This window comes from Ambystoma mexicanum, chromosome 3q, assembly GCF_040938575.1.
Source record: "Ambystoma mexicanum isolate Mex_15411 chromosome 3q, UKY_AmexF1_1, whole genome shotgun sequence".
Classification (NCBI taxonomy): Eukaryota; Metazoa; Chordata; class Amphibia; order Caudata; family Ambystomatidae; genus Ambystoma; species Ambystoma mexicanum.
The window spans coordinates 255326539-256479971 of NC_090926.1; the positions used below are offsets into that span (position 1 = coordinate 255326539).

Below are 1153433 nucleotides of genomic sequence, written 5' to 3' on the forward strand. Positions count from 1 at the left end.
AGTCACAGAGGACTGGACCCTGGGTGCAGGTGTGCCACTGGTGGGCTGAGCCCTTGCAGTGGGTGGCCCATGCTGCATCAGGCAGTGGTGGGGTGTGTCTGGCACTTCGGTGTTTCCTGACGGACCCTATTTGTAGTGGTGATGCTGGTGGTGGCGCGGGTGGGTACACAGTTGGACGGTCCGCTTCATCCTATTGCCCTGATGCCTCAGGTGATGCCTGTGTGCCTGTAGGGGACATAGGGGATGGCATTAGGACACATTCTTTTACATGTTTTGGCATGCATGGCAGTAGTTACAGGGGGAGCGGTTTGGCAGAGGGCTCTTGGACTGATACACGGGACTGGCCTGCTTGCGTCTAGTAGCGGATTGGGGGATATGGGGCATGGTGCTGGTGGGGGGGCACTTGGGCATGTGGATTTGCTGTGATGGCATGGCAGGGGTACATTGGTGGCCGTGCAGGTGCTACACTCGCATTCAGATGATGGACAGGGCCAGCTGAACTGTTGCACTTGGTGATGGGGGCTGGTACTTCACACGGCCAGCTGCCAATGGGGTACTGCTGTGCCTCCACGATGGCTGAGTGGTGCATGGAAGTGTCCCTTGGCTGCCCTCCCTAGTGCTCGAGCTCTCAAGGGTGGCCTAGGTGAACTGGCACATGGGTGCTGCCATAGGTGCCTGTGGTGGCTCCCATGCACTGCCCCCAGTCTCAATGCCTGGCTAATGGGTATTTCAACTGAGGGATGCTGTGGTGGGCTGGTGCCATTACAAGTGATATGGGGGGGTGTTTGGCTCACCGTCTGCCTCCTGGGTGCCGGCACCAGCCTCCGCTCCTCCGACTCCCTCTATCCCCTCCATGGAGATGATAGTGCTACAGTGTGCGACAACTACCGGCTTACTGTGCTCCAGATATTGGTGCACCGTTGGGATGAGGTCTTCTTTTGGCATGCCCCATACAGCTCTTCATGGTTGGCTAGTACCTCATCCACAAGTGTGTTGAGTTTTGGCTCTGAAAACCTGGGTTTCCGGAGGCGATCTTGTGCTGCCTTGCCCCTTGCATGCTCGAGTCATGTTTGCTCTTCAGCTGGTCTAGATGGCTGCCAGGGGTGGCGATATTTAATGGATTATGATTTTCAAAATGGCCACTGCATTGCTTCCTGTTCCGCCGGTGACGCCTTTCCCACGGGCGCTATTAGCGCGCGATGTTGGCTGTCGCCGGCGGTAGCACTATTTGCGCTGGGTTTTCATCAGGTAGCCTAATTCACGGCAGTGTTAACGTCGGGTGGTATTAGCATTAACGCTGGGGCCAAGTGCGTGTGCCCGCATACTTGTGATACGGCAAGTTTTGCGCCACGGCACCCAGCTTTAATTCTCCTCAAAGCTATTACTACCGCTTACCGCCCAACTCGTGATCAGGTCCAAAGACTTGTAGGCTTTGAATTCAAATTCTGCTTCGTTCATTTGTATGAGGGAGAGATGGGGCGGATTGTACATTATGATTCTGCCGCCCCTCCGCCATACAAATACTCCATACTAATCCATTGTAAATGCGGCATGCTATGCATACATGGTAGGCAGCGTTTACTCGGTTTGCATGGCAGAGTGCAAAAGGGCAGCATGCAAGCGTGTATGCCATCTTCTTACACTTAACTTTTCCACTACACCATGTAAATAGGAAAGTTACATGGCATGGATTGGACACGAAAGTGTAAACGTAACAGGACCCGCCTATAATTACGCTGGGACTCGAAAATGAGCTCCATAACATACACAAGGCTAAACGCGCACACATAAAGAGGCTAACAGTTAAATTCTATTCGCCCTTCACCTGACACTTTCCCTTTAATTCTGATGTAGTCCTCGAACTTTGGGTTTTATGGGGGAGGGGTTATTTGACAAGCCATGGGGTTGAAAGTTTATTCCTGGAAAGGATTGCGACTCTCCCTTCCCACGCTTAATGATGTCTCCCTCAAGAGCCAAGAATGTGTATGTCGAAGAGTGAGGCCACCTGTCACTGTGGACATCCTGCAAAAGGGAAGGAGACACTTTCTGCCGTGAGACACTGCACTGCAAAGACTTAAAAAAAAAAACACCACATAACCATACACTCCTCCAAAGTGCCACATACTGCCCTTCGTCCGCACTGGGTGACAAGAAACTGCTTCCAGTCTGTGACACAGCATACATTGTGCGAGACACCAAGCGCCTTCCATTGCACAACAAACCAGGGCGCAATGCTATTGAGCTAACTCGGCTTCACCCACCCCCGAATGTGAACTGAGGTGCAGGGCTTCTGCACATAGCTTTTTGTTAGTCAGAGAGTGGAGAGAAGCCTTTCCTGAAACCAGCAGCTTAAGTGTTACTGTGTTCATGTAGAAATATGGATTTGCGTAGTGGGGCCATCCCCTTCTTTGGCCCCTCCCCAGAACCACAGACCATATACACTTACAAAACCTATCACAGACGCAATAATATTTTTGGAACAAACAGATCACATTTGATTTGAGTCAGCAAAATGGGCAGTCCTAGCGTCCTTCAGCATAATGGCCTGGAACACCTTTTGGGTGGCCCTTTCCAACTCCTGGGCTTTCATCAGTATTTTATTGTCCTCGGGTGACCCTTGTCACTTCCGGTTATCACATAGCGAACGACCGCCTCTGGTTTCCAACTGCCAGGCAACAGCTCCCACGTCCTTGCCTGGAGTGAATTAACCCGGGACCACTGCATTCAGTTGTCGAGAATCTCAACTGTTCGTAAGGGAGTCAGTGTCCGTCTTAGCCTGAACCTACTAAGAAACAATATTTTTCCGTGCCCCAAACGTTATGGATTGCCTGGGTGTTCACTTTTGTAATGTGTCTACACTTTAAAGCCCAAGCTGATTGATCCATGAAGTAACATTTGCACGGGCAACTGTGCCATGAGATACAGGATGCATTTTCAAGGAAAGTTTGTACACTTATGAGGTTCATTTAAATACAGTATGTATGTTTCTCTTCAACAGGTGGTACAGCGTTTACTCGGTTTGCATGGCAGAGTGCAAAAGGGCAGCATGCAAGCGTGTATGCCATCTTCTTACACTTAACTTTTCCACTACACCATGTAAATAGGAAAGTTACATGGCATGGATTGGACACGAAAGTGTAAACGTAACAGGACCCGCCTATAATTACGCTGGGACTCGAAAATGAGCTCCATAACATACACAAGGCTAAACGCGCACACATAAAGAGGCTAACAGTTAAATTCTATTCGCCCTTCACCTGACACTTTCCCTTTAATTCTGATGTAGTCCTCGAACTTTGGGTTTTATGGGGGAGGGGTTATTTGACAAGCCATGGGGTTGAAAGTTTATTCCTGGAAAGGATTGCGACTCTCCCTTCCCACGCTTAATGATGTCTCCCTCAAGAGCCAAGAATGTGTATGTCGAAGAGTGAGGCCACCTGTCACTGTGGACATCCTGCAAAAGGGAAGGAGACACTTTCTGCCGTGAGACACTGCACTGCAAAGACTTAAAAAAAAAAACACCACATAACCATACACTCCTCCAAAGTGCCACATACTGCCCTTCGTCCGCACTGGGTGACAAGAAACTGCTTCCAGTCTGTGACACAGCATACATTGTGCGAGACACCAAGCGCCTTCCATTGCACAACAAACCAGGGCGCAATGCTATTGAGCTAACTCGGCTTCACCCACCCCCGAATGTGAACTGAGGTGCAGGGCTTCTGCACATAGCTTTTTGTTAGTCAGAGAGTGGAGAGAAGCCTTTCCTGAAACCAGCAGCTTAAGTGTTACTGTGTTCATGTAGAAATATGGATTTGCGTAGTGGGGCCATCCCCTTCTTTGGCCCCTCCCCAGAACCACAGACCATATACACTTACAAAACCTATCACAGACGCAATAATATTTTTGGAACAAACAGATCACATTTGATTTGAGTCAGCAAAATGGGCAGTCCTAGCGTCCTTCAGCATAATGGCCTGGAACACCTTTTGGGTGGCCCTTTCCAACTCCTGGGCTTTCATCAGTATTTTATTGTCCTCGGGTGACCCTTGTCACTTCCGGTTATCACATAGCGAACGACCGCCTCTGGTTTCCAACTGCCAGGCAACAGCTCCCACGTCCTTGCCTGGAGTGAATTAACCCGGGACCACTGCATTCAGTTGTCGAGAATCTCAACTGTTCGTAAGGGAGTCAGTGTCCGTCTTAGCCTGAACCTACTAAGAAACAATATTTTTCCGTGCCCCAAACGTTATGGATTGCCTGGGTGTTCACTTTTGTAATGTGTCTACACTTTAAAGCCCAAGCTGATTGATCCATGAAGTAACATTTGCACGGGCAACTGTGCCATGAGATACAGGATGCATTTTCAAGGAAAGTTTGTACACTTATGAGGTTCATTTAAATACAGTATGTATGTTTCTCTTCAACAGGTGGTACAGGCTGGTGGCCCATCATTCGTTTACATGGTGGCTTCATGGGAGGCTTGGATACCGTGTTCGATGAGTAATGCCCGCCAAATTCCCCAGTGACAGCGGACAGTACAGGGGATTTTCCCCCACTGTGCTGCAACCCGAAGTATACAATGTGTAGTATATTTGTGCCATCAACATCAGTAACAAAATAAAATACAAAAGAGCATTTATGAATAGTTTTCAATTTTTCTGTGAATCAAGGACACACTCACTTGTCTGTGAGGGACATGAAATAATGGTTGGTGCCCTTTTACGCTCACCTCCTCTGCAACAATCCATCCCCCCTCCATTATAAACACCCAATGTGCCAAACACCATGTATACTTCAAAGGTATCTTCTGCACAGGGGCCATTGTACACATGGCCTCCCCAGACCCATTGTCTCCAGGCTCCCCTCCTGCAGACCCCACCCCTGCAATCTACATAAGTGTGTCTCCCTTCAGCAGTGTTCCGGCCCTTTTATGCATGCCTCTTGCCGATCCATCCCCTATCAATGGCAGTTCGCACCTGTGGATGTGCGCTCCCAAAGGGGGCTGACAGGGTGGGAACGGCCAAGGTGCCAAACAACATGTATGATTCAAAGGTATCTTCCGCGCAGGGGCCATTGTACACACAGCCTCCCTAGACCCCGTGTCTCCAGGTTCCCCTCTTGCAGACCCTGCCCCTGCATTCCACATAAGTGTGTCTCCCTTCAGCAGTGTTCCGGCCCTTTTATGCATGCCTCTTGCCCATCCATCCCCCCATCCACTATCAATGGCAGTTCACACCTGTGGCCGTGCGCTCCCAAAGGGGGCTGGCAGGGTGGGAACGGCCAAGGTGCCAAACACCATGTACACTTCAAAGGTATCTTCCGAACAGGGGCCATTGTACACACGGCCTCCCCAGACCCTGTGTCTCCAGGCTCCCTCTTGCAGACCCCGCCCCTGAAATCCACATAAGTGTGTCTCCCTTCAGCAGTGTTCCGGCCCTTTTCTGCATGCCTCTTGCCCATCCATCCCCCCATCCACTATCAATGGCAGTTTGCACCTGTGGCCGTGCGTTCCCAAAGGGGGCTGGCAGGGTGGGAACGGCCAAGGTGCCAGACACCATGTACACTTCAAAAGGTTTCTTCTGCACAAGGGCCATTGTACACACGGCATCCCCAGGCCCCTTATCTCCAGGCTCCTCTCTTGCAGACCCCGCACCTGCAATCCACATAAGTGTGTCTCCCTTAAGCAATGTTCCAGCCCTTTTCTGCACGCCTCTTGCCCATCCATCCCCCCATCCACTATCAATGGCAGTTTACACCTGTGGCTGTTCGCTCCCAAAGGGGGCTGGCACGGTGGGAACGGCCAAGGTGCCAAACACCATTTACACTTCAAAGGTATCCTCTGCACAGGGGCCATTGTACACATGGCCTCCCCACACCCTGTGTCTCCAGGCTCCCCTGAAGCAGGCAGTGCCAGAAACATGTCACACATTCTCATAAACACCCACTTTCCTAATCCTTTATAAACCCCTTGATATTTATCCAGAGAACATCTCTGAGCACTGGAAGTCAACTCTTGATCGCGCTACCTGTGAACATCTGTGAGCAATGGAAGTCAACTCTTGATCGTGCTACCTGTTCTCCTGCTACTAACTCCCCTGCTTGCTGAATCTAATTGTTTGTTAGTCAAGGTAAGGGCAGGTCACCTTTTAACTTCACTATATTCATCTATTTCGACCGAATGTACACAGTAGGGTAATGTTAATTCATCTCAATGACTTTACCATTGTCAAATGTTTGAAGTGTTCTGATCTCGATATATAGTAAATGTTATCATTGTCAATTGTAATGGAATTGCATCTTTCTCAGATCATGTCTATAAGCATGTTTGCTTTTGATGCATGAAAGTACATTCAACGGACGAGTAACACGTTACGATTAGCATAATATCAATCAATTCTGTATGTATGTCAATTCTGTGTGTATGTAGTATTCAACTATGCTACACAGGTTTTGCGTCTTTGAACAAAACAAATGTGGAATAGAAAACTGTGATATAATTACATCAGTACAATTTTTTTGTCATTGTTTATACTTTTTTTTATACAGGTCTTATTGATTTTTCAAGAATGCCTGCTTGTATGGTTTTGGGTTGTAGTTCTAGGAGCCACGTCAAAAGTCAGGGCACAATCCTGCATACATTCCCGAAGGATATTAATTTAATAGGAAGATGAGTTCGACATTGTGGTTTTGCGGTGGACGTGATTGAAAGTAGAGCCCAGGCTGTCTTTGGAGACTTAAGGGCCAATCGATTCCACATCTGCAGCCTGCAATTTAGCCAGGATATGTATGACCAATCGACGAACACAAAAAAGGGTTGATGCAGAATGTTTCGTAAATTGCTTCCAAATGCAATTCCAACTCTATTGATGCACACGCTGCCTCTGGTGATTCCCGGATGATGAATTAGCTTTAGGCAGTGGGGTACTGAACAGGTAACTCCATGAATGGATTGGTGCTTTTGGTGTAAAAGTTTGCATATTTACCAGATTGTATTACATTTTAAATATACTACATTTTACTACACATCTGTCCCTGGTTTATGGAGCCTCAAATTAAGTAATTATGGCCATGGAAAATAATGCCATAGTGCCCTTCACAAGAAGTATACTGTTTTCGTAATCGGTTGCTTGACATGTCCATTTTTTTAGGAAAGCATACTGATGGAAGCACAGACCCTCGAAAGTGACGAAACCACCGACACGTCCAGTATACCAATGGTGAGCCCTGCAGACTTGCAGAAGTTTATATTCTCGACTGTTGTATTTTACCTATATATCTAATGCAAATCTAATTTTCCCTTTCACCACTTCATGCACTGAAAATGAAAGAGCAAGGTTCTGCATCCATTTATTTTCACAAGCCAACTAGAACTTCAAGCGCTTATCAGGTCATTTTATTTCACTTTTCCTTTACGAAAATGTATTATGCTTGGAATTTCCGATAATATGCGGTTGTTCACACTTGGTGTCATTTATGGGTTTCTCTTTATATGTACCATTGTCTGTGTCCCATTGTCACTGTTCTTTTTAGCTGTTTTCATCCGTACTAAAACAAGTACTGTGTTACAGGGGGATGCTGGTACTTCGACTACAATTACATCGTCCTTTGCAGTTAGTCCAGAGTATGAGGTATGCTAACAATTACATTGAATGAAAGAAATTAAATCCTACATACGATACTATTAGACAATGACATGCATATAAACGTGCAGTGTTTCAAACTTTTCTCATTTCAGTTCTAATGTTACACTTCCTCTCTAATGCAGAATACATTGCAAAATGTTTGAGGGCAACATTACAATCAGCATGTTTTCACAGTGATCACTGATCAAGTACACTTGCCATCAATCAGGTGAAATTCGAAATGTATATTTTGACTAAATGACGTGCACTGTTTGTGAGGTTATGTGTGTAAGCGATGTGTGCGATGAAAGATTTTAATTTCAAATACGATTGTCTTTTGTTTTTTTTAATGAATATTCTGTTCAAAGAATGTACACATGGTGTGGAATTAGAAGAGGAGGCACATGGATCAGAGGTGGTGGAACAGCTTGCTGGTGTGGTCGTTACAGAGAAGACCACAGAGAATCAAGAAAACAAGTGTAACTAGAAAACAATTTCGTTTTCTAGAAGTGTTTTGTGCTGGTGTGTTCTTCATAACATGTTTTTGTATTTAACGTGCTATCTACTCTATGTGTGCTATACATTGAACATGTTTTTAAAACCCATCTCCTAGAGGCCCAGAAGGAAAAGAAGTATAAAGACACAGACAACAAATGAAACCAAAGATGTTGCCTGCCAAACAGATTTCACCATGGAGCAACTACTATTTGAGGCACAGCGTGGACCATTCAATAAGCAGACTCATGATGCTTATGCCTGATGACCTGGAACTGAATGCAATGTGACCGGCAAAGTCAGCAAAGTGTTCTTGGACCATTGCTACAATGTGAGAACTCTACAAGATGAAACTGAATAAAATGAAGATGCTTTGAAATTCCTTGCAGACCACTTGACACAATCTACACCCGCAAAACAACGTCCACCCAATGTACAATCGACGCTTATGGTTTCTCCAATTCATGTGCTAATAGCATAAGCTGAACTAACAGAGACTGAAGCTTCTACGCAATTGACCGAGGAACTTGCCAAAGATCTCGACTACAGTTTGTCTAGTTTGGCCGATTTGTCCACCACAGTTGAGTCACAAGCCACAATCATGCAGGACGATGGGCTAATAAAGTAGCAGAAATACATTGTATTCAACAGCTGCCTGCTAGAGATTATACTGATGCTGATATGTGTCCATACATTGAGGGGGAAAATATGCGGGCAGCCATTAGTGCATGTGTCTCGTGTATTACAAGGCACTAACCTGAAAATCCAAGCCAGCTATGTCCACCTCCATGATACATTTTCATGGTCCGCTCAACCAATGCTGTGGAAATTGCCAGCTGGAAATCTACTGCGTTCAGCAGCTTTACTTTTTAGTGGCTCGACTTTTAGTAAGTTGTCTAGTTTCTGTCAATTTATGGGAGTTCAGTTCCTTGCTAAAACCCAGTACTACAAATATCGAAAATAATTCTTATTCCCCGCTATTAGTCAAACCTGGAAAATGTAACAAATTTCAATTGAAAGCACATTCTCAGGCAAACGGTTCATGCTAGCTGGCGACGGACAGTGTGACAGCCCCCGGATTTTCAGCAAAGTACTGCACATACCACTTTCAAGACAAGGAAACAAAAAAAATTGTGAGTTTGGAGATTGTGCAGGTGTCCAAGTGTAAATCCTCTGTGGCCATGGAGATACATGGTTTCAATGCAAATAGACCTTATAGCCACTGATAGACATGTTTCAATAGCCAAGCCCATGCGAGAGCAGTTTCCAAAGATTTGTCATTAATTTGATGTATGGCACATTGCCAAATCAGTCAATAAAAAAATTACATCTGCTGGTAAAAAGAAGGGTTCGAAAAATATTTTACAGTGGTCTCAGTCTTTCAGCAATCATCTTTGGTGGAGGTCCAAAACTTGTGATGAGTCTGTAGAAATTGTACTTGAAAAATGGCGCTCATTACTGCATCACTGTTCCAATGTTCACTCATGGACAGAAAACCAACATTTTCACCAATGTGCACACAGACCTTTATCGGAGGAGCAGCAAAGCAAGAAGTGGTCAGTTCCATCTTCACCTCCACACAAAGCTCTTGAGAAGATCGTGTTTGATAAAACTCTTTCAAGAGACCTAAAGGGACACACAGAATTCTGTCACACTGGAGATTTGGTGGTGTTCCACAATATGTGCCTAAAGTACAGACCCAAAAGGTTGCATTTCGGTACACAATGGCCTTTGCAAAACGAAGCAAAAAATGGGTGGCCAAGCCAATATAACAGGAAATGGAATTCGATTTTTGTGAAAGATCTCACTTTGACTGGGTTGGACATGCAAACTCATGGAATCGATCCCGATTTTTTTCCTAGGACACATACATTGCCACAAAACATTGCATAAGTGCCCTGTCGACCTAAACCGGATCTCGTTGAACAGTTGACTTCCCAGTTAAATGATTTGCAGCAGTGTTCGTACATGAACACTGGAATGCTATTAAACTCGAATTTCAAAGCTATTAAAAAGTATTAAGAAGTATTTAGTTATGCACATTTAATCCGGTTTATGATTCATTCATTTATATCTTGAATGTTAACATGCACGTCTGTGGTTGCTTGGTGTCTGTAAAGCTCGACATAGGTGGCCAAAGCGTCCAAATTGTCTTTTCAAATGTATCCTCTTAGTCAACTTTTTTTTGCAAGAAGTGCCTGTTGTAGGATGCCATACAGTGTAACTCTGTGTTTTGCCCCCTCACGCTTTCGTCCCGCTCTTGTGGGTCCTTGACTCATCAGGGCACAGGAGGGTCAGATGGATATCGGCATGAAAGGAACTGCAGTGTCTGAGCTGGTGGGCTCAGGCCTGGCGGGGTGTAGGTTGTTTGTGCACGGTAAGTTAAGTGGAGATGACTGGGCACTTGGATTTATGACTCTTTAGTGTCTCACGTTTTCCGCAGAGCACATTCCTCTGCGAGAACAGGGCACGCGCAGACGTGGGGAAGGCTGGCTGAGCTAGGCACTGGGGATGGGAGAGTTGCACTTTTACAAAGAGAGATGGATCTCCGGGCATAGTAGAAAGATGTCATTGGGCCTATTTGAAAATGGTTTCCATGTTATCTGTTTTACTTACCCTAACTGTGACTGTTTTCCCAAAAAAATGAAATCACTAGCACTATTGATGATTACAAAAGTATTCACGATAGCGTGGCATTGGTGCACGCCCGCAATTTGTTTATTTTTCAAACATATTTAAAATGCTGCTTTGGTCGGACGGCGGGCTAATCGCTCCTATGGAGTGAAGGTCACTTCGTTTGATGTAGCTTGTAGGGAGTTCACACCGACGCATCTTGTACAGTATGTTTTTGATTTGTGGCTTTCCTTCACAAAAACAAAGGTTACCAGGCATACACGCTCAAACCAAGGTTCAATTGTTATTCGACCTTGTAAGAAAGGGAGGATTTGCTATGGATTGAAGGACGGAAGTTGTGGAACACCCGAAAAAATGATAAGGTTCACTATTTTAAAACTTGGCATTGGAACATTTATTTTTATTCTATGAAAACCGTTGTTCTGAGCGGACACTCTTCGTTACGCAGAGAGAATGGAAATACCAAATATCATGTACGTTTGACTGAAGACGAGTTTATATATAGACAAACGATTAAAAGTTTCATTTTCTGACCGGTATTGCTTACTTACATTGTTATGGCTTATTGGCAGGGATGTCATTTCACCAAAATGCCAGGGGTAGTGGAAGTGACATCACATGGCCGCTGACCCCCTGATGACATCACAGGAAGTGATGTCATTTGACCCCATCCCGATGGGAAGCAATGGAACATGACCTTTCACCCGTTGACAAAACAGGAAGTGGCATCACAGCATTGTACACTACAAAAAATATGGTTATGATATCACTATAATGTGATGTACATTTCATACAAGAATGTAACGCCATATGCATCGTTAAGATCAGTATGTATAGCCCCATATTACCAAATTACTGTGAATGCAAGCAGACGTCCATGGCCAAATAATAATGATGTGTTAGTAGATAGCACTTACGCTTAAGCGCTTTATATAGAAAAAATATATACCCAATATCACCCAACCTGTGTTTGTACTCATTTATCGACCTCAGAAGGATAAAAGTTGAGGCATTTAAGAACAGACTAAATACTCGCCCCTTGAAGTGTGCCTAAAATAACCCTTTAATGAGTGTAGCAAATATTGTATAGAATTCCAGAAAGACACATTATTTGGTATTCCTATTCTTTCTTATTTAGGGTCAGTGGTGAAAATGTTAGACTTGTGGCACTCCTGTTCTTATTTTTCTTCTTTTTTTTTAAGGGGCCTGAACAAGAAAGCCAGCCACTCCAGAAGTAAAGAGCCACATGGTGCTGGCCACAGTCCAGGAGCTTGTTTTACAAAAAAAAACAAAAAAAAAACATTTATTTTTCTAATTTTTTTAGAGGTCGCAAGGGAGACCTCAGAGGTCGCAGGTGCGACCTCTGGTGACCCCCAAATCACATCCCTGCTTATTGGTTGGGGCATATTGTGACGACATGCAATCACAACCTCGATGCAGGCTAGTGATATCTAAACCACTTCGTCCCATGGCATATCAGTGTGCACTATCAACATTGTATTACTGGGTAGCAGGCGCCACTCTCTAGAAAGAACATGGTATGATAACCTGTTATGTGTTATTTTGACACTTTGAGTGTCCGCATCCATCACCATTAGCTCCATGTACCATTCACAGATGGGAAATATTGATTTGCATATTTGTCTTTATCCCGGGCACATGGGCAGTCCAGCACCAAACTGCTATGGCAATTCCCTGCTCAACTAGAGTACCTACAGCAACCCCATACACGTGTTTCAGCCTTGTTATGCCTCATCAATGAGGTGGAGCTGTGCCTCTCTGAGCACAGTGAGTATGGAGTCCACGTCTGGGTTCCCCTAGGTTGCACCAACAGCAAGTTTGTTGCTAATAATCTATTATAATGCCGTCTATGTGTTGTTCGAATTTCTCCGTCAGCTTCCGCATCTCATTGGGAGCTAAACATACTCCACAGCGCTAACCTCGTAAGCACATCGTAGACTCCAACTTTTCCTTGATGTTTTCTGTGTGTTTCCATTGATGTGGTTTGTGTTGGTTATTAGGTTTCACCTGGTGCAGAATCAAAGGATAAATGGATACATTTGGATAAAAGAACGGCTACTGAAATATATTTTTATTCTGTTTTCTACACAGCTGCATTCTTCCTTTCTGCGAATGTCATCGTTTCCAGATGCCGAGTGACGGTTTCTTCAACCAGCAATGGCAGATACACCTAAATGGATGGATGTCGATTACGCTGGTGTGGGACGATCGTCCGGGACCAATATGCCCATTGGTGGTAAAAGCTACAAGGATCGTTTACGGTGATCTACCAAGAAGCTGATGCAGAAGCCTTGCGAATCAAGGTGCGTCGAATGCACATCTTCTCCCGAAAGGAACACTGTGTGCCTCATGATAAAGTTTTGATGCTGTAACCCAAGGACATTCAATAAATGGGGTTAAATGGAAATCTGTGGATGTTCTTGGAGTGTTTTTTTGTGAAATAAAAGAACCGTATAAATTGCAGAGGATTCATTTTTCTTTTAAAAATAGTGTTTTCTATTCCGATTTGGGACGCGCTGTGCTGTTAGAGGATGTGATTGTTAAATTTCTGGGTTCTGCGTCAACTGACGTTAAAGATGTAGGTGATGACGGGGCGCGTTTCGCTACGGTGCCCACTAACGTCATGAAAGTAGGTGGAGAATATCTCTAGGAATAGTTATGTCAGCTTCAGGGGCGGGTGATCTGATTTAGTGCCACTGAGGCACTTGAACTTCAAGCGATCGATCCACAGATAAGATTAGCACAAGATGGCCTTGCCCCGCTCGATGATTTCGCATGTGTAAAAGTGCAGAAAATTATGGTAAGGTGTATAGGAAATGTTTTTACGATGGATCACAGTTTGCTTAAAACCACATGTCCGAACTCTCGGGAAAATAAAATGTTTGAGTGCACTATTCCTTTAAGATGAAAGTGACACTCTGTGTCTGAATACAGGGGGAGACAGGCTACATTTTCAGCAGGAATGTTCAAGTTCAATGAAGATGTCTTTAAAAGGGTAAGTAGTGAAGCCTTAAATGTCACTAGAACCCATTAAGGTAGGCCATAGGGACAGAAACTAAAGAAATACCTTTTGGGCTTGTTCTTGATGCGTGGCCGCATCAGAACTGGCAACTAAGTGATTTACAATGGGTCACGTCAACGTCAAGCCAGTCGTGTTTGTTGGTCCCAATGGATCGAATGCTTCAAGATGGCAAAGTTAGTTCAATACGGTTGTCACAGGTGGCTCAAGAATAACTACCAGTCTCAGAAACGGCTCAAGGGTTTTTAGTAAAGATTTTGTGGGGCCTATGGCCGTCCCTCTCTCTCTCTCATCTGTTTGAACCTCTTCCCTTATCCAGACTTCATTAACCCCAGGTTAGTGCTGGTGATTGTTTCTACCTCAATATGCTAAAATTCTACATCAGCTGTGAGGACACCCTAAAGCTGCTTGGCCTTATCTCTCTTAAGTTCCCTCTTGGACTTAGTGTTCTAATACGAGTGGGGAGAGTGCCTCACAATTGCCCTGTTTGATTCAGGCCCCATCAATCACACTCTCTCTCCCCTCTCCCTTTCCAACTCTTCACTCTCCATCTCACTTCTCCCACCAACCTTTTGTCCCTTCATGTATACAGAATTACATGCATGTGGGCTGCCTCTGCTTATGTTCATGTCTATGTGCATCTGTGTGCTTGTGTTGTGTCCCCAGCTGTTTGCCTGCGTTCAATATCTTGTTTGTGTCCTTGTCCATGTGTGGTGTCACTTATCGTGTTTGTAGGATATTAAGGGCGCTTTGAAAGATGATTTACTTGATGCCTTAAAAATGCACAATAAATAAAAAAATAAATGTGTATTTCTGCATCTGTACATGTGCATATGCAATGTCTCTGCCTGTTAACTTCTGATCATCCAGGCTTGAATGTGTATACAGAAATATGTGCAAATATTTATGCTGCATGGCTGTGTTCAAAGATAGTCTGGCTACATTCTGGTATTTTCGGTTTGATCCTGCCATAAAACATGCTTTCCTCTATGTATTCATGATATTGAGTTTTCTTAGATTTCTAGCACCAACACTCATTTTTGTTGTGGCTGTAAGTTGTGTGACAAATCCCATGATGTCGTCACTGCTTCCATAGAGGGAGCTCCTTTCATGAGGCCAGGGAGGAGAGGTCGCTACCCGATAGTCCCCCTGGGCGTGGTACTCAGCAGGTGGATCTCATGGGAGAGCGAAACACCCTGTGCGACCAGTGATGACTATTGTGGGAGAACACAGTATTCAAGTAACGGCTCCACCTCTCTTTTACCCCCACTCTCTTCGCCTTTACCCTCCTATCCAAACATCTACATTTGTTATTGTCACCATTCTCCACCCAGTGCTGAGAAAGAGAAGACCTTTAGTGAGCCACAATATCATAATTAGATTGGTACTGTGATGAGGAGGAGGCGCAGAGCAGTACAGAGTAGCTCCCAGGACCACTTTGCCCATTCTAGTGGTTCTGACAGCTGATTTGACAAAGCTCAGTTAAATGCGAGGAAGGGGGGGCATGGCTAAGCGCCGACTTGAATGGCCGCTTAATTCTGTGTCCATGAAGTTGGCCTAAAGCAGCGAGGCTGCGTAATGAGAAAGCTGACTTTTCCTGTCAGCTGGCATGGCTGACGTGAAGAGGATATGCCGCTGACTGCATGGAGGTTCTGTTTTCTTCACAACAAAGGCACGCTTATGGAATTCTGGCACAATTGCATGAGAAAAAGGCACTTTTGGCACACGGTTGCCTTTAATATCAAATGAAATAAGAAGTATAAGCAGTTGGTACTTTTCATAATAAGTTCTCTTTTGTCTGCAGGCTTATATTGAACTATTTACTCCACAATAAGGATTACAATTTGTGAGGCTTCCTCACTATTAACTAAATTAGTGGTATAAATACTGTGTATATTTACTGTCACCTAACCTGCTACAGTATGGCTTCTTAAAAGGGCAACCCAATGATTTGTCCATAATTTCGGCTAACAGTGCCCCTAAAAGACAGAAAAGTGATTCTCCCACACCCAAGAGGACATACAAGACCCAGTCATGCAAGCTATCTTAACAGAGATAAAAGCCCTTTACCCATTTATGGAAGCTACGACAGCGAAATTTCAAATGTTAGATGACAAATGGTGCACTTTTGAACTGAGAATAAATTAAGTAGAAAGAAGTGTAAGCGATGCTGAAGATGTTACTGGCAGAGTGGCATTACTAGAGAATTCAGTTAACTCTCTGCAAAAGCAAACAAAACATTTGGAAAATAGGAATAGGAGGAATAATCTACAGACTGTAGGCCTTCTGGAAAATATTGAAAAGGATAATCCCATCCAATTCCTATACTACATGCTTCCTCTACTCGTGGACCTTCCGAAGCTTTTGCAGCTTACTATTTAAAGTGCCATGATCTCTACTCGAAACGCTCCCAGAACTCTAATCTTTGCCTTGCTTGATTATGCTCACGTCCTACACATCATGGACAAAGCAAAGCAAAAAAGGCAACTCATGTGGGAAGGCACCTAAATCTTTATGTCTCAAGATATTTCTAATGCCACTGCTACAAGAAGAAAAGAACCTTTGACGTTTAGACCTGTTCCAAGACAACTAAACACCATATACAGAATCATTGATACAGCCATTCTAAAGGTCACTCTTAATGGTCATTCGTTCACCTTCCAAAATCCAAATGACCTGCAAAACATTATCCAGAGTCACAGAAGAGAGGAGATGGATACATCCAGACCGCTTACGTAAATGTAAATGTGTGTTATGAAGACATTATCTAAACTTAACATTCTCGCCCTTTTGAGTCCGGCTCTCCACCCCTAGTCTTCACTGTTTCAACCCCAACATGGTTTGGGGTGGCTGTTTTCTGTTAGCCAGTACTCTTCTCTACGTTTTCTGGTTTATTTAGAAGTTACAGAATTGCATGTTGTTTTCGTTTGTCTAGCCCCTTCCCTTATGTGTCTCTTCCTCTAGCCTATTAATGCTAATGCAGTTTACTGTAGCATTACTCTTTGAATGGCTGTCATCTATTTTACTTATCATAAAAAGGTTATGACATGCTCATGTATTCTATTTTCTGGTATTGCGGGCTAAACTTTTGTGTACATCAATCCTATCACTTTCTATGCCGTTTAATATCACCTTGTAGAACGTTAAGGGATTGCATAATCCTATTGCAACACAGAAAAACCTCACCCATCTTAACAGAGCTAAACCATCCATTGCATGTTAACAAGAATCTCATCTATCAAAGGCAGAAGCAGCTAAACTGAAACGTTTATGGGTAGACCAACTGTTCTCGAGTGCGGCGATTGGAGAAAGAACATGGAGTCATCACTCTCATCAATAAACATTTCCCATCTAAGGTCATATCTACAGAATCAGATGATGTGGGAAGATGGGTTCTTGTTAAGCTACTTATTGACTCTACTAAATACTCTATTTTAAGTGTATATGGTCCAAACAATGCCGACCCAGCATTCGGGATTCAGTTAGGAAATGATATCCTCAATTCCAGCCCTAACAACCTCATTGTGTGTGGTGACTGTAATGAGATCATTGATCCGTATCTTGACAGGAAATCTAATGTATGTTTAAAAAAAACGAAATCCCACTCGCAATTCGCCAACTTTGCTTCCGAATGAGGTCTTATTGATGCGTGGCGCTTGTCGCATCCTTCTGATTTAGAATAAGCTTTTTATTCCACTCCTCACAATTCCTTCTCAAGAATTGATGATGTCTTTATTACTAAATATATAACTAATTGTTTTCTAGATGCCAAAATAAAATGTGTAACCACGTCAGACCATGCACCTGTTCAGATTCATTTATCTAGTCCACAAAATGTATATAGACCTAGTAGATGGAGATTTAATTAAACCCTATTGAAAGATGAACAATGTACTCAATTTATCCAGAAGCATCATACCCTTTTCTTCTCAGAAAATCAGAATACAGACACTTCCATTGTAAACAACTAGGACTGCTATAAAGCCGTACTAAGAGGGCATATCATCCCTTACACTGCCATTAAAAGGAAAACACTTAAACAAGAAGCAAATGACATTCTTAAAACAATCAAATCTCTAGAATCTAAATATGTACACACTTACTCTGCTTCTATCCTCCAAGAAATTACTAGACTTAGAATACAGTATAATAATATGGCTACACAATACTCATGTGCCCATCTTTTAAAATTTAAATCTAAAATATATCAATTTTCTAATCTAGCAAATCTCTCTTAAATCTAAAAGGGATAAAGCCAGGATTGCAGTCATTAAAGACCGTAATGGTAATAGAGTCTGATAAAGGAATCTTATAAGCATTTTCAAATTTCTATCAACAATTATACTCTTCTGAAGCCTCCCCTAATAACACACATGCTCATGACTTTCTTAGGCAGGTACATCACAACTCGTATTCAAATCATGAAATGCTCCCACATTCCCCAATGAAATACATACAGCTATTAGAGACCTCAAAAGGGTAAAGCTCCTGCCCAGATGGTTTTTCAATTGACTTTTTGCCCATTTTAAGGATCTCTTAGCTCCTAAACTCAATGAATTATACCCTTCCTTCATTGATAATGAAAAGCAATGGGAACCTTTTTGGAAGCAATGCTAATCGCATTCCCTAAACCCAACAAAGATCCTAAAATGACCCAAAATTATAGACCAATATCCTTAATCAACACTAATTGCAAAACCTTCCCCAAGATACTTGCTGATAGACTTGTTCCCTTTCTTCCAAATCTAATTAAAAGTGATCAGGTAGGTTACGTTACAGCACCCTGCCCCGAGGCAGATGGATTATGATCAGCCAATATTCGACTCTTCATTGATATTCTTAACATCATATAGAAATCTACTGACCCATTTGCGGCAATAGCGCTCAATGCAGAAAAAGCTTTTGACGGGGCTTAGTGGAATTACATGTTTGAGGCTCTAAAATGGCATGGGATAAAAGATCCTTTCATATCTATGGTCAAACTACTGTACTCAAACCCTAAAACATGCGTTTTTTTATAATCAGACAAATGTCCTAATTTTTTCCATTATACAGAGGCACATGTCAGGGTGCCCCCCCCCCCCGCTCTTTATTCTTGCGCTGGAACCTTTCCTAGAAGCGATACGACAGGAAGGTAATATAACAGGTATCTGTTATGGTGGTATTCAGATTAAGACAGCTGCCTATGAAGACAACATATTACTGCTTCTTAATATATCAGACACTTGTTAACATCATTTACTTAATAGTATTACACAATTTTCCCTCAGGGTACAAGCTTAATACAGACAAGACAGAAAGCCTACCGCTTAAAATACATTGTACTAAAAATCACATTTTACACTCTGGAATGAAGCGGTGCCCTGTAGGTATTACATATTTAGGCATTCATATATCATCCACCAAAGATATTATCAAGCATAATATTGCAACTATACTGGCCAGAGTAAAGGAGCTTACTAACTCATGGTCCCGCCTTTTTTTAAATCATGGTGGGGTAGCCTTGATTCTGTCAAAATGATGATTTCCCCAATGATACTTTACTTTCTATACATGCTACTGATTTCCTTCCCCCCTCCGTTCTTTAAATCACTAGATTCCTGTATTCCCAAGTTTCTCTGGAGTTTCTCTGGGAGAAAAAGGAGCGAAGAATTTCGCTATGTAAACTTAAAATGTCTTGAGCAAATGGTGGAGTTGGCTTCCCAGATTAAAATAAATATCATATAGCATTTGTGTTATGACAGGCACAACTGTGATTTATTCCTACCAATTCTAATGTGCCTAATTGGCTTATTTTATAGGGAGCAATGGTCTTCCCCCATACTCTTTCTGATTGCCCTAACAATAAGGGAGACAATAGATGTTTTACCATTGCTAGTATTAATATTTCCGTCCTATATCTTCAATCTTATTTGATCCCATCTATTACAAAACATCCCACTTTATCTCACAATACATATGGATGAATTCCTTGATTAAGGTCAACAAAAGACTTATCTGTTGGAAACCATGGCTCTCTCTGGGTATTAAATATGTTGGACAACTGTTTATTCACCACACTCACTTTTAATAAGATTATAACCAGATTCCATGTGCCAATGCTCTTTATGCAGCAATATTTAAGTTTGATTGATGCAATTATGGAAAATTATGATTTATTAATATGCAAAACTAATGTTTATCAAGCTTAAAGAATACAACATGTATCTAACTCAAACTTTAAAGCTTCCATGTTTTATGGGATATTGTTATTGATGTCAACAAATGTAAATATGTGAAATTGTCTGGTGGCTTGGAAGCAAGATTGCTCTTTAACAGACTCACAACTAGTATGGCCATTTGTACAGAAAAATTTATCCAAAGCTATTGTTTCAGCAGGCCTACTTCAAACCCTGTACTTTTTCCATCATAGAGGTTTTATTACCCCACGTATTCTCTTCAAAGGTGGAATCTTCCAAAATAACAATTGCTGGAGCTGTCTTGATACTCAAGGCTCCTTCAAACATATGATTTTTGAATGTGCTGATGTTAAAGTATTTTGGGAAAATGTTTGGAAAACGCTTAAGAGTATTTTTCTTTTGCAACAGGATTTCTGCCTTAGGTTTCTCTATTTTGGCAGTACAGTTATTCAGACAGAAATTGATAAAAAATAAATGTTATCTGTTTGATCTCTTAATGGTTATAGCTATCCAAGCTATATCCTCTAATTGGAAAGATCTTAAGCATTTGCATTTTAAAATATGGTGGAACTCTGTGTGTAACATCCACAGAATGGAAAAATGTAATGCTATGACCCCATTTCTACAGCTCAAACATGAACTGAAATGGCAGCCATTCTTAGATTTTCTAGAATACACAACCTCTAGACAGTACAAACGATAATATTCTGTTGTCATTGTTTATCTCGGTCAACACCTTCCCCTCCCTCCCTTTTGTTCATGTTTGTCCAGTGAGTCTTCTGTTCGTCTAAGTTAAGGAAACATGTTTTACACAACTATAAGCTTATTTTAAATTGCATTTCCTTTTGCACTAGGTTATAGAATGTTTATAACACCATATGCGGCTCTGATTTTGTTTATTCTACTTTAAGGTAAGCCTCTTGTTATATCATCTTTTCATTTTTATTTGTTCTTGTATATGCAGTGGGAGCCTTATATGCTTATTGATCTCAATAAAAATATTCAAACAAAAAAATAAAAGCGAGGAAGGACTTGACAATGTGTCAAGCCAGCCATGAAGGAGCTGCGAGACGGAGTATGCTCTGGGAAGGAGAGAGGTAGACCGGGAAGCCGAGAAACGAGGAGGTTGCTGTCAAGTTTGCCCAGTGTGCAGGGACAGCGCGGCGAGCAGCAAGGAAGACGGTCCTGGCCTTGCCGAAAGGTCGGCACACTTGGAGGAAACGGTCCCACGCCGACAAGGAAGAAGCAGGCATGGTGGAGCAGCTGCCACCCAGAGACAAAAGCAGGGGAAACCCCACCACAGACGGCAGGTGCATGGGCCAATCCGATTGTGACTAATCAACTTCCAGGGTACCAGTGGTTCAGGGATGAATATCGGTTTCTACACCATCAATCACACCCACACCTCTAGTACGCCAGAAGGGATCTGAACAGATTGGAAACACAAGTAGATTATAAACCTCCTTGTCCAATTTTAGTAACGTGGACTGAACGGCAGGCTTATCTCCGCAAGGTCGTGGATCGTTGGTTAGTTGCAACACAACGAAAATACAATTATTACCCAATGAAAAAAGGGACTGTCCAGTCAAGGTTGTATAAAAATATCTACTTTATTATTACTACAACAGACTGTTCTAGCACACAACAAAATACAACCCGCCCTATAAAAGGTACACAGAGGACAGACAGTTTCATGAAGGAAAGGTATGCATTGTGGATACTGACAGGAGGGTAGTCAGTAAAGCATCAGTCTTAACTGTTCAAGGTTATTTGGTTTCAGCACCAAGAGAGCAAGGGGTTGTAAATGTCACTAGGGGCCTTTGGAGAAGGACCAGGTGCACAAGACCACAATGTATCTGCTGCTTGAGATGATCTTGACTCTCGACTGCATCGAGTCGGTTTTCAGGGTGCTTTGCAGCACCAGTGACAGAGTCTAAGATAGGGGACAACTGTGGGTATCAGGCGGCAGACTGTTTGGCAAGCGAGGCTGGATGGACATCTGCAAGCTGGCCTACACGGCGGCTCAGGGTCAAGAATCATTGTCTCTGTGCTGATTGGCAGATCTGGAATGCTGATCGAGGCGTCTTTGAAGGCTTTAGTGACTGCAGAGTGACAACAGTAAGTGGTGCAGTCGGTCGAGGTTTGAGGGCTCGATTGCCTCGAAAATGTCCTTAAAAGATGGATGCTGGTTGATGCTCGTTGTGGCACCCCTCCTAGCTTCTGCTCTTGGCTTGTGTCTTCCTTTAAGGTGAACGCCCCCAAGCTGAGGAGATTGTTTGCAGGCAACGGCCTGTCCTATGATCAGAGGCTTTCTGGCACTTCCCACCTAGGAAGCTTGCTGGCAGAACCTAGCATGGCACGCAGTGTGCTGGCTGGGTACCGGTTCTGGAGCTGCTGGATGGGTCCTCTGAGGTTGGTATCTCCCTCTGTTCCCTGGGAGATGTTTAGGGGAGGGATCTTGCTTACCTCTTGGAAATCCTGGCCTTCCTTCACTGGCGGAAGTTGTAAGGCAGACTGTACCTTCAGCCATGGTCCAAATGAGTCCTTCTAACCCCTTTCAAAGTTGATGGATGATCTGCCAAAAGAGGGGCTTAACCCTCTTTTAAAGCCAAATGGGCCCCAGTGATTGGTTCAGGCTAAGCCTACCTTAATGAACCAATCCTGGGTCCCCAAAAACAATCTTCTATTATGCGTGAGTTCATAACCAGAGTGCTTTTCAACAGGAAAGTTAAAGGGGTGACAACATGTACTACTAGGTCCCACCCATCTTCCTGTCTGTTGTGGATCAAAGTGTCTCTCTGGTTATTTGAGCTCTCTGTGCCTCCTGATCAAAGCGCAGGTCTCCCTTGAAGTTATGGTGAGAACAGACTTTCTGTCTTCATCAAATCACACACTTCTTCCCTCTGAAAGGTGGTCCGCCTGCAGGTGTTGCCTACTGCAAACAGTTGTCCCAGACAATCCAATCACTGCCCTTTCTGACAAGTAGACACAGATGCATATCAAAAGGGTGTTGGGTTTCCTGTCCCCTTTGTCAGTCCTGCGACCAGGCCTCCTGCAGGCCTGTTTCAATTAACTCTCCCCAGTATGTGCTGCCAGCAGCAGGCAGACAAAGGATAGGGCAGATCCCTGGAACCTTTGATATTTAATTAGGCTGGCCATGGCAGGAGGAAGGTGCAACACTCCTCCTCTTGCTGCGTTCATGTACTCTTGGCTGTCACATTCCAATGAACATGACAGGAGGACTGCGCCTGTAGGTTGTGTCCACCCAGAGGACACGTGCCTATGTGTTTTTGTGGTGCATTGAGCATAGTAGAATGTGTGTGGAATAGCCCCACACATTTTCCGAGGTTGATCTCCCATCATTCTATTTCTGTAGAAATATTTTAAAAAGTCCACGTGAGGGAGGGATTTCCTTGAGGTTGTCCACGTGGTGTTTGAACTGTTGCTTTACAATAACACAGAGCTTGGCAGGTGAGTAAACAAAGTCTGTGTTTGGGACTAAGTGCCCGGTAGGAGGAAATCAGTTCTGCCAACCAGGGTCAGGGACCCATCACAGCGTGGAGAAGCATCCAAGCCACACTTCTTCGTACCAATGCCTGGTAGGAGGAAACCAGGACTGGCAACCAGGGTCAGGGACCCACCACAGCTTTGAGAAGCATCCAGGACACTCTTCTTTGTCACAGTGCCTGGCAGGAGGAAACCAGGTCTGCCAAGCAGGGGCAGGAAACCCACTACAGTTTGGAGGTGCATCCAAACTCCTCTTCTTTGTCACAGTGTCTGGTGGGAAAAGAACCAGGCCTGCCAATCAGGGTCAGGGACCCCAATGACAGAGAAGAAGCTTGAGAAAGGCCAATTGGGGAACTTGCCCACCAATTGTTGAACTGTGTTACCAGCTTAAGGAAGGCTGGGGAAGGGAGACATCCCCCAGCAGTTGCAGAACTAATAAACCCAGAAATGTATTTTTGTCCAGGGGAAGGGAGTAATTCCTTTAGGCTAGGAAGACATTATTTTTATTCACTTTAAACGTAGAGTCTGAGGGACAGATCTAGGATTCTGACACTGGACATTGGGACTTTTGCTTTTGACATCCTGACTGTGACATTAGTAATTTTGGTTGCGGCAGGGAAACTCCTCTCAGAGTTAGGGCAAGATATGGTTTTCTTTTCTTTTTCTCACTTGAATAAATGTGCATGCCAACCACCATGACCTGTGGCGAATCCTACAGATACCTCACTAAACCCCTGCGTAAAGTCTCTTCCCAGCTGGCCAGGGAAAGGCAGACGCTTCCTTACCCTGACCTTGGGGCTAGTGTAATGCAGGAGGATCACCTGGGAGGACAGAAGCCCATGGCGGTGAGGAGATTCCGTGGGATGAGACACAGCATTTGTCCTTTAAATGGGAGAACCTACTGTCATGATCTCTGCTTCCAAAAGGTCAGGGTTTTCCCAACTTCCTTGGAAGCAGATCCATAACCCAGGTTCCGAGTGCCAACCAGTCCCAATTGGGACCTTTTGGACCCAGTCCTGGCGCCAGTGGCACCAGGCTCATAAATATGCCCAGTCCCAGCGCTGGAAGCGCCGGGCTCATAATGCTTGGGTGGACTTACCTGCAGCAGACCATGCTGCTTACTTGCCTGCCAGTTGAGCCTCTGATCCTCTTCTGTTTGGAACTACTTTTCCTGTTGGGTGGGGCAGGAGCCACTCCCTAGATTCAGAACACTGGAACTCTTCTGGAAAGCAGGAACTCTTTTCTTACCTAGGCGTGGCTGTGGAAGGAGACACCTAAGCACTACAGGAGGCTATTTAAACCACACCCGATGGATGAATCTTGCTTTGCGTTATTCTGCATCCTCTGCAGCAGAACGCTCATCGTGTCTTCTGCATCTGATCCTGGGCCTAAGGAAAAAGGCTTACCATCCTGAATCCAGTCTTCAGCAACACCTATAAAGACAAGAAAGAACAGGTTAGCATTACGGTCTTCAGTGACAGCTCTTCACTTACCTGGTCCATCGGCTGTCACCAACGCCTCGCGCTGCATTCCGGCATCTGAAAGACAAAGGCTTACCTACTCTTTGTGCGCTCCGGAGGTCTTCACACTGCATTCCGGCATCTGAAAGACAAAAGCTTACCAACTCTTCGCACGCTCCGGAGGCCTTCGGCGCTGCATCCCGCATCTGAAAGACAAAACAAGGTGCGTTTAAAGACATTGGGGAACTTTAATACTCACGTGCCATTAGTCCTTTCCACATCTAACCCAGGGGGTATTCCGGCACCCTGCAGCCGCTCCGAACTTGTACCTGCAAAATAAAAAGACAGTTAGAGCGCATCGTGAAGCAGGCAACAAGCGCTTACTTACGTGCTTCCAGGCGCTTCTATTCATCACACGGGCTCCATCTTCAACTCACTTCAGCCCGTCATCCGCCATCGCCGGAACCCTGCAAAACAAGAGACATCATTACTAAAGACTTTAAAGACATTAGAATTACTCGAAACTTACCGTTCGTGCAGTAAACGACGGACAGCAGTCCTCTGAAGTCAAGAGGCCTGCTCCCCTTATCCAGTGAAGAAACTGGTTACAGCACCCTGCCCCGAGGCAGATGGAGAGCACAGCGTTCACTTACCTAAGACATCTTACCCTTCGAGTCAGACATACAGTGCACAGAGGTCCAGCCCAAAGAGCCAGCCGTGTGTTACACATCACCTTTGAAGATACGGTATACGCCCAGTCAAGACCGGCGCCTCTACGGGAATCAGGTGAGCGTTACAGAACGCAAAGCCTACCACAAAACTCCCGTCCAGGCGATATGGAAACCTCGGATACCGACCAGCAAGAGGTGACGCTAGTAAGTCAAGATGGACACCATGAGAAGATCGTGTTCGATGTGATCAAGGCCCCTCAGTTTCAGATTATTCTAGGAATACCTTGGTTAGAGAAACACAATCCTCTGATCGATTGGCGAGCAAGAACGGTCCAGTTTCCAGAATGTGTCTCTACTTGTCACCCTCCACCTGGTGTTGCACTGGCAGCAATTTCTTCAGAGACTCCCCAGTTACCTCCCGAATATCTAGAATACCAAGATGTTTTCGGAAGGATCAGGCTAACTCTCTACCTCCTCATAGGTCTTATGACTGCCAGATAGACCTGATACCTGGATCTACTCCTCCTTGTAGTCGAATTTATGCCCTCACCGAGCCTGAGAACCTTCACCTTCGACAATACCTGGATCAATACCTGGCAAATGGGTTTATTCGTCCTTCCAAGTCCCCTGCTTCTTCAGCTTTGTTCTTCGTTCCAAAAAAGGAAGGAGACCTTAGAACTTGTATAGATTATCGCTCCCTGAACCAGATCACCGTTAAGAATAGATATCCGTTACCTTTGATCCCTGAACTCCTGGACCAAGTCAGAAAAGCATGCATATATACAAAGCTGGATCTTAGAGGAGCTTACCACTTGGTATGAGTAAAAGAGGGCGATGAATGGAAGACGGCCTTCCGCACCAAGTATGGGCTATTTGAATATCAGGTCATGCCCTTCGGACTTTGCAATGCCCCGGCCGCCTTTCAATATTTTATGAAAGATGTCCTCAGAGAGCTCATAGATGTGTGTGTTTTTGTTTACATTGACGACATCCTCGTTTATTCTTCATCGGAATCGGAACATCGGAAACACGTGAAAATGGTCCTCGAAAGATTGCGTCAACACAAACTTTTCGCTAAGTTGGAAAAATGTGTTTTCAACGTGACTGAAGTTGAATTCTTGGGATTCATATTATCACCTGGCGGAGTGCGTATGGATTCAAAGAAGGTCGATGCAGTTCTCAAATGGCCATCACCATCCTCCGTAAAAGGTGTGCAAAGCATGTTAGGCTTCGCTAACTTTTACCGCAGGTTTATCCCCGAATTCTCTCGAATAGTCCAGCCCATCACTGCCTTGTTAAAGAAAAACAAACGTTTTGAATGGTCTACCGAGGCGGAACAAGCTTTCCAGGATTTGAAGACTAAATTTATCTCTGCACCAATCTTAAAACACCCTCGCCCCGAACTCCCCTACATCATGGAAACTGATGCTTCAAGCCTTGCCATGGGGGCAGTTCTATCACAAAAGGACCCGGTAACCAATCAGTTGCATCCCGTGGCATTTTGGTCCCGCAAATTCTCGCCTCCTGAAATCAATTACACGATTACTGACAAGGAACTTCTGGCTATCAAGTCTGCCTTTAAGGCTTGGCGGCATTATCTGCTGGGGGCCCGACACACCGTTACTGTGATTACGGATCACCGAAACCTGCAATATTTGAAAACCGCAAAAGCCCAATCCTCTAGACAACTCCGTTGGGCATTATTCTTTGCCGAGTTTGACTTCATAATTACCTATCGACCTGGTACAAAGAACGGTAAAGCTGATGCCCTTTCTCGGATGGGAGTGGAAGAACACTTGATCAACCCTAAACCTGTACCAATCATTCCCGAACAAAGAATTCTGGGTGTTATCGCCACAGAATCCATAGAGGAAGTTAAGGATAAAGCCAGGCAACTTGTAACTCCAGCAGACATACATAATTGGCATCTGCAGGGAAAGGACTTTGCAGTAAAGGACAACTTATTGTATTTCCAAGAACGATTATACCTACCCAGCACAGATTTACAGAAAAAAGTAATCTCTTGTTATCACGATTCTTTAATGGAAGGACATCCCGGTATGGCCAAGACCTCAGAAAAGATCAAGCGCTACTTCTGGTGGCCGTCTTGGAAAAAAGATATCAGAGACTTTATAATGTCCTGTGGAGTATGCGCCCAAAACAAGAGTCAAAAGGAAAGACCAGCAGGCCTCTTACGCCCTATTGACATCCCACCTCGCCCTTGGCATACGCTTTCTATGGACTTCATCACCAATCTACCTCCATGCTCCGGATACAATACGATTCTAGTAATCGTGGACTTATTCTACAAGATGGCGCATTTCATTCCGCTCAAAGGCTTGCCAACAGCAGCAACTCTGGCCTGAGAATTTCTCGAAAACATCGTCCGACTGCACGGTTTTCCTTCGGTTCTAATTTCGGATCGAGGTAGTCAATTTATTTCTCATTTTTGGCGAAGTTGCTGTCGGTCGGCTCAAATTGATGTGAGACTATCGACCAGTCACCACCCTCAGACCGACGGACAAACCGAGAGGACCAATCAAACTCTGGAACAGTATTTACGCTGCATGCTGCAACAAACTGAAAAAACTTGGAAAGACATCCTTTGGATAGCCGAATATGCCTACAATAACTCTGTCCATTCGGGAACTGGGAAAACCCCGTTTTTTCTTTTGTACGGCAGTCACCCTCGAACCTCGGAGTTGGATCCCCTCCAAGATCTTGAAACACCAGCAGTAGACTACCTGCATTCTACAATCACCCAAGCCTTTAAGGAAGCTGTTTCTCACCTTCAAAGGGCTAAAGAACAATACAAGAAAGGAGCAGATCAACATCGGAAGGAAGCCCCTCAATATCAAGTAGGGGATCAAGTCTGGTTATCCACCAAATATCTACCTCTAAAAGGGCCACGCACATTCAACCCAAGATACCTTGGTCCCTATTCCATCACTACCATAGTAAACCCAGTAGCGGTCAAGTTGGACTTGCCCCCGCACATGAAGATACATCCGGTCTTCCACGTATCTCTATTAAAACCCGTGCAACCTCAAACCCGACTAACTAAATCTCCAAAACCTATCCTAGTTGATGGAGAACTCGAGTTTGAAGTCAAAAGCATTCTGGACTCCAAGATCTCCAAATCTAAACTATTTTACCTAATTGACTGGAAAGGCTACGGCCCCCAAGAGAGATCCTGGGAACCTGCTGAATATGTCCACGCTCCTCACCTAATCAAAAGATTTCACCGAACATTTCCTGACAAGCCAAAACCCCCGGAGGAGCCCGGTTTGGGAGGGGCCTTGAGGGGGGGTACTGTCATGATCTCTGCTTCCAAAAGGTCAGGGTTTTCCCAACTCCCTTGGAAGCAGATCCATAACCCAGGTTCCGAGTGCCAACCAGTCCCAATTGGGACCTTTTGGACCCAGTCCTGGCGCCAGTGGCACCAGGCTCATAAATATGCCCAGTCCCAGCGCTGGAAGCGCCGGGCTCATAATGCTTGGGTGGACTTACCTGCAGCAGACCATGCTGCTTACTTGCCTGCCAGTTGAGCCTCTGATCCTCTTCTGTTTGGAACTACTTTTCCTGTTGGGTGGGGCAGGAGCCACTCCCTAGATTCAGAACACTGGAACTCTTCTGGAAAGCAGGAACTCTTTTCTTACCTAGGCGTGGCTGTGGAAGGAGACTTCTAAGCACTACAGGAGGCTATTTAAACCACACCCGATGGATGAATCTTGCTTTGCGTTATTGCATCGTTATCTGCATCCTCTGCAGCAGAACGCTCATCGTGTCTTCTGCATCTGATCCTGGGCCTAAGGAAAAAGGCTTACCATCCTGAATTCAGTCTTCAGCAACACCTATAAAGACAAGAAAGAACAGGTTAGCATTACGGTCTTCAGTGACAGCTCTTCACTTACCTGGTCCATCGGCTGTCACCAACGCCTCGCGCTGCATTCCGGCATCTGAAAGACAAAGGCTTACCTACTCTTCGTGCGCTCCGGAGGTCTTCACACTGCATTCCGGCATCTGAAAGACAAAAGCTTACCAACTCTTTGCACGCTCCGGAGGCCTTCGGCGCTGCATCCCGCATCTGAAAGACAAAACAAGGTGCGTTTAAAGACATTGGGGAACTTTAATACTCACGTGCCATTACTCCTTTCCACATCTAACCCAGTGGGTATTCCGGCACCCTGCAGCCGCTCCGCACTTGTACCTTTGTACCTGCAAAATAAAAAGACAGTTAGAGCGCATCATGAAGCAGGCAACAAGCGCTTACTTACGTGCTTCCAGGCGCTTCTATTCATCACACGGGCTCCATCTTCAACTCACTTCAGCCCGTCATCCGCCATCGCCGGAACCCTGCAAAACAAGAGACATCATTACTAAAGACTTTAAAGACATTAGAATTACTCGAAACTTACCGTTCGTGCAGTAAACGACGGACAGCATTCCTCTGAAGTCAAGAGGCCTGCTCCCCTTATCCAGTGAAGAAACTGGTTACAGCACCCTGCCCCGAGGCAGATGGAGAGCACAGCGTTCACTTACCTAAGACATCTTACCCTTCGAGTCAGACATACAGTGCACAGAGGTCCAGCCCAAAGAGCCAGCCGTGTGTTACACATCACCTTTGAAGATACGGTATACGCCCAGTCAAGACCGGCGCCTCTACGGGAATCAGGTGAGCGTTACACCTACTAAAGTTGCCAGAACAGGTAATGGCCTATTGTCATTATGATGTATGTGAACCACATATAAGATCTGTGGCTCTGGTCACAAACACCATAAAACTTGAACAAACCTTAATAACAGAAAGTCTTTTCAAGGTACTCCAGGATAAAAACCATCCCCACTCTCAAAGGTATAATGGAAAGACATTTTGAAATATTGCCTTAAATAAATCGTCTTCCTCTGGAACAACTAATTCTAATGATTCATCCTTAAATTATTCAAAGGGAACGAAATCTACCCTTAAATGACTAAGTTACTAAAAAGAGCTCCTTTTGTTGTTGAGGACTATAAACCCCATAATCCCATAAGTACTGGGCTGAGGAAGAGGGCTGAAGAGTCATGCTGTAGTAGTAGTCAGGCAATTAAGCCTAATAGCCCACGCCTGAGGAAACCTGAGAGGCTTAAAAGGCCCCCTCAGTGCAGGCAATCGGAAAGGGCTGGAACGGTGGCTGGAATGTATGCAGTAGTAGCAGAAGGAAGAAGGCACTGTGTTGGCAATCCAGGCAGAAGTGGGACAACCGAAGGGACACTGGGACTCTGATGCAGCATATTTCACCTGCCTGTCCTGTGAGGGTCTTGATCCCCCAAACTCTGGTGTGCAGAGGGTGTACAGCAGAAGGCATGCAGTAAGGCTACCTTTCCCCATGTGAGCCTAATTGCAGAGACTGCACCTCAAGAAGTGTGTCAGTTGTGAAGTCATGGGTCTCGGGAGCGAGGAGGGCTCCTTAATTGAGTGGCTGGATTGAAGACGCCTACATGGAGGAAGGTTATGGGTCCCAAGTGAAGCCAGAAGCCGTAGAAGTTGTTCAACACGTGCAGAAAGGAACACAGAAGCCAGTGAGTTAAACCTGCCATTTTGATTCCTTGCGCCAGTACTGCCAGCAACAGTATCCAGCTTAATAATCACTTGCGTAAGAGTAGAAGCGAGGCAAAGTTGTTCATGGAGTCTTTAGCAATGGGACACTTGAAATGTAGCACTCGCGTGTTATCGGGTATTTTCTCTTTCGTGTGAAGAGCAAACGCTACGAAAAGCAAATGTTATACTTTAAACTTTGATAAATCCATGTAGAAGTGGTCCTGTGTGCCTAATTACGCTTCTCAGAGGAAGAGTGGCCCTGAATCATTCACACACAAAACTAATTGCTCATAAAGACAAGTCAAGTGTTAATTTTGTTATTTGAAATTGAAGAAAGCAAGCATTGCACAAGCCAAGAGTGAACAAGGTATTCCCCAGTTGAAACTGAAACCAGCCTTTCCCAAAGCCAAAGAACAGTTAAAACAGCATGGTCAGCCAAATAGAACTTCAGCATTGCCTAAGATACAAGTGTGCAAGCATTACCTGAAGCCAAGAGAGTGGCAACAATGCTTCTGGGTAATTATTCTGGCTAACAGGTGGCAAGGTTAGGGGTGGGGAAACTTGCTACTTATGAATATTCTTTTAAGTTGATACAACCTACATTGCCAAATAATGTAGACAAAAGAGAGAAGTGTATTCCAAAAGGCAATTATAGGTTGTTGTGGGTTTCAGAAAAAAAAGACACAGAGGTTGCCCCTTTGGAAAAGGGATATTCAGAGGAAGAGTGCCTTCCCTATTCGAAAGTGTTGACGTACTTGAAAGTGAATCTTGTTTTACTTGAAATCGATATCAAATTACAAAATACTGAAGTTGTGGCCCGTTGTTGCAGGCAGGAAAGAAGGGCAAAGAGGTTGCCCATCTGTTCAGAGGAAGAGTGTTCTTCCCTATTTGAAGGTGTTGAAGTACCTGAAAGTGAATCTTGCCATAACAAGTCACACAATACTGAAGCTGTGGTGGTGTATTTGGTCATCAGTAGATATGAGACTTCAGTAGCACAAATGAAGGTGGAATACTATGAGGCCAAGGAGTATGCCCTCATGGTAAACGTTTGTAGAAGTTGAAGTTTTTGAAGTAGAAGTGCTGTCAAGTCATCCTGACAAAGATACCTACTGCGACTCCTAATCTTAGGAAGAGAGACGTATTAACTGTTAACCAAGACCTGTGTTTCACTTACATTTACAGAAGGAATAACATTGATGCTATTTTCAGGAAGTGGAAAGTCCTTATTTCACCTTGAAGAAACGTTTTGTTGTTGTTGGAACTTTGGCTAACAAACCTTTAATTTGACACTGAAATATCCAGAACTGCCTTGAGACTGTATTACCTACATGGATTTCCTGGTGTATTTATGTTGAACATTGGAGCTCAATTTAGCTTGCATCCTGGAAAAGGGAGCTCAACCAGGTTTCTAAGAGGTGATCAAGAAACTGTGAATATAATTGTGATATTATTTGAATTGCCATATATTTTCTTTGTTTATTTTATGTTTAAGTGTGAGGGCCAGACATCCTGCGTTAGAGTGTTTCCCCTTAGTTTTGTTAGGCAGGGAAATCCTCGTCAGAGTTGGGATAGTAAGGCATTTGACAATTTTTATAATTTAATAAAATAGCATATTTTGAACAATCATCCAAAAGTTGTCGCCTCACAATGCCGACCCCTCACCGATCTCTCCATGTCAGAGTCGTACTTCTGCACCCTTACAGTTGGTAAAGCCCATTTATTCTAAGTATTGCTCTGTACTGTACCCTTTGAGATTTGTGTAAGCATGCAGCACAGATTGGTTTGCTGTTTCGTTCTGTAGAACATTTCTCAAATCAGGTTTTTGCACGACCCTTGCATAACAGTATTAGCACACCTTGATTGGATGAACACTCTGGTCATGTCATATGCTCCCTTCTTTTCGCCGGCTCAAATTCTGAAAAAAAAGGGCAAAATACTACAGAGGGGAGGAGTTTGTATAAGAGGGGATTGAATGGAATGATAACTGTACCTTTAGTGCCAGCCCTACGGCGAGGTTTATCATCCATGTCAAAGCTCTTGCCAAGTGCAGAATGTTTGTTTGCCTCTAACCACAGCCCACCTATGTGGTGCCCATGTTGGAATGTTCTCTAACTAAAGAAAAGCCCCTTTTTAAGAAGAGCATCGTAAAATGTCAAGGAAAACTATTAAAATCAATTGGAAAGCTTCTATTTATTTGTTTCAAATATTTTTCCTACTCGTATTAGTCCTACACCAAAAGAGATACAGTTTGTATATATCAAAGATGTGTTTGTTAAACAGAAATGAGTGCTAAAGAAGAATCAAAATTGTATCTTTATGATAGAAAGAATATATGTTTTCAGGAAGTCCGTATTGACATTGTTTTCCAGTACGAATTGAAAAGAATAGTGATCTTTACCATTAGAAAACCATTGCTTATCACCTAATTTATACTGTTGGTCCTTCGTCTTTGTCAATATTGCATCAGATCGGTTTGGAAGGGGGAGGCTTCCTTAAAGGCGACTCAGGCTGCCTTTAATTTAGCAATTGGAGATATGGTATAAGTAGTCTGTATCGCCCAGTGCTTGTTTAAAGGTTTTCAAGAGGATGGTGCCTTTAGAAAATACTGGGTGCCAGTATTGTGGGGTGTTGGAGCGTGAACAGTGGCCTAGAAAGAAAACCTGGATGGCCAGGCCCCACATGAGTAGCCTGTGCCGCCTTAGACATCCTCAATACAGCATGGAGCCCTGCGCCGGAGAGGTAAGGTTCACAATATAAGATCACTGCATGCAAAGGGAAGGGTTTTAAAAAGGTGTCTTGTATGTCTTCATGCATGTTTCGAATGTTATGTAAAGTGTGTGCATGTAAGAGTTTGGATGAGTGTGCGCGTGCGATTGAGGGTTTGACTGAATGTTTGTATGTTTGTCTTTGTGTACGTTTGTTAGGTAGAAAGACCACTTTTTGCCTCACGAGGTAGCCCTTTGTACTATTTACTGGCTTTTTCTGGTTTGGGGCTTTATTGTTTTTCTCTCAGCCAGGCGTAACCCAAAGCCTGATTGAGAGTGTGGCTCTTTTTTGTGTACTCTGCCTTAAGAGTGCTCATGACTCCTCTAGCAGGGGTCCCTCAAAGGTACGTCCTAGTTCCCCACAGAATGTACCCTTGTCTGTTAGTCATAGGGCTAGACTGGTGGTGGCTTTAATCCTGTGTACCATGGTTTTACAAAATGGGGGTTGTCTTTGTTTGCCTCAAATACCTGAGGGTTCACATGACTATCCCTTTCCTCTCGTGGTCTATGTGATGGGAGCTGGACACTGGATGGCTGTACCCCATTACTGGAGGCTGTAGTCATCCTGAAGCCAGTTCAGACTGTGATATGCAAATGCCTTTCCGGGATAGTGTGGGTTCACGTCTTTGTGTGGGAGCCCTTACAGGGCTGTGAGGGATGGCCAGCCATTGGCGCATCACCCATCTGTTTTAATTAGCACCATTCCGTATTAGCACTAGTAATGCATTAAAAATGTAGATTTCTTTTGTACCTGGGCAGTTTTTGCCCTGGTGCTTATAATATGCCAAACTGCACTTGTCATGTGCAAAGGTTTTCTAATGTGACCCAGTGTTTTTATAAATAGGGCAAACTTTGCCCTAGTGTTAATACTGTGCAAATGTGCACTTGCACGGGTGCAAGGTTTCTCTAATCTGACAACCGGTAAGGACACTAGTTCCGCCTCACCCATCTGCGACACTTCAGGAGCCTGTTCTGCCTTTGGCCCTGCAACTGCTCTGCTGTACTCGCCTCCTTCCTCTTCTTCTATGGCTGGGTCCTCAAGCTTTTCTTCCATATTTGCTTCTTTGTGGTCTTTAAAAACCGACCACAGCCTCAAAAGCCGGGCCCTATGCCCGAGGACAACAGAGTAGCTCTCCATTAGCGACTACTTCGGACCACCGCGTCTTTGCCTTTCAGCTCCTCTGGCTCAGACCATCAAGCAGGGAATCATTTAATCATCAATACTGACTCTTTCCTGGGGTCTTGGGTTCCCCCTTGTCCATTGTATCGTGGCTGGAACTCATGGTGATCACCAAACAAGGCATTCAGCAAAGCCTCTAAAAAACATCAACTGCCTGCAGCAGAACTGCTTTTTTCAGACCTGTTGTATTACTCTCCTGCCTCTCTGTTGTTGTTGGTGAGCCTTTTTTTTAAAAATGTGTTTCATCATCCCTGTACCCCCCTTCATTACTGAGGGTCTTCTGTGGCTTGAACTCCCCCAGAACTCCAGAAACTGCTCCTTGAGAAGCTTTTGCAGAAAGTAACTTTCCTAATATCACAGGGGGGGGGGGTGTCCTGGGAGACTCTCTGCCAGACATGAGTCCTGGTTACAAGAGCCTTACCCAGAGTCTTTAGCTCACTATCTTTCACAGAGGAGAAATATCCTAAACATATCAGTCTTTGTCCCACCCACAAGGGCAGTCCAACACCGAAATGCTAGGCAATTCTCCTCTGAACAAGAGTACCAGCAGCAACCCCAGACACGTGTTTCGGTCTGGTTGAACCTCATCAGTAGGGTGTAACTTTCCTGCCACAGACTCCCTATGATCTTCCTTAGTCTCTCTTTAAACTTTCTGACCTTGAAGGAAGAGTGTGTTGCTTACGTGTTACTTATTTCCTCTTCTAGGAAAGACTCTTTACTGAACTCTGAGAACTTGTCTTAAAACTTGTTTTTACTTATGTGTGGGTTATCTGCAGCGCCAGAAGCCCCAACACACAAACCAACCGACTTTACTAACCCTTTTTCCCTTCCTGCTCCTCCTACATAACTGACGCCACTACACCAGATCTTGGACTAGCCACACTCCGCGTAAACAAACAGAACCATTACTATGTCCACACCGAGAGTAAACAACACAGATAGTCCAAAAACAATCTAGAACGCAACCACACACCAAGATGGTGGATGAGCATACCGCTTCGACCACCTGTGACTCTGCATCTCTTATGGACACTATCTGACCGGTGCACACGACCAAACCATCATAACCACACAACACACTAACACCAACAGAAAATACTACCACACACCTGAGGCACAGAATCTTACCCATGCTGTTACAATGCACAACGCCTCTCACACAACTACCACATGCAAAACAACACTCGCCGACGCCAAATCCTCCTGGTTCTGAATCCATCCTCTCACCCTTTTCTCCACTAACCTCCCTCTTTTGCAGGGCAATGCGAGCGCTTGGAGACTGCCCCTGGGTGGTAGCGGTTAGCAGTACAAATCAACATAGCAAAACATAACGTATTGTATCTGCCTTTATTTCACAAAGTTGACTTAGCGATAAGTGTAGTGACTTATCGCTTGCTTTTTTCAATTTTATGCCCCAGTCCGACCCTGTCTGTGCATTGACTCAGAAAATGTTACCATTCCACAGCCAAACCTGTTGGCTTTGTCAGTGCTTGTTACAGTGTTATTGGTTTTATGTTGTTTTGTTCTGAGACTGTACCCGAGAATGTTATCTAGACCTCAGAGTAAAGCGCTTTGACGCCTTGTGCGGAGGGGCGTGACTCGTGCTGTATAAAACTGTTAAATACAGTTATGCGTTCGAAGTAGCGTGCACTGTTTGCCCGGGTTCTTGTATGTTGTTTATATTGTTAAAATGCATCCACTGTGTACTTGTTCTCATGCATGTGTACACGTGTGCATGAGCAGAGAGTCTCAGAGTTCACCTACGTTTGAATGTGCGAACTTGCCTTTGTTTCTTCAGCCCGGTACGGCGTGTAGGCCTGCGAGACAGAGACCTATCTCTGGACTGCGCTGCCCTCCCCAGGGCCCCTCTTTGATGAGGAAACACATGATTTGGCAGGAAATGGTTGGGCGGCTACGATCTGACTGCGAGCCGAAGAGTCAGCGGATCCAGGGGAAAAGGCACATTCCACTCTCCCAGCAGGCCCAGCTGGGAGCCATCAGGATAGCCGAGCCCTTCCCCAGTTCCCCTCCCTCTGCCTAGAAACTCAAACCACTAAACAGGCCGCATTGTTGGGGAATTCCTCAAATACTCCTGGCCCGGGCTACTATGTGAAAGGGGAGCGGGCTAGGCCACCTCAAAGGAGGGGCCCAGACCCTGCAAGCCCCCCCAACCCCCTCGCAGGTTTTGGGCCCGCTCGTGTCTGCCAGGAATTGTTTGACAGCTGGAATTTGGCGATTCAGTGAAGAGAAACGGAAATAGACGTACGCCACCCACCAAGCTTCCCTTCAAAAGTTCCTGCTTTGCATTCAGTGCATTCTGGGACATGTAGTTCAGGTCTCGTATACTTTTAACAGCACAGGAGCCGAGAGAGCTTCTCTTCATGGCTGGACCGGGGCACAAAGTAAGCATGGGTATCAATCTTCAATAGTAATTCGTTACTTTTCATTACACGCTGGGCACTACACAAGTATTAGGTTATGTTTAGTTAAACGCTTTTTTAACCAACTATTTTAAAGCACATCTGTCAAATCCACCAGCTGCACAGTGCAGTTACTCAAACGGGTTCTCTTTGGCCTAAAAATAGCACCCAGTCTGGCAAACTGAGCCACCCCTTCGGGCATTGCCCTATTGACCCACCTATAGACCTGGCGAGCCCGGCTGCTGCACGTGTATGGGACAGCGATGACCAGGGAAGGAGCATTGATAGGGCAGTGCATACATCCCTGAGCAAAGCACCCACTACTTTGACGGGTCCGTAAAGGCTCTCGGGTGCATATTGCGCTTTTAAGAGTTTTAAATACATAAATAGACAAATGAGCCAACCAGTGCATTTCTGTGCAAAGTTTCTGTATGTTCAAGAAGCTGTCACTTAAACATACACAAACACTGAAAAGAGCAGGGTAACTCTAGCCTCTGGACCAGAGTATTATAATAACATCAAAAAACAGAAAAGATATGTCCAGAGCAAAGTATGTTTAGAAAAAATGTATCAAAATTTATTTAAAGTGATACAAAAATTGCAAACTAGTGAATAAATCACTAAAAATTATTATACACTGATCATTTTAACATAGCAAAACAGCAGCAACAATATGCCGAAAATCAGCTAAAACTTCATCACTCATACTCAACATAAATGGTGCATTCATACACACACAACTCATACCGTGGCATACATCCAAAGTACTAAAAGACACAAAAAAAACATGTTAAGAACCAATGGGGAAGAGGAATTCATAACTAGTCCCCATAATGACACACATTATTGCGATGTTTACAAACAATAGAATTAATTCACAAACAATCTATTGTCAGGGTGGATAGGAATAACAGATGCAAAGATCACATCTCTGTAGAATTTATCTCTCGACCGGTTTCGACGTGTAGTGGTGGTTAACTGAACTTCTTCCTCAGGAGGTGGGTATTACCATTCTGAAAAACAAGTACGCAAAAGCGACTATAAGCTACTACATGAAAAAGTCTTTGCCGACTGCCTGCAACATACAATTGAAAAAGAGAAAAAGGACTGCTGCTAGCAGCCTGAGTTATTAAAAACAATTAGGAACCGTGTATACCATAGTGAAAATAAGCATATATGGTATATGGCCCCCGCTACACTTAAACATACACGCCAGCATGCCACATTGCACTAGGGAGATGACACCCCAGCTCGGGTTTTCACTTTGAATTCTGGGACTTGCACTTCTGTGTTTATAATGGGAAAATCAAGGATTACAAGTTCCAGAATGCAAAGTTAGACCAGGACTGGAACAGCATCCCTGAATGGAATGGGGCCTGTCGGCATCTATGAAATGCTTTTTTAAAAAGCTTCTCATTGTGCTGGTCTTCAGCAATAAACACCTTTTGTCAAATCTGTATTCTTGAAGTCAGAAACCTCGATCCACTGGTCATTCAGAGGGGCACCTTTGCTTTCGGGCTTCTCTCAACCATTTTAAGGACTTGGATGACAGACAGATCTCCCTTCTCTGCTTGAGGACATACCTTTTTTAAATCTCACAGAGGCTCCTGTTGGCGTATGACATTATTTTGCAGAGAGATGCTCATGTGCTGGTACTGTACCTGCACCCACATGCCTGGCATCCACGGGGAGTTCTGTGGAGTGATTCAAATCAAAACCATCCAGGCAGACTGCCCCTGTGAGGGATCGCTCGATCATATGATTAACACTTCCTGCCAGTCTTGTGTCCAAGGAAATTCCAAATCTTGATGGATGAGAAGGGGTACAGGAACACTAATGGTTGCAAAGTCTTGCATTTACTCCATGCAGTAACTGGCCATCCCCAAGAAGGAGTGCAATGCTGACAGGTGTTGAGGCTTTGGTGTTGAAGTGGGTGCTTTCACTTTCCCAGGATCTTGTTTCACCCCATCTTGGAAAAGATGCAACCAAAGAACTTGAGTGTGTGTTTCTTAAACTCCCTCTTGTCCATGATCAATGTCAGAGTCACTTCATCCAATGCTATACTGACCCTTCTGAGCTTTGCGTCGTGAGCTGCTTGAGTGGTTCCAAAGGCTAAGAGGTGCTCACTATATTGGAGGCAGTGAAGTATGTGTTGTGTGACCTTGTAAATTACTTCCTGTAAGATCTCTGCTGTTGACGAAGAACCAAAACTCAAGTGCTTGTAGCTGAGTAATCTCAGGTGGGTGGCAAAGGTGGTATTATAGCTTGAGAATGGGTCCAATTTCAACTGATGGTATCATTTGTTCAGATTATCCTTCAAAAAGATTGTTGCTCCATTGCGAAGGTGCATCGTGTCTGGATTGTGGTATTTAGTTAGTTTAGTTTAGTTTATTATTTGTAGAGTGCACCTAACCCAGAGGTATCTGGGCGCTTGAATTTAGGACATTGTTACAAAGTGCATAAATAGATTATTACAAAATACAGAATGCAGAATACATACAGAGAATAGCAGTTAATGTAGGCTAGTTGACGTATGTTACAGATTAGTCAACGTGCCGGCATCCAGAATAAGTACAGCGAGGTTACAGCATCAGAGGAATGATTCACAGTTAGGAGTGGTGGAGGAGTTCTAATGTTGCTGGTCAAGAAGCCATGCTTTCACATTAGATCTAAAAAGTCAAAAGTGACTGTTGTGCCCTGATAGTTGTATGGAGGGAGTTCCAGCGTTTTGCAACTAGGTCAGGGACGCTGGACCCACCTGCTGTTTTCAGATTGTACTTCGGGATATTAAGATAGTGGGCGTAAAAGGATCTTGTTGGTCTGGACTGATGGTTTCTTATGAATTTATCAGCCAGATATTTGGGTCTGTGTTTGATATGCATTTATGAGTGATGACTAACGTGCGTATGTAGATTTTGTCACGCACTGGAAGCCAGCGTGCTTCACGTCTAATGACAGGGATGTGGTTAGAACGTGGGATATTTAAGGCCGATCTGAGAGTGTTGTTCTGAATGACTTGTCATTTATTCAGGTTGCGCTATGATGAGCCTAGGAAAAGTGTGTTACAGTAGTCCAACCTAGATAAGATCAATGCTCTAGCCAGCATGAGGCAACTGTTAGTGGAGAAGTAAGGTTTGCAGGCATTGATCAGTTTGTTAGTGTATGCTGTGGTTGAAGCTGTGCTGTTGACTTGTTTTTTGAGGGACAGTGTTGAGTCTAAGTACACGCCTAAGGTTTTGACCCAATTGGCAACTTTGATAGTGTTACCATCAATGTTGAACGTCTTGTATCTTGCATCAAGTCGGTGTAAACGAGATTGGAATCCAATGATCGGAAGCTCTCGTTGTTCAGACAAAGGCTGTGGGCGGCCATCCATGCCTGAATTTCGAGGTAGATGTCGTTAAGCATTTTTGAGTCTTCATCGTAGCAGCCAATGAGCGTGATGAGGACCTGGGTGTCATCAGCATAATTTTTGTAGGTGACACCCAGGCTATCAAGGCGATCAAAGAGGAGCTTTGTGAAAATGTTGTACAATGTAGGCGAAACGCACGAACCCTGTGGGACTCCACAGTAGATCGGTACTGGATCACCCGACGCTGTGGGTGCAAAGACTCTGGTAGTTCTGTTTGAGAGAAAAGATTGCATCAGCCTGCCAGCATTAGGAGAGAAGGCTGCTGCGGAGGGGAGGTTTTTGGTAAGGATCTGATGGTCAACGAGATCAAATGATGCTGAGAGGTCCAGCAGTAAAAGAATGACCAGGTTTCCTTTGTCTTTGGCTTCATCCATTTGGATTTTTAGATCCAGGAGGGCAGCTTCTGTAACAAACCTGGGTCTGAAACTGGATTGGCGTAAGCCCAAGAGATTGTTGTCCTCTAGGTGTTTTTGTATTTGTAGATAGGCTGTTCTATCTAATATTTTTAGTAGGAATGGGACCATTGTTATGGGTCTATAAATGGTGGGTATTTTTGGATCCAGATTAGGTTTTTTGAGAAGGGGCATGACCCACGCCTCTTTGAGGTTGTTAGGGACTGAGCAGCTTTCGAATGAGGTAATAATCAAGGCAGTGATTAATGTCGCTAGATCTTTTGCTCCATCCTTGATAACTGCGGCTGGGCAGGTGTCTCCCTGGCATCTAGATGGTTTTAGACTTCTTTTGTATTGACTGGGGAGAAGTAGAAAGGGTGACACAGCGGCGGTTGTGGGGGAGGCAGATTGCGTGAGTTAGCATTAGGGGCTAAGCTGTTCTTTTTGCTACGATTCTAGATTGAAGTAGGGCTATTTTGTCAGATAGGGCTTTCTGGATATTAGCTCACCAGGCTGCATCCAGGCTGCATTTTTGATGCAAGTTTCTGTAGGTGGTGCAGGGGACTCCAGTTACCTTAGAGTGGTAAAAAGATATTTCGTGACAGATTTGGTGTTCTGAATTCTAGTGTTGTATAGCTCTTTTTTAGTATTGAAAATAGCTACTTTGTAGGAGGTAGCGGCAGAATTAAACTTATCCTTGTTAGATGTTGATGGTGTTTTTCTCCAGGTGGCTTCAGCAGATCTTTTTTTGTTACCGAGGATTTTTAGGTCAGCTGAGAACCATTTATTTAAGTGGGCAACAGGTTTAGCCTTTCTTAATTTAAGTGGGACAATTTTGTTTAAGGCTTGAACTAGGGCAGAATTGAACTAGGCTAGAATTGTACAAGTCTACCAGAGCGGCCGGGTCCTTCTCCATGTGTTTTGATATAGTAGTAATAGGCTTCAGTAGAGGTAGTAGGTTGTCAAGAGTTATGTTTCGATTATTTCGGGAAAGGGTTGGAGGGGCGATGATGGTGCTGGTATTGGGGCGAACACTTTCCTGTATGCTAAAGGTAATGCAGTGATGGTCTGACCAAGCACAGGGCTCATTGTTGAGGATTGTGGTGGTGCAGTTAAGGTCTGCTAACCAATCCAAAGTTCTGCCCTTGTTGTGTGTAGGCTCATTGATACGGTGCTCGAAGCCCAGTTGAGATATGGAGCTTTCAATGGCCGAGGCGTTAGAATCCTTGGGATCATGTAAGCCTAGGTTAAGATCTCTGAGCAAAAGGATTTCCTCCGTATACGTTAATTTGCCACACTCTATCTATGCCAGTAACGATCAGTGTAAATCATATGCATGAGGCTACTGCCACAACTTATCTATGTCAGTATTGGTTACGTTACATCATTTACAATGGCATAGCTCATGCATGCAATTTACACCGACCATTACTGGCATAGATGGGGGGTTGTGGCCGCAGCCTCATGCATGCAATTTACACTGACCATTACTGCCATAGATGGGTTGTGGCAGCAGCCTCATGCATGCAATTTACACTGACAATTACTAGCAGAGATGGGTTGTGGCAGCAGCCTCATGCATGCAATTTACACTGACCATTACTGGCATAGATGGGGGTGTGGCCGCAGCCTTATGCATGCAATTTACACTGACAATTATTGGCATAGATGGGTTGTGGCAGCAGCCTCATGCATGCAATTTACACTGACCATTACTGGCATAGATGGGGGGTTGTGGCCGCATCCTCTTGCATGCAATTTGCACTGACAATTATTGCCATAGATGGGTTGTGGCAGCGGCGTCATGCATGCAATTTACACTGACAATTACTGGCATAAATGGGTTGTGGCAGTGGCCTCATGCATGCAATTCTCACTGACCATTACTGGCATAGATGGGTTGTGGCATCGGCCTCATGCATGCAATTCTCACTGACCATTACTGGCATCAATAGGTTGTGGCTACAGCCTCATAAAAACGATATACAGTGCCCTTATCTAGTGTGCTATTGGTGACATGACATTTACTGGAGTTTTTCACGTGTTACCCTAGAGAACCAACTGTAAATGTTATGGCTTTTTACCTAATGTATGTCAAAAAGGGTGCTCCATAATGCATAATGTCCACACAATTTTTTAAATAATCTTCCCCATTTAATTATTCGTAACTTCGTAGCTACTCTCGGTCACTCGTGCTTGATTGAGGAAATAGTTGGGCCCCTCCACTCAAAATATTTGCCGGGCATGATTGCTCATGAATCATACAATTTACTGGATATTTTTCATGTTTTCCTAGAAAAACAAAATCATCCAATTTTTCTCAGAAATTGTGCTGTAAAATGAATCATTTCAGCACTTTATTTAAAAAAAAAATGAAATGTCTGGGGCAGAACCCCCTGAGCCCCTCTTAACTATTCGGGGCTCATTCACTATGCTCGGTTGCTCAAGCTAATTTGAGGAAACATTTAGGCCCCTGTACTCAAAATGTTCACCAAGCATAGCTGCCCTTGAATCATGAAATTCACTGCATATTTTTCATGTTTCACTGGAGAAACACTTATAAATTGCACAGCTTTTCATCCTACTTTTCCCTAAAAATTGTGCTGCAAAATACATCATTTCAGTACATTATTTTAAGAAATGTTCTCGGTGGGAAAACTCTGCTGAACCGCTCTTAATTCGTTTGGGCTCCTGTGCTACGCTCCCTCGCTCATGTTAATTTGAGGAAACATGTAGAACCCTTCCTTGAAAACATTCACCATTCTGAGGGCTCTCCTACGAATCCCTTGAAATGTTGGTGCCCCTTCAAGAGCTACCCGCCCCTCCTGGCACCAACGATGCCTCCGCCACTGCTTCACAATATTTATTTTGCCAAAGGTAACCACTGGAAACGGTTGCTCCACCTTTCCTCGAGCTAATGCCAATGACCAGGAGTATCTTAAAGCATGCCGTACGTACTATCACCAGCCATTGAGAAAGCAAATGTGACTAAGGGGGCATGGTGTTTTCCCAGATAATCAACCACTGCACTAAGCCATGTCTAACACTGCAGAGGAATGTGGCATATTCAGGATAATGCCCTTTAGTCCCCTACATAAAAAGGATAAAGGTCAGGCTATTTTTATTTGTACAATTGTGACACCCGTGGTCCCTGTTTACCTGAGGCTATCCTACTATGGCTTGGTGTGGGGTGGGGGGATTCTTGGTCATATTCTCTATTTGCGCCACCAACGTTTAGTGGGCTCTGCATTATCAATTCCCTTGAGTTCTTTTTATGAGTATGAATATCTGGTTTTATGTACCAACAACTCATAGAAACTCTTGAGCACATCGCACGGCCGTAATGCAGCTATAACTCTTATTAAATTGAATACCGATAGGACATGGCATTCTTATCCGCTCCCATAAAGTGGGATATCCAATCAGCAATAAGAACAGCTGTGGACCATTTTGAGGATCAATTTCTTCTGGTCTAAACACATACATCTATACGTGCATTCCCGAGATCAGAATCACTCGCTCTAATGTTATCCCTATCTTTCTGTTGAGACTTATGTCCATTTGTTTTGATCTCTGACTTACTCACTCCTTTGACCTGCCACACTCAACTTTTCCCTGTTTCCTTTTTATCCTGCAGACCATGGTTTGGTTCACACCGTGGGCGGGGTCACAGTTCACCTTCACACAGACACGCTTTGGCACTTAAAGACCACTACTATGGTGATGTGTGCAGCATAAAAGCCATGTAACACAGCATAAGGTCACATAACCGGCTGAGGGCTTCTTCTTCTTCTCGTTCCCTTTCTCATCACTCTCTCCAGATTTCCTTATCGTGCACAGTGCTCTGGGTACCCTGCGTTTTCTTAGCTGCTTTCATTCAATCACCTATTTGCCTCCCTGTTTATGCGATTGTAACAACCTCCCCAAGTGCAAGGTCCTTGCTCATCCTCAGGGCTTCCCGAATCTTGGAATCATAGCAGTGCCGGGGATGTTGGATGCAGACCAATTGATCACATAAAGTCCCAAAAGTACATGTACTTGCAAGTTCCCTTAGGACCGTGAAATAAAAAATCAGTTGACCCAGTGCAGATCTGCAACCTTGTGTAAAGCATTTGGTTTCTTCACAAAATGACATTCCAATCTTGCCATATCTTCAACAAATACATCGTCATAATCAGAACCATTTTCCTGCTTCATCTATGGCGCAAATCGAGTTTCTTCGCCTTGGTTCCGAGGGGGTTAACAAAGAGTGCATGTTGTATGTTCATAGTAAACACTTGATCACCAATTGTAGTACCTAACAAACAGCTCATGGGATGACCATCAAGTAAATGGAAAGAAACTCTTGCACATCACCAATCTTTTACAGTGGACAACTGTTATTGTATGCTACACAAAAACGGGCAACAGCACATTGCGAAAAAGGCTCAAATTGTTTTGTATTAGATCTCTCAACTCGGTAAGATCAAGTCCTGCTTCTGCCCCAGGGCTTCCGAGCGGTTGTTCAGGCCCAATTAATCTAGCTTGTAGACGGGGGTAACACCCTGGCTGCTCACCTGAACCCTCCTCAAACCTGAATGGGGACCGAGGAAAGAGGGAGATGGAGAGAGAGATATTTCAGATTCTTATTTGCCTCTTGAGCGCCTATTAAAACTCTATTTAAGTAATCAGCCCAGAGCTGGGTGTGGGGGCATTTCCACATCCGGTAATGCACCCCTTCCCAGGGTCTTACTGCTATTAGTACCCCGGCCAATTGGACCGGGGTAATAAAAGCAACTTTCGTCGGTTGAGTGACGCTCCAGCGTTTCGTAACTGGAAAAAAAATGCCTGCCATGGAAAGGGAAACCAAGTCCGTTCTCCCTTTCCATGGCCATTGAAAAGAGTTAAAAGAAAGTAAACAAATAAGATGGCCACCATAGAAAGGGAGAAGGGACTAGAAATATTGCCTTCTCCCTTTCCATGGGTAAGTCGCAGAAGGAACCTGAGGTCGTGGCTGTGACCAGAGCCTTGTTGGGCAGGTAAGGACCCGGCGTGCCCAATCAGATCATTTGTAACATTTTGATTGCCCCTCGCCCGTTACTTATTAAGAATAGCCCATGAATAATAATCATTCTTAGCAGAGAGTCTGCAGTCTGCAGACTACATGAAGGAAGCACAACGCACAGAAGAGCGCTGGAAAAAGACTGATGCACAACTGTGCGTAGCACTTCAACCAGGTGGAAGTAAGATTTGGAAACAGTAGAGGTGCTGGGGGAAAGGTAAATCTGGTGACACAGAATGGTAGGCGGTGGTGGGTGTGTGGGAGGCCCCAGAAAGTGGAGGGAAGGAGGAGGAGACGAAAAGAGCATCCTTACACAAGGCAGTCTATCAAAAGTGGTATTCTGCAATGTCACTCTTTAATGTGCCGAATTCGGGCCTAGATCCTGATAGAGTATTTCTCATATAGGTGGGCACCTCGGTTGCGCCTCGTTGATGACATCCAAAGGAGCAGAACCATGTGTATCGGGCTACTGCTGGCACTCAGGGGAGGCGTTGTGAATGAGACTTGTGTGCCTGCTCACTGTGTGCATGCCTGACACATGGTACAACATTCTCGACGCTGCTCCATGCATGAGCGGTTTCTGATCGCTCTTACCCCACACCTTCACTGTGTCTCACATTTCCAATCACCTCTAAAGATCTTAAGGTCCCAAGAGCCCTAAGTATAAAAGTCCATCCTTTTTGTACAAAAAGGGACATCATAGCAGAAAATCTATTATTTCCTGGTAGTCATCCCCATTGAAGTTAAACATAAGGCTAGCATGAAATGCAGTATCTGTTCCAAGTGGAGGAGATAGTTCAACTTGAATTTTATGAGCCTTCCTGTCACTGAGCTTGTCCGACTCTTTGAGACAATGCTGAGCTATTGCCAGCTTTTGCTCCTGCAGGCACTCTTTGTTTTCTTTTTTTCCAGTAGAGGTGGAAAACCATGTCTCACTATATACTGGTTGCAAGGTGGGTCATGAGAATATCTACCATTATGTTTAATGACACATAGTGATACAAACGTTCTGTCTATTCATCAATGAAGTGATACGCAGGCTATTGGCTGTCCCTACCGATGCCTTAACCTTGAATATGGATACATAGCCCGTTTTACGATGAAGCACTATTACCTTTAACCCCTGCTGGTCTTGAAAAACAGTTTCTTGTTTTTAAGCAGTTTTGTCTGGGGAATGATCTGCAAATGAATAGACTATGCTGAGCACAAGGAAAAGAAAAAAAGCAACCCAACATTGCGATGGACCAAAATGGTCAGAGATTACACCATGTTGATGCCTACGATTGTCTAGGCAGGAGAGTGACCACAAACTGAATGCAGAAGCAACAAGTGGAGAAAGCAGGGGCAACTTTAGCCAGATATAGTGGGGCTGTCGCTGGGCACTCCAAAACATATGGGGGGGCCTCCTGAAGGTACCTATGTAAGCGTATCGCCTCCAAACCAGACAGTCAGTCCTTTATGGGCACAGCTATGGGCGAAATGAACTGCAAATAATTAGCAATAATAGAAAGTGATAGAAAACAGATTCATTAAAAACCCCGAATACAAGTACTAAAAGTACTAAAATCTTAATTCGAACACCCTTCTGGTGTTTTTGTAAAGCTGATTGATCAATCTGCGGGCTGTACGGCTGGCCTAGCCCACAGATCCATTACAGCCCGGAAAGCATTGCAGCCACTCACCTCTGCTCCCCGTGCTCGAATCTGCACCAGCACCAGTAAATGTGTGTCGCGTTGCTGTTTAAAACGTAATCATTGTTTGCCCTTTGCTCAACCATGGCATCAGACCAGCATCATCTGAAATTGGTAATGACCAAAATAGTCCACGCCATTGTCGATAAATTTGCAGTGCCTAATTTACACCCGCAGCGATCGGCCCAGGAGATGCCCCAAGGGTGGTTCCAGTGCTATATTCAGCTAAAGTCACAGAAGTCCCCGCGGGTATTCTCGTTGAGGGTCATGATGCCAGATGTCTGAGTAGAGCCTGTTTGAGGATACTGGTCTCCTATGACGATTCGGAGGACTCCCTTATGTCCCAAGACTCTGTAAATATTGCAGCCGAAAACTAAGAGGATGCTCTGGAAGCCCGGTGTGCTGAGGTCTTTATGATGAAAAAGGCCCGCTAATGCTCACATGACCAGGAAATGTAGGAGAGATCTTGTTGGAAATGACCTCAAAAGAGCTAAAACACTTGTGCCACTGAACAAGAGGCCTAGTAAAACCACCGGAGTAAGGCGGAATTCCACATCACACCAATTCGAAATAAGCACAGGCAGATGGTACTAGGCATACTGTGAACCCGCAAGGACCCATGGACAAGTGGGCATATACAAGGCAAGCGCATAGAATGCCCCTGCCTTTTGCTGTGGCCCACAATGGGCACATTAACGCTTAATCAGGCTGTAACAAGCGGCCGGGCACTCGAGCAACCCGTCAAAGAAGTCACACACCTCGGTGAACAGCCAAGCCCAGCAGTTATCCCACCACCAAAGCACATCAGGACCAAAGTCACCACAGCAGCTCTAACATTCAGTTGCCAAGTAAGAAATCTCATGAAGGAGGTGTCCACAAGCACCCCTGGACTGTGCCATTGTCTAAGCCTGGGGTCTGTGGCCCCTACAGTTTACTATCTGGCAACATGATAAACGGCCCTATACGGCCGGGCATACTAGCAAGACTTGAGGAGATGTATACTACCGGCCACAGCCCTTTCTTAAATCAAACATATCTCATACAGAAGTGGCCACGATACCATGGCTGTCTACTATCACTTCTACCAACATGCTGCAACTGGAGCTCCATAAATGGGACAGTTGTACTAACTGGGTGCTGATGCAGTTTGCATCTCCTATCGTGGTATCACTATTAGATGCTAACATGGATGTACTGCACACCCTGGGTCTCAGACTATCTGTTTGCCACAAGCCACAGCAGGAAGCCCGGATTGGCGATCCATTTGGCACTGGATGACCTATAGTGGAGGCCCTCCGTCTAAATACTTATTGCTAAGCTACCAAAATACACACTCCGAAGAATATCCGGTCAGTGCACCGACATTTGCGCTCAAAGCAAGACGTGGTGTATTGGTCATCTCCGCAATGGAAGGGGGAGTCCCCCTGCGATCAACAGATTAGGAGTGATTGATGCCTCAGGATAGCAAGCTGGAACACCAGAGGGTTTAACCACCTCCTCCAGGCTCAGGGGTCGATGCTTGCACTTGTTAATTATGATGTATTCCTCCTACAGGAAACTTGTTTAGACTGCCCCTTGCACATTGACGGATACCACCTGCAACGAATCATGGCAAAAAAGGCCCTTAGTGGTAGACCCTATAGGGGGCTCATCATTGGGGTGAGTCAAATAATCACCTTGCATACAGTGGGGCCGATTGCAAATGGTGGTAATGCCCAAGTGGGCGAATAGTGGTTGGACGATAAGGTGGAAGGAGCAAGGATGCTGATCATTAACATTTATATGCATCACCTTATGAAATGCATGGAGGAAACACAATCTCAATTGAAAGGGATACTTGCAACATACAAGGGGAGCCCTGGTAAACCTGTCGTTCTTTTGGGTGGGGACCTTAATTCTAGGTGCCATGATGAGCAGCAATGCACCCAATACCGCAATATAGTAAGCAATAGCGAAATGCTACGGAATAACAGCAATGGCCTACAATGGGATAATTACCTAAGACTTTGGGACTTTACCATGTTGAATGGTAGAGCACAGGGGGACATACCTGGGAAATATACATTGGCCGGAAATAATAATCGAGCCACCCTTGATTACGTTTTTGGGAACAATGCCTGCCTTATGGCTACCGAAGAGCTTAGGGTGACCCCTAATGAATACAGCGACCATAACATCCTGGCCTTAACTATAAATACCCAACTGAAGAACTTTATCCCTCACAGTTGCACAGGTATTCAATCGAAAATTCTTGTCTGCAAGAAACATTGATAAAGCGAGAGTACTCTTAGCAGAGCTCACAGGTGCTGATTTTGAGGTGCTCGGCGGATTAAACTGCAATGAAGTAGAAGGGTGCCTTAAAAGGTTTGTCACCCTTGCAGGCTACAACACAGTAAGACGCTTCCAGACCGCTGATACTGTAATACACCCGATGGTCCCATCCGAGATGCTAAAAAAGAGCAATGCAACAAAAGCTGAGAAGGTTACATGGGCAAGGATGGCCTGAGCATGTGGTGTCTATACACGTAAAGAGTATTAAGAACGAATATAAGTATTGGCTTAAGCGCTGGAAGCACTCGATAAAAAATTCACAGTGGCAAAGTATGATCACTGTACTCAGGAGTGATAACATCAGAAATGTATGGTCAAATCTAACCAGGGCCAAAGGGGACAGTAGGACAAACACCCTTAACACCATCCAGGAAAAAGAGCGGATTGCGCAAATAAAAGGGAAAGGAGGAACTACAAAAGGGGAATCATCCCCTCAATTTGCAATCGGGGGTTGGCCGCTTGAGATCGGTGAGGCCGGCATTGAAATGGTAACCTCCAACCTTAAGAATTCTAGGGCACCCGGCCCTAACTGGCTGACCAATGTTGTCCTCAAGCAGACTCCCTCAAAGTGGGCTGCTATACTGAAAATCCTGTTTGACAGGGTGTGTACCTTGCAGGAAATCTCAATTTCATGGCAACCATCAGTACTCATACCGGTCTAGGAAAAGGGAGATAGACCCCTGCCAGAAAACTACAGACTGTTGTCATTATTAGATGTTAGGAGGAAAACATTTTCAACTTTCATTCTTGGGGCACTCCAGAAGTGGGTCGACGACACACACCTGTTACAGTTCACAGAGACTGGGTTTCGCCTGGGGAGCACCACTGCACACAACCTGAGGATTATGGATACATTATTTATGGCGCTACGGTACCAGGAGGGCCCGCTTTGCACACCATATTCATTGACTTTCGAGCAGTTTTCGATGGGGTTGATCGTGGAAAGCTATGGCACAAAATGGAGAGCTGGGGCTGTCCTGCTTTGCGGTTGAGTGTTAAGGGCCTGCATTATAATACTCAGGCCCATGTGAGATTAGGTGACTCAGGTGCTACATCTTCCTCAATTAAGATATCTAGGGGGTCAAGCAGGGCTGAACCCTGGCTCCTCTGCTTTATAATATTTACATGAGTCACTTCCCCTCGTGCTTCGTCCCAAGAGTTGGTTGTTGCCCTAGAATATGAGACAGGCCCACCCCATGTTTCATTAATATGGGGGAAACTAAGGTCATGTTAGTTGCACCTAAAAAAAATTTAACCACCACGATTTACTACCAGCCTGGGGATATTGGAATATGTGATGAAATATCCATACCTGGTGCTGTAAATGAACGCCAGACAAACATACAGGTACATAAAAGAGGCCAAGGTACTAAAGGCACAACGATTGACCCACCTAATAGTGGCATTCGCAAGACAAATGGCAGGATATACACTGAAAGGGATAATTACCCTCTATAGATAATCCTTTTGTCCCATCTCTGTCGCGTTCCTTAGATTGGAGTTGGGATTGGCATCCTTTATGGGCCAAATGTTGACAAGACAGGGATTGTTACATTTAAAAATCAATTTGCAGCCAAAATGCCAATTACTTGCACTATTGGGGACAGGTGGCAGACTCAGCCGTAACCAGGTAGTAGAGGATTTTAACCAAATAAATGCGACCCTCTACAACCACATGTGCTGGTTTCCCAATTTTTCACAAGGTGCTAGATGGCGAGGTTCTAACATTTCTTTTGAAAAGAAAACTGGGCCAATGAGACTGGACAAACAACTAAGTTCACCTCTCAACCTTGCACACATACAAATATGTCTCAAACATTACACACAGATATTTACAATCACAAATATATCAGAGAAAGTGCCCAAGTTTGGCAGGTCAGAACATAATTCTGAGACTACGTATAAACCAACTGCCATTTTAATTTTTCGAGGTGCACAATTTAAGATTCCATTAGCACATAGGGTTTGTTGGAGATGTCCCTGGTAACCTCGAAACAGCGAAACACCTTTTCACCAAGTGTAAATTATTGGGTACATCATACATGACCACCTTGGGTTACTTCGTGCACAATCTTGACTCAATAAAACAAGATGCATTTTGGGATTATTGTCTCAACACGGAGTTGGAAAAAGTGCACTTGGCCTTGTATTGGTTATGGCGTATTATTACAAAAGCTTTACCTTCAGACAACCGGTAATGAACTACCTAATGTGAGCCCTCAAGGCACTGTTTAATCCCGATTTAATTACTGACTCATCTCCAACGCAACGTTTGTTTGCCCAACTGGATAACTGCCTTGATAATTTTATCTTCTTCCTAGCTGGTATTAATTGCTCTCCTTTTCACACCGTTGAAGCATGACCTATGTTATTATTTTATTATTAATATTTAAGATTGTATTATCTGTACTAATCATGGTTTTAGCAGTTAGAGTTTTAAAAGGATAGAATTCCTAATTATCCTTTAGAAACAGTTACCTGATGAATTTTATCTATATTGTACAAGGACTGTTTTGATTTGTTCTGCTTGATTATTCTGATGTATATGAATTGCTATGATTGGCCTGACTTGATTGGACTTGAAACTGCATTCAGTGAAGCAGGTTGTGAATCAAATTACTGTACCTCTTAACGTTTAATGTGCATGTTTATGATTTAAGAGTTTTACTATTTCATGTTCTTTTGTAAAAGTTCTATCAGAACTGAACACAAATAAATAAATAAATAATATCCCCGAAATACATAATTGTCTGCCAGATGCTGACAAAAAATGCACTAGAAATTAACAGATGTGAAGCCAATACACAAACTTCAACCAAATGGTCCCCCGATATATTGAAAACCTTATTAGCCTAAGGTAAACTATCCTCGCATGTTGAAGAGCTTCCACTGCCAATTTTGAACAACTTACTGTGGAATTTGTGCGCAAAAGTAAGAAATTCATCAGGTTCCGAATATCAGCCTGTAAACCTAATTTCAATCCATGCTGGCCTAAACATGTATCTGAACAACCCTCCATTTTTACAAAATGTAAACTTGATGCATGGGGAAGACTTCCAGAGTGCCAACAATGTCTTCATAAGCATTACAAAAAAGGCAGGACGTGAGTGCAGAGATCAAACAATACACAAACCATACATCACAGAAATTATCTGCACACACTAAAATAAAGTAGAATCTTTAATTCAGATGATTCCAATACAAAGTGTGATACGATAAAATATCCAACTAGGTTTAGCAATGACGAGGTAGCGAAGGACAATGTTTCCTACCAACAGATGCATTCTGTATTCAGACAGACGAAACAGGCTGCAAATATGCTAAATTTGCATTCAACGAACCTCCAAAAAACCACCAATTCATCACAGAATAAAATTGGATGCCCTTTGTTTTGCGATGTATGAAGTTGCAGTTGAGGACGACTGCCTCGTTAAATCTTTGCAATAATATATAATTCTGCCAATGCTTCCACTAAATGTACTATTCTGTTGCTTATTTAGTGTATTTACTGCACCAAACGCTTTGATAATGCTGGGTCTGGGCGTTGTGAAGGCATCATGAAGCAAGACACAGAAAACATACTTTAAGTTCAAAATAAGATAATTTATTAAAGCAAATGTTAGGATGGTTGAAGACCTAACTTGCCCTATGTTAAGGTGGGATTTTTCTACCTGAACGAAACTGAGGAAAGTCTGAGTCAGAGTTCAGCTTAAAAGTGTGTCTGTGTCCAAAACCAATCCTTGCCCTCACAACTAAAGCTAAACCACTTGCACGGATGTCAATAATCAAAGAAATAGTGATCAACATAAAGTTTGAGCTTCTCCTAGCTCTCAGCCTTTTCGGCTGCCACAAAAGTCTTAAGATTACTCTTCACAAGGTCAAGGCAAGACAGTTCTGCACAATCCTCTGGGTTCCCTTTCTCAAGTTCAAAGCAACAAAGTTCAAAAGTAAAAGGTTTTGAGGCTCCGTCCTCAAGACAGCAGTTGTAGTTCCTCAGGTCTCAGGGTTCCCTTCCCCAAGACTTCAATAATACAACTGATATTTGTTTCAGTCTTTCAAAGTTCAATCCAAATCCAGGCCAACTTGACCCTGCTTCTGGTTTGCATCACCAGCTTACTTGTAGTGCTTCTTCTGTATATATTTCACAATGTCTCTGGGTTTCACACTTGAGGGTTCCCTGGTCTAAGCATAGTTGTCAGACTACACAGTGCACCCATCACAAGTTGCACAACCAGGAAACCAAGGCTCTTTAGCCGAAACAGATTCTTGTGTTTTACTCCTCTGCACAGAATCACCTTCACTTGACTTTTCTTTGTCGGCCTCTTGGCTTCATATAGAGGTTGTCACTTTACTAGCTTCTCTTTGTCGGCTTCTTGACTTTGCCATTCTGTGTTACACACCTCTGTGCCAGTTGTTGGCCTTTTAGCACTGTACTCATTCATAAAGTTCACTGTATTGCGGTGGTCTGGTTCATGCCCCACCTTTCTGTGACACTCTTTCACACTTGCACTCTTTTGTGAAGGTTGCGTTTAATTGGGCACTTTCCCTTTTATCTTTCATCCGTTATAGGTTCTGCCCATATTCAATATGCATAACTTGTTCTTGGTTCACGTTTTCATTCAGTTATATTCAATATATTTATAGTTCAGGTTAGTTCACATTTTCATTCAGCGAGGTATTAAATATGCGTTATTTATCTTTGGTTCAAGTTTTCATTCAGTTCTGTATTCAACATGTATATTGCAGCTTTGTTTCATGTTTTCATTCCATTCGGCATTCAAGAAACATTGTACGGCAGTTCATTATGTGTGTGCAGCCTTCCTGACGCACATCAGCTTTTAGTGATCTCCCTGACACTCATTGGCTTTTGGTGTCCTCCCCGGCGGCTCCTCCTGCCTTCGGTCTGCTTCTGTCGGTTTAGGTCGAAATGACCGGAAAAAAAAGGTTGAAACGACCAAAAGTTCTAAAAATGCTACCACCAAAGGATCGAACACCAAATGTTCGATCCTCTGGTGGTAGTATTAAAAAAAAAACAGGGGTTGCGGGGGTGTCCCCCACATTGCCCTGCTCACTATACTTTATGGTATAGTGAGCGGGGGCTGCGGGGGACACCCCTGCAGCCGTCCGTGGAAAAAAAAAAACAGGGGCTGCGGGGGTGTCCCCGCATTGCCCCGCTCACTATACTTTATGGTATAGAGAGCGGGGGCTGCGGGGGACACCCCGCAGCCGTCCGTTAAAAAAAAAAAAGAAAAAAAGAAAAGAAAAGGACCCTGCAGCGCCAGTTCCCAATCACAGAAGTGAAAGGGAACTGGCGCTGCAGGAACCAGCGTGAAGGTGAAGGTAAGTGGGGTTTTTGTATGTTGGTGGTGTGGGTGTGGGTGGGGCTGTTATGTGTGTGTGTGTGTGTGTGTGTGTGTGTGTTCGAACTTTTGGTAATTCGAACATTTCGTTTTCGGATATTTCAGCCTCGATAATTTCCCCTTCGGTCAAATCACTGGGATTCCTTCTGTCAGCGGATTGCCTTCTGCGAGCCCCGCTCGCACTCCATGTGCTCACCTGCACAAACTGGGGTCTCTGCTTCCCTGAAACGGATGCGGCTGGCGTCCCTTCTTTTTTCCTGCTTGGCAGCAGGATTTCCAACAGGCTTCTCAATATTGAGGCTCCCAAATCTGTGGTAGCCCCATGGCTGCACCGGTCTTGGGCTTCACAGCTCCTCTGGGCATTGGCCGGCTCCAGGCCCCACCAAGGCCTTCTTTTCACGTCACGTGTCTCCTGCTAGTTTCTCCCCCCACAGGTCTCCCTGTTGCTCTAACTGCTGTTCTCTGGTTCTCCATGTCTTCACCTGCAACCACTTGACAGGTTGCAGGTGTGGATTCCTAATTGACCATAGTTAAAGGGACATGCCTGACCCTTACAGCTCTCTGCAGGCATCTTTTTCATCCCAATACCAAAGTGGTGACATAGAGTTTGAATGTTTATTGTTCTTAGTCACCTCTTCCCCAGTACTTTCAGGGCTCAAATGTGGGAAAAGGAGGGAAGCTGAGGGTGGGGACCAGGGGGACTGGTAGGTTGGTCATCAATAAGGAAAGGGGGATACCATGTCTCACTTGTGGGCACCCCACTCCCAATCCCCAAGGACCCTCCCAACAGGTGATCCTTCCTCGCTTCTCCACCCCCAGTGTCAGGATCCAAAAGCGATGGCCTTTCCCTGGCCACCTCAGAAGAGGATCTCGGAGGAGTAGGAGTGAGAATACCCCCAGATTTCTCACAGCGTTACACAAATGTTAATAATAAAATAAAGATATCTAAACAAAACTCCCCCAAAATGCACCATGTTTCATTCTCCTATTTAAAAAAAATTGCAATTTATTGAAGCCACACTTAACACATCTGGTACACCTACAGACCACTTTGAAAAAATACACTCGGCTCAATGGTGCAAACCATCAGTGAAAAGGCAAAATTAACTAGTATCTACACAAATCACTCCTTGTGCGTGACAACTGTGCAGATTTTAGCCAATGCGGGTATGGAAACTCATTAGATAATATCTGTTACTGGCCACAAAAATGATTCCTCAATAAAAAGCCACTGGACTCCACAAAAAAAAGGCAACAGTCTGGACTTACATAATGTGCGAAAAACAACCAATAACGCTTCAACCCCCCCTTTGTACCACAACACCTAACACAGATACTTCTCCAACAACCAAAAAAAGGAAATATCCTGAACGGCCACAAAACACAGACAAACCAACTGGAAACACTTTACCAGAGGAACTTCCAAGCACATCATCTTGCCACAATTATCTTGCTACTATCAGATACACTCCTACAACCTACAAAACAAGCATTCGTTTTGGTGTTTACTCCTGTTCTTTGCATTTTGCATTTGTAGGCAGCAGGGCACAGGGAGAAGAGCGCACAGGTTTGAAGGAGGGTTCGATAAGAGGGGCAGTTGTGCAATAGAATGAGAAGGGGAAAAGATCAACGAAGGAATCCATTGATAGCGGGTGCAGGTGATGAGCAAGAAGAAATATGAGCCAGAAAGGGTAAGAAATAAAGAAAAAGTGTGAGAGGAAGGATGAGAGGGGATAGGGAGAGTGAGTAAGGTGGGTGGATGCGGGAACATAGGGGATAGGGTAGCTGTGTGAGTGGGAATAAAGGCTGTAGGGTGGGTGGGGCTAGAGAGTGGGCGGTCGGGTGTGTGGTGTGAGAAAGAGAGGGGGTAGGGTTGAGAAGAGACAGACTGGGTAGGATGAGTGGATGGGGGTAGAGAGAGAGGGGGATGGTGTGCTTGGCAGTAGAGAGAGAGGGGGTAGTGTGGGTTGGTGGGGTAGAGAGATTGAAGGTATTGTGGGTGGAGGTAGATAGAGTGGGGGTTGGGTGGTCCGATGGGGTAGAGTGTGGGTAGATGTGGGTGGGTGGGGTACAGAGAGTTAGGGTAGGTGGGTGGGCAATAGAGAGTGGGGGTATGTAGAGCCAGTGGGGTTGGTGGGAGTAGAGAGAGAGGGGGCACAGAGAGTGGGGGTTGGTGGGAGTAGTGAGGGTGGAGGTAGACCGTGTCAGGGTAGGGTGGGTGGATTGGGGTTAGAAAGAGCTGGGGTAGGTTAGGTGGGCTAGATAGATTATTGTAGAGAGAATGGGGATAGGGTGGGTGGGGTAACGAGTGGGGGTAGTGTGGATGGGTGGGGGTAGGCTGGATGAGTGGGAATAGGCTGGATGAATGGGTTTAGGGTGGGTGAGTGGTTAGTAGAGAGAGTGTGGGTAGCGAGGGTGGGGGTAGAGAGAGTGCAGATAGGCTAGGTGGGTGGGGATAGATAAGTGGGGTTAGGGTGGGTGTGTGTAGAGAGAGTGGGGGTAGGCTGGGTGGGGATAGAAAGGGTGGCGGTAGGTTGCATGGGTGGGGCAGAGAGAGTGGGGGATAGGTTCGGTGGGTGTGGCTAGAGTGAGTGGGGGTAGAGATAGTGGGGGTCGAGAGAGTGTGGGTATTTCTTTTGACAGCCAAAATTATCTTTATCTGTAGCTTCTCCAAAATCTGGATGTTTAATGGCAGATTGTTGCTGCTGAAAGGTATGTGAGGCTAGGGCAGAATCTGCCACCTGTTACGAGTACTAGACTCTGATATGTTGCGAGATGCTCCCACCCGACTGCCTCACCAGCAACCCACACACCCAAGTCCCACCCCACTGCCTCACCAGCAACACACTCACCCAAGCGAGCAACAACCGTGCAACCCGAGGCTGATGGGCTGAGCTAGGGATCCGCCACGATCGGCTCCCAGGCCTTGCATAGGCCCTCCAACACTCCCCTACACACTGCAACTCCTTTGAAGCCTAGCACATGGCATGACAACCCACCTCACACACTGTAGCTCCCACCGGGCCTTGCAACTCGACCCCCACACCTATGCATACATTTAGCATGGAGATGTCCAATCAATATCTCTCTCTCTCTCTGTCTCTCTCTCATGCAGAGCTCTCCTCCGACACACCTGAGGAGGAAGCTGCCATAGTGTGGCTGGGGAGGGCAGGGAATAAATAATGCACATGGGGAGGTCTTTGCTGTTACGGTATGAAATGGCAGAAGCACAGTCCTCTTAGAAACAAATCAAGGCCTGACCGGTTCTTCGGCCATTTAATGCCTAAGCGCTGCCCAGTTTCCATGTCAACGAGATATTGTTCACAAACGGCCCTTTCTCTCTCTCTCTCTCTCTTTCTCTTTCGGTAGTAATGTTTTGGCATTAGGTGGAGCTAGCGCCACCAAATACACCAAAACCAAAAACAAAATAACTTGCACTTTGAGAGAAAAAAGACAAAACAATTGAAAAACCTTACCAGAAGAACTTCCAAACACATCACCTGTCCATGATTCTCTAGCTACCCTCTCAACCTCAAATGTATATAACACTGGAATCACAGGTCTTTTTCCACACTGCCAATTCATAAACTGCACCCTTCATTTCTATGGCACCACACGTTTCAACCTAAAATAGATATTATTCTTTACAATACTACCCTTCCCATCCTCTGACCCTTTTCCTAATACAAATTAATTTCTGCAGCATGTATTACTCATTTTCTTTTTTCTAATTTAATAAAATACTGAGGGTGTTCTAATAGCTTTTATAAACCTGCTGCTCGGGCCGTACTGGGTGTTATGGTTCCCTCATACCTAGCTAAAGGCCTTTGCCTGATGAAGACTATCTGGGTGTGGTGAAACCCAAATATGCAAGGTTATTATTTATGAAATGCAGGTTTGGGATCCTGCCATTAGCTGACAGACAACATCCGTGGGGAAATGAAAAAGAGTGATAAATGCTGCAATTGCAGAACCTTGAGGGACAGTGAGTCGCACTTCTTTTTAATGTGTCCATTGTATATGTAGTATAGAAAGGCATATTTAAAACAGAGATTTTTAGCAAATGGCATTAGAAGTACTGAACAGGCACTACAGTTGTGTAGTTATATAGGAGATGAGGCCACCTTGGCTGCCATGGCCAAATACCTATACACCGCCTAGCTGAAAAGAACTCAAGTAATGTCCCTTTCCTGTGGATATTAGTATAATAAGCACTGGTCGGAAATGAAATGACGTTTATGTCGTGATAGGTAATAATGGGATAATTTTGTTTATAATACTTGATTTTTCTTGTTTAGCTGTTTCATTGTTGCGCAACGCCCTTTGCATGTGTTATGTTTTCATGCCTAATGTTTTATCCATGACGTACTGTCGATGTGATAAACAAATTGTAATGACTGTGTTGTGCCTTTTCTGTTTGAGCTGCCTGCACTATCGGCCGAGGACAAGCAGTCACCACATTTTCTTTGTAACCATGAAAAAAACCAACACCCCGAATGCAGCCAATTTCTTAGATCCATCTGCAGGGCCTCCTTATGTTCTGAAGCGGCCTCTAGACCCGGGATCCGAGGCTTCGAGCGAAGCGGATCTCATTGCATCCATGTGTCTCATTGGATGAAGCCACTTTGGAACCTTCTGAAGCATGATATCTGTCTCATGCTTGTCCTTTCCTTTTCCTCCTTGCAGTGACTATGTAGCCGTTAGTAGTCACCATCGTCAGGAACTCTGGGTGATAAATGGGGGAGGCCTTGCAAGCTGTTGTCTGTCAGAGCAGGACTGTATCATCGTGATCGCGATTTACGCATGTCTACGCATATGCAAATATTTGTATTTGTATTTGTTTTATTTGTAGAGCGCGCCGGGCCCAAAGGCATCTGGGCGCATATCGTCAGTAACAGTTACATATGGACCACAAGGTAAAGTTACACGTATTTACAAATATTCATGATCGCTAGGTAAACAGTCTAAGTAAACAGCAGGTAGGAAAGTAGGCTACACACGAGGAGAGCAAAAAACAGAGAGGTTCAAAATAGTAAATCTAGAGTATAATGCAGAGTTAGTGTGGGGTGTACCAGCCTTAGACATCTTGGGTCGTCAGCCATGTCTTGGCTTTGTGCTTAAAAGAGTTGAAGGATGGTTCATTCCTGATGGGGTTGGGCAGGGAGTTCCATCATTTAGCGGCGAGGACAGGGAAGCTCACCCCGCCAACTTTTTGAGTTTGTATATAGGTACGTTGAGACTGTGAGTTTGGGCAGATCTCAGTGGGCGTGTGGAAGAGTGAAGAACAAAGCGTTTTACCAGCTAAGAGGGGGCCTGATCGTTCACGCATTTATGAGTAAGAGCTAGTGTTTTGAGTGATATTCTTTGGGTGACCGATAGCCAATTAAGGCTGCACATAGTGTCCACAATGTGTGAAGATCTGGGTAAGTTAAGGGCATCCCTAATGGCATTATTTTGAGTAACCTGAAGTTTGTTTAAGTTGCGTTGACTAGTCCCTAGGTACAGAGCATTACAGTAATCTAGTTTTGACAAAACCAACGTCCTGGCGAGTATGGTGCAATTAGAAGTGGTAAGGAAAGGGCGACGGGCTGAAATCAATTTGCAAGTGTATGCGGAAGCTGCGATGACGGCATTGGTTTGTCTGTTGAGCAAAAGTGTGGAATCAAGGTCGATTCAGAGGGTTTTAGTATTATTAGAGACCTGGATTATGTTACCATCAATGTTGAAGGCTTTGAAAGCCGGGTCGAGTCTGCTGAGCCGGTTTTGTGAGCCAAGGATGAGGAGCTCTGACTTGTCGTCATTGAGACAGAGCTGATGTTGGGCCATCCAAGTCTGTATGACTTGATAAACCCCTTTCAGCGCCTTAGTGTCTATAGTGTGGTCACCCGTAATAGGAATGAGTATCTGGGTGTCATCAGCATAGTTGGTGTATGTGACAGCCAGATAGTGGACACATTATAGAGCGTGGGGGAAACACAAGATCCTTGGGGGACCCCACACAGGACTGGTGAGGCATCGGCCGAGGCGGATGGGGAGCAGACCCTCATGGACCTGTTGTTCAAGAATGATCTGATCCAGGTGGTGGCTTTGTCTGAAAAATGAGCAGCCATTATGAGGTTTTAGCAGAGGATGTGGTGGTTGACCAAGTCAAATGCCGCTGATAAATCAAGTAGAAGTAGCAATGCTAGTTTATCATTATCTTTAAGGTCCTCAATTTGTGACTTAAGGTCGATAAGCACAGTCTCTGTACTGTGCCTAGGGTGGAAGCCAGATTGTCTAATGCCAAGGAGATTGTTTGAATCCAGGTAGTCCTGTATCTGCAGATAAGCCGCGCAATCTAGGATTTTGAGTAGGAAGGGCACGGTGGTGAGTGGTCTATAGTTAGTTGGTATACTTGCGTCCAGGGTTGTTTTCTTTAAGAGGGGAATGACCCAGGCGTCGTTGAGGTTGTCAGGGACAGTACCAGTCTTGAAAGACGAATTAATAAAGGCCGTGATGAAGGGGGCTAGTTTGTGAGAAGCTTCCTTGATAATAGGAGCGGGACATGTGTCCCCCTGACAGTTAGAGGGTTTAAGTTTGCTGATGATTCTTTCAACTTCTAAGATGGTAAGTGGTGAGAAGTTGAATGGTGCGTGGGTATGAGCCGACAGGATGGTTGCTGGATTCGGTTGTGTGTCGATTTGGAGGCAGTTTTTTGTTGTTAATTTTCAACTGGAGCATAGCTATCTTGTCAAAGAGTGCTTTTTGGATGTTGGTACACCAGGCGCTGTCTTTGCTACAGGTGTCTGGGGCAGGGGGGAGGAGGGCGATTCTAACTCCTTCAGGATTTTGAATAGCTCCTTAGTGTTAGTATCGGCTTGTGTTATGCATGTGTTGTAGGGCTCTTTTTTAGCTTGGAAGATAGCTTACTTGTAGTTGAGAGTAGCAACAATGAGGCTATCTTTGTTGGATGGGCAAGGGAGACTTTTCCATCGTGTTTCAGTGGTTCGTTTTTCTTTGCGTAATGCTCTCAGTTGTGGGGTGAACCAGGAGTTGAGGTGCACTCGCTGTTTAGGTTTCCTGAGTTTAGAGGGAGCCATAGTATTTATGGCTTTGAGCATAGTGCAGTTGTAGGCATCCACAAAGGTGGTAGGGTCAGTGCATGAGCGTGCAATTTTGTTGAGTGTGGGCAGAATGATGGGGAGAAGTTTGTCGCGTGTGATGTCCTTTTTGTTTCTTGTAGAAATGGCAGGCGCAATGTGTTGTTTGGTGTGCATGTCATTGGCTGGGATATTAAAGGTGATAATGTGGTGGTCAGACCACGCACATGGAGTGTTCAGTTCTATATTGATGTTACAATTAAGGTCAGCTACCCAATCGAGTGTTCGGCCTTTATTGTGGGTGGGTTCACATAAGCGGTGTGTAAAGCCTAAGTTAGAGAGAGTGCTGGCAGTTTCCAGTGCATGATGGCCGTTGGGGTCAAGGAGTCCAAGGTTAAGGTCACCTAGCAATATGATTTGGGAGTTTGTCTTAGTTTTCTCTAATAGGATGGTTGTGAGATCCTCAGTAAAGGTATTGAGGAGGGCTGGGGGTTTGTAGACAAGGTGCAGGGTGGCAGACCTCTTCGGAGAGATAGCAAGTTTGACAGATAATAACTCAGCTAAGGGGATTTGCACGTCACATGAGATTCTAATGTTGATGCTGTCTTTTTGTATAAAGGTGACGCCGCCACCTTTAGATTGGCCTGAGTTGTGGTTGCATCTGATAATGGAATAACCATTAGGTATAGCGAGGGAGAGGAGTGGGCCGGAAGCAGCATGAAGCCATGTCTCAGTAATGGCGATGAAGTCGAGGTTGTGGGTGGTAATGAGGTCAGCGATGTCAAGTGCGTGGGCCATGAGGGACCTGGCATTAATGAGAGCGCCCTTGATCGTCATTACTTTAAGAGTATTTTTTATGTCTGGTGATGGTGTATGAGTTGATGGTAAGGAAGCTTTCGTAATTTGCTGAGAATAGCGCATTTGTCGAGGTGTATGTTGAAATCTGGACCTAAGTCTAGAGTTTCTGGTGAGAAGAGTGCAAGGTTGTTTAGGTGTAGGTTTGGAAGCAAAATGCTGTAACCAAAGGGCTGGAGCATTAAGGACACGGGTTGGATGCTAGGTCGGAGGAGTTGAGCAGATTGTTGGGAGTGAGTTTAGGCGTGGGAGGTGAGGGTGGCCTGAAAGTGGGAGTACTAGGGTGCACAGACATCTTGTGAGTCGTGTGGCAAGGGTGAGGTAGTAAAATATACTTAGTGGTCACAGTGGAGGTAGGATGGTGGTGATAGCTGCAATGCGATGCAAGTATATACCCCAGAGCAGGTGGATTCACCAATAGGATATAGATGCAATGAGATACATCGACATCAGCATAGTGAGCAAGGTGGTGGAGGAGGTGTATATAATGCTGGTCAAAGTGGCAAGATCAGAGAAAAGCATGTAATGGTGCAGCTAGGTAATGTAAAGAGCTTTTAATCAACTAAATAAGCAGCAAGCAAAGGCTATCCATGTAGAATAGCTAACAATTAGTGAGAAAGCCTATGACAAGCAGGCTAGTTTCAAAGCACATTCAATGGGCTGCAGAGGGCTAGTCCCGTAAGGCATACAACATAGTGAATAATAGGCTAGTATAAATCACAGTGTAAAGGGATGCCAAAACGGCCTAAAACCAAGTGTCATAATAGGTTGACTTAGCATTATAAACTGCAGTATTAGGCAGGCAGGCTAATCCAACATTTGCTGAAAAAGCACAATCATTGATGAGGCATTGAAGGCCAGTGAGTAGTCAGAGGCAGATAAGGCGGTGAACCAGTCTAGAGTATTGGCAAGGTAGCAATCTAAACACTTGGGCACATAGGCATTCATAGACATCAAAGAGGACAGCACACAAATGGTGTGCCAATTATAGTAACAGGCATTGATGTACGATCGGAAGTATGTACTCATAGTAGTGCCACTCAACGGGCCTGTAATTACGAGAGGCATAGGCCACAAGGACGCAGTTCAAAGGGTGTTCAAATTTACGTGGCTAAGCATAAAGGAAGTTCTGTAACATGTGCCTAGTGCTTTGCGTTAGGTTTTGTGCTGAGAATCGTTCTACACAGTTCCGGTGTAAGCACAAAGCGTCTTAAAACAGAGTTACGTGGCAGAGGCAGCAGATAAGGACATATGAAGTAGTAGACAATGTTGACGGATTGGGGATTCTTTATCTTATTGAAGCATGGACATAAGGGGTTGGCCACGCCGCACTTCCATGGGCTTAACAGGCGCTAAACAGGGCCGGCTTCCGCCTACCGGCGGATGTGCTACAATATTATGCACGAGCATTGCTAAGCAACGCGTCCAGATGTCATTTAGGAGCAGGTAAATTCGGAAACATGGAAAACACGTGGAATCACACAAAATGAGGCCGAAGATCTCCGTAGAAGGGGTTCTTTGTCAGGTAGTGTCAGGGCACATCATTGCTCACCTGAGGTGCATGTGGATCCAAGGTTTGATGAGAGGCGAGCGCATTGGGGCAGCTCGATTCCGCGTGCTGCGATCAGCGTCACAATGTAGAATTCAGGCGCAGGATGGGAGAAGGCTCCTGCCTTCTCCGGATCAGCCGGTGTTGTGGCAGGGCGGCGCTGAACAGGGCCTTGCCAAACGTGGGCCTTTCCAAAAGGTATAATTTAAAGGAATCTAGAAGTTTTGCCTTAAATGAAGTGTCCTCCCCTGTAACAACACATTCTAAAGCTTCAATTTAAAAATACCTTAAGGGAAGTAAATCTACCCTTAATGTCAAACAAATACTTAAAAGAACTGACTTTGTTGTTGAAGACTACATGTCTCATGATAGCATGAGTACTGGGACAAGGAAGAGGGCTGAAGAGGCACCTTGTAGCAGTGTACCAAAACAGAGAGCCAGAAATGTGAGCGCTGTGGATAGATTGATTTAAGAAAAAGTGAACATATAATAACAAACCCGTAAGGATCAAAATTAATTTGACAACCTCAAAACAGAAGGAGCGTGCAAACCTGCACAAGAAAGAAAAAGTTGAAGCTATCCTAAGAAGGACGTTAATGAAATATCATACTATTGGAAGTATCTACTCCATCATAAACACTTTGAAATATCCTTTTATTTGAAGTTTCTACCACACTACTTTGAAACGTGGCACAGACTATTAGTGATTCCAATGAGCTATGATTAACGATACAAGGGTTGCACTAGATGAACCAACCAACAACTTGTGAAAGGCTCTATATGGAAACATCACTCTCTAATGGATTAACGCTAACTCCCACATGATTAGAATATATGTCAGAATTGGAGACAATATGTTAATGGTGGATGACCTAGTAAAAGCCGAGTAGGGTGTAACATTGGTACGTGCTGTCCAATGGGTTAGTGTAGGTTTTTTCTGTATTTTGTCTGTAACTGAGGTTTTTCCTGTAACTGAATACAGAGGAATTGATGATTGGTCCTTTTCTGTGGTTTTTTCTGTAACTAAGGTTTTTCCTGCAATTGAATACAGATGTGTACATATGGCTTAAAGGACCATGTCCTTCTGTTTTGAGGTTGTCAAATAAATGTTGATCCTAACAGGTTTGTTATTATATGTTGACTTTTTCTTAAATCAATCTATCCACAGCGCTTGGGTTTCTGGTTCTCTGTTTTGGTATAATAGTTTTCTTTAGTCTGGGTTAAGTGTCCCACTCACAAGACCCTGCAGCTAAAGTAGATGCTATAGATTCGGCACAAGAGTACATTAGTAGTGCACACTGTCCCCTCATTTAACACTTACGTTACTCAATCAAAATGTTGTAGCAGTAGTCAGGCAACAGCCCACACCTGAAGGAACCTGAGAGGCATAGAAGGTACCCTCAGGTGCAGGCAATTAGAAGGAGCTGGAACCTCGACTGGAGTGCATGCAGTACTAGCAGAAGCAGAAAGAAGAAAGCACAGAGCTGGCAAACCAGGCAGAAGTGGAAGAACCAGAGGTACGCCAGAACGTGGATGCAGCAGATTTCACCTGCTTGTTCTGTGAGGGTCCTGTTTTCCCAAACTCTGAAGTGCAGAGGCTGGGCAGTGGAAGACATGCAGAGAGGCTGTCTTTCCCCATGTGAGCCTGATTGCCATGGTAACTGTGCAGAAAACGTGTCGGAGACCGAAGCCAGGAGCTGTGGGCGAGTCGCGGGTCTCAGGAGAGAGAGGGGCTCCTTGAATGAGTGGCCAGACCGGAGACACCGGAGCAGATGAAGGGTGTGAGTCCTTGGGAAGCCAGTAGAAGCTGTGCCCGAAGTCATGCAAGTCGAGCAAACAGCAGAATAAGGATTGCAGAAGCCGGTGAGTCAAACCTGCGTTCTGATTCCTTTGCACGAGCACTAACTGCAACAGTATCCAGTCAAATCTTCACTTGCATAGAACATGGAGGAAGCTGAAGTTGTTAGTTGCATTTGTTAACAAGGGAACAATAGGAAATAGCACGCCTGCGTGAATGGAAATGTAATTTTTACTCATGTGAAAGCAAATGCTACCGAAAGACATTCTTAAGCCCTTAGACCTATGCAGAACTGGTTGCATGTCTCTTATTGAGCAGTCCGCATATTGCGGAAGACCATTGTTAAACATTTAAAGCTTGTTAAACTCCGTGAACAAGTAGCCCTGTGTCTCTTACCAAGCAGAATGAAAAATTGGGGAACACTTAAAGCCTTTAAACTTCTTGAAGAAGTGGTCACGTGTACCTAATTTAATTTCCCAAGTAAAGAGTTATTTTTAGATCTTTATTCAAACAAACAAGTATTGTTCCTAAAAGAAGACAAGTGTTTGAAATGGTATCTGCAGTCGTAGAGAGCGCAAGCATTGCTCAAGCCAAGAGTATTCCCTTATTGAGATTGACAGCAGCCTTTCTCAAAGCCACAAACTGGTCTAACAATGGCTGTGAGCCCAGCCCAATAGAAGTGCAACCCTGCCCAATATACATGCGTGCAAGCATTACCTAAAGTCAAGAGAGTGGCAACAAGGCTTCTGGGTAATAATGCGGCTAACAGTGACAAAGAGGTGAAGGCAAAGTTGGGGATGAGAAACCTTGCTGCTTATATAAAATACTGAAGTTGGTGTGGTTGTAGATGAAAAAAGACAGACCCTTTTGAAGAGATATTCAGAGGAGAGCGCCTTGACTTTTTAAAAATGTTGCACTGCTTTAAAGTGAATCTTGTCCGAACATGTCTTTCAAATACAAATTCTTGAATCTGTGGTGGTATATTTGGGTTGTCAATGGATACAAGAATTCATTTGTCCCAATGAAGTGGAATGCTATGGGCCCAAGGGGAATGTCCTCATGGTAAACTGTGGTAAAAGTAACATTGTTAAAGTAGAAGCAGCAGAACTGAGAAGTCATCCTGACAAATGTACCTATTGTGAATTCTAACCTGAATCGACGACGCATTACTGTTGACCAAGACTTTTGTTCCATTAACCTTCTATAAGTTGTATTTCATTTGAACTGTGTCAGGTCTTCTTGCATAACTGGAAGTGGGTAAAGGGCATTGTGCCTGAGAAAAACATTGATGCTATTCTGAGGAAGTGGAAAGTCTTTATTTCATCAGAAGAACTTGTTTTGTTTGAACTGGGCTTAGCAGATCTTTACCTTAATATTGACTTTTCAAGAACTGAACTTTTACTAACTATGTGGATTTCTTTATATTCTTTTGATGAACATTGAAGATGAATACACCTTGAATGCTGGACAAGGGAGTTCATCCTGGTTGTTAGAAGGTTACCAAGAGACTGTGAATGTTATTGTTGAAATGCCATATATTTTCTTTTGTATTTGATGTTTAATGTGAGGACCAGAACTCCTGTGTTAGAGTGTTTCCCCATAGTTTGGTTAGGTAGGGAAACCCACAGTAGAGTAGGGCAAGTGAGGCATTTTGATATTATTTCTATTCTAATCAAATGGCATATTTTGAACAAATATCAAACAATTGTCCACCTCACATTGCTGACCCCTCACAATTCATAAAGCAGTGATGCTAGGTGAGGAAAGTGGACAGTGTCTTTGTTGCGTTGCGAGCTTTAGCGGGCTTTAGAATATTCATATCCAACTGTTACTTACTGTTCTGTGGCTGAGGAGAAAGCATGCATGCTTGGGTCTGTCAGGCCAAGGCCTACTTTGTTCATTTCCATATTGTCTGCTTGTACAACAGGCAAAAACTGTTTTTTTTTTTTTGCAGTACTTCAATTATTTTGTCGCATCACACCCATCAAGCTGCATGCCTGGTCAAACAATGACTTCAAGCTGTCACCCTTAATATGCAATTTTATTTGTTGTATATCTTGAAAGTGTAATAGTAAAACCCAGATTTTATATTTAGATTCACGCCACTTTGCGATCGGAGTGAATGGAAGGGGGAAGCCGGTTGAATTGTGTCTTTTAGCTATTAAGTTGAAATGATACTATAAGCAGTAATAGATCAATGATTAGCATGGGGGCGTGGCTTGGAGCCATGGTGTCTGGAGAGGCTCTCTAGGAGCTCCAGGCTTGCGCCACGCAACCGACAATGAAATGCCAGTGAAACAGCCCATCACACTCAGCAAAGGGGCGCCCATGGTCCCACATATGCAGGGGCCCATCCGGAAGTACTTTCAGCCTCCTACAACCCCCGGAGCCTGCGGTGCTGCCGAAGTTAAAATTCACCTGCCGGCACAGACAAAATGGCGGACCTCCGCAGCAGAGGACCGGGGCCGAGACCCCAGGGCTAACATCAGCACGCTGGAAATAGCTGCTCCGGGCTGCTCCGGGACCACCTAACGAGAGCGGAGCCCCAGCGGACCCAAGTTGTGCGGAGCGCTGCACCCGACTCGAGGCACCCCGCGGCAGCTGTCCTGGCCCGGGTCCCCCACAGCAACCAGCCAGGGGAGGGTGAAATGCCTGGTGCAGCCGTGGGGGCCCTGATCCTGGAGGCCCCCCTCAACGATGAACCAGCGACCCAATTCCTCTCCCAGGAGCCCTACACCACTGAAGAGCCATCCCCAGGGGCAGCCACAGCTAAGCCTCAGGAACTGCGCAGCTCCGGGGGGACACAAGACCAGCCCCCCAGAACCCCAATCCTGCATCTCTGGGGCTTGTCCCACCAAGCACCGGCTGGACTCAGGACCGGGGTCCCCTCCTCTGGTATTGTGCCCAGTTCGAGTGGGGTACACAGGAGCACAATAGGCCACTATGACTTAATCTGCCCCCTGGGGCCCTACATCTCCGAAGTGTTTTCCCTCGAGCAGCCACTACCAAGCCTCAGCTAAACCCCAGGGACTGCACATCTCCGGGAGACACAAGATCAGCCCCCTGGAACATTAACCCTCGAGCACCCGCAGCCAAGCCCTGGGGGCAGTCCCAGGGTGCCCAGGACTAGCTCTCTGGGATCCCGTCCCTGCATCCTCAGGGCCCGCCCCACTACACACCTGGACGGCTCTCCAGCAACTAAATAAGAGCCCCTCCCCTCAATGGAGGCCCGGGTCAGACAGAACCACAGGGGCATAAGTGGACCCCCCCCCTGAGGCGCCACAGGAACCCTTACTCTTACTCCACCCAGCATGGCCAAATCAGTGAAAGCCACAAAGCAGACGGACATCTTGACCCTGTTAACAACCCGAGCACAGACAAACCCAAGAAAGGGGATCGCTCCGAGACACCTGCAGTAAGCACACACGCAGAGGTGGACCCGACACCCATGGTGCAGGAAGTAACTAAATCGGACCTGCAGGAGCTGCTACAGACCCTCACAAAGGAACATCAGAAGGGCACAGAGGAGGTCATGAAAAAGACCACGGCCCTGGACAAAGGAATGGGGAAAGTGGAGGCAAGGACGGAAGAGGTGGAGACGACCCTATGCGAACACACCCACAAGATCGGGGAGGGAGTGGACAAGATCACAGCACTTGAGGCCAGATGGGAAGCCCTCGAGCTTCAACAGGAAGACACTGAAAACCGCTCCTGTCTGAATAACATCCGCCTGAGAGGGATTCCAATAGCGGTCTCAGATGCAGAACTGGGCCCCTATGTCAATGACCTGTTCCGATTCATACTGACCGTCCCAGAGGGGGCCCCGCTCGAGCTGGACAGGGTGCACTGAACGAGAACGAGAGCAAACACGGCCACTTCACCTGACGTCCTAGCCAGAATACACTTCTACAAAGTCAAGGTGGAAATCATGCGGGAAGCTAGGGACTCACCCCGCATCCTCTTCAGGGATGCCTCCATCTACCTGTACCAGGACCTGGCTACCACCACACTAGCAAAGAGGAAGGTACTGCGACCCATCACGGACTGGCTCAGGGAGAAGAAAACCACCTATCATTGGGCGTTCCCCACGGCCCTGGCTTTTACCTAGGAGGGCACACCCCGCCTCATCTGCACTTTACAGGTGGCTGAGAAGCTCTTAAACCTGGAAGCTGAGGACAATGATCCCGACAAGGAAGCCCCCTCCGGGTCAACCCGAGCTGGGAATCCGAATCCCGCCTGGATGCGCATAGAGAGACGATGGAGGCTCCGAGGCCCACCGCCCAAAAGCAACCCGAAGGGCACGGGCTCAGTGCACTTCACGCAGAAGGGCCCAGACGATAAGCTCCGACCAGGGGCCCACGACACGACCCACACCCCATGCAGAGTGCAGAACATGCAAGTAACAGAAGGCACGAGGGGGCGCCAGAATATCAGACTCCGCTGTTTCACCACACATCAGTCAAGCCACTGTTGCCTCCGATTTAGTCGGTTGCATTGGCCTCGCCGGATACCCTATTGGTCGAAGGCTGGCCCTAAAGACCTGGTTTGAGTTGGGGATGGGGGGAGGGGAAGATGGACAGGGGATCAGGAACAGGAACTTAATAATCTACAGGGAAGCCGGTTCTCCGGTGGAGCACCAGAAGAGGCAATTAAAGGAATTCCTTTGCAGCTCCTCCCCGGACTATGGAGACCACTAAAGAACTCACCATGGTAACATGGAAAGGACAGGGGCTGAACTCACCCAGAAAACGGAGGTCTGTGGAACACAGAGTGGCTCATCTGGAAGCAGACATAGTGTGCCTCCAAGAAACACACCTCCTGGAATCGGATGAGAAGAGAGTGAACTTTGGACAATACCCCACAAAACTCTTCGCCTCATCGGGCCAGAAGAAAAGGGGGTAGCCATCCTCCTCAGCCGTGCGGTGCCACTAACATGAATGTCGGTGAAGCGGGACCTGGCAGGGAGATACTTTTCTCCTGATCGAACTCCCAGTAACCTTAGCGGTGATATACACCCCGAACACCGAATAAGACCGCTTTCTCAGCAACATCCTCCCCGTGCTCACCTCCTTCACAGAAGGGCGCCTACTAATTGGAGGAGACTTCAATCTCACCCCGGACCTGAACCTCGACAAAACACTACCGCCCTCCAGGGAGGACTTTTCCCGGGCGCTGGGAATGGTAGAGTTCTTGAGGGACACAGATACCATTGATACCTGCAGATTGGCCCAAAATGGAGACCGGGACTACACATTCTACTCCCACGTCCTACTCAAGAATGGACCTTCTGCTGGTGTCCAGCGCACTCTTCCCCTGTATCGAGGACATGCAAATCGGCCACAGAGTGATATCCGACCATGCCCCAATCGTAGCCCGCCTGCGAGTTGAAGGCCTCCCGGCACCTCTGCAGAGGTCCTGGAAACTACAAGACTATATTCTGGCAGATATAGCATCCAGCAGCGAACACCAGGACTCCCTCACAAATTACTTTAAGGAGAATGCGGCATGGGGCACCTCCGAAGCCATGGTCTGAGACGCAATGAAGCCATTTATCAGAGGAGTGGCCATCAACTGCACAGCGGCACATAAGAGGAGGCATCAACTCAAACTCTCCAAGCTGGAGGCGTAGGTGGAGGAATTAGAATCCCGATTCGAAAAATACCAATCAGTGAAAATAGGCAGAGAATTCAAGAAAGCAAAGGCGAAGCTCGAAATGCACCTCGCAGATCAGACGGCCTGGGTGCTAGCCTACACAAAACAATACTACTATGTAAACAGCAACAAGGCCAACCGACTGCGAGTGCATAAACTGAAGAAGCTACACTCCCGGAACAAGATACTAACCCTACAAGGCCGGAGAGGCAAGCCGTGTTGCACAGAAACAGAGAAATTGGAAATTATCACCTAGCACCACACAAGTATTATGTCTGGTCCTGCCACGAGTAAAGAAGCACAATCCCAGTACCTGCAAGCAACCCGACGGGCCCTCCCGCTCCCACAGCTCAACACCTTAGAACTCCCTATCTCTATGGAAGAGGTATCAGACACAATTCGATCTCTGAAGAACACAGCCCGAGGCCCTGACGGATTAACGGCCCAGTTCTACAAAAAGTACGCCCACATCCTGGCCTTACATCTCGCATCGCTGTATAACTCCTTCCTAACCTCCGGTTCCATCACCCCCTCTATGGAGGAGTCCCAAACGGTCTTAATTCTGACGCCGGGAATGAACCCATAGCTCTGCTCATCATACAGAACGATCACCCTTCTGAACAACGCCAAAGTCTTCTCAAAAATGTTGGCTCGCAGACTGGCAAAATTCCTCCCAGAACTGATCCACCCAGACCAGACAGGGTTCATCCTAGGCCGCAGCACCTTCGACAACATCAGGTGCACCCTGAACGTCATTGAATCGGCGGGCAGAACAGGGGAGCAGATGGCAGCCTTGTCACTAGACGCTCACAAGGCATTTGACATGCTGGACTGGGGATATATAGAAGCTACATTAAAACATCTAGGCTTCGGCCCAAAGTTCTGGAAATGGACCCTGGCCAATTACCAGCACCCAACCACAATGCTTAGAATGAACAGCAACAAATCGCCCAGAATTCCGATCACCAGAGGCACGCGGCAGGGCTGCCCTCTATCCCTGCTCATTTTCGCCCTGTCTGTGGAGCCGTCCGCCTGCAGAGTCCACGAAAAACCCCCTGATAAACGGGTTGACGTGAGGGGGGAAGCTTACAAAATAGCCCTTTACGCCAACAACATCCTTCTGACCCTCACCAAGCCCGAAACATCCCTGGAGGCCCTGGGGAGCGAACTGGCTAACTTTGGGGCAGCCTATGGGTTTTCGGTCAACCTCGAAAAAACAACAGCCCTCGGGATCAACACTTCAAGTGCATTGGTCGAGTCGCTATCCGCCAGCCACCCCATCCAATGGGTCAGTTCACACTTCAGCTACCTGGGGGTCCAGATCCCAAGCAAAATAGAGAAAACGTATAGGCTAAAACTCCCCCTCTACTCAAGGAGCTGCAGTCAGACCGGAATAGATGGCAAAAGCAAGAGGTGTTGTGGCTGGGAAGAATAACAGCAGTGAAAATGAACCTGGTGTCTAGACTCCTCTACCACTGCCAGGCCCTCTGTATCTTCATCCCCAGGAAAGACTTGCAGAAGCTACAAGCAAACATCTTGAAGTTCATCTGGGGGGGGAAAGAAGCCGCGAATAGCCAGGAAGGTGATGCTCCGAAGCAGGGAAACGGGAGGCCTGGGGGCCCCAGAGGTGGACAGGTATTGCCTCGCGGGCCAGCTCACACCGGTCTTCACATGGAAACTAATCTCCAACAGACCGCGCTGGATGAAGCTAGAGGAGGACTGGTGCAGCGGCCCCCTACAACCACTCCCGCACACCATTAAGGCCTATCGACCCCCCAAATGCGGGACTCCTAACTGTGACCAAGAACACTGTGGAAAACTGGAGGAAGGCAGCTAGACGATGGGGCTGCAGGAACACAATTGGCCCACTATCTCCAATCTGGGATAACCCAGACTTCACTCCGGGCAAGACGCTGAACATTTCGACAGCTGGAAGGCGGGAGGGCTGAAACATGTAGGGGACTTCTACACTGAGGGAAACCCGCTAACTTTCGAAGAATGCAAGGGCAAATTTGGGGTGCCTGAATCGGAAAGATTCCGCTACGCACAGCTTCGACACTGGCTCTCAGATGAGTCGATGAAGTTGCATGGCAGCAGAGAACTGACGGCATTGGAAAGAACACTCACAGCGCTGCCCTCTGCAGAGAAAATATTAACCCTGTATAGACTACTGGACAGAGGAGACCCCAACAAAAAGGAGGCCTATATGGAAAGATGGGAAAGGGACATGGGCAGAGCAATCGAGATAGAAGAATGGGGTTAGATCTGGACCAGAGTACAGAAGAGCGCGGAATGCGTCACAAATAAGGAGGGGGCGATCAAAACCTGCTAGAGGTGGTACCTAACCCCGGAGACCCTCAACAAGAGCAACCTGCAATCTTCCCTTTGTGCTGGAGAGGATGTACAGACACAGGCACATAGTTCCACTTGCTTTGGTCGTACCCGATGGCCACGAAATACTGGAAAAAGATTCTGGACCTTATCAAACAGATCACCGGCCTGACGATCCCGTGGGATCCAGGGATAATCCTATTAGCAGCACAGGGGACGGCCAATTTCCACTGACTGGCAACCTGGCAAACCTGTGCACCCAACTCCTCACAGTGGCAAAGATCGCCATAGCCAGACTGTGGAAGCATCCAGAAGGCCCCGCAGTGACCCTTTGGTGGCCCAAATGCTGGGAAATCGCAGTGGCAGAAAAAATAACCGCCGTCCGCCTGGGAAGGAGGAACAAGTTCTATGACACCTGGGCCCCCTTCTTGGACTACGCGGAGCAGTTCCCCGGAATGGCAAGGAAACCTCCGTCCCTCCGCTGGCTTTCCAAATATGACTAGTGGATCCTGAACCCAGCCAGAGGCCCTCACAAAACACTCCCCCCCCGGGCTCTGGCAATGCGTAGCTGAAGCACCGGCGCTCAGAAAGCACACCCCGAGGCACTCCCACCTCAGGCGCTCATCAGCCAGGTCTCCCTGTGGAAATCATCAGTTATCCCCATGACTTGCAGCAACCGTGCCCGATTTTCTCCCCTCCTGCTCCCACTGTCCCCCTCCTACCCCCATTTAGTTATGTTCTTAATTTGTTGCGTTCCATCTCTGTACTCACTTTGCAAAAACCAAATTTATGCTCATGAGATGCTTGTTTTATTGTCAAAATCAAATAAAAAGATTTGTTGGAAAAAAAAAAGATTAGCATAGTCTACATGAACATGATAAAGAAAACACCACAATAAAATCAATGTATATTGTTTCGTTGCGTGGACCCCTGCCCTAAATCCACCTGTATTCTGTATGGGCCCGCTCTGTCAGGAAATTCTGGCTACCCGAATGACAGAAAGCGACATTGGGTCAAATTTTACGCACCTGAGATCCAGGTTTCTAAAGAAATGAGGAACAGAGAGCAACTCGGGAGGATAACTCAGGGGCAACGTGCTCGCCGTTGGAAGCAAGACGACACAGAGCAACACAGGTTCGATCCCCGGGTCCGCCCTTGGAAACCTCTGGGTATTAAGCGTGTTATAAATAACCTATCAAATCAAATCAAACAGAGGAGCAGAACCTAGACACTGAGAGACAGATTGGAGCATAACTCTGGCACAGCCCACAATGGGCTGAGCACAGACACTGTGAGCCACATTGAGTCAGAGCATGGACACAGACAGACATGTTTTGTCAGACCTGTGGCACACAAGACCACATGAGGGCAGAGCCTAGGCACTGAGAGCGACATTGGAGCAGAACATGAGCAGATAGAGTGACATAGGGTAACACTATGGCAGCGAGGACCTCATGAGACTGAATATTGGCATCAAAATCATCGTCATTGGGACAGAATATGGGCACAGAGATGAACTTTGGGAAAGAACTGTGGCAGTGCTCCACATGAGGCAGAGTTTACGCAAAGACTACACAATGTAGAACATGGGCACATAGAGTGAGAGTTGTGGTTGAACACTGTCAGTTAGGTTAATACGAGGCAGGACCTGGGCACTGAGAGACACATTGGCGAAGAACATTGGCCGTTATTTCCTAATTCTAATCTCAGTCTGGTCCCTGTGTTGTTGTGCTCTAGAGCATAAGGGGCTGATTCATGGAATTTGTGCGGCAAAAAACGGGGATTTGTGCGCCATTCTGCCCGCAAATCCCTGTTTAACTAATGGGGATTTGCGGGCAGAATGGCGCACAAATCCCCATTTTTTGCCGCACAAATTCCATGAATCAGTGTGTTAGTGTTCTGGATGGGTGCGCAACAAGTGCCAATAAAAAAATAAATACATGTATTATTGTGACAGGCCTCATGACTATAATTGGACACGAGTAATATACACTTGTGTTTTACTGTGGCAATGCTGACATACAGTGCTGAGATAAGTCTGGTGATTTTCATAATGTATTCTAGAGACAGTCCTCTTGATTTTTGTTTGTGGCACTCACAGCATGAAAATGTGCTTTAAAATGACAGTCCTCGCTGTTTAAACAGAGCTTCATGATTTTAATCCGGAACAGCTGGTATAAAAATGGGTTGTAATTAAAATGCTTACGCGGCCTAGAGGCCACCTCACATCTATTGGGGCATGTCACGTGTTCCCCTTCAGAGCAAACTCAAAATTCTATTGCACTTTGTACCTATTTAGTCTGGAACTGTGATGCAAAATGCACCTTTGCAAATTATTATTTAAACCGTGTTTCGGGGGAAACTCATCACAAGTCCCACTAAGTTGGTTTGGGCTTGTTTGCCAGCTTTGCTTGATAAAGGCCATTTTGGTAAAATATTTATGCCCTATGGCCTCCAAAATGCAATGTATTGGGGTTGCCAAACTGACAGGGCCATTTTGTAAAAAGTGCAAGTTGCAAACAGGTGACCCCCATCCTTGGAACTCAGGTGTTGTCCAATGCATGCAATGTTCAGCTTTTACAGAACGGACTGGAAAATAGAAGAGCAAAAACAGGCGCAATCATCTTTATTTTTTATTTCACCCTCAATTTTCTTTTTAATGTAAATGCTCCCTCAAATTTACACTTTGCAGATGGTATTTGCAATGGATTCCTCTGGAATCGGCCTGCTTTTAGCAGGTGCTAAAGACAAGCGGAATCCATAGGGATGAATGCGTTTTACTCCTACACGAGAATGCCATGCAGCCATAACACAAGGTGCTTTGCAGGCAGAGCAGGAATGAAGAGGGTGAAGAGCATTCCCCTCCCCATCCCCCACCCCGCCTACTAAAAGATTTTCTAAAATGCCCAGTGTAGTAACGTAAGAGTAAAGACTTATGTGTGCCCTTAGAGTACAGACTGGCAGAGTCTGGCTGAGAATGTATTAAGATTGTGCACATTTTACAAGAGGTTGTCAATTTGTGAGTGTGTCGTGGTGGTCAAACTGAGCTATACTGGAAGTTTAGTGGGGTGTGAAATAGTGGCAATACCAGCTGGGGTTGCCAAACTGCCTAGATAGTAAAACTGGCAATATACTGGCACCGAGCAAAGTGGGAATAGACTGGATTTGCCAAAATGACAGTATATGTGGATGGCCAAACAATGACTATGCAGGGATGGTGTGACCGGTGAGCTCTGTAGGAATATACCGGGGCTGTTATATTCTGGTGGTGTCAAACTAGGTGTGCACTGGTGCTTTCATATTACACTTGGATTGTCAAATTGGGATATACTGACTTTTCCAAACCAAGAAAATAATGCGATTCGCCGGTGATCGCCAAACTGCATTTTACAAGGTTTGGACAAACTAGGAATTCACACTAAAATGGTCAACCTATAAATGTTACAAACTTGTACTGCACTTCAGGTTTTTCCATTCAGGAGGTTACTAATATTTGCCATCTGTAAATTGGGAGTGTAACGAAATTGTGTAATTGCGCAGAGGGGGAACAGCAGCAGTGGACTGCAAGTGTGCAAACAGTGTGTATACCAGAACCCTGGGCACTGAGAGCAAACTGAAATAGTGTAGACGGGGACACTATGCAGAATAGGAAAATACAGCGCTTATTGAACTGGTAACTTACTGTGATTCTGCAAACTAGGAAATACCAGGCTTGTGAACACAACTTGTACTGGCGTTGTGCAAGCTGGGAATACACTAGGGTTGGCAAACTGGGCGTACACTGTGCTGGCAAAGTGGGGATGTACCAGAATAGCGGGAGTACACCGCGATTGCGCAGACTACACAAATCCTCTTTCATTTACGTTCGTTTCTTGTTGTTTGTAAGGCATAAAAGACGAAAAGGCTTTTTTTCTTATAAAAAAAAGTAAAACAATAAATTGGCCCATGTTACATAATTCAAATCCAAGGAACATAATATTTACTGAAAGTTAAACATTCAATCAGTGAATACTCTATTACTCTAACCTTCTAACCTTCCAGGCTAATAAAACTGCTTTCCGAACATTTTAACCGAGTCTCTGGTTTCTAGAGTTCCACATTCCTTACCCCGGCATTTTCCCCTCTTTCACTCCATGTGTACATCCCTTACCATAACAATGACCACCAGACCCCACCACACCTGGGGTGTAGGCTTACTACTCAAACATGGCAGTCCTTAACCGCAATAAGCTTCCCAACTTTGGGAAATCTAGCCCAGAGCCTGCTCGCCCGGTGTTGCCTCATGAGTGGGTGATCATAGGACCCCACAATGGCCATTGGCAACAATGACTTCCATAACTCTCAAGTCTTGCCAAAAAAGGGGCGACTGCAAGAACCCCAGCGGCAATACCTGCGCTGATTAGACATTTTGGGCCTGATTCATGGAATTTTGTACACAGAGTAGTGACATTTCACTGGTGCAAAGTGACTTTTCACTAGTGAAAGGTCACTTTGCACCAGTGAAAAGTCACTTTGCACTGTGCAAAAAATTCCACGATCCGGCCTTTTACAGCCAGGATAATAGCCTTCTCCCAAAATAACTCACCAAAAGGAAGCTGGGGTGTTTCCACAAAGAAAGAGTGACTCAAAGGAACGCGTTCCAATCATCTTAGACAGTGATTGCAAAAGTGACCAGTCCCACGTTCCACTGCTTCATGTGCCCAGTTTCTGCCAGACCTTTGCGGAGAGAAGATGTGAAATGTAGAGCGCTTACATTGTACACACTGAGAATGTACTGACTATGCTGCTAGCACTGTACTGGGCTGCCTGCACTGGGACGCTCTGTATAGGAGGGATATATTGTACGCTCCTAAACCAGCGATATACGGTGATGCTGCAAAGGTGAATATACCAGGATTGTGAACCTAGGAATGCACTGGCACATCGAGAACTGGGAATAGCCTGGCATTGTTCGGCTGGCAGACTGGGAGGCTGTATAAGCTGCACCCACACGGGGAGGCCAACCTCAGAATATGCTGCGATTGTGCACTGGCATTCTAGTCACATTGTCATAATGGAATATACTGGGACAGTGCAAGATGCGAATATACCAGGATGTTCAACTGTATGTCTTGGTGCTTGAATAAGCAGGAGTGTAATGGGATTGTGAACATGTGACTGTACTGGGAGTGTGCACAGTTTGTATATGCCGGGGTCGCCCGTTTCAGAGTTACCTGTTTTTGTCAAATATAGTCTGTGCTGCAGCTATACTGTGGTTTGATAAACTAGAATGTACTTGTGAAAATGGGAACATACTTGGATTGTAAAAACTGGGAATGCACAACTAAGAGCACACTGGGAGTTTGCTAACTGGGAGCATATTTAAACTGGGAGGCAAATGGCCTGTGAGAAGGACATATGGCTGTGTTAGACTGCACTCTTGTAGGATTCCCACAGCTGTGCCGCACAGCTTCAGGTATACTGGGGCGGCTGGTCCGGGATATACTGGGAGGGACTGTGCCACCTGACTGGCTGCGGCGCCAGAGACATGATCAGATTTGCCATGGCCGCCATTAGCAGAAGCGTTGCACGCCGTTGCTCGCGCATTCCCTTGATACCAGCAGCTGCCACTGAGAGAAGGAGATGCCCCGCTATTCTGGGGCCACAAAGAGCAATGCACGTGCAATGCCCCCATGTGCGCTGTTTTATCGCTGGCATGAAGACAAGGAATTGTGTGGGTGTTAGGACTCCCACACTCACCAGTCGTGTATTGCTGTTATGAGAAAAAAGAAATCCAGGACTCTGCGCCAAGTTATGGTGTTGTGTTATTTTATTTCCTTGTGATGCCCATTGAATGATAACACGTGTTTCGGCTCTCCTGAGCCTTTTTCAAATCTGGGCTATTATTCTCAAGAAAGACTGCATCGAATTTATCATATGTCAGTCATTTAAATATATAAGATCCACAAATTAAATTCACAAAGTAAATTAAATTAATCCCAATGACAACATAAACCCCGATTTAAAATGAATGTGACATATCAAACAGCAAAACATAATACATTTTATCAATATTAATGATCAGCACAGCAACCACATTTTAAAAAGACATAAAATAGGGGTTGGCATTGGGGAGGAATGTACGGGGTATGAACAAGATATACAAAAAGGGGGGAGGGGGCGGAGACAATCAAACAGACAGACAGAAACAAAAGTAGAAAAAATCTCATTAATCACTATTCCTCTGTTACATATTGTAAACTTATGCTATGCCGCAAGTTTTATAACTTACCCTATTAACAGTTAGCTCCTATTCACATCTGTTTAGAGTGATCTGGGTTCCTGGGTTTGATCCCATAGTTGCAATCCTAATTAAATGTTATTACGAAAATGCCATTATTTTCTAAACTGATGTTGAAAATATTAGATCGTACTCTGCACGTGCCACATATTCTATTGCTAAAGGCATCAATAGATGTGTATTAAGAAAGGTTAAGCATGTTCCATTACCATCTAGATTACCTGGGTTACATATAAGATAGGGGAGCCCTTTGTGTATGTGAGCGACCCAGAAGCTCCCCGGCATTGCGGAATTAACAGTAGTGTAACGTTAATATCAATGCATGATCTCCTTGGTTATTACGCACAATATTTAGTGTTTCCCCAATCTTTACTATTCACTGTTTAAGTCCAATCAGGTCCAGAGTCTACACTAAAATGCTCCGTACACACGCTTACCTTGCTGCGTACTCTTTATTCGCGTTGGCTGCCTTCCGAATGGAAAGCAGCCGGCGCCATTTTGGGACTGTTTGTTTGTTGTAACCTAGGTAACGCGGCGTAAGGAATAATGCCCTGTAACGCTGAGCCGGTCAGGTCAGGCTATTGAAGAGAAACAAATAATTGTTCCCTATTGTATATTCCGGATGCAAGTTTGACTGCAACCTATATTAAAATCCGCTCATACTGTAATTTTTTACTTACAATTGGGCGGAGATCTGGCGATTGCATTCGCGTTAGCACGTTGTTATAGCAACGTTGCTAAACACGGGTCTCAATGACGAACTCACAAATAGCGTATCGGTGAAATAACGCTTTCACAGATATTAGTACGTTGCTGTGGCATACTTTGCTGTGGCACATATTAGCACGTTGCTAGTTCATACTGTAACTCTTTAATTGCAAATGAGCAGAGATCTGGCCATTATATACGCATTAGCAAGTTGTTATATCAACGTTGCTAGACACCGGTCTCAATGACAAACTCACAATTAGCCTATCGGTGAAATGACACTTTCACAAATATTAGCACGTTGCTGTAGCAACTTTGCTAGCAACAAATCTCTCGAAATGCTCAAAGAAACATGAGCAGGATGTTTGAAAAGAACACATTTTAATAAGTATAAGTGGTCAGAAATGACCCTACCTATGTTTGAAGAGCCATAACGCAAATGTTATTTTCTAAAATTGGTAAAAGTTACCAGTTAGTATTGCCAAATAGCCTAACTATTGATAACCATGATACTGTTAACCGTTACATATCAATGTTAATTATAACAACAAATCATCTGAATAATGCAGAATACGTGTATTGCAGAATGCACATTAACCTTACAGGAACGATGCCATTTCAGTATCAATATTAAGGCCTGTCACTGTTGAATTGAAATAGCAAATCAGTCTAGCCTCCGCTTAGCATAGTGCTTTGACTCTATCCCGCCCCTTTTGGACAAGGTGACTTGCTGGAGGCCAACACACTTGATTAAAGATTTTTCATCCATTTGGTGATTCTTTTGCCAATGTACGGATAGTGGTAGGGTTGGATCCTGGCTTCGAATTTTTGTCATATGCTCCCGAAGCTCCACACCGAACACATCATCTGCAACTTTGGATGCTGAATCTGAGCCTGATAATGCAGATGTTGAAGTTACACAAGACAAACAGGACAAAGGATATATGAATCAAATTAAACGGTACAAAAAGGGTAACAAAAATATAACCCAGAAAACAGTCCGTTTTCAACTACCAATCACAGTGAATACACCCAATTTACCACAAGGAGGAGAGGAAGGAGGGGGGGGGAATCAAGCTGCGAGTCAATAAGTCATTACAGAAAACAAAAGACAGACAAGGGCCATTTCGAAAGAAGGCAACAGGAACAAATAGTGGAGGAACTAGTGCTGAACCTCTCGAAGAGATCAATCACAGAAGATGAAAGAAAATTATTGAACAAAGGACTGTCATTTGCACCTTCAATAAACCTCAAAGAAATTGATATACATATTGACCTATTCAAGCTTATACGGAAACTCAAACTAAAGAAATTCTTTGCTACAAAAGCCACAGGTAATTACAAGGCCAAAGAAGTGCCAACACTGATCAGTGATCTAACAATCAAAGACATAGTAGACACATTTGTATTACGGTCCCTGACAGAAGATGCAAATTTTGACATGCGTAACCTACTACATGAATTAAGAATTCAACCGGATCTCTTAACTACCAAAGAATTGAAAACCAAATCAAAATGTATTCCTCAATTACCAATGGACAATATAATAGATACCTTCTATAAAGCAGTTACAAAAGAACTCTATAATCTTCCGCAACGTACGAACAAGGGCACAAGATGGCCACCCCATGAATATGATAATCTAACAAGGGGTGAAAGAAGAGCTCTCCAAACACTATCGGGTGACACATCAATAGTGATTAAAGAAGCCGATAAAGAGGGAATTATTGTGGTGATGGATAGAGAAGACTATCTACGTATGGCCGTTAACCATCTGTCAACACCCGGCTGTTATAGAAATCTCAATACTGCAGCACGACAAAATATTCTAAATCATATTGAAGAATCCATACTCAAATGGCACAAAAAAGGTCTAATCACTGATGAAGAAAGGACATACCTAATGACTAAAGACCCAGTAACACCTACTATGTATTTTTTACCCAAAATTCATAAACACTATGACACCATATCAGAAGGTCGCCCAATCTTGAGTGGCTGAGTTGGGTTACTGAGAACTTATCAAAATATTTGTATGGGATATTGAAACCAAGAGCCAGTCTCGTTAGATCACACTTACAGGACTCCTCCAGCGTAATTCGCATACTCCAATCTTTTGAATGGCAGGATTCTTTCATATTGACTACCTTGGATGTTAAAGCATTATATACATCGATACAACATAAATCGGCAATAGCCACAGTTGATCATATTTTCAGGAACTACTGTGCTTCATATTTTCAACAAATTGACATGCTTAAAGAGATGTTACAACTGACCCTTAAATCCAATTTGTTTACTTTCAACAATTGCTTGTGTCAACAACTAAAAGGGTTAGCAATGGGGACCAAATATGCCCCAGGGCTAGCTAAACTCTTTATGGGGATGTTGGAAGAGCATACAGTTTACCAAGATCCAGACTTCAACAATAGAGTCAAACTATGGATAAGATACATAGATGACATTTTTCTGATTCGGGAAGATCCTGAAATCCTCTTCCTTGAATTCACGAAAAGATTGAACCAGAATGCCTTTGACATTGAATTCACCGGGGAAAATAATGCTACCCAAATTAATTTCTTAGATCTCACTATACATGCTAAAGATGATCATTTAGAAACTTGGACTTTCCGCAAGAAAACTGAAGTGAACTCGATATTACATGCTAGCAGCTGCCATCAGCGCACAACAATACATAATATTCCTCTTGGAGAATAAATCCGAGCAAGGCACAACTGTAAAGAGCATGATAAATTTGAACAAGAATGTATACTTTTGAGGAACCGTTTTAAACATAGAGGGTACCCAAGAAATTGATACAAAAGGCCTTTGAGAAAACCAAAATTTACAACAGTCAGACACCCTAACTCAAAAGACATAAACAGGAGAGAGTAAACCAACGACACTTGTGTTTGTAACTCAATTCAACAAAGATCATGAGCAAATCGGAAAATCTCTACAAAAGCATTGGCACCTACTCCAATTGGATGAACATTTAGAAAAATGTGTAGGTGATAGATCAGTCATTATTTTCAAGAAAGCAAGTACCCTGGAATCACTGATTAGCCCATCTTTGTTACCAGACATCAAGGAAGTGAAACAACCAACATGGCTAACCCCAGATGAGCAAGGTTTTAGAAAATGTGGTTTTTGCACAATGTGCAAATTTTCAAGTGACAACACCAAAGAACTCCTGGGTCCCAGTTGTAAAATTGTTAAGATCAAGCAAAGGATTAACTGTGGAACCAAGAATGTTGTCTATGGTATTGTCTGTACTTGCCAAAAAATGTAAATAGGCAGCACTAAAAGGGAGTTAAGAACCAGGATTCGGGAGCATATGACAAAAATTGGAAGCCAGGATCCAACCCTACCACTATCCGTGCATTGGCAAAAGAATCACCAAATGGATGAAAAATCTTTAATCAAGTGTGTTGAAAAAGGGGCGGGATAGAGTCAAAGCATTATGCTAAGCGGAGGCTAGACTGATTTGCTATTTCAATTCAACAGTGACAGGCCTTAATATTGATACTGAAATGGCATTGTTCCTGTAAGGTTAATATGCATTCTGCAATACACGTATTCTGCATTATTCGGATGATTTGTTGTTATAATTAACATTGATATGTAACGGTTAACAGTATCATGGTTATCAATAGTTAGGCTATTTGGCATTACTATCTGGTAACTTTTATCAATTTTAGAAAATAACATTTGCATTATGGCTCTTCAAACATAGGAAGGATCATTTCTGACGACTTATACTTATTAAAATGTGTTCTTTTCAAACATCCTGCTCGTGTTTCTTTGAGCATTTCAAGAGATGTGTTGCTAGCAAAGTTGCTACAGCAACATGCTAATATTTGTGAAAGTGTAATTTCACTGATAGGCTAATTGTGAGTTCGTCATTGAGACCCGTGTCTAGCAATGTTGTTATAACAACGTGCTAACGCGTATATAATTGCCAGAGCTCCACTCATTTGCAATTAAAGAGTTACAGTATGAACTAGCAACGTGCTAATATGTGTCACAGCAAAGTATGCCACAGCAACGTACTAATATCTGTGAAAGCGTTATTTCACCGATACGCTATTTGTGAGTTCGTCATTGAGACCCGCGTTTAGCAACGTTGCTATAACAACGTGCTAACGCGTATGCAATCACCAGATCTTCGCCCATTTGTAAGTAAAAAATTACAGTATGAGCGAATTTTTATATAGGTTGCAGTCAAACTTGCATCTGGAATATACAATAGGGAACAATTATTTGTTTCTCTTCAATAGCCTGACCCGACCAGCTCGGCGTTACAGGGCATTATTCCTTATGCCGCGTTACCTAGGTTACAACAAACAAATAGTCCCAAAATGGCGCCGGCTGCTTTCCATTCAGAAGGCAGCCAACGCCAGTAAAGAGTATGCAGCAAGGTAAGCGTGTGTATGGAGTATTTTAGTGTAGACTCTGAACCTGATTGGGCTTAAACAGTGAATAGTAAAGATTGGGGAAACACTAAATATTGTGTGTAATAACCAAGGAGATCATGCATTGATATTAACGTTACACTACTGTTAATTCCGCAATGCCGGGGAGCTTCTGGAACGCTCACATACACCCTGAGCTCACCTACCTTATATGTAACCCCAGTAATCTATATGGTAATGGAACACGCTTAACCTTTCTTAATACATATCTATTGATGCCTTTAGCAATAGAATATGTGGCACGTGCAGAGTACGATCTAATATTTTCAAAATCAGTTTAGAAAATAATGGCATTTTCGTAATAACATTTAATTAGGATTGCAACTATGGGATCAAACCCAGGAACCCAGATCACTCTAAACAGATGTGAATAGGAGCTAACTGTTAATAGGGTAAGTTATAAAACTTGCGGCATAGCATAAGTTTACAATATGTAACAGAGGAATAGTGATTAATGAGATTTTTTCTACTTTTGTTTCTTGTCTGTCTGTTTGATTGTCTCTACCTCCTTCCCCCCTTTTTGTATATCTTCTTCATACCCTGTACATTCCTCCCCAATGCCAACCCCTATTTTCTGTCTTTTTAAAATGTGGTTGCTGTGCTGATCATTAATATTGATAAATTGTATTATGTTTTGCTGTTTGATATGTCACATTCATTTTAAATCGGGGTTTATGTTGTCAATGGGATTAATTTAATTTACTTTGTGAATTTAATTTGTAGATCTTATATATTTAAATGACTGACATATGATAGATTCGATGCACAGTCTTTCTTGAGAATAATAGCCCAGATTTGAAAAAGGCTCAGGAGAGCCGAAACAAGTGTTATCATTCAATGGGCATCACAAGTAAATAAAATAACACAACAACATAACTTGGCGCAGAGTCCTGGCTTTCTTTTTTCTCATTACTGTTTCTGATGGCCTTTGGCTTACCGTCATTCCGGCGAACTGCGACAATATACACAAAAAAAAGTCTTTAAAAAAAAGGGGGCTTTTTCCCTATTCTTTCCGAACTATACTCCACTTTAAGAAAGAGTTTACTCACTATAATTGGTGATTTAAGAGTCGCCGAACAGACCAGCTGTGTCTGAAGCCTCTTGCAGTCTGTGTGTGTACTGCTGTTAGCCCCAATGCTAAAACAAGTGCATACGTGGTCAGTGTGGGGGTGCCTCCAGCAGTGCACATCCCGGCATTACCCCAGAGTGAAACTCAACTAGATCTAGTCGCTTCACTGACAGTACCACCAGTACACGTCTAGTCATTGCAAATGGGGCCATTGATTACTAAAGGGCGTGGGCCATACATGAAGTCCCCAACTGCACACGCTGCCCGAGGGCACTGCAGTGTTCATCATTGGCTGTAGCTTTGCTGCCAGTCCAGGAGCCAAACAGGCCACCCTGGGGCGCATTGCGCTCTCTGCTTCCCAGCACGGAACGCCAAACCTGCTGGCAGAGGGCAGTTAAGGAAGGGTAGTAATGGGTTAGCTAAGGCCAACGGCCACCGGATATGTTGGAGGGGAAAAAAGAAACTGCCAGTCACGTGCTAAGTGGAAATAATGCAAAGAAGACATTCTGTGCTAAGTAAGCATCCTGAAACTGGTTATGATGTACCTACCGACTGTCCATAATGGAAATTGCCAAAGAGCTGCCACATTGAGCATCATCTAATTCGATAGCAGCATCATGTTGAACTGCTAATGGCGTGCTGTTTGGGTGTGCTGGAAACTGGCAATGATGTTCTAACTGGTTATGGTGCAAACTGGTAATTACACGCTAGCTAGGTTCAGATATACATATATGCAAGTACAGAGAGAGTATGATTTTTATAGGGGCATTGCGACTTAACATAAAGTATAACAGGCTTTCTGCCAGTGGCGTCGCTAGGGACGGGTGCTGGGGGGGCCAGGCCCCCCCCTGAGAAACCCTGTGCTCCCCCTTGTTCCCACCTACCTAAGACGAGCAGTGACCATGTTCTCCCCCCAGAGCCGGCCTTAGGGGGGGGCGAGCCGGGAGACCGCCCGGGGCGCCACGCCCCCCAGGGCACCTTTTGCCCCTGCCACGCCAGCTCGGAGGAGTCTTTAAAGTGCTCTCCTGAGCTGGTGTTGTGGGAGAAGGCGCAGCAGGTGGCCTTTTACTGTAAATTGTGCCCACGGCAGGGGGGTGCATTTAAATGCCCCCCTCTGCCGCGGGCACTTTTCACAAGAAAAGGCACCATTAGCCCCACACCACGCCCGCTCCGGGGAGTCTTTCAAGGGCTCCCCCGAGCTGGCATGGTGGCAGAAGGTGTGGCAGGCGCATCATTGCATTGAATGAACCCGCAGCGGCGGGCTCATTCAATGGCAATGGGGTGCTAACGCGCCCTATTTAACCTCCTCGCCAAAGCGAGGAGGTTAAAAAAAAAAGAAAGTGGCCCCTCCTTGCCCCGCCCCCTTCCGACCCACCCCCTGTTAACCAGGGGGTGCTGTGGGCGAGGGGGGGGGGGGCGCCAATTCGCCCAGGGCGCTGCTGCCCTTAAGGTCGGCCCTGTCTCCCCCTACTTTTATCGGTGCCCCCCTACTTTTGTCTTTGGCCCCCTCCGTGCCCCTCCTAAATTTGATTCCTGGCGACGCCACTGCTTTCTGCCCGTTTTAAAAATCCTCATCAAACTAATAAACTAGGCACTATACTGAGAAATCAAAAACCCTTGACTGAAGAACATAAAGTAGCACGAGATGCTCTTTGGCAGCTGTAGCGTCACGTGTTGAACTTCAGAAAGTCCTGGATAATCGTGTCTGTTACAGAAATTCAGCTGCGCAGAGCTCTGCTGCCACCTTCTGCCTATTTTATATATTGCGGTTTGTATGTTTCGGATTCGGCTTCTCTAGCACAATTCGGAATAGCCCGAGTGCGCGACTGACAATCGTGATTCTATTAATGGCACGGATGCAGCAAGAAAAGAAAACATACCCACAACCCCTAAATCATGCTCCCCTTCCTCTAGTCTTCCAACCAGGAACCATTCTCCTCTCCTCATAAGACCTTCCGGACGTGTACACTCTTCCTCTTTTCCCAGGCTGCGACCCCGGCACAAATTCGTGAGTATCGCGAGAAACTGCCAATAGACTTGTCCTTCTTGCCAAGGCACCGCCGGGGATCCATCATTGCTGCTCCTCGGAGAAGGACTTCCCCAGCCTGATCCCCATCGCCCGGCATACAAGAAGAAACTGCTGAAATTAGAAAGCATGGCAGGGTCTCGGAGGGACAATACTGGCCGCTGTGCCTTCAAGGCTGCCACGACTGGCGGCCACACACTAGGACTAATTGCAGTTCTGTTTTTATTGTTATTTATTTGTATTTTGCTTTTAAAACACAATAAATACAAAAAATCAGAAATAACAACAGTATAGATTCACAGTGTATCTTTTAAGACTCAAGTACACATTAAAACGTGACTGTTTCTAATATCTCACAAATAGGAAGCCACATCTTTGTCAAATGATAGTCAGTACATCGCTGCCCTCATGAACAGGCTCCCAAATGCATTCTTGATCATCACTATTAAAGGTTGTGGGTCCTAAACACCTCTAAGCCCTGGTTCTTATGGGTGCTTTCACAGTGGATCATGAGATGTTTAACTGTTGGCAATTGTCGAGCTCCACAGAGCCTGCATTACCTATGATCCTTATCTAAACTTAATTGGAATTCTTTTTAGGTTTAATGGCTTGTATTGAGATTAATAATACTTACAATAAGATCTTTAAAGCTAGGATAAAACACTCCATATGAGACAAAATAGAAGCCTAACGTATAGCAGTCGCGAATGGAGATAAAAGCAGCAGCAACAGAATGAAATATTTAAGATAAAACCTTATAACACATGAACTGAAATGCAAAGTCTGTTCTGTACGTACACGATAATACAACTGCAAAAATTCCAAATTGTAAACTTCTGCTAAGTATGATCTAAGTAGGTGATGATAATGTAAAATTAAATTAACCGGGGAAAAGACAAGAGGCACAAAACAGATAAGACACAACAGGACAAGGGGAAGGAGGGTGAAAGTATGATCTTTATTTCATTTAGATATAATGAGTAGGTGGATACATCACAAAAGGAAATAAGTTTATCTGCGAAAATGCAGGTAAAACATAAAGATTCGCGAGCCGCACGTGGACATATCATGAAAGGCCAGATCATTGGAAACACACATCCATTTAGCGTCATTTTTAGTTGTTACATTAAGGCGTATCGCCTTAGAATACTCAAGTCTGAGTACATGACAGATGTTATTCCGCCAGCTTTTAACAGTTACGTTTTGAAAACCTTTCCAATTAGTGTTAATTAACTGAATCGCTATAGCAACAAACAGTTCATAGAGGAGAAAAGAGGGATCTGACCCATCATTACGGAGAGCAACACTACCCAGTAGAATATTAGTGAGAGACAGAGGGAGATGTATCCTAAAGATGTGCTTTAAAAATGTCCAGATATCTTGCCAAAATGTATTCACACATGGACACTCGTAAAACATATGCACATTGGATCCATGGCCATTCCCACAGGACCAGCGATGCCCATTTCAGCCATATCTAGTTTTTAGTAATTTTACTGGCTCTATGTGGAAAAAAAAGAGATTTTGTGATATGCTTGCAGATACAGAAATACATTTGACCTTGGACCATAGCATTGTCCAAATCTCATCATCAAATTCCCCACCACAATCAACTTCCCACTGAGATAACAGGAGGTTTGATTACGCCCAACAACCTATACAATTGAGCTGCCCTGGAATCAGATGCTCTGGCCAAAAATAATATTCTTATGGGATCTGGAATAAGTTCATTATTTGTAAAGTGATCGAATTTGTCCAGGTAGGCATTAACCAATTTGTTGTAAAAACTATAGTCAGAAAAGGGTAGAGCGAAGGCATTTCTGAGAACATAAAAGGATCTCCAACTCGGGCCATGATAACAATACTGGCGCATGGGGAGGCAGCCCATCCTCCCTCCCCATGCCCCGCAGGCAGCCCATCCCCCCAGTCCATGCCCCGCAGGCTGCCCACCACCCCAGCCCATGCCCCGCAGGCAGCCCATCCACCCTCCCCATGCCCCGCAGGTAGCCCATCACCTCAGATCATGCCACACAGGCAGCCCATCACCCCAGTCCATGCCCTGTAGGCAGCCCATCCACCCTCCCCATGACCCGCAGGCAGCCCATCACCCCAGACCATGCCCTGCAGGCAGCCCATCACCCCTGGGCATGCCCCGCAGGCAGACCATCCACCCTAACCATGGCCAACAGGCAGCCCATCACCCCCAGACCATTCCCCGCAGACAGCCCATCACCCCAGTTCATGCCCCGCAGGCAGCCCATCCACCTTCCCCATGCCCCGCAGGCTGCCCATCACCCCAGACCATGCCCCGCATGCAGCCCATCACCCCTGGACATTTCCCGCAGGCAGCCCATCCACCCTGACCATGGCCTGCAGGCAGCCCATGACCCCAGACCATGCCCCGCAGGCAGCCCATCACCCCAGACCATGCCCTGCAGGCAGCCCATCACCCCAGACCATGCCCCGCAGGCATCCCATCACCCCAGTCCATGCCCCGCAGGCAGCCCACATGGGAGCCCTGACACATGTCCACCACCCCCTGCGACGGGCTCCTGCCAGCAGGCACCGACTCATGCCCCCCACCCCCAGTGACGGGCACCTGCCAGTAGGCCCCGACTCATGTCCCCCACCCCACCACCAGTGACGGCAACCTGCCAGCAGGCCCTGACTCATGTCCCCCCACCCAACACGTCATCACAATCCAGACCCATGTCCCTTATGGCCACCCAAATTCCACCCCACGCCACCCCAGTCCAAACACTCAACCAAGCATTCCATCCACTCCACATTGAATTACCCATGTCATGATAGATACCAAATAAACAGCATGCCCATGGGGAATTTCACACGTAATTTGGCTGTGTGGGACCTCCCGGGTGTGCCCCTCCCACCTTCCCCATGCCCAACAGGCAGCCCACACCACAGTGAACCACCCTACACCGCTGGGCATGCCCCGCAGGCAGCCCATCCACGCTCCCCATGCCCCACAGGCAGCCCATCACCCCAGTCCATGCCCCGTAAGCAGCCCATCCTCCCTCCCATGCCCCGCAGGCAGCCCATTACCCCAGTCCATGCCCCGCAGGCAGCCCATCACCGCAGCCCATGCCCCGCAGGCAGCCCATCCACCCTCCCCATGCCCCGCAGGCAGCCCATCACCTCAGACCATGCCACACAGGCAGACCATCACCCCAGTCCATGCCCTGCAGGCAGCCCATCCACCCTCCCCATGACCCACAGGCAGCCCATCACCCCAGACCATGCTCTGCAGGCAGCCCATCACCCCTGGGCATGCCCCGCAGGCAGACCATCCACCCTAACCATGGCCAACAGGCAGCCCATCACCCCCAGACCATTCCCCGCAGGCAGCCCATCACCCCAGTTCATGCCCCGCAGGCAGCCCATCCACCTTCCCCATGCCCCGCAGGCAGCCCATCACCCCAGACCATGCCCCGCATGCAGCCCATCACCCCTGGACATTTCCCGCAGGCAGCCCATCCACCCTGACCATGGCCTGCAGGCAGCCCATGACCCCAGACCATGCCCCACAGGCAGCCCATCACCCCAGACCATGCCCTGCAGGCAGCCCATCACCCCAGACCATGCCCCGCAGGCATCCCATCACCCCTGGGCATGCCCCGGAGGTAGCCCATCCACCCTGACCAGAGCACGCAGGCAGCCCATCACCCCAGACCATGCCCCACATGTAGCCCATCACCCCAGTCCATGCCCCGCAGGCAGCCCACATGGGAGCCCTGACACATGTCCACCACCCCCTGCGACGGGCTCCTGCCAGCAGGCACCAACTCATGTCCCCCACCCCCAGTGACGGGCACCTGCCAGTAGGCCCCGACTCATGTCCCCCACCCCATCACCAGTGACGGCAGCCTGCCAGCAGGCCCTGACTCATGTCCCCCCACCCAACACGTCATCACAATCCAGACCCATGTCCCTTATGGCCACCCAAATCCCACCCCACGCCACCCCAGTCCAAACACCCAACCAAGCATTCCATCCACTCCGCATTGAATTACCCATGTCATGATAGATACCAAACAAACAGCATGCCCATGGGGAATTTCACACGCAATTTGGCAGTGTGGGCCCTCCCGGGTGTGCCCCTCCCACCCTCCCCATGCCCCACAGGCAGCCCACACCACAGTGAACCACCCTACACTGCTGGGCATGCCCCGCAGGCAGCCCATCCACCCTCCCCATGCCCCACCGGCAGCCCATCACCCCAGTCCATGCCCCGCAGGTAGCCCATCCTCCCTCCCATGCCCCGCAGGCAGCCCATCACCCCAGTCCATGCCGCGCAGGCAGCCCATCACCCCAGCCCATGCCCCGCAGGCAGCCCATCCACCCTCCCCATGCCCCGCAGGCAGCCCATCACCTCAGACCATGCCACACAGGCAGACCATCACCCCAGTCCATGCCCTGCAGGCAGCCCATCCACCCTCCCCATGACCCGCAGGCAGCCCATCACCCCAGACCATGCTCTGCAGGCAGCCCATCACCCCTGGGCATGCCCCGCAGGCAGACCATCCACCCTAACCATGGCCAACAGGCAGCCCATCACCCCCAGACCATTCCCCACAGGCAGCCCCTCACCCCAGTCCATGCCCCGCAGGCAGCCCATCCACCCTCCCCATGCCCCGCAGGCAGCACATCACCCCAGACCATGCCCCGCATGCAGCCCATCACCCCTGGACATTTCCCGCAGGCAGCCCATCCAACCTGACCATGGCCTGCAGGCAGCCCATGACCCCAGACCATGCCCCGCAGGCAGCCCATCACCCCAGACCATGCCCTGCAGGCAGCCCATCACCCCAGACCATGCCCCGCAGGCATCTCATCACCCCAGACCATGCCCCACAGGCAGCCCATCACCCCAGTCCATGCCCCGCAGGCAGCCCACATGGGAGCCCTGACACATGCCCACCACCCCCAGTGACGGGCTCCTGCCAGCAGGCACCGACTCATGTCCCCCACCCCAAGTGACGGGCACCTGCCAGTAGGCCCCGACTCATGTCCCCCACCCCACCACCAGTGACGGCAACCTGCCAGCAGGCCCTGACTCATGTACCCCCACCCAACACGTCATCACAATCCAGACCCATGTCTTATGGCCACCCAAATCCCACCCCACGCCACCCCAGTCCAAACACCCAACCAAGCATTCCATCCACTCCACATTGAATTACCCATGTCATGATAGATACCAAATAAACAGCATGCCCATGAATACATGTCCGTCAGACCCACACAATGGCGACCCATGACTGAGAAAACCCACATTGTGACATGTACGAAACCAATGAGAGAAGACCACACAAATAAAGTAAAAATAAATGTATTAAATACAAAACTGAATGAATGAAACGAAATCACACAAGAAAACAAATAATAAATACAAATCTGGATGTCCAAAATTAAGCAAAGAAAATGAAGGCTGAAATCAATAAAATCCAAAGTAAAATGGCTCCAGAGCGTCCGTCCATAAAACTAAATCCAAAGTAAAAAAACTATGCAAAGCATTCCTCCATGGATAAAAAAAGTAAGTATAGCCAGGTCCATAACTATATACAAATGTAAAATCAAGGGTCCATGAGCCCAACCTAACCAAAAACCTACCTAATAAATAACTATTTACAAAAAGGCGGGGCATAGTCCATGCGACCCAAAGAAAAATTAAAAGAAAGGAAACCTATACCTACATAACTATTTACAAAGGCGGCGGGCCAGTCCCACGGCTCATTTAGCGATGTTCCGGGCCAGGGCATCATCGAACTCCATGTCGATGTTCCGGAGGCGGGCCTTTTCCCTGGCCTCGAGGTCTTGCAGGGATGCAGCCATGGAATCCCTCAACTCCCTGCAAGTTTCCTCGAGGCCCTACGCCCGCCTCAAAGCCGGTGCATGGAGTTCTCCGCCCTGACCATCCTGAACTGTGCCCTCTCTGCCCGCCGCCTCTCCGCATCTATTTGCTGGCCCAACCGCTGCCACACGGAAGACACTCCCAGTCCGGGGTCCTCCTGCCCCTCGACCGATGCCTGCCCACAGGGTGTTGATGGCCTGGAGCCATGATGCCTCCCATGCTGAGGCTGCTGCTGCCTCCAACGCAACAAATCATAAGACCACCATAAACATAATAACTATTTATAGAGCACCTAATGCTAAATCTCAGCCAGACTTAGATATACCTCTACTGCTAATGCCACTTATTAAACCAAACACAAAATGTCTAGTCCTAGGGGACTTGAATTTAGGATTTAATGACACCCAAGACCACAAAGCAGAAGCACTTCACAGTGCACTAAAAGACATGGCATTCACACAACTAGTGAAGGCCCCTACCCACACAAAAGGGAGAACATTAGACTGGATACTACCACTCAATACCACAGTATCCATAGACTCCATTAACCCGATACCCTGGTCAGACCATTACAGTATACATTTTTCTATTTCGTGCAACAAACCAGACCTACCTAAATCTATCGTTGAGGAATCTTATGTAACAAGAAACATCCGGAAACTTACAGCAGAAAATCTGAACCCTCTATTAGCCACCTCTCACTACAATAAAAAGATCAATACTGAAAACCCCTGTACCCTAGCTGAAATTTATCATAATTGTCTTACCAGAACAATTGATACCCTAGCACCTTGTGTTAACAAAACCAAACGCAAGGATAAAAAATCCTCTTTCTGGTTTAACGAGGAACTAGTCGCTCTTAGACGGATTAAAAGATCACTCGAACACCGACTTAATAAAACCCATACCTTAGAAGCTCTGGAAGCTTTCAACTCTGCAAACAAAATCTATAAATCAGCCTCTTAAAGCTTCAAACTGCAAAGGAGACAATTTTCCAGCACACCTAATCAAATTATGTGCCCCTACTCTCACACCTATAATTACCAATTTCGTGAATGCCTCCTTTCATACCAATCAGGTCCCAGCTAGCAATAAAGCGGCGTGGGCCACACCTCTACTAAAAAGAACCACATCAGATCCATTAGTGCCCACGAACTATCGGCCCAAGATGACTGTCCCCTTCCTACTTAAAATTATCGATAAAATAGCTTACAACCAAATACAAACCCATATCGAACAAAACAACCTACTAGGAGCCAGACAATCTGGATTTAGGCCCAACCACAGTACGGAGACAGCCCTCTTGGATTTGAAAATCCAATTGGATTCTATCAGAGACTCAGGCAAACTAGCCACCCTTCTGCTACTGGACTTATCAGCAGCATTCGATCTGGTAGACCATGACAAATTTTGCGACACCCTAAAAAAAGATTTTAATTTCTCTATTAACGCTACTTTTATATTTTTTAACGGACCGCACATCCAGAGACGCCATCGGTAACTATGCAGCTGACCCTATAGTAGTACCCGTAGGAGTCCCCCAGGGATCCTGCCTCTCGCCCACCCTCTATAATGCATATACTAAACTCCTTTTCTCAGCTCTTGATGATATGGGTGTCATCTAAACCAACTTTGCAGATGACACCCAGATCCTCATCCCCATCACAGGTGACTACACCCAGGACACTGACACTATCAACAAAGTGTATTCTATAATTCAAAACTGAATGGCCCTAAACAGTCTCTGCCTTAACGATGAGAAAACGGAGGTCCTCATCGTGGGCTCCCAAAAAAGAATAAGCACCCTCCACTCTAACTACTCTCACATCAACATTGACGGTACACAGATCCCAGTACTCAAACAAGTTAAAACTCTTGGTGTATATATAGATGCCAACCTCACCATGCACAAACAAATAGCAGCCCTTTCCTCCTCCGCCTACACAGCAAAACTTATTGCACTCAGCCGCCAATTTCTCACCCCCACAAATTGCATCACTCTGGCCAGAGCGCTGCTCTTAACGAAACTGAATTATTGTAACATCCTCTTCCTAGGAACCTCCAAAACCAACTTAAATAAAATCCAACTATTACAAAACAAAGCCCTTAGAGCGGCTCTAGGCTTAAAGAAATCAGAACATATATCTAGCATCAGAAGAGAAAACCATTGGCTGCAAGAATCATCTTCAAAACACTCAGCACCGTCTATAAATACATCACTAAAAAGGCATCTAGCTACCTCAATAACGCCATCAAGAAAAAAATCTCCTGCAGGACATTGAGATCTAATAAACTGGCCCTCTTGGAAGTTCCTCAATACAAATACAGTAGAGCAGGAGGAAGTAGTTTCAAAGTCCTAGCCCCATCGCACTGGAACGCACTACCCCTTAGTATCAAAAATGAGGACTTCCTACTAAGATTCAAAAAAGCACTGAAAACAGAATGCTTTTGGTTTACCGCCTTCTTTGAATCTAAACAGCTAACGTAGCCCCATGTCCCTCATACTCCCCTAGGGGTCGCCTCTAGATCGGCAACAAGTGTTCAAACAAAATGTGACCTGCTACTTTGACCAATTGGAACTTAATATAAGAAATGTGATCACATGATTTATTTGCATTTTATTTAAATATGTTCTGTGTGATGGTAACTGTAACACTGTATACAAATGCTACAATTTATTGAATTTTCGCCGTGATACCCGCGGGTCTGGGCGAGTAACAAATGTAATAAATAAAATAAAATAAATAAAAAAACTGCCTCTGGGCTGATGGAATCCCCCGGCGCCGTCGTGCATGTGCTCTGCCCAATGATGCCGGCACATCCTCCATCTGCTGGGGTCCAGTTGGTGGGGTGGCCACCCCTGCTGGACCTCCGACTCCCGACTGTGGCAGGGATGGGATCTCCACCAGGCTGGCTGTGTTGGTTGGGGCAGGTCCACGGGGGGCCCTGGTGGCATCTGGGCTGGAAGACGGCACTTAGAACGACTAGCGTATAGTGTGCACAGAGGAGGAGAGGGCCGCAAGACTGGCCGACACATGGAGGAAACCCCCGACCATCATCCCTCCCAACTGGGCCATGTTGCCAACAGCTCTTCGTGATGACGTGCGTGGTCCCCCCAGGAACCATGCACGTCATCACGAATGTCACGTGTGCGCAACGCAACACCAATCAGGACAGACTCAATCCTGTCACGGGTCCCCACGTTCGCAGGTAGAGGAGTGCCAGATGATGTGGACATCCCCCCTACCTGCGGACGGGCCTGGGGCGGGGCATCCCTGCTGGTGCATGGTGATGCAGTCACAGTGTCAGGGACAGTGACATGCACAGGTCCCTCCACGGTGACCTGTGCTGCCTCCTGCCCCTGCCCCTGGACTGCACTACTTGCACCAGTGGTACCACCCCCACCAGGCCCTATGTGCGGCTCTGTAGCGGCCTCCTCCGCACACACCACCAACCTGGATGGCTCAGCAACGTCTTCCGCTGTCGCAAGCCCCTGTGAGGGCTCACCCGCCCCTTCCGCTGCAGCCGTAGTGGCGGACGCGGCACCAGTCCCCTCGCTCCCGGATGATGGAATCCCTGCCTATTTCCTCCACAGCGCCGTCTCCGCCCTCTTCTTCACTCGCCGATGTGTAAAGGGAGACATTGAACACAAGCATCAGGGTACTGTACAATAGTCCCCTAGACAGAAAGCAATAGCACATGAGTGGCACTGTCAAACGTCACTTCCATCATGTCCCTCCACAACACATGGGTCAGTGCAGGCAACACACATGCAGGAACAGGCATGTCACATGCAACAAACATTTGCATCCATGTCCAAGGCACCGTAGAAACATCCAACGGTGGGCTGAAACTCACATGCATCATGGGACATGCTGATCACATGCACACACATCACCGGAGGGTAATGCATCTGGCCCCGTATACCCCCAGATACAGTGGATACAAGGATGACTAGGCTGTATCATTGAATCAACACATCATCATGGACATGTGTCATGCATCCATGGCGTTGACCAGTCACTCACACACTACTCAGACACACGGACATGTACACCTTGCGTGTCCATGACAGCAGCACCCATCTCTCATACCCCAATCATGTCCCTGTACAGACTCAGGCATGCATACATGTGTGTATTCCGGATGCTGCTCCACGTGATGCATTGTAACACATACAACATCCATGTGGGTCACACCTGACTGGACTCACATGCAGCACCATCATGTCCCTGCACACACACATCCATACATGACCCATGTCACCCATAAAGCCATGTAGCTAACTACCAGCACACTACAAAATGCACTGTTTAAAAAGGGAATGCATGGGCACTTACCGCTCGACTCCAGACGGGCCTACATCCTGAGGATCTGGTGATGAAGCACTGGGCTTGTAGTCCTCCCAGCGCTTCTGGACGTGTTTGATGTCATTGGTGCCACCCCCTCCGCATTAATGGCACCCACTATGTCCTTCCAGATCCTCTTCCGTCCTTCCTTGTTGGCGCGCAATGGTGTGAAGAGGGCATCATAATGCCCCAGGACTTGCTCCACCAGGATGCCAACTTCCTTATCACTGAAGCTGGCAGCCCTCTGCCTCTGTGCTGGGGGGTTGCCACTGGTGCCAGATGGTGTTTGGTCGAACATGGCAACCCCCGAGGCAGGTGTGGGTGGGCAACTGGGTCCTGTGGCTGGGCTGTGGAGCGATGGAACACCAGTCGGGAGTCTTCTGTTCCAGCAGGGGTGGTCACAGCAACTGGACCCCTGCAGATGGATGATGTGCAGACACCAAATGGCAGGGCACTGTTGGCAGCAGGCAGGCAGGCAGCAGCAGATGGCTTGTAGGAGGCTGCTCGGGGCTCTGGGGGGCAGTAATTCGGCCTTCTGGGCAGGAGCGTGGTCTTCCGTGTGTTGTCGCGTGGCCAGCTTGATACGGAGTGATTTGGCACGTGAAAAACAGCACATTTGTGTGAATTCTGAAGAAAGGCCCTTAGCGCGTAAGTGTGTAGGTGACGTAACGTGCGCGCAGGCGTTTCACTAGGCATGGGTTGAAGGTCCCACCTGTTTGTCTGTACGTGCTTTAAGTGGAGAGCGGTGAGTGTGTTTTCCAGACGTTGGGGTTCACATGAGATTACTTCACAGTGGCTACAGTGCGTACTTCTTCTTTTGGCGGGGGTGTTGCCTACGCATTCTTCTTCTACACGCAAGGCAGACTGTGAGTCGCGCATGCTATTTTTCCCACTGCGGGTGTCCCTGTTTGTCGCGTACCCCCTTTTTTCGGTCATAATAGCCGCGAGTTTATCACGTACGCATTTGTTGTGTTCTTGACTGCCACAGCGTACTGCGTGTGTTTTTTTACATGCACGTGGGCTACACGGGTCCCGTATCTCCTTTTCTTGCTTTTTTGGGATGCCTGAGCTTTGCGTGACCCGTCATTTTTCCTAAGGGGCCACAGTCATCCTTGCAGGAGCACAGGGGTGCTGTTTGCATCACTTACCTTGCCCCCCTCATCCAAGTTGCCCAGGACAATTATTGTGCGCACCTCCCATTGGTACTAGTACATCTGTGCCATGGTTGGGAGGCCACAAAAGGTGAGGGGCGCCTCAGTTGGGCGGCCTCCACGTGCCCTTTCCCCTCACATGCGCTGCACATGTGCGTGTGGTTGGGGATGTGGGGGCACCACCATGTCCACCGGTACGCCCCGCCGTGTTGCAACATTGTGCAGGACACATGCTGCCACAATGATCCTACACACTACTGGGAGTGCATAGAGTAGTTGCCTGCCAGAGCGTTCAAGGGAGCAGAAGCGTGACTTGAGCACTCCTAATGTGTGCTCCACTATGGCCCAAGTTGCAATATGGGCTGCGTTGTATCTTTCCTGGGGTGGGGTGGTGATGTTCCATATTGGTGTCATCATGTGGGTGCTCAGACGGTAGGCACTGTCCCCTGGGGAGGTGATAATGGTTGTCATTAGTTTGGTTTGTGTATTTGTCTGTGTGTGACATGCATGCATATGCGCAGGCATTTGTACTCACCAATGAGCCATGTGTCGCCATGCTTCACAGCTTCCAGGTCCTGGCTCAGTGCGGACATTCTGTATATGAAACTGTCATGAGTGGACCGAGGATAGTTAGCATAGACAGAGGTGACGATCCCCTGTGCATCGCATACAACCTGCACGTTGATGGAATGCCAGTGCTTGCGGTTGCGGTGGATATTCTCCGTGGCCCTAGGTGGACCTAGGGCCACATGGGTGCAATCTAGGGCACCAAGCACTTTGGGGAAGTGTGCCACCCTGTAAAAGTCCTGGACCATCGCCTGCCTTTCTGAGGGTGTTCAGGGCATGTATATGTGCCTGCGGACTGAGGGTCGCGCAGTCATGATTGCCAACACCTGGTGTAGGCAGCGTGATTGCGTGGGCTGTGAGACCCCCCCCCACTATGGCAGTGGTCTGCGGAAATGACCCAGTGGCCAAGAAATGCAGTACATTGAGCACCCTTTCCAAGGGGCTCAGTGCTTGGGAGCACAAGGTGGGTGATGTGAGGTCATCTTCCCACTCCTGGACCAGGTCTAGGATGATATGAGGTGGAAACCTATACCTGCCGTAGACCTGGTCATCAGGCATCCCAAAAGGCTGGTCCTGGGCAAAAAAATGCAGGCCTGGCTATTCTCCTCCTCCTGCAGTGTCCCACGATCAGTGCTGCGAGAAATGGGACATTCATCGTAGCTGTATATACGTGTTTGTTGTTTGCGCGCACTTTTATACAGCGTGGCGACGCTTCCGCCTGCCTTCATCTGGCGGACGTGTCTTTTGGCGTGCGCAGATTTCCCCTATTCAATTCCATTAATACGTGCTGTTTGCGCGCGTGTGGGCGTTCCTAGTATTTCCCAACAGTACTTCACCAGTTACGCCCTCATTTTCATGCGTTGTTCCCCATTCCGCGTGTTCTGTCCCGTGTTCCGCCCCCTTTTTGGTGTGTGCGCTACAAATTGTGCACTTTCGCTGTGCGCATCGCGCACAGCTTTCGGGATGTCACAGTGACGTGTGCGCCCATGTGTGCCCGTGTGCGCCTCGCGCGAATTTGACGCACATCCCGGGAAAAACACACGCAGGGCCTTCCATGAATGGCATGCATGCATGTGCGCTAGTTTTTCACGCTTGCGCCAGCTTGCGCCACTAATTTCGGCGCACATTTGTTTCATGAATCGGCCCCTAAATCTGCTAGTATTGCTGACCGAGGTGTAAAGAAGGCTTAAATATAAAAATGAAGTATCACACCACTTGAAGCCAAACATGCCAATTTCATGTTTGAGACAAAATTAATTTAGAGGCAAGATTTGAGATTTGCCTTTGTTAAGTTTATACCCGGAAACGAAGGAAAAGTAATTAAATACCGATAATAAATGAGGAATATGGTCTTTTGGATTTTTTAAGAGAACCAGGATGTCATCTGCCTACGTTGCTATTTTGGTTTCTTGTTTACCACACATTACACCGGGAGTATGAATGACATTCCTAATACGTTCTAATAATGGTTGAAGAGATAAAACATATAGAATTGGAGATAAGAGACATCCTTGTCTTGTACCTCTCCTAAGAGGGAAAAATGAAGAAGATTGACCATTAATGAATATGGAGCATTTGGGATCAGAATACAAATGTTTGACAGGGGACACAAAACTTTCACCGCAACCATGCCAGCGCAAAACCTCGAAAAAATAATCCCAACTGACCCGATCAAAGGCCTTTTCAGTATCCAATGCGATTGCTGCATATCCAAGTTTATCTGTTTTATTTTTTGCGATAAGATGTATGGCGTCAAATAAGAGTCTTGCATTGAAGGAGAGATTCCTACCTTTAACATATCCGACCTGATCAGATTTGATTAATTTGGGGGGGAATTCCTCAATTCTATTAGCAAGTACTTTGGCAAAGATCTTACATTCCACATTTATTAGGGAAATCGGTTTGTAATTCTTTGGGAGGTCTGAATCTTTTGATCTTGTGGAAAAATTATTAATAACGCCTCAGCAAACGATCCAGAAGAAAAGCGTCTGCCTGCAAAACAGGTGAAAAGCACCTCAGGTTTGGGGGACAGAAAATAGGTAAAGTAGTTGAAGAATTCAATGGATAAGCCGTCGGGACCCGGAGCCTTACTTGTCTTCAAGTCAGCAATGGCTCAGATAATTTCCTAAGTGGTAATGTGTCCATCTAGGTTACTCAGGTCAACTTTAGAGTATGAATCTCGACTGATGTTATGAAAAAAAGAGTAAAGATTAGTAGATGTAACATCAGCTTCTGAAGAGTACAACTCAGAATAGAATGTTTTAAAGACTTCCAAGATGTTGTCTGAATTGGTGACAATAGTACTGGCAGTATTTTTGACATGCGAAATAAAAGATTTCTCTCTACGAGCCTTGAGATAGGAGGCAAGAGCCTTCCCAGCTTTATTAGAGGTTTGATCAATCTTAGATTTTATACTTAAGGATAGTGCCAGACGCCTGCTCAGTTAGTTTCTTATTGATTTGGAAGCGCAATGAGAGAACATTGTGAAGTCCTAATTGAGAGGGGGATTGATAGTATTGTTTTTCAGCATTGGTAAGCTGTAAAAACAATGCATCAAGTTCTTTTTTGCATTACTTTTTCTTATTGTTCATATACGCAATGACATGACCTCTTAATGCCACCTTAAAAGCATCCCAGTTATTCACAGTAGAAGTATATTCATCTCTGTTATCATGGAAGAACTGCTGCCGGTATTTGGAGAAGGACTGAACAAAATGTTTGTCTTGTAATAATATGTTGTGAAATCGCCATCTAGTTGGTTGTCTATGAATGTCAAGGAATTCAAAAGTTGTTATAACAGGGTCACGATCTGAAATTACAATGTTGTTAATACGAGAGTCGATTATTGTGCCAGACAGAGATTTAGCTGCAAAAATGTAATCCAATCTTGAAAATGTGTCATTGGGAAGGGAGTGAAAAGTAAAGTCAAAGGGTGCAGGATTGGAGATCCTCCACGTATCAACTAGACCAACCTCAGTAATGCAACAAATAAATGAGTCATGAGATTTGCATGCTTTAAAGATGCATTTGGATCTTCTTTCCATAAAGAGTTCCAAGACATTATTGAAATTCCCGCAAACAATGAGGTTAGTAAGATTTTATTAGAATATATTTTGTTTAATGATATCCCAAAGCCAGGGTTCATCAGGGTTGGGCCATAGAAGTTCATGATGAATATAACCTTAGGAGCAACTTGTAATTTAACCCAGATCCATCTCACATCATTATCATTGCCCTGAAAAAACCCTATGGGGTAAATTCTAACTAATTAATATGGCGACACCATTCTTCTTCCCTACAGCTGGACTGGCAATTACATCCTGAACCCATAATGATTTAAGTTTCATAGATTCAGCTAAGGAAAGATGAGTTTCCTGAATGCAAGCGACAGAGGGATTAGATCTCTCGAGATGCGAAATAATTTCATATCTTTTAATTGGGTTTTTGATACCTTTGACATTCCACACCACACATTTAAAACCCCCCATCATGAAAATTCAAAAGAAATGTTAGCATATATATAAATGCATAAGTGAACATAGTGAAGTGATGAAGATGATACAAAAATTGAAAAATTGTACTACGCACATGTGAGACATTGACCATACAAGGAATTGGCAAGACACAAAGGGGGAGAACAAGAAGGAGTATGAGGAGCTGTAATATCTTGACATCAATAAACCACAACATTAAGAAACAAAGAATCAAGACATATCTGGATACAATAAGAGGAATGTAAGACAACAACACCATGAGAAGAGATATCAAGTTTACAGAAGGAGAAAGCAAAGAAAAGTCTGAGGACTAGGCGACACCAGTGATCCACAGGAAGAAGGGCACCCAAACAATATCCCCACCCGTGAGTTAGAAGTTTAGATCAATAATTCTGCAATGCTATTCAAGAGCACAAGCGATTAAGAGAGCGTGAATGAAGTTTCAAGTGCCTGAGGCACACGAGGTGGGAGGTAACGAGGTGTCCATACTGTCTATTTTGAGAGATTTGATAAAAGTTGTAAGGTCTTCCATTGATATTAACCTTGAAAGTGCATGGATGAAAAAGGCCATATCGTGCATGAAGTTGTTTTAAGGCCGGGCGGTAGGTCAAGAATTCCTTCCTTCGTCGAGCAGTCTTTTTTGTCACATCCTGAGAAATATAAATTCTACTGCCGTGACAAATAAGGGTATTTTTCTCTTTGGCTTTAGATATAATAAGCTTGAGTTGAGTATACTCCAACAGTAGGAAGATCAAAGTACGTGCCATAGGGTGGGATGGATGAGATGCTTTCATCGGCCCAATACGATGTGCACGTTGAATGTTAAGAGCAATGTTTTCTCCTGCACTTGCGCAATCTCAATGTCACTTGACCTAGTAAGATTGTTGTCTCTGTCTTCCCTCTGATCCCCTCCCTTGCCTCGTTGCGCCTTGAAACACTTGTGTATAGGTGCGTTATGAATGCCATATCATAACATCAGGCGGGATAGGGAGCAAAGCTGGAAGCATTTTTTGTAGAAATAAAATAGCATAGTTCCCCTCACATCTCTCAGGCAGTCCCGAAATGCAAAGATTATTACACCTTCCTCTATTTTCCAACTCCTCATTCTGCTTTTTCAGATCTAAAACAGCATTTTCCAACTGCAGCCCCCTAGGTGATATGTCCCCCACAAGACAAATTCTGCTTTATACTTCATTCATTCTGTTTTCAAATGCACTCCACTGGTCATCCAACTGCTGCATATGTAGGTTTGTGCCCTCAATAAAGGGTTTGAGGGACCTTATTTCTTGTAAAAGAACATCCATGCCAGAGCCTGAGCGCACGACCGGTGGAAAAGATTCACTCTTTGGTCTTTTATGGGTGGAAGATGATGCTATGACTTGAAAATATTTGCTAGTTTGAGAGGTCCTTTGACCACCTTTACCTGAGGCCATAGTAAGTGATAACACTGAGTATATATGCAGACTTAGGCTGTATAATTGAGGTCAAGGCCTGTAGTGATAGTACATAGGCATACACACCTCAACCCAGAAAAGAGTTGACAGGAGATTCCAATTAGGCCGCCCGAAATATGAGGAGGTAGTAATATTGTGCTATTTAGATTGAAAACTGTGTTATCTCATAAAGAAAATAGTTAGGCTCCTGCTTATTCATTTTTCTCCACTAGATAGCGTTGAAAGAGGATGAGAGGCCCAACTCCACATGAAACGCAATGTTGCGTCGTAGGGTAAACCGTGCCTCTCCTCAGTTAAGACGCTTCGAACAGCAGCAACGTCCCCAACAGGGACCGGATCCTCTATTGTCCCTGCTACGAGTCGGAGAACAAAGGAAAAGTGACACTGCCTCACGCCGCCACCAACATCCGACAAGTAAGGAACCTCATAAGTGAAATATAAAGGCAGAACAGCATTACGGGGGAAAATTTGCTCTGTCACAGGCGGGAGATACGAGATCAGGCGGCCATCTTCATCGGCGCCTAGCCACTCCCACTCCCTAATTGGAATTCTAAGGCATGGCACCGAGGCTCCTATAAGGCACATTTCAAAGTCGTGAGAGAGCCACAGCTGAAGCGTACACAGCAGTAGGTTTGCAGTAAAATTTATAAAATGTAGATGCATTATCCCATTTGGCTGCCCGCAGAATGTCCTCCAAATGAGCTCCACACCAAAACGCCACAGCGGCAATTGCACCCTGTTGGAACATTCCCCAAAAAAGTCCATATCCACTCGCGTCTCCCTCATGACACCATTGCCCAGTGAAGTGGAGGACACTGGAGCAAAAGATTCATGAAAGCACGAAATCAAAGCTCGTAGATCTTAGGGCTGCCGTTGTCAACCATACTGCTTAAGGCATTGGTCTCCACACAACTGGGGATTGTTCACAAAGGCAAGAAAATGAATAACATTAGATGCAGTTTTTGTGCAATGATAAAGATGAAAAGTCACACCCGAGGAAGTAAACACTTTGTCTTTAAGCTCCAAGGTGTGAACATCCACCATTCGCTGATTAGGGACCAAACACATGAGTGTGTCCAATTTAGCATTCAGCTGTTTAAGAGACAACTGAACATTGGAGGGACATCTTTCAAAGATGCAAAGTTTCAAGTCCCAACTACAGGTATAACACAGTGCCGGAGGGGTATGGATCTGGACACCATTCAACAGCCAACATACCAATAGATGCTCTCCCATTGTGCACCCATCCACTAAGTCATGGTACGTTGAGATTGCCAATCAATATAAGTTCACCTTCTGATAAGCTGTGGAGGAGGCGAAATCCGCCAGGAAGTTTACTACAGTCACCACAGGGACCAGACAGGGATCAACGTTCCCTCGAGAACAAAAGCACACCGAGGCTGCCCAAGCAGATTTATAAAAGCGGAGCTTGCTAGGGACCCATGAACTGCTAATGATTGCCGAAGCTGAGCCAATGAGACTTTGTGGAGCCCAATGGTCCCTGATACCAGGCGAGTAGCAAAAGGGACCCTCTTAGCACCAGAGGATGAGATTCCTCTTGCAGGCCCAGAAGATTATCAGAGAACATCAGCAGAAGCCATGGCACTCCAATGATTTGGTAATGTAAGAACGGGTACCTAGCTTGTGCTGGCCACCAAGCGGCCACCAGCAGTGCAGTGGCACCCCAAGCGTAATCCTGCAGATGAATCCTGAGAATCAGGGAGAAAGGAGGAAATGCCTCAGTCCTGGGTGAAGGCATCCATTGCCAGAGCATCCTGGTCCGCCCCCTAACTGAAAAACTGTGGGAGTTGGGTGTTGAGTCATGATGCGTAGAGATCAACCTGAAAGGGTCCCACAGAGTGTTAAGGTCCCGAAAAACCCTGTGAACCACCAGCCGGCCTGATCCCACCAACGGCGAGAACACCAATCTGCAATGCTGTTGGAAACTACGGAAATGAAAACAACCTGCACTTTCAGTTGACAGGGAATGCAGAACTCCTACCTCACAGATTGTTGATATAATGGACCTCCGACTGGTTGCCCATTTTTTGAGTGATAGTACATTGCGAGCTGTCTTTGGCAAAACTGTGACCACAAAGGATCCGGCAAGAATCTCTAAACAATTGATATGCTTTATAGACTCCATCTGCAACCACCGGCCTTCAGTGGAAACGCGACTGCAGCGCGCACCCCAACAGCTGAGGCTGGCATCTGATTCCAAGTAAGACCAGGGGAAATACCGAAAATTGTGCATCCATTCCATGCATCTACGTGGTGAAGCCACCATACTAACTCTTTGCATGGTTCAAAAAAAAGCTGCACCCATCAGACTACGCGGTGCCACCATAAATCTTAAGAATCTTCAACCTCTGCAGGGCCCTGTAATATAGGAGTGCGGGGGGCAGAAATATCACCTGAATCAAGGCTGAGTCCCACCATCCTGGCAACTTGCTGGATGGACAATACTGGTGCTGTAGGGCACTCCAATTTCCCTCCTGATGTTGTGAGAATTCTCTTTGGGGAGCAAGAGGGTAGAGGAAACACATTTTATCACAACGTCCAATAATCAAAGTTTTTGTGATGGCTGACATTCTGACTTTCCCCAATTGATTGGAAAACGAAGAGATGTTAGTAAGTTGATAGCCAGTTGCAGGTGCCCTAACACAATTTCCTGAGATTGAGCCATAATAAGGATATAGTTGAGATAAATCAGTAGTCTGACCCGACAGAGCTGCAAAAAACCTATGACTGGATCTAAAAGTTCGGAAAAACACCAATGTGCACATGACAAACCAAAAGGCAGAGATGATAAACAAATAATATGCAGCTGCCAAAGAAAACACAGAAACTGTCTGTGCTCGGACGCGATCTGAACTGGTATCTCTGTGTACTTGAGATCCAACCAAACTAACTAGTTGCTGGGCCTCAATATGTAGTACAAAAACATAGTTGTCTCCATCTTGAAGTGACGATAACAAACAAACGGATTCAAGGCTCATAGAATGAAAACATGGGTGGAACGAGTGGTCCTTCTTTTGGTCCAAAAAGATAATGCTGAAGAAATTGAATGGATGTGGGGCCCATGGCTCTACCGTCCGCTTCTTTAATGACTGCCCTGATCTACTGCTCTCATTTGTGCTTCATTGAACTTAAGTGGACATGGAGGGTGTAGTTGGTGAGGCTCCCTGAGAAACTCGATGTGATATCCCCTGACTGCGTCTAGACACCAGGGATCTGTGGAAGTCAAAACCCATTTGGTAAAGAAATACTACATCGGACCCCAACTGACGTGTCTGGCAGAGGTTGAACTATACTCACTTCCGTAGGTCAACCGAACAGCCTCCCACCTGGAGCCTCAGCCACATTGACATTTTTGTGGCTAGAAGGGTGTTCTGGTCCCCTGTTGTTCATACAAACCTTGGAGATTCCAAAAGGACTGCTTGAAGGGTTTAATATTGCTGCGATTGGCGGCCCTGGCCTGGCCAGCCATACAACCCCTGGAACAGCCGGCGAGCCCAGAGATCTGAGGCTGAAAAATATTCTGTAGAGAGGTCTGGGTCTTGTCCAAGGAAGTAAAGGAAGTAAACATAGCCACACACCTGCCAAATTCCTTGACGGACCCGTCACCATAGAGAAACTCATCCCAATCCCTGAAGTCGATGCAAACGCCAATACAATCAACTTCAGATTCACTTTCATTAGGACGCCTTTATGGCATTACAGAATCATAGAGACATTTGTATCCCCTAGAAAGCACAAAGCTTGCTGGTCCCTACCAGAGATGAACCCAGGGTCCATTGGTTCACTCGTGACCCAGGCCTCTTCTGCAAGATTTAAGATCTTTACCACTGGACCAAAAGTGTTCAAGAGGCACTCTTGAGAAGTGGCCATGCTTTATCGGCTCTATCCCTCCCATAACAAGAGAAAAGGATGGCTAGTTTAGGGTCCACAGAAGGCACCATATGCTGCTTGCTAGACATGGAAGGTTTCATGCATTCTGCCCTCATGTTCCTCCTAGAGTTTTTGTCCAATTGGTTATGCAAAAAGAATTGGGTAAACCTCTCCACATGCGGTAAAAGTACCACTCCAAAGAGTTAGGATGTATCAAACCAAAGGGATTAAACATGGGATGATCGGTTACACCTGAGGTAGTGGGATCATCCCCTATCAAATTCATTAAATCTTCTGCAGGAGGAGTGTTGGGAAAATCAAACACGGGAGGGGATGTGAAATCAAGTCACCTGCCAAAGGCCCTCCCAATAGCGCCCTAGTCATTTGGATGCACATTGTCTTGAGTCATTTACCAGTCATTTGAAAACCATAATAAGACTTGCTTTGCCGCAGTTGCCACGGATTCATTGAAGCGAATGCCCATCGAGTCCATTGATTCTTCTATGGTTGTTCCTACCTGCCAATGTGTGTGATCGCAGGCCTGTGCCACTGAGCCATTAATACATGAGGGAAATGTGTTTGGTATTCAATGGAACCTACTGGTTCCGTGTATAAAGAAGGCTTAAATGCGTTCCTTTCTTTTCCTGACATACAGCCCAGAATTTACAGGGGAAAATCACTATGAAAACCAAAAAAAATAGACCCCCAGCAGCAACACGGCTCAAAGGGAATTAGTGGCATTCAATGCACTTTGAAAATAACACTCCACTAGTCCCCTTTTTACCTCCATTGCCAAACCGCTCCAGTGCTTGCTCTTTTACTGTTAGGCATTCAGCCCTCGGGCCTCGTGTCATCCAGCACTGGTGATTGGACCGGCTCTTGCCGGATCTGAGATCCGGCACCAGATGTGTAGCCGGATCTCACGATCCGGCCAGAGTCAGCCGCCCCAAACCCATTCTCTGCAGCTGGGTTACTTTAAGAAAAAGAAAGCGCCGGCGACAGCATGGAGCAGGGGGGAGGAGCTGCTCATTGCCGGCATGAGAGCTCTTCGGGCTAGGAGACGTACATGCACCTGCAGAGCCTCATTGATTCTTTCAGAGGGCTGGCTAGGATGGCTTCCTTCTGTGCATCAGTGCACGCTGAAGCCAAACCCTTTTCATGAAGGTTTGATGTTTATGTATCTAATGGCAAGTTTTGAAAAACTAGAGCAAGCGAGAAGAAGTGCTTGCAGTTTATTGGATGTTTTGGTCGCCAGCAGACGAGGCCTGCGAGAGGTAAATAGAAGTTCGCAGTTGGTCATCCCTGAACTTTTTAGCCAAAATGTAACGTCCCTGGGTGGGCTTGGACCATCAAACTTTCGGGTAACAGCCGAACGCGCAAACCGATTGCACCAGAGAGACTCATGCAGTGCTTACAGTGGGGCCTGATTGGTGTGCTGTTTGCTTATGCTTCCCAGCCAACCTGAAAATCTTTCTAAAATAGATCTATTTCCCACAGCAAATCAGGGCATCAGAGCAATAATCCACAAACACGGGATTTAGTAGAGGACACAGCCCATCAACAGTGCACCAAATTTCCTCTCCGTAGGCATAACTTGCTATGAGGAAAGAGCCACAGTTGCATACTTGTGTTAAAAGGGGGCAGCTGGCTGAACACAGAGAAGACGGGAGAAATTACTCAGGTTTACTGAGTGGCCCACTCTGTGTCTTTGTGCCAAAAACAGTAGTGCCCCTGGGTGGGCTTGAACCACCAACCTTTAGGCTAACAACTGAACGTGCTAATTGATTGCAGCACAGAGACTCGCCGACATGTGCATTCTGCCTTTGGCCTGATTGCATTGCTACTTTTTTCTGATTGGCAGAGAACCTGATAGGCATTCCTCCTTTAGCACTGCAGTGCTTTAGACCGCTCCCTGCTTCCCTGTGTCCCCAAATACACAATCACCTGGGGCAAAGTAGAAGACACATTCCAGCAGATTTAGCAACAGTGCACCAAGGTTTCTCTATGTAGGTATCTTGCTGAGAAGCAAGATCTATAATTGCATTCTTCTGTTAAAAGAGTGCAGCAGAGTGCACCCATACAATTTGGAGGAAGTAGCTTAGGTTAACTACATGCTCTTTATAGATCCCACTGTTTGACCAGGTGAATTCCAGCCTCTGGGGTAGAGTAAGAAATTACGTTCTGGGCCTAGTTGTTCTGGCGTTTCGTATGTAAGATTTGCAGCAGGGAAGTAACATATTGACAGACCTTGTAGGACATGGTCAACGTCTAAAGTAGGCCAACCTCTGTTTTACGGCATGCAGCAAAAGTATTTCCTCTTTACCTTCAATTTAAGTTTGAGTGGTTTCCAAGGAGGAGTTTTGTGATAAAATGCGATGCAAATTGTGTATTTAACGAATATTTATTCTAAAATACATTTATTAGAAAATAGACGCATTTGTGGCTTGTGGGTTGAAGTGAGCAAGCCTCAAAACATATTTCACAGCACATGTAGCAGCAGAAATAGGAAAATAAGCGGTATAATTTGGACATTTCCTTTGATTGGAGGTCAACTGCCTACTCCGCCCCCTCTAAACCCTGCCTCCTCAGACAGCGCCCTTGCCCCCAAACTCCACCCCCACCCCAGCCCTTGTGGGATCCCCCGAAAATTTCGTTCCATTTCCAACACTGGTGTCATCTAACCAGGTAACGGGAAGGCATCAGACACCCACTGATATAATCCACGGAGGGGATGGCGACGAATACTGTGAAGGATTCCAATTGGGCATCACACACCGGATCAGGGCCTTCGCCCTCAGCCTTAGATGTAGCGCGCGATTGGAATGCTTTTTCTTTATTTTCAACAAATTCAAATTGAGCCGATATGCGACCAGTCTCCCACCCCGTTTTACAAATCCCCGGGTCACAATGGACCATGAACCAGGCCGGTGGGTGGCAACACAATATTTATTTATTTTAATTTCAAAGAAAATCACACAATTTTTATATGGGGCAGCAATCACCAATGGGGTGATAATTACAATGAAAACCACTGAAAAACACTTGGGTAACCTTCTACAAGAACATGTCCAAAGCACAAATGAATAGGAGCACTTTTTGAATTAGGATAGATAGCCCCCAAGTTGAGATTTCCCCCATGCAATGTTCCCTCGACCCACAATTAATTTAATTCTGAGTGGATAGAAAGAAGCAGCAGGTAGTCAGGGATATGAGGCCGCAAACAGAATCAAAATCCAACCTTCCCTCACAAAATAAAAAACATTTTGCAATGGCCTAAAATGACACTCGGATTTTAACAAATAATGAATTATATGTGTCATTAAATAATGATGTACATATGTTTTTTCACAATCTCGGCTATCATATATCTAGCAACTATAAGGTAAGATATCACACAAGGTATACAATTCACAAAGCATGTTGAAATTGAAAACACAGTGCAGTCAATCACACATGGAAAAGTTGCATTTTTTTTGTTTGCAGTTTTAAATGTCAACAAAGTTTTGTCCGAAAAACGGGTGAAATACTCTGAATTGGAATGCGGTTTTGGGCTGACAGATAGATTCACATCACAGGGACAATGTAGAAGTGAAAGGATGGCAATAGCCGAGGAACTGGATGAGATTTGCAAGATAAAAGGAGGTTCGGTTTTGGTAAAATGAAGCCGTGAAAGAGAGAAAATCGAATTGGAAAGAAAAAGACAAAGTTTACTTATACTAATTTATCAAGAAGATAGCGCTGCCCATGCAACAGGTTAAGTCGGCTGCATTAACCCGCTCCACGCCGCGTGTCTCTTTATGTGGAAATTAATTACATTTTTCAAAATATTGCTAAGGAGTTACAAGATGGGGTGAAAGAAAGAATGGTGCTAACACTAGGAATCACGGACAAGATGCACAGAGAATTTTGACAGTGGGACAAATTACCAAGGCATGGATAGGGTTGCTTAGAGAGTGGAACAAAGACAAAGGGTAAAAATGGGGTAGGCTATGTGTTGCTATGGGATGGGGAAATACTCACAGTCCATGCTTGAGCTTGGGATTTTGGGACAGTCAACCGGGTTCTGGTCACTGCATGGCGGGAGTCCCCTTACAGCAAACAGCTGGGCAATTATGATCACTGGATGCTAAAGGTTCAGCTGGATGCAGGTAGTAGACAAAAAGCCGGCCTGGTCCCAGGATGCTCCCCAAAAGGGTACCATAGCTTTTCCCCTTTGTCAATGGGGTTTTTAGTGGGATTTCTGGATCTAGGCCTTGCTGAAATAGGATCAGCTATGCTTTGGCCTAGCAGTAAAATCTGGAATCTGGCCTTGCTGGGATAGGATCAGCTATGCTTTGGCCTTTCAGTCTGGAATCATGCAAAGGTGGATCTGGAATGTCAGGATACACAGGTGCTGACATTCTGGAAAGAGTGTGTCTAGATTTCTGTCAGCCACCCTTATTTATAAGGCATGGTGACATTATCGGTTTATGGTTGGGCAGAACTGAGCTAGGCCTACCTCAAAACCCGGATAGGTCAGCCAATGTTGGTTGCCTCCTCTAGGAGGTGACTCAGTTTATGGGGCTGCACTTTATGAGGTACAAAGCCTTCCCACAGTCCTTTTTGTCAAAAATAAATTTGGAAATAATTTACACATTTGTACAGTTGTGGCATTTTAACAAATTACATAGGCAGATTACATATTTTATGCAGAGCATAGCAGTCCCATTCCCAGGTCAGTGTGACATTATCTTGCCCTTCTGATTGTTTTTCACCATTTCTGGTGTGAAATAAATTACTTAAAATTCTATAACTTTATACATGTGTACATATTATCATAAGGCATCTTTCAATTCATTTTTAACGTTCCATCATATGTCCTTTCCCCATGATTCACATTCTTCTGGTGTTTGTGTCCCATACATGCTACGAACAGCCGCAATATCTTAGTTGAAAGCCACGGAAATCACATTTAAACTGTACAACCTTTACATTTCTGAGATGCCCGGTTATAGAATTAACAGTCTTAAAAGTTTATTCATCAAATAGTATCTTGAGACAGATGGTCAGCCTTTGTGCTTCAACTGGGACCATTTTTCTTCACCTACCACCAACTGTCAGTTCAGTCCAGATTGGCCATGGGGGTTTCACAGTTTGATTGAATGTTTACTGCCACTTCCCCCACTTCACAGGTTGGTGTCCCAGAATCTCTATTGTAAGAGCTTGAAGCCCAGACAAATGTCTGATGAGCGTGTGACATTTCATTGTCTTGGTCCATTCAAATTTTCCAAGGTAGCAATTAACATGCGTGTGTCCTAGAAGTTTATGGTGGCTCATTTTGGGGAAAGGCCTAAGTTTAGCCAGCAGAAAACCCTGTTCTGGAGCTTTTTCAGTCAAACCAATGCATTTTAAGTCTTCATTTTATTTTATTTTGTTCTGAAACAGAATCAAGCCTGTTGAAATAAAAAATCTCATATATGTTTCCCAGCAAAAACCCTTTTACATCGGTAGGCCAGGACAGGGCCTTATCCAGCATACACTTTTAAAACATGTATTTTTCTTATTTTGCAAAAACACATTTAAACATGTGATGAAGTCTGCTGGCATGTTCCTTTCAAAAGGTTCCATCTGAATTTCCCATGTTATTCTGCAGCCCCTGTCACTTTCTCTTTTGCAGCAATCTGTTTAAGACACAGACCCACTGAAATTGACATAGGCCCAGAGAGCTGGGGTTTCTTTGAAGCATTGATTTTTGATATTTTGTAACTCAAAAGTCAAGCGTTTTCCCGTGCGGCTGAAAGTAAACCTTCTTTTGATTTCTCAGATTTGGCTGGCACGGCCTGTCATTCAGGGATAATGCTCTCTTCTGCTGAAGCACAATGTGAATATGGATGGGCAGGGCAGAGTCTAAATAATAAAAGTAGTGTGATAATAAACAGATGAAAATAGCGTATGGGCAACATCCTTTATCATGTAAAATATTTCCTTTTCAATGGGAACTTTTTAGCAAACAGCAGAGCAGCGCTGTTTTTCAATTCACTTCTTTTGGTGCACACAAGAACACATTCTGGCACCTTTCTCGAAGTGCTCCCTGTTCCACCTCACCCAATAGGTGTTTGGCAAGATGGTGCAGCCATCCTTTTGTCGCTGCAAAAAGTTTTGATGCAATGGCGCTACAAGGAGCCAGCGCAGCCATTTTGCTGTTGTCTGCAGATGCGCAGCTTGGTTATGGATGAGAATTCTGCTGATTGGGTCAATGTAGCCCACAAATACCCCCCAACTCTTCTGAGATCCTTGTCGAGAGAGAGTAGGGCAAAGTGGGGTTCATCAGTAGGGAAAAGTACAGTTCATCTGGTGGAGTCCTCCCATCAGGGAGTGGTACGCCACGATCCTCCCGCTGTCTCTCATTGGAGTGTGGAGCGACACCCACAGCTTTCCCTTAGGTCTTTCTTTGTGGTGTGGAGCGACACCACCAGATTTTCTTCGAGCTCTCCTTTCCAGGTACGGGGGGGGGTGGGTCCTCTTTGGTTTATGAAGGGCGCAACCAGTACGAATCTACTCAATAAATAAGAACCGGTTACTACATTTTCCCACTGACTGCCTTCCAGGAAGGTTGTCAGCAGTGGGACAGACATGCATTCAATAATGACAGTATTTAAACAATAAAGACAAATGATCAGTCACAAGACACAGATAACTATGGATTTGGCTAAAATTTTGGGAAATCCCTTTCGTCCTGACAATGAAGAAAAATACTCCTTGTTCAATAATTATACCTATAAACCTACCTGTTCCCTTCTGGTTCTTCTTTTTCTGGTTCTCATTCTCCAGATGTCTCCTCTATTTGATTTTCTCTTTGCTCCTCAATTTGCTACAAGGTGTGCCTATGGTGACAACTCTTTAGCTGATTAAAATGGACCCATTTCTCTTCTGTCAGTTCTCCTTTGGGGATGCAGATTCAATAGGCGGCAGGTGAAATTCTATCTACAATTTCAAAAGGTCCGCGCCAGCTGGGGAGACATTTCTGCCCCTTGGTCTGGTTCCTTTGGAAATTGTACTAGTAGACCCTGTCTCTTATTTGGTATTCCTTTTTGGTTGTTTTTAAGTAATATTGAGTCTTCATCCCATCTCCAGGTCTTTCCAGATTCCGCTGAGCCTACGCAAAAGCATGTTGAAGGTGTTTTCTTAGATTCTCAACATACTCATGAGTTGTGGAGGCGTTTATCAGTGTCTGCTCTTGTGTTCTATAGAGCAGATGCTGAGGTAGCACCATCCTTAGCCCAGTCATTAGCACAAATGGAAACATCTTGGTCGCAGAAGAAGGCGTAGATCTGATGGCCATCAGGACAAGCGGTAATCGGATGCCACAAACTTTTTTAGAATGCTCACAATTGTTTTGTTGTACCTCTCAACTGCTCCGGTATGCCATATGAAGTTTCCTTTTTTACCCCAAGTATCTCCCACATCTTTATCATCACTTCGCTGGTGAAGTGACTACCTCGGTCTGACTCAATCCTTTGGGGTAGGCCAAAACGTGAGAAGATGTGGTTGATCATCAGGGCAGCTGCTGTTTCTGCCTTGCCATTTGGGGCCTCGTGACATTCGACCCATTTGGTAAACAAGCATGTTACTGTTAACATGTACTTGTTCCCCCTATAGCAGCGAATCACAGGCCGGATGAAATCTACTTGTAAATCTGACCAAGGCAGTGTCATCCCCCTCTTCTGGAGGGGAGCTCGGTGTGTGAGTGAAGTTGGCTGAAATTGTGCACACACAAGACACCCCTTCAAGTATTGGTCGAGGTTCTGCCCCATGTGTGGCCAGTATGCAACCTCCCGCAAGATTTCTAAAGTAGTGTGAAACCCCCGATAACCGGCTGTGGCCACGTCATGGGTGTGACTAAGCATCAGGCTTCGGAATGAGGTAGGTACCACCCACTGGTCACAGCCAGAGATGGATCTCCTTACCAACAAATCATCTTGGATTCAGAACATTTTTGGACACTTCATCAACACTCTGAGGTCCTCTTTCCCAATGTAATCGGTATCAATCGGTGTTAAGTGAAGTGACACAGCGAGTAGAGCACTCGCTTTGACATCCGTGCAGAGCTTGCTAATGCAGGTTCGAATCCCGGCAGGGCCAAACTCAGCCTCTCATCCTTCCGAGGTCGATAAATGAGCACCACACACCTTGGGTAATAATAAGCAGCGCTCAGATACCTGAGGGTTTGTAGCGCTATATAAATGCCAAATTATTATTATTATTATTTATCCGTCAGAGGAAAGTTCTCAGGGTCCTCAATGTGTTGATAACATTTCCAAATAATTGGATCCCCTTTTTGTGCCGCGATTAAATCAGCATCGGGGGTATCCTTACTCTACTGGGCAGTTGAGAGTTCATTGTGAGAATCTGTCTGGGACCTAGTGACAGCAGTGACCTGGATTTTCCCCAACAGGGACTCGATCTCAAGGACATCCCACAGGATGGCTCCAGTTTTGGCCAGCTGATCAGCTAAGTCATTTCCCGTTTTGTCTGGCCCCTCTATTCTGGAATGACCCTTGATCTTTTTCCAATAGATGGCCATCCCACTAGAGGTGACCAGATCATCAATATTTTGTATTAGCTTGGCATGTTTGAGAAGTTTGTTATTAGAACACAGCATGCCTCTGGTTTTCCAATTAACCAGGTGCTCCACAAACCCATTCCAGACATAATCTGAATCAGTGATTATTTATTTTCAAATTTCTTTATTGGCATTTATATAAGAGACAGTTGCATCGTAACATTGTGCGATCACATTGGTATAAGTCAGGATTAATCAAGATAGGCCAAATAGAAATTAACAATTAAACAGAAACAACAAAACGTAAACAACATTAACAAGTCTCCGTATGGTCAGTGGCGTAAGCAACGTAGGAAGATCAGGCAACAAATAAGTTCAAGTTATGGACTGCGCAAATGTTCTGTGTCAGATAGCATGTTTCGATAGTGGCAAGTTACTCAAGGGGGTTTATCGTCATTGGGGGGGTTAAGTAAGGCCCAGGTGAGAGTTTTCCAGGCAGAAAGTGCCAAGCTCGTGTCTTCGGGGGATGTGGTGACCCCATCCTCCCAAGCAGAGGTTTCTGCCCCTATCCAGCGCTCCAGTTCGTTACGCCATACCTGGTATCGTGGGCCTCCAGGTCGCTTCCAGGCCATAGCAATGGTCCTTTTGACCAGAATGCATACTAGGTCCATGAGCTTAACTGAGTGTTTGAACTTGGCCAGTCTGGGATACGTTCCGAGAAGGCACTCCTTTGGGGTCCACTCATATCTGGTCATGCCTGCCTCGCTACAGAGGAGTTCCACCTTCGCCCAGAGTTGCCGGACCTGGACACATCCCCAGAACATGTGTAAAAGATTTGCTTCATCTCTGCCGCACCAAGGGCAGTTATGTTGGGGTAGCCCATATATTTTGGCTATTCTAAGTGGTGTCAGGTACGAGCGATATAACATATTAAGCTGAATCAATTTAAATCTAGAGTTTCTAGATACCACGTTGGGAAACGCTAGTGCTCTGCCCCATTCTGCTTCAGACAATTCATGCCCCAAGTCTCCTTCCCATTTGAGTTTGAGATCCTGACTGCGGGGATTGGGCCTATCGATTAGGTGGCTGTATATACGGGACACAGGCCTCCATCCATCTCCCAAACTATATAGGAGTGTTATGAAGGGGTCAGTTTCAGGTTCTTCTGGCCACGCGTCCCATTTGGTCCGAGCAAATTTACGGATCTTTAAGTACCAAAGGAATTGGCCAGCCGGGACGCCATCTACTGACTGCAAGGAGGAGAAATCCCGGAAGGAGCCCTCGTTATATAGATCCCCCCAAGTGTACACTCCCAGCCTTTCCCAGTATCTAATGGAAGCAAGGTCTACAGAGTTCTGACACAGGTCGGCCAGGAGCGGTGTGTCCGGAGTATATCTATGTTTCAAGTGGAGAAGAATTTTAACCCTTTGCCATATCTGACGACCCAGGGTAGCTAAATATGGGATCCCATCCACAAGACATTGAGGGGCCCAGATGAGTTCGTTTAGCCGGATCGGAGCAATTGAGCGTTGTAAAAGCGCTGTTTCGGGGGTGTCATCATCAGCTAGCCATTTAGCCACGAAGCTTAGTTGGGCAGCCAGGTAGTATCGCTCCAGATCAGGGAGCCGAATGCCTCCCTGCTCATAGGGTAGGGTCAGCGTGGATAATGCAAATTTGTGCCTACTAATTCCCCACAGGAAGTCTTTAAGTATCTTCCCCAAAAGGCGAAAGAAGGGTGTCCTAATATAATAAAAAATGTTTTGGAAACCATAAAGAAATCTGGGGAGAACAATCATCTTGATGATGGAAGCCCTGCCCATCATGGATAGGGGGAGGCGAGCCCAAAACTTAATCGACCTGCGCAAGGGAGGCAGCGCCGCTGCCGTGTTGTTGACGTGCATAAGTTCAGGCGTGTGATAAATGTTAATGCCCAGATAGCGGAACGTGATGGGGCGCCAACTTATACCCAGCAAGGGGAGGTCATCGACGTGTGTGTTTTGGAGGGCGCCTAACGGAAACAGACAAGACTTATGTCTGCTGAAGTGTATGCCTGATACCTTGGCAAAGTTGCCGAGGACCTCCAGCATGGTCGGGACATTCAACTGCGGGTCCCTCACATAAAGGAGGACATCATCTGCATACAGGGAAATTATGTGGTCCACCCCGTCTAGCCTTATACCAGCATCGAAGAACTGTTTCCTAAAAAAGATGGCGATGGGTTCGAGCCCAAGTATATATAACATAGGGGAGAGCGGGCAGCCCTGCCTCGTGCCCCTTTGTATGTCCCATGCCGTGGAGATGAGCCGGCCAGATTTTACTCGTGCTCGTGGTTTAGTGTAGAGAACTGTGATCCATCTAACGAATCGTTCTCCAAAGCCGAACTCCCGGAGCACCGCAATTAGCCATTCCCAGAAAATAGAATCGAACGCCTTGATGGCGTCCAAAGAGAGCAAGGCATAAGATTCCCCTACATGAGTGGAATGTGATAATACATGTTGTAGCCTACGAAGGTTGGCAGTGGTGTTGCGGCCCGGCACAAAGCCGCTCTGGTCGGGGTGCACCACTCCTCCGATCACCCTGGACAGCCGCTTAGCCAGAATGGTTGTAAGAATTTTGACATCATAATTGAGCATCGCGAGAGGGCGATAGGAGTCACAGTCATCTGCAGGTTTACCTGGCTTGAGGAGCGGAACCACCAAAGTCTCACGCATGCTCCCAGGCAGGATACCCGTCTCGTAGGCCTCTAGGAACACCTCGTGCAGCAGCGGAGTCAATTCCGGCTCGTAGGTTTTGTAAAATTCGGCAGGTAGCCCATCACTGCCCGGGGCCTTACAAGTGGCCAGAGACTTGATGGCATCGGTTATGTCATCTATGGTGATATCAGCATCCAAAGCCTCCTTATGTGACGGCGGGAGTAGGGGCAGGCCAATTTCATCCAAGGTGTTTGAAATTTCCTCAGGGGGCACCACGTCATTATGGGAGTATAGTTGGGCATAAAACTGCCCGAAAGTGTCGTTAATCCCATGTTGGGTCCGATGTAATGTGCCATCAGCATCTCTTAAGGCTGTAGTCGGATGTTTAGGGTGTTCTTTCCTACACAGCCAGGCGAGCAGTCTACCAGGTTTATCAGCGTGGGCGTGTGCTTTATTGGTTCTGGTGATATAATCAAATTTGGCCAGTCTGTCCCAAGCTTCCTTGCAGGTGGCCCTTGTACTGGCAAGCCTGTCTTCCTGCGGTTGGGGGTCCAGGGTGTTGGATTCTAGCTGTTCTATTTCAGTCTCTAGTAATTCAAGTTCAGATCTTAGGCGTTTTCTCATTCCTCCAGCCTTTGCTATGACCTCTCCCCTTACAACCACTTTGAGAGCATCCCAGACTGTGCTTAGGTGGTCAACGCTGTCTTTATTCTCACGAATGTAGTCCTCTAGGGATTCCCTGAGATCTTCCCTGAACTCCGAATCTTTAAGTGCCTCGGTGGGCATCCTCCATGTAGGTATAGGAGGTCTGGGGCCCGTAATGTTCCATTCAATTACCAGGGGGGAGTGATCAGAGATGGTACGGCCCAAATAATTGGAAGAAGCAATCTGGGGAAAGCTTTCTCTGCCAGTAAAGAGGTAGTCAATTCTGGTGTGAAGATTATGTGGCGAGGAGTAGAAGGAATAGCCTCGATCCCCTGGGTGTTGCTCCCGCCAGATGTCTACCAGGTCTAGGCGGTTCAGCATGACATTCATGGCGGTGGTAGCGGTCGACGGGCCCCCCAAGGGAGGAGCAGATCTGTCAAGCACTGAGTCACTGACGCAATTAAAATCGCCTCCCCAGATAAAGAATGTGTCTCTATACAGTGTAATCTTTGTGTACAACATAGCAAGGTGCGCGGGGATATTGTTGTTGGGGAGGTATGAATTGACAATGCATACCTCAGTTTGTTCGATGTGGCCCCAGAGTATCACGTACCTTCCTTCCGGGTCCTGTTCGGCTTTTTTGAGCTGGAAGGGGATGTGAGGGCTGATCCAAGTGAACACCCCTCTTGCGAATTTAGAATAGGCGGACCCGAACCCCTGTCCACCCCAGTATGATTGGAGCGTCGCGGTGGATTCCTTGGTTAAGTGGGTTTCTTGTAATAGGGCCAGCCCTATCTTCTTCCTGTGTAGAAAGGATTTAACTCTGTTGCGGCGTAAGTAGGTACCCAAACCTCTCACATTCCAAGTGGCGATCTTAAGGCGTGTAGACATGATGGTGGCAGAGGAGTTGGAGCGCTGAACTCATGGTGGTCTCAACCGTCCTCAAGCCAGCTTCGTGTGCTGAACAAATGCCCCCTGGGTCGGCCGTCAGCAATGCGCATTGTAATCTTCCTGTTGCCCATGATTGTTGTGTTGATATATTAAACGGAGACTTATGAACAAATTTAACTTCCACTCGAACAGGTGGATCGAATATGAAAGATAACTGTGTGTTGCCCCCAGCAGTCGTTCTGGGAGGACAACGCTCGGGGGCTTCCGCTACCCATAGGCCGATCCGGGCCGTGAGGTGCGGATGTGGTGTTGGCCATAGGCCAGCCATGCTTGGGGTGGGGTGGGTTGTGACAATGTCCATGGGTAGTCCTTATAGCTCCCGTCCTTGAAAGAACCAATTGATCATTACAGCAAAGAGATCTGTTCGTGATCAGCCGTTGGGCGTCAGGGCGTGATCCTCTCCCTCAGCCAAATTATTGTGCTCCATCCACATAGTGGCTGCTGCCGGAGTCTCCATGAAGACAGCTTTGCCTTTGTATAGTATCTTAAGGCGCGAGGGGTACAGGAGCATGTATTTGAGATCCAGCTTCCGCAGTTGGGCTTTGACAGGTATAAATGAGTTCCTGGCACGCTGCACTTGTGGGGTATAATCTGGGTAGATAACGATCTTGGAGTCATTGCGTCTGATCTCGCCTCCGTCCCTCGAGAATTTGAGGATCGTCTCTCTATCGCGAAAGTTTAAAATCTTGGCTATCATCGGGCGTGGGTGTGATCCCGGTGGGGGTCGTTTTTGTAGGGAGCGGTGGGCTCTCTCGACGGAGAATCCCTGTGTAAGCTTGCCAGCTCCCACCTCTTGTATTAATAGGGATTCAATGAATTCCGTGGGGTCGGTACCTTCCATCCCTTCCGGAACGCCAAGGACTCGGATGTTACTGCGGCGGGCCCTTCCCTCTGCTTCCTCAGACCTCGCCTCGAGATGAGCCACTTGTTTCTCAAGTGCGATAACTTTGTGCTTTAAGTCCTTGGCAGTGTCTGTGGTGTCCTGCAGTTTTATTTCCACCGTGTTTATTCTTTCCGCTAGGTTGCGGGCATCTTGGCGGATGAGCTGCATGTCTACCTTAAGTTCATCTATCCTGGTCTCCATGCACGTTTGGAGTGTAGCAATGGCCTGCAGCACTTGGGCGTTGCTGGGGTCGTCAACTGTTGCAGGGGGTTCCGTCTGTGTGGGGATCTCATATTGGCTGGACTGTTTAGGTTTAGCCCCTGAGAACGAGTCCATGATTGTTGCACCCCTGTTTTTGTTTCGTGAGGTAGACATTAGTCCCTCTTAATGTTGTGGAGGCAGATACGAGCCCTTAGACAGTGAGTAACAAGGCGAGCGTTATGCAGTGATGCACAGTGTTAGTCCGTGATGGCACCGGAGAACACAGGGGGGGTGCAATTAAGTATACGCTCCTGCGCAGGGTATTCTCCCGGTTGGGCAATGGAGTGCTCTGCCGCTGTCCTGTAACCCTGCTAGGCCCTGCTGTCTGCGGCACGGGCGAGTTCCTGCTCCCCGGTGTTGGGTTAGGGTCTGCAAGTCTTCCGGTTCATCTGAGCGTGGACCGTTCCCTCTTCAACCGCGCGGTTGCCTGTTCAGGGAGGGAGGAGGGCCCCGTGCAGTACGCTGTAACGACAGCGGCAAGGGTTCGTTTACTCTGCTGCCTCTCTGGCCCACGGAGCCCCACCGCACTCGCGGCTGGCAGTTCACCGACGGGTCTCCCTCGAAATGGCAGCGGTCCGCTTACCCCCTGTGTCTCCTCTGCAGCGGTCCCAGGGCCTCGGATGTAGTTCCGTTCGCTCCCCTGGGTAATGCGGAGGCTCTCCTGTGCGCTCAGGGGCTTCTGGGGGGGAGGGAGATCTAAGGGCGGCCGGTCCTGCGCCTGGTTTCCACTGGGGTCTTTCCGCTCTACTCACAGGGACTCCTTCGACGCGACCTTCTCCCTGCTGCCTCGCTGCCGGCTTAAACTGCTCTTCCGTCAGGCCTCGGCGCCGTCCGCCATCTTGTTTCTCCCGGGGGTATCAGTTCGGATGCTGCGTTTTCAGGGACGCCGGCTCCGTTTCTCTTCGTTCCTGCGCCGGGCAGGGCCAGAATCGCTTCCCCCACCGGAGTATGGGCTTGGAACTTGTTCAGGTCAAAATTTTCGATCGAATTAAGGATCTAGGCCAGGATCGAGACGGGAGCTCCTCACAGACACGTCTTTACACCATCGGCGCTGGCCACGCCCCCTGAATCAGTGATTATGACCAGTTTGTGGAGTTGGTGTTGGACAGCAGTGAGGATGGCCTGATGAATTGCCATCAACTCTGCCACCTGACTACTGCGGGGACCGATTTTGTATCCAGCTGAGGGTTCCAGGGCATCATTCACACAGGCATTCTCCCTTCCCCGTTGTTGTCAACATGGTAGGAGCACCCGTCCACATAAACTGTGGCCTTTCCCTTGCACTTGTCTTCTTTATAGACTTTGTGCGGGGAATTCAGGTATGCCTCCATGTTGTCTTGGGTTTTAAGACTTTCATCCTCGAGACAGTTTTCTCTGGCACAATCATGTAAGGCAGCCAGACCTTGCGCGAGGGGACTCTTCTTGTTTTGGCCATATCTGACCTCCACAGGAAAGCCTTGCATTGACAGAATGCAGGAAGTAATTCTGGAATTATTCACATTTCCGGCCTGGATTCTGTCACTTTGGAGGTATTGCAGAGGCGAGTCTCCACTATGATGTGTTCCCCCTGGATGAACAGGCGGTAATTTTTCAATGCCCACACCGTTGCCAGGAGTGCCTTCTCACAATCGTTAAATTTTTCCTCCACAGAGCATAAAGTCTTGCTTGCGTAGGAGATGACTTTATTGACCTTGTCATGCTTTTGATATAATACTGCTGTCAAGCATGTATTCGAGAACCCTGTCTCCAAGAATAACTCAGTGTTTTTGACAGGGTAAGCTAGACAAGGCGCTTGTGAGAGACTTCTTTTGAGTTGTTTTACTGCCTCGGCTTGTTCTGGACCCCACTCCTACTTGACCCCCCCTTCAACAGATGGATCAGGGGTCTTGTGATCTCTGCGTAATCCTCAATGAACTTCCTACTGAAATTAGTCAGTCCATGGAGGCTTCTTAGCTCACACAGAGTTGTAGGGTCTTTCAGTATTAGGAGTGCTTCCACTTTCTTTTCCTGGGGGCAGAGACCATCTGGAGTTATCTCATGCCCCAAGAAGTTGACTGAGGTACTGCACCACTGTGCCTTTTGGAAGGTGTAACGCTCACCTGAATCCCTCGGAGGCGCGGGTCTGGTCTGGGCGTTCTCCGAACCTTCCAGAGTCACTCGCAGGTCTTTGGCACCACCCTGGAAGGGCCCCCTCCTTACTGTGATCTTAATCTGGAGAGTGAGATGTCTGCGGGCAGAGAAGAAACAGGGGTTAACGTCTGCCTGACGGGGTTTCGGCCCTTTCCCCTTCCTGACACTCCTACGACTCCCCTAGGCCGCACGTGCTCACCTTAGGTAAGTAAATGCGGCGCTCTCCATCCTGCGTCTGTGCAGGGGCACTGTAGCCAGTTACTTCACTGGACGATAGTTCAGCCTTTTATTGCGGAGGTAGAGTCTAGAAGGCAAGACCGTCGTTAGCTGCACGAACGGTAAGTGCCTTATTTGAGTCTTTTATTGTCCTTTCAGAATCTTGTCTCTTTGCAGGTCCGGTATGTTGATCCGGTAAGTGGAAAAGTCCGGAGTTTTTTGCAGGCAAGCAAAAGGTTCATCTGAAGTTAAATGCACTTTTAAATGTCTTTTTCCCCTTTTCTTTCAGGTCGCGGTGCAACCGGCGATGAAGACTGATGCCGAAGGATCGTGCCGGAGGACCACTTGAGGCACGTGAGTAGAAATGGAGTCCTGAGCTCTAATAATGTCCTTCTTGTATTTTACAGGTGCGGACAAATGGCGCAGAACGGAGCTCGCGGAGACCGTGGCACAGGTAAGCAGATATCATGGAGTTATCGCTAACCTGTATTCTTTGTTGTTGCAGATGGCTGGAGAACGAAGAATCGCGGCATGAGGCCTTGGAAGGCGCCGACGGGTGGTAAGAGCAGCTCTGGTATTTTCTCGTGCTACTCTAATGTTCTCGTTTTCCTTTTCAGATGTTACGGAAGGCTGGAGCTGGATTTCAGGAAGGTAAGTTGAAGATTGTCCTGTTTTCAGGTGCAGAAGAAGATCAGCTGGAGCCGACACGGTGAGCGTCCTGCTGCTATTGCAGAATAACGCGAAGCACGTGAAACCAATCGGGTGTGGTTTAAATAGCCTTCAGTAGTGCTTAGGCGTCTTCTTCCACAGCCTCCAGAGGTAAGAAAAGAGTTCCAGTATGTGGTTCTTGGGAGTGGTGCTGGCCCCACCCAGCAGTTAAAGTAGTCCCAGCAGGATTGGATGAAGAGTTCATCCTGCAGGTAGGAAGGCAGCATGGTCTGCAGCAGGTAAGTCCACCCAAGCACCAATCCCTTTTATATGAGCCCGGCGCTTCCAGTGCCGGGACTGGGTTCCTTTATGAGCATGAGCCTGGCGCCACTGGTGCCAGGACAAGGTCCAAAAGGCCCCTACGGGGGCCGGCTGGTGCCTGGAATGAGGGTCATGATCCTGCTTCCAAGGATGTTGGGCTAGGTCTGACACCTTGGGGCAGTGGTCATGACAGAAGGACAGTTTTACTCCGGCAAACCTCAACTGGGTCAGAACATAACGGATTTCCGCTATGTGTTCCTCCACAGTTGAGCTTTTTATCAAGACATCATCCACATAGGCCAGGTTACCTCTTTCACCCAAGTTGGGCATGGCCTTATGTAGTTAGATGTTGAATTTGTTGCCAGAGTTTATGTCTCCGAAGGGAGTCCGGGTCCATGTGTATTGCTGCCCCCGAAGGTAAAAGCCTGCTTAGATTGGTCCTCCCTACTGACGGGCACGGTCCAGTACCCATTTGTCAGGTCAATGGCAGTGTATACCTTTGACCCCTGGATCTGGGCCAGTCCTTGGTCAATGTATGGGAGAGGCCATCGGGACATGTGGACCCATTTATTTAGCTCCCTAAGGTCTGTGTAGAGTCTCCATTGGCCATTTGGTTTTAAAATCCCCAGCACCGGATTATTAAAGGTGCTGTGGACTGGACAAATTATCCCACGGGACTCAAGGTTTTTGATGATTTCCGTCAGGGACTCCATGGATGCCAGAGGCAAGCGATATTACTTCACAAACACAGAAGTCCTTCCAGGGTCCATGGGAATGGTTGTAGTATGGATTTCGGTGCGACCACAGTCGTATGAGTCCACAGCAAAGAGATCTTAAAAATCTAAGAACACCTGTTTCAACTTTTGCTTTTGCTCTGGAGTCTCACAGGCACAGCTAGGTTGGCCTGCTCTTCAACCATTTGCCTGAAGCCTGGAAAGACTTCCGGTTTTGCTACCTCAATGGCCTCCTCCAATTGGTTGGAGAGGTCTCTGGTTGGAGTATTGACCTGGACAGCGGGTTTCAGGTAGGAGAGGCAGTCATTGTGGACCTGGAATATCACCTTGTAGAGGAGGTCCCAAATAAAGCCTGCACTCCAGTTGCCCATTTTGTAGTACCAGGAACGTTCACCACCGAGATATGTGACGCATGATGAGCAAATAAACCAGCAGAGAGCTGCAGTAGGGCTCTGCCCAGTACATATTAGAAGAACTGCACCTGTTGACGTACCAATACCAGGAAAACCATGGACATTAAGGTACCCATTGAGAAAACCTTACCAACAAATGAAACGAAATGAAGATTGTCTAAGTACAGTCCCAGAAGAAACCAAAAAGGTCTTGATGGAAGACGAATGGTGACGTCACGAGGGCCCGGACAGACTCACAGATAGAAGAAATGATGACCCGAGAATGACACAAAGAGACGAAATACCATGAATAAGGATATTGTGAACTTAAAGTAAAAGAACAATGTCAAAATGTAAGAAAATTAAGCTGTAAGCAAAATGAAGACAGTCAACCAGTTTACCCCTGTAAATATGCTTAGAACCGCAAGAAAGCTAAGAAAACAGTGCAGCTTGCTATGCTTAGTAGAAGAGTAGTGCGGCAAGCGCCAGTATACATAATCTACCTCAAACGAAGCGCATTATTATACGTTTATTTCTACTTTGCACAAGAAGCAGAATCAACCCAGGTTACTAAAGGCCATACGAGAAAAGATTCATATTTAGCAAAACGAGAAGAGACGGTTGAAACAAAACTCAGCAGAGGCAACTCGTGCCAGGAAAGCCAAGGTCATGCCAATAGAAGAGGAGAACAGTAGCAACATTTAATTGAAACTAAGTACAGAATATCCTGCTTCTGAAAGGTCGAGATAAGAAGGTGAAGGCAGGTGGCGGATGAAAATGAAAATCAAATACACAAATTGTCACGACTCACTCCCTTCGCTCCCGTTCCCACCACTTGGGGGCATGATTTTGGGTTTATTCCCAACTGGACTTTTCCTCTGAACCTTATGCTACAGTGCTGTGATGAATTGGGAGCGCTAAAACCTTATTTTCTAAGCTACTTCCCTTCCGGATCCATTCCGGGTTTTTGGCAGCCAGCATGCTTCTTTAATCTAATGACTATGCTTCCCAGAATGCCTGGCCCACTGCTTCATCTCCACCCTTGCAGGACAAGGTTGGGTGGAGGATAGGCAACACCTGTGGCTGCTGGTGCAGCAAGCAGCACACCTGAGGCGTGTGCTCGTTAAGCAGCTTTAAAAGCCTCTGTTCGCTTCAGTCCAGCGCTGGTCATTGATGCAGTGTTCCTGTTTGTGACTGGTCCCTTGTTCCTGGTTCTTAGATTTGTGCCTAGTTCCAAGTTTCTATTCCTTGTTCCTTATCCCTGGATTTCGAATTTATGTGCTTAATTGATTTCTGCTTCCTAGATTCCCTTTCTGTCTTCCTCTGTTTACAGGCAGCATTTGTCAGTGCTTTCATTTTTGGTGCAGCCCAGTTTGCCTGTGTTCTATATTTCTTTGACTTTGCCCTTTGCTGCTGTAAACCTTGATGCTTTAGTCTTTCCTCTTTACAGATTTAGCTTCCTGCCTTTTTCCTTGGATGGGTGGGCGAAGTTTGCCTTTGTAATTTCGTTTTCCCTGCTCCTTTACTTTCTCTTGGAATCCATTCCATGTTTTCCCTTGCACTTCTGCATTTATTTCCCATTGATTATTAGGTGTGGTGTGCTGTTATAGCTAGCTCCTGTGTGAATGTCTATGTTTTCCTCGCTATTCTGTAATCACTATTCCTACTTGCCCCTTGTCTTGAGTCTTATGTATTTTGTTATCCTCCCATTGTTGTTATAGCCTTTCTGGGTCCCTGTTTGATCAACAGGGTTTGTGGGCTTGCTGACATTCAAGTGGTATTTCTCATCACTGTGAGTAATGTTTTTAAGTTCCCTTATTCTATACCATCAAGAGTGTTAGCTCACAGATCCTGTCCTTGCTTGCCCTCTGCGCGGGCGTAGAGCTGTTAGTGCCTGTAACAGCAATTGTGGGTAAGGAGCTTGCCGACTTTCCTTGCAGTCATAAGGAGTTTGTAAGTGCTTACCCCACATGCATTTTCATATATTTGTATTGTTGTCACACTCTATTTGCACTCCTGGGTTTTAGTATACATGAGTCTTGGTTCCTGTGTGCACGTTGTTTGATTCAAAGCTATTCACTGTGTGATTTTGTGCACATTTCCCTTGCCATATTCACTGCCGTTGTCCCCACCTGACAGAATGACCAGCCTACCATTCCCATTGAATATGGCAAGTTTAAGAAAGAAAGGCAGCAAGGCCTCTAACAAGTTTGTACAGAAAGCTTCGCCTACATTTACCTGTGACAATCAAATCACTAGTCCTGACATAAATGAACTCCTTGTCATGAATGGGCATTTACGTACAGAGTATTTTTCCCACAGAATGGCCCATTTTACATTGCCTGATCCTAGTTCTGTCTTTTATTCTGATCCAGATTATATGTCAGCACAAGCCTTAGCAGCAGAAAACAACACACTGTTAGACTTATTACACAAGAGTACCTCTGTTGTTGAATCCCATGATTGGGGGTTTCTATGGGTGGAAAAGGGCTTCAAGATGGCCGCCTTGTAGGTGGACCATCTTGAATGTTTTCGGTCTTCCAGTTCAGCAAAAAAGCTGGAGTATTCTGGAGAGAATGTCCATTTGGCATAATCTATACAGTTCTGGCTATCTTTTATGTGAAATGTGTCCATCATTTGTTCATAGAGTTCCAGATGCTCCCATACAGAATATTTTGTGTTTTTATTGTACAGTGTCATGAAACTCATGATGGCCTTGATCTGTTTTATGGGGTCTTTCACAAGCACTCTTTTTGGTTTATCTGCCTTTTTTTGCCGCGTCACCCGAGTCCATTCGCCCTCAGACTCAGAGGGGCTGATATTTGAGGTCCCCTCATGATCATCTAGGCGCTCCCTGATTCTGTGAGCGTGGGAGGGGCTCGCAGAATGGTGGGGCCTAGTTTCTTCTCCTCTGTGGCACGCAGGAGAGTAGTCTTCAGACTACTCCCTGCTTCCAGGGTTGGCAGGGTATCCCCTCCACTGCCCTGATTGGGTGGAGGTCTTTGGGATGCTCTTTTGGGGACTCATTTCCTGTTGTTCTTGTGCAAATTGAACCAACTGGTCCCTTTGGAAGTATTGATTCTGCTGATTGAATTCCCTGACTTTCTCCTCATAGGAGATTTCCGGGTCAGAGACATCGGCCATTATATTTTTGTATCTATCCAGGGATGCCCTTCTATTAATTTCTGGGGGGCGCTGACCTGTCAGCTCCATCATGCTAGGCCTATTGAATTCTGATGGCCTCATGGTTTCTGGCTCTTTTGAGCTATAATGACAAGAAAAATGAAAGAAGGAGTGGGCCCATTGCTTTACATTCAGAGTTTTCAAGACGCTTCAACGCTTGAAACTCGCAAGGCTTGGGGGAAGTCTATACCTGTATTTCATCATATATTATGCCAAGGGCTATCATAGCAAGTACAGAAGCAGCTCAAGAAATTAGTGGGTATAGAAGCTAAACCGTGGACGCAAATCCAGTTAACCATTGCACATTATTGCAGACTTCTGCAGGAAAAGAATCGCAAAGAGGACGATGCGCGAAAAGGTGAGGAAGCTAAATTAGTTCCAAAAAAACTGTCCAAACACGCCATTGAAGGGGCAATGTTAACTAGTGTAGGCGGATCAAATTCTCTGCAGACAGTAAACATGCCACAAATAAATAATTAAAGACAGTTTTGATCAGACAAATAATGGATATGCTCCACGAGGAAGGGGATATTGAGGAAGAGGTTGGCAAGGTGGTCAAGGGAATTGCCAGAATAATCAGGGAGGTTTTCAGAATATGCAAAACGGTAATCAGAATATGCAATGTGGGGAGCTGGGGAGACCATCGCTTATATGTTGGACATGTAGAAATGCAGAGCACATAGCTCGTATGTGTAGAAGCCAATGGATGGTGCAGAATGATCAGTTTTCAAGACAGGGAATGCCAAATCCACCTGCATATTCGCAGCAGGGCGGAAATGGATTTGCGCAAGATCAAACAGTGCAGTAGCAAGGCTTGCAATTACAGCAAGTGACAGGTAATCAACCGCAAGGACAATCACAGCAATCTCCTTTGCAACTTCAGCAGAACACCAACACAGAACCATCAATGATGGGTAGAATAGGAGGTTTCACTGTTGATGGAGGAAACCCATTCACGGGGGATGGAGTGAGACTGTATCCACAATAGGACAGCTCACTGGGAGACCTGATGTGTTCAGTCCTATCTATAACGCTGAATCCTCATGAGGAACCGAGGATAGATGTAAATATAAGCGGCAAAGCTTTTTCATTCTTAGTGGACACGGGTGCAATGCGCTTGTGCATACGTGAGGGTACTTTTATAATGTCTGGTGATGCGATGAATACTCAGGGCTTTACACGAGCAACTAGTTGAGTTCCTTTCACAGAAGAATTACCAGTTTCTATAGGAGAATGCAATATGAAAGTGCCACTGCTTTATTCGAGGCAAACACCTGTCAACATATTAGGATGAGAGTTAATGACAAAAATGAATACAACCATTTCGTTTACAGACGAAGGCATAATATGCTCAACACTGGGAATGCATTATTTAAACATGTGCAAAATGATCATGGCATTCGCAGGGCAAATAGCGCCTGGAGTGATACTGCTCGAACCCGAAGTGTTCCATTATGGGATACGTATTTAGTTAACATGGCTACCAGGTCTAGTAGACAGAATAATGAGAATACCAGATGAGTTTCTATTTAGGCCTCAGATATCCATGGATGAAGAGGAGGGGCGAATTTTTCCCTTAGACATAGAAGCAGCTATAATCCGAGGAAATATGGATTTGCTTGATGCAACTGATGATAAAGGTAGACGATGGAGCCCAATAATTGCCATTGAGGAAGGCTGTAGAGTGACGGATGTCACTCATGAGGAATTGTTTGGCGATGAGATATCTGATGATTTTTTGATATTTGAAATGCACATTACTTATTGGGTAAAGGCGATCAACAGAGAAGTTCCGCAGAGAATGATGCTAGCAAAGAAGCGTCCTGAATATTTTGATGAAGATTTGTTGAAAGTGCCAGTTGCATTATGGGCCACTGGCCCCTATAATGTAGGCTTACTGAAAGGAGTTGGGCAAGTGAAGATTAAATTGAAACCAAGAGCAATTTTACCTCGAGCACGACGATTTCCGCCATGATGGACCAAGGTCCAGTGATGTCAGAGTCACCATGTAATACGTCAGTTTATCCTATCAAGAAATCAAAGGGGGATATTGGAGACTAATACAAGACCTTCGCCCAATAAACCAAATTGTAGAGGCGGAGTTCCCTTTAGTCCCGATCCCATCTACAATTCTATGTAATATACCTGTTGATGCACGATATTTCACGGTGATTGACTTGAAAAATGTGTTTTTCTCAATCCCATTGCACAAAGACTCACAAGATTTGACATTGTTTGCCTTTAGACAAGTGTGATTAAAAAGTACAAGGCTGCCCCAGGGGTACTGTGAGTCCCCATCAATTTTCAACAGAGTCCTCCAGATGGACTTGAGCAATATTGCTTTAGAAAGCGTTGTGCTGCAATACGTAGATGACATTTTAGTTTGCAGCACCACAGAGGAAGAGTGCAGACGCGATTCTGTTCAGCTGATGATTATATTTGCTGACAAAGGATATAAGGTTGACAAGGAAAGTTACAATATTGTCAACAAGAAGTGTTGAACATAGGACAATTGATTTCACATGAGGGAAAGAAGGTTACCCCTGAAAGAGCTGAGGCCATTTTAAAAACAGCTAAGCCACACAAGATTAAAACAGATGCAGAGTTTTCTAGGACTATGTAATTATGTCAGGGCATGGGTCTTTGACTACAGCTCATATACGCGGCCTCTCTTACAGGCCTTGAAGAAAGCACAGGCAACGCAAGAAATAATCGTGTGGACTGAGGAAACGGAAGAAGGGTTTATTTTTATTCTCGCATACAGATGGTACTTTTATGAGAGTTGTACTTACACAGAGAACCACGTTGGGGTACAAGCCCCTTGCATATTACAGTGGAATTTTGGACCCTGTAATGAGAGGTCACTTTCCATGCAAACAAAGTTTAGCAGCCGCCGCATTCTCCATAGAAAAGGCTATAAGCATAGTGATGGGCTGTTCTATGATGTTATTTGTTGAACACGCACTATTTGCTATTTTGGAAAAGCCGAAAGGCACATTGACTTCTCAAAGGGCTTCTGCCTATGAGCTAGTCATATCTAATCCATATCTAATCCAGCGATTAAAATACTTTGATGTGAAATAGTGAACCCAGCTATGTTTATAGCTGAGCCAATCACAGAAGGAGAGCCTATCCATGATTGCGCAAACTATGAAGAGTTCTGTGATGAGCTCTGTAGAGTAAAGGAGAATGCACTCGCAGGGGGAGAGTTTGTCTTCATTGACGTGTCTTCAAGAATTGATCAAAATGATGGGCAAAGATATACAGGTGCCGCAGTAGTGAAACATCTGGCAAATGGAGAATTTCGAGTGGTCGTGAGTACTCGATTGCCATCTCATTATTCAGCGCAAGCTGCAGAATTATTGGCATTGATACTCGCAATTGAGAATCACGCAGACCAGGAAGTAACAGTGTACAGCGACTCTGCCTATGTGACGTCGACGGTACATGCAGGATTAGCGTGCTGGAAAAGGAGGGGCTACCTCTGAGTGAACGGCATGCCAGCACAGCATGCAGCCTTATTGGACAGGCTCAATAAAGCACTACAACTCCAGGTGGGCATAGCAGTCGTTAAATGCGCAGCTCACAAGAAAGGGACAGATTTGTTCTCGTGGGAAAATCAAGCAGCAGATGCTGGAGCCAAGCGTATAGCAAATACAGATACAGGGATGAAGAATATTGATATGATGATATGATATGATATGGCATTTATAATGTGCTTATACACAAGTGTTTCAAGGCGCGAAACCATTACTGTGAAGGTAATGATGAATGTGATGATGATTGTGAGTGAGGGATATAATCATATGCCTAAAACACAGATAGTGGAGTTTCAAGGAGAGGCACCTCGAGAGGAAAAGAACTTGTGGAAGTTAAAAGGGTGTTCTTTAAACCCATCTGAAGCATTGTGCCGACAACACAGCACTGGTAAACCAGTGATGCCTATAGCCTTATTAAGGGTGGCGCTAGAAGAATCACACTACCCAGCGCATACAACTAGGAAGAATCTTGCTGTAACCATTGCTTAGTATTGGTTTGTACCGAACCTAATGGAGCCTGTTGCATTTTTTATGGTAAATTGTATTGTTTGCCAACAATTCACAGCTCGGCATACACTGCGCATAGTGAGGGGAGTCATCCCAAGACCTAATGGCCCTTTTCAGCACTTGCATATCGACTATGTCGACATGATACGAGTATGCAATGGATATAAATACTTATTTGTTGTAGCGTGTCCTTTTTCTAGATGGATAGAGGCGGGTCCATGCACACACCCAGACTCTACCTGTGCAGCTAAGTTCTTAGTGCAAGCAGTGTTTCCTAGTTGGGGAGTGTGTGAGGTAATGAGATCGGATAATGGACCTCACTTTGTTAATACAGTTTTTGAGCAGATCAGCTCGTTGCTTGGTATAAAACACACATTTTCTTTGGTTTATCATCTGCAAGGAAACAGGATCTGTGAAAAGCTCAACGGCCTGTTAAAAGAAAGAATAGCCAATTTGAAGCTTACTTTGAAAAAAGGGTGGTTGCACTGCTTACCACTGGCATTGTATGCATTGAGGAACCAACCAGGTTCTGACCACCATTTTACGCCTCACAAAATCGTTACAGGAAGGAGAAAACCCGTAATGCCTCCATCCCGAGTTAGAAGTGATGCTCAGCCAACGTCAGAAATTGTAGGACTTGAATTGCAAAACTATTTGAACTGTATGACTTCCAGTTTTTCTGTAATTTCAGGACAGTTGCAGAGACGAGGGTGTAAGGCAGTACAGAACACAGAAGGAGATGCTTGAACAACCCAACCTCCAGAATTTAAACTTCCCCAAAATGTACCCAGGAGATAAAGTCTTAGTCCGTAATCACACAAGGAAAAGGTGGGACGAGCCCAGATTCAACTGTCCTTTTGTCGTTGAGAACGTAATGCCATCTGCTGTCAAATTGCACGGTAGGAGCGTTTGGATCTTCCTGGGTGACATCAAAATCTATTCTGGAGAAACTCCTCTGCCTACACCCCTCTGTGAAGAAGCTACAATCACCAGGGAAGAACCACAGCATGTGCAGACGAGATATATGACGAGGAAGAAGGACACATAACCTGACAAGTGGAAAGCGTGAAGAACCCTTTAGTGGACTGTGGCTTGATTTTGAACACTCCCTTTTGAGCTATAAATAAAAGGGTAAAAGGACACATTCGAACACTCTGTGTATCTCAGTTGCAGAATAAAGAAAGATCTGCATGCTTAAAAGCTACAGTAGCTATTGACTTTGTTTGTTTGTTTCTTTGTTTATTTATTTGATAATGTGCACCAAGCCCTTGGGCAGCTGGGCGCAGCGGTACAAGGAAGTCTCGAAGCTTAGTTACAGTGCAAGTAAGTACAATGTAAAATACAGGATATAGTACAGTACAGACAATTGCCAAAAAGAAAAAACATGGAAGGAAAATCTGATCATATGTAAGTTACTGTGGTGATGTTAAGTGCAGTGGAGGTCAGGATAGTGTCAAGAGGATAGAGTGGTCGTAGTTGGGGAGGAAGGTTACTACAGATTGTTAGTGCAAAGCCATTTAAGAGCGTTGCTTCTAAATCTGGCGTACAGTTGTGAGCATCTGAGGTCAATTGGGAGAGTATTCCAAGATTGTGCAGCTTTGACAGGGAAGCTGGTTCCTCCAGCCGTGGTCAGTTTAAATCTAGGGATTTCAAGCATGAATGTATTGGCAGATCTCGTAGGTTGGGTTGTAGATCTTCTGGTAATTTTTTCAGATAGGTAAGGAGGTGCTAGATTATTTAGGCATTTGGAAGTGATAGAGATGGTTTTAAGGAGGATTATATCCTTTATCTTTAGCCAATGGGCCCCTGTCCGGAATTTAGAGATATGCTCTCTAAGTGGGATGTTCAGTGATGCTCTTAAGGCATTATTTTGCAGTATTTGGAGTTTGTCAGTGACAGACTTGTTGGCTCCTTAGTACAGGGCGTTGCAATAGTCTAGTCTAGACATGATAAGAGCATTGGCCAGGGTGAGACAGCTGGCTCTGGAAAGGAATGGTCTAGCTGCTCGGATTAATTTACAAGTGTAAGCTGTTGTAGAGGAGAGGGAGTTGACTTGCCTCTTAAGGGTGAGAGAGGAGTCCAGATAGAATCCTAGAGTTTTAACCTCCGGAATAACCTTAATGGTGTTGTTGTCAATATTAAAGTATGTGTAGTTCGGGGTACATTTTTTTAGGTTAGAGTCAGATCCGAGGAGCAGGATCTCAGTTTTATCGTCGTTCAGGCAGAGGCCCTGGGTCGCCATCCATGCCTGAATGAGGATGTATATCTTATTCACCAGGGCCAGGTCCGCTTCATAGTTGCCCGAAAGGAGTATGAGGATCTGGGTGACATCTGCATAATTAGTGTAGGTGACGCCCGGTCTGTCCAACTTGTGAAACAGTGGCTTGGTGAATATGTTATACATGGTGGGTGAGAGACAGGAACCCTGTGGGACTCCACATGTTATTTGGATGGGATCAGCGCAAGTGGAGGTAGAAACGACTCTCATAGTACGGTTAGCTAGAAAGGATTGGACCCAGGCTTTGGTCTAAGGCACGCTTAAGCCTTGATAAGAATAAGGATATGCCAGATTCTGATCGTGGACACAGCAATTGGAAGAAAGTACAATACCCCGATTCCTTCTACACAGAGTTCTTGTTTGGTTCTACTCATGGTGTTGCCCACTGATGACCTTTCTAGGCATATACTTATGTATTTTGAGTTGGTGTTACGCTCGTATAAATCACTGGTGGGGAGAACTTGCCGCATTCCAGCTTTTATTCAAGATCCTGACAATGAAAAGCTCGTAAGAAGATTGCTCATAATCATCACTGAAGAATTTTTTAAATTGCCTGAGTACAGTGAAGAAAACACAAATACCATTATCAGACGACAGAGTACATAGACTGGTCAGTGTGGTGTTCTTTTGTCTAATTGAAGAATACCTGCATCTTGTTGGAAGACATACGGATGTGGTAACTTTTCTGAGAGATCCAAGAAACACTGCAAACTTGAATGTGATCCTGGAAGGACTAATAATCCAGGTGAGCATCTATTCTGAAAGAAATCACAACTTTCCTCCGAGGGACAGATCGAGGAAGTGAACTAACTCTTTGTTCATGCTGACAGGGAAGCAACATGTCATCTGGACTGAAGCAGATCCGAGACATTGACTGGGAGCTGAACTATGAAGTGGAATTGTTATAAACTTACTGAGATCGTTTTTCTTCACGATAAAGGAACATTTGCATCCCGACTGGTGAAAAAATTGGTTCCAGAGAGAAAGATAAGGTCACTTCTTACAGAATCCAGAAAGCAGATAGTTGATCGAGGACAAATGCTGAATGAAGACAACAGCTTCCAGAAAGCAATCTAAAAATGCAGAGCCATTAAAGTTTTTTTTTCTTCCTTAGCGTCAAATGATAGAGATGTGGAACTTTCGTAGTAGCATTGTGTTGCCCCGTGAGAACAGACGTACACATTGTCGCTGTAAACTCATGTAGCACTGCATTATCTACACATGTATTATATTCATACTCATATTGCTTTCACTGACAGTGTGAACTGCATTTTATGTAGGAGCACATGGGGCCAAGACTTCTGTATATGTTTTCTGAGCAGAAGGAAAATGTGAGCGTGGCAACTACAAGGCAGCCTAGACCCTACATAGTTATTCCTGTCCCAAGAAAAGATGGGAAGATACCTGAGCTTGAAATTGATGTTGTTAATAATCAATCACACACAGCACTTGTTTCAGAAACTGCTTTTAAATGCCGGAGACAGGATCGACGAATCAGGCAAAGTAAGTGGTTGATAAAAGTTGGGCCTACACAGATAATGGATGAAGAAACACCTGGTCCAGTAAGAAGAGGCCCAAGCACAAGTCCCACAGAAATATCACGTGCAGAGATTATAGCAGAATCTTTATGGACGTTTTTAGCTGTTGCCACAAAAAGACAGATGGATATAGAAAGACTTGCTGAACTTTCGTCTACACAAGGAACCCGGATGGATGTTCCTGCAAACCGACTAGCCAGAAGAAGTCATATTGATACATTTAGAGACGTAGTCATAGAAAACTACATGAAGAGTTTGAGAACCAAAAGAAGCACCCAAGAAGATAATTATGAACTAAATGTTTATCTGGACAGCACAGAACACTTGGGAAATAACATATGGTACCAACACATGAAAGAAGTTGGAAGAAGTACATCAGATGAAGAATGCTTCATATGTACACTGCTACAAACAGCATGGGGAAGTCAAAGATCTTCATAGCTATTGAAATAAATGTCCTAACTGCACACTGCATAGTGCACCTAGCTTTCTGTACTAGAAGAGACCAGTTCATGGGTCGAACAGCCTCTCTCAAATGAGCAACTGAAGGAACAGATCCAAATGAAGATGACTATACTCAAGACATAAAGACAAGAAACAATGCCAAGACAAATAATATTGTGATCAGATAGGAGAAACCTGGAGTAAAAGGAACTGGAATAAGAATAGAATTAAATAAAAAAATGGAAAGTTCCAGGATAATCTACAGAAGACATCCATAGATGGAAAAACAGAGGCCAGATGCAGATTTGGGGAACTGTCCTATCACCAGATGGATTGGAACAAGGAGTAGTAATCTGCAGAGATTGGGTAATAATGGGTTAATACCAACCAATAATCGAGAATGCACAAATGTTGCGCAAACCATTATGGCCAAAACTTGCTAAACTGCTGACATGGGTCAAAGACAGAGGAGGCCCCCTCCGGATAGTACCAATGGAAAGTTCTAAATTGTGCTTCAGGAACTATGGTACAAGAAAAATTGGGGGAAATCAGAACTGTGAACGAATCTTCGATGCACCTGGAATGAATATCGGAACAGCAGTAATCATGGATCATTATTGGGCTTGTGGATCCAAGGCCTACATCAGACTGCCTAAAGATTGGGGAGGAATCTGCACATTGGTGAATGACCATGTTCCTAAAGGTGACCTGAACATTGATAGTGTTCCAAAAGCAGATGCTCATCTAAGGAAGAAGAGATCTGTGGAGCTGACAAATCGAATGACGAGAGAAAACTACTTCTCTGCCAAATCAATAGAAGACTTTGATTCTATTCCGTGTGAACATAGACTGTTCAGTCAGACTTCTTCAGTGTTCACGTTGATCTTCATGCCAAGGATCCAGGTTGGAGAAAATACTAAGTGGCTGCAGATCACCAGATTGGAATTGCTACAGATGATTAATACTACCATAAAGGGATTCAATGCAATTAGAGAAGAACTGAGAGCTGTAAGATTAATGACCCTCCAGAACAGATACATCTTGGACATGATCACAGCTATGGATGAAGGTGTTTGTGACAAAATCGGAGAATTATGTTGCACATTCATACCTTCTCATGAAGACGAGAATGGAACCTTGACAATGGCCATAGACATGCTGACGAAACTCCATAGCCACATGATAGAAGAGGTCGAAGACATTGCTGATGACAGCTGGTTTGGATCACTCGTCTCGTGGGTTCCACAATGGATGGCAGATATGTTCACATTTCTCGGAGCTTTGTTATTATTAGTGATGCTCGGATTCTGTGTGATCAAGATAAAATCTCACAGTGCAAGAAGACAATAAAGAACGCCATAGGGATGAAGATCATGATTGATGTTGAACCAGGATGGAAGCCTAAAGATCTGACTGATGAAGAAATCAGAGACTTTGTGAAGGCCAGTATCCATGCACCTGAGGGAACAAAGTTCCTGTATCCAAAGGACCATAAGAAACAGTGCATGGTCATGACATGGAACAAGGATGAGCATGTGAAATCAGCTGGATGCTTGAAGGGAGTGATAAAAATATGGATCCCCAAGAAGCATTTCTTCAGACCTGGATGTCTAGATACAGAAGATCATGTGAGAGTGGTCGATAAATCGCCCAGAGGGGGGAGTGTAGAGTAGGAGCCAAGTACCCCCACTCCAACTGCCCCGCCTACATTACCAGAAACGTATGAACCAAAATATGTGACGTATACTGAACAATTTAACCAGCAAAGAGAAGAGCGCGGGCTCTGTGCAGTATCCATAAGAATACATATACCAGACCAGAGAGGCAGATGATTTATAAAGAACAAAGAAGTACCAAGGATAAGTGACATCTTGGGATCAAGATGAAGAAACTTACGCCACAGACCTGATGAAGATACTTAGTTAGTTTAAATGTGTACATATGCAAAGAAACGCAAGCAGCAAAGCAATCATGAAGCTAGCCACACGCTTCTAAATAGATTAGACCGCGGCAAGCGCCAACATATACATATATACTTCTATAGATACATATGGACAAGTAAAGGATGGAAGTTTCCACTACGTATAAGGCAGTACTGAACAACGCAAGAAGGCCTGATTTCAGTGTCGCAGTTAGGAAAAGCAATTGAATTAAACAGAATAAAAGTTCAGCTAAGGAGTTCACTGTGCCAAGAAAGCCAAGGTCTTATCAAACTGGAGTTGGCTGACATTGGATACAATTAACGTGAAAGAACAGAAGCTTCTGTTCAGAGAGGTCAAGCAAAAACAAAAGATGTCAGAGGACTATTGAAAATAAAATCAAATACACGAAAAGACTCAATTTCATGGGGCCTCATTACGACCCAGGCGGTAAGTTACCGCCTGGGCCGTGACTTTACCACCATGGCGTAAACTAAGTTTACGCCATGGTGGTTGGCGGACTTACCGCCCCATTCCGACCTTGGCGGGGCGGTAAGTCCCCAATCCCCATTTACCCTTCCCCATTCCCATTTTTGCCCCATAGGGCATAATGGGAGTGGGGAAGGCGTTAATTACGCCACCGTAAATTACAGTGGCGTAATTAACTCCATGGTCCCTTAGCGCCATGGATTTTAACACCTGCTAAAAACAGGTGTTAAAAGCGCCATGGCGCTAAGGGACCTCGTACTCAGGCGGTAAGGGTCGGCGCTGTTAACGCTGCCGTAAACCCCTTACCGCCTGGGTCGTAATGAGGCCCATGGTGTCCAGTCACGTGATCGAAGAAAGTTGGACGAATGAGAAGATCACACCTACGCACGGAAGCCGGCTAGTGCCCATGCTCCTTATAAAATTCTCAGAGAACAGTATAAACTCAAGGCCAACTTCAAAGCACTAATCGACACTGGACCATTGAGGTGATGATGGATGATATTTTAATTGGTGGGAATCTGGTGCTAAAACGAGCTCATCCGCACCTGGTTGTTCAGTCTGCGTGCTGCTAACATAGGTAGGAAAAGTAATGATGGGGGTTAGGGGCCAACCAATTGTAGGGGACCACATAGTTGGGGGTCCTATAGTTTGTGCAGCCAATGGCACGTCATACATTTAGTGACATTCATAGTGGCCATTTTGAAGGGGGGTCTTAGTTGCCCCACCTGATGTTAACTATCCAATTACTTCTTTCTGTTACTCTATACAGATATGGAACCTATGCTTAGTTATTCACCAACCAATCCCACTTCCCGTTAGGTTTCTGTAGTTTGCCACATAGGATGACGTTGGTAGTGACGCAGGTCAACAAGTCAATTATGACCAGTTATGGGTATAAGAACCCTGTTTTTTTATGAAGTAGTTAGAGTCAGAGTATCGAGCGATTGCTGATGTTCGTTGTACTCCATGTTTTAGATACTAGACATTAAAATAGACAAACATTTGCCAAACTATTTGTGTCATCTTGATTATTGATGTATATCTCCAGGGTACCACTACTCATCTTAAAGGGCTGGAAGCCTCCAGTTCACCTGTACTGATGAAAACTTCTTCTTTGTGTAGAAGGGATGTTGAAACTAGGAGGAGGGGAAATAAGTAGACCCTCTGGAAGACCACCATTATAACCTGGAAGAAAGTTGTTATATCTGTCTCACCTAGTAGACTGTGGTTGTTTCCATTGATTGGGGTTGTTTCAAATCAATTAGGATACCTATGTTCATGTGTTTGAGTCTAGTGTGCACAACATTATTGACCCACGCACACTAGTGGCGTATACATACGCATAATTTTACCATTTATCCTCAATTGGTGGACTGTGGTGGTGGATAATAGCTCTTTTTGCACATTGCACTTCATGACATTATATATGAATATGTATATTGTGATGTTTTTATTAAAAAATATATTTTTATTTGCCTATGGGTATTATGTGTTGCCAACAAACTATTGGCCAGCCATGGCAGATTTATAAAATATATAATGATTAACTAAAACAATCGTTATGTGATGCACTTCATTTTCATTCTACTTTTGTGTGTACCTTCCATAAGAAAGCCACTCTATTGAATCAAATGCCTTCTGGGCCTCTTGGAAGGCTGCTATAACTTTGATTGGTGGGTCCTGGCTCACTGTCGTTGCCAATCGCCTACTTAGATTAAGCTATGCCGAGATCCGGGGTATGAAGCCTGATTGGTCAAGTTGAATCATTTTCGGTATACTAGGTAAAAACATATTCTCCAACACTTTCTCCAGTATTTTATAGTCTGTGGTTAACAGAGATAAAGGCCTATGTGACCCACTTTTCATATGCAATTTCCCTGGTTTTAATGGTACTATAATGGTGGCCTGTCTAGCTGTCTCTGGGAGCTGCCCGCCTCTTGATACATTGCTTTTAAATGTGGGAGAATCTCCTTTGCATATTCCTTGTAGAAGTCAATAGGTATGCCATCTGGACCTGGCATTTCCGCTTACCTAGCTCCGTGATTGCCTGTCTTACATCTTCTGCGATAAATCATGGTCAAGTATTTGATAGGTCTCAACTTTTATTTTAGGTAATTCTATTTCTCCTATGAACTCTGATATTAAATGTTCTGGTTCTGCCAGTCTAGACGTATACAATTTCCTACAATATTTTTCAAATACTTTTTTATTTGTGCATGGACTTTATATGGTCCCCAAGTTCACCCTCTATCAGGTTTATTGATCTGTTTGCCATTTATCTGCTGGCGATCCATGCTAGTGCTTTACCTGTCCCGTCATTCTCCCCATATCTCCTCGCAGCTGTCGGGATTTTGTTTCAGCCTCTGCTGTGCTGTCTCATTAATTTGGCTCACCTACTCATATAGCTATTGCCTATTGTCCTATTCCCTTTTGACACCACAAATACTTCCCAAAATATACGTGGAGAGTTAACTGAGTTGGCATTTAGTTTGAAATAATCTGTAATAACTTTGCGCATTTCATTTCTGAATACCAAGTCTGTCAAGGCTTGTATTTTAATCTTCAGGTACTCGATGGTCTGTGTTCACCTATTGTACATACCATAAGGGACGTCATTTAGGGAGTCACCAGGCGTTGCACCTGAGACCCCTGAGGTCTCCCTTGCTACCCCTGAGGTCTCCCTTGCTACCCCTGTGGTTTCCCTTGCTAACCCTAAAAAAAAGAAAATCTTTTAAAAATCTTTTTTAATGGAAGCTCCTGGGCTGTGGCCAGCGCCATGTGGGTCTTTGTTTTGGGAGTGGCTGGCTTTCTTGTTCAGTTAACACTTTGAGCACTCTCTTGTTTGGTAAACAAACTGTTTAAGTGATGTGCTTTTTTCTCCCTCTTGCTGTGTTCTGTTTATTGTGTTTTCGACAAATGCGGCTGTCCAGCCGTTTGTTTGCTGTCTTAGAACCTTGTATATAACCCCGGATAATTCAGTTAGGTTAGCTTCACCATTGCTAGAATCAGGCCTTTTTCCAGGTGTCTGTGTAGTGGTGCAGTTCAGCACTTCAGTGTGTGACCCGGCCTCCATTCCGGTGAGAGCGTCGGTCTCCCTGTGCAGCGTTGAATGCAGTGCAGGTTTCAAACCCACTGCAGTTGACGCAGTGGGTGGAGACCAACGACCGTTCGTAGAGTAGTGTGGAGGTCGGGCACGGTGCAGCTCCTGTTCTCCAGCATGGGGTCTGGCATGGATTCATTCACATGCTCATGAATACTCCTTGTCGTCAGGCTTGGAATCCTCAATAAAAGAAACAACAGTTTCAGTTTCACTTACAAACTGTATTTCTCCTTTAAACCAATCACTGTCCTCTGGGTCATACTGTCCCATCCATTGGCAGTCCTCTCCCTAAGACCCTGCTCTGGCAGCCAGCTTCAGATTTTTACCACGTGCTTCAGTGTTGGGAGTCCTTGAGTTTGCTCTCAGAGTATTTGTATTTTTGTTCGTGGGTTTCGACGGAAAAAAGTCTATTTTTGTTTCTATGGAGGCTGTGTGCTCTTTTCTTCATCTGCCGACAGCAGGGATTCATTGTCGGTGAATTTCAGCGGCCCTCAAACGCGAATATCATTGAAGATTCTAGAAGGCCATCAAGCCAACTTCACGCCCTCCGACAATTATGGAGGAGAAGGAGGGAAGGTCCCTCTTCAAGCCTTGCACCAAATGCGAACTACGGAACGTCGTTGTGGAGGACAAGCACCTGCAATGCCTCTACTGCCTGTACCCGGACTAGAAGGAGGTGGAGTGCGAAATTTGCCTCGGTTTCTCCAAGAAGATGACTAGGGACAGGCACAGTAGACTGGCTGCGTGGCTCAGTGCCAAGGCCTCTGCCCCGTGCGACAAGCAGGGTCATGCCTCACCCAGAACCGGCCGGTTCAAGGAGCGGTCTTCTAAGTTCTGTGAAGGTGCCTCATCCGTGGGGTGCCAAGAACTGCAAGTCCGAGTCCACCAGGTTTGTTGTGGAAGTGGGTTCCAAGGTTGATTGAGCGCGATCGACATCACCATCCGCCTCCATTGCCAGCCGGCAATCGTGCTCCTCCTCGAAGAGTAAGTCCTCTACCCCTACTAAACTTTGTGAGAAATCCCAAAAAGCCGCAGACGGAAGAGAAGAAGGCTGAGCAGCCCAAGCAGGTCCCTTCGGCTGAGACTAAGACCTTGTCGACGGTGGAGTTGTAGACTGCTGCAGCTGAGGGCTCTGACCCTGTGAAGGCAGCCCCTGCAGGTCAGAAGGTGTCCCTACCCCCAAGGCACGACACCGCCGCAGTGACTTTGGCAAAGTCTGCTAGGACGCCAAAAGTGGGGGAACTGGTTCAGGGCCTGGTTCAAAAACCTCAGGGGGGAAAACGGGTGGCAAGGAGGCCACCCTAAAGAGCCCTCCTAGGCCATCGCACAAGCCATGGATGTCTCGCCCATGGATGACGAAAACCAGGTGTCCTTACCCGTGGTCCATGAGGATGTGGAAGAGGAGGAGGACGACGATGACACCGACAACGGTGCAGGGCCTAGTTTTCCCGTTCTGCCATCTCAGCCAAGGGACACTTCCTTGGATATTCTGTCGACTGTACACACCTTGGTGTCAGAGATCCAGTTGAGGGTGTCTCCGCCTCTGGTACCTGTAGTTCCCTAGGTCCCAGATCAGCCTCTAATGAAGAAGAGGAAGCGTCAACCAACACCTCCGTTTCAACTCCACCATCACATCGGGTTCCTTCTCCCCCAGCAGACCCAGACACGGGTACGGGGACGGATACAGCCACAACGACGAAGGATGACAATGAGGATATCGTTGCAGCAGACAGTGAATCCCCACATTTGGATGATCCACATAGGGTGTCTCCTCTGGATGAAGTGGGATCGTTCCACTCCATGACCTCAAGTGCCTCTAAGATATTCCAGCTAGTGCCTGAGGAAACAAAAAGGGAGGGCTTCTTGTACTAGAGACGCAAGGCCAAGAGAAAGACTGCCATGGTGGTACCCCTTCTGGATGACGTTTGGGAAGATGACCTGGCCCTTACGAAGAACCTGCCACGGCTCCAGCCAAAGGGGATAGGCTGGAAAAGAAGTATCGGGTACCAGATTCCGCACCCAAGTGCCTGAGGTCACAGCCATCACTGGATTCATTGGTATCGTCAGCCACGAGGAAACGTCTGGCAACGCACTGGTATGACAGGGAGTTGTGGTACAATCTGGGGCCAATTTTGAAGTTCCTCCCCAACGATAAGAAGATGGAGGCAATCACTCTCTTCCAGGAAGGTGGGGTAGCGTCTAATCACACCATCAAAGTGGCGTTGGATGTCGCCGTCAAGGGGTTCCGGCAAATGGGGATCAGTGTCTGCCTTCGTTGCCAAGGTTGGATGAAGGCCACGAAGTTCCGCCAGGAGGTTCAAGCAAAGGTAATGGACATGCTATTCAATGGAGATAACCCATTTGGGAAGGTCGCGACATGTCCCTCCAGGCCATCAAGGCATATACAGAGACAGCCCATTCCCTGGGCACTCTCCAGCAGCACTGCTCTTCTTTTCGCTCCTCCAGAGGAAAGTCAAGCAGGTCTTACAAAGGTTTCTCATCATTGTACTGTCAGCCTTCTAGATCCACGACTCAGGAAGCCTACAGAGGCCGTTCCCAGGCCTACAGTAGCAGAGCACAGAGTCGCCATTCCCCGCAGGGCAGGATGCTGGCTCCAAAGCAAACTAAACCGACCAGGACATTGGGCCCCCACCCATGCACCCCGGTGGGAGGCCGGCTGATGAGGTTCGTCAGCGAGTGGAGAAAGAACACCACCGAAAGATGGGTGCTGGATGCTCTTGCCAAAGGACATACCCTGGAGTTTCAGCACAGGTATCCGCGGATCCCTCTGGTGGCCCATCAGGAGCAACACATTCCTCAGCTCCTGGAGGAGGTACGGGCCAAGCTGCAAAAAGGGGTGATAAAGCTGGTTCCCCAGTGACTCAGGATCTCTGGAGTCTATTCCAGATACTTTCTGGTCAGAAAGAAGACAGGGGGTTGGAGGCCCATTCTAGACCTATGACATCTGAACAAATACTTCAAGTCCCATAAAATTCAGGATGGTCATGTTGCAACACCTGCTCTTCCAACTGGTAAAAGGAGACTTCTTGACATCGCTGGACCTGGAGGTTGCCTACTTCCACTTCCCCATTCACAGGAAACACCGAAATGGCTATGCTTCGTAGTACAGGGACAGCACTACCAGTTCAAGGCCCTACCTTTAGGCTTGAAGTTGGACCCCAGAGTGTTCACCAAGTGCTTAGCACCAGTGGCGGTCCATCTACGCCTACTGGGCATACACGTATACCATTATCTGGACGACTGGCTGATTTGTGCCTGCTCGCAGGAGCTGGCCCAAGAACACACAGAGGCGACCGTCCGACTACTAACGAATCTGGGATTCTCCATCAACTATCCAAAGTCCTGCATGGCGCCATCACAGAACACACTTTCTCTGGGTGCCAGACTCAATACAGTGTCTTGCCTTGCCTTGCCCTTGGAGGAGAGGATAGCAGCCATTCTGGGGAAGGTGCATCGGCTGTCGTCGACGAGGACGACCACGGCACATGTCATAAGGTCGCTGCTCGGCATGATGTCATCCTTCATCTACTTCGTCCGGCTCTGCAGGTTGCAGATGCGGCCCCTCCAGGAATTCCTGGACACCCGCTGGATAGAGGTGTCAGGAAGCTTCACGGACAAGATTTCGCTCAACAACGAATTCCGGCGAGCGATAGTATGGTGCAGCGTTCGCTCCAACATTGCCCACGGCACAGGATTCCAGAACCTGCCATACCAGGAGACAGTTACCACGGACACCCCCTTGAGGGATGCGGAGAGCACACAGGACGTCTGCACGCCAGAGGCCTCTGGTTGCCAGAGGAGAAGGATCTTCATATCAACATCCCGGAGCTACGGGTAGTGTTCTGGGCCCTCAAGTCGTTCCTCCCAGCTCTGAAAGGCAAGGTGGTGAGGATCTTCACGGACAACACCACCACCATGTTTTACATCTGAAAGCAAGGGGGCACTCAATCCCCGGCGCTCCCCAAGGAAGTGCAGGACTTGTGGCGATGGGCCCTGGACAGGGGATTTTCCACGTCCCTCTTCACCTGGCAGGAATCAAGAACACCATCACAGACTCCCTCAGCAGGGAGCTGCACTCCTGCCACGAGTGGGAGCTTCATCAGGATCAGGTGGACCGCCTGTTCGCTGAGCATGGCAGGCCCCAGTTGGATATGTTTGCACCGGCGACAAACTCCAAGTGCAGGAAGATTGCCTGCAGATTCCACCAGCCGAGGAGCCTGGGGGACACGTTCTCCTTTCCTTGGGAATGACTGTTCCTGTGCGCATTGCCTCCATTCCCTCTGCTGCCACGAGTCATGAACACACTCAGACGGTGTCCATGCAAGATGATACTCATTATCCCGGCACGGCCGAGGCAGATTTGGTATCCGGACCTTCTCAGTCTGTCAGCGTCGCCCCCGGTCAAGCTGCCAGTAGTCCGAATCTTCTCACCAGTTAAAAAAAATGCAATCCTGCACCACGACCCTGCATTGCTGAACCTGGGTGCTTGGCTTCTGCATCCCTAGAGTTCGGTGGAGATGAGTTGCCTCCAGACTGCAGAGCGGTCTTCGCCAAGGTCGTCGACTTTGAAGTGCTATGGTCACAAGTGGAAGTGTTTCGCTACGTGCTGCTGGTCGCAGACGATTACCCCGCTGAGGGTCATGGCGCTGCAAATTCTTCCATACCTCCTTTCCTTGGCCAAGGCCGGCTTGGCACACACTTCTATCAAGGTGCATCTGACGGCTATCTCCTGCTACACCAGGTCACCAGGAAGATATTCACTGTGGTCTCACCGACTCGTCAAGGAATTCTTCAAAGGACTTATGCAATCTTTCCCGCCAGTGAAGGCTCCTGCCCTGGCATGGGAACTCAATGTGGTTCTGACGAGGCTATGCATCAGGCCCCTCTCAAGTTCCTCTCGTGGAAAATGGCTTTCCTTGTGGCCATCACCTCTGCCAGGGTAGGTGAGATCCAGGCAGGCCCGATCCATCAAACAGCCATACCAGACTTTCCACGAATCGAGGGTGGTGCTGCGGATGCACCCCTCTTTCATGCCGAAGGTTCCATCAGAATTCCACCTCAACGACCCTTTGATTTACCTTTTTTTTCCCGAAGCCTTTGTCACCGTCTGAAAGGGCATTGCACTCGCTGGACGTTGCTCGTGCCCTGAAGTTATACGTGACATGCACAGTTTTCAGAAGACTTCACAGGGACAAAGTTCATGAACAGCTGTGAACCATGCGAAGGCCTTGTCCAAGGCTTCCATCTCAAGGTGGCTATCCGGCTGCATCATGCACTGTCATCGGATGGCAAACAGACCGCTGCCCAGCTGTCCGAGAGCCCACTCCACCAGAGTGATCGCTGTGACGACAGCGTTCCTGGCTGGTGTGCCCCTGCTAGACATATGCAAAGCTGCTATGTTGAGGTCCACGCACACCTTCACATAGTTCTACTGTGTCGACAGGGATTCCAAGGAGGAGTCCAGGGTCGGTCAGGTAGTGATACGCAACCTGTTCGCTTGAGGTGAGTCTGTTCTAGAGGTAACAGTTAATTGCTTCTGTTGAGCCTTGCCGCCCCCTGTGGTTGTGTAATGTTGTACTGCTATGTATTTGTTATTAATGAGCATGTGAATCCATGCCAGACCCCATGCTGGAGAAGGAACACGTTACTTACCTTTAACTATTGTTCTCCAGCATGGGTCTGGCATGGATTCACATGTAGACCCTACCTCCAACCCCTCTGCGGCTCTTCTTGGTCATACTGCAACTTTGCCTCTTACCAATCTGAAGATGGCTGCCAGAGTAGGGGCTTAGGGAGAGGACTGTCATTGAATGGGGGCAGTAGGAGGGAGTATGAGCCAGAGGACAGTGATTGGTTTAAAGGAGAAGAACAAGTTACTTACCAACTGGTAACGTTCTTTCGACTGGATGTTCCTCCAACGTATTCCACATCTTTAACATGTGATGTCCACAGCTGTGCTCTTTGGAAACTTTTTCAGCAGAGGGCGTCCTGCATCGATGAAGTCGGGTTGATGTCCCTCGAAGGCCTCCGTCGAGGGCAACGTCACCGGATGTTATAAATAGGACGCACAGCGCCCTTAGCCTCAGTTTAAGTTTTTTCCCCCAAAACGTGTGGCACCAATCCAATGCCTGCTTGACTGCATATGGCCTTGCGGAAACGTAAGCTGCAATCGCATAGGAAATTCTCCAGAGGGGCAGGCTGGGAGGGCGATGTGGAATACATTGGAGGAACATCCAAATGAAAGAACGTTACCAGTTGGTAAGTAACTTGTTCTTTGAATGGATTGTGTCCTCCAACGTATTACACATCTTTCACACACAGACCCCCAAAGCAGTACCAGAAAATGGAGGAGGGAAAAGAATTTAGAGTACCCAATCAGATGCCGGAATAAAGAACCGCCTTACCAAAGGCCATATCCTGACCATGCATCGATTGAAGCCCATGTGGCGGCATCACAAATATTCCTAATAGGACCTCCACGTTGGAGGGTGGTGGAAGTAGCCACGCCCCTCGTGGAATGAGCTTGCAACCCATCAGGAGGGTCCTTACCCGCCAATCGGTAACACTCATTAATGGTGAGGATAATCTACCTGGACAAGGTCTGTTTGGTAACAGCCTGGCCCAATCGGTGTCCAGCATATCCCACAAAGAGTTGATGGTCCACTCTGACCCTGGACATCCTGGAAATATAAAAGCTCAGCGCCCTCCTAGGATCCAACCTATGGAGTCGCTCCTCTTCCTTACCAGGATGAGGAGGAGGATAGAAAGAAGGAAGAACCACCTTCTGACTCAAATGAAATTCAGATACTACCTTAGGTAGAAAGGAAGGACAGACCCTTAGTACTACCCTGGCCTTGTGGAACACAGTAAAGGGCGGCTTAGAGGAAAGGGCCTGCAATTCACGCACTCTGTGAGTGGAAGTAACCGCTTGAAATTCCCTTGAGCAGAATCTCTTGCACTTCCGGTTGGCACTGGAGGCAAAGAGATCCACTTTTAGGGTTCCCCAAAGGCCGAAGATCTCCTGAAGGACTTCCTGAGCCAACTCCCACTCGTGAGAGACCATGCTCTGTCTGCTCAGAGCGTTTGCCGCCACATTTTCTTCTCCGGCCAGATGAAATGCTGAGATCAAAATTACATGCTGGATGGCACAGAACCAGAGCTGCATTGCCTCCCTGCACAATGGGAGTGACCCTACCCAGCCTTTTTTGTTGAGCTAATGCATGGCCACTGTGTTGTCTGTCATGATCAAGACACTCTTCCCCCAAACAGATGGCAGAAAAGCCTTCAGGGCCAGCCTGATGGCCCGCAGCTCTAACAGATTGATGTGGAGTTTGGACTCCGACAGAGACCAACGTCTGCTGGCGGTCAATTCGCTGGCATGCCCCATCCTGTGAGGGATGCATCCGTCACTACAGTAACCTCTGGCCACGGTTGCCAAAATGGCTCCCCCTTCATCAGGTTCCCTTTGTTGGCCCACCACAGAAGATCCTGGGGGACCGAGTGTGGAATCTGAACAGGATCCGACATCTTGCCTGAGAAATGTAACCACTGCGTCTTGAGGACCCATTGCAGGGATCTCATCCTCAGCCTGGCCTCTGGCACCAGAAAAATGCGGGATGCCATGAGGCAGAGCAACTAGGAATTAGCTAAGAATTTGAAAGCCGGGAGACTCTGGGCACGTTGAAACTTGTCCACCATCTGCAGAATGTGATGAGCCCTCACCTTGGGAGGTGAGCACATCCCCAAGGACGTGTCCAACACAGCCCCAATGTACTGAGCTGTTGGGAAGGTGTCAGATGTGACTTCTTGAAATTGAGGGAGAAGCCCAGCCTGTGGAGGGAGCGGCAGGTGAGACCAAGATGAGCCAATGCTTGCTCGGGAGAGCGCGCACGGATCAGCCAGTCATCCAGGTAGGGGTAGACATGAACCCCCCCACCTGAGATACGCTGCCACCACCACCATTAGGTTGGTGAAGACCCTCGGCGGAGGTCAATCCGAAGGGCAGGACCTGAAACTGAAAGTGCGAGTCGCCAGCCGCAAACCTCAGATACTTCCTGCTCTTTGGATGAATTGGCACATGAAAGTAAGGATCCTGTAGGTCCAGAGACACCAACCAATCCTGAAGTTGAAGAGCCTGGAGGACCTGAGAAAGAGTGACCATCTTGAACTTGTCCTTCCTGAGAAGTTTGTTCAACCAACACAAGTCCAGGATGGGTCGCAATCCTCCGTCAAAGGATAAGGGGAATACCAACCCTTGTTCCTCTCCACTACAGGCACCGGTTCTATAGTGCCTTTCTCTAGCATGGTCCAGATTTCCTGCACAAGGAGAAGATCTGGAAGCTTCACAGAGAGATTCCCCGGTGGATTGTTGTGAGGCTGCTTTAGGAAGGGAAGGCAGTAACCGTGGGTTATTGTACCCAGAACCCACACATCCGAAGTAATGGCTCGCCACTCTTCAAGATGCTGAGACAGCCTGCCCCCAACCGGCGAACCATGGGACATGACTGTTTTGGAGCAGCTGCGGCAGTGCCTAAAGGCAAAGAGGCAGCTGCCTTAGCGGCTTTGGCACCTTTATTACCCCGACCACCACGGGTACTTTTGCGGTGACCCCTTTGACTGGTGGCTTCTCTCGTTCTACCAAAGGAGGAGTAGTAACAAAAAAGAACCTCCCCTCCACTGCTGTCCCCTAGGACTAAAAGATGGAGGTTGGCGCACGGCTGCGCTTAACGATTTCGCCGCAGCTTTTAAGGTTTTAAGGTCTGCAACCTCTCAAGGCTCCCGTCAGCCTTGCTGCCAAACAAAGGCACGCCATCAAAGGGCATGTTAAAAAGACAGGCTTGCCCATCCGGGGCAAAACCCGACTTCCACAACCACACAAACCTGCGTATAACTGTGTTCGCAGCCATGGATCAGCTAACACTGTCGGCCGTATCCAAACCTGACTGAACGGATTCGCACATGGTGTCCTTGCCATCCTGCACGAGAGCAAGGAACCCATCCCTTTCTTCCGCCTCTGGAATATACTCAGCCGCTAGTGAAACACAGTTTCACAGAGTGTGTGAAAACTTTGCTAAGGCACAAGTGGAGTTGGCTGATTTCCATGCCATACTACCCGCAGAAAATACCTTGCGAGCCCAACCGTTGAAGCGTTTGTCGTCCCTATCAGGAGGGATGGTATGGTATACCGCCTGCCGTCGAGGTGGCCGTAGTCGCCTGAACTACCAAACTCTCGGAAGTGGGGTGAGTGGATAAGTAGCTGGGGTCGCTAACGGAAGGGCGGTACTTCTTTGTCAAAGATTTGTTAACAGCCGGAAGAGATTCCAGTGACTGTCAAGCAGCTATCACCCTTTTCTGTAAAGTGAGATGAAAAGGTAACACCGGGTCAGAGGACGGAACTTGATCTAAAATGTCTGTTAGATCATCTTGTACAAAATCTTCAGGAGGACTGGACCAGCCCGGATACTCTGAGGCCCTAGCCATGAGCCGCCTCTATGATGACTCAGCATGAGCCCCAGGCTCAGGCCCGCCAAATTCCACTTCTGGAGAAGTGTCCAAACAACTGGCATCGTGAAGGGTTTGCCTCAACTCCTCCAATTGACTGTCTCCCAAAAAGACAGGAGTCACATCATGCTCAACAGGGTCCTCAAAGTCAGACCTTTCTTCCTCTTCATATATGTCGTCCAGAGGCAGGTGAAAACCTGGCCTGGGGACAGAAGAGGGCCTGGAGTCCAACACCAGCCTCACAGGCTTAGCAGCAGCCTTCCTTGGAGGATCCACCAGATCCGGGAACTCCAATGGTAAATTTCTGGCAAAAATCCCCAAAGGCGTTGAGGGCGCCGAAGGCTTTGACACCGAGAGTGTCGACAGCTTCGGCGCCGAGAGCGCCAAAGGCTTCGGCGTCGACATCGAAAATGGTGCTGACAGCGCCGTGGGCTGATAAGAAGGCAAAGCCTGAATGTTCGAGTCGGACGGAAACAGCGCCGACCGAGTCGACGGCCGGCTTCGAGCCCTTAGCAGGTTGCAACAGTCTCACTGGGGACGAGAACCGAGACCTGGAAGCACGCCTCTTGCGACTATCCAAACCCTTGTCTGAACAGGACCTCAAGGGTTCCCGATGCGAGTCGCGTTGTAGACCTGAGCCCGAAAGCGTGCGAGCAACGAAACAAGACCGTTCCTTGCAGGCTTTGTTAGAAGGCGCGACTGGAACCATGCCCTGCGATTGAAAAATCACCAACATCTGCTCCGAGGAGGACGGGGAAGGTGACCGATGACGGTGCTTCCGAGAATGCTTCAACGAGGAAGAAGAATGGCAGGAACCACTCCAGGACTGACAACCCTGGGTCTTCTCCCGACGCAGAGATTCACCCCTCAAGTCGTCGGTGGACACCCCTTTGGATTTCGATTTAGATTTACGGGACTTACTGGGGTTAGAACCCCTACCTACCTGAAGCTTCCCCTTACGCTCCCACAAGGCCTTGGCAGTCAGCGACTGGCATTTGAACAGTCATAGGTGTCATGACTCTTTCCCAAGCACCACAAACAAATGCAATGCTGGTCGGTGATCAACATTTTTGAATTGCAGTCCCGGCAAGTCTTGAAGCCATACCGCAGAGTCAGAGGGGTCGAAGAAGAAGACATCTCTACGATGAAACACACGAGGCACGCCGAGTTCTCGAAGCAAACAAGTTTGCGGAAAAAATGGAACTGAGGCTACTGGCACCGTGCGTCCTATTTATAACATCCTTTTACGTCGCCCTCGACGGAGGCCTTCGAGGGACATCGACCCGACATCATCGGCGCAGGACGCCCTCTGCCGAAAAAGTTTCCGAAGTGCACAGCTGTGGACATTACATGTCAAAGATGTGGAATACGTTGGGGGACACAATCCATTCAAAATACAGTTTTTTCTTTTACCGAAGATTCCCAGCCTGATGACGGGGAATATTCATGAGCATGTGAATTCATGCCAGACCCATGCTGGAGAACAATAATTACAGGTAAGTAACGTGTTCCTTATTTGACTACTAATAAAGAGGCAGTTACCTTATCCTCTTGTGTGTGCCTCCTTCGTCATTCTGCTCGAACACACCACAACATTGGCGACAAGCGGGCAAATTCTGTGGACAGATACACCCAGTTGCTAGTTTCCCACGTTGACAGCACCACCTGCTGGCAGTGATACTGTGGCGAAACAGGCTGGAGTCAAGGAGAGATAAAGAAGAAGGGGAACAATGAGAGAAATGAACATGCAGCAGCGTTGAAGCACCAATGTTGCTGTGGTCGTAAAGAGCCTGTACCTTGCAGTGAGTAGTTGTTTTAGCCTGTAATTCTAGCTTATTGTTTTGGCTTGCACCTACTGGACATGGAAGCTACTTTACAGTCACCACCCCCTTCCAGTCCACTCTTACTGGGTCGGGAATAGTGTGGACCCAATGGAAGAAAATATTCGACACCTATCTGATTGCCATAGGGGGAAAAACTTTTGACCCAGGTCTCTAGCAGCTCAGGAAGGTGAGTGAGACGATGAAGAATAGGTTCCCACTATTCGAGGAGGGTCTCCACTTGAGGGAAGAGTCGATTCCAAGAGTTGGGAATAGTTCACTAGTTCGCACTAGCAGTGGAAAGGAGAGGGGCCCCCAAAGGCCACTCATGCGTAAAAATGGATGGAGGCGATAGGGGCCACCAGCTAGGGTTGCGATTACTCACTGACCCCCAGCGCACTCCGGACCAAACTTCAGCAGTCGAGTCCACTTCGGTTGCAGGTTCAAGTGCGGCAATTTGGCATCTCTGCAACTGGCGCTTTCTCCGCTCCTGGTGGATGAATCAGGCCAGTTTCACTGCAGCAGGCTTCAGGGGCAAGAGGGGCACAAATGTAGCGGACCTGCAAAGGTCGTCACCATGGCTGGGCGACACGTAACTACGTATGCTCTGGTTCTGGAGCACTCCTCTCCCTTCAGACCTGGGAACATCAAGTGTACGAAATTCGGTGTGAGGGTGCTGTGAACACAGAGCTAGTGGTATACCAAGTTTCAAGGGCCTCCTCGAAACGGCGGTGGAGACAGAGCAAAGGTCCTGCGTAAGATGGTCAACCCACTGGCTGGTCCAGGAACACTTCCAAGAAGGCTTACTTGCAGGTTTTGGTGAAGGTGCTGAGAATAGTTGGTCCCACTATTCCGTTGGGTCGAAGCGTCTTCGCAGACCTTCTAGGATGATCAGATGCAGAGGGGTCCCCCGGGACGACAGCGGGCTCAGGGTGTCAAACCTTCCAGCGGGTCATCAGCGGTTCCTCAACTTGGCTTCTTAGCTTCAGGATACTTTGATCCTATCCTTCGTTCAGTGAGAACTCCAGAGATCGACATGGTATGGCTGTTTGGGGGCTTCTCTTATCCAGAATCTCCTTCGCGCCAAAATGAAGAGGACCCGATGGGAGATCTGCTCACATTCAGGCATACCATACATGGACCAATCATGGACCATGGTGGTCCCAGGCATTCACAGTACTGCAGACTCTCTGGCACCCAGGATGTGTATTGGGGTCAGACACCACAGCCCACATCCTGGAGGCACAAACACAAGGCATGCAGAAGCCCGCAAAAGCTTGGCGTTTCGCAGGAAGATGCATGCCCAAATAAGGAATGACCCGGGTCGGCTCGACCTGGGGAAGGCGAAGGGGCAAGATGGCCAAAGGACAGGACAAAGAACCTCGTGGCAGGGCAATTTTGGAGCCAGGCCACCTATTCGTGCCAAACACGGTAATTGCGGTTTACCTGGCAGGAAAGGGTTAAAATTATAAGAAAAGATAAGCTGCCACCAGCCCTGTCCATGACACATCTGCACATCTCCTAAAAAATCCTTTGAGAGTATATAGGGCCTTTGGAAATGACTAAGAGACCCAGGTGCACTGTACTGGAAGGTACATTGTACACTTGTTACATGTTGCAGAAAAGTTGCAACAGTGGAAAAGGACTAAGGGAAACAAAGTCTCCCATTACTAATGTACAAAAGTTTCAAAGGAGACTAGTTCTCAGTCAGATTGAGGTGGGTGATGAGGTTCTTTCTGAACAAGGAGTAGGGGAGGTCAGCTCTTAACTGATGTGGTAGGGAGTTCCAGAGTTTGGCGACCTTCACAGGGAAACTGTTGCCGCCAATCTTAGAAGATTTGAATCTGGGTACTAACAAACAATTAGTGTTGATAGTTCTAGACGGTCTGCTGGAAGTTCTTCTAGATATTCTGTCAATTAGGTAGCTCCGAGCGACATTGTGTAGTGCTTTATGTGTCAGGGAGGCGATTTTTAGTTGTATTTTGTTGTGGGTAGATAGCCATTTGTGATGGCGTCTGATTGCAGAGATGTGCACTCTTTTTTTGATGCCTAGTGCAGCTCTAATGGCATTATTTTGTAATATTTGGAGTTTTTGGATAATGGTTTTATTAGCACTGCTGTAGAGGGCGTTACAGTAGTCTAGTCTTGATTGAATTAATGCTCTGGCCAGTAATAGGCAACTATCATTAGAAAGGAAGGGCCTACCTGCTCTAATCAACTTAGATGTGTAGGCTGTGGTAGAGGCCAGAGAATTTAGTTGTTTAGTAAACGACATTGTTGCATCAAGGTAGAAACCCAGTGTTTTAACCTCCTTGGAGACACTGGTATTATTACCGTCAATGTTGAAGGAGGCATATTCAAGGCCTAGTTTGGAAATGTTGGAGGGGGAGCTGAGGATTATCAACTCTGTCTTGTCATCATTCAGACATAGGCCGTGAGTGGCCATCCATGCCTGAATGATGAGATATATTCTATTCACCAGCGCCAGGTCCCTGCCATGATCCCCAGAAAGTGGGAGGAGAATCTGAGTGTCATCTGCGTAGTTAGTGTAGGTGACACCCAGAAGGTCCAGATCATCGAACAATGGCTTGGTGAATATGTTGTAGAGAGTGGGGGACACACAGGAACCCTGAGGGACCCCGCACATGGTAGGGGTGGGATCCGCAGCTGCAGATGGTGAGAATACTCTGCTTCTTCTGTCACTCAAGAATGATTCTATCCACTTAACAGCTCCTATGGAGAAATGGGCTGCTGAATCAAGATGCTTACAGAGTACCATGTGATCCACCAGGTCAAATGCAGCTGAGAGATCAAGTAGCAACAATAAAGCTGTTTTTCCTTGATCTCTCAACTCATCGATCTGAGTCTTCAAATCTATCAGTGCAGTTTCCGTCCTGTGTAGTGGTTGGAATCCTGATTGTCGGACCCCTAGGAGATTGTGCTGTTCGAGATGTTTTTGGATCTGCAAGTATGCAATTTTATGTAGAATTTTGAGTTAAAATGGTACCGTTGTGATAGGGCAGTAATTGGTAGCAATAAGTGGGTCTAGGGTTTTCTTCTTGAGGAGCGGGAGCACCCATGATTGTTTGAGATTGGCTGGGATGGTGCCGGAGGCAAAGGAAGCATTAATCAGTTTGGAGATGAAAGGGAAGAGGTCTCTCGCAGCCCCTTTTATAATGTGCGCTGGGCAGATATCTCCTTTACAATAGGACGGTTTGAGAGAAAGGATAGTTTTTTCCACTTCAAGGGTCGTTGTTTTAGTGAAACAGAATGTGGTATTTCGATCAGGGATATTTACATTTGGTAGCGCGTGGTAGTGAATAGGTTGAGATAAATTCAAATTGGTGGACTGTGGTGGTGGATAGTAGCACTTTTTGCATATTGCACTTTATAACATTTTATATGTATATGTATATTGTGATGATTTTATAAAAAAAATGTATTTGTATTTGCCCATGTGCCAACAAACATTTGGCCAGCTATGGCGGCTTTATAAAAAATATATAATGACTAAATAAAACAATTGTTATGTGATACATGTTACCCTCATTCTCTGTGTGCGTGTAGCATTGTGCAATTTAGTCTGTGCCTGTAGCCTCCATGTAGAAGAGGGTCCCCTTGTTTGTTCACATGCAGCAGGGAAAGGAGCAGCCAATAGTCCCGCAGATTTTAGGGGAGTATCACCCTAACTCAGGATTAAGAACATGGATCTGTGAGCCTTAACTTTGCACAACACTTGGGCTGAGAACTGAGTAGGCATTGGTTCGCAGCTCTCCCAGTGGGAAGACAGTAGAAGGATAGAGTGTGTCGACAGAGCTGCCAATCCAGGAAGTAAAGCAATGGAGTAGAAAGCAGAGCCAGTGGCCACTGGCAGCAGCTGAGCCACAGGGCGCGCGCGGGGTATTAGCGAGGGCTTTACTGACACGCTGGCAACCACTGCATCATTGCCTCTTAAAAAGAGGAACGCCGCTATCATTCGCCGTTTTTTCTGCTTTAAACTGTGAAATAAAATAAGGGGGCCATTTTACAGGGAGCCGTAAGTGTGCCCTGAAACGCCACCACATCCTAGCATGTGAATACATCTCATTTTCGTGAGTTTACGCCTCACGTGGTAGCGCAAAGCTGACCACTAGTTCTACTTTGCCCTGAAGCCTGAGCCATCATTTAATACATGTATGAGCCATACAGGTGCGGGCTGCACCATGTACGTTCCCGGGTCTGCTCGAAATCAAAGCCGATCCCAAGCATCTCATCACATGTGCTGCAAACCCCCAACCCCCACACCTCGCCCTAGCTTTCAAACACTCCCCCCTTCACAGAGAAGGACAGAAGCTCCAGGGAACCCACACCCTGCATCCTCCCACCACCCCAAAGGGCTATCACAAACAACAACACGCCTTCTAGGGCTCCTACACCCCACCAGAGAAGCACAGGTGCCCCAAGGCTCCCACCCCCTGCACCCTGACCCCATGGATTATAAAAAATAACCTCGACCCCTGGGGCTATCACGCACAACAACATGCCTTCTAGGGCTCATGCACCCCACCAGAGAAGCACAGGTGCCCCAGGGCTACCCCTCCCTGCACCCCCACCCCACATTTCTTTTTAAAACACATAAGGAAAGATGAGTGATGGAGCAGCACTTGCTAAGGTCTTCCAGGTCCAGTATTGGTTTCTTGAGAAGCGGTAGGATTTGTCCGGTCTTGAGGGCTTGAGGGAGCTGTTGATGAATGCTAGGTAAGGATGGAGTGCTTCAGGCGGAAGGGTCTTGCATAGAGAGGCAGGGAGGATGTCATCTGCATACAATGACAGTCTAGAGTTGAAGTCATGGCTTCCATGGTGAGTGCCTTGAAAGTTGTCCTGGTAGTTGTGGTTTTGCGAGATTGGATGTGTGGTCTAGTGTCAGTTGTGGCATTGGTGTCTGTGTTGGAGGTCAATGCTGGTCTTGTGGATGAAGAAAGAGTTGTTGGCAGTGTATTTTGCAATGGAGTGCAGCACTGGCGGGTCAGGCAGAGGGTTGATGCAATGGTTGATGGCTTTGAAGAAGCATCTGTTTTCATTGTTGGTCTTGGCTATGGTGATCTGGTAGCAGTTGGCCATGGCAGTGGTGATCAGCCACCTGGGTGTTTGACATAGCTCCTTGAGCAGGGTGAGGTTAGATGCACTGCAGAATTGACAGTATTTTCTTGTTTTCTGATTGTTCTTTTATTGAGGTTGAGTTCAAGGTTTGTGCTTGATGCAGTATTGTTTCCCCAGGGCATAGGGTTGATGTTGGTTGCAAGGGTGGTGTTGAGATCTTGGAGAAATGAGTTGCAGTCCTGTTGTGCCTGAGTTTGAGGTGAAGGTTGGTGAGGTCTTGCATGAGAGTTTCCACTGGGAAGATCTTGAATGATCTGAAAGCTTGTTTGCTCATTTTCCGATGGGTGTATGCACTTGAATTGGGTGTTGGGTGGTGTGACTAATGTCAAAGGAGATTGCCGGATGGTCTGACCAGTCAGGCGGGATTAGAGAGCTATGGTGGAAGCTAAGAAGGGAGGTGATGATGGGGATGAGGTGGTTTCCTTTTCTGTGAATTGGGTCTTTCATGTGCTGCATGAGGTTCAGAGTGTTGAGAAGGCAGTGCAGATCATCCTTCATGGATTTGGTTACTGGGTTGCCAGGGATGTTCAAGTCGCCAAGGAAGATGTTGTTGGCATGCATGAAAGACATGGTGATATCCAAGTCTGAAAATTCGCTGATGACTGAGGTATTGGGCTTGGGAGGTTTTATAGATGAGGTGGAAGGTGACTGTGTCCATTTGTGAGAGTGGGAAGTGACGGGAGAGGTTTTTGATAGAGCTGATGGTGGCGACTTCCAGTTGGTTGCATGGCCATGATGCCTTGTGAATGATGGCAAGTTCTCTGGCCATCCTTCTTGGATGATCTCTTTGTAGAATGCTGTATATGCTGGGGATAAGGACGTCTAGTATGTGAGTGGAGGTGGATAGCATCCAGGCTTCTGTAGCAACCAAGTTGAGTGTGGCAATGAGGTTGGAGAAGTCTGCTGCATGTTTTACTGCTGAGCGGAGGTTGCCAAGCATCAGTATTAGCGTAGTGATGGGTGATGGAGTGATAATGGGGTCTACAGTGACGCGGGTGAGCTTGCTGCGATGCAGTGTCCATGATGTTGCTGGTGAGCGGTGTGGTTGCTGATGAGTGGTGATGGTTCGGATGGGCTTTTGGCAGAAAGGGGTAAAACAAGGAGCTTACCTGATGTTTGAGGAGCAAGGGATCTGGTCCTGGGTTCATTCAGTCCAAAGAGCAATTGCCCTTTTCTTCGTCTGCCCTTCACTTCGGATTCTAAGAACCACCCCGTAATCTAACAGTTAAAAAATTAAAGGAAGGAGAGGGCTAAGCAGGAAGGTGGAGCTTAGGTCACATGACCTAGACCCATATTCACCAGCTCACCAACAGCAAAGGACAAGAGGCTGGAAGGCTACTTAAGTAGGAATAAGAAGAGCAGCAAAACAAGAAGGCACCAAAAGATTATTGGTGAATGACCGGTGGTTGTGGCTTAGGTCTTGTGATCTAGATCCACTGGCAAGAGCTCACCAACTAGCTCAGAAGTAAATAATGACTAGTTTTTACTGAGTAGGCTGCTTGCACTTTGCATGTCAGAAGGCCAAGTTGTCCCTCAGCAGGGCAAACGTAGCCTTTGATTCATCCGAGGTCAATAAATCAAGTCCCATTAAAATGGACTAAAATAACAAATGTTATTAGAGCTCTTAGAATCTGGAGTGTTGTGTCATTAATAGCTTTATAAGAACACACATTATTATTATACTGATTTATTATAATCCCAGGTGGGCTGCGTTTTGGCTGCTGAGCAGTATTTGCAGGGATGCCATCCAGCCTCAGCCTCACATTCACAATAAATGTGGGCCACACTATGGTGACCATGTACTGTATCATTACGCCTTCATTCGTACACCATGGAAGGATGGCTAATCCGCTTCGGCCGCCTGGACAGTGTTCTGCCACCCATTCGTCCCCCCCCCCCCTTTACATTGTCTTGTCTACATGTTATTTTTACCAAGCCCTCCTGGGCACAAACTACCCTGAGGTTACGGGTGGTCACAGGGGACTTTCGCATCCCTTTCTTGTGTCTTGCTTGGGACGCAGCTCCCTACCCCCACCCTACATTTGAACTGCGACTAGCCTCCGCACATCTATTCACTGGGGTCTTTTAACTCTTCTCTTTGGGCCTGCTCCATCCATTGACATTTCTCTTTGGCTCCCCGCGGTCCAACTTTCTCTGGTGCACTTCCTCAGTCCTTCTCCCTTCCCTCCAGGATTGTGTTTCTTCTAAGGCTTTTTGTGTTCTGATCATCTTTTTGAAGTGGAAAGCATTATGGGTTGTTTGTTTCCCATCGATGGTGGCCGTTACCATAGGTTCCTTGAGCGGGGTCACCGCCATTGTTTCTTTGTCAAAGCGGCAGTCTCTCCTGGTCGCTTGCCATTGGCAAACCAATACCTCATTCGCTATTTCCAAAGTCAGCTCCTTTGCATGTCTTATCTTGCCAGAGGTCACCTTGCTCTTTCTTTTGCAGCCTGCATCCCTTTCTCTGATATGGGCATCTTAAACTGGGGCCCCTCGAGTTGATGCTTTGTAGCCTCAATCTGACTTTGCGGCCTGTCGAGAATACTGCCAGACTGACAGGCATGTTTCCATGGGGCGTATTCCAGCATTGCTACGAGACTCGACAAAGAGCATGATGTAACAGGATATCTTCTATGCCCGGCTTCTGAGTCATCTTCTTTACTGTCTGTGGGCATAAAATGTTCACCATTCCATTGGCTTGAGACCACAGCGGGGTGCTTCTCAGACGTGTGAAACCAATACTCTGCAACTCATCTGTGTTGACACCTATTGACGTGCTGGCCATTTTCAGATTCTACAAACTCTGTACATGCTGTGGTTGGTGTCTTCCTAATGGTGGAGACCCTTCAATATTTTTTCTACTATGACTAGTAGGTATTGGCCTGACGTCAGTGGACTGGAAAAGTTGATTGCAACTTTCTACCAGATGTTCTCCAGGGGATCTGAGGTCCCTATTTGCGAAGGGGTTTGCCTTTGGCCATGCGCTGGCCTACCAAGTATCTTTTGATGGTGTCTTCCACCTTGGTGTCCATCCCAAGGAGACAGAGGTGGCTACAGAGGAGTCATTTGTTGACACTCATCACTCGCTATCCCTCATAAGCCACGTCAATTATTCACACTCTCAGTTCCTTTGCGACCATCATCTTCAATGGATTTTAAAGTGTGCATCTCTTTCATGCTGCTTCTGGCACTGTCCTGATCCTGTTGTGGCCAATGTCTCAATGTTCTGTCCTCTGTCAGCTTATTTGTCAGTTCCAGCATTTTGTCTGCACTGATGGCCTCGATCATGTCTGTCCTCGAGATTGTTGATGGGAGAGCTTGGGTCATGGCATAGTTCACGCAATCTTCTATTTCCTTTTCAAAGATCCTGGTTGGCTGCAATACTGGATGACATGAGATGTAATCTGCTGGTTTTAACTACCGGCCCGGTTTGTGGACTATGGTGTGGTGGGATTCTTAAAGGTAGATGCCCCACCTCTCTCTTCTTGGCTGCATCTTTCTCTTTGGGTTTCCAAAAAGAGAAAGGCTTGATGGCCAGTGAACACAGTGAACTATTTGCCTACAGTAAAAGTGACAGAAATGTCCACTTGCCCATGCTCGGGTGAGGCTTTCTTTCTCTGGTTCCAAGCAGCCCCCGCAGGTGCCAGAAAAGGCTCTGCTCGTACATACCACTACTACTCGGCCTGCTTCATCATCATTCGTGCATCAAGCCAAGGTTGCCCTTACACCCACTGGGCTCTCGTCCACAGTGACTTATATTTTTAGGGCAGTGACGAAATAGGAAAAGTGCTTGGCAGCTGCTGGGGCAGCTCAGATGCTGAAAGCCCTTTTCCACTCATCAGACGAGAAAAGCTTGGCATCTTGTTTCATCAGTGTACAAAAGCCTGTGGTCCTCATTGCGTAATTTTTCAAGCAGCGAGAACAGCACCCACCATTGCCCAGAAATGATCTTATTTCACAAACTAATGTGGGTGGGCTGCATGTCTGGAGTGCTGCCACTTTGTTAGAGACTGGAACCATGCCCTTTTCAGGAAATGTTTTGTCATAGACCTTCAGATTTCTTTTATTGTTCCCACATCTTATCCAGTGCCCGTCCTGGCCTGGCAAGGGTTTTGCAAACTTGGTAGCATGTTCTATCATGATTTCCCTGTGATTCCCTGAGGATCAGTGAGTTATTGCAGTACTTGAGCACTCCTGAAAATGGATGTGACAGAATCAGTAACTTGACCTTGTCAATAGGGGATGGGAACTTCTCTCAGCCTATGTTGGGAGGTGTAGAAGGGGGAAACCCAGAGCCAGTACTACTCCAGAGGGGGAGAGCGGCAGTTGGAGTGCTTTTTCTTGAGTCACCCTATTGACTTGGGAAAGGGAAGTGTCCTTATTTATGTCTGAGAGTGCTAAATGTTGTAGTTGACGACTATCAGTCCCATGTTAAGGGCTGTGTGGAAAATTAGGAGATATTGGGCCTAATTCCAAGTTTGCCGGTCCGGTAACTACGGTACCAGTAAGCTTGCCGGTACCGTAGTTACCAGACTGGCAAACTACGAGGTCTGCTCGCGGGTGCCCTGCTGCCCGCCAGGTCTGCATCCGGCCTCTGCATTCCCATTGAGCCCTATGGGAATGGGGACCATTTTTTCTCCGGCACCCAGGAATGGGCAATTACCAGGTCCAGCTGGGCCGTAATGACCCGGTAATTGGCCATTCCTGGGTGCCAGGAAAAAAAAGATACCGGCAGCAGCCGTGCCTGTTATACTGTCACAGCTACCGCCGGTATTGTAATGAGGCCCATTTTCTCAAAGTTGCATGGTTGAGTACATGGATGTCAACTTTGTCGAGGACTCATGGAACTGTAATCTTCTTGTAAACTGGCCTAGACATTTCAGAAATGTGGTGCCCCCGCCCCCCACCACCGATATATCTTTGCCACTGAAGGCATAGGGAGAAATGATTGATAATTTTCTGGCTGTGACCGCATAATGTTCTACTGTGGCCGCTGTGTCAATTAGGAATTTAACAGTGTGATGATTAACCAGAAGGTCCACTTCTGGGCAGGGTTTCTCTTTGTGCTCATTTTTCATGAGGTAAACGTGTTCTTCGCATTATTGACTGACGGGCTCTCTCACTTGGCTCCATGGTGGCAATGTGTCTATCCTCTGGCGTGGACGACGCACTATTCTTCCCTGGGGCGTCACAGGGTTTGGGTGAGGTTTGCCACGCCAGCATGCAGCTTAATAGTGGTTTTCGTGACAGTTGCAACATTTCATGGTTTAGGAATTCATTAGATAAACACATTGTTTGATGGACAGATTAGATTTACCTTGTTAGACACTTTAGTAACTTCTTTACAGAAAAAAAGCCCAAGTCAGGCTACCAGTTGGATGTGGATTTTTCAACCACTGGATTAAATATATGAATTTGACTGTCTATTCTTATTTCTCTATTGTATATTGCATTTTTTGATTTTGTTGCATGTTTATCTGAGTATCACAATTATTGACACTTACATGTGGCTGTCTTTTTTCATTTGCAAACGACAGATCAAGCAACGACATTCGCCTGGAACCGAAACCCTACAACAAGAGAAAACTCGTAGGATCCTCTTTCTCTCACCTCGCACCAGAAATATGGAACGATTTACCAAAGAATATATGCAAAACAAGAAACCACCTACCATTCAGGAAACTTCTCAAATCCTGGCTTTTCACTGCTTAACTAGAAGAACGCCCACAGGGGCACACACATACCTGGTAACAATGATGAGTGAAGACACTGATCCCGGACCCCAACAACCTATCAACTACAAACATATTCTAAGGAAGACATTTTACGATGTATCAAAATACAAATTGAGAGATAGCCATAACAGGAGGACACTAATGACCGAATACATAGTTAGACCGAGACGGAAGGTCAAGACGATTCATCAACAAAACCCTGGCCCCGAATCACGGCCAGACAAAGCAGACCACCGTCAACATAGACAGTGCGGGAATAGGGGGCAGCCAATTCACAGCACCAACACCAGAGGGAGAGGACTAGACATAACTGGCCCCCCAACCTAAGACCCATACAACACAATCGGGAAAGTGCCATGCCATCTAACTTAACAGATGGCCAAGAAATGTAACAAGCTACTAAGTTTATCCACATAAATGCTATTTAAATAGAACAAGATTGGCTAGAACCAGGACATACAACCCACTATCCCAACTCCAAATCTATGCATACTAAATTAACCCAAAACCCCATACAACCATTTCTCGCCCAGCAACTGCACACACTTCACCACACCACAACAACAACAAACAACACATGAACTGCATCAAAAGCACACAAGGTCTCGCTCCGATCCGATACTTACACTAAAGCTCAGTGCACGGGGGAAACAAACTGAAGCTGCCCACAGCACACCAATTCACTCACTCTCCTACTCTCTCTTTACCGGACTAACCTAACCCGCCCGCCGTCTTGTTACAGATCCGCCTGAGCGCCTGGGGACCAACTCGTGGGTGACTGTGCGCAATATATATACCTTTAACATTAACATTCATTGTTTTGTATTTGCATAATAAATCATATTCTAAATAGAAAGATATTGATTATGTCTGCAGAATAATTCATGTTCCAGCAGAGTGTAAGGACTCATGTATGCAGTCCTAGCGATGTCACTCAGTAATTGTTATAGAATGAATAAATTCAACATTAGGATGTTTGTTCAAGTATTCTAAGAATTATATTAATTTAAATAATTCCCATTGGGTACAACCTTTTGTAAGATTGTATTACCTCCAGTTCCCGTGTGAGTAGGGGCCTGCCCTTTCGTTAGCAAGGCAACATTTCCCTAAGGCAGGGCAAAGGCCCTCCTGGGCGGGGGATGCCCGGCTGCGCTGGGACCAAAATGTGTCTTATTGTTGCAAGAACTTGTTGGCTTCATGCGCAGCTCCCTGCTTCTCCCCATCTCATTTATTTATTTATTTTTGACATTTGTACAGCGCTCTAAACCCGGCGGCATCAAGGCGCTGGTTGCATTACAAGTTATAGAGAGAGAGGCATCATCTCCTTTCTGCCATGCTCTTGGTCCTCCTGCCGGTGCAGGACTCTCGGAACCTCATTGGCCTGCTTGAGCTTTGATTGTCTCACAGATTCTTGTATGGCCAAGTTCTTCTTGGAGTTGCAAAGGCCTCTTGAGCAGTTACTGCCTGAAAGCCGTTCATGTGCAACATTCACTAATCCTCCAGCGAATAGCTTTTGCAACGGAACATGGATGGAAGTCCCAGTGCATGACGACCTTTCGCACACGCTAAGCAGATATACCCACCACTCTAAACAGGTGTCCTGAGAAAAGGGAAAGTTAGTGGATAGAATTCTGGAGAATTCTTCAAAAAGAAGATGTCATAGACTAAACTTGTCACACCTGGAACAAAGTCATCCAGGGTAGATTGCAGCCATGAAACTGCACTGACATTTCTTCAGTTTGCAAACAAATGGTCAAGACACCCTGTTGATACTGTAGAATTGTTCCAGGGACTTCAGAGAGTCTGGTATTCCTAGATGCTTCACCCGGAGCGCATCGGCTGTGACTGTTCTTGGAGTTGGGACAAGAAGCAAGCAAGGAATAATGATCTTTTTTTCTTCCACCATCAATCCGTATCGGAGGGCTCAGTGCCTTGGCACCCCTTCCCTCACTCTGGTGGCTAATGTAAGGCATGATGGGTCAATCCCTCTATTATGTCAAGTCACCATCGATGACACAGAGGTTGGGGGCTCTCCATGGACCTCCTGCATGATACCTTGTGGGGAGATTGCCCAGAACTTGAACGAGTCCACATGATGGGATGTAGTCCAGCCTTCTCTTCCCTTCTGCATGAGCTGAACACTCAACGAATGGCCGAGGATAGAGGGCGCGAGGGGACACAGGGTAAGATAAGTGCTTCAAATATCTTCCATGGCAAACATTACAGAATGTGGAAAAGCAAACAAAACTCATTGATGGAGTTAGGTTTGGCATTAGGTTCAGAAGCAGAACAGGGAGAACAGCTGGTACTGTCCCATGAAAAGTAATGCAGCCATGGCAACGAGGGCGGGCGCTGCCGAAAGAAAAGCCACAGAAACGGAACACAAAGCCGGTAAGTCCGTGTGAATGCGGTTGTTATATGCTGGGTTTCAGAAGTACATTTTACCGAGGGATCCCATCAGAAGCCGATCCCTATGGACCCTTAATCCCACCCGTAGTAAATAATTCCCCAAAGAGTCTCTCTGGGGTCCTTCAGGGGAGTGCAGGGAAATGGATAATCTGCACGGGGTACGCTGTGGCAGCTCTGCACTCTATACACTGATGCAGGGTTCTGATGGCCAGCTCGTTCCTGAGATTCCCCCCCTGATTTGATGTTTTGATGCTCCGGTCAATAGAGGATTTACACTCTCTCCCCTCCTCTGGTTGAAGGTAATGAATCTGCACCGTTTGCCCTCACCCAGGTGCATTGCCGTAAAGCTGCACTCGTGTCGGTCTGTTTGGGTCAACAGTGACAGCTCAAGACTATTTGCTAAACCATGTGCACCTGTTGACCTGTGGCCCTTGCAAAGGCTTTGGGTTGTTTCCACGGTCTCTGGGTCAATAGTATAGAGCAAATCCAAATAATTTACTCAGATATTAAGTTCTACTGTCGTGCGCCCCTTGAAGAGTCGCTCCGCATTCAAAGTATTCATGTAAATGGTAGCAAATGTGAACTATTTACCTTTGATCCATCTGACTGGTGGGGCATCTGCACTATTTGCCATGTGTATGAGTGCATAGTTTGCAGTCTGCATTACCTACCCAGACAATGGTTACTATTGGCTAGATCCACTTAGCGGCGCCCTCTGGGTGGCCTTGACGGAGCCCTGGTAAACTATACAGAATATGCACTATTGACCAGGTGGCTTACATGCAGGTCTGTGTAGCAGGCCTTTGTACCAAAATAGGTAATCTTTCAACTTTGTAATCTCTTCTCATGTCAACTTCTAGAAATAAGAAAAGGACAAATGTCAAGACAGTGGGCCTCATTAGGACCCAGGCGGTAAGGGGTTTACGCCGGCGTAAACCATGGCGCCCCTTACCGCCTGAGTACGAGTTCCCTTAGCACCATGGTGATTTTAACGCCTGCTTTTAGCAGGCGTTAAAATCCATGGCGCTAAGGGACCTTGTTGTTAATTACGCCACCGTAATTTACGGTGGCGTAATTAACGCCTTCCCCACTCCCATTATGCCCTATGGGGCCAGAAATGGGAATGGGGAAGGGTAAATGGGGATTGGGGACTTACCGCCCCGCCAACCTCGGAATGGGGCGGTAAGTCCGCCAACCCCCATGGCGGAGTTGGCAGCTTAGCGCCATGGACCATGGTGCTAATAGCGCCATGGTCCTCCGCCAAGGTCCTAATGAGGGCCAGCGTGTTTTGTCTCAAATCTTTACTCCCCTTTGGGAGTTAAAGAATTGTAAGCATGGCACGGGCATGTGACGTGCAGTCGGGCTACACTTAGGTGCCTGTTGACAGTGTTGAGGGTTCCAGCATGTTTTGGGGTTATGTTATATGGGGGATTTATAAAGCGCAAACAATCACCTGAAAGGTATCTCAGCGCGGTAGAGGAGATTAATTATTTCTTGACACGAGGCCAGAAGTCCGACTGTAAAACAAGTGCGTTAAGGTAGATTAAAAAGGAAGGTCTTCCGTTTTTTACGAAAAGCTAAGAGGCTAGATTCTGTGCGAAGACTAGGAGGAAGGGTAGTCAGAGGGTAGTGTTGACAGAGCAGCCGGCCAAATCTTTCCTTCATCCAGCCTGGCTTGCTTAGCCGCCTATCCGCTTAATCTCGAAGAGCACCGAGAGATTTGTGAGCTCAGCTTCAGAAACAGTGGGTCTTCAGTGGGCTGAAGAAAGCTTCCAAAGACTAGACACTTGCTTTTGGAAATTATCCGATTCTTAACTCTGAGTCAATGCGGAGATCGAAGTGCAGGTTTTGTCATTTTGTTAGATGCCTGGCAGCTGTATTTTGGACTCTCTGCAACCTTAGAATCATGTAATTAGGAAGGCCAAGACATATGCCATGGTTGAAATGAAGACGTGATGGGAGTATGCAGTTCATCCCCCACACCTGATGGGGAAAAGCCAGGTAAGGGAGTCGTTTCTTTAGTCTCTTGATCATAAAATAGCAGGTTTTTATAACTGAGGACACTGTGGGATTTAGTGTTAGTTTTTTTTTGTCTAGGACTGTACCTAGATTCTTAACCTCAGCAGCTGGAGTGGGGCATTGGCCAAAGGAGCTAGGCCAGCACGATGGAGTCCAGATGCCTGATTTTTTGCCGCTGACTAAAATTTCTGTTTTCTATGGATTTATCTCAATAAAACGCGGTCCATCCATATTTTTGCAGATAGGCGGCAATTTCTAATCTTGACGGAAAGGGTGCCATCAGAATCTGTGTGTCATCAGCGTAGTTAGAAAACGTGACACCAGCGTGGTGTACGATGTCCTTTAATGGGTGAATACATAAGCTGGAAAGCAGGGGTGACAGAGCAGATCCTTGGAGGACGCCACATTTCAACGGATGAGGTTGAGAGAAATAGGGTCCTAAATGTGTCAGTAAGATCGGATCCTCTAAGAAAGTTAAAGTTACAATTTCGCACATCAACCTGTAGCAGATTAGGGCCTAACCCATATGTCACCTTTGCTGTTCATCCTTGAATGTAAAAGCAATTTTAAAGTGCTGTTTTTCACAGTTTCTGATTCCGACGCAAGTGTGATGTCATACCCCGAGAACAAGCCTTCACTGTTTGAGCAGGTCAGTGAAGTCACCCAACACTGGAGAGTGTGCTGATCATGGGGAGGTGATACGATCTGATCCCGGAGAGAGAACAGTGGTCTTCTTTGGGGTTAAATTGATGCAAGAGCAGCTGAGGTAAGAGGAGTGGGAATGATGTAAAGGAGAATACTTCAACAGAATGTAATGGGCCATGGAAAACCTGAGACAAAAGGCATCCTCACCTTCGATGTCAGTAGGGGGAGGGTTCCCAATTCATGATATTGACTACTGTTTCATGGCCCAAAAATACAGGGGAGCCACTCGAAAGAGACAGACAGGGGTCAGCTCTGCCTGAGCCTCAGAGGGGCGGGGGTCTCTGTGCCCACCTTGGTCCTCAGGCTAAAGACTGAACAGAAGACTTTGAGCCAAACTAAACGAATCCTTCTAAGCCCCACCCTCAGCCCTACCACAGCCCTATACAGAGAGACAGAGACAGAGAAAAAGACACATATCCACATGTCTAATTAAATATGTAATTCAATGTTAAATAGTTGTTTCCCAAAGATTTATGTACATCAAAGTACCTCAAAATATCTTCAGGGAATCTGATGACAATGGTCATGCATGAGAAATAAACAGGCCGTAGATCAGTAATTCTGTATACCTTATTTTAAGGGAGTCCATGTAGCTTGAAAGACGCTAGGTAAATATGTACATTGGGCTGTGTCCAATATGGAGATTAGACAATCAACACACTCACACATAAGACTGCACCAGTTAGCTTTTCAGATATGGATTTCATTTGAAAAGAAATGAATCATAAAATTGCCCCTTGTGATGACACGCGTTTCGGCTCTGGCCGCCTTTTTCAAATCGGGGCTTACGCTCAAATATACATTGCAAGTGCTTTTTCTGTCATTAAACATTTCAAAGTATACAGTATTGGTGAGAGAAAACGAAAAAGAAAAGATAATTTGTTTGACAAATTAGTTTTACAATAGTAATCAAAATCATAATCACAGAGAGTCAAGGATTGGTGTAGGGGAGGATTGTTAGGCTGTTTTAAAAAGAAAAGAGAAAAGGAAATATAAGAAAAATATGATGTTATATTACCGTTAACTCTATTTCTCATTAATAGTCATTGCTCAAACTTGACAGCTCATCCAATTTGGTGCTGTGTATTGGCAACAAAGTATTAGATTGGTTTGTTACCTTGTTTTATCTTGGTCAGTCTCTTCACAGAAATTCATATAAATGGGTTAGATCGCTGTGAATAAATGGTGCGCAATGGTAATTTCATTACCATTTGTTAACAATGATATATCGCATTACATTCATGTATACGCGGTCGCATCTTGTCTGCAAAACCGCTTCTCTTTGCTTTGCATTATTATATCTAATGTCAGGTTTAGCATACGTGATTAGATACGAGAATCCATATGGCAAGATATCTGTTCAAGCAAGTACTGCGTATTGATCTGCATGTTACAAACTTTATCAGGTTTTGCATGCATCAATGAGTTGCATGCAAGACCTGATACTGTACTGAATTTGTGAGTCTGATTCCTTCCTTAAATTGTTTGTTTTACAATACTATGTATTTTGCAACATGTTTCGGAATGGATAACTATGTTTTTCTTGTGTGCTAATAGACCTTTTGCTCTTTACCTTGATATATATATATATATATACTTTGTATCAACCAAACAAGGTGTGTTTTGGACTCTATACAGAACCATTGGGCATAAGCGTAGGTAAAACTGACCCTTTCATTTGCTTTTTTGTAACTATTTGAGCATAAGCCCTGATTTGCAAAAGGTGACCAGAGCCGAAACACGTGTCATCACAAGGGGCAATCTTATGATTCATTTCCTTTCAAAATTAAATCCATATCTGAAAAGCTAACTGGCGCAGTCTTATGTGTGAGTGTGTTGATTGTCTAATATTTCCAGTGGTTTATTGGCTTTCTAACTACCATAATCAGCACCACGCAACAGCAACATTTAAAATAAAATACCAATAGGCCTTGCAAAAATCAATTTAAGCTGAAGTGGATAAGTGTCGCCAGACAGACCAGCCCCACAAAAAGCCAATACTGTGTCTCAATATGGAGATGAATAAGTCAATATGCCTCCCAGACGCCAGGCCATGGCCCAGCGGAATGGGCAGAGTGCTGTGTACCATGCAAGCCACTGTGCAACTGTATCCACACCGGCTGAAACACAAGGATGCTACTAAGCAGGTCAAAGAGCTCTTGAGGGAAAATCCTGTACTCCTTCTCATGTGGATAAAAGAAGTCACCTCATTCTACATGTAATACTAGTGTTACATGTGTACTCAGTAGTTCCTTCCTTGTCTGGAAGCAAGAGCCATGCCATATTCATTTCACACATCTCACACATCTACGTGTTGCAGGTTAGTGTCTAACCCACCGGTGCTGGTGCCAACAGTCACCTCTGCTTTTCTTTTGGTTATACGCAAACATTTTATATTGAAAAGTGACAGCATCTTTTTTGTTTTTATAATAGTGCGGGGGAGAGCCCCCTCTCTCCCCACCTTAACTATTTCCCTTAACCCACCCCTATATTATTTATAAATGTCCCCATAATTGGACAAATAATGGCTAAAAAGATGCTCTCATTTCTCCATTTGAAGACATTTCTTGCCACTTTTTCTTCGGATACCTTTCTTCTTATAATGTAGGGTTGCAGGCATTCTTAGTGTGCAGGAGAGCATGTTCTGCATGTTCTTCCCCGTGCAAACGTGGAAACCTTCTGCCGAAGACTGCACATGTCAGATGTTTTTGAGGAGTACTTTGGAAGAAATGTAGCGCAGTAGCCTGCTAACCCCACACATGATCCCAACTGGTTTCTGTTAGGGGGATTTCTGTGCATCTTCCATGGCCACCACTAGACTGTTTTTAGTTTGGATTCCTCCGCTAGATATGGCGTATGCCAGGTAATCCCCTAGGCACCGTGGGAATATGCATTTGCTTTATTGTAATCTGTCCCCACTAGTTTACTGCCTATAGGCGTCTGTTTGCAGTCTTATGCCATGGTTGCCTTGTGAGGACACACAAATCAATATTTCCTCCTGGAAACGGATCCCACATGTTATGCACTTTAGAAGGTGAGCCAGCAGACAATACAATACTGCCACGGCCTGCAAGAGAATATATGATATTCTGGTGCACTGAAAAGCACCTTCTGGTTTATAACAATCCCAATGAGAGGTTTCCAAGAGGCGTGCAGGAGGATCTGGTGGAGTAAGCTTCCATTGTATTAAGATGGCATTGTGGGGCAGTGGAAAATCACCTGCTAAAATGTATGCCCACGGTTAAACTGAAGAGGTCTACAAAGACGCACTCTGCTTTTCACAATAGAGCTCAGCATTTAAACATTTCCAATGGTTCCCTTATTCCACTTATAAGCAGGTGTTTGAGGAGGACTTTGACATCCTGCTGAGTGGTGAATAGTGCAGAACGTCTACTATTTGCAAGGACGAAGGGTAAACAGTGCAGAATGTCTACTATTTGCAAGGACGAAGCGCAAATAGTACAGAAGCTCTACTATTTGCAAGTGTAACTAGTGCAAAATGTGCACTATTTGCAAGGACGAAGCGCAAATAGTACAGAAGCTCTACTATTCGCTAGGACGAAGGGTAAATAGTGCAGAATTTCTACTATTTACCAGGGCACCATCAAAGCTGCTCAGAGATGGTGTTAGAGGGGAGCTTGTCAGCAGTGCCCACTGACCTGGTAAATAATGTAGTTTTTCCACAATTTACCATGACAAAGGGTAAGCAGTGCTAATTATCTGTTATTTACCAGGATAACATGGAAAACGCCTAGAGCTGGTCTTGCGAAAGAGCTCATCAGCAGTACCTCCCTCCAGATCCATACCCAGATGCCTCCATTCCCTCCATCCCCTTGCCCAGATGCACCCAACATCAGAGTCCCCTCTAAATGAGCCCCTGCGCCTCGTACACTTTTTCTTTCTTGGACCCCTACCCTTATAAGCAGTTTACAGACTGCATGACGCCTCTCCTGCCAGTTGTCAGTGCCTTCCCACTCCAGATGACCAGCTCAAGTAGGCCACTGAAAAAATACAGGGAACGTAACATACCCAGAGTCACGTGACCAGGAGAAGGCAGAGAGCTTTGCTATGGTCTGTTTCTCGGGTGGCAAAGGTGTCTTCTTCAGATTATAGAAAAGCAACATAGCACCGCTCTGCCTCCTCCTCGTCATGTGACTTGGAAGATGTTATGGCTAAAGAACATATTTCATGCACAATTTTCCCTGACCCTCCTAATATGTGAACAATGAATGCTATTCACACGGAGAACGAGTAAATAGCATACACTCTGCACAAATTACACTGGGCCTCATTACAACTGTGCCGGTCCGGAAACAACGGTGCAGGGAAGCCTAACGGCACCGTTTTCTGGATCGGCACAGTACAACTCTGCAGCCGGGTGCCATCCCGCCCGCCAGGGTCAGACCTCCCGGTTGGGATGGCAACCGCTCGCAGAGTTATCACGGGGGCACCGTTGTTAACAGTGCCGGTGCTCCCATGTCCCCATTCCCACTGAGTCCTATTGAACGCCATGGGAAGGGGGACTAACAAAATGACTGGCCCCTGACTTCCCGGCCACCGGACTTGGAATAGCCGGGTGGCACCGGGAAGTCTGGCGTCGGTAATTCATTACGAGTCCAGTGGCTGCCTGCCAGTTTTACCGGCACGGTTACTGCCTGACCCGTAATGAGGCGCTCTGAGTCTCTTCATCCACGTAATCTGTGCAGTATGTGTGCTGTTTACTCTTTGTCCTTGCAAATAGAGACTTCCTTTGCATAATTGTATTTCGTCGACTTGCCCTTTTAATGCACCTGAAATGCCCTTGAATCTGTTGTCTTATTTTACTAGAAGGTCTCCACAAAACAATGATTCGCTGGCTAGAAATAGACAGTCGTCAGGGGGCGTTCCAAATGATTTTGTAGTAATCCTCGTTCTTGCCGCCCCAGGACAGTAGGTACTTCTCTGCTAAAGTAAAGTTGATCTAATGCATGCCTGCCCTTGAATTAGAGCATGATCTGATCTATAACCCAGCAGGCCTACCCTGTGACCTCTAGAGGTACCGAGGCCACCATCTAGGCCACAGAGGTTTTGGGCTGTGCTTGCGAACAGGCTGTCTGAAGCAATACAGAGGGGCTCATCATCCTTTTTTTTATCGTTACCACCACTTGTTTTGGAAGTAAATTTTCCAAATTACAAATGTTGGGGTGGTGGTGTTAGCCCCTATTTAGGAGCCGCACATGGCAGGGTTTGGAGCATTTACTCAAGGCTGTAATTCCACCTGCTTGAAATCCTCCATTTAGTTAAGGTAATGTGGAGGAACAGCCGCCAGCTTAGTGCTGGAGATTTTTCCGCCAGCTCCCCTCCGGCCTCGTACTATGCTGGTGCGGTAAAAGTGGCAGCAATTGTGTTATCGTCACTTTTTTACTGCATCGTCACATTGGGAACGAGACTCAGAACCTGCTATGAGTCATGCTGTGTCCCCGGTCGATCAGGACATGACAGCATATTCTCTAGTGTCTTTTTCAGTTGGTTCCATGGGAGACCTCAATGACATATGTGCTCATTCTGTCTTCATGGTGATCTGATTCTTCTGGACTGTCAACAAGGGTCATGCCCATAGTCTTCTTTTCATGAAAAAGTCATATTGCCAACTGACAAATTACATGCACTTTGCACACAAGCACCTGCAATTTGCCGTTTGGCAACATAACTGGCTATGATTTGCTTAATTCTCATGTTTTCTATTAAATTGTACGAATTATGATCTTTCCTCCTATTTAATTTTACGCAATGTGGATAATTTTATTCATGAATTGTGCTACAAATTAGCAGGGACGTCATTTCACCAAAATGCCAGGGGTAGCGGAAGTGACATCACACGACCCTTGACCGACGATGACATCACAGGAAGTGATGTCATTTTCCCCACCCCAAAGTGAAATCACGGGAAGTGATGGAACACAACCTTTCACCCCTTGACAAAACAGGAAGTGGCATCAAATAGAATTGTTTCGAAGTACAATACGAAAAATATGGTTACGATATCACTGTAAAGTGAGATACATTTCACACAAGAATGGATCACCACATATATCGTTAATATCAGCGCATATAGGCCCATATTACCAAATGACTGTGAATGCAAGCAGACGTCGAAGGCAAAATGATAATGATGTGGTATTATTTAGCACTTTCGCTTAAGCGCTTCATATAGAATAAAGATACATACAATATCACCCAACCTGTATTGGTACTCATTTATCAACCTCAGCAGGATGAAAGGCTGAGTTGATCTTGCCGGGAGTTGACCTGCAATCTGCATATCATGCACACAGTGCAGCAGCAAGCGCACAACCCACTGAACTATCTTAACGGCTATAGCTATCAGAAAACCAGCCACTCCAGAAACAAAGAGCCAGATGCTGCTGGCCACATTCCAGGAGCCTCAGTAAAAAAAAGAAAAGAGAAAAGGGTTTTTTTTAATTATTTTTTTAGGGGTAGCAAGGGAGACCACAGGGGGAAGGTGGCCTCAGTGTTCACAGGTGCGACCCCTGGAGACCCCTAGATGACGTTGCTGCAAATTAAGACCTGGAATTACAATGTGAAATGTTCTCAAACAGGAACAACTGTTGTGCAGCCTGTTTTTCTGTTTTGGACTCGACTGGCTTCTGTCTCTGCAATCAGAGTCGTGTGCTACACAGCACAGGCCTGGTCTCCTGGTTCTCTCGTCTGACTTCTATCACAAATATCATGGTTTGTTCCGTCCTTTTTGTACTTGCGATAGCCGCGTCCAACATGGGGTGTCTGCTCACCTGCAGCTTATTGAACTTTGGTGTCTGCAGTGGGTGACGAGCCAGTGACGTTATCAGTGCGCCTGTGCTGGCTACCTCTTAGAGCAGCCATGGAATCTTCAATGGTTTCACTGGAAGGCTGTATCTTTGTGCAGAACCTTTGGCGTGACATCACAACGTTTTAAGTGACACTGAATGTGTGTTTATCTGCTGTCAGCTCTTCCTCAAAATCATTACTGCGTGCCGAACCATCTGATTGTGTTTGCTACTGACGTGTTGCTTTTGTCGTGCTGCAGCCAATCCAGTGTCACTGGAAACCTCCAGGTAACTTGTTTAATGTTCTTTGGCATTGCGACCATCAAATGGAGCCACCTACAGGCTAATGGGAATATGGGCCACGCCCGTTGATAAAAACAAAATGACTTGACTGGAAGGTTAGAAAAAACGTCCTTAGAATTCAGTTGAACTTAATTCACACTGGAGAGGTACTAGCTAAACGAAGGCAAGGTGAAGTAGCCCACAAACTGTGTGACACATGCAAAAACCCACCAAACCAAACGCTTAAACATCTGCTAATGGAGTGCGAGGGCACTTGGCCCGCTAGAGTGGCCTTGTTTGGGAGACTTGTGGGTAGTGAAGAGGGAATAGGGTCATATGTTCTGGGACAGATTGATCTCTGGGCACGAAACAGCATTAACAATAAATGTGGTACAGGTTTTAGAAAGAAGTAACATTGTCCTCTGATATTGTTCCCTATTCAAATATGTGGACTATGCTTGGACTGCTTATATTTTTGGCTTGAAAGAAACTGGGGGGCCTAAAATTAGGCTTCTGGTTCTTGGAACCACACATGAGAAGTATTTTGAATTATCCATTACTTTTATGGTTAAGCAATGTTTTTGAATGTTTGTGGATACAATGTAAGTTACATTTTCTGGTTTTTCTTTGTCACTGTGTACTTGTTGAATAGGTCTATGCTCTTAACTTCTTATGTATCTTTTTTTGTAAAAGGTTCTTGTAACCATACACAAATACAAAAAATAAATAAATGATTAGGCATCTTTTATCGAAGCTCTTCACACCTGTAAAAAAAAATCAGATAAAACATTCACGAAATCAATAATATTCATGATACCAATAATATAATCATCAATCTAGGCGTCATTCGTGAGAAGCAGCTTGTTTAGAAATGTCCTCCATACATCACATAATGCTATAGACAGAGAAGGGTCATATCCGATCAGGCATCTGCCCCACAATTGAAGGAAGCTAAGAGACTCGTTCTCATGCGCACATTTACTAAGAAGCATTGCGTGAGTAGCTCCCCGGGCGCGACAAGCGTTCAAAATATGGTGAATCATCTCAATATGTTCCCCGTTATTACATATGCGGCAGATTCTCTTACATTAAGGAACGTGAGATCTAGCCCCCAACACTTCATAGCATGGTACTTGATTGAGTCTGATCATTAAAAGGAATCTTCTTATTTTAGGACTGGGATACTTCAATAAGTATTCCTGTGATTTCTCTGATCTATATGTAAATTGAACCAACTGTTGAAGAGAAGTATAATTAGTTGCCTTGGCCACATTTTTTTGAAAATCACAAAGAAAAACCTTCTCAAAAGGAAAGTTCGCTCAGAAATGTTATTGTCCCAATCTATCGAGCATGTTTTTTAAGCATACTGTAATCGATCTTAAAAAAGTTTTGTACGCATCTTACCTTAGATCTCCTCAGATTTACACATGTGAAAACAACAGGTTGGGCACCGCCATCTTGAGCTAATCTTATCCATTGATGCATCGCCCTGAGTTCAAGTGCCCTCGCAGTACTAAATCATATCACCCGCCCCTCAAGCTGACATCACTTGTCCAAATGATATGCTCCACCACCTTTCATGATGTTTGTGGCCAGCGTAGCCAAACGTACCCTGTCATCACCCATGCCATAACATTACCTAACGCAGAACAAGGAAGATAAACACACACATACTCTTCACAGCGTGAACATTTTCTTTCTTTTCACAAATCAGAGAAAAAAAAAATTATTTCAAGGAAAACAGCAATAGTATGCAATGTAACAAGTACTTTTATTTTTCACATAACGCTCAAAAGATGAGATTCTGTCCATGATATTGTTTTCCAACAATAATAGATGGTATAGCTAGCAAACACTGCATGCTTCGAATGTTTTTATATAAGTTCCTCATGAAACGCTGATTGCGCTCAGCGATTAATTCATCCATGTGTTTCATGTGTTCTTTGTTCCATTAGTCAGAAGATAATGAGTCGTTTCACTTTCCAATGCAACGCTTTCAAATCAGCTCATTTTTACATCATAAGCACTGTCATGTTTCTCCTTATTGGTGCTACCGCTAAAGGACAGATTGGTTCCTGGCAATCGTCCCAGATAATCGCTATTAAAGAAGCGCTGTTCATGATTACCCTCCAATGTTGAGTGATGAATCCATCAGACTGGAGCTGAAAACTATGGCATGCACAGAACGGTAGAATGTAGCTATGAAAATGAAACAATAAAAGCATATATTTCAATAGAAGTATTATTATCGACTATACACATTAAAATATGTTAGCTAACAAGTTACGTTAAAATTTCAGACCCAGACGATAATGAATGAGCAACACCCACAGCACAAGGAATGAACACAGAGATGTCAAGACGGGGGAGGAGGTCACACAACGACGTGCAGGGAAGTGCACAGCAGTAGTAAGACCTCCGAATGGGTGGGAGACCCAGATGCACAGATTTCCATAGCGGGCCCTACCTTAAACCAAGGACACAGAAAGGAACGTTTTAGGTTGAAGCACAGACAGAGGGAATTATAATTGAAGTGGAATGAGTAGCGAGCAAACAGATAACCCCCGGGTCCCAAGGAGCACAAGGGCACCGGGAAAAGGTTAGCCACCCCAACCCCCTTAAAGGTGCCTAGGGATGCGATGGTGACTGCACATCAGGATATGCCACGGGACAAAGCGGTGTATACATCATTAGACTGAACACAGGTTGCGGATACTGGTTTTTGAGGAGTCATCACCACAATATAGCCAAGCTAACAACTCCCAACTAGATTGAGCAAGGCACAAAACATCTCAAGGGCAACACTCGGGCGGTTATAGCATGTGGTATAAATATCCTTCACCATAATATAACATACGATGTGCATTCTTTTAATCAAAAAGTACATTATTCCGTCAAATAGTTAGTCATCAAGTGCACAGCACACATGCCATTTTCAAACACACAAATATTGTATAAAGTTATTTTACTTTTTTTAAAATTTATTTCAGCTCACAAAGCCCTGAGGCATCTAGGCGTTAGTTACTGTAAGTGCTTCTTACAATTTGTGGGAACAAGGATACACATTAGTATTACAGCTCAGTGGAGGTTGGTGAAAGATGGCACTGATATACCTTAGCACATGTTACGGGAGGCTATATTAGGCATGCAGACATCATAGAGACACAAAATAGGTGCAGTATACAGACTGGCCAAGCCTCACCTCATGATACGGGGGCTACATCAGGCATGCAGACATCATAGGGGCAACATAGGTGCAAGTCTACCGACTTGCAAAGCCTCGCTTCATTTTACAGGGGGGCTACATCAGGCATGCAAACATCATAGGGACAAAATAGGTGCAAGTACATACAGAGGGGCAAAGCCTCGCCTCATGTTACAGGGGCTACATCAGGCATGCAGCCATCATAGGGACAAAATAGGTGTAAGTATAAACAGATGTACAAAGCCTTGCCTCATGTTACGGGGGCTACATCAGGCATGCAGCCATCATAGGGACAAAATAGGTGCAAGTCTACAGACTTGCAAAGCCTCGCTTCATTTTACAGGGGGGCTAAATCAGGCATGCAGACATCATAGGGACAAAATAGGTGCAAGTATAAACAGATGTACAAAGCCTTGCCTCATGTTACGGGGGCTACATCAGGCATGCAGCCATCATAGGGACAAAATAGGTGTAAGTATATACAGACTGGCAAAGCCTCATCTCCTGTTACAAGGGGCTACATCAGGCATGCGGGCATGATGGGGACAAAATAGTTGCAAATGTTCCTTTTGGCATAGCTTAACCCTGTGGAATGGAGCATAGCAGGAGAGGAGCTCAATGAGTAGGTTACAAAACGTCTAAATTACTCTTTATAGCAGGGTACGCTGTACAATGGGAAACAATCAGTGCACCGATTTTAAGATTACATATAGATTCGAGATCCCCATGGAGCACTGAAATGCAGCACAAAATCAGAAGAGCACAGGTCACAAAGTGCCCTTACGACGAGTTTGTAGGCAGCAGGAAGTGAACAAAGTTGGGGTTCCCCAGTAAGCACTGCATACAGTACAAATGGGGAATGCACAGTTGGAAAAACATGCCCGAGGGCTACAGTGTGGAATAGAAGGACAGAGTAGCATTGGCGCATCTAGGGACACCAGCATAGTGAGATAGTGAAAGGCTAAACAATGTCCTGCACATGGCTCATGGTGGTTGTAATTGGAGAGCTACGTTCCTGTGGTGCATGTACACGGGGTGGTAGAACGCATGAAGTGGAGCTGTCCTAGAGGCCTCACCTCAGGAACAAGGGGTTACATCAGACGTGCAGACAGAAAATTACAGCGAAAGGCCAGTAGAGCAAGTAGAAAATGCTGCAATAGCTCCACGGTAGTGCGAAGTGTAGGTACAGTGCAGGCCCCACACAGGGCTGGTGGGAAACATCAGGCAAACTGAGAGTCAGGAGCATACACAACAGATGCACAGAGGAAGAGTGCATCTTGACTAGGTACATGTGGTGCACATGGTATGCGCCGCAAGCGCAGACAGCTAGTGACTGGGTGTAGATGTGAACAGAAAGTACATCAGCTCATACCTTATATCTGGGCCACTACCAGGCCTGGACAGGCACAGACAGGCCTCAGCCTTACCCAATGGCCTTCCCAGATAGAGTACACCGGCTTTGCCTGTCGGCTGAGGGGAGGCCCGGGAGGTAGGCTGGGGTCTGACCAATCAGCACAGCTGATGGAGGACACTCCTCCCAGCACCCAAGCACTTTGGATGGATATAGATGGCAGCAACTGTTTTAGAGGTGCATCAGGCTCCAGGAAAATGAATGGGAGAACGCTCCCAGCTGTGATGATCTGCCTCTCGACTCAGCGATGGTGTGGAGGAGGAGGGGCAGCATGGTGTGACAAGCCACAGTCACAGACATGCCTCAACCTTACCCAACGGCCTACGGCGATGGAGTACACAGGCTTCGCCTGCCGACTGAGTGGAGGCCCGGGAGGTGGCTGGGATCTGGCCAATCAGCAGTGTTGATGGAGGACACTCCTCCCGGCACCGAAGCACTTTGGATGAATGAAGATGGCACCGCCCATCTTAGAGGTGCATCAGGCTCCAGGCAAATGAATGGGAGAACGCTCCCAGCTGTGATGTTCTGCTTCTCGACTCTGCTGTGGTATGGAGGAGGAGGAGGGGCCGCATGGTGTAACAGGCCACAGGCACAGACAGCCCTCAGCCTTAACCGACGGCCTTCCCCGATTATGCAAAACCAATGACTCAAAGAAATTCTGGTTTCGTATAGACAACACCTAATAGAAGACGATAATAAGGATATTAATGTTATGTTACATTATTGATATTGCACAACGAAAGGCCTGAGGGCATGAGGGTGCACAAACAGAGAACATAATACAACCAGCATGAGCAGGAAAAGAAGGGCAATAGACAGAAGGGTTATCAAAGAGGGTTACTGAAACAGATAGGTCTTGAGACTTTGCTTAAATAAATCTTTGGCGGCAGCCAGCCTGATGTCGAAACGGAGAGCATTCCATGCAGTTGATCCGGCCGCTGGGAATGCACATTTGCAAACCATAGCCAGTTTGGTTCTTAGAACCAGCAATAGATTGCTGTCACTAGATCTTAGCTGTCTAGTGGGTGGCTTTTTGTGAAGGGTTTCTGATAGATAGAGTGGGCTTTTTCCTGACAGACAGTCATATGTCATGGCCAGAAGACAGAACATGGTTCTGGCCTCAATGTGGGGAGCCAGTGCAGTCTACGTCTGGCCTCTGAAACTTGTGTTCTCCTGTCAAGATCAACCACTGCCCTAACCACGCTGTTCTGAATAACTTGAAGCATCATACAGTCTCCTTTGGTCATCCCGACTAAGAGGCTGCACAATAGTTAATCTTGGAGCCAATTATGGCTCTGGCTAGTGTAGCAAAGCTCTTTCTGGACAAAAAAGGGTCCATCTGGAAGAGAAGTCTGACAAAATATGTAGAGGCTGACACCAGGCCATTAACTTGCGGCTGCATATTTAAAGTTTGCTCCAGAAAAACTCCTAGGGTTTTAACTTTTTTCAGTGTAGTAATATTACAGTCCGGGAGTTTAATGTTGCAATAAGCAGGGTCTAAATTATGAATTTCAATGGGCGAGCCTATGACCATCATCTTGGGCTTGTCATCATTCAAGGCAAAGCCATTTTGTGTCATCCAGGTTTGGATGAATGCGTAAACTTTGTTGATTTATTAAACATCCTCCCCATAGACACCTGAAAGAGGGATGCCACATTCGGGGTCATCGGCGTAGTTAGCAAAGTAGAGTCCTCTCACCTCCAACTGATGGAAAAGAGGGATAGAGAAGATGCTGTATAAAGATGGCGAGAGATGTGCCCCTTGAGGGACACCATACATCAGGCGTTCTGGGGTTGCCTCTGCATCTTCACTGCTCACTCTTACTATTCTGCCTTCTAAGATGGACTTAATCCACAGAGCCGCACCGTCAGAGAAGTTTGCCACTTTCTGAACTCTCTTGGTCAATACAGTATGGTTGACCAGGTCGAATGCTGCCGACAAATCTAATAGCATAAGCATGATGATTTGACCTTTATCTATGTATTGAAGCATCAATGACTTATGTTACCTGTGGAGGAATGGTTAAAATATGTTGGCAAACTTTATTATGTGTAGAATAAAGAGCACTGGTTAAATATAAAGTTGTGGGGGTAATAATAAATTAGAACCCCCTTTTGGTTACCAAGATATTTTGAAGATGATCATTAAAATGAACACGTCCAGAGCCCAGGGGTTTGATGGATTGTGATAATTGGGGAACAAGGGCCTAAGAATAAAAAGAAAAGATTTAAATGGACGATCGATACAGAGGTATTTAATGTAGTCGAAATGTACCCATACTTAGGCATTCCAATTATGAATAAACCCACAAAAACATTCTATGAAAACACAATTAAAGAAAAGGTGATGAAAAAGTGGGATGTCATTAGGAGATATATGGCAAGAAAAGGGTTTATACTGCTGAGGGCTTCCTTGAGATCCACAAAAGCAGTACTGTGCCCAGCTGTCACGCCTGTGCCATTGGCACACACATTGGCAACCATCATGGACGATATGGTACTCATTTATCTTCATAATACTCTTTAAACAACCCCTATTCACATTTTGGTCCTTAATTTCCATTTTTACGACATTGGTACTTTCCTATTTAATTCAGCTAACTACATGTACCATAATGCACCTTGCTACAGCTATCAATTCCTGGCCATTCCCATTCGTCAGTATTGGAACCACAATCCCCAGAAGCCCTAATGATCAGTGCTGCTTCCACCATCTCAGGACCAGAGAGGGAGGAGGCAGATTATCTTCAGGTGTGCTGCTCCAGCTGCTGCCAATTAGCCTGCCCCAGTACATGGCAGGGCTGTATTTAAGCAGCTGCCTGCAGGAGCTCAGTCTCTTGCATCACGAGTCCTCCCAGCCCCTTTTTGCCTTGTGACTCAAATTTGTATGCTGTTCCTGTTGCTGCATTTTCCTGCTTTGATCCAGTGCTCTTTCGGGGCTGCCTGCCTTGCAGCCTGCTACACTCTGCTGCCTACAGCCCTAGCCTTCTGGGCTCCCTGCCTCACAGCCCTGATCCTCTGGGCTCCCTGCCTTGCAACCTGCAACCCTCTGCTGCCTACAGCCCCAGTCCTCTGGGCTCCCTGCCTTGCAGCCTGTTACACTCTGCTGTCTTCAGCCGTAGCCTTCTGGGCTCCCTGCCTTGCAGCCTACAACCCTCTGCTGCCTACAGCCCTGGTCCTCTGGGCTCCCTGTCTTGCAGCCTGTTACACTCCGCTGCCTACAGCCCTAGCCTTCCGGGCTCCCTGCCTCGCTGCCCTGCTCCTCTGGGCTCCCTCCCTTGCAGCCTGCAATCCTCTGCTGCTTTCAGCCCTGACCCTCTTGGCTCCCTGCCTCGATGCCCTGTTCCTTTGGGCTCGCTCCTTGCTGCCCTACTCCTCTGGGCTCTCTGTCTGCCGCCTATTACAGCTCTCAGTCCTGCTCCTCTGGACTCTCTGCCTTTCAGCCTACTACAGTCCTCTGCAATCCACTACAGTTTTTCTGAACCTTGGGCCATCTGTTACTGCAGCCCTGCTTCCTTGTTTGCAGCCCCCCTATTTCCTGGCTGCTGCTCCCTTGCTCTCTTCCTTGTTTGCAACCCCTTGGTCTTGATCCCTCTCCTTGTTTTCTTTGAGTCCTCTGTCCCCCCCCTTTAGTTTATCCATTTCTGTTGTACTGTTTTTTCCTTCATTCCCTTCTGCTAGATATCACTTAGACTTCCTTTTCCCTGGTTATTTCTTTTCTTGTCTCTCTTATGTCTTATGTTGATCCTTTGTACAGAGCTTGACTGTTGGTTTCCGGCAGGCAACCTCTGCCCCTTCCCTTTCCACGTTTTCAGTGTTACAGACACCCATAGCTGTTGTTCCCAGCCATGGGCATACAGAGTGGGCCCCTGTAATAGTAATCTGTGCTGAAGGCTGGAGTTTCCAAAGGTCCGTGGAACACTCTTTTCCATTTCTGCATACACCCCAAGAGGGAATCCAGTTTATTTGTATCTTTGTATTTCCTGCCCCTTTCTGTTCACAACTACAGTTGCCTACTTTTCTTTCTTGTTGAATTTCCTGCTGTGTGTGTACTTATCTGTCACCTTACATCAGTACAGCCACCCAAACCCTACCTGGGGGCCCTGTGCCACTCTTGACAGAGTGCCATCCTGACACCAGCATACTATATGCTTGAGAAACTCAGGAGACCAAATATATGAGATGGAATGGAAGCAAGTAATGCATATAAATGCCTTAAAAGGGCCCTGGTGTGGGACATAACTAATAACTTAGCTATACTAAACCCAAGGAAGCGGTATGTCCAATATACAATGCAAGGATTCAAGATAGCAAAACCCGGAAATTACTTAATTAATTACTTAATGAAAATGAGCAATCAGGAATTCTTAAGATTTGTTCTATTCCTCAGCTTTAACATTCTACTGTGTTATGAGTATGTGGGGGCTTGGATGCCTGTCCTGCATAAAGAAAGAGTGTGTTGATTATGCAAACAAGAGGTGGAAACGATTAGACACCTCTTGACAGATTGTAACTGCATGCAGGAATGTTACAACAAGGGATATAGGGAGCTGGTAAGTGACCATAGATAGAATGGTAACCACAAATCAATTCTGGTCCGCAATCCTCACAGCAGAAACTCTGCTGTACGTTGGAGTCACATACCACATTTGGAAGATAATCATTTTTATGATGAAAGAAATTAGATAAAAGATTAACTGTACTTTAACTGAAGTTTAACTGTTGAACTGCTTATTGTAAGAAGTTATAGCATTTTAATTTTAAATAATCCTTTTTCAAGGATCTGATTTGCTTTTATAGGGAAAAATATACTTTTAACATTGTTAGGCTGATCGTCTTTGATATTTCAAACAAATGTTATGACATGTTTAGAATTAGTGATTAATTTTATGCAGTGAAAAATGTAATGACTTTAGTGATTTATGCTATGTAATGAAATGTAATGCAATTAATTGTTATTGGAATGTGTATAAAGTTTTAATGAACCAATTACACTATAAACTAAATTAAAAACAAATAATTTCAGGGTTCTCTCGATGTCACACTGAACAACCGCTCAGAACAAGAGATCTCAGAAATAGAAACTACATTTTCTTGTGTCCACTTTCAATATAGTCAATTTTATCAATTCTATGTGGGTATTCGTGTTAGTGCATTTCATTCAAGGACCAATAACAATGCCACCTTGTATCCAGTGAACTAAGCCAGAGAAGGGTAGGTTACGTTTTGGAGAAAGAATGCCACAACCAATGGAGAGAGCAGAAGACCTTCCTTCAGACACGTGGTTTGCAACACTAAGGTCAGTTAAAAACAGGCATTTACAATATGTGGCACAAGAGGAAAGCGATAATACACCAGAAAAGTATATATTGCTGTTCCCTCTGGGGCTATTTTTGTGCTGTAAGAAAAGTACATCCATACCCCCGTCTCGCTCGTACTACACTCTTTCATGGCCCAAAGCATACCCCTACTCCTAGTCTCTTACTAACCTGCCAACTTTCATTACTAAGTCCCAGTTCTGCCTTTGATGTGTTTGTTCACAACCCAAATTTCCGGCATACATTGAACGCCTCTTACTATAATTCCCCTGTTTCCGTTCATGCTCACATGCGCACCTGAAGCAGCCTTGTGTACCATCAGGCGAAACTGAGTGAGATTGAGTGAGACACTACTTATGTCTCCTGTGCGTTTATTCTTATGCCAAGTAGACACAAGAACGACAAGGTGGGTCTTTAGAACACTGTGTACTCATACCTAATTTGTCTGTAGCCTTTTGGCCCAGTCCAAGTGACCCCTTCTGCCATCAGGGATTTCAATGTAGTGTATTTATCTATTTTTTATTTTATTTTATTGAGCATTTGTAAGTCGCTTTATGCAACAGAATTATGTTTCAAAGTGCCACAATGCTTATTGGGAATGGAACTTGGGAAATAATAACAATGGCGTAGGGGTGGACAAGTGCAGATGAAGGGCCTGAGAGGAAGGTGCCAAGCGGAGCCAAGGAGGAGAACCTCAGGCTCAGTTCTAGAACAGGCGGATCTCAATGGAGGATTGTCGAGCCATCAAGCAGGGGTCTGAAGGGCAGTGTGTTAGGACAGGGGTGCCGGTATTGACTTGGAAGATGGACCTGGTATACACTGGGGTACATGATGATCAAGCCACTGGTCCCAGCCACAGTGGTGTGATTAGCGGTGAAGAGAAAGAGATAGAGAAGAGCAGATTATTGAGCAGTGTGGCTCCAGCCGGAGAGCGGCAGAGAGGCTGTTCTAGAGATAGGCCCCAGCCCAGGAGAGAGACCTTCCCCCCCACCCTCTGCTTGGAGAAGCGTTTGACTGTCAGACATTCTCAATGTTCACATTTGGGATGCCATCATTTTCAACACTTTCCATGGCACTTTCTGAAAACGTTTAGACTCGGAGCAAAGCATCTCCACTTCGTACAGATAAAAAAAAAAACAATGACTGAGCATGCTTATTACCTCTGCATCACCATATCCACGGATGAATCTCCGCACGTTTACCCATGCTTCCATTATTTGGACAGAACATCAACGTTTAGAACAATGTGCTATATGTCTGTACAATAATTGTCAAGTGCACTGAGTGTCTTTAGCTCAGTTGTTCGTGGGTTGTCCCCATAGAAACAATTACCATTGTGGAGAATGGGTAAATCAGACCCACCCCCGTAGCCGCTTCAGAGTGAGGCGAGCCCCATTAGGAGAATTGTAATGGACCACTTTCCCCGCACAACTACAAATAATATGATCAATATAGAAATGTAGACCTAGTTTATGCATGCAAGCAAACAACATTTTTCTTTAGATATAGCCAAAGCACTACCACAGGGCATTCAGCACACCAGGATACAGGCTTCGAAGTTGCATGGGAAACCTGGACCAGCCCCAAACCATAGAGAGATGGGCCATGCTGCCAACCCCCAAATAAGCACTCCTTTGTTGTACAATATGCTACCAATGTGTCTGTTTGGAAGGAATGTGCCACGGAAGGCAGGAAACAGTACACAGCTTCTTAGTGTACATGTTTATTAGAGCCAGGCCACAGCAGGCCTCTGACCCCCACCCAGCCAACCACAAGTTATAGCCCCTACGTCTGTCCCAGTTCCAAGACCCCCTGAATTCCATGATAGTAGTTGATCCCAGACCACCACCCATAAACCACCTTTCCATAAAAGATCTAAGAACAGGACAGTATTTGTAATGGGGAGTACAGGGAGGAATAAATTATAGTTTAAAACGAGGGTCGAAGCCTTTAGTGCAGACGATGCGATAAGGAGTGAGTGAAGGATGTCTGGGTAAGCGTCACATAAGACTTTTCCAGTCCCCGAGCCTCCCAAGTGCACAGTGTAATGATAAGGCAACATTGTTTCAAAGTCCGCAATCAATTGCTAGCTCAACCTTGGTTCCATGAAGATGATGTGCCCAGCATACCCCACGTGATGGAAGACGGACGGACTGGGCTTGGGCCAGTGGCTTGGCATCTCTTATAGAGACTTGGCTGGGCTTCATAGGGTCTCACCAACCAACCATGCAGGGTTTTTACTGTATATGTGTGCGTCACATGTGACCATTTCTGGCTTTATAAGTTTCTGCTTGATTTTTGGCAGAATGTTCCGTAGCAGCAGAATTCTTTGCTGATACCTATATTTGTGTGAAAATAAAACCTGTTATCCTTGCAAGAGTTTCTTTTTCCCTAGCAAGTTGTATTTTTTCTGGTGTGAGCAAACATGGGCGTACCTTCACCATCAAGTGCACAACCACAACTTCTTCTCATGTCTTGCGTCACATGAATGGTAAATAAATGTGATCTACCATGTACATGCAAAACCAAGGCAATGGCGGGTAGTGAGTTGCAAGCAAATTGATCAATGAAATATGTTGTCTACTGGAGTTGGGCTATTACGTATAAACATCAGTGCCCGTACGACTTCCGCCTGTAACATTGCTTAATTAATATCAACCGCGCAACTAATAGCTAAAGTTTTCTCGATCCTTGTTCGTATTTTAATTATTTTCATGATTTTATTTGGGATGTGTGTAATGCGCCTACACAACTAATGGTGTTCTAAGGCCACTGCGCCTCTGGGCCAGTTAGGTGAGGGCTTAGAGTGGATGTTGTAGCACCCAGTGAGGAGTGTAAAAAGCAGTAACAGAGCTGGCTGTGAACCACCTCTCAGCGAGGCCAAGAACATTCAAGTCAAATACTTAAAGAAGACAGATATCAGAGGAATGTTTTACAGCAGGTCGAGAGTTGAGGTAACTTAGTGAATCCAGTTGCCACCTTTGAGTCTCTTCCGAGCAGGGCTACAGGTATGTGGTACGCACATTGGTGGTGGAAAGGGAGCAATAGGGGAGGCAGACAGAGTAGTGGCAGGATCAGTGAGGAATATGATACACGGAAGACGACTATCGATAACGAGGAGATTTGGCTGAGAGCCCTGGGCCATGACACTGCCATTCTGATAGACAAGAGTACTTCCCATCTGGTGCCACCATTAATGGGAGATGAAGAGAAAGGACAGAGGACAAAACCACGTGAGCAGTCAATATGTCCGGAGAGGGAGCGCCAAAGAGGATGTCTGTGACAGCCTGCCTGGAAGCAGCATTGACACTTGAGTCAGCGACTGGCATGATGGGATTTTTCTGTATTCATGATAAATTCTAACAATGTCAATATTACATCTTGGTTCTGTTGTATTGTAAATATTCAAAGATGGGATCTCAATATTGACAGTTAATTTTTTATTTGTCGTAATGAACACAGATTTTTCACAAACATTTATAAAAATCTAATAGCAAATGTATCAAGAATTTCAATCAAAACATTATTTTCCAAGAATTTGAAATAAAACAACATACTTCAAATAATAACATTGACATTTTCGATTTTTATATATATGTATATATATATTCACTAAAAAAAACTTTGTTAAGGGGACGTTATGGTTAAGTTGCCCTACCAAAAACCTGTGCACTTCACTAAAAAAACTTTTCAATTGTACCATTATGGTTCAAAGTAAAACCGAAAAACCCCTGAAATTCGCCAGTTATGGTAGTCTAAGCGACCATAACTGCCCGCAGCACTGTCCTCTTCTAATGCTAACACCCAGGACATGAAAGCTGGCATCACAAATGTCATTAACGACATCAGTAATGATATCACATGTGTAGGCCCTTTGTTTTTGTTCACTGCCATATCTTGGCAGGTGGGCGTATTTACTGACAGTCAGAAAGTAAATTTGCAAAAGGTATTACATTTATAGACATTGCTATTCTCTATATAACCATCATTTTACGGGTTTTTAGTAAGGCAACTTAACCATAACGTCCCTTTAACAACGTTTTTTTTTACTGAATTTCACAGGTTTTCTGAAGGGGAACCTAATCATAACATTGCGTTAATAAAGTTTTTTTGCTGAATATACACTATCATCATGTGATCTTGGCAGATATGTAGTATAATTTTCTTACTTTATATACATGTAACATAGACCACACAGAACCCCCTCGCTATTGATATTTGAAAGGCACGGACTGAGCACCTGTGTGCGTACGGGCACGGACAAGGTCAACACTACCCAAACAGTCAGGGGGTATCTGAAATTGTACTATTGTGTTACTCAAAAAATGCTCAACTTTGAAAAAGGACACAAAGACATTTTAAGTACAAGTAAATAAATAGGGAAACCTAAACGTCTGAAACAAAAAACATGCATTTAATGACCATGTAGAATGAAATGGATTATACTATAGAAAAAAAGAAAGTATGACTCCAACGTAATTACCTCACAGAAACTCTGCAGCCAGGACCAACACTAGATGCACGCACTACAACGAATATACATTACAACAAAATAGTAAGTGAACTTCATTTTTCTTATGTGTGAGTACTTTTTTTGGTATGAGGGGCAGAAAAAATAATTTCTTTCTGTTGTTTAGACACAGAAATGTGCAGTGCTTTGGAGTGACTGGAGGAGAATTTTCCGCATGGGGAAATGTCAGAAGATAGCGATAGTAATGGTACACAATGCTCTGCATAAGCAAAATAATGATCAGTATTTTATGGGCATTTAACATATATATATTTATTTTTAACAGACCAGGAAAAAAAAGAGGAAAGTCCAACAAACGACACAGAGGAAGACAGGCGGAAAAGGATAGAACTGAAAATGGACACACTAAATGACAATTTTAACAGTTTAAGGGAATTTGTGGAGGAATTTGTGAGAGCAAAAATACGTTATCGCTGTCCCACCTGTACCTGCCCCCTTCTCCATTTCATAGTAAAGCGTCCCCAAACCTTCAAGAACAAAATAGACGTTTTGATGAAACATCCATCCCTTCTTCCCCACACAAATCATCTCCTCACAATCAGCCTGTGTTGAACCCTAATTCCCCTGTATTCGTGTCAGTATCTGCATCCCCCTGTATTTCTGTTGATTGAAGTGTGTGTGTGTCTTTTTAGAAAGTTTTTGTATATTTGTTGCAGAGGAAGGGTTTGAGAGAACATTTTTTTTTTTTAAAAGACTTAAAATGTTTGCGAACAGCGCGCCTGTTCGAGCTAGCCGTAAGCAATAGAATATGGATGTTCTAACGGCAATGCATGCACCCGTACCAATGCCAACCAAGATAGAACTTATCTTAGAATGCACCAACTATGCAAGGTGTGCATAAATGAACAAAATGAGGCGTGCTAATAACATTATGCCTCTCTGTACCGCTCACAAATGAGAAGAAACATGTTCCTAGAACACACCAGGTGTCCGGAATGTCTGTAAATGAGCAAAATGGGAGTGCCCTAAGGACACTGTACCTGTCCGTGTCATCCGCAGCCAAGATGGAACCCTCCGTAGAACAGGCGCGGTGGTTGGCATGTTCGTAGTCAAACGAAATGGAGGTGTCCTAAGGACACTGAACCTGTCCGTACAGTCATCACATCAGGTACGCACATGCACAGTACACCCATAAGTACTGCGAACATCGCGCCTGTCCCTAACTGTCCGTCTCACTTGTGTCGCACTTTTAATTAGTTGCAGGACCCGAACACTGTCCGTAGAACACTGGCGTGCATGCGCACGTTGGTTAGTCTGCATTTGCTGTCCAGCGGACATGCATTTCCCTCGTGGATGTGTTCAGGATGTCATCATGTGACCGGACCCATGCTCAGCGTGTGGACGAATTTGCACACTTTGTCTGCTTCCGCAACATTGCACAATAATTTATACATACATGGGAAATAGTTTTTCAGTATAAAATCACCATTTGGCATGTCCCATACAATAGCTCTACCTGTGAACATGTTGTTTATAATTTTTTCAGCACTTTTGAGTGATCAATATGGTCACGAGCCGCACCCCTTGACCCCTATAAATGGCTACACCCCTGAGCTCATCTTCATTGTGCTACTGTCTGTAGCAGTTAAAATTGTGCTGCCTTTGCTGCTGTAACAACCATTAGGCAACTAATCCTTATGGCATCCATGGCTACTGTTGCTTCATTAGCCTCAGCACCACCCGCAAGACCTCCACCACCACCACCACCTCCCCAAGGGCCTGCAGAGGGATATACGGGTGAGGATGTAGAGATCGAGGAAGAAGAGGAAGAAGAGAATGAGGTGGAGGAACTCCGCACTACAAACACTCGGTGGGAGTCGTGGGTGTGGCGGTTGTTTTCTGTTTTTGGGAACGTACCGAAAACACGTGCGAACCTGGTCAAGTGTAACCAGTGCCAGTTGGTGCTGAGTTGCGGGAGACCTGGTGCGTACAGCTTTGGTACGACAACCATGAAGCGACACCTAACTTCCTTAAACAATGCAGACATTCGCAAGGTGGTGCCATGCGAAGAACGTAGTAGATTGAGTTCCTCCACAGCATCCTCCGTGTCCGATCTTCTCACCACAAGAGACACTCCTGTGGGGGAGCGCATCCCTCCAGCTGCCTCACAAGCCATTCGCGATGCTGTTGACCCTTACCTTTCGAGGGTCACAATATTGTGCGTGTACTGTGATGCAGTACTCTGCAGGGGGGAGAGTCTTCGAAGTGCTTTTGAGGCTACGGTCACTGAGCATCAGAAGAACTGCTCCCTACCTAAGTAAAGGCCACCCTATATCTTTCTCTCTCCACCTGGCCCTTCTTATCCCCATGGTTGGTGTCCCTTCCTTACCCTCCTTACCCTCCTTTGCCCTCTTCTCCTAGTGTGTCGTGTCCTTAAAAGCAGTCAACTGGAAAATAACCAATTACAAGAAAGGCTCTTTTCAGAGCCACCTTTCTCAGTTTAACAATAGAACTATCAAGTGACCATCGCAGGCCCCCCGTGCATTTTTGAAAAGTCAGCGGACAGTCATAGGACACAAAAATGGAGGGTGCAAGCAAAGCAAAACCAATGGAGTTTTCGCTGGGAGTAAGTGGTGGCTCTGAAAAGAGCCTTTCGGTGGTGTGTGTGCTTCAAAAATTGTAGGTTTGAAAAAACGGATAGCCAAATAGGTGACTATGATTCCAAAAAAAGTTGCAATGCATGTTGTACATTGCGAAGAAAAATCTGATTGCCTGCATACGTGAGATGGACTACATCTCTGTGAAAAATGAAAGAGCTGCGAAACAAAATGTTTTCATTGTGGAATGAGGACATGCCAACATCTATTAGAAAGGCACAAACAGGCTTATTCACATTGCACCTCACTTTCTCCATTTGTGGACCAAATGCAGAAGAATGCAGCCACTTCTGTCTTTGTGCAATACGGGAAAAAACTAATTGGCAATTTGGAAACATGTCTATGACCTTTGCAAGTCCTTCCTTCATTGCAAATTGCAAAGAAATTCCATACACATAGCCTAAACTGTTTCCTCCGCAATGAATGATAAGTATATCAGGATGACGCTCTGTCTGTAAAGTAGCACTGAGAGGTACCAAGTCCAGCCACCTCAATCCACGCACGCCATGCCAGTGCACTTCCACATGAGGAAATCCAAGATCTGCAGATAGACCGCAACTTTCTGCATGCACCTTCAACCAATGTATCCATGAGTCTCCCAAAATCTAGATAATCTGTTTTCGAGCACACAGAGCCATGGCTGTCTGATCTCCTGTTAGGGAAAACACATTCTCACTAAACATTTCCGTACAGAACACACCCACTGACCTTTGCTGACCAATCCCTACCTTTGCACATTCTCATTTGCATGCGTCTCCACCCTAGAATCCCCATTGGTAATACGCGCCGCCTGTAAAATACCACCATGTTCACAGACACGTACAGGATCAGAGCGTGACGAATGTACATTTAAATATTATTCCACTTTTCCCCTTTAAGGTGGGCTCTAAAAGAGCTCTTTTTTTTGGGCAGATGCCTTACAGACAACTGTTATTTTGTTTTTTTAAAAATATTTTTTGTTCTTACTTTACTCCTACAACCATTACAGAACCTTCTCCAAAGCAAGCCTCACGTTCCAAAAGAACATGGCATTTCCCAAAGAAGATAACGCAACACCATCTGCTTCAAAATAAGCCGCATTACTGGGAACAATGTTCTTGTGGCTGCTGAAAAACTTACCAGCGCGTAACATAAAAGCATGCATGCCATGATTGATGTTACACCTCCCAATACTTTGATCAGGACAGAAAACAGAACTGTTGTCCCATTTTCCTCTAGGGAGTAACCCAGAAAAAGAGCTTTTTTTTTTGGGCAGATGCCTTACAGACACCTGTTATTTTGTTTTTTTTAAAAATATTTTTTGTTCTTACTTTCTTACTTTACTCCTACGACCATTACAGAACCTTCTCCAAAGCAAGCCTCACGTTCCAAAAGAACATGGCATTTCCCAAAGAAGATACCGCAACACCATCTGCTTCAAAATAAGCCGCATTACTGGGAACAATGTTCTTGTGGCTGCAGAAAAACATACCAGCGCGTAACATAAAAGCACGCATGCCACGATTGATGTTACACCTCCCAATACTTTCATCAGGACAGAAAACAGAACTGTTGTCCCATTTTCCTCTAGGGAGTAACCCAGAAAAAAATGATTTCGCAGTTGGAAAGATGTTCATGACTGCTTGAACCAACTGTTCCAAATCTTTCAACAAAGTACGTGAACTCACATAGCCCAAATGGCAAGCACCGTAGTGCAAAAGTACCACATGAGGAGTGGTCATCGTGTGCATCACATCCCAAACTTGGAGAATTGCCGCAACATTGCGATCACTCTCAGCGCTCCACTCATCTCACATCAAAATGATGTGCCACATGCCTACTTTCGCCATAGTGCTGTAAACCATGGACAAAAATATCTCCAAGGACCAAAACCCTGACAACAATGTGAACATCTGATTGGCTGATGCCCACCGTCCCCTTTCCATGCTGGATTTGCTGTAGAAACCCGTATGTGACACGCCCTACCCACGGACAAACGGTGTCTACGTGCGGCACGTAACTCTTAGCCAGTCCTTCTACCCTTTCCACATCACTTGCAAATCCATTTCCTCATTGGACACAGCTAAGCAGTCACACAGCCATCCACCAATCACATTAAACATCCCTACATCTAACTCCGTCATCAAAATTTCGCACTTCAAATGTACCATTGATCACTCTGAATGCAAGTCGCATATCATTGCAAAGCACCTACTTCAAATACTACTGTGCAAGTGTCACGGTTTTCTAGGTACAGCTCCATGCATGCGCACATGCATGCGTATAAAGTACAGGTATGCATATTTTAAGCAGAGAACATGTGCAACCCTTATGATTTCATTTAAACAAATGAATGCCACTAAATCTGCATAGCCAATACATACCAACGCTCCCCCTTTAAGTGCAAGATTTCCGATTTTTCATTGACAAACCGCACTACTTCTTACTGTCTCCCGCATAACCTATGCATACGTTACAACCCTCCCTATTTAGTGCGAAACTCGATTTTCCATTACAAAATGGCACCATTTTTTACTGTGTACCCCCTACATAAATGCTACTTCCAATGCGATCGTATGAGAAAAAGTAAACACTCCCGATTGCTGTGGTGACATCTCCCCCTGAGGGTCTCGCGATTTTTCAAAAACGCACTTATAATATGAAAGTACAGAAATGTTTCCCATTTACTATAATGACCTATCGCTTACAAACCTCTCTGCTATAGATAACACAGCTCAAAAGAAACAAGACATTTTCATAACCTAAAAATTATATTAATTTCTGAAGCACGTGCAACTGACATACTGCAAGTAACATACAAAGGCAGCACATAGTGAAGTGAAATGCACACACGCACTGTGTTGAAATATCAAAGGAGAATACTCTGACGGAAGATGCAAAATTAACATGTACAGTAACATCACTTCTTTAAACACACAAAGTTACTAACTTCTTCTTTTTACAATCGCAGTGAAGACTACTCTCCTGAAAATCAACAGCATCTACAATGCAAACGACATATCCGAAGAAACCTGGTCATTCTGCAAAAAAAAGTAAGTACAGTACGACCTTTATGTTCTAACTATTCCTCAAACAGACTGTGCGGGTTATGTATTTAATTTGCACACCAAAGCAAACAGTAATTTCTGAACCATTCTACCCACAAATCCCCATTTATTAAACAAAGAATAACAGGCAGAGTGACTCATAAATCCCTATATGTTTCCAACTCAAATAACATGCAGAACCCTTACAATGTTACTACTAAAAAACAAATAGCTGTTTCAATTTTATGCTATTACGTTCAGTATTAATGCTTCTCCTCACCACTAGCCCACTTTGTACTCTCATCTGAAGCACATTGTAGTAGTATGCAAACAGAGAAATAGCTTTCCCAAATCATTGTAAGAGGCCAATGCACATTCACACACCACCACAAAGAGCTTCCCCATCAAACTCATGCACGCATGCACACAGCACACATACATTGTACAACAGACCAAACCATGCCTTCTTTTTTCCACAGACCCCAAAGAATGCCTACCAAAAAGCAAGTCCGTAGAAAGGAACGCAGAAGTAGAGCAAATAAACATAAAAGTGTCCAACCTAAGCATCCATCTGTAGCACATTTTGTACAGAACCCTGGAACAAAACAGCTAATACAGTCGTTTAGCAAAACAAAGGAAGCTTCAACTACCGAAACTTTACCTCCTCCAACAAAATGTGGCACGAAACACAAAACTCTTCACAACAAATTGGCGACCAGTACTGCTAACAATGCTCCTATTGATCCTGATCTAGTAACAGACCTATAGTAAAAAAAGTATTTTAGCAAAAATGTTTCACCACAGAGTCCATCAGAATCTAATAAGAAGAGGACCGAAATCATCCTCAACCCTTAAAACCTATCGTAGAAAATTAATCCTACAAGCTCTTGTGGACAGTGCAATCATTCTGAAAAGGAAGTTGTTTATATTAGTGTTAAATAGAATGAAACCACTAACAAAAGTAAGTACCAAACTACAAAAGAAATTTATCAATAAACGGAATGTGAACAAAAATAACTTGATACATATTTGTGGAGGTGAATGGAGTCACACAACAACCACACAACCATATTTTAATGAAGACACATACAAACAAAATCAAACAAACACAATTGCCATCCATAGCAGTGGACGAGGGTATGAAAAAAATCAATAATAGTATCATGGAACAAGAAACACTGCTTAGAAAAGTACCCCCTGAAAACTCAGAATTACCTCTCGATTTGACTAAACCAGACCGTCCAGTATACAAATGGCTGTGGACATCAATGTGTGCCATTCCTAACAAATCTTTCAGATCTTTACGTTCCTCAATCAGTATGTGAAAGGTAAAGACAAAATTAAAATGAAAGTGCTGCAAAATATGGATATCTGTCCAGTGTGCAAATACACAGGACTACAAGGACATTCATTAGCCTGCATTTGTGGACCTATTTGCAAAAGCACCTTCCACGATATCAAAAGGATATCAATACATCATTCAAATGTAAGAAATCTAGTGTATAAAATATACTAAGCTAAAAGTCCAGCTTCAGAATTAGCCAACTTAAATAACACTCTTCTGCATGGTACACCCAAATATCTACAACAAAAAATTGACCGCATCCAGAGAAAATATTTTGGAAGTGAAAGCCACTTACAAAATTCAATAGTTTTAGAACAGACTAGCAACAACTTTCTATTACACACATACAAAAAAGAAATACTACAATTTAAAAGTACATCGGCTGAAATACCAAACCATGTGTGTGTGTGTTGCCGCAGAATGTTTTACAAAAGGAACACAAAAAATGTAGACATAGCATACAAAATAGAAGAAAATGAAGATTCCAAATGGTTTGAATTAGCTCTCTACCTAGCCGAAAACAAATATCAAATAAGTGAACCTCTAATATGTTGTAGTTACTGCACTACAAAACTAAACAACAACCAAACTCCTTCACGTGCTATCACAAATAATTTGGAATTGTTCCCACTACCAAAAACCCTGCAACAACTCAATGGGCCTCATTCCGAGTACGGCGATAACCAATGGCGCTATTAACGCCTTGGTTGACGCCGGACCGGCAGCGCCTTGGTGGATGGCGGAATTACCGCCCCATTCCAAGGTTGGCGGGGCGGTAATTCCCCATTCACCAAGGCTCTTCCCCATTCCCAAATGAGCCCCCATAGGGCTCAATGGGAATGGGGAAGATGCAAATAACGGTGACCGTTCATTACGGTCACCGTTATTGGCTTGGAGGCCCATTTGCGCCCTCGACTTTAACACCTGCTCAAAGCAGGCGTTAATGGCGAAGGCGCAAAGGGAACTCGGAGTATGGCGGTAAGGGATCACCGCCACCGGTCTCGTTACCGGTGGCCGCTATCCCTTACCGCCATACTCGGAATGAGGCCCAATGTGTATGAGAACAGTTTACCCATTTCAAGCAATTATACGCTTTCACCCAAAAACAGCAAAATTACCTCCTTCTGAATTGGCAAAAGGCATTCATGGCGAAGTAGTTTATTTGCCATTAGATATAACATAAAATGTACACACTCTAGGAGTGCAACTTTCAATAGAGCATTCTTTAATTATCTTGGTAAATGTTGTACCAACAAAAGACAAAAAAGATTGGCAACAACTGGTGGACTTACATAATGTTAGACAAGCCTTGCAATATCTAAAAGACAATAACAAATACTACAAGGAAATAAATATTGAAGAAAGCTTAAGGGAAACAACTGAAATAATTGAAGAGTCATCAGTAACTGGACAATTCGAACTTCTGGATCCTGCTGCAGTATCCACTCTATTGGACCAGTACACAATTCATCCATTGCATTCCAATAAAAGCATAGATAGAAACTTACCAAATGTGACAAACCAAAGGTTCACCAATGAGCATATGGGGACAAAATATAGAAGCACATGCTTTTCCACTGCTATTTCCTACTGGCAAAGGTGGAAGATACGATGATAGACCCACTCAGATTACGGCATCAGAATACCGCTCATTATGAATGTATTCGCAAGATTCCAGGTTTAGACAAAATGTGGAATACATATTCCACCTACTCTTTGAAAGTGAACTAGCAACCCTATGTTACGGAGTTGCACACATTTTGAAATCTGGAACTCACTTTCAAAATATGTCAGCTACGCAATTAATACAAAAAGCACAAGAAAGAGATGAGGTTTCTCAATCAAGTATAACAAATCTGTTTGCAAACATGAGTGGTACAAAAGAATACTGGTTCCGATGGCACAGAGACGTACGTTGTATGATCAGAAACCTTGGACCACCGACTTGGTTTGTTACACTAAGTTGTGCAGAATATGCATGGGAAGATTTACATGAGTTCTTACGCATATCAAACAACAACAAAACCAACATAGATATATTAACACTTGGGGAACTTTGCTCTCTAGATCCAGTTAATGTGTCAAGATAGTTCCATCATCGTTTCATTGGTATGCTACACTTTATTTGCAATAAAACTGTTCCTTCCCTCGGAGAAGTGCAACACTTCTTTTGGAGAAAAGAATCCCAAGCGAGAGGAGCAGCACATATTCACATGCTTTTATGGATCAAAGGTGCACCTAAATTTGGTCACGGCACTGAGGTCACTGTTTTGCAGTTCATTCAAAAATATGTCACTTGTGAAATCCCTTCATAACGGACACATAGTGACCTGCACGGGCAGATTTTACAATTTCAAAGACACAAATGCGGCAAATATTGTTGGTGCAAATACAAAAACAAAGGGAAATACTACACCAAATGCCGGTTTGGTTTCCCTAGACCAGTTACAGAAACGGGTGAAGTGAACAACTTCATGTCTTCAGTTCGACATAGGGTGAAAGTTAAATCACCTAAGAACACGTATTACATAAAAAGAACTGAAGAATGTAAATATATCAATGATTACAATGCAATCATTGCCCTCTTATGGAATGCAAACATAGATGTGCAGTACATTGCTGACAATTCCACTGCTGTTGCACAATATGTTACAGCCTACTTAACAAAAGCAGAAAAAACAGAGCTTCAAGACCTCTGGGATGACTTATCATCAGACAAAACACTATCTCAGAAATTGTACAGCCTAGGCATAAAAATGCTCTCTCATAGAGAATGTGGCGCCTATGAAGCAGCAGATCGTTTGGCCGGGACTGCTTTGTACGGAAAATCAGACAACATAGTATGGCTAAGTCTTGGTCCTGCTAAATCTAGAAAAAGAGTTCTGAAATCATATGAGGACATAGAAACAATTGCCAGAAATGATCCCAACAGCCAAGACATTTTAAAAAACAATTTACTGGACACACACTATCCGAACAGCAGTAGCACTTTGGAAGGCATGTGTCTATATCACATAGCCCAAAACGTTTCATACAAAAATTATATAAAACCCAATGAAAGCAAATGCAGATATAAAGTCACAGATTGTGAAGGCAGCTTAGTGAAACTTACCAAACGAAGCTTAATTAATCATGTTAAATTGTCATTAAAAACTCCTCAACAGAAAGAACCATATTACATGTCTCTGCTACAACTTTTTAAACCACGGAGAAAAGAGGAAGAGATACTAGATAACTATGACTGCTATGAAGATGCTTTCAAAGCAAATGAAAGAGCTATCACCGATGTGAACTTTAGGCAGTACAAAACAATGTTGCATAATGAACAGCAACACGAAGAAGACCTTCAGGCCCAACTAGATAAGGACTCTTCCAACAGTAGTCAACCTTCTGTAACAGGAAGTCAAGAACCACTAGGACAGCCACTAATAGCAAATGTGGCAGAATTAGCTATGACAGAAGTGGAAAACACCATGTGCCACTATCAAGAAAATATAGAAGACTTAACTGTACAACAAGCAAACTTAACAAAGATCAGCTCACCATTTTTCAAGACGTAACAAAACAAATTGCACATGGTGTACAACACGAAAATAAAGAATGTACCTGCCAAAATTACAAACCAATATTGCTGTACGTCAGTGGTGAAGCTGGGTCAGGAAAAACATTCTTAATCAAAATCATCAGCAATTTCCTTCAGCAATTGACAAACAACAAACTGTCAGCTGTTGTAACTGCCCCCACAGGTTTAGTCGCCTACAACATAGGCGGTGTCACTTTACACCGATTACTATTTCTTCCATTAGAACACCAAAACAAATTAGATTATTACAAACTTTCTGCAGAATCTGCAATTAAACTACGCAGAGCATTAAAGCAAATGAAAATGCTACTAATAGATGAAGTGAGCATGGTCTCCAACCTAATGTTGGCTTTGATTCACCTTAGATTGCAAGAAGTATTTAAAACAAACTATGAAGAACTCTTCGCAGGGAAACACATTATCGTTTTCAGAGATCTTCTACAATTGACACCAGTGAAAGGTGAGCCTATTTTTAAAACCGTAGGACACAAACTCTGCCGTAAAACTGTTGGCAGCATAGGAAATGTCAACCTTTGGCAACATTTCCAAAATAGAGAATTAACAGAAAACATGCTGCAATCTGCAGATCTCACTTATGCCAACATCCTGAAAAGTATTAGAGTTGGTGTACTATCTCCAAAAGCACAAGCAATATTGAAAAACCAGCACATTCATGCACTTTATGGCGATAATGCATGTGTTACTGATGTTATGGAACAATTAGCGCACAAAAAATGTCAATTGTATTGCCTCAATGCCAACTCTTGAAAGCTGTGTCAAATTTAATGAAACAATGTTAAATAAAGAAATGCAACCATAATTATTTATTTAATGTGATACAGTCTATTTAATAAACTTTACACATGTTAATAAGTAAACATCATATATAAAAATTAAACTTCCACAAACAGAATAATAACAATATAGCAAAAATACAACACTGTAATAATAATAACCTATTTACACATATAAATCAATCTCAAAGCTCAAAGCTCCGGTAACAAAAAAGTGCAAAAAAGAGAAGACCAAAAGGCCAGGTCAAAGATAGCTAAAAATTACGGATACTGGTTTTAGATCTGAATATTCAATAATTCTTCTACCTTAATCCAGATATTGAAGAGAGCTATCATTTCTCGCATGCTCTCAGAGTTCATGCAGTGATGCCAGAATAATGTCGTTCCGATTGATGCTAGATTATGAGAAAACTTTCCCAGATGACAATGAATTACATCAATCATAGTGCCACATTCTGTCAAAACATGTCTTGCTGACTCTAATACTTTGTTTCTTACACACAGCCGACATATGCGTTGTTCCAATGGCAGCTGCTGTCTTCTGCCCGTGACCAACAGAATGGGCAGTTGGCCCATCCTTAATAAAAGGATAAATCGTCGCAGTTTTTTTGAGGGGCATAGATTGAGATACCCTTGAGGTTGCAAGAAAGAGTACAACCTATATTGTACAAATGCGTAGCTTTTTAACGTACTAAGATGATCGAAATTCTCTAGCCAATCCCACATTTCTACCCTCTTATCAAGTGCATTTTGGACTTGCTTGGTATATGGGCCTGCTCGCCAGGTCCATCCAATGGTAGCAAGAAATTTTGTCATCGTCACAGATGGAGACTGAGGGTTTTGTCTATTACATAATTCTTGGAAGATGGTAAGCAGGAGCGGATTAGCTGTTGTACTGCGCATTTTCAGAAAATGCCCCAATCTCCTCTTCATGACGATAGCCTTCATTGAGGGTAACCCTAGTTCTAGTCGAATAATTGCCATCGGGACTCCCGGGCCCAGGCCAAGTATGCGGCGCCAGAACTTACCCTCAATGATTTGAAGCCAACTAAAATCTAATTCTAGGAGTGAATCTAGACCATAGGTCATCATAGGGATAAATACCTGTATATATAATTGACGCGTACCCCAAAGTGTAAATCCTCCTTGTTGATTAGTAAAATTGGCTATTAAGGATGTTACTTGTGCTGCTCGCATCGTACGTGAAAGCTTAAGGGCCACATAGTCCCCATTAGGTTCAAAATCAATACCTAAATAACGGTAGAGTGGGGCGTATGCAATCAGGTTGTTATTTACCATAAGGTTCACACGAGACACTTTTTTGCTAGTAAATCTCAGTACCTTCGTTTTGTCTAGATTAATGATAAGACCATTAGATTCGGCATACTCCCATAATGCAGTGGCTGATCTACGTAAGCCACTAATAGTATGGTCAAAAATGACCAAATCATCAGCATATGCCATGACGGTACAAGCGGAGTCCCCTATTTTGGGGGGGCAATTACGAATAGAGGATAGAGCAAGCGGGATATCATGCACGTAAAGATTGTACACTAGAGGGGCAGTCACACAGCCCTGTTTGACCCCCCTGTTTTGATATACCTTACCAGTCAGATGCCCCTCCTGATCCAATTTTAACCTGACTGAGGTGTTATGATGCAGTAATCTGAGAAAATATAGTATGTCAGCAGGGCAGCCTAGGGAAGCCAGTTTAGACCATAGGCGTTCTCTGGGTACCATATCAAAAGCTGCTTTAAAGTCAATGTATAGTGCATACAATGGTGGCTCATCCCTTTTGCGAGCTCTTGCTCTTAGTAGGTTCATTACCATCAAGTTATAACCTGTGGAGTAGCCTTTTCTAAAACCACATTGAAATTTGGATAATATATGGGCCTCATCTACCCATATCTGAAGGTCCTTAAGCAACAGAGCGGCAAACAATTTGCCTGTCGTGTCTAGCATAGAGAGGAGTCTGTAATTATTCGGGTCAAGACGGTTTCCCTTTTTAAATACCGGGATCAACACGGCAGTTTGCCATGTCTTCGGTATAACTCCTTGGCTCAGAATTTTCTCAAACATAATTGTCAACAATCCCACCCAAAACTCAGGTTGGGTTTTGATAACTATGTTCGCTAGGCCATTAGGGCCGGGAGCTCTAGAGGATTTTAGAGTTTTTATCTTACAAAGTATTGCTGTGTATGACATGTCAAATGATATACTTGATCTCGGCAGAGGCGATGGCAGACTCTCATCTTGCTGCATGATAGCATTACGATTCAACAGGAAATTCTCCCATTCCTTTACTCCAATAGGATTTGCAAGTTGCCCCTTAGTAGTTTCTCTAGCTTCACGTAGGAGTGCCCAAATGCTACGAGTGTTTTTCGAGCAGATGGTGTGAATCAACTTCTGGTATGCCAGAGTTCTTTCGGTAAGCCGTAGTTTTTTGATATTAGTTCTATATTTATTCTTGCATTTCCTAAGAGCCGCCCTAAGATTTTCTAAGGGTTCCCTCCTTTGATTGATCATACGCAGCTCCCTTCTATGTTCCCTCTTAATGTCTCTAATCTTTTTGTTAAACGGGGGTATCCCACCCTCTAATTTGATCATACTCCGATTAGGGGATAAGGCATGAATATTAGAAAAACGACTGATCCAGGTTTCTATGGCTTCTATAGACATATCATTGAAATTGGGTAATAGGGACCAATACTCCATGTTTAATGCTTCTGAGGCTAAATGTATGTTCTGGGCAGTCCACCTGATGCTAGAGCCCTTTTTATTTACCTGGATTGTACCCAGATTGCTCTTCTTCGATTTAGTGTGAACAATATTTAATACACACTGAAGTGCAGCATGGTCACTCCATTCATTTAAAGATACCGTTAGGTCAACAACACATTGTAACATTTTAGGGCACATAAATATATAGTCAATTGTACTGGAGGAAGAACCATTGGTCCATGTTTGTTTTCCTGGATGATCACTAATAGTGTAACCGTTCACCATCTCAAGATCCCAGTCATCAAACAGAAGACGCCATTGCGGGCCTTCAGTATCTTTTTTGCTATGTGTGAGTAACCGCTTGTTTCTAAGCCTAGTATTTTGTGGGTGTAACCCTCCCTCCCCTGGTATTCGGCAATTAAAATCTCCAACTACCATTACCGCGCCCTTTCCCTGAGTTGCTGACCAGAAGGCCAACAATTCTTGGAGGGCCGCTTGAAGTGGTTCACTTATACGGGCATGAGGAGGATTATATATATTTATCAAAAGTAGCTTTTCTTCTTTGTCCTTAGGCCCATATTTGACTTCCACTGCCAAAAGATTATTGTCTAGGCTACAGGGTATCTGTTTAGAGATCAGACAACTTGCCACCCCAATCAACAACCCGCCGAATGGTCTGCCCTTCTCTCCCCTATTCGCAAAAGACTGATAAATCACAAAACCATCCAATAATAATGGGTCCATCGCCCAGGTCTCTTGTAAACATAGTAACTCCAATAATAATGGGTCCATCGCCCAGGTCTCTTGTAAACATAGTAACTCATGTTTGGCGACAAAGTTTGCTGACCCCTCGGGGGACAGCAGGTGCGTAAATCCTCTACAATTCCACGACAGTAATGTCCAGGTTCAATGATTGGATAGAGCTTCAGGAAGCGCTTCAGCCAACCATTTTAGCACGCGTTGTATTTCTGCCATTTCTACTTTCTTTCCTTTAGGTGAAATCGGGCATACATCTAGGACAGCTAAACCACTTGTTTCGCCGTTATCGATACAGGTGTCAGGATCATCCAAGTCGGCATCTATCTCCACATCAACTGCCCAAAGTTCGTCACGATACTTCCTGATTAGCTGTGCGGTTGAAAGAAACTTGCAATGCAGGGCAGAAACACACGAATTCCGCCCCTTCAATGGCTCCACAAACTGAAAGTCATCAGATTGCAATACTCGCAATTCCGGAACAGAGTGTAGGCGGGTTAAGAGTTCTGACCGAGACAACCATCTGCGCCCGCCATTATTATAAAGGTTCTTGATCCGACATATCCTGCTGAACGGAGTACTTGAGCCCTCCTCCATAGGTTTACTAGGAGGATGGATGGTTTTAGCCTGAGGGGGCGGCGGGTGGGATGGTTTCACCGAGGGCCCACATTCCCTTTCCTCAGTGAGATGAGCTTCATCTTCAAGTTGTTCCCACTCTTCGTCCAATGCTTCTAGGTCATCCAAAGATAATGTACCTTTAGCCTCAATATCCTCATCCTCCCTGGCAGGCATTGATGGCATCTTCGATTGTTCCTTGTTCTGATCTTGGTCTGTAATCAGCCAACTAGTCAGGCAACCACCTCCAGCGTTGTTCCTTTTCTTAGCTCGGGCAGCCCTCTTCTTTGCTTTTTTTGAACGGCCCCCGGTTTTCGCAAGTTCTTCTACTGAGGGGCACTCTGACAGTTTTTTCCTGTTTTGTTGCGCCTTCTTGGCCAGTTTGCGCTGTATGCGAGAGTAAAAAACCATCTCGCTCCGGTCCATGTTTGCGGATGCTTCTTTATTGGGCAAAACATTTATCTCTTCAGCTATATCAATAGCCTCTGCTAAATTGATTTCTGCCTCATCTTCCACAGGATTTTCATCAGTTTGGGGAATAATCGGCGCAGTGGTATTGGTTAGGATGCGTCCGGTCATTTGGAGCAGAATTTTTAGGGCGAACTGAATAGAGGCTACAGAGGATTGTATCTCTGCTATTGCGTTTGCTCCTGGAGACAGGATAGAAGGGTCCACATCCTCATTGTTCGGGACATCCTCCATAGATACCATTACTAGGTTGGGGGAGGCTGATAATCTGCCCCTCTGCTCAGAATAGCCCGAGATGGTGACAGGAGAAGCCACAGGATGCGTTCCCTGTGTCAGATCTTTTTCATCCTGCCTCTTAGGCATCAGGGGGGTCATCCCACGTTGTATGTTTAGGCATAAATCAAGTAGAGAATTATTATCAATGTCATCGAAGTTAGTGGAACTCATACAGTCACCCCCACCTCCTCCAGTGTATGTTGGTTCCTCTATTATCGTTGAGTTAGTTTCAGGTATACAGTTTGTAGGGAAAAAACCAGTAATCTTCCCTTGACCTGGAAGGGTGGATTTTTTGAGTTTCTTCATAGAGGTTTCCTTAGGACTGCCCTTCTCCTCACCCAACAATGCCTCTACTTCACGAACTTTCGACGTCTTTCGTAGATTGTATTTGTTTTGTGCTGTCTTCTTCCCTGGATGCATAATTAGAGGGAGGGTGGTAATCCTGTCCGTCACACCCCCAGCAAAAATACAAACACAAAAAAAAAAAAAAAAAAAAAAAAGAAGGGGTTATAATAAAGAGGGGGGGGGGCTCCGTTGGGCCTCTTCTACTGTAGATACAGAGAGTATTTCCCACCCCTCTTTCAGTTCTAGCACCACCCCAGCAAAGACTTAGGGTGTCCCCTACACCACAGGTGCTGTTTGCTATAATGTGCTAAGAAGAGGGGGAAGGGGGGGGGAGCAAGGACACCAATAGGCACCAGTAGGGTCACAAATAGGCACCAATAGGCACCAACTATGCCGGTACCTTACATACAGCGGTCCTGGCCACCGTACCCGCACCGTACCCGCACCTTCCTTCCACGCTTCCACCTCGTCGGGGGGAAAGTATAGGTTCTCAACACTCGGTGTGTAGGTGTTTTTCTAAGCGCGGGCCGACCACCGTAAGAGGCCCCCTGCAGCTCCCCACTCGCAACGAGTACTTGCCTCTCCGGCCGGGTTCCCCCGACAGCGCGCTGGTCACTCCAACAGCGCTCCAATGCCCCACGCCCAGCACTCGGCACCCAGCTTCCCCACAACACTCCGGGAGCTGGTAGACGCGAGTGTTGGAGGACTAGAGGAAAGAACCTCTGGCAACAACCGGCCGTCAGTCAAGCAGCACCGCAGAGACAATCTCCCACTCAGTCGATCAGAGAATTGGGCGGCCGCTTCCGACTGATCTGATCTCCAAACCAATGCAACCATAATGGAAATTTGCATCACAGACAAACTAGACGTACATGGTATAACACTACCCATGTGTGAGCAAGCCAAAACAAGACTAAGTAGCTTAGAAAATTCAATCTCCAACACAGCTGGGTTGGAAAAAACATTAAAATTATCCTTAAATTGTAGAGCAATGCTTAAACGTAACCTTGACGTGGAGCAAGGGCTAGTTAATGGGGCACTGGGTACAGTTGTTGGCTTTGAATCATACCCACATGACAACAACATTCAGTTTGTCAATATTCGCTTTGACAAACTTTCAGAAGTGAAAAGGATAGGGCGCTCAACTGCTCGATTCCTTCTGTTCAAAGACATGCATGTACGTAGAGAACAATTTTCTCTAACTCTTGCATATGCAGTCACCATTCATAAATCCCAAGGTCTTACCCTAGACAAAGCATTGATAGATATAGGAAACACAGGCTTTAAAGAAGGCATGAGCTACGTAGCACTATCACGCTTACGTACACTTGACGGTCTATTTCTAATCAACGTTGATGCAAGTAAAGTGAACGCTGTTATTCCTTGCATTTTAGAATACAATAGACTGCTTTCACTGTACACCCCCCATCTCAAACAATATCCTGTTCCAGAAAAAGTAAAACGTGGTAAAAGAAAAGTAATTCAAACAGAAATGCAACAGAATCTGACAGCAAATCTTTCAAAGAAAACAAAAGAAGCTAAAGGTTCATCAATTACCACAAGCAAAGAAGAACCTATTAGGGAAAGTAAACCAGGTACTTCTTCAAAGAAGGAAGAGAAACTCTGAAAAAAGCACTCAGATACAGAACTAGCTGGTCCATTCAAATTTTCAAATGAAACTAGTGTAAGTTGCTATGCAAATGTAGCAATGAATATTCTATTTCAATTGCCACCAATTGTTAACAATATTTACTTACACAGTACAGACCAATTGTGTTTGCAAATGTTAGTCCTTCATAGAAACGCAACAAACAATCCTGACAAGACGTACAGTGTTCACAGAATAAGACAAAAATTGGACTACTGTGCAGGAATGGTGAGATTCACTATAAACTCACAAGAAGATCCACAAGAATTTTGAATGTACTTACTACAAGTACTAGAAAAAAAAAGCATACCTATAAATGAAATCTTCCAGATTTCGTACTTGTGGAATCATACATGTACTCTCTGTAGCAATGTGATACAGGAAGAAATCCCAAATGAGCGATTTGTGTATGTATCCATACCTAATTGTGAATCCATTCCATTTCAGCAACTTGTACAAAAGGCAAACCATGGCAGATTATGTACTATATGCAATTCAGACAATCGCTCCATCTTACTGATGCAAACTCATAGTAAGTACATAATACTTATACTGCTACGTTATAATGCAGATGGTACAAAAAACAACTGCAAGCTGACTGGATTCACACACGATCAAGTGTCACTTGGAAAGAAAACCTTTACAATAGTAGGTATAATCTACCATGCAGGAGCTACAACCAATGCAAGTCACTACACTGCATACATTAAAAAGAAATGTGGATGGGTGGAATGTAATGGTAGCACTATTACTCTAACACAGAGATTGCCAGCTAATCTTACAAATGCGTATTTAATCTTCTTAAAGCCAAAATTTTATGACTAATGTGTACTTCAACATTACCAAAAAATGAAGTGAAAGACTACAAACAGTTAGAATACGCCAACAGGTATCTAACTGCCCAAGAGTCTATAACAACGACACAGATAAATGAATACCACAGAACCATAACAACAAATGCACAGTTAGAATATGCCAACAGGTATCTAAATGCTGTAAAAAACATTAATCAGAAAGAACAAGGAAACACTCAAAGAAAGCAAAGAAATAGTTTGTAGCATAGCAAAGAAAGGGTTTTTGCCCCAGACCCAAGGATTTGAAAAACAAACACAGAGACTGAGCAAAATGCACAGTACACTAGCTTGTAAATTAAATATGAGGGTAAAAAAAAAGCTAAACTGTCTATTATACAATGTAATAAGTCTTCATAAAATGCAAACACTAACATACTTTTTTCTTTTATCACAGAAATTGAAAAAGGCTAGTTCCGACAAGCACTACAGTCAAGTAAAACATATATGGATTCTGAAAAAATTAAACAGTAAGTATAATTACAGTCATTTCATACATATGCAAATCTACACGGCTAATCTATGGCAGTAATATGGTGCAGTGGCTGTAGGCTTGGCCTAGCATCTTTGATGTATAACATTCCACCTACACCCTACGGCAGAGCAACCCAGACTATAGGTCCTACCCACAACCATCGCTACATATCAAAACCATGGTGCTTCTAATTTGACTACTTCTAAGTTTAGTTTTTAGTGCATGGTCTGCAGCCATGCATGCAAGAGACTAGAACGTGCACACAACCAACGCACCACACCACGCTCATGTTCACTTATAACCTCACTGCTTACGACTTCAGTCTTGGGTGCATGGCCTTTGCACTTCCATGCACCCAAGACTCTGGGTCCTGGCCACAACCAGCAAAGCATATCACAACCATGGTGGCTTCTAATTTCACTACTTTTAAAGTTGGTTTTGGGAGCATGGCCTTTGGCCATGCTCCCAAAACGCTATGGCCTCCCCACAACCACCTGAATGATGTTTCATAGTACGAGTGTACCTATACCTGTGATATGCTGCAGTAGTTGTGGCCACAGGATACAGAATTGGGTGTGGGCCATACATTTTTCAATGTATGGGTATGCAGTGTATAAAATCCATAGTGGCTTACAACTGCAGTGCTTATAGGTTTGTTGTTGGGAAGACTGTACGTCCTGGCCACAACTACCACACCATATCACACCCATTGTGGTTTGTAACAACACTACGTATAAATGTGCTGTTGGGTGCATGGCCTTTCACCATGCACCCATGACTGCAGGGCCTCCCCACAACCACCTGAGTAATGTGCAATAGTACAGGTGTATCTATAGCTGTGATATGCTGCAGTGGTTATGGGCAGGGCCTAAAGTCTTAGATGTGTGTCCATACATATTTCAATGTATGGGTGTGAAGTGGGTTATAGCTCCAGTGCTTATAACTTTGTCACTACACACTCTCCACAACCATTTGACCCATAAGCAATACTACAGGTGTATCCATTTCTGTAATATGCTGCGGTGGTTGTGGCCAGGGCCTACAGTCTTGGAAGTATGGCCTACGGCCTACGGCCATGCACCCAAGACTCTGGGCCCTGGCCACAACCACCGCAGCATATTACACCCATGGTCGCTTATACATGAGTGACACACCCATACAATGAAACATTATAACTGTAGCATGCACTCAATTTGTACCCAGGACTCTAGGCCCTGCCCACACCTACCAGATACATAATCAAACGTATGCGTGTGATGTATGAATGTGATATCCTGCACTGCTTGTGGGCAGGATCTACACTCTTACAGCCTGCAGCCATGCACCGAAAACTGTACGTCCTGCCCACAACCACCACACTATGTAAAATCCATGTTGGCTTATAACTTTAGAGTTGACAAGTTTGTTCTCAGGCGCATGGCCTTCGGCAATGCACCTTAGACTGCAGATCCTCCCCACAACCACCTGAGTGATGTGCGGTAGTAGGGGTGTATCAATAGTTGTGGTATGCGTCAGTGGTTCTGGCCAGAGGCTAGACTCCTACCTGTATGTCCATAGATATTACAATGTATGGGTGTGCAGTGGCTTATACCTCCAGTGCTTATAACTTTGTTCTTGGGTGCATGGCCTTTGGCCATGCACCCAAGACTGTGTACACTCCCCACAACCATGTAATCGATAACCAGTACTACAGGTGTATCCATGGGTGTGACATGATGCGGTGGTTTTGGCCAGGGCCTACAGTCTTGGAAGTATGGCCTTCGGCCTACGGCCTACGGCCATGCATCCAAGACTCTAGGCCCTGGCCACAACCACCGCAGCATGTCACACCCATGGCGGCATACTAATCAATAGCACAACCATAGGAAAAAATAACGTAATAACAACATGTACTGAATTTCAATGTTCGCAAACACCACGCGTGTCCTTAGAACAGTTTCAAGGTGCCTGTGCGCAGCACGGACTGAAAAGCTACTCCTATTAAAACCCTCATTTTCTGTACGCACAAACATTCCGAACAAGGCGTGCAACAGGATACATCATTAACACCTACCGCCTGAACAAATACAGTTTTTCACCCCTCTCTTACTGTGTGAACCTCCCCAAGCACTATGACACAGCAAAATAGGTTTCGAAATAGAATGTTGCCGCTGGTCGTCACTGCGCTGTTGGCGTATCCAAAATGTCGGGCGCATCCAAACAATCTGATGCGGAACACGTCTCACTGCAGCCAATTGGCAGAGATATGTGTGCGCGGTCATGACGCGAGCCCCTTAGCCAATCGGTATCTTGTCCGCGGAGACATAGATATCACTAAATTTTTTAGACCTACTTTTTGTTCGTTTGAAAGAAAAGTACTGGACGGATTGGCACCAAATTTACAAAAGCACGCTTTCGGGACCAAGCTCCTGCGGTGAAAATCCCTCCAGCGGTTTGGGCTGTAGGCGTGCGCAAATATTTACCCCCATTCAGTCTATGGGAAAAAATGCGTTTTGGGACCCCCCCTATTACTTTCCCCCCCTTGATGAATCCTCACCAAACTTTACAAAAAACATTTAGAGTGGCCCATATACTTTTTTTGCAAAGTTTGGTGGGGATTCGTCGAGGGGGAGCGGAGTTATAGGCCGCCCAAAAAGTGCTCTTCCTATGGAAAAAGCAACTTAACCATAACTATATATATATATATATATATATATATATATATATATATATATATATATATATATATATATATATGCAGAAGAATGTCAGCAAAGAAGAATATGCAGTAATGAGGCAAATTTCCAAAAAGAAGCAAAAAATATTGGCAACAGATTTGTGAATAGAGGATACTCAAAAAGTACAGTGACGGATTGCTTCACCAAAGCTGAAAAACAACCGAGAGGAGATCTTTTTAGACCACATCCTAAATTGAAAAATGAAACGATAAGATTCATAACGAGCTACAATCAGCAAGCTAAACATATCAAACTGACCACTGACAGAGACTTGTGTAAAGTTTTGGAAGAGAAACCTAGTGTAACTTTTCGTAAAGCTCCAACACTGAAAAATATACTAGCACCCAGTACTGTAATTACCGAGGCTTCTTCATTGAGCTGGTTTCCTAACAAACATGAACATACAGGTTTTAAAAAATGTGGTAAATGCAAAATGTGCAATTATGTCTCGAGAAAACCTCCAATCAGTGCTAATGGGCAAGAATGGAAGTACAAGCATAAAATAACTTGCCTTACAAAGTTTGTGGTTTATGCAATAACATGCAGCTGTGGGTTACATTATATAGGATCAACTATTGGCCCGCTAAAATTGCGTATTTTACAGCATTACAGAGCCATAAAAAATGGAGATTTGACATACCCTCTAGCTTTACACTTTGGTGAGAAACATAATAAAAATACATCAGAAATGAGCTTTGTGGGTTTAGCACACATACCACAACATAAGAGGTTGGGCAACAGGGAACTCAAACTGCGGCAACTAGAAGCCAAACTAATCTGTAGGTTTGATACACTAAAGCCTAATGGTTTAAATGTGGACCCAGAGCTATATGTCTTCCTATATGATTAATCAGGGGCTAGAAGCCATTTTCATTAATGAATGCCCCATATTCCAGTACAATGCTTGTTATAGTGTTACACACTCATCCTGTATACTTTACAACTTAGAAAGCAACATCATAGTGTGTTTAGGCTAGTCTCTGATGTAGACAAAACACATAGAGAGTGACTTAACACTGACTCTAATTCGGGTAAATGTGCAGTGATCTAATATCTCTTTTTCTTTCTCTTTTTCCTTTTCAAAGTCATGTTTCTATGAATTTATACATACACATATCACTTTGCACTTTATGAATGAACCAACTGCACATGTCACTTTATATGACAGGCAGAATGTTCACTCACTTTTTAAAGATGGTACAATTGATCATTCAGGAAAATATGGCCGAGTTTTGGTACGCCATATGCACAATGTAGGGAGATAGAAAGAGATGGACATTTGTCCGGATACTTTAAATCATGCTGTTTTAACTTGCACGAGCATCCATCCAATGCATTGAGGTATTATCCACGGATAGCCTTTTATTACTCTATATGGGACGACAGGCGTTTTCATTTTTGTCTGAATTCACCTTAATCCCTAACCTAATGCTGCTCCTATCATGCACTAGCACTTTATCAATGCATTGAGGTATGGGATGATAGGTGCTTGCATATTTGTTTAAATTCGCCTTCATTTCTAAAAATATGCACTAGCATTTGTGATTTTGGAGAATTAGGGACTAGCCGGTCCAACATACATTGCGCCAAAACCAGTCATTGATTGAGCACACCTGCTGTATAAACTAAGGCTATCTCCTTCTCATGTATTGTGCGGGTGGACATTACCAACATTGGGCCATAGCAGCGACATTCGTTTTTTTGCACTCACCCCTTCATGCGGATAGTTTGCCACAACGTGGAGAATGTTTCTCGCACAGTGAGGCAACAAATATTGATATTGCGCACTGGCGTGAAATCTCGTTACAAAGTTTTTATATATACTGTTCCCTCAATGGGACATGTCTGACTCCCCCTGCCTTTGTCATTCACGCGGGCTAGTCTGAATTTAAATTTATAAAGGATTCCCGAGTATTTTACCTCCCTACATTTACACTCAAGGTCCATTAGACCTGAGCCATTCCAAGATAGCGGATTCTCCGTCATGTAGAACCATAGAGTTCTTTTTTAGCCAGATTGTAGTAGTGCATCACGTGACGCGTGAAGTAGCAGGTGGGGGAAGCACATGACATAGCCCATGAGCCATTATAAAAACGAGAATACACATGTTGGGAACAACTACAAGCCTGAGGAAGCTCGCGAGTCGAGCGGAACGCGTGGCATCTTTCCACCCATTGGGGTGAGTGGTGCCTTGTGCCTGGTCTGACCAGGTATTGCCATGTATGCGTTTTATAACATTTTGCACAACTTTTGATTAATTAAAGAATTTTTTTTTAAACTTAGTAAATGGTCGTGAGTGCTTGGGCAGGTTTGGTATTAAGTTGGAGGTGTTGTTTATCTGCCTACCTGTATCTTTTTGCTGACATTCTTCTGCACATTTTAGAGCCCTGTCCGCTCTAGCCCAATAGCACCAGCTCAATAATGAGGCAGAGCGCAGTTTAGGGGCAGACAAATGTTTTCCCATATATATATATATATATATATATATATATATATATATATATATATATATATATACACAAAAATACACATGTGTAGAATATACACAAAAATACACATGTGTAGAGGAAGGTTGTAACACTACAAAAAAAAAACCAACCACAGCATGTAGAAAATAAACCCTGCACACACGACCAGACCGCTTGCTCAAAAAGTATTTTAATTCATTACAAAGATTCTCATGCAACCAACACTACCTAATGGCTTAAAAAGGGTAGGCATATTTCCCACGCCTCCCTTACTGACAGACAGGTTTTTAAGACACTCACCCCACCAGGGTGGAAACCGCCACGCGTTCCGCTTGTGTACCAAGCTTCCTCGGGCTTTCTTCTTCCCAAATACGGGAAAACACCTTACTTTTATAAAAACAGGAACCGGACCGCATTAGTGTTAGGCTCCTCCCCTGCGCTTGCAATTTAGTCGATCATGTGATCGCAAGTGGCTGAAGTCGCGTACGGGCGAAAATACGGCCATCTTTGAATGGATTGTGCAGGGTTTATTTTCTACATGCTGTGGTTGGGTTTTTTTGTAGTGTTACAACCTTCCTCTACACATGTGTATTTTTGTATATTAAGAAATCCGGCCAAGATTTCTGCCCCTAGCACCAGCTACGTGTAGGCTGAGCACTACTTGGCATATCTGTTGTTTCCATATATATATATATATATATATATATATATATATATATATATATATATATATATATATATATAAAATGGTTTTATAGCAGTACTCTTTTACAATATATATATATGTTGTATGTTCAATAGTCATCTGATCAGGTATGAATTAATTGGTTTTAATTTGCATATTTGCACAATGACAATGACAACTGTATGCCTCCTATTAGAGAGACTCAGGTTCAAGCATAATGCACCTTAACAAAGTTATCCTGTGGATGATGTGACACACATTCCACTTACGCAGACTATGCATTTTACTGTGGATGTTAAGGGTCAAGCACCATGCACTTTAAAATTGGTTTTAGGCAGCGCAAAATTGATTGTAACGGTACCACCTACACAATTGCACTGTGAAACCTAGGCTTTTTTCTCCCTCTCTAGGATTCTCAAATTTAGATTTGTCTTCCTTCCTATCTTGGTAGCCTGGTGCCTTTCCTACTCTCGCCCCCCTGGTGCCGTCGTCTTGTTCCCACTCTCTCCCGCGCACTTGCCTGTCTCTGTCTTGTCTGTCTACCCCTCTGACCTCCCTCCTACTCTATGGTGCTCTCTATCTCCCCTATCTTTTCAAACTGTTTCTCTATTGACTATCCTGCTCTCCTCATTAAGTCTGGTAGGAAGAAGTTTAAAAAGGACATCCTGGTCTCCACCCCAGGCCTCCCTATCGCTGACACCTACATCAGTGCCTCCTCCAAGGAAACTCTTACTGACATCCTCTTTGTCGTTCCTTCACCTGATCTATGGACCCCCCATATGGTCTCTGTGCTCTCTCCTTTCTCCTCTTCTCCCATTAATGGTGGCACCCGTTGGGTCGCCCTCCTGGCCTCCTTCCTATCCTCTAAGGTGATCATTAATGTCTACTCTAATGGGACCGTCTTGGTCCAAGGCCCTCAGGCCAACCTTCATCTCTTTGATAGACGCTTTCCATGCCTTATCAACTTCCTTTCTTCTCCTGCTGTCCCCTCCTCTCTTTCCTCGGCTACCTTGCCTGCTACATCCCTGTCTGCCCCCTCTCGGGCACTCTCTACACTTCCACAGGGCGTACCTCTGATCTGTACCCCTCTCCGGAAGTCTTTCAAGGGGGCAACCTTCCCCACATTGCCACTCTTAACTCCCGCTCCGCTGTCAAACACTCTTCTGACATCTGCTGCCTTCTTGAAGAACTTGACCTAGATGTCCTCAGCCTCACTGAGACATGGTTTACGGCCAGCTCTGTCACCAGCTTTGACACACTCCTACTTGATGGCTACAAGATCCTCTCTGCGCGCAGGCCCAAACGCTCTGGTGGAGGCGTAGCCCTTATCTTCCCTGAGTGGATTCCTGCCTCTGTCATTCCTACGCAGGCCTACTCCTCTTTTGAATGCCTCGTCTGCAAGCTCTCTCTCTCGCCAAGCCATTCCCTTACTGTGGCTACTATCTATCTGCCACCTGGTCGGATTTCTTCCTTCCTTTCTGAGTGGGCGGACCTCTCCTCCTCACTCCTGGCCTCAACCACTCAACTCCTCCTTCTTGGAGACTTCAACATCCGCCTGGATGCCTCCTGTCCCCCCTCTGAACTCTTTCGCGACCTCTGCGACTTTCTCTCACTCACCATTCTCTCCTCTGGCCCGACTCATTCTGCAGGGCACACTCTCGATGTTCTGATCTCTTCAGACCTTCCCCTCTCTGTCCCTCTCTCCACTCCTCTCTCCTGGAGTGATCACTTTCTCCTCTGCTCCCACCTCACCTTCCCTACCCCTCAGGCAAAGCCACCTTCATCACTGCCACCCTCCTTCTCGGTCATCCGACCCAAGAAGCGCGTGTCAGCTGAGGCTTTCGCCGCCACCTTCTCACCCCCCCCCCCCTTCTGCTGACTCCCACCCTGACACAGCCCTCTCCACTCTCCACTCTCCACTCTGCTATATCTGATACTCTTGATATCCTTGCCCCTGTCATGAGAATCCGCCTGAAGCCCAAAGCCAAATGTAACTCCTGGTATGACTCGGATCTCGTCACCCTAAAATGCAAGTGCAGGGTGGCTGAGAGGAAATGGCTTGCTTCATGTTCATCCTCTGACAAACTGGCCTGCCGCCTGCTCCAAAGGCAATACCGGCTCTCCATTCTCACCAAGAAGAGAGCCCTTATGCAAGCCCGCATCTCTGCGGCATCTAACAATTCTGCTGAACTCTTTAAAATCTGCAAGGAACTGGCCAACCCTGCTGCAGTCTCTACCTCGCCTGTCCCCTCCTAGGCCCTCTGCACGGCACTGGCCTCTCACTTCATTTCAAAAACTCAGGACATCCTGTCCTCTCTCTCCTCCTATCACCTCCCTCCCTCTATTCCCTGCTCTTCCTCTGGCCCTTCTGCAACCACCCTTCCTCCCTCCTTCTCTGCCTTTCCCCTTTTTTCTGCTGATGAGGTTTCCAGACAAGTCTAATCTATGAAAGTCTCGTCAAAACAGGTTCACCCCTGTTCCTCCAAAAGTATCAAGGACCACATCGACTCCCTGGCTCCTGCCCTGGCTGATTTCTGCAATCACTCCTTCGGCTCTGGAGTCTTCCCATCCCCCCTTAAGCACTCCCTGTGCACCCTCTTTTTAAGAAACCCTCTTCCGACCCCTCCTGTCCGGCTAACTATCGCCCAATCTCCATCACTCCCTTCCTGGGCAAGCTCCTGGAGAAACTGGCCATCTCCCAGCTTAATCTCCATGCTGAATCTGTTTGTAGTCTTCATGACCATCAGTCTGGCTTCAGAGCTGCCAGAAGCACCGAAACTGCTCTCCTGAACATCTGTGAAGACTTGCTCTCCAACCTTGACTCTAACACTCTGTGTGTTCTCATTTTGCTCAATCTCTCTTCTGCCTTTGATACTGTCAACCATGCCATCCTGCCTAACCGTCTCCGTGATAACTTGGGTATCACTGGTCAGGCCCTGGCGTGGCTGACCTCTTTCCTCTCCAATCGACCCTCCCAGGTCCAACTGGGGTCCTTCCTCTTTGACATCTGTTTCTCTACCAGTGGTGTCCCCCAGGGATCTAACCTCTCTCCCTGGCAGGGTTGGACTGGCCCTTTCGGTCTTTCGGCCCGTGGCCGAACAACTTTGGGGTCCCCTGGGGCCGGTTTTCCGGCAGCCACCTCTGGCCCGTTTTTTTTAAAAAAAATTACAATGTAATTTATTGGCAGGCCTAGTGTGTGTGTGTGCACGCGGCAGCGCCATGGAGCAGCAGCTTGCGAGTCGCGAGTACTGTGGTTCACAGCAGGCCACCGGCTGGAAAGTCAGATGGGGGAGTGGGGGAGGGGGGACGGGGTTGGCTGGGCTGCCTGCGCCGCCTGGGCTGGGCAGCAGGGCAGGGAGCCAGGAGGGAGGCGCCGCCGGCTGCACTGTCTGCAGTCTACTCTGCACACAATCATCATAGCAAGGTAACATTAGATTTTGTTACGTTACCTTGCTTTGATGATTGCATCTGCATCATGCATGCATCATAATTTATGATGCATGCAGATGCTGGGCATAGCATAATTAAATTCATCACGGTCATTGGGCCACGGCCGGCCGCCGTGCTGGCCGCCCCGGCCGCCATTGCAGGGGCCGGTGCCGTGCCGCCTTTGATCTATGGGAGGGAGGCAGGCTGAAGCAATTGCAAACAACACTAAAGCAATTGTAACACCTGCCTCCCTCCGAGTCCTGACCGGGCTGACCCTGTGGGGGGCAGGGCAGCCTGCCTGCAGGGCTGAGAGCTGGGGCCGGCACTGCCAGAACAGACACATTTCACACTAGTTGCTTCAACTTTGCAGGAAGTGACAACACATTGCACTTTTTTGCAAAGTTGAATCAACTTCAGTTGTGCCTGGGGGCTGAGGCCCTGGGCCGCCAGCATCGCGGAACAAACAAGCCAATGAAAATTCGGCTGGGCCCGCCCAATAGACTGTGCCGGCCGCCAATTGACAGTATGCTGCTATTTCTTTGCTAATTGCCTTGGCCCTGGGCCTCTGACCCACTCTGGCCCTGGGCTTGGCATGATTTATTTGGGCACAACGCAGTCACACTGACACAGCACTCGCCGGGCAGAGACTGAGAGAGAGCCACCAGTGCCACCAGGCACCAGCTGAGCTGAGCCCCAGTGCAACTCAAGCACACCAGTGGACCTCACCAACTTGGAGGCTGCCAGCCCAGTGCCACTAGTGCCCAGTGCCCACACACACAGCCACAGGAGGTCCGGACCACCACCACCAGGCAGCAGGCGAGGCAGCCAGCAGACAGTGCCCAGTGCCACCCAGGCCACAGACAGCACAGCAGCCAGCCAGCCAACAGCCAGCCAGTATGCCACTGAGGTAAGGACTCGTACTATTCTCGTAGGGGTTTGGCAAATGCAGGATGAGGCAGGGTCCACAGGGGGTCAAAGAACCCATTTGCGGCGAGTGACTGTGAATACCGTTTGTAAGCAAACAATAGAAATGCCTCTGTCGAGCCCGAGCGCTTCTATTTTCAGCAGGTCAAAACTGCCGGGGTTATTTCCTGGCCTCGGCCCTCACAGCAATACCCTTTCCATGTGTGCACTTGCACGCTTTGAATTTTTTTTTAATGTATGTAATGTGTTTATATAGAGCACAAAAATGTGCTGGGCTTCCTGCGACAGGGTCAGTGGGTGACACTCAGATCCGACTGCATGGCACAGTGAAACCTGTGTTTTGAATTAATGTGCACATTTGCAGCAAGTGCGTACAGAAAGATGGTGAGTTTTGGTGAGGCAATATTGGATGAGTGGAGCGTGGGGATCTCATTGCCCCCTAAATTTTGCAGCAAAAAACAGCAAAAGAAGCACTGTAAAAATGGTTTGGTAAAAACACAGAAGAGACGCAACAAAAAAGTGAGTCTAGAGTCTTTATACTTTCCTGTGCCCTCTTTGGATGCAGCTCACAGCCTCAGCACTAGTCACTCGAGGCGCTGAGTTTGCTACTGCGCTCCGCGAGGATCCTGGGGGCTCCCTTTGAACACGTCCTCTGCAGGAGTTCACTGCAGCAAGCCTTTTTCCTCACAGGCTTCAGGAACTGTCGCAACAAGAGCCATTTCTTAGTTTTGGCTATTAGATGGTGCTTAAGTCAGTGTCACTTATAAACCCAAAATGTCACATGAGAGTACAGCTATGAGGGAGATGGCATGTGAGAAGGCGTTTAGTTATTTACCCACCCATTGACTGCCCGGTGCCATGCTAACACTATAGCCGTTCACACCCGCCACCTGCCCCTCCCCAGGGCATCCATTTGAGCTTGCTCTTTCAAGCAGTAACATAAAACTCTAGTCCACACAAGTGCTATTGCTAAGCAGTCGTCTGAAAGTTATTGGCTTAATTTCAGTTTTAAATGTGCTCCTGATGCCAAAAAACTCTTAACCAGTTATGTCTTCAGCCACTTAATTTGCAAGTAATGTGTGTCCTCTGATCCATTCCATGCACTGAATTACTGTTAAAAACAAACATTGGCACATTCAACAGTTTGGACTTGTGTACAGATGGGCCTTAGCTGTGTCCTGCTGTCGCATGCCCAGGTATTTGCACCATTTAACCTGCAGTTCGGACCTCCAATTCCTGGTGAGCTGCAGGGGTACCCAGTGGCACCACCAGCTAGCTCAGTAAGTTTTCGCGGACGCGGCAGGGTTAGTTGTGATGGTGGACGTTCCTGAACTCCTGATGGTAGGTCACTTTTGCCAAGTGTGTTGTGTCGCAGCCCAATGTGCACTTTTTTTTAGTCCGGACCGCTCTGGTGATTCGGGTTCCCCCCATGGATGTCACCCCCCCCCCTTTCACGTGGCATGCATGGTCTTAGCCAGCACTGACAGAAACCCAAAACCCATCTTTTTAACTAATGCCCTATCCCTCTGGCTCTTTCCATCTTTATCTGAGCCATATAGCGCCTAGATGCCCATGGGCTTTGTGCGCTTGCAAAAATTGTCACATAAATAAATAAATAAATAACCAAGCGATAGATGGGAGTACTTTTGCTATGATCTCAGATCAGAGCCCAAGTAAGGAGTGAGTAGCTTCTGTAGTACCAATTCTTTTTTTTTAAATGTTGTCTTGTGTTTGTAGTTCTCTAGTCCAGGTACTTTCAAAATAGCAAATGCAAACTCAGTGGGTTACAAGGGCCTCTAAACACTAGCTTGGGGCCCTGCTGGTTTGCATAGATTACGTTTTATACTGTATATACACTGTCCCTTGTCCTTGGTCTATGTGCCTCATTTTACATGTGCCCCAAGATCACCCGGCTCACTTTATTCATCCGGCCATTGCATCTTGAAAAGGCACTATGCAAAGCCCCTCCCCCCACCTGCACTGTATCCTTTCATGTCTGTTGGAAATGACATCCCTGGGTTTAATAAATGATATCCACACACACCACGCTGGTAAAAACATGAGATGACTTGGCAATGCATTTTATGAACTGAGATTGACTAAACATTGGTGAAGAAAAAAATCCATTGTTACGTTTGGTTGCAAGTTCCTGTGAAACAGTGATAGAGGGTGTGTGTCTGTCCACTAGGTCCGCGTAAACGTGGCTTCTGTAGAGAAGATGTCACTTGTGTGTCTTGTGTATTGCCTTTTCCTGTTAGTTGATGTAATGTAATCGGGAAAGTTTGCCTCCCCCACCCTCCACTTCAACTTCCCACCCACCGTCTGCACCTAACCAATTCAATGACCACAAAACACACATGGAGGAGCAACAGCGACCAGTAAAAGCCATTTGCAAGTTGCAACCGATGGGCAGGATGCCATGATGTGTTGGTTTAAATTACTTTAGACTGCCTGGGTGACTGGGGCGATTGTAGATTGGGAAGCATTTCACCCAGGCCTAGTAAAACATGAACAGGCAGTTGCCTGCCTCGTGTCAGAAGTGCATTTGCCACAGTCCAGTTAACATCCTTATCTCTGGACGGGGGCAACTGGTAAACTAACACAAACGGGCCCAAAGTTTCTAAAATAGAACGAAAGTCGCCCCCCCTTCTGTGGCCATTGCCATTTTGTTTGTTGGAAGTGTCCCCCCAGCACAGGTAAACACGGTGGCTTCTACCTGTACCTGGCACATGGGGAGGGGAGCTATGCAAATGGCCGTGGTACGCAAGTGCATAAACGCTCACCCAGCAGATGTTCTGTTGGGCACAGCGCTCTGTTGCCATTCGTACGGTCTCCAGGCGCTCTGGCAGGTTTGGAATTAGGGGTGCTTGAGGTTAGACCATACCCACTCACACTCTCCATGAGCTTTCTTTTTTCTTTTCTTCTCATTTCAGCCACAACATTGTGGCCTTTAATTGTGATCAGGTCCTTCTAGGTAGGCTGCACTGTCTGATAACAGTGTGCCAACGGTTGTTACCTAAGGTCACTCGCTGGGCCATTACAAGATTGTACAGCCCACCTGGAATGCCATTATCAGTTAATTACCACCTGGGGAGTTGCAGAATACCATTAGCAGGCAAGTAATGCGGGATGTATCAGTCAGTATAAACCCACATCCATTCCTGTTTCCTGTGCCTCTCCTGCAGTCTTCCATGTGTTTTGTTTTGGCTGGTGCCGTGGACACCGAATTCGCCCATCACAGTCCCTGCCCCCACACCACCTCCACCAGTCCCTCACACCCCTGCAGATCATTCCCTCAGACACATACGCTCACTTACCTGCCACAGGTGTCTCTCTCTTCGCGCTACATCTTGGCCGCAGCTTCATGATTTAGAAATAGTAAAAAGACTGCCGCCCTATTCCTAACAACGGCTTTATTCGTTCATAGATTTTTTAGACGATAATTGGCCATGTGCGAAATGCACAAAGCTGATTCCGTGGCATAACACAGAAAAGGCTTCCTATTATGATAATGATGTGTTCTTTATATAGCGCCTTAATCCAAAGTGCTTTACAGAGCACATATTTACATACAATATCACCCAACCTTGAGCAGCCTCGGACTGGCCTGTAGGACAATAGGTCCAGGGCCAACCAAAAACACAAAATGCTGGTGTGGGCCTGTTTTTTGGCCAAAGTGGGACCCTTATTGGCCCATGTGGGCCAGTTTGATGAGTTAATTCACACTGCGACTAGTAGTTTTGACCAGTGTTGCTGAATAAATATTCTTTAAAATGTACAATTTGCATGTCACTTTATCAAAAAGTTCCCCCTTGGTACTATTCAAACAGTATCACAAAAGGAATGAAAAGCCATTTGCAACTGCGGGCCACATTTTCTTTGGTGCCTGAGACAATTGCATGGCCCAGTCTGACCCCGAATGATAGCTAGCCTTTGTTGCTGACTGTGTGCAGTTCGGAAGCACCCCACAGTGTCTTTGTCGAGGGCATAGGGGCATTGGTATCCCGAAAGGGGCCAGGGACAGGCAGTGATGTGTACGTTGGCTGTATAGTCGTTGTCTGGAGGGAGGGGTCTGACGTTACTCTGTGAGATGCAGTAGTTGTTCTTCGAAGAGTGTGATTGGACGTGAAGTGTTGGGGCACACAATTAAAATAGGGTGCCAAGGGCAAAAACCAGTGGCACAACCATTACACCAGGGCAACGAATTCATACAAGCCCACATCAGTAGCCCACAGTTTGGGATCCATCCGGATTCCTTCTGCCGCTACAGCCCTCTCGGTCTTGCCCGGCCGACACAGCACCAAACTTTCTGCTACTGCAGGAAATGTGGAACACAGGGAAGGCGTCTTTTGGTGCAGTACCTCATGCTTTATTTATTATTTTTTGTATTTATTTTGCATTTTTAAAGCGCTCACAACTGGCAATTAATTCAAATCCCTACCCAGATCCTTAGTGCATGTGTACTCTTGGTGCAAATAATGCTGTGCCTCCAAGCGGAAGCAGATAAGCGTGCGTCATGCGCAGTGCAAGCAGAAGGTAAACGCAGAACTGATGAAATGCTGACCCTTCCAGCTGGGATGGAGTGGGGGAGCTGGGACACGTTGGTATTTGACAAAGGTTTGGCAGAGGGCGTGCCAAACAGAACTTAACTGGTCTGCTGTTTAATCTCAGTTACCAGTTTAATGGTATCCACTACGTAATAATTGCTCATTTTACTATAGCTGATAGGATAGCTCAGTGGGTTGAGTGCTCGCTGCTGTGATGTGTGTGCGTGATCTGCAGGTTGCAGCTTCAAATCCCCAGCAAGGCTTTCTCAGCCTTTCATCCTTCTGAGGTCGATAAATGAGTACCAACACAGGTTGGGTGATATTGTATGCATATTTGTTCTATAAAAAAGATCTTAAGTGTAAGTGCTATACAATAACATATTATCATTTGGCCTTGGATGTCTGCTTGCATTCACAGTAATTTGACAAAATGGATATATACACACAGATATTAATGATACATATGGTGATCCATTCTTGCATGCAAAGTTATGTTATCTTATGAGTTGTGTTGTAATGTAACAGACACATGAACCCTCCATAAGTAGCATTTTCTGTAGTCGTGAATTGACGCGATTCACAGGTGATGGTTTGAAGGCCACTATTTTTGATGCGAGGGGTGGGCCACTTTTTTGAGGCGAGGGGCGGGCCACTTTTTTGAGGCGAGGGATGGGCCACTTTTTTTGGGGTGTCCGGGCCTGTTTCTTGTCCCAGTCCGACCCTGCTCCCTGGCTGTTCAACCAGTATCAGGCACTTCTTGCCCACCGCATCGCCGCTCTCTGCCCCAACTTTCAGTGCTATGCAGATGATACCCAGCTCATTTTCAGCCTACTCTCAGCCTCCTCCACTCCTTCCCTCATCTCTGACTGTCTGTCTGCTATCCAGGAATGATGTGCCACCAATGACCTCTGCCTTAATGCCAGCAAGACTGAGATTCTAATCATCGGCACACCCACTCCCTCCTTCTCTGCAGGTCTCTGGCCTGCCTCTCTTGGCCCTCTTCCTGCACTACCTGCAAGGCAAAAAACCTCGGGGTCATCTTCGACTCCACACTCTCCTTCTCTCCTCACATTTCTGACATCTCTAAGAAGTCACACTACCAGCTGCACCTCCTCAGAGGTATTCTTCCTTTCCTCTCCTTCCCATAGAAGCTCACTGTCTCCAGAGCCCTGGTTCTCTCTAAGCTGGACTATTGTACCAGCCTCTATCTAAATCTGCCTGCCTCTACTCTCCACCCTCTGCAACTCATCCAGAACAGGACTGCGAGACTTGTCCTTGCCCTCAAGCCCAGGAACTGTATCTCTCCAGGACTGAAATCTCTACACTGGCTCCCAGTGGCTGCAACGATTAAGTTCAAAACCCTCTGCATTGTACACAAGGCCTTCTGGGGCCTGGGGCCAAAATACCTTCAACTCTCTCTTCCTAAATTTCTTCCTTCTCGAGCTCTTCGCTCATCCGCCTCCAACTCTCTCAGGGTCAGCCGCTTCTCCAAGCAAAGAGTTGGGGGTAGATCTCTCTCCGCGGCAGGGGCCTCCCTCTGGAACAGCCTTCCTGCCTCCCTGAAACTTGAGGAGAACCATCTCCGGTTCCGGAAGCACCTCAAAACCTTCCTCTTTGCTTTTGCTTTCTCTCCCCCTCTCCCCTGCTAAATTCCTGACTGAAATTGCACTGAATCTGCAACTGGGCCACTCTCACCGATCTTGGTCCTTGGCCCAGCCACTCTCCCCTTGCACTGCCTCCCTGGCAACCCCTGCACTGCGGGACTGTCTCTGTATCCCTAGAGCCCCCCCTTCCCAGCACTTGTCTGCACTTACCTTGCACTTGCCACCAGCTGGCCCTTATTATGTATCTTGTTATTCTACTACCCCTGTACTGCACTTTCCCCTCTCCCTTTCCCCTTGGACTTTTCCCTTTCCCTCTACCCATGCACTTGCGCGATCTGAATGACACCTGGCCTAGTAGGATCGTTGTCTGTCTTCCCTTTGTTCCCCCTCCCTGCCTAGTCGCGCCTTGAAAAACTTGTCTATAGGGGCGTTACAAATGCCATATAATATCATATCATAACCATAGGCAAGCACTATGCAATTTAATATGGGTCTTCCCCCATAGGTAAGGACTTTGCACTTTACCTCCTCCCTGCTCTTTACCCCCTACAGAGTTGTGCCATATTTTATGCCTTGATATTTTAAGTGGAATCATTCAATACATTTATACAGTAATTTTAGTAACCCCTTCCAATGCATACATCATGCACAGCAGTCCATCTGTCCATCCCCACCCATTCCATTTATGGTGCCTGATGACCCATGTTAGGATGCCATGATGTATGTCTGATAACAGAGAGTTTTGTCATTTATGATTTGGGGAAGGATCCACCCAGCACTTTATAAATATATGATCCTATGTACTAGTTGTTAACCTGCACAGTCACCCACTTTTGTCGTAAACTCAATGTTCCAACATGGCCGACCGCATTCACATGATCCATGGGTCTGATAGACATGGATAAACATAAAGAAGAGACTGTGCTTCACAATTTAACATAGAGACCACTGTCATGTATATAGAGCGTATTCCTCACTGTTTGTATTGCATGTAATCAAGCAACCATTCAGTTGCAAAACGCAGACCTCACGTCAGCCTCTGGGCCAATCAGGTGCCCATCCGATGACCGAACCCAGATATCACACATTCTTTTTACCTACTTTTTGATAATTTGAAAAAAAACTGCTGGACGGAATTACAGAATTACACCAAATTTACAAAAGGACGCTTTTGGGACCAAGCCACCACTCCTGCCACAACTTTAGTGAAAATCCATTCAGCGGTTTGGGCTGTAGGCGTGAGCCACATATTTTTCCATAGCATCTATGGGAAAATCACCCATTTTGGGACCCCACCTATAACTTTGCACCCGCCCCCGCCTTGGCGAAACCTCATCAAACTTTGCAGGCTCAATCTGACGGGCATATACTTTTTATGCAAAGTTTTGTGAACATTCATTCAGGGGGACGAAGATATAAGCCACCCAAAAAGTGTTCTTCCTATAGGTTGAGCAACTTCACCATAACTTAACCATAACCACAGGCTGCTACCGCAGACCCTGTAATACATATATCATGAGTTAAAGCAATATAAAGAAAGAAAAGGTAAAATGAAACCATCAATACATATTTAACACTATTACATCACAAAAAAAAAAAAAAAAAAATACACTATTGAACATTAACATCGCAAATGTTATAGCATTACATTATAGATTTAATTGATACAGTGTCCAAATATTGGGTAACACATTCACACTTGCTTGTGAACATATGTTGATGACAGCTACAAATCATTTAAATCTGAAAGTCAACCTTTCGACCAGTTCTTCTTTTGAAGGACAAGCCTCTTTTGCAATGTTCTGCGGCATAGTCTGTGCCCTGGGAACAAAATGTGTAGCCATTCCGTGTGTATGCATGGCCAGCACAGTTAATGTCAGATCTTATACAAATTAAAAATCCACTTCTTGGTATATTGGCTTGACCACCCACTGTTTACTTTATTTTGTAAATTTCTTGATGTAACGAAGCATACCAAAAGTTCCTGCAGTTTTTACTTGTGTCCTCCCAACGTTCTCGTTGTGTGCAAGTACAGCCAGTCTTGTTCTTGCCTTCATACCATCTATGCCGAAATGCAACCTTTTTGGCCTCTACTTTAGGCACATATTATGGAACACCTCCAAATCCCCAGTGTGGCAGAATTCGGTGAGTCCATTCAGGTCTTTTGAAAGCAGTTTGTCATACACAATGTGCTTTAGTGCTGTGTGAGGAGGGGAACCTGACACCAACCACTTCTTCTTACGCTTCTGCTTCTTAGTCAAAGGTCCATGTTCACGTTCGTGGAAATGTTCGTTTTCTCTCCAAGAGTGTAAGTTGGAACAATGGTGCATCAATTAACACAATTTTTCAAGTAGAATATCTACAGATCCGTCACACGTTTTTGAGCACCAGCAAAGATGGTTGCTGATAGACTGAGACTACTTTAAACATTCATAACCTTTTTTTTACTGGCAGCTGGAATTATTTTTTGCAACGTGCCATACATCAAATTGATGCTGTATGGGTGGGAACTGCTCTTGCATGGCTTTTGGTATTCCAATGTGCCCGTCAGTGGCTATCAGGTATATTTGCATTCCCCTGGATTCCAGAAGTTTGATTGATTTAATGAAACCATGTTTCTCCATGGCAAACAGACGATGTACATTCTGACACTTGCTCGATGACCAAACACAAATGTATTTACTTTCCATTTCTTGAAAGTGGTAAGTGTAGTATTTAGTTAAAACACTGGACTGTCACACTGTCCGTTGCCAGCAAGTCTTACACTTTTGCCAGCGAGTGTATTGTCAATTGATATCTGTTTGAGTTTCCAGGCATGGCTAATAGCGGGGAATAAGAAATCCTTCTGATATTTGTAGTACTGTGTTTTAGAAAGGAACTCAAGTCCCACAAATTGACAGAAACTTGACATTTTACTGAACGTTGATCCGCTGACAGCAAAGCAGATGAACAAAATACATTTCCAGCAGGCACTTTCCAAGCATAGGTTGTGCTGACATGAAAATGTGTTATGATGGGGGACACAGCTGGCCTCGATTTTCAGGTTGTTACCTTTGCCTAACCAAGTAATATTCACCAATGGCTCCCCGCATATATGCCTATGTAATTTTTGATCACATTTAATATTTTGTATAATCTCTAGCAAGCAGCAGTCGAATAAAATGGCCCTCATTGCGACCCTGGTGGTAGCCGTGCCAGAAAAAATGGCACGGCTGCTGCCAGGGTAATTTTTTGTAGCATCTGGCAATGGGGACTTACCAGGGCATTACAGCCCCGGAGGTCCCGGTAATTCCCTATTGCCGGGCACCGGGAAACATTACTCCCCATTCCCATTCGAGTCCCATTGGACTCAATGGGAATGGTGAGGACAGAAGCACTGGCAATGTGTGTTACATTGCCGGTGCTTCCGTCAAAGTCTGCGAGCGGGTGCCTTTCCGCCCGCCAGGTCTGACGATTGGCTATCACGGTGAGCGGAAAGGCTCCCGCTCACAGAACTCTCAGTATGCCGGTCCATTTACAATGGTGCCGGTAGTTCACCGGCACCGTTGTTACTGGACCAGCACACTCGTAATGAAGCCCAATGTATTTGAGCTCCTTTAATAGCCAATCATCCGCCAGTACTGTGGTTTGTGATTCGACAGTCGTGGACAAGTCCCCTAAACTAGGAATACTGAAGTCGAGATCATGAGCAGATTCGTCAATCAATTGCAAAGATGCTTCAGTTATTTCGGGCTGTGATATTTCTGCATGAATTGAAGAAACAGGTAACATTGGATGTTTCATTGCTGGACATTTATTAGAGTTGTAGATTGTGTCGACGGGTCTGCAATCAATTCCAATATATCTTCTGTTTCTTCACTTTCATCTGGGATATGATGTGCAATGTAGCAATGATCCATGGTTACTTTCCATGTCTCACTGGTGACGTTCAATTCATATTCAGGCCACTGGACATCTGCATCACGACTCTGAATCTTAACTTGACCATGCTGTGCCTCAAAAAGTAGTTGTTCCATAGTGACATCCATGGAAAGCAGCATCATTAGTTTCTGTTATTGTCTGAGTCTTTATGCTGCTCTTCCTCCTGGGCCTCTACCATATTTAAAGGGAAACATGCTCAATTTATATCACACACTCCGAAGATATAATTTACCAATTAAAAACCTAATATGATTAAAATATCTGCTTAAAAACTTCTCTAAAAGAAACTTGTGTGTTCTTTACCGTGGTGTTCTTAATTTTCTTTGAAGAAGTGCACTTTGATTTTCCAACCACAATACGGAGCTGCAAAAAAGATTTTTTACATGTATTAATCAATGAAATGTCTTTTCCACTCAACGAAACATATGTACATAGCTTCAACTAGAACCTAATTTACGTACGTAAACATTTTTAACATATTAAAAATGACATGCCTATCATACATGTTCATCAATGGCGTTTCAGATAATGTTATGTATACCTCTGGTCCATGTGTCTTGTCAATTTCAACCAATTAAGTGGTACTTTCCTTGTACATAACATACATTTTTTTTTAAAGTTACTTTTTAAGCAAATTTAATTGTACAAATTTTGATCTCACAAAGTAATTCTCTACAAAGTTGCTTTAATTGATTGCCGACTGTAAACGATTAGGTTAGTCGCTGTAATACAATTTGAAAATTCTTAGCAAGATAAGGTCCAACACATGGTACGTGTGATGTTTTAAAAATATATATTTTACATTTCACCTGATACCCTTCCCCGATGTCATGGAGTTGATGTGATATCATCCTGCACAACATAGTGATTAGAATGTTTCCTCCAAAATGAGTTTGCACTGTAATGTTCTCTCAGAAGCTTGATGGACAATAGGAGATGTAAACTGACTGGTAGTATTATTAATCCCAGCAACTCTCCCCCTAGGGACATTGTAAGCAAGGAGCAGGTAGTATTATCCTATACACCAGGGAATGGTAGGTGGGGTTGTGCCACAGCCAGCCCAGTTACAAGTGGAGCCATCATTAGTAGCCAGCTTTGTCAAGGAGGGGCAGATCAGGTCAACAAGAATGTGGAAATATGGAATGGGATTTCCACCTTAACTCATGTGATGGCTCAAACTCAAGGTTTTTGTGGAAGGTTTACTTTCATTGTTGCAGTTTTTTGGGCGACAAATACAGCAAGGTTGTTGAATGACATTTTTGGCACTTTGGTAACAGTATTGTACATTGTTTGAAAAATAAAACACTAACTTCAAACCAAAAAAAGTAGATCCACAACTAATAATATAATGAACATTTTAACTAGGCATACCTCATACTCCAGACTGGTTGCAAATGAGGAAGTGATTGTCGTGGAAGCATCTTTAATTAGGATTTAAAGGCAAAACTAAAAAGAAAGCATGTGATACAGATGATGGTCCATATTTAGAGACACCACTACTAACCACTTTGTGTCAATAACTAATATTATACATAATAATCTTCTTTCTGTTTCAATTTGAAAGTAGACCACCTGCATATATTGTTCAGTTTCATATTAAGCATTAGTATAAAATAATTACTTGATAGGTGAGTGACGTTGCTGTTAACTGTGGAATAGTGATCAATGATGAATCTTGTTCCTTCATTATATATAAATATATTCAGAAAATAGTCAAACTGAAAAGGTACATTAGTATGATAAATTTGACTGCATTGAATGCTCTAAATCATTACTATGTTCATGTTGCTTGTCCTCACCATTGGGATACTTAACATGTCTGTGGTTTCCTCATTGGTGAAGGTCTGGACTTCCATCAGTGAGTTCTACGTAAAGAAATACACGTTAGCACACAAATCTAAAAGAAATGAAGCGAATAAGCAAAAGTGGGAATAGACAAAGTAGTCTAAATTGAAAAAATGTAAAACTGCTGTGCATTGTATCATGAGCGCAACTTGCATAATATAGCATCGATGAAAATATTCCCCGGAAAGTAAAAATGGTTCATCCACACACTATTTCAATAGATTGAGAGATCATTTAGAAGACATATGTATACAACCCACTCTTTTAAAATAACAACAGACATAACAAATTCATCTTCCACTACTAATTTGTGAAGTTGTCTGGGGAGACACTTTTTAGTGTACTGTGATGCTTTGTACATACCCTCTGCGAAGTGCATGCTGCATACGGGGAATCGATTGCCCCTCACGTCTTCCAAGACATCCTTAGCTCTGCTTTCTAAGACAATGAAAATCCGTAATTTAAAAGCCATCTTCATATTAAATCTAAATCCTTCGGGAATACATGAAGAACTGTGCCAGGAGTTTTGAAACGGCTCACAATAGGGCAACCAAAAATTATACATGAAGGCCTTCTCAAAATGTCTAAAGGATCTGTTTAAAAAATATAAATAATGATTAAAATGAATAAAGTATCACTGTGAGCAAAGCAACAATCACATAGATTTTTTTGTAAATTTTGTTTTCATTTTTAAAAAACCCTTTGTAACCTGGTCTAACTATCAAGGTGATGAAATTAGTGAGTACTCATAGTTATACTGCAAATTGTCACATATTACTATTTCATTCATTTAACTGTGATCCACCAAAATAAAACATGCGTTTCAAACATAGACTATGAAACTTTACATTTAGATTCAATGTACTGGAATGCAATGTGATAATTCCAGAGATAAAAATACATAACACTCTCATTGAAGGCTGAAGTGTTTGAAATAAATTAAAATAAGAATACAGTGTACATTGGATATAAAGTAATAGAAACCTCCTGATCAGCGATTGATGAAATGACTGAACAAAATAGTTGACCAACCCTTATGTGGATGAACAGATGAGCCGGTTCAGCAAGCCAGGTAACAAGTAGATCGTTGACGATAGACCTTGTTGATTGCAGAGATGTTCTCTAGGTAATTATCAAGGTATTTATAAAGGCTTAGAAAAGTGGGTGTGTATGTGAATGTGTGATGTGTTCGTCGACACCTACCAAACCTCAATGCCTTTGTTTGATTGCAGGGACAGGGTCTTCAAATGGCTGTCTGGAGACATTGGGTCTGGGAGGCCATGTGGACAATGGTCGCAGTGCAGTAGATCCCTTTGAGGTGTACATGGTGTTTGGCACCTCGAGCGTTCCCATCCTCCCAGCCCCCTCGGGAGCACACGGCCATAGGTGCGAGCTGCCATTGATGCCGGAGGGGGATAGATGGGCATGAGGTGAGCGCAAATGGCCCGGAACAATGTTCAAGGGATACATACATATGATAATTACAGGAAGGGGGTGTTCAAAAGGGAGTCTGGAGACACCGAGTATGGAAAGGCCACGTGGAAAATGGTCACAGTGCAGAAGATTCCTTTGAGGTGTACATGGGGTTTGGCACCTTGAGCATCCCCATCCACCCAGCCCCCTCAGGAGCTCACGCTTATATGCGTGAGCTGCCATTGATACTGGAGGGGGATGGAAGGGGTGAGCGCAAATGGCCCAGAGCAATGTTGAAGGGATACATACATATGTTGATTGCAGTGACGGGGTCTTCAACTGGCAGTCTGGAAACAGTGGGTATGGGGAGGCCATGTGCACACTGAGCGCAGTGCGGTAGACCCTTTTGAGGTGTACATGGTGTTTGACAACTCAGGCGTCCCCATCCACCCAGCCCCCTTGGGACCGCCTGGTCCTTGTCATGACCCTTAACAAAACCCCCTTTGTAGGAAGGGTCTGGGCTCCAAGGATGGCTAGCTGGCGCAGGTTGTGGCTTAAAACAAGTACTGCCACCTCCAAAATGGCAGCTGACATTGGACACTCAGTAGAAATTAAGATGGCCTCTGACAAAGCCAATCTGTGATATCCATGGTGGTCTAGTGGTGCTGGGTGCAGTCCAGGGCTATATGAGCCCCGCCCTGGGCCACAGCCAGCGCTTAGCATTTTCTCCGGCTGCAGAGGATCAGCAGCATAACGCTTGCCCTCAGTTTTCACGTCCTACAGGCGACCTTCCATCCTGCTTACCTGATCGGATCTGGACCTTCCAATGCTTACTTGTTGGACGTTTTCATCTCCGCTGTAGGCTTCTCTTCACCGCCTATCCCTGCTGCTCATGCAAAGTAAGATTTCACCTGTTAGCAGTCTGAACAGCCTGTGCGCTCCAGCAGAACCCATCAACAGCGTTCTGCTGCTTCCCTGCGCGCACCTCATCATCCCTCATTTCAGAGCTTGCGTTTATGTCACTGCCTCCTGCTTCTGCACGTCAGGGAAGGCTGCTTCTACATCAGCTGGCTGGAAACGCAGAAGGGATCCTGCAAGGAAGGGAAGACAGAGCATGTTAGAAACCATTCTGCCACAAAGTATCTTGTTCTTCAGCAGCACGTCATAGCAAGCAGCAACACAGACATTTAATGCACAGTGCTGCATTATAAGGACATTTCAAGAACATACTGCTGCCTTCTTCTGCACTGTAGGGATATAAAGGAGACATCAACAACGTGCCATGCAGGAATCCACACCAAATACAGCATGTGCACTGCAGCGGTCCTGGGCGCCGTCCTTCTAGTGAAGAAACTAGAAGGCAGAGACCCACTATATCCAGTGAAGCAACTGGAAGACAGAAACCACTCCAGAGAATCCTGATCCAAAATTTTAAGATGAGCCTATGCCCAGCTTGCCTGCCAACTACTTCTTCTAGGGAAGTGGGGGGCCGGGTGGGTGGTCACAAGGAGACACAAGGCATTGCATCTTACCCCTGCATGTTTCATCACCTGTAGGTCCACACCAAGGGCGCACCGATCTTATCAACCCAGGAGCCTCCCAATCACTCCCAACTTACTGTGTGCTGGGCTGTTGTAGCCTCTCAGCTGACAGTGGGGAGGGAATGTTTTGGGATCAGCAACCAGCCCAGCTTCCACTAGAACCGCAAATTCAGCGTTCTGAACCAGGCACTCCTGCAGGGCCCCAGAGGTAAGCATTACAGAACGCTAAGCCCACATATTCACGCCCCGCCCGAGTGCCATGGCTTCAGAGGTTGACAAGTTAGCCACGCTATTGGGCGAACTACGGGTAGAGGTCCACGCTGCCTGGTCGGAAACAAATGCCATGAAGAAGGAAATAGTCGTGAATAGGGAAAGAACAGAGGAGTTAGCCAAGCATCTGACCAGGACGCAAGCCGGACAGAGCCCCTTACCCAGGCCACCTGACGGTGCTGCAGCAGTTCTTCCTCAGATTCAAGTCACCACCCTGGCCATAGTCCTTTTGGCCCCACCCAAGAGGTACATATTGGACCCGCTCAAATATGCTGTCTTCATGAACCAGTGTCGGCTCCACTTCCTGTGCCGTCCAGGGGCATTCCCGACTGACCAAACCAAGGTGGCCTTTGTTCTGTCCTATCTAGGGGGGCATGCAGCCAGTTGGTCAGTGCCACTGGTTAATCGAGATGACCCAGTGCTGTACAATTTTGCCGGTTTTCAGCTGGAGATGGACAAGCTCTTTGCCCATCAAACTCAGGGACATGCTTTAGATTGGGAGATACTGGCCCTCCGCCAGGGGTCCCAGGACTTGTTAGCATACATCACTACGTTTAAACGGCTGATGGCCGAGACCAATTGGCCCGAATACAAGAGAACAACCTTATTTTATCGTGGTCTCCGAAGTGAGTTAAAGGATGTATTGGCACAGGTTGTGAACCCACCAGAACGATGCACATAATATATAGACATGGGCCTCATTAGGACCCAGGCGGTAAGGGGTTTACGGCGGCGTAAACAGCGCCGACCCTTACCGCCTGATTCCGAGGTCCCTGAGCGCCATGGCGGATTTAACACCTGCTTTTAGCAGGTGTTAAAATCCATGGCGCTAAGGGACCATGTTGTTAATTACGCCACCGTAATTTACGGTGGCGTAATTAACGCCTTCCCCACTCCCATTATGCCCTGTGGGGCAAAAATGGGAATGGGGAAGGGTAAATGGGTAAATGGGGATTTACCGCCCCGCCAACCTCGGAATGGGGCGGTAAGTCCACCAACCACCATGGCGTAAACATAGTTTACGCCATGGCGGTAAAGGTACGGCCCAGGCGGTAACTTACCGCCTGGGTCGTAATGAGGCCAATAGTGTTGCAGCCAGATCACCGGCTACAGGAAAGGCAGACTGACCACTCCCGATTTGAGTCCCGTCCCCTGTACGTAAACATCCCAAACTACTGAAAGCACACCTGAGCCCATGCAGTTGTGTAGCATAAGAGGACCATTAACCAAAGAAGAGAGGGAGCGATGTAGGAAGCAACAGCTATGTCTGTATTGCAGCAAGGCAGGACACTCCTTAAGGGATTGTCAAGCAAGACCCCCTGGAAACCACTGAGAGCCCTGGAAACTAGTAGCGCAGAACCCAAGGAGCCGTCAGAAAACTCTATGGCTCGACAAGAATAGAGATCGGCTTGTCGAGAAAGGAGAGGACGTCAACGGTCTCGAATCTTACAACACTGATGATCCTAGTGTGCCCCGAACAGCCTCAACGGATGCACACATTAGAAGCATACATTGACTATGGAACAGTAGGAAACTACATGGACATGGCTGTAACCCTACAAATCGGTGTGTCCATCCAAAGACGAGAGAAGTCTGATAACATTGTGTCTGTGGATGGTACTCAACTGTCATCCGGACCAGTGACCCAGTGTACCGGGGAGGTTGTACTGCTATGCCACAACAGCCATCGGGAGCACATAGACTTTGATCTGATCAATGCACCCCATTTCCAGTTGTTACTAATTATCCCTAGGTTGGAGTGCCATAGCCCGACTATAGACTGGCAAACCCATTGGATAGCCTTCTCGGCCGAGTGTGCTCAGCCCTGTTATCCAGTTGCTGCATCAGTTGTTGACAAAAAAACTCAAGAGCTAGGAGCCCATAAGGAGCCCAGGGTGGTGATCGGTATTATGGGCCAACTACCACCGGAATATGAAGACTACCAGGACTTCTTTCAAAACGAGCAAGCAAACATCTTGCCGCTCACAGGCCTTATGACTGCCAAATTGACTTGGTTCCGGGAGCCCAATTACTGTGCCGTCGTATATACATGCTTACGGAGAAAGAGAACCAACATCTACGCAGCTACTTGGACCATTACTTAGCCAATGGGTTCATTCGACCATCAAAGTCACCCGCGTCTTCGGCCCTTTTCTTCGTCCCTAAAAAGGAAGGTGACCATAGAATGTGTATAGATTACAGAGGACTGAATAAGATCACCGTCAAGAACTGGTATCCTTTACCGTTGATCCCTGTACTGCTGGACCAAGTAAAGGGGGCAAAGATCTATACAAAAGTGCACCTCAGTGGAGCCTACCATCTAGTTTGCGTGAAGGCCGGGGACAAGTGGAAGATGGCCTTCCGCACAAAGTTCGGATTATTTGAGTACCATGTCATGCTCTTTGGGCTGTGCAATGCACCAGCAGCATTCCAGTTTTTCATGAATGACGTTCTAAGGGAATTACTGGATGTTTGCACTATGGTGTATATAGATGACATTTTGATCTACTCCACCACAGTAGAGGAGCACATACATTACATCAGGGCAATCTTGGAAAAGTTACGCCAGCACCATCTGTTTGCAAAGCTTGAAAAGTGCGCTTTTCATGTGACCAGAGTGGAGTTCCTTGGATTCATACTGACTCCTCAGAGGATCCAGATGGACAACCGCAAGGTGGAAGCTATTCTACAGTGGCCCTCGCCTACCTCTGTCAAGGCAGTCCAAAGCTTTTTAGGATTTGCCATTTTCTACAGGCGGTTTATCACAGACTTCTCGGAAATAGTCCAGCCCATTACTTCTCTTCTCTGAAAAGACAGCATGTTTCAATGGACCAACGAAGCTGAGCAAGCCTTCAAAAAACGAAAGCACCTGTTTACCACTGCCCCAGTGCTCAAGCACCCAAACCCTGAACTCCTGTATCTGGTTGAAACTGATGCTTCCATCGTAGCCATGGGGGCGGTCTTTTCCCAAAGAGATCCTGAAACCCACCAGTTACATCCAGTGGCGTTTTGGTCCAGGAAATTCAACCCAGCAGAGTTACATTATGCTGTGACTGATAAAGAATAACTTGCCATCAAGGCTGCCTTTAAAGAGTGGCATCACCACCTCCATGGAGCACGTCATACAGTCACAGTACTTACAGACCACCGCAACTTGCAGTTTCTACGGACAGCCAGGGCACAATCTCCACACCACCTACGATGAGCCCAATTCTTCTCAGAGTACGACTTCACGGAGACCTGGTGTGAAGGACAGGAATGCAGATGCGTTGTCCCAGATTGGTTGGGCTATTGAAGAGGAAGAAATGCGAATGCAAGTCCTGCACCTATGCCAATCATATCTGAAGAAAATGTGTTGGGAATTACGACAATCGACTCGCCTTTTTTAGATGAACTACAAGACGAGATCAAGAGACACATGGAACCTTAGCAAGTGCAAGCCTGGGTCTCTCAGGGAAGTTAACGGACAGAAGCAAATGGCCTTCCATATTACCAGAATCATCTATTGCTACCACATCCTAGGATGCATAAACAAGTCATGGAGACCTACCACGATGCACTTACAGCAGGACACCCAGTTACAGCAAAAACAATGGCGAAGGTCCGGCAGTTCTTCTGGTGGCCCACGTGGCGGAAGGGCATTATGCAATACGTGAACACCTGCAATGTCTGCGCCAGAAACAAGACACTGAGGAGTAAACCACAGGGGTTACTGCATGCTTTGTCCATCCCACCGGCCCCTTGGCATACCATTTAATTGGACTTCATCACTGACTTGCCACCCTTCAGCAGTTATAATACCATCTTGGTTGTGGTAGATTTCCTAACCAAGATGGCACACTTCATCCCCCTAAAGGGACTCCCCAGTGCCAGAGTTATGGCACAGACTTTTTTGGCAAACATCTTCAAACTGCACAGCTTTCCCTATGTAGTTATATCCGACCAGGGAAGTCAATTTGTTTCCAAGTTCTGGAGAAACTGCTGTGCCAAAGCCCAGAAGGAAGTCCGTCTGTCCACCAGTCACCACCCACAGACAGACGGACTGAAAGAACGAATCAAACCCTAGAGCAATACCTACGATGTATGCTTAGTCAAGTAGACTCGAGTTGGGTGGAGTTACTATGGGACACTGAATATGCATATAACAATCCTGTCCGTAGTTCCACAGGATTCCCGCCATTATTTTTCCTACACTGGCGGGACCCACGCACCACAGCCCTTGACCCTCCAGTTCCCCTAGGAATGCCTGCCCTTAGCACCCTACATACAAGCATCAAAAAAACCCTGAAGAAGGCCCCCCAGACCCTTCTGTAATCAAAGACAGCTCATAAATACTTTGCAGATAAAAAGAGGAATCAGGAACCCATGTACCAAGTGGGAGATAAAGTGTGGCTTGCTACATGACATATCCAATTGAAAAGACCCAGGAAGGTTCATCCACTGTATGTGGGTCCATATCCCATAGAGTCCATTATTAATCCTGTGGCAATGAGGCTGACACTACCGCCCACACTTCGCTTACACCCAGTCTTTCATGTATCACTACTGAAGCCCATGCACACAGGTACTCGAAACTCTCTAAAACACCCTCCAGCAGTAGAAGTGCAGGAGGAGGAAGCAGAGTATGAAGGTAAGGAAATTCTAGACTCCAAGATAGTGTGACATAAACTGTACTACCTAGTGGATTGGAAAGTGTATAGCGTACTGGACAGAACCTGGGAACCAGTAGAAAACATTCATGCCCCACGCCTACAAGGGTGATTTCACCATAATCATCCAGAATGGCCAGGTCCGGGTATAGCTCTCCTGGGGGAGTCCTTGGGGGGGGGGTACTGTCATGACCCTTAACAAAACCCCCTCTGTAGGAAGGGTCTGGGCTCTAACGATGGCTAGCTGGTGCAAGTTGCGCTTAAAACAAGTAATGGCATTGTCATGCCTGCTAAACATATCTCTGGACCAGGAACGACCTCTCCATACAAAATGAGTTACACTCATAGAACCACTAGACCATTCTACTCGAAATGGAGGTTGTTCGATGCATTGCCCGGAAAACGACGTCTGCATTTTTCACGTCGTTAAAATTCACGTGACTAAGTTCCGTCACGTGTATCACGGCAGTGCGTACATAAGCAGCGTGGAAACGCCGATCGCTGCTTCTGATTAAGTCAATTTTGGCGTGTTGTAGCTGAACTCCTGACCTGCGTTCTCGCATTCTCTTCAGCAACGTCTTTGGCCTTTTTTGAGCGTGTTTTCCTCCACACGCTAATTCCTGGAGCCGTGTATCCTGTTCGCGTGCCAAATCTCCACGCGGACGCTGTCTGCAAGCGCGGCTGTCCTGAACTGCGTGTATCCTGTTTGCGTGCCCAAATATCCACGTGGACGCTGTCTGCAAGCGCGGCGGTCCTGAGCTGCGTGTATTCTGTTCGAATGCCAAATCTCCACACGCAGAACCTGGGAACCAGTAGAAAACATTCATGCCCCACGCCTACAAGGGTGATTTCACCATAATCATCCAGAATGGCCAGGTCCGGGTATAGCTCTCCTGGGGGAGTCCTTGGGGGGGGGGTACTGTCATGACCCTTAACAAAACCCCCTCTGTAGGAAGGGTCTGGGCTCTAACGATGGCTAGCTGGTGCAAGTTGCGCTTAAAACAAGTAATGGCATTGTCATGCCTGCTGGACATATCTCTGGACCAGGAACGACCTCTCCATACAAAATGAGTTACACTCATAGAACCACTAGACCATTCTACTCGAAATGGAGGTTGTTCGATGCATTGCCCGGAAAACGACGTCTGCATTTTTCACGTCGTTAAAATTCACGTGACTAAGTTCCGTCACGTGTATCACGGCAGTGCGTACATAAGCAGCGTGGAAACGCCGATCGCTGCTTCTGATTAAGTCAATTTTGGCGTGTTGTAGCTGAACTCCTGACCTGCGTTCTCGCATTCTCTTCAGCAACGTCTTTGGCCTTTTTTGAGCGTGTTTTCCTCCACACGCTAATTCCTGGAGCCGTGTATCCTGTTCGCGTGCCAAATCTCCACGCGGACGCTGTCTGCAAGCGCGGCTGTCCTGAACTGCGTGTATCCTGTTTGCGTGCCCAAATATCCACGTGGACGCTGTCTGCAAGCGCGGCGGTCCTGAGCTGCGTGTATTCTGTTCGAATGCCAAATCTCCACACGCAGACGCTGTTTTCAAGCGCGGCTGCCCTGGGCTGCGTGTATCCTGTTGGCTTGCTAAATCTTCACACGGAAACGCTGTCTCCAAGCGTGGCTGGCCTGGCTGCGTGTACGCTGCCGCGTGCAATCCTGCACGTGGTTTTCTGAACTTCCTTGAACCTTTGGTGCCTGTGACAGTTAACAGGTGAAAATCTAATTTTGTTCTTCGTGGGAAAGAAAGTATTTCATGAACTATTGGAAGGTGATTGTGCACAGTACTTTGGACGCTATCCTGTGGTACACCAACCTGGTATCTAGCGTGAGCCTCGTGCCGTTCGGGATAAGTCTCCCTTACTAATCTTCCCCTCCTTTATCGTTGTTTCTATTCCTGGTTTTCTTCATGAGACTTTCGTTGAATTCTTCAGTTTGGCCCTAAGGTTAGTGTTTCGAATTAATGCTAATACTGTGCTATCATATTGATTTGAGTTTGGGACAGTTTCTTATGATACTTTATGTATCCTAGGCATATCTTACCATACAATAACGATGCCCTTTCCGGTGATCCATCTCTCTGCCTGTTTTATTCAGTCAGAGAGTTGTATCATTTGGAAGGTCTAATTTGACCTGCCTACAATCAAGTCGTGTGAAAAAGGATCCGGAAGAGCCCTACCAATTGTATCCTTTTTTGGTTACCGTATACTTTTCAATTGATACATTGGTGATTTATGACAGAATCAGAAGCCATGGAGGGTACGGATCCTTTAACTGTTTTCACTCAGTTAATCACTGACTTGAGAAATGAAATGATTACGGCACAGGACATGCTACGGCATCGAATGGATGTTATGCAAGATGCCATGCATGCCACTCCTCAGGGAGTACAGGTTCCAGTAGCCACTGCATCTGGAACTGGGACTACGACACCAACATTATCACAGGAAACTCTTAAAGTGGTTATGCCCACACAGTTTCCCTTGGCTCCCCCGGAAAGGTTCACAGGTGATCCTGAAACCTATAGAACTTTTGTTAATCAGTGCCGACTTCATTTCCTTTGCCGGCCTAATTCGTTTCCCGATCTAACTACTAAAGCAGCATTCATGCTTTCCCATTTGGGGGGTACAGCTGCTGCTTGGGCAAATCCTTTATTGGAATCAAATAGCCCCTTGTTGTACGATTGCGATGATCTTCTGGCTGCTATGAACAAAGTCTTTGATATGCGCTACGGTACTCAAGCCACAGATTTGGAGTTGCTGAATCTACAACAAGGCACTCAACCTCTGTTGGCTTACATCGCACGATTCAACCAATTAACAGCCGAAACCCAATGGCCGGAAGACAAGAAGACGGCTGTTTTCTACAAGGGTCTTTCAGAAGAACTCAAAGATGCCTTGTCCACGGTCCCAGTGGTTCCTACAGGTTTTTCAGAATTTCTTGATTTAATTTTATAAATTGATGCCCGAAGAAATGCCCGCAAAGGAGAGAGAAAACCTTTCCTTCATGCACCGGTTCGTTCTGATACACCGGCAGCTTCTTCGAATTATCCTGAACCAAAGCAAATTGGTGCGGTGAGAGGCCGGTTGTCTAGAGCAGAAAGAGAGAACCGAAGAAAAAATAATTTATGTATGTATTGCGGTTCATCTGAGCATTTACTGGCAGCATGTCCTAAAAAACCAAGCAAGCCTTCGGGAAACGCCAAAACTCGACAGTAGCAGGAGTCCCTGTGTCGAGTGTTCCATCGGACTCCATTACATTTCCAGCGCATGCACCTATAGCTGTTGAGATGACTTTACGTTTCGATGATCAAGAATTGGTTTCCAAGGCTATGGTTGATTCTGGAGCAACTAATAATTACATTGATATCACATATGCCAAGAAATGTTCTATACCCCTTGTAGACAAGAACAAACCTGAAACTGTTAATACTGGTGATGGATCAGTCTTGATTTCCGGTATGGTAACTCAGGAGACTGTACCTATTCAGATGACTTTATTAAATGGTCATTCGGAGGAAATAGTCTTCGATGTCATTGCGGCTCCTCAGTACAAAATATTACTTGGACTTAATTAATTGGTTGACTCTTCATAATCCCGCCATTGAATGGGTTACGGGATTGATCCAATATCCTTCCGTTTTTTGCAATGAACATTGCTTTACCAGTCAGGTGGTGTCAAATAAATCACATATTTTGGCCTCTATGGAGGGAATTTCCACTATTAGTGTGGTACATCAGAGCGGTACACATATACCAAGTGAATATGCAGATTTTGCTGATGTGTTTGACAAAGGTCAGGCAAAACAGCTGCCTCCACATAGGCAGTATGATTGTCCAATTGAACTAATTCCTGGAGCTAAAATCCCTACTGGTCGCGTTTATTCTTTAACTCCCAAAGAAGATGTTGTCTTGAAAGAATACATCGATAAAGCTCTTGATATGGGATTTATACGGCCATCTCAATCGCCGGCTGCCTCTCCTTTATTCTTTGTTCCAAAGAAGGAAGGCGATCTAAGGCCTTGCATTGATTACAGGGCTATTAACGACATCACCATAAAGAATCAGTACCCTTTACCACTGATTAATGTTCTGTTAGATCAATTAGGAACTTCCAAGTACTTCTCTAAGTTGGACTTGTGCGGTGCTTACAATCTGGTTCGCATTCGCGAAGGAGACGAATGGAAGACCACTTTTAAGACGGGGTACGGCCTTTATGAATATTTAGCAATGCCTTTTGGTCTTTGTAACGCTCCCGCCACATTTCAGTTCTTCATGAACGATATCTTCAGAGATATGATGGACCAAATCGTGGTGATTTACTTGGATGACATTTCGATATATTCATCGTCTTTTCCAGAACATGTTAAACACGTGTTAGCTGTCTTACAAAGACTGAGAGAGAACAAACTTTTTGTTAAAGCTGAGAAATGTGTCTTTCATACACAAGAAGTGGAATTTCTGGGTTATGACATTACCAATCAAGGTGTTCGAATGAGTCGTTCCAAAGTGAAGGCCATATTGAATTGGCCTGTTCCACACAATGTCAAGTCATTACAGTCATTCCTAGGTTTTGCGAATTTTTATCGCAGATTTATTCGTTCTTTCTCCAAAACAGTGGCCCCATTGACAGCTTTAACTAGATCTAAAGTTCCATTCTGTTGGAACCAGAATGCTCAAGCTTCTTTTGAGAGGTTAAAGGAAGCATTTACCACTGCACCCGTACTTCAACATCCTGATCCAGTGTGTCAGTTTATCGTTGAAGCAGACGCTTCCAGTGTCGCTACAGGAGCTGTACTTTCGCAAGTTTGTGCAGAAACCAAGGAGGAGCATCCAGTTGCTTTTTTCTCACGTAAGCTTACCTCATATGAACAAAACTATACTGTCACTGAGCGTGAATTACTTGCAATCAAGGATGCTTTCCAAGAATGGCGACATCATCTTCTTGGGGCCAAACATCAGGTGCTGGTGTATTCGGATCATAGAAATCTTCAGGCATTCAAAACTATAAAATGTCTTCCAGCTAGACAGGCCAGATGGCATGTCTTTTTTGCTCAATACGATTTTCGAATTACTTATCCCCCTGCCAGACAACATGTCAAGTCGGATGCTTTGTCTCGCATCGGTGAAGAGGTGAAGGAAGAATCGGTGCAAAATAAGTTGTTGGCAGATCACGTGATATGTAGTTGTTCTGCACAACCTTCCCTAAAAAACGAGTTACAGGAGTGGGTGAAACTAAATCCACAATTGATTCAGGAATTGAATATTGATATATACAATGGTTTGCCTTTCAAACAAGGAGTACTCTATCTACCAACTGGTACCACTCGGAACAAGGCCCTCAGTTGGGGTCATGATTCCTTGATTGCCGCCCATCCTGGACAGGAGAAGACCCTAGAGTTGCTGAAAAGATGGTGTTGGTGGCCATCTATAACACAAGATGTTATAAATTCTGTTTCAACATGTTCTGTATGCAGTTAATGCAAGAACACTCCTGGCAAACCAGTGGGCTTACTCCAGTCCCTACCTGTTCCCAAAAACCAGGGGACATGATATCAATGGATTTTGTGGTAGAACTTCCAAGAAATAAAGGCTACGATACCATATGGGTGGTGGTGGACTACTTTACAAAATTGGCGCTTTTTATCCCCTGTATTGGTTTACCAACAGCTGCTGGTCTGGCTGATCTATACATCCGGCATATATTCCGGTTTTTTGGATTACCTTCAGTGATAATCACTGACAGGGGCTCACAATTTGCTTCACGTTTTTGGAGAGCACTAAATTCGGCATTACTAATTGATGACAGGTTGTCTAGTGCTTATCACCCTCAAACGGATGGCCAGACTGAGAGAGTCAATAGCACTATGGAACAATATCTGCGTTGTTTGTGCCTGCAGTTTCAGTCAGATTGGCTCAATGTTCTGCCGGCAGCGGAGTTCGCCTATAATAATTCCTACCATAGTGCCATAGGTACTTCGCCTTTCTATGCTTTGTATGGGCAACACCCACGATCCATTCCTTTGGATTCCAGTTTGCCTTTGGATACTGCTGCAGCAGGACGTAATATTAGAGATCTAAAGAGTCTACAGATGAAAGTTAAGCAGCAATTGGAGCAAGCTAAAAAACGAGATAAGATCTATGCCAATGCTCATAGAATCCCTGCACCTGCCTCCAAAGCAGGTATGAAGGTATGAAGGTATGGCTGTCCACAAAAAACTTGAGGATACCCGGTAAAAAGAAATTGTTGCCTAAATACATCGGGCCATATGAAGTGCTCCACGTTATAAATCCGGCTGCTCTCCGTCTGGCATTGCCACAACGGTGGCGAGTGCATCCTGTATTCCACGTGCCACTCATCAAACCGTGCTCGGATGCTACTAGATTGCCTATACGGCCTGTTGCTATTTCTGTGAAAGGGTCAGACGAATATGAAGTACAAGACATACTGGACATGAGGCTACGGTCTGGGAAACCATATTATCTGGTGGATTGGAAAGGTTATGGTCCCGAGGATAGATCCTGGGAACCTCTGTCTAACATTCATGCTCCTGCTTTATTAAGGCGATTCCACTCGAAAAGGGGAGAGGCTGCTCCTTTGGGGGGTGGCACTGTCATGCCTGCTGGACATATCTCTGGACCAGGAACGACCTCTCCATACAAAATGAGTTACGCCCATAGAACCACTAGACCATTCTACTCAAAATGGAGGTTGTTCGATGCATTGCCCGGAAAACGACGTCTGCATTTTTCACGTCGTTATAATTCACGTGACTTAGTTCCGTCACGTGTATCACGGCAGTGGGTACACAAGCAGCGTGGAAACGCTGATCGCTGCTTCTGATTAAGTCAATTTTGGCGTGTTGTAGCTGAACTCCTGACCTGCGTTCTCGCATTCTCTTCAGCAACTTCTTTGGCCTTTTTTGAGCGTGTTTTCCTCCACACGCTAATTCCTGGAGCCGTGTATCCTGTTCGCGTGCCAAATCTCCACGCGGACACTGTCTGCAAGCGCGGCTGTCCTGAGCTGCGTGTATCCTGTTCGCGTGCCAAATCTCCACGCGGACGCTGTCTGCAAGCGCGGCTGTCCTGAGCTGTGTGTATCCTGTTCGCGTGCCAAATCTCCACGCGGCCGCTGTCTGCAAGCGCGGCTGTCCTGAGCTGCGTGTATCCTGTTCGCGTGCCAAATCTCCACGCGGACGCTGTCTGCAAGCGCAGCTGTCCTGAACTGCGTGTATCCTGTTCGCGTGCCCAAATCTCCACGTGGACGCTGTCTGCAAGCGCGGCGGTCCTGAGCTGCGTGTATTCTGTTCGCGTGCCAAATCTCCACACGCGGACGCTGTTTTCAAGCGCGGCTGCCCTGGGCTGCATGTATCCTGTTGGCTTGCTAAATCTTCACGCGGAAACGCTGTCTCCAAGCGCGGCTGGCCTGGCTGCGTGTACGCTGTCGCGTGCAATCCTGCACGTGGTTTTCTGAACTTCCTTGGACCTTTGGTGCCTGTGACAGTTAACAGGTGAAAATCTAATTTTGTTCTTCGTGGGAAAGAAAGTATTTCATGAACTATTGGAAGGTGATTGTGCACAGTACTTTGGACGCTATCCTGTGGTGCACCAACCCGGTATCTAGCGTGAGCCTCGTGCCGTTCGGGATAGGTCTCCCTTACTAATCTTCCCCTCCTTTATCGTTGTTTCTATTCCTGGTTTTCTTCATGAGACTTTCGTTGAATTCTTCAGTTTGGCCCTAAGGTTAGTGTGTTTCGAATTAATGCTAATACTGTGCTATCATAGTGATTTGAGTTGGGACAGTTTCTTATGATACTTTATCTATCCTAGGCATATCTTACGATACAATACCCACGCCCTTTCCAGTGATCCATCTCTCTGCCTGTTTTATTCAGTCAGAGAGTTGTATCATTTGGAAGGTCTAATTTGACCTGCCTACAATCAAGTTGTGTGAAAAAGGATCCGGAAGAGCCCTACCAATTGTATCCTTTTTTGGTTACCATATCCTTTTCAATTGATACATTGGTGATTTATGACAGCCATCTCCAAAATGGCCGGTGACCTTGAACACTCAGTAGAAACTAAGATGTCCTCTGACAAAGCCAATCTGTGATATCCATCTAGTGGTGCTGAGTGCAGCCCATGGCTATATAAGCCCCGCCCTGGACCACAACCAGCGCTTAGCATTTTCTCTGGCTGCAGAGGATCAGCAGCGTAACGCTTGCCCTCAGTTTCGACGTGCTATAGGTGACCTTCTATCCTGCTCACTGGATCGGATCCGGACCTTCTAATACTTACTTGTCGGACGTTTTCATCTCTGCTGGAGGCTTCTCTTCACTATCTATCCCTGTGGCTCCTCCAAAGTAAGATTTCACCTGTTAGCAGTCTGAAAGCACCCAACCTCCTATGTATTCCTAATTATATGGCAGATTTCCAAGCAGTATCATTGTGTTTAACAGAGATAGTACTGCCCAGATAGATGTACTCATCAGTTCCTTCCACCAAAAGATTCCCTATTTTGATGTTGATCTGGGAACAGTGCCTACTGCCACCAAATGTCATCAGCCATGTCTGTTTCAAATAAATGTTTAAGTCATTCTCATCGGCATATTTAGCTGACGGGCACCTAGATCTAATTATGCCTACTTTAGCATGGTGAAGCACAATTATATCATCTGCATACAAAACAATAGGTACATGATATGAACCTCATTTCAGTGCAATAATTCTATTCTAAGTATCCATGGAAGATCCACCAAAAAGAGGTTGAATAACAGGGGTTCTAAAAAAGCACCCCTGTTTCAAACCTCTATTGGTAGGGAATAAATCAGTGAACAAGCCTGAGCCATCCACACAAATCTGCACCTTGGTATTGGAGTGTAGTTGGTGAAGCATATTAAGCAACTCCCCATTAGTCGATCAGATAGCACAGCGAGTTAAGTGCTCGCTCTGACATCCATGCGTAGCCTACTGACATAGGCTCGAATCCCGGCAGGGCCAACTCAGCCTTTCATTCTTATGAGGTCGATAAATTGAGTGCCAGCTATGGGATAATGGTAACAACTGTTATGCAGCACTCAGATACCTGCGGGTTTGTAGTGCTATATAAAAATGAGTTATTACTATGGCCCACCTTTTCAATTTAGTCCATAGCCTTGTCATGTTAACGCAATCAAAAGCATTGCTAAAATCTATGGAAATTACCTAAAGCTTTGGACTTCTTTCTGTCTTTGCTCTAGTTATGAGTGCACACAAGTTCAATAGATTATGCAACGTAGAACATCCAGCACGAAATCCCACTTGGGTAACGCGAAGAATAGAATATGTGTTAGCCCAAGCTAAAAAACTCCTTTTGGAATAGTGTAGCAAAAGTCTAGCTAGAAACGTCTAAAATCGAAAGCAGGTGATAATTAGACGGAACATCACGTTCAGCCCTCTTAAAAATTGGGATCATCAAAGAAAGTTTCCAAGATTGCAGCAAGGTAGTGTGTTTCACTATGTACTTCAAATATGAAAAAAATGCGTGCCCACGTAATAGAAACGTCATTTACAACAAAGTTAGTCTGAATTATTTAGGCCTCTTATCAGAATCTATACGTCATCTATCTCAAGGTTAGCCATACAGGGCCATCTTAAGCACTTTTGGGGCCCTGGGCACGGACATCTTTGGGGCCCCCCTCCACCAAACCAAACAAATTAAGGGATCAAGAATAATGGTTGCACCCCCCACCCCCACCCGTTGCGCTCACAACCTATAGGTTGGTTGATATGCTGTCTCGCAGCATAATAAGCACGTTTTCACCCTTTAAGTCCCATTACCTTCTTCATTCTTGCTCTAATCAGAAAGATAAACAAGTAGCATTTGAAGACCAACATTAGAAGTCTACGAATAGGTTACTGCTCTAGTGCATATAGGATAATTGTTATCAATAACATCCAGGAAGGTGTGCAGCCTGTAGTATTAATGCAGGACCGTATGTAAAAGGTACATGTCACCCATAATAGACAGAGAACTCACATTAGCTGCCTCACAGAATGCAAAAGTGCTCATGCATGGACCGAGGAGACCAATTGGAAGGAAGGAGAACGCTACACGTTCCGTAGCATGGATAGTGGATGCAGATTAGAAGCTACCAGAAAGGGGTCTTTATCCAGACAGATGGAGATTAGAAGTGGGATATGGTTTTCAAATAGTGTTGCCATGAGATATCAAAAGGAACAAATGCCTGTGGTGTGCGATATAAATATGCTCACTATTAAAGTGGAAGCAATCCTATAGCCAGTGAAACCATGAATACGTCTTTTATAAAGATCATACCATGAGAAGGAAATCACTCTGAAGGACTGACAGTTTTGAAAGGTTTAGGGACTGGCAATATAAGATTAAATGAGATGCCCAGGATCACAGATTGGTTAAGGGCTGAAGGTGTGAAGCTGGGATTTGTGCCAACAATGCAATTTCTGCATTTGAACACTTTCTTTTCCAGTTCTTACCATTAACTAATACAATCTCATTTTATAAAAATGGACTTGGAATGTACACAAATCACATTAACAAACATGACCATTTTTAACAAAATATTATAGAACGTTTCTATGCAAAATGGGAATGGTTCTAGCTTCATTCTCCCCATCATCAAGGGAAGTATATAAGTACCAGCATACCAATCGATGTGATTTAACAAATGTAATCTGGGTTTGTCGTTTGTATTTTAAAGCTTTAAATACTTCCAAAACAATGGCTTGTGACATTTTCATTTATAAACGTGCATAAAAAGCTTTGACTTTTACCAAAAATCTAACCGTTTTTTGTGTCAAACAAGCAGACCTTGAAATATGCTTGCCTAAGGCCTGCAACATCTGGTCCGCTCTCTTCTGTCTACCACCCCTGCCACTCAAATGGTCTACATAAGAAGAAAGATCAAGTAATGGGCTAAACGATGCCAGAAGCATGCAAGAAGGCAAACCTCACACAAGACAGTAAAGTAATGTAAGATATATTAGATTTGACCAGGATCACTGTATCGTCTGCTGGCAAAGCCAGGATACAAGCATGAACGCTTTCGTTCCATAGTCTTGAATTTGGATACTCATTCACCTCTTGGACTAACAGTTTATGCCATCCTTGGAGACGATTGCCCAGGTTTTACAACACCTCATCATAACAAACCAATTTCTAGACCTTCACCATACGGATGACATGTTAGTTTTTATGGCATTCCCTATCTGGTACAGGTACATTGCTGATACCAGAAGATGTTTTTCTGCAAAACCAAGTACATATGCATCCAGTTTTATAAACTTAAGACATAGGGAAAGCTCAGCCAGCCTTGCTGGAATATGATATTCTAATCTTGCATGTGAACACATATCTCTGCAATGCGTGCTTCACACACTGAGCTAACTTCTGAACCATTGTCACACTCAATTTATCAATATGCATTTCACTGTTGCCTATTGCACATGATCAAATAATTCCCACAGGAAGAAAAGAATGCTACAGAGTTGTGCCGTATGGAACACACAAACTATGTATAACACAGTGAACTCAGAAAGAAATACATGATGAATTGATCAAGGCAGAATGTACTTGTCAAAACAGAAAGGCAATGGGTTAAAGGACTCAACAGCATCCCATAAAATATCCTGATGTGTGCTATTTAAGATTGATTAACAATGTAATCTTACTTCTTCAGATCAGGCAGACTTTTTGGGGCCCCCTCCATGGTGGGGGTCCTGGGCAAGTTCCCCTTTTGCCCTCCCATAAAGACGTCTCTGTAGCCATATCATATCTATCCAAAAAAGGGACCTAATCCACAAAGACAGGGGAACAAAATAGACTTTCAACATGCTCCACCCATTTGGAACAGGACACATTGTTGATCAAAGTGATGTTAAATCTGCATATGTTCTCATTTACCAGTGCCCAGATTTGTTTTTATCCCTCGTAGCTAACACCTGGAGCATGTTCTGCCACTCATTAGTTCTTCCTGAGGCTTTGTGTTGCCTCATCCAATTTTTATAATTATTCCTATATCTTCTAATCAGAATTCCATTCTTGTGTGCGGGCATACCCTTATCTTTTCGAATCCTACATATTGCGCAGCTTAGTTGTCTTTTCTGATTAGCAATCGAACTGTCAAAAGAACCACACCTCGTTTTAGGTACTTAACATTCAAAGTCTTTAAGCATCTATTCATGACAATTACAATCAAACTATCAGCCTTATCCATAATCAAAGATGCACTAGGAGGGTATTCTCGTAATCCTCTGTTAGACACTCTGGTGGTTTATGTTCACCACAAAACACGGTTTCCCTGCACATTAGCGGCGAGAGCACCCTTCCTCATTCTAATACATTGGACAGATTCAAAAGCCATAGCTATCTTAAATATATTCTGATCACTACAGCTAGCCTGTAGGACTTGCATTTGACTTATTTTAACCCAGCTATCAGTGTCGACAAAGAAAAAGTAAATATACGACTGTTTCCCTCTCGAATGCCAGGTTCTGTGAGTTGCAGTTACACCCTTAGAACAGTGGTTGGTCATAGCAAGGCCTTCACTGATCATACATTTGTTCAATAAATTGCCAAGATCGTCAGCATTCTGTGTAACGTTATCAAGCAGATCATCAATAGTGCTAACGTTAATGACGCTATCATCCACATACAGTAAGCCGCAGTGGCCATTAAAATCCCCTCCAATTACCACATGACATTTCGGATAGTTTCAAGCATAATGTGACATTCAGTCATCCAAACGTTCCCAATATAAGTTTCAGTTTAGCTCCCCCTGGAGGACTCCATACATTAATAATGAGCATTTCAGGACCCACTTAATTCAAAGCATGTCGATCTATGAGGAGGCTTCACATTTTGAAAACTTAAAGTAGGTTGACTGCTATCTGCAAGCCCCCACTGGGATGTCCAGTCGAACCTTTGCTTGCTTCTATCGCAACTACCTCAAAATCATCAGCAATCATAGAAGAACACAACCAAGTCTCCTGCTTAAGAATAATATCAAAATCCTGGAAAGGAAGGGACCCTCTGGTATTCCCGGAGGCGATATGCAGAAGCGTATTTGTATTTTCTTTAGGAATAGCACTTCTTTTACATGAGGGCTTGTGGAATCTAAGCCCAGTCAGTGAGTGAGGGCAGATTATACCTCTCCAGTTTAGATTCTAAGGCAGGTGTCTGTCTACCGTGTTTGTTACACGTCACCCTTAATTCGTGATAAAGTTGTTTCTGATCATGACTTTTTGTTACGTGTGGGAATATATCAAAGCCCATTTTTGATGAAACTGGGTAGATACGATAGGATGAATCTCGCTATGTTGGCCGAGTAGTAGTGTACTAAGGTTTTTCTGGGAAACACATCATTTAACATTTCGATATAATCTATATGATCTCTCAAGTAATTCTGGAATTGAATTAATCAATTTGCAGAAGTTTAGCCTATTGATTGGGCTTTCATCAGATTGGTCAAAAAGATCTTGAATCAGTAGGCAAGGACAAGTCGAGTGGTTCTCTTCCCATTCTACTTTTTTCGCACATTCCTGTTCTCCTTCTTCTCCCTCCTCTACTTGTGAGCTTTCCATTATCCTTGATGAAGTACTAGCAAGTTCCACAGAGTGCTCCTTAATGTCCTCTTTGAAGAGTCGAGAGTCATTGAGGTATTAATTGAGGCCTGGTGTTTCTTTCTACCAGTTGATGCTTTCTGTTTGGGTGAATTTACTTGAGTTTTACTTAGCTTACTGTGGATTAACCAGCCATCTAATTTATTTGTTTTCTTGAAAGTTTTTTCAATTTTTTTGCTTGCTTCTTATTAGCAATATTACACGCATTCTGTTGGTGGAATGTCTGCTGAGTTTCCTCGATTATTTTGATAATTTCATCGAAGGGCTCACTTTTTGAGACTTCCCCTTCTTTCTAGATTCAACTGTGACATGAGTGCATGATTGATCCGTCCGCCAGAGCACTCTTTATTCTCCTTAATGCTCTCTCCGATTGTCTCATCAGTTTGTTGATTCCTTTGTTCTGTCAGCTGTCACCGTTTACGTTTCTTATGGCGCAGTTTGCTTTTGCAACTGCCACGCGTTCCTCTGAGGTCAATTAGTGAAATAGAGAAGGGGGAGAAAGCACTTAGTGGAATTACAATAGGAGCATTACCTAAATCTTCTTCTCCAAGTACTGACGGTACGCAAAAGGCTTGCTTCTTTATGCTGAAAGTTTACGCAAGAAGCTTCTTTTACCAGTGCAGTAGCATCAGTTTGAGTCATAAAAGCAACCAATGCTGTTTTATTAACTACAGAGTCCAAGATTTTATGAAGGAAAGTCTCAATATTCGCCAAAATTAAATATTGATCCTTCTATATGTTTAAGGTACCTGCACAGACCTATACCAGTACTTTCGTATTGGACGAGTCCTCAATAATCTGCTTATGTGCCTCATTATAGGAGTCAATAAGTGGCTGTGAAAAAGTTTGATCATGCTTGATGGAGAAAAAGGACCCAAGTAACGGCTGCCATTCACTCGCTCACTGAATGATCCATATCAACACAAATAGTTAACATTAGACTCCCATTTCTATCGCAGCCTTACCGTGGACTAACTCCAAGCCTTTTTTTAAGCTTCAACACAAGTTGAGCAGGGAATTGTTATCAATTAAGGAGAGCACTTTTCGATCTCCTACTGAGCCTTGGATGACATCAGTCTCTAATGGCAGTGGGAAAAAGTTTGGAATCCTCCCCATGACTTCACTGTTTCCGGATTTGCTAATACAGGTCCTTGACATTCGCAGCCTGGCTCAGTTCCGCCATGATTAAAAGCTTTTACAAGCAGATAAAAGCGTAACACAGATCTTGAGTAGATTTCTTATTGTAAAAGTACAGCCTGTCTCCAACAAGATTTTCCGATAGAAGTAGCAAGTCCAGTAAGCAGGTTAACGCTGAATAGTGTATCAGTACTACAAAATTGCAGACTGCACACTTTAAGAGCATGCAGGCAGATGCGCAGTTAGGTGCTTTAAAATGTTGCTCTCAGGCTTGAAAAGTCGCACACAGAACGCTGTGCCGCCAGGGAAACAAGTTGAAATTGTCTCAGCTCCTTACAAAACTCTGCTTGCACTGCAGATTGTACACTTAGAAGCACTTCAGAGGCGTGCGCTTGTGCTCAGTCAGGTGCTTTAAAATGTTGCTCTCTAGCTTCAAAAGTCACACACGAACACTGGGCCAGCAGGGAAACAATGTGAAATTGTCTCCATGCCTTAAACCACTCCGCTTCCACTGCAGACTGTAACATTTAGAAGCACTTCAGATGCATGCGCTGACGCGCAGTCAGGGCATTTTTATTGTTGCTCTAAGGCTTTGAAAAGTCACACACTGAACACTGGGTCACCAGGGAAACAAGTTGAAATAGTCTCAGCAACTTATGCATCACAACATCTATGCATTGTGAAAGAAGGGGAGCAGTGTGGCTGCAATTAGTAGAATGGAGAGTTACTCTGTGAACAGGTGGTATAGAGGACACAAGGACTGTCAGAACAGTAGGAAAGCCAAGGCTGCAGGTGTGATGGACCATAGCCTATGATTTCGCTAGGTCTCATTGCCATGGGTTTTATAGTCTCGGAGGGGTTTCTATACTGAGTCCCCAGAGGGCCCGCTCCTATGAATGATGGACCACCACTCAGGTTTAGTGCAAGCACAAGACCCTGCCTCGCACGTGCATCTCACCGTCATTTAGTTGGCGTGATGATGCTCTCTGCAGGCTATATTCATCATCATCCTTGCACATGCTACCTGTGTCAGAACGTGATATCCCTCTCCAAATCTTAAACAAATATGATACAGTGGTATAACCGGCTAATGATCATTAATTAGGCAATCATCAAACGTAGCTTTCATCCTAGCATTGGATCGGCAATTGTCTCTGACAAATCTCTCTGGTAGCCCTCTCTTTCTACAGACTGGGGGGCTTGGTCAGTGTTCTCTTGATCATGATGGATCATCTCATCAGCTCGTCCCTGTCCTCTGACAATCGGCTGCAGTCCATTCATTTCAGGATGTTGGTCCTTCACCTCAGCATCAACAGAGCCATGATCATCCTGGTGCATCCTTCTGAACCAGCTGGAATTCTGGTTCACCTGTGAACGACCGTCACTGGCCATGACCATTAACCCCTTGGTCGTGCTAACAGTCCATGGATGCAGCTCGCCAAGGAGGAATAGCTTGTGGTTTGTGTGCCTTGATTGAATCGGGCCTGTGTGTCACGGAGTTCCTCCCCCCTTCTCACCTGAGACCGATCCTTGCTGGACTCCGTGGGTGGTGTCTCCTTGCAGACAGACCTGGATGGACTTGAATAAGGCTGAGTGAGTCTCTTCCGACTCCAGCGTGCGTTTAAGATTCCGGGATTCAGCAATCCGGGGATCCGGGAAACAAAGAAGATGTGCTAATGGCGCACGAGTCCAGGAAGCAAGAGGAAAAGGGAAAGGGGCAAGGAATGGAAGTAGAAAAGCTAGGAACCAGGAAAGCAATACTGCGAACTGCAGAGCACACGTCTGATCGCTACTTGTCAATAGCATTGAGACGCGCAGAGCCGCAGGGTTGCAGTCTATTAATAGAATACGTTACGTCCAACGTATAGACCGCGGAAGGCGTGTCACGCTGGACGGCCATGTTGGGAGTGTCAGGGAATGCAAGGCCCGTTGCGATAAGGACCAGGAAGACCAAAAGGGGTGCGTCCTGTGGGTCATGACAGCATGCCTCCTGCAAAAACCTGTTCCTCCAGGTTCGTCTGGGTGTATGAGGTGGTATCTTCTGAGCAGTCGAGGGGTATTCAGATTAGAAAGTGGTTCCCAAGTTCTTTCACTGGGGGGATATCCTTTCCATTCAACCAGATATTGAAGCTGACCCCGTTTATACCTGGAGTCGCATATCCGGGACACTTCATATTCCAGTTGATTGTCCACCACCACAGGAGTGGGTCTGCAGGATTTCCGGGAGGATTGAATATAAGGTTTTAATAAGGAGGTGTGACAAACTGGGTGAATCTTTTTCCAGGATTCTGGTAACTTGAGCCGGTATGAGACTGGGTTTATAATTTCCTTGATGGAAAACGGACCATAATACCGGGGGGGCCAATTTGTTTTGCCGTAGATGTCGGGGTAGTAATTTCGAGGACAACCAGACTTGATCTTCAACTGAATAAGAAGGCCTGGGTCTTCTTTTGGAATCCGCATATCTCTTGGTCTGTGTTCTGGCCTTCTCTAAGTGCTCTTTGGTCTCCTTATGTATGTTGATGAGTGTTTCAATCCAGGAGTCGATAGTAGGTACCGGTGTGGTTGTGGAAGAACAAAGGGCAGAACTGATGGATGGAATCCTTGGCTTCAATAAAAGGGACTGGTCTTAACTGCTGAATGATCAGAATTGTTATAGGCGAATTCAGCCACGGGTACCAGGAGCGACCGGTCTTCCTGAACTTTAGTAGCAAAACATCGAAGATATTGTTCCAGAGTCTGATTAGCACGTTCTGTGGCCCTGTTGGTTTGAGGGTGATAACCTGATGAAAGAGCACGTTGGATTCCTAATATTTGACAGAGGTGTTTCCAGAATTATGAGACGTATTGAGGTCCTCGATCGGAAATTATCTTGGAAGGAAGTCCATGAAGGCGGAATATGTGCTCCAGGAAGATTCCAGCCAGTTCAGAGGAGGATGGTAGCTTATTGAGGGGTGTGAAATGAGCCATATGAGTGAACAAGTCAATGGTGACCATGATGGTGGTATACCCTCTGGAAGGCGGTAATTCCACAATGAAGTCTGTAGCGATAAATTCCCATGGCCTTGTTGGCAGTGCGGGTTGTAGCAAAAGACCCGCCAGCCTCTTGTTGTCATGTTTATTCTGACTACAGATTGCACAGGCTCGGATTTATAGTTGTACGTCAGTCTTCATTTTAGGCCACCAAAATTGTCTTTGTATGAGGTGGAGGGTGTTGGTGATGCCACGATGTCCGGAGTGAAGGGTATCATGACAGAGGTTTATTATTCTTTGTTGTAATTTTTGTGTAGGAATGAGCAGAGCGTTGTCCTTGAACAAATATCCTTCCTTGACTCTCAGGTTCCATTGATTCTTTCTTGAAATATTCTTCCAGAGTTCAGAGGATTGGGTTTGTACTCAGATTTCTTCCAGGAGGTTGACTGCTTAGGCTACAAAAATCATGTGGGGAAACATCTTAGGATAGGCCTTATCTTCGGTAGTTTCGTAGTCAGGCCATCGAGATAAGGCGTCAGCAATCAAGTTTTGTGATCCAGGAACATGAGTGATGTGGAACTGGTACTGGGCAAAGAAGAAGGCCCAACGAGCCTGACGACTGTTCAGACACTCTAATGACTGTAGAATTTGAAGATTTCAGTGGTCCGTGTGGACCTGGACTGGATATCTTGCTCCCAGGAGTAGATGCCGCCACTCAGTGAAGGCTTGGCGGATGGCTAAAAGTTCTGTTTCCAGGACGGAGTAGTGTGTCTCACTGGGAGTCAGGGTTCGTGAAAGGTAAGCAATGGGATGTTCTAGTTTATCCTCAAATTCTTGCTTCAACACCGCTCCAATGGCGTAGTTAGAGGCATCCGTTTCCACAAGGAATGGTCGATCAATGTCGGGTTGGGCCAGAATGGGAGCTTGAGTAAATCTTGTCTTCAAGAGTTGGAATGCCTTAACTTGCAGAATAGACCAGACAAAGGGGGTGTCTTTCTTCAGTAGAGCAACAATTGGTTGAACAATCTCAGAGAAGGTGGGTATAAACTTCCGGTAGAAATTGGCAAGCCCCATGACGAAGAGGAATAGCATGTCTGAGAACACCCTGTCCATAAAACGTTGAAAGTCTGCTGGGGCATTAGCTAATCCAAAGGGCATGACCAGATATTCGAAGTGACCAAAGGGTGTTCTGAATGCTGTTTTCAATTCGTCTCCTTCCCGGATACGAATCAAATGATAGGCACCCCGGAGGTCCAGTTTCGTGAAAATCACAGCACCTCTGACCGCTTCCAGGATATCCAAGATTAAGGGTAAAGGGTACCGGTCCTTGATGGTGCATTGATTTAATCCACGATAATCGAGGCAGGGTCTGAGTTCCTTAGTGTCCTTCTTAGGAACAAAGAACAATGAAGCTCCGGCTGGAGATTTTGAAGGTCTTATGGTGCCATTGTCAAGGTTGGTATCCAAGTATTCTCGGAGGGCCTTTTTCTCAGGTTTGGAAAGGATCAACATCCTGCCAAAAGGAATCACTGCTGAGGGATCCATGTCTATGGCGCAGTCTTCAGGCCTATGAGGGGGTAAGGCCTGGACTATGGCAGTTGAGAACACATCAACAAATCCCTGATAGGCCTTAGGAACCTGCACGATATTGGAAACCATGAGAGGTGCTTGATGGTCTATTGGTGGTTCTTTGGAGGGGGTCAAGGAGGGATCCAGGATTAGACAGTGAGACATACAAAACTCTGAGTCGAGGAATAGTGATCCTGCTGTCCAATTGATATACGGATTGTGTTTCTGTAACCAGGGCATGCCCAGTACCATGGGGTAATGAGCTGACTTAATAATGTCAAATCGAATCCGCTCTTGGTGGTGGTTAATTGAAAGCTGGATCTCTTTGGTCTGCAGGCTTATGGGCCCCGAAGTGACGGGTCTTCCATCGATCGCTTCCACCGGCTGCATGATTCTTCGTGTTTTGTATGGGATGTGGTGACTAAAAACGCAATCTTGATCAATGAATATTCCCATAGCCCCACAGTCCACAAAGGCCAAAACAGGATAGGTCTTATTCCCGGAGGTTGATAGGAAGGCCTGTAGTATCACTAGATTGTTTTGTCCAGGAGAGTTCAAGGATGGAATTGATGTGTAGCAAACATCTCTCTCCCGAAGCCCTGCTCCATCTAGGATCAGGAGTTGGCGTTTCCCGAATGCCGAGGAGGGACCAGAGGGCATTCTCTAACCAAGTGTTTGTCTGAGTCACAATACATGCACAACCCCGTATTAATACTTCTCATCCTTTCTTGCGGGGATATGGGCCCATGGAAGGCTCCTATCTGCATGGGTTCCGGTTCGGTGACGTATCCAGGGTTTGTGTCAGATTTGGAGGTACTCTCAAAGGACACCTTCAAAGGGTTTCCCCTAGATTCTTTCTTCTCTGCCTTCCTTTCCTGGATGCGAAGGTCTATTTGCATGGCAAGGTCCATAAGAGCCTGGAATGAGTTTGGTCGGGCCACTCTGGCTAACTCATCTTTAATCTCCTCATTTAGTCCTCTCCTGAAAAGGGTAAAACTTGCCTCCGGAGACCAATCAGCTTCCTTGACCAATTGCTTGAAGCGGGTTACATACGTGAGCACATCCTGGGATCCCTGCTGAAAGTCTAAGAGCCGTTCCTGGGCACTAAAGACCTGCTCAGGGTGATCAAACATGGTCTTTAGGGCCCGTATGAAACCATCCTAGTCATCTAGGAGAGCGTCGCCGGAGTTAACTAGGGGTGTAGCCCAGGTTAAAGCATTTCTGGAAAGGTGAGAGATTATGAACCCACCTTAGCCCTGGGAGTGGAAAAGTAATAGGGCTTAAATGTAAAGTGAACCAAACATGAGTCCAGGAATCCACGAAGGGTTTTTGCCGACCCATCGTATTTGTCAACAATGCCGCCCAGTAACACACTTTCTTTTGCGGCTGAATCACGGGATAGAACTAATTGCTTGAGAGCAGCGTTTTCCGCCTTTAAATTCTGCACCTCGGTGGTTAATTCTTGCATACCTTGCATTAGGTCCTGGACGGCCGCTTCCATGTCGACTTCGAGTGCGGTCGGTAGGCGTCTCAAACTGTCACGGAGTTCCCCCCTTCTCACCTGAGACCGATCCTTGCTGGACTCCGTGGGCGGTGTCTTCTTGCGGACAGACCTGGATGGACTTGAATAAGGCTGAGTGAGTCTCTTCCGACTCCAGCGTGCGTCTAAGATTCCGGGATGCAGCAATCCGGGGATCCGGGAAACGAAGAAGATGTGCTAATGGCGCACGAGTCCAGGAAGCAAGAGGAAAAGGGAAAGGGGCAAGGAATGGAAGTAGAAAACCTAGGAACCAGGAAAGCAATACTGCGAACTACAGAGCACACGTCTGATTGCTACTTGGCAATAGCATTGAGACGCGCGGAGCCACGGGGTTGTGGTCTATTAGTAGAATACGTTACGTCCAACGTATAGACCGCGGAAGGCGTGTAACGCTGGACGGCCATGTTGGGAGTGTCAGGGAATGCAAGGCCCGTTGCGATAAGGACCAGGAAGACCAAAAGGGGCGCATCCTGTGGGTCATGACACTGTGTCTCCTCTGCGATCTGAGAACACTGCGTTCTTCTCCTCGCTCTTTCCTATTTGTTTTCTTGTACCTTTCTTGTATGCACTCTATCCAGATTAACAGCAGGGACCACTCTGGTAGAGTGCAAACAGAGATTAGACCTGACTTTCCTTCCGCAGAATGCCTCAGCGGTTAACGAGTGAGACATGATCCTGTACAGCATCAGACATTTGCATAGCCCATCCTTCAGTGGGGTAGCTTTCTCGTGTGCAGTGTGGAATACTTTGCCGAGTGTTCCTTTGAAGCATTCTGCATTCTTGTTGGCCCTGAGCTAGCAGGGCTTGATCATTTTGTGTTGAAAGACCAATGCCTTAAAGAAGTCCCTAAAATGCACTACCTTCAAAGAGAGGACCATTAGCTGAATGCAGTGCTTCTAAACTACCATGAGCCGCAAAACGGTGGTACAGCCAGCATTGCACTGATGGTGGAGACAGCAGTTGATGACAGGAACTTCACATCAGCATATCATGAGACCTCGACTATGAACTCTACAAAATTGTGATCACTGAGCACAGTACCAGAATGCACTCTGATGGCTTGCCATGTCTCCATGCGCCTCAGTGGGGGCTGCCTGTTCTTGTTGGCTGTGGTCTGACACCACAGACAGGGCCCTATCTGTTTATCCATGGCTCGTATGTGCCCCAGGAACCACACATTTACTGTAAGGAGAACCTTTGTTGTAACAACACCTTGGTGGCACACATGTGCTAACGTAATGACCTGGCCATTAGATTGGCGCATGTGCATTTGTAATGACAATTCTTGATCCTCTGAGAAGAAGCCTTTCAGCTGAAACCCACAGCTCTGACTTGACATGCCATAGCTCTTCCAGTGTTATTCTCGTTTGGTCAGTCCTGTAGGTCTGTGCATATGATCAGCTCTGGACACATGTCCTCTGCCATGGCTTACACAGCCTAATGTTATGGACACCAGAATCGTTCCTGTGTTGACCAAACAAACGTGCTTGCCTTGCCAGCGCTCCTCCACACTTTCCTTCCCTGATACTTTGCGTGGTTGCACAAAAGGTTTTCTGGCCCTGGCTTGCAGCACAGAATTGCCCCACAAGTCCTGAAATTGGATGAGCCAGCTCTCAATTCCGGCTGAAGGGCAGTGAGACGTCCCTGACATTAAGGCAGCTGGGGCTTGTGGCCCATAGTTACTGTAACAAGATGACCAAAGACATTTAGGTAGAAATCTTTGCAGCCCCACGGCACAGCCAAGTCGTCTTTCTTTATCTGCGACTACCTTCGCTCGACCTCCGTTAGCGCTCTACTGGCACAAAAAACAGTTAGATTGTAGTCATGCCCACTACCTTGATTTGATTTACTGATTCTGTATCTGCACAAAACAGGTATCTAGGCGCTAGGGAGTGACCAAGCCAAAGAGATTCGGAATGGAAACGGGTGGTACAACATCAGCCGGCTAGGACCCATGTGAGGGCTGAGAGCCAATCAAAAAAGAGTCCATGAAAGAGAAAAGGTGTTAATTTTCTTCTGAAGGACAGAAAGGGACTGGTACTACAAATCCCTGAGGGGAAAGAATTCCAGAGATATTATGCCAACACGCTGAAGGGGCACCCAAAAGCTTTTTTTGTGTCTAAAACGGGGCACCATGATAAAAGCGTATTGCATGATCAAAACATATCAGCTCGCTCGTACCAAGAACTCATCTCTAAAGTGCCAGGCTATTATGCAAGTCTACGCAAAAAGGACCTACTCGTCCATGGAGACTTGTATACATTATGGTCATGTCTTTGCAATTCATTCTTGCCTCTTCTAGGAGTCAGTGCAATCTCCTAAGAGCGGGAGAAAGAGGCCCCCTCATAGCTGGTGGGTGACAAAGCAAGCTGCAGTCTTAAGCATAACCTGCAGACGCTGGATACTCTTCCTGTTTACTCCTAGGAGGAGAACAGTACAATAGTCGAATTATGCAAAGGCAATTGTAGGGCAATTCTCTCCTGACAAGAGATGGCAGATTTGCAGTAATAACATCAAATAACAGGATGAAGAGCTCAATAAGGAATCCTGGACATGGGCGGCGTCCAACAAAACACCAAGAGATTTGACCTTACCTATGATTTTAAAGAATTCTGTCAAGATTGGGATTTCGGAATAAATAAAAATGTTCCCATAAAAAATAATTTGAAATGATCATATAATAATAGTATTCCTTGAAACAGCTCAGCTCCAAGTCCTATTGGACTAGCATCCACCAGGATGTCTGTAGGCTTATCATGTTCTCTGAGGAGAGTGCTGGCTAGACGTTTTTAAATGCCCTTTCCTCCACATCAGACCATTCGCATGTCTGGTCGTTTTCCTTGAAAGGAGGTTAGAGTTTGATGAGTACCACCAGATCATGTATAAACCTCTCACAGGCGTTTCTTTTTTTAAAGAAACAAAGAAAAATCCACTGTATTGAATATGGAATTGTATTAGCCAATCATCAAATAGTTAGGTCATAGTATTATGTTTTCCTTTCAATTACCCTCTCCTCAACATACTCAAATGAATGAACATAACTACAACATCCCCCCAAAATCCAGCTAAAAATTATGGAATTTTACAGCAGTGAACACCTTCAATTTCAGCGCGTTCTTAGTTATGGTCAACTTCCTTATTCTCTCCCCTCTGGTTCGAGTATGAGTGAAAGTTTGACCAGATATCCTATGGTCTAAACCGCACCCAAGAAATAATGCAGCCATCTTATCATGTCTCGTAACCAAGCCTCATGTGCTGGGCCCATATTGTGCATCCATAGCAACGATACCCTACCTATGGCCAGTGGCATAGCCAGCCGTGCAAACTCTGCGTTGACCAATGGCATGTTTGGAAACAGGCCCAGCAAGCAACCCATCACGGATAATAATTCTGGCCTTTCAAGTACAAAGGATACCATATGCACTATCTCCTCCCTGTAGGGGACAGGTTTGTTCATGTCCATGTCCAATCCTGCCATGTGACCTCTTGGACATGAATCAGATTTAGACCTGTTCAACACCTTAAGCCTAGCCGGTGATTATGCAGTCTACGCACATACTTTAAGTGAATCAAAGAGAGCCACGGCTAATGGATCTGTTCCTAGACAAGTGGCAAGCCCTCCCTCCATTTAATCAATGCAGGAAGCTGCAGAGACTTCACCCATGCAGACCTTTTTTTAGATGAGGCGTATGGTACTATCCAAGCTCGTAACCATGATTGCAAGGTCGCTCTCTTCAGGTGCCCTTGGGAATTCTGGCCTCTGATATTTGAGAGCACTCTGAAGCCTGTAATATGGGAATAAATCAGGAGTACAGTAGGAATGTGGATCTTGAAATGTTATTTGTGACATGAATTCACCCTCCGTTTGCACACTTCCCCAGGTTTTTATACCTAATCACAACCATATCTTTCTGACTGTGGAATCAAAAGTCATCTTCATGCCCTGCACTCACCGACATTGAGGTAGGGTAGAAAAAAGGTGTGTTTGCCCTATCAAATTACCCATTCTGACCCATGTCCATTAAGTGCTTCGAACAAAGGGATTCACATTTGAGGATGGGTTACTCCGCGAGTCAGCCGGCGACGCATCTAATACTGCAGGGGCCACGCGCATTTTTTAAACCTGTATAGGCGGAGCCATTACTTAACAAACTGCGCGTGAGCTGTGAGGTAATACAGCCGGAAGTCTGTAACTGCCAAACCTCCCTTCCCGTGTGGCTTAGTAGAGGCTCCCGCTTTAGTCTGGCTTAATTCCCACTCGATATCAATCTTATTGGCACACCCTTTAACTGTGAGAAGAGGCTCAGTGGCAGGTAAATGGGAACAGCTTGAAATAGGTCCAGAAATGGAGGCAAGATTATCACTGTCACCACGCCTATCCTGCCTGCGATGAAAAGGGGCGCAGCAATCCATCACTCATTTCTCTCTGCCAAGCATGCAGATACTGCGGCATAGTGCAAATGATTAAGTGCATTTGGCTAAATGGCTATATGTATATATCAATACTTTGCTCCCGCCTCCCACCATCGAAAGTCACCCGGAATAGGGGAAGTGGCAGCGAGTTTAGTGAAAGGGACCACATCTGATTTATTCCAGTTCATCTAACGGCCCGCGTGCTGCTTGTACGCATCAATATCCGAGTCTATTGGTGTAAGATTCAGTTGTGGATTTGTGTTATAAATCGCCATATCATTGGCGTATGGGGAGATTAACAACCATCCACTAAGTGTACGCACTCAGGATGGGCGTGCCTCGGTCTCAATAACTGCATGAGAGGTTCTATAGTGCAGCAAGCAGCAACTATAGTTGGAGACAGAGGGCAGCCATAGTGAGTGCCCCTTGTCAATTCAATAATAGAAATGATTTCTGAATTGGTGGCCGCTGTTACAATACAACCACTGTATTAAAGCATATTGTATTGGAGTGCAGCCCAAACGTGGCTAGTGTCTCGCCTATAAAGCACCACTCTACCGAGTCAAAGGCTTTTTGGCCATCTCAGAGGACCATCACTACATATTTAGCAGGGTCCAGCGCTGCGATGGTTGCAAAGAGTCTGCAGAGGTTTATTTGTGTAGATGTACCCAGGACAGACCCTGATTGATTGGGATGTATTAGCAGGGGTACGATTTTTAACATCCAATCCAGAGTACCTTTTCCAAAATTTTACAATCAGTGGTTAGCATCCACAGTGTGCAGTAGGGGCCACATCTATCAGGGGGCTTGCTGGCTTTCACTAGCACAATTATATTAGCTTCCACCAGAGTGTGAGGGAGATTTCCCAACCCAAATACCTCTGAATAAACTTCCAGCAAGCTTAGAACAAGGATATCAAGGATATCAATGTATAGGGCTTATTACAAGTCTTCCAGTATTCTGGCGGTAAATCCCCCAGAATACCAGCAAACTGTATTACCATTACGGCACTCGGTCCGGCGGAATGTCCACCGGATTACAAGTGCCTGGTTACAGTGTCAATCCCATTCCATGGAGTTCTAATGGACTCCATGGGGATATTTCTGGTATTACAGGTGCCTGTAATACCAGTGATTTTTGCCAGTAAGGCATCAGAATGACCTCCAGCTCTTAGATGGAGGTTGTTACGCCATCTCATTGGAAAACTTGTAGCAGCTCGTTATCATCAGCAAACTTGTAGTGGCATGTTATCAATCCACCAGCCAGCTCATAATGAGCCCCATGTTTTATAGATGTCAACCGGGAGTGCATCAGCCCCTGGCATTTTTCGGCTGGGCATAATCATAGTGGAATTTTGAATTTCCGTCTCCAAAATTGAAGACAAGTGTTTCAACTTCCTCTAATGTTAATTGTGGTGGCTGTATTTGACTTAAATATGGTTCAAGATTATCAGTGGAGAAGCAGGCCTTAGAAGTATCTAATATAGAGTAATATTGCCAAAATAAATTGTATATTAATATTAAACCATGATCCGTGCCATACTCATCTGTAGTTATTGCTGCTATAGCGAGGCTGCCTGCCCGCCCCCATCACTGTTAGCTAACCAATCAAGGGTTCTGATTGGTATATCCTGCTCACCAAATCTCCTGGCCGGAACTGGTCAATTTAAATACTTAACCGTAGCAATGGCAATTTCCAGAAATAGCGCAAGTGATTCATAAAGTCGTTAGTTCATCTCTGGTGAAGCAGCAGCGTCATAGGTTCTATGCAGATTCTTCAGTTCCTGTTCTAGTGTGCTTAGGCTATTTCTCAAATCATTCAGGTTCCCTAATTCCTTTGATCTAATATAAACTTTCTAGGCATCCCAAATAGTACTCATTGGTTTCATGGATCCAGAATGTAAAGCAAAATATTCCATTGTGGCCAGAGGACCCTCGCCATTGAACGCTGTGTCGGTTAGCACCCGTGTCTTAAGCTTACACTCTCTATATTCATGCTGCTAATCTGGGGCCCTCAATGATAATGCAACCAGATTATGGTCTGGAAGTCTCCTGGCCAACATATCACATGGGTACAGCTTCTTATGTCAGAAAATCATAATCTTTCCTCACTGAGGAATCGTGGACCCCGAAAATTGGGTATATTTGGAAATGTCAATCGCCAAACATCAACTAGTCCATGATATGCCACCAGACTTTTGGCAGTACGCATAGCTTACGTAACATGCCTGTGGTTACCCTTCGAGCTGTCTAGTGCCGGGTCCCATACATTACTAAAATCATCTGTCGAAAGCGTTGGTACACCCAGACAACAATCTAAAGATTTAGCAACGGGTTTAAAGAACTCTGCTGCATTTAGATTTTACGTATATACGTTAAATGCTTGCATCTTGCGGCTATTGACTGCACCAGCCACTAATATACCTCCCATTTGGGTCTATATTTAAAAGCGCTAAGGAATGGTCTAGTGACCCATAAATCAATGCAGCAGCTCCTCACGCGTAATTTGAGAATGTTGTAAAATATCTATTTCTCCTGCAGCTGTGCGCAATATTGATAGCCTTTACCTACGTGCATAAACTAGGACCTTCCAAGACCCCGACTTCGGAAATTCCATGACAGGCCTCATTATAAGTTGGGTGGTACCGTTAAAATGCAGCAGTAATTCCGTTAATGCCACATTACTGCACCGCCCAACTACGAGTTTGGCGTAGAGGTGGAGGAATCACCTCAAGCTAAGAGCTGGAGGTAAATCCGCCACCTTTCTGCCAAAAAACGATACTTTTGGTGAAATTACTGCCGGCGGTTATTCTGCAGAAATCCCTCATGGAGTCCTATGAACTCCATTTAATGGGGTCTAACACCATTTACCACAACTTATAAACCAGTGGTAATACCACGGGACCAAGTGGTGGTAACAGTAATTCCATTTGTTGGTATCTCTGTGGCTATACCGCCGAGATAACAACAAACTTGTAATGAGGCAAATAAAATCCACAACATTCACAACTCACCCAAATTCTCCTCAGATTTAAACATGGATTGCAAACAGTTCTAGCATTCGTTGAACCCGATTTCGTCACCCACTGCAAATAAACATTCAATTTTACCAGCTTTAACCCTCTATTCTACCACACACACACTGACCTACCAAACTTGTCAGTGGCAGAACCCACCTAACCGTTTGAAATATAACCTATACAAATTATGAACCTTCAACGGCCAACTAGCGATGCACTTTGGGTGTGCCTCCTCCCAACTCCCCCAGTAAGCTAAACATAGCGCATTTCACCAACGGAGCCAATTTTAAAGTCAGTATTCATTTTTATAAATATGGAGAGCAGCGTCTATTAGCAACAGATACAAGATACCCCCTTACTCAGTCACACCTCTCTCGTTATGTGAGAAGCAGTTGCCCTGCACCGCACCCAGAAGCGATTCAAAAAGCTTTTCTCTGTGCTGGTAAAATTGTTAACGTTGCGTTCTCGAATCTGATCTCTCCATCTGGCGCTGTGCACTGCACTGTGTCGTGGAGACAGTAATTCAGGAATTTAAAGTATTATTTACCTTGCAGGGGTCAGGGACGTCGATTCACCAAAATGACAGGGGCATAGGAAGTGACATCACAGACCTGATGACATCACAGGCAGTGATGTCACTTGACCTTTGACCCAGATGGCATCAGTCCCTCTTTAACCCTGGTCACATTACCGGAAGTGGCTGTGTAAAAAGTAAGTGAACATTTTAAAATACCAAGTACATACGGAAGCAGGCAAGAATATTTTACATACCAACCACATTTTAACAAGGGTGCTGCCTTCATATGCCATGGATGGGGGGTCATGATATGATGGGGTTAGACCCAATAGTACAACATAGGCCGAGGCAATATTGGGTTCACCATCAGGTTTGCTATTTGAAGATTTGAACATATCTTTAAGCAATAATTATGGCAAAGCATTAAGCAATTTTGGGGAGTGCTGTGACCCTATTCTTGCTGAAATGGACTCAAACCTACATTGATGGAAAGCCCAGTGAAGATGTATAATAAAATGAAAATTGTAAAGTGCTGAAAGTAATACAGAGAATGTCATTGTATAAACTACAAAGGGAGATAACCAAACACCTAAGGAAATATAAGGCGATCCAGTCCTCCGAGATGAGATTCCCGGGGCTGATATATCGTTACATTTATATGCACTTTCGTCTTAACTTACTAGGATCCATACAGCGGTGGGGTCCCATAAGAGGGATGGCAAGAAGGAAATTGTCAACTCTCTAAAAAACTGGTGGAGGCAGAAATGCCAATACATAGGCTGATTGGCTGTAGAGCAATACTAGAACTGAGGAAAAAGGGGTTCAGAATGTTCGTAAGGAGATTAGAGGATTTAAACAGTGAAGTCAAGTGGGCCAGGCTCTTAAAGGGCTACTCTATCTCAATGACAATTGCTAAAGTGAATATTTTAATAGTGATACACAAAAGATTGGGGTAAATGTTTTTTTCGATTAGTCCACCATAATGAAGTAAGGAAGGGAGTAATTTGTTGGATAGGTGGAAAATCTAATCTTGGGAGTTAGAATGGTAGGCCCTGATAGGTATATTGCATATGGTATTATATTGTATGGAATTAATGCCTGTGATTTTTGTTTTAGAATGTGGTGTCTGAAGTAATGTATTGCCATTTGTAATGAACTATGGGTTGTGAAGTATAACATTATTAATAAACTAAAAACACACAAACAAATAGGCTGAGGCACTGCCATAGATATGCCACTTCAGCATTGTATGGCTAGTTACTTCCATGTTATGCCAATTATAGCTGCATGTTGGGCATTGTCATTATATGAAAAGTAGATCCCCCTACATTGCCAGTTGCTGCTATAATCCAGTATCCAAAATTCCAAGTAACTTTCAGTGCACAGGAGCATTAATGAAAGGCTGAGCTGGCCTTGACAGGATTTTATCCTGTGACCTGCAGGCCACGCACAGATTGCAGCAGCGAGCACTTGATTTGCTGAGCTATCTCACTGCGTTGCTATTAGAAATGCAATGCCACCATAAGAAAGCATACCAACACTGGCTGCACAATGTAGGACGGACATGTAATAACACTTATCATGTTTGCTGTAGCCTTGATGATGCACATTAAAAAATTCTATGCCAAAGTAAGACATACCTAGACTGCCAGCACCAACATGTCAATCTAACCACGTAATAACACTTATCATGCTTACTTTATCATAGCTGCCCAGAAATATATACAATGCCACAGTACCGACTGGCTGCACCCAAATGCCAGTCTAGCCGCGTAATTACACATATCATTATTGCTTTATCAGAGATGTCCAGTACAAAATGCCTTGTACATTAAGAAATGAATATAGACCTGTTGTACCAAAATGTGAGTCTAGCCACTAATAACACATATCATGCCTGCTTTATTATGGATGCCCATTACGTGATAGCGCACCCCCTATTGCCCCACCCTCCCGCCACATCCCCTCTCCCTCCCACTCTGCTCCTCCAACTCCTTGGCCCAGCATTACCTCCACATCCCTCTTACTCGTCTCATTACTTACGTATGGGGCAAAGCGCTTCATGGGCAAGTACGGGGACGAGGAAGAGTAGGTCTAGGAGTAATGAAAATTAGCAGTAAGTAATAGGTATTGAACACAAGCACATCATTCACATACTCATGTATACTGCACCCATCCATCATTCACTCACACACCCAGCCACACATACATCATGCACTCACACACATTACATAATATACATACACACCCTTTAATGCACGCATGCACACACATTTACAAAAAAAACACAATATTAAAAGCCATTGCTGCTCCGAGGAACTCCTCTCTGACTGAAGACTGGCCTCTCTGTCTCCCATGCTCCACTTACGCAAGGCCTGTCATGCTCAGAGCAGGGGAGCCATGTTCATTGGGGGCTGGAGGGAGGGGGGGGGGTTCTTTTAAAAGCCACTCTGACTTCAAAAATAAATTATTTCCACTACGGAAGAAATGAACGTACAGAGGGTTCTGAACTGAGAGCCCTCTTTACTTTCGGTTTCTCTCTGCCTTTGCAACTCTCAGGGTCACAGATGTGACCCCTGCCCACCCCTAATTGACATCCCTGGGAGGGGTTGCAGGTTTGGGACGGAAACCCAGCGCCCTGTGTGCCCACTCAGTTACTAATTGCTTTGAAAACGTTTTGTCCAGTGCTGGAAATGGGAATTAGCAACTGTGGGATGCCACCAGAGACAGGGGTGAGTGGAAGATGAGAGGTAGCGGTATAGGGTATGACTCAGGAGATTTTTCTCAGTCCCCTCATAAAAAAAATATTTATGGGGGGGAATTTTTAATGCATTACTAACTAGAATCTAACCCAAGAAAGGAGGAGCATTTCCTATAATTTTGTAAGGAAATTATAAAAGGTGCATTTTTTTTTATAATTAGTTATTTATAATGCGCTTAAAACTGAAGAGGTTTCTAAGCGCAGACCCGGAATCCAAACTTGTGTTGCTATGTGTCGTCTTGCGTCCAAGACGAGCGCGTTGCCACTGAGCAATACTACCCGTCTTGTATGTACTTCTTTTATACGTACAAAGTTCACTTAAATATTTTCAGCAAAGTACAATATGAATAGGCATATTCAAAAAGGCTCTCAGCAGATAGTTTAGTGGTCTGGCAGGTATGTCTCTTAACTTTGGTGCTGAAGACCTCAGTTCAAGTCCTGGCTTTGGTTGACATCGGAGGTCACAAATATGTTTCCTGGGGAACATTATTTGCCTGATCCCAGACCTGGGAAATCAGGCCCAATGACTGGAGCTGGTCGTGTCAGGGAACAAAAATAGAATAAGATTTTCAACGTAGTCCTCCATGTTTCTAGTCTCAGCACCCTGTCTCAGGCCGGGTACTCCAACATTACAATGGGGCAAGCGTCCTTCCTCAACTCTTTCCTTCAAGGCATCCCTTGGTGCCGTACTTATTGTCTTATCTTTGGCCACACGTGACATCTCTGATTCTGCTGAATTTACTCAGTTGTCTGTTTTTGGAAGGTAGGGAAAAAGCCCCCCAACCCATGCCCGCATGGGCTTTATAGGTGAAAGTGGATGTAGGAGAACGTATGAAGGTTCTGCCATATTGCTTCAGCAGCCTTCGGTAACCCGAGCTTATCAGTTGGGGTTCACATGCTCAGTGCGAGCAGTGTCTTCACTCATCCAAAGCCACACCTGCCATCTTGGGTGCTCCAGTTAGTCGCTTCTGCTTAGGATCCACATGGGGTGTGTGTCTGCTTACCGCCATCTGTACCGCTGAGCTGAGGATCAATCTATTCAGCACTGACTGGAAAACGGCTAGCATCGGTGAGTCCAGGAAGAACTCTACCCAAGCATCCTAGTTTGTCGCCACCCATCATGTGGCCCCCTACCTCCCACAGTAGTTAACCATCCTCATAAAACTTCTCACCGTTGACTTGGATGTGAGAGGGGCCACCACTAGAATGTCCGGTACTTTTCATGGATCCACCAATTGGTATGATTTTTGAAAAAGACATCCAAAGAATTCTATATTTGACAGTCTGAAGGCACTTTTGTCCCTGTTAGATGTCAAGGCATTGCCTCTTAGCCGTTTGAGTATAGCAGCAAGCCTTTTCAAATGTTCCTGAATGGAAGACTCAAAGATTAGCACATGGTCACTGACAATATGGACACCTGGAAGACCTGCTAAATAACTATATGATGAAAAACGTTAGCCACTAAGGACCATTGGTCGAAGTAGGCAGGAGCGGTCGGGAGCCGTGCTCTTCTACTTCTTTTAACTAAATCATACCGTTCCTATACTTTTATTTTAAAAAGAAACCGCTCTGGAACGGTTTCATTTTAAAATAAAAGTGTAGGAAGAGGTTGGAACTTGCACTTTCAGTGCACTGCACAGGACGTCTCCTTAAAGAGCAGGCACGTGTTTTGGGGGTTTTATTGTGCATGGGAGGAGGCGCGGCGATAGAGTCTGTGGGGAGCAGTGCAGGCCAGTAGAGAACATAGCTCCACTACTTTTCGTACACTTCGACCACTGCTAAGGACATCTCAAAGCTGAGCCGCTTGTACTTAAACAGGCACATGTGAGTTGAAAACATAGTGATATAATATGAGACCTTGTTCAGTTGGACCTGATGGTAGACAGCATTTATATAAGCTTTGGAAAACACTGCAATGCCCCATACATCGGCCACAAATATCATCAATGGTGGGCCTGGGGTGTCTTTCTTGCTTGATGTACTTGTTTAGCAGGCATATGTCCATGCAGATGCGCACCACAGCAAGTTGTGCAGGCTTGGCGGTCACAACCATGGGGGAGAGCCACAGTCTATAGCCACTGACCGTTTCAATGATGCCATCTTTCTCCTGTTTCGTCAGCTCCAGTCCAATCTTCCGTCTCAAATAAAAAGGTATCCATGCATGGCATAGAACCACAGGCTGTATTGATGCATCAGTGGGGAGTCTCACATTCCGACTTCTGAAACATCCTATGTCTTTCAATAAAACCTGCTACCCCTCAAACAGAGAGTCAGTTATCATGCATGTAAATGCCAAATGCAAAGTGCACTATTCCCAGGGCCACTGCTGTGATGCAAATGAGTAGCATATCATTTTCTTCAGCTATCATGTAAACCGTGTCTCATAGTGTGCCTGATCATCAACCACATGCGCAATGATCTCCCATTTCAGAGGCAGTGGCATGGTGCCACATACATGTAAAATGACTTTCAGGGACACCCGCGAAGGACAGGAAGTGAGTCATCTGAAGGCGGGAAGCCATAACATTGATACATGACCCCCGTGTCAATGAGGACAGACTTTGTGGTGGACACGATCACCATGTCACACTTAGGGTGCCTACGATGACCTGAACAGTTACTACATATGGGAGTGATAAAGAATACATCCTTGAGATCTTCCTCCTCCTCTTCACTGGGAGCACGTTTTGGCAATTTCACCAAATCCTTGACAGCCACAGTCTTCCTGGTATGCTGTTTCAGCACTGCAGGTTTGGCCATGGACACTGCTGGAGCTGTCACTTTGCAGACCTTTGTGAAATGATCCGCCTTCAGGCATCTCCCACACATTTCACCAGTGGCTGGGCAACTACCAGCATGTGGTAGCTGACTGCCACAGTACTCACATGGCATCTTGCAGCTCAGGCGCCACCTGTAGTGGTATGTGGTTATTCCCTCGAGTACGCTGATGACCTTGTCACAATGGACCAGGAATCAGGCTGGTTGGTAAAGGTAATATTTATTTATTTACTTAAAATTCAAATCAAACATACTTTGTAATAGGGAGCAGCAATCACTGATTTGGTTACAATAACAGATAAGAAGGTATGTAAGGCAGTTATCAAATTAACCAAACGGTTTTTAAGAAAAACTAGTGAAATACACTGATTTGGAGTTTTTAGGTTGGGATGTAGCTATAGGTCTTAGGTATAATCCAGAGTTGAAATGAAGTCTCTAGCTATTAAATTGAGGGAGTTATGCACTGTTGAATGAGAGGCGTTTTTGGAAAATAAAGGTGCAAAAAAGAAAACAAAAATCAATTTTTACAAGGATAGTTATCTCTACACTAGGGCATTCAGGTTAGGGTACCAGATTGAAACACAGTAAGCTCCAGAGTTGATTTGCGGAACCAACCCCAGCACCTCTGTGTCCGCCCCGGCGGACTCAGTCCGATTACCCAATGGAGGATTTCACAAGACAAAATTACTTAAAGGAGTTAGCACTAGCGCAAGGAATCAAAAGCAGGGTGGCAATAAGGATTCTAACAATGTTACAAGTTCTTAAGGTAAGGATAGGATGGTTTAGAGATTGGGATGGAACAAAACAAGGCAAGGTATGCTATGATTTTCTATGCTTCCTATTAATACTTACAATCCACTTTAATTTAGGATTTTGGACCATCAAGGGTTCTGGTCATCACACGGATCAGGTCTAACCAAGGACATCAGGGTACATCTGGCAGGAGAGGGTCAGCTGGACGGTTGTCACGGATGGCACTCTGTCAAGAGTGGCACAGGGCCCCCAGGTAAGGTTTGGGTGGCTGTGTTGAGGTAAGGTGACAGATAAGTACACACACAGCAGGAAACTCATCAATAAATAAAAGTAGGCAACTGTAGTTGTGAACAGAAAGGGGCAGGAAATACAAAGATACAAACAAACTGGATTCCCTCTTCGGGTGTATGCAGATATGGAAAAAGAGTGTTCCGCAGACCTTTGGAAACTCCAGCCTTCTGCACGGATTACTATTACAGAGGCCCACTCTGTCTGCTCATGGCTGGGAACAACAGCTGTGGGTGTCTGTTAAACAGAAAACGCGACAAGGGAAGGGGCAGAGGTTGCCTGCCGGAAACCAACTGTCAAGCTCTGTACAAAGGATCAACATAAGACACAAGAGAGACAAGAACAGAAATAACCAGGTACAAGGAAGTCTAAGAGAAATCTAGCAGAAGGGAATGAAGGAAGAAACAGTACAATAGAGATGGGTAAACTAAAGGGGAGGACAGAGGATTCAAGGAAGAGAAGGACAGGGATCAAGAACAAGGAGTTGCAAACCAGGAAGAGAGCAAGGGAGCAGCATCCAGGAAAGAGGGGGGCTGCAAACAAGGAAGCAGGGCTGCAGTACCAAATGGTACAAGGTACATAAAAACTGTAGTGGATTGCAGAGGACTGTAGTAGGCTGCTAGGCAGAGAGTCCAGAGGAGCAGGACTGAGAGCTGTATTAGGTGGCAGACAGAGAGCCCAGAGGAGTAGGGCAGCAAGGAGTGAGCCCAAAGGAACAGGGCGTAGAAGTAGAGAGACCCAAGGGTCAGGGCTGAAAGCAGAAGAGAGTAGCAGGCTGCAAGGCAGGGAGCCCAGCGGAGCAGAGCAGCAAGGAGCGAGCTCAGAGGAGTAGAGCAGCGAGGCAAGGAGCCCGGAAGGCTATGGCTGTTGGCAGCAGAGTGTAACAGGCTGCAAGGCAGGAAGCCCAGAGGAGCAGGGCTGTGAGGCAGGGAGCCCAAAAGACGAGGGCTGTAGGCAGCAGGGTGTAGCAGGCTGCAAGGCAGGAAGCCCAGAGGAGCAGGGCTGTGAGCCAGGGAGCCCAAAAGGTGAGGGCTGTAGGCAGCAGGGTGTAGCAGGCTGCAAGGCAGGACTCCCAGAGGAGCAGGGCTGTGAGGCAGGGAGCCCAAAAGGCTAGGGCTGTAGGCAGCAGGGTGTAGCAGGCTGCAAGGCAGGAAGCCCAGAAAGAGCACTGGAACAAAAGCAGGAAAATGCAGCAGCAGGAACAGCATACAAATTCGAGACAAAAGGCAAAAAGGGGCTGGGAGGACTCTTGCTGCAAGAGACTGAGCTCCTGCAGGCAGCTGCTTAAATACCGTCCTGCCCTGTACTGAGGCAGGCTAATTGGCAGCACCTGGAGCAGCACACCTGAATACAATCTGCCTCCTCCCTCTCTGGTCCTGAGATGGTGGAAGCAGCACTGATCCCTAGGGATTCTGGGGGTTGTGGTTCCAATGCTGACGAATGGGAATGGCCAGGAATTGATACCTGTAGCAAGGTGCATTGTGGTACATGTAGTTAGTTGAGTTATACAAGAAGGCACCAAAGTCACGCAAATGGGAATTAAGTACCAAAGTGTGAATAGGGGTTGTTCCAAGAGTATTCTGAAGATAAATGAATAACAAATAGTCCATGATGGTTGCCAATGTGTGCGCCCATGGCGCAGGCAAGACAGTATGCCCCTCTCCAGGCCCCTCTCCAGGCTCCCTGAAGACTGACCAACAAGAAGAGCAAGCCCAAGACCTGCCACACCATGAAAAAGTCTTATACCAAAAAGGCACATCATGAAGCTCCAAAAACTGTTTAAAGTTGCAAGGTGAGAGTCTTGAAGGGAGGAGACAATACCAATGTTCTGAACCTTTGAGGTAGAAGTCAGAAAGGACAAAGTCTTAAGGGCCCAAAACCCAACAGTACGTTCATGAACTGAGAGACTGTGAAGATCTGCTGCAGGCTCCATGGCATATATTTCTTTGAAAGTAGTGGTTTTCCTTATGGCTGGCAACGGTACAGTGATGAAAGGTGGAACCAGAGATACAGCTGAATAGGTTGCTCTAGGAGGGTCTTCCAAATATTGAGAAGCAGCAATAGCAACATTAAGATTTGCAGCAGGGACTTCAGGAGTCACAAATGTTGCAGGGACACCCTTCGTAGCAGGGAGTTCAGAAGCCACAGCAGCCGGGAGATCATGAATGGCAGTCGGAAGTTCAGGTGCTGTAGCAGCTGGGAGTATAGGTGCTACAGGAGTACCAGCGGGCAGGGACGCAGCTGAGACTGAAGGAGTACAGTCTGGTAGTTTAGATGCTGCAGAGGTACCAGCAGGAACAACCGGAGCAGTAGCCTTAATAAGGAGAGCTGTTAACTGGCGTTGCAACAGGTATTGTTCTTGCAGGCAGAGAGGAAGGGGGTGCTTCAACTGCAGTAAGAGTGCTTTGAGATGCTGCTTCAGTAGCAGATTTAGGAGTTCTAGCAGGAGGAGCAGCAGAGATTGGGCTTGCAGATTCTGTAACAGGTAGCATGGCTGACGGAGGATCAGGGAAGGGTAGGCTTTCTGATGGCTGGCCTTCAAAGTCTTGTGTGCTCCGGTGGATAGATGGGTCTGGGGTATTGACTGTTGGCAAAGCTGGATTCCAGAGAGGTACTGGGTATAGTTCAGGATCTGACACATGGTCTGGTGCACAAAAGTCCATAGAAGCAGAGTACCTCTCTGACTTGGTCACCTCTTTAGGGGCTGTAAGTGTGAGTAAAGGACCGCCATCAAGGGTAAGAACAGGACAATCCTTTGACTCAACAGGATCTCCAGCCAGATGATTAAACTTGATTTGTGGTGTAAAGGCAGTGTGAGTGATTTGGCCCACCGAAGGAGTTAATTCTTCACTATCTGAGCAACAGCCTGAGTTACTGTTGCTAGTAAGTGAATGAGCTAAGTCAAACTTTAGAAGGTATGCATATGCCAAGTTCAGGTCTTCCAACTACTCTGTATAAGTCTGTATCCTTTTCTGTATTACCCTTCCAGGCCTTATCATGCCAATCTCTAAAGACAGAATGTCGGGTGTTGGGCATAGTGCCAGATGGTCTGGTAAGTTGTGTCCCTTTGCTAGATTCTTACTATGCAAATAGACAAATTCATCATAGAGGTCTTCGGTTTGTCTTTTAAGGCGTAAGAGTTCTTCTTGTAACAGGTATGTTCCATTAGTCTGTTCTACAGCTTCAGAATCTGGTGTAGCAGAAAATTTGGGTGTTGCAATAGGAAGACTGACCTTAGAGTTCTCATGGTTAGTAGTTACTGGGGAAGCATTAAGACAACCGATGGTCAGTATTGGTCTTTTGTACCCAGGACCAGCTGGACTAACCTCAGGATACTGAATGCCTTGTTCTGTTAAATGAGTGTTTCCAGCAGTCTGGGGAGGTTGTGTAGCTTGCCAAGCTGATCTTGAGCATATCACTTTGGCAACAGCGTACTCTGGTTGAGAGTCTGCCACAATGAGTGCAATATCCTTGGCTGTAGCAGTGTTACGACATTGGTCCTGAGACAGGGTAGCCTGGGATAAAGGAATACAAGGTTCGTGTACCGGCTGAATGTCGAATGCAGTGTCAGAAGAAATGCCAGAAAACGCATGAGTGTTTTCCACTGGTTGGGCTAACAAAATCTGCAAGAATTCATTATCTTGCTGTAGTTCTTCTACAGATAGAGACTGCGGATCATATTTGCAAATGTCATAGTAGTTACACAAAGAAGGGTCAGCGAGCCAGTGAGTGTAGTACTGTGCTTGTAAACCTTTGTTTACTAGGGCGAGTCTGTCTTTTAAACTAGGGTTTTTGTTTTCAGTCCTTAAGAAAGCTTTAGATTTTTGCAGAGGTTTCTTGAATCGAAAGGAAAGCATCCTTGGTCTGTGTGTGCCTTTCCTGCCTATGGAACAAGAATTTTTTAGCTCTTGATTTCTGTCACGGATGGCACTCTGTCAAGAGTGGCACAGGGCCCCCAGGTAAGGTTTGGGTGGCTGTGTTGAGGTAAGGTGACAGATAAGTACACACACAGCAGGAAACTCATCAAGAAATAAAAGTAGGCAACTGTAGTTGTGAACAGAAAGGGGCAGGAAATACAAAGATACAAACAAACTGGATTCCCTCTTGGGGTTTATGCAGATATGGAAAAAGAGTGTTCCACTGACCTTTCGAAACTTCAGCCTTCTGCACGGATTACTATTACAGAGGCCCACTCTGTCTGCTCATGGCTGGGAACAACAGCTGTGGGTGTCTGTTAAACAGAAAACGCGACAAGGGAAGGAGCAGAGGTTGCCTGCCGGAAACCAACAGTCAAGCTCTGTACAAAGGATCAACATAAGACACAAGAGAGACAAGAACAGAAATAACCAGGTACAAGGAAGTCTAAGAGAAATCTAGCAGAAGCAAATGAAGGAAGAAACAGTACAATAGAAATGGGTAAACTAAAGGGGAGGACAGAGGATTCAAGGAAGAGAAGGACAGGGATCAAGAACAAGGGGTTGCAAACAAGGAAGAGAGCAAGGGAGCAGCAGCCAGGAAAGAGGGGGGCTGCAAACAAGGAAGCAGGGCTGCAGTACCAAATGTAACAAGGTACAGAAAAACTGTAGTGGATTGCAGGGGACTGTAGTAGGTGCTAGGCAGAGAGTCCAGAGGAGCAGGACTGAGAGCTGTAGTAGGCGGCAGACAGAGAGCCCAGAGGAGTAGGGCAGCAAGGAGCGAACCCAAAGGAACAGGGCGTAGAGGTAGAGAGACCCAAGGGTCAGGGCTGAAAGCAGAAGAGAGTAGCAGGCTGCAAGGCAGGGAGCCCAGCGGAGCAGAGCAGCAAGGAGCGAGCTCAGAGGAGCAGAGCAGCGAGGCAGGGAGCCCGGAAGGCTATGGCTGTAGGCAGCGTAGTGTAACAGGCTGCAAGGCAGGAAGCCCAGAGGAGCAGGGCTGTGAGGCAGGGAGCCCAAAAGGCGAGGGCTGTAGGCAGCAGGGTGTAGCAGGCTGCAAGGCAGGAAGCCCAGAGGAGCAGAGCTGTGAGGCAGGGAGCCCAAAAGACTAGGGCTGTAGGCAGTAGGGTATAGCAGGCTGCAAGGCAGGACTCCCAGAGGAGCAGGGCTGTGAGGCAGGGAGCCCAAAAGGCTAGGGCTGTAGGCAGCAGGGTGTAGCAGGCTGCAAGGCAGGAAGCCCAGAAAGAGCACTGGAACAAAAGCAGGAAAATGCAGCAGCAGGAACAGCATACAAATTCGAGACAAAAGGCAAAAAGGGGCTGGGAGGACTCTTGCTACAAGAGACTGAGCTCCTGCAGGCAGCTGCTTAAATACCGCCCTGCCCTGTACTGAGGTAGGCTAATTGGCAGCCCCTGGAGGAGCACACCTGAATACAATCTGCCTCCTCCCTCTCTGGTCTTTCTTTCTTTCTTTAAATTAGTGTAGGCGTGGGCGGACCCACGCAGGTGCTTCCCCATCCAATTGGATGATGTGCACCTATCCACCATTCAGCATTCAACCCACGTAAACTCACAATTCCTCCCACCGCCCTGTCTGCCTCACAAAATCCAACAACACACTACTCCTCCTCCTGCCACTCACCCCGTCACCTCCCAACAAAGCCTTCCCACTCAACTCAGCCACACCCTGCGCAGACAACCGAACCCTCATCAATTCTCCCTCTACAACATGTCTCTCACACCTAAACAGAAAATGTTCCACAGTCTCAGACACTCCACACACCGCACAGTCCCTCGACTCTCGCTTCCCCACTCTAAACAGACAGCCATTCAGCCCCATATGCCCTATTCTCAATCGATTCAGCATCACCTCCTCCCCCCTCCTCCATTCTAGACTTCCCGGATCCACCTTTACTGACACTTTCTCACGAATACCAAACATCCACCTGCCTTTCACCCCACTCACCCACTTCTCCTGCCACTCATCCATGACCCGCCTCACCATCACTGCCTTCATCTCATCCACACTCAAAGGCAACCTTACATCAACCGCTTCCCTTCTCATACCCTCACCCGCCGCCAGATCCACTAACTCATTTCCCAGAATGCCGCTGTGACTGGGGACCCATGCCAACTCCAGATCCATCCCCCCACGCACACACCGATTAATCTTTCGCCTGATATCCAAAATCACATCCTTCCTATCACCATCCCCTGCCACAATCGCCTGCAACCCACTCAACGAATCTGAAAACACCACTACTTTCTCAAACCTCAACTCGCATACCCTTTCAATCGCCATTGCAATCGCCACCAACTCAGCCGTACAAATTGACACATCATCCGTCAAACGCCCCACTTTATACTCCCCAGTGCTTTCCAAATAATACGCCATTCCCACTCTTCCAGATACCGGATCCTTTGAACCATCCGTGAACACCCTGCACCCTTCTTTCTCTGCCACATATGCCTGACCCAAAGCTTTGATCTCACCCCGCAATCCCCACTTCTTTGACACCACACTCGTCAACTCCAAGCACACCTTTGGAGACCCCATCATCCACATCGGACACCTCACCAGATCCATATCTGTCACAACCATCAACTCGCCCACACCCCACTGCACCCCCTTCTCCCACATGTGAAACCCCAAAGTGCCCCCTTTCCTCCTCCACCGATCCCCATAATAGTCAAACCTCCAATTATACCGCAAACATTCACGTACCGGATGAGCCACACTCTTCGCACTACAATTCACCCACCACCTCATATTCAACACATCCCTTCTCAATCCCAATGGCATTCCCCTCACAAGTACCTGAACCGCATTCATTGGAGAGGACCTCATCACACCCGAACACACCCTCAATGCTCTCGCCTGCACCCTATCCAACCGCAACTTCTGACTCATTGTGAAACCCACTACCACCTGACATCCAAAATCTAACACACTCAAAATCAATCCCTTATATAACATTCGTAAACACTTCTGCTGCGCACCCCACTCTTTCCCAGTCACCGCCCGCAACAAATTCAGCCTGCGTTTACACTTGTCCATCACTCCATCCACTTGCACGTTCCAATTCAACTTTCTATCCAGAATCACCCCCAAGTACCGGAACTCCTTCACACTCTTCACCCTCACACCTTTCAAAACCAAGTTCAACTCCTGCTGCACTCTTCTCCTCAAAAACACCATACTCACACTTTTTTCCACAGACACCGAAAAGCCCCATTTCCCACACCACTCCTCCATGCGTACTATCACAGCTTGCAACCGACTCTGCACCATCAACAAACTCCACCCTCTTACCCATACCACACCATCATCCCCAAAGAAATCTACCTGACACCCGATTCCCATCATAGCCCGAATCAGCCCATCCACCATCACATTAAACAGCATTGCACTAATCACACTTCCCTGCAGTGTCCCATTCTCCATCTTCCAAACTTCAGACAACACCCCCCTCACTCTCACCTGAAAGGTCCTATCCGCCAAAAATGCCCTTATCCACCGAAACATCCTCCCCTTCACACCCATCTCCAACAATCTTACCAACAACCCACTCTTCCACACCATATCATATGCCTTTTCCAAATCCAAAAAGAACGCTCCCACCAACTCTCCATCACATAATGCCGCCTCCACCCCAGTCACTAATCTCACTAATGGATCAGCCACCGACCGATTCTTCCTGAACCCACTCTGAAAGTCACTAAACCACCCATTTGACTCCAAATAAAACCCCAATCGCTCAACCACCATCCGTTCCATAACTTTACACATTACAACAGTCAACGCAATCGGCCTACACGACTTACACTCCGTTGGAACCTTTCCACCCTTCAAAATCGCCACCACAATCGCTCTTTTCCACAACTTCGGCAAAACACCACTCTTCCAAATCTCATTGATCAGAGCTAATACTTCCAACTTACATTCTACCAGCAACTTCTCCAAAAATACATACATAACACCATCCACCCCTGGACTTGACCACTTCCCCTTCCGAATCGCACCATCCAACTCCAACATCGAAAACGGGACCTCATATTGCTCTTCCCAAGGCCCAACATTCGCCAACACCTCCCGCATCTCCTCTACCACACCCATTCGTAACCTCACCGCTTCTGGGAAGTTCCCCGAACTGTGCACCCCTGCAAAATACTCCCCCATCAAATTCGCCTTTTCCCCATCCTCACTAATCACCTCTTCTTCTTTCAACAACACTGACATTCCACCCTGTGATCTCGTTAATCCAGACATCCGCTTGAACTATTTCCATACCTCACCCACACCAGAATCACTCCCCAGGGACCCACAATAACCCCTCCAATAACCACGCTTCCGTTCCCTAATTACTCTCTGCGCCATAGCTTTAGCCTTTTTATATGCTATCATTCCTGACCTTACCGCCCTGGCCCTAGCCTTCTTACGTTCCGCCACAGCTCTCGAACATTCCACCGTCCACCAAGGTACCTCAATCTTCCCACTCTTCCCCTTCTCAATCTCTGGAACTGCCGCCTCAGACGCTGCTCTCATTCCCTGCACCAAATATTCATTCCATTCATCCACCCCCCCCATCTCTACCTCGAGGAACAATCACTTCCTGACACACTCTTTTATACATCTCCCAATCAGCCTTCTTAAAATTCAACCGTCTCCCAGTCATCCGTGGCCTGATCCCTACCTCACCCCTTACAGTCACCAAGATACCAGAATGATCACTCCCCATGTCCCCATCCACACGCACCTCCCAATCACATTCACCCGCTATAGCAGCAGACACCCAGGTCAAATCCAAGCACGACAACTTCCCAGTCCTCACATCCAACCGCGTACCTGAACCATCATTCAGCAAAACCAGACTAAATTCATCCGCCATGTCCTCCAACAATTCCCCATTCGTATCTGTCTGATCGCCACCCCACAACGTGTTGGCACTGTTAAAATCGCCACACAAAACACAAGGTCCCACATGTCCCCTTATCACTTCAGACAGCACACCCACTTCCACCACCTCATACGGATTATAATAATTCAGCACCAATACTTCCGATCCTCCTACCCGTATCCCCGCCCCAATCACCTCTACTGCTCCATCTACCACAATCTCCCTTGCTACCAACCCCTTTCGAACCGCTAGAGCCACACCCCCCCCTCTCCCTTCCAACCTATCCTTACGAAACAGCTCAAAACCCGGAATCACAAACCTCAGATCACCCCTCAACCACGTCTCCTGAATACAAACCACGTCAACATTCAATTCCCTGCACAACACCGCTTTCAACTCCTGTCCATTCCTCAACAAACTCCTCGTGTTCCACTGCAAAATCCTCATGTCGGGACCCCACTCTGCTTCCGCATTTTAGCAACCATCTTAAATACATCCTCTTCCACCACATCCACAACACTCAAATACCTCCTCCCCGATTCCACCACTCCTTTCGTAAGATCCGACACACTGATAGACGCATTCCTCTGAACCAACTCCAGCACACTCACTATGAAGCACATAAACTCAGTTTGCGAAACAATCACCATTTCTTTGCCTTTCACCTCACCCATCACTTTCTTCCTTCCCACACCCTCTTCCACTACCAGCTCTTTCGCACTCACCTCACTTACTACCCGTGCCGGTTTCACCTTTGCTACAGCCTCCGCATAAGACAAACCTTCCGCCGCCCTAACCTGCACCACCTCTCTCGCCACCCTGTGACTCTCACACGCCCTAAACGCAGTAGAATGCCCTCCCCCACAGTTCACACACTTCATTGGGGTCTCCACCTTGCATTCCTTAATATCATGATCCCCTCCACACCTCCCACAATGTCTCTCATTCCTGCATACTCTCGCCATATGCCCAAACTGTTGGCACTTATAACACCTTATTGGCATCGCTACATATGCTTTCACACGGAACCTCTGATATCCCAACTCCACCATTTCCGGACACTCCTTCCTCGCAAATCTCACTGCTACTGTCGTGGATATTACATCCCCACGTGCATCTCTCCTCCCCAACCTCCACGCTTCCACCACCCCAACATCCACCAATTCATCTTCTATCTTAGACATATTCGCAGCCACCGGCACTCCATACAACACCCCCTTACACGACACACCACTTTGATCAATCGCATGTACCGCATGTCTACCCAAACAACGCACCTCCAGAATCTTAGCCTTGCTATCAGCATTCGTTCCCTCCACTAGCAACCGACCCCCAGCCACTACTAGCACCCGAGTAACATCCCCCACAGCTGCCTCTATCCATCTAGTAATTTCCAATGGATTCACCCCCAGAAATGTCTTTTCGCGACTATCAGGCTTCAATACCCCCTTCCACACACTATCACACTGCATCTTCTCCGCCTCCAGCACACCGCTCCCCAAAGCCCCCAGCTCCTCCAAACCACCTTTTTCCTGAGACTCCGACCCTGAGATGTCCTGAACCAACCCTCCTTCATTATTCCTCTGAGGAGACCTGCTGCGAAGCCGTCCCCCATTTCCCCCTTTCCCCTCCCCCACAGATGAGGATCTCACAGATGACACCTTCCCCCTCTTCTCCCTTTCCTCCACCCCTCCTTTCTTTCCAGGCTTCCCGTCCCCCTTTCCCATCCTTACCTCCTCCTCTGGACACACTTTCCCCTTGCTCCCGCCTAAGGAGACCTCTCAGCCTCCTCAAGCCCAACACCCTCCTCCCAGTCACCGCTCCGCCCTGCCTGAGTCCGCCCACATGGAAAACTGGCAGCAACCCGGAAGTAGAACCAGCGCCAGCCCCCCACGACGCCTTACGTCAAGCGACACTCGACTAGTACGGCGAACCGGGAGCCGCCATTGTCCCTTACACAGGAGCGCACTGCACATGCTCCCCCTCTCTAGTCCTGAGATGGTGGAAGCAGCACTGATCCCTAGGGATTCTGGGGATTGTGGTTCCAATGCTGACGAATGGGAATGGCCAGGAATTGATACCTGTAGCAAGGTGCATTGTGGTACATGTAGTTAGTTGAGTTATACAAGAAGGCACCAAAGTCACGCAAATGGGAATTAAATACCAAAGTGTGAATAGGGGTTGTTCCAAGATTATTCTGAAGATAAATGAATAACAAATAGTCCATGATGGTTGCCAATGTGTGCACCCATGGCGCAGGCATGACAGCGGTTCTGTTCACCGGACTGCAATGGACGGCACTTCTGATTTTTACAATGACTAGAACCTCCCTTAGCCACTGGAACCAAAATCTAACTTTTCCACGAATGCATATTAATGTAATTATGACCTCTAAGAAAATCAGATACACAGGTTACATATTTCGTGGGTCACATTTCAATCCAACTCCCAAATTTAAGGGACTTGGTTTAGTCTTTCTGTTACATTTTGGCAATTTTAACCATGAAAGATTTGGCCCAATATTTCCCAATTTTGTACATAGATGTGCATTTACCCCTAGCATATGTGTATAACATGTTATATTCCCCACATTAATACTTTTCACGCAATCAGTCATTCTTTATAACTTCTGTTCCTTATGCAGTAGTAAGTCCTACCAAGTCTTCAAATGAATAGCATAAAATTAAGTTTAGAATTATGCACTTTTCACATTTTTTCTCATTCTTTCTGCCAAGTTAAATGTCTTGAAAGTTCAGCTGAAAAATAGGCATTTTAAACTAAATGTCACTTGTCAGTTTTTTTTTTCTTTTTCCCACGTGTAAGCACATGTCAATCCCTTTGAAGTAGAATGAGGGGCCTCTCCCTTGTGAGTGAAGCTTCCTGCCCCTCCCACTGGAAGGGTGAGTGTCTTAGCCTGCTTTTGTCTTAGCCTGGGGCAAAGATGAATGTCTAATGTGACTTGAAAAGCCCCATTGTCCTGGGGATTCAAAGCCTGGAATTGTTTGCAGCATGGATAAATGTATCAAGCATTTGTTTAGAGTCTTTCCCTGGACAGCTGATTCTTTAGATACTGTTGCAAAGAAATAGCTGTGTTTCCCGTGGAAAATGAAAAACAAAGTCCCTGGGTTACTTTTTCAAAGATACTTTTGGTATGAGCTGTCATTCAAATGAGGTCCGGTTCCTCTGAGACTCAAGACTGATCCTGGCCATTTCAGGGCCCTTTAATAACAGTGGTTCATAAGAAATTAATGGATTTAGTGCCAAAACAGCACTTTTTACGGTTGAAAATATGACATTTGGGTTTACAGCAAAGTAATGCTACTTCTTTCCTTTGCTCCATGTAAAATGTTGCAGAGCACACTGGCATACTCCTGCAGTGAGTACTCTGTCCCACCCCACCTAAAATGTGTGCTGGCAGGGCGGTGCATCAATTTTTTGGTTATTGCAAAGCACAGTTTAAAGATCTTGGCACGCACAGGGGTCAGCACAGCCATTTTGTGCTGTTTCTGGCATCAAAGCAGCAAAGTGGTGTAACATAGCTCAGCTGAGTGGGTCAAAATATCCCACAGGATTTAAGGGCATTCTTCATGTGATCGGCACATACTATCTGTGCATAATCTGCCTCTATTTGGAGTGCCTGTTAGTAATTCAGTTTGCAGTTTAGCTATTAAAAGAAGCACAGGGTTTATGGGAATATAGTGCACCATTGACGAGCCAGCAGTAATACCTTGCGGATAGAGATGATCTCTTCTTTGCTGGATCAAATGTGTGGCCCACCCTGAGTTTCCTGGTTACACTTGCTGTTCCTGATTGTTAAGAGGAATCTCAGTAATTTAAACCTGGCAAAAGCATATATGCTGCCTTTCATGGCTGAGAGTGGCTGTTCTCTTTAGTTATGCTTTGCATTCAGTAAATAATTAATCAAATAGATCACATAGCTGCATCAAATTTTCTTTGGCAGCCAAATCTAAGAGTGTGTTTTAGACAATGAACATGAGATAATGAAAATGAATTCTTTTTTTCAATATACTTAAACTATACATTAATAAAAGTAGCTTTTGGTGATATTGCAATGATTTGATAATGTTGTGGAGGCTTGTAGAGCAGGGTTGGAAATACGTGTGAGTATTGTAATGTTATACCCTGGGCACTATATCGTCTAGAAACTGCCCTTGCTCTAATTCTTAAGCGATTGCATGAATCCCTCCCCGTATGGATGAAACCAAACACATCGCATAAGGGGTAGACTTTATCTGGCATCTGGCGAAAATATACAGATGTTGCGCCATTTATCCATTGTTCTGGTAAATAGTGGAGTGGACATTACCACCATTTCCTCTCTTCCACGCCCTAGTCATTACTTCCATGAAGGCAGGCTGTCTTCCACAGCCTTTCTTCCAAAGCATTCTTTCTTTTTTGTTATGTTCCTCATCTCGCGATTCCACAGTATAGACAGAGGGCTGACCTACCCACAATCCTTCTGTTCTTTGTGCTGCCTCCAGGCATATTTTCCAGAGGGAAGCCTACAGGCTCATCTTCCCCTCCTTACCAGTTTACCTCCTTAAATGCAATGGCTTTTTGGGGGCCCTGCCAGGCTTGGGATTCTGTTGAGCTGGAATGTTGTCATAGTCCCCTGGTGAGTAAGCATAGCCTCTATGCCTCATGCTGGGCATCCCTCTGGGTACCTGCCAGTGCCAGGGCTCAAGTCCTAAAAGGTGGGGGACCCTGGTGTATGCAATGGGATGTGACATCACAGGCAGTGAATATAAATTGGAAGAAATATGCATATTTAGTTTTAGGGTGTCTTTTCCACCTGAAGGAAGTGTGCAGCACAAAATAGGCACTTTCCAAGCTAACAACTTTTCTTTTCACATTGCTCGCTAAATAGAAAAGGCGTGTACCTTTTGTCTTAAAATGTGTGAAAAAAAAGTATTCTGTACAGCAAAGAGTCAATAAGAGTTCTATACGGGCACCTGCTTAGACATTTTCTTGGTCTTGCAGCTTACTTTATTGTCTGCGAACCGGGCAACCTGGGATCGAATCCCAGAAACAGCTCTCCTTATCAAGTGGCAGCATCATTTAATAAAAATGTTTTAATTAATTGAAATAAGTGGGTGTACACCGCCCAGCCGCGTGTTCCCTCGACTTGAGCCCTGGCTGCCACCCATCTGGCTGAGGTCAGCACTGGGCGAAGTTTAGTTTCAGGCATGGGGACGTTTGCAGATATCGGAGATCACAGCACCCAAGGTGGATTTCTCCCACGATTCTACTAGGCCTGGTCGACTGCCTCACAGCTGCGCTCACCATGATCTTTCTCCCTCTAAAATGGCCGACTCTGGGACTCTTCTAAGGGGACTAAAGGTCTCTAGTGAAGTGCTGGCAGAGTTCTTCCTTCTCAGAGAGGTTGGACTTGGTGTTCAGCAGTAGCAAGCATCGCCTTCAGTGCCTTAAGTGGCACTGGAAAATGAGCCGGGGCTCATCAAGGGGGCGTGGCCGGCTGTCTGCTTGCTCATTAGGTCACACAACCTTGATGAGCCCCAGCTCAATGGGCTACAGGCACCCCCACCAGGCAGCCTTTGGTAGAGATCAGCACCTTCTCCTCCTTTGGGGAGAGGGTGCTGATCTCTGCATGTATTTGCTAAAAGCTTGCCTGGCAGGTGACAACACCTCGCCCTTTCAGCCTTAATGGTGGTGCTCCTCCAGGCCGGGGAGGGGCAGTGTCACCACACAAGGCTGAAAAGGTGAGGCCGCTGGAAGCCAAGGCCTTTTTTCCTAAAGCGGGAAACTCCTGAGAATGAACGGGAGCTTCTGAAAAACAAAACCTTATCCTGCAGAAGCCTGGGCTGCCTGTAGAGATTAGTTAGCCCCGGCAGGGCGGTGCCTCAGAATGAGATTGCTGAGACGGCCGGGACTCGGCCCCGGTTAGCACGGCCCACTTAAAGCTATGATCGCTACCCTTGTTATCCGCATCATCAGAGAACAAGTTTTCAAAAGGTTTTTACGGCTCTGTAAACCATGGCTGTTGAGCGTCCCAGAACTGGGCCTTCTGCTCCGCTGTGCCGAGTGTATTTTCCATAGAAAAATTCTTGGTAGTTTTAGGTTGGGTGAGCGTGCAGAATCTCAGCGATGCAACCACAGTATGAATCTGGCGCCAATCTCGATTGAACCAACAATTCAACATAATAGTTATAAACCAAATAAATGTAATTCTAAATGAACCCTTCAGCCAGATCTCTAGCATTCCCCAGGTGGAGCTGCCACGCGCATTAACTGATTGCACCCACGGGAGTATCTAGCATGCAGGAGCTGGGGAGAGGGGGTGCCCTATGGGGACAGTCCTGTATTTCTTTATGGAGGAACTCGGGCTCTCTCAATGTGGTAGCAAGACCTAACTGGCCATCTTCATGGACTTCCATGCCCCACACCAGCAATACCGCTCTAGCCTAGAGCTACAGTGGAGCTCTGTACATTTTCTCCCTGACCTGAATTGAGCGAGCAGACCTGAACTACTCCAGTGAGGTTTCAGCGGTTGCTTCCGCTTAGACGTATTTTAAATATTGGGTTAAAATCAGGCATTTCACAGCACAAAATATAGAAAAAATGGGGAACAATGTACCATTAACAACATGAAACACTTCTATAGATGCCAGGTCACCTTAAGTACACAGTACCATTTTGTAACAGGTGTTGATGCTGTCTTTCCCCAATGAAAACAACAGTAGGGCTCTCCCTGCCCACAGCAGAGCATGAGGCGTGTACCCCTGCCATGCTTTTTGTGTCCACCGAAAATAATGAGGCTGGTCTCAACATTACCTGCCAGCATTGCCCTTATAAAGAACAGTCCTATGTTCTTAGTGCCGAGAAAAGGCCCATCTCAGCAATATATGCCCCTCCTGCCCACCTTTCATGCTGCTATTCACTAAAGCAAACCCTGCAGTCAGTCTCAGTGTACGCCCATGCGGCCTCCAGCTGTGCATCCTAGTACTCTCAGTGCTCGCATTCTGTGCCTTTGCCCAGACACACATGAGCACACACATGCAAACACATTCACACAAACACTCATGCTAAACATTTTAAACATATCTTTTTTCTTTGTTATGAGCCTACAAACCAGGAATGTGTATTTCACTAGTGACATTTAAAAACCTGAGGTCTCCTTTAACATTCCTACACTTCCTAATACATTCAAGACTTACACACTTCTAAAAGAGCCTTTGTTATAAAGCCATCTGCTTGTAGTCATCATTTGACAAAGGTATGGATCACGTGCACAGCATTTGCACATCAATCACCTGACAAACTTAAGGAGAGCTGAGATTTCCGGGAGGCAAGGGTATTGCTGGCCATGTCTGCTGCCAGGAGCACAACTACACTGAAACTTCACGGGATGGGGGAAGGGAGGAGAAAAATGCTCCAAATGGTTGGAGGGGGCACACCCTCAGACTGTGTGGGGAGGGAAAACGTATTTGTATAGTGCCACCTTCCCGCTCTCTAACAAGGAATGTTTTTGGGAACTAGTGTCAAATTAGCAGCAAATCGTGCAATATAAAGCGTGCTGGGTCAGTGACATTGCCCTAAAACATGATAGAATGTAAAGACAAAATACACATTTGTAGTTTGACCTAGAGCATGGTAAGGCCTGGGTTGTGATGTGTGGTTGACTTGTCAATTATTTCACTATAATCCCATCCAGCACTGAGTGAATCTAGAGATGTTTTTTTTTTTTCAAAATTGAACTTTATTGGCAATTCAGGAAATACGCCATCAACCGTCAACACATTTAACCCCTAGCACACAATAACTACCCCCCAAAAGCTACCCCTCCCTCCTTTCACCCCCCCCATGCAGAAGTTTTTCAGTTCGCATATGCTCATACATGAACTTCGACTCCTCTCGAGGCTTGAGCCACCTCCAATTCTCCCAAGGGTCTTTTCCCAGAACGTACCCCCTGCACCCCCATCAGGCCTCGCATCCCTCACCCTGATAGGGCCACTCCCCTTCTGTACAGTACTCACTGGCCACACTTCTCGAAAAAGGGCACCTATTGGCCTTCAATATTGGACCGAGATTCGCCCAGAAGATGTGTCAGAAACTCCATATCATTTCCAACATTGCGGGTCTTGTCCCCTTCCCATCTTTGCCAGCACCAGCGGTGGGTAGTGCTACCTGTGCAACAACTTCAAGGCCTGGTATCTATACTGGAGGGAAGCTGTAGTGCGAGTGGCTTTTCTGCACATCACAGCCCGTAGCGCATCATCAACCTCTTTCCCCAAGTCCTGCCCCCACCTAATTCTAGCTGTGAGTGGGTCCCTGGGTTCTGCCAACAGGATTGTTCTATATAACTGCGCAATAAGCCCCTTTGAGCCCATCTGCATCAACAGGAGCTGCTCAAAGTCCCCCTGCTCAGATTCTCACCCCACAGACCCCCCGTCAGCACCCCTTTCAGCTGGAGGTACTGGAATACCGAGAGTTTTCCCAGCCTCAGACACTTCTCCATTTTTTCCAGAGCAATAAACCACCCTTCGCACATCTGACCAGCACAGCTCAACCCCGCCTCATACCAAAGCTGGAACGCCAGCGGCTCCTCGATCCCGTCCCGCAAGGGCGTGGCCTAGATACAGCTCAAGGGGGGTGGCCATGTGGATAGCTATCTGTTCCTCCTCTCTCGTGCCACAAGGCCCACAGAACTTTGAGTATCGGGTGACACAGAGCTCTCCTCGGGATGCGGGTCCTCTGTACCCAGAGCCATTCCCCTAAGCATAGTGGGGCCAGCACTGCATTATCCGTTGGCACCCATTGTTTGTCGGTGGGTGGGCCCATGTGGTCCACCAATATGCAGAGCTGGGAAGCCCTGTAGTAGGTATAGAGATCCGGGAACCTCACAACCCCCTCGTCCTTCGGCAATATCAATGTCCCGTAGGTGATCCTAGGTTTTCCCCCCGCCCAAAGGCATTTTATTAAGGCTGACTTGACTTCCTCAAAGAAGGATTTTGGAACCTTTACCAGGAGTATTTGAAATAAATATAGGAATTTGGGCAGTATCACCATCTTAATGCAATTTAATCATGCCATCCACGTAAGTTTTAGTCTTGCCCACTTTTCCATACTTTTCGGCACCGCCGCCCACAGTGGGAGAAAATTCCCAGGGAACAGCTCATCGTATTGACGGGACACCCGAACCATTAGGTACCGTCTTCCTGTATCCGAAAGGGGAGGCCCCCTTTATATTCACTCTCCGCCCCCTGCCGGTCCCCGATCACATAGGCTAAAGATTTCCCTAGGTTGACTTTAAAGCCAGACAGCTCCCCGTTCCGTTCCTTGCTAACCCCTCCGGTATGCGGGGAACCGATTGGGCTAGGTTGGTAATATAGAGCAAGGCATCATCCGCAAAGAGATTGACCTTGCACGTTAATCCCCCTCTAGAGACTCCCCTATTCCTTCATCCTTCCTCAACCCCATCACCCACAGCTCCATCACTAATGCATAGAGCAACGTAGGGGTAAGGACTGCGATGCACCCCCATTCACCACCACTCTGGCCATCGGCTCATATTACAGCACCTTGATCCATCCATCCTATCTCGGGCCCATCCCAATGGCTGAGAGTACCTCTTCCATGAAAGCTCAGCTCACCCTGTCAAAGGCCTTCTCCGCATCCAAGGCCAAGAACAGGGCCCCCCTGCAATGTCTTATGAAGGATATCCGCCCCTTGCCTGCGTAATGATACGGCCTGTTTAGTCTACATGTATCAGTCCCGGGAGACACAGCTACGGGTGCGACGCCAGGACCCTGGCAAAGATCCTGCCATCTATGTTCAGTAGGCAGATGGGTCGATATGAGACACAGTCGGCTGGGTCCTTAGGGATTACTGCTTTTAGGGCCATGAGGAACGTTGGCGGTATGGTGTCTCCCCCCACAACTGAGTTAAACAACTTGGCTAGAGGATTTGCCAGCAGGGATTGAAAATGGCTGTAAAAATCTGAGGTGAACCCATCCTCCCCTGGGGATTTGCCCCCTTTTAGGTGTTGTATCGCTCTTAGCACCTCTTCACATGAAATTTCCCCTTCGAGCACCTTCTGTTCAGCCCCTGTGAGCTTAGGAAGCTGCTTCCCATCCAAGTATGTGTGCAACTCGTCCCTTGCCACCTCTGTCAGCCTGGAATATAAGTCACGATAGTAGTCGGTGAACTGTGCTGGAATCTCCTCTCTACCCTCCAAGACCTCGCCCGCCCCTCGTATCTTGTCCACTATCGTCTCCACCGTGACTCCCCTAACTCTGTTTGCCAGGAGCATGCCCACTGTGTCCCCTTTCTTGTAATGGTGCTGCTGCGTGTAGAGCATCTTCTTCACCACCTCCCCGATTGATACAGAGTGCAATTCATGCCTCTTGTCCTTCATCTTACTTTATCCACATCTGCGTGAGTCAGCGGGGCCCTCAGCGCTTTGATGTCTTCTCGAAGTCTAGCCTAGTTCAGTCCACTTTCCCTTTTCTTCCTTGCCCCCTCTGCTATGTACAGACCCGTAAATGTGGCCTTTGCCGCCTCCCAGACCGCGGCCATCCCTACCTCCCCGTTATCATTCATTGGAAAATACACCTCAATCTCCTTCCCCAGGAAGTCGCATGGTTCCCGATCTCTTACTAATGTGTCATTGCACCTCCAACTTGACTGTCATTGGTACAGCTTCACTGGCCTCCACTCTGCCACCACCAGTTCGGGGTCCGACCCTGTTACCACCTCGACTCTAGGCCCCATCATCTCAGCCCCCTGTTCTTGCAGGACCAACAGCAGATCTATCCTCGTAAAGGACTGGTGTGGGGTGAGTAGAATGTGTATCTCCCCAGCCCCGGACGCCCCTCCACCAGACGTCCACCCAGTAGTAGTCCTGCAGGAGGTTCCAGAAGGCAACGTTTTCCTTACCAGCCACCCTCGGCCCCCCTCCCTTTGCTGACCAGCAGTCCAGTGCCGGATCCGCCACCAGGTTGAAGTCACCCCCCAGGATCATGACCCCTTCTGCCCAGCCTTCCAACATCCTGAACACGCAGTGAATAAAGGCCACCTGTCCTGCGTTTTGTGTATATAGCGTGGCCAGCGTAACCTTTATGCCCTCATAGAAGCCCTTGATCCCCAGGAACCAGCCCCCAAACCCCCTCTTGATCTGTGGTTCTGTCATCCTGAATGTCTTCCCTACCAGGATACCCTCCTTCTTGCAGTCATTGTGAGAGGCCCAGTATGCCCTACCTATATCTTTCCCCTTTATCGTTGACTCTGCCCGTTGCTTATAATGGGTCTCCTGGAGGAAGAGAATCCTCAGCCGCTGCTTGCGGAACATATTACTGGTTAGTGACCTCTTGTTTTTGGGAGACCAGCCCCTTCACGTTTAATGTGGCTACCCTAAACTCAGCCATAATCCTGCGACCCCATTCGCCCTGCCTCCTTCTGATCCTCTTTCAAGTGGGCCCTCCTCACCCACTGTAACCCCCACTACATGGAACCCCTTCCAACCGACACTCCTCTATTGGGCACTGCTTGTAGTGTGGCCCCCAGTGCCCTCCTCTAGCCACTGAATACTTTTTCCCCCAACTTCTTGCTCGCCGGGAGGGATCCTCTCACTACTGGCTTCAGGGTACCACTCCATCCTTTTCCCCCTCGGTGCCACCGGTAGGTGGCATCTCGTCCACTTCCTGTCTCTACGCAGCGCCCTTCAGCGGCTCCGGTCACCAGGGCACACACTATCAGAGCCCCCACTGCCGGTCGGCCTCACTCTGTCTGTCCTTGGCTACCTGGGGCCCAGTTGCGCCCCCTGGAGATTCCACTAGAGTTGCCCACAGCCCCTCAAGGTGGCGGTTCTCTTGCACAGTCCACTATTGCTGTAGTTGCCAATGGGGCACTCCGCCTGCCCCCCACCACCGCAGGGTCTACAATCTTGCTGCTGCTGTGGGCTGTCACCCCGTTGCCATCCACAGACAGCCCCAGCCCCTCTCAACCACATAGTCAGGACAAGGGCCCCCCATTGGACTGCAGCACAGGGTTTTGTGGTACCCGTTGCTCTGCAACAGGTGTTGCTGCTCTGGATTCCTCACCTGTAGCTCTTCACACCTGCTGTCTCACTGATCCGGGGGCAGGCAGTCTTCCTCAACCTTCAAGGCCACCCCGTCATCACACAGCTCACCGGCCCGTCAGCTTCCACAGTGCTGGGGAACACCCACATCTCAGTGCTCTGCCTCCAGACACCCCTCACTCTGGGGGAATCACGACTTTATTCCCGGCTCAGGGGTACAACCCCCTTTCAGACACTCGAGGGAACCTCTTCCTGAGGGTCTTGATCAGGCAGCTCCACCAAACTCTCCACAAGTCTCCAGGGCAGGGACAGAGCCTCGCGCTTATGCAGCCATGTTGCCTGCGCCCCCTGGTGGCCCCAGATGGAGTTTTTGTGGTGTCAGTGGGCAGTCAGCAGGCAGGTCCCAGACAACTAAATAGAAACAGTGGGCTGTGAATGTGTGCAATGGCATAGTGTCACTTGAGGTAGCACCACTCAGCCCAACCTCACATGATATGGCATAATAAAACAGACAAAATGGAGAACAAATGTTTTGCATGGGTATGAACAAATAAATGTGGCAAATTGTGGCGTTTTCAAAGTGAACAATGTCGTCCCCAGATATTGGGTGGGTTGTTGGGCAAGACATGATAATAATAACAATCTCAAAATATTTATACCTGTCACTCTAAACAACACACCTCAACATGCAAGCCCAGCACTTAACCTTTTAAGTGCCAAGGACAAGATATCTCGTCCTTGGGATTACCTCCACAGTGCCAAGGACGAGATAGCTCGTCCTTGGTACTTAAGGGGTTAATTAAGGAGAAAATGTTAGAAAGTTTTGAGTGTTGAAATACCGAAATCACCAAAAAGGCCTTGGCACTGGGTGGGAAAACCCATACACAATGGGAACGTACACCACCTGAAGACACGTGTCTACCCTACATTTCCGAATACACCACGCTAACTCATCGCAGACAAACAAAACTCTGCACACGCTTTTTACACTACTCTGACAAGCACCACAATCAACCACACAAACAATTTCTAGTAGCAACCTGTTGAGTACATTAACCACCACTACAGACAACTCACAACATATCGAAAGCTCACATACTGCAGAAAGTCCTATCTTTTCAGATTTGCACATCAACAATGTAAGTAAGCACCAGTGACTGCTCCTCCCCCTGATTCGACTTTGCCTCCCCACCTTGCAGATGATGAAGCTTCAAAAACCTGTGAACATGGCAGGAGGTGTGCTATGCAAGACTCAATAACATAGCGGAAAAGGACCTGTCAAAGAGTTTCACTCATTGTCCTGTGGTGCAGTACGCTGGATGACCCAAGAGTCCTGTATGTTTGCACCACACAAATTTCACTGTGACATTTTTTAACCAATGTTTTTGATGAAAAGTTTAGGGGGGATACCTCTTTCCTCCCCCACCCTCTCCCCATCCCATGTTGCCTCATGCAAACACTCATGCATGGCAAAATTCAGTCAAAAAAAGCATGGCGAAAAAATCCACTGTGATATTTCTGTGTTAAAAAGACCAGATACCCGGGCCAAACCACTTCGGTAATTTGCAGCCACACGGGACTAAATTAACGCTGATTAACCAGAGTCAGTCCAATATACTATAATCTTTAGACTATATATTTACCGGTCAAATCCAGTGTTATGGGACTGAGGGAGAGCCAGTGCAATACAATAACACAATTTTATGTGACAGTTTCAGGGGCCACTAATAGAGGTACACAAGGGTACACAATGTTGTCTCTAAAATGATTTAACTTGCCCCATTCTAAGGGAGTCTTTTTTTTATAGTGTAAATTTAATCACTTCTAAGGACTCCAATGTTTGCCGTTAAGTCACAATAAGATTACATTATTTGCCCAGGATCACACACTTTGATTAAGCAATGAAGCTGGGAATTTAACCCACCATGCAGTTTAGTCCTTTGATCACATATTATTTTAGTGTTACTTGGTACAAATATTGAAGTTTTGGCATGCAAGGACTACAATAATACTGTCCTATAGTGATTACTTTCAAAATACACTAATCACATAGTGAAGCAACCTGGCAACATGGAGATTGTTATGGAAACAAGTTAAGTCAAAATAACATAATTGTGGCTGTATTTCCACATTTTGAATTGAAAACGACAAGTCCCAGAATGCAAAATAAGGCAAGTATAAAGTTCGCCTGTTCTACACCACAGTAGAATGGTCACCTGGGCTTAGAGATTGCTTATCACAAAGTTGCAGCTTGTTGTTATGCATGATATCAAGTACATTTGACTAGCCACATAAAAGCAAACCTTTTTTGCATGTCAAGCTAGTAGGCATCATAGATATACATGAATCTTTAAAGGGAGCTTTATTGTATTACTCGCTTCAATTATCTTGGTAGAAGACACATCTTTTGGTAGGTTACTGGAGGTGTTGGATCTTTCATTTGGAAATGTCCCATTGCTGCAGTTGACTAAACACTCATTCTTAAGCAGGGGCCCTGCCAACAAAAGAAATGTTTTATGAAAGTAATTGAGAGGCACTGTTAAGGTGCCTTTTGTAATCTTCATTTTGTCCGGCTCTTGACAGCTCTGAAGGTGAGCAGGTCGCTTCAGCAAAGACCTAAAAAGGGTGGCTGCAGCCACAAACCTAAACAGCTGCCCATTAGCAGGGCATTGCTATAAACAAAGACAAGTGTGGAAGCTGTGCCGCTCAGGAAGCCAAAGCATGAGTGGCTGCGAGTCGCAGGCCCCCGCCGAGGCAGCAGCAGGGAAATAATCCAAAACTGCTCTGAAAAGTCCAATTTTTTCCCAATTGTGGAGCCCTCTGCGGGGCCAACCTGCCTCCCCCCACCCCCACCCCCGCCCCCGCCCTGTGGTCAGTACGTTTGTTAGCGCCACCGAATCTGATTTTGAAACATCTTCAGATCACAAGCTGCTTTGTGTCTAACATGCTTTATGCCACACTGCTGAACCGTGGTCCTGGCATCCACTGTCAAACAGCTGGTGGTCTGCGGCCAGTGCTTAGTTTGTCAAATAACAAAATAAAAAGAAACAAGTGTCAGGGCTCAAGATGCTGACTGTCAGGCTGCCAACCACTACCCCTCGGGGCACCGTGCCACCGCTCGTGCCAACCATTGTCATCGTTGGTGGTCCACAATGCCAACTACAGGCTGGCCCCTAGCACCACATTTAACATTGGCTCTGCTGAGGATGACTATGCGGGTCGGGAGGAATTTCAATTTGCAGGAAAATATCAAAACCAAAGGACGCTTATCACAATGGGCAGGTTTCTAATTACTGCGCACATTGTGGCAGCATAACAAAGCAGAATGAAACACTGCGTGCTAATGGTAGCCAAATGTCAACAGCAAACAGGATTCTTGTGGTGTTGTGTTATTTATAACTGTGACTACAATGTGTGCCATCCAGCCCTACGTATTAGAGGGGCTGGTTCATGGAACAATTGTGCGCCGAAATCGGTGGCGCAAGCGTGAAAAATCCAGCGTACGCGTGGGATTCGCACGCAAGGAACTAATGGAAGTCTCTGCGCGTGTTTTTCCTGAGAGCTGCGCCTAATCCGCACGTATCTTACACGTCACTTACACGTCACTGCAACATCCCAAACGCTGTGCACGATGCGCACAGCGAAAGCGCACAACGTGTAGCGCATACACCAAAAAGGGGGCGGAACAGGCGGAATGGGGAACAACGTGTGAAAATAACCATGGATTGGGCCACACTTTCCATGCCTTGAGCAATCATCTCAATAGCTGCCCCCTATTGCTGTGAACTGGCATACATGGTGTGCTCCCACTCAGTGCTCCCCGGTGGTGCACGGCCATCGTGTTGCCGGACATTACACCTGCGGGTTCCAAGGAGCCGTGGCCCTTGCTGGATTGGCACTGCCCGTGGCTGCAGGAGTGCATCCCTCCGTCGACCTGATGCCCCAGGAACATGAGCAACTGGTGTCGAGTGTGACCGTGCACCCGTAACCACCACAGGCGGACGTTCCAACACTGCCTGTGCCCCTGAGGGCACTACCACCACTGCAGGTGTTGCGGCTAGAAGGTCATCCACATCAGGATCACTTACCGGCGACAAATCGTCATGATGCGCATCCAATTCAACATTGTGCTCACAGGGTTCATCAGAGCTTGAGTGATTGCTAGCCCTGGACACGAAGGTTTGGAGGACAAATGGGTTCTCATGGTCTACCACCCCACGACCACCGCTTGTGCCGGGTTGTTGATGTAAAATCAACCCCATGTCTGGAATGACATCCTCATCCTCTGGCTCCATTGTGTCATCACCTGTAAAGTGAACAAAACAAACATGAGTACACATGTCAGCAGCACATAACACACACACACATAGACATCACTAAATCGACAGCCAACACATGAAGCAGACATGTTATGTTATGTTATCGGTACTTGTATAGCGCACCGTCACCAACGGAATTGGTCCCCAGGCGCTCTGGCAGATCTGTAAACAGGAAGGGTGGGGGTAGGGTTAGTCGGGAGGAGGGGAGAAGGAGAGTGGGAGATGTGGTGGGCTGTTGGCAGCTTCAGCTCGGTTGACACCGAGTGCTGGGCTTTGGTGCTAGTATCGGATCGGATGAAGGCCTCGAGTGCTGTGGGTGAAGTTTATGTGTTGTTGATGCGGTGTGGTAAAGTGCGTGCAGATTGCTGGGAGAGAGATGGTTGTGTGGTTTTGTGTGGGTTTAAGTAGGCAGAAGATTGAGGGTTGGGTTAGTGGGGTCTGTATCCAGGTTCAGGTACTTACGATTCCGTTAGAGTTGTATAGCTGTGGGTTCGGATGTTGCTGTGGGTTCGGATGTTGCTGGTTCCTGGTGGCCGAGTCGATTTGGTGGTGTTGCGCTGGTCCAACTGTTGAGTATAGTATGGATTGGTGGGTGCGTCACACAACTCAAACTCTGTCATACATCCAGTGGCATTGATATGCAACAGCATCCCGAAAGCAGAAATTGATGCGTGTAAATTGCAAAGCATACACATGTACTAAATGTAGTATATCACCTGCATCACACACAACCTCTGGCAGGCACAGATCACAAGCCTCAATGACAGATGTCAACAAAGAGGTGGCACGTAGCATGAGCATGTTTGAACAGCCACATGGCCACAGCTGCAAGTGAATCAAAATAGACCATGACACACGTAATATGCATGTAGACATGCATCTCTATATCATCATCACCAATATAGCTTCATTGATCTGCAGCTCGGCCTGTACCGGGCGTCATGGGCCCTGAAGACATAGTTAATGTCCCGAGCAAAGCGAGGGCCTTCAACGAGGTATGAGGGACCATAACGTCCGGAACGGTCCGAGCTGCCGGTCCATAAAGCTTTTAGAACACACTTCAGGGCCTGATTCAGCACTTTGTGCAGTGAATGTGCCAAATGTGCCAAAAACCTTATTCAGTGCGTCAAATCACTACGCCCAGGCTCCACCAGTATTCTCAAGTGGGCCTGGGCGTACTCGTAGTGCACGAAAGTGCACCTTCAGGATTGTGCCGGTTTAACATAACGGGCGCAAAGCTGAAATCACAGCACCATTTTTGTAAAATAACGACATATTTGTTATTTAACAAAAATGCTGCTGTGTAAATAAACACTTTCACACACACCAAAGTGAGTAGCTGCAATGTTGCACAACACAACGTTGAAGCTGCTTGCACATGTGTATGTGAAAGTGTTCATATACACCCGTGTTCATATACAACCGTATGGTGTATATGAACACCTTCCTATACAGCAAAGCAAGCAGCTTCAACGCTGCTTGCTTTGATGTATGTGAAAGTGTACACATACACACGTGCAGGCAGCTCCACAGTAATTACAACCCGATTTGCGGGCTGTAATCAATCTGCGGGCTATACCAGTTAGTATAGCCCGCAGATTGATCAATCAACTTTGCTAAACACCCACTAGGGTGTTCTAATACAGAGTACATGTGTCACAGGATCTACCTGTGCTAGTGCGTTTCATAACAGTGAAGGGATGAACATCTGAACATAGATGCCAGGTCACTTTGATATTGCAGCAGTGAGTAGGCATGTAGAACGGTGTAACAGGGCTCAGAAGTGGGTGGGTGCAGTGCAGTACATGTGTGCGTTCCCAACAATCTACATTAACAAGTATGTTTTGATGTCAATCAGTTAACATGACGGCAGTGTAAGGGCAAGTTCAGCCATCATGTGCAATGTGCATGCACTGGTTTGCATGGCTACAGTTAACCCCCAAACCCCCCCTCTTAATGAAAATGCAGGGCGGCATTGCATGACAATGAAAGGTTGACCAGAGAACTGTTTATTGGCAGACAGTGTTGGCTAGCATCAATTGCATCATCTCAGTCAACTGACACCACAGCAGATGAGAATGGGACATTAAGCAGGACACATGATGAACCCTCAGTAGTACACCCATTCATGCAGAAGGCACTACACCAGTTGAACAGAGTCAGGGGGCCTGCAACAGGGGGAGGCCTGTGCCCCACACAGACAATGACACCCTAAACATGTGCGTGATGCAGGACTGAGCCAGAGTGAGCATGGAATGGATGACCAAATGACATGATACGCATGTAATCCCGGAGACGTACTACAATGATCATCCTGTCAAGGACACATAGGGGCGTGCATGGAATACATATGGAGCAAGAATTGGCACTCATGTTCCCGGGGAGCATCTGCCATCTGCACAGTCCAAGTGAGACACCCTGCATCAAGGACAAAGGATGTACCCCACAGTATGTGTTTGGCAGGTTTGCAGAGGGAAGTGTGCATGTAAACAGGAGCATGGAACAGGCCATTGCAGTAGTCCAACATGTTACCCTACTAGTGCCATGGTGAAATTGAGGTGCAGGGGGGTGGAGGGGCAAGGAAGCATGCCCACATGGAGTACCCACATGCAGGCTGACCACACATGCACGTCAGTCATGCAATGACATAGTCCGAGTGCTGAGTGGAATGACACCACAGGCTACATGCAGACAGGTCAGTGAGCTGGAACATGGGCCGGAGGGGCAGCCAAGTGACTAGCATGCGAGTAGGGTGCATGTGTGGTGATGAGGACAGTCCCCGTCTGCTTCACATGTCCAGCATGCATCACAACAGGCATACATCAGTGAAGCATTGCATGACTCGCACATGAGAACCATGTACACATAGCATGTAGTGGCAGTCAAGCACAACACATCACACAAGCAAACAACACATGGGCTGGAGAAACAAGCAAAAACACTCACCGGATGATGCATTATAATCCAGCATCTCTCCCACTCCTTGGATCAATTCTGCCTGGATGAACTCCGCAGCAATCTCCTTGTGTGGATTGAATTCTTCCTCCTCAGGTGGTGGACCACTGCCAGTCACCTGAGTCATGGCATAATTGGAGGCACGCTTTTCCTTTGCACAGCTACGGAGGTCATCCCAACATTTTTTGCAGTCCTGAGCTGTGCGCACCTGATATCCAAAGGCATTAACACCATCCGCATTATGCTGCCAGTGGACCCAACACTGGGCAGGCGTAGTATGGCAATTTGGGACCACTAGTATATTGCGTTCATGTTCTGACACATAGCCCATAAGCCAGTCCAGTTCCTGCTTGTTGAAAGGCTTCTTCCTTGACGTGCCGGTGGCCAGAGCTGTGTCTGTGGTCCCAGCCTCTTGCGCAGGAGCAACCTTCCTCCTCTTGGCCGGTGGTACGGGCCGTGACTGGCAAATGCCACCCTGATTAGTAGGGGCAGTGGCGCTGGTGGACTGGACCAAGGGAGTGGCCGTTGGAACCAGGATGGAAGCCCTGACTTGCGTCAGTGGCTGTTGGGTGATGTTGCCAGGACCCAGCGCAGCAACTGCCGCAGTGCCAAGGTCTGTGACCGACACAGTCCTGGCTGGCAGACTCACAGCCGGGGTGGTAGTGGCTGCTTCTGCCCATGCAGTTGCCAACACCCGGCTGCTTGGGGCAGCAGATGACAACATTGCCCCAGGGACATGTGCCTCGGTCAGAGCATCCCTGCACACACATTGCTTGAGCCTCCTGACCACCTGGAATTCAGCCTAGGAGTCCTCAGGTGTCAACGATCATGCGCTGGCCGTCCCAGAGCCTAGGTAGTGGTCGCCACAGCTGCACCTACAGCTACCACTACCATTGGGTCCGTGACAGTAGATGAAACTGACTGCCGGGTCACATGGGTGCCAGTGTCGGATGCAACAGCTGCATCTCCCGGAGCCGCAGGGGGTGGTAGCATGACTGCACCAACACGTGGCAGGACATCCTGCCCAAGTGGCGCACCCCTGCCTCTTCCCCCTCTACAGCCACCCTGGACACCCTGGACTCATCTGACTCCCTGGTCACCCCAGCCAGGTCCCTGACCACGCCCAACACGTGGCGGATGCCCAACTGAGGCCCCCCTCACGTTTCGTGGCCTCCCAACCATGGCACGGATGTACCAGTGCCAATGGGAGGCGCACACGACAATTGTCCTCAGCAATTGGGTGAAGGAGGCGGGGTACGTGATGTAAACAGCACCCCTGTGCTCTTGCAAGGCTGTATATGACCCCTGGGGGAAAGTGACGGGTCACGCAGTGCTCAGGCACCCCAAATATACAATAAAACCGTGCATGCAACCCCTGGTAGCCCACGTGTGTGGAATTAACCTCCCGCAGTAAACGGTGGCACCCAGGGACACAATAAACGCATACGCGTGGGACACACAGGCTACTATGACCTCAAAAACGAGTATGCGATACACAGGGGGACCCGCAGTGAGAAAAATAGCGTGCGCGACTCACCGTCTGACTAGTGTGGGAAAGAAAAACACGCGTAGGCAACACCCCAGCCAAAATAAGAGGTACGTCCTCGATCCGCTGTGAAGAGATGGAGTGTGAAACAACAAGAAGTAGCAACACACGCGTGGGTATCCACGAAAAGCATGTACAGCGAATTACTGGCCCGCACTCACCTTTAACCCGTGCCAAAGGAAACGCCTGTGCGCATCATGTCACGCGCGAAGGCCCGAAGGCCATTTACCTGCCCCCCAGAGCCCCAAGCAGCCTCCCACGAGCCATGTGCTGCTGCCTGCCTGCCTGCTGCCATCGTGCCCTTCTATTTGGTGCCTACACATCAGCCATTGCCAGGGGTCCAGTTGCTGTGGCCACCGCTGCTGGAACAGAAGACTCCCGACTGGTGTTCCATCGCTCCACAGACCAGCCCCAGGACCCAGTTGCCCACCCACACCTGCCTCGGGGGTTATCATGTCGGGGCAAACACCATCTGAGACCACTGGCAACCCCCAGCCAGAGAGGCAGAGAGCTGTCAGCTTCTCAGCCAGAGAAGTTGGCATCCTGGTGGAGCAAGTCCTGGGGCATTATGATGCCCTCTTTAGACCACTGTGCGCCGACAAGGAAAGACGGAAGAGGACCTGACCGGACATCGTGGTTGCCATCAATGCGGAGGGGGTGGCAACCCGCGACTTGAAACATGTCCAGAAGCGCTGGCGCCTCTTGCGTACAGCGGCTCAGGGGGGCACCAGGTCCAACTTACCATTGACCATATGAGGGTCCTGGAACGCATCAACCCAGTGCTTCACCACCAGGTCCTAGAGAGGCAGACCCGTCTGGAGTCGAGCGGTGAGTGTCTGAGCTATCCCATTCCACACAGTGCATGTTGAGGCGTGGCACAATGGTGCAGCTTGGACATATGTCTGACATGGCCCATGTATGGATGTATGTGTGCAGGGACATGCCCGTGCTGCATGTGAGTCCAGTCATGTGTTATGCACATCAATGGTGTATGTGTTCCAATGCATGATGTCCAACTGCATGTGGAGATGCACACATGTTTGCATTAAAGGGTATGCACTATGCCATGGTTGGGGTGTGACACATGAATGCTGGTCCCACCTTCATGTACGTGCACAGTGTACATGTGCGTGTGTCTGTTTGTCATATATGTGAGTGACTGTGAGACGCCATGGGTGCATGTGACACAGACATCTGTGTACCTGATTGGCAGATATGACATAGTTGCCGATGATTGCACTTTGACAGGTGGTGGAGATGTACAGATGCATGTCTGTCTGGTGGCGTGTGTGCATGTGATCGGCATTCCCCATGTTGCTTGTGAAGTCATGCATACCTCTGGATGTCCATGCAGTTACGTTTGTATGGATGCTGATGCCTGTTGCACGTTCCCTGCGTATTTGTGCATGTGTGTGTGTTCAATTGACCTGAGTGTTGGGGAGTGTGATGGCATCTGTGATGTCTGCCACTGCCACCTATGTGCAATTGTTATTTGTCTAGCAGACCATTGTACTGTGCCCTGATGGCTGTGTTCTGTCTCTCCCTGTCTGCAGCGGCGACTGATGAAGAGGGCGGAGACGGTGCTGTGGAGCACAGCGGCAGGGATGCCACCGCCAGCCGTAGACGCAAGGCCCAGCTCCCCTCCCAGATTGTAATATCTTCTGGGAGTGAGGAGTCTGGTGCCGGGCCCATGGCCGAAGCTGCCGAGGGGAGGTCCAAGAGGCAAAGGTTGGAGGTGGACTCCTTGGCAGCAGAAGGGGCAGGTGAGCCCCCACAGGGGCACACTGAGGAAGACTGCATGGAGTCATCCAGGTTGGTGGGGATTGTGATTGAGGAGGAGGCCGTACCAGCCCCATGCACGGGGCCTGGAGGGGGTGGCTCCACTGGTGCAAATGGTACAGTCCAAGGGCAGGGGCAGGAGGCAGCACAGGCCGCTGTGGAGGTGCCTGTGTGCAATCCTGCCCCTGATCCTGTGACTGCATCATCCGGCACCAGCAGGGATGCCTTTGTCCAGACCCGTACACAGGGAGGGATGCGTCTACAACAACTGGCCCTCCTCTCCCTGCAGACGTGGCTATCCGTGACCGGATTGAGCCTGTCCTAGTCGGTGTTGCGTACATCTGGTATTGGGATGACGTGCAGGGTTCTAGGTATGACAATGCACATCATTTCAAATTCCTGTGTGCCTGCCTCGACTTGCTACGACAGGTCATGGGCACAGGGTTCATCTGTGTGCTGGACGCTCTTGCGACCCCCTCCTCAACTGCAACCCCTATGCGCCAGTCGTCCTCTGTGCCGTCTTACTGCCCTTGTCTCACCTGGGCACCCTGTGGAACTTCCCCTCAGCACACGGCCAGGCTGGTGGAGACCACATCCCTGCCACAGTTGGGAGTCGGAGGTCCATCAGGGGTGGTCACACCACCAGCTGGACCCCAGCCAATGGAGGATGTGCAGGCATCTACGAGCAGGGCATGTGCACGACAGTGCCGTGTAATACCATTGTACCAGAGGCCGTCGTGGTGGCACAGGCACGTGTCATCTAGGCAGCAGCAGGCTCAACGTGGGAGGCATCAAGACTCGGGGACAACAACATCCCGGGGGCAGGCATCGGCCGACGGGCAGGAGGACCCAGGACTGGGAGTATCTTCCGTGTGGCAGCGGTTGGGCCAGGAAATTGATGCAGAGCAGCGGCGGGCATAGAGGGCACGGCTCACGATGGTCGGGGCGGAGAACTCCATGCACCAGGCGTTGAGGCGGGCTGAGTGCCTCGTGGCAACTCGCACGGAGTTGGAGGAGTCCATGGCAGAATCTCTGCGAGCCCTCGAGGCCAGGGAACATGCCCGCCTCTGGGACATCGGCGTGAAGTTCGATGATGCCCTGGCCCGGAACATCAAGAAGTGAGCTGTTGGACGAGCCCGCCGCCTTTGTATATAGTTATTTAGGGTTAGCTTTCATAGCGTTTTTTTTCTGTTTTGGAGTCCACGGACTTTGCTCCACTTTTTGTGTATAGTTTTGTTTTTTATGGGGTTTTATGTAGGTTTCATTTTGTCATGGGATCATGGACCCTTCGGACTTTCAGTGTAAATAGTTCAGGACCGGTACATACTTTTGTTTTTATGATCCCATGAAGGAATGGTTTTTTATACTTTTCATTTTGGATTGAGTTTATAGGACTTTGGGGATGGACCACATTGCAGTTTGCATTTTTATTTATTTATATTTTTCACGGATTGTGCATTATTTATGATTTGAACTTTCATGACTTTTTCAGTTTCATCTTTTTATTTCATTTTGTCATTTCAAATTTATTTTAATACATTTCACTAATGTTAATTATTGGTTTGGTCTACTCTCGTTGGTTTTGTGCATGTGTCAGTCAGCATTGGCTCAGTCATGTGTCACTGCTGTGTGTCTCTGTTGGACATGTCTTTGGGTGCATGTATGTGCTTTTGTGAATGTTATGGCATGGGGCATTTACTGGGGAGTGGGTACAATGGATGGTGGTGTGTTTGGAATGGGGTGGTGCAGCGTGGGGTGTGATTTGGGTTTTGCATTTGTAACGTGGGCCTGTATTGTGACAACATGTTCGTTGGGGGGACTAGAGTCTAGGCCTGCTGGCAGGTTGGCGTCACTGGGAGTGGGGTGGGGTGAGGGGGACATGAGTCGGGCCTGCTGGCAGGTTGCTGTCACTGGGAGTGGGGTGGGGGGACATGAGTCGAGGCCTGCTGGCAGGTTGCCGTCACTGGGGGTGGGGAGGACTTGAGTCGGGTCCTGCTGGCAGGTTGCCGTCACTGGGGGTGGGGTGGGGTGAGGGGGACATGAGTCGGGCCTGCTGGCAGGTTGCTGTCACTGGGAGTGGGGTGGGGGGACATGAGTCGAGGCCTGCTGGCAGGTTGCCGTCACTGGGGGTGGAGGGGACTTGAGTCGGGGCCTGCTGGCAGGTTGCCGTCACTGGGGGTGGAGGGGACATGAATCGGGGCCTGCTGGCAGGTTGCCGTCACTGCGGGACATGATTGGAGACATGCCTACTGGCATGCTCACGGGTGATGGGGGCTCCATTGTTGTGTGGGCTGCCTTCTGGCATGCTCATGGGTGACGGGGGCTCCGTTGTTGTGTGGGCTGCCTGCTGGCATGTGCATGAGTGTTGGGGGGTCTGTTGTGACGTGGGCTGCTTGCGAAATGCGTTTGCGGATGATCCAAGCACGCGCGTCCTTTTTCACGCGATTGGGCTGGCGCGAGCGGGGTGCGCGTATTCCAGGGGTGCGCGTGGAGTTTTACACGCGATTGGGTTGGTGCGAGTGGGGTACGCGTGTTTCGAGGGGTGCGCGAGGAATGCGTACCCTGCTTGCACCAGCCAAATCGCGTGTAAAACTCCATGTGCACCGCCGGAATACGCGTACCCCGCTCGCGCCAATCCAATCGCGTGTAAAACTCCATGGCACCCCCAGAATACACGGACCCCGCTCACGCCAGCCCAATCGCATGTAAAACTCAAAGCGCACCCCAGGAATACCTATACCCTGCTCACGCCAGCCCAATCATGTGTAAAACTCCTCGCTCACCCCTCGGAATACACATACCCCGCTCGCGCCAGCCCAATCGCATGTAAAACTCCACGCGCACCCCTGGAATATGCGTACCCCGCTCGCGCCAGCCCAATCGCGTGTAAAACTCTACGCGCATACCCCGGAATACACGTTCCCTGCTCGCGCCAGCCTAATCGCGTGAAAACCCGTGTGGTGAGGAGCCACATGCACCCCCTGTAGGCAGCCCACACCACACGAGACCCCCCTACTATCCTGACCAGGCCCTGCAGGCAGCCCATCACCCCTGGCCATGCCCACAGGCAGCCCACACCACAGGGGACCCCCCCTACACCCTGACCATGCCCCACAGGCAGCCCATCACCCCTGGCCATGCCCTGCAGGCAGCCCATCACCCCTGACCATGCCCCGCAGGCAGCCGATCACCCCTGGCCATGGCCCGGAGGCAGTCCATCACCCCTTTCTCCATGCGATTTGACTGGCGCAGGCGGGGTACGCGTATTGCAGGGGGTGCGCGAGGAGATTTTCTCATGATTTGGCTGCCCGTGCCCGGTACGCATATTTACGGGGTTATGGTCGGCCTTTTCCCCGTGATTTTGTAGGCGCGAGCGGGGTACGCGTATTCAAGGGGGTGCACGAGTAGATTATCACGCAGTTTGGCTGCCGCGAGCGGGGTACGCGTATTGAAGGTGGTGCGCTGGGAGATTTTCACGCATTTTTGCTGCCGCGAGCAGAGTACGCATATTCAAGGGGGTGCGCGAGTAGATTTTCACGCATTTTGGCTGCCGCGAGCGGGGTACGTGTAGTTTTTCACGTGATTACAGTGTAGGGGGCCTGTGAGCTGGTCCAGGGTTAGCGCGCCCCTTTGCGCCGTATTGGGGATTTCTATGGCTTTTTCTGGTGCAAGGACGTTCTTGGGGGCGTAACCGGCGCTGCTGGATGTTCGCTGCACCACGGCTGCAAATGGCTTGGGAAATACATAGCGGCTGGCGCACGTTGACGCACGCTCCCTCTGTGCGCCAGCCGTGTGCGCCACTTCTGCGCTTGATTCCATGAATTACCCCCTAAGGCTTGATTTAATTAAAATTGCTAGCTTTTAAAATATTGCATCCCAAGCATGCAGCAGACTTCCCTGTTAATGTATTAACCCCTTAACTGCCAGGCCATTATGCAAGTCTATGCAAAAAGGACAAGCATACTCGTCCTTGTCACTTAGTAACTAACATGCTAAGCATACGACAATGATCAGCATACATTTTGATATGCTGGGGCTGTTAAGCATGCTGCATAGCAACTGGTTTAAAAAACACACACAGATAATTCCTGCCCATCACCCAGGAAAATGATTGATCAGATGTCAGTCTTCATCAGAAGGCAGCAGAGCTATCTCCTCTCATCGCCAGCCCTGACTCCGACTGGTTGCTTTTGCATGTTTTAGTGGAAGTAAAATGTGTCTCCTACACGAGTTCACAGATTTGAATGCTATACATTCAGACTATTGCACCGTTCAATCTGCCAGACTTGATCACCAGGTCCCAGCAGATACTTTTCAGAGAGGCCCACATGTCAGACATACTGCTCACCCTGCTCTAATTCCAAGTATTGTGCTGTTTCCACAGCCAACCTGGGCTAATGTACATCGTGCATGTTCAAAGCTGAAAAATCTGCCTGAAAACAAACCATTTATTTATTTGCGCTGCTTAAATAGCGCTTTCTCCAAAGTGCTTTAACAGAAGGAATACAGTACAATACAATTGTAAGGTGTTTCTCCCTTGTGTAACCGTTTTACATATTTGTATGGGTGGGCTGCAACCTATAGGAGGCCTGAGTAGGGAGTCTAACACCTCACTGCACACATGTGCATTGTATTATTACCCAAGGGGGAAACATAGATGGCCCTAGTAAAGACCCAAGGATGGTCCCTCACAGCGAAGAAAGCTAAAACAGTGTTCCTTGTTAAATAAACAAACACAGTCTGGCGTTTGAAAATAAGCAGGATCCGCTTTCCTTTATATAATTGTATGCTTTAAATCAAACATTAATACACATGTGCCATATGCCTTGCTGAACCCTTAAATGAGTCTTTCTCGTTTAACACAGAATGGGAACATTGTTTAACAATTTCATTTCATCCAATATACAACATCATTAGTCTCACATGTTCTGCCTTAGAATGGCCTTAGCATGTCCTTTGGAGCCGACCTGGACCCAATTCATTCACATTTGTTAACTACTTCTTCATATGACTGAGTGTTGGCAACTGAGAACATGTGCCTACACCTTTGTTCATGTTGTCTTCATATACCTCCAAGCATTCCCCAGAGAACGTGCGCATTTACATTCATTAAATATCTGTTCAACTCTAATCCTGTAGATCACTTGAAAATGTGCGCATTCACCTTGGTTAAATATATGTTCAGCATATCATGTATATTACAGGCGCATTCACCTGAGGTATTCAAATATTTAAATAAGTGGTGGACATCACATGAAAACGTGCGCATTCTCCTTAGTTAAATATCTGTTCAACATATCATGTATATTACATGAGCAAGTGTGCATTCACCAGAGGTACACAAATATTTAAATAAATGGTGGACATCACATGAAAACATGCGCATTCACCTTGGTTAAATATCTGTTCAACATATCGTGTAGATTACTTGAGAAAGTGTGCATTCACCTGAGGTACTCAAATATTTAAATAAGTTGTGGTGCCCTCATTGGCAGCCTCAAGCTCCTTTCCCCATTCGTCTTAGACCTCTTCTCTCTCTCATCGATCCCCTCCAGCCGTTATGCAACGCGGGGACTCTCCAACTCAAACAGCCAGCAGGGGAGCCCGCTCCTGTCCTGAGGTAAACATCACCTCAGATACAACCATGCTCCCCCTGCTGGTGGAACCTACCATAATGGTTCTGCACCTCTCTCAGCGTGCCAAAACAACAAAAGGAGCTCTTATAGGAAACGCACCGTGAAACGAAAGTGTACACACAACTTACAGCCATAACAAAGTAACACATATTACATGCTAAAAAAAAAAACAGACATGTGGGTTTACACTATGAAATATCTGTCACAATAGGGGTGAGGATCAAAGACCAAGAATAAAAAACTCAAGAGAAAGAAAGATGGAGTAGATGAGACTTCAGCTGTTTTTTTAGAGGGAGAGACAGGGGCAAGAGCGAATTTCAAAGGGGAAGGAGTTCCACATTTTTTGGGCAAGAAGTTGAAATGAGCAAAAGCGAGAGGTGGCGCAAGGCAGACAGGCAACAGAAAGGACCATGACAAGATGGAACACAATTTCAGCCCAGGCTCCAGGATGGCACTCAGTCGCGTTGCTTGGATTTGCGAGTTGTCCAGCTCAAACCTCAAAGTCGGGCCTTGGGAAATACTATACATTTGCAATGTTTAGAGAGAGAGAGGCAGTTAGGGTCACACTCATCTCCCAAGGTTCCCCATATAATGGTGTGCTCTATATTGCCAGCCGCCAGGGTGGATTATTTGGCATTCACTCAACCAAAGTAACCAAAATAACTGTTTTTATGGGGGTAGTAACGGAGGGTTCAGTAGTGAAGACTTTGTACACACGCCAGACAATGGCTGCACTATCGACCCATGAGCTGAAACCAGCGAGGCGACACTTCCTTTGCCCTAATGATCTTTGCTGTTCATCTGCACACGCTTATTTATTTGAATTGGGCGCTGGGATTAAGTCCGATTACATGGGCACTGCTTTATTCATGTCTCTGCTGCCACCAATCCTTTGTTTTCTTCCTTGTGCAGTTCGAAATCCATTTGTATATTCTCATCACCCACAACCCAAAAGTTAACAGAGATGTTGAAATGAGCCACAGACTCTGGTGAATCAGTAAGTCTTCTTTATTATAAATGATATAGTTAATCCCACCGGTTACATATGGATGCTTCTCAATCTCCCATCCAACTGACAATTGACCTTGCATCATTCCCTTGAATATCTAAATTCCACATTCTATTCTAGGTTGCACACTTCGTGCTTCCAGACTCTATGCAGTGATGTAATATACATGTCCAATCTGTATACAGTGGAATACTACACATCTCCCTTTTTTCATAACATGGAATAAAACAAAAGGAATCAAATACTGAAGTAGTAACAAAAAAAACCTAAATTGAACTATGTACATAAAACCTCACCGTGAATAAAACAGACACAATTGAACCATATACATGAAACTGCATATGAACAAACTGGGAAATATTAACACTATATACATGAAGCAATAATGAAGCTCAAAAGAAAGGCGATGGCATACTATTCTACATACTCTTTAAGATACAAAGGTCTTCCACATACTCGTACTAGGCGAGTATTACCTTTGTTCCGACTCTTTTCTTTATGAACATGTACCCTTGACCTATTCTTCTCTTTGTGGACACTACAATCCTGAACACTGGCTTTCTTAACTTGGGCATCCACTGGTTTCTCCACACATTTGCATATTCAATTTTAATTCCAAACTCTTCCGTCTGACACCTAAATTGGATCATGTAATCTTTAATCACCTTGTTCGGTTTCGACCAACCAACACCTCCTACCCTTCCACTGTGGGGAAATGTTATCCGCACCCAATCCGCTACTTTGATCACACACTCCTTTGTGGCATTCCTGGCATCAAGTTGAGATTTATTGTGAGCCTGCTTCTTGCCAATATTATCCTTTATCACGTCCAGATCAATACTTTTAAAACATGCTCTTCCCAGCCAAGCTGGACAAACTCTGACATTGGGCTTCCTTCCCCTTAGAACTTCAAAAAGGGATCTACCAGTGGTAGTGCGAGGAGTAAAACTATAAGCTACAACTGTATCTTCAGCAGCTTTTTTCCAATCACCCACCTTCTGAGATAGCAGATGTGAAACTTTCTTTAATCACCCTATTAAATCTTTCAACAATCCCATTTGTTTTGGGATGATACATGGAACTCCTTTTGTGTTCAATACCATTTTTCATTAAAAAAAAAACTCCTCTCCTGAGAAACAAGTTGAACACCAGTATTTGTTATTATATTATTGGGATAGCCTTTCCTTCTGAAGATTTCATCAAGAAATGTGATAATAACTTTGGTACATAGGTTTTGCACCCAAGGCATTTCCCATTGCAACAACATGTCTCCTAAAACAATGCCGCATTTCAGCAAACCATGAGACCTCACAGGCCCTATGATGTCCAAACCTACACGTTCCCAGGGCATACAGGGAATAGAGATAAGAGTCATGGGTTCCACCCTCGTACCATACCCTTTTGCCACTCCTTCCCATTCCGTGCATTCCCAGACAATCCCTTTCAACCTGCACATCCATCACTGGCCACCAATAATCTTGTCTTAACAACTGATTTCTTTTGGGCATTTCATGATGCCCTTCGTGGGCCATTTCCACAATTTTCTTCTGAATGCTTACTTGGGGAAATAACTTATCCCCTCTCAAAGCCAAACGCTCTTTTATTAGAAGTGCATCAAGACATAGCCCTGTTGCAGGAAACTCACTGCAGCACGGAAACAGATGCAAAGCACAGGGAACACTGGGGGGGTCAGGGCTATGGTGCCCCCTATTCTAAATATGCCAGAGGGGTGTTTACTTGGTTTAGTCCCCAGACTCCGTTCCAACTCAACAAAAAGGAAATAGACCCGGAACGTAGATACCTGATTGTGTGGGGAACCTTCGAGCAGAGAGAAATTTGCATAGTGAACTCATTCTTCCCTAATACTGGCATCCCAGCCCACGTACGACTGCTATGCACTAAGATGTCACAATACCGAGATGGCCTCTTTTTATGGGGAGGCGACTTCAACTGTGTGCACGATTCGGACCTTGACAAGTCCTGGCATTCTGTGAGCGGCCTGTCCGCTGCCACCTTGTCTCTGAAGGCCATGGTCAGGGAGCTGGACCTGACAGACGCTTGGCGGGAACTGCACCGAGACGAGAAGGCCTATTCATACTACTCTTCCCCACATAAACTCCACACAAGACTTGATTACTTCTTCATAAGCAAGGAGCATATGCCTCAAATTGGGGACGCACAATACCTGGGGAGGACGGCCTCTGACCACTCCCCACTCCTGCTGGGCTGGAACTACTGTAGCCCCAGACCACCTATCCCCATGTGGAGGATGTCTGCCGAGGCCCTAAAAGACCTGGCCTTCAGGGAGGAGCTCCAGGAATCCATTGAGAATTACATAGAGGAAAACTCAGGTAGTGTCGAACATGTCAGTACATTATGGGACGCCCTAAAGGTAGTGACAAGAGGGGTGGCCATTGCGAAAGCGGGGGGCATTAGAAGAACACTACGGGGTGAACTAGACCAGAAAGAGCAAGCGATCCTGTTACTAGAAGCCGCCTCGGTGGATACCCCCAAGAGGGAAGTAGAACTCAGAGCTCTCAGGGAGGAGTGCTCTGGGGCTTGGAATAGACTGGCCAGGTTTGATTTCAGTGTCAGAACAAACAGAACACACGCAGAGGCCGACAGGCCTGGCCGACTGCTAGCTTGGCTCTGTAGAAGGGAGCATCCCAGGCATAAAACCACCACACTGCGAGATGAACAGGGCACGGAATATAGGACCCAACAGGGCATCAATGACACCTTTAAGTGTTTTTACGCACAACTATATTCCCACGCAGATCGAATCCCACAAGACCAAATATTAGACACACTGGAAGAAATAGGCCTACCCAAATTATCACCTGCACAGCCCGAATCCTTAGACTCCGATATCACACCAGAAGACATAACGGAGGCTATCAGATCCCTGTCCACTTGTAAGACCCCAGGAAGCGACGGGCTCCCCCCTGAATTTTACAAAACATTCGAACCCTCCCTGACACTCATACTACATCAAGTCTTTACGGAGTCTTACGAAAGCGGCATTCTACCAGATAGCATGAGGGAAACGTTAATGGTACCGATGCTCAAACCCAATAAACCTCCCAACAAGTGCGATTCCTACCACCCGCTTGCCATGCTTAATTACGTTAAAATATTAACCACAATCTTGGCAAAATGAATGGCCAGAGTGATAGGGGAGATAGTGCACGAAGACCAAAATGGCTTTATACCTGGTTGCAATACGTCCCTAAACTTACGCAGACTTCAACATGTAATAGCCCAGACTAACACAAGTAGCGAACAACTAGCACTTCTGTCCTTAGATGCTATTAAAGCATTTGACTCCATATATTGGGAATGGCTGGTGGCGGTACTAGAGGGATTTGGCGTTGGCCAGGGATTCATTAGATGGATCAGGATCATCTACAACAAACCAAGGGCTAGGCTGAAATCCGGGAAATATGTATCTGACGCATGGGACATCTGTAGAGGCACCAGGCAAGGCTGCCCGCTATCCCCCATGCTATATGTGTTAGGACTAGAACCCATCGCAATTTTTCTTAGGAAACAATTCTTCGATGCGGGGATCAGATTGGGGGGATTGACCACATTATCTCACTTTATGCAGACGATGTGCTGTTATATATCAATAATCCCCAGCTTAATGTACCAACAATAGAAGTCCTCGACAATTACGCCAAAGTTTCCGGTATTAAGTTTAGCAAAACTAAATCCTGCCTGTTCCCCCTAGCAGGCCTGAAAAACAAGAGTGTCGAGGAGCTCCCCTCGGTAGGCATAGTTTGGCAGACGACTTCCTTCCGCTACCTCGGGATCCAGATACTACACACCCCTGAGCTGATGCATGAGCTCAACACGAAGGCAGTACTGCCCACGCTGCGCCGATCCATAAATTTTTGGGTAAAGCTACCGTTATCCATGCTTGGTAGGGCCTCGATAGTTAAGATGATTATTCTTCCCAGATTTTTGTACTGGTTCCAAAACGTGCACTTTTACATAAAAAAGCCCTTCTTTCGACTTCTAGACACATTAATTGGAGAATTCCTATGGGGGAAAGGTAGGCACCGGGTGGCTCTACCTCTACTGGTCTTGCCACACAGTCAAGGCGGGATCCAACTACCAAACCTCGAAAAGTACTTCCTTGCGGCCCAGTTGAGCTATGTCTCTAAATGGCTGGCAGACTAATCCACCTCGGAGACCCCTCTATTGCAGGCCATGATTCCCCAGTCCGATTAAAGGAGCTGATCTGGGCCCCCCAAACCTTACTACAAAACACACCATTCCTGGCAGTTCTGCGTAGGAAGATATGGCACAGAACCGAAACGATCTTGCATCAGAAGCAGCCATACTTCCAAGACATGCCTTTAATCTCCGGGTTGGATAGGTTGGACACTAACTTACACAGCATCAGGCTTTGGGAGAATAAGGGAGTGTACACTTGGGGTGACCTTTACACTGAAGGAGTATTTAAGGAATTCACTGAGTTAAGAGAGGTAGATGACATTCATGCCGGCCAATTCTTATGGTACTTAAAGATTCGCAAAACGGCCCGCGTGAATTGGAACACATGGCCGGAGGAACCAGAGGCAGACCCCTTCTTGACACTGCTATATAATCTGAGTGATGGAGGGAGAGCAGTCTCCCAGATTTACAACCTCCTCAGTGATTCCCCTAACCACCGTAGCGCCACATTGAAGACCCGCTGGGAGGTGGACATGGGTCTAGAGCTGACGGAAAAACAATGGGGTAGAGTACTGGCCTTTCCGAAAGAAGTCTCAAGAAATCAGAGGTTTCGGTTAATACAGATAAACGTACTATAGCGCACTTATCTGACCCCGACCAGGATAGCTAGGTTTAACAAAACTACCCATACACACTGCCCCTGGTGTAGGAGAGACGGGGCGGAACTTGTTTCATATGTTGTGGAACTGCATTAGGGCCCAAGATCTCTGGTCTAAAGTGAAGCAAACCTGTGAAGAAGCGGAAGTAACCAGGTACAAGTGGACCCCAGCGGAATGCCTCCTGGGCAGCTACCAGGGTCGGACTGGCCCTTTCGGTCTTTCGGCCAGTGGCCGAACGACTTTGGGGTCCCCTGGGGCCGGTTTTCCGGCAGCCACCTCTGGGCCGTTTTTTTTTTAAAAAATGTCTTTTTTTTTTTATTGGCAGGCCGGGCCAGCGGCCCCCCGGGCCCGGCCTAGTGTGTGTGTGTGTGCGCTGCAGTGTGCCGAGCCGCGGCGTCGCGAGTATTCGCGGACTGCGGCCAAATCAGGGGATGGCCGGATGGGGGGGGGCCGGGGCTGGAGGAGTGAGTCGCCTCGCCTGCCCTGGGCTGGGCGAGCCAGCCAGTCAGTGGAGGGCGGGAGGCGGGAGGCGGGAGGCGGGAGCCAGGAGGGGGAGTGAGAGTCTGCTCTGCTCTGCACAATCATCATAGCAAGGTAACACTAGTCAGTTACCTTGCTTTGATGAGTGCATCTGCATCATGCATGCATCATAATATGATGCAGATGCAGATACATGTGCATAATTCACAGGCCGGTGGGCCTGGGGCCTGGCCAGGCCGGCGGCATGCCGCCGCCCGCCCAGTGCCACTGCAGGGGGCCGGTGCGCCTGCCGTCAGCTCACGAGCCTCTGGCCTGCGGCTGCGGTGGGCGCGGCCACAGAGAGAACAACTTGTTTAGTTGTTTAATCTGTGGTGGGACTCGGGAGCCAGAGGGAGGCAGGCTGAAGCAATTGCAAACACAAAGCAATTGTAACACCTGCCTCCCTCCTCCCCTCCGAGTCCTCCTGACTGAGGGCTCCGCTGAGCTGGGGCCGAGCCTGGCACTGTAAAACACAGTGACACATTTCACACTTGCTTTCAACTTTGCTGCAGGAAGTAAGTAACACTTCTTTGCAAAGTTGAAAGCAACTGTCTTCAAATTGTGCGCCTGGGGGCTGGCTGGCCTGGGCCCCCGGCCGCCGGCGCCGTGGACGGATCGGACCCATTGACCCAATGAAAATTCGGCTGGGCAGGCAGTGCCTGCCCACCCAATTTGCCGCCAAATCGGCGAAAATCGCCAATGCATACATTATGCTACTGGCTGGGCTGCTGCTATATGAGCCCCAGTGCCCCACAAGCACACACCGTCTGCAGTGGACCTCGAGACCGACAGTGCCAGTGCCCACAGCCACAGCCCACACAGGACAGGAGGACCACAGCAGCACTGAGGCGGCCGGCCAGCAGACAGACAGTGGAGTGCCCAGTGCCAGTGCCGGCCACACAGACAGCAGGCAGCAGCCCAGCCAACAGCCAGCCAACTGAGGTAAAGACTGGACTGGAGTGGGACTACTGTGAGCATTGAGCAACGTAAACATTAGGGCATAGTCTAACAAGTGCCTGTGTGTCTCAGCCACACCGTCCCTTTTCAGGAGCTTTCCCTGCCATGCCATGCCATGTGAGTGTGCCTGGGGTGGGGGGTGGGGGGGTGCATGCAGGTCTGCTGTGAAGTGATATACTTTTCATACAAGAATGGATCACCATATGTATCATTAATATCAGCGCATATGGGCCAATTTACCAAATTACTGTGAATGCAAGCAGATGTCCAAGGCCAAATGATAATGTTGTCTTATTATATAGCACTTACTTGTAAGAGCTTCATATAGACCAAATATACCTACAAAGTCACCCAACCTGTGTTGGTACTCACTTATCAACCTCAGGAGGATAAAAGGCTGAGTTGACCTGACCTCTCTCTCTGGGAGCTGAACCTGCAACCTGCAGAGCACACGCACATTGCAGCAGTGAGCGCTGAACCCACTGACCTATCTTACCGGCTATAGCTATCAGAAAACTAGCCACTTAAGAAACACAGAGCCACATGCTGCTGACCACAGCCCAGGAGCCCCAATTTTAAATTAGGGGTAGCAAGGGAGAGCACAGGGGTAGCAAGGGAGGCTTCAGGGGTCACCAGGCAGACCCCTGGCAACCCCTACATGAGTTGACATCCCTGCCAGATGTGGTTTGATTTACAAATACCCGTTTCATAAAATGTGTATGCAATGGTCACCATATGTGCAGTGAGATACATAATTGTGTCGGCTGACGCCTCACGTTCGGTTTAGCTATATTTTATTTTATTTTGCACAATGTTTAATTCCAGTGTCCTCCATAATACAAATAGAGTTCGGTTGTGCCATTGACCAGGGCAATGATGTGTATTATTACATAGCACTTAATGCCGGACACCTCCCTGCTAAGGTGAGAGGCACTGCTGCTGCCCACTTGCTGCCTCTGATCCTCTGATCCTGGGTTTACCGTGCAGGTCTGCTGTGCCAGTGATGCGCACACACACTCGGCACTCGCACATCCCGCAGACCCATCCCTCTTCATTACCCTTGTGCCACAGAGATTAATGCATAATAGCGGCCTCCGGTTTGGACACAGAGAATCAAAGCAATTGGAGAACCAATTCATGACTTCCAACATGTTGGTCAATGGTCAGTTGCCAATCCCTGGCAAAATGGCACTCTAGTAGGCCACTAGCACTCCCTAAAAGATGTGCATCTACGCTGTTTAATAATTATTAGATACTGATGTGCATTATGACAGACAGTGAAGCCCTCTGCAGAAAGGCAACTAACCTCTCTGTGGCACCAAAGGCAAACGTTATCATGCGATCACATGGATCCCATTAACTCAGTAGAACAAGACATAACACAGGTTTCTGATTGCCTTATGAATCCCAAATGCAGGAATGATGTGATGCACCCCCGCTTGAGCAGCTCGTACTGCCCCAGTGTGGTGTGGTCGTGCGGCTGCATCTGCTTGCTGGGTGCCAGCTCCAAGCAACTTGTTTTTCAAACACATTGCAACGCATAACGCCCAGATCTATAGCTTAATATTTAGCCTGGGATTCGCAAACCTTTCTTTAGTCACCATTCCATTATATGTGTAGGCGTAAGCAGCGCATTCCTTTCAATGGTGCATGACGTTACCTGAAGTGCCGGATGGGGCTCCCCCAGACCCTTGGGCTCGCCCCATACTCTGAGCCCCCTTTCTCAAACCCTTTCCTTCCCTCGGTTCACGCGTGTATACCTTCTGTAGACAGTAGACCCCTGCAGCCTGACACGGGGTGGTACCTCTGCCCCAGGGGCTCTCCCCGACACCGGAGCCCCCCTTTCCTCCTTGTTCCCTTCCCCCTCTCTCTCTATTACCCTCTCACCGAACAAACGAGTCGAATCTTCCCGAGTCGGGTAATTCCCCAGTCCTGGTCCCAATTCCAGCTCAAGTCTTTCCATCTTTCCTTCTTCTTTGACCAAAGGCTTTCTGTCCATTTGTTTTAAAATGTTCAATATTCTTCCTTTTCTCTCATCAAATGTTACTCAGTTTCCTCTGCACACCTGCCTTTTATAGTTTCCATCGTCTTTTAATTTCTCTCTCTTCAGACTCACCTTTTTTTGTCCTTAAGCTATCTTGCAAACTTCTGTTTCCGTTTATTTTTCGAATTTTACCTTCTCTTTTGTGTTAATACTTATCAATTTCAAACTATTTTCCTACCCTGCTAAGTCACCAAGTGTTTGTTTCTGATTTCATTTTCCTTTCATTGTGTATATCCCTACTCCATAGTCCAAACTTATTTTTCTTTAGACCCCACCCTTACTGTACACTTCCTCTGCCTGCATACACCCACTCTCTTTTTGCCTCCTGCCTGAGTACCAAAAGCATACCTGTGTTCTTCCCCAGCCCCCACCAGGGCCCATCAATCGCTCTTTTTGCACTTGTTTGCCCATCTAGAACTTACTCTCCTCCCTAGGCTGCATCTCAGGTTCTGCCCTTATTGGCCTGCCTTGCCCCAGCCCAACTCCCCAGGCTCCATCTCTCCTCCTGCCCTTGTTGGTCTCTCTCGTGCCCCAGGGCAGGCTCTATCTCTGTGCACCTCAAATGTTGTGTATGTTTGTGTGTGTCCAGCATGGACTCTGCTATGTTTACACTCTGTTTCCATCTTGTGACAAACTGTTTCTGTAATTCTGCGCCACATTGTAAGTTTGGCGGTATCAACTATGGTAATACCGCTCAACTGAATTCCTCTTACTGCATGCGGCTACGATAATACTACAACTGATTTAGGGTTGGTGCAGTACAAGTTATTGCCCGCTTTTGAGGCCAATTGAACTGCATTGGGGACATGTGGTAATACTGCATGGGGCAAGACCTCCATTGAAGATGAGGCAACAAGCAGGCAGCACATGCATGGGCTGCAAAGGCCATTATTGTGTGTTTCGGCAAGATAGGCGCTACTCTGGAATGCCACCTGTTACCACCATACTTATAGTGAGGCCGACAGTGGCAGACTGGCCCATAAGGAACTTGGGAACACTCCAGAGGGGCCTATGCCTCTGGGGACCTGTCTGGGGCTGATCCAGTTACAAGCTTTATTTTTCCACCATCCGACAAGTATGTCATAATTTTTTCACTGGTCTATTGCAAGACTGAGCTCAGCTGTTCTTGGTGAGGGCAGCAGTCAGAATTAGGTGGCACAGCCATGGGCCAATGTATTGCCCTACTGCCATGCTTTCATGCTTAGTCTCCCTACCTTTCCGCATCAGTTTCCAGTGTTACATGCCTTTCGAAACGGAGCCTATAGTATGGACATTGTGAGCTAAGGGGGGTGGGGTGTCGCTGGGCATGTTGAAGGCTATAGCTGTACCAGTTCCGGTGATGAGTGCGAGGAGTTTGGGTTGTAAAAGCTACTGGACGTGAGCAGTAGCTCGCTGTCCCTGTTAATGGAAATGGTGTTACCTTGCGCTATCTATTGCCTGACATATGTGGGAATTTGCTCCTCTACCTGTTACTAAATGGGTGCAGCAACGTTCACAGAGAATGATCAGGAGCCGATTGTGTTTGAACTAGCTTTACCATAGCTGGGAGCAGGCTGTAGCAGTTATGCTGTACGGCTCCTTGGGCATCAGAGCTGGTTGTATTTGTTGGGCAATGTGGGCATGAGCGAAATGTAACCGTATCCGTTTTGGAAGCTGGCTGTACCTGTTCATTGGCATGAATAGTTAGGTAAAGAGTATTGCATGCTGCAACATTGCTCTCAAAGCATTTAGGCTTCCTTGATAGAGATGGATTGTGGCCCTGCCCATGGTAAAACATGACTTTTTTTCTGTGGGTAGGGGTTGCAACTGGGGGAAAAGATGAGGGAAAAAGTGTCAGTACTGAAAAGTCAGTTGAGCTGGGAGCCGCCTCGGACTGGCCTGTAGGACTAAATGCCCAGGGCCAACCAAAAACACAAAATGCTGGTGTGGGACCGTTTTATTGGCCAAAGTGGGACCCTTGTTGGCCCATGTGGGCCAGTTTGATGAGTTAATTCACACTGTGACTAGTAGTTTTGACCAGTGTTGCTTGCTGAATAAATATTATTTAAAATATACAATTTGCATGTCACTTTATCAAAAAGCTCCGCCTAGGTACTATTCAAACAGTATCACAAAAGGAATGAAAAGCCATTTGCAACTGCGGGCCACTTTATCTTTGGTGCCTGAGATAATTGCATGGCCCAGTCTGACCCCGGATGATAGCTAGCCTTTGTTGCTGACTGTGTGCAGTTCGGAAGCACCCCACAGTGTCTTTGTCAAGGGCATAGGGGCATTGGTATCCTGAAAGGGGCCACTTTTTGTGAGGCGAGGGGTGGGCCACTTTTTTGAGGCGAGGGGTGGGCCACTTTTTTTTTGTTGTCCGGGCCTATTTCTTGTCCCAGTCCGACCCTGGCAGCTACCCCCGATTGGCCAAACTTAAGTACGCTGTCAAACTGATGGACCTGCTTTGCATAACGGCCAAGAGAACATTGGCTATGGCCTGGAAACGGCCCGCAGCACCGACTTATAAAGTATGGCGCAGTGAATTTGAAAGGTGGGCGGGGGCTGAAACACGTGCTTGGGAAGATAGCGTGGCCAGGTCCACCGAAGACTTGAGCACAGCCTTGGCTGCCTGGAAAGACACTATGTCAAGGTTACTTCGCTCCTCCGACGATAAGCCCCCCTGATCGGTCTACCTGGCCGACTACTTGTTCAAGATGCTCAGCTGATGCATTTGTAACTAAATCCCCGTGGCCCCGGTTGTATCTGGAATGCTCCCACCTGCCCCTTCCTCGAGGAGTAGTTGCCCCACATGCTCGAACACTTTAAATTTCACTCATTTCCGAAGCGGAGACAGGTTAAGTTCAAGTTACTGTTATGTTGTTATGTATAACAATTGTTTTATTTTTAAAAGGCATGATTCTAGTGTAAATGTCGATACTACCAATTTACATAGGGATTGTAATTATAAATGCCAATAAACATATTTCAAAATAAATTATTAGAAGTGCATCAAAGACATGCATAATGGCATCGGAAATCACACCCCTTTTGATCTGGCTATTCTTAACAGCGCAAAAACTAAAGAATCCCACAAAACAGCTTCCTTCCCTTTCTGCTAAGAGAGAGTTATCCTAGACATATGCGACCTATGTCATGTTCACCCCTTAACCAAAAAAGGGCGAATAACCATGTAATTTATCAAAAATACACATGTTTTAATGTTTGTTAAAACACACAACACAGTACAATATATCTGTCTAAAAATACACAATATGTTCAAAACACCTACTGAAACCCATACCAGTGTGTGTACATATCAGTGTGTGTACATATTATACAAATGGCAAAAAAAGGGGGGCAGACACGTTAAACCCTTTTGTGCCTAATTAGAGGGTATCTATTTAACCCTCTATTGTTATCAATGGTACCCTTCTTGGTTTATACGGGAAAAAGCTGTGCCAACACTTCAAGAATGCGTTTCTAGAACCGACATCAATCTTTAAAATAAACACTGGAATAAATCCACATTGTATATTCTGTCGGTGCTGTCATCAGGGCACTTAATCCTTGTTATATTCTGGTTCTCACGTATATCATCACGTGCCAATTGCCACAATTTCAATATTTCTCTTGCTGGTTCTGCAAAGATAAACCAACGTCGCACTGGTAACAATTTCGTATTAGCTATACGGTTCCGACCTTCACTCCTTCATTTCTCCAAAGCAGGGGCAGGGGGCACGCGGTGTCCCTATTCGTTGCCCACAATATTCAATTGAATCTTTCCCCGCAGCTTCACTTTACAAAAGGGCGTGTGGAATCTAAGAAAATGTTGCCCGTATTGTCCCACGATCTCGCAACAGAGGCGTGCGTGTTTTCCGTCTTCTGTCTGTGCAATACGCTGTCACCTGACGTGTCGAAGCGGCTTTCCTTGACATCAACCATTACCACATCAGACAACATAGCTTCAAACCATTCACTTTCTAATACCACATCTTGATTTATACTCAAAACTTGATCTTCTTTATCCTCTTCATTATTTTCATCCTCAACCACATTCGTCAATCTTGATAGACAATCCGCTCAGAGGGTAATGGATGACAAAGGTCAAAAAAGATAACGCCTCCTTTATAGTTCCACTTCTCCATGGGAAAGGTACCGTACTATCCATACACATGGATGATGGAAGAATATCTGCCCAAATTTGGTCCCACTCAATATAGAATCCCTGTGTTCTTGTCGGCATCGGAAAAGGGTACAGGATAGAGTTCTTCACCTGCACGTCAAACTCTGGACAAGCTGCACCACTTGGCACCAATCATTACTCTTGTCTCAACTAGTGGACTGACTATGCATCGAGGACCTTGTGGATGTTGATCTTCTCATACCAATCTAGTCGTTGAATCTTGGGTTCCTGAGATTTGCATTGGTTAGCCAACACTTGCATATATCTTATTCCCCCGGGGCTAAGATTGACTCCCAGTGTGTTCCCCAAGAGGCATTGCTATGATCGAATTCTCACTGGAGTGGTGGCTGGATCCAAGTACCTCTTGAAGGGTTGCCCTCAGCTTTCCCCTTTCAGCTATCATTGCCATCAATGCAAGCTCCAAGGATCGGGTTTGCAGGTACGTAATTGCGCAGCGGTTATATTCAGCCTGGGTAGCACTCTTTCCATCCACCTGGCGGAACTTGGAGGATAGCTGTGCCTGATTGATTTTTCCAATGCATTTTTTTTTCGAGGCATTTGCATTCATGCTTTGGATGTTGAGGCTACCACTAGGAACCGCAGTAATACACTACTGCTGTTGGGAATGTGTCTCTTGGAGCATTTTGGACAAGTTGCCCTTCACTATTGTGAATACATGCAAAGAAACCCTGGTCTAACGGTTCAGGCAGAAATGGGCAAGGAGGCTAAAGAGAGGTTAATATCTGCGAATAGGGGAGGCGGCAATGTCAATAAAGGAAAGGTTAAGGAGAGTGAGTGAACACATCTCTGCTGCGTGCGCTTTTTCATTCTTTAGTCCAATGCCGTCGTTATGTATTTTGGTCGTTCCTCTCAGTCAGCTGGGCGTGTTTCGCCACGAGGTTGCACTTGCTCGCAGAGCAGCAGCTGGCCCCAGCAGTCCAAGCTCGGGCTGCCAGAAGGAAGGAGCCATGCGCCGCTGCTGCCTCCTGCGGGAAACCGTGCGCTGCGGCTGGTCGACGGCACAGGGAGCCTTGGCACGGCTCGGAGAAGCCCCTCGGAGCCCCGGCGAGCCGGGACGGCGGGGGGTGAGCCAGCACCAGTCCAACGAGTAAGCAGCCGGTCATAAACGAGCTTGGATGTACATCTATAGCAGCTAACCTTACATTTAGAGCATGTATGAGCCGCTTTCCTCTAACGCTTAGTATATGTTTTTGGCAACTCCATGATGCTCTAACGTATGTTATGTGTCGATAGGTTTGTATACTTCAGTCTCAAAGCTCCTTGACATATCTGGTGTACTGTGCCCCTGTAACCGGGGCTTGCAGACCCGAGTCCATGGAAGGGGAAGGAACAGGGTAAAGAAAAAAGCATTGTAAAGAGGACGGATAAGGATAGTCATGCCCTGTCCTTTGTTATGCGCGATTGGGACACGAGACTCTGTCGAACGAGGATGCATGGAAACTCAGAACCTGCAACACAGCACCCAGACGTCTCACAGCGCCATGAAGCCTTACCAACGGCAGATGAGCGCGTTACAGAGGACACATAACAGTAGCATCCACTGACTATGTACACTTTACAGCATGGTGTATTTTTGTATGGCTCCTGTATAGTGCCCGATTCCTTCGGGCCGCTACCAAGCACTGTATTGCCGATACATGTAATCCTCGCTTACCCAGCTAACAGGCAAGTGCCTCCCATCCTACATGGCCCATAGGCGCTGGACGCATGCAAAGCCCTGGCCGCATTCCATATTCTAGCAAGTACTAGGAGCAGGAACTTTGACCAACTCTGGGGGCCTTGCACCCATTTTATATGTAATTCTTCTTTCTCCACTGGATTATTACAACATATGGTATTCATGTAATGCTTCCTCATTATTTGTCTAGTTTAGTTTTGTGACTATGTTAATATGTTTTAAATTGCATTAACAGATTCCATGACGTTCCCGCATTGCATGTATGCCTACGTGGCATGCATTAACTATGCGTTAGTGCATGGCTACGTGGCATGCATCAGCTATGCGTTAGTGCATGGCTACATGGCATGCATCAGCTATGCGTTAGTGCATGGCTACATGCCTTGCATTAACTATGCGTTAGTGCATGGCTACGTGGCATGCATCAGCTATGCGTTAGTACATGGCTACATGGCATGCATCAGCTATGCGTTAGTGCATGGCTATATGCCTTGCATTAACTATGCGTTAGTGCATGGCTACGTGGCATGCATCAGCTATGCGTTAGTGCATGGCTACATGGCATGCATCAGCTATGCGTTAGTGCATGGCTACATGCCTTGCATTAACTATGCGTTAGTGCATGGCTACGTGGCATGCATCAGCTATGCGTTAGTGCATGGCTACATGGCATGCATCAGCTATGCGTTAGTGCATGGCTACATGCCTTGCATTAACTATGCGTTAGTGCATGGCTCACGTGGTCTAGATGATGATGACTTCAGTCTTGCATATTCAGAATCCATGCGCAATCTGTTGGCAGCAGGATGTGCGCATTCATTCCATGTAAACACGTGTGCGCGTTTGCATAGGGGCTGCGTGCTTTATGCAGATCTGCCGTGTGTGTGTACCATGCACGGTGCGTGCACCGCATTCTTTGCCCATATTTGTGCAGGTCGGACCCGCGTGGGGCAGACGTTGTTAGTTTTGGGTTTTTGATTCAGTCATTTCTCGCGTTGAGTCCTCCCTTCCGAGCTCCAAGGAGCGAGTGGCGATTGTTGGCCCCCAACTCCTGTCTGCCTAGAGCCCCATGCCATGCCCAATCCCCCCCCCCTTCACACAGCATCCTGCACACAAAAAGAAGAAAAGTCCTGCTACTCCCCCCCCCCCCAAATGCAGGGCTCAGTATTCCATACGGTCTCATTCGCGCCCCCAAACCACCTGCCCATGCCCCAATTTGCTTTTTTGGTAACATTACTAGTGTCAGATGGCATTTTAACACCTAACAAAACAAATCAAACTGCAGAATCATTACATAAGCAGCGAACTCATCTATTAGAGCTCTGTCCAGGCGCTCTGGGGCAAAAGACATGCAAACCTCCTGATGTGCAGATGGATTGCACCAAGAGAAGTGGCTTCACAGAAAAGGGCGTCGCAGGGAGCATCATCAGTCTGTGATTCTTGGAGGCACCATGGAAGGGACTTTAGAATAATTTGCCATAAGTAAACCAAGTGGCAAATAACTCTGTGGTGCAAAATTCCTGAATTGCACTATTATTATATATAGAGAAACTATATAGTCATTAGGCTTGTTTTTAAATATGAGCTATGAAGTGAATCACTTACGATGCTGCAGATAAGACGCAGTGTGATTAAATGATTTGCCCAGGATCACACACTTTGGATAAATAGTGAAACTGGGATGTGGACAATTTAAGTAACTGAGCACATCTTCCCAGGTTTAGTTCATATAGATATTTAAAAGTTTTTTGCTTTGCATTTCATGTGCTTAAATAATACTTTATGTATAGCAATGCCTTGGAAGCAAACCACATTACATAATAAACTAGCCGTTCATAGTAAACTAACTATACACTATATACATTGTCACAGAAATATGTTGAGTAATAAGAGTATGGCTTTAGTTTTATTCTCCCCATCCTGCATGCAAAGTCACAATAGCATCATGCAGATTAATGTGAGCCCAACAGATCCCCCTTGGGGTTTAGAGCTGTAGTAGTTATTTCATAAAGCCTGCAGCATTATGCACCCTTCTCACTGCTGAACACTCCCTCCCATGCACTTTTCTAAAGGGACAAACGTCCCTGCGGATAGCCCCCCTCCTCCCCCTCAGTACCTAATGGCTCACATTGAAATGCTCTGTTGACACAGAGCAATGTGACAGCCCCTCTGCTGCCAGGAGCTCCTTGGGACATTGTCCTGGCAGCGGGACACCTCTCCCGTTTCGTTGCGGAAAGTGTTAGCTGTCCTGCTGCCAGGACAATGAGTGTGCTGAGCAGGAATTGCTCAGCACACATTGTCTTGCCAGCGGGACACCTCTCCTGTTGGGCAACCCCCTATTGCCCCCCCCCCCACCAGCTCGATACGCCACTCGGTAGCTCAAATATTAGCGATAGTCTATAGTGATGATCAGGTGTTCGTGTTAGCCCCAGATCAGGGGCCTCTGGCCCGGGGTGATTGAGTTTGGGAGATGCCCTTACCGGCCAGTATTCTAGCAGCTCCTTGCAGTTGAGGACCCCACAACACGCACACACATATATTAGTTTGGCAACTGGCCCTGCCAAGGCTCGGACTGGCCTGGTAGTTTTGACCATTTGTTACTGAATAAATATTCTTTAAAATGCTGTGACAATTGCCACTAACTACCATGACGTATCCTTTTCCTTTCAGAAGCTGTTTAGCTACGCTGCAATGTCTCCACTATCCCCACTTCTTTTTAATCTTAACATGCAGCCCATGATGGATACCTTACAAACATTCCAACTACAATATCATTCATACGCTGACGATACGCACATTTTCATCAAAGTATCAGGTCCCTCTGAATCATTTTCTGCTGTGAAGGAAGGTTTAGCAGGGGCCTAGGGATGGCTGACCGATGGCTGACCATAATGACTTACAACTCAACCCTAGCAAAATGGAGGTCTTATTGCTCACCCCTCCCCAACTTTTTGGGCTTCCTAACTCTTTCGCCACCAGTTAGAGTAGCAGGGAACTGCTAACAGTTGTAGTTAGTGGGGAAATCGGGACATCGCTGGAAAGGGGTACGGTGAAAATTGGGAGCGAGTGTCGTCAGACTGGATACTGGGCTGGTTGGGTTTGCGGGACCTTACTGGGCGTGAGGAAGGAAGTTCTTGATTTCTTTTCTGAACAGCATGAGGGTGAGTGCGAGTCCGGTATTGATAGGTCGGAGGTTCCCCAGTCTTAGGGCGTAGATTGGGAATGCATGTTTCCTGGTTATTTCTTTTTGCATTTCTGCTGCTCTATTCTGGCCATATCCGGACCTCTTGTGATGCTCTGGCCACCAGGAGTGGTGACTTTGTTGGTCAGGTAGTAGGCACAGTGCCGCACCGAGAGGTGGATCTGGGGAGGCAGCTTGCCCCCCAGTGGCGATTTGGCAGCGGGACACCTCCCCCGTTTGGCAAGCTTGGTGGTATCTGGGTGGTAAATCTGGTAAGATACCACCAAACTGTATTACCGTTACTGCCACTTGGTGCAGCGGTATTACCGCTGAATTACAAGTGGTGGTGGCAGTGTTAGTGACCATTTAATTGGAGTCTATATGACTCCATGGGGGATTTCGGTGGAATTACTGCCACAGTAATTCTGCTGAAATCTGGCATAAAGGTGGGCGGATTTATCTAAAGCTCATAGCTGGAGGTGAATCCTTCAACTTTCTGCCTAACTCACAGTTTGGAGGTGCGATAATACGGCAGTATACGGTAATACTGCTACATTTTACCCGCACCGCCCATCTCATAATGAGGCCCAATTAGTGTCCCACAACAACAGTTCGGTTCTGCAATCTGCAGAACCTCTCAGCAGGATGGCAAAAGTCCTGCCTTTTCTTCAGGCTGTCTGTGAGGGGGTCTGCAGGACGCAGGACCCACCCTGTCACTTGGGCCTTTCCAGGACTCACACTTCGTTATGAAATAATGACTATGGCTTTAACACTGAGGGGGGTTTGTTAGGCTCACATTAATCTGCATGATGCTATTGTGAAATTGCATGCAGGATGGGGAGAATAAAAGTGAAGCCATGCTCTTATTACTCAACATATTTCTATGATGATTTATATAGTGTAAAGTTAATCTATTATGAAAGGATAGTTTATTATGTAATATGGTTTGCTTCCAAGGCATTGCTATAAATACAATATTAGTTAAGCAGTTGAAATGCAAAGGGAAACCTTAATAAATATCTATATTAACGTAAAACTGGGAAGCTGTGTCAGTTGCTTCAATTGTCCACATCCCGGTTTCACCATTTAAACCAAAGTGTGTGATCCTGGGCAAATCATTTAATCGCACTGTCTCTTATCTGCAGCTCTGTAAGAGATTCACTGCATAGCTTACATTCATATATCATGCTATTATAAAAAAAAATTCTAATTCCTTTAGAGTTTCTCGATCTATAATAATAATGCAATTTAGGTATTTTGCACCACAAAGCTATTTGCCACTTATCTTACTTATGGCAACTTATTCTAATGTCACTTCCATGGTGCCTCCAAGTATCAAAGACTGATGATGCTCCTTGCGATGTCCTTTAAGGTGAAGTCACTTCTGTTGGTGCAATCCATCTGCAAATCAGGAGGTTTACCTGTATTTGGCCCTAGAGCAACTGGACAGAGCTCTAATAGATGTGTTGCCTGCATCTGTAACGCAGTTGCATTTTCTTTTGGTTATGTGTTAAATTGCCATCTGCCACTAATTTAAGCAAAAGGTTGAATGGGTTGGGGTGGGAATGATACCGTGTGGAATCGCACACACTGCATTTGGGGGTGGGGGGTTGGCGGGAGTAGCAGGATTTTTTTCGTGGCTCGCCCTCCCACTCTTGCAATGCTAGATATGGTAGGTGGCATGGGGCTGGCGGGTTGGCCAGTTGGCAGAGCGCTTCTTCCGTCCAGATCGGAATGGACCAGGGCATATGCGACAGATCTGCAGTTGGTGTCTGGTAGGGACGCCTATTTGGAATCGCAAAGATTTGGCACAGGGTGACCGCTGCAGGGTGAAGCCTTGGGGTCCATTCGGGACCCCCACGTGTGGATGCAGGCCTCTTTGCTGCTATTGGTAGGGATCAGGAATTCCATCCTGCTTGATGGACGCCCTGGACTATCAGGTCTGGCTTATAGCTAACCGAATCCCGGCGCATCCATGGACACACTGCATGATCTGTTGGCTCCGAGGTGGCGCAGGAGACGCACATATAAAATGCTCTCATTTGTTACTTTGCACTCCTTGGTGGCGCAGTGAAAATGTAAGGCAATACCAATAACTGCTACTTTTTATTTCTTTCATGTACTATTTGTTATTGGGCTGTATGTGTTGCTGCAGCTGGGCCGCAAACTCTTATAACAGCAACGCAGCACAACTAAGCCATGTCTTGCTAGCCCTCCCGAAGTGAGTTTGGCTCGGGCTGGCTGGAATCACCCTGGTGACGCGGCGCCAGCCTATGAATAATGGCGGGACCCGACCCCCCCCCCCCCCCTCTGTGTATCTCACGCGAGCCTCCCTATACATAGAACGGCAATGCTATACATAGCGCGTGATATATGCCCCGCCATGAGGTAGAAAGTCGGATTTCCATCCACTGGCGCCTGAAACGACGGGACATGAGTGAATTGCCGTGTGCAGTATGGGGGGGGCCTGGGGAGTGGCTGAGAATCTCACACGTGGTGGTCTCTCCAGGAATCCTAGTAGGGGCGGTGCACAGGGGTCCACCGATAAACGTGGGGGGCAAGGGGCTTTTCCCCTATAATAGGCGCTAGCAGTGTGGCACATCACAAATTAAACACACGGGTGCGTTTGTGTACACTCATTCACACACACAGAATATATATATAGAAAATGAACACACACAATACATACATGTACAGCAATGTATAGATTAGTGTAATGCTGCTTCATCACCTTGTGATAACACAGCCTCAGCTGCGTCAGACAGGCCAGTATAAAGCTGAGATTGGCCACACGGTATTACTCATTTTTGCCGAATGACATTCTCACTAAGTTTTTTTTAACCATATTTTTAACCACTTTTTTCCCGCAAACATATAGCTGGCGAGTTTAGGTAAGGAATATAGAAATGGGGAGGGGTGCAAGGTGGATGTGGGAGTCTACTGCTACTTTTTGCTGTAAAAAAATAGTAAAATCGGCACACACAAACATTGACGAAATGTCTTTTTGTCAACAAAAAAATGCACAAAAAAGAATTCAAGGAATGTTTAAAGAACTGCACGGGGTGTGACTGGAGCACGTTGCATGAGCCTGACAGTCTTTCTTCACTGCTGCCTAATCACGAGTTTGGCGGTAACCCTTAAATGCGGTGGTAATACTATTACCACCGCATTTAAGGATCTGCCAAATCACGGGTTTGGCAGGATTTACCCCCAGCTCTGAGCTGGGGGCAAATCCGCTGCAATTTTGCCATTTTCAGCGATATTTAATAGCGCCGAACATTCCCCATTGGGTCCAATGGGGAATGGGGACTTACCGTTCCGCCAAACCTGTGATCTGGCGCTAATAGCCCCAGCAGTAATACCGCTGAGGTTAGTGTCCAACTTGTGATGAGGCCTAATTGGGTCTACTTTCTGAGCTACTCATGAAAAACAGTCAGCTAACGCGCAGCGTAGCGGAGTGTGGCTGGAGTGTGTTGCCTGAGCCTGGCGATCTAATTCCCAAGAATTACCATCTATCTGTGGAGGAATGGTGGGATCGCTGTCACGAGAGACACGATTTTACACTAATCTACGCCATAACTATTTTCTACAAAATTGAATCATACAAAGGTGTCATGAAGTCCGATTGCAAATAATTCTTCTTTTATTGAAATTTTGATAATCAATTCATTTCACAAAACAATTGTGATGCCCATGTAGTTTAAACTTCATTTGAACATGGTTCTTAAGTAAACGTTTGTACTAAGCTAAACACTTTTAATTTAAAGAAAAATAGATCCGCAAGCACATCTCATGCAAGCGGAGAAATTGCTTGAGAGGTGGGTTTTACGCTGGCATCACTGAAATTCGGCAAGAGTCACCTACACCGTCACTAATTTAAAACCATGACATTATTCAGAGACTTCGCTTATAATTATTGATGCTAAAATGTGGGCACTTCTCCTTAAAATGTTCTTAGGCGCAGCTTTTGGTAATGCCTTGATTCTTGAGATTACATTTCTCATTAACGTACCACCTGCAGGAGTAAGGCGACAAAGACTTCATAGGAACGATGCACTATATTATGCATTTTTAAATTGATTAAGGACCAAAGGTGAACTGGGAACCAAAAGTGCCCCTAGAAATGCTTTTCAAAGTGACCCCACATTACACTGTGTGGGCAAGCGCACCCCTTCTTAAGTAGGGCGCTGGGGTTCTCCCACAAGAAAATGTGGAAAAGTGCTCCAAATAGTGACCTTCAAAGCATATTTGACCCTGTTTGTGGATTAAAAAGTTTTTAACCATACAAAAAAAATAACAAATAACATGTAGTAAGAGTCAGGCTTTATAACACTTGCTTTACTTCAAATGGATGCGGGGGATGAGGAGAGATGGGATGAAGGCCGTGGGGAACATGGCTGTGGGTGAGAGGAGTAGAACACCAGGGTACCAACACAAAAGAGGCCCATGGTGCAGAGGCCCACCGGGAATTCTCCAGCACCCCCTGTAGGCCAGTCCACCACTGTAAGGACTTGGAGGGGATGGGAGAGGGTGGGTAGATATTTCTTTTTGACTGCACCGCTGATAAAACAGCACACAGTAGTTGAGCAGATAGCTGCATTTTTAAAATGCTTACCTTAGACAATTGGAGGCCTGCACTGAGCAAGTTAAAATCCCGGCCTCCTCCGTCTGAGGGCGATACATTGAGGACCATTCAATTGGGTAATAAAAGCATCTGCGGTTACAGCTCATAGAAGCTAGATGAAACAGTTATGAAGCGCTATGTAGGCAAATAGGATATTATACCCACTATTCTATGTTGCCACATTAACACCAAAACCTGAAATACTTTGGCTTGCACAATACAGAAGGCCACAACACATAACACGCTGTGTCTGTTGCAATCAGTCGACCTTTTTGTCCATACACAATGCTTAGTGTTACCCTTGCAAATGCAGCCCGTCAGCCACCAAAGAAAACCAAACTCACGTGAAAGAAGAAATGCTTGTGGCAGGTGGAACCAGGGCTTTAAGTGGGCCGGGCATAGCTCGGGCCGATCCCCGTCAGTCGCCAAAAAGCACTCCGGAGGTGGGGCCCTGCCTGGGCCCACCCCGACTAGCCTGAGCCACGCTGACACCCGAGGCAGCCTGTGTAGCCGAAGCGCTGCGGTTACACAGGCTGCCTGCAGGTGTCAGCACTTCCGATTAGAAAAAATAAAAGGCATTGCTGCCTTTTCTTTTTTCTAAACCCAAGTGTTAGCACCTGCACGCAGCCTGTGTAACCATGTAGCGCTTCGACTACACGGGTTGCATGATGTCTCTGTACTCAGAAACAGGAGGAGAGCTGGACTGCCCAGCTCTCCTTTTGTTTCCAAGTAAATAGTCATCGCGCTGCATGGAGCACCTTGGCTTCATGCTGCGTGATGGCTTTACTCGTAAACAAAAGGAGAGCTGGGCAGTCCTCCCCTCTGCCCCAGGCCCCGGGCTGTACGAAGTACTGCACGATGGAGGGCCTGGGGGGTTAGGCGCAGGGTGGGGGGGAAACGGCGCGAAAGCCGAGGGGAGGGGCTACCAAACCGCACCCTCACCCCAGCGTTGCCAGGAAATGGCACAATAACGCCAAGGAAAAGTGTGAGGGGAAAACAACAGGGGGGCCGGGGGAAGTCTGGCCCCCCAAGGTAAGCACAAAGGGGCCTGGGGTATAAGTAGGCCAAAGAAAAAGGAAGGAGCACAAACCAGGTAAGGAGCTCACCTCATTCGGGTAAGCTCCTAGGGCCTGGAAAAGGGGGAAGAAAAACGTTTACTCTTGCGGGTTGAACGTGCTTTTTCCCTTTTGTTTACTTCTTGGACGAACGGCCGAAGACGCACAGGGTTGATCTGAGGCATTGTTTTCACATACCTTCCAGGATCGCCGGAGCCGTGAGGAGTAGACCGCAGGGAGCTGCGAGTGCCGTGGAAGAACGGGCTGCCGACACAGGATCAGAAGCCGGAGGTCTGCGTGAGAAGGACCAGTGGGCGTGCACAGGGGAAGATCCGAGACGGGCAGCAGCGTCGGGGGGCCGCGTCGTTATAAGAGCCACCAGCTGTGCAGGGAATGCGCCGGCGGTATCCTGAAGAGCAGCAGAACCGTTGCGGGCACCCCCGAGGAGGGAGAGCGGGCAAATAGCATCGCTCGGCCGGGTACAGGCGAGCAGACAAGGTCCTTGGAGGAGGGGCCAACCCGGAGGAAAGTAACTGGAAGAAGCGACGAAAAGGGGGTGGGGACGGAGCGGTTGGAAGGAGCAACAACGCTCGAGACAGGCCCGGCTGGGGAGGCACGACGAAATTTTAAAGGGACAGGCACAAATTAAGCAAGTTTCGGTGGCACACTCAGTAAATATTGTGACTTGTACATTAAAGGTTGGGGGTTCGAGCCAATCCACCAACATCAAAATTTTGGAATTGTTGTGATCAAGAAAGCTACAATTTTTACGGCGGACCCGGCCGAAGAAAGCAACAAATAAGAAAAATGCAAAGGAACAGCAGCTAGCCGGGCACTGTCTTACCTAGAAGAAAGCTTTTAAAGGCGGCACCTAATTTTTGATATTGCAGTGCCCGGAGGGACAGGAACAGTGCACAATTTGAACACATAGTATCATCAGGAGAAGGAGCAGAAAGAAAGCATTCAAACAAGAAGTATGGCAGAGGAAAGAGCAAGAAGGGCACAGGAATTCAGTGAATGGGCCAGAAAGGCAGAAAAAGAGTATGGGGCCCAATGGGTTTTCGACGTCATGCAAAAGGAAGAGAGGGCAAACGTTATGTCGCCTTTGCTGATCGAGGTGTCCAGCGACAGCGAAGGAGAGGAATCAGTACCGCAAGGACAGAAGAGGGGGAGAGAAGAGCCAAGGAGATCACAAGACCAGACGGAGGCACCCAGAAAGAAGAAGAGGAAGGAAAAGAATAAAGGTATTGTGAAAAGCGATGATAAAGTGGGGAGGCAAATTGTAAAAATGTTGAAAACCTGCATCACGGGTACGGGTAAGTCACCCAGAACCAGTGACAGGAGGGGCAGAAAATACAGGAAACACAGGGAGGAGCAAGGAGTTTCATCATCAGAAACAGAAAGCAGTGATGATGAGGAAAGAGACCACCTGAAGGCATGGGTAAAGTGGAAAGGGGTGGTAAGCAAAGATAAGCAGAAGGGCTCTGGCTTGGAAGGAGCGGGGGGAGGGGCAGGGGGGGCAGGGGCAGATCCACTAGAGACCCCAGGCCCCACACCCCAAGGGGTACCAACGGTGCCCAACCCACAAGGGGGTACGCCAAATCCCATTACACCCAGCCCGCCAGTGGCACCCGTCGGAACAACGGCAATACCAGCGGCAGCAAACCCACTGCAGGGGGTGGAACAACCAGGTGTAGTGGCAGCAATCACAGCAGGAAAGGAAGGGGCCCCATCCATGACCAAGTACGGCAGGCCAACAATGGGGAAAGATGCACAGGGCCGGTCCATGAAGGCAATGGCATGGTATATAAATGAGAAAGTGAAAGAAAAAATCTGGAGGAGGAGTTCATAGACATTTTTTCCCTGTTAGAATGTCAAAAGAGAGGAATGAGCGTGTCAATAGAAGATATAAAGGAGGATGAGAAGAGCTTACTAAGGAGGGTGACAGTAGCAAAGAGTTTTGATAACTGGGTAGCAGCTTTTCAGATAATGTCCACCATTATATTACAGAAATACCCAGAGGACGGGGTAGCATTAGTCGCATATCAGCAGAGGGTGTTGAAAGTGTACAAGGCATTTGGGGGGACACATGGAAGGAATACGACCACGAGTTTAGAAAAGAAATGGATTGCTTCCCGGATATGGGGTGGAACGAGGAAAACTTTAACCTATACATATTTAATGTATTGAAAGAAAAATGGGACTCCAGGGAACAGAACTCGCGTGGGCAACAGAGAAGGCAGTACTGGCAGAATGATTACAGAAGTGGCTATAGATATAATAACAGAAGACATGAAAGTAGCTATGACAGATCAAGGGAGCAGAACTTTCGGAATAGGCAATATGGGTCACAGAGAGGTTGGCAGAGCAGCTTACCGCCAACTGCACAAGGGGGCGGCAGCGGTAACACGTGGTCACCACGGGCAGAGCCAGCGCAATGTCAGAATTTTGAAAGTGCAAGTTTAGTCACAAGTGCGAGAAATGTAGAGGAGACCATAGCAGCTCCAAGTGCACCAGGGCAACAGCACCCAACAACAGAAGCAAGGAGAAGCGGGAATAGGGGCTGGGGCGAGAAGTGGGCTACACCAGTTAAAATTGAAAAGATGGAAGAGTGGCTCCAAGCATTCCCAGACTAAGAAGCTGCCAATTTGATCAGAAGAGGTTTCCAGGAGGGGTTCAACATTGATGCCTTTTCTTTTTTCTAAACCCAAGTGTTAGCACCTGCAAGCAGCCTGTGTAACCATGCAGCGCTTCGACTACACGGGCTCCATGATGTCTCTGTACTCAGAAACAGGAGGAGGGCTGGACTGCCCAGCTCTCCTTTTGTTTCCAAGTAAATAGTCATCCCGCAGCATGGAGCACCTTGGCTTCATGCTGCGTGATGGCTTTACTCGTAAACAAAAGGAGAGCTGGGCAGTCCTCCCCTCCTCCTGTTTCGGAGCCATCAGCAGCAGACAGACCTTTCATTCAAGGAGCCCATGGTTAAGGTGTTGCACTACGCGGCTCCTTGAATGAAAAGGCTGCCTGCTGCTTGCGAGCTGGGGCACACCAGAGTCACACCTTTGGTGCGCCAGACCATTCTTTTGTTTAAAAGGTGGGGCTGGGCGCATCAAAGATAATAATGCCAGTGCGCCCCAGCTCTACTCCTTTTACCAGCACCCCCCCACTTAGGCGAGAGGGTCTCTCCTTAGAGGGTGTGGCCTAGGTATGGGTGTACTTAGGCCACGCCCCCCAAGGAGAGCCCAACGCCCCTTGATTTCTAATCCCACTCAAAGGACTGGGGGGAGAGGAAGTGTGGTGGAAATGGTACGATGCTGCATTCCACACCAACTGCCACGTGCACACATTTCAGCTGCCTCGAGTGTGCCAGGAAGGAATTCACCATGAGGTGGTGGTTCTCGCAGTTTATACTACATGCCCGGCGCCGAAGGGCGGCCCGGGAGGCAGACTTTCCGATAGGGGGTGTATGAGGCAGCCTCATACACTCTCTTTCAGAAAGTCTGCCTCCCGGGCCACCCTGCGGTCGCCGGGCATGTGCAACATCAGCCACCCTACTCCCCCTAGCCTCTGACTGCAGACACTAAGCTTCCTGTATCCTTTGCCTGCACACCCCCCTTCTCGTTTCGCACCCTCAGCCATCCTGCTCTCCTGTACCCTTGTCATCTGGGGTATGCATCCTTTCACTCCCCTGTAGCCAGTATAGTCAATGTGAGGGATCATGGGTGTCCGAGTACAAAACATCTGGAGAGCTGCTGGTTGCAGACCCCTGCTTTACTTGTAACCTTCCTCCACTCTCACTGCCACGTTTCTGCCTGTTTTTCATTTGTAAAATGAATAAGTGCCAGGGCCAGAAGGATCTATTACGGTGATGTCTGGACAGCTTGGCCACCAACGCTAGTAGTGAGGTCTGTGGCTGAAAGGGTTGTGGGGGCAAAGGCCACCACATTTATTTTTGGCTTGGAATCATGAGGCCTATCCCCGTGGTTCTTGCTTTCCACTCTACAACTTCTGCTCTTATTCCCAGAGCGTGCAACCCCTGAGTTCCCGTCAGAGCTCACTAATTCTTTCTCCCCTCTGCAGCCGATTTCTAACCCCCACATCTGTGCACCCCCATCCTCGCAACCATTTCATTTTTACTAGTGGGAGCATTGGGGAGTGTCCTTTTTTTCCCAAGCAAACAAATCACTCTGAAATGTGTGGGAGCATTAGAGGAATTCCAACAGCAGCAGTGAGATGCAAAGCTTGACTGGAGGTTCTGTTTATGTGTCTCCCACTGAGTGGGGGGGGGGAGGGTGATGTAGCCTGTAGGAAGTATGGGATCCCCGCCTCAAATACACACGGGGGTCCACGTTTATTTTTCGTTGTTAGGTTATTTGTGTGCACTTTCTAAGGTGACCAGATTTTCAAGATAAAAAACCGGGACGGGCCACAACATAAAAGAAGGACTAATCCACTCACCTCCCTTCCCCCACCCCCTGAACCCTCATCCCACAGTATCAGCATACACGTTGTGCGGTTTTGACTGTGGTTAGAAGCACGTAAATAAGAAGCATGATATATTTCAAGTAGTACTAATGTAATGATGTATTGTAATGTTATATGTATACAATAAACTTGATTGTTATTGGTATTTGATGTGAAAAGTTGAGCAATCATAACACTTCAAAAAAGCATGCGTATATGAGCTGTTGCTCTGTTTGGCATTGCATGCCTTGCTATTAACATGTTTCTCAGCCTGTCTCCATGGCACAGTTAATGAATAGGGCTTGTATCTGAAAGGTTGGGGGTTCGAGCCATCCTTGGCTGTCAAAATTCTGAAAATCTAATAATGCTCATTCAGTTTTTAATTGTTGGTCATTAAAAAAAACAGAACTGTCACCCTACCTTTAGCCAAAACCGGGAAGAGTTTTTAAATTAAAACAAAATTCCGGACAGGGGGGAAACAGAGGCCCCAATTCCGGGACAGTGACATCAAAACCGGGACATCTGGTCACCCTAGCACTTTGAATTGATATGCTTTTCGAAGATTTATTTTGTTTTACATGAGGGGAGTCACCCTACCCACACCACCAGACACACATAACATGTATTTAAAAACAACAATTCGGTGAAATTAGGGTGACCAGACGTCCCGGTTTTCCCGCGACAGTCCGGTGAAATCACCCTCCGTCCCGGGAGTTTGGCCCCGGGAGTTTTTTCATTTTCCAACCCCCATCCGGCGATTGGAAGGCTGGCTACGGTCCTGGTTTTTGCAGGGACCCGATTTCAAAATCCCAAAACCGGGTCCCTGCGTGACTTTTCCTGCACGTAAATGGGGACGTGAATGCTTTTTTTTATCTGGTCAGCTTAGGTGAAATGCATATCGAAGACGAAGTACACAAAGTGCACACAAATAAACTAATAACGAAAAACAAACGCATTGCAATCAAATGTGGGCAAGCATGGTGCCACACAACGCGAGGAGCACGTTGCACAATAAGGCACAAAGTTCTGAGTTCATTATATAGGCGCTTATAAAATGAACCGCGGAAAATGTATTCCTTTATATCACTTCAATTTTCTTAAAGGTCAATGTTTCATTTCTGTCATTTGCGATTCATTAAAAAAAAGGAAACTTTCCAAATACACGCATCTATACATAATGGCAATCGTCTCCTTTGCTCCGGAGGTGTGTGCACAAAGGAATCCCAGCAAAACAAAGCGAAGGGCTCGGCATGTTGGGAAAGGGGTCAGTAAAGGTCCAGCACCAGGGCGTCTGCAAGTCATAAACAAGTTCATGAAACCCTATCATGCAAATGACCTATGGAGAGTTACAGCCACTACATGGCTCCCTTACCTGTGCCAGGATTTCAGAATCTCACATTGTATATACAGTTGCAGGAGATTATTATAAAATGAAGTTTAAAATAGATATAAAAGAATATTCAAATATAAGGTACTGTAAAAAAAAACAGCATATTGTAAACCATATAACGTATACCACGTGATATAATGTTTATAGCACACACCATAAACATTTGTCTTTAGCATTTACCCCCTTTTTATTTATTTGTGTAATGAAAATTACAGAGAAAACAATGCTTTCTTGGGACAAAATTGCTTACATAGCTTTTTAAGACTGATTTATAGAGCAGAGGACCAGTGTCCTAACTATGGGTGAGAGCCTGTGGATATAAGACCAGATGATTCAGGGAAGATAGAAACATGAACCCGGGGCGAGGACGGTAGAGCATGATATAGGAACGGGATAGTTGAGGAAGCGCCAAGCTGTAGGATGAAGGTGTGAGCCATAAGGGTTGTAGGGTTGTCATAGAGAGGTAGGGGGAGTGGAGAACAGGGAGGCGTGGTGGCGTAGTATGCTGTGCAAGGGGTTCATCAGAAAAGAGGAGAGCTAGGAGGTTGGACTTTAAATAGAGATAGAGTGGGAGTAGTGGGGAGAGGGAGAGGTAGAGGAAGAGCATTCCAGAGTAAGGGAGCAAGGAGAGGAGTGAGTGGAAATGAGAGACAGTGCAAGGGGTAGGAGAGATGACAAGGAGGTGAGCAGAGGATGATCATAGGAAACGAGGGAGAGAGGGGCCGGTAGTTGGGCGCAAGTCTGTATATAGTTTTGAAGAAGTTAAGAGGAGCTTATGCTTTGCCTTCTCTCTCATAGATAACCAGCCTAACAGATGATGAGCAAGGGAGGTAGAGGTGAAGTGGGGAAGGTTGAAGATCATATGGACAGCAAAGTTGAGGACTTTGTCTAGAGCTGAAAAAGCTTAGTTGGAAGGCCATAGAGTACACTGGCACACTCGTCAGATCGAGGGAGTACTAAAGAGGAGATTAGGTGCTTAGCAATGTTGAAGGGAAGAAGATATCTTATTTTTCTGATGTTGAGATTAAGTCTGGCCGCAGTGGCAGATTTGGAGATGAAGAGTGAGAAGATGTGAGACGGGTGAAAGGTGACACCAAGGCTGCGAGCAGAAGCAGAGTAGGGAAGGTATTCAGTAGAAAAGAATAGAAGAGGAAGAGATAGCCTGTTTGGAGGGGGAGTAGAGAGGGGAAGTAGAGCACCTCAGTCTTAGTGGAATTGAGCATGAGAGAGTGAGATGCCATCCAGTATTTGATAACGTAGAGAAAGTTTAACATTTTTTTACCGTAGCTCGTCAGATAAGGAGGGAAAGGAGAAGATCTTAGTGCCATCAGCAAAGAGTTGATAAGAGAAGCCATAGGAGGAGATCAAGTTGCGAAGAGCAGAGGTATAGAGAGTGGAAAGACGTGGACCCAGGACTGACCTTTGGGGAACACCAACAGTAAGGGTGTGAGTGGGGAGGTAAGGCCGGACACCTGGAAGTGTCTAAGGGCCAGAAATGAAGCAAACCAAGCATGGATCTTGTCCCAGATGCCTAGGAGAGATAGTGTTGAGAGAAGGTCAGAATGGTTCACAGTATGAAAGGCAGCAGAGAGGTCGAGAAGAATATGAATAGATGGACGGCTAGCTTGATGAGCGGAAGAGATGTAGTTGCTGGCATTGATGAGAGCTGACTCTGTAGAGTGCAGAGGTCGGAAGCCACATTGAAGAGGATACTGGAGGCTGTGTGTGTCAAAGAACTCAGTGAGTCAGTTGAAAACTACACACTCTAGAATTGTGGAACCATGAGGTAGAAGAAAGGACGAAAGTTAGCAGAACAGTTAGGATCTAGGCCAGGTTTCTTAAGGATAGGGATGACAGTAGCCGACTTGTAGGATGACGGAAAAGTGGCACTGTCAAGAGAGGAGTTGAAGAGGAAAGTAAGATATTGAGTAACATCGGGAGCTATGAGTTTCACTATGTGTGGGGATAGTGAGTCATTGGGGGCACATGGAGGGTTAGCCCTCAGAAGAAAGGCAAGAATCTCATCTCGATTAGTGTGGGCAAAGAAAGACATTGTTGCAGGAGAGGAGGGTTGAGGCGGTGGCGAAAAGTCAACAGGTGGAGGATAGAACAGCATTTGCATGGGTATCTTGAATGTTGGACATTTTTAAAGCAAAGCAGAGAGTTAGATGGTTAGCAGGGGCCTACACACGGAGTATATGCTGAGAATATCCTGATTCCCAACAGCAATTCGGATGTATGTATACATTCACAGGATAAACTGGACTGTTGTATCACAGGAGTCAGGGAGATTAAGTAAAAAGGGTCAGGGTAAACATTTTCAAACTGTAAGCTACTAGTCAGCGAAAAAGTCGCATACCCTGCAATGAATGTCAGTTCTCCACAACTCGCTCTGATTGAATTATCACTCGCCAATGCGTAGTCATCTGTGAGTACAAATTATGAGGGCTAGCGGGGGCTATTATTGTCAAACTCAAATGAAATTGGTTAATCAAAGCTGGAATGATGAAAGGCATAGGCAAACGTGCTGGTTACATTGAGACTTCTGCAGCAGACACACTACCCCACTGAGTTATTTTAGACATTTACAAAAGTGAAATATGTTTCAAATGGGGTGAGGAAAGTGGGTGCCGATGTGAAGCATGACAAAACTGGTGACGGGCAACTAGGCTGGGCTAGAATTGAAACGAGTGATGTTACACATCTTTTGCCTTGTTTTGTGCAATACATTGTAGGAACTTACAATTAATAAATATATAAATGCACAATATATAAATGCACAGGAACTCTGCTTATCTTCCACTTCGCACCATTGTTCTTTTCTTAGAAATATGGAATGTTGCTTCACAGGTCCTTCCTTTAACCAGCACGAGCTCAGGATCCCAGCTGCCTTGATACTTCTCTGGGGCTGGGGGCTGCCTGATAGGGGAAACAATTTGTAAGCTCAGGCAATACATTACAAGTGCCAGTGCTGTAAAAATGATGTTCTGGGGCCCTGCCCCCAGCAACACCTGCACAAATTCAGCACTGATTTCGGATCCCTCAGCCAATTCCTGGTTCCAGGACCTTACTGGTTATAATACATTGCCTTGGAATCAATCGCCGGTCCAAATGCTTCCTGCCCCCAGAAGCTATTTCTGAAATGGTCCTATCTAAGCCAAGACGTTATTTGTTTACTTTGCAACACATGGGGCCTCATTACGACCCATGCGTTAAGGGGTTAACGGCACCGTAAAAGGTCGCGGCGCCGTTAACCCCTTAACGCCTTACTACGAGGTCCCTTTGCGGCTCCCGACCTTAACGGCTGCTCTGTACCAGACTTTAAAGTAGGGACCCGCAAAGGGACCTTGAAGGTAATTACGGTACAGCAATTTGCGGTACCGTAATTACTGCCTTCCCCATTCCCATTGAGCCCTATGGGGCAAAAATGAGAATGGGGAAGGGCCAATGGTAAATGAGGAATTACCGCCCTGCCAACCTTGGAATGGGGTGGTAATTCCCCATTTCACCATGGCGGATTCGGTAAGTTACCGGCGTTAACCATGGCGATAATAGCGCCATTGGTTAACGCCAGGGTCGTAATGAGGGCCATGGTGTTTGTGTTAAAGAACATTCAGTAACACAGGTGTGTGCAGAGGCAGGTCAATATTCAGGCTACGTAGCGCTGTTGACTAAACTGTCAATGGTTTCCTGTTTGGAATACATCACCTTGTAAACTCTCGCTAGTCCAAAGGCTACCTGTCCCCAGAAGCTGTTTCTGAAATATGAAATTTCATAAATGGTACTAACAAAGCCACGAGGTTAAAAGTTTATTTTGATACACATGGTGTATGTGTTAAAGAACATTCAGTAACACACTTTTGTGTAAGGGGGCAGGTCACAAATCAGGCTACATAGTGCTGTTTACTAAACTGTCAGTGCATATCACAAAAGGAGAAACAGGGGTGTCCCCACACATCAGTAAGGGGATGGGGAGACCAGAACCAATAATAGCTCTCATGAAAAATTGGTTTAAGTAAGCAAATATTTTACCAGTTTGATTTTCTTTTAAATAAGGCATCATGCAAGTTCAGAATTAATTTAAGGCAAACAGGTCTACATCAAGTTAATATAGAGCTTTGTGAGATAAATTACTGTGAACTGGTTGCAAAAAAGTCCAGCAAAGAAATGTTCAAAGCATTTGACCGTAAAAGTGTTTCAATGGTAACTAGCTGTTCCCGGTGTAACATACACCATTCTAGCATATCTTCAAGGTCAATATCAGTCAGTAATTCATAGGGTCATGTCTGTCACCCTTCTTAAATATCGGAATTAACACTGATCGCTTCCAGGAATGGGGCGTAGGTCCCTGTAACTTATAATAGGTAATTGAAAAGGCTAAACGTATCAGATGGAATGAGAGGTATGCATCTTATAAGAACAGTATCTAAGTTACATCAATCACACGGGCTCTATGATGTGTCTTTGGTGACGCATAATTGTCAACCTTGTTCCATTGCAGAGTCCCGTGATGGCATAAGATTGCGTAGTAGCATAATTACAGCACCTACTTTCAATTTTAGCTTGTGAAGAGGCATTTGTCCTACAGCATTTTCTCTGTAGAGACTGAAACGTTGTGCTGGTAATGAACTATTCATTGACACTGGAACCGCAGTGCCCTGCGTGAAGAAAAGTGGGGGTGGAAAGAAGTAACTTCCGAATGTTTGTGATAGTGGAAGTTGAAGGCGACTGTGTAAAAATGTGTTCGTGGTTTGTTGAAATGGTAGCTGTTGTTGAGGTGGGTGCACTTTGCCATTTGGACAGCAGAGGGCAATCTTAGTATGGAAACATACCTAAGCGTTTTATTTATATATATATATATATATATATATATGCTTCATTGAAGCCACCTTTTCCAGTCTCATGTTGTGATGTAGCTTTAAATCCATTAATGAACAAATACATTAAAAGAATTAACAGTCAGTAGTGACTCGCTCTCTTCCCCATAATCGAGTGCCTTCAAGCTCACCCCTCAAGCATCTCAAATGTAACACGAGCGCTCAACAGTCTTCCTTCATATTCTTGTTCAGTTCCCCCAATGACCTCTAATAGGTTTCTGCCAACATTATAATGAGAATCCCTTGTGGAGGCTTTTCATGAAAAGTAAATGCCCATGTGATGTCATCAGTGATGTCATCAATGGCATGTGTGATGTCATATCTTTGATGTCATGGGTGTTAGTCTTAGCAGTGCACAGTGGTAGCGCGAGTAATGGTTGCTTATCTTACAATAAATGGCACATTTCTGGGGGGTTTCGGTTTTACATGTAACCATAGTATGGATAAGTTGTTGTGAGTGCAAAGTAACTGTAATGTCCTTGTAACAAATGTTTTTGCACTGAATTTGCGAAGTTGTTCTTAGGGCAACTGAAGCATAACGTCCCTTTACCAATGTTTGTTCACTGAATTTGATAGGTTTTTAGTAGGGCACTGTAACCAGACCCCTCCTTTAGCATTGTTTGTTCAGTAAAGGGGATAGGTTTTTAGTAGCGCAACATAACCATAACGTCTCTTTAACAATGTTTTTTGTTAGTGAATTTCATAGGTTTTTAGTAGGGCACTGTAGCCGGAACGTTGCTTTAGCATAGTGTTTTCTGGAAAGGTCATAGGTTTTTGGTACCGCAACTGAACCATAACGTCCCGTTAACATTTTGTCACAGATTCCTTGGCTGCCCTCATGACGAACTTGTGGAAAGCCCAAATTCTCCTGTGTATGTATCCACTTGTGCTACCCCTTCCCTTTCCTAACAGTGTCGGTGTATCTTAGAAATTAAAAGGGTACATGTTAAATGTTGGTGAGTGTGCAGAGGTGTTGCTAGGGGGGGGCTGAGGGGGCTATAGCCCAGAGTCTTTTGGTTGTAGCCCCGGATAGAAGCTCAGTTGCTACAACCAAAATGCGAGCTAGCCCCGAGTCCCACCAGTCCCAACATAAGCTTAGTCCCTGATCTTTTCCAGACCTAGCAACACCCGTGTGAGTGGTGTTTCTTTTTGTGTTACCATTGCATGGTGAATCTGTGCCACACAGTAAAGTCAGAGAGGACTGCAGGTAAGCAATATGGAGGTTTCCTAGGGAGACTGCACCTGGCCGGCGTATTTGCAATCACAATGCAGGTATCCGTAGGACTCCAGCACTGGCTGCATGGCCGCATCTTCTAATGGACTTTTAATTAGTTGTGGGAGCGCACGTCTATCCATCGTACAGCTATGCGCATGCATAGGCATCCTCTGTGTGCTGGTAACACCGCCCCTGTCGCCAGCCCTACGGATTCATACGGTAGGCTACCGCATTTCAAGTAGTCCTGGCGACTACGTGGGTTGCTGTGCAAACCTACCAATTTATGGCTGCAGCACGCCTGGCTGTATGAGGCCCACTGGAAAACAAGGATCAGCAACCTCCTGTGTACGGTGGGCGTGTTAAATGTTGCATTAGTTTGATTGATGTGCTGCTTGCCTTTCCATGAACCGTGAAACAGACACACCGTCTCTGCACTGCACTCTGTGCTGGAAAGTGTCAAGGGTTCGCCTGCGGGTCGTACAGTTGGAGAAAACATTTAACTTCAGGTGTGATAGTTTGTAGTAAGTCTGCAAAATGGCAAATCTGGTGCGGCTTGGTCACTCACATACTAGTGCATGTAAAGAGAAGTAAGCAAATGGCACATTCTTCGGAGCACAAAGAATGTCAGTGGTGGTTAGAAAAGTACTGTAGCCGCATGGGTCTCGCTGAATAATTATTTTCCTGCTCCACGTAATGAAGCTGCGTTTCTCGTTGTTGTAAGCATTCTTGTATTTGAGAATTTATTAATCTCCGTGAATGCTAAACCTACGGCAAATGCCGTACCATGAAGTGTCCGTGCTGCATGTGACGAGAACTGAAATCGAAGTACAAGTGACCAGTGGGCAGGGTACTGTCCTTCCAACAATGCAGTAGGGTAATTTCATGTACAACATTTTCCACATTGGATGCAGCCAATAACAGGAACACTCCTGTAGGGCAGCAGAGGTTCAAAACTCTGGCAAAGGGCATTGTATTGTGCATGTACTGCAAGCGCTACTGTACAGACAGAAGCTTCTTGGAAGTGCTTGGGAAGGGTCCTTCCGGGAGCATGACAATGGCTGGCGCCTATTTAAGTGAGGGCTACACAACATTTCCCTCTCTCTGTACATCCCCTATGTTATCCCTTTAGGTGCTGCCCCTTCCGTACCGGCCTTTGCCTTCCGTTCCTTCTGTAGCGTGTGTTACAAGATCAAAATAAATAGAAATCAACTGGAAAAGGAAAAAAGTTAAATAAAGAAATCTCCTTTCAGAGTTGAACAATGTATTGCCAATAAACGGATGCAGGGTGCCGCGCACTGTATACGCTGCAACAGAATGTGTGCTAAATAAAGGGAGGCTTGGCACTGTGGAAAACACTGTAGTGGAATCGCATAGAAAGGGTTCGCTGTAGAAAGAGGTTTCTTTACGTGTTGCAGTGCGTTTTGAAGAGGTTAAGTGTGCAACACTTGCTACAAAAAATCTTCCTGTACTTCCAAGAAGAGCAGCAAGGCAATTTGGATAGGGCATGCAGAAATCGGAATGGCAGAAATAGTAAGATGAACGCTATTTGTGGGGAAAAGTCTTTGTGTTGTGAAACGTCATATTTCCATTTTTGAATTACAACATTGGCACATATCATAAAAAGGCAGAAATAGACTTCTTCACAATGTACCGTGCTTTCTCCATTTCCGGACCAAATGAAAAATAACGTAGCCACATATGTGTCTGTGTAATGTGATAACATTTTTTGTAGGGGAGCGGAAACAGACGCATGACCTGGGCAAGTGCCTCCTTCATTGCAAACGGCACTGAAACTCCTGTAACATGTTGTGCAAGTTTCCCTCTGCAATGGAGAACAATAATGTCGGCATGATCACGCGTCACCAAAGTCTCACACAGACAAACCAAAATCAGTCACTTCATTGTAGGTACTCCATAGTAGTACAAATCCACATGATAGAATCCAAAATGAGCAGCCACTGCACAGTGTTTTCCATTCACTTTCAATCAATGTATTTAGAACTCCCCCAAAAACCATACCATGTGGATCATGAAACACACAGCCATAAGCGCACCCTCTGAATTTCTGTCGACAAATACACTGTGTACCACAGTCTGTGTGTACAAACCACACCCAGAAACTCGATTGACCAATTCCGTAGCCTCCAGAGGCACATTTCTATGGGTGCCATCTGCAAAAGGGGCATGTGTGACACATGCAACCCTGCAACTATTGCAATATCTGCTGACTTTTTGTTTTGTGCATGCGCGGGATTGGGGAAATAAATTGCAACCAGGGTAGGGGACTTCGTTGGTAGGGGCGGCTCTGAAAACAGCCTCTTTTTTTTTCAAAGGTGCTTCCATAGAACACAATTTTTTCACGGTTTTTATAAGTGTTTTTGTGGTTTGTAGTTCAGCTCACAATCTTAGAATAGGGTCTTCAGTGCAGCCTGTAGGTTGTAAAACAAAATGTCATTGCCACTGGTCGACAAAGACATTTGCTTTGAAAAGGTGTATATATCGAGAACCAATGTTGTCATTCTCACAGAAGAACATCCTAGCAGCACTCAAGAAGTCAAACATGCTTCTGTTGATGAGACCCCTTCCGACCTCTGGCTGGCGACAACAATCATTGGAATAGTCCCATACTATTCTCTGTCGCATACATGAGAAAAGCACCTTAGCAGTGGGAAAAATGCGCTTCACTGCTTTCAACTTCTTCAGTTGATGGAACACATGGGAACAAGCCATGGAACCCAAAATCAACAGTCCATAGTGCACGGCTACACCATATACAGTTGTAAAAGTGGCCACTTGTCGACATTCTGCAAGCACACCACTGAAACTGCACACGCCAAAGCACCACAAAGCGTCCACTCCCTCCAAATCAAAATTGCCATGAAAGCCTTTTTCGACGGCATACTGGAAGAGATCTTCTACAAAGGCATCACCGACCATCAAAACAGTGCGTCCCTCCATCTCTGCCTGCCACCCTTTCCTGTTGCGCACCTGATTGGACAATCCTCACAGTCCCATTTCCATTGGCCAGTATGGTGAGAAGCACAGAATGTGGCACGTGCGCTTCCCCAAGTACCGCGACGGCTGTGCACCTGTAAAGCAGGAGCAGTCCTTCTTCCCTTTCCACAATTTTTTGTCCATCACTACCTCATTGTGTACTGTTAAACAGTCACACACGCATCCACCAATGGCATTTACGACCTTAGCATCTAACGCTTTCTGTACAAAACTTCATTTATATCGTTGCACATTAATCTCCAAGTGTCGTGTCATTGGAAAACACGTTCAGTGGAAAATTCAGTGAAAGAATGCAAGAATTGTGCATCAACATTCATCCACATGAGTGAAAACCTTTTCTGCAGTATTTTTACAACTCCGTTATAAGTGCCTGTGCGCACGGTATCTACCAGTGAGAATCCATCACATTCTTAAAAAGGTTACTGTTTTTTTCTCCCATCCACTACCGTCAAGTGGCACTTCAATTGTATATGCTTCCAACATTTCCAATGACCCATATCACCCATTGTAATATCGAAACAGGAAGTCTCTTCTTTCCTTCCGACTATACTATGAATTTGTTTCCCCACTAACGCATCTCCTACATAAATCGTAAAAATATGGCACCAAAACCAGCACTGACTATGTCATGAACCTAAAGGAACATCCGAAAAGCTCAGTGCTCCACAGCTGTGGATCTCTCTAGGCTAGATTATTGCAACAGCCTTGTTGTAAATCTGCCTGCTTGTAGTCTCTGCCCTCTGCAACTCATCCAGAATAAGACTGCGCGCCTTGCGCTTGGCCTGAAGGCCAGGGATTATATCTCTCTGGGACTGAAATGTCTGCATTGGCTCCCAGTAGCTGCAAAGAATAAGGTCAAAACCCTCTGCATTATGCACAAGGCCTTCTGGGCCCTGGGCCCTCGCTACCTGCAACTCTCACTTCCTAAATATCTCAGTGCTCGAGCTCTTCCCTCATCCGCCTCCAACTCCTTCAGGGTCACTCGCTTCAGCAAGAAACCAGTCGGTGTTAGATCTCTGTCTTCAGGTGGGGGCTCCCTCTGCAACAGCCTCCCTGAAACTTGAGAAGGACTATCGCCGGTTCAGGAAGCACCGCAAAACCTTTGTGTTTGCGTCTGCTTTTTGTCCTCCTATACCCTGCTGACTTCCTGGCTCAAACCGATTGTGCACTGGTTACTTGGCCACCATCCGATCTCGGGCCCAGGCAACTTCCTGCCACCAGTCGCACCCCTGCACTGCCTTTCTGGTAAACCCCACACTTGGGGACTTTTTTCTGTTTCCCTAACAGTTCCACCACCACCTGATGTCTGCACTTATCCTTGTACTTGCCACCATTGGGATGTTTTTTTACTTATTGTCATTGTTTCTTCTTCCCATGTACTGCACTTTCTCCTCCGCCTCCCCATGCACTTGGGCGATCTGAGTGACACCTGGCCTAGTAGGTTTGTTACTCTTTCTCCCCTCTGTTCCCCCTCCCTTGCCTTGGAGCGCCTTCAAACACTTGTGTATATGCACACTATACATGGCATATCATACAATATCACATCATATGATATTATAAACACATAGCATTCATGACAACTGGATGCCTGCCACTTACCTTGTACACTTTACAAAAACAATTCTGCAACACCCCACTTACTGCAAACTTATGAAAAAGTATCACAGAAAAGCGACACTAGGTGTATTTTTGCAACTTCAAATAAGTACATACAGTGCATGCATACAAACAGGATGCCTGCCCCTTAGCGTGCCCACTTCCACCATAGTCTTCTGCATTTCTCTGTACAAAGAGACCTTCTGCCACAGGTGCCACAAACCTTATTGAGCAATACCTTTTCCTGCACAGTCCCATTTCCATGGCTACCATCCTGAAAAGAGCTGCATGTGGCACTTTTAATCCTGAAACTACAGCGGAATCCGCAGAGTTATTGTACTAGGAAGGGTGGTTGGGAAGGGGGGGAGAAGTGTGTAACAGGTTATGGGTTTGGGTCTGTATTGGTCCCGTTGGAAAATAATCTTTTTTAGTTGTTTTTTTAACGTGTGTAGAAACAGCTTTTTTTGGTTTTGCTATATCTGAATGTCTGTTTTATTTGCCTCCTTACATTGTTACAGGATTGTCTGCAACACTTTTTGCACAGTGTACAACAAAACAGCATTGCCAATGTTGGTCAAAAAAGTGCCATTTGCATGGAACCATTGCAAATTTCGCTCATTAATGATATCATAGTCGGTGGAGAACATCCCAGTAGTGGACATAAATTGACACATCCTTCTGTTAATGAAACACCTTCCGACCTCTGGCTGGGGACAAATTACACCGGCATGGTCCCATGCTCCTCTTGGTGGTATGCTTGAGAAAACCACCTTGGCAGTGGGACAAATCCGCAACACTTCTTCCATCCACTTCTTTAGGCGACAGAGCAAATGTCCAGATGACATGTACCCCAAATGTAGAGCTCCATAATGCAGTACGACAACATCAACAGTAACGACAAAGGCCACACATCTGCAATTGTCAACCATTCTGCCGAAACTGCCCTCATAGACAGTGCCCCAGAAAGCCTCCACTCCGTCCAATGCAAAGTTAGCAGCCATGCCTCTTTAGGTGGCAAACCTGTACAGATGTTGCACAAAGATATCACCCACTATTAGGACTCTGCGTCCCTCCATCACTACCTGCCACCCTCACTGCACAGACAGATGGGAAAAATAGTACCGGCCCTTCCAGTGAGGCACACCCTCGACACCCGATTGGCTAAATCCCACAGTTCCATTTCCATGCCCACCATGCTTAAAACGGCAGGATGTGTCACAAGCGCATTCCCAGCTACAGTGAGAGCCGCGCCCTAGTAAAGCAGGGACAGTCCTTCTTCCCTTTCCACTCCAGCCATGCATCCAAGGTTCTAGGCCCTCACCACAGAGAACACACCATAGTACAACCTATGTTTAAATGCTCATATCATGTGCAATGCACTCCTCATCTGCAATTGAGGCTGCCAGCTTCACCCTGGCCACATATTTGCATGCATGGCTGCATGACGTTGCATTGGTTATGCTTAACAGTATGTAGGTGCCTATGTACATTGGCCATATTTTACATGTGTGTTGCTGAGCACTTCCTTTCATGCCGCAATATCGTAAAGCACTTCCTAAAGCAAAGGTCTTACAAGGGCCTAACCATAGCAAACGCAAATGGTCACATAATAATAAAAATAATCATAATTTAGCATTTATATAGCGCTAGGAACCCTCAGGTATATGAGCACTGCTTATTATTGCCTACAGTGTGTGGTGCTCGTTTATCGACCTCAGCAGGATGAAAGACTGAATTTGGTCCTGCCGGGATTCAAACCTGCATCAGCAGGCTCTGCACAGATGTCAAAGCGAGTGCTCTACTCACTGTGCTATCGGACCAGCCTGTGGTTCCCTCTTGTGCAACAGGTGCAATGATCTACACCATATGCTAATCTACGCATAGCAACTCACGTCTGCTGTTTTACCAAGGCTACAATGTCCTCCACAACCATTGTGCAAAAGTCACCAACTTCAAATGCATGCAGAGTTACAACTGCATGCCTGCACTGTGTTATGGTGCCTGTGGAGAAGGGCTAGGCTGTTGGGTGCATGGCCTACGTCCTACGGCCTTTGCCCATGCACCCAACAGTCTAGGCCTTGCCCACACCCACCACAACATAACAGAGCCATGCAGCCGAACATGTAGCCAAGTTCTAGAAATCACAAATGCAACATAGGCACCAGCAATTCTACCTAACCACTGCCCCATAATACAGCAATGCATGCAAACATGTTCCAGTTACCATAATCCACAAACATACCAAACTGGTTGGCACCCATACCCACTTCCATTCACAAAGCATTCTATTACTACTAACCAAACAACAAAGTCTTGACACCATAGGACCTGCTCCCAACACTCTAGTAACTGCATAGGACAACACTTACGAATCTGCAGATTACTCAAGCACATATAAGAACCAGTTCAACTGGACCCTCTTCTATATGGACACTATTCCAACACTGTACCCAGTGGAGATGCTGCAGCACTGCAGCATCTCCACCCATGCAGCAACAACTGCAAAAAGTAACTGCATACACGCATTAGTGCACAGTGCAGTACAACACTTACTAATCTGCTCAATGCAAACTAACCACGCACATATTTCATCCACTTCAACCGTGCCCTCTTCTTTACGGACAGTATTCCAACACTGCACCCACTGGACGCGCTTCAGCACTGCTCACTGCAGCATCTACAGCCATGCACCGACAACTGTTAGATGTTCTAATAATCACCACACCATGGAACCAACAATCTATGCAATGCAGCCAAACCACACACACAAAGCAACAATGGCAAACCTACTTGCAACCAGTGGACAAATTTGTCGGCACAAGGGCTCCAGCCATGCACGCAAAGCACCATTTGAAGGTTCTTATAAAAGGCAAACCCTGGCAAACGCAAATGGTCACACGTGCCTCCCTGATGTACAACACATGCAATGACCTACACCATATGCTAATGTACGCATAGCAGCTCATTTCTGCTGTTTCACAAAGTCTACAATGTGCTCCACAACCAATTGTGTAAAGGTCCCCACCTCTGAAGACATGCAGAGTTACAGCTGCATTGCAGCATTATGTAGTGGTGGCTGCGGTGAAGACCTACGCCTAGACAGTTGGGTGCATGGCCTACGGCCTTCGGCCATGCACCCAACAGTCTAGGCCTTGCCCACACCCACCACAATGCAACAGAGCCATGCAGGCGAACATGTAGCCATGTACCAGAATTCACAAAGGCAACATAAGGACCAGCACTTCTACCCAACCGCTGGACCATAAAGCAGGGATGCAAGCACACATGTTCCACTTACCGTAGTGCACAAACAAACCACAGTGTTTGGCACCGCTACCCACTTTCATTCACAAACCATTGTATTAGTGCCAACCAAACAACAAATTCTTCACAATGTTGGTGCTGCTCCCTAGACTGTAGTACGTGCACACAACTAATACTGCGTAGTACACTACAACACTAATCTGCGCAATGCAGACTACGCAAGCACATATAAGAATCAGTTTAACCGTACCCTCTTCTATACGGACACTATTCCAACACTGCACCCAGTGGACACACTGCAGGACTGCTCACTGCAGCATCTGTACCCATGCACTGACAACTGTTGGATGTTCTAACAATCACCACACCCATGCAACCAACAATGTGTGCAATGCTGCCAAACCACACACGCAAAGCAATAATTTGACACCTATGTGCAACCGGTGCACGTACCTTTTCAACCAGTGAAAATACTTTCCTGTGAAAGGGCTCCAGCCATGCATTGAAGGGGCTACGGACTTACCACACACAACACACCATAGTAAAAGCTATGTTTAAATGTTCATGTCATGTGGAATGCACTCCCCTTCTGCAATTCAGCTGCCACCACTCATCACAGAAAGAAATCGCAGCTGGAGCTGTCGTGCCATAATGAAGGCTGTCTGCAATCATTACACAAGGTTGTTGCCTGTTGAGGTAACCATGAATTGGCATACTATGGACGGATACCGCTGGCACACCACTGTCTTCTTCTAATGAGATATGTCAGAGGAAGCACTTCTCACTCCCCCACCCTTTCCATCCCTTCTTCCCACCACCAGATGCCGTAAAGTATGTTTTCCAAGCCCTTTCGCCACAGCATTGTCCTCGGATACAACATGCCGGCGTTATCTCAAACTTAAGACGCACATCACTTCACTGCACACTGAAGTGCAATGACATTTTGGACCGTGCAGCGAACAGGGAAATGGGATGCCGGAGCGGAGCCAATATGATTCATTTTAGTGGCCACACTGTTACGTTCAAGAGCCCCAGCCATTCACACAATGCCTTAGGGGCTTGGCACACACACCACAACACTATCCTCCGACACACCAATCGCAGCGTTTCCCAAAAACCTTGACGCACAGCACGCTTCTCTCCAGCCAACCACCAGCCGCGTCGAAAGTTTGCCGCCAGCATGACATGCTGCAAGCCAATAAGCCTTCTGTCCGCGCAGCAAACAAGGAAATGGGTCTGCGGAGCGAAGCCAGATATCACTAATTTTTTGAGACGTACATTTCCGTTCTTTGCAACAAAAGTACTGGTCGGATTTCCACCAAACACATAAGCACGCTTTCTGACCCAAGCCCCTGCTGCAAATTTGGTACAAATACATCCAGCCGTTCAGGCTGTAGCCGTGCGCAAAGTTTTTGCCCATTCACTTTATGGAAAAAAATATATTTTGGGACCCCTCTATAACTTCCCCCCCCCTGCACGAAACCTCACCAAACTTGCCGACGAAATTCAGAGCGGGCCATATACTTTTTTTTTGCAAAGTTTAGTGAGGATTCCTCCAGGGGAGGAAAGTTATAAGCTGCCGAAAAAGTGGTCTTCCTATGGGTTTAGCAACGTAACCATAACTACAAGGCCGCTACCGTGGGCCATGTGATATATATATATATATATATATAGTGCCAAAAAAATACCTGTGCACGCATGGGATATGGTTACAAAACACAGCAGAGCGCTGTAAATCTATTCAAGCATTAAAATTAGCAGTGCCAAGAATGATCGGGCTGTTTTTTTAAATCATGGCTAGTGCAAACTACTACCCAGAGGTAGTAAAAAAGATTGCCACGCGTTCCACCCGTGACTCGGGCTTCCTCAGGCTGTTACACAATGTTTGATTTTCATTTGCTTAATTAAATAAAATTATGGACAATTGGTGATACTGGTGTATGAATAGAGTAATCATGGTCTTTGAAGTCGGCCATTTTGGACTGGTGTTGAAACCCATAAGATTGTGTATATAGCCAATGGCTTAAAAATCTCCATTCTTATAAAAGATTTTTAAATCTCCATTCTTATCATAAGAATGGAGATTTTAAAATCTCCATTCTTATTGTAAGAATGGAGATTTTTAAGCCACTTCGCTGAATGGGCAAATTAGTTAAAAATGACTTTAGTATACACACACAATGAGTTCAGGAATATTGAGTAAATTGAACGTTTATTTAAAACAGACAATACGAAATACAAATAAACGTGAGTAAAGATGCAACGATTAGAAAGCCAGGCTAAGATGCCGCCGGCTTTTCTTCAGGTTTTACTTTTGTAATGAGAGCGAGTGACATGATCACTGAATAGGTGACTAATAAGTGTGTAGGAACAAACCATGCCCAGGAACACACTGTGCAATTTTGCCTGAAGAAGTCCCAGTGTTTGGGGTGGAACGCGAAGCGTGATGTAGAACTTTGGGGACTGCTCAGACTGTTTGTAAGTCCATGTTGGTTGAATGAATTGCAATTTTTGTATTCATGAATGATTAAAATAATAAAGATGTTTTTAAGCACGTAAAATACGACCGTGTGCTCTAACAATTTTTGTTACATATGAGTGATTCTGGTTCTTGATTTATGAATCAGAGATCAAATGGAATAGTTATATGTGTATATATATATATATATATATATACATTTTGTGGCGCTGTGGCATGTGTGGCTTGTTAGCTGATTACCGGAAATTGACTACTCTGCTCTCATATTTCAGGTTGAAGATAGAAGAGTTTTTTAATGCATTTGTAAACCAACCATAACATTTACTGAGTTAGCGAAACATACTCCAATTCGCCAATCACTAGGATGTCAGACCATATCACACCGATGCCAGACAATACCCTACCGATGCTTTGTAATTAGGGTGAAATACATATGTGGTTGTCTGCATCCTTGAGAGCAGCTTACCTTGGATTTAAAAGGCTATGTATAATATACTGCTGCCTTATAAGACAAATACCATTTTCTGCATGCTTGTGGGCTACTCTAAATACATTGCATTGCACAGTGGATCTGCAATGGAGGTGAATCTCCAGGTGTGGCTGCTGGGAGGTTCTGTGGCATGTGTAGCTTGTTAGCTGATTGGCGGAAATGGCCTATTCTGCTCTCACATTTCAGGTGGAAGATCGAAGAGGTTTTTAATGCAATTCGCCAATCACAAGGATTTCAGACTATACCGCACTGATGCTTCGTAAATAGGGTGAAATGCATGTGTGGTTGACTGCATCAGTTGCGGTGGCTTGCTAGCTGAAATGGCCTATTCTACTCTTACATTTCAGGGATAAGGGTTTTTGCATGCATTTCTAAACACACTAAAGCCACTATAACATTCACATAGGAGGGAACAGATGTCCGATGCTCAATTGAAGGTGATAACATTCCTCATATTAGGCCTGATACATTACTGGTTTCTCACAAGATAGTACATCAAAACATCCGCAAATACCTCACAGTCACTCGCCATTGGATGATGCTATGCTACCTGATGCTTAAATCTACCAAAACAAAAATGATATTTCACCCCTACCTCGAATGCTAATCCTACTCGCCCATCTCCTTCCTACCAGGCACCTTCACCCTGCCACATAAGGTCTGCAACTGTGGAGAACTCTTCGACAGCGACTTGTGACCCCAGCAGTTTATTACAATCACCACCACAACTACCAGAGTCCATCTCGTCAATAACAGAAAAATGTGCCTCCTCTCTCCCGCCATGCAGCCAAATGCTAATATTTACTCTTGCTCTCAGATACCCTGATTACTGCCCAAGCCTACTCCTCACATTCACAGCTACTCCTTCTCTCTCCTAACAAAGTCCCAAACGTTGCCACCTGCACCCTGTACAACTTACCCACTCTTCCCCCACAATCTGTCCTCATCAACATGTGGCTACTCACATCCAGAAACCCTCATTATAAAGGCACCCCCTTCATGGGACTATGCCAGTGTCTCTTGCATAGAGTTGCTACATGTCTCATTTGTGGTCGAATTTGCACCCATTCTTCAAAAAAAAGGAATGCAAAATATCACACAAATATCACACAAAATCACAAATTACTCCGTGAAGGACATTACCTGCCTTCTTGCTATATTTTCTCCTGAGGGATAACATTGGACCTATGATGTGAGTATGTTCAGTGCTGCAGTGATTTTGGGGGCAATGTTTGTTCCATAGCTCACCTTATAATTGACAAATCACTTGAGTGCTCAATGAATATCTTTGTGAAGTTAAGGCTGCATACCAAGAAGCACTGGGGAGTTTGTGGCGCTGTCCAGTCAGGATATGAGTTGCACAGCGTTGGTAGTCACAAAGGCACTCTCTCATTATGAAATGGTTGTCACATATATTTTGTTGTAGTGAGATGACGTATGTGGTGAGAGCCAGGGCACTCTCGTCCCAAATGCCCAATGATATCTGCGTAGGAGATATGATCTTTTTGAATGAGATAGGCTGATGACATTTCTGGTCTTCTAAATGCTTTGCGTCAAGAACATTGAGATCTCTACTGTACTGCATGCTACACCCTGAAACTCCTTTGAGGGTGTAAAAGTCTGAGCTCTTTTGATTTTTAGCAAATAAATGAGGCAGGTGATTCTGTTTCTGAAAGTAGGATCTGTTACTCAGATCCCACTTTCATAATGATCCGTGCCAACAAGCATAGGGTGCCATGTACCTAGACGTGACTGTCTACTGACATCTCCCAGCAGCTGCACTTCAGTGGCAACAGGGCAGATTCAAAGGTCACATGTACATTCCTGAACTTAGTTAGTAGAATCCGAAGTTTCAACAGGAAGAGGTGGCTTATTAACTAAAAGCACCCCTGATTCAATATATAATCATTCTATGCCCTTGGTCAGCCTCATGGCAGTGCATTAATAATTAAATGTAAATCATGACTGGTTTGACATGGTAGCTGCTGAGGTTACGCAATTATATAGCCACAAGCAATGCCATATTATTGTCAGCTTTAGTGAGGTGATGCATTCATAACCAGGTTGGGTGTGTATTAGCTATCTGGCCTCGGTGTACTCACACCAAGCATTTGGGTTCCTGCCCAGAACACGCCTCTTTGATCCCCCTGAGAAGGGTCAACTCCTTCTTCCAGGTAACAGAACTCCTCTCCCCCCAGGAGATCTCCTGGGAACCATGTTTCAAAGACATTCCTGCCCTGACAATGGCAATCTTGCACAAGGGTGCTGATTACTGGAGACCTTTTGATGCAGGTAAAAAGAGGAAGGGGGTGGAGCTAGAGCAGCCAAGAAGAGCAGGTCAGGCTAAGATGGGTCACACCATCATGGGTCACACCATCTTGGATTCTGCTGGGGCTCCCCTAACCTCCAGCTCCCCGACCCCATTTTTCTTGCAGAAAATCACTCTGAGTATTACATCAGAAGGCAAAGGGTCAAGGAAAAGGTTGCCAATGAAGGGCGAAAGGAAAAAAGGTTGCCCAAGTAAGGACCAAAGGAAAAAAGGTTGCCCAAGTAAGGACCAAAGGAAAAGAAAGATTGCCCAAAGAGGGGGCCAAAAGAAATATTGCCCAAGGAAGGGGCCAAAGTGACCTGAGGAGGAGGTTGCACAAAACAAAAATACACAAGCAAATAAAATAAATAAATAATGAAAAACAACAAAGAACAAGCAAAATAAAGGTAACGTGCCAAAGTTGGTGTTATAGTGTGGACTTTCGTATTGTAGGCATTACGTGTCATCTCGGAGCTTTCTTCTCATATGGTTCCAAACCCCGTTCGGAGCCATATGAGAAGAAGCTGCCTTTGCAGTGTGTTGGCTATGAGGGACTCTCGCACAAATAAATCTATAAAAAGTACGTCTTCTGTGATGATTCGGGAAGACGTTACTACAAATGGCGACGAGGAGCTGAGAGAGTCCCCGAGATTGTAACTGCCTGTAATCCGACGTTAACCACTTCGGAAATACAAAAAAGAAAAGGCAGTCGACGTGAACCCACGCTGCGAAGAGAGTTCTTTCAGAGGTAGTCGGAGTCAAGGTGTACAGCATATTTTGGGAAGCCGGTGAGAAAGTAATCGTGAGAGTAACCGATGGTGGAAGGCGCATCATATGATATCAGCACGAGAGTGCATTACAACAGAAAGGTAGAAGAAAGCACCTTGTACGTGAGCACGCTGTGGGCAGGATATGAGATTGTGAATGGAGTACTAGAGTATAGTACCCAGCGACGTGTGTTACGTGCCCGGTCTCAACTCATATCCTTTTGTGGTATAATTTACTGAAGTGAAGAGTTAATTTATTATGTATAGCTTATTAATGTTTTAGGGGGAAAGATGTTATAGTGTGGACTTTCGTATTGTAGGCATTACGTGTCATGTTCTATCTTGGAGTGTTCTTCTCATATGGTTCCAAACCCCGTTCGGAGCCATATGAGAAGAAGCTGCCGTTGCAGTGTGTTGGCTGTGAGGGACTCTCTCACGAATAAATCTATAAAAAGTACAACGTCTTCTGTGATGATTCAGGAAGACGTTACTACAGTTGGAAGTAACATCAGTTGGGAAAAGAAAACTGCAGCAGTCATGGAGAAGGTAAGATGCGCTGTGCTTTTAAGCCCATAGAGCAAACAAACCCAAAGGAGAAATGAACGTTATGCTGCAATGTATTTAGCTGGCTTTTTTGACTTTATGCCAATGCAGCGTGTGTATGGTTGTGATTAATAGTAAGCTGGTGTGTGGCCATTGAAACCTGCAATTTATTAAGTAACACATTGTATGGTGCTGTGTATTAATTAATGGAAAGAGCCGCTCCATCAGGTAAGCATTTTTTTTAAATGAAAATTTAATGTAAACATACCTCACTGAGCGCGAGAGGCAAGATTGCAGGACCAGTGTTTTGTTTTGCATTTGTTTTGCTTGAAAAGATAATGGTCATAAGGAAGCATGGCCACATTGAGTGAAGTCATAAAGGTTACCATGGCAACCCAGCAAGTGCAAATACAAGCAATTTCCTAACCGTATTATGAAAAGAGGGGAATGAAGTTAGAAACAGAATGCTATTGTAATCTGGAGTATATGGCCCAAACACTCAAATATTACAATATTGTGATGAAAGATAACATTTCATGATAACATTACAAGATTAAAGGAAATTGTAACATTGCATTTACTAACAGTGTTCCTGCCGACTTCAGGTTAACATAAAGAAAGGGAAATAATGTTGGAATACATGAGAGTCTACTGCACTCGATCATCTGGCAAATAAACAAAACATACTCACCATCATCCAACACCTCAAAGCATCCAACTGCATAAGTAATATCAGCCCAGCCCACCTTATCAAGATGTGCACAGATACCCTCGCTCCCATCATTGCTAAATTCATCAATACAACCTTTAATTCCTGCATAGTGCCAAATTCCATCAAAGAAGCTTCGGTAACACTGCACCTTAAAAACACTCTGTTGACCACACCCTGCCTACCAACTACTGTCCCATCATGACAGGACCCTACCTCCTAAAAATTCTTGACTGAACCGCCTTCACACAACTTCAAACCCATCTGGAAGCCCACAATCTACTTGGCGCGTGCCAATCTGTGTTCAGACCCAGACACAGCACAGAGTCTGTCCTAAAGTTCAGCTCAATCACATTTGTGACGCAGGGCACCACACCATCTTCCTCTTACTTGACCTTTCTGCAGCCTTCGATCTCGTGGATCACGATATCCTATGTCACCACCTCACCGCCACGTTCAACCTTTCCCTCGACGCAGCCAACTGGATCAAGTCCTTACTAAGTGAACGATCCTCTAGGGTCTTCGCTGGGCTGAAGCAGCTGACCCCATCCCTGTCTCTTATGGGGTCCCACAAGGGTCCTGGCTCTCACCTACATTGCACAATATGTACACCAAGCCACTCTTTGATCAACCAGATCTATACCATCATTCAGGCTTGGATGGCTAACCACCATCTCTGCCTGAATGATGACAAGACTGAGTTCCTCATGGTAGGATCTCTGCAACGTCTCAAACACCTTGACCCTGCATTTACCTCCTTTTATATCGAAGGAAACATTACCTCTGTATCTAACCATGTAAAAACTCTGGGAGTCTATCTCAACTCTGAACTAAACTTGCATAAACATGTCAAGGCTGTGGCTTCATCTGCAGCCTATTCCACTAAACTTATCAACTTATCCAGAAAATTATTTTCCCCAGATAACTGCCTCACCCTGGCTAGGGCCATCATTGGCAGCACATTAGACTACTGCAATGCCATCCTTGCAGGAACTTCCATCGAAAACCTGAATAAATTACAACTGATCCAAAACAATACCCCCCGCGAGGTGTGGGGTCTGAAGCGGTCCAACCACATCTCCCTAGGGAACCGCAAAGCTCACTGGATGCCAATTAAGGCTCGCATTGGGTTTTAAATCCTCTCCATCACACACTGCCTGTCTTACCCATTGCATCTCTAATAAGCCTAAAAAGCCCAACCTACATAGACTGCGATCCTCTGCCTCCACTTCACTAACTACCCCGAGGTTCAACAAAGAGCTGGAGGAGCAAGTGTCACCATTATCGCTCCCACCCTGTATCCAAGAAGAACCCTTGAATCTGATCTTTCGCTTTGCAAAAAGTCAAAACTGCACTGTTTAATCAATATGCCTACATACTGCTGCCTTACACCTAAAATGTATTGCCTGCAATGAACACTTCTTATTCTGTAACCTCAATGTAACCTCTCTTTCACAATGCACTGATTGTAATGGCATTTTACTCTAGCGCCGTGATACTTCTGGGTCTGGGCACTATCAACAAATAAAATGAATACAAATAAATAATTAAAAATCCTGTTTTTAATAGAACCTTGGTTGGGCATTCTTCTATTTTGGTACCACCATACTATTGTTTGTGTTGAGTGTGTGCCAACTCACAACCCTCCTGAAGAGCATAGTCTACACTCGGAGGTATACCTGTCTAGCTGTGACTGTTTCACCTTTATGATTGGAGTGTGTGTTGGTTTAGTTTAGTTTTGTTTAGTTTAGTTTCGTTTATTTGTATAGCGCGGCCAAACCCTGAGGTAACTGGGCACATTAGTCTTATAAAACATAAGGTTACACAATCATAAATATCAATGACAATGATAAAAAGCAAAAGTGGAATAACATACTGGACTGGGTTACACTGTGGTTCGATTATACAAGAGGCGTTAGCATTGCGAGATGGGCACAGTTAGGGTGTGGGCTAGAATTGTGTCAGGCAATGTCCTAAAAGGTGCTACAGAAGGCTAGAGACCTATTATAGTTGCAGAGTCGTAAGTAGCACCTTCATCTTGGCTCTAAACGACCAAAATGGTGGGTCAGCTCTGATTTCTGTGGGAAGGGTGTTCCAGCATTTCGCCGTTAGCACCAGGAAGCTTGCACCCCCTGCAGATTTCAAGTTGAACTTGAGAATGTTTAGTTGGTGTAGGTATGGTGTTCTGGTAGGTTTGACCGTGCTGTGTCTAGTGAATTTGTAGCGTGGGGCTGTCAGGGAGAGGCATTTGTGTATGATAACAAGTGATCGTAGTTTGATTCTATCATGGATCGGGAGCCAATGGGCTTCCTTTCTAATGGTAGAGATGTGGGCTTTGCGGGGAAGGTTGAGGGCACATCTAAGGGCGTTATTCTGCAGAACCTGTAATCTGGTTCAAATTGTGATTAGTGGCACCAAGAAAGAGAGTGTTACAATAATCCAATCTGGACAGTATCAGGGCTCTCGCCAGTGTAAGGCGGCTGTTGGTGGATAAAAATGGTTTACAGGCATTGATTAATTTGTTAGTGTAAGCAGTAAATGAGATAGTGGCATTGATTTGTCTTTTGAGCGAGAGTGTGGAGTCAAGATACACTCCCAATGTTTTAACTTCTTTTGAGACTGTTATGATGTTACCGTCAATTGTAAAAGACTGGTACCGAGGGTCCAGTTTGTTGAGACGGGCTTGGGATCCTACTATCAGCAGTTCCGTCTTGTCGTCCTTTAATCAAAGGATGTGGGTAGCCATCAAGGCTTGGATTTGAAGATAGATTTCATTTAGTTTTGCAACATCTTTCTCGTAGCATCCAGTGAGTGTGATGAGGACCTGGGTGTCATTAGCATAGTTAGTATATGTGGCGCCCAGGTCATCAAGGCGGTTGAAGAGGAGCTTTGTAAAAATGTTGTAAAGCGTTGGGGAAATACAAGACCCTTGTGGGACTCCACATTGTATCGGGACTGGGTCAGCCGCGGCTGAAGGGGCAAAGACCCTGGTCATTCTGTCAGAGAGGAAGGACCGGATCCAGTTGGTGGCATTCTGGGAGAATGCAGCATCCGAAGAGAGGTGATTGGTCAGAATCTGATGGTCGACCAGGTCAAAGGCTGCAGAAAAATCCAACAAGAGCAGGATGGCCATTTTGCCCTTGTCTTAGCTTCATCCATTTGGATTTTTAGATCCAGAAGGGCTGTTTCGGTCCCATGTCTAGGTCTAAAGCCGGCTTGTCGCAGTCCTAAGAGATTATTATCTTCCAAATGTTGTTGTCTTTGGAGGTAAGCCACTGTGTCTAGTATTTTTAGGAGGAAGGGGACGGTTGTGATGGGTCTGTAGTCAGTTGGTGTATTAGGGTCCAGATTGGGTTTTTTGAGTAGTGGTAGAATCCACGCTTCTTTAAGATTATTTGGGACCGATGAGTTCTTGAAAGAGAAGTTAATCACGGAGGTGATAAATGGCGCTAAGTCTTTGGCTCCATCCTTAATAACGGAGGCTGAGCACAAGTCTCCTTGAGAGTTAGATGGTTTTAGACTGGCAATTATGTTAACTACTTCAGCCTCTGTGTCTGGGGTGAAGTGGATGAAGGGGCAGTCAGTGAGGGCTAATGTTGGGTTCAGAGGAAGAGTGGTCCTTTTGGGTGAGGTTAGCTTTTTTAGATGCTATCGTGGCTTGTAGGAGGGCTATTTTGCTAGAGAGAGCATGTTGGATATTTTCACACCAAGCATTGTCTTTAATACAGTAATCAGTGGGGGTAATGGAGTTTCCAATTCTCTTAGGATAGAAAATAACTCTTTTTAGTGCCAGATTTGGCATTGTGGATTCTTGTGTTGAAGACCTCTTTTTTGGCGTACATAATAGCAGTTTTATAGTTGACAGCTGTCATAGTGAATCTTTCTTTAGAGGAGAGAGAGGGGGTTTTTCTCCAGCTAGCTTCAGCAGTTCTTTTGATAGTCGGGAGTGCTTTTAGTTCTGCAGTGAACCATTTGTTCAAGTGAGCAGATGGTTTGGCCTTTCTTAATTTAAGTGGTGCTATCTGATTTAAGGCTAGTTTCATAGTCTTGTTATAAAGCTTGACTAGGGCGGTTGGGTTTGGATTGGTGATAGCGGCAGTGTTAGTGATCGGCTGTAGAAGGGGTCTTAAGTTCTCTATAAAGATGCTGTGTTTTTTCCTAGCCATAATTTGTGGTGCCGTGGTATTAGGTGCACTTTTGAGAGCATCTTTGGGTAAGGTGAAAGTGATGAGATGGTGGTCTGTCCAGGCGCATGGTATGATATCGACCAGTGAGATATTAGTTAGTGTCGGCTGAGTTCTCCCTTTGGAATGTGTAGGTTTATTAATATGTTGTGTAAATGCTAGTTGAGTGATAGTGTCGTTGAGCAAGGAGGCATTATCATCATTTGGGTCATGGAGACCTAAGTTGATGTCGTCCATTAGAATAATTTGTGACCCTGGTTTGGTGTTAGATGTCAACAGGTGCGAGATATCCTCCTCAAATGAAGTGATAGCACCTGGTGGTCTGTAAACAATGTGGAGTAGGATAGTTCTGGAATTAGAAAGTGGGAGTTTGAGGGACAGTAGTTCAGCCGAGGTTAGACCTGTATTAGAGACTTCTCTAAAGTTCATGTTCGTTTTAGCAATAAGGGCTACACCATCCCCAGTTCCCTTCTTTCTATCTGCGCGAAAGATCATATAGTTCACTGGGATGGCCATTGCAAGTAGCCATGTTTCCGTAACTGCAAAGAAGTCAAGGTGATTGGATGTGATCAAATCAGCAATATCTGGTGCATGTGGTACTAAAGAGCGAGCGTTAATGAGTGCACCTTTGACTGAGGTGGTAGTAGCAGAGTCTAAGTCTCCTGCGAGATGCTCAGATGTCATAGAGAGACTGTGGTCTTGGAGGGTGTCAGTATATGCCGTTTGTTGTGAGGTAGGTGGTAAGTTGTTATTTTTAGTATGCAACGAGCTGGTCAGATGATGTTTGGGTTTAGGTGTGACACGCAAGCCTAATCTGTTTCTCAGAAATGTGGAACAATGGCACCGAGGCTATGGTTGATGGGTCTCCAAGTGGCAGGCATAGAGTTGTTGATCGTAGGGTGCAGAATTGGGGTTATCAGTGGTTTGAATTTGAAGCTGGAGCTAGAGCCAAGTCTCATGTTTCTCATGTATGTCGGGCAGGGTATAAGCGGTGTGCGCGGGGAGGCAAATCTGATAATCCATTCTGTGGGTGATAGTTGTGGTTCTGGGATGGGAGGAGCAATAGTCGGTATAGTGTCTGGAGCTGAGTCTAATGAAGTGGGTAGGGGGCATGATGGTGATATATTATGGAATAGCGGGAGGATAGTGGCCATAGTAAGGGTCACTCTTCTTAGCGTGGCCATGATGGGGGCTGAAAGGCAATGTAGGCTGTGCTGGTGTGATGTCGCCAGGGCAGATAGGGTAGGCCAGTGGTAGCAGTGTTGGGCTGGCAAGGTTTTTTAGACACTACTCATCCCAGTAGTCGTTTTGTCAGAACACCCAATATACTATTCTATATTAATGCCTGAATGAATTGCCACACATTAATGCTGATATGGCACCTTCTGTGTATAATCTATTCCATAAAATGATCCTGCTTACTAAAGAATGTAAAAAGCAATGCATTAGTGAGAGAATGACGCTGTTCTGAGTGGCAGGAAGCTGGCATTCATGCCACCTGTGCTGCACAGAACTTAAACGTTGTTACTATTTGAAAACTGTTTTAGCTTACCCAACAGGTGCACATGCCATCAGCATACCACTTATAGAATCCTCTGCTTTTCTTTCACATATCATCGGCATCAAGCCCTTAAGTGAAATATGATCAGTTGGAATTAGGACTACAACTCCCAGAATGCTTTAGTTTGAAAGTATAGTGTTCCTGCAGGGCTGCAGGAGAAATGTATATTTCGGATGGTGTTAGTGCGTGCAGGGAAATGAAAGAACTGTGCAAGTAAATCAAAACAATGCCCAGTCACGGCGCATGCGCCAGCATCACCCCTTTATCCTTGCTCTTCTTCCGGTTCTTACAAAATCCCGGTGAGCTGTCCCTCCGAGACAGGCAACCCATTGCCCCGTAAAACATTGTACCGCTCTCTTAGTAGGGTGGCATAACTAGCCTTATAACTTGAAGGAACCACCCCGTCTTTCCTCTGTCGTAAGTGGCAGGCATCTTGCCCACCACCTTGGGGCCACAGGGCTCCATTCTGATATGTTCCGATTAGCCCTTGTTGTGTTGGGCTGCTTTTTGTCCCCTTATGGACCAGGCAGTTTGCACCACCTTGACACCACCCAGGAACCTATAGGGTCTGCTGGAGTGACCTCCCCCTTGCTTCACGCCAGGTAAAGAAACGTGCGCGCCTCTGGGCTAAGTAATAGCAGAACATATTGTAACCTGGTTCTGTTTTGTTTCCAGTGTGCCTTTAGTAACAGGGACCTGGCTCTTTATTGGCTGGCGCTTACATTCGTAACACAATTCTGGCAGGCCGGGAAGTGAGGGGATTAGTGTCTGACATCTCATCCCCTTAAATTCTTAAATTACCATACACAACCTAACAGTTTGCCATCCCTTTGCATAGAGAGGACTCATGCACTAATCCTCTAATGGGAGTTATGCAAGCCATTTAAGAAATTAGGCAGACACTTAAGGCTGCTGGGACAGATAGAGTGATCTTAATGGGTCAGGTGGGAACTTTACAAAAGCGGGTAACTCAAGGTGAGGGTTTGGGCGCAAGGGCTTTCGGGTTGGGATCGGGCAGAATGAGATAGATAGGAGGATGCTCTGTGGGACTGACTCTTAATATTACCATAGCAGCTCCTGAAAAATACATTGGTGTCACAAAGATGTATCAAAGTTTTTTCTGGTCCAGTGTAAGTTGCGTCTTATGTCTAAAACAGTACACTGTCATTCACACGAGCCTAAGGTGGCCTGTGTGGTAAACTTTCAAAGTAAAGATGCCCTGGTGTGGGCCAAATTCTCAGCAATATTTGAACAGAAATTACAAAGAAACAGCACATACAAAATAGTTAAATTTAGCACGAGGTTCCGGAGACTTAGGGCCTAATTCACAGAAGTGTTTTATAATGGCAAAACCCCATTGGAAAATGCTCTGTGAATAAAGGCCTTAGTGTGATATGGGGCTAAGGTCCAGCAAATATTAGCCACTGCTCAATGGACAGGATGAGCCAGCTGCAGCACCCTTGCCAGCTGGCTACAAAGAGGTGATCAAAGACTCATTAGTTAGTTGGAAATAGACCCACAAAAGAGGGGAACATCCACCGGACCCTGGCAAAGGATTTCTATGGACTCTGTGCAAGAACTACTGGAGTCTGGATGATTTACAATTACCCTAGTGGTGGTGGCACGTTTTATTAGGCTTACAAAGTTACCAAATGCCCCTGTATTAGCAAGGATATTTGCCCAGGAAATAAGATTACAATGATTAACTGAGTCCATTGTAACAGAATCTGAATTCTTTTCAAAGTTATGGGTCTCCTGTGCAAAGCCTTCGGGGTTTGTAGTGATAGGTTCCCTAGTTATCATCCCCAATCAAATGGGCAGAAAGAAAGGGTTAATCAGTCAATGTGCAGGATCTGAGTTTTTTTGTCATGCAGTTTCAGAATGATCGGGCCATGTGGATTCCCCTAGTGCACTTTGCATATATATAACACAGGCTAAACAGGGCTTTCACCTTTTCGTTGATACATATGGTCTTCACCTACATATGTTCCCAATTATTGTGAAGGATCTGGAGCTACTTGTTGCTAAAGAGAATTGACAACTAATTAAGAATTCATTGCTAGTTTATTAACCAATACTAGTTTATCAGGTACCTAACTGATACTAGTATAAAGCCTTTCGCGATCATGTGTAAATAATGTTCACTATTGTATATTTTATGCTGCTTGTTCCTTTTTTCTGTTTTTCTGTACCTTGCATAAATGTGTAACTAATTTGCCTAAGCTGTCTGTAACCACGCAGTAATACCCCATGGTCTGGGCGTGTAACAAATTAATAAAATAAAATAAAAAATAATTTGCAGATGATAGTATAACAGGGACTTCACAGACATGAGAACAGAAGCCACCCAATATTGCGTATGGCAAATATATGCATGTTTCAGGATTTGACAACAAAATTGTACTTCATTTTGTGGGACTTTTACCATTCTAAGGGAAACAAATAGAGCAGCTACAAAGTTTAAATTACTGGGAAACTGGCTTATTCATCCAGTTTGTCATGTTTATTTGCTGAAACCAGTTAACTTAGGCTATACAGTACAAATGGGCTCTGCACCAATAATTATTGATGAAAATTCAGAATTTGAGCTGCAGAAAAGTATTAGGGGACATCTTAAGTACCTTACAGATTGGAAAGGGTTTGGTCCTGTAGATAGATAATTGGAACCAGCAAATTTTGTTAATGCACCAAGGTTGGTCAACACATTTCCTAGAAAATTTCTATACAAAGTTAAAGGGAGAAGGCATGGTACCTGAAGGATGGGGTACTATCAGGATTGAAGGCACAATTAATGGAATTAGAAGAGATTGGAGATTGGGCAGTGGGATGAAGCAGAAGGAGGTGGTGACCATTATATTGCTCTCCTTTGCTCATGCCTTGAAACCATTCAAATGTGCATGACAAGTGCCTGCTTAAAGCTTAATCCCACCAAGACCGAATTCGTACTCCTGGACCACAGCTCTAAGCAGGAACCAACTCAAAGGTAGTTGTGTGAAATGCGCTTGGATGGGTTCAACCATCGAATCACCCACTGAGTAAAATCCCTAGGCTTCATTGTGGATAGCAATCTATCCTTCCAACAACACATCGGAAAAAAGGCCCAAACGGCTTGGTATCAGACCTCTCTACTTCCTCAAATCAAGATCTTTCTCGCGGGTCAGGATTTCTGAATGATGGTGCCAACCTAAGTGATTTTGTATATCGATGGAGGTAAAGCTCAGCTGGCCCCACTCAAAGTGTCAAAACAGCCAACGCTCGCCTCATCACCAGCTCTACGAACTTTGACCATATTACTGAAACAATTTGTGAATTAGATTGACTCCTCACTCCAGCTAGAATCTGGTTCAAAACTGCACGCCTCACCTAAAAGGCAACTACCGCTGGTACACCACCCTATGTGACGGCAAAACTAAAAACAAGAAGTAGCAGACAGTCATCTCACAGTAAGACCATCAACAGACTGGGAGCTAGACTGCTTGCAAGGAGAAAACTAGGAATCTGTCCTTTTCATGCTATGCTCCAGCGCTCTGTAACTCCATCCAAGTGGCAATCCACAATGTTGAGTTCTCCTTTAGTTTAGAAAAGGACTGAAGACCTGGCTCTTCCAACATAGCCAGAACCCCGTTTACACCAAGGCAATGTGCACACCTGCATCAGTGTATTGTACTGTGATCATTATTACTAATATTTACTTGACTTGCTAAATTCTTGTTAGTAATGTTTTGCCCTATGACCATTTGTCAATTGATTTGTCAATCAGAATAGAAACACCCCTGCACACCAAATCCTGTGAGTCCCTAACTGTCAAGCTTCTAACTTCCATCTCACAAACTATTAACATACACCTTATCTATAGGCCACCAGGACCCATTGGTTCTTTCGAAGAGGACATCCCTACGATACTCTCTGATAATTTAATAAATACATCTCAAGCCATACTATTAGGAGACCTGAACCTGGGCTTCAATGATCCCAAAGACACACCACCTACAAACATTTCCAATGTCCTATCAGAGCTCGGCTATACCCAAAGAGTGACACAGCCTACCCATGACAAAGGCAGAACACTTGACTGGGTGGCGGACCATAAATGCAACACTACTATTACCTCCATCAGTCCACAAACTTGGACACACCACACTCTTATAGCCTTCTCTATAGAAGTTAAAATCCCCCAACCCCAACAGAACAGTATAGCACCTCCAACGCTAACAAGGAACAAAAAAACATAACCACAGACAGGTTATTACTGCTAATTCTACCTACCCTAAACTCACTGCCCGACAATCTTGATCCCTCATCTCTAGTCAACGAATTCAACACAATTATGGGCAATGCCCTTGACAATATTGCCCCGCTAAAAATGAGAAACAGCAAACCTAGAGCACCTAAATGCCTGGTTTACTCCCTATTTGAAATCACTAAGGCTAGAAAAACGCAAGTGTGACTCCTCCTGGAGAGTAGCCTCTTCAGAAGCGAATAAATCTACCCTTACCGGTATATCACAAAATACAAATCTGAAATCAAGCAAGCTAAAAGAGAAAGTTTTGACACTAGTATAATGCAAGCCAAATCAGGAACTGGAGAACCCTATCCCGGTACCTGATAACTGCGTCAAAAACAAGGTATGGTGTTCTAACATACAGAAAGCCCTGGGCGACAAAATCACCACAATCCAAACTGAAATTGACAAGAAAAAACAAAACCTACCTCACACAACCACCAAACTAACACACCTCGCACTACGGCCAAACCTGAACTAAGATTCAACTTTACCAAAGTGTCCATACTGGAGGTTGAAAAAATAATCCTATCACTTACACCATCAAACTATCGAGGCGATAACTGCCCGGCACAAATAATAAAAGATGCTGCTAGAGACATATCACCATTTATCTAAAAACTCATCAACTTCTCATTCTCATCAGGTATTATACCAAGAAATCTTAAGCAATCTTGGGTCCTCCCCCCTCCTCAAGAAGCAATCTCTAGACCCGGCCATACCCACAAACTATAGGCCCATCACCACGGTGCCATTTTTACTAAAGATATTAGATAGAGTGGCCTACTTAAAGACCCAAAAATTCTTGGAACTGCACCAACTACTAGGCTCACAGCAATCAGGCTTCCGACCACAGCACGGAACCGAAACAGCACTCATTGATCTTAAGACACAGGTCATCGAGCTGAGAGACCAAGGAAAAACGGCCCTGCTTCTCCTTCTGGGTCTCTCTGCAGCTTTCAACCTGGTGGATCATAAAGTGCTCTACAACCACCTAGAATCTGCAGTACATTTCTCACCCCAGGCTATAGCATGTATCAAATAGTTCTTAAGTGAAAGAACCATGAGGGTCTTCTCCACCTAAGCGGCTGCAGACCCCGCTCCTATTACGTGTGGTGTACCCCAAGGATCATGTGTCTCCCCTACTATGACTAACATTTTTACTAAGCCCCTGTTTGATGATTTGGACCTTCTAGGTGTCACCTACATTAACTAGGCAGATGACACCCAGATTCTCCTCCCACTTTCTGGGTATTACAAACAGGCCTTGCTGAATAAGATATACCTCATCATCCAGGCATGGATAGCACGTCATGGTCTATGCCTTAATGATGACAAAACGGAACTCATTCTGGGGACTACACTGAACATCAGGAAACGTAGCCAAGACTACACAACTTTTGTCATAGATGGCCATACAATTAAAGTTGCCAAAGAGGTAAAAACACTAGGTTTTTACCTCGACTCCTGTCTCACCTTGGCTAAGCAAGTAAACGCTATGGCATCCTCCACAGCCTATACTTGTAAAGTGATCAGATCAGCTAGACCTTATCTCTCTACAAATAGTTGCACCACGTTGGCAAGAGCACTCATGTTGTCCAAACTGGGTTATTGCAACGCTCTCTATTTGGGGTCTAGTAAATACATCACGGAAAAAACCCAAATTCTGCAAAACAATGCCCTAAGAGCGGCACTAGGAATCACCAAAAGAGCTCAGATATCATTGAATAGAAGACAATCCAACTGGCTTTCCACAGTCGACAAAATTAAACTAAAAACTGCTTCTCTAACTTTCAAGTGTCTCAACAACTTAGCACCAAGCTACCTAACAGAGAGATTTAAAAGAAGAGTTACATCTAGACCCACGAGAGCTGCCTATACAAACTGCCTATCAGTTCCCCTGTTCAAAATGACCACAACTGGAGGAACCAGCTTCCCCGTCAAAGCTGCCCAGTTGTGGAACTCCCTCCCACCCTCATTAAGGACGGATCAATCATACCCACATTTTAGAACAAATGTGATTAAGTGGCTTAACGAAAATGACTGATAGCTCAGCCATACGACCCAGTTGACCTAGCAAACAAACTGACAGGACTTTTTGACCGTCGTGCCTTTGTAACCTATGTAACTATTAGCAACTTGTAAGCCTAGAGTATTCTTGTTCCCGCGCCTTGATAACTTCAGGTCTGGTGCGCGCTACAAATAAATAAACAAACAAACCGGTACAGCCCTCTGTTGCTTGCAAGCTAGGTCTGGGTACAAAAATATAATTATGATAATTGGATTTAATAGTAAAGGTCACTAGTCCAAGATGGCCACCCTATCTGCCAAAACTACACAGAATACAAAAACACTACAAGGCTAGTTGCTATTTTGCATCCATGTTAGGAATCTGTGCCCTGAAAATGCTTGGCAAAAATTCTTGGTGAATTCTATTCTTGGCAAAATTGTGTTCCTTTACGTTTAGAATGGACTGTTTCCCTCCCACTTTCTCTTGTGTTCCTTGCACTTGCTCTTTTCGTGAACAGTGAGTAGTTTTTGATCATGGGTTGATTTATCGGCCCAAGCGTACACGCTTAATCCCTATTCTATTCATCCCTGAGATCCTGAGTACACACATCCCATTACCCACTCCTCTCTGTCAAGGTGCACTTCCCTGTTCACACCCCCACTGGCTACTATTCCTGGTTACCTTCCGCCCTAGCTTCAGTGGCATGGTATTAAAGCCAGTGATGGGGTTTCCTAGGCATCTTGGTGGGCTCAAGTTTCTTCTTAGTTGCTCCCCTATGGTTTTGCCATTTCCTGTCTTTCCTTAAGGCTATATCTTTTCTTAATAATAGTCTTTCCGAAGTACCTTGTCATTGCCCTCAATCCCTGGTACAGAGATCGTTTTCTATGCTTTAGTTTTGACGTGTACCCCACGAACCAGTTGCTAAGTATCTATGGGAAAGCTCATGTGAAGGGATGTAGATTCTGCCAGAATGTCGATATCGAGGAATCATTAAAGCATGTGACGCTATTCTGCCAGGGTCTTAAGAGTTAAGACAGACTTAAGAACTAGACATATGATAACAATCGTGGAATCATATAGTCCTGTAGACGGGAGAGATACTTGGTCACTGCTATTGAGAGGAGAAAGTACATCTATCACTATTTCTTTGTTGCACTTTTTGAAAGATGTTTTTGATTTGATTAATTGATGTTCTGGAATTGTAATTGTTCATTTTTGGAAACCAATGGAGATTGTTTATTGACATGTCACATTGGAAGGTTTGATAAAGATTTTTTTGAAACCATATATCAATAAATAAATACAATAAAAAAATAACCGTTATTAAGGTAGGCTGGGCTTTTTCCGCACAGATGTGTTTTTTGTTACCACCTTACACCTTGACATCACATTGCAATCCGGGAACCCAATGGACCCGCGCCACTCCTCGCTTCACACCTGGTATGGAACTTGTGTGTTGGCTACCTCTGAGCTCAATAGTACTAGGGAACAGCCAAACAGGTGGTGACCCAGTTCTTATTTGATTCAGGTTTCCAGTAAATGATGGCGGCCTCACTCTGCAATTGATATCATCCCATCTTCGTAGAGGGCTGACTCTAATGCTAGTGATGATAGTCTAGCAAACTGAGAACCCGACAGGAGGCTGTGGGTGGATTAGTGTTTTAGGTATTCTTCCCATTACCATATCGAACTCTGACACTCTGCTGGTATGCGGGGTTGCATGTGTTTCTCGCCTCTGTAGTGGTATTGCAGCCCCAGGATCCGTGGAAGTCCTTGAAGGCTGAGGTTATGTCTCTCCCTTCTTTGATAAACGGGCCTTGCAACTGACCTAATTTTTAGCTGAGGCACTGGATTTAAGGAGAAAGAATAAGGGTCACCGTTATAGCTGGGAACTTCACAAGAAGTATAGCATGACTGCGAGATGGGCATGGCTTGGAGAGAGACTCCACTCTTGACCGGTTCTATGTTATTTCATCCCCATTTATTTTTTCAATGAGATTTTTTTGCCAAAACGTTTTTTAATAAAAAAAAAATCAAAAATTTTGTTTTTTCTATTTGGTGGGTTCCCTCCCCCAAACCCGCACCCCAATATTTACTCCCTATTCCCTACTCCGCCTACCCCTTGTATTCCCTTACTCCCCCACTATATTTTTCGATTCGTTTTTTGTTTAAAATGTTTCTGCAAAAACTCAGCAAAAAATATACTGGCGATGTAACAACGTCCGACCCTCTTGACCGCCTCCAAGTAAACACATTTCTTTGGTTTGAAGACCCTGGTAGACCATCAGTCCTGATCCACAGAGTACGCTCCAGGCCTTGGACAGGGTAAGGATGCTGCCTTCTACACATTAGGCAGAAGGAATGAATACACAAATCTAAGGTTTGCGACCAGAAAGGGTCCAACACCTTCTCATGCATCCTAGATTTGTCAGAAACATTGAAGAAATCTATTTTAAAAAGCTGCTCTGAGTTTCCAACTTCTCAAATGCACCACCCGCAGAAACAGATAAACAAAAGACTACAGCCGTCCGCAATTATGTCTCGTTCAATTTAAAAACGCTTCATTAAAAACCCATTTAAAAAAAAAAATCCACGACCAAAAAAGGCCAATCTGAGATAGCTGTAATCTGCCCTCTGGGTTATGCATGTGTGATAAAGTAGCCTGCTCTTCGTCATTATTTAAATAGGTGTGCAGCTTGTTGTTATGCATGATGTGAATCCAGCATCCCTTACTGCAGAGACACCATTTACAGTTTAGCTACCCGATAATATCCTGTCAGAAGGAGACAGCATACCACTTTCTCACTTCAGTTTTCAATATATAATCAGAAATAATCTGTTCACTGATGGGATATCACCGAGAGCCTGGTTTTATAATAACTACAGTGATCACAAAGGCGATATGTATTTTCGATTGAGCATTTTGGCCAAGCAAGAACCTGTTTGGGCTCATGCTATGGGATAAGACACTCAAAGGAAGCGGGTACAAGAAGGCTGGCGTGTTTACGGGTGTATTCACAGGTTATGGAAATCAACTCGGGGCTTGGCATCTAAGGAAAGGGCCCGACTTTGTAGTTGGGTCTATGCTGTTTTATACTGAACTGCAAGTAGCCACGTTTAGGAATTCCACTTTTAGGATTTAGGTGGCCCACATTTCAATGATCATGACAACAACCTTTGCTGGGGTGCCTGCCACAGGTCATAATAAAAGACAGCCCAGCGCACACATGAATCTGTTAACATGTAACTGCTGGGTGCTCTTACAAGCAACTTGTATGAATGCTCTGAGATTGCCATTGTCAGAGGCGGGCAAAGAACACATTAAGGGACACTTCTGCTCTCTTGCCCTCCCCCATCACACTTATTGACACAGGAAGGGTGGTCTCTGTTCCATGCCTGTTGCGAGCACATCTACTTGCGCCCAATAACATAGCTTCTTTCGCTCCAGTGACAGAGATCCCTACGCTGCAGTAAAAGAGATCCTTACACCTCATGCTCCTTTCTGTGCAAAGTCTGGGCCTCAGCCTTTGGGCCACGGCCAGCAGGGATCTATTGGCGACAGAGATGTATGTTTTATACATATAAAGCAAAAAGAGGACTGAAATTAATCAGTTCACGGCGGCCCTCCTTCATAGATGCCCAAAGTAAACACGCCAAAATCCAGAAAGTCTCCAGAAAAAAGTCCTTTATTCAAAACACGATGGACAGAAAATATATATTATTACATGTGATGATTTGATGAATTTCTAACGTGCTTATGACATACTTCACTGCATCATAGCGCAGGTGATACTCAGGAGAGACTCGTTCACAACAAGGTCACTAAAAGTCCGAGCTGGCTAGCCCTCCAAAAGACGGATGCGTCCCTAAGGCCTTTCGGAAAAGTGCAATAGAGGAAATACTATGAATGTTTAGGGACACTAGGTTCCATCGTCTGGGTCCATAGATCGCCCCTGTAAATAAATCTAGATCGTAAGAGACGTCTCGGCTCAGAATGTACCACCTTACTTGACAAATATCCAGGCGCAAAATTGTTTATGCATTTAAAGATCACACAGAGGATTTTAAAATCAGGAAGCCAGTGGGGTGGCCTGCGTAGTGGGGAAATAGATGCACTTTTGGGTACCTTACATATCAATCGGACAGCATCTTTCTGTGCCCTCTGGAGCCGATTGTGGGATGCCCATAAGGGTGCCATTCCCGTAATCCAATTTAGAGTTAACCAACTCTCCTACCACAGTTGCATGGCCTTTCTGAGCAACAAATGGCAGGGCGTCTCGTAACAGATGGAGTGAATAAAATACTGTTTGTACCTTGGCTCCTACTTGCTGCTCGAACCCAAGATAGGATTGCCATAGGCACCCAGGGTTTTTAACCTTGGTAATGAAAGTCATAGGAAAACCAAGTATACATGGTGGGGGCGGGTGACTAGATTGGTCTGCCAAAAGGTGTTTCGTCCCAAACAAAATCAACTTCGTTTTGTTGTGATTCAATTCGGCCACTTCCTCCATACATTACACGATAGTATGCAGTATCGTCTGCATATGAATGGTACCCCAGGTTGGACATTAGTGGCTGTAAATATAGGTTAAACAACAGAGGTTACAGAGAAGAGCCTTGTGGGACTCTGAAGTTTATTTGAACTGCATCAGATCGGTGACCTGCTAGCTTAACTCACTGGTAACGATTGTAAAAGAATGAACTAAACCAGTTCAGCGCATGGTCTGGGACAGCACCCACCGACACCAGTCTACACAGTAAGATCTTGTGGTCCACAGCATCAAATGTCGCTGAGACATCAGACATTACCAAGTGTATTAGATCCCTATCGCCAGCGACTTTAAGGATATCATCCCAAACTGCAACTAATGCAGTCTCGGTTCCATGATGAGGACAAAATCGTGATTGGAAGGAAGCGAGAAGGTAGCGAGCAACAACAACTGTTCGACATGTTCCTGAAACTGATCGATGGCTACTTTCTCCAGGGTTTTGGCAGGCCGCCTGGCAATAGTTCTGGAGATCATAAGCATCAAGCGATGGCTTTTCAGTGGTGAGATTGTTTCAGTTCAGATGGAACTGAGCCTTGATCTAAGGAAAGATTAATGTAAGTAGTGATGAACTAGGCCAGAGACGTGGTATTTACTTGTGCCACACCTGCCTGTAGAACATAGACGAGATCATTATTTGGCTTCACGTTTTTTAGTCGTGAGATAATAATTTGAGGGGTAACTGGACTGAAGTCAAACAGTGGGGTTAGCCCGGTTATAGTTGGAGGCTGGACAGAAACTTGGCCAATGTTCTCTTGAAGAGAATGAATCTTGTTCACGAAATTGGTTTTAGAAATGTTGGCTTGTTTTGTCGAGGGTGTTCTGTTCGAAGAGGTGCTTTTAGGCTTAGGACATTTTGAGATAGTAGAGCAGAGTTCTCTAGGTTTATTCAAAGAGGCTGAATTCTTACTATGATCTAACTTTGATTTAGCCTCACATGTCACTATCTTTGTAGTTTTTATGTCACGTTTTCCCATGTAGTTATATTTTTGGATTCCTCCATGCTCTTCTGCTTTACATATTGTTGCTTCAAGGTGGCTAAGGTAGAAGGGAAACATGGATTTGAATGTTTTTGTTGCTGTTTTTTTTAAAATTTGTATATATAAATGCAGGGATCTATTGGCAGCAGCATGCTTTTATGTATGTATATATTTCTAGTTGCGTTTGCTTGTTTTCTTCTGGATCAACATTCTATATATTTATATATGTAGATATGTCTATCACTGCAGGGTAAGTACACCTTTACTTTTATACTTACTCTGCAATTATTTATATATGTTTATGACATCTTCAACGTAACTATTTAGTGGTTTCCAAAGCCAGGTCTCCGCTCTGCAAAGTTTGGCACTTAACCACGAGACCAAACGCACAACTTTTATACTTACGCTGCAGTCATATAATTTTAATTGCAGCATATTTATAAAAGACGTGTCTTTTAATGCATAAGTCAGTTTGGTCTTGTGGCTAAGTGCCAAGCCTTAAAGACCAGAGACCCTTGTTCCAATCCCACTGACTGCAGTTACATTATCTTTCTATATGCCTGTTGGGCGCGAGGGAGAATTCGGCACAGCTGCTAAATGTCAGAAGCTGCGCCTAAATCACTTGCACGCCGAATGAGCAGCAGCGAGTTGGCTGTTGCGCCACTGTGGCCGTGCCAAAAGGGGCTATGCGGCCACAGTGATGCAGCAAAAAGGCCCGCGGTGAAAGGTCACCACGGGAATACTTCTCTCTTCATTGTTTTCAGGTTGATAAGTTAAGCACAGTTATGATCAAGAAAGACAAAGTACCTGCAAGTCATCTTGAAGTTGCCACTAACGTATAATGCTTTCGTGAGAGGTATATAAGTAACCTGCAACTACAAGCCAATGTAGTCTGAGCTGGCTGTGACTAAAAGAGGTGGCTCAGGAAAGTATTTGCAACTTTCCAGTCTTCTTGAAGGTCTGTGGAGTTTTCAGGGACCACAGAGATGTGAACTTTGGCAGCATTCCATCACGAAGGAGGGACTATGCAGAAGCAGCATTCTATATTTCAAGTTAATGCCGACTCTCTCTCCTAGGCATTCCCTTATGTGGCTACTATCTATTGGCCACCCGGTCAAATTTCCTCCTTCCTCTCCGAGTGGGCGGACCTCTCCTCTTCACTCCTGTCCTCATCCACACAACTCCTCTTTCCTGGAGACTTCAACATCCACCTGGATGCCTCCTGTCCCCCCTCTGGACACTTTCACAACCTCTGCAACTCTCTCTCACTCTCTATTCTCCCATCTGGGCCGACTCATTCTGCAGGGCACACTCTTGATGCTCTGATCACTTCTGTCCCTCTCTCCAGTCCTCTCTCCTGGAGTGATCACTTTCTCCTATCCTCCCACCTCACCCTCCCTACCCCTCAGGCAAAGCCACCTTCATCACTGCCACCCTCCTTCTCAGTCATCCGACCCATGAATCGCGTGTCAGTTGGGGCCTTCGCCGCCACCTTCTCACCTCCTCCTCCTCCTCCCCCTTCGGCTGACTCCCACCCTGACGCAGCCCTCTCCACTCTGCTATATCTGATACTCTTGATATACTTGCCCCTGTCATGAGAATCCGCCTGAAGCCCAAAGCCAAATGCAACTCCTGGTATGACTCAGATCTCGTCACCCTAAAACGCAAGTGCAGGGTGGCAGAGAGGAAATGGCGTGCTTCATGTTCATCCTCTGACAAACTGGCCTACCGCCTTTTCCAAAGGCAATACCGGCTCTCCATTCTCACCAAGAAGAGAGCCCTTATCCAAGCCTGCGTCACTGCGGCATCTAACAACTCGGCTGAACTCTTTCAAATCTGCAAGGATTTGGCCAACTGCTGCAGTCTCTACGTCTTCTGTCCCCTCCCAGGCCCTCTGCACGGCACTGGCTTCTCACTTCATTTCAAAACCTCAGGACATCCTGTCCTCACTCTCCTCCTATCACCTCCCTCCCTCTATTCCCTGCTCTTCCTTTGGCCCTTCTGCAGCCACCCCTCCTCCCTCCTTCTCTGCCTTTTCCCTTTTCTCTGCTGACAAGGTTTCCAGACAAGTCCGATCTATGAAAGTCTCGTCAAAACAGGTTCACCCCTGTTCCTCCAAAACTATCAAGGACCACATCGACTCCCTGGCTCCTGCCCTGGCTGACTTCTGCAATCACTCCTTTGCCTCTGGAGTCTTCCCATCCCCCCTTAAGCACTCCCTTGTGCACCCTCTTCTTAAGAAACCATCGCCCAATCTCCATCACTCCCTTCCTGGGCAAGCTCCTGGAGAAACTGCCCATCTCCCAGCTTAATCTCCATGCTGAATCTGTTGGTTGTCTTCATGACCATCAGTCTGGCTTCAGAGCTGCCAGAAGCACAGAAACTGCTCTCCTGAACATTCGTGAAGACCTGCTCTCCAACCTTGACTCTAACACTCCGTGTGTTCTCATTTTGCTCGATCTCTCTTCTGCCTTTGATACTGTCAACCATACCATCCTGTCTGTTTGCTATCCAGGAATGGTGTGCCGCCAATAATCTCTGCCTTAATGCCAGCAAGACTGAGATTCTACTCATTGGCACACCCACTCCCTCCTTCCCTGCAGCTCTCTGGCCGGCCTCTCTTGGCCCTCTTTCTGCTCCTACCAGCAAGGCAAAAAACCTCGGGGTCATCTTCGACTCCACCCTCTCCTTCTCTCCTCACATATCTGACGTCTCTAAGAAGTCACACTACCAGCTGCACCTCCTCAGAGCTATACTTCCTTTCCTCTCCTTCCCCCAGAAGCTCACTGTCTCCAGATCCATGGTTCTCTCTAAGCTGGACTACTGTAACAGACTCTATCTAAATCTGCCTGCCTCTACTCTCTGTCCTCTGCAACTCATCCAGAACAGGACTGCGAGACTTGTCCTTGGCCTCAAGCCCAGGGACCGTATCTCTCCAGGACTGAAATCTCTGCACTGGCTCCAGTGGCTGCGAGGATTAAGTTCAAAACCCTCTGCATTGTCCACAAGGCCTTCTGGGGCCTGGGGCCAAAATACCTTCAACTCTCTCTTCCTAAATATCTTCCTTCTCGAGCTCTTCGCTCCTCCGCCTCCAACTCCATCAGGGTCAGCCGCTTTTCCAAGCAACGAGTTGGGGGTAGATCTCTCTCCGTGGCAGGGGCCTCCCTCTGGAACAGCCTTCCTGCTTCCCTAAAACTTGAGGAGAACCATCTCCGGTTCCGGAAGCACCTCAAAACCTTCCTCTTTGCTTCTGCTCTCTCTCCCCCTCTCCCCTGCTAAATTCCGAATGAAACTGCACTGAATCTGCAACTGGGCCACTCTCACCGATCATGGCCCAGCCACTCTCCCCTTGCACTGCCTCCCTGGCAACCCCTGCACTGCGGGACTGTCTCTGTATACCTACAGCCCCCCTTCCCAGCACTTGTCTGCACTTACCTTGCACTTGCCACCAGCTGGCCCTTATTATTTATCTTGTTATTCTACTACCCCTGTACTGCACTTTCCCCTCTCCCTTTCCCCTTGCACTTTCCCTTCCCCTCTGCCCATGCACTTGTGTGATCTGAATGACACCTGGCCCAGTAAGATCGTTGTCTGTTTTCCCTTTGTCCCCCCCTCCCTGCCTCACTGTGCCTTGAAACACTTGTGTACAGGCGCGTTACAAATGCCATATCATATCATATCATATCATAATGATATCTAGCCCCTTATCAATTGGAATGTCGTCAGGTAGTCTCACAGCAGATCATGCCCAGCAAGCTCCTGGGTCTGCTGATGTTCCTTCGAGTGACTATAGTCTCCTGAACATGCCCAGCCATAATACCCATAAACAGACTTAGTTTTCTGATTGAGATAGATTGCCTTCCGTAGTCTCCATCTTGCTGCATGACATTGTCGAGCGTGGTACACAGGTCACTTGCCTGTACTCCTGTTTCCTTGACAGCTCATAGACTTTCACTTTCTTCTCTGTATATGAATACAGGTGGCGCCTCTATCATGCACGGGACTGCATGCCATCTCAGCCACATCTTAAACCTTGTCCTCAATGCAAAGCAGTATTTCCCAGCCTCAATACTTGGCCTTTGCCACAAGCCCTAATTCTGCAGCCACAATGTCGACTCATGATAGGGGGACACTGACCGCAGCCACTGGGTGCTATGATTCCATTCCGCATTGGGCATGTGAGGCGGAACAGCTGGTGTCTCCCTTGGTACCTGCAAGATCGCCCTGCACACTACAGTTCCCATCAGGCACTGCAGCGTGGCATCATGCCGCACACCGTCGTCTCCAGACGCAGAAACAAATATTTGAGTCGCCCGATTTTCTGCTGCTACTCAAAACAGCTTTTTCACTGTCCCCGAGCAGCTGACTTTCTTCGTTTCGTTCACCCAGCTTTTATATCTGAGCATCGTTGTTTGACTCTGGTTTGTTACTCCCTGAATGGTTTTTGGCTTACTTGATACTTGCTCTGCTTAGGACCTGAATTTCTCTACATGGATTGAACTTGGACGTTCCTCTGGATTCAACGTATGGACTTGGTGCTTGCTTCGTTGGCTACCTGGCTTCTCCCATGGATTGTGTGTGGATTTTCCCTTGGACTTGGTGATGGAACCTGGTACTTGTTTCTGTTTTCATTTCTTGAACCAGTCCTCCTCGAATATGCAGTATTGAAACCAGTACTTCTTCCTCTCGGTTGGATTATAATGCTGCTCACTCTGGTGTTTTCTTTTGCCTTTTTCTGGGAACAGGTCACCTGTTCTATGGACTTGGCGTTTGTTCTTCTTATGTAACATCTCAAACACTAGCAAGTAGGAAAGCAGCTAGGGGCTGGGCCATTGGCTTGTTGTCTGTGTAGGCTACACATAGTCTTCTTTCTTTTCTTGTAGCCTGAGGAGGTCCTCTCTGGGTATCTTCTGCCATTCCGTCCTCGTCCTCTGCGAAGGTTGTGTTTTGAATCTGTTTGGTGGATTGGGGAAGAAGGTCTGTCACCCTCCAGGAGCTTTGCACCCCACTGTGACACTGGGTGGATTCTTCACCAACCACAACATCAGATTTGACAAATTTGCTGGAACCACAGAACGTTATCTAAAGGTCACCGGCGTCAGGTTATTCACTGACTAAAACAACCGCCATTCCCTCATCCAAATCCCAAAGTCAATTATCTTCCTGAAACAGAATCCTACAAAGATGGAAGTCATCCTTCCTGAAGCTCCTCCTAACACATCCAAATGCAAAGTTGGCTCACAGACATGGGACTAGGAAATTTCCCATCTCAAATGAGCCGATGCGCAACGTCTGTTGGCGCGGCTTCATCATTAACTGAAGCCCCTCCTTTCAGGTTAATGTTGTTACGAAAAGCCAGACAGCTTGGTACCAGCACTATCTCCTCCTTAGGATCTAGGCCTTCATCCCAGTCTCAGACATCAGTCCTGTAGTGCACTGATCCTTCTCCACTTGGCCCCTGACAACACCCTTCTCAGATATCTCAGCCTCCACCCTGAAAGCCATTCACCACATCACCACCCACCTCATCACAGGGCTGAAGAAATTCTGCCAAATCACCAACTGCTTTAAGACATCGTACTACTCTTCCAGGCTTGGATAATCTTCAAGACAGCCTCCATTACCTGCAAGGCAAAGATAACCAAGGCATCACCATACCTGGTCAGAAAAGTGCACCATCTCTGTTATGCTAGTGGGATGATCTATACTGCATTCTGCTACCAATTGCATGGGCTCCATGATCGGAAATAGAAGGGGATGGGTTACGTTAGTAGGGAGACAGCGAACATGAAAGATAGCTTTGCTGTTGTGTTGATGCATGCAGAAAGGAAGTACCCCTAGCTCTGTGTGTAGGTCCGTTTTTAGGTGTTCTGTGTCAAGAGCAAGCAAAGAGGAAAGTGTACCTGAAGGGGACCATTGTGTTCCTATGGTGCCCATGGATTGGTCGGTGGGAGAGGTAGGTTAGTTGTGGAGGTATAGTGTTCTGATGGTTGATGTCTCCTGGGAGGGATGGTTGTTTGCCATGTGTAGGCATCTGTGTGTGTGTGTCTGTCTCTCTTTGCCTCTGTGTCTCTCTGTGTCTGCCTCTCACTCTTTGTCTTTCTCTCTCTCTCTCTTTGTCTCTCCCTCTCCTTTTTCCCCACTCTCTCTGTTTCCCACATCCTCTGTGGCTCTATCTCTGTCGATCTCTTTCTCTAAGTCTCTCTCTTTGTCTCTCTCTGCACACAGCCACCAGCCAAAATGAAATTCCCGACCCACCCATCTTCTTGTGTTAAGGTAGCTCCATAAATATTGTTTCATAATGATGCCTAAACTGTGCAGGGGTTCTTCACGATGGAATGGGGAGCAGGAAATATATCCCTCGAGGTGCCCCAGAAAGCTGGAAGGTGAACAGAAGCATGACAACAGAGAAAGAAAGGGGGTTGGGTCATAGGTATAGAATGGGTGATCTAATAATACTGCAATAGTGCCTCTGGCCTCTTACTAGGTACTTATCTCTGCCTGAGTTCCCTGGAAAGGTTTCTGCAAATGCTAAATAGTGTGTCCAGGAAAAAAGCAGCTATGCAGTATTCATCACATTTTAGGGGCTGTCTTGTGGTGACGGGGAGTAACCATCAGTGATTGGCATTTGAACAAGGTGTGAACTGTCCCCACAGGTCTCCTGTCTCACCAATCTACAGTTATTTGCACTGAAAAAGGGAGATGGAAAGATAAAGATGCTGCCTTTCTAAAGTAAGGTGGAGTTGAAGGTGTTGTATCTCAATACCTAAGTTATTACACTATATGGTATACTTTCTGTGATGTGTCACAAATTGTGTTTACATATGTGTGTAGCTTGTTCCAAATGCTACAAAGACATGTTTTGGCCATGTGGGCTTCTTTTGGCTCTCTGGCCATTTGACAGTCACACGCTGGCTCTTCATGAGTCCCAGCTTTAACCTTGCCTGGCCCCTCCGGTCTGCATATCCTGCCTTCTCTTGACACAGTGGCTCAACATGGTCTCCAGCTTTACCCTTGTACGTTCAGTACCATGTATCCATCTTGTCTGTGCATGTACTGCTTTCTAGTAATATGTAGGCCTCCCATGGTCTCCATCCCTTTGCCCTTGCCAGCCTACTGCTAACCATCCCGTCTGCATATTTACTGCCTTCTCTTGACACACTTGCCTGAACTGCTCTCCAGCTTTACACTTGCTGCTTCTTGTCTGTGCACGTTCTGCCTTCTTGCAACACACACGCCCTTCAGGGTCTCCAGTATGTGCGATTTGGGTGGATAGCTCTGCTGTCTAAAACCTTTGTATGGTGCAGTACATGTCTAAAGCCTGGCCATATATCAGCAGACCGTCCAGAATATAGCGATTTCACGATCACGAAAAATACTGCAAAATCTGCTGTTTTAAAAAATAACAAAAAACACAAGGGCTAGGATCTCGAAACCTTTTGGCGCAGGCGATGGGATGCACTAGCTCCTCTCATCAAAAAAAGAGCAGGCCAATCCACAAAGGGCATCTGAATGGGTGCAGTTCATATGCACCCATTCAGATATCCTTTTTGAACCGTTTGCCCAAATCGAGGGGTATTCTGAGCATTTAAAATAGCATCCAGAGTTCACAAAATGGATGCGCTATTAAATGTGCAGAAAACGAAGGCAACCCCCTACAACGTTTTTGAATAGGTCCAGGGGGTGTGCACTGCATGACAGGGTTTTTCTTGACCCTGTTATGCAATTATTCTTAAGTGTGACAGCAGAAGTATGAACCGCTGCCGCCTCACTTCGTTTCTATGCCCCAAACAGTGATAGAAATCTTTTTTTGTATCACATTTTACAGAGACACGCCCTACAAGGCACTGTCATGGTAAATGCAGGGTGCTGAGAGCCTATGGAACATTAGTGTAGGGAGAGCACGCTTGTAGTGTAGGCAGAGCACGCTTGACACTAATATATTCGAGGGGGCAGACCAGCACATCATTTGAGCTACAGCTCATCTCCATGGAAATGCGAAAATCACGTTTGAGAATAAGGTGACCTACTCATTTTCATAAATGGGGCGTCTAAAAGCTGGGTGTTCACATGTTGGACGTGAGGGGTAATCTAACACCCGAATCTGCCCTTAATTATCGATTGTGATTCAGGTGCACATCCACTGTGCTATTTTTAGATGCCCGATTTTGTGAGACTCTGGCCCAAAATCTGCATTTATGAAACCTTTGTCACAATATAAGAGGGAAATGCCAGGAGAGGGGGACAGCAAGCTTTGGTGAAGAGAGGGTGTAGGGCCAGATGGGGAGTGATGGTCAAGAAAGCAGAGAGTGAGAGGTCAGCCACGGAGTGAGCAAAGGGTGAGAAAGGAGTGGGGTAATGGTGGGCCAGAAAGCAGAGAGGGAGAGTGGTGAGCTAGAAAGCAAGAGGTGGGACCGAAAGTGGGGGTAAACTGCAGATTGGGAGAATGGAGGGAGAAAGAGCACAATAGACTGGGAGAATGGATGCGAGATGCAGAAGCCGTGAGAAAGAATGAATGACTGTAGACTGCAGAAGTAACCGGAGAGCAAAACGTGGGAGTCGGGACCTGTTGTGAGTGTGGCAGGGACTGGGGAATGCGAGTTGTGACTTGGTAGTGTGACAGAGCATGTGAGTATGCATATGACTGGCAGTGGGGAATGTTGTGATGGAAAATTGGTGAGTATGAGGGGTTCTGAGGGGGCTGGAGAACAAAGAAGGGGAATGCTTGCATCATTACAACTGATAATGAGTAATGGCGTTAATAATATGAAACAGGCAAGCATATTCAACCCAAACAATAGAGCAAACACTGTTCTGTCAAACCAGGCACATCTGGAACTCTTTCAATCAAATTGATAGCACAGACCACATGCAAAAGGTGTAAATAATGATAAGCTGGTGTTCTTGTTGCCTCACAGACACCCTGCCTTCTAGCACAATCAAGTAAATAAAAACGTGACACAGAAACGCAGCATGAAATACAATTTTGTGCTCCAAAAATGGCTTTGATATGCCGTAAAATGTTCAATTTCACGTTGCAATATCCTGGAGGAACTTATATTTGGTGCAGTATGCACGATTTATGTACTAAATCTGCTGTGTTCTGCTGTGAAAGGCCTTTGCATGCTAGGTACAGTATGTGCACTTTAGGGGATAGCTCAACTGTCTAACGCATGACCATGTAAGATAGGGGGTAACACTGCTATCTAAAACCGGACTTTGCACAGTACAGTAGGTGCAAGTTCTGCTGTATAAAGCCTGGCCATATACAGTAGAGTACACGTAATTCAAAGGATAGCTCTGCTGCCTAAAGCCGGTCCCTGTACAGTGCAGTTTGGGGGAGAGCTCTTCTGTCTGAAACCTGACCATGTACGGAGCAGTACATGTAATTTAGAGCATATCACTGCTGTCTAAATCCTTAGCCTGTAAGGTTACAGTCTCTGTGATTTAGGGGTAGCCTTGCTCTCTAAAGCCTGACCACCGTGCAGTCTGGGCAGAAATCCAAACATGCAAGAAGAAAACTACTAGCAAGCAAGCCTTGCCCAGCTACAACCCCACCAGCTGGCCCGCTCTTTTTCGCTCTTTGAGAAGTGAAGGAAGAAACACCTACTTGATCACTTACTGATGAGCCTTTGACCCTACACTACCCTGCCCTGCCCACTGACACTCCCTCTACCTTTGATATCTGTACCCCTCCCCTGTGTCGGGAGGATAGCTCAGGGGCAACGTGCTCGCCTTGGAAGCAAGATGACACAGAGCAACACAGATTCAATCCCCGGGTCCGCGCTTAGAAACGTCTGAGTATTAAGCGTGTCATAGATAACCTATCATATCATGTACAGTGGTCTGTTGCTTGCTAACAGGGTTCAAGCTATAAAGATCCACGTGCATCGATACGTACACACAAACACACATACCTAAAACGGCCGTATTCCTTCCATTGCTGATTTAGCACCTGCGTAGAATCATTTTCTGCACAGCCTCCGTGGCTGTGATTTAGCACCTGCAGAGAAGGATTTTCTGCACAGCCTCCATGGCTGTGATTTAGCACCTGCGTAGAATCATTTTCTGCACAGCCTCCGTGGCTGTGATTTAGCACCTGCAGAGAAGGATTTTCTGCACAGCCTCCATGGCTGTGATTTAGCACCTGCAGAGAAGGATTTTCTGCACAGCCTCCATGGCTGTGATTTAGCACCTGCGTAGAATCATTTTCTACACAGCCTCCGTGGCTGTGATTTAGCACCTGCAGAGAAGGATTTTCTGCACAGCCTCCATGGCTGTTATTTAGCACCTGCGTAGAATCATTTTCTACACAGCCTCCGTGGCTGTGATTTAGCACCTGCAGAGAAGGATTTTCTGCACAGCCTCCATGGCTGTTATTTAGCACCTGCGTAGAATCATTTTCTGCACAGCCTCCATGGCTGTGATTTAATACCGGCGTGAAATAATTTACTGAACAACTGTGATTTTTCGCCAAAAAAGAAGGACCCTGGCCCTCATTTTCTAAATAGTTAAAACAGATATAAAAACCTGGCGAGAAAGGTGTACGCTAGCTTTTGCACCTACCTTAACACTTCGGTGTATTTTGGTTTTGCAGGCAGACATGTGGTAGGGAACAGAATTACCATTTTGACCTTCTCCCTACGCTCTGCCTGCAAAACCCGAATGGCTGTTTGCCGGCGTGTCAGTTTCATGCTAGTGGAAAACAACGGGACTCCTATGGAACCCATCTGTTTTTAGCATCTGCTAAAAGCAAGTGGATCCGATAGAAATCCATTGTCAAAGCCTACTGCAAGTGTCAACTGTAGGAGGCATTTACGCTTTTTGCATTATGAAAAGAAAAAAAACACTTTTAACCCTTTTTTGGGAGGGAGCCGAAGTGCACAGACGTGCAAAGGAAGGAAGGCCCCTTCTGTTCAATTTACACTTTTTGGAAAAGGAGCTACTTTAAATACTGCTTGACCTATCACCAGTTTAGAACGCCTTTCTCCTTGTGATTCCGAGAAGGCAGAAAAAACACACTCCATGACAATTTTACTGTGAAAGAGGTGTGTCTGGTTGTGTGTCATCAAAAACTCACTAGAGACGAATAATGTAGAGGCCACGCCCTGTAGTGCGTAGCATGTAGTGTTTGTGAAGTCAGGATGCACTTTTAAATGCCCTGAAACGCCCCCTGATTTGCACAAATGGGGAGTGTGCAATTGTACACGCAAATGGAGAAGGGAGGCACTTTTTTTCTTTGAAGACACATTTCAGAGGGACAGAGCAATTAAAATAAGGAATGTATCAAGGACCAAGGACAGACATTAATTATAAAAGAGATAAGAGGTTCAACAAAAACAGCTATTTGTGCGAGCGTTGGATAATGAAAGTCATAAATTAGCCATTTTCCTCCTGAAGAACCATATGGAATGGTGAAGCACGTGGAAAGAATAGGTATTAGCCTAACTGACTGATTATAATCGATCAAAGGATACATTTGGCCGAATTCGGCCAGTATCATTCGATCGATTATGAAACATACTGAGCGGGGTTTGCAGGGGGATTCAGTAAAAATGACCGAATCCAAATGACCTACACCACCAAATTACCGAAAATAGATACTATTAATTGTCCTACTGACTAAATGTTCGTAGGACATGTGTTGTATCTATTTGGTGGTGTAGGTCATTTTTTCTTTCTTTTTCGGAACAGCTTCGGTGTATCCCCCGCAACACCACGCTCACCATACTACCATACTATACAGTATAGTGAGTGGGAGATGCTGGGACACCCCGCAGCTGTTCCAAAAAAAAAAGACAAATAATATAAAAATAAAAGGCTGTGGGGGTGTCCCCCGCAACACCCTGCTCACTATGCTATACAGTATAATGAGCGGGGGTTGCGGGGGGCACCCATGCAGCTGACCTGCAAAAAAAGAAAAAAAAGAAAAGAAAAAAGGACCCTGCGGCGCCGGTTCCCGATCACGAAAGTGAAAGGGAAATGGTGTCGCAGGGATCAGAGAGACGGACGGAAAGGTAAGTAGGGGGGTTTTGAGGGGGTTAGGATTTCTATGGATTTGGGGTTGTTTTACCTTGTATGACCGAATGAGAAATGTACGAACAGTTTTGCATTCCGTACATTTCTCATTCAGTCATTTCCGTCGCAAATTTTTCAGTCTCGGTAAAACAACCCCAAATCTGCGGGGATGTCCCCACTCCCAATGTTGGGTATGTTTGGCGTTGGAGGATGGTGGGGTTTTCCCCGCTTCCTCAGCAAGGGAGGAGGGGACCAAGAACAAAAAATGAAAAAAGAAGAAAAGGGGACCTTGCGGCGTTGGATCTGTGGACCTGGAGCCGAGCGAGCAGGTAAGTGGGGGAGGAGAGGAACGGAGGAGGAGGAGGCATTTTGGGTGAATGTTGGCAGGCATTGGGGTTGTTTCTTGGGCAGATAATTGTTCGCATGTGAACAGATTAATTTCGAACAGTTCACCGCGAACACTTATCTGTCGAACAAACAACCCCAAACTGATACACTAATTTAGACTCAAACTGACAGATTGAATATAATAATGGAAACTGAAGTAGAAAGGTGAATTAGTCCAATTTTAAATGAAAAGGATATACTAATTAAAACCTAATCAAGAAGATACAAGAATTAAAACTCAACACAAAATTAATATAAATAAGAGGAAATATTGATGGACATTCAACAAAGAAATAGACTAAAGGATATATCAAAGAAAACTCAATCAGAAAGTGTACGCACTAATCCAATTTTGAGTCAAGAATAAAAAGAATGTTTTCATTATTTAAGAAACTTTTTTTCGATGTTTGGAAATCATGTACAGATCTATCTTTACATGTTTTTACAAAAACTACGTTGCTAAAATAAAGTACGATAACAGATCTAGAATGCACAAGACTATTTCCTTAGTCTTTCCAGTATAACTTTATTCAGAACCGAGCAGATTTGGGCTTAAAGAAATGACATGCAGCTATGGATCATTATCTAGCAAAGAGTGAAAATGCGCCTTCTAGAGTATTATCTGCCATTTCCCTCTAGAAGCGTACTTTACTCAATCAAGGAGATGGACGATACTGCAAAAAAATCCTTTGTATTATTTTATGCATGTACCGCAGTATGTTAAATGTTAAAGGCATTTATACCACGCACCGTCACCAACGGAATTGGTCCCCAGACGCTCAGGCCGATCTGTAAACAAGAAGATGGGTTAGATTAGTCAGGTGAAGAGGGAGTAGGAAAGTGAGAGAAGTGGTGTGCTGTTGGTGGCTTCAGTTCGGTTTTCACCGTGCACAGAGCTGTGGTGTGAGTATTGGAATGATGCCAGACCTTGTGTGCTGTTAGTGCGGTTTGTGTGTTTTTTGTTTGTTGATGCGGTGTTGCAAGATGTTCAAAACTAAGACTCCTCCTACTGACCAATCGTATGATGCTGGCACTGTCAGCCTACTTTACCCCACAAACGAACGCAGACTATGAGCGTCTCCAGGTGCGGCCAGCAATGTAATGTGCTCATGAACCCTTGAACGCCTACCACGCTTGACTTCCACAGCTGCTACCCACGCACACCCTGCTCGATGAATCGAGCGAAGTGAGGGCACCGTTCACCCAGGGGTGCAACTCCACTACGTTGCTCTGCCAGGTGCCCAGAGAGACAGAACTGTCTCTACAGAAAATTCTGAAGCATGGCCACTCCCATGAGTTGACAGCAGCATAAGCAGAGCACATGGGAGCAGCGCTATACAAACCTGACATAATGGATGGCCATGCGACTCGCAAGAAAGGGCCCATGTTCCCAAGTCCTGGCCCACTTGCTGAAAAACCCACTACCTTGCCCGGGCACTCACACACATTTAACTACTGTGGAAACACCATACCACACGAAGAGAGATGCCTGGCAGAAGTTAAATGTCTAAACAGCAACTGCCTAAATCACTTTACTTAAGCGTGCCAGGCCTGAGCGTGACCACCAGCATTCGCTATCCAAGCAAAATGCTCAGGTCGGGCGGTTGATTGGCACCACACCTCCCCGAAATGATCATAGTTATGGGGGCATATGTGAACATTAGGGCACACACTGCAGCCAGCACCACCTCTTCACAACACCAAGACGAGAACCTGTGCCTAAAGGGCCAATAGGTATGGCCACAAATCGATGGAACGGTCCAGCTTGAGGCCTTAAAGCGCAGGAGAATTTCATTTCACCTGAGAACCTAGGTGGGGAAAAGGAAATTTCTACAAACGGAGAAAACAGACCTTATCGAAAAATTCCAAGGACCTAATCTATGGGTGCTACCGATGGCGGTGAAACAGGAGCTGAAATAGCCAGATGAGGTACTCATCTGGGTAACCATGCTTCCGCCAACAAGGCTGTAAAGAGAACATCAACAAGACACGATAATGTGGCTGACAATCCATGGCGCCCAACACTACTCCAAATTCGTTCTCAATGCCGGCTGCCACCAGATTCCTCTACGCAAAGACTCTCAGTACATCATCGCTTTTTTGTTACATATTGTGGTTCCCTGATATAAAAGGCTGAGTTTTGGGGTCTTCTCAGCTCCAGAGGTTTTCCAAGACACCTTTTGAGGAGTGTTGGCCGGAATCCCAGGAGTAATCCATGATTGCCGCGATATCCTGGTATTCACACACTCCATTGCCCACCATTACTCCCGTTTGCAGCAGGCCCTTTAACTCTTGCCAGAGCAAGGCCTCACTCTGAAGGAAAATGTGAATTTAAAAAAGAACTGCTTGAGTTCTGAGGTTATGTCTTTACCAGTCACAGCATCTTTGCTGATACACGTAGGGTTGCCAATCTTCTGCACTACACCAAAACCAGTCAGAAATGTATTTATCTTGGTGGGAACAGGGCTACAGTTGGACGCCAGCCCCCACAGCTTCCTGACTTAAATGCACCACCAGGGTGCGGTTGGTCCAATTGCCTAAGCCAGCAGAGCTTTGCTACCACCAGAAACCTAATGCAAGTTGAAAAGGAGGCCTTTGTGGTGCTGTGTGGATGCTGACATTTCAGTATATATCTGGCCATAATATGTACGTTTTTAAAGGTTTCCGCTCCTTGACTACTACCACAAATTGAACACGCATTGGCAATGCCCACAGTTTGGGCTTTTGTGTAGGCATGGAAAGGCACTTGCCAGGCACGGCCATAGTAGTATTAACTGGTCATTGATGGTGCCAGGTGCAAAAATGGTGCGAGTAGCTGGGCTTCTAATATCAGTTCCTGACTAATGCCTAAAACAGTTTGCTTTGCCATTGCCTGTTTTTAACAGGACTTCACTAATGGGCATGCATAGTTCTTATAAATGGAGAGGATGAAGGCAGACCTCATTAAGACATTTTTACTACACTAGTATACCGTTTACAACTCCAATTAAGCCATTAACTCTCAGAAGAATGCTTTGAAAAAACACTGGCTGGCGCTTCGAATGCAAAGTTTGATGGTAAGGTTTGATTAAAGCAAGCTCAGAGTTCCCATGATGAGGTGTTTTGGGCGGGGAGGGACAGGAACTTGGTGGGATAGGCCATAGGGATTATCATGGCCATGGGCAGTCAATGGGTGGGCAAATAACCAAATAACACTTAGAAGCTTTGTGTCCCTCCTCATATGCCATTTCTCCCTATCTGCACTCGAATGCAATCGTTTTGGCTTTTTGGTGGCGCAAGCGGCACCTAATAGCCCAAACTAAAAATTGATTCTTCGATTGCAAGAATAGGAGTTCCAGCTCACACTCTGCAAAGGGGAAGGCAATCCTAACAATTTAATTTTGAGGCTTTTATTTCGGCACTTGAGACCAGCTACTGCAAATGGAGAAAGCACTGCCCGCAGACTTGAAGAACTTGTGAGATTTATTGTGGAGCATGCAACACCCAAATCACTGCCACTGCAAGACATAAGCGTGCCCAACACAGATTAATGTATTGCATGCATTAAGGAAATAGTAGCCTGTGGCAAGAGGACTTGTTTTGCATCCAGGAGGCACGTAACATCCTGAGGAGTCTCTCCCTGATCAGATCAGAGCTAAAGGTTTGCAAAAGTGTGACTGTCGAATAGTGATTCCACACTGGATCGTTTCCATTTACTCTTCTTTGTTATTTCTGGGACAGAATTTTAAAGTATGGTCCCCGTCCCCACAAAAATAACACTGTTCTATCTGAGAGGATTCAGGTTCCTCTATGGAAGCCATAGAAGATACAGATAATCTCATCTAGTTTTGTTCAGGTGGCTAAATAAAAGTGTTTGGATGTCCTTTCTTCCCACATCTTTCTCAATTGTTGGTTCCCCTGATATTTGGTTGAGTCTTTAAGAGATGTTTCTAAGAGAAGAGGGTTCCCTAGTACTAGTCTTGGGTCAAGTTTGGGTTTGCTTCCTTCAGAATCACTAGAGGATTTTATTACGAGTGATATCTCTGGGTAGGAGGGACCATGTTCTTCCTGATCTAGAGGGCCCTGTCTGGAAATGTCTTCTCTCCCTTCCCTTGGGGAACTTGACCTATCCTTCAAAAATGTTGATGATGTGGGAGACAGGATAGGTTTACAAATGTGGTCACCCCTGTCAGATGGTATAGTGGGGTTTTGTAAGCCCGGGGATGCATCATGATTGTAAGGTCCTCGCTTTTTTGTCTCATGGGTGGCCCGAAATGTAGAGTGGGCGTCTCGGTGGAGGAATTGGAAGAATTTAATACAAGGGGGGGGAAAGGAATTCTCTCCCGTTGGTTTCCTTGACTGGAGATGGGTTGGACTTTCCCATAGATGTCATGAGGGAAAGGGGAAGTTTCTAAGGCTTCATACACCAGAGTCCCTAGTACTTCACCCTGGTTGAGTTGTCTTGGAACGCGAGAGAAATTCAGGAAGATGCATTTCAAATTATGTCCATGGGGCAGCACCTCAAATGTTCCCTTCTGGTGGGGTATAAAATATATATGCCAGTCAGTTGGAAGGTTGACTCGTAAGTCTACGGATATGATCACCTTATCTCTACCTGGCACCTTACAATTCTGGGGACAAAATAGATGATACATGTTCCAATACACCACTTTCCTCACAGGAGGAAGGGTTTGGGAGGTTAAAGGATGGAAATTAACTCCCATTTTGTTCATGGATTCTCTTGAGTTTGTCAGGAGGCTTCGTTTTAAAGGGAGGTCTTTTCTATTCTGGCAGGGTTCCCAACTTGTTTCAATTGGATCGCATCCACAAATGACACCACATGTAAGGAATGGCTTGGTACCATCAATGAAGATTGACACAAATGAGACACAGTTCAAGGGTGTTTATTTTTTAAAGGGTTGGTTAAACGCCTATCTAAGCCTAAATCTAACGATGGGTCCTTACTTCTAAATACAAAATGGTGTGGGACAGTAGTGTATGCAAAAAAGGAAAAGTGTTCAAAAAACAATATGTCAGGACAGTTGAGCAGTTGGCCTCCCTTCCCCACGCTTTCAGCACGGGATAAGGCAGCACGCTCGAGCCTCATATACACTCTGGCTTCCTCGGTATGAGGACACAGTTCAATGGTTCAGCTGGTCTCACACCACTCTGGCAAAGTCTTTAAGAAACAAAAAGGATTCTCAAAAGAAACGTCTCTTGTCAAAACACAGGCTTCCTCCGCCTTGAAACAAAGTTCACTTTCCTTGTCAAACACAGACTTCCTTTGTCGGAATACAGGCTTCCTCCATCTTGTAACAAAAGTTCACTTTATTTGTCAAAACACAGACTATTATCTCTTTCCCAGTGCCTGCTTGTACTTGTAGTTCCTTTTGTCAATCGTACAGTTCAGTATCTCAGTATCAGGGCCTTCTGTGCCAAAGTCTATTTGCCATTCAAAATCTCTTACTGGAGATGGTGTGATGTAGCAAGCAAAACACAAAAGTAGATCGCCATATAACAAAGGGCCTTCTAGTTTGAGAGCCAATGATATACTGTGTACCTAATAGTGTTGAAGATGACTTGCAGTAGAGGTGGGCACAAGTTGTCCGCCTGACAGTAGATATCCAATCACAACCCAACCCCTTATAGAAAGTATACTTAGATGTTCCCCTTGAGCCTAGCACAACCCCTCAAAGGTTTTTCTTATTTGCCATCTTCCTGAGTTGGTTCGATTATTTGGTGTCAGATTTATTCTGCATCCTATCTATTGCATGCACGCTATCCAAAGGGCTCTAAGCTCATGTGGTAGCACTGCGGATGGTTCAAGTTCCAAACTACTTTGTTGTCGTCAGAGTTTCGGACGATCTGGCATCCTCTGCCATTAGCCGGAAGATCGCAGGGTTTCCTGTGGAGAGCGACCAATAGAAATAAACTTGCAAAAAGAACGAGATGGTGGGCAGGTCCCCCTTTGATGAAATCCCTGCCCGGTTTCCATGGGCGCTTTGCAGACAGAAGGTGAAGTGGTGGAATTGAAGGAGGAGATGATACCGAAGGCCTGCAGTCGATTAACGAATGACTGGTGAGTAGACTAAAGGGAATGGCAAATTAAGGGGATGGATTGTGATAATTGTTGAGTAACGGGAAATATTGTGTATGGAGAGATGGCGCCTAGAGTCCTGGCTCAAGGCAGTTCAGAAGAACACGTCTCAAACTCCAGCGGGAGTAGAGCAGAAAAATATAACACGTGAACGGGTTCATGTAAGGTGACGTCTTAAACCCTGTACAGGGTATTTAAGTAAAGGCGAGAGAAGAAAAAGTGTGATCACAGTGTTTATTAATGTGTAAAGTCCACTATTCTGTGTGTTGTTTGTTCAGTAGAAAATATCGAAGAGCGATAGAAGGTGTGAAGTCATTGAAAATAATTGAGGAGCTATAGTAACTACCCTAGGGAAGTGGTTGGTACCAATCCAAAGGTAGACATAGCTAATTGAGAAATTAGAGGTTTGAGTGACGATTGATGGTGCACGCTCATATTTGTTGTTTTAAAGGCATTGAAAAAAGTGGTGATGTAAACGAAAGTATAAAGGTTTTTTTATAAGTCTGGTAAGTATTGACCGTCAATTGAGACTTGTAATTATAGGAGACACTCTTCTGACGCACTTATGCAAGACATTGCCAAAGCACACTCCCAAGCACAAACAGTATAATGCAGAATGGGTGAAAGGCACGGCAGATAAAATGTGCATGCCGTGGCCACAAGGGGATCACTGTCAAAAGTGCTATTGCAACACATGATCACATACTTGCACGTTGCATACACGGGGAAGAAATCAGAGAAAAGGTTTGCGAATCTAGAAAATGTACCAGAAAGAGAGGGAAGATCTGCCACCTGAGGAGTGGATGCTTAGTCAGTGTAAGGAGGAAGGTGTTGAGCCCTCAGCTCCCCTTAGCTCGCCTGAAGCGAAGGGTGATAGTACAGATGAAATGGGGGTGTATCCTTTAAAGTAGTTGAAAACAGCGACGGGGTATAACAATCCAATATATGAACCTCCCGCCTATAGTAGCCATGATAGTCCAGAGGAGAATAAGAGGAAAGAAGAGATCTATAAAATCATACAAGACAAAGAAGAAAAGAGTGAGCGGTCGAATGTGTCGACAGAAATAAAAAGGGAGATTAAGAGATGGAAAGGAGAGAAGGATAAAGCTGACGAGATAGCGCTCGTGCAGAACAAATGGATGGGAGGACAGATATTACTTAAAAGATGGGAAAAGCATCGAGCAAGTTAGACAAAGGGAAGATAAGGATGAACAAGAATGAAGGGACAAAGAATGAGAGAAGAGATTGAAGGAAAACAAGCATAAAAAAAAGTGCAGGGAGTGACGAGAACATATGTATCAGGAAGAGCAAAGGAAAAAATAAGAAAGGGCAGAAGAGCAAAGAAAGAGAGTGATAGACGACCGGGATAGAAGAGAAAGGAAGTGCGAAGAGGGGGAAGAGGAGGAGGAAGCACAGAAATTAATGGACAAAAGAATACAGAGATGAATAGAAGAAGAAGAAGAAGAAGAAGAAATAAGGGAAAGAGTGAGGAGAGAAGAACAAAGGCAAGAGGAAGACAGAATTAGAAGGGAGGCGAGAAAGCAAAAAGGAACTAGATAGAGAACGAGAACGAAGAAGGAGACCGCAGGATCTTGATATCAGTCTTATTCCTAAGGAGCTAGTAGGGCAAACCCAGCAATACGATGGGACAGAACAGAAGAGTTCCTTCCGATAAAGGAAGCAACATGAGGGGCATCTAGAAAAGTATTGGAAGAAGAATGTTTTGATGCGGAGAGCATCGGAGACCAGATCAATAAGGCCTATCAAGAATTAAAGGAAGGTAGCAAATATGGGAGTCGAGGGGAGAAGGGATCAATCCCTAGCATTACACTCACGAAGCGAAGAAGGGATTCCTATATGTCACGAAAATATAGCATTGTCCTTAAGCAGACTGAACTTAGACAAATGTGAAGGGGATGATAATCACACAAGTTGGGGATAAGACATATCAGATGAGGAAAGAGACTCCATCCTCGGGGTAGTAAGAGGGAGAGTGTGCACCCCTGAAGTATGCCTGCAAATAGATGAAGAAGTGAGATGGTCTCATCTGGAACAACCTAAGGATCGGACGCTAGACCTCATAGCATAACCAGAGCGTCCCCGAGGATGATCGTATAGTGAGAAGAGAGAATCACCGCCATATGTGAGCAGATTATGGTCGATACCGACGAAGAGACGAACAGGGACGATCGTCCCTGCCATGGATAGACTAACGATGGGAGGCGACTATGGTTTGCGGTACACGCAGTTTCCCTTATTGGAAAAAGGGGGAGCAAGACCACAGTATATTACATGGCCACAGACGGATATGGATAATTTAAGGTGTAAGCTCCAGAGTTTGACTTCAGACACCGGCAAATGGATATATGAGTTAGAAAAAATGACAGGAGGAAACACTTTGGCCACAGGGGACATAAAAGCTCCTGGCAGCTATTGTTGGGGCGAGAGCTGATGAAATATGGAGGAGAGCAGGGTATTCAAGTGTGACAGCACAAAACACAGCGCATGACGGAGCACTGTTTAATAATTGCAGAGCAGATGTTTGGAGGGCTCTCGGAACAGTATCCTGACACATCAGGTATGGGTGCAATAATAACACATAAGATGAAGGAAGATGGAGACCCTATTGCTTACATTCAGGTATTCAAGAGAAATGGCAACTTGAAACTCGCGAGCCATGGGGAAAAACAGTGTCATTATTTTACCACATTTTATGCCAGGGGTTGCCTGAGCCAGTGCAGGGACAGATGAAGAAACAAGTGGGGATGTGAGCGCAACCATGGGCTGAGATACAGCTGACGACAGTGCATCACTGCCAGCTATTACAAGATAAAAATAAGAAGAAAGATGAGAATAGGAAAATCGAGGAAGCCAAGTTAGTTCAGAAGAAATTGTCAAATTTGCCATAGAAGGGGCGGTATTGACAAGCAGTGAAGGACTGGTAATGCAGGAAGCAACGGGTTCATCGCAGGCGAATAATCAGCTCCCGATGGACCAAGGTGGATATGGATTTGAGCCACAAGGCAGAGGTATGGGCTATAGAGGAAGAGGAGGTGGATTCAAAAATAATCAAAGTGGGTTTCAGAATCCACAGAATGAGAATCAGAGTACCCATGGAGGGTATAACAAAGGGGGGGGCTTATCAGACGGACACCCCCAATATGTTGAACTTGTGCGATGACAGGGCACATTGTGCGCATTTGTGGGAGCCAAGGGAATGTAGAGAATGGGCAATTTTCAAGAGGGGGGGACAGCTTATCCTCCACCATGTAGCAAACAAACTAGGTAAGGGTTCTCCCAAGATCAGACGTTGTATCAGACACAAGCGCTGCAAGTACAACAGATGCAGCAACAAGAGCGAGTGCAAATTAATCCACTGCAAGGGCAGTCGCAACAAGCCCCATGCAGACACAGCAGTGTGCAAACACAGGACAGTTGCTGAGAGCCAGAATAGGAGGGGTCACTGTGGTAGGAGGAAATCCTTTCACAGGGACGGGGGTGAGGCTGTACCCACAATAGGACATCTCATAGGTTGACTTGATGTGTTCAGAACTATCTGTGACACCAGACCCCCAAGGGGAACCAAGGGTCGATGTGACGATAGGAGGCAAATCTTTTTCTTTTCTAGTAGACACTGGAGCTACTCGTTCACGTATACGAAAGTGAAAATATCTAATGTCAGGAATTGCCATGAATGCTGAAGGGTTCTCTGGAGCTGCATGTCGAGTTCCTTTTACTGATGAATTACCAGTCTCTATTGGAGAGTGTGACATGTCTGTTCCTTTGTTATATTCATGGCAGACACCGGTTAACATTTTGGGAAGAGATTTGATGACAAAACTAAACATGACGATTTCATTTACTGATCAAGGAATAGTGTGTTCCACTCCTGGTGTTCAAAGGGCAAGTAGCTCTGCGAGGCGTTCCAGTAGAGCCAGGTATTTTTCTGTATGGAGTGTGCATTCTACTAACATGGCTACCTGGTTTAGTGGGAAAAATTGTGAGGCTTCCTGATGAGTTTTTGTTTAGACCACAGGTACCTATGGATGAAGAGGGGTGACAGAGAATCCCTATAGAATTAGAAGCACCCATAGTACGAAGGGAAATGGCAATGCTTGAAGGAATGGACGATAAAGGTAGACCATCGAGGACAGTAATAGCACTCGAGGAAGGGTACAGGTTGACTGACAAAACTGATGACATGTTCTGGGAAGATCGAACAGACAATGAAGTGCTGTTCTTTAAGAGCATCACCTACTGGATAAGGATAGAAAAGAGGGAAGTCCCTCAGCGAATGGCCAAAATGTGGCAGCGTACAGCATTATTTCAGGAAGACTTGGAAAAGGTGCAAAGTGTACTTTGGACCACAGGCCCTTATGGTGTGAGTTTATTAAAGGGAATAGGGGAGGTCAAAATAAAGCTAAAGCCAGGAGCGATTTTAGTACCCCATGTCTCGAGAGGCAGATGAAGGTATATTTCAGACTATTTCAGCACTGATGAAACAAGGAATGTGGGTGACATCGGAATCATTGTGTAACACTGCGGTCAGGACCATCTTAAGCCTTTTTGGGGCCTGGGGCATGGACACCTTTTGGGACCCTCTCCATCGAACCAGAGGAACTAAGGGATCTAGAATATCTTGTTGGACACCACTTCCCCCCCCCCCTCGTCATGATCACAAGCCACAGCTTGATATGCTGCCTCGCAGAGATCAAAATAAACATGGTAAAACTCCCTTTTAGTCTCCTTACCCTCTTCATTTTTGCTGTAATCAGAATGATAAACAAGTAGCATTTCAAGGGCAACATTAGCAGCCTACAATAAGGGTACTTGTGTTCTAGCATAGTTACAGGAAACACTTAATCAATAACAGCCACAAGTAAGGTATACCATACATAGTATGACTGCAGGACACAGATCATATGAAAAAAGTGCACATAATCCAGAATAGACAAACGGCTCAGATTAGCTGCCTCGCAGAATGCAAGAGTGCTCAGGCATGGATACAGGCAACCAGTGGGAAGAAAGGGGAAAGCTACACATACCATAGAGAGTGGATAACTATTTGAAGATACCAGGAAGGTGTTGTATCCAGACAGACTGAGATTAGAAGAGGGACATGGTTTTCAAGTAGTGTTGACATTCGAGAGCAAATTAACAAGTGGCTGTGGTGTGCAATATATCAATGCTCAATATTATTATAGAGGAAGAAACACTCTACATAGCCAGTGAAACTATGAGTGAGTCTTTTTAAAGATCATACACTGAGAATGAAATCACACTGATGGGCTGACAATTTTGAAGGTTTTAGGGACTGGCAATTTTGACAGTTGAGGCAATACAAGATTAAATAAGATGCCCATGATCACACATTGGTCAAGAGGAGAAGCTGGGATTCGCACCCACTTTGCAATTTCTATACCACTTTCTTTTCTAGTTCTTACCGTGAGCTAAAATAATCCCATTTTACAGAAGTGACTTGGAAAATATGCAAATCACATAACCCAACATTTTAAAAATCAAAACGTTATAAAGAATATTATGCAAAATGGCAATAATTCTACCTTGATTGTCTCTGTCATCAATTATAGAAGTACCAGCATACTAATTGATACGATCTTAAAAGATTTCATATAGGTTTCTCTTTTGTATTTTTAAGATTTAAATACACACCAAACAAAGGCTTGTGCAATGGTATTTAAAACCGTGCCCTTTGAATTGCACAAAAAGGCAAGCTGTTTTGCTGTCACAAATGCCGACCTTGAAATATGCTTGCCAGATGCCTGTGATACCTGGTATGCTTTCTTGTCTAACACACTGTCCACTCAAGTGGCCTACATAATAGGAAAGATCATGTAATTGGCTAAACAATGCCACCAGTATGTGAGATGGTAAACCTTTTCATAGAAGACAGCACAGTCAGTGATATAAGATTTCTCCAGGATGACTGTACCACCTGCTGGCAAAGCCATCCAAGCATGAACACTTTAATTTGGATACACATCCGAACAAACTAATTTCCAGACCTTCACCAAACTGATACTGTTTCTATAGCAACCACAGTCTGGTGCAGGTACATTGGTGACAATAACACCTGGTGGCCTAAATAAAACAAAGTACATATACCTGCACGCTTATCAACTTCATACATTGGAAAGGCTGAGTTGACCTTGCTGGAAGTTGGTATTGTAATGTTGCATGTGAACGCAGATCTCTGCAAAGAGAGCTTAAAACACTGAGCGGTCCTCTGAGCCATCGCGACACGCGCATTTATTTATATCCATTTCAACGTTGGCTATTGCACATGATCAATTTAATCACAACAGAAAAGTGAGAATGCTACAGGTGTTGTGCCGCACAAAATATGTATACCTCAGTGAACATAGCAAGCATTAAAGGATGAAAAGATCAGAGCTGAATGTACTTGTCAAAAACAGACAGGCAATAGGTTTAGAGCCTCAGCAGCACACCATAAAATATCCTGACGTGCGATGTTTAATGTTGATGACTAATGGGAAATTAACTTCTTTTAAGAAGGCTGCCTTCTGGGGCCCTCTCCAAGGTGGGGGCCTTGGGAAAGTGCCCCTTTTGCCCTCCCATAAAAACGTCTTGCGGTGTATCCAATCAGAAAATCTAAAGGCGGGTCGTGGAGATTTATACAACATATGAGACTGATTAACCAGATTGTAGATGCAGAGTTTCCTTTAGTTCCTAACCCAGTGATGATACTTTGCAGTATCCCGGTGCAAGCTCGATATTTCACAGTGACCAATTTGAAAAATTTGTTTTTTCTTCATCCCGTTGTACAAAGATTCACAAAGATTCACAAGATTTGACTTCCTTTACGTTCCGCCAAACTCAACTGAAACATGCTCGTTTGTCCCAGGGGTACTGTGAGTCCCCATCGATTTCTTTTGTTTGTTGAATATATATTTATTATGATCAACAGTTGGATAGCAAGTACATTACATTTCTCTCTTGCAATACAAATTCAACACGTGATCAAAATGTTTTAACATTTTTGTAAACATTCAACCCCCTCTTCCCATCCCCACTTACCCCTTCCCCTCCTGAACACAACAAGTCTGGGCAGCAGGGAGACCATGCGAGGATCTGCAAATTCACCCACGTTTGCAGAGAGTAACTGGAAAAAGAGAAAAAGAAAGACAAGCTGCACCTGGCTACCTATCCCACTCTATAACCTTACACTATGTTGGGTGCATGAAAGCACCGGTAGGTAACTGAGATGTCAGGGTGTGGCATAGGATCTGCTCCCTTGGGAGGTGGACCACCTTTTTACTTGCATCATGGGGGTCTGCTTGAACGGGAGTTCACGAGGTCAGATTGTTCGATTCTCTAAAAAATCTCTATGAAGGCAAGCCATTATATGTCAATGTGTGTGTGGGATTCCATGATCGCTGCCGTGAGGCTTTCCATCTCATAGATCTCCTTAGCTTTACACAACCAGTCTTCCTTGGCTGGCAGGGTGCTCCCCTTCCACTTTATCGTGACACAAACGTGCGCCGCCAACAGCAAGTTCCTAGGCATGTGCAGGAGAACCAAGTAATGCCCCATCCACTAGTTCAACACCAAATAGCACTAAGAGAGGGGTGAGTTCCCTATGAATACCCTCTATCTCATGAATCCAGCCCAGGATCTCTTTCCAGTAAGATTGTGTGCTGGGACACTCCCACCACTGTGCCAGTATGTGCAGATTTGTGTGCACCCACGCCAGCAATAAGCATTAATACCTGCATACATTTTTGCCAGATGCTCCGGAGTTGGATGCCACTGCGTGAGTAGTCTGCAATTGTGCATTTTATATTGGACTGCTATAGATGATCTCCAGACTGCTCTGTATATTGCTACCCAACCCTACTGATTTTCTGCCCACCCTAGGGACTCTTCCCATTTTGCTTGGGTGCATAGAGTTTGCAAATGACCCTTTTCTATGAGAGCTCTGTATATTCTCGCAATCAGCCCTTTGGTCCCTAGGTGTGTGTTTAATATGCTTTTGAAGGGGTTGAGGGGGCGTTGCAACTGCTCTTTCCATTGCGGATCTGTGAGGACCCACTTCATTTGCAGGTATGGGAGTGGCTTCACCTGTTCATATTGTGTCTGGAAGCGGATTGGGTCTATGATGAGGTCCCTAAGTGGGGGGACCCAGATGCAACTGAGGGGGGAAGGCCAGGTTGTGACTCTGCTCACGTTTAGGTTACTCTTTTTCTATAGGGTCCATAACACTTCAAGCACAAGGTGTTCTCGTGCTCTAAGTGGGATAGACCTTAGCGGGGCCCAAAGCCATTCTCCATTGGTTAGCGGGGAGAAATGGCCATTTTCCAAGTGAACCCATTGTTTACACTTGGACTCTTGAATATGGTCAACAAGGATTTGCAGTTGTGCCGCTCTATAGTATTCATAGAGGACCGGGAATGCTAGACCTCCCCTCTCCTTTGGAAGAATCAATGTGCTATATGCAATCCAAGGTCTTTTCCATTCCCATAGGAAGGCTAACAGGGTGCTTTTAGTTTTGGCAAGAAAGGAGTCTGGGAGAAAGATGGGGAGAGACTGAAACAACAAGAAAAGTCTCAGTAGGACATTCATTTTTATGGCCATGAACCTTGCCACCCAAGAGAGCTTTAATTCCTCCCAATTCTGTGTGTCGCGCTGAATGTTTGACCAAAGTGGTCCGTAGTTACCTTGGTGCAGGTCACGCAATTGTTTTGTTATAGTGATCCCCAAATAGCGTGTGCTGTCACCTGCGACTGCCAGACCCCACTTCACTGGGCTCGAGTCTGGGGTTATATTCGCATCCATCATCTGCGAACAAAGCTAATTTGTACTCTTTGCCAAATATTTCAAGGCCCTTTATCGGGTTATCGTTTCGGATGATCTGGGCTAAGGGCTCCATGATCAGGACGAAGATCAGCAGCGAGAGGAGGCACCCCTGCCTGGTTCCTCTAGTCAGTGAGAGTGGCAGCGATGCCACCCTATTAACCACAACTCTTGCGCTTGTGTTATAGAGCGCTTGCGCCACCTGCACCCACCCAGGTCCCAGGCCCACTTTTTCAAGAACCTGGATCATAAAGCGCCACTACACCAGGTCGAATGCTTTCTCGGCATCGACCGAAATCAGAGTGGGGTCCACGTTGCTTGCTTCAACTGAAGCAATTAAGTCAAGTGTTTTGCTGACATTGTCTGTGCCCTGCCTGCCCTTCACCTTCACATACCCCACCTGATCACTGTGAATTAGCAGAGGGAGGACTCTGCTCAGCCTGTTGGCTAGTATGCTCGCGTATATTTTCGCATCTACGTTCAATAACTAGATTGGCCTGTACGAGCCGCATTCATGTTCCATCTTTAGGCATCACAATGATTCTAGCCTCTGTGAACGAAGGCAGAGCCTGTCCAGTAGTCATGATGTCATTAAACAGGAGGGACAAGAATGGAGTCAAAGCACCGTTCAGCCTTTTATAGTAGCCGGGGTGAAACCATCTTGACCCAGTGCAGACGTTGCTTTTAGGTTAGAAATGGCGTGATCTATCTCTTCCGATGTTATGGGGGCATTCAGCTCATCATGGGCTGAGGACCATATCGGAGGGAATGTAACCTTGGTCATGAACTCCACCATGCTGTCTTGGGAGGGGCTGCCGTCTGAGGTATGTAGCTGTTTGTAAAATTGAGCAAAGCGGGCAGTTATATCTTTTGGGTTATCTACTGGCACCTGACAATGATTTTATTTTCTTGACCGCCCTTTCAGCCCTTTGTATTTGCAGTTTGTTCGCGAGTAAAGTGTGCGCTTTGTCCCCTTTTTCATAATATCTTTGCTTTACGTAACTAAGGTGGGCGAAGGCTTTTCCTTGCCAGACATCTTTGAGTTCCTGCCTGAGTTCTCTGATTCCAGATAGGGCTTCAGCAATGCTCCCCTTCTCTTTCTCCAGGGATGATTCTTTTTCACTAATTGCTTTTTTCAGTTGGGTTTCTGTAAGGAGTATAACTCTTTTAGCTGAAGTTCCTTGCACTATTATTAGACCCCTTATTGTCGCTGTTGCTGCTTCTCATACCGTAGCGTGCGATATTTCCCCTGTGTCATTTCTTTAAAAGAATTCCTGTATCTCTTCATTTATGGACTCTGTGAAGAGCCCGTCTCTAAAGAGCATGTAATTGCATATCCATCGTCTGTCTATGTTTCTGCTAGGGCCCATGTCCAGCTCTATGGTCACCATACCGTGGTCCGACCACCCCACCACCTCTAGTGTTGCACTTTTCATATGATACTCAAGGTCCCCTTGCAGAAAGAAGTCATCTATTCGGGGGAACGTTTTGTGTGGGGGGAATAGAATTATGTCTTTTGTAATGGGTGCAGAGCTCTCCATGCGTCAACCAACAAATGATCTGTGATCCGGTTCTGGAAGGAGCCCCTGTCTCTGGGGGGGCACCGCTCCTTCTCTATAGGATTTCCAATCGAGCTCCGGATTCATGATCAAATTGGAATCACCCCCAAAAATCAACGACCCCATCCTCCCGCTATCTAGCAATGAAAATAGATCTTTACAGAATGCTAGCTGTTGAGTGTTTGGGGCATATGCCGAGCACAGGGTGACTTCCCTTGATCTAACGGACCCATGCACTATGAGAAACCTCCCACCCGGATCTCTGTACATTTGAGAGATGTGTAGCTCAAGGGAGGAGCGGTATAGGACTCCCACTCCTTTGTTTTCCGGCCCTGACGCCCATATGGCTCCCCCTAGTGGCCTTCCCCTTGGAGTAAAATCCTCTTTATTTTTGAATTTGGTTTCCTGTACAAATACAATGTCCAGTTTAGTTTGTTGGAATGCCTTAACTAGCATAGACCTCTTCTATTCAAATACCCTATGCCTATAGTGTCAGCTGCCATCAGTGTTTTGTGAGGTGTGCAGTCTATTTAGCCAGCTGTGTTGTGCCCTTCCCAGTGCTTGTGGGCCTCTATCTTTCTGTTGTAACTTTGACTCAAAACAATTTGTGCCCAATGGCTGACTACGTGGGCCTCCTGCTTTCTCGTTGTTTGACGTGTGCGAACAGATCTCTTGATAGGTCAATCTCTCAATTTCCCTTTTACTGCCCCGACTGGAATCCCAAAATCCCCCAACCTCTCTCCCACTCCAGTGTGAAAAAAGGCAAAAAGAGTACCTCCTCTAACATTGGAGACGCCCTAGGTGTAAACATAGGGCCACACAACAGGTGTCACCCCAAGAACCCATCAAACATAAATCTTCCACTTGACCACTGATAGTAAGCACGAGTGCATGTTGACTGCATTATTCTATGCCCAGCCCGACTGACAGTACGCAGTGGGGCCAGGAGGGGGGGGGCTCTACTGCAATGTTCTGGTGGCAGGTACTTCTCTTTCCTTGACTGATCAAAGCACTGTTCTTTTTTAGCCGCCAATGGTGAGCTCCGTCTGCCCCTCCGAGGCCCACTAAGGAGTTATTTATTGTACCATGTCTGTCCCGCTTAGGGGGTGTTTTAGTTTTTTGAATTTCCTCTTGCCTTTTGATCAGCCCCTTTGCAGCCAAGGTCCGACTGGTCTCCTTACTGGCTCTGATGAAGATGGCATTTCCTCACCTTCAGCTGTACCTTCCTTTTCTTTCAGGCCTCGGAGTACACTAGTTGCTTCCTCCCCTGAGACCACCCTGTATTCTTCATCGGCGCGGTCAAACATGAGCGCGAAGGGAAAGCCCCATCTATACCTTATGCTATGCTCTGGCAGCCAGGAGGTTAAGGGTCGGCAGCCTCTTCTGTGGGCAAGCGTAGCAGCTGACAAGTCTTGGTAGATTTGAACTCTTGAGTCTTCAACGTTGATATGCTCTCGTTCCCTTGTGTACTTGACGATTTCCACGTTGTGCCTATAGTGGTGGCACTTAGCCAAGACTCATCACGGGCCGCCCAGGGGGGCCATCCGCTCCGTGCACTTTTTCAAATTCCAATTTGGGGGTCAGAGGAGAAGGAAGGAGAGCACCCACCAGCGCTTTAACCCTTCTCTCCAGGCTCGCTAGCGTTTTGCTAGGGATTTCCTTAAGGCCCTGGATTCTTATGTTTGCTCTCCTCTCTCTGTTTTCTAGATCATTCACTTTTGCCGCCAGGTTTAGGTTTCTTTGATCCAGATCTAGGAATCAGCTTTCTGTTTGCATTTCCAGGATATCTGTGGACTGCTGGTAGTTCTCCAGAGCCTCAACTTTATCCTCAATCTTATGCACTCTCTCCTGGAGGGCGTTGACCGTTGCGGTCATGCTATTCCTGAGTGAGCGGCTCTCGTCTAGTAAGACGTGCAAATCTGCTTTTGTGGAGGTCTCTTGGTTGCCCCCCGGGATAAACGGGCCCTCCTGGAGCTGGGAGGCAGCCATATTGTGCTCCTCTGGCAAAACTCTTGCAATCTGAAGACGGGTCTATCTCACTCTGCATATGCTCTCCGTTATTTCTTTCTCCTCCCAAGAAGGCTGCTGCTAGTTTAGCGTGTTGCCAGAGAGAGTGCCCCTCACCTTTCCCCTCGGACTTCTAGGAGCTGTTGCGTTGATTAATGTGCTGAGTTCCTCTGTTCCTTCTCGGGGGCCCACTGATGAAATGAGTGCTGAATCATAAGGAACGTTCCTGGAGGGGGACCTCCTGGCAGCTCGGCTGTCTTCTCAGCTTGCGGCTCGCCTAGTGCCCCATTCAGAGAGTGAGCGTTAGCACTGTTAAGTGGTCGCTTTGAGCTTCTGCTTCTTCGTGGGAGAGTGGGGGCCCTGCTTCTAGTGCTGTTTCCCAAAGGGTCTTTGCTGTACCAACAGAATATTTAAGGTGAATCTTGGGGGGGCCCCCCTATTTCCAATTGAGTAGCTTGTGTTAGTGTGCTTTGGAGCCTAGGTCCTCCCAGTTCTTGCTAGGGCACAACTGCTCTGTAATGGGCACAGTGATGTGTGCTGCTTCCCTCTTCCGTGCTGCTAGCCCGCTGACTCAGGGAGGCCTTGGTTATCTGCCCCAACTCGGGGGAGTCTCCCACAAGGAGAGGGCTCTCTTAATGCGCTCAGCGCGTATTGCTGTGATGTGTTTAATTAATTGTGGGGGATGCGACCTGCTAATCCTGGGGAGTGCGGCATATGCTCCCTTAATTGTCTTGTGGTGGGGCAAGAGGCTTGATCACACAACTGTAAGGCTGGGCAATGGATGCAGGGGTGTGAGGGCCTATGGCTGCACTGGAGCCTGTCGCCCTGGTTATCACTATTTGCTGTCTCTTTTGGCAAAGCTTAACCCATAGCGGACCTGCGTACATTGCCCCCCACTCCTCTCTGCCTCACTGAAGGTTTGCCCATTGTGGGCTCGGAAATGGTGCTAATCCCCCAGAGACTTTTTCTTGCCACCCCTGGAGCAGGTCTATGGCGTTCCTTTGTTTGAGTCTGAGCTGTTGCTGGGATGGTGTGGGGGACCAGTGCTCACTGGCTTTCTTGGGCTCCCCACTGGCCTCCACCCAATCTCCTTACCCGTTGTTAACGCAGAGGGGATTCTGCCAACAGGAGCCTTCCGTGCAGGAGCCGCAGCTGCATCCTGCAGTGCTTCGGCGGTTGGCAGCTCCGATGAGCTGCGTTCGCTGAGCTGCGGGCTGCTCCTCCTCCACCCCGTCGACTTACACCTTCCCCGCCTTGTCCCTGCTAGGTTTGCCTTCTCCCCGAGTCCGGTATTCTGCCCGAGGCCACTCCGCCTACATGATGTTTGCTCTCCTGGCAGCTGGGGACGTCTTCTCTCCAGGTCAGGACTTCCTCCGGAGGCAGCAGTGCCATTGCGTTGCTCATTTGCCTTAGCCGGCTGGTTGGGCAGCCACTGTGCCTCTTCCATTCAGAGCTCTGCACCGTGCCCACGTGGCCATGTGAGTTGATGGCACCGTTGCTGCTGGAGCTCTGTGTGCCGAGGGCCTTGCCTTTCCTCACTGCATATTTGGTGAAAGACATTCCGATTTCAACTCCTTATCGCACACAGGGGCTCAGGAAGGGCTGCTTGCGGGCTGGGCAAGCTTTAATCCTCCGCCATAACATGTGGGTTCTTAAGGAGCAGAGCGCTCAGGCAGCCATTTTGCCTGTGCCCCCTCTCGCCTCTCCCCCAATTGATTTTTAACAGAGTCCTACAGATGTATTTGGGCAATATTGATCTTAAGAGTGCAGTGATACAATAAGTAGATGACATTTTAATTTGTAGCACCACAGAAGATGAGTGCAGACAGGATTCTAATCAGTTGATGACTATTCTAGCAGACATGGGATACTAGGTAGACAGGGAAAAGTTACAATACTTTCAAGAAGAGGTGTTATACATAGGTCAGCTGATTTCACATGAAGGAAAGAAGGAGACACCTGAGAGAGCTGAGGCGATTATGAAAACGCCAAAGCCGAATCCAGTAAAACAGATGCAACAGTTCTTGGGGCTATGCAGCTATGTTAGAGCCTGGGTGTTTGATTACCGATGTACACAAGACCACTTTTGCGACTTTTAAAGATAGCACAAGTGAATAAGGTAAAAATAAAATGGACTGAGGAAATGGAGGAAGGGTTTGAGGAGCTGAAGAAAGCAATTTGTACAGCCCCTGTTTTGGGAATTCCCAATTATGCTGAGGAATTTTATTTGTTTTCACACACACGTGGAACAGCCATGACAGCAGTGCATACACAGAGAACTACATTGGGGTACAGGCCTTTGGGATTTTAGAGCCAATCATAAGAGGACACTTTCCTTGCGAGCAGTCATTGGCAGCCGCCGTGTTCACAGTTGAGAAGTCTACAAGTATTGTTATGGGCTGCTCTATGACACTCTTCGTAGAGCATGCTTTGTTTGCCATTTAGAGAAGCCCAGAGGTACATTGACATCCCAAAGAGCTTCAGTTTATAAGGTAATTATCGCGAATCCAATGAACTGCATCGTGTGTCAAACGTTTACTGCTGGGCATATACTGAGAACAATTAGAGGGGTAATACCTCGATGAATGGTCCATTTCATCATTTACATATTGACTATGTCGATATGCTGCAGGTGTGTAATGGTGTGTAATGGATATAGGTATCTATTAGTGGTGGTGTGTCCCTTCTTTAGGTGGACGGAGGCAGGTCCATGTACACACCCTGATGCCATTTGTGCAGAAAAGTTTTTAGTACGTGAAGTCTTCCCGAGATGGGATGTGTGTGAAGTGCTGAGATCCGACAAAGGGCCACATTTTGTTAATGAGGTATTTGAACAGATAGGGCTTCTATTGAACATTTCTTCTGCTTATCACCTGCAAGCAAACAGAATGTGTGAGAGTCTCAATGGCCTCCTTAAAGAAAGAATTGCCAAGATCAAATTGACATTGAAGAAGGGATGGCCTTAGCTTTATATGCCCTTTGGAATCAGCCTGGTTCAGACCATCATTCACCCCCTACAAGCTAGTGACAAAGCGGCAAATGAGAACACCTCTTACACCTCCATCTAGGAGTAGAAGCGATGCCTAGAGTGTAGCTAAAACTTTAGGTGATGAATTACATGATTATTTGACATGTATGACCTCTAGCATCTCTCTCATTTCAGATGAACTCAAGCTCCAGGGGGTCGGTCTGAGAACACAGATGAAGACAATTCAACAACCAGAACAACTTAACTTCTATCGGCACCCAAGTTGTATGCTGGTGATTTAATCCTTATAAGGAACTTTACACGGAAGTGGTATATGCCACACTTTAGAGGCCCCTTTTGTGGTGAAAATATAACCCCTTCAGCTGTGAAGGTCCAAGGGAGACCAGCTTGACTTCACTTAGGCGATGTGAAAGTCTACAAAGGTGAGAGCCACCCACCCACCGTTGCCAATCCAGAAGCAAGACAAGAAGATGATATCAGCGTGTGCAGACTCGATCGATGACGAAGAAGGACAATAAAGCACCGGCCAGTGAATGAGAACGATTTAGCTAGGACTAAAACTCAAGTAATACTCCTGATAGATATTTTAGCAGGAGTACAAAGGCTTTCAGCGAGTTTTAGTAGGCCAAAAATTGACTTTAGAAATACATTGATCAGAAATTGGAAACAAGCTCAGTATCGGGATTCATTTCTTGGTGCATACTGCTTCTAAGCAGTAAACCATATGGTACTCATTGACAGTGATGTGCATCGGCTTGTGCTTGCTGTTTTTGTATTTATCCTTCAAGCTTATCCTGCTATTGTCAGAAGAGACGTTGATATTCACACTTTTTTACAGGATCCTAAAAATGGCCATGTGATCAGAAGACTCCTTATTGCAATAATAGAACAGATTTTACAGTTGCACGTGTAAAGTAATTTTTTTATGATTGTAGTAAAAATGAGACATGCAGAAGCTGGCACGGTTCTAGAGAATGGGCAAGTGCAGCCAGTGCCAGCATGATATGATATGATAGTTTATTTATATAGCGCCTATACACAATGTGTTTCAAAGCGCTTCAAGGCAAGGGAGTGAACAAGGGAAAATACAATGACATTCTTACAGGCCATGAACAGTAAGGATGTGAAAATTAACTATCGTACTCGGCCTGACGACATTTCAGATAGTGCAAGAGCTAAGACATAGATAAGGAAGGGAGGGGGAGAGTGGGAAGGAAATGGAAACAGACAGACGACTACCGTACTAGGCCTGACGACATTTCTGGTAGAGCTGGAGAAAAACAAAAGTTGAGGGAGAGGGGTGCAGAAAGGTAGGGAAGGAACAAAACAAGCGACTATCATACTAGGGCTGACGACATTTCAGATAGTGCTGGAGGGGGGGTGGGGAGGAAAAAACCAGTAAGGAGAAGGGGAAGGAGACAGCCGAGGTTGCTATCATACTAGGTCCAGGGACAATTCTGATAGAGTAAGTGCATAGCGGCAAATGAGAACACCTCTTACACCTCCATCTAGGAGTAGAAGCGATGAAGGGGAGGAGATAGGAAAAAGGAGAAGGGAAAGGAGGAGAGAACAGAGAGTTAGCAGTCAAAGGAGTGGAAAAGCAAGAGGGAGAGTAAATACAATTGCAGAAGTCAGTAGTAGCACATAATGTTGCAAGCCAGGATACAAGATGAAGATGGGAACAGCATGATTCAGGGCCACAAGCACAAGATGCAAAGGAAGTTCAGCATGAGAGTTGAGAAAGGGTGACGCATGAATGATTGAAGTCCATAAAAGTCAAATCCAGCATTGGCCACAAGACGGTGATGGTGAAACCAGAATTTATCAGGACAGACTCCTGCAGAAGTAGGCTTGAGGGGGGTGAGTAGGGAACATGGTAGAAGAATCAAGCAAAACAGGCAACACCTGTGTGCGAGAATGGTGGGGGAACAAGGGAACATCACAGGGGGACCAGACGGGGTGGGGATGGCCTGTGAGACAGAGGGAGTAACACATGTTGGTGCATGCTTACCTGCTGTCTGAGCAGGGGGTCGGGCCCTAGGTCCTCCTGGTCCGAACAGGTCCAAACAGGAAAGGTCCAAGCATGGCGCGAAAGGTGGATGTCTATGGTTTTGTGCATAGTATACGCCTGTCCGATTACTCTTTTTGTCTTTCTGTTACTCTTATTTTACACTCTATATTATGTTGTTACTCCTGCTCAGACAAAAGCCCCTACTGTGAGAACTGCTTTTGATTTGCTTAACGATCATTACACAAACTTTGCATATGGGAAATATAGGAGAAATGCAGAGGAAGACAGTGAGGGGATAAATACCTATCTAGATAATGCAGCACATTTGGGCTGTTGGATTGGAGAGAACTCCCAGGTAGAGTGGTGGCTAGTAGGAGTCCCTTGGAACAAGAACTCGTCGAAGGCCCAACACCCCCCCCTTTGCCAAAAAGGAATGTAGGTCCAAACAAACAGCAAGTTCAAGTCAGTGGTTTATTAAGGCCAAAAGGTCCACAGGGATCAGTGCACAGAAGAAAGGTCCATGCACACTCTCAGAGAGCGTAGCTGCAAGATCTTTTCTAGTACAACAGTGTCCTGCTGACTTCACAGCTTGGGCCAGTTCCCAGAAACCTATCTCACCCAGGGATTGGATGTTGAGTGATAGGCCACATATAGCTCCCTTATATAGGTTATTTTCATTGGTCCTACCGTGTCAGAGGGCTGGCCTGGCTTGTTCCCAATTATCTAGTTTCTACAATGTTGCAGTGTGAGTCTTCCCATTCGTTTAGTGCCCATAGCTCCCCACTCCCAGGGTCCTGAATGGTGATTGGCTAGAGCTGATGCCCCAGGCCTGAGACAAAACTTGCTCTCAGCTTGAAATGTACCTTTTCTAGGTAGAAGAATAACTGTTTCTTCTGCATCATAATTGTGTGTGAGCCACCGATGCGTCTGAGTGCACTCGCTCTAAATGCAACATGCATGCCCTTCTGTTACAATTTTGTTTCAAATCACGTCTAGATTTTGCAAAACTGTCCTTCGTTCCCGAACCCCATGTTTTTAAATGTTGTTTCCATCTCTGGCTGTTAAGGATGTGTGTAGTTTCAAATTGGTACATGAAGCAGTTTGCATATGCTGGCGCCATGGTTGCTCCCATAGCTGTCCCAGATACTTGTGAATAATATTTCCGGTTGTACTTGAAGCATGAATGCTTAGAAATGAAGTCCAGAAGAATCCTCAAAAATTCTTTGTTTGTCCTGATTTGCCCTGCTTCTAGCAGTAAAGATCCAACCGCTTCTTGTCTCAGATCATGAGGGATACTAGTGTACAAGCTTACAACGTCAATAGTGAATAGTATATCTTCTGTTGTTAATATAATACTATCAAGTATCTTGAGAAAATGTGTAGTGTCTTTGACGTATGTGGGAATAGCTTGGATGATGGGTTGCAAAAAGAAATCAATATAAGTCCCAAGTGGTTGCAGAATGCTTTCGGTAGCGGCCACAATCGGCCTCCCTGGTGGATTGTCAAGTCACTTATGTATTTTAGGTAGAGTGTACAGATGAGGCATCTTATGGTGAGTGGTTAGTAAATATGATCTTGTTTTTGTAGTGATCCATTCTTCGTCAATTTCAGACGCCGGTCCTGTTCAAGTTTGCCTCGACTCTTGCAGGGTGAACCAGACGAAAATATCCATGAGCCATCCGGTTTAGATGACTCCACCTTAGACTATTGTGGCTCCAGCTCCACTCGGGGCTCACATCTCCGATCACCATCAGGTCCGCCACCTAAAGTATCCAGCCGGACCTGGCACTGACCAACAGGGGACCCTTACATGATCCCCACGGCCGCCCGCCTATATGCCGGTTGCCCCCACAACCAACGCCCACATGGGCGTCTTCTCTACCCTACAATGAAACCTCTTGTGTTCATCTGCTCCCAGTCAAAGCACGACCAGTGTGTTTCCTGACTTCTTTGGCCCAGAAGAAGGCTTCCATCCATTTCTGTCGAAATGTCGACAGCACATAGACCTATAATCTTCATGGGTTATATTTAGTGCTGCACTCATACTCCTAACATCCTACATAGACGTAGACCGAATATGAGGTCAGACTTTAGCCGGGCATAGGAGACCTACTATTAACGTCTCCTCCACTCACATTCCTTTTCCTGTGTTTTCTGTACCCAATCACATAGGATATTTTATTCACAAGCAAAGTTTACTGTTAAAATGTGTATATGGATATCTTACACCGTATGTGACCTGTAAAAATGTCACACTGTATTGTGAACAGAACTATTTGTTTGTTTATTACAACGGTCACCTCGTACTGTTATGTATATACAAAAACTTAAAATACTTTGCAAAAAAAGAAAAAGCATCAGCTAAAACTAATAAATGCAGACACTTTCATACAAATTCGAGATATGTGTTTTTCAGCAGCAAGCATGTGTTTTTTTCAAATCATGGTTGCCCCAATGATATGGGCACTCATAAGGGTTTAAAAACCAGTGTGCACTTGATGTATTGTGTGCACCCTTTCTGACTCATAGAGGGTAGGACAAACCCCCTTGTTATACCATTCTTCGTCAACAGCTTTATCTAGTATTACTTCTAATTCCTTTTTGATTGCTTGTGTTGGATCTTGCTGTAATTGGACATATGTACTGTTGCCCGAATATTGTTGTAGACATTCTTCATGGTATTCTGTGGTATCTTGAATCACTATTGCTCCTCCCTTATCTGCTGATCGTATAGCAATGGAATCATCTGCAATAAGTTCTTGATTTGTGAAATTCGCCTCTGCAGAGGTTATGTCTTTTGAGTGCATGAAATTGTACTTTCTTCCGATCTTTTAATACCATTTATTATCCAGGAATTTGTCAGGGGATCAGGCTGGGGGCAAAATCTCTGGTTAGTTGCATGCTGCAAGAGCTGAAAGACTTGAGCTAAAAGCAGGCGAGCTTTCTGATTGGAGGGACATCACAGGGGTGGAGAGAGGCTTTAGGGCTGGAGCCCGAGGAATGGAGATACAAAGAGTGGAAGATCCTGGACTTATAAACATTTACTGGATGATCTGCCATACCCAGCATGGTCACATACACAGGACTCCTTGGAACACAAAGGGGCGTGGCACTTGGCTCGCTTGCCTTCTTTGGCACAGTGAGCAGGGTGTGGCCTGAGTGTTCAAAGAGAGCTGCCAATATGCTGTGAAGACCGCCCTCAGTGTGGCTGTGCATTGGTGTGGATGAGTTCATGGCTTCAAGAGAAGGGGTCTAAGGGGATGGATGGAGAGCAGAAAGGCCTAGGGAAGGAAAGAGGAGAGGAACCTGAGGGATCTGGGGGGAGCAAGCTGATGGGTGGTCAGGATCGAGAAGGCCAGGAGAATGAGATGCCCACCTATCTCCTCTCATCCACCAACACTCTGTATCTGACACTTACACCCCACAGTGTTAATCGTGCTGATGATGGTTGCTCAACACTCACTCTGCTTGTTCTTTTTCCTTGACCAGGAGGGATGCGAGTGAAACGGGCATGCTGAAGCATCTCGGGGACCTGCTCTTTCACACCATCGCCGAGGGTCAAGAGGACATGCCAGTGTACAAGTTCACCCGGGTGAGATATAGCCATCCGTCTAAGAGTATGGACTTCCAGGAGGCCCGAAGGTGTAATGATAAACACAGCATTTGAATAGTGTTTTACAGCAAGGTTGCCACCAATGACTACGCCAAGATTCCTAGGGAACCCGCTTGCAACTAACGCTGTGCCGACTGCATTTACAATGGATCCCTAGGGAACCTGCCCGCTTTTTACACCTTGGTCTACGACTCAGGGTCTGTGAAAATCACCCCTCCCCACTGACACTTAGGCATCACCGCTTCGCCTTGGAAGCAGCTTACGCAGCCCCTAGCCTCCAGCACGTTCACATCAAATCCCAAAAGCTGCTCCAGGCAGGTTCATGAGATGGCTTCCAAAATAGGTTTCATGTTATTGGGTTCATCTCCAACAGAGATCCGTAGTCTGCACTGTAGCAGGTGCAAAATCAAATGTGAGTAACATTAACAGGATCCCCAATGTGAAGAAAAAGCACGCAAGAGGCCAGAGAGCAACTATCTTGTGTGGTCTAATCGCTGACGTGGAGGTGCTATCCTTCTTCTTTCCCCAGGCGCTGGAGGCCACCGGGCTGAGGACCACTGACCCCCGCCTGAAGGACTGCATGGGGCTGCTGAATGAGGCTGTTCTGGAGTCGAGCACCGGGGCCCTGCTGAATCGAGAGCTCTTCCAGAAGTAAGAGTGCCACCTTTCCAGGGAAGCAATTGGTGCCAAACCCTGGGGATGGTGAGGGGGGGGAGGTGGCGCCTAGCACTTCAAGGGGTGGGGGAGGAGCCTTCTTCAGACACTTTGTGAGGGGCCGGGTACAGTGACTTGCAGCTGGTATTAAGCGCGTTGGGGCTTGACATTGCCAAACATATGATAGGATTTAATGATACCTGCCATCAGGGCAATGCCTGTTTTACTCCCTGAATTCATGCAAATACTCCAAAGTAATAGGGAGTAACAGATGCACTTGTGTGTGTTCCTTCATGACTCCTGCACTGACCAGGTGCTGTGTTCCAGACCTGTTGCATGAACAAACCTTTCACAAAGAGAACGTCTGCTAGTGTTGCCTGTTATCATAGCAATGCTTGTTTTCATTCACGGGAGGTTCTAGGTACAAAGAAAGTTTGGGTTACAGAGAAAAGACACCAACCAGCAATGAGAATACTTTTCTACTCCCTAGAAATTCCTCTTAATCCCATCCTTCCCAAGAAGAGAGTAACATCCTTTTACCTCAAATTCTTGCCTGGAGCCCCGCATGTAATCCTGGTATCCGGTAATATTACCCCCACAAAAATGGTCGTCATACATATAGTCGCCGGGAAAAGGCCTTGGCGACATAACGTATGGTGTCCATTTATGAGGGGAGCGGGGCTATCCCCCGCTAGCCTTGGGGAAAACGAAAAAAACCCCAAAAATAATTTTAAAACATGGGTTGTGGAGGTGGGGGGTGTCCCCCGCAGGTTCACAGTGATAATGTCGACGCAAACCACGCCCTTTTTGCAGCAGCTTTTTTGCCACCCGGACTTTTTGCGGGGACATTATCACATGGAACGGTAATCCTTACTAGTGATATGGTTGGAGTGTCTAAGAGGTGTTAGCTGCCAGTCAGAATGGTGGCCTCATATTTTGTCCCCTGAATTTGCTCACTGGCATAGCATAAACTGACGTAGCATGGCGTAGTCTAACAACACATAATAAGAGGGCATAGCAAAGAGTTTCACGGTTTCTCCCCAAAGCAACTCTGGTGACTGGCAGTCAGTCTGCCACACTGAACTCGGTAGGGGGACTATATATCCTCATGTCAAACGTAGTGGCATTGGACAGACACAGGGACAGTGCTACATTGCAATTCTAGGTGGCAGCCCAAGTAACCAGCAACAAATGAGCACCAGGGCACTTGCTCCTAATACATCAGTGGGGGGGGGGGGCGTGGGTGATTACAAAATGTCTCTTTGTGTGGGGCACTATTAATCCGTTCACAAGCTAGCCTTTGACCAATTGGGCATCAAGGTGCCGAGTAACAAGAGAGATTTCATTTCAACCCTTCAGGCTGCATGAAACTGACAAAACAAACCAGTGGAGAGAGTCGGGTGTATGGAGAGACTGCCTAACAGAGTCGGATTGCGGGGAAGAAGGTGTGGGAGGGGGCTATCAGGAGGCGTGAACAAAACAAAACCAGCATTGCCCATTCCAACAGTTCGGGCTTTTGTGTAGGCATGTGAAAGGCACTTCCCAGACACAGCTGTAGTTGTATTAACTGGCCATTGATGGTAGCAGGTGCAAAACGGTGCTTCAGTGAAAGACATGCAGAGTGCTTATAAGTCGAGTGACTCAAGGCAGACCTGGTTAAGAAATGTTTATTACACAGTAGCGGGATTACAACTCCAATTAACACATTCACTTTCAGAAGTTGGCTTCGAAAAACACTGGCAGGCACATCAAGTTCAAAGTTTGATGGTAAGGCTTGAATAAAGTGAGTTACACGAGTTCCCATGAGGAGGTGTCTTGGATGGAGAAGGGCAGGAACTGGGTGGGAATGGCCATGGCCATGAGCAGCCAATGGGTGGCCAAATAACCAAACACCACCTACAGGTTGTGTGTCCCTCCTCATATGCCATTCTCCCTTATCTGTACACTAATGCAATAGTTTCGACTAATGGGTGTGGCAAGCGACACAAAATAGGCAAAAGTAAAAATACCTTTGCTGCTATGTCGGCGGGAGAGAAGGCCGTTCCGGAGGAGTAGGGATAGGAGCAAGTAAATGGGCGAGAGCTGTGCCCAGAGGAAAGGGAAAAGGATGTCATGGAGCCAGAGAGAGGACTCAGAACTCGGCCATTAGCCTCAGTTACAGCCCATATTCCGAGGCATCTGATTGGCTCGGGTGCCCTTGTTGGGTGCTCATATACATTGTGCAATGAAAAGAATGGGGAAAATGACTTCTCAACAACTAGACTGGGCCGGGGATCTTTATATAGGAGGTAAATGTACAGGACATTGCAGAGGCAGTTCATATGGGGGAAAAGCTAAGCGACCAGCGAACGTGCTGTAGAATAGAAGAAGACACTGATGCCTGTTGTTGTGGATGCAGTACCAGTGGCATGCTGCCTACTCCAGATCACACTCTGAATCATCGATTTGACGACTCGTCTGCTCCAAGAGAAGCGGCTGCTGCGTGCCCCATAGCAGAGCCTGCATCAGCGTTGGATAATTCACTGGGACCCGCAAGGGCCAAGGCCCTGGAGTTAGAAGTCCCAGGCACATAAGCATGTGCAGGCAGTAACCGGTGGACCCAGAGGTAGACAGCTGTAACCCAGAATTCTCCCCATATACCACACAAAACATTGGGTGAGTGTTGGCAATAACAAGGCAGTGGGTTTTTTATTGCAAATCATTATGTGATAATAAACAATACAATCATAATCATAATAACCATAAACATGATGTGTACTTTTGGGCACAAGGTCCTAAGGTTGCGCCCTCTGGCCTGTGCCATCTTCCTTGTCCCACGAAAGTGTGGGCCCCTTACAGTGCCCTGTCTTTGTTCTCCTTCTCTCCCTTTTTCTTGGGTGGGAGGGTTTTGGGAACAGAAAAAAGTACTCTGCGTAAGCAAGATACTTGTTGTTGTTTGGGGCTCCGTGCAGAGTCCCAAACTGAATAGTGATTTCTTGCTGCAACTGCAGCTCCTTATATTGTCCCAGGGGCTGGCCCTGGGCTTTGTTCTGCCTGTGTGGGGGCTGTGTTATCCAGCCCCTGCCGGCTGGCGTTGACGGCATGTTGCACCCTGAGGTCCTTTTTTTGTTGTTGGCTACCTGTTTCCTGCCTGCCCTGCCCTGGGTGCTTAGCACCTTCTTGGTGTGCAGGCCAAGGTGCTGCTTCCACCTTGTCCTTCCTCCTGCCTGGCTTCAGGAACTTTGTGACACAAAAGCGTGGAGGGAGAGGGAGAGGGGGTTGTGTACAGCAAAAGGTGTCCTGCCCCCTCTCCCTATCCTGTCTATCATGGGGCACAGGTTACTGGCCCCCACTTTGGAGCTGTGGGGTTCCCCCTGTGCAGCACTGGCTAGAAGGTGATGTCACTCATAACAAAGAAAGGACCTGACAGATGGCTCATTTCGCTTGCCACCTACTTGGTGGATTTCGGGGCAAAACAAAAGTGGCAGCAGACTCCTGGGGCGCCCAGGTACTGAGGGCGGCCTACAATGATTAGCAGCGAACTAGCTATGATGCTCCAAAGAACAAAGGAAGAACAAAGGAAGGACGCCAACTGGACAGGTTGAGGCCTCCGGTCTGTCAATTACTGCCTGAGGTGTCTCCCTACCCTCAGGCATCTTTTTTACTATAAGAGAATGGGCAAACGCAACCCAGTCATGCTTTCTTTGCCCCTCCGCACGGAGATGGAATACACAGGTAATGCAAAAAGGTTTGGAAAAGGAGATTCTTTTCCCATTTCTTTTTGGTGACTGCTGCCTAATAATTACCGGCGGTTGTGGGTCAAAGGATCGACAACCAAAGGGTGGAATGGTCAAAGGATCGACACCAAAGGACCGAATTATTTTTATTTTTATTTTTTACATTTTTTTATTTTTTGGGGGGGTCCCCCCAACTCCTGTTTTTGTGGTAAAAACCACTTTTTTTCACTAAACGAAAACCCAAAAAAATATATATAATTCAAAAAAAAAATTCGATCCTTTGGTTTTCGATCCTTTGGTGTCGATCCTTTGACCATTCGACCCTTTGGATTTGATCCTTTGACCAGACACCATTACCGGCATGGTGTGGTCAGGCATTGCTGAAAACACAGACTTGATTGCTGATCTTGTCCATCTCGGAGCTGTGAGGGAAAGTCTTATGGCGGGAACAGCGAAGGAAGGTGGCTTTTCCCCAACCACACCGCACCCCACATCGCCCACTTGCGCATCCCAAGAAGAACTGCTTGGCCAGGGCACCTCTTTTGTTCGGCATGGAAGGGGAGCGTGCTGTCTTTCAACTGTAGCAACAGAACAGCACGGCACCCAGCAGAGCATTATGTGAAGTTCCTGGCATAACACAGGGCCTCTGCCACACAGTTGGCTGCAATTGAAGCCCCACGTGCTCATCGGAGCAAACAGAGCACCACAGGACCTGCATTTGTGAGGTAGCTGAGCTCCAATGAACTGGGAACATAAGCGCCAATACACAGAGCGGGCAGTAGGCAAGAGGTCTCTGGTTTGAAAAGCGGACGCTTTCTCAGTTCTTTCATGTCCCTGGTGGAGGAAGATGGAACAGCTGGCGCTTTAACTCAGCAAGGAAAGTAAGCAGTGCTGGAGCACTGAAGAACAAGCTGAAGCAGGCGTGTTTGCAAGCTCTCAGAGCTCTGGGCTGGCTGGCTGTGGAGGGGACTTCAGAGAAGATGCTCTAGCAGTTTGAACAATGACCAGAACACACACCTGCAGGGGATGAACTTTCTGGACTGCACTTCATTCCAGCTTAGCGGGTTGAGCGCTTGTGCAATCAATGGTGACCTACAGGTCGCAGATTGGAGTCCCGTATGTGAGGCTTTGGCAGTTTCTGTCTGCTGTGCTGATTATTGTGAAAACTCGTTAAAAACCAGGTTACATGTGCAGTGTAATCTTAGCAAACCTGTGATGGGAGAGTAGGGTGGCCAACTTTTCAAAATGGCTTCGCAGGACACTTTTTACGCGCTGAGGCTCAAAAATAGTTTGACGCGTGCGCGTGCAAGATTTTATACAGCGCCATTTGTTCGCACCAACATATGGATACTTTTGTTTGCATATGACTGTGTTCCTCTTCTCCCCTCAGGCTCAGGCAAACTTCTTGCCACTGACCAGCTAGGCTGCCAATAAATGGCATCCTGAACTCCACCCGCCCCTACCCCATCCAATCAATGCAATCCCCCCCTGCCTACCTGACAGACCTACTGCACATATGCACTATAAGTGAGTCACCTACAGTCCCACTTTAATGGGAGATGGATCACCTCCCATTAAAGCGGGACTCCAGGCAATACACTTCTAGTGCTTCTGCACAGCAGGCCTGTCACATAGGCAGCTGCGGCTGCAATTAAATACAAAAGTACTAGTTGCACTCCCATTCGCGGGAAATATATTTATATGACCCCCTCCCCGCTCCTATCAGGAGCGGGGAGGGGGTCATATACTTACACTTGGCAGCCACTGCTTTTTCCATTCACGTAAAATGCATGTATATGACCCCCCTCCGCGCTCCTATTGGGGAGGGTGTCATATACATCCATTTCCCGCGGCCGCGGGATGTCATGATTTGCTCCCAGCATGTCTGATTGTGCTCATAAAGAGCAAATCATGACATCCCGCGGCCGCCGGACAACCCACGTCCCGCAGAACCATTAGGCAGATGGCAGGATGCCATCAGCAATTACGGGACAAACCCGCGAATTCTGGGACAGTTGGCCACCCTATGGGAGAGTCGTGTGCTGGGGACTGAGCTGGCTAGGCAAGACATTTTACATGCCCCCCCAGGAGGTGGGAGGCCCAGGGGCATAAGAAGGGAGGTGGGAATGTAGTGGGACCGGACCTGGGGGGCCCCTTCCAGGTGCTGGCCCATCAGCATGCAGGTGTTTAGGGGGGGCCTCCAGGCCCCAGTAACAATGGGCACCCAGACTCCTGGGCACCCAAACTGCGAGAAGGTGACAGGGGCAGGTGACAACAGGTATTCCCTGCCCCTGACACCCACATCACAAGCCTTGCTCCCATCCAGACGTATGGAGACAAAAAGCCTTTGATGCTTCAAAGGGGCTACCTGCCCTCCGGCCAATTTTGGCTTATATCTGAGGAGGCCAGGTAGCCCCCAGTCTTCTTTTCCCCTGTCTTCAGCACGTGCAGAAACCGTGCGAGCCGCCGTCCGCGCAGCCAGAGAAAGGCGGTAATAATACAAAAACCTCCCTCCCTCCAAGTAGACATACTACCGATTTGTGAATGGTTGTTAAATAGGACAGGCAACAATAAAGATTAATTAAAAAAAATACGGACTAGAGCAGGCACCAATTAAAAAGGTATAAGCTCACAGGAATGCTCAAAGAAAGAAGTTACCATATGCCTCACTGGAATTAAGTAGAGAACCAAACTACATGGGGAGGTTGCAAAAATAGAGGTAAAGTTTGTTGAAAGCTGATGCCCAGTGAATGCCTCACTTGAGTTAATTAAATAACCAAACCACATGGGCAGGTGGCCAAATTGAGGTGAGTTTGATGAAAGCCAAAGCCCAGCAATCCACCACTAAGGGGGAAAAAGCCATAAAATAACCAAAAAGGCAAACGCTTCACAAAAGCAGAAAAAGATTAAGGATATGCAGGCACCAATTAAAAAGGTATAGGTTCACCAAAGAAAGAAGTTATCATATGCCTCACTGGAATGAATTAAATAACCGTACCACATGGGCAGGTTGCCACACTTGAGGTAAATGTTTGATGAAAGCTGAAGCCCAGTTATCCACCACTAAGGAGGAAAAGGCATAAATAACCAAAAGGCAAACGCCTCACAAAGCAGAATAATATTAAGAAAAATTAAACTGGCCATATTGTGGAAGCCAGTCGGTAAATATTAACTAGCCACTAACGCCTCACAAGAAGCAAATTAAAAGAAAACATCAAGAAAATGAAGGAAACAGATCAAGGAATGGGAAATATCTGCAGCGCCTCTCAAGGGGCCACTCCTAAAATAGGATTACATTTCTGACATATGCCTCAAAAATTAGGAGAAATGCATTAACACCAGAGGAAAGGAAAAATGCCTCCCCAGGATGCATGGAAAATAATCACCCCCCTCAAGGGGACAATCGCAAAAAGGGATGATATATCAGAAGGCAACCGGAAGTATTCACTACGCCTCTCAAGGGGCCAATCCTAAAATAGGACTACATTTCTGATATATGCCTCAAAACGGGAAAAAAAAATGCATAAAAACCAGGGGAAAGGGAAAATGCCTCCCCAGGATGCATGGGAAACAATCACTCCCCTCAAGGGAACAATCCCAAAAAGGGATGAGATATCAGAAGGAAAATAGAAGTATTCACTACGCCTCTCAAGAGGTCAATCCTAGAATAGGGGTACATTTCTGATATATGCCTCAAAACGAGGAAAAATGCATACAAATAGGGGAAAGGAAAAATGCCTCTCCAGGATGCATGGAAAAATAATCACGCCCCGCAAGGCGACATTCGCAAAAAGGCATGATATATCAGAAGGAAGGCTAAGAAGGCCATCACCAAAAAGGTGTAATGCTCAAAAGGGAAGGATAAAGGCAAAATGCCTCATCAGGACAAGAAATTGCAAGAAATTCTGAAGGAAGATGAATGCCGTTGGCGAAGCAATGGAGTCATTGCATAAACAAAGATTGAACTTGAGAAAGTAACTCAAAAGAAAAGAAGATAAACCGGGCACAGCTCAAATGCTGGGTCCACAGAATGTCACAAGCTTTTGTATGATGGGCCGCAGAGATCAGCCTCGAGTTGGCCCTACTTGTTCCCCAAAATATTAGTGTTTTGTTATCATTATGTTTTTGTTGGTTGGTTTTCTTTGCACCATAGCTCATGATACAATAAAGCTTGTGGCCAAAGTTTTTCCACCTTATCTTCTTGTCAGGCCTCATCAGGCCTCATCATTATGGTACTGTCATTAATGTCACTTGTCACAACCTGCATTGTTCCCCCGCACTAAAACACTTCCAGGCTTATATCAGCAAGGCCAACGCAACCTTTAGTGGCAGTGTCGTGGTTTGTGAGGTTTTAACCGAGGAGTCATTGCTTCAGCCTTCCCCCAACCAATCAGTACCACAGGGCCCGGTTTAACAAAACGTCCGACTCTCGTGACCAGGAAGCTGTCTGGAGCTCCAAAGTGGGAGCACAATCATTGCAGCTCGTCCCATGGTTGTCTTTCCCAACTGAGGGTCCTTGGATGGAGAGCAATTCTGGAAGATTGCGTGTTCAATCATGTCAGGTCATCAGGAGCATTTGGGGCAATGCAGCCAGTCCCAGAGATGGGCTGGCCCTGCAAACAGGGCGGACACATTCTAAGGACGAAGAACAACGCCAGGAAAAGAAGGAAAGTATTTTTAATGGTCAGCAGGCTAAGGACAGCGCATTAGGTCCTGCATTCCTCACAGCGAGCCCAGCCATGCCTGTTTAAAATGTTCAACATATACAATGTTTTGCAGCAGAGAAGACAGCTTTTCAGCAAATGAAGACATCTGCGTTAAGTGGTGCAGTGAAAGGGCGGGGATACATTAGAAGTGAATGCGTCGTTATGTAGCCCGGTAAGTTAACTCGGGGGCAACGCGTTTTCGTGAAAGAAAGATAACGCTGATTGACACAGTTTGGATCTCGGCCCTGTCCTCTGAGACCAGGCTTTGGCGTGGAGCAGACTATAATAGATTAAAATAATATACCCGTGTTAACAGTATAGCAAGAATCCAGGTGCATTTTATAGCCGGTAAGATAGCTCAGTGGGTTGACGCCTCAACATAAATACAACGTTATTGTGTTGGAAAACGCTGCAGTTTTTCTTTCCAGGTTTCTCATGCTCCTCCGGCTCGGAGGAGCCTGAGAAACTTGGAAAGAAAAAACGCAGCGTTTTCCAACACAATAACGTTGTAATTATGTTTGCGGTCGCTTCAAAAGCGACCGCAAACATAAATACAATGTTTTTAAAGCTGCGGTTTTATTTCTAAGTTTTCCGGGCTCCTCCAGCCCGGAAAACCTAGAAAAAAAAACGCAGCTAGTGCTTATTTAAAAAAAAAAATAAATAGCACTTACCGAGATTCAGCTGCAGCTTTCCTGCTCTCGTCTCCGGTCCCCGTCCTCCGCCTACAGCACTAATGAAGGGAAAGCCACCCAACGGTAGCTTTTGTTTACTACAGCTGGCTGGCTTTTCCTTCATTAGTGCCGCAAAAGCAAAAGCCAGCACAGGAGGGCCTCCATTTCACAAAATGGATGCGCCCATGTGCTTGCTTTTGCGAATTTTGAGCTTGAATAGCTCAAAATTTTACATAGGAAGTTTTAAAACGGAGAATGCTAGTATTTTTTTTTTTATGTTGCCTATCTATTTTTTAAATAAAATTTTTTACTAGACCATCCCTTTAAGGAGGGAGTTGAAGTACACCAGAGCAATTGGCTTAATGTTGGAGGTCAGTTTGATGGAAGTGTATAAAGGAGCTGAAGAAAGTGCTCTTTCAAGCACACCTGACGATGGAGCAGGATGGATTTGGTTTTCAATGGAATAAATAAAGGATACATATGAATAAAGGAGCATAAAATGGTGCTCGGTCAAGCACACCGGACGGTGGAGCAAGATATATGCAGCCTCACTACGAGCATGGAGGTAATGAAAAAAGGAAGGCGGAATGGTATTACCGGCATCGTTAACGGGTCTGGGCCATTACGAGCCGACAACCTGCCAATACCGCCAACACCCGTACCATGCCCCCTCTTACTGGCATGCACGCGTACACATGCCCCTTCGCGGCAGAAATACTGGGATGCCGCTAATAGGAGGACATCACAAGTTACGCGGGCATGCACTTACCGGCATCCCGAAGGCGGTAATTAGGGCCTGGATGACGGCGGCAATACAGGCATCGCAGACCACCCGTAAATAGCAACCTGCAGTGTAGGCAACTGCCACAGGTGCACACAATCACCACAGGTGGAGTCAATGGAGCCTGTCCCAATACAAAGGGAGTACACCCACACACCACACCCCTTCCTACACCAAAATGATACCACTAGCTGTTGCAATCATGGGGCTGGAGGACATGCCTGTACTGCTACAACTACAGCAACAACAACAACAACTACAGCTACAACAACAGGCAGCACAGAGGAGACGCAGGAGGAGAAGGAGGGTGAGACAGGCCCAGCAAGTTCCACCAGTGCAGCCAGTGGTATCACGCAGGCAGCCACCAATCCCTCGCATCAGACCCAGTCCATTCAATCTAACCCCCGAGCAGATCCACACCCTGTACCGGTTGGACCGGGACACCATCACCACCATAGTGGACATGATACACGATGACATTGTCAGCCTGATAGAAATACACACTGCCATCTCCCCGCTACTAAAGGTGGTGTCTGTGCTCCACTTCCTGGCCACAGGCACCTACCAGCACACAGTGGGCCAGCTGCATGGTATATCACAACCACTCTTTTCACGCATGCTGACCCAAGTGCTGGATGACCTCCGGAAGCATGCTAGCATCCACATATCCCTACCACGGACTGCCCAGGAGCTTGCTGACACTAAAGTAGGCTTCCATGCACTGGCAGGCATGCACAATTGCGTTGGTGCCCTCAACTGCACCCATGTCGAATTGGTTGTCCCTCATGCCATAGAGGCGGTGTACCGCAATTGTGCACCCGGAGAAATGTACCACTGCCACCTTGACATGCATGCACCGGGTGAGGATTATGAGAATGATGATGGAGGAGAAGCAGCACTCCTGCCAGTACGTGATGCACAAGATGGTCGTGTTGTATGCCAATCACTGATTGACAATTACTTCTGAACCACAGGGACGTTGATGGTTATGTGTCAGTGCTACACTGAGCCCTGGGACCGTGTGGACATGGACACAGGGTGTGTGGGGAGTTGGGCACTGTGCACTGTTGTGAATTGAATGGACACACACAAAATGAACAATGTCCAGGCATTAAATGATTTTGAACACAACAGGTGTATTAAGAATATTTACAAAGAAATGCTTCCCACCTCTTCCACTCACACGCCCTCCTCCTTCCCCCTAAACACCCAAACACCCCATACCCCCAATAAACACCCCATTACCCCAAACACCACATACCACCACTAAATACCCCATACCCCCAAACACCCCATACCTTCAATAAACACCCCATAACCCCAATGAACACCCAATACCCATCAATGAACACCCCCTTAATCCCCTCTACACCACCACCTCCCCCCTCACCTATTGTCATCCCACACTATTTCCGGGCTTTTTTTGTGTCCGGGGGCAGCATTTCTGTCTGCCTTGCACTGCGCCTTGTCATCCGCACAGGGCTGGAGGGAACGGAGCTTGCAGGTGTGGACAATGGGGTGGATGCAGATGTGATCTGCACCGCCAGTGCAGGTTGTTGGCGCTGCATGTGTTGGAGCATGCTGGTTAGGACCTGTGTGACGGCCCCCAAACTGTCACAGATCACGATAGCACTTCAATTTATGGCCGCAATGGTCCCAGCATTGGTCTCACGGATCTCTCTGCGTATTTCTTCACCATCAGCCACATATTGACGGACTAGCTCAATCATTGAGTCCTGCCGGGCCTCTACCCTTGACAGGCGTACCTCGATATCAGTAGGGCTTGTGGAGGTAGAGGGTGCAGCGGCTGGGTGGGCCATTGCAGGGCTGGCCTCTGGGGTGGTAGTGAGATCTGGACTGTGCAGTAGAACCGCAGAACCCAGCATGGGGCTGGACAGTGTGCCCTGAATGGTGTGTTGGGGAGTGAACGGGGGGCTTGGGGTACGGGGACATTCCACATGGATTGGGCCATCAGGGACCTTGAACTCCTCTGCTTCCACATCCACATCACTGAGTGGGGCTGTGGCTGCTGCCTCACCCACTGAACTTGTGGCAGCGGATTGGGTGCCATCAGCCTCCCCTTCAGCTGTTGTTGGCAGCTGAGTAGTCACAGTCTCGTCCGCTGCTGTGGTTTCCTCATGTGCCTGCCTGGCCTGTGCATGTGCCCTGGGTTGCACTGTGGGCTGCGGTGCTGCCCCAGAGGTGGAATGGCTAGTGCCATGTGGTCTGGCCCTGGATGTAGATGGCCTTGGGGCAGGGTACTGACTTTCACCTTCTGCAGGGGGAAGACGAGATGCAGGGCATCAGTGATGCTGTTACATGCAAGATGCGTGAGTTGGTGCTGTACAGTATTTCATTTATCATGCATTGTAATCTTATAGGCGTGTCACACAGGGTAGTTTCAAGGGGGGGCATATTGGCATAAGCTGTGGCGTCTCCATTCGGCACAGATGTGTGCCAGGTTGCATGGCATTGTTTTGAGGTTTGTGATGTATGACATGCAAATGGTCCCTGTGTGTTGGGTGTCTGTTGGTAATGGCATGCATTTCATTGTGGCAGGGTTTGGGCCTCCATCTGGACATGGATCTGTATATGTGTGTATGATGGGCCATGCATTGGCTTGGCTCACTTTCACATTAGTTGTACTACGTCATGGTTTGGCCTACTGGGGTTTGCAGGGTTTCACACCTCCATCTCCCGATGTCGCAGCACCCGTCTCCATTTTGCCAAAGCCCTCCATGGACTCCATTTCGATGGTCACGCTGCAGCTTTCTTCCCAGCGCATCAGTTTGACTGGGGAGTGGGCACCCCGGCCTGTGGCCATGGCCTTCCTGCAATTGCTGGCCAGGACGTTCCGGACCCTGTGACGGAGGTCATCCCATCTTTTTTTACAGTCTTTGACTGTGCGGGGAGTGGTGCCAACCGCAGACACCTTGCGTGCTACCTCCTCCCATATTTCTTTTTTCCTTATTTGTGCTTCCCTTTTAAGGTTGGAGGCAAAACCCTCATCTGCATGGGCTGCAAGAGTGTCAGCCAGCATGTTTAGCTCCTCATCGGAGAAGCGCTTCTTGCGCAGGCGGGGGGATGTCTTATGGGTAGCCTTCGACATGCTGGGTGGTATGGCACCGCTCTCTCCTCTGTATCACTGCCGGATTGGGAGGATGGCAATGGATTGTGTTTTTAATGATGGCCGCCGGCGCATTTCCCGTTCCGACGCGATGGCGTTACTTCCGGGTCCGGTATTACGAGCCCGGTATTACCATGATGTTATTACTAAGTCATTATTAAGGAGTTGCTCCTTGGCAGAGGCTGTATCGGCGGGTCCCACGATGCCGCTATCGGGGGGTTTCAGGGCCTTTAGCGGCATGGCTATTACCGGCATGGAGGTTCGCGCGTGCTCGCGCACTCGTAATCAGCCGCTATTAGCAGCGTCAAGGGAGCACGGACCCACTACTTCCTCCATGCCGGTAATGACTCTGTTTTCAGCAGGATTCTCGTAATGAGGCCCACGGTGTCTTAAAATGGAATGAATGAAGGAGAAATAGGAACAAAGGCTTTGAAGTTTGGTTGTAATGGCTCTGCGAGTTGGCAGACGCCAATAGGTGAAGAAAAGCATGAATATGATGCAAAAGTGTTTGGGGCATTTTTGGAGAATGCTGTCAATATGGGTTGCCATTTATGTGTGGGTCCCTGCCTTGAAGGTTACAGCATGGACCGCCTAGTCGGTTAATATGGCAATTGTCCAGGTATTAAAGAGAGGGTTCACAGCTTGCCCCTAGCAACAACACGTTCGCCAAGAAAGCAGCTAAGCTTTACAGCCATCATGCCAGTTGGTGCTAGTAATATTGAGGGCCAAAGTAAATGGAGGCCGCCAACTGGTCAGGTTGGGGCCTCCGGTCTAATAACAATACCAAGATGGGCATTGAAATACAAGATGGTGCTAAAGGCCAGACATGTCGCCGGTAAAATGAATGACGCTGCTGATGCATTACCTCGTTTCCAGCTAACAACCTTCAGGGTACTAAGACCAAAAGCAGACATAAGGATGCCAACAGTGCCAGAGGGGGTGTGGAGGTTACTGGAAGGAAAATATTAATTCCTGCACACCCGACAGTGAGCAGCACGAAAAAAACGTCAGTGATGCAAGTACACACACCCAAGGCATGGGGACTTTAAGGGAGGTACATGATCGCTCAGCAGCAGAAAAAGCTAACAAGCATCATAATGGTTTTGGCAGAAAACACATTGGCCAAGAAAATGGCCAAGCTATACATTAAGTGCCTAAAGAGTTTTGGTAACATTTTTAAGGTGGATAACATTAAGGACATCAAAGAGGAGTGAATGAACTTCTGGAATGGTAATTTAAACAGAATAAGAGAAAGAATCTTGGCCAGCATTCCATTTGTCAGCAATTGCATAGTATATCAAGCTGGCGGGCCAGGCGGGCTTGACCCCACCCAATGCACACTAAGTAATTAGGCACTCAAGGGCTGGTCCAGATTAGAGGGGCCTAGGAAAGATACAAGGCGCCCGCTACATTTTGAGAACCCTAAAAGAGTGGTAGGTGTATTACGCAAGGTCTGTTTTAAAAAATTATGAAACTGCATTAGTAAGGGCTGCTTTCACATTACATTACATTACTTTGGGGGGGTTAGGCAGGCGATGTCCCCTTCAAGTCAGCTTGGTTCATGGGACACTCCTTCGTGGCAAGAGCAGGAAGATGGTTAGACGACTCCCACGATGGATTACAGTCCCAAAGGTCAATCACGTCATGGTGGAGCACGCCGGGGATGAAGTGGGGGGTCCTGCATGATAAACTAGCAATTTTAACAGGTTGTAGGGACCCTCTCCCCAAATTCCCGTTCATACATCTAGGAGGTAATGAGTTGACACAATTGTGTAGGAAGGAACTGCTGTGCAGTTGACATAGGAGGATGGCGGGGTGCTGGGGGCAGACAGATGTCATGTTATCTGAAATACTACCCATATGCTATTGGCAGGGGCTGTTTCAAACACAGTGGTGGAAATATCAAGAAAGAAATTGAACAGAGCCCTAAGTAACCTTTGTAAATCCACTGGTCTCACGTTCATCAAACATGGGGGCATATGCCTAAATAAACGGGAGGTGGTCCATCAAGATGGTGTCCACCTATCATTAGAGGGGATGGTTTTGGACACTAGCAGAAAAAGGATGTATATAATGTCCTTTTGGGGGAACCTGAGTGGCCGTCCACCCCCTCAGGTGTGGCGGCATGGATCAGCCTTGAGTTGGCCCTTCGCTGGACTGGGCCCCTGCTCACCTGATCCCATGATGTCCAGAAGCACAGCCTTACTTATTGCTCATTAGTTTTGTATTGCTTCTTATCTTTTGGAATAATGTAGCCTACGGCCTATGTTTTCCCATTGATCTCTTGCTTATGGACCTTTTTGCAAAGCAAACTGCCTACAGTAGGAGGGTTGTTTTTAGATACTTACTGCTTTCCACATACCCCGCATTATGCAACTTCCAGACTTATGTTGAGCCATGTAAAAACGTGGCCATCCCTCCAAAGGTAACCTGTCTATCACTGCAGCCGGCCAACACTGGACCTCACCAATGAGGGCACCTGCAGGAGGTAACAAACCCCATAAGATGCGGCGGCTCTCGCTTTTCTTTCCAAATGCATCACCCACACTGTACTCTGAGAGGCAGAGTGAGGCTAAGCAGTGAGAAAAGAGACCTCTCTGACCGACTCGATGACGATGCATGCATGGCCGCGGCACCGGAGAATCAAGAAAGGACTGGTCCTGGCAATATGTTTTATTTACACATAGAAATCATTTACACCCAAGCAGTCATATTGAATTGATCACAGCTTATCCCCAGACTGCTATTCATTTTGGTAGGGTCTGTCCTGGGATTTGCGAGGCAGTGTCTGGCAAAGGACGCAAAGGGTCGCCTCATGTGCACATGTATAGACTTCAAGCGAAGTCAAGGAGATCAAAGGAGGAGACACTACAAGAAGTCAAATCATAGCAAGGATCATCAGCAAAATGCGTTAAAATACATTACACGATAACAGAGTATTTCTAGATTACATTTTGCAGAATTGGCAATCAGTGTCTAACAACTAAATATGAGCACACTCTTCCATTCGCTGCTGCTGCATAGGGCCACTCATCTGCCAAGGTAAAATGTATTGGAAAGCTAACTGTTAATACCTCTGTGAGTTTAGCAGAGACCTGCAGGTAAATTCTGAATCTTCACTGGACCAGATTGCCATTCGTTCATGGTTGGTAATGTCACTAAACTATTAAATACCTATTTTATCTCTTTGCCTGCTTGTACTGCCTTGACTGAAAGGAAGCTTCTCCTGAAGTCCCTCTGCCACTGCAATCCTCCTTTCCAAATTGCCTTCGTTTAGCCCACATGTCTCCTAGGACACGGGTGCTTTTTAAGCATCCCATTTTAGCCCTGAGGTCATCATATCATTCTATAGCAGGGTTGTGGTGGAGACTGTAGCAGCTGTTATTTAGTTTTGGTTTCACCAGGGATGCAGCTGATTTGACTGCATTAGCAGCACAATGTACCTTTTTGACAGCCATTGTGGTACTAATACATTTTTTTTAAGTGCTACTTTCTGCCATTTTGTTTGGGGCATCCGTTTGGGGAAATCATGAGCAAGGACTACAGTGGCCCTTGAGCAAACATGGGCTCTCTGTGTGCCAAGCCCTGCCTCTGTAGTGCTGTGGACTGGTTTAAACTGGTACCTTCTAGAGCCGGCCTGATTTGCTGGCCACCAGAACCTTTGTATGTCTGTCTTGTGTGTGATTGGAGGGCCAGCTTAAGCCAGTCCATAAGTGAAAGGGTATATCTAGGAGCGACACTGGCCATTCCTGAAGTCTGCTGTGATTCTGTTCGTTTACTTACCTGAACTGCCGGAGGATTTTGGGACAAAGCTGTACCACTGAATTGCTAGGATCAGGTTTGGCCATTCTGGCTAGGCCCTGTGTCCTGTATCTTAGCACTGGTTTCCCTTTATGACTGCTGGGCATTCCTCCTGGGCTGTCCCTCATCCTCCTCCTTAGTGGATGGCCTGGATGCCTCATGCTGGGACTGTTTCTGTGACGTTTTTTCACTGTCTCCATGTTTTATCCTCCTGAACCTACTGTCCCGAGGTAGGAAGCCTCTATTATCCAGAAAGATAGTGATGCGCCAGTATCCTTCGTCTGCGCGCTGTCTTGGGTCACTCCCACTATGGACCCACATTTTGGGACCATTTTCTGCTGGCTAGCTGATCTGTCTTGCCCTTCAAGCTGCCTGGATCCATTTCGTCTGGGCTCCTACGCCTTCATGCTGCATTCTCCATCATTGCTTCTGCTCCAAGTTGGTTCACCACCCTCCTGGGAAGGCCTATTCTTCTTCTTTTCAGTCATCTTGGCCGTCGCTGGTCCAGGGGGCAATTCTCTAGGCCCTGGATCCTGCGGACCGACCTAAAGAAGAAACCTTTTACTCACTGGGTTATTTCCTGAGCCAAGTCCTACCTACAAAACTGGTGCAGTGGGTACTAACCTCTAGCTCCTGGGCTGCTGTTTATTTTGTCTGATTTGCCATCAGGGGTCCTCTGTGTCCAGTAGTAGTCAGACTTTGAAGGACTCCCCCCCCAACCTCCAATCAAATTTCTCCTCTTCTGAAGTCCTCTGGGGTTTGTGATAAATCGAGGGTATTTGTCCCTTCTCCCCAAAGGGGGGTCTCCCACTTTGAGGCCAGGCAGGTGAGTCCGCTCCACAAGACTCCACCTTAGGGAACAAGGACTCCTGTTCCTTTGAGGAACTACCTAAACCCTCCACCATAACCGAGTATATGGGACTACCTGCTATGAAAAATACTCTGACATCTGGGTGTTTGACAATGCTGAAATCAACTATTTTGGAAAAGGAAAGGAACCTGTCTCTTTAAGGAGGGACGTCTATTTAACTGAGATGAGTAGGGTGAAGAGAGAGAGAGGATCATAAGCGGAGGAAGCCCCTTGACATCAGTGAGCCTTGGAGAGGTGAAGTGGAGGCGGAGAGAGAGTGCCGTAAGCAGGGGAAGCCTCCTGACATCATTACGCCTTGGAGAGGTGGAGCTGAAGAAAGTCGTAGAGCCTGCGACTTTCTAGGAAACCGAGGACAGCAGTCGGAAACGCCGGAGGCACAGTGTTTGCAAGACCGGAGACAGCATTGTGAGCCAGGAGAAGAGAATTCTAGGTGTGGTGGTGACGTAGTCACAACAAACCTGTGGTGGACAGCACGCCCAGATAACTGTGCCGAAACCATCACATTGGGGAGTGTGCAAAGCTCCCTGGTGCCCGCATCCATACACAGCAGCAACAAGTGAGAAGGCAGAGAATGGGAAGCTGGCGACACTGAGAAGCGCAAAATCTGAAGTAGGAGAGAACCCGAGCGGGTGCCGAGCCCTACCACTTTCCACTGCACAGTAAGAGGTAACGCGGAGAATGGGAGAATGGGAGTAGCTGGAGGGCACCATTATGAAAAGAGAAGAACTCGTCCCAATGAGACAAATGAAATACTGAATATAAAACTGTTTAACTGGAGGTGTGAAAACACGATAAGGAGAATAACGAATAAGCCAGAAAGTGTCCCATGGCTTAAGAAGTGAAGAGTTGAGAAAGCCAGAGACAAAGTCCAGTGATTTCGAATGGGAAATCAAAATATCCTATGAACAAGATAAGAGGAGAGACAATCAGAGTGAGAAACACCAGGAGAGGGGAAAGGTTGCATGGGAACAAGGCATACTCTAATTAAGAACGTTTTAGGCTTTTGCTTACCCGAGTCTTTGTCTGCAGTTCTTCTGTGGTGTTAATAAGGCCTCTCCTCACCCGATGCCAGGGCTGTCTGGAGGTCCACAGACCAACCTAGCAGGGGGAAGGAAAGACCCAAGGAAAAACTCCTTTGGGAGTGATAAAACCTTGGTGAGGCTGCAGTCCTTGAAAGGCTGAAAGCTGCTTCGATGGCTGATAGGATACTCCAACACAGGCAAGAGAAGAGTGGCCACGAATTACTGGATGAGGAAGCAGCAGCAAACTCCACAGGCAAGTCAAGCAGAGCAGAAGAGAAGCTTGAGGCTAGGGAAGCAGATAGCACAAAGCAAGAGTCAGTAAATAAGGCAAGGAGGAAACGGGTAAACACAGAAGCAAAGGAAGGAGAGCTTTACCAGCAACAGAAGTTGCAACGCGAGGTGTTGTGTTCGGTAGCTTGTTTTGAGTGCAATAGGTTGGAGTCTGCTCCCCTGGAGCGTAGGACTACGTTGATGACACAGCGCCATGGTGGTTGGCAGAACCACTGTAGCCTCGTGGTTGGCATTTTGTGCATTGCGCCATGTTTTGGTTAGCGATATGGAGCCGTTGGTTGGCGATTTCGGTAAGCCATGGATCCTGAAGATTTCTGTAGCAAATATTTTGCTAATTTGCACAGCAGAAGGGATTTCTATGCAAGGTGTAAAATCAGCCATCTTGGAATATGTATCCACTGTTACTATAATGGCAGTGCAGTCCTTGGAGGGCGGTAGGTCAACAATAAAATCCATGGTAATAGTTTCTCATGGATGTGACGGTACTGATGGTTGCAGTAGTTTACCATCAGGTTTCTTTCGGGGAGTTTTGAATTGTGCGCACAGCAGGCAGGATAGGCAATGCTGTTAGACTTGAGCACACAAGTCTGGCCTTCAGAAATGATGTTGGATCAGATGTAAGGTGGATTTGATGCCTCTGTGACCTCCAGGTTTCAAGCTCTGGCATATTTCCAGTACCTTCCGCTGTAATTTCTCTGTAGCTACGTACAAGGTTGACCAAAGGAACCATAGACCATCGTTCTTCTCCAGGTGTAACACAGAGGGATCATTTCTAGAGTAGGCTTGATGGACGTCTTGTAAGAGGGTCTGTACAAGAACTATGAAGGTCAAACGAGGGAACATCTTTTCAAATGTTTCTGTTCCTTTATGAGAACGAGATTCCATGCAGGATAATGCATGCGCTACGATGTTTTCTTATCCGGGAATGAAAGTAATGTGGAATTGAAACTGAGAGAAGAAATACGCCCAGCGAGCTTGGCGGCTATTCCGGCACTCAAGTGATTGTAAAAGGGCAAGATTGCTGTGGTTGGTTTTCAACTCAGTTTCTTGTTTGGCCCCTAGTAAATGATGTCTCAACTCCTTACAGGCCAATTTCAGAGCTAAAAGCTCTTTTGCGAGAACTGAATAGTTCTTCTCTGAATGCGTTAAGGTCTTTGAGTAGTAGGCCAACTGATGTTCCTGGCTGTCCAATGTTTTTTGTTTAAGGACGGCTCCTATAGCTCCGTCTGAAGCATCTGCTTTGACGATGAACATCCTATCGGGATCTGGGGGAACCAGGATAGATGCCGAGGTGAACTTCCTCTTTAGAGACATAAAAGCCTTCTCTGCCATAGGATGCCAGATAAAGGCAGTGTTTTTCTTTAGAGGGGAGGTGATTGGAAGAACCTCCTGGGGAAAGGATAGAATGAACTTCCTGTAAAAGTTCACCAGTCCTAAGAATCTTTGGACTTCTTTGACATCTCGTGGGTTTTTCCATCAGAGAATAGTGGAAACCTTGTGTCGATCCATCGAAATGCCTTCAGAGGACAAGATGTACCCTAAATAGGGCACCGAAGTCGTGTAACAAACGCATTTCTCAGGTTTCACCTGTAGGTCGCTCTCTTGGAGACGCCAGAGAACCGTCTTAACATGAGAGACGTGATCCGTAGGTGAGCAGGAATAGACTAAGATGTCATCTAAGTATACAATCACATTGTGAAACAGCAGATCCGCAAAGAGATGGTCCATGTAGCATTGAAACACTTTGGGTGCATTTGCGAGACCAAAGGGCATGACCGCGTACTCAAAGTGGCCAAAGTGTGTCCTGAATGCCGGTTTCCACTCATCTCTTTCCTTGATACGGATTAAATGATAGGCGGCCCTAAGATCCATTTAAGTAAAGATCTTAGCGGATTGGACAGTGTCGATAATATCGGGAATAAGAGGGAGTGGGTATTTGTCCATTATGGTTCGCGCTTTGAGGGGTCTGTAATCTAGACATGGTCTTAATTCTGTGTTGTTTCTCTTGGGTATAAAAAAGAGAGATGCATCTGCAGGAGACACAGACTTTCTAATTAGACCGTTCCCAAGGTTCTGTTGTAGATAAACCTTCAGGGCTTCTTTCTCCAGCGATGTTTGTCTGAACATCTGATTGAATGGTACAGAGGTGTCTGGGATCAAATGTACTGCACAGACGTCAGGTCTGTGAAGTGGGAAGATTGTTCCTGTGCTTTGTGGAACACTTCCTGCAATTCCTGATAGTGTTTAGGAATGGTGGTACACAGGGTCTGAGTCTTTCTGTTAGATAATGCAGCCACTACGGCCACCACAGATACAGGTCGAGTTTCTTGAACGCAATGTTGCATGCAATGTTCGTAACCCAGAAAAACAGTGTGGGCCTTCCAATCGATATAGGGATTATGCAGTATAAACCAAGGAATCCCCAAAATCAAGGGGAAATGGGCTGTCTGAATAATTTCGAAAACAATGAGTTCCTAATGGTGGTTTATGCACATATGAATGGTTGAGGTATTGTGGATAATTGGACCACTAATCAGTTCCCGGCCGTCCACACCTTCTACAGGTACAGGTATGGTCTTGGTAGTCAGAGGTATCTTGTTTTGTGATATCCAGGTGCCATCCATGAAAAGACCGGCTGCCCCTGAATCTAGTAGGGCTGGGACTTTAAAGGAGCGGTCCTCTGGTAAATGAAGAGACACTGTGAGGAATAACAAGTGCTTGTGATCCATGTTAGCGGCACGGATGAACACATATTGAAACATGATGGGACTTGTCGATTGCTCCCGGATCTGAGTCCTATCTAAGACCGGGAGCTGTAGTTTTCCTTTCTTCAAAGAGGGGCCAAGGGGCAGTTGTGGAGAAGATAGGAAGAGGACCGCAATACATGCACAGACATTGTGCATGACACTGGGTTATTTCTTCAGGACTCAAGGGGCCCCTGGCAGCACCTATCTGCATGGGTTCAGAGGAATCCCGGACTGGCTCAGATGAGGGTTGTGGAGATGGAAAGGATTTAGGGTTTGTTCTTTTTGCCTTTCACTTCTCAGCTTTGGGCTCATGTATCCATATATCCATCTGTATAACTAAGCGAATTAGGGCCTTGAGGGTTGGAGGCCTTGGAACCCGAGAAACCTCATCCTTTAACTCGTCTGATAAACCTCGACGATACAAGTTCATACAAGACTCATTCGAGCAAGTTGCTTGAGTAGCCAATTGCCTGAAGTTCGTGGTATAGGTCACAATGTCCATGTTTCCTTGATGAAAATCAAGGAGGTCTTCCTGTATAGTGTAAACCAAATCGGGGCGCTGTCGAACATCGTTTTCAATGCTTGTACAAAAGCGTCCAATGTGTTTAGGACCAGGCCATCATTTACCACCAAAGAGGTAGCCCAGGCTAAAGCGTTTTCTGAGAGTTGGGCCACCATAAATCTCACCTTTGCCCCTTCATTTTGGAAGGAAGCCTGACGGAAGGAAAACTGGACTGTACATGCGTCCAGGAATTCCTTTAGATATTTTGGCCCCCCTAGAATGTGTCCACCGATGGTGTAGAGGCAGCGAGTGAAGGGAAGGCATAATGTAATTGCAGTGCTTCCTTTAGTACAGGGTTTTCATTTTTTAGGCTTTGTATTTCCACAAATAGGATCTGAACTGTGGCCACCAACTCCTGGAGCTGGGACATTTTGACTTCAGACAGTCGGTGTTGCAAGCTTTTAGGCTTTTGCTTACCCGAGTCTTTGTGCAGTTCATCTTTGGTGTAAATAAGGCCTCTCCTCATCCGATGCCAGGACTGTCTGGAAGACCACAGACCGATCTGGAAAGGGGAAAGAAAAACCCAAGGAAAAACTCCTGCGGGAGTGAAAAATCCTTGGTGAGGGTGGCGTGCTTGAAAGGCTGAAAGCTGCTTGGTCGGCTGATAGGATACTCAAACGCAAGAGAAGAGTGCCCACAAATTACTGGACGAGGAAGCAGCAGGAAACTCCACAGGCATGTCAAGCAGAGCAGAACAGAAGCTTGAGACTAGGGAAGCAGATAGCATGAAGCAAGAGTCAGGGATTAAGGCAAGGAGGAAACGGGTAAACACGGAAGCAAAGGTAGAAGAGCGTTACTGGCAACAGAAGTTGCAATGCGAGGCGTTGTGTTCGGTAGCTTGTTTTCAGTGCAAGCGAGCGGAGGCTCCTGCCCAGGAGTGTAGGAGTACGTCGAAGATGCAGCGCCATGATGTTGTTGGAGGAACCGCGGTAGTCTCGTGATTGACATTTTGTGCATTACGCCATGTTTTGGTTGGCGACCAGTGACGAATACGGGTTTTAACGGGTGTTAACATAAAAACCTGGGTTACAAGACTCGGAGAGGCATACAAGTTTAGCTCAGAGTGTAAGGAAATACATCAAGGACAACTATTGAAAACCTATCCCCAAAGAGGGAACAAAAATTAAGTATGTTCTGAACGAATTGCAAGAAGTTATCAAGCAGGTGTCAAGGGCTGCTCAAGGAGACGTTGCTAAGAAAACCTTTGAATAAAGAAGAGACATTTCTATAAGAAACAACCAGGAGTACAAAGACATTTGTTTCGTCTCATTTAAATTAGTTAACATAGTGGTAGGGTTAGGTAGAATTAGTTTGGACCGGGGACATATTCCATTGGGACTTCCTGACGACCAAGGGGCACCTTTAGTTTATTTAGATAGGCAGGGATACCCTCTAGCAGTAGGGAAAGATAGGCCTTATTCCTATCATTGTATTAAACATCAGTCAAAATGTGCTTAACATGTCCGACTCCTTCTAACCTGCCACAGGTTCGATGCACCCATGTCCGCACCTGTGGGGTAGAACAAAGACTTGCATGCCGTTTCACCATATCCACAGCCGTGCCTTGTGGATTAGGCCTGTTATTTCCTATGGGGAACTTTTCCAGCCCCATAACTTGAGCTGCGAAACCAGCACAGGCAATTACCATAAGGTTGGCGGATACGAGTGAAGATAGAGTGCAGCCCTTTTGCCCCTATGTACCTGAGGCAAGGGTCTGGCTCCCATCTTCAAGGCAGAATAGGTCGGGCCTGAAAAAACATGGGCTTTTGTCTTTACTTTGTCTACACATAACTTTACTGCATTTTCTTATTCATTGTGCAAGAACCTTTGTTGTACGGGCCTGTTGTGATCGATTGCTATTGCAGTCTTACATGATGTACTTTCTTACTATAGACGGGTTCACTTTACTAGAATGTTCTCGCAATGGATATCCCTCTACAATGAGATAGCAGCTGTTTACTTCACACAGATCTAAGAGAACCACAAAACAAGAGGGTTCCATTAGGGAATAAGTACAAGAGATTAAAATCGTCAAGCTGCCAAGAATAATTTGAAGAGCAATACTGATGCACTCGGCTGGGCTACTATCATTGACATTTACATTTTCTTCTAAAAGGCCTTCCTCACCACAGAGTCAAGCAGATGTGGCCCTATTTCTCTATTCCTATCTCATTGTGTACCCCATCCCCTTTTCACCTCTATGCTGACTTCCTTTGGTGCTGGCACGTCTGTCAGTCTGTCTGAACACCTCTGGATAATCATTGGTCGACCAGGTGTGCAGCTCGAGAAGTACCATTTGGGGAAACCTGCACAGTCCAAGAGCACATCTTGATTCCATTACACAGCCATTTATTTATTTATTGGATACTTGTAAGGTACTATGCACTGACATTTCTGGTACCACTCTGTAATGTACTGGAATACGCCATCACTGGCAATGCTCAGCTTTGGGACCTGAGTGTTATTGCCTTTTTCTGATCAGCCCTTGTTTGATCCTATTGCATGACTCTCTCCACAGCCGCGTCCCCCCCTCCATCCTTCCCATCTTTTCTTTTCGACAGCTATATGTGTTATCAACTTTGGCCTCTCCTTCTCTTTATCCTCAATCCCCTTCCTCCAAAGACCACTGTCCACTGTCTTTTCCACCTGTGGTGGGGTTCCAATACATGAAACCCTCTGACATGTTTTAGCGCTGTAAGTGCTCCAGTGGTGATACGCACAGTATAAATATTCAATAACATAACATAACGAAACAGCACTTGGAGACAATTCTGCTTATGCGGGGCATTGCAAATAGGCCTCCATGCATTAGAACTCATCTCTCCTAAAAGAAAACACATGCATACCCTTTGAAAGCTAGGCCACATTTCTTGGCACTGTTGCCCCTATTTGTCCACCACCCATGGATAGTATACACAAGGACTTGCACCCAAAAATCGGTACCTCTGTTTTTTCAGTCAGAAGAGGGTCCTGGTTTTCAGGCAGAGTTTCTGTGACTAAGCACATTTTTAAGGGTTATTGGGGGAGGTTACAGCCTTCCTTCTTGCCAGTCTGGGATTGGTTTCTGTTCAGGTGCCCGTTCCCCCACCTGCAGAGGCACCAGACTCTTACAGTGGGTGCGTGCTTACAGGGGTCCAAGGCCTGCCTGTCCTCCAGGGTGTTCAGACCTTCATCCTGCATGGATAGACCCGGAGAAGGCCTCAATACCCCATCATTGGCCCACTTTGTGTCCTTCACAGGGTTTCCCGGATGATTTCCGTAGGCCTCTGCGGATTGACTTTCTCCTCCCCTGCGCCACAATCTCGTACCTCCAAGGCTTCCGGGGAGGCATCACCGGCAGACCATGGTCTCTTGCGAAGGCCCATGCTGCCTCTACCTTCCGCCTGCATGCTGGGATTTGTGCTTGTGCGGCCTCCCTCTCCCATTCCCTCTTGATGGACTTCCTGGCCCTCCTGGCGGCTCTGGGCGAGGGGTCTGATGTTATGTTCACCTCAGATATTACCTGAAAGGTTCTGCGTGCTTTTGCACTGGTGGAAGTCTCTGTGGCGGTTGGTTGCGGGTTAGAAGGTGGAGGCTTTGGAGTGGTACACTCTCCTTCATCTCCCCTTTGGTGGAAAGAGGTTGTTTGGGCTACATATGGGTGAGCTGCTGAAGCAGGCCAGGGTGGACTCTGGTCTTGCCCTTACTATTACTTGTACTACCTCCACATCCAGATGTCCATTCCGGTGCCAGCCCTCCCGCCCGGCCTGTCTCCCAACGGGGGGGTTTCGTGTGTAGAGGTTGTGTCAAGGCTCTTCTTAGCACTCGGGCCTTGCCGGGTCGCCTCTGCTACATGGTCCGCTCCGTCTTCCTGTCTATCCAGAGCCGTTGCCCTGTCTTCGCTGGAACTCCCTGTTCTGACCAGTTTTTTGCCCATCCGAGACTGTCTTGTTTCAAATACCTGGGTGCACGGGGTCATGCGCGTCAGATTGTCCAGCAACTTCACTTCCTCTTCCCCAGTTCAGGTCATGCCTTGGCCTCGGGTTCCTGCCCGTTGTGGGGCTCTTCAGCTGCGAGTTGCTTCGCTGCTCCTCAAGCATGTCATACAGCCAGTGCCGTTGCTGGTGCAGGGTTAGGGTGTCTATTACAGCATTTTTCTCGTCCCAAGGTCTTCGGGGGACTTCAAGTTCATTATTGGCTTTCAGGAGGTGAATCACTGTGTGGCCAAGTTTTCTTTTCAGATGGGGACTCTGCAATTCATCATCCCCCTGATCTATCCTGGGGGCTTCCTGTGCTCTGTGGACGTGGAGGACGCTCACATCTTACCTTCACATCTCTATCAGGGAGGGGGTCGTCGGTTCCTCAGGTTTGCCACCGCGGAGGGCCACTTTCAGTTCCGGGTGCTCCCCTTTGGCCTGTCATCTTCCCCACGAGTGCTCATAAAATGTGGGCACTCCTTGTGGTGCTCCTTCACAGAAAATGAATTCTGGTCTGCCCCCATCTCGATGGTTGGATGATCCATGATTCCTCTCACCTTTGGGTGGTGGCTGACTCTTCCCGAGGGCCTTCTGCTCCCGTCGTCCTTGCTGGAGTTCATTGTAGCAGACTTCGATACCAGGCGGGCCTGGTCTGCCCGCTGCTGCCGAGGGTCCTCAAGCTCCCGGCTCACCTACAATATCTTCTGTAGCCCTCCTGTGATCCAGCTCAGACTTGGCTTTGGTGTCAGAAAAATTTGGCTGCTGCAATTTGCAAAGTCACTTGGGCGAAGGCCCATCTCCAGCTGCTGGTGGCCCACATTCTCTGTCACTGGAATCCCACCACCGAGGTGTACTCACTTCACATCCCGCGCCCCCACACTCCTGATTAGGTGGGCTCTGTAGTGGTGTCTCTGTTGCTCACCTCTGCCGGGGGTTCCCTTTGCTCCGGCCAACTCCCCTGGTGGAGGCGACAGATGCCAGTGTGATGGGGTGGGGTGCCACCCTGCTGGATCTGTTGGTCCTGGCTCGTTGGTCCCGGACAGCAGCGGCTTCCTCTTTGAACGAGGGGACACTGACGGCAGTGTATTGTGCCCTCCCTCACTTCCATCTGCTGCTGGAGGGCTGGGCAGTCCTTCTTTGCACGGCCACATGGTGTCCAAGTGTTACTTTGCTCATCAGGGGGGCTCGAGTTGCCAATGCCTGGCATGGGTTGCTGCTCGCCTTCTGTCTTGGCCAGGACTGCACCTTTTTTCCCTGGATGCTGTCTTCCTCTTGGGGATGAAGGAAAGGGGGCAGTTACTCTATGCATGTTGTTTCTTTCTCTCAGCTCCTCTGCAGGGTGGCCTTCTCTGGCCTGCGCCATGGATTTGACAATCCAGTCATCGACCTGTTTGCTACCCTGGGGCTTGGGGTCAGGATGCTCTCTTTCTCCCTTGGCCAAGGGGGCGCCTTAGCCTTCCCTCCTGTCACTCTCCTGTCCTTGTTCCTTCTCTAGGTCCGGAGGGAGGGGGTTTCTGTGGTTCTGGTGGCTCCGGATTGTCATTGGAGGTCTTGGTTCCCTCTTCTTCTCCTGGACCTGGCCTCAGCTCCTCCATGGCCTCTTCCGCTGGTTCCTTGCCCCTTCTAGCCAGCTCTGGGCCCCCCAGGCTCCTTCCTGTCTCTCCGCCTATGGTTTTGGAGGTTGATTTAGCGGGTCTCATGCGGTTGGGCATGTCTTTGGGTTTGGCGCCTGAGGCCCAGGGGGGTCGGCGTCCTCCGCCCTAAAGGCGTACAGCGTTCTTTGGCAGTTGTTTTCAGTCTGGTTTCTCTGCTGTGACCGTCAGCACCCTTATTGCCCTCCCTGTTCTATTTTGGATTTCCTGTGAGAGGGGTTCCATTTGGGGCTTGTGGTTTCCACCGTCCAGGCATGGCTGATGGCCATTTGCGCCTTTGGGAAGTCTTGGGTGGTTTTGGTGACACTGCCCTCTTGGCCTCATGCCTTCTTTGGGACTTTACTAGGTCCTGACCACTGGTCATGGCGCCTTGCCCGGCCTGTGGTGTCTCTCCCTGCCCCCCCTTTGAGCCCTTTCAGAAGGCTTCCCTCTAATGCCTCACCTTGAAGACGGTCTTTTTCCTAGCTTTCACCTCTGCCTGTCACCTGGGCGGGTTGGGATCCCTTCTGCGTTGCCCCCCTGCCTCTGGTTCTTGCCTGAAGGTTTGGCGATCCATCCCTCATATGTCTTTCGGCCCAAGGTCCTGTCCTCCTACCACCTACTTGAGGATCTGGTGCTTCCTTCCTTGTTGTTGGTGGGGTCCTCCCCTCTGCATCCCTCCCTCAGTCCTCTGGATGTGGGTTGTGCTATTCAGATTGCTGTTGATTGGACCTCTGTGGTCTGCTTTGGTGGGTCCCTGTGGTGACCTTTGGCCCTGGTCGGGCAGGTTCCTGTCCTTCAGTGGCTACTGTTGGCAGGTGGGTCAAGCTCTCCATTTCCTTGTGCTATGAGTTGGCTGGTGTCTCTCCTCCCGCTAGGGTCCAGTGTCAGTCCAAAGGGGGGGGGGTGGCTTCTTTTTGGGCCATGGCTCATGGGATGTCCCTGATGGACATCTGTCGGGCAGAGTCTTGGGCTACCTTGTCCCCGTTTATTCAGCACTACCGCTTGTCAGTCCTCTGTGAGGGCTCTGCATTGGCTCTGCAGTGCTGAGTGTTGTACCTTCAGTGTGCTTTCTTTTTGTTCATCAAGGTCACTGTTTTGCACTTCTATGTTGTCCTCTGGTCTTTTTGTTTGGTCTGGCTCGAACCGGCCGGCTTGCTATCTCCTCATTAGTATGGACCGGGACGAGGAAGAAGGACTAGGGGTAATGCCCGGATTAGTTACCGTTAATCTTCATTACCCCAAGACCTTCTCTTCCTCATCACAATCCTGTTTGCCACCCACCTGCCCCCTGCCAATGGTGGCCGGGTCGTGCTCTTGGTATTGTAACAGGATGTGATGGGAGTTCGGCCTCTTCTTATCCTGCTGGATGAAGGCGGAAGAGCCCCACACAGGTAGGTGGGGCAGTATCCCGCCCCCTTTTTGCACACAGACCTGTCTGAGAGGTGGATCTCCTCATTAGTATGGACTGTGACAAGGAAGAGAAGTACTCAGGGTAATGAAGATTACCGGTAAGTAATCTGGGCATTTTCATTGCATGTTCCCAGTGCTGCCAACTGACCAGTAATTTGCTGGTCTGACAAAAGATTTTAACCATAACACGCAAGGCCATGAAGGTCACAGAAAACCCACCTGCAGAAGAGGCTGGACTTTAACTGCACCCAGAAATGTGAATAGGTGGGCACCACTATATTTACCCTTTAGAACATAAATCTTTAGTTCAAATATTCCCTTCCTGAATCACATCTGTAATGTCCTATGTCTATGTTCATGGACGGCAAGGAAACGTGCTTGTCCTTTGTTAATGTTGTAGAACCCAACGAAGTTGGGTCACGTGTGTGAGCGGGATGACCGCCAAGAAAGCAGTCTGAAGTTGAGATTAAAGAGATAAGGGTCATACCTCCAACCTGTCTCCACAGTTTATTGCGCAGCTGTATTTTATTAGAATTGGCCCGCTGGCCAAGTATAACAGTGGCGACAAGGATTTGAGCACCTGTGTGTGCTGTGGCATGAGCCGTTTCTGCTGCCTGTGTTCCCTCACGTTTCCACCTCGACCTATGTCGATTGACTGCCTGTGGCGTTGTGTGATTGGCACGCTTGCTGGCCCCAGTCGTATCCTGCAAGGCACCATCCGTTACTTGTCTGCACTTCGGGGAGCTGCGTGCTGTGAATCAGGCGAGTTTTGCAAATGTCACGCTCATGGCCTGCAACACATGTGTCATGAGGCCTGACAGCTCCAGTCCAGGCCACATCTGTTGGAGCCATGATTCACACAACGGCACATTTATACACAACTTGAGGACCTGAACAAGCTAACTTTTTTTATTTTTTATTGTAACATTAGTTTAATACAAAACAAAAGAAAAAACTTTGTTACAAAATCATCACATCCAAAAAGAACGAAAAAAAGAGAGATGGAAGATGTAGGAGGAGTAATCAGGAAAGATAAGCTAAAATCATCGACATTTCAAACTCCTCCTGTGCGTTCGTCTTTATTCCATAATTAAAATTCATCATTGTCTAACTTCAGAGCATCCATGAAGTTTATTATGGCGCAGGTTAACTTTGTGTTAAGTCCTGCAATCAGGTAATTCCACCAGGCATCCATTTTTCCTGATAACGGTGCAAAGTCAGCCAAGTGCAGAGAACGCTGAACAGTGATCGCCTCACAGTCAGTGATTAAATGTCTCACAGATTCTGTGGCTTTTTGACAAAATCGACAAAGCGAGTCTCGGACTGAGGGAATCTCGCCTCAGCACTTGGATTTCCTTTGTTTTATAGAGATTAAGACGTAATCGTAGAAACATGTCTTGATGGTAGCGTGATAGGAATTGAGCCAAATATTTCGGGATCACATCCAGTTTATTCAAGACATTTCCAAAATCAAGCGCTGTTACAAGATTCTTTCGTTTTTCTTCATTTGTAATCCAATTTCTGTATCGCAATTTCTTTTTTGCTTCTTGAGGGCGTAACAGCAAGGTGTCTAGAGAAACCTCAGCGTAATCTAAAACACGCCTGAGTTTGTTAGCCCAATCGTTCAGAAGCAAGGACGATGGATGGTTTGAGACTGCGTGTAATATTTTATTCGGTTTTGCAACTGGCGTTAGGCGCATTTTCCTAAGAATCGAGATTGCTTTCCACAGTACTGAACCATAGAGAGAATATATGTCTAGCTCATACCGTATTGCAATGATTGAAGAGGATTTTGGTAATCTTAGCACCTTCCGCCAGAAATTCCCCTCAAGCTTGTCCCACAGCTCGTGTGGAATATTCCAGCCGGTTTCTCCCCCAAAGGATATTGCGGGAACCACCTTTTGAAGATAAAATGATATTATTGGCTTTAAGGTAAATTTTCCATAGGCTGTTTTAGTGTCGCGCCCTGTAAAGCAAACATTTGCATTCGGCTCACCAGGTCTTGAGTCCATTCCCACTCATGTATTGAACTGTTGAATAATACACCTAAATATTGTATGCTGTTTGATACTTCGAGGCGTTCGTCATTTATCTTCCATGCAAAGTTGTTGGAGCTCATTGAGTTTCTTTGGCCAATAACAATGATTTTAGACTTTTTTATATTGATTTTTAAATCATTTAGGGCACAATAGCCATGAAATGCACTTAGCAATTGCTGCAGACCAATTGGCGTGGCGTCCATAATCACAATATCGTCTGCATAGATGGCCCAACTTATGTTTTGCCCATTTACTGTAGGTGGAAAGATCCTTAGGTCAGTAAAGGACAATGATAAATCTGAGATGAATAACTTGAAGAGCTGTGCTGGTAAGGGACAGCACTGTTTTACGCCTCTTTTTGTTGTAATTTCATCTGACAGCTCGCCTTCCTCGTTCAGCCGTACACGAATAGAAGTGTTAGTGTGCAAGGCAATCAACGGTGAGAGCAAATCACTAGGACACTTCCAGGCGTTTAGTTTTTTCCATAATAAACTACGATTTATACTGTCAAACGCTAGGCTCAAGTCAATAAAAGCCAGGAACAGCTTTCTTTTCCACTTCAATGTGTCCAGTTTGAAGTTGTTCAAAAGGACCAGGTTCAGCTCTACTCCCACTCCTTTCGTGAATCCTGTTTGACCTGTTTGACGTGGATCAATGACTGCATTCTCAGTTGCCCAACGAGCAAGATGTTTTTGCAGGAAGGAAGCGAAGACTTTGCCGATAGTGTCCAAGAGGGAAATCGGGCGGTAGTTGTTAGGGTCATCCTGATTTCCCTTCTTGAACACAGGCATGACTACCGCTTTTAACCAAGAGTCGGGCAGTACTTTCTCTGCCGCAATTATTCCAAACAGAGTCGTCATCAAATTTGCCCAAAGATCACAATGAGTTTTTAACATTACATTTGAAATGCCGTCCGGGCCGGCCGCCCTAGAGGAATTGAGCTTCTGAATCGCCCACTTTATGTCATCTTCGGAGTCAGCCACATTCCACCTGTTCGCTGTTATCTTTATTTCTCCAGCATGGGGTCTGGCATGGATTCACATGCTCATGAATATTCCCCGTCGTCAGGCTGGGAATCCTCGGTAAAGAAAAAAAACCAGTATCAGTTTCGTTTCTGATCTGTCTTTCGTAGTAATAACCAATCACTGGTCTCTGCGTCATACTGACCACAGCCAATGACTGCCCTCTACCTAAGCACCACCTCTGGCAGCCATCTTCAGATTTTTACCGCACGTTCATGTGTTGGGATCCTCGTGCTATTGCTCTCGAGCGTTAGTGCTATTTTTTCACGTTTTTTCTCAAAAACTTCGTTTTTTCGGTCAAAAGAGCCTCAAGCTCCACCGACTCTCCATCCGATCAACGGGGACCCGTGTCGGATTCGTCTGCGCCCCTCAAGGGTGAAGATTTCGTCGAGCTACACTTTTGGAGGACTCCAGAAGCTTCTCAGGCCCGGACATGGCCCAGGAGAAGGGAAGCTCGACGCCCGGAAAGCTGTTCAGGATCTGCCCTGGATGCCAGCTGCAGAACGTCTTTAAGGAGGACGAACACTCCTTTTGTCTCTACTGCTTACATGAGGACAAAACGCACGTGGAGAAGGACTGTGCGTTTTGCGGCAATATGTCGGAGCGGACCATGAAGGACCGCCATCAACGTCTCGCCAACTGGCTGGAAGGGAAGAGCCCGTCAGGCGAGAAGAAGAGGAAGAAATCCGAGCGGTCTTCTAAGACCTTTGAGGACGCCCCGGCGACGGGGGTCCAACACAAGGCCAAGCACTGCGAGTCCGCTGGCACCGGGAGCGCCGAACGGTCGGGCTCTACGGGCGCCAGGCAGGGCGCATCCTCCCCGGCACCTTCAGCCACAAGCCAACGCTCTGGGTCGGGTAAGAGGAAGGGCGAGCACCCGTGAAGCTCCTGGAGAGGCCCCGGTCGAGCTCGAAGGCCCCATCGGAGGGGGAGCGAGGCAGTGTCCCCCCCCTCAAGGATAAGGCGGTGAGTGCACCTAAGGTGGTGAAGGCCTTAATCCATCCGGCCAAGCCCTCTATCGATACTGTCGCGGCGGCCCTGGCTCAGCCTGTGGAGGCTACACCAGTGGTGGCGACCTCGGGGCTCAGAGTCTCCCTGCCACCTCAGAGGGAGTCCTCTTTTGTGCCCATCGATAGGACCCCCGTGAAATCCCCGGCGGGGAAGAAAAAGGGGGGACAGGGCGTCGTCGTAGATTCGGCTTCAACCTCGGAGGAAGAGCTGATCGAGGTCTTAAGCCACGGCCTTGGCGTGGAAGAAGACCGGCCCGTCGGGATGGATCCCGACGCAGGTGACGACGACATCGTCGAGGGTGCCGACGGGGCCCCTGATCGCCCGTCGGATTCCCCTCGGCCAGCGCCGCAAGACACCTCGGCGGCCATTTTGTTGGCTATACAGTCCTTATGCTCAGAGATAAGGACGAGACTACCGTTGCCGACGGAGGAACCTCTCCCGTCGGGGGATCCCGAACCGGGACCTTCTGGTGTTCCCCCGCCCAAGAAAAGAAGGATTCACCCTCCACCTCCTTTTCAGCCGTCGCGCCCCGTCCAGCCCTCCTCCCCGTCCACCCGAGGGGATGATACGGGGACTGACACGGCAGCGACAGGTACAGACGACGAGGTATACGACAAGGATCTACCGTCGTCACCTCCCACCAGGGCTTCTCCGCCCGACGAGATTGGATCGTTCCACTCCATGATCGCCAGGGCAGCCGAGCTTTTCCAACTCTGCCCTGAGGAGAAGAAAAAGGAAGGATTCCTTTATCAACGGCGCAAGGCCAAGAGGAAGACGGTCCTCGCGGTGCCTCTACTGGACGACATTTGGGATGAGGGCCTCGCCCTCCTCAAGAACCCTTCCACGACGCCAGCTAGAAGAGACCGGTACGAGAAGAAGTACCGGGTCCCGGACGAAGCCCCCCTGTGCCTCCGGGCGCAGCCTACCCCGGACTCCGTCGTCTCCGCGGCGGCCAGGAAGAAAGCGGGGGGGGTGCGGCCTCCACATCGACTTCCCCACCGGACGGCGAGGGAAAGAAATTGGACGCTATGGGACGCAGGGTCATCTCGTCTGCAGCGACGACGATTAAAGCGGCCAACGCCTTGGCTATCGTGGCCCGCTACGACAGGGAGCTATGGTACAAACTGGCTCCCCTGCTGGACTTCCTACCGGACGACAAGAGGGTGGATGCCCTGGAGATCCTACAGGAAGGTGAGGTGGCGTCGGACCACGCCATCACTATTGCGACGGACATCGCCGACACTGGGTTTCGCCAGTTGGGCAACGGCGTGTGCCTTAGGCGGCGTGGATGGCTCAAGGCTACGGACTTCCGTCAAGACGTACAGACCAGAGTCCTGGACATGCCGTTCGATGGGAACAACCTGTTTGGGAAAACAGTGGACGATTCCCTTCAGGCCATTAAAGCGGACACTGAGACGGCCCGAGCCCTTGGGGTTCTGCAGCAACGACGGACGCCCTTTCGGAGCAGCGGAGGCAAGGGCGCCTCCAAAGGTTCCGGCGGCGGTTTCTCCGCCTACCGTCAAGCGGCCCGCTCGTCGTCTCAGGAGGCCTACAGAGGACCAGGCAAGTCTGGCGGACCCCGCCGTCATCGCCAAGGAGGTCAAGGCGGCAAAGCCTCGTCGAAACAGGATTGAACCGGCCGTGGGGTCGGGCCCCCACCGAAGCACCCCGGTGGGAGGCCGGCTGGCGAGCTTCGTCAGCGTGTGGGAGTCCATCTCCACCGACCGTTGGGTGCTGGACGCCTTAGCCCGGGGCCACGCGCTCGAGTTTCAAAGAAGGTGCCCGCGCGTCCCCCCCGTGGCCAGGAAAGAGCTTCACGTCCCTCAGCTTCTCCTGGAGGTAAAGGCGATGCTCAGGAAAGGCGCCATCAAACTCGTCCCAAAGAGGCTTCGGGGCTCCGGAGTTTACTCGAGATACTTCCTCGTGAAGAAGAAGACGGGGGGGTGGCGCCCCATCCTAGACCTGCGACGTCTGAACAAGTTCATCAAGGCACAGAAGTTCCGGATGGTCACCCTCCAGCACGTCCTGGGTCAGCTGGAGGAAGGAGACTTCCTGTCGTCGTTGGATTTGGAGGATGCCTACTTCCATATTCCCATCCTAAAGGGGCACCGAAAATTCCTCAGGTTTGTGGTCCAAGGGCGTCACTACCAGTTCAAAGCCCTCCCCTTCGGACTACGGTCGGCACCCAGGGTATTCACCAAGTGCCTTGCACCGGTGGCGGCACAGCTGCGCCGCGAGGGGATCCACGTCTACCCCTACCTGGACGACTGGCTCATCCGAGCCAAGACGAGGGAGCTTGCCGTGGAGCACACGGCAAGGACCGTCCAACTTATCATGGACCTGGGATTCTCCGTGAACTACGCCAAGTCCCACCTGGTACCCGCGCAAAACGCACTGTTTCTGGGAGCGAAGCTTGACACAGTGTCCCTTCTGGCCTCCCCGTCGGAGGAAAGGACCAGGTCCATCCTGGGCAAGGTACAGCGGATGTTGGTTTCCGACGCGGCCAAGGTGAGGTCCATCAAGTCCCTCCTCGGAATGATGTCTTCTTGCATCTACCTCATTCCCATGTGCAGGCTCCGGATGCGCCCGTTGCAGGAGTTCCTGGACGCGCGCTGGATCCAAACGACGGGTGGCTTCGAGGAGAGGATCACACTCGACGAGAGTTTCCGCCGAGCGGTCCGGTGGTGGGGCACCCGCGCGCATCTGACGGCGGGCATGGACTTCCAGACCCCAGACCACCAGGAGACAGTGACCACGGATGCCTCCCTGGAAGGGTGGGGAGCGCACACCGAAAATCTGCACGCGAGAGGCCTTTGGCTCCCGACGGAGAAGTCCCTCCATATCAACGTCCTGGAGCTCCGTGCAGTGTTCTGGGCCCTCAGGTCCTTCCTTCCGTCCCTCAAGGGCAAGGTGGTGAGGATCTTCACCGACAACACCACCACCATGTTTTACATCAGGAAACAGGGCGGAACCAGGTCCCCAGCACTGTCCAAGGAGGCACAGGACCTGTGGCATTGGGCCGTCGCCCAAAGGATGTTTCTGGTGCCGTTTCATCTGGCAGGGATAAAAAACACCATCGCCGACTCACTCAGCAGGGAGCTGCGCTCGTGCCACGAGTGGGAACTACGGCAGGATCTAGTGGATCGCCTCTTCCGACGGTGGGGCACACCCCAGGTCGACCTGTTCGCGACGGCGACGAACTCCAAGTGCCGGAGGTTCGCCAGCAGGTTTCCCCAGGCGAGGAGCATGGGCGATGCTTTCTCATTCCCCTGGGAGGGCCTGTTCCTCTACGCGTTCCCTCCTTTGCCACTGCTAATCCGGCTCGTCAACCAGCTCAAGAGGTCACGGTGCAGGATGATCCTCGTCGCACCTGCGTGGCCGAGGCAGATATGGTTCCCGGACCTTCTGGACTTGTCAGCGTCCCCGCCAATCAAGCTGCCGGTAGACGCGGATCTACTCTCCAGGGAAGGAGGCGCCATCCTCCACCACGACCCGAAATCGCTGAACTTGCAGGCCTGGCTCCTGCAGCGCTAGAGTTTGGAGGATATGACATACCGGCCGACTGCAGAGAGGTTCTTGCAAAGGCCAGGGCGTCCTCGACTCTTAAATGCTACGGACACAAATGGAAGAGGTTCTCTGTCTGGTGCCATGCACAGAAGATTAACCCTCTACGGATTACGGCTCCCCAGGTACTGCCATACCTGCTGACGCTGGCCAAAGCTGGACTGGCACACGCGTCCATCAAGATTCATCTTGCTGCGATCTCCCGATACACCAGAACCACGGGCCGGACGTCCTTGTGGTCTCATCGTCTGGTGAAAGAGTTCATGAAGGGACTGTTCAGATCGTTCCCGCCGGTGAAGGCTCCAGCCCCGGCGTGGGAGCTCAACGTGGTGCTGACCAAGCTCATGGGACCTCCGTTCGAGCCTCTGCACTCGGCCCCGTTGAAGTTTCTGTCGTGGAAAACAGCGTTTCTTGTGGCCATCACCTCCGCACGACGGGTGGGTGAGATCCAGGCCCTTTCCTGCAAGGCCCCGTACTTGACTTTTCACGACACGAGGGTAGTGCTCAGGACGCACCCCTCCTTCATGCCCAAGGTACCGTCGGACTTCCATCTCAACGAACCCTTGGTGTTGCCTGTGTTCTTCCCGCCGCCTTCGTCGCCGGCTGAGAGGACTTTGCACTCGCTGGATGTGGCTAGAGCGCTGAAGTTCTACGTGGACCGCACAAAGTGTTTTCGGAAGACGTCACAACTCTTTGTGAACTTTGGACCTGTCAATCAGGGGAAGGCTCTCTCGAAGGCTTCCATTTCCAGATGGCTCTCCGGCTGTATCATGTACTGTCATCGGTTGGCAAACCGACCGCTGCCTGGCCGTCCGAGAGCCCATTCCACCAGAGCGATCGCAGCTACCACGGCGTTCCTTTCTGGTGTGCCCCTGCTGGACATATGCAGGGCTGCTACGTGGAGGTCGACGCACACCTTCACGAAATTCTACTGCATCGATCGGGATTCCAGGGAGGAGTCCAGGGTCGGCCAAGCAGTGCTGCGCAACCTGTTCGCTTGAGGTGAGCCTGGTGAGGAGGTAAGATGCTTAATGTTGAGTTTGATGTAATGCTTAATGTTGAGCCTTTGCCACCTCCCGTGGTTGTGCATGTGTGTACTGCTATGTATTCTTTATTCATGAGCATGTGAATCCATGCCAGACCCCATGCTGGAGAAGGAACAAGTTACTTACCTGTAACTGTTGTTCTCCAGCATGGGTCTGGCATGGATTCACATGCGAACCCTCCCGCCTACCCCTCTGCGGCTCTTCACTTGGTCATACTGCCACTTCACCTGCTTCCAAATCTGAAGATGGCTGCCAGAGGCGGTGCTTAGGTAGAGGGCAGTCATTGGCTGTGGTCAGTATGACGCAGAGACCAGTGATTGGTTATTACTACGAAAGACAGATCAGAAACGAAACTGATACTGTTTTTTTTTCTTTACCGAGGATTCCCAGCCTGACGACAGGGAATATTCATGAGCATGTGAATCCATGCCAGACCCATGCTGGAGAACAACAGTTACAGGTAAGTAACTTGTTCCATCTGGGACGTTGGAGCAGTCGAGATCGTCAAATACCTTTGAAAAATGTTCAACCCAACATGCACCGTTTACGCCATTTGACATTGCGTATGTGTGTTTTACACTGCCTGTGTGCATAATCTCCCAGATGCGGCGACGATCATGCTTTAGGATCAGTTTTAACATTTGTTCAGCTTGATCTTGGTCTCAAATCAGATTGAATGATTTGATCCAGTTTCGATTTTGCTAGCGCCGAATTTTTATTTTGGCGAGATTTCTGTTTGGAAAATTCTTTTTTATCAATCTTATATCATCCCTTAATTTTTTCTTTTCTCTACTTATGGTTGAATTAAAGGGATGTGTCAATTCAATTTCTTTACCTCTACAGATGTTTTCCCCTTTTTGAAATTGTGTAGCAACATCGGGTAGTTAATCCTTGCTGTAGTTGAGTTATCATTTAGAAAATTCTTTGTCGTCGAGGCCAGCTGAGCGGCATTCAAACGTAATCTGTTTGTACCATTATTTACTGTGATGTTTCCTGTGTATTTATCATTTGCTGTCCTTGGAACCATCTTCCAAGGCAGCAACAGGGCATCATGGTCACTCTTTTCCGTCTTTATGACTTCAAGATGTGAGACTTTGTCTAAAAAATTCCTGGACGCCCAGATGTAATCAAGAGTCTTCTTACAGGTTCCACGCTTCCATGTAAATCTTGGTGGAATGTCACCGCGTGTGCTCCCATTCAACATGACACAGTCTCTTTGCGCCATCTCAAGTGCCCATCGATCACCGCGATTTAGATGTAGAATATCACTATTTTCCCCAGCTGTTTTTTGTTTTATTAATGGGCTATTTAACCATGCATAAAGTCTCCACATATCAGAATTATCGGATCCTCTTAAATGCTAATAAGCAGTCATCTACTGTGGACATTACGGCTGCAATAAAGACAATTTGTGATATAATTGCAGAATTCCAATATAGATTTGTTAACAAGATCACTAACTCACATGAATTTGTGGACCGGGTCTTTTGGATTGTGGTGACTTGTACAAACATGTTAAGATTTTTCGACGATAAGATCTTGCAGTCGTTGGAGTTTTTTACCAATGTGACTAATCCAGAGAATGGATGCCCAAATAAGTTCTTTTTCGCTGGGTTCAAGAGGACTGTGTAGCCGTCACATACTGGACATTCGCACAGCCATGTTTCTTGCATGCATATTATAAAGCTTTGTTCAGGAAATTGTCATTTTTCTTGAAAAAGGTGTACAAAGCCTCGAGTATTCCATGATATCAGTCGGTAACTACAGTCAGTAGAATCTGCGCTTAGCTATTTGCTGTTTAAATTCTCTGCCTTATTCGTTGATCGCTTTATGCTTATCTGGGCTCATGTGTCATTCCTTCTTTTTTCGCTTTCTGTTTTGTCCGCTCGTGAAGAGTCTTGACTCATTTCCTCTTGGTCCTCACCGCAGTCGATTTCAAAGCCAAAAAACAATAGGTCGTCCGCTGATTCTTTTATTGCCATCCTAAGGGAGTTAGAATAGAGGTATAGCCTGACCCAGTCAAGGTGGTCCTCTGAAATGTATTCCACCACCGCTATGTCTTCTGATTTTATTGCTCGAAGCGTTGGTATACACTGAAGGAGTTTTAATATATTCCCTCGGTTCAAGTTTACTTCTTTTTGTTCCGTCAAGATGTTTTTAATTTGGACCTTACAATTGCCACGATCATTTCGTGGAATTTGTTTTTTGATCTTCTCATTTGAATGTGTCTCAAGTTTTTCTGCTTGGGTTCTTGTTAGTTTCGGGTTCAACCTTTCACTAAGAGCATTTGATTTAACTGTTATGCTTCTGCCATTTTTGCTCGGAGATTTTTTTTTGTTACACTTTAGTGGCGGATTTGACAACTTCGCCACTTTTTGTTTTTTTGCCGGGCTACCAACTTTAAAGGGAACACAGTTGACACACCCGGCTGAGGCGTGTTTGTCTTTTCTGTTCCGGAAGCAGTGGATAGGCGAACTGACGCAATGGAAGCAGCATCGTCTTCTTCAACATCAATCGAATACGTTGAGAGATCACATAATACAATCAATGTATCTGAAGTTACATCGTTTCCATATACAGAATCATCTCTTGCTCTTTTGGAACATTTTTGTGTTATGGGTCCATGACCGGGTTCAATTGTTGACTTCTGTATTTGGACCTTTGCTTTCTCAGTGTCAATAAATATTGATGTACGTGGTGGAGTAGAAATGTTCCTTGGGAATTTTTTTGCGCAAGTAGTACGTCCACGTTTTGCCACTGGCTTTTGATTTGAACATTTTAGCTGTTTTTTCACTTCTCTGTTTTTTTGTTGCTTTGGGCAGTCATTCCCGGATTCGGGGATCACTGCTTTTTTTAAAGATCCCAAAGGACAGTTTCTGGGTTAAATTTCTTTGGTCCAGACCAAGGCTCCCTTGCACCGGCTGCCAGGCATCCTTAGTTTGCAGCAACTCTGATGTTGCGAGTTGAGTTGCTCCATTGTTAGTTAAGTCTTTTGCAGCTTCTTGTGAGTTGGCCTTACTTTGTTCCAATTGCGTCTGTTTTTTTATGGCATTGCTAGATGCCAGATCTTTCTTTTTGTACATTTTAGACGCTTGTGCAGAGTCCATAATTTTGCCTTCAATTTGTTCGTAGGCGGCTATACTGTCTGATGTAACAACGGTCCTTTGCTGAATTTTGAAGCCTTTTCGAGGCACAGTTGGATTTCCATCAGGAGCCAGGGGTTGGCTATGATAAATGTCAGATATTGCATTACCGAACTGTTTTGTCGGTATGTTATGATGCATCCACTTTGTGCAGTCAATTACTGCATCAGTTAAGAAGGCTTTATCACCATTCACCTGTTGTACCAAATCACATAGTCGGTTTTGACATTTGGAAGATGTTTCTGCCTCGTTATCGAGTCTTTGGGCAATATTTTGTGAAAAGGTTTCCAAAGATGAAATTTTATTGTTTACAGCTACTAGCAGCGACGTTTGGTCGCGCACAGCCTCATGTAGCGATTCATAAAGTTTCATAAAAGGCAATAGGGCGATCGAAGTTGCCGCCAGCACATTATTATGGATTTGAATGCTGGCCGCTGTTGATAATGTACTTTTTAAAGATTGCTCACTTGTTGTTTCCTTTGTTGTACCTTGTTTTGATTTGCCGTGGAAGATTTTTCATTTGATATTCCTGTCAAGTTTGAGTCACTCATCACGGCTCTCTGTTCAACTTCCTTTATGACTAGAGCCTCCAGGCAACCGCTAGTCAATTATGAAGGTACTTTTTTGGTCGCCAGGGAAATCGCTGCATCTGATGTTTTCATTGCAGAGGTGTCTTTTTAAGGTTCCACCCTTTTTTTGGTGTATGTAGATTTTGCTGGAAACTGTCATTTAATCGATCATATGTAGTCAAAAAATCTGTTTTTATCTTGCTGTCAACCTTGCTTCGCGAGCAGAGATTTCGGTTTGTGCAACTTCAACATGCAGCATTCTTTTCGGTGTTTCTCTGCATTTTTCAATAATGTTCATAATAATGCAGGTTGGCTCGGTCTGGTCGGTCGAATTTTGCACATTTGGATTGACCGAGTCATGACCTAGAATAGCCGCGGCATGCGCCTTTCCACTGTGCTCCATGTCCCGGGCTGTGACAGTTTCTGATTTGTGCCCATTAGGTGACGGTTCAGTTTGTGACTTTCTGTTAGAGCTCTTTTCTTGAGGGTTCGCTTCTATTTCCATCCTCTTTACTCTGAACAACGTTTGTGACATCTGAGCCCCCACCAAAGCACTTTTTTGAGCGCATGTTTGTTTTGAAATAGGCAGCTCGTGAAGTGCTCCAAATTCATGTGTACAGTTTTGTGAGGCGGCCGGAGGAGTCAACACCAGAAGCTCCTCCTGGCTCAAAATGTTTGGTAGATTGATTGCCATTAGATCTGAATCAGTTAATTCGAAGGGGGACTTTTGGGCGACTTCACATGCATCGACATACACAGATGGGGAGGGTAACGCCGTCAGATCAACCTCGTCTGCGTCTGCAGAGATTAATATTGCAGCAATTTCATACACTCGCTTTTCATTTGCCGGCATCGGCGAAAAACCCAATACTTTTAAAGCTGTTGATGTCAAGGAGACAAGCGAAGGTACTTTGCTTTCTGCATAGCATAAATTGCTTTCAAGATCGGTTTCACTTTCTGTACGGTCGGCATGGCTTTTTTAAGGATCTCTGTGGTAACTTCCTGCGGCATAGTAAGGATTTATGCCGCGTCTGCGGCCCGCCTTGAGGGCTAGTAGACGCCATGCCTCAGTGTTTTTGGGTCTCCCAACACTGCTCCGGGACCGCTCTTACACAGTTTCTCCTCGAGCGATATGGGCAGGCTCACAGCTCACGGCTCACAGCAACACGGCAGGGCAGGGCAGGCAGCGGACGTGCGGCGGACTGCGGTAGACTGAACTCGTCACCGAAATCCGCACAGTGGTAAGAATGTGCACACGCTGCTACTTTGCCTACACAGCCCAGGAATTGTATTTGCAACGCCACAAGGGTTTGTTTCTTTTCCTCCATTGGCTTTAAAAATTCTGGCAAATGAAATCAACTGAAAAAACTGATCAAAGGAAGTGTTATCGCTGTGGTTATAATTTCCTGCACGTGGGCCCCTGTCCAGCCATCAGACTCACCTGTGACGGATGTGGTGATGAAAATCACTTTCAATCTGTCTCCAAAAATGTCAAATACCTTGAATAAAACGCATATCAAAATGTCCAGAGTCAGAAGAGTGAAGAGTCCCTGCACAGTCAAAGGAGATCTCCCACCTACAGCCGAAACCGATCGTCGACCAGACGGTGAGAATCCCCACACAGAGCCAGGCGTCAACGAGACAGAAGGGGCGAATCCCGCCGAAGGTCCACACCGGAAGATACAAAAAGGAGGTCATCTCGTCATAAGGTGAGATGCATAGAAGTCTTACTGCGATGTCGCAATAATTCTGATTCATCATCCTCCAGCGGAGACCACAAGAGGGGATATGTACATGCAATAGGCAACAAAACAGCAACTGACTATAGTCCAACACTTTTGTTACAAATAAATGGAAAGGCCCGGTGCCACTGTCAATGAGGTGAATAAGAGAGCACTGAAACCAGCTGACATTGACATCTATCCTTATGGAGCAATCACACCTCTGGAATGCAAAGGCATGTTCAAAGCCACGTGCACCTACATAGACAAGATGGCAACATTGAACATATATGTAGTTAACTGTGAGGTACCAGGTGGCAGCATTCTCAGTTTCAAATTGGCCATACAAATGGGACGGGTACACATAATGTACCAAATTATGACAGTTTATACAAAGAAAGACATGATAGTCACGATGTTGCCCAGACTATTCAGCGGTTTGGGATGCTCAAAGGAAAACAAATCAAACTGCATATCAACACAGACATCAAGCCGATGGCCCAGCACTACTGAGGGATCCCTCTGAATATACAAAAGCAAGTATAAGATGAACTCCAAGCACTCCGCCCGCAAGATATCATCGAACATGCCACTGGACCCACACCTTAGGATCTCACCCATTGTGCCAGTGCCCAAGAAAGAAAGTGATGGATGTATTCGCATATGTGTGAACATGAGGGCACCAAACGTAGCAATCGAAAGAGAAAGACATGTATCCCCCAGAATGACTTTCATGATGCACCTGCTTTATGGGGCAAAAGTGTTCTCCAAACTAGACTTAAACAAAGGCTACCACCAACTTGAACTACACCCAGATTCCCGCTACATTACTACATTTCCCACACATCTTGGCTCTTGCGCTACATACGGCTCAGCTTCGGGGTGTCCTCCGCAGCTGAGATCTTCCAAAACGAGATACATCAAATCATTAAGCACATTCCGCAATGTCTAAATAACAGTGACAGCATATTAGTCTTCGGAGCGACTCAAGAAGCACATGATGATGCACTATGCCGATTGTGCATGGAACTAGAAGAGGCCAATCAGACCCTGAATGCAGCAAAATGTGAACTCAGCAAATCCACACTTAAATTCTTCAGACACATATTCTCACAGGACAGTCTAAAACCCCACCCTGAAAAGGTGCAAGCACTTATTGAGACACCAACACCCACGTCAACATCTGCTGTATAGTCATTTCTGGGCATGGCCAACTATTGCAGGGGATATATACAGGATTTTGCCTCTGTCAGCACACCCCTATGGCTCCTCACAGGAAACGCACAGGAATTCAGATGGTCAAGAGACTGTGAAGAGGCATTCCAAGAGATCAATCTCCTCTGCCTCATGCATGGCTTACTATGATACGGACATGGAAACTGAGTTGACAGAGGATGCAAGCCTGGTGGGTCTAGGGGCCATCCTAGCACAATTCAGACAGGGTTCATTCTCCTCATTATCCCGGGGCATCGTGGCATATGCAAGTCGCTGCCTATCTCCAACGTTATGCGCATACTGCCAACCAGAAAAAGAAAGCCTGGCAGTTGTATGGGCCTGCAAGCATTATCATTTATTCCTATATGGCAAGAAATTCAACATAGTCACGGACCACCAGGCACTTGCAACAATACATGGAAAATCAAATGCGAAGATGCCACCTCGCATTGCACGTTGGGGACTCTGTTTACAACAATACATCGGCCAGGAAAGGACAACAATCCAGCAGATTTCTTATCCCGATACACCCTACCCGCAAAGGAAGAGAAACAATCCACCAAGGCAGACCAATATATCAATTACATTGTAAGCAATGCTCTCCCTAAGTCACTCAGAATGCAAGAAATCCTCCAGAGCATGCGTCAGGACCCGATACTCATGCAAGTAAAGGGCAGCTTGAACTCAAGAAGATGGCACAAATCTGACTCTGGGGGATTGTGCACATCCCAAACAGACGAAAACTACTCAAAACATTTCACCTCCAAAGGCATGTTCTAACCATCTTGCCAAACGGACTACTGTTAAAAAGAGAACTGAATCATCATACCACAAACACTGCAGGACAGAGTAATCAGCATGGCTCACACAGGACACAGGGAAATTGTATCTACCCAAGCGGCAACTCCGAACAAAGGTGTGGTTTCCACACATGGACGCAAAAATCGAGAACGCGCTCGGAAAATCTGCATCACTTGCAAGGCGGTAGCACCGTGCACATTCCCAGAGCCATTAAAGGTGACACCCATCTCACTACAAGTATGGGACGAAGTAGTGGTCGACATTTTCTGACGCTTGCCTAACGGAAAATATGCCCTTGTCGTCATGGACAAAATGTTGAGATTCCCAGAAATAGACCTAATACACTCTACAGCATCCCATGCTGTCATCCCAGCACTGGACAAAACATTCGCAGACTACGGCATCCCAACCATCGTGAAATCCGACAATGGCCCACTGTTTAGTGGACCTGATTTTGCAATGTTTGTAGAACACTAAGGATTTCATCATTGAAAAATCACACTCCTACAAGCGAACGGTACTGTTGAAAGGCTCAACCTGAAAAGATCTCTCCAGACATGCTCAATTGCAAAAGGGTTGTTCATGCAAGCCATCTGCACCCTTCTCAGAGACTACTGTAACATGCCACACAGTTCCGCTGGCGTGTACCCATATGAACTGATGTTTGGCAGAACCATAAGAACCACGCTACCACAAAGCTCCTCCAAATAGGTAGCACCGGACACTGAGGTACGAGCTCGGAACAGAGATGAAGCAAGACAAAAATTAAGGCATATGCTGACACCAGGAGGAAAGCCAGAGAACCAACAGTAGAGATAGTAGAGCAGGTATTACTACAACAACTACAAGGATCCAAGGAAACGCCTGCAATCAGTTTGGAATCCTTCATAGTGACGCACATTAAGGGGTCAATAGTAATGCTGCGAGCCCCAGGGGTGTTGCTAGGGGGGGCTAAGGGGGCTATAGCCCCTGATCTTTTGGTTGTAGCCCCGGATAGAATCTAAGGAGCTACAGCCAAAAGACTAGCTAGCCCCCAGTCCCAACAGTTCCGACCTCAGCTTAGCCCCGGGTCTTTTCCAGACCTAGCAACTCCCCTGGCGAGCCCGAGTGGACATATCACCAGAAGCTCGTCACACTTCAAGAAATTTGAAAAGAAAACGCAATGAGATGAACAGTACACTGAGTAGGTGGAACAACCTGTCCTTACTGAAAGCTGGTCAGAAAGTTGCTCTGATGTCATGGATGGGGACATAGACACCAATGACAGTGACAGTGAACGAGAAGACTACACCCGAATAGACCAGAGCACTTTAAAAAGAACAAATCGCAGACCAACGAGATGGATTGAAGAAATGGGCTAGCAAGAGGAGATCATCCTCTAGGTGGGGTGGTGTAATGTCCTATGTCTTTGTTCATGGAGTGCAAGGAAACTTGCTTGTCCTTTGTTAATGTTGTAGAACCCAACGACGTGGGGTCACGTGTGTGGGCGGGGCGACCGCCGAAGAAGGCAGTCTATAGCGGAGATTAAAGAGACACGGTTTATACTTCCAACCTGTCTCCGTAGTTTATTGCGCAGCTGTATTTTATTAGAATTGGCCCGCCGCTGGCCAAATATAACATCATCAAAGGAGCCATTCTTTAAACACAGTCAATTTTATTCCTTAGACAAGGCAGTGTTCATACATAGGTGTCATCTGGCCAATGTCTTTCGGACTATGCCCGTCTTCATGGCTAAACCCTGTTTATAAACACATAAAACTGTGTTGTTGCTTCCCTGGTCAAGGCTAGACTGTAAATAGCATTGCCCTTTCTTCTTGAATGCGCTTTATCCAAGCAGAATTGCTCCGAGCGGTGAGAAAACTTTTTTGGAATGCTGTGCTGCGCTGGATCCTACACTTGCATGCACGCACGTTACTCGGACCCTTCGCCTGGCACGGTGGCGCCCTTGCTTGGCAGCGGAATCCATCTCGAGTTTGAGCCTCCTGGCTGGAGTGGCCATCTTACATGGGCACCTGATCTCAGAGCAGCGTTTCTGGCAGAGGCTGCGGGTCTTAGCGTGGGCACTCAGCGCCTTGCCTTCCCCCCCCCCTTTACCCGCCCCTTCTTACCCCCCCCCTCTCCGCATCAGTCATCCCATGCAGGCGGAAGTAAAATTGACACGACACCAGTTTGGGTTGGAGGGTTAACATGCCTCAGCAGCTTTATTTGCATAAAGTCTTGGAGTTATCTTACAGGCGATCCGTAATTCACCGTCACCGATACACTATTCCGAGTGCGGCTACCTAGGGCTTTCCCCCCCCTCCCCCCCAATCGTACTCGTCCGGTGGACGCCTCGGATTGAGCCCGGCCCTGGCTATCCACCTCTCTCTACCCCGGCCGTTGTTGCAGTCAATTTTTTGTGCCCCCCATTTCACCCTGCCCCTTGCTAGGTCTTGTAGCGGGTGCCCGACCCCCCGCACACTTGCCCCGTGTCCTAATCGGGCTCTAGCTAAAACCGGCAGCCACGCGGTGCCTCGCTAATGTTCAGGTTCCTATACCGGCACCACCACAAGTGCCCTTACAATTTCCTATACCGGCACCACCACAAGTGCCCTTACAATTTCCTATACCGGCACCACCACAAGTGCCCTTACAATTTATTTACGTATCCGTATTTGGGCCGGCACCGCCCTCCGATGCCGGCCCCCACTTTCTGCCTGCCTAGTTGGCCGTCGCTTGCGACGTCCATCTAACCTTTTCTTACCAAACTCTGCTCAGCCCCCCCTACGCCTTCGCGTTGTTCCGGTTATTGGCATCCTAGTCCTACCCCCGCTATGCCAACCCCCCCCCCCCAGGTCTCCCTGCTGTGTCCCCGAGCCCCCAGAAACATCGCAATTCCCTCTCACTCAAGGCGCCCCCCCCTCCAACTGCAGCCTTAGCAGGTGTCCTCCCCCCCTTGGCTGGTGTCATGTCTCTTCCAGATTCCCTGTCCCTCGTACTGTCTTCCTTTCCCAACTGTCTCCCCCATTCCCCCGGTCCCCTTATGCTGCGCCCCGCCAGGCCCCTTCTTTCCTGTCCTTGCTGGCCCTCCTTGTCCGAGCTCCCCCCGCCCCCGATGCTCCTACCTTTCTTCCTCCCTCCTCCAGCTCCCCCCCTCTTGCCCCTCCCCCTTCGTGACGACTTACCCCTGCTGTGATTTTGGTCCCGGTAGCATACCCCCCCGTATTCTCCTCTTGTTCCCCTCCAACCAGCTTCACTTGCTGCCCTCTTTTAGTTTGTTGTTCGTTCCCTCCCCCCCCCCGCAATTTGGGTCTTGGAATTGCCTCCCAAGTCCCCTACATCCCTCCCCTTTTTCCCCAGGGCCTCCCCCAAGCCTATTGCTCTTGGGGCGCCGTGCATCTAAACTCTTGGCTGCTCGTTCCCCTGTGGGTCTGCTGGCAGTGCTTCGTAAAGGGATCGCAATGTAACTCCGCTGGGCGACCTGTAAGACAAAAGAGAACATTATTCACATACTTTTTATCGGGAGGGTGGGTGGGAAAACGAACGCAGCTCCGGCGAGACGGGAAACCGAGGGAGGATGTGTGAATGCTCACACAAGTCCGGGCTTTTATGCCCGGCTTCTCCCCGGTTTCCCGCCCTGCACCCAAAGCTTTCGCGCCCTGCCGGGGGGCGGGCCCCGCCTTGCGTCATCCTCCGCCCCCCCGGCGCATTTTTTCTTACAGGCGTGGGGGGAGGGGAAGGGCAGCCTGTACCGCCCCCACTAAGGGGCGGCGCCCGCCATGCCAGCTTTCGCTGGCGCGTTCGCCCGCCGTAGCGTGGGCACTCAGCGCCTTGCCTCCCCCCCCCCTTTACCCGCCCCTTCTTACCCCCCCCCCCTCTCCGCATCAGTCATCCCATGCAGGCGGAAGTAAAATTGACACGACACCAGTTTGGGTTGGAAGGTTAACATGCCTCAGCAGCTTTATTTGCATAAAGTCTTGGAGTTATCTTACAGGCGATCCGTAATTCACCGTCACCGATACACTATTCCGAGTGCGGCTACCTAGGGCTTTCCCTCCCCTCCCCCCCCCCAATCGTACTCGTCCGGTGGACGCCTCGGATTGAGCCCGGCCCTGGCTATCCACCTCTCTCTACCCCGGCCGTTGTTGCAGTCAATTTTTTGTGCCCCCCATTTCACCCTGCCCCTTGCTAGGTCTTGTAGCGGGTGCCCGACCCCCCGCACACTTGCCCCGTGTCCTAATCGGGCTCTAGCTAAAACCGGCAGCCACGCGGTGCCTCGCTAATGTTCAGGTTCCTATACCGGCACCACCACAAGTGCCCTTACAATTTCCTATACCGGCACCACCACAAGTGCCCTTACAATTTCCTATACCGGCACCACCACAAGTGCCCTTACAATTTATTTACGTATCCGTATTTGGGCCGGCACCGCCCTCCGATGCCGGCCCCCACTTTCTGCCTGCCTAGTTGGCCGTCGCTTGCGACGTCCATCTAACCTTTTCTTACCAAACTCTGCTCAGCCCCCCCTACGCCTTCGCGTTGTTCCGGTTATTGGCATCCTAGTCCTACCCCCGCTATGCCAAACCCCCCCCCAGGTCTCCCTGCTGTGTCCCCGAGCCCCCAGAAACATCGCAATTCCCTCTCACTCAAGGCGCCCCCCCCCCCCTCCAACTGCAGCCTTAGCAGGTGTCCTCCCCCCCTTGGCTGGTGTCATGTCTCTTCCAGATTCCCTGTCCCTCGTACTGTCTTCCTTTCCCAACTGTCTCCCCCATTCCCCCGGTCCCCTTATGCTGCGCCCCGCCAGGCCCCTTCTTTCCTGTCCTTGCTGGCCCTCCTTGTCCGAGCTCCCCCCGCCCCCGATGCTCCTACCTTTCTTCCTCCCTCCTCCAGCTCCCCCCCTCTTGCCCCTCCCCCTTCGTGACGACTTACCCCTGCTGTGATTTTGGTCCCGGTAGCATACCCCCCCGTATTCTCCTCTTGTTCCCCTCCAACCAGCTTCACTTGCTGCCCTCTTTTAGTTTGTTGTTCGTTCCCTCCCCCCCCGCAATTTGGGTCTTGGAATTGCCTCCCAAGTCCCCTACATCCCTCCCCTTTTTCCCCAGGGCCTCCCCCAAGCCTATTGCTCTTGGGGCGCCGTGCATCTAAACTCTTGGCTGCTCGTTCCCCTGTGGGTCTGCTGGCAGTGCTTTGTTTCAGGGATTGGCCTGTGATTCCTCCAAGACTCTCTGCTGGCTGCCGGCGGCAGAGAGTTCCCCCCCCCAGCTTGCTTCCACAGGGCACTCCCTGTATTTTTATGGCTGGCATCCTGGGAGGTGCCCCCCCCCACTCGGGCCTTTCATACACATCCCGCATTTTGAAGTGCCGTCGGCGCCAGCTGGCTATGAAATGCCACCGCGCTGAGATGACCACCCAGCCACGATCTTGATTTCCCCGTCCCCTTAGCCCAAAGAACGAACCCATCCACTTTTTTTTTTTTTTTTTTTTTTGATCTTCGTCCTGCAAATGCCTAGTGTGCGGCAGAAATGTCTCATCCTCATATCCTTTGGTTGGAGGTCAACTTGATTCGGTCTTAACACTTGCCCACGAGGCATAGCCAGCTCTTCGTCCCCCCCCTCATACCCTCGTCTTCGCCCATGACATGACATTTTCCGTCCCTGGTAGGCTGGCTTTCGCCCCCCCCTGCCCCCGGCGGCCTGTAGCCCCCGGTGCTTCACCCCGAGCACCCCACTCCCCAGAGACTCTGCTCAGGGTGAGGGGGCTCGAAGCGTGTGGTCTTGCGGTGTCCGGTTCTGTACCCCTTCATATTGTGCCCCCCCTTGCTCCCTGTTTCACCGGACAGAGCACCCCAATCCCCAGCCTCTGCCTGCCCGGGGTGAGGGGGCTCGAAGCGAATGTGTGGTGCCCCGTGTGGTCTTGCTCCCAACCGGGCAAAGCGTCAGCCACCTGCGGTAACACCGCCAGCTTTATCGTCAAAATAATACTTAATCAATAATGTTTATTCAGCAACACTGGTCAAAACTGTTCCCCGTACAGTGAATACCCTCATCATCCGTGCCATGGAAGTGGTTTAGAGTTTACTTCATATATGAGAAATTGCGATGCTTTGAACAGGGGCAGGCAAGCCTGAACGGCCGCGTCCCCTACAAGAATAGGCCTCTCCGCAGAATACCCAACGGTCTGCTGCCCCATGTGGGAGCTACCATGCTGTCAACCGGGGGTATTATAATTGGGGCAACTTGACTCTTCAAACAGAAGAGTACTACCAGATGCTGCTATCGTGCCGGGTGGTTGGTCTTGTATTATCAACCCAAGGGAAAAAGAACTGGTCCCAGAATCCCTGGAGGTCCCCCAGCCTCGACGTGACCTGGCAAGACCTGCTGCCAGCCCGACCTATAACCAATCTCCTTATGTACGGCCTGTGGTCATTGTTCGAGTTATAATTAAGCCAACCTACCCATTCTCAGCTATCTGCCTAAAGCCACGACTGCTGCCAATGCGCCTTCCCAAATGGAACAAAGGGAGTTCCTATCCCCACCAGCCGTGCAGCAACATGGCAACGCATCTCAAAATGGAAACCACATGTGGCTACCTTTGTTGCCTTAATACACACGTGTTGCATTTACCCGAACCGGTGCCACGGTGGTCATCAGTTTTCGTGAAGATACCCTGGTCCCTGCCGCCTCCTCCCCCCCCCCCGAGCTGCATTGCTCGACCCACCGCCGTCCCCACCGTGTTTAAGCTGCTGATTTATATTTAATGCCCGTCCACCGGGGCTCCATGATCTCTGCGCTCAACCGTTTCAAACCCATGTGTAATGCGCCCACAATTAGTCAGTGCCCTCAGTCGGTCCCAATGCAGCCCGCCGACCGACCATGGACAGAACAATGTAAGGTAGCGTTCTGTATTCAACCACCAAATTAAAATGTTGCGTCCCAAACCCCCCCCCAGGCGACCCACCCTCAACAGTCTTTACCTTAGCAACCTACATCTACCTCCCCCAGTTTATATTTGAACTTCTATTAAGCTGTGTTATGTCAGCGGTGCTTCCTGTAGCCGTGTGCCACACCGGTATTACATCCCCCAAGTGCCTGGGACCCACAGGTATAATTGTTAACTGTTCCTCCGTGCCTATTGCATACCGCTTAGTGAATTAGTCTGTCACTGCCCCCTTTTACCGCCTCGACCTGCACCATTACCCCTTATGGTGATCGCCGTTAGCCACGCGGTTTGCACCCATGTCTTACAACGGTTAGCACGGCTCGCACGTTTGTGCGACATAATGTATTTAAATCACACTGTCGGAAACCTTTGCAACCCCTTCGTTGAAATTCATCCACCGCGCTTTAATGTTTGCGTGTCTGCCCGCCATGTAATTCACGTTGCGCTGGGGCCGTGCACCCCCAAGCGTACCATTCACTGTAAATGCAGTGGCTCCCAACCATATACTTCCCAAGTAAGGACTCCTGGGAAAACCCCTTCAGTAATTGTGGTAGCCTATATCGCGGCTCTGCCCCGTGTATCCCAGAGTTTATCCAACATCCCGTCTCACCGCCCCTTAGGCCCAGCTGCTAACCCCGGCAGGAACTGCCAAGCGGTGGCATACAGAAATGAAATAGGCTTACCCCTTTAGGACCTGCCCCTCCCCATCAACGCAGCCCCCGATGCACCTTTGCTAACCAAGAGCACATCTCTAGACCCATGTATCTTATGTAAGCGCTTTGAAACGCATTTTGTATAGGCGCTATATAAATCACTCATATCGTCTATAATCCAAAACAAACCAGGCATTTTTTTTTTTTTTTTTTTTTTTTATACATCCGTCTTCGTTAGACCCACAAGTAGTACACCATGCCCCCATGTCCATCCACGAACAATACCGGCAAAGTCATCCAATCCCCACGTGGCGGCAGCCAAACATGTAAAGCAATATGAAGCTGGTCCTTCCGGAACACAAACATGGGGCCTCAAAAACCGTACTCTTTGGTCCAAAATTAAATACCTAATCCAACGGTTGCATCTGGATGACAACAAAGGTCACATAGTGCAGTGCACCACAAAGCCCGCTTTTAAAGGAACCTGTAAACAAACCAGCACCGCAGTGCTAACTCGCACCCACACACACGAAACCTCCTGGAACCTAATCATCTGTGACTGCAGCAATCTATCTTGAATGAAATGTATAGCAACTGTTCATGAAGTCTGCCCGTGCGGCACGGGTCGACCCTTTGCCGAACAACCGGCCGTGAGTAGACAGTCTTCTTTAATGAATGCGCCCTCGGGCCATACCAAAAGTGGGCTCAGCGCCCGATTCGCCAGCAACCATACCACAAAGGAATGTGTGATGCCGCCGGAATCCAAAAGCAACCCATGCGGCCGGCGGCCATAACCACACAATGTGGCCCAAACGCCACCGCCGTGGTCCAACCACCTCGCGCCACTACTACTAGTGAAAAACGACACAAAGCAACCATCGAGGCCCGCGGCCGTCCATGGGTAAATACCTGCTTCAAACAAACCAGTGCATATAGAAATCCATCGCCCTGGTGCCCCCAGCTTCGAGTCATTACAGTACAATTGAAAAATCATGTACAATAATGCGGTACTTATATAGCGCTACGAACGCTCAGGTATCTGTGCGAGCGCTGCTTATTATTACCCACTGTGTGGTGCTCGTTTCCGATCACCAAGAGAATAAACAAATTCCATGTGCTCATAGTAGGAGCCGATATATACCGCAACATTGAAGGGCCACTCGGATGCAACGACGGCCGACAAAGAACGGTGCAAAACGAAAAACCCCTGCACTCCTTTACCATTTTGTACAATAATTCGGTACTTATGATGCGCTACGAACGCTCAGGTATCTGTGCGAGAGCTGCATATTATTACCCACTGTGTGGTGCTCATTTATCGAAAGGCGCCCCGCGGGATCCGAACCTGCGGTAGCAGGATCTGCACGGATGTCAAGGCGAGCGCTCTACTCGCTACGCCACTTGACCGGCTGGCTGAAAGAATTTCATGTCCCACCATAATACATTTCATGCTAACGCTCCTGCCTTTTAATGCCTCTGCCGCAGGGCCGCCCACACCAGCATTGGCCTCTTCGCTGCGCAGCAGCCAGAGAGTGTACCACACGCCCAGGCGAGGTAGCAGAGGGAGGGCGGGTGTTACCCAAGGCCATATGGGCTCGCCCCATCAAGGAACCATTCCTGTTCCTTCCCCCTCCCCCACACGTACCTTCGACCGTAGCTTTCTCCCTGTGCTCGATGCTCCTTTTACACTGTGACCCTGCTCCTTCGTCACTGGAACCACTTCACTGGAACGCTCTTCCAACTGGAAACCCCACGAACGAACTCGAATGGAAGCCTTCTTCCACGGTGAAAACGAAACAAGAAAACGAACGCAGCTCCGGCGAGACGGGAAACCGAGGGATGATGTGTGAATGCTCACACAAGTCCGGGCTTTTATGCCCGGCTTCTCCCCGGTTTCCCGCCCTGCACCCAAAGCTTTCGCGCCCTGCCGGGGGGCGGGCCCCGCCTTGCGTCATCCTCCGCCCCCCCGGCGCATTTTTTCTTACAGGCGTGGGGGGAGGGGAAGGGCGGCCTGTACCGCCCCCACTAAGGGGGTGATCGCGGGCGCGGGCGTGCGTGTGTGTGTGTGCGCGGGCGTGCGTGCTCGTCACAAGCCAATTGCTAAATAAGGCTAAAGCGGAGGAGGCGTATGCTATGGGCAGCGCCCCATAAATATTTATGTACCTTCGCGTAAAAATATTTTTTTACATTTGGGTCAAATCTTTTTTTTAATGAAATCTTCCAGACAAGTGACAATTCTACTTTGGCACTCCGCTAAGATTTTAATTCTCTTCTGTATTATGTCTAGACAAAAATGCACCAAATGAAAATGCATCAAATGTATTCGTTTATCCTAGGGGATTGAAAACGTCACCGCTTTTTATCATGGAAAACCCATCGCAAACTGTGCGCTTATTATTTCTGCTTTATCGTGACACGATTCTGGCATTGGTGGGGGATGGTGGCGGCGGTGCTGCACCATATCCTCTAAGTAGTGTTATTTCAAAAGTCCCCCTGGGGCTGGGGACCTTCATGTGGCTCCACCTACGGGAACCCACTCTCCAAAAGGTTCCCCGAATTTTCTGTGACTGAAGTTGGCATAGTGAATTATCCCCTGCTGCCAATATTCACGGGGAAAGGACTGACATATCTCCAGCGATATTCATTTAGTCTTCACACATTTTAAGATTTGGCTGTGATCTGCCCGGGGATAACGAGTCCCCCGGGGACACTAATAAAATAACCTATACCTTTTTTGGGCAGTGGGCAGAACTATGCAATATTCAAGAATGTGCACTTTTGAGGTGGGGCGCAATGGGGGACGGTAACACGCAAGTGACCCTCATACTGACTGTGTAAAGTTGTCATCCATGTATTCAGTGTCTATTGCTCCACTGCCTTCCTTAATCTAGGGCAGGTCTACACAAGGGAGGTCAGCCACCTGGACTGATTAGGCCGGTGCTTTGATCCAGGAAATTTGCAGAGTGGCTATCTGGGCGATCCCTACAACTGTCAATCACTCCAAATAACTAAATCACACCGGTGGTTACAATTGGTGTTAGGCAGAATTATATGCAGTACCCTTTGGGAACACCACACACAATTAAGACTACAAGTGACAGTACAATTTCACCTTTGGTACAAGCCTGTACTACACAGTTATAGTGGTAGCAGTAGCGGAGAGGCCAGACTTATCTTAAGAGTAAGTGAGCAGTATCAAATAGTTACACAAAGGACAGCAATTACTATGATTCAGGCAAACACTGACTCAAGGTTTTCAAGTAAAAGAATATACATTTATTTCACCCTTCAGTTGTATAACATTTCACTATTCTAAGCAGTTTAAAAATCACACTCTTAATACACCACACCACTTCACTTAAATTCCAGACAAGTTAAGGTCACAAAATGAGGTGGGAGCAAAATGGCACTCCAGCAATTTAAAAGGAAGGGAAAAACAAAGTTATTAGAAATTAGGTCAAACCAACAGTTAAGTACTCAGGGCAATTGAACAAGAGGAACTACAGAGATAGAATCAGGTAGAAAAGGGTTAGGGCCAAAGTCAATGGGTCAAAAGTCTTTTGCTCAAGATCACACAGTTCAGAATAGTTTGCGGTAAAGTTTGTGGCACAGTTTCCAGACGAGGTTGGTTGGTACAAAAGTTAGTTCAAAGAGAAGAGAAGGACAAACCCTCGGAATGGAGAAAGATTTCAAACACTTTTCACCGCGGTTGAACGAAACGGACAACCGGATTTGACCAGTACCTTAAAACGGAGAGGGAGCTGTAGCTGAGGCGGACGTTCCTGGTAGTTCCTGCAGGCTTCCGGTTCCTGAAGCGACTGTCGGACTGACAAGAAGTATGAAGACTGGAGGGTCCTGCACTGCCCAGGGAAGAAACCAGCAGCAGAGTAAAGCAACAAATAAAAGGTGCGCTCCTTACAACCCAAGCAGGGTCCGCCCTTCCTGGCTATCCGGCCCACTGTAGCTCTGTACAGCGAATTCGACCAGAGGAGGGGTCCTGGCTTGCAGTTTGGGCGAACTGGTTGGTCCCACCAGCTCAAGGGAAGAAGTTTCCTGGAGGATCTTCTCTGCTGTCGGATTCTGGAGATTCAGACCTGCAGCAGGGCTTGACCGGGCGGTTCAGTCGTCCTAGGGGTCCTCTTCTGCCAGTTCCTCGTTGGTTCTTTCGTTCCAGTGGCGACTCTGCCTTTCCAGTCCTAGAGACCTGCTTTTTATGCAGTTTTCCCCCATTCATACAGCCTGGCTGTCAATCACACAGCAGGGGGGCTGTCCTGGCAAGGACAGTCCCCTCAGACAATCACACAGGAGTGCGACTTGGGTTACCAAGGGAACCCATGGCAGGGGTCCGAAGATCCCTCACTCACATACTGCCTACCTAGATTTCAGGCACCTTAACGAGGGCTTCTGTGCAGAAGCCCGCGAAAAGACAGCGAACAAAGGAGTCATCCCCGGTTTGGCACGCAGAGAAAAACACGAGAAAGACTTTAACAAAAAGAAATGGCGAATAAACCCAGCCGGAGCCAAAATAAAATATATTTGGTCAAGCAGGTTTATGTTTGAGGCTAATATAATAGCCTAAAACAATACCACGTCGATATAAGATAATCGCGGTAGAAAAGTTAGGGTAGATACCACTGCAACCAGCCAAGTCTTAATGTAAAGGGAGTGAAACAATGCTCCAAGAGGCCCAGACAAAAAGGGATAAGAGTTAACCCTTTCCAATACTCCATGTAAGATGGGGTGTACTGGGTCTGTGGTTTAAAGTGACTAAGGTAAAGTTAATGGCAACTTTACCCTTTTCTGGGGGACAGTAGTCGGCCCCAGAAAATGGAGTTGGTGGGAAGTCTCAAATACAACCCTGTGTCACTGCACTGAAGGTGCTGTGTAACACACATATAAATATGAGGCCATGGAGTAGGCGAGGCTCCAGTGCTCAAGATCACACAAAAAGTGAAAACACACACAGCAAAACACATGTAAGAGTGGGAAAAAAAGGCTCATACTCGTACCAGGTGAAAAAAATAATCCTAGAATTCCAGCAAAGCTGCTGAGGGACTCATTAGGTAAGGGAAATCAGCCATTTATGAGAATTCTCCCTAACAATTGGCTGTGTGCTGGGTCAGTTGCTATTATTAAGATACTGCTCCATAGATCCTCATGTAAGTAAGGACTCCTACTAGCAAGGTGGTCAAGAAGGTAATGGATCAATCGCTTGCCAGTGATATTTTTACTCCAGTTCCAAGTCTTCGTTGTCACAATCCTAGTTTCCATCCCGCCTAGCTGAGTTAAATGAGTTCGGCATCAAAAATGATGTGGGGTAGGATAAGGGTAGTAGTGTAAGTTATGAGGGCCAGGGGCCAAAGGAAATAAGTCTGGCAAGCATAGAAGAAGGACTATGGCAGTGCGAGGTATTTTTCTTCTAGCAGTTTGGAAAGGATAGTAAGCAGAGTCTTTCTCTGGGATTACCAATAAGTAATTAGGCCATTAACCCTTGGGTAGTGTCCAGGTGTTATTCCACTGATGCCTGCTGCTTGGGTATAACTCATATACTTGGAATTGGCGCAAGGAAAAGGAACTGGGGTAATACCTAGATTACTTTTCATAATCTCCATTACTGCTAGTTCTCCCAATGGCTTTTCTTCTTCACTAACGTCAGCGGGGTTTGGATTCATAAAGGCAAGCATTATGCATTAAACTACTACTTTACTGCAGCCAGCAGCAAAGACATTTATTTTGAAACAAATATGTGCTTAAACAAAGCCACAAGGTATTCAGAAATCCCAATACAACATAGAGGCTCATGTGCTGGCCCTCAGTAGCCAATCAACACTAGCCCCAGAGTATAAAGGTCCAATACATCTTTCCTTCGAGAAGCGCGGGTGCCTCGAGAACCTGAAAACAAGTTAGCGCACATAAACCTTCAAACCTTTAACTAAATGGGGCGGATTACATCTAATGCTCGAAAGCACAGAGCTAAGAACCGAGTGCTTAGCTTGCGCTGGTTGAGCAGCAAAGAGGAGCATTGCGGAGCTTTATTGCTGGTGCACCTTGGCTACTGACGGCCAGGACCAGAGCATCCATGTTGAATTGGGATATCTGACTACCTTATGGCTTGATTTAAGCAAATGTTTGAATACCTCTCAACCTTTTGTGTCCCATGGGTGGGTGAACATAGACAATTTTGCGTGCGAGTTGAGAGGTAGGTGTTTGTCGGCATACATGCCAACCATCCCGATTTAGCCTGGGAGACTCCTGATTTTTCAATGAAAGATATTGCTATTTTTCACTTTCTCCCACCTAAAATAATTCAAACCCTGATGCATTCCTACGGGAAAATTCATTTCTCCCGATTTCTCTGTCGAAATCTCCCTCCCAGGTGCTTCAGAGTGTTGCCATGAGTGTGTTAACGTTTGACTTTTTTTCTTTCCTGCTGGTTTAAGTGATGAGGATTGAGTTTAAAGCATAATAAGATGAAGCCTTCTGTCTTGGTATAGCATCCTCGCAACTGAGAGTCCTTACAACCCCTATCCCCCATTATACCAAGAGGGCAACTTTGACAATTAAGCAGCTGGATGAAATAACAGGGGCAATTGTGGGTGCGACTCCCTCTTGAGGCACAACACCATATTGACTTCAGAATCAAATTCTTTGGGATCCTCGTGCCTGTCGTGAGGTGTGGTCACACTATTAGTTGAGTGTGACAAAGAACTGTATGGCCATGAGTAATGGAGATTACCCAAAGTTATCGCGACATTTCAAGTTGGTCAGCTTCTCCCGTTCATCTGTCATTCTAGTATCCATTTTCTTTCACACCCACCCTCCTGTTCACCAGCCGTGTCCGCCTGCATACCTCCCGTGTTTGCGCTCATAGCCCTGTGCAGGGCCCCTCCTGCAGCAGGTGCAGAGCAATCACTCATACAGATACATGGCAGCAGTTCTACAGAGAGGAGGGCGGGCCCGAAAGGGTCACCCTCTGCACACTGGCGTCTCTATCTTTTCATTGGATGAGCAGACTCGCCCCATGCTAGTCAGGTGCAGTTTGTCTGAGTTTGCACAATCTGATCAATGCTTTCTGTGTTCCCCTGTCCCCGAATGTTTGGGAGAAGGGCTGGTTAGAGGGAGGCAGGAGACCAAGAAAAGAGGGCGAAAGTCAAAATGCAATTCTTAACTCCAACGAATGACTAAAACTAGGCCTTCCTTCAATAGAAACTTAATCAAATGTCCCGAAACGAAAAACGTTTAAACAAAATTGGGACAGACTAGTGGGCGGCGGGGGGGGGGGGGGTATGGGGTGACTAAAATCTGGTAAATGAATGAACACGACCTCAACTGACAGAAAGAAAAAAAACGGAGGGACGACCTCGACATTATCAGTGCAAAGGTCACTTCCCAGGAATAGAAATAATGACTGGTCCTTCTAAACGTAGATACATAAACCAAACGATGTAGATTAAGTAACCTAAAGACTGGCCCTTTTAAACGTAGAGACATAAACCAAACCGTGTGTAGATTAAATTACCTAAAGATTGGCCCTTTTAAACGTAGAGACATAAACCAAACCGTGTGTAAATTAAGTAACCTAAGGTGTTAGCCCAGTAGCAAGCAGGCAGCTACACAGTTCTGTAAGAGCAAAATAAATCGAGGAGGCGAGGCTCCTTAACTAGTTGTGAAACAATATTTAGCAGGGGAGCCTAAGAAGTGTCCATGGTGGCCTCTAACCTTTAATGTGGCTGATCCCAAAATACACACTTCCACGTGATCTTTAGGATCCTCCACCTCCAAACATTGCCCCCAAGACCCTTAAACGTGTTATCAGCGATGGAGGTGCCCCCCTTTGCACTCTATCCCACGCGGTGTACACACAAAAACAGTGTTTTCACCTTTAGGAAAAAGCTGGAGACTCGCCTTCTCAAACAAGCTTTCACTGTAGCCGGACTCTGCCCCAGAGTCGCAGAGATTCCATCTGCCAGACTACTAGGCGCAAGCCTCCTAGACTGCTCCGGAAACCCAGACCTTGGGTTCCTGGCCTTCTGCGGCCTACACAGCCTGATGCAGGGTTGTCAGAAGATGTGGTGAGGCCCGGGGCAAAACATTTGGTGAGGCCCCCTTACAATTTTATGCACTCGGCCAGCGGTGGCACCTCCGCAAACAGGAGATGCAAGAAATCTCCCCTTGAGTTTGTGTGCCGGATCCCAAATATAGTTTATTAATGCAACTCCAAATCAACTACTGCAAAGTTAGATTTCTCTACTGAAGAAAGGTTTATGCCAGACTAACCTTTGTATCATATGCATAAATATGTATAGGATGGCATGAGCTCTCCACTCCGTCACCTCCAACTCTCTGAGGGTCAGTCACTTTTCCAAGCAAAGAGCTGGGGGCAGATCTCATCCTTCGGCTGGGGCCTCCGCCTGGAAACAGCCTCCCTGCCTCTCTGAAACTTGAGCAGAACCATCTCCGGTCCCGGAAGCAACTCAAGACCTGTCTCTTTGCTTCTGCCTTCTCTCTTCCTCTCCCTTGCTGATCACCTGCCTGATCCATGCACTGGTCACCTGATCACCCACTGAAATCGGGCCCAGGTTCCTGCCTGTTCTGTTGCAATCCTGCACTGCTTCTTGGCTCCCCTGCACTTGTGGTCTGTATCTGTAACCCTACAACCCCTCTCTTGCACTTATTCTCTCTTGGCTGCACTTATGAGTACCCACACTTGCCACCCGTTGGCTGCACTCTTGTTTCTCCTTTGTTCCTGCACTTCTGCATCCTACCCCTCCCTCGGAACGTCTCCCCCCCCCTTCCCTGCCCTTGCCTGATCTGTGAATGACACAAGGCCTAGTAAGATCTGTGTTTTGTCCTGCTCTTTTGTTTCCCCCTCCTTGTCGTGCCTAGAAACACTTTGTACAGGCGCGTTATAAATGCCATATCATATCATATCATTAAGGAGCACCCTGCCCCCGTGTGCGCATTAAAACACACATTATACACAGTGACAGATGATGTACAGTGGAGGCAGGTACATTTCTCAATTTAAGAGGCTTAAATGTTTGTGCCAATTATGTAGGCTCAATAGAGCACAGTGAGGGAGCCCAAACTAAACGAGGGTTGCTTGAGGGGGGTTCTCACTCCCAAGAAAATGTTTGAAACGTTGGGTTAAAATTATGCATTTTACAGCACTTTCTTTGCATAATTGGGTAGAAGTACATACAGGTTGCAATTGGTTTTGAATGAAAGAACATGGAATGTCCCAATAGTTGCAAATCACAAACTGTGCACAGGGACATTTTCCAATACATTTAATGCCACCTTTCCACACAAGATATGCTAGTATACAAATATATTCATGCTGGTTGTTCTTATGTATGTCCATGCAGGCTGCATCAATATATGTCATTATTACCATGTACGGAAGCCCAGCCAGTAAACATGCCATGCCACAGAAAGTATATCCAGGCTGACTGTGCACCATAAGCGTTATTACTGGCTAGATTAGCTTACATTCAATGTGGGCCAATTTAGCCAAGTAGTATGGTTGCTTTAACCTTGATGCATAGTCCTGTGCATCAAGGGTAAAGCTAAAAGAGCATTGGCAATGCTAACAGTTTGGGCATTTGTGTAGGCGTGGGAAAGGACCTTGTGTATTGGTATTAGCTGACCGTTGATAGTGCCGGTGCAAAATGGTTTGAGTACCTGAGTAGCTAATAGCAGTGCCTGGTAAATGCCTAATACTTATACACAAGCCAAAAATGTTGCCTTTGCCAATGCTTGTTTTTAACAGGACTTCAGCGAAAGACAAGCAGGGTGCTTTTAAATCGAGTGGCCAAAGGCAGACCTGATCAAGACATTTTTATTTCACCAGTTCCGTGTTTACTACTCCAATGAAGTCATTAACTCTCAGAAGACTCCTTTGAGAAAACACTTGCAGGCACATTGAGGACAAAGTCTGATGGCAAGGCTTGTTTAAAGCTAGCTCAAAGAGTTCCAGTAAGCAGGTGGTTTGTGTGGGGACGGCAGGAACTTGGTGAGAATTGCCATAGGGATTAGCAGAAGTCAATGGGTGGGCAAATAACTAAACAACATCTACAAGTCCCTCTTCATATGCCATTTCTTCCTATCTGTACTCAATGCTGTCATTGGGACGGATCTTCCCAGATCCAGGAGCTGGCAAAAAATTACTCACCAGATCTCAGATACAGCTCCACAATCTGGGAAACCTATGTGCAATATATGTTTATTTTAGAATGCTGTGATGAGTTTGTGCTTTAAACTATGTTGGGGAGGGATGTTAACAGTGGTCGCTAGGTACCAAAGTGAGACACTTCCCCACAAGACCACTTGAGGGTCTGAGTGGGAGCCCTGTGAAATCCCTTGTCAATGTTGCACTGTACTGGAAATATTGATGTGCATTTTTAGGTTTAAAAGGGGTGCAGATTTTGAACTATACTGATGATAAATCCTCTCAGGGGAAGAGGCAAATGTTCATGAGGGTGACTAAAATACCTGCCCTAACCCTCCAAATACTTCCTGCCGCTGGATCCTTTTTCACTGTGGTAGGAGGGATGCCCCAGAAAAAAAGTCTATTTCCACCACTGTCTGTTCGCTAAAGCAATATTTTTTGGCTTATTAGTTAAGGAGCAGCATCAGCATCAAACATGCAGAGCACAAAAACTATCCATGCGATATCAATAGACTCACTTTGATAAAGCCAAAGTCTTAACTTCTGATCTCAGCTTTTAGATAGCCCACCTCTCCAGTGATTAGCATAGCACTATGAAAGTAAACAGCCTCTGAATTGGGGTGAAAGGTACGACTAGTGGCCGAAGGGAAGGTGAAATAGCTTTTCAGCTTCCTAGCTGGGCTCAGGGAATTTGGAGGGAAACGGGAGCACGGCTGGCTGAAGATATGTCAGGGCTGGTGGGGTCCCATTTCTTTTTGATGTTTGGGGGCACCCTTTGCCTTACTGATTGGCACAATGGTCCAAGGCACCTGTGGAGTGCTTAAATCAATAATGAAGTCAAAATAATGCAGCAAGGTGGTTAAAAGCTGCAGATTATCAGTAGGTTTCTGTGTCGTAATACTGCCCACATAAGGGCAGCTACTTGGTGGCCCATTTCAACTGTAAAAGGTGAAAGGCCCAGATGCCATACCTCAGTGGGGAGACCGACAGCGCAGTGGGTTTATTGGCCCCACTCACTATCTGCTTTCAAAACTGTCATCCAGCCCCTGCCGGGTTGACCAACAGAGCCGTGGCCAGATGGAACAGGACACAGACGTTAAACAGTGCCTGGGCTTCGCTGTTAACAAAGGCCCTGCAATTACTAAAATAAAACATTTCACTGTTAGCACCTGCATTCATATGCATACATTTTTAGGTAGTTGAAATTGTGATGTGGGGTTAGCACTTGCATGCTAGGGGAGTGATTAGAAAGGAAGTGGTGACATGAGACATTAATTCTCACAGCATTCATACACGTACTAATTTAATTTAAATACACATATATACACATTTAATTTAAAATAAAAAAACACTTACCTCCCTGCACCCTTCAAAAGCATCCACTCAGCCGACCATAGACATGCTGTCTGACAGGAGAGAACTCCTCTCCCATCAGTCAGCGCGGTCACGCTGAGCAATGTGAACACACTGGGCCTCATTACAACTCAGGCGTTAAGGGTTAACGCCACCGTTAACCCTTAACGCCTGATTCTGATTTTAACGCCTGCTTTTAGCAGGCGTTAAAATCCATGGCGCTAACCTGCCATGGTGCTAATTACGCCGCCGTAATTTACGGCGGCGTAATTAGCGCCTTCCCCACTCCCATTATGCCCTATGGGGCAAAAATGGGAATGGGGAAGGGAAAATGGGAAATGGGGATTTACCGCCCCACTCACCTTGGAATGGGGCGGTAAATCTGCCATCCACCATGGTGTAAACGGAGTTCGCAACAAACAGCAACATCATTGTAGGGACAGACCGCACAGTCCCCCGTGTGAATAAAGGACACGGGTGTACTGTGCTGCCTTCTACTTAGGCAAGGGTGCCACGAGGCCCCCTGCAAGCGCGAGGCCTGGGGCAGGTTGCCCCCCCTAACCACCCCTCATGACGTTCCAAGGCCTGATGCATCTGTTCTTGCCATGTCCTGTTTAGCTCCTGCTCTGTTTATCCACTTTACCTTCACCCATATCACTATTCTGCTACTGTGCTGCCCCTGCCTCCTCTCTCCTTATGCACTTATAAGGATCTGAATGTGCCAGCATCTGTGAGTGATCGGTTCAGTGTTGGCCCCTCGTGGCTTGTCTCACTCTGCCCGCCCCTTCTTGGGGTGCCACAAAGTAACTTCTTTTGCCATTATCGCTGTAAAAATTGACAATAAATAAATCGATAAATGACGTGGGCTCATGGAATTAAGAGTGGCTTAGCAGGTGGGGCTGAGTTTTCGTACTTGGAATGAAAAGGAGTAAACATATTTGAAAAGTTGTGCTAAATATAGTTAATGTGTTGTAACATGAAAAGAGGTGACTGCACCTTTTTTGGGGTCTTTGCCCTCCTTTGGAAGAAAAGCCACCATGGGTGTTTTCTGTCTTTGGAGTCTGGGCTCCCTTGTCTGGAAGCACAGCACGTGGGCACTCTGTTCTTATTTTCATTTATTTCATTTTTGCATTTGTAGAACCCTGGGCCATCGAGGTGCTGTTACAGGTACAATCTACATTTTGTTGTGAATGGATTACAGATATGAAGTACATACACCCCTAATATAATCCTTCATTTCATTTGAAGGAAATTCACTCTTCATAAGTAGTACGTTTATTAAATGATTCTAATGACATGACTTCAATATATATCTCAAAAGTCAAACAATGTATTCTGCATATCATATTTTCCATTCAGTAGTGGAAAACAAATAATCTATTGACCAATGATGATGTCAGTGTAAGCATGGCTAATAGCAACATCTACAAGGGAAGAGCAGTTGTGTCACTCCTCTTCTTGTTATTTATTTCAGCACTATAGGAAATCAGTTCCAGGAACGTAGTTTGATGAGTCCCAACAGAGGCCTGGATCGAGGGCAGGTTTTGGAGACTGCTTGTTCGGGGCCTCTACCCACTTTAAGCCCTGCAGCTACCTGAATCTCCTTCCTACAACCAGGAAACATTCGGCATTGAGCCAGAGAGTCTCCAGGCTCGGACTGGCCTATGGGGCAATGGGCCCATGGCAGAACCAAAAACGCAAAATGCTGGTGTGGGCCAGTTTTTTTGGTCAAAGTGGGGCTCTTTTTTGGCCAATGTGGACCAGTTTGATGAGTTACTTAACTATGCGGCTAATCGTTTTGACCAGTGTTGTGAATACATTCTTTAAAATGCACATTTTACATCACATTTCATCCCAAAACTCTCCCGGGGTACTATTTCAAAAAGTGTCACAAAAGGAATGAATAGCCATTTGCAACTGTGGGCCACGTTTTAATTGGTGCCCGAGACACTTTTATAGCATAGTCCGTCACTGAGAGTCTCCACTAACAAACTGAGGGGCTAGTGTGATGTAAGTGAAAGAATAGGCACAGGAGTAGATTCAGTCTTCTCCAGAGGAAGACAGCATATTCTAGGTAGCAATGACACCGGTGTTGTATCGCCAGAGGCGTAGACAGGGTAGGGCCTGAGGGGCAAGGCCCACCCAAAATATGTAAATGCCCACTCAGCAGCGCTGTGTGGGCTTTTACAGATATTTTTCTCAGTGCTTTGGACCCAACTCCATTAGCTTCAGGCCCCATTTGCTAGACAATCCTGGCTACGCCTCTGTGTATCGCCTCCGGCAATCTTTGAGGCCACACCTACGGGGTAGTCTTTCTTCTGCCTGATCCTCTGATTTGTAGCTCTGTGCTCCTCACTCTAGAAAAAGCAGTGTGCTAATGATAGTGGAGTGCTCAGGATGTAGCAGCACAACCTCTTGGGCCGTAAAGTGAGCCATGTGTATTCGACAGCAGGCGCCAGACAACAGTAAATAAACTGCAAAACAATTAATGCCCTCAAACATAATGCCCACCGAAAGAAATGATTACCTTTATTCATAGCAAGAGGACTCGTACAAGTAGAATAAGAGGGGATTCTTTGGGAAACGCCCACTGAGTCATATGTTGCCCAATCACTGATTGGCAAGAACATCTTGTCACGGGCCATCTGCCGATTCCCCCAACACGTAACCAAACAGCCTTGTACCTGCATGAGCCAAGAGGGAACTTGCAGGGTGTCGAGTGATAATGTTTACCGATTTGATGATTGTAAGCTGCCCCTAGCCAAGTTGGGTCCTGCTAGTCAGTGCAAAGTAACTTTTCAGCAGTGCAAAGTCACGTTGAACAGTGCAAACAATTCAATGAATCTGGCCCTTAATGTTGTGTTTACTGGCCCTACCTGCACCGAACCATCCAGCCCAGTACCGGGCTGGATGCAATGTAGAAGGAATCATTTTAAAAAAGGGCAGAGCTCCGCTGCCCGGGAATGGGCTGGGCGAGGGACAGTGAACGGTACAGGAAAGACTGCTACAGAAAAAAGAAAAATAAAGTCGAAGAGAGAAAATAGAGGAGGCAGAGAAACCAGCAACCCTCTTGGGGGCTGTGGCCTTGAGCACCTCCCCCACCCCAGGCCCATAAAATCGGGTTGCGTGTGAGGGATAGTCCGGCATATATTTCAGGCCCGTGCTCCAGGCTCGTGCTGCATGCCCAGAGCAGCCCGGGCGCCTATGGGTTGTGAGGGTTGTCAGCCTGCCCGGGGGCCAAACCGGACAGATCCATTGTGAAAGGCCCAGGCCGCATGCATGGTGTGGTCCGGGGTGAAACAGAGCGGCCAAATCCAGGCTGCGTGCGTGGTGTGGCACAAACCGGGCAACCAGGCCTTTCCCCCAGTCGGCCTGCCCCGAGGCCAGGCATGGCGGGCCTAGAAGCTAAGTTCTCCCAGGCCATATATGCGAGGTGCGGCCCGAGAGGTGAAAATGAGGCGACAGCTCCAAAGTATGCCCCGACACTCCGGGTGGGCAGTGAAGGAAGCAAAGTCCTTTGCCGCTCCGTCATCTCGCCATCTTGGAAGAGAAGTCCTGGGCCGCTCTGTCATCTCGCCATCTTGGAAGAGAAGTCCTGGGCCGTGCAGTCTGTGCGAGCCCAGGTAAAGGCAGATGGAGCTCCAGCATGCCGGCCAGAGCTCCAGGAATATAGGCGGCCTAACCCCTTCCCAGTGAAAATAGCGGTGGGCAGAGCCGTTGGGGGGGGCAGGGGGCTATAGCCCGAGTCTTTTGGTTGCAGCCCTGGATTGAAGCTCATGGGCTACAATCAAAAGGCTAGCTAGCCCCGAGTCCCAACAGTCCCGACATTAGCAAAGCCCCAGATCTTTTCCAGACCTAGCAACACCCCTGGGGGGAGCCATGACAAAGTTGCGCTGGAGTGCAGTGGTGAGCCGTAGTGGTGCCCGCTTAGCAACTGGGATGCCGCCTGAAGAATGAAAGATGCCGGGGCTATTGCATTGGCAACCGGCGCCCCCCCCCCCAGGAAGATATGAAAACACCCCGGGGAACGGCGATAATACAGGCAGTGAATAGGCAGTTCCACATGGTGGACATGGACGCCTAAAACACAATACTTTGGTGCGGGTTGCACCAGGAGGTGGTGCCCCATGTGGTGGTTGGAGTACCAACCACAAATAGAGGACAATGCCGAGAAAAAATCCAAGCATCACCATACAATTCTACAGCACCCAAGGCACTGAAAAAGTGTGGCTGACTGCAGCAGCCAGCCCATGTAACACAATGTGAAGAATGGTGTTGTATTATTGGCCGGTAGTATAGGTTATTAGTTTACAGAAGGAAGGGGTTGATAAAAAGGTGCTTTTGGGGTGCACCCTGATGTGAGAGGGAAGTGGGGGCTTGTCAGCGGCCCCCTATGGGGGATCCCCCACTAGGGCCATCTGCAGGCCCCCCTCTACAGTGGGTGGTGCCCGGTAGGAGGATGGGGTCTGTTCTGTCAGTGCCACCCTATTGTTTTACCATTGATCCCCCTCAAAGGGAGTGTTGGCTGACTGGGCTGTTCCCTCAGAAATAACTCACGCCAGGGGAACAACAGAGGGATTTATTTTTGGGAGAAAATATTTAGGAATTGTTCAATACATTATTGTGTTATTAAAAAAAATGAGGAGTCCCCGTTGCAATCCCTAAAAAATCCACCTTGGCTTCGGTGTCTCATGAAGGAATAAGGTAAAGGGTCAGAGCGTAGCCCATATCCTGTTTTAACAACAATGTTATGTACAAGTGGTGCAGTGCCTCTTCCTAACCAGATTGTCTGGGGGGATGGGGTGGCTGGGTGCTGCGGGTTCTGTCCCCTGGCATAGGGTAGTGAAGGTAAACTTGCTCGCCCTGGACCAGGACCAGGAAACCGGTGCTACATTGGCACTAAGGAGACAGCAGGTGGAGTGAGGGTTCCAGTGCTCCTATGTGGCTATGGTGGTGCAGTCACAGCTACAGCCCAACATGGATCTGGTCTAGCAATATTGTGGCTTGAAGAGAGAAGGTGGAGCATTGTTGCACTGTGACATCATGGAGCTTACGTAGTAGCATTACTCCTGGCCCTACTCTTTTGTTACAGTCCTCATTAATATGAGGCTTCCCTATGTCCACTGGTCCTTTACTTCATTTTGTTCTTTTGCTGCACATATTTAGTGTTTTGCCAACGATTTTTTGTTTTTCACTCCTGGAAGTGCATAACAGCACTTTGGGTAGGCTTCGCCATAAAAGGGCAGTGTGCCATGCCCTTCTTTGGAATTCTAGGTAGATTACGCCACATGGCTTTACAGGCCTTGCCCCATTTCAGGCCCTTAGCATTGGTATAATGATGCCTGTGAGCCACTGTTTTTTTTTGTTCGGCAAATTAATTCGGGCAAGATTCCAGCAGCACTTTGTCCTTTACAACGACTGTAGGAGGAAACTGAGCAGGCGCGAAGACCCCTGTGACGTGTGGCAGGGCCTTCTGTCACAGAGGAAAGTGAGCAGGATTATGCAAAAACAGCAGTACCAGTCTAGCGTTTTGGTGTTTGCCATTTAGGACTATTGCGCGTGCGTGCTACAGAATTCTGGCGACGTCCCTCGGAGCAAATGTTTACAGAACAGGTCACTGGTGATAGCGTGGATAAATCCACCGGAACAAAAGATAAGAATGTTCGTCTTTGTTGTTGACAGTCCTCAAATGCTGACCTGAGCTAAGTATGGAGCTGTCGGAATCTGACAGGCAATACTGCAGGCAATAATAACGTGGCACAAATGAAGACAGACGCAATGTGGTAGCTTCCAACCCCTTTATTCAACTGAACTTCCCTCCTTCCCTCATGGCGGTAACACCGCCTTCCTGTTCCCTCTGAAAAAAGAAAGCAGACGGGAGGCAGCTTGTCCCTGATGGATATGGACAGAGAATATTACATCTCCCCCCACTTAAACCGAAGGTCCTTATTTACTCCATCTCTTCAGTCCATCTGGAGGGTTTGTGAATGGCTCTTCTGGATGGACTTCATGCTGTTGAAAATGACAGTGATAGAGAAAACGACATCCCATCAGTGTCCACGTCTCCATCTGCGAAATCTGAACAACTGTCAGAGGAGTTCTCTGTGATAGCCATAGTCTCACTTTTTTGAGTTGCATTGTTGTCAATCTGTTTGAAAAAGGATGAATTTCTGGTGACTGTACCAGTTGGGCTTGCTGCTGTCCCCATGGATCCTCTGACGTGTGTCACGGTCAGAAGCTCAGTACTGATGGCCGGTACCTCCTTAGATCCTTGTGACTGTTGGACCAACACTTCATCTCTTATGTTGATCTCAGTGCCTTTTGCCTTCTACTGGCATAAGCGTACCTCTTCATTTTCTCCTTACTTTCTTTGTCTCTGGCTTTTGCGTTTGCACCCACCGCCACTTCCTTGTCGGTCGGTTTCAGGGAGAGTGGTTATTTATCACTCTGCCCAACATTACTTCTGATAGGCACACCCCCGTGGAGCTGTGAGGTGTGTTGCGATAGTCTCTGAGGAGGGTGCAGATTGCTTGCATGAATGATCCCTTGTGATGGAGCATATTTGTACTGTGCGCTTCACGTTGTCCATAAACCTCTCAGCAGTGCCATTTGCCTGAGGCCATAAAGGAGTGACCTTTAGATGTTGAAAACCTAGATGCTCAGGAAACATTGCAAACTCATCCCCACTGAATACCGGGCCATTGTCTGACTTTACAGTGCTTGAGATACCATAGTCTGCCAACGTTTTATCCAAAACAGGATGACTGCGTGTGCTGCTGTTGAAAGTATCAGGTGCACTTCTAGGAAAATCAACATCTCATCGATGATGATTAGAACATACTTGCGATTTATCATTGATCCAAACATATCGACAGCAACTTCATCCCATATTTGTAGTGGCACTGATGTCTTTTTGAGCGGTTGTGGGAATGTGCATGGTTTGACTGCTTTACAAGGGAGCAGTTTCAAGTATCTTTTCAATTTTCATATCCATTTGTGCAAACCATACCTTTGTCCTAAATTGCCTCTTGGTGGACACAATTCCTCTGTGTCCCATGTGTGCCATGGCGATGACTCTGTCCTGCAATTCTGCTGGAATGACAATTCAATCTTCTTTCAGGAGCAGACCTTCCGAGGATATGGATAGAGAATTCTTCAGTAGGTGGAATGTCTGAAGCAGTGTTTGTTTCATCTCAGAGAGGGGCTCTCCTCTTTTCTTCCAGTCATGCCATCTCCCAGAGGGCACACTGTCCTTCACTGTCATGAGTACAGAACCTTGTTGCATGCTGTGGAGTAGCTCGGGAATGGTGAGCGATATGGGCAGTGCATTACTGACCATGTATTTGATATATGGATCCGCTTTGGTGGACAGGCAGCGGATGTCTTGATAGGAAATTGGCCAGATTGTTGTCCTTCCCCGAGGAATGTATAATTGTGAATGAATACTCTTGGCGTCGTACCCCATCAAGCAATGCGAGGTGGCATTTTGGCTGTAGACTTGCCATAAATGTTGGTGAGTGCCTGATGGTCGGTGACAATGGTGAATCTACGCCCCTATAGAAAGAAATGGTAATGCTCACATGCTGTCAACTTCCACTGACCCTTGTTCCTCAAAGTCCCGTTTCTCCCCCTCCTCCTCCTCCTCGTCCTGCTCCTCCTTCTCCTCCTCACCTGCAGTTCCTGAACCCGAGCTGGAGAATAACTGCGGTCTTCGGGTGTTGTAATCCTTCACCTTTTTTTTTTAGAAGAGAGTGTCTCTCCCGAAACGAAGCCACAATGGAAGCTTATTGAACAGCTACCCTGGAGACTTCTTTCTGGAAGGAGACAAAAAGAAAGGGGGAAAAAGCCTAATGCTGCAGAAAAAACCCCTGTGATGGTAGAATCCAGAGTAATTCCAGGTGAGGATCGCCACGAAGATGAAGGGCAGATGGGCTACTATGGCTGTGAAGTAATGAGTTGCCAGGAAAGAGGTCCAAGGAGCAAAGAAAGACGGGATCTCCGGTAGGTACACAGCACCTTTCGAGAGGAAGTAAAGATGCCAAAGAGAAAGCCAACAAAAGGTAAGGAAAACGCTGCTGCGAGAGGCGGTGAAAGGAAGCAACAGCACACAGCAAAGGGAAGGAGAAAGGGGGAGAGAGAGATCGACAGAAAGCCGCGGAAAAGGCTATGCCGGCCACCACCAAGATAACGAGGGGAGCGGCACAGGACAGTGCTGCAGGTGACAGAAAGCACAGTGAATAAAGAAACAGAAAGTTTCCTATCAAGGAACAAGAGGAAAACTCACTAGCGTTATGCAGCCGAGTCAGCGGAGAAAACTGTGTAGTTTGCAACACAGTGAGGAGCACAATGGGCGTAGCTAAAGTAGTGTCCGGTGTGTGCGTAAAACACTAGACTGCTACCTATAGCTGTGGTGTAATGCGACAGGCAGACTAATGGCCACCCAGACGCGTTCTGGACCACAGGCGCCACGGTAAGGGGCGCATGACAGTATGCCTCCAACCAAAACGGGTCCCTCCTGGTTTTCTGGGATGTGCCCAATGATATTTCCTCAGGAGTATCGGAGCCGATATACGGGAAAACAGCTCCCAGGAGTCCTCAGACCTAGGGTACCCCTTCCAGTGAACCAAGTACTCAAGACGACCCCGTCTATATCTTGAGTCACATATCTGTGCCACATCATACTCTAGATCCGAGGGACTGGAAGTCTGAATAGGGTACGGATGAGAGGTCAAAGCAGAAGTTACCCCCTTAAGAAGAGAAGAATGGAAAACAGAGTGAATATGTTGAAGACTAGTTGGCAATTTAAGGCGGAAAGTAACTGGATTCAGTTTAGCCAAAAGGGGATATAGGCCAATATATCTTGGTGAGAGTTTAGTTGGTCGTACCCAGCAGGGTAAGTACTTGGTGGATAGCCATACCCTGGAGCCCACCTTCCATTCAGGCACCGCTTGGCGGCTACGATCAGCTGGGATCTTGTATGTCCTCCGACTGTCTGTTAGGCTAAGCTTGGAGGTCTTTTGTGCTTCAGATAGTCTGAACAAAGTGTCTTCGATGGTGGGTAGTTTGGACTGAACCGGAAAAGAAGGAAGCACCGCAAGAGGATGTTGTCCGTAAGTACAATAGAAAGGTGTAAGTCCTGTTGCGGAATGGCGGGAGTTGTTATAGGCAAACTCTGCAGTGGGTAATAAGGACACCCAATTGTCTTGTTGCCGGTTGGTATAGCATTGGAGATACTGTTGCAACGTAGCATTCAGTCTCTCTGTTTTGCCGTTGGTCTGGGGATGATACCCTGAAGACAAGGCTCGCTCAATGCCCAGGTTGGAACATAGCGATTTCCAGAAATTTGAAGTATATTGACTTCCCTGTCCGAGGTGGTCATTCTGGAAGCCCGTGAATACGAAAAATGTCCTTAAGAAACACTTCAGCCATACCTGCGGCAGTTGGTATTCTGGGTAAAGGAGAAAAATGAGCCTATTTGGACAGTGTGTCTACTGTTACCATGATGCACATGCAGGATTTAGAGGGCGGCAGGTCGACAATAAAGTCTGTGGTGATATGGCTCCATGGTCGTGTGGGTGTCGTATCTTGCTCCAGTGCTCCAGGGGACCTATTGGTTGCGAGGTAGAATATTTACTTCTGGTGCACACTGCGCAGGATTGAACATACTTCTTGACGTTAGTTGTCATTGTAGGCCAATAGAAAGACCGTCGGAGTAGCTCCAAGGTACCGGTTAGCCCTCGATGACTGGCTGACCGGGCGTCTTGGCACCAAGCCAGAGCCTGGCACCTTAGAGGAATTGTAGGTAAGTATAGACAGTTCTCATAGAACAAAAGGCTATCGCACTCCACCAACTTTTTGCCAGCCTCTGGAGGTTCTATCCGGATGGATGCTTCTTTGACCCTCTGGATGAAGGATGTGATCTGCGCGATGATGCGATTCCGGGGAAAAAACGGTCCGGTAGTGGAGCCGCTGAGGGCTTCTGAGCCATCTTGCGTGATAATGCATCTGCCAAGGTGTTTTGAGAGCCCGGAATGTAGGTGATCCTAAAGTCATACTGGGCAAAGAAATGAGCCCACCGGGCCTGCCGAGAATTCACACAGTCCATTAACTGTAAAACCTGGAGCATTTTATGGTCGGTTCTTATCGTGAAAGGATGTGTCCCTCCTTGAACGAGGTGTTGCCATTCCTCACAAGCGTGTTTCATGGCTAAAAGTTCTTTTTCCAATACAGAATAGTTCCGTTGACATTCGGTGAGTGTACGTGAAAGATAAGCAATCAAGTGCTCTTCCCCTTGGTATTCTTGTAAGAAAACCGCTTCGATAGCGGAGGCTGAAGCGTCAGTCTCCATTACGAAGGGCTTGCTTTGGTCCGGGTGACGCAGGATGGGGGCGGTACAGAACAGTTCCTTCAATCTGTTAAAGCTCTCTCCTACCCTAGAATTCCAGACAAAAGAAGTAGTGGATTTTCTGAGTAACTGCATTATAGGTAGGACCACCTCGGAGAAAGCAGGGATGAAGCGCTGTAAAAATGTCCCAGCCCCAAGAAACACTGTACTTCCTTAACAGACATAGGAGCAGACCAACTGAGGATAGCCTCCACCTTCTTCTTCTCCATTTGAATGCCGTTCTGGGATAGCACATATCCTAGGTAGGGTACTGACTTCACTCCAAAAAGGCACTTTTCTTTTTTTGCTAAGAGATGATGAGTCCTTAACCGATTCAGGACATCCCTTAAATGAATTTCGTGTACCTGATGGTTTCCGGGAAAAAAACAGAATATCTTCTAAGTAGACGATTACAGAGATAAACATGAGGTCTAAGAAGATACGATCCATGAATCGGTGGAAGACTGCAGGGGCATTGACCAGGCCAAATGGCATCCCACAGTATTCGAATAACCCAAAAGGTGTGCAAAATGCTGTCTTCCTGTTCAAGAAGGGAGGAATTCAATGATGGGCCCATAGGTCAGCGCTCACCCTCTAGAACGTGTAAGACAAGATAGCTGCACCATGTGAGGACAGGGGGTGCAGAATTCACTTACTCCAACATGACTCAATAATGAGGACTCAGTAAGTTGGCAAAGGGAAGTCCGTTTAATGACAAGTACATCAAACAGAGAAACAAATGGAAATCAGCAGCATTGCGATCACCTGTCTTGCTCCAACTTCCTCGAACTGCAGTCAAACAGTCATTTTATAGGCAAAACTCGTCATCACTGACGTCTCATTCTATAAAAAATCATCATGCAATATAATTGGTTAGGAAAGGTAACTTAAGTATAGGTGTTATATCTGTATATGATAATAGGGCATGCGGATTGGATAACTCTTATCGGGTGGGCGTCTAAGCCCATCCCTCTACATCACGCGTGATGGACGTCACTACAACTACGATGTCCTATTGGTTACAGTATCTATAGGATCCTAGATTACATGGTCCATTGTGATTGGGCAAGTTACGCCCCTGGACATAAATCCCCGTTTTAATTAGCGGCATGCAGCATGAACACCCATATGCCTGGTGTCCCAAGTTTCACCCTGCCTCCCTTTCATCAATCAGTGTTTTAGGGCGATGTGTCCTCGAAACTGTAGTCTCTTATCGGGAAAATGTATGGCATCCTCGGGTCCTGGATGACATCAGGCGGTGGTACTTCTTCGCGCCTGGCTGGTCACGTGTTAGTTCACCATGAATCTGCTTCAGTTTCCAGCTTTTAGTGCATTTAATTCTGTTTGAGCCTTGCCACCTGCATGGGCCCCCCTTATCTTGACCTTCATGAGGCAGGCTGGTATGCTCTGAAGTTTGAGTCTTCTTAGCTGACGCTTTCCTCCCTTTCTCTGGTTGACCTCGATTTCCTAGGTATGAGCCGCTCTTTGGTGAGTTTCGATTCCGCTCTGTCCCCTGGCTTGGGCTTGGATATGAAACCCGACCAGTTAGGCTTTGGCCGCCTAGGTATATTTCTGCTTTTACAAAATGGAGCTGCACTTGTATAATGTGCCTTATTGAGGTAGATATATGGTTGGCGCTTGCCGCTCTATCTTCTACTAAGCATTGCAAGCAGTATCGATTTCTTAGCATCTTGCGTTTAAAGCTATTTACACATGTTTAACAGGTCGGTTGCTTCCATCTTGTCTCATAGCAAGGTTTCCTCACGTTTCAACATCGTCTCTTCTCTGTGTCCATTATATTTATTTTCGTAGTTACTCGCACTGGCGTGCTATCTTCGATAGCTGCTTTTGTTCATTCACAAGTCTGTTCAGGTCCTTGAGTCATTTCCTCTGGCCTTCCATTAGGGCTCTTTGGTTCTCTTCATGGACCGTCTGTAGGTACTCTTCATTTCGTATCAGCGGCTGGTACGGCTGTCTGATAGGGTACCGTGCTGCCCAGGGTTGTCTGGTTATGGGTGCTTCAACAGGTATGAATCTTCTTATGTATACTGGGCAGAGTCCCAGTGCAGCTCTTTGTAGGTTCATTTGCTCCTCATACGACACATACCTTGGCGAGTACGCTCCTGGTACCTCGAAATGAGGGGAAAGGGTGCAGGCCATGCCTGGGACCTCCTCAACACTCCCCCCCCCTCTGGTCGGTTCACTTCTGCAACCTTCTTTGCATTTATTTATTTCGATTCTTTGGTGTCATGTTCATCGTCTTCAGGGTTTGTACATGATGGTGTGAATGTGTGAGCCTGTGGAGTCCATATATTTATCACTCCCTTCAAACTCCCTGCTGTTTTCACATGTTCGTCTTTGTTCCATGTCATTAGCTGGCATTGTCCATTTGGGCTGTAGTAGATCCATTTCCCTTCATACCTTCTTCGTTTCTTAGGGTATGTGAACCTTGTTCCTTCTGGTGCAAATTTGCTGGCCTTCACAAAGTCTCTTATTTCTTCATCAGTCAGGTCTCTGGGCTTCCACCCTGGCTCCACATCAACCATTATTTTCATCCCTATGGCTTTTTTTTGCAGTTTTCTGGCACTGTGCAATGATTATCTTGATAACACAGAATCCTAGCATTACCATTGCTAGTAGAGCTCCCAGAAACTTGAATATATCTGCCATCCATTGTGGGATCCATGAGAATAGGTCTCCAAACCAGCAGTCATCGTCCCCTTCATCACTTTCATAGATCATCTGGTTTTTCAGGTTTGTCAACATGCTTATGGCCTCTGTTAGGGTTCCGTTTTCTTCATCATGTGATGGTACAAATGTGCAACACGATTCTCCGATTTTTGCACAAACACCTCCATCCATTGCAGTGATCATGTCAAGCACATATCTGTTTTGGAGGGTCATCAGGCTGATTGCTCTCAGCTCTTCTTTGATCGCGTTGAATCCTTTTATAGTGGTATTGATGGTCTGCAATAACTCCCATCTGGTTATATGCAACCATTTAGCATTCACTTCAACTTGGATATAGGGCAGGAGTAGTGCTGTGAATACTGTTGAGGTGAACAGCCTGTGTTCATATGGGATTGCATGGAATGCCTCTTCTGATTTGGGAGAAAAGTAATTTTCCCTCTTCATCCTGGATACCAGTTCCACAGATCTCCTTCTTAGATGAGCATCTGCTTTCGGGAAACTGTCTAACTTCAGGTCATTCTTAGGGATCACTAGCGCGGGAACGTGGACGTTCACTAGTGTGCATATGCCTCCCCAGTTTTTCAGCAGCCTTATGTATGCCTTGGATCCACAAGCCCAGTAATGGTCCATAATAACTGCAGTTCCTTGTGTCATTCCTGGTGCTTCAAAGATTCATCCGCAGTTTTGATTCTCTCCCATCTTCCTTGTGCCATTGTTCCTGAAACAAGTTTCGGGCTCTCCAGTGGCACTATCTGCAGGGGTCCTCCTCTATCTTCGACCGATGTTAGTAACTTTACTAGCTTTGGCCATAGGGGTTTGTACAGTTTTTGAGAGTTTTCTATTGCTTTTTTGCAGGCTCCAAGGACCATCCAAGCTCGGCAGATCACTACTCCTTCTTCCCATTCATTTGGGGAAACCACTGTTCCCCAGATCTGTATTTGGCCTCTGTTCTTCCAGATTTGTGCCTCTTCTGCAGTTTTTCTGTGAATGTTCAGTCTCGGGTTTATCACCCATCGTGTCCCTGATCCTTTGACACCAGGATTCTCGTATCGGATCACGTGATTCCTGGTGTGCGCCCTGTTTCTTGTTCTAATGTCCTGGACGTTCCCATCTTCGTCTGGGTAGTCCTTTTCAGTGGCCCGTATCAGTGAAGCATCTCTTCCCATAAATTGTCCTCTGGTGTTGCACATTGCTACGTGTGACATACAGTGTGCTCTGGGACATCAATTTCTACAGCCACTAAGATCTTGGATTTTCCCATGCTGTATGGTAGGAGAGCACAGACGAAGCGTTCTCCTTCCGATTGCCTTCGTCCTACTTCCTTCATGTGCTGGTACCATATGTTGTTTCCGAGATGGGCTGTGCTGTCCAGGTAATCATTAAGTTCATTGTTATCTTCGTGCGGGCTTCTCTTGATTCTCAGTGTTCTTCTGTAGTTTTCTATGACTATGTCTCTAAATGCATCTGTGCTGCTTTTCCTCTCTGGGTGTCTCAGTGGAGCAGGCTGCCTCGACTGCATCGCTGTGGTAAGAGAAGGGTTAGTGTTTCCTTCCCTTCCCTTTTGTATGTTGTCATAGACTTCCTCTAACCGCCATTGGCTCCCCAACCTTCCAACGCGTGGTCGTGTTGTAGGCCTGAGGCTTGTTCCTTGCGTTGGAGCAGGTGTGCTTGCTATTATAGTCTCGATAGTCCGGGGGGCGTGGCTACGAGGGCCATGTAGGAGGACGTGGTCTGGAGGAGCTCCTGAGATCCTGAAGTGATCCTGGCGAAATAGTGCATAACGAAGTGCCTATGACCGCTGAAAATACACATGCTGGTGTGTGAACGGGACGGCCGTGCCCGTTGAACTTTTGGAGTGCATAGGAGGAATGGTGATGGAGTTTTGAACACGATAAATTTAGGAGCGCCGGGGACGGAGGATGATGCAAAATGGCCGACCAATGGCCAGAACAAAGGAAGGAGCCAGCCGCGCGATGGCCAGGCGAAAGGAGCGGACTGTGCGCGTATTTGTAATGCGTGCGGAATGAAGGCTCCCTATGACGGGATACAGGCGTGAATTGGCCCGAACCTCCGAAGTGCCGTGGATGGAAGTTGGTGGGGAGCCATGCGCGTGTGGCCGAGAACCCCTGGCATAACATAGAAGGGGCTCGCGGACCGCTGGGGCGGCTGTGGACCACAGCAGTGGTGCCCGCTCTCACAAGCTGGTTGGGGGCAGGAGCTCCCTGTGAGTGCGATTGCAGCGGTAACAGTAACTGAACGTCGGGAAGACTATAATGTATCTAACGGGCGTGTAGTCCGGGAAAACGAAACTGAGCGCGAAGTCCTGACTGAGAGGACCCGAACGGAGGCAGTGAGGAGGAGCCGCGGCACTGCTTGCAGTCAGCGGGAGGCATGCAGATTGATGAAGGGACTTCTGCAGAGGTGCCACGGCAGCGCAGGGAGCGTGCTTTGAGAGGGGAGCCGGAGTATTGCGCCCCGTTGGAGTGCGCTCGTTAACGTCAAGCGGAAGCACGACTGGGAGCACCGGTGCTCGAACGTGCAGGAGGCATTGCACACGCAGGACGGCCCACGTGCGGCGCCCCCATAGCCTACAACAGGCGTCGGCCCTTAGTCGTGTAGTAAAGTGCCAGGGCTGCGCCACAACATAATACCAGTAACGAGACACTGTGGACGGGATGCTTTGCGTGGGAAGTTCATATTGTTCTTCATCGAGGTGCGCCCTCTGGCGCGGCCTCAGGCACCCTTGATGACACGCACGCTTTGGCCATCGCGGGCATCCTGGTGCTGCCCAACAACTGAGAAGAAGGAAGAAGGCGGACTGGCAGGCCGTCGCGGGCTGCCCGGGACGGATCGAGGGGGAGGCTGGATGAGCCTTTGAGGTACTGACGCCCCCACGCCTGGGTGGGCTGGTGATACTGGGACTGTGCGTGCCCTCCCCCACCCCGTGGAACGGTCGGAGTGGTGCTTATACGGCTACGTGGGAGAGCGCAACCCATTGTGGCAAGCAGGGCTCGGCTGGGTGTGCCTCTGAGGTGGCCCCCTGGAACGTAACCAGCGGCCACGGAACCATGTCCAATAAACCTGTGAGACCGAAGGGGAGGCAGCCCATGCTGGACGAATTCGCCAAGACGTCCCCTGGCCCGGATAGCTCCAGGAGCAAGGATAAGCCTCCTGCTGGCGACATGCCTGTCACGGGCACAAACCAGGAGGTTCTGGCTGCGATTGCAGACCTGGAGGCGGCTTGGGAGGCCAAGCCTGAACTAGCTGTTACTGAGCTGAAAACGGCATTGGATCTTAAGGTCAGTGAGGTGCAGGAAGAGGTGAATTTACTCCGGTAGGACGTCAGGTCCCTGGCGGAGCGCACTGAGAACCTCGAGAAAGAGGTGAGCCCGAACACTGCGGACTGTGCCTCACACAAGGCGGAACTGCACGCCCTGGTGCAGAGAGTGGGCAACCTGGAGAACGGGGAGGAGGAAGCGGAAGGACGCGCCCGACGGAATTACATCCGCATTGTGGGCTTGCCAGAGGGATCAGAGGGCCATGACCCCACGGAGTTTATCGAATCCATGCTGTTGCAGGAGATACCTGGAGGAGCTCTGTCTCAGGGATTCACGGTGGAATGGGCGCATAGAGCTCTAACGAGGAAGCCGCCGCCAGGCAATCCACCTAGGCCAGTAATTGCCAAGATCCTTAACTACCGGGATGGGGAAAGGATAATGGAACATTTCCGCAAGGGTGGAACAATTAAACGAGGGGTGGCAAATATAACGGCCTACCCGGACTATACCCTGATCGTGCAGCGGAGTCGCATGAACTTTTGGACTGTTAAGAGGAGATTGAGAGAAGCGGGCCATAAGTAAATACTGCTATACCCGACGAAATTGAAAGTTTTTCACAAACACAGGACTTTGTTTTTCAACACTCCGGAGGACGCCATGGGATGGCTTGACGCGCATGGTTGCCCCCAGGAGCCCGACATTCGGACAGGAGGAGGAGACGGAGGAGATAAGTAGTGCACGATGGGGACGCCATAGGATGGTGCAGTGTAGGACTATGGGACTTGATTATAGTCATTGGTGCGGCCTTTAGGCAGATACGGCCAGTTTGTTAAATAATATGTTGTGAGCACTGCGACTATTGCTTTTATGAGGAGCCTTTCAGAGCTGGTCTTTATACCCCATTTAGTATTCATAGTTAAGTGGCCATTAGGGCGACTTCACCCCACTGGGCCCTGGGCATAAGTTTGTGCTGGCAGGGCTAGATGTGGGGGTGCCTGAGATCCAGGGATGGAGCTGGGTGTCATGATCTCTGCTTCCAAAAGATCAGGACTTGCCCGACTCCCTTGGAAGCAGACCCATAACCCCGGTTCCGAGTGCCAGCCAGTCCCAATTGGGACCTTTTGGACCTGTCCTGGCGCCAGTGGCACAAGGCTCATAAAGATGCCCAGTCCCAAGCGCTGGAAGCGCCGGGCTCATAATGCTTGGGTGGACTTACCTGCAGCAGACCATGCTGCTTACTTACCTGCCAGTTGAACCCCGGATCCTCTTCTGTTTGGGACTACCTTTCCTGTTGGGTGGGGCAGGAGCCACTCCCTAGGTTCAGAACACTGGAACTCTTCTGGAAAGCAGGAACTCTTTTCTTACCTAGGCGTGGCTGTGGAAGGAGACCCCTAAGCACTACAGGAGGCTATTTAAACCACACCCGATGGATGAATCTTGCTTTGTGTTATTCTGCATTCTCTGCAGCAGAACGCTCATCGTGTCTTCTGCTTCTGATCCTGGGCCTAAGGAAACAAAGGCTTACCATCCTGGAATCCAGTCTTCAGCAGCACCTGTAAAGACAAAGAAAGAACAGGTTAGCACTACGGTCTTCAGTGGCAGCGCATCTCTTACCTGGTCCATCGGCTGTCACCAACGCCTCGCGCTGCATTCCGGCATCTGAAAGACAAAGGCTTACCTACTCTTCGCATGTTCCGGAGGTCTTCGCACTGCATTCCGGCATCTGAAAGACAAAAGCTTACCAGCTCTTCGCACGCTCCGGAGGCCTTCGGCGCTGCATCCCGCATCTGAAAGACAAAAGAAGGTGCGTTTAAAGGCATTGGGCAACTTTATTACTCACGTGCCATTACTCCTTCCCACGCCGAATCCAGTGGGTATTCCAGCACCCTTCAGCTTCTCTAAAGCTCCGAACTTGTACCTGCAAGATAAAAGGGACAGTTAGTGCGCATCGTGAAGCAGGCTACAAGCGCTTACCTACGTGCTTCCAGGCGCTTCTATTCCTCACGCGGGTTCGATCCTCAACTCTCATCAGCCCGCCATCCGCCATCGCCGGAACTCTGCAAAACAAGAGATATCATTACAAAAGACTTTTAAGACATTTGAAGCGCCCAGAACTTACCGTTCGTGCAGTTAACGACGGACAGCAGTCCTCTGAGGTCAAGAGACCTGCACCCTTATCCAGTGAAGGAACTGGTTACGGCACCCTGCCCCGAGGCAGATGGAGAGCTCGGCGTTCACTTACCTAAGGTGAGGGCGTTAACCTTTGGGGTTCTACAGGAGAAGAGAAAGGGAAGAGGAGAGAGGCACCCAATAACCCCAGTTCATTAATCCCATATTTTCTATCTGCAGACATCTTACTCTTCGAGTCAGACATACAGTGCACAGAGGTCCAGCCCAAAGAGCCAACCGTGTGTTACACATCACCTTTGAAGATACGGCATTCACCCAGTCAAGACCGGCGCCTCTGCGGGAATCAGGTGAGCGTTACACTGGGCAGCAGTTGGGGAGTGTGGTGTTGGGGAAGGGAAGGAGGAGGGGAGTTTGGGGTGTACATAGTTATGGGGAGTTTGAGTTTGTACATGGGCCTACAAGGAAGAGCTAGAGGGTTGTATCTGTACTGCATGGGCGGGTGGGATTGGCTGAACGGAAGGGAGGAGGATACTAACGAGCTATGGGAGATCTTAAGATCGTAACATGGAATGTCAGGGGACTTAACAGTTATTTAAAGAGGAACAAGGTCATGCTGTATTTAAAAAGACAGAAGATAGATATTGCATTGTTGCAGGAAACGCATCTGACGTGGGAAAAAATTGAGCTGGTTGGGAAAAAGTGGAAAGGTATTGTAGTGGGTTCCTCGTACTCTGCCTATACTAGGGGAGTATTGGTTTGGGTGGCGCTGCACGTCCCGTTCCAGCTAATACAGGAAGTGGTGGAAACTGAGGGGAGGATGGTTATAGTTAGGGCATTGGTAGGGAATAAAGAGGTGTGCATTGTAAACACGTATGCCCCCAATCAAAACACGGCTGCATACTTCAGGACTCTGTGCACCAACCTGGGTACGTGTGTGGGTGGTGCGGTTATCTGGGGAGGGGATTTCAATTGTGTGCTGAACCCCAAGGTAGACAGATCTGATGACAAGATTGATAGGCCCACCCCAGCAGCTAGGGCATTGCAGACGCTGCTCGACGATTTCGGATTGGCTGACGTGTGGAGAATAAAGCATCCTGATGAGAAGCAGTATTCGCACTACTCAGCCCCGCAGCAGCTGCACACAAGACTTGATTATGTTTTTACTACGCCAGATGTAGTGATAGAGACTATTCAAATAGAATACAGGATGAGGGTCCTATCGGATTAATCACCCCTGGTCCTGGGGTGGCAATATTGCCACCCTAGGGTGCGGATTCCGACGTGGCGCCTCCGCGCTGAGGCGTTCAAGGACCCAGTTTTCAGAGAGAATATCAGAGATGAGATTATCAACTATTTCGAGGTGAACACTGGCAGTGTTGACTCGGCAGGTACACTATGGGAAGCCTTTAAGGTGGTGATGCGGGGTGTTGCCATCGCTAAATCAAAGGGCCTGCAGGGCGGGGTCCTGGTCGACTTACGAAGAGTAGAAGATGAACTAGAAAGAGAATTTAAAGTGGAAGTGTGGACACGGAGCTGGTACTTAGACTACAGCAGCAGTGTGCGGAACTCTGGGAAAGGCTCTGCAACCTTAATTATAAAAAGTATGTTGAGAGGCAGCATGCAGGTGGGGATAAAACGGCCGCCTCTTAGCGTGGCTATACAAGAGTGAAACCCCTAGGCCCCCGATTAGGACAATAACCAGAGAAGATGGAGAGGTAGCGGACACTCAAGAGGGAGTCAATAGGGAATTTGCGGACTATTAGAGGGTACTATACGAGGACAAAGGGGGGGGGCAGCCAGGAAGAGATACTTAACACTTTGGAGGATATAGGATTGCCCAAGATCAGTGCGGAAGAAAGAGAAGAGCTGGATGCACCGATCACTTTGGAGGAATTGGAGGAGGTTGTTAGGCAGCTACCCACCAGTAAGACCCCAGGAGCAGATGGGCTTCCTAGTGAATTTTTTTAAAGCATATAGAGAGGAGGTACTCCCCCCCAATTCTAGAAATGCTTAATGAAGCGTTTGAGGTGGGACGGTTGCCGGAGTCGCTTAGAGAAGCGATCATAATACCGCTCCCCAAGCCCAACAAACCAGGGCATAGCTGTGGCTCCTATAGACTTTTGTTGATGCTGAACCAGGACAGCAAGATATTGACAGCTGTCCTGGAAAATAGATTGCGGAAAGTTATTAGCAAATTAATACATCCAGACCAAACGGGCTATGTCCCGAACAGGAATATAACTCACAACCACAGGCGACTTCATCGGGTGGTCGAATGGGGGGGTAACAATGAAAGTGAACTGGCAGTTGTGTCTTTAGATGCAGTGAAAGCTTTTGATTCGGTTAGGTGGCCGTGGCTGTTGGCGGCCCTGGGGGAGTACGGGGTGGGGCTGGGTTACATCAGGTGGGCAAGGATGCTGTATAGTGAGCCGCTAGCCAGGGTTCGTACAGGAGCAGTGATATCTGAGAGATGGCAACTTAGCAGGTGCACTAGACAGGGGTGCCCCTGGTCCCCGATGTTATACATTCTGGCTCTGGAGCCCCGGGCAATATACCTCTGGCAACAATATGATACGATAGGTATTGAGGTAGGGGGGGAAAAACACCTAATATCCCTGTATGCGGACGATTTGTTATTATATCTGAGATATCTGGAGGAAAATCTTCAGTATATTCTGGGGGTGATGGAGAGGTATGCGGGGCTGTCTGGCATAGCGGTGAATCCCCAAAAATCTAGCATATTCCCGCTAGGCAGCTATAAGGGAAACCCTTAGAAAGGTTATCAGTGTTGCCAATACCATGGGCGGTTAGTTCCTTCCGCTACCTTGGAATAGATGTGTATCACACGGCGGAAGAGGAACATAGGAATAACACCGAGATAGCCATAGGAAAAATCCGTAAGAGTATGAAGTTCTGGGAGAAGTTGCCCTTAGCAATGATGGGACGGGGGGCGATGCTTAAAATGGTGGTCCTGCCTAGGCTTCTACATTATTTTAGTAATATTCCATATATGATACCCAAGAAGTTTTTTGCCAAACTGAACAGTATGTGTAGAGACTTCCTGTGGCATGGTACCCGGAATAGAGTGGCGCTATGGAAGTTGCAGAATTTCTATGAGAGGGGGGATATTAAACTGCCTAATTTTGAGGTCTATTATGTAGCTGGTCAACTACAATATGTGGTCAAATGGCTCTCCGATGAGGCAACCCCCAAATTTAGGTTGTTTGGGTGGGACTGTACCCCGTTTTACCTGAAGGAAATGATCTGGTTGCCTGGTTCAGAAATGAAGGAGCGCCCAGGGATGATGTTGCTTGGGTGGAAAATGTGGCGTAGAGCATGCCGGATGATGGAGGACCGGTACCCGTGTTCCCCGCAAGTGCCGCTGGTTGCTTTGGCGGGAGGGGATAAGCAACTAAGGGTAATTATCAGAACCTATTGGGAATCGGTCGGGCTGGTAACGTTGGGGGATATGTGGCTAGAGGGGACCATCAGGGATTTTGAAGGACTAGGGGAAGAGGCGGGCTTGCATAGGGGCCAATATGTTACGTAACACAGGTTGGTGCAGAACATTCGGGAAACATGGCCCGAGACAGTATTGGCGGAGGAACCGGATGCCACTATGGGGACAATATATGACATATCAGAAGGGGGGCATGAGATTTCTAGATTGTATGAGATGGTAATGACTAGCGTTGGGAAGGAGCTGACGCATTTGAGATTTGACTGGGAAGCGGAGGTGGGAGCCCAGATGGAGGATGGAATGTGGGAACGTGCCCTGGGATACCACAAGAAGGTATCAAGGAATGCCAGATTACAACAAACACAGCTGTATATAACGCATAGGGCATATATGACCCCTATGAGAATATCTAAGTTTGGAAATGCTGGGCGACAGGCGTGCCCTAAGTGCGACAAGGAGAACTCTGACATGACACATATGTTTTGGTCATGCCCAGTAATTGAGTGCTTCTGGGGAGAAGTGGCACAAAAGCTAGCAGAGAAAGGGGTCACGCTCATTATAGACACAGCCTGGGCATGCCTGCTGGGAGGGTTCTCCAGAGCACGGAAACTTAAACATGTTGGGAAATTGCAAGACTTGGCATATGTGCTTTCAAAGCGGAGGATTGCTATGGGATGGAAACAGTGTCATAAGCCACGGGTGGAGGTGTGGTGGAAGGAATTGCAGAAATGGGCGGAGGCTGAAACGGTGGTATGGCAGGAGGCATGTAGCATGAGTGGGGAAGAAGTGAGCACCCTGATGGCATGGAAAGCATTAATAGCAGGACTGTTTGGAACAATATCGGATTCAGCGGAATCCGAAGAAAGTGATACCCTGCCACATGTAGCAGATACTGAATGTGTAGGACAAACAGGCTCTTAAAGGGGGGTGGGACCAGGGGAGCAGTGGTCAAGACTAATTGATGTTAATGTAATGGTTGTGTAATGCACTGCATGTTTGGTTTGTATTGTTTGTTGGTTTGAATAAAATTAATAAATTTCTTTAAAAAAAAAATAGTCTCGATAGTCCTGCCTTTCAGCTCCTCGTGCAGTTTCTTTGCTCTGACTATGAGGGGAACAAATAGTCTATCAGCATTTGTGTTTTCTCTGTGAATTCCTTTGTGGCTACTTCTGTTCTTTTGAGGGATTTTTCTATGCCCTCTCTCTCTCTAGTGTTTCACTCGGCTCCTCAGGGGTACTTCCACTGTTTTCTGGAACTGATTGTTCGGCAGGCAGTCTCTCCCTCTCTGCTGCCTTCGTTGGAGGCCCTGTAGCCATTGACACTTGCCCTTGTCTGTGTGCATCCTGTGTGTGGGTGCATGCAGTGGTTAGTGCAGCCTTTTCATTACTTCCGTGCTGACCCTGTCTCCAGCTTTTCTCTCCATTCATCACCTCAAGTGGGTATGTATCACTGCTAATTATTTTTATTTTTAGTTTGTTTGTTTCATCATTAGCCTTTCTGGGAACTGGAATCACTATATATATTCTGGGTGCTTTCGTAGGCCCCAGACGTTCATTATCTGGTGGGTGCACTGAGATTGGGACACTTTGTGCACCAATAAAGAAAGCAGTTCTGATTGTTAATGACAGAAAAACAATAATAATAACTATACATATACACATAATCGTTCGGAACGACAATTTGCAGCATTTTCATCCAGGGGAGTGGGGGTGCCCTTCTGTTGGGGGTAAAACCAAGTTACTGTTCTGGGCCCCCATTTCGAATGAGTTCATAGTCAGTTATTTATTTTTTCTCTTGCTCTGGTCTCGTAGTTCGAGAGTTCATTACTATTAAAGTGACAAGTGCTTCTCCAAATGTCCCCCCTCATGTGAGTGACGACGGTAGTCTCTGGGTACTCAGTACAGTTCCTGTGCTAGACTATGGAAAAGGGTTAGGCTAGAAACTCTGGCACATCACATTCATTATGCATATCTATAATAAGTGAGGTCCCAGTGCACTCCTCGAACTTGCTTTGGTCCTGAGGACATGCTGGAACTTGCTCAATGCGAAGGGCTGAACAGATGGAATTGCTGTAAATCACACAAAAATAAAATGTTGTAATAATAAAAACAAAAATAAAAATAAAAGTGCACATATGAAAAATAGGAAAAAATGAGAAAAATGAAGAAAAGGGAAAATGAGATGGTGAAGTTTTTGGGTCCGCTCCTTTTGCTCGCTCTCTCGGCGACAAGTTGACGAACATTGTCTCTCCCCTTGATCTGCTCAACGGCAAAAAGATGACGAAAAAGGATAATAAGAAAAATAGAAGGAAAAATAAAAAATAAACTAGGAAGAAGATGCCGTAATCCTCGTTTCTGCTCTCCTCAATCTGTCCTCGGCGGAAAGTCTCACTGGAATCTCCTTAGGAATTCTCGCTGGAAGTTGGACAGCTCCACTTGGAGCAGTATACCGTGGAGAATTGTGCCCATGTGCGGGGTGTTGGCCGGATCCCTAAGGAAGGTGATGACGTCAACATCTGCAGGCCTCCCCACCATTTCTGGATAGTCTGTGACTAATCTAAACAGGACGTTCTGTGCTAGCCGGGTGTCCTCGGGTCATAGGGACATTTGCCCAGTTTGGTTGTGTACTGATCACAAGCTTTTCTTTTGATTCGCACAGTCTTTGCACCTTCCCGTTGTGTGGATTACCACCAAATGATTTAATTTAGTCCACAGCTGGCTCAGTTGAGCTAGGTTTCTTGGATCTCCGATATAAGTGCGTGTATCAGTTGTTCTCCCGATGAGCCCTGGGCATTTCTCGATTATTTGGAAGAACAAATTAAACGTGAGTTCATCAATGTCTATTGGCAGTGGAAGTATATGTGTCCTTCTCACTATGCTCTGGTAACTCAGTGAAGACCTCTGCGATGACGGTTAGCAGTCGCCTGATTACTTTTTTGTTAGCTGGATCTTGAATAAAGTCTGCGACACTGGCTTCTCTCCCTATAAGTGATGGGTATGATAACACCACAAGTTGAAAATAGGTTAGCACATCCCACTTGAGACTTCTGCTGGTATGTACCATAAATTCTGTGAACAAAGTCTCAATACTGGTCGCATAAGGATACCGTGTTACACTCTCAGAGAATATTTTGTTTACAGTCTTATCAGAGTCTTGATTCTTTGTACTACTTGGGCATGACGTGCTTTCAAAAGTTTGTTTTATCAATGTTTTTATGGCTTTGGATGTGCTTCTCTTTACCCTGCAACTGGGATGTACAGAGTGTTTGTTATGTCCTTATCCCCCTTTGCTTGGGGCACCTGTCCAGTTTTATGCCACAACTTGCATCCGGGTTCTTTGTCTTGGTTTTCTGCTCATGCGTCCTTCCTCCTCGCCATGGATCTTGTCTGCACGTGCTGAGGTTCTTCCCCGTTGTCTGTGGTTTCTTCGCAGTTGGATGCAGCAGGAGGGCTCTCCCCTATATACGGTTTACTGTCATTTATGAAGATCCATGCCCTTCTGCCCTGGAGCTTGACGGCGGAGGGGGTGCAGTCCTCTACGATGAAAGGGCCATTAAATCTTGGCTCGTCCCACCTCTTCCTGGTAAAGTTCTTCATGAGCACGTTGTCACCAGGGAAGACGAGGGGCGCATGTAGACTTTGTGCGGGGTCAGCTTCAGCACTTCCTGATGTGTTTTGTGCTGTACTGTCCCCTTTTCGCCGTCGCTGCAGCTGGCCTGAAATGACAGAGGCGCTGGATGTCATACAGTTAAAGTACTCCTGCATCTCTGTTCCCAGAACCTCTCTAGTTGGCTGGGCATCACATCTAGCTCTATCTCGGGGGGCAAGAGGGGTCCTCATCCTTCTGTCTGTAACCATCTCGTGCGGCGTAAGATGATGGTCGGAGCCGGGTTGGTTCCGAAGTCCATACAATGCCAGTGGTATACAGTGCAGCCATCCCTTTCATAATGTGAGCTTCAACTTGACTATCCTCTCCTTTAACAGGCCGTTGAGCCACTCACATATTCCATTCCCCTCCGGGTGATACACCGACGAGAACTTGTGCTTTATACCAAGCAACAGTTCGAACACTGCATTAACAAAGTGAGCCCCGTTATCTGATCTCATTACTTCGCACACCCCCCATCTAGGGAACACTTCCCTCACTAGGAATTTGGCAGCACAGGTAGCATCTGGGTGTGTACAGAGACCTACTTCTGTCCATCTAGAGAATGGACACACCACACCACAATTAAATACCTGTACCCGTTGCACACTTGAATCACGTCGATGTAGTCGATATGCAAGTGCTGGAACTGCCCATTCGGCCGGGGGATAAATCCTCTCACTACTTTGAATGTGTGCCCAGCAGTGAACTGTTGGCAGATAATGCAGTTAACCATGAAAAATGCAACATACTCTGCTAAATTCGGTGTGAACCAGTCTTCTGCGAGCGTTGCAGCAAGATTTTCTTTTGACATATGGATGGGGTAGTATAGTTGTTCTAATGCTACCTTTAGCAGGGCAAAAGGCATCACTGGTTTACCAGTGCTGTCTTGCCTCCACAACCCGTCAGAGGGGTTTAAAGAATACCCTTGACGCTTCCACAAATTTTTCTCTTCCTGAGGTGCCTCCCCTTGGAGTTCCATTAGCTGAGTCTGCCCCATGTTACTATAGGCCTCAGGTGTGGCTCGCGCTACCATCTTCCTTTCATGGGTACGTGCCACCTCCACGTCCATGATTGTTTCAGTTTTGGATGCCATGCGCTTGGCTTCCGTGTCCGCTTCATGGTTTCCACGTGACACGAAATCAGTCCCCTTGGTGTGGGCGGCACATTTCACGACCGCTATGCCTACTGGGAGCTGTAGTGCTTTTATCAACCTGTCCAATAAGGCTGCGTGTTGCACTGGCATGCCGTCCGCTCAGAGATAGCCCCTCCTTTTCCAGCGCGCTAGACCTGCATGTGCTGTGGACGTCACATAGTGTCAGAATTCCTCTTCACTGGTTGACCCCGTAGTGTAGAAGAAGAATTCTTCCCACCAATGTACCCCTCTGAATGGTAATAATTCACATACAGAGGGATCAATTAATTGAAAGATGTTTTCAATGATGTTTGGATTTCCCTCAGAGACCACCGTAGCTGTAGAAGGAAAGAAGCATAATTAGTATCCAAGTATACCGTGTCTTCTCTAGGTACTAACACTCCTCCCACACTAACCTGCTTAGAGATAGAACAGATCTTAAGTTGATTAACCTCGATCTAGCAGGAACCGGAAACAATCGGAATTCTCTGCAAAACAAACAACCTCTCTGGTTACTATCTCCTTTTACACTACGGTACTAATAAGAAGAAAAGCACAGAGATTCTTACCAGAGGGAATCCAGGGTTTAACTATGCATGGTAAATATTCGTGATGCAAGAGAAAGATGAATTGGGAGGAATACGGGAAGTCAAAGTGTTTTTCCTGATGTGCAACTCCCGTGATGCAACAAACGTTGTCCCACGTAGCAGCGGAGGCTGTCCCGCGGCGCAGCCGATGCTGTCCCACATTGCAGCGGAGGCTGTCCCGCGGCGCAGCCGATGCTGTCCCACATTGCAGCGGAGGCTGTCCCGCGGCGCAGCCGATGCTGTCCCACATTGCAGCGGAGGCTGTCCCGCGGAGTAGTATTCAAGAGAAGTCCTTTAAACAATCCGGGTCAAATCCATACGAGCAAATGTAAACTAGAGGAAAAGACGATAATCAAAATCCGAGGGCAGAAGGCAAGGGTCGAAAAACCAGTAGATCAATGAAATACCAAAACAGAACAGGACTATCCAAAAGCAAGGTCGGTTATGGAAGCAAAGGTTCAGGATACCAGGTAAACAAGATTGCAAGACAGTAAACAAGTAGCGCCAAAAAATGCTTTATCAGAAGCACTGAGCAAGCAGGGGGGCGGGGTTAAATATCCAATGTCACATGATCACCGCCGTGAACCGACACGCACGTTGCCTCTCCTTAGCAACGTAGTGCTAAGCTTCCATGGCAACCTCCAGCCACCTCGGAGGCCCGTAGTTCGGGTTACTCCTTTCTGTGAACCACAGCGCAAAACCCAGTTGAGTCCCGTGTTTCTACTGATGAAACGAACAGTACGTATCCCATTCTGGGAATTTGCGCGCATAACACATAGGCTGAGTCACTGTACACAGTTACTTCCTGGTCTGCATGATTCTCAATGGCGAGTATCAGTGCCAACAGTTCTGCAGCTTTAGCAGAATAGTGAGAGGGTATTCGCGCACTGACGAGTACTTGGAACTCTCCATTCGCTAGGTGTTTTACCACGGCCACGCCTGTATATCTTTGTCCGTCTTCTTGGTTGATTCTTGAAGACCCGTCAATAAAGATGATCTCTCCACTTGCCATGGCATTTTCCTTTACCCTCGGGATCTCATCATAGAATTCCTCATAGTTCGCACAGTCATGTATAGGTTCTCCTTCTGCGACTGGCTCAGCTATGAATGTAGCATGGTTCACAGTTTTACATCGAACTATTTTGATCGATGGGTTAGTGATAATCACCTCATAGGCGGATGCTCTCTGAGATGTCAGCGTGCCCTTTGGCTTCTCTAGTATGGCGAATAACGAGTGCTCGACGTACAATGTCATGGAGCATGATGGATGACGCCTTTTCGATAGCGAATGCGGCAGCAGCTAGATTTTGTTCGCATGGGAAGTGGCCCCTCATGACCGGGTCCAGACTCCCTCTGTAATATGCTAGGGGTTTGTACCCCAGTGAGGTTCGCTGCACAAGCACTGCAGTCATAAAATCACCATTAGAGCGTGAGAACAGGTAGAATTCCTCTGCATAATTAGCAATCCTGAGAACTGGGGCCTTACAAATTGCCCCCTTAAGTTCCGGAAAACCCCTTCTCCTTTGCCTCAGTCCATTCAATTTCTCCTTTTTGTTGCCTGGGCTTTCTTCAAAGCCTGAAGCAGGTTCTTGGTATACGAGCTGTAGTCGAAAACCCATGCTCTGACATAATTGCACAGGCCTAAGAAGCTTTGCATTTGTTTTATCATGAGTGCTTTAGCCGTGTTCATAATAGCTTCAGCCCTTTCTGGGGTTACCTTTTTCCTTTCGTGTGAGATGAGCTGGCCTATGTACAGCACTTCTCGTTGACAGTATTGTAACTTTTCCTTATCAACTTATCAACTTTGTATCCTTTCTCAGCCAGGATTGTCAGTAGCTGGACAGAGTCGCGCCTGCATTGTTCCTCAGTGATGCTGCAGATCAGAATGTCATCCACATACTGCAAAACAACACTGTCTACTGCAATATTGTTTAGGTCCATCTCCAGGACTCTTGAAAATGGATGGAGACTCACAGTACCCCTGTGGCAACCTTGTGCTTTTCAGGCACATTTGTCTGAAAGTAAATGACGTCAGATCTTGAGAGTCATGGTGCAACGGGATTGAGAAAAACGCATTTTTCAGGTCAATCACCGTGAAATATTCTGCCTCATTTGGTATGTTGCACAGAATTGTGGATGGATTAGGGACTAGAGTGTATTCGGCTTCAACTATATCGTTTAATGCTTGTAAATCTTGGATTAAACGGCAAGACCCTCCCTCTGATTTCTTGACAGGTTAAATAACCGTGTTGCAAGGCGATTATGATGTCACTAGGATGCCCTGCTCCATCATGGCGGAAATTGTCTTTGTGATCCCCTCATCTGCCTCTCTGGACATGGGATATTGTCGCGCTCGTGGTAAAATTGTTCCTGGTTTCAGTTAAATTTTTACTTCACCTGCCCCTTTCAGGAGGCCTACATCATAGGGCCCTTTAGTCCATACCGCGGCAGGCACTTGGGCCATGTCATCATCAAAGTATTCTGGACATATCAGCGCCAACATCATTCTCTGTGGCACCTCTCGTTTGATCATTTTGACCCAAAATGTGAGACTTACTTCCACCCTTGTCTCTTCCAGGTCAGGGTGTTCTTCGAACAGATCATCATCAGTGACGTCAGTCACTCGATACCCTTCCTCGATGGCGATAATAGCACACCATTGTCTGGCTTCGTCATCATAGCCTTTTACCAATACCACCTTCCCTCGCGCTGCTGCAGATTGCAACATTAAGGGAAATACTTGTCCCTCCTCTTCGTGCATAGGTATTCTGGGTCTGAATAAAGACTCATCAGGTGTCCTCATAGTTCTATCTGCGAGGCCTGGCAGTCCCACCATGAGCACCCGTACCCCATATGCGAAGACTTCTGGCTCTAACGGTTAGCTCTCATGGCTATACGTCTGGAGTATGCTCTGATCATTTCGCACACGTTTGAATAATGCATTCCTGGAGTGGAGCACACTATACCGTTCTCGGTAAACGAGATTGTTATATTAAACTTAGTCATTAAGTCCCGACGCAGGATGTTTACTGGGGTCTGATGTGAGTATAATAAGGGTACATTCATTTCGCACTCTCCCACAGAGACTGGGAGGGTGTCTGTAAAGGGAACTCTACTGTGAGCTCCCGTAAAACTCTGAGTATCTATGGCCTCGCCGGACAAGGAAAACTTGCCTTTTCATATGCACGAGCGCGTCACACCCGTGTCAACTAAGAAGAAATATTCTTTACCCCCTATGACGACATTCACCCTAGGTTCCCTATTAGGGTCTGGTGTCACTGATAGGATAGAACACAGCAAAGTCCCCGGTGAGCTGTCCTATTTCATATATAAGTTTGGCCCACTGTACGCTTGTTGATTTCCCCCAGCCCCAGGCTTGACTCCCCCTCCGGAGCTAGTGCCCTGTGACATTTGCGTTGGTGCCTGCTGGGATTGTTCCTGCGGTACGTTCCCCATGTTCGGGGGATGAACCACTTGCTGTGCACCTTGCTGTAGGCCTGGCGCCTGCTGCTGCACTGTGTGATTTTGTGCAGTGCCCTGCTGCGGGACGGCAGGCTGGTTCACAATGCCTGCCCCCATCCCTTGGCTTCTCTGCCACATGCCTTGGCTACTGCCACACGCGCTACATGTCGTGTCATTCCACACAGCCGACACACTGGCGGTGTTTGGGCCCTCTGTCCATCTGACATAGCTGGACTGCCCATCTGTGTGTTCTGAACGCCATTTTGATTATTCTGAAAGCCTCCCTGGTTACCTCGAAACCCTCCCTGATTACTCTGCCATCCTCTTCCTCCAAAACCCCTTCCCCTCGGGTAAAACCCTGCGTTACCCTGATTGTTCTGCGATGGGTTAGTTGCTTGCTGTGTGCTTGGCTCAGCTGGGCTTGTCAGCATGGCTCCCTCGAGAGCATACTTTGAGAGTTTCTTTTGCACCAGCTTTGCCTCCTCACCCTTACGGGTAGCTTCCTTTTTCTGATTCTTTTCTTGCAGCAGTCTACAGTAGTGTGCAATTGTCAACTGTATTTCGGGCCATGGTTTTGCTTCTACTCCTACCAAGTTTTTTAGCTGCTTCTGCACCGGTTCAGGCAACCCCTGGCATAATATGTGGTAGAATACAGGGATAGATTTCGTCCAAGACTCATGCGTTTCGAGCACCCACGCGTCTTGAAAATTCTGGATATAAATCAACGGATCCTCTGACTCTTTCATTTTCCGAGTCATTATAACACCCATATCGGACGCGTCTAGATATAGCGTTCGCAGCGCTTTCCACACTGCCGCTCTAAGTTCTTAAATGGCGCTCTGTCATGGGAGGTGTTAGTTAGGGTTACCCTAGGGTAGCCTGCCTGTTTCCATACATCATCTGCTCTCTCACCAAGTATAGCAATTAGGAGACCCTTATTGTCCCCTATAGCTATGGTAACACCCCCTCGTCATTTTCTCTAACTCATGTATCCACTTTCCAGCTCCCGATGTCAGCATTGGAAGCTTATTTTTAAGGTTCTCTCGGTCCATGTGTGGCCATGGGATATATTGTGGTCTTGCTACCCCCCTTTTCTAGCAACAGGAATTGGAATGCACAGTCTTCCTTTTCCTTCCTCATAGCTCCTCTATCTACCGCTGGGCTGGCATTCCCGCCTTGCCGTCTTCCTGGCAATACCCTTAATCTGTCTGCATAGGTAGGTGCTGCCACCCCGCTCTGACCGCGGGGTGCTCCTTTTTGTCGGCCAGACTGCACGGCATACTTCGGTGCCTTACTTGTGGACCCGCTAGCGTCTGATCATCGTACCCCTCGACCCCCTGGGAGCCGTTTATCGTCTCCCTTCTTCATGTGCCACATCCTCCATTTCCCCACCGGAGTCAGATCCTGAATACTCCCAGTTTACACAACTCCTTGCATCTTCTTCGTTCTGCCCAATCTCCAGCCTGTCTAGGGACAATCCCCTGCTCACACTACTTAGGGTGACATCCCCAGTGTCATATAGCTGAGTGCTCTCTAAGCGCTCATCTTCCCTACCCCCATCGGATATCTTCTCATTGTATATTTTATCAATCATTTCCCCGATGCTTCTGGTGTCGAAGTCATCTTCAATATTTGTCCAGCTTGTACCTGGTACCGCATCGCTTGCAGGAAAGAATTCTTTTATGTCTTCCCATTCTACTGTAGGATTCGGTTTAATGACTTCCCGCTCCAAATATTCAAGATTCCGTGTCCTTTGTCTGCGCTTATGTTCCATTTCCTCATTTACTACCTTGCGCTTTCTTGCTTCTTCTCTAGCCTTATCTTCTTCCCCATTAGTTCATTTCTACGTTCCTTCTAATTTCCTCATCTTCCTGCTTTTTTACTTTCCTTTCATGCACTCTCCTTTCTTCCTCTAACTTTAACATGTTCTGCCTCTATTTTTCATAGGCTGTGTACTGTGTGCGACTGAGTGGTACTCCTTGCTCTTCGCGATATAGTTGTTCTCGCCTCAGCCTATCTTTCTTTCTTGTCCTTTCATCCCTTACTTCCATCTCTTTCTCTCTCTCTCTCTCTCTCTCTCTCTCTCTCTCTCTCTCTCTCTCTCTCTCTCTCTCTCTCTCTCTCTCTCTCTCTCTCCTTTGTGTCTCATCAGACCTCTCCCTTGGCCTCAAATCATCACTTCCTTTTCCATCAAAAAACTTCAGTAATATCTGACCTTCCATCCATTCATCTTTCGCAAATGCTATCTCATCACCTCTACCTTTATTTCCTTTACGTTTATTTCCCTCTTTCTCCTTATCTGGAGGTGCACAACTCTGTGGCCAATCTTTCCCTTCATCTTCGCATCTCTCTTTGTCCCTTGAGACCGCAGAGGCGATATTGTTTTCCTGTTCTTTTCCCTTATTATCGTCACTACTGTACGTAGGCGACTCATATGCGGGGTTGCTATACCCCGTGGCTGCCTTAAGTTCTCTTAGTGGGTAAAGCCCCCTGTTTTACTTCCTTCAATGACTGGCTCAGGCGTGGCGATGACCTCCGTCCATACATTTAGTATCCAGTCTGTGGGTGGTTCTTCCACCTTCTTTTCTTCAAAGATCTTCCACAATTCTAGAACAGCAAGACGTTTCTCTAGCTTCTTGCCTGTGTGTGTGGCGTGTAGGAAGGTCGTCATATGCTGTAAAAGAGCTTTAGAAAGGGACCCATTCTGTGGCCAAGGCATGAACATTTTGTGGGCGGTACCCTTAACCCACTCTGTGCTATACTTCTTAAGTGTTTGTGCATGCTTAGGTAGTTGCATGCACAAATGTGCAAGCGGGGTAACTTCCTCCATTTTTAATTTCGTCACTAACAGTGTTTATACAGTTCTTTAACCTTCCAATAGTATGAGCGAGCACCACATACGCAAGCTCCAATCCAATCTTTTCCCGCCAAAATGTATACCAACAATTTACTCAAAACCCATCAATTCAAGGGCGATTCCCTCTTAGTTACAGAATCGCGTAAATCCAAAATGCATTTCAAATAATCATGAATGCAATTTTTTTACATTTGACATACAACAAGATATGTATTACAGACACTTGACTGACTAGACGAACACCAGCTGGTCATACGTATACCTGCTTTCTAATCAATAACCCATCATCGTCTTTAAACGTTACATTAGCCTAATCATCCCCCCCACTGTGGGCTCTGAGTTCACGTTTCTTCTGACCGCTGTATTAAGGCGCAGGAATAAGGCGAATCCTTATGTTTTTATCTCAGGTGTCCCCCTGTTAATCCTTACGTTTTTATCTCAGGTGCCCCCCCGGTAATCCTTATGTTTTTATCTCGGGTGTCCCCCCGGTACCCCTTGTTTTTCTCTCGGGTGTCCCCCCGGTATCCACTCTTTATTTCTTATGCTCAAGTCATTACCCCATATATATATATATATACAGTCGTCTCTACTTCTGACTATTTTAATTTTTTTATCCGCCACCCACCGTTATCTTTCCCTTACTGGCTCTAATGCCTACACGACATTTGCCAAAGTAACGAGTTTGTTGTTTCACTCACCAATCGCATCTTTTCCTCTCTGGAACTTCGTGATCACCGCCCCTTCCTCTTCCAGCCTTTCAAGGTTTTCGTCCGATTGGCTGCCCGTAGGAATGAGAAGGGTTATGCTTGGAAAGGCGGGTTCCTTCAGACCCACTGCAGATTTCTTATGGACTCACTCTATCATTGTCCACGGGGAGCTTCTCAGTCTACTCAGCCGGAATGGCAAAAGGACTTGTGATCTTGCCGAAGGGCCGGAGTTACTTCGTGCCGTCGGTCTAAGGTGTCTTAGTATTATATAATCAATAATTAATGGCCGAAACCATCCTCACGATACCAAGTGTTCAAGAAGGGAGGAATTCACTGATGGGCCCATAGGTCAGCGCTTACCCTCTAGAACTTGTAAGACAAGATTGCTGCACCATGTGAGGGCAGGGGGTGCAGGATTCACTTACTCCAACACGACTCAATAATGAGTTCTCAGTAAGTTGGCAAAGGGAAGTCCGTTTAATGACAAGTACATCAAACAGAGAAACAAATGGAAATCAGCAGCATTGCGATCAACTGTCTTGCTCCGACTTCCTCGAACTTCAGTCGAACAGTCATTGTTATAGGCAAAACTCGTCATCATTGACGTCTAATTCTATAAAAAATCATCATGCAATATAATTGGTTAGGAAAGGTAACTTAAGTAGAGGTGTTGCATCTGTATATGATAATAGGGCATGCAGATTGGATAACTCTTATAGGGTGGGCGTCTACGCCCATCCCTCTACATCACGCGTGATGGACGTCACTACAACTACAACGTCCTATTGGTTACAGTATCTATAGGACCCTAGATTACATGGTCCATTGTGATTGGGCAAGTTACGCCCCTGGACATAAATCCACGTTTTAATTAGTGGCATGCAGAATGGACACCCATGTGCCTGGTGTCCCAAGTTTCACCCTGCCTCCCTTTCATCAATCAGTGTTTTAGGGCGATGTGTCAATTAGTTGGCTAAGGATGGCCTCGAAACTGTAGTCTCTTATTGGGAAAAGTTATGGCATCCTTGGGTCCTTGATGACATCAGGCGGTGGTACTTCTTCGCACCTGGCTGGTCACGTGTTAGTTCACCATGAATCTGCTTCAGTTTCCAGCTTTTAGTGCATTTAATTCTGTTTCAGCCTCGCCACCTGCATGGGCCCCCCTTATCTTGACCTTCATGAGGCAGGCTGGTATGCTCTGAAGTTTGAGTCTTGTTAGCTGATGCTTTCCTCCCTTTCTCTGGTTGACCTCGATTTCCTAGGCATAAGCCGCTCTTTGTTGAGTTATGATTCCGCTCTGTCCCCTGGCTTGGGCTCGGATATGAAAGCCGACCAGTTAGGCCTTGGCCGTCTAGGTATATCTCTGCTTTTACAAAATAGAGCCGCACTTGTATAATGTTCCTTATTGAGGTAGATATATGGTTGACGCTTGTCGCTCTATCTTGTACTAAGCATTGCAAGCAGTATCGATTTCTTAGCATCTTGCGTTTCAAGCTATTTACACACGTTTAACAGGTCGGTTGCTTCCATCTTGTCTCGTAGCAAAGTTTCCTCATGTTTTAACATCATCTCTTCTCTGTGTCCATTATATTTATTTTCGTAGTTACTCGCACTGGCGTGCTATCTTCGATAGCTGCTTTTGTTCATTCACGAGTCTGTTCAGGCCCTTGAGTCATTTCCTCTGGCCTTCCATTAGGGCTCTTTGGTTCTCTTCATGGACCGTCTGTAGGTACTCTTCGTTTTGTATCAGCGGCTGGTACGGCTGTCTGATAGGGTAATGTGCTGCCCAGGGTTGTCTGGTTATGGGTGCTTCAACACGTATGGATCTTCTGATGTATACTGGGCAGAGTCCCAGTGCAGCTCTTTGTAGGTTCATTTGCTCCTCATACGTCACATACCTTGGCGAGTACGCTCCTGGTACCTCGAAATGAGGGGAAGGGGTGCAGGCCATGCCTGGGACCTCCTCAACATTCCATTCATCGCCTTCGCGGATCCTTAGGAGATCATAGGCACTGTGGATGTCCAATTTAGAAAATACTCTAGCCCCATGTACCGCCTCAAGGATGTCAGAAATAAGGGGCATGGGGTAGCGATCCCGGATGGTGACCTTATTGAGGTCTCTGAAATCGATACAAGGCCGGAGGATACTTGGGCTAATCAAAGATACCAGTGCAACAACATCATCGGATAATAATCCAGAGCGCCTCATACAAAAACTAGAACGCCTGATCAGATGTGAAATTTCAAAAAAACTTCACGCTACAACTCTCGCTCAATATTATAAAGCCAAACGTATCCCAAGGGGCCTCAGAATCTATCTCAGGCCCACCCTTTGTAAAGAAAATAAGGACTTTGTCAATAGATCGGAACACATCCTGAATAAGTGTTCATTAGACCTAATTCTTCTCACCATTGAAGAGCTTTCAAAATCAGTCACGACTTTACAACAAGAAATTGAAGAAATCTCAACTCAACTATCCAAACTTAAGACAGAAACAGAACTTACACAGATTCTAGAAGATACCAACAAAAAATTAGAATCCTACACACAGGACATAGAACAGCGCAAGATTAGGAAATTCCGCAGAGATACTTTGGATTATGCTTGAGACATCGTCTATTCCTGGCAGGAATTTTATGCCAACAGTCGTCCAACACCAAGAAGACCCCCCAGGCAACCAACAGGAGCAGAAAATCACACAGAAAGTAGTGAAGTAACCAGTGGCGAACTTGAAGAGATACCTAGCACTGCATCAACTTCCAGCAGAGTTGGGATCACGACACCTGATTTACCTGAAGGGACAACTGGCAGACCAACAGCTACAACTCCACAAATTCCTTTTTTTAGGAAACGGAAAGCTAGACAAGGACAGAAGAAAACTACACCAAAAAAAGAAATTCAAGATAACCTTGTCATCAACATCTCCTCTAAACCTCTCACTGTGGCACAAATGGATACACTTAACCTGGGAATCTCATTCGTACCAACAATCTCCACCTCCTTTTTGGGAGAAGAAATGTATCTTTTCAAACTTATAAGGAAAATGGAACTTAAGGTGTTCTTCAACAAGATAGAGGACAACATGCAACCGAAGACTAAATCTAGATACCTAGAAATGGAAAACAAAAGCAACTTCTATCCGCTGGTTAATCACCCATTAATCAATCTATTTAAACAGAAAACTACCAAAGACCTCAAAAGACTGAAATACTTTCCACCTAAAAAACAGAATATTCGTAAACACCAATTGAAACTCATCAAACAACTGGCTGAAGACAGTAGCCTAACTTTAAAACAAGCTGATAAAGGTGGTGCCGTGGTTTTGATGGACACAACCCTTTATGATCTAGGCTGTTCCAAACTTTTGAAAGACACTCTGACTTATACACCACTAGATAGTGATCCGATCCTTGGGATTACAAACATCATCAAAACTACTGTGGACAAAGCACTAACAATGGATTGGATATCAGAAAAAACAGCAGATTTTTTGATCCAGAACTATCTAATAACCCCAGTATTTTATGGCTTGCCTAAGATACACAAAAACCTTCAGGATCCACCATTTTGTCCTATTGTTGCTGGAACGGATAGCATTTTCCAACCTCTTGCCATATACCTTGACACAGCACTTCAACCACTGGTACAAGCTACAACAACCTACCTTAAAGACACAACACACTTTTTGAAAATTCTACAAACATTACAACCTACAGAGGACAACTTGATACTGTTCACTATGGACATCAACAGTTTATATACTTCCATCCCATACTCTGAAGGCATTGAGGCCCTATAATGGTTCTTATTAACACATGGACAAGTTGACATTCAAGAAATCTCTGCATTGGAATTACTTAACATCATCCTTTACAATAATTACTTTAGACACAATGGGCAATTCTACCTACAGATTTCTGGAACTTCCATGGGGTCCTCTGTGGCCCCATCCTATGCGAACATTTTTATGTATCATTATGAAAAAACCCACGTATTGGATAATCCACTTTGGAAGAACAAGATTAAATGCTGGCAGAGATACATCAATGACATTTTCGGGATATGGTTGGGCACTGAAACAGAACTGCTCAATTTTTGGAACTTTCTCAACACATGTAATCCGAAAATAGGATTTACTATTGAAATTGGCAAGCCACGCGTAAACGTTTTGGATGTCACTGTGGAATTAACAAGCACCACTGTGAAAACGAAAATATATAGAAAACCTACAGATGTGAATAGCTGTCTTCATCATACAAGTCACCATCCCAAACATCTGAAGCAAAATCTACCATACAGTCAGCTACTAATGCTGAAGAGAATAACTTCAGAAACAGACACACTTCATGAAGAATACAACACAATGAAGAAAAGGTTCCAGGTTCCTCAACAGAGAATTTCCACCTGAAGTAGTTGACATAGCGATAATACACATGGAAACCCAAGAAAGAAACACAATACTGGAAGGAAATCCCAAAAGAAAGGAAAAAGGGTTAATCCACACATTAAGATACTCAAGTCAAAGTTTCCAGATCAAAAGAATAATATACAAAAATTGGGACTTAATAAAATCTGACAGCACGCTCATCGAATTATTCCCGGACCCACCCATGATGGCTTACAAAAGAGGAAAGAACCTGAGAGACCAATTGATAAAAGCAGAAAAACCCAAACCATCACCCCAGACGACTCTCAGCAAACAAAAAACAGGCAACATGTGACACGAAAAATGTCATTTATGCCATCCGTTGCCCATGTGGCACATACTATGTTGGTAAAACGAACAGGAAAGTGAAAGACAGGTGGACAGAGCACAAATCCTGTATCAGGACGAAAAACTGCAAATCCCTGGTCTACAGACACTTCCGAGATAAAAAACATAATGTATCACAAATGAGATTTGTGGTATTAGAAGTTTTACAACCACTAAGCAGAGGTGGTAACCTTCCAAAACTCCTGGCACAAAGAGAACTCTTTTGGATAAACAAACTGGACACTATGACCCCACTATGAAGATTACTATTTAGGGCCATTTCTATAAACTATTTTACACTTCAGATACTTGAATCACATTAGATCCCCTTCTTTACATAACATTATGTCACCATGGGGTTCCATCACCCATACAGCAAACAACTGTTGTACCCTATCGGTCAGACCGCTAACACCAATTTTCCACTTCAGGAAAGTTTGTACATCATAGCATCTCTATGTTTCAACTTGTACAAGTACCCTCTGTTGATATGTAATGTATGAACATGCTTGCCATTTGATGGCACTAGAATGTACATCCAAGATCTTGTCTGGGTTAGTTACTCTTTACATCACATTCTCTTGACTTAACACTGGACATGTCTGAGGTTTATCTGCTGTTTCATAATACTTGCATTTTATGTCCATGTTTGCCACTGGTTGGCATTAGAATGTACACCCACAATTCCTGTTGGGTCAGTAACATTTGGAAATTCCGAAAACGTTTGTATGTAATGTTTAGAATTAAGGACTAGTTGAGAGTCTAGAATACCCAATTTCACTGTATCACAGTGTACTAGACACCTCTAGATACATTTCTTGTATCCTCATCTCCAAGGCACCTGTCTACTTCGCAATCTATGGAACGTGTTCCCTCCAAAAATTAATATGTGGCAGCCTTTGTTGTTATGGCTAGCCACATATAATTTATCTAGGTACACTAACAAGACAACACTTGTACCCCATTGAAACCACTATCCTCCCAGTTCAACACTTTGCCGTTATCCCATTTGTCCTCTATCTACTCTTAAACGGCATGACTCGTAAACTTTCATTTAAGAACACTACCTTCTATCATCATTCTATACAACAACAAATATCGGCACTTACATCGGTATTGAAATTGTTTACGTCTTTTCGTGCATGCGCGAGTGATGTCACAACATCGTCTGACGCCGCTGACGCATGCGTGAATGACGACATAGTTACAATCAGTATAAGCTCATTCAGCCGTGGCTCCCGACCGCATCTGGACACTTCTCACCTCGCCGGTTCTTATTTAGTAAGTACTTCTTTCAGCCAACACCATTTGGCTTACTCTCTGATATTTTTAGTATACTAATTACTTGGATCTACAATCTCCTTTTGTAGACTAGAAGATACTTGGCTTGAACAAGATTACTTGTTAAGACTTCTGCATCACGTACGAATCAAGACGTCTGGAGTTTCTCCGACAGTCTCCATCCATCAGTTTATGCTAAATTACGGCTCCTTTTGGTAAGATGACGACTTTCCATTCCCACAAATACTATTTATTCTCACCCCCTTTTTTTAACATGCACATTATTGATAATCCGTGCACTATCCATATTAACCCTTCTTTCCATCATCCCTGGAGGTCCATTTCTTCTGATTTGGATATTCACTCTTCCAACCAATTGTAACACATTTTTAGTATACCCCGCACTGAACATAAGGGTAGGACCTACTAGGCCACATTTGGCACATATATATATATATATATATATATATATATATATATATAAAATGTGTAGAAACCTCATACCATTAATTCAAACGTTCATACGATGTAATACCGTTGCACATCAGTATTCGCTCTTTTCATGATGAGTAACTACTGGGTCACTAATGAAGACGGATGACAGGATGTCTTGTCACAAATAAGGCACAAGGCCGTTGAAATAGATAACATGATTTCTCACTTTTATGTTAAATGGATTTACAAAAAATTACTTTAAACAAATACTAATGTATTGTTGTATATATTCTTTTTTGTAGTCTTTAATTTGTTGAATATGCTGCCCCGATGAAGAGTGTACATAACTCGAAACGCTTTGGGCTTACCAAGATACAAATAAAAAGCAAAAATAGTTTTTTATAAACACAAATTTATCATTGAATTCTTTATTGAAATTACCTTCATAAGAGACTCTAAGTGACTAAAATTGCTTTAAAATGTTATACTCAATCTCCATTAGGCCATTTTTGGCCTCTTAGAAAGTGTGCAGGGGACGTAGCTATCCTCACTGGATTCCTCTTTTGTTCTATGTATGTATCCAGCCTAGATACCAAGGCTGTGTCTTTCTCCCCTGCACCTTGAACAATTGAACATAATGCTTATCTTTCTGTTTACCCTCTACTGAACTACATTTACTTTGGTGTGCAACTGTATTCACCCGTGTTGATTATGAGAAGTGATTGTATCTCATCTTCTACTTGCCATTGGATGTTTAATGGGATTGTTCTGTAATGTTGAGCCACTGGTTTGATCTCCGGGTTGATTTATAATGTGATCTGTTTTCCTTTAAACTTATCTAGGACTTTGAATAGTGACAAGTTTTTTTTTTTTTACCATCATGTCCTTTGGATTTGTGGTGTGAGCTGTCATGATTTGGTACATGATGTGCACCAGTCCCATCTGTATGGCGGACTTAAAACTGAGAATGCTGCCCCCAGGCACTTTGCCTTTGAGTACATATATTGTCACCTTTGCTGTTTTGTCTTTGTATGTGTATGGGGCTTTAAACGTGCCCTTGAAATTTAGTTGGCGAATTTGTGCCATAAGGGTAGATGTCGATGTCAGGTCGCTGTAGCGTCCTCTTATTTTTAAGTCCTTGATAAGTTGTGTGTCGATTAGGAGTTCACGAGGGCTTCCATTTATTTGCAGCAGTAATGTTGGACTGTATTCCGTTGCAATCTTGGTGCCTATGCTGTGTACATGGCTCTTTTTCGGCCACCATTGGACAATGATGAATCAGAGTCATTGTGTCGCCTGGACGAGGCCTCCATGTATCTTACTTCGTGACGAGTCGACCATCTCCTTGAGTCATCCGGTGAACGTCTTCGATGGGTGTCGTCTCTTTGTTGTCTGCATTTGTGAGGAGATTATTGCTTTCTGCTGGTAGACAGATGTTTTCGGCTGGTGGGAGACCTCCACTGTCTGAAACAGGCGTCTTCTCGTCTCCTGCTTGGCTCCCCTTGAGTAGAAGATTTCTGGAAATATTTCACATTCTTACACACTGACTGAAAATGATTTTCACCTCTGCATTTGTCACAGTTGTGTCCCACAGCCGAGCATGGGCCTACATGAGGGAAATTGTATCTGCAACGATAACACTTTTTTTTACTCTTGGATCTGTTTTTTTCTGAAGATCGCATTTGGCAAAGGGCTGCGGCTTGTACTGTCTGTGTGATTTTAATGTTGCCCAAGGATTCTGTTTATAGTAACAGCGCCACGTCTGCTCTTGCGAGTTTCAGAATTTCTTGACATAATCTGATCTTTTGCAATAATTTCTTTCGAAAGTCAGCCCATTCACAGCAGCAGTAGTTTGAGATTTCAATGCTTCTTCTGTGGAATAATGTTTGAAATCAGTATTTCACTCTCTTGCGCAGTGTCATGACAAAATTGTCAAGTATTTCTCCTTTCTCTTGTGTAGACGTGTGAAATATGTGGCGTTCATAGTCTACGTTTCTTAGCGGGGAAAATAGTTATTTAGCGAGGTAATGATGCCATTAGAATGTGTTGTTTGTACTTTCTGGCATCTCACACCACCAGTCCTAATGAATGCATAAGTATTCCTCTGAGTCAGCGTTCTTCCAGTCAGGACCCCCCATCGCATCAATGTAAATGTTTAGCTCTTTAAGCCATCTGTTCCAGCGCAGTGCCAAGCTGCTAGTATCAGATATGTCAAAAGGCGGACCCGCCGGCAATTGTAAGGACTCATGGCTGCTCTCTTCTTTGGGAGCGTGACTGGGCAGAGGGGGGGGGGGTGTAGGCTTAGCTTGAAGAGCTGCTTTCCGCCTCATTATCAGACATGGTGGCGGGGTACAGTAGAACGTGTGATCACAGTCGTGTTCTCACCTCCTGTAATTCAGTGCTGCTGGGCCTTCGTATTTTGTACGTTCTGCAGGCAATGGTGTTGGACTGCCTACCAGATAAACATGAGCATCATGGGTGCAGCGTACCACTTTCTCCTGCAAGGCGTAAACTGCCAGGACCATAATGCAGCCTTGGGCTGGGAGTGCAGCGCTCATTATTGAGAGTGTTACTTCTAGGAAATAATATCCACAAAGATGGCTGCCCCACTGGGCTCTGCAGACTGCTTTTTGGGGCATGTGCCACATGGGTGCATGGTGGCTTCTGCCGGCCGTGTCACGCGGCATCCAGCAGGTCCAGATGGACTGACACGCTAGGTGTGTAAATGAGACAAACGCTCAGCACAAGCGTATTATAGCTTTCTCCTCGCCATTGTCGGAATCTGACCAGCAATACTGCAGGTAATAATGTGACACAAATGAAGACCGACACGATGCAGTGGTTTCCAACTCCTTTATTCAACAGAACGTCCCTCCTTCCCTCATGGCAGTAACCCCGCCTTCCTGATACCTCTGAGCAAAGAAAGTGGACCGGAGGCTGCTTGTCCCTGATGGATATAGACAGAGGACATTACAGGAGCGAGCAGTGGGTAGTGATATTTCCAGAAGACGCATATCTAGGGGTCACAGAACAGATGCACAAAATCCATGTGTCTTGATGCCTGCACTCACAAACCTTTTGGTCTGCCAAAAATGAGCAGGAAAAGGAAGGTAAACTTTCGGCATGCAATGAGAGGCAAAAAGGTGGGGAGGATAAATGACTCCAGTCCTAGCCTGTCTGAAAAGCCAAGGTTAACAATCAAAGGCTTACCTCTCCACCAGCTCGAGTTTATATGGGTGTCGCAAGTACCTGTTACTGTGAAAGAGTGTAGGCCAGAAAAACAAGATGACAATAGGGAACCTGTACTATCCTATAGCACGTGGAGGCTATGGGAGGAGGGAGTCCAATGCTTCAGCAAGGCCGAAGAAACAATCTGTAAACGGTCCCCAACCTAGGTCCCATAGCAGTGACAATCCAGAATGTTCCATCCCAAAACACATAAACAAAGAGGTATGACACAAATGTGATGGGATATTTAAAGGCTGCAGGTTTATTAAATTCACAGAGAGTTAGTTTGCAGGCGATCCATAAACAATCAGCATTCATTTTTAAAGTTCCACTAACTGCTGATTTATCCACACTGACACTACATTCATTACTTCCGGCTGAAAGGTTTCACATTTTTGGTTCCGGGAGACCAGGTCACTTTCGGATGGATTACCTCCGGGTCATATTCAAATTGTACGACCTGGTCTGCCAAAAGTTTCAGTCAGTGCTTCTAACTGCGCTCTCTTCCACTGATAAAGCGCAGTCGCATTCATCCTGAGGACAGCCGTCATGGCTCGGCCCCTGGGTATTCAGGTGCAGCACCCTCTTTTTTGTTGCGGTAGCTGCTTCTTACGTATGCGATCACCCTGTAACTCTGTCAGGGCTCTTATGAAGCCAACCGTTGACCAAGAGCCTCTCCCTTGTCTTGCTTACCATATTGATGACAACCAAAGCTCAACAATGCATCTTTTATGTTAATCAAAAACAGGGTATTGCCTGAATCGGTGAGATGTACATCATCCGGCAGAAAATTGCTGCATACATTTAAAAAAGTGTGCCTGGTGAAACCCAGACCTTTGCTCCTGGTGTATTTCTCCAATACATTGAGCCGCCGCCTGGAAGCTTCAATGGCTAGGTGTGGTCTTGCTCCTCTCCAGGGGACCCTAGGTATGATTTCAGACCATACTACCTCTGTGCCTGCCATTAGGTCGGCCAACGCCATTAATGTGGCCCTTATCTTGTGCAGCAGAAGCACTCCCCCCAGTCCTATGAGGTTGCTATCCCCTAGGTGAATTATCAGTATGTGTGGTGCAGTGTAAAGACGCCGGTGGGGGGTGTCTGTACTTCCGCTCTCTATATGGTAGAAGAGAGGCACAGAGGACCCCTGCCCAGATTCTCTATTATTGGTAAACATGGTCGAGCAATCAAGGCCTAGCTTCTCAGAGGGTAATGCGGGCTGGTTCTTAAGTACAGTGTAGTCCCCAAGCACCCACTAAGGAATGTCCACACACTGTATCGGTTACAACACAGTCTTTATATAATTAATATTCAAAGGTATATACAATATCACGATAGCTCACTTTGTACTCCGAAAATCAGCAATGGTAAATATATTCAGTTCTAAAGTGGTACCACTAACGTTATTAGATCTCATTAAAGTGCATACGGTTAGAATGACACACAGATCCGAATAAAGAGGAAACCAGCAGTAGAGAGAGGAAGGAAAGCAAGATGGTTGAACAATTGGCAAAATACTGGTCCCGCTACCTAGACACAGTTCTGTGTGGAGATCCCCCCACCTGGGCAACCTGTAGAAGAAAGATACTAGCCCAGTCCATATATTGTTCACACTAGATTTCCCAATAGTTCTGCAATCCCAAAGTACCTTGGCGTTGTAGCATTCCTCGTCGGGGAATCGACGGCCCTTCTTGAGTGCCCCCCTTTAAGGCAGGAGTCACGGGTTGTTGAACGTTCAACGGAGAACAGGTTGAGCTACAACGGTGAAGTGGCCGCGTCGTTCCTATCGGTGCTCGTTGATGGGGAAGCGTAAACGTCCTGCAAGGAACAGGCATGCGGGGCACCTCGGTGTCGATAGTTCTGGACCGCAAAGAGTTTGAAGAACTGTGGCCCAGCAAGGGCGTCGAGTCGTCGGCGTCTCTGTGGTCTTTTGGGTGCCAGGAAACCCACCGGCAGATGCTCCTCAGCGCGTCAACGGTCAGGCCTTCTCCAGCAGGATACAGCGGCGACGATGCGGACGAGAGTGTCCTTGGATCAATGAAGTTCTTAGGCAAACGGGAGCACGGCCTGTCTACCAGGGAGCTTTGGCAAAGGTCAGCTGGTGCACGATGGTCCCTCGTAGCTCGGGAAGAGGGCGCCTTACCAGATCCTCTTTGGGTCAGTCTTTGGAGACACAACAGCTTTCAGATGGTGAAGGAGAGCAACAGCAATTCTTCTCTTCCAGCAGGGCTGCAAGGTCAAGCGTCAGTTTCACTCCAGTTATTCTTCGTAGTTTGGACTTCAGCTCTGAACACTTCTGAACACGATTCCTAGCAGTGAGAGGTCCCCAGATATACTGTTGATCTCCCATTCATTCCGCTGGGTCACACTGAAGCATCCAATCTCTACGAAGGGTATTCATGCAGGCAGGCAACCAATCAGCACACAGTGCATTCAGGCCATTCACTTCTCTCCAGACACTCACAACAAGGTATGTGTATTGGGACAAGTACCGAGCCATTCAACACTTCATACTGCATTCATACCGGTTTCTGGCAGGGCTGTCTCAGTCATTGTGTCAACCACCAGATACTAGACACCCACAACATAGAATGCGTATTCGTCACACACTCCATTCACCCAGGTCCCACCCACAGGCAAACCCACAACATACGGTCATTGGGAAGGCTCCAGCCAGTCTGGTCAGCACTTCCCCACACTACCACATATGGAACTTCCACCCAACAGCCAGTCAGGGGGAAGGGACAGAGGCAGGGCTTCCCGGGGGACATTTTGTCCCCATCAGGAATCTACCGATTCCAAAGACAGGGCCTGGGCATCCCAAAATGGAGGACACCCAGGGCACCAGTCATTTCAGCACGGAGCTGCCACCAGCCCATACCCTGCTCTGTGGGCCACACACAGGTGCCTAAAAACATACACTAGGGGCACAGGGTTGCACCCCTACCCATGGGTGCCATAAGGGTATCCCATGGGTCTGTTCACCAAAACAAGAGAGAGAGCTGCACCGCCAGGAGTCCCACATGAACTCCTGCGCGGAAAACACGACAGAACACAATAAAAAGCAGCAAAGGACAAGGATACGGAGGCCCTGTCCCACCAATGCATTTCCAGCATCACAGGCAGGCTCCTGTGACAGCCTTTTTTTGGATCATACCCCACAAGCCCAATTTCATGCCCAGGTGACGCTGCCCACGTGATGTCGGTGCCCTTGAGACCGAGGCATTCTTCCCCAGCCTGTCCCACCACTCTAACAATGAATGAGTGTCCCGTCACACAGACGTGGGTGTTTTCTGCAGCAAATTGGAAAAAGAGGGGAAAAGGGGGGGCAAACGCAATTTCAGCAAAACCATCCGTTTAATATTCTGCAATTTGCCTTCTTCTCATAGACTATGATAATGTCATGCAATGCATGCTTATCATATTTACAGTGCCGGTCCGAGCTGCTATGCTTTTAGGGCCAATGGTACACTCCACTGCAGTCCACACTCTAACTAATGCTCGTACAACGCACTGTAGACATCACCTTAATGCTAGTACCACAGAGCTGCACATCACCTACTCCACATTGTAAATTCAAGCCACTGCTCCGTCCCGTGTAGTGGTACCCTGGGGAATGCAACCCTACTCAAGTGCCTGGCGGTGTGGTGCAGGCGCGCATGCCAAGTTACGGCGTGCATAAAGTTTGTAGCTATCTGATGTCCATTGCCCAATCTTCTGTATGTCTTGAGCTGGTAGCCCCAGCCTGAAGGCTGTTCGCTTCTTGGCCTCCTTTTGTAAAGGAACTGGGGTGCATATTATTTTTCTTCCAAGCCTGCTGCCATCAGGGCTGAGGTGAGCACCTTCCTAAATTGAAATTGTGTGAGGGGTGATCTCTCTGTGTGTCTGATGTGCATGAATCGGGCTAACACTGCCACTGGGCAATACCTGTTATTGCCCAGGGTGCTAGTGAAGAATGTTTCCTTTCTCACCTGGTCTGCTTTGGACCGCCTGACAGTGATGTTGGGGTGTGTGTTGCAGAAGCCCACATCCCCCCAGATGAGTGACCTGTAACTATTATAATTTTTGGACTTGGCACAAAGCTCACCAACCCTTAAAGCACCAAAGAAGACGGTGATGCTAAAGGCTGTGGTGAACAACAAGGTCTTGATGCTCTGGCCTGATAAAGAGTCCAGGTTTAGTTGTCCGCCCCTTATAAGGGGTATACCTTTTGGCCCTCCCTCTTCATGTGATGCTGCCCCCCCTCCACCGGAAGAGGTGTGGCTTTGCAGTAGTGATGTCGATATCGAGGAGACATTGTCCTGCGGGTGTCACCATTAAGGTGACCCTCCCCGCAATGTTCAACTTCCTGGTGAACAGGGAGGTTTGCAGAGTCTTTAGAAAACTGGTTGCAGAGTTCCAAGTCAGTCTCTACAACAACACAGAAGTTCAAGTAAGCCACGCGAAGAATCAGAACCAAATCGGCCCAGGTACCAAGCAGTCCAATAAGGGAAAGCTGCGGTCTCGGCTGTAGACCAAGTGAGGTAAGGAAGTAAGGAAGGAGCAAAAGGGAAACATTGGGGAAGGCAGGGCGGAAAGGGAGGGAGGCAGAGCAACAACAGGAATACGGGTAAATGAGGACAAAGACAGGAGAGTTTGGGAACGCTATTGAAACAGAGTTGATGAACATTGCGAATGGGCGACACAGAACTGAAATAGTCGGCATATACAGGCATTTTATTCTGTATTGCCTCACAGATGTTGTGGTCTTGTGGAAGCTGGCAAAAGGTATAGCCCATTATCCAGCTACTGCCTCCATCAATCGTGCCAGCAATAGCACCACCCATACACGGTCCTTTGACAAAATGGTGGCATTAGAATCTTTGAACAGTGAGACCTCACAGCCACCGACTCCATACTATAGTTCCATGAGGGTGTGAAAGATGACGCTGATGGGAGCTGCTCACTAGATGTAGAGCGTGGGCATGGTATGAGGGTTGGAGAGAAATGAACACGTTTGCACACCTAACTAGTTCAGGAAAGAACCTATTTAATAGTCTTTAGGTTGATAATGAGGTGCAGAGGAGAGAGACACAACCTTGACACTAGGTTGTGAGTTTGGGAAAACTGAACAAGGGAGGGTATCCACAAGTTGTGGCCCCTTGCGCCCCCTGCACACTCAAGGTTACTGTCAATAGACAGTCAAAAGATATGTTTTTCAGACAAAGATTCTATGTAAAAATATAAGACAATATGTTAAGGAAATTTCTTTTTATAAAGGGATAACTCCAGTGGTGATTGTTTTACTGATGTAATGAATATTAGGTCTATACACAAGGTAGGCATAAATGGAAATGAATCCCCAGGTAGCTATATTTTGTATTTTATCAATGTTACAAGCAAAATGTCTTCACTAATAATTCTAAAAAACAGATATTTGTTTATTCACAAATATTATTCTTTTTGTGGTCGTACAATTTCACGTATTAGCATACATCGTAATTTAATCAAATGTGCAGATATCTGTTATTTTTCACAGGTAATGATACATGACATTCATAACACTCTACGCGTTTCGCGTATTGACTACACTAGGGATATGTGGAAAAAAAGGATGGACATACCGGGGCTAATGCGACAGCCACAGAATTGATGATTTTCGAGATGGCAAATGGCCTCATGAAATGAGGCAGCAGTTTCCGATGGCCGGGCAAGTGCAGATATTTGATTGACAGCCAAACAAGGTCTCACACTGCATATTGTGGTCCAGGCTACCTGTAACCGTCTGCCTGTTATTTATGGGCAGCTTGGGACTTTTCCAGATTTGCCTTCACCTGTTTGTGTGTGGGCTGTGGCTTGAGTTGAAGATTGGCTGCAGGTTTATCAGACAATTACAAAATAGTGATTTTCTGATTCTGTTAAGCAAATGCTATTGTATACATTTCCTTTCTTTCTGATTGCTGCATCTACTCCATTTGCAATGGCATCCGCTGCTGCCATTGTTTCATTGGCCAATTTAAATGGCTTCAGATCTGGGTCTCTTGCTATCTCCGTTTTTACTTGATCAAATGATTCCCCACATTGCTACATCCAAGTGTACAGCTTTCTTTTTCCCTTATGAACTTGGCATAATCATTGGCCCTCCCGATGGATGACTTTAGCTTTACTTCGCTTTTTGGTTTGGGCGCTTGTTCAGTTGCTTCGATGAATCTTTCTTTCGGTCCAATTCCTTCTTCTGAGACAGTCTAAACTAATAAGTCTAAACCTTTGTTTGCCAATTGCACATGTTTCCTTCTTTAAATGAAATCCATATTCGTTTTAATCTTTTCCGTACTTCTTCACAAATGTTACTTTTGTATGCCTTGATGCCTCTGTGCCATGACCCTCTGAAACAGTCTTGATCCCCTGAAACACTAAAGCTCTTGAGCAAAGTCTGAACGACACCCTGGTTTCGATCGAGGATGTCATTTTACCTGATGGTAGGTGCTGGTTGGTCCAATTTTGGAAATATGCTTCCTGCTTGTAGCGATTAAATCATTTCCATTGTGTTCAGTAGTGGGAATTTGTCACTCACAACCTCTTTGAGTGCCCTAAGGTTACTGCACATTCACAGCTTGCTTGATTCATTTCTTTGTTACTACTATGTGGCTAAGCCACTCGTTAGCTCCCACCATTTCTATTATTCGATAGACTTTCAATCAAGAGCTGTAATTCTTCTCATGAGCTACTGGAACTGGTATGACCTTCGTTTTCAATGCCATGGCTCCTTCATGAAGTTTAATTTCCTGCATGTAACTCTTGAGCCTTCCTGTTGTGGTTGTGAACACTTATGCATGTCTTTCTAGTAGGCTTTCCGTTGTATTTCCTGTCACTGCCATTACCTGCTCCTCTGCATTTGGATCTAATTTGATATCCAGTTCAGCTTGATGTGGCTCCCTCAACAACCAATCTCCTTTCTCTGTCATATGCACCTTGCCTTTTATTCTTCTGTCTTTGAACTGGTGTTTATTTTAAAGTGCCCTATGAGTCGTGTTGTTATGTCCCCATAACCACAAATGTTGGCTTTGGTGTTTTTCTTCAGTTTTCTTTGGCCTATACATTATCACACAATATAATACAAGGCCAGATGTATGTTTGTCCGATGCAGTCATGCGCAGTACGGACTGCCCACTTCACCTGTTGTCACTGCTAGAGGGAGCTGTTGCCTTTGGAAAGTGTTCCTACTGTGTTAATGAAAACCTAACAAATATATATTTTTCTATGAACATGAATTACAATCAATTATACTCAAATATACCACATAATATATTAACACTGTGAAAATATCTTGCCTCACGCACTTTGGCCCCTATCCAAAGGCTTTCACACTAGTCTTACATAAAGTTCTTCTGATGCAAGAGTGAGAGATGACCCTGGGCTGGCTATGATGCATATTGGCTCCCTGTCTACTAATATCTCACAATAGGATTTCCCTTTACCTTTTGTTTACTTTTGTATCTGCACATCCAGTATTCTTATTAGTATTTATATATCCCTTCCTCTGATTCTTCAGTGCCAGTGTCTTGTGGCTCTAAATAATTCACTGGAGTAATTCTGCACACTTTTTGGTTTCTGTTCATTCTGCCTGTGTTGCATGTTTTGTGCCATGCTATGTTCCACTGGTAGCACTTCTTCCAAAGTAGAGTTCTTAAACTGGAACATTTTTGGTCTCTTGCACCCTACCACTAGTGAGTCTCTCAGTATGCGATCCAGTCTCTCCAAAGTGGCAATTTGTTTTCTGTTGTGTTCTGTTATTTCAACCCTTTATTTCTCTCATGAAAGCGTAATCTGTGTCTTGTCTAATTCTCTTTGCTCCATATACTTGTTTAGTCTTGTTTAGTCTTCTAAGAGCCTCTTTATGTGCACTTTCTATGTTCGAGCCATCGTTTTAATTTCTGTTGGTATGTCTCTAATATGCGGGTATGCCCAGACGTGGTTTGCATGTCTGCTGGGCCAAGAGACCCAAGCTACTCCTCACTGATGAGGAGGCCCAACAAGGCAATGGGGATGCTTGTGGTTTCGTTCAAAAGGGATGTGACCAAGCAGTTTGGGCTGGTCTGCCCCTATTGGGTTGAACCAAGCCTGGTTTGCATATGGTATTTCCCCTTTTGTAATGGCTTGGCAGGCGAAGAACGATGGTCTGGAGGGTTGCCCAGAGCAAGGCCAGAGGTTAAGATTAATTCTAAACCTTCCAGCCATCACCTCTTTTGCTTTGCTGTAGTCACCTCGAGAGGGACGGGTATGCCCAAACGTGGGTCCCATGCCTGCTGGGCCTAGAAACCCAAGCTACTCCACACTGATGAGGCCCAACGAGGCCGACAAATGTTTGGGCATGCTTGTGGCCTCGTGCAGAAGGGATGTGACCAAGCAGTTTGGGCTGGTCTGCTCCTTTTGGGGTGATACCAAGCCTGATTTGTATATAGTCTTTCCCCTTTCATAAGGACTTGGCATGCAATGAACAGTGATCTGGAGAGTTTCCCAGAGCAATGCCAGAGGTAAAGATTAATTCTAAACCTTCCAGTCATTGCTTCTTTTGTTTTGCTCTAATATGCATTGGACTTTATCACTAGCACAATTGTCAGTGACGCTGCTTTCCTTTTCTCACTTGTTTCTTGTAAGCCTGATGCTTCCAGATACACTTTTAACCTGTCCAGCCGCTGCTGTCAATATATTATCGGCATACATGGGTTTTGTAGAAAAGCTGGCAGAACGGTTAATTCCTGCACCTTTTTCTTCTGTTATTTGGCTTTGCTTTTGGTATGTTTCTCTTCAAAGCTTTGTTAGGAAAGATTTCCGTTCCATGTGTAATTTTCCCTCCAGTTGTCTACCCCCCACCTTTTTGCTTTGTTTAAACACCATAGTCTGACTTTACCAGAGGAGCACAGCCTTCTGCTGTACTCCTCTGGGCTCTTTGCTCACTTTGTTATGGGGAAACTGACATGCCCTTAAAGACAGTCAGTACTGGGAGACTTTGTTTCCCTTAGTCCTTGTCAATGTTGCACATTTTCAGCAACATTTTACAAGTGCACAATGTACCTTCCATTATAGTGCACTTGGGTCTTCCTGTAATTTCTAAAGGCCCTAGTTACTCTTGAAGGATTTTCTAGAAGTGCAGATGTGACTTGGACAGGGCTGGTGGCAGCTTATCTTTTTGTGTATTTTGAACCCTTTCCTGCCAGGTAAACCAGGGTTACCGCATTTGGCATGGTTAGGTGGCCTGGCTCCAAAATGGCCATGCCACAAGGTTTATGTCCTGTCTTTTGTCCATCTTGCCCCTTCACCTTCCCCAGGTCGAGCCGACCCAGGTCAGTCCTTATTTGGGCATGCATTTTCCTGTGAAGCGCCAAGCTTTCGTGTGCTTCTGCATGCCTTTAGGGTGCGCCCCCAGGATGTGGGCAGGTTTGGCACCCTGAGCCTTTTCGGAAGTGTCCCTGGGCCAACCAGTGGGCTGACCAGCTTGCGCAGGACCTTTGCCCTGATACTGCCACTGCTTCGAGGAGGCCCCTGAAACTTGGTGCATCGCATGCTCAGTGTTGCCGGCAATCTCACACTGAATTTCATATACTTGCCGTTCCCAGGTCTGGAGTAAAGTGAGTATGCCCGAACCGGAGTATACGCGGTTACCGTGTCGGCCATCTGTGGTGACGAACTTCGCAAGTTCATTGCAGCTGTTTACCTCTGTGCCCTGAGGCCTGCTACAGCGGAACTAGCCTGATCCATCCACCAGGAGCGGAACAATCACCACTGTCCCATTTGGGAATCAACACTGCGGGCCTCATCACGAGTTGGGCGGTAACGCCGGCACTAATAGTGCTGGCGCTATCTGCCCTACCGCCAAACCCACCGGCGCTATGAGCGCCGGATCACGGGTTTGGCGTATTTGGAAATCCCCATTCCCCATTGAGCCCATTCGGGAATGCCCCATTCCCCATTGGGCTCAATTGGGAAATTTCGCGCTCATACCGCTGGTGGATTCCACGCCGGCGGTATGAGCCAAATTCTCTGCGTATTTCCCCCGAGCTCAGAGCTGGGGAGAAATCTGCCAAAGCCCTGATTTGGCGGACCCTTAAATCCGGCGGTAACAGCGCTACCGCCGGGTTTAAGGGTTACCGGCAAACTTGTGATGAGGCCCTGTACCTTGGTTGCTGAAAGTCGCGGAGCCGCGAGATTGCCGCATTTGAACCTGCAACTGAAGTGGACTCGACTGCCAACGTTTGGTCCGGAGTGCGCCGGGGATCAGTGAGCAATTGCAACTTTAACCAGTGGCCCTGAGCGCATCCATCAATTTTTACGCACGAGTGGCCAATGAGGGCCCCTCTCCTTTCCACTGCTAGTGCGAACTAGCGAACTATTCCCTATCTATCTATCTATCTATCTATCTATCTATCTATCTATCTATCTATCTATCTATCTATCTATCTATCTATCTATCTATGCTCTTGTATTGCGCCACTAACCCTGCGGCCTCAGGGCGCACACAGGAGAGAAAGAAACAGACAACGAAGAACATAGAGTATAACAAAGGACAACAAGGATGGTAGGAACAAGACGGACTCTACCAAAATCAGGAGTCATGGGATGTTATGAAGCAGACACGATAAGAGTAGTGTCAATTGCAAAAGGGTGAGGAGGCCTTACCCATGGCCTAGATCAAACAAGAAGGTTTTCAGTTGTTTCGTGAAGGCAATTACTGAACTGATATTGGCCAGATGTTTTGGCATGGAGTTCCACAGGGTGGGTGCCCAGGAATTGAAACTGGCTCCTCCAAACCTCTTCAGCGTAAACATAGGTTGGAACAAAGAAATGTTGCCGCTGGATCGTAATAAACGACCATCAGGTTTCTTTTTTAACCTGGTCTTGAGGTCTGATGGGGCCTTGCCATGGAAGCACTTGTACACGATTGACAGCCCCTTGTGGTGCAGTCGTTGTTGAATGAGCAGCCAATGCAGGCTGCGTCTTACTTCAGAAACATGCATATTGCACCCAAGTCTAAGCACAGCTCGCACTGCACTGTTCTGGATCACCTGCAATGTTCTAATATTTATCTGAGATGTACCAATCAAAAGACTGTTACAGTAGTCCAGCTTGCAGTTCACAATTGCAGCCGCTATCAATGCAAGATTTTCTCTGGACAGATAAGGACGGATCTGCCATAGAAGTTGGATGTAAAAGTGGCAAGAAGACTTGAGGAAGTTGGTCTGCCAAGTAAAAGACAGCTGAGGGGCAAAGTATACCCCAAGAGTTTTTACATTTTTTTATACCTGAATAATGTGATGACCAATCAAAAAGTTCTCGTATTTCACATCCAGTTTCTTTAGCCGCTGATGAGTGCCCACAATGAGCAACTCAGTTTTAGCGTTATTGAGGGCCAGAGAATTCAGGGCCATCCAGTTCTGAATTTCCCTAAAGATGAGATTAATACACTCAAGATTTTTTGATATTCACCTGTAAGTTTGATGACTATCTGTGTGTCGTCGGCATAATTGGCAAAATATATGCCCATGGCCGACAGAAGAACACAGAGAAGACGTGAGTATATGTTAAAGAGAAGGGGCGATAAGCATGACCCCTGTGGGACACCACATAGAAGGATGGAGGCAATGGAGAAGGCATTGTCTTTGGTTACTCTCATATTACGTGGGCCTAGGAAAGATTTGAACCAAGTCGTTGCTTCTTTGGTGCATTTGCCAACTGATATTAACCTGTCCGCCAAGAGTTGGTGATCAACAAGATCAAATGCGGCGGACAGGTCCAGAATCAGCAGTAAGGCTGTATTGCCCTCATCAACAATAGCAGCAATATGGGATTTTAAATCGAGCAGTGCCGTCTAGGTCCCATGATTGGGCCGGAATCCAGACTGTTGTGTTGCTAAAATGTCATGTCTGGAACATAATCTGCCCTGTCGGGGAGACCCTCCACGAATAGTGAGAACTTATTCTGCATCCCCTCACCCATCTTCCAGAGCTGCTACAGACCCTTCAAAAAACCTCTTTTTGCCCATCTGCATTACCGCGTGCGCCAGCATTGCAAGTACATTTGAGCAATAGGCTCCACTAGGGATTGGACTGCCTTTCAGTTAGGATTGTGTTTGATGCAGAAGGGCCTAAAGACTATTTGTACTACCTGCTTCCTTCCCTTTTTAGTTTGTGGACCCATTTTGTGCATTAACCCTTTAGACCCCATTGGTCTTGTATATATGTATATTGATAGGATTGTGTTGGCTTAGAAGTATTACTGTGATTTTATTTGTGTGTTGAAACTCACAGGCCTTGAAATAAATGTATTTGTATTTTTCATATATATTACACAGCCACAGTAGTGGCTGTGTAGTTATGGTTAAGTTGCTGTTTCCATAGGAAGAGCCCTTTTTGGGTGGCTTATAACTTCGCTCTCCCTGGACGAATCCTCACCAAACTTTGCAAAAAAAAAGTATACGGGTCACTCTGAATTGTTTTTGCAAAGTTTGGTGAGGTTTGGTCCAGGGGGGGCAATGTTATAAGGGGGGTCCCAAAACTTCTAAAACTTTGCTCACGCCTACAGCCCAAACCGCTGGACGGATTTTCACCAAATTTGGACCAGGAGCAGCGGCTTGGTCCCGAAAGCGTGCTTTTGTAAATTTGGTGAAAATCCATCCAGTAGTTTTTTTTTAAAATGACCAAAAAGTAGGTCACAAAAATTTGTGATATCTATGTTTGGTCCGCAGACACACTTCCCTGTTCGGTCCGCGGATTGGCTAATCGGGTTACGTCGTGTTCGCTGATTGGATGGTGAAGAGCGTGAAGCGTGTCAGATTTTCGGGAACGTCCGCCATCTTGGATTCGCGGACAGCGCGGTGAAACTTTGTTGAAAAATAGTATTTAGTATAGTGTGTTGTTGTGTGAAAGTGTTTGGGGAGGGTGGGGGAGTAAGAGATGGGTTAAATGTTGTATTTATTTAGGTGGTAGACCCCCCTGTTGTGTTCATTTTGTCCGTGGACAACGCGGATGTTCTAAAATGTTCTAAATAAACGAAACGGTGTCCTGAAATGTTCGAAAATAAACAAAGTGGGTGTGTTCTGAGGACGGTAAGCCTATTCGTTTTGTTCTCAGGCAAGTTGAATCTGTTCTAAGAACACATAATGTGTCCTGGGATGCTCGTCAATAAATAAAATGGGGCTGTCCGGAGGACGGTATGCCTGTCCGTTCTGTTCGCAAGCAATTTCAAATTGTTCTAAGAATACATGTTCGCAAGCATGTTCAAAGTGTTCTTAGAACACATTATGCGTCCTGGGATCTTCATAAATAAACAAAATGAGGGTGTTCTGAAGACGCTATGTCTGTCCGTACCGTTCGTAGGTAAGTTGAAACTGTTCTAAGGACACTCATGATGTCCGCGGATGTTAAAAGTGTCCATATGGTATAGTTGAAATGTCTGACTCTATGTGATATGCTGCGATGGTTGTGGCTAGGGCATAGAGTCTTGGGAGCATATGAGCATATGGCCATGCACCTAAGACTCTATGCCCCGGCCACAACCACCGCAGCATATCACACCCATAGTGGCTTATAACTTTTGGATCCAAGAACAAATTTATAAGCAACAAAGTTATAAGCCACTATGGGTGTGATATGCTGTGGTGGTTGTGGGCAGGGTCTATAGTCTCGGGTGCATGGACAAGATCAAATTTATAGGCAGCAAAGTTATAAGTCACTATGGGTGTAATTTGCTTTGATGGTTGTACTTAATATAATATACTTACTGTTTGTTTAGTAACTGGAGTACATGTATTTCTTGTTTATTTCTGTGATAAAAGAAAATATCATGTTAGCATTGGTATTTTGTAACAACTTATAACATTGAATAATCCCCCAAAAATGTTTGACCTTCATATTTAGTAGATTACAAACCAGTGTACTGTGCAATTTGCTCAGTTTCTGTGTTTGTTGCTAAACTCATTGGGTCTGTGGGAGAAAAAAAAATCCATGTTGGATTAAAACAAACCCTTTTTTTGTTATGCTACAGTCTATTTATTTGTTTGTTTTCAGTGTTCACTTCTTATTTCTGTCTAATGCTCTATATAATGGCTTGTTGCAGATTTTTGGAGCAGTTACATACCTGTTAACATATTCTAACAGTCTATTTTTTTATAATGAAGTGGTATTGATTTATCTGTTTGGTTATTGAAAGTTTTGGGGTAGTTAGATACCAGTTGGCGTATTCTATTTGTTTTTTTATATAATTTAGTGGTATACATTTATCTGTTTAGTTGTTGTAGAATCTTGAAGCAGTTATATAGCTGTTGGCATATTGTAACCGTTTATAGTTTTCTAATAGAAGTTTAGTTAATGTTTAAGTACAGTTTAGTTAATAAATTTTGGTTTTAAGAAAATGAAATCAGCGTTTGTAAGATTTGCAGGTAATCTCTGCTTTAGAGTAATGGTACTATCATTACATTTGAACCATCCACAATTCTTTTTTATACATGCAATATAGTGACCTGCATTGGTTGTGGCTCCTTTGTGGTAGATTATACATATTGTTGTGAAGGTTTTCTTACCAAGTGATACTTGACCATGTGTGAATCCAGTCAGCTTGCAGTTGTTTTTGGTACCATCTGCATTGTAACATAGAAGCATTCGTATTACGTATTTACTATGTGTTTGTATTAGTAAGGTGGAGCGCTTATCTGAATTGCAGGTAGTACATAATCTACCATGGTTTGCATTTTGTACAAGTTGCTGAAATGGAACGGATTCACAATTAGGTATTGATACATATACACAGCGCTCATTAGGGATTTGTTCTTGTGTCACATTGGTGCACAGAGTGCATGTATATTTCCACATGTATGACATCTGGAAGATTTCATTTATAGGTATGTTTTTGTTTTCCAGAACTTGTAATAAGTACATTAGAAATTCTTGTGGAGCTTCCTGTGAGTTTATAGTGAATTTCACCATTCCAGCACAGTAGTCCAATTGTTGTCTTATTCATAAACACTATACGTGTTGTCAGGATTGTTTGTTGCGTTTCTATGCAGCACTAACATTTGCAAACACAATTGGTCTGAACTGTGTAAGTAAATGTTGTCAACTATTGGTGGTAATTGAAATAGAATATTCATTGCTACATTTGCGTAGCAACTTACACCATTTACATTTGAAAGTTTAAATGGTCCAGGTAGTTTTGGAGTTTGTCTTCCTTCTTTGAAGAAGTACCCGGTTTACTTTCCCTAATAGGTTCTTTTTTGATTGTGGTACTTGATGAAGTATTACTTTCTTTAAATCTCTTTGTCTTTAAATCTCTTTGGAGGATTTGCAGTGACATCCTGTTGCATTTCTGTTTGATTTAGTTGTCTTTTAGAATATTTTACTTTTTGTGGAATAGGATATGTTTTTAGATGGGGGTGTATAGTGAAGGAAGTCTATTGTATTATGAAATGCAAGGAATATCAGCGTTTACTTTACTTGCATCAAAATTGATTAGAAATAGACTGTCAAGTGTACTTAAGCGTGATAATGCTACGTAGCTCATGCCTTCTTTAAAGACTGCGTTACCAATGTCTACCAATGCTTTGTCTAGGGTAAGACCTTGTGATTTATGAATGGTGACTGCGTATGCAAGAATTAGAGAAAATTGTTCTCTTCTTACATACATGTCTTTGAAAAGAAGGAATCGAGCTGTTGAGCGTCCTATCCTTTTCACTTCTGAAAGTTTGTCAAAGAGAATATTGACAAACTGAATGTTATTGTCACGTGGGTATGTTTGAAAGCCAACAACTATACTCAGTGCTCCATTAACTAGTCCTTGATCCAAGTCAAGGTTACGTTTAAGCATTACTCTGCAATTTAAGGATAATTTTAATATTTTTTCCAATCCAGCTGTGTTGGAGATTGAATTTTCTAAACTATTTAGTCTTGTTGTGGCTTGTTCACACATGGGTAGTGTCATACCATGCATGTCTAGTTTGTCTGTGGTGCTAATTTTAATTATTGGTTGCATTTCTTTTTTTAACATTGCATTGAGGCCATACAATTGACATTTTTGTGGGCTAATTGTTCCATAACATCCGTAGCACATGCATTATGGCCATAAAGTGCATGAATGTGCCGAGATTTCAATATTGCTTGTGCTTCTTGAGATAATATACCAACTCTAATACTTTTTAAGATGTGGCATAAGTGAGATCTGCAGATTGCCGCATGTTTTCTGTTAATTCTCTGTATTGGAAATGTTGCCAAAGGTTGACATTTCCTATTCTGCCAACAGTTTTGCGGCAGAGTTTGTGTCCTAAGGTTTTAAAAATAGGCTACCTTTCACTGGTGTCAATTGAAGAAGATCTCCGAAAACAATAATGTGTTTTCCTCCAAAGAGCTCTTCGTAGTTTGTTTTGAGTACTTCTTGTAATCAGAGGTGAATCAAGGCCAACATTAGCTTGGAGACCATGCTCACTTCATCTATTAGTAGCATTTTCATTTGTTTCAATACTCTGCGTAGTTCCATTGCAGCTTCTGCAGAAAGTTTGTAATAGTCTAATTTGTTTATGTGTTTTACTGGCAGGAGTAGTAATCGGTGTAAAGTGACACAGCATATGTTGCAGGCAGCTAAACCTGTGGGGGCAGTGACAACAGCTGACAGTTTGTTGTTTGTCAATTGTCGAAGGAATTTACTAATGATTTTGATTAAGAATGTTTTGCCAGAACCAGCTTCACCACTCACGTACAGTAGTATAGGTTTGTAATTTTGGCAGGTGCATTCTTTGTTTTCATGTTGTACACCATGTGCAATTTCTTTTGTTACTTCTTCAAAAATGCTACATTGTTCATTGTTTAGTTTTGATTGTAGTATAGTCAAGTCTTCTTTATCTTCATACTGACACATGGTGTTTTCTACTTCTGTCATAGCTAATTCTGCCTCATTTGCTATTAGTGGCTCTCCCAGTGGTTCTTGGCTTCCTGTTACAGAAGGTTGACTACTGTCAGGGGTGTCCTTATCTAGTTGGGCCTGCAGTTCTTCTTCGTGTTGCTGTTCATTGTGCAACATTGTTTTGTACTGTGTAAAGTTTACATCAGTTAGAGTGCTTTAATTTGCTTTAAAGCGTCTTCATAGGAGTCAGTTATCTAGTATTTCTTCTTCTTTTCTCCATGGTTTAAAGAGTTGTAGCAGGGACATGTAATATAGTTCTTTATATTGAGGAGTCTTTAATGACAATTTGATATGATTAATTAAATTTGGGTTGGTGAGTTTTACCAAGCTGCCTTCACAATTTGTCACTCTGTATCTACCTTTTGTTTCATCGGGTTTTATATTATTTTTGTATGTGAAGTTTTGAGCTATGTGGTATAGACACATGGTTTCCAAAGTGGTACTTCTGTTTGGGTAGTATGTGTCCAGCAAATTGTTTTTTAAAATGTCTTGGCTGTTGGGATCATGTTTGGCCATTGGTTCTATATCTTCGTATGATTTTCAAACTCTTTTTCTAGATTTAGCAGGAGCAAGACTTAGCCATACTATATTTTCAGATTTTCCACACAAAGCAGTACCAGTTGAACGATCTGCTGCTTCATAGGAGCCACATTCTCTATGGGAGAGCATTTTCATGCCCAAGCTGTATAATTTTCGAGACATTGTTTTGTCTGATGACAGGTCATTCCAGAGGTCTTGTATCTCTGTTTTTTCTGCTTTGGTTAAGTATGCTGTAACATATTGTGCAACTGCAGTGGAATTGTCTGCAATGTACTGCACATCTATGTTTGCATTCCATAAGTGGGCACTGATTGGATTGTAATCATTGATATATTTTTCTTCTTCTCTTCTTTTTATGTAATATGTATTTTTAGGTGATTTGCCTTTAACACTATGGGCCTGATCACGACTTTGGCGGTAACCCTTAAATCTGGCAGTAGCGCTAATACCGCCGGATTTAAGGGTCTGCCAAATCAGGACTTCGGCGGATTTGGCCCCAGCTCTTAGCTGGGGGGAAATCCGCCGAAAATGTGCACTATTACCGCCGGCGGGAAATCCGCCGGCGGTAAGAGCGTGAATTTTCCCCATTGAGCCCAATGGGGAATGGGGCATTCCCGAATGGGCCCAATGGGGAATGGGGAATTACTTTACCGCCGAACTCGTGATCCGGTGCTATCAGCGCCGGGGAGTTCGGCGGTAGGGCTATTACCGCTGGCGGTAATACCGCCGGCGGTAACGCCCAAGCCGTGATCAGGCCCTATGTCTAACTGAAGACATGAAGTTGTTCACTTGACCTGTTTTTGTAACCGGTCTAGGGAAACCAAAGCAGCATTTGGTGTAGTATTTCCCTTTGTTTTTGTATTTGCGACGACAATATTTGCCACATTTGTGTCTTTGAAATTGTAAAATTTGTGCTTGAAGATCACTATTTGTTGCTTCTGAAGGAATTTGACAAGTGACATATTTTTCAATAAAATGTAAAACAGTGGCGTCATTGTCTTGACCAAATTTAGGAGCAGCTTTAATCCATAAAAGCATGTGGATATGTGGTGCTCCTCTGGCTTGGTATTCTTTTCTCCAAAAGAAGTGTTGCACTTCGCCAAGGAGAGGAGCAGTTTTATTACAAATAAAGTGTAGCATAGCAATGAAGCGATGGTGAAAATATCTTGAAACATTAACAGGATCTAGAGAACAAAGTTCTCCAGGTGTTAGTATATCTATGTTTGTTTTGTTTTTGTTTGATATGCGTAGGAAATCATGTAAATCTTCCCATGGATATTCTGCACAACTTAATGTAACAAACCAAGTGGGTGGGCCAAGGTTTCTTATCATACAACGTACATCTCCGTGACGTCGAAACCAGTATTCTTTAGTACCACGCATATTTGCTAATAGATTTGTAATATTTGATTGTAAAACCTCATCTTTTTGTTGCACTTTTTGTAATAATTGTGTAGCTGACATATTTTGAAAGTGGGATCCTGATTTTAATGTGTGTGCAACTCCGTAACATAAAGTTGCTAGTTCACTTTCAAAGAGTAGGTGGAATATGTATTCCACATTTTGTCTAAATCTGGGATCTTCAGAATACATCCGTAATGAGCGATATTCTGATGATGTTATTTGAATAGGTCTATCATCGTACCTTCCTCCTTTGCCATTAGGAAAAAGTAGAGGAAAAGCATGTGCTTCTATACTTTTTTCCCATATGCTGATTGGTGATCCTTTTGTTTGACACATTTGGTACGTTTCTAGTGCATCTTCTACTGTGTCATTAGTATGCAATGGGTGAATTGTATAATGGTCTAAAGTATTGGATATTGTAGCAGGATCTAGGAGCTCACATTGACCAGCTTCTTGTGTCTCTTGAATTATTTCAGTGGTATCCTTCAAGTTTTATTCAATATTAATTTCTTTGTAGTATTCATTATTGTCTTTTAGATATTGCAAAGCTTGTCTAACTTTATGTAAATCTACCAGTTGTTGCCAAATTTTTTTGTCTTTTGTAGGTACATCATTTACTAAAATAATTAAAGATTGTTCCATTTGACGTTGCACTCCTAGAGTGTGTACATTTTCTTTTAGATATAATGGTAAATACACTACTTTTCCACAAATACCTTGTAATTTTGCTGTTTTTGGTTGAAGGCGTATTATTGCTTGAAAGGGGTGTACTGTTTGAATTATGATGCTCTCATATAAATTGAGTTGTTGTAGGGGTTTTGGTAGTGGAAATAATTCCAAATTATTTGTGATAGCCTGTGAAGGAGTTTGGTTGTTGTCAAGTTTTGTTGTGCAGTAATTGCAAAGTATTAAGGGGTCAGTTATTTTGTATTTGTTTTCTGCTACAAGGCAGAGAGCTAATTCAAACCATTTAGAATCTTCATTGTCTTCTATTTTGTATGTTAGGTCTACAGTTTTTGTGTTACTTTTATAAAATGTTCTACGGCAACATACACACATATGATTTGGTATTTCAGCAGATGTACTTTTAAATTTCAGTATTTCTTTTTTGTATGTGTGTAGAAGAAGGTTGCTATGCATAGAATTGTTGCTAATTTACTTTAAAGCTATTTCATTCTGTAAGTGGCTTTCACTTTCAAAATATTTTTTCTGGGTATAGTCGATTTCTTCAAGTAGGTCTTTTGCTGTACCATGTAGAAGAATGTTATTTAAATTGGCTAGTGCTAAAGCAGGACTTTTAGCATAGTACAGTTTATAGACTAGATTTCTTATAATTGAATGATGTGTTGATATCATTTTGATATAATGGAAGGTGGTTTTACAAATAGGTCCTGAAATGCAGGCCTATGAATGTCCTTGTAGTCCTGTGTACTTGCGCACTGGGCAGGTATCCATATTTTGCATTAGTTTAATTTTCATTTTGTCTTTGCCTTTCACATATTGATTGAGGAATTGGCGTAAAGATTTGAAAGATTCTTTGGGAATGTTACACATTGACGTGCATGGCCATTTGTATACTAGACGTTCTGATTGAGTTGAATGGAGAGGTAATTCTAAGTTTTCTGGGGATATTTTTGTAAGTGGTATTTCTTGTTCCATTATGGTATTATTAACTTTTTCATAACCTCGTCCACTGCTATGGATGGCAATTGTGTTTGTTTGCTTTTGTTTGATGCTTCTTCATTAAAGTGTGGTTCTGTGCTTGCAGTGTGACTCCATTCACCTCCACAGATACTTAAGAAGAAATTTCTGTTGACATTTTGTTTATTGAGAAGTCTTTTTTGTAATTTACTCATTAGTTTTGTTTGTGGTTTCATTTTGTTTAACACTAAAATAAATAACTTTCTTTTGAGAAGGATTGCACTGTCTATCAACGCTTCTAAAATTAATTTCCTACGATAGGTTTTAAGGGTTGAGTTTGATTTCTCTCCTGTTTTTAGAAGATTTTGCAGGACTCTGTGACCGAACATTTTTGATAATATACTTTTTTTAGTATGCTTAGTTTGGACTATATCAAGATTTATAGGAGCAGTTTTATCTGTAGTGGTAGCTGATTTTTTGTTAATTGATTTGTGTTTTTTTTTACATTTTGATAGAGGAGGCAAAGTTTCTGTACTTGAAGTTTGTTTTGTTTCACTAAATGACTGTATTAGCTGTTTTGTTTTAACTTTTTTTTACAAATTCTGCTAGAGATGGATGCTTGTTTTGGACACTTCTATTTTCATTTGCTCTGTTTCTGCGTTGCTTTCTATGGACTTGATTTTTGGTAGGCATTCTTTAGGGTCTGTTGAAAAAAATAAAGAATGTATGGGTTGGGGTGTTCTAAATGTATGTGTGTTGTTTGCATGAGTAAGATAACAAAGATGTATGTAATGGTATGTGATTGTGCAACTACAACTAGTTGTGATGGCTATTCTTGAATTTATGTGCTACTAAACTGGGGTTCAGATGATAGTCGAAAGTAAGCTGGTGGTGGCGAGAAGTAGAAATAGTAAATCTAATAGTGTACAATTAAAACAGTTGTTTGTTCTATAATATCGAAATTCTAGGGGTTCAGTTGGGTTATTTGTGTGTCGAAAACTAAGAAATTGTGCTTCATTTTGCCTGCAAATCTCTGTTTAAGAAATGGTGCCAATCTCTATTTTTAGACACAGAAATAGTATGAATTAACCTTACAGTGTGCTTGAATAATATTACAAATAATATGGTGGTATTCAACTTACTTTTTTTCTGAAATGAGCAGGTGTCTTCTTAGTTGTTCTTTGTACTTCAAATTTGGCTGCTTCTTTTCAGGAGAATGGTCTTCACTGCAATTGTAAAGGAAATAATTAAGGAATTTTGTTTGTATATAGCATTGTTTTTAATTTAGACATTGATTTTTTTAATTGACATTGACCCTTAGTGCCTTCCTCAAAATCATGAAAACTATCTTATTCACATAAGATGTGTTGCACCAGTTGAATATATATCATATGTTCTTAATGCATAAAATGTATTGTAATGACTAACTGTACCAACCAAAATATCATGTGTATGCCTTGTGGACTTCATAATGTACCACTTAATACCACTATTTCTGTAACTAAGCTCTTGTAAGTAACAGTGCCTCAATGCCATTGGCTGCTTGCGCAGTATATAAATATAAGTAAATAAATGTTTACATTTTTGTAGTAGTATTGTTTTTGGATTTTTGAACATACTGTGTCTATGCAATTTTGTCTGGGTATGTTAACATTTCATTTTGTACTTTAACTATGTTAGTTCAACGTGCTATGAAAATGTGAGTGTAAAAAGAAATTAAATAGCAGATAGGTTTGGAAGTGACAATTGATTTTAGGAGATGGAAAAAATGACAGTAAATTCTTTTTATAGATTATACAAGGTAAAAGTCAGTTCATTTGTTTATGAATCTATAAAAATTGCACATGTACTATATAGAAAATATGCATACCTGTAGTTTGTGTTCATGCATATGGATATGCAAGCCGTTGTAAGTAGAAATCTTGGAGTCTTGTACAGTATTTCTGGTAGAAGGGGCTTTCCAATGATATGACACTTGTACTCAGAGAGATCAACAGTACATTGAAAGTGCTGATCTATGATGATGCAGTTAGATGTAGAGGTCTTGGATGTGATTGGTGGATGTTCATGTGACTTCTTAGCTATATCCAATGAGGGAATGGCACAGAAAGTGAAAAGGAAATGGTAGAAGGACTGTTCATGTTACGCTATGTCCGCGGATATGGCGGTAGTCCGCGGACATCGGGTGTTACATGCGGGGATTTTTGGGTTTGGGAGCCATGCAAATGAGAATGAGTAGAGAAAGGATTGGTCAAGAAAGTTTAGTGAGTGTGTTGTGCCAGGAGAGAGTTTTTCAGATACTCTTTTTACTGAGAGAAGAACAGATAGCTATGGCTGTGCGTTTAAAAAAACCGATTGTTTGGATTTTGGGTGACTCGTGGATTCATTGGTTGAAGGTGCATGCAGAAAGCTGTGGAGTAGCTGTAGATCTTGGATTCCCAAATGTGGAAGTGCACTGGCATGGAGTACGTGGAATGAAGTGGTTGGACTTGCTACCTCACTGTGCTACTTTGGAAACAGAGCAACATCCAGACATAATTGTAATTCATTGTGGAGGGAACAGTTTAGGACATGTGTCTGGAAATTCTTTTCAATTTGCAATGAAAGAAGGACTTGGGAAGGTCATGGCATGTTTCCAAATTCTCAAATAATTTTTTCACGTATTGCACAGAGACAAATGTGGCTTCGTTCTTCTTCATTTGGTCCACAAATGGAGAAAGCAAGGCGCAATGTCAATAAGGCTGTTTGTGCCTTTCTAAAAGATTTTGGCATGTCCTCTTTTCACAATGAAAATATTATGTTTCGTAGTACATACATATTTCGCAGAGATGGAGTCCATCTTACTTATGCTGGCAATCAGATTTTTTTGAGAAATGTACAAAATACATTGCGAACTTTTTTGGAATTACAGCATCCATTTTATAGTAGGTGTTGAGAATTTCAAATGTTTCAAACACAAATAAAAACCACCAAAAGGCTCTTTTCAGAGCCACCACTTCATCCCAGATAAAACTGCAATGGTTATGATAGGGTAGCACCCCAAACTTTTAGATGTCCGCGGACTGTCCGCGGACTTCTAAAAAATACACAGAGTCCTGCTTCATTTATTTTCACTTCTATTTTTTAACTATAAAAGGCGGCTCTGAAAAGAGCCTTTTTTTTTGTATTTTTGTTGTTTGAATTTTTTTTAGTTTTTTTTTATACAAGACACACTAGGAGAGGAGGGGAAAGAAGGGTAAGGGGGGACACCAACCACGGGGATAAGAAAGGGCGAGCTGAGAGAGGAAGTGGTTTCACTTGGGTAGTGAGCAGACATTTTCGTGCTCTGAAACGATAGCCTCAAAAGCATTACGAAGTCTCTCCCCCCTGCACAGCACTGCGTCGCAGTACATACACACAACTGTGACCCTCGAAAGGTAAGGGTCATCAGCATTGCTTATGGCCTGTGAGGCAGCTTGAGGAATACGCTGTCCCACAGGAGTGTTCCTTGTGGTGACAGGATCAGAAACAGAGGATGAAGTAGAGGAAATCAACCTGCTACGCTCCTCGCAAAGGTACAACCTTGCGAATGGCCCCCGAGTGGAATGACCTTAGGTGTCGCTTCATGGTAGTTGTCCCAAAGCTATAAGAACCAACCCTCCCGCGACTGAGTACCATTTTGCACTCATTGCAAGTGACTTGGTTGGCACACGCCTTAGGACCATTACCACAAATGGTAAATAACCGCCACACCCAAGACTCACGTCGAGTGCTGGTAGAAGGGACTTCCACTACCTCATTCTCATCATCCTCTTCTTCCTCCTTGCATCCTCACTCCTGTTCCCCTCTTCAGTCCCTTGGGGAGGTGGTGGTGGTGGAGGGGTTGGGGGTGGTGCTGAGGCAGATGCAGCACCAGGTGGCAGTAGTGGAGCCAAGGATGCCATCAAGATTGTGATGGAAATCTGCAAATTTGCACGAAAATTCACTCTGCTCTGTAGGATAGCCAGAAACACAATGAGAATGAGCTCTAGGGTGTGGTCTTTTATAGGGGTGCTTGTGCGTGGTCCGTGGACAGCCGCGCTGTCCACGGACAGATCGAACACCAAAAAAATGTTCAAAAAGTCCCAATAAGAATGTAGAAAGTCTGGATTACTGTCTGGGACTTGTGGTATGGTGATGCATTATTGAAAAATACTGTGGATTGCCTGTGGATTGCCTGAAAAGGTAGTTTAAAATTGTTCACAGACACGAAAAGTGTCCACAATCAGAACACACGCTCAGCGTGGGTGCGGTCACATGATGGCTTTGCGAACACGTCCGCGAAGGGAGCTGTTGTCCTCAGGACACCAAATGCACTGAAACTATTTTGCGCATGCATGGTGTTCTACGGACACTGTTCGGGTCCTGGAGTGATTAAAAGTGCGTCACAAGTGAAACAAACCGTTACGGACAGGCGTTTGTTCTTAGAACAGTTTCAACTTGTCTGTGAACAATACGGACAGGCATAGCGTTCTCAGGACACCCCCATTTTGTTTATTTACAAACATTCCGGGTCACTTGATGTGTTCTGAGAACAGTTTCAACTTGCCTACGAACAGTAAGGACAGGCATAGTGTCCTCAGGACACCCCCATTCTGTTTATTTACGAACATTCCAGGACACATAATATGTTCTTAGAACAGTTTCAACTTGCCTGCGAACATTACGAACAGGCTTAGCGTCCTCAGGACACTTCCATTTTGTTGCTTTACGAACATTTTAGGACACAGTTTGTGTTCTTAGAACAATTTCAACTTGCTTACGAACAATACGGACAGCGTCCTCAGGACACCCCAATTTCGTCCATTGACGAACATTTCAGGAGACAGCTTGTGTTCTTAGAACAGTTTCAACTTGCTTGTGAACAATACGAACAGGCATAGCGTCCTCAGGACACCCCCATTTTGTTTATTTATGAACATTACAGGACACCGCGTGTGTTCTTAGAACAGTTTCAACTTACTAGCGAACAATACGGACAAGTATAGTGTCCTCAGGACACTCCCATTTTGTTTATTTACGAACATCCCAGGACACATAATATATTCTAAGAACACTTTCATCTTGCCAGCGAACAATACGGACAGCGTCGTCAGGACACCCACATTTCGTCCATTGACAAACATTTCAGGAGACAGCTTGTGTTCTTAGAACAGTTTCAACTTGCCTGTGAACAATACGGAATTGCCATAGCATTTCGGTGCTGGACTGCCCATGTGGGTGGGACAAAGACTGATATGCAAATGGATATTTCCCATCTGTGAAAGGTACAGTGAGCAAAAAGCGTGTGCTGCAAACTCTCATCTCAGAACAGGTTATCATGCCATGTTCTTTCTGGAGAAGAGCGCCTGCTACCTTCTTTGAAATACGGACAGGCATAGCGTCCTCAGGACACCCCCATTTTGTTTATTTACAAACATTTCAGGACACCGCGTGTGTTCTTAGAACAGTTTCAAATTGCTAGCGAACAATACGGACAGGTATAGTGTCCTAAGGACACTCCCATTTTGTTTATTTACGAACATAATATGTTCTAAGAACACTTTCATCTTACCAGCGAACAATACGGACAGTGTCGTCAGGACACCCCAATTTCGTCCATTGACGAACATTTTAGGACACCGCGTGTGTTCTTAGAACAGTTTCAACTTGCTAGTGAACAGTACGGACAGGTATAGTGTTCTTCGGACACCTCCATTTTCATTTCTTCACAGACATTCCGGACACCTGTGCTGTCTGAGGACACCTCGATTGGTTTAAAAAAAAAATAAAGAAATGAATTAGAACACAATATAAATATTTTACTTTATTTTACATGTATGTTAAATTTATGGCAGAGAAGGTGAGGCAGACACTGAAACAAAAACAGGAGAATTAGGGGTTTCAACAGGATTTATATGAGGTGAAGAAGGGATGGAAGTCTCATAAAAACGTTTTGGTTCATGGAGAGGGTTTGGGGATAATTGACTGGGATATGGTGAGGGGGGACAGGTACATGTGGGACAATGGTACGTAGTTTTTTGTTTGAAATGATCCTCTACAAAGATTTTTAAATTATTAAAATGTGCCAACAGTAGGTCCATTTTTTCTTCTATGTTGAGAAGATTCTTATCCACTACAGCTTTTTCTGTAGTACTTTCAATTTTGGTATGCTCTGTACAAAAAATATATATATGTTAAATGTATATAAAATAATATTAATTAATTGGTTTATATTGTAAAGTGTCTACCATTAGATTCACTATCTTCTGACATTTCCTCATGTGGGAAATGCTCCTCTAGCCACTCCAAAGTACTAGACATTTCTGTGAGAAAAAAAAAACATAATATCAATGTTTTTTGTATCTAATACAGAAAGTTTCCAAAAATATGAGTAAAATGTAGTAAACTTACTATTTCAGGTAAGGTGTGTTCTGAGTGGTCTGTAGATCTGCTGTTGTTCTTGGTTGTGGAGTTTCTGTGAGGTAATCATGTTGGAAGCTTATCTTTCTTCTTTTGGTATATTGCATTTTAGAAAATATTGTATTTAAATGAATGGTTAGTGTGTTACATATATGGGTTACACTTCTTATGTATTACTACATATAATGTGTATGTGTGCTGGTTTGTGAATTTGTAAAATGTTCATATGTTATGAAATAACAATTAAACATACACCCCCAGAGTTTTTGGGTAGTGGTGCTGTTGTCCGAACATGTCCGCGGACATTAAAAGCGTTCGCGGACATCAAATTCAGTAGAGGGGGTTCAGTATGTTCCATATTACATGTGCATAAAGTCAGAGTTATTATTGTTAAGTTGTGCTACTAAGAACCTATGAAGTTCAGTGAAAAGACTTTGTTAAAGGGACATTATGGTTAAGTTGCGCTACTCAAAACCTATGAAATTCAGTGAAAAAACTTTGTTAAAGGGACGTTATGGTTAAGTTCTGCTACTAAAACCTATGAAATTCAGTGAAAAAACTTTGTTAAAGGGACGTTATGGTTCCAAGTAAAACCGAAAAACCCCTGAAATTCGCCAGTTATGGTAAGCTAAGCAACCATAACTCGCGCCACCACCGTGCACTGCTAAGACTAACACCCACGATATCAAAGATGACATCACAAATGTCATTGATGACATCACTGATGACATCACATGTCTGTCTCCCTCTTTTTTTCTTTACTGACACATCTAGGCCACATGGTTTTCTTCAGTAACAGTCAGGAACTAAAAATTGTAAAAGTACTATAGTTGTAGACTTATCCTTCAAGTATGTTCTTACAGTAATTCTCTTAGAGTCCAGTCATATCATATGAAACATATACATAGGGGAAGACACACACTTGAAAGAAAGCAATCCTTTCTGTGCATGAAGATAATCAGTAGAATTATCAGCACTGTCTGATAGTTCTGTTGTATTTTTATTACTGTACTTTCCCTGTATATGCTCATATTTGTATACATTGTACTCACACTACTTTCCTTAGGGTCCATTCGCATCATGTGATACATATACCTAGGGTAAATAGCATTTTCAAACAGAGCAATCATTTATTTGCATAAAGATAATCAGTTAGGTTATGAATTGTTTCTGCTACTACTTCTGCTTTTTTGCTTACTTCACTTTCCCTGTATATACCCATATTTGTATGTGTTCTTGTCTCTTTATGTTTTGTTTGTAATAATGCATATCTCACCATGCCAACTTTCTGCTCCCCACACAAAAACGCTCTATGGTCATGTCATTTTATAATTATAATGTTTTTATTATTATTAGGGTATTTATTGCGCAAGGACCTAGCTTCGGGAAGCAACACAGCGCGTAACAATCATAGGGGGAAGGACACAGTGAGCTAACAAGGGAGGGCGAGGATGGGCAATTGACAGCAAGGGCTCTTCAAGCAAACAGGCAATGACACAGCGGGGAGCTGGTCACTGAGTCTCGGGTAGACTGGGGGGTGCACGGTGTGTGGGCCTAGGTGTTGGGGAGGTGTCCTATTCTTAAAGCAGCCTATACCTTTTTCTCTTTCTTCAGGTGTGTTAATGGCAACATTGTGCTGTTGACCCAGGCTTTCCGCAGAAAGTTTGTCATTCCTGACTTTGAGGAGTTCACCTCCCACGTGGACCGGCTGCACGACCGTTGCAGGAAGCTCAGCGAGGGAACGGTAAGCGACACGCAAGCAGCGGCAAATGAGGTGGGTGAATGGGGTGGGACCGAAGACCTGCTGGAGGTTTGGCAATGGCGGCGTATGTGCATACTGGAGAAAGGCCATTCCGAGTAGGGTAAGGGCTAGGAACTCACTGGGGAAACAATGAAGCACCCCTGTAATGGGGTTCCAAAAGACGCATAGCGCACACCACAAACGGAATTGTCTCTGGGTGCTTCAATAGGAGCTTTTTAATTGCCCCAATTCAATAGCGATGGTTTTAGCATCACAAGAAGACAGGAAGATGATTGCAGGGATTGCACCAGTTTCATGCTGGTTACACACAGTTCTCCAAAAAAGGTTTACCCCGATATTCATGAGCTCCTGTATAGTTCTCTAGAAAATGTCTCTGTGAAACTATTTGAAACATTTTAATACATGTTTCAGATTTTTTTGTATTTTTGTATAAAATGTGATATAATTAGATCTTATAATGATAAATATAGAAATGTTATTAATATAATTTAAAAAAGAAGACTTTAGTCAAACATCCCTAGGAAATGTCTATACATTCTGTGCAGGTCTTTTCTCGCTCTTGAGAGGAAGGTCGGACTTCAGTTCCTTTTTTTTGGTTGTTTTATCTGCTCTGTGAGGACCTTGGAATGCTAGCGCCTGTTTTTTTCAAAATCTTTTCACCTCGAAGCAAGTTTCTTTTCAAATGTTCTAATGTTATTTTCAAAGTCTACTGCCTTTCTATGGTGTCTACTTTACTTCGTGAACCATTTGAATAACGGGTGGTGCCTTAACATTTTTCAAAGGTTTGACCTACCATAATACGCTGACACAGATCAGACCTTGGGCCTCTCCTTCTTTTTAAATTTATAAATATTTGTAAACATTTTTCTAATTCATAAAAATAACAACTACAAAAGCAAGAAAGCCGACTTTAGACAAAGGGCCTCATTATGTGTTTGGTGGATTTAACAGGAGCTTATCCGCCAAAGTCAAATGCCGTCACTCCCAGAAGGGCATTACTGCCTTGGGAAGGAGTCAAATCCTTTTTTTTATTTTTTTAAAATATATTTTATTAGTTTCATAACAAACGATAACAAGGAGAAAACAGGCATCAATGGTAATGGTTGAGCATATCAGAAGGTAAGTCCCCAACTCCCCCCCCACCCCTCCCTCCCTTCCCCCCCTTCCCCCTCCAAGACCACGGTAAATTCTATGTTTGTCATGAGTCCATGCTCGGGCCTGGGTCACCTTCCCCGTTTATCTCACTCTCCTGTGATTCTGGGTATAGGGTACTGTTAAGGCCACCCAACGGTGTAGCTCTTCGCCAGAGTCAAGTCTCTGCACTTGGATCGCAGTCTCCCATGCCGCAGTTTCTGCTGCGATCCACTTTGTAAGGTCCCCCCACCATAGGGGCATAGGCGAGCCTCTGGTGCTCTTCCACCCCATGGCTATACGCCTCTTGGCAGTTATGTAAATAAGGTCTCTGAGCCTGTTGAGGGGTTTGTTCTCCCTGCTGCGCCCATACTTGCCCAGGATGCATGCCGAGGGTTCGTCTACTTCAATGTCAATGTCTGCACCAGCCACTCTATCCCTCACTTGAGTCCAGAATTCTCTGATCACTGGGCATCCCCAGAACATATGGGTCATGCCAACCTTGCTGCATTTGGTGCATGATTGGGTGGTCGCACCGGTAAATCTGGATATGGATTCCGGGGTGAGGTACGCTCTGTTCGTGACATACAGTTGGATGAGCTGTAAGTGGGCGTTTCGGGAGACTTTTTTTGTGGTAGTGGGTTATATCACCCCAGGCTTTGTCTTCAAAAACCAAGTTCAGTTCGGTTTCCCATTTGTCCCGGCATTTGAGGTCGTCTTTGGTGGAGCCCCATAGTAGGGCCTCATAAATACGTGAGGTTTCGTGACCCCCCTCGGCGGCATTAAGTATCGTTTCGATACATTTGTTTTCATCATTCAGGTCGATAGCGACAGGCCACCTGCTAGTCAGGGCCTGTATGACCACTCTGTGCAGTAGTAATTGCCCGGCCGGGAGGCCAGTGGCGTCGCAAAGGTCCGGGAAGGCCAAAACCGTCTGCTCCTGGATTAGGTCCCCAAGTGTGGCCACCCCGAAGGGCTCCCATTGTGTACGGGTCTCAAGTTTCCCCCAGGAATGGTTGGACATGAGTGCTGCAATGGGCATCTGTGGGGAGTACGGGTCCTCAGACCCGACCAGTTTGCAGACCCTTTTCCAGAGTCGGAGTCCCAGCTTAACGAGGTAAGGGCAGTGTTCGAGGGCACTCTTCTTGGTCCACAGCAGATGCCTAAGTAATAGCTGGGGGAGGGCCGGCTGGAGGAGGAGGGTGTCAGTTGTGCTTTCGTCGGCCATCCACCGCACAATGTGTCTCAGCTGGCTGGCTAGGAAATAGAGTTCAAAATTGGGGATCTTCAGACCACCCCTCTCGTGTGGTCTCTGGAGGGTCTCCAATGCCACCCTATGCCTGCCTCCCTGCCAGAGGAAGCCCCTACAGAGCTTGTTGAGGTCTTTAAAGAACGGGGGGGAGATATAGAAGGGAATGTTAGTGAAGTTATGCAATAGGTGGGGCAGGGCGACCATTTTAAGGAGGCCCGCCCTCCCGGCCACCGAGAGCGGGAGCCGCCCCCAAAATTTCATGGACTTCAAGAGAGAGTCTTTGGCCTTTACAGAGTTAAGTATATGTTCCGTGCCGGGGTTTCGATGTATGGTTATCCCCAAATATTTAAATGATGTCGCCTGCCATTCGAGATCTAGGGGAGGGAGGGACCCATAATAATCACTGTGTAGTGCGGCTAGGGGGTAGAGGCAAGATTTATTTTTGTTAATCTGGATCCCGGTGTGCTTATGAAAGCTGTCCAGGGTTTCGAGAATGTAGGGTAGGAGGTGTTCAGGGTCCTGCAAATATAAGAGGGTGTCGTCCGCGTACATAGAGACGAGATGAGTTGTCCCATCTATAGTGATGCCCCCATCTCCATATTCCTGTCTCAGGTAGGCTGCTACAGGCTCGGCGGCGATGATGTACAGCATGGGGGATAGGGGGCAGCCCTGACGGGTGCCTCTGTGTAGGGACCATTTCGCGGAAAAGGTTCTATTGGTTCGTACCCTTGCCGTGGGTTTGGCGTAAACCAACTGGGTCCATTTCAGAAATATAGGACCTATTCCCATCTTTGCCATAGTGATGTAGCCTACGCAGGTTCTCAGTAATGGATAGTCCAGGGACGTATCCAGTTTGGTCTTGGTGGATCAACAGTGGGATCACTTTGCGTAGTCTGTTGGCGAGCAATGCGGTGAGGATCTTGCAGTCTACATTTAGCATGGAGAGGGGCCTGTATGAAGCACAATCTGCCCCGTCCTTCCCAGGTTTGAGTAGGGGTATTATCACGGCCTTGCTCAGGGAATCCGGGAGGGTGCCACGCTCGAAGGCCTCATTATAGACCTGGGCCAATATAGGGGTGAGGGTTTCCTCGTAGGTTTTATAGCACTCACCTGGGAGGCCATCCGAGCCCGGGGTCTTCCCAGCTGGTAGCGTTCTGATTACCACCTTGACCTCGTCGGGAGTGATGGGCTCGTCGAGGGTCTCGGCCATATGCGAGTCTAGTTTTGGCAAATTGATGATGTCAAGGGTGTCCTCGATCCCCGTGTCAGAGGGGGGGGGGGTCTCAGAGTACAAATTATGGTAGTAGCTAGAGAAAACCGAGTTAATTTCCTGTTGGGTATGCACGGTAGTGCCGTCCGGTGCGAGTATGTGGCATATGGGCGGCCTGGGGGTTTCCCTTTTGTAGAGCCAAGCTAAGAGTTTTCCGGGCTTGTCCCCCAGGGCATGGACTCTCTCCGTGTGTTTGGCGTAGCTTAGTTTACCTAGGGCTTCCCAGTGCTTCAGGCAGGTTTGTCTGAATTCAGAAATTTTAAGTAAATGATCGGGAGATGAGTCAGCCCTGCCCTCGAGGGCGCCCAGGTCTCCCTCGGCTTGTTCCAACAGGGTTGTGATGGATCTCTGGGCACCCCCAACTGCTGCGATCATCTCACCCCGCATGACCACCTTATATGCCTCCCAGGCGGTGCTTATGTATTTAACACTATGTAGGTTGTTCTCCCAATATTCTTCGGTCTCGTCTCTAATGTGCTCTCTGAATGCTGTATCAAGTAGAGCTTCGGCTCTCAATCTCCACGTGGGTATGGGGGGTCTAGGCAGGAACACCTCCCAGGTGACCAGCAGGGGAGAATGATCGGACAGCACCCTCGGCAAATAGTGCGCATCAACAAACACAGACTGCTGTGTCTGGCTGAGAAAGTATAATCTAACCCGGTATGCACGGCATGTGGGGGGAGTAGAAGGAGTACTCGCGTTGCCCCAGGTGCTGGTCCCTCCAAATATCACTGAGTTGCAACTGGTGGACTAGTTTGGAAAGTATTTTGGCCGGAGGAGAGGGGCGGTCGTGTTTGTCGTCGGATCTGTCCAGCAAAGGGTCAAGGGTGCAATTATGATCGCCCCCCATATCATAATTCTGTCCATATATGGGGTGAGCCGTGTATAGAGGGAGTGGAAGAATGTAGTTGCGTCGTGGTTGGGTGCGTAAATGCCGACTAGGCATAGCTCTTTGCCTTCAATAGAACCACAAACCACAACCATTCTCCCCTCGTTGTCTGATTTAGTGCTGGTAAGCCTGAAGGGGACCGTAGGGACAATCCAGATCAGGACCCCTCTGGCATAGGAGGAGTATGTGGAACCCACTAGGGTGCCGCGCCAAGTTTTGGCCAGGGCGTCTAGCTTTTTGGCAGATAGGACAGTCTCTTGGAGCATGGTGATTCCGACCTTGCATCTCTTCAAGTAGGATTGGACGCGTCGTTGTTTGACGAAGCTGTTCAGGCCTCTAACGTTCCACGTAACGATCTTTACTGTGTCAGCCATAGGTGTTGCATAGTCGGACGTGCGGGGCCAGCAGGACTCTGAGTCTTATTAATGCAGAAATGCATGACGAGTGCTTCTGTGGTCTTGGTAATTCCCGTTTGTAGTTCCCAACTGTAGTAGTAACTCCCCATTTCCCACCCTCCCCCTTTAACTGTAAACAACCTGAACATAGAACTAGCCCAGCGAGGTTACCCTCGTTATGACAATCCAGTTTCCGCTCCGTAGGACCGTGCATAGGTCACCAGGTGCCCTACGGGTGGGTATGTACACCCAAAAAGGAAAGAAATTTCCAGGGGGTGGAGTGGACCTTGACTCCAGTGTCTCCATATCAGGATCCAATCAGCTGTGTAGGGGCTCAGTTCACCTGCCGGCGGTGGGTGAAGGCTGCATGATTCCCATCGAAATGACGGGAGAAACGTTATCTAGGTTTCCGCTTTCTTTCCTCGATATCAGGTATTTGCTGCCCGTCCATCCAGTCTCTGGCCTGTGTCGGAGTGTCGAATAGGTGTGCCCTGTTGATGTGTAGCACTTTAAGTCTTGAAGGGTACAGGAGCATGTAACACAACCCAGCTGCCTTCAGTCTGGCCTTTGTGTGTATAAACTGGGCTCTGTTCATTTGAACCTGGAAGGTGTAGTCAGGGTAGATTGCAATTGTGGCGGTGTCTCGTTTGATTTGGCCACCTGCTTGGGAAAAGGCTAGGATTACCTCTCGGTCTCTGTATTTAAGGACTTTTGCTATCACCGGCCTGGGTGGAGCGCCCGGCCGAGGTTTTTTAGCAAGGGATCTGTGGGCCCTTTCAATGCAGAAACCTTGGGAGTGTTTGCCAGCTCCCACCTCCTACAGCAGGAGGTTCTCAATATAGTTAGTGGGGTCGGAGCCCTCGATACCCTCAGGTAGCCCAAGGAGACGAATATTGTTGCGACAGGCTCTCCCCTCCGCTTCCTCTGCCCTGTCTTCCAAGTTCTTGACTCTTTGTTGGAGCTAATCTACGTCTCGGAGGAGGTGCGTTTTGGATTCGGTATTTTCTTTGACCTGTGTTTCGAGCGTCTCAGTCCTGCCGGCCAAAGAGCGGACATCTTGGCGCAGAAGGCCCAGGTCAATGGCAACGGCATCAATTTTGTGCTCGTTTGGAGAAGTCTGATGGCTTTGAGGAGCTGGGTGTTGCTGGGTTCGGGTATCGTCGGTGCCGTATGGTCCGGTTGAAGATTTGTGGGCACACAATTCGTTTGGAGATTCACTGGCTGCGTATGTGTCCATAGTGGTCTGTCGTTGCTTGGGCCTGCCGTTTTTACCAGCCATCTTGTGAGCACACAGTCCACTCGCGCCGAGGGCGCCGGGGGCGCAGGTGGTAGGCCGCTAGTCAGAGGCACGGAGGGGTGCTCCGCACTGTTGCTGCAGGGCCCGGGGCCAAAGTGAAGGCGCGGGGGGGAAGAGGCGGCGATATCTGGGCGCCAAGGTGGGGCTCTGTACATCCGAGGAGGCAGGCTTCCGCAGTGCCCGCACCCCGTCCTGTGGCAGAAGTCCCTGTGGGAGGAGGGTAAGCTATGGCCGCCCGTGGGTTCACCAGTTCTTGTGGATGTACAGTGCGTCGGGCCTGGGTCACCCTCGGTGTCGGCTGAAGGGCGCAAGGTGGTGGGGTCAGCTTCGGTGACACTCGCAGGCGCAGATACGCGTTGGCGGGGGGGGACCAGAGGCCTCAACAATATGCGGTCGCAGGTCCTCTATCACTGGTTACCCCCCGCCCTGCTCGCCTTCGCGGCTCCGGCCAGCCGCAGGTCTTGTCAGGGCTCCGCGGTCACGGGCAGGACGCCGCTGGATGGAGGCTCAAGGGGCGGCTCGCTTTGTCTACGAGCACGGTTGCTCTCTCTCCCGACCCCAGTGCAGGCTGGCTGGTTGTTGCGGCTCCCCGGCAGACCCCGATGGACGACGTCCTCTGCGGTGCAGGCGCGCTCCGGTCCCTCGATAACTCAGGACGCGGGAGCCACCATTTTAGTTCTCGGCTCTGGCACTTCTCACTCGACGTATGTCGACGTTGGTTGTCTCCAACCATCTGAAAGACGGATCAAACGACTGCTGATGAGATCCGGCGATGAATGGTGCAAGTTGCAGCTTTTAGAAGTTAGCAGAAATACATGAAAAACAGCTTATGATGGCACATTGGCGCGGAGCACACAGGAGACACGTCCGCTCTACATGGCAGTTAGCCACGCCCCCTGCCGGAAGGAGTCAAATCCTTATAGCCCATTCCGGATTCCCACAGGACTCCACTGGGGGGTGTAGCATTTACCCCGCTAGCGGTAAATCCTCACTTTCTCTGGAGGTAAAACCTCCAGCCAAATGCCGCCTGTTTTTCCTCCAATCTACCTCAGTGGTTGTGATATGGGGGTGTGGTAAGCAATGACAGTGAATCAGTTACTGCCACGTTTTTACTGCACTGCCATACCTGTAACGAGATCCAAAAGGTCTTTGAGTTTTCTTCGGCATTTTGGTCTCCCTCACCCCCAAAATGTTGGCTAGCAAAAGAGTCCGTTTAGTTCTTTCTTCTGCCGCCAGATCCAAGCCTGGGCATTCCGACTCTTTCTGGCAAGGTAAGCGGGTTATGCTATCCTCAGTGGCTTGGTGAACTCAACAAGGCCACTAGTGGCATGCTCTGCAAACTAAATAAATAGATAATCTTCACCAGAGAGGTTAAAGCCTAAATCCAGTATTTAGATGATGATATAACTGGTCTTCAAGCCATATTTTCATTACTTTCCAGAATCGGAAATGGTCAAGTTCTATTTCGTCAGGTAAGGAGTTCCACGGCAAGCTGTGGGATAGGCAAGTGCATGGCTGCGAACTCTGAACTAAGCAGAGTTCTGAACCAACAGGAGGTGGTTGGGAGATCATTTCAGAGTTCAGCTAGGAAGATATGATGAGGCGCGATATGTGCGCACTCAGGCCATTTGGCGAGGTGCACATTATATGAAATAAATACATTAAAATGAGACCTGGTCACATATGAAAGATGGTCTTGTTTAGTAAAAGCCACTGTGACCAAAACAAAGAAACGTATTTGATTCTGTTGACTATTTTAGGCCAATGGAGGGAGTGAATGGCTGGCAAGCTGTAATCAGTGCTCTTCAGCTTAGACAAAATGGAGGATGCTTTGGAGGAGCGGAAGCTTAAAAGAAACAAGCTTGGGTGTCTTTGTTGGCTTAAGTCTATATAAGGGTTGTACTCAATGAAGTGGTCCGGAATGTGTGCTGCTGCTTCCGGCCCCGCGCAGCTGATCATAGAGCTGACCAGAAGGGGGTGTCTCATGGAGATCATATAGGATCCACCAGGGTATTCCCATATGTATTTGAAGTCAGTGTCAACCTGTTGGAGAGTAGTCAGTATTAAATCAAGATAAGATAGCAAGGCAGTGTCTCGCTCTATGGGAGGTGGACTTGCTGGCCCTGCTTAATGGTATTAAAATGTGTTTATAATAAGTGGATTTTCAAAAATGGATCAAGGGCAAGAATTACTGTGGGATCTCGGGTTGCTGGTATGCGAGCCAGCTCAAAGTAAATTAGGGTAATGTTTTAAATGGAGAACATACAGAAAATGCAGGCTAATGCCACAGTAGGCACATTAAAGTCAACATTTTGAATAGGATAGGGCAGCCAATGGTGTGAATACTTCTAAGCTAAGATATGCGCCTAGATGCCTGTGGGCCCGGCGTTCTATACAAATAAACAAAATACAAATTCTGAACTGTCTAATAGGAGGAGGGTCTTACTAATGCTCCCATAAACACCCAGTCCAAACGAACCTAAGACTGATGTCATTCAAATAATCATAACTTGCATTTTACCAGTATAAGTGATGGGCTGGCATTGATGGTGCGTGGGGGGGCATGCCAGTGAAGGGGGCGAGTAGCAAGAAGCAGTGGAATAAGGAAGCAGTGCTGGGGAGGCTGGGGAATATAGAGGTTGAGGCGAGAGTGCTATGTAGTGGGGGTGGGACATAAATAGATTTGTAGATGAGGAGCAGGAATCTAAAAAGAAACTGGTTGTGTGTCTAAAGCCTGCCCGCTTGGTTACGATCTGAAGAGGTAGGGGAGGATCTTGGCAGGTTGTAGACAATACATGCAGTGAAGTTGAGGAGCTTGTTGAGGAGACAGAAGGAATAGAGGGAAAGGCTGAGTTGTAGGATGAAACAGTATTTCAGCTTACTGAGGACAATTGTTGGCATGAACGTTTTAGCATCGTGCAAGGTGGGGTGAAGGTGAATTGTCCTTATGCTGAGGAGGCTGTACCTGGTTGTGGTCACAGTTGCCATGGTGATGTGTTAAAGTCTAAGGTGGCTTCTTTCAAAGAGGACCTCAAAGTTGCAAACCTTAAAAGAGGGAGTAAGGCAATCTGGAGATAAGAGCTGAGAGCTAGGAGAGTGGGGATAGCATTAGAGGCATTGAGCAACTTCTGTTTTGGATGATTTCGGCATCAGGCAGCATGGAGCCATCCAGTGACGGATAGGGGCGAGACACTTTGTGATACATACAATTAGGTGATATTGGAAGCCAAGGGAAAAGATGAGGGTTCCCAGTGAGGAGGTCAAGAGGGTGACGAGGATCAGGCCTAGGACTGAAACATGAAGGACAACAACTGGCAGGGGTGTAAGGGAAAGGTCCTTTCTAGCTATCTATATATTTTTTGTATATCGCCACTCACCCGGAGGCTTCAGAGTGCTGACAAGACAGAGACAACATGCAAACAATCAGGAGTAGAGTCTGTCAAACTGAGTAATCTTTAGGCTTTACCTTTATCAAAGAGAAAGGTCTTTAGACTCTTTTTGAATTGGGATAGGGCCGGTATTGCCCTCAACATTTGAGGCAGCACGTTCCATATGACGGGAGCCCATTCATCAAAACAGGTACCTCCGAGGTTGTTTTTTTTTTAAATGAGAGAATGCCAGGATTCCTTTTTTTTAGATCATAAGGCTTGTCTTCAGGGAGCTTTTTTGAAGCATGAACACAGATACACAGGGGCATTACCAGACAGGCATTTGTGCACAAGGGAGTTTTCCTTATGCTATATTCTTTGCTCCACCAGGAGCCAGTGCAGATACTGCATGCCTCCGGCACATGTTCTCATTTCCTGAGCCCACATACGACACATCGCTCCATTCTGCACGGTTTGCAGTTTCTTTATGTTAGCCTGTGAGGTGCCAACCATCAGACTGTTGCAGTAGTTGAGCTTAGCATCAACAGTGGCAGATGCCACCACTGCCCTGTTCTGTTCCAACAGGTATGGTCTTATCTGCCACAATAATTTGTTCATGTATGAACTTGATGTTTTTAGATGAGCTACCTGTTTAATAGATGTTAGTTGTGAGTCTAGGTAGACTCCTAGCATTTTGATGTGCTGGGCTACTGGAATGATATTACCTGGGATTTGAAATTGACTGTATTGTGGGTCCATTTATTTTAACCTTGTACCAGTTCCAATAATCAGCAGCTCAGTCTTCTTGTTATTGAGGGCTAACAAGTTTCACGCCACCCATGACTGAATTGCTGAGAAGATTTGGTTGACTCTTCCCACATCTGTGGAGGAGGCCCTGAGAGATCAATAAGAATCTGTGTGTCATCCGCATAGTTGGTGAACTGCAGACCCAGACTGTCCAGTAGGTCACCTAGGGACCTGATGTAGACATTGAAGAGCAGGGGCGAGACACATGACCCCTCTGGCACTCCGCCGGTCAGGAGTATAGGGGCAGATTGATAGTCATTTTTTGTTACTCTTGCTTGTCTTGGTCTGAAAAAGGATTTGAACCATTTAGCATCAATGTCAGAGCAATTCCCTATTGTGAGCAGTAGGTCTGCCAGCATCTCATGATCCACCAGGTCAAATGCGGCTGACAGGTCGAGCAAGAGGAGTAATAAAGTTTGACCTTTGACAACAGTTTTTACAATATTTGATTTTAGATCCTGCAGAGCTGTTTCCATCCCATGTTTGGAGTGACGTCCTGACTGTCCAGGACACAGTAGTTTGTGTAGCTCAGCATATTCACAATACTGAAGATAGGCAATTTTGTCAAGGATTTTCAGCAAGAATGGAACATTGGTTATGGGCCGAAAAGTGGAGGCTACAGTTGGATCCAAGTTATCCTTTTCTAAAAAAGGAGAAATCCAGGCTTCCAGCAAGCATGTGGAAACCTGGGCTTCAGAGAGGGACATATATTATTTGTGTTACCCACGGGAGTAGTGGGAGGAGACAGTTTCTGAACATTGATGCAAGAAAGATGTCACCTTTGCAGGAAACTGGTTTTAGTGCTTGTACAATGTTCTGAACATCCAACTCTGATAGTGTCATAAATCACCAATATATCAATTGAAAGGATACGGTAACCAAAAAAGGATACAATTGGTAGGGCTCTTCCGGATCCTTTTTCACACGACTTGATTGTAGGTAGGTCAAATTAGACCTTCCAAATGATACAACTCTCTGACTGATGAAACAGGCAGAGAGATGGATCACTGGAAAGGGCGTGGGTATTGTATTGGAAGTACGCCTAGGATAGATAAAGTATCATAAGAAACTGTCCCAAACTCAAATCACTATGATAGCACAGTATTAGTATTAATTCAAAACACTGACCTTATGGCAAAAAACTGAAGTATTCAACGAAAGTCTCTTGAAGAAAACCAGGAGTTAAACCAACGACAAAGGTGGGGAAGATTAGTAATGGAGACTTATCCCGTACGGCATGAGGCTCACGCTAGATACCGGGTTGGTGCACCACAGGATAGCGTCCAAAGTACTGTGCACAATCACCTTCCAATAGTTCATGAAATACTTCCTTTCCCATGAAGAACAAAAATTAGAAGTTCACCTGTTAACTGTCACAGGTACCAAAGGTTCAAAGTAGTTCAGAAAACCACGTGCAGGATTTCACGCAACAGCGTACACGCAGCCAGGACAGCTGCGCTTGGAGACAGCATTTCCGTGTGGAGATTTAGCACGCAAACAAGATGCACGCAGCCCAGGACAGCCGCGCTTGAAAACAGCGTCCGCGTGTGGAGATTTGGCATGCGAACAGGATACACGCAGCCCAGGACAGCCGCGCTTGAAGACAACGTCCGCGTGAAGATTTGGCACGCAAACAGGATACACGCAGCCCAGGACAGCCGCGCTTGGAGACAGCGTCCGCGTGGAGATTTGGCACGCGAACAGGATTCACGCAGCTCAGGACAGCCGCGCTTGCAGACAGCGTCCGCGTGGAGATTTGGCACGCGAACAGGATACACGCAGCCCAGGACAGCCGTGCTTGGAGACAGTGTCTGCGTGGAGATTTGGCACACGAACAAGATACGCGCAGCTCAGGACAGCCGCGCTTGCAGACAGCGTCCGTGTGCAGATTTGGCACGCAAACAGGATACACGCAGCTCAGGACAGCCGCGCTTGAAGACAGCGTTCGCATGGAGATTTGACACGCGAACAGGATACAAGGCTCCAGGAATTAGCGTGTGGAGGAAAACACGCTCCAAAAGGCCAAAGAAGTTGCTGAAGGGAATGCGAGGACGCAGGACCGGAGTTCAGCTACAAAACGCCAAAAATGAATTAATCAGAAGCAGCGATCGACGTTTCCACGCTGCTTAAGTACGTACTGCCGTGATACACATGACGGAACTAAGTCACGTGAATTTAACGACGTGAAAAATGCAGACGTCGTTTTTCGGGCAACGCATCGAACAACCTCCATTTCGAATAGAATGGTCTAGCGGTTCTATGTGCGTAACTCATTTTATATGGAGAGGTTGTTCCCGGTCCAGAGATATGTCCAGCAGGCATGACAGATAGTTCCCTGAAGAAGAAAGGTGTCACAGACACAGATGATTTTTCTGTGTCAGTCAGTGATTGGGGTCCAGCCATTTGCTCCCCTAGACATGAGAGACATTTGGCAATAGCATTTTGATGGCAAACCACCTTTCCAGAGAATTCATTTTGAATGTTCTGACATCATCTATCATTCACCATTTTCCTCCTAGTTTGTGCAGGATGGATAAAAGCTCACTTGAACTAGATTTGGCTGTGGTAATTCGGTCATTGAAGTTTGTTTGCTTGGCTGTAAGAATAGCGTTTTTATATTTTTTAACTGATGTTTTGTATGCTGTGAGTGTGGGAGTACAGGAGTTCTTTCTCCAGCTCCGTTCGGCTGTGTGTTTGTCCTTCCTAAGAGAAATTATCTAAGTATTTTTTGCTTGCTAGGGTGTAGGGGCGCCATAGCATCAAAAACACTATTAGTGATTGTTCTAAATTGTTTAGTAAGGTTTTCCAGGATCATGTCATTGGGTATGCTGGCCAGTTGTGGGATCGCCACAGCAGAGAAGGCTTCAGAGCTTACTTTCCTGGAGTTTCTGAGCACCCAGTCTAGGATGTAACCTCCACTGTGTGTGGGATGTTTAACATTTTGCAAGAAGCCGGATGCATCAAGCAAGTCTAGCAGAGATACAGCATCTAGGTCCAACGAGTTGTCTGCCCAGAGATTGAAATCCCCTACCACAAGAGCATGAGAGTAGGATTTCAGTGGGGCACCCAGGATAGCCAGTAATTGTTCCTCAAAATCTGTTGTTTTATTGGGTGGCCTGTACAGTTCTAGTATACGTACGGCGGATGTGGCACTAATAATTAGTTTGACCATCATAGATTCAGTGGTCAAGATCTGATTTGGTGGCATTGTGAATATTTAGGCGGTCTTTGTAGATTAATGTGACTCCCCCAACCCTGGATACACTACGGTCTATACGTATAATGTTATAGTCATATGAAGTGGCAGCAAGTGCTGCATGGGTTGCTGATTCCTGTAGCCAGGTTTCCAGGATTGCAAGCATGGCAACTTGTGACTCAAGCATGTAATCAGCAATTTGATCTGTGTGGCAGCCTAGTGATCTAGGCCCTCATTACGACCCTGGCGGAAAGTGACTGACCGGACCGCCACAGCGTAAATAGCGTTTCCGCCATTGCACGATGGAGCAAAGTGCGGCCCATTCCGACCCATCGGGCACGAGCACCACGGCATGGCGGAAGTGCAAAGTCCGCGATGGCGGAAATGACCCCAAAACGGCCCACACCGCCGCCGTACGGCGCCCTAGGTGCAATACCGCCACCCATCTTAGCGGACACCGCAGTGAGCGCCAACCGGAAAGTACGGTGACCGTAAATATACGGAAACGGAAGTAAAAACATGGGCCCGGAACGGGAAACAACACGCCGTACACCTATAAAACCACAAAATCCACACAACCACTAAAAACACTACCCTGAGACACATCCCAACCCGCCATCCACCCTAGTGAAACCAAGAAAAATGGGAAAAGTAGCGAAGAAAGCGTGCGACCGCAAGCGGCAGGTCCACTTCTCCCATGAGGAACTCACCGTGCTTACAGAGACCCTCCAGGAGAATGCCGCCGCCGTCTTCTCCACGCAAATGACCAGGACGGCACTTGCGAACAAGAAGGCCATATGGGCCCTGGTGGCACAGCGGGTAAGTGCGGTGGGGACCGCACCCCGCAACCCACAGCAATGCAGAAAGCGATGGGACGACCTGCGGATACGCGTCCGTAGCATACTTTCTGCCAACCGCAACATTGCCACAGCCACCGGGGGAGGATCGGAATCACCCATCAAGTTGACCCCCTGGGAAGAAATCTGTGCCTCCACCATTGGAATGGAGAGCATAGAGGGAGTCGGAGGGATGGAGAAAGGAGTGCAGACATCCGGAGAATCCGGTAGGTGGCCCAAATAAAACCATGCCAAATCCACAATGTCCAATCATGTGAAGAACCATGTGTCCACATAGCGCAACAGCAACACATGGCCAGGAGAACGTCCACACACATTGGCCTGATAGCGCACTTTAAAACTCACAATAAATGCATAAATAATTAAAAACCCCAAAAACACCCACTACACGTGCAGCAGGCACACCCTAACTGCAGGCTGCCAAACAACTGCACCCTCACTCCACACACAAATGAAAGCACCTCCAAGGCCCCGACCCAAATCACCCTCAGGTACCACCCCAATGCATGTGATACATTGCCATTCCAATTCCCACAGACCCATTAATAACGCTCGCCCTCCTTTACTCCACCACAGGGTCCGATCCAAACGACGAGCTTCAGGACACCCCTACCAGCACACCTGCAGAGAGGGCCAAGACCAACGGCCAAAGACCCTCCACCTCAGCTGCACGCATCAAGACACGGCAGCAGCACAAATCAAGTGGCAGCACAGAGGAGGGAACATCAACAGGCACCCCAGCAGCCAGCATGCCCACAACAGCACCACCACAGGTCCCCCCAATGGATGCCACAGAAGGCACTGCCTCTGGTGGCAGCAGCACTATAGGTGACACCCCATTAATGGCAGCATGCTCCGACACAGAAGACGGGGATGTCGAAGTCAGATCCATCCATGACCTGTCCCAATTCCCCTGTCTGTTCCATCCCGTACACCATGAGGATACCACGCAGGGGCACCCACAAGACGACGACTGGCCATCCCCCACAAGCCCTGTGGCAGGGCAACATGAGGCGAACAGCCACTCTGTGACACCACCGCAAATGGCCATGGCCCAACAGAGGCAACAGTCCCTCGACCAGTTAATCATGCAACAGCAGCAACTGGCCACGCTCCTCAAGGACCATGCCGATGAATGTGGGGGCACTAAGGCAGACATAGAAACATCAACTGAGACACTTAGGGCAGAAATGGAGAGAAGCACAGAGACACTAAGGGCACAAATGGAGAGTAGCACCGAGAGCCTGAGAGTCCAAATGGAGAGAAGCACCGAGAGCCTGAGGGGGGAACTGCATGCGACGTCCAAAGACGTATGTGCCGAACTTGCCGCAGTGCGCCGTGTGCTCACTGAGCTCTCACAAACCCTTAGGGACATGCATGGACGTGAGCAGGCAGAGACATCATCCGTTGCAAGTTCCGTCCAGGGCAGCCCCCAACGTAGATCTGGGAGGAACCTGCGCTCCACAGGCAGGGGTGCCCCTGATACCCGCAGAGGGGGCTTGCAATAGCGACTGCCCACTGACAATGAGCATCTTCGGACACTGGTGTTCAGGGGGAGGTAGGAGGGTGGAGGGGGTGTGTTGGGCTCACTTGGGTGGCGGGTCGATAGGGTGTTCAACATGATATCACATATGCCATAAACAATGCACGATCAACCAATGAGATGTGTGGACAATGATCTTTGTGTACTAGGCCATCATAGGCGTACAGTCCATATTGTGCATGTACCAGACTCACACAGTGCCACGAGTCCCGTGTCCATGTATCAGCCACCAGGCGTGAGTGCTAGAAGCATGCATCAATGAGATGCTGACGAATGTCACGGCCCTCCTGTGCCTCGCGGACTCCTTGAGGTGCTGCCACATCCCCACCCTCATCATGTCCATCATCAGGTGCTTGCAGTTCTGCGTCAGGGGGCATGGGCACATTTCTACGTACGCACATGTTGTGTAGCATGACACATGCCATCACCATCTTTGCAACCTTCTCATGGCGGTACAGGAGTGCCCCGCCAGACCTGCTAAGGCACCGGAAACGAGTCTTCAGTAGGCCGAATGCCTGTTCAATGACTACACGGGTACGTGAGTGGGCATGGTTGTAGTCCTCCTCATGCTGGTCCCGTGGGTTCCGGACTGGTGTGAGGAGCCATCTCTTCAGTGGATATCCGGCATCACCTGTATGTGGACGATAAACGAATTAAGTGGAATGCCATTGCTACGTACGCAGCCCCCCCCCCTTCCTGCCAGGTCATTGCCGCATCACATACCCCACATCATCATGCATGAAATGAGACTCACCGAGTAGCCAGGATCTGTACCCTGCGTGTCGCTCCATGTAGCGTGGTATTGTTGAGTTCCTCAAGACCATAGAATCATGGGTTGATCCAGGGAATCGGGCACAACAATGTGTAATGATCCTGTTGGAGTCACACACCATTTGTACATTCAGAGAATGATATTGTTTTCGGTTGCGGTACTGGGCCTCCATGGCATGTGGGACGACCAATTCCACATGGGTGCAGTCGATGGCACCAAGGCAACCCGGTATGCCGCCAAGTGCATGGAATCCCACTTTTGTGTTGGTAATTTCCTGCTCCGAGCGTGGTAGAGAGATGTAGTCGTCTGCGTGCTGCAGGAGGGCATCGAGCACTTGCAATAGTGTCCGTGAGAACAGTGGCTGAGAAATGCCATGCAACTGTCCGACTGTGTGCTGGTAGGTGCCTGTGGCCAGGAAGTGGAGTACAGACACCACCTTCAGTAGGGGTGGGATGGCGGTTGGGCTATCTATCATGCTGACAAGGTCAGCCTGTGTCATGTCCACAATGGCGGCTATGGTGTCCCGGTCCAAACGGTAGAGGGTGTGGATCTGCTCATCAGTGAGGTTGAACGGATGTGCTCGGAGGCGTGGGATTGCGGGCTGCCTGCGTGGTGGTAGTGGCTGTGCTGGCGGCCCTTGCTGGCCCTGCCTTGCCCTCCTCCTCCTCCTGCGTCTCCTCCGTGCGGCCGGTTGTAGTTGGTGTTCGTCTTCTTCTTGGAGTTGGAGTACTTGCAGTGCTATCAGGTCCCCCAGGGCCAACATCGCGAGTCCTGCCGGTAGCATTTCGGAGTGGGTGTGGTTGTGGGAGGAGACTGGGTGTGCAATTTATGTGTTTTCAGGCTGTATGGCCTCCACCTGTGGTGATTCATTCCACCTGTGCAAGCTGCTCTCCCCTTTGGCCGAGCACGTCCCGCACACAACGCTGCAATTCGAGGAATGGCATCTTGCTATTACAATCATGTATTTGTACCCGATGGCCGTGTAACATTGGTTGATATGTTCATTCGGCTATGGTCCCATTGTTTCACATACAATCTTTGCAGTCGCGAACAGACTTGTGAAGGGTCAGTGGAACGTAGTACTCGAGTAACGGTGGACCCTCATGCATCACTGTACCGAGTTGCAACGACGGGCGGGGCGTCCCATTTGTGAGTGAAGGCAGTTGCCATTTTCACACACAGCCGCACTAGATGGATTAATTTGTGATTTCAAGCAGCCACAGATGCCTTTTCGACGTGATGTTGCAAATGAGGAATTCGAAGGGCGGCGCTTTCGGTTATCAGCTAGCGGCGAGGAGATGCCCACAGGTCTGACTGCAAATATAACGTTCTATTGTTCAATGTCCCTGGGACAGGGGCCATGGCGAGGATGCAATGATTGATATGAATAGTTTGGGATGCGCAATAGCGAAGTGGACGATGAGGCCGGACGTTCCCAAATACATGTTACTTCACAACACTGGAATTACGGGCTGGGGCACAGTGGATTTTGCAGGCTGCATAACGCACAGACTCAATGGAAATTTCTAATGTTATGTGAGTAAATATTCAGGCGTTTTTATACCGGGATGAGGGAATGATGAATGGATGCATGGACAGATGATTTGATACAGTGTTTGCCATGTACAGGTCTTCTTGGAATCTGTCCGCCTCCCCTGCGCTATGTGATGCAGGGCTGCCATAGTGGGACCATCGTCTATCTGGCCTTGTTGAGCCCTCCCTGTCTCGACGCGCCCTCAGACACTTGTGTCCATGCACGTTACCAATCCCATCTGATGGATTCTGTTTTCACAGACGCATGCACATGTACACTCGTTTGTGATGGTGTTTACACCTCGATATAGATAGTTATGAGTCGCAAGTGGTTTTGGGGTGGTGATGATCCTTTGGAGTGGGCTAGCATGCATATGGCTGTGGATTTAGTGTGATCATTGAAGTGAGTTGTTCGAATGTAGTTCTGATGGCCATTCTGTTCTTTTTCTTTTCTTTTGGTTGACAGGTATCTCCTCCCCTTTTGCCACTGCCATCTGTATGCCACTCCTGCAGATGGCTTTTACTCCCGACACCTGCTGCTTCGTGTTAATCAGTGGAGCAGCATTACGATCTTATGGGACGATCGCCAATGGGCCACATGCCCTTACGCAGTACTAGTGGCTCGGAGCAACATTTCGGCCTTTCAGCTGGACTAGTGCCTCCCCATTGGGACGGCCCTGCGGTTCTGTGCGCTTCCATGTTGCCTTTTCGTACGAGAATGTGGCCCTGTGTACCATGAAGGAACAGGGCGTCACACAAGAAGTAGCTGGTCATTTCTTGCGGATGCAGCCCACAATGGTGAAATGTGTTTTGGAGTTCATGGCCTAATGGCTGTATGGGCTTGGTGAATTTGTTGTGCATTAAATTTCTATTCTGATATGGGCCGTGTAGCGTTCTTCTTTGCAAGTGATGTGGCATATTCCTATTTGGGGAGCGATGTATTGTGAGGAGATCTGCATTGGGTTCCAGCTTCGGAGTATAGTTGCATGGTACTGTGCTGGGCGCGTTTGCCTACGAAGCCCAGTGAGGTCAGGGATGAGGGCTGCCAATATGACTGTTTGAATGATGTCATGCTCAGGGGCGGGGGATTAGGTTTTGTGTGACAGATGCCGGTCAGCCAGATGGACTGGTGGAATGATGTGATTTTCGGAATATTGCTGGTCACAGGTGCCTGTGTTTGCGTGCGTTTCTTGGTGGGGGACTGAGGTCATGTCCATTGGAATGGCTTCTGTATTCGTGCCATCTGTGCCCTGCAGCTCCCATTGGCCCCTCTTGGAATTCTTTTGTTCGTTGGCATGCATGGGTGACTTGTACATTTCACTGGTTGCATTGTGACTTCATTGCACCTACGGGGAGTTGTACTATGTGGCCAGGGAGCGGTGTACAGGCACTCAGTGGGGCCGTTTACGGTTGATTCGCGATGCCGTACTTCTCACCATGGCGGAATGGTACTTTCCGCCGTGCTTGATGGCGTTAGGTACATGTCCGCTAGGGTCGGAATTCGCGTACCCTTGCGCCATGGTGGTATTTACGGTTTGGCATGGCGCGCGCGCGCGTACTTGGTGCAGTTAGCGTTGGCGTTCACTACGGTGTCGCTAATGGCATCGTACTTTACGGTGACGGGTCATAGTTGCACCGAGCGCTATTCGATGGCGGTATTGCATTTCCGCCATCGTTTTTCGATTTCCGCAAGGGTCGTAATGAGGGCCCTAGTGTTTAATAATGCAATATTTAGGTATGATTGGGAATCTGGTAAAAAAAATTGGTATTATATTGGGTCCCAGAGCCCTCAGATGCCTGTGAGGGTGCATCTGCTAGGATATCTCCACCAAGCAAATTGCGCCCAAAGGCATCCGATTTATTGGATATCTGAGACATTTTTGGCAAAACAGTATGTGGCGTTATAGCAATGGCATCCATATTTGGATTGTGTTGGGTAGGTCATTGTGATGCTGGAAATGCATCGGAGGGACAGGGCCTCCGTATCCTTGTCCTTTACTGCTTTTTATCGTGTGTTCTGTCGTGTTTTCCGCGCAGGAGTCCATGTGGGACTCCTGGCGGTACAGCTCTCTCCTTTGGGTTTGGTGAACAGAGTATGGGCTGGTGGCAGCTCCATGCTAATTTTGACAGGTTTGTTTGTTTATTTTATTTATATAGTGCTCCGGACCCGGGAGTAAAAGGGCGCTAGTACAGGTTACACAGCACAATACATGGTAATTAACAGTGATACTCTTTAGCAAGGGTTATATACAGAATATACAGACAGTGGCAATAAAAAACATACAGTAATGACATAAATGGGGCATGTACAGTATATACAAATTGTAGCTATGTCTAACTTAATGTAGACTTTTTGTCAGTAGCCACCCAATGGCAAGTTTCCTGAAAGACTGGAGGGATTTGGCCGACTTGATGTTCAGTGGCAGGGAGTTCCAGAGTTGGGAGGCGAGGACAGTGAAGCTCGAGCCTCCGGCTCTTTTAGAAGTAAATCTGGGCACCGTGAGACATAAGGTGTTGGAGGATCTAGTAGTTCTGATGGACTCCTTCATGGTGAATTTGTTGGTGAGGTAGGGAGGGCTAGGTGGTTGAGGGCTCTGTAGATGAGGCAGAGAGTTTTTAGGTCAATTTTTTGTTGAATAGCAAGCCATTTGCATGTGATTCTGGTGGCAGAGATATGCTCTTGCCTACGAATGTTTAGTGCTGCTCGTAGCGCATTATTTTGAAGGACTTGGAGTTTACTAATTATAGCTTGGTTGGCACCTAGGTAGAGGCTGTTGCAGTAGTCTAACTTAGATTGTATGAGAGCTCTAGCTAGCGTGAGGCAACTGTTAGTGGAGAGAAATGGTCTGCAGGCTTGAATTAGTTTTCCTGCATTAGCAGTGGCTGAGGCGGTCGAATTGACTTGCTTAGTGAAGTTGGTATTGGCATTAAGATAGAAGCCAAGTGTTTTCACATTTTTGGCAACAGGGATGGTGTTGCCATCGATGATGATTTTGGAGTAGTTGGGGCTCAAGTTTTGTAAGTTGTTCGGTGAGCCAACAATAAGCAGTTCAGTCTTCTCGTCATTCAGGCAGAGGCCATGTGTGGCCATCCATGCCTGAATGACGGAGAAGATTTTATTGATCCGGGTAACATCAGTATTGTAATTGCCGGAGATGGTGAGGAGTATCTGGGTGTCATCCGCGTAGTTTGTGTAGGTGACACCCAGAATATCCAATTTATCAAAGAGAGGCTTTGTAAAGATATTATATAGGGTGGGGGAAACGCATGAGCCCTGTGGGACACCACAGGTGATGGGCATGGGGTCTGCTGCTGCCATAGGGGAAAAGACCCTCATGGTTCTGTTGGCCAAGAAGGACTGTATCCACGTGACAGAAGAGGGGGAGAAATGGCCGGCAGAAGAGAGGTGGTTACAGAGTATTTTATGGTCGACCAAGTCGAAGGCTGCTGAAAGGTCTACGAGGAGTAGGATAGCAGCTTTACCCTTATCTTTAATGTCGTCAATCTGACTTTTGAAATAAACAAGGGCGGTTTCTGTTCCATGTTGAGGTCGAAAGCCAGATTGGCGCAATCCAAGTAATTGGTTGGACTCTAAGTAATTCTGGATTTGCAGGTAAGCAACTCTGTCCAGGATTTTTAGCAGGAAGGGAACAGTGGTGATAGGCCTGTAATTAGTAGGAATGGCTGGGTGCAGGGTCTGTCTTTTTAGAAGAGGGAGGACCCATGACTGTTTCAAATTATTGGGTACTGAGTTAGTGGAGAATGATACGTTTATAAGATTGGAAATGAATGGGGCGAGGTCTCTTGCTGCATCTTTTATAATCTGTGCGGGGCAGCTGTCCCCTTTGCAGTTGGATGGTTTGAGAGAAGTTATAGTCTTTTGCACTTCTGGTGCGGTTACCTTTTTGAAGGTGAAGCCAAGGTTGGTGTTGGAAGTAGTGGGTAAACTGGGGGTGGGGGGGTTACTATTGGAAAGTTGTAGTCTTTTGTTTTCAATTTTCGTTTGCAGGCCGGTAATTTTATTCGCAAGGGCATTTTGAATGCTTGTGCACCATAGTTGGTCCTTCACGAACGTGTCCATCAGTGGATTGGGGTTTTCTAGCTCCTTCAAGATAGTGAATAGTTCTTTGGCACTGGAGCTAGCATTATTTATTCTTACATTGTAAGCTTCCTTTTTGGTGCAAATTATTTCTTTTTTATAGAGGGAGGATGCATTAGTGAGATTGATTTTGTGTTCCTCAGATGGATTCATTTTCCAGAGGGTTTCCATTTTAGTTTTCTTATTTCTTAGTATTTTAAGCTCCGGTGTGTACCAAGAATTAAGATGGGCTCTAGGTTTACCTTTACGTATTTTTAGGGGGGCAACGATGTCAATAACTTTAGTCATGGCGTCATTGTAGGTGCTCTGAGTATCCTCCATTTTGGGATACCCAGGCCCTGCCATTGGGATCAGTTGATTCCTGATAGGAAACAAGATGGCCCCCATGGCCTCTTGCTTTCTATTGCCTGTTACCTTATTTTCCCAAAGTCCTGGGAAGCCCTGACCGGCTGTTGGGTGGATGTTCCATATATGGTGTTGTTGTGAAGTCCAGGCCAGACTGGCTGGAGCCTTCCCAGTCACTGTATGTTGTGGGTACACCCTGTGGGTGGGACCTGGCTGAATGGAGTGTGTGACGAATACGCATTCTGTGTTGTGGGTGTCTAGTATCTGGTGTTTGACACAATGACTGAGACAGCCCTGCCCGAAACTGGTATGAATGCAATGTGGAGTGTTGAATGGCTGGGTACTTGTCCCAATACACATAACTTGTTGTGAGTGTCTGGAGAGGAGTGAATGGCCTGAATGCACTATGCACCTGATTGGATGCCTGCCTGCATGAATGCCCTTCTGACCGATTGGTTGCCTGAGTGTGACCCAGCAGAATGAATGGGAGATCAATCAGTATATCTGGGGGCCTCTCACTGCTAGAATTTGTGTTCAGAAGCTGAAGTCCACTATGACGAGTAACTGGAGTAGCTGAAGCTTAACCTAGAAGCCCTGCTGGATGAGAAGAATTGCTGTTGCTCTCCTTCACAATCTGAAAGCTGCTCTGTCTCCAAGGACTGACCCAGAGAGGACCTAGTAAGGCGCCCTCTTCCCGAGCTATGAGGGACCATTGTGCACCAGCTGACCTTTGCCAAAGCTCCCTGGTAGACAGACCTATGACAGGCTGACGACCGGAGACGGGGACTGCCGCGGAATCCCAAGGAGAAGCGCCCGGACTTTTGTCCGCCACTGTCAATGACCGCCGTCGCGCTCCCGTTTGCCTAAGAACTTAATTTGATCCAAGGACGCTCTCGCCTGCATCGCCGCCCGCTTTATCCCGCTGGAGAAGGCCCGACCGTCGACACGCCAAGGAGCATCCGCCGGTGGGTTTCCCGCCACCCAAAGACCACAGAGACGCCGACGACTCGACGCCCTTGCTGGGCCGCAGTTTTTCATCATTTCTTTGCGGATCGGAACTATCGTCACTGAGGTGCCCCGCATGCCTTTTCCTTGCAGGACGCCAACGCTCCATCGTCGACGAGCACTGCTAGGAACGACCTGCCACTTCACTGCCGTAGTTCACCCTGTTCTCTGTCGGACGTTCGACAACCCGTGACTCCTGTTTTAAAGGGAGGGCGCTCAAGAAGGGCCGTCGATTTTCCGTCGAATCGGTGATCACCTTTTTGAATGCCTGAGTCACATCGTGGATAAAATAATTAAAGATTGCGGATGCCAACAAGCAACCTTGTTTTAGCCCACAAGCAGTTGCACAAGCAGTTGCAATTGGACCAGCCAGGATTCCATCCAGGGATAAGCGAACCTGTATTTATGTTTTTGAATGTAAAGCCAGAATGATCTCAAACAAGGTAGCAGGACACACGTCTCATTGCATTTATCAAATAGGAGGACTCGAGGTACTGAATCAAAAGCAGAATTTAAATCTACAAACGCCAAGTATAGTGGCTGTTTACATTCTTGGCAATGTGATTTTATTGCATTTATGGTTATCAAATTAATTTGGGTACCCATACCTGGAATGAAACCTGTCTGCTGAGGATCTCGATGATTAAAGTCTAAGGACCACAAGTACAAGTTTTGAAAATATCTTCCCTGGGGAGTCTAATAATGCAATCGGACGATAATTCTTTGCTTCTGTTCGATCCCCCTTTTTAGAAATTGGGATGCTTACTGAAGATTGCCATGATGTCGGAATTGTTCTAGATGCAACAATGAGCTTAAAGATGCAATGTAAAATACAAGCCCATACATGAGGATTACTTTTAAGATTATGGTTTGAGATACCATCCGGCCCAGCCGCTTTAGATGTACTAGATTTATTAATGGTATGTTCAATATCCTCCAAGGAGAAAGCCAGATTCCACTTATTCTCCAGTGACTGTGGGTAATTTGCCTCATTAAAACTGGAATCATTGTATAGACAGCTAAAATATTTAGTCCATTGTGCTTCAGTTACAGCATTGAGTTGTGCTTCTGCTTGACCATGAGTACCATTATTGTTTAAGAGAAACCACATTTCAGCTGAATTTTTATTGCTCATGGCAATAGCCATCTGTTCACTGTCTCTTTGAAACATTATTGATTTCTGACTTTTTATCCAATTTTTATATCTCGTTTGGCCAGTGTCAATTGTTGCCATCGATCTTGCATATGAGACCCAATGATCCTTTTTTTAACAATCTAAATTCTTTTCTTTTAATCAGGATATCTTCATTAAAAAGATGTTTATACCTATTAGAGCCTTTCTTTGGCAAAGTAATGGCATTAACAAATGGAAGAAGAACATCAGTATACTGGAGGCCAACTCTCGTAATATTCTGGAGAAAAAGGTGTTCCAACTCACAGACCCTTGAGTATGTCCTTTTTATCCTTGTCCGTGCATTATTTACTCCAAAGCCTACATTATTCGAACCTTCCCGTACTACTAGATAATTCCAATTAATTGTTAAAGCCAGCAATTTATGATCACTGCATGGTTGAGCACTAATTTCCAGCTTTTCTATTTTTGTGAACAAAATTTTATCAACGTACATGTAATCAATAATACTGGAAGAATTATTGCGGAACCAGGTAGTTTGAGGAGACAGATCACCAGTAACAGATCCATTTACCATCTGAAAGTGTCTCTCCCTCATAACATTTTCCCACATTGTTTCTGGTTTAGAATGTCTTCGCAAATTGAAACAATCCATGTTAAGATCTCCTATAATGAACGTATGAGTTGTTGAGGCAGATGTATTCATTAATTCAAGAAGCTGATTCAATCCACAATAAAAAGCGTCATCAGACCAGGCCAAGGGATTTCTGCAAACATTCAAAATTGCTATTGATTTTTCAGCAATTGTAACTTTTACCAATTGCAAATGAATGTTTTCTTGTGCCCATGGCCTGATAGACAGTCCCTGAAGAGGATTAACTGCTACGAGAAGCCCCGATGATGGTCTCCCCTTGGTTGCCAATGCCAGAGAAAGAACAATTTCAAGCCCATCCCAAATCGGGGGTACCGTGTACCATGTATCTTGGAATACCAAAATATCAAATTCAATGGGTAATTTCTGTATAGAGGATTGAAGATGGATATTTCCTCTCGTATTCCCACAGGCAATTGTTAATACTTTTTTTGGACTTTTTTTAATGGTTACTGTCTATGTGAATTTTGGGTTGGAATAAATGTGGCATCCTGTGCCGAATGAGTTGATGCACTTTAAGGAGATCTGATAATATTTGTGGTACCACTTTAGAACTGTATATATTTACCATTGTTGGTTTTCTGAGCACAAAGTGAGTTATTGTGATAGTGTACATAACCTTGAATATTAATTATATAAAGACTGTGTTTTCAGTAATACAGTGTGTGGACATTCCTTTGTGGGGACTTGGGGACTACACTGTACTTAAGAACCAGCCTGCATCACCTCCTGAGAAGCTAGGCCTTGATTGCTCGACTACGTTACCAATAATAGAGAATCTTGGCTAGGGTCCTCTGTGCCTCTACTCTACCATATAGAGAGCGGAAGTACAGACACCCCCCTCCAGTCTTTACAGTCATGTCGGCTGGTGAGTATTAGCATTGTGAGTGACTGGAACCTCTTCTAAATCCATAGCTAGGTAGCATGCTACTACTTCCTGTTGCTCCCGCTGGTTAGTTTCTAGCGTGGCGTCCATGCCCAAATGTAGCATGTTGACTCGGAGAGATAGTTTATGAAATAGGCAGTGCAAGGAGTAGTACGTACAATAGGACTATGCATGGGGGAAGACTCCCCTTTATTACCAGTGGTTATGGTGAGGGCAGAGTAGGAGCGAGCTCCAAGATGCTCATCAGACGTGAACGGGCACCAACCATGGCATTCGCACCGGCGCACCGGCATGTGCGTAATTGTAGGGGGAGACAGGGGTGTTTGTCCCCCCCAACTTTCATGGCTCAGCATTTTGTCCGCATTCATGTGGCTGGGGCACCTTTTCTTCAGATGTCATGCCCCCCCCAACGTTTTCAGCAAAGTTACTCCACTGCGCACAGGCGCCATCTAAGGGCACTAAATACGCTAAGTCTGCTGGAAAGTGTAGTTCCTGGTCGCAACGTGATCACGAGCAAATGCAGTGCGGGAGCGGCTTTGAAAACAAAAAGAAAGGAAGAAAAATGCACGGCAGTAGATACAGTAGAGTTACAGGTTAGTCAGAATGCTCTACCTACGGTAGGCACAGGCACACAGAAATGAGGGTTACTTCAGACATAAATCGTGGGTACGGCTCTGAGAAAAAAAGGCAATTCAATTCAAATGGTCACTGAATAACAGCCACCAGATGTGTGCGCAAAAGCAGAGACATATTGTCTGACAATAGGAGCAATACTCACTGCTGATGGAGTAATACAATTAAAGACACAAAACTCACCTCCTCTGAACCCTGTGCGGACATTTCTCTCCAGTGATCCTGGGGGAATTATCTCTGTTGACCTTTATGTGGTCCTGTGTGACTTTTTTGATAGGCATAGAGGGGAGGGGATACGTTAGCAGCAAAACCCAGTTGTTGAAGTTACAAGAAATGTAGAAGGAGGGTTCAGAGAGGTAAGAAGTCACTGATTCAAGTGCAATGTCCTTGAAGCCCAAGGAGGGAAGGTCATAAGGTGGATGGTCAGCAGTGTTAAAGGCTGCAGAAAGGTTGAGTGGGATGAGAATGCAGGAGCAGTGAGAGAGATGTGCTATGGAGGTTTCAGTGGAGTGTTTGCCGCAGAAGCCTAACTTCAGGGGTTGGCAGAGCGGGTTTTCCTCCACGTAGCTGACAATGTGGTTTAAGACAACTTTTTCGAGGATTTTGATGTGATGAGGTAACAGGGACACATAACAATAGAATTAGGGACTGTTGGGATGAGCTATGGGTTTTTGATTATGGAGATGACAGTGGCTACTATGTAACAAGTGGGAAAGATGGTGATGGGCAGAAGATATTTTGTTCATTGTGGCGCAAAGGGGTTGATGGGTGCACAGGATAGATTTGATGAGCGTGGACAAGGTAGAAGCTTTGAAGGGGACATGGTGAGGAAGTGTGATGGAAAAGAGAGAGCAGGGTTGGTAGGCGGGCTTGCAAAGGAGGAATGGTGATAGAGGGATAGAAGGATGGCCACAGTGTCTTCTATGTTAGTGATCTTATGGGGAAGTAAGAGGCAAAGTTATTCAAGGAGGTTGTGGAGCTGCTATTGGAAGGGGACAGCATAGACTGGGGGTACATAGAGAGCTTGCTGGGGTGTGAGCACAGAGGATGTAGGTTCAGCATAGAAAGAGTATTTAGTGGGGTCAAGAAAAGGCAAGGAGAGATTCTATCTAGGTATTGACAAGGGTTTTGGAGCAGTCATTGCCCCAGCAACGAAGGTGGAGGCACATTGTTATCTTAAGAAGTTAGATGACAAAAGAGATCAATGTTGAGGGTGGGGCCGAAAGCACAAGCAGGGTAGTGTTTGTCATAGGAGGTGGCAAGTGGAGTATTGAATTAATTAAGGGTGAATTCAATGGAGTGGGCAAGCTGGGAGTGAGATGTTGGAGCATTGACTCAACTTGGACTAGGTATGAGGCCATAGAGTTGGGGTTGAACATCCTTTTGATGGTGGGTAAACCAGGGAGATGTAGGTGAGTGGGGAATGGCAATGTTGAACTGGCTCCATGTGTGATCATAGGGAGAGTGGTCAATGAAGAGATTGTAGAGGATGTGAAGATGAGATCAAGAAAAATTACCCAAGTGCGGGTTGGTAGGTTGTGCACCTTTACCATGGAGTAATCTCATAGGGTTGAATCCAGTTGTAATAGGTGCGCCTTGGTAATGTTGGAAATATGTTGTAAAACTATGGGAATGTTGGCTGATATTGCTCCAAGTAATGGATTAAGTTTAGGAAAAAGAGGGAGGGGTGCCAGCTGGGAGATGGATGAGAAGAAGGATGAAGGGGATGGGGTAAAGAGTTGGCCATAGATATGCTCGAAGGTGGAATGGATAAAGTCAAATTGGGAAGAGGAGAATAAGGAGTATCTTTACTCATTAGGAAGCTGATGAACTTACCACTGTTCGTAGTATGAGGGCAATGAGAAAAGGTAACACATTCAGTATAGAGGGTGGCTAAGGGGGCTGTGCCATGTGAGCAGATCCAAGTCTTTGTGATGGCCGTTGCAGAGAATCTGGGGGGATGGGAGGCGAAGTATTTAAAGAGGAAAGAAGTTTTATTGCAGATAGACTAGGCATTCCTTAGGCCCAGGTGAGGTCAGTAGCTGAAGGTGAAGGCCAATAGATAGGAGGCTGGTTAGATGATGTAAAATGGACATCCATGGGTAATGTGTGAGGAAGAGGAATGGCCAGGGAAGGATTTGTAAGGAAAGTGGAGAATGGGGATAGGCAGTGTCAGGGAGGCAAGTAGAGAAAATGGTGAGAAAGAGTATGGGTAAAGCGCTGAAGGCTATAAGAGTGATGGAGAGAGAGTATGACTGGAAGGAAAATAGTAAGGGAGGTACTGGCATGATGTAGGCATGATGTAGAAAGAACAGTGAGAGTGGAAAGTTGGAGGGTTATTAGGATGGATCTATGAGAGGTGGTAGCCCAAGAGGTATGGTGAATAGGCTGGTAGTGACCAGTAGTAGGGTATTTATGTTCAGTAAGGCCAGAAATGATCAGTGGGTCCTTAAGATTGAGATCATGCTTACAGGGCAACAGGTGACCAAGATGTCATGTTTACCTACACAATGAGGATTGCAGGGTCGCAAGCAATCATAATGCAATTTAATTACAAATAATGAGGATCGCTGGGTCGTAGACAACCGAAAGGCAAGGATTTAAAAACACAGTGAGGATCACAGAGTCACCAGTGACCAAAATACACTATGGTGGCAAACATTCAGGATAAATGACCCGCAAACAAGCAAAATGCAATGATTTAGCCATACAATGAGGATCTGCCACAGGCAACCAAAATGCAATATAATGGTATACAAAGAGGTTCACAGGGCTGCAGACAACATCAATAAAAGTGAACTGGCACACATTGAGGCTCACAGACCCACAGGTAACCAAATGGAATGCTGTAGATACACAATGTGAAGCACAGGACCTCGGGGAAACAAAATGCAATCTAATGGCAACAACAAGAATCGAAGGGCTGCAGATGACAAAGACACATGGATTTAGCTACACAGTGAGGATCACTGAACCACAGGAGACCAAGATGCATTAAATAATATGGGGTGTTGAGGGGCCAGGGGGGCAGTTCATAGTGGGGATTGCATGAGGGAACTTGTGTTGGTGAGGGTCAACCATGGACTGAGTAATGGAGGATAATAAGGGCAGAGTGGCGGGTTCAAGACTCTAACCAGGCCAAACAGATCATGCCCTCATCAGTGATGCCTGTAGCTGCGTCACCCTGAGATCAGACACCTGGTCGAGTGGTATTATAAGCATGTGCAGAAAGTGGCCAATCCTTAATCTGCCTCATCCTCCAACACCCGTCGAAAGGGCTAGGATCCGCTGATAAAGAATGAAAGCTAGGAGGATGGGTCCGGGGGCGGCGCACAAGGGGAAACCTGACTTGGGGGCTGGTGGGGCAGTGGATGGACCCAGCAGTGATTGACATGGCGTCTCAGTCAAGTCTTCACCCTCCAGGGCCAGGGCCAGTGATCATGAGGCCTGCAGGGAGGCAGTGTCCCAGGAGATTCCCTTTCTCATGCGATCACGTAAAGCAAGTGGCCAATCCCTAAACTGCCTGACCTCCAAGGCGCATACAAGGGCTAGGGTCAGGCATATAAAGAACGGGGCCTAGAAGGGCGACTCCGGGGGAGGGAGCGCACACGAGAGATCACTCCTGGGGAACCGGTGAATGGGCACAAGAGCTCCTGATGCTGCCTCTCGGCCGGGTCTTCACCCTCTAGGACCGGTGATCTTCTGTGCTTCATGAAAACGATAACGCATCACTTCAAAGGAAACCTCATCAGACCTCGATGAGGACCCCTCCCCCCATTCCTAACCTACTGCTGCAGTGTGTCATGTGAGGCTGGGGGCTACTTCAGACTCCATGTTTGCACTTATAATGGTTCATGTATACTGTCCTTGATAGTGGTCCCAATATAGAATTTATTAGATACGCTAAATATTACACAAATTGCAAATTATGCATGAGAGACAAGTCATGAAACCTTTTATGTGGACTTTCAGTGGCGCAATCTTAAGGTCTTTAATTTTATGGAGTGCCTGCGGGCAAGCTACGAATGACCCCCACTTATAAAGCTACGTGGTTTATTCCATAAATGTGTCTCAAGTTATTCCTTTTTTTATTTCAAAAGGACTTCGGCACAGTATTGCCCTTTGAATGTGAAAAGAACCTTTGCTCTCTTTCTCCACAAAACCTTCAAGGAAAAACTGCATCTCGCCACATCGGTCTGCTTTGTTTTTCGAAGCTCAGAGTATCCACCATGTGCTGCACACATTTCTACTGTGACCATAATTCTTCCCCTTACAAGTCCAGTGAAACTCGAGCTCCTGCCACCTTTCGCGCACAGACCTTCGAGGTCCTGACCTCCATCTCATGATCATTCACCCTCCAAGTGTCAGTATGGTCTCACAGGTACTCACAGTTTGAATCTCACTTTCTGCCCCACACAAACTGGATTCCGTGGACTCCATTCTGGCCTACCCTGCTGACACAGTCTGCTCAACATGGAACTTACAGCGTGGACATTGTTTCCTGCAAGCCGTGAGCTACGTCACTGTCCTCCATTGAACTTGAGACAACTCTCTCCAGAGCATTGTGGACTGAGATTGAGGCTAAAAAAGGGCATTTGTTCTGCCTCTTGGACTTATCTACCAACAAATCAAGCAGCGGCCTTTATTCAGCGGAAAACCTCAAGCCCTGCATGTCAATCCAGTACTACCCTCTGGTACGACTCACACCCCCAACGAACTCAGCAGGCCTTCATGGGTATTTTCTCACGCAGACATCGTGAAGCCTTTGTTTCACTTCTGTGTCCCGCTGCCGTGCCTCCATGGCATTTGATGTAGGCTCTTCTCTTCTGGTCGCGAACCCTCACGCCACTCCCGTTAGGTGTTATGGTGACTCTCAGGCGAGGGAGAGGCTGCCATGTTAATCCCATAGTTGTTGGGGTGGGATGTACAAAAGGTTATAGGACAACTCTTTTCCTGCACGTTGATGACTCTGCCTCTGTGTCCTTTCATGGAATTCATTTGAACATGGCTTACAGCCCCTCAAGAGAGCAATGGGAGCCTGAATGGTGTGACCTTCCTTCCGGTACGACGTTCTAACATCGCCAGTACATTTTTCGAATCGAATTTTGCCATAAAGGATTCATCGAAAAAACTCATTGAAAAATATAGGGGGCAGGGTGGATAAGGGGATATAAGGAGAGGGTGGAGGGGATGGGGTAATAGGAAGTGAAATGAGTTTTTTCGAGAATAAGAGATTCGGCAAAAAACTAATTTAAAAAATAACTGCCGATGTAACAAAATGGAACCCTGCCCCTCCCTCTCAGAAATTCTCTTTTTTAATGTGAGGAAACATGCAACACCATAAAGATTAATTAATGAGTGAGAGGGGCTCCATTCCAATCGAGAATGGTAAGGATTTGACAAGTGGTGGGACAGTGATCATGGGGTGATTCAGTTTCAGTGCACTAGCTCGAGGCTAGCGAGAGATATGAATTGGCTGTGAGAAGATCAAAGGCCATCAGGCTACCCATCTGAGGAAGGATTCCAGCACTGCGAAGAGTCTCTTTGGTCACACAGTGATGATAGCTTGATGTCGTCCGTCCTAACGTTGTTTTGAATTTGAAAGACAGGAAATGAAATAGGCTTAATAGCTTTCACAGAGAAGGATAGAGAGGGTAAGGCAGCCATGTTGCTTGTTCTGCTGTTAGTTCAGATATGGCCAAGCACTATTTCTTAGCAGTGATGGGAGCAGAAGGGAAGCCCCTATGAGCAGAGGCGTTGCTAGGGGGTGGCTAAGGAGCTATAACCCCTGATCTTTTGGTTGTAGCCCCGGATAGAATCTCAGGAGCTACAACCAAAAGGCTAGCTAGCCCCCAGTCCCGACAGTTCCGACATTAGCATAGCCCCGGGTCTTTTCCAGACCTAGCAACACCCCTGCCTATGAGAGTTTGATAGGTGCTAAAGCCGCGACAAACATCCAGTCTGGCTTGGGGACAACAACTGATTGCCCTTTCTGCTCGAGTTGTGTGTCCTAAAGGCCTAAAGGTTTGCTTATGCAATTTGGGATGGACACCAAGATAACAATCCTTTTGCTGCAATGTTGACATCATTGGGAAACCCAGGTTATTGGGATAATGCCATTGACACTTAGGTCAGTGTAGCTTTGAACCTGTAGAGGCAGGCTTTGTTACTATCATTAGGAGAGAACGGGTGCTAGGTTGGTTACACAGTGTTCAGATTGGTTTGCCACTGGCGCCAGGGTTGGCATTCTTTGTACAAGAGGTTGTGAACAACCAAAGTGCAAAGCCAGCATAAAGTCAAAAACCTGGCCACCTGTAACTAAGTACAACATCCCAAAGATCTTATCTAGCATACGGTCTAGTGTGGAGAAACCATAACGACCCAAAGGCCTCTATCTGAGTTAGAAATCTAATGAGCAGTAGCAATTTGAGGAGGTTAAGCAAAAGAAAATGATAGTAGCGAGGATAGAGTTCTATTCATTATGACTACCCCTCCCCCATTATGCCACTGTGCATGATTCTGCTGAATCCTCGGGGCACAGTGAGACAATAATGGGTTCATGCATAGAAACTCGCTCTTATTTTATGATCTGGTGTTAATGAGCATTGGGTTATTTGCTATTTGCCAGTGTTGGATTGAGACCAGGAAGGGTGCGATTCCGAGGGCAGTCTTTCTTGATTGTGCAACGAGGATTCAATACAGGTGGCAAAGAGGTAGAACTGTAAGAGTAGGCTTCAAGAGGGGATAAATAGTAGAGTATAATGTGTCAGTGTGATGCGTGGATGTCAGGTGGTGTTGAGTATCCCAGGCACAGTAGGAGAATGTAACCCAGGGCCATTGGTGAGCATCGTTTGAAGCTTTTATGAGAATGTCTACAGCACGTATAAATCTCATCCATGCAGATACAAAGCTCTATAAGTAATTTCCTCATAAAGCAGTGCCTTAAAAGCACCTGGTTCTGTCTTCTGACACCTTCAGTGTGGACAGTCCACCACTGAGGCAAGTCCTTCATGAACCCTCCACTTGTGACCGTCTTCCTTCCCTGATCCAGACTCAGGGTTGGGTCTAGAGGCAGTGCTGACTGGAGGCTCGGTATCATAAAGGATAATGGCCCTTGCCATGAAAACTGCCCATGGATCCATTGAAGAACTTAGGGCTGGACTCAACAGCAAGGGCTGCTGGAGCTCGGTCGGCACCTGCTTTCCCTGTGCTGATTGACCCCTCAATGAAAGGTAGGTAAAATATGTATATTCACCTTCACTGGTAGGAAGACATAGATATGGGGATGGAATAAGAAGGGAAGATGCTTTTTCAAGGCATTATTGACATGATGTCTGTTCTTGGTTTGGACACTCTGATAGGGATAATCAAGATTTAGAAACAACTCTGGGAAACTTTGGGTTCCTTCCAAGGCATTCACTGACAGATGTTATGTCAATCTTTTTATCTTTACCTTGTGCTCACGCTCACGCTCACTGCTGGGTTCAATTGGTCATTTAATTCATGGTGGACAGAGATCAAACCCCACTGTGGAACAGGATAATCCGCAGGATGCACCGGGTGAGTCACAATGAGCCTAATAGCTCCCATGTGGGCTTGTCAAATGTGGTTTCCACACCTCCTCAAAATGTCCATCTGCCCTCCAATGAAACTGACATGTCCCTACAACATATTGTTACAGAATCAGGGGTTCATCCTAAACCCCAGACAACCAATTTAGCTGCTTGGCTCCTGAAGCCATGCAGTTCGACCACCTTAATTTGCCTGACAGATGAAGCAGTTTTTAAAAGAGGCTTGTAAACACAACTGTAGGCACTGCTACTTTAACAAGTGGAAACTGTTTGTGATTTGGTTTACAAAGTCAAACAAGCAGATACAAGCATCAGAAAGAGGATTACAGGTAAGTAATATTTATCTTATGCAATTTGGGATAAAGCACTGCCTTCCCTCTTAAGTAAAGAAAAACATTGCAGTACCTTAAGAGCATAAAATGAGATATAGGCAGAACGTTGGGGACATCTGGAGAAGTGCTGCATCGTACTGGTAACATTGGTAATGCTGAATGAAATTTGGACAAAATGCAGAAAATAGTTGAGTTCCTTCCCAATGAGAAATGGAGAATGGGAACCTAATCAGCCATTATCGAAAAATGTAATAACTTTACCGACTGGCACTACTGACCGTCACATTGATACATTGCCCATATAGTGAGTGTACCAAGACATTCCTAGGAAAACTGCATCAAATAATTGCTGGTCTCCTGCCTTCTGAATCCCCTTTTGAAGTCACTGACTGGTGAGGAAGAGATCCAAAGTACAAAATCTGGGTCCAAAAAGGAAGGTAACGTAGGACAAAGAGCAGGCGTGGCACTAGAGCATTCTAAATGTAATGATGCTAGCATCCAAATGCCACCAGTGGGAGTTGCACCAACTTTTGGCGCCAGATAGGGTCTTTCTCTGCATTCACCAACCAGTGGAAAACAAGCCCACCACACTAAATTTGCACACAAAGCACAATGATATAACATTTTTAGGCATGTTAAAGCAGACCATGCTCGCAGACAAGGAACATGTAATATGAAGTAGGGATGTACCAAACATTGGCATTGAGTTGGTATTTGGCTGAATTTGAGCAGAAAAAAGTTGTTTGCCTCCAGATAAACAATTCCTTTAAATTTCTTTTTAAAAACAGGTTTTTTGGAACAATATCAAATATAGCAGCCAGAGGAACCAATATGGCGACTATAAGGGTGTCATAGATCAGCACATATAAATATTTATATAAATACATCAAGGTGCAAAGTCAAAGTCAGATAAAACTATCCATAGACACTGCCCAAGTGCTGAAGCTCAGTTAACCAATATGAAGCTCAGAAGGAGCAACACAAGGTGACACACACGACATAGAAAACATGCTTGTGGGGGGGGGATGAGGGATGCTAACACCAAAACAGACACGGTCATCCTGCTTAAGGTGACAAGTTATTTACTGCATTTCAATTAGCCTCGTATTTAGATGGTGCAGATCTTTTGGCATATATACCCCTTTCCCTGCTGGATAAAACCACAAGATCCCAGACCCATCCCTCACTCAAAGGTTCTCTGGCGAATTTCTAATACTTTCTTGCTTACAAAGGAATTAAGCATTGTCTATGGCAGAGGTCTTCAAAGTGTGGCGCGCGCCCCCCTAGTGGGGCACAGCCGCATCACAGGGGGGGAGGTCTGCGAGAGCCCAGCATGCAACGTGTTAAAAAAAAGGAACATTTTATTATTTTTATTTTTTTTGTTTGAAGGAAATAGACAGGGGCGGGTCATATGGTCGACTGGAACATAAAACTGTCTCAGGCACCAATGAAAAAGTGTCCCACAATTGTAAATGGATATTCATTCCTTTAGTCGCAGACTGTTTGCCATAGTACCCAAGGTTTTTTTTGTTGTTAAAATGTAAGCAAATTGTGATATTTGAAGAGGTTATGCAGAGATAAGTGCCTATGGGACATATTCAGAGAGCCATGCTCCATTGATCAAACTGGAATTGGGAGAGGTGAGCAGAATTGGAATACTTCCCAACAGGTCTCCTAGGTCGATAGGCCTAGGGAGGGGTCAGTTACCCATCGGGAGGTGCAAGATGGGTCCAACATTTTCCCACCCATATTTGCCCTGCATGAGAACTTTCTTATTGGGGAATCTTCCTGTTACAGTGTATGCCAGTCTGCCAAAACAAGGTGTGAGGGGTGAGGGGACTCTTTTGTGTGTACAGAGAGAGATGGAGAGCCCTACAGCTGCTGGTGACGTAGGTTGGTAGGAGGAAGATTGGGAGGCATACATTAAGGTTACAGGCCCTGCATCCTCTAGTGCAGTAGTCTTCAAACTGAGCAAAATCTGGGCAGGCCGGGCCCACGAAAAAATGTCATATGGACAATAAGTCCAAATGGCTATGAACTATTGCATACCGTCAACGCACCCAATTCGCAGTAAAGTGCCTTGTCTCCCCCACCTGCTCCCATCACAGTCTCTCGGCTCCCTCGTCCCACTCCTGTCCCAGGCCCTGGGCACTCCACACCCCACCACAGACCCTGGGCTCCCCCCACCACGCTCCCACCAATTTCCCTGGCTTCTCACCATCCTTCTCTCACCACTATGCGATGGTTCCCCAATCCTGTTCCTGCCACAGTCCCAGGGCTCACCCCACCCCGCTCCCAGCACAGTCCCAGGATCAGTGGGAGCTGGTGAATTTTTTAAGTGGAGGGGCATCAGATATGTCACAGCAACCGAGGATAGCGAGAGAGCCTGAGCCAATCAAATGGGTTTCTGGGGGGTTCTCCCCCAGGGAATTATTTTAAAATAATGGGTTAAAATGTTGTGTTTTAGAGCATACTTTTAAAAAACATTGGGTAAAAAGCCAAACAGTTTGCAATTGGTGCCGGGGGGTGGGAGGGAGCAGCTAGGGGGCAGGCATGGTATTTTTTACTGGACATCTATAATAGATGTCCAGTAAAAACATATCATCCTTGTCCCCTCGGCCTCACACCGCCTAACACACGCAAACAATCAAAGTGACTCTGTGTGTATACAAGGCACTGGGGGGCCCAGAGGGAAAGGATGCTATTTTGTACTGGGCATCTATGATAGATGTCCATTAAGAAAATACCACCCCTGTCCCCTGGGCTCCACAGTGCCTCAGAAGAAGAGCCAATTTTGACAGGTGGGTAGGGGGATTGTGCAACAAAGGCATTTTTAAAATGTCTTTTATTGTACAACCCCCCACCCCACTCGCCAAAATCAACTCCACTGACACACACACAGCATTCACACAGCAAACACTCTATCATTCTTACTCATCATCTAACACTCGCTCTTAACATAAGCATACACGCATCCATACACCTAAATATATACAAAATAAATTAACATAAACGTACCTTCTGCCCCGGTCCTGAGGTTTCCTCCCCAGCGCGCTAGCTCCTGCATCATGAACAGGATTCGTGAAGCAAAAGCTTCCTGGTTCCTGCACATGCGTGCAGGGGCCTGAGTGTTGGTGCTGAAATGCCCCACTCCAGCCGGCCCTGACTGTATGTGCGAGGAGGTGCAGTAGCTTCCCCTCGCACATACACACATGCAGTTCCCAAGCCAGAATTTCCAATGAGCTATGCAAGGCTGTCAAAGCAAAGCACCCGAGCCTTGCATGGCCCATTGAGCATGGGCGGATGGAGAACTGCTCTGTCAAAGTGAAACAATGTTTCCCTTTGACAGATTAGCCAGCCCAGGAGCACTCCCTCAGCTGGAAAAAGCAGCTGAGGGACCGCTCAGTGTTTCACTGTGCTTACTCCTCGACTCTTCCATAATGGGTGAGGGGGCCACTGGATCAATGCCTCCTCGCCCATTATGGACGAGCCGCACCAGCCCTGGTCTCTCCCAGCCCCGCTTTTTCTTTCCTCCCTAAAAGAGGCTGGGGTCTCGCTGGGATGTGGATTTACATTTGCTGTAAATGAGAGACTTCTCAACAAGCAAGCACCTTCTTAGAGCGTATAGGGTTTGAGCGGATTCAGTCACCTGGTATGCTTCGCTGCTTGGGATTGGTCCTGCCACAACCCAATCAGTCTCTCAGAGGAACGCTATGATTCAGAAGTGTCTCTTAAACTATAAGAAGAGTGTCCCTGGGGATGAGGAATGCGAGGTGAGAGAGCTCCAGCTGGGCTCTGTCTGCTTTTAGGGAGTCCAGAATCTGGTGAAGATGCACAGGCTGGCCTGATGGCAGCACTGTGATCAGACCAGTCCTTTGAACTGTTCAGAAGGCATTCATCCTGTGCTGGTCACAGGGGCAAAGCACAGTGAGGAGCGCCACAGCAGTATTGACGAGGCAGCCACAATGTACAGAATGATCAATGCAGGCGAAAGCCCTTCAGGGGATAGTAGGCCTCAGACCCTGCACGGTGACCTCATTAAATGGACATTCGCCACACAGTGCATTAAAAGTGCTGCACTCAGAGCAAAGGCAGCAATCTTGGTAGGCGGTGGTTGTTGAGGCCTGCCTTTCACTTCCAGGCATTCTGGAACTTGCTTCCTTCTTCTGCCTGCCCATTCCTTCTGAGTTGGGTCTTTGGGCAGTTAATGAAAAAGCTTTTTTTTTTTTTATTTATGCACCTTTGCCCTTTCTTGTTCTCTCCGCTGTTCGGGTACCTAAAGTGCTACACAATCGTGTAAGACATACATATTTTCTCTCTGTTTCTCTTTTTCTAATCCTCTCGCTGTTGCTCTGTAGACGTGCCTCTTTTCCCCTCAATAATTGTCTCTTTCTTTGTCCATTCTCTCTGGTTTTATCCTGGTTCTGCCCATTATTTTGGTATCGTTGACGTCTGTTTTCTTTCTTTTTCATATCTTCTGCTGTGGTCTTGGCAAAGAGAGTGGTAGTTTGGGTGGTGGGGGAAGGCCTTTGCCCTGTTGACAACCTGTCCCTGCGAGGCACCTACCATCTGTACTCACCTACGTCACAAGCGTGATTATTCAACTCCAGGCACTTGTTACATCCCAACAACTTCCGCTCTCTTGTCCTCTTTCTCTTTCCTATCCCCTGCTGCTTTCCTCGCTCTATCATTCTCCCTCTGTATTGCTTTTGCTCTCCTTTTTTTCCTGGTTTATGCTCCCCCACACCGTAACCCATCTCCTCGGCTTCCCCTCTGTTTCTCTCTCTTTTGCTCTCTCGCTCTTTCCTTTCAGCCTCCCTGCCTTGCTTCTTGCATCTCGTCCCAAACTCTCCCCGCTCAGGTTTTTCCACCTTAACACAATTTCTCATTGACGTCCAAAATGTTTCGACCTCATCTTTCTTCTTTTCATTTTAGGTCTCCAACTATATTCCTCAGCTGGCCAAGTTTAACCCTTCCCTCTGGGGTGTCTCGCTCTGCACGGTGGATGGACAACGGTAAGAGCGCGGGGTCCTGATGGTGTAGATGGGATGGGCTGTCGCAGTAATAATGAATACCCTGAAATGCATGCCAGGCACGTGTTTAATTGAAATTCAAGCCACGTTACCACCGAGTCTATCCCTGAACGGACACATGTTCAGGAGTCATAGGTGGCCATTTATTTGAACTATATTATTATTAATTGCGGCCCGCTCCCGCGCTGAATAGCGCAGCACCAGCAAAAGAGTGGTTGCATTTAATTTCAATAGGGCGCCTGCCTTGGTTTCTCCCACAATGCCAGCTTAGGCCCTTGAAAGACTCCCGTGAGCTGCCGTGGCCGGGGGCTTATGGGGGACCGGGCGGTTGACCCTCCCGCCCACCCTTTACCCGAGGCCGGCCCTGCAGCAGCGCTTGATGCAGTGGTTTTCCTTGAGATCTTTAAATGTATCACTACTCCTGTGGTTGCTGTTCAGGATAATGCAAACAACACCAAGTGCATTCCACAAAATGGCATTCCCATTTACTCCATTTGCAGCCTTTTTCAAAGTCATCAAACATATGTTGTCTCATTTGTTGCTTTTGCCTCAGACGGCACTGATGATTGATTACTTTTTTTTTGTTTAAAAAAAAGTGATGCATCTGACACTCAAAAAAGAAGCTTCACACCCTGTAGAGTCATTGGGCCTCATTCCGAGTTCGGAGGTAACCACGCCGCTATTTGCGGTATGGCTGCCTCCGAACTCGTCCAAACCCCGGCCTGGTGTATGGAGTAATTACCGGTCCATTCCGAGGTCGGATGGACCGGTAATTCCCCATTCACGAGGGCCATTCCCCATTCCCATTTGAGCCCCCATAGAGCTCAATGAGAAGGGGGAAGGCGGCAATAACGGTACTGTAAATTACGGTACCGTTATGGACCCCGGAGTCCCTTTGTGGGTCCTGTCCTTAACGCCTGCTAAAAGCAGGCATTAAAGAAGTACCCGCAAAGGGAACTTGTAGTAGGGCGATAAGGGTTTAACGGCACCGGTCTCGTTACCGGTGACCATTAACCCTTACCGCCCTACTCGGAATGAGGCCCATTGTTTCCAGTTTTTATTTTAGTAGGAAGTACCTGCTGAGTGCCTCTTTGCCTGACGGACTGCCACTGCGCTCCTGCTACGTTCTTGGATTATGTGCTCTGAAGCCGCTTCACACAAAAGAAAGAAATCGCAATGTTTGCATTGCCGAACTAGGCCATGCCCCTTTTTTGGCTTGAGGACCCAAATACAGGCACCGCGCGCACCAGCACGCGCGCACCAAGCGGAGTACCTGCTGAGTGCCTCTTTGCCTGACAGACTGCCTCTGCGCTCTTGCTATGTGCTTGGAATCTGTGCTCTGAAGCCGCCTCACACAGTATTTCCTGAACTGAACATTCAGCGTTGCTACTATAGTTCACTCAGTAACAGTAAAATAGATATATCTATTGTTTTTGCCTTCCAGAAAGAAAGAAATCGCAATTTTTGCATTGCCGAGCTAGGCCACACCCCTTTTTTGGCGTGAGCATCCAAATACAGGCACCCGCGCGCACCAAACAGAGTACCTGCTGAGTGCCTCTTTGCCTTTTCGCCGAGTTCGGCGAGGCAGGGAGACACATCAGCAGGTCCCCCGCGGATTCACAGGTGCAGAGGAGGGTTTTTTGGAGTTTCACTCACGGCGTGCTGCTGCTTAGATTATCTGTAACTCAAAGAGTTGCATGTATCAAGAGAAGGCGTATTCACGAACTACGATGCAATTCAATGTCCCCTCCCCAAAAACAGGCATGCCCCTAGAACCAATGCCACCTGGTAATGCCGGGAGAGTTCGCTCGCAATCTGTGAGTGGACTAAAACGAGTTCTAAATATAACAACTTCTACACCAACGGGTAGAAGGCACTCCAAATTGAAAAAGTTGGCTTGCAAGGAAGCTCATTTGGAAGAGCATCTCTCAGGGTACTCAAACTAGTGATGGACCTTCGAAAATGCCTTTTCCAAGTGCCATCCCAATGATCAACGGCCTTATTCAAGATGTGAGTACCACACCACATTCATCCAATGTGGCAATTTTTCTAGTAGAAGACATCCAGCATGCGGTAACAATAGTGGTAGCGGACACTCAGCACCCTCCTCTGAAACTGCCTAAAAATAAGAAAGTTGCCTATACCATCTTTGATAATGCCAAAATAGCTTCAAATGAAACAGCTGCCCATACCAAATTGTCGAAGAATCAGAAATCTTTGACCAAATTTACTACATCGAAAACAAAACAGTTCTTCTAGGCTCTCACAATGCCAAAGCCAAAGAAGAATTCCATTATAACATCTAAGGCGATAACAAAAAAATATCATTGTCAAGAATTAGAGAAAGCAGGTTTTGGCACGAAAACAAATGACTTATTGACCATGCCATATGCCCCATTAGATAATCTGGTCAAAGCGGTGACCCTGCAACAATCGAATGACAAATTTCCGAAACAAAAATCTCTCAAGTTATGGAGGTAGATACATATCAGCGCAAGGCGATTCACAAAGCAGTGGAGGCCTATATGGCTGAGCACAGAGTAAGCCCACCCCAACCTAGCATAACCAACGGGGGAAAGGGGTGGTCAACTCTTTTGTGCAGCCCCATACTGCTTCCCATAAAGCGTCCTTGTGGGTCCATGCGGAGGAAGCCGTTACTGACCCAAACCACACAAACTCACAAGGATCAGATTGTAGAACAGCCCCTGTTTCAGTCATCAAATCGGTGATTCCGCAGAGTTTGTTGATAGCTCAAGTCAATGAAGTGCCTGTCTGACAAGCACCCAAACATAACTCAGACTCATCCTTACTTCCTGCTCAAGTTTTACAGCTGTTACAGACAGCTCTTGCCAACATGATGGGCTCAAGTGATGGAAGGGAAGCAGACACGACCAAAACGGAAAGTAGTGGTGGCTCCAACGGAAAAGTCCACAATTTAACAGCTAAACGTCCGGCCCATTACTCTTTAACCCTGACCTGTCGTCCTCACCCCATCACTCAATATGATCTGAATAGACGCTCAGTGTTGGCAATCTTCTATGATATTCCGCAGCTGGAAGACATCATGTCAATGGACATAGCTTTAGTAGAGTTCATAAAGGATAATAGCCTGTCATCTGTGAGACTATGGATGCACTCCAGAGTCATATAGAATATGATATGGCTAGCAAAAGAATATCTATTTAACCTGGGCTTTGTGATACTAGCGGAAGAGGCTCAGAGCATAGGAACACTGTCTACTAGAGGAGAGGTCACCAATCCAAGAACCTCTTACACACATAATAAACAGGCGTCCCAAATTACATGTTCATGCAGAGAAGGGGGTACACAAAAATAACTAGAACTAGGGAGCCAAAATGTAATTCTTTCAATAATGAGTTGGAATACTAGAGGTTTCAAACACTTGAAAGGCAATTCAAAAAACCTTGAGGAATATGACATCACATTGTTACAAGAGACATGGCTATTAGAGCCCGTCTGTAGGATGGTTATGTTATATTTTGAAATGCTGGTAGAAAAGCACTTCACGGGCGTCCCACTTCAGGCTTATTGATTGCAAGCAAAGTTAAAGCTGGAACTTGTGCTGAGACATGGGCGATGCCAAACCAGTTCATGCAAATGGTAAAAATCATGGTTTATAACTGTGTTTATGCAATAATAAATTTGTATTGGAACCCAGCAGGCATATCAGCCACACGATTCATGGAAGATCTTACTGAACAAATGATATTGACATCACAAGATGCTTCGGTTCACCACATAATAATAGCAGGTGATCTAAATCTGAAGTGCATAAGGAAAACAAATATAAAAGCTTCAAGTAGAATAAAATCATGGAAACATTTGATCAAAACATTCAGTCTGATAATGCTTAATGAATCGTGTGAGTCGGATATGCCAGCCCATCCCACATGGCTCTGCGGCAGCAGCGCTGCCACAATTGATTATATCTTCGTGAGTGCTACCCTTTTTCCTGTTGTAGAAGACTTCTGAGTGTTGAAAGTAAATGAAAGTGACCATGATCAGTTAACGGCGAAATGGTTGGCAAGACATATTCAGGGGAGAGACCACAAGACTGCTTATTTAACTGTCGTAAATATCAATGGAGGTGAAAATAGACTCTGATGCTCGGAGCCAAATTTGTAGCTTTATAACAACTTTTTACTTAGGAATATAATGCAAGGGACTCTATGATCTCAACCAGTCAATACATTTTACAAACAAATGCCACAAATGTTAAAAGGCAACCTGGGTAAACTAATCAGTCAAAAACGCCCTCTCCATAGTTATGATGAAGACCTGAAGGTCAGGAAATCTAAATTTAGAGCGGATAAACGGGAGGCTCGAAAATTACCTAGCGAAATCGGGTATGGGTCTTTGGCTCACATAAAGACATAATATAAGAATTGGCTACTAGCACAACGCGCCTTTCTTAACCAAAAAGATGGCGCTAACATGTTAAGCACATTACAATCTAAGAAAATAGTGACAACTTGGGCAATCCTGAATCACACGACTCAGGGTAACCAAGGTGCAATCCAGGCCAATGGTGTCACTGAAGGCAATTGGGTTAAACATTTCTCTGCCCTCTATGCGCCCCCTCCAAACTGTGTGAGCCTTGACTCGTTATCTCTTCTGACTCAATTTCACCTGGCCTTTGATGTTCTAGATATATCATTATGCATAAAATCTATTAGTCGGTCTAGAGCATGCGGCCCAGATGGTCTTTCAAACTACGTGTTTAAACAACATCCGACCATCTGGGCTAAGATTGTGTTTAATATCTTTACACTAGTCAATTACTCTCAAACCATTCCAGAGACATGGAGACACTCACTCACAGTCCCGATATACAAAAACGGTGATCGGCAAATGCCGAAAAGTTATAGACCAATTGCATTACTAGATGCGCCCGGTAAAATCTTTTCCCGAATCATCCTGAAAGAATTCAATCGCTTGGCATTGAATAACCAGTTGTTGGACCCCTTTCAGGCCAGTTTTGTGTCAGATTTGATCGCATTGAGGATTGTGATGTTCGGAATTGTGCCTATTCCTAAATATGCAACACAAAAGCAATCGTTATATATTGCATTTGTGGATTTTAAGGTTGCATTTGATTCGATTGATAAGGTCTTACTCTATACGAAATTAAGAGGCTACAATTGTCCGGCCTCCTTTCTAGCTCTGATCATGCTACTACACACTAACACCTCCATGCAAGGCAGGCTAGCCCTGGACGGAACCCTTTCATACTACGTTCGCACTCAGAGGCCTAAAGCAAGGATGCATTTTGGCATCGACCCTATTCAACATGTTTATCCTTGATATAAAACATACCTTCCTGCAAATCATGAGCGATGCTCCAAAGTTAGGCAATCAACCCATTAGTTATCTCTTATATGTTGATGATCTAATCCTTTTGTCACAAACACCTGTTGGATTACAGAATATGCTGAACACCTTAGAGCAATATGTCTGCAAGAACAATCTTACCATAAATACAGCTAAGATGCAAATCTTGGTCTGTAAAAATAATACAAATGTCAATATCAATCGTTTTCAGTGGCAGTTAGGAAGTGAAACACTCGAAAGAGTCTTGGCATATAAGTATTTGGGAGTACTGGTAACAAAGACTTTGAAAGACCCCGAACAAGATTTGTCCATTCGACGCAAATAACAAACCTTAATAGCTCAAGCTAAAATTCTAACTTATAAGTTTGCTAAATACTCTTATAAACATATTGTGGTGTTTTTCAAACAAAAAGCAATCCCTGTGCTATCATATGGCGCTGAAGCGGGTTTACCAAAAAGTCGAAAGTACTGGGATGTAATTGAGTCTAAATTCTGGAAAAAGGTTTTACAATTACCAAATAGCAAATAGCAATGTAATTCGACGTGAACTAGGTTTGGTATCGCTGTACTCACATGTACAGTGGAAAAGGTGCACCTTGTTAAGAAAATGCCTGTTGAACGTCTCATCAATAAACGTCTTGGGAATTTTAGCCTGGTATTGGCTCTTGGCAAAAGATACCTTTCCAGGTAAATGGACCCGACACGTTTTGAACAAGTTGGCGGATGCCAACATTACCTTAGAAACGCTAATACATAATCCTAATCGAGCCAAAACCAAACTCTTTCAAAATGATTGGATCATGACATTAGACAACTGCAACATTTTGAAAGGCTTTGATATCAATCTTTTTGGACATAAAGAAATGGGAATTCTAGCAGATTATCTACAAAAATGTCCAGCGCCATATATACGTCAACAGTATCTACGCTTCAGACTGAATTTATGGCTGACACAAGATATTTTAGCGAGAAGGCGACAAATTCCATAAAATCAGAATTATTGTCGTTGGTGTAATGACAAGTCTCATAAAGAGACATTGCAGCATTGCCTAATAATGTGTACAAGTCTTGTAGATAAGTGCAAAAATCATTTTGGCAGACTCACCGTTTCGTTAATCTCAATGAATGAAACACAAGCTTGGCAATGGCTTTTTACAAATCCTAATCTATCCATCCGAATTACTGCTATTATACACTTTCTCGATGAAATATTCAAAATAGAGAGCTAATCTCAGAATTTTTTTGGTATGCATATAATGTTTTTTACTAGGAAATGTAATGATGTAAATCAGTGTATATACAACAGAAGGGCATTTCAGGCACATGCGCTGTAGAGATGGAAATGTATCTCATTGTTTCCTTCTTATTTAGATATTATTTAGCTTTGATGAAGTATGGATTTTTACTGATTTAAGTGAAGTTGTATAAATGTGTGAAAACATAATGATGAAATAAGTATGAAAAATGTAAATAATGTAATTAAGCATGGCACCTAAAGATTTTGTATCCCACTTTTGAAAGGTTCAATATTTGAACCAAAACAATAAGAAAAAAATATATTAACAGGAATTTAATGTAGCATCATATTTCTTTTGAATTGCTACTGACACCTCAGCCAATTCAAGTTTCAGGCACAAGGCTGCATGGGGTCTCTATGGCATCAAGGGTGAAATATTGTGAGGCCTTCTCTAAACCCTTGGAAGAAAGGCTTATGTCTGCAAGACATGATAACTATGAGAAGATGTAATGCAGCAATAATTCACTAGCAATATAGATTACTTAGGAATGTTGGCAAGTAGCCTGCAGACACGCCATAGAAATACCCTTGAACTATAAGCATAAATCCGATGCATGTTACCAAGCATCCTACGCCCTCACTGTAAATTACATTGGGCCTCATTATGAGTTGGGCGGTTATCCGGCAGTTAATCCGCTGGAATACCGCCCAGTGTAATTACCATTACTGTCACTTGGTCCGGCAGGATTACAGCTGGATTACAAGTGGCAGTGGCAGAGTAGATCCCCGTTTTTGGAGAGTCCGTTGGACGCTATGGGGCATTTTTGGCGGAATTACCATTGCAGTAATTCCACCAGTTTTTGGTGGAAAGTGGGAGGATTTACCTCCAGCATGACTGTGGAGGTGTAACCCCCACTCCAGGGCCATACTTGTAGTATGGCGGTGTGGGAAAAGTGGCAGTAATTCCATTACCAGCATTTCTTTCCTGCACCGCCATACTTGCAGTGAGCCCCATAATGTATTTCCTGACCAGTCAAGCAGCTTATGCAGGTGTAATATGGCGAATGCTGATTTTCTTCACTTAGCGTGGCACTGCCCCACAGTTGGATCATTCTGGTCCCAGCATCGGAAGACACTCAAGGATCGACCAGCAGTTATCGGATCATTAATAAACTCCAAACTCGATTACGGCAATGTCATTCTTTCACGGATTCCAACAAATTAAATCCATTGCTTGCATATTGCCCAAAATGCAGCCATCAGACTTCTCTTTCATCTGCCAAACTCCACACCGGTTTCCTTTTAGCACGCAACACTTCACTGGCTACCGGTGCAGCAGAGGACACTCTTGTATACCCTCTGACTCGTTTTTATATGCCTTCATGGCCTGGCTCTCACTTATCTTGTCACCAACCTCACCTCTTATCATCCAGCAGGATTTCTACACTCCTCTGATCAAAATATGCTAGCAGTACCGACAACGCACTTTGTACACAGAGGTGATAGATGTTTCTCTGTGCTCGGTCCTCGTCTTTGGAGGACAAATACCTGCGCCCGGATACAGTTTCACTGTCCGGTTTTCCCTCATTGGGGAAATATGTGTGTTATAATCAATCAATCAAGGATATTACAGGTTGCGAATCCCAATGACTTCCTTCTGTTCAGTAGCGGGGTCTTTCATGTTTCAACTGAAGGTGAGGAATAGTGGTTTATGTTGCCTCAGTAGTCGACTGGCTATGAAGACCTCTACCCTCACACAAACAGTGGCTCACAGATCTCGCCTATGGTCTGGAGGGCACCTAGTGAGAACTGTTATCAAATGCTTCTGGGCCCAAGGACATTTGGCCTAAATTTACATCATACCTACTTACCTGGGCACAGGAGACAGGCGCCCAGGCTGACCCTATGCTCCGATCCGATCTGAGCTGGGACAAATCATATGGAACGTACTGCAGGCATATGTCAGTAACGTCATAGCTGTAAGGTAAACCATTAATTGTATTTTACAGGCTCTGCAAAATCTGCTTTATTTGTTACTAGAGCTTACCACCATGGGCATCTGCACCTTTTACCTACAAACCTTCCTTTGCAAAACTCAACATATAAAGTTCTGTAAAAAAACACTAGAAGTATGAAACATGACTCTGCAATGTGTACATATGAATGCTTTTGAAATTAGTTCCCTGAAACGACCTGTGACCTCTTTAAAGCCAGAACAGGGAAAGTAAGAAAACATGCCCTGCAAAAACAAAAGGGCAGCACGTTTGCACGGGCTGTGACTCTACTGTGCTCACATGATCCCTAAGAACTATGGGTCACGATGATGCTGAAGGAGGTTGAATTGTTTGCCCTCAAATTTGCACACTCCCCCCAAGACTTCCCCTCCTGATAATGTATAGTTCTAAGTTGTATGGCGGGTCAGAAGAAGGAGTCAGGCACTACAAGGACATTTTTAAGGCCTGTCTTGCCCTATCGCTATAGGGAAATTCCCTCCCTCACTAAACTAAACTAACGTCATCAGGAAAAGGATGATCTCCTCTCTTAATGTACTGGCCCTCATTACGACCCTGGCGGAAAGCAACCGACCGGACCGCCATAGCGTAAATAGCGTTTCCGCCATTGCACGACGCAGCAAAGTGCGGCTCATTCCGACCCATCGGGCACGAGCACCACGCCATGGCGGAAGTGCAAAGTCCGCGATGGCGGAAATGACCCCAAAACGGCCCACACCGCCGCCGTACGGCGCCCTAGGTGCAATTCCGCCACCCATCTTAGCGGTCACCGCAATGAGCGGCAATCGGAAAGTACGGTGACCGGAAATATACGGAAACGGAAGTAAAAGCATGGTCCCGGAACGGGAAACATCACGCCGTACACCTATAAAAACACTATTTCCACACAACCATTAAAAATACTACCCTGAGACACATCCCAACCCGTCATCCACCCTAGTGAAACCAAGAAAAATGGGAAAAGTAGCGAAGAAAGCGTGCGACCGCAAGCGGCAGGTCCACTTCTCCCGTGAGGAACTCACAGTGCTCACAGAGACCCTCCAGGAGAATGCTGCCGTCGTCTTCTCCACGCAAATGACCAGGACGGCACTTGCGAACAAGAAGGCCATATGGGCCCTGGTGGCACAGCGGGTAAGTGCGGTGGGGACCGCACCCCGCAACCCACAGCAATGCAGAAAGCGATGGGACGACCTGCGGATCCGCGTCCGTAGCATACTTTCTGCCAACCGCAACATTGCCACAGCTACCGGGGGAGGATCGGAATCACCCATCAAGTTGACCCCCTGGGAAGAAATCTGTGCCTCCACCATTGGAATGGAGAGTATAGAGGGAGTCGGAGGGATGGAGAAAGGAGTGCAGACATCCGAAGAATCAGGTAGGTGTCCCAAATAAAACAATGCTAAAACCACAATGTCCAATCATGTGAAGTACCATGTGTCCACATAGTGCAACAGTAACACATGTCCAGGAGAACGTCCACATACATAGGCCTGATAGCACACTTTAAAACTCACATCAAATACATAAATAATTAAAAATCCTAAAAACACCCTCTACACGTGCAGCAGGCACACCCTAACTGCAGGCTGCAAAACAACTGCACCCTCACTCCACACACAAATGAAACCACCTCCAAGGCCCCAACCCAAATCACCCTCAGGTACCACCCCAATGCATGTGATAGATTGCCATTCCAATTTCCACAGACCCATTAATAACGCTCGCCCTCCTTTACTCCACCACAACGTCCGATTCAAACGACGAGCTCCAGGACACCCCTACCAGCACACCTGCAAAGAGGGCCAAGACCAACGGCCAAAGACCCTCCACCTCAGCTGCACGCATCAAGACACGGCAGCAGCACAAATCAAGTGGCAGCACACAGGAGGGAACTTCAACAGGCACCCCAGCAGCCAGCATGCCCACAACAGCACCACCACAGGTCCCCCCAATGGATGCCACAGAAGTCACTGCTTCTGGTGGCAGCAGCACCATAGGTGACACTGCATTAATGGCAGCATGCTCCGACACAGAAAACGGGGATGTCGATCTAGGATCCATCTATGACCTGTCTCAATCCCCCTGTTTGTTTCATCCCGTACACCATGAGGATACCACGCAGGGGCACCCACAAGACGACGACTGGCCATCCCCCACAAGCCCTGTGGCAAGGCAACATGAGGTGACCAGCCCCTCTGTGACACCACCGCAAATGGCCATGGCCCAGCAGAGGCAACAGTCCCTCGACCAGGTAATCGTGCAACAGCAGCAACTGGCCACGCTCCTCAAGGACCATGCCGATGAATGTGGGGGCACTAAGGCAGACATAGAAACATCAACTGAGACACTTAGGGCAGAAATGGAGAGAAGTACAGAGACACTAAGGGCACAAATGGAGAGTAGCACCGAGAGCCTGAGAGTACAAATGGAGAGAAGCAAGCACCGAGAGCCTGAGAGTACAAATGGAGAGAAGCACCGAGAGCCTGAGGGGGGAACTGCATGCGACGTCCAAAGACGTATGTGCCGAACTTGCCGCTGTGCGCCGTGTGCTCACTGAGCTCTCACAAACCCTTAGGGACATGCATGGACGTGAGCAGGCAGAGACATCATCCGTTGCAAGTTCCGTCCAGGGCAGCCCCCAACGTAGATCTGGGAGGAACCTGCGCTCCACAGGCAGGGGTGCCCCTGATACCCGGAGAGGGGGCTTGCAATAGCGACTGCCCACTGACAATGAGCATCTTTGGACACTGGTGTTCGGGGGGGAGGTAGGAGGGTGGAGGGGGTGTGTTGGGCTCACTTGGGTGGCGGGTCGATAGGGTGTTTAACATGATATCATATATGCCATAAACAATGCACGATCATCCAATGAGATGTGTGGACATTGATCTTTGTGTACGAGGCCATTATAGGCGTACAGTCCATATTGTGCATGTTCCAGACACACACAGTGCCACGAGTCCCGTGTCCATGTATCAGCCACCAGGCGTGAGTGCTAGAAGCATGCATCTATGATATGCTGACGAATGTCACGGCCCTCCTGTGCCTCGCAGACTCCTTGAGGTGCTGCCACATCCCCACCCTCATCATGACCATCTTCACGTGCTTGCAGTTCTGCGTCAGGGGGCATGGGCACATTTCTACGTACGCACATGTTGTGTAGCATGACACATGCCATGACCATCTTTGCAACCTTCTCATGGCGGTACAGGAGTGCCCCGCCAGACCTGCTGAGGCAGCGGAAACGAGTCTTCAGTAGGCCGAATGCCTGTTCTATGACTACACGGGTACGTGAGTGGGCATGGTTGTAGTCCTCCTCATGCTGGTCCCGTGGGTTCCGGACTGGTGTAAGGAGCCATCTCTTCAGTGGATACCCGGCATCACCTGTATGTGGACAATAAAGGAATTTTGAGGAATGCCATTGCTACGTACGCACCCCCCCCCTTCCTGCCAGGTCATTGCCGCATCACATACCCCACATTATCATGCTTGAAATGAGACTCACCGAGTAGCCAGGATCTGTTCCCTGCGTGTCGCTCCATGTAGCGTGGTATTGTAGAGTTCCTCAAGACCATAGAATCATGGGTTGATCCAGGGAATCGGGCACAACAATGTGTAATGATCCTGTTGGAGTCACACACCATTTGTACATTCAGAGAATGAAATTGTTTTCGGTTGCGGTACTGGGCCTCCATGGCATGTGGGACGACCAATTCCACATGGGTGCAGTCGATGGCACCAATGCAACCCGGTATGCCGGCAAGTGCATGGAATCCCACTTTTGCGTTCGTAATCTCCTGCTCCGAGCGTGGTAGAGAGATGTAGTCGTCTGCGTGCCTCAGGAGGGCATCGAGCACTTGCAATAGTGTCCGTGAGAACAGTGGCTGTGAAATGCCATGCAACTGTCCGACTGTGTGCTGGTAGGTGCCTGTGGCCAGGAAGTGGAGTACAGACACCACCTTCAGTAGGGGTGGGATGGCGGTTGGGCTATCTATCATGCTGACAAGGTCAGCCTGTGTCATGTCCACAATGGCGGTTATGGTGTCCCGGTCCAAACGGTAGAGGGTGTGGATCTGCTCAGCAGTGAGGTTGAACGGATGTGCTCGGAGGCGTGGGATTGCGGGCTGCCTGCGTGGTGGTAGTGGCTGTGCTGGCGGCCCTTGCTGGCCCTGCCTTGCCCTCCTCCTCCTCCTGCGTCTCCTCCGTGCGGCCGGTTGTTGTAGTAGTTGGTGTTCGTCTTCTTCTTGAAGTTGGAGTACTTGCAGTGCTATCAGGTCCCCCAGGGCCAACATCGCTAGTCCTGCCGGTAGCATTTCGGAGTGGGCGTGGTTGTGGGAGGGGGTTGGGTGTGCAATTTATGTGTTTTCAGGCTGTATAGCCTCCACCTGTGGTGATTCATTCCACCTGTGCAAGCTGCTATCCCCTTTGGGCGAGCACGTCCCGCACATAACGCTGCAATTCGACGAATGGCATCTTGCTATTACAATCATGTATTTGTACCCGATGGCAGTGTAAGATTGGTTGATATGTTCATTCTGATATGGTCCCATTGTTTCACATACTATCTTTGCAGTCGCGAACGGACTTGTGAAGGGTCAGTGGAACGTAGTACTCGAGTAACGGTGGACCCTCATGCAACACTGTACCGAGGTTCACCGACGGGCGGGGCGTCCCATTTGTGAGTGAAGGCAGTTGCCATTTTCACACACAGCCGCACTAGATGGATTAATTTGTGATTTCAAGCGGCCACAGATGCCTTTTCGACGTGATGTTGCAAATGAGGAATTCGAAGGACGGCGCTTTCGGTTTTCAGCTAGCGGCGAGGAGATGCCCACAGGTCTGACTGCAAATATGACGTTCTATTGTTCAATGTCCTTGGGACAGAGGCCATGGCGAGGATGCAATGATTGATATGAATAGTATGGGATGCGCAATAGCGAAGTGGGCGATAAGGCCGGACGTTCCCAATTACATGTTACTTCACAACACTGGAATTACGGGCTGGAGCACAGTGGATTTTGCCGGCTGCATGACGCACAGACTCAATGGAAATTTCACATGTTATGTGAGTATGAAAACAGGCGTTTTCATTACGGGATGAGGGAATGATGTATGGATGCATGGACAGGTGATTTAATACAGAGTTTGCCATGTACAGGGCTTCTTGGAATCTATCCACCTCCCCTGCGCTATGTGATGCAGGGCTGCCATAGTGGGACCATCGTCTATCTGGCCTTGTTGAACCCTCCCTGTCTCGACGCGCCTTCAGACACTTGTGTCTATGCACGTTACTTATCCCATCTGATGGATTCTGTTTTAACAGACGCATGCACAGAAACACTCGTTTGTGATAGTGTTTTCACCTCGATATAGATAGTTATGATTCGCAAGTGGTTTTTGGGTGGTGATGATCCTTTGGAGTGGGCTAGCATGCATATGGCTGTGGATTTGGTGTGATCATTGAAGTGAGTAATTCAAATGAAGTTCTGATGCCCATACTATTCTTTTTCATTTCATTTGGGTGACAGGTATCTCCTCCCCTTTTGCCACTGCCATCTGTATGCCACTCCTGCAGATGGATTTTACTCCCGACACCTGCTGCTTCGTGTTAATCAGTGGAGCAGCATTACGATCTTATGGGACGATCGCCAATGGGCCACATGCCCTTACGCAGTACTAGTGGCTAGGAGCAACATTTCGGCCTTTCAGCTGGACTAGTGCCTCCCTAATGGGACGGCCCTGCGGTTCGAGGCGCTTCCATGTTGCCTTTTCGTACGAGAATGTAGCCCCTGTGTACCATGAGGGAACAGGGCGTCACACAAGAAGTAGCTGGTCATTTATTGCGGATGCAGCCCACAATGGTGAAATGTATTTTGGAGTTCATGGCCTAATGGCTGTATGGGCTTGGTGAATTTGTTGTGCATTAAATTTCTATTCTGATATGAACCGTGTAGCGTTCTTCTTTGCAAGTGATGTGGCATATTCCTATTTGGGGAGCGATGTATTGTGAGGAGATCTGCATTGGGTTCCAGCTTTGGAGTATAGTTGCGTGGTACTGTGCTGGGCGCGTTTGCCTACGAAGCCCAGTGAGGTCAGGGATGAGGGCTGCCATTATGACTGTTTTAATGATGTCATGCTCAGGGGCGGGGGATTAGCTTTTGTGTAACAGATGCCGGTCAGCCAGGTGGATTAGTGGAATGATGTGATTATCAGAATATGGCTGGTCACAGGTGCCTGTGTTTGCGTGCGTTTCTTGGAGGGAGACTGAGGTCATGTCCATTTGTATAGCTTCTGTATTCGTGCCATCTGTGCCCTGCAGCTCCCATTGGCCCCTCTTGAGATTCATTTGTTCGTTGGCAGGCATGGATGACTTGTACATTTCACTGGTTGCATTATTGTGTGACTTCATTGCACCTACGGGGAGTTGTACAATGTGGCCAGGGAGCGGTGTACAGGCACTCAGTAGGGCCGTTTACGGTTGGTTCGCGATGCCGTACTTCTCACCATGGCGGAATGGTACTTTCCGCCGTGCTTGATGGCGTTAGGTGCATGTCCGCTAGGGTCAGAATTCGCGTACCGTTGCGCCATGGTGGTAATTACGGTTTGGCATGGCGCGCGTGCGCGTACTTGGTGCAGTTAGCGTTGGCGTTCACTACGGTGTCGCTAATGGCATCGTACTTTGCGGTGACGGGTCATGATCGCACCGAGCGCTATTCGATGGCGGTATTGCATTTCCGTCATCGTTTTTCGATTTCCGCCAGGGTCGTAATGAGGGCCACTGTCTTTCATGAGCTCCCTGTTTGTGGGCCTTGTTTTCCCAATCCAAGTGACCATTAATATTGTTCTTTTGAGTATAGTCGCTTAAACACCTTACATTTGCTCTGAGTTGTTGCTCTGGCTTATTAGTTTGAAAGTTCCTCATCTCTGAGATGGCTTTATCAAGTTCCTTTTTTCTTGGTGTACTTCACTGTCTACATCCAACTCCCAATACATTTCACAACTTTACACTCTATAACAATTGTCTCTCTTGAAAATGTGTCTCTCTTGAAATCACTTCTTGGGGTTTGCTCTCTTTTTCCCCACAATAGTTGTTTCCACTCTCTTAACGATTCACAACCTTTTCCTTGCTCTAGGCCTTTGAATATCTCCTCAGGTATCAGTTTCTATTCATTCATTATTCCGCTCCTACATGTATCACAATGATAGTCTCTTTGCATATGTATTTGCTCTTCTGGTGAATGCCCGCTCCTCCAGCACACCCCTGTACCTGCATCAGCCATGAGTGACTTTGCGGGACATGGCTCACACTTCCTCTTTTTGCTTTTGTCTCTCGGTTACTAAGTTGCTCTGGTCTCGGCTTCTCTGCAACTCGCTGTGTTCCCCATCCGGCGGCTGGTGGAAGTTTTTCTCTCTTTTATCCAGGTTTTATCTAGGCTTTTATCCAGGTTTCAGCGAAGTTAGGAGGGTCCCAGGTCCACCACGGCACCTCCGTGGTCATGCCACCTCTTTGGATGGTTCCTCTGCTTCTATCCTGACAATAGTTCTCCCACTGTCTGCTAGTCCTCCGGAATATCTGAATTGCCTTCTCCGCTTCTCGGAGTGAACTGGGCTCCACGGCTGCACTCTGCTCCACCTCTCCTTGGCATTCTGATGCCAGGGGGCTTCCCCTGTGTACCGGTCTCTCCCCTGCGTTTGGGCCTCCTCGTCCTGTTTTCATACTGATTTCTTCTTAAAGTGATATCTCCTTTATTTTCTGATAACATGTTGGTTTTCACATAACTGACAGCCAAACAGAAGGAGGACAGTGTTTTGGACGCAAGGTAGTCCCATATATGCAGATAACATGTCCTGTAATGGGAGTTCCCGTTGGGAATGGGAGTCTTTGTCGCCTAAGGGGGAGTCACTCCCAGTGAGGCCCCACTTACCCAGAACTCTGCAGAGGGCCTTGCGGAGTAGGTTCCCCTCCCTAGTGTCAGAGGAAGTGGCTCACCCTTGTGGAGAAGGGACAAATACTCCTGATTTGTTTCTTGAGCCTAGACTAACATAACCAGCATGACCAAGTTGGCACCATCACTGTCTCTAGAGGCCTTGTGTAAATTGAACGGATTTGGTTTGAAGGACCCTATTGTCATCTTTTATCCATTCATGGAGCCTCGAGAGGTCTCCTCAATGTACCAACCTGCCATCTTAGTCCATCAATACGCACATGCCACACACTTATACCTAAAGGTCAGTTGCACCCGAGACTTCTCAGGGCTGAAATGCTAAAATGATTTTCCTATCCTAGTCATAAAGCAGCTACATAAAGCTCAACTCCTCCCCAACAGTTTGCGCTACTTGGCAACCCATCCAACTTCGGCTATGCAGCATAACTCTCAAAGGGTTCCCCCCACCATCATTCCCTAATGCCACAATGCTGGCTTTTATCATTGACAGCAAAATATCCTTCAGAATTCACCAAGAATGCCTGGTTTCACCTAACACTCTTGCTCTAAACAAAGCCTTTTCTTCTACCCTCTGACTTCAGGACCACCGTCCAAGCATTAGAACTGTATACCTGGATGGAGGCAATGTGTTCCTCTCAGGTGTCACCACCTCAGTCTTCATGCCACTGAAAGCAGTACAACACACGTCTGACAGATTAATCCTAAGCATCAAGAAATCAACCAATTCTACCCCAAACTACATTATATTCAAGGCAATATCCCTCAAGGGCAACCTCAACTAGCCAGAAAGGTAGCCATTTCTAGGGGCAAGAGCAATTCCAGAAGCTGTGAAATCACGAGATTGTAAAATCATAAATGCCCAAAAACTAAGAGCAGCAATCAGGCCACCTCATGTTCCGCAATTATACTGTTAATAAAAATCCCTACAGACATCCGTACATCTCCAAAGCTGTTAATGTTAACGAACGGACTGAAGACCCTGCTGCTCACATAGTTCCTCGCACAGTCCCGGGACCTTAGAGCACCTAAACCTGTGCATGCCTCCCCATCATCCTGGGAATTAGCCAAGGTGTCTCGTCGCTCTTGAAACCTTGTAGAGCGCTCTGCAATTTCCTAGTTACCTTTTGAGCGATATAAATTCTATGTATACATGCACATTTGCGCCTCACAGGGGCCAATTGTAAGCAAGACAAGGAATGCAGAAGATTTACCGCAGTCGTGTATATGATTCTAGCCATCGTTCAGACTGTATTTTAGCCGCTGTAATAATCAGCTCTGATAACATGGTATTGTGTCTGCTAGTTCTCCTGCAAAAGATTCCCCTAAGCCGAGGAAAGAAAAATGCCACTGAAGACTAGATGATTAGGTCTTAGCCCTTAAGAAGCCCTCAGAAGGCTCATTTTATGTTTGTGGCAAGGGCAAAGCTGCAGAGTCCCCCAGAGTTCTTTCTTGTCTCCCATTCTATTTAATATATATATGCACCGGCTAGCCACTCCCACCCATTATTTTGCCCTTCGATTCTATTCCTAGGTGATATACAATCAAACCCTGGATAGTCAGAGTGGGCCATCAGCAAGCCCCTTTAGGTCCTGCCTTACAGTGATAGATAATTATGTGAGTAGATCTTGGCTGAAACTTAATTTCGACAAACTGGAGTTGCTCTTAATGGCATTGACTCCAACACTTGGAATGACTCTTATTGGCCTCTGGTCATTGGCCCCTGTCCTATGCCCATCACCTGGGTAAAGAATCTTAGTTTTAAGTTTGTTCATTTTCTCTTGCTTCTTCCCCGAGAGCAATGTCAGCACTCAATCCTGTTTGTTCAATCTGTGCATTCTGCACAAGGTCCTACTTTTTCTCTCTATTGCCCACTATACTACTGTCTTCACTGCGTCAATCTCCAGGTTGACTATGCCAATTCTTTATAGGTTGGCTGCCCAGCATACCTCATCAAGCACCCGCAGCTTTCGCAGAATTCTGCAACTCACCTAATCATGTCTGCCATAGAATTTATCCCATCTCGTCCCTTGCACTGGCTCCTTGTCCAGCAGCGTATTTCATATAAATCACTATGCATTGTACACAAAGCCTTCTATGGCTTAGACCTCCCTTTTCATCTTGAAAGAATCCATCGCTGTGTCCCCATTCATTCCTTATGCTCACCTAGCGCTACGCCAGGTCCCATCCTTCTATAGGAAAAGCAAAAGAGGATCTACCTTCTCAGTGCTGGTACATCAGTTAGTAGCCCTCTTCCTTTGTCCATCCTTTCTCTCAATCATCATCTTAGATTTAGAAGAGCCCTGAAAACAGCTTTCTTCACCAACTTGGTTTTTGTTTCCACTTGTCACCACTTTCTATTAGTGCCTTGAGAACCTAGGACAGGGGTATTCAACCTGCAGCTCTCCAGATGTTTTGGACTGCAGCTCCCATAATTCTTCACCTTTTACTGTACTGACTAGAGCTGATGGGAGTTGTAGTCTAGAACATCTGGAGAGCCAAAGGTTGCAGACCCCTGTCCTAGGACGACGGCTCGCTTTATAAATCCCACTACAACCACGAATACAAAAGTCACTGGCATTGAAAAAAACACAGATATGTACAGCACACTACCATCTTGCTCAACAGGGAAACGGAAAGGAGGCTCTGCCTTTTCAGTGGTGGTACATCAGACAGGTAACCCTCTTTCTCTGAAGGAATGTGTTCTGCGAGGGTTAAATAGCCCAAGCCTTTCTGATTTTTATTAATAAAATGATGCAGGTAATTCTGTTTCTGAAAGGGAGTTCTGGAACTGATAATGATTTGTTATTTGTATACCGCTTTTGCAAAAGCGTTTTACGTAGAACATATTTGCATACAATTATCACCTAACCAAAGTTGGTAATCATTTATCGACCTTTGAAGGATAAAAAGCTGAGTTGGCCATTCTGGGAATAAACCTACAACCTGCAAATCATGCTTAAGTCACAGCAACGAGTGCCCAACCTGCTGAGCTATCTTGCCGGCTTAGTTAAACCCTCTTTTAATCATGCTCCATGCCTAAATTATAGTGCAATCATGTGCTTTTGCTGAGACAGTTTCCTTAACTCCCAGCGCCTACCCTGCAGAGGCAGCAGGGCAGCTTCAAAAGTCACATGCGCATTCGTGATAGCTGCTGAAGCACAAAGTTCCAAAAGCAGATGCAGCTCTTTAATCATCTGCACCTCCGATTCAAAACATACATGCCTAGTGGCACGTGAAACTGTAAATATAAGCCATGCCTGGTCATGGCATGGTGGCTACTGGGTGACACAATTATACAGCCACAGCATTTGGGTATCGGATCAGATTAGTCTCAGCTTGGTGAACAGTGGTTCAGCTATGACAGGGGTGATGTGGATTAACTGTCTGGCCTGGGTCCGGATATTCTGGGATGAGGTCCTGGGATGGATCAGGGACTTGGAGGGGATCCAACGAACCACTGATCCCCTCCTAACATTGTTTGGGTTTGAAGAGTGCGAGGATGAATGTAAGAGAGTGATCAGGCTAGCGGCCCCTTTGTTACTGGTGGCGCGAGCCGCCTCACTGATGAGGTGGAAAGAAAACCGGATACCAGGGAAGAGTGAATGGATAAATGTGGTCACCAATATCTGCATAATGGAGAGAATCAAAGCAGCCCTCCATGGGAAATCTACTCAATATGAACTCCTGTGGGGAGATTTTGTGAATAGATACATGCCGGGTATACGATAACTTGTACCTGAAAGGGGGCGATGAACAAGCCTTGATTGGCTATCGACAATGGGAATGTTTTCTCACCTGTGGAGACCAATGTGATTGTTTAAATTTGACCCCAAGGAGGCAGCCATACTCACTATTGAGTGACATGCAAGAACGTTACATACAAATCATGACTAAGAGAACTGTGTATAACATTTAGAAACTGGAGGACTCACCATTCCAATGGGGGGAGGTGGAGGAGGGCAGGGGTGAAGTTGCAGTTTTTGTAGTCAAGGGTAGTTGGGGTGGGGGTTCAAAATTGAATGTTATTGAGGGTAATACGTTCCTAACAATGTACCTGTATTTTTCTTTCTCTGCTTTGAAAAACTTAATAAAAACAAATAAAAAATAAAAAATGTGGTTGATGGAATCACATAGATCGGTCCAAACAGATCCGCTGGAATGGTCTGCCTTGAAACAAGAGACCACACCCCTCTTTGTCGGATCACTCTCCACTGACTCCCTGGCAGAGAGAACCGAATTTAAATAATTATGCATCGTTCAGTGACTGATCTGGAATCAGGGCCCCACCTACTATACCTACACAAACATCTCCAAAAATATCGGCCGACTAGAAAATCGCAGCAGGAATCTTCTCATCACCACGGCCAGGTGGCAGAGAGGGAAGAATTTAACTTTTCAACGACATGTTATTTATTTATTTTATTTGTAAAGTGCTGAAACAAAGAGCCCTAAGGCATGGGAGCGCTAATACTGACGTACAACAATCAACATAAAGCAGGCCGGAAAAGTCCTTAGGGGTAAAGTCACAAGCGTGTTAGCTTTATTCAAAAAGCACAGTTTTCAGAAGACGTTTGAAAATGATCAGGCTAGAACATAGTCTCAAATCAAGTGGTAGAGTATTCCAAAGGGGTGGGGGAAGCATCCCCTTTCTACAAGAGACAGTTTGGCTTTCGGTGATTCCAGCAGACCATAAACTCTGGAACAGTCTGCCGGGAGCTCTAGGAACAACAGGAAACCACACAAAGCTCAGAGAGCTTCCAAAAACTGAAATGTTCACATGGGCTTTCAAACTGGCCCACTTACAATGAGCCCCTGTAAACCTGGGGTAACCTCGCACGTCGTTATTCTCTTTGCACTTAGGCTAGATATGACTAATGGTCCCTTAGGTCCTCTTCGTACCATGGGAGAACGAATATGCCTGGCGGGGAATATCCGTCTGTATGGTGAATAGTCATTGTGCCCTTGATTAGCCACACTCCTTCTCCTCTTCCCCCTATCCTTTGTCACACCTCACCCTCTCTTCTGATCCTGGTGCCTTGAAGCAGTTGTTGCCAGATTGAGTGCTGAATAAACAATAACCAAATAAGGAAAGGGCCACAGGTTCGAATCATAGCAGTTCTACTCCGGTAGTCGTCTTTCCGAGGTCAGCAAGTGAGTACCTCTGAGGGGGGTAACATATGCATCCTACGGCCAGTGGTAGAAGTGTACCAAGAAAGTAGTGGAACTGTGACCCACAGGGAGCCACGTGCAACACACAGCAAGTGGAGTTGAAACCTATTTCAGTGGAGAAGTGTGCTCTAAGTTCACAAAGAACAGTTCTGGAATGGTGAAAGGGGTTGCAAAAAATAGTGCAACTGTTAACAGTAAAAATTAAATTAGTGGAACGCCGTTCCTGACTCTTCCCACTCACTTCGACCACTGCCTGCCGAGATACCGCCCCGCGGATGAACAGCCCCTTAATGAAGACATCTGTCATCTTAGATCCGTCACCTGGTCCCAGAGTCTGTTGTCCCTTATGCACGTTCACAGAATTTCTCAGAAATTACCACGTGTCCCTATTTTCTACACTTTTTAAAGTTACAGTTACTTACATACTTCGATTGCACGAATTACAAAGTGCAAGTTATTCACACTGGGATCATGTCAGACGTCTTAACCTTATAACTTAGACGCAGAGACGTTTTTATGGGAGGGCAAAAGGGGCACTTGCCCAGGACCCCCACCTTGGAGGGGGCCCCACAAGGCTGCCTGATCTAAAGAAGTAAGATTCCTTTGTTCTCCAGACTTAAATAGCACACGTCAGGATATTGTATTGTATGGTGCTGAGGCTCTAAACCTATTGCCTGTCTGTTTTGGCAAGTACATTCTGCCTCGATCAATTCATCATGTAATGCTTTCTGTGTTCACTGTGCTATATATAGTTTGTGCGTTTCTTGTGGCACAACTCCTGTAGTATTCTTTCCTTCTTCTGGGAATTATGTTGCTCATGTGCAATAGCCAAATTTGAAACGCATATTGGTAAATTGAGCGCCACAATGGATCAGAAGTTAGCTCAGTGTGTTAAGCACTCACTGCAGAGATATGTGTTCCTATGCTAGATTAGAATAGCACAGTCCTGTATGATATGATATGGCATTTATAATGCACCTATACACAGGTGTTGTAAAGCTGGCTGAGGCTTTCCTATGTCTGAAGTTTATAAACCTGCCTGCATAAGTACTTGGTCTTTCAGCACAACAGGTGCTATTATCAGCAATGTACCTGCACTAGATAGGGGTTGCTATAAAAACGAACATGTCATCCTTATGGTGAAGGTCTAGAAATTGGTTTGTTCAGATGGGGTGTTTCAAAACGTAAGCAATCACCTCCAACGATGAGCATAAACTGTTAGTCCAAGAGATGAAAAAGTCTCAGAATTTGGAACCAACGCATTCATGCTTGTGTCCTGGCTTTGCCAGCAGACAATACAGTGATCCTGGGTAATCATCTAATATCTCTTAAATTAATGTACTGTCTTCTGTGAAGTTTGCCTCCTTGTATGCTGGTGGCATTGTTTAGCCCATTACTTGATATTTCTTCTTAGGTAGGCCATTTGAGTGGAAGGGGTGGTAGACAGGAGGGAGTGGACCAGATGGTGCAGGACTCGGGCAAGCATATTTTAAAGTCTGCCCGTTTGACACAAAAAAAGCTTTGTATTTTTGTAAAAGTCAAAGGTTTTTCTGCACGTTTATAAATGACAATTTCACAAGCCAGTGTTTTGGAAGTATGTAAAGCTTTCAAATACAAAAGACCAACCCAATCTGTTAAATCACACTGATTGGTATGCTGATACTTATTGAGATCTCTTGATGATGGCGGGAATGAAGCTAGAATCATTCTGTGTTACACCCTTCTGTAATATTTTGTTTTTTAAAATGGTCATGTTTGGTAATGTGATTGGTGTACTTTCCAAGTCAGTTTTATAAAATGAGATTATTTTAGTTCATGGTAAGAACTGGTAATGAAAGTGTTCAAATGCAGAAATTGCAGATTTGGCAAAAATCCCAGATTCACCCCTTAATCAGTGTGTGTAATGCTGGGCATCTAATGTAACCGTGTATTGCCTAGCCTCTCGAAATTGCCAGTCCCTAAACCTTTCAAATTTGTCAGCCCTTCAGAGAGATTTCCTTCTCAGTGTATGATCTTCAAAGCAACCTCAACCATTGTTTCACTGGTCATAGTGTTGCTTCCACTATAACAGTGAACATTGATATATTGAACACCACAGGCACTTGTTCCTTTGATCTCTAATGGCAATACTATTTGAAAGCCATGTCCCACTTCAAATCTCAGTCTGTCTGGATACAGACACCAACATGGTAGCTTCCAATCTACATCCACTATCCATGCTTGGTATGTGTAGCTTTCTTCTTCCTACCAATTGGTCTTCTCTATCCATGCTTGAGTATGGTTGCGTTCTGTGAGGCAGCAAATGTGAGTTCTCTGTCTATTCTGGCTTACATGTACCTTTTACATACAGTCCTGCATTAATACTACAGGCTGCATACCTTCCTGGATTCTATTGATAAAAAGTCTCCTGTATCTATGTTACAACAGAAGTAACCTCTTCGTAGACTGATAATGTTGGCCTTCAAATTGTACTTGTTTATCCTTCTCAGTAGAGCAGGAATGAAGAGGGTAAGGGGACTTAAAGGGAGTAAACATGCTTATTATTAATACTGTGAGGCAGCATATCAACCTATGGGTTGTGATTGCACCGCAGGGGTTGGAGGGGGGCGATATTCTTGATCACTTAATTCCTTTGGTTTGGTGGAGCAAGGGCCCCAAAGATGCCCGTGCCCAGGGCCCAAAAGTGCTTAAGATGACCCTGCTTAGACGTTGCCCTCAGTGTTGCCTGTAAAAAGGGCAGTTGTGATCTCGAAGCAAAAACAAATGTGTTTGCATAGTAACGTTTTTTTCCACTTTCATGATTCATTTTTGTTTGTTTGCTTTATTTCTAAAAAAAAAAAAAAAAAACGAACTGCATTTTCGAAAGCTCTGTAAAGGTCGTGACGTTCAGCTGGGAAACTCTGAAGGGATGCGGAACTTAGATATCAGCACCTCAGAGGACTGAACTCCACTTTCAAGTAGGCCAGGCCCCACTCTTGCAAAATGGGTTCAAAACTTGCCTCTGAATGGAATCCCTCAAGTGCCACCCCAGCAGTGTACTTGAGGGTGATTCCCCTCACGAGAATTATTTTAAATAATGGGTTGAAATAGAACATTTTACAGCGCACATTTCAGGAAAGTACTGTAGAAAGCCATGCAATTTTAGATCGGGGATAGAGGAGAAGCTGCAGGTCACCGACAGTAAATATGTCACCAAAGTAAAATCATAAATCTTGTCTCAACAATATATTCCAGCATTTCCCGCATTTCCCCATACAACACATGTTCATGCTAGCTGTGCCTGAAGAAAGATGGCTTGTCTCAACGGTGTATGCCCACACATGCATACTCACCTTTTGCTAGGCAGTCCCTTTCCCCTAGCACTGGATCCTCTTCTGCCTCATGAGGGCAGTTGACTGGCAACTTCCATCCCTAAGTCGAACCGCTGCACAAATACATGCTGTCACGGCCTCCTATCGGCCGAGCTCCTTGTGAAACCCAGTGTCGATGAGGACAGAGGCCATGAGGTCCTCTGTGTAGGATGGCACCACGCCTGGTGGGGCCCCTTTCCCTGCATACACTATACTATTCTTTGGGAGTGTTCTGCATGATCGAGAACATAATCAGTGATGGTGTTGTACTGTAGTCTTGTCATGTTATGTCACTGGCCAGGTGTGCATGCTTGTAGAATGTTGATGTATGAATGCTGCAGCTCAGGAGAATGTTGAGTGGGTCTGAGAGTGAACGTTCTGTGAGTGTCAGTTGGGGCCTGAGCTGGAGTGTGAAGGATGGCCGGTGGGTCTGCTCTGTAACTATGTCCTGTTTCCTGTCGACTGTGCCACTGTAAATACCCACAAGAGAAACTGGATGATGTACATTTGTACTTATGTAAATAAAGCTGCCTGGTATAAACGCAATGACTCCAGAACAGGTCTGTGTCCCTAGACTCAGCTTTATTATCACCAAATATACTTCATAACAGATGGCCTGGGCATGAAGGGATGAAGGGAGTGGCTGTGCCCCATCACCCTTTAAGCACCGGCTGCTACTGCCCACACCTATGGCAGGAGTTACAGGATGTAGCAATCCCACCAGGATGCAGCAAACATTACTTCTAACATTCTCTCCAGAATAAACGTTGTGCTTGTCCACGTACAGTGGCTTTGCATTAAAGCACCCTTGAAGATAATAGGTTAGCAGATGTTTTAGGGTACTCACTCAAACCCACCCCACTAGGGCATACCGTCCTTGGTTAGAACTTCACTGTTCACGGCCAATCAAGGGAGAGTTAGGGAGAGGACTCTCCATGCATACAATCCTTATGGTGTGAAAGATGCGCGAAAACAAGAAAGCACACTTGCACCCCTTACTCGGCTTTTCTGATTGGTCACACTTAGGGTATTCAAAATCCATTCGGTCGAAAATACCAACTAGAAAATGCTGAATGTGCATTTACTACACATCCTGCATTTTCGAAAATTCCGCCTCTCATTACAGTGACCAAGCGGAGCAGGGGTTTGTGGGTGTGTCCCCTACTCCGCTCTGTCGCTATAATAGCAGTCGAGGGTTGCAGGAACAAGAAACTTTATTTTTAAAAAAGTAAAACAATTTAAAATAAAGGACCCTGCGGCACCCGCTCTGACCCACGCAAGTGGGAGGAACTGATGCCATAGGGACAGAGATGAGGCAGAAGTGTGCCGCCGAAAAGGTAAGTAAGGAGGAGGCGGGTTGCGGGTGCAGGCCAAAGTGACCTATGTGATCACTGCACCCCACCGTAATGGGACTCGGCTTTATGGGCGGCGCAGTGATCACATAGATCCTTCAAAATCACTGGGGCCACTTACTTCAACCATCGTTGCAGGTCCTGGAGTCGCAGGTGCAGAGGCTGAATTTGGCGTTGGGATTGGGCCCAGCTATGCAGTGGTACCGGACTCTGCTAGTGCGGGTCCAGCAGATTTCAAGCAGGATGGCCCATGCACTCCAGGACAGCAGCCGCCACCGGTCCCATGATGTGTGGAGACCTCCAGTTCAGAGCAGTGCAGCAGTGAAGAAACACCCGGCCTGAGTGCGGCAGGCATAGTTTGTGGCGATGAAGAAGACTCTGTTCCAGGAAGATCACTCTTCATTCTGGAGAGAAGCGACAGCAGTAGATATGGTCTTGGGACACAAGCCATACCTGGAGAGTTCTGAGCTCCAGCTCACGATGCTGATCAGTGCCGCAGAGATGCCCTTGCAGAGGCAGGTCAACCCACAAGGTGGTCCCGGGAAACGTCTGATGGCTTCTGGCAGTGGCTTCCTATGTGCAGGGATTGACTGGGTGGTCCCATCAGTCTAAGGGTTGAAACACTGACGAGGGTGTTCTAGTATGATTTCAAAAGCAGTTGGTTTCACTAGGGGATGGCTTTGGCACTGCTAGTTGTCCGTAGAAGCAGTCTTCTGGGTCTTGAGCGCAGGCTAGTCTTCTTGTGGGTCTTGGTTCTAGTGTTGTTGTGCCAAACAGCTCCATAGCTCTTCTTCCTATCCCAAATTAAGGCAGGGGGCTGCTCCAACCCACCAAAGGCAAGGAGATGCACCATTCAAACAGGTATGGGATGTCCAGCCCCAAGCCCGCATCTTCCCAGAAACAGACATACTCTGGCACGGATGTTGATTTAGACCAAACAGTCCCAACCCCTATTTCTCTGACGTCACACACAGAGGGACCTTTGCCCGGAATCCCAGCAAGATACTGCGCTAGAGCATACTATGTATGGACGTTTCCGTCCCAAGAGGGCAGGAAGAAGCCTAGAGAAAAAAGTGGCCAAAGAGCAGGGCTTAACCCACATGGCACCAACATTTTGTGTGTATGGTAATTGAAATGGCACTATACAGTAAATAAATGATGGTGCACTCATTCACAAGACCATTGTCTTCTAAAAGACTCATCTCTGAGGTGTGCACCATTCCTAGCACTTAAGTATAATGTGAGATAGTGTCAAGCTCCGAAGACCCCAGGGCATGCTTTGAGGAGCAGATAAGGCCTAACACTGGCATGCATTCTGAAGTACAGTACAAGAGCCCTCTTTAAGCACAACACAGTCCTTAGACTGATGCCAAAAGCCTCATACGTCCCATGAAGCAGCACCAGAACCTATCATTTCTGTGAACATCAGTGACCATCGTCCAATAGGTCTTGCTCTTGTGCGTGTATATGGGGATATATAACATAAAATGCAGTGTAAAGCACCTCAGAGTTCAGAAAAGCTCAAGAACAGATCTTGTTCTTCTTCCATACCGGCTCTGTCTACTGGTATCCTACACCCAGATGGCCACTGGCCTGCTTCCCAGCCCTTCCCAGTATTCGTCCATGGAAATGAACATGAATTGAAATCTTTGGTCGGCGTCTACCACCTCTGAGTTGCACCTCTTCTACCATGGCCACTTCGGAATGGCCACACTGCTTGGTTGGTGGGGCTCTCCTCTTCACCTTTCTCCGCCTCAGACTACATGATGATTTATGGAGCTTATGATACTGATCATGGTCCTATAGTTGATACCCTTCCTCATCCATACACTTTGCAATATTTCCAGATTATCTGGGTTCCAGGGGTTCCAGATCCAAATCAGATTAGGGATACAAACTCCAGACTCCTCCTCAGCATTTTCCTCTGGACAAAGCAGCACATCCTTTGCAATCCATTTGCAAAAAGCAGCAATTTCATACCTCTTCAACAAACAATAACCGTGCCAACGTGGAAGCCATGCAACCTTAATACAGCAAATGTCGCCAATCATTTTCCTTCAGGGAGGCAGCATGAATTGTAGGACAATATTGACAGAAGTCAACAGGCAGAACTATTAAGGCTCAGTTTATCAGCTCTTTGCCAGGTGTACATCACTAACAGGTACATGTCCATGGGAGTGGAAGGGTCAAGGCAGGTGTGGCTGAATTCGTCCCGCTCTTCCTTGGAGGCCCAAAGACAGTAGTACATCTTCACTTCAATGAGAAATAACCTTTTTCTTCTTCTACATACAAACAACTCCGAAGTGTAATTCAGAGGTTCTTACTACAGTGGTCCTAGACTTTTATTTCTTCCATGCCAACATGCAGAGCTTTTTAGGTGGACTCATTTCTTCAGTAAAGACATAGGCTGGTCTTTACTGGTAGGATGCCTTTCAAAGTTAAGTGCTTGCTTCAGAGATCTGTGCGCTTCCTGCAGGTCAAAGGTTGCTATCCCAGTAGGTTTGACTCAGAAATTCATCGTTCCAAGATTGACAATATTAAGTGCCATTCAAATGGTACAATGATAGCATCTGTTGTTACATCACTTGAAAGTTTAAGGAATCCAACGTGACCTCGATAAAAAGCGGATATTATTATTTTGCATGTCTTGTTGCTTCGCCAACTGCAGAAAAAGTGACCAGAAGATGAAACAACTGAAGCTGTCTGAGGGATTCTTCTATAATGAAGCCTGCACAGAACAAAAGAAACAAAAGTGACCATCTTTCCCAGGTAGTCAAAGATGATTCCATACTGGTTGGGGAGAGCATCCACCCACCAATATGCCAGTGATTCAGTAGTTCCCATCCAATGGAGTCCTATGGGTCTCTGTGGAATGGGAACCTACCTCTGTTGCCAGCCAACACTGGGATATTGGGTGCCAGTAACGGTAAGGAAAGTTTGCCGGTAACCTGCTGGTAGTACAGGCAGGTTACCGGCAAACTCCTAATGAGGCCCTATGTGTCAATTAGGTGAAGCGGTGATGGTATTGCCTGGTGTAATTTATCTACACACAATACCAGGTTTTTGACGAGTATCAATTTGAAACTCTGACATTGTCTGTGCACAGCCAACCTATGTGCTTCACTTCTCTTGCCTTTTGCTCACATGCTATTGGGAAACTGATCGGTCCTTAAGACTATCAGTGCTGGGAAACTGTTTCCTTTTTTGATTCTTGTATTTTTAACATTGCACACAGCACAGTATCCCCACAGCATTGCTGTGCAATGGGGGTACTTTTGTATCACCTGATCTTTTTTCACAGAAGATTCAATTTTTGGTTACTTTTATATGTGCCTTAAGACAAGGTGGGAGCATTAGTTCCATTTGTACAGTTTTGGCATTATTTTTGGAGTGCACATTCGCGTTTATGGAGTATGGTTACTAAAAGTGGTTAGTGCCCTAAAATGGCGGTGCCACAAGATTTTCGATTTGTTCTTTGGCCGTATTGTAGGTTGCCCTCTCAAGTCAGGAACGTCCTTATAAGGTCATGCAGCTTTTCCAAGCTAGTGAGCCTTTATGCGTGTGTGGCGCAGAAGGGGGGAGAGAACGCTCTAGTTTCTGTTTCCTTCCTTGATGTCAGAAAGTCTGCTACTCGGGCGACTGTAAAACCAGTAGTTGTCCCTGATTGGAAACTATTGGCTGTTTGAATGGTGCAGATCCTTACCATTGGTCGGCTAGGACTTGCTTCTAGCTTGGATTTTGGATAAGAAGAGGACCTCTGCAGCTACTTTTCAGATCGACTTTGGAGCCAAGAATCCCTCAAAGAAGAGCAGCCTGCTGAAGATCTGAAGACAGCTCTGGAAGCGGCCCAGCATCCCTTCCTGCGTCCAGCCTGGTGAAGCCCTGCTCCGCTGCCTGATCTCCGAAGATCCTGAGAAGTGTTTCAACCCTTGGTCTATTGGGACCAAGTAGTCACAATGCCTTCTCAAGGATCCAACCCTGCAGAGCATGTCCTGAGACTGCCAGGTGTACTGACCAGCTCTCTCGTGGGTTACCTCGCCATAACCATCGCTGTTCTGAATGGAACTCTGGAATTTCGGTGGCTGGCAGATTGTGCCACAAGTGACCTTCTCCCTGAATTTCAGCTTTTGACCTTCAAGGCAAACTGTCCTGGACCAGCTACTGTGATCACGACTGGAAGGACCCCTGTCGTCGCCTGTGTGTAGAGACCATCGGTGGAACTCGCCTTGCTGCAACCTTTGAAGTGTCCTGAAGCGGTCTGCATCAGTGCATTATGCATTTCTTTTCTGAATAGGTTTGCATCTTGCATTTCCATTCAACCAGAAGAATCTTCAAACCTGCAACTCCTGGGCACCTCACACTGGAACAAATGTCAGAGCATTGAGCCCCAGATGATCCACAAAGACATCTCGGGAAATCAGAGTCAGGGGGCATATGTAAGCATCAGCGTGCCTGTCCCACTCTGCCATGAATAGAATAACACTGGCAGCAAGTGCCTTTGTCTCCTAACTCCCTTCCACTCAACTTTGGTCATCAAACCTGGATCGGGTATCCTGCCCCTGGGTTAGCCTTGGGTCTGGAAGAAAGGTGAACTCTTACCTCTGGTAAAGTTGTTGTAGAACTTAAAAATAGTTTGAAACTATCACAACCACAACCATTGAATCCTTCCTACAGAGAAATCTTGCTGGTGAGAAATGGGGTGTGGCTCCTGTGACTTCTGGGCACAAGGCCCATTCATCTAAAGGTTTGAACTTTTTAATTTAGGATATTATCTTATGATTTGGTTCCGATCACTGACTGCATCCAAATTACTTACCTGTGTTGCTGTCAAAGTTATATGATGTATTTTTGAACCTATCGTGAACTGTACATATGTGTATCATAGATTGGTGTGCGATAATAGTTAGATTCATTTTCCAGTGTGTTCAGAAGGCCTATAATAAATAACTGTATTTTTATAATTTACTGGGTAAATGAAATTATTGTGTGCCAGGCTGTGTGCCTTGCAGCATTCACAATAAGCATGCTTGCTCCCTTAAAGTCCCCTTACCCTCTTCATTCTTGCTCTAATCAGAATTATAAATAAGTAGTATTTGAAGGCAAACATTAGCAATCTATGAAGAGGGTACATCTCTTCTAGTATAGAAATAGGATACTTTTTTATCAATAGCATCCGGGAAGGTATGCAGCCTGCAGTATTGATGCAGGACTGTATGTAAAAGGTGCCTGTAACCCATAATAGGCAGGGAACTCACATTAGCTGCCTCAGAGATTGCAAAGGTGTTCAAGCATGGATAGAGTAGACCAATTGTAAAGAAGGAGAAAGCTACACATAGCATAGCATGGATAGTGAATGCAGATTAAAAGCTACCAGGAAGGTGTCGCTATCCAGACAGACTGAGATTAGAAGTGGGACATGGTTTTCAAATAGTGTTGCCATTAGAGATCAAGGGAACAAGTGTCCTTGGTGTGCAGTATATCAATGTTCACTATTACAGTGGAAGCAACCATATAGCCAGTGAAACCATGAGTGAGGCTTTTATGAAGATCATACCCTGAGAAGGAAATCACTCTGAAGGGCTGGCAATTTTGAAAGGTTTAGGGACTGGCAATTCTGAGAGTTTAGGCAATACAAGATTAAATGAGATGCCCATGATCACACATTGCTTAAGGGGTGAAGCTGGGATTTGTGCCAACTCTGCAATTTCTGCATTTGAACACTTTCTTTTCCAGCTCTTACCATGTACTTAAACAATCTAATTTGACAAAACTTACTTCCAAAGTACACAAATCACATTTTCAAACCTGACAATTTTTAAAACCAAAATATTACAGAAGGGTGTTAGGCAACATGGGAATGATTTTAGCTTCATTCTCTCCATCATCAAGGGAAGTATATAAGTAACAGCATACCAACCAATGTGATTTAACAGATTTAATCTAGGTATGTCTTTTGTACTTTTAAGCTTTAAATACTTCCAAAACAATGGCTTGTGAAATTGTCATTCATAAACGTGCAGGCAAACCTTTGTTTTATACAAAAAGCAAAACATTTTTTGTGTCAAGCGAGCAGACTTAACATATGCTTGCCCAAAACCTACAACATCTGGTCCGCTCTCTCCTGTCTACCACCCCTTCCACTCAAATGGCCTACATAAGAAAGTAATGAGCTAAACGATGCCTTCCAGCATGCAAGAAGGCAAACTTCACAGAAGACAGCACAGTAATGCAAGAGATATTAGATGATTAGACCAGGATTACTGTATCGTTTGCTGGCAAAGCCAGGATAGATGCATGAACACTTTGGCTCCACAGTCTTTTATTCACCTCTTGGACTAGTAGTTTATGCTCATCTTTGGAGGGGATTGCCTAGGTTTGAGAATGCCCCATCGGAACAAACCAATTTCTAGACCTTCACCATAAAAATGGCATGTTAGCTTTTATAGCAACCCTCATCTGGTGCAGGAACATTGCTGATAATACAACCTCTCATGCTGCAAAACCAAGTACATATGCAGGTAGGTTTATAAACTTCAGACATAGGAAAGGTTCAGCCAGCCTTGCTGGAATGTGCTCTTCTAACCTATCATATGAACACATATATCTGCAATGAGTGCTTAACACACTGAGCTAACTTCTGATCCATTGAGGCACTCAATTGGTCAATATGGATTTCAACTTTGGCTATTACACAGGATCAACATAATTCCCACAAGAAGGAAAGAATGCTACAGAAGTTGTGCCCTACGGAACACACAAACTATGTATTCCACAGTGAACACAGAAAGCATTGCATGATTAATGGATCAAGGCAGAATGTACTTTTCAAAACAGACAGGCAAGAGGTTTAGAGCCTCAGCAGCACGCCATAAAATCTCCTGGCGTGTGCTATTTAAGTCTGGTGAACAATGGAATCTTACTTCTTTAGATCAGGTAGCCTTGTGGGGGCCCCCTCCAATAAGAACTGTGTGAACTTATTGAGGGCCCCTGACGACACTCACACTCTCCTGAGAATAAGCCTTGACAGTTCTCCACACTACCTGGATTGGGTTTTGGCTAACCTCTCCTGATCCTCATAACTAGGATGGCCTCCCAAAGTCTGTCCACCAGGCTAGATTCTCGAAATCCATCTCAACAGTTTCTTAAGTTTCTTAATAGACAATGTTACCAGTTTGCTGTATTTCCAGTGGAAAGATTCATTATATACCTGAAGAGCTGGGTTATCTCAGAGACAAGCTTCAGCATGAAGTAGGCAGTGCTCCACCAAGTCCAGTACACCAGCCTTAAAATCCCTTGCTTTCATGCTGATTGCTGGAAGACTGTTAACTTTGGAAGGGGAGCCATCAGTAGATAAGCGCCTCGGGTGGTGAGGAGAACAACCGCATATGATTTCCTCAATATTTGTCATGATCTTGTACGTGGCCCTTGTGTCTTTTGTGTCTGAATGCAATCTGTAGAAGTGCGGTCAAATGATCACAGCAATGTGTTTGATGAAATTGAACCGGGTGATTGCATACACACACAGTAGCCCCCATTCTTATATCTGTATTTTGGCTATGGAGCCAACTCACTTCTTCGTTACAGTATGGTTGGCAGGGCCGGCCTTAGGGCAGGGCCGCCCGGGCGACCGCCCAGTGCACCATTAGCCCCCCGCCACGCCAGCTCCGGGGAGTCTTTAAAGGGCTCCCCTGAGCTGGCGTTATGGGAGAATGCACGCCAGATGCCCTATTGAAATTAAATGCATTACAATAACATTTTCATCAGCACCCTATTGCAATGATTACCTCCCCACTCTGGCATGGGAGTGGGGAGTTAGAAAAAGCACCCTATTCTAATGAAAACCTCCCCACTCCCGCGCCAGTACGGGGAGGTAATCACCTCACTAGGGTGCCGATGCGGAAGCATCAGCACCCTATTGCTATTAAATGCTCCAAATATTTCTCTCACTGCCTGGGGTGCTGCCGACGCTAAGGCTGGTACTGCTGGTCAGTTGAAGTGTATGTCTTAAATAACAAAGGCAACTGTTCACCTTATCTTGTCTGAATTGTCTTATCTACTAGTTTGTTGTCGTGTACTCCCTTTCTGAGACTGTGTCCAATAAACTTTATATTGTAACAGGTGAACAGCTTCCACTCCTCTGGAATGATTGTCCCATTGCGATATCTGTGTTATCTTATCACCTTCGTTTCAGGAATGATGTTGCAATCTAATATTTCACCTGTAGGTTGCTTTTATACACTGTGTTAAGCAATGTCTAATGAATATATATATATATGTTTGACTTGGAATGTCAAAGGGGTAAATTGTGCATAACAAAAAAAAATAAGATGCTTAATAGATTGCACAGGCTGAAGGTGGACCATGCTCTTTTACAGGAAACTCATGTGTTGGAACCAGATATACAAACACTGCTAAATTCAAAATTCACTCCGGTTTTTGCTAGCAGCTATATCTCTAAATCTACAGGGTCTGAAGGCATCATGAAGCAAGACACAGACAACAGATTCAGAATTCAAACCGAAATACTCTTTTAACCTAAATGACAGGCTGGAAAAAGGCCTAACTTGCCCTATGCTAAGGTGGGATTTCCCTACCTAAATGAAGCTAAGGAAAGTTTGAGTCAAATAGTTCAATTTAGGAATATGTCCGTGTCCAAGGCCTGTACTTGCCCTCACAACTAATCTATACAACGTTTAGGGATGTCAGTAACAAAAGGAAACAGTGTCCAACACAAAGTTCTGAGCTTCTTCCAACTCGCAGCTTCCTTTGCACTTCCTTATTCAAGTATAAAACAGTTCAGACAAAATGTCTCAAAAAACTACCTTTCTTGGGGGTACCCTTCCCCAATTTCAAATAGCACAGTTCCAAACACAAAAGCACCTTTAGACTCTGTTCTCAAGTCCGTCAATGGTGAGTCTCAGTGTTCCCTTCCCCAAGACTGGTTTTACTTGTATTTAACTTTCCGTTTACTTTTGTGATCAGAATGTCACAGTTCTGCCTATTAGTAAAGTTTTCACTCAGTTCGGTATCAAATAGACACAGGTTGTACTTGTAACACACTTTCCATTCAACCCGCTGTGTAATATTCCTTTAATTTTACTTCAAACGAAATGTCCAGCATTGAGAGACTTTCGAGAACGTGTGTCCTTAAAGGAATGGTTTGGTAAAAATATTTTATTGCCCCTACGGGTCGGCCATGTGTTTTTAAGCCTAAATCGCTCGATTTTAGAAAAATGTCCTATGGACCTTACCCGAGTTTTCATCCATTAAACGCACGCGAAAACAGGCATCAGGGAGCTGCCATTTTGTGATAATCCTATCACTTGCTGCAACGCCCTGGCTGACCTGCTTTTGCGACACTAAATCATATCCCCCATCCCTGAGCCTGACATTATCAAAACATTCATATTCCCCGCCTCTCTCCGTGACGTTTCTGTGCTGCGTAGGCAAACACGCCCAGTCGTCTTCTACGCGACTTCACACAGAACCCGGAAACCAACACAGAGCAACTCACAATACAGCGCGCCACAATTCGGAATATGAAACTGTACTTTAAAATCAAACAGCAACACGGTACATTTGGTAAAGTACATTTATTTGACATTAAATGTTTATAGAATATTCAGCAATTGCCATATTAACTCGGAATGCCATTTATTTTCTTTTATCTCTATCCGCAAAAACTGTTCTGTTTTATCGTGAGTCACACGCTGTTCCTTTATGGTACACAGGGTGTAGGTTTTCGTTAAAAGAAGCACTTTGGTCGCACGGTGAACTGCAAGGCTGTTCCATCAAGTAGGCACTAGGCCAGCGTAAAGGTTGATTTGTTGCTTCTAGCCGCTAGTACCGCGTAAGGGCATATAGGCCCTTGGCGATCGTCCCATAAGATCGTCAAAGTGGTACAGTTGTTGACAAGAAGCTGCGGCTGGTGGTTGAAGAAGCTGTCTGCCGGGGTCTAAAACTGGTGGCAGTCGCAGTAGGGAAGGATATACCTGTTTTGAAAACATAAAAATTATAATTAGTCTCGCCAGCCGATCTTTATTAATATTATTAATTTTATTAATTACGGCCGAGCTGAAACTATTTGCTTTCAAGGATAATGCAATGGAGTATGTTCGGCTCTAAAATCAATGCGAAAAGTAACGAAATAAATCGAGGTACGCACGCAATGAGAAACGACTGTCTACATGCGTGTGGAATGTGGACCTGCATGCCCATGTGCCCGCTACAAGGACGATCCACAAACGTTTTCCTAGCTCTTCATTCATTCGTGCATCTATTCATTAATTCTTCATTCCGGTATAAAAGTGTCTAAAGAGTTACTTACATTATATTTGCAATTTCCATTGTGTCTCTGCGTAATGCAGTCCATAAATCCCACTGTGCTCTTCACAACGATTTTTCGTATACTGAACTAACATGAAACTCGGTCTAGTTTCAGAATTTTCTGCGTTATCGTCTCTTAAGTTATTGCACCCCCCCCTTCAAATGAAGTTCTTTCGGCATGGTCCCTGTCTCTCAAGGTCAAAAAACAATAGAACCTTATACTGCCAGTGCGAGTTGTGTGCCTCTTCAGGCCGCGAGCTGAAAATCAAGCTGCTGACCTTCACTAGAAATGAGCATACATTCTTTCTTTGCAACATCCCGTAGTAAAGCCATCTGTGAGAACTTGGTTTCGAATCCATCTATGTACTGCGCCTCAATGTGCAAATGCGAACTGGCTTCTCTCCCATCTGCAACGGCTTGCTTGGCGCATTCTAAGGCCCCCAATTTTGTCCACGTTGTCTGCGAGCTTTGCAGCCCCAAAGAACCATAACTATTGAGACTTTACATTTTTTGGGGAAGGTCAGGGAAAGTATAAAGTACCCAAAGAGTTGAGTTGAAAGTGAGATTTATTGTTTGTTTGTTTCATTATTTGCGATACGCAAGCCTCCTCTCGGTTAACAGTGCGCAGCATTTACATGAGATTGCGAAAATTAGTTACATCAACAAAAATACATACACATATCGACAAGGTCAGCAATATGAGGTGAATAGAGAGAGAATTCAAAGATGACACCCAGTTTGTTCGCCACCCAGGATGGTGAAGGTAGGGGTTAGGGTTAGCATACTTTGTATGTACACTGTACAATAACATTTATTTACAAAAAGACAATCGTATTACAATTATTTAAACCGGGATTTGTACTTCACAACCAGCTCTCCTTTGGGTGGACATGGCACAGTGGCAATGTTTGGTGGCAATGGATCAGTGCTCTGCACAGAAACGTTCGAAATTCCATATCTGTGCTTCTCTAATACAGCAACAATAAGGCTTTTGACAAAGTCGAGCTCCATTTCCTCATAGACTGGTTTGATCACCCATTGCTTACTTCTTTTTGAAAAGGCCTTAGTGTAGCGAGGCATCCTTACATTACCCGTAGTCCTAGATTGTTCACGGCCGAGATTCTCGTTATGGGCCAAGACGGCAAGTAGAGTCCTATGTCTCATGCCCTGTATGCTGAAATGCAAGCGCTTTGGCCTGTACTTTAGGCACATATTGTGGAACACCTCCAAACCTCCTGTGTGACAGAATTCTGTCAGTCCCCTCAAATCTCTTGATAGAGTTTTATCGAAAACAATCTTCTCAATGGCTTTGTGTGTCGGTGAAGATGGAATCAACCACTTCTTCTTCCGTGCCTCCACTGGGGACAAAGGGCCATGTTCACATTGGTGAAATGTAGGTTTTCTGACCAGCGGTGCACGTTGGTACAGTGGTGCATCAGTGACCGCCATTTTTCAAGTAGTATTTCCACTGACCCTTCACAAGTTTTGGAGCTCCACCAAAGATGGTTGCTGATAGACTGGGACCACTCTGAAATACTTTCCAAACCTTTTTTTTTCCCTGCAGCTGAGATTTTCTTATTGCTTGATTTAGCAAGATGCCATACGTCAAATTGATGTTTAATATGTGGGAACTGCTCTCTCATTGTCTTGGCAATTGAAACGTGTCTGTCCGTGGCTATGAGGTCGATGTGCATTCCCCTTGATTGTAGATATTCCACTGATTTTATAAATCCTAGTTTCTCCATGGCCACTGAGGATGTACATTGTGTTACCTGCACGACCACCGAACTCACAATTTTCTTACTATCCATGTCCTGAAAGTGGTAGGTGCAGTACTTGGCAGAAAATCCAGGGTTGTCGTACTGTCCATCGCCGGCTAGCCTGAATCGTTTGCCTTCGAATGTACGTGCTAGAGACAATTGTTCAATTGTTCAATTTTCCAAGCATCACTAATGGCCAGAAACAGATAATCATATTGGTATTTGTAGTACTGCGTTTTTTAAATGAAATGGAGTCCCACAAACTGAAAGAAAGACTCTAACTTTCTAAAACTGGACCCACTAAAAAGTGATGCAGCTGCACACAGTAGATTGCCTGCTGGCAGTTTCCCCAGCATCGGTTGTGCAGACCATGAGAACGTATGATTAAATCTACAGGTGGCATTTATTTTGACGTTACTGCCTTTTTTTTTGACGAGTGACATGAATCAATGGCTTCCCACATACTTTCCCTCTAACGGAATGCCCCCATTTCAGCATACTTATAATATTCATCAAACAACTGTCGAATTCTATATATTTGCCCTCTTTCATTAGACTGTCATCCGGCATCAAAGTTGTTTCGGCCTGTGACGTTGAGGACATATCACCACATTTGAAAGAAATATCGCTGCTATCAAGTTCTGATGCGTCGGTGAATGCTGCTGCTGGTTCATTCTCTGTCATTTCAACATCTGCTACTTCAACATTGATGGGAGAACACAACAATGTCGACAGCTTTTTTGGTGGCAATGTTTTGGCGGGTGTAGATTGTGTGAATTGATCTGGAACTACTTCAGAGCTATCTTCAATACATCCAGTATCCTGTTGTTGTGGTGGTGCGGTCGCACTGTAGCAATGGTCCAATACAACTTTGCTGGATTCTCCGGACACATTCATTTCATGTTCTGGCCATTGGACATGGGCATCTCGAGTCTCAACACGCTGCGTCTGAATTAATAGTTCCTCCATAGTGTAAATGGTCTGGCAAGGAACATCTCTCATTCGCTTCACTGTCTGTGTATGTATAGTTCGGACACCCACGGGTAACTAGAGGATAGATTGGAAAAGGGATGTTCAGTTTAAACACAAGATAAAGTATAGTACAATTGACTGGAAAAAAACATAAAATAGTCCCCAACACAAATAAATGTCTAAAGTTATGAACTGTTTGTAACTAACCTTATTTTTGTTTGTTTTCTTTGCAACTTTTTTGACTCGACCTTCAACATCTGCACGCTGTAGGTCCAATGCGTTTCCGCATCTCTTCCCTTCCTGTTGCGCTGCAACGACTATATTTTCTGTATCCGCATAGACAGCACGGAATGAGGCTCCATCGCCTCCCTGAAACATAGTACTTTCATTACTATGTATCAAAATATTGTTAGCATAAAACACATGTGAGGACGATCACACAGGTACATCTCAATAGCCAAACATGATTTAAACATTGTGTGGAACAATCAAACGACAAGTATTCAAGCTCTGATGACCTAGTTCGATGGAGCCGTCAGTATCCATACCTCTGGCTCTGCATGGACTGCCACGAATGATTGTATTGAAGAGGATTCATCAGCAACTCCCTGAATCACAGTACTTGCGTTAGTATGGTTTTCAATATTGTAAACATACACACACTTGCGGTCGACGGCACAGGTACATCTAAAGAGAACCACAAATGATGCATTGTCTAAAAGAATCAAGGAATATCTAAATATGATCAGATTTCATCAACTTATTTCTCCGATTTCTTTACATCTGCATCGCCTACAAGGGATGTTGTAATTGTGGAGGAAGCTCCGTCGTCTCCCTGAAACACAGTACTTGAGTTAATAGGGAAGAAAGTATAGCAAATGGAATCACATTATATGATCACGCTCGATGGAGCTGTCAGTATCCATACCTCGTGCTGCTGAAGAATATCTATGGATGTTGTAAATGTGGTGCGCACTTCCGAAAGCTGTTGCGCCGATTCGTATCCGCATGGTCCCGCTTCCACTTCCCCTGGAATTACTTGAATGTCAGGCTCCGCATCAAGTGCGTGGGTTGACGCTTCAACAACTGCCTGAAACATAGTATTCAATATTCAAAACACAACACACACTTGGGGTCGACCGCACAGGTACATATCAATGGCTAACCACAAATGAAACATGGTGTAGAACAATCAAACGTCAAGTGTTCCAGTCCTGATGATCACGGTCGATGGAGCTGTCAGTATCCATACCTCGTGCTGCTGAAGAACATCTAGGGCTGTTGTCAATGTGGTGGACGCTTCAGCATCTCCCTGAAAGACAGTACTTGCATTAGTATGGCTAACACTAATTATAACTGAAAACAAACACCAGGGGACGACAACTAAGGTGTATATCAATTGGAAAGCACTAACCAAACAATTGGTAAAATAATCACACGATACATAAAAACTATTACTTGGCATGCATAAAACAAGTCTGTAGCGGAATAGCCAAGTATGATTACCTGATACGCGTTAGAAGTGGTTGATAACTGCGGGCATGTCACGGATGTAGAATGCTCTTGCTTCAGATTCAGTGGATAGTCAAGCAGTTGTAAAGGTAAATTATTGTTTGATAATGAAATGCAAATATTAAAAAATTGCCATGTAAACCGACAGAATACTTGAGAATAATGCTATTGAAAATGTGCAATATAGTACAGTTCCCTGTTCCCATAAATAGATTTCCTTTTGGGGTTATAAAATCGAAAAATAATGTATTGATAAATGTCATTATTCAAAAAGCTATACACTCATATCAATATCGAAAGTATCACAAGGGACACAATACCTAAAATATCAATTAATCCATTCGGCTACCTACACACTACCGCAAGGCCTAAAGCTAAATCCGGACACTTGACTCATCAGTGGCGGAATGTGGACGAATAGAGTTGGAATAGCGTTTGCAAGCAATTTTCGTGTCGTTCGCCGTTTATTCTTCTTTGTTACCCAAGATGTGGCGTACATGTTCGAGGAAAAGTGCCGGCTGCAGATGCGGTATCGATCACCCCTCTTGTCCTCTAAGACTTGTTGGACTCTACTTTCCAGCTCATCCAGTGGATATCCGCAATGTCTGACCCATTCTCTTATTCGATCAACATTTTTCGGGAATACATGCATTGTAGTGCCTTCAGATTTAGCATGGGTCTTCGAAGGGCAACCGCTAATCGAACAGGCAGGCATTGTTGAAAATTCTGAAAAGTAAATATCAAGATTGTTATAAAACATTGATGAATAAAAATGTCATAAAAAGGTAAATGAACCATACCATGTTCAATGCAAGGTTTGTTTTGGTTGCCGGAACTATACCAGTTCATCATGTGCGGCTTAGTATTTGCATAAGTTACATACATTTTTTAAATGATGTGACTAAACTCTGAACATGTGACTCGTCCCTTGGATGTTCTGTCTTGCACGAAAAGGAAACATGCTTACATTATAGACTGGACCCCCGAAGGATGCAATTTGATGACAATTGACACAGATGAAAATAAATAGATCTATTGATAGCATAACAATTCAAACTCAAGTCAATAGCAATGAGACCAATGACGATAGCTCTATTGGGTATTGTAATCGCAAATAGATAGAAATGTAAAAATGACCGAAATATGACTAGGATACATGGCCTTACCTTGACCAACAAACAGTTGGATTCAGCAGGCCGAGCAGTATGTTGCAGGAGAACAGGTAGATGGCCACAGGTAGCACACTGACAAGTTTGCTCGAAGCGGTCACAGATAGCACGACGACGAGCAGATTAGCATAGATCTCAGTGCTTCTCAGGTAGAAGGTTCAGGAGTTGACTTGCAAAGCACAAAGATGTTCTCATGAGACATATCAAGTGGTTTATAAAGTATTAGAAACAGGGGTGTGTTTGTGAATGAATGACGTGTGTATGTCGTGCTATTATGTGGTTTGCAGGGGGGCGGCCTGCCTCAGGGGAGGCCTGCCTGGAGACACGGGGTCTGAGGAGGCCATGTGAGCGATGGCCCCTGGGCGTGGGATACCTTTTGAAGTGTACATGCTGTTTGGCACCTTGGCCGTTTGCGCCCGTGACAGCCCCCCATGCCAGCGCTCATCCCCGGGTGCGAACCGCCTTTGATAGAGGGGGGTGGGATGGATGGGCCTGGGGCATGCAGATAAGGCACAGGAAGATTGCTGGATGGAGACACACTTATGTGGATTGCAGGGGGGTGGCCTGCCTCAGGGGAGGCCTGCCTGGAGACACAGGGTCTGAGGAGGCCATGTGAGCGATGGCCCCTGGGCGTGGGATACCTTTTGAAGTGTACATGTTGTTTGGCACCTTGGCCGTTTGCGCCCGTGACAGCCCCCCATGCCAGCGCTCATCCCCGGGTGCGAACCGCCTTTGATAGAGGGGGATGGGATGGATGGGCCGGTGGGCATGCAGGCAAGTGTGTGGGAGTGAGGGGCCATCAGGCCCCTCTCATCCTTTACTTCTCAGTAGAAACTTGGACCAAGTGCCTCCAGTAGTGGGTTCGCCCCTTGCCCTTATGTGATGTTAACTTTGGTTGACATTCGCGTAGATGGGACCACTGAGCAGGACACGGGGCATCCATTTTGTACCCCCTTTCCACTCCATCTTGGTGACCAGGCCTCACTGAGCAGAGCACATGGCCCCCACCCTCGTTCCCACTCTGACCGGAAAACTCCAGAGGTATTTGCAACAGCTAATAAATGTAACACATCACTCTTCCTCTGAGATCACTGTCCTGCATGTGAACCAGCCTGAACTAAGCACATAGCTCGTTCATCTCCACAAACGTGTCCTTGCCCACGCACCCTCGCCAGAGGAAACTTACTGCCATTCTGACCCTGTGTCCCTGCAAGGTATTCTCTTCATGTGCCAGACCACTGACCACGCCATGATGCCCACCTAGCAGATCCCCAACCAACATTAGACTCCTACTGCAGTATATCGTTGCCTATCAATAACAAATGCCACATAGCGGAGATTCTTGTGAGCACAGACCCACACTTCAAACAGTGTATTATAGTGGTCAAGACCCTTAACCTAAGGCCTGTAAATCCAATGTTGATTCATAGTATAGATATATGTGTGACTTTTATAGAGACATAACCGACTGAAAGACTTTGAACAAGTGTTATTTAATGCATGCATTATTGAGAATATATTATGTTAGCTTAGATAGTGACCACCCTGCCTCACAGCGACCTGACCTTCACCCGTTCGGAGCACAGATGTCTGACGTCCATCCTTGAATGGAGACACACTTTATTCATTTAAAAAAAATCGAAACAACCGTTGTTAAAATATATGTGGTGTTCTATTTTGTATCTTATTTTGATGACACAAAAATACAAGACTTTAAACATTGTACAGGTCAGGTTGCAGCACAGTGAGAGAAAATCCCCTGTACTGACCGCTGTCACTCAGGAACGTTTCTCTTATGGCACAGGCGGGTATTACTCTTCAAACGCGGTGTCCAAGCCTCCTGTGAAGCCACCATGTAAAGGAACGATAGGCCACCAGCTTGTACCACCTGTGAAAAGGAATGAAACAAACTGTTTTTAAATGACCAAGATCAGTTTAATAAACGTTTGTTGTCAATGACAATTCTTGTAACTAATGGCATTCTGCTCGGACAAATGCTATCTAGACACTGCACACTATTGAACGACTTTCATGCGTTACAATGATATGTATATGTAATTTTGGATATAGTAGAAGACCATGAAATAGGAGTGGCATGACAAGCAGAGTATACTTACTCGTTACTCGGATTACGAGGACGAACAGTTGCGCGAAGTTCGTGCATAAGCACCATCATTATGCTCAACACGGACCGTGTGAGGCAGGCTGCCCTGAAGTCTGGCAGCTCGGTGATGCATTGCGGTCGTGGCTCGCCTTCCGAAATGTAGGTCAAGCATCCCGAGTTTTCACGGCAGCAGCAGTTCTCGTCCTCGGTTGGCATTAGCTCGCACCGATTGCATGTGCACCAGGTGGAAACACCGTCCATGCGACTAGGTGCAGGCTCTTCAGCTGTTGAATCGTCCGCCCAACTGCCATCCGAAGACCCATCGTTTTCGCGTGTTTCCCTTTCCAGTAGTTCCTCCTCGGTATACTCGGGCTCGTACATGTAGGGCATTATTGTAGCCATTGTGTGTTAAACAAACTAAAATAATTTATAGCGGTGGTACTGGTATCTGTTCACACGGGCTACGAGCAACGAAGGTAGCTGACCAGAGCACAGAAACGAGTCACAGAATACTCAAAGTAACACAGAGAGAGGAATGGAATCGAAAATCTGCTGCTGTGTGTTGTGAAACGGTCTGTTTATACTTATTGTACTTATTGAGGAAAGAGGTGTCCTGCCATTTCCATGGCGACACGTCATTAGCTGAGTGCAGGGAATGTTGACACGAGACGTGCTTTGGCGTTGGGAAATGGGCGGTACGCGTCTGCTGATGACAGGCTCAGGGGCGGGGATAATATTTAGTGCCGCAAAAGCAGGTCAGCCAGGGCGATGGGGGAAATGATAGGATTATCACAAAATGGCAGCTCCCTGATGCCTGTTTTCACGTGCGTTTAATGGACGAAAACTCGGGTAAGGTCCATAGGAAATTTTTCTAAAATCGAGCGACTTAGGCTTAAAAACACATGGCCGACGCGTAGGGGCAATAAAAATGTTTTACTGAACCATTCCTTTTAACATGCAACCACTCCGATGCAAAGTATTCCATTGAGAATGGCAAAAGTTCAAATGCTCATGCACCTGGTTTCTTACTTGTTGGAAACTCACCAGTCGCGCTCACAGCTTTCCCAGCAGCACGGATCAAACGGCCTTCTGCTTTTGAGGTCAGGATTCTAACTCCTGCTCCTCAGGCACTCCTGTGCCGACCTCCTAACACAGCGGAACAAGCACCTTGACCACAAGGAAAAGGGATAGCCTTTCCACACAACCTCTCTCTGCAGATGTCAGCGTCTCAGCGTGTCTCTCAAATAAAGTCCCCTACTGCTTGCAACGGCCTCCTTGCTGCTTCTCCTGTCACTCTCTTTGCTGCTGGGCAGGTCTCTTTTTATACAACTGCAGCCCTTTGACAGGCTGCAGGTGTTAATGTTCAAGGGACATGCCTGACCTTCACTGCTCTTGACAGGCACCTTCCTCGTCCCAGTACCAGAGTGGTAAGAGCATAGTCTTCATTGTATTAGCTGCCTCTTCCTTGTCCCAGTACTGTCAATTGTTACACGTGGGGAAGAAAGGGGAGCTGACTTACAATAACCTATGTAGGTTAGGGAAGGGTTGGGTTGGTCCTCAGTTGGGAAAGTGGGATACCATGTCTCGCCCAAGGGTTCCTCACTCCTAGTCCCCAAAGACCCTCCACCCAGGCTATCCTCCCTCGCGTCTCCTCCCCCATGGTTGGGATCCAAGAGTGATGGCCTTTCCCTGGCCACATGGGCAGCAGATCCAAGGGGCCTAGGAGTGAGAATACCCACAGATTTCTCACAAGGGGTCTGTATTATGATGCAACAAGGGTTGACTGTTGGTATGGAAAGAGTGTTAAATGATCCAGAGGGTAGATTTGTGTTGGCTTCCCTTGTTTTGGATGGAGTGAAGGCTGTTGTTGGGTCCGTGTATGGTCCCTGTAATAGTGGTGGTGCATTTTTCAAAGATTTTGCTGTGCAATTGGGAACATGTCAGGTTATTTAATAATTATTGGGGGAGACTTTAATTGTGTTATGGACAGTAAGCTAGACAGGTCAGCCAATTGTAGATGCTCAGGAAATAATGCAACAAGAGAGCTATAGTGTGTGATTGAGAGATTTGATTTGGTGGATGTATGAAGGCATATGTTTTTCAGGTGTAAGGGAGTATACTTTTTACTCACCAGAACATAACTCTCATACAAGGCTGGACTCTTCTTTTTCTTTCTGATACGCTTCCAGATGGGGTGACTGATGTTGACATGCAGGAAAGGAATATATCTGACCATGCTAGTGTGCGTCTGAAGATTGTACTGAATAAGATTCTTTGGGGTTATGGGAGGTGGAGACTTTGTTTCTATATCCTGAAGGATGAGTCTGTTCATTGTGAGCTGAGTAATTTTAGTTTCTTAACAATAATATGAATAAGTCTGGGATTGCATTAGTTTGGGATTGCTTCAAGGCCACAATAAGAGGAAAACTCATTAGTCAGACTGCCTATATCAGAAAACAGACAATGGCGGAGATCAGATCCTTGGAGGATGTTTTGGGAAACTTTCAAAATAAATATGCTCTTAGTACGGATGAGAATGATAGACAGGAGTTACACAGACTGCAGGAATTACTTAATAATAAGATGGATTTGCAAACTGAGAGTGTTCTGTTTTTTACTAGGCAACCAAATTGGCAGAGAGGGGAAGTAAGTGGTGAGCTATTGGCAAATAAGCTTAAGGGTTATTTGCAGCAGTCTGTTTTTAAGAATATACTATGTGATGATGGTACATCAGTCTTGACAAATGCTGAAATATGAAAAAGTTTTCAATGGTATTATGAGTCTCTCTATTCTGAGAGTTGGCGCCTACTTGTGGGGATCTGGAATCCTTTTTTGAGAAAATAAACTAAGCACGCTGATGGAAGCAAATACTTTGGGGTTTGAGGAGGAGGTTACTGGGGCTGAGATTCTTTTGGCTATTAATCAACTGCAAATTAATAAGTCTCTAGGTTTAGAAGTGGAATATTGTTCAATCTCTGGTTTGCTCGCTCCGATTTTATGAACTCAATTTAACTCTTTGCTAGCAAAAGGGGAATTGTGATTGACTATGAAAGAAGCATTAATTACAATACTACCAAAACATGGCATGGACCATTCTAAATGTGAGAATTATCGTCCAATATCGTTACTTAATGTCGATATGAAGATTTTAGCAAAGGTTTATGCGAACAGGTTGTATTGGTGAAGTGATCCATATTTCGCAATCTGGGTTTGTAGGCTAGCGATTTGGCCAGGACAATATTAAAACATTGCTCAACGTATTGAGTTCTAAATTTGATCATGGTTCAAAGGCATCATTAATTTTTTTAGATGCCAAAAAGCATTTGACAGAGTTAACTGGAAATGTTTGGCATTCACGCAAGATGAGATGGGCTTTGTTAGAGCCTTTGTTAATACTCAAATTGATATTGATATTTTATTTACAATGCACCTATACACAATGTATTTCAAGGCACAACCAGACAAGAGAGGGGGAACAGGGAGGACAAGACAAATGATCTTACTAGGCATCGTATCATTTATATTGTGCAAGTGTGCAGACAAGAAGTGCAGGGGAGAGGGTAGGGGGAGAAATCCACCCAGAGCAGCAGGGCCCTGTGTTAAGTGCAAGGAAGGCTGGGACTCCAAGGGGAATCACAACCCAGTAGAGCAAGGGCCGCCAGGCAGCAGTGAAGGAAGGCCAGCAGGCAGGTACAGGGTGACTAGACAGGGTGCGAGGGGGATCTCCTGTAAGACTCAGAGGAACACCAAGCAGCCAGTCAGCAGAACGGTGCAGGAGCAAGGGAAGGTTAGCAGGGGCAGGAAGAGAGAAAGAAGAGGAGAAAAGGAAGATCTTGAGGAGTTTTTGGATCTTATGGTGATCCGGCTCAAGGCGGAAAGAGGCAGGGAGGCCGTTCCAGAGGGAGGCACCTGCAGAGGAGAGCGATCTACCTCCAATCTCTTCTTGAAGAAGTGACTCACCTGTAGTGAATTAGAAGTAGATGAGCAGAGGGCTCTAGTGGCAAGGTAATTAGGAAGTGAGAGTTGGAAATAGCGAGGGCCCGGCCCCAGAACGCCTTGTGGACGAAGCAGAGGGTCTTGAACTTGATCTTTGCAGCCACCGGGAGCCATTGGGGGGATGTCGGGGCCAGAGAGATGCAGTCCCTGGGCTTGAGACTAAGGATAAGTCTTGAAGTCCTATCCTGGATGAGTTGTAGAGGGCGAAGAGTAGAGTTAGGCAGATTGAGAAAGAGGCTGTTGCAGTAGTCCAGCCTAGAGAGAACTAGGGCTATGGAGAGAGTGAGCTTCTGGGCGGTAGGTGAGAAAAGGGAGAATACCTCTTAGTAGGTGCAGCTGAAAATGGGCTTTTCTGGCAAGGTCCATGATGTTTGGAGAGAAAGAGAGAGTGGAGTCAAAGATGACCCCAAGGTTTTTTGCCTCACAAGAGGGTGTGGGCAGAGGGTCCAGGGAGGCTGACCAGAGTGAGAGGGGAGAAGCAGGAGCAGGGGTTCCAATGAGCAGGATCTCAGTCTTACTGACATTAAGGCAGGGACAATTAGTGGTGCACCATGCCTGAATAGCCGATAAACAGTCAGGGATGAGTGAGGAGGAGGAGGCAGAGGGTAGCCCGAATAAGAGCTGCGTGTTAGCTGCATAATACTGAAAGTTAGATGAAAAGGTAGAGCTCAGGAGGACCAAAGGGGCCAGGTAGACATTGAAAAGCCAGGGGAGAGGATAGAGCCCTGGGGACCACCACATGTGGAAAGAGAGGTGGTCGAGAGGAAGGACTCAATTTGAACCTGGGAAGGTTGGTCCAAGAGAAATGAGGACAGCCATGCCACAGACTGATCCATGATGCCCAGGATATCACAGAGTCGAGGGATCAGGATGTTGTGGTTCACTGTGTCAAAAGCAGAGGATAGGTAGAGGAGAATGAGGACAATTCATGGGTGTTAAGGAGAGCTGTTTCCATGCCTCTGACAACTAACAGCTTCAGTGTGGAGGATTAGTTGGGAGATAGCCCAGGAAAGGAGTGATATAGATCGGGTGATAGTTTGCTGGAATTGGCAGAAGGCTTTTTTAGTAGGGGGTGCACAAGGTAGTGCTTTAGAGGAGAGGGGAAGACTCCAGTGGCGAAAGAGTGATTGCAGAAATTGGCCATGGCTGGAGTAAGAGAACCAATCTTGTCCTTAATTGTTCAGGAGGAGCATGGGGTCACCTGTTTAGAAGAGACTTTCAAAGACCGGACTTTTCTGGAAACATCATCAGGTGTGACAGGAAAGAGGGCGGAGAGAAGGGGAGGAGGGGGGGGCAGCCATGAGAGACATAGAGGGTGAGAGAGGAGAGAAGGTGGAGAGTGCAGACAAGATGTCCCGGGTTTAAGTAGTGAAATGAGAGGCCACGGCCATGCAGAGGGCCTGGGTATGTGTAGAAGAGGAAGAAACTGCAATAGGAATGGACAGCTCCTTGCAGATTTGGAATAGTTTGGCATGTTGTTAGGAAATGGTGAGTCAGTATCAGTGGTCGAGGTTTATGAAATGAAGTAGTGGAACTATATTCCATACTGGCCTGCACCGCTCCCCACAAACCCCATCACCACGCCCCCTTCCATGCACAATACAAACCCCAAAACACATGTGCCTGCTGTTTAAGGGAATTAGAAGTGCACGTTTCAACTTCTTCTCACACTTTTATTTTAAAACGAAATCATTTCCGAACGGTTTCTTTTTAAAATAAAAGTATAGGAACGGTGAAACTTAATTAAAAGAAGTAGAGGAGCACCGCTCCCAATCACTCCCGCTCACTTCGACTACTGGTCTGTATTGTCTATGGAGTAGGCGGCATGCCAGTTTGTCAAAGGGTGCATCCAAAGCGTGCCATTTCCGTTCAGCTGCTCTACGCTTGCGTTTCAGAGCAGCCAGATTGGAGTCGTACCAAGAGTTGTACTTTTTGGCAGGCATGACAGGGCCAAGGATGTCCAGAGTGTTAGAGATAGAAAGGTGAAGGTTGGAAAGGGCTGTGTCAGGATGGGAGTCAACCACAGGGTTAGGTGGTGGAAAGAAGGTGGAGGCAAAGGTGGTCACTGACACTCGCTTCATAGGTCGAACGACCGCGAAGGAAAGTGGCAGTGCTTGCTGGGCGGGCCTTTGTCAAGGGGACAGGAAGGTTCAAAAGAGAGTGGTCAGTCCAAGAGAGAGGAGTAGTGAGAGGATTTTAAGAGGGGGATGTCTGAAGAGATGAGAGCATCCGAGGTGTGCCCGGCAGAGTGAGTCTGACCAGAGGGTATAATGGAAAGGGGCAGAGAGTCACGTAGGTTGCGAAAGAGCCCAGAGGGGTCTGGAGAGTCCAGGTGGATGTTGAGATCTCCAAGGAGGAGAAGCTGGGAGGTAGAGAAAAGGAGAGAAGAAGTGAGGTCAGCCCATTCAGAGAGGAAGAGGGTAACCTGGCCAGGTGGCCTGTAGAAGGTGGCCAGGGTCTGAGAGAAGCAACAAGAGATAGAGAGCCTGCAGACCAGATATTCAAAAGAGGAGTAGGTTTGAGTGGGGAGGCAGGAATCCACTCAGGACAGATCAGGGACACTCCGCCTGATGGGCCTGAGCTCAAAGAGGATCCTGTAGACCTCAGGGAGGAGTGTGCCAAAACTTGAGAGAGCTGGCCTTAAACCATGTCTCGGTAAGAGCGGGTACATCTTGATCCAGGAGTTCAAGGAGGTGGCAGATGTCAATGGAGTGTTTGACAGCAGAGCGAGAGTTGAGAGTAGCAATGTGGATCAGGATGCCACTTTTGAAAGACTTCCGTGGAGGGGTACAGGTAAGGGCGGTACCGATCAGAAGTGGCAGAGGAGCCTCAGAGGTAAATGGAAGAGGAGGCAGAGGAGCCAAAGAGGTAGTGGATGGCAATGGAGCCGAGGGTGGCAAGGGAGCCAGTAGAGAGGTAGCTGGCAAAGGGGCCAGAGAGGTGGGAGAAGGAGGTGGCAAGGGAGCCAGAGGAGAGGCAAATGGCAAGGGATCCAGAGAGGTGAAGGGTGGAGGTGACTGAGGGGCCAGAGAGGTGGTAGATAGCAGAGGAGCTGGGATGGTAGAGGAAGGAGGTGGAGGTAGAGCCAGAGAGGTGGTAGATGGCAGAGGAGCCAGAATGGTAGAGGAAGGAGGTAGAGGAGGAGCCAGAGAAGTGGTAGCAGGAATAGCAGGAGAATAAAGGAAGTTGATGAGGTGAAGGAGGCACCTATCAACTAATAGGAGGTTGGGCTGAGGCTCCTTGACCATGATGGTTCCATTTAGATAGACATTAAGGATCCCTCTGCAGGACTGGAAGGAGGCCAAGAGGACCTCCAATTGGGTGCCACCATTAATGGGTGAAGAGGAAGAAGGAGAGAGAAGAGTGACCATATGAAGGGTCCATAGGTCAGTTGAAGGAACAACACATATGGTGAACTGTCTACATAATGCAGCTTCTGCGATAATTTGGGTCAATGGTACTATGTCCGAGATGAGGTTGTTGTGTATTTAGGGATAACCCTGGTGCAAGACCTAAAGAAAATTGTTCCTTTTAACATTGAGAAAGTGGTTTTAAATATTCGGAAGGATGTTGACAAATGGAGGAATATTATATTGACTATATAGGGCAGAATTAATGTTATCAAAATGGCCTCACTTCCTAAAGTTTTAAATATAGTTCAATCTCTGACTTTGCCGATCCAAAAAAGTACTTGGGCATGTTTGACAAAGTGTTTAAGGCTTTTTTTGGGGGGGATACAAAAATTAAAAGGATCCCACATTATATTTTGGTACGTGAGGTTGTGATGTAGAGATTTGGTTATCCGGATTTAGAAAAATATTTTAGGGGTTTGTACTTTCCTCATAATATGATGCATCTGCTGTTAAGATGGATTTCTGAACTCTGACGTGGAGGGCAGAAGTTCAGAAGGCCAGCCTAGTTTCTTGGAACAGGGTAACCTCTGGACAAGCCAGACCAATCAGGGTAGCATTGGCGGCAGTCAAGACTAGGCCTCAGGAGGGGTGAGGGTGACTGAAGGACCTCAATGAGCACACAACGCAAGGACACTTAAATTACTCCAGACAGGTGTTATATCAAAAATATAGACACATTTATTACAAGACCTTTGTAACATAGACCATAGCAAAGGAATCACAGTAACACTAAGTAAACCAACACAACACTATCAATACAAGACCATTGGGGCCTAAAGGGGTTAAATGCACGAAATATGTCGACAAAGAAAACCGGCAGTGCAGATAGTCTTTAGGCCCCTTCGACATCGACAACACACCTAACTAAGAGGCAGTCCAAGCCCTAAGTAGAGAGGAGCCTTGTGCTCAATAGTACATGCAATGCAAGCGCACACGGTTGTTCCAATGGGCAAAATAGGGTCTCTTTAGGGGTCTCTAGCAGCTAGGGAAGGTGGATGAGGTAATGAAGAACAAGTTCCCACTATTCAGAGAGGACCTCCACTTGAAGGCAGAGGCAGTTCCAGAGTGCGGGATGGAGTCGCTAGTTCGCACTAGCAGTGGAAAGGAGAGGGGGCCCCAAGGGGCCACTCATGCGTAAAAGAGGCCTTTGGTGCCAGGGGCCACCGGTTAGTGTTGTAAGTACTCACCGGTCCCAGGTGCACTTGGACCCAAACTTCGCCCATTCAGTCCACTCAGATTACAGGTTCAAATGTGGCAATAATGATGTCTCTGTGGCTTTCAGTTCCTGAGATACACGAAGATTCCCAAACGGGACAGTGGCGATTTCTCTGCTCCAGGTGGATGAATCGACCCAGTTTCACTGCAGCAGGCTTCAGGGGCAAGAGGGTCACAAATGCAGTGAACTTGCAAAAGACGTTGTCGCGGCAGGGCAACACAGTAACCGCGTTTACTCTGGTCCTGGCGCACTCATCTCACTTCAGACCTGGGAATGCCAAGTGTACGGAATTCGGTGTGAGGGTGCAGGGGACACAAAGCTAGCAGTATACCAAGTTTCGAGGGCCTCCTCGAAACAGCGGCAGAGACAGAGCAAAGGTACTGTGTAAGCTGGTCAGCCCACTGGTTGGCCCAGGGACACTTCCGAGAAAGCTTACTTGCTGGTTTTGGTGAAGGTGCCAAGAATATTTGGTCCCACTATTTCAATGGGTCAAAGCGTCTTTGCAGACCTTCTAGGACAACTAGATGCAGAGGGGTCCCACAGGACGTCAGCGGGTTCAGGGTGCCAAACCTTCCAGCAGGTCACCAGCGGTTCCTCGACTCGGCTTTGTAGTTGCAGGATACTTGGATCCTATCCTTTGTTCAGTGAGAACTCAGAAGATCGACATGGTAGGGGTGTTTTTGGCCTCCTCTTATCCAAAGTTCCCTTCGCGCCAAAACGAAAAGGACCCAATGGGAGATCTGCTCACAAACACACACTCCATACATGGACCAATCACAGACCACGGTGGTCCCAGTCATTCATGGCACTCCAGACTCTCTGGCACCCAGGATGTATATTGGACTCAGACGTTCCAGCCCACATCCTGGAGGCACACACACAAGGCATGCAGAAGCCCGCAAAATCATTGGGTTTCGCGGGAAAGTGCATGACCAAATAAGGACTGACCTGGGTAGACTTGACCTGGGGAAGGGAAGGGGAAAGATGACCAAAGAACAGGACAAAGAACCTCGTGGCACGGCCATTTAGAAGCCAGGCCACCTATTTGTGCCAAACGCAGTTAACGCGGTTAACGCGGTTAACATGGCAAGAAAGGGTTAAAAAAAATTGAAAAGATAGCTGCCACCAGTCCTAACCATGACACGCCTGCACAGTTCATAAAACGTCCAACGAGAGTATCTAGGGCCTTTGGAAAATGACTATAGACCCAAGTGTGCTGTATGGTAAGATACATTGCACACTTGTTACATGTTGCACAAAAGTTGCAACATGGGAAAAGGACTAGGGTAAACAAAGTCTCCCAGTACTGACTGTCTTAAGGGCATGTCAGTTTCCCCATAAAAGTGAGCGAAAGCCCAGAGGAGTGCAGCTGAAGGCTGTGATTCTCTGGCAAAGTCAGTCAATGGTGTCTAAACAGCAGCAAAATCTTTGGGGGTGTACACATGGAGGGAAAATTACATACAACTATGAAAAGTTTCCTAACATCTGCCAATTTGGCTAAGCATGGGGCTGCATCTCCCTTTCGTCTTGAAAATATTTACAGAATGTCTAAATGGCCGTGGTCAACTAGGCTTCTACCCACAGACAACTCATAGGGCTTTACTAACCTCAGTGGTTAAAAGAGAATGATGAAGTTATTTGGCTACATAGTGAAGCTACCCTATGGTATAATCCAGTTTTTCCAGAGAAATAATAAAATGTTATTTTGGACTAGTTGGATATTAAAAGGTGTGTTCGGGTGACTTATTGGATGGGGATCGGATTTTAGGGTTTGAAGAATTACGCCGTAAATTTGGCATAGCAATGAGGGAAAAGTGCAGATATTTGGAGTTATTCTGTTGGATGGGATTGCTTGCGTTCTAAGTGGTCTACAGAATTGGGATGTGTTTTGTCAGATATTGAGTGGGAAGGAGCATTTAAAGAATCTGTCATGCTGCGGTTAGATCTGAATTTGCGACTTGTGAGGCAGAAGATTTTGGGAAGGTTATATTGGACTTTCAATAAAATGTACTCCTTAGGGCTTCAGGAGGATGATAATTGTTGGGGTTGTGGCAAACCGGGTGGAACATTGTTACGCATGCTATGGAATTGTCCTAGAGTGGAGGTGTTTTGGAAGGATGTATTGGATCGCATGGAGTTGGTTGTAGGTGTGAATCTTTCAAGATGCCCGAAACATACAACTTTGTGGTTAAGTGGTAAGGGGGCTGCTTATTGTTTTTCAATGTGGCTGGTCAGAGCACTGGAGGTTGCCCAAAGACTCATTTTAAAGGTGTGGAAAACAAGGAAAAAGCCTCAGGTGGATGCTTGGATAAATGACTCAGTGGTGTTGTCTACATTTGAGAACGTGTTATATAAATGATGAAGACTGCACAGCACAGATACGTATGAAAAAGTGTGGTTGACGTGTGGGCAACCTTTAATCATCTTTATGAGTGATTTCTTAATTTGCCTGCTTCTAAGAGCTGTGTAGGATATGTGATGGTGCATAATTACTCTATATATATGGGTGGGTGCTCTCTTTCTTATTTTTCTTTACTTTCTTTCTTTTCTTCTCTTTTCTTTTTCTTTCCGTCTTCTTTCTCTCTTTTTCTTTTCTTTGAATAATATATCTAGCTCATTGTATTATTTATCTAATTATCTTACTGTAGATTCTTATTGTTCAATAGTGTGGTTTTATTTAATTTCCTGGAATCTGCATTGTAGTTCATCCTCTGCTTACTGCTTTTTATAATATTGTTAAAATGTATAAATACGTTTTTAAAAAAGAAAGAGAAAAAAAAGGAAATAATCCCCTGCAGGACAGGCTATCCTGGCCAATAACAAACTGCCTTTCGAGTTAAGAGGTCTAAGACGCCTAAAGACGGCTGTGCGGCGCCATTACTGGTCCAGAGGGCCCGCCATACTGAGAATGATTATCTTTAGCCCCTGCGAGTTCCTGAGGGGACACATGTGGGTGCTAACGCAAGTTTAACAAGAAAAAAACAAACATATTTTTCCCGTGTTTTAAACTGCCACCTCGCATCCGGGCTGTCTTAGTCCTTTTTCTGTCTTCATAACATGATCATTGAGGCCAAAAATAGATTCGCGTGGCCTGGCTAGTGAGCTAGTTTAAAATCTATGGCAAGGTAAGTTCCAATTTTCTGTTAAAAAAAAAAAAAAGAAAGATAAGCTGGAGCCACCGAGTGTAGACAGAGCAAACAATGTGCCCATCAGCCAGCTGGAACTCTGGCTTGAACCAGTGAAAACAGCCGGTGTTGCAAGGTCGCTGATTGGCTGGCTTCCCACCACAAGTGCTAACTTGTTTTCTTAGCTGTACTCATTTACCTTTAGCAGCGACTTCAGCGCCAAGAGGCCTTGTCAACAGTGCACAAGCCATCAATAAGGAGGCATACCTTAACGTCTTGGGCCGATTGCAGGTGCCCACACAGTCATTAGCTTCTAGAAAAAAATCAAAAAGACTAGATGGGCTTCTTAAGAAATATTTCTGGATTAATAACTTAAGGAAGATTTCTAGTGCAGGATTGTAAAAAAATGTATGACAACCAATGTGCGATCCCTCTGTTGGATACCCAACATAAAATTACTTGCTTTTCAGAGTGACATCAGAGACAACTTGAGCATCACTTTCTTAGTCTATCTGATGTCACTCTCAACCCCTCACTGGACTATATCCCTGTAGGTCACGGCTACCTATGATATTAATCCACCTCTTCACCCACTCCCTCTCTCTAGCCTCATGTTCTGCACTACCCTATCTTCTCTCTTTCCTGTCATATTTCTCATGAACCTTTGCTCTTTCTTTTTTGCTTGCCCTGACTTTTCCAAATGCATTAAACTGTGTGTAGCTCTCTTACCCTGGTCTCTCTTTCATGTCTCCCCTTCTCTTCCACTTCACCCTCTTATTTACCTTTTTTTATTTGTAACAAACTGCAATCTGTCTCCTCTCCATTTTTTTTGTTGTATTCCTCTTTAGGTCTCTCCAAGGTCCTGTCTGTTTCCCTCTTTCGTTATGTGCCTCTTTGCCTCTCCATTACCCTCCACCTATTTCTCTGCCCCACCTCCAGGCACTCCATTGGAGACACCACGGTGCCCTTCTGCTTGCAGTCCTGTGTGAAGCCGCTGAAGTATGCCATTGCTGTGAACGACCTGGGAACTGACCACATTCACCGCTACGTGGGCAAGGAGCCCAGTGGCCTGAAGTTCAACGAGCTGTTTCTGAACGATGAAGGTAAGCTGCCAGGATATCCCATAAGCCTGCCTGGGCTGGTGCCCCCAGTCCCTTGGTAAACTCCAGTGCAGTGGTCTGCCTTTGTCTTGTGTGGGTTGGCATCCTGGGCCATGCTGCGCGCTAGGTTCGGGCACGCCAATGAGCGGAACTGTGAGTTACTTTCTGCGCGAGCGGCCAGGCGTGTCATCTTCTCATGATGGTGCCCAAGGGCTGGAGGCCACAGCCACAAAGGCTGATGAATGACCCATCCAATCATTGGTCAGGTTGTGCAATTAACCCTTTAGTCTACTCCGCGGCATTGGAACTGCCCCTTCTGTATGGAGCCTACTCCTACGGTCCATGATGCCAAGCAGCCTCATCATTTGATGGGTTCACAGTGAGATTACATTGCAAAGGCATTTACTGCAGGGGAGTATCCCGCGTGGCAAGGGGGATACCATTATTTATCAAAGTAATCGGGTTCTCCTTACGTAAGGGCACAAAAAGTAGCATGACCTAACTAGCCACTTTAACAGGCTTCCATGACCCACTCCCAGAAAACCACGAAACCACTACTGTTTAGAGTAGTTGCAGCTGGTGAATTTATAAAATGTGTGAATTCCCTGAATTCAACTGAGTGCACGTTAACTAAACCAGTAAGGTTTTGTCCAGTGTTTGCCCTCACACATTTTTTAAATGATAGGCTGAGATTGTGTATTTCACAGCAAAGGAATTCAGAACAATTGTGTCACAGTGTAGAATTTACCCTCCGCTCTGGGGAGGGGATACAGGAAACACTCCTATAGATGCCAGGGCAGCAACATTACAAAGTTACATTTTGTAAAGAGGATGCTGTCTATCAGTAAAATACAACCAGGAGGCTTCTCCCCCCAATAAATGCCAGCATTGCCCCCACTTTGAGGCAAGTTATCTCCAAACCAGGTCTGCCCTTATTTCATGCCGTTTGTGTCTGAAGAAAGACATGAGGCTGAGGCTGGTTTCCACAATAAATTGCAGCATTGGCCCCGTAAACAGATCTTCATGCTGCTGGTGCCCAAACAAAGGGCCTATCTCAACATCATATGGTTGGGTTGCCCATCTTTCTTGCTGCGATTGCCCACATGTCCAATATGTCTGAATAGGTTCAAGTTTTAGGCACCCCCAGAAAAGCCTTTGTGATAAACGAGTCTGCTTGTAGTCATTGTTTTACAAAATTATGCATCATTTGCACATCCAACCATCCTCTGGAATACTTCAGGAGGGCTGAGATTTCTATTTGGCATGTCTTGTGCCAGGGATGCAACTACACTGAACCTTTAGGGCTGGGATAGACTAACACTTCAAATGGTGTCTTTGTTTATTGCTAATCTAACGTGTTAAGTTTAAAGGCTAACATGCTGGCTTTGTTTGCACACCCTAAATGGAAAAGTACAAGTCACAGAAAGCAAAATAATCCAAGTCTAAAAAAAAAATCCCGTTTTACAGAACTTTACCTTTTGGACTTTTAGACATACACTAAATAAATTGTGTAGTATAGTCACCTGGGTGTAGAGATTGTTTGTCACTAACTTTCAGCTTCTTATGCATGATGTTGAGAACATTGGGCTATCCACATAAAAGCAAACCCGTTTTGTGCATGCCACGCTTGCAGACATCATGGATGTAATTAATCTCTAAAAGGAACTCTAGTGTGTTACCCATTTTAATTATGTTGGCAGTGGACACAGATGTGGCAGGCGACTGGAGGGGGGAGTGTCTCTTTCAATGTGCCATCACTTTGCTAATTGACTAAAGGCCTGTGACAGGGGCTGCAAACTAAAGAAACATGTTTCCTTAGTAATTGAAAGGCCCTTGTTAGAGTGCCCTTTTTCATTTGCATTTTGTTCCTGCTCTCTGCCCATGGTGGCCCTGAAGATCAGCAGGTCTCTTCAACAAAGACCCGAACTGGGATGAAGTTAAATTGTTGCCCATTAGCAGGGCGCTGCTAGAAACAAAGAATTGTGAAAACTGTGCCGCCCAAGAAAGCAGAGAATGTGCGCCCCCTACCACAGGGTCTTCATGACAAGGCAGCAGCTGTGAGAAAAGTCCTGGTTTTCTGCTCTATGGATCCCTGTGGGAGGGCAAGATGCCCTGCTGGCCCATGGTCCATACGCTACTGATTTACTGTATCCTGAATTGCGTACATTTAGTCAGCGTCTTAAAAAGAAATCTTGAAGACATTTTGCAACGTGTTTGGAAGCTTCAGACAGTGGCGCGTCCAGACACTTTTGACTGGGGTGGCCTAAGTGGGGCACTGACGTATGCAGGGGTGGCATGACGTACGAGCACACACACAGATAATGATCATAGTTTAGGATAATGCGGTGGCACCTGGGGTGGCCAATCAGATTCCAGGGGTAGCACGTGCCACCCCAGGCCACTCCCTGGACACGTCTATGGCTTCAGATAATTAAAGCAACAAGCAAGAGCACTAATTTCAACACCCGATTTTGCCCTCCCTACCTGGTGTCTTTCATTTTGGTAGCGCTCTAGGAACATTAAAAAGAGGTGCCTACTGCATCAAGAGTCAGCTGAAACGCGCCTAACATTGCCCTAAACCTACCAGTGTTTCAGAGGAGAGTCTGACATGTATTTACTTTTTATTCTTGTATTGCTCGAGATCGGTGGAGCACTTTACAATGGGAGGGCCTTCTACATGATTTGATGGAGATTAGTTTGTTGAATTCGAATGTGTCGAATTTCCTTTTTTTCTTTTGCATTTGACCGCAAATATATGTGGAGGCAGACCCCCGCAGTCCTCCCTACTTCCCTCTATCGTAATTATTATGATTACCCATATATATTTTTGCCAAATTCAATTATCGTTGTAATCTTCCTTTCCCTGGCAGGGTGCCAGCTTGGACGTGGCATTGTATACAGTACTGTTGCCTTAGTGCTACTCGCCATGTAGAGGTATCAATCGGCCTGAATGGATTTACATTTTCCTACAGACCCTTTGTACAGTCTGGACTCACTTGAGGGCCATCTTCCGGATCACATGGTGAACTTACACCTGTGTTCCCAAGTACCAGCCAGAGAGAAACAACAATAGACTCCCTAGCCAGTCTTTGAGACCATAGGTGAAACAGGAAGCTGCATCGCCAGGCCCACAGTAGCTGAAAATTGATCAATTCTACAATCAAGACCCCTTATGAGCGTGACAACTGAAAAACCACTGCCAATCCAGGACCAAAGTGAACAAGAAAAAGGACGCCTGTCCTAGACGACACAATGCTGCATCTAATGGGGCGCAGAGCAGTTCAGGTGTTGCCGCTGATTTCACCAGAAGTTGCAAAGTCACACTGAATGTTCCAGGAATCCAGTAATCTAAGGAGAACAGCCACTGTGAGGTTGGCATCATGGAAGGCGACACAGACAACAGATTCAATGTATAACCGAAAGCTTTTATTAAAGAAATTGTGAGGATGGTTTAAGGCCTAACTTGCCCTATGCTAAGGTGGGGTTTCCCTATCTAAACAAACTAAGGATAGACTCTGTCAGTAAGTTCAACTGAAAAGTCTGTCTGTGTCCAAAACCTATGCTTGCCCTCACAACTAAGACAAAACAATGTGCAGGGATGTCAACCACAAACTTAACAGTGTTCCAAATGTAAAGTTCTGAGCTATTTCCAGCTCGGGCTTAATCTTCAGCTTATTTTCCCCAAATATCGACAAGTTCACTACAATCTTCAATTTACTTTCTTTTGGACTTGAAGTAATACAGTTCCACACGCTTAGAAATGTCAGGATGCCCTTCCCCAATTTCAATATAGTTCCAAGGCAGCAGGTCTCAGGGGTCCCTTCCCTAAGTTCAATATCAAAAGATGTCACAAAAAAAGTATCTTGAAGCTTTGTCTTTAAACTGTGTTTCAACAATTCTGTACAGCTCAGGGTTCCCTTCCCAAGGTTTTGTATGTACCAACGGTAGCTTTCCTTTGAACACAATAGCAAGCTTCCTTGTTGGCATATAGGGGGTCTCTGGTCTTGGCACAGTTGTTAGACGAAACGGTCCACCCATTACAGGTGACACAACCAGGAACCTTGCATTCGCTTTCAATAGTTCTTTGTTCAAGAAGTAGTAGTTCTCTGGTCTGGGCGCAGTTGTTGGATCGCACGATCCACCCATTACAGGTCACACAACCGGGAACTTCCAGTTCTCTTTAAGCAGTTGAATATTCAGCCAAATAAGTGGTTTCTCAACGCAGCTCCATAACAAGCCCTATCTCAACGTTGATTCCAGCTCTGCACTCACTCAGAGTACTTCATTCAACTTAGTTTCCTATTTTACTTCAGTTCATAGTTCAATATTAGCAGGTTTGTTATTTGCATTCAATTTAGTATTCTGGGTTAGAAGTTTGTGTTGTTTAATGTAGTTCAATGTTCAAAATGAATAGTCTTACCTTCCTTTTCACTTATGTATTCAATATGTGCAGTTTAGCTTATTTAATTTGATTTGGTATTCAATACATGCATCTTTGCTTGTTTCATTCAATTCGGTATTCAATAAATGCATCTTTGCTTGTTTCATTTAATTCGGTATTCAATAAATGCAACTTTACTTGTTTCATTTAATTCGGTATTCAATAAATGCAAATTTGCTTGTTTGATTCGATTAGGTATTCAATAAATGTGAAAGTCTCTTACTTTGGCAGACCACCAAATTCACCGTCCGTTGGAACGCCAGGTAGTTTCAGTGTCCGAAACACCAGGACCCGGCAGCTCCTCTTGTTGGCTTCTAACCAAGTGGAAAAGCCCATTCGCCGGGTGCCTTGCGCAGCACATGCCGGCTTCTGCGCTCTGCTCTGCCTCCGCTTCACGACAGCGCCTGCTGCCGGCCTTCCCTTACGAGGGTTCTCCATCCTGCACAATCACACCAGCATTACTCCCGGCATCTTTGTCGGCGTCTCAGCGGCTTGGCTTCTCGCACTCCAGCACAGCCCTGGGTAAAATAATCTCTGCCAAAGTTTCCCAGGTCTCTCCTGCTACTGCTTCTTCCCCTGCTGCCTCCTTGTACTTCTGCATTACACCTTTTATACACATGTGGTCCTTCAATGGGATGCAGGTGTAGTCCATCAATTACTGCTGCATGACTCTGATTAAAAGGACATGCCTGACCTTCATGCATCTTCTTCGTCCCAGTACCAAAGTGGTGAGATTAAATAGTGTTCATTACTCTCATTTGCTTCTTCCTCGTCTCAGTACTGTTAGGTACCCCAAGAGGGGAATAAAGGGGAGTTGCTCTACAATGGCCTACAAAGGTTGGGGGAGGGTTTGGTCGGTTGTCACTAGAATAAAGGGGATACTGTGTTTTGTCCCAAGATACCTCACCCCCCTTCCTTCTCCTTGCCCTTCTACCACATCTGGGTTGATAATATCTTCTGTTCTTCTAAGAGACAAGGGAACATGTTGAACAATATCCCATAACCACTTCTGGGATAGGGGTTCCTTCCTGAAAGGAGGGTATGGAATACTGTGTCTTATCTAAGGGCATCCCACTTCCAATCCCCAAGGACCCCCCATCCAGGTGGTCCTCCCTTGCTTGTCCACCCTCAGGGGCAGGATCCAAAAGCGATGGCCTTTCCCTGGCCCCCTGCATAGAGGATGCAAGAGGAGTAGTTGTGAGAACACTCTCAGGTTTCTCACACCCCACAGTTCTAAAGGATAAATCCAGGAAACACAAGCCAAGGCCATAGTAACATAAATCCAGAGAAGAAAAAAGTTCACCAAAACACAAGGAGTATCCAAAAACAATCCAATGGGAAAATTCAATGTCCAAAATCCAGTTCACTAAAGCACAAGGGAAATCCAAAAGGCAATCCACAGGAAAAAAGCCAGAGTTCAAAAAGCCAGAAAATCCAGACCAGCAAAAAGCACAAAACAAGACGCCACTAGCTGGAACACTGAGAAGCGCTGCCGTGTGGTAGTTGCTTCTGTAAATACTGTGCTGCAGGCAATTTCCTGATTGGCAGTGTGACATGACCTGCTGGTGTCACATGACAGCCCCTCAGCTTCGGCGCATGACCCAGGTAGGAAAATAATTGAAATGCAACCACAGTAACCTGTGTGCTGGCCTGTCCCTATTGAATGGAACAGGGTGCCCCTGTGATGGCAAAGGTGAGTCCACGACAATATCAGAGCTTATCCAGACACTAAACAAGGTCACAGCATTCACCAAACTCACCAACTAAAATACTAATCATTTGAAGCATATCAGAGCTCATACTGATGCTAAAGGACACAGCGTTCACCAAGGTCACCAAACTCAAACACTATCCATTTACAAGAATATTGGAGCTCATACTGATGTTAAACAAGGCCACAGCATTCCCCAAGCTCACAAAACTCAAATACTATCGACTTACAAGCACATCGGAGCTCATACCGATGCTAAACAAGGCCACATCATTCACCAAGCTCGACATGACAAACTCAAACCATCAGATCAAGTTTCATAAAGAGACAATGGGGATAATTCCGAGTTTGCCGGTTTACAGTAAAAGTGGTGGTAATTCCGGTTACCAGCACTTTTACTGTTCTGACAAAGTACGAGTTGGCGGCAATACCAGTGCCGGTAAAACCAGCATTTGAATATCCGACGGCAGCGCACCCGGTGCCGGTATTACTGGCACAACGGTATTACCGATTGATTACGAGTCGGGAAATGGCAGTAACCCGCCTTTTATCACTGTTAATACTGGCAAAATCAAGGTGGAAATACCTACACCAGAAATCAAGCAGTAAATGCATACAGGTGATGGAAATGAAGCCACAGGTGCACCCAATGCACCCACGAACAGTACAAAAAGGCAACACCTTCCCCAAACAAACTTCCCTGCACCACCATGATGTTGCCACTAATCATAGTCAGCATTAACATGCAGCCGCAGGGGCTGGAATACCACCAGAGAGAACAAAAGGCAGTGGAGAGGATGAGGAGGATTGTGAGGAGGAGGCACCATGCAAGGCATGCGCCCAAGCCTTGTGAAAGAGCTACACCATGGACATACACATCCTCACACTCTAACACCGCAACACAGAGACCATTGAAGACCACCTCAACCAGATCCAGGATGGCATAGGGAGCAGAATCGGCATCAGTACAGCCATACCACTGCTGGTAAAGCTGGTGTCGGTCCTGCACTTCCTTTGCACTGGCACGTTCCAGCACACTGTGATCTAGCTGCATGGCATTTTGCAGCCTGCATTCTCCAAAATGCTGGGTCAGGTGCTGGACACATTCCTGTGCCATGTGGGACAGCACATTGCACTACCCACCCCCCTGGCAAAGGTGAACACCACAAAGGCAAGATTGTATGACATTGCACGCATGCCCAATGTGGCGGCATCCCTGGATTGCACGCATGTAGAGATGGTGGCACCTCAAGCCTGGGAGGAAGTCTGCAGGAACCAGAAGCAGTTCCATTCACTTAATGTCTAGGTCACCTCTGATGCCGGTCGCACTTTCGCCCACTGCTGTGGCCGTTTCCCAGGATCAACCCATGATGCCATGGTCCTGCAGAACAGCACGCTGCCAGCATACACGAGGGACATAGAGGCCAACAAACCTGGGCATTGAGTGAGCACATGTTCTATCACACTAACCTTGCTGTACAAGTGGCATGCAATGGGGTTGGGGGATACCCACACATAGAGATTGCATGCCCTGACAAGGACCCATACATGCAGGATCTGCCCACACACCCCACACATGACATGCTGCAAAGATGACAAATGGCAACACACCCAATGACCAAGGTTACCGTCGAAGTCAAACCACACGTTACAAATTGTACACAAGGAAAGCAGTTGCTACTACTCCACCCTGCAGGTCTGAACAGCCTGCCCAGCCCCAGGCACCCTTGGTGCAAGCTCAGGGGGGTGGGTAAGCAGGGGTAGGGACCACCAACACCAATTGAGCCTGTTGGGGTCTGTCTTGTCAAGGCCTGAAGAGCACTGCCATACATGTAATGACATCCACATAAACTGCAACTGAGAAACAGGACACTGGCATATGCCATGGCATCTAACCAGGACATCATGTATTTGAATCCATCACCTGATCCACACAGATGACCTTCACATGTAACCCAGACCCTCATCAGGAATCATGCATGGGAGCAATGCACAGGCCCAAACCACCAAACATGGCATGCTGCCCTGTAACTCACCGACCATGAAAGGTATGAGGTTCTGCTGTGAGCTGTGTGCAAGACGTGCCATGACAGATCGAACGCTCTCCCTGAGTAGTTGACTCCACCTGCAAGGGCCGTAATGTGAAATAGTGTAGTACAGAGATACATGGGAGATGCATGCACAGACTGTCTATTGAGATGCTGCTGTTACAGGCACCGCATCAACAGATCACCATGGATGACACTTATGTCTTTTCCCCTTGCAGATAACTTGGGATACCCACAGCTTCCATGGCTGATGACTCCTCTGAGGAATCCCCTGACGCCACAGGAGGTGGCATACAACCGACCCCTATCCGGACCAGGGTGTCAATTGAGTGCACCTTTAACCTGTTGAAGGCCCGCTTCTGATGTTTACACAGGATGGGGGGGGGGGGTTGCTCATGTACAGGCTGGAGAAGGTGGGCCATATTGTACTGGCATGTGCAATGTTGCATTACATCTACATCCGGCGCAACATACCCCTGCCCCCAGATGTGGACATGCCACCTCCTGAGGAGGATGACGTGGTGGCTATGGACGCCATGCATGCTTGCACTGAGCGTGTGGAGTCCAGGATCGGGTGACTGGCACCTTTGTATATATCTATTTTCTTGCACACATTAAATACTTGCACACAATAAGGTAATTCCTTCAAGTGAATAAATGATTATCTTGCAACTTGAAGCATGTAACGACCTTCACCACAACACCCTCAGAATACTCTCCCCAATGACACACCCACAAACAAAACCTCCTGAATGACCCACCCTTAAAACACCCTCCCCAGTGACCCATCCTCAAAAACCCCAGCAGTGTAAGACTATCATTTCCTGCCCCTCTTGGGCTTGGAGCCCTTCCGTTGCTCCCTATCAGCAAGGTAGCGCAGTGAGCAGCGCTTTGGGGTGCTGGATAGGGAACTTTTTGTGGGGGTCACAGAGGTGCACGCTCTGACCCCTGCGTTCGGATGTACTGCATGGTTAGCTGCATGGCCAGGTTGAGCGACTCAGCAGAGGCTGAGGATACATCTGTGTGCTCACACACTCTCTGTCCCATTGTGACCATGGCTGTGGTGGCATGGCCAAGTGACTGGGCAATCCTGAGGGTACACCCCTGCAGGCAGTACACCCACCTTCAGTTCATGCAGCTGCTGGCCCGCAAGCATATGTATGGCTTCCTGCTGCCTCTAAATGCCATCCAGCCTTGCACGTATTGCGGACATTTTGGTCACAGGCAGTGCTGGTGGGTTGTGTGGGCTTTGTGGTGGCTCCGGCTGAAGCATGGTTTAGTATTGGCCATGTCATGGTCATACTCCTCCCCCTCTTCCTCATCCGTAGTAGGGACATGGGCCTTGCCGTGATGTGCGAGTGGCTGCACTCCAGGCGATGGGGATGAGTGTGTGCTGGACCCCGAGGTCTGTGATCCACTGTTGGGACTGCATAGGCGTGTGCCACTTACAGGTGGTGGCTGTGGGATGGCAATGGAAGCTGCATTGACAGCTGTGTCATCTGCAGGAATGGTGGAGGGGGCTCTGAGCACTGCCATAGGGCCATAGGGATTGTGTCCCCCTCAGGCCTATCCGGTGTGTCCACAGTGGTGGTAGGTGGTGGTTGTCCTGTGGGTGGGGAGTGGTTTGGCCTGTGCAGGGGTGAAAGCAGTTGACATTCCTGTAGTTGAGGGTCCGGCCTCTTCACTCTCTGTGGACTGTGTATCTGTTGGGAATTAGATGGCATGCTGTTAGTCACCTAGCAGAAAGGTCTGTGTGCTTGAATTACACTCATGCAACATTTCATGTGGATGGCTTGGGTGGCATTGCTCAATGAGTGAGGAGTGCCTGCTTAGGGTGTACATGGTGCATGCATGTGCACATTGCCTGTTGTCCTACCAAGCTGGGATTTTGTTGTGGGTGTGTTGGGACATCACTTTCTGACATGGACTGTCTTGGCACACATGGATGCTTCTCATGTGTTGGAATGCATGTTTTGTGCATGTGTATTGATACGTTCACCCGCATCCCCTGGCATGTGTGCGTGCTCACTGGCCATTTGCTGTGACTGCCAAGGGTTGAACCATTTCCTGTGCCCATTCTGCACATGCTGGGGGACACATGCATTTGGTAACTACATGCACATGTACATGGTGTCAGTTGTGCTCACCTCCATCGCCTTGGGTCCCTGCTCCAGCCTCTGCACTCCCTATCCCCTTAATGTCTTCCATGTGGAGGATGGAGTTAGCCGTCTCCTCCCAGGGCATGAGGTGAAGGGGTTCCAGCGTGCCTCCTACTGTGGCGGCGCTCTGCTTCCAGTGTTTGGATATGAGGCTGTGGATCCTCACCTTCAGGTCATCCCAACGCTTCTGGCAATCCCTGACAGTACAGGGTACAGTTCCCACTGCCATCACCCTTTCCATGATTTCTGCCCATATGGCAGACTTTTGCTGGCCACTGGTTTTCCTGCTGCCAAATAGTGCATCGGCATGCTCCACCACTGCATCTGCCAATGCAGTTAGCTCTGCCTCTGTGAATTTGGACTTTCGGAACCGCAGATCTGGCAGACGGGCCTTCTTCTGCTGTGCCATGCTGTTGCCACAACGTTGGGTACTGGATGCTGGCTGGAAATGGGTGATTCAGAATGGATTGTGTTTTTCAAGATGGCCACCGCCGGGCTTCCCGTTCCGGCGTTGATGCTATTTCCAGCCACAAAGACTCACAATACAGTGGCATTTCCACCAGTCACCCCACCGGTAACGGTAACACTGCGGGTCCGGTATTACCACCAAGTGAACTCGCAATGAGCCCCAATGTCCGTAGCAACATTCATCACTCCTCTGGCAATGCACCACAATACCTGCATGTCGCTCTGCATCACCTGAGCTGGTTCGATATTTAAAAAAATAATGGGCCTGTTGGTGATGTAAACCAAGAATGTGCTTCACTTCCCAGATGATATGCTGGTTCACGGAGAAGATATAAATAACTCTCACAACTAAGCTTTAGAGACAGTTCTGCACGCACGCAGAATGCAGGCATCCTGCTAAGGCGAGACAAGTGAAAGTACAGGGCAGACACTGGAATACCTGGCATGCACTATTCCTAGCGAAGGACAAAGATCCAAGCTGAAGCTCCTCAGCGCCATTGCAAATGCCTCAGCTTCCACCAACAAGAATGTATCGAGGTGTTTTCTCTGACACTCTGAGGACCATGCAAAATTGTATCCCAACTTCTAAGGAAAACATCTATTGTCTTCATTTTGGGTTTGGTGCTAGTGGTAAAGCATCCAGTAATTTGGAAAACCTGCCAAATTCCACGTTTCATGAATTAAACTCTCAAAAACTGCCTTTCTGTGGAGGACATTTCCACCAAACAAATGTTTTACCGTATGTGGCAATACCACATACAGCTATATGGCATTCCTCATTGGAGTGCAACATGACGCCAAAATAGAGAACAAATGAAGGGTTTGCATGACTCTAAATCAGGCAGACCCATCCCTCTACTGCATGTTTACCGCATGTTGGAACAGTAAATGGGTTTGGTGGTATTACCTGAGGAAATTGCCACTAGACTTGCAGTGAGTCCCTAAATTCTTCCTGTTGAAGGAAGGGTCTGAGTTCCAATGGGAGCATGATTAAGATGTCACTTTTGCTGAAGTCAAATCTTCCATTGCAAATGTGCCTCGTCTGAGGCCGTTTGATACCAAGCTGGACACATGCATCACCTTTGACGGCAGAGCATATGGAAAGGCACAACCATGACTAGGAGGAAGAAACACAAGGAAAACATTGTGGCATTTGCATGCAAATCCTTGTCTGCAACAGAAAGGAACTATTCCACAATTGAAAGAGAAAAGCTGGCCTTGTCTCATACTTAAGAGCCCACATTTGGGGCCGCAAATTTCCCAAAGTGATCAAAAATTCATTGGATACAAGCAGATTCTTGGGACACCAAATTGTCTGCAGCAAGACGGACAGTGCTTTTAGCCAAGCTACAGGGGTACATATTCCCAGCTAAATAAGTGCCGAACTAGAGGAACAGCCAAAGGTAGAAGGGCTAGGGAGTTCCATTATGGAACAGGAGTCCTAATCCCCTGCAAGTGAGTCCCTCCCTGTGAGGACCCTCTGTCCGCCACCCCTAGGGGGAATATTGGGTAGCAGCCTCACCTCCCTAGCCACGCAGGGCAAGGATCCCCCTGGGGACAGAAGCTGTGAGATCCCATGAATCGTCACACCAGTCAAATATTGATTAAAAGTCAATTGAGTGTTTTGATGAAAGGGCGAACATTTATATCTACCTCACGAAATATGTATTTCCAAACGAAGGTTGAAATGCAAAATTTGTTCCCACATTTTTAGATAAAACCTTATTTTCAACATCATGATGGTACCAGTTGTGAAAGACGCACATATCTTGATTTCAAACCAAAGTGCATGCTCAATCTAATCACTTCAAAGCAATCTCTGAATTTATTTAATAAATACGGCGGCAAATGAGAAGAGGTCTCATTCAATCATTTGGGATTTAGAGGCGACATAACACCGGCAGTGCACCAACCCCTTAAGAAACGTAAGATTTGACAAATGTTTGACCATTAAAAAGGCCAACAAAGATGATGCATTGGTAGAAATGGGAACGAATAAATACAACTGAGAGCTTTCAAGTTAATTAACGGACATGGAAACAAATTCAAGATTGGAGAAAGTTATCCCATTGGTGAGGTAACATTTATAATGAAACAAGACAAAAAGTGGTCGTTCCCAAAAGTTTTGGGAACTCCCGTCCCCTGCACACTATCGATCTTCTGTGACAACAGAACAATAACTTGCTTGCAGTTTTGGAATTAATTCCATAAATCAAGTGTGTATCATTTTTGAGTCTTTATTTCTTTAGACAAAGAGTTTTTCCAAAGTTTAAACTAGTTTATTATACATAATATAGAAAAGCGCCCAACGCGTTTCGAGTTATCCACTCTTCTTCAGGGGCAATAGCTCAATTTATTACATTTCTAAAGAAAGCAGAAACATAATAATCAAAACTTGGTAACATTATCAATAATTAACTCAAATAACTACATTTTAAACAACATGTTTAGTACAAGCAGGATGAGGGGACTCTTATTCAACCTACGTAGACCATTTGTTTTTGGAGCTAGCGCTGAACTCAATTTAATACACATACCAGTTGACCATTATTAAATTCAGAAGAGGTAAATAATAGATATGCATCGACGGGTGTTCACAGAATTCTCTATCAGAGGTATGTAGAAGTGGAGATTTGGCTCAGTGGAGACACGTTCTTTTAGTCTCCTTTTTTACAGATTTTTAAACACTAATGTCATAATCCTTTATAAAGGGTCTGGCCGCACATACATAGAGAGAGAACTTGGGTACATAGTTATGAGCTCAACCCAATATGAGTTAGTACAACTGGATAAGAATCTTGTGCTTACTTGTGCGATTCTTAAAAAGCTCCGTTACTGCATAGAGGGAGCTGATTTCTACGAAGGTTGGTCTCAGGAGAAACTGCTTGCCGGTGTTTTAAAGTTACAAACAAAAGTACCGAAGTATTCCTTCTGGGGAGTAAGAAGCCATAGTCAAAATACTAATGGGCTCAAGTTACGTATTGTAAAATACACTCGTGATATTCTATTTTCTATTTTCCAAAAAGATATAAGTGGCTGATTTAGTAAGCAAAATAAGTAGCTTAAGTAAGACTAAATTTACTAAAACAGTGTAAGTAAGCTTGATATTTAGTTTAGTAAATCATCCCCAAAAGATTGTATATAATCCACCTGGAAGACTTGGTGTCTTTCAGACGGAAAATATTTTTGAAACTTTAGGAAGTAATATTGAGATTTGTTTACAGATGATATAAACATGTGGACAAATTGCCACTGCAGATGTAGTAGGGCTTTAGAAAGATATCCCTCCCATTGACTGGATGAAGGCGGTGCAGAAGGCATTAGCTATGAAATAAAGCAGGGGTTAATTAATCCTAACGGGGAGTTATTGCTGCCGTCATAGAACATACTTAAGGCAACTGTGTTGGGCTTTGATGGGAGCTTCATTTGCACCCCACTGATGCAAATTTGTATATCAATTGTGTTGAACAAACATACATTTATTCATCTGGACATTGGCAAAAAAGTGGGGAAATTGGATGAGATGCATGGATGATATTTTCACTGAATGGAAAGGATCCCATCAAGAATTAATGGATTCTAGTGAATGTCCGAAAGGGACAGGTTCATGTTGTCACTGGGAACATTGCACGGACAACGCTCAAATGGCATCAAGGGTTTTTTGTGAAAGAAAGTGGGACATGTGATTGAGGGCCTTGGGGCAAGAAGGTTACAGAAGAGTACAGTGAGGGGGCTTCTAAAATCAAGACAGTGGTCATGGGGCCCCATGTGAAATAAATGAAAACTGACAGGGGTCACAAAATGTGCAAAAAAGGGCTCCACCATGACACTCGGAGAATGGACATGCCACATGCAGCCCGGAAGAGTGATGCTTGGGACAGGTAAAGAAAAGAAGGAAATGAAAAAGGAAAATTACTGACCCTGGGCTCTGGGCTCTGGGGAGCAGTGGCGATAGGCAGAAGGGGAGCGAGGCCCAGGTCGACCAAGAACAGCAGGAGGTGAGTGGGGTGAGGGCCATGGTGCTTCCTCTGGAAGAACTCTTCGAAAATCATGAATAACGGCAAGATGGCCAAACTGAGTCTGAACACCATCCATTCCACTATTGAAGATTGACCCAAAATAGTGCAATTCTTGTTTACATAAGTGGCCTTCACTCATTCACCTTTGTTTATAGTCTTTATGAAAGTAGCTGATGTAAATGCACTATTGCAAGCTAAATCACTGTATCCAATAAAAATGGTTAACAGTTTACCTTATTCCCAGTCCCTGTGACAGAAAAGAATATCGGTTGCTCAGGCACATTTTCCTTGATGTCCCGTCAAATATGTGTTCACTGTTTTTGAAATGGGATATTTTACAGAGTTACAATCTACTTTGGATAAAGCCAACAAACTTCTAGACCAATGGCAGTGGTTCAGATTTATTCAGAACCTTCCACCCATCTCTTTTTGGGGTTATAGTTTGTCTCCCTGTGTGAGAGAGGATAGGCCCACACGTGGGCCCCTTGCTCGCTCACCGTAGGGAACCAAGCTGCACCTCACTGTCGAGGCCCACCAAGGACGAAACATGTCTAGAGTTGCTTGTGTTTCTGTGCAAAGGGGACCTGGCCTAGCGGTTTGGGCTGGACTGCTGCCATTGGTGGCAGTACCTGACTGATTTGCATATGGCAGGACCTCATTTGCAATGGCGCAGACGGATGAAAAACGGTGATGTGGAAGGTTGCCCAGAGCAATGCCAGTGGTTCAGAGATATTCTAAACCTTCCACCCATCACTTTTTTGGGTTATAGTGTGTCTCCCTGTGTGAGGGAGGATAGGCCCGAACGTGGGTCCCTTGCTCACTGCGGTATAGGGAACCAAGTTGCACCTTACTGACTAGGCCCACCAAGGCTGAAACATCTCTAGGGTCACTTGTGTTTCTGTGCAGAGAGGACCTGGCCTAGCAATTCGGGCAGGACTGCTGCCATTGGTGGCAGTACCTGACTGATTTGCATATGGCTGGACCCCTTTTGCAATGGCGCAGGCAGGTTGAAAAACGGTGATGTGGAAGGTTGCCCAGAGCAATGCCAGTGGTTCAGAGTTATTCAAAACCTTCCACCTATCACTTTTTTGGTAACAATTTTCAATGCATCCAATTACTCAAAAATAATGTAATGCCCAATATGTACAGCACCACGAAGCAGCATGCCATGTAGAAATCTAAACACTATCAGGTGGACCTCACCTAATGGGAGCTACAGATGATTGTTCCGGGTACACCAAGGTTGTGTTTGTGGCCTCCACTGCAGAGGATGCAGTCCTCCTGGGACATCAGAAAGTGCTGGTGACACATGGCCAACCAGAGTCCATCAGGCCTACGATACTAGGGGCAGGTGTTCAATGAGTTTCATTCCAAGTTGGGCATTGCCCAGCTAGGAATCACCCCGTGCTGACTGCATGCAAATAGAGATGCACAATGTTTCATGCAGACTGTGGGACATCAGGTCCCGGTAAAGAATAGACAACCCCATAATAAGATTATCCTGCACTTTAAACCAGCAGCACTTAGGTTATTTGCCAAAATGGTCACAACTGTTAGTGCAATCAGTCTGGACTACCCCAGAGAAGAGAGGGTGGCCTCAGTAAAGGAGCGGAGGACCTCAGTGAAGCCAAGAGGTGAACTCGGAACTAGATATGGGATCCATGTGTGACAAATGACTCTGTGCCATTCCGCGTTATCAAATGCGGTATGATAGCAAGCCCCCTCCTGGTATCAAGAACATGATCTCCGAGGATTAGGGCCTGGCTTGTTTGAAACTGCATGTTTTGAGATCGTGAGAATGTGGGAGAAGGGGCTCCGATTATGGAAGTATGAGTGCCTGGCTAGTAATGTGGGGGAGCAGATGAAGCGCTGATCACCAAAGCCCTGCTCTGGAGGTTAGCGGATCACTGGCGAATGGCATAGTTCAACACCTTGCCGAGAGGAGCCGGGGAATGGTTGTGTGATGGACTCAAGATGTGCTCAAATAACCAAGTATGCGGGCGTCAACCAGATGGCACTTGCAAAGCATCCACGCCTGCAACAGGGAGAACAATCTGGAGGGGACTTGACTCCTGTCACTCAGTGTGTTCACGTTGCTGACGTTGCGTGAACACGCTGACTGATAGGGGAGCAGTTCTCTCCTGTCAGACAGCATGTCCACGTTTTGGAGTGCATGGAAGTAAGATAAGTGTTTTTTATTTTCATTTAAATGTCTTTATATGTGTATTTAAATTAAATGAGAATGTATATGTGCATGAATGTGTGCTTGTATGTTGATATTTATGTTGGTGTCAATGCTGTTTGGTTTTATGTATGCGTGCATGCAAGGAGTTGTGCGACTGGTGGTTGAATGCATAGGTGAAAGTGTTGTATCTGAATGTGTGCGCCAGCCCCCACCCCTACATTTAGCAGACCTGCGGGCCACTTAATTAAAGGGTGGGGTCATGGCATAAGAGGTGCACCTAGGCTAACATTTCGGGGGGCGATGGAGGGGGACTAACACTTCAAATGTTGGGAGAGGCACTAACTTCAGAGCCTGTGGGGGAGGGGCAAACTTACTTGTGTGGGCACATCTAACTTCTTTCCAGATTGAATGAGAATATTCTGGTGAAGTATCAATGTTAGAAGCAGCTAACTCTCTCCTTCATTTCTGAAACGTCACACTTAAGGACTGCTGTAAGAATGAGATATCTCATGTTACCACTTCTAATCACTCCCCTGGCATGCAAGTGCTAACCCCACATCACAATTTCAATTACCTAAAAAAGTATGTTTATGAATGCAGGTGCCAATAGTGAAATATTGTATGTTAGTAATTGCAGGGCCTTTGTTAACAGCGAAGCTCAGGCACCATTTAACATCTGTGTCTTGTTCCGTCCGGCCACGGCTCTGTTAATCAGCTAAGCAGGGACTGGATGACCGTTTTGAAAGCAAATAGCGAGTGGGGCCAATGTGAGGCCAATAAACCCATTGTGCTGTCGGTTTCCCCATTGAGGGATGGCATCTGGGTTTTTCAGCTTTTGCAGTTGAAATGGGTCTCCACGCAGCTGCCCCCATGTTGGCAGTCTTATGACACAGACAACTAGTAATAATCTGCAGCTTTTACCCACCTCGTCCATCTGTCACTTTGTATGATGTGTGTTTTGATGCGCACACAGGGGCATGATGCTCCTTAATGCTGGCATCATGCACCACATGCCGTCATGCGATCCTATATATATTTATGCATATGATACAAAAGGTAGTCTGGCATAAACCTTTCTTCAGTAGAGAAATCTACCTTTTCTGCAGGTGATTTGCAGTTGTAGTAATAGACCATATTTGGGTTCCTCCACACAAACTCAAGGAGAGATTTCTCGAGTCCCCTGTTTGCGAAGGTGCCGCAGCTGGCCCAGTATGTAAAATCAAAAAGGGGCCTCACCAAATGTTTTGCCGCGGGCCTCAGCACATCTTGTGACAGCCCTGCCTAGATCTTCTATTACACATTCCCTGCTTCCAATCTCAATACTCCCTTTTGAATCTTGTCTCTTGTATCGCTTTCTTTCAAATGTTTTCAAATGCGCTCATGGTCTGGCTCCGCCTTATCTTGCTTCATTGCTTTCTTTTTACGTTCTATTTCTTCTAACTGTTCCTAAGCCTCCCTGTGCTCTGTCTCGTTTCCGTTTCTTTGTTGGCTACTAAACATTGGAATGCCCTTCCTCTCCCGCTTCTCTCTTCTTCATCTCTTTGTATTTTTCAAGCTAATCTTAAACTCGATCTTCTTTTGTCTTTTACCTCCTTGAAGTGCAATTCGTTCTGTTTTGTCTTCTCTGCTGATGTGATTTGGATCCATTTGTATCATTTGAATGTAGGTTTTTTTAAATTCCTTTCATTTTTTATTGTTCAGCGACTTTGGCGAAAAAGGCACTCTACATTTAATAAAAACACAAAAAAAGTACGTACTCTCAGATCAGGAAAGGGAAGAAGCTGCACACGGATCTCAGGAGGAGGTGCAAGCAAGATGGGAAAAAAACAATGGAATGCACTGTTCCCCTTGCGGGGTTAATCAAAAATAGCCCAAATAAATGTCCACTAGATGGCAGCACGGACCTATGGATTTTGGTGATCCATTTCAAGATTCAAAGTCACCAGCAGGTGCAACTGAGCAACCTGGTTCGAAAGTTACTGGACACAACATACAGCAGGTGCTTGAGATTGTAGAATCATCCATGGCACGGGCTGGCAAGGGTGTAGCAGGGTAAATGACTGGGCTCCCTAGTCCAGAGGTGCATGCCTTCTTTCCGTGTGACTTGGCCATTGTGTGCGGAGATGATGACCGCGTTACCGGTTATCAGGTTGGTTTATTGTGTAATGCGTGCACGGTTCATGTAATCTTTATCAATCGCTGTTTTATTTTATTTCCGCTGTGTTTTTTGCATTTTAGCAATAAAGCCTATCACTTAACTGCCAACACTGCACCCCTAGTCCCACCCCATCGCCCCACCCTCTGGGGTGGAATCCCAGACTACTTTCTTCTTACCCACGTCACTGCACCAATCAACCAATGGTCTGGAGGATGCGGGACCAAAGGTCAACCCTCATTTTCAAAAATCTGCAGAAACAAACCTCTCAACTGAGTGGATAGATGCATGGTGTGTCTGGGCCTTGCAGCTCACGTCACTTTGCATTCCTGTATCAGCTTTGTAGCTACTATGCACGCAGGACTACAAGTACCAGAATGCAAAGTGATGGGAGCGTAAAATGCCATAACACGTCGACCATCCCACACCAATCACGGGACAACCTTAGGTGTTTGTACTTTCTCCTCTGGGTTACTTATGTTAGTGGGGTAGCACAACATCTGGGGGCCCCTGGCAAACCAAGCAAAGTGCCTCTTACACAAGTACTGGGACGAGGAAGAGGTGTGCTAGGAGTAATGAAGATTACCAATAAATAACTAATGCGGACACAAGCACACACAGCATTCATCATACACTCACACACACCCAGCCACCCATACATTTACATTGGCACTCTTTCACCATACACTCACACGCGCACACCCAGGCAGCCATCCATACATCATGCATTCACACACATTACATTATATACATACACAGACACACACTTACATGCATGCACATTTAAACAAAATACATGTTTGTACCTTTTTGAATCCGTTGGCCCAGGGAACGAGGACTTCAGCTCCCTGCAGCAGGAAACGTGTTCCTATCATTGCAGAGGAGCTGGAGGCCTCCATGTCATGGTGGGGGGCTCGGGGCTATGACTGCACAAATAAATAGTCTCTTTTTGAAGTCATAGAGCTCCCCACTTCATGACACAGAGGCCTCCAGCCTGGAGGCTTTCATGGCATGGGGTGGGAGAGCCAATGGGCTTCTGGCAGTGGGCCACCCCCCATTACCCCAGTGTTTTGATGTTTTCGCTTTGAGATGCACAAAGGCAATTGGCCTAGAGCCCCCCTCCAACTCCTCTTTTGTGTCTGCCTGATACGGAACCTAGCACCTTTCACGCCAGTTATGAGGTAGGGAACCAGGGCCCCACTGCAGACTTGTACTTACATTTCTGGCCCCTTGAACCCCTTCCCCCACCCCCTCACTTTGACGCAGGTGTCTTTTTCCTATTTGTACACCGTAAATCGAAGGTCACTCCCTTCTTTTCTTCTGTCCCCAGGAAAACCCCACAACCCAATGGTAAATGCCGGGGCCATCGTCATCTGCTCCCTCATGAAGGTAAGGAGAAGCTCAGGGTTGAGGTGCACTGTCAGAGCTGCTGGTGGGTTCCTGTGTGGAAATCGATGGAGTACTGTACAGTAGGGCGCAGAGCTTCATTGGCAGAGCTTCTGTGCATAACTTTACCAGAAGAGGTGGGCTAGCGAGGCAAAGAGCATGGTAGACGTGCATTAGGAGAGCAGTGTACTGAAATAGCAGGTAATGCCGCAGGGCCGAAGGCCAGGAATGAAGTGCATTGGCAGAGCTGTGTAGTGAAATAGCAGACAACGCTGCAGGCCCGCAGGTCACGAATGAGGTGCATTGGCAGAGCTGTGTACTGAAATCGCAGATAATGCCACAGGCCCGCAGGTCAGGAATGAGGTGCATTGAGCTGTGTACTGAAATAGCAGATAATGCCACAGGCCCACAGGTCAGGAGTGGGGTGCATTGGCAGAGCTGTGCACTGAAATAGCAGATAATGCCACAGACCAGGAATAAGGTACATTGGCAGAGCTGGGTACTGAAATACCAGATGCCACAGGCCCGCAGGTTGGGAATGAGGTACATTGGCACAGCTCTGCTTGGATCTACGTATTGTTATAGCAGACAGTTGTATGATTCTTTGCTGCATGTTTTTTAGCTAGGGGACAACTTCGCAGAAGTTTTTTTGTATTATTCTGCCACTTTTCTGTAGCACAAACAGTGGGAGAAGGCCCCCCACAAACCTTCCTCCCACCCTCCCCACTATATACCTTAACCAAACTTAACATCTACCCGATAGTGGTAAGCAGCATGCAGCAGAAAAGCACCCAGCAAAGTTGCTATTCGGCAAAAGTGATGTATAAGAGGGTGCTCCAAGTTTGGTTACAGTGCAGGGAGTGTTGCCCACATGGCTGGAGCGATGTGCTTCAAAGGATCTGCTTGATATCATGTGGAGCGAGCTCCAAATTACACGTATTTAATAAAGCCAAAGTGAAACGGCACCTCTAAACCTCGCCGGCCTTGGGGAGGTGTTCCCTTCAGACCAGTGTAAACTCAGGCAGGGCACGTTGGGTACTGAGGTTGAGCAACAGTAATGCCCCACCCACCCCGGAGGCAATCGGAAAGTTCCAGCCGGCGGACGGGCTACACACAACTTGCAAACTAACGGTGTCTTGTTTGCTTATGGCGCAGTGCTGTTGGCCCATTCTTCCTGGCCGCCCTTGCACGCCCCTGTAAACCCTTGCATGCTGCACTGTGGGGCCAAAGTCCTACCCTGTCACTATGTCACCGTTGCTTGTTTGTATACTTTGCACAGATGTCTTTACTGATTTTTCCCAGAGGCGCATATCCAGAGTGTGGGCTGTGAGGGAACATAAATCCCCCCCAGAGGCGTGGGCAGTGCAGGGCCAAATCTGTAAGCGCTCTGTGGGCATTTACAGATATTAACGTCACTGTGGTGGGCCCAACTACATTAACTTCAGGCCACACTTGTTAGACAATAGAGGCTACGCCTCTCCATCCCTCAGGGACATGGTACTCCATGCATAGTTTTCACTTGTGTCGCTGGCTGAGGCCCCCACTGGTTGGTGGCAGTCTGTGACGAAATCGCTACTGTGCTGCTGTCTGCTGAGTCACATGCTGCTACTAAACCAGAGTAAGCCCAATCATAAAGGTGACGCAGGCGCGGCCCAAGAGGCAGACCTCCTTCGCCTCTTTTGGTAACGTGGGCCGGGGGCAGGCTATCATTTCAGAGGAGGGCGAGCTGGTAACAGTCGCGAAAAATGTCTAATGAAGGTTCTATAAAAACACAGAAACTTTGATAAACCAATCAATGGAAACAGACGTCAAAGCACGAAGCAACCATCCTTTTGAAAGAAACACAGAGAATGCAGAATATTTTGTGAAAGGGCACTCTGGGTTCATAAGCAGGGGTGTGCAAGCAGGGATTTCTGTAACTGACAATGTTTGAGGTAATGTTCCTGTAGAAAAGGTAGAGACGGGGGCTTTTTTTTTAATAGCTATGATGATCCCAAAAGTGAACATGGGAAACAGAGTCTCTCCACAGCACCTTTAAATCCCATCTTTGATGCTCAACAATGTCGAGACAAGCTTCTAGGCAATTTTGCTGCAGTCGAGCCGAGGTCGAGATGTTAGAGTTGATGCAAAACCACTAGCAGTCGACTTCAAGTCGGTTCAAGGGTGCGATTTCCGTTGGGTCGGGTGGACATTGGTGATGGTCGAAATGATGGCTTCCAATCGTTCAGGGTAGTGGTCAAGTGATGATGATGATGAGGGCTCTGGAGGGGTCGAGTCAATGTGCGAGATAAATGACAGTGATGTTGATGGCTTCCAGCAGGTCGAGTCAGTGCTTGAGTCAGTTGCTCCCACAATATCCCTGTGCACCAGCTGTAGAAACGTCAGTGGCCACTGGGCCCTCTCCCACAAGAGCAGATACCTCAGGGGACATCAGCACTGTAACTACCGGTGAGGCCAGTCTCTCGCAATCACTAGCTGAAAGAACTACGGCCCCTAGGCCCTCAAGTGCTTCCTCCCTTGGTGTTCCCACAGCTCTCGTTCTAGTAACTGCTGTGACCATTACCTAACAGACACTGTGCTGTATTGGAGTCTTTGACCACAATTTGATGCATGAAGCTTTTCCCAATATACTGCTCTTCTTCCACCCATTGTCGCTTAACAGCTATGACACCAGCAGCTGGGTCCCGTAAGGTGAACGATTTTTCCTTATTCATGAAGACTTGCTCCAAATAAATCAGAGTATTGGCAGAACCTGGGGGCTCTTTTGGAGACCCAGTCCTGTAACCTCTCAAAGAATCTACAAAACATTCTGGCCAATCCCTGGTCTAGTGGGTCTTCATCTGCTAAGATGCCCGATCTGACTATGGCCTATTCTATGAGACTAGCAGCCACAATGGCCCGTTTGGGTTTACACTTACAGGCTGGATGACCCTTCCGGTGGGCCATGTTCCCACACAGAAAACAACCTTTGGGTTGTGAGGTTGTGGGTGCCTCAGTGCTAGTGGTATCCTCACTCTTCTTTTCTGTGGAGACTGACAGGCCATGTGTGTGGAATGTTTTTGGGGGTCTTATTTTGAAAGAGGCATCAGAATCTCTATCCTTACCCTCCTTATATTTACTTAGATCAGATACTTCTGTTTCGGCTTAGAGATTACTTACCTGAGCCTTCATCTGGAAGTGAGTACTCGCATAGCTATCAGCAGCCTTTCCAAGCTCTCAAGATTCTGTGATAAGTCCTGTCCACTAGATGCTGGTGTAACTCTACTTGGCAATGTTTAGGACTTACTCGTATATTACCAAATGAAATTATCTCTCAAATGTTGTGTCATGAAAGCATTCTTCTCCTGCCCCTACAGTTCCATCCACTTCAAGCAGGTGTGTGGTGGAGCAATCGTCCGTCTGTCTCTGGTTCATGTAACAAATGTTATTAGAGGAACTACAGTACTATAGGAGCAGAATAAGAATGTTTTTATCGACACAACATGCTCATTTGAACACAAGAGCAATTTAACAAGAAGGTGAAAGACGGGCAGGTCCCTGATGAAGGATGGGGAGTCTGAAATGCTTTGGATCAACATAGAAAAGAAATGCCTGTGTTTTATGCCAACTCGATGTGGATCTCTTCACCCTTCTGTTGATATGATGTATTTATGTGATGAAAGATACTTACATGATATGAACTCATTATGGAATGAGTAGTCATGTATTAATGGCGTACACCATTTAGGGCTCACCCAGCCACTGACCATGACATTGCCAGCGTCACATTGCAATAAATTAAGTCCCCAATGCAAAGGGATATCAGGTGTGGACCAAATATTGTAAAGCAACAATATTCTGTATACACGAAAGATGTGCTGCCCACTCTCAATAGATGTTTCGGCTGTTTAATATAACCTACACCTTCCTGAAACAGGGATTGATATTTGAATGCTTTCCCTAGAACTATAAATGGATATGCACCATGAAGGGCCACGAGTCTGCTGTGCACTTTTAAATTATAATGTGTGATCCCCACCTTCTCTCCTAAATTATAATGTGTGATCCCCACCTTCTCTCCTAAATTATAATGTGTGATCTCCACCTTCTCTCCTAACTTTCAGTGTTATGCTGATGACACGCAGCCTTCCTTCAAGCTACCCTCCCCCCCTCTCATTCCTGACGGCTTGTCTGCTATTCAGGCATGGTGCACTACTAACAACCTCTGCCTTAATGCCAGTAACACCGAGATCCTTCTATCCTTCTCATTGGGACCCCTGCTCCCCTTTTCCCTCCCAAACTCTGGCCTCCCTCCATGGGCCCCCTCCCCTGACCCTGCTGTGAAGCAAAAAACCTTGGAGTCGTCTTCGACTCTTCCCTCTCCTTCTCTTCTCACATCATGGACCTGGCCAAGAAGGTCCACTTTCAGCTAGACCTCCTCAAAAGCATTCCCCCCTTCCTCACCTTCCCCAGAAACTGAAAGCCTCCAGAGCTCTTGTTGTCTCCAGGCTGGACTACTGCAACAGCCTCTTTCTCAATCTTCCTAACTCTTCCCTTCAACTCCTTCAACTAATCCAGAATAGGCCTGTAAGACTTATCCTTCTCCTCAAGCCCAGGAACTGCATCTCTCTAGCCCTTAAATCCCTCCACTGGTTCAAGAACCACTGCATAATTCACAAGACTTTCTGGGGGCTGGCACCACGCTATATACAACTCTCTCTCTCTAAATACCTCCCCACTAGAGACCTTTGCTCGTCTTGCTCTAACTCTAACTCTCTGCAAATTGGACGTTTTTCCAAGCAGAGAGTGGATGGTAGATCTCTCGCCTTCGCAGGTGCCTCCCTCTGGAATGGCCTCCCTAACCTTCTCAGACTTGAGCCGAATCTCCTTAAGTTCTGGAAGCTGCTCAACATCTTCCTGTTCTCTTATTCCCCTTGGCCCTATCCACCTGGCCTCCCAGGTTCTTCCTTCTCATGGGACCTTCAACCCAGTTCCTGCACTTCCCCGCCTCCCTTTCCCCTTGCACGCCTTGCTACCACGCTTGCACGATCTGAATATTGCATGGCCTATTATGATCGCTACTTTCCTCCTTCCTGTTTCCCCCATCCTGCCTTGTGTATAGGCGCATTACAAGAACAATAAATAATATCCGCGATCAAGTCCAGAATTTGCTGCCTTGCACAGCGTTTGTGAACTCGTATGTTTATCCATGTATCTGTTCTTGAAGGTGGGTACCCTCTCAACTTTTCCCCTTCTTTCTCCTCTCCTGTTTTTAACCTAGCACAGCGCTCTGATGAATCCTGTTTAGTAGTGGCACTATATAAAATGCCAAATAAATACATGCATATAAATTCAGCAGTGAATAAATCATGTTGGTCCCTGGGACTGGGTCAATGCAAAACAAAACTTGCAGTACAATCAATAAACATACAAAGTGAATCTTTTCCCCTGATGATTACTTTTGCAGGCGTGGGGTGGTCAGAGCTCAGCCTGTTGTCACTGTTTGGAAATGCTATAGATTCTCTACGTATTTTCTCTGCGTATTTTCTAAGTGCAAGGGCAGCATGCACAGGAAACGCGCACCCGGAAATCACACATAATTCTCAAAAACGGCCTTCTACATGTGGAAGCTTAAATGCAATGTACGAATGTACGTGTATATTACACACACGTCATTTACAACTAGATCTGTATCCAGGGCAGAGATGGTGGTGAAAATGCCCCCGCCAACATTGTGCAGCAACTTTTTGTGGGTATTCACAAATGTGACTGCAGGGGCGTTTCTAGGGGGAGTGTGGGAGTGGGTGGTGGGAAGCTATAGCCCCTGGTCTTTTGGTTGTAGTCCCAGATAGAAACTCAAGGGCTACAACCAAGATGTTAGCTAGCCCCAAGACCCCACAGTCCCAACATTAGCACAGCCCCAGATCTTTTCCAGAGCTAGCAGCACCCCTGTGAGAGATGGTCTTGGAGCGAGTACTTTTAATTTACACCCAAACGGTTGGATAAAGGTGTGTTTGTCTTTCCAGTTTGTGTGCAGGAAAGAAACAGTATGAGGTGCTGTCATGTTGACGTTCTAGTTCAGGGATAACAGGAGGTGGGAGGCGGGAGGCTGGGAAGGAAGTGACGTTGAGGGGCAGGGTTAGGGCAGAGTAACAGGAAGAGCAAATAAAGGACGTGTTAACTACAGCTCCCTGTCGGTGCTTCATTACAGCGCGGCAAGGCACGCGCATGAAATGTAATGCTTGATGAAATGTAATGCTTGGCCATCACACTGGCGACAAGGAGGACGCACGTGAGGTGCGGACGCCCACAGTGACAGAGTGAAGTGCGTGTTGGTGACACGACCGCCTCACATGGGGAAGCGCGTGCTGCGCCATAGAAAGCTCCAGGGCTGCATGTGGTGAAACAGTGCCCCGCCCACTCCGGAACGCTAGGTGAAGCGGATTCAAGACCCAGACTGCGGCTGTGAAATAATCCACGCGGTGAATGGTGGAAAACACTGCCTCAATGGTGTTTGTGCCAGGAGGTGGCCATTAGAGGGGCAATCAGCATGGTGCTGGGCCAGTCCACCTATTAACACGGTGCTCGTGCCTCATAGGAAGCCGTAGGGGCCCAAGGCCCAAAGGAGACATCAGGAGAGAGGATGTCTGCGCAGGATGGGGCACAGGTCCAGGACGGGGCCAAGGTGGTGGTAGTCCAGGGGCCAGCAGCACCAGCTCCACCGGAGCAGACCCAATATAGACTCCCAGAGTCTTTAGCAGCCCAAATGCCAGGGGCTTTCGATGTAACAGATACTAGCAACATGGGGCCAAGATAGTCCTGATGGATGAGGGACTTTGAGCTATACATCACGGCCACAGGGCCCATTGAGAAAGACAAGCAAAAATGTCCGCTGAAATTAGCGGTTGGACCGGCAACGCGTGACATCATCGACGAAATGCCTGCAACATCCATAGGCTCTCTACAGGAATTAAAGGCATCATTGTCAGCATACTTCACCCCTCATACCAATGTGGATTATGAATGACACCTGTTTCACACCACTAAACAGGCCAAGGGTGAGACGATGGATGCATATTGCATGAGATTGAAAATCAAGATGAAGCATTGTGACTTCGCAAACTACTCCATCACTGAGGCCTTACGATCACAGATCATCGCAGGATGTGAATCCAAGACCTTTTCGAAGGAAATTACTACAAAAGGCTTGCACCTTAGACGAAATACTGACGCTTGCAAGGGCGGAAAGGGCAGTGGACTCGCAGGTTGAAAGCTTGAACAACACAGCAGCAGGAGAGACGATACATTGACAATGGCAGGAGAGAAAGCCAGATGAGCCCCACTGTTTCAAATGCAGATTCGAGTATCCGCATGAAGGTTCCTGCCCTGCAAGCAGACAGCGTTGTGCCACGTGTGGTGAAGGACACTTTAAACACTTTAAGGCAGTATGCCGACTCAACAAGGACAAAGGAAGAGAGAGAGGGAGAGACGCTCCCCCCAGATACAAATCCAGGCCACCACCCGCAGCACCCCAGCCATCTGGGGCAAAACACACGCCCTATCGAGAGCGATGGACCCTGAACAGAAGGACAGGGGCTCCGGGGATGAGAGAAACAGGAGATAAAGAAGAGAAAGGAGAAGATACGTGACTAGAGCGACGCTCACGACGCTATGTGCAGTATTTAGTCGAGCAATCTCTGTCTGAGTCTGAAGCCAGCTCCTCGGGGGGTGAACACCGAAGGAAGGCATACGTGTATGCCCTGGGAAATGCTGAGGCCACAGAACACAGTCCCACACTTATCCTAAAACTAAATGAAAGGCCCACTGAATTTCTCATCGACCCAGGGGTGACAGTAAACGTGATCAGCGAGGAGGTCTTTCAAGACCTACCGCAACGTCCCAAATTGAGTCCAGCCACCGTGGAAATCTATTCCTACAGACTCTCTACGCGTCTCAAGTCCACAGGCCAATTCGAGGGCTCATGCAGACATAAGGGACAAGAAAAATAAGTGTTAATACACGTACTAAAGAATGGCAACTAAAGCGGCTGTGTGCTAAGCTTCAAGACAGCCATTGAAATGGACCTAATACACATGCTCTACAAGATCATGGTCCAGAAATACATAGACCCGGTGCACATGATCAAGGACCTCTACCCCAAATTGTTCAAAGGCATTGGAAAGCTCTGCAACAGATACATAAAGCTACACATCGATGAATCGGTGTGCCCATTAGCACAACACTACAGAGGCATACCAGCGAATATACAAAAGAAGGTGGAAGATGAACTGCACAAGCTTCTCGAACAAGATATCATAGAGCCGGTGACGGGTCCCACCACCTGGGTCTCGCCCATTGTCCCAGTGCTGAGGAAGGGTTCAGACGCCATAAGACTCTGCGTGGACATGAGATGGCCAAAACAGGCAATTCAAAGGGAGAGACACATGGCTCCACGTATCACTGACATGATACATTTGCTAAACGGAGTCAAGGTCTTCTCCAAGCTAGAGCTGAAGAAAGGCTACCACCAACTCGTCCTAAGTCTGGAAGGTCAAAATATCACAACCTTCGTCACACATTTGGGGTTGTGCCGATACAAAAATTAAGTTTTGGGGGCTCCTCGGCAGCCGAGATATTTCAGGCTGAAGCCCACAACATAATCAAGTGCATTCCGAACTGTCTGAACTATTGTGAAGACATTTAGGGCCTCATCATGAGCTGGGCGGTAACGCCGGCGCTATCAGCGCCCGTGCTAGTAGCCCTACCACCAAACCCCCCGGCGCTATTAGCGCCGGATCACGGGTTTGGCGGAAGGGTTATTGCCCATTCCCCATTGGGCCCATTCGGGAATTCCTCATTCCCCATTGGGCCCAATGGGGAAAATGTGCGCTATTACCGCCGGCGGATTTCCCGCCGGCCGTAATCGTGCCGAAAATCGGTAATTTTGCCGCGGATTTCCTCCGAGCTCAGAGCTGAGGGGAAATCCGGCAAAGCCATGATCTGGCAGACCCTTAAATGCGGCGGTAATAGCGCTACCACCACCTTTAAGGGTTACCGCCAGACTCGTGATGAGGCCCTTAGTATTTGGAACCGACGTGGGAAAGCACAACAAAACCTTGGCCAAAGTGTGCATGGCCCTTGAAGCTGCCAACCTCTCCCTCAACCAATAGAAGTGTGAGTTTTGGAAAACCACACTGCACTTCTTTGGCCATGTGTTCTCTGAAAACGGCATAATACCCGATCCATATAAAGTAGCTCCACTCAACGAGACACCACCACGACCAACATATCGGAACTCAGGTCTTTCTTAGGCCTAGCAAGCTACTGTACAAGGTACATACAGGACTTTGCCACGGTCAACGAGCCTCTCCGAGCACTGACCAAACAGAATGCAGTGTTCAACTGGTCAAAAGAGTGCCAAAAGGCCTTCAAAGTCATCTGAGAAAGGGTGGCCAGAGCAGAGAATATGACATATTACGACACAGCACGAAAGACCGAGCTCACAGTAGATGCAAGTCCTGTAGGGCTAGGTGCCATTCTAACCAGATTGATGGAAAAGACCTTACTTAAAAACACATAGTTGCATATGCCAGCAGGAGCTTCTCTGCCATGGAACAGGCCTACTCAGAGGTGGAGAAAGAAAGCCTTGCCGTGGTATGGGTGTGCAAGTACTTTCACCTGTTCCTCTACAGCAAATCCTTCTGAGGGGTGACAGATAACCAAGCTCTCCTATTTCTTTAAGGAAACCCACAGGCCAAGATGCCTCGCTGCATCGCAAGATGGGGATTACGGCTACAGGACTATGCTTTTGAAATCATCCACAGACCAGGGAAAGTGGAAAACCCGGCCGACTTCCTGTCCTGTCATCCCAGAGAGAAGTGCACACCTGAGCCCTCGGTGGCAGACCGCTACCTGCAATATTTGATCCAACAAACGGTGCCCGAGGGCATCAAATCATCCCACCTGGAGCTGGTAGTGGACACAGACAGCGCCTGTCAAATCGTATGCAAGGGGCTCCGCTCAGGCCAGTAGAGAAGGGCCAAGGAACGAGGCCGCCTCGCATCAGAGGAAGTATACCTGGAAGTAGACCGACTCCTGCGAGTGAAAGAAGAGCTAGCACTCTCTGAGGACAATCTCCTGCTAAAAGGACACAAGGTGATGATCCCCACCGCCCTGAAAAGGAAGGTGATAGAGCTGGCCCACGAAGGGCATAGGGGAGTGGTTTCCACGAAGAGGATGCTGCGTCAAAGGTCTGGTTTCCACAACTAGACTCCATGGTCGAGGAGCTTCTGAAACAATGCCCCACCTGTTGTCTTCTTACCCTGAATCGTCATTCCAAACCGCTCAAAATGTCAGAGCTGCCCGGAGGGGTGTGGGAGGCAGTGGCCACAGACTTCTTTGGGCCTATTGATTGGGGGAGATATGTACTGGCTGTCATGGACAAATTCTCGAGATATCCAGAGGCTCAGATCATATCATCAACGGCTGTTCGCCACGTGATCCCAGTGCTAGACCGTATCTTCATGGTCTATGGCATCCCTCATCAGGTGAAAACGGACAATAGGCCTCCGTTCAATGGGCACAGTTCCACCAAATTTAGTGAGTACATGGGTTCCATCACCACAAGGTCACACCACTGTGGCCTCAGGCCAATGGTATGATTGAAGGGTTCATGGTCAATCTGAAGAGGGCACTACAGGTGGCGAAACCTACTTGACAGCCCTATGAGCAAGTGCTACACCAGCTGTTGTGAGATTAGCGCAGCACAACCCACAGCACTACGGGGAGAACCCCAACCGAAATAATGTTTGGAAGAGACATAAGGACTCGGCTTCCCAAGGCCTGCCAACCCGAGGACCGGTCGCCAGTGGACACAGAAGTGAGAGAAAGGGACCAGGCTGAGAAGGAGCGCATGAAAGAATATGCAGACGTTCGCCGACAGGCTCGAGACTCCCCACTTGCAGTAGAGGATATAGTAGTCGTAAAGCAACCTCAGAATCACAAGCACACAGCTGTGTTCCAAGAGGAGCCACTTATGAACGAGAAGAAGGGCTCCATGATCACGGCCCAAGGAGATCAGGCACAACCACCCGCAACTCGTCACACTTCAAGAAAGTCCGCATGTCGGGGGCCCGGCGTCTCAGTGGAAGAGTAGAAATACCTCTCGACTATGTATCCGATGACCCCTACCAAGGAGATCATGAGGACTCTAAGGTGTCTGACACGGAGGACAGTGATGGGGGGGGCCGGGAACAAGTGAACTTGTTGAACACGTCAGCTCTTGACCCCAGAGAGCCAGAACTAGACCTTGCCGCCTCATAGAGGAAATGGCCTTGTGAACTGGGTTCCGGTATGTTATTACCCACGTTGGGTAACTGTTTAAATTGGAGGGGGATGTCATGTTGACGTTTTAGTTCGGGGATAACGGGAGGCTGGGAAGGAAGTGACATTGAGGGGCGGGGTAAGTGCAGATTAACAGGAAGAGCAAATAAAGGACGTGTTAACTGCAGCTCTGTGTCAGTGCTTCATTACAGAGCAGCGAGGCGCGCGCATTACATGTAATGCTTGGCCATCGCAGGTGCTATTTTAATAAAAGGATGTACATTTGATTATTATTAAACAAAGCTTTTGCTTGGTCAACTGCTCGTTGTCCTCACTTTACCCCAACTGCATTGCCCCTGAGTGATGGGTGAGCCTGAGCATTCATGGGTACAGCCGAGCCAGAGGGTCTGGCTTGGTTCTGTGAGCCAAACCAGCAACAAATACACGGTGTCCCACACAGTTCAAACATGACAAGTCACGAATGGCCATTATTATACCTACATATGAAGTCACACTGTATACTGTTAAACCACGAGTAAGACTCCTTTTTGAATAGGGTTAACTATGTAAACCACATCCGTTTTAGGGACTCCCAGCTGTTAAAACACAGTGAGATTAAAAGAATTGTCAAATTTCCGACACGTGGGTTCAGCAGTGGCGCCAGGTCTGAACCTGCTTTGCCACTTGGGCAGCGGAATAAATACCTTCTGAGCTCTAGTTGGTACACATATTTAAGCTTTAGATTTCAACTACTACAATAATGGTCTCATAGAGATTACATGCAAATGACCCAAAACACATAGTAAAGCAACCCGGCTATAAAGTGATGCGAGAATGAACGGTTTTTACGCCACTGTCGAATCTGGACATAAAGACGCATAATAAATGAAATAGCGTGTACACTTTCAAAAAAAGGAGCTATATTGCAAATCTGCCCCGACATGACAGCCCAAATCGCATACAAATGAATGCCTAGGAAAAGTCGCTGCTGACTACAAAGATATGTAGTAAAAAGTATTTGACTGTCTTGGCCGGGGAACACTCACCTGGACAAGGTTAACGTCCGGCATCCCAGTCCTCCTCTTGAAAAACTCGGAGCCAGCGTTCACGGGCCGCCACCACAGCGGCAGAGGCCCGTGAACACTGGCTCAAGAGTTGTTTTCACAGACCTTTTTGTAAGAAGTGTTGGAAAGGTATTTGATCGTGTTTGTGTCACGTGTTCCAATATGACCGAGTACTTTTAGATCCTAATAGAGTGAACTATCAGCCCCTCCCCCCAGCGCAATTCAGAACGGGGTGGGAGGGCAGCTAATCACACACCACAAAGTTACCCGATTGAAATCAAGCAGACTACGCGGGCAGTATTTGGCTGTTACTAAGGTTTCAAAACGAGGTAACACCATCTTTTCAAAGTTATTTCTATCTCGAAAAATCTTCTGAAAATATGCACAATAATCACACCTTTTATCTCCCGTAAATAGACCCTGCTTCATTTTCCTTAATGGGTTCTTATTTAATCAGCAATGCTGGACTGAAATTAACCTCAGTGTTGCATTGCATTGCTGCTCCCTCTGAAACAGCCTCCCTGCCTCCTTGAAACTTGTGGAGAAGCATCTCTGGTTCCCGAAGCACCTCAAAACCTTCCTCTTTGCTTCTGTTATCTCTCCTCCTCTCCCCTGCTGCAGTCCTGGCTGAAACTGAAACTGCACTGGTCACCTGGCCACCCTGTGATCTCAGGCCCAGGTTCCCTCCCCTGCCAGTTGCACACCTACACTGCCTCCCTGGCAACCCCCGCACTTGGGGACTGTTTTCTGTATCCCTTCAGTCCACTACCAGCACTTGACACCTGATGTCTGCATTTACCCTTGCACTTGCCACCAGTTGGCTGCACTTTTTACTTATTGTTTTTATTCTATTTATTTTTTACTGTCGATCCCATGTACTGAACTGCCCCCTCCCCACTCCACCCCCCCGCGCACTTGCGCGATCTCAATGTCACCTGGCCTAGTAAGATTGTTGTCTCTGTCTTCCCTCTGTTCCCCCTCCCTTGCCTCGTTGCGTCTTGAAACACTCGTGTATAGGCGCGTTATAAATGCCACACCTGGCTTCCCCAGCTGTATTACCTTTTGGTAACTTTTCTGAAGGCGCAGCCATGAAATATAGTTTTTGTGTGAAATGTGTTTCTTTGGTAAAATGTTATGAAGAAAACCCCCACCCCTCTGCGCTGCTTGGAGCCATGGCTGACACCAATTGGAGGCCCATGACTTGCGTATCCAAAACTGAAGATGTTTCCAGTACAGTAAATCTCACCCTGATATCTCTTTCAGATGAGTGCAAACAAGGCAGAGAAGTTTGACTATGTAAGTCTCTTGGTTTTTCCATTGCAAATGTTCTACAGGAGGATTTGGGAGGGGGTAGGGACATTGTGATGAGAAAAGAGATATGCTTATAGCCTATATAGTGAAGCCATTTATATGCCGTTCAAGAGCCACAGATATTTAATGTTTGAATAGTATTGTTATTATTAATAAAGCCCTTTCCTCTGGAACATAATGGAGTCCACATTCGTTCAAGGACAGCATGATTTATGCTGACTGGCCTTGGTGCAAGCACGTTGTGTTGCGATGGCGCCTCGGCTATCGGACAGAGAGAGGGCAAGAAGGGATCTCTGCACCCAGGCACAGTTGAAAAGTTTTCTTTGTAGCAATTTGGCGAGAAACAATTAGATCTCTTTTGTATTCAGTCCTGTACGTTTTCAATACTGCGACTGCTACCGCAGTAATGGTCTAACGGCAACAAGGCTTGTCCAGTGCGTGGTGTATTGCGCCCCCACCAGTAGGGTAAAAGGTAGCTTTGGCCTTAGAAGTCACCATGGCAGTCCTTCCAGGATTCCAGTGTCCAGTGCAGAAGGAGAGAGAAGCAGGAGTGGGGTCACACATCTAGCGATGGTCTGCTCCAGTGGAGGCAAAGGGGTGTTAGCCTAAATAGTAAGGATTGCAAAGGTCGGGGAACCCACAGAGTCGAGGTTTCCGAGTTGGAATGTACATGTGCATGAAGGATGGCCTCTGCTGAGATTGCATTAATTTCTTCTGCAGGTGATGCAGTTCCTGAAGAACATGGCCGGAAATGAATATGTTGGATTCAGCAACGCAACGTAAGAGTTTGTCCCATTCTTTCAAGGCATGGATCCCAAGTACTCACCCTTCCTGTAGAAGGCTTGCTTGCTACTCAAACAAAGAGTCTCCGCTGCGATTTATGCCCCACCCCCAATGCATCCTCTGTCTCTAATTCCTCTATTTCTTCCAAGTCGCATTGACACATTGCACTCTTTTTCTTTCTTTCCTTATTTCACCTGTTCATGCTCTCCTACTCCTCTTTGTTTCCTTCTTTCATTTCTACTTCCCTTTATTTTAACCTTTATCTCTTCCCCACTCTCTAGTTTGGTTTGAGGCCCTCATATCCACACAGATGCGGATGTGTTGATCAAAACCTTTCTTTACGACAGGGACAATGGGAGAAATCCGCTGCATGGGCCCTATTGTTGGTTCAATGATGGCTTGTGCTATTACAAGATGCAGTTCATCCTCAACGTGTTGTTGGTTGTGGATTGGCATGCCTCTGTAGTGTCACGCTACGAGTTTGATGATGCTATCATTAAGTAGCTTCACTTGGTAATCCTGTAGTTGACCTATTTCACAAACTAAAGAAGGGAACATGTAGTCAATCTTGGTCACTGTGTTGGAATATTGATTTGTCATTCGGCGGTAGAGGATGTGCGAGAGGCCCATTTGTAAAACAAGTCAAGTGAAGATGCAGCCACTGTGGGATTCGGACCCGATTACGCAGTGCTGTATTTTGGCCGTATTGTTTTTCTATGAGCATGCGGAAGGTAATATGGCTAAACATGGTAGTGGTGTTTGGGAGCCATATGGGAAGATGTCAATGTCAGAAGCGTGAAGTGTGTTTTGTCATCATGGCATATTCATTTTCATTTACGTTCGCAATGGCTCCACTCTCTATTAGGAACTCTGGTGATGATCATTGATGTTGATTAGTAGTAGTACAGAGCTGTGCTCAATGGCCATTTTGTTTCCAAGGGGGCAAAAACATAACTTTTCTTTCGGTCTCCACTGAGACACTGTCAGAGAAAGATTTCGATTCAAGGTAGTGTAATTTTTGGTGTGGTTTGTGCCGCGGCTTGCAATCTGGTGAATTGTCTCGTCTTTGTGATGCTCGTTTGCTGTGGTTGGGTGAAAATCTCTTCTCTGTTTTTATCAGCAGGGATTGTGCATATTTTCGTGGGGAGGATGTTTCCTTTCATGAGGAAATGCTAGGTTGAATGTACGACTTCCTGTGCTAAATTGATACTCACCCACATACGTGCATGATTACCCGGCATACTTCCTCATATGGAAAATCATATCCACATCTATAGCATGTCTTCCTGGAATTTTTGCTTTGATTGAAGCAAATGTCATTTGATGTAAAGGCGTTTGCACCAATGGTGCCATTATTTAGTTTATCCATGGCCTCCATTTATAGGTCAATTGACATGGGAGTTCTAGTCATGATTAATATTTTATCTAGGGTGTGAGATTTTTCCAATCATTTTATACTGAAAGCCGATGTTTCACATCCAGCGATTACTTGGGATTTTGGAGCTTCGCATTCGAAGTTCCCTCAACCAGGTTATCCTCCTGCACTGGTCCACCCCCAGGGTCTGTATTCAAAGGCGATGGCCATGTCCTGGCCACCTGAGAGAGAGATCCCCGGAGACTAGGAAGTGAGACACCCTTTGGTTTCTCACAATAGTCAATGTTGTAATCTAGGTAGGCTCTGATTTCAATCATACTGGATGATGATGGCCGGTATCTCGCAGTGATACCCAATATGCCATTGGCCACTCTGTTCCCTCAGTTCAACTAGTATGCAGTCAAAAGCGGACCTCTCATTGTGATGTAATCTTGTACAGTGTATGACGTCCTCTTGGATTAAGGATGGACAGCCAGATACATCTCGAAACCAGTGTATGCACTTTTTCATGAGCACTTCCCTGGATTATGAATAAGCAGGGGCCAATTTGAGTACACTGTGCACAAATTACAACCCCCCCCTTACGGACCCCTCTCATGTTGCTAATTCCATGCTTTGCCCATGCTGCAATCTCAAGGGCCTGGGGCTGGTGCCATTGGGGGGCTAGATTTTGTTCTGCATACCCTGCCCCTCCTGCTTGCCTGTCACCCTTATATTTGGTTGCGGGTCCCTGGTCAGCCCGTCTGCAGGAAGCCTGCAGTGTTGGTTATGCAGATTGACTCATTTGGTTTAGGGTTTGAGCACAAATATCTGAAACGTCTGTTGTCAAGAGCCCCTTGTCAGCCGGGGCATTGATGAACCCAGAGCTATCTCCGGGTTCATAAATAATATTAATGGCCCTGGCTAAAACTCTCAGGAGAAAAGAGATCAGAAGAATTAAGAACTCAGAAACCAATGAGGTCCTCCAGTCCAACATGGTTATAATGATTAAGCAAAAATATAAAAACCTATGTAAATTCATAAAACATCAACTCCTCTAGCGAGATGCAGAATCTATGCTGTAAACACTAATCAGGGCTAATTTGGAGGCCTTTGGGACTATTGTGAATGGCCAAGACATCAATCATGTCACTTCACAATTGAATCCGCTCTCGGAAAACGAGTGGATGGCCTTCTATGAGGAGAGGTTTGGGCCTAACTCGACACTCCGTGGGGGAGTACATCATGATTACCCAGCTTATGGTACCAGCGACATTTGGGAGCCTATTCTGGTGGTTGATGCAGTTAGGGAGCTGATTGTGAAGTGCAAAAGATGGAGTGCTCCGGGACCTAACGGTCTCACTAACAATACTTTCAAGTCTGACCCTAATCTGTGGGCCAATCTCCTCCATTATGAATTTAAAGACATCTTGGCGATGGGGATATGCCCTCCCTCCTGGAGTACAGACCATGTTGTGCCAATCTTCAAGTGTGGCAGCAGGTGAGACCCTAAGACCTATCGTCCAATATCCTTGGTTGATGCTGATTGTAAAATCTTCACAGCTTTCCTGCTGTCACACCTTGAAGATTGGGAATAACGCTTTCACCCGCTGAGTATTTTCCAGACTGGCTTCCATAAGGGCCATTCGACGAACATCAATGGCCTGGTCGTAAAATGCATCCAGGAGGCTGCCTGGAAGGGGGACAAGGGGTGCACATTTATGGCATCCGTCGACCTCTCTGCAGCCTTCGACTGCGTCGACCGTAACAAACTTTGGAACAAATTAGCGCTATGGGGCCTACCAAGGGGCCTGTTATGCTTGGTTGAAGGCATTTATAAGAACGCAGGCATTCAGGTCCGGCTTATTCAGAAGGGCAATATGTCATCTAGACTCCAAACGCACTCTGGAGTGAGACAGGGCTGCGTACTGGCGCCATGGATCTTTAATCAGTACCTGACTGATGTGGCTGAGTGCTTGATTAAGGAGGGGCTAATTGCCCCAAGAATAGGCTTGGCTAAAATCATCTGGTTGGCCTACACAGACGATTTCCTGCTGTTTGATTACACTAGGGTGGGACTCCAACATCTTCTTAGCACCTTTGCGAGGTATGCTAAGGATAATGGCCTGGTTATCAACCCAAATAAAACCAAAATCCTCTCAATTGCGAAGGGAGAACGCAAGAAATTGCAGCCGACCTGGTCTTCGGAGGGCTCGAGGATGGGCATTTCCCCTAGTGTGACTTATTTGGGCTACCATGTGGGTGCAAATAAGGGGTCCAAAGCACAATTGGAAATGTTAGCACAGAAAGCTAAACTAATGGGAACCCAAATGCTGAAAATTGACCGTAAATTCGGGAAGATTTCGATAAAAACCCGCGCTCATGTTTTTTTAAGTTAAAGTGGTCCCTAAATTTGGATATGGTTTGGAACTGTGCTCTGCTGCAGTTATGCATAAGTTGAACCAGATAGAGGGCGGAATCTGGAGACAGATTCTTGGCATCCCTAATCGGTCCCCCTAACTGCAATCCAGTTTGAGCTGGGATATACTTCCATATGTGCTCGAGTACAATGGAGGATGCTCTTGCTAAATGGGAAAATTAAGGCCCCTACTTTAAATACTTTATATGAGTGGATAGGAAATAATATAAATTCCTCTGGTTTCCTATTAACATTTACCACCAATTGTGAGAAGATCCCTCAAAAAATAGATTCAAACTTGGAAACCTTAATCAGCAACCCGATGTTAACCAAAAAGAGGTTGCTAGATAAAGATTGGATCCCAACACTACAAACTTTCCACTCTTATAAATCTATGAGTCACCTTGCTTATGAGCATAAAAAAGAGGATCCCTCTCTAAGATTCTCTCACCCTTTCCAAACCGACATAATCGTGGCTTATTGCTACACCTGCGATGGAACATTCTCCCGACTAATGACACTCTATTTAAAAGAAATCAAGTAAACGCGGAGGAAACCTTATGTAGATTTTGTCATTCCGAGCAGGAAACCACAAAACATCTTATTTTAAGCTGCGTACAACTGGTAGACATGAGGAACACCTTTTTGGGGCCTTGGAGGGAGGTTCACCTATGCTCCTCTACTGACTTGGTTTTGAAACGCTGCCTAAATGTACACAATACACGAGAGGGCTTAGCAAAATCTGGGTTCCTAAAAGGCCTTAAACTTAACTGCCTTAGACAATTTTAAGTTAGGTTTATGTGTTTTATATTTATATGTAACACGTTTTTTTTACATTTTCTCTTCTTTTTTATGGTTTCCTGTTCTTGTTTATTATCGTGTGGAGATCTGCTAGTGATTGTGGCTCCCGTTATAGGAATTCTTTTATCTTCTTTCTTTCTTTCTAATGAATGTAAATAAGGTAAATTATATGATGGATGTATTCTTTTTCATTTTTTTTCCTGCAAATTAATAGGGTTTTCTTTTGTTTTCTATTTTAGTAAAATGTTTGTAAAGGTTTGGTTAAACCATATACAAATAATACAAAAATAATAAAAGATAAGTGGTATTAATCAAGTTTGGGCAGGTCACCGGATGACAATGGACTCTCTCTTGTGATAGCTGTAAAGCCCTTTTGTTATCCTCCGTTCTGAATTGTCGCTCCACCGTGGCCCCTCCACTTCTTTGTACTTCTAGGATAAGGTACAGCAGCTTCTCTAAGGCTGCTAATTCTACCTTGTCGAGGTTACATCTACTCCCCTTTCTCGTCAGGCTTCCCTCGGCGGCTTGGTCATGGGTAGGCAAAGTGAACATGTCAGGGTGGGTGTGGTTACAGGTGAGAATTGAGTATAGCTGGGAACCGTTTCGGCACACGTGGCCCACTCCCTTCTAATTTGGTCTATCTCATGACCCAGGAAGCAGACGCCATGATTGTCACTTATTTTCTCTTTGGAACCCTCATTATCCCTTAACTCAGCAGGCACGACGGAAGGCATGGCTGATAGCAGTACTATTGGCGATATTGTCAAATCTTGGGGCAGTCTCTAAGGGGCTGTGGGGCCCTCATCTTTCGGGTCTCTTAGAAAACGATTCCTGCGAGGTGGCGTCCCTTCCCCTGCTAGCCTCATAGAAGGCAAGCTGTGCAGGCTCAGAATCTGAAAAATCTTCGTTGCATCCGGTCTGCTGATGGCAGTATAAAAGGCTGTATTGTTGTCAAAGCCATCAGTCCGCTAACCGCGGCCCATCCCTGCGAAGACCCTGTGAAACCAGCACTACTGTGACATGACCACACAGACCAAGAAGAAATCCAACCCACGCCTACACACTGAACCCGAGAAGATGGAGTAATGAGGCTCAAGCCTCGGTATCCAAAAACACAGCTGATGGATTAAACCTAACAGCAAGAAGAAGACAGCCGGCCGCAAAGCCATCAGTACTGGTCGTCAAAGCCTTATTAGGAGTGAGCGACTGAAGAGGTATGACTGCTGCAGTGGTTACCTTGTGTCCCCCTGTGCCAGACTTGCAGCCCCCTGGGGTGCTAAATAAATCATCAGGCATTAATTCGCATGGAATAGCGCTAACTGCAGGGTTGTCTATTGCTCCACTCTTTAGACTGCCGGCAGTCGCTCTAATGCCAGTGCTGATGATGAGATCGGGTTCTGCGTTGTGGTCTGAGTCTTTGTTCCCCCAGGCATCCTGGTTGCTCCCAAGGAATTGATTAATTTCGTTTATGAGCATGTAGGCCTCGCCCGTGAGCATAGTGGGACCTCATGGCCGTGTATTGGGGTGTCCAGCATCGGCACCTGTTGAAGAAAGCATCACTAACATACGTTTTACTTTTTAGTATTTTCGGTTTCGGATGAGCAGGCAATTGTTGTGGTGAGAGGGAGCCAGCCTCCGTCATGGATGGCTGTAACAGCCCCAACAACCATGCCCAACAAAAATGAAACTCAAATAAACAGTAAACGATATGGGCCCCCAGATCAGAACTTCTCACCTTGTCAAGCGTTACATAAGTCACTTCCTCACGATGCGTTTAGCTTTAACCATGTCGCTGTAGTTCTTGCAGGGCAGCCTTCCACCTGCAGGTGCCCAACACCCTGTGGGAGCCAAACACCCACGCCCTTTTAAACATAGGGGGAGTGGCCAGTAGCAATCCACAGCAAATCGCCTCCGGGGAGCCCAGGGAGCCAAACACCTGTGTCCTTGTCCTGCGGGTCATAGGATATCCTTTTAAATGCAGGAGGTGTGGCCAGCAGCAATCCACAGCAAAGAGCCCCAGGGAGCCAAAACCCTGCACCTGTGTCCCGTAGGGTTCCTGACTCTCAACCTCCCCCTCTTCGAATCGTCTTTGGCACTGCCATCGGACTCATGACCCTAGTCCCCTATCGTCTCTGTTAAATCCTCTCTAGCTCTAGCCCCTCGGATATCCTCCCGTGTAATAGTCTGTATTTCTGTCCTTCATATTCAAAGGATAGCGAGAAGGGGAAGCCCCAGCAGTATCTCACCCCTTTCCTTCTAAGCCACTGTGTGAGAGGGGAAGACAACCTTCATCTCGCCAAGGTAAGCATGCAGAGGTACTGCTAAATCTTGATTGTTGCGCCATTATAAGTTAATGAGTCCACTTTTCTAGCCTTGTCCAGGATTCTTGCCTTTTCCGCATAGTAATGAAAGCGTGCCAAAATCGAACTCGAAACCCCGGCAGCCCTGTGCCCCCTATCAATGGTTGGCTTGTTGGTTCCAAATAGAAGTTTGATCAAGTCATTTATGGCATGGACTATATCTCTTTCCGTTTCATCATCATTCTCTGGAAATTCAAAAAGAATTAAGATTGTTCTTCCTCTCCCTGTTCGTGAAATAGTCCATTTTAAGTTTCATTTCCTCTTCCCGTCTTTCTACCTCCGAAAGTCTCTTGTCAATCTGCATTTCCAGGATAATCTACTGATGACTGGTTGGATTCCAGTCCCTGCAGCTGCTCCTCCACTGTGTCCACTCTCCTTTCTATTTTGTCCAATCTGTGGCCTATGTCGGTTCGAATCCCTCCGATCTCTTCTAATAATGCAGCAATGTGTTTTTTTGTGGACATCGAGTCTGCTTCTGGCTCTGCCATTCTAGGTGGCACCTCATTGTCCACCAGACGGTGGGAAGCCCTCATATACATATGTCTGCAGGGCCACCTGCCAACTCATGAACAAGGGGCTCAGATTAATTTAGCCTCGGAATCACAAGGCCTTTTGACATATTCTCCAGGGCTGAGGTCCCAACCAATGAAATAACATGGGTGATGATGTGAGGCCAGCCCTCTGATGAACTGTGGGTATATAGAACGTCCAATACCCCTGGTGGTTTCGGAAGCACTGTTGAAGGAACTTTCGGTGCTGGGCTCATCAGCACATCCAATCACCCCTGACTCACTCTCCTGCCCATGAGGTTGCCATCCTGAGGACTGCCTAACGTCAAATGGCAGCCATAAAACTAAGCATAGATCTGAAGAACACCACCTCTGAAACCTTGTTGTTCGACCGACTGCCAGGTACGTGTACAGAATTGCCAAGTAATCACTCCAAGCCCATATCATATGCCCACCACTTTTGTTTTGGTCTCAGCTGGACAAATTCAGCAAGATTGGAGTAGTAAGGAGACAACGCCTCTCGGGAAGGCCATTGGGAGAGGCCTTTGCTTACTGGGTGGGGTTCAGGCTTACTCTCACCCCGTGCACAGTGACCTTGTCATCAGTTCGGTAGCAATAAAGACTTCCCCACGGAGTGCCTGCAGTTCAGTCGCTTGTAATTCTGCTAGTTACGGGTGGCACGCACACTCTTGGCCTGGGGTAGAGGTCCCTCGGTGGCCAAACTAAATACTTTCCTTTCCGAGGCATAGTCGTCTCCTTCCAACAGACTGTCAGATAAGCACCATGAGGCGGTGTAGTCCTTACTGTGCACAATTTAAATCATTTCACATAATTGCTCACTCCCGCAGCCCTCCTCCCCAGCCACCGTTAGACCTATTGGAATCCTGCCACAAAGTTCTAAAACAGTTTAAGCTTTGTCCTTCATCCGAAGTAAGATTTCATTTTTAGTCATTCTCTTCTTGATGGCTATTGATGGGGGTTTCGTTTTGGGCACGGCACAGATAGTGTGATCCTTTATATTTGGGATGACGTGCTACAAGAAGCAAATTAGGATATGTGAGTCAGGTTTGCCTTCTTGAACTGTGTGGACCATTAGACACAGTAGAACAAACCATCCTTTTAGAACGTCTTTGCGTGGTGGCCTCTTTGGTCCCTTTTAGTATCATTATTGGGGTATTTATTGAGCACAGACCTAGCTTTGGGAGGCAACGGAGCGCTTGACAATCATAGCGGGAAGAATAAGGTTAGGGAGCAGAGAAACAAGTGAGTGGGGATATAACAGGTGGGTGAGGGCAATGGTTGGTAATGGATCTACAAGTAACTAAGGGAGGAAACAGTGGGGATCAAATTACCCAGTCTCAGCTTAGGTGGGGAGTGGGTGGTGTATTGACCTAGGTGATAGAGAGGAGGGTCTTGAGCTCCTTCCTGAACTGTAGAAGCGAGGGGGCGCGTTGGATGTTGATGCAGAGGAGATATTACACATCTGACTCCAGTCCTTTCTGTCTGAATGATCCAAGCAAATCAAACTCTGCCCTTTCTTGCCAACCCTCCTGCAGGTCTTGCAGTTTTCCACAGGGATCCCCACTTTTCCCCTTATTCTTTAATCTTTGTCAACTCTCTTTTCTTATTTCTAATCAAATTTGAAGTTCACTATCATTCATACAGATGACACTCTACTTTAGATCCATCTCTCTCATTTTCTGTCTATTTCTGAGCTTCTAGGTAAATTCCTCAATGCCATGCAAGCATGGATGGCTAATAACTGGCTCCTCTCTCAATCAATTAAAACTGAAATGCATTTCTATGAATCACGTAGGCTTCTCCGCAACCTCCCTCTGACCCCCTTCTTTCAAGGTAGGGTCCACTCTTCAAACCGCTGGCTTCTGGATGGGGCCTCCTAAAACTTAGAAGGCCTCATTTTTCCATCCATTTATCTGAAGTTCATCCTCCTTTTCTATTGCCACCAACTTAAGAGCCATCTTAGTTGCTGCCTTCCTTTTTTCCTAATTACACTATGGGAACTCGCTCCCTGCGGATCTGCCAGCTTCGGACACTTGCAAGCTGCAAATAACCCAGGAGATGGCCCCTAACTCATTTTTGGAGTCTCAAAAAAGACACAAACTCAATGTTCTGGCCTCCTTGCATTGGAATCCAGGCAAAGAACGCAATCCTCTTCAAAACCTTGTGCAATGTACACAAATCCATTGGCGTAATTTTAGGGGGGGGGAGGGGTGTTTGTCCCCCATAACTTTCATGGCACACCATTTTGGTCCCCATTCATTTGGCTGGGGCACCATTTCTTCAGATGTCATGTCCCCCCCCCAACATTTACAGCAAAGTTACTCCACTGCATAAATTCCTCCATCAAGTGGCCCTTGTGTACCTCTGCATGTCATCTCTTCTCTTTCTCTCTGGTTCAGTTGTTTCTCTGGGGGCGGAGGGCAGACGTTTTGGCATCTGAGTCCTCACCAATGCAACAAGCTCCCTTTCCATTTTCGTCCCATCAAATAACATCGCTGCGCGTTCTTAAAAACCCATCTGTTTGGTGGTATCATTAGAGAGCAGTTGGCGAAGCATGTGCTTTCTAAATCACTAGACCCATTGTCCCGAATGAAACATGGTTAGAGGATGCTAACAATGCTTGTTTTCTTGTGCCTGCGCCTGCCTGTTACATATTCCTTTATATTTTAGGCTCCAGTCTGAAAAGGAGACCGGCTATCGGAATTATGCAATAAGCTACTATCTGAAGGAGAAGAAGGTGAGTTGGGATGAAGAGCAGTGTGCTGAGAAATACACAGTACTTCCTCCTAATATAATCACTGCATGTATTGCTCAATAAGAGAGTATCTAAGCAGCTACATCAATGTGCGTGTATGTTTGAATATGTGCAAAGACATATTTGCATCGATATATATATATATTCAGTGAAAAAACCTGGTTAAAGGGACGTTATGGTTACAAGTAAAACCGAAACCCCTCAGAAATTCACCAGTTATGGTAAGCTAAGCAACCATAACTCGCGCCACCGCCGTGCACTGCTAAACTAACACCCATGACATCAAAAATAACATCACAAATGTCACTGATGACATCACATATGAAATTCCTTTTGATGAAAAGGTCTTACAAGGGGTTGTATTTACAGTGTTGGTAACAAGATGTCAGGGGTGTTCAGAAGACCTATCATGAAGTAAGTAATGTATTAAAGAATGTACTTATATAAACAAAATATTATACTGGAGTGTTGTTGTTAATACATACATATAGGCAGTGACTGCAGCATGCACCATGGGAGTAAAATATTTTTTATGTGGTAATTTTGACTAGTAAAATAATGAATGCTACCTTATCATAGTTGTCAGTAATGTTAAACATGGAATAAATAGCTAATAATTGAAGACTTTCTACATCTTTGTGTTTGTACAAATAATACATATGAAGACCAGCAATGCATTCAAATCAGGGGCCCATACAGGGAAACTAAAGTAAGTAATAAAGAAACAACATCACTAGAAAAGGTCAATAATGTTAACGTTCACCATCATGTATACAAATGAATTGTGTGTTTGAGGCCTGCATATTGGCCCATAAATGTGCATCATAAGCCGAGACCAAACCCTAAGGAAAGTACTTTAAGAACATAGAAGAAGGTTAAAGTCTAGATATATAGCACCTTTTCAATTTACATATTCTGACTGTCAGTGAACAAAAGCACCTGGCCTAGATATGCCAGTGAACAAAAACAAGTAAGCCAGATAGTTGATGTCATCGCTAATGTCATAAATGACATTTGTGATGTCATCTTTGATGTTCTGGGTGTTAGTCTTAGCAGTGCACGGTGGTGGCACGAGTTATGGTTGTTTTGCTTACCATAACTGGTACATTTCTGGGGGGTTTTGGTTTTACTTGTAGCCATAAAGTCCCTTTAACAAAGTTTTTTCACAAAATTTCATAGGTTTTTACCAGTGCACCCTAATTTTCTACAATTTCCTAATACCATACTCACCCCCAATATATCAGCATTTTCATCCAATCTAGAAAGTTTCAAGTAAAAACTCTGCCATTCCCCACCTCCTATTAACATTCTAAACACTTCTATCAACTTTCTACTACTTTTGACACAGGACGTCACCAAGGACTTCCCAAACAGTGTCACGTGACCGTGCATCCATGCAGCGTGATGACATGTTGGTGAACGGGTCCATTCTTCACAAACTTTTCACAACTGCATTTTCAGCCGATCTAGGAAGTTTCAAGCTGAAAGTTTACCCTTCCACAGCTCCTAGACCCATCCTTACACACTTTCCATCTGCAATCCAGGAGATAGCACCTGCTTGGAAGAGTATTGGCCCACCAGCTATTTCACTTCAAAAATGGCATTTTTGAAGTGAAATAGCTGGTGGGCCAATACTCTCCTCCCCAGGGCCACCAACACCACCACCACCATCATCATCAGCTGGAGGGCCTGGACAAAGAAAAAGGCGCAATGATACAGAGGAGGATCAAGAGGACCAGGAAAATGAGATAGAGGAAATGCTAACTTTAGCACCCAGAGAGACTCATGGGTGTATCAGTTCTTTAAGACCATACGAGGAGAACCAAAAGCTCAGGCTACCCATGTTGAAGGCGTTGAGTGTGGAATCATACTCAGTCGTGGACAGCACAGGCAGTATTCTTTTGGTACCACCTCCATGCACGCCACACCCGCTCATACCACCCAGGTACTCTGAGAAAGCCTGTTCCTTTCTCAGGAAGTAGTAGGCTGTTTTCCTCTACCTCATCTTCCTCAACCGCTACTGCCAATATCTTCCCCTGTCCACCTGCCCCTTCATATCTGTGGTTGGTGCCACTTCCCTCATTTCCCTCCCCCACCTTGATTCCTAGACTCTCCAGCAAAAAAGAAAAAAATACAAAATCAAAAAACACAGAAAAATAAGTTCCTTTAGGAACCACCTTTCACAATTAAAAAATTGAACGAAAAAAAAATATCTTATAGACTCCATCTACTTTACATTTTTCAGTGAAGTAGTTTGACTCCATAAGATTCTCCAACATTTCCATTAGCATTTTGTACTATGCTAATGGAAATAATGGACAATTGTATTATAGAAAAATAAAGAAAAGGACAGAAACAATTTTCTGTCCCAAATACATTTCTCTAGCATACAATAAGGATAATAATCCATGGACCTTCATGACTATCCACGGTCTTTGCAGCCCCCTTTACAGGTCATGCATCATTAAAAGACCTGGATGGCACATGCACACCATCGCACAGGACAGCCCTTCTACAATGTTTACTTTTATGTTTGTAACACTCCTTCATGGCCTGCTTTCAAACAGTCCCACATCCATCCATCAATCGCTTCTAAAAACTCTACATATAACCCTATCAAGATATTAAACTTCTGCATACCAACTGTCACTCAACAAAGTTCTAGAAATATTTTGCATCTGCATTTCCCTTACTTATACAAACAAATTGTACACAATGCTGCTATAAATGCACATATGCATTGTGCAGTGACAGAGGTGCATGAATGGAAGGGGGAGTAGGGATGGGCAAGTGCTGATGGGAGCCCAGGTGGGAAGTACAAAGGTGGAACGCCACTGGCTAACTGCTGGGGCAGAGGAGTCCCAAGGGTAGGCTGCAATGCCGCCAGGCGGTAGACCGGCAAGGGCAGTGCTGAAGGGGGGTGCTACTGGTGTCGACTAGATATAGAACCTGGAACCTGTGAGGTTTATGAGGGACCAGGCCATCATTCTCAGTTGCAGTCGAATGAGTTAGCAGGGAAGGGATAGAGGGAAAGAGGAAGAGAAAAGCAGAGTTTTGAGAAGGGTCCAAAATTTAAGGAAGTCCGGCTCAAGTCTGAAAGGGGCAGGGAGGCTGTTCCAAGGAGAGACACCAGCCGAAGAAAGAGACCTGCCTCCCGCTCTCTGTTTGGAGACATTTTCGACAAGCAGATAATTGGAGTTAGAGGGGCGGAGGGCTGTAGCATAGGTGTATTTAGGGAGAGAATCTTGGAGATAGCATGGTCCCAGGCCCCAGAAAGCCTTGTCGATGATACAGAGGATCTGGTTTTCATCCTTTGCGACACCAGGAGCCAATGTAGAGATTTTAGAGCTGCAGAGATATGATCCTTGGGCTCAAGGCCAAGGATAAGTCTTGCAACCCTATTCTGGATTAGCTGAAGGTGCCATAGAGAACAAAAGGGGTGGTTGATAAAAAAAGACTGTTGCAGTAGTCCAGGCTAAGACACAAAAGTGCTGTGTGTGTGTGTTTATTATGTACTCACACAGGAAGTAGTTAGTGGTTCAACAATTTACTTTACATCTCTTCCGATAAGCACAAAAGATGGTTGAAATCAACGAACGGACAAAGTTAGTTATACAGTAGTAACACAATTAGGTGTCGACCTCTGGAGTGTAGAGGTCAAGACTACATCGGGATACATGTTTCCTTACAGATCGAGGGGGTATAAGAACCCACTGGTACAGGAAAAACACGAGCCTGAGACTGGGGGTGGTCTGAGGCGTGGTAAACAGAAAGTGCACACAACAATCTTTGAATATGACAAATACAGGGTAGTGATACAGTTGTGTCACGTAGTTCGACACGGGGTGTGACACAGGGTGTGTTTCGGCCAAAGAAAGTGGCTTGGTTGGAGCCTGTCTTTGTGCTGGCCTTCGTCAGGAAAGGGCACCGGTGGCGGTGCTGTCCGTGATGTCTGTGGGTGAAACAGAACTGTTAGGATCTCGGGTGATTGTTCATAAAGTACTAAAGGTATTAAATACGGGCCAATTTGTGCCCAGGTGATACACCACATGGTGTATCTAAAATACAGCTTACCTACTGCTGGAGTAGCAGAGGGGTGCTGTCGGGAAATCCAAAATTAATTGCAGGATAACCAGTGCAATACTGGCACTGGGTGGGTCGGCTGTGGTTTCCTAGAGGCCAACGTGGTTCAGAGTCTCACGGTACCGGAGTGGGCCGATGTAAGACCCAGGTCTGGAGGGAGAGTAGAAAAACAAGTAATGTAGTAACCTATCATTGTGGGGATACGAGAGTGCTGGGTGGTGTTGCTGACCGGCACTAAACGAGGCTACTGAGTGAATCGTGTCGAAATACCCTACGCGATCACGGGTTATGGGGAAAAGTGATCATGGGTATGGTGGACACACGAGGCGATGCTGTAATAGCTCTAAAAAACACACTGAGTGTGCGAGTGAGCTCAGTGGTGGTGCCTGGAGTACAGCGTGGGTGATGTGGAGAATGAGTTGTTCATCTCAAGGGCTTAACTCGTAGTGCGTTTCACCAACATAGTGCCCAGCACGGGGTTAAGTGCAAAGGTAACCGATCAAGGGGGAACGCCACTGGCTCCTGGGACACACAGAGTTACAAACCTAAAAATGGTAAACCCTATTGAAGGACCAGATAATGGCGGCTACTTGAAAACAGGGGTGAAGCCCTGGTGAGCTGGTGGATGGGTGCCTCAAGTGGGCAGTACTCCAGGTTCCCCCGGAAGCAGCAGAAATCAGGGCCCACATCCACATCATCCGTTTTTTCAGAGAGGGGGCCAACGGGGCCGCCCGAGGACACGCCCCCAACAGACCGTACAGTACATGAGGACAGGCCAATGGTACTCGAACCAGCCCTAGCAACCATCCCTATCTTTAATTTGTCCTCTAGACCACTAGTCCAAGCCGAACAGATCCTCCTCGAAAGGGGCCTTTCGTTTGTTCCAGCCACCAAAGCGGACCCTTTCACCACTGAAGCAGAACTCAGACGTTTCTTCCAGTCTCTGAGGTTAAAATACTTCTTTGAGGTACATTTACCCAGCAAGCAAGATTCCATCAACCATGGACCGGAGTGGAGCAAAGACAACATCACTGGTTTCAAACCCAAATCAACCTTTTTTCCCCCTCTTCACACCATCCCGAGTGAATTTGAGACCTTTGAAAAAATCGTGATGAAAACGATTACCGATGGAATAAAACAGAAACTTTTATCAAGACAACTTGCTACCAACAGAAAGACAGTCCCTTAAGGACCTAAACCTGGACACCACCATCACCATTAAACCGGCAGACAAGGGAGGCGGCATTGTGATCATGAACACCACAGATTACAACCAGGAATGCCAGCGACTCCTCAACGACAAAACCTCCTACAAGATGCTGAACAAAGACCCGACACCACGGCTACAAGAAGAGATTATCAACCTAACCAAGCATGCGGAAGAGGAAGGGTGGATCTGCCAAGAAGAACGGGTCTTCTTTAACAAGACACACCCTAGGATCCCGGCCTTCTACATTTTACCCAAAATACATAAGCACCTCACAAAACCACCAGGCAGACCCATCGTCTCTGCGTGTGATTCACTGTTGGAACCCCTCTCCTTATACACAGATTTTTTCATGAAGCCCTTCGTGGGGAAGATGGCCTCATACCTGAAGCCCATACAGCACAGAAACTATCAAGATTTTGGACTCCATACTTCTTACCACCCAGTCTATATTGGTCACCATGGACGTCGGAGCATTATACACCTCCATTCCACAAGTAGAGGGCCTACAGGCGTTGGCAACATGCCTTGAAAAACAAGCCGACACATCAACTGTACCTACTAACTTCCTGCTCGAGTGCATCCGGATCGCTATGGGAGAACATTTCTTTCTATTTGGCCAACAGATGTATCAGCAAATAAAAGGCGTCAGTATGGGTGCCACTTTTGCCCCAGACGTCGCCAACCTGTACATGGCACAATACGAAGAGGATCATATCTACCACGACGACAATCCTTACAGACCACATATCAAGGTCTGGCGTCGATACATCGACAACGTATTACTCATTTGGGAAGGTAGCATTGAAGGACTACTAGCCTTCCACCAATGGCTCAACGCACGAAACGATTACTTCAAGTTCACCATTGAATGGGACTATCAAGCTATCAACTTTCTCGACTTGCACATCTATCGGTCCGGAGAGATGTTGAAGACAGAACTCTTTAGAAAACCCACCGATAGGAATACCCTACTTCACTTCACGAGTTACCATCCGCAAGGGTTGAAATACAATCTCCCCTATGGTCAATTTCTCCGCATCTGGAGAAACTGTTCTGACAAAGAGAAATTTGACCTCCATGCACAACAACTGCAAACACGCCTTGGACAAAGAGGCTATCCAAGGAAGTCAATCAAGACTGCCAAAAAAAGAGCAGCAAACACCGACCGCTCCTTTTGCCTAACGACCAAAGAAAAAGACCCTATCAACAGAACCGTCTGCATAACAACGTACAATCCAGTCAGCAACCTCATAAAAAACACCATTAACAAACACTGGCACCTTGTCAAGAATGAAGGCACCCTTGTGAAGAAACCACTGTTTGCATTCAAAAAGAACAGAAATCTAAGAGACTCCCTGGTCCATACTTTTCTAGAACCTACCAAACCAGCAACAACTCTGTGGAACCTTCCGCCAGTAGTAGGCCATTTTAGTTGCAGACAATGCGTCGCTTGTCGTTTTACAACCAACAGCAAGACTTTTACTCAAAAGAATCTGGTCTGGAAACAGAACAGCCACACTAACTGCGAGAGCAAGTACGTGATCTACGCCATCAAGTGACCCTGTGACTTGGTCTATATTGGCAAAACCATCAGACCTGTCAAACAAAGGATAAATGAGCACAGATCGTGTATTAAGAACCAAATTGAGGACAAACCTTTGGTCGAACACTTCACCAAGAAGAAACACACCCACAAACAATTTACATGGACCGTGGTTCAGCAACTCCTGCCGCAAAGACGGGGAGGAGACATCAACCTTGCCCTCACCAGACTTGAGCAAAAATGGGTTCACAAATTAAACTCGGTTCAAAACGGTTTAAATATAACCGTTGAATGGAAACACTTCTAGAAAACAACCAGTGCTCCGTTGTCATGGCACCTTCATGGCCGTCAAAACCCTCCACAGGTAGCTGACCCCTCAGTAACATTCAAAACACTCCTGCTCACCGACCATGGGTCCGGCCACCTCCAGGAGGGAGCACTACTGATACCGCAACCTGGTTGTCAGCCACAGCACTGGGACCACAGCTACAGTAATTGAATTCAATTATGTCACTTTGGCCTGGTGTCCGCCTGGTGTGCCACCTACACTCAACCACAGAGGACTAGGCATCCCCACACACCGGTTTTCTCCCAAATGGTTACCCTAGAACCCATTATAACCAGTGTCCACAATGCTCAATTAATCACAATGTGTAACTACCACTAACACGATAACACAAATGTTTTCAACCTTAGTGTTTGCCTGCTATGTTATGTTGTCTTTTATACACAATTGTACACCAAGGTCAACCATGTACACCATCTGCAGGTGCCTCCGGTAAAAGTCCTCAGTCCTAAACTATATTGATTTAGGTGTTTTATTACTTTCCTGTGTTTAGAGCTATAGTCGATGCCCCATGGGAGTCCACGCTACCTAGATATACTCCGGGTCCATGTGTCACACACACCGGGACACTATTTTTATGTGTCCGCCAATAGCAGTGGCCTTGTCACGCCCCACCGGACTACATTACCCAACATCCCATGCGTCGTCTTGCACTTCGATGGGGACACCACGCAAAGCCATCTGATTGGCTCCCGCAGGCAGCCTCCACTTGACCGCGGGCTCCCATTGGCCTGCTCTCAGCTACAGGTAGTGTTTTATACAGACTGGCACGGCTTCCACGGCCTCCGACTCACACGACTCTCAGGAGTCCCCGCTCATCACGGCAGCGCACCAACACGACCGCGGTAAGTTTCTTTTCGACTCGTATGCCTTGGAGCACGCACCCGGCCACACCAACACGTCCTGCCCACTTGTAACCTAGTGATTAGTCTCACTTGAGGCACCCATCCACCAGCTCACCAGGGCTTCACCCCTGTTTTCAAGTAGCCGCCATTATCTGGTCCTTCAATAGGGTTTTCCATTTTTAGGCTTGTAACTCTGTGTGTCCCAGGAGCCAGTGGCGTTCCCCCTTGATCGGTTACCTTTGAACTTACCCCTGTGCTGGGCACTATGTTGGTGAAACGCACTACGAGTTAAGCCCTTGAGATGAACAACTCATTCTCCACATCACCCACGCTGTACTCCAGGCACCACCACTGAGCTCACTCGCACACCCAGTGTGTTTTTTAGAGCTATTACAGCATCGCCTCGCGTGTCCACCATACCCATGATCACTTTTCCCCATTACCCGTGATCGCGTAGGGTATTTCGACACGATTCACTCAGTAGCCTCGTTTAGTGCCGGTCAGCAACACCACCCAGCACTCTCGTATCCCCACAATGATAGGTTACTACATTACTTGTTTTTCTACTCTCCCTCCAGACCTGGGTCTTACATCGGCCCACTCCGGTACCGTGAGACTCTGAACCACGTCGGCCTCTAGGAAACCACAGCCGACCCACCCAGTACCAGTATTGCACCGGTTATCCTGCAATTAATTTGGGATTTCCCGACAGCACCCCTCTGCTACTCCAGCAGTAGGTAAGCTGTATTTTAGATACACCATGTGGTGTATCACCTGGGCACAAATTGGCCCGTATTTAATACCTTTAGTACTTTATGAACAACCACCCGAGATCCTAACAGTTCTGTTTCACCCACAGACATCACAGACAGCACCGCCACCGGTGGCCTTTCCTGACGAAGGCCAGCACAAAGACAGGCTCCAACCAAGCCACTTTCTTTGGCCGAAACACACCCTGTGTCACACCCCGTGTCGAATTACGTGACACAACTGTATCACTACCCTGTATTTGTCATATTCAAAGATTGTTGTGTGCACTTTCTGTTTACCACGCCTCAGACAACCCCCAGTCTCAGGCTCGTGTTTTTCCTGTACCAGTGGGTTCTTATACCCCCTCGATCTGTAAGGAAACATGTATCCCAATGTAGTCTTGACCTCTACACTCCAGAGGTCGACACCTAATTGTGTTACTACTGTATAACTAACTTTGTCCGTTCGTTGATTTCAACCATCTTTCGTGCTTATCGGAAGAGATGTAAAGTAAATTGTTGAACCACTAACTACTTCCTGTGTGAGTACATAATAAACACACACACACAGCACTTTTGTGTCTCTGTTTTGGATCTCCTCATCCTGATTATTTGTTTAAAATACGTATACCCACCTGGGTAAATCGGGACCTCGCCAGGTGCCCTATGATTTATAGTAGTCCAGGCTAGACAGAACCAGGGCTCTAGAGATGTTGAGCTTCTGGGGGAGAGGGAGAAAGCCTGGACGGAGGTGAAGCTGAAAGTGAGCCTTCTTGACAAGGTCCAACATTTAAGAAGTGAAGGAGAGAGAGGAGTCAAATGTGACCCCAAGGTTTCTGGCCTCACAGGATAGTGAGTGTAGAGGGCCAAAGGAGGGTGGCCAGAGGGTAGGAGGGAAACAGGGCACAGGTGTGCCAATAAGAAGTATCTCTGTTTTACTGGCATTGAGACAGAGATTTTTTGCAGCACACAATGCCTGGATGGTGGTCAGACAATTGGGGATGAAAGGCGGGGAGGAAAAAGTAGCAAAGGGAAGTTTCAAAGAAAGCTGTGTGTCATCAGCATAACACTGGAAATAAGGAGAGAAAAAGGAGATCAGGTGAGCCAGAGGGACGAGATAGATATTGAAGAGCCACAGAGATAGGACAGAACCCTGGGGGATGCTGCAGGAAGAGAGTGAGGGGGTGGAGGAGAAACAGCGCAGTTGCAGCTGGGAAGGGCGTTTAGTGAGGGAAACAAGTCAGTCAGTCCACTGCCTGATACTTGATGCCAAAGGCATCATGTAGCCATTTAATGAGGATAAAATGGTTGACTGTGTCAAAGGTGGAGGAAAGTTCTAGGAGCACCATCCTCAATTTTACTACGCTCATAAATACCATATATACTTCAATTATATAATTGCACCGTATTACAAATACGGTATACTCCCCCTACAGTACCTATAATTACTATACACATATTGCTATAGTGTGTGTTGCAAGTAGCCACAACCACTACAATATAATTAAAGCATATAACAGGTACGTACAATACACCTTCAAATAACAACTCACCCAGAACCCCCCCCAATCCAAGTGATGTCCGCGGACAGCAAAATTGACCGTGGGCTCGGTGGCATCTGCACACCCTTTTTTTGACCTATAACAACAGCTCCATGTCAACTTTATTACACTCACACACCCTTTCTAGGCCCTCTTCCGGCATCTAAACAACCCCAAATGTGTTTTGCAGACTTTTTTTCTCAATGTGCTATTCGCAGTCAATGTCGATGTCGGCAGATTCGTCGGCACCTGCCTGTCCTTTTTTCACCTATAAAAACAGCTCCATGTCAACTATATTCCACTCCGCCACCCTTTTCAGACCCTCTTTCGGCCACCAAATAACCCCAGATGTGTTTTCCAGACTTTTCCCTCACCGCGCTATCCACGGCCACCAGCGGCTGTCCATGAATCCAATATGGCGACCGTTTCAAAAACATGACACAGCTCACAATTTTGAAAATCCAATCAGCGGGCACGTATGATGTCCACGAATGTCACGATGCTCTCTGATTGGTCTGGAGGCATCTGCGGACCCGAATCAGGAAGGGAGTCCACGAACCGTACCCAGATATCACCATTTCTTTAACCTAATTTTTACCCTTTTTTGGATGGATTTACACCAAATTTACAAATGCACGCTTTCGGGACGAAGCAGCCAATCTTGGCGCAAATGTGGTGAAAATCCAGTTTGGGCTGTACGCGTGAGCAACATTTTCTTTCCATTGCATCTATAAGGCTTTCCAAACATGTTGGGACCCCGCCTATAACTTTGTCCTCCCTGGACAAAACCACATCAAACTTCATACAATCATTCTGAGGGGGCCATATACTTTTTTGCAAAGTTTGGTAAGGATTCGTCCAGGGAGGCCAAAGTTATAAGCCGCCTAAAAAGTGCTCTTTATATGAGTTGAGCAACTTAACAATAACTACAGGGCCGCTACTGCAGGCCCTGTAATAAAAGAAATACCTAATGGTAAAACAGGTGGTATAATATAAATGACCTCCTGTTTTACCACCTGTGGCTATGGCCACAGGCCATTGTGCCCTCCTCAGAGGGGCCACTGCCCACTAGGGCACCCTTTGCCTCCCAGAGCGGCAACTGGCAATGGCCTGAGACGATGTCTAGTAGCCAGTGGGCATGAAGCATTCCCTAGGCCCTCTAACCTCCCAGGGCAGCCTTGGCCAAATAGCACTGTGCCCCCTGAAATTGCTACTGCCCATGGGTTGTTGCCCTAGCCTTCATGTCTCAGGCCCTTCCAATCGACCAGGCCCAATGGTCACATAACTGTAAGGTTAACTTGCGGGCTGCCAAGTAAGTCTGTGGGCCATTGGTGGTCCATAGGCCGCCACTCTGGTCTGCGGTTCACATTCTCGGTCTGAGATGCGGATGTTGTTCATGAATATACAGATGTCCAAGGGCTACTGCGGGCAAACAATTTTTTTGGAAACGAGGTCAGTATAACACCTAGGGAGCTAAAATGTGCTCCTTTAAAAAATTATGGCAGTGTGGGTCTGGCCAGACATAAGAATAGGCCAGCGTCCCACAATGACAGCCTCCTAAAAAAAAAATGCCCCGTGGCCACCAGTCTACTGAGTTTCTTTCAGAGTGGCAGATGATGTCATCCACCCTAGAATGTTTATGTGGGTGACACTAACGTTGCATGGTGATAATGTTCTGAATAAGTCCGTTGGCAAGTTTCTGGAGCCGAAGATGTCAGCAGATGTTCATTCAATAAAAGGAACTTACTCATCACGTGCCTAAGGAGCGATTACCACACCCAGGTTGCGCTTTGTTTTTCACAGGCATGACAGATATGGATTCTGGTTCCCCATAAAGGGGCTTACAAACCCAGAATCAAGTAGCCAATTGTGTGGCCCAGAAAATTGATTTGATTTGGGTATTTGTAATGCGCAAATTCAAAAACGGAACCAGGTAAAAACTGCATCTGGGCGCAGTTGTCAATAACATGGTAAAACAGGAAACCATGTAGTTAAAGGATGAGTAGATTATTGGAAGAGATGCATTTTCAGCTTCTTCCTGAATAGAGGCAGGGAATTGATTTTCCAGAAATAAGCAGGCAGCGGATTCCAGGCTCAAGAATCACATATGGAAAAGCATCTATCCCCATGGTACACAGAGTGAGACGCTGGAATCGCCAAAAGGTTTTGGTCAACGAACCGGATTAGAAGAGATGGGCAAAAGAGAGACATTTTAGAGGCAAGATAGGCGGGGGCTTGGCCATGGAGGCATGGAGGCACTTGAAAATCAAACAGAGGATCTTAGAAAGGACTCTCAGTTGTAATGGGAGCCAATGCAGGTTCCTATGAAATGGAGAAATTCAAGCAGATCTGGGAAGGCTGTACAGAAGTCTGACAGCCGCATTCTGGGCGATTTGAAGGCGGTGCATCTGGCAAAAAGGGAATGCCCATAAGAAAGGGATTACAGTAATCCAGTTTATAATTTACCCGAGTCCCGACAACAGCTGGGCATCCTGACAACAGCTGGGCATTTTCTTTCTGTGATAAGGGGCAGAAAAAGCCTTATGAGTTTAAGTTGGAAATACATTGATTTAACAATTTCGCTGATGTTTATGTTACAATTTAAATTCGACTGCCAGATACAGCTGAGGTTTTTAACGTTAGCAGAGAAGATGGTCAGAACTTCAAAGAAGGCTGGACAGGGGACACAAGAGTGTAAGTCAGCCAGCTGATTTGTTGAGCCAAACACAATAATATTGGTCTTAAAGCGGTTTAGTTGCACCCTTTATTGCAGCATTCAGCTTTTTATCTTTTGTGCACAAGCTAAGACTCAGTCAATTGCTTCCGGGGATTCTTAAGCGTGACGTAGATTTGAGTGCAGTCACCGTAAGAATGATAACTTTGAAGGTTGAATTGTGAAACAAAAATTAAAAGTGGCCAAATATAAATATTGAATAATAAGGGGGAGAGAGAGGACCCCTGTGGAATGCCACAAAGAACGGGCAAGAAATCCAATTAATAGGTTCCCATTTTGACTGGTTGGGTCAGATTTGATAGTAAAAAGAGATTAACCACTTCAAGGATTCCTCAGATAGCAGTGCCACCTCAGTCAGAGTGGAAATAAGAATATCGAAGTCAACTCTGTTGAATGCTGCCGATAAGTCAGCCATAACCAGCATTCTGAGATCTCTTTCATCGGCAGCCCTCAGAATGTCATCCCAGACAGCCACGAATGCAGTTTCAGTGCCATGACCAGGCCTGAACCCAGACTGATATGTGTCAAGAATTCCATGATCTTCAAGAAAATGTTGAAGTTGTACCGAGACTATCTTCTCAAGGATTTAGAGGGCCATACCAAACCTATGATAGGTCGGCAGTTGGAGAGCAGATTATGATCCAATGGTGTTTTGTTTTTTAATCAGAGGGAATTAATAGGATCTTTTGAGGCCAGATGGCACACAACCTTGGGCCCCAGAGGCATTAGCAAAAGCAGTGATGAAATGGCTCAATAGAGGGGGATGTTGTTTGTCAAGACAGGCAGGGATTTGGGCATAATTGGGATTTCTAGGTTTTAATTTTAAAATCAGTGTCCTGATTTCCTCTGAGTTAACAGTAGCGAAAGTAAAAGTAGATGACATCGGCACAGGAGATGTTACAGGTTTAATGTCTGACATGGAGGCTTGAGGGTTAACAAGCTTTGAATCAATATTCAGCCAGATAGATTGACTTTCTTCATAAAGAACTCATTGAATTTGTTGGTCAATTTCGAGCAAGGGGGTAGGCTGAGTAAAATACATGAGAGGGCGTACTAGGTTTTTTATTACTGTAAAATGTCTTTTAGGTCTGCTATAAGCGAGATGTATCTGGTTCTGAAGGAACTGAGATTTAGCTGATAGAATGCCTCTTTTATTTGTGTTCATTGCTACTTTTACAACCTGACGGTTGTTATAATCGCTTGACTTGAGCCAAATATTTTCCGTCTTACGATATTCTTTTTTATCTTAATGATTCGTTGTGTACCATTTATAGCTTTTATTTTAGGTTTTTAGGTTAGTAGTTTAAAGAGGCACATACGAGTCAAAGATTTTCTGTAGAATTGACATATTTATTTTATTTGTTTAGTTCCAAAAGAACTTAAAAAACTTTACACATATCATCAATCTAATACATCAATCTAAAACCCTAATAAAATGCATAATTAACATCATAATACAAACTTCTCATGAGCACCATATTAAAAACACACAAAATGACTTAACAGAGCATAATCAATGAAGCAGGTTCAGTGGAGCACAACTTTCATTCACCGTAAATACATATCCATCTGCAGTAACCTAACTCTCCACAGCCTACTGGTGAGTAACGCTCCTGTCTCCAGCTAATGAGGAAGAAGAGGACCATAAGTAAACATCTGGCAGTCCAACCCCAGAGGGGCTGATATACTTACCGCTGCATGATGTACTACAAACTCTCAAAGTTAATATAATTACAAATTTTAAAATACTTAGTATTAACATACTCATAAATCCAATTATTACTACCTACAATAAATACCTATTTAAACATATTACGCTTTAAAAACGATCATATACAAAATAAGTACATAGTATACACCTCTATTGTGCCTGTTACTTGTTGTTAAGTGTCTGCACCTAAAACCCTCTTCCTCAATTTACCACTGATAGACGCTTTTTAATAACTCCGCATAGGCAGCACAAGGCAATGTGAACACTTTGATTATCTAAATTCAAACAATAATTACAAAAGGCTTCATCCTTAATAAACTCATATGAGTGTATCACTCGACCTAGGATTGTCATATATTCGACTCCCAGTGCTGTGCACTCAGTCAATATATGTTTAGTGGTCTCCACCATGCCCAGGATCTTGCGGATGCAACAGCACCTGTCCTTTAAAGGGATCCCTAGCTGTACACCAGTAAAGACCAGAATTGGCAGTTGATTAATATGCAGCCTTAGACGAAAATGCAAAGCTGCCAGATTCGGACACTGCCTCACATATTTCTGTGGTTGCAGATATTTATGCGTAACTCATGAGATATAAGTATAGCCACGTAGGATCACCAGATGGGTATACTTATTAGTCCACTCCCACTGTTTTGCTTTATCTATAAAAATAAGCTTTAATGTTTCATACTTTGTTCCCCTGGGGTAGTTGGGGTTCCATCCAATGTTCTTAAATAACTTAGCTACCAGGGACTTAAAACCATCTTTACTACACCCCTGTTGCAATTTACCATAGGTATATAATAGGGAAAGCAATTGGCATTTGGGTTTAGAATATATTTTCAAATGCAATAAACCTCTCTGAATCAAAGGTTCACCTTTTAACGAGGTCAAACCTAATTCTAACCGAATATATTGCACTGAAGTAGAGGCACTAAACCTCAACACCTGTTTCCAAAACTTCCCCTCTATCCCATCCAAGCATTTCAGATCTTCCATGGCCAAAGCATCCATTTCATATAGCACCATAGGACAGAAACATTGTATATTATTATTATAATTACCCCATCAAACGTAAACCCTGCAGTTTCTCTCGCGAAGTTATAAATCAATTGTATCATCCTTAGGGCGTTTATTTTCTTGGTCTGAACTATATACTTATAGGTTTTACTACCACTCATGTCGAGTCCCAAGTATGGGTAAGTCTCGATATAGTCCACCTTACGCAGTGGAGTGTTAAAACTGGGCCGCTTCTCCTTTTTAGCCGAGACTACCAGTATTTTTGTCTTCTCCAGATTTATTTCAAGCTTATTATCAAGTGGGTAATTGTTCAATATAGTAAACATCACTTGACCTCCACCATATGTATAATTAAACATGACAAGGTCATCCCGTAGAGCATACATGGGATGAGGCGCCCTCCTGGCTTGACACAGCAGCATTCCTCTGGTAACCATCGGGCCGGCTATGGATATATTGGGCCGATGGAAATCTGCACAATTAAGATCGAGGGGAAAAAGGAATCAGTCCTGAAGATAGCTGTAAGTCTATGATTGTATTGAGGTCTTTTTTACTACGGAATAAAGTAATAGTGGCTGGAGAAGCTTTAAGGGAACTGTGAATCAGGCATGGTATCAAGAGAGACACAGACTCAAAAGTAACAGTTTGAAAACCTTTATTGTAACAGTTTCTTGGGTTTGTGTTATGCCTAACTGGCGCTTACTCTAAAGGGATTGTTCCCTCAACTGATGTTTCTAAGGGCCGTCAAAGTCTGTAAGTCCAAAACCAAAGTAGGTCCGTGTCAAAACCTCTGCTTGTCCTCACTCTTGGACAAAACGTGTCCTCGGGTCTTCGTAAAGAAAAATAGTGGCTCAAAAAGAAATGTACTCCACCATTCGTCTCAGGTGGCCTTACCATCAGATGTAGTTCTGTCAAAGTCAAAAAGATAGATTGGGTTCAGGTGGCCTTACCATCATGTGTAGTTCTGCAAATGTCAAAAGGTTGGATTGGGTTCAGGTGGCCTTACCGTCAGGTGTAGTTTTGCAAATGTCAAAAGGTTGGATTGGGTTCAGGTGGTCTTACCGTCAGGTGTAGTTTTGCAAATGTCAAAAAGATAGTTCAACACAAAAAAGGTCACCCTCGAAACCTTCCACGTAGGGCTCTTGCAGAAAATAAAGTTCACAATGTTTCTGGGTCACCTGGGGTCCCTTCCCCAAGCTTTACTCCTTCCAGTTCCGAACAAACAGAAAAAAAGATAGTGTTCTTGTCAGGCCTCTCAGGGCTCCATTCCCCAGGTCTAGGCTTCTCCTGCAAAGATGTGAGAATGTCTCTGCAGGCCTGTCTGGGTTCCCTTCCCCAAGCTTAGCCCACTGCTAGAGAACCTGTGTGCATACCATGAGCGCTTCCATGTCTCCTGATGTCACTGTGCACATGGTCATGGATATTGTGAAGTATATAGAAAACCTGATTGAGGTGGGCACTGCTACCTTCGTGTTACTTTCAGTTTGTGAATATGCTTAATATCCTCATAGTTTAAATCCTAATCTTAAAGTCTTTGAGGTCAGTGGTGCAAAAAAAGCCACAAGGCTGAATTCATGCACAAATAAACGTCCAAGGTTGCCCCTGCAAGAACCCTGTGCTCCCGCTTTGCTCAAAAAATTAGCTGAATGTAATTAACACTCTGGGTGCTGTAGGAACAACTTAAATTATTTCTACTTTGTTTTTTAAAGCGAAAACATCTGATCAAAATATATAACGCAGTTTGTTTTAATATAAGAAAAGGAGGCACTATTGCTGGTACATGGGTTCAAAATCGCCTATGCATTTTAGATACAATCCGTCTTTGGTAACTGTGTGGGATGACATCTTGGCCAGCGCAGATAATGGCTCTTATACAGTACATGTAATGTTAGATCTGTCCACAGCTTTTGATACTGTGAGCCATGACAATCTTCTTTCAGGTTCACAGAATCAAGTTGGAATTGTACAGGTTGCCATGAGGCGAGTCTGCTTTATTCTAAACGGATGCATGCAACAGGTGAAACTACGATCTAAAGTAGTGCTAAGGTGATGGCTAACTTTGGGGTTCCTTAGATTTCCCCCATCACTCGTACTTTTCAACATTCATATTAAACATGCTTTTGACATGTTTGCTAATTGAGGGCTTAGGTCCCCCTCCTCTGCACATGACACACAGGTGTATGTGAAAGTCAATGGGGCAAATCCCAATCTGGGTAACCCGATCGGCTGCATGGATGAAGTTGGTTCTTCATTCATAGACTTCTTTTTGAACGTCGGGCCCTTGTTCACTTTTGGTCGACATGAATTCGACCTGTTTTTTTAAAGGGGGTTTCTTCCCTTGCTCCACACCGCCACCCTCTCACCGCCCACCAACTTCTCCCCTAGTCCTACATACACATATAAATTATACATGTGAATGTATATGTAATTGGTCCCTTAGAACCAAAAGTGACGACCGTTAAAAAGACATCTTTGAAAACACATATTACAATGAAGTTGAATGTTGGATTCTTGATTATGGTCTCCCACTTAACCATAACAAAACAGGAGCTTTCTTGATTGGTCCAGAAAACAGTCTTCATATGTATTAGTGTTGTCCCCATTCTTCCCGTTTTAGCCTATCCACTCCTTTCACTAAAAATACATGTCATTAGCAACCAGACCTTGATACGAAGTCCCAAAGGAATGAATTCACTAAATCAGCATTCTATGACCTATGGTTGTTTCAAAGGACCTTGCCTTACATTGATAAAAAGCATCACCCGTCTGTAGTCGGCTCACGTATGAACTTGAGAGTGCACTATTGCATTGATACTAATGCTGGTTTACCGGCTTATTAGCTCAGGGACCTGCAGAAAGTCCACAGCACAGCGGTCCAACTGATATATATACTTCCCAAATCCAACCCAGTATCTACATGGTACCATTGGTTACCTGTTAAAGGTAGAATCACCATTAAACCTCTGTGTTTGACCTTTAACTGTGTACATGGCCATGAGCCTAAGTATTTTCAGAGTAAAGTGCTTTTGTATAGACCTACCTCTTTACTATGGTCAGACCACCATTTATTTCTGGTAAACCCTAAGTTGAACTTTATATACAGGGGAGGCTGTATGGAAATTGGACAAGTATTTGACCTTTCGTAATGCCATCAAGACCAGGCTCTTCAGTTAGACAGGCCATCATCACATAGCCATACATTCAGAATTAATGCTGTGAAGCATAGCTGTAGACATTAACAGTGGTGTGGAGGTGGTAACCTTGTGTTCACACTAATGGCCTTCTGCTCTACATGTCATGGCATTTGAATGTGTGACATACACGCTATTTCAGTGGGTACATCTGCCCAGTGACCAGATACACCAACTGTGCATGAACACACACAGGCCAATGCTTCATTCATATGACTCACCTGGGTGTGGGTGGCAGCTGTGCCTGGTCCATCATGCCTACCACTGCTATTGTGTGGGTCATGCCAACCACTGCCTCCTCCACGTTGTCGATGTGTTGTCTTCGAATTGTCCTCCACATGTGCCCCTGGCATGGGCACGCATCTCTGCCAGTTTATTCGTTGTTCTAGACCTCATGTACACCCAGCACTTCTTGATCTTTCATTGCCCTCTCGGCAACACTCAGGGCACTCACATTGGCCATAATTTTAGCCCAGAGTGCCATCCTCACTGCATCGCTGGACTGTTGACCATCTGTGCTGTATGGTATTGTTTATTTGTAAAGTGCCTATAAACAGGCAAGTGTTTCAAAGCGTTCAAGGAGGGTGGGAACATGGGAGAAAAAACAACAGTCGCTCAGACACCTTGAAATTCCGAGACAATAATGGTCTGCACAGGCAGAGTAAGTGCATATAATACATTTAACTGTTTGAGATACAGCAAGTAGGCCTGACAGCGATTCTGCAGTTTTACCAGTTCATTTAAGGGGGTGAGGACAAGGGAGAACAGACAGTCGATCTTCAGGCACGGAGCATACAGGATCGTGCAAGTGCACAGACGGTCGCAGAGTGGGGGAGGTGCAAGTGCACATGGTCAGTGGAGACTGGGGTAAGTGCAGATAGGGCCACTCTCTTGGGTTATTTCTCAAGTGCAGTGGGTGTGGGTGAGGTCTAGGGCACTGAGGCAAGTGCGAAAGAGGACTGGGGGGGTGGGGGTTGCCAGGGACCTGTGAGACTCTGAGGTACACCAGATGCCCAGTCAGAAAGCTTTAAGGAAGTGGAGGGAGAGAGGGAAAAAGCAGAGGACTATGTTAGCAGGGTAGAGGGGGAGAGAAGGAGGAGGAGAAGAAGAAGGTCTTGAGGAGTTTCCAGAACTTAAGAAGATAAGGCTCAAGACGGAGGGCGGCAGGGAGGCTATTCCAGAGGGAGGCACCTGCTAAGGATAAGGATCTCCCTCCAAATCTATGCTTGGAGAACCGTCTCACTCGTAGAAGGTTGGAGGTAGATGAGCAGAGGGCTCATGAGGGACAGTATTTCAGGAGGCAGCGTTGCAGCGTCCCAGGCCCCAGGAAGCCTTGTGAATAATGCAGAGGGTCTTGAACTTGATCCTTGCAGCCACGGGGAGCCTGTGAAGGGATTTCAGTGCCGGAGAGATGCGGTCCCTGGGCTTGAGGCCAAGGATAAGTCTTGTGCTTCTGTTCTGGATGAGTTGCAGAGGGCGCAGGGAAGAAGGGAGGTTGAGGAAGAGGCTGTTACAATAGTCCAGCCTAGAGATAACCAGGGCTCTGGAGACAGTGAGCCGCTGGGGCAAAGTGGAAAAAGGTAGAGTACCTCTGAGGAGGTGTAGCCGATAGACTTTTTAGAGATGTCCGAAATGTGAGAGGGGAAGGAGAGAGTGGAGTCGAGAATGACCCCAAGGTTTCTTGTCTCGCATATGGGTGTGGCCACAGGGCCATGGGAGGCTGGCCAGAGTAAAAGTGGGAATGCAGGTGCAGGGGTCCCAATGCCAATGCAAACAATCTCAGCCTTACTGGTGTTGAAGCAGAGGTTGTTTGCAGCACACCATGACTGAATAGCGGACAGTCAGATATGAGCGAGAAGGAGGCAGCAGCTGAGGGTAGCCTGAAAGATAGTAGCATGTCATCCGCGTAACACTGGAAGTTAGAGGTGAAAGTGGCAATCACACGTCCCCGGGCAGCCATACAGACGTTGTAGAACCAGGGGCATAGGTTAGATCCCTGGGGAACACCACAGGTTGAGAGAGCTATACTCGAGAAAAAGGCTCTGAGTTCCACATGGGATGGGCGGTCAGAGAGAAAGGAGGTTGACCACGCCAGAGCCTGACCTGTGATTCCCAGGGTGTCACAGAGGTGTGCAATCAGGATGTTGTGGTTCACCGTGTCAAGGCAGAGATGAGGTCAAGGAGAATGAGAACAGAGGGAGTGTTAGTGTCAAGATTTGAGATCAGGTCTTCAGGGGTGTTCAGAAGAGAAGTTTCCGTGCCTCTGGATGCTCGAAAGCCAGGCTGATGGTCATGGAAGCAACCAAGAGTGTACAGAGTGTCATCATGAAGTTCACCATGGCATCTACTTCTTCGCTGACATTTCTGGCCTGCCACTCTTATCAACTTCATTCTCAGGGGGGAGAGGGTTCTGGATGCCGTTTTCTGTTACAGGATGTTCGTGGCTACAGAGTTGAGGCCTTCTCGTGTTCTTAGCAGTGTTTCTGCGAACCTCCTGCTTTGCTGAAGGTTTTATTGGAATTTGCATGTGTTTATTCCACATCCGCCATGATGTGCATGATTTTGACGCAATGTCATTCGTCCACCATCATTTGCACTGAAAATATGGCAGATCAGACATGAGACACTTCTTTTTGTGTTGCAAAGTCATGCTATCAACATTTGCACCAACATGTGGTGCATCTAATGCAATGCGCCACAAACATGCACATTGTGGAGATGTGTTATTACCTGTGCCATTATTTGCACTTATTTTAGGCTGACACTTGCACCAAGGGCATTTTTTTGGATTTGTTTTGTGGATTGGGGTTGGGTGCAATGGCACAAGCACATCTTTGATCAATTGTGCATCTCATTGGAATAAGCCTTTTTTGAGAATCTGCCAGAAAGAAATTTAACACCTTACCCAGCGTTTCTGCATCACCTACTTCACACAGGGGAGAAAAAGGATACCCAGACTCAACGGAGGCAGCACCAGAGAGTCAGAAAGGGAAGAGTGCGTCCTAAGGTGGCGAGTTATAGACAGCAACCAATTAAAGACCACATATGCAGACTCTCATTTCCCACCCTGGAAAAGGAAGAAGGAGAGTAGTAAATCCAGAACCACCAGTCGGCTAGTGTGGTGGGAGAAGCAGATGACTGGTTGGAAACTGGTGATCATTGGAGAAAGCAGAGGCTGGGGAGATGTAAGTGAGTGGAGAGATGACAGCAGTGTTGAGCAAAAGAAGGGCAAAGGCAGAAGTGGTGACAGAGGGAGTGAGGATGCAGGAGGAGGTGGAGAGAGGTAAGAAGGTAAAAGAGGACGTGGTAACATGAGAAGGAGAGCAGGTGCAGTAGGAGATGATAGCAACAGGCAAACCTGTGCTATCAAACGGGGGAGTTGGGAATCAGGGTTCAAGGTGAAGTTGTGAAACCCAAGGAGAAAGAGGAGCTGAGAACATTGGAGTCCGGAAGTTACACAGAGGATGTGGAGGAAGGACTATCAAGAGGAAGAGGTGTTAGTGAAGGTGGCACAGAGTAAGTGGTAAGTGTAACATCACGGGAAGAAGGACCCCCAGAGGAGCTAACACCTTGAACAGCAATAGGGTTGGAAGTAGTTATAGCACGTAGCGAAAGCCGTACAGACCATGCGACGACAACAAGAGAGGAGGAGGGCAGTGAAAAAGTGAGGAGGTGAAGGAGGACTATTAGAAAAAGAGGCCAGAGGATCAGGCAGATAAAGGAGGGACTGAAGAGAAGGTGATGGGCAGCAACTTTGATATTCAGGGAATAAAAGATCTTGTTGGGATGTCTGGTCCTAGACAGGGCCAGATAACAAGAGTAGGAACAAGACTGGACCGGGGAGATTATTGTGAGATCAGAGGTGAGGGTAGACGAACCAAGAGGAAGCACAAACAAGGCCATATTCAAAGGACCCCTCTCCAGCTCTCCTTGCCAGCTACACCCACTGGTACACCTGCTTTTCACCCACAGTGTTGGAGCATGGGACCCTGGAAAGCTTGCATTTAGATCAAACAATGAAGAAGGTATTGGGTCACCCTAAAGCCTACAATGCCAGGAAGGGATAACAAAACTCCTCTTGCCCTTTATGAAATGGAACGATCATCCAGGGGAGAGGAAGTCCTAGGAACCTGCAAACGGGAGTGAGGACATTGTAAAAAGGTGGAAATCTTTGAGGGAAAGGGGACTGGATACCATCTAAGAGAAGAACCAACCAGATCATTGTTTTGTTATTTGCAAAGATCCAGTTTACATTCGGCCGGATGTGTTTATATCCTGCTGGAGGTGTAACCCTTATTTTTAAGGACAGCCTCACTTGCCTGATCTTGCCTTGGACGTCAGATATCAAGATGGAGTTAATGGAGTTAATGCTGGTGAGAATATCGATTACACCGTCCTTTGTAGTACACTTTCTCATATATCACCTCCCTGCGCCTCCTCTTGCATGGCAGCGTTTGGAAAAGCGTTATTCCCAACTATGTCAGGATTAGCTTTAACATATAATCTTTGCAATCTTGGTGATCTTTACATATAGGTTGATTTCAGTGAGAATGCAAGGGATGCCTCCATTCTAACCTGTATGGAAAGTGTATCTTTGTATCAGGTGATTTCCAGACCCACACACACAAAGGCACATATTTTACACTACATTTTTGCCTCTTTTCAGTCAATGCGTGTCTTGACGGGACAGAATTTGACCTGCTCTGATCATTACTTAATCCCCTTTGAGATTTTTCTATCCTTCCCCTTTGTTCGGCCTACCCAGCCTAAAATTTTACAAAGAAACTGTACACTGGTCGAGAGCCCTCCGTGCTGGCTGAGCAAGTTATTTCTAAATATCAGTCTTCCACTAAAGGTCCTTTTCCTTCGATTTTGTCGATAGCATGGCTCATTACAAGTTTCTCTGTGGCTGCGGAGTGCCTAGCGCCACTGAAATAGGAATCAAGGCGATCTGTCCACCGCCTTCTTCGACACCATTGACTATGCCATCCTTCTGGCTGGGCTGTCCGAAAGCATAATGAGGCAAGGCACAGACAACAGATTCAATATTTACATAAAACACCTTTAATACCTTGAATGTAAGGATAGAAAAAGGCCTCACTTACCCAATGCTAAAGTGGATTTTCCCTACCTAAATAAAACTAAGGAAAGTCAGAGTCAAAGAGTTTTCAACTGTAGAATCTGTCTATGTCCAAAACCTATCTTGCCGTACAAACTAATATATACAATGTGTAGAGATGTCAGCAACTAAAAGAAACAGTGCCCAAAATAGAGCTCTCAGCTTCCTTTCAGTTCCCTTCCCCAAATATAAAGCAGTTACAACTAAAAGTCTCAAAGTTACCTCTTTTGAATTCAGGCTAAGGTAGTTTAGTCAGCACTCGGGGTTCCCTACCCAAGTTCCAAGTAACACACAAAGTAGTTCAAGTCTCAGGGTTGCCGACCCCAAGACTTTATTCCAGCAGCAAGTCTCAGGGTTCCTTCCCCAAGACTTTGTTTCAGCACAAAAATATCCTTGGTGTCTTTAAAGTTTATGGTCACTCTTGTGCCCTCTTTGCATGTGGAAATTGTGCCCGTGTTGAAATAATCTTCCAGCTTTGTTTTAATATTCTAAGTTCACAAATGTTTTCACTTATAGAAAAGTTGCATTCATTTTAATGTTCAACATTTAATGGCTTGGCTTCACATTAAAGGTCCATTTTAATTCTGAACTTAGTATTTAATAGGTCTGCTTTCTTTTGAGGTTTCCACAAAGTTCGGTATTCATAAAACAAAGATTATATTCAGTTTAATGTTCATTAGGTGTGGGTTGCCTTTGTTAATATGTGTATTCAGTTCGATATTCATTCAATATAGTTTGTGTAATTTTTGGTGTTCAAAAAGCACGGGTTGTGATTAAGATTTCTTTCAGTTCGATATTCAGAAAGATCATGGTTTGCATTCAGAACGCCTTTTGTTCACCCCATCGTATATGTTCAGAGGGATAGCTCAGGGCCAATGCAAACGCAGCGCAGCACAGGTTTGAATCATGATCCTGCGCTTAGAAACCAATCTCTGGTATTAAAAGAACAATTATAATAATTTTTATCATAATTATAATACACTTCAAAAGTAATGTTTAACCTTTCAGAGACTTTAGAAAACATGTTCTCTCCCACACGCGACTACTCCGATGCAATGTATTTCTCCCTTAGCTCAGTGTAATTCTCGCGCACCGAGTTTCTCAATTGAAAGAAACTCACCGGTCGCATTGAAAGCCAGCACAGCAGTCTGGTTCAGGAGGCCTTCTGCTCCGCGCATCCAGCGTCTTGCACCTGCCCCTCAGACACCCCTGTGTCCACATCTCGGCACAGGGGAACGAGCATCTTGAACTAACATAAAAGGGACAGTCTCTATACATGGCTCCCTTCGTAACGTTCAGTTTCCTGCACGGAGTCCCAGCTCCCTCACCACACTTGTGCTGGCCTTCCTGCTGCTGTTCCACATATAGGCTTCACTGCTTCTCCTTCTCTCATACTGCTGGGCTGGTCTCCATGTATACACCTGTAGCCCCTTGACAGACTGCAGGTGTGAGTATTCAATTAGCACTGCCTGACCACAATTAATGGTACATGCCTGACCCTGACAGCTCCTGCCATGGATCTTCTTCGTCCCAGGACCAGAGTGGTTAAAGAGTATGGTTTTCATTGTTCTTAGTTGTTTCTTCTTCGTCTCAGTACTTTCAATTGCCAAATCGGGAGTAATTAGGGGAACAGGCTTATAACAGCCTATGAAGATAGGAGATGGGTTGGGTTGGTCACTAACAGAAAAAGGGGGATACCATGTCTCGCTCAAGAGCTCCCCACTTCCATTCCCCAAGGACCCTCCACCCAGGTGATCTTCCCTCGCTTCTCCGCCCCCAGGGTCAGGATCCAATAGCGATGGCCTTTCCCTGGCCACCTGCGTAGAGAATCCAAGGGGTTTAGGAGTGAGAATACCCTTAGGTTTCTCACAGCTACGAAAAAAGCCAGCGTCACCAATTCGGTTTTCAAATGGTTCCAGGCCTTTCTGGCACTCAGTTCACATTCGATTTCTCTGTCTCCTTTTAGAACCTCTGTGGTGGCGGTTTCATGCAGCATCCCTCAGGTCTTCGCACTTTAACCCCTGCTTTTTAATATTTACATTGAGCCACTGGCCTGCTGAATCCGCTCTCACGGTTTTCAGTGTTTCTCCTATGTGGATGACACACAGCTGCTGTTCCAGCTCAATCTTGAAGAGTGAGGGCACTGCTGGATGTTTGAGAACTTGTCTTGAGGCAGTTAGTGACTGGAGGGTTCCAAATGGCTGAAATAAAATGGTGCGAAAACTGAGCTCTCAGTAATGGGCCCCCCAGCGTGATCCGCTCTGTGGACTACTGGTTTGTGGCCATCGTCTCTGCGTCTTTTACCTATTCTTGCCAAAACAGTGAAAAATGTGGCTATTAAGATCACAACCTCATTATCTTCAGAAGCCCAATTTAGTTCCTGTGCTAGCCTCTTCAAACTAAAACAGTTGAAGAAAGTTTTGCCATACATTCCAGCCAGTTTTCATGCCCCGGTCATAGCTGCCACTATTAATGGTAGCCCTGACAATTGTAAGAATACCCTTCTCTCCCAGCCTTCCTATCTACTCACTTTCCTGCAGGTGTTGCAAAACGCTGCAGTTCGCTTAGCCTGGGGTATTTCCTACGGCCAGCTGGCATGCCCGGCTCGGCGCGACCTTTACTGGCTTCCTGTTACAGCTCAGATTCAGTTTAAATTGCTTTGTATTATCAATCATGCCCATTACAAAAAGGCTGTCAATCTGCAGAGGAAAAAATAATGCTGTAGCGTCTGGGTCAACTGCTGCACTCTGCCCAAAGCTCTGGAACTCGCTCCCACTCTCTCTCTCCGAAGTATCCAGGAGTTTAATTTATTCAAAGATCGATTGAAAACCCATTTATTCATATACTTAGTCTATCTGAAGTGAAGGAAATCCAGAGACCAAAGAGGGTTTTCTGAAAGTATTATTGCAAAAGGAGGCCCTCCTGTGCAAGATGGATCTGAGCTTTGAACAGGTTGTCAGCCTTATATACACTGGGCCTCATTACGAGGTTGGAGGTAGCCAGGGCACTATTAGCGCCATGGCTGCCTCCAAAATGGTTCCGACTCCGGTCTGGTGGATGGAGCAATTACTGGTCCATTCCGAGGTTGGCGGGACCGGTAATTCCCCATTCACCATAGGTCTCAATGGGAAGGAGGAAGGCGGCAATAACGGTACCGCAAATTGTGGTACCGTTATTGACCCCAGTATCCCTTTGCGGGTCCCGTCCTTAACGCCTGGTAAAACCAGGCGTTAAGGAAGGACCCACAAAGGGAACTCGTAGTAGGGCGGTAGGGGATTACCGGCACCAGTGCTGGTAATCCATTACCGCCCACCTTGTAATGAGGCCCACTGTGTTTCAAAACCCTAGTAGGTACTAGGTTACTCAGGTAACCCTATAACATGTTGATACACTGACCGCAAGAGTGGCAACTTAATAAACAAATACAACTTTGAATGTAGCCATCACTGTAACATGTTTATGTATACGGTTAACTACCTGAAGACACATTTGTTTGTTTCAGTTGAATTTGATACTTAAAAAATGCATTCCTCATAACTGACATCTATAATTACACGGCCCACGGTAGTGGCCGTGTAGTTATGGTTAAGTTGATAAACTCATAGGAAGAGCACTTTTTGGGCGACTTATAACTTTGCTCCCCCTGGACGAATCCACACCAAACTGCAAAAAAAAGTATATGGCCTACTCTGAATTTATTTGCAAAGTTTGGTGAGGTTTGGTCCGGGGGGGGGGAACTTATAGGGGGGTCCCAAAATTTCTTTTTTTCCCATAGACTGAATGGGGAAAAAAACTTGCTCACGCCTACAGCCCAAACCACTGGATGGATTTTCACCAAATTAGCGGCAGGAGCAGCGGCTTGGTCCCGAAAGTGTGCTTTTGTAAATTTGGTGAAAATCCGTCCAGTAGTTTTTTTTTTTAAAACGACCAAAAAGTAGGTCACAAAAAATTAGTGATATCTGTCTGCTCCGCGGACAGGACACCGATTGGTTAATCGGCTTGCGTCATGTCCGCGGACATGCGACGTGTTCGCTGATTGGATGGTGAAGAGCATGAAGTGTGTCAGATTTTTGGAAATGCCCGCCAACCTGGATGCGCGAACATTGGCTGGTGACCGTGGACATCACTGTAAAAACATATTGAAAAACACAAAATTGCACTTGTCAAACTTATCAAATAATCTCTGGGGCGGTGAGCGGTGATGAGGATGGGATGGGATATGGCTGCAAGAAGCAAAAAAACTGGTGTTTTTTGCCGCAAAAGTCAGCAAACAGTTCGGATGTTCGCAAACAGTCCTGTAAAGTTCACGAACACCTCAGCATTACAGGGTTGGTGAAATACAGTTCTTGGATGGCTGATAACTTTGGCGCCACGTAATGGAACTGCATGAAATTTTGCATGTATAATTCTGACCTGATTCTGTGTGAGTATGCAACGTTCGGTGGGATTCTGTCATAAGGGGGCAAAATTAGAGGGGGGTCCCAAAATAATGTATAAAGTCTTATAAATGAGGTGCCATTTGACAAATCTACACTTAATTTGGGAAACTGATAATACATTTTGATATGAATGTTTTTGCAAAGTTTGGTGGGATTTTGTGAAGAGGGGGCAAAATTAGAGGGGGGTCCCAAAATAATGTTAAGGCTTATAAATGAGGTGCCATTTGACGAATCTACACTTTATTTGGCAAACTGATAATAGATCTAAATATACATGTTTCTGCAGAGTTTGGTGGGATTCTGTTAGGAGGGAGCAAAATTAGAGGGGGGTGGGGGGGTCCCAAAATATTGTAAAGGCTTATAAATGTGGTGCCATTTGACAAATCTACACAAATGTTTGCAAAAAGATTATAGATCTAGATATAGATGTTTTTGTAAAGTCTAAATGGATTTGGTCAAGTGTGGGCTAGGTTATATGACAATTGTATGTGCATACATTTGACACTTTTGAAAAAATAAAACATGGGTGGATTTCCAGGAAACTTGCGTAAGGAGCATTGGCAAGGACCTACACGCATGGTTATGCAAATGTGCCATTGTTTTATTATTTGACGAGTGTCATAATGTAGCTACAAAAAATAGCGTTATACCTTTAGTGACTGAGGGGTAGCCTGTGGCCATGGGCAGTGGCCAGATTGTGTCCGGGTCCGGTTAGGATAGGTCTGAAAGGGAAGAAAAATGTGATTGTGGTAATATGGTCATAGGGTTCTCTTTTTGCCTTTTGCAGGCTGCCATGGAAAGCGAAGAGGGGCCCTGTATGGAACCCTCGCCTTCCCTTTCCATGGTGGCCATCTTGGAAAAGGATTTTCCTTCCTACTCCGTGACACCGCAGGCGTCCCGGTGTAGGAAGAAAAATCCTCTTTTTAGCACCCGGTTTCCTGCTTTGGGAAAATAGGGTGCTAATGGCTTTCATCCTCCATTTCAGGGGCTGCAATGGGAGGATAATGGTCCAGAGACCTCGTTATCCAACCTCGCTTAGCTTGTGCTGAAAACTTGGGCTGCTGGGCCAGTATCCACCGTTCCAGTCCCTGGAACGGAGGATGAATGCCACAATATTTTCATTAGCATAACACAAAATGCAAATGGAAATGTTGGAAAATGTTAGTTCTATTTTTTTAACTGTAAAAGATGGTTCCTAAAGGAATATATGTCTTTTGTTGTTTTTGGATGTATTTTTTTTGGCAGGAGAGCTGAGAACGAAAGGTGAGGAGGGAAATGAGGAAAGAGGAACCAAACACTAAAATGGAGGGGTAGGTGGACAAGGGAAAATGTTGCGCATGTGTTATTTCTAAGGTAGGGGGGCAGTGTTTCTCATGCTCCTTGTTACAGCAGTGGTGGTGGCTCTTGGGGAGGAGGGATGGCATTAGCTGATGCCATTTTAAGATGAATAGCAGTTTTGCTAAAAGTATGTACTGAGTACTAGATTGTTAATAGATAATGAGTAGGAATAGGTGTTGGAGCTGTGCAAGGGAAATTTTGAATTTGAAAGCTCCTAGATCAGTAGAAAATGCCATTCTGAACTGTCCGCAGAGCAGAGATCTTATCGTGAAGTGCAGACGGGTTCTCGGGCACGTCATCATGCCGCGCACCAGCATATGGTCATGTGGCACTGTCTGGAAGGTCCGCTATGAAGTCAGATGTTCGTAGACGTCTACGGATGCAAAACTAGTTGAATTAGTTGCAAAAAGTGTATAGAAGTGTTAAAAATTATTCCAGAAGGTGGGAAATGGCAGAGTTTTATGGTGACACTTTGTAAATGGGACACAAATATTGCTATATTGGGTAAGTATGATATTAGTAAGTTGTAAGAAAATAGCATGCACTGGTAAAAACTTATGAAATTCACTGAAAAACTTTGCTAAAATGGAAGTTATTGTTAAGTTGGACTAATAAAAACCTATGAAATTCAATGAAAAAGCTTTGTTAAAGGGACGCTATGGTTAAGTTGCACTAATAAAAACCTATGAAATTCAAAGAAAAAAGTTTGTTAAAGGGACATTATGGTTTCAAGTAAAATCGAAAAACCCCAGAAATTCGCCAGTTATGATAAGCTAAACAAACATAACTCACGCCACCACAGTGCACTGCTAAGACTAACACCCAGGAAATCAAAGATGACATCGCAAATGTCATTGATGACATCACTGATGACATCACATGTGAAATAAATTTTGATGAAAAATCCCTACAAGGAGTTGTGTTTATATTGTTGGTAACGAAATGTCAGGGGTGATTGGGAGACCTGCCGAAAGAAATTCTGTCTTATTTTTTGGGGGGTGGGAAAGGGCATATCAAGAGCTGCGGGGGTCAGGAATATAAAAAAAGGGGTAGAGGATAGGGATGTGGGTGGGAGGGGGCGGGTACCCCGCCAAAAATAATGTAAAATTTGTTTGATTCGTTTTTTCGGCAAAATTTGTTGTAAAAACACCCATCGTAAAAACAGGTGTCGATGAAAGGTCATAGAATCCAGTAGAGATGTATATATAACACATCTTCCTCTCTATACACAAGGAAATTACATATACATTTTCAATCTACTTTAGGCCTCATGGCTATTCTACCTTTATTCCATGTGGGTCCACCATTTAAGATTACTGCATCGTCCATTACTTAGCCAATTCTCATTGGTCCAAAAAATTTGCTTTCACCCTTTAAAACTCTGCATGGTCTGCGAACCCAGGCCTGATCTGTGTTCTCCACTCTCCTGAGTCTGGCATTACATTTTTTATCATATACTCTTTTTACATGTTCATTTTCTATCCTTACCTTTTCTCTCAAACCTTCTTTGTCCCATTCTACCAAGCGCATCTAGCCATGGAGGAGCCTGTATGCTAATACACGCCTTTCCATGTCATCTTCCCAGCATGGATAGACATGCAAATACCTTGCATTAGAGTCCTGTTGAACATTTCCATGATCCCTTTTGTAGAGGGATGAAAATGGGGTGCTGTCTTGTGGTGTTGCACACCCATACCTTTCAGAAAATTCTTCATTAGCCTAGATGTGAATTGGAATCCATGGTCTGTTAACATTTCTAGTGGTATCCCTTCTCTCTGAAAGATGTTATCCAAGAATTGCACCACAGGTATGGAGTCTGCCTCGAGAACAGACTTTACTTCTACCCATTTAGAATACAAATCTACTAGAACCATCATATATTTTTTAAACACGTTTTTGGATTATAAAGGTCCTAAAATGTCCTGGGCCACATTCCCATGGAAGCTTGGATAATTCTATAGGTAGGAGGGGTTGAACATGTGTTCTAAGTACCTTATTAGATGATGAACACAATGTACAAGCCTTGATCATCTCTTCCACCTCACTGTCCAATCCTGGCCACTAGTAGTCAGCTCAAAGTACACCTTTTGTTTTAGAAATGCCCAAATGACCAATTATGAGCTTACGCCAGTATTTTGTGGAAGGATCCTAAACCCAAGTCAGGAATCTACTCTGACAAATAATTTAGTACTAGTTCTCTTACTTTGCCAAGTTCACGGTCTCTTTCATGGCAGTATCCCGCACATCTTGTCAGATGGACTCCCCACATACCCAAAATACCTCCTGAATTGGTTCTTCTGTTTCTTCATCACTAATGCACCCATAGTGTCTGGAAAGATAGTCATCAATGACATTACTTTTCCCAGAAATGTGCCCAATAACAAACTCATGTCCGCGTACGGATGTCACCCAATTGACAATGCGCATGGACACACCATCCAAACCCTTTGGCTTGAACAATGCAACCAGGGTTTTATGATCTGTCAACATTGAAAATCTTCTGCCTCGTATGAAAGTCTTAAGCTTTGTAATAGCCCACACCACACCACTGATCGGACTTCCTTCTCAATGACAGAATACCTACTTTCGGCTTCCTTCCATGCTCTTGATGCAAAAGCGACAATTCTGTCACCATCCTTGTCACACTGCCCCAAGCCAGTGCCACTGGCATACGTCATCAAGAATGTTTCTTTAGAAGTATCAAAAGAGGCAAGAATTGAAGCATTAGAAATTGCTTTCTTGATACAATGAAACTCCTTATCCCACTCACTGATCCATTCAAAAGTGCAGCCCTTTTTGAAAAGAGCCCTGATGTTTATGCATTTATCTGAAAAGGTCCTTACACATTTTGAGTAATATTCAACTACCCCTAAGAATGACATTACCTCATTAGTATCTTTTGGAGGTGAGATTTGTAAGATCGCTTTGACTAAGTCCTACCTGGGAGATATCCCTTAACCGAAAAAGTGGTGCCCCATGTAATCAATTTAAGAAGACCTAAAGCAGCATTTAGATTTTTGTAAGGTTAAACCGGCTATGTTAAGTCTGTCCAGTACCTTTTTCAGTTTTGAATCGTGATCATTAACCAGTGAACCTATAACCAAAATGCCACCTTGAGAGTAGAAAACATCATCAATGTCAACCGCAATATCCTTTACTGCTCTTTGAAAGAAGGCAGCTGCAGATATGAGTCCAAAAGGCATCCTTTTAAATCTGAATGTGCCTTCACAAATGATGAAGGTGGTGAGGTCTCTGGATTCTGGATGGAGTTTTATTTGGTGATATGCTGATGCAAGGTCAAGGGTGGAGAATATTTTGGCACCAGAGGTGAGAATGACCAGTTCCCCAGTATTTGGAAGAGGAAATTAATCTACAGCTACGCATTTGTTTAATGGCCTTAAGTCCACACAGAGACGAGTACATCCATTGGGCTTGCTAACTACCACGACTGGGGAGCCCCATTCAGATGCAACAGGTTCAATAATGTATTTTTCAACCAATCTCTTCATTTCTTTGGAGACTTCCTCCCTTAGGACAAGCGGTACACATCTTAGCTTGGCCGGGACTGGGATAGTTCTCCTTTTTAGTCTAATCTTGTGGCACCTCCCTTTTAAGCATCCAAGGCTTTCTCTTAAAACATCAGACATATTGGTTCCAGGGGATGCGGAAATGGTGGCGACACAACCAGGAACTCTGGGATTAATTGTCAAATCCATGTCATGCTGCTGGTACAACCCCAAACGGCATCCTCCTTTGTCAGAGACGCAGACTCTATCCTTGGTGTTTTTGTTCTTGCACTCCAAGGTTGCCAGAAAACACCCAAACATGGAGATTTATGAGCCTCCATAAGCACTAGCCTTAATATGGGTGGGTCTTAGACTGACATTGGAGAATTTGGATTGAAATGTGTCCCTATTAATAATAGTACAGACAGACCCTGAATCAATCAGCATCTTTACAGCTACACCATTAATCAGTACTATGGAGTGGGGTTTTTCATCTATTCTTTTGGAAGGACCCACTTCACAAACCGACCAACTCACACCACAGGATTCATCATCAGAAGCAGTTTCCTCTAGACATTAACTGTCAGCATGTTCATAAGTTTCCTTTACAACCTTTCTATTCTGGCAGTATTTAGCAAAATGGTCCCTTTGTCCACATTTGCTGCACTGTGCCCGGTGACTGGGACATTCAAGATTGTTAGCCGAGTGAGAACAGCTCCCTCATCTAAAGCCTTTCCTGGGTCCTGAGGAAGATGAGAATTTATTGATGGCCCTTTTGTGATCCTCACATTCATCATTTTTTTAAATGAGGTTTCTCTTTTCCAGGTTTCTTAGCTTTCTGCGAGACCACAGCATTAATGATTTCTTTGCATTCTTTTGCATCTAACTCTTTGACACATGCTAAAATGTGTTCCAACCTTTTGGCAATCTGTAACAAGTCATCTAAACTTGGGTCACCCCTTGCCCAGATTGCTTCTCTTATTTTTTGCCTCCCTTACCTTCAGCATGAAGCGGTCACCAAGACATTCGTCATAGGAAGGGCCAAAGGTTGCACTTGTTAGCAGGCTCTCTAAGAGCTGTAATGAAACAGTCAATTGACTCATCTGTAGCCTGCTCCCTAGTGCTGAAGTGGTAGCATTGCAGAAATCTTTATTGTGCGATATAGTACATTGATTTATTTGACTTTTCACACAGTTAACACATTTAAAAACGTTTGAACACAATTTTGACAATTCGAATATCTTAAAACCACAATTTCCACATAGTTAAATTTTACATAATACAATATACAAAGTGCAAATTACAAATCCAAGTACAAAATGCAAAGTTCTGAATTCCAAATACTAAAAACACTGGAAAACCTAAACTTGTGTCCCATTAAGAATTGCAGAATAATGCAAAAGTTCTTCTCTTAATGTTTGTCTAATTCCTTTAAAATTATCCCATAAGCTGAGGGGAGATCCACACTTTCACCAGTTACTTGAGGGTTGTGACCCGATCTGGGAGTTCTTTAGAATGTGCCTGGTTTCATTGTCCAAGTAGTGCATTAAGAGAGCCCTGCTTCTCACCATGTCGCCATAGATGGCAGTGACCTAATCAATGAAATCATCCCTCCACATCTCCCATGGGACCACAGGCTCACCAGGTGTCTGAAGGAAGTGTGGGAGTAAGTTAGACATGACTGCTTACAACGTTACCCAATACGAGGGGCAATACTGCAAGCAAAAAGACTAACTCAGTGAGTGCTACCGTGGGCTTAACAGAAAGCACAAGTTCAAGAAAAGCCTGGTTGATAATATAACAGTACAGGGAGAGGGAGAAAAGTTAAATGTGGCAGGTATTGTGAGGCCTGGCAAGCAGGGTACACGTGTACTGCAGTGAAGATCTATGGCAAATTATGCACAGAGCTTTAAATTACTAACACCATAAAAGCAAACGAGACCAGAAACATTGGTACAGCGAATCCCGAGCAATGCCACCCAGCTGGGAGCATAACCGCGCAGCAGGTGGAGCGGCAGAGCAAGATCACTTTTGGCAGTTAGCACATGACATGTAAACTAGACATGTATTGTAACGAAGACCTGCAGCAAATTATGTACAAAGCCTGAAATTAATCACAAGAAAATGAATGCAGAAGAGCAGAAGCGTTTGCAGCTAGGAGTTCACTTATGAGGTTACACGGAACACCGCCTTGGTCATGATATGATATGATATTATATGATAGTTTATTTATATAGCGCCTATTCACAATGTGCTTCAAAGCACTTCAAGGCAAGGGAGAGAACAAGGGAAAATACAATAACATTCTTACAGGCCATGAACAATAAGAATGTGAAATTAACTATCATATTCGGCCTGGCGACATTTCAGATAGTGCAAGAGCTAAGACATATATAAGGAAGGGAGGGGGAGACAGTGAAGGAAATGTAAACAGACCTGATGACATTTCTGGTAGAGTCAGAGATTAACAAAAGGTGAGGGAGAGGGGTGCAGAAAGGGAGGGGAGGAACAAAACAAGCGACTAACGTAGTAGGCCTGACGACATTTCAGATAGTGCTGGGGGGGGCGAATAAGTAGGGTAGGGGGAGGAGACAGGTAGGGGGAGGAGACAAACAAGGTTGCTATCTTACTAGGTCAAGGACAATTCTGATAGAGTAAGTGCATAGAAGAAAGTAAGGGGAGGAGATAGGAAAAGGGAGAAAGGGAGAGGAGGAGAGAACAGAGGGAGCAGTGAAAAAGTGGAGAAGCAAGAGGGGAGAGCGAATACAATTGCAGAAGTCAGTAGTAACACATAATGTTGCGAGAGAACAGCAAATACAAACCAGGATTCAAGATGAAAATGGGAACACCATGATTCAGGGCCACCATGAGTACAAGATGCAGGGGAAGTCCAGCATGAGAGTTGAGAGAGGGTGAAGCACCGTGAGTCAATGAAGTCCATAGAAGTCAAACCAAGCATTGGCAAAAGGCGTTGATGGGGAAACCAGAATGTATCAGAACAGACTCCTGCAGAGGTAGGCTGTAGGGGGAGGAGAAAAATGGAAGGAGGGGAGGGGAAGCAGGGTAGAAGAATCAAGCAAAACAGGCAACTCCTGTATGCGAGAAGGGGAGGCCACAACAGAACATCACGGGGGACCAGAGGTGGGGATGGCCTGTGGGGACAGAGGGAGTAAACACATGTTGGTGCATGCTTACCTGCTGTCTGGGCAGGGATTCAGGCCCTTGGTCCTTCTGGTCCGAAAAGGCCCAACCAGGAATTGCCTTTTTCTTCATCTGCCCTTCGCCTCGGACGTCCGGGCGAGAGTCGCCCTTGATATGAGTTAAGAGCTAAAGGAAGAGGTAGGTCTAAGAAGGTGGGCGGGGCTTAGGCCAAAAGAGCGGCAACCATGAAGGCACCAGGTGGGCGAGGCTAAATCCAAAAGAGTGGCAACTAGGAAGGCATCAGGTGGGTGGGGCTTAGGCCAGGTGACCTAGATCCACTTGAACCTGCTACCCACCTGCAAAGGAAAAGAGGCTGGAGGGCTGCTTAAGTAGGGAAAAAGAGCGGCAACCAGGAAGGCACCAGGTGAGTGGGGCTTAGCCAAAAGAGTGGCAACCAAGAAGGCACCAGGTGAGCGGGCTAAGGCCAAAAAAGTGGCAACCAGGAAGGCATCAGGTGGAGGGGTCAAGTGACCTAGATCCACTTACACCTGCTCCCCACCTGCAAAGGAAATGAGGCTGGGGTGCTGCTTAATTAGGGAAAAAGGTGGGTGGGGCTTAGGCCAAAAGAGCGGCAACCAGGAAGGCACCAGGTGGGCAGGGCTTAGGCCAAAAGAGCGGCAACCAGGAAGGCACCAGGTGGGCGGGACTAAGGCCAAAACAGCGGCAACCAGGAAGGCATCAGGTGGGCGGGATTTAGGCCAGGTGACCTAGATCCACTTGCACCTGCTCCCCACCTGCAAAGGAAAAAAGGCTGGAGGGCTGCTTAAGTAGGGAAAAAGAGCAGCGACCAGGCAGGCACAAGGTGGGTGGGGCTTAGGCCAAAGCCTGCTGGGAGTAGAGGCGAGAAAGTTCAGCAGGACCACATTTCCTTATGAGTTCAAGTCAGGTTCTTCAAAGCAGAAAGAACAAATATTGCCTCTGGGCATCCAGGAGTCCTTGAAGTACAGCAGAGAGCAGACGGAGCAGCGGGTTCCCGTCACTCTGCCGATGGTGAAGGCATGGAGGCTCTGGAGAGGGGGTCCTATGCAAGCAGCGTAGCATAGAGTTAATCCACTGGTAGAGGAGCAACAGGTGGGGAGCCAGCGAAAACAGCGCACGGGCGATGTTTATTAAGCCAGTTCGCCTGGGGAGCCTGGTGTAAGGTGAGCTAGCTGAGAGCCTCCATGGGTTCAGCTCATCACATTCTGAAGTGAAGGGTGTCCAGAGACCAAGGTAAGATTTCTGAAAGTATGTATTCTTGCAAAAGGAGGCCCTCCTGTCCAAGATGGATCTGAGAACAGGTTGTCAGCCTTATAAACACTGTATTTCAGAACCTTAGTGGGTTCTAGGTTACCCAGGTAACCCAATAACATGTGTTATTACACTGAGCACAAGAGTGGCAACTGGTTAAACAAATACACCTTTGAATGGAGCTATCACCATAATATGGTTATGTATACAATTAACTGCCCCAAAACATGTTTGTTTGTGTCAGTTGACTTTGAAATGCATTTCTCATAATTGGCATCTGTAATATGAATATAAACAAAAACCATCACCTATATACAGAAAAGTGAAAACAGTACCCACAGCCGAGATTTATATGGGATACATTACTCATACATTACCGTAATAGTATTTCTGATGCTTGTATCTGCTTAGATTAACATGTATTACAGTTGTTTTCGAAACTTGAAAAGTGATGTCAACAGGGCAGGCCAGTAATACTATCCCTAGTGTGACGTCCACTGTACCCATGGTCCTTCACGCAACATTATCCATCTGCATTTTACAGCGCATTGGGTGAAGGTTGCGCTATATAACTGTCAAATACATAGACGTTGGCTCTTCTCGTAACGAATCTCTGAATAAAAATAGTAAAATCTAACATATGGTTTTGGAGTACTTCTTGGTCCCAATCCAATGCTGTGACAGATGCAGTTCTTTCTTCTCTAATGCACAAACCTCTTGAACCTATGGCTCTTCAAGGCTACAAATGGTTACATGGAATGCTGCCCTTTTGGTGGCCATTAGAGAGTTTCAGGCTTTGCATTAAAAAGAACCATTTTTGATTGTTCACGGAAACAAGACAATGCTCCACATTCATCCTTCTTTTCTTCTGAAGGTGATGTTGGCATTTCACATCAACCCAGAAATATGTTACTGTTGTTCTATGCTAACCAGGATTCTAAATTTGACTCATCACCTTGATGGAAGCAGAGGTCTACAACTCTACATTTCTAGGACTTGGGAAAACAGGACATGTATTACCCTGTTAACCACATACTGAGGTACCTCCTGTTGCATGAAGGCCACTAAGGCATCCATAGCAAGATGGTTCAATTGAGGTCCTGTCTTATGGAAGCCTACATGCTGAGAAAGATAGAGCCTTCAAAGGGTACTCACGCATACCTGGTAAGGGCAAAAGCTGCCTCGGGAGCTTTTCAGCAACATGTACCCTTATATGGTATTTGCAAGGTGGCAGTGTGGGTTATACTCCATGTAATTAAGTGATTGCACTTCTTGTTGGATTCAAGCCCATTAACTGATCCCTAGTTTGGCCAGTTCTCTACAACATACTTGGTTACCTGCATGGAGGAACATCATGAAAAAGTGTAAGTGAAAGCTACTGAGCATTGGAAAAACTGTACTCTTCATCTCTAGTTGGCTGTCCACCATGTGGGCCTTCCTCAGTTCCCTCTAATAAGAGACAAGGGTCTTTCCAGCTAAAAAATCACGCGAGGAGGTGCTGTGTCACAGGTGTGGCCACAGAGGCACTTCTGATCCGTTTGATTGTACTTTAATGCCGAGCTCCACCATGCTCCGGTGCGCCCACCTTTTGGGGACAATATCCCATGAGCATGGAGGAAAGGGGACTACGGGCTATGAGTATAGCTGTTACTATGGTGAGTATCTTTCACGTGCGTGTACCTGCATTTCAGCACCATCAGTAGTGCACATGCACACATCTTTGCATCTAAACTGCTTAAAAAAACTTTTTCACTCACCGAATTGCTTTTTGATTTTTTAATATATGCAACAAGCTGGTGGCTACATATGGATTGATGTCAAACATTTAAAAAGTGGCGCTCTCAGCAATTTAATAACATCCTAGGCGGGATGGTAGACAATGTCAATGTTTGTGCTGGCTTGCATGGTTAACCTTGCTGTACATGGTTTTTCGACACTGCAGCCATTTTAAGGCCATACAGGTGCGTTGTGTTCTTTTGAGGAAGGCTCCCTAACCTTTTCTTTTCTTTTCCTGATTTTCCACAGTGCTTTCCTGGCGGTGCCAATATGAAGGCAGCACTCGACTTCTACTTCCAGGTGACAAAAAAAACACACAAAAAATAAATAGCAGGGACTGTTCCTTATTTGACTTCAGGCAAAGTATTCTTGTCTACTTGGGGTAAGGTTGCAAATGGTCAGTGAATTTTAGGTTCTACGTTGAAATAAAGAAAAAAACAATGCACAAAACACAGCATTTTCTTAGCATTGTTTTAAGTTTTATAATGCAGAGGGAGACCCTTGCGCTGTCCACAACACCCACCTACTTATTTTATTCCCTTACCCAACCCGCCATCTATTTAATGTAAAAAAGGTGCACATTTCAACCAAAAACATGTGTTGTTTTTAACCTCATTGTTTTTGGAATTTTTATTTTGGGAGGATTACCAAATTTAGTAAGATGCTCAAGAAGGGAAGCGTGGGAAAACCAGGGTGTTATGTTAATTGCTCAACAGGCATCGATTAGTTTACAAATTAGCAAAACAACCCCCTGTGTGTTTGTTCCTCCTTTCTCCAGGGTTTCTGCACAGTGGATGAGGTCAGGTTTCGTTGCCGGTGGGAGGGGCTCAGGAGGGGGGCACCAGGATTCTAAATGATTCATGGGCAAATCCTCACGGGTCGTGAATGTTTTCTGTTTAGGGACCTAAATATTCCCTCAAATTAGCGTGGTCCAACGAGCGCAGGTAGGGTGTGTAAAATAATTATGGGGCTTTTGGGGGCTTCACTCCCGAGAACTTTTTAAAGAATAATCTGCTGGAATTACATAACTTGTAGTACAATGCTTGAGAAAATGGGGTAGAAAGCTACATCTACAGTTGGTTCTCCCAAGGGAAACACATGAATAAAAATCCAGTAAAGTTCGTATGTAAGTATGATTCGCGGCCAGTCATGTCTGGTCAATATTTTCAGTGGAAGGACCTGAATATGTCCCAAAACTAGCACGAGCAACCAGCATAGCGAGTAAGCCCAAAACAATGAAAGGGGTTGAGAAGTGTTCCTCCAGGACATTTTTTAAGCTAATGTGTTGAAATGATGCCTTTTGCAGCATTATTATTTGAGTACATTGAAATAAATAGCCCTACAATTTACAGTTGGTTCTCTAGGGAGCATATGAACAAATCCAGCAAATGCCACGTCACCAACAGTCCACTAAACAGAATCACTTAACACCATTTTCATGAGGCTGCGGCCACAACCTATCTATGCCAGTAATTGTTGGGGGCCCGCCCCCCGGTCACCGGAGCGGGCCACCCCGATGTCGGAATCACCCGACATGGCCAGTCAGGGCCATGATCACGCGACCCGCAGGGGGCAGGGATCACTCTGCCCTCCCCAGATTACCGGAGCGCCCAACGGGCTGGGACAGCCAGCTCGCACCATCCTCGGCTCTGGGGACACCTAGGCTGAGGATGGCAAACAGGCCATGGTCACATGGCTGAGACAGGTGTATGGATGACGGGGTTTCCCAGCAGGGGCACCGTCCTAGAGCCAGGCCGCATGGCTAGGCCCACAGCACGCTGTGCAGCACCAGCATGGTGCACCAAAACATACGCAGGAGTCAGAGTGGGATCGACTGACGAGCCGGAAGCGGCTCATCCCTTTTATTTGCATGGTCACATGGTAACCCCATGTGACCATGACATCAACACTGGAGGGTACCATGTCCCCTAGAAGGGGCGACATGCAACAGTAATGGTCACTGTAAATCCCTTGCATGAGGCTGGGACCACAATCGCAGTTTGTCAGTAATGACCACAGTAAATCGCATGCATGAAGCTGCTGTCACAATCTCCGTTTGCCAGTAATGGTCATCTAAATCACATGCATGATTGAAGCTACTACTGCTGCAAGTAATGGTCACTGTAAATTACTTGCTTGAGCGCGAGTGAAACCACAACCTATTATGCCAGTAATAGTATGAAAACAGACAGTTATCAACATTGCCCAGCCCCCAACCCTCCAACTTCTCACCTCCCACCATACAAACACAACTGTGATGCTAACTTACACGCGGGGCCGTCTTAAGGCACTATTGAGAGGAGCCGGAAGCGGCTCATCCCTTTTATTTGCATGGTCACATGGTAACCCCATGTGACCATGACATCAACACTGGAGGGTACCATGTCCCCCAGAAGGGGCGACATGCAACAGTAATGGTCACTGTAAATCCCTTGCATGAGGCTGGGACCACAATCGCAGTTTGTCAGTAATGACCACAGTAAATCGCATGCATGAAGCTGCTGTCACAATCTCCGTTTGCCAGTAATGGTCATCTTAATCACATGCATGATTGAAGCTACTACTGCAGCAAGTAATGGTCACTGTGAATTACTTGCTTGAGCGCGAGTGAAACCACAACCTATTATGCCAGTAATAGTATGAAAACAGACAGTTATCAACATTGCCCAGCCCCCAACCGTCCAACTTCTCACCTCCCACCATACAAACACAACTGTGATGCTAACTTACACGCGGGGCCGGCTTAAGGCACTATTGAGAGGTGCACCCTCACAGGGGTGCACAAAAAAAGGGCACATTGGGGCACACTGCATCGCTCCTTAAGCTGGCCCTGCATACATTTATAATGGAAAAGACAGAACTAACTGTCCCCGAACACCGAGGACAAAACGAAACTGGGCAGCTTCATCGAGCATGAAACTGTGCGAGCTCTGCTTTAGACTGTAAACAGTTAGTTATCTGATTAATGAACAGCTGTCTTTGATGGATCGAGAGGGAATGAACGCTCTAGGCCGGATGGGAGCTTCCTGCGTTCACAGACACTCCTGGCGCCTGTGAGAGGGAGGGCTCGGAGGGAGCAGCAGGGGCCTTTCTCGGCCAGGCCTGGCTTCTTTCACAAAGAAAACGCACGTCAAAACAGGGAAGGACTTTCGTTCTCATGTGTGTTTGCAGTGTGAATGAAGCTAGGGCAGGCTGAGAAGTGCTGCAATCTAAGCCATTGCAGTTTCAAAGCTCAGGCTGATTGCCGTTCTTATGCAAGGCCACACACAGCTTCCGGGACGCCACAGTCCTTTAATTACCTTCAATTTGCCACTTTCTCTTATAACCAGTACGCCCTTTATTTATCACGGATGGGATCATTACTTTAGCAAGAAGGTTGTTCACTTAAAATAAAGCCCCCCTTTTAAAGGTTTGCCCTGATGTCTGACATGTAAAACAAAGGGTTAATTTATATGGATACAAGAATGCTCTTAACATCTTGCACAAAAGCCTGCTTGAAGTTTGTGACAAAAGTAACCTTTTACCCAATTTGCGGTCTAAAAGAAAATATTTATTTCAGGCTTGTAATATTTTGCATTGTGTGAGCCTTCTAGTTTTCCATTCAGGGTGTGGAAAATAAAGCAACAACAATATTCTTTTGCTTTAACATGTGTCTCTAAGGATTCATTTATTGTAATGTTGCTATGAGATATGTGTATTTTGTAAGTAAACTACCCGAGCTCTGATGTTTCTCAGGGCCACGTGTGAGAGGGCCATGAAGTTCCTGTTTTTTTCTATTTGGATTCTGGGACCTGTACTTTTTTTCTTCCGTTTGAAATCTAGGAAAACGGAAAGTCCTACACAATTCTCAAACCTGCGGCCAGCACTGCTTACACGCACAGCTACAGTCTCACTCAACTAGTCTTACATATATGCACACACATCATGCATTACATTCAAGGAAACACACAAGCACACATGCAGTACACCAAAACACACTTACCTTAGATCGCCTCTTCACTCTTCAGACAGCTGAGGAGCATAGGGAAGAGGCACAGGCATAGTACCTAGCAGTAGGGAAAGGATCAAGAAATGCTGCACCAGCGCACTCCAGAACCACTAGACCAAACCGGGGTGCGCCGGCGCTGCATCGCCAAGCAACATGATTTACAAGCAATCTGTGACGCGGGTTGTGTTGCGCGCAATTGTTGGCGCATGCCCATTCTTTTTTTAAAATTTATTTGAAGAACCAGGACTGGTGCTCAGAGCAGAGTGCCAGCCCTGTGGAAGATAAGGGGGGTAGACCGCACACCAGGCCGGATCTGGGGGAGGGGTGCATTTGACCCCCTTCACTGCTATACCCCCTTACTGTTTCTGTGTACAATACGTTTATCCCACAAAAACCTGTTTATAAAAATAAACAGGAATAATATCTAAAGCTGATCATACAAAAAATGAATAAAATATAATTTTATATGTACCTAATTTGTAAAAAGTTACAATTTAATAAGAATCATGAAAAACTTTAAACTGAGTAAGCACTGTGAAATAGTTTACCATTGTGAAAAGTATTATTAAACAAGCACATAAAAACAAACAGTACAAAGTGCTTTCATATAAAGCTGAAGTGCCTTATGGCTTTGTGTACATGTTTTTCCAAAGGATGTAGATCTGTCGAGGCACTGCCGGGGTTAATAACTTGGCAGAAGTTGGGCAAGTGCAGAACTCTCAGTTCATGTGTAATTGATTTTAATTCTTGGGTACCTCCATATTGCAATATCACATTGCCTCTTTTAAAAAAGCATATGATGTTGGGGACAATGTTTGCCGGGTACAAGAGTTCACCATAAAACCAAGCCATTGTGACAGGAAACTTTAGCCATGTGTTCTCTCCTCTTATTGTGTACTTACATTTTTTTAAAAATCAAGAAGATTGATTTGATGATACCGAGTAATGGGCTTTGGAAAAAGCATGGGACAGATCCTATGTTACAGTATGTTTATATCCCATTTGTAAGTTATTATGTTATTAGAGTGTTGCCTCCTATTTTTACTTTGGCCTAATCCTTTACTGTTATTTAGAATTATTTGACTTTTGTCCCTATAAAAGATACACAAATATTACAGTGCATTTAAATAATTTAACAATATTCAAAGCGTATTGATGTGCATTATCCTCATCAAGTCTTGACCATGCCCATCACAGTGTGCAAAATGCGTAATTACTTTTTATGCCACTAATGGGGAAGGGGAGTCCATACAGCAGGAATTTCAGTACTGCTGAAAGCACTATTCATTTAAACTATTCAAATGTTTTCCTTTAACTATTAATCATTACAGTCGTCTCCACCAATACATTTCTTTGACAGGTGTCATCACAAGAACAAAATGTTTGTCTTCGGGGCATGATCTTATCATGCCATGCAAGGCAGGCAGTGTTATGCCTTGCTATTTGTGCCTTGATTGTTTGACTTCCTCGCTGAACTGCTCATAGTTCAACTTTCTACTTTGAACTGTAGTTCTCCCAGGTTCCCCACTACCCATGTGTCCCGCTATACTTTTGCTCCTGTCTGTCCCTGTAATTTCTCCCACTGGAGGTTGTGCTGCCTGGTGTCCCACTGTGATATTACCCCTCAGTCCCCATTGCAATTAGTGCTCTACTGTGTTTTGCGCTCCAAACCCCAATGAAATTTCACATGACTGCTCCTAGATATTGCAGCAAGACCTCGTAGCATGACGACTAGAAGACATTTCGTGTTTGAGTTCTGTGCTGGTTGCCTGTCCCGTGATAATCTGCAGCTATTAACTACCATGCTACCTACTTTGGACTTCATTTGGCTGTTTCTCTTAGCTGTAATGCTTGGGGGGCCTCCCAACCATCATGTTGACACGGGCCTCCACTAGCACTGAAAGATCATCAGCTGGCCCTGCACACACAAGGCCTCACCCATGTCTCTGACCTTACACACAATCAAGGTTGTGAGACTGCTCAGTGGGGTAGCAAACCACTTTGGGGATATGAATTAAATCTGTAAGTGACAGGTTTTAATGGTGCTGTTACATAAAATTAAATTCTGCTATATGCTGGTTTACATATTCAAGTCAATTCAGCATATCAAGAAGCAGCTCTGCGCTTTTGAGAAAAATGTTTTTCTGGACCGGCTCACCCTTAATGAGGCCCATTGTCTTACTTTTTGATAATAGCTCTGTGAACTACACACCACCAGAAAAGTGGGCTGTAAATATAAGACAGAAACATTTCTGGTTAATACAGAACAGAAATATTGCTCAGTTTTTCATTAAATCTGACACGTGCATCCAGTGTTAAAGATGCTATTGCACAAAACACGGCATTGAGCGCAAATGGTTTTGCATCGGTTTATCCTCATTGAAAAATAAGGAAACCGTTCTCAGTTATTTGCTTGTTCAATGAGCAGCAAACACATTTGAAATGTTTAATTTGTTGTTAGCATTTGAGTCACTGTGAGCAAGGCCCTATCAAATAATTAACCCGATCAAAAAACATTTGCTTACAGCCACAAAATGTGAAGTGCATGTTTTCTTTCATTTTTAAATGGTGAGCATATAAGTTGGCAAAGAAGAGTAGTGGAGTACAGGCAAGACAATTATATGAGCTAACATGTTGGCCTGAAAATGGGTGTGATGAACTGGAGGAGGTGTCGGATATTGTGGGCAACAACTCGGACAGAATCAGCGGGAAACCTGCAAACTTTGCTGCACACGGAGAGGCATACCCGGCTACCATTATTAGGCAATCTGCTACTGGCACAGAAGGAATGAATGAATCAAACAAACTGCTTGCATAACGAAGACCCAGAGATACTCGACTGGTCTCTAGGTGTACCTATTGAGAGATATGGCAGTGAAGAAAAGCAAACTGCATAACCTGAAAACACCTAAACATGGCATTGTCCAGACAGATGAGCTGGAATATAGATTCCAGACAAACTAGATAACGGAGGTCATCAAAATCATCTCCAGTTTAAAACCGTCAAGATGTCAAAGCGACATATGCCCTGCCCCAGTCATCAAAGACTGTGTTACAGAACTTGCCCCATTCATCACCTCTCTCATCAATAACTCTTTCTCACAAGGTGCAGTCCCCAAGAATTTGAAAGAAGCGTAGGTCCTCCCGCTTCTAAAAAAAAAAACATCCCTTGATCCCAGCATCCCTACTAAATACGTCCCATTACGACGGTCCCTTTCCTCCTGAAAATCCTTGACAGCGCCGCCTACCTCCAGATACAGGAACATCTGGAAACTAACAACCTCTGGGGCCACGCCAATCGTGCTTCCGACCTAGAAACGGTACGGAAACAGCACTCCTTGACCAAAAAAGACAAATGGACAGCATAATTGACAATGCAATGGAAAATTAGCCATACTACTTCTCCTGCAGCATTTGACTTAGTAAATGCTATTGCCTGAATAAAATAATTCCTCTCTGAACGTACTATGAGAGTTTTTTCAAATTTAGCTAACGCCGCACCTGCCCCTGTTCCTTGCGGGGTACCTCAAGGATCTTGTGTGTCCCCAATGCTCCACAACATATTCACCCAGCTGCTTTTCGACGCCTTGATGAACGTGGAATGTCCTATACAAACAATGCGGATGACACGCAAATTCTCATACACCTAACCGGAGACTACAATACAGACTCTTGCATCCTCAACGACATTTACCAGCTGATCCAATCCTGGATGGTCTAAAATGAACTTTGTCTAAATGATGACAAAACGGAGCTACTCCTGGTCGGCACCCAAACTCACCTCAAGCAACTTGACCCCAAATACAAACACTTCATAATTGATGGAAACACCATTACCGTCTCCAAAGAAGTTAAAATGCTGGCCGTGTATCTAGACTTCCCTATAACCTTCTCCAGGCAAGTTAATTCCATAATCTCATCAGCAGCCTACACTGCCAAACTCATCAACGCTTGCAGACCCTACTTATCAGCAGATAGTTGCCTAATCTTAGCTAGATCCCTTATTCTGTCAAAACTTGACTATTGTAATATCCTCCTGGTGGGCACAGCAACCAACAGTATCAAAAAACTACAGGTCACTCAAAACAACGCCTTACGGGCAGCACTGAACATACCAAGAAGAAAACATATCTCTGAAATCAGACGCAAAGTGCATTGGCTACCAGTTCAGGACCAGCTCAAATTAAAAACTTTGGCAACCGCCCACAAATGCCTCACCAACATTGCTCCTAAATATCTTACTAATATGCTTACTCCAACCCAAACCATCAAGCCCACACGCTCCACTTCAGCATTGCTTCTCATGGTTCCAAAATTCAAAAGAACCAAGGCGGGGGGATGCAGCTTCCCAATTGTGGCAGCCAAAGGCTGGAACGCCCTACATCTAGACATCAGAGCCGACCCTTCCCACACCTCATTTCGTAGAAATCTCAAGGCCTGGTTCTTCACTTCCAATCTGTAGCCCTCATTGCTGCAATGCAGTATATTCACTATACAATAGCGCTCTGTAAATACTTCTACTCTACTTCATAAGTACACTATTTATGTGAATAAGATTGAACATGTAAATATCACTGATTATTATACTCATGGATACTATGCGTCTGTAAATTATCCTACGTCTGTAAATATGTTCAATATAATATATGCCAAACTTATGTTTTCTATTGTTGACTGTACCGTATTACCTGTTTTCCAGCGCCCAGATACCCACGGGGTTTGGTGCACTCTATAAATGTTAAATAAAAATAAATAAATAAAGTCAATGTGCCTACCTTCCTGCGAGGACAGGAAACTCCATAAGATCTTGATCATCTGCAGCCCTGTTCCGATTAATGCTGCCTTTCCCCCACCCAGGATTACTAGAAGCACCTACAGCCCAGCAAGCCTCATTTGAAACAATGTTTCACGCAGCTACCCTGCAAGCCTGGCCCCTCTCGGTAGCTGCTCTCTCCAGGCTTCTACCTTGCACTCACTGTGGCTGTCACCACCAGCCCAGGTATATGCAATCTTGACGGCCTGGGGGGCAAATGCACTCTTACCCCCCAGCCCAGTCCGCCCCTGGTTTGACTAGCTACTAGGGCCCTCACAAGAACTCTGCTCTCTTGGGATTTCCTACACTGAACTCCCCTCAGGAACTATTCCCACACACTTTCTACACAGTGTACAATGACCCATGCTTCCTATGTTTTCGGCTCCTTCCTGTGTTCTTCTCCCACTCTCAAAAAGTTTCAGTTCTTGTGACATTGTTCACTGCCAAATGTACCGGCCCACTCCAGGATTCCTCAGGACATCTCCTCGCAGCTATCTTACATGGAGGGCCTCACTTCAGAAATGTTGCCCTGGCCACATCAAGTGGATGCTCCAGGTTGCCCACCGGGCCAACCACTAACTCGCCTGCCCCAACCTTCTCAACTTCTACGCTCAAACACACTGCACATATACCAACTATGGGTCAAATACCCTGGAGCACTCAGGAGGGTCCACAACCACATTTAGCTCACTGCACCCTTCATGCAGGAGAAATATCCATTTGCTTATCAGTCTGGTCCCACCCATAAGGGCAGTCCAGCACCGAAATTCTAGGCAATTCTCCTCTGAACAAGAGTACCATCAGCAACCCAGGACACGTGTTTCGGCCTTGTTGGGCAGAGGACACCTATAAACAGACCCACACGCAGAACTCAGGTTATGTCCAGTCTGCAACAGCAAAACTACCTACCATTTTTCTACTTTCAACACAGACGTGCAAGAGAGCCTGAAGACCATGCAAATGCACTGTATAAATCCCAAAGACATAGCATAGCGTAATAGAACATGTGCTGGCAGTTAATTGAACCCATTTTACAAAGATCTGTTGTTTCATTTTGTCTAGACGTCTTATAAGTATGCAGCCCAAGGATCCACAGGAGGGGAAACTCCAACCAGAGGATGTCTATCCTTACGTTCGTTCAGAATAGTGCAAGCAAAGTGCCCTAATTTCGCCAATATCAAGAAAGTTGAACTCTGTAAATCTTTTGATTATATAACTATACACAGACAGCATAGACCACAAACTCACCCAGTCCATCCATTTCACGTCTGCTCTTTGCACACATACCGATGGGTTACGCATTTATGTTAAGAACACCTCTCCTTCATTGAACCAGCTTTCCAGCTTAATGGAGTAATATGTGCTGCCCTGCAAATCAGTGGTGGGGGCGTTAGAGTTTGAATACCATGCACAGGACGACTCCGACTGGGGTCCCGAGGAAAGAAGCAGACAGAAAGTTTGTATGTTTTTTAAATGGTTTTTCTAGGTGTTCTCTACATTTTTCCTTTTATATCTTGTTTTTTCCAGCTGTGCTCCATCGAGGTGACTTGCGAGTCAGGCAGTGTCATGGCGGCTACACTGGCCAACGGCGGCATCTGTCCCATCACCGGGGAGCAAGTACTGAGTCCTGAAGCAGTGCGCAACACACTTAGCCTCATGCACTCCTGTGGCATGTACGACTTCTCGGGGCAGTTTGCTTTTCACGTAAGTCTCTGGGGAGACCATGACATAATAATGCATACAGGGCAATCCAGCTTGTGCTGTTCACTTTATAAAATCTCAAATCCAAAGGTGTGTTTCTGAGATTGTGTATCAGTGAAAAAATGTTTGTATAAGAAACTAGCCAAAAGTCCCGTACTCCGCATGGGTTCTGTATACAGACATGATAGCACATCAATTGTTGAAAATCAATGATCCTGTAGGTCTCTGTTCCGAGTCACTTATTGCTTGATGTGCTTTGCACTATGAAGTAAACTGACCTGAGAACGGGAGTGTGTGACTGGCTGACATACCCTGGAGCAGACATGGAGGGGAGGCGGGAGTTGGCGTGCTGCAGCATACTGGGACCTTCTGTGCACTCTCCCCACCTGTCGCCGCACCCTGGCATGGTGCAGTGCATTGTGGTGTGTTGCAAAGTTCTCAGAAATGGTGCGTCCTAGGGCCTTGAAAGGTAGTTGCCAAGACCTTTGAGTTTTGTTCCCCGTGTTGAGACGCATATAATTAGCTTAGTCTGGTCCTTCTACGACCACATTGATGTTTTGCCGATTTCAGACAACCGTCTCATGTGTGAAGGGCCTGAAATCTGGGGAAAGGTGTTAGGTGTCAGAATGTCATGTAGCCAGTAAAGTCTAGAGGATCCTAACAGGTAACTGCAAAATGTGGTGCAGATTGGCGGAACAGTGTGGAATTGTATAGGGAACAAATCAACATATGTTCTGCTATATATATATATATATATATATATATATATATATATATATATATATATATATATATACACACAGATAAGAGATAAGGTAACTATCTATAAAACATAAAGTCTACCAAAGTTGGGAATACCTTATACCATATAAGTATGGTACTCCTGATATTAACTACCTTATATTTGAAGTGAGTGTGTTCAAGTAATAGTGTGGTGTGAATTAAGGTTTAATTTGTAGTATGAGACTAGATTTATGTTTATAAATATTTAATTTACATTGAATGTTTATAGTAGCCTTAACTTTAGTTTTTCCATTTTTGTAGACAGTAACTCACTTTTTTTGTCCTTATTTTGATTCTTTTTTAGGTTTCAGCATAGGTACATATTAGAGTTTTGTGTGTAGGATATTGTGTATTATGAGGCGTGTGGACTGCGGTAGAGGGTGTGTTTTATGGCATGAGGTATTGAGTTTGTGGATTATGGCAATGGTATTGATGTAGTGGATTGTGGCAGAGGGCACAGATTGTGACAAAAGGCTTTGTAAGTGGCTTGGGGAATATGGATGGAGGCAAAGGCTGCCTATGTGTGGATGATATTCCATAGGGTGGCGTAGAATAATGGTGGGTGTATCTGGATGGTGGTGCATATGGTTAGGGACTTTCAGTAGGATGTTTTTTCAGCACCACAATGCCATATCAAGGTGTACATTTGCGGTTAATAAATACTGCTCCATACCATACCTGTGGGTGGGTATGTTTTGATATTGGTGCATATAGTGCTGAAGAACGATGTCATTGATGGTGGTAGAGGGTGTGTATGATGGGAAAGGGCATTGCGTGGAAGGAGGCATGTTGTTCCTCTGAAGGGATGGGGTTGTAGGGTGCACATGGTGGCATTTGGTGTGATGATGGTGGCATATCGTGCAGATGGTGGCAGAGGCCAATGGTGTGGACGATGGCCGGCAGTACAAATGGTGGCTAATAGTCTTAAGGTGAAGGAGGCATGTTGTGGCTTTGTATAGATTGTGGCATAGATGGCGCAATAGGGTGTGTAGATGGCGGCATAGGGTACCAATAGTGGCACAGGCAGGAATAATTCTATGGTGTTGCATATGTTACTATACCTTGATGAGTATGTGTGTCTGATGGTCACACAGTGATGTAGAAGGATGGTGTGCATGTCTGTGCAATGGGCCTATGGTGGCGTAGGCTGATGGTATGTATGGTTGGATGTCCTACAATAAGATCATTTGTGTTGATGAGTTATCAGATATATTTTCGTATGTTCATATTTCACATGAAACATTACCAGTACACAGTCATTACAAGAGTTCCGATGTTTTTCAATACCAATGTTACATATGTTTTTTCATATTTCACATTATGACTACACAGATAGTTCTAAAGTTGCTTTTATTTGTTTGTGCGGAGATAGAATGTCTTATTTTTAGGCGAGTTTTCAGATGTATTTTGATATGTTTATATTTCACATTACACTCTTAACAATAGACATACACTATCAGAGTTCTCTTCACGTTAAACGAAATAGAAAAGAATATTTTTAAAAACTTTTTACAACCTTCACCCAGTGCACGGATTTGTACCCAAGTTTGTCTCGCTTGATTGGATCAGTCAAAGTGAGTTGCTTGCCAAATTTGGTGACAATCCATCCAGAAGTATAGAGGCAAGTATTTTTACATTATCCGGTGTCAAGTTCAATGTAACATTAATCTATCTATCTATCTATCTATCTATCTATCTATCTATCTATCTATCTATCTATCTATCCATTAAGCCATCTTTCTTTGGGTCTCTATCTTTCCATCTCTCTTTGGTATCTATTTATCGATCGCTCCTTGGGTCCACCTATTTATTTAATGATCTTTGGGTATATCGATCTATCTTGAGTCTCTCTAACTGTACTACAACGGCAGTAAATTATGCAGAAACATAAAAAGCAGAGTTCGAAATTGAGGGGTGCTGAAAGCTATGTAGCTTCTGCTTTTAGCCCAGAAGGGTATCGTCATGTTGACACCAACAGACACCAGGAGCTGCCTTCCATAAGCCAACTGATGTTGAATAAACACACATTTATATGAATTTAACTCTGTGTGTTGGGGAAATGTATGAATTAACACAGGGACGTCATATAGGGGTCGCACTTGCGACCACTGAGGTCTCCCTTGCTAACCCTAACCATTTTTTTAACAAACTTCTTTTTTTTACAAATTGAAGCTCCTGGGCTGTGGCCAATGCCATGTGCCTCTTTGTTTCTAGAGCGACTGGCTTTCTTGTTCATGCTTCTTAAAAAAAAACAGGGGGTTCCACAAGTGTAACACTTTGAGCAGTGACCCTAAATAAGAAACAATAGGAATAACAAATAATGTGTCTTTCTGGAATTCTATACAATAATTGCTAGACTCATTAAAGGTTTATTTTTTAAGGCACACCTCAGGGGGTCAGTCACTGATTTAATCTGTTCTTAAACACCTCAAATTCACAATGGCGTCAAAATCCTCCAAAAAGCATTTAGAGTACAATAAGCATCCATTTCGGACTATAAATTTTGCTTTTCGCAAGTTGCAGTCATAGCATGTTTTTTTATACCGATACATATGGTGATCCATTCTTGTATCAAATGTATATCACGTTACAGTGATATTGTAACCATATTTTTCATAGTGTACTTAGAAACAATGCTATGTGATGCCACTTCCTGTTTTGTCAAGGGGTAAACGGTCGTGTGCCATTGCTACCCGTGATGCCACTTTGGGGTAGGGTCCAATGACATCACTTCCTGTGATGTCATCAGAGGTCAAGGGTCACTTCCGCTACCCCTGACATTTTGGTGAAATGACGTCCCTGAATTAACATTAGGGTACAACTATATAACATTTGAAGCACAAGGGAATCATAAATAACAGACAAATGATGTGTTTGCATCGTATGTGGAAATTATATTTGTGGAACGTTCTGTACTAGCTCCCCGTTTCCCAGTGTTAAGCTCCTGATCACTGGTTATTGCTGGATACCCAGGAGCTGCTTTTAACTCCTGCTTATCCAATGTTATTGTGATCCGTAAATAGGCATATACACATATTATTTGAAAAGCAATATGTTAACTTAATGTTATTATTTCAAATGTTTGTAGACTTTGTTTTGTTGGTGTAGCCTTAATTCCTTTCTTTAAGTCAAATAATTTTAAGGTTTTGTAATTATTTGTTAACTGTTTTTAAATACTATTTAATTTTGAAAATGATTGTGTGTTAGAATGTATTGAAATATGTGAATGGTTGCTGTAATTTTGTTTTTTATTTAGTTGTGTAAAATACCATGTTAAGGTTCTCCAAGTTATAATATGAATGCTTTTATGTACTTTTTCTGTGTATCGTTATGAACATCACCCGATTTTGAAGTATGTAAAAGTAGACTTACATGTTTATATATTTAGAACTTTTATTTTTATTGATGTTGGTAGTTCTAAATTTTTTTAAATTTAAAATTATACTGTGTGTTGTATTCATTTTTAAAATTTATGGATGTATTTTTCAAATAGGTATGGAGTGTATTGTTTTGTTTTACTGCTTATGAATGTTTAAACTTGTATATACATTGCATATTACATTTTATAAAGTTGATTTTACTTATGTATTATACGTAATTCTAGTAAAGATGTACATATGTTGGATTTACATTTTTATTTAAATGTAATTTAATTTTGGCCTTATTAGTAATTTACTATAATTAAATGTTTTATATCTAGTAAGCACAGCATGTACAAAACATACTTGAGTGTGTTCTATATTATTGATATATTTAATATAAGATAATGTATGTAACTTTTGTTAAGGAGGTGGTGAGGATCACACAATCAGTCAGGAAAAATACTCCATGATGGAGGACTCGGGTGTACGTCAAAACCCAGCTTCATTCAGACAACGAATCTAAGATGGGACAACATACAAGAAGTTCCACTTGTAGCTCTCGTATTCCAGAAGATTGCAAGCTAGTTTTGTTACACAATTATGTCAGAAATGACATCACATTACATTATCATTTTATGAAACCTATGGGGTTTGAGGTTGGTCAGTAAGTCGCGCAACATATAGAACATTTAAAGGTTAGTCACTTAATTGGTGGATACCTATCTAATTGCTCCAACTGGGCCCATCCTAACTACAGATGCTATTTCCAATACATTGCAATAGGGCTTATTGATTGGTGGGCGCTGTCCATCATGGATGGTGTGGTAAGGGAACCTTTTATTGGTTGGCATCTACCTTACGGACCTTTGATTCTTTTACAGGACGTCAAGATACGAGTGAGACAAGTGGTAGAAGAGACTTCTATAGTCTTTCATATTTCCAATTAAAGTATACCCCTAATCATCCCAAGACAATGAGCCCTCCTTTATTCTTTGAGCTTAGCCTTGTGTGCCACCTGGTGTCTGTGTGCCTAGTGAAGGAGTTTTGCACATGTTCTATCTACATTTGTCTCATAATTAATAGGCAGTATTTTCTACTTCTGGTCACGTGTTGAGATACCGTATTTTGCTTTCTTCGTAGCCACTCTTGGCGTGGGCAGTTACTTTCTAGAAAGGCTTTTGGCTTGCTGATATCATGCACATTGATTTAAGAGGTTAGTTGTTCTTTTATTAAAATTGATTAACTGGGCCGTCTACCATGCCTCGTCCTGGGAACTTATCTGGTGTCCGTGTTCCACTCATCCATGACTCCCTTCATAGTTCCTGTCCTTGGCTCTTGCTGCAAGCCACTGCTTGGGCCCTGCACTAATATGTGTTTCTGTGGATTCAGCCTTTTCAGTTTTCTGAGGCCTTGAAGCCTGTGCTCGTTCTGAGGCATGCCAAGGCGTCCATCTTTGGGAAGATGGCTGCCCAATTACACTCTTGCTTCCATGTTAGCAAGCAATATTCATGTGTCGTTCATGTTGCATTCACTTTATACATTGGTCATTTTAATTTTCTTCATGTCTTATGGATGCTATATTAGTATTTTTCATGTCTAAATGCACATATTACCTATTGTATGTGTTCTTCATGTGGAGTGAATGTTTGCTTCATGTCTAAGGCATGCACTTCTGCTATGTGTACTTTGTGTGTATATGTAGAGTCATCTAGTTACTCTTTATCTCTCTTTTTATATATCTACAACACCAAGAAAGTTATGGTGGGTTTAAAAAGGTTTGAAAAAAACCTTTTCACCTGAAATGTGAAAGTAGGAAAGTCCATTTGAGCCAAGTCACATAATTCCACAATGCCACCTAGTAGCCATCGCTGGAAGTTCACCTCCAGTTCTGAGCCACAACAGCAAGGCATTGTGGGTATGCAAATGAGCCCAAATGCAAACCTTTTTCTCCAGGAAATTGTCTTTGTCTAAGAGGGCAGTGCTACTTTATACATAGTTTAATCAACCCAAGACAGACATTTGCAAGGCTGCCAGGGCAACTACAGACCTGCAATGATGATCCCTACAAAGGTTGAAACTAGGTATGCTATTAGCCTGGCGCTAATTGTGCCAGCGCTAATAGCTCCGAGAAGGAACCATTGGGTCCAATAGACCCAATGGGAATGGAGAATTACAGCCACAACCGCAACTCGGGATCCGGCGCAAATTGCGCCGGACCGAGTTGCTGTAATGCTAATAGCATTGGCCGGTAACCGGCACATTTACCGCCGGGATAACACCCAACTCACCATGTGGCCCATTGTCATCAGCAGGGAGGTTTTATTCAGTCTTAGATAAGGAATGATTTGCCATAAAACTTGCTTTCCAAGAATGGAGGTATCTCCTTCTAGGTTCTGCCCAACCAGTGGAAATAAGAAATGACCTCCAAAATGTACAGTTACTGTAAAACTACGACTGTCAACACAGTAGACAAGCTTGGTGGGCTCATTTATTTTCAAACTACCATTTTCAGATTACTTATATACCAGGTACAAAGCATCTCAACGCCGATACTGTCACAGAACAGTTTTTTCCCAAAACAAAGAACCTCCTGTAAATGGCAAAATGTTTCCTCATGCTACATTTGTATATACAATAAAAACTTAGAACAGCTTAAAAAAGACAAAGAAGAAAACCCTGCTACAGCCTCTCTGCGCAGACTAATGGAACTTAAGGATGGATTGTACTTGTTCAAGAAGAACATTTACATACCAACAGAGGAGTTATGCAAAACATTTTTACAACTGTCCCAAGATTCCGTAGTAGATGGACACTCCGGAATTCGCAACACTGTTGAATTGCTCAGAGGTATTGTTGGTGGCCTAGTCTGAACAGGGATGTTAAGAAGTATGTAAATGAGTGTGCCATCTGTGCCCAGAACAAGAATCCTCGCAGAGCGCCTGTAGGAAAGTTTGCTCAAGCGTCACTTCCCAACAAACCTTACATTTCTTCTGCCCTCAGGTTACCACCCAGAGACCAACGGACAGACAGAGAGATTAAACCAGACTCTAGAAACATATCTTCGCTGCTACACCAATATAGCACAGGACAACTGATCCTCTCTCTTGGATCAACACATTCTATGCAGACAAGAAAAGGTCCAACACTCCTGCTTCTAGAATAGAGACCTCATATGGTTATCAGCAAAAAGAAATCGGCCTCAGAGACAAACGCCCAGGAATTCGGCACCAAGATATTTGGGCCCATTTCCGGTGTTGAAGGTGATAAATCCCAAGGGCATTGAAATCAAATTACCCCAGTCGTAGCATGGCATACACCCTGTATACCACACCTCTTTGTTGAAACCTTTTGTAGGCACCACCCACAAGGGCATTTCGACCTCCGACTACAAGCACAGATATACAGAAATATGAGCTGGCTCGTATTTGTGATTCTCGATTCTACCAAGGTGTACTCCAATACCCGATTCATTGGAAGGGTTATACTACTGCAGAGCAATCTTGGGAACCATATTCCAATGTGAACGCCCCCATTCTTCAAAGACGTTTCCATACATGGGACGTTGGCCCATCCCAAGATGGTGCTCACGTCCCGTACTTTGCATCGCTATGACATCACAGCATCAAGATGGCACTGTGCAGACTGGAACCTCTACAAGAACAACGAACACACAGTAAGTGGTGCATCGCAATCCTGCTCAATTCCCCAATTGCTACGGCACTCATTTCCTCAATCCTTTCCTGGCCTTAGCTTGCTTTTCTACCCCGACTTTGTATCCTCTCCTGTTTCCTCCTATCCTGCTTCCCTATTTCGGGCTTGTAGTTGTTACTAACTTAATTGGCAGAGCTATATTGCTGCTATCCTTCATGGTTCCATATCTTTACAGGATTACCTTACCGGATTCCTGATCCACTGCCTTTCTGAAGTTCCACTCCACCCTCCAGTTGCCAGATTTCTTCCTTCCTGGAGATTTTTTCTCTGCAAGGGATTTTTCCTCCATATGTCAGACTGCCAACCCTTTGGGTAGCCCACCGGCCGTGCTGTATAAATATATCAGGCACAGTGTGGTTACCAGGCAAGACAGGCCTTACCTATTGGACCCCGAAGACACACAAGTTTACCAAGGTATGGCCTGTCGCCGACAGGTATGATGAACACCCCTCTTTCACCATAAATCCTGCTCTCCTTGTGGGGCGCCTCCCTGCAACTCCACAATCTGTGTTACAGGCTGTGTGTTGAAACCTTCTGTTATTACCCAGTTATGTGTGTATGTATATTTCTTTGGGGCAGTTGTGATGTCTAATATCTCAAGAAAATATGCAGCCCTTTTGGCTTCTGCATCTGCAGCTTTATTGCTGCAAGAAATCATGTCTGTGCCTCTTGTATGCACTGCACACTTGACCACTGGTATCGCTGATGGACGTTCAAGAGCTTCCAAATTTAACAGTGGTGCATGCAGTACTGGTGTTCCATCTGCATGCTCGAAGCCCTGCCTTTTCCAATGTGACAACCCTGAATGTATTGTTGTCGTCACGTAGGCAGAGTCAGAGTACGCTGTCATCGCCTCATCTTCATGCACCTCATGCACTAAAATCATGATTACTAAGTCTGCAAAATGTGCTGGCAAGTTTGTGCTTTTCAAAGCCTCGAACTTCCCATGGTCTATTACCTTCACCACTGCTGTCCAACTATGTCGCAATCCACTGCTCTGGTCAATCGTTGATGACCCATTAATGAAAACAATCACGCCTCCTCCTAGGGTGTTTTCTTTGATGTGGGGTACATCATCATTAAAATAAATATAAGTATCACAATCATGTACATAATCCCCCTTTTCCACTTGTTCCGCTATGAACCTTGCTGGGTTCACTGTGCAACACCTAATAATTTTGATTGATGGGTTCGAGATTATGACCTCATAACCCAATGCTCTCTGGGTTGTAAATGTGCTTTTAGACTTCTCAAGTATAGCAAAAAAAAGCATGTCCCACCTATAATGTTAATGAACGGCCCATTGTAATAGCCGCAGCAAAGGCTGCTGCAGTCAATGCTTGTTTGCATGGGTAATGGGTCTACAATCGCACTGCAATACGCCTGTGGTTTGTGTCCCAATGATTTTCTCTGCGTGAGGACAGCCGTCATCACAACTTAATTTGAATGGGGGAACAAGGAAAACCCTTCATTGTAATCTGGGACCCAGAGCACGGAAGTTTTGCTGATTTGCACTTTTCAATTCATCAAATGTGTTTATCATCTCATTTGTCCATGCCACGTCTCTCCTCTCTTTCTGATCTTCTTTGAGTTCATCTAAAAGATGCATACGTATTATAGTCAAAGACTCACGTCTTGCAAAAATTGAAGAGTCCCAAAAACGGCTGCATCTCCATTATAGTATTCTGTCTAGCTGTCCTGCTGGTTGCCTCTGCTCTTTCAGGTGCTCTTTCAGGTGTCACCGTCCTCACCTTCCTCACTTCTTTTGATATTATCTGGCCTATGTACAACACCTCTTCCTGGCAATATTGCAATTTTTCCTTACCCGCTTTGTATGCTTTCTCAGCCATAGCTGTCAATATTTACACAGAATCTTTCCTGCACTCTTCCTGTGTTGCACTGCAAACTAATAAGTCATCCACATACTGTATAACCATGCTGTCAGTTTGGAGCACTGAATTGAAAACACTGGGGAACTCACACTACCACAGTGGTAAACAGGAATTTTGTAATCGCATTCCGCGGTAAGTAAACCCTGTCAAATATTGCAAATCTTCATGCAAGGGAATGGAGAAAAAGGCGTTTTTCAAATCCATCACTGTGAAATATTGGGCTGAGGATGGTATGTTACATATTATCGCTGCTGGATTCAACACTAGTGGAAACTCGGCCTCAACAATATTATTCAGAGGGCGTAAATCTTGTATTAGACACCCCATTGTGCTTTCTTTACGGGTTACACTGCCGTATTGCATGGTGATTCTGAAGGCACAAATGTGTGTTGCCGCATCAAGGCAGCAATGGTTTCATAAATGCCCTTGTCAGCTTCCTTGGATATGGGATACTGTTTTATTTGTGGTAAAATGGCATTTTTCTTCAGTTTTATTTGTACTGCTCCTTCTCCTTTTAATAGGCCATCGTCACATGGATCGTTGGTCCACAATGAACTCGGCACCTTTGCCAAATATTCCTGCATAAATCATAGTACTTTCCTTACCAACAATATTAATTACGGTACCTCTCTATACTCAATTTGCAAATGTTATGTGAGGCAAATATCAAAAATCACTTCACCATCTGAGTCGTCATCTTCAAGTAAGCTTTCATAAGTTAAGTGAGTTAGTCTGTGTGTTGAGTCAAGCACTCACTACTACAGTGTACCAGGTCACTCTTGTACCATCAACTCTGCAAAATTACTCTGTCTTGTCTCACTATTGCTGCTTATAACTCAGTTGTGGTTATCTGCCCTTCCTTCACATGCGTGGGTATCTCTGGTCTAAACAAAAATTATGCAGGTCATCTCAACAATGTATCTTGTATTCGTGGAAGCCATGTCAATAATATCTGTACTTCGTAAAGGGATACCTCTGGGTTTAGTGGCACCCCTCTCTGTGCTTTCTGACAATAGAATGTTCTAATTACTTCACGAGCATTCAAATAATAGGTGCCTGGTGTAGAACAAATTATTCCCTATTCAGTGAAAGAAATAGTTATGGTTAATTTACTTATCAAGTCCCTCCCTAATATGTTTATTGGTGTCTTTCAAGAGTATGACAATGGCATAGCCATCCCTTGTTCTCTTATGGTTATGGGCAATTTGTCTATAAAAGGAACCATTGTCATAGCCCCAGATAATCCTTGTGCGTCTAATGATATCCCCAACATTGGAAACTTCCCCTGTCTAACACAGGATCTTGTTGCCTCCGTAAAAAGTCTTGTCACCTATAGTCACCCCGACCCTCGGTTCCTTGTGAGGGTCTAGGATAATCAATAGAATTGGACACAGCAAGTCTCCCTGTGGGCTGTCCTATTGTGGATACATGTTAAGTCCAGTCCCCGTAAAAGGATTTCCTCCCAATACTGTAAACCCTCCTGCTCCAGGTGCTGCCAGTGCCTGTGGCAATATGTTTGCATCCCATTGTACTACTGCACTCTGGGGTATTTGTGGTTTCACTTGTGTTTGCGGTATGTGAGATAGTACCACCTGTTGTGGCTGTTGAGTTTGCTATTGTGGCGCTTGCTGTGTTTGCAGCATTTGCAGCACTTTTGCTTTTTGATACTGCATATATTGTTGGGCTTTATAATCTGGTGGTGCAGCGCTATACTGTTTTGGATAGGTTGATCCCCCTCTTGGGCCAAATTGTTGCCAGTTTTGTTGCATGCATCCCCTACTTCTACAAACCTGTGAAATGTGTCCCAGTTTCCCACATGTCCACCACTGCGTTGGAGGTCCCCTCAATCGTGGTTGCCCCCCATTGAACGCTCCTGCCTGCGGTGCTTGAAATCCAAACCCTCTACCTCTGGGTGCAAACCTTGTTCACCTGCAAAGTTTCCATTAAACCCTGCCCGATTTCCCCATTATTTGTTAATACAGCTCCTTCTATTGTCAATTTCGACAGCTTCTTTTGGACCAATTTTGCTTCTTCTATCTCTGTTACGCTTACCTGGCTCCCACAGAGGCGTCCATCTGAACTGGACAGCTGCGGTCTCCACCAGTGTGATGCGTAGGGCCGAGATGACGGACTGGACTGGCCCACCTAGCTTCGTTTGCTTGGCCCGTAGGAATATTCTTCTGTAAATGGAGAAAGGGAATTAACCACCCGTGGGGTTGAGCGCAAATCCCCCCACCCCCGCTGTTCTCCCCACAGATCACCTTCGATGTCCCCTCTTATAGTCTCACCTGATGGTTTGAAAAGATGAGCTCTCCATCCTGCACTGAGCGCAGGGGCACGTTGATAACCAGTTGCTTCACTGGCTCGAAGGAATTGGTGAGTTCCAGAACAATATTGACTCCGAAAAGTAAGTAGTTCGTAAGAGTTCACATGTCTGACTTTCACTCTTGTCCGATTCCTTGTAGTTTGCAGCTTGACCCCAGCGAAGAGTTCCTCATGGTAGCTGACGAAGTTCAGGTAAGGATTTGGCTTATCCTACACAGTTCAATAAAATAAGGCCAGAATGTAACCTGTGGCTTGCTCCCTTATTCTGGTGTGGAGAGAAAATATGAAGTTCGGGGAATAATGCCTCCGGCGGTAAAATTAGGTAAGTCTATTGTGGTGAGAAGAGTTCCCCTTGTTTGTCCCTTCGTCTCACCTTGTTGTCCGTTTGTTCCCCTTAGGGGCCGGGGTACGGCAAGGATGCAATGGAGACTGCGCCGACCCATGAAGAGGTACAGTACCCGCGGCGGTAATCAGGTAAGTCTATGGCGGTAGTTACTATTGCCTCTGTTTATTCCCTTGGCTCACCTTTGCTGTTCTTGTGTTCCCCTTAGGTGCCAGAGTGCGGCGGGAACGTGCAGAAGTATGCGGTGGATCGTGAGGATGCTGCGAAGGCCAGTGACTTCAGCGTGGTGCTGCAGCAGGCGAGGCGGCGCGCGTAAAATGCTTCTTTCTTCCAGCTCGAAGGCGCGGTGGATCCGGAATTCAGGTAAGGATCGAAGGTTTTGCTCTTATTCTAACCTCTTCTCCTTCTGTTCCTCCCTTTTTCTAGGAGCTGCAGACTCGAGGCGGGCGTGGCAGAAGACTGGATGCAGGCTTGCAGACACGGTGAGCGTTACGCTACTGGATGCAGAATAACGCGAAGCGTGTGCTGCTCTTCAGGCGTGGTTTAAATAGCCTCCAAAGTAGTCCCAGGTAAGTATTCCTCCCAAGCCCCACCCGAGTAAAAAATAGTCCCTACGTAAAATAGTCCCTTCCAAGCCTCATTTGGCTTGGAGCTCTGCAGCATGGTCTGCATCAGGTAAGCTTGCAGCATGGTCTGCATCAGGTAAGTTCTGCTCTATGAGCCTGGCGCCTATGGCGCCAGGACTGACTCTCCATATGGCCTGGCGCCATGACCACACCCAAACAGCCCCTAGCAGGGGTTTTTGGGCTTGCTCAAAATAACTTGATGCCTGCTTCAGGGGTTGCTGGACCTGGTCTGGTTCCCCGGGGGCAGGCATCATGACAATCTCTTTCCTCAACCTTCTTTCTGTCCTTCTCTTATTTTTGCATATAATGATGGACAATAGTCAATTGGATCTCAGGCCATGGTTTTGCCTCAACCCCCATACGTATCTTTAATTGTCTCTGTACCTCTTCAGGGAGACCATGGTTATGTTTTTGTCCAATGTTTCCCTGGTCTCTAAGCGCCATTTCTCTTGAAAGTCTTGTATATAGGCAGCTTGGTCTTCCTCAGACCCCATTTTCCTTGTCATTATTGCACTCATATCTGATGTGTCAGGGAATTGTATCCTATGTGCCATCCACACATCTACTTGACAGTTGTTAAAAGGTGCACCGTCATGTTGAATTGTTTGTGCTGTCACCCAGGATACCTGCTAATTTCCAAATGTCGTCTGATTGTTGACCCAATAGAGCAGCAAACATGCTTTCCATGTCTCCCACAGCAAATACATGCCAGCCGTCTCTCTTTCTAGCTCATAAATCCACTTCCCTGCACCCGCTAAAAACAATGGTAACTTGTACATTAATTTATTTTTGTCTGTTTGTGGCGAAAGTATGCACTGTGCTTGTCCTCTGTGTGAGAAACCTGAAGCTGTCTCTCTGGCTAATCCCCGGGGATTTGTCATCCTTGTGGCCAGAACACGGACATTGCTATTGGATCCAGTTCCTGTGGGTGGACCAGTGATGGAGGATGACCTTGATGGGGGTCCTTGGGTAGTGGGTGTGGGACACCTTTCCCTTTCCCACAGGGATAAAAGGCGGAACACAAGAGCACAGGACGAGCAAGGCAGACCACACGACATGAGAGCTAACTCAGCCCGGCAGTTCAAGAGGAGGCGAAAGACGGTGCATACCGAGAGGGTGAGAAGGAGAGAAGCGACCTTGCCCTTTCTGATCAAGACCCGTGAAACCTACACAGACGGAGACATAAGACCACGAGCAGTGGCCAGCGTGTGTTGCAGCATGTGTCAGTGGTACACAAGAGCCTCCTCTGCTGATTACCAAGCCGGGGAGAGATGTTTGTCTCAGATGTACCAACCTTGACTCTAAAGAGAAGAAAGCCAAGTGGTTCATCACAGCCGGTGAGTCGAGGAAAGAACCGATAAGAAACCAAACTGTTTTGAACGGAAAGTAGCAAATGGCTAATGTGAACTGTGAAAGGTTTAAAGAGCGAGTGATGAAGAAATGGGAAAGCCAGCAACAGAGGAGCCCGGCACCAAGTGGGTGCTCACACAGGAAACTCTGGGCGATTACCCGATGATAGAGTATACCGTAAGCATAAGGCCTTACAAAGAGGCGAAAAGAGGTCAAAGTGGTCATACAGGGTCTTGTAAAATCCTCTGTACCATCGAAAGTCTTTGACCTACAGATGATTATGAAGGAAAGGGAGATGAATCCCGCTTGTTGAAACTAGCGCATGAACCGTGTGTCATAAAGGTTGGTCCAAACCCAAAAGAGAGAGATCGAGGGGTGGAAAGTCAACACCGCAAAGCAAATTTTGAGAAAGCCTGATGAATTGTTTAAAAAGACATTGTGATTCATGAATGCAAGAAATGCCATAGTGAACCCGAAGGAGGGAGGCTAATGCTTGAAAGGGGTCCGTGCCCGAAAGAGGGAGATCCAGGGGTGGAAAGTCATCACCCAACATTCATTTGGAAAGGAACCTTTTGTTTGTTTTGTTGAATACATCAGACCCTCGAAGGCAAGAGACTGTTTTTGAAAAGAGACTTAATCATTGAAGAACTTAATAGCTGGTACAAAATTGTCGACTTGTGCTGGGAAAGCTCAAGTGTGTGCTGTGCTCAGGAGATCCACCTTGTCCTGTGCTCAAAACATGGCCAAGGAAGACCACTGGCAATCACATCCTGACTTATTATTTATGAACACTCTATTGAAAACCCTATCCCACACTCTTTCTGTAATTGTATGGATTTGGAATTTTTTTTTACATTTTTTTTAGCATATGCCTTTACTGTGCCCAGACGCCACACGGACTGCTTTATTTTTCATTTGCTGGTCGAAGCATGCTCCCATCCTAGATTTAGGTCAGGCGTTTTCCACCCTGCATTTACAGTTCAATAAACACCCTTGAACTGTGATCACTTGTGTCTGCCTTTACTGTTGCCACCATGAGTTCCTTACATCTGCCTGTAATAAAGGAAATTGTGTCAGCCCAGTTTTACATAACGGTGCAGTTGTACCCTTTGTCTTCTTTGGCATCTCTGTTATGGTAACTGTATTTATTTATTTTTGCATTTATAAAGTGCTCTAATGCTGGGGGCATCAAGGTGCTGGTCACTGGATTAGAACAACAGGTGCAGGTTACAGGATGAAAACATAAGGTTCATAGTCACTGGTGAGTATATCGAGCCAGGTTCGGGAACTGGGAGAATAACAGTGTCTTAAGATCATTTTCGAAAGGCCCAGTAGGATTGTTCTTATCTTAGTGCAAGGGGTAGTGATTTCCTGTTCTTGGAGACTATGACAGGAAAGCTCAGCCCTCCGGATCTCTTTAGTCTGATTCTTGGAGTGATAAGCCGGTGAGCATGGGACGGTCTTGAAGATTTACCTTTTTTGATTTTATGACAGAGGTAGGTAGGGGCTGAGTTTGAGAGGCATTTGTGGGTGATGGCTAATGTTTTAAAGATACTATGCTTGCGTATAGGTAGCCATTGAACATTTCCTCTGACAGCCGATATGTGCTCACGCCTCAGGATGTTTAGAGTGGCCCAAAGTGAATGACCTGGAGTTTGTTAATGTTTCATGTGGAGGTGCCAGCAAATAAAGCATTACAATAATCCAGTCTGGCGCTAATAAGCATACAGGCAATGGTGAGGAAGCTGTCAGTAGACATGAAAGGTCTACTGGTGTTGATTACCTTAGTGGTGTGTACAGCAGAGGATGCAATAGAGTTGACCTGCCAAATTAGAGACAGGATGGCATCTAAGTGAAGACCCAATGTCTTAACGATACTAGATACTGGGATAGTGTTGCCATCAAGGGTGAAGGTATTTTAGGCTTGGTCGAGCATGCTGAGTAAGGCTTGAGAGCTGGCCAAGAGAAATTCAATCTTTTCATCATTGAGGCAGAGGAGATAGGCAGTCATACAGGCCTGTATCGTTTGGTTGACCAAATTCAGAGTGTTGTGGTCAGTAGCATAGTTTCGGGTTAGATGGAGGAGGTCATCAGTATAGTTGGTCTAGGAGATGCCCAGGTCAACTAGGAGGTCGAATAGAGGTTTAGTGAATATTATAAAGGGTGGGGGGGTACGCATAAGCCTTGCGGCATGCCACAGGTGACAAGGGAAGGGGGGGGGGCTAAGGCATTGTCCACGAAAATCTCTCATGATTCTGTCGGCCAGAAAGGAGGAGATCCAGGAGAAAGCTTCAGTAGAGAAATGAGCTGCCAAGGCAAGGTGATGACACAGAATTTGGTGGAGCAAGAGGTCAATGGCTGTTGACTAGTCAAGCAGAAGAAGAGGAGGTTAAATTGCCAGCATCTTTATGATATGATATAAGTCATTTATAACGTGCCTGTATACAAGTATTTCTAGGTGCAACAAGATAAGGCAGGGGAGGAAAATGGGGAACAAAGAAAATGATCTTACTAGGCGTTTTTTCTTACTGCGTCATCATTCAGATCATGCAAGGGGAAGGGAGAGGAGAAGTGTCAGGGGGAGAGCAGGGTGGAGTGCAATAAGCAAAACTCAGAAGTGCCACCAGGGTTACCGGCTCTAAGTAACAGCAAGGAAGCAGGGGACTAAAGGGTTGCAGATACAGTCCCTAGTGCGTGGTAGGCCAAGAGGCAGTGCATAAGGCTACTGGTCATGAAGGAGCCTGGTCCCCACAAGGTTCAGAGGGAGGCCAGGTAGCCAGTTAGTGCAGCAGACAAGAACATCATCAGGGGATAGAGAGAGAATGCAGAAGAGAAAAAGGTCTTGAGTTGCTTCCAGAACCTGAGGTAGTCCTGCTAAAGTTTGAGAGAGGCAGGGCGGCTGTTCCAGAGGGAGGCAACAGCCAAGGAGAGAGAACTACCCCCCCACTCTCTGCCTGGAAAAACATCTGACTGTCAGAGTTGGAGGTGGATGAGCGGAGGGCTCAAGAAGTATTGTGCTTAGGAAGAGAGAGTTGGATGTAGTGTGGTCCCCGGCCCCAGAAAGCCTTGTGGACAAATCAGAGGGTCATGAACTTGATCCTTGCAGCCACCGGGAGCCAGTGGAGCGATACGATCCCTGGACTCGAGGCTCAGGACAAGTCTCGCAGTACTGTTCTGGATTAGTTGCAGAGGACGAAGAGTAGAAGCAGGAAGATTTAGAAAGAGTCTGTTGCAGTAGTCCAGCCTAGGCAGTACCAGGGCTCTGTAGACAGTGAGCTACTGGGGGAAAGTGAGAAAAGGACGAATACCTCTGAGGAGGTGCAGCGGTAGTGGGACTTCTTAGAGAGGTCCATAATGTGAGGAGAGAAGGAGAGCATGGAGTCAAAGATGACACCAAGGTTATTTGCCTCGCAGGAAGGAGCAGGTAGAGGGCTCAAGGATGGCAGCCAGAGTGAACGAGGGAAAGTGGGAGCAAGGGTCCCAATGAGAAGGATCTCAGTCTTACTGGCATTAAGGCAGAGATCGTTGGAGGCACACCATTCCTGAATCGTGGATAGACAGTCAGGAATGAGTGGGAGAGGAGGCAGAGGGGAGCTTGATGGAGAGCTGTCATCGCATAACACTGAAAGTTGGGAGAGAATGTAGAGATGAAGTGGGCCAGAGGTGCCAAATTAAGGTTGAAGAGCTAGGGTGAGAGGAACACCACATGTGGACAGAGAGGTGTTGGAGAGAAAAGACCCCAGTTGGAACTGGGAGGGTTGATCCATGAAGCCCAGGTTGTCACGGAGACGATTGATCAGGATGGCGTGGTTGACCGTGTCGAAAGGTCAAGGAGGATGAGGACCTAAGGAAGGCTAGTGTCGTGATTAGACAGCAGGTCTTCACGGGTGTTCAGGAGAGCAGTTTCGGTGCTTCTGGCTGCTCTAAAGCCAGACTGATGGTCATCGAGGCAACCAACAGATTCAGTATGGAGAGTAAGCTGAGAGATGGCCAGCTTTTCCAGCAGTTTCCCTGGAAAGGAGTGTTGGAGATTGGGCGGTAGTTTGCCGGAGAGGAAGGCTCGGTAGAAGGCTCCTTAAGGAGGGGGGTGCACAGGGGAGTGCTTTAGGGCAGAGGGAAAAGTTCCAGTGGCAAACGAGTGATAGAAGAAATCGGCCAAGGCTGGAGCGAGGGTGTCGATGTGGTCGTTGATGGTTCTGGAGGAGCAGGGGAGCACCTGCTTAGATGACACTTTCATAGATCGAACTTGTCTAGAAACATTGCTGGGATTGAACACAAGGAAAGAAGAGAAAGGAGGAGGGGAGGGAGAGGAGCACAGAGAGGTGCTGAGAGACGTAGATGTATAGGAAGAGGAGAGAGGGGACAGGATATCCTGAGATTTAGTGGCGAGTTTGAAAAGCCAGTGCCGTGCAAAGGGCCTGGGAAAGAACAGTAAAAGTGGACACTGCAGCAGGATTGGCCACTCCTTGCAAATTTTATAGAGTTCAGCCATGTTGTTAGAGGCTGCAGAGACGTGGGCTCTCTTCTTCAACAGGACAGAGTCTGTATTGCCTTTGGAGCAGGCGGCAGGCCAGTTTGTCAGAGGATGTGCCTGCTGCCCTCCACTTCCTCTCAGCCACCTACACTTGCGTTTAAGGGCTGCCCTCCACTTCCTCTCAGCCACCTACACTTGCGTTTAAGGGCTGATCTCATTGAGTCCAGCGATGCAGATTCCGCGCCATGGCCTGGACGGAAGCCAGATTGCCGCAGACCTAGGATGTTGTTAGATTCAAAGAATAGTTAGATCTGGAGGTAAGCCGCCCGATACAGGATTTTGAGGAGGAATGGGACGGTGGTGATTGGGTGGTAGTTTGGGGGATGGCCGGGTCTAGGGTGGGTTTTTTCAGCAGAGGGAAAATTCATGCATCCTTTAGGCTAGTTGCTACTGAGCAGGTGGAGAACGAGGCGTTGATGAGAGTAGTAATGAAAGGCATTGGAAGTCACTTTTTAAGTCGCTGTTGGGCTGTGGAGGACTCTTGCCGACACACAACCACATTTGAAAAGACATTAAGAAGTTAGCCTTGTACGGCTTTATGCTCTATATATTAGCTACTGGATCGCTTATAGACACCTATACTAGAGCTTTAATATGCTATAATATACTGCGATATGCTTTGTATTCTTTTCTTTTAGGCCCGAGTGTTTAAGCCCTGGTCCTCTTAATCAGAAGGCCATTTAAGGAGCGAGCGCGCACTTTGGCACGTGCGCTTTGGAAGTCACTTTTTAAGTCGCTGTTGTGCTGCTCTGGGGCGTAGGGGTGCAGGGTGTAGGGCCTCAAAACACAAATCAAGTGAATTTAAATCACGTGAATTCTAGTGATTCAATCCCTAGGTAACTGTCTAAAACGTCGCTTTGGTAAGATTGGAAAGTCACCAAGTGATCAGTTTGCTTCGTCTTGCTCAGTGTGTGCTGTTACAATGTGAATATGATGTGTAACGTGTAATGTGATATGTGAAGGTAAAAGCAAATAAGAAATTGTGTGAATTGCATTGAAAAGCATTGTACAATTGTGGTGTCCTACGATTGTTTACGGTTTAGGGTTTGGCGCTTTGACCCAAGTGGTAGGTGATTAAATAGGGTCCTTTAAGTTGCTAGGTGTTCCTATGCTGTGAACAGGTTCTTGTAGTGTTGGCGGTGCAGCACTGAGCCAATTTTTTTTACGGAACTGAATCGAAAGGTTTGTGATGAAAATTGTTGAAAAAAGCGTTGTGATGCATGAATGCGCATGAATGCACATGATTTCATTGGCTGAGTGAAGCAGTTTAAGTGGTATTAGAGCAAGGAAAGCCGTAACTAGTGATAATTCATCACTATTTATACATATAGTAGCATGGGTGACCCAGGTGCAGACAGAAGTCTGCATAAGCTTTTGCGTGGGAGACACATATCCCTACCAAAGTTTATTGCCCACACCAAGAATATGAGTATGTCTTGCAAACAAATGATTGAGTACTTTCCAAAAATGTTAACCTCGCCAGTGCTTACTAAGAGAACAGCTGCAAAAGAATTAGTTGTTGATCTTACAAAGCAACTCGGATGCGTCAGCTCGAAACTTTTAGATGATGTGATTTGTGGTGATTCTGGGCAAACCTTTGGCGTTAAGAACGATACCGTATGTGTCACTGACGGTGAGAGCTCTGTTGAACCCTCGAGTACACACTCGCAGCTGGGAGGAGGGCTTAAAGGTATGTTAGTAGATGTCAAAATTAGTGTTCCTGACATTGTTGTGTTACCGCCACAGATATCAGTAGAAGGTAAGACACATAGGGCCTCATTACGAGGTATGCCGGTAAGGCAAAAATGATGCTGGTGTGGTAATACTGGCATCGTTTACCGTCCCGTTGCATTCCGACCCGCAAACCCGGTATTAGCTGCACACTAAACAACGGTGCTGCTAATAGCGGCATAGGCGCGTACACGCGCCCCTTCAGGGAGCAAATACCGGCATGCCGGTAATAGGGGGTAATTCCAACCCATGCATACATGCAAATACCGGCATCGCGAAGCCGGTAATCACGGCCTGCATGATGCTGGACATACAGGCATCTCAGACCACCCGCAAACAGCAAGCAGGATACAAGGCAGCTGCCACAGGTGCACACAATCCCCACAGGTGGAGTCAATGGAGGCTGTGCCAGTATATGTGCAATGTAGAGTGGCCCAGTACAAAAGGAGCACACCTACACACCACACCCCTTCCTACATCAAAATGCTACCACTAGCAGTTGCAATCATGGAACTGGAGGACATGCCTATACTGCTACAACTACAGCAACAACAGCAACAACTAAAGCATCAAGAACAGGCTGCATAGAGGAGACGCAGGAGGAGAAGGAGGGTGAGACAGGCCCAGCAATTACCACCAGCGCAGCCACCAGTGCCTCGTAGGCAGCCACCAATCCCTCGCACCAGACCCAGCCCATTCAACCTAACCCCTGAGCAGATCCACACCCTGTACCGGTTGGACCGTGACACCATCATCACCACAGAACGACATTACCAGCCACATAGGAATATGCACTGCCATCCACTCACTACTAAAGGTGGTGTCTGTGCTACACTTCCTGGCCACAGGCACCTACCAACACACAGTGGGCCAGCTGCATGGCATTTCACAACCACTATTTTCACGCATGCTGAACCAAGTGCTGGATGCCCTCCTGAAGCATGCAAGCACCCACATATCCCTACCACGGACTGCCCAGGAGATAGCCGAAACCAAAGTAGGCTTCCATGCACTGGCAGGCATGCCCAATTGTGTCAGTGCCATCGACTGCACCCATGTGGAATTGGTAGTCCCCCATGTCATAGAGGCGGTGTACCGCAATCGCAAGCAATACCACACCATCAATGTGCAAATGGTATGTGACTCCAGGAAGATCATCACCCATTGCTGCGCCCGATATCCTGGATCAACACATGATGCCATGTTACTGGGTAATTCCACACTACCCAATCACATGGAGCGACATGCCGGACCACGTGCCTGGCTGCTTGGTGAGTTGCACAACCGTCCCATGGCAGTGCTTTGGGGTACTTATGTGTGGGGATGCATAAGGGGGGGGGAATACTGCACCTGGGTGGCAAAGGGGGGGGGGGGGATACTGCACATGGGTGGGAATAGCCGGTGATTGGAGAATGCATGCAGAGCCAAACACTCCTGACCTGAACCAGAGTACATGACACTTCACTGGGCCACATATCACATCACAAATAATGCATATCGATGAGAACAAGTAAGAGGCACAACCAGGCCACCATGGTGATGGCAAGCAATGCATGAATGAACAGGATGGCAAGTGTGGCAATGTGGGCAGTGTGACCATGCATAGTAAATAATGAACAGCATGAATTGGAGTCAAAACATTGTTGCACTACCACAGCATATCTGCCTCAGCATGCATGATTACACCCTGCATCATCTATTGAACGCCATCCAGACTACCACACCTCATGACAGTATAGATTGCACCTAGATAACATTTTTTTCATGCTTACAGGGACATGTGCATGGCCACACCAAATAGCTGCCGCCAGGACTGTGCTCCCTGAATGTGGCAGTTCAGAGTGACACACACCTATTTGAATCTGCTTGCAGGTGATGAAGGATATCCCTTGAGGCCGTGGCTACTCACCCCTGTGCGTAACCCGCAGAACATCCATGAGGAGGAGTACAATTGTGTGCACACCCGTACCCGTGTTGTGATTGAGCAGACCTTTGGCATGTTGAAGGGGCGGTTCCGCTGCCTCAGCAGGTCTGTTGGGGCACTCTTATATAGGCCTGAGAAGGTGGCAAAGATCACCATGGCCTGTGTCATGCTGCACAACATGTGCGTCTGGAGAAATGTACCACTGCCACCTGACATTGACATGCACGGGCCGGGTGAGGATGATGACGATGGAGATGGAGGTGAAGTAGCCCCCCTGCCAGTACGTGATGCACGGGATGGCCATGTTGTACGCCAAGCACTAATTCACGAATACTTCTGAAACACAGGGACTATGAAAGACTTGTGTCAATCAGACACTGGGTCAATGTGGAAACGCACACAGGGAATGTTGGGAGTTGGGCACTGAACACCGTACCACATTAAATGGATGCACACAAAAATAACAATGTCCAGCCATGGATTTTTTCTTATCACAAGGTGTGTATTATTTACAACAGCAAAACTGTGCCTCCCAGACTCCCCCAACAAACTCCCTGACCCCCCCAACAAACTCCCAGTTCCCCCCAACAAACTCCCTGACCCCCCAAGAAACACCAACACCCCCAATAGACTCCACAAGATGCACCCCTTCACCCCAAACCTTGTGTCCCACTACCATTGTCCCCCCACACTACTTCCGGGACTTCTTCCTGTCCAGAGGCTGCATTTCAGTGTGCCTTGCACTCCTACGTGTGTGGTGCCCTGGGCGGGTGGGGGCAGATTAAGCTGGTGTGGAGGTAGTAGGTGATTCGCTGGCAGGTTCCACACCTCCTACAAGCCATGGCCGCTGCATATGAAGCATCATTGAGGTCAGCACCTGTGTCACCGCCCCCAGGCAGTCCCTCATTAGCCGAGCTGATGCATTGACAGCGGCTGTGTTTGCTTCGATGGCCGCTGTGGTCCCTGCAATTGCTGTGGCAATACCCCGCCTGGTTTCCTCCCCGTCCGATATGTACTGGCAGAGTAGGTCTAACATGGCCTCCTGTTGGGCATCCACCATCGACAATCGTGTCTCCAGGGTTCTGGAGGGGGCTGGAGTGGTGGGTTGTGCAGTCACGTGGATGGCATTTTCGGGACTGGACTCCTCAGACGTGGGTAGGTCACAGGCACGGAGGCAGGGATCAACTTCATTGCAAGTGGGTGACTGCAGGTGTTGGGGCGAGGGGGTGGGCACGGGGCTCAGGGTGGCCAGGCATGTCACCTCGGTGTCTCCCTCAGGCTCCACACTGGCATCAAGTTCTTCCCCAGTGGAGGCGGGTGCTTCCAGGGACTCCCCTTGGAGTGGGTGGGTGTGGGTGGGGCCTGCTTTTCTCCAGCGGAGGTGGTGGTGGTGGTTGCCCTCTTCTTACGGTGTGAGGTGGATGCCCTCGCAGTTGTTTCCTGGGTTGGTTCTTCCTCATTAGTGCCTGGGGGGGGTAGAAGAGATGCAGGGCATCACTGATGGTGTGACATGGCAGTGGCGGTGCTGTTCATTATTCATTTGATCATGCTTTCATGTCTTACAGGTGTGTCACGCAGGGTATTCAGAGGGGGCATGTAAGCATTCACTGCATGGCAGGTGGCATGCCGTTGATTTTGGGTTTGTGTGAAGTATCACATGTGCAAGCTCCAGGTGTGTTGGCTGTGTGTTGGTTAAGGGATGGGCACTCAGCATGCATTTCAGTGTGGCAGCGTTTGGCCCGCCATCTGTATTTGGGTATGGTCATGTGGGTGTTGGGACATGCATTGCCTTGCCTAGACTCTCTACCACTTCACTTGTGCTACTTCATGGTCTCCCCTACAGGGATCTGCAGGGTCACTCACCTCCTTCTGCGGTTGATGCCACACCCGTCTCCATCTCGCATAATCCCTCGATGGACTCAGGACTGATGAATCTGCTGGCCGTCTCCTCCTAGGGAATCAATTTGGCAGGGGGGTGGGCATCCCCGCCTGTGGCCATGGCCTCCCTCCGATTGGTGGCCATGATATTGCGTACCCTCAACCGGAGGTCATCCCACTGCTTCCTGCAGTCCTTCATACTGCGCGGGGTGGGACCTACGGCTGATACCTTCCGGGCGACCTCCTGCCAGATTTGCCTCTTTTGTTGCTGCACCTCCCGCTTCTTGTCGTGGGATTGTATTGTGTCTGCATGTGCAGCTAGAGTGTCCGCTAATATGGTGAGCTCTGCGTCTGAGTAACGCTGTTTACGCAGCCGGGGGGTGGTATGCCGGGTAGTCTTTGACATCCTCTATGGATTTCCACTATGCTCTCCGAGTATCGGCTGGTGGTTATGGAGGATGGCAATGGATTGTGTTTTTAAAGATGGCCCATTTTCATTTCCTGCGCGATGACATAATTTCCGGGTCCGTTTTTGGCGAACACGGTATTACCATGCTGGTATTTAGGGGTTGGTATGAGGCGGTACCGCTATGGGCGGGTCCCGCGATGCCGGTATAGGGGAGTTGGAGGCCCTTTAGCAGCATGGCGGTATTGCCACTACCGGCATGGGGGACGCGCGTGCTCGCGCACTTGTAATCACCCGCAATTTGCGGGTTCATACGAGCACGGACCCGCTCATTCTGGCATGCCGGTAATGAACCCGGTTTTACCGGGCAACTCGTAATGAGGCCCCTAGTATTCATGTAATGGTCCACAACAGTGTTGAGAGTTCTTTTCAGCCAGTAACAGCGAATATTGATCTTCCCATAAATGATCTAGATGAACCAGATTTGAGTATCTTGGCAACATTATGGTGATGTCTTTTACGGAGGTATCTTCCACTCCAAGACCATTAGTAAAAATGTCTCCCCAATCGGGAGGATTATTAATGGAAGCCTTGCTCCCTCTAGAGTCTGAACATAAACCCAAACATACGAATGATCAGTGTGATTTGTGGCCGGACAATGCAGTATCAGGTCACGTTAATCCTAGGACACAAAGCACATTGACAGAGCTATGGAAAGTTAACATCAATAATTCTGATCAGATAGCTGCAGAAGATAAAATTATTCTTTTGATAAAACTAAATTCTCAAAAGCATTGCAATTGCACCAGGTTTTTCAGAAGGTCAATCAGCCGCCGTTAAACAGAACTGCTGTCTTGAGTATCCTAGACTCAATTGTGCCACTCAGGGCAATCACAACAAGAGGCATTATGATAGTTGACCAGGCAATTTTGGCTCCCGAGTACATCACAAATGTATGTTTTAATTCTGAGTCAACATTGAATTATATAATGCAATATGAACTTGACATATTAAGATTGGGTTACACATGTAAGGTAGTGACCATACCAATGACAAAATTGCGATGCAGTGGTCAACAGACCGTGAACCCATCGTCAGCACGAGAAGAAGCAATACCCTGCATCCGAGGTAATGCAACATTCAAAATGCTCCATCAAAGTGAAATGACGAAGACTATAACCAAAAATGTGATAGCCCCTGTTAAGGTTTCTCGAGACCTGGTAGATAGACAAGGGGTAAAAGAAAATGGGTACTGGCAGTGGCTTCCAGTCGCTTTTAAACATCACTTTATGTCTGGGCATCAGTGATGTCAACTTGATGTACACGTGGAACACTAGGGTGCATACCCATCTGTATGAGGAGGAGGGTCTTGTATCTATGTTAGACAGTTTCGTCTTTGTTGGCTTGCATGAAACTTGGCTTACCAGCAATGTTTTATTTGATGGTCGCAATACTGTACAGCAAGCAGCGACAAAAGGACAAAAAGGGAGACCAAAAGGAGGTTTATTAATAAGATCTAAAACCCCATGGATAGTCTTAAACCTAAAATAATCTACTCCTAATGTCCTGGCTACTAAGCTGTCATATTTAAACTCAGTGATCATATTACTAAACATATATTACCCTCCTAACATGGCTATCACAAAGGATAATGTAAGTGTAGTTAGTCAAATTCTTCATCTATAGGACCATAAATATACTGTATGGATTGTTGGAGACTTCAATGCGAACATTAGTGCATTACCAACTAGTGGTCTCCAGGTCAATGGACACAAGTCCTCTCCCACTAATACATTTGTAAACAAGGTAGACTGTGGTGTAATGTTTTGGGATCATATAGCCTCACAAAGCTAAATGGTAGCACACTGAGTGATGCAAACATGGAATTCACAAGAGTTGCTGGGAGTTCGGCTTCCATTCTTCATTATGTGTTTGTAAATGATAATGGGTTTGGCTATATACAAGATATGGGGATAGTGTATAGAGAGGAGAGCAACCATCTGCCGCTCTGTACCCTCTTGGCTCTGCCTATGACAAATGGTAAATCTACCGATCGTGACCAAAATGGCCAACTATACGTAAATGAAGGTCAAAATCGAATCCATTGGCACTCACAGAACCTTCAATCTGCAAATGTAGTGTTTAAGGAACTACTATCAAAATGTATAGCAGAAGGGACGCCAGCTGTAAACAACACTAGTAAAATGTTAGTATCACGATTCTCTGACCTGATGGTGGCCATTTGCAAACAAGTGCAAGAGACTCGGATATATAAATCTGCTCTTGGAAGATCAAATAAAGGCAACTCCAACAGACAGGTTAAGGACAAGATGATTAGTCTTGCAAAAAAGAAATTGCGTCGTGACATTGCTGTGGTGTTTTTTTATACTGAGGCAGGGTTTGCTGCTAACCTTTTCTCTGCCAGTGTAAAAGCCATCAAGAATGGATACCGTCACTGGTTAAGACAGCAACAGTGCAGCCGCAAGATCAAAAGATGGCAACAGATTGCGCACCTGGCACAATCAAATAATTCGACTAGGATATGGAATGTAATTCGAAGTACCAAAAAAAGACATCTGTCAATAAATTTCATCTCAGAAGAGACTTGGAGTGCCGACATTAAATCCACTATGGGACAAACAGAAAATCTCAATGAGGTATTTTCATTACTATCGGAGCAATGGATTTGTAAACCATCCATATTAGACATCATAGTTATTATAGAACACAATAACAACTCCTGCGCGGCGGGGCCTGATGGAGCATGTCACAAATTATTAATATTAGAGCCAGAACTGTGGGCCTCTGATCTTCATATGCTGTTCGTTGACATAGGTAAATTAGGTATAATCCCAAAGAAGTGGAATGTGAGTCATATCCTAACAATTTATAAAAAAGGGTGCATGGGATGACCCCACAAATTTTAGAATGTTGGCCATGCTAGACATACCCTTAAAAATATTTGCTAAGGTGGTACTCATAGAATTGAATGACTGGATACATAAAAATAACATTCTTCCAGCCAACCAGATCGGTTTTAGGCAAAGATCTAGCACGACCCACAATCTAATTGTATTGTCATCAGCTGTTGAGTATGCATGGAAAAGAAGAGAGGCAAATGTTTACTGCGCATTATGGCATAAGTTAAGCTCTTGAACATTCCAATGGGGCTCCTAAAAATGCCCATGCTCTTATATTTGGACACCTCGATGCGGCTACATTTGGATGCTAAAGGCAAATTGTCTGCTTTGTTACCAACAAGTTGTGGAGTTAAGCAGGGTTGCATTGTGGCAGCAACCCTGTTTAACCTATATGCAGCAGATATCCAGCATGCATTTAAGAATCTGATTGCATGTCCAGTCAAGGTAGGCACGTCTTCTGTGGGGTGGTTAGCATATGCAGACGACTTGTTATTGCTCGATTACAATCCAACAGACCTACAGAGGATGCTGGATGCATTGGCTGTTTACTCAAGTATCAATGGGCTAAAAATAAATATTGACTAGAGTAAAGTCATGGTTTTCCCTGTAAAAAAACTGCTTAAAAAATATGTATGGTCCATTAATAATGTGAACCTTGAACAGGTTCATAATTACAAGTATTTAGGGGTCTTGGTTGATGATAAATTCAGCTGGGAAAGGCAATGGACATCGATAAAAGCAAAATGTCTAACGTCAGCCAATGCTATCAGAGCATTCATAGGCAGAAATATTGGTTACTCTCCTATGCTGTCCTTATGTTCTATACTGCTAAAATAAGAGTCATGCTACTGTATGCAATTGAAATATGGGGCCATAAATTTATAGATCGCCTGAAAAATGTTTGATGATATTCTACTACGAAAGCTCCTGCTTTTACCTAGCAACATGTCAGGTGAATACCTAGAATTCGCAATGAAATGCATTGAATCTAAATACACAAGTCGATCAGTAATGTGCTATGAAAACTTGATCAGGTTAGACAATGATACTATTGTTGTAACACATGTGCAGGCTTTTATAAGAACTGATGGGTGTTCATTGATGGGCACGTTAGGAATTATCAAAACCATGTTTGAAAAATGGGCGGTTGGTTTTGTTCGTACTATAGGGTTCTGTCTTCATGATAGTTTAAGGGTTGGCCCAACAAGAAATTAGCAGCATACAGCTATGAGTGCCACATTGTTGAACTGACAACGAAAGCACATAGAGGGCCCTACTGCCAATATATAATGAATCGGAAATCACTGCCGAATTACATGATGGCCTATGTTTGTTTGTTTTATTATATATATATAGCGCACCAGACCCAGGGGTATTCGGGCGCGAAGGCATGAAGAGGGTTGTTCAGCTTGAGTTACAGAATCAGCATAATATATACAGGACAGCCATGGTTACAATGCTGTGTGCAGGCACAAACGTGGAAAAAAGGAAACAAAGTTCCAGTGTTGAGCTGCTTTGACAGGGAAGCTACTACCACCAGATTTAGTGAGCCTAAATCTAGGTACAAGCAAGAGGTTGGAGTTGCTTTTCTTAGGGGGCGAGCGGCTGTTTGTCTGGTGAATCTGTCTATTAGGTATTGGGGGGCTGCGTGGTTAAGGCATTTGTGTGTCAGAGATGCTGTTTTGAGGAGTCTTTTGTCTTTAGTGGAGAGCCAGTCAACGGATCTCCTGAGGTCTGATATATGGGCATGTTTAGGAAGACTGAGGGCAGCTCTTAGTGCATTGTTTTGAAGGGTCTGAATTTTGGAGGTAATGTAGTTGTTGCTGCCTATGTATAGAGCATTACAGTAGTCTAATTTAGACAAAACTAGTGCTCTAGCGAGGGTGATGCAATTATAAGGGGAAAGGAAGGGTTTGGCTGCTCTGATTAATTTGCAGGTATAGGAGGTGGCTGAAGCTATAGCGTTTACTTGTTTGCCAAATGTAAGCGTGGAATCCAAGTAAAAGCCAAGGGTTTTGACTACTTTGGCCACAGTTATGTTGTTGGTATCAATTATGAAGGAGGTGTATTTGGGACCGAGTTTTTTGATATTAGAGGGTGAGCCCAGGATAAGGAGTTCTGTTTTGTCATCATTCAGGCATAGTCCATGGGAGGCCATCCATGCCTAGATGATGAGGTAAACTCTGTTCACAAAGGCCAAATCTTTGTCATAATCGCCCGTCAACGGGATGAGGATCTGAGTAGCATCTGCGTAATTAGTGTAGGTGATACCTAGACCATCTAGATCATCGAAAAGGGGCTTTATGAAGATATTGTACAGAGTGGGAGTGGGACACGAACCCTGGGGTACGCCACATGTGATGGGAGTAGGGTCAGCAGCTGCTAGGGGAGAGAAAACCCTCATAGTCCTATTGTTGAGGAAGGACTGGATCCAAGCGACTGCCTCTTGGGAGAAGTGGGCGGCGGTGACTAGGTGGCCACAGAGTATTGAATGGTCCACTAGATCAAATGCGGCAGACAGGTCGAGGAGTAGCAGGAGTGACGTCTTGCCTTTGTCCCTAAGTATGTCAATGTGTGCCTTGAGGTCTAGGAGTGCAGTCTCTGTACCGTGTTGCGGTCTGACGCCGGACTGGTGAACTCCAAGGAGTTGGTTAAGTTCCAGATGATGCTGAATTTGTAAGTATGCTACTTTATCCAAAATTTTAAGTAAGAAGGGCACAGTAGTTATGGGTCGATTATTGGTTGGGATGGCTGGGTCCAAGGTTTGTTTTTTAAGGAGGGGAAGGACCCACGAGTGCTTCAGGTTGCTAGGTATGGCGCCAGTTGAGAATGAGGCGTTTATGAGTTTAGTGATGAAGGGTGAGAGTTCGCGGGCTGCATCTTTTATAAGTTGGGCTGGGCACAGGTCACCCTGACAATTGGATGCTTTAAGGGTAAGGATGACTTTCTCAACTTCTTTAATGGAGACTTTGCGGAAGTGGAAGCTGGGGGTGTCTGGTCTATGTGGCGTTGGGGTAAGTTGCGGTGTACGTGGAAAGATTGTGGCTGTCTTAGGGGTGATATCTTTGATATCGGTTTTAGGAACAGTGATAGAACTTTTTGTAAAGGGTGGCTAGTGTGTTCAAGTTGTTTTAGTTGAAGTCTGATGGGTCTGATCTCCAGATTTTTTCACTCAGTCGTTTCTTTTGTCTGATGTCTTTGAGGAGGGGCGTGAACCACGTATTTAGATGTTGGCAGGGTTTGTTTTTTCTAATTTTCAGCGGTGCAATGGCGTCTAGAGAGGCCAACATCGCTTCGTTGTAGATATCTATCGTAGTGGCTGGGTCAGTCTGATCGGAGATGGAGTTTAAGGTAGGTAGGATGAGGGGGATGAGATTTTCAGGTGGGTGCAGTGGGAGCTATGATGCTTTTATTTGGTGGTGGAGTGGCTTCTAGGGAGAATGATATTAAGTGATGGTCGGACGTGTGTTGAGGCAGTATGGACGTGATAGTGGTTGGGTAATTATGTTCCGCAATCCAATCAAGGGTCCTGTCTTTAATGTGCGTAGGTTCCGTAATCTTTTGGGAGAAACCTAATTCCTCAAGGGCGTTATTAATCTGTAGGGCATTGGTGTCTCGTGCATCATTAAATCCGAGGTTGAAGTCTCCTAGGATGAGGGATTGAGTGGAGTTTTTTAGGTTATTGGACAGTAGGTTCATGAGGTCTTCCTCGAAGGAGCCTAAGGGTCCTGGTGGCCGGTAGATCAGGTGGATGATGATAGTTTGGTTGTTGGCTATGGTGAGTTTGGCTGTTAGAGTTTCGCAGGTGTTGGAGTTAGTTGGTGCAGATAGTCTTAACGTTAAGTTATCTTTGACAATTATAGCAAGGCCGCCACCTCTAGAGGTGGTGCGATCCAGTCCTATAAAGGAATAGTTGTCTGGGATGGCTAGCATGATTGCTGGACCTGCTGCGGGATGGGGCCATGATTCAGTAATAGCTAGGCAATCTAGGTTTTCGTTTTGGATTATGTCCGCTATGTCAGTGGCATGGGCTACCATAGAGTGGGCGTTTATTAAGGCACCTTTTATGCCAAGAGAAGAGGCACCTTTTATGCCAGGAGGAGTGGGTGGGGGAGAAGGCAGTTGAGCAATTTGTTGGTTATTTGGGGAGGTGGTGGAGTCTCTGAAGAGACAGCAATTAAGTTGTAGAGGATGTTGGCCATGATTATCTTTATGGGGTGGAATATTGGAAGTGGGTTGGGTGTGGAATGTAGAAGGCTGAGAGTTGGTTAAGGGATCGTAAATTCTGGGGAGTCTAGCGCAGAGTTTGAGGTTCTGCTGTTGGAGACTACAAGGTGTGGTAATTATAGTAGCAAGTACTTGGGGTGGCGTTAATGGTGCGTTAGCATGAGGTAGTTGGTTCTGTATTTGGGACATCTTTGGCATATGAATGGTGACCAAATTCAAGGTGGTTCTCAGTAGAACCGTGTAGAGAAGTGGCAGGTACATAGTAAACTTGTTTAAGTAGCTAGGATACTATGAATTAAGGCTAGACTGAGCTAGTCATGTCATGACAGTCTGGGCAAGGTATATGGTGGATATGACAGATTCTGGCAGATGTATATATTGTAGTCTTGGCAGTAGCTTGGCTATTTACTATGGGCAATAGTACATTAGCAGTGGTTAATTACTAGTGTACATTTACAGAGGCTCTAACAGGCCATCTGGATGCAATTTGCAGATACCATCAAAAGAGGCAAACAGTGGTTAATAAGGGAAGTGCACAGCTAAATGGCAAGTATAGGCTAGTGGAGAGGAACACAGACCATCTGGATGCGAGTTTGCACATACAGTCAGAAATAGTGGACATTGGCTAATAGGGAGGTACGCAGCTAAATTGTAAACAAGGCTAGTGAAGAGGAGTACAGGCCATCTGGACGCAAATTTGCACATACAGTCAGAAATAGTGAACAGTGGCTAATAGGGAGGTACACTGCTAAATTGCAAACAGGCTAGTGGAGAGGAGTACTGGCCATCTAGATGCAAATTTGCACATACAGTCAGAAAATAGTTAGGCAGTGGTAGGTTAATACCAGCGATGAGCAGGTGGGCTGTGAACTGCTTAGATCTAAGTGCGTGCGAGGGAGTTTGGATCGGGTAGACTGTAGTTGGTGCAGTTGCCGTGCAGTTTACATATACATGCAGCGGTAGGTGATCAAAGGTACAGTAGTTCTGAGTTTCAATTTGTATGATGCTACTCATGGAGGGTGGAGTACGTGGGATAACTAACAACAATGCAAACATGAGCGCTGGGAGGTGTGACTAAGAGGGCGCATTCAGCGGTGCGGCAGTGACATTTTAGCAAACATGGAGAGGCGATGTGGTATAGACGTGGCGAGTCGAAGCGTCTGGGTCGAGCAGAGTCGTTAGAGTCAGAGAAGATGTGAGGTGACGGTAGTGAAGCCTAGCCTCGGAGATAGAGGAAGCAAAGTTACCTTGGCGTTACGTGGATCCAGAGGGGCTGGCAGCCGGCAGACCTGGCATGAACAGGCAGGGAACAGGCGATGGCCTTGTTTCGGTGGTCCTTGCTGAGGGAGGGCCAGCTTTGCCTGCCGGCGTCCTATTTGACAGAAAAATGGGCGCAATAGCCAATCAGTTCTCGGCTGCGGCAGCTGGGGCTGGTTCAGCGTAGGGAGTCGGATTTCAGTGGCGGACGGCCATCTTGAAGTGTGTGGGTGCCTCGTGGTGCTCAATGGTGGGGAAGGGCACAGGGGATGCCACTACCAGCGAGATGATGCTAAGAAGAGGTTTACCGCATCTAATCCTCTGGGGGCTTCGTTCACAGTAAAGAGGAGGCCTGTGTGCTTAAAGTTGTAGCACAAACACAACGCCTGCACCGCTTACCGTAATGAGTGGCCTGAGCATGAAGGCTTCCATCTGGATTCCCGCTGCTCCTGCAGAGTCGGGTGCAGCTGGGCAGAGCTCCTGCTCCACGGACTGGAAGGGGAAATGAATCCCAGGCAGGGAACAGGCGATGGCCTTGTTTCAGTGGGCCTTGCTGAGGGAGGGCCGGCTTTGCCTTCCGGCGTCCTTTTGGACAGAAAAATGGGCGCAATAGCCAATCAGTTCTCGGCAGCGTCAGCTGGGGCTGGTTCAGCGTAGGGAGTCGGATTTCAGTGGCAGACGGCCATCTTGAAGTGTGTGGGTGCCTCGTGGTGCTCAATGGTGGGGAAGGGCACAGGGGATGCCACTACCAGCGAGATGATGCTAAGAAGAGGGTTACCACATCTAATCCTCTGAGGGCTTTGTTCACAGTAAAGCGGAGGCTTGTGTGCTTAAAGTTGGAGCACAAACACAACGCCTGCTCCGCTTACCGTAATGACTGGCCTGAGCATGAAGGCTTCCATCTGGATTCCCGCTGCTCCTGCAGGGTCGGGTGCAGCTGGGCAGAGCTCCTGCTCCACAAACTGGAAGGGGAAATGATCGTAGCCCTGTGACATTTAGATCATATCTCTTGATGAAATGTAACAATTGTGAGTCTCTTGAGATCAAGGGGGCACGGCTTGGCCTAAGTCGAGACATGAAATTGTATCACTTATGTGGCTGTGAGGTTATTGAGTCATTATAACATTTGCTGATGTGTTTAAAAATCATATGATAACATGCTAGATCTCAACATTACCAACATATGGCTACATTTTATGAAAGGTGATGATAGTAAGCTCATCTATTTTATGGTGTCATTTTATCTGCGAATTGTTGACATTTTAAATTGTTTAGCATCATTTTAGCAATCCAGTGTTATTTTATCGTGGTAAATGGAAAATGTGTGCTGAAATGATGTTCAATTTAATTCTGAATTGTATATTGTTTATGTGGATATTGTGTATGCATATGTATTTGTCTGTATATAAAAAGCCGTAAGGCTATAAGTATATTAAATAAACAAGTAATTAAAAGGTGAGAGGGCTTCAGCACAGTTCTTGATAACAGAGGTCGGGCACACATCTGGCAGAGGCTGGGCAACTGGAAGGTTTGAGGCCTTTCATGATCTGGATGACCTCTGTTTCTGAGACTGGTTTGAATTTAAATAGGGGTAGGTTTTGCAGGGTGACCAGGGGATAGGCATTAGGGGAACCTGAAGTGTCATTACAGAGGTTTTTTTTTAAATATTAGGATCTTCTTCTGGAGAATGTCCCTTTTAGCAAGGAGGGAATTTTGCATGTTGAAGTACCAGGTACTCTTCTTGGTGCAGTTGGTTAGTGGAGGAGGCAGAGATTCCAGCTCACGCAGAATCACGAAGAGCTTGCGGGTGCTCGATTTGGTGTTAGAAATCCTTCTATGCTTTTTGCTTGTAATATGGCCCGTTTATATTCTCTCGCTAAGGAGGCAAAGCAGACTTTACTGTGCTCAGATGGGGTGTTCCTCTATTAAGTTTCAACCGCATGTGTTTTCAGGCAGGGAGATATGATATCGGCAGTGAACCACGAATTGAGATGAGAGGCAGCTTTAGCTTTGCGTTGGGTGAGGGGAGCTAAGGTGTCAACTGCATGTTATTGGGTTTGGTTGTAGATATCTACCAAACGCAGAGGGTCGCTGGCAGTAGGCTGTAAGGGAAGCAGCTCGTCCGAAATTGGCAAGATGCAGGCTTTTGTTAACTTGCAAGAGCTCTGGGTCAGTGTGGAGGTGAGGGCATGGCCGTGATTGGAAAGGGGTTTGACGTGGGTATAGACAATGAGATTATATTGTGGTCTGTCCAAGGGCATGGTAGATTGGAGGTAACTGAAGCGTTGCTATTAAGGTCAGCGAGCCAGTCCAATATGCGACTTTTGGAATGCGTAGCGCTTAGGATGTGTTGTGTGAAGCTTAGTGACATAAGGTTGCTGGCTAGGGATATGGCGTTAGTGTCAGTCTTGTCCTTGAAACCTAGATTGATGTCACCAAGAAGTAGGGTCTTGGAGGTGGGTTTTGTGTTAGAGTAGAGGAGGTGCAAGATACCCTCTTCAAAAGAGAGCAAAGGGCCTGGAGCACGTTAGACCAAATGCATAGTTATTGTGGAGGTGTGGGAAAGGCTTAATTTGGTCGTAAATAGATCTCCACTTGTAAGGGTTGTGAGAAACCTGAAGGTGTATCCCTGACTAGTAACCGGGGATCTGTCATCCAGGTGGCCAGTACACAGCAATTGCTATTGGAACGAGTTCCTGGGGGTGGACCAGTGAGGGAGGATCACCTGGATGGGGGTCCTCGGTGAGTGGAAGTGGGACACCGACAGGGTCAGACGCAGTATCCCCATCCTATCACATAGGATACTCAGACACTCTACACCCCCCCTTTTCTGAGACAAACATTTTCGTACACCGCGACTAACACCAGAGCCTTTTACCTGACATGTCCCAACACAAGGGTCAGTCAAATTCAGGCAATTGACCAGAATCACACACACCCGACGGCCCTTCCCCTTCCCCACAGGGATAAAAGGTGGAGCATGAGAGCACAATACGAGCAAGCCAGACCGCACGACAATAAAGCTAACTGAGCACGGCAGTTCAAGAGGTAGAGAAAGACATTGTTTACCAAAAGGGAGACAAAGAGAGAAGTGACCTTGCCCTTTCCGATCAAGGCACATGAAACCTCCCTGGAAGTAATCCTAAGACCTCAAACAATAGAAAGGGTGTGTTGCAGCAAATGTCAATGATACACTGGGCCCTCCTCCACTAATAACCAAGCCAGGGAGAGACCCCTGCTACCGTGGTACCGTCCTTGACTCCAGGGACAAGAAAAACCAAGCAATTCATCACAGCCGGTGAGTCTAGGGGAGAGCCGATGAGAAACCTAACTGGGTTGAACAAAAGTAGCAAACGGCTAATTGAAGATCATTCAAATAACTGTTAATACAAAGGGGGACAACCAGCTACAAAGGGGTCCGGCACCACGTGGGTGCTCACTCAAGAAACTCTGGGCAATTACACTATTGTTGAAACTACCATTACCAGAAGACCTTGAGAAAGGCGAGAAAGGGGTCAAAGTGGTCATACAGTGGTCTTGTAAAATCCTCTGTACATTCGAAAGTCTTTGACCGGCAGAATATTGTGAAGCTAAGGGAAGTGAATACTGCATCATAAGAACTGTTCAAGGAATTGTATAGAATGGCAAAGTTGGCAAGAGTGACCCCGATGGAGGGATGCCGATTAAAGGGGGTGAAGTCTGTAGTTCCAATGAACAGTGTGTTGACAAAGGTGAACCCGACAGAAGGATGTCCACAGTGAACTGTTTAAAAGACATTAAGATTTGTGAGAATCATAACTGAAGTTGATTTTAGGAAAGCCGCAGTGAACACGATGGAGGGAGGCTTACATTCGAGAGAGGTCTGAACCCGGAAGAGGGGATCCAAGGGTGAAAAGGCATCACACAGCGTGCAAACAGAAAGGAACTTTTGGTTTATTATTTTGGAACACATCAGGTCCTCGGAGGCAAGAGACTTTTTGCAAGAAAAGAGACTTAACCACGGAAGGTCCTGATAGCTGAAAGCGGACCTGTCATCTCGTGCTGTGCTCAGGAGTCCCAGCTTGTTGTGTGCTCAAAACGTGGGGAGGGGAGACCCCCGGCTACCACATCCTGACTTAACATTTGTGAACACTTCTTTCTTTCTTGTGAATCCTATCCCACAATCTTTTTGTATTTAGTTGTAAGGATTGGCAATATTTTTTGTTTTAGTATAGGCCCTTTTATTTGACAAGACACTACTAGGACTGCCTTATTAGTATTTGATGGTCGTAGCTTGCTCCCATCTTATATTTGGGTTTAGATTAGTCGTTTTTCCAAACTACCTATAAAGTTTAATAAACACCCTTGAACTGTGATCACTTGTGTCTGTCTTTACTGTTGCCACCATGAATTCCTTACAGGGTCGAGCTGTAGATTTCTCTGATTGCGAGAGAATCCCTTGCTATAAGGGAAACATCCCCACCTCTTGATTCTGATCTGTCTTTGCGGAAGATGGTATATTTGAGCAGTATAGGAGTGGACAGTGATGGACCAGAGGGGGCGTGAAGCCAAGTTTCAGAAATGTCTAATTGTCAAGATTGTTTGACTTTATGAGGTCTGAGATATCAAGGGGGTGGGCTGGGAAACACAAAAGATGTAACTGGGGAGTTCAGTGGGCGCTTACTGTTGTTGGCATGCCTATAGCTAGAAGTGCCATTCTTAAGGCTATTCGGTGAAGGGGGCAATAGTCCAGTGTAAGGTTAGGGTAATTGCATGATTGAAATACCTCTGAGGTGGCGATAGATGAGGTAGTACTGGAGGCGCAACTCTGGGTTGTGCTGGTCACATTATGCTGGTTGGGCAGGATAAAGGTGTTAAGGTAAGGCCAGGCACACAATCGCTGGATCTGGGCAATCACTATGATTCAGCTGTGATATGCTAGTTAGGGCTTGGTTGTTGTTTAGGGACAGCCTTGGGGGCTTGAGGGGGCCTAGAGGTGCTCCCAGAATTCTGTGTTGGAGGCTGTGAGGTAGGTTCATGGAAGGAGACACAGACAACAGATTCAATATGTAACAATAGGCTTTTAACAACATTGTCAGGATGGTCTAAAGCCTAACTTGCCCTATGCTAAGGTGGGACTTCACTACCTAAAGAAACTAAGGATAGTCTGTGTCAGTAAATTCAACAAGTAAGTCTGTGTGTTTCCAAAACCTGCTTGCCCTCTCAACTAAGACAAAACAATGTGTACGAATGTCAACCATAAACTAAATAGTGTTAAAAAATTCAAGTTCTGAGCTATTTCCAGCTCGGTCTTACTCTTCAGCTTCTTTTCCCCAAATGTCAACAAGTTCAGCAAAATGTTCAGGTTACCTTCTTTTGGATGGGTGGCATACCTGACTGATTTGCATATGGCTGCACCCCTTTTGCAGTGGTGATGATGTGAAGGTTGCCCAGAGCAATGCCAGTGGTTCCGATTAATTTGAAACCTTCCACCCACCACTTTTCTGGTTTTAGTTTGTCTACCTTCTGTTAGATTTAATGTCAAAGTTCCACACCTTTGTAAATGTCAGGGTGCCCTTTCCCAAGTGCAATATAGTTCCAGGGCAGCAAGTCTCAGGATTCCCTTCCCCAAGTTCAATATCAAAAGATGTCACAAAAAGAAGTATCTTGAAGCTTTATCTTTAAACTCAGTTTCAACAATTCTTCACAGCTCAGGATTCCCTTCCCCAAGTCTCATATGCACCAACGTTAGTTTTCCTTTTGACACAATAGCAGGTTCCCTTGTTGGCATAAAGGGGTTCTCTGGTCTTGGTGTAGTTGTTAGACCGCAGGGTCCACCCATAACAAGTCACACAACAGGAAACCTTGAATTCTCTTTCAGCAGTTCATTATTCAACATATAAGAGATCTCTGGTCTTGGGTCAGTTGTTGGATCACACAATCCACCCATCACAGGTCAAGCAACCAGAAATCATAAGTTCTCTTGTGTTGTTCAATTTTCAATAAACAATTCAGTATTCAAGGTTAGCAGTCTTGCTGTTTCATTCATTTCAATATTCAATATTAGCAGTTTGAGGTTTCATTCAGTTCGGTATTCAATATTAGCAGATTGCTTATTTATATTCAGTTTGGTATTCAATGTTAGCAGTATGCTTATTTTCATTTGTAACTATCTTTCTTGGGGATTTTGCTCATATTTCATGTCTCGTGTAGCTCCCCTTTTGTTAAATGCTATTTTGCTCACAATTCGGTGTCTCGCATAGATCCCCTTTTTTTAATAAAAAAGCTTTCTTTTCATACAGAGTCGAGAACATATCTTTTGACACGCGACCACACTGTTCCTTAACTTCCCATTTCATCATTTTTCATTTGTTAGCATTGTTCGTAGATTGCAAACGTGCATTTCCTCACACACATCATTCTGCTGCATTGTATTCACTCATGCCTTTCACATACCAGGTTTCCCATTATCTGAATCTCACCGGTTGTGATCTTGGCTTTCAGCTGGATTCTGTTGAAACATCTTTTTACTCTGAGGTCAGGGCCTCGCCAGTGTCCCCTCAAACACTCCTGGCTCCCTTCTCAGCCCAGGGGAATGAGCATTTCTTCCTAGTTACTTCATAAAGGACTGGCACGCCTCCCAAATCCCTTCTTTGGACTTCTCTGCCTCCCTGGAGACACGGCTCCCTCACCAAGCTTCCTCTCACTGCCTCACTCTGCAGACTCTTGGCGTCTCAGAGTCTCGTTCTCCACCAGGTCGTCTTGTGCATCTCTGATGTCTCAGCTGCTCTCCCTCCCTTCCTGTTACTGCTCTCTTTATACTCTCATGAGAGGTTGCAGGTGGGCATACTTAGTTTTAATTGCCTATCTTTGCCTGAACCTATTAGTGGGACATTTTTTTTTCTTCAGTGTACTGGTGTGCCTCTTTAGTCATCTTTTTCACCCCAGTACCACAATCGTGAGAGTAGTGGTGTTCATTGCTCTGTTTCTTCCACATCTCAGTACTTTCAGGTACCCCAATAGGGGACAAGAGGGGAACTTATCTACAGTAACCCATAAAGGTTGGAGGAGGGTTAAACTGGTCGTTACCAGGATAAGGGGGATACTGTGTCTTGTCGAAAGGCACCCCAATCCTAATCCTTCTCCTCCTATTTCTAGTATGTAAGGGGTTGATAATATCTCCTGTTTTTCTCAGGGACATGGGGAACAATATCCCATAACCACCTCCGGTTTGGGGGTTCCTTCCTGAAAGGAGAATGTAGAATAATGTGTCTCACCTAAGTGCATCCCACGTCCAATCTCCATGGACCCTCCACCCAGGTGATCCTCCCTCGCTCGTTCACCCCCAGGGTTGGGATCTAAAAGCGATGGCCCTTCCCTAGCCACCTGCATACAGGGGCCAAGGGGAGTAGATGTGAGGATGCCCTCAGGTTTCTCAAGGCTCAGAGGCAGCTTGGGTGAGGTCCGAGGTAGCATTAGACAGTGAGGTGAGAGCAAGGCTGGGCGTGCCGTTTCTGCCGGTGCTTGCCAGAGAGCCTGGTTGGGTGTCTGCGCAGAGTGCACCATGGGGTGTGCCATAATAAATGATGGTTGTGCTCGTGCATGCCCGCAGGTGTGCATTCCTGAATTGGGGAGACATTGGTCTGCAGTAGTATGCAAGACGGTGGGCAGTGCGCACAGTTAATCGGGCCCACCTGGCATTACCTAGACAGGGCACAGATATGCCTCAAATGGCTGGTTTGGCCAGTATTTCACTGGGTAGGCCTGTTGGTGCAGGGAAGGATACTGGGGCTGTACAGGGCCTGTGAGGAAATTAGCAGGGTGGGAGGAAGGGTGGGATGGATAAGTGGAGCGGGAGGTTTTGGGGGCTAGTGAAAGTAGTCATACCGCCGGTGGGGCATATATTTACGTACCTTGGAGACAAAGCTTCCTGGCAGCCTTTCACGGCCTGACAGGGCCAGACAGGGAATGATACCTCAGGCCTTAGAGGTTGGCCTTTGTAGGGGGGCGGTGTCGCCTGCCGGCTCCCTAAAGCAGGATGCATATATCGGGCAAACATCCAATCAGCAACAGGTGCAGGCGGGCAATTGGCTGGGTGCCCAGACAATGGCATGGTCGTCGGCATTGGGGCAGCCATGTTAGAGGTGCACCATGGCTACTTGTAATGGGCCCAGCATGCTTAGCTCTGCCATGGGGTCCTGTATTCGCATGCAGGAATGTGTAGTTTCAGGTCTTGGCAACACTCGTTAGCAGAGATATTTGTGGCCCAGGACTAGTCAGGGGATGATACCTCAGGCCTTAGAAGTTGGCCTTTGTAGGAGGCCGGTGTCGCCTGACGGCACCCTACAGCATAATGCACATCTTGGGCGAACAGCCAATCATCAGTGGGCAGAGGCAGGCAATCGGCTGGGCACACAGACAATGATGCGGTCCGTGATCATGGTGGTGGCCATGTTTGAGGAGCACTCAAAGCTACTTGCAAGGGGCCGAGCACTATTTCTACACAGTAAATCTTGTGGTGTATTTACATACAGTGTTTTCTTTTCCACCCCGCCCCCCCCGAGCTCACCTATGGGAGCCACAGATATTTAATAGTGACTTAATTTTAATTAATATTAAATTAATATTACATTGACATTGATTGAAATGTAATTGACATTTGTGATGTCATCTTTGATGTCATGGGTGTTAATCTTAGCAGTGCACAGTGGTGGCGCGAGTTATGGTTGCTTAGGCTTACCATAACTGGTGAATTTCTGGGTTTTTTCGGTTTTACTTGTAAGCATAGTATGGATAGGTTGTTGTTAGTGCAAAGTAGCTGTAATGTTCCTGTAACAAAAGTTTTTGCACTGAAGTTGCTAGGTTGTTATTAGGGCAACTGAAGCATAACGTCCCTTCACCAACGTGTTTGCACTTGTAGAGGAGGTCCCAAGTAAAGCCTGCACTCCAACCGTCCATTTTGAAGTACCAAGAACATTCACGCCAAAATATGTGACATATGATGAGTAAATAAACCAGCAGAGAGCTGCAGTGGGGCTCTGTACAGCAACCATCAGAAGAACAATGCCTATTGAAGTACCAATACCAAGGAAACCATGGACAGTAAGGTACCCATTGAGAAAACCATATCAACAAATGAAACGAAATGAAGATCGTCTAAGTACAGTCCCTGAAGAAGCCAAAAAGGTCTTAATGGAAGACGAATGGTGATGACACAAGAACCCGGACTGACTCACATATAGAAGAAACGACTACCAGATGTCATGGGTTTTGACCCATGTTGAATCAATAGACTGGGTATATGTGGGGATGAGCTGTCGCCGCCCATTATTCTATCCCAGAACAAACTAAATCAATAGACTGGGTGGATGTGGGGATGAGCTATCGCCGCCCACATTCACGCCAGAATAGGAGAACTGCGCAGTTGGCACGAGACCGCTCCAAAGATACAACCTTCTTGTGGGGAATTCATTTTCTTAATCCCAAAAATGGTTGCATTACCAGTACTCACCACTATCAGAAAGCCGGCGTTTTAAAACCACCAGACTTTTCTGTAAAACTGAACAAATGAAACAAAACCAGACCAAGGAAAGACTTGCTAAGAGGTGGATACAATGTAAAACTATATTCTGAAATTACTTGAAGGAAGTAATTATTTAATGTATATGTAAAAATTGTCAGTTTGATTTGAATGTAGAAAACTGGGAACAAAAAGTGACATTTAGCTGAAACCTGGCTTAATGAAACTGAATTCTGCCTGACAACTACCCCCGACAGGAGTTGATACTGGATCAACAGCTGTGTTCCCAGGCCTGGCTGCATCCTGAGTTCACATGGCCCTGTTGATTAGATTAGGGGTGGAGCAGCTGGGGACTACAGGGAGTTGAACAAAGGCCTGTCCTGGACTCAGGCAAATGTTATATTGGGGGGCCGTAAAGTGGCTTCCTCTTAGGGGAAACTGGGAGGGGCAGTGCCTCTGCTAGCAGCTGAGCTTGGGGGAAGTGGATAAACCAGTTATTTCACCCTGTGATGTGGGAAGCCACACCCCTTTTTGACCAGGGCATAATTTTAAAAAGATAGATAACTCAAAGTGCGGACTTGTCAGAATTATATAAGTAATATCATTATTTTTGTGATTTTTCTGTGAACATTTTGAGATGTGTTGGGACCCTGTGGTGTATTCTGGGGGGTTGCTAGCGGAAAATAGGGTCTTACTCCAAATGTCTGCATGTTAAAAATCTGACACTTCATCAATTAATGTCCATACTCCTTGCGCACATGTGTGTAAATTTGGGTAAATGTCCGATATTGCAAAACCAGTTAAAAAGCGCAAAATGTTGTCATTTTTGAATGCAAGCCCCCAGGAAAATCAGAGGCGGACAAGCATGGACCATAAGGAATATATAATGTGCACATGTCATTTCAACAAATTGTATATCTGGGAAGGATGTATTTGAATCAAATATAGATTTGTGGGCAAACTGACATGGGGAGGTTCCTCTGACCATAAAACCTACAGCATCACTCTGACTCACATTTCCTTCCCCCAATCATGGGAGAGGGGAGAATTGGGCCAATGACAAGTGAGAGGGGCAGGTTTAGTTATGACCAAGGCACACATCCATTTTCAAAACACATAAAAAGAGACTGCTGGGACAGGTAGAGACATTCAAATCCAGTTGCTGCGGAGCGTTTTGCCGGACCACACAACATCCAGAAGATACCAGTTCCAGACTGACTCCAGCTACATACTCCAGAACCTAGAACTTATACTTTAGAACCTAAATCAGAGGCCTAAAACCACAAGCTGAGTTCTCTGTAGCAGGCCCCAAATCATTGCAAGCTACTCACAGCCGGGCAAGCTGCTTGAATCCCTTGCCAAGAACTTTTGCCAGGACCAGTGCAGAGATTCAGGAGCCGTGCAGAGACCGCTGTATCCGGACAGACCAGACCAGTGCCAGACCAGACCAGACCGTGCAGAACCGCAGACCCAGAGACCAGATCGCTGTGAAGTGCCGCTAGCCTGATTGATCAGATCCGTGACGAGGTCCAGTCCTTCCAAAATATATTGTGAGTACTTAGGTCAGATTGTGACAGAAATAAGCTCTTAGTTTAAAATAATCTAATCCAAACTATTTTAACCTAAGTCGAACTGCCTCCTAGAAATCGTGTCATCTGTCATTTGTAAAGCTGCACAACTGTCACCTGTCAATTCTGAAGCTGCAAGCTGTCACCTGTCATTTTGAGTTTACTTTAAATCCGAAAAACGACCTTCACAAAATCGTTCATATCTTTAGAACCGTTTGTCCTAGGAACTTGGTTGAACTTTCCTCTGAAAGCTTAGAGTCTCAGCTTTCCAACAAACCCAAAACCGTCTTATACTTTTGCCGTAATCGCGATTCACGCACTCGCAAATTTTACCGCGATTTGCGATTTGGCTCAAATTCAGCCACGTGTAAAATCAGCAAGTCTTTGCCTTCCTTTGCTAAAATCCGTTTGCAACCTGATGGTTACTCCTAGAGCATTGCTAAAGTGATCCTGAACTCATACAAAGTAGCCATCACCTACCCTGAACCTCCTACAGGGAATTAAAAGCATTTTCAGCCTATTTTTCACTTCCTTGACACCACATTTCAAAGCACTTTTGCCCGTGTTTAAAATAATCATATCTGTTGTCTAAGCCTGCTGGGGGGGGGGGGAATTGAACTGGATTATATTTGATTGCATTTCTGAGAACTGTGTGCTCTCTTCTTCATCTCCTTACATTGCATAACGGGGGGAGTGAATTGCCAAAGAAAAGTGATAGCTTGTTTTGTTGAAATCATATCAAGTTATTTTCTGTACTGCATTTTCATTTAACATTGCATCTATTTGAGACCATAAAAGTATTTTCACTGCCTTACCGATCCTACACCAACTCCTCATTGAATATAAAGAAGTGTGCTAGTGCCAGATTACCCATTGTTGATCAACATCATATTTCTAAGTGTACTATCAGATATTCATTTATTATAAAGTGTGATATATATTGTTTAAATTCTCAAATAAACCTTTTAAACTTGCAAAACAGAACTACTTCTTGGCTCAGTGGGGTCAGGGGGATTCTAAGAGAGGGGTGTTATATAGGGGTAGTCATCCAGAACTCATGAACTGGACATAAAGATATATCAATAAGGGTTTCCATTCAGTATCCCAGACTAGGCATTGATTTAGCTGTAGCGTTGAATTGAATCCTCTTACAAATTGGGGGCTCGTCTGGGATTCCGGATTAGATCTATCACTTGTGCAGATTAATACAGTGTGCTAACTGACAAGATACATACATCCGGTCGGATCACCACGCTGTGTTACGCTGTAAAGCACTCCTCAAAAGGACGCTCTAAGGGAAAGGTCTGTTTTGCAAAAATAAAATACAAACTTCTGTAAGTCAGGAAGGAACTCAAATTCCAGAATGACGACCTTGGTAGATATGAAAATAGCCAGAGAGCACTTCTTACATAAGCTATTTGTGAGAGGTGAGTGGACTCATCAGGACCAGACGGTCTGGTTGCAGGCAATCGCACCCCAGATCACTGAAACAGGGTCAGATATATGGAGAGACCGGGGTCCCTTACATGTGGCCCTGAGTGAACTATATATGGCCCCTACGGCCAAGGATGAGCACAACAAGATTGCCAGGGTAGCGGCATATTTATATTTACATATGGGAGCCATGCAGGACAAATGTGCTGAAGGCCAAGATCTGGCGAGTAGGCAACTGCTGGCATTACAGAAGGCCCAACCTGATCTAGACTCTTCTGAGCAGAGGCTGCACAGAAGCCAGGAGTCCGAAAATGAGAGTAGACAGTACATCATCAAAATAAAGAAGGATATGGATATCCTGCAACAGGAAAAGACGGACCAGGATACCAGAATTCTGGCTTTGCAGAAGGAGCACCAAGACAGTCTAGACTCCTTACTGCAGAGCCAGAAAAAGCTGGAGCAACAGATCAATTTCAACAGAGCAGGTAGCCACCCTGCAAATCCAACTAGACAGAGAGAAAGAGGAAAGCAATAAATTGATTTTGAAAGACCTGGATACCCAGGCAGAGTTTGATGAAGAACACCAGAAAGTTGGTGCCTTCCAAAGGCAAAGGGACAACCTGGCGGCACAGATGCAGACTCTTAGTCAGGAAAGGGATACCTTAGGCCAGGAAGTCTGCCACTTAAAAAGGAAAATGGAAGAAAATCACCTGGCCCTCCAGGGACTGGGTGACCTCCAAAAAGAACACCAGAACTTGTTAGAGCACACCAGGAGGGTGGAGGATGCTCTGGCAAGAAAGGAGCAGGCCAATAGGGACACAGCTCAGGAGGTAAGCCTCCTGCAGCAAAGACTGGCCCAGTGCTCCAGGACTAATCGGGAGGCACAGAGAGAGAATGAGGCTCTCTGTCAGCACAATGATAGGCTCCAGCAACAGGTAGCGATGCAGGAGAGACTGATAGAGTCTAGTAAGGCCTTCACTGAGGAACTGAAAGCGCAGGCTCTTGCATTGCAACAGGGAACAGGGGCGGATAGAGATGAGGTTCGCTGGGAAAGAGAAACTCCTGAGCATAACCTCAGGAGCCCTAGTGCCAGAGGCCTTCACCTCTACCAGTCCCTGGACTCTGCCCACCCCATGTCCCCTGGCGCACATGAGCACCGGGCCACAGGGATGGCAGATTACTATCCAACCAGAAGTATGGGGCTCATAGGCCAGTACCTCCCAGGAATGGAGGGGAGGGCATCCGGGTATGGGCACCCAAGCACAGTGCAATTTAGTGGGGAACCCCAGGAGAGTAGGCCCATTAAGGGCACCCTGAAAACTTCTGCCCAGTTAGGTCAGTGGGGGGGGTACCCATCAAATCCTGGCAGCAAGGAGGAATCTGAAGACTCCTCTGAACGGCGCAGGACACAGGAGACCAGGTCCCCACATTCTGACAGCCATTCCCAGGCTCGCAGAATCCGGGAAAACCTGGAAGATCAGACAGGAACCTCTGGGAGCAGTGCCTCTGAGTCAGAGGATGAATGGACCAGGGTTACCCAAACCAAAAAGGCCAATAAGGCAAAAAGGGCCTTGCTTAAGGACCCATTGAAGCAAATAAAGGCAATAAGGAGTGTTATCACGCCTTATCATAAGAACGCCAAGTATTCTGTTTGGGAGCACTTAGAGCTGTTTGAGCAAATGATGGAGACTTTTCATTTGAAGGACAGCCAAAGCTGTATTCAATATGTAAAGTGGACCTTCTCACCAGAGTACTCCAGTTTCTTTGCGGGGCTGGAGCACCAAAATCATTCAAGGTGGTCCACATACAGGGCGGCCATCTTGAAACATTTTTCTGTGCACAGAAATCCCCAAGAGGCTCGCAAGGCAGCCTACAATTTGCAATGTGGGGAGGATCAGGCCCCACAAGAGTTTGTGCAAGAATTAAAGCGTGCTTTTGCGCAGACCACCAGAAGGGTGCGCACAGACAGCAAAGAGTGTGTCAATACATTTTTCCATGCTCTCCCTAAATATATAATGACCCAGCTCGTGAGAGATTTTCATGAGAAAAGATCTTTAGACTGGGTCATTGAACAGGCTACCCGGATCTATGAGGTGCAGAAGCCTATCGAAAATAAAAATAACGCGTCGAAAAACCCCAAAACCAACAGCACCCCTGCTGCTGCCAAGGTGGCAGAGGTAAAGGTTGCCCCCGTTTTAGATTTGGAGATGGGGGGGCCTACAAACCTGCCTGCACCAGATAATTCACAGCCCAGAAGGCCCTCTGGCCAGTCACAGACAGGGAGTCGAGGAGGTAGTCCCACAAATGGGGTCCCCCGCTCCCCTGACTATGTAAGTCCCCGCTTTAAGGGAAACCGACCAATCCTGGGTTATGTGTGGACTGCTCCAGCCCAAGGGGGGGATCCAGCCAAGCACCTAACCCAGGGAACTTCCCTCCCAACTTCCCACACGAGGGCAGAAATTCTCCAAATCCTGGGCAGAACTTTTTCCCCAGGTATCCACCCAATTTCCAACCCCAAAACCATCCATCCTTCTTTCCCCAATTCCCTGAGCCCAGACAACCTAATCCGGGAGAGGGGAGGCCAAGGGTGGAGGGGTACCAAAATCTTCCCAACCAGGGGTACTACCAGAGAAGGGATAGCTACCCTTCCCGGGATCAGCCCAGGGGAGAAAATAGAGCCCCGTATCAGCCTGAGCGGGTTTCACAACTTGAGCGCCAGGTCCAAAATATGGCACGAGATCTGGGTCACATACTGAGGGCTCAACAGAACCCTCAGATGAGCATGCCACCGCAGAATGCCCCAAACTCTGGACCTGGTGCTCCAAAACAATGACGGGGGCAGCACCCCGATAATCCACCGGTTCCCAGGGAGGAGGCACAAGGGGAAGGGGGGTGTAAAGCCTTGGAGGAAGCCTCCTTCCCAACTTGTAAACAGCCCCTGGAAAACCAGGAACCGGAAACAAAATCTCCTACCCCTGAAAGCCTGCCTCCCAAGGAGCAGAGGGGGGGTAGGAGAAAGAAAGGACCCAGACAGACCCACTTTGTGGAGGAGGTACAGGTCTTCCAATTTGAGGGAGAGGGATCCTCAGAAGATCCTGGGAAAAGGATCTTCTCCTTCAGAGATGGGGGAACTCCTCCCAAAGAAAAATGGGTCCCAAGGGATTCCAATCCAGACTGGGGAGATATGGAGACTGAGCTACCGCTGCCCATCATCTCATCCCAGAACCCACAATACCGAAATCCCCTGGTTCAAACCCATCCTGGTGACTGCCTCCAAAAAGGGGGGGGCGGCCCAGAACCGGAACCAGGGGAACCCACAACGGCTCTGATCTCCAGTTGCCAACTTTTTCTTTCAGATTCCCAAGGTATTCCACAGAATTCTGCCCAAATCTCTTCGCTAGCAATGTCCAAAACCAGAAAGTTAGCCCACCAGTTGTCCAAAAATGTGCATTATCTGTGCCCCCTTGAGGAGAAGGAGGGAAGATACTATGCCCCGGTACAAGTACAGGGGCAGGGTACAATTTTGGCACTGGTGGACACTGGATCCCAAGCTACCCTTCTGTCCAAAAGGGCCTTTGAGGAACTAAATGCAGGAAGGGGGGAGAATTACCTATTTCCTCTCACCTCTCTTCCTGGACAACTGCAGAACTTTGACGGGAAGGAAATTCCCGTTGAGGGGACTGCAGACTTGGACATTAAAATTGGGCGACACAAGGTGAAACACCCGGTCATAGTAGTGACTCCAGAGGGCACCCCTTGTTTACTAGGGAATGACCTCCTGAGAAGGTTGTCACCCCTAATAGATTGCGTAAACAAGGTCAAGGAAAATCAACCTTCCTTCCAGTTTAAGGTGGTATTCCACACTGGAAGGAAACACTCTGAAATTCTTTACTAATCCACAATCAGAAACTCCCACTCCTATAGTCCAGAAAGATGTGAAATCAGCTCAGAGCCTGGCTGATATTCAGCAAATTGAAGAGCAGTTGTCCATCCCTGTCCAGTTAAATGATGGGAAGGACTCTGTTCTCGCTCGAGTGTGTGTGAACAACGGTAAGAGCTTCATCAGCGAAGCCATGTTCCGCCAACTCCCAAAAGATCCAGCCATTCCCACATTCAAACTGATAGACAAATGGGAAATGGACCTGGAAGCACCTAATTCCAAACATCTCCTGCCAAGCAGGTGTATGCTCAAAATCTCCATTGGCAACAAGAGCATAGTCCATAATTGTTGGGTCGTGCGAGACGTCACTGCCGCCTTTTACTTAGGCAGTGACATTCTCAATCGCTTTGCCATTAGTTTGGACCTAATAAACTTCAAAGCTTGGTCCCGATTAGCGGATAATCCCATGGGCTTTGATGATCCAGAAAAAGCATTTAGGTCAGCTCAATTGCTACCTTATGCAGTTGAAATTCAGATCAAAGAGGAAGTCACCATCCCAGAAAGGACCCGACAATTCTCCCTGGAAGTGAAAGTTAAAAAAGGACAAAAATTGCAAAACCCTGATGCTTATATACATCTAAATGCTTCTCTCCAACAGCAAGGGTTGGGGGTAAACCCAACTCCATTAGTCAACATAGAACAGGACACCATTCCAATAGAGGTGGATAAAAGCGACTTAAAGAGTATTACTCTAGCCGCAGGCACCATTATTGGAATGGCGATTGATGACCGACATTGATTTAGGAAATGAACTGTTAGGACCAATCCCCAAGGACTGTTTTGACAGTGACAGTGAGGACAATACAACACTAGACAGGATTTTCACCCGGCATGGGGGGAACTTCCTGGTGTACACTTCTTGCCCTTATGGTAAGGAAGATGTGACTTGTGACTTCAGGAGGGATGAGGTGATTTTCCAGGTCCATGAGGGCTGCCTTTCCCACCTGAACCCTCCAGTCCAAATCAGCACTCTGACCAGGGATTTCTCTACCCAGCTGGAGGAGGCCGCTGAGATAGCCAAACCAGAAGTCTTTCCAGGCTTCAGGCAGATGGTGGAAGAGAGAGTCAACCTAGCTGATGCCTGTGTGACTCTGGAACAGAAGCAAAAGTTGAAACAAGTTTTCTTGGATTTCCAAGATCTCTTTGCGGTAGACTCACATGACTGTGGTCGCACCGACATCCACACCACAACAATTCCCATGGACCCTGGAATGACTCCAGTGTTTGTGAAGCAATATCGCTTGCCTCTCGCATCCATGGAGTCCCTTACTCAAATAATTAAGAACCTTGAGTCCCGGGGAATAATCCGTCCAGTCCACAGCACTTTCAATAATCCGGTGCTGGGAATATTGAAGCCAAACAGCCAGTGGAGACTCTGCGCCGACCTTAGGGAGCTCAACAAACGGGTCCATACTTCCCGATGGCCTCTGCCCTACATTGACCAAGGGCTGGCCCAGATCCAGGGGTCACAAGTATTCACTGCAATAGACCTGACCAATGGATACTGGACCGTGCCTGTCAGTAGGGAGGACCAATACAAACTGGCTTTTACCTTTGGTTGCCAGCAGTACACCTGGACCCGGACTCCCTTCGGATACCTCAACTCCGGCAATGAATTCAACATTTTCCTACATAAGGCCATGCCCGACCTGGGTGCGAGGGGTAACCTGGCTTATGTAGATGATGTCCTCATCAAAAGTTCATCTGTGGAGGAACACATAGCGGAGATCCGTTATGTTCTGACACAGTTGAGGGCCGCCAGAGCAAAACTTTCCTTTCAGAAAGCACAGTGGTGTAGAACCCGTGTTAATTTCTTGGGGCATGAGATTACTCCTCAGGGCCTCTGTCCCCAAGAAAAGAAAGTGGAAGCACTCCAGAAACTGAAAGACCCCACAACTCTGCGGGAACTAAGGAGCCTCCTTGGACTGACTAATTACAGCAGAAAGTTCATTGAAGGCTACGCAGAGATCACTAGACCCCTGATTCATCTCTTGAAGGGGGGGGGGGTCAAGTGGGAATGGGGTCCAGAACAATCCGAGGCGGTAAGACAACTCAAAAGAAGCCTCTCACAAGCGCCTTGCCTTGCTTACCCTGTCAGAAACAAGTAGTTCTTCCTGGAGACGGGGTTCTCTAATACGTGCTTGACGGCAGTATTATACCTATAAGCATGACAAGGTCAATAAAGTAATCTCCTATGCGAGAAAAACTTTATCCTCGGTGGAGGAAAAATTCAACGATTGTGAGAAGGCACTCCTGGCAACGGTGTGGGCATTGAAGAATTACCGCCCGTTTATCCAGGGGGAACACATCATAGTGGAGACTCCACACCAGCCTCTGCAATATCTCCAAAGTGACAGAATCCGAGCCGGAAAGGTGAGTAATTCCCGAATTACTTCCTGGATTCTGTCAATGCAAGGCTTTCCTGTGGAGATCAGATATGGCCAAAACAAGAAGAGTCCCCTCGCGCAAGGTCTGGCTGACTTGCATGATTGTGCCAGAGAAAACTGTCTCGAGGACGAAAGTCTAAAAATCAAGGACAACATGGAGGCATACCTTAATTCCCCACACAAAGTCTTTGAAGAAGACAAGTGTGAGGGAATGCCCACTGTCTATGTGGATGGATGCTCTTACCATGTTGACAACGACGGGGAGAAGGAACTGGTGGCTGGCGTAGGGAATGCATGGGTGAAGGAATTCCCAGAACCCTCCGCTGGATACAAAATTGGTCCCCGAAGTAGTCAGGTGGCAGAATTGATGGCTGTGCATCAGGCCATCCTCACTGCTGTCCAACATCAACTCCACGAACTGGTCATAATCACAGATTCGGATTATGTACGGAACGGGTTCGTGGAGCACCTGGTTAATTGGAAAACCAGAGGCATGTTATGTGCTAATAACAAACCCTTGAAACATGGGAAGTTAATCCAAAACATTGATGATCTGGTCACCTCGAATGGGATGACCATCTACTGGAAGAAGATCAAGGGTCATTCCAAAGTAGAGGGACCAGACAAAACTGGAAATGACTTAGCTGACCAGCTGGCCAAAACCGGGGCCATCCAAGGGGATCTAATCGAAATAGAGTCCCTGTTGGGGGAAATCCAGGTCACCGCTATCACTAGGTCCCAGACAAATGCTCACAATGATCTTTCAACTGCACAATGGAGTAAGGAGACCCCTGATGCTGATTTAATTACAGCTCAGAAAGGGGATCCAATTATTGGTAAGTTTTACCAACACCTTGAGGACCCTGAGAACTTTCCCCTGACGGATACCGATTACATTGGGAAAGAGGACCTAAGAGTGTTGATGAAATGTCCAAAAATGTTCCGAATCCAAGACGGTTTGTTGGTAAGGAAATCCCAAGCTGGCCATGATCAGTGGGTGGTTCCTACCTCATTCCGAAGCCTGATGTTAAGTCACGCCCATGATGCGGCCACCGCCGGTCATAGGGGGTTTCACACAACACTGGAAATCTTAAGAGAGGTTGCATACTGGCCACACATGGGGCAGGACCTCGACCAATACTTGAAGGGGTGTCTTCTGTGTGCACAATTTCAGCCATCATCCCTCACACACCGTGCGCCTCTCCAAAAGAGGGGGATGACACTGCCATGGTCAGATTTGCAAATCGACTTTGTAGGCCCTGTGATTCGCTTGTCTAGAGGAAACAAGTACATGTTGATGTAACGCTCACCTGATTCCCACGGAGGCGCAGGTCTGGCTTCGAGTGCTGGTGCTTCTTCAATGGTGAAGCGCAGGACACTGAAGATGGACAGGAAGGGCCCCTCTACTCTGGCTTCTCTGGCTCGCAGGAATATTCCCCTGTGCGTGAAAAGGGAGTATTACCTACTGAGTTATGCTCAAGCCTCCCACTCTCTTCCAACCCTCCACGATACCCTTCCACGATTCCCCGTGAAGTCTCACCTTAGGGTCAGGAAGGATGAGCTCTCCATCCTGCTTCTGATGCAGGGGCGCGTTGAAACCCAGTTACTTCACTGGATTGAGGATTGATGGGAGTTCAGGTAAGCTTGACTATTCAGGTAAGGCGCTGTAAAAGTTCTGCTGCAAGTTCAAAAGTCCAAGCTTAATAATACTGTTCATTGTCTTGTTGCAGCAAGAGCTAATGCTTATGTCTTTTTCCCCTTAGGGGCCGGGGTTCGGAATGCCGGAGAAATGGCTCCAACCCGAAGTGAAACGTGCAGTTCCAGTAAATGACAGGTAAGTTCTGGATGAGCGCTCGGGAAATGTCTTTGCATTCGCTCATTCAATGTCTTTGTCTTTTTTCCCCATAGGGGCCGGGGTCCGGAAAATGCCTGGAAGCGGCAAGACCCGAAATGAAATGGGAATGACCCAACAGGTAAGTCTTAGAAGGAAACTGAGCTTTTCCTATTCCTTTCCTTCTCTCACCTTGTTCTTGTCTTTTTCTCTCTAGGCTCTGGGAAGTGGCTGTGGAACCGGATGAACGCTGCTGAAGATGGAGGCGTCCAGGATAGGCGAGTGAAATGCAGCGCTGCAGCGATCGTAGCGAAATGCTTTTAAAAATGATGTCTTCCTTTTCAGGATCGTCGGTGTGATGTCTCCGTGGTGCTGATTTAGCAGGTAAGGTCTTTTGTCTCCCTTTGCAGGTGACCCAGGATACTGACAGGCGTGGCTGAGGTCCGGTCCAGATGCAGGAGCCGACACGGTGAGCGTCCAGCTGCGAGGAGCAGAACAACGCGAAGCGTGAGTTGCTGATCGGGTGTGGTTTAAATAGCTTTGGAAGAAGTTCCAAGTGTGTATCCTTCCACCGATCAGGTATGTATCCTTCCCCGACCACACCCGGGTGGAAAGTAGTCCCACAGGTAAAGTAGTTCCATTCAGGCCTCAAGAGGGCCTGGATGTAGCAGCATGGTCTGCATCAGGTAAGTGCACATAAAAACACTTGAACACATGTCTAGCTTTATGAGCCTGGCGCCTAAGGCGCCAGGACAGGGGTCCAACATGAGCCTGGCGCCTAAGGCGCCAGGGCTGCGTCCAAAGGGCCCCAGCTTGGGCCCGCTGACACTCCCCTGGGGGAAATGATGCCTGCCTCTGGGGTTGCTGGGTCGGACCTGGCTCCTTGGAGGTAGGCATCATGACAGTTGACCGTTACATGCTTGTTTACCAAGTGGGTGGAATGTCTCCCAGCCCCAAACTGCAAGGCAGAAACAGCAGCTGCCCTGATGATTAACCACATCTTTTCCTGTTTTGGTCTACCTCAAAGCATTGAGTCAGACAGAGGTAGCCACTTCACCAGTGAAGTAATGACAAAGATGTGGGAGATACTGGGGGTCAAAAGGAAGTTACATGTTGCTTACAGGCCAGCTTCTTCTGGAGCAGTGGAGAGATATAACCGAACCATTGTGAGCATCTTAAAAAAGTTTGTGGCAGATTCTGGGCCAAGTTGGGATATCCGATTACCTCTGGTCCTAATGGCCATCAGATCTACCCCTTCATCTGCAACCAAAATGTCACCATTTGAGTTGATGACTGGACGCAAGATGGTGCTTCCCCAGCATTTGCTCTACAGGACCCAAGAGCAGACACTGATAAATGCCTCCACAACTCATGAGTATGTGGAGAATTTAAGGAAACACCTTCAACATGCTTTTGCCTATGCTCAGCGGAATCTAGAAAGATCAGCCGAGAGCATGAAGACCCACTATGATTTAAAAACTACCCGAAAGCAATATAAGGTGGGTGATCGGGTCTATCTATACAATTTCCAAAGGAACCAGGCCAAACAGCGAAAATTCTTGCCTACATGGAAGGGACCGTTTGAAATTATAGACAAGATCTCCCCTGTTGCCTATAAGATCTGCACCCCCAAAGGCAGTCTGGCGGAAGGGGAAGACAAGTGGGTCCATATTAACCAGCTAAAGTGTTGCCATCCCAGGCACACTTTGCAGCAACTGAAGGAGTCCTCTGCAATACCAGAGGGGACCGCTCCAGATTAATTCAGTTCCAACCCTAAAATATCCCACATATAGCCTCTAAAATATTATACTCTTGTAAGCCACTGTCTTTGAATGATAACTTGTATCTCAAAAGTAAAATGTTAGGTATGTTAAAGTATAAAATGTATATGTCTGCCACACCATTAGTAGTGATGGAAAAATGTCTACGAATAGGTATTGCCGCTTTTCCTTTGTCGTCCTAGGAGAAAGAAAACCTGGAGACTGGCCAAGGAGTACGATCCGGAGACCGGGAGCAGAGACCCAAGGGGCCCAGGGTACCGCCCAATCCTCCCATCAGGACCAGCAAGGAGAACTGATTGATCGACTGGAGGGAGGAAAAGATGCTGAACTGTGCCACCTACGGGATTGGAAGAAGATAATGGGGACATAACAGCGCAAGGGCTCAAAACCTCCTTTGCACCCGACTTCCCCTCGACTTGAATCAAAGCGCAGTCGGGCGGGGGGATTTGTCATGGGTTTTGACCCATGTTGAATCAATAGACTGGGTAGATGTGGGGATGAGCTGTCGCCGCCCATTATTCTATCCCAGAACAAACTAAATCAATAGACTGGGTGGATGTGGGGATGAGCTATCGCCGCCCACATTCACGCCAGAATAGGAGAACTGCGCAGTTGGCATGAGACCACTCCAAAGATACAACCTTCTTGTGGGGAATTCATTTTCTTAATCCCAAAAATGGTTGCATTACCAGTACTCACCACTATCAGAAAGCCGGCGTTTTAAAACCACCAGACTTTTGTGTAAAACTGAACAAATGAAACAAAACCAGACCAAGGAAAGACTTGCTAAGAGGTGGATACAATGTAAAACTATATTCTGAAATGACTTGAAGGAAGTAATTATTTAATGTATATGTAAAAATTGTCAGTTTGATTTGAATGTAGAAAACTGGGAACAAAAAGTGACATTTAGCTGAAACCTGGCTTAATGAAACTGAATTCTGCCTGACAACTACCCCCGACAGGAGTTGATACTGGATCAACAGCTGTGTTCCCAGGCCTGGCTGCCAGGCCTGGCTGCATCCTGAGGTCACATGGCCCTGTTGATTAGATTAGGGGTGGAGCAGCTCGGGACTACAGGGAGTTGAACAAAGGCCTGGCCTGGACTCAGGCAAATGTTATATTGGGGGGCCGTAAAGTGGCTTCCTCTTAGGGGAAACTGGGAGGGGCAGTGCCTCTGCTAGCAGCTGAGCTTGGGGGAAGTGGATAAACCAGTTATTTCACCCTGTGATGTGGGAAGCCACACCCCTTTTTGACCAGGGCATAATTTTAAAAAGATAGATAACTCAAAGCGCGGACTTGTCAGAATTATATAAGTAATATCATTATTTTTGTGATTTTTCTGTGAACATTTTGAGATGTGTTAGGACCCTGTGGTGTATTCTGGGGGGTTGCTAGCGGAAAATAGGGTCTCACTCCAAATGTTTGCGGTTCTGCAAAAACGACCTTCACAAAATCGTTCATATCCCAAAACCGTCTTGCTACTCCTTATACTTATGCCGTAATCGCGATTCACGCACTCATGAATTTTACCGCGATTTGCGATTTGGCTCAAATTCAGCCACGTGTAAAATCAGCAAGTCTTTGCCTTCCTTTGCTAAAATCCATTTGCAACCTGATAGTTACTCCTAGAGCATTGCTAAAGTGATCCTGAACTCATACAAAGTAGCCATCACCTACCCTGAACCTCCTATAGGGAATTAAAAGCATTTTCAGCATATTTTTCACTTCCTTGACACCACATTTCAAAGCACTTTTGCCCGTGTTTAAAATAATCATATCTGTTGTCTAAGCCTGCTGGGGGGGAGGGGAATTGAACTGGATTATATTTAATTGCATTTCTGAGAACTGTGTGCTCTCCTCTTCATCTCCTTACATTGCATAAAGGGGGGAGTGAATTGTCAAAGAAAAGTGATTGCTTGTTTTGTTGAAATCATATCAAGTTATTTTCTGTACTGCATTTTCATTTAACATTGCATCTATTTGAAACCATAAAAGTATTTTCGCTGCCTTACCCATCCTACACCAACTCCTCATTGATTATAAAGAAGTGTACTAGTGCCAGATTACCCATTGTTGATCAACATCATATGTCTAAGTGTACTATCAAATATTAATTTATTATAAAGTGTGATATATATATATTGTTTAAATTCTCAAATAAACCTTTTAAACTTGCAAAACAGAACTACTTCTTGGCTCAGTGGGGTCAGGGGGATTCTAAGAGAGGGGTGTTATATAGAGGTAGTCATCCAGAACTCATGAACTGGACATAAAGATATATCAATAAGGGTTTCCATTCAGTATCCCAGACTAGGCATTGACTTAGCTGTAGTGTTGAATTGAATCCTCTTACACAGAGAATGACGTAAAGAGACGAAACGCCATGAACGAGGAACATCGTGGACCTAATGCAAAAAGACCATGTCAAATGTAAGAAGCTTAAGCTGCAAGCATGATGAAGATATTCAACCAGTTTACGCTTTTACATATGCTTGGAATAGCAAGAAAGCTAAGAAAATCGTGCAGCTTGCTATGCAAGCGCCACCTATACATATCTACCTCAACCGAAGAACGTTATATAAGTATACTTCCACTTTGCACAAGAAGCAGAATTAACCAAAGGTTACTAAAGGCCACAAGAGGAGAGCTTCATATTTTGCAAAATCGTGAATAAGTGTCAGAAATGAAACTCAGCAGAGGCAAATCGTGTCAAGAAAGCCAAGGTTGTATCAGTAGAACAGACGAACAGTAGCAACAATTAATTGAAGCTAAGAACAGAATATCCTGCTTCAGAAAGGTCAAGATAAGAAACTGGAGGCAGGTGGTGGGTGAAACGAAAATCAAATACACGAATTACATGACGAAGAGGCTAATTCACGGTGTCTGAATCACGTGACCAGCCAAGCGAGAAGAAGCAAGACTTTCACACCTACGCATGGCAGTGGGCCAGGTGAAGATAGCAGAACTTTTCCAGACTTTTCCAGACAGGAGATGCAGTCTCGAGGCCAACCACAGTGAAATAATTGACACATGGCCTCTAAAGTGATGATTGATTGTAACAATAATTGGAGGAAGGCAGGGGAGTTAGCTCCCTGCACCTGGCCAACCATTCTGCATGCTGCTATGCAAAATGGAAAAGTATGAGGGGGGGTTGGTGCCAACCCAACCACAGTGGATCAAGTAATCTAGGGTCCTATAGTTAGTAGAACCAATGGGATGTCGTACTTTTAGTGAGGTCTACAATAGCCATTTTAAGGGAAGGGCTTAGATGCCCCTCCTGACAGTGTTTACCCAATCCCCTTACTCCGTTACCATATACAGAAATAGTACCTATATTAAAGTTACCTTTGCTGAACCAATAGAATTGCATGCCAACGTTTAAGCATTAAAACGTCAGAGATGACGAGTTTTTAGTATAAATTATGTGTTTTTATGAAGTTCGTTGAAACGAGAGAGATCACGCATCCGCTGATATTCATGAGACTCCCTGTTCTTTGTACTGGTCATTAAACGGACTCCCTTTGCCAAACTGTTGAGTTGTCATTATTGATTTGGTGTTGGAGTATTAATCTGCACCCCCATCCATCTCAAGGGTGCTGCTATCTTATCTTAAAGTGCTTCTGGGCAAACCCTGACTCTATGGGCCGGTTGGGGGTCCCGGAGTACACACTGAAGTTGATAGGTTTTTAGTAGGCCACTGTAACCAGACCCTTCCTTTAGCATCGTTTTTTCAGTAAAGGGGATAGGTTTGTATTAGTGCAACTTAACCATAACGTCCCTTTAACAATGTTTTTTTGTTAGTGAATTTCATAGGTTTTTTAGTAGGGCACTGTAACCGGAACATTTCTTTAGCATAGTGTTTTCTGTAAAGATGATAGCTATTTGGTACTGCAACGGAACCGTAACGTCCCGTTAACAACGGTTTGTCACTGATTCTCTGGTGTATCCATCCATTTGCGCTACCCCTTCCTTTTCCTAATAGTGTTGGTATATCTTAGCAATTACCGATGTACATGTTGGTGAGTGTTTGAGTGGTTTCTCTTTTTTTGTTAACATTGGATGGTGAATCTGTGCCACACAGTACTGACCGAGATGACTGCAGGTGAGCAATATGGACGTTTCCTAGGGAGACTGCACCTGGCTGTCGTATGTGCAATCACACTGCAAGTATCCGTAGGACTCCATTAGTGGCCGCATGTCTGCATCTTCGAATGCACTTTTAAATAGTTGTGGGAGCGCACGTTCATCCGTTGCACAGCTATACCCATGCATAGGGCATCCTCTGTTTGTCGCCAGCCCTACAGATTCATACGGTAGGCTACCGCATTTCAAGTACTCCTGCCGACTGCATGGGTGGCTCTGAAAACCTACCAATGTATGGCTGCAGCATGCCTGGCTGTATGAGGCACACTGGTAAACAAGGAACAGCAACCTGCAGTGTAATGTAGGCGAGTTAAATGTCACATTTATTTGATTGATGTGCTGCTTGCCTTTCCATGACCCATGAAACAGACACACCGTCTCTGCACTGAGCACTGTGACGGAAAGTGTCAAGAGGTCGCCTGCAGTTCGTACAGTTGAAGAAAACATGTAACTGCAGGTGGGACAGTTTGTAGTGAGTCTGCAAAATGGCAAAGCTGGAGCGGCTTGGTCACGCACATACTAGTGCATGTAAAGGCAAGTAAGAAAAATGTTCAGAGCGCAAACAATGTCAGTGGTGGTTAGAAAAGTACTGTAGCTGCATGGGTCGCACTGAATAATTGTCTTCCTGCTCCACGCAATGAAGCTGTGTTTTGTGTTTTTGTAAAACATTCCTGTATTCCAGAATGTATGCATCTCCGTGAATGCTACTCCTACCGCTAATGGCGTAGCATGAAGTGCTTGTACTGCATGTGAGACAACTGAAATGGAAGTACAAGGGACCAGTGGCAGTCTACTGCCCTTCCAATAATGCAGTAGGGTAATTTCATGTACAGCATTTTCCACATCTGCTGCAGAGCTCTAAAACATCCTTGCAGACCATATGCCATGCTACAGACCCTTACCCGGCAAAGGGCATTGTATTGTGCATGCAAAGCAATGCGCTACTCTTCAGAGGGAAGGTACTTGGAAGGGTCCATCCGGGAGCATGACAATGACTGGCGCATATGTAGGTGAGGGCCACGCAATAATTCTGTCTCTCGGCAGGTTCCTTATGGTATACATGCAGGTGCTGCCCCTTCCATACCAGGCCTTTCCTGCCGTTCCTTCTGTGGCATGTGTTAAAAGACCAAAATAAATGAAAATTACCTGGGAAAGCAAAAAAGGAAATAAAGAAAGCACCTTTCAGAGATGAACAATGAAATTGCCAATGAACGGATGCAGGGCGTGAGGCGTGGCACTGTGCAAAACACTGTATTTTAATTGGTTGGAAAGGGGTTCGCTGTAGAAAGAGGTTTATTTACATGTTGCAGAGCATTTTGAAGAGTGTCAGTGTGCAACACTTACTACAAAAATTCTTCCACTGCTTTCAAGAAGGGCACTAAGGCAATTTGGATGAGGTGTGCAGAAATCGGGATGGCAGGCATAGTAAGATGAACGTTATTGCTGGGGAAAACTGTTTGTGCTGTGAAACGTCATATTCCTATGTGTGAAGTACACCATTGGCACATGTCGTAGAAAGGCACAAATACACTTCCTTGCAATGTAGCACGCTTTCTCCATTTGCGGACCAAATGAAAAATAATACAGCCACATCAGTGTCTGCGTTATGCAGCAGATAGGAAACAGACGCATGAGCTGGGCAAGTGCCTCCTTCATCGCAAACGGCAATGAAACCCGTGTAATATGCTGTGCAATTTTCCCTGCACAATGAACAACAATAATGTCAGCATTGTAGGTACTCCATAGCACTACACATCCACATGATAGATTCCAAATTGAGCAGCCACTACACAGTGTTTTCCATTCACTTTCAATCAATGTATTTCGAACTCCCCTAGAACCCGCACGCAGTGGCTCGTGAAACACACAGACATAACCGCACCCTCTGCATTTCTGTCGACAGATACACCATGTACCACAGTCTGTGCGCACACACCACACCCAGAAACCTTATTGACCAATCCAGTAGCCTCTACAGACCCATTTCTATGGCCGTCATCTGCAAAAGGGATGTATCTAACACATGCCACCCTGCAACTATCGTGATAGTCACTGACTTTTCGTGCTGTGCGCGCGCGGGAGTGGGGTAATAACTTTCAACCAGGGTAGGGGACATCGTTAATTGTGGCGGCTCTGTACATCAGCTCACATTCTTACAATAGGGTCTTCAGTGCAGCCTGTAGATTGTGAAACAAAATGTCATTGCCACTTTTCGACAAATACATGCCATTTCATTCGAAAAGGTGTATATATCGAGAACAAATGTTCTCATTCTCACAGGAGAACATCCCAGCAGAACTCAAGAAGTCACACATGCTTCTGTTGATGAGACCCCTTCCGACCTCTCGCTGGCAACTGGAATCATTGGAATAGTCCCATACTATTCTCGGTGGTATACATGAGAAAAGCACCTTGGCAGTGGGAAAAATGTGCTGCACTGCTTTCATCATCTTCAGTTGACGATACACACAGGAACAAGGCATGGAACCCAAAAAGAAGGCTCCAAAGTGCATGACTACAACATGTACATTTGCGCAAGTAGCCATGCGTCAACATTCTACAAGCACTCTGCTGAAAAAGCATGCTTCGACAGAGCACCACAAAGCCTCCACTCCCTCCAAACCAAAATTGCCACAAAAGCCTTCTTGGAGGGCATACACGAACAGATCTTCCACAAAGGCATCACCCACAACGAAAACTGTGCGTCGTGCCATGTTTGCCAGCCGCACTACACAAAGTAATGAAAAAAAGTATTGCTGCCCTTTCCTGTCACACACACCCTGAGCACCTGATTGGACAATCCCCACAGTCCCATTTCCATTGGCCAGCAAGGTGAGGAGCGCAGAATGTGGCACATGCTCTTTCCCAAGTACCGTGAGGGCCACTCCGTAGTGAAGCAGGAGAAGTCATTCTTCCTATTGCTGCCGTTTCCTGTGAGGCACACTCTGAGCACCTGATTGGACATTCCCCACAGTCCCATTTCCATTGGCCAGCATGGTGAGAAGCGCAGAATGTGGCACGTGCCCTTCCCTAAGTACCGTGAGGGCCGCGCCCCAGTGAAGCAGGAGAAGTCCTTATCACTATCTGTGCCCTTGCCTGTGACACACACTCTGAGCACCTGATTGGACAATGCCCACAGTTCCATTTCCATTGCCCAGAATGGTGAGAGGCGCAGAATGTGGCACGTATGATTCCCCAAATGCCGCGAGGGCCGCACCCCAGTAAAGCAGGAGGACTCCTTTTTTCCCTGTGCACTATATCTTGTCCATCACTACCTCATTGGGGACTGTTAAATAGTCACACACCCATCCCCCAATGGCATTCAAGACATTGGCATCATACACTGTCACTTCTGTACAAAGCTTCATATGTACCGTTGCACATTAAGTCTCCAAGTGGCTTGTCATTGTAAAGCACGTCCAGTAGAAAGTTCAGTAAAATAATACAAAATGTGTGCATCAACATTCATCCATGTGAGCATGCTTCATCAATCTGGAGGTATGAATATTATTTCTGCAAAATGTGTACAACTCCGTTATAAGTACCTGTGCGCATGGTATGTGCCACTGAGCGTCCATTACGTTCGTAAAAATGTTACCGTTTTTTTCTCACATCAACTGCCATGAAGTGACACAGCAATTGCATTTGCTTGCAACTTTTCTATTTGCCCATACCACCCATCTTTATATATCACAACAGGAACTCTGTTCTTTCCTTCCGACAATAGTACAAATTTCTTTCACCGCTAACTCATGTCTTACAGAAATTGTAAAAATGTGGCTTCAAAACCAGCACTGAATGTATATTAGCAATGTAAAGCAAGGTCTGAAAACCTCACTGTCTCCACATCTGTGGTTCTTTGTGTGCTGCACTATTGCAACAGCCTTGGTCGAAATGTGCCTCCTTTCACTCTAACCCACTGCAACTCATCCAGGAGAGGACTGTGCAGCTTGTCCTTGGCCTCAAGGCCAGGGATGGTATCTCTCCGGACTGAAATGTCTGCACTGGCTCCCAGTACCTGCGAGCAATGAGGTGAAAACACTCTCCATAATGCACAAGGCCTTCTGGGACCTGGGGCTTCAATACCTGCAACTGTCACTTTGTAAACATGTGCGTGCTCAAGCTCTTTTCTCGTCCGCCTCCAACTCCCTCAGGGCCACTCGCTTCTGCAAGCAACCACTTGGTGGTAGATCTCTTTCTTTGGCTGGGGCCTTCCTCTCCAATAGCCTCCCTGCCTCCCTGAAACTTGAAGAGAACCATCGCTGGTTCCGGAAGCAACTGAAAGTCTTTCTCTTTGCCTCTGCTTTTGCTGCTCCTCTCCCCTGCTGACTTACTGCCTGGAACTGATTCTGCGCTGCTTGCAGAGCCACCCTCTGATGTCGGGCCAGGTCCACCCCCTGCGCCTCCCGCCAGTGGCACACCTGCATTGCCTTTCTGGCAATCCCCTCACTTGGGGACTGTTTGCTGAATCCATAACAGTTCCACCACCTCCAGATGTCTGCACTTATCCTTGCACTTGCCACCATCGGGCCGTATTTTCACTTTTTGTCATTTCTTCTTCTTCCCACGTACTGCACTTTCACCTCCCCCTCCCAATGCACGTGGGAGATCTGAGTGCCAACTGGCCTAGTGGGTTTGTTGTCTGTCTCCCCGCTGTTCCCCCCCTCCCTTGCCTCATTGTACCTTGCACCGCTAGTGTATAGGCGCACTGCAAATGGCATATCATACAATTTGACATATCATATCATACCCACATTCCATTCATAACAACAGGATTCCTGACCCTTACCTTGCACACTTCCACCATAGGCTTCTGCACTTCTTTGTACAAAGGGACCTTCTGCCACACGTTTTTCTTACACACAACCACAAACCTTATTGAGCAAGGCCTTCGTCTCCACAGTTTCATTTCCATGTCTCCCATCCTGCAAATAGCTGGATGTGGCACTTGTAATTCTGAAACAACTGCAGAATCTGCAGACTTTTTAAATCTATGGGGGTTTGGGGGGATGGGGTTGGGTGGTTCGAACTGTGTCTGAAAAGATGTTTTTTTTGTTTTGTTTTTTTTTTGTCCTGTTTTTGGTATGTACGTGCTTGCATACCATTTATTTTTTATCTCTTTCGATGCGTTTCTGTATGCTTCTCCACCTGACATTTTTACTGACTGAAGGTGAACGCTTCTCTTACATTTCTACAGGAGTCTCTGCAACGCTTCGTGCATAGTGGCAAACAAAACAGCATTGCCAATGGAGGTAAAAAAAATGCCATTTCCTTGAAACCACTGCAAATCTCGCTCGTTAATTCCGTCATAGTCAGTGCAGAACATCCCAGCATTGCACATGAAGTCACACATGCTTCCGTTTATGAAACAGCTCCCGACCTCTGGCTGCGGACAAATTACACCGTCATGGTCCATTGCTCCTCTTGGTGGTATGGCTGAGAAAATCAACTTAGCAGTGGGAAAAATCTGCATCAATGCTGTCATCAACTTCTTGAGGTGACGGACCAAACGTGAGTGCTACATGTACCCCAAATATAGGCCTCCATAATGCACAACGACTACATCAACAGTACCAACAGAGGTCACACACGTACAAAGGAGAACCATGGCACCGAAACCCCACTCATAGACTGTGCCCCAAAAAGCCTCCACTCCTTCCAACTGAAAGTTAGCAGCAAAGCCTCTTTCCATGGCATACCTGTGCAGATCTTGCACAAAGGAATCACCCACGATGAGCACTCTGTGTCTCTCCATCTCTACCAAGCTCACTGTATCGACTTTTGGGGAATGATATCACCGCCCCTTCCTGTCAACCACACCCTCGACACCTGAATGGGTAAATCGCACAGTTCCATTTCCATGCCAACCACCTACAGTGAGTGCCACACCCCAGTAAACCAGGGACACTCCTTTTTCCCTTTCCACTCCAGCTATGCCTGCAAGGCGCTGGGCCCTCACCACAGAAAACACACCATAGTACACGCTATGGCTAAATGCTCATGTCATGTGCACTGCACTCCCCATCTGCAATTGAGCCTGCCAGCTTTCACCCTGGTCACATATTTGCATGCATGGCTGCATAACATTGTGCTGGGTGTACTGAACGGTATGTAGGAGGCCATGTACGTTAGCCATAGTTTACATGTGTGCTGCTGAGCACGGCCTTTCATGCTGCAATATCTTAAAGCACTCCCAAAAGCAAGGGGCTTATAAAGGGCCAAACCATAGGAAATGCACATGGTGGCATGTGGCTCCCTATTGTTCAACAGTGGCAATGCTGTACACCATATGCTAATATACACATACCAGCTCCCTTCTGCTGGTCTACCATGTCCTCCACAACCATTGTGTAAAAGTCACCAACTTCAAATGCATGCAGATACCATCGTACACACTATGTTTAAATGCTCATGCCATGTGCACTGCACTCCCCATCTCCAATTGAGCCCGCCAACTTTAACCCTGGGCACATATTTGCATGTGTGACAGCATAACGTTCCGTTGGGTGTGCTGAACGGTATGTAGGAGGCCGTGTACATTAGCCATAGTTTACATGTGTGCTGCTGAGCACGTCCTTTCATGCTGCAATATCTTAAAGCACTCCCTAAAGCAAGGGGCTTATAAGGGGCAAACCATATGAAATGCACATGGTGGCATGTGGCTCCCTATTGTGCAACAGGGGCAATGATATACACCATATGATAATTTATGCATAGCAGCTCACTTCTGCTGGTCTACCCAGTCTACAATGTCCTCCACAACCATTCTGTAAAAGTCACCAACTTCAAATGCATGCAGAGTGACAACTGCATGGCTACATGATGTTATTATGTTGTGGTGGCTGTGATGAAGGCCTAGGCTGTTGGGTGCAGGTGTGGTGAACGGTATGTAGGAGGCTTGTACATTGGCCATATTTTACATGTGTGCTGCTGAGCACATCCTTTCATGCTGCAATATCTTACATCACTTCCTAAATCAAGGGTCTTATAAGGGCCTAATCATAGCAAACGCAAATGGTGACATGTGGCTCCCTGTTGTGCAATAGGGGCAATGATGTGCACCGTATGTTAATGTATGCATAGCAGCTCACTTCTGCTGTTCTACAATGTCCTGAATCACATTCAGGGAGGCGTTGAATTGTACTTCCAAGTTTTGCCCGAAAGTGTTACTTGGGACAATGTTTTAACACACATAAACACTTGTAGGGATCCACATTTTTAGTATGGAGGCTAATTCTTATTTTAGTACCAGTTAATGGGTGATTTCAAAGAATTGTTTTCACAGAAGGTTCCTCATAGTGTATGAGGGGTTTTGTCCTTGGGCGTGAACTAGACCATACAACAATATACTATGGATGAAGTTCCTTGGTTTTAATTCTCCACAAACATTTTGTTTGTTTTTTTGAATGATCACCGAGTGAATCAATAACTCGAGGACCACACACTTCATATGAAGGTCAATAAAATCTGAAACAGTTCCTCTTCGAGATGTGGCCCCAAGTTCCCTCTTCGTTCTAAATGAATCTGCTGACTCCTAAATGGGCAGCAGCCTCTACAATGTCCTCCATAACCATTGCGTAAAAGTCACCAACCTGACATGCATGCAGACTGACAAGTGCATGACTGGATTATATTGTGTTGGCTGTGATGAAGGCCTAGGCTGTTGGGTGCATGGCCGAAAGCCGTAGGCCATGCACCCAACAGTCTAGGCCTTGCCCACACCCAACACAACATAACAAATCCATGTAGGCGAACATGTAGGCATGTGCCACAATTCAGAAAGGCAACATAGGCACCAGTACTTGTACCCAACCTCTGCACTCTAAAGCAGGAATGCAAGCACAGATGTTCCACTTACCGTAAAGCACAAACATACCACAGTGTTTGGCACCACTACCCACTTCCACTCAGAAACCATTGTAATAATGCCAACCAAACAACACAATCTACACAACATTGGTCCTGCTCTCCACACTCTACTACGTGCATACAAGCAATACTGCATAGTGCACTGCAACACTTACTAATCTGCGCAATGCACACTACGCAAGCACATATAAGAACCAGTTGCACCGTAACCTCTCCCATATGTACACTATTCCATTAGTGCACCCAGTGGACACACTACACGACTGGTCACTGCAGCATCTCCACCCATACACCGACAACTGTAGGAGGTTCTACCAATCACCACACCCATGCAACCAACAATGTGTGCAATGCAGCCAAACCACACACACAAAGCGACAATGTGGCACCGACTTTCAACCAGTGGACATACCTTTTCAACCAGTGGACATACTTTTCTGAGCAAGGGCTGCAGCCATGCATTAAAGGGGCTACGGACTTACCACACACAGCACACCATAGTACACCCTATCTGTAAATGTTCATGTATTGTGGAATGCACTCCCCTTCTGCAAATGTGCCTGCCACCACTCATCACAGAAAGACATTGCTGCTGCAGCTGGCATGCCATAACGAAGGCTGCCTGCAATCACCACACAAGATTGTTGCCTGTTGAGGTAAACTATGAATTGTTGTAGTATGCATGGATACTGCTGGCACACCACTGTCTTCTTCTAATGGGATATATCACTTGAACCACTTCTTACTCCCCCACCCTTTCAATCCCTTCTTCCCACCACCAGATGCCGTAAACTAAGTTTTTCAAGCCTTTTCGCCGCCGCATTTTCCTCCGATACAACATGCTGCCGTTATGGAAATATTCCGGTACTGCACACTGCGTTGCAATCAAAATTATGACCTTGCAACGAACCGGGAAATGGAAAAGTGGAGCGGAGCCAAAAATGACTAATTTTAGTGGGCACACTGCTACATACAAGAGGCCAGCCATGCAAACAATGGCTTAAAGCCTTGGCACACACACCACAATATCCTCTGATACACCATGGTGCAGAGCACGCTTCCCTCCAGCCAACCACTGGCCATGTCCAATGTTCGCCGACATCACGGCGTACTGGAAGCCAATGAGACTTTGGTTCATGAAGCGAACAGGGAAATGGGTCCGCTCTATCACTAATTATTTTAGACGTACATTTCAGTTCTTTGCAACAAAAGTACTGGTCGGATTTCCACCAAACACACAAAAGCACGCTTTCTGACCCAAGCCCCCGGTCCTGCCACACATTTGGTGAAAATCCGTCCAGCCATTCGGCCTGTAGCCGTGCACAAAGTTTCTCCCCATTCAGTCTATGGAAAAAAAAACAATTTTTGGGACCCCCCTTATAACTTTGCCTCCCCTGCACGAAACCTCACCCAACTTGGCAAAAGAAATTCAGAGCCGACCATATACTTTTTTGGCAAAGTTTGGTGACGCTTCCTGCAGGGGGAGCGAAGTTATAAGCCCCAGAAAAAGTGGGCTTCCTATCGGTTTGGCAACTTAACCATAACTACACGCCTGCTACCACGGGCCGTGTAATATATATGTATATTACAGGGCCCTGTAGTTATATAAGTTGCTCAACCCATAGGAAGAGCACTTTTTGGGCTGCTTATAACTTTGCCCGTGCCTCGAAAAATCCTTACCAAACTTTGCAAAAAAAGTATATTGCTCGTCTGAATTTTTCTGGCAAGTTTGGTGAGGTTTTTTTCAAGGCGGGGCAAAGTTATGGGGGGTCCAAACATTTCAGTTTTTTCTATAAACGCAATGGGAAAAAAATGTTGCATCTACCGGCCAAACCGCTGGATGGATTTTCACCAAATTTGCAGCATGGTCGCGAAAGCGCGCTTTTGTAAATTTGGTTTAAATCCATCCAGTTGTTTGTTTTTTTTAAGTGTGATTGTCTATGGTGTTTGAAAAAATAACTTTTCTTAATGACTTCTGTACCCTACCAAAAAAATCTGAAAATCAGAACATTTTCAGACTTTTTCATGAATGGCTTCACATTTAATAAAACATGTGTTTTGATTGTGTTTTGAATAATGTTTGAGATGTGGTTTTCTCAGAGAAAAATACATTTGGCCCAAATATCTCAAAATGAGTCACTTCCATTTTCAAGATTGTTGGCATTTATTTATTTATTTTTTACATTTGTAGAGTGCACTGCAGCCCAAAGGTATTGTGGCACTTGTTGCAAGAAGGTGTACGTAAGCAGGATTACAAAACAGACGGTGGTTACTTGGTTACAGCATATGAACAGGGTTACAAAGTACAGTTAGGGTGTTCATATTTGGTTACAGTAGTGGCATGTATCTAGATCTTATCAGAAATTGATTCACTAAAAAGAAAATTGAAAATCGAGTTGCTGAATGTGTTGAAATTCACTTTTTAAGTTGTAGCTATATATTAAGCATGCACAGAATGAAGTACTTTGTTACACTCAGTATATACGTACGTGTACAGACCATACTTTTTTGATAGATACATGAAAGTGAGAACTAACTTGGCTCTCACGTTGAATATGTATATAAGACGTATACAACAAAATGGGCCTCATTATGACACTGACGGTCTGGAAACAAGGGTGCTGGTAAGCTTACCAGTACCGTTGTTTCCGGACCGGCATATTACAGGTCTGCCTGCCAGTCACAGCGCCCACAGTATGCAGACCGTTCACGCAAGCACCGGCACCGTTAGCAACAGTGCCAGTGCTTCTGAGTCCCCTCTCCCATAGAGTCCCACTGGACTCTATGGGAATGGGGACTTACATTTTACCGGCACCTGACTTTTCTGGGCTGCCGGGCCTGTAATCTCCCGGTGGCACTGGGACGTCAGGCACTGGTAAATGTTAACTGGTCCGGCGGCAACCCGCCGGTAGCACCGGTACCGTTACCGCCGGACCCGTAATGAGGCCCAATGTCTCCTATACATATATAAAACTCGCGACTAAATTTGATCTCAGATTGGATATGACATGAAAATGTGCATGTACATTTTGTATATGCACAGATCTAAGAAGTATGCAGGTACGCGTACATATGTGTGTAATGTCAAATTGCCATATGTGTCTTAAACAGACATCAAAGCGAGGGCCATCTCATCACATTTGTTATATGTATATGAGATGTAGAAGACATGTATATGTACATTGTGTTTATGTATAAAACATCCTATACAGATACCACTTAAAATCATACATTCTGGACCTAATCAATATATACATAAACACACACAAACTCACAGAGGCACACAACCACATAGGCACAAGCACAGTGACACATGCACACAAAGACAAATGCACACACACTTATGGCTACTGTACACAAATGTCTTCAAACCATACATGTATGACATGTAAAAGTCCTATACCTGGAGACACACATGCACACACTACAGACAATCATACACATACAAAACATACATATACATACAGCCCTCACATGTTTTACAAGAAAGTGTACACACAGGACATGTGTGCACATTTTCAACATACACTCACAATGTAACATAAAAGTGTCGTCCAAATACTATGCGTTTGCTTATGTGTATATACAATGTCCCAGAGATGTGTATTGCAACATGTATGAAATGTAAAGAAACCATAAGCTTCACTTAACTTCATTGGTAAATTGAATACATTTACTAGCCACATACATGGTGTGAATTTTATATGACTACATGCAAAACGCTCATGCACAAATGATATGCCATACACACAAAGTATACACACACACCAATTTCAAGTTTTCAATTGTAAGTAAATTTTGCAATGCGCTTAATACATATACATTGTATATACAAACTGTACAGGCATGCGTAAACATACAGAATTCACATTTTAATGTACATTACGTGACAAACATTTTAACACCACGCGGTCTTATTCGAAGGAGCGTTTAGCCTGCACACTCTTATTCTATACTCTGTAACCTTATATCGTAAAACAATCATATGCAATATACATACAAGAAATTGTCATTTGTTACACGCCATATTCTGGGGGAAAAATGAAATGATCTATACATTTGTTTTTAAAGAGTTAAGGTTAAACAAATAAAACCCAAAGCCTACAAACAGTAGAAATAACAAAATGAAGGTACAGACACTTAGTAAATACAACTACATTTACTACATACTTCTACAAAGGCAACCATAAAACTATAAATAGTGGCCTGCTGGAACCTTTCTATTCTTGCTGTGTATGCCCTGCTCTTCCTCATACTCCCCTTCACTCCTTGGCCTTCTTTGCTTTCATCCCACCTCCCCCTTTACCACTGCTTCTGTGTCACTCATGAGCCCTGATATCCACACCACCTCCTCTAGTCCTCTTTCCTGTACTACCTAGGTCCAGGGTCCTGAAGTTACCTTTGCTATTGGACCATCCTTCTTGAGATGTCAATATCTCTGTCATGCCCTTAACTCCCACCAGCTCTACTTTACCCATCTCCTCTCTTGTTACACCTTGTGCTTCTGCTTCTTCTTTCCCACCACCTCCTTCTGTCCACCTGCGTCTTCTGAATTTGCCACCTCTTCCTTCTCTTTCTCTGCTCCCACTACCTCCTTTGACCAATTCCTGCCTCCTGATGATAGCACTGCCATTTTGACCTTCTTTAGTCTACCTCCTCCTGTCCACGCTCCCCTCAGCTGTCACCAACTGCTCCTTGACCTCCTCAGCTCCACCCTTGTCCATCCCTTCAGCAGCAGCTTCCTCCACTTCTCTGCTGTCTCCAGTTTTCTCTGAACATGCGCCTTCTGCTCCGCACCCCACCCTCAGTAACCGGGACTGGTTGCATTTATACTGTGTTCTCTGCTCCCCATGGGTGGACCGTTGACTGGGGGTTTTGAGAGACAATTCAGATTGGATACCTTCCAGGTGGGCATCTGTGGATACTTTAGGCTTGGGGGGTCAAGAAGGCCTTTATTTGGCCTGTCCACCATGTTGGATTTTAGATGTATTAGTCATACCCTTCCTGAGGCTGCCTGCACAGGGGATCCAACCTCCCATATCACTATAACATCACCATAAAGCCCCTTGAAGGCCAGAAGAACTTTCAAACAGCCAGAAACGTGTGTGGCTGTTTGGAGTTTGGGGATTAGGTAGTTCCATCTTCTCTCCTGTTGCCTGGTGCCATGTTTTAACATACCCATGCTAATAATGACACCAGTTCCATGCAGAAGGCCTCAAAGCCTAACCACCTCAGAGCCTAAGACATACAACAGTAGAACATTTCACAGAAGGTGCGTCAGACTGTCACTGCATACAGAAGGGCAGGTATCCGACTCATCCCTCTCCACCTCCCATGTTGGTCTTTGTTCGCATTCTCCTTTCAGACAGCCTATTCATGACTTGGCCATGCCCGGTCCCTAGGCTTGACAGTTACTATTCTGAAGTTTCAGTGGTAGAAATTAAACGTTTTTCCTGGGAAATACAAATCTGGCACTCTTCAAGGCTTTAGCACATCTCATATATATCACACAGCTACACACTACTTATATGATTACCTACTTAGCTCTCTGAAAATTCCCTCACGTAAATATCTCCTTCTCCCTCAGACTCGTTACGATTTACCTCCCTAATTTCTGAACTCTGATCTTCTTTGGCTGGATCAACCATATAACCAAGCTATCACAACCATGTCTTTTGACCTGCCCCACCTGCGTTTGCATGCCCCGTTTCTTTTATCTGTCCCATCCCTCTCCCACAGATTCATCGCTTCCCTCTGCATTCTATGGTCTAGAAATGCCAACGGGGGCATACTATGCCAATTTCCAGACAAGCCGCAGTGCATTTGTAAAAGATCACTAGCATAACATGGAACTGAGAAAATGGAAATGATAAGGATCTTGGCTGATGCATGTTGTGTGAAAATGGGGTGGATGGAGAGGGTAAAGAAATCTGCTGGGGTGTTAGTGTTTGTTATGAGGTGTGTTATGAGATTAATCAGTCAATTGTGAGCCATTGTGAATGTTGTAAAGCTGTGTATGTTGCTACAAATGCTACCTGTGCCCTATACTTTCTAGCCATGCCCTTTTCCTGCACTACTCCTTGTGCTGTCCCTTGGCTATCCTTGTCCTGTGCTGTATCTGCACCATCGCATTGCTGTTGTATCCCTAGCAGTGTGCCATATTGTGGCCCCATCATATTCCTCTGCTACTCCAATTCTTTCGTTGTTCAGTCCCTGTTCTAACCCAGTGCTATTCTTTCCCTGTCCTTTTGTTAGCCATGCCCTATCTATGCTAATAGTGGTATTTAATTCTGAGGCATTATGAGTGTAATGAGAATTATTTGATTGTTGTATTATGTTTTTCTTATTTATGAATCATGTATTAACATTGCATTGTTTTGTGTTTTATGTAAGTATGCACAGTGCAGCTGGATTCCTGGTTAGTGTGCATTTTATACATTTAATACACAAAAAGTAATGTTCTGTTGTGCTATCCCTGTGCTGTTCCTTTGCTATCCCTTCTATATTCCCAATCCTGCCATTATGCTATTAATCTATTGTTCCAGTGCTTGCAATTCCTGTGGTATTCCAGTGGTATGCATCGGATGTCCCTGTGATGTCCCTGTATTATCATTAGTGATGTCCCTGTGCTGACAAGTGTTTTCCTTGCAGTGTTCCTTGACTATCCCTGTGCTGTCTGTTGGCTATTCATTTGCTGTGCATGTGCTATCCTGCTGCTCTCCATGCCTCATCCCAGTGCTATACGCCCTGTGCTCTACCAGCCTGCCCATTGTGCTGCTGTTGCACTACACCTAACCTAAAGCTGTGCAATAGGAGTGTGGCCTCCATGTCTAACAGCCTCTCTTGATCTTCCAGGTAGGTCTGCCAGCTAAGTCGGGCGTGTCTGGGGCTGTCCTTCTCGTGGTTCCCAATGTGATGGGGGTCTTCTGCTGGTCGCCACCTGTTGATAAAGTTGGCAACAGTGTGAGAGGGATCACATTTAGCCAGGTGTGTATGTACCAATGTCACCTGTGCAAGTCAAATTGTGCATGTTCAGATGACAGACCCAGAAAATGTCCTCATGGGTAAATACAGTTGCCTGGATCGTAAATAAGTGCACACACATATCCACAAAAGTAGATTGACACTGGCGCTCTAAATGATCATTGTACATACTTATTTATGTTTACTTATTTATTTACTTGTAACGTGCATCTCGTCCCAAGGCCTCAATGCGCGCATAGAACTAGACAGACAAACAACAAAAAGCAGGCGTCCAGTGTGTAGAAGGCAGAATTAAAGGTCCGACAGAAGTAAGAATTAATCAAACAGCTCAATCATTCGAATTAAATTAGTGAATTTTATACCATCCCATAGATAAGGTGGAAGAGTGTTTCAAAGCTCCGGGGGCACAGTAGCCAAAACTTGTTCCACCAAAGTTCTTAAATTTGACACGTGTCCGCTGGAGCTAATTTCCGTTTGATCTAAGCACCCTACAGATGTAAAGTAATGGAAAAATGTATACAGAAATAAACACACACCTGCTTGGAAAGATTGCACACTTTTGTACCTGACTCGAGCTCCATTCGGTGGTGGCTGGTGATTTTTTGATCGCCCCCCAGGAAATGTTTTTTAAATAATGGGTCAACATTTTGCATGTTACAGCACATTGCGCCCGTAAGACCCACTCACCTCAGCCAAAGCACACTACTTCACGCCATCCACAGCAGAATCGCCCAACAAGAGCAGAGCTGTCTGAAAAGCTATTGATCACTGCATCAGCCCCTGCCATCCCCCACAATACCCAGCTCCATTGAGCGATGCAGTGCAATCAACCTGTTACAAAACAGACAAGATCCGTTGCCACATTGAAAACACCCTACCCAACATAGGCACCCCTACCATACCACCACACCATATCCAGAGATGGTCAGAATTCTAACCCTAATACTGGAAGAACTCACAGACATCCTTGCACCACCTCCTATAAAGCCATTATCCCAGCCTTCATCCTGAAGAACATCACAGGAAAGGCCCTCACTCCTCTACCCCACACTATCATTGCCTCACTCCTGAAAGGCATCTTCCCCAATGAATTGAAAAAACTGGCCAGATCCTACCCCTTCCAAAGAAGCCCACACTAGACCTGGTCGACCTATCACTCATCTATCCTTCTTTGGCAAGATCATTGAGAAGGTCATCACACTCCAATTACACAAAGGTATCACTCAACACAACCTACTTCAAGAATCCCAGTCCTTCCGACCAAGATGCAGAATAGAGACTGCCACCATCCAGGCCATCGATGAGCCACTCCTCATCACGCACAAAGGTGACCATGCCTCCTGGTCCCGCTCTGCTACTCAACACCCTGCCCTCCTGCATGGGATTCGATGCCACAGTCCTTTTATGGTTTGATTCCTACATTACCAACAGACACCAGCTCATCTAGATGGGTACCTGCAGATCCCAATAATGCCCAGTGACCGATGGAGTCCCAAAATGCTTCATCCTGTCCCCTGTCATCTTCAACCTCTACATAGAGCCACTGGGGGCACTCTCTGCCAAATTCAATATCAAAATCAACCAGAATTCTTATGAGACACAGCTGCAGCTGAAGGTCAACTGCCTTGAAGACATTCATTAATTGAAAAACTACCTCTCCACTATTCAAGCCTTCATGTCATTGTGCCTACCTGAAAGTTACCCCACCAAAATGGACTTCATCCTCCTCAGGGGTGCCCCCAGACACACCAGATATCAATTTGGCGAATATGATTTTGTGAAGGGTCTACGTCCGGAAGAGGGTGACTCAGGAGTGAAGCCATCACCCAATCGGTGAATACGATTTGTGAAGGGTCTACGCCCGGAAGAGGGGGACCCAGAGGTGAAACCATCACCCATGGTATAAGTGAAGAGATGCTACGAAAAGACTTGCATCTACTGGATATAACAAACGGAAACACGAAAGGTTCCCAGAAAAAAAGTGGGAAACCCTTTAGTAATGCCGAAAAAAAAAAAAAAACAGACAGAAGGGAAGCAGAAAGCTTTCTTGGAATCTGACACATGCAGCCCCACTAAAGCAAAGATCTTGAGGGCTAATGTTGGCCTTCAGACAGATCCTATGGATCAACAAGAAGTTTTACACCAAACTTCATCTGCAGGAGTCTTGAGCACCAAAAGCCCAACTGGGAGTGGAGAAGAGAATAGAGGGAAAAAATCAGTTCTAACCTGCCCATCATTGAAAGGCCCACTATGGGCCTCAATATTTTTGGGGAAGGAGAACAGAAATCTTCCTAAAAAAATTCAGGGCGCAACAAAAGCAACGTTACAAATTGCACCAATCTTTTTGAAACAAGATGCTAAGGAAAGCACAAGTACACCTTTGATGGTTGAAGTCAAAAATGGGCAGGGTAAGACTAAGAAATTGGCAGAGGTTTTGAAAGGAAAAACAGAAGATCATAAAATGACAGTAGATGTGGAGGTGAACTCTTATGAACAAGTCCTGGAAGAAGATCTAGAATCCCAAGAATATGCTGTCCAAAACTTTGCCTAAAAGCGCTAAATAAAATACCAAAACATGCATCACTTTGCAGAAGTGCTATCTTGGACTATGTCAAGAGAGTTCCCAACCTGTTTGGCACGGAGGACATAGAATATTTAATGTTTCTGAGCAGACAGGTGATGAACATAGTAGAGGTGGGTTTTACATTACAAAAAGCGTGGAAAGCCATAAAAAGTAACAAAAAAAGAGCTGGAAAAAATCAGCCTGATGATTCTTGAAAAGAACCCAGGGGAAGTACAAATGGGTCAAAACATTGAGACGTTTACCCCTGAAGGAGAAAGCGCAAAAGCTGTGGGAATCTCAATTCAGGAGCCAATAGTGCCAGCCTGGGGAAACTCGGAAGAAAATAAGGCCGGCACTTTAGCAGCACTCCCAGAGATCCTTTCACAAGTTCTACTAAAGTTGGGTTTGACACAGCAGAGTCTTTAGGCATAATGAAATTACCATTACAAGTTGGAACACCCGCAGCCCTAAGACATTTACTGCGAGTAGCAGAAAGAAAGATCTCTTTTTAAATTCTGACGTTATTCTACTCCAGGAGACCTGGCACACACACCCAATAGAAATAGAAGGGTTCACAATATTCACAACACCAGCAAGCCAAAAATCTAAAGGTTGACCATCGAGGGATTGTTGCTTGGAATTAACAACTTATTTAGCAAAAATGCCACACTTTTGCACGATGGAAAGGAAGGAATCCTGGCAAGTGAAGTCGAACTACAGTCTGCCCACGATCTTCCTTTCCTCGTAGTATTGAATATTTATTGGAACCCAGTGCAATGTAGCCTTGATCAATTCCATCAGTCGTTGTCAATGGTGCTGGAGAAAATTTCGTTGTTCCATGGTGACGCCAGTGTGATCTTGGGCGGGGATCGGAATACGCAATGTATTATGACTCAAGATAGGAACGCCGCATCAAAATGGGTAAAAATCTCCAAGGCTGGGAAACAGCGGTCAGATTTTCTAAACTCGTGGGGCCTTTTCATGCTAAATGGCTCTGCTGAAGGTGACTGCCCTTCGAATCCAACATGGTCACGCGGCAATGCCTTCTCCACATTGGATTATGTATTTGTTTCCGAAAAACTACAAATGAAGAAAACATCTATGGAAATAATCTGGGAAGAAGGGAGTGATCATGCTCGGCTAAGAGTCAAAATTACGAGCTCAATGAAAGATAAGTCGGCTAAATACTCACAGGACCTACTACTGAGGAAAGGCAAAGCAGTTTTGGTTAAATATAAAAGAGGGGGGCGAAATTTGAATGAGAAGTTAAATCGTGTCTCTTTAGAAGAACAAAAAGAGAACTGTAAACCATACTGCTTTCAGCCATTTATTTGGTCGGTGCACCGGCCGACAGTAGGAGCCTTGGTAAAAGAAACCCATCACTTACATTCTTTTGATGAGGAGACATGGATCCAAAAATGGTCCTTAAGGCGTGAACTTAAACGGCTGAAGTATTCTTTTATGAACCCATCTGAACTTTATTTAGAACAGAAAAAGCTGCTTAGGAACTACAAGCAATGGTCACGGTCAAGAAAGATTCTCCGTCACCAACAAGACAATGAACAGATGCTGGAGGCTCTTTGTGAAAATAGTACCCGTAATTTCTGGTCAATGGTAAATAGTAAAGGAAAGAATTCAGCCAGTAATATCACCGAATGTAATCTGGTTCCAGAAAAGAGGTGGATAGATTACCTAACAATAAACTTTAAAAACACGTCAGCCACCCTGGAAAATCAACAGGAAGTCACCAAGTGGGAACTTAACTATGATGTAAAATTAACAGAAGATCTAATTTTGAGCACCTCATCATCAAAGGTGGCGGGCCCAAACGGGCTAACTTATCAGGTCCTGAAGTCTAATGTTAACACCTGGGCGACACTTCTTGATACCCTCTACAAGGAAATACTAGAGTCAAAATGCTTCCCTCCTTCTTAGAAACAAGCAGTCATAATACCATTCTACAAAGGAGGGGATAGATCACAGCCCAAAAATTATAGGCCAATTGCCCTCTTGGACATCTAGAGTAAGATATTCATGCGGATACTCTTGATAGAGCTAAAGGACCGGGCCAAATCAAATAACATCATCTCCAAATTTCAAACAGGCTTCAGACGAGGAATGTCTACAACACTAAATGGTGTGCGACAGGGGTGTATAGGAGCCCCCTTCTTCTTCAACCTATACTTGTCAGATCTGGGAGACTTTCTTCAAAAATGGACTATGCCAAGTCCCAAACTTAATTCCATCAAGGTTTAAAATGATAAAATAACTGAAAGTAAAACGGTGGGCAGCCTACACCATGCAGCAGGCTGGAAGTAGCTCTGTCGCAGGCACCTCGAGTGGCGAGGAAGTGAGCGACAGCCGTGGCTCTGACGTGGAGGCCATTGACCTATCTTTGCAGCAGCCACGCTCCGAGGCGTTCATCCCCGGCAGGCAGGCCACCGGTTCTGCTATGGAGAGGGTACACTCCGGGGACAAGGACGCACACCCACCACTTAAAGGAAAGCACACAACCCCCTGAGCCTCCTTGACGGACTAGTCAGGATGGCCAAAGACACCAACGGGTACGCTGATACTTTCGACGGAACCCACCGATCCACAGGGTCGGCTGCCCTCCCTGCAACAGCCTAGGCAGCATGCGTCCGGGCACTGAAGCCACAAGGGCATCAGCACTAAACTTCATAAGAGCGCTGAGATGCCTCATAAGAGAGTGCCGGTGCCTAGTTTTCGTCAACGCTGAAAACCACGAAGAAGCTGCTAGGGCTGTCGAAATCCCTTCCAGATGCACCAGAGATCCGCGAGAGTCTTGCACAAATCATCTCAACGACAAATAGGCCTAAGGACACGTCAAGGCGTCGAGAAGGTCAGTTAGAATATTCTCAAGGTTCCCAGTCCCTCTCTAAGACTGTCAGACAAGGCTCGATGGCCTAAGGACACAAGTCCTCAAGAAAAGCCCCCCCCCTATATCCCTCTGGGTCATCCTTATGGACCAGGGACAGGTTTGAGGGGTACATGAACAAACTTTCTAAATTTGTGGACTTTTCAGAAAAATGTATCGCCCCTAAAAGGCCTACAAAAGAAGACTGCTATCCTACTATGACTAAACTTCGAAGGACCTGCAGCCATCGGCACTGCCTGTGCGTGGCTCACTGCCCCTGGACTCCTCCAGGCGAGCTGCTGAGCTCTAGACCCTCCTGGGGCTTGGTATGTGGCCCAAAATACCTGGTAAATTCCCCCTTCCCCCACATGGAGCGTGGCATTTCCCCCCTGCCCTTCCGGGCTCTGGTTTCTCCCTCCCTCCGCCTGCCTCCGGTTCCTCCCTCCACTCATGATTGGCAGAAAGCGAAGAGCGAGGAAGGGCCAGCCATCGGCACTGCCTGTGTATGGCTCACTGCCCCCAAACTCCTCCAGGTGTGCTGCTGAGCTCTAGAGCCTCCTGGGGCCTGGTATGTGGCCCAAAAGACCTGGTAAGTGCCCCCTGCCCCCATGTGCAGCACAGCATTGTCCCCCTGCCCTTCCGGGCTCTAGTGTGGCTTGGGTGTGGTGTAGAGCAATTACTCTACTCCAGAAAGCCCCCGCCACTCTACCTTACCTCTCCATAAAGTACACCGCCATAGTCTTACAGCATGCACATTCAGAGAGATTTATGGCCACCGACCTAAATCTATGCATGACTGGGTTGTAAATGTTGTTTCGCATTACTTACGAACATAATTCCCAATGTTAGCATGTGCCACACTTAGATGGAATTCTTAACTTTATCCTACGTCGCACCTAGGTTGAAATTTGAATGTTAGCATGTGCCACAATTAGAATTGAGAACATTATCCTGCCCCACATCTAGATAATTATTGAGAAGGTTAGCGAGTGCCACACTTGGACGGAATACGTAGATTAGCAAGTACTACACTTAGACGGAATGTTAAATGTCATATAACCCACTTACCAATATAAGCTCAAACTCTCTGCATCGTATCTCTCTCAAACAACTCACACAGCCATCTCTCGCACAACAAGCCGCACGCACTTCACCACACTGCAACAACACATAAGCCGCACCTACAGCACACACGGACTGACTCCGATACTCGCACCAAAGCTCAGCACCCAGTGTCTACCGAGTTGAAGCTGCCAATTCCTCCCACTATCCTACTCCCTCTTCACCTTACTAACCCATCCCACCTTCTCGTTTGCAGATCCACCAGAGCGCCTGTGGACCAATTCCGTTGGTGACGGTGCGCTATATAAGTACCTTTAACATAACATAAACTAAATGGACTGCAAGTAAGTCCAAGAGAGTCAAACATTCTGGTGCTGAAACACCCAAAAAAGCAAATTAACTTTGGTAAATGGTTTTTTGAAGGAGAAGCAATTACAAGGGTAGACGAATTAGTCTATCTGGGCTACACAATGTTTGCCTATCCATCAGTGAGCAAAGTGGAACTTGAAATCAGATCTAAAGCTGACAAAACAATACCCGAGATGAAAAAGATCTTCTTTGAGCTTTGTAAATTTTCAATCAAACCATTAATAAAATTTTATAACGCCAAAGTAATCCCTGTGATACTGTATGGTTGGAGGCCCAACCAAAGCTCTAGGACATAGACTGGCAATAGGTGGAGGGTCACATTTGGAAGCGCTCGCTGAGCCTGACCATCTGTCTTCCTATTCAGGACTTAAGGTTTGAGCTCGGCCTGAAATCATTGCAGCAACAGATAATTTGGAGACTGCTATCTCTCTATAGGTTAATAACAACTCCACAAAAAGACTCTCTTTATGAAGATGTCAATCATCATTTCCAAAAGGACAGCTCTAAGATCCTCCATCAGCTGGTCATAAAAGTTAAAAGAAATCTGGAAGGAGCCGATTCAACGGTAACAACCCTGATAGAGAATTCTCTGAAAGCAACGAAAGAACTGGAAATAATGGACTGGATTAAAACAGGACTGGAAATGAGGCTGGTAAAACCGAAGAATAGCTTCCTAGTAGTGGAAAAAAACTGGGAGAGTTGCCTAACTATTTGCTAAAATATCCCAGCAGTGAATCAAGATATGTTTTTCTTAGGGCCCGCCTTAACCTAAGTCACACAGGCGAGATCCTAAGTATTAGAGGGCAAAGCCAGAATTTCATATCATTTTGTAAAATCTGTGTAATTCAAAATAAGCAAAATCTGCGTTATTTACCCATAGAATGCAAAGGAACTGGGGAGACTAGAATCCTCTATTATGGGAAATTTGTGCCCAAAATGGACTGCCTACTCTCAGAGAACTTTTGGAATCGCTTGATCTCGGGGCACAACACCGCCCTGACGATTGCAGTGGGTCAAGTCCTTTTAAAACATGGCATGACCCACTCAAGCGTTGGACAGTCTGGGATCAATGCCTCTCCAGTCATTACGGCTTAATATAGCAGTAGAAACTAATAATGTAATAAGGGGTGCAGGTTTTTGGGGAAATGAGGGTTTCCTATTTTTCTTATCTTTTTTTTTTCTTCTTTTTCTTCGACTTTCTTCTTAGTCTTTTACCTTTTTGTTCCTTTTTTAGGCATGTTTTTTATTTTTGATGAAATGATTTGTTAGATAATTGTATTTTTATTGTGGTAAATCGACAAAATGTTGGTTTTTATATTTTTTAAAGATCTACTTGATACAAACAAATAATAAAACAAAGAAAATATGTGAAGCAGAACTTTGTGTTCGTTTTTTGCATACTTCAGGCCTCAAAGGCAAGAGACTTTATTGAAAAGAGACTTGGCCCTGGAAGAGCCCGACAGTTGATGTAGAACTGTCGGCTCGTGCTCGGTAAGCCTGAGTGTGCGCTGTGCTCAGGAAACCCACCTTGTCCCGTGCTGAAAGCATGGGGATTGGAGAACCCTCGCAATCACATCCTGACTTATTATTTGTGAAGACTTCTTTCTTTTTTGAAACCCTATCCCACACCCTTTCTGTAATTAGCTGCAAGGAATTGGCAATAGTGTTTCTTTTTTAGTGTAGGCCTTTTTATTTTGGCACAAGGTCACAAGGACTGCCTTATTATTCATTTGATGGTCGATTCTTGCTCCCATCTTAGATTCAGGTTTAGGTTAGGTGTTTTTCCAGCATGCATTTATTGTTCAAGAAACATCCTTGAACTCTGATCACTTGTATCTGTCTTTACTGTTGCCACCATGAGTTCCTTACACTCCACCCCCACCCCCATTATGTTTGACTCCCTTTATTGTACAGGGCTCCATTGCTTTCTACCTAGGTTAGCCTTATATAAATCAACAACATATAAACATACATGCATACACACTTTCTGTGAAAAAGTGGGTAAAAAGCCACACAAGTTACAATACGTTTTGAAAATATCTAATAGACGGCAAGCCACCAAGAAAGCACTGGAACATTTTCCAAAACATTTCCATGATGCCTTGGCCCACAATATATGCCAGTATTCTGCCAGTGCAAAACATAATTAATGCTGGCTGTGCCCATTTTTGTCCATGCTCATTGCACCAATATATGCCAGCATTCATACATAAGAACATACTCACATTTGCGTTGCCCATAATGCTAATAATGATATGATAAGTTTATATGTCCATGTTGACTCTGCAAATATATGCCAGCACCCTGAGATGGAAACATACTCATGTTGGGGTTTCCCCATAATGAGAGTAAAAAAATGTTATGCCACTGAAAGAAAGTATGTCCATACTGGCAACACCAATGTAGGCCAGTATGGCCATGTACGAAAACTCATCATGTTTGCCGTGTCCATAATCTCAGTAAAAAAATATGCTGCAGTAGTAAAACATGCCCACACTTATTGCAATGGTGTAGGCCACTATGGCCACAAAAATACTCATCAAGATGTCTTTGCCCATATTTCCAGTAAAACATACCATGAAACTGTAAGAACACACCCATGTACCAATGTAGCAACCCCATGCCCACTCGACTGTAAGAATATAAGAGAACACTCAAGTTGGCCCATAATGACAGCAAACTGCCAAGCTACTGTAAGAATATTTCCATGCTGGTTGCACTAATCGAAGCCAGGATTTCACTTAAGAACTTGTGTCATGTTGGCTTTGCCCTTATTTGCCAGTAAAACTAAACATAACATACCACTGTACAAAAATGTTCATGCTGGCTGCACCACTGTAGTTCCCCACCTGTTCCCCCACTTAAGAATGCTTAAGTTGGCTTTGCCCACAATGGCAGTAAAATAATGACATACCACTGGAAGAAAATATCCATGCTGGCTGCCCCAATGTAGCCCCACAGTCTCCTCTCCCCAAGATAAGAACACTCATCCAGTTTGCTTTTCCCATAATGCCAGTAAAATATGCCATGCCACTATAAAAAGAAATGTCCATGCTGGCTATCCCAATGTAGTCTCCTCTCTTGGTTCCTGACATGCGTGGTAGAGTCGAAGAGCCAGAAACGGCTCAGCCTTGCATGGCCTGATGGGGCTGTGCACTGGGGAACTGCAAAATGTGAAGGGCTGGTACATTTCCCTGCTGTAGCTTGCTTGTTCCTGGGTGGTTCCTCTAATGTGTTGCAGGTCAAGCTTGCATCATTACGCTACAGATACATACACACTCTCTTTCCACATGATCAGTTCTACATTCTTCCAGTTTTTTGCACACGTAATTCGTGTGTGTGTGTGTGTGCGCGCACGCACACACACATGTGGGTGTATGTGCACATTTGTATACATGCAATTATCTTATGCTTTGTGCATGTTTTATGTGGGCCGATATTTATAAATGCATTCTGCAATTATCACAAACGTGGCTATCCAACTTGTAGTAAAATGCATTTCTATGGCCATATGTGGCACTCACATTTTCAGGAACATTCTTGTTAACACTCATGCAATATGTACTTGACCTCCACATTTAATGCCGTCTGGCTTGCACTTTACCTTCCATACAGGACCTGGTATCTCTCTTCAACTTCCACAACTACGACAATTTGCGTCACTGTCCATGGAAGCTAGACCCACGCCGGGAGGGCAGTGACATTAGGGTAAGTGTGGATCTCTTTGTGCATTACAGGTGGATTGGTATGGTGTAAATCTGGACATTTTATGAAAGCCTATTGCATATGGAAGGCAGTGATTGCTAGGGCAGGGCCTGTCACAGAACAGGCTCATCATCTGATGGCAGAAGGATTTTTGTGCAGTCCTCTGTATCACTATTGCCTACATTGAATGGATAACAAGGCTATTCGTGGTGTTGTCACAATCCCTCCATGCTCATTAAATATCTGAGGGTGTATTCATGCAAGCCCCATTGCCTTATCGAATACAACCAGGATAAGTTCTCATTGGAAAACATTGCATTGAGCACTTCATTTTTTAAGTGTCCTCAGCGAGAAAATACTCCAGTCCCAAGTTTGGACAAAAAAGACATTGTGTAAAATGGAGCCATTTTCCCAAGTAGACTCTGCTCTCCTCCCCACGCCTGCAGCAAAGCAAGAGCTAACCCCTTCTCCATTTGCCTATTGATCCACCTATTTAGGAGGAAGAAGAAGGTGAACATATGGAAGAGGAGCCTTGGGAAGATCTGACTACTACAAAATACATGTCTGCCTCTGTGCTTCCAGGCCCATCCCCAGCAGATGGCAATATGGTGCTCTTAGTGTGGATGATGAGAGGGCCGTATCGTTTAGGATTGGCTGCCCATGGGCCTCAGGCAGAGAACTTTCTTTTAACCAAATAAACCCCCAAAAGTTGGTATTGCAATAATGTCGAGGTTTGGACGATGGGTTAGTGAGTTGAGAAGACGCCAACTTCGACCCAGCTGGCCTTGAATGGGCTGGATTCTGCCTGATTCGGCCCTTGTCTGTTATAGGGAGCTGCTTAATTGCTGAATGGCCCTCAATTTATATAGCGCTTCAGGTCCGGATTCAGCACTTTAGATCGGTATATATAGGACATTCACTGTCAGCAAAGTATACTGAGGAGGAATTACCTCTTGAACACATAATTCAGAGAGGTCTAAAATCGGCATAATTAATGAGGGGTGCCACATATGGCCCAGAAAACACTGGGAGCCTCAAGGAAAGTTCAAGGGTTTTAATTGTAATTTTTGTGTGCCCACGGACCCTATATCTGTCTCCCTTTTGCCCAATAGCTAGTTTTGACTACTGATGGTTCCCTAACACGCCGCTACCTAATCTCTCTCTGGGTTTTCTTACCTCTGCCTACACTAGCCCTGGTTAGTGTTCTACAGGGAGTTGTATCAGGAAGTGTTTAGTGCCTTGCACTTACTCTTTTGGATCCACCTGAGACCACACACTCTCACCTCACCTGTTTACCCTGCCATGTCCCTCTCCCGGACTCCTCCCTCCAAACCTTTATGCCTTCTGGTTTCGTTACGCTGTTGTCTGCCTACATCCTTTGATGTTATCTCTCCTCCTCCAACTACTACCACTTCTCTTCATGCTACTACCACTTCCTCCTCTGACTACTTCCACTCCTGCACCCTCTACCAAGGCTCTTTCTCCCACTATCACTCCTGCTCCCTCTACTACCACTCCACCTCCCACTACTACCACTCAATGGTTCCATGTAATAATGTCCCCTCAAAAATATTGCCATGCAAATGAATTGCGGTCACAAAAAAGCCTTTCAGAGATCCTGTGTTATGACAGCCACTATGTTTGCACATGATGGCCTCGTTTACTGACCACCACACCGTGTAAATGTTTGCACAATGGTGATCATAGTCAATTTTCGGCCTGAGGTGCAAAATGACATGGATTCCTGGGCCACTATCTGCCCAATCAATTGCTGCCAGATTTACCTGCCTCAACAAACTAGTTCTCCGGTATTGGTATCATTATAGACTCGAATATGCGTTCCCATCTCCCACATTGGCATGTTATGAGCTAATACATTTTAAGAATCTGAAATGAAACGTGTGGTTTAGAACCCCACTAATCTACACTGATTTGCCAGTGGGAGGCTGACTATATTCGTTCTTTAAATGGACACCCATCCATTTGTGCAGGATATACATTGTTTATGGGAAAAGAAGTTTCCTTTTTAACATCAAATGATAGTTTTAAAGCTGCAGTGGTTCCCAGCCGATGGGAGCATTCAGATGTCAATCTATAAAAGACACCCATACAGGAGAACTACGCTTATAGGTATGTAAGTTATTCTTTGGGTTAGCCAGTAAAGGCACGGACAGCCGGTGAGAAGTGATTTCTGGACTGTCTTGAGGATTGTGACCACCCGTCTAGACCATTGGCAAAGGGGAGGTGATGATAACCATGTACGCTTGGGTGCAGAGTGGAAATGCACTGCAGGACTTTAAACCAGAGGAAGCTTGTTTTGGCAGTGCAATTCATCTGCGATCCTTGAGAGAAGGACCTTGAAAAAATGATGCCTTTGATTTTCCATGTTTTAGTTGACTTAGTTGCGAGACCAAGCTTGGCAGGCTGTGAGAGTGTTGATTGTGAGAGTTAAGAGTGTAGACATCAGGAGCTCATCTTTGCAGACATTTGGTTTTAGATGGTTTTGCGCTCATGCAGCGATCAATTCCAAGCAGGTGCTGCATGGTCAAATGCTGTTGCTGGTTCAATCATTGGCACTGTGTATTTTAAAGATGATTAAATGGGGACGTTTGTCAGGTGAGCCCAAAAGACTGCATCATTAGGGCAAAGGAACTGAAATAAAGAATGCATCAGAAGAGGTGGGGGCAAGATAGCCATCAGGGATCCTAGATAAAGCTTGGCAGGGGAAGCACAAGACTAAAAGGAAGGGGAGAAAAAAGGGATAATTTGTCGGTGGTGTAAAGAGAAGCAGAAATGAAGTTCAGGGCCTGGACTTTGATTCCCACTAGTGAAGGTTGGTCCAGTGGCGTACTGTGTTGAAGACAGTTGAGCAGTCAAGAAGGATGAAAGCAGCTCCTCCATTGGTGGCCATCTGGTGCTGGTGATCACCCAGGTGGCCACGAGAGTTGATTCAGAGCCCTGTAGTGTTGTAGCAGCAGGGTCCTTTGCTGTTTTTCCCCAAAGAAATAATTGGACATGAAAGGGAGCAATTTTCCCCCTTCCCGATATTGAAATGTTTGTTTTTGTCTCTTCAGAACAAGACGGTGGTGAACATGCTCTTTGCTGCCTACAGTGGGGATGTGTCAGCCCTTAGGAGGTAAGATGTGCGTCGGCGGGAGCGGGGAACCATGCGACAACCCCTCGAGGTAAATGTTAGGACAATAGCTCACTTCCACGCACTCAGTCCCTCGATATTTGTAACACCAGGCACCGCCTAACATAAGCAGCACTGCAATGTTGTCCTTCCTAAAACTTAGAAGCTGGTGTCTTGGGCTTCTAACCTTCTCTTTCCTTGCTAGGAAGACTTTCACAGACAACTTCCTCACTGATCAAGACAACAATTCAGGATAGAAGAAAACATACATTTCGTATTGTTATAAAGAACGCAAAATTCTACATTTTCTCACACAGAAAACGTTGCAGAAAGTTGCATTTACTGTTTAGTGCTGGCCCTACCAAGAGGCTCTCGAAGCACCTTACATGGTTAAAATATTTAAAAAGGTGGGAGTTGAAAAAAGAAGTCACAAAATGGTTTCAGTAAAGGACTGGAAGATTAGGATAGACATGTGATAGCAGTGGAGGAGGGCAGGGGTATGTTGGGGAAACGGGTACGCTTTGAGGCTCTTTCTGAAAGTGGTGATGAGGGATGCAGTGCATATGTTGAGAGGTAGGGTGTTCCATGTCCTGCGTGCCTAGTGTGTACATTCTTGTTTTTGTATGCATGTGAGTTTGCAGAGTAGAATGTGGAAAAGATGATGGCTGGCTTGCCTGGTGTTTGTGTGGGTGATGGGTTTGAGTTAGTCATGAAGGTAGGATGGAGTTTTGATGTGGATGGGTTTGAATACAGTGCAGAGTCATTTGAAGGCAATTCTTTGCAGTACGGGGAGCCAATTGGAGCTGGGCAAGAGCATGGGTGATGTGTGAATTTTTGGGTAGTTAGAATATGCGTCTGGCTACTGCATTTTGTATGGCTTGCAGGAGGGCATGGGTGTTGATGGGGAGTCCAATGAGGAGAGAATTTCCATAGTCCAGGTTAGAGAGTACCAGTGCTTGGACTGCGGAAGTCATCAGAATGAAGGATATGTCTGATTTTGCGTAGGAGGTGTAGTTGTATGTTGCATGTTTTGGTGACAGTTGATATGCATTATGTGAAGGAACAGTGGGGGGGTTGATGGTGAAGCAAAGGGATTTAACAGATGTGGAGAGGGATATGGGTGGTTTGTTCGTGTGAGTTCTTGGAACTAGGGGGTGTGGTTGGGGTTGGGCCTTGGAGGGCAAATTAGGAAGTATTCTGTTTTGGAAGGGTTGAGTTTGATGAAGTGGGTGGCAAATCAGCTGGTGATGGTGGAGAGATCAGTTTTAAGGGTGTGGAGTTGTGAATGGGAGGATTTTGGAATGATATTTGTGTCATATCTGCCTATTGGTGGAAATGTGCATTGTGTTTACTAAGGTTTTGTCCAAGGAATTCAACATATAGGCTGAAGAGGAGTAGAGATAGTGATGAGCCTTGTGGGACTCCAAACTTGACAGGGGTGGGGTCTGATCAATAAGGGGGCATGGTGACAAAGTGTGTCCCGTCAGTGAGAAAGGAGGTGAACCAGTTAAGTATGGTGCCAGAGAGATTCGTCCTGTGGGCTAGCATGTCTAGAAGAATAGTGTGGTCGATGGTGCCAAAGGCTGCAAAGAGGTCGAGGAGTAGGAGTAGTGCAGTGTGCCCAGCGTCTGTGATGCTGTGGAGGTCGAGGAGGTGTAGAGTAGTGGTCTCAGTGCTGTGTCCAGGCGAAAAGCTAGATTGGAAAGGGTTGAGTAGGTGATGGTGATGTGATGTTGCAGTTGGGTAGTTACAAAGTGTTCCATGATTCTGGCAAGGTATGGTAGGATAGTAATGGGACAGTAGTTTTCAGAGAGCGTGTGGTTGAGGGATGGCTTTTTGAGGAGGGGTGAGATTTGTCCCTTTTGAGTTTCGTGTGAGACAGGAGCTGATGATGTTGAGCCAGTGGAGAGCTAGGTTACTGATGTAATTGGATACAGCTTGAGGTGGTCATGCATCATCCAGGAAGTGGGCAGGTTTTGTTTTGGCAGTGAGGATGTCTGAGTCGACGGGTGGAAGGAGTCCCATAAGTTTGGGAGTGGAGGGGGGGAGTGGGAGAACTGAGGGGAGGTCTGTTCTGATGTGTATTTTTTAATTGAGGTAGTTCATGAAGGAGTTGCATACTGCAGTGGCTGGGGATGCCGGAAGGTGTGGATGGTGGTTTAGAGATGGACTTGACGATGTTGAATAGTTTCTGGGTACCATTGGTGGTGGATTGGAGTTCTTGGAAGTACTGGGTGGCTTTGCCGTTGCATATGGCAGTTTTATATTGGTAGTGGCAGTGTCTGAAGAGTGTCTTGGTTGAGGGGCATGTGTTCTTTTGCCAGGCTCTTTCTAGGCTTCCTGCTTCCTGGTTGTTCTAGGGTTTTTGTAATTTGAGGGGTGCAATTATGTCGAGTGTCTGTGTGATGATGGTGTTGTATTGGTGAAGTAGGATGGAGGTATATGCATGTGGGGAGAGGGAAGTGGTATGAATGGTGCCAAGATAATGGGCATCATTACAACTTTCCCAGAAAAAGTAATTCTGTTGTGCCGGTATCATCGTTTCCAGCAGACCGACGGCCAGAATTACCACACATTACAGGTCCTCGGGTGAAGGCTCACCACCCTGCCAGAAACAGTAATACTGGCACAACGGAATTACCGGCTTCGACATCAATGCGCCAGTGTTTCCAGGAGAAATGTGCCGGAAATAGCAATACCAGAACCCAAACTGCCAAAATCACTGGCGACTCGATTTCTGGTGTCAGAGTTACCGGTGCTGGAAATAGCATCATCCCAGGAACAGAAAGCTTGCAAGTGGCCATTTTAAAAATGTAATCCACTTTAAATCTCCCACTTCATTCTGCTAACCACCCGAACAGCAAGTCAGAACATGCCTGGAAGTGTAAAATGAAGAGTCGCTGATAGTCGGCTATGAAGGCCGAAGTTCGCAGAGCCAGAGCTGGCTGCACTCACGGACACCGAGGTGATGAAAGCTGAGGCCCTCTTTGGGGCTGGAAACTGCACACACACCCCAACCCTTTGTAGGGAGGGTAAGGGGAGGAGGAGGGCTGTGTGTGTGGGGGAGGGTGTGTTGTGAGAAACCAGAAGGCGTCTCACCCACTAGACCCTGGGGATCTGTCCTCCAGGTGGCCAGGACACGGCCATAACTTTTGGATCCAGTTCCTGGGGGTGGACCAGTGCGTGAGGATCACCTATGTGAGGGGGTGTTCGGGGAGTGGGACACCAGATGGTGAGACGCAGTATCCCCTTCCCTGTAACATCTTTAGCCCATCCTACCAGGTAGGATACCTACGAACTCACCCCCCCTTTTACAAAACAACACTTTCACACAGACAGCCTAATACCCAAGTAGTATACCTGACGTGTCCCAATACAATGGTCAGACGAGGTCAGGTAATTACTGACCATCACACACACATGACTCCCATTAAGCTTCCCCACATGGATAAGAGGTGGAGCACGAGAGCACACTCAGAGTGAGACAAAGCACACAAGGAAACAGCAGTTTCGAGATGGCAGCTCAATGAGAGATGAAAGACAGAAAAACAGGAGGGGATCGAAAGGAGAGAAATTCCCTTGACCTTTCCAACAAGGAACTGTTACTTTCTTGAGTCCTCGAGATTAAAAAGTGTCGACCAGGAAACCAGGCTGAAGAATCCTGCACTGTGTCTCTGAGATACCAGGGGCCCTCCCGCAACCATAATCAAGGCGAGGAGAAGCAGCAGCTGCCCCGTGGTACCATCCTTGGCTCCAAGAACAAAGCAGCATCAGTGAAATCAACACAGCCAGAGAGTTGGGGAGACTGATACAAGACTGGTCTGTGTTGAAGCCAAGGTGCAAGCGGCAACATTGTATGGTGAGCTCTGGAATGAACATTGTTAACAAAAAAAGCGTGTGAAAAAGACACAAGTAAAGTTGAACTGCTAATGAGTGATTGAACTTTGAAACCAAGATACGATATCTTTGACAGAGTGGTCTGACACTGCGTGTGTGTTCAATCGAAAGTTTCTGTAAGGTATCCAGCTGAGAAGCACTAAAAGGTGAAAGTTAAAAGAGTTGTAAAGAATTGTAAATTGAAGTGGACCTGCGATGGGTCAAGCAAAATCCTGTGCACAGTCAAAAATCTTCAATGTTGATACAGTAAAGAAAGTTTATGTTGAAGTAGATAAATTGGTCCGAGTCCGTCAGAGGGAGACTAAGTGAAGGTTTTGTGTTAAAGTGGGTCTTAGCCCGGCAGAGGGGGACCCAGCGTAAACAGTGAACCGACCGAGACGTGAAAATCCGAGAACATTGTGTTGAAGTGGGTCTGAGCCGGCAGAGGGGGACCCGAGTTGAATAGTGAATCACCTGAGAAATTGTGTACATGTGAAATCCTAAGAAGAAAGGAACTTTACTGTTTCAGGCCCTCTGAAATAAGAGACTTTGGATGGCAAAGATCCTTCGGGCGCAGAAGGCCCTGATGCTGACATTTTGAACTGCATCTTCGTGCTAAAGAAGACAGAGTGCGTGCTAAGCTCGAGTGTGCCACCTTGTCCCATGATGAAAACATGGGGAAGGGGAGCTAATGGTTTAGATATCCTGACATATAATTTCCTTTTCTTTTGCATAACAGTGTACTATTTGTATTTAGAGGGAAGGATTGGCAATAGGTTTATTACTAATGGCCCTTTTATTTTGACAAGTCTCTTCTAGGTCTGCGTTATTATTTGATGGTCGTAGCTTTATCCCATCTTTAGATTTAGGATTACATAGGTGTTTCTCAAACCCAATTGAAGTTAAAGAAACACCCTTAAACTGTGGTCACTTGCGCCTGTCTTACTGTTGGATATCATGCCTTCCTTAGAGTTGGGAGAGGAAGGGTGCACAGCGTGTTGGATTTTGAATTTTTCTTCAATACATATAGTTTTCACTAGAAGCAATGAGTGGACATTCCTTATTCTGGTACAGCAGGCATTACTTACCGTAATAGCATTTCTGATTATTGTATCTGCTTAGATTCACGTGCTGTGCATATAGTACGACATCTAGTGGTAACCGCAGAGTATTGCATCTTATCTTTCGAGGATCGAAAGGGGACGTTGACATGGGCGTGCCTGCAACACTATCCCTAATGTGACGTGTAGTGTACCCAAATTTCCTCACGTGTCAAGGTCCCTCCGACTGTATTTTTTCAGCCGTGAGGGAGCCTTATGACTATGGTGAGTGAGTACAGAAAAAGAGAAGAAGTAGTAAGATATCTATGTTGCTTCCATCCGAGCGGGGAGGAAGGGAGGGTGGGCGCATGTGAATCTAAGCAGATACAATCAACAAAAAGCTATTACGGTAGATAATGCATATCTTCTGATGCTTGTGGATCTGCTTAGAATCACACGCTGTGCATAGACTAGCAAGCAGTACCCGGAGTTGGTGATGGGATGTGAGAAGGAACAGTAGTGAAGAGGTGTCTTAGTACTGCTTGTCCCACCTGAGAATCAGACCTAGAGTGAGTGTCTAGGCAATAGTGTTTTGTAAAGGTGTGGACAGAACTCCAGGTTGCCGCTTTGCAAATGGATTCGAGAGAAACATTTGCAATGAATGCCAAGGAAGCCCTAGTGCCCCGAGTAGAGTATGCTCTAGGGTGGAAAGGCAGATCTCTCTTGGCAAGAGTGTAGCAGAGTGTGATGCAATTGACAATCCACCTTGATGTGGCTGATTTAGAGACAGGGTCCCCTTTTCTACCAGCCGCCACTGAAATTCAAAACTGGTTTGTTTTCCTTAGTGGTTTAGTTCTTTCCAGATAGTACATGACTGCCCTGCGCACATCCAGTGTGTATAGGCTTCATTCCGCCACGTTAGTGGGGTTCTGGAAGAATGTGGTTAGTTCTATTGACTGGTTCACCACATGTAACTTAGAAATGAATTTGGGCGCAAACCGTGGGTGAGTGCACAGAACCACCTTATCTCTGTGAATTGTGACAAAGGGGTCTAAAATTGAAAGGGCCTGTAGTTCACCGACTCTCCTTATTGAAGTGACTGCCACTAGGAAGGATGTCTTGTAAGTGAGTGCTTTGAGGCTTTCCTTGTGCATAGGTTGAAAGGGAGACCACAGAAGTCTTGTTAATACCACATTTAGGACCCATCCGGGAGCCAGGTTAGAAATAGGGGGATAATTCTTTTAACCCCTTCCATAAAAGCTTTAATTACTGGGATCCTCCAACACAACACCTTTCGCTGGGATGTGGTATGGGCTGAAAGTGCAGCTAAGTGGACCTTCAGGGAATTAAAAACTAGAACTGAGTCTAGTAGGTGAGTCAGGTATAGTACAATATGAGTAGGAGAGCAGTCAATGGGATTGATGCTCTTGGAATTGCATCAGATGACAAAGCGTTTCCATTTATTGGAGTAGCAATGTCTGGTGTTAGGCTTTCTTGCTTCTCTAAGTAGATCCATGCATCTCTGAGGAAGTTGGAGATGCCCGAACTCTATGACCTCAGGAGCCAGGCCGCTAAATTGAGAGTTTGCGGGCATGGATGAAGCGTTTCCCCCTTGTCCTGAGATAGCATGTTGTATGGGCAAGGTAGTTTCATCGGAGGAGAGAGTGACATCTCCATCAGATGGGAGAACCAGGGTTGGCAGGCCCACATCGGGGCCATCAATATCATGGTGACTGGTTCCTGGTGCATCTTGTGCTCAATCTTGTTGGGTAGGGGAGTCGTAGAAAAAAGCATAAACACATTTCCCTGACCATTTTATCCAGAGACCGCTCCCCTTGGATCGGTTCTGAGGGTACCTGGAGGCGTAATCTGGGCATTGTGTGTTCTCCAGAGTTGCGAACAAGTCAATCTCTGGGAAGCCACATTCTGCGAAAATGGAGACGATGTCTCTGTGTAGTCACAATTCGTACTCTAAGGGTAGTGTGAAGTCTCTGCTGAGCACGTCTGCCAGAAGATTGAGTTCCCCTGGAACATGTTGAGACAGTAGGAACATCTGTGTTTGAGAGCCCACTTCCGAATGTTCTGGGACACTTTGGATAGCCCTGGGGAGGGCCTCATTGCTTGTTCAGGTTGTATATGGCCATGGTGCTGTCTGTGAGGACCAGTACTGTCTTTCCCTGCAACTGTGTCTGAAAAACCTTCAGAGCTTTGAACACTGCTAACAGCTCCAACAGGTTTATGTGGTTGGATGCTACTTCTGGGGACCAAATGCTGTGTGCCGTCTGCTGAAGGAGGTGAGCCCCCACCCCCTGAGAGATGCGTCCGTCGTGAGAGTGGCTTCTCCTGCGGGGGTGGTGAAGGTTTTCCCCTTCAAGAGGTTTTCCCTCGACCTCCACTGCAGAGGGAGAACGAGGACTGCAGAGACAACCGCTAGATTTTGAGCCACTGTTGCATGGGGTGCATGCACAAATGCGTGTGAGGGACCAAGTATATGCAGGATGCCATCATCCCTAATAGTTGCATGGCCTTGCGTACCATCACCTCTCAACTGGCTACATACTGAGGGATCTGGAACAGCATGTTTTGAACCCCCTCGTAGGAGGGGGAAGACGAGGCCGTCTTCTGTCTGAATTAGGACCCCCAGAAATTGCTGGACTTGGCTGGGGTCTAGGCTGGATGCTCTAGGCCGAGCATTTCTCATAACAGCGCAAATGAAACGGGTGCATTCTCTGAGCTCCTTTCATGTTTTCTATTATTTGAGAATCTGGCCCAAACCTTTAGACAAACCTTGTTAAGTACTTTCTGCTTTAATTTATAAAAAGTAGAAACTCGGAAGACTCAATAGTTTGTGTAAAGGTGAAGGTCATGAGGTTTGGCTCTGATGTTAGTGCCCTGAATTTGTGCTTGTTGTGAATGGTTCACCCAACATTTTCCCTAATGAGTCCTTTATCCCATGTCTCACTAAGGGTGCATGCCCTGAAGGGTCCCCTGTGCTTCCCTAGACCAGTAATTTTGCCTAGTTATTTATGTGAGTCCAGCCAGATGGTGGCAAAGAAGAAATGTGGCAAGTCGCCTAACACTAGCTGGCTATTTTCAATTAGCGAGCATACCATTTCCCTGGCACATTTCCATAGGTGGCGCTCTTGCATTGGTATGGAATTGTATGGAATTGGTTGTGTTGCTCAGTTGCCTCAAAGAGATCTCTTGCTCCTAGGGTTAACAGACCACACAATAAGAGAAAGTATGATGAAGTCTCCTGCCTAGCCCAAAGGTCTGTCTGAAGGGCAGTTACACTGGCCGGGTGTCACCCCAAGCTAGAGGATGTTGGGCCAAGATTAGGTACACTCGTGATCCCAACACCACCTCATTGAGACTGCTATAAAGCAAGGGCATGTGCAGTGAAAGCCCCTCCCCCATTTACTTTAGATCTGCTGGAGAGACCTTAAGAGAGATAAAGCCATCAATAGACATACCCACAACCACCACCTTAGAACTAGATGCAAATCCCTTTTAGGGAAATCCTTTCCAGAGACTGTGAGGGCAGTGAGGGATTTAATACAGTTAAAAGATTATTGCAGTTCAGTGGAGTAATTCCTTATAAATACAGATACATGCGAGAAACCAGGGAGCTTTGCAGATGCAATGTTTCAAAACATCGTCTCCACATATGAAGAAACGAAGACACATGAAGCAAACTTATTGAAGCATTCTTCTCTAGCTAAATATATATAAGCCAGAGGTACAACATTTCAATGTCCTTGTTCTGGGAGGAATTTCAAAGGCAGACAGGTTTTTTCACTCTTAACACATATTTCCCCGACTTCCAATTCACGTACTGGGGAAACCTGTGACTCTAGTTTGGGGCAGGTAGTACACTCAACACCAGGAAGAACCACATGGGATATAATAAAACCCAAGATGGTGGCAGGCTCTAAAACAGATAGCTCTCTGCCCCCACAGCTCATCTGACCTATTTCACATTAACCAATCAGGCACAGATTAGCCCAGGATCACACAGGTGCAGACCAACAGCCAGGGACCCAGCCAAGAGGAGGAGAAACAACAAAATGAAAGCGCAGCAGGCTGATCTGGCAGTGGCATTGCTGGGGAGAGTGTCACTGGTGAATGAGTTTGTTGGAGGGTACTGGTGAGACGAATTTGAAGATGGAATGCGAGTGAAAGAGACAGTCCAGGGTGAAACTGGGGAGTGTGTGAAGTGAATGTTGGGGAAGGCATGCAGGGGACACTCAGTTATCTTGAGTAGCTGGTACAGGGTTCATCCAGAGATACTGAAGAGGGGTGAAAAGGTCACCTAGAGATACTGAGAAAGAGCTGCAGTAATCACCCAGAGATACTGAGACCGGGGTGCAAAAGGCACCCAGAGATACTGGGATGGGGTGCAGGGGTGAGTCGGAGATACTGAGGAGGGTGGCCAGGAGTCACCCAAAGATATTGAGAAAGGGGTGAAGACATCACCAAGACATTAGGAGTGTTAAGACAGTTATGCCAAAAAGGGTGAAGCCAATAAAAAGAGAGACTTAGAGAGTTAAGATAATTATGGCCGAAGAGGTGAAGAGGGTGGTAGAAATGGAGATCGGGAGAGTGGACCAAGTTGTATCCAATGGGGTGAAGAAGGTGGAAGAGGGAGACGTTGGTGGTTTGAGGATACAAATCCAGAGAGCCTGGAAGGTGAATCCCAGGAGGAAGGGGCAGAGATACATTGGGAACTGGAAATCACAGGAGGGAAGAAGGCGATACTATGAGTGCTGGAGAACAGAAGACAATCAAAGCCGTCCTAGGAAGGTTCCAGTGCACCCTATCTGTCCAAAGCAGATACAGAAGGCATGAGGAGATACAAGATGGTGCTGCTGCACTGAAGGGGAGCAAGGTCATAATAGGAGTATACATGAATAACGGAGCTCTATGCAGACAAACCCAAATAGAGAGAGAAAGGGGTGTTCAGAGGGAGGATAGGGCCAGGCTCCTTTGCCGACTTTGGAGGACCTCGAACATCAGGAGCACAGCGACCAAGAGCAGCAAGTGAGCTTAGCAACCATGGCAGCCAGCTTCGTATCACACTGAGAGGGACTGGTGTGGACATTAAGGGGTTTACTTAGACATGGCTACCGAACCCAGGAAAGCCTGCAAGTAGTAATTTTGGAAAAGACCTGGGACTATTGAGAACATTAAAAAGGGACATACTTCACTGAACCTCCTGTGAACTCCAGAAAGGTGAACTGATGTGCTGACAGGCCAGACTTGATTTCTGTTATCCCGCAAAAGGATTTCCATAAGTTAATATTTTTGTATATTCCCCTTAGCTAACACTTAAGGGCCCTTCTGTTATTATATAGCCCATCTTTTAATCCCTGGAAGGATTGTGGTTAGTATTTCTGTAACCTTTGTGTTGCTTTGTAACACTCTAAAGGCCACCCTATAGAAATATTCCATAAAAACACAAAAGAGGAGTAATTTTAGGCTTGGCCCCATTGTAAATCGGAGTCACCTTCATGACTCGAGGGCTGACAAATGAGTCAAAATAAGATGAGAAAAAGATTTGGGGGGTAAATGTTACATTTTCAATAGGTGTCGAAAAAGCAAATGTTCATGCATCATTTTGGTAGGATTTGTTAGTATGTTACTATTCCACAGCACAGTGGCCTGGCCTGAAAATGCTCTGCCACCCCTCTTGGCCAGTTTAGATTTGGGGATAACACGGCAAGCCTGGCAGGAAAATCTTCAATGTCTTGAGGGCATATATTATTAGTGAAGCTTTCCTGCTAAAGTCTGGGGACTTCAACATGCAGAGCTCGAGGCGCCATACATAGAGGCTTACATTGAATTCTAGATGCAATAGGTAACCAGTGTAAAGATTGCAGCAATGTTGAAATATGGTCTCTCCAATTTGATCTCTCTGACATTAATGGTGCAGTGTTTTGCACTAACTGTACTCGATGGACGCTGCCTGTTGGGAGTGCAAGGTAGAGTGTGTAATAGAAATCCAGCTGTCTGTGCGGGAATGCAAACTAATCCAAGAACATATGTAAAATGCAGAGATAGTTAAAACAAGATCAGAATATTGTACTGCCCTCTCTTTTCATGAGACGCTTGTACCCATAAACACAACTAGATTTAGCACTTTTGTCATTGGCTAAGGACAATCCCTAAGAACAGAATTCCAGAGGATAGGAAACCATTCATTGTCCATAGGCCCTCTGGAAAGGATTCTTGGCAAACCATGATCTCAGTTTTAAGTGGATTGTGAACTTTAAGGAGTTCCAGTCTATCAATGTGGTGACACCCTCCATACTGTTTATTATATGATGTGCATAATTACCACTAACCATCCATTCTGTGCTGAGAATTACGCAATGTGGTCCCAAGGTAACCCACAAGCAGGTGCATGACCTGGGTGTCATCTGCATACATAAACAATGACAGGCAAAATGAGTAAGGTTTCAGCTAGTGGTCTCCTAGAGATTAAATAGGAGATGCCTGAGCGATGAACCCTTCAGGACCCCAGAGGCGATATCCATGAGGCCCGACTCAAAGGGAGAAGGCCACGGTATGTGGGGTGATCAATAATACTGAATATTGCTGACAATTCCACCTCCCTCTGCAGGTTGTATTTAATTTTCAAATTTCTTTATTGGCATTTCTGAAGGTTACAACAGCAGCATGTCTTGGTTAACATGCTACTACCTTTAAGCTTGCAGATAATGAATAACAAAAACAATAACGTAAGAAGAAAAAAGAACAACATTAACTGTCACTGTGCTTGACAACGTAGTCCGGTGTGAACAGTTCAAGTACGGGGGAAGGCATGAGGGGCAAGGGGGGAGGGGCTGGGGGGGCCCAACCAGGACCCCGGGAGTGCCCTGCCACAGGTGCCACTGCGGGTGATGAGTTCCAATAACATTAGAGCGGATGAGCTCACAGGGATTTATCATCAGAGGGATGAAACATACTCCACGTCAACGCTTTCCTGGCATCTAGCGTCACACTTGAATCATCAGTAGATCTGGCAACACGGTCCTCCCAAGCTTTGGTTTCAGCTCCCACCCAACGTTCCAGCTCTCTGTAACATGTGTTGTATTGTGGCCCATTAGGTCGTTTCCAAGCCATTGCAATGGTCCTTTTGGCTAGCACACACGCGATGTCCATAAACTTCACTGTGTGCTTGGATTTAGCTAGTCTAGGATAAGTTCCTAAAAGGCATTCACTAGGGGACTATTCGTACCGGGACATGCCTGCCCTCTTGCAGGTCTGTTCTATCTTGCCCAAAGACGCTGCACCTTGGTGCATTCCCAAAGCATATGTAGAAGATCTGCCTTGTCGGCGTTGCACCAAATGCAATTAGGATACATTTGTTTGTTGAACTTCGCCATTCTGTGTGGAGTTAGGTATGAGCGGTATAGTACATTTAGCTGAATTAGTTGAAACCCAGAGTTCCTGGACACTTCTTTGGGAAATGCGAGAGCCCTATCCCACTCCTCATCAGTCATTTCTAGCCCGAGATCTTCCTCCCACCTACATTTTAATTCAGTGCTCTGAGGGTTTCGGATTTGTCAATTAGGTGGCTGTATACTTGGGACTCTGGTTTCCAGCCCTCCCTGAGATTATTTAGTAATGTCATAAAGGGGTCTGCTTCAGGTTCTTCAGGCCAGGCTTCCCATTTAGCCCGTGCCACCTTACGATTTTTTGGTACCATAAAAATTGGCCACTGGATATGCCATCTTCGGACTGTAGCGAGGCAAATTCAAGTCTCCCCGTGTGTAAACTCCCTTTCTTTCACAGAGTCTAATGGTCGCCAGGTCTGAGCTGGTTTTGCAGAGGTCTGAGATCATTGGAATTTCCGGGGAGTATGAATGTTCTAAGTGCAAGAGTGTCTAGGACCTGTGCCATATTCTTCTTCCCAGGGTAGCTAATAAAGGTGCTGCGCTCAGGAGGTGTTGGGGCGCCCAGACGAGTTCTTTTAGTTGTATCGGGGTAATCATATGTTGTAGTAAAGCAGTCTCGGATGTGATTAGCCACGAAGCTAAGTTGGGCTGTTGGGCTGCCAAGTAATACTTCTCTAGGTTTGGGAGTTGAATTCCACCATGTCTGTATGGAAGGGCTAGTGTGGGTAGTGCCATCTTGTGTCTACCCTTCCCCCATAAGAACTCCCGGAATAATGCCTCAAGCAAGCGGAAAGAGGGGGTATTGATTTAGTAATGTACATTTTGAAACCCATAGAGAAATCTGGGGAGGACAATCATTTTGATGATTGATGCGCTACCCATCATGGATAAGGGGAGCTTGGACCAGAAGCCCATCGATTTGCGCAGGGTAGGAAGCGCAGCCTTAGTATTGTATTCATGCATCAGTTCCGGGGTATGCATTATATTGACACCGAGGTATCGGAATGAGGTCAGTTGCCAATGTACACCCACTGAAGGAAGGTCCTCTATGTTCTTGCCCCTCAAGTCAGCCAGTGGGAACAGACAGGACTTTTGTTTGCTGAACTGTATTCCAGAGACCTTGGCATAATTATCTAGGACTTCTAGTATGGTCGGTACATTGAGGTGTGGGTCCCTGATATACAGGAGGACATCGTCAGCATATAGGGAGATTATGATGTTTACCCCTCCCAACCGTATGCCCGCATCGAAAAACTGCTTCCTAAAGTAAATAGCAATGGGTTCTAGTCCCAGTATGTAAAGCATAGGTGAAAACGGGCAACCTTGCCTGGTGCCCCTGCGTATGTCCCATGCCGCAGAGACACACCTAACGGACTTCACCCATTCTCGTGACTTGGTGTAAAGCACTTCTACCCATCTGACAAACTTCCTCCCAAAGCCAAAACACTTAAGGACTGCTAGTAACCATTCCCAATAGATAGAATTGAATGCCTTTATGGCATCTAAGGATAGCAGTGTGTAAGAGCCTCAGTTTAGATTGGTCTGGGCCATAGCGTGCTGGAGCCTGTGAAGGTTCGCAGTGTTGTGCGGCCTGGCACAAAGCCACTTTGATCAGTGTGCACTATCTCGCCTATTAGTCTGGAAAGCCTTTTGGCTAGGACCGTAGTTAGTATTTTTTACATCATAATTGAGCATTGCGAGTGGGCGGTAGGAGTCGCACTCGTCCGCAGGTTTATTTGGGTTTAAGCATTGGAACCACAAGAGTCTCTCACATGCTTTCAGGTAGGACCCCTTGATCGTATGCTTCCTGGAAGACCTTATGCAGTAACGGTGTCAAGAGATGATTCATAGGCTTTGTAGAATTCTGAGGGTAACCCGTCACTGCCAGGGACCTTACAGGTAGCCGGGGATTTGATTGCCTATGCTATGTCTTCCGTGGTAATGTCTGCATCTAGGGCTTCGCTTTGTGTGGGAGATAATCTGGGTAGCCCTATTTCATCTAATGTATCTGTAATCGTGTCCGAGGGGACCAGGGCTTCATGAGAGTATAACTGGGCATAGAAAAGTTAAAAGGTATCATTAATGCTTTGTTGAGTCTGGTGCAGGGTGCCATTGTCATCTGCAGGTTGTATATCACTGACCACACCACTAATTCTGTTGCCCGACCTGATTGTAAACCTACTTAAAAACCATCAAGGGCAATGTTTCCTCAATGAATTTCTGGAGATGAGTTGTTACAAAAGATTCCATCAGTTTCCCAGGGTAATGCACTAGAGAGATGGGGCGGAATAGCCTTTTTTTGCAAGAGTGTCAAAACTGCAAAGGATCTGGGACTTCAACTCTGATAAAGGGTGAATTAACAATGAACCATAAAGAAGAGGCAGCTAGTAAACTGCCCGCTTGAGGAGGTGAGACGGGCCAGGATCATGAGAGGAATCAGCGGCTCTGTGAGACACCATGATCTTCAATAGTTCTTCTAAAGATATCCGTGTGAAAGAAGAGAAACTAGGTTGTTCAACTTCTAAGTAGCGTTCAGAAAACGGGTGGCATAAGGATGCCTGGATGGGGCTAACTGGCTGATTGAAGATTTAATGGAGGCTATTTTATCTCCAAACTGTTGGGCAAGATTGTTGCAGAGTGATGGCAATGGTGTCACTGATCACTCAAGAGCTTTAGGTTTCCAAAGTGCCATGGGAACCTTGAACAGCCCCTGTAAAACATTATTACTAGAGAAAATGGAAAATATTTGTTCTTTATTATGAGAATATTTTTCTTATACCACTGAAGTTGAGCTGAATCTTCATCTTCAGATTGACAACATATTTGGCTGTCGATGCACGTTCCTTCTGATGGAGGTGTATCCACTGCTAGCAACAGTGTATATTAGAGAAGTTGTCCTACAGGGACCGCTTGATAATTGGATCCTTTCCTCGTGTCCAAAGACCATTAGAAGAGGGACAGTAGTGCACAGTTCTGAGGCTACTATGGCAACCCCTAATCATATTGCTCCAATTGTTTTTGAGCCCCAAGCGCTGTCTGAGCGGGGGAGTCAACCATCAAACTCCCGTTTTGAACCTCAAACTCAGATTCCAACAAGGAATCCAGGCAGTTACAAGGTCAACAAACAGTGGCGTTTTATCCAATAGGGGTTCCCTGTCCTCGGACAACCCCTATTTATGGTATAAGGTGCCCTGACAGGGGAAATGCTAGTATGGCTCTTCTCACCCTTTCTCAGGAAACAAACTAACTACACTATGGGGGGAGACCTCAAAACCAGTTAGCTCAGCTGCTTTACCATGGTCTGCAGAAGTGGCTACGTTGTATTCATTTGCCCCGGCCAAGGACCCTGCTCAGGATTTCTCTAAGCATAGTGAAGATTTAGTCCTCCAAGACTAGTCCTTTTTTAAACAGATCTTGCTTGCTGGATCTATTGCACTTATCAGACCTAAAAATTATTTCTTCCGAGCTTCCGAGGACATCGAACGTCTAGAGTTGCCCAAATAGTGTAGCCAGGCAAATTGGGCGCTGCCAACTTTTGTTTCCCCATTAGTTGCTGAACGTGTGTGAAAGAATGCAAAAGTCCTGTATGGACTTGGCTTTGAGGTATCCATGCTCTATCCTTATATGGCACAGGGCGAACCACTCACCAATCGTAGGAATAAGAGCCCACAAGAAATGTCAATACCATACGCAAACAATCAGACTACCAGTACTGTAGTTTTGAATAGTCTGGAGGGACACGTTAATCACACTAGAATTCAAAGAAATTGGGTAAGGGCATATGACTGCCTGGAATGACCTAATGTACATCCTTTTGGTTCCTTTTCAATGCTATCCTGGAATTCTCGTGGCCATCGCTCCTTGTTGGCCAATCCCTTGGGCGGCTGTGGACTTTCAGTGTCAAAACTATTTCACTTACAGAAGACATGGTTAACGGCCCCCTTTTACTTGGATGGCAACACTACACTTTTGCCTGTCGACTCCTTTAAGTATGGGTCGCCCCAAGGGTGGGTTATGCAATCGGCCAACAAAATGTAACACTCGCTCACTCAGAATCATGGCACTAGGAAAAATGACAATTTTCTTGCATCTGTTTTAGCTGGCTTACCACATGGCTCGGGGGGTATGTCTGTGGCAACATTGTATGATACACCTAGGGGTAAATACACGGGTGACCTCCTGGAGGTTGTACTTGGAACTCTTCATCTACTGTCTGGCCAAAGTAATAAAGGGGGCATCATATTGGCAGGGGATTTCAAAACAGATTGCTCTACAGCTGCTTTCTCGCGCGACAGGGGTGGACATTTCGCCCCTGGCTCAAGGCGTGGTAAGTAGTGGTTAGCATCATTAGCCAAATTTGATCTTGTCCCCTTAGCAATAAACACACCAGGAACACATTAAACGTGGTCAAATGGAAGTCACTTTTCCTCGATTGATTATATCTTTGTTAACCAGGTGAATTTCGATCTACTCCCTGATTTGCAAATTAAAGAGATCCCTATGAGTGCCCATGTTACATCGAGAACAACCTGCCAAGTACCCACGGGTAAACCTTACATAAAACTGAAGAATACGCCTACGTGAATTTGCAAAGAAATAGACTTTGCTGGTCACTTAACAATGTAAACAAATTAAACACTGCAATTAAAAACTACGGGCCCAATGGGGAAACCCTATACAGGAAACATTCACAGGATTTAAAATCACATGGTTGCGACAGTCTTGGCCTATGATAATTGTCATGCGGTAGCTAGAGAGAAAGGAACTAAGCCCTGGGTCCCCTTTGATGCGGGCATCGCTAAAAAGAAATGTATGGTGAGATGCAGACTGTTGTCTTTTGCGGAAATCAAGAGTAGGCTTGTTAAGATTAAAACTGCGTACAAATGGTGGTTACAGGAATATCGATTTAGGGACACCACAGCTAAATGGAAGCTCATAAATATGAACATTTGCACACACCACACAAAAAATGTTTTGGCATATGATTTGACCCATTAGAGCAGGTCCAATGGATCTGCAAGTAAGTCCCATCATGGATGAGGTATGGGCAGGTCATATGCAAAAGTGCTTCTGGGACAGCAACAAACCCATGGTTAGTGCCATGGTTACTTCGATGGAGGGCTCCACTGTTTGGCACCATGTGAAAGACACAAATTCGGAGGCGATAAAGCTAAGCCCTTGCGGGCTACTGGACCCGATGGTCTTTGTAACATTGTTTTAAAAAAAGAGCCCTCAATGTGTGCTGAGCTTTTAAAAGATTTCTTCCTCCATATCCGTGTAACAGGTCATATCCCACATTTTTGGCGGAATCCAATTTTGATCCCGGTGTATGAACAGGGCTCCAGGGTGGAGCCACGTTGCTGTAGACTTTTAGCAATGCTAGACTGCAGCTCAAAAATTTTTGCCACCATCTTACTTGATATGCTCTCATCCTGGTCTGATACAAACCACTTAGCATCATAAGTAAGCATCATTTTGGTTTTAGAAAGAAAGGGCTTTGGCGCTCAACACCATTATGGGTCCTCTCAACTTTAATCTCAGATGTGTTCAGTTACTCCAGAACGTTGTTAGAAGTTTGTTTTGTTGATTTTAGCTCAGCCTTTGACATGGTCATCAGCACAAATTGTTTAATAACTTGGCTAAATGGTGCATTGATCCTTCGCTCCTCTATTTTACGAAACAATTGCATCATGAAACATGTGCAAGTTCCGTTATCCCAGGATGGTATGCTATCTCAATCTATTGTGACAAATGCAGGTCTAAAACAAGGGTGTGTATTGGCACCATCATTTTTGAATTTATAAATGGCAGACCTGGATATCGCATTGAAGACTGCACGCAAACCCCCCACAACACTACGGCCATGTCGCTGTAAATAGCCTTACCTACGCCGATTACATTCTCCTATTAGACAGAACAGCTATGGGCCTTCACCACTCCTTAAATGCGCTACATACTTATTCTGGTATGAATGGCTTACGGATAAATATGGAGAAAACAAAAAATATGACTATTGGCAAGAAGGCATATGGAGAAGACAAGTTTAGCTGGTACTTGGGGCCCACCAAACTGGCCCAAACAGACACATACAGGTATTTGGGCATCCATGTAAAAAGGGTCCCCTTCATTCCTGTACCTACATGACACTATAGCACCCAAAGTCTGGGCCAAATTGTTGGCCATCAGGAAAATGATCGACACATGAGGTGGCTGCTCCTTGGAGGTGAAGCTTTTGCCTTATAAGACAGCAATTGTCCCAAGAATTTTATATGCCTTCGAGGTTTTACCAAAGAGAGCAATTTGTTGGCTTCCAAAATTGGAGGCAAAAGTCCTACGGCCCTTACTGGGCCTGCCAGACTCCGTTCCGGTGATAGCCCTAAGATTGGAACTAGACCTCCAATCATTCTTGTCCCAGTGGACTATTGCAGTTGGTAAACTATGGGTGAATATAAAGTTTGGTGGGGGGAGACATGAATCCTTATTGCATTGTTCTATGGTCCATGCCAAACGCTACTCCCGTAGCACATGGTTCAGAGACCTAGAAAGTGTGGTTCCCAGTGTTTCTAAGTAAACACAGCCCTAGGAGTCTGGACCCCGATTATGCACTCACATTGGTCTCTCTGGTGGAAAGGCGCAAACACATCCAGTATACCGATCAGGGGGTCTTTAGCCAGAGCCTGCTGCAATACCTAATCAAGTGTCGTTTGCCTGCTCTGATTCGTTTTGTTATGTACTTGCGCTTCAACATCCTACCTGTATATGCTATTAGGAGAGCCTGGAAGGGTATTCCACTGAAGTGGCGCCTCTGCCGGCTCTGTGAGCAACAAATTGAAATATGCTAAAGGCTATGAAAACTTTGCCACACATGAAACCAATCAATTCTGGAGCATGCTCTTTGTGGCTGAATCATACGTGGTGGCCTCTGCTGCGTACCATATTTGGCTCAGGGCCATTATATTATTGGATCACAAAGACCGTTGATTCACTCCCCATGTTTCCCCCGGTGTTCCCCTCATCATAAAATTGGCTTCTACACAAGACTGTTTCCAAAAATTCCCTATGAATTACGAACTGTAATATAGTACCTTAGATTGAGCTTTTGTATTAGATGATTTTAGCGTGAGATTTTTCACTTTGTATGAGATCATTATTTTAGTTATGATATTTCAATTAAATTAGGTTTTTGTCCCAAACGTGAACCATACGTAAACTTGTATGGTTGTTTTTACCTGTTCATTGGTTTTAAATTAAAAAATAAATATAAAAGATTGATTGCATGGAATATGTGATGTTTTGGTATTGTATCATGTTGGTTTGTTAGTGTAAAAGGCCATAAATGGTAGTGGCTACCTTTAATACAATAAGCCTAAGGCCAAGCAGCCAAGACCAGCTCTGACAAGTATTTAAATAGGATGTCTGGACTCAAGGCTGGATTCACATCCTGAGGGTTTCATAGGGAAGAAATCCTGAAAAGCTCAAATGTGATGACCCCCAATGATTGGTTGGCTGCCAGAGGTTTCAAAGGATGCATGATTTTGATTGGAAGCTGAGTCTGCACTCATCATTCCCTATTCCTGTAACATAAGGGAATCTGTCCCAAAGCTTTGTCAATCTCTGGGGAGAGTAAAGAAGCAACCTGAACTTGAGGATAACATGTGCATGCTCAGCTGCGGCTGCCTGACTAAGATCAAACCAAAGTTGAGGAGCTGCTGCGATCTGCAGATACTAGCCTCCTCAATTTACCAAAGGGACTGTGAGTGATGCAGTGTCCCCTTGGCCTGCCGGGGCCAACCAGGTTACAAGCTTCCAGGACTGCTCTGCTCTCAAAAGAAACCTTACTCCTTGCCCTTGATGCCCCAACATCAAGAGGCACCAGCACCAGACACCAGACCACTGAGGAAGTGTAACTGCAGCCTATGGTGCCCAAAGGCAACCCACAATCAAGAAACCTAAAAGATTCATGGGACTCTTCAGAACCCGAGGCCTACTTACTCAGTATCTCTGGGCCAGCATATGTACCACCTGGCTACTGGACCTGCATTATTGGCTATCGGACAGCTGCACAGTACCCCACAGCCTTCCTTCCTGTGGGGGACCCTTCTATTTCTTCACTGAAATCCTTTTAACCAGAGACTGTTTCTGTCAGAAGAGAACGTTGACTTTGCAACAGCTTGGTATTGCTGTCCTATAAACACTAGTTCTTCCGAATTGTCGTCATAGTCCTGCATTGAGTCTATGTGACGGGCTTGTACCCTTTCAGAATAAAGCTCACTTTATGGATTATCCTTATCCTAAATCCCTCAACCTTTTGTACTAGGGTTTAATTATGAGCCTATACACAATGTGTTTCAAGGCGCAACAAGACGGTGGTGGGGCAGGGAAAATAAAAACAGTCCTATCACGCCTTGTGACTTTCAGATTGTGCAAGTGCAGTAAACAGAAGTGCAGGGGAGGGGACAAGGCGGGAAATGCTGCAGGGTTGAGTGAGTGTCAGGGGAGGCCAGGTGGACAGAGCCGAGGGAGTTCAGGGGCAGAAGGTCCACGTGTTAAGTGCGAGGAACAGGGCTGGAAGGCTCAGGGGGTGCAAGCCCAGCCAGGAAAGTTCAGGGGAAGGGAGCCCAGATGGGCAGGTGCAGGCTGGGGGGATCCAGAGGAGAACAAGTGCCGGGGTAGACTGGTAGGGGGGTCCTGGTGCCCTGTAAGAATCTGAAGGAACCAGGTAGCCAGTCATGGGGCATAGGAGGAAAATGAGCAGGGGAGGAGAGTGAAGGAGGGGGAGAAGAGAAGAGGAGGGTCTTGAGAAACTGCTAGAATTTAAGGATATCCATCCCAAGTCTGAAAGGGGCAGGGAGGCCATACCAAAGGGAGGCACCTGCGGAGGAGAGAGATCTACCGCCCACTCTCTGCTTGGAGAAGCATTTGATCTGCAGAGAGTTAGATCTAGAAGACAGAAGGGCTCTAGCAGGGAGATATTTAGGGTCAGAGAGAGTTAGATGTAACAGGGTCCCAGGCCCCAGAAAGCCTTGTAGATGATGCAGAGGATTTTGAACTTGATCCTTGCAGCAATTAGGAGCCAGTGGAGAGATCTTAGGGCTAAAGAGATGCCGTCCCAGGGCTTGAGGCCAAGGATAAGTCTCACAGTCCTAATCTGGATTAGTTGAACGGGGTGAAGGGAGGAGTTGGGTAGGTTGTGGTAGAGGCTGTTACAGTTGTCCAGCCTGGAGAAGACCCCAGAGCTATGGAGACATTGAGTTTCTGAGGGGAGGGGGTGAGGAAAGGGAGAATACCTCTGAGGAGGTGCAGCTGAAAGTGGGCCTTCTTGGCAAGGTATGTGATGTAAGGAGAGAAGGAGAGAGAGGAGTCGAAGATGACACCAAGGTTTTTTTGCCTCACAGGAGGGTGAGGAGGGGGACCATGGATGGCAGCAAGAATATATGAGGGAAGGCGGGAGCTGGAGTCCCAATGAGAAGGATCTCAGTATTACTGGCATTAAGTCTAAGATCGTTAGCATAACACCATGCCTGAATAGCAGACAGGAATGAGAGAGGAAGAATAGGCAAGCTTGAAGGATAGTTGTGGGTCGTCCACATTACACTGGAAGTTAGGAGAGAAGGCAGAGATCACGTGGGCTAGTGGGGCAAGGTAGATGTTGAAAAGCCAAGGTGAGAGAATAGGGCCCTGAGGGACACCACAGGTGGAGAGTGAGATGGAAGAGAGAAAAGGGCCAAGTTGTACCTGGGAAGGTCATTCAGAGAGGAAGGAAGTCAGCCAGTCCAGAGCCAGGTCTGTGATGCCAAGGGTATCACAGTGCGATTTATAAGGGTGGCATGATTGACCATATCAAAGGCAGAGGAATGGTCAAGAGGATGAGAACGGAAGGAGAGTTGGAATCAAGATTAGAGAGCAAGTCTTCACGGGTGTTCAGGAGTGCAATATCCGTGCCTCTGGCAACTCTGAAGCGAGACTGGTGGTCGTGGAGACAACCAACAGATTCAGTGTGGTGGATAAGCTTGGAGATGGCCAGCCTCAACAAGAGTTTGCCCAGGAAAGGGGGAATGGAGATAGGGCGGCAGTTAGCCGAACAGGAAGGGTCGGCAGAAGGCGTTTTGAGGAGAGGGTGCACAGGGGAGTGCTTGAGGCGAGACAGGAAGGCTCCAGTGGCTAAGGAGTGATTGCAGAAATCAGCCAAGGCTGGAGCATGAGAGACAATGTTATCCTTGATAGTTCTGGAGGAGCAGGGGAGCACCTGTTTGGATGAGACTTTCATACAGCCGACTTGGCTGGGAACCTCATCAGGTGATATGGAAGAGAAAGAGTAGAGTAGAGTAGGAGGGAAGGAGTATGGGGGGCCAAGGGAAGCCTGAGAGCAGGCCAGGGAGACGGGTGTGATGTAGAGGAGAGAGAGAGGACAGGATGTCCTGAGTTTTAGTAATGAAATGAGAGGCCAACAAAGTGCAGAGGGCCAGGGAAGGCAGAGTATAAATGGAGACTGCAATATGATTGGCAAGTTACTTGCAGATTTTGAAAAGTTCAGCCGTGTTGTTAGTGGCCCCAGAGATGTGGGCTTAGATATAGGCCCTCTTCTTCGAGCAGATGGAAAGTCTGCATTGCCTTAGGAGCAGGTGACAGGCACATTTGTCAGAGTATGTACTCAAAGCCTGCCACTTCCGCTCAGCTGCTCTGCACTTTCTGTCATGATGCGTGCCCCCGGAGCATCAGGCCAGGCCCAGAACCCCCGGAAGCAGGCATCATGCCCTCGGGTAAAAGCCCAGCGGCCCCTTATACTCTTTGGACTCAGTCCTGGCGCCTTTGGCGCCAGGCTCATGTTGGACATCAGTCCTGGCGCCATAGGCGCCAGGCTCATAAAGGGAGGTGTTTTGTGCACTTACCTGATGCAGACCATGCTGCACGCTTCAGGCCTCCCTGAGACCTGAAAGGGACTATTTTTTCATAGGGACTATTTTTTCACTCGGGCGTGGCCAGGGAAGGATACATACCTAGTTGGGGAAGGATACATACCTGGGACTTCTTTGGAGGCTATTTAAGCCACGCCCAGACAGCAGCTCATGCTTCGCGTTGTTCTGCTTCCTGCAGCTTAACGCTCACCGTGTCTGCTCCTGGACTACAGCCACGCCCGTCTTGAACCTGGAAGACCTGCAAGGAAGGAAGAGAAGAGAAAGGTGAAAACCAAGGATTATTTCAAGCTTCTTACCTGCATCCAGAATCTTCTCGCCAGCATCCCTGAAGGAAGACTTCAATTTAAAAGCATCGGGTTGCTCGCTGCAGCGCCACGCTTCACTCACCTGTCCTCTCCTCGAGACATCTCCCGGCTCCATCGCGGCTGTCAGCATCGGACGCCACATCTCTGCACCGAGGGGAGAGAGGAAGAAACAAAAGGTGAGCAGAAGGACACACAGAAGGAAAGCCTGATTAACAGCCATAATACTTACCGGCTTTTCTTCCACATTTCGGGTCGGCGCCGCCCCGTTGGCAGGTACCGTACCCCGGCCCCTATGGGGAAAGGACTAGAGACATTTCAGAGGAATGATAAGGACATCTAGAGGGATCGCCCTCATTACTACTCACCTCGGCAGTTTAACCCCTCGACGCATCGCCTTCATTCTGCACCTGAAATAAAGGACATATCACAGGTGAGAAAGACAGCATAAAGGGGGCCTCACTTGAACTTTGAACTTTCATACTTACGGCGCATCGCTCAGGAAAGTCAAGTGGATTTTGCCAGCGCCATTCTGAAAACCAGTGAAGTAACTGGATGAACGCGCGCCCCTGCACCAGAAGCAGGATGGAGAGTTCAACCTTCCAAACCATAAGGTGAGCTTAAACCGGGTTTGGAGGAATAGAGAGGAACGGAGGGGAGGAAGGGGGGAGCTAGCACACCATTCTGCAGACTGTTAATCCCCTTTCTCATCTGCAGAAGGATATTCCTACGGGCCAAGGAAGCACGATTTGGAGGTCCTGTCCAATCGGTGTTCCGGGTCCTGCGCATCACGCTAGAAGAGGCCGCAGTAATCCAGACTAGATCAGCGCCCCCGTGGGAACCAGGTGGGCGTTACAGAACGCGAAGCCTCCCTACAAATTCCCACCCAGGCGCTATGGAAACTTCTGAGACTGACCAACTGGCCCAACTACTGGGGGAATTACGGGCCGAGGTACACGCCGCTCGTCAAGAGACTAATGCCCTCAGAAGAGAAGTGATTGTAACAAGGGAAAGGACTGATGACCTAGCTAGACAGCTTTTGCAAGGTCAAGCTGGACAAACTCCTTTACCCGGTTCCGGGGGGAACCCCACTCCTGTGGTTTCCAGTAACCCTGTGCTGATTAATCTACCTGCAAACATGCCGCTGGCCCCACCCGAACGCTTTGCTGGGGACCCCAAACGATTCGCCGTATTCATGAATCAGTGTCGTTTGCACTTCCTATGCAGACCCGGGGCCTTCCCTAATGATCAGACCAAGGTAGCCTTTGTGTTGTCATATCTCAGCGGCTGTGCTGCCGATTGGTCAGTCCCACTGGTAACTCAAGATGACCCGATTCTTCGTGATTTTCAAGGATTTCAAACAAGCATGGAAAGGTTATTTGCTCGATATTCCCAGGGACAGGCTCTGGATGACGAACTTCTATCTCTGCGACAGGGCAATCAAGACCTTCTATCCTACATTGCAACGTTCAATAGACTAATTGTGGAAACTGGTTGGCCAGAGGATAAAAGAATCACGTTATTCTATCGAGGTCTACGCGGAGAACTTAAAGATGTCCTGGCACAAGTTGTAAATACGCCCCAAGAATGCACTGAATATATAGACTTAGTGGTCCAGTTGGATCACAGGCTGCAAAACAGAAAAGCAGATCGCTCCAAGTTTGAAACCCGGGTGTGGGCCAAAACCCACGCTAACCCCAAGGGGGCTGATGCCTCGGAGCCTATGCAAATCGGAGGAGTTAAAGGACCCCTAACTCAAAAAGAACGGGAAAGAAGACGACAGATGCAATTATGCCTTTATTGTGAGTCCTCAGGACACTTTCTACGAGATTGCCCGGTTAAGCCGCCCAAGAAGGTGGTAGGAGCCGCTGATAAAATCCATGGAAACTCTGTATCGGGAAACGACCACGCCCGGAAAGCGTATGGGTCCACTTGCCGAGCTTGAAAACTAACTCTCAGACCTCGCATTTCATTGTGCCAATGGTCCTCATAGATCCGGAACAGCCAAAACGGTTGCATGCTATAAAGGCATACATCGATAGCGGGGCTATAGGAAACTATGTGGATCGAGAATTGGTCTCTAGGATAAACCTCCCTCTGCGTCCTAAAACCAGCAAAGATGTCATCACCACTACAGATGGAACCGAAATTGCCTCTGGACCGGTAACACATTCCACAGCTGAGGTGACACTTTTAGGTCCGGATGGCTATCGGGAGGCAGTTGTGTTTGATGTGATCAAGGCTCCACAGTTTCAGCTTATTCTCGGAGTCCCTTGGTTAGGGACACATAATCCTCGAATTGATTGGCGAGCAAAGAGAATAACCTTCTCGGATTGTGCACAAACCTGCTACCCAGAAAATCCAAACATTAATCTAGCATCAGTAACCTCTGTCCCCGTGCAACTACCTCCAGAGTACCAAGACTTTCAGGACGTCTTCCAAAAGGAACAGGCCAACACGTTACCTCCCCACAGATCGTACGATTGCCAAATCGATCTGGTGCCCGGTGCACAACCCCCTTGTAGCAGGATTTATGCCCTTACTGAACCTGAGAATCTGCATTTGAGACAATATTTAGATCAATACCTCGCCAATGGTTTCATTCGCCCGTCAAAGTCCCCGGCATCTTCAGCTTTGTTCTTCGTGCCTAAAAAAGAGGGCGACCTTAGGACTCGCATCGATTACCGCGCATTGAACCAGATAACTGTTAAAAATCGTTACCCTTTGCCTCTGATCCCTGAACTCCTTGACCAGGTGAAGGACGCTTGCGTATACACCAAGTTAGATCTCCGGGGGGCTTATCATCTGGTACGAGTAAAAGAAGGCGACGAATGGAAAACGGCCTTCCGTACAAAATATGGACTATTCGAATACCAGGTGATGCCTTTCGGGTTGTGCAACGCATCTGCTGCCTTCCAATTCTTCATGAATGATGTCCTTCGGGAACTCATCGATGTCTGTGTTATCGTGTATATCGATGACATTCTTGTGTACTCCTCTTCGGAATCTGATCACAGAAAACATGTCAGGGCCATCCTAGAGAAACTGCGCCAGCACAAACTGTTTGCCAAGCTGGAAAAATGTGTTTTCCATACCACCGAGGTTGAGTTTCTCGGATTCATCCTGACACCTAAAGGGGTCCGAATGGATTCACGGAAAGTGGATGCCATCCTCAAATGGCCATCACCTAGTTCAGTGAAAGGTGTCCAAAGCATGCTTGGTTTTGCCAACTTTTATCGCAGGTTTATCCCGGAGTTTTCACGTGTGGTGCAACCCATCACTGCACTCTTGCGAAAAAATAAACGTTTTGAATGGACCGAGGAAGCCGAACAGGCCTTTCAGGAGTTGAAAGCTAAGTTCACGTCCGCACCTATTTTGAAGCACCCGCGTCCTGATCTCCCATATATAGTCGAAACCGACGCGTCCAGCTTAGCCATGGGAGCTGTCCTGTCTCAGAGAGACCCTGAAACCAACCAACTGCACCCCGTAGCATTTTGGTCCAGAAAGTTCTCACCGCCGGAGATAAATTATGCGATTACCGATAAGGAACTATTAGCCATTAAGTCCGCCTTTAAGGCTTGGCGGCATGATCTCCACGGCGCCCGGCATACCATCACCGTGATCACTGATCACCGAAATGTACAATATTTAAAAACTGCCAAGGCCCAATCGTCTCGACAGCTCCGATGGGCTTTGTTCTTTGCTGAGTTCGATTTTGTAATCACCTACCGCCCCGGTTCTAAGAATGGTAAGGCGGACGCTCTATCCCGAATTGGAATGGAAGAAATAGACACAAACTCAGAACCTGTGCCGATAATTCCCGGACAAAGAATTTTGGGAATAACCACTTTACAAACCCTTGAAGACATTCAAGCACGAGTAAAACAAGTCCTGGACTCTTCAGCCTTGCAGGATTGGATCAAAAAGGGGTCTAACTTTTCAGTCAAGGATGGCTTACCTTACTTCCAAGGACGCTTATTTTTGCCAGAAAAGGAATTGCAAGAACTGGTTATTTCCCGTCATCATGACACCCTGATGGAAGGACATCCTGGCATTGCCAAAACTGAGGAAAAGGTTAGACGACAATTCTGGTGGCCTTCCTGGCGAAAGGATATTAAATCTTTCGTGATGTCCTGTGGAGTTTGTGCCCAAAACAAAGGTCAAAAGACAAGACCCGCCGGTCTTCTTCAGCCCTTAGACATTCCACCAGCACCTTGGCACACCCTGTCACTAGATTTTATCACGGACCTGCCCTCTTGTAATGGTTACAATACTATTCTGGTCGTGGTGGATTTATTTTCCAAAATGGCCCACTTTATTCCATTGAAAGGATTACCTTCAGCCCTTGTTCTTGCCAAGGAATTCCTCGAGAATATCATCCGTTTGCATGGATTCCCGTCCATACTAGTCTCCGATCGGGAAAGCCAGTTTATTTCTCATTTTTGGAAAAAGTGTTGTCAGCTGGCACAAATCGACGTAAGACTCTCGACCAGCCACCACCCACAGCCCGATGGTCAGACGGAGAGAACGAACCAGACCCTTGAACAATTTCTACGATGTATGTTGCACCAATCGGAGGGTAATTGGAAGGATATTCTGTGGGTGGCTGAATATGCTTATAATAACTCGATACACTCTGGAACGGGTCAAAGCCCCTTTTTTACCCTATATGGACATCACCCTCGTACTTCAGACTTGGACTCACCATCGAGCCTTGAAATGCCCGCAGTGGATCAATTGCATTCTACGATAACTCAAGCCTTCAAGGATGCAACTGCACATTTGCAACATGCGAAAGAGAAATACAAAAAGAATGCGGATCTACATCAAAAGGAGGCGCCTCCGTACCAAATTGGGGATCAAGTATGGTTGGCTACCAAACACTTATCGCTCAAGGGACCTCAAACTTTTAATCCAAGGTATTTAGGCCCTTACTCAATCAAAGCTATAATTAACCCAGTAGCAGTCAAGCTCGATCTACCAGCCAACATGCGGATTCACCCCGTTTTTCATGTGTCACTTTTGAAACCAGTACAACCAGGAACCAGATTAATAAAGCCACCAGACCCAATCCTGATAGATGGAGAGCCAGAATTCGAAGTAAAGAACATTTTGGATTCCAAAATCTTAAAATCAAAGCTTTTCTATCTAATTGATTGGAAAGGGTACGGGCCTCAGGAAAGGTCTTGGGAACCCAGTGATCACGTACATGCACCTCGGCTGGTAAAAAGGTTCCATCGGAATTTCCCAAACAAACCAAAACCTCCAGAAGGAACGACCTTGGGAGGGGCCTTGGGGGGGGAGTGCTGTCATGATGCCTACCCCCGGAGCATCAGGCCAGGCCCAGAACCCCCGGAAGCAGGCATCATGCCCTCGGGTAAAAGCCCAGCGGCCCCTTATAGGGACTCTTTGGACTCAGTCCTGGCGCCTTTGGCTCATAAAGGGAGGTGTTTTGTGCACTTACCTGATGCAGACCATGCTGCACTCTTCAGGCCTCCCTGAGACCTGAAAGGGACTATTTTTTCATAGGGACTATTTTTTCACTCGGGCGTGGCCAGGGAAGGATACATACCTAGTTGGGGAAGGATACATACCTGGGACTTCTTTGGAGGCTATTTAAGCCACGCCCAGACAGCAGCTCATGCTTCGCGTTGTTCTGCTTCCTGCAGCTTAATGCTCACCGTGTCTGCTCCTGCTCCTGGACTACAGCTACGCCCGTCTTGAACCTGGAAGACCTGTAAGGAAGGAAGAGAAGAGAAAGGTGAAAACCAAGGATTATTTCAAGCTTCTTACCTGCATCCAGAATCTTCTCGCCAGCATCCCTGAAGGAAGACTTCAATTTAAAAGCATCGGGTTGCTCGCTGCAGCGCCACGCTTCACTCACCTGTCCTGTCCTCGAGACATCTCCCGGCTCCATCGCGGCTGTCAGCATCGGACGCCACATCTCTGCACCTAGGGGAGAGAGGAAGAAACAAAATGTGAGCAGAAGGACATACAGAAGGAAAGCCTGATTAACAGCCATAATACTTACCGGCTTTTCTTCCACATTTCGGGTCGGCGCCGCCCCGTTGGCAGGTACCGTACCCCGGCCCCTATGGGGAAAGGACTAGAGACATTTCAGAGGAATGATAAGGACATGTAGAGGGATCACCCTCATTACTACTCACCTCGGCAGTTTAACCCCTCGACGCATCGCCTTCATTCTGCACCTGAAATAAAGGACATATCACAGGTGAGAAAGACAGCATAAAGGGGGCCTCACTTGAACTTTGAACTTTCATACTTACGGCGCATCGCTCAGGAAAGTCAAGTGGATTTTGCCAGCGCCATTCTGAAAACCAGTGAAGTAACTGGACGAACGCGCGCCCCTGCAACAGAAGGAGGATGGAGAGTTCAACCTTCCAAACCATAAGGTGAGCTTAAACCGGGTTTGGAGGAATAGAGAGGAACGGAGGGGGCAAGGGGGGAGCTAGCACACCATTCATTCTGCAGACTGTTAATCCCCTTTCTCATCTGCAGAAGGATATTCCTACGGGCCAAGGAAGCACGATTTGGAGGTCCTGTCCAATCGGTGTTCCGGGTCCTGCGCCTCACGCTAGAAGAGGCCGCAGTAATCCAGACTAGATCAGCGCCCCCGTGGGAACCAGGTGGGCGTTACACTTTCGTTTCAGAGAGGTCAGTTCGGAGTCATACCAGGAGTTGCACTTGGAGGCAGGTTTCATGCAGATCCTCATGGCAGGGGCAAGGATGTCCAAAGATGAAAAGTTGAAGGTTAATAAGGGCTGTGTCAGAGTGAGAGTCAGTGGCAGGAGTAGGAGAGGGAGTGAAGGTGGCGGCAAGAGCAGCAACTGATACTCGCTTCATAGGTCAAATGACTGAGAAGGAGACTGGCAGTGCGGGTGGGAGCTTGGTCGGGGAACCCAAGACATCCAGGTGATAGGACAGGAGAGCATGATCAGACCAGGAGAGAAGAGTAATGAGATGGGGATGACTGCAGAGATGAGAACATTCAAGGTGTGTCCGGCTGAGTGCGCCGAACCGGAGGGAAGAATGGAGAGGGAAAGAGAGGTGGTGGAAAAGTCCAGAGGCCGCTTCAGGGGAGTCGAGGTGATTATTAAAGTCTTAGAGGAGATAAGGTAGAGGCCAGGAAAGAAGACAAAGTCAGCTCACTCTGAGAGGAAGTGGGAGACCTGGTCATGGGGCCTGTAGATGGTGGTCAAAGTCAGAGATAGGACAGGAGAGACAACTAGCCTGCAGACGAGGCATTCAAAAGAGGAGTAGGCCTGAGTGAGTATGATAGTAGCGGGGACTCATTCAGGGAAGATCAGGGCAGCTCCGCCACCAGATCATTATGGCCTGGGTTTAGAGAGGATCTTGTAGCCCTCAGGGAGGAGTGCCAATACTTGGACAGAGATGGGAGTGAAGCATGTCCCAGTGAGAGCGAGGACATCTAGATCAAGGTCCTCAAGGAGGAGGCAGATTTCAGAGGAGTGTTTGACGGCAGAGCGAGAGTTGAGGGTAGCTAAGAGGAGCAGGTTGCCACTTTTGAAGGTCTTCTGGGGAGGGGTACAGGAGTGTGGTACACCCAACAGAGGTAGCAGAGGGGCCAGAAGGGTAGTAGAAGGATGAGTGGTAGGAGAAGGGAGAAAGTTGATGAGATGCAGAAGACGCCTATCAAGAAGGAGGAGGTTGGGCTAAGAGCCCTGCACCAAGACAGTGCCATTTAGGTAAACATTAATGATGGTGCTAGAGGACAGGAAGGATGCCAAGAGTGCTTCCCAATGGGTGGCGCCATTAATGGGAGAGGAAGAGAAAGGCGAGAGCACTGTGATCATATGGGGAGTCGAACGGTCCGGAGAGGTAATGACAAAGAGGATTTTGGTGAAAGTCTGCCTGGAAGAAGCATTGACATAGGTGTCGGCGATGGGCAGGCCTTTGATTGGCGACCAGGAGATCCTTCTTGAACGTTTTCCTTCCACACTTCGGCAGAGGGATAAGATAGGTGATAGACTAGCAGTTAGAGAAGATAGTGGAGATAGGGAGCACCATTGAGGGAGAGGGCAGAGAGAAAGAAGGGGGGAGAGAGGGAAGGAGGGAGAACTGCAGTGCATGACAGTGAAATACACCACACAGCAAAGCAACAATCTGAATCAGGTGTCCCGGAAAGGGAAAAGGCCTAGGTTACATCAAACAGCAGAAAAACAAGAACCCTAGAGCGAGTTATCAGGATAGAGGGAAAGTCCTAGATAGATGGGATAAGCCTAATTTGTGAACACATCAGCAAATATAACAATACACAGATTCACCTTTTCTAGAAGGAGGTAAAAAAGCCCCATTTTTAACACACCAGCAGATGTAAAAATACACACATTTGACTTTCCTAGAAGAGGGAGGAAAAAGCCTAATTTTTAAACACACCAGCAATGTAAAAAATACACGGATTCAACAATCGTAGAAGTGGGTATGCCCCAATTGCTAACTAACACAATTCTCCTAGACCCACAGATGGATAACAAACTGCAATGGTAGCAGACTGTAAACTTAGCTAGTAGGAGTATTAAGAGAGGAGGGACAGTTAAATAGGGAACAGTAATGGCTGGTTCCCCTGCCCACACCTTTCATACCTTGTCAGTCACTGCTGGTTGATGTCTGCGCTGCATGCTCCCATGTCAAACACCCTCTGAAGCTGCTGCTGAACGAGCTGCCCCCTGCCTTGGGGCCCTTCTGCATGGGTAGAGGGGCGGCCCTGAAGTCTTCAGCGGGCAGGGGGAGGGGGAACGGAGGAAGAAGCCTCAGCGGAACGGGAACCCAATTAAACATGCCGCGAGGCGTCAATAAAAACTATTTCAAATAACAATGCAGGAGGCAAGAGCTGAGAACTATGAACACTGTAGGCCTACCTTGTGCTCTGGCAGCAGCGAGATGTAAAGGCTGTGCCCGGCACAGAACACAAAGTAACTAGGGTCTGCAAGACCCAGGCATAGTGCCCAATCAGGTGTCAAGGACGGGGAGCAAGGAGAAGTGAGGAAGAGGCCTCAGGGGAACGGGAACCCAATTAAACACGCCGCAAAGCAGCAAGAAAATCAATTTCAATTAACAATGGAAGCAGCAAGAGCTGAGAGCTCTGAACACTGTAGGCCTACCTTGGGCTCCAGCAGCAGTGAAATGTAACGTACATTTGACATTGTTTCTTAACTGTAAATCTGGCGTTGCTTTTTTTCCTGCACAGCAAAGATAAATATAGATCTTCAGCAATTTATTCCTTGGATGTTTCCCTTATTCAATGTTTCAAAGTATAAACTGTTTACCTTGAACACTCGGTAACCCCTACTGGGGAAAGATCTGTCTTCCCTGCTCGTTAATATTTACACTGATGGACGCCCTTCAAGACATTCACCTAAAAAGTCACTCCTATCCAGAAAACACAGAAGGCTACCTGTGCATCATAGGAATGGAGTGCTAGAATATCCTTTAATAAGCGATACTGCAAAAGCGCCGAGTGGGCAGAGCCTCTGTAGACCAATCATTTTGTATTATGAGGTGAACTTCCTTGGCGAGCATGAAGGAGCACAGGAGCTTGTGCATGCCCTGACTGCAGTGTTATGCCAGATAAATGAATACAAGTTGTTTCATTCAGGATCCAAGCTTCATCTTTGTTTGTGTGTAGAGCTGAAGTTATTTGCAGCATTCAACCCCCTTGAGGGAACTCCAGAGTAGAGACGAGGTGTGGGTTTCACTGCCCAGAAGCTGCTGTGCACTATAGACTATGGTGGCAGTGTCCCCTGCCTGCCCCTTGGTATGTATTTGGGGCAACTCAGGGGTCCAGACACAACCACATGGTAAGTGATGTGGTGGCCATGGGTGATCTGTAGAGGATCCTTTCACCCACAGCCTCAAAACTGTGGTAAGGGGGCAGGGGCTCGTCATAGGTGCCCCTTAGCTGTCCCTTTAAGAGGAATGGAATATCATGTTTGTCATCCCTTATATAAAACCTATGAAACATATTCTCGCATATGTTGCCCTTGAAAAGCACCACATGGTCATTAGTAGCCATGACTAGACTACTCCAATGCTGGTTATGCAGGGTTACCAAGGCACCAAATCCAATGACTACAAATGGTGCAAAACATTGTTGAATCAGAGTTGTGAACCAAAGATGTTGGTATCTGGGGTATCACGCCTTACAAAAGGTTCAATTAAAATCTCTCCCACCCAAATCTTGCACTGAGAACAGCAAAGGTCATCCTACTGAAAGGTCCTAAGATCCACATTCATGCCTGTGAAAAAGCTCACTGCTACAAACCTATAATTCTTCCACTCTGGTGTAGTGAAGTTCATTGCATCACTCAGAAAACAGCCATTCGGAACACTTTCCACCTGCTCATAAAACTGTTCTAACCAATTCAGGATATTTAGGCCTGACTAGACCTGCCAAAGATCTGCATCACTCTTTCATTGGACAGAAACACAAGATAAATGTAACTGCATCTATAGCACATCTAATCATGAAATCGTAAACTATTATATATTGAATCTGTCCCATGTCTGGTTGTTTAATATGCCCGAACATAAGCATTTAGTATACAACCACTTCACGGCCAATATATCTGTACTGGCATCTTGTAGCTCTACGAGGCCATTTCAGTTTTGGTGAGACTTCTATAAAAAAAAGAAAATAGGAAAGCAAACTGCTGCTAATTCTATTTTTCTTAATGGAATTTGAATTTGAAGTTGCATTTTGAAGATACTGTGAAAGGAACCTGTTCTAGTTAGGGTGAGCTTAGAAGCAAATATGCCTGGCAGTTGACCAGATGCCACTGGCATCAAAGATCCAACTCAACTTCCTGACACCTCTATATGGGTTATTCATTTTGATTTGTGTGTTTTTCAGTTCTAGATTAGATCCAGTTCACAACCTATTATTATTATCCTGACGGAGAGCCCCTTGTGAAAAATATGGGACCATAATACCAAGGCATTTTACTTCCAACGAGTATCTTAAGCTTTGTGGAAGGTCATGCATGGTTGTGATCTATATACTTCTGTGTGTCTCGGACCTTGACTGTAAGCCTCTCTTACAAGCACCCCCATGCAGGGTACTAGTTTAAGATGTACCTGGAAAGGCCACGCTTGTTTAGATCCCATCTATCAGGGGCATGCGTATGCATTCCTTTTCCCAGGGACAAGAGTCTGGCTTTGTAACCACAACTATCAGCCTGTACTATTCACTGATGGATTTGCAAATGATTTGCACCGACTAGATCATATTCACCCCTCCCTAATATCTTCCACCTCAAAGGCTAAAGCCTGAAATGGGTAACAGGACAGAGACATAGCATCTTGTACTCAGCTACCTTTATTGCGCAAGATGGACTAGTAGAGGTGATGGAATAATATATTTTTTAACCATTCATTTGTATTATTTCAAATGTACGAATATCAATAAGCATCTTATAAAAGCAACAGATAGACAACTCGAATTCCGAATGATACTTCCCTAATAAACAACAGAACATATGCAGACCATGACCCTGTCTCATCCTCTTACCCCACTCGAAAGACAGTGACAATACTGTGAGCCAATGGGTCCATTCAGATCCCAAACCCTGAATTCTACAACATTAATGTCCTAATCAAATATAACACAACCTTTATATTCCCCACCTGTGGTCCAATGTCCTCTGTATTCGTAGTTGCTGTGGCGTTACGGTATGAGAAGCCACCAAACTAGGACAGTGCACTGCAGCCCGTATGCCACAGGGAACTCGATTAATCTTAATGGACCCTGTGAGGGGCCAGTAATGTGATGCAGACACAGAAGAGAGATGTTTGTGGTTACAAACATTTATTAACATAAAAGGGGTTGGAAAAAGCCTCACTATCCCTAATCTAGGAGGAATTTCCCTACCTCAACAAAACAAATGAGTATGTCCCGTGTCAAGATGTCCAAATAAAAAGGTCTGTCCTGGGTCCATAATCCTATTCTGGCCCTCACTCTTAACTAAACTTCAATGTGTAAGGAAAATGACTCTTGTGGGTTCCAAGTGCTCAAGTTTAACACAAAAGCTCGAATCCAACAAAAAGGTTTACAACTAATAATGTTCACAGTTCCAGGGATCAACTTCCTTCCCCAGATTCTTTATCTTAAGTTACGCCACTTCAAAAAGAACACTTAAGTTCCATGAGGATTGCCCTCTCCCCTTGGTACGCTCTGCTTCTCTTGGGTATCAGCTCCCTTCCCCAAGCTTTCTCTTCCCCTTTTATATGTTGCAAATCCCAAGGGAATGTCACTTCCTAAAGGCTCTCTTTCTCTTTATACAATTCCACAACAGTTCATTAATTCAAGGGCATGGCCTTCAATTAATTTCTTTACAATGGGTATTGGGTCTCCACCTGGGACACTCTCCCACCAGGTCTTCTCACACAAATGCCTAACTTTCACTTCACCTGCTTTATTTATCTGCCAGGACTTTTCTACACAACTACTAAACTTAACCTGGTATATTTTTGTGAAATGTGCTTGTTGGCAATCCAGTAATTCTTTTTCCTTGCAAGGGCTTACCGGTTGTCTCCAGAGTTTCTCAGCTCTCCCCTGCAGCAGCGCACTCGCTTCGCGTACGCCCTGTCAAGTGCTGCACTCACGTTGGGTCATCTTTCACTGTGTGCAGTCCCTGCTGCCTTCTCTCTTGCTGCAGTGGACCACCCGCACACAGGTTTTTTCGATCTCATGTCACCTACCATGACTTGCTTGCCTTCAACGTAGTGCACAGCGGTCATACGGGCTGCAACTCAGCTCAGCATATGCAGCTCTACTGTCTTCCTCTCATTAGCAGAAGCCGGTCTGCTTTTAAACTTCCTGGCTTGCTTACTCATTTGCCAACAACTAGACCACTGCGTTGGTCGCCCTGTCTTCATAATCCTCATTACTCTGTTGCTCTTCCTCGCGTCAGTCATTGTGAGATTACTATATGGATGGCTTAAAGGACGTAAATACTGAGCCTCCTGGGAAGTGATCCTCACTACTCCCTGCCTCTTCCTTGCCCTAGTTGCCAACATATTCTCCCTAGTGCAAGTTTGGGGATTAATCACAATAGATCTATTAGGAGGTTGGGGAGGAGTGTAACAATATGCCATTAAGGCATGAGGGACTGAGGAAACATCCCTGAAGGGAAAAGGGGGGTATGTGCTTTCCTCCGACAATGTCCCGTCACTCTCCCAAAGTGTACCTCCTCCAGATGGTCCTCCCTCATATAGCCGCCCCCAGGGTCAGAATCAGGTAGAGGCTGTCGTCCCCTGGCCATGTGGGAGGGGGTGACCTCAGGGAAAGAAGTGAGGACATCGTCAGATTCATCACAACCCCTTGACAGACGCTTAGAAAAAGAGATGCACCTTACCTACAGTGGAGTCTCCCTAACACCCCCTAAGTCTAAGATGGGAAAAAGCGTCAACCATAAAATGAAAATAAAGCAGTCCTTGTGGTGTTGTCAACATAAAAAGGGCCTATACTGAGAAAAATCAATTGCAAAACCTTACTCTAAATACGAAAAGAAGTGTGGGATAATGTTCTCAATAAAGAAAGAAGTGTTCACAAATAATAAGTCCCCGTCCCCACGTTTTGAGCACGGGACAAGGTGGATCTCCTGCGCAACGCACATACTCAAGCTTTCTTAGCACGAGCTAACAGTTCCGTATCAGCCATCAGGTTCTTCGATGGTTAAGTCTCTTTTACAATCAAAGTCTCTTGCCTTTGAGGTCTGATGTTCTCAACAAACAAAGTTCTATTCCACGAATTCAGTGGGTGAAGGATTCACCCCTGGGTCCCCCTCTTCTTAGTGCAGACCCCTCACAAGTCGTATTCAACAAATCAACCAAACAGTTCCTTTCTCAGCGAAGTTTGGTGCATAGTTTCCACCCCTGGGTCTCCCTTGGCCGGGCTCGGACCCCAAATGACAAGGGGGACACTTCACTTCCCCTTGTCTTGCAATATTTCCTGCTTTCACAAATCTTAATGTCTTTTCAAACAATGCAGTGTGACTTTCCCTCGATTTGTTCACTCTGTGAACACACTGTTCATAGGGACTTCAGATCTCAACCCTTTTCAATAGCATCCCTCTGCCGGGTTCACTCTTGCCAACTTTAAGAAACACAGTTCATTGGGCTTTGGCCTTGGTTGTCAGCTTCCCTCTGCCAGGTTCACTCTTGCTGACTTTTACTAACAATTCCTCACAGGACTTTTAGACTTCACCACTCTTCATTCACATCCCTCTGCCGGGTTCACTCTTGCTAATCTTCACCATGCAGGATTCACTTCCCCTTCTTCACAATCATCTGTCGGTCAAAGACTTTCGACGGTACAGAGGATTTTATAAGACCCCTGTATGACCACTTTGACCTCTCTTCACCTCTTCTCAAGGCCTTCTGGTTATGGTAGTTTCTATCTCTGGGTAATCGCCCAGTGTTTTCTACGCGAGCACCCACGTGGTGCCGGACGCTTCTGTTGCAGGCTTTCCCCCACTTTCTCCAGAGTCCCTTTATGCATTCAAAGTTTAAATGTGCTATTTGATACTTTTCATTCAACACAGCCCGGTTTCTTATCGAGTCTACCCTCGACACACTGGCTGTGATGAACAGCTTGGCTTTCTTCTCCTTCGAGTCAAGGTTGGTACCACAAAAACCAGTGTCTCCTCTTGCTTGGTTATCAGCCGAGGAGGGTCCTACGTACCATCGACATCGGCTGCAACACATGCTGGCCTTTGTTCGCGGTCTTATGTTTCCATCTGCAGAGGATTCACAGGCCTTGATAGGAAAGGGTAAGGTCACTTCTCTCCTCGTCACCCTCTCGGTCTGTGCCGTCTTTCTCCTCCTCTAGAACTGCCGTGCTGAGTAAGCTCTTACATTGTGCTGTCTGTCTTGCTCCTCCTGTGCTCTCGTGCTCCACCTTTTATCCCTGTGGGGAAGGGAAAGGGCCATCAGGTGTGAGTGATTCTGTAAATTGCCTGACTTTGCCTGACCCTTGTATTGGAACCTATCAGGTAAACGGCTCTGGTGTTAGTCCGTTGTCTTTCAGGTTGTGCAAAAGTGTCTGTCGGAAAAGGGGGCTGGGGCAGTGTTTTACGTGGTAGGATGGGGAAAAGGTGTTGAAAGAAAGGGGATACCGCATCTCTCCAGTCGGTGTCCCACTCCCACATGACCCCCATCCAGGTGATCCTCCCTCACTGGCCCACCCCCAGGATCTGTATCCAATAGCGATGGCTGTGTCCTGGCCACCTGGATGACAGATCCCCGGTGACTATTCAGGGAGACACCTTCATACTGCACACATAAACCGAATCTTGTCCTAATTATTCAGAAGTATGTCTTTGGCCATAAGACAAAAGAATATGCTTCCTTTATGGACATAGACAGTTTTGAATTTTGTCAACCGTTCATAATTATGGGATGCACTGAAGAGAATAGACATTCCTGATGGCCTGCTACAGATACTGATGGGATAATTGTGTTAGAGTAAGGTAGTGTCCAAATGGTGAATTGACTGGTGTGTTCCCCGTTGACAATGGGGACGACAAGGATACATGCTTGCACCAACCTTGTTTAATGTATATACAAATCAATTGTCAAAAGTGTTAAGTGCTTGTACACCTGATGTGCTAAGAATTGCAGCAAAACGCATCCCTGTCCTTAGTTGTGCTGATGATGCTGTTATATTGGGAGAGATTCTGGCTGCATTAAAATCTTTGGTTAAAATGTACACAACTGATATGGCTAGCAAAGGTCTCAAAATGAATTTGTATTAATATAATATAATGGTTGTTGAAAAGAAAAAGTGCCAATTAAAGGAAATGAAGGTAGTGTGATGAATCCTTTGGAGTCCTCACAGAGGCCCTGCCTAAAGCCTCCTCCCAGGTGGCAAATGAAAAACAGACGCTTTCTGATACTAACCTTGGGGATGGTGTTCTGTGGGAGGATCACCTGGGAGGACGGGGAAGGGTCCAGGGAAATAAGAGGACTCCATTGGGTGAGACACACTATTTATCTTCTTCTAGGGAGGACATTTCTTTAAAAACAATCAGAAATCCCTAGGCCTTGAGGGAAGCGAAAAACCTAAAACCCTGAAGAATTATAGAGCTAGAAGTGGCCCTAACTAATAAAGGTACAGTGAAAAGAAGTCTGGGAATAATAACATTTCAAACCCTAAACAACTTTATTCCTCTATACACACCAATATTGTGATTTATCCTCATAATATTCCTTTAAAGAATATTATGGGCAACAGAAATGAGTTTAAGACTACAAATGATATGATATGATAGTTTATTATATAGCGCCTATACACAATGGGCCTCATTACGAGTCCGGCGGTAACCGTGCCTGAAATTCCGGCAGGTTACCGCCGGACTCGTATTACCATTCCGCCTCCATGATTCCCGGAATTACCGGGGCATTACAACCCCGGTGACCCGGGAATTCCGGAGGCGGAATTTGGTAAATCCCCATTCCCATTGAGTCCTATAGGACTCAATGGGCATTGGGAAGTGGAAACACCGGCACCATCTTGTGATGGTGCCGGTGTTTCCACGTCTGCCTGCAGGCGGGTGGTGTTAAACCCGCCAGGTCAGACCTGGCGGAATGACACCTCCCGCCTGCAGGACTCGAGATCACCCGGTATGGAAATAACAGTGACGGCGGGATTACCACCACCGTTATTTCCATACCGGGTGACTCGTAATGAGGCCCAATGTGTTTCAAAGCACTTCAAGGCAAGGGAGGGAACAAGGGAAAATACAACGACATTCCTAGAGGTCATGAACAGTAAGGATGTGAAATTAACTATCGTACTCGGCCTGACGAGATTCCAGATGGTGCAAGTGCTAAAACATAGATAAGGAAGGGAGGGGGAGAGTGGGAAGGAAATGGAAACAGACAGGCGACTACCGTACCAGGCCTGATGACATTTCTGCTAGAGCCGAAGGAAAACAAAAGGTGAGAGAGAGGGGTGCAGAAAGGGAGGGGAGGAACAAAACAAGCAACTATCGTACTAGGCCTGACAATGTTGCAGATTATGCTGGAGGGACGGGGAGGAGACAGTAAGGGGATGGTGGAGCGACAGACGAGGTTGCTGTCATACTAGGTCCAGGGACAATTCTGATAGAGTAAGTGCATAGAAGAAAATAAGGGGAGGAGGGGAGCAGATTGGAAAAGGGGGAGGGGCGGGGAGGGGCGGGGAGGAGAGAACAGAGAGTAAGCAGTCAAAAAGAGTGGAGAAGCAAGAGGGGAGAGTGAATACAATTGCAGAAGTCAGTAGTAACACATAATGTTGCAAGCCAGGATACAAGATGAAGATGGGAACAGCATGATTCAGGGCCACCATGAGTACAAGATGTAAAGGAAGTCCAGCATGAGAGTTGTGAAAGGGCGACGCACTGTGAATCAATGAAGTCCATAAAAATAAAATCCAGCATTGGCCCCAAGACGGTGATGGTGAAACCAGAATGCATCAGGACAGACTCCTGTGTGCAGGAAGAGGGGGGCACAAGGGAACAACACAGGGGGACCAGAGAGGGTGGGAATGGCATGTGGGGACAGAGGGTGTAAACACATGTTGGTGCATGCTTACCTGATGTCTTAGCAGGGGGATCAGACCCTGGATCCTCCTGGTCCAAGCAGGTCCAAACAGGAATTGCCTGTTAGAAAAATGAATGTTTACATTAGGGACTTCAAATCTGATAATCCCTGAAGTACTGGGACGAAGAAGACTAAAGAGGAACAGGGCTGCAGAGTTAGTTAGTGGGAATGGCCCACACCTGGGGGAGACAGAGGCTTAAAGGGCCTCCTCAGGTGTAGGCCTTAGTGAGGAGGGAGAGCAGTGTAGGCAGCAGAAGCAAACAATGGAGGAGGGAGAAAACACCAGGACCATTTTTTTACAGAAAGCCGTAGCCGGTCCTGAGAGGGTCCTTCCCTCCAGAAGCCTTAATTGCAGAGGTCGCACAGCGGAAGCGTGAGAGAGAGAAGCTTGCCCTCTGAAGACCTGCTTTGCAGAGGCTGCACAGTGGGATGCAAAAGTGAGGCAAGGTTTCTTCCCCCCCACGCTGTCTCCAGTGGCAAGCAAGCACCAGAGAGCCTCCGGAGCAACTGAAGCTTTGTGTACAAGTGGTGTGGGTGGTACAGGACCAAAATCAGTAGAGCCCTGGGTCACGAGGAGCCGCTGAAGCGAAGTACCTGTGAGCATTAACGGACTTGGATGTGCACACCTTACCCGGCGAGTTCAACAGCCGATAGTGAATTTGTTTAGAATTGCTGCTATTCAGTATGCTAAGGTTTTTATGTATTATAAAAATCTGTTTTTTGTAGTATGGAAGGACTTTGTGAGATGTCTGAACAATCACACTTGAATTTCTTTGTTCATTGGACACCACAAGTTCTTGTAATGACATGTACTTTAAATAAAGTGATTGGATATAAAAACGAAATTAGCATTTTTTCCATAACTGCACACTTCCAGAAATGTCTCTTTCACCTGCACAATAGAGGGACGAGCAGCCTAATACTTGCTTTTTTCTGTCTGACACTCGCCCAGGGTTTCGAATAAGACCCCCCCCCCCCCCATCAACAGAAAATAAGGGGAAGCCCCATTGTGTATAAAACCTTATTTGAAGAAGTACATAACAAAAGCTGGTATAAACGCACATTGCCAAAGTCAAGGAAGAAGCAGAATAAGACCACATCCTTGTCAGTATTTAGTTAATAAAGCAGTGGGGAAACAAGAGTGGCAAGAAGGCTGCCCCTCTGAAAAAGGTTGTTAAGAAGGAGAGGAGCATAGCTTGCATAGGTGTTGGAAAGTACAAAAGAGTACCAAAGAGCACCAATGTGAATCGTGCCTTTCCTGAAGTGATGCTTAAAACATGATATTGTAAAGTAATGAACGCTGCCAAGCTGTTGTAAGCTGACCTTAACCACAGAAGTAGTAGGCCTGGCATGGAAGAAACCAAGTGTGATTGAAATAGTAGGCCTGATATGGTAACCAGGTGGAAGTTAATTAAGTGCTGTGAAGTGTGGTTGGCAAACTGTCCCGATAAACCTTCATTGCTGAAGCAAGAACTTCATATAATGCTTCTTCAGGTTAAGTGGTGTTGGCAAGTTGTCCTTTCATTGTTAAAACAAGAACTGTATATAGAAGCTGCTGCAGAAGTGTTCTACATTTTTAGAAATAATATTTTGTGGCAAAAGCATCCTGACAAAGACAATTTATGTTACTACTAATGAACTAAGGAAATAGTCTTCATTTACATGAAGATGATTACTTTGAATCTTACTATTACAAGAGAAAGAGAAAGAACCTTTTGTTGAACCGCCGGAGTCTTGGAACTTTTCGTTGTCAAATTGAAGTCCTCAAGAACTGTGTTAGAACTTTGTTAGGAAAAAGGATTTCCTTATTTCTTTTTGGAAGTGGTACAGAATCCTGCTTGAATCTGCGGAAGGGGAATTCACCCAGATCATAAGGAGAGACTGTTGCCTTACGGTGCACTTAACTGTTATATTTTTGTTGCCTTTGAACTGCCATACTTTACCTTATTGAGTGACTGGATGTATAGTGTAAGGGACAGGAATCCTGCATCAGAGTGTTTCCTTGAGTTTATTTTAGGCAGGGGGATCCTCGTCAGCGTAGGGATAGAGAGGTATTAATCCAATTTAATTGAGTTAATAAAATGGCATCTTTTTCACAAAGTTGCCCACCTCACATTTCTGACGCGTCACAGTAGATTCGGAAGAGCTGAATAACTGCAGTAACATTGTGTATTTCGATATTACATTCTCTGTCACTTGGATGCTCATATTACTAACCAAGTCCTTAAAATGTCCCAACTAACTGAGTAAAAAAAAAACACGTAAAAAGAGTATTGGTTAATTGGTTTACTGAGGTGAACAGTATTATCATTGGCGCTCCGGCTTTGATTACAAAAGCTAATGATAGCAAGACTAACAGAGTAAAGCCAGGTATAAAGCATAGGAAAAAGTATGTTACAGGATTATCTTTTGCATGCCCATGGAGATGGGCCTGCAGGCTTTTAGGAATGGATGCTGTGGGAGACTCATAGGTATATATTAACACGTCCGATAGTGGGAATGTTACCGATGGATACCTAGCCTGGCCTATGGAAAACAGGATGTTAACCGGGGTCTATGAGATTGCTCTGCGAAGTTTACTGCGCTGACTTCTTTTTTTAACCCCCTTTTCACAGCATATATATATATATATATGGGGGAGACCCCCCGAAACACCTCCTGATCGCCCAAACATTAATTTACTGTCTCCCTTGCCCCACATATATATGCTGAGAGAAGGGGGTTAAAAAAATAAATAAAAAAAATAATAATAAAAGAGTCTGCTGTTCAGCCAGCGCAGTTACAAGAATAAAGGCCTTGAGGACGACATGTGTGGTTGAAACACGTCTCTGCTGATCACAATAGGAATAAATAAAATGTTTGTGAAAACTGACCTGTAACTTAGTATCTGAATATATATATTTTTCAATCCTTTTGTCAACATACTTATTGGCAGTGCGCAAGTCACCATTTTCCAACCTAATTGCATTTCATTACAAAACCAAGACCCTGTTTGAGTAGATTGCGTTGGCTAGTCCCTAGATAGAGAGCATTGCAATAGTCTATCTTGGACATAATAAGTGTTCTAGCGAGAGTGGTGCAGTTGAAAGTAGACAGAAAGGGTCTACAGGCTGTGATGAGCCTGCACGTGTAAGCAGAGGCTGAGCTAACGGCATTAGTTTGTCTGGACAGTGATGGTGTAGAGTCAAGGTATATGCCTATGGTTTTAGTGTTATTGGACACCTTGATGGTATTGCCGTCAATGGTGAACGACTTGAATAAAGGATCAAGTTTGTTAAAACGTTGATGGGATCCCAGAATGAGGAGTTCTGTCTTATCGTCATTGAGACAAAGTTCATGTTGTGCCATCCACGTCTGGACAACCAAATAGACATTGTTCAAGGATTTAGTGTCTGCCACGTGGTCAACCTTGATAGGGATGAGTATCTGAGTGTCATCAGCGTAATTAGTGTAGGTGACACCCAGATAATCAAGAATATCAAAAAGTGGTTTGGTAAACACGTTATAGAGTGTCGGTGACACACAAGATCCCTAGGGGACACCACGGTGAATGGGTGAGGGCTCAGCTGATGCTAACGGGGAGAACACCTGCATAGATCTGTTGTCGAGGAAGGATCTATTCCACGAGGTGGCAGAGTCAGAGAAGTGGCCAGCTGATTTGAGATGCCGGCAGAGGATTTGGTGGTTGACCAAATTGAAAGCTGCAGAACGATCAAGTAGAAGTAGCAGGGACAGTTTCCCATTATCCATCAACTCCTCAATCTGAGTTTTTAGGTCAATGAGGGCCGTTTCGTTGCCATGCCTAGGCCGGAAGCCTGATTGACTAAGGCCAAGGAGTTTGTTGGATTCCAAGTAGTCCTCGATCTGCAGATAAGCAGCACGGTCCAGTATTTTGAGCATGAATGGAACCATATTAATGGGCCTGTAGTTCGTGGTTATATTTGGATCGAGGGTAGGTTTTTTTGAGAAGGGGAATGAACCAAGCATCCTTGAGGTTGTCCTGGACGGTGCCGGTTTTGAAGGACGAATTTATGAAGGTGTTGATAAACGGTGCTAGATCGTATGTAGCCTCCATAATAATAGGGGCTGGGCAAGTATCGCATTGGCAGTTAGACGGTTTGAGCTTGTTGATGATGCATTCAACCTCAGAGTGGTGAGTGGAGAGAAGCTGAAAGGATTATTGGTACGAGTGGAAGGGGTGTTCATGCTAATGGAGACGTTGAATTGCTGGTCTAACTGGAGGCAGTTTTGTTTAGCGTTGATTTGGCGAGTGGCGATTTTGTATGTTCGAGCACAATGTGTTATCTTTGGTGCAAGTGTCAGGGGGAGTTACGGGGGATTCAAGTTCTTTCAGAGTCTTGAATAACTCTTTGGTGTTAGAGTCCGCTTGCATAATGCGCTTGTTGTACGTGTCTTTTTTTGCTTGGAACATAGCCTCTTTATAGTTAGGGATGCTATGAAAAAGTTGTCCTTGTTGGCCTCGGAGGGGTGGCTTTTCCAAAAGGCTTCAGCGTTTTCGTTTTTCTTTTCAAAGCACTCTCAGGTGTGGCGTAAACCAAGATTTGAGATGTGCACGTGGTTTCGGTTTCCTAAGTTTGATTGGAGCAATGGAATTCATTGCTTTGAGCATAGCCTGCTTGTAGATATCGACTAATATTGTGGGGTCCGAGTATGATGAAGAAGCTTTGTTTAGAGTAGGAAGGATAAGTGGGAATAGTTGGTCACTTGTTATGTCTCTTTTGTTTCTGGTCCGCAAAGCGGGGGCAGTATCATGTCTAGGGCCTTGGTCGTTTGCTTTAATATTAAAGATGATTGTATGATGGTCCGCATGGAGAATTGGACTGTAAGTTAATACTGCAATTTGAATCAACTAACCAGTCCAGTGTTCTACCCTTGTTGTGAGTGGATTCTAGAATGTGGTGGGAGAAGCCCAAATCAGCCCAAATCAGTTAGGGTGTTGGCAATGTCCGCGGCATTAGGGTCATTAGGGTCTTGGTAGCCCAAGTTAAAATCCACAAGTAGGATGATTTGAGATTTAGTCTTGGATTTGTCCACTAGTGAGGATGTTATGTCATCAGCGAAGGTGGTGACAGGTCCAGGAGGCCTATAGATAAGATGTATGGTGGCGATTTGGTTGGGTGAAATGGGAAGTTTGACTGAAAGTAGCTCAGCTGAAGGGATCTGTTGATTGGGTATAGCTCTAAAGCCCAGAGCGTATTTGTGGATAAAGGCGACTCCACCGCCTTTCGATTGATTAGTGTTGCGATCGCATCTGATGATACGCCTGTGAGTATAGCGAAGGATAATAGTGGTCCTGAGGCTGCATGTAACCATGTCTCTGAAATGGCCAGGAAGTCAAGATCTTGAGTAGTGATAAAGTCTGCAATGTCCAGGGCGTGGGAAGGGAGGGACTTGGCGTTGACCAAGGCACCCCTAATCAACAAGTCTTTGGGAGTGTGGGAAAGGTGGTCAGGGGTGGACAAAGGAGAGGGAGCGATGGTGCCAGTATGCCGCTGGGAATGAGGTGTAGACTTCGAAGTCATAATGGGCTTCTATGTGTGGCTAGTAACACGAGGGAATCTGGAACTCTGGAATCTAGTGTTCCTTGAGTACAGGGCACATGGTTGATTGGGTGTGAGTTTTGTGGCAAAGTGTTCAAGCCATAAGGTGGGGGAGTTTAGGTAGGTGTTGGTGGGTGGAGGTGTAGCGATGGGCAGTGTGTAACTCTTAAGGTACCTTCGTGAGATGAAGGCTTGAGTATGAGCTCTCTGGTGTAATGGCCAGTTGAGGTTGGCGCCACTGGTTAGGATCGCCATCATGAAAATAGGTGACTCCAGGGGGGTGGACTGAGGCGATGGAGCGCTGTAGCTATGGGAGAATGCCCAACCAAGGATGTTAATAATATGTAATAATAAGTAAGAACTGATCATTGTTTTGCCCCTACATTAGGCTTTATGGGAATGGGGCGGGTACAGCGTTGGGGGCTGGCCAGAAATTAGGTTTTCAGATCGGAAGCCTAAGCCCTCTCTGGAAGTCTACTAGTCATGCCCATAAACAGTTTGTATCCGGAACTAGAAAATCTGAAACCTAAAGCATCGTCATTTGTGTCTCTAACCCACATTTCTGTATGGCATCCATCTTAGATTTTCAAGCTTGCAGATACCTTTGTGCAAGGATGGAGGGCACCTTATCATCTGATCAGACAATGCCATAGGCCCAATTAAAACAAGCTACGAAATGGTGCAAACAGGGTTTCTTGTCTGTAGACACACTTCATTCGTATTTCTAATCAGTTAGGAGGAAGGAGTTGTTACAAATAAGAATAAAGATCGATAGGTGAGAAGGATAACTGTGGAGTAATTAGTAGAATTGAGGAATGCCCTAAAATGTACACTTGTGGGTGGCTTTTCTGACAGAGAAGTGAAGTGGAAGATATTCCCAGTAGCGTGCCAGCCTCCTAGGTGCATTACATCCATGCATCTCAGGAGTTGCTAGATTTGTGAAGTGGTGTCCCCTCCAGCAGAAAATCACTTTATTTGGGAATACTAGAAGGCTTTTCCTTCACTTCAAACCCAACAAGGTACGATTTATAGATATGAAAGTCCAAGTATGTGAGGAAGAGACAGCAATTGTTGCTTTTCTGTTCTACAGAAAGCCAGAAGATTAAATTGATTTTGAGGTGGGAGTTTAATCAGGTCGGTACAGGGTAACTATGATCAGAGGAGAAATGGCCTGTCGATGAATTAGTAGGTTTCCAAACTGGCTGGTACCCCTGAAAGGCCACTAGAGGCAGAATCAGAATATGCTTTGCTCGTGTCTCATTCCAATATAGTCTCTCTGGTGTTCTGATTTCCTATAACTCCAATGGCCACAACTTTTAATCTGCTGCACTGTGTTTGTAATTCTCATGAATGTACATGCCTTTTCTTCCTGCCCCTAGGTTTGCGCTCTCTGCCATGGATATGGAACAGAAGGATTATGATTCGCGCACGGCCTTGCATGTCGCAGCTGCCGAAGGTACAGTGCATTGCAAACCGTGCGGAGCTCTACAAATAACAGCATATGCTTTTTAATACCCATTGCTTGCGGCATGGATTGGGGGGCTGGAATGTTCCACCACCTATGAAGTCTTGGGAATCAGGAGTGGTCAGGGATTAGTGAAGGAGACATTGATGAGGCCTTTAGGTGTTTTGTGTGTTTAGGAAATGGGAGATAAGGCAGGAAGGGATGCAGGAGGTGTATGGGTGAGCCAAAGATGACAATAAGGGGTAGTAAAGGTGCTGGGAGAAGGGCATCAGTAAAACAGTAGAATCACTTGTGGTAAAAATGGACAAGCAGGTATGTGAGCATCAAGTGATATGTAATCTGGGGATGATGAGCCGCCAAGCAGGGAGACAAACAGGACAAAGGCGATAGAGTAGAGGTTTGTGAAGAGTAAACATGATGGGGACCTGTTGATTACACAGGTGTTAAATCATTACTTCCTATTCATCGCTACCTGGCAATGAACTCCCTGCCACTCCATCTTAGAGCAGAAACCTCACACCTAGCCTTCTGCAAAGCTATCAAAACACTGCTATTTGTCTGTACTTGCCTGATGCTTAACTAACGTACATAATATGCTATGTAAAGTACCATATGTCTATACCTAACTCCAAGTAATGCTCTACTTGTAACACTATGTACGATCCATGTAACCAATCCATGTAACCAAGCCGTCTTCTTGTAACAGCGCCTCAGTGCCCTCTGGCCGTTTGTGTGCTTTATAAATTAATAAATTTAAAAATTAAAATATTGCCTGCCCTCACTCACTATCTGCCAGCTGTTCCATGGGCAGACGGGTGCTGGCAGGTCCTCTGAAGGTCATCTTCTGAGGCACAGAGGCAAACTTTGGTGTGGAGAATTTGATGGACTCCAAGCCATTGACAGCACATGGCACTCCTTACCAAGGACTAGCCACCTAATCTGCCCATTAAGAATTATGAGACCACACATGACAGTCACAAGATACTTATTTATATGAAAAATGGAAGCTTGCCAATGTATCTTAGTTTGTGTGCCACTTAGCTACTAGGAGGGTGGTCGAAACTGGTCTAATCTGAGAGGAGATTTATATATACAGACGTGGTCTCTGAGAATGCAGCTTTCAAACGTATTTGAAGTAAGAACCAATGAAAACAGCTGTAATGCTTCTCCCTTTAGTGCTACAAATGAGTGCATGTTCAATAGTACCAAATGCTTAGAGGCAATTTATTTCATGCTCTGGATATAGGTCTCAAAAGGGTCTGGCTTGAGAGGGAATGGCTCCTCAACAACACCTATGACAACACATCCTGCACTCCCCACCCCACCGCCCTGAGGCTCGGTGATCTGCTCCTCGCTGTATCCTCTCTTGTTCGATTGGTTGATCCCTTGGTGCCAATTGCCCGCCCTGTCCTGTTAGCTGCCTACTCCCCTTTTCTCTGCTTCACTCACTGAGTTCTTCCCTCTAAGATTGTAAAGCGTCCCGTTGCTTCCCGAGGCTGGGTCCACGCTCAATAAATACCATAATAATAATAAAAGTATGAAAATATTGGACTTGCACTTTTTCACACTTCCCTACCAATGTGACCCAGATCTGAGTAGGTGAATAGGAGAGCCACTTCCTGCCATCCTGACGTAACACAGAGAACAACTTGAAGGAAATGTGGCTGGGTGGGGAGGAGCGTAGGAGAGATTCCACATCTTAAGAGAAAATATACAGCAAAGTTTCACCTAAGCCCACGGAGGCAGGACAGACCTTGCAACCCAGTGCCTGGTGCTGCATGTCAAATCCTTAGCATTATCTACTTCTGCAAGATGCATTTTAATCACATAGCAAATGTACGTCAATTGTGTATTGGTTTTAACAGTTAAATGCTTAACATTACAAGCTCAATTCCTCTGTGATCCCTGTCAAACCCATAACGTAAACATATCATTTTTGGTATCTGGTACCATTCAATTCCACAGCACTACGTGGTCAACTGCATTCTGTCTCCAAGCAAATCCACAGGCCCGCTGGATCACTTTTCATTGGGATACCCGTCGAACCCATAACAAAGTCACTTAATATTACACACTGTGATACCAGCTGATTCTGCAGCTTTAACAGATCAATTACATTGCCCTGTCATTGATATTCACAGCACTGCAAGAGCAATTGTATTGTATCACAAATTGCAGACAAAGCATTAGTAGAGGTATTGCACTTTCTGCCTGTTGCATCCACAGCATTATTTGTTCAATCTCATTGAGTTTCCAGTTAAATGACCTGCAATATGAAACCTACCAGCAGTGAAATACAAGTTCAATACATAGCACTGAAGAGCCACAACACTAACTTTCAAAGTAAGTGTCACTCCCCTCCAAAAACTCCTTCTCCCTTCCCCCTCTTATAACCGCACCACCAAGCCTTGCAGTGCACGTAATAAATTCAACATGCTAAGAAACTGCGAAGACATGTGATGAATCGTGGGAAGTCGTCCCTTCTCAGAGGGGAGCCCCCCTTTGGGAGGCTAAAGAGGTGAGCCCAGTCCACAATACCCTCCCTATGGGTAGAGGCAAGTGGCACCTCACTGGGAGAGACTCCCCTTTGGGAATAAGGACTCCCGTTCCCTGGAGGAACTCCCTAGAGGAGCTGTCAAAGTAACACCTTTTAACCTTCCTGGTAACATCTGTGAAGAGAAGACCAATATTTGTTATTGCTAACATGAAATTGAAAATGTTAAGCTCCAATACTATTGCGATTAAGAAGAGGACGTGTGGAGGAGAAGAGTCCACAACTGAATGAGAAAAAGGAACAGCTACCTGTGCAGGGGAAGCCCCACAGCTACGTCAATCTATAAAGGGAAGGAGCCTTGGGAAATAAATAGAGAGTCTGCAAGTTTCAAAAGGGAGACACACAGACTCCAGAGAGCAGCAGAGGCGAGATGTGCAGCATCCTGCAGTCGGAGAAGACAGAGAGGTGACAGGCATGCTACTGTCGGTAGCAAGAGAGTCAGGCAAGCTGAAGCCAGGCACGTGGCGTACCAAAGCAAAGCAAGAGAATGAAGCAGAGATTGGTGAGGCGACCTTGGGGGAGATCATGGTGGACAAGAGGGTCTCAAAGATGCTGAAATCGTTCTGCCATGGCAGATTCAAGGCCGGTACAAAAGAGACCAGAACGCCATCCACGCCGAACGAAGAGAGGCGAAGTGGAGGAGAAGTCCTGAGATGCCAGATTCTGAATAAAAGTAGCCGATGCTCACCAAACAAGAACCCTGGTGATGTTAACTCTAAACACGAAAGTAGCAGGTTTAACGGGAGGCCGGGGGGAAAGTATGAGAATCATTATTGGAATGCTCATACTCGTCCCAGTCAAGAGAGAGAAAACTAACAAGAGTGATTGAAAATCATTATAGGAATGCTCATACTTGTCACAGTCAAGAGAGAGAAAACACAACCAGAGTGAATGAGAATTATTGAAATGCCAATACTTGTCATAGTCAAGGGAGAGAAACCATAACGAAAGTGGATGAAAATCATTATTGGGATGCTCATACTCGTCACAGTGAAGAGAGAGAAAACATAATGAGAGTAAAGTAGAATCGTTATTGGAGTGTTCATACTCGTCAAAGTCCAGAAAGAAAATATAACCAGAGTAAATAATAATCATTTTTGGAGTACTCCAAGTCAACTCACTCTAGAAAGAAGTTTTGTACAGCTAGTACAAAGAGAAGTGAAAGAGAAATAATCTGAAGATGACCCAATTCATGATCATTCATACCAAGAAAGAATGAGTGAAAGAAAAGAACAGGTTATTAAAGAGAAACCTGAAACCAAGTAGAACTTTGCAAAGAAGCCTCCCGACCAAGAGAAGAGGGAAATCAAAGAATATGAACTATTCAAGAAGCTAAGAAATAAGATAGAAGGAAAAGATAGTGGTAGGGTCAGTTAGGTTAGAGTCCGATGGTGGACTGTTTCAGTTATAGACATTCACTGACGACTGCTGAGCTCCTTAGCTAGTCTCATTAGGTAGGGACGCCTTGCAGAATAGGGAAAGATAGGCTTCATTCATATTCTTTAATGAATATACCAGTGAAATGTGTAATCCGACTCAGTCTCCCCCTTCTGACCTGCCTATATTGTGTCAAAAGTGGGATGTTGAAGTCCAATAGAGAATACCCACATCGCCCAAAAAATACATGGACAGACCTATTGACAACCTTCCACCAGGTTTGTTGGGGATAAAACCCACCTTAAAAAGACAGAACCAAACAGTGATTAATCTTACTCCCCTGAATTCCTAATTGCCAGATGATTCAGAGGTTGACGAAGAACCCATGGGTAGAATTGATGGTAGTAAAAGGTCAGACAAGTGGGAGGAAGCAGGAAGTGAGAGTTTCAAAGTTTGATATCAGAGGGTGAACATAATCCCACCATGGGTATCATAGAGACCCTCCGGGATCAGTTAGTGAACCATCAGGGATACAGGTGGACCAACATTTCCAGGATGGATTAGACCAAGTAAGAACAGGGACACACCATTGGATTGCTCCTCATGGGGTTACAACCCTACCAAGAAGAAGAGGATTTGGCGGCCTTCTTTATAAACTTTGAAAGGTTGGCAACACAATTTGATTGGGATGAAGGGGTATACACGTGTTATCTGGCCCGAAGTTGAAAAGGGACCTGCAAGCCTCCTATCAAACCATTAATGCTCAGGGAATCACAGCATTCTCAGAAATAAAAAGGGCTCTGTTGGAAATAGTAGGACAGACAGAGAGTTTCTTTCGATACATATTCCAGGAGCTCCATCTTGTGAATAATGAAACCCCATTAGAATTAGCAGCATGAGTACAAACAGCCTCTCCCAATGGTTGAGAAGAAATACTCGGGCTGAAATTTTAGAAACTCTAGTCTTAGAGCAAGTTATTCAAGCCCTATCTCCCTCCCTGCAGCAAGGCATCCTACAACAACATAGACCATTGATTGAAACAGCCATTCAAGTAGCATAAGCTCATTCAGAGGCAGCCAAATACTTACGGTGCACCGCCAAACCAGTAGAAGGAATGAAAGAAATTAGACCTCCTATTCCATCAGAGAAAGGGGTAAAAAACGATAAGATCCTTGCTCCTTGAGCTATATTCAATCAGAGAAAGGGGTAAAAACAGATAAGATCCTTGCTCCTTGAGCTCCTAACCCTAAGGAAGAGAAATACAAGTCCTGATATAACAGTGAAATTTCCTCAAACAATAGGGGAGAGGCAGGAAAATTAAAAACCTCTTTTTCCACTCCTCCTATATGTTTTTCATGTGGAGTGAAGGGGCACCTTGCCCAAGGTTGTCCTAACAATAAGCCAGAGGAACCACTGGAAAAAGGACGGGTAGATGCTGAACCTTGGGAAAAGGAAATCATTTTATAATTGTTCTTTTATAGCGCGCTTCATACCAGAGATTGATTTCTAAGCACAGGATCGGGATTCAAACCTGTGTTGCGCTGTGTTGTCTTACTTCCAAGACAAATGCTTTGCCCCTGAGCTATCCCGCCTCACTGAGAAGAGCAAGAACCCAAAACAAACAGTTCAGAGATGTCTTAGTCTGGATCCCAACTGTTTAAGAGCCACAAGAGAGTGCTCATGAGTGAGATACAGGAAACCGCATTTATAGACTATGGAAGCAACCAAACAGTGGTCCGGGATGATGATCTCTATTATATAGCATTTATAACATACCTCTACACAAGTGTTTCTAGGTGCAAGACCTCCCAAGGCGGTCACCCCATTAAAAGGACATGAGTTCATGTAGTCGTGGAAACCTCCCAAAAGTACCCTTGACTTTAGAAGTGAGGTCTCAACCTACAGTCATAAAATCAGCAGTAGTACCGGGTTTACCTGAAGGTTATAATAGGCACTGATTTTCCAACTTTTAGTGAACTACTGAAAAATCACGAGATGCCAAGGGCCCTGTATTCTCCCATACATTTCTGCGAACCTTCTCTGACGTTATGTGAAGAACCGATTTGGAACTGGTACATGCAACAGTCTTTAAACAACCAACAAAACACCATCATTCAATACTTCAAAACAATGAAGGATGGAATCCAAACAGAAGGGGTAGCCACCGAATTAAGAGGGAGAGTATGTGACAAATTGCAGGCATTCAGCCTCTCCCCAGAAGGGGGAGCCCCCCTGTGAGGCTATGTAGGTGAGCCTGCTCCGCATTACCCTCCCTAGGGGTAGAGGCAAGAGGGACCTCACTGGGAGAGACTCCACTCTTGGGGACAAGGACTCCCGTTCCCCAGAACTCCCTAGAGGAACTGGCAAAGTAACATATTTTATCCTTCCTGATAACATCTGTGAAGAGAAGGCCAATATGTGTTATTGCCAGCATGAAATTCAAAAACATCCTACTAAGCTCCAATAATAATGGGACAAAAAAAGAGGACCTTTGGAGGAGAAGAGAGTCCAAAGCTGAAAGAGAAAAAGGAACAGCTATTTGCGCTGGGGAAGTGGGGAAGTCCTGCTGTGGGAGAAGACCAAGAAGTGACAGGCATGCTACCGTCAGTAGTAAGAGTCAGACAAGCTGAAGCCAGCCACTTGGCATACCGAAAAAAAGCAGGAGAATGAAGCTGAGATGAGTGAGGTGACCAGAGGCAGATCAGGGTGGACAGGAGGTCCTCATAAGGACAGCAAAATCATTCTGCCATGGCAGATTCAAGATAAGTCGATACCATAGAGGGCAGAAACACCATGCACGACGAACGAAGAGAGGAGAAGCGGGTGAGAAGACCGCAGACGCCACATTCAAAGTAAAGGAAGACAATCCTCACCAAACAAGAACCCTGGTGACGTTAACCCTAAACATGAAAGTTAACAGGAATAATGGGACACCCGGGGAAGGGTATGAGAATCATTATTAGAATGTTCATTCTTGTCACAGTCAAAAGAGAGAAAACATAACGAGAGTGAATAAAAATCATTACCGGAATGCTCATATTTGCCATAGTCAAGAGAGAAAACATAACAAGAGTGACTGAGAATCATCTTTGGAATGCTCGTACTACTCGCAGTCAAGAAAGAGAAAACATAGCAAGAGTGAAAGAAGAGTCATTTTTGGAATGCTCATACTTGCCAGAGTCAATATAGAGAAAACTTAATGAGAGTAAAGGAGACTCGTTATTGGAGTGTTCATACTCATCACAGTCCAGAGAGACAAAACATAACCATAGTAAATAAGAATCATTGTTGGAATACTCCTACTCGCCTCCACTTAGAGAGGAGTGTTGTACAGCCAGTACAAAGAGAAGTGAAAGATACATACTCTGAGGATGACCAAATTCATGATGAATCATTCCAAGAAAGAATACGTGAAAGAACAGAACAGGTTATTAAAGAGAAACCTGAAAACAAGTGCAACTTTGCAAAGAAACCTCCTAAGAGAAGAGGGAAATCAATGACTATGAACTATTCAAGAAGCTAGGAAATAACAGAAGGAAAAGATAATTGTTGGTTCGGTTTACCAGACGAGGAGAAAAGGATCAACCCTTACAGAAGGATACAAGAAAACAAACAAAGGTACATGACCATAATAACGTAACTGTACAAACTGATCAAAGTGATTTCTAGAGACTATCTAAAGATCATTTATTGAGAAGTGGCTGAGAGATGTCAACCAACCTCGGGAGAAGGGAGATATTCTCCTGACTGTAAGTTGTTAAGAATTGTGGTAGGGTCAGTGTGGTTAGATCCGGATGTGGACGTTTCAGTTATATACATTCACTGATGACTGACGAGTACCTTAGCTAGTCTTGTTAGGTAGGGGAGCCTTGTAGAATAGGCAATGATGGGCTTTATTCATATTCTTTAATAAATATACCAGTGAAATGTCTAATCAGAGTCTGTCTCCTGCGGTCTGACCTACCAGAAAGTAGAAACAGAAATGAGGGATAAAAGGAAAGCGATGGAAGCCACTTTATCAACATCTTGAGACCAGCCAGATTCTAGAGTGCTTCCAATTCCACACCTCGGAATACTCCTAACCCAGACCCAGGATGCATCCAGTCAAACACAGTACTCAAGAGTAATTGACTAAACAAAAGGCAGAAATAAAAGAAAACATGTAACACAGCAAACCCACTGTCACTCAATTGACTGAACTACCAACCATCTATATTACAACAACTGCATGAAATTTCACTAAACACACCTTTCAGCATAAGACAACCCATAACACATGCAACCAAAACACAAGGAATTCAGGATGAGGGAACTGACCCAGGAAAGAAATACTCAGCCCATCCAACTTTGAAAGCCTCAACCAAGATCACAGGGAAGCAAATGAAAACAACATCATTACTACGGCCGAATCCCCTTCCAACCCCAATACCCGTCATAACATGGTGGGCATCAGATGCCTTATGATTAATGTGCAATCACCAAACAGTCATCCAATTTATATAACCTTCTTTCTAAGTATTAAATTGATCACAGAAACCTGGCTCTCTGATGATCAATCACTAGTAATCTATGAAAATATTCCAGCAGGATACAAGATCAAATATGCTAATCACCCTATCAGAAGAGATGGAGGGATAGCACTAGTCCATAGAGACTATCAAAGTGTCAACTACCTCTCTCGACAACATCCTAGATTGTGAGTCACAAGGGAGTGCTTCAGGGGGGGATGGGAAGACACCAGTGGTGAAGGAGTGATTGCAGAAATCAGCCAGGGCAGGAGCCAGGGCAGGAGCCAGGGAGTCGTTGTGGTCCTTGATAGTTTTGGAGGAACAGGGGTGAACCTGTTTTGACAAGACTTTCATAGATCGGACTTGTCTAGAAACCTCATCTGCAGAGAAAAGGGGAAATGCAGAAAAGGAGGGAAGAGGGGTGGCTGCAGAAGGGCCAGTGGAAGAGCAGGGAATAGAGGTAGGGAGGCAATAGGAGGAGAGTGAGGACAGGATGTTCTGAGTTTTAGAAATGAAGTGAGAAGCCAGTGCTGTGCAGAGGGCCTGGGGAGGGACAGGAGAGTTGGAGACTGCGGCAGGATTGGCCAGTTCCTTATAGATTTTAAAGAGTTCAGCAGAGTTGTTAGATGCCACAGAGATGTGGGCTTGCATGTGAGCTCTCTTCTTGGTGAGGACGGAGAGCCGGTATTGCCTTTGCAGCAGGCGGCAGGCCAGTTTGTCAGAGGATGAACATGAAGCCCGCCATTTCCTCTCGGCCACCCTGCACTTGCGGGGTGACGAGGTCTGAGTCAAACCAAGAGTTACACTTGGCTTTGGGCTTCAGGCGGATTCTCATGACAGGGGCAAGGATATCAAGAGTATCAGATATAGAAGAGTGGAGCATGGAGTGTCAGGGTGAGTGTCAGCCAGGGGGCAGGAGGGGGTGAGAAGTTGGCGGCGAAAGCCTCAACTGACACCCGCTTCATGTGTCGGATGACCGACAAGGTGGGTGGCAGTGATGGAAGTGGCTTGGCCTGAGGGGTAGGGAGGGTGAGGTGGGAGGATAGGAGAAAGTGGTCCCTCCAGGAGAGAGGAGTGGAGAGAGGGACAGAGAGGGGAAGGTCTGAGGAGATCAGAACATCGAGAGTGTGCCCTACAGAGTGAGTCAGGCCAGAAGGGAGAATAGTGAGTGAGAGAGAGTCGCAGAGGTTTCAAAAGAGTACAGAGGGAGGACAGGAGGCATCCAGGTGGATGTTGAAGTCTCCATGAAGGAGGAGTTGAGTGGTAGAGGCCAGGAGTGAGGAGGAGAGGTCCGCCCACTCAGAGAGGAAGGAAGAAATCTGACCAGGTGGCCAATAGATAGTAGCCACAGTAAGGGAGTGGCTAGGGGAGAGAGAGAGCCTGCAGATGAGGCATTCAAACGAGGAATAGGCCTTTGTAGGAGTGACAGTGGCAGGAATCCACTCGGGGAAGATCAGGGCTACCCCACCACCAGAGCGGTTGGACCTGGGCACGATGAGGATCTTGTAGCCGTCAGGTAGGAGAGTGTCAAAGCTAGTGACAGAGCCGGCCGTGAACCATGTCTCAGTGAGACCGGGACATCAAGGTCAAGTTCTTCCAGAAGGTGGTAGATATCAGAGGCGTGTTTGACAGCAGAGCGAGAGTTGAGTGTGGCAATATGGAGAAGGATGCCATCTTTGAAGGACTTCCGGGGAGGGGTACAGATCATAGGTACGCCCTTCGGAGGTGTAGCGGGAGCCCGAGAGGGGGCAGAGAGGGAAGGAGGAGGCAAGGTAGCCAAGGAGGAGGCAGAAGGGGGAGGAGAGGTAGTCGGGGAAAGGCGGGAGGGGACAGTAGGAGAAGAAAGGAAGTTGAGGCGCAGGAAGCGTCTATCAAAGAGATGAAGGTTGGCCTGAGGGCCTTGGACCAAGACGGTCCCATTAGAGTAGACATTAATGATGACCTTAGAGGAATGGAAGTAGGCCAAGAGGGCGTCCCAACGAGTGCCACCATTAATGGGTGAAAAAAGGAGAAAGGAGAGAGCACAGAGACCATACAATGGGTCCATAGGTCTGAGTTTCCTTGGAGGAGGCGCTGGTGTAGGTGTCAGCGATAGGGAGGCCTCGGTTGGAGACCAGGATGTCCTTTTTCAACTTCTTCCTACCCGACTTAGTGAGGAGAGCAGGATAGTCAATAGAGAAGTGGTTTGAAAAGATAGAGACAGAGAGCACCATAGAGTAGGTGGGAGAGGAGAGGGGTGGGAGGAAATGGGGGGGACCCTAGGGTAGACAAACAAGACAGCGAGAGGCAAGTGAGTAGAGCTATGGGACAAGACGAAGGCACTCAGGATGAGAGCTCAGAAAATGTGCATTCTAAAACAGGAGAGAAGACACACCTAAGTTTGAGATCCAAAAGAGGGAGAAAAGGCCTAGGTTTCACACTGCAAGTTATGTGGTACTGATACAGGCAACTATTAAAAACCAATGGAAGGCCACCTAGGTTTGAGAATCCTAAAGAGGGAGAAAAGGCCTAGGTTTCACACTGCAAGTTATGGGGTACTGATACAGGCAATTTATACAGTATGAAACAGCAGGGGAAACCGCCGGTAAGTGGAGGGGGTGGGGGTAAGCAGGGCAGTCAGAAAGGAGGTGACTGGCAACTGGCGTCCGCTGCGGACACCTGCAGACACCAACAGGGAGCCACCAAGGCGGAGCCGCCCTTGGCCAAGGGGGCCTTAGTCGTGGGGCTGCCCAGGGAAGGTCAGTGATAAGGGAGGATGAGCCAATCAGAGGGGGTGTGGGCGGGATGGGAGGTGGGCAGGGAGGAGCAGACCAACGGGAAGGGGAAGCGGGAGAAGCAGTGGACAACGGGCAGGAACACAACAAATAAAAGGCACACGCAGTATTTTCAAAGCCCAGGAGGGCAACAATGGCAGATCTTATCACGCTGCACTCACCTGCTCAACCATACAGGTGCTCCCTGACAGGAGGTGTGATCTATTGGTTATGTTGTTGTGCACAGAACTGGAAGATCTGCATCCTATTGGCAGCTTCCCAAATTGACCACCCTGTGATGCCCGAATAAAACCTCCCTCACTGTTCCTTGGATCCCAAAGCTGAAAAATAAAGAGCATTTAAAAAGGCATCTTTCTTTTTGTACCAAGTGCTGATGCGGGTCTGACTCTGATGCTCTGCTTATTTTCTACTTGCAGGGCACCTGGATGTCGTCACATTCCTGACAAAAGTGTGCAAAGTGAACCCCTTTGTGAAAGACAGGCAAGTAAAACAATGCAGGGGTGGGGTCTATCCTTCACCTCTGCTCTTGCTGCATCTTGTGTGTGTAGCTGTTGTATGTGTCTCCCAACAGAAGGGCAAGAGATATTTTCTTGCCAGATGTTTGGGAAATGTGAAGGACGTGGTCCGATTTTACCAGGTGCATGCAAAGGCGAGATCCACCCGAAAAACGTCCCCATGTCATTGTACTACTGTTGCGGCCCATACAGCTTTTAATATTTGTTGTATTTTAGTATGCTGCAAGTCCGTATATGAAGATCTTCTGCCCATGAAGATATTTTTAGCCTATTTTACCAATGTCTGATGCACATCAAATGTCTGTGCCTCTTTCGTAAAATGCTGCTGTGCACCCAGTTGTTTCCCATCTTTACTAAGGTCTGGATCTCACCAGGAGTGGACCGGAAGCCAAAAGAGGCCCAGGAAATAATTTTCAAAGGGGCCCCGTTTTATGCATTTTGAGCAAACCCATCCCTTTTCCTATGGGAAAATGTAAAAATAAAATAGATTACCACACAAAAGAGGTCCAGGGTGCAGAGGCCTACTGGGAAATCCCCAGAGCTCCCTATAGGCCAGTCCATGCCTGGATCGCACCCAGATTCTGTATTAAAGCCTGAGCCATATCCAGATGTGAGTACCCCCATGTACTGTGGTGTGCGGATCTTCTGGATGCCAGCACTCTTTGCACATCTAACTTCTTGTACGTCTTAAACATAATGCTTCTGGTGTATCTGAACACTAGTGTAGTAAGCTACGCTGACCATCCATGTGCTAAGCACTAATGCTTCTCCACATGGAATCTCCTCGCAGTAAGATATGAAGCTCATCCCGTTTTTCAGACTCCTTCCACAAAGATCTGTTGGCCACCTGGGGTTTGAAAGCCCTTTAGGCTATAGAGTATGTACCCATGCAGATGGCATCCTCTTGTACGAAACCCTGTTCAGTGGAGTAACTTTGCTGAAAATGTTGGGGTGGGACATGACATCTGAAGAAAAGGTGCCCCAGCCAAATGAATGGGGACAAAATGGTGTGCCATGAAAGTTGGTGGGGACAAACACCCCTGTTCCCCCCTAAAAGTACGCCCAAGCCTGCTGCCCAACCAAATTGCATTCCTTTGAATTAATCCTGGGATAGAGTGGGTAATAGAGAGATGGTATCACTTGTCCAAATGGTTTGTTCATCCATATGCTATCAGTGCTTTACCCAAATGCAACACCCCCTGTATTAAAGCATGCATACCATGTGAGCCCCAGCCCTAGACCAAGCACACTTTCAGAGGCACAGGCTTGCTGTGAATTCCCTATACAAAAAAGCGTGCCACCATCTAGCAGCAGTGGTTTGACCCAGGAGTGACACACCAGGGGGGTCAAAAGACATATGTGTTTACAACAAAGCAAAGTCCTGGTGTATCTAAGGTTGGCCCGTATGGGGTGTGAATAAATTAAAGTTATTCATCCGGTCCCAAAACCTTTATATCTAGTATAATTCATAGATATTGCATGCAGTCAGAAATTAAAGTCATTCCTTCAAAATGAGACATAAACATTATGGAAATTGCAAATTAAAAGCTTTATATCAAAGAAACAGAAAATGATATACAAAAGTAAGGTCTAACATGTAACAGCATGTAAAAACAATGGTTTAAATGGTACATACACGAATTAGGTGTAGAATCATTAAAAAAATTGAGAATACGTAATGAAAAAAACTTTTTTAACATAAGTTAGTTAACAGTCACAGTTGGTTGACAAATGAACTCTTAACAAGTGAAAGTATGAAATTGAAGAAAATGAAATAAAGAAACAGTAATATTCATCGTAAGCTGTAACCTTATTGAGGAAAACACGTGCCCCTTGTTGTGGGGCAATTGTGAAGAAACAAATAAGTTAATTATTTTTCGTATCCCAAAATCGAAAATTATTATGTATTGGGATTGGGTCTGCCTACGCATCAGGGGGACAAAGTAAAGGAGACAATGCAAAAAAAGGGGAGAAAGCTAATTGGTAAGGTGTCCTTGTCCTTTGATTAATTGTTTCAGAAAGGAAGGGATCCTAAATGTTGCACTGTGAGGTGATGAACCTTGTGTCCCCTCTGGTTAGCACTGCGTTTCGGCGGTACAGACTCCAAAGAATAATGATCTTCGTATCTGAAAAGAATACTCCGCCTTCATCAGGGCAATAAGTAGCAGGACCCTGTAATTGTGAAAAAAAGGGGGAGAACCAGTTAGGTGGAAAAAGAGAAATAAACTCTAGTAGTGTTATGCAAAGTTCTAAGGGTAAATGAAGGGTGACAATTATATATCAAAAATCTGCATGCAAACTAGAGTGTCATGCTAGGATATGGGCAGATCAGAGGACATTAGTCTTGTCTGCCTGGGGTCTCATATTACCAAGTCTACATGTTTGTAGGGGTGAGGAGCCTTCAGATCGTGCTGATAGTACACACCCTCCCCGGAAACATAAAAAGATAGTGGTATTGGGTCCCCTTCGGAAGCGCAAATACAAGGGTCTCTGTCTGCCCTGTCGGTCCGGCGGTCCACATGTGGGGGGAAGAGAAGGAAGACAGAGAAACGAAAATAAACAGTTCGAAACTCACCACACGAGGCTGCCATCGAGTGAGAGTGAAGCCAAGGTGGCTATTTAGTATGATGCAGTATCTTTGTAGAGTCCGTGAAGATAGTTATATGTTTTGAATCACGAGGAAAGGTGTTATTGGAGAAATTCGTGATGTTCGTAGGTTCTCGTCATCGGACCGGTGAACCGGCTGAGACCTAGAATGAAAGTATGCCTGGATTAGAAACCGGGGCCCAGGGGGTGTGGAAAAACGGGAAAACCGGAAGGCATCAGATGTCATAAGTATTTTCCTACATATAGGAGCATAGAAGGCACATAACCGGTTACCTATGTAAGTATCTAGTCTCGCAAAAAAGATTTTGTAAAGAAAAGTGGCCATAGAGGAGCCATGTGGTGAAACCCACGTAGTTACCTGTATAGGGTAAACAGGAAAGGTCAAATCCAGATGGCATTCATGCTGAGTGAGGGCGAGCGAAGTCGTCCCTGAATGTCTGTCCTCACTGACATCGGCAACACAAATGCGGGCTGAAGCTATAAATTAGAGGCAAGTAATTGGTTGTCAAAGCAACCGAACTGAGCGTCAAGCCTCGACGTGGAGGGAAAAGTTCCCACAGGAAGTAGGATGTCCAATAGAGAGCGCCGATCACAGTGAGTGACGGCTGCGTCCGGCCAATGGTATGGTCAGAGGCCGGGGGAGTATCAAAGGGCGGAGCCACAGTGGGTTGTCAAATATGCTCTTATGCCAAGAAACGAGTGATTGTTGGTGTGTTCCAGTTGTCTGCAGTCCCCGCGGGTGCCCAGAAATGATTCTGTCCCGTGTTCGAGGACCAAAAATGGGGCCGGCTATTGGACGCGTGAGTGTTCATGGGTAACACCGTGTGTCCCTGTAAAATACATGGAAAATGGATGTCTGTGCCTGTAAGCCCGATTTCTGGGAAATGAAGGGAGAATGTGGGGGTGGGGGGTGGTGGGGCGGGAAGGAAGGGGAGTGCAACCAGTGCATCTCAGAAAGTGATGTGAAAGTGAAGCGGAGTTATAGTGTGGCCCACGGTGTGTGGTAGTAGGAAGAAAGAATAGAGGGGGGGAGGGGGGGTTAGTTTGTTGTATTTAGAATGGAGATTGTTCATTCAATCCGTGTTCCAAAGAATCCAATCTATAGATCCATCTTTTTTCAAGTTCCAACAGTCTGGTCTGTATGTTCTGACCTGTATTGATCCGGTCCAAAACCCACCAAAGGATGTCATCCGGTGTATGGTGGTTGGCCAGAAAGTGAGAGACTAGTGGGGAAGTAGTATTCTTACATCGGATTCTCGATCGATGTTCAGAGATGCGGGTACCCACGCTACGTGTGGTTTGTCCCACATATCGAAGCCCACACGGGCATTCGATGCAGTAAATGGCTTGATTAGTCTTGCAGTTAGTCAGATTATTCAAGACCCATTGTTTGGTGCCTATCTTGAATGTTTGTAATTTTCTAGTGAATTTACATACTGTGCATGACCCACATGGGTAGTGTCCGGTCACTTTGCGTAGATTCCACAGACCTGTACGTGGTGTGGTTTTGATAAATGATGAATGGACCACATATTCCCTGATATTTTTCGCTCTTTTGAAGGCGAATCTCGGTATGGGTTCCTCAACTAGTTGTAGCCTCACAATGGGCCAATATTTCCTAATGACTTTCTTGAGGTCAAAAGTGTTTGGCCCGTAAGTGATTACACATGTGAGTCTTTCATTCTCAGGTATGTCTTGTTCTAATCTTGGTATTAGAAGGCATTCTCTATCTGTGAACCTGGCTCTCTTGGTGGCGGTATTAATCAGCCTTTTGGGGTAGCCACGTGAGCATAGTCTAGTGCTGAGTGTTTCGGCATTAGTATAGAAATCCTCCAAATGAGTACAGTTCCTTCTGATTCTCAGGAATTGACCGTATGGAAGATTCTGTTTAATGTGATACGGGTGGTCACTCCGGTAATGCAGAAGTGTATTCCGATCAGTTGGTTTCCTGAAGAGATTACAGGCAAGTTTATTATTGAGACTCGAGATCTCAAGGTCCAGGAAATGTATCTTGGTGATGCAGTACTCCATCGTGAATTGTATGTTATTATTGCAGGCATTAAGCCATATTGAAAATTGTTGGAGTGATGTAGCATCCCCCGTCCAAATGAAAATAATGTCGTCAATGTAGCGATGCCAGTGGGAGATGTTGGCTTCCCATTGGTTGATCGAATTGTAAATGTACTGGTCCTCAAAAGTGGCCATGAATAAGATGGCTAGGCTTGGTGCAAAAGTTGCACCCATTGCCGTGCCTTTAGTCTGGAGAAAGAACTGATTATCGAATGTGTGAATTCCCAGCTTGCCCTCTAGGTGGCAGAATGATACGATGACGGTGAGAACTTGTAGGATCTGGGAGCATGTGTGATGTGCAAGACTGAGGTTCTTCTCCACACCGGTGGCAGTAGGTGCGTGAACCCTGCATCTCTTGCAGTGCACTTATTAAAGGACTGAGAACTCGAGTTGTCCTAAATCAGGTGTGAGATATTCACCTATTCGTGGTTGTCTTTGTAAAATTTAATGTTTAGAAGGTAATGCGCTTTACACCATTACACTAATGCCTCACAGAAATATAAGTGTATTTAATAAGGTCATGAACAGCCGACACATGTTTCGACACACAGGTCGTCTTCAAGGAGCGCAAGGTGGCAGTCAAGATAAATCCGTAAAATCCAATTGGCTGCGACCACTACACAGCAATGAGGAACAAGATCGTCATCCCAATGACAAGAAAAAAAAATGTACATGCCACAATGGCCAAAGCACATATATCGCTCGGTAAATTGAGCCACGTAGAATAGAACAAGAGGATCCTAATGCGTCAAAACACGTGTCGGCTGTTCATAACCTTATTAAATACACTTATATTTCTGTGATGCATTAGTGTAATGGTGTAAAGTGCATTACCTTCCCATTCTTTATCAGTATATTTCATTAGTACCAACCAGGGTGGATTGGTTGGTTGGACTAGTGTGATCGCTGCTGGCACTTTCCATATTCTTTAGCTCACTCCAATTGAATACCATTAGTGATCACCAGTGCACGGATGACCAGTTTCGAATCCACTTTATGATCCTTATAATGTTTAGAAGTCCTGCTTTTTTGAGATGTGAGAAGCAAATGTACAAATAGCAGATTGATAATTAATACAAGACAGGAGGCACTGCTGATATCTGGCATAAGGCTCTTCAGCATCACTGAAGAGGACATGTACCCTCTCTGTCCCTTTGCACTAAGCTCTTCTTCGCCTGTTGATGTTACAGTGCTGCCTTCCTCTCCACAGATGGGGAAATGCCCCCCTCCATGACGCCATCCAGTTCGGCCACACGGAGGTGGTCACAGTGCTTCAGGATTATCAGGAGGCCTACGCCAAGGTGCAGTCGCTGCCGGCGCCGGAGAACCATTCAAAGGAGAACCTAGAGAGCATGGTATGAGGGGACCACCCTCACGCCACAAGGAGCTTCTCCGCCTATGCCATGCCCAGAGATGCAGCCGACAGAGAAACATCTCTGCTACACTGAACTGGACACAGCTCCACATTTTTAATTCAATGGCAGGGATAAAGAATGCAGCACAGTGGCAGCATTGAAGTGTGGCTAGATTTTTGCAGCGGGAATCCGTTATAGGCTCACAGACATTTCATAATCATGCCACCTAGTGATTTGCTCCACAATCATCTGACAATGCAGCATTCTAGGAGTCAACTGCTCGACAATTCTGAAACTGTAATGAGAATCCTTAAATCGTCAATTCGATTTGGCAATCCTCAGTTTAGTTGCATGCCATCCCTGTTCAGTCCAGAAACTGACATCTCAAAAGGACTTAGGTTTTGGGATCTTCTCATGTCATATTTTTTTGCGAGGAAGGAAACTAGCCATTGTAGATGGGTGACAGCAGCATGGTCATAGAACTTTTCATGGTCCGGGATATGTCGCATAAGTAAACATATTTAATTGTTTATGATATCTGTTGTATTTTAAGGGCCTTCATGAGGGAAAACTCCTTTTCAGCCATCCCGGAGTAAACGGCAGTGGGCAGTTTCCAAACTAGAGACACCAAACTTGGCAGCCGAGGTCATAGAGTTTTGAGATCTGAATTTACCCCAATTCTATGAAGATAGTCAAGGAAGTTAGAAGGCCTTTGTTATAATGGAGTCCCTGGTTGTAAGGAATGAGCTGGGGCCATCAATGATAAATGTAGTACCTTTATTTACATGTCAATTAGTCAAATTACTCTTCAAGCATGCATGTGGGCATGAAGCACAACACAACCATCAGGTCCATGCAACCTGCATCCTCATCACAGTTCTAAAAGTCCCCCTGGAACATACATTCAAAGTTCTAGAGAGTAAACACTGAAACACACAAGGGACAATTTCACATGCCCTCACTGGGCATTCTGCTGCGATGTGCACCTGAAATCTAGCAGTCAACAACAAATCTCCTCCATGACCAAAATGCCATGCTCTCAAACCAAAAAACGGGCAGTCAACATAAACTTGCATGTTCTGATCACCAGTACCTAACAGATTTGCAACCCTCCACTAACTGCACAAAAACAAGTAGGGACGCACATCTTGCAACTCTCAAGTAAATATGTCACTGCTACCAGAAACTGTAACAGTTCAGCTAATCAGCATTAGGCCAACCAGATACTGTAACGAGGAAACTGGCAACGATGTGGAAGTATATAGACGTTAACTAGTACAGAACCATGTTAATGCTTGTCCTACTCAATACAGCGATAAAAAAAAAATATGTCGATCCACATTATCTACAGTGCCTATATGCAAGAGAATGACCCCATTTGTGGCCTCACGTTAGAAGTAGGTGACATTAGTTACACTGAAGCTTAGAGGGGTGTACAAACTGCAGAGATAACTAGTTCAATTTGATTACAAAGGTATACCATAGCCAATACAAGCTTTTATCTGGTGAGTGTGACTCAAATGTTGTGGCCCTCATTAGGTCTGTGTGTAGAGTGTTAGGAATAGCCTGGTCTCACTAGCAAGTGGGAAAAGAGTGGGATGGTCATCAACAATTTAGGCACTTGCTAGTGTAATGTCTAAATTGATAGGACAACGTTTTGAACCCATGCATTCAAATTGTGTAACACATCTATTTAACACATCTCTTCTGGAAAGAACCTTTATTGAGGACCTTTATTTATCCAGTTGGGTTAGTGAGCTGCAGGCTGCCAGTAGAGAAACAAACCAGCTAGGAAGGTCATATTGGAATTCCTCTTAAATCAAGTAATTGAGTGGCCAGTGCTTTTCTAAGCCCAACAACCTCAACTAATGTGGTTTTACATACCCCAGGTGCCAAGGTGCCAATGGGGCACTTAGAAATTACACTGATCGAAGATCATGTTGCATTTGGGATCTATAGAGAAAGTTAAGCAAAATAGATCGTAGCATGCATTTGCTTGTCTAAGTAAACTGCAAGCAGATATGGCAACCAAGGACAACAGCAACATTTACTGTTAACATGCAAGTTGTATGACAATTATTTTTGGGGTGTATATGCAAACAGGTTCCTTGAATAGCGATTTATAAAGCATTCAGTCTTCTGGAAAGCACTATAGGGTAAGAAGAGAAGAAATGGGGACAGAGAGAGAGAGAGAGCGATAGGAAGAGAAATCAGAGGCTGACAATGAAAAGAAACACGAGAACAGAGTAGGAAAGCAACTAGTACAGAGAGGCTCCAGCCAAGCGATTCTCTCATTGCTTGCAGACAGGTTCTCTCTCTGCCTTGGCTAATAGATACATTTAGCTGGAGGGGCCAGGGCTAAAATTAGTTATAGGTGTGTGTGTGTGTCGCCTCATTTCTCTAGACAGATTGGGGTTCCAGGAGCACAAAGACATCCAGCTTGAGGGATGTCATCTTCCACTGGGTGAGAAACTATTTGTGGAATCGACCACCTACTAAACAGCAGGATCATTACAAAGCATGTTTGTTTAGTATAGCGCACCAAACCCTCGGGTATCTGGGCGCATTACATGTTATACATTTTTACAAGGTTACTTAGCATTGTACACAGATGAGCACGTTTATACTGTGTGGAACACCCACATATGATGGATTTAGCAAAACAAATAGGTAAATAGCGTACTAGTAAATACATTTACAACTGGCAATGGTTGTTCTACAGAGTGCAGAGTGGCCATAGTTCTTTAACAATACAGAGAAAAAAGCCACGTTTTAGTTTCTTTCCTGAATGTGGAGTGTGAGGGGCGGATCTTAACACTGCATATCTAAACACCAATTCAAGCTGCAAACCCAGCATCACGGATAAAGGAAATGTTCCAGTCATGTTGGAGAAGCACTACTGTATGCCAGGTTTGCAGAGCGGAATCAAGGAAGGCTTGCACTACAATAAAGATGAATAGTTAGATAGTGAGGCCTAAAGGCCAAGAAACAGATGTCCAAATAAATGATATTTAAAATTGACTTGGTGGTTGCTCCCTTCTCCAAGACTCTGCATTATTGCCTCAGCACAACATTGTTGTCCTCCTGACCTATTTAGCCTTTCAGCAGCCTTCTCAAGGCACCTGACCCCACCTCTTCAGTGTACTGCTCCATATGCTTGTATGTTTTATTTAAGAGCAGGTGCCATTTGGAACAGAAAAGACTTAAGGAGTAGGCAAAACAGAGCTTTTTTGGACTGAGTGACATGTGGTGAAGGGGCAAAAATAAGAACATACACAAGGAACAGGGATTGAAAGACAGTATAGGAATTTTAACAATGAGAGGCTTCGGCCAATATTTACATACTTAGAAATTACATAGAGCAGTGCTGAAGGCACAGTACAGGAAAGGTGGGTTGGGTCGTTGGTTTGGATAGAATGGTGCAAAGGGTTGATGGCTCCTTCCGTTGCTAGTAAGCAGAGTTTGAGCCTCGTTTTGAAACGTTCTGCTGAAGAGGGGAAGAGCATTCCAATGGAGTGAGACAAGTAGGGAAAGTACAGAAAGAGGGAGGAGGCGTGGGATGGATAGGTTGCGAAGAGACAAGCAGCATAGCGTTTAAGAGGTTGATGTATAAACAAGGTAGTGGAGGGCAAGTCCATGGATGGATTTAATAGGCTAGTAGCAGGCATTTTAAGCCAGCACAATTTTGCATGCAGAGCCATCCAGCATGGTGACGGTAGAGGTGGACATTGTTGATGGGGTCAAAAGCGGGGTAGGCAGAAAGGCTTACGCAGTAGTGCAGTTTGCTCAGCACAAGAGTTGTGGTAAGTGTTTTAGTTGAGTGGTGTGGGCAGATTCCTCTAATGTTTACGGCATTCGGTCTGGCTGTGGGGGCACTGGCTGTTATGAACTACAAGAGTTTCAGGTCACTATCAAAAAGAATCCAATGGTTCTGAGCCTTGGGTGAAGGGATGTGGAGGTCAGGGGGAAGGAGATGGAAGACAATGTTGGCATTGGACGTAGGGAGAAAGAGGATTTATGCATTTGAAGACTTTAGCATGAAGCAGCATAGAACATTCCAGTGGTGGGTGGTCGTTAGGCAATTGGTAATGAGTTCAGAGATTGCAGGGGCGAAGGAGGGGAAGGAGAAGACTATAGGAAAGAAAGAGGTGATGGTCAAAGCCAAAGGAGGAAATGTTTTTGCCGAGGGAGGAGGTGTATAGGGTGAAGAGGACTGGGCCTAGGACTTATGCCTGAGAAACACTTGCAGAAAGGAGAAGCTAAAGTTCTATGAGATTTGCAAGTAGTGCTCAGAGAGATAGGAAGATGCCCTTTTGAGTATTTTATCATTGAAGCCAAGGAGGGAAAGAGGTTGAAGACGGGAGCACTGATTCACAGTGTCGAGGCAGCAGAAAGGCCTAGAAGGATGAGATTGAAGGAGTGGTGAGCAGTGGTAAGAGAATTGGTGATGTGCACAGGAGCATTCTCGGTGGAGTGTTTGAACTGGAAGTGGGTCAGCAAGTGACTGTACCTCGAGATAATTGCCTATGCAGTTGAAGATAACCTTCACAAGAATTTTAGAGTTATAGGAAAGGAGAGAGACCGAGCCGTTGTTGGGTTCAGCATTTGGTTTCTTTGGGAGAGGTATGACTGATTTTTTTGTAATAGGCTGGGAAGATACCACTTGAGAGACGTACTTTGAATGAGGTGGAGAGGAGATGGGTATAAGCTCATTAAAGGAATGGTACCAGTTCTCGCTGTTTCTCAATAATGCATCGGTCCACCAGCTCTACAACCCAAAGCGATGCATTGTAAGTGTTTTTCTACAGAGCATCACTTACATTTTCATTTCCTGAACACCGCGATCCTGTCTTCTTCAGTAACGGACAGTCAGGCCTGAGCCAGTCATCGATTGCTCTCAGGGCACAAACCGCAGCAAACACTGAGTGGCCAACATGAACCATTCCAATCTGTAAGTGCTTATCCAGACCTGTTTTTTTCTTTGCATTCTGCGACTTGTAGTTCGAGTTTTATCATGGGAAAACTGGCACTACAAGTCCCAGAATGCAGAGAAAAAACAGGACTGGATAAGCACCTACAGATTGGAATGGGTCATGTTGGCAATTGGCACCCATTTTGGACTATTTGGGGCTCATTCATTAATATAATCCTCGGACAATTCCAATTCATATTTTTGTCTTTATCTTCCATTTGCAAGACTTAAGCAATTCTCTTTCCATGACCTTTCCTATGCAGCAGTCTTAGAGCTCCAATGCCCATAAGCCTTAGAGATCAGTGCTGATTTCAGTTTCCCAGGACCAGAGAGGGAGGAGGCAGATTACCTTAAGGTGTGCTGCTCCAGGTGCTGCTAATGAGCCTACTTCAGCACAGGGCAGGTCAGTATTTAAGCAGCTGCCTACAGAAGCACCGGGCTCTTGCATTGAGTTTGCTCCCAGCCCCTTGTGCTTTGATCCTTGGATTTCTGTGTCCTGTTGCTTCCAGAACTTGCTCCTGTTCCAATGACCTGTGCTCTCTGCCTCGCAGCCCTTCTACTCTGCCTGCACTCCCTGCCTTCTGCTCTGTGCTTCCTGCAGTGCAGCCCTGCTCCTCTGCTTGCAGTCCTCTGTTCCCTGTCTGCCGCTCCTTGCTCTCCATCACCAATTATCTTATTCCCTACCTGCAGCTCCTTGGTCTGTGCCCATAGTCTGTGTTACCTGGCTTTAGCTTCCTAGATTCCAGTCCTGAGTTTCCTTATCATCTGTTTGCAGTCCTACCCTTGTTATTCATGTCCATAGTTACAGTTCCTTTTTACCAGTCTGTAGATCAGTCCTGGCTATCCCAGAGTTTCGATCCCAAGTTTTCTTGTTCCTGGTCTACAGTTCAGTCCGCTGTTCCTGGATTCCGGTCCTTAGTTTATAGTCTGCAGTTCCAGTCAACTGTACCCTTGCACTTAGATTCTTGTCTTCTTGCTTTTCCTCTTTCTTCCAGTACTATCCCGAACCTTGTTCACTTTGACTTCATATTCTTTCCCTGGATATTTCTGTCACTGTTTTTGTCCTAACTTGTGCTTGTGTAATTCCTTTGTTCGGAGTTTGGCTGCTGGGTTTCCCAGCAGGCAATCTCTGCCCCTTTCCTTTGTCGTGTTTCAGTATTGTACCTTGTGCCATATTGTAAATAGTGTGCTGGTTCCTGTTTCAGGCGACAGTCACTGTTCAGTTCCTGAAGGACCCATACAGGCTTCAGTCTTGTGAGTACTGTTTCCTTGTTTGTGCCTTAGGGTCCAGACATAGACAGCCACTCCTTTCCATGAGCATTCAGAATGTGCTACAGTTTCCCCTGGCCGTGTGGGCAACTCTTCCCCCATTCTGCGTACACCCCAAGTGAACACCTAGCGGTTTGTCTGTCTTGTACGCCCTGCTCCTTTCTGTTCTCTGCCTTTCCTGCCTGTGTGTAGTTACTGCCTATCCTTTCTTGTCTGCAGGACTCCTTACGCTCCTGTCTCTTGTGCACTTTTCTACCCACGGCTTTGTGGGCACGTCTCTGCCTGCAAGCCCCTGATACCTACTGTTGACAGGTGCGGCCATGGAAAAAACATTCCATCAACACATTTTCGTAATCATGTGTCACCATGAGAAGGCATAGGACTCACTCTCAGGTGCATAGCAACGTAGCCTGTCACATTTCTCAATTTATCATGTGTGTTCGTCTTATTACTGATTAAAACATCTTTATAAGTAACATTTTTATTATACAAAATCGCTTTCAACATTTGGGGGTGAAAGTTTAATAGATGCCATCATTCTCTATATCAGTCTAAGTAAAGATCTGCAGTTGTAATATCTGCATTTCAGTATGTATTCTCTGCCTGTGGCCTTTTTTAAAATAATAGATACAATACTTTTTATTGACCTATCTTGGGTAAAAAAAAGTGTGTGATGCATTTTGTCAACATTTCTCTTTTGATTTGTTAATTTTACAAGCGGTGTGATTACCATTATTTAATCATTTATTTTCCTTTTAGCTAAAACATGGTTTACCTATGATATTGTCGTCAACATCAGCACATTATTTTTGATCTAGCCTCCTTAATAGTCATAATAGATGGTTTGCATGACGTTATGTTTGAATCAGAGTACACTGATGAAAAATGGCAGCAAGATAATGGAGGTCATCACAAGTTGGGTGGTATACCAGTGGTAAATCCACCCAATGCAAATAGTGTTACCGCAACTCAGTCTGGTGCTATTAGTGCCAGGTCATGAGTTGCGACAAATCCCCATTTTATTCAGATTCCACAGGACTCAATGGGGCATTTTCGTCGCATTTACAGCGGTGCAAATTGCCCCAAATTGCAGTAATTTGCGCTGCAGCAATACTGCCAAAAATGGGTAGCAAGTCGGCACATTTACCTCCAGCTCAAAGCTGGAGGTGAATCCCCTCAACTTTCCGCCCATACTCGGGATTGGGCAGAGTAGTAATGCAGCAGTAATGGCGTTACCGCCGCATTTTTACAGCTCCAGCCCCAACCCATGAAGAGGCCCAAAGTCAAGAACTGAAAGCAGTGGCACTGAAGACAACATTCCTGCACCTCAACAAAGTCATATGGATGATCAATTCACTTGGTGCGAACGCCAGCAGTATGAACTGAAGCCCACATTACAGAAAAAGCATCTGTTGACAGGCAAATTCAACATGCTAGGTGTATTTTGCCAAAGAAAAACCCTCACAACAATGAATTACTCATCAAAAGGACTTTCGGTCAACGTGTCTTACCTGTTCGGCTCTTTGTATACTGATAACTTCATGAATAAGTTATAATGCACTGTTGGTCCGGAGGCCCCAACTAATGAGTGAGTATTGCATTAAATTAATGAAAACATTATTCAAACATTACTCTGTCCTCACCAGACTGACTGTCTATCTTCTCTGGCCATGTTGGCCCTGGACCTTTTGCATTGTTCTATTTCCTTTCAAGCATATCCAAGCCCGATGGACAGAGCACAAATCGAATCTTAGAACTAAAACAAAAAAACAGTATTATTTGCTCATTTTTTGGAACATGGACATTTGGTTTCCCAAATGCGATTTATATATTTTGTATAAATTGAAATGCTGATAAGTTGTCAAGAAGAGAAGCTTTTTGGATAAATAAAGAGAATACACTGAATCCATTTGGGATAAACACCAAGTTTGATTTAGCATGTTACTTACAATAGGGAATGATTGGTAATATTGGTGTGTTTAATGGGCATCACTTTAACATCATGAATATTCATATTTATGGAATCTAGATGTGCATGATCATTTTCATAGTCACTTTGTTGTAGCAGTAACGTTATTAGGTATGAAAAACAAAACATTAATAAAATACAAGTAAGTGTTAATGAGTATAACAGTGCATAGCTTTTATAACTGAAGATAGCTGGGTAATTAGTTGCATCAAAAATCATTGGAGGGGTAGACTAATGTAAAGTTGTCACTCAATAATAAGAATAAAGGGGGTGCTGTTGAGCAGCCTAGAAAATGGCTGCCTAGCTTTTGGGCTCCATGTGGCAGAGACACGAATCCGACACAATCAGCGGTTTTCTGTTATTTTCTCCAGCTGAACCTACATCTATGAGCAGTGGATACCCGGCGGCATACTGTCCCCCAATCCTGGGAGAAATCGGAGCCTTGGATCTCTGCTGCAGCCGTGACTGCTTCCCCACACCCTGTGACCCTGCTGGTGACCTTTAGGCCCAAATGACGCGGGACCTTACTAGCTCCACCTTTGGATCATAGCTGGTTGTGCTTGCCCCCTGCGGTGTGCCAGCTCCTGTGGGGACTGTGGCTGGCCGTGTCCCCTTACACAGCACAGGGCGACCGTGGCTTAATGCATCCCTACCATCAGTGGAGACTGTGCTGTGCGACACGGCGGAGCCCTGCCAGATCTGCGTGCTACGAACCGGACCACTTCACGCAGCTGTGCCTGGAGCACCCGTGGTCCCGGTGTGGGTGGGCAGCCTGCTGCCACGGGGGTGGCATCCTGTTTCACTCTGGCGCTGCGGATCCGGTGGCCTTGGGCTACCCTGGGCCCTCTGTGGAAGAGAGGCTCTTGGAGTCACGCTCCCTGGAGGCCACAATGAGGCACGACCGGGGCACTCTGCCGGTCTGCGCCTGATGATCTGAGAGTGCCTCACCTCGGGTCTGTAATCGGAGCCGGATATCCAGGTGAGGAACAGCTGGGATCCGCATCTTAGGTTCTGCGTGCCCGCTGGCGCTGGGCGGTTGGGACCTCCTGCTCAGATCTGCTTTGGCCCCCCTGGGCACCCACAGACTTACCTGCACTGCCTACGCATCATCCGCTCCCTATGCTGGAACTGCTTGGGGGGGGGGGGGTCTCCCTCCCTGCTCCTGATCGGAGGCAGTGAATTGTGCACGCACCATTGCCCTGGCAGACACCTTCCCCAGCTTGGGGTCCTGGTACAGCCTGCAGTTCCCGGGCACCATTGGGACTGGCCTCTCCTGTTGTCTCACGCCCCCTACTGCTGCCTACAATGTCTCATCAGTGGGCTGCCTGAGTCCTCATTCTACAGAGTGGCGGCTGGCGCCTCCCCTGCATGCATAACGGCTTCAGACATTGGAGCTGGCCCTACTGACCTTTGCCTGTGGTACAGTGGATTCCGTCAACCATATCTCCATCCAGCGGGGGTTGTTGTGCTGCAGCAGCCATCCTGCCACATGAGGCCCTCTCACATATGCCACCTGTCAATCTTACTAATTGTTCTGCTGGGGCTCCTTTCTGGCTTGTCACAGCCCGCTCTTGCGTTAGGTGCTAGTGGGAACAGACTTCACTGGCACGCACACTTCCTTCACCAACACTCCTGGTGCTCTGCCTTGGGGGCACCTCCAGGCCTTCAGTTGTTCGCTGATTAGACGTGGCACCTCACTCACACGTTTAGTCCATTACTTACCGTCATCACCAGGTCCATCGATCCGGCTGATGTTGTCATGACCGGCCCTGGTTCTGCCTCCACCCAGCGGAGATCTGCAGTCCAGTACTGCCATCATATCTGCCCAGGGCCTGGCCCTGATCTTTACCCCCTGCGGGCATCTAGCGCCGGGGCACCCCATTACCTCGCACTGCACCAGAAATGCCCAACCGATCCCGGGGGCCCAACAAGGTGGGAGCTATGGATAAATTCACAAAGGCAGCGCCGAGGGCAGATCCCGGACCCTCATCATCCATCCAAGGGGAGCCCGAACTCGAGTCGCTCTCCGGCACATCAGCCCCTGATCTCACTACAATTATGGAATCAATGGCCAAGAACTTTGCCTCTTTCCACGAGAAGCTGGACGACATCAATGCCAACGTGGCTTCACTTAAATCACGGGTTGACCAGGCCGGAACCAGATCACTGAGGCTGAAAACAGAATTAGCTCAAATGAGGATGGATTGCATGCCCTACAGGACACAGTGGCCAACCTGACCCGAGACATGAAGATTGTGAGGGCAAAGTACGACGACTTGGAGTCCCGCTTGCGCAGGAACAACCTATGCATTATTGGGGTCCCGGAGAATCCCCTTAAAGGGCGCATGGAGGTGGCAGTCGAGAACATACTTAAAGAGCTGTTGGGCAACCCCGCGCTGTCCCCATATTTCACAGTAGAGCAAGCCCACCGGGCCCTTTCACCGCGCCCTAAACCGGGAGACTTTCCCAGGTCTATTATCGCCAGAATCCTCAATAATAGGGGCAGAGACCTTATCCTCCGTCTGTCACGCAAGAAGGGAGACCTGCACCTCGATTTACATACCATCAGGATATTCCCGGACTTCTCGGTCGCGTACAGCAGGAGAGGCGCCAATTCATCAGAGTCAAAAAAACTGTGGAGAGAGCGCCATGTCCCCTACACCATACTGTTCCCAGCACGGCTCAAGATCACTTACAAGGAAAAACTGTACTTTTTCACCGTCCCGGAGGAAGCTGTCAAGTTTATAGAGTCACAAATACCGCTTCCTAATGCAGAGGGGGACCACATAGATAACGACTGAACATTAGTCCCAGATACCACTTCACAATCCAATAGGTGACCCCATGGACAACGACTGAGTTCTCACTACCTAGATGATATGTAATCTGGTCACTACTGTTTACTTTCTAATGTGACGATGGTAACAACAACGTATTGGTTCAACTACGCATATGCATTTGACACCGGAGGCAGTCGCACTTGGTTGGCTTCCTACCGGAGGCCATTAACTGCCCCTCACCTTAACCTGCTCATTTCGATACTGGCTTATACTTGATTTTGAGGTTTAATCAATTGCTCTCATATCACTGAGGGCCGAACGTTCATAGCTATGCTGTTCTACTCCCTGATCAAGCCTGTTCTACTACGCTCAATGGTGTTGTGGAAATATGCAATTGCTATGCGTACCGCTATCTTTCATTCTGCTTGGTACTTAATGTTTCCTGCATTGTTTCGGTGTCAACCACACGGCAACAGCACGCCCCACTGCGATTGCAATGTTCACTCTTGGAGGGTTATTGTTGGGTGTTAGCCCCTGTTGAGCCAGTTGCGTGGTGGATTCATGTTGGGACCCGCCCGCTAACCCCTGTTTTATGGGAAGCTTTAGTTTTGCGGGGAGGGGTGAGGTGGGAAACACTACCTAACAGGAAAGAGTGGTCGAGGAGGGGGGTGGGAAGTTATAGTGAAAAAGGCAGAGGCAGACTGGCAAATCACACTGCATCGGGATGTCTGCAGAGCAGCGGGCTCCGCGGTACACACATTTTATGACAACAGAGCTGGGTTGTACCCTAGATGATTGGAATGCCTACTACGCTGATGTCCTGGAATGTCCGGGGTTTCAGTAATTACACTAAGGCCCGTAAAATCATGGCCTATGCTCATAGACCCGATTGCAAAATATTATTCTTACAGGAAACGCATTCTAAAGGGCCCCTGACAAAGTATATGGCACCATCATGGGGTCCCAACAGGTACTCTACTTCCTATTCCACTCGGGCCAGAGGCGTGTTGGCAATGATTCATAAATCCATCAAATTTGTACTCCACAAGAGCTACATTGATCCCGAGGGTAGATACATAATACTACACTGCACAATTACTAACAGAGAATACCTTTTAGTGAACACTATGGTCCTAACGTAGACTCCCCCGACTTCGTGGACTCGGTGGCATCTATATTACTGGGCTATGTGGGGGTGCAGATTATCTGGGGAGGAGATATGAATTTTATATTAGACACTATGCTGGACAGAACAGGGACAGCTCCCAGACTACTGTCGGGCGCAGCACACAGACTGCTGGCACATAGCGCAACGCTTGATATCCGAGATGTATGGAGGATACTACACCCTCAATCACGGGAATACACCCATTACTCCTCCATGCATGATAGCTCCTCCAGAATTGATCTGTTTTTATTGTCAAGCGGGGTGATGGGAAGGGTGGGGGGAGCACAGATACTAACTCGCACCCTGTCAGACCATGCCCCAATTACTCTATCCCTGGAATTGTGGGTACCTGCCCCAACATTTAACACATGGCGATTCAAGTCCGCCGCCCTGCGAGATATCGTGTTTAAGGCAGACATCGAGTCCTACTTTGAGCATAGCACACCTAAGCCCACAGCAAGTGAAGGGCACGCTGCTGTTTTCGCTGTTTGCCTGGAGGCCGGCGCCGGAGGTAGGAAAACACACATTTCCTGATAAACATCACGACTCACCCCAAGAGGCGGTCTGAAACACAAAGACCTTCTACTGTCATCCTACCGAACTGCTTATCCGCTGCACGCTCTTCTGCGGCCGATACTGACGAGTGCTAGAATCGAATGCACTAATTCGAACTCACGACTACACCATATAAAGCGCAAAAGGTACGCGAGAAACATTAGTGCAAAAACGCAGAGCCTGCCCTTCTGAGATCAGTAACACAGGCAGGACTGCTGGCATTTAGCAACCTCCAATTCTTCTCACCTGCTAAATAGGTTAAAAATAAATAAAACAAAACACGATCTAATCCTGAAGCGGAGAAGGCCCGTCTGGCCCTTGATCCACAGCTCACCAAATGGCACTCACTTCCACGTGTGGATTTTATTCACCCCAACCAGCCAAGAAACATACCTGCATATCGGTGGAGACTGCGGGCCCCCAGGCCTTTGATCCACCGTACTCCAAGTGGAACATACATCACGTGCGTGCTAGCTCTGACTTAGACTGCTAACTTCTACGCCTGCATATTGGTGGAGACTGCGGGCCTTTTGGCCTTTGATCCACCATTTTTCAAATAGTATCCACAAGCAACGCGCGAGCCAGTACCAGTTTACTTGACCACACGGCATACAGGTTCCCTGGTAGAGACTGGTCTGTACTGCACCTCGAAAATAATTAGGAGCATCCAAAATAGCACCTCGACCCACGTCTAATTTGGAAATGACTCCACCACAAACAAAACTTCAGACAAAGAACACGGGCACACCCAATACCAAGATCAAAGGCCCAAAGAAGCTGGGCTCAAACAGCGCAGCAGAAAGCGATCATCGAACAACAGATAATGTCGAAACTCAAAAGGAAGGTGGAAGCGTAGACATGAAACAAATTGAATCATCAAAATCAAGTGGCAAGGAGTTGGAAAATGATTCAGCAAAGGAACATGATGATAACAGCCCCCACTATAAGGTAGAGAAAACCCTTCCTCTACCTGCATCGACAGGAAAAAATGACAGCGCTTTAAATCATCAAAAAACTAAGGACAAGGAACTGGATGAAGTTAATACAGAGGAAAAAAGTGATGGAAAGGAGATGAGAGAAGAAATAGCGACAGATCACAAGAAAATTGAGAATAACACTATCTCCAGAAATACTGATGATCAAAATAAGCCAATGAAAAAAAGCAATGCAACTGAAATAGACACAAAAAGCGACAGACAAAAAAGCGAAACAAATACAATACTAAATGAGCTGAAGCATGAAAAAGAAACATGGAAATACCAGATAGCATACGAGGATGAAGAAAAGGAATTAACCCAACAGCAGAAAGCCAAAAAGGGAAGAAGAAAATGGCAATCACTATGAGAGTAGAAGACAATCTCAAGTGCCATCAAACAAAACGGATTAACAAGTAAACCCCAAGGCAGCGCGTCTATCACCAGATATAACTGAAATAGAAAATCTTATGAAAAGACATGAAAAAAGGAAAGAGATATTTGGCAATAAACAACCTCTCAATACAACAGACGCAAAGTACAGCAATGCCCAAGATACACAAGAAAGCAGAAAATTAATTGAGAGAGAATACAAAGAAAGACAGCAAAGAACAAGCAAAGGCAACCCTTTTGTAGATGAATCAGCTGAAAAAAAAAAGAAATCGTTCTACCCAGAAGATTCATCAACACCAAACATATGTGGATGCGAGAAAGGACATGACCATGAAATGGCATCAATACCAACATCGATGCTGGATCTCCAAAACATGTTAATCACGACAACATCACAATCTCTCAATTCCATATATGAAATTGCAAGAAGCTTTAATCGAAACAATAAAAGATCAAGCCACCTTATTAGCATTAATACACGGGATATGATTTTTCACTCGAAGATATATCAAATGAAGAAACACAGGATACAACATACACTCAAGAATATTCTGAAGAAGAATACAGAACAGGCGAAAGACATGAAAAGTCTCATAGAAAAAGTAGACCCAAGGAAAATGAAACCTTGATTGAGAAAAATAGAAAGAAAAAGGAACAGCGAGAACTGCCGGAAGCAGAAATGAAAACAAAATTGCCGATATTCATCGACCCACTTGAAAAAATAAAAAGACATCTATACAAGATAAAACAAGATAAAACTGCAAAGAATAATGAAGAAAAATGATAACTTGATATTGAATCAAACAAATGTACTAAGACTGCTACATCCGATACCGGATATGAAAGAAACAATGACTAAAGACATCAACACTATAGAATTCTTGGACGAAATAACAGATCAAGTCTTGATTGAATTCACCAACAAAGAAGCTGATTGAAAACACAATGGGCCTCATTACGAGTCCGGCGGTAACCGCGGCGGTAAAACCGCCTGGTTACCGCCAGACTCATATTACCATTCCGCCTCCGTGACTCCTGGAATTACCAGGGCATTACAGCCCCGGTGTCCCAGGAGTCACGGAGGTGGAATGGTGTAAATCCCCATTCCCATTGAATCCCATAGGACTCAATGGGAATGGGGAAGTGGAAACACCAGCACCATCTCGTGATGGTGCTGGTGTTTCCACATCCGCCTGCAGGTTTACCGACACTGTTAATTCTGGACCGCCCGACCCGTAATGAGGCCCAATGACTTTAAAAGAACTGGGATTCAGCCTAGCGCCTCCAGACCTGGAAGAAACAAGGAATCGAGAACAAAGATCGAAGCCCGACACTCAAGAAATGACGCAACAGAAAAATAAAGATCGGAATCATAGAAATGAAATCCACAATATACCCAAGGAGGTAGCGCAAACATCAAGAGAGACAGAGGGGAGAAGACTAGAGAAAGAAGCACAGTGGCATGAACCGACAGACAAAGAAATATAGAAAAAGTGGCAGGAATCGCAGAGTAAACAAGGAATATGGCGACAACTCAAGATTCAGACATAAGTGAACAGGACCACTACACCAACCAAAGATAACTAAAGAATGCGAAGATGACATCACTCTCAATATGCTCCTGGAACACCCGCGGCCACAGCCATCTTTTTAGAGAAACAGGTCAAATGTTACACGGCAGAGACATTGTTTGTATACAAGAATCTTGGCTGACAGAACAACCCATATGTGATGGATACATTGTACTGATGAACCCAGCGATAAAAAGGAAAAAGGGCCGGCCATCAGCAGGACTCATGACTATTATAAAGTGCATAGCAAACATAGAAATAATTGAGTCGGAAAACATCACCCCCTGGGTCCAAGCAACTATGCTTAAACTAAGGAATACACAAGCTAGGACCAATTCCAACAAAGACGCCGAGAAAGACCAGTTATGGAGCATTCTCAACATATACTGGAACCCCATCGCAATAAAAGAAGAAACTTTCATAGACAATGTGTTCACAACAATTGATCAAGCCAAAATCAAACATCCAGACTCAGAATGTATAATCTGCGGTGCGGCGACTTAAACATACATTTATACAATAAGGAAGGTAACAAATTAAACGATCTTGCACTAGAAAATCGTGTGAGAAAATGGAACAAAGAGATAGCTAATAGACAACTGCTCAGATCAGACTGCTGGGATACTACAGGAAGTCGAATGATGGAAACCTGGGCAAACGGTAGCAAAACTGCAATAATAGACTATATCTATATGTCCAAAGGACCATACGAAGAGACAAAGTTTGCTACCAACCTTAAAAACCCTAACAGCGACCATTACATATTGAAAAGAGTTCTGAATACCGTGACCATGAAGAAACTTACCTGTTCCCTACCTGATATGGAGATAAACAAAGGAATGAACAGATTAAGCATCAGCCAGCACAAAGTGGGAAACCTACCAAGCATAATGTCCAAATCAAACCTGGAGGACAAACAAAAACTGAACTATGCGTGGCTCCTACTTCCATACAGGAAAGAGACGAAAATAACTTAAAAAACAATGCAGAGACACCAACATGCGTACAACCACAAGGTAGGACAAAAGAAGAAAGATCTGAGACACGCAATAAATGCATTAAAGAAAGAAAACTCACGAGATTTGGTAACAAAGTGAAGTGGGCCAAGCAGCAACACAGAAACTGGATGAAAAACAACAAAGCAATGATTCTGCAAGACGATGCTGAGAGCATGCTGCATGCCACAAGAAACCAGAACACAAGGCAACTATGGTCACTGCTGAATGCAAAGCCACAGACACAAGACGCCATGACAGCAAACGTCCCGGAAGCAAGGTGGACAAAATACTTCATGGATCTGTACGGTGAAAAGACATCGCGGAAGGAGAACAAAAAGTGCACAGAGACTCCCTCATGGCACCTTCATTGGGATCTAGATGACATTACTGACGCAATAAAGAGCTTGAATGCGTCAAGAGCACCAGGGCCTGATGGACTGACCAACATGATCATCAAATAAAACTCAGATCCCTGGGACCTAATATGTAACAGCATCTTTGACCTTATACAGAAAACAAAAAATATACCAGAAACGTGGCAGCAAGCCACAATAATCCCTATATACAAAAGTGGGAAAACTGAAGAACCGAGCAACTACCGCCCACTGGCCTTAGTGGACCCGCTAGGGAAAGTGTTTGCGAAAATTCTATTAAGGAGCTTGAACAACTGGGCTACTAAGGAAAAGAAATACGCCAGAAGGCAGACGGGATTCATAAAAAACATCGGAACGAACATCAACCTTTTTATTCTGAACTTGCTAAAACAGCAGGCAACACAATCAAAGACGCAAATCTATGCAGGATTTATAGACCTCCAACTTGCATTCGAATCAGTCAATAGAGACCTCCTTTGGAAGAAACTGAGAGATTGGGATTGTCCAAGTAACATCCTGGAACCGATCATGTTACTGTACCGGAATACCACCATAAGATGTTAAATGTTAAAGGTATTTGTACCGCGCACCGTCACCAGCGGAATTGGTCCCCAGGCGCTCTGGCGGATCTGCAAACGATAATGTGGGATGGGTTAGTAGGTGAAGAGGGAGTAGGATAGTGAGAGGAGTGGTGTTCTGTTGGCAGCTTCAAATCGATATACACCGGGTGCTGAGCTTTGGTGCAGGTATTGGATCGTTGTCAGTCCGCGTGTGCTGTTGCTCCGGCTTATGTGTTGTTGCAGTGTTGTGAAGTGCGTGCGGCTTGTGGTGCGAGAGATGGTTGTGTGAGTTTTTGGGTGAGAAAGGTATGCAGAGTTTGAGGTTATATTGGTTAGTGGGTTACCTGACCTTTAGCCTGCTAACATTCACAGTTCTGTCTAAGTGTGGCACTTGTTGGTCTTCATAATCCTATCTAGATGCGGCGCCGGCTGGTGTTCACAGTTCTAAGTGTGGCACATGTCAAACATTCAAGTTTCATCTATGCGCGGGCATGCTTTCCTTCAATCAAAGTCCTATCTAGATGCGATGCAGGCTAATGTTCACAATTCCACCTAGATGCAACTCAGGCCAATGTTCACAATTCCACCTAGATGCGACGCATGCTAATGTTCAGGATTCTATCTAAGTGTGGACATGCTAATATTTACAATTCCATCTAGCTGCGACGCAGGCCAATGTTCACAATTCTATCTAAGTGTGGACATGCTAATATTACAATTCCAACCTAGTGTGGACATGCTAATATTTACAATTCCATCTAAGTGAGGACATGCTAATATTTACAATTCCATCTAGATGCGACTCAGGCTAATGTTCACAATTCCATCTAAGTGTTGACATGCTAACATTCAAAGTCCCATCTAAATGTGACGCAGGCTAATATTCACAAATCTATCTAAGTGTGGACATGCTAATATTCACAAATCTATCTAAGTGTGGACGTGCTAATATTCACAGTTCTATCTAAGTGTGGACATGCTAATATTCACGAAAGATATAAAGAATGTCCAAAGAAGGCACACTAACAGATATGATAAAAACAACCAAAGGATTGAAACAGGGATGCCCTTTAGCTGCTACGTTATTTGACCTTTACACAGCTGATTTAGAAGAATGCATATACTCACCCCGGATCAAACCACCAAAATTGAATGGCAAAATACTGACATGCATTCTGTATGCAGACGACATTGTTGTACTCACAAAAACACTGCGAGGATTACAGATAGCTCTAGAAAACATACAGAGATACATGGTCAAAAACCAACTCTAAATAAATGTAAAGAAAACCAAAATCATGACACTGACGAAGCGAAGACGTAAGAAGGGGCCTGCCAACAACTTCCGAATTGGAAAAGAAAAAAAAAAAATATAAAGAAAAAAAAAAAAATCGAGGAAGTAACCAGAGTCAAGTACCTTGGAATATGGCTGAATCAATCCGCAGTCGAGACCGGCACAACACTGCTCCTCGAAGATAAAGCTCTGGCATTAGCACGGCAAGCAAATGTGCTAGACGCAAAATACGGAAAGTTTTCCTTGATACCAGTCATAAATTTCTATAAGCAGAAAGTGACGGCAATACTCACATATGGCCCAGAAGCTCTATTAAACATAGAAAACAACATATGGCAACAGATTGAAGGACAGTTCTGGAGGAAAGTTTTAAATTTACCAACATAATTTCCAATGCCACGTTTACGAGCAGAACTAGCGTTACAGGCACTACAATCTCTTGTCACCTGGAAACAAATGGATTTGTACAGAAAGATCTCGAGTGAAAATTATGCTCCGCCGCTAGAATTCTTTCAAAAAACAACAAATGAGATAAAAGCACAACCACTCGAAATCTGGAAAAAATGCATCAAAGCAAAATGGGAACCTGAAGGCATATCTGGAGACCAGCTCATAAATAGACCTCAGAGGGCAAAAAAGAGACTGATAGAAAATGATTGGATAAAGACAAATGAGATCAAGTCTACATACGCATTGGACATCCTCGAAGTAGAGTACAAATTTATTGCTTCTTAAAGCAGACTATAGTTACAGGGCATCTCATGTTGTCACCAAATCCACAGATAAGACATAAGACCAATCAACAAACTACCAGAATACCTTAAATGCTTCCCGTCAGCGAAAATCAGAGACACTTTCATGCGAATGAGATTGAGCATCCTTCATACACGAGAAATCATGGCTGCCAGGAAAAAAATACCTGCCCAAGAAAAATTCTGTAGGTTCTGCGGAGACGAAGCGACAATAGAAACCTTTCTCCACATAATAATGATATGCCTGTCATGCCTGCGCCATGGGCGCATACATTTGCGATCAATATGGACCTTATTCCCCATTTGCGAGACTTTGGTGCTTTTCTATTTTTCCCAACAAACTACACTTACCACAATGCACTTGGCTATAACCATCTATTCCTGGCCATTCCTATTCATCATCTTCGGAACTACAATCCCCAGAAGCCCTAGGGATCTGCTCTGCTTCCACCAGCTCAGGAACAGAGAGGGAGGAGGCAGATTGTATGCAGGTGTGCTGATCCAGGTGCGACCAATTAGCCGGTCTCTGTGCTGGGTAGGGCGGTATAACAGCTGCTGCCTGCAGGGGCTCAGTCACTTGCATTAAGAGGCCTTCCAGCACCTTTTTGCTTCGAGCTACGGATCTTGTATGCGGTTCCTCCTTACTCCGGCTTTGTATCCAGTGCCCTGCCGGGCTCTCTGCTTTTGCAGCCGATCACGCTCTGCTGCTTTCCACCCTTTGCCTTTGCCCTTCCAGGCTCCTGCTTTGCAGCCGATCACGCTCTGCTGCTTTCCAGCCTCCTCCAGTGCTCTGCCGGGCTCTCTGCTTTGCAGCCGATCACGCTCTGCTGCTTTCCACCCTTTGCCTTTGCCCTTCCAGGCTCCTGCTTTGCAGCCGATCACGCTCTGCTGCTTTCCAGCCTCCTCCAGTGCCCTGCCGGGCTCTCTATATTGCAGCCGATCACGCTCTGCTGCTTTTCAGCCTCCGCCTTTGCCCTTCCGGGTTTCTGCCTTGCAGTCGATCACGTTCAGCTGCTACCTTCCGCCCTGGTCTTCCAGGCTCCTGCCCTGCAGCTTGCCTCACTCTGGCTGCCTACAGTCTTTGTCCTCTGGGCTCCCTGCTCTGCAGCCTGCCTCACTCCGGCTGCCTACAGCCCTTGTCCTCTGGGCTCCCTACCTCGCAGCTTACAGTCCTCTGCAGCCTTCTACAGTCAGCGGCCCTGCTCCTCTGGGCTTACTCCTTGCTGCCGGTCCTTCTGGCTCCTTGCCGCGCAGCCTGCTTCTCTCTGCTGCCAACAGCCCTTGTACTCGGGGCTTCCTACCTTGCAGCCGATCACGCTCCGCTGCTTGCTACCTACCTTTGTCCGCTGGGTTCTCAGCCTAGCAGCCCTCTACAGTCCTCTCCAGCCTTCTATGGTCAGCGGCCCTGTCCCCCAGGGCTCACTCCTTGCTGCCCGGCCCTTCTGGGCTCCTTGCCGTGCAGCCTGCTTTACTCCGCTGCCCTAAGCCCTTCCCTCTGGGCTTCCTACCTTGCAGCCCTGCTCATGTGGGCTTGCTCATTGCTTTCCTGTTCCTCTGAGCTCTCGACCTTGTTCCATACCATCCTCCGCTATCCAATCCTGTTATACGACTTCCCTTCATTTCCTTCTGCTAGTTTGCTATCGACTTCCTTTTCCAGGATTTGTCTGTTAGTATCTTCTCTTGTACTGTTTGTAGACCCTTTTGTACAGAGCTTGTCTGTTGGTTTCCGTCAGGCAACCTCGGCCCCTTCCCTTGTCTCGTTTCTACGTTACAGACACCCATAGCTGATGTTCCAGTCCATGAGCAAACAGCGTGGGCCTCTGTTATAGCAAACTGTGCAGAAGGCTACAGTTTTTCCTAAGGTCCGTGGAATACTCTTTTCCTATATCTGCATACACCCCTAGAGAGAATCCATTCTGTTGTACCTTATTCCTTGCTACACTTGTCTACTCTTCGTTTTCATTACTTTCAGCTGCGTGTGTACTTATCTGTCCACCTTACTTCGGCACAACCACCCAAAACCCTTCCTGGGTGTCCTGTGCCACTCTTTACAGGGTGTCGTACGTGACAATGCCCCGCTCTAAGCGTGAAAAGAGACTTAGCTGTGGGATGGTTTAGACAAAACCACACATCACTCTCACAAGAAGACCGATGGGCATCAATTCTAGCTGGGAATGATATATGCGGTTGTCGCATACTGGAATAACATCATGGAGCTTGCTCAAACGGGCTAAGAAACACGAAAGATAGAAAAGACCCTTCAAAAGGCAACAAGACCGGAGACAATGCTCGACCTCCACAAAAAACTAACGGAAGAAAGAGAGCGAACAATGAAAAATAGACAAATGAAAGGTTTGAAAGATAAACCAAAACATTTAAAAAAAAAGAAAAAATAAATAACACCTCAGTTCACTACCATTGGAGTCCGGTGGGATGCCTTCAAAGCCTACATCAGGAGAATGTCCATATCCAGGGAAGCGGGAGTACTAAAGACAATAAGAGCAGCCCTCAGTCGTTCCGAGTCCAGATTACGTGAGCTGGAGCAGGAACACCAAACATCAGTCGACCCTGCTACCCTCGCCCTAATCAGCGAAGAACTTCAATCATTCAATGAACACGCCACTAGGGAGGTCCAATATTTTAGCCGTCCACAAGTCGCGCGGAGGTATAGAGAGGGCGATAGACCCAGCAAAACATTGGCTGCCTTGACTAGGGGAGAGTGGGGTCAGACCCAGATTACTTGTGTCAAGGACGGCCAGGGCGCTACACAGTGGTCCGACCAGCAAATACTGGATGTCTTCACTGACTTTTATACAGAGCTCTATTCCCAACCCCCCGAACATAGCAAGCGGCATATGAGGGATCTCCTTGAACAGATACCTACGACATGCATCTCTCCCGCAACCAGGGACCAACTAGACTCCCCAATCCTATTAGACGAAATAGTCGAAGCCCGACGGGCTCACGGCAGAATTCTATCAGGAACACATAGCCATATTGGCCCCTAAACTACTTGAGGTATGGAACGAGTCACTCCGGTTATCTGCCCTCCCCCCAACACTTTGTGAGGCCGTCATAATGGTGTTACTCAAACCTGGCAAACCTAGCGAGGAGTGCGGGTCTTACAGGCCCCTCTCGCTAACGAATCTGGACACTAAGATCTTCGCCAAAGTAATAGCGAATCGCTTCCTCCCAGTCATGACATACATGGTCCATGAGGATCAGTCAGGCTTTGTACCCGGGAGGTCCACTTCCCACAATATCAGGAGGCTGCTCAATGTCATGGCACGAATTAACCAGGGCGTAAAAGCGGTTGCGGTCACACTTGATGCCCAAAAAGCATTTGATATGGTATCCTGGAAGTGCATGTGGCTGTTGCTGGAGACTATGGGCATTGGCCCCAACATGATCAGATATATTAAACTATTATATACCTCTCCAGTGGCCAGGGTCCGAGTCAACTACCTGACGTCTGCTCTGATCCCACTCTTCAGAGGCACCCTACAGGGCTGCCCATTCTCCCCAATCCTCTTTGCCCTGGCGATAGAGCTAAGGGCAGATCACATCAGGGCACGCCACTCGTGCAGGGGGATACGATTGAAAGACACTCCTGAGATTATATCCCTCTATGCGGATGATATGTTGTTGTTTATCAGGGACCCCGTTACCCACCTCGGTCCAATTCTACGTGACATAACTTGCATAGGTACCCATTCCGGATTAACTATCAATTTAATCCGGAATGAGCTCTTTCCCCTCACTATTTCCACTCAACAACCTGCCACCGAGTATCCACTCCGCTGGTCGCCTGGCAGGATCAAGTACCTGGGGGTCCAGGAGTCCCGAACCAAAGACGCATTGCTAGCAGACAAATACCTGGCTGCGGCACAGCACGCTGAGGCCAAAATGACGCGTTGGCGCTCCCTTCCACCGTCACTCGCTGGTTAGCTCTCACTCGTCAAGATGGTACTGCTTCCCAAGCTACTGTACATATTTAGTAACGTGCTCATCTGGCCAGGGGGGAATACTTTACTAGATTGCACAAATTGTGCACGCAGTTCCTATGACACTCTGGCACTGTGCGCAAAAATTGGTCGGATATTACGCTCCCTTACGATAGAGGGGGTTTTACCACCCCTGACCTGATGCTGTATTGGCTGGCGGCACAGGCTCAATTCGCCTCCTATTGGTACCCCGGCCCCCTTCTCGCCCCCATGTCAAGCTTGAGATCCTGGCGGCAGCAGACATAAATGTAGTGTCACTAATATTACACCAGCAGTATGTACCGAATTCGCCCATTGACCCGGTCGGAACCACAGTGCATTCCTGGGGTCGATTATTTGATGTCAGGGCTCCCTGTCTGGAGATTCCCCGGGCTTGAGTTCACACATGACATATACCTGGCGCGACACTGGGAAACCCTGGGGTACCACACACTAACAGACTTCTATCCTAATGGGCAGTTCGTAACTCCACAGACATGGAGGCCGGGCCACTCAAGGTCAGCATTAGAATTTCTGCAGTTCTATAGGCTCTGCGCTGCCTTCTGGGCCGCATGGCCGGGCTTCCCTAACGAACCCCCGGACTCCCCGGGGATTGCATACATCGCTAACTCGAGTGGTGCCCGTGGGGTGGTTTCTTCATTATACAAACTGTTGCTGACGGGTGCCCCGGCCCGACCTTCTAGAGCGCGTGACGAGTGGGCAAGTGAGCTGGACGTGGAGGTTTCGGAGCACTTATGGGGGAAAATGTGTGCACATACAAGCAGAGTCTCCCTCAATTTTCGCTACCGAACCATACAATACAAATTGCTGAATAGGCTGTACTATACCTCTCTCGGGATCTCTAAATGTGTTCGAACCACTCCGCCCTCGCTGTGGGGCAGAGGGTGCCGATCATCTACATATGTTCTGGGAGTACCTGAGGCTGGCGGAATTTTGAGGAAAGAATTCTAGAGACATTATCTGAGATCAGTGACACTATTATCGATCCTGACCTGATGGGAGTTCTGTTTGGGGTGTGCAGACTGAAGGGGCTAAACGTATGGCTAATTTCCTGAATATGAGCTGTATAGTGGCCAAGAAGTGCGTTCTTCAAATTTGGAAGAGCTCCTCTCCCCCTACATTTCAGAAGTGGTTAAATCTGCTTACCTGGTTTCGTAATTGTGAAGAGGAGTACCTTAACATGATCCCAACGCTCTCGCCCTAAAAACATTTGTACTGCTTTCAACAGCTATCTTCACAGCCTGGAGGGGAACTCTTCCGAGAGTGGTTCCTTCCGGCCTCTCAATGACATGTTTACGCCTTATAGTGCATTGCGATTTACTGTTCCCCCACCTGTTGTTAAACCATTGTCTTTTTCAATTACTGTATTCTTTCATGTGTGTACTGACCCCATTGACTGCTCTGATGTATGTGTTTGCTTTATGCCTCTGCGGACAAAAATAAACGTTTAAAAAATAATAATAATAAGAATAAAGTTTGTCCTCAATTTAAAAGCATTGTGTGTAATCACGAAGGACCAGAGATAATAAAATACAAATATCAATCACACAAAGTATTAATTTATCCATTCGAGTTGGCAACCGCGTGGTCTCAATGTGTGATGGCTAACATTGCTGACCATCCTCTCAACGTCATTACTAGTATAGTTTGGACGCTTGCAGGCTTTGTTCACTAATAGAAGGAAAACAAGCACATAGACAGGGTTTCCTGCTTCCTGCCAGCATTCTCTGCTCTCCGGTCTTTGCCGTGCAACTGCTCCCGCGTCCGACACCTTTCATGCCTGCTGCTACTCCGGGGCTGGCTTGACAACAGTGTACATTTTTATAAAATGCTGCCAACCTGGCGAGGGCCCATTGTATAAGTCCCTCTTCTCTTTGATAGGATCCATGTTCATAACTCTGCATAACTGTAAATGCGAAACCATTGTACTCTTTCTTTATGACTTGATATAACATCTGCTCCCAATTACGATGGAGTTAGTCCAGCTTGCGCTTTACAAATAAATCAAATCTGTGTGGCCAATTCGCCCCAGTACCTGTATTACTTGGGTTGCTGTAACTCTTCCTCATCTTAGTTTTTTCAAGGACACTCAGGTGTTCTACCCTGCAAGCATGCATTGATCTGCTGTCTAGAAAGAGGTTAGTAGAAGAATGAGGGCCAGGGTATGGTGGTGTGTGACTTTCTTACAAGGGATGTACTCTAGATGTTTGTCTTGTCCCCGGAGGGGGAGTGCCTCCCCATTAGATCCTCCAGCGGTCTACCACCTCCAGGGGGAATATTGGATGGCAGCCTCATGGGAAAGGGCTCCCCCTCAGGGAGAAATGACGGCATCTATCGAACCATCACACATGTTACAAATTCTTCTTGAAGCAATAAAAGGTTAGTTAACATAATTGGGCATCAAGTTTATGCTAGTTAAGAATGCAATAAGTTAAATTTAAAATAAAAATTGTGTAATGATGTTTACAGGGCTGGTGAATTAAAGAATAGGGAGCCTAGATCTGAGAGTGGATATATACAGTTCAAGAACCAGTGAGAATATCTAAGACTAGGCTAAGCTTATAAAGATGTTTTTCATCAATTCTCTAAGTACGTACAGACTCAGGCAATTTTTCTAAAATGTGTTACAGTTATTTAGAGTTTGAAAGTGGTTCCAACCTAACATTTGAATGTTGGGAAAGTGGTGATGAAATAATCTATGACAGTTAGCAAACAACAAAAATATGACTATACATAAGGTTAGACAATGGTCCAATTATAGTTTGCTTTTTTATATATTCTTTCAGGAAGTGGATAAAATGGATCCTTTATAAAGCATAATCTTGAACGCGTTGGGACTCTTTTGAATCATCCAATCCTACAAGCATTGACCAATTTGAATACAAAGGAACTTGATATCATTTTTTTCAAAAACGTTTTCATCACCATCATCATCATAATAAATAGTTTAATTGGACATGTGCCATAAAAATGCACAAAATGCATTTTACAAAATGCATGATCACAGTTCATGAAAGATTACAATTTCACACATGTTAAAATAACCATAGTCACAGTACCTTTTTAGAATGACAAGGCAATTCATACAAAATGTATATAACAAATTAGAATGTGCAAAATGTGCCAATAAATAACATATATAACAGCAATGAGCTAAATACTCTAAAGTGCATAACAACTAACAACTTTCGGTTCAAGTGTCAAAACATTTTGACCTAACAAGCTAGGCTCGATACAAGAATTTGGTACCTGCAAAAACGCCATACTTGTTACCAGTCATTCTGCATACAATTAAAGCCTCAGAAAACCCTCTTGTAGAATGCTCTCTCAGTATTGATTTTAAGTAGAGAGAACGCAAGAGTGTACATTTTGGGCAAAAAAAGAGGAAGTGCTCAAATGATTCTCTGTCCAAAGAACATGCAGGGCACAGATCAGAAACATGTGCCTTCCACAAGTGTTGATTATGTGCTAGTATAGGATCCCTATAATTTCCTGTGGTGGTTGAGCACCACAATCTTACCCAATACAAAACAGGATTAAAGGAAATGGCATCACTTTTGATCTTTGGTCTCACTCCAACCATAGAATAGCATTAGCTGTGCTTGATGGTAGATGTAACAACCTTTTAAAGAATGTGTTTTCTGTTGTCTAAATCTTAGCATGATTAGTATTCCCCCAGAGCTTTGAGCTATAAACTGATCCAGCTTTGGCTTGCACATTGTAAATGGTTAATGCAGGTGTAAACGCCCCATTGCCATGACACTTAGCATATTTAAGGATCGCATTACTGTTTCTTTAAAGTATGAGGTTTGCTTTCTTCACCTGTTCACCCCATTTAGTATTTCCTGCAAGGTAAACACCTATGTATTCATACCTAGATACCTGCTCTATACTACCACCATCCAGGGACTTTGTATTCAAGCTGGGTTTTTTAGGCGGGTGAAAGACCATAGCCTTACTCTCACGCATAATGACGGTAAAACCATTGTGTTTGCATTCCTCATTGAAGGCAATTAGCTGCTTCCTAATGCCAGTTGGAGTCAAGATGGCATAATTCGTGCAAACGGTAAAACGAGATCCTGTCAACTCCTAGTTTGGGAGCATCTGTTTTTAAAGTGGTAATGCAATCAAGGATGTTCTTTCCCTAGATTTTGGTGGTGTGCCGGCTATCTAGGGTGAGGGGACAGAAGAAGAGACTGACCCTATTTAGATTACAAATTTGTGGCCCACACCATAGGATCCATAATTAGAAAAACAATAATGTGCCTTCAATAAAAGTACAGACAATGTGACAGTAAGTGCCTGCATTTAGAGTATAAGCAGGAGGAGGAGGAAGAGGAATGTGGTACTTTATTGCACTTGGTTTTATAACTCAAAATACTGAGTTTTGCCCAATCAATAACTAGTCACCCTCTACTAAGTTATATGTGTTTTATTATTTGTTTTTAAAATTCAGTATTTCGAGTTATAAAATCAAATGCATTAAAGAACCACATTCCACCTGTTTATACTCTTGATCCAGGCACCTACTGTCTAATTGTCTGCACGTTTATTGAAGACACACTAGTGTTTTTCTAATTGTGGACCCTATGATTTGGCCCACAAAGTTGTAATCTAAATAGGGGCAGCCTCTTCTTCTGTCCCCACCCCCAAGACAGGTGGCACAGCAGTGCAATTTACAGAAAGGACATCACTGTGGTGACAGTTACTATCGATTGGAGGGCATAACATGCTATGACCTAGTATCTTTTCTACTTCAGCAAGAAACTGTACCTGTACTTTGTGTGTGAAAAACATTTGGAAGTACGTACAGGGGTTGAAAACCCATTCTTTGGTCCCCCTCTATGAGTACCCCAATACATTCAATGAGCCTGTTTATATGAATGCAGAACAAGGTGAGCGCTAGTACACATCTCTGTCTAACGCCAGTTTCAATGTTAAAGGGGGGACGTAATACGGCCAGGAAGACTCCATCTAGCGGCAGTATTGTTTATGTATAGGATGTGAATTGCTGTAATACCACCAGATGGTACCCCTACTCTTCTTAAGGCTTCCAGTGCATATCTCTAGGTACGCCATCAAAGGTTGTTTTAAGGTCTGTGAATGTCTCATATACATTGTGTTTTCTCCCAAAAATACTTGAAGATTTTGATGAATGTTACCGAGTCATACAAATAATGAAAATATAACTGCCTTGGATTCTGGAAATGTGTTGTAAAATATGTATAAAATCATGTTAAAAATGTTTGCGACTTTGTATTGATTAAATATTGAATATTTCATATACATAATTGAAGAGTGTATTCTCGTTTAGAGTGCTGGGGACTCGCAGTGATTTGTCGCCATCATACCTATGTTTAATTGTTTATCTGTGTTCTGGCTAGAGAACACATTTTGAAGCCCCATGTACCAGAAGTATTGTATATTTAGGCTAGACCATTAAAAATTAGCGTGCACCAGGTATACAAACATTTTTTTTTAACTTTTTGAGGTGGACATAATGGGGTGTGCTGTGAGTAATGTGTGTTGCGTAGAAAAGTCACGGTGCGGCTGGCCCTGGATGCCCATCTGAAATGTTTGCATATTTGAAAACCACTAGTAACTGATCTGCAAAAACAAGGTCCTTGATTATATGAAAGGTGTCAAATATGCCACGCGATACTTTTACATTGGGCGTTCTCTTCCCTGATGTCCATGACTGTGTGTCTGCTCGCAGTTAGCCAGTTACACGCCAGTTACACGCCAGTTACACGTTGTATGAAGCTCTGTTGCTTCTAGTGGTTGTGGCAATTCTTTAAAAAAAAGTGTTCACCTGTTAACTCTTATGAACTACAAGGACTGATGCCCAACATGAATTGTTTCCATTCCTCTCTTAATGTAACAAGAAACAGTTTGGCTATTATGTCAATGTGCTTTTAATGTTTGATATGACTCAAAGTTTTGCATGTGAAAATGAGAACTGACCAGAATGTCCCACTGGGATATGGGATAACTGTTTTGTGGGACACCACGTTCAAGACGGCACAACAATAGTCTTGGCACCCTCTCATCTTGATGCCATCATGTACTTTTTGATGCCATTTAGCACCTGTGGCCATTTGCTTATGAAAGGTATATTGGCTTCAAAGACATGACATAATCCACCAGCCCACCCCGTTAGATATCTTTACACATCCTGTATCTAGCAGGGCAAAGACAAATGAGCAAAGCATAAACAAAACAAAGAACACCCCTTCAGGGTCCTCCCACATGTTGCATAACAATGCCAAGAATACTTTGTTTATAATAGCACTTGCAAATGGGAATTGACCAGGAAGTGCCACCAGAGTCAGGTACATGTCTTTGAAGATGGAATAACAGTCTTCCTGGCACCATATTATCTTGATGTTGTCATGTATGCTTAATGCCGTGAATCAATTGGGTTAATATGCTTATCAAAGGTATAGTAGCTTTAAAGACAATAAACAATCTGCCTAACACCACCCGAACACTGATAAAGTGGGTGTAGCAGAGCAAGGACAGAAATGTGGATTACATTGTACATACAGTTGGACTTGTGATATTGACCATCTGAAATGTCAAAATATGTTTGAATATTAGAACAATTTCTAGAAAGTTTTATTTTCACAATTGAAGTATTAGTAAAAGATAAGCCATGGGTTCCATTACTGTATATTCTACCGAAAATGTACAAGTCATTAAATAATTCAGCTGGACGTCTGAGTATCAGGTACAAATTCCATTTTGGAGCCCCTCTCTAGATTTGCCGTAAAATATATTTGAGACCATTTGTCGGTAGAATGAAATCGTATATAAAAGGACATGACTGAGGTGATCCGTTTGTTCGAAGGTATGGATTTTGACACAGGCACAGAATTACTGATTGGGTTAGACATCGTTTCAGTTTATCATAGCATTGCCCAAGGGAATACTTTGAACATGCTAAAGGAACTTTAATTGTACAGAAGAGAGGACAATGGAACACCCAAATCATTCATTATGTGGTGTGTTGAAACGTATTTGACTGAAAACTATTTTCGCTTTATGAATACCTTCTATAGGCACGTTCCTGGTACTGCAATGGCTGCAACAGTAACACAGAGTGTAGCAAATCTGTATGTGAATCAATTGGCAGTGTCAAAAATGTATTCAGCTGAGAATCGATTTGAAGAGAATTTGGAAAAGACATTGATGATGTTTTACTAATCTGCAGAGGTAATGGGACTGAGGTTTCTAAGTTCGTTGAATGGATAAACAAGCAGGATAGAACTTTACAATTCACAGTGTGTTTCAGCAATGTAGAATTACATTATCTAAATATGCATCATTGTAGATTCCCACGTGAAAGAATTGTTCATTAAACCCTTCCATAAAAAGGCCGATAGGAATGCTCTCCTTTTGTACAATAGTTTTCATCTGAAAAATGTCTGTGACAATCTTCAATTCAGACAATTTTTTAGATTAAGATGTAATAGTTTATCTATCAATTCTTACAAAGAGGAATCGAAAAAGTTGCATCAAAAGTTGGTACTGAGGGGATACTCGGAGGTTAGTAAAATGCACAAAAAAGAGCAAGAAATAACAATAGGCCCTTTTAGAATATGTCCTGAATCATAATAATCTAGTCTACATGAGTATCTTTTCTGAATTAATCGAATATGACCAAAAGAGTGATCTATACAAATTGGAGAAGATTGGAACAAGGGAAATCCCCTTTATGATATCAGGTTTCTGCATACAAGCGCAAATATCTGAGTGATCTAGTTGTATGGAATGATCCGAAATCAAACCCGACCATTCGGACAAAACTCACCCTGTTGTGGGGAATTCCCGCTGTGGTAGGACACACCTCTTGTGGCAGCTGAAATGTTGTGCACAAACCAGGAGGAATCATGAAGCAGGCAGAGCATTAGTGAAATTATGGTTACATAAATCATTCACTAATAACTCAGACATTTGGTGCCCTTGCAAACTTTTATTTATTGGAAAATCTGAGAGGAAAGTCAGACGAGCATTACAGAGTTTAAGAGCTGTTTTAAGAATAAAGTTGCTAATGCCCGATTAATGCAACATTTTATTGTCATTGATCAAGGACATGCTTAAGTGATATTTTAAACAGCTGCCAATTGTTGGTGAGAAATGAAAAAAAAAAGATTTCTAATAAGGAGTCATGAAACGGGTTCAAATTAAAGTGTTGTGTGGCATAGGTGGAAATGAAGATTAAAGTACCGTTATGGGTGGGTTTTGTCACTAGACATTTTTTTATATAAAAGCTATGCTTTCTATCCACGCAAAATGCGGGTTTAAGCTATGATTAAATGTGCCAATTGGCCTGTGGAACTCTGTTATATATGGTCTTTTTAAATGTGACGTCTGCTTTAATGTTATGTGTAAACATGGCTGTTTGCATCATGCTAAAACAAAAGCAGCGTTCTAGTCGCATTGAGTGTAAAAGCTACAGGAAAGGGAGCCAATGCATGCAGCAGTATCCGAAGTATAATTCAGATATAGAAACGTTTGTGGTTTCCTTTGTCCGGTTTCACCTCGGTAATCACAGAGGTTCTGGTTGAACAATACAGCCCAGCACATATTTCGCTGCTCACAACGCATGGTGGCCCAGTTGTTTTTCGGCTATGGATAAGGGCATTTAATAGGGCACACGCAATGCAGCAACTTGTGCGCATATATAGAACAGTGAAGGGGATTCCCCAAACTGGAGTTTTTTATGAACGAGTAGTTCTGGCCTTGATCTTGACACACTGGATTAGATATTTTTCTTGACATTTAAGAAATATGAGGGATATTTATTACTAAGACGTTCCTGGTTTAATTTCCTGCTCCAGAGCCTCTTTAATATGGAAGTGGCATAACAAAGAGGGGTTAGTTGCTCAGAAGCGGGAGGATTTTCCAACTAGGTGAAGGTTACACAGATATCCTACATGTGATTAAATCTAATACGTATAATTATAAAGATTGTTTTACATAGTAATGATAATATTGTTGCTTGTGGGTGGATTGTCACATTCTTTAAGATAACATAAAAAGAAAACAAACATTCAAAGGCATATTGCATACGTGTAGACACAAAGTTATTGCTTTACTATTGCATACAAAGGTACGTGCACAGATGGTGATCATCTCCATTTATAAAACATGAAATGATGTTCATATAAATGCATATGTAATTAGCATGTTAGATGGGCAGTGGTCCCTGAAGATGGTTTAAAACATGGTTTGAGGGTAATAAGGTACTTCATATGGCTAATGCAATCAGTCATTTAGATGTGTAGTAGCCCCTGAAGAAGGTACAAAGCAACGTTTGGGTGGGACCAAAACATGTACGGTCTATTGTTATGTTCTGATCAGGGTATTCTCTACACAGACACTAGTTAAAATGTAAAGGACTATTTCACATAACAAGCACTAGTGGCTTAGTATTGGTTTGCTGTATTGCGTACACTGGACAATTATGAAAATTCAATGTAGTGTAAGGAACTCACGGTGGCAACAGTAAAGACAGACACAAGTGGTCACAGTTCAAGGGTGTTTATTAAACTGTAAATGCAGGTTAGATTAACGGCTAACCTAAATCTAAGATGGGAGAAAGCTTTGACCATCAAATTAAAAATAAGGCAGTCCTGGTGGCATTGTGTCAAAATAAATGGGCCTATACTTGAAAAAACAATTGCCAATTCCTTACAGCTAATTACAGAAAGAGTGTGGGATAGGTTTTCAATAAAGAAAGAAGTGTTCACAAATAATAGGATGCGATTGCCAGTGGTCTCCCTTCCCCACGTTTTGAGCACGGGACAAGGCGGATCTCCTGAGGACAGCACACAATCGAGAATTCCCAGCGCCAGCCAACAGTTCCATTTCAACTATCAGGTTCTTCGTTGGTAAAGTCTCTTTTCAATAAAACTCTTGCCTTCGAGGGTCTGATGTATTCAACAAACAGAGTTCTTTTTCACATATACGTTGGGTGATGGTTTCACCCCTGGATCGCCCTCTTCCGGGTGCAGACCCCTCACCAGTCACAACTAAACAGTTCCTTTTCTCAAATGAACTTTGGGTGATGAATTTTCACCCCTGGAACTCACTTGTCCGGGCTCGGATCTAACAGACAACGTGGACAAATTACTTGCCCTGGTCTTCCAATACTTCTTGCATTCTTAAATCTTAATGTCTTTTTAAACAGTTCTTCGGGTCACCCCTGAATGTCGGCTTCCCTCTGCCGGGTTCACTTTTGCCACCTTTATGAAACACAGTTCATACGCTAGTTTCACCAAGCGGGACTCATGTCCCTTTCCTTCACAATCATCTGTCGGTCAAAGACTTTCAACGGTACAGAGGATTTTAGAAGACCCATCTATGACCACTTCGACCACTCTTCGCCTCTTCCAAAGGCCTTCTGTTTATGGTAGTCTCTGATCACCTAGAGTTTCCTGGGAGAGCACCCAGGTGGTGCCAGACACCTCTGTTGCTGGTTTTCCCGCTCTCTCATCAATAGTATATTTAATCCTTTCAAAGTTCAAAATAGCCTCTGGCTACTTTTCGTTCAACAAAGTTCGGTTTCTTATCGACTCTTCCCTCGACTCACCGGCTCTGATGAACCGCCTGGCTTTCCTTCTCTTTGGAGTCAAGGTTGGTACCTCCGAGACAAGCATCTCTCCCCAGCTTTGTAATCAGCAGAGTAGGGTCCCGTGTACAGTTGACATCTGCTTCAATACACGCTGGCTATTGTTCTCAGTCTTAGGTTTCTATCTGCAGAGGTTTCACAGACCTTGGCCGGAAAAGGGCAAGGTCACGTCTCTCCTTGTCACTCCCTCGGTATGCGCAGTCTTTTTCCTCCTTTTGAACTGCCATGCAGAGTTAGCTCTCACGTCTTGCGGTCTACCTTGCTCGTCTTGTGCTCGTGAAATCCACCTTTTATCCCTGTGGGGAAGGGAAAGGGCCATCAGGTGTGTGTGATTCTGGTCAATTGCCTGATTTTGCCTGACCCTTGTATTGGGACATGTTGGGTAAACGGCTCTGGTGTTAGTCCGTTGTCTTTCGTGTTGTGTGAAAGTAATCATGCAGGAAAGGGGGTTAGGGGGGAGTGTTTTGGAATATCCTACGTGGTAGGATGGGGAAAAGGTGTTGGAAAAAGGGGGATACCGCGTCTCACCCATCAGTGTCCCACTCCCCAAGGACCTTCCCCCCATCCAGGTGATCCTCCGTCATTGGTCCACCCCCGGGAACTGGATCCACTAGCAATGGCTGTGTCTTGGCCACCTAGATGACAGATCCCCGGGGACCTAACTAGGGAGACACAGACAGGTTTCTCACAGTAGATGGAGGTTCTTGTAATTTGGGCACAGTGCAATATTAATAGTTTTAGTGATTTAGCAAACAGAAATAATAACTACGGTTTTAGTTTTGATGTATGCAGCTATTTACATATGTGTATGCACTTTACAGGCACAGTATATTGTGCTCATAGTTATTTTGGTTTGCAAGTTAAGGCTAGTCTTCCGCTTTCTTTTTACATAAGATGATTTTAATATAACCGGTTATATGGGAAAGTCATTTTGGTAGATTAAATGTGGAAACAGATAAAAAAAATGTATGCTGTGTTTTTTCTTTGATGTGATTTGTGGAATATAATTCATTGGAAAAGATAGTTTGATCTGTTCATTGAATATGACAATCCAACTATTAGAATTTGTTTGAAATGAGCCTGTTTGTTAAGTATTACTTAGTGTAGAATAGGTCTTTTGTTTTTTCTAATTGCAGATTTGGCTTTTGTTTGTAAATGCCAAATGGTATCGTAATGGGCTGTCCAAACACTACACATACCAAGAAGCCATGCAACACACTACACGTTTTCCCCAAAGATATTTCACTAATCTGACAATGGCTACTCAACTGTGGAGTTCAACGGATCTGTGTGATTACTGCGATTCTTGCAGTTGTATGCGGGGGAGGAGGGGAGACCCCTTCAGCCCTCCCATAGCCCCCTTACATAATTAATTACCCTTACTCACTCCCAAATATAACTGCACGGAAATCCAAGAACAAAACAAGGCATTTTGGCATTCAGTATTTTTGTCAGTGCAGTAAACCACTGCTACCGTGTTCAGCCAGATGACATGGATAAACATACTAATGAAGTATTACTAAATACCAAAAGGCAACTGTGGTTTATGCAGCTAACACTTCAGCACAGAGTTGTACTAGTCCGTGGAATTTACAAATAAGGCCATACAAGCCTACCTAAAAGATTACTTGCCATTTAGCAACACCCTTTCAATGTCAACATAGTTCAATAAGTATTATATCAATCAAAGTAATGGAAATCTTACGTATTGCACCACTGGATGTGTACTCTTTGTATGGCACATTTGTCATTTTCCTCTTGGCCCATTTCATTTCTCGTCTGCAGGAGGAGATGGGGGAAGTCAATGATTTCTCTGTGCCCTCTGACACATCACATTCAATGTAGGTATGCCAGCACAGTTGTGTTGCCCAATAGCAGGGGTGTGATCTATGGTAAAAGTCAGTGCAAGCAAGTGGCTGATATTAGGTTACTGCCTAGACCTAGTTCAATGTATTGTTCTGTGCCCTATCCAGATGTGGCACCTGTGCTTCTTCATCAAGTAGCATTTAATTTCTGCTCTACAGAGGGAGAAGGGGGGAGCCAGTGCTTTCTAGGTCCTGTGAGAAACCAAAGGGTTTCTCACCTACTAGTCCCCAGGAATCTCTCTCTCTCTCTGGTGGCCAGAGCATGGCCACCGCCTTTGGATCCAGACCCTGGGGGTGGACCAGTGCGGGAGGATCACCTGGGTGAGGGGTATTCAGGGAGTGGATGTGAGACGATCATGGTGATACGTGGTATTCCCCCTTTTCCCGGATCCATGACCACTCATATTTCATAGGATTTTCTGGTGTCCCAACTTGCACCCCCTTTTCTACACAAACACTGGGCCGAGGAAGAGGGCGACTGAGAGTAACAAGACTAACCCTTACATATCTCATTGGGCATGTCCTGCTAATCAGGTCAGGCAAATTCAGGCACTTGACTTTAATCACATACATCTGATACCCATTAGCTCTCCCCACATGGATAAAAGGCAGAACATAGAGACAAACTCTGAGAAAGGTGGAACATGAGAAGCAGCAGAACTTCTGGGGCGAAAGCGAACCTACTGAATCAGAGCGACGGATAGAGGGACGAGTACCAAGGGAAAGGAACCCAGGAGTTCCCTTCAGGGGGTCGTTGCCTACAAAGAATCGTAAGAGATGCATGGAGAAGGCCAAATCCCAGACAAGAAGACTGCATTGTTTTTCAAAGGCGCCCACAACCTCCCCGGGTGAACGACAGATTTGGGGAGGAGAGGCCAAGCCTGTGGTATTAACCTTGACTCGTGAATTAAAACGACAAAGACAAGAAAGGAACGCACAGAGGCAGTGAGCTGGCAAGGGAGATGTAAGACTGGTGTGTGTTAAGGAACGATTGAAGTGGCAATAATATATCTTACAATTGAAGGCTGAACGCGTGTGGATGAGACGCGAAGAAAGGCAGACCTGTGATGAACTTTAAAATTACTGATCACTGTGAAGCCCGTTATACAGAGGAGCAGAGTGGTCCGGCGAAAGGAAGTAGCCCACTCGAAAGTCTCCACGAAAGGTAAAATGTTCTTGTTATAAAGCCACTAAGTGAATGAACTGGAAAAGCGTGATGATAAAGATTGACCCCAGCAAAAGGGGAAGTGGAAAGTGAATATTGAACTCTCGTGCTTATGAACTTGAACTACAAAGACCAAGAGACACTGGGGCACAAGACACAAGAGTGCGAGTGAAGGGAAAGTTGAAGTGATCCGGCGGAGGTCTATAGTAAAAGCCTCACACATTTGAAAGTCTTCAACATCAGTAAAAGGTCTGAGCCCGACTGAGGGAGACCGGGAGTGTGATAAGCGAGGGTAAGGGAACCCCTACAAGTGCTGTATGAAAGAACTTTTGGAAGGCTGAAAAAGTAACTTTAACGTGGAAGGCCAGGTGGGCTTCGATCCTCGTTTTGAACCGCTTTGTTTTGAGAACCTGAGCCCGAGTGTCATCCTCTCTACGGGGACCGCCTTACTCCATGCTATCCACATTGACACCCTGGCTCCTGCTCCAGCCGATTTCTGCAATCAATCCTTCGCCATTGGAGTCTCCGCACCCCCGCCCGAAGCACTCCCTTGTGCACCCTCTTCTTAAGAAACCCTCTGCTGACACTTCCTGCCTGGCTAACTAATGTCCAATCTCCATCGCCCCCTTCCGGGGCAAACTCCTGGAAAAGTTGGCCATCTTCCAGCTTAATCTTCACTTTGAATCTGTTTGTTGTCTCCATGACCATCAGTGTGGCTTCAGAGCTACCAAAAGAATGGAAACTGCTCTCCTGAACATCCATGAAGACCTGCTTTCCAACCTTGATTCCAACACCCCCCCAGTGTCCTCATCTTACTGGATCTCTCTTCTGCCTTTGACACGGTCAATCATGCCATCCTGCTCAACCGTCTCTGTGATAACCTGGGTATCACCGATCAGGCCCTGGCTTGGCTTTCCTCCCTCCTCTCTGATCGACCCTCCCAGGTCCAACTTGGGTCCTTCCTCTGCTCTATCCCTACATGTGGTGTTCCGCAGGGGTCTTACCTCTCTCCCTGGCTGTTCCACCAATACCTGGCACTTCTTGAGCCCCGAATTGCCGCTCTCTGCCCCAACATTCAGTGCTATGCGGATGACACAACTCATTTTCAGGCTCCATTCTGCCACCTCTTCTGCTTCTCTCAACTCTGACTACCTGTCCACCATCCAGGAGTGGTGTGCCACCAATAATTTCTGCCTTAATGCCAGTAAGACTGAGATTCTCATCATCGGCACACCTGCTCCCTCGTTTCCTGTCACTCTCTGGCCGGCCTCTTGGCCCTCTTTCTGCTCCCACTTGTGAGGCTAAAAACCTGGGGGTCATCTTCGACTCCACACTTTCCTTCTCTCCTCACATCTCTGATGTCTCTATGAAGTCACACTACCAGCTGCACCTCCTCAGAGGTATTCTCCCCTTCCTCTCCTTCCCCCACAAGCTCACTGTCACCAGTGCTCTGGTTCTCTCTAGGCTGGACCACTGCAACAGCCTCTTTCTAAATCTGCCTGCCTCTACTTTCCGCCCTCTGCAATTCATCCAAAACAGGACTGCGAGACTTGTGCTTTGCCTCAAGCCCAGGGATCGTATCTCTCCAGGACTGAAATCTCTGCACTGGCACCCAGTGGTGGCGAGGATTAAGTTCAAAACCCTCTGCATTGTGGGGCTTGCGACCTCAATACCTTCAACTCTGTTCCTAAATATCTTCTTTCCCAAGCTCTTTGCTCATCCGCCTCCAACTCCCGTAGGGTTAGTCACTTCTCCAAGCAGCGAGTTGGTGGTAGATCTCTTTCTTCTGCTGGGGCCTCCCTCTGGAACAGCCTCACTGCCTCTATGAAACTTGAGGAGAACCATCTCTGGTTCCGGAAGCACCACAAGACCTTCCTCTTTGCTTCTGCTTTCTCTCCTCCTCTCCCCTGCTGATCTCCTGGCTAAATCTGAAATGTCACAGTTTACCTGGCTAACCTCTTGTCTCGGGCCCAGGTCCCCTCCCCGCCAGTTGCACACCTGCACTGCCTGCTTGGCAACCCTTGCACTTGGGGACTGTTTCTGTATCCCTACAGCCCCTACTAGCACTTGGCACCTGATGTCGGCACTTACCCTTGCACTTGCCACCAGCTGGCTGTACTTTTATTTACTGTCTTTATTTATTTTAATGTTATTCTATGTACTGAACTTCCCACTCCCCTTTCCCTCTGCACTTTTCCCTTCCCCTGCACTTGCACAATCTCAATGGCACCTGGCCTAGTAGGAACATTGTCTCTGCCTTCCTTCCGTTTCCCCTCCCTTGCCTCGTCTCGCCTTGTAACACTTGTGTATAGGCGTGTTATAAATGCCATATCATATCCAAAGTGGAGAGGAGAGCTGACTCAGCCACTTTGATTCTTTATATTCTTACACTGACTTTCCTTTGCATAGATATTCCCCTTTGCACACTTTCTGTATAAGAGATAGAGCAAGCATTAGGTTCTGGTAGGCCATTTTGATTTGACAGAGACTGACTAGGACTGTGTTTTCTTTATTAATTTATGGTAGAGACTACTCTCATCATAGCAATAAGGCAAAGTAGGAGTTTTTCCAAACCCTGAGAATTGAATAAAGGTTTTACAAACTGTACCTTTTGTGTCAGTGTCATAGTTGTGATACCATGCGTCCCTTACAGTCCCCACTGACATATTGGGTTCAATGCAGGTAGGCCTGGCATAGTTACGTTATCAGTGAGGCATTCTCTTTGGTAATGCTTAAAATGTGTAACGCTCACCTGATTCTCGCAGAGGCGCCGGTCTTGACTGGGCGACTACCGTATCTTCAAAGGTGATGTGTAGCACCCGGTTGGCTCTTTGGGCTGGACCTCTGTGCACTGTATGCCTGACGTGTAGAGTAAGATGTCTGCAGATAGAAAATATGGGGTTAATGAACTGGGGTTATTGGGGTGTCCCTATCTCTTTCCTCTTCTCCTCTCCTGTAGACTCCCAAAGGTTAATGCTCTCACCTTAGGTAAGTGAATGCCGAGCTCTCCATCTGCCTCGGGGCAGGGTGCTGTAACCAGTTTCTTCACTGGATAGGTAGCGCAGGCCTCTTGACTTCAGAGGACTGCTGTCCGTCGTTTACTGCACGAACGGTAAGTTTCGAGTCATTCAAATGTCTTTAAAGTCTTTAGTAATGATGTCTCTTGTTTTGCAGGGTTCCGGCGATGGCGGATGACGGGCTGAAGTGAGTTGAAGATGGAGCCCGTGTGATGAATAGAAGCGCCTGGAAGCACGTAAGTAAGCGCTTGTTGCCTGCTTCACTATGCGCTCTAACTGTCTTTTTATTTTGCAGGTACGAGTTAGGAGCGGCTGCAGGGTGCCGGAATACCCACTGGATTAGATGTGGAAAGGAGTAATGGCACGTGAGTATTAAAGTTCCCCAATGTCTTTAAACGCACCTTGTTTTGTCTTTCAGATGCGGGATGCAGCGCCGAAGGCCTCCGGAGCGTACGAAGAGTAGGTAAGCCTTTGCCTTTCAGATGCCGGAATGCTAACCTGTTCTTTCTTGTCTTTATAGGTGTTGCTGAAGACTGGATTCAGGATGGTAAGCCTTTTTCCTTAGGCCCAGGACCGGATGCAGAAGACACGATGAGCGTTCTGCTGCAGAGGTTGCAGAATAACGCAAAGCAAGATTCATCCACCGGGTGTGGTTTAAATAGCCTCCTGTAGTGCTTAGGTCCCTCCTTCCACAGCCACGCCTAAGTAAGAAAAGAGTTCCTGGTAAGAAAAGAGTTCCTGCCTTCCAGAAGAGTTCCAGTGTTCTGAATCTAGGGAGTGGCTCCAGCCCCACCCAACAGGAAAAGTAGTTCCAAACAGAAGAGGATCAGAGGCTCAACTGGCAGGCAAGTAAGCAGCATGGTCTGCTGAAGGTAAGTCCACCCAAGCATTATGAGCCCGGCGCTTCCAGCGCTGGGACTGGGCATATTTATGAGCCTGGTGCCACTGGCGCCAGGACTGGGTCCAAAAGGTCCCAATTGGGACTGGTTGGCACTCGGAACCTGGGTTATGGATCTGCTTCCAAGGGAGTTGGGAAAACCCTGACCTTTTGGAAGCAGAGATCATGACAGTACCCCCCCTCAAGGCCCCTCCCAAACCGGGCTTCTCCGGGGGTTTTGGCTTGTCAGGAAATGTTCGGTGAAATCTTTTGATTAGGCGAGGAGCGTGGACATATTCAGCAGGTTCCCAGGATCTCTCTTGGGGGCCGTAGCCTTTCCAGTCAATTAGGTAGAATAGTTTAGATTTGGAGATCTTGGAGTCCAGAATGCTTTTGACTTCAAACTCGAGTTCTCCATCCACTAGGATAGGTTTTGGAGATTTGGTTAGTCGGGTTTGAGGTTTCACGGGTTTTAATAGAGAGACGTGGAAGACCGGATGTATCTTCATGTGCGGGGGCAAGTCCAACTTGACCGCTACTGGGTTTACTATGGTAGTGATGGAATAGGGACCAAGGTATCTTGGGTTGAATGTGCGTGGCCCTTTTAGAGATAGATATTTGGTGGATAACCAGACTTGATCCCCTACTTGATAGTGAGGGGCTTCCTTCCGATGTTGATCTGCTCCTTTCTTGTATTGTTCTTTAGCCCTTTGAAGGTAAGAAACAGCTTCCTTAAAGGCTTGGGTGATTGTAGAATGCAGGTAGTCTACTGCTGGTGTTTCAAGATCTTGGAGGGGATCCAACTCCGAGGTTCGAGGGTGACTGCCGTACAAAAGAAAAAACTGGGTTTTCCCAGTTCCCGAATGGACAGAGTTATTGTAGGCATACTCGGCTATCCAAAGGATATCTTTCCAAGTTTTTTCAGTTTGTTGCAGCATGCAGCGTAAATACTGTTCCAGAGTTTGATTGGTCCTCTCGGTTTGTCCGTCGGTCTGAGGGTGGTGACTGGTCGATAGTCTCACATCAATTTGAGCCGACCGACAGCAACTTCGCCAAAAATGAGAAATAAATTGACTACCTCGATCCGAAATTAGAACCGAAGGAAAACCGTGCAGTCGGACGATGTTTTCGAGAAATTCTCGGACCAGAGTTGCTGCTGTTGGCAAGCCTTTGAGCGGAATGAAATGCGCCATCTTGGAGAATAAGTCCACGATTACTAGAATCGTATTGTATCCGGAGCATGGAGGTAGATCGGTGATGAAGTCCATAGAAAGCGTATGCCAAGGGCGAGGTGGGATGTCAATAGGGCGTAAGAGGCCTGCTGGTCTTTCCTTTTGACTCTTGTTTTGGGCGCATACTCCACAGGACATTATAAAGTCTCTGATATCTTTTTTCCAAGACGGCCACCAGAAGTAGCGCTTGATCTTTTCTGAGGTCTTGGCTATACCGGGATGACCTTCCATTAAAGAGTCGTGATAACAAGAGATTACTTTTTTCGGTAAATCTGTGCTGGGTAGGTATAATCGTTCTTGGAAATACAATAAGTTGTCCTTTACTGCAAAGTCCTTTCCCTGCAGATGCCAATTCTGTATGTCTGCTGGAGTTACAAGTTGCCTGGCTTTATCCTTAACTTCCTCTATGGATTCTGTGGCGATTACACCCAGAATTCTTTGTTCGGGAATGATTGGTACAGGTTTAGGGTTGACCAAGTGTTCTTCCACTCCCATCCGAGAAAGGGCATCGGCTTTACCGTTCTTTGTACCAGGTCGATAGGTAATTATGAAGTCAAACTCGGCAAAGAATAATGCCCAACGGAGTTGTCTAGAGGATTGGGCTTTTGCGGTCTTCAAATATTGCAGGTTTCGGTGATCCGTAATCACAGTAACGGTGTGTCGGGCCCCCAGCAGATAATGCCGCCAAGCCTTAAAGGCAGACTTGATAGCCAGAAGTTCCTTGTCAGTAATCGTGTAATTGATTTCAGGAGGCGAGAATTTGCGGGACCAAAATGCCACGGGATGCAACCGATTGGTTACCGGGTCCTTTTGTGATAGAACTGCCCCCATGGCAAGGCTTGAAGCATCAGTTTCCACGATGTAGGGGAGTTCGGGGCGAGGGTGTTTTAAGATTGGTGCAGAGATAAATTTAGTCTTCAAATCCTGGAAAGCTTGTTCCGCCTCGGTAGACCATTCAAAACGTTTGTTTTTCTTTAACAAGGCAGTGATGGGCTGGACTATTCGAGAGAATTCGGGGATAAACCTGCGGTAAAAGTTAGCGAAGCCTAACATGCTTTGCACACCTTTTACGGAGGATGGTGATGGCCATTTGAGAACTGCATCGACCTTCTTTGAATCCATACGCACTCCGCCAGGTGATAATATGAATCCCAAGAATTCAACTTCAGTCACGTTGAAAACACATTTTTCCAACTTAGCGAAAAGTTTGTGTTGACGCAATCTTTCGAGGACCATTTTCACGTGTTTCCGATGTTCAGATTCCGATGAAGAATAAACGAGGATGTCGTCAATGTAAACAACAACACATACATCTATGAGCTCTCTGAGGACATCGTTCATAAAATATTGAAAGGCGGCCGGGGCATTGCAAAGTCCGAAGGGCATGACCTGATATTCAAATAGCCCATACTTGGTGCGGAAGGCCGTCTTCCATTCATCGCCCTCTTTTACTCGTACCAAGTGGTAAGCTCCTCTAAGATCCAGCTTTGTATATATGCATGCTTTTCTGACTTGGTCCAGGAGTTCAGGGATCAAAGGTAACGGATATCTATTCTTAATGGTGATCTGGTTCAGGGAGCGATAATCGATACAAGTTCTAAGGTCTCCTTCCTTTTTTGGAACGAAGAACAAAGCTGAAGAAGCAGGGGACTTGGAAGGACGAATAAACCCATTTGCCAGGTATTGATCCAGGTATTGTCGAAGGTGAAGGTTCTCAGGCTCGGTGAGGGCATAAATTCTACTACAAGGAGGAGTAGATCCAGGTATCAGGTCTATCTGGCAGTCATAAGACCTATGAGGAGGTAGAGAGTTAGCCTGATCCTTCCGGAAAACATCTTGGTATTCTAGGTATTCGGGAGGTAACTGGGGAGTCTCTGAAGAAATTGCGGCCAGTGCAACACCAGGTGGAGGGTGACAAGTAGAGACACATTCTGGAAACTGGACCGTTCTTGCTCGCCAATCGATCAGAGGATTGTGTTTCTCTAACCAAGGTATTCCTAGAATAAACTGAAACTGAGGGGCCTTGATCACATCGAACACGATCTTCTCATGGTGTCCATCTTGACTTACTAGCGTCACCTCTTGAGTGGTATGCGTTACTGGCCCGGAGGCTATCTCCGTACCATCCACCGTAGTAATGACGTCCTTTACAGCCTTGGGACAAAGAGTTAGATTCATCCTCAAAACCATTTCATGATCCACATAATTGCCGATGGCACCGCTGTCGACGTAAGCTTCAATTGCATGTAATCGATCCGGATTATCAGGGCTAATGAGGACCATAGGTATCACGAAATGCGAGGTCACGGAACTGGTTTTCACGCTCGGCAAGAGGACCTCTATTCTTGTCGGGCGAGGTCGTTTCCCTGCTCAGAGTTTGTAACTTTGGTAACTGCAGCTCCTACTGCCTTCTTGGCAGGTTTCACCGGACAGTCTCGAAGAAAGTGCCCTGAGTTTCCGCAATATAGGCATAATTGCAACTGTTTCCTCCTTTCCCGCTCCCTTTGTGTTAGAGGACCTTTCAGACCCCCTATTTGCATGGGTTCCCCGGAGTCTACTCCTTTGGAAGGAGTTGGCGGTTTGGAAAATACTCGAGCATCAAACTTGGAACGATCGGCCTTCCTGTTCTGCAGCCTGTGATCTATTTGAACGACCAAGCCTATATAATCCGAACAGTCTTGTGGGGGATTCACTACTTGGGCTAAAACGTCTTTGAGCTCTCCACGTAGACCTCTATAAAACAGCGTAATCCTTTTGTCCTCAGGCCATTGAGTTTCCACTATTAGTCTATTGAAAGATGCAATATAAGCCAAAAGGTCTTGATTACCCTGTCGCAACGAAAGAAGCTCATTGTCCAAGGCCTGCCCCTGTGAATGTCTTGCGAACAGTTTTTCCATACTAAGCTGAAAGGCTTGAAAATCATGGAGAACCGGATCATCTTGATTAACTAGAGGGATCGACCAGTCTGCCGCATTGCCACTAAGGTACGAAAGTACAAAAGCTACTTTTGCTTGATCAGTTGGAAAGGCTGCTGGCCGGCATAAGAAGTGCAACTGGCACTGATTGATAAATACTGCAAACCTCTTTGGGTCACCAGAAAATCGTTCGGGCGGAGCCAGAGGTACATTCCCAGGTAGGTTGATCTGCACTGGATTCATAGAGGATGTTGAAGGAAGATTTGCCCCTGATGCGGGTAACGGGGTCTGTCCGGCTTGTGACTGTAGCACTTGTCTAGCAAGATTGTCTGTTCTCTCCTTGGAAATAATTAGTTCCCTTCTTAGAGCATTCGTTTCCTGACGAGCTGCATGCACTTCTGCCCTTAGTTCCCCAAGTAACCGGGCTAGGGGGTCAGTATCCGAGGTTTCCATAGCACCTGGGTGAGAGTTTTGCGGTAGGCTTTGCGTTCTGTAACGCTCACCTGATTCTCACAGAGGCGCCGGTCTTGACTGGGCGACTACCGTATCTTCAAAGGTGATGTGTAGCACCCGGTTGGCTCTTTGGGCTGGACCTTTGTGCACTGTATGCCTGACGTGTAGAGTAAGATGTCTGCAGATAGAAAATATGGGGTTAATGAACTGGGGTTATTGGGGTGTCCTTATCTCTTTCCTCTTCTCCTCTCCTGTAGACCCCCAAAGGTTAACGCTCTCACCTTAGGTAAGTGAATGCCGAGCTCTCCATCTGCCTCGGGGCAGGGTGCTGTAACCAGTTTCTTCACTGGATAGGTAGCGCAGGCCTCTTGACTTCAGAGGACTGCTGTCCGTCGTTTACTGCACGAACGGTAAGTTTCGAGTCATTCAAATGTCTTTAAAGTCTTTAGTAATGATGTCTCTTGTTTTGCAGGGTTCCGGCGATGGCGGATGACGGGCTGAAGTGAGTTGAAGATGGAGCCCGTGTGATGAATAGAAGCGCCTGGAAGCACGTAAGTAAGCGCTTGTTGCCTGCTTCACTATGCGCTCTAACTGTCTTTTTATTTTGCAGGTACGAGTTCGGAGCGGCTGCAGGGTGCCGGAATACCCACTGGATTAGATGTGGAAAGGAGTAATGGCACGTGAGTATTAAAGTTCCCCAATGTCTTTAAACGCACCTTGTTTTGTCTTTCAGATGCGGGATGCAGCGCCGAAGGCCTCCGGAGCGTACGAAGAGTAGGTAAGCCTTTGCCTTTCAGATGCCGGAATGCTAACCTGTTCTTTCTTGTCTTTATAGGTGTTGCTGAAGACTGGATTCAGGATGGTAAGCCTTTTTCCTTAGGCCCAGGACCGGATGCAGAAGACACGATGAGCGTTCTGCTGCAGAGGTTGCAGAATAACGCAAAGCAAGATTCATCCACCGGGTGTGGTTTAAATAGCCTCCTGTAGTGCTTAGGTGTCTCCTTCCACAGCCACGCCTAAGTAAGAAAAGAGTTCCTGGTAAGAAAAGAGTTCCTGCCTTCCAGAAGAGTTCCAGTGTTCTGAATCTAGGGAGTGGCTCCAGCCCCACCCAACAGGAAAAGTAGTTCCAAACAGAAGAGGATCAGAGGCTCAACTGGCAGGCAAGTAAGCAGCATGGTCTGCTGAAGGTAAGTCCACCCAAGCATTATGAGCCCGGCGCTTCCAGCGCTGGGACTGGGCATATTTATGAGCCTGGTGCCACTGGCGCCAGGACTGGGTCCAAAAGGTCCCAATTGGGACTGGTTGGCACTCGGAACCTGGGTTATGGATCTGCTTCCAAGGGAGTTGGGAAAACCCTGACCTTTTGGAAGCAGAGATCATGACAAAATGTGCCTATTATGGCTTTTTATTAAGTTTATTTAATCGTCTACCCCCAAATCAGGAAACCACACCCCCACCCTCTTAACCTTTTCACACTCTTCAGTGGAGATAGACACAAATGACATTACATGTTGCGCACAAAAACAATTTAACATTGTCAATTTTTTTATCTAGTGAGAGAATGGCAGGGGTTGTGTTTTACAGACCAGTCATCTGAGGAAATCAAGGGTGAGTACCAATTGTACTATTAAAAGCATTTGTCAAAAGATTATTTACAAGTTGCCAAGTTTACTCCATTCCATAATTTGTTAAGCATTATTGTTCAATTTTAGTTACTCTATATGTTTAAAAAATGTTTTTATTCAGACATAAGGTATTAAAATTGAAGGTAAAAAAACAAACGGTTAAAACGTATTTGAGAACACTTGCAGAACTGTTCGAGTTGGTAGCTACACCATGATATTATAATCCTTGTATAACTGAATTCCTCTGATATTAACCCCCACAAACAAAGTAATATACTGTGAGGGCATCATCAAGGGGACAGACACCAAGATTTAAGTTTGACTAAAAACCTTCATTTTAATATCAAAAGGATTTCCCTACCTAACTGAAAACGAATGATAGTCTGTGTCAGGAAGTGCAAAATAACTGTCCGTCTGTGTCCAAACCTATACTTGCCCTCACCTCTGAGCTTTATAATGTGCAAGGATGATATTCTAAAATATAAGTGTTCAAAATAACAGTTTCAACAGGCTTCTTTCAGCTCCTGGCTTGTCCTTGGCTCCCACCCCCAAGTTGAAGACCAAATACCAAATGTCCTTGGGGTTCCTTTTCCCAAGTTCAACACAGTTCCACAAAAAGGTCTTGGGGGAGTTGCCTGACCCAATTTTAACACAGTTCCACAATGCAGTTCAGCAGTTCTTCAGTTTTTTCCTTAACTTAAAGTTAGGTCCTAACAGGTAGGGGGTGCGTTTTATCCCGCTCCAGTTGAAGCCAGTATTCACAACAACAACAGTTCCTGGGTTCATCAGCACAAAGCACCAGAGGTTCTTGGTTACCCTTTTTACGGGAGATGTCTACTCAGTATAGGCGCAGTTATCGGACCACATGGTCCACCCATCACAGGTCGCGCAACCAAGATCTTCTTGGTTTGCTGTTCTTTCACTTGTAACCCAATGCAGATTCCCAGTTGACTCTCCTGCTAGGAATGCTGTGGCTTATTACAAGTATGGCAGTGTGGGAAAAAATGTGTGGTAACTCAATTACTGCCAATTTCCCCAAAGCGCCATACAGCGAGTAATGCCCAGGAGTGGGGGTGGGGGAAAACTTACCTCCAGCAACATGATAGGAGGTAAATCCTCCCACTTCCTGCTGAAAATCGACAAAATTGGCTGATTACCACAGCAGTAATTCCACCAAAATGCCCCATATAGTCCAATGGACTATGGAAAAATGGGATTAACTCTGCCACCGCCATTTGTAATCTGATGGTAATTCCGCTGGACCAATTGGCAGTAACGGATTTACAGTTTGGTGGTTTCTGGGTGGATTTACCACCAACGTACCATCAAACTCTTAATGAGACTCACTGTCTTTACGAATCTTATTCTAAAGTTCAGGTGCTTAAAGACCAATATCAGTTCCCAGTACACTGTCCTGCTAGGAACACTAGCTGTATATTTCTTACTTCAGGTTATCCTATTTCCATATGCCACCACAGGGCATTATTTTCTTCTTATCACAGGTTCTTTGTGTCAAGTATTATTTCCCCTTTTCGTGCACTGCTTGTTGCTTAATACAAAGTTCATATGCAACCTTCACCTGGCTCTTTATGGTTTCCACTTTCTGTTGGTTTCAAGAGTACTTAATTCGGTATCCAACTTTCAGCATGGATCAATATTCAGAAAGCAAGCTTAATTCAACTTTTAGCTCGGTTTGATATTTAAAAAAAAAAAAAAAGCTTTGGAATGCCCTGGTAAGAGTGCTTTCTGGTTCCACTCACTGGTACTCTGTGGCAGCTCCTTTCGGCTTCTTGGCTTCTCATTTCTCCGCTCCTCGGTCACGGTGCTTCCTGAGAGCGCCTCTCGTCTGCACCAGCGAGAGGGAGGAGTCCCGCACTGTGCTGCTTCGGCAGCGCGTACCCGCTTGGGACCCTCTCACGGCCCAGCTTGGCCTTGGCGTCTCTCTGCTTCCCACCTCCAGTATTCGCACCCCCTCGGCTCCCGTACCTGGCTGTTACATGGACCTGTCTTTGCAGGCCTCTTCCTCATCCCAGTACCAGAATGGGGTGTTATATGGGACTGTTCAGATCATAGAGCAGTACTTCACAACAGCCCATAAAGGCTTGGGAAGGGAAGGTTTCAGGGCCAATGGGAAAATGGGGGATACCATGTCTCAACTCTTGGGTCCTGCTCCTCTTCCCCCAAGTTTCCCCCACCCAGGTTATCCTCCCTCACATATCCACCCCCAGAGTCAGGATCCAAACGCCATGGCCTTTCCCTGGCCAGCTGGGAGGAGGATATTTTAGGGGAAGAGGTGAGGACATCCCCAGATTCCTCACAATACACAATTCGTTTTTATATGTTTCAATGTTATAAAGGGGGAAGGAGTTCACATTATATTCTCAATCACAACATGACAAACATGTGAGCTACATATCCCACTTGATAGGAAAGCATCACCTAACAAACAACCAAAGTGAATGATTACACATAAATTGCTTCAACATTCACTTTAGGTGAAAACAATAACAAAGTAGACAACCATGCCGATATGTTTCAATCCCGTCAAAATGAATATGGGATGTTCCTCAATGGTCAAAAAATAATTGTGCGTGATGCAAAAAGGAAACCTACAAAATAACAAATCAGAGGAAAACTATTAATCTAAACAAATATGTAAATTTAAATTGCAGCAAAAGGAAATATTCTCTTTTACTAAGCTCAAAAGTTTAAAGGATTTAGAATGATGTAAGAATATCCATGGTTTTCAAAACAAAACTCCTGTCCCCTTAATGATCTAAAAAGTAGACAACTACCAAGAAGGGACCCACCAAACACTGTTCACACGCAGGTGCACCGCCCACACCATGAGCGCAAGTATTATCTGAGAAAGGTCTAGTTGGGCACCAGGATCCTGGCAGTGATGTAATGGGCACTTGCAGTGCTGATGTTAGTAGCGAAGGTGTGGCACAATATACCACACAGTACTATATTTAGTTTTTACATAACATAGGCAATTGTAGCATTGGTTCTTGCCAGCACTGCGGCACATAACATTGTATTCCCTGTGTGCACTGCATCTCACAGAAAGGTCGCAGTATATTATTTTTCATGTAGCACATTGCCTCACGTCTGTGAATGGCACACAACGCCTTGCACGACACTATACTTAATACACTTTGCCTGTACGACATGATCGCAGAAAATACATGGTGCATGGCACCGCACGCCTGCATGCATCACACTTCACAGAAAACACACAGCACATTGCATAGCACACCTGCCGACAAACAAGCTCATGGCAATACATTTTCGGGTTACATCACAGCTGGATAACATGTACAGATACAAACTCACCATCTGACACAAATACACATACAGTTCACCAAGGTATACATTTTTGCCCTTTGGAGCTTTTAGAGTACATAGTGTGGAACACATAGCACTGCATTAATGTGCCTGTGGGGATATTCGTTGTAAGGAACAAGAGTTTTGCCATTTTTGAGTAGGCCTCAGCCAGAGGGGCAGAGCTGCCATTATAGTGCATTAGGCCATATGTGTTAGTTGGGAACACTTGATTACAATTTGGCTGTCTTGCAAGCAGGCAGAGTGCTCAAGGCCAGGTGGGGAAGGGTATAAGATAGTTGCCACCTTATTATTGGGAAGTGTTTCTCAGGGGACGGAGGCCCAGTCCACGACAGTAGCTGCTGGAGCATTAGATAGGGAATGTGTACACAATGTTGTGAAGGTCACAGTGAGGCGTGGGAGAAGTTGGCAGCCACAATGTGAAATTGGCTGAATAATATGAAGAAATTAGCAGAAATTATGGTCCAGGAGCAGTGCTCAGAAGAGGACTTTTCACATATGTTCTAGCAGGCCATTCTTTGCAGGTAAGTTACTAGAAGTTGGTGTACCAGGATTGGCAACATGTATCGAGATGAGGAGCTACATAATGCAGACAGTGACAATGGGAAATGAATAGAGGAGTTATGTGCCATGTTGGTTTGCAGCTCATTGGTCAATCCTGGTGGTTTTGCGGCCCGAGTTGTCTAGGGTGTGTGAAAAACCTGAAGGTGTCTCACCCGCTAGTCCCCGGGGATCTGTCCTCGAGGTGGCCAGTACACGGCCATCGCTTTTGGATCCAGTTCCTGGGGGTGGGTGAGTGCGGAAGGATCACCTGGATCCTGGATGAGGGGTCTTCGGAGAGTGGAAGTGACAAGTGGTATCCCCTGCCCTGTAACACCTTTTCCCCAGGATACTTAGGAACTCACTCCCCCACCACCTTTCCCGACACAAACACTCTCTCACGGACAGCTCACCGAGAGCAAAAATGGACTAACACCAGAACTGTATACCGGACATGTCCCGATACAGTGGTCAGGCAAGGTCAGGAAATTCCAAATCAATGCACACACCCGACTTCCATCACACTTCCCCACACGGATAAAAGGCGGAGCACAAAAGCACTGAACAAGGCAAAGCACACAAGGAAGCAGCAGTGCCAAGATGGCAGTTTAATACGAGGAGAAAGACAGCGAGACCAGAGAGGGTTGCAAGGAGGGAAGTGCCCTTGACCTTTTCAGACTGTTACTTTCATGAGCCTTGGAAAATAAGAAACCTAAGAACTGGAATTAAAGCTGAAGAAAACTGCATTGTGTGTCAAGAGATACCGGGGGCTCTTCTGCATTGATAACCAAGGCGGAGAGGAGCGTTTGCCGCCATGGTACTGTCCTCGGATCCTACAACAAAGCATTGCCAGTAAAATCAGTACAGCCAGTGAGTACTGAACGGCCTGTGTTAGAACCAAGGTTGCAAGCAGCAACATTGTATGGAGAAATTCAAAGAGAACACTTTGTGAATCATATCTGATGAGCGACACAAGTATAACAGAGGAGTGACTGAACTTTTGAAGCCAAGAAAGATACCATACACAGAGTGGTCCGGCGCCACGTGGGCGATTATTCAAAGGTCTCCGTTAGGTATCCAAATGGTTGGCAAATGTGAAAAAAAGGAATTGCGAGATCGAAGTGGTCCTGCAACAGGTCAAGAGAAACCCCATGCACATTCGAAAGTATTCGATAGTTAATACAAACTGAAATTGGTCCGAGCCCAGCTGAGGGAGACTAATTGTGTAAGAGGAAGGATTTGAGCACAGCTGAGGGGGATCCAGGGTGAACCGTGAATCACCCGAGAAAGAATATTCACTGAACATTAATAAAGGGATCTGAGCCCGGCTGAGGGGGATCCGGGGTGAACCGCGAGTCACCAAGAACGAATGTATGCTGAACACTGTGAAGGGGGATCTGAGCCCAGAAGAGGGGCATCCAAAGTAACGATCATTGTATAAAAGGGATTGGAGCCCGGCTGAGGGGAATGCAGGGTGAAGAGTGAATCTTCTGAATTGAGGCACTTGGGTACAGAAGGCCCTGATGCTGGCAAATGAACTATGTCCTCATGCCGAAGAAGTCAAAGAGTGTGCAATGCTCGATTGAACTGCCTTGTCCCGTGCTGAAAACGTGGGCAAGGGATGCCAACGGCCTGAACATCCTGACATATCATTTTGAACACCTCTTTCTTTTCATAACATTATTCCCTACACTATTTGTATTTAGAGGTAAGGATTGGCAATAGGTTTTTTAGTATAGACACTTTTATTTTTGACAAGACACCACTAGGACTGTGTTATTATTTGATGGTCGTAGCTTGCTGCCATCTGTAGATTTAGGATTAGATAGGTGTTTATCATACCCTTTTTGAAGTTCAATAAACACCCTTGAACTGCGGTCACTTGTGTCGTGTTTTACTGTTGATACAATGCCTTCCTTACAGGTGGCATGGTCCAATTAGAATAAAGCCCTGAAATGGGATTGGTGCATTTTTGCTGACCAGGGGGGGTGGGATGCTGTTGGGTGGGTGGGGTTCTTTTTGTGATGAAAAGGCAACTATAAGTAGTTTTTGAGCAACGTATAAGGTTATTTAGGGTACTAATGTTGAGCAGCCAATGATGATGTTAGGATGATATTTTTGTTACATTCCTTTTTGCACATGCTAATGTTTGGTTTGCGGCTATAAAATGTTTAGCCCGCGTTGGGCGTGTTGAAGTAGGGTATGTTCAGTTCATCTTACCGGCTGTGATGTAGAGGAGGGAAGAAGCATCAGGCACTACTGGCACAGTGTCTAAAAGAGAAGGCGTGGGCATAAATCGGCACTGTGGTGATTCGATTGGAGCACATGTGGGAGTCGCTTCCACAGCATCGGACAAGATTTTGAAAAAGTCATTTTGAGTAGGTATGAGACACAGCAGGGCAACTTTTCATGCCATGGCCCGGAAAGGGTACACATGCGGGCACATGTAAGCATATCACACATCAAAACATAAGGGGCAAAAGTTGACGAACAGACAAATGTGGAATGTGGCTTAGCATTCCAGTGACTTCGTTAACATCTCAAGTAACTGACACTGTACTAGCATTTTAGCCGATTATGTATGACCATTCTATTTGAATGTGCCCGAGCATTTTAGTGCATTGTGCCCTAGTATCCCAGCCGCCCGCGCCCTTCGCACTTTATTTGACCGTGCCCTAAAATCTTAGTTGACTAAGCAACAGTATCTTACTTGACTGTGCAACAGCACTCAAGCTCAGCCCTGATCCAGTATTATCTAAGCACCCCTGGCAGATCTAACATCAGATATGTTAACCTGGACCCTCGTCATTATGTTTCCATTCTGTGTGGTCCCTCATACTTCCTCGCCCACCCCAATGGCCTTAGCAGACCAGCTTGCCAAAGACACCACCCTATCCCCTGTCCTACCCCTTTCCTACCGAACACAAACCCGTTCCAGCCCGTCTTTACCAAGCCACACAGCTCAGCAGCTACACCCAGCACCCAAATAGTGACACAGAGCACTCTCTCAGGCACGCCTAACCACAAGAGTCTCATTACTAAGACATCTTACCCCAGCATAGGCATATCAAGACTCAACCGCCTCAGATCAAGAACTTATATCCCCTCGACCCCTCCCAAAACAGACAAAAAAAACCACTCCAAACCCAAACTCGCCTCCCATATCACTCACCCCACACCACCCACTGACAAGACCATTACATGTCCTAACACCACCTCACCTCGCTTCCACATCAGAAAACCACGCCATACTTCTGAAACAATCAAAGGCGCACTCATCAATGCGAGATTCTTAAGCGCCCACGCCTTAGATATAGCCGACATCTCCCTCAATCAACTTGACTTCATAGCTATCACCGAGACCTGGCTTCACCCAGCACCGGCCCTGCACTAGCACTAGCCATACCCAACGACTATACTATCTACCGAGCAGACAGACAAACAACTAAAGGTGGCGGAGTAGCCATTGTTGCAAAAAGCACCCTCAACATAAGGCATATACAAAACCAAGCTCTCCCATCTGCAGAACTACTCATCATCAAACTATCCACAACACACACAAATACTATCACCATCCACCTCATCTACAGACCACCAGGCCCCATACTATCCTTCAATGATGATATAGCTTCACTACTCTCCAACAACACCAAACCCAACTCGCAACTCCTCATTTTAGGCGATTTCAATGTAGGTTTCAACGACCAGAACAACGACAATGCAAACAACATCGCCAACACCATATCTGAACTAAGACTCACCCAGCACATCTCACATCCCACACAACAAAGGCTGCATCCTTGATTGGATAGCCAATCTCAACTGTAACACCACCATCCTCGCCAATACACCATGCGCCTGGCAGACCACCACCTCATCACATTTACCATCAACAAAGGCATTCAAACTCCCGTTCCTCCTCCCAATGCTCCACCTACACTCACTAGAAATAGCAAATGTTCACAGTTGAGAAACTCCTCCCTCTCCCCCAACCCATCATCGACCTTTCACCCACCATCACCAATCCCACAGAACTAGTAGAGCTCTACAATACTACCATCCTCAAGGCCATTAACACCATAGCACCTCTCAAACCCAGGAAAGACAAACCAATTCTTGGTTCACGCCTGAACTAAAAACGCTCCGTAAACCCAAAAGACAAGCTGAATCAACATGGAAACAGATAACCTCCACTATCAATAAGACAGCCTACGCACTTGCATCCAATATTTATATGACAGCTATCACCCAAAAACATGTACAATGAAAGAATTTGTAATGCCAAATCCAATACCAAAGAGCTTTTCAACATCCTGAGAGACCTTGAATCCCCATCACCCATTCCAGACACCTGTACCAAAGATATATCTTGGTGCACGAACATACAAGAAGCACTCCTTGGCAAAATTGCTATGCTACAGGCCAAAAGAAAGAAAGCCTCACCTTCGTGGACAACACCTCCCCCTACACCCACACCCCACTAATGGATGATAACACCCTATTTGAATTCTCCACCCTAACTACCAAAGAGGTTGAAGACATAATTAATTTGCTGAAACCATCCAAATGCCAAGGCGACACCTGCCTGGCACCTATCATTAAAGACGCAGCCAAACATCTTGCCCCGTTCATCACATTTATGATTAATTCATCATTCACATCCAGCATAGTGCCTAACAACCTGAAGGACTCCTGGGTTCTACCCTTACTCAAGAAGCCCACCCTCGAACCCAGTGTCCCTACCAATTACAGACCCATTACGACGGTTCCCTTCCTCCTAAAAATCCTTGACAGGAGCTGCCTACCTACAGATACAAAACCACCTCGAGAAAAACAACCTATTGGGACTCAGACAATCAGGATTCCGCCCTAAACACAGTACCGATACTGCCCTGATCGACCTCAAGACACAAATGGACACAAATGGACAACATCAAAGACAATGGCAAACTTGCACTCCTACTCCTTCTTGACCTGTCGGCTGCCTTCGACTTGGTCAACCATGACATACTCTGTAAACATCTTTCCTCAGCAGCTAAATGCTCAGACAAAGCCAATGCTTGGATCCAGTCCTTCCTGAACAACAGATCCATGAGTGTCTTTTTTCCTACAGCCTCTGCCAAACCAGCTCCAGTTACATGCGGTGTCCCCCAGGGCTCTTGCGTCTCACCCACACTATACAATGTGTTTACAAAACCCCTCTTCAACATACTGGACCGCTTGTGTGTCATTTACACAAACTATGCTGACGACACTCAAATACTTATACCACTAACAGGTGACTACGCCATTGACAATACAGCACTCAGCAATATCTATTCCATTATCCAAGAATGGATGGCCAAACACGGCCTTTGTCTGAACGATGACCACACAGAACTTCTCCTAGGCACCCAACCCAGACTCAACAAATTGGACATACTCTACAAGTCATTTACCATTGACGAAAACAACATCTCTGTCTCCAACAGTGTCAAAACCCTTGGTATCTATCTTGACTCATCCCTCACACTGACAAGACAGATCAATGCCATCTCATCCGCCACTGCTTACACCTGTAAACTCATCAATGCCAGCAGACCTTACCTCTCACCCTCCAACTGTACCACTCTAGCCAGAGCGCTAATCCTATCCAAAGTGGACTATTGCAATGCTCTATACCTAGGTACCAGCCAAATAAACATCGACAAGCTGCAAATTATCCAAAATAATGCCTTGCGAGCAGCACTGAACATACCCAAACACGAACATATCTCCGACACCAGACGATCCTGCCACTGGCTATCTATACCTCAGAGAATTGAACACAAAACGCTCTCTCTTACACAAAAGGGTCTATCCGACCAAGCACCCAGATACCTATTTGATAACTTCTCACAACACAACCCATCACGCCCAACAAGATCAGCCCAAACACATTGTTTAACTATCCCCAGATACAAGCTCCAAAAAGCAGGTGGTTCAAGTTTTCCCGTGCTTGCCACCAAACTTTGGAACTCACTACCATTGGACCTCATATCTGAACCATCCTTTCATCCTTTCACCTTTCAGTACCAAATCCTGGTTACTGACCAAAGAAGCCCAGAAGCCATAACACCACACTGTTACCTTACCTTCTGCCGGCAACCATGTAAATTATGCATTATTTCATATGACTCATGCATGCCATACCTTGCACATTACCTGTATCTTCCTGACAATGTTCTAACTCTATGCAATGTCCATTTTTGGATATGTTATTGTACTTTGACATGTTGTATTCAATCCGAGCGCATGGATGCCCCAGGGCCAGGCAGCGCTATACAAATAATAAACTAAAGCTTTTTGGAGTTGTGGAAATTGTAGGAGGACGACGGGGGAGCACCCAGTGATGGGGGAGCACCCAGTGATTGGGGGGGGTGAGGGGGAGTCGAAGGAGAGCGTTAGAACCCCTGCTCAACAATACAATGAATGGAGGACAATATGCATAGACCCGTGTTCACAAAAATGCACATTCAATGTTTGTACGAAAAAGTCAAGCATTTCTCAACTAAATGACCAAATAAATAATGATTCATACGGCGATTTGCTAGAAGAAATACAACAGAAAACCAAGTTTCAAAAAATAATTTTAAAAATAGTGATGATATATGTTTTAGAATTACCATCATCAATAAGAAGCAGAAATAATGCACTTACTAATTAATATGGTGTTGTCTCAGTAATATGCAGACAGAAGAGCCAAGCCGAGTTGTGCCCAAACCCGGAACAAACTCCTTCTGTCACTGCACACCCGCTCACCTTCCTGTGCACCAGTTTCAAAATAACTAGGCCACTGAATTTGATATGATAAGTCATTTATAATGTGCCTGTGCACAAGGGTTTCTAGGCGCGACAAGACAAGGGAGGGAAGACGAGAGGGAGGACAAAACAAACAATCTTACTAGGCCATGTGACATTCAGATCATCAAAGTTGTGACATTCAGATTGTCAAAGTGCGTTAACGCAGAGCACGGGGGGAGGGAGACGGGGAAGTGCAAGGGAGTGGGAAAGGGGGGGAAGTGGAAGGGGAGGGGGGAGTGCAAGGGAAGGGGAGGGGGGGAGTGCAAGGGAAGGGGAGGGGGGGAGTGCAAGGGAAGGGGGGTGGGGGAGGAGAGCAATCCGGGCAGCGTTGCTCAGTAAGTACAGCCAGGGCAGCGCAGCTAGGGTACGTGCAAGGAGGCAGGGGACTCTAGGGTTACAGTTACAGCCCCTAAGAGCGGGGTAGGCCCGAAGGCAGTGCAGGGTGGCTGGTTCTGGAGGCGCCTGGTCCCACGTGCGACTTAGAGGGTAGCCAGGTAACCAGTCAGCACAGCAAACAGGTAGTTCAGCGGGGGAGAGAGAAAGTGAAAGCAGAGGCGAAGAGGAAGGTTTTGAGCTGCTTCTGAACTTTAGGTGGTGCAGCGCAAGTTTGAGATGGGAGGCTATTCCAGAGGGAGGCACCTGCAGAGGAGAGAGAGATCTACTCCCCACTCTCTGCCTGAAGAAGTGTCTGACCTGCAGAGAGTTAGAGGTTGCTGAGCAAAGGGCTTGAGAAGGAAGATGTTTTGGAAGAGAGAGTTGGATGTAGTGCAGGCCCTGGCCCCAGAAGACCTTGTGGATGAAGCAGAGGGTCTTGAACTTAATCCTTGCAGCCACCAGGAGCCAGTGGAGAGATTTCTGGACAGGAGAGATGCAGTGCTTGGTCTTGAGGCCAATGACAAGTCTTGCAGTCCTGTTCTGAATTAGTTGCAGAGCGTGGAGAGTAGAGGAAGGCAGATTGAGAAAGAGGCTGTTGCATTAGTCCAGCCTAGAGAGAACCAGAACTTTGGAGACAGTGAGGTTCTGGAGGAAAGTGAGAAAAGGGAGAATACCTCTGAGGGTGTGCAGCTGGTAGTGGGCCTTCTTGGCAAGGTTTTTTATGTGAGGAGTGATGACACCAAGGTTTTTTGCCTCACATGAAGGTGAAGGAAGAGGGCGCAAGGAGGGCGGCCAGAGTGAGAGAGAAGGATCTCATTCTTGCTTGCATTAAGGCAGAGATCGTTGGAGGCACACCAATCCTGAATCACGGATAGTCCGGTATGAGCGAGAGAGGTGAGGAGAGGAGAGGAGGTTGGGGGGAGCCTGAAAGAGAGCGAAGTGTCATCCGCATAACACTGAAAGTTCAGCGGAGAAGGTAGCCCAAAAGGACCCAAAGGGGCCAAGTAGACATTGAAGAGCTAGGGTGAGAGTGTAGAGCCCTGGAGAACACCACATGTGGAGAGAGAGGTGTTGGAGAGAAAGGACCCAAGTTGGACCTGGGAGGGTCGGTCCAGGAGGAAGGAGGACAGCCACTCCAGGGCTTGATCCATGATGGGAGGTAGGATCTCACGGATTCGAATGATCAGGATGGCGAGATTGAGCATGCCAAAAGCAGCAGAAAGGTCAAGAAGGACGAGGACTGTAGGAAGGCTTGAATCGAGATGAGTGCGCAGATTTTCATGGGTGTTCAGGAGAGCAGTTTCCGTGCCTATGGCTGCTCTGAAGCCAGACTGATGGCCATGGAGGCAACCAACAGATTCAATGTAGAGAGTAAGCTAGGAGATGGAAAGCTTTTCCAGGGGTTTGCCCAGAAAAGAAGTTATAGAGATTGGCTGACAGTTTGCCGGACAGGTAGGATCGGCGGAAGGCTTTTTTAGGAGGGGGTGCACAAGGGAGTGCTTGAGGAGAGAGGGGAAAGTCCCAGTGGCAAAATAGTGATTGCAGAAATCGGCCAAGGCTGGAATGAGGGCATCAATATGGTCCTTGATGGTTCTGGGGAGCAGGGGAGCACCTGTTTGGATGACACTTTCATAGATCAGACTCGTCTAGAAACCTTGTCAGGTGTACTCAGAGAGAAAGAGGAGATGGGAGGAGGAGATGGGTAGGCGGCCAGAGTGGGGCCAGGAGAGGAAGTGGAGCGAGAGGACAGGATGTCCTGAGTTTTAGTGGTGAAGTGAGAAGCTAGAGCTGTAAAGAGGGCCTGGGAGGGAACAGGAGAGCTGGAAACTACAGAGGGATTGGCCAGCTCCTTGCAGATTTTAAAGAGTTCGGCCGTGTTGTTCGAGGCCGCAGAGATGCGGGCTTTGATGTGTGCTCTCTTCTTGCACAGGACACAGAGTCTGTTTTGCCTTTGGAGTAGGCGGCAGGCCAGTTTGTCAGAGGATACACTGATGCACCCCACTTCCTCTCAGCCACCCTACACTTGCGTTTCAAGGTGGTGAGGTCGGAGTCATACCAAGAGTTACACTTGGAGGTAGGCTTCAGACGGATTCTCATCACAGGGTCAAGGACGCTCAGAGTGTTGGTGATAGAAAGATGCAGCTTAGAGAGGGCTGTGTTTGAGTGCGAGTCAGCCTCAGGCGTGGGAGGAGCAGAGAAAGTAGCGGCAAAGGCATCCACTGACACACGCTTCATTGGTTGAATGACAGAGAAGGTAGTTGGCAGTGCTGGGGTGGGCTTTGTCTGTGGGACAGAGTGTCAGGTGAGAGAAGAGCAGAAAGTGATTGGTCCAAGAGAGAGCAGTGGGGAGAGGGTTTGAGAGGGGGATGTCTGAGGAGATGAGGTATGCCCGGTAGAGTGTGTCGGACCAGAGGGTAGAAAGGAAATAAAGAGTATCGCAGAGGTTGCAGAAGAGCCCCGAGGAGGGATTATAAGCATCCAGGTGGATGTTGAGGTCTCAGAGGAGAAGTTGAGAAGTAGAGGCAAGGAGAGGAGAGGTCAATGCACTCAAAGGAAGAGGCGACCTGGCCATATGACCTGAAGATGGTGGCCACAGACAGAGAGAGGCCAGGCAAGATGGAGAGCCTGCAGACCAGGCATTCAAATAAGGAGTAGGCCTGCATATGAATGACCGGAAGCAGGGACCCACTCGGGTAAGATCAGAGCTACTCCCCCTCTGGGACGGTGAGGATCTTGTAGCCATCTGGGAGGAGAGTGTCAAGAGCTGGCGGTGAACCATGTCTCAGTGAGGTGGCAGATGTCAGAGGAGTGTTACAGCAGAGCGAGAGTTGAGTAGCAACGTGGAGCAGGATGCCACATTTGAAAGACTTCGTGGTGGGGTATGCCTTGTGGCAGTGGCTGTGGGGCCCGAGAGTGGGCAGAGGTGGTAGAAGGAGTTGGCATAGAAGCCAGAGAGGCGCCAGGGAGGTGCAGGAAGAAGAGCTAGTAAGAGCAGCAGTAGAAGAAAGCAGTAGAAGAAAGGAAGTGCCTATCTTAAGGAGATGGATTGGGCTGAGGGCCCTGGGCCAAGGTAGTGCCATTCAGATAGACATCAATGATGGTCTTAGAAGAGTGGAAGGCGGCCAAGAGGGCCTCCCACCTAGTGCCACCATGAATGGGAGAGGAGGAGAAAGGGGAGAGAACAGGGACCATATGCAGGGTCCATAGGTCTGAAAAGGGAGTGACAAAAAGGATGTCGGTGAGAATCTGTCTGGAGGAAGCACTGATGTAGGCATCAGGGATAGGGAGGCCTGGGTTGGAGACCAATATGTCTCTATTGAACTTTTTCCTTCCCGACTTTATTCCTTTAGAAAGTCAAGAAATGCTGCCACATTGAGAAAAGCGTTTCTATGGACAGCAAAGGAATGCTACCACATTGAGAATCCTAATGAATAATGATCATTGAAATGCAATGCAATGCAAATCTATTCACATACGTTTTCAAAGATCACTCTCAAATGTCTCCTACTCAGCAAACAGAACAAGTAACTGAATTAAACACAGATCAATATTGTACACAATCTATGCCATCTAAGCCCAGCTTGCACAGTGAAATAACAATTTTTCAGTATCACCAATTGCATCTCAAGCACAGGTGAATCACTTCCAGGAGCTTCAAAAGTGCTTGAAAACATTGCAGATAATCAAGAACTTGCCCCGGACTACAGTCCGTCAAGAGTAGAGGAAATTACTACAAGTTTGAAGTGGAATATGGTGAATCGCTAAATGAACACCTGTTGTAGGAACCCAACTACATAGATTTCAAGTGCTGCCTGCTGGAGAGATTAAATATGGTGACACGTACAACATCAACTGATGGTACTGCTTTTGGGAAACCATTGGTTCATTTTTTTTAATGGAATTGGAACCAACTTAAAAATGCAAGGGACACATTAAGACGACCACTGCAGAATGCCTTGGCCTGCTTAACCTGTTCTTGGTAATGTTGCAGTGGGCAATCTGCTTAGTACTTGTGGGAAGAAGGCTTTGGCTGGCTGGTGATGGTCAGTGTGACAGCTGTGAGAAACCTGGAGGTGTCTCACCAGCTAGTCCCCAAGGATCTGTCACCTAGGTGGCCAGGACACGGCCATCACTATTGGATGCAGTTCCTGGGGGTGGATCAGTGCGGGAGGATCACCTGGATGGGGGAGGGGGGGCTTTGGGAAGTGGAAGTGGGACACCGAAGGGTGAGACGCGGTATCCCCTTCTTTATGACACCTTTTCCCCATCCTGCCCAATAGGATACTTAGAAACTAAGCCCCCCCCCCTCCTTTTCCAACACAAAGGCTTTGTGACACCATGAGCAACAACGAACTAATACCAGAGCCGTTTACCTGACATGTCCCAAAACAAGGTTGAGTCAAAGTCAGGCAATTGCCGACAACTAAACGCACCTGACTGCCCCTTTCCTTCCCCACTGGGATAAAAGGTGGAGCACGAGAGCACACTTTGAGCAAGGCCGAACGCACAAGGAAGCAGCTATTCCAGGACGGCAGTTCAAATGGAGGAGAAAGGCAGCAAGACCCGAAAGGATGTCAAATAGGGAGCTGCCCTTGCCCTTTTCAACCCAGACCAGCAAAGCCTCTGATCAAAAAAACATAAGACCTCGAATCGCAGCGGCGAGTGGTGTGCCAAGAACCAAGGGAGGAGAGAATATCAATACTCTCCCCCGAACCACAGAAGCCGAATAGATCGACCCTCCCACTGTGGTTGGCACGGGGGGCGCCTGATTAGAAAACAGGGAACCACGTGGCAGCCAAGGGGGGTGGGAGGGAGAGGGATTAGAGAGAGGTTGTGGATAGGTAGGGGGAAGATGAGGAAAACTGGAAAGAGGAAATAAGGTAGCGTAGTTGGATAGTTTTGGGGAAATTTTAGGGAAAAAACACCACACATGAATTAACACTCCTGTCCTACTCTCACAAATCATCAATCCTAGAAACCCAAGCCTGAACACTCCTACCTAAACCTGTATTCCGCTACAATGCTTGTGGAGCACATACAACATGGACCTTACTGGAGCATAAAGGACATAAAATTGAAGCATATCACATAGAAGTTAATGCAACATAAGAACATGGAACATAGACCTTTTGGCAGCATGATATATAGATATGGGCTTGGTAGCAAGCAGCATGGCACAAACAAGGGGTATTTTCCTTTCATGAAAAAACTAGACACAAGGCCCTTTGGGTGAGCAAAGCAAGCAAGACGTGACATTACATTCAGGAGTTTCCCATTATGCAGCCCATGGAGTAAGACCCCTTTCTCTGCATGTAATCCATGTAATTTCCTGACACTATCTCTCTGGTAGTGCCTTAAGCGTGTCCCTCGCAACGTGCCCTCTCTTTCACAATGGTAATAGCTTTTACTTGCACTTTCAAGTTCAAGAACACAGTTCTGTAAGGTGAAACGGAGCGAGTTCGAGCTGCCATGCTTCCTGACTAGCAGTAGTGCGAGCAATGAACTTTAAATTAGTTCCAACCGTCCCCCCGCCATAGCAAAACAGTGGCCCAACACTTATCTGTGTGTCCCGGAGCCCCGGGGGGCAACCCGGACCCGAACAATCAAGGCTGAATACTCGTCGAGCAGCTCCCGATCACCGCCCTGGCCCGGGCTTCTAAGAACGCAGCATTCCTCTGGCATTCCTCACATCCGCAAAATGCTTCAAACAAACCGCTGTGACCGCCCGTGCTGGAAATCCACAATAATCTGCACCTGAGCACGGGCGGCCGGTGCAGTAAGCCCTTTAGTCATAATCAGCTGGTGTGAAGCACGGAGGCCAGAACTACAGGCTATTCCCCAGGCTGCTGAGTAATGTACTTTTACCACGTTCTTAGTCACCTCACATAGACAGCATGCTTTTTCCTGCCCCAGCCCCAATTCCTGACATGGTGCGACGGATGTTAGTGGTATATGGAACCTTCCTGCACTGAAAGCCAGGGCGGGAGAATGCAGTTGCCATCGTGGTACCGTCCTGGACTCCAGCGTTAAAAGAAACGGCAGTGAGTTCAGCACAGCCAGTGAGTCAGACGAGCCTGATAGTAGGCCGGTCTGTGTTAGACTCAAGGTTGCAGTGGGAACATTAAGAAGATTAAGAGACAGGGGTCTTTAGTGAATGAACTTGGATGCCCTCTCCTGAACGAAGAGACTGTCTTGAACAAAAAGGGGTAAAGTATCTATAAATACAAACAGGCCTTAGGGAAGGCCGATGTGAGGTGTCAAGGTGGTCATACATGGGTCGAGCAAAACCCCTTGTACAATCGAAAGTCTTTGACACGTTGTAGAAGTTGTGACGATAAACCAATTGTGAAACTGGCGTTTGCACCCAGCAGGCTGAGACAAAGAAATGCTAGATCAGATATCTATTCAATGTTTGGCATGTGATTATATATATGGCCAAGAAATTCACTGGAGCTGGTGAAAAAGGGGTTGTGAAGAACTAATGAATTGGTCACAGCTAATAACTTACCTTCTCTGGTGTAGTTCTCAAAATTGTGATCAAACCGAACAAAAAGTGGGAATCACTTTAGCATCATACTGATAACAAACGTACGTGGGATGCAGAGACACTACTATGTTTGCATACAACGGCCACTGAATGAGAAACAAAAGAGGAGGAAATGGCTGGAGCACCGGTTGCTGCCTCATACAGCCCTTTTGATTCAAATCTCTAGTCAAGGGATTGACAAGAGATTTGAAAGGCCTTACCAAATGTTGCCATAGAGGGGATTTTGAAAGGCCTTAGCAAATGTTGCCATACAGGGGATTTAGAGGTATTCCACAACATATATATGTTGTAACATTGATGGGATGAAAGTGTTCACAAGGCTGGCAGTCTTGGCTCACAATGAAAATGTAGGTAGGGGACATGCCAGATACAGCTCCGCTGCAATGGCTGAGCAAGGTAGTTTTGTATGGATTAGCCTTCACAAAAAGAAAGCCAATTTATAAAAAAGGAATTTTTAATGTATATACTATATTATATGACCTGGCAATGGAGGGCCATGCAATGAAACTTGATATCAATTGCGTGCTTACCTATTGCCACATAACTTAAGTCTGCCATTGTTGCCCAACTAAGAAGCTGAGGTAGCTTCTATTAGAAGTTATGGATAAGCTTCATCTATGGCTACTTTTCAATAATGTGAGAATTCAAAGCATTCTATAGTCTTTGACAGGGAATGCCTGCAAGCATTCCTGTGTCACAGCCTGACTTTACCAATCGATGGATTTTCTGACAATAATAACAGTCCTTCTAAATGCTTAAATGCTCATCATGATGCTTGAGCCGCAAAGGCTTGTTTTCTCACCAGTTGTTTCAGTGATTTTCAGCAATACCATACAAATCCAATTGTGACTTGTTGAAGAATTGGCCAACATTTTAAGAAAGAAATGTGAAATACATCTCATCCTGCCATTGCAGATCTTGGAGAAAGAACTACAATTTTCTCATTCTGTGGTTTTGCAGATAAAAAAACTTTGGCCTTGCACCAAATTGACATGAAGCATACTTGCTCAGTTGGAATGTGAAATGCCTGGACTCCACAGTGGTGATTTCAGTGGAGAAGTAGGAGGCAGTGTTTAACTGTCGGTTGCATGTTGCTATGAGGGATACTTTCACATCGCCCATTCCCCACCACAGACTTCTTTTCCATAGACTTCACCAGATTAGTATTATAAAAACACTTCAGAATTGATCTTTATTGAAACATAGTTGCCCCGCAGAAAATAACAGATGTAAGCCACAGTGTACACTGAAAACTGTAAGAGAATGAATTTCATTTTTTACAGGTGCAGATAGTTAACCTGTGTTACTGATATTGAATGCTGGCTATTTTATAAGAGTGGTGGATTTCTACCACAACTTGCTAATATAAATGCTTAAATAACTGTGGCAAGTGCTTTTATTATTTCTTTGAGAAATTATATCTTTGTAAAAAAAAAAAAAAGGATTATATAAGGAAGTGCAAAAGTCTGTGTTGATAAGCATTGCACCCTAGAGGGTTTTACCCCTTTTCATGGGGGCACATGATTGCATAAATGCATTGAGAAAAGGTTTTTCTCTTGATGGGTGCATGCAACAGCAGGGATGTGTGCTACATTTTATGCTACAACAGCATTCAAACTTAACTCGCCCCGGGTATGACTGTCCGTTACCAGAAGATAGCCATGGCAATAATGACTGATTTACAATGTTAAAGTCATAGAACTGCAAGTGCTGTGGTGGAAAAAAACACAGTTAAAATGCAGCACTGTGAGGTATAGAGCGGGTGTGCCAATTGACCGAGAACAGTGATAGGGGTCGCCATCCCTTTAACAATGTGTGGTGCAGATTTTGTGTTAGAGCACAGAATGGTTTGGCAGAACGAAGGCTGGATAGATGTTCAACGGGGAAATGTGAGATACTGCGGAGAGTGTAGGGAATATAAGAAGAGGGAAGACTAAGGGAGGTGGTCGGAGAGATAGACTTGTGGAAAAGATGTCCTGAATTCTGGTGATTTCAGTGGAGAAGTAGGAGGCAGTGTTTAACTGTCGGTTGCATGTTGCTATGAGGGATACTTTCTTCCGTCTGAACTTTCCAGAAGTCTGTTCTCGCTCGCTGCAATGGAGAGGTGGAGGCAGCGCCAGCACAAACAGTTAAAAACTCAGAGAGGGCAACTGTTCCTGGAGACCGGAGACAAAGCCGGCCATTGAGGCATACTTCCATCTCAAGGTAAGAACAAATGAAACAGGATGCCGGCTGGGGGCGACTCACGCGACACAAACAACGACAATTGAGTGAAGAAAGTGGCGTTTTTGGCCGTGAAGAGGCGAGTGTTTTGCTCTCTAATCATGAACTAGCCCACTGTTAGCTTAACCTGATAAATGCTGCCTCCCCAAGCGGTAATCCCAATGAGCTTAATACATTCACTGACACCTCCCCATCAAGACCTGTTTCACCAGCAACCCTGCTGAGTATGACGATCACTAAACCGAGCCCCTTATATGAGGAAACTCTTACTTCTTCGGGCTCAATCGCACCAGCTTCACCAGTTCTACCTGCCTTATCACACTCATTACAGATAGTGCCAGCCACTATAATGCCCGACTTCAGAACAAAAACGTATGATTCAGTACAACATAAAGACTCACATTCAACAGCAGATGGAAATGAACCTCAATTCATGCCAAGTTCAAACATGGAAAATGCTTTCCACAGAAGCTGAACCAGAACCACATAAAGAATGCAAACTTGTCTGAGTCATTTTGCCTGCAACGGTCCAGGCAACAGACCCAAATTTAAATGAAACCTATAATACCCTGTTTGCCATCTCTAGCTCTCTGACAACTACAGAAATAAGAGCTGATCTGAACATCACGAGCAACCAACACTTACTTTATACACATGAACTTAAAAACAGGGATGCATCGTGCTTTGCTCGCGCAGAGCGTCCAAGTCGTGACATAGCAGAGATCTAACTCCATCTGGCATCGCACTAAAAATTAAATAACACCAAAATTAATGAAAACACAAACCAGAGTATGCCAATTACCAAGAAACTAAACCAATCTGATACAGATTTCACAGGTGTGGCAGGCACCTCTACACCTATTCAAAACAATCAAACCAAAACAAATTACTTGTGAAATGAAATTAACAAAACTGATTCACATTGCCATAATGAAGATGGATCTCTTTCATCGCCATGTAGCACAGAGGCGACAACGTCCAACTGCACACCAGAAGAGGACTCTGTATTTCAGCATGAAACGCCAAGACCCCCAGGACAACTTCCAACAGACAATTTTACAACTGCAAAATAGTATAACAGCAATAGCGGCCCCTTTAATGGTGCTTTTCACCAAGTTGTACGAAGCACTACATGATGCACTAAAAGATCAAACTGCACTACTGGCAATGTCGCACACAAAATTGATCTTTTTAGAAGGCTTAGTGGACAAACTCTATCACAGACAAGATAAAGAGGCCGAGACGTCTGCAACCTGCCAAAATAGACTGGCTGATCTAGCAAGACGCAAAGGAGACAATTCCATACTGATGACTGCACTCTTGGAGAAATGCAAGTGGATAAGGCAGCGAACCTGCACATCGCAGCCATCTTAACCCATGTAACACAATGTGAGAAACTGTCTGATGTTCGAAGTTGGGAATGTAAAAACTCCTGAGAAAAACCCTGCACAACCTAAACCGAAGAAACCGTTAGAGAACCCATGTAAAATGAAACCAACAATGTGGGAAAGAAACATTTCTGGTGAATCAACACAAATAATATATGTTACGTCAAGCGATAATCTTGAAATAGAGACTTGTGAGGAGGGAGCACACTGTCAAAGGCGCATAGAATTGAATGACACTAACAATCGAGAAATCATTGTAACCCTCATGCATCCACCGGATTCTCAATGAGTTACTCAATGGTAGGGAACCAAGAGATGTCTTAAACATGCTTCGAGAGACCTGGGAAGAGAGAAGATCTAACAGACAGCTAACCAATTGCGAGAGCACATGAAACTTATCCGGAGTCTAGTCCACACTCACATGGAGAAAGCTCAAGCCCAACAGAAGTTCACCTATGACAAGACGGTGAATTTAAAATTTCAGTAGGACAGAAGGTATTAGTCCTTTTACCTACCTCTGAAAATAATGCATTGGCCATATGAGGTGCTAGAGCAAACAGAAACCTGTACTTACAAAATACCCCAACCTGATAGAAAGCAAAAGACCCACCTCTACCACGTAAATCTCCTAAAGAAATGGAAAGAAAGTCCTTCCGCCGCCATCTCTTCTACACTGTCGTGTTTGGTGCCCGGGGAAATAGATAGCTCTGAACTTATTTCTCAAGACCTACCTAGACAGAAGCAAGAAGATTTGAACAACTTTATTATGGCATTCCCCAATGTATTCTGCGAAAAGCCAGGGAGATTACATGGTACTTATCATTATCAGAACTCCAAAGGGAAAAGTGGTAAATTGAAACCATATAGACTCCCAGAAGCACGAAAACAAATAGTGGTTGTGGTAACAAACCCCAATCATTCTTGGAGGTTTTGCATAGACTTCAGGCAGGTTAACACCATCTCTGCCTTCGATACATATCCTATGCCACGTATCAATGAGTTAATACATAAACTTGGAAATGCACCTTCCTTTCAACCCTAGATTTAACCAAGGGATATATGCAGGTCCCAGTACATGGACCTGATAAGGAAAAGATAGCTTTCCCAACACCAATGGGACTGTTCCAATTCCAAGTCCTCCCTTTTGGACTGCATGGGGCACCAGCCACTTTCCAACAACTTATGGACAGGATACTACAGCCCTACTCAGATTTCTGTGGGGCCTATATTGACAACATAGTCATCTATAGCAAAACTTGGGAAGACCATCTTTTTCATCTTTCTACTATTATGAGAACCCTCAGAGAGGCCGGCTTAACTGCTTAGGCATCTAAATTTAAGATGGCTCAATCAGCTGTGAAATACCTAGGCTTCTTTGTAGGGAATGGCAGTGTCGAGCCCCAACAAGAAAAAGTGAAAGCCGTCCTACATGCCCCTAAACTCAAGGCCAAGAGAGACCTCTGGGAATTCCTAGGATTGATTGGTTATTACCGTAGGTTTATCCCAAATATTTTAGATAGCTTGTCTGTTAATCTGGCTGTTCTAAGAAATGCTGAACCCCAGAAGATTTATTGGAATGAGGACGACGATGCATGCTACAACAACCTAAAACAAACCTTGCGTCAGAACCCAATCCTAAAAGTAGTACACTTTTCCAAAGAATTTGTTTTACAAACTGATGCCTCTCTCACAGGGTTAGTAGCAGTTCTATCACAAGTATGCGATGGATTAGAATACCCCAGCCTGTTCACTAGTCGTAAACTCTTCCCACGTGAGAAGAACTACTCTGTATTGGAATTGGAGGCCCTTGCCCTCAAATGGGCAATTGTCCAAATAAGGTACTACCTTCCAGGGAGAAAGTTCACACTTCCAACCGACCACTCACCTTTAGTATGGCTAAGTCAACGAAAGGACTCTAACCCTCGAGTCAGGCGATGGTTCTTAGACCTGTAACCCTACTGTTTCACTGTAGAGCACAGAAAAGGTAGAGAACAGGGGAATGTCGATTTGCTTTTCCTGATTTCCCTGTGAAACAGATGCAGCTACACTGCATAGAGGAAGGGTATGTGAAAAACCAGAAGGTGTCTCACCCGCTAGACCCCGGGGATCCCTTTCAGGTGGCCAGGGCATGGCCATCACCTTTGGATCAGACCCTGTGGGACCAGTGCGGGAGGATTACCCGAGTGAGGGATCTTCAGGGAGTGGGGGTGAAGCAGCTGATGGTGGGACAGAGTATTCCCCCCTTTTTGTTCTTTAACCAACCTATTTTTTAGGATTCTCTGAGGTCCCAACTCCCCACCCCCGTTTCAAACAAACACTGGGGATTCCAAGATGGCCGCCGGGGCAGAGAGAAGTGAGTGAAGCTCTCTCCGCCTGAGCTGCCACAAAGAAGCACAAGAAACATGGCAAACGATTGAAAGAAGGTTGAATGTAGCCCCACAACCCATCCGACCTCCGGCGCAAGCAGCAGAAAGACCCGGACCCCACGGACGCAAACACACAAGGACCCGGAGCAGAGAATGGGAGACTGCCCCTCCCCCACCGCAGATCACTGGAGGCGCCTGCCGGGGGATACGCAGACGGCCAGGAAGAAACGTCCCACGTCGGTGCACAGCCGAGCGGGGACACAGCGTGTCACCAGCAGGCAGCAGAGAGCCCCCCTGCCACCTCTCCACTCCCCACAGTTTATGAGAAGAAGGTTACAAAAGGGGGCGCCCAGAAGTAAGAGGCCCCACATAGAAAGCAACCCCCAGCGCGGGGAACATTGGGACCCCTACCTAGCGGACACGTCCATACAGGGGCTCCGAACGGAGGGGGGGAACCGCCCCACCAATAAAAAAAAAACAAAAAACACAAGAAGCACATACCGGAGGGGGCAAGGGCAGCCCAGAAGCAACCTGTTCACACAGGAGTGCTGACACTAAGGAATAACTGGCGGGGAGCAGAGGGACTCGACGCCTCCTCCCCCGAAGCCAGAGGAGACTTACCTCTGGCCTGGATCGGAGCCAGAGTCGGAGGCCAACAGAGAAGGACAAAGAAGGTGAGCACCCCCAGGCCCCATAGCCAGACAGGCACAAGGACATCCTCCTCTGCGCTATATACCTCCTCACCCACAGTAAGCAGGCAAAACCGGCAGGTCAACACAAGCCCCTGCACCCGATCGGACATCCCTGAGAGGGGAAGAAGAGAAGGGGGACAAGAAGACAGGTCCCCCCCCCCCTGGGTGTGGGCCAGAAAGGAGGTGACTACTAAGAGGGGCCTGGGACAGGGGCATCTCTCCCAAGATAGTTGGAGGAAGGTCTCAGCTAGAGGAAGGTCTCATCAGGGGCGGTAGACTGTACCCAAAACAACTATCACCGAACACAATGCAGCGGCCCCCCCAACACGCCATTGGGTGTAGTGCGGTCGGCCTAGGGCACCCAAGTGGACCCAGAGTCAAAAGGAATCATGTAAAAGGCCAAGGGGAAAGGGAACACGGCACAACCAAACCCTCAGAACACCAAACAGGATGCCAACATCCTTCAAATGTGGTCTGCGGATACCCCAAACCAGACCAGAGGGAAACCACAGAAAGATCGCCCAGGCGAAGGCAATGTCCCACTGTCTCACCACCAGCCGCCCTCAAGGGAGGACATGCAAACTTGGTTCACGGAACTACAAGAGAAGTTCATGTCAACGGGGCAGGAGCAATTTGCTACGATGAGAAATGACATGAAGCAGGTGGTACAGGACTTGAAGCTAGACGTGGCCAAGCTGGAGGAGCGAACCGACATACTTGAAATAACTCTCCAAACTACAGAAGAAGACACTTAGCAAATCAGTGAGACACAGGAACACTTGGTGAGACTAACCCACAATTTAGAGATACAATGTGAGGACCTCGAGAACCACTCACGAAGATCCAACCTGCGCATAAAAAACGTTGCAGAGTCAATTCAAGACAAGGATCTCAAGATGGCAGTCAAGGAGGTGTTCAGAGACATTTTAGAGGCACAGGAACCGGACGAAATAGGGACTGACAGAGTGCACAGGGTGGGCCCGAAAACAACTGGAGCACCAGGGGAGAGACCGAGAGATGTGCTGGTGGCTCTCTCCTCATACCCACAAAAAGAGCAAATCTTAAGGAGGGCTAGAGGGATGGACCACATAAGAATGAATGGGGAAGACATTCAGATATATCAAGATCTGGCCCTGGTAACGCTGCAAAAAAGAAGAGAGATGGCCCCATAGGTCAAAGAACTTGTGGCGAGGCAAATTCGCTACAAGTGGACGTTCCCCTTCGGACTGCTGTTCACCTGGGAGGGCGAACAAAGAAGAGCAACCTCATGGGAGGAAGGCCTCAGTATGATGGGGATACAGGCGGACGAAGGGGAGGAAAGTGACACCAAAGCAGGGGGAGAATACCAAAGAAGGCCAAGAGGATAGGAAACGGTTCGACAAAGAAAGAAGAACACTGGGAAAGAGCGCCACAGGACGTTGCCCACAGATAACTAACGTGGAAGGGGCCAGAACCAGAGGGCACTCCGCGGGGACGCAGAAAAGCCACCCGGGGGATATGAATGGAATGGGATTTCAGTGGCATCAAGAGAAGTTTGGCACAGTGGCCCAGGGCGAACCTCCGGTCTTGGAATCTGGTAAGGACAGGGCGTAATGCAGGGTTTAGGACTCCCCACAAAGTTATCCCCGAGTTTAAGGAGGGCAGGGGGCGATGGGCGCAACGCCCTAGCATCCTTAGGAACCCGAGCCCTACTCGGGGGAAAGATGTTTGGTTTGTTATTAATGGTTAGGGGTGTTATCGGGAGTGGGGGGCAGTTGGGGGGACTGGGAGGTCGGGAAGCACAACGAGTAGGGGGAACCTTAGACACTGGACTCGGGCAAGATGCCATGGGGAGAATTTGAATCCTAACATATAACCTCAGGGGCCTTAACTCCCCAGTGAATAGGATAAAACTGGAGAAAATGCTTAAAAGGGATAAGGTGGATGTTTTACTACTCCAAGAAACGCACATCAGAGCCCAGGACAAGCAGAAAGCACATATAAGGGGGTACAAGATCTAGGCCCAGGCAAATGCAACAGATAAAAAAGCAGGAGTACTGATAGCGATAAAAGACGGAAGGGACGACAACCTAGTAGATAAGCACATAGATAAAAGTGGGAGGTATGCATTTGTCAACACTGTGATAGAAGGACACAGCCTAACTCTGGCCTCAATCTACGCTCCCAACGTGGGACAAGATGGCTTTCTGAGGGATAGGCTAGGGAAGCTAGAAGACTTTGCAAAAGGAGAGGTGATCATGGGGGGAGATCTTAACCTGGCATGGCACCCACAGATAGACAGAAGTTTGGGGGACTCCCAGGGACGTGGGGCACCATCTAAGAGTCTCAGACAAAAGATGGAACACATGGCCCTGTGCAATGTGTGGAGGGAACTAAAAGGCAACCAGAGGGGATACACGTATTTCTCGCATGTACACAACACAATGTCAAGAATAGATTATTTCTAGGTGTCTGTGGGACTAATGGGGCAGATACAGGGAATGGAAAAAGGGTCCATCTCATTGTCAGATCACACTCCCCTTTGGATGGAGGTGAAATTACTGGGAAAGAAAAATGGCTTCCTCAAGACCTGCTCCAAGATCCAGTGGCGGGAGAGTCAATTAGGGGGATGGTGGATGAATATTTTGAGCAAAACGACACTGGGGAGGTCCCACTGGGAACGGTCTGGGAGGCGTTCAAGGCGGTGATCCATGGGAAAATTATTGCTTTGAAGGCCTCAAAGGGCAAACAGAGGCACACATGGGAAAAAGAGTTAGAAACCACAATAGCGGACACACAGGAGAAAATTCTGATACAGCCCACCCATGGCTTAAAAAAGTCCTTAAGACACACACAAGGCCAACTAGAGATGCTTCGCACCAAAAACGCAGAGAAATCACTATTATACCTCAAACAAAGATTCTATATAAAGGCCAACAAAGCAGATAGATTCTTAGCTAGACAACTACGTGAAAAACAAAAAGGGAATGACGATCAAAAACATTTGAACCACACAAGGTGAGCCACTGACATACACACACGACATGGGAGAGGCTTTTAGAAAATTCTATCAAAACCTGTATACCACGGACTCCCCAGATGGTGACGCACAAGACACCTACCTACAGACCCTCCCCATCTCACAAATATCAGAAGAGGATAGGTTAGCACTGGAGAGCCCAATAAGTGAAGAGGAGGTGAAAAAGGCAATAGCAGACCTACCACTCAATCAAGCACCCGGCCCAGACGGCTTCACAGCCCCGTTTTATAAGAAATACGCAGATAATCTAATCCCATTCTTAACCAGGCTCCTAAATTCATTCAAGGATAGCGAGAACGTGACCCCAACAATGAATGAAGCAAAAGTACTTGTCTTCCACAAAGTAGGGAAAGGTCCAACATACCCTACTTCCTATCGCCCAATAGCCCTGATAAACTTAGACTCCAAGATGTACACAAAAGTCCTGGCAGCAAGATTATCTCCGCTTCTGCCCAACCTGATAAACCGTGACCAGTTGGGCTTTATACCGGGCAGACAGACACACGATAATCTTAGACAGCTCATACACGGGCATCACACACACTCCGGCACTGCTGCTATCGGTAGATGCTGAGAAAGCATTTGACCGGGTAGAATAGTCACTCCTGTTTAAAACCCTAAAACGTATGGGATTCGGGGATCAATATACAGCAATGATAAGAGCCAACTATAATTCTCTGGCAATTAGGATGCCATCAATGGCGAGGTCACGGGAAGGGTAGACATTTCAAGGGGCAAAAGGCAGGGCTGCCCACTCTCCCCACTTTTATACGCCATATTCCTGGAACCTCTCCCAATTAAAATAAGGGAATCCACACACATTAAGGGGATAGAAATGGCAGGCACGCCACATAACAGCCTATGCTGACGACATGCTAATAGCCCTTGAAGACCCGGGGAAGACACCGGCGGCAATAGTAGGGGAACTAGAGTCATTCGGGGCTATCTCGGGAATCAAAATCAATAGGAGAAAATCAGCAATACTGATTCTGGCAGGAGAACGAGGTGAGATACATAGGGAAGCAGCAGCGCTGGACCTTAAGATCGCAGAAAAGGGGATCAAGTACCTAGGAATAACACTGACAAACAGGGTAGGGCTGCTATATGAAAGGAATTATCCCCCACTCTTAGAACACATACGGAGGGACCTGAAGAGATGGAACCCATTGTCGGTATCTTGGTGGGGCAGAATACAATCGGTCAAGATGAACACCCTCGCAAAACTATTATACTACTTCCAGGCATACCCCAATCAGGGTCCCCAGATCTTTCTTCAAGGCACTGTCAAAGGTGGTTGCGTCCTTCATATGGAAAAGGAACCCCCCCCCCTGAGTGTGGCCAGGGCAGTCCTCACAGCACCTACACGGGATATTACCAGGCGGCGCAATTTCGGGTGCTACGGGAATGGATGGGGGAAGATCCGCAACCAATCTAGGTGACACAAGATCGGGCAGTCGCAGGAACCCCACTGGTGGAACTTCTGCGGAAAGCAAAACAACATAGGCACTCCAACCTTTGCATCAGTGAAATAATGAAGACCACATTAGAGGCCTGGGACATCCAAACGCGAAAGGGTACAATGTCAACGGCGGAAAGCCTCTTCACGCCCATCTGTCGGAACCCCCAATTCCCACCCAGAATGTAACGAGGGGCCTTTGAGAAATGGGAGGTAGCGGGGTGCACGAAGATAGGGGAAATGTTCCAAGTCAAGGAAATAAGACCATACAAGGCATGTAAATCTCTCCTGAACCTCACAGCGGGAGATAAATATAAATATGACCAGTTCAGACACTGGCTGGCCACACCTGGAATGACCAGGGTGGCTACAAGAAACCTCACTCCATTTGAAACCTATGTCACCACTAATTCAAGGGTGAGGAAATGGGTCTCAACATTATACACCTTCATAAACTCCCAAGGTGAATAAGTGGACATATATGATCAAGTGATCAAGTGGGGGAGCACCTTGGGGGAGGAAATGTCAAGACACCAGTGGACCGACTTGTGGACACAGATCCCAAAAATGACCCGCTCAGTCCAAACAAGGGAAATGTGGGTAAGAATAGTTGCCCAATGGCATTACACCGCCGAAAGGCTGCACGCTATGTACTCCCAAACATCTAACCTTTGCTGGAGAGGGTGCATAGAGGTGGGAACCTGGAGACACATATGGTGGGATTGCAAGGGGATTAAAAGTTTCTAGTCGGAGGTAAAGACTGAGATGGGGAAAATGTTTCCAGAAGTGGGACAGCTGGGTGAAATGGTATGGTTATGTGGAATGAAGGACAAGATGGCCAAGAAGTACACAAAGTCATAGTGGAGAAGCTTTATGGGACTGCCAATAGCGGCATGGACAACAATAGCCCAAAGCTGGAAGAAGCGGGACCCTCTGTTAATGTTCACATGGCTCCAGAAGGTATGGGCGCAAAGGACTATGGAAAAACTGACCCACACAATCCAAGGCACGGGTGGTTCATTCACAAAGGAATGGGGAACGGTCCAAGACTATCTGCAGTCAGACTTTATGGAACAATGGTGCCTCCATAAAATCAAAATTACGGACATCTTCGGTGTATAAGAGGTTTCCCTACAGAAAGACTTTAAGAGGATCTTCAGGGGAGGGGGGAGGGGAGCGAGTTGGGGGGAATGTTGAGAATTGTTGAAGTATTATGTCCTTATTTGAAAATAATAAAAACATTTAAAAAAAAAAAAACTGGGCCGAGGAAGAGGGTGGCTGAGGGGAACAAGACTCACTCTCATACATCGTACTGGGCATGTCCTGTTAATCGGTTTAGGAAATGTCAGGCACTTGACTTCAAGTGCATACACCTGACACCAATTAGCTCTCCTCGCACGGATAAAAGGCAAACCCTAAAGAGACACTCTGAGCAGGGCGGAACACGAGTACGAGCAGGACTTCCGGGGTGCAGGCAAGCCTACTGGAGCAGAACGACAGAACCGGGGATGAGAGCAGCGGGTCGGAATCCCTGAGAGGTCCCTACTGGAGGTTGTTGCCACCGACAGGCCGCAAAACACACGTGTGGAAGGCTAGATCCTGCAAGTGAAGACTGCATTGTGTTTCAAGGATGCCAGCGACCTTTGCGGGTGAACGGCAGAGTTGGGGAGGCGAGGCCAAGCTTGTGGTACTAACCTTGACTCATGAATTGGATAACATAGACCCAAAGAAGAAACGCACACAGCCGGTGATTTGGCAAGTGACCTGAGAGATCGGTGTCTGTTCAAACTTTCTTTAAGTGGCAACATTATATCTCCAGTGAAGGCTGCACGCATGTGGATGACATGCGAAGAAAGGCAGACCTGTGAATGAACTTTGAAGTAAAAGGACAGCTGTGGAATCAGTGATACTGAGTAACGGAGTGGTCTGGCGAAAAGGAAGTAGCACACTCTAAGGTCTCCATAAAAAGGTACATTGTTTGTAACGATAAAGCAAATGAAGTGCAATTGCGAAGCAAGCAGGATTATCTCTTAGAGAATGGAAGAGTGGAAGTTGAATCTTAAAATAGAAGTCGAAGTGGTCCTGCGGAGGTCTGCAAAGAAAGCAACGCACATTCGAAAGTGTTTGACATCCGAAAGTGGTCTGAGCCCAGCTGAGGGAGACCCTAAATGTAATAAGCTTGGGGAAAGGAGCCCTTGTACAAGTTTTGTTGGACATTGTGTTTGAGAAGGTCTGAACCCCACAGAGGGTGGCCTACATGAACTTTTTGTTGAAACATTGTTTGGAGGTCAGAACGAGAGAATTTAACATGGAAGGCCAGGTGATCCTCGCTCCACGTTTTGGAACTGTTTATTGTATTAGGATCCCAAGCCAAAGTCTGTCATCCAGCCTACAAAGACTGGATTATTCTGTAGGACTGTTTTATCATTTGATGGTCGAGACTACTCCCATAGGGCAGAGTAGGTGTTTTCCAAACCCTAGAAAATTCAATAAAGGTTTTTACAAATTGTACCTATTGTGTCTGTCATACTTGTGATACCATTCCTTCCCTACAGTACCCAGGAGGTTAGAGCAGCATATGCCTTGACCATAGAACAAACGAATGAAAGAAGATAATTCAACAACACGCCAGAATACCTTATTAGATTTCCCTCAAGACATTATAGAGACATGTTTCTAAGATTTCACCTAACAGCCTTCCAACTGGAGAAGTCTTACACGCATGGAAAATACATACAGATGGCAAACCATCTTGCAGATACTATCAATGAAACATGTTGTAGAATCTTCATATTATCTGATGATCGTATTTTCGCACTTTAGAGACATGAGAACAAGACACTTGGAAAGTTTTGTCACCAGAACAAAATCATTTCCAGCACATGAGTGGTGGAACATGCTGGTGAACGGAACAGACGTCAACCTAATTTTGGCAGCAATTAAGTTTTCGGGTAAAAAAACTTAACATTGATTTAACAACAGGAAACAACTGATAACACCATGGAAATCAACTTCCCTACTTATGTATGGAAGAAAGATAAACTTTCATTAACCTGTTATCGATATAATCTAGTCACTTGTTAGGGTACACTCGATAATCTCAATTGGATGAAATTCAGATAAACCATAATGAATAAAAATAATATATTTTTTTTAAAGTAGGAGGCAAAGTAGTCTGTGGAGAAGGAGAGGGAGAGGAAGAGAGAAATGCAACAGTTCTACAGCAGTTGAGAGGAGCATGGCCTTGAAAGGTCCTGGACAGTTCACGATGGTGTAAGCAAAAAAGGTTTAGTGAAACCGGAGGATTTGGCTGGGTTTAGTGCAGTGGTCAAGGTAAATAGTGAGTCTTTCAGAGCATCGAGAACAGTGGGGGAAATTGGGCCTTGTAACCATGGTGAGAGGAGCTGGGTGGCTCGTGAGATCCATGTTTGTGGACGTGGCCAGCAGCTGGTGAATCAGCAGGCAGGGTAGTGATTATTGAATGGGGTAGAGGAGAGAGAGAGCTTGTAGCGAGAGGTCGACTTAATCAAAGCAGTGAACCATGCAGACTTGAATTTACATATAGATGAGGGAGATGGGAGAGTGAGTGGTGGTAGAATAGAGATGGAGAAGTGAAAGAGTGGTGAAAGGAGGACAGGGTCAATTTCGGGAGGAGAGCAGGGTGGAAGATAGGAAAAAGAGGGAGTTGCCTGGGGTGTGGGTTGGAAGGTTATGTAGGTTGACTAGTGAGTTATCAGAGAAAGTGGAGTGAAGTTGGAGCTGATCAGCCTTAGACGCATTGGAGAGGTTGAGGTCCCCCAGCAGGACCAGTAGCTTGAGTAAGAGGCGATTATCAAAGACTAAGCGGGTGTGTGTGCCTGGTATGCAGAAGATGAAGGGAATAATCAGATAGGGTAGGAGCGCAAGTTTCACTGTGATATGTTCAACAGAGGAGTGAGTGAAATAATAGAGGGGAAGGGGTGCAGATGGTGTGTCCTTGCTGGTCATGAGACCAATGTCACTACCTTTTTTTGAGAACAAGGAGAGTGAAAGAAAGAGGCAATGTCTTTGTTAAGGGCTGCCAGGGTGGCAGTGTCCTTGGTGGAAATCCATGTTTTGTGATAGCCCTCACCAAGAGTTTGTGGTGAACGTAATTGAAAGGATTCCTGAAGGAGGTGCAGGGTGAAGCCAGTAGGGGGAACAGACTTAAATGAGGTAGTTGCTGGAGTAGATGAAGGAAAGCAGGTAGGGCATATGAGGTTGAAGTGGGTGGGACGGTAGAGTGTAATGGCCTGAGTGATGCTTGGGAAGTGGGTGAAGGATGGGGATGTGGAGACCGAGAAGAGGAGCAGGGGGAGAGGAGGGAACAAAGGGTGGTTGGATAGAGACCATGATGGAGATGGAGGGAAAGACTATTAAGGAGGGGGTGGAGGCCTGGCAGGATTATTATAGGCGAGGAGCGATGGTGAGGGTGCAGAGGGGATAAATGGGCCCTAGGCAACCAAACACTGCAATTAGTTTTTTAAATCGCAAAGCCCCAAACAGTGCAATTGACAATGGGCCATTGGTGCATGCATTTCTGGAAGTTCATAACAGTGATTGTGGAGAGTTCAGAAATGGGACTCGCGTGGTAGTTACGCGCTGATGGTAAAATGGCCCTGGTCTCTGCAACCCTTTGCTATGAGCCCCAGGTGGTGGGATGCCTCTGGACAGGGATCTAAAGGATGAAGAAGGCTGGAAGAACCAATAAGTCAACTGTCAGATCTCAAAATTGGGACAAAGGCCAATCACAATCATGGTACACATGCAGGGATCTTTTTCAGCTCAACTCTAACTCCACCAGGGAATGAGCAGTGGTTGTTGGTGCTGAAGGCAGACTTCTGGAGTACAATGAGCAGCTCACTGTTTCACAGGGAAATACTGGTAAAAACCAGATGTGTAGGCTTAAATCACATGGGCTGGAAGGGCTAATAAGGGAGCGTCTCAATGGGACAAATATCCACTGGAGCTGCCTGCCATAAACATTATAGTTGGTCAGCGGGTGCAAGTGGCTCTAGGTTAGCCCACCTGCTCATCTTTTGGAGCTCTTTTTTTGGTCTTCCCTGCCCCTTTCTTTGCCTTAAGCTGTCGTCATGCATTTTTTGTTTTGTAGTTGGCCAGCTGGATCAAGTGGATCTATGCCACACGACCTCTTCCCCACCAACCTAACAAGCATGGCACATTTTTAGAGCTCTTTTTGCCCTTTTCTTTCCCTTAACTCTTAGATCCCAGGTTGCCTCTCACCCAGTTGTCCAGAACGAAAGGCAGACTAATAAAAAGTCAGTTCCTATTTGAACCTGGAAAAGGCAGTTACCCTTCTCAACAAATACCAGCATGCACACTTCAATCCTTCCCAACTTCCCCATGCAAGCAAGCAAGCAAGCAAAAAAACACACACACACGGTTCACCCCACTTCCAAACATATCCTGGATCTTCCCATCCCAGACTACAGCATCTGACACAAGAACCACAAAGGGAAAAATGGTGCAGGGCTCACTATTATCAACAAGGCCTCATGGACATGAACCGTACGGGAGCACACCACACCTGCACCAGTGGAGCTCCTCACTTGCCACTTCCTGCTCAGCCACCTGATCTACCATTCACCCCATACCATCAAGGTTTTTTTTGGATGAAATCACAGACCTCAACAACCTAACTAACATATTGACTGTCAGGGTGTATCGGTATAGAGAAAAAGGCAGAGCATAGATCAGCAACAGTGAAATACTGGGCAGTATAGGGAATACATGATAAAATGGTGGCAGGATTTGACACCATGGGAAAAGATGGTAATACCTCTGTATTTACCGCATGTAAATCCTGAACAAAATGTACTCTTCCTATTCCTGGATTTTTTGTAGGAAGTATGGGGGTGTTGCAGGGCTTCGGGTCGGACATTGATACCTTGTTGGAGTAGGGATTATCACGGTGCGGATACCTTCCTCCGCCTTCTGGGAGATGGGGTATACAGGGATAGGGTTTGATGGTATTCACTGTGATCTTGCCAGAATCATCGGCACTGGACATGTACCTAGTGTCATTTGCATGAGTCGACTCGGCACCTGATCTAAAAGCCTCTGTCGCAGACAGGGAGTGACAGACCTCTTGGTCTTGAACTAGTCATCTCTTGTAATACAGCTAGCATCTCGTGCTATCTATGGGTGGGGATATCAAGAGACACGCCTTTGGGGGCAGTGAATGGTGCACCTCAATCTTCACAGCAAATCTAACCCAAACAGATTCACCAGAGAACACACGCTCAATAGGAGCGCATGTTGTTCAGAAACAGGACCCAACGTGACCATCATGGGGGTGGACACGGAGTGCAAAATTGGGGCCTCTCCTATTCCGATAGCATCAATGATTTTGTTTGAGTGCAGGGTTTGGGAAAGCTTGCTCGCTCATGGCATGGATCGCAAGACTTTTGTGTATAACAAGCATGATACCTTCTAACCAGCAACATTACAGTCAACATATAGGGTTGCTGGGTCAATTGATACGAGCGATGCAACAAGCGTGGGAACCCCCTGGCAACCCTATAGAATCCTATACATCAGACAGTAATGGTGGCTGTGGGGACGGATCTCAAGCCGTCCCGTCCTGGTTAGCCAACTGCCTGCCCGGTCCGTCATACGAAGGGCAGTTCAAGCATTCGGCTTTCCAGTGTCCAATCTGCTTACAATTGCACTGGTCATAGTTTGTGTTATGGTAATTTCCTGCAGTAGACGATCCTGTTGTAAACTTTGTATCTGCAGTGCGATGACCTTGGCTTTAGTCATTTCTTTCTGTCTCTTCACCGTCTCCGAAAAATGCTGCACGACTAACAAAACCTCAAGCAATTCCTTTCCTTCCCATCCAGTCATCAATCCCTTCTACCACCTTGGATTGCAACCACATGACAAATTGTCCCAATACCATTTCCAGTGCGCTATTTGTGGCATCCACAATTCCTGATTTGTCCTCAAACACCACTTTAGGTGTTCAAGGTACTCCGCAGGGTGTTCCCCCTTCACCTGTCTGCAGGAGTTAACCATGGCTCAATCAGTCTTTCAGGGGCATATCACGAGAATAGTGTGTACCAGTTTATCAGTGAAAGCTTTAAAATCTTGGTTTGCCACTGGATCTTCGGTACCCAGGAGGTTAGAGCAGCATATCCCTTGACCATAGAACAAACGAATGAAAGAAGATAATTCAACAACACGCCAGAATACCTTATTAGATTTCCCTCAAGACATTATAGAGACATGTTTCTAAGATTTCACCTAACAGCCTTCCAACTGGAGAAGTCTTACACGCATGGAAAATACATACAGATGGTAAACCATCTTGCAGATACTATCAATGAAACATGTTGTAGAATCTTCATATCATCTGATGATCGTATTTTCGCACTTTAGAGACATGAGAACAAGACACTTGGAAAGTTTTGTCACCAGAACAGATTGCATGCGCCTTGAGCAATGTAAATGTGTACAGGGGTAAGACTGCACGGAACAGTTGGTTTAAATCAACAAATGTGGGGTGATAACAGTATTTTATTACTTGGCGTTCCTCCTTAAACTCGACTGGGCCTTCTCAAATCGTGGGGAATCTCTGAACCATTTTAAATAGATTGTGGCACTCCAGGGGGCAAGCACAGTGGATGGTACCTTCTCCGTAGAGTTGCCCAAGTGGGAACACATCAACGCTGGTGTTTAAAAGTCGAGTTTGGGAACCCTTTCAATGTGCCCGAGGCTGATGAAAACTATTTCTAAATGTGAGCTCTTACCTCGGGGATGAAGGGGCCTTCGATAACAGGTCTAGGTATAGATTGGTGATAGGTAGGTGGTTGGGAGGACTCAGGTCTATCGATTTGCTGTTGGGACGGGTTATTTAGTATGGCTGAATTGTAAGTATCCAATATATCTGCAGGGCTTTCTTTCAGTGGGGGTTCTCTTTGGAGGATGTGGTACAAACGTTTGTACTCAGTTTTGTGAGTTGGGACCTTTAGGGTTTTTTGCACTCATTCTTCATGGATTTAATTTGCTCCTGGAGTTTCGTTTGAGAGTCTTTTAGTGCCCGGGTCTTAGAGTCAGTTATCCTCTTAGTGGCTTCAGTGTACCAATCGAGATAGCTGTCCCACTTGCATTGGTGCACATTCAACCCTTTTTTCTCTAGCGCTGATCTTAGGTTCGATACCCTGCCCAGGTCAAATGTGCCTTTCTGCGGGAAATGTCTAGGTGACTCGCCCTTCATATATTCATGCCATTGTTCCTGGTACTTGCATGTTTTTGGCGAGTAGTGCGTAAACATTTAGTGTGCCCGGCTTCCTTTAGGAGGAAGTGGCACTTGCCTAGACTGCCCTGACCCCCTTCTCACAGAGGAAGACAAGGTATTGCTTATTACGGTTTCAGGTCGTTCCTAACTCTGTCTGCACCGAGGGCCTCATCACAGCCCGTGGCTGATGACATGGGTATGCCTCATTGAACTTGATCCACCTTGCCTAGTCGGGGTACAGGAGTCGCCTGCGCATTCCGTTCCACCCTCAGGACAGAGATTTCAGGGGTAACCTCAGGTATCAGTCAGATTCAGATAACTGCTGTTCGGCAGTTTATTTCCCCCCTTTATTCTATCCTTATGCAGTGTGGTGCTCAGTTCTTCAGTGACATGGGTAGGTGAGAGTCGAAGACAAAGAACTACAGCCTGTTACAGCTCCCGTACTCAGATAGAGGAAAGGGTGAAGTTGAGACCCCAAATTGCATTGCACATTAAGGGTTTTGGATAACAAGCTGGGGTCAAGACAATCACAGGGTTCTTTCATCCAACGGTTTCCTTCGCACATATCCAGAATGCATTCATCCTTGTCCCTGCACTACAGGGGCCAACCATTGAAAGCCAGAGGCCAGTAGTTATACATTTCCAAATTACAGAGTGCTCCAGAGAGCAGAATGCAGAAGTGGGATAGGTGGTTAGGAGTGTGGGTTTTGAGGCCAAGGGTGAGCAATAAAGTAAAGTGGGGCAAGAAGGGAAAAGGAGCGAAAGGTGAAGGAAGCTGATAGATTGTGCAGAGACCACGCACAGAGAGTTCGAGAGGGAGAGTTCAGTGAGATGTCATCAAGGTACTCAGAGGGCAAACACATGGAGTTATTTATAGATGAGTAGCAGAACATATAATGAGTGTTTTTGCATGTTGAGCCATCCAGTGTGGTGACGTTCGGTAGGGAAGGATCTGGGAAGTATGAAAAGTGTATGTGTTGTAGAGTTGAGGGCTTTATTGAGGGGAACAAAAGAGTAGAGTGGAAGACCAAAATAGCCTTGCACAGTAGTCCAGGCTGTTGAGCCCAAGAAAAGAGATGTGATTTAGTGAAGCAGTGTAGGTGGATTTTTCTAATATTTAGGAGGTTGAGTCTGGCTGCAGTGGCCGCAATGCACCGGAGGAGTTTCTGGTCAAAGTCAACGAGAAACCTACCCGCCTATGGTTGCAAGTGATGGATGAGGGTGAGAAAAGGTGAGATGGGGAAAGAGATAGTGGTTAGGCAAGTTGGTTATGCATTCAGATATTGCTTACGATTGTTGAATCACCTTCCCCTCATCCACCTCTACAAAGAGATGATAGTTAAAAACAAAGGCGGTAATGAGTTTGATAAGGGGTTGTGTACAGGGTGAAGGAAAGTGGGCCTATAACCGGTCCCGAAGAACGGTCACTAGGAGGCGTAACAGGAAGGGGGTGCTGGAGTCCAAGGAAATGGAGACAGAATGGTAAGAGATGGGACACCCAGCTGAATACAGTGTCTTTGAAGCCAATGAGGCAAAGGGTTTGAAGGAGGTGGGATGATACATTGTTGAATGGTCTGAAAGTATAAGACTGGTGGAGAGGTGAGAGTGGTAGGCAGTGGTAAGATTGGCAACATGGACAAGAGCAGTCTCAGTGGAGTGGTCGAACTGGAATCCAGATTGCAGGGATCAGCAAATGAGTGTACCTCGAGATAGTGGACTATGTGGTTGAAGACAACTCTTGCAACGATTTCAAAGTGGTGGGGAAGGAGAGAGACTGGTGTGTAGGTTGAGGCGTTAGGAGTAAGCACTGGGTTTCTTTATGAGAAGTAGGATCTTGGTAGCTTTGTAACAGACTTGTAAGATAACAGTTGAGTGAGAGAGGTTGAATAAGTCACAGACATTAGTGGATGTGATTGTGGAGGCGATTGCACAACCAATTGTGAAGGAATGTTTACCAAAAGCGTCAACTGGAGTACAGGACATGTTGGCAGGGTGAAGAATGGCTAAAGGTTTAGTTTTGGGAGGTAGAGAAGTGGGATAGAGAAGAGTGTGGGGCAGGTAGGATAATGAGGGTGAGTGGCAGAGATTGAAGGATGGACAGGGTGCCCTGTATTTTAGTGATTAATTACTATTATTAAAGTCTCACAAAGCACAATATGCAATCTTACTGTCGGTTCACCACACGTAGGAGCCACTCCAGATGGCTACAGTGTTCTTTTTGTTTACTGCCATCTATAGATGTTGGAAGAATGCAATTCAGTGCATAAATAGCCCATATTCAGTCGGGGTACACCTTTGGCGGAGTAGGAGCATTAGGAGAGTTAGAGAGCATCAGTCTTAAGACCCAACCCCTTGGTGGAAGGATTGGACGATCACATGGTGGGTCCTCCTTATTTGTTTAGTTGTTTTGTATAGTGTTACACGTTTCCCTGCAGCCCCTTTCATCGTGTCTATGGTGCCATGGTGGTAAACTGGCCTTAAGTTCATTGTCTGATCAGCTGATGGGTTATTTTATATGACATTTGAAAGAGTGACCAGCAGAGTATGCCCCAATTGGTGGCACTCAGTTCCGCAGTTAAGGATGGGGTGGCCCCAGTCCAGCGTGCTGTGGTCGACAGGTTGCCCTACCTTCATAAGGTATGAGCATTTAAACACAGAACATTTCCCGGTCTAAGTGGAAAGCGGCAATGTGGGACATTTGACCTCACTTCATTTCATATTATAAGAAGCCTCATGCCACCTCAGTCAGGAGAAAAGCAATCTTACTCTTTCTTAGACATTGCCAGAGCCCATCAGAACATATGCCTTTCTACTCAATCCTCAGGCACTACATGGAGAAGGTTTTAATGGCAGGAACTAGAGGGGCCCAAAATGAAGCTAGACTTTGATATGCAGTTATTCTGGGAACAAATGCGTGCACTAGGCTGCTAGGAAGCCCCGTGGGGCTGCTAAGAGCTAAATGGAGATGGTCAGATCCCTTTGGGGTTGATGCTAGTTGTAAATCTCTTAATGGGATGCATATGGCTTTCATCTGATAAAAGACAGCAGCTGCATGGTGAACTGCTGAAATTCTAGAGGATGCCACTGTTCACATGTATGTTAAACATGAGCTGGCATGCACCTCCCATATTCTTCCTCCATCTAACTATGATTCGATTTGGGCTTTCCATGCAAATGTATTCGTTTGGAAGAGTACATTATGGATCTTTCTGCAGACACTGTGGGAAGAGGTCGGGAACTGCATGACTGGGACTTCTGTCCCCATCTTCTAAACTCCTATCAAACTGTTCCTATTCACTCATAACCCCGATCTCATTTCTTACAATCTTTCTGCTCCCACTCATCAACTCTACCAATTACCTTCCACTTCCATTTCTCCTCTCTTCCATCATACATTACGTCATTATTAAGCCCTAGAAAACTACATCCTTCTTATGCTGTTTTTGGCAACCATTGTAACATGTTGATCCGTAGGGAAGCATTTATCAAAGTGAGGTGTGAGATCAAAGATATTGCAGGGCATGAGGGATAGTTGTGCTTGTGAGGATGCAGCTAAACCACCATGCTAAAACAGGAGCATAGGAGCATGATAGGATACGATAGGTTATTTATAATGTGCTTAATAACCAGAGGTTTCTAAGCTCAGACCCCGCGCACATTGCCCCTGAACTATCCTCCAGAGCATTCATATTCCTACTAGCCAAACCCGCACAAACATGCCCCATTTCCACCTCACATAACTATTCCAACTGACAGTTGCGTTTCTGCTCGAGTTAATCAAGGCTGGCTGTGCATAGAGAATAGAAGCACTACTGTCACAAGCATGAAGCATCTCTGGAATGATTTTAACAAGGACGTCCGGTTTTTTTACTGAATCCTTGGCAGCACTGTTCTGATACAAATCTATATTGTTCCCTATTATGGCACAAGCAAGTACAGTGCTCCTCCGCTGTGATTCTCAACCGATTTTCAGTGGTAGGCAGATATCTGCTACTTAACAGGCTCTTGTCCGCTTCTCCTCTTCTTTAGCGTTAGGCAGGCTTGACATGTACCAACAATCAAGTTCCTACATATATCACAAGAATGGTACCCCAACTCTCTGAGAGCATCTTCTATCCTTATCAGCAACATATTTTCCAGGTAGTGAGGGTATGCTTGCAGATTGTTTGAGACAAGTTTTATATTCAATGTTACAGCGGTTGTGCCTTTAGTTCAGAACCTTGATAGTGGATGGATCTTCTTCTGTCCTATCGTAATCGCAATACCCTGGGTTTGGGAAGTTAATGACCAATCATTTCTATAAGCTCTTCAGTTTCTTTACGACGTCATCCCCATGTCATCATTGTTGCTTTCCTCTCCTGTCAGACAACCCAGTGACGATTCTTCTTGGTTACCAATATCACTTCTAATGTATATCACTTCTCATTTTCTTACAACGCCATCATGGTTGTTACATTTGGGGCTCCTGTAACAGAAACGACCCTCAGCCACTGAGTTAGATTTAGGGCCTAATTCACAGACGTGTTTTAATATTGGCAAAACCCCATTGGCAAACGCTCTGTGAATCAGGGCCTTCGTTTCTCGTTTGCTAACGAAGCAGCAGTTCGATTGAGATTCAAGGGTTCATCTCCCCAATGATCAGCTGCATTTTTGGCAGCCGTGGAAGTGTTTTCTAGCACAATATCTGTAATACCGCCACTTGGGCAACACCTGCAACATTTATGAGCAATACGAATTTGTAGTTCGGGTGCCACCGCCATAGCTTTTGTTTCTTCTGTACTATTCCCCATTTCATATTGAATAATGAAGGTGTACATTAAACCACAGGATGTCCAGGTGTGCTTTTGCATGTGCTCTCATTTTCACATGACAGAGGAAAATGCTTTTTGTACGTTCTAATTGACTTTTTGGAGAAAGGAAGGCAAAAGACGTATTGACAGAGCTACTTTTTAGTAATTTACGCTAATTTAAGTCTATGCTTTCCAACCAGAATCGTACTAGGAGGCATAGTATAGGACATAATGTGCATGTGATTCCAGTACAGTGCATGCAAAAGTAGCAAAGGCCAGAGTTAATCTTAAAAACAGATCTAGTGAAGACGTGAGACTCAGTGGCACCTCTATCTATTTCTCTTAATTTCTGGAATGAGCAGGTAGGGGCTGGCTGCTTCAGAAAGGGATAGCTCCACTCATTCCGCTCAGTTTGGCAAAGACTTTGACATGGAAGCTCTGACTTCAATTAGTGACTATCACCAGTAAATAACTGGGCCCTATTGCAAGCTTTTTTGACACTTATTAGAAACACTCACTGGAAAGCAACATTCTAGGTTCCTCTGCAGTCTCATTGCAAGGGAGCTTTACAATCTCATTTCCCCTCGCTCAACTAGACTTATTCATTCATCTGGGTGGCCTGAAATCGAATTCTTTCCGATCCTCTACAGTAACAAAATGCCACACTCTTCAACTGTACTCATTCCCACTCGCCCAAGTACAATGACAGTTACTTGGGACTGTACCCTAAAATGAAGGGAAAAGGCAAGCATAGACAGCTACCCAACATACCTATCCTAACACAGCGATACGAGTACAGCACTCAAAATGATCCTGTAGTGGACAGCTTTCTGGGTGCCTCTCCTAAGCCATAGTCCTAGCAGGAGACAATAATCCCCCTCCTAACCTGGTCCTATGTCCAGGAGTGGGATTTCCTGGATCCAGGGTTCACCAGAACATCTGCAAACTAGTCGGGTGCAAAGCATCTTTTGTGGCCTTCAGTGGACCGCTTATTTAATCTAGTCACCTTTCTAGGGATTTCCTCCTGGCATGCCTTAAACATGTTCTATGCAGAGTAAGAGTGCCTCATTGGCAACATCTACAAAGTATCTTGTGGAGCAATTGCTCCTGTGATACAAAAACCAAAATACAAATAAGTGTGTTGGTTATTAGAGGTATATTCTTAGCACCTGGCGTTTTGTACGTGCAGTGCACAGATGCCAATATTAGAATATTATTTTTGTGTTCAAATACTTCAATTTCTTCAAACTTCCGAAAGGGTGGAAGGCATGGTATTGCCATTACCTGAATCGAAATGAATATGTAAAGTTTATTTATATTGACTGAACTATTTGAAACTCAATGCGGAGCTTAATAATTAGAAGGACACTACCATAATTAACACACATTTAATTCTAGGAGCCAATTGTGTTGCTCCACATGACTCATTTATTAGTATGTGCTGCCGACACAGAATAGGATCCGTATTATCGCTTCCACTTCTAAGGTCCCATGCCAACACACAAACGCACGTTCAAAATACATTAATACGATAGCATCGACCACTTATTCAGTTCACACAACACAATGTGAATCGTTTCTTGTTGCTCAATGAACACACGCGATTACCCACTTCACTTTTGTACCGTTTCGTTGCATAGGTGCAAACATGTGACCTTCACAAGTGTCAACATAGGGCTTTGAAGTGGGTGCCCTGTCAGGGGAGCCATCTCACCAACGTCTGTTTTTCCTCAGAACTGTGGCAGCAAATCACATTTTAATATCTGGCACCTTCGGGTCTGGGTTGCACGGCCAGAGGTAACGCTTATCAATCGGGGAAATGTAAGATGATCACAATCCATGCAGAAATTATATTTGTCTTACTGGACAAATTGAGTTTGAAATATTGATATAGTCCATGAACACCTCCGCTCTTGTTTTTGGAGAAGTATCCTTTGAAAAGTGAAAAATCTAAAAGAAGAGTTTGCCATAGCTAGATATTGCTGAGTTATTCGGGCAGTGGCTCTCTTCCCTGACTGTCCCATGTAAAGCGACAATGTTTAGTATTAGGTCTGGAGGTCCTATGGAATAATCCCTTTCCCATGCCTACTCTGTTGGGTATAACACCCAGGAATAACTTTTTTGCTTGTGCCTTAAATTGAAAACTGGTCAAGATTACCTCCTTTGGAAACCTATTCTAGAGAGCCCTATTTGGATTTTATTTCACCTGCCTATGCCCGCACCTTGTTTGTCAAATTTAGATTGCTCCAACTTATAAAGTGCCCATGTACGTGTGGTTGGACGAGGGTTCCACACCGGTGTTCCTAGCACGTAATGCATTTTTTGTTATTTTGTGAATGTTATTGTGTCTTAAGGAAAACGTACTTAATCCCACTGTTCAAGAGAGAAAGTGTGAGAAGCTGCCGAGAAGCGGTTGCATTATCTGGTCTACTGTTGCAATCAATGACACTTACTTTGTTGCAAAATATATTTATTGTGCCTGGCTACGTAGGAAATCTGTATCCAATGTCTGATTGTATTTTCCAAATCTATATATTTTATGAGACTCAATTTGAAGTTTTTTTTTATTTGGGATCCATGTATGAATTGTGTATGCTAATGGAAAATACTGCCGAATAAAGCAATGTTGACTGAATGACATAAGAGTTAGGCCTTTATTTGTCTTTCCATCCAGGTTCTCCTGCAGCTATAATGGTAAAAGCAAAACAGAATTCAAATGGTGAAGTGTGTGTATTAGCTGCTGCTTGTCTGCATCAACCAGGCTCAGCTTCCCACAAGCGTAGCCCAGCAGCAGGCTAATTCGGCCTGAGTTGCCAATGTTGGTGGCAGGGATCTTGATTTTCTGACCAAGGAGAAATCTTTAAACATACAAACCTCTATAAAACTATCATTACCTACTTCAATCAACCGTGAGTTATGGAATCTTGAAAACTCCTCACCTGGCTTCAGCCTCAAGAAGTCCAACGAATGTCTGCCTCATGATGGCATTGAACCCTTGCACAAGCAGCTGTTTCTCCTCATCATAAGCACGCGTGCTAGGTGCAGAGCTATCCAATCCCCAATAAAACATTTACTGGACTGGGAGACATACAAAAACAACCATGTGCTTTACGGAATAGGTTTATTTGGTTTTATCATTCATCACTTTGAAAATAACACAGGTTTAAGCCCCTCCCCCACCCGGATGTACAAAATGATCTTTGCCTGACTTTACATTCTACTCACAACAAAGTACAGCCGTGCAGGCAGATTGGTTCATTCCACCACACACACACAGTGCGGAACACAGCAGGCGCACGCCTAAAGATAGAAAAGCAGCACTAACAGGTGCTGGGATATTGTTAGCTCACTGCCCTTTCACCAATTGGGCTACCAGCTCTACACAATGCCAGCAATGTAGAGTCAACGAAAGCAGGGTTAAGGACACTTTGACAGGAGTGGGGAGAACTGCTGTTGGAGCAATGGCAGCGAGACGCTTACTGGGGAGTGCAAGGCGCCTGCTGCAGACCAGAGTGCAGAGCAAGTATACAATTACAAATAAAGATGGGAGGTGCAGAAAACACTGTGCACTGATAAAAGGGTGAGGCATAGATAATCCAAAATTCACAGCCACCCTCTTCCTTTTTAGGGACCCCCCTTTCCAGGTTCTGGATTAAAAGGAATAATGTTTTAAATGCTAATGCCAGTGGGTTACCACTCCACTGCAGACCAGCAGAAGTTGGCTCTTAGTGTAGCAGTAACAGTCTGTGTGCTACTAGATATGAGTGACTAGATACAATTTTCTTTGCCTGTTGTTGACAACTCATTCAACCAAGGAGCAATAAGCTCAGTATACAAACAAAGGGGGTGGAGGGTGAGATCGGGATGTGCACAGACAGAGGAGAGAATACACAGAAACAGGAAACAAGAGATGCACAGAGGAAGAGGTGCAGGAAACTCAAGCCAGGGAGGTAGCGACACACAAACGGGGGCAGGTAGCTGTGGACAGACTTGAATGGTTGTCTGTGGTCTCAGGACAGAGTATGAGAGAACTTCCCATACATTGCTCGTAAGCATTATCAGTCCTTGAACAATGAACAAAGCGTGAAGGGACAGCATTGCGTAAACGCATCGCGCAATGGACTCATCATCCCTGTGGCAGTATGGATATAAGGATAACAGACATCCACCTACAAGGAGCAACTTAGCGACAGTCATGTCCTGCAAGGCACCAAGTTTGCAGAGGACAGGTCCTCGGGACTAGCAAATCAGCTTTTGGGGAGCTTTATTTCCTATTACTTTAGAAAATGGTATGAACTAGAGAAAAGTGGGTGACTGTATGGGTTCAGTATTTTAGCATAGGCAGTGAAAAAGACAGACTTTCTGCCTCTTCGAAATTCTGCTACGGCAAACCAATCATCTGCCAGGAAGAGACAGTGCTGGCTGTGCGACTTCATGGATCAGGAATGCGAAGATGTCCACCCGTGAAAATCACAGTAGAATGAGTAGAATGTTTACAATAATGCTTTCTTTTTCCTCCTTCAAAAAGATTAGCCAAAACCAGTGGGAATAAAATCCCTGAATGCATTTTCCAGCTCAATGTGCAGGTATGCTAGGACAGTCATGGTCAGATGCCGCTGGGTCCGCTGGGATGTCACCCACTGCAACTGGACAGGGCTTAGGAATCTGGGAAACATCTGTGAAACCCTGAAGAGGAATGAGTGACTGTGCATACAGACACAAAATAGCAATTTTAAGTCCTGATTGAACGCAGGACATTCAAGCCACTGCTTGGATGCTCGCAGTATAACTTAGCACCAACGTAACCTATTTTGCCATGTGTTTAATATCAATGAAAGTCCTTCTCACGTGATTGTGAACTTCAAAACACACCACACTATAGTTGTCAAACTGTCTCGATTACAAAACAGGATCCAAGTCAAGGGCATTTGAAAGATTTGCGTAATGATGTGGGTGATCTAAAAGAACTTTGTACCCCAAATCCCTCCCATTACCCATACTGAAATGTTTCCAAGAAAATCTTATCTGAACTGAGGCCAGACCTTGTTGGGTGAAGAGGTAAATATGGTAGAAATGTCAATGCAGGCCTCCCTTAAGGTTGTCCGGTACATGAAGGTCAGAGTGGGTTAGCAGCTCACCGTCCCAAAGGGCGAAGGCAGGCACAACTGGGCCACGAAACGACGCCCCGACTGTGTGGATTAGCAGCTGCTTGTCGGCATCAACCAGGCTCAACTTCCCACCATCATAGTCCAGCAGCAGGCCAACTTTGCCCGGGTGGCCAATGTTGGTGACAGGGATGACCTTGTTGCCCAGCATGGCACTCCACTTCTGGTGGGCATATGCGAAAACCCAAGAACGGCTGCTGACACCAATACACTCGTCACGTGGCATGTCCACATCTGCTACACCAACGCGGAACTCGCTGGAGCGTTTCACTGTGACTTCCCAGTAGTGCTTGCCTTCGCTCACAGATGTATCTCCCAGGATGACTGCCCAATCTCTGAATCGCTCAGGGTTTTGGGGAACCTTAGTCGGATCAACCCCTAGCATGCGATAAATGACACCAGCATTCTTTTTGGTCAAATCGAGGCTGCTGTGGGCAGTTCTCTCGTCAAGTTTGAAACTGATACCTGCAAGACAAGTACCAAACAAATAAGAGTCATTATATGAAGTCATATTTTTCAAATAAATTTTTTAAAAAACTTTATTCAAACAGACTGCCAAGGAGTACCTCAAAGCCCCTCTAGTATGTGGGTGTTCGGTCTACCCTTAACACGTGTCACCATCTGTACCAGGTGTTTTATATTAATATTAATTTTATTATAAGGCATTTGGTAATAGTGGCTGACATTTCTGGACACATCTCCAAATATGGATTTCTTTATGCTGGTCCTTCTGCAGGCTCCTGTAACACAGCGTACCATAACAGCCCCCCGAACAAAGAAATCGTTTGCGTTGCTTTCTAATGGAGATTGACTTACTTTCCACTCTTTCCATGACTATTCAGAGCAAAAGATGGTCTAAAAACAATTACGCCAAGGTAGGCAAGTCACCCTCCATTCAAATCGCAATTGCAAGACTCTCAGGGCCACTGAATTGACGTAGTAACTACTGAAAGTTTCGCAACAGCAGGCCCTCAGATATGGCAGTGTCTTGCAAATGGTGGCCGTAGCTGCGTAAAGGGTGGTAAACAGTGGCATATGACAGTGCTTGGTGATATGGTGGTTAAACCTGTCACATCGAGAGATTATGCAAAAGAAGGTTTGGAATTAATACTAACCTCTGGCATTGCTCTGGGCTACCCTCAGACCATCGTTCTTCACTTGCCAAGCCATCAAATAGGGGAAAGGGCATATGCAAATCGGGCTTGGCACCACCAAAGGAGCAGTCCAGCCTGAACTGCTAGATAACATCTTTTCTCCATGAGACCACAAGCATCGCCAGACAGGTTTTGGCTTCATTGGGCATTATCAGTGAGGAGTATTTCGGGGCTCTAGGCCCAGCAGGCTCAGACCCACGTCTGGGCATACCCGTCCCACTAGGGGTGACTTACGCAAAACAAAAGAGGTGATGGCTGGAAGGTTTGGAATTAATCCTAACCTCTGGCATTGCTCTGGGCAACCCTCCAGACGACCATTCTTCAGCCTGCCAAGCCATTAGAGAAGGTGAAAGACCATATGCACATCAGGCTTGATCCACCGAAAAGGGGCGGTCCAGCCAGAACTGCTAAGTCACATACTTTCTGCACGAGACCACAAACAACCCCAGATGGGAGGAGACCCCTGACCAACCCCTGTACTAACCACACGATTGCATACCGTAAAAATATATAACCTAAAGAAGTATATATATAACATGTGCTTAATTTGTATAAATGTATAACTTGTAAATGTATAGCCAACTTGTACTCTCCCATGTAACTAAGTGCCCCTCAAGTAACGGGACCACGATGCCTGTGTATATGATGCTACTGCATAGACCTATGATTACAATATCTGACAAAGTGAGCACTTATGCATATGATGCATAATCCATGGCCATTTGATGGCCCTACGGAGCAAATTATGAAAACACTAGGAAAGGCAATTGGAAAACATGGCATGTGGTACTGTCTTGAACATTTTACCAATGACAACGTTATATTTGGATTAGAACAACAGCTACATGTTTTAGTTTCAATTAGACCCCGGCTCCACATTTCGTGATTGTCCAGATTCATATAATTCTCCAAATAAAGAGTATTTTCTATTTTTAGCACTTACGGCTTTTTTTTATTATTAAGGTCACCACGTCATCGAGTCTATAGTGGACTTGCTCTGTAGTCACTCTGCTTAGGTCTGACTCTTCCCTTTGAAATCCTTCTTCACCTCTTAACTCTTATAGCATGATCTGGGAGCGTCAGACCACAACTCCCAACATGCAATCCTCGTCTTCTTATCTTCTGCTCTTCCAGCCCTTTTCTGAACTGTTCATGTCACAGTTAACCATCTACAATAGTGTTTGGAAGTTTTTAACTCACCAATCCCAACAGTTGGGGTCTTCCTTGGTTCCATCAATCACACTCTGTTGACCTTTTGAATTGGCCACAATTTCCAAGGTACAATAGATTTTCTTGGCTTTGTCAGCTCGACACCCCTAGACCCCGGTAATACTAACCAAACTTCTGACAATGCAATTCTTCTTAGAGTCTTTTGGCTTTGTCAGAATCACTGCACTCTGCTTTTTGGAGTACTCGAACCAGAACACCCGCTATGCAAATTCTTTGTTGGTGCCTCTATCCGTTTCAAATTACAACTCTTCCCTCCTCACTTCTCTCTGTACAACTCTTGGCTCCACTACCTTTGTTTGCCGCTTCTTTTTTACCTCTTCCCTTAGGTTCTCTCAGTATGATACCTCTGTGCCAGAGTTGCTCCGAGACATGTTCCACTCCTTCACCTGCAACTATTGGTGAATTCTTCAACAACAACCTTGTTTGCGGAGTTAGGGTTATCACTTCTTTCATTAAAGTCTCTCAAGTTGTTTGCGATCCAAGTTACTCACTGCGGTCTTGCTTATGGGTTTGCGCTTTCCATTTCAGCCTCCGTCACCAAGGTTGTTTGGGGTCTGAATAACTTTTTATTATCAAGGTCAATTTAATAACGCTATTGTCACTTTAGTTCACTTTTACTTAAAGGTAGTGTAGCAGCCATTTTGGGCAGTCTGTCTTCTTCCTTTGAAGTCTTCCTTTGGTATCAGGTAATAATATCCCTATATATATGGTCGCCATATATAATGTCACCGGTAAAAGGTTGTGGTGACATTATATAGGTGACCATATATTTAAGGGTGGGTTGTGTCCCCCGTACCCATTGAAAGAAAAAATAAAATAAAGGGGGTTTGGGGGTTGCAGGGGTGTCCCCCGCATGGTCCATGTAATAATTCCCCCTCAAAAAACAGCAATTTTTCGGCGATTTATTAGCATGGCGATATTTTTGAGGGGACGTTATTACATGGAACACTTCCTTTCATATGTCAGCAGCTCTCTCAATCTAGATATTGTTTTGGGACTATTAGATCCACAACTCCCAACATATAATCCTAGATTGTTCATGTTCTGATCAGTGTCAAACCCTTGTGTTATTTCCTTATTTTATTACATTTATGGTTATAACATACACAAACACCCCCCATCCCCACTTCCACGCCTCCCCACCACCCCCTAGGACAGCTGCCACTCTTCTTGCTTAGTCCTTAGATCAATTCTTGGTACACCAGGACTCATCTTTAGAATAAGTCTAATAATCGTGTTCCTTGTGGACGCCAGTTCACACAAATATCTTTCTTAAGGAAATTCTAAACCATGTCCCAATCTTTCTTAAAGTTTGTCTGTTCTCCTTGAACCAAATAGGTTACCCATTCCAAAGAGACATAATGCCAAATCTTGGCCAGCCATTACTGTTCCGTGGGTTTCAGTGATTGCTTCCATCACTGAGCTACCAAAGTTAATGCTGACACACTCAATATCATATACGCCATTCCCCGAGACTTCAATACTAAAACCTCCAAAACATCACCCAACCCCAACATTGTCTCCCCAAACTCTCTGCGTATTCTAGACCCAAATATTTCTTTCATTGCCACATTAATACATTTCCAGAATGGTTTCAGGACGGGCCAGTCCCATCATATGTGCCTCCATATACCACTTTCCTTGTAACCCCTTCAACATTTCCCTGACATTTTAGGGCAGAATTTCTGTAGCTTCTCAGGAGTCAGATGCCACTGTACCATAACATTAACACACATTTCTCGAATTTGAAGTGCTCCCATAAGATTCGGTATCCTCTGCCACACTTCTTGCCATTGCTCGTCCGGAATTGGGTCAGTTAAGACTTTTTCCCACTGTTTCATGTACCCCCAGTGCCGGTGTATAGTCAAAGAATCTGTAAGTAGCTTATAGAGTGCTGCAACCATAAGGGGATCCCCAGAGTTTACAATTAAATATTTTTCAAAGGGGATAAAGTCCCTTACTGCCGCTTGTTTATTTCCCCTTGCCAATAGCCAATGTCTCAATTGTGAATATCTAAACCTTTCCATTTCAGACAAGTCAAATGCCTGTTTACATTGCTGAAATGTCTTAATCTTTTGGCCCTCCACCATATCACCCATCTTCTATTACCCCACCACTTCCCAGCATGTAAAAAGCACCCTGCAGGTGCGGACTGCGGGTGATGAAGTAGTTGAGTAAACAGAGAGGGGAACGTTGTTATACATCCCCACCGTACTACCTCGTCACATATTTCACCCATCAATGTTGTTCTTTTGCTGTTGTACCTGTTAACGGGTCGATCAACCTTCGGACACCAGAGAACTTCCCCTAAAGGCCTAGCGACCACTGCTTGATCCATCAGTACTCATATTTTCCCTTTATTTCCCCCAAACCAGTCACGTATTATCTGCAGTTGAGCCGCTTGATAATAGATTTTGACATTCAGGGACCCCATTCCTACTCTCACGGCGGGTCCAGTCAATACCTTTCAAGATACCCTTGGTCTTTTCCCATTCCACATGAGATTCTGCACAATCCTATTCAGTTTTTTTTTTAAATGACGAAAGGTGCAGCTATTGGCAAGGCTTGGAAATAATATAACACCCTTGGGAAGACAACCATTTTAATGACATTGATCCTACCTGTACACAAGATTCTTAATGGATTACGCTCCTCCAACCACTTTTTTATGGAATCCAATAACATAAGGTAATTAGCCTGGTATATAGACTCCATGGAGTCTTATTTTCACTGCCAGATATAACCCTTCACATGTCCTCTGATAATGACCCAAATCTACAGGCCTTTCCGTGGAGAGAGGTCCCCCTTGATTTCTGATTTGCGAGTATTGATCTTCAATCCCGCTACTTTTCCAAACTTATTAAATTCTGTAGTCAATTCCGGAGGCGAGTCAACCAAGTCTGTTGCCGTGACAAGTAAGTAATTGGCAAATGCCATCACCTTATGTTCCATACCTCCGAACAGTAACCCCTTAATGTTCTTCTCATTGCAGATCTTTGATAAAAGCTGTTCCGGAGTCTGATAATTAGCCCGGACGAAGCGCAAAAATCTAGGGCAAACCCCATAGACTCCATAATATGGAATAAAAAGGATCACTCCACCTGATCAAACGCCTTTTCAGCGTCTAGAGTTAATATTCCTGCTGCCAACCCCGATTTATTTACTTTCTCAAGCAAATGACTCACTCTTTGTATATTATCAAATGTTTATCTTCCCTTAACAAAACACGATTGATCAGGGTGAATAAGTTCAGGTGTTAAAATTATCCATGCGTAGTGTTAATATTTTCATAAATATTTTTGCATCAATATTGATGAGCAATGGGTCGGTATGACCCACACTCAGTTTTATCTTGGTTAGACTTAGGAAATAGCACCACCTTAGCCTCTTTCATAGACGATGTAATACGTCCTGTCTTAATAAAAGAATTAAAAAGGGAAGTTAATATCGCAGAAAGCAAATCTAGGTAAGTTTTATAGAATAGTGCCGGGAACCCATCCAACCTAGGAGCCTTGTCTATAGGAAGAGCCCCAATTGTTTTAGCACTTCCTCCCTCGTAATCTCCCCTTCCAGTTCCTCCCTTTGCCCAGGATCAAGATTATTCAAATGGCATGTGTCTTGCGCTAGTTCATCTGGTATATATGAAGTATATAACTTAGAGCAAAAGTCAAAAAATCTTGTATTATATCTTCTGTTACAGTGCTATAAGTATCTGAACCTGTTTTAATACGGAGGATGCCCCTTGCTTCCTCCTTCGTTCGCACTTGCCGCGCCAGCATACGATCGGCCTTATCTGCCTTTTTATAATAGCACTGCTTCCGAAATAATATAGACTTCTCAGCCAGTTTAGTTTTAACAAATCCAATTGTCCCCAATGTGTCTATATTCCCTCCTTAAGGTCACACCCCTATTTGATTCCATTCTGCTCATTACCCCCCTTTAATTGTAATTGTAAGTCCCTTTGCATTAGCGCAAGTTGTCTTTCTCGCTGAACCCTTATTGAATTAGTTTGCCCGTCATCGTCACCATAAAGGCATCCCACACCGTCTATTCCTGCATTATGGCATCTGATTGGTTGTGAAAAACTCCCCAATTTCATCTTGTACCTCAGCGCTAATGACCGGGGTCGCCTAACAAATGCTTTGGGAATTTCCAGCACCAGAGGCCTGACCGGAGAAGATACACTTGGATTTCTATTGATAATGTACCATGGTCTGATAAATTAATTGGCCCCAATTAAATTTTACATACTCGCCACAACATGGTGGTTTATACCCATATACAATCTGATCGGGAAAATGACCGGTGGATGTGGGAATAAACCATATATCCTTTAGTCCCCTTCTGAATATCTTTCCAAGAGTCACCCGTAGCTAGTTGGATCATACTTGCAGAGTTTTTGCTATGGGCCCTTATTAGAGAAATCTGTTGTATGCCTAGCCACCTTCGGATCCCATTCTAGATTAAAGTATCCTGTTATTATAATTTGGCCTATTGCAAATTTTTCTAATTTACTCAATACCGCCTGGAGGAATCCATCCTGTCCCACATTAGGGGTGTATAGTGTGGCTATTGTAATTCTTACAATCCCAAACTGAATACGAGTGAAAATATATCTACCCTCCTTGTCAACTTAATTTGCAACTATCATTCCCTTGAACGCTAAGAGAACCCCTCCCGTCTTCCCTTTGTTGTTAGATTGTAATATATGGGGATAGCCCTTAACTCTTAATTTGTGGCCATCTTTCTTGGCTACATGAGTCTCCTGAAAAGCACCATATCAGGTTTACCCCACCTTTATCATTCCTCTACTTTAGTTCTTTTATTCAATGAGTTCAAACCCCTAACATTCAATGACAACAGATGAAGCCTGCTTTTACCGCAGGTTGCCAGACATTTCTATGAAAAAAATTCGTCGACAGGACATTTGGTCGAAAACCAAATGGTCGAATTTTTGTTTTTTTTTAATTTTCACTTTTTTTGGGGGGGGGGTCCCTCCCCCAACCCCCTTTTTTTCTAAAAAAAACCTTTTTTCCCTGAACTACAACCTAAAATATATATATATATATATATATATATATATATATATAAATAAAAATAAAAAATTCGACGATTTGGTTTTCGACCAAATTACGTCGACCAAATGTCTTTCGACGAAATGTCCAGACACCTTTACCGCAATGTACATTATGACACAAAATGTTTCCACCTGGTAGCTGTCCCCTAATCCCCTCCCCAATTAGGCTCTCCCGCCCAACCCCTACCGGTCAGACTCAACCCAACTCTCCCTCTCTAATGCAACAAACCATGGTGTTTCTCCTCGGAACAGCAACCCCAGGCATGCATGTCTGCCTTGTTGGACATCATTAGTGAGCAATGGCTTTGATGCTCTGTCTTTTATAGACACAGACCAAGGGATCCTCCCCTGCATACTCTTAATATTGTAGGCTGAACCCCTATGTGTTTCAAGAATTTCCAAAAGACACGAGTAGATCCCCTCTATTGAGAACCAGTGACTTATCCACACAGAGTGTCTATTGTGACGAATCAAGAGAATTCATTCCGGGAGGATAGCTCAGGGGCAATGTGCTTGCCTTGGAAGCAAGACGACATGAAGCAACACAGGTTCGATCCCCCGGTCTGCGCTTAGAAACCTCTGTTATAAATAACCTATCATGTAATTCTTTCTCCCGATGGGGCAGCCCCCCCTGTGAGGCTAAGGAGGTGGGTGATACCTCAGCCCCAACACCCTCCCCTAGGGGTCGAGGCAAGCAGGATCTCACCGGAAGAAACTCCCCCTTAGGGAACTAGGACTCCTGTTCCTGTGAGGAGCTCCATAACCCACTCCACATGATGGCATATATGGGATTGTCCAATACACAAATATTTTCAAGTTGCAAGGCTTGGCTGAAGAGAAAGTTAATTTGTGCCATTACCAGGATGAAAGAGAAATTGTCTCTTTAAATAAAAACCTCCAATTAACTTTGACGAGTAAGGACAAGCCGAGCGGGGGTGCGGGAAGGGAGGGGGGAGGAAGGAAGGAAGGAAGGAAGGAAGGAAGGAAGGAAGGAAGGAAGGAAGGAAGGAAGGAAGGAAGGAAGGAAGGAAGCACGCGAGATTCAGAACAGCTCTGAATAGGAGGAGAAACAGAAAACCCAGTTTATGCCAGAAGCGAGAAGCAGAGTAAGCTGGAACTCAAACCATGAATCAATCTTGATGGGAAGGCTGCCCATCCAACAACGGCAGCACCAACCCACGGAAGAAACAGTTACAGTCTCAGTAGCCACAGCGGTATTGAGACGCTGCAAGAAAAAGACGTAGCGGGAAGTGCGCAGACAGGAAATAGCAGGAAGGAGAAGGTCCCAAGTCTCAAAGGCCAAGGAAAACCCACACTTAAAAAATGTTTTTTTTTTAAATACAAAAAAAAATAAAAAGAGAGAAGTTAATCCCCACAGGGTATTACATGAACTGATACAAAGAATAACGAGAGACTATCTAAGAATTACATATTATCAAAAACTCTAAAGAAAAACATGAGAAGTGCAAAACGCCACCATAAGTAAAAGGGAGCCATTCTCCTGTCCTTTGTTAGTTAAAATAGTGGTAGGGGCATTTAGGATTTGTTTTGGACATTAGACTTATTCCTTTGGACATTTAATGACGACCGAGAAGCACCTTGGTTAGTAAAATAGGAGGGAATACCCCCAAGGGAAAATTAGGCCTTATTCTTTAATAAAGTCGTATTGGAATTGTCCTCAGAGTGTCTGTGTCTGTCTTCTGACCCACCACACTATCCACATTGGAGGAAATAGGGTCCTCGCAGAAATATCTAGTAGAGAATCCTGGAAAGGTGAAATGGAAATAGTGCATTCATGACTCTATGAAACAAAATGACAATTGAAAGTACAAGTTGTGTAGCGAATATAGGCATGTATTTAGGAAGCATAATACATTCCCGAAATACCTCAAGGGTTTTATTCTTTCTTATGGTGATGTGGCCCCTTAGCAGTATCCTGAGAGAACTAAGAGGGTGTTGCTTGTGTAAAAAAGCTGGAGTACTGGAAACACTGCCATGTCACCAAACAAGAATATTTAGATTATAAGTATTTGGGACCTTTGTGAGAGATCTGGCAAATGTGAATATTAGTATTTTGTGGAATTTTATCACAACCAGAGCTCAGAACCCACAGCCCACGAAAGGCAGGATTGCTGCCCATGGAGAACACAGACAAGCGCATCTCCCAACCCTCCTGCAAGAATTATAGAATTATGGGGAACGAGCAATCCATAGCCTGCCACAGTGCAAAGCTCTTCCAATGTTTATCATAGATCTTTAGTGTGATGTGCGACAGCCCTCCTTGACTTTTGAACCACCAACGCCAGTCACAGGGCCAGCCCTGGGCTACGCAAAACCTACCTTTTCATTTCCATCCCCCTGCTACCCAATACTGGATGCGTGAAACTCCCTGAAAGGGGCGATCAAGGCCAACCACACCGGCGCCACTGACAGATAAGTAGATGATACCAGGACTGGCCTTAACTACAATAGTCCAACCATAGCCACCTCTGACAAGACAGCCTTTGATCTTGACCAGTACCCTTGCAAGCAGAGGTAGAGGTGGAAAAGCATAAAGAAGCCCTGTCATCCAGGCCACCATCATGACATGGACTCGCCATGCACTCGGACACAGGAACCTGGAGAAGGAACAGGGGAAGCTAAGCATCCTGAGAGGCAAAAAGGTCCAGCGCCAGCAAGCTGAACCTCCTGCACATCAGATGAAACATCCTCGAATGCAACACAAAACACTCTGCTCAAACTGTAGGTGTGCAAGTTGTCCACATCCGTGAGCTGAATCGCTCTCAGAGATGGGTTATCAATCCTCACCAGAACAAATAAGTCCTTGATGTAATGCAAGAAGACTTTAAGAGCTCCAAAAATCACTGATGTTCCCTACAATTGAGAGAAATCAGTAGCTTGCAAGGGAATCCATAGCTCCTGGCAAAAAGGTTCAACCAAACTCGTACCCCAGCCCACCACTGTGATATTTATGTTCGGGACGGGCTGCTGCAGTGGAATCCCTTTAAGGAGATTGGCTCTCTGCAATAACCACTGAAGCTGGTCCCTCTGCTCTAGAGTGATAGAAATACTCTCCTCGTATTCCTGGGAGTCCATCCTTCAACACCTGTGCATCAGAAACACAAACAGGTGTACGTGAAGGTTTCCTCATGGTACAACAAATACACTGGTCGCCATCGAAACCTGCACACACAGTCACCAATCCCATGACCGCAAGCTTCCCAAGGCGGACTGCCAGAACACGTGATAGCAACACCCTGGATGTTACCTCCACGTGTCCCACTAAGAGGTCCCTGGAGATCAGCCAGTGATCCAAGTATGGGAAAACCTGCTTCCCCTGGCATAAAGACGCACCCCCACTGAGCCCAACATATTGGAAGACATCTTGGAGGCCAAACTGAAGAGGCAGAACTTGAAATACCATCCTCCCCCACTCAGGAATCGCAGAAATTTCTGAAGCAGCCTCGTAATGGGCACATGACAGTAAGCTTCCTGAGAAAGACGGACGCCCAGATCAGCAGAATAATCCTCTGCAGAATCTCCATTTTGAAACATCAAGTATGCACAAACACAATCAACTTCTACAGATTCTTCACAAGCCAGTACTTGCCATTCGATTTCGGGACAACCAAGATGTCAGCGTAAGAGACCTGAGCTCTCTCTTTCTGGAGAACTTCACAAATCGCCCCCTTCTTCCACAAGCCCACAACCCCATGAGTCATGGGTTTACACCGTTGAGAAAAGGACGCAATTGCTCCTAACAGAGGAAGAAATGAGGCAAATGCAATCTTGTACAACCGCCTGATAATTTGTTTCAGCCAGGGATCGGAGGATATGGACAACACATTACACAAGCACAGCGTCTGGCATCCACACACCTGGCATCAGGACTTCTGCAGCTCGCAAACGCTTCCTAAACTTCTAGGGCGATTTCAACCATCCCATCTCAAGGATTTACCATAGCCTCTTTGGCAAATACCTCCCCCAAACAACATATGTGCCCTCCAGACACCCTTGCTCGAAGCTTAGTGTCCAAGAGCTGGCATAGCTTGTCAGTGTGTTTGTCCGCCTTGAACATCTAATGCACTCTTCCCACCAAGGATTCACCAAACAGCATCTTCCTGGCACAGGGATTCTACAGAGCAGCTGCCTTTTGATGCTCATGTAAATTTAAGTCCCAGAGGTGCAAGTGGCACGTTCATTTATAGCATCCCCTATGGACACAGCTGCAGCACGAACTCCATCAAAAAAAAAAGTCCAAATGCAGTTCCACCAGACATTGCATAGCATGCAAAAGTGGTGCAAAAACAGCCCCTTCTTCCACTAGCTTCACCAACTACCAAAAAACATCCAACATAGTCTCTGCTGTGTAAGAGAATCAAATGACCGTTTGCAAGGCCTTTTGAGCCCCAGGCTAGGCCCTTTTAATGCAAAATCTACCTGGAAAGGAGGGGGTCCTTGGGAGCAGCATGTGGTCTGGCCACCCACCCCCCAGAGTTCCTGTTAGGGTAGCAAGATAACAAAATAATGCATTGTGGTACGCTTTCACTGGTGGGGAAGGAGGGGCATATGGGTAATAATTGAATGGGTTCCTGTAATGGAGGTTGGGACCGCACAAGTATACACTGGGACAAAGAAGTAATGTGTTACTGTAACGTCCATGTGCCTTTATCACTATTGTTCTGCTCTATAACCATTACCTGTGTCCTCCTCATCCCAGTACTTACTTGTGAGATCCCAACCTCCATGTCAGGAACCCTTTACATCTTTTTCACTTTACCATCTATGTGCCATCCATACCTGCCCAACCTCCGGGTTTAGCCCGGAGATTGAGGGTTTTTACGCTCTTCTCCGGCTCTCCGGGAAAGAGCGTGGAGTCTCCGGGTTTTCCGCGGCAGGCAAAGTTCCTGTAGCTCCGATCATGCCTCCATCCCATTGGCTACAAAAGACTGCTGCTTGTTGCCAAGTGGGTGTAGACATGGGCGGGACCCAGTGACTAAACTTGCTTTCTCGCTTAGACTGTTCATTATTTGTATGGTACTCCATCAATACTGTTATATGCACTTTTCACGTGATTGACTGGAATCGAGGTAATACAAACGTATTTAATCTCAGGTTTGCTGTCTTTCCCCTCGAGTTACTATGCCAGCCAGAATGAAATACACATTGGAAGACAATAGCAAAGAGGGTATCTTGTTAGCAAAAAAGGGGTTGTGATATATTAATGGGGCATGGAACTTTTTTGTCACTGAAATCTAGGATGACTTCCATTGCGGATATCATTTAATCCATTTTTGAGATTCAAGGTTGTGTACAAATGTGTTTGTTAAAGCGTTTTTATTGATTTAAGATAGTGCTGAGAAACAAGCGCATCCACACCAATGCAAGTTGTAGGTACATCTGTACACTGGTTGCATATAATAGGGTGACCAGATTTTCAAGACAAGACAAAAACCAGGATAGCCAACGTCATAAAAGAAGGACTCCCCCTGACCCTATTCCCACAGTATATGCATACAAATTGTGCGGCTTTGAGTGTTGATAAAAGCAAGTAAATACCAAGCATAATACTGAGTCAATTATGTATTTTAATGTTCTATTTGTACAATGAACTTAACTGTTAGTGGTACTTAGTGTCAAAATGTTGATCATCTCAACTATAACACACTAAAACATGCAAACATTAATAACAAAAGGTGCTTTTGCTGTTTGACATTACTGCTATGTACTTTACTCTCAGCCTGTCTGTGGTGCAAGCAGTTATTGCATAACGTTGGGGGTTCGAACCCATCCTAAAATGACAACATTCTTAACATCTAATACCGCTTGTGTAGTTGATAATTGTTTGTTATTAAAAAGAAAACTCTCCCCTTGTCCAAAACCAGGACAGGGTTTTTAAAACATAAAACTCTCGGGACAGGGGTCCCAATCCTGGGACTGCGCCAACAAAACCGCAACATTTGGTCACCTTACATATAACCTTACAAACCTATTTAAGGAAGTTATAAATATGCAACTAAGACATATTCTCGTAACAGTGCCTTGATGCCCCAGGGCTGTGTGAGCGCTTTAAAAAGGCAAATACAAATGCAAATAAATAAATCTAATGTAGTTGGTATTTTGTTTTACTTTGTTAACGTGAGGGCGGGGCATGTGGGCGGAGTCTTGTGTGACTATGGGCGGGGCATACATCTCAGGGTTTTTTGATTTTCTAAAGTAGGCAGGTATGGTCCCATCCCTTTCCACTGAGAGTATAACACTCCCAGCCCAGTTTTATTTATCCTGCCATCATCAGTTGTGGGTGGCTGGGCCACCGGCTGCTCCTATTGAACTTTATGCTTGGCATGTTTTTGCAGTCTTTAATATCCCATTTAGTGCCCGTTCCCTATCCGTGCTACTCGTTGTCACAGTCGTACTGGTTGTGTACATGTGTATATTTCAAATGCCACGATTTTATTTTTTAGCTGTCAGTGTCTACGTCTCGTGCTACGTTCGGACGTTTCTAAAGGTTGTCACAGATCACCACATTATGCTGGCCGCACGTTAACTAAGTCAGTCTGTTTACGCTTTCTATTGACTTGGGAATGTCGTCCTCGTTGTTTATACCCCTAGCTGGGCAGTCTGGTTTTCTTGTCTACTATTGTCCTGTCCGTTTTTCTTCAACGTCTGTAGCCATCACTCCTTCTCTCACCGGCTTGTGCTTACCCCTTCTTGTGTTCCCGGCGAGGAGCCTCGCGCCCAACACCCCTCTCAGCATTGGTCCCGCCCTGCAGAAGGAGCTATACAAGGGGGACGCCATCATGCAATCGGAAAAGTTAAACTACAACCACGCGTCAGTGCAGTCTACAGAAAAAAAACGTGCCTGATCACGTGTCTGGTAGCACGCAGCCACCATTTTAATAGAGGCATGCAGGAAGAGTTATGCCTAGACAGTCGAGGCACAATACCAGTATTTGAACATCAAAAAACCTAAGATATCTCTGTAGTGTGCACTCCTCTTATAAGTGCTACTAACTACTACTATTGTGGAATTTGAACAAATGTAACGATTGTAGCTTAGTATGAGCATTTTTTATTTATTTTCTTTTGGGTAAACATAAATATTCCCGTTTTATTAAAAATTCAAAACATATGTAGATGTGTTTTATGGGTCTTCGGATAAGGCTGGCCTCCCTCCTGCATTCTCAGTCTGGAGGCTCACAGGAGTCAGTTGGTGTTTAAACTGCATGCCGACATTTTAACTTTTGTAAGAGCGAAATGTGCGCACGCGCACAAACCCTCTCGGACCCACAGCACCTTTTACTGGAAATGTCAGGGGTGAGTTCAAAAAAAGTGCAAGAAAACATAAAACAGTGCACTTAATTATCTAGCTATACCATTTGCTGCAAACTAATGTCACCAACTGTTGTGGTTCAGCCCACGCATTTGCGGATGTCCGTGAACCCCCAACTGCCACAGATTGCACACACACATGTCCGCTCGTTCCAAGCTCCCCAGTCCTCTGCGCGGCCGGGAACACCCCCTTTATATGTACTGCACACGGTGGAGTGCAACGTCACTCCACCGCGTGCGTGCAACCCTTAAAGGGGCAGCATCACACTCCTCCTTTTTCATAACAAACAGAACAAATGAACAAAGGATTACTATCTACCACACAAATACATACATGCCAACATTGCGACACACCTGGGAGGGAGATTTCCCCAAGGAAATTGGGAGGCATGCATTTTCCCATAGGAATGCATTGGGGCTATGGTTATTTTAGGTGGGAGACAGTGAAAAATATCAATATTTTTCACTGAAAAATCGTGAGTCTCCCGCCTAAATTGGGAGGGTTGCGATGTATGCAAATAACTTCACTGCAAACGTACCTCGGAAAACCCCTTTAATAACAACCACCCTGGTTCCTCAGATATTCTGGACTCCCACTCACAGTCTCTATTCCAGTACATAGTCGGTGAGACAGGCAGGTTTCCCTCACCCAGTCCTCTGGGGGTACCTCCTGCCAGCGTCTTGGGTCAGAATCCTTTCACCCGCCAGCTCACGGGCTGGGGATCCCGGCGGGCACATGGGGCCATCGCCCTCGTCTGGTACCCCCACCACTTGCCCACTGGGTGCCACTTCCGTCTTTGATTCCCCCAGTTGTTTGAAGAAGCTGGCATTCCTGGTCACCGACACAGTTCCGTCGGAGGCGGTCACCATCAACCCCTTCACTGCTACTTCATCCAGGGGCTCCGGCTCGTACGTCAGGGACAGTTTCCCCTGAGGGTGCCGGTTCCTCACCAGCACCTCACCCCCGGGCACCAGCCTCTGGGGTCTCAGTCCTCTCCTGATGTTCTCCCGCGCTGTCCTTTCCTGGTGCTCCTGCTCAACTTGATAATTGTCAATCACTGCAGGCTCCCGCTCCCAATTTCCGGCAGCAGGTCTCGTGGGCACCAGTGGAACATGGCTTCAGCTGGGGCCACCCCCGTAGACGTTTGGTGGGTGGTTCTGTACCCCCTCAGGAACTTGTACAGAGCCCTCTCCAGGCATTTGCCCGCCCCATGGGCAATGCGAAACACCTTGTTTAGAGTCCGCATCATCCTTTCTGTCTCACCATTCGCCCTGGACCACAGCGGGGTCCTTGTGGTGGTGCACACAATACTCCTCCATCGTTCCAGCAAAGCTTTCGCCCTGGAAGGGTGGGCCATTACCAGAGAACAACACCCTGGGCAGTCTATGAGTGGCAAAAATGTTCTCAATCGCCACCACCACGTTGTCGAAGGCCACATATTTAACTCCACTTCCGGATAGCAGGACCACTCGTCCACCACCACCAAGAAGTGTGTGCCCCTTGACGTGGAGCCAAAATGGGCGTGTACCACTTCCCGCGGCTTTGTTCCCCACGGCGTGGTCTCAATTTCAGGCTCCCTCAACGTAGGGGACGCCGACTGGCACCAGATGCATTATGCCACAAATTCTTCTACTCTCCGCTCAAGGTCCGAGAACCAGACCTTTTGGTGTAGGCGCGTTTTGGTCTTGGCCGAGTCTTGGTGTCCTTGATGGGCCAGCCCAATCATCTGCTGAGTCCTGCTCTGTGGGATGACAATGCGGTCTCCTCTCAGCAACAGGCCAGTCTCTGTGAAGGTCAACTCCCCCCGTACCTTCCACAGTTGTTCCAGTGTCGACTTGGCCTCTTGGGTTCTCACAGCCAAGGAGTCTATCACCATCTGCCACGAGTCCTACTGGATGGCTGCTTTATGGATCCAAAAGCAGTCCTTCTTCCACCGACGCCTGCTTCAACTCCTTCATCGGCACAGAATTGGGCGTAGCCGCCTCCACCACAAGCTGCACATGTTCATCAGCCTCCTCCGCACACCTGGACTGTGCCCTGCCAGTGTCCTTTCGGGGGTGCCTTGAGAGATATTTTTGTATTTGTATTTGTTTTATTTGTAACAAGCAGTGTCAGGCCCGGAGGCTTCAGGGCGCAACTTAGACATGGTATAACAAGCATACATATATACAAACTTAGATACAGGACGAGTATTTGTGCAAAGTATTCAGAGCATACAGAAATATACATCATTTACAGAGTAGAGATTAGAGCAGATGTTTTACTGGGACAGGGCTTCCAGGTACATAAGAGATCCAAATTTCAAGGCTGATTGAAGAGCCAGGATTTTGTTTTGGACTTGTAGGCACTAAAGCATTCTTCAGATCTGATGGTGAGGGGGAGGGCATTCCAGAGCTTGGAAGCTAGGACGGGGAAGCTTGAGCCACCCGCTTTTTGTAGTTTGAACCTAGGGATAGTTAAACAGTGGGTCTGGGCAGTTCTTTGAGGGTGGGTGGGCGCGTGGCGGTATAGCCAGCTGCAGAGATGCGGGGGGGGGGCTTGGTTGGCTAGGCATTTGTGGGTAAGGCCTAAGGATTTCAGTGAAATTCTCTGTTTAACAGGTAGCCAATGTAGATTGGATCTAGATTCAGAGATGTATTAGTTGTCTGCGGCATTGTTACTCCCCGGCCTGTACACCAGCGACACCCCATACTCCAACAGGGCCAACATCCAGCATTCTATTCTTGCTGGAGGTTTGGTTGAGGACCCCGCCAGAATGGGCAGCAGTGGTTTATGATCTGTAACTACCGTCACTGGGCATCCCAGCACGTATAGTCTAAAATGGCGGCAGCCCCACAACACAGCCAGTGCCTCCCGCTCGATTTGGGAGTAATGTTGTTCCGTCTCCGATAGTGCTTTACTGGCATACGCAACGGGCAGACCTCCTGATTTGCATCAATATGCGTCAGTACAGCACCCAAACCAAACGGACTGGCGTCCACGACAATTTCTGACTGGAGGGCTGGGTCGAAAAACGCCATTATGTCTTCAGCCGTGAGGGCTCCTTTGATGTCACCAAAGGCCGCCTGCTCCAGTGGTCCCCACTGCCACGTCATGTCCTTCTCAGTGAGGGCCCTGAGAGGCTCGGATTGTGATGCCAGGTTCTTAATGAAGCGGCCACAGTACGTGATCATCCCCAGGAAGCTCTTCTCCTCCAACACATTCTCGGATTGGCCAGGCATCGACGATGTCCTTCACCTTGCACAGGTCCGGGGACACATCTCCCTCCCTGAAGACGAACCCAAAAAACTCAATGGTTGTCCACAGGAACTCACACTTCTCGAGGTGTAGAGTAAGACCCAACGACTGGAGACGTTCGAAAGTCTTTGCCAACCTGGCCAGGTGCTCTATTTCCAACTTGGCAAATACAAGGATATCATTGCTGATATTTAGTACACCGTTCTGGTCAGCCAGTGCCCTTCGAATGATGTTCTGAAACACCTCCGCTGCTGATGACACCCCGAAGCTCAGTCTTTTATATCGGTATAGGCCCGATGAGTGGTGAAATTGGTTATATGCCTGGATTTGGGGTGTACCACCACCTGATGATATCCGGCACGGAGGTCAAGCTTCGAGAAGAAACGGGCACCCTAGAGTTCTGTAATGATGTTGTCAATTGTGGGTGTCAAGTGTTGCTCCCTCTTAATGGCTTTGTTGGGTAGGCACATGTCGATTGGGGACACCCATGGTGTTGGGCCCTCCACTTTCTCGATTGTGTCCAGTCGAACCAAATTGTCCAACTCCTTGTCTACCAAGTCCCTGAGGTGAAATGGGACCCGTCTATGCTTGAGGGCAATGGGCTGTACCGACTCATCAATGTGCAACTTCACCGGCTCTCCAGACATTTGCCCAATCCCCTCAAAGAGAGCTGCATACTTCTCCAGAAGTACCTGTCATATATTGCCCTTGGAAGCTATGGCGGAGGTTGGCGATATTGAAGAAGGACTAATACTTCAAGATCAATGCGCGGTGCGCTCTAGTCTTCCTTCGTTAGCAGCTTTAAATATCCATACGCCACTCCCTACGAGAAGTAAAAAAGACATCACAGCAGAACTACTCCTACCCCATCTCCTCCCTACTCTCAATAATTTAGACAATATCACAGGACCCTCGTCGCTGGTGGAAGCCTACAACAGTACAATGATCAAGGCACTTGACTTGATTGCACCCTCTAAGCTACGCAAAAGTAAACAACTTTGTCACCTCAATAACTGGTTCACGCCACACCTGAAAGACCTTAGAATCCAAAAAAGAAAGTTGCAGTCTATCTGGCAACACTCACCCACTGAAGAGAACAAAACGAAATTAGCCACCATTACCAAACAGTATAAAAAGGAAATCATAAACACCAAAAGAAACACCTTCAATGACAGAATATCCAAAGCCAAATCAGACACTAAGGAGCTATTCTCCATCCTCCGCGTAATGGAATCACCCATAACCCCACCTGACAACATTCCTAAAAATAAGCCTTGGTGCACCAATATACAAAATGCCCTGGCGGGTAAAATTAGCCTGCTCCAAACTAAAATTGCTAACAAAAAGCCTCCTTGCCTTCGCATACAGAGTCCATACTGCAACCTCAGCTCCTCCTTAACCAAGCTAACACCCCTCACCCATTTAGCTTTAGAAAAGTATCCATACTAGAGACAGAAAAAATTATACTATCTCTAAAGCCCTCCAATTGCAAAGGAGACAACTGCCCGGCCCAAATCATAAAAGATGCAGCGCCAGACCTAGCACCCTTCATTTCAAAACTTATTAATGCATCCTTTAAGTCTAATCTAGTACCCAATAACCTCAAACAATCCTGGGTATTTCACTTGCTAAAAAAACAAACTCTCGACCCTGCAATACCAACTAACTATAGACCCATCACCACTGTCCCATTCCTACTTAAAATTATTGACAGAGTAGCATACCTGCAAATTCAGGACTACCTAGAAACCAACAATTTACTAGGCTCACGGCAATCTGGCTTCCGCCCTCTTCATGGTACTGAAACAGCCCTGATTGACCTCAAGACCCAAATTGACGAGTTGAAGGACAATGGTAAATCAGCTATGCTACTCCTCCTTGACCTATCTGCGGCCTTCGACTTGGTAGATCATGCAGTTTTATGCAATCATCTAAGCTCGGCCGCACATTTCTCAAGTGATGCCATAACCTGGGTACAATCCTTCCTTGCAAACCGGACAATGAGAGTCTTCTCCCCCTTAGCAGCCGCTGATCCCATACAAGTTTCATGCGGTGTTCCCCAAGGATCATGTGTTTCTCCGACAATGTATAACATCTTTACTAAGCCCTTGTTTGACAAGTTGGACAGACTGGGTGTTGTCTACACTAACTGTGCAGATGACACTCAGATTCTAATCCCCCTTTCAGGTAACTTCTTGGAAGACACAGCCTTAGTAAATAAGATATATCTCCTCATTCAGGCTTGGATGGCATCACACGGCCTCTGCCTGAACGACGACAAGACTGAGCTACTGATCCTTGGCTCAGCATCGACCATCAAAAAACTTGACCCTAACTATGCCTCATTCAACATCGACAATAACGTCATTAAAGTGATGCCTGCCGTCAAAACCTTCGGGGTTTATCTTGACTCAGCGCTTACCTTCAAAAAACAAACTAATTCTCTAGCATCTTCCACTGCATATACTTGTAAATTAATCCGAGCATGCAGACCATTTCTAACTGAAACTAGCTGCATTACATTAGCCAATGCCCTCATCATATCCAAGCTAGATTACTGCAATGCCCTCTATGCAGGCTCTAACAAGTATATCCTTGACAAACTACAAACTCTCCAAAATAACGCTATCAGAGTAGCTTTAAATATTCCCAACAGAGTTCATATCTCCGCCATCAGGAAAAATATCCACTGGCTAAAAATCAAAGACAGGATCGCCCTCTTAATACTCTCCTTCACATCCAAATGTCTTAACAACATAGCCCCTCCCTACCTGGCAAACAGAATCCATAAGAGAACTTCAAACCGTCCTACCAGATTGACCAACGCCTTCACCTTAGTGATGCCCAGATTCAAAAAGCGTATAGCTGGCGGCTCTAGTTTCCCAGTCATAGCTGCGCAAACCTGGAACAAACTCCCTCTGGATCTTAGAATGGACCAACCTTACTTCGGCTTCAGGCGGAAAGTCCTCACCTGGATTCGCGCCAATGACATTTAGTTTGACCTCCCACCATATAGTTACTAGACATCTGTAATGATATCTGTATGACATATGACATCCGTAACCAGATGAATGACATCTGATCAACTAAACTGATCTGCATTTGTTCTTTTCTGCTCTTTGTATACTTACCTTTGCTCTAATTGTGTACTGTATAAATTGCATGCTTCCTGTAACTAAGTCCTCAAGTAACCTTGTACCGCTTTTGCGCCCAGCTACCCTTGCGGGTTTGGTCCGCGCTATAACAAACAAAGCTAATGGAGCGCACCTGTGCATTGCAACTTTCTTGCTGTGTGTTCCGTAGTGAGTACTGCTTACGCTCTTTCCAGTGATTCCAGACCCTCTGTGTTTATCCCCGCTCTCTCCCTTGTTTTGTCTATCCTGTTTCTTTCCATTTTCCGTTCCCGAAGGATTCCTCTGTGCCTTCATCTGCTTCGGGCGGTTATTTCAGCCATGGCTGTTTTCAGAGCGCTGCGCTTCTCACTACTGCCATGTGTGTTTCATTCACGGCCCTCCTCTCGCTGTTGGGGGAAATTCTTCACCACATGTTGTTTCACACGCCTCCAGGACAGCTGCTCTTGGCATCGGAGCTATTATTGAATTGGCTCACGCCTTGGTGTAAGTCCGACCTTCCGAGTGGACTGCTACTTAACAGTGCATGCTGGTACTTGAAGTATATTACCACAGACTTGGTTTCATCTGTTCTACTGCGACATACCAGTGCATGCTGGTACTTGAAGTCTATTACAGCGGACTTGACTACATCATTTCTACTGCTACATATCACTTCATACTGATACCGGAAGTTAATACAACAAATGGATTACTCTACAGAGCTCCACAACCTAACTCAACAAGGCCTACCAGGGTTTTTCAATATAGTTTTTCCATGGTTTGGGTGGGCTCCCTGGAGTCCCCATCGCCGGGCAAATAGCCTTATAGGCAAAGTGGCCTCCAGAGGAGCCCATCCCTATATCTTCAAGCAAAAGGGCAAGACCATCAACAAGAAAACAAGGACAGCCTGGAGAGAGAAGAAGGAGAGTTCTTCCGATGAACCTTCCGAGTTCCACACGGAATCTTCAGGTGAGGAGTGGGCTAGTGGTAAAGACATTGTGATTGACAAGCCTGTTGAACTTGAGAGTACCTGAATGTCCTCGACGTAGATTGAATATGCAAAAACAACAATGCCCAGCGCCTCTGCCGCTGCACAGCTCAGCAAGGTGTTGCTGCTGACTGGCGTGACGGAGAAACGGGCTCTTACTATTGACCTACCATGTTTCACCTCAGCAATGAATGATCCATCCAGCGGGATTGGGTCTGCGCCCCCAAAAGTGGAAATACGCGCATTGGGCATGGTTAGGCTGGGTGGACACTCCATGGCGTCGTAGTGCTCTCGGGCCATGATGTTCACCGATGCACCCGTGTCCACCAAGACAGGGACTGAGGAATTGTTCAAGAATACTTGACATCGAGGTTGTCTCCTCGTCTTTGCTGTTAGAACTCCCACGCTGGAGACAAAGAAGACATTTTCTTCCTCCTCTTCCTCGTCCTCATCTAGAGCTGGGTCATTTTCGGCTTGATCCACCTGGGCAACATTTGATGAACGCTGCTGCCGGAAGAACCCCACCCTCACTGGGCCTCGAGGGACTACCACTGGAGTCGTGGCTTTGCACATTCATGCATAGTGGTCAGCACCCCCACACCTGCAACATGTCTTTCCCGCCACTGGGCACTCCGCAGGGTGGGAAAGATCATACTCGCACTTCGAGCACAAGTGGACTGGTGCTAACCCCGTCTCCCGTGCATTCATCCCCGAGCGTCTGGCTATTCTGCCACGGCCTACAGCACAGATGTATTACATTTTACTGGGGCGTACCCCTGCCTCCATGTGGGACGCGCATAGTTCAGATACCTCCTGGCATCGCCCCAGCTCCAGGATACGGGGAAGGGTGATGCCCGGCTCCCTCAGGACTTGTCTGCGCAGTTTATCAGACGCGCACCCCTGGATCAGTTGATTCCTGATCACAGTCTCTAGATCGACCCAAGCGCAGGGCACCGCCAGCCTCCGCATACTCCCATAGAAAGTGTCTACAGTCTCATCATATTTCTGGTGGGCTGCTCCCATGAGGAACCTCTCATAGTCCGCGTTTGCAAGGGGAAGAAAGTAGTCACAGAGAGCAACTTTCACCGCAGCATATGAGACATCACAGGGTTGAAGAGACAAGAACACCCCGTGCACCGCCAGCCCTGCGCAGTACAACAAGGTGGCCACCTTGCTGTCATCATTGGTCTCCATCGTGGCCCTGAAATACATTTCAAGTCTGTCCGTCCACATTTTCCAACGTGGCCCCAATCTAGATGGTGCACCTGAGATATCAAACTCAGGCATTGGTGGGAGGACACCTGGAAGTCTTATCCCAGGTGGTTGTTGTGCAGCCATTGCAGGGGGCTGCGCCGGAGGTTGAACAGATGGCAGCACTGGAGGTTGAGCAGGTGCAGTGACAATGTCCAATCCACCACCAGTAGGAATCACCACCAAATGCACAGTTATTAAATTGTACACCTATGTGGGTTGACTTCCCAAAAATTGAGCTAGGTGGTCCCAGTGTTTACCTCATTGACATAGCAGGCAGTCCCTGGATACACCTTACACTCGGTGAAAATGCAATGAAAATGGTAAAAATCTTCATCAAAACCACATCATGTGGTAGAAACAGCTTTCCGCTGCTAAATATTCCAACAATTGGCCCTGGATGGCCCACCAAACTTCAGAAATGAAGCTGCGACCTACCTAGGCCCGGTTCACAAGATGGCCGCCGACCGTGTGGGTTGCATCCTCCCCTTCGGCATTATCAGATGGTGAATATTGACATAAAAGAAAAAGAATTCACAGCTGATATCACCGCCTGGCCCGGTATGCAATCCTGCTTCGTCGCCACTGTTGTGGTTCAGCCCGCGCCCTCGCGGGTGTCCGGGAGCCCCCACCCGCCACAGACTGTACACACACGTCCACTCGGTCCAGGCTCCCCGGTCACTCTCCATGGCCGTGAATGCCACCCTTTATTTGTACTGCACGCAGCAGAGTGTAACGTCACTCCACTGCGTGCATGCAACCCTTAAAGGGGCAACATCGCACCAACTAATGTTACCAAACTAATGTTACCAAAAAAGCAGATTGAGGCAAGGGCGCGTGGTTTGTGGGCGCGAATGAGACCGTGTGGAATTGCGTGCACTGTATTTAGGGAGGGAAAGTAGCAGGACTTTTTTCGTGGCTTCCCCCTCCACTTTTACAATGCTGTATACTCCCGTGCCCATCAGTTTATTTACTGCTCTGCATCATGGTTCGTGCACATTTACGTATGTACATTTTCTCTGTAGAGCGCTTTGGCGAATGGGCTATACAAGTACCAATTCATTATACATTGAGTATGAATAACAGATCAGTAGTGGTGATTTCTGATTTTTGGCAGGTGTATCTGTTAGAAAGCAGAGCTTTGGTAAAGTGTTGTTCGCATTTTCCCCACTTTTGCAGTAATAAGTGTTAGGTATATAACAGAGCTTTGGTAAAGTGTTTTTTTTTACTTGGTTGCTTTCCCTCCTTTTCAGGTAACAAGTGCTAGACATTTAACAAATGGGCAGTAGCAACTGGATTTGTGATCACTCCCATTCTAAGAGGAAGAAAACGTTATAATAGGCCTGGGACACCAGAGAGCGGGGTGTTTATATTCTTGGACTAATTTTCCCGCTCCCTCCCAACAAGTCCATGTTTTCCATAGAACCAAATGGGATCATTGATACTTTTAGAAGTACAAATGATCCCATTGAGAGACTCTCACCTACCTCCGAGTCCGATGTGCTCACTCAACATGGGAGTGGCTGGGGCAGACAGGCCTCGGCCTGTGAGGAATGTCTCCTCAGCTGAAACAGCAGCCTTATACACTTGAACCCACCATAAGTGGCATGCTGGCTTAATCAGAGTTCAAAGCCAGTGAAAAGAAAGCACAATGCGGTTGTAGGTGGAAAATGTGGAAATAATGTATCTTTTTCCGCCTTCATCGTGCTTTCAGGGTGTTGTTTGGCATGTAAAGTCACATGAGAAAAGCAGCATTTTCCTGAAATATACTGCAAAGTGCTGGAAAGTTAAACGTAACGTTGCCTCTCTTCTGTGTGTCCCAGCTATGACCGTGGCAAGCCACTTCCAGAGACTGCAGCAGGACATGCGGTGCCCTATCTGCCTGGAATATTAGACCCGGTGACCACAGAGTGTACTGGCAGCCATGTCAACAGTCTAGCAGAAATATCTTTCCTGTATCACAGGCAGAGCCTAGGATGCAGCAGTGAGGTGGAATTTAGACTGCATGTTTCCTAGTTCAGTTCTGTTGCACTCGTCCAGGTTTGTGTTTGAATCGCTGCGGGCGGGGCGAGGTTTGTGGCAACCAGGGAATGTCAGAGTGGTGTTTGCTCACCTCTGACCTAACTTTTCTCACAAGAACTGCTGCCACAGAGAGCAACGGTCAGTGACAAGAAGAAGGAGCCGGGTACGCATAAATGCCAACCCTCCCGATTTAGGCAGGAGACCCCCAATTTTTCTGTGAAAAATGTTGCTATTTTTCACATTCTCCTGTCTAAAATAATCCCAGCCCCAATTCATTCCAATGGGAAACTTTATGTCTCCCGATTTTGCGGACAAAATCTCCCTCCTACATACATGCCAACCCTCCCGATTTAGGCGGGAGAGTCCCGATTTTTCTGTGAAAAATATTGCTATTTTTCACGCTCTCCCGCCTAAAATATCCTTAGCCCCAATGCATTCCTATGGGAAAATGCATGTCTCCCGATTTCCTTGGGGAAATCTCCCTCCTGGGTATGTCACAATGTTGGCATGTATGCTCCTAGGTGCCTTGGGATGTTGGCAGCTATGGGTGCGGGTCTTGCTTCCTGCCAGGCTTTGCACTTTCCCGGGCACATGTTGAGTAAAGAGTGCTGGTCTTTCCACTGTAATCTGTTCGTACAATCCCTGCTGATGCAGATGTCCGGTGCCGTTGCTACCCCCATATGCCTCTGTTGTAAGCTCATGTATGGAGTAGGGTATGGAAGATCTGTATGGATCCGGGCAGTTTAGTCATTTTGGGGGTAGCGCCTTCATGTATCCCTTGTATGGGTGTTGATATGGTTGTCTGGTTATTGAGGGGGTAGCGCCTCCCATGTTTTTGGTTTTGGGTGAAGCTTATATGAAATTTATAAGTATGGTTGCTGATGGTGTGAGTGCCAGGTCAGCACATCTTACCTCTCAATGTGGTTGCTGGGGGTAGCGCCTTCAGCCTAACATTCAGTATGGATGTGGATGGGTATGCCACAAGGGTATTTGAGAGGTAGTGCCACATGGTATGGCATCTGGGAGTAGCGCCTCCAGTTTGGTGTGGGCGTGATTGTGATGATTTGCGCATGGTTAAACAGTGTACGTGTGTTTCTGGTGGTAGCGCCACCAGTTCCGTCGGGGCGTGACTATAATAGGTTATGCATGGTTATTCCACGTATGGCTGTGTGAGGTGGTAGCGCCACCAATTGTCGCAGTGTGACTGAAGTTAGTCATGCAAGGTGATTGGTTTGGTATCTGGGTGGTAGCGCCCCCAGTAGGTGTAGGGGTATGTGTGTACGGGTCGTAGCGCCCCCGACTTTGGCATGGACATGTCTGTGGTATTAGGCATTGCATGGTCAAACACTACCCCGACTTTGTGGTTTATTTACAACAAATAATTAGATTTTTTTTCTCTGTGCACATGCGGTGCGGCTGTGCTTAGCTGTACTGTGTGCGCTTCCATGACTCTTTCCACCCTCATCAGGGTCCGAAGTGTGACAGTGATATTGGTTGTTGGTCCTGGTGTGCCTGGCCAGTGCATCGGGTATAAGGTGAGTGGTAGAGTGTCAGAACACGTGTTGTGTGCTAGCCCTGATGATGCGAGTCGGTGTGAATGGCTTATGTTGGTGTGTGTGGACGAGGGGAGATGTGTTGTGTAATGCTTTGCTGTGTGTGATGTGCAATGTAAAGGGAGGAGATGTGTTGTGTAGGGCTTGGCTTTGCAGAAGGAATGTTGTGATGTCATGTGGGGTGTTTATGCCTGAGTTATGGAATGCATGGGTGAATGTTCTAACCTGGTCAGTTGTTCAGCCAGAGGCCTGGGTGATGGGCTGCCAGTGTTTTATTGTCCTATATGTAACTTATTGATTGACTGCTTGTAATGATAATAATAAACCTAGCAAGTCAACCTAAGAAGGCTGGGAGTCATTTCACTACACTGGATCCAATGGCGATGGCTGTGTCCTGGCCGCCTGGAAGATAGATCCCCGGGGACTACCTAGGGAGACACCTTCACGTTTCTCACATCAGGGTAATATGGTTTTCGGAAGGGTTGGAATGTCTGCTCACGGGGAGCCGTGCAGCCCTTTTATTTAATGACATAACGTATCACGTGACATCACACAAGAATCACACAAGCCTTGGGAGTGACCCAGACATTACATCCCATGCCAAGTATAAATTAAACAAAATGACATGGTGCAAAACACTGTATAATCATTGTTTGATCACATTTAGGGTTGGGCAATAGTACAAAACACATACATTTAAAAACCCAGCCAATGGGGCAACAGGTATTTAATCCAAATTAAGCCTACAGGCAGCTCACAGAATCACAGCCTCAGGCTAGAAACTTCACTGTGTCCACTTTAAGTGTGCCACCCATACACAGGAACACAGCTTCACAAAAGTACATTGCAGTCACTCGGCTAAAATGCAGCATTTGCGATAGTGTTTCCTTCGTTGACAGCTATAGATTCATTGATGGGGGGTGGTAGTGGCTGGTTGTGGTCACGGGCCATGTTCACCTCATTCCAGGCAGCCACTATGTCTATCTAAGGTGGCAGCAGCCACTTCCTTGCTCTCCCCCAGGAAGGATCCCCGTTTCTTATGTGCCACCAAATCTGGCCGCAGCAGGAGTCTTACTTGATTTGTGCTGTGGCGGCTTCGGAGAACGCACTTCTGCCAGCGGCCGTGGTGGAAATCGTTTTTCACTCCCTGGCCGGTTGTGCAACCTTGCTGCTGCAGCAGTGTGAGCCCTCGCCGGCGTACCGGTGGTCAACAGCACTGCTCCTGTCATTGCTGGACGGTGCATTGAAGCCCGTGCTGGGGGCTGCAGTAGCAGGGCGCCCGTGCACCACAGGACCTCGCCGGCGGACCAGCGCTTGACCAGCGCTTGACCAGCGCTTGACATGACTCCCCTGCCATAATTCTGATGGTGCTTGCAAGCCCGCACTAGGTTCTCTTAGACCTCCTCGCCATTGTCCTGGGGCTCCGTACAAAGCCAGCCCCCCTCCGGCATACTCAGTCTGGATGCACACAGGAGTCAGTGAGTTGGTGTTCAAACTGTCGCACAGGGAGCGGTGCGCCCCATTTATTTGTTTAATGACATAACGTGTCACGTGTCTTTGTACATGGGACATGGCACAAGCCTTGGTAGGGACCCAGACATTACAATATATTCTGAATAATTATTAGATCATCATATATTCAGTGGCGCGGGCAGATGTGGTGGCTGCAGTCTGCAAGCAGGGAAGCTAAGTGTAATTTGTTTTTGTAAAAGTGTATGGATGTGTGTATGTACGTCTCTATGTATGCATGTGTATGTATATATGTATGAGTGTTTGTTAGTGTGTTTGTTTATATGAATGTGTTCATTGAAGGAGGAGTTGTTTGAATGATGTGTGAATGAAAAGTATTGTATGTGACTGTGTGTGTGCCAGCCCTCCCCCCTAAATTTAGCAGCCCAGCTGAGGGCATGGTATTCTTTTTTGATTTATCCTTGATGCTCAGTGCTGTGAAACAAGGGTGCTGTGCCTGACTCCATTGCCTTCACTTGTGCTGATTGTGGCCACCTGCGGCAGGTTTCTGCACACCAGATTCCTGCTAACGCCTGCACCGTGATGCCAGTGTTAACGGCATTGTTGTATCTGTTATTACTGGCATGTCCATGCCAGTAACAGCATGTCTGTGCACCTCTTAATGTGAACTTAACTGCGCCATGCCGGTGTCAGTGGCATGGCTGCCGTGTGTCAACGCTGATACCGGCACGGGTGAGGCCGGTCACGGCGGATCCCTGCCGATGCCAGTGACACCCATCGGTCGTAATGCTCCGGTCTGGTAAACGATGCTGGTACGGTAACACCGGCATCGACTTTATCAGACTGGCAACCTTGTAATGTGGCCCACAGCCTTTTAAATAAATAGCATTTTCCGAAGACAAGTGCAAGCAGGTGTGAGCACAGAATAGCACTTATATGCAAGCATGGCCATATCTAAGGAAAAGGACACAGAAGACTTTGGATAGATGGTGGATCAACCTTTTTGTAATTCTGGTAATGGCAAATTGCCAAAAGGATATATTTGGCAAATATATAGGAATATTTAGGATAGGCAAAACAATGTATTTCTAATATGATATACTTGCATACACTTAGTAGAATCAGTGCTGGGGTCCAAATAACAGGGGTAGTCAAGATTAGTGTAGGGCAAGCAGCAAGCGGCATGCGGCAAGCGCCGTGTGGTGAAATATGTCAATTATGTTTCAACAGAATAAAGGCACAGCAAAGAAAGCAGAAGAAGGACTTCAAAAGACCATTTTCAGCATGGTAGAATAAAAATAAAAGAAAGACAGGCCTGATTGCTACACTAATGATAAATAGTTTTTATGTGCACAAATGTATTATTGGTGACAGAAGTGGGCTGAAAGGGTCAAGAAATGACCGTAGAAAACCTTTTTGATTGGCAGAAAGGAACGTCTATGCTAGGAAAAAAATCTGACCACTCTGCCAGTCCCAACATGACTTTGGCTCTATTTCAGTTTTTCTACAGAGTGCAAGAACCCATACCAGCGTTGTCTTCTTCAGCTATGGATGCACCTAGAAGACAGGAGACAGGAGAGGAGCAATTAAAAAAGAAGACATCCATTTTTGAAGAGACAAAATTAAATATTGAGCGGGATAGGATGGGGAAAAGGTGTCATAAGGAAGGGGTACCTCATCTCACCCGTCGGCGTCCCCCTTCCACTCCCCAAAGAGCCCCCATAGAGGTGATCCTCCCGCACTGGTAGACCCCCAGGAACTGGATCCAATACCAATGGCCGTGTCCTGGCCACCTGGATGACAGATCCCCGGGGACTACTAAGTGAGACACCTTCAGATCTTTTTTGGATCCAGTTCCTGGGGGTAGACCTGTGCGGGAGGATCAACTTGGTGAGGGGTCTTTGGTGAGTGGGAGTGGGACCTCAGATGATGAGACACGGTACACCCCTCCTTGTAACACCTTGTCCCCATCCTACCAGGTAGGATGTTTAGGAACTTAACCCTCCTACCCCTTTCACATAAACTTTCTCATGGACAACCCGCAATAAGTGAAAACAGACTAACACCCAGGCCGTATACCTGACATGTCCCAATACAATGGTCAGTTGAGGTCAGGCAATTACTGACCATCAAACACACTTGACTTCCATTACACTCCCCCACACGGAATAAAAGGCGGAGCACGAGTACACATGCTGAGTGAGGCAAAGCACATGAGGAAACAGCAGTTCCAAGATAGCAGTTTAACAAGAGGAGAAAGACGGTGAAACAGAAGGGGATCACAAGGAGGGAAGATCCCTTGACCTTTTAGACAAGAAACCATTACTTTCACAAAGCCTCAAGAATAGAAAGCGTAAGACCTGGAAACCAGGCTGAAGAATTCTGCATTGTGAGTCGAAGGTCCCTGTGACCCTCCTGCGTCGATAAGCAAGGTGGGGAGAACCGCCAGCTGCTGTGGTACTGTCCTTGGCTCCAACAACAAGGCATCGTCAGTGAGATCAGCACAGCCGGTGAGTTGGGGAGACTGATACAGGACCAGTCTGTGTTGAAGTCAACGTTGCAAGCAGCACATTGTATGGCAAGCACTGGAACAAACATTGGGCCTCATTACGATCTCGGCGGTAGCCATGCCGCTATTGGCATGGCTGCCGCCGAAATCGCATCCGAGTCTGGGTTCCCAGAATGAGGAATTACCGGGCCATTCCGAGTTCGGAGGGCCCGGTAATTCCTCCTTCTAGGAACCCGGGCCCGGACCTTCCCCATTCCCATTTCAGCCCCCATAGGGCTGAATGGGAATGGGAGAGGGAGCAAACAATGGGTCGATTACGAGCGGCCCGTTGTTTGCTCCCTCCTGCCCTCGTGGGACCCGCTCGGCACATCTGGTGAAACCAGACATGCAGACGGGGTCTCGCGAGGGACCTCGTAATCAGGCGGTACGTGGTTGACGGCGCCGGCACCTTTACCGACGCCGTTAACCCCTTACCGCCTGGGTTATAATGAGGCCCATTGTATTAAATGCGTGTGACCAATGCAAGTAAAAGTGAGCTGCAGACAGATGAAGGATTGAACTTTGAAACCAAAATACGATACCTTTGACAGAGTGGCCGGCAACGCGTGAGCGCTCAAAACGTCTCTGTAAGGTATGTTGCTGGGAGGTGGCAAAAGTGAAAGAGAGACAAAGAATTGTGAATCGAAATGGTAATGGGACGAGTCAAGCAAAATCCTGTGCACAATTGAAAGTCTTCAATAATGGTACAGTAAAGAAAGTTAATGGCAAAGTAGATAAAGTTGGTCTGAGCCCGGCAGAGGGAGATCAATTGAAAAGCTTTGTGTTGAAAGTAAGTTTGTGTAAAGGTAAATAAACTGGTCTGATCCCGGCGCAGGGAGACTGATTGAAGATTTTGTGTCAGACTGGATCTGAGCCAGACGGAGGGGGATCCGCGGTGAACCGCGAAGCACCCGAGAAATCAGATACGTGAAATTCCTGAGAACTGTGTGTAAAGTGGATCTGAGCCTGGTAAATGGGGATCCAAAGGGAACAGTGAGATTCCTAAGAAACCTGTGTGCATACGAAATACTGAAAGGAAAGTAACTGTATTGCTTGTTTGTTGCATCAGGCCCCCTGAAAGAAGAGACTTTGAATGGCAAAGAGTCTTTGGCATAGAAGGCCATGATGTTGAAGTTTTGAACTGCACCCTCATGCTAGAAAAGCCGGAGACTGTGCTAAGCCTGAGTGTCCCGCTTTGTCCCATGCTGAAAACGTGGGGAAGGGAAGCCAACTGCTTGAACATCCAGACATATTATTTCTTTAACACTTTTCTTTTGCATAACATTGTTTCCCACACTATTTGTATTTAGAGGTAAGGATTGGCAATAGGTTTATTAGTATAGGCCCTTTTATGTTGACAAGACACCACCATGACTGCGTTATTATTAGTTGATGGTTGTAGCTTGCTCTCATGTTTAGATTTAGGATTAAATTGGTGTTTTTCACACCTGATTGAAGCTCAATAAACACCCTTGAACTGTGGTCAATTGTGTCTGTCTTACTGTTGATACCATGCCTTCCTTACAGTGCAAGGTAAATATTTTTACAGCATATCTCCCAAGGTGTCATCCTTCTTCCCATAGTGTGTTTTCCTCCCCATTAGGTCCACCAGATGAGTACCCAGGTGGACTATCTGGTAGTGGCCTCAACTCCCTGGCCTTATGGGAAAGTACTTCCCCCATAGAAGCAGTGATGGGAAACGACTGTATTGAGTATCAGAAGCGGCTGCCTTACTGTTCTCATTGTTTCCTTTCTGTGCAGTGTGGCTTGATGTGTTAGAACCACACGCACGTAGGTGCTTTTCTCTAATGGATGTGTCTGCTGTTTCAGAGCCCTCAGAGTCCTCGGAGCCACGAAGTCTGAAGATCTGAAACCCAGAGTCTCAAACCTCAAGCCAGGTGTTGTGTGCCATGAGCCGGAAGTGAATAGTCTCTAACAGCGACCCATCCTCAAATTTGGTGGTGCGCGAATGTGAGTTCCTGACCTCTTGTGGCTCCAGAGTTTTCAGTGGTAATGTGGCACAGGGGGGTGAATGAGTTATCTGTCCGTCCCCTTACCCGGAAATCAATACGAACATTAAGTCTGGAAACCTAAACCCGGTCCTGGCAGATAACTGGCCGACGGTTGTTTCTTGCAGTTTTTTCTTAGTATTGCAGATCTGCCGCTCTAGAGCAGTTTTTAAGCTGCTAAATACTAGTATTGTAGAGCTGCTGCTTTAGAGCAGTTTCTAAGCTGCAGAGTACGCAGAGCGGTTTGGTGTCTGGGTGTGGGGGTGGTGGGGTGTCCCTCTTTGCCAGCAGAGTTAGCTATCGTGGACCTGCTGACATTGATGGTGTCTCGTCCCTACCCTCTTCCAGTCACTGTGGCCATGCATGCACATTTTGCGCTTTTTTTCCATTTGGGCTGTATCCAAGTTGATGACTATAGAACAATTTGCTGTATGTTTATAGGAGCAATTTGTTCTATACAAACACAGGGGTTATTAAAGAGGGCAACATATTGTCAGATGCTACTATGTATCATTTTGTATCTGCCTAACTAATGTCAAAAAGGGAAGGGCAGTGCTATGAGAAGAAACTTGGCAAATATTTGCCTGATCGTATTTATCCCTTGCGTAGCCAAGTCAATCAGCATCAGACCATCAATACCAGAAACCAGACTATGCCCAAACCACACTGCGCACAAGTATCTCTTGAATTTACTCCCGGCATGGCTGACATAGGCTTTGGTGAACATATATTGAGCTCAGATGGAACAGGCAGCCCCCAGCACCACAGAGGCCTGGCCCTGAACCATCTACTAACAGTCATACAGAATTGTTTATAAAGGAAGGTTTGAATAATGTCAGGCTAGCAGGATCTATGGACAGATTGCCACAGGATCAAGAGAAAATTACACATTTTTACCAGTCATGCATATGAGAAGACCAGATTGCCTGCCGGTAGTGGCTAGCTCACCAAATTCATTGTCAAACATTGACAACAACAATTGTTTGCTAAATGTGTGCCTGAACCTAAGATGTGCTTCCCTAGCAGGAAAGGCTCTTACCAATGAAGCACAGGCATTGCCCCCTCCCACAAACTTGTCAGCTGTGAGTCTGGACAACTCTGAAAATACCACTCAGGATGGAGACAATTATAATTAATCAAATTGTACGCCTAGTTTGAACACCATTGCAGTCACGATGGATGCAATCATTGGTTTATGTCCACGCTGTAGGAAAAAAGTGGGTGACCCTTATTTTTTGTTACCGGGGGACTGTCTACTGTAGGGGAACAATATAGAAATCAAGAGCATTCAGGACAGCAACCCCTATTCTCAAACAACAATTTATTTTAAGTCAGTGTACTATCAGAGTCTCAAAAGACTCCTTAATTAAATTTCAGGAACAGGTTAGTCATTTCAGATGACTCTACCACATCACAAAATACATGTCAAAAAGCACATTTTTTTAATAAAACATTACAAAAGATTACAAATACAGTATAAAAATGCTCATCAAAAAACTGAATGTTCATCATTTAAAAGAAACTCGTATCTAAGTAGGATTAGTACGTGTTACAGTTGATGCAAATTCAAACATACGTGTACTATAGACAAAACAATGTTAGACAAATCACAGTTTGACAATTTCAATGCATGTTATTAATGCATAGTTATAGGGTAGGTTATCACAGATATAGCATTACAAGTCTCTGTCATACAGGCTAAGAGATTTTAAGCCTTTTAGATGGTCAATATATGTTTTGGCATGTTGCGTTGGATAAGGCACTATCTCTAGTGACTTTCTTTGCCGTTTTAGCCGTCTTCAGGGCAGTGGTATTGGTTTAGTAATGATATATTAATTTGAAAAACCTTTCCTTTCGTATAATATTGTTCTTTGAAACCACTGTAAAACACAATATCGAAATGAGTTATCAAATCCATGTGGCTATTGACCATTTTTATAAATAATACATGGTAGAGAAAAACATCAGAATGTGATGACAATGGTGGAGACTGACCTTACTGGTAACAGCAAGTCGAGTTGGAATACGCAAAACCTTAATAATCATATTGACAAAGAGCTTCTTGTACTGACCTGTCTCTTGAATGAACAAATAAGGTGTGTCTTTATTTTGACCTTTTAGATGTTTTATAGAAGACAGAGTCTCCGGATTGAGCCGGTTTAGGCTTCTATCTGTGTAGCTATTTAGAGAAAAACAGACCAAAAGAGAAAACAAAAAGTGTGGTCTTGCTTTAATTTGTTTATAGATTAGCAACAGTCATACTTATCTGGGAACTGTTTTAGATATTTTTTGACCGTTTTTTAACGAAACTCAATTTTTACCTGTTTATTATTTCAGGTTTGTTTCAAATCGCTCAAAATAATCCATTGGTTGAACGTATCATTTATTTTCTTGACACGCTTTTGCGTTGCTGTTAGGTGTTTGTACGGCGCTGTAGAGAGAGGATTTATCTTGTGATGTGGTAGGGTCATCTGAAATGACTAACCTGTTCCTGAACTTTAATTAAGGAATCTTGTGAGACTCTGATGGTACACTGACTTACCAAGTCGCTGTTTGAGAATAGGGGTAACTTATGTCCACGCTGGCCAATGAACAGAGAGCCATGAGGAGGATTCTGGCTAGGGTAGTAGATGTGATTCTGAAGAGCGGTGTGGCGGAAAGGTGCGTGACTGATGTAAGTGTAGCGTCTGGTGGTGAGGAAGATTCAGGAGAAGAGATACTGAAAGATCCAAGTATGATAAATACTCCTCTCTCAATTTCGGATCATCCATTGTCACCTTTGGATACAAATCAAGGCAAGGATGGGCAAGACCTGTCGGGTATTGAGCCTCCTACAGTTAGTAGTCATAGTCAACCAAAAGCATTACGGAAATGTAGAATGTGAAAAAATAAAGTTAAGCCCCAGTTGTCTCATAAAAAACAATTCCTTGCAAAACCTCCCAACAATGCATATGCACTGCGAACAATCTCAAATGCTAACTAGATTGTAACAACTACGAATTGTAGCAGAGTCAGTTCACTGAAAAACACAAACACATCCAAACTGCCTCGGTGCCAGTGTGGCACCCTAGACAAATGGCTGGAATTTCCTGAGGAGTGACCCCTACCTTTACTGGAAATGAAGGGCACAACCTTATCCAGACAAAGGGACAAGGCTCAAGAGATCAAGCTGCAGCAGACAAAAACTGTTATGGGTATGTAATGTGTGGCGAATATTAACTGGGAACTTTCACAAAATGCAGCAGTGGAATTGGACCAGAGGGTAGAGCTTAATCCTTTGCCCGGAGACGGGATGGGCCATGGACACATAAATACGATGCTGATAACCGGTGACTCTGCCTGTTCCTTACAACCATCCCATAAGGACCGACAACATAAGTGGTCTAACCCACATAATCCTCAGTATGTTAAGTTACCTGAAACCACACCACTTTATCCGCGATGTATATGTATCGATGAAATTGAAACAACTAGCGACAGTCCATCGCTAAATAGAGGAAATGTGTTGCTATTGTTAAAGCAAATTGAAGAGTTGTCAATTATAACTTCAAGAGACATTGAAAGCGTAGAATTGCCAGTCATGCATAGTCAAACTAATTGGGTGGTGTTTAAGTTGGTTAGTAGTATGATTGTGGAAAAGCTCTTGACATTTGCCAAAATATTCTACTCCATGGGCTGTATGCAACTTTACCACGGCCTTTTGAATGAAGAACAATTTGGGTCCCTGATGTATACCATGTAGGGCAAAGTATCCACTAAAGCGACTTGGATAAAAAAGAGAAGGGTAATCAGGGCTATCAAATTAAAGTGGCTCAGTGAACTCACTTTAACGAAATCTGGGCACCATCTTTAGAAGAACCAGTTTACTGACCTCCAGCCCAAACTAAACTGGGCGCTGTCCTATCATGGAATACAATGGGATTTAGATTGTTCACTTTAAACCCTGTAGGACTTGCTACCTTGACTTCAACTGAAATCTTTTTATTCAGGAGATGTGGCTAACAATGACTTTTCACTGGATGGCTATCAAATATTTCAACATCTAGCTACGAGGGCCCTGATTGGGAGGCCCATGGGTGGATTATGCATATGTCTCTGAAAAGCTTACGAAGCAGTTGGTTATAACTCGGGTGTTGCCTCTGACTATGGTTTAGCAGGGGAAACTAAGGATTTCCTTGACAGCAATGCAAACATTTTAATATTGAGCGTTGCCTTAATGCCAGTAAGACTGAGATCCTTCTCATTGGGACCCATGCTTTCCCTCTTTCACTCTGGCCACTGTGAGGCCTGAAGCTGTCTCACTTACTAGTCCCCAGGGATCTGTCATCCAGGTGGCCGGGACACAGCCATCGCTATTGGATCCACTTCCTGGAGATGGACCAGTGCGGGAGGATCTCCTGGATGAGGGATCTTCGGGGAGTGGGTGTGGGACACCGAAGGATGAGACGTGGTATGCCCTTCCTTATGACACCTTTCCCCATCCTGTCCACTACAGTTGGATACTTAGAAACTCTACCCACCCCCCATTTTCGACACAAACACTTTCTCGCCCCGTGAGCGACAGCGGCCTAATATCAGAGCCAGTTACCTGACATGTCCCACACAAGGGTCAGGCAGAGTCAAGCAATTGTCGGCAACTACACATACCTAACTGCCCTTTCCCTTCTCCACTGGGATAAAGGGCGGAGCACGACAGCACATTTTGAGCAAGGCCGAACGCATGAGGAAGAAGCTATTCCAGGACGGCAGTTCAAATGGAGGAGAAAGACGGCGAGATCTGAAAGGACATCAAGGAGGGAGTTGCCCATGCCCTTTTCAACCCAGAACCGCAAAGCCTCTGATGAGTGAAACATAAGAGCAGGAATCGCAGCTGGCGAGGTCTGTGACGGATGTCACTGGTACATGGAACCCCCCCGCACTTATAGCCATGGCGGGAAACCGCGGTCGCCATTGTGGTACCGTTCTTGACTCCAGTGGCAAAAGAAATGCCAACGAGTTCAGCACAGCCGGTGAGTCAGATGAACCTGATAGTGAGCCGGTCTGTGTTAGACTCAAGGTTGCAGTGGCAACATTAAAAAGATTAACAGACAGAAGTCTTCTGTGAATGAACTTGGTAACCGTACCCTGAACAAAGAGACTGTGTTCAACAAAAAGGGGTAAAGAAACTACAAATACCAAGAGGCCTTAGGGAAGGCCAACGTGAGGTGTCAAGGTGGTCATACACGGGTAGAGCAAAACCCTGTGTACAATCAAAAGTCCTTGACAAGTTGTAGAAGTTGTGACAAAAAGCCAAGTATGAAACTGATGTTTGCACCCGGCTGCGGGGAACGCCGTCAAAACTCTAATTTTGTAAAGCCTGCACTTGCCATAGGCTAGCAGAGTGACCCAGTGAGACAAGATCGCCCTTTGGAAGTCTTTGGACCTCATTACAACCCAGGCGGTAAGTTCCCTACTTTACCACCATGGTGGATGGCGGATTTACCGCCCCATTCCAAGGTGAGTGGGGCGGTAAATCCCCATTCCCCATTTACCCTTCCCCATTCCCATTTTTGTCCCATAGGGCATAATGGGAGTGGGGAAGGCGCTAATTACGGCACCGTAAATTACGGTGCCGTAATTAGCGCCAAGGCGGGTTAGCGCCTTGCATTTTAACGCCTGCTAAAAGCAGGCGTTAAAATGGTAATCAGGTGTTAAGGGTTAACGGCGCCGACGGCGCCGTTAAACCCTTAACGCCTGGGTTGTAATGAGGCCCTTTGTTTAAAGTTGCCAAGTGCTGTGGAAGGTCTCAGCCGGGATGAGGGGGACCTAACTAAAAGGTGGTTGTTTAAAAAGACATTGAGACAAATTATGATTAGAAGGCAATAGTGAACCCGACTGAGGGACGTCAAGAGAAAAGTTGTGAAGAGGCTAAGTGAACAACATTGTGACGACAAGTATGAACCCAACTAAGGGATGTCCACAGTGAATGGTTTGTCTGGGCCCAATTTAGGGAGACTAATCACTGAGAGGATGATCGGAGCCTGGATGGGGGGCATCCAAGGTTGAAGAGTAATCCCCCTAAGTGAAGGTTATCAGAAGGAACTTTGTTTTGTTGTTTTGCCATATGAGGCCTCTCAAGCAAGATACTTTACATGAGAAGAGACTTGGGTACAGAAAGCCCTGATATAGAGAAAAGGAACTGGGAGCGTCTGCCATAAAAGCCAAGGAGTGTGCTGTACTCAGGTGTCCCACCTTGTCCCGTGCTAAAAACACAGGGAAGGGAGACCCTGCCCATAACATCCTGACTTATCATTTTGTGAACACATCTTTCTGTTCTTGTTAACATTATTCCACACTATTTAGTAGCATAGCAGTAAGGATTGGCAATAGGTTTTCTTAGTATTGGCCCTTTGTGTTTGACTAGACTCCACTAGGACTGTATTCTTATTATTTGATGGTTGTAGTTTGCTCCATCTTAAATTTAGGTATAGATTAGGCGTTTATCTCACCCGCTTTACAGTTTAATAAATACCCTTGAACTGTGATCAGGTGTGTCTGTCTTGCTTTGATGCCATGCCTTTCTTACACCACCCTCCTTGGGCCCTCTCCCTGAACCTTCCTGTGAGGCAAAGAATCCTTGCTGTCATCTTCGACTCCACTCTCTCGTTATCTCCTCAAATCATGGACCCCTCCAAGAAGGCCCACTACCAGCAGCACTAGCTCTGAAGTATTCTTCATTTTCTCACTTTGCCCCAGAGGCTCACTGTCTCCAGAGCCGTTGTTCTCTCTAGGCTGGACTACTGCACAAGCCTTTGTCTCAATCTGCCTTCCTCTACTTTCCGCCCGCTGCAACTAAATCAGAACAGGAGTGCAAGACTTGTCCTTGGCCTCAGGCCCAGGGATCTTATCTCTCGAGCCCTAAAATCTCTCCAGTGGCTCCCGGTGGCTGCAAGGATCAACTTAATAGTGTTCAAAGCAAAGTCAGTGTGAAAAGGGAGCTCTTCCCTGGCTCCCTTCCCCAAGTTCAAGACTCTCAGGATAAGAAAGTTCCCCAGATTCTCAAGATTCACTTGGCAACATTCAGAGTACCTTTGCCTTATCTAGAGTCACTTCTTGACAGGGCCTCTCAGGCTTCCCTTGCCTCGAAATTAGACACTCCTGGTTATCCTTCATTGTACCAATGTTCAAAGTTACCTATTTTCCAAACACAAAAGTATAACTCACAATACTCACTCCATCAAAATATGTCACTCTTCTTTTGTTGCTTGCGGGACTCCCTTCCCCATTCAAAACCAAGACCTTCTGACTTTCAACCTCAGTATCTCAAATGATTCCTTCTCACACCTAGGCACCCCCTGTTCATGGTGGAGTTTGCAGACCGGAGGGTCCACCCATTACAGGTCATGCAACCAGGTGGATGGGGTCTCTTCACCCTTCCTGGATCAGCCTCCTGCTTGGGGGCCACCCCAATGCTTCTCAGCACTCTTAGTTCACTTACAGTTTTTCGGGTGGGGTCTTACTTCAATTTTCTTGTGTGTAGCTTCCCTACTGCCGTGGAGCTTTTCAAAAGGATTTCTATTTCACTCACACTTCACTCACACACAGCTCTCATTCTGTCACAGTACTTCTTTTCCTTCACAGAGACTTTCAAATGAGTATAATGTTATACAGGAATACTCTGCCACTTTATATCCTTTCATACCTTCTTTATCATTGTCTACATCTCAGCGGTGTTCTCACAGCTTTCGGGAACGAGTGCTCTTTCACTCGCAGTCACACAGTTACAAGGTATACAGTCTTTTCTCAATTGGTGCCGAGTTTCTTTCTCATTCAGAAACTCACCAGTCATGTAATTCGCCGCTCCTTCCTTCAGTGGATTTCCTGCCTGAGGTCAGGATCTCTCTACCTGCCCCTCAGAGCCTCCTGGGCTTTCTGCTTTACCCAGGGGAACGAGCACCTCTCTGGCCACACAGCGTATGGGAAAGGTCCATTGAGGTACTTGAGAAAAAAGAACATTATGTGGAGTATGTCCTACAAAGTTTCAAATATCTTAAGCCTTGCACATGTTTGATTAAAGCAAGTACATATGCATTAAGACATTTTATTATGTATCAGCAGCTAAATATTTTGCCAGTAATGGACTTTGTTGATGCGTGGCAGAATATTCATCATGAAAGAAGAATATGTTGCATGTGTGCCAATCCTATAGAAACTAGTAGACACACTTTGACCTCATGTGCTAAGGCAACTGATTTTTATTATAAGGGTGATGAGCGTTTTTGCACATCGCCAAATAGTATTGTAAGGGACCAGTTTTGGTCCATGATTCTGGCAGTTACTGCAGCAGCTATGGTGTTTGGGAAACCATACAGGGTATATTACTATAAGCAAGGCATTGAACTAATTCAAATTGCTCAAAGAGTATACAGGTGGCATGTACATCCATGGCTTGAATAGGTAAGGCTGTTGATTAATGGACAAAGTGGCATGAATGAGAATGGAAGTTTTATGCCTTAATTCTTAACAATGTAATCTTTAAGGTATGTAATAGAATGGCTAAGATTGAATTGATAGTGTACGAATTGTTTGATGATTTTATTTGACTATTTTATATGGAAAGTGATTTGTAATTTTTTTTATTGGGTGATTATTTTATATGTAAAGTGGTTTCTTGTTTTTAATCAACTTGTGTATGTTGTGTTGTGATTTGTATGCAATAGGCTTAATTATATTAGCCATATTGCATTAATAAAAAAACTAAATTGAAGCAGTGATGACATCTTGGGATTCGTCACAACCGGCATATGTCGTGGCCAAAGGCGACATGGAAATGTGTTGGAAAATGCTCCTGGGCACTGGTGGTGATTTGCATCTAATGTTTTTTTTTCATGTGTTACCATAAACAGCCGATTGCCACAAGTATGGCTTTTGACCCGGTTTTTCACAGAAAGTGCTGTAAAATACACTGTGTTTACCTATTATTTGAAAAATGTTCTCGAGGTAGAAACCTCGCATCCCCCCGTTGTTTGGTTTGGGCTCCCTCACTGTGCTCGGTCGATCCCACATACGCAGCGCATATATACCCCACCAGCCGCCACTGAACATCACCTACCTGTCACTGTGTACGATGTTTGCTTTCACGCTCACACAAGTCACGCACCACACAATGTCATGCCGTCCTATATATATATATATATATATATATATAAATATATATATATATATATATATATGTATACATGCATGTGATACAAAAATAAGCCTTTCTTCTGTATAGAAACATGACTTTGCTTTAGTTGATTTGCAGTCATAATGATAAACCATATTCAAGTTTCTCCATACAGAAACTGAAAGGAGATTTCATACATCACCTGTTTGCCCCGCCGCCAGCTGGCCCGGAGCAAAAAGTAGTAAGTGGGCCTCACCAATATTTTGCCCTGGGCCTCACCACAACTTGTGATAGCCCTGCCAAAAACATGAGCACCCACCCACCCCCAGTGCCACCATACCCTTTTCCCTGCTCCAGCCCCCTCCACTACGCCATCTCCAAAACACCAGTGTTGTCCCTGCCCCCATTACCAGCACTGGTGCTATCCTTATCCTCTCACCCAGTGCCTCAATCCCCTTTGGCCCAGGTCCCGGTTTTTTGCCGCACCCGTTTGCCACTTTTTTTGCCCCCAATCTATTAAGCTCCATTAATTACCTCAGTCCTTTTTGGCCCCTGTTCTTTCCCCGGCCACTGTTCAAGCCCCAATCTCTGTTCTTGCCCCTTAGCCACTTTTCTCGTCTGTTAGGCTACTTTCTTGCCACTTTAGCTCTTTTTGTTGCACTGCAAACCATTTAGCTCCTTTTCTTGCCTCCCCCAACTCAGGCCTCTGCCCCCATTTTGCACGGCCATTCCCATGGTCTGCTCCTGTTTGGACGTAAAGGGCTGAGCCAGGCCAGACCCCCCAGGCTCGGTCCTACAAATATATTCCCTAGCTCTCCCAAGCTATGGCTTTGTACAAGCGGTTCGGGTGGTCAGGGCCGCTCAGGCGGCTGCCTGACGTCAGTCAGCCTCTAGGGGGCGCCACACCAGCAGTCCTCAGTGCTAGTCCGACTCCTGCATTTGTATTAGCTCGGCTCAAGCCAGTGCTCCTGCAAGGCCAGGCCGAACGCACCAGTCAGGCCAGCCAGATTCATATTTATAATGTTATGAACGTATATTAGTAGCATTAAAGCCTCGTCCCTCAAGCAGGGCCGGGCAGCAATTGGCAAATTAACAACATTTGTTGCTTTATTTAGTTAGCCCCGGGCGGCGCCAGTGCCGCTGGTGCCAGCCAGGCCCATGGGCACACGTGCAGCATGCCCTCCTCCAGGCTATGCACACGCACTGACAGTGGCACAGCAGGAGTGATTGGGGCTGGCTGGCATTGTCGGGCCCCCGCCATTACGGAAAAGCGGAGCGAGTGCGCGTGCGAAGCAGGTTAAGTGTTTGATGTTTATCAGTATGCTTACTTGTCTGCAGTGTTTCGTTGCCTGGATAGTAGGATCTCCCCCGAGTGCGATTCTCACATATTGGCAAGTATGTGTCACAAACCAGAGCCGCAGCTGTGCCGTACCACAACCTGTGGCACTGCCAGGCAAGAGGGAATAGCCGATGTATTCCATGCACTGTGCGTGCCAGTGTGATACCCCCATGGCACTGGCTTCCAGGGCTTTACACTCCATAATATGATCTGTGACCGCGATATGCCTTCCAATACTCGCTTGACACACAGCTTTCGTACCTCTCGGGACCGGCAAGGCAGCCTTCCAGTTTGACATTTACCTCCAATGTCCCCACACCCCCATTGCCAATGTGCCTTTTAGTGCGGTATATTATTGACACTGTCTTCCAAAGTGTGATATGCTCAATAGATGGCACATGTGATGCTGCAGCTGCTTTCACGTGTGACACTGAGCTATAGGGACGAAGCCTTCTCATGTTCCTCTGAATCAGAGAACCACAATGGAATGCGCGGAAGTCTGGCGGAGTTCTACTCTCTGGTCAAAACCGTGATGTACTCTGATTGATATGGTGTTGAATGTTGAGAACTGTATCCTAATTCTGGGCAACTTTATCCCTTTATCTCTCAGTGCCTTCATTTGTAAATATGTGTGATGTAACAAAAAATAGCAGTGCATTGCCCCACCTTGTACTATCAAAATTACATTACCTCTCTATCATATTCGCCTTTTACAGTAGTATAAAGAAGTCCTGCTACTTGACCCCCGCCCAAATGCAATGCGCGTAACACCATACAGTATCATTCACACCCCCAATCAACTTTTGTGGTAACATTAATGGTAGATGGCATTTTGACACATACACATAAAACTGCAAGACCGTTATGCATGCAGGAAACTCATCCATTACAGCTCTGTGGGGCAAAATACATGCAAACCTCCTAATGTGCATACGGATTGTACCAAGAGAAGTGACTTTACAGTGTAAGTGTCACAGCCAAGTGTCAAATAACTTCCTGGTGCAAAATACCTAAATTGCACCATTATTATATATGGAGCAACTCTATAGTCATAATTCTATTTTTTATAATAGCATGATATATTAACATAAGCTATGAAGTGAATCCCTTGTGGAGATGCAGATAAGAAACAGTGCTATTAAATGATTTGCCCAGGATCACACACAGTGGTTAAATGGTGGAATCAGGATGTGGACAATTTGAGCAATTGAACACTTCTTCCCAGGTCAATTGATATAGATATTTATTAAGATTTTGCTTTGCATTTCATGTGCTTAAATAATACTTTATAGCAATGCCTTGGAAGCAAACCACATTACATAATAAACTTGTCTTTCAGAATGTACTAACTTTACACTATATACCTCGTCATAGAAATATGTTGAGAAATACGAGCATGGATTTAGTTTTATTCTCCAGCCTGCAAGCCGAGAAAGGTGCGCATTGTCGCAGGCACCAGACTCAGTATCGACTATCGCTGGCGCCCACGGCAATTTGTGCTCAGGTTTGTTCAAGTGCGTGTACTGGTGGTGTCTTCACCTACGGTACCCTCTGCTACCAGTCCTGCGAGCATTGTTGAGTTAAGAAAGGCACTGCGATGCCTGTTTTGTCTACACCCATTATGGTTCATTTTCTTCTGCCGTTGTGAATACAGTACATACCTTGCATGTTTTTGGTGTGAGTTAGGGTTGGTTATTATACTAAATTTGTATCCACGTATGCCTATTGTCTGAGCATACTGGTCGTTCATAGGGTCTAGAATAAAGAGCTTTTCTCCATTAAGTCTATGATCCACGCATGTTTTGGGTGCCAATTTTCTGTGGGGCTTCTGCAGTAATGGTCTTCTGCAGGTGTAAGTTAAACATTGTGTTGCCTTGGCCCATTGTGGTGAGTTGTATTCAGCCCATGTGTGTGTGGTTCATCTGCAATCACTCAGAACTGTGCATAAATGCATTTAACGTGTTTGTGCCCAAGTATGCTGTTTGTCATGGTGTTGCCTTAAATGTGCATGATTAATATTGAAATGTGCAAGCAAGTATTGCCATACAGCTGAGTGGTGGGCACACAGGAAGAGTACACCAGGATATGGTCCCAATACGGTTTTATTTACAACAAAACTCTTCAAACCAGCCCTAAAACCCTCAACTCGATGTACAAAGTCTGGCTAGTCATGGCCTAGAAGAGTGTGTCACAGAAAGTGTTTTTATGACGGCGCAATTTAACAAAAACTGCACTTTAGCCACCTCCGACTCTACGACATACATATATTTTTCTGGTTGTCATTTTTAAGGGTCGTGGGTGCCAACAATACTTCCCGCATGGGGTGCAATCTGGTGTAAGACCAGCCCTGCGGGTGGTCAACCGTACACTCACAAGGACCCGCCCTCGTTTAAGCACAGGAGTCAAGTCAAGATGGGTATTGCATTACATTCAGACAGGTTTAGCAGTTGTCCCAACCAGGCGCAGTTTTCTTATTCTACCACGAGAGGGCAATCGTGGTAAAGGATTACACGAGGTGGCAGACTTGAGAGCCTACACCTAGTTAGTAAATTATTTTATTCAGATACAAAAATCCATTAAAACACACACAGACTAATACAGCAACAACAATAAAATCCCTATTGTAATATTTTTGATCATAAAAACATTGTGTTTAAAAATCTTAATTGATATTTCACATTGCCAGTGACCTATTTCTGTAGACCACCTCCAGGGTCGCCTTAATAAAATAAGTTAAATCATATATAAACCTTACATCATCACAGTGCATGACAAAAACCAAACGGTCTCTAGGTGTCCGAAGTTGACTCATAATTAAATGAGGCCTTAACCACTGCTTCCTCAATTTACTTAAACATGTGCAATCTAGCAAAAAGTGTACGAGGTCTTCATCACACCCCAGACTACATGGGCACACCATATCCAGACCAGGCCAGAGTGCCCTTGTTCTAAGCGCCAACACATTTGGCTTGGCCTGGAGAGTATTCGTTCGGCAATCTGCAGCCTTTATTTGAATTGTAGCGGGAACAGAGCCTGCGTGGGTGAGTCTAGGAGTGTAGAATTCTAGGGAGGATACATTCCTACATCTCGAATTCCAGCTCTACAGATTTCTCCTTTAAGAAAGAACTGCGCTGCCTGCAAGTTAGGTCGCCCACCACCATTCAGCATCCATCCTTGCATCCCACAGTTATACCAATACCTTGGCTCCTTGCTGACATTTTGCATAGACTCCCTCCAGGCAATGCCGATATTTGGGTTTGCAGGGATGCCCAATTGAACATTCTGGTAAAGTTCTAGGAACCTTAGCTGGGCTTGCAGTGATATACTGACAACCCCCAGCTCATGCCTTAGGACATCCCCTGGAGCTCTATGGGGGAGGCCTGTCATTCTTTGTAATCCAGAGTTCAGCAGTGTATCCAGGCATCTGCATGGCGCTGCCCCCCCCAAATCTCTGCGCCATAGAGAATGGTTGTATTAATCTTTGACCTCAGGACCTGGACACATTAATCCAATCTAATATAATGGCCCACCGTCGCTTGCTTTACTACCGTGTTTATATGGCTTCTCCAGCCTCCCCTTCCCGAAAACACCAAGCCCAAATATGTATATTCATCCACCACCTCAATCAATCGATTATTCAGAGCCCAATTAAAAGATGATTTCTTTTTGCCAAAGACCAGTACATTGGTTTTAAGGGTGTTCAGTTTAAGGCCATGCTCCAGAAAATATTTATTGGAGTACTCTAGATCAGTGGTCTTCAAACATTTTTGGCCTGGCCCACCCCGAATGAGCAAAATGTGGGCAGGCGGGCCCCCCCCCAGAAATGCCAAATGGACAGAAAGTCCAAACGGCTATGAACTACTGCGTGCCGTCCCCACACCCTACTCTCACTGTAGTTTGTGGGCTCCCCCACCTGCTCCCATCACAGCCTCTGAGCTCCCTCATCCCACTCCTATCCAGTCCCTTTGCTCTTCCCATCCCACCACAGACCCTGAGCACTCCCCACCATGCTCCCACCACTATTCCATGGCTGCCCCCATGCTGCTTGCATCACAGTTCCCGGGCTCCCCTCACCCCGTTCACAGAACAGTCACAGGGCCAATGACGGCTGTGAATTTTTTAAGTGGAGGGACATAAGTATTTCCCCCAAATATGCTCCAACGACCGAGCGTAGCGAATGAGCCTGAACCAACCAAGGGAGGTTCAGGGGGTTCTTCCCCCAGGATTTTCTTTTAAATAATGGGTTAAAATGTTGCATTTTAGAACATACTTTTTAAAAAAATTGGGGAAAAAGCCAAACAGTTTGCAAAAGGCACTGGGAGGCACAGGGGTCATGCTTGGTATTTTTTTACTGGACGTCTATGATAGATGTCCAGTAAAAAGATACCATCCCTGTATCCTGGGCCCCACAGCGCCTAACACACTCACACAATCAGCATGATTATGTGTGTATGTAAGGCGCTGGGAGCCCAGGGGGAAAGTATGGTATTTTTGATAGATGTCCAGCAATAAAATGCCATCCCTGTCCCTGAGCTCCACAGCACCTCAGAAGGAGAGCTGATTTTGGCAGGTGGGTAGGGGATTGTGCAACATAGGCATTTTTAAAATGCCTTTATTGTACAACCCTCCTTCCACCCTTTCGCTTAAATCAGTTCAACGGACCAACACACACACACACACACACTCACAGCAAGCACTCTATCATGCACACGAGCACCCATCACCATACACACACTCATAATACAAGTATGCACATCCATATGGTATCCCGTGATAACATTGCAGGAAATAATAATGACTGAAGATACAAAGATGAACAAATATTGCTAGAATTAAAAAATACTTACAAGCAGAAAAAATATCGAAATAATGGCAAGAAAGTGTAATGATAGGGGTAAGCTTTAGATGCAAAAAAATAGATTTGTGTTAAAAATGGGATAAAAGAGTGGGATACAAGGAGAGTTTAGGAGTAGGAGCGCTAACAGGGGTCCCCCCGAAAAAAAGTAGTTTTACAATAGGCAATGTAAAAGGCATCTGGATATTTTTTCATGCAATTTTTCTTGCGCTTTGTAATTGTACATCACAGTTATTTCAGCAATAAAATCATGATAAACCATCCATATGCATATTGAACATAAACGTACCTTCTGCCCCGGTCGTGAAGTTTTGTCCCCATCACTCCAGCTCCTGGATCAGGAACAGGAATTAGGAAGCAAGAGCTTCCTGGTTTCTGCATATATGCGTGCAGGGGCCTGTCGTGGGTGCTGAAATACCCCGCTCCAGCCTGCTCTGTCTGTAAGTGCCAGGAGGTGCAGGAGCTCCCCCTCACACATACAGACATGCAGTTCCCCAGCCAGCATTTCCAATGAGATGCAAGGCTGGTGAAGAAAAACGCCCTCAGCCTTGCATGGCTCAATAAGCATGTGTGGCTGGGGAACTGAACTGTCAAAGGGAAACATTGTTTCCCTTTGACAGCTCAGCCAGTCCAGGAGCGCCTCCTCAGCTGGAAAAAGCAGCTGAGGAAGCACTCACTGTTTCACTGGGCTGGCTCCTCCATAATGGTTGAGGGGGCCACTGGGTCGACGTCCCCTCGCCCATTATGAAAAAGTCACCCCTGCTCCCCGCGACCTGCTTTTTCTTTCCTCCATTTAAAAAAGTATTATTATTTATTTTATTTATTTACATTTCAGACTGGGGTCTCTTCGCCCCCCCACCCGAGAATGATGCTGCGCCCCCCAGTTTGAATACCTCTGCTCTAGACTCATCTGAGGCCCCCTTTGTGTTAAATCCAAAAGCACTGTATCTTCGGCATATAATAAAGAGCTACATTTCACGCCATTTATCTTCTCACCCATTGCCTCAATCACCTTTTGCCTCAGTCCCGTTTTGTTGCCCCCACCCGTTAGCATCTTTTTTGCCATCGAGTCCCGTTTAGCCCCTTTTGTTGGCCCCAACCTATTTACCTCCTTTTATTACCCCAGTCCTTTTTGGCCCCTGTTCTTGCCCCAGCCCCTGTTCTAGCCCCAACGTCTGTTCTTACCCCTTAGCCACTTTTCTCGCCCCAGATCTCTGTTAGGCTACTTTCCTGCCGCTTTAGCCCTTTTTGTTGCCCCCCAAACCCTTTATCTACTTTTCTCACCACCCAACACAGACCCATGATTGCATTGCATAAATGGACAGGTTTGACAGTAGTATTAGCCAGATGCAATTCCCTTATTCTACCAATAGAGGACAGTCGTGGTAAAGGATTACACGAGGTGGCAGATTTGGGATCCTGGCCCTGGTATTTGAATTGCTCTCTGTACTGAAATCTGAATAGACCTGGAGGCTTTCTGATACTTTCTTAGTGGCTGATTTAGGCCTCTTGTGGATACCACGATCGCTGGACCCTTCTCAATCAATACTATAAATCATGGGTTGTCAGCCGAGTTAATTTCCTGTCACCAAAATAGTTATTTATCAGAGAGTTCAGCTCGACCTTCAGATTGGCGGCAGACGAAAGCAAGGCAGATTCCAACCTACTAGGAGGCATGTGCGGCAGGTCTCAGTGGCGGCAGTGCCCCGAGCAGTGAAACATAAACGTGGTGCACCCCCCCCACCACCCTGGGCACCTCTGGTCAATGGCGGGGGGGGGAGTCACATTTTTTAACTACCCGCTCCAGCACCGGAACATGGAGTTAATCACTGGACTAGGGCGCTGATGTTAATGCATCAGCACCCTATTCTAATGAAAACCGCCAGTGTCGGAGCAGGGAGTAATCACTTCAATAGAGCGCTGATGCTATTAAGTGCTCCCAGCTCCCGCACTGGAAAGCCAGAACCCAGCACAAGAGTGGGGCGCATTTAATTTCAAGAGGGCGCCTGCTGCACCTTCCCCCACCACACCAGCTCGGGGGAGACGTTGAAAGACTCCTCCGAGCTGGTGTGGCGGGGGACTAATGGTGCCCTGGGTGGTATCTCGGGCAGCCCTGCCCGAAGGCCGGCCTTGCTGGACACAATGCATTTCTTCATTTTGATCGCTTAATAATTAGCTATGAACAGTGGCAGACAATGAAATGTTTGTGGAATGTTTTGGTGAAGAGGTGAGATGGTGTGTTAGCATCTGAATACCAAAACCCTAAAGAGCCCTGTAAAGACTGGAGGCGGGTATTTGTACTCCTCTCTATATGGCAGAGTAGAGGCACAGAGCACACCAGCCAAGATTCTCTATTTGGTAAACGTGGACGAGCAATCAATGCTCAAGCTCTCAGGAGGTGATGCAGGCTGCTTCTTAAGTACAGTGTAGTCCTCAAGCACCCACAAAGGAATGTCCACACACTGTGTTAGTGAAAACACAGTTCTTTATATAAATAGGCTCAAGTTATGTACACAATCACAATAACACACTTTGTGCTCAAGATAATCTAAAATGGTAAATATATACAGTTTCTATGTGGTACCACAATTACTCTTTGGTTCCATTAAAATGCATCAACTGTACTCAGTTCAAATGTCATACAAATCAGTTAATAAAGTGAACCAACAATAGACCTAGGAGGAAAGCAGGTTGGTTAAAACAATGGGCAGAATACTGGGCCTCTACCACCAGGCACAGTTCTGTATGAGGATCCCCCACCTGAGCAACCTGTAAATTAAGATAAGCCCAGTCCATATATGATTTATAAGAGTCTTATTTCCTTCTAAAATAGTTCTGCTACCCCAATGTACCTGGAGTAGCAGAGTTCGACGTCGGGTCGTCGACGGATCCTTCTTGAGCGGCCCACATTAAGGCAGGAGCCATGGATCATGGAGATCCCTCGAAGAAATGATGAACAAAGGCGTCGAGACAGCAGCTCCGGTCCTGGCGGTCCTCGTCGATGATCAATCGGGGACGTCCTGCGGGGATGAGGCATGCGGTACACCTCGACGATGATAGTTTGTTGCCACAAAGAGTCACTGAAGAATTTTGGCCCAGCAATGGTGTTGAGTCATCGGCGTCGCTGCAGTCTCTGGATGGCGAGAAACCCACCGGCGGATGCTCCACGGCTCGTCAGCGGTCTCGACTTTCTCCGGCGGGACAAAGCGGTCAACGCGGTGGCAAGAGTGTCCTTGGATTCAAAGGGTCTTAATCAATGTAGCGTTGCGGCTCCAGTCGTCGGCGGCTCAGCGTCAAGCGGTTCCCGCTTCTGGGCAACACAGCTTTGACGGGCCTCCAGCGGTTATAGCAAACCTGCGAACCCTGGTCGACCATGGTGGACGGCTGTCCGGTACTTCTCTTCATTCTCCTCGGCAGTCCCCGTCTCCGGTTGACAGACTTTCAAAGGCTGACTTCCAGGGCGCTTCGGCGAAGGTTAGCGATGCATGGTGGTCCCCCGTAGCTCGGCAAGAGGTCTCCTAGCCAGGTCCTCTCTCAGATCAGTCTCAACGTCACAGAAGCTTTCCGATTGCAGTGAAGGTAACAGCAGTCAACCTTCTTCTTCGGGCTCGGCTTTGAGATTAAGCACCAGTTTCAACTTCAGCTTCTGAATGATTTCTAGCAGTGAGAGGCCCCCAGATATACTGTTTGGACTCCCATTTATTCTGCTAGGTCACACTCAGGCAACTAATCACTCAGAGGGGCATTCAGCAGGCAGTCAGCCAATCAGGCTCACAGTGCATTCAGGCCATCCTCCTCCCTCTCAGAAACTCACAACAAGGAATGTGTATTGGGACAAGTACCCAGCCATTCAGCACTCCATACTGCATTCATACCAGTTTCAGGCAGTGCTGTCTCAGTCTTTGTGTCACATACCAGAAACTAGACACCCATAACAAGAAGTGCATATTGGTCACACACTCCCTTCACCCAGGTCGCAACCCAAGGGTGTACCCACAACATACAGTCACTGGGAAGGGTCCAACCTTCCCAGTGGCCTGGACTTCCTCACAATACCATATATGGAACTTCCACCCAACAGCGATCAGGGGGAAGGAACAGAGTCAGGTCTTCCCAGGACTTTGGGAAAAACAAGGTAACAGGCAATAGAAACCAATATGCCACAGGGGCATCTTGCCTTCTATCAGGAATCCACTGATTCCAATGGCAGGGCCTGCGTATCCCAAAATGGAGGATACTCAGAGCACCTGTCAAATTCAGCATGGAGCTGCCACCAGCCCATACCCTGCTCTGTGGGCCACACACAGGAGCCCAAAATACATACACTACTGGTACAGGGTTGTACCCCCACCCATGAGTGCCTTAAGGGTATCCCAAGGGTCTGTACACCAAATCAAAAAGAGGAAGAGCTGCACTTCTAGGAGTCCCACATGTACTCCTGTGCAAAAAATAACATAGAACATACACGAAAAAGGACTACAGAGCAAGGACAGGGAGGCCCTGTCCCTCCAATGCATTTCCAGCATCACAAGCCCCCAGTTACGCTGTCAAACTGCTGGCCCTTCCAATAACGAAGTCAATTCTTTGTTCGGGGTCTAAAGGTCAGTAACAAAAGGGCACCCTTGTTGTTTCAAGGCCGAGAAGGCTGCATTGTCGCTGGCCCTCTCCCAGTTCCTTTCAGGGGTCCCCTCCACAGCCACCCCCCCATTACTTGCCCCCTGCCCCTCCACTTACCTTTTGTGCTTCGGCGCACCACTCCGTGCATCTCTCTCGGCCGCTCCCCTACAGACCTACATATGTGAGGCCGCCTTATTAATGCATTCTTTCATACGTAGGTCTTTAGGGGGCTCGGCCTACAGATCGCAAATTAAATTATTTTTCATTAAACGTTTTAAATCTGTAAACACTATTTCAATTATGTCACTTAGATTTTTTATACAACGGTTCATTTTAATTCGATTATGAACATGCTGGGTTCAGCCGTCAATGACAAAGACACAAAGTAGATATCTTTACCCGCAGGGTCTATCTGAAGCATGACTGGAATCAGGTTTAGAGAGCAGATCCTCACGGGTGTTCTGGAGAGCATTTTCCGTGCCTCCGGCTGCGATGAAGCCAGACTGATGGTCATGGAGACAAACAACAGATTCAGTGTGTAGAGTAAGCTTGGAGATGGCCAGCTTTTCCAGGAGTTTGTCCAGGAAAGGAGTGATAGAGGTTGGGTGATAGTTTGCTGGACAGGTAGGGTCAGCAGAAGGCTTTTTAAGGAGGGTATGACAAGGGAGTGCTTGAGGAGAGAGGGAAAGGATCCAGTGGAGAAAGAGTGATTGCAGAATCGGCCAAGGCTGGAGCGAGGGTGTAAATGTGGTCCTTGATGATTCTGGTTGAGCGGGGGAGCACCTGTTTGGATGACACTTTCATGGATCCCTAATGGTTATAAATATAAAACAGAGAGATTAGAGCTTTAGGGTCATCCCACTTAAGGTGGGGTGTTGAGCCAGTCCTGGCTTTTAGGGTTTCCTCAAAGTGCATTCTACTACTTTAGCGTATTCCTGAAAATATAGTGGGAACATAAAATAAGTAGCACTGCACGTTAATACAAAGTGAAGTGAGTGAACACTCCAGGACTGGGAATCTCAGACCTGGCAGGGAACAATTTGAAAGCTGTAGTTCTGCATATTTGTTAGAAAGGATTTGGTGAGAAAAGTTGCCAGTAGTCATTGTTACTACCTTTACCGGGCATTCAAATGTCCAATAGTTACCTCAGATGTGAGGTAAACACAACCCTTGCCCCACTCCATTGACTGGTTTGCTTTTTAAGAGAAGATGTGCAATGAAGGCGCTCCCACTCCCTGCAGGCACCTTGCTATTGAAGTGTAATGGTTTCCAGTTAGAATAAGTGTATGTGTATTTGACAGGCCATGTTGTTTAAACATCATCATTGGGAGTTGGGAAGTCGACAGGGAGCACAGGTGGACGGTTGGCAACATGCTGGTGCCTAGATACAGAGGAACCAGAGAATTCCACAGTTGGCCCTAAACTAGGGAGGGACTCCTTTGTCTCTGAGACCCGAGCAAGACACAAGCAAACATTCCATACCTTGCCTCTGCACCCTGCCAAACACAACACTGATGCACTTCCAATTCTCCACAAAAAAAACATACACATACATGCCATCGTGCTAGACTCTAGTTGGGAGATTTTAGCCCAGTTCTGATTTTTGTCTTTGCATTCTGGGCCTTGTCGTCCCTAATTGCCCCATTTTAAATCTGCTATGTGATGTCCCTTAATGCAGAAACACACATCTGTACCATACTACTATATCCCCAATGGAATGTTATTGTAAGGGGCCAGTGCAGTGTGACCTTTGCTTCGTTTTTCCCCAAAAGGTTAGGCTGCATAGGCATGTAAATAGACACGGGAGAGGTTTTGCATATGGTCTTTCCCTTCTTTAATGGCTTGGCAGGTGAAGAACGGTGGTCTGGAGGGTTGCCCCAAGCATTGCCAGTGGTTAAGATTCATTGTAAACCTTCCAGCCATTACCTCTTTGTTTTTGCTTTGTCACCCTGAGTGAGACGGGTATGCCCAGACATGGGTCCCGTGCCTGCTGGGCCTAGAGACCCAAGCTACTCCTCACTGATGAGCCCCAACAAGGGCGAAACATGTTTGGGGATGCTTGTGGTCTCGTGCAGAAGGGATGTGGCCTAGCAGTTCGGGCTGGACTGCCCCTTTTGGGGTGGGGCCAAGCCTGATTTGCATATGGTCTTTCCCTTATGTAATGGCTTGGCAGGTGAAGAACGGTGGTCTGGAGGGTTGCCCAGAGCATTGTCAGTGGTTAAGAATCACTCTAAACCTTCCAGCCATCACCTCTTTGTTTTTGCTTTGTCACCCCGAGTGGGACGGGTATGCCCAGGCGTGAGTGCCATGCCTGCTGGGCCTAGAGACCCAAGCTACTCCTCACTGATGAGCCCCAACAAGGGTGAAACATGTTTGGGGATGCTTGTGGTCTCGTGCAGAAGGGATGTGGCCTAGCAGTTCAGGCTGGACTGCCCCTTTTGGGGTGGGGCCAAGCCTGATTTGCATATGGTCTTTCCCTTCTGTAATGGCTTGGCAGGCGAAGAACAGTGGTCTGGAGGGTTGCCCAGAGCATTGTCAGTGGTTAAGAATCACTCTAAACCTTCCAGCCATCACCTCTTTGTTTTTGCTTTGTCACCCCGAGTGGGACGGGTATGCCCAGACGTGGGTCCCATGCCTGCTGGGCCTAGAGACCCAAGCTACTCCTCACTGATGAGCCCCAACAAGGGCGAAACATGTTTAGGGATGCTTGTGGTCTCGTGCAGAAGGGATGTGGTCTAGCAGTTCGGGCTGGACTGCCCCTTTTGGGGTGGGGCCAAGCTTGATTTGCATATGGTCTTTCCCTTCTGTAATGGCTTGGCAGGCGAAGAACGGTGGTCTGGAGGGTTGCCCAGAGCATTGCCAGTGGTTAAGATTCATTCTAAACCTTCCAGCCATCACCTCTTTGTTTTTGGGGAGGTACACATACAAAGGTTATTGGAACATCTTAGGACATTCAGACCAGTAAGCCTGCGGGGGAAGCAGAAAAGGGGAAGTACAACAAGCTGGCTGACTGCCAAGTTATGTTACGTTATTTTATAAAGCTTTTATTTTGCGCCAGTCACCACCATAGTGTTCGCACAGTGGCGGTTCCTTGTCTGAGAAAACTGTGTATTGTGCTCCCGCTGTAACACTCACGTGTTCTTTTCCACGGGGACGTCTCCAGACACACACCTGAGGGCTCTTCGGTACCCCCCACCCGTCCCGGACCCCTGGATAAGCGAATTCAGCTCCAGAAGACAGGAGGGGCAGCTTAGATGATTTCCTACTAGATTGCCCACCTCCCACATTCCCGTGCAGGTTCCCTAAGGGCAACTCTCACCTTATTGATGTTAACAGTGCGCTCTCCGTCCTGCTCCTCTGGGCAGGGGCGCGTCGATTTTCGCCCCTTTCCCCCGAGTTGCTTCACTGGCGAGGGCCGGAGTTTAGACCAGCTGCAACTCCTTCTTCAGGTAAGTCTTAGTGTCTTTATTGATGAGAGTAAGTCTTTATAGGTGAGAATAAGTCTTTGATATATGAGCTAACTCTTGTCCTCGTTGTTGGTGGTGGAGGTCGCGAAGAAAGCCGAAGGCCGGTTTAAGCAGGTAAGCTGAGTCGCCATGTGGCGCTGAAAGCGTCCTTGCAAATGACTAACCTGCTAACTTTGTCTTGCAGACCTCGACGGGCTGGAGTTGGAGGAACCCCCGAAGGAATGAAGAAATCGGGGGCAGCGCAAGTTGGGCGGCTTCGACGAACAGATGAAGCAGCTAACGGGAGAGAGTTGAGATGATACCTGCTTCGGATGACTAGGAAGCCACAGGATGCTGCGAAGTGGTAAGCATGGCGATGGTCTTGCCTTGGTTACTCCGAGGTCGAAGGATGCTGCTGAATTGGTAAGTATGGCGATGGTCTTGCCTTGGGTACTTCCGAAGCCAAAGGATGCTGCTGAGCTGGTAAGCGGGGCGTTCGTCAGGCCCAGGAAGGCTCCGAAGATGATGGATGAAGCTGAGCAGGTAAGGATGCAGAGCAGGATGAGCATCACGCTGCAAAGGCAGAATAACGTGAAGCGCGTGCTCTTGGTCGGGCGTGGTTTAAATAGCTAGGTTGTATCCCAGGTGCCTTTGGGGCGGGCCCCACCCTGGAACTAGACTGCAGCATACAGTTCTCCAGTATTCCGCATTGGGGCGGTCATGCTTATCCATTGGCCATAGGAAGCCCATCCCAGTGAGCGTCTCCTATGCCAGCAGCGCCAGGACTGGCTCCAGGGCATCCGAGGAGGCCCCAGTAGGGTTCATAAGGGCATGTGTCCCCTTGAGGGAGATAAGGTCGTGACAGCACTCCCCCCTAAGGCCCTTCTCAAGGGATTTCCTTGGCCTGGTCCCGGTTTTGAAGGGAAGGTCTGGTGAAAACGCTGGAGCAAGCGAGGGGCATGAACATACTCGCTGGGCTCCCAGGACCTATCCTGAGGTCCATATCCTTTCCAGTCCACTAAATAGTAGAGTTTTGATCTCAGCATCTTAGAATCCAGGATGTCCTTCACTTCATACTCCAGTTTGCCTTGAATGATGATCGGCTCTGGTGGAGTTGTTACACGGGTCCCTGGTTTGAATGGCTTCAGAAGCGATACATGAAATACTGGATGTATTCGCATGTTCGTAGGTAGTGTCAGTTTCACTGCTGCCGGGTTAATAATAGCTTCCACTGGGTACGGTCCCAGGAACCGTGGACGGAATGTTTGTTTCCCTTTTAGTGGTACGTGTTTGGAAGCAAGCCATACCATATCTCCCACCTGATAAACCAGAGCTTCGGAGCGCTGCTGGTCAGCGAATCTCTTCTGGCGAATCTTAGCTTGACGTAGGTGTTCTTGCGCTTTGGCGAAGGCTTGGGTGATGGTATTATGCAGGGTCTCGACTGCAGGCATTTCCAGGGTTGTGGGGATGTCTAACTCAGAAGTCTGTGGATGCCGCCCATAGATTGTAAAGAATGGAGTCTGTCCTGTGCTGCTATGTAGCGAGTTATTGTAAGCGTATTCTGCGATCTATAGGAGTTCTCTCCAGTCCCCTTTGCCCAGGTGAAGCATGCAGCGCAGGTATTGTTCAAGAGTCTGGTTGGTTCTCTCGGTTTCTCGGTTTGGCCGTCGGTTTGATGGTGGTGGCTCGTGGACAAACGGATATCTATCTGGGCCAGGGAACAACACTTCTTCCAAAAGCTAGATACAAATTGAGATCTGCGATCAGATATCAGGACTGAAGGAAATTCATTTAGGCCGACAACATGTTCCAGGAAAGTCTTGGTGAGGCCAGAGGCAGTGGGCAGCCCTTTGAATGGAAAGAAGTGAGCCATTTTCAAAAATAGGTCCACAATCACCAAGATGGTGTTGAAGCCTTGACATGGAGGAAGATCCGTAATAAAGTCTAATGACAGCGTGTGCCAAGGGGCCGGGGGAATGTCTAACGGTTGAAGGAACCCCGCTGGTTTCTGCTTGCTGGATTTGTTTTGGGCACAAACTCCACATGAAGACACAAATTCGGTAACGTCCTTGCGCCACGTTGGCCACCAGTAATTCTTTTTGATTTTGGCTAGAGTCTTGGCGATTCCTGGGTGGCCCTCCATGAGGGAATCATGGTGCTCGGAAATAACCTGTCCCTGCAACTCTTTCACAGGAACAAATACCCGGCCGGTAGTATGGCACCTGCCCTTTCACGCTGTAGTGCTTTCCTCTAGAGGCCCACTCCTGTAGCTGCTCCTGGGTGAGGATCTGTTGAATCTCGTAAAGAAGTTCACTCTGGGTCATGGTGGTGGTAATTCCTAAAACCCGATTTTCCGGTATGATGGCCACTGGGTCCGGTGGTGAATGTGTTATTTTGTCCGTGCCCATACAGGAGAGAGCATCCGCGTTGCCGTTCTTGATTCCCAGTCGGTAGGTGATCACAAAGTCAAATTCGGCAAAAAATAGGGCGCACCGCATTTGTCGAGACGATTGGGCTTTCGCTCCTTTCAAGTACTGGAGGTTCCGGTGATCTGTTATTACAGTGCCAGTGTGTCGGGCTCCGAGCAGGTAGTGGGAAAGCGGCCTTAATGGCTAGTAACTCTTTATCGGTGATGCGTAGTTTAGTTCCGCCGGTGTAACTTTTTGTGACCAAAAGGCCACCGGATGCAATTGGCCTGTTAGAGGATCTTTTTGGGACAAGACTGCCCCCATGGCCAGACTGGACGCATCAGTCTCCACGATGTAGGGGAGTTCTGGGCGCAGGTGTCGCAAAATAGGGGCGTCGGTGAACCGCGTCTTCAGTTCTTGGAAGGCCCTTTCCGCTTCTTCAGTCCAGTGAAACGTCTTGTGTGTTTTTCTGAGCAACGAAGTAATCGGGTGCACGACTTGGGAAAATCCGGAGATGAAGCGAAAATCCAGAGATAGAAGTTTGCAGCCCCAGCATGCTTTGGACTCCTTTAATGGAAGTGGGAGCTGGCCAATTGAGAACTGCGTCCACTTTATGGGCATCTATTCAAATGCCTTAGGGAAAAAGGATGAATCCTAAGAATTCCACTTCAGTGACATGGAACAAGCACTTTTCCAGTTTCACGAATAGATGGTGTTCGCGAAGCTTAGCCAGAACGGCCCGCACATGTCCAACGTGTTCTTGTTCAGAGGAGGAGTACACCAAGATGTCATCGATATACACGAGGGCACAGACATCAATGAGTTCTCAAAGGACGTCATTCATAAAATGCTGGAACGCAGCAGGGGCGTTGCATAGGCCAAACGGCATGACTTGGTATTCAAACAGGCCGTACTTGGTATGGAAGGCTGTCTTCCATTCGTCCCCTTCTTTTATACGCACCAGGTGATAGGCCCCTCTCAAGTCCAATTTGGTATAGATCTGTGCTTCCTTAACCTGGTCCAATAACTCCGGAATCAGGGGTAGTGGGTAACAGTTTTTTACAGTTATCTGGTTCAATGCACGGTAGTCAATACATGTTCTCAGTTCGCCCTCCTTTTTCGGTATGAAGAATAACGGCGCTGCGGCCGATGACTTGGACGGGAGAATAAAACCATTGGCCAGGTATTGCTTCAGGTAGGCCTTCAAATGCTGATTTTCGGGTTCCTTAAGTGCGAAAATGCGCCCGTATGGGACTTGGGCTCCTGGCAGGAGATCGATTTGGCAGTCGTAAGGCCGGTGAGGTCGTAACGTATTCGCCTGCTCCTTCTGGAAAACGTCCTGGAAATCTTGGTAGTGAGCCGGCAAATTCAAAACCCCTCCAAGGGTATGAGCCAAGCCTTCCCGCACCGGAGAAGTTGCGAGCTTGGCCTTCCGCCCATTCGGGTAACAGGTGTGCTTGCACCTGTGGGCAAAAACTAACTCGCAAGCTCGCTAGTTGATTCGGGAGTTGTGGGCCACCAACCATGGCATTCCCAGGATCAGCCCAAACTGAGGAGCTTTAATCAGGTCAAAGGCTATGATTTTGCGATGTCCATTTTCACACAGGAGGGTGAGTTCCGAGGTGCACTCTGATACAGGACCAGAAGCGATTTCGGTGCCATCAACTGTGGTTACGGTCTCTGCGGTTGTCTTGGAGCACAGGACTAGGCCCATCTTTGCTGCGAGATCTCTATCAATATAGTTCCCAACTGCCCCGCTGTCTAGGTACGCTTCTAAAGAATGCATCTCAGACGACTGTTGGTGGGGAATAATGATCACTGGTAGTGCAAAATGGGAGGTCTGAAACTGGATTTCCTGGCTCGACAATTGGACCCCTACAATTGCCGGGCTTGGTCGTTTCCTGACTCCTCCTCCGGTATTTCCTTATCCGTGGCACCAACTGCTCGCCTGGGGGGCTTGACCAGGCAGTCCTTTAAAAAATTACCCGCTTTTTCGCAATGCAGACACAATTGCATCTCCCTCCTTTTGTCCCTTTCGGCCTTGGTTAAAGGGGGCCTAACCCCGCCTATCTGCATTGGTTCACTGGTTCCATCAGAGCCCCATGGGGTGTGATCCTTGGGACGGACAAACAAGGGACGTGAATCTGACCTCCCTCGATCACTCTTCCTATCCTGCAGGCGACGGTCCAGAAGTACCACCAAACCAATGTATTCGGCGCAATCCCGTGGTGGATCCACCACTTGGGCCAAAACGTCTTTTAGCTCCCTGCAAAGACCCCGATGAAACAACGTGGTTCGTTCATCCTCAGGCCAGTCCGCTTCGACCACCAGTCGATTAAAGGTTGCTATGTAAGTTAACAGGTCCTGACTCCCTTGGCGGAGTGACAAAAGTTTGTTATCCAGGGCTTGCCCATGGCGGCGTCGGGCAAAGAGTTTCTCCAGTTCCTGTTGGAACCCATCAAAGTCTCGCAGCAGAGGGTCGTCTCGGCTGATGAATGGAACTGACCAGTCGGCCGCACTCCCACTTAAGTACGAGAGTACGAAAGCCACACGTGCTTGGTCCGTGGGAAACGCCCCGGCCTACATAAAATGTGGAGGCGACATTGATTCATGAAAGTGGCGTATCTCCGGGGGTCACCCGCAAACCGTTCCAGAGGAGCCAGTGGAACAGTCCCAGGAAGGTTAATTTGAACTGGACTGTTCATGGTAGCCGAGGTGGAGGGACTTACTCCGGGTAAGTGGGTTTGTCCTGCCTGAGACTGGAGGAGTTGTCTTCCAAAGTCATCAGTCCTTTCCTTGGCGACAATCACTTCTCTTTGCAATGCATTAGTCTCCTGCCTCGCGGAATGGACTTCCGCACGCAATTGCCTCAGCAATTGGGCCAGCTGGTCAGTTTCTGACGTTTCCATAATAGACGCCCAGGTGGGTTTATGTGTTAGGTCTTCGCGTTCTGTAATGCTCACCTGTTCTTTTCCACGGGGACGTCTCCAGACACACACCTGAGGGCTCTTCGGTACCCCTCGCCCGTCCCGGACCCCTGGATAAGCGGATTCAGCTCTAGTAGACAGGAGGGGCAGCTTAGATGATTTCCTACTAGATCGCCCACCTCCCACATTCCCGTGCAGGTTCCCTAAGGGCGACTCTCACCTTATTGATGTTAACGGTGCACTCTCCATCCTGCTGCTCTGGGCAGGGGCGTGTCACTTTTGGGCCCATTCCACCGAGTTGCTTCACTGGCGAGGGCCGGAGTTCAGACAGGCTGCAACTCCTTCTTCAGGTAAGTCTTAGTGTCTTTATTGATGAGAGTAAGTCTTTATAGGTGAGAATAAGTCTTTGGTATATGAGCTAACTCTTGTCCTCGTTGCTGGTGGTGGAGGTCGCAAAGAAAGCTGAAGACTGGTTCAAGCAGGTAAGCTGAATCGCCATGCGGCGCTGAAAGCGTCCTTGCAAATGACTAACCTGCTAACTTTGTCTTGCAGACCTCGACGGGCTGGAGTTGGAGGAACCCCCGAAGGAATGAAGAAATTGGGGGCAGCGCAAGTTGGGTGGCTTCGACGAACAGTTGAAGCAGCTAACGGGAGAGAGTTGAGATGATACCTGCTTCGAATGACTAGGAAGCCACAGGATGCTGCGAAGTGGTAAGTATGGCGATGGTCTTGCCTTGGTTACTCCAAAGTCGAAGGATGCTGCTGAATTGGTAAGTATGGTGATGGTCTTGCCTTGGTTACTCCGAGGTCGAAGGATACTGCTGAATTGGTAAGTATGGCGATGGTCTTGCCTTGGGTACGTCCGAAGCCAAAGGATGCTGCTGAGCTGGTAAGCGGGGCGTTGGTCAGGCCCAGGAAGGCTCCGAAGACGATGGATGAAGCTGAGCAGGTAAGGATGCAGAGCAAGATGAGCGTCACGCTGCAAAGGCAGAATAACGAGAAGCGCGTGCTCTTGGTCGGGCATGGTTTAAATAGCTAGGTAGTATCCCAGGTGCCTTTGGGGCGGGGCCCACCCTGGAAGCTAGACTGCAGCATACAGTTCTCCAGTATTCCGCATGGGGGCGGCCATGCTTATCCATTGGCCATAGGAAGCCCGTCCCAGTGAGCGTCTCCTATGCCAGCAGCGTCAGGACTGGCTCCAGGGCATCCAAGGAGGCCCCAATTTGTCCCCTTGAGGGAGATAAGGTCGTGACACCCGCCCCGGGTATCCAGACTGTAGAGGAAGAAGAAAGGAACCCAGGGCAGGACGTAGGGGAAGATAAGGTGGACTAGGATAGGGACACAGATACCATGGGATTGTTCTGTTATGCCATAACACTATGCCGTCCTCCATAAGCTTGCATGCAGTGCCAAATCATAAGCCTGGTGGTCTCGGAGGGCCTACCCCTGTCCGAAGGTTGGAGTCTTGTGTCCCCTGCAGGGATTCCATGATCCATCTGTCAAAGAAAGATGTGATTTAGACGAAGACGGGGAGTTGAGGGTTGGGAAGGAGCCGGTGGGGGTGAGGTATCCTGGAGGCAGGTGTCTGGAGAAGTGTTTTGGTCCTTTTTATGCACAGGGCCTAGGTAAATGTTCTTGCAGGATGATTGTGGTGTGTTTTTAGTGTCACCAATGGTCATGAAGGTAGACTATATTATTATAATTATTCCCCAAGTCGAAATGGTGCATTCAGCGGTGGGCTGACCTATCAGGCTTTCCGTCCCCGGCCGATTGAGATTTCAGTCGTGTGGCCCGGTTTTATAAGTTAACGAATGTTGGCCGAATTTGAACTCTGTGTGTTTCTGTATTATTAACACGCAAACACTTTTATTGGACATCTGTTTGTGCGTGTGTGATTTTTCTAACTTTTTTTCCCTATACGTCCTCTGCTCGTCTCCACAATGCTGTTTCGTACCCCCTCCACCTCACAGTGTTTCTGCACTGGGCCGGCCGGGGGAAACATTTTCTTTTAAATATAAAGGTACTTTTGAAGTAAGCAGCAATTCAGCAGCACAACAGCAACAGGCCCAACCCCTGTGCTTTCTGCCATGATATGTCATTTATAACGCGCCTGCACACAAGTGTTTGTAGGCACGACAAGACAAGGGTGGGGAGGGAGACAGAGGGTGGACAAGACAAACGGTCTTACTAGGCCTTGTGTCATTCAGACCATGAAAGTGCGACAGCGCAAAGAACGTGCAGGGGGAAGGGAGAGTGGGGAAGTGCCAGGGAGAGGGAAGGGGAAGTGCAATCAAGGCAGAATGCTCTGAGTAGGTGCAGCCAGGGCCGCGTGGCTCTGGGTAAGTGCAAGAAGGCAGGGTGCTGTAGAGGTTACAGTTACACCCCCTAAGTGTGTGGTAGGCCAGGAGGCAGTTCAGGGGAGAATGATCATGGAGGAGCCTGGTACTCAGTGCGACTGTGGGGGTAGCCAAGCAACCAGTCCACATAACAGGCAGGTAGATAAGCAGGGGGGAGAGAGAGAGAGAAAGCAGAAGGGAAAAGCAAGGTCTTGAGCAGCTTCCGGAACTTCAGATGGTCCGACTCGAGTTTTGGCGGTGCGTGGAGGCTATTCCAGAGGGAGGCACCTGCAGAGGAGAGAGATATACCCCCCGGTCTCTGCCTGGAGAAGCATATGACCCTCAGAGAGTTGGAGGTAGCTGACCAAAAGGGCTCGAGAGGAAGGTATGTTGGAAGAGAGAGTTGGATGTAGAGGCCCCCCGGCCGCAGAAAGCCTTGTGGATGATGCAGAGGGTATTGAACTTGATCCTTGCAGCCACCAGAAGCCAGTGGAGAGATTTCAGGGCTAGAGAGATACTGTCCCTGGGCTTGAGGACATGGATAAGTCTCACAGTCCTGTTCAGGATTAGTTGCAGAGGGCGAAGAGTAGAGAAAGGTAGATTGAGAAAGAGGCTGTTGCAGTTCTCCAACCTAGAGAGAACCATGGCTCTGGAGGCAGTGAGCCTCTGGGGGAAAGTGAGAAAAGGAAGAATTCCTCTGAGAAGGTGCAGCTAGGAATGGGCCCTCTTGGCAAGGTCTGTGTTGTGAGAAGAGAAGGAGAGAGTGGAATCGAAGATGACAGAAAGGGTTCTTGCCTCACAGGAAGAAGAAGGAAGAGGACCCAAGGAGGGTGGCCAGAGTAAGAGAGGGAAAGCAGGAGCAGTGGTCCCAATAAGAAGGATCTCTGTTTTACTGGCATTGAGGCAGAGATCGTTGGAAGCGCACCAATCCTGAATCACAGATAGACAGTCAGGAATGAACGAGAGAGGAAAGGAGGCTGAGAGGAGCCTGAAAGAGAGCTGAGTGTCTTCCGCATAACACTGAAAGTTAGAGGAGAAGGTAGAGATCAGGTGGGCCAAAGGGGCCAGTTAGACATTGAAGAGTCAGGGTGAAATGACAGAGCCCTGGGGAACCCCACATGTGGAGAGAGAGGTGGTAGAGAGAAAGTACATGGACATTATTTAGGGGTCGCCTTTAGGGGTTACCAGGGGCCGCACTTGCAACCTTGAGGTTTCCATTGCTACCCCTGTGGTCTCCCTTGCTACCCCTAAAAAAAGAAAAAAAAAATTTGCATTTTTTTTTTTTACAAATTGAAGCTCCTGGACTATGGGCAGTGCCATGTGCTATTTGAGCTATTCGTCTTTCTGGAATTCCTTACAATAATTGCTAGACTCATTAAATGTTTATTTCAAGCACTTTTCAGGGGTGAATCACTGATAACGCCTGTTCTGTTCTTAAACACCTCAAATTCACAATGCAGACAAAAGCCTCCAAAAAGCATTTAGAGTAGAATAAACATTAATTAATGTCTATGGGGTTCATTCCGAGTTTGGAGGCAGCCATGGTGCTCCAAACTCGGGTCCGGGTAGGCGGAATGGGGATTTACCGGGACATTCCGACCTATGCGGACCCGGTAAGTCCCCATGCCAAATACCATTCCCCATTCCTATTCGAGCCCCCACAGGGCTCAATGGGAATGGGGAAGGCGCTAATAACGGGCTCACAAATGGCAGGCCCGTTATTAGCTCCAAGGGCCCTTAACGGGTCCCGCTAAGAACGGCTGGTCAGACCAGCCGTTCCTGGTGGGACCCGCTAAGGGACCTCAGAATAGGGCGGTAGGGAGGTTACCGGCACCGGCATCCTTGCCGATGCTGGTAACCCCTTACCGCCCAACTCGGAATGACCCATGTATTTTGCTTTTCGCAAGTTGCAGTTATAGCATGATTTTTTCTGCCGATACATATGGTGATCCATTCTTGTATGAACAGTATATCACGTTACAGTAATATTGTAACCATATTTTTCATAGTGTACTTAGAAACAATGCTATGTGATGCCTTCCTGTTTTGTCAAGGGGTAAAGGGTCATGTTCCATCCCTTCCCATGATGTCACTTCGAGGTGGGGTCGAATGACATCACTTCTTGTGATGTCATCAGAGGTCAAGGGTCATGTGATGTCACTTCCGCTACTCCTGGCATTTTGGTGAAATGACGTCCCTGAGAAAGTAACCAAGCTGGACCTTGGAGGGTCCGTCCAGGAGGAAGGAGGTCAAATACTCCAGGGCCTGATCCGTGATGCCCAGGCTCTCACAGAGTGGATTGATCAGGATGGCGTGATTGACCATGTCAAAAGCAGAGGAAAGTTCAAGGAGGATGAGGACAGAAGGAAGGCTGGAATCAAGTTTAGAGAGCAGATCCTCACGGGTGTTCAGGAGAGCATTTTCCGTGCCTCCGGCTGCGATGAAGCCAGACTGATGGTCATGGAGACAAACAACAGATTCAGTGTGGAGAGTAATCTTGGAGATGGCCAGCTTTTCTAGGAGTTTGCCCAGGAAAGGAGTGATAGAGGTTGGGTGATAGTTTGCTGGACAGGTAGGGTCAGTAGAAGGCTTTTTAAGGAAGGTATGACAAGGGAGTGCTTGAGGAGAGAGGGGAAGGATCCAGTGGAGAAAGAGTGATTGCAGAAATCGGCCAAGGCTGAAGCGAGGGTGTAAATGTGGTCCTTGATGGTTCTGGTTGTGCGGGGGAGCACCTGTTTGGATAACACTTTCATGGATCGGACTTGTCTAGAAACATCTTTGGGTGTTGTCCGAGAGAAAGAGGAGAAAGGAGGAGGAGAGCGGGAAGCAGCCAGGAGAGGTAGAGGGAGAGGAAGAAGAGAGTGAGGGCAGGACTCCAAAGTTTGACCTTTTGTTGATCCTTCATTTAAATAATCCTCATGCTCTTTGGTGCTTTGGGGGAATTGATCTGTCTGGCTGCTGGGAACTGTGTTTCTTTTTTTTGTTGTTGTTATCACCCAATCCATTTTTACTAGGCTGCCAACATGTTGCTATCTTTCTGAAAGGACCCCCACCACCTTCACAGCCCAAAGGGACATTTGGCATTTAATGGATGCTAAACCCTCTGTCAAGTCATGTTGCCCCTTTAAGCTTGAGCACCTGTCTTTAGGTGCCAACTGGCTGCCCTGTATGATGCCCCACTTGCTTTATTAGTAAACTGAATCTTTGCTGCTTAAAAATAAATGTCACATTTATTTATTATTACAAATACTCCAGCCTCCAATGAGGATGTCGAGACACAGGTCAGCAAACAATCAAGGGCCACGGATTATCACTAAACACACAACCACACTCAGTGGATGGCTATGTGCCCCAGAGGGTGAGCAGCCGCTTGGCGCTCAAATAAGTGGCACTTGCAGACAGTTAACATCAACAGAAAAGACCTGCCCCACTATGATGGGGCCCCTAGGGAACCCTCGCGTATGGAAACAAGGCACAATCACCACACACAAACTGATACGCCAGACACGAGGTTCACTTCCCAAAAGCTAGGGTTTATTGCAAAGCAAATAGTCTCAGTTGGCCAACTGGGTCTCACATCCCGTAACGTGTGTCTCCAGACCCCGAGGGATGCAAGAGAGCGAGCATTATACAACAGTTACATATATACAAAACGAACATCTCACTATCAGTAATGACATGTTCAATACCGCCCATAATGTATTTCCTTTGAAATGGATTCGATGATTGACAATTGTGACAAATATGACACCTTCAGACATTCATTTAGCAACGGTTTGCAATTTGCGGACTTGCAGACATGATTCTTTGTTTTAGGGAACACACTGCTCTTGTTCTTTCAAGCAAGCTGCGTGCAGGGGAGAGACACATTCCAGGCCTTGCTATCTTCTAGTTTCTATTTGTGTGCTAGGGGTCAACTTGCTCTACAGGGCTCAGTGAAGGGGGGCCGTAAAAGAGAGTATAATTCAAGCCATTAATTGTTCGTTCCTACCATTTCTACCGCATCAGTGAGACTAGCTGGCACCTGCGTAGTGATTAAATGCCTTGTTGCTTACTTCCAAGGACTTGTGAGGGAGGAGACCGGGCATTGCTGTCTGGATTGCCTGCGTTGTGCTTCAACATGTATCTTGTGGCCTTGCTCTATGCATGAGCAACAATGAAATAGCGGAATAGAATAAGCTTACAGCAAAGCAGTTTGAACAGAAAGCAAGAAGTGAAAATTAGACAAAATGGCGAATTCTATTCCATCAAAATGGACGCACTTCGGTCATGCTCATGAGTCTGTAATACCAATGCTGAATACATGATGTTGTTAGTTTTCGGCCAAGAAAATACATTGCCTATGCTATGGGAGGGTAATTTCTAGACTCACAACTAGACACATGGGGATGGGTCACTTCTGAGAGCTTGAAATTTGCTTTTAAGTAACTGGTCCGAGGTCTGTCCTTCACAAAAGCTTCTGCATTCAGATTGATAAAGCAGCCTTTCATGCCTGCGTGTGGAGGCGGGTGGATGGGGTGGGGGTCCTAACATTGTGGAATGGATGTGGAGTGGCTGTTGTAGAGTAACCTCTCAACAACCAGACCGAAAAATAACAACCCTTTTGTGAGAATAACAAGAGCTTTACTTGTATACAAAAAGGAAATGGTGACATGGTATTGTAAGTCCACTGCCACAAAGCTCTCTGTCTTCTTCAGAGCAAACAACAAATTATAACTGTGTAACTCGTCATTCATGACGCATTCGATATACAGTGGTCATCTCCCACCCTCATTGGCTGCTGCCTATTTACATGCTAATAATCACAAATAGGCCCCTTTTTAATTGGCCGCGTCACCTTCTCCTCCAACTTCTTCACACGTGGGCTTCGATTTCTTCATCTTGGTTTGTTGTTAGATGATTGGTTAAGTTACTCAAGACACTGCCCTGCCCTGAGACCTAATCACGTGATGTGCACCTGGCCGCTAACATGAGCACAGTGGATAACATTGAGGTCAGTCTGGTCCTTGCAAATAAAGCAACTCTATTCTTATCCCAGACACACAGGCGCCCCACCATGCCTCCCTGTCGCAATTTTCTAACAGTTGGCATCACCCTTTGGTCTCCCTGGTACAAATCATGGGCCTTGATGTCCTTTGCTCCCCCCTTTTGAACGAATGCTCCCAAGAGGCCTGCTTGGGCTTTACGGCTAATCAATCTGAATAGGGAAGGATTTAGGAGTTTTACTTAGGGGCATCTGGTAGTTCAAATGGGACGGCCATTATTCTGGGGGGCGGTGGTTGTGTCCTAAATCTCAACTCTCTTCTTGGCAGCTGAAGACCTCTGCCCCGTTTCCCATGAGTTTATCCTTCACAATTAGCTGCATTCCTTGCTCATGTTGGGCCGTTCACATTCCTTTCTAATTTTGCAAAGCTCTAACAAAATGCCTCTCTGTGTGTGCATGCATTCCTTACCTCGCCTGGGGTGGGGGTGGACTTTCGCCCACAAGGCCTCATTGTTCTGTGTTTTCAACAAAGCCAGTGAGGATTCAGACCTACCTTCGAATATAATGCTGGCTCTACGTGTCTTGTCGTTAGTATCTATGCTATGTACATGGGTGATGTGCATGCAATATATTCGCCTATCACGCTATAAAGTTATTCATTTGTCTGCCTTAAATGTATGTAACATTCTACAGTTAATATGCTCTAGATCATTCAACTACACCTAGGATCTGGACATGCATTCCAACTCTGTCATTATGACAGAGGGCCTCATTACAAGTTTGCCGGTCCGGGAACTATGGTACTGGTAAGCTTGCTGGTACCGTAGTTCAGTTGTGCTCGCGGGTGCCTTTCTGCCCACCAGGTCTGACCTGGCAGGCAGAGTGGCACCCGCGAGCACAGCATGTCGGATGCACCGGCACCATTCTGAATAGTGCCCTTGCATCCGACCTCCGCATTCCATTCCGGCGCCCACGAATGGGCAATTACCGGGTCCGGCAGGGCGGTAATGTCCTGGTAATTGCACATTCGCGGGTGCCGGAATATTTGGGAAGTTTGGCAGCAGCCTGCCGATTTTACCAACAAGGCTACCGCTAAACATATAATGAGGGCCAGAGTCTCTTTCAATGATGGAATAGTTGAATGGCAACATGTTGGCGGAGTGACAGTGGTCATCTTAAGTCAGGAATATCTTAGCTATTAATACACTGTCATGAATCAGGCCAGTCTGATAAAGAAAAGAAGGCATGAAAGGGAGGCCCCAAACGCAAGATGGATACCCCTGAGAATCTGAAGAACGTTAGCAGTGAAGGAGGAAAGGAGGTGACTAAAAGCGCATTTTGTGAGTGTAAAAAATGAAGGAATACAAAATCAAAGCTAATGAGTGCTGTAGAAAGCCACCTCGGAATCCATCACATCAGAAACTGCTCATCCCTTAACAGGTTTCCTCATTACATTTCAGTGGTGTTTAATTCAATGTTCCCAGCAGACCATGGTTAGTTATGCATATGTGTCTTGCAGAATGTTGCTGTGAAATCCAAATATAAATTCATAGCACTTTTTATTTGTAATTCTCTGCTCACGGCCCCATCTACCACCTGTAGGTCCTTACTCTACAGGCAGGCTGATCTCCTCCTATACTATATGTACAAAGAGTGGGCCTCATTCTGAGATTGCCGGTATTTTGGTGGTATAACCGCCAGGATACCGGCAAATGGAGATGCGTTTCCGGCACTCGGTCCACCAGATTCCGAGTGCTGGAATGACTGGATGAGTCCCATACAACTCCATGAGGGGATTTGCCTTCATTACCAGTATCGGCAAGGCTGGTGCCGGTAATGAGCGCTTTTTTTGCCGGTAGGGCGCCTGGCTCACCTCTAGCTAGAGTTTACCCAGGTAACCCACTGCAAACCCATAGTCGGGCGGTCCGTCGAAGTGCCGGTATCCACGGATACCAGCAATTTTTTACTGGACCGCCCAACTGGGAATGAGGCTTAGTGTGCTGTGCACTTGTAATAATAGGCGCCGCACCGCCACTGAGTACATGGGTGCAGTTGACCCTGTATTCCGTGGAACACAAGGAGAGAAATGTCATTTTTCCCCAGTGGATATACTGCATGTATTTGTATGAGGGCGATCAAAAATAGGGGGCAACCTTTTCCAAGGAGCTACAGCAGTGTGCCCACAGAACAATAATCCCCCTGGGGAGGTGCACCAGGGGAGGATCACATGGGAGAGCAAGCTCTTTATGGGATTAGGGACAACCCTCACCAGGGAACGCGGTACCTCCTCCAATCACCTGACCCTAGACCCCCTTCCGACAGCCCTGAGAACAACCCCTTCCCTAATAGGCTCATAAGTTGTTGTCACCCTACCCTTACTCTAGAAAGAACTGGGACTAGGAAGAATAGTAGTTACCTAAGTGAAGATCCCTTTCCCAGTACTGTGATGAGGAAAAACCCCAGTGACTCACAAGGTTGTCATAAGATCAGTACTGTGACGATGGAAAAGTGTTGAGGCATGAGGATTAACTCTAGGAACCACTTTGAGCAGTCTAGTGTTTTCCCAAGTCCTATTGGCCAGAGCCAGTATTAAAGCGAAGAGAGACTCAGGAAGTGTAAGAGGAGCCCTCCCTGGCTAAACTATGTGGAAGGAGAGAAGCCAGTCCAGAGAAGCCAGAAAAAAGAAGACCTCGGCGCTTACCTAGAGGCAGTGGGAGCTCTGGGAAATCCATGGAGGAAAGCAGGAGCTCAGAGTCTTATGGACTTGCACAGACCCAAGGAGAGACTGGCCCAGCCGAGGGAGAGATAGCCATGCAGCTGAGTAGGAAATCTAGGACCCTGCAGTAAATAAGAGACAGTTGCAGGCGGAGGAGTTGCTAGGTCTAGAAAAGACCCGGGGCTAAGCTGATGTCGGCACTGTTGGGACTGGGGGCTAGCTAGTCTTTTGGCTGTAGCTCCTGAGATTCTATCTGGGGCTACAACCAAAAGATCAGGCGCTACAGCCCCCTTACCCCCCCTAGCAACGCCCCTAGTTGCAGCAGTGGCTCCTTCATAAAGGGCGGATGGGCGGCGATCTTCCGCCCATTGTGAAGGAGCTGGCAAGGGTAGAAAGATCTGCTCACATGAGCGCTCTCTCTCCCCACAGGAATACCTAGAATTGGAGCAGGTCCAATGGTCCATATCTGGCCGGGGTGGACAACTCTCAGAGCCAGGCATGGGCCATTGGGCTTGCTGGCTACGTCATTGCAGGGATACGTGGCACTCCTGCACAGTCTCCTGTCATTGCGCCGAATAGTAAACGTTGGAGCGTTGAAGTTTCAGAAGCCTTGGTATGTGCAATGCCTCCATGTCTGGGGCTATGGAACTTGATCCCGAGCTTCCTGGTTCCTTGCACAGTTGGATCCTCGAGGCAAAGCAGCAGGAGCGGGCAGATAAGATAGGAAATGGTGTGCATGTAGTATGTATGTCTGTGTCTGTTTTGTATTCGTGCAGCTAATGTTCTGAAAATGATTTGTTCCTCACCATTTCTCCCAGCGCCGATCTGATAGATTAAACAATAGGCATTTTCAGATCTTTGGCGCCCATCTGGACCTCTGCAGAAAGTGCAGGAAAGGGTGACAATTTTCCCAGGTCATATAACAAGAGAACTAGTGTTATTTCCCCCACATGCTACCCATGTCAGCAAATAGAGGGCACCAGCACACAATAGGGTGTTCCTGTCCCACACATGACTTTCCATGAGGGAACAACAACTTCCCCAGGCAAAACGTAGATATAACTCAACTATTCATACCCCCATATTATTAAAATACACCTCACAGGAGTGGAAGTAGAGACCTAAATTGAAGAACACACAATTTGAAATCTCTCTATTGGGCAGTCCCTGTTTCTCCTGCAAAATCTCCCTCGCATGTGTCTACAGGTACTGCAAGAATTCATTTTTTGTTATTTCTTCTTGTTTTAAAGGTTACTACGCTAACTTTTCAGACTTGGCTTGGGCTGCGGGCATCTCTCTTTGGAAGACAGCATGTGCCCCTTTTGAGGTGGCCACAGAGCTAGGAGAGGAGCTGCTCTGGCAGGGCAGCGAGTCAGGTGACGAGGGGCCTTGCCCCGACCACAGATTGATGGACCCACCCGCGTTGTGGCTGATGCTCGGTTGCGATGATAAGTACTTGCCACTGTTGTCTCTTTGTTGACAATCCTATGAAACAACTTGAGTTTTGCATGGCTTCACAGGGGGGCTGACATCTCGTGATCCGCAGAGACAGTATAGAACTAAGTGGCAAGTAATGTAAGGAACTCATGGTGGCAACAGTAAAGACAGACACAAGTGATTACAGTTCAGGGGTGTTTATTAAACTGGAAATGAAGGGTGGAAAAATGCCTAATCTAAACCTAAATCTAAGATGGGAGCAAGCGTCGACCATCAAATGAAAAATAAAGCCGTCCTTGTGGCGTCTTTTCAAAGTAAAAGGCAGATACAAAAAAAACTATTGCCAATTCCTTACATCTAATTACAGAAAGAGTGTGGAATAGGGTTTTCAAATAAAGGAAAAGGTGTTCACAAATAATAAGTCAGGATGTGATTGCCAGGGTTCTCCTTTCCCCACATTTTCAGCATGGGACAAGGTGGATCTCCTGAGCACAGCACACACTCGCGCTTTCCCAGAATGAACGGACAGTTCTGCTCCAGCTATCAGGTTCTTCAAGGGTTAAGTCTCTTTTCAATAAAAAGTCTCTTGCCTTGGAGGACCTGATATTTCCAGCAAACTAACACAAAGTTCTGTTTCTCGTATGGCTTTGGGTGACAGCTTCACCCCTGGGTCCCCCTCTTCTGGGTGCAGAACCCTCACAAGTTGTATTCGACAAATCAATTAAACAGTTCCTTGCTCAGTGAACTTTGGGTGGTGACTTTCCACCCCTGGATCTCCCTGGCCTGGGCTCGTACCTCAAATGACAAGAGGGACACTTCACTTCCCCTTGTCTTGCAATACTTCTTGCTTCCATACATTTTAATGTCCTTTTAAACAGTTCATCAGGATTCACCCATGCTTGTCGGCCTCCCTCTGCCGGGTTCACCCTGGCCACCTTTTGCAGAACAGTTCACTGCGGACATCTCTCGCTAAGGTTCACTTCTGTCAACACACTGTTCATAGGGACTTCAGGTTTTGCCCCTTCTTGTTAGCATCCCTCTGCCGGTTTCACTCTTGCCAACCTTTACAAAACAGTTCACTGTTCAAGCGCTCATTTCAACAAGTGGGATTCATTTTGTTTAATTTCCCAATCAACTGTTGGTCAAAGACCTTCGACGGTACAGAGGATTTTACAAGACCTCTGTATGACCACTTTGACCCATCATCTCACCTTTCTCCCAAGGCCTTCTGGTAACTGTAGTCCAACAGCAGGGTAATCACCTCGAGTAAACACCCATGTGGTGCTTGATTCTGCTATGCTGGTTTTCCCCTTTCTCATATCAACAGTTCTTTGTTTTCAAAGTTCAATTAGCCTCTTGCTACTTTCGTTCAAAACAGTTTGGTTTCTTTATCGGCTCTCCCCTCGACTCACCGATTGTGATGAACTGCTTTGCTTTTTTTGTCTGTAGATTGAAGGCCGTTACCATTGGGTCATGCGTCTCTCACCAGGTCGGCTGACAGCAGAGGAGGCGCCCGGGTACCGTTGACATCTGCTGCTATTGTTCGTGGTCTTACGATTCCTTCTCTTGAGGCTTCATGGGTCTCTGTCGATAAGGGCAAAGTCACTTCTCCCCTTGGTATCCTCTCAACTCGCGCCGTCTTTTGCCCCCTTTTGAAATGCTGGGCTGAGTTAGCTCTCACGTTGTGCAGTCTACCTTGCTCGGCCTTTGCTCTTGTGCTACACCTTTTATCCCTTTAGGGAAGGCAAAGGGCGGTCAGGTGTGTGTGATTCTGGTTAATTGCCTGACTTTGCCTGACCCTTGTATTAGGACATGTCAGGGAAATGGCTCTGGTGTTAGTCCGTTGTCTTCCGTGTTTTACAAAAGTGTTTGTGTGGAAAAAAGGGGGGGGGCAGTACTTTGGAATATCCTACGTGCTAGGATGGGGAAAAGGTGTTGAAAGAAGGGGGATACCGGGTGTCGCCTGTCAATGTCCCACTCCCAATCCCGAAGCACCCCCCATCCAGGTGATCCTCCCTCACCGGTTCTCCACCAGGAACTGGATCCAACAGCGATCGCTATGTCCTGGCCACCTGGAGGACAGATGCCTGGGGACTAGTCAGGGAGATACTGTCAGGTTTCTCACAGTAATCCATCAGGAAGTCTTTGGAGCGGATCTTCCAAAGAGTCGGTGACACAGCCCGAGGTTTCCGTCTCCCGAGTGCATACCAAATGAGAAGAGAAGCAGGGGGCACTTTGAAAGAGGTGAGGGAGTCTGGCAACAGGGGGTTCCCCAAAGCACTGAAGAGCGTGAGTGACAAGCAGCAGAACCATCCAGGCTGGCCTGAGCAGGTAATATAGGAAATGGTGCCCATGTAGTACAGGGCCAGCCTTAGTGGTGGAAGCACTCCAGACAGTCAAACAAAAATGTGGCGCCCCACCCCCTTGCACCTCTGGCCAATCACTGAAATAGGGCGCCGAGGCAAAAGCATCAGCGTCCTATTTTTATTAAATGCGCCCCACTCCTGCGCTGAAAAGCCCTGCGCCAGCATAAGATTGGGGCACATTTAATTTCAATAGGACGCCTGCCGTGCCTTCACCCACCACGGCAGCTCAGGGGAGACCTTGAAAGACTCCCTTGAGCTGGCATGTTGGGGAGCTAATGGTGCCCTGGGCTGTCACCCGGGCAGCACTGCCCTAAGGCCGGCCCTGATGTAGTATGTATGTCTTTATCTGTATTTGTGCAGCTAATGTTCTGAAATATTATTGCAGTTAGCAATGGTACAAGTGCTAGCCTTACAAGCCCCACTGCCACCAACCTTAATCAAATAAAATGTTACGATCTCACAACCATTGTTGTTTTCAAATAATTTCTTATAAAGTAATCTACTTTATGTCCTACCTCACCAAAGTTTATATCTGTAAGTTTATCAACCTCCGAGAGAGGAAAAGCTAACTCGACCTTGCCAGTATTTGAAACACAGCTCTCTGCAACAAGTGCTTGGCACACTGAGCTATCCTCTTAACCGTGGTGGCAATCAAAGCTATACACATGCATTTCAACTTCTGCTATTGCACGTGATCAGTATATTAGCCAAGTTGGGCTATAGTAAACACAAAAACACAAATCTATGATCGGAATTCAGGCAGCAGGCTCATAACTTTAACAGCCCATGATACAATATTGTGATGTGGCATGTATGTTTTCTTATAAATGTGCACTTGTTTACAGGTGGGGACCCTCCGAGAGTGGGGGGCCCCAGGCACACTCCCCTTTTGCCCGCCCATGAGGACATCTGTGGGTATCAAGTTCTGAAAGGGAGCTGTTAAGCAGCACCCTGCACAGTGGAAACTTCGTTCTCATTGGGCATTGTAAATTGAATCAGATAGCAGTGTGCAAAGAGACATTTTAGGGGGCAACATGGGTCTGAGGAGACCTGTCGTACAAGTTATCTACCTACATACCTACCTACCTAAGTGGGGTGGTGAGAGTTACAACTTCATTGGCTCCCAGTGTATTGTCCACCGGGCAATCCATGGCCAAGGAGCCGAGTTTCTGCAGTCCAAGTTCTCTCGATACATCCCGGAACGGGACCTAGGCTCCTCCGCCACCAACCTACTTATTGTTCCAAGGTTTAACCGGGAAAGGCTTGGCGGCAGAGCTTTCTCCATTGCTTCTGCCAAACTTTGGAACAACCTTCTACTGTCACTCAAAACCACTCCCAACCATCTGGGTTTCAGAAGAGCTCTGAAAACCATTCTATTCTAGTCCTCTGCTCTTTTCACTGGTTTTTCCTTAAGCAAGCAGTTTCCTCTCCAGCGCCATGATGCCCATGGGCAACCGTGCGCCTTACAAGTTGAGTTAACATAACATCACATAACAGGGTAGGGAGCAAGAGACATGGCATGGATCAAAACTGGAGCACCAAGAAACATGAAAATGTGTGTTTGCAGTGGGAATTTTGTTGTACACATATAACAGCCACCATTTAAATATGCTGCAAAATGCTCCTGGCTACTGTGGGTGACTGGGTGGCATCTGAATTGCTTCTTGTGTTCCCCTACAGAACCAGTTGGAAATTGTATGGCTTTTTCCCAAATTGTCCCCAAAATGTATGATGGAAAATACACAAGTTTACCCATTATTTAAAAAAAATATATAGTGAGGGAACCCCTGATCTTCTGTTGCATGTTTTGGTCCATTTAGTTTCCCTCAGTCATTTGCCATAATTAGTGGGAATTCTTTATGACCCACCAATTAAAAAAGTCACCAGCTGCCACTTGGCACAGTTGTATACTTAGCAGGAGAATGAACCAAGCGGATACAACGCAACAGTGCAAGTCTGGGACCTGAACCCATATGAGAAGCCAAAGTTGAAAGCAAAGAGGGTCTGGGACCCTGGAAAAGGAAAAGAGCCCAAGAAAGATCACGTGCTTGGTAGGAGAGCAAACCAAGCCATATAAAGCATTTCGAGTCGGGGAAGCACATGAGAGATTGGGAATCACAGGGTGAAGAACCCTAAAACTGATAAAAGGAATCCTTTACCTGGTAGCGGAACGTGCCAAGCTTGTAGGATATAAGAACTGTCAGGCTAAGAAACAGTTCCTCGTGAGTTATGCAGCCACTTGGGATGAGAAGAAGTCTAGCAGAAAGGGGCACAGCCTTAGTTTTGAAATCTTGTATTTTGGAACATTATTTTGCATCACTTTATTGCCAGAGAAACTGGGAACTTTTCTGTTGCTTGAAAACCCAAAGAACAATTTTTACTCTGAGAAGAGATCATCCTTGCACACTTGTTATTAGATTGTTAGTGTTAGGGAAAGTAGTATAGGCTTTGGACATGACAGTGATGGACTTTTTAGTTTCGGACATCCTGACAATTACACTCGTTTGCTTTGATGTAGGGAACCCCTTCTGGGCTTTAGGGATATAGAGGCATTTTTCCGACCCTCTTCTAATTAATAAGAGTCCATATGTAAACACATGCCACCCTAGTGTCCGAGCCTTACTTCTGCAGCCTTACAAATGGTTGAGTGCTGTGCGCTTTTAAGTCGCTGGCTTTAAAATCTCTCAGTGCAACACAGCTTCTGGCTCCTCTCCTGCTGGGTTGAGACTTGTTGAAGTGTTAACATTTATCTTGTAAAATTGGCACGTACTGCCCACGTCAAAATAGGAAGACCTCCTCGTGAATAGACCGCTCGAGCCTTAATTGCGGGCTCGAGGGGGAAGGAGATGGGTGGACAGGCCGAAGCTTTCTGGCAGGCACAGAAGAAATAGGGGGAAGGTGGAGATCCAAAAGCAGAATGCTGAGGAAAGACAGCACAGTAGGTTAGGTGGCTGTTGCAGAAATTATATATGTTTAGAACTTCCTGTAAATAATGTGGCTTTTATTTCAATTCTTGCTGCAAAATATGCTTTAAAAGGGCTTTTTCCAACCTGGGCATGGGCCGGGCTCCCTCTCTTCGCTCTGTGTGGGAATCTCTGCCCCCATAGCGAAAACTAAAAGTTGGCACCCATGATTCTAAGGGCAGGCTTTTGCAATTATGCTCACAGTAAGGCTAGTTTTTGATGTCTGGTTTCCTAAGGTTTGATACTTTGGTTTGGCAATTGAGAGGAGTGCTCTGCATTTAAGATGAGAACAGGTTTTAAGTGCCATTGCCATAAAGACTCGCTCCTAGCTGATTTGTGGATGAGTGTGCCGTGCAGGATTCCGGGTGAAGAGTATCCCTCTGCAAATGTGTTTGGGGCCTGCTGTGCTTCCTGTGTCGGGGTTGGTGGACCTGTTTGAGCTGATGAGAGCCCTCACCCCCCCCCAGACACATATATGACTGGATTGGGCCTTGCTTGCTTCAGGGGCATGTACACGCATCCTGCGTTGCAACCCCGGATTGGTGGGCACTGCCTGATTGGCTGCCTGTCTCCCAGTGGGTGGTGAATCAGAGTCCCGAATGGGGGCTACCAGCACCTCCACAACTTACCTAGGCCCATTATTATGGGGTGAGGGCCACTTTTTGGGGGGTACTGGGCCTTTTTCTTGTCTCAGTACGACCCTGGGTGCATCGGATGGGTGGGAATCTCGAGAGGAACCGTGGAGGTAAGTCATCTCAGTTCCCCTTGAAGTGTCTTACAGTTTCCAGAAGGATAAACTCCTGAATCTTATTTCTGAGGCTGCAGAACCTGGGCACCATTGAAGTTGTGATCGATCCATGCTGGGAAGAGAAAGTGAAGGAGAGTGGAAAGACCATTGTTTTTATAATTTCTTCTGGGGCAGCCAGGGGCCCTGGATCTAAACGGATTGAAATATGATCCTGAAATATGATCCTAAATAACTCGACATCCTAGATGCTAGTAATGCTTCCTTATTGTTTTCCTGGTTTATGAGCTGGCTCTCGATTACACTACTTGGATGAATCAATCTGTGGGCGATAAATGGATGTTTACCCATAGGATCATTGTTATGGCAACCAGAGATTAGTCAAATCTATGAAGGGATGAGTAACAGAGACTGCTGGCGTGTAGGCGTAGTTTATATGCTATAGTATTCCATAGTATCTAATGTCTCAGGTGTTCTATTATATATACAGTATTGTCAAGTGGAGAGCTTGTTAAGTGTGCTTAAGCCATAGTTTATCCTGTAGCATCAGGTCACATGACCTCTGTTGCTGGCCCAATCCTGGCCTTTCCACTTTTTTCTTTTTACCCCCACCCACATCAAGCCCTCAGTTAATTTCCTCCCCAATCTTTTCTTTGCCTTGTAGTTGTGTTTGTTTTATTCTCTTCACCTGCCCCCCTGCTATTCCTCCCTACTCCCTTCACAGTTTTTGGCCATTGTTTCTCGTTGCCCACCCACCTCCAGGACTTTAGGGGACTCCGCCTCCTCCCCACCCCACTTTTATCTGTGCCTCATCTACCCATGCGTCTCAGTAGCATCAGGTGACATGACCTCTGCCACCGGCCCGCGTCTGGTTGTTTTTGTTCTTTTTCTTTCCACCACTTGTCTCCAGCCCTCTGTGATATTCATCCCTGCTTCATTTACATTTTTTTTCCTTTTTACTCCCACCTGCATCCATCCATCTGTGTTGTTCCTCCCCACTTGCTTCCTGTTCTACTCTCTTCTGCTTGGGCATCTCTCTCCCAGGTGTCCGAAGCGAAGGGCTGACGTCACGTAGACAAGTACTTTAATCAGTATTCATTTATACAAAACAGGGTGGGGGGTCTGGGAATCTCTCTACCAGCACAAACACAGCCCAATTGCCTGTTTTTGGGTGAATAACAGAGAAGATATTTCCCTGCATATCAGTCTTTGTCCTGCCCAATCCAGTATTTATTTATACTTTTGATCACAATATAATGTACAATATATAAGAAATCAGATTTGATGGGAAGCAGTGAGCTTCTTACAATGGGGTGAGTTTGAGGGACACTCTGACCAGGGGGTGTAGGGGAGTAAAATGGAACAGTCACTGGGGACAATACATAAGTAGACATACATAGATTAAGGATAATGAACATTGGACATTTTTAAGTGCAAGTAGGCGATACAGCCAGCTGTGCTCGGGATGTAACAATGATGAGTGAAGTGCTAGAGTGGAGTCAGAGGAAGTGAGGGACAGAGGCAGGTTAGAGGCAAGGGAGAAATGTTAAAAGCAAGCAGAGGTAGGTTAAGAGGGTAACTCAGAGGCGAGAAGTATAGCTTTAAGTTTGATTTTGAACAAATCTGTGTGGACTGTTTCTCGGATGTCCGGAGAAAGAGAATTCCATGGAAGTGGAGCAAGAAGAGAGAAGGACCTATTTTAGATGTCCTTGAATAGTATACACCGCTGATCATGAGAGGCTACTTTGGGGGCTTTAGAATGTCACCATATAGAGGTCTGTGTGTTGTTTATGTTATTTTACATTACTCTGCTTTTAAACCAAACTTTGAAGTTCGAACATCACTGAATACAAATATTGAGAGGGTCTTTCAAAGACACTACTTTTGGCAGGACTTAGAAAGGCAACACATGGTTAGAAAAGGTTTCCACAAACCCAGGTGAGCTAAAACACTCTCTTAAGTAGCGCAGACCAAGCAGTAAGGCTAAACTAAGGAAGGACGGGGCACTGTTGTTTAGTACTGTAAACAATTAGAACAGCAGAAATAGTAAACAAAAATACCCACATAGGTAAGTATACAAATACCACTCATTTATTATAGTACTACACTAAGGCACACTCGAATTATTCAAAGGACAGTAAAAAAATATAAAGATACATTTATACAGCTCCAGTTGGGTAACCCAATTTGGTTTACACACTACTTTAATATCACAAGCAGTTATTCAGACAACAAAATGCATGCACCAAAGTAGGGAGAAAGATGTGAAACACATGAGTACAAAGGGCTTTTGCTTATCAGGCACTCCAGCACCATATAGCTAGTCTTCAGTAGCCCAGCCACACAGAATCTCTGGGAGGTTTCAGGTGCCCCACAAAGGTTGCTGAGGGTCAAGCTGAGTAGTGTAGGAGAGCCCACTGAGATAGAGTTGATAAAACCTTGAAGGCAGGCTGTAAGCAAAACATGTACTCAAGATTCTTAAGTCAATTTTTAGAGTTCAGTGTAGCAGCTATTGCCCCTGAGGTTCACTAGGATGACCCACAGAAGAACTGACCCGAACACCACTACCCTGGGCCAGGCCTGGATAGCGCTACGTTAAGCAGGACTGTGTGCCCAATGCAAACCCAATAGGGGAGGGGGTCTGTTCAAGAGATAGTGATCTCAGGCCTCCCAAACCTTGAGAAAGTTAGAAATGGTTGCAGGCAACATTGAATCACTGGCGAAGACTTGCTTCCCTGTCATGGTCATTGTGCAGTGTCATTAGGTCGCGTGTTCAAAAGGGATCACCGCCAGTTGTCTTTCAGTTTCTCTGAAGACCTCAGACATTTGGGGGACACATCCAGATTCAGTCCCATGACAAAGAAGAGACCCTCACTGATGACTTGATGGGTGCACAGCTTACATTGACCCAGGATAGATTCAGGAGATACACAGCAGTGTGAAGGTAGAATTCTCTATAGGCTTATCCTCTGGTGTAGGGCAGCACAGCAGGTGTCCCAGCAAAGCCCTGAGTATACCCACAATGAGTCTCAGCCGTTAGGCCAGATGGAAATCCTTGTAGTGATGCACAGTAGGATTCAGGCCTTGTGGAGAAAAAAATCAAAGGCGCCAGCTCTGGCAGCCAAAAACAGGCAATGGATCTCAAGCAGGACCGCTGACTGGTTGGTCCGACCAGTCAAAGGGAGGAAGACACCTTGCAGAGGTCTTCCTGGTCAAGCAGAACTTCGAGGTTTGAGAAGCTGTGGTATTAGCTGAGCCAGTGCTGGTTTCTATAGCAGCCCACCGGCATCCCTCATTGTCTACCTTTCCGGGTCTTCTCAACTCCAGTGTTTGACTTGGTTTCTGGGTCCACCTTGTTTCTTCTTTTCCAGAATTTGGGTTGGAAGCAAATCCAGCCCTCCAACAAGGACACTTGCAACATTCGAAACTTGGAGGTGGCTGTAAAATGGTGGACAACCACCTCCCAGAATCTGCCCAGCAACAACCATCGGCCTGGAGGAATGTGGATTGGAGCAGACAAGCCCCCTCCTCAATTCCTGAGAGCTCCTACACACAGAAGAGCCTTGATAGGGTTTCTGCAAGAAGCCTGCCAAGGTGCATGAAAAAATGAGCCCCCCCCCCCCCACCTGGCAAGGTAGTAGGATGGAGAACAAAGGACAGCCAACTTGAACAGGATTTAAAGAACACAGAGCGATTTTGAATATATGTTCCTCTTAAGTGCATTATCGTGGCTAAAATGGGCATGCATAATTGAGCCCCCACAAAAAGGGTAAACATTTAACGACTGCCACCAGCCTGTTCAGAGTATGCCCGGAAAATAACAAAAAGGCTACTCAGAACAAAAAAAGAGGACACAAAGTGTCCCCGTGGCACTTCATATGAGTTGGATTGTGCTACATATGTCATACAAAGAAGATGACTATTTCTGCACTCGTAGACACCACATAGGATGGAGTGGGTTCTGCCATAGGAAAACACAGATGCCAAAACAAAGGGGAGAGGCCTCCCCTCACTTCAACATTAAAAAGGGTCCAGCGTTCTCTAAACAAGAAGAATGCAGGAGGTGAGTGAGATAATAAAGTATCACTTAGCTTCAAAGTCAATGAATAATATCCCAATGAGTCCAGGAGCAGTGCTGGGAGACTCAGACAGAGAGAGAAAGTTTTGGACAAAAAGGAAATCTCCCACTCAGGGTGATGTGACGTTGTTGATCATGATGGATCTGTCTGCAGCATTCGACAGGGTAGATCCTGATATTCTGCTTTTCAGATTGTTGAATGCTGGTGGAGTTTCTAAACATGCATTGACATGATTCTGGTCTTCATTGACCATTCACTCTCTATGTGTTAAGACTGGGAGTTTCACCTCGGCTCCCATCCCAGTAAACTGTGGAGCTCCTCGAGGCTCTTCGTTATCCCCTTTGATGTTCAACATTTATATTCAACTACTTATGGCAATTTTCAATACATATAAACTTTGTTATCACTCTTGTGTAAACGGTACCCAGATTTATTTGAGAGTTTTACATTTTAGAGTCACTGCATAGCATAATACAATGTACCACCGAAGTTGGTCAGTGCATGGCACCAAATAAGCCCCAGCCGAACCCGAATAATACAGAGCTTTTTTTTTCACACCAAAACATCTTACTGGGGATTCAGTATGTACCCCTCCTCCTTTCCTATTCGAGCTCCCTATGCCCTCCTCTATGAACGTGGAGAATGTAGGCTGCTTGTGGCAGTCAAATCTTGGGTGTGAACAACAGGTTGGAGCAATAGTACAATCTGTTTTTTACACCCTAAGCTTGCTTAAGCATGTCCTTCCATTTCTTACGCCATTAGACCATGCTGTTGTGGTGGTCAATTCTAAATCGAAGTATGCGAACGGGATGTCAGCTGGTTTATAGTCATTCCATCGACAGCCAAAGCATCTAATGCCATACCATCTAAAAAAAAGCATCTAAAAAAAAGCATCTAATGCATTTTTCTTTTTAAACAAATTTTATGGGGGGTCCCTCCCCAAACCCCTTTTTTTAACCTTTAAACCCCATTTCTATTAAACTAAACCCTTTAACATCTAAAACAATGCATTAGATGCTTTTTTTAGATGGTTTGGCTGTCGATGCTTTGGTTGTCAATGCAATGACCGGATACCATGTTAGCCGGCATCCCTTTAAATCAGCTTCATCGTCTGCAAAGCGCAGCAATTACACTCACATTTAAGCTCCACAAAACAGCCTCTATTTCAGCCTGCCGGATATCCCTTCACTGGTTACCTGTAGAGCAGAGGATAGATTTCAAAATCTTAAGTCTTTAAGTGCATTCATGGTCTTGCTCCTTCCTATCTAGCTAGCATAATTTCATACTACCAGCCAAGTCATTGCCTTCGTCCGTCCGGTAAGTATCCTTTGACAATCCTGCCGTCCCGCTGTGTTCACAGAGGTGACAGACGATTGGCTGTCTATGGTCCTCGGGTCTGGAATTCATTCCCATTATTCTTACAGAGCCTCACCTCCCTAGTAGCTTTCAGGAAGACTTAAAAACCTACCTCTAAGTAATATGTGTTCAACTCTCGAGGTCTTTTGGTTTTGTTCATTGGAATATTTTTCTTGAAACCCTGCGCCTAGAAATCAAGTCAAATCACATTCACTTTTAAGATGTCCATCCTCACTGGTGTACTCCACTAGTAGTTCGTGACTATTTTTTAACTTTCAAAATGTCATCTTGGAGAGTTGTGTGTAGTGTTTATGTTATGTAATGTGATGAAAATTTTGAACTTCACCAAATCTCCCTTTTAAGGTGTCCATCATTATCACTCACGCTGTTGATTGAAAGGGGCTACTTTCGGACCTTTAAAATATCATCTTAGAGAGTTTTATGTGCTATTCATATTATGTAACATTACAAAGCTTTTAGTGCAAATTTCGAACTTTACTGAATCACAACTTTTGGGTGTCGGTCCACATCACTATACTTCGCTGATGCTAAAGAGCTACTTTTTGATCTCTCCGATGGCATTTTAAATGATTTTATGCGCTATTGGTCTTTTATTTTTTTTAATTTTTTTTAACCTTTATTTACAAGTTAACCATAAGCATAAACAGTACACAATAAGCAAATGGATCAAAGGAAAACACACAAAGTAAGAAGCATTCAATAACCCAAATATGTACAACCCCCCACTCCCAACCCTCCTTAAAACTTTAACAAATTAGTACAGCGAAAAAAACTTTCCCCAGATTTTATCAAACAAACCAAACTTCCGCTCCCTCCTATACAGCACTCTTTCCATGTCTGCCAAATTGATCATTTCATTCATCCATGATCCAATGTCCAAAGTCAAAGTGGTTTTCCAGTTGCGCAAAATCATTTTCTTGCCCATCATGGTCCCCCTGAACAACCATTTTTTCTGACATAGTGTAAGGTCGTCCAATAATTCATCACTTCCCAAAAATCACCATATTCAAATCCAAGGCAGGCAACCCCTCAATCACTCCATCACACACTTGACCAACCTCACTCCAAAACAACCTCACCAACCCACAAACCCACAGCATGTGCTCCAACGTACCGGATTCATGTACACACCTCCAACAATCCGAACTTTCCAACATCCCCCTTCTCCACATTTTGTCCGGGGACCAATAAATCCGATTGAGAATCTTAATCTGCCTTGACCTCTTTGTAAGACCCAAAGAGCATAATTTAACATTTATACACATGTGTTGCCATAAGTCCTCCAAGATATCCAAACCTATTCTCCTACTCCACTCTCCTCGAAGTAAATCATTACCTCTGTAATTTGACACAATCGCCATGTAAACTCTGCTGGCCAATCCCCCTTCCCCTACCCTCGCTTTCCTAGCAAACAGATCCAAATTAATCCTCTTCAAAAAGGTGACTTGCCCAATTGCTTTTTTAAGCTTTCTGTAATCCGAAATCCTGAAGTCCTCAATTTTAAATCGATGTTGCAACTCCTTCGCTGTCATCCAGACATCATCCTTAAACAAATCAGAGATAAAGTGAACACCTCCCAGAAACCAATCCGCCCAGAACACAACACCACCATTTATCTTAACTGAAGGGTTCATCCAAATCGAGGCTCCCGGATCCTGTAGAACGTTAACCCCCAAAAGACCACCCAAATCCCTCCATGAGTTCCTCAAGCATCCAATCAAAAGATCTTTACCACAGGAACATGCGCTATTGGTCTTATATTGTGTTGCTCAGATTTTCTACTGTGCCAATCACCAGTTTTGAGATTCATAAGAATCATCCTTCTGTATTTTGCCTACGAGCCTCCCACTCTCCTCTACAAACACCTACCCTTTTACTTTTCCACTGTGCCACAGTAACACCATTTCACTCTCGCTAAGCCTCTCTCTGTGTCTATCTCTCTTTCTCAGAAAGGTTCATTGCACACAGTGGGCCTCATTACACGGAAGGCGGTAAGGGTTAACGGTCACCGGTAATGCTACCGGTGACCGTTAACCCTTACCGCCTTACTACTAGTTCCCTTTGCGGGACCCGACTTTAACGGCAGGTTTTCCCAGCCGTTAAAGTCGGGTCCCGCAAAGGGACCTTGGTGCTAATTACGGTACCGTTATTAGCGCCTTCCCCATTCCCATTATTCCCTATGGGGGCAAAAATGGGAATGGGGAAGGGCCTTGGTGAATGGGGAATTACCACCCCCGCTCACCTTGGAGTAGGGTGGTAATTCCGCCATCCACCAAGACGGACACGGTAAAATACCGGCGGCAACCATGCGCTAATAGCGCCATGGTTACTGCCTACCGTGTAATGAGGTCCAGTATCTGGTACAGAGTATCACAATAAGGATCTGGGACTTGGCATATGAGTGGAGGGGTCAGTTTGGAGATTCCGCTCATTACCATAAGCAAAGTACTAAGTGAGGTGGAAAAGAGACTGTCTGCAATATGAAGACTCTCAGGTCACCTTCCTTGGTAAGTTGGTTGGCAGGCTCAGAGCCATCTCAAATCTCACTCTAACTTGCTCAGTTTCTGTGTTAAGTTGGCCTTTTGGGACTTTTGACCGCCTGGTCAATGGACGGCATTGCCATCAGAGCAGGAGCCAACATCCCTTGCTGGTTTCCTCAAAGTGCCCCACAAAGCTGTGTGAACTACCCCATGGCCTAAAACAGGTTCTGTGATTTGTTCCTTTGAAGGGTCCCCAGCAAAAGCTAGGTGGAGCATACAGACATCTGTTAGTGCAAGAGATGTACTAGTAAACTACTTAATGAAGTGCTTGATGCTGGTAGACCCAGAGTCTGACAAGTACAAAGGGGTGGGAAGGGGAGAGCGGTGTCCCTGGGGTACCACATTAAAAAAGATCCAAGGGTATGTGCAATGACCCTTTTGTGTGGGGTTTACAGTAGCTCAGAAGGCCATTTTGAAAGGAGGGGAAATCTGTAGGTAGACCAGTTTAATAAGGTATTTTTTTTATAGATGTCTGCATTACTCCCTGCCCCATAACGCAAAGCCCTTACCCCACACCCCAATTTTAGCTGATAAAGCATAGGGAGAAAACGGTTTGTGCAGGATCACACACTTTTAGCAAGAGCTGTAGACTGCATTGGGGCCCAGTCTGCACTGACATTTGACTACAAATCGCCCCTCCCTTAGCTCATACAAATATGTGTTTTATTTTATGAAGATGACATGAAAAGTACACAAATCATATTGTAAACCAATCTGGCAAATATATACATCATTATCTAAAGCAAAAAGAGTACAACTATGGCTTTATTGTTACCACCTAAAAAGAACACTAAAAGTATGAGAATGCAGAATAATACCATTGTAAAAAAAACTCCTTTGGATTTTATAACTGTAATTTCAAGAGTTAAAGACACACCACAGCAAAAACAAAACTGTGTGACAGTCCGGTTTGATACAGACTTGCAGCTCTTTTTTTGGGCATGATTTGAGAACTACATGGTATTACATAAAAAGGCAAACCTTTTTGTTCATGTGAACTCAGTAGACATGAAAATAAATGAAATTATTTAAAAAGGGCTAAGGAGCTGTTTTGAGATTAATTCCAATTGTCTTGGAATAAGGTATAGGGAGGCTGCACTATGGAGGGGAGCTTTCAGGTACACATGTGACCACTGAGTTCATATCAGCTAAGGTTCTCACATGACCCACAAACAATTATTGGCTCCATGCGCACTCCTCTCATGTCAAGCATACACATACCTTCTGTGATGAATCAGAGGATGTCGTCCCTTGTGTGGGGCCAGGAGTGTGTGTCTACAGTACACTCAGGGCCGGTCTTACAACAGATTGCACCCCAGGCGGCCAGCATCATTGGCGCCCCCCGTCCCCCGACCTGTGATCTCATGCATGTGTCATGGGCTGAGCAGCGGGAGTGGGGACTATGAGTTAACAAAATTGTCAATGCTGGCATCTGCTGAATTTCATGAACCTCAGAAAACAGCAATTAAGAGGGTCAAACTCGAACAAGCCTGGTTATGTTAGTCTGCTTTTGCTCTTCATTTTTAGTAACAATGACCAGTTTGCTGCTGTGACTCAGGTCAGACAATCGACAATTTCAGATCTACACTAATGTCATTTGTATGACTTCAAACATTTAGCCACTCTTAAAAGGTGATGAACTGGTCTTGAACAGTGTTACTCGAACCTCCAAGAACAAGCACCAGCAACATACCCACCGATAGCTGTACAAGCCCGTCTATCTCAGCATTAAAATACATGCATTTATGCAATATGTATTGCATCAAATATTTCACGGGACACACATAAACAATATCACTACTCCATGTGAGTGGTAAAGTCTACTTTAAACATATGCAGAGAGTTGACATGCATATACAATTCAACATCGCTCCCAATGTTAATGTTGGAGAGGTGGCGTTCTAAAATTATGACATTGCAATGTGGAATTTATATTGAAACACACTGCAGAGCATTACCACGGCAGAGAAATGGCAGTTTGAGTATTGGGGTTTGTTTCGCTCATGCTCGTGACTCTCAGAATTCTTAAATGTTTCCTTCGTGATCTCTCATTTTAGCTCCTGACAGCACCATGAAACTGTAAGATCGCAAAGAAAAACGATGTCTACCATCCCAACATAAAAACAAGAGGGAAGACAACCTTTTCTTGGGACTCGTTAAGTTTACTTTTTGCAAATTACTAGTCGCGTGCTGCTTGAACGAATTTCATTTCATGGGACTTGGAATACTGCTGGTATGAGGGGAAGCATCTCCAGTGTATCCCAAGCGTAGTGCGCTTTGCCCTCCACCCTCACCCCCCAGCCTTGCAGCCCTGCGCTTTTTCACATTCTCCATTATGATAAAGAAAATTGTCCCGAGTTTGGGAGAGAAATGGACTATATAGAAGGAGCTGCCTCCCCAGGGTGAGTTTAGCTGCTGGTGTATCAAATGCAGAAATGGGTGGCATCAAGAGCCCCACGCTCTGAAACACCTTTTGCGCACTGGTTGGTCACACGGCAGAAAGTGTGAGCAGGTGATTCCCACTTGAACCATTCTTTAGAGACCTGGCTTTGATTAATGTGGCATTAGCTAGTCATGGCCATTTCCCAGCGTTTGTGTTAAAGGAGGTCGGAAGCTGCACCATGCAGGGTATTTTAAAGGCCATGAATTGATGCTACAGCATGTCGCCCCCAATGGAACAAAGAAAGTGAAGCATGCATCCTGCAAGTCTGGGTATTTGCATTATACGTCCACGGAGACGGTTTCTACTGTAGTTGCTGAGTCGCTTTCCCAAGCCAGCTGCTTTTGGTCCAGCGCCTGCATCCATCCTTCACACCATCATTCACAAGGCACGTTCGTGTAGGTGTTTGTGTATCTCGTTAGACTAGCATGATTGCTATTCCAAACAAAAGAAGCACAACGACACAGAAGAGTATAAGACAAGTCTGAGCGAACAGTGAAATGTATGAAACTCTTGCACTAAAATAAAGTCAGCAGTGCATGCCCAGGAAAGAGGGAACGACGAACAATATGCTTGGGAGCGGGAACTAGGGGGGTTAAGTAACCCCCAAACTGGCCCAAGCATGGTACCGGCCCCCCGGGGCCTCGCCCTCGAAGTAATTTTGGCCCGGCCACAGGCCGAATGGCAGACAGACGGATCAATCCAACCCCGCTGGAACATGCAACTGTCTAAAATCTGCTGATGGTGACACTCTGCCCAGGTCTTTTGAGAACCGGCCTTTTGATCTCCTGAGGAAAGTCCACCACCAGTGCTCGCTTCCTTTTTCATGACTACTTGAGCCTTGACAAAAGTATCTAGCTTTGTGGCCCGCAGAGGCTGTTCCTGGATGACCCAGTCATCTCCGCAATACCATTTTCAAATAAATAAAACGCCTATGCAGCAATAGGCCTCACCTGCGAGGACGGGAGCAGGAGGAAAGAAGTGTGCTTGCCTCATCCGGCTGTACTTACTGCCGGGTGTCCTAAAACAAGGCCAACCAGCGAGGGCAGGATGCAGCAACTGTTTGTATTTGCTGATTCTGCTGCTGCTTGGCAGTGTGTGCTTGTGAAGGGAACAACTTCAGGATTTCGTGACCCACTCGCTCCTCTTTTCTGTAATGGCCAGGGCATGCCCAGGAAAGAGGGAACGACGAACAATATGCTCGGGGGCGGGAACTAGCGGGGCGTAGTAACCTTCAAACTGGCCCACGCGTGGTACTGGACCCCAGGGCCTCGGCCTTGAAGTGGTTTTGGCCTGGCCACGGGCCGAATGGCCGACGGACGGACCAATCCAACCCTGCTGGAACTTGCAACTGTCTAAGATCTGCTGACGGTGACACTCTGCCCATGTCTTCCGAGAACCGGCCTTTTGATCTCCTGAGGAGAGTCCACCACCAGTGCTCGCTTCCTTTTTCATGACTTCTTGAGCCTTGACAAAAGTGTCTAGCTTTGTGGCCTCCAGAGGCTGTTCTTGGATGGCCCTGTCATCTCTGCAATACCATTTTAAAATAAATAAAACACCTGTGCAGCAATAGGCCTCACCTGCGAGGATGGGAGCAGGAGGAAAGAAGTGTGCTTGCCTCGGCAGGCTGTAGTTACTGCCGGATTTCCTGAAACAGGGCCCAATCAGCGAGGGCAGGATGCGGCAACTTTTTGTATTTGCTGATTCTGCTGCTGCTTGGCAATGTGTGCTTGTGATGGGAACAACTTCAGGATTTAGTGACCCAATTGCTCCTCTTTTCTGTAATGGCTGGGGCCGACAACACCAGCCAGCACCAATCGATGCACACTTCAGTGTCAGTGCGCGCCCATAGCCTGGAGGAGGGCACACTGCACGTGCGCCCATGGGCCTAGCTGGTGACAGCGCCGCCGGCGCCACCCGGGGCCAGGGGAAGGTAATAAAGCAACAAATGTTGCTAATTTATTTGCCAATTGCCCTGCCCTGCCTGAGGGCCGAGGCCAGGCCCGTTTCTTGGCCCAGGCGAGGCGGGCAACTGCCCGGGGCGCAATAGCCCCGGGGGCGCAATTGCAACCAGTACCTGGAACCTCTGTAGGGGATGGAATTCCCCAGTTTGTGGGGCGGCGCATTGATGTGGGGAAAGTTCCACAGGTCAGGTGCTGGCGCTGCTCCTTCCGACTGTAATGTCATGGAGTACAAAAGTACTATGTGACATTACAGAAGTCAGAGGCTCCCTCTGACCACTTTCGCGCCACTTGCCCTGCAGCTAAAACCAGCCCCTTTTTCACAATGCCGGCAGGAAATTGCTAATGGTGGCCCATTAGTCACTAAATGGTTTCGTGCTGGCATTGAGATGGTAGAGGAGGTAGAGGTAGAGGAGGTGCAGTGGGCTGTGGGGAGTGGGCGTGCCTTACAGGGACGCACTGTGGGCCCTGATACCGTACAAACAGAGACCCGTTTGGGCCCATGGTGCATCGCTGCAAGCCCAGAAAATTGCCAAAATAATAGTTTAAAGCAGCGCTATTTCTTTCATGCCTTCTTTTCCAAACTATATATCAATGACACTTTAAACCACTTGCATGGCACTGGTGATGAGTTACTTCACTATGCGGATAATAGTTTTGACCAGTGTTGCTGAGTACATTTTCTTTAAGCTACAAACCGGTTTATTTATTTATTTATGCAATGTTTCTCAGGTACATGGAGAGGGATAATTTATTTATTTATGCAATTTGTGCCGGATACTTGTATCCGACACACATTGTATAAATAAATAAATATGCAGGTACTCGACAAACATTGCATGAATAAATAAATAATCCTGGTCCATGTATCCTTACAACAGTCAGACTTTACTGTATCAAAGCATACACTTGATTCCCATTCAAAGAATGTTAAAGTGATTGTTTATTGGGTTCAGGTGTCTCCTTGTCATTGCCCTTTTGGCTTAGGTTGCCTCCAAACCCCCTTCAGCATCTTGTGTTCTTTATTGGTTGTATTTACTGCATCCTATGCCATATTCATGGTCTCTTGGTGTGCCCAGTCCTCATTATCTGCAGCCTAAGTGGGACTGGGGCATAACATTGTCTTGGGAACAAGTAAAAAAGTGGCCCACCATTGCAAATGGCAATTCATTCCTTGTGTGACGGACTGTTTGACTTTGGGTAGGAGTTCCTTAACGGTGTAGTTTGGGAATGGCGCGCAGGGTGCAGTGGGAGTGGTGCGCGGGGTGCGGTGGGAGTGGTGCGCGGGGTGCAGCAGGAGTGGAGCGTGTGGTGCAGTGGGAGTGGCGCATGGGATGGGGTGTGGGGGTGCACATTCCTAGTGTTTCTCCCTGGGCACCAAATGGACTAGAAACTGCCCTGGCGGGGCCACAGCCTGCAGCAGTGCAGTGGTAGAATACACGTGTAACACGTTCGTTTCCTAACATTATAAAAATGAACAGGCACATTAATTTTTATAATGTTAGGAAACGAACGTGTAACACATCTATTCTAGCACTGGCCCTGTGGACTGCTGGTGCAGCGCCCCTAGAGCATGACTGACGTCAGGCAGTCGCCTGGGCTGCCTGATGCAAAGACCGGCCTGAGTACACTAGCCTCCCTGGGGGTTGTGCACCGAGGGAGAATCACATGGGGAGCATCCCCCTTATGGGATTAGGGACGACTATATTCAGATAATGCAGTATGTCCCTGCAGTACTACCCCTAAACCCCTCTCCAATGTTCAATCCACCTCTCCTTTCTATATCTGTTATAGTCGGGTTAGTCAATCTGATATACTTGACAAACACTAGAAAATTTAAAGTCTGTTACATCTGACCCTATGATATGAACTGTGAAGACGAAGATGAAGAGGAGTCCAAGGATCACTATGGAGAAACAGAATGAGCATTCAAGCTTGTCAAGGACTGAGATGAAGAAGGTGGTCAGGAGTCCAAGGATCATTATCGAAAAGCAGAATGAGCGCTCTGGTTTCCCAATGAACGTGATTGGCCGAAAGCAACTCCCTTTCCCAACACGGGAGTATAATTGTCCGACAGCTGAGATGCAAAAGAGGTTCGATCCTCCAAGGAGGAAACTGGCAAGCCATGCTGCGGCCAGCAGGATGAGAGCTAGGGTGCGGGAAGCCTAAAGCAGAGAAAGAGGACAGTGCGAGCAAGGTCCGAGAAGCCCGGACTGCTTGCATCATGGCCATCTGGAACCTTCAGGCATCCCAAGCTCCGGCGAAGTGCCCAGAAGTGAGGACACACCACGGGGAAGAAACAGACGTCAGGGAAGCCACACCTGGCCACGATGAAGCCGCGAACATGACCGGGGCCTCCAGAGAAGCTGCAGCCACTCAGGAAATGTTTGTACCTTCCAATGAGAAGCAAACAGGCATGCAGATTACCTGAGTGGTGCAGGAGGCCCGGGGTAGCAAAGGGGTGAAGGCAGAGGCCACAGAAAGGGTGTCTGGGACCCTGGGAGCTGAGTGCAAGTCTGGGACGCGCACTCAATTGAAAGCTAGAAACAAAAGTCAATCCGATCTTTGCGAGTCCGGGACTTACACCCATATAATAAACTGAAACAAAACAAAACCTAATATTATGAGTGTGGGACCCCCATCCCAAAGAGAAAAAAACCTATGTTGGAACTGTTACTTGGCAGGAGAGTAAACTAAGCAACTGTGAATATTGAGAGCCTGGGTTTCTTAACCATAGAGGGACAGTCCATGAGAGGGACGAAGGCTTTGCAGGACAGTATACTGAGCCAGATTGAATGTTGTGTGTCTGGGACCTACGGAGGCAGTGAAATAAGATTCCAGGTTGTCCCTCAGGAGCAAGGTTCTGGGCTGGGGGCAGGATCAGAAGTCATCCATACGCCACCTACCCCAGACCAGGCAATAATTGTTTTCCTTTTATTCTGCATGAGTAAGCAGGATAAAGCCAGTGTTTTGTGTTGCTAGTGGCTTAAAAGTAGAGTCAAGCTCGAGTCAGACCCGTGTTTCAACCCAGCCCGGACCCCATCTGGATTGTACACCTCTTCTGATGCCTCTGAAAGGCTGTTTGTACTGGACTCGGGTCAATGGAATTTGATTGACACAACTCTGTGTTTACTGGCTTTTCAGGGGTACCAGCATGGCCTTCCAGTGTTACAGAGAGATTTGCTGGTGTTTTGAGTGGGAGACTGAGAGGAAGGGAACTGGGGAGTGGATAGGATTTGCTCTGCTGTGATGGGAATATCCGGAAGACATGCGGACCTGTTGAATTGGGGTCAATTTAGCCATCTACTAATAGGATGTCTCTGCATGACCCTACAATGGTGCCAGAAAGTGCAGCTTATTATTAGAATGTTTCCTGTGGTTTTTCAAAAGCATGTTGGTTCCTAATTAATGCTGCCAAATGTACTAGACAAAAGATAATGGTAAAACACAGCAAATTTCACCATTTGTTAAATAAACATTAACTGGTTTACCTCACCCCTCCTGCCACTCCCCACATCTAATCTTTTAATTCTTGAAACAGGAACCCTTTCCAAATATTAATTGAAAAAACCTGCCTCCTCTTGGCATATAACTCCTCACTTCCCCAGAATCCTCCATGATTTTCTGTCTCCTATATGTTGCATTCAAGGGAGGAGTGTCACAGGCCTTCTCTGCCGGCAAAACATGGTGAGAGAATAGGCATGGAGGACAACTATGGAAGGGTTCATTGTGACCCTGTTGGGTGAGGCTCCCAGATTAAGGAAAAAGAAACACATTAACCCCAAAGTTGGTAGTGCATCTTACCATGGGCCGTCACTGCAATTACAGAGGTCGAGGCTGGGCACAGGCAACCAAAATTGGCAAGATGAGCAGCTGAGCTTACATGTCTAGGCAGTGGTTGTTGGGTGACGGCTTCTGCTCACAGTATGCTGACATCGGGAGGGTCTATGCATGTGCAGGGCGGGTGGCTGGTCTGCATCCAGAACTCCTGTTTCTCCATGTTGGAAGTGACACATCCCCAGAGCCTGATCATCACTCCTTTAGAGGATTACTAATAAGGAGATGAATATTCATGCTCCAGACCTCCCTGAATTGCTGTTGTGATCGATAATTGGCTAATTGACAGCGTTCATCTGAAGAAGAGATCCACCAGAAGGAAGATTTTGAAAAAGTAGATCCCCTGATTCCGGATCTTCTGACAGGGATATGAAATGTTGCAAGAGACCAAGAAAGTTGTATTCCATTCCCTGTTCGAGAAAAGGATCAGAAAGATTATCAAAGTTGCCAAGGAATGATAATAAGAAGGCAGAACCCCCACATTACTTTTATTTATTTATTTGTTTGTTTTGGTTTAAAATAAACCTTTACAAAACTACAGAGAAATTCATACACAGCAAACTTAAATGAATACAATACATATCTGAAGACAGATTTCACTCCTTTACATAACATTGTTCAAATCTATTTGATTCTATCTCAGTACAATTCAGAGCTAAAACCTTAACACTTTAAACAATTAAATTGATTATAAATTACAGACATTTCTTAGAAACCTCAAGATGGTTAGTTTCAAAGAGACAGATTTCCCATGCGCAATGTTCTACCAAAGGGAATCCAACCTAACCCATTGCATACAGGATATATGTTTACTAAAATATGCAATCCGCTGGGCCCTTAAGGCTGAACAAAAGAGTATTAGGTGAGGCAAGGATTCTAGCTCCCCAGCACATTTACAAAACCGACAAAAGAGGCTGATTCTGAAGGGAGACCGCTCTGTAGGCTAATTATTTCATTTGTTGATAAAACATTCATTCTAAAATGCATAAAATCCTTCCTCAGCTTTCTGTTGGGAACCTGTTCCAAGTAATATTTAGCAATACCTAATTTTTTGTAGTGAGATACCAAATGGGCATAAGGCGAAGATCTAGATAACGCATCAACATTGTTGGCCCAATCATTATGTTACAGTTGCTTTTAACCTTATCAGGGTTGCCGACCAAAGATTCCAATGAGAGTCCTAGGTGCACTAAAATATATAGACAGTGGGGGGTCATTACGAGGTTGGAGGTAAGGGGTTAACAGCGCCGATAAAGGTGCTGGTGCCGTTAAACCCTTACCGCCGCATTACGAGGTCCTTTAGCGGGTCCCGCTAAGGGCGGCTGCTTTTACCAGGCGCCCTTAGTAGGAGCCGCTAAAGGACCAGCATGCTAACAACGGGCCCGTTATTAACGGTGACCGTTGTTAGCATGTTCCCCATTCCCATTGAGCCCTATGGGGGCTCAAATGGGGATGGGTTCCCTGAATGGGGAAATACCGGGCCCTCCAAGGTTGGAATGGCCCGGTAATTCCCCATTCAGGGAAACCGGACCTACCTAGTATGCGGTAAGGGGGTAGCCATGATGCTAATGACCCCCAGTGTGGCCTAAATGAGTTTATAAAAGAATCTTTTAGAATGTTCTCTTTACCCTCTTTTCCTTAGGCCAAATATAGGTTATATTCCGAAGATGCATAGAATTTCCTAAAAAGAGAGAGCTATTTCCACTGAACTCTACTCTGAAGTGATTGAAGGCCCAATTCATACCATATTATGGACAGCACTGTCAGTTCAAGGCCCTACCCCTCGGATTGAAGTCGGTCCCCAGAGTGTTCACGAAATGCTTGCCACAGATGGCGGCCCATCTGCATCTACGGGGATACATGTATACACGTACCTTGACGACTGGCTCATCCGGGCCTACTCACGAGAGTTGGCTGTCAGACACACAGAGGCGATCGTCCAGCTGCTGACGGGTCTGGGATTCTCCATCAACTATCTGATGTCCTGCTTGAGACCATTGCAGAACGCGCTGTTCCTGGGAGCCAGACTCAATACAGTGTCCTGCCTGAATGTTATACCTCCTTGACCGGTTTTCTTGATTGATCACTGTCTCTTTTAGTTGCTGAATTTCAATTTCCTTAATGCCCACATCAAATCATATGTTAATTATGACCTCCTGATCGTGGGTTCTAATATACCTTATATTTGTCAATTGATTTCAAAAATGACCTGTAAACAGAGCTAGGACCTTAAAGGATCTGCGTGATTTGGTTAATTCAGCTTCTGCTCCCATCCCTGTTCTGCATGTTCACTTTGTGCTTTGCACTAATTTGACCGACTGGGATTGAAGTTTAGTCTCCCAGTGGTTTTGATTCTTTTGGGGGAATTTTTTTCCCCCTCAATGCAAGGCCTGCCCAGCATCCAGATCGGCCTTATCCCAAGTGCCATTGTTGTAACTGTAATATGATCTTGTGGAACATATACAGCTTTACAACGCTAATTGGTACCTCTCGATTGGCACAAAATCCTTAGTGAGGATGACCTACGTTTGCAGGAGACTTCTTTCCCAGTTCTTAAACATTTCTACATGAGTTTCTCCAGGGCTGCTACTAAATGCCCTAAGTCACCCAATTGGGCGGCGGTCTCCTAATATGGGTTGCAGTTAAAGTTAATGCAAAATTTGTTTTTAATTGAGGTGGCCACTTGGTTCCTGCATAGAGATGATATTGATGTTGGAAGAAATACTGCTGATCGATTTTTCTCAATGTTTAAGACCACCTCATGCGGTGTGCCCCAAGGGTCATGCATCTTGCCCACACTCAACAACATTTTTACAAGGCCCCTCTTCTACATCCTGAACTCACTAGATATCTACTACACAAACTATGCAGATGACACGCAAGTCCTCATCCCGTTGACAGGTGACTATGAATCAGACGCTAAAGTCTACAACACCACATACACGATCATCCAAGCCTGTATGGCCCTGAACGGACTTTGTTTCAACAGTGACAAAACTGAGCTCCTCATAATTGGGTCCAACCAAACCCTAAAAAATCTCAACTACCAATTCAAACACTTCACCATTGATAACATCCTAATCCCAGTGTCCGACTCAGTAAAAACACTGGAAGTATACCTAAACTCAAACCTTTCAATGACCAGGCAAGTCAATGCCATCCCCTCTGCTGCTGCATATCACGCTAAACTTCTAAACGCAGCCAGACCTTTTTTATCCAAGGAAAACTGCCTAACAATTGCAAGTGCCATAACAGGGTCAAGACTTGATTACTGTAATGCCCTCTTCTTAGGCACATCATCAAAAAACATGGAGAAGCTGCAGGTTATCCAAAACAGCGCTCTCCTTGCAGCATTAGGCATCCATAAAAGGGAACACATCACGGCAGCCAGGAAACAGGCACACTGGCTACCCATTAGAGAGCGCATCCTCTAAAAGACCCTCGCTTTGACCCGCAAATGCGTTCTCCAAACCGCCCCTCCCTACCAGCACCAAAGAATGTACCGATCCACGTCCACAGACCAATCAGAACTCCCTACTTCAACATTTTAATAGTTCCCAGAATCAAGAGAGACTGAGCAGGCGGAGCCAGCTTCCCATACCTTGCAGCCAACATTGGAACGCCCTCCCTCCAGCCCTCAGAGGAAAAAATTCACACATCACCTTCCGCAAAACGGTCAAGACGCTATTATTCATCTAATCACCTTCTCTTGATACTATCTGTCACATATACTGCTTTTTCAAAAATGTACTATCTATGTACGTAACTAACCTGTATTGATGCCAAAGGCGTCCCTGATGCCTCTGTAACTAAGTTCCTTGCATGGAACAACGGCTCGATGCCCATGGGCTGTTAGCGCGCTATATAAATCTAAATAAAAAAATAAATATTGCTACGAGGGGAACGCTTCTAGGTAGGAAATATAATACTTTATGCTATATTTGGGCTTCATAGGTATTTATTTCCAGCAACATCCATTCTGGAAATACATCCATACCATAACTCAGCTTCGAAATTACTTTCCCTAAATACAACTTTAGCACTGGAGTGACAGAAAATGTACCATCATTTCTGTCAACATTGGCCATTTGGATTGCCAACATAGTGGATTTTCCCTTTAAGAAATTCCTAAGAAAGGATTTAGAGGGATAAGAGACAATAAGATACCCTAAATAGGTCATGCTGTCTCTCACCTGAAGCTTTATTTGGCCAAGAAACCAGGAAAACATATTTTTCTTTTTTACTTTAGACATTTTCCAAATCAGCATTTTCTGAGGGATAATTCTAAGATTGTTTCTTGCAATGTACGCATTAAAAACATGAATTAATCTTTGAAGTCCGATCGGAGTGTGATCAAATAAAAGAAAATCATCGGCATAGCCTGCCCAGGGGATTTTTACATCTCCGACCTTCGCGGGGGGGGGGGACAAAAGAAGAGATTCTCCTACATCTGACATATAAATATTAAAAAGGAATGGAGCCAATATACAGCCCTGTCTGGGGCCATTAAATGTCAGAATCGGTTTCGACATTAGACCATTATTATATAATCTAACTTGAAAAGATGAGCCTTCATGTAAGTAGACAAGTATACTCAACTAATTTTTCCAGTTTTGCTCACAAAATTGCCCGGTCTACCAAATGTAAAGCCATGGATAAATCCATGGATGCGACATATATAGAGGTAGCATTCTCTTTTCAGGCTAACTGCTGCAAGCAAGCAATTAATAGGCCTCCAGCATCTGTCCCCATCTGTTTCCTAAATCCAATTTTCCAATTTGGAACATATGAAGAACTTTGTTTGATCCACACCAATCTTCCATACTAGCTAATATCATTGAGGCAAACATTTTTAAATCAGCATCCAAAAGAGCAATTGAACAACAGTTAAGGGGGGACATTTTGTCCCCCTTTTTATCTATAGGTATTACATAGGAGAATTTACATGAAAGGGGCATTTACTTCTTAGCCACAATATCTGAGAACAAAAGATACATAATTCTAGCCCGCAATTTAGTATCTTCTTTAAGAACCTTATTTGATAATACATTTGGGCCGCCTGCTCTCGTCGAACTGGCCCAAATAATTGGCTTTTCAATGTCCTCATCTGTAACCTCCAGAGGCCAACCAGTAGAGTTTCTGACATACCTACTGCCCTCCCAAGCCCTCCTCATTTCATAGAGCTCAGAAAAAAGGCAAAACCAAATATGTTTTGGACTGGGATTACTCTGAACAATCATTTGGTTCATTTCCAGTCTATTCATTAAAGACCAAAGCTGTCTGGAGGTCGCCCCGTTCAGGGCTTCCAACATAGCTTCTCCATCCTGTTTATAATGATTATACTGATGAAACTTCAGCCAGTTTTTTTTTTGTTTTTTTTTTGCGTCAATTTCCTGACCTGCTTCACCCTTTCATCCCCGCTTAGAGGTGCACTTTTTACTACTCTGATCTGCTGTCGTATGTGCCTTTTCATGTTCTTCACCTGTATATCAAATGTATGAGGATGATGTTTAGCTGGAACCTTCCCCACTAAATGTGGGGCTTATTTGCGAAGTTGTTCGAGCAGACGACTCCTTACAATCCCTATTAATTGCCACGTGTTGACAAAGTTAGATTCAAAAATTCACCACAGTTGTCGCTGGTCACTGGATTCAGATGGATATTAAGCCCATACTGTGCATGTATAATGCAAGAAGAAAACACACAAAAGTGACTCCAGGACTCAGCGCCAAAGGAAAAAGGATTGTTTAATAGGGTGCTATCAAATAAGATCCGACAATTTCAAGAAAGAAGCTGTTAGACAACTTGAAGAACACATTTTGAATTGGTACAGGAAAGGCCTCATTACGGATGAGGAAAGGGCATTTCGATCAGTGAAAGAACCAGTGACTCCGACAATGTATTTTCTCCCTGAAATACATAAAGAATTTGACATCATACCTGAAGGCCGCCCAATTATGAGTGGTATTGGGTGGATTACGGAAAATGTCTCTGAATATTTAGATGCCATTCTCACGCCAAGAGCAACCCTTCTTAAATCTTATCTGCAAGACTCGACAAGTCTTATATGCAGGTTACAGAACTTTGAATGGCATAACACTTACTACCTTGCCACTTTAGATGTTAAGGCCCTCTATAAGTCCATTCATCATAAATGGGCAACTGCCTCTATTGACTACACCTACAGGAATGACTCTGCCTCATATTACAATCAAATTCAAATGCTGAAAGAAATGTTGCAACTAACCTTGGACTTAAACCTATTCACATTTGATAACAATATATATCATCAAATTAAAGGAGTGGCTATGGGTACTAAATATGCTCCTGCCCTTGCCAATCTTGTAATGGGTATGCTAGAAGACAAAATAGTATACACAGCTCCATTTTTTCTCAACAGGATCAAAATGTGGACTCGATACATTGACGATGTATTTTGTATCATTGATGGAAGTACAGAGGAATTTCAAGATTTTATTCACACATTGAACCAAAATTGCTATGATATCCAGTTTGTAGGAGAATGCAGTAACAACAGCATTCATTTTTTGGACTTGACTATAGAAATAGACCGTAATCAGCTCTATACCAAGACATTCAGGAAACAGACAGAGGTTCATTCCACACTTCATGCAAGCAGCTGCCATTACCATCCTACAATTCAGAATATACCATTAGGAGAATATATAAGAGCCAGACGGAATTGCCAACAAGATAGCAAATTCGAAGAAGAACGTTTGTTACTATGACATCGGTTTAAAAACAGGGGCTACTCGGACAAATGTGTCAAAACCGCATATAAGAGAACCAAACAGATGCAACAGCAAGATACTCTTCAACCAAAAGTAGATAGAATCACGGATGAACCAACTGGACCCAGCTTTATAACTAAATACTGAAGGAACCATCAGCAGATTCGACGAATATTAGAGAAACACAGGCACCTTTTGAAACTTGATGACCACATCGCTAAACTTATAGAGGGGAGACCTTGCATAATATTCAAGAGAGCTGGAACTCTGAAAACGATGCCTAGCCCATCATTATTACCGGATATTGGATGAATGAACCGTAAAACCTGGCTGTCAAGCAATACAACTGGTTTCAGAAAATATGGCATGTGTTCACAGTGTAGATATGCCCATCAACAGACGACTGAATTTACCGATGTTCATGGTAAACGATGGCCAATCCAGCAAGGGATTAATTGTAGAACCAAATTCGTTGTTTATTGTATCATTTGTGTGTGTAACAAAATTTATATTGGGAGCACGAAAAGAGAACTGAGAATACGTATTCGTGAGCATCTGGCTAAGATTGGCAGCAAAGATATTTCTCTGCCTTTAGCCGAACATTGGCAAAGCTGTCATCAGATGCACGATAAATCTGACATTAGATTCATAGGTCTTAAACAAGTTACGTTGAACAAACGAGGAAGTGACAGACTGAAGGCCCTCAGGCAGTCTGAAGCACGTACTATATGTTTTTTTAATTCTACTGTCACTGGTCTTAACAATGATAAGGAGATGGCGTCATTCCTATAGGATGTTTTCGTTACTGTATAACCAATGGTACAATTGTTTCCATACCTGATAATCAATTCACTGACAGAATGTATTCACATGTTTGCGGTTAATATATATATTGCTTTTCGTTAATTTGGTGGGTTGGTGGAAAACATACAGGAACCGGTCACTCATGGAGATTTTGTGGGTTGGGCCATATTTTTGACCCAACGCAATTTTTTGTGGGGTATAACATACACCTTAATAGGTGATTTTCATTATTATTGAATTTATGTCACAAAAACTTTTGGGCATCTATCTGAAGATTTGGATGTGAGCATACTGTATTAAACAACCTAATATTTGGTAACATTTGATGTTAATGCATGTAAAGCATTTACATCGTAGTAACAAGACGTTATCTTAAATACGGGCTTAATCGTAATTCTAGAGTGCAATCAGCAGTAACCAGGCTCAGGGAGCTGTGTGGCAATGTGCTACACTTTGACATTCATTATTGTTTAGAACACTTCACTATGGCGGCCGTAGCGGCAGCCGTTCACCGCAGACATTGCGCGGACATGGGGGAGAGACCTCCTTGACAACGAGTGGACGCGTTGTCATGGCAATGTGCACGCCCTATTAGCTTTTACTAAAATGGCGCCGGCTGCCTTGAGCTATTGTGCAGCCGACGCGAATAGAAACCTGAACAGCAGAGTAAATTGCTTAACCGCTGTTTACTCGCGCACACGAGTGTTTGAAATAGAGCTAAATGAGACATATTTTATGATGAAATTGATCCCGGACACTCTCTCATGTGAGCTTATGTAGTTTTGCTAAGATTTGGGCATGATGGACTTGTTAGGCTCGAACCACAGTGGGCATCTTGTTTGATGGGTTATGGATAACCCCATCACATGCTACGGTGTGATATCTCTCATGAGTTTCATGGAGGATTTTCTTAGTTTTCATTTTTCTGTTAATTATTTTTTGTTATATTTTTTGTTACATTTGATTACGTACACTCGCTCATGCAAGTGTATGATTTTTGCAAAGTTTCGGGCATGAATAACTTGTTAACTCGAACTGCATTGGGCATTTTAATCGATTACACGTTGCAGTGTGATTTCACTCAAGGCATAGTCATTGCTATTCTACTATATTTATAGTAGGTACCCCACAACGTTCTAAAAAACTGTGACCGTGACCTTCATGGGTTTCCACTCTATAATAGATATGGGTTGCCACATTCCCACTAGGTGACCAACTGATCATCACTCTAATAGATTAACTTGGGATTATGTTAACTCTTTATTTACAGACCTTCATCCTTTGGGATTTGTCCCTATAACTATATTTCGGACAACAGTCATATGGATTTTTTCGTACTAATATTGGGTAAGTGTATTTTTTAATTAAAAAAATTTCACGGCATGTTATTTAGTAATCTTTTTTTATCTGTTGATACAACTGAACTAATGGTACATTTTATTTATCTTTTCATTTTACATATGTGTTTATCAACATCCGCGTCCCGTTTTTTGGGTATGATTGTTGTAACTGCTTCCTCTCTTTATCTTTTGGTTTTTTCTATGCAATCATTATATGTGTCTATTTTTTGGCAATATTTTGTTTTCTGGCACCCGCTTCATCCTCCCCTTCACCAACCCTTGTTTCGCTGTCTAATCAAATGTGGACATGTTTAAAAATTGAATGGCAATATGTTTTATGTAATTTTTATTTGTGGTATGAATGTAAATACTGCTACACAATTTTATGTTGGGTCTACTCACTATAGCCCCGATTTGAGAAAGGCTTGTGGAAGCCGAAACGCGTAATCAAGTAGAGGGCTACAGATTTCACATGGAGCTATGTCTTTTATAGCTTATGCTATTAAACAATACTTTTTCATTTGGCGCTGAGTCCTGGAGTCACTTTTGTGTGTTTTTTTCTGGCTTCCCCACTAATACTTTACCTAGGTTCTTCATCACTGACTGAAAATAATAGTTAAAGATTTTAGGGCATATAGGTCCACTTTAATTTCAGAGGGCGAATTCTCAAAATCTCTCACCATCAACATATTGAGTTTATTAACATTATCATTATGCCAACTAATTTGGTTACCTGTTACGTTTCCCACGACACACCCTGTCCCTGCCAGACAACCCACAGGTACACTTATTAACCCCTCTACACTTCAAAACAAGGGTAGCCCACGCACACATTCCGGCATACGGAGGCTGCGGCCTCTCACCCGTCATGCCAGAACATTGTTTTTTGGATCAGGTGTTTACCGGCCTTCGCATCGCTGGCGTCTACAATGGAAACATCAGCTGGCCTGCAACGTTCCATATTGTCCACGAAGATCTACACATCACGTGATCGGGCCAAACGTCACGTGACGACTACACCTCACGTGACTGCATCACCTGACGCACGTGATATGACTATTCCAGCATCATGTGACCTTCCCTATTGGCTCAAAAGGCGTCCTGAAATCGATAGCGTTGCTTCACAGCTGTTTACCTTCAGGACTTTATGGCTCTTGTTCGCATGCTTGAATCTCGTTACTACGACCTCGGATATTGTCTACTGGATTGCCTTGTCTACTGGATTGCTTTGTCTACTTCTTGCTTCTTACACATTACTAGACCTCGGACTCTGTTTACTGGATTGTTCTGTCAACCCCTGGCATTTGTTACCCGACCTTGGTTTTTTGGAATTGGACTGTCTTACGGATTTCGTTTTTGGATTCAGTGACTTTGGCCATTGGCCTCCTGCTAGGTTTGCCTGACCTACATTACCACAAGCCTCTCGTGTGCCACTATACAGGGTTTGGATACCAGACACCCACCTTCCACACCGAGAAGCTCACCAAGCCCTCTGTCCCGGGTTTCACTGCCTTTTCCATCAGGGTGCCACTTCCCGTATTTCTAGGTAAGAGGTGCTTTGTTTCCTTGCTGGGTATACCTTGTAATAATCGCACATTATCTGATAACCACTCATTGCCTTACAGCGCTCAAGGGGTCCTTCTGGCAGTTCCCGGTTCCAGACCTGACGGCTCACAAAAAAACCTGTGGCCTCAAAGACTGCACAGGCATTATATACCAATTGTCTGTGTGGTACTTGGGGACGGAGGCATTATTAATCTGCACGACCATCAAGATCTTAACATTACCACTCATATTAGCTGAAAGTGAAAGAGTATAAATAGTTTCCTGATAAGATTTCTTATTCCAATCGAGGACCATTCGCAACATACTATGATCACTATTTCTATTCAGAAGAATTTCAAACTTAATGCACATATCCAACAACACTCTAGAGATCAATATATAATCAATGGTAGACAAGGCATTACTTCCCTGCCAAGTCAGGTTAGCCCTTACGCTCCCCTCTAATTTCTCATTTACCATATAGAGCCCCCACACTTCTAGATTTGAGCGACATATTAACCCTTGGGACTTTTTTCTCCCCACCACTGGTTCAATACATGCCAACTCCTGTCCTGAATCATGGTGCTTAGTGTCGGCAATGTTAACAGGCTCGGTCAAGAGATAGTCGAGATCAGTGGCTCCAGATTCATCACAGTCAGCATTAAAGTCTCCCGCCATTAGCACATGTCCCCCGGACAGGTTATAAGCTATTCTTCCAGAAAAGCATTTATTCTCTCTATCCTCTGGCCTAAATCTTCTAGGGGGTTCTAATAAATGTTTATCAATAAGATTTGCTTAACATATATGCCCTCATCTACTTTGATAGCCACTGCAAAAACCCCTTTAATTAAGAAAGAATAACTCACCACCCTGAAACTGATACCATTCTGAATAGCAATCAATAAGCCTCCTGCAGGATGACGCCCTGCCCACTGGACTGCCGATTCAGTAAGGATCATATAACCATCAAATACCGGTGGGCAGACCAACCAGGTCTCTTGAAAGAAAATAATAGAAAAAGATTGCAGATGCGAGCAAAGTGGAACATCTGAGCATATGGACAAAAAACCTCTCCCATTCCATGAGATACATGAAATAGTGGTACCTATCGTAAAGATGTCCTCTAAGATCTTTTAGTTAGGTTATGGCCTCTCTGAGAGATAATGCCAAACAGCGCCAATTCGGTTCCTCATGCCTAGAACTGCTAATCTCTATGGATTCCTCTGGGTGCCTATTGTTTTTCTCTTCCTTATACTCATAGATTACTCATCCCAGAGGTCCTTGCTTTGATACTCCCCCTGATGCTCCCTCTAGAAGGGAGAGGGATCGTACCCCAATTTAAGCGGATTCTGGGCCTCACTCAACAAGACATTATAGACCATTTTTCAAGGGGTTACTAATCTAACATGGTAATATCTTGAGGGGTGAACAAAGTCAACCAATTTGATATCCTTAGAGGTTATCAAGCAAAGTGACAGGATTTCAACAAAAAGGGCCTGAACACGGGTCCTATTTAATGAGTCTGGACCCCATCTATCAAACACGTAACTCAACATCAGTGTAAGTTCTTCTGGAAAGGCAGGTTCTCTAAGTCTACCCTCTCGTGATCCCCAGAGGGTAACCGAGACGGTGTTATTCTCCCGTCCTCGGTTCAAACCAGATGCAGAATCCTCAGTTAATATTTCATTGCATTCATCAGCTTCTCCCCCCTGTGGGGAGTTGAATTAGTCATCCTTTGTTTAACCTCCAGCATATCCCTAAAAAGATGACACCGACACTGAAGCAGTTCCAATCTATTATTATTACATTTGGTGGGCTTCAGCTGTTGACGTACATCTTTGCCAGCATCCGTTGCCTCTGCGCTTTCATGGGGTCCTTATGATTCCCCTGCTGCTGGGGGGGCTTTAGATAGCCACCCATAGTTGGATTCACCGCTCCCTCTAAAGTGGCAGGGGCTCTCTGGTTTTCTTTAAGAATATCCCTAATGAGATCTCTAATCACCTCCTCACTTATAGGGGGATTACTCTCACTCCGCCTTTGACCCTCATTTGCCATTTCCAATATCTCCTTCTGGGGGCCATCTTGGTAATCATTAGTCAAGCCCTGCCTGGGACCTCCATTTACATGTCCACAATCGAGGCAGAGTTTGGCCCTCCGATCCATACTATTCAGAGGTTGTTCCTCCAATTACAACTTGTTCATCGACTTAGGTATCGCAATATTCCTGGCGCATAGGATGGGAAGACACTTAAATATATCAAAGACCAAAGAGTCTGATTGACTGGTAGAAGCCTCACCTAAATTAAGCCCCTCATTCCGTCCTTTCTGTTTCATATCATCACGTAACCTACACTCAGAAACTTCAGAATCCTTCCCACATTCCTTATTCCCATTCACCTCGCTAATTTCTTGCATCCTGCCAGGGTCTGTCTCTATTAAGACCAAGCTATTCCCCAATGGGAGGACCGTTACTTCAGATTATACATCCTTCTGGTTTACTTGCACCTCTATCCCTTCCCCAATCGAATGGTCCAGAGCGTCCCCCCGAGACACAACTTTTCGCAGAGCCTGCCTAGCTAATTTGATTGTTCCTATTAATGCCTTTCATGGCTTTTTGTTCTGCTTTATACGTTTCTGGTTTAGCCAGCCCCCTTCATGCATTCGGTATCTACAGTGGTAGAGCCCTGCATTTGAGCCGAATTCAAACCACTCAAGATAATTACATCTGCACTATAGGGGCTTGCTCACCATCACTTAATGGCCTAAAACCTGCAGAATTTCATCTGGGCACCTCTCCCTGACCGTTTGCTCTAGTGAAAACATGTGGCCAGCGATATCTTTTAAATAATTGGTCTGGGATTAGATTTCTAAACAGATTTGCTCACATAGATTTTGTATAGCTAAAGAAATAGGTATGGAGTCCTCCCCCTGTCCTAATTCAGTGCTGATGTCAGACTCTTGTCTTCTGCCCAGGCTTCCTGAAAGTACTCCGATAGAACTAATAGGGAAACCTCTCCTGTCGAGAAAATAGGGGGCGTATTTAAAAAGGAACAATTCATATGTTCAGGGAATCCCAATAAGCATTCTGATGGAACAGTGCCCAACATTTGGTTCTGAATCTCTTGGGGAAAGGTGCCCAGATCTTCAGCAGAAGAGAGTACAGGGGTAGCCTCTTTACTTTAGCCCAGGGTTGTCCAGCTCCAGGTCGCGAGGGCTGCAAACATGTCGGATTTTCAGGATACCCCTCATTAATATTCATGATTCATTTGCATACAATGATTCAAAATGTATGCAACTTTATGCCATGAATATTCATGAGGGATATCCTGAAATCCAGTCAGGATTCTGGCCCTCGAGGCCTGGATTTGGACACCCCTGCTTTAGCCATTGATCTCCTCTGCTTCCCCCACCTTTAGAAGTATAGGCCCTGTCTTCAGTCTCAGGGGAGGAAACGGAAGAGCCAATGCATGGCTCATACTGTCCCGTCTATTAGAAAAGATCAGGGGGGCAGCCGTGATCTCTTTTTCTTAATGCAGTCGTCCTCTCCTTCCTCCAGATAGTAATACGAAAAATATGTCCCCCCCAGTATAATTTAACAACAGCAATAAACTGTTAACTACAATGAATACTAAATGAAATAGATACCAACAGGGGTCAAGTCCTAAAAATTAAAGTGGGGGACTCATCAACAAATGAATAGGATGTGACATAGCCAGAAATTATCATATCAAGGTAAAATATGCACATTTCATTCAATTGGGTTTGAATGACCTCCCAAATTGCCCAGGACGAATGGCATTTGCCTTTCATAAAATCAACACACACACAAAACCAAGAGAGGATATTTTCTTCTAATAGTGTTTTTGAAAACGCTAAAAGATGCATGTTTTAAACTTCAAGAACCAATACAAATGTTTTCCCTGGCACTTACAGTACCGAAATGGGACATTTCACCTTTAGTTGTTTGTTATTCTTCATCAGGTTACATAGTTCAGTGGTGAGGTGTCTCGTCTACAAACCCAATTACTGCGGTTCGATGCCTGAGGTTGGCTTACATTCAAAGAGCACATTCAATGTTTCTCATTTTTGCTCTGAATAAAGTGGGGGGACTCTGTCCCCACCGCGTGTACCCTCGACTTCAGCCCTGGATACGAATTTGATAATATATACACACCGAAACACTTTCTTCATTAAAAAGACAAATTCTTATTAAATTCTCAAATTCTCAAAAAACAATATGCAGATAATACCAATATCATGAAACTCTCTATATTTAATTCCGGTTACCTATAGTCCATCAAACCTAACTCACACTCTTTACCACATTATGGGCCTGATCGTTTTCCTATGGCATTGCACCATTATAAAACACTTCTATGAATCAGGCACTATGTGTTAACTAGAGCAAACACCAACAGTTTAGAAAAACAAAATCCTCTGTAGAAATATATCTGGAGTCGTGCTGGCTCCCAAATTAGATCAGCAGATAAAGTCCATCTCTTCCTCGTCTGCCAGAACAACCTCAGTTAACTGGAGTAGGATTGGGCCAAGGCTCCTTCCTAAGAAAAAGTCAAGCGACCAGTCCTCATAGTAAAAAGACCCAAAAGATAGCACTGAGCCAGCCGGTAGCGCTCAAAGAAAATCTACAATCACTTGCAGAACTTTCAAGGGCTAGTGTATTATCCAAGATAATCAGAATATGGGATTTCCAATACGATTTTCCAAATAATAGGTCCCCCCTATCACCTCGAATCCGAGAGAAAGAAAGTGCTGAGTGGCTACTACCATAAACCAGAGTGCAGCCCCACCTATCAAGTGCAGAAACGATAGACTGAGCCACCGCACTAGTTTGAGTCACAAACCCACCAGGGCAGTCTCCATCCAGACTAGGAATCTCGACCCCATAACCAGCCAAAACTGCACCACGCCCAACACTCCACCACAACCGAAAGCCAACCCCTCTAACTCTCCCATCAAGGGTGCCCTCATCAATGCCCGCTCCATGCTGCCGATGTGGCCGACATCACCTCCTCTAACCACCTTGATTTTATAGCCATAACGGAAACCTGGCTCCACCCAGCTACTGGTCCTACCTTAGCATTAGCCACCCCTGATAACTGTAACATCATCCCTGCTGACAGGAAAAATGGAATAGGAGGTGGCGTGGCAATCATTGCTAAATCTGACCTAAACATCAGAGAAGCATCTAACACAACCCTTCCTTCAGCCGAACTCCTTTCCATCAAACTTCCTTTATCGAACACCCAAACCATCCTCCTACATATTATTTACAGACCACCAGGCCCCCTATCCACCTTTGAAGAGGACATCGCTCTCTTGCTTCCCACGAACACCAAACCCAATTCACAAATTATCATCATGGGTGACTTCAACTTGGGACTTAATGACCCTAATGACAACCACGCCATCTCTCTCAATGAGACCATTACTCACCTAGACCTCACTCAACACATTAATAAGCCAACACACAAAAAAGGAAGATCCATAGACTGGCTAGCAGATGCCAACTGCAACCTCTCTGACACACATCACACTGTGTGCCTGGACCGATCATTACCCAGAACTGCTCCCAGAATGACACCACTCTCCAGGACACCACAAATAATCTCCAGAAACAACCGTAACATCACCATAGATAACCTAAGACCTCTCATCACGCCCATCACCAAAGCCAATCTCCCTTCCCAAAATATCAACCCCGCTACCTTGGTAGACCTTTACAACAACACGATGGAACTAGCCCTCAACCAGATAGCCCCTCTTAAACAACGTAAAGCCAAACCCATAGCCCATACCAACAAATGGTTCTCTGCAGAACTAAAGGCGCTTCGCAACATCAAAAGAGCTGCGGAAACTAGCTGGAGAAAAGCTCCCTCCCCTTCCACAAAAGATAATTTCTCTACAGCGGCCTTCACCTACAAATCTGCTATCTTAAACGCCAAAAAAGAGATTTGCAATACAAGAATACTCAATGCTAAATCTGGCACAAAAGAACTATTCTCTATACTAAGAGAACTTGAATCACCACTACCACCCACAGAGGACTGTACTAAAGACAAAGCATGGTGTAATAACATCCAGCTAGCCCTCTCCAACAAAATTGCCCTGCTACAAGCTAAAATTGAAAACAAAAAAGCTAACATTACCACCAAAGACTACCTCAACAGTAAAAAAAGACCTCACCACTCCCAACTGCCCCCCTTTTCACTTTAGTAATCAAGGTAATCGCCAGCCTTAAACCATCTAATTGTAAAGGTGACCTTTGCCCTGCTAACGTCAGCAAGGACGGAGCCAAAGACCTAGCTCCCCTCATCACCTCACTGATCAATTCTTCATTTATGAATTCAGTGGTCGCCAACAACTTCAAAGAAGCGTGGGTCCTCCCCCTTCTCAAAAAACCCAACCTAGACCCTAACATCCCCACACATTACAGACCCATCACAACGGTCCCTTTTCTCCTCAAAATATTAGAGTAGTATACCTCCAAATACAACAACATTTGTAAGAAAATAACCTTTTAGGCCTGCGACAATCTGGCTTTAGACGTAGGCATGGGACAGAAACCGCCCTCCTGGATCTTAAAATCCAAATGGATGAAGCCAAAGACAAGGGCAATCTGGCCATCTTGCTCCTGTTGGATCTCTCTGCTGCCTTCAATCTGGTTGACCACCAGATCCTTACTCAACACCTCTCTTCGGCTACCGCATTCTCCCAGAATGCCACCAATTGGATTCAGTCATTTTTGTCTGACAGGTCGACTAGGGTCTTCGCCCCTTCAGCGGCGGCTGACCCCATCCCAATCCAATGTGGAGTCCCCCAAGGTTCCTGCATCTCGCCTACACCTTACAACATCTTCATAAAGATTCTCTTTGACCGACTTGACGAACTGGGTGTCAGCTACACCAACTACGCTGATGACACCCAGGTCCTCATCACACTCACTGGCTGCTACGAAAAAGATGTTGCAAAGCTTAATGAAATCTACCTAGAAATTCAAGCCTGGATGGCCACACATAGTCTTTGTCTCAATGACGATAAGACGGAACTACTTATCGTAGGATCCCAGGCCCGCCTCAATAAATTGGATTCCAGGTACCACTCCTTCACCATTGATGGCAATATCATAAAAGTATCCAAAGAGGTCAAAACACTAGGTGTGTATCTCGACTCCACTCTATCATTGAAAAAACAAATAAACGCCACCATCTCAGCTACCAACTACACTAATAAACTTATGAATGCATGCAGATCATTTTTATCCTCCTCCAGTTGTCTCACCCTAGCTAGAGCGCTGATATTGTCTAAATTAGATTATTGTAACACTCTTTTCCTGGGCTCCACGTCAAAAAATCTGAACAGACTCCAGAATCTACAAAATAACGCCTTAAGATGCGCTCTCAACCTCCCGCGTAAGGCCCACATATCCACGGCCAGCAAAGAAGCCCACTGGCTCCCCATCCATGACAGAATTAAGTTAAGAACCCTTGTCATTACACACAAGTGCCTCTCACTAACTGCCCCACGCTACCTACCTGACAAATTCTCTAGACACAGCACCTCCAGACCTACTAGAACTCCCTACCTGAACCAATTAAAGATCCCCAAATTCAATCTAAAAACAGCAGGAGGCTCCAGCTTCCCTGTTCTTGCAGCTCAATGCTGGAATACACTCCCTCTCGCTATCAGATCGGAAGCCTCCTTCTGGCCATTCAGAGCCATGGTGAAATCCTGACTCTCTACCTAACACGCTGCCACTCCTCTACGTACATACACACCTGTCTCCACCAAGTCCTACCATATGATTTATCTGTATCCTGAAACGGACCATATTGTAACCGGTCCGCACGATCCACTGTATTTGCTACTCTCATTGTACCCACCTATGCAACTTTGAATGTATGTACCTATGTGTTATGATCTCATGTAACGATATGTAACTATGCTGTCCACATGATTATGCGCCCAGCTACCCGAGGGTTCGGCCGCGCTCTATAAATAAACAAACTAAACTAAACTATGACTGAAATGTGTCCTCGAAAGACTGATTGGTCTAAAATCAATGTATGTAAGCAAGCAAAGGGAGGATTTCCTGCGCAATATCTCGAGCATTTGAACCAATGCTTTGAACAATATTCTGGGATTGTTGATCCAGCGTTTATAGCGTCTCAAGCCATGGTGGCTCAGTTTGTATGGGTTTGCAACTGAAGTTATCTGAAGGAATTAAAGCAATACTAATAGGATGGGAAGGAAAGGGTTTGATAGACATATTATTAGCTGCACAACACTTCTATGAAAAGGTTGAAAGACAAAAAGAACCTACTGAAACCAAACTTATGGTGCTGCAGATACAGAGCGTGCAACCTCCCCAGGGAAGGGGAGGATTTTGCGCTGTTCCAGGTGGGCGAGGTCGAGGACAGGGAAGAGGGAGATGAGGACCCCAGTCATTTGAGTTAGGACAACCTGCTGAGAGGTATTACACAAACGCATATAGCAACCAATGCAATTATTGCAAGGATTTTGGAAACTGGAAAGCCGAGTGTCCAAATCGGCCTCAGTATGATGGTTGCTGCGGACAGCCAACGGCACCAAGCAGAATAACAAGTTCCATGCCTCCACCGCCACCACTTTAGACCAATGGCTAGGATTGCCAAGAGGTCTCTGAGCTTGTAGTGCCACTCATAGTGATTTATCCTACTGTCCCGTATGTTGATTGTGTTGTTATTGGTCAAAAGATTTCATGTTTGGTTGACACTGGAGCATCATGTTCCCCACTAAAAGCCCATGAGTGTCCACAAATGATGTAGTCTGATGAGGTAGTTAATGCTGTAGATATGGGGCAACTCCAATACTTCAACCTGTGTCCACTCCGCTTATGGTCACAATAGGTGGAATTTCAGAACGACATGCATTTTTGCTGAGTCCCTGCTCGCCTGTGAATTTGTTTAGATTATATTTATCGTGTAAGCTAAATTACTCTTTTTTCGGTACTCCTGATGGTGTATAAATCGATATTCCTGCTCACAGAGAGCACAAGGTGCTGGCAGTATTACAGGAAATTATCCACTCGAACCCTGGGCACCAGGCCGACAATCCCTGTTCGTGGCAGCGACTGTTAGACCGAGTCCTAGTCAAATTATGGTCAACCCATGCAAATTAGACTGGATATACGGTTAATGCTGAGCCAGTCAAAATTACTCTAAATCATGCCGAGCCCCTGCCATGTGCAACTAAGTATCCTATTTCCTGACTTACTGAAGAAGGTATTCCCTGTAATACAATCCCTTCTCCAACAAGGTAATATTGTGCCAACCCGCAGTCCCTGCAATATTCCTATTCTACCTACTAAGAAGCCAGGTAAAGAGGTCTATCATTTTATTTACAATTTGCATGCAGTTAATGCTGCTGTGTTACCGGCTTTTCCAGTTGTACCCAATCCTACTACCATTTTGTCATGCATTCCCTACTCAGCCAAGTACTTCACTATTGTAGGTTTGTGGCCAGCATTTTTCTCCACCGATCCCGACAGTCAGTACCTGCTCACATTAACCCATGAATCCTCTCATTATAAGTTCACTAAGCTTCCAATGGGATATGTAGAAAGTCCTACCTTGTTCCCCCAAATTTTACAGAAAGATCTTGATTCAGTTCAGTTCACAGGAGGGTCGACATTGGTGCAGTATGTAGATGATCTGCTTCTAGCCTCCGCCTCCTTGGAGGCGTATGAGGAAGACTCACTTATTCTGTCGAAGGCGCTTTCTGAAAAGGGTCACAAGGCATCTAAAGAAGACTTACAGTTGTGTCTGCCCTGTGTGCGATACCTGGGCCATGGGAGGTATACAAGAGAAATAAATTTGTTCCAGGATCTGATTGCACAGATCCAGAAAGTCCCTAAGACCCAGACCAAGAAGCAGATGAAGGGGTCCCTCAGGATGGTACGTTTCTGTAGACAGTAGGTCCTGGGATATGTATCCATAGTTAAGGCCCCATCAGAGCCTCACACATGATTCAACCCCCAATCCCCTGATATGGTCTCAGGAAGCAGAAGGTACCTTTGTCACCATTAAGCAAGCACTCGCAATAGCTCCCGCTTTAGGTATGCCAGATTACAGTAAGCCGTTTGTGCTGTTCTGTGATGAGCCCAACGGGTTTGCTCAAGGTGGGTTGACTTGACTCATTTACATGGTGATAAGTACCGACCAGCATCATACCACAGCATAGCTTTAAATCGAGTAGCCACAGGACTCCCAACTTGTCTGCGAGCCATCACTGCTGCTGTCTGTTAATAGAAAAGACTAACTCCCTGATCCAGGGGCATCCTGTCATGATTGCGTTTCTGCATGCATTGATGTCATTATTCGATAAAGGGCAGGCACAGCATGGGTCAAATTCCTGTCCCACCCGATAAGGAGAGCAAGGTTAGCTCAGGGGCAAAGCGTTTGTCTTGGAAGCAAGACAACGCAGCCCCTACACATGTTTGAATCCCAATCCCACGCTTAGAAACCACTCACTGGTATTAAGCGCGTTAAAAAATGAACAATTATCATTATGAAAAGTTGCTTATTAATGCTGCCAATGTAACCTTGAATTAAATGCTCAGTTCTTAATCCCGCTTCTTTGCTACTAACTCTGGAGAATGGGGAGCCGCATGACTGTCAGGTTGTCATGGAGACACTCTTGTCACCCCATGTTGATTTGTCTGCTGTACCTTTATTGAATACTGACCTGATTCTCTTTGTTGACAAATCTTGTATCCGTGCCCTGGAAACTGGGGAATTGATTTCTGGGCATTCTGTATGTACCCCCCATTCTGTCCTAGAAGCATATTGATTACCTATGCCAAAACCAGCTCATGTCGCCGAACTCATGGCTCTCACCCGTGCCTGTGTTTTGGCTCAAAATAGATCAGCTATGATCTATACCGACTCCAGGTAGGCCAACTCGGTGGTCCTCAATTTCAGAGTTCTCTGGAAGCAACGTGGATATTTAACATCCACGGGCACCCCAATATTAAATAGAAAATAGGTATCAGGTTTATGTAATGTATTGTCACTTCCGCAGTTGTAGCTATAGTAAAATGCAAGTAAAATGCAAGGGACATTATCCCTCACAGTCATTCAGAGCCCAAGTGAATGCATTAGCAGATAGCGCAGCACGCTCAGCGGCCTTAAATAGGCCCAGGCTCCTAATTAATTTCTTGTTTGTGTTGCAGTTCCACAGTCACCTATCCCTTCCCTTTCCAGTCTGTCAATCCTCCAAGATCAAACTCCAGAAGCTAAAAAGTTGACCTGGACTCAACAAGACTGTAAGTTGAGAGTAGACTCCCTGTGGCCACCTGGTGGCACCCAAGGTACTCCTCCCATACCGGGTCCATGAAACTCACAGCTTAGCTCATTCAGGTAAAAATGCTTTGATCACATTATTGTGTCAAGATTGGATGGCTCCTGTGTTAGCCTCTATGGCTCAGAGTAATGTGAAAATTGTGTGATATGTCTAACATAAAATGTTGATAGAACGGTGTATGCACGTCCTGTATGCAAAGGTCCATTTTTGCATTTGCAGACACTTCATACAGATCCCGCCTGCATGACCTATGTTTACTGTTTGGTCCTTGTTAATGTATTTTCTGGGTGGGTGGAGGCATATCCTTGTAGGAAAGCAGACGCTGTCACAGTGGCTAAAAGGTTGTAAGCAGAGTTTATATCTCGGTTTTATTTTACTGGTTAAGTTATTTGAGAAGTGTGCAAAGCTTTACAAATAACTCAACAGTTCCCTTGCTCATACCCCCTGTGCTGTAGCATGCATGTAGAAATCAGAAATGGGACCTTAAGTTGAGGCTGTCTAAGGTGTGTAAAGAGACAGGGTTGAAATGACTCCAAGCCTTGCCCCTGGTTCTGTTTGCCCTGCTCAATAACCTACAGTGTAAGCACAAAGTGTCTGTCCATGTAATCCTCACTGGTCACCCCATGATAATGGGAACTGTACCCCCAGCAGTTCCCCACATTCAAAGTCTGCTATTAGAGGATGATACCTTGATCCAATATTGTTGCATGTTGATTATAATTGTCCAATCTCTCCATGCTCAGGTCCGTGAAGCCCTGCCTGAACCAGCTACTGAACACTGACACCCTCTGCAACCAGGATACTGGATCATGGTGAAGGTCCACCAGTGGATATCTGCGCTGCAGCCGAGGTGGCGTGGCCCCTTGCAGGTTCTTTTGGCCATGCATGCGGCCGTGAAGTGTTTGGGGATCCCGGCTTGGATCCATGTGGTACACTGCAACAAAGTCATCACCCCAGCTGACAACATCACCTCCTCGTTGACCGATCTTCCTCGGCTTGGGTTCAGTACCACTGCGACCACTGACACCACCACCAGTGACGTCTTCAATTGTTTGCTGATGTCAGGCTCTTCCAGTGTTGCTGGAAAGGAATGGCCACTACCAGAAAGTGAGGGCACGGTCCTCGATCAGCTAATATGCTCACATGCTGAATCAGGATCCGCAGCTTCTGAATCCCTTCCACACAGTGTTTAAAGCTAAAGCTCCTTTGTCAGGCGGTAGACGTCACAGAAGAAACAACCCATATTCAGACCTCACAGCTGGTGTGCCATCTTCAGTGTTTGACACCTATGGACCACACAATGCAACCTGCAAAAGGAACGCTTTGTGATCCTGTGCAAGAGTTCCTGAGAGTCAATAATTCTGAGCAAAGTCACAATGGGCCAAGTCAGTCACCCCTGAATTTGTCCCCTCAAAGACAATGAATCCCCCTGATGTGGTGGTGCACTGGCTGAGAATAGAGGCGACTAATGTTGATTCACCGATTCCTGCAAGTTATGGCTCCTGCTGGTATCATCTGTGGAAATACACGAAAAGACTGGATATAAAAAACATATGGCATATTTGACCGAATTCAGGCTGTAGGAAAATCTCTTATAGCCTAAACATTCAAACAAATATGCCATACATACCCATTATAGCGAACAAGGGGAACGGGGGCTGCGGGGGTGTCCCCCATATACAGGAATAACTTTTTTTTTAAAGGAAAGAACCCTGCTGCTCCGGTTACCAAGCACATACGTGAAAAGAACTGGTGTCGCAGGGAGTCAGGGGAGTCGGGAGCACCCAACGAGGTGTGCCGCCAAAAGGTAAGTAAGGGGCAGGGGGAGTGTATTTCTAGACTATGGCTTGTTTGACCATAACGGTGCAGTTGGCTATGGGGATATGAATCGCAAACTTTTCGGTTTCGGTCAAACAACTGAAATTCATCATCTGTTGGTCATTCTGTTTGTAATAAAGACCCTGCTATGCGTGTGGCTTTGGTATCTGGGATACTTTCAGTTTGGACCTGTAGGTGGAACTTTCAATCATAAAATGTGGACCATGGATTTCTTTGCTCAGTACCTGATTCCTGGTGGAACTTTTTGAACGTTGATATGAACTTTCTTGCAACTTCACAGAGCTTATAAACTTTGAACTGGAGTTTTGGTCGGACAACATTATTTTACTTATGTTCTGCACATCACCTGCCTTTATAAATTAATCAAACTTTTCTTTCAAGCCACAAACATTTGTGGTGTTAACACGACCTGATTCCTGAACTTGGGCATTTATTTATTTAATTGAGCATTTGTTCGGTGCTTTATACAACAGAATTGTGTTTCGAATCGCCACAAGGCTAAATGGGATGGGAACAGGTGAAAAAATAACAATGGCAAAAACAGTACAACACAGTCGTGGTCCTATTAGGCCTTGTGGTATTCAGAAGTGCAAGTGCAGTGAAGAGAAGTGCAGGAGATAGGAAGGAAGGAGGGAGGGGAGCAGAGGAGTAGACAAGTGCTGGTGCAGGGCAGGGAGGGAAATGCTCAGGGGCGATAAAGAGGAGAACCTCAGGCTAAATGCAGGTGCAGGCGACTCCCAAAGGTGGGATGCAGAGCCACCAAGCCGGGGCACGCAAGGACAGTGCAGTGGGGGGTAAGGGTGCTGGTATCGACTGGGAAGAAGGGCCTGGGATCCTGTGAGATTCATGTGGATCCGGCCACCAGTCACAGCAGCAGTGGGGTGATTAACAGGGAAGGCAAAGAGGGAAATAGGTAGACAACAGCAGGGTTTTGAGCAGTTTCCGGAACTTAAGGAGGTCCGGCTTTGAGGATTGCACCTAGTGTGCATGATGTCTGGATACATTTCTGTAGTGATTGGCAAAATATTGATATATTTTTACTTTACTACGATTGATGCATTTTACACCACCTGTCATGCCCATTTGCCACATGATCTATCTTCCAGGTTCCCTATTGCACCATCCCCTTTTCAGTGGGGATATGTCTGTTTGGATATCAAGTTGGTTGCCCTATCGCCCAGGACCTAGTAGGGATGCTTAGTCCCACTTGGGCTTCACTGGTCCTCTGAATTCTCCCATCCCAGATCAAGTACACATTAAGCCAGCAGCACTCCATCTTTCCTCCCCAGCAATTAGTCTCATATGTTACTTTATTGCAGGTCCTCTGTTCATGGGAACTAGTAAATGTTATTATTAACTGTCCACCGATTCCAGTGTAGTGATCCAGTGATGTTATATTTGCCTTTGAACGTAATTTTCATTTACGCAGTCCGGGTACGCTACGTAATCCGGAATTTATTTAATCTCTGAGGACAAAGCTTATCCCTGCCTACCCATTAATTGGGGAAGGAGTTGTTACATGGGGTATATTCTGCCTGCATTGTGTCATACTCCTACCTTTCCAGCTCAGTCCCGTGTCAGGAGAAGCGCCGCCTGGGAAAACCTTGCTGCGGGAGGCATATCGTATACCAGCCCTTGGAATTAAGATAAATGGAGACCGTCTGACCCAATTGTCAAGGTTAGTGTCGGATATTGCAAATGCCACTGCATCTTCCTTGACTCTGTTATGCTGAGACCAAGTAGTCATCCGAACCATGGTTCTTCAGAATCATAAGGCTCTAGAAATCGTTCTCGCCTCACAAGAGGGAATCTGCGCAATCATGAAGAGCGAGTGCTGTACATTTACACCAAGTTACTCAAGCAATATCACTGGCATTGTCACCCACATTCGTCACACTGTAAGCCTCCTTCACACCGATCCAGAGACTTCCAGGACCTTTGGGTCATGGATTGTAGGTCTATTGGGATCCCTAGGTGCATCTATTGGCCAGATCTTACTCATAGCACTAGTCATAATTCTAAGTCTGTCCTGTCTGTCGATGGTTTGTTAGTGTCTCTATTATCAGCTATGCAACACCTGTTCTGAAGTCTCTCAAGCTGCCCAAGTGCTTTAGTGTCACACTACTGAAGAAATATTTTGTTATGATATGCTGAGATGTGATGTCATTTCCACTAGAGGTGTATGTAATGAGACTGCAGTGAAGGTCTCATAGAAGGGGACTGTGGGGGAACGTTTGGGAATTGAAAATGTTATGTACTCCCCTTGCACATTACTGCATTTTAATATTGAGCAGATACTGCAAACTGCCATGTTTAAACCACAGTTTCTTGCTTGTGTGAGGTGAAGCTTTAGTCTTTACTGTGCATGTCTTTGGAATGAAGGCTCTTCACTTAGTGTGAAGTTATGCTCGCCTTCACATCTCTCGCTTTTGACACGTTTCCTTTTTGGCATATGTAAGCAGCATTAGTAGAAGGAAGTCATCATGCTGTAGGCATTCCCGCCTGCCTCAGAGCATGTGTGAATCTTTGAGGAGCATATTCCCCTTCACAAAATGTATCACGTTATTCTGTACTCCCTGATAAGACTAACATGTAAGAACACAGCTGGTATCAAAGAATGGTATAGTGGGGTTTTGCTCCCTGCTTGGAACCGTATTTCAGTATGATTCCTCGCTCTGATTGGACCACCCCTTCCACTGAAATGCATGTGCTCCTTTGGATACAAAAGAACAGTGCACAGAAGGAGGGGGTTCTCACTTGCTCTGAAGTCTTGTACTGCTGTTGGTTTGTTTTTGTCCTGTTATTGCTTTTTACTAAAACATTATTCACCAATGCACTGGACCCGTCAGTGTTCATTTTCCCACCACACTATGTAACTGTCAGTGGCGGCCCCAAATACTGCAATGATCTGTGCTCTGCCAGGCCTCCACTCATATATTTAGGGCCTATTAGCACAGAGCTCCAGGGTCATGCTGCTTGGAGGAATCATTGGGGCAAATATTACAGTAAATGGCTAAGGACTAGACCCCATGTCCTATCATCTTTTGAACACATGACAAACACTGCCCATGGCCCTGATAGCCAAAACTAAAGAAGATCTGTTGTACAGCACCTGTGCAAGTCATTGAGGCATCAGGGCACTCTCTGCTAATCCTGGCCCTCTAGGGAAGGAGAAATAGGGTCTGTGTTTTCACATCCCGGGGAGCCCCTTCTCTCAACATGAAGGGACATGCCTCCCATGTCACCTGGAAAGAGAAGCCTGGGGAGCCACCCTCCCTTTCACCTGCCAGTCCCTGATTCTCATTGCACAATGTGTATAATGTATCTGGTTGAGCAAGACCTTACTTATGGATATAGACCTTCACTCCCACCTCCTGTCATCCCATATGCAAAGATTCAGTTTGCTATAGCATGCTATGCAGCATTGCATTATGCCATGCATCGCTTGCAACTTTATTCATTGTGTGCAAGGTATTATGATGTTTGCAACATCCTGCTTATGGTGTGACATTTTGTGATTACAAATAACTCCCATCCTCATACACTAATCGACACCCATGTGCTTTTACTCTTATCTGGGAATCCGTTTTGGAGAAAAGCCATGGTGCTTTCAAGCATTTTCAACTCTATTTACTGAAGTAAGTGACTATAGAGTGTAGAGTTCTGGAGGCAAACTGAGTGTGGTGTACCAGAAGAAAGACTTGGACCAGAAGACATACTTTTACTACAGGACATTTACTTAAATAAAAGAACACAACTTACTGACCCTATTGCTAATAATGAAGCTCCCTACCTAACAAAGTAAACTAAGGGTCCTCGTCAAAATTAGTCAAAATAATAAACCTTGTCCTCTCTCCAATCCTTAACTTCTAAACTGGCCCTACGACTTCGAAAAACAACATTAAAGGAAAAGCGGACAATATAGGCTGCCCTCAGTGTTCTTCACTCTGCCGTCTCTCAGTATTTCCAGGAATCTCTCCTATTTTCAGTTCCCACAATTATTCCAAATAAAGAAAATGTTTTCCTCAGGTGTATAGCATACATTCTCAAGTTCCAAAAAAGTAAATTCTCTCAGCGATCGTAGATGAAGGGATATTTCCTTCACCTGTTATACCAGTATTTGGGTCTCGCCCCACAAGATTCAGCCTTGCTTGATTCTGGTTCCCCCTTGGGATTATTCCTTACTTGCTTTATTTTTTATTTATTTATACTATCATTCAGGAGCAGAAAACAACTTTTAATTCTAAACAGTCAATCCTTCCTAAAATACAATAAAACAAAACACAAAATATCACAATGGATAGAGTGTAGCATCACATTCATCAAACATTACAATCACCACACCCTGTACCCATTACTAACAGTTATCAAAGCATCAGTAACTCAGGAGAGTAGTTCAAGTATGATCGCAATTTTCCTCCACAAAATAATAAAATAGATTATAGTAGCTTTGTGGTTTCCAATCATAAAGAAAGACCACAATTCAACATCAGAATGATGGCCCGTAAACCCAGCCGCTATCATTGCATGTCCCCGTTGTTTCCACGTACAATCACACGAGAACAAAAGATGATAGAGACTCTCCATCTTCAATTCTCCACACAGTCAACAGAACCTGTTGTCTCTCTGTATTTTGAGCCAAGCGCCCTCTATCTCCAGAGTCTTTACAAAATTACATTTTATTTTTAGGTAGTCCCATACCAAGTTGTTACCCACAAAGTGAGATACATAGGCTGGCTTAACTACCCATTCCTGTGCATATTCTAGAAAAACGGTGGCATCATTTTTTGTTACTAAGTTTACAATTAACTGCTCTTTATTAGTACAATGCAAAACAGATTTCATAAATTCTTTAAGACATTAAGGGACGCCAAGAGGACAGAAAAGTGCACCAATGCCAGCCATTTATTTGCTATAGTAGAGAGTCTCACAAGGTAACTGGAAGACATCAAACAAGCACGTGTTGCAAGCACCTCCAGCATCATTCCTTTCAAAGTATTTGCAGGAGCATTAGTTATCTTCCAAAAAGTGGAAAGATAACAAAGGTGAACCTTTATATTGATGGGAGCCACATCAAACTCAAAGTAAACCATCTCAGTAATAGTCCAAAATGGAAGTCTCATCAGTGTCATCAATAAGGTTCGTTCTAGTACAGATATTTCTGAGGATTTGGACAGGGCCCACATTTTTGCCCCAAAAAGAATGCAAGGCAAAATCTTTAATAAGTACCAGAACTACAATGCCTTAATTGTGTATCCACCACCCCTATTAGCAAAGGACCTAATACCATCCAAGATCACGGATGTTCTTATCTTAATTTGGTCCAAATGCCGTTCTCCACTTAACTTGCAGTCCAGGAGGATACCCAAATATTTGTACTCTGTAACAATTTCAGCTATGGGCGCCCCAGCTACTAGCTCCCATTGAATGGTTTTAGCCTTCTTGCGAGCAGTGCTAAAATCCAGAATGTTGGTTTTAGAAACATTTACAGTAAGAGAGTTCATATCAGAATAGGCTTTCAAGTGAGATAGGGATGACTGCAGATCCCCCAGAGTGAGATCCATCAAAACGAGGTTGTCTGTGTACCCCATCCACTGCAAGGGGGTAGAGCCCAATTTAGGAGGAATAGAGATGGAATTCCTCCCAAATAAGAAAACTACAAATTAAACAATATTGGAGCTAAAATACAGCCTTGTTTTAGGCCGCTCTGAGTGGGAATAAATCTAGATGTTCCCCCAAGCTGACCTAAGCGAACCTTGACCCTAGTTCCCTCATGTAAATAAATAAGAATTTTCAAAAGGCCAGGAGGAATGTTTCAGCTTTGTAGCTTAGTCCAAAGCCTACTCCGGTCGACAGAATCAAACGCTGCACTAAAGTCAATGAAGGCAGTGTATACTGGAAGTTTCCGTATCATCTAGGCCTGTTGGATGATGGTTACCAAAGATAAGCTGTTATCAGTAGTGCTGGACCCTCAAGGAAATCCTGTTACGTTTAAGGGAATTATGTTATTGGACTCTGCCCATTCCTCTAATTCTTCAAGCAGAACTCGGGCAAAGATATTAGCGGAGGAATCCAACATGTCCATTAGGCGATAATTACAAGGATCATCATGCCTACCCTTCTTGTACACGGCACAATTATGCTATCCCACCAGGATGATGGTATAGATTGCATAATACTGATAAATGTGAAACAACCAATGCAAAGTGTTAGCCCATACTGCAGGATCTGTTTTAATAAGTAAATTACAGATCCCCTCAGGGCCGGGAACTCTTGAGCCTTTACAGGCAATAATGATATGATAAATATCAAGTGGGATTTTCAAGAATGACCAATCACTGTCATGTTCCCCCATGGTGAAGTCCAATACTCCTTTTCTACCAAAAACCAATTCAACATGGGCTATCCAAGAGGCTTCAAAAACTCCATTGATGGCCTTTTTAATGATTTTGCTACTGTTAACAGTCCTCCAAAATAGCCCAGCATTATTTGTGAAGGATGAATGGACCAGATTCTGCCATTGAGAGCATTCCACTAGGAACCTATGTCTCCTATGTCTCCTTAGCCACTGTTGGTGCTTATTTTTACTCACTTTAACCCGCACTGCATGTTCTAGCGGGTCAAGCACCAGTCCGGCCAGACATCAAAGTGCTCGCTTGTTGTCCCTAAAATCTTTATAAAAACTATGACAGTGAGTCTTCATTAGACCAGTCCTCAACCTTTTACCCATAGTGGGTGCTGCTATGGAAGAGGCCTTGATGGCCCCCAGAGAATCCTCAAAATGAGTCATAACCTTTTTTGCCTCTCCACTGGGGAGTTCCCTTTCAATATCAAATGTTTCACCAGGGAAGGCATTTAATTTACTTAATGCTACCTGCAAAGCCTTGTCATTGTTGACATCACTCCATGTCAGCCGATTAGATGTGTTATTGACATTCAGGCAACCAGTGGTTACGTTCTGAGGAATAAGCATCGGTAGACACAAACACATAACAAGAGGATAATGGTCACTCTCGTGGCACTGTCAGACATATAGATCAACAACCAAGGAGGTGGAGTTAGCAACAAAAAAGTAGTCCAGAAAGCTACTTTCCATGGGCCCAACACGAGTAAACTGTGGAGGGGCGTCTGAAGGAAAAGCCCCATTGACCATAGAAAAACCTGCTGAGTACAACATAGTAGCCCAGCTAATTCCTCATTTGCGATTCCCTACTGATCCACGACCATCGCCAGCAGGGGACAAATGTGTCATATCCTGTTTACTTTGCAGTTCAGCCTTGGGAATATTTGCATTAAAATCCCCACAAATCAACACTCTAAAGTCCCCCATGAAATTTCACACAATGGCCTCCACTGCCTTACACACTGCTATGTAGGAACTTTTGTTAGGAGGACCATAGATGTTAATAACAAGTATTTCCTCAATCACACTAGCATAATATTTCCAAGGGAAGGCTGCGCTACCAGCTAGAACATTTTCACAAAGGAGGGACGACACCTCAGTCAATCCCAGAAGGTTTCTCATCCCCAAAACAAGGCCCTCCTTTGGGCAACCCCTAGGCCCCTGACTGGCCAGTGACCTGAGAAGAGTCCATCCATCCATCACCAGAGAAACCTTAAACCAAGTCTCCTGGAGATCTATAATACTAAATCTATCTATGGGATCCAGCAAGTCATTCTGGGAATGGCCTGTATATTACAATTTAAGAATAAAAAGGGGAGCTGGTTTTAACTGTTAAGGATACGACAAGAACCATGCTGCTCCACCATTTTGGCCAACCAGGCCCAGTGAAACTCATCCTCGTCTAATCCCTTTCCAGCATTAGAGCCCCCAAACGTAGCAAGCTCACTGACCCGGGTAAAACCCTCCTGATGAATGGTGGCAGGATTAAGGGTGGCCTAGTCTCTTGCACCCACACCGCTAACATTACTGGTGGGGCCTATTGAGTAGTTTCACCTTGGAGAAATCCACCTCAAAAGCCTCATATTCATAGCCCAGTTTAAAGAGAGATGTACAATTGGCCATGATGTAAGATAATGTACCCTCAGCAAAAAAGTGAACTATAGAAGTGGTGTTAGATGCTTTCTCGCACATGTCAACAATGTAAATATTGTCACTTCTAAGGGGAATGATATCATGTAAAAGATCAAGCAGGTGTGATCGATTTAGAAAGGAATTTGTTACCTCCAAGAAATGACTCCGAAATTTCAAGGCCTTGTTACTGATAGCCAAATTTGAGCTCATCAAGCCAGGAGGACCAGCAACAACATCAGTTCTCCTATCATTTTGAATCTTTACATAGTTCATTTTGGGAGCTCAGCCCTTCAAAAGGAACGTCCCCCCCGCAGAGAGAAGAGAGACTCGAGATTGTATGCCGAGTCTTCAACCAGTTCCCCAACATTTATGTTTAGGTCCCTTCATAGAAGGGGCAAAATGGAGTGTGTGACCCTGGGAAGGGCACAGCTTAGCTTTAGCCAGAGACATGGATTTCCCTGGACAGGTGTTTTTACCAATCTTTTTTTATGTTGATTAACGCTTCCCAGTTCAATCTGGCTCAAACCTTCCATCTCCAGATCCTCCATAATCGCACAGTTAAAGAGAGGGGATGCATTTGTGGAGCCCTTTAACTTTGGGCCTAGAATTACATTGCACAAACATTTAGTGACTTCCACATGTTGCGCATGCCTCAGAGGGCGCTGTCTTTCTCTCTACTTTTTTATGGAGAGCTCCTCATACATGAGCGCTTGTTTAATCACTCTGCTTTTCCGTCTGTACCAGCCAGTGGTGTCAAGATCCGTACCCTGGACCTTGGCACACACAGGCACTTCTTCAGTAGTTGGTTGATAATTTGGTTGGTTAATTAGTGTAGTTAAGTTCTCATTGACTTTATCCAAAGAATCCACAAATACTTGCATAATATTGTTAAGATTGTTCAGCGAGCTCTCCATTTTAGAATAAGAAGTACTCCAGATTACCAGTTTAGCAGCCGTTCTATCACTTTTCACAATCAATTGTGCCAACAGAGACTCCAGTATTGAGAACATTGCAGCTGACGAAGAACTGTCGTCACCCTCAATAAATGAAATGTTCAATGACTCAGTAGAAGTAGGGGCAGTCTGTGACTGTGACCTTATAGCCAACAAGGTCTCCTGCAAGGAGGGGGGGGAAAGAGGGACCAATCTCCAAAGCTACGGTTAGCCCCCCTTTACCCCTAAACCCATACATATCATCATGCTAGATTGCAGTTAACCCACCGCTTTGTCAAGAGGCCCCAAGTAAGGCGCAGCATCCATCACCACCTCCATAACCCCCCCCCGACCTCCACACTCACCTCACATGTGCCAAAATTAGGGTCAAATTGAGGGGATCCAACAACTAGTCCAGGTAGTGTAGGGCGGACTATGGCCATAGTATCATATGTACAGACATTGGTGTTTGAATCAATGCTCTGAGAACTGGTATCAACAGTAAAGACAGACACAAGTGATCACAGTTCAAGGGTGTTTACTGAACTTTTTAATGGGTGAGATAAATGCCTAATCTAAACCTAAATCTAGGATGGGAGCAAGCTACGACCATCAAATAATAATAAGGCAGTCCTAGTGACGTCTTGTCAAATAGAAAGGGGCTTATACTAAAAAACCTATTGCCAATCCTTACCACTAAGTTATAAAAAGAATGTGGGATAAAGTTCACCAGAAATAAAGAAGTGTTAGAATTGTCACAAAATGATAAATCAGGATGGTATGGCTGGGTCTCTCTTCGCCAGGGTTTTTTCAAGGGACAAAGCGGGACTTCTGAGCACAGCACACTCCTGGGCCTCTCTAGCAAGAGGCTCACAATTCCAGTTTAACGATACCAGAACTTCAGGGGCCAAGTCTCTTCTATGCAAAGTCTCTTGCCTTAGAAGGCCTGATGGATCAAAACAACAAACAAACAAAATTTCATTCAGTAATCTGGCACCTTGGGCGATTGCTTCTTCGCACCTTTTATCTCCCTGCGTCGGGCTCGGATCCTTCTTGCAACATGGGCCTCCATCCGCCAGGTTCACTATGGCCTTTCAAATGCAGCTTACAATATTCAAGAGCCTTAATGTCATTTTAAACAACTTCTCACTGTGGACACCCCTTAGCCGGGTTTACTCTTGTCGACACAATGTTCACAGGTGTATTACTCTTCACCCCAACTCGCAGGCATCCCTCAACCGGGTTCACGTTTGTCAAATACACAGTTCACTTTATCACAATGCAGGATTCACTCTCATTAGCTTTCCCTTTGGCATCCCTCCGTCGGGTTCACATAGCCATCTTTAACACAGTTCAAGAGTTCCTAATACAGTTCCTGATTTGCTTCATCTCATCCGAAAGCATGGGTTCCGTCTTCCTAGCTTTCTTTTGGCATCCCTCTGTCATGCTCACACTTGCCTTATTCTACAATATTCACAATCTTCTCAGAAAGCAGGGTTCCCATCCTATAGCTTTTTTTTGGCAATGCGTCAGAGACTTTTAATTGTACCAGGGATTTGATGTGACTCTTGAATGACCACTCTGACCTCTTCCGCCGCCCTCTCCTAGGGCCTTCTGGTACTTGCAGTTTCAACGCAAAAGGGGCCAGCGAGAGTCCTTCGAATGAGCACTCCTGTGGCGCCTGACCACTCTGCAGCTGGCCCTTCTCTGGGTTTTCCCAAAAGTTCAAACACATACAAGTTCTTTGTTCTCAAGTTCCTGCGTTCATCTAATGTTGGCACTTGCAACCTTGGGCTCAATACAGTTCAGTTTGCTATCAGCTTCTGCAGACTCACTGATTGTTCTGAGTCCATTGGCTGGTCTTGCTTCTGAGTCAAGAACGGTAACACGGTAGCCAGTGTGCCTCCCCGCCTGTGTTATCAATGCGGCGGCCCCCATGCACTGTTGAACTCTGTTCCTCCACATGCCAGCTATAATTCCCGGTCTTATGATTTCCCTTTCGGAGGCTTCGCGGCAATGAGTTGAAAAGGGCAAGGGCATCCCCCCTTTGTCGTCCCTCCAGGTCTGGCCACCTTTCTCCTCCATTTGAACTGCTGGTTCAGTGTAGCTGTTTCCTTGTGTGTTTGGCCTTGCTCGTAGTGTGCACTTGTGCTCCGCCTTTATCCCTGTGGGTGAGGTAAAGGGCCGCCGTGTGCACTTGGTTATTGTCAATTGCCTGACTCTGCCTGACCCGTGTGTTGGGACATGTCAGATAAACGGCTCTGGTGTTAGTCCGTTGTCTGTTTTGGTGTTGGTAAGTGTTTGTTTCGGAAAAGGGAGAAGGGCAGAGCTTCTAAATATCCTACAGAGTAGGATGGGGAAATGGTGTTACGATGAAGGGGGAACCACGTCTCAACCCTCAGCGTCCCACTTCCACTCCCCGAAGACCCCTCATCCAGGTTATCCTCCCCCACTGGTCCACCCCCAGGAACTGGATCCAATATCGATGGCCGTGTCCTGGCCACCTGGATGATAGATCTCTGGGGACTAGTAAGTGAGACGCCTTCAGGTTTCTCACACAACAGAGTCAATGGTTTTAGTCTCCAAACAAGGGACTGAGACAGAGATGTCATTCACAAGGTCAGAGCATAAATCAATTGCTGAGGTAGTATCCAAGACAGCAGGTCTGCTTGCCACATAGAAGTCAGTTATTTTCTTGTCCAAATATTAGATTTAACACTCCCGACTTCGTCACCAATTCTAACAGTGTGTTGTGGACAAGCTTTAGAAGTGCTCCTAAGTTTCTTTTGTTTGCCAGTAGGTTCAGGCTCCTCGGCAACCATTAGTTCTTCAGCATGAGCAGGCAATACGGTCAATGTGGAGCAATTCAGGGCAATCTCATTTACTACAAACAATGTTCCTGCTTCACTATCCACAGGACAAAGCATTGGTTCCAAGTGCTCCAGGTGCCCAATAAGCTATAGCAACGCCATGGCAAGACGCTGGCTGCTCCGATTACAGTCGCCGTGGCGGCCCGACCCTTCAGCGTGATTGCGCAACAAGAGGGAAAAGGAAAAATAAAAAGCATACGCAGCACAAAACTTAAAAAACCCCCTTGTTTGCAGCCAAAACCACAATACACACCCCTAGCATGAGCAATGAGAAGTTACGTTGCTTTAGCAATCAAAAGTCACTAAAGCAAATTGTTTACTGGGGTTATAGTCAGAATGTTCTCCCCCGCCTCACCCGACTCCAACAGACCACAAGAGACCACTTTCCTCGCCACTTGCATCCCACAGAGCGCTCTGCGCTGAAATGAAGATTAAGTAGGCATGCACAGTCAGGCAGTGAACAGGCTCCTCCTCGCAATTAAAAAAGTGGAAATAGTGTAAATACAGCCGGCAGGAACCACAAGAGACCACTTTCCTCCCCACTTGCTTCCCGCTTTATAGGACCCTCCTGGCTTCGTTGGTTCTCTTGTTCCCAGTTTCCCGCTTCATAGGTAGACATATGTGTATACAATCTGAGAAAATATCCCCTTGAAACTCCAAGAGGAGAGGGGAGATATGAAGCAATGTCCCCTGCCTAAACCTTGGGTGTTTTGCGGGGGCTGATCAAGAGCATGAGTGCTAATGTAGGGTCGGGCCGTGGTGTGGGAAGGATCCATGTGTACCTCCATAACACCCTGGTCAGGCAGCATGGGCTCTGCACATTGGTGCTAAAGTAGCTTCCTGCCCCTTAAAAAATATACAGAACCTTGCAGTCTGTTAGTGAAGTTAGGAACTTGACAGGTCCTTCAAGGCAGTCACTGCAGTTGGAAAGCACTTTACGCTTTTGTTGGGAAAATTGTAGTCCAACCAGAATGGTAAAAATCCTTACCGGTGTCAGATCAAGAAAATCAACCTGCCACCAAAGCAATGCCAGTTCTGCTTGTCAGGCATGCAGCTCTGTCTCCCTTTGGTGAGAGCATGAGAGCTTAAAGCATAGGAGGCAATGAGGGGATCTATTTAGATGCTCACCTCAGGTTCTACTATGGGCCGCGGGGAGACGAGACTTAGTCAATCAACCTTCCTACCTGCTTCCTTTTGCTACACAGCCTTCTGGGACTTGGAGAAGATGTACTTGAAACAGAGCAAGGCAGCAGGTGAGGGACTGGGTGGCAAGAAAGGTATATGTAAAAAGACCGTTTTTCAGTTAATTTTCTGTGAATGTGTGCATGTGGGTGTGTGAGAGTGTGCGTGCGTGTGTGAATGTGTGCATGTGGGTGTGTGAGAGTGTGCGTGCGTGTGTGAATGTGTGCATGTGGGTGTGTGAGAGTGTGCGTGCGTGTGTGAATGTGTGCATGTGGGTGTGTGAGAGTGTGCGTGCGTGTGTGAATGTGTGCATGTGGGTGTGTGAGAGTGTGCGTGCGTGTGTGTTTGTGTTTGTAGTAAGCAGGCTGTAATTGGCCATCCCTTACCGCGTCTTGTCAGCAAGGTAATCCCATGCTTGCTATGTGCCTGGTTGCAATGTGATGTGTGCTTGGCTATGTCAGTTGCTGATGCATAATGTGTGTTGGGTCGCATTGTACCCCTATATGATGTCTGACGGAACGGCGCTGTGGCTGGAGTATCTCTTAGGCCTCATTACATTGGGCAGTCGGAAGGAAGGCCCACCCTGTTAACTAAAGATTGTGGACCCTGAGCTTACACCCTGGAATAGCGGCACTCAACATGGTGTGGCTTATCCTAGCATTGCATAACATAGGCTAGCAACGCACAAGATCTAAGGAAGCTATTAAAGACATTCCAAGGTATTAAAAGGCAATACATGAGTTGGCACAAGTTGGCCTCCTCCCCACACTGCCCAACCGCTTCTCTACAGACTCTCTTTGGGTTCAGAAATAGAGACAGAAATAAGGCCAGATTCTCAAAAGCTTTTTTGGCACAAGTGTGGAGCTGCGCTAGAGCATCTCCCCACTTGCGTCTCAAAAAGGGCATCTGAATGAGCATCAGATGCCCTTTTCCCCCGTTTACACATTTGCCCAAATAAGGGGGGCATTTCTGGGATTAAAATACACATCCTGAATTCACAAACGGGATGCGCTTTTAAATGATGTGAAGGCATCATGGAGTAGACACTGACAACAGGTTCAAGTATGGTACACAAATGTTTTATTTAAACAATAAGCCCCGAGCAGGGGGGCATTACCACTTCATGTAACAAAGGCCCTGGGGCATTATCCGAAGTGTTAATGCCCCCCCTGCGAGGGGCGTATTACTATTAGTACCCCATTCCATAAGACCAGGGTACTAAATGCTCTGGCTTTTTCTGAACAGAAAAAAAAAGTCACAAAAATGGCCGCCTGATAAAGGGAAAGCGAAATCCGTTTTCCCTTTCCATGGCGGCTGTTAGGCAGAAACCTGTGCAGTTCCCTCTGGGACCACTGCAAAAGATTTAGGACTACAGGTGTTTGGCAGTAAACCCACTTGGTAGCAGTCTGTACCACACAGATTCACTTGGTAGCTGTGGCTGAGCAGTCAGACTTCCCTCTAGAAGAGTTAGGCAGTATACAGAGTATTCACAATAAGTCAAGAGAACACAACAGAACAAGTAAACACTGACCAGGGCTTGGTGTAAAAGAGATATTATTATTTATTTAAAACCACATCTAGAAAAACACACAGGCACTAATAGTAAGCAATTCAAAAACACGGTCACTAAAAGATATACACTCCCTTAAAAGAATATTAGACAAGTCTTAAGTAAAGCCCCACTTATTTTCAGACAGCGGTGAGCGCTTAACGTAGATGGCACTCTAATAATTCATTTTAAAAAGGGAGAGAAAAGCAGAGAATCAACTGAAACAGATCGCAACACTTTTTCACGAACACAACAACAGAGGAGGGCAAAGTAACACCGTGAATTCAGAGTCAGTAGGACGGATCCGCTTTAAGAGGATCAAAACGAAATGTGTCCAAGGTCACACGGTTGCAGTGCACAAAAGTCTTGTAACGGTTCAAAAAGGAGTTGGACCAAAGAAAGGGACCAGTTAGAGGGTCAAGGCGGCCAGCCCAGTCCGGAAGGTTAAGGGGTTATTATTACCTTGTAGCAATCTTTAGAAAGGGAGGCCTGGCGGACACGGTACCTTAAAGTGGTGAGAACACACTAGCGGGGGCAGTTGTTCCTGGCAGCGGATGCAAGTCGGTGCTTTGTCCGGGGGAAGAGAGGATCTAGTCGGGGAGGAAGACATGAGTCCGTTGCACTGCCAGGGAAGAAACCAGCTGCGGAGTTTCTGTCACGCCACTTTTTGGGAGACCGGGGTCCGTTGCACCCGCTCCCTCTCCCATCTCCTGCCGGATCTACCCGCGCTTTCGCGCTTGGGCGTTCGCCGGGGGGAGAGGTGCTGGGGCCGGTGCTGGAGGGCTGCGGCGCATGCGCGGGAAACCACTGTCTCGGTTCCGCGCATGCGCCGTAGATTGGGCCTCCGCTCTGGGAAGGGCTTGCCTTCCAAGCCTCATTCTGGGTCCGCCGGCGCTCGGAAACGAAACGGCTTGCGTTTCAGGCCTCGCGAGTGCCGGCGGCCCATAAGAGGAGCCGCGAGCAGTTGCAATTCGCGTCTCAACGCGGTTGCTTCGGTCGTGTTGCTCGCTCCAGCCACTTGTGGTTCCTGCTTCCCTGTGCCTGGCCTTGCCTTGCACCAACCTGCTCTTTGTTCTCCCTGCCTTGTGGGTTCCCTGCCTGCCTGGTCCCAGTCCCCTACTACCTGCCTGGGCCCTCCTTGCTCCTGTCCGTTTTTGAGCCTCCCTGGGTCCGGTTTCCAGTTTTCCCTGCTTTTCCCTGGGGACTCCCGCTTTCTTTCCTGGGCTTCTCCCTGGGTCTTTCTGGGCCAGCTTCTGCTCTTGCTTCCTGCGGGCCCTCGTTCACTGTTTTGGGACATACCTTAGGGATCCCTACTCTTGGTGGTCTCCCCTCCTGATCTGGTTCCCTCTTCCTGTTTGGTCCTGCCTGGTGCCTCATCCTTTGGACCTACTGTACCTCGAGCAGATCCGTCATCCCTGACCAGCTACGTGATTCTGCTGGAAATTGTCTTCCCGTGGACTGGGGGCCTTTCCTTGCATTCATCTGAGAAGTATCCCGGACTATCTCGCTTCTTCACTGGATCACGTACTTCTGGAAAAGACTCTTTTGAACTTCACCAGTATCCAGTAACCTTCCATCAGACTGTGGCCTCTCCTGCCTGTGCTTGCACAGTCCCTTCGTCACGTTAATCAGGAGAGTGTCTTCCGTGACGCTGGGAGTTGGTCCATTCACCACCCTGTGTCATTAGGGTGGTGGAGAGGCTGGTTCCCCGAGTCACATGCTCGTCAATTTACTGGATGCAGCCTGGCGGTCCCAACTAGAACCACAGTCAAGAAAACAGGTACTCAGTTCTCACGCACTTCTCTGCTTGACAGATTGAGACGCCTTTCTTCAGACACAGAGATGGAGGATTCGCAAGAGATGCGGAACGAATTACAAGCACTCAGGGCGGAGATGACCGCCTTACGCCAGGAAAATCAGACTCTACGCCAAATGATAACCCAAGGGGCGATGAGTACCTCGCAGATTGAAGGATCCTTGGCACATACAACACCAATCAAGTTCGATGGAGATCCACATCGAGTGGCTGAATTTTGTAACCACTGTAGAATCCATTTTCTTTTCAGGTCGACACACTTCAACAACGATAAAGCCAAGATTGGCTACATCCTGGGGAATCTAACCGGGAATGCTCTGGCCTGGGCGACCCCGTTTGTAGTAACAAACAGTCCGATTCTGAATGACTTTGCAGCCTTTGAAAAAGCATTCCTTGAGGTTTTTCAGACGCCAAACCTGGCCTCCGCTGCGCAGAACCAACTGATGGATTTAAAACAGGGGAGTGTCGACATAATAACATACATCAGTCGCTTCCGCCTATTGGCAACTGATTCCCAATGGCCTGAAATAACACAAAAGACTCTGTTCCGCCGTGGGCTTAGAGAGGAGTACAAGGATGAGCTACTCCACATTCCTGAACCAGAGTCTCTACGACATCTAATTGATCAGGTGCTCCGAATTGATCAGAGACTGACAGAACGTAAAGCCGAGAGACGTAGGCTCGAGAGGAGCTCTCCCAGAACGACCAGTTTACCAGCCGGATCGTTTGGTTCTACCGAGTCTGGGCCAGAGCCAATGCAATTGGGTGCCATGAGGGGTCCGTTATCTGAGGAAGAGAGGGGACGGAGAAGAACACTTCGGTTATGTCTTTATTGTGGAGCTGCCGGGCATTATCTGGGTACCTGGCCGTTACAACCCCAGAAGAAGAAAGCGGGAAACTAGAGGACCTGTCACTTATTGGGAAGGCAGTGACAGGTCCCATTTCCTCCTCAGACCTTTCCCCGTTTTGCACAGAACTCTATCCCATGAAACCCGCAGTGTTACAGACTTTGAAGATTCAGATCAAGTTGCCTGACAGAACCCTGGAAGTGTCTGGTCTGTTGGATAGCGGGGCTTCCGGCAATTACATTGATGAGACTTTTGCTTTTGTAAACCGGATTCCACTCTTGCCCAGACCTACTGCTCTGCCCGTGGAAGTCATCGACGGAACTCCTTTGTCTTCTGGACCCGTCCGCCAATGTACAGTGGGTCTACAACTTCAGATTGCCGACCATTTTGAAGACCTCGCTTTGGATGTCATCAAGTCTCCTACCTACAAGGTGGTTTTGGGGTTACCCTGGCTGCAACATCATAATCCGGCAATTGACTGGAGGTCGCACACTTTGACCTTCTCCTCCGCAGTCTGTGCCCAGAAGTGCGGTTTGTCCGCTCTGATCCGAGCTTCTTCGACCGCTTTGAAATCAATTGGCAAAGGGCTCAGTGTGTGTTTCACCTCTCAAGTTCCACTGCAATATGTTGATTTTGGACAAGTGTTTTCTGAACCAGGCGACATACCTCTACCACCACATCGCTCGTTTGATTGTTCAATCGAGTTGTTACCGGACAGCGTGATTCCCCATGGGAAACTGTACGCCTTGACACGGGATGAGAGACAAGTGCTTCAAGACTACTTGTCGGATTGCCTACAGAAAGGATACATAGTCCCGTCCAAGTCGCCCGCAGGGTTTCCCCTGTTTTTTGTGAAGAAGAAAGAGGGCACTTTGAGACCTTGTGTGGACTATCGACAACTAAACGACATAACTATCAAAGACCGGTACCCACTTCCATTGATTCACAGTATCCTGGAAACTCTACACACCGCCCGGATCTTTACCAAACTGGACTTACGTGGAGCCTATCATCTTGTGCGCATCAAAAGTGGAGACAAATGGAAAACGGCGTTTAAGACACCTTTTGGGCATTTCGAGTATAGAGTCATGCCCTTCGGTTTATGTAACGCCACAGCTATCTTTCAACGGTTCATGGACAACGTCTTTGGTGATCTTATTGGCTTATCAGTTTGGGTATATCTGGACGATATCCTGATTTTTTCCAGTACCATCGAAGAACATGTAGGACATGTACGCGAGGTCCTTCGCCGTCTGTCTCTCAATCATTTATTCGCTAAGGAGGAGAAATGCTGTTTTCACCAGTCCAGTATTGAATTCCTGGGGTTTGTGATCAATCAGGATGGGGTTGAGATGGATCCCAAGAAGGTTCGAGCAATACAGGAGTGGAAACAACCCCATGACATAAAATCTTTACAACGCTTCTTGGGATTCGCTAATTTCTATAGGCGCTTTATTCCACGGTTTTCTCAAATCTCAGCGCCCCTTACCAGGCTGACCAGCAGTAAGATCATTTTCAAGTGGGATTCTCGTGCGTCTCAGGCATTCAACACCTTGAAGTCGGCCTTCATGGCCGCCCCGATTCTGCGTCACCCACAGGATGACTTACCTTATATCGTTGAAGCAGACGCTTCGAATTTTGCAGTTGGGGCGGTTCTCCTGCAAAGTGATCCGGTTACATCTGTTGAACACCCAGTGGCCTACTTCTCACGTAAGTTGAATCCAAGCGAAAGAAATTATGCGGTCATAGAAAAGGAATTGTTGGCCATCAAAACCGCATTTGAGGAATGGAGGCATCACCTACTTGGAGCCCGTTTTTCGGTAGAGGTTCGTACCGATCATCGTAACCTGCAGTACCTGCGCTCCCTGCAATGTTGAACGCCCCGTCAGGCTAGGTGGGCCTTCTTTTTTTCACCATTCTTGTTTCATGTCACCTATGTTCCTGGAGCCTCCAACTTGAAGGCGGGTGCCCTCTCCCGATCATTGGAAAGAGTGGAAGAAACATCCAGTTCGGATAAGCTGCTGATTTCCCCTCACCATTTCCTGTTGACGTTGTCACCTCATCTACAGTCAATTGCTGATACCACCCGGATGGATCCTGAAAAACCGGCCCTTCTTCGGCAAATGTCGGTATCTGAGCATGATGGGCTCCTGTTTTGCCGGAAGAGGCTTTACATCCCCAAGGGTACGATTCGAGACGACATTTTGCATGGGTTTCATGATTCACCACTTGGAGGTCATCGAGGGGTGAAAGCCACACGAGAGCTGATATCCCGACAGTTTTGGTGGCCTGGTTGGGCTACCGACGTCCAGAAATACATCGAGAGTTGTCCCGTCTGTGCCCAATGTAAGGTTTCTAGAAGACGACCTTTGGGACTGCTAGTACCCACAGAATTAGCACCATACCCTTGGCATATCATAGCTACGGATTTTGTGGTTGATCTACCTCCTTCTAATGGGTTTACGTGTATAATGGTGGTGGTGGATAGCTTCACTAAATATGCTCATTTCATCCCGTTTCACAGGATCCCTACAGCTACGCAGATGGCTTCAGCTTTTTTACATGAGATCTATCACCTACATGGTCTTCCTGAAAAGATTATCTCGGATCGTGGTTCTCAATTTCTCTCTGCTTTCTGGAACAAGGTGTGTGGTCATCTGGGAATTCGTAAAGCTTTAAGCTCTGGCTATCACCCGCAGACCAACGGGCTCACCGAAAGGACAAATCAGACTCTGGAGGGGTATCTCCGTTGTTTTGCTAACGCAACTCAGTCCAACTGGAAGTCGTACTTGGATCTTGCAGAAGTATCCTACAACAATACTGTCCACGCTTCTATTGGAGTTAGTCCGTTCTTCTGCTCAGCGGGTCAACATCCCAAGTTGGTGCCATTTCATCCTGTGCCCACTAGTACAGTTCCATCTGCTGATGTCCTGGTCTCAACCATTCAACGACAACAGGAATTGGCTTGCAGGATCCTGAAGGAAGCCAAGGAGCGGATGAAGGCCCAGGCTGACAGGAAGAGGAGTGTGGAACCAGACTTTCGGGTTGGGGATAGGGTTTGGTTGTCGTCCAAGAACCTGCCACTTCGCAATTTACCGGTCAAATTAGCTCCTCAGTATTTTGGTCCGTTCAAAATCACCAAACGTTTGTCTTCTGTGGCCTTTCGTCTTCAGCTACCTCCCTCTTGGCACGTACACCCTGTTTTCCATGTTTGCCTATTGAAACCCTATGTGGCCGATCCCTATGGCCGATCCTGCCCTCGCCCAGCCTCTGTCCTTGTGCAGGGGGTCCCTGAATTTGAGGTTCAGGAGATTTGCGATGCCCGCTACCGCAGGGGGGTGCTTCATTTTTTGGTTGATTGGAAGGGGTACCCGGCTTGTGATCGTACTTGGGAACCACGTCGGCATGTGCATGCTCCCCGTTTGGTTCGAGAGTTCTATGATCGATTTCCCTGGAAGCCTGGGGCTCCGGGTCTTTCTGGGAGGGGACATAGTGTCACGCCACTTTTTGGGAGACCGGGGTCCGTTGCACCCGCTCCCTCTCCCATCTCCTGGTGGATCTTCCCGCGCTTTCGCGCTTGGGCGTTCGCCGGGGGGAGAGGTGCTGGGGCCGGTGCTGGAGGGCTGCGGCGCATGCGCGGGAAACCACTGTCTCGGTTCCGCGCATGCGCCGTATATTGGGCCTCCGCTCTGGGAAGAGCTTGCCTTCCAAGCCTCATTCTGGGTCCGCCGGCACTCGGAAACGAAACGGCTTGCGTTTCAGGCCTCGCGAGTGCCGGCGGCCCATAAGAGGAGCCGCGAGCAGTTTCAATTCGCGTCTCAATGCGGTTGCTTCGGTCGTGTTGCTCGCTCCAGCCACTTGTGGTTCCTGCTTCCCTGTGCCTGGCCTTGCCTTGCACCAACCTGCTCTTTGTTCTCCCTGCCTTGTGGGTTCCATGCCTGCCTGGTCCCAGTCTCCTACTACCTGCCTGGGCCCTCCTTGCTCCTGTCCGTTTTTGAGCCTCCCTGGGTCCGGTTTCCAGTTTTCCCTGCTTTTCCCTGGGGACTCCCGCTTTCTTTCCTGGGCTTCTCCCTGGGTCTTTCTGGGCCAGCTTCTGCTCTTGCTTCCTGGGGGCCCTCGTTCACTGTTTTGGGACATACCTTAGGGATCCCTACTCTTGGTGGTCTCCCCTCCCGATCTGATTCCCTCTTCCTGTTTGGTCCTGCCTGGTGCCTCATCCTTTGGACCTACTGTACCTCGAGCAGATCCGTCATCCCTGACCAGCTACGTGATTCTGCTGGAACTTGTCTTCCCGTGGACTGGGGGCCTTTCCTTGCATTCATCTGAGAAGTATCCCGGACTATCTCGCTTCTTCACTGGATCACGTACCTCTGGAAAAGACTCTTTTGGACTTCACCAGTATCCAGTAACCTTCCATCAGACTGTGGCCTCTCCTGCCTGTGCTTGCACAGTCCCTTCGTCACGTTAATCAGGAGAGTGTCTTCCGTGACGCTGGGAGTTGGTCCATTCACCACCCTGTGTCATTAGGGTGGTGGAGAGGCTGGTTCCCCGAGTCACATGCTCGTCAATTTACTGGATGCAGCCTGGGGGTCCCAACTAGAACCACAGTCAAGAAAATAGGTACTCAGTTCTCACGCACTTCTCTGCTTGACAGTTTCTCAGGTACAAGGAGCGGTAAGTTGATTCGCGGTTCAGTGGTAAGTGGCTATCCGGCCGCCGGGATGCTTGGCACGGGCAGTTCGACCACAAACCGGTCTGGGGTGCGAAGAAAAGAAGGTAAACTGGTTGTGCCCACCAGTCAGGGGAAGACGCCTCTCCAGCTGGGAGATCTTCTCTGTCGTCGGGAAGTGGTGAGTCGGTTCTGCAGGGCTCCACCGGTGGTGTCATCGTGGTAGGTCAGCTCAGCTTCTCCCTCGTCGGATTCTCAGGTCCTGTGGCGACTTCTGAAGTTCCAGTCCCCAAAGCCCTGCTTTTATGCAGCATACCCCCATTCACTCAGCCTAGCTGTCAATCAAACATGCTAAGTGGTGAGCCGGCCGGCTCACCACTTGGGCCAATCACACCAGAGTGGGACTTGAGTTACCAAGGTAACTCAGTCCAGGGTGCCTAAACCCCCTCCCACACCCCCTGTGGTACCCAGACAGAGTGGCACCACTTTTGGAGGCTTCTGTGGAGAAGCCCGCCAAAAAGTGGAACAAAGGGCTCGACTTGGGTTGGAGTCACAGAAGAGAACACAAACGCCATTTTAGAATCGAGTCCTGGCAAAAAATACCAACCGGCTAATGAATATTAATTAAATAAACCGACGGTATGTTCGAGGCTATGAGAATTAAATAATTAAAGTTGGTAGCCTCGAACAATGGGAAAATCCCATAGGGAAATATTCGCGGTTGAATATAAAAAATTGTTTCCACTGCCACCAGCCAAAACTCGATCAGGGGGGACGGAGACGTGCCCCCTCGACTAAGAGACCCCGGGGCAATCAAATTGCCCCGACCAGTACGTCCACAATATGATGGTTTGTACTGGTTTCTGTTAATAATTTGGGACTAGTAAAGCCAATGGTGACGTTACATGCCCTGGGAGACAGTAGTCAGTCCCAGGGTATGGAGTCTATGGTGGGGTGTCACTATGACACCCCTGTGTTAATGCACGGACGGTGCTGTGTAACACACATAGTAAAAACACATGAGACCATATGGAGTAAAGGACCCCATAGCCCATAAAACACATTAACAGTCAAAGGAACACCATAAATCATGTCCAAGAGTGGGAGAAAAAGAGTCTCACTCTTGGCAGGAGAAAAAAACAAACTCCAGAAATCCAGCAAAGCTGCTGGGGGACTCACTAGGTTAGGAAATTCAGCCTAAAGAGAGAATTCTCCCTAACAGCGGCCATTGAAAATAAGTATAAAAAGGTAAACTAACCAAATGGCCTCCATGGAAAGGGAGAAGGGACTACATGTAGGCCCTTCTCCCTTTCCATGGTGGGCATTAAAAAAATAGGGAAAATGTAAACAAAGAAAATGGCCACAATGGAAAGGAAGAAGGGACTATGTATAGTCCCTTCTTCCTTTGCAGATCGGGAGCGGACATGATGGGGACAGAAGTGTTCCCAGCGCGTCCACTCCCCAAATGGACAGGAAAGAAAGTAAGTGGGGTTGGGAGGGCGGTGAGGGAATTCTGTGGATGGGGGGGGGGGGGGAGACTTACCTGGTTCCCCGGCGAAGGGAGATGGCGGCCGCCACCCTGAGGAGGCTCAGGGCCACGGGATTACTGTCTGGTAAAGCCCACGTTCTGAGCCTCCCCATTGGGTGGGAGGCCGCCATACCCCCTCGCCGGGTACTATTAACTCAAAAGGCAGGGTGGATTAAGGCCTAACTTGGCCTAGGCTAAAGTGGGATTTCCCTACCTAAAAAAAACTAAGGCTAGTCTGTGTCAGGAAGTACAAATGAAATGTCTATCTGTGTCCAAAACCTATGCTTGCCCTCACAACTAACCTTATAAAATGTGTAGGGATGTCAACATCAAAATAAATAGTGTTCAGTATAAAGTTCAGAGCTTCTTCCAGCTCTTGGCTCGTAATTAGCTTCCGCTTTCCCAAGTTCAAAACAGTTCACAAGGCATCAGGGTTCTCTTCCCCAAGAGTTCACATCTTCCAGCTTTTAAACAAACAAAACACAGTTTCTTTGGATACTTCCCGGCTCTTTGACTATTGTCACTTTTGACTAATTCACATAGGCAGTCTGTTTCTTGACTTTAAACTCACATAAGAGGTTATTGAGAAACACAGGCTCCCTTATAACGACTGTCAGTGGCTTTTCCATGCAGGGCCCTCTGTCTAGGCGCAGTTGTCGGACCACATGGTCCACCCATTACAGCTCATCCAACTGATACCCCTTCTTAACTGCTTTCCATCACCAATGTGCCACTGCTTCCAATGAACAGCGATGCTTGCTTTATTCACATGTGTCACACTTTCCTGACACTGTACAGTGGAGTGGTTGGCCACCCTGCATTTGTTGCACTTTCATATATTTGTCTGGCTCTTGCCAATGCAGGTTTCTTCATACCATGCAGTTTCTTGAACTCTGTTGGCTTTTGGCAATGCATGTTTTCTCATTCAGTGCAATTCCTTGAGTTCTGTGGGCTTTAGCCAATATGTGGTTTCTCAGATAATACAGCTCGTGGCATTAGCCACCTTTCTTCACTACATTCAATATTCACAATTGCTTAAAACTTGCCTTCTCTCTGCTCAGTATTCAAAAGTACTATTTATGACTTTCATTTCGTTTGGTTTTGAAATGTCTTAATAATTGCTCTATTCGGTAGTCAAAAAGTACTTCTAATTGTTCTCCTTCCATTCAGTATTTAAAAGTACTTGTAATTCAGTAATTCATACACACTCAACTGCCCGCTTACTGTGCCCGGACCCCCTTCTACAAAGGGACCCACGGGTTTCTGCATACAGCGGTTCTGCGAGTCTCTGCGTGCCATGGTTCGGCTTCTCTCTGCGGCGTCTCACCTCTGGGGTGCGCAGGCTTTTGGCAGCAATGCATCTCCCACCGGCAGGCTGTCAGCGGGATGAAGACTTTGTTGCGGGTCCTCTGGCTCTCATCTGCTTCACTCCAGCAGCTCAGCCTGGACCTCCGTCTCATTCTGCGTCCTCCTTCCGCTGTCACAGCTCTGCACTCCTGCAAGCCTCTTGCTTACGTTCACGCCACCGATTGTGACTCGAGCTCTCCCAGCTGGTTTCAACAACTCTGACTCGGTCTCCATTTCTCCAAGGTGTCCGCCTTTTAATGTTCCCGCCATCAAGATGGACTAAAAAGGACTAGACCGCTCACTGTTGCAGCGGCAGTCCTGCTTCACTCTTGCTGCCCTCCTCCTTGTCCCAGTACCCAGTTGAAGGGTATATGTAGGTACATTATCAGAATGAGAATGTGTTGCCCTACCTGGTCTCTTCTTTGTCTCAGCAAAGTGTTGTTGATTCTTGGGAAAAGTTTTACAGGAAATACAGGAAAAGGGCTGACAATAGCCTATGAAGGCTTGTGGGATGGAGGAAGAGACGTATTTTCAATGAGGCCTTCCAGGCCCAGGCCTGGGGCAACAGGTTTTCGAAGGGCGGCATGTTTCAATGCATTTTTATTAATGACATACAAAATAAACATGCAAAAAATGTTTCCTGGAGTATATTTGCAGACACTGCAAAAGAGAGGGGTGACCGAGGTCAGCTGATCCGGTGTTGAATTGACAGAGGCGAGGCACTAACTCTGGGCTCTAGTATGCAAGATGGCCGCTGAAATGCCATGCATGCATTGCTGTTTCTGCTCATCCTCAATGATAAGATGCCGGCGGGGCCCATGGACCGCCCCAGCTGCTACTCGCTCTGTCCTTCATGTTTTCAGAGTGAATGCACTGCATAATGCAAGTACGGCGAATTTCTCATCTTTTACCAGCCCTCATTGTATTATCTTTTGTTTTATCTGTGCTGTATTTGAACAACAAGCACAACAGTCGTCTGGAATATGCCTTGAAGGAGAGGCACAGAATACAGCTGAATGTGTTGTTATTTCAGGGTAGGGTGAGAAACATCTGGGAACGGAGTTTAAGGGGGTCCCCCTGTTCATTTCATTGCATTTTTCATTTTGTCATTTGTATAGCGCCTTTCAACATGGGTATGGTGCCAACACGCTGGGTAAGCTTTTCACGAAAGGGTACACTTTTCAATGCAGAGTGCTTTTAGTGCATGCTGGGGATGTGTTGGAGGTGTTCTGTACTTCTGTTGATCATCCGATCACCTATCTGTGCAAACAGTTCACTAAACAGATTATTTTGAGGAAGGTAACGGTAAAATGGCCTCCACTATACAACAAGAGCACTGTTTCTGGCACTGGAAGGATGGTACGATTAGCCCGTTGTAGAAGGGCAGCCAGTGCTTTAAATGGAAAAAGGAAGTGCAGTTACTGAAACCTAGGCTTTAGGCGGGCCAGGGCTCAGCTCTGAAATGGTCCAAATATTGCTCTCACACTGGGCCCTTGCTGGGTCTCCCTGATGCATTTATCTCAATCTTATTCTGTCTCCCCTCCATTTGCCTAGCCGTCTATTTGTCTCACTTTCTACGTGTGCCTCGCTCTTTATGTCTCGTGCTCCATTTGCCTCACCTTCTATTTGTCTCTTCCCCCACTTCTTCCCCTCCCTCCCTGCTCCAATCATGGCTGTGCTCGACCCTCTATTTCAATCTCTCTAGGAGTCCCTTTTTGGCTAACTTGGGCATTGGCAGCATGGCGACATTCCAACAAAGGTCCCAGTGTAATGGTGTACTCGTAAGTCATTTACTTGAAATCTGAGTCTCTCAGCCTAATGCAGCTATCCCTCAAAGGCGACCATCAATCAGAGACCCCGTTTGCCCTGCTGTGGCACCATTATTTGGCAGTACACAAGTCGGTAGGCATTGAGAGAAAGGAAAGTGAAAGCCAACTTATACTAAGCTAATATTTATGATCTAGGAGCAATAAGGCTCCCCAAAACTGTGTCAATGAAGCAGTGAGCAGATAGGGTTATATTTTAGCTTTAAACCTGACCATTCTAATGAGCTTCTCAGCAGATTTTACTGAGGCTATGGTCTAAAGGGAGCATTTTCTTTCCTCTTCTAGAGAGGACCACTCATCCCTAATGTTTGCATGTTAGTATTCCTCTCCCTGCAATTTTGATTGTTTGCACTACAAGTTGGAAGCAAAGTGTGGACATGTGGGAGTTCCCGGATTTCTGCGTATTGTTTGCACTCCGTAGTGCAATTGTAAATGCCTCCTGCCATGTACGTGTTTGGTGGCAGGCATTTACATGATTTCTTGTGGAATCTGCTGAGCTTTTACCAGTTGCTAAAAGCTGCTGGATTCCATAAGATTCCGCCTCCATAAGGAACATCCGCCTTCATCAAAATCAGATGCTGAAGGATTGCATTTGTTTTAGACAAGTGGAGTGCATGGTGATGGTGGGAATGTACATTTTGCTAGGTGGTCCCGCCAAGCCCATCAAAAATGTAAATATCCCCTGGAGTGAGAAATTAGGCTAAACGAAAGAGTAAACCTATTACACGTGGTTGTTACATCTCCTTTACCTCAGCTGGAGATTGCGAAAAGGCCCTCTCAATATGCCCTATTGTTAGGATGGCTTTTTTTTTCTCAGGACTCCCAATGTTGCAGATAAGGCACAGTGCGATTAAATAATTTGCCAGGATCATACTATTAGGCAAATCGGTGAATTTAAGCCCACTGTGTAATTTGGGGGGCACTTGACCACATACCTCCCAAGCTCTAATTGGTACACATATTTAGGTGTTGGCTCTTCTATAGAGTTTACTTGCACACACATTACGTAGTAGAACAATCTGACAATATATAACCCCTTACAAAAGTGTGTTAAGCCAAAAGAGTATCCATTAGAGCTTTATTTTACAAAATCCGAATGAAAAACATAAAGTCCCAGAATGCGAAATTATGCAAACATGAAAAATCTCTACACTATATTTTCAGCTTTTTGACACATAAGAAAATTGTGTGGTAGGGACACTTGCCAAATGTTATCTATAGTTTTATACAAACATCCAGTTTATTGTTTATGATGCATTTGGAGGCAAACATCCATTCCTGGTTTTAACTTTGCATTGTGGGACTTGCCGTTCTGGTTTTATAATGGAAAAATCCAGGACTACAAGCCCCAAAGTTAAAACCACTGGACTGGCCTCTCCCAAATGGAATGGATAATGCAAGAATGATGCATGGTGTTGTACAAATATACACATAAAAGCAAACCCTTTCTTTTTTATATGTCAAACTAACAGAAATCCTGGACATAAATGAAATCTTAAAAGGGAGTTTCATTTTGTGCTCACTTGCATTGTCTTGAAAGAAGGCACAATTTTGGTAGGTAACTGGAAATCTGTGTTGGCTTTCAGTTTGAAATGCCCCATTATAGCTCCTATCATCCAAACAGCATTAGAAAAGGCTCTGCTAAGAACAAACACATGGTTTTTAAATTCATTGCAATGCCAGCATGTTTAGCTCTCCTTTGTATTGTGCAGTGAGGGGCAGGAAGGAGACATGATTATGGACACTGTGTGTGGGTTTGAGGGAGGCGAGCAGGCACAGCTTTTCCTGCTAAGATTCCGGAACATTATTTCCTTTCCTCCTCTCCACTTTATTGAGTACCGGTACTCTCTTTCACTTTGGAGAAATCCTGGTTCTCAATGTTCCCAATAATGATAAGTGACGACAGGTTAGGATCGACCCCTTTAAAGCACTGCGTGTACCAAAGGAAAATGTTTTACCCCAAAAACCATATCCTTTCGAACGATTGTGCAATATATGAGGGGACCATGAATTGGAGAGAGGGTCGACTCCCAATTGAACTAGAGCCATTCCAGATTAACACAATCCTAATGCCCTGCAACATTGTACATGCACGGGCATCATAGGTCCACGATTGCCAGCTTGCCAGATTAGTGCAGAATGACTGTTATTGCAGATTTAAATCATGCATTCTTTCCTTTAATCTTCTGCTCGACCCTAAATCTCTTTCTATTAACATGTTCCTGCTTGATCCCCTCAACACCATGAATCGGTTCCTCTAGCGAAGAGATTGATTAAGAAAACCTCACTAACAAATGGGAGTCACTGTCAGAGTTCTTGTGCCATCTATCAGCTCCTGGGCCTGTTGCCAATGCCACCAGGAGAGCAGCAGCTGCTAGCACAGTAACTCCATAGGCGGTGGTCTGCGCCTGACTTACATTGTATCACCTCCCTGCTTTTTGCTCCCTTGCTCCCAAGCCCTCTTGTGGCTCTCACTCTTCACTCCCTTAGACCTACGTTCCCTCCTCCTCTCCCCCAGGATCCTTACCAGAATATCAGGAAGAAATATACGACCTATAGCAGAATGTATGTTTACTTTTTATTTTATTTTGGGGGCTTTTGACTTTGCTGCAAGAGTACTAAGGCCGTGCTTTGTCGGGGATGCTGGATTCATGTGGAATGGACGGCATTTGGGTTCTTGGGTGAGGACGCTACATTAATAGCAATACCATGTCATCCAACTGTCTACCCAGGTTCCCGCGCAAAGATTTTAATGAAAGCCGAAGTTTAGAATGTAGACCATTACTGACGGGATGATGGGTATTGATTAGGTGCTTGTTTTAAGGTAATCATATGCGTTGCTGTTCTTTGTTTCCAAAGTATAGATGAATGATTACTCAGGCTATTTATTTTTGTTCTAAACTCTTGAAGAATGAGATGTAGAATGTGGGACTGGGACATCCATGCTATCATTTCAGTTTCCCCACATGGCCAAAATGGTGCGATTCTGGAAAAATCGTATTATATCATTTGAATGGTGGGGTTTTGCCAACAGCAGCAGGGACTGGGCCACTGCACCACAGACCAAAACATTTTACTATCAAATATAGCTGAAACAACTTCCAAGAAAGGCATCAAGCGATGTGAGGTGCATATTAAGGGAATTGTTTGTGATTCTGTATGTGAAAGGATCTATTAAGCATGTTTGATGCTCAGTGACGCGAGATAAAGCCTTGGAGTGACATTACTGCTCACATGGGCTTGCCCATTTGCACATTCAACCAGCTAGTGTGCCTGCAATTCTAGTGGGGTTAAATGACATTGAAATTGTGTGTTTGTGCAAAAACATTGACTTTCATGCCAAATAGTTTCCTCCCAAATTCTATGAGAACACATAGCAATTGCAACACACAGCAATTAAAAAAGTCAAAACTCAGCAGTGTGAGAACCCCTGAAAGAAGTGAACGGGTTAAAGCGTTTTTCACCTCGTATTTAATGTGTGCTTCTGTTAGTTTCATATGAATAAAGAAAAGGCAGGGTCTGGAAATGTGGCGTGTTAAAGTGATGGGTGGGGGCTGCATGAACTTGTTTGGGCCTGGGGCAGCAGAAAGCTTA

At 46.1% G+C, this 1153433-nt stretch overlaps 2 protein-coding genes across 2 annotated transcripts; one reads left to right on the plus strand and one right to left on the minus strand.

Moving 5' to 3' along the window:
* Positions 1 to 331170: 331170 nt before the first annotated feature.
* GLS2 (glutaminase 2) lies at positions 331171 to 910196 on the plus strand. Its single transcript, XM_069653689.1, has 18 exons — positions 331171 to 331340; positions 424846 to 424948; positions 425499 to 425620; positions 562718 to 562847; positions 602766 to 602845; positions 659811 to 659974; positions 680488 to 680546; positions 694172 to 694204; positions 694940 to 694998; positions 705137 to 705203; positions 745053 to 745103; positions 755132 to 755308; positions 829886 to 830017; positions 840502 to 840594; positions 843666 to 843727; positions 891821 to 891897; positions 903536 to 903599; positions 909522 to 910196. The coding sequence occupies exons 1-18, from the start codon at positions 331201 to 331203 to the stop codon at positions 909670 to 909672; spliced, it is 1764 nt and encodes a 587-aa protein (XP_069509790.1). The 5' UTR covers positions 331171 to 331200; the 3' UTR covers positions 909673 to 910196.
* A 91833-nt stretch (positions 910197 to 1002029) lies between these two features.
* SPRYD4 (SPRY domain containing 4) lies at positions 1002030 to 1018385 on the minus strand. The gene is made up of 2 exons (XM_069653691.1): positions 1018257 to 1018385; positions 1002030 to 1004555 (listed from the first exon to the last, which is right to left on the minus strand). The coding sequence occupies exons 1-2, from the start codon at positions 1018351 to 1018353 to the stop codon at positions 1004002 to 1004004; spliced, it is 651 nt and encodes a 216-aa protein (XP_069509792.1). The 5' UTR covers positions 1018354 to 1018385; the 3' UTR covers positions 1002030 to 1004001.
* Between the last annotated feature and the right edge of the window lie 135048 nt (positions 1018386 to 1153433).

Excerpts from the sequence above, each read along its gene's own strand:
- SPRYD4 (XM_069653691.1), bottom strand. The coding sequence starts at position 1,018,353 with ATGATGGCGTCCCCCTTGTATAGCTCCTTCTGCAGGGCGGGACCAATG. Across the intron at positions 1,004,556-1,018,256 it reads CGCCGGGAACACAAGAAGGG|GTATCAGTTTCAAACTTGAC; the intron begins GTAAGCACAAGC and ends CTTGTCTTGCAG.
- GLS2 (XM_069653689.1), top strand. The coding sequence starts at position 331,201 with ATGCGCCGCTGCTGCCTCCTGCGGGAAACCGTGCGCTGCGGCTGGTCG. Across the intron at positions 424,949-425,498 it reads CAGTGTACAAGTTCACCCGG|GCGCTGGAGGCCACCGGGCT; the intron begins GTGAGATATAGC and ends TTCTTTCCCCAG. Across the intron at positions 705,204-745,052 it reads ACTATCTGAAGGAGAAGAAG|TGCTTTCCTGGCGGTGCCAA; the intron begins GTGAGTTGGGAT and ends GATTTTCCACAG.